The sequence below is a fragment of the Hesperophylax consimilis genome, chromosome 2 (genome assembly GCF_061612785.1).
Source record: "Hesperophylax consimilis isolate HC1 chromosome 2, BYU_Hcon_1.0, whole genome shotgun sequence".
NCBI lineage: Eukaryota > Metazoa > Arthropoda > Insecta > Trichoptera > Limnephilidae > Hesperophylax > Hesperophylax consimilis.
Genome location: NC_142837.1, coordinates 43432004 through 44370677, shown reverse-complemented (window position 1 = coordinate 44370677; position 938674 = coordinate 43432004). Strand labels below are relative to the sequence as shown.

At 34.3% G+C, this 938674-nt stretch overlaps 8 protein-coding genes and 2 non-coding genes across 11 annotated transcripts; 5 read left to right on the top strand and 5 right to left on the bottom strand.

The window, feature by feature from the left end:
* Nucleotides 1-40133: 40133 nt before the first annotated feature.
* On the bottom strand, nucleotides 40134-46396 carry Pmvk (Phosphomevalonate kinase). Its single transcript, XM_089643015.1, has 3 exons — nucleotides 46180-46396; nucleotides 44337-44536; nucleotides 40134-43794 (listed from the first exon to the last, which is right to left on the bottom strand). The coding sequence occupies exons 1-3, from the start codon at nucleotides 46257-46259 to the stop codon at nucleotides 43502-43504; spliced, it is 573 nt and encodes a 190-aa protein (XP_089499141.1). The 5' UTR covers nucleotides 46260-46396; the 3' UTR covers nucleotides 40134-43501.
* A 2306-nt stretch (nucleotides 46397-48702) lies between these two features.
* LOC149426043 (glycosylated lysosomal membrane protein-like) lies at nucleotides 48703-58270 on the top strand. Its single transcript, XM_089643004.1, has 6 exons — nucleotides 48703-49089; nucleotides 49173-49421; nucleotides 50709-50906; nucleotides 52278-52508; nucleotides 56252-56526; nucleotides 57873-58270. The coding sequence occupies exons 1-6, from the start codon at nucleotides 49024-49026 to the stop codon at nucleotides 58048-58050; spliced, it is 1197 nt and encodes a 398-aa protein (XP_089499130.1). The 5' UTR covers nucleotides 48703-49023; the 3' UTR covers nucleotides 58051-58270.
* A 2727-nt stretch (nucleotides 58271-60997) lies between these two features.
* DCP2 (decapping mRNA 2) lies at nucleotides 60998-66822 on the bottom strand. The gene is made up of 5 exons (XM_089642995.1): nucleotides 66597-66822; nucleotides 66341-66503; nucleotides 64359-64577; nucleotides 62990-63123; nucleotides 60998-62281 (listed from the first exon to the last, which is right to left on the bottom strand). Exons 1-5 carry the CDS (start codon nucleotides 66677-66679, stop codon nucleotides 61486-61488), a joined length of 1395 nt encoding a protein of 464 aa, XP_089499121.1. The 5' UTR covers nucleotides 66680-66822; the 3' UTR covers nucleotides 60998-61485.
* A 178-nt stretch (nucleotides 66823-67000) lies between these two features.
* Ptpmeg2 (Protein tyrosine phosphatase Meg2) lies at nucleotides 67001-484214 on the top strand. Of its 2 annotated transcripts, none has more exons than XM_089642985.1 (11): nucleotides 67001-67038; nucleotides 144827-145099; nucleotides 147000-147089; nucleotides 155246-155386; nucleotides 462227-462435; nucleotides 463827-464161; nucleotides 465282-465492; nucleotides 467775-467938; nucleotides 470434-470663; nucleotides 474719-474926; nucleotides 478511-484214. In XM_089642985.1, the coding sequence occupies exons 1-11, from the start codon at nucleotides 67006-67008 to the stop codon at nucleotides 478738-478740; spliced, it is 2124 nt and encodes a 707-aa protein (XP_089499111.1). In that variant the 5' UTR covers nucleotides 67001-67005; the 3' UTR covers nucleotides 478741-484214. The 2 variants fall into 2 exon arrangements, with proteins under 2 accessions (XP_089499111.1, XP_089499104.1); XM_089642978.1 differs by having other exon boundaries at nucleotides 465279-465492.
* Nucleotides 484215-487340: 3126 nt separating this feature from the next.
* On the top strand, nucleotides 487341-586635 carry Snx27 (sorting nexin 27). The gene is made up of 9 exons (XM_089642962.1): nucleotides 487341-487604; nucleotides 571451-571553; nucleotides 573575-573797; nucleotides 574072-574169; nucleotides 574301-574547; nucleotides 576063-576226; nucleotides 576412-576601; nucleotides 577166-577341; nucleotides 577445-586635. The coding sequence occupies exons 1-9, from the start codon at nucleotides 487354-487356 to the stop codon at nucleotides 577511-577513; spliced, it is 1521 nt and encodes a 506-aa protein (XP_089499088.1). The 5' UTR covers nucleotides 487341-487353; the 3' UTR covers nucleotides 577514-586635.
* Nucleotides 586636-587499: 864 nt separating this feature from the next.
* LOC149426039 (uncharacterized) lies at nucleotides 587500-591343 on the bottom strand. Its single transcript, XM_089642971.1, has 2 exons — nucleotides 590947-591343; nucleotides 587500-590637 (listed from the first exon to the last, which is right to left on the bottom strand). Exons 1-2 carry the CDS (start codon nucleotides 591087-591089, stop codon nucleotides 589470-589472), a joined length of 1311 nt encoding a protein of 436 aa, XP_089499097.1. The 5' UTR covers nucleotides 591090-591343; the 3' UTR covers nucleotides 587500-589469.
* A 5992-nt stretch (nucleotides 591344-597335) lies between these two features.
* On the bottom strand, nucleotides 597336-683426 carry NKCC (sodium potassium chloride cotransporter). The gene is made up of 16 exons (XM_089644166.1): nucleotides 683121-683426; nucleotides 620811-620885; nucleotides 619237-619417; nucleotides 618082-618341; nucleotides 614288-614396; nucleotides 613608-613747; nucleotides 611360-611551; nucleotides 609859-610090; nucleotides 608276-608397; nucleotides 607724-607859; nucleotides 605545-605756; nucleotides 602216-602457; nucleotides 601206-601465; nucleotides 600188-600488; nucleotides 599809-599954; nucleotides 597336-599103 (listed from the first exon to the last, which is right to left on the bottom strand). The coding sequence occupies exons 1-16, from the start codon at nucleotides 683424-683426 to the stop codon at nucleotides 598856-598858; spliced, it is 3162 nt and encodes a 1053-aa protein (XP_089500292.1). The 3' UTR covers nucleotides 597336-598855.
* Nucleotides 683427-755685: 72259 nt separating this feature from the next.
* Nucleotides 755686-912930, bottom strand: LOC149426035 (uncharacterized). Its single transcript, XM_089642951.1, has 10 exons — nucleotides 912534-912930; nucleotides 829037-829090; nucleotides 782274-782361; nucleotides 779324-781534; nucleotides 776652-778252; nucleotides 765282-765446; nucleotides 763710-763949; nucleotides 763066-763203; nucleotides 761954-762616; nucleotides 755686-759152 (listed from the first exon to the last, which is right to left on the bottom strand). Exons 3-10 carry the CDS (start codon nucleotides 782299-782301, stop codon nucleotides 759099-759101), a joined length of 5100 nt encoding a protein of 1699 aa, XP_089499077.1. The 5' UTR covers nucleotides 782302-782361; nucleotides 829037-829090; nucleotides 912534-912930; the 3' UTR covers nucleotides 755686-759098.
* LOC149426037 (5S ribosomal RNA) lies at nucleotides 863891-864009 on the top strand. The gene has a single exon (XR_016304671.1). It is a non-coding gene; the product is annotated as a 5S ribosomal RNA (ribosomal RNA).
* Nucleotides 864333-864451, top strand: LOC149426036 (5S ribosomal RNA). Its single transcript, XR_016304669.1, has one exon. It is a non-coding gene; the product is annotated as a 5S ribosomal RNA (ribosomal RNA).
* Nucleotides 912931-938674: the final 25744 nt, after the last annotated feature.

Below are 938674 nucleotides of genomic sequence, written 5' to 3'. Positions count from 1 at the left end.
TGGCCCATTCATAGCATACGCCCAAAAAACTGAGCAAGGAAAAACCATCCACCCTCTTGAATTTGGCAAATTCCTATCAAATAGCAAGAATCTTTCAATCAAACCTGGAGGTGTAAAAGCCGAGGGTCGCTTCCGAATCTCCGTCGAATTCCTCTCAGGGCCAGCTGCCAACAGTTTCATCAAAAATATCTTCATTTCATCTAATTCAAAGTTCAAGGCATATATCCCTACTTTCAATGTCACTCGCATGGGCCTGGTCAGAGGTATCTCGACCGATCTGTCCATCGAAGAAATTCTGTCTTCACTTTCAACCCCCCAACACATTGGCAATCCCATAAAAGCCAGGAGGCTAAATTACAAGGACTCCTCTGAGGGTATAATTACCTGGAAGCCCTCCCAATCTGTTGTTATCACCTTTGAAGGTCAATCTCTTCCCTCCCATATATATTTATTCTTCAACTCATTACCAGTTGAAATGTATACATATCCCACCACTCAATGTTTCAATTGCTGCCGTTTTGGTCATACCAAAGCTGCATGCAGATCTCAACCCAGATGTTTTAAATGTGGAGAAAACCACGCAGCTGACCAATGTCCTTCTTCCTCCTCACCTAAATGTTTTAACTGCTTAGGCTCACATACAGCTATCAACACATCTTGCCCAGAACAATCTCGCCAAAAAAATATTAAAATTTCTATGGCCTCTCAGAACTTGTCTTTTCTGCAGGCTTCTAAATTATTCCCGCCTGTCAAAAAATCATTTGCTGAGGCTTTATCCAGCAACTCCTCATCCAACCCTCTTCCCTCCACTACAACAACTTCTTCTCGTTCAACTAAATTCACATACAAAAACGCTATCTCTAAACCGGCTCCTGGATACGATCAGCAACAACACAACCAATCCCAATTAAATCCCAATGGTTCACCTCTTTCAAATGCCACAAATGGGTGTGCAAATAATTATAATCCGTCCTCAATGAACTCTCTTAAACTTTCTGAAAAACTCTCCCAAGACAATTCTTCATTTATCCAAACTCTTATTATTCTTCTAATTGACCTTATTTCTTCTCAAACTAATCTACCGTCCAACGCTGCTACTATTATTTCCACATTAAAATCATTTATTCAAAATGGCTCTTCAGGATGTCAGAATACTTCAGTGGAATAGCCGAAGTGCTATTTCTAACAAATCTGATCTCCTTAACCTATTAAATTCCAACTTTATTTCTTTGGCTGCTATATCGGAGACTTGGTTTACTCCATCCACCCACTTTAATGTGGGAGGGTATTCCTGTCTCCGCGACGATCGCTCGGAAGGTTCGGGCGGCGGTGCTGCCCTTTTTATTAAAAAATCCATATCATTTTCCCCAATAAATAATATCAAACCCCCCAATGCTGACTTCCAAATGGTTGCAGCTAAAATAAAGGACACATCCTTTATTTCAGTCTATCTTCCCCCAACAGCCCACTTCAATAAACAAACTTGGTTGCAAATTGTAAGTCAACTAAGCCCTCCTTTCTTTATATTAGGCGATTTTAATGCCCATTCCCCCGTCTGGGGTTCTGCTTTCTCCGACCGAGATGGTCGAAGTGTGATGGATTTCCTAGATCAATCCAACCTTTTCCTTTTGAATGACGGATCTCCTACTAGGATCTCATGCCCCAGCACAAACCCCAGTGCAGTGGATCTCTCGATATGTTCTACTAGTCTGGCTTCTCTCTCCTCGTGGGTGGTGTCCCCCGACCCTTGCTCCAGTGATCATTTCCCGATCATCATTACTTATCAAACTTCTTTCCAATCGGACAAGTCTCATATTTCGACAAAGATTAAAACGAAACACACCAAATGGGATGAATTTAACTCTCATATGGACAAGTTCCTACTAAATTCACCCGCCACCGATATATTTTCCGTCAAAGATGATTATAATAACTTCAAATCAATGCTCATAACTGCAATAAATAAATCAAATCCTCCCCCTAAAACTAAATCTCTCAAAAAACTCCCTCCAACTCCCTGGTGGGATGAGGAATGTTCCAAAGTAGTAAGAATTCGGAAAGCTAAATCTCTTTCCTATCGTTACAATATGACTATGGAGAACTATCTTATATACAAAAACGCTGAATCCAATGCCAAAAGGGTATTGAGGTCAAAAAAAAGATCCGGGTGGTACAACTTTTGCAGTTCAGTATCTCCGAACACTCCAATTTCGGAAGTTTGGTCTATGATCCGAAGATTTCGATCCTCCTTCAGTTCACCGTCTCCTCGAGCGTCCCATTCTAAATGGATAGATGAATTCTTGGACAAAATTGCCCCCCCTTCTGTTCCTAACTTAGATGAAATAACGCCCATCTATAATACTCCCATGTCTAATCATTGGCTAGACTCTCCATTCACCTTAATTGAGCTAAAAAATGGTTTATCAACAGTCAAGGACTCATCTCCAGGCAGAGATGGTATACCTTACAGCATAATCAAAAATAGTAATGATAATGTTCTAAACTACTTCTTAAGCATCTTAAATAAAATCTTCCAGACTGGTATAATGCCTGATGACTGGAGTTCTCAAATAATCATCCCTATTTTAAAAACAAACAAATCTCCAAATTTTGGATCCAACTACAGGCCAATCGCTCTTTCATCCACCCTCAGTAAACTTTATGAAAAATTAATTAAAAACCGATTAGAATTTTTTGTCGAGAGTAAACAGCTTCTCTCTCCATCTCAATTTGGATTTAGGAAAAAAAAATCCACTCAGGATAACCTTGCCATCATCAGCACTGATATTAATTTATCAATTTCTAAACAGGAAGTTTGTCTTGCCGTCTTTATAGATATAGAAGGCGCCTTTGACAATGTTTCCATCCCAATCCTGAAAAAAAACTTCTAGGCCTTGGCCTTCCCCCCATGTTTGTCCAATCAATTATTAATCTATTTCTAGATAGAAAAATTTTCATTGAACTTCCAGATATTTCTCCTCAAAGTAGGTCTATTTGGAAGGGTTTACCACAAGGCGATGTATTGTCCCCCTTACTGTATAATATATACACATATGATATGCATGCCACTATTCCCCCACAAATAAAAATTATCGAGTTCGCAGATGACATAGCTTTCTTCTTATCATCCAAAATCATCCCTCTTGCCGTCAAATATCTTAACGAAGCCATGAATGCCCTTTGCACATGGCTCACGTTACATGGTCTTGAACTTTCAATCCAAAAGACTCAGTGTGTCACCTTCTCAAACCGCCATAAAAACCCCCCCGTTCAAATTTTATTTAAAAATTCTCCAATCTCCAACGCTTCTGAAGTAAAATTTTTGGGAGTAACATTTGATAGGAAACTTAAATGGTCTTCCCATATTAATAATTTAGTTACTAAATGCGAAAAAAATTTAAATATCATCAGATCATTATCTGGCGTTTGGTGGGGAGCTCACCCTACTTGCATTAAGTTGCTTTACAATGCACTTATTCGAAGCCATCTCGACTATGCCTGCCCACTTTTTAGTACTGCCTCAAAAAATGTACTTAATAAATTAGACAAAATTCAATCTAAATCTTTGCGAATAATAACTGGAGCGATGCAATCGTCACCCATCAATTCCCTTCAAGTAGAATGTTCTGATCCTCCTCTTTATTTAAGGCGTCAACTATTTGCTGACAAATTTGTTCTTAAATGTTTAAATTCTAAATGTCATCAGGTTATCCCCAGCGTCTCGTTGTTCATTGACTCAAACCATTCATCTACAATCAGAGCTTCAACTAAACCTATTCCTGACATCTGTAAAAATTTTAAGTCTCTCTCAGAGCTCCACATCATCCAAAATGATCTACTTCCCTTATACAAACTAAAATATAGTCACGTCACCCTATCCCCAACAATATTAGAAGGGATCGGAATCTTTAAAAGTCATTCCAATCTCCCGGCCCGAACTGTCAATAATATGTTCAATGACATTATTTTATCTAAATGGCCCAACTTTTCTCTTTTATTTACTGATGGATCCAAATCTCCCGACTCTCCTAACTGTGGTATAGGTATTAACGTTTACCACAATAATTCTAATGATAGAATATTTCATTCAATTTCAAATCAATTTTCAATATTTTCAGCTGAGTGCATTGCAATAATAGAATCTCTCAAATATATAATCAAAAATAATTCTCGTTCTCTCTGACTCTCTCAGTTCCCTCTTCTTCATCCTGATGATCATTTTGTATGCCTTATTCGAGTGATGATAGCATCCATTCAAAGCTCTGGTAAATCTGTAACTCTGATTTGGATTCCTGGACATGTTGGTATCATGGGTAATGATATTGCGGATGCCTTGGCAAAACAAGGAGCGTCCAACCCTGTTGTTACCCTCGTAAACCACATTCCCTTATCTGACATTTTTTCCATCATCAAAGAAAGATCCCGCAATGTTTGGTCAGAGTATTGGCACATTGCTAGTCAATCCAAGGGAGCCTGCTATGCCTCAATACAAAGGACTATACCATCAAAACCGTGGTTTCAGCAATTCCCTCATTTTTCCAAAAAAGAAATTTCTTCACTCATTCGAATGAGGATCGGTCATTGTTCCGTTCCTTCCCATCTTTTTAAAATTCACGTTGTTGACTCCCCAGATTGTACATTCTGTGGTCTAGAAGTGGGAACTTTAGATCACATATTTTTTGGTTGTCCCTCTCTAAACAAATATCCTCTCTTCTATCAAGCCTTAACTAAAATTGCCTCCCCTCCATTCAACATTTCATCTCTTTTAAGTCTGAACTCGACTCCAATTTTCATTATAATTTTGAAATTTGCCTATTTAAATAAAATTAATATTTAAATTCACCTTTCAATACACCTTTCTCAATAATTTTAAATGATGGCCAAGAACATCCTTGAAGGGTGAAAGCCAGAAATAATGGAAAAAAAAAATCATGTATTACATGTATATAATTATACACAAATTTCGACTACCATAATACGGACATGTGTCTAGTGTGGTAGTCGAAAAGCATGTAAAAAACCTGTATCCTAATATATTTTTATGAATAAAAAAAATTAAAAAAAAATAAAAAATTATGTCCACCTGAAAAAAGGTACTCAGTTGTCATGTACCTACTCTAGAAATCTCAACCTCAAAACATTACCCCAAACCATTTATGACTCCGTGGCCGAGGTGTAAGGCTCTCGACTAGCGATCAGGAGATCACGGCCTCAAATCTAAGATTAAATTGTGCTATTTCACAAATTACTCATTTAAAATAATATGTAGCATATTAGCAATGCATTACATATTATAAATAAACAAAATTGATTCTATACAGAAAAAAATCGTGAAATACATTTCTTACAAATTGCACAATAATAATTGATCTTACATATACTTGATCACAACAAAGCAAAATACTTCTAGCAGAGTCCAAGAAAAGAGAAGGAATTAATTTCCCTTCCTAATGATTAGAATGGTGACGAAAAAAGTTGAAATGTCCAACTTTTTGGAAGCATTTAGCTAAACGTGAAAGTCAATATAAGTTATTAATTCGCGGTATCGCTCAGTGTGTTATTTCATATTAACGCAATAATTATTATTCCTACCTGGTGTTTACAGAAGGTGAAATAGCTAATACACGCCAAGGGGGGACCCTTGCGTGCTTCGACTCACGTTCAGAAATAAACTCCCGTATATTTTATGCGGTATAACTCCGAATACTTTTGGTATTTTTAATGTTGTGTTATTTCGTATTTTTCTCATTTGAAAAAGTTTTCTGAGTATGTACTAGCGGTATTAACATCGTTTCCAAAGCTCTAGGACTTCATTTCTCGTGATGCCCTCATACATATCGTTGTATCTTTGAGAACAACAAATATTTATAATTTTTTTAATTTTATTTTTATTTATTTATTTAACGCCCAGAGGGCTTTTACATGGTTGGTAGTATAATTTTAATTTGACAAATACTTTCAAACCTAAAAAATAAGAATAAAATTACATTTGATAAAAACTATGTAACAAGTTATACAAACACAAGAAACAAAAACAGAAAATTACAGCTATTTGTTGGTTTACATGATGTGTTTAGGAGTATTGTTGAAATAAATGTTTTAAATGATCCACAAAACTTGCCAAGTTGGTATTGAATATGTCAACATCACCCAAGTAATGATTTCCCATGGTGTGAAGTCGTTGTATCGGAGAGTGGGCAATGTAGTTACGCTTATGTGTGCTGCTGTAGAATATTGTATTTTGTCGTGTTGTTACTGTGGGTGTATGTATGTTTATAAGTTGCAGGAGTTAATAATATTTCTTTCTTGGTTTTAAATCTGACCAGAAGTGTCAATGTCAGATTTTGGTTATTTAACAAGTTATCAGAAAGTACTCTAAAATATTTCTTATTTCAAAAGTCCAAAAGCGGATCAGAGGAAGAACAAATATCATGTTGTTAAGCTTGTCAGTAATTACAATTTTTGACATTTCAAATGTCATGAAAACAAAATGTCGCTGAGTGGCCATTTGATGACAATAGTACATTTGAATTTCTGCGAAACAACTGGGCCTAAAACTGGTTACGCATCACTGTTTTAATATTTTTACCTGATAAAGGAGAGCAGTTCTAAAATGGGTAGAGCAATATATGTTTTAAATAGTTGTTAAAGACAAATTGTGTGTGATTGTAATTATAGCGAGCCAAATAGTAAATGTTTTTCAAATAAGAATCTCTTTATTCTGATTAATCTCTACGTCGAAATAAAAATTACTTTGATAGCAAGCGTTAAGTATGAAATACATACCTAAAGTATTCAATGGATATTATTGTCATACCAGAACAAGTGTATTTACTTTAACACGCGATTCAGTCATATCATTATTGAGACCTCATTTTATAATAAATAAATATTGATCCGTATCATAGAAAGTTATCTCTTTGTGGTTTAACATCATTTGATGTGATACAAAACCAATATTTACATCGCTCATTACAAATTCCATTGGGTATGTATTAAGAGGGTGTATGAATGTGCATGAAGCAAACAGAGTTCCAATACTGAGTTGATTGGAGGTCTATCCTCTCAGATTTTCAGAGAAATCGGTCCAATAGTTTTTGAGTCTATATGAGATAAACAAACAAACAAACAAACATTCTTATACGAAGTTAACGGATGATGAAGATATTGACAGGCAGAGGCGTGTACTGAGTATAAAATGTAACATGCTCAGTAGAAGATTTCGGCTCTGTAGTCCACGAGTGAAAAGGACGATCTTCTTAGCCTTCTGCACCACCCTGTACACATGCGAGCTCTGGGCTAATTTCAAGAAAAGAACAATGGAAAGGCTTCGGAATCCCGTCTGACTTCAGGATCGAGCATTGAAGACCATTGGAGAAAGATACTTGCTCCCACAATCTTAGATCCGATGGATTCCCGTGCTTCTCTGCTTTAATTTAATCTAATTAAAGAATTTATTTATTTATTTATTATACATAGATAGAGAAAAATATTTTTGACGCGAGGCTTTTTATTAAAGGACTGCTTGAAAGTTATTTTTAAAAACATACTGTTTTCGCCATATTAGAGCAACAAGTAATTAGATAGCCAATGTAGTAAAGATGTCAACAAAATTTTGAAATAGGCAGAAGGATTATGTTTATATTGTAGGTTGGTAGCTTTGCAAGCTAGCAGGAAGTAATTTAGCAGCAGTCAGTGGAATAAATATTGACGGAAAACAAATTAAACGTATACGCGATGTGACTCCTCCGGCGGTTCAACTTAGTCGATATTGGTATGAGAATTTTTTTGAAAAGGTTCCGGAGGTTTTTTAGAATAATTGAAGGATAGTTAAAAAATATATATATAACTAGCTAATGTGGGCCCGGCTTTGCTCGGGGAGTTATAAATGGTTTTTGATAAAGTTTTGAGGTCTTTTTAAGATATACTCACATTCTGTAGTACATTATTTTAACGAGTCTCATTAGGTTTAGCCAGCGTTAGCAATGTAAGCTCCAGAAAATATATTTTACGACTTAATTTCAAAACATAGAATTTTATCTAGTTTCTATAAATATAATACGCATGTATTGTGTGGTTCCATAATAACTCCTCAAAATGACAATTCAACACATCTTTAAAATGTGATGTAAAGTCATTAAAAGTGATGAAACAAAAATTAGTTTTTTCATCACTTTGCATAACTTTATAACACTTTTTATAGATGTTTTGAATTGTCAATTTGATGAGTTATCCGGTCACCTTATTATATATATATATATGAACCTTCCGAAAGATATTCTCTAAATATTGGTGATAACCCTATCGAAATCTAATATGATTTAAGATTTTCACGGCCAAAAGTATTTTTGTTATTTGTTTTTGGGGTGTTATGCCGTGTTGCGCTAACTCCTTAACACATCTGCCCTGATGATGGACACTGCAATGCTATCCAAAACGTTGGCTAAAGAAGGAGTTAGCGCAACACGGCATAACACCCCAAAAACAAATAACAAAAAAAACCTATCGAAATCTGTTTCGTAGTTTAGAAGAAAGCGCACAAACAGACAAATGCGGATAGCGACTTTGGTTTATACTATTTAAAGATTAGAGATTCATTTTGAATTTGAATACCGTTATCTACAATGGAAAAAATAATTTTTAGTGTCAGCTGAGTATTAAAATAAAGAGAAATACGTTGAAGTTTGATTCAGTGACCATCTAAAACAAAGCATTGCGGAGCTTATAACCCACCCCTCCGATATAAACCCCCCTTTGGTACCCCCATCCCACCCCCTCGCGGAGTCCATTCACACCAAATCCTAAGAAGTATTTTAATTACGAGCGGTTCCTACTGCGCTCTTCATACATTATAATTCACAGGAAGAATATACATTGATATTCTGTAGTTCGTGCACGCCTTATCTTAAAAGAATAATATTATTATTTATTTTTATCCCCTCGGGTCTTTACAATTTTTCATTTTTAAATATTTTCAATTAAAATTCATTTTCAAAATGTTTAACGTAGATGTAAATTGTTAAAATTTATGCAAATAGAAAACATGGTGTTTTAACTCTCCAAAACTGTTTATATAATATGTTTGACCATAGTTTAAAAGAAGATAGAGCGGGTTTTGTGAAGGCGTGAGGACATGCCAATTGGTGGCAGATATAGCACAGCATGACTAAATGGCGTTTGATGTTTCGTGACAAATACAGCAATACGTGACCTGAGTGGTTAAGACAGCATTCCTGGGTTATTAGTGAGTTGACAATAATTGAATTCCACTTACTTCCATCATTATAAACGTAAAAGAACCACGACACCTGGGTGGATGGACCATTTAACCGATACATGTGACGTAGATTATATTTTCGTCCAGAGGCTGTGGATTTAAAGCCAATTAAAATGTTGCTTTGCTCAAGTATTAAAAATGTTCTAAAAAAATAAATTTATGATTCAGTTCAATGGAAAAGCTACAAATAGTTGTATTTTTAAATATTAGTTGCAAATTTTACTATGAATTGCAAATTATATAGTTCGACATAAATATATTATTTTTTAAAGCCTCTCGGATCATGTAGTGCTATATCTGTCACCAAACGATACGTTTTCATAAAACCAGACTTATATACTTTCTACTATGGTCAGAAGTATAATTTAAACAGATTTAGGAAGAGAGAATACCAAGCTTTTTCTTTGCATTTAAAAATTTACCACATATAATTATTTCATTAGTATCTGTGATGATATGTCATTTTTCATGTCTCTAGACCCGAGGGGTTAGATTTGATTAACTAAATCATATTTACTGACGGCTAGGTACTATAAAGAAGACACTTATGTAGAACCTAATACCAGAGTTAAGATTTTCTGGATAACTGAACAAAATCTTTTGAATGTGTGCTGATGTATCAGAGCTGAAATTGAAACGTATTCATGAAAGGGTAGAATTTCTTGTTCTGCTAGGATTTTTCACTTTAATGGCCCTCATTTACATTTAAAGCGCTACATGATACGGTTTTTCTCTACAATAGATGCTGAGGTACATTATCCTTACAGAAGAGCTGAGCCCGATTACATTGTAATGTGGTGGATTGCGGCGGGAGGAACAGTTGAGCGCATCCGGCTGTCACCAACATATATTTAAGAATGGGTAAGTCATCAAGAAGATCAGAACAAAGGATGACAGTACCAAAAGTGAATACATCGTTTGTACAACGTGTCCATGTATTCCTGGCTCCTAAGGTGTATAATGAGTTCATGCAGCAATGCAGTAAGGTTAAAACAGACCCTCTTCAAAAGCAAATTACCGTATGGCTGATAGAATGTGACAGAACGAAATCGGAAAGCTTCATGAATGAAATTATTGTATGACTGAAGAAAGACCATTAAGGCGATGCCATACGTAGTAATGCAAAATCATATGTTTTTGGTTTGAAAATTTGGTCGCCTAGAAATGTTTCAGATGCTTTAAATAAATTCTGCGAGTAGAATACATCTTGGCCTTTAAAATAATCGACCAGTTTTTAGATAAGTTTATTTATAAGCCCAGAAAAAAATAATGTATAAGGCCTATGAAAACTGCTTTAAAGTTCAAAATCTCCTACTTACGAACCCATTTTCGGTTATGATTTTATTGTATAATATGGCAAATTAAGTTATTTATAAAATGATCGCAAAAAAAAATAAATATTTATGCCTGAACATCCACAAAAAAAAATAAAAGGCACTTTTTGGCCATGTTTTTTTCTTGCATAAATCAAAACAGGCGGATGGTGTTAAGCGGGAATTTAAACGTTATCGCCATCTACGTAAAGGTTGTTATTGATAGCGGCTCAATTTAAAATATTACACGACGTATTGCATCGCCTTAATTCCGACTTTATCCCTATTATCGTATATATCTATAATTTTTGGTTTTATATTACCGTTTTTACTGGTTTTGTATTACGATATATGTACAACATTATATTATTGTTTTTTTATATGTTCTTATTTATGTTACCACCATTATACAGGCATTGGCCTAGTTTGGGGTATTATTACTAATGATAATAAATAAATAAGATAACCTGAAACATGATAAAAATACGTAGATGGTGAAATGCAAATTTTTTTATTTGAACTTTCGTGACCCAGTCAAAAATATTGTAAATCATTTTGTTATGGAGAATACACAGACCGGGCAATGAACTTATTGATGTCACTGATATATCGATTTAAATTTTGACACATTCAAAGCGAAAATAATGCAGCACTTTTTAATTAATGTAAATAACGAGTAATCATAATTTATGAATCTTTTAAATATATATAATTTTCAAGAGTTATTTAGAGCTGGTGTGATAATAACTTAACAAGTAAATGGTATTTTATGCTTTTTTAAATATTTTTTATTTATGTTAACTGTTGTTTTCAATTTCATTTGTAATCGTTTTGTAAAAGTCCAATAGGGTGTTAGTAAAAAAATAATCTTCAACATTATCATTGTTATTGTCATTGTTGACAGCTTATCCGACACCTTTGAGGCCGTGCTAAAAGCAGCGGCTTTTGTCTACCGACTGGTAATCATATTCTGACCATGTTCGCAAATATCGCTAACTGACCATAGACGACGGATTTCGTCAATGTCGTATTGACGTAGGTATTTATCCATCGTCCGACCTCCTGGTAGTAAAACTGGTGGGTATAGATAGTTTAAAAAATGCGCCGTAGAAAATGTTCTAGACTTATTATTTGTGTAAATTTAACATATCATAAAACTAAATGAATATTTTAGTGACATGGTGTGTCAGATTAATCGTTTTAATTTGAAGTAATGTATATTGATGTCAGGTGATTACTTTTATTAATTGATTATAATTGATAGTTATTAGATAGAGTAGAACTAATCGCCGTCCTTGAAACTGACTGTTTGTCGATTTGAGCATATCCAGGGAAATGATAATAAATGTTTGCTTTTTAACCCATTACCAGCCATTATACATTCTAGGTATCGATTCTCCTGGCATTTTGCCGCATCATCGTGAACATGGTTCAGGCTCAGTGTTCACTGTTCGTTGGCAACGCGAAACATGCTGCAGTTCGTCGTTACCGGTTAACATTGTTCGTCTTCCCACCTTACTATTAACTGTCCGATGACATGGTTCACAGTTCATTGTTGCCACCTTGTTAGCAAGTGTCTTCTCTGACTAGTCTACAGTTCTACAGCCAGAGGTTGATGGGCGTAATCTTACTACGTCCAATTAAAAATTATGTGGTTATTCCATATTGATAAACATAAAACAGGGTTTTCCAATAAGAGGTGTTATTTTGATATTCAATCTTAAAAGATCAATGGTTGTGTTGCTTGTGTGGCACTTAGCGCCGTTAGCAAAGTAAACGTTGTCCAAATCAATACCATCCAATTCCGGCCATAAAAAATCATTAATCATCTCTCGATAGCGCAATCCATTCACCGTAACTGTTGCTCCAGCCTCATTTTCGAAAAAGTAAAAATGACTCCGCCGGACCATAAACCGCACCAAATAGTCACACGTTCAGGATAGAGAGGCTTTTTAACAATAACTCTTGGGTTTTCTGAGCCCCAGATGCGACAATTTTGCTTGTTGACGAAGCCACCGAGGTGGAAATGGGCCTCATCACTCAAGATGATTTGCATTTGATTCACTCAAGTGAATTTTAGTAATTTCAATTCATTTTTGAAGCATTTATCGTTCCATTTTTACTTATCAAATGTTAAAAAATGACAGCTTCAAAAGTAAAATCTACCGAAAAAGCGGGCTATTCAAAATAACACCTCATATTGGAAAACCCTGTATTTATGTATAAGAAATATTCATCTTTTGTCCAAATTTACAAAATCATTTATTGTGACACTTAGGACGGGTTTTTTCGGAGAATTTTAACAATTCTTTAAATTACAAAGTTAATTTTCAAGTTCTGTTATTATTTCAGTTCTGTCAAGTAACTAGTCTATAATGATATAATAACAGAACTTGAATAAGTCTTTTACAGAACCCGAAAATAAGCGTTGAAATTTGATGAATTTTTTTAAGCCCCCGCATACTCAATTTCTACCAATTTATAACAAGTTACTCGTTAACTCTTGAAGTTTAAAAAATATGTTATTTTTGTCGATGGTATGTTAACATTTGATATGCCGAAACTTTAATTATATGAAATTCCTTCAATAGAAAAAAATCGCAAAGTAAGCTCCGAAAGTTATTAAAAACACGTTTTGTTTTGTTAATTAATATGTTATAAGCATGAAAAAATTTACAGTATATCTTTAACTTCGACTAAAGCATTTGTCGAGAGATTTTTACCCTATTTCAAACGAGTCGGGTTTTATTAAATATTTTAACCATTTTCAAGGAATATTAGCGCGCTCCCTCTAATATTCATATTTTTTCAAACCATCTTTGAATGCTTAAGGCGATGCCATACGTAGTAATGCAAAATCATGTGTTTTTGGTTTGAAAATTTGGTCGCCTAGAAATGTTTCAGATGCTTTAATTAAATACTGCGAGTAGAATACATCTCGACCTTTGAAACAATCGCGTATTTTTTAGATAAGTCTTTTTATAAGCCCAGAAAAAAATAATGTATAAGGCCTATGAAAACTTCTTTAAAGTTCAAATTCTCCTACTTACGAACCCATTTTTGGTTATGATTTTATTTTATAATGTAGCAAATTATGTTATTTATAAAATGATCGGAAAAAAATTTAATATTTATGCCTGCACATCCACAAAATAAAATAAAAGGCAATTTTTGGCCGTGTTTTTTTCTTGCATAAATCAAAACAGGCGGATGGTGTTACGTAGGGGGTGTTATTGATAGCGACTCGATTTAAAATATTACACGACGTAGTGTATCACCTTAATATGGAGCCAAACACGACTGAAAAGTTTATATTTCATTAATTATGTTGTTTCTTGTGCGTACGTTTGTAATTTATAGGCTGCAACCATATTTTTGTTTTTTAATTGAGGGTGAATGCTGGCTTTGAAAATAGTTAAATTATTTTATTTACACTAAGATATCGTCTTGTTTTTATCTAACGTAAAAAACTTTTGGCGTTTTTTTAATAAATCAATACGTTACATAATATATCAGTGTTTTACAAAACTGTAAAAAAAATACGTAATATAAGAAAGGATGTTAAGAGACGTACTTGACTTACTTTACGTAATATACAGGGTGTTAAGGGACGTACTTGACTTACTTTAACCAGTGATTCCTGACATTATTTTTGGTAAAAATGTAAATATAATTTGGTCTCTGGTGAAATTTCCGATGTTTTTTTTCGACTTAAAACACAAAAAATCAGTAAGTGTCAGTAAGTGATGACATTTGAAAGAATTTTTTCGTTAGTTTTGTTTTGAATATTTTTTTTTATCTTTACAGATGTCAAACACTGATCAAAGTACATCAAGTACGTCACTTAACACCATGTTTATCTAGATCGAAGATTACACGAATTGTTACAATAAGCTTTTTTTCAAACCCGTTTGAAATGTGAATTTAATTCGTAATAACCCTGGTAATTACAATTAATTGCATTGGCAAACAATTTAATTTACTTATCAATGTTTATGACAGCTGTCAGGCTATTTTCGTAGGGTCTATAAATTTTACAATTAAAATTACAATACAACAAATAAACATTATTTTATGTTGTTCAAACGATGAAAACCCTATTGCATTTCACTGTTTACCATAACATTGTGTGACAACCTTTATCCCTAACAAATAACAGATCTAGTGCCTGGTACCAACACTATAAAATAAAATCTTAGCAACTCCCTACTCCCTAGGATCTGACCGAACGTAAACAAAACGAAATACCCATAAAAAAATCACATTCTACCGAATCTATCGCATGTCTTGTCTTATCGTTCTTATTTTCATTTAAAAGAACAAAATCTTTAATAATCTGGTTAGACCTTACAAATTATTTATTTATTCGTGTTCTCCGTAAAACGTTTATTCAACAACATATTACAATTTTGAGGTAAAGTTAAGTATAAAATATCATTGGGGCAGTTTTACTTTTGTAGCATACGTCAAAATATAGTTGCTGTACTGTCTGTAAGAGACATTAAAAATATCAATGGTGAATGCAGAATCGTTAAACTGTTGAGTCGCTCTGTTGATTGGCGAGTTGTGATAAGCAGAAGTCCTCGCTTTCTTACTATAAACAAGTTAATGAGATCTCTCACGAGTATACTTGTTTGGCACATATAAGTTAACAATGTCGATGACTGGTGGTTAAAATTTTATAACTACAAAACATATGTTGCAGTTGTGATAGAAATAAAAAATGTTTCTTGATCGATAACACTTTAATATAACTCCATAAAAAAGAACGCAATTAAATATTATCAAGAGCTTGCTTGTTTGAGATTTCCCGACAATTGCGTTTTTGTACAGAAAGCGTTGTATTCTGTGTAAACGATCCAGTGTTGGAAATAATATGTTTGTTGGTGAAGAGCAATGAGTTGTGATTTTTGTTTAGTTTGCTTGCTAACTGCCCTGGTGAAGTTTATAACACAAAGCTAGTGTAGAAATAGTATTTTATTGTATCTCGCGATGCACTGGTTTTAAGTATGGCTATTATTTCCATGGAATCAAACAACAAAGTGATTGCACTGATTACATTCCACGGAATTCTATTTCTAATATCACAGAAAATAGAAATGCCAGAAAGAGATTTCAACTGCAATTCGCATAAAAATTGGCTTTTGCTAGATTCCTTGTTCCTTCGCACAATTTTTCAATTCAAATGCTTGTCTCCCCGGATTTTTCTCACTTCGGTTTGGTATCACAAACCCATTACCATTCTAATTTTTACACTTTTTTCAAGCTTGTTCAAAAATTTACTTCCTCTGTCATTATTTGGAATACATATTATTTATTTATTTATTAACGGACATCGTCCAAATTACAAAATAATAACACGAATAAAGTAAAATGAAAAATACAGGAGTAGACAAAGGTACATGAAAGCAAAGACATATGGTAGATATAATATAAGAAAATAAAGTGACAAGTCGAATCAAGTCAAGAATACGCCGTGGGTCAGGACCACAGGACACTTATATCATTATTTCTGAGTCTTTGCGAGGGGATATTGAAGGGAATGAGTTGCAGTAGAGTAGGTGAATCAATAATACCATTTATAATTTTGAAGAAGCAAATGAGGTCATTTCTTTCCCGACGGACTTCCAAAGGAGAGAGGTTTAAAGTTAGTTCAATTTCATCATATGAGTATTTGCCTTTTTCTAATCCTAGCCTCCTAGCAATCCCTCTTAAGAACCGATGTTGAACAGATTCAATGCTTCGAATGTGGACAGCTTAAAAAGGAGACCAAATAACACAAGCATATTCAAGATGGGGACGAACCAAGGAGCAGTAAAGAGTTCTAAGGGTATTTACGTTTTTGAAGTCCGAAGTTATTCTAGTGATGAAACCAAGTAGTTTGAGGGATTTATTAACGATTGCAGTTATTTGATCCCGAAAAGAAAGCTTGCTATCAAGAGAGACACCAAGGTCTTTAATAGATTTGACAATTGTTAAGCAAATATTATTAAGTTTGTATGTATACATGACATTCTTAGATCGTACGACATTCGTCTCTAATACTTCAAGATTAATTCACTTAAAATTTGAAGACCATTGACTGATCTAATATATTTACACAAAATAGTTCACAACCATCTTGATACTACATCATGCCTAAGCAATATTTAAATAAATGTTCCCAAATCATATTGTTTAAGGCGTCATAATGTGTTTCACCTCAATACATTTAAAAATAATATCACCTATTTTAGCCCTCTGACCAAATGGTATCGACTATATATAACAAAAAAAGAGTGTGCTGAAGTAGACATTTTCTTCAATAATTTATTTATACGAATTCAGAAAAAATGTTCTGCTGTTGCTAATAAATATTTTGCGCTAATTATATTTTGTATTACTTGTGTATCTTTTATCTCAATTTGTGTCTCTTTTGTCTGTTACCTTAATATTATTTGTCTATAGTATATTTGATTTAGCTTTTTTATAAGTTTTTGTTTATTGGTTTTGTTTTTCTTTTTAAATCTTTATTTAAATAAATGCAAAATAATGAATCCTATGTCTGGGTAGATTTTTTTAATTGCATGTGTATTAACTTAGTTTTTTGACTGTATTATTCTCGCATAAGTCATAACATCTGTAAAAACCCAGTATAAATAGTCCGAAATCAATATAAATATTTTAATTCCCTTCTGTATTTCGAATCGATGACCCCTGAGGGGTAAAAACCGTATACAGATGTTATTATTATGTTATTATTGAATAAGTAAAAACTTAGCTTGAAGAAGATATTTTAATTTGCATTTAAAATTAGCTTCAAAATAAGTTCGTCTTAAATTCTTGCCTTTTTTACATCAAATTGTATTCGTTGGGAGAAATAAACGAAGGAACAGGGATTTGAAATTTTATGTTTTAAGGTTAAACTTGGACTACGCGTTCATAGATGGCATTAATGTTATTATTATATTAAAATACGCTATTTGCAAGTTATGCTTGAAAATATTAAGACCAATATTTGTTTGCGCCCGTACATACGGATCACGAATATTAATTTATAAATAGTTGTGTTTTTAAAAAAACTCAATTCTTTCAAGAAAGGCATACAAATACAATATTGTATCGATGATTCAATCCAATATTGTAATTTTTATTGAGTTTTTATGCAGATAAAACTATTTATTCATATTCAAAATACTTATATATATATATATCAGAGATGTGCAAAATGGGTACCCAAAACCATTTGAAATGCAAAATGGAAATGGGTCAAAAATTTTCCATTTGAAAATGCAAAATGCAAAATGGTTTTTAGAAAAGCATTTCAAATGCAAAATGCAAAATACCTATTTTCAAAATGCATTGAAAATGCAAAATGGTTTCTCAGGTCAAACAATTAAAATAATTATTTATTTATTTATTACACGCCCTAGTGGGCTTTTCTTTAAAAAAAATACAAGCATTTTGTATCAGAGTAAACACTTAAAAATTAATACAATAAAGTAGAATGTAAACATAATAGCAAAAATGAATCCTCACGCATATAATTGAATTTAAAAGGTTCAACAAAACAAAATAGTAGAAGCGGAGAAGTTATACGGGTACATAGGTCTATTTGTGTCTAGAAGAATAAAAGTGATAGAATATACAACATTTATACTGATTAGTTTTCAAATGAAATATATCACCCAGATCAGAATATTTGTTTCCGAGATTGCGAAGTCTCGGAATTTTGGTAAGCTAGTGTCCTGGAGTTATTGAAGTAAAAAGGTAAGAAATGTCGCCATGATTTTTTGGGAAGATGGATATTGATACATTGAAGTAATTCGGGACAGTCAATTTTAAAATGTAGTATTCTTTGTAACAGTATTAAATCTGTGCTTATTCTTCTTTCTGAAAGTTTCAATAGAGACATTTTATCCAAGAGGTAATTGTAATTTATGTTTTGTAAAGGAATATGCAATTTATAATTTATAAACCTTAGAAACTTCCGTTGAATCTTTTCAATGTTATCTGAATGAATATTAAAAATGGAGACCATAACGTAGAGTTATACTCAAGTTGGCATCTGACAAGGGTTTTATATAACATAATAAATGTTCCTAAATTATTGAAATCTTTTGCAGCTCTCAAAACAAAGCCAAGAGTCTTTAGGGCCTTGTAGATAATATTATTAATATGACATACAAAGGTGAGTTTACTGTCGAACATAATGCCTAGATCAATAATTTTACTAACACAAATTAAATTTTCATCATTTAATGAATATTGAAAAAAATAGGATTACTTATTTATATAATTATAGAATTTTTAAACAATTTTGTCATTTAATAATGGACATCAATGTAGAACAAACATATTACATGATGGTAAATCCAAAAACACCACGACTACAGATTATGAAACCACAAAAAATTTGCGCGGGACTAATGTTGCCAACGTAAAAACATAGAAACTGCTATCCAACATTTAATATTACAGCGTCATGGCCCCATGTTCAGTATTTGAATCAGTATTTTTTGTAATGGTATCACTCAATTGCCAGGGCTCCTACCAGGGAGCAACGTGACAAATGTAAATTATCTCTCATAGCGAGGTTGAGGACCGGCTGATATTTGGGGCTTATGAAAAAAAATGAGTGGAGATAGTAGGAAGAATGTTGCAAAAAAGCATTTAAAATGGAAAATGCATTGAGAAAAGCATTTAAAATGCAAAATGCAAAATGGTTTTTAGAAAAGCATTTAAAATGCAAAATGGAAAATACCCATTTTGCATTTTGCATTTCCATTTGAAATGGATTTATTTGAAATAAAGCACATCTCTGATATATATATATATACAAACAAATAATTTTAAAGCATAACTTACAAAAAGTGTATTTAATAAAATAGTTCTTCAACGCGTAGATTATAACGTACGTTACGTTTAACCTTAACTATAATTTGTGTTTTAATTCGATTGTATAAAGATTTAAAAAGGACGATCATTAAACTTTTCCCAGTGCCAGACTTTTAAAAGTTTTTTTTAAGTCTTAGAGAGGAATGGAGTATCTTTTTTGAGTATCTCATTTCCTCTCCACAAAGTTCTCGTGGTTCTTGTTTATCTATTCTTCGCAAGAGTTAGCAGGACTAAGACGCTAATAAATATAAATCCCCTTGTGTTTGGATATTTCGGTTTATCGCAGTCGTGCACCTTTTCACCTCCCCCCGTTATGTGAAATTGTGAGGGAGTCCATTATTATCGATATGTGTAGTGGTTGTTAATATTCATCAGTTTATTGACTTTAACGAAAGAAATTTACACAGTAAAAACTTTACTCCTAAATTCAACAAATATAATATTTAATAATGTAATAGCTGACGGCGTTGCTCGGTTTGAATGGTTTGGAGTAAAGTTTAGACTGAATAAAATAGGCTTTTTTCATTTGATCGTGTCATGCCTTCCTTGGACGTACCCGACATCTTCTAGCATTCTCTTCCGTATCATTCATTCTTTCACGTCTTTCTTCGTTCGTCCTTGAGTTTAATTCTTTTGAAACCTTGTTGGCAATCAGAAATGACTAGTATGTAGTACCTATAAAGTATGAGCTCTCCACCGTTCCGTTTTGGAAAGGGTCCAAATGAAGTTAGTGGGTTGTTAGTCAACTTATAAACTGGCAAAACCAATGTTCACTCCCCCTTCTGTGGTTCTCACTCCTCATTCCTGGAACCGGGGCCCGGAGTCCGGCAAAAGCAGAATTTACTAGAGTGACCCCCTTAAATCATAATACAGTGACCCAATTCGGCTCGATATGCCTGAAAATCGCTGCTTTTTCCCGAGGCTTAACTGAAGGGAAGCTTAACGTAAAAGCCTGATTTGGAACGAAACTTAAAGCTCATCTCTTCACAAAACGTAAGTGTGAAATTAAATTGAAAAAAGAATTCAGATCGATGTTAAAATCATCATTTAAATTGTGTTCAAGCATTCATCAAATTTGTTTTTATTGACAAGTTATCTGAATTTTGTTTAATTTAAATTAAAGCATTTTACTTTTTATTGATAGTAACAGTTTCATACGAATCATACACGAAATTCCAGTGACTTTCAAGTGTGATGTTGTGCTATGTTTAAAAAATTCGACAATTTGGATGTTGATTAGTCCAAAACGATTATTTTTTTCGATAATTCGATTTTTTTGATTTTCGATTAAGATTTTCAGGAAATTTTAGTTTGGCCGTGCGCCGCACTGATTTCCTGAAAAACTTCACACAAAAAAATGTTTCGGCACAACATCAACAATGTCATTTTTTGTAATATTAGCACTCTAATACACCAAATTACAAGGTAAAATTTTTGTGAAATCTTGTCTATTCCGAAGTTTTAACCTTTTCACAGACATACCTTTTCACAGACATAGGTATACATATTACCATTTTTTTGTTGAATCTGTATATTTATTGTACAATTATTTGGAGAGAAGAAAGGATTAACTTGTTTTGAATTTAAAATTAACTCAATTACTGTTAAATTAATCTGAAATCAGATATGAGCGCTTCAGCAAAATGCTTCCAGCTCATTAAATAATAACAATAATAAAACGTTTTGAAGATATTTTCTAGTTAATTTTTAGCTTTGCAAAGCGTCTTTTCGGCAACACTTCACAAGAAGTATTGTTTTAAAACGCCCTTGAGTAGTTTTTCACAAAAATATGTAATATTCATATTTTATTTTATTTATTATCACCAAAATGGCTGTATTAATAACGAAATAATGTGTTTAATTATTATTTCAAACAACTTGTAAAAACTGTCTTTAATAAATGCTTGGCTGTTGAAGTATTTATTTACCCTGGAGAGTAAGAAATTAATTAACCACATAATATATTTTAATAACGATCATGATTTGAGAATATCGTTAATTCTTAATCGTTCGTGATAAAAAATATTGTTGTTGCTCTTAAATTAGGTTAGCCAGCAAGTATGTTAAATTGGTATATGTGTGTCGTATATATATGTTTCCGTAGAAAAAAATCACTCTTTGGCTTAATATATTATCAAATGAAAGAAATGAATTGTTTTGAACCAGTAATGTATTTACATTTACCAACCGGTTTCGTTCCGTTCTAGTGACTTAAGGATTTGAATTGTCACCCTGATGAAGCTTAAACCAAGCGAAACCGATTAATAAATTTGAATAAATTGTTTTTGTTATTTGTTTTTGGGGTGTCATGCCGTGTTGCGCTAACTCCTTTAGCCAACGTTTCGGACAGCATTGCAGTGTCCATCATCAGGGCAGATGTGTTATCTCAATGCTGTCCGAAACGTTGGCTAAAGAAGGAGTTCGCGCAACACGGCATAACACCCCAAAAACAAATAACAAAAATACTTTTGGCCGTGAAAATCACAAATCATATTTGAATAAATTGGGTTAAACAAAGGGGTTTGTTTCGTTATGTTTTGAGATTTTCACGGCCAAAAATATTAAAGTTATTTATTTTTGGGGTATTGCCTCGTTCTTTAGCCAACGTTTCGGACAGCATTCCTATGTTAAATTTCAAGATTACACATCTGCCCCGATGATGAACACGGTAATGCAACAAACACGGTAGCACAACACGCTATAATAACCAAAAATAAATAACTATAAAGGGTTGGCTGAAAATAAAGAAAAAATTAATAAATAACTATAAAGCTGATTAAGTGATACATTAATTTTTATCTAACATCAGTTTATAATGTTAATCGATTTGTGCACTTAATGTGATATTTCTGTGTTGACTGATATGTACAATCACCGTATTAATGTAAATACTTGTAATCCACCCCATTGTCATTGTTTAATGGAACCCATAATACATGCATGGAACAATAAACTTAATAATTAAATGTCTCTCAAACAATAAAATACAACGGCGTCACTTTTATAATGCTCCGTAAACAGATTAATACGTAACTGGCAGATAAAAACTTCGACGGTTCTTTTTGAAAATAACAGAGGGCGACACTTCCGTTAACAACAATCCTAAACTCTACAGTCATTATGATAATAATACTGTCAGAACTTTTTTATTGGGACAACAATCAATGTAATACATTGTTGAATAGGAAGAATATAATACTAAAAGAAACATGAAAAAGAACAAGACAAAGAAAAATAAAAAGATAAATATATAAATAAAATTCTGAGACACGTCTAGGTTACAAACCAAAGCTTTAAAACTTTGAAATAATACAAAAAGATAGCTGCCAAAAATATGGGAAAAATTAGTTGCAAGATAAATATATAGTTAATTTTGAATTTGAAATAAGAGACTTACAAAAATTACGTATAATAATTAGGTTCCAGTGGTCGAGTGGTTTTAGACATTTTTCCGGTAAGACAGAGATCATGGGTTCGATTCCCAATTGAGACCGTTATCTTTTTTTATTTTTCTGTGTCTTATTCTGTATCATGTTTCGTTCAGATTTATCAGTATTATCTTCTTCTTTAAAGATTAATATGTCTTAAATGTTTACAAATTTTTGAAATACGATAATCGTAAATAGTAGTTACTAACAACAGTAAAGAAATATAGTTCATTTACACAATAAATGTATATATACACTTTTGAGGGGATTAATCGATGTTTGAGTGAGTATATACTGAGTATATTATTCATTCCAACGGTTGTCGTCCTGTCAATACGACGAGTACATATAGAAATAAGTGGAGAAAGCTTTTAAGAAAATGAAAAAGCCATTTCTTTCACAAGTCCGCACCGCCGACACAAAATGCTTAGCAACCAATAACCAAAGTAGCTTACACAGTACACACTGGGAAATAACTCAGAGGGCCCATTTGGCCTGAACTTATCGATTTTTTCGATTACCCACAACCGTACCTCACCATTTCCTGCCGCGGTAATTATTGACAAAAGAAAAATGAGAAAAATAGTGTTTACGAATCGGGCTTTGATGAAGAAAGACGGAAAGCAGGGTGAAGTAGGAAGCGGCAGTTCGAGGAGCCGCAGTGCCGTGGGTCACCTTACGTAACCGCGACTCCTGCCACTAGAGACGGCTGGAGGCAAGTTCCCGTTGCCCAAGGATCTGTCATGTAACACCTTCCGTTCTGCGTCACATTCACAAGGACGTCGATTACAAGGCAGTTGATACGTTTACGGTCGATGTTTAGTTTAAACAATGAACTATGTACTACGTTTAACACAAAACTTTTCTATTATAAACTTTTTTTAAAACAATTATCGAGGTTTTTAATCTGAGAATTAATACATAATATACGTTTATTTATAACAGTATAAATACATGGGGTGTATAAAGAGGTTTGTTGTAACTATTAAGCGGCTTTGCAAAGCGATGCATTGTAAGCAACGATAAAAAGAGCTTTGTTTAAAATAGAAGGATGGTTAAAGTTTATAAAATAATATCGATTGCTCGGCAGAAACGTATATATGTTAGTTGTTACGCTGAAGGAAACAAGTTATTAGACTCTTCCATGAATTTAGTAATTTTAAAACAGTTTGAATAAATCATATCACGGAATGTTGGCGGCACGCGAGGTGTATGGATGGCGCAGTGAAAGCATTGGCGTTGCGTGGCGGTTGCAGAAGTGGCAGACTTGGCAGAGTTGGCAGAAGCAGCAGAAGACTTACCGGTGGTGACAGGGGCTGGTGACGCAGGTCGAGGGTGCTTGCAGGCCGGGCACGGTGCTCAGGCTCCGCTGGCGAGGACGGCCGGCCTGGACACCATAACAACAAGCTCAAACAAAGCGATGTGCGGCTGTTACGCAATAGAAAACAACAATCACCTATCTCTTGGCGCGTTCACTCATCGCGGGATAGATGTCGGTTGGAAAAAGGAATGGCTGTCCGGAATGGTATGTTCACTGGTCGGTCAGACTGCACGGCACTGGGCTACTAATCCGTGTGGCGGGTGGCTAGTGGTTAGTGGCTAGTGGCTAGTGGCTACTGCCTACTGTGGCTAGTGGCTACTGTGGCTAGTGGCTAGCCGCCTGCCTGCGCGAGGCCTGCTCTAGCCTGCTGTAGCTGACAGGCCGGAGCCGGGTTGAGACAGACACCGGGGGCGGGCACCTGAGGCGGCGGCTGTCGGCGGACTGCGCGACGGCGGGCCGCCCAGCCGAACAACGGCGCCGCCCAGCCCGATCAATGAAAGTTCGCTAATGCAGGCCTGCTCAACCAACCGCCCAAACTACCCGCCCACCATGCGGACATTGACATCCATTACTAAAATGGAGATAATAATAACAACTCCAAAACGAAAAATATTAAACTGGATAATTAGAAAAGGAATCTGTAGCATCTAGTAATTGAACACAGGACCTCAGCCTTGCCGTAGCTTTGCTCTAATACACTATCTAGATTGCAAATATATTCGTGTAGAATCTTTCAAGTACTTTTAAAGGTAGCAGCCAAAAAATATGCATTAAGAAAATGAAGATAATGTTGGTAGTTCTTAAACGAAGTATGTATACAGTTAAATATGACCGAAGGAGATAGGGTTGAATTAGCTTAGTGGTAGAGCAAAGTGGTAGGTTCAATTCCCGGATACGACCAAATAGTTTTCTAATTTTAATGTTCCACATTTTTAGTTTTTTGTCATCAATGATTGAATAAAAATTCCGATTGGCTTAGAGGCGATTGAGAACCTGTGAAATAAGTCAGAAATTAATAATTAATCCAGTCTAAAGATGAGTTTTGTTACTGTACTTGTCAGGAGTAGAATGGAATAGGAATGAGATCCCTGAGGCGTATGTGCTGTTAATCCATATAAGATTCTTTTATGAATGAGAAGATCGATAGCTCATGGGAAAGTTTAGCTATCTAGACAAGATTAAGAAACGGATAATTAGTGAATTGGACCAGAGGATTGACGTAGAAAGAACTGTTTGAAAAGCGTATTGCGTAATACAGAGTTAGTTTGTTACAAAAATATTAATTGAAAACAGTTATCACTTACTTAATTCGTTTAATTTGAGTTCTTTATTTGGCCACCGACCTTTAACTCATAAAACTGTATTTTTATGTGAAACCGCACAATAGTCCCAACTGCTCCAAACCGTCTGGAGCCAGTTTGACTATGGCCCCAATTTGGGTATGTTGTGAGGCTGAAGTTAGTGGGGAGGGGAAGAATATGGGGAATAGGAATATGGGGGAGTTCTTGGCTTTTAAGATCTGGTCACCAAACACGGCCAAAGCCATTTCAAACAACCTTTCAATTATGAATGGTGGTCTTAGACCAGGGTGATACTGAGAGTATCTTCCACTTGAGAACGTGCCGCAAACATACTATATATTATTTAAAATTAGTTTATTGTGAAATAACACAAATTAATCTCACCAAGCTCACGTCGGGATTTGAACCCGCGACTTCCGGCTTGCTAGTCGAGAACCTTCCAAGCATATACATTTCATTTACGTAACATTTATTAATGGGCTAAGTTAATGTTTTCTAGTATTTTTACAGATACTGAGGCGATGGTATACTTTTAAAAAGAATTTTCTTATTTTTTTCTTTCAGGTTTTCCGACCGCAGGCCTCGGGCAAATTCCCCTGTACTGTTTCAGTGGGAAAGGTTTCGCGGCACTCCAGTAGTGTACCGAAAGGAAACTCGCTTCGGCAATCTCCGGCGTCACTCGGCCTTCTCCGGCGCTCATCGGGCACCTTCGCATAATGCGATATCGATACTGACTCGTTTTAAGTTTTTATGGGAATTATTTATAGTAGAACACACGAGTATTACAGTCGCGCCAATCCATTCCGGGAATCCATAACCAGAGGCGGCTAAGGGCGGGTTACAGCAGGTTATAGCGGGTGCTGGTAATTTATTGCAGGCTCTAGTAGGTGGTAGCAGGTTCTAGCGGTTAGTGATAGGTTATTGCAGGTTCTAGCGGTTAGTGATAGGTTATTGCAGGTCCCAGCGGATAGTGCTAGGTTCTACTCGGTTATAGCGAGTTTTTGTAGTGATAGGTTATTGCAGGTTCTAGCGGTTAGTGATAGGTTATTGCAGGTCCCAGCGGATAGTGCTAGGTTCTACTCGGTTATAGCGAGTTTTTGTAGTGATAGGTTATTGCAGGTTCTAGCGGTTAGTGATAGGTTATTGCAGGTCCCAGCGGATAGTGGTAGGTTCTACTCGGTGATAGCGAATTTTCGTAGTGATAGGTTATTGCAGGTTCTAGAGGTTAGTGATAGGTTATTGCAGGTCCCAGCGGATAGTGGTAGGTTCTACTCGGTGATAGCGAATTTTTGTAGTGATAGGTTATTGCAGGTTCTAGAGGTTAGTGATAGGTTATTGCAGGTCCCACCGGATAGTGGTAGGTTCTACTCGGAGATTATTACTCGGTAGCAGGTTATATCAGGTTGCAGCAGGTGACAACAGGATCTAACGGGTGATTGTCAGCAATTGCAGGTTCTAGAGGGTGACATCGGGATATTGCAGGTTCTAGCTGGGGTAGTGGTATGGTTTTGCAGGTTCTAGTAGGTGTTCGCACGCCATTGCATTTTCTTGTAACTATCTGCGGGTTCCAGCGGGTGATAGGTTATTGCGATATCTAGTGGATGGCGACAGGTTATTGTAGGTTCTAGCGGGTGGTGGATTATTGCGGGTTCTAGTGGATGGTAACAAGTTATTGCAGGTTGCAACGGGTGGTTGTGATAGTTTGCATCTTATTTGCATGCAGCCATATTTCTGTAGAAAATTTTACATTGTTTTCTGTACTTAATTAATTATTAAGCTTTATTGTGAGCATGTTGTAAACACACTTATTTGAGATATTTGCTCTCAGATTGCTCATAATAACTTTCGTTTTGACGCTTTTATGTAAATATTTTGTTTGTCTTCCTAAATAATAAAATAAATTGCAGGTTGTAGTTCTATCGGGTTAGTTGAACTTATTTCAGGTAGGTGTTTGCGTATTATCGCAGGTTTTAGCGGGTAGTGGCTTATTGCAGACTCAAGTGGATTTTAATAGGTTATTGCAGGTTCTATCGGGCAGTGGCTTATTGGGGGTTAAAGTGGATGTTGATGGGTTATTGTAGGTTTCATCGGGTAGTGCCTTATTGGTTAAAGTTGGTGTTTATAGGTTATAGCAGGTTCTATCAGGCAGTGGCTTATTGCGAGTTCAAGTGGATATTGATAGGTTATTGTAGGTTTCATCGGCTAGTGGCTTATTGCGAGTTCAAGTTGATGTTGATAGTTTATTGTAGGTTTCATCGGCTAGTGGCTAATTGCGGGTTCAAGTTTGTGTTGATAGGTTATTTCAGGTTCTATCGGGTAGTGGCTTATTTTTGTGTGTTTTTTATTTAGTTACAAAAAATTACATCGGTATATCTAGTATAAACCATTACTAACTACTAGCAACTTATTTGTATGACATTAAGGCACACTTTACACTATTTCTAAAATTAATTTTCAAGGATAGGTTATTGCGGGTTCAAGGATAGGTTATTGCAGGTTCTATCGGGTAGTGGCGTATTGTAGGTGAGAGGGTTCTATCGGGGGTAGTAACACTTATTTCAATTTCCAAGTAGGTGTTTGCGGGTTATTACAGGTTCTAAATCTGTAATATTTTGTGTAAAAAAATAGTGTATATATATCGTTTATCACTCATAGGGTATGGGAAAATATGAAAAGTGAAGATTTTTAATTAGACAATGAAAAAAAAATTTGACTTTCACAGCACTTTTCTTAACTTAGAATAAAGCGGAAATGAGTATACGGAGGTACATTGTAGATTCATCAATATACAGGATGTCCCAAAAGTCTAAGTTATCCTTTGTAGGGCTGTTAGTAGAACTCATGAGACCAGCATATTATGACTTCAGTATAAAGTCGTTAGTTTTCTAGATTTTGACACTTTGATGAATTTCTTCTAAGATCAGTTTTTTGTGTGCCACAGCAACGAAATTCCATATTTTAAAATTTATGTTTTATTACGTAACCCTGAATATTTCAGATATTGATCACAGTTCAAAATAAAACTACCAGTGTCTATACATTTGGAAAAAATAACTTTTTGTGGCGGATGATGAGTCATTTTTTTTTATAATTAGCCTACTTGACTCCTCATACTGTAAAAAAATCAAACCGTAAAACCAAGTTTTTTCACTATAAGACGAGTATTTTTAAATGTCTTAAACTTGGTTTTTAAAAAGTTGACTGATGGGGATTGAACTTTCCTACCTAGGAAATGAGGTAGTAAAAAACAACTCTATCAACCTTACCAAATACCGATTGGACAAGACCGATTTTTTTTATTATTATAGCGACTATTTACATGCAAAATATGATGTTAAATATTTGTATAGTAAGTTGTATTTCTTAATCCTCCTCACTAGGTGACTGTGCTGAGGCGGACTAAAGTTATTCATTTCTGTTTTATTAGTTTTCTATGACGTTTTTAATGTTATGTTCATAGTTTTTTCATTGATCTCTTTCAGCCAGATGTGTCATTCTTGATTTGTAATGATTAAAATTTTCTATTCGCTTCATATCAAGGGGAAGGATATAGTGGAGTTTCGTCGCAAAATAAATATAATTTCTTTGCCCGAATGTGGTTTTATGACCTGGAATATTTTTTATGTCATTGTGATTTGCATTGTTTGATGAATACGAGGTATTGTAGAGGTTTCAGTATTTTTTAATAGTTTCAATAATATATTTTTTGTACATTTGATACATCAAAACTATTGAAAATTTCAATCGAAGGCGTTCTTACGGGTACTTTCAGTGTGGTCTTTATAATTCCTTTTTGAATTTTGTTCAGGTTATGTATATACTTAGATACAGCATATCCCCATCCTATAATTCCATATTCAATACAAGAATGACATAAAGTGTAATAGATTTTTTTCATGTCCTTTTAATTTCGTGTAATGTCATCAAACTTCAGAGAAATGCGTATATGTCCTCGTGTGTATGTGTGATTGCCACTAGATTGATAGAATGCATTGTCACCGACAACGAGTGTATCTGCCGAGTTTCAGCTCGATCGGATGCCGGTAAGTGGGTTAATTTCCGCTTCCAAGATTTTTAATCATTCACTATCGAAAACAAAAGTGAAACTCAAATAGATTTTTTTTAAATTAACGACTCTAATCTTACAAGTTATTCTTTTAAAAATGCTCCTTTAGTGTAGTTTTTAAAACGGTACATCCTCTACAATACCGCGTATTCATCACACTGGATCAAATCACAATGACATAAAAAATATTCCAAGTCATAAAACCACATTCGGACAAAGAAACTACATTTATTTTGCGACAAAACTCCACAACATCCTTCCCACAGATATAAAGCGAATAATTTTAATGATTACAAATCAATAATAAAAATTTGGCTGATAGAGATCAATGAAAACACATTAACTAAAAACACAGAAACTACATAGAAATCAAATAAAATAGACTTGAATAACTTGAGACGGCCTCAGCACAGGTCACAGGTCTAGTGAGAACTAAGAAATACATTTTACTGTACATATAGGTATTCACTATCATATTTAACTAGTCACTATAATAAAATAAAATAAATGTAGTAATTACGTGTCATGGCCGACGAATTACTCAGATTTCTATTATTTGTGGTAGACACGTAGGTACTTTTACGTTCTTTAATTCTGTCACGTGTATAATGTAAGGTTGTTGTTCCGAATCTGAGACAAGAGAGAGACAATGGACAACTTACGTACTATTTATATTTCCATTCACCTGTCTCACTCAGGCATGCGGTCTCTTTCATACTCGAAAACATACGATCACCACAATAAATTTGCAATGTTTTACTTAATATATTGCTACATATTTAGTTCACTAAAACATTTAAGAAATAGAGATATTCCCTTTTTTCTCAAGACCCTTCACGATGTATAATACAGATTATAATAATGCGGCACATTGCTGGTCTGCTGCTGCTGCTGCTGCATGCGTTGACCCTTATTGGATCTGGAAGCCGCCCTCTTACCAGCCCCCGGTACATATTGTATTAATTGCACGGAAAATAAACAACCCTAGAACAGGCAGTGATCGCTGGCCTAAATCCTACTGCGATGTCGGTAGGACGCTCAGATAACTATTAAAAAACTACTGCGATGTTGGTAGGACGCTCAGATATCTATTAAAAAACTACTGCGATGTCGGTAAGACGCTCAGATATCTATTAAAAAACTTTTTTTTTTTTATAGTGAATACCTCGCAAGAGTCCCAACTGCTCCCGTCTGGAGCCAGTGAGACTATGGCATCCCCAATTGGGGGATGTTGTGAGGCTGAAGGTAAGTGGGGAAGGGAAAGAGGAAGGTGGGGAAGTACCTGGCTATTCAGATCTAGTCACTAAACACGGCTAAAGCCATTTGGAGCAACGTTTCAATTCTGAATGGTGGTCTTACACCAGGGCGATACTGGTAGTATCTTCCACTCTGGAACGTGCCGCAAATATACTATATATTATTTTAATTAATTAATTTTAATTAATTTTTAATTAATTAATTGTGAAATAACACAAATTAATCAAATAAAATTTATTTGCGCACGCCGGGTTCGAACCCGCGACCTTCGGAATGGCAGTCCAATGCGTTACCACTGGACTATTCCGGACTAACTACTGCGATGTCGGCAGGACGCTCAGATATCTATTAAAAAAACTGCTGCGATGTCGGTAGGACGCTCAGATATCTATTAAAAAAACTACTGCGATGTCGGTAAGACGCTCAGATTTCTACTAAAAAATTTAATCGGACCATTCAAGTTAATAGACTAGCCAATCAGGGAAAAATGAACAATCAACTTGCGCGGAGCGCGGGAGGCGGCGTGGTCGTCCCAGTTTCAATGATTTGTCAATAAATGAATCTGACAGTTACAGGCAACTCGCATTGTAATATCCGGTCCTAAATAAAATTTGCTTACGAGCTATTGATTCTTTTTGCAATGGCGCACAAATTTCTGGATTCTAAATGCATATAAAAATGTTTTATTTTTATATTTCTAAATTAAAATTTGACAATGTGACCGTAAATAGGCACATTTCTAGATAAGCACGTACCAAGATTAAACTCTTTTAAAGAAAAAAATAATTTTGGATGTATTTTAATCTTACTTTTAATATATTTATTTATATTTTCTTTGAATTATCTTTTTATCTATCAGTTTATATTATTTTTTTTATTTCTAATATGGTTTCTATAATAATATGTATTTCTTTAAATTTTTGTTTTACCATAATAATTTCATTTTCCCTTGTTTTTTTATTATTTGTTCTACGAAATATTATTTTATTATTCTTACATAAATCATGTACGACAACCATAAAACGGTCATGAGCCTAGTATGGTAGTTGAGAAAAACGCTATAATTTTAATCTTTATAATTTATAAAATAAAAATAAAATATCCCAAATCGGGTAAACAAAAGCTTGTTTACGAAATTTAATGTTTTGTTACACTGTTTAGTTAGACCCTTTTAAAAATGTGTTATAATTTTCCCTACGATTCGTTTAAGAAAGAACACTCAGAACCTGTGCAGAAAAGTCCCATAATGGACTGCGCTGCAAACTTGTACCTTTCTTTACTTTTCTGCGCAGTCTAGTTATTTGAATGCGCTCTTCTGTGGTCAATGTACGACTGATGTCATAGTTTATTCAAAGCAATCTCGAACCCTCCGGTGCCAAAAATAGGTTACGTGGTTTGCCTGCAGGTAGTTGAAATGATACCCAGATTTTATGTTAGGGCAAGTCTATTAATTTGGTTGTCTATGATTTGGACAGTTTTCGGGATCAAGAAATCATTTCGAATTTAGAATCAGAAATTGCAAAACTTACATGGCTAAAACGGTTGGGTTGGTATAAATTTCCACAAAAAATAATACGAGCTATATGTACACAGGGCCGTATTTAAGATCTGTAGATCCAGAGACTGAACCTGTGGTGCGGGCCCTACTAGGGGTCCAAGGGTAATCCATAATCCCTCAAATAACCAAATAACGGGGGGTCCGCCCCTGGATATTTTGTTGCAAATTGATTTCCACAAATCGCATTTTAAAGCAATTTTCTAACTAAGGTCCTAAAAAGAAAGTTTTTTTTTAATTTAGAGTGAAGGGAATTATACAATTATAACAAAGATTTTTTTTGCTTTAACATTTCTATTTTAAAATGCCTTTACGTAAACGTAACGTAAAAGAATCATTTTTTTATTAAAAAAAATTGTATCTTTCAAATCAACGCTCCTGCCAAAGGACCTTTGACCGCGTTAATGACCTTCCCAGAGGCCGGTCGCGTAGGAACGACATTTATTTCGTATATTAACTGATTGATGTATTTTCATCCGATTTCATAGAAATGTGTAGTATATATATTTATTTATTTTTGAAACATATTTATTTATCACAAAATAATACAATATTTCAAATAACAGCAGTTAATATACGAAATAAATACCAGTCCGCAACGAAGGGCATCTGGACATCGGAAAGGTCTGAGACGAGGTTGATTCCGGTCCTTGGGAAAGATGGAAAAAAAACAACAAAAAATTATTTAAGGACATTTTTTTAAAACTTTGTTTTTGAGGGGTTGATTTTTTACAACAACCCATTCGTGCGAACCTCGTCCTGTTTAGCTCCGTGCCAACATTTACCCGTACACAGCATTATATACCTTGTTATACACAATTAAAATTTTATTTCCGACACGCGACGCTCATATTCCGCACAATAAAATTAAAATTAATTAATACTCTTTGCCTATAATATTCCATGTTTACTTCTCGGGGAATTTTCCAGATGCCAACAAATTGGTCATCTGTTAATAAAAAATACATGACGTATTGTCATGTTAAAACATACGATACGATGTTATTTACCTATATATCGCTACGTACAAAATATACCTATAAAGTTTCAATCGATTATTTCGAAGACTTCAAAATAATAATGCTTTTTATACACAGTTTCATTTGTAAATACAAGTTTACGGCGATGTATAATCGTAAAAAAATAATTTTCCCAATTTAGAAGTCCCTCCATTTCTCCAAAAAAAAATTATAATTATATTTTATTTATTTATTTTATTTGTTTATTTATAATGTATTACAAAAAACATGGTAAGTAACACATTATTCCCAATGAGTTGAGATAAAACTCATTACGGGAACTCAAACTTATTTTAAACACTGCAATCTATTAATTAAATCAAAAAACTAAAACAAGAACGTTTAGAATTTCGAATTCCGGAAATTAATTTAGGAAATTCAAAAAAGTTGTGTTTATAATCATAGGTTAGGTTAGATTTTGTTTGATTTGTATCGACACACTGGCATATTAAATGTATAATAAGTATCTGTTCGGTTCTGATAATTAATTATTGCATAACAAAAAGTAGTGTTTCGTTCAGAAGTAGATACGACGCCATTTCACATTGTTATATTTTCCCATTCATACGAAAATGTTTGCGTAATTTCCCTTCCCGGTGCTGCCATCTATTGGCCGTGTTTGTAACGAACATTCTGAAAACTTTTAAAATCCAAGTTAAGGTTATGTTCATTATATCGACTTACTGACCCTGTAACTTTTCTATAAAGATATGTGATATATTGAAACAAATGTAAAGCTATTTTTTTATTTTAATGTTAAAAATGTATCCCTTTTAAGTCTAACATAACAAATTTAAATTAAAAATCCCATATTACCAAGAATAGAATAATATTAGTAATTGACACCTGCCTGACAACTGTGTAATTAGGTGAAAGCCATTCAATTAAGGTATTCCCTAAATAAATACCAAATTAATCTCTACAACCTAGGTAATTAGACCTGCTGGTAATATACAAATAATATTAAATTGAATTGTGATACACAACATAGCAACAAAGTTGGGAAAATCATTGTATTCCAGTCGTGTTAATCCCCACTCCTTCCCCCAAATGTTATGTACCATAGTGTAAGGAATAATTGTACCAGTCTGAAGATGGCTATAATAAGCTGAAGTCGGTCACGATCAAAAATAAAATAAGTGAAAAAATGTTTGTTTCAATATATCATTATAATGGAATTCCACCCCGAATTCGAAGTCGTATCAAACATGGAAATAGAAAAAAGTGGGTGTGTCAAGCCTACGCAAGACAGAAGTGAAACTTCTAGTTTCAGCTGATGCTTGGCGTGGCGCAGTTCGCTGGTGTCTGAGAGAGAGGAAAGAAGAGAAGAGAGAGAACGTTCGTGAGCGGCTCCCCCACCTCAACAAGGTTTCACTTCAAAAATGCCACAGCCGAGAATCGAACCTCGCTTAACTGATTGAAAGCCAACCACGCTGAGCACCAACTGTAAGCAAAGCCGCATAAATTGATTATATTATGTAGGTTCTGAAAATATGAGAGCTTGTTATGTTTTATAATGTTACCTACATCACACCCAAAATATAATATATTTTTAAAAATAATGTACAATGTACAGAAATAGAATCCCACACAAGATCGCGTAGTGCGCTCTAGCGAACGGATATTTTATCAGAGGGAGATAGTTTTAATTTTTTTTGAAGTGAAACTTCTTTACGCGCGTCATGCAATTTCAAGGACCGGAGTAAAACCGACTCATGACCGAAACGAAAATGCGGGTACCCCCACCACCGATTAAAGTTCATTTGATCTAGTCAAAGTTTTGAAGTAACATATAAATGCTTCTTAGCTCATCCCGACAACTGGCGTTGGTGGTGTAATGGTCAGCATAGTTGCCTTCCAAGCAGTTGATCCGAGTTCGATTCTCGGCCATCGCACATTATTTTTTTGTTTTTAACGCCTTTTTCATTCAATATCTTATTTTTTAGTAGGTCAGAACATTTTTTAAAAGAAAATAATATTGCAAAATAATAAAAACACTTATCTCACTGTGATAAAACATTACTCCGCTAGAGCGCGCTTTGCGTTATTGTGTTGGATTAAAATTATTATCTAATCCGTATATTATGATAATTGTATTACATTTATTTAATTAATTTATTTATTTTGATAATATGTAATAATTTACAGAAAAAAAAATTAAAACTATCTCCCTCTGATAAAATATCCGTTCGCTAGAGCGCACTACGCGATCTTGTGTGGGATTCTATTTCTGTACATTGTACATTATTTTTAAAAATATATTATATTTTGGGTGTGATGTAGGTAACATTATAAAACATAACAAGCTCTCATATTTTCAGAACCTACATAATATAATCAATTTATGCGGCTTTGCTTACAGTTGGTGCTCAGCGTGGTTGGCTTTCAATCAGTTAAGCGAGGTTCGATTCTCGGCTGTGGCATTTTTGAAGTGAAACCTTGTTGAGGTGGGGGAGCCGCTCACGAACGTTCTCTCTCTTCTCTTCTTTCCTCTCTCTCAGACACCAGCGAACTGCGCCACGCCAAGCATCAGCTGAAACTAGAAGTTTCACTTCTGTCTTGCGTAGGCTTGACACACCCACTTTTTTTCTGTAAATTATTACATATTATCAAAATAAATAAATTAATTAAATAAATGTAATACAATTATCATAATATACGGATTAGATAATAATTTTAATCCAACACAATAACGCAAAGCGCGCTCTAGCGGAGTAATGTTTTATCACAGTGAGATAAGTGTTTTTATTATTTTGCAATATTATTTTCTTTTAAAAAATGTTCTGACCTACTAAAAAATAAGATATTGAATGAAAAAGGCGTTAAAAACAAAAAAATAATGTGCGATGGCCGAGAATCGAACTCGGATCAACTGCTTGGAAGGCAACTATGCTGACCATTACACCACCAACGCCAGTTGTCGGGATGAGCTAAGAAGCATTTATATGTTACTTCAAAACTTTGACTAGATCAAATGAACTTTAATCGGTGGTGGGGGTACCCGCATTTTCGTTTCGGTCATGAGTCGGTTTTACTCCGGTCCTCGAAATTGCATGACGCGCGTAAAGAAGTTTCACTTCAAAAAAATGTTTGCATACATGTATAATACATTTTAATCTTCAATAAGATCAAGTCATTAAAAAACTCAAATAATCATTTAATTTTATTTTTCATAGAACAATTCACTAGCATTTTCATGATCATTTGGTTCCTTAGAACAGACCTGTATAAATATTCACTGATTATATTTTATGAGCTCTTTGAATAGGTTTTGTTGTTTCTATTCCTGTGTAATTGTATATTAATATCAAGATAAACATAACATTTTTAAAATCTACCTGCATAATAACCAATGAACCTCATTTGGCCACATTTTGGACAATTTGCACCCTCGAGGTTACGCTGGCCAAAATGTGGGCGTTTTGAAGAGACATATTATAAAAAAATTAGGTTATATTTCAAAAGTTCACGCGTCTTCGTAAGTGCGATATTCGCTGAGATAACCGTTTCACACAGCAAATGGTTTTTCTATTTTCAATAGATGTCATGTCCCATCTCTTTATACAGTGCTTTAATGAAAGAACATTTTTCAGTTTCGAAAAATTGTTGAAATGCTTTCTTGTCGTCACAATAAAAATTCCTGTGAATGTTTATTTTACATAAATTCTTTTATGTATTGTATGTCAATGTATTCGTTATTGAATTATTTGCTTATTGTGCTATATTTATTATGTTAATCTTCATGCCAGTTACACCCCGAGGAAGGTGGGAAGTACCTGGCTATTCAGATCTGGTCACCAAACACGGCCAAAGCCATTTCAAGAAAACAAAATCCATATTCAAATAGATGTATTTAATAATTGTAGATAAGATTTCAAAGCAATTTGAGGCTACCAGTGGAGTTCCACAGAGTTCTCACTTGGGACCTGTAGTATTTTTTAACATTTATCAATGATATTGTAACAATATTTAAGGGAGTAAATGTGCTCTGCTTGCCGATGACCGATGATCAATGATCGTAATTTTCTTCAATATAATCTTGATTGTTTACAGGAGTGGTGTAATTACAATAAACTCTTTTTTTGGTGTTAATTTATATCATTCTCTAGAAACGAAAATCCTATTGTGCCTGATTATATTATCAAAAATATTCCACTTAAAAGCGTGTCTTATATTATCAAAAATATTCCACTTAAAAGCGTGTCTCATATCAAATACATTAATCTATGAAAATAACACATTTGTCCTACGCATCGATGAAGTACTTACCTAACAAATAAGGTATGAAATGCTCGGGAATTGTTTTAATAAGAACAGTATAATATTTTACTTTGCTCTATTCTTTTGAGATTGTCTTCACTGCCTTAGTAATAAATTATTTATTATTTTAACACAATTCTACAATTTGGTCCCCATTATTTGAACCATATCAATTAAAAATTGGGAGAGTTCAAAAAAAAAATACTAAGGTTTATCATTTTCAAATTGTCCATACCCATTGCACAAATTAATTATGTTCATTTTTATATGAATACCTCATAGGAGTCCCGATTGATAACAATTGCTAATAGTCCCAACCGTCTAGAGCCCAAGCCTATGGTGTCCCCAATTGGGATATGTTTTGAGGCTGAAGGTAGAGGGGAGGGGAAGGAGATGGGGAAGAGGAAGGTGGAAAATTACCTGGATATTCAGATCTGGTCACCAAACATGGTTAAAGCCATTTCAAGCAATGTTTCAATTCTGAATGGTGGTCTCATACCAGGGCGGTACTAAGAGTATCTTCCACTCTGGATTAATAAATTGTGAAATAACATAAATTAATCAAATAAAATTTACTTGTGCACACCATGGAGGCCATCAATTAAACTTGATTTAACTGATGTATCTTGTAGAAAAACCATGAGCGATATGGTACTTAAGATGGTACGATAAGATGACTTAACAAAGCTAATAATGTTCAGAGTTCTAAATAGTATCACAAGCCTTCCAGAGTTGTTCTTTGTTAACCTTTATAGACCTGAAGGTAAAAATCTCCCAAAAGGGGGTCACTAGTGTCCTCCTTGTATTGTGTCTCTTAATATTCCTTTATCCCTTTCCAGTAACACTTAGATATTAGATACTACCAAGAACCATATTTTTTAAATATATTTTATCACACAGACATCCAATTAACAGATTTACCCTAGCATGAAATCTGGGTATAATTTCGATGAGCTGGAGGCAAACCAAAATACCATTTTCTTGGCAACAGGAGGGTTTGAGAATGCTTCGAATAAACTATGACATCAGTCATACATTGACCACCCAAGAGCACACATTGAAATAAACAGATCATGCACAGAAAACTAAAGATCACCAAAGAAAGGCAAAGGTTTACAGCGCTGTCCATTGTGGGACTTTTCTGCACAGGATCTGAATGTTCCTTCTTATATGAATCACCTGGTGTAGAGAAGGTAAAAATTAAGTGAGGTGGGTAAATTATAACACATTTGTAAAAATGTCTAACTAAATAGTGAAACAAAATATTAAATTTTGGAAAAAAGCCCGAACTTTGTTTACCCAATTTGGGATACATAATTTTTACGAAGCCAGCCATTTCGCACGCCATTGAAAAAGGATTAGTAATTCGCAAGCAGATTCATTTATTGACAAATCACCAAAAGTGGAACATATAGCAAGTTGGTTTGTTCCCGTTCCCCTGATTGGCTCGTCTATTAATTTGAACCTCTATATATTTGATATTTGAGTTGACACCGCGTTTGGGTCCCACCCAGGCGTAGTGTGTTCAATTCCTCGGCTGGCTAAGTCCTCCACCACAACAAAAGCAACATTTTTAGCTTACTGTGGTGGTAGTAGGAGATTTTCAAATATTGTCGGGTTATTCGTAACCCAGGAATGTTTGTCTTTCTTTTTAAAAAAAAAATAAAAAACTTATATACAGGATGTCCGGAAACTCATAGTACAAGCGGGAAACTAGTGAATCTACATCACATTTGGAGTCGATTTTGTAGTATATTTTTTTTTTTTGAGCTTTCGTTATCGAGTAAATCGAGTTAAAGTTGATTTTTTTTTTTTTTTTTTAATCAAATTCTTATAAATTATTACTGAAGATCAAAGTATCCAACTAATTAAAACTATTTGAAAGTAAAACAAATGAAGAAACTCGGATTTGAAGCATTATTTTGAAATCACCCTTCATTTAATCCGGTGTAATCATAAAATATTTCTGCTCTGCAGGGTTAAAACATCTGTTGTTCAACCCTAAAAACCAGAAAAAACTTTAACCCTAAAATAGCCGAAAAATATTTTTTTTTGGTTTTTTTTTTTTTTTTGTGAAAATGCTCAAATCAAAAAACTTTGTTTATTTGGGTTCCCCATGTGGTGTAGATTCTCCAGTTTCCAGCTTGTACTACGAGTTTCCGGACACCGTGTATATATATTTGCTGAAAACGAATAATAATAAGAAGAGTTATAATTAAAAATAAATAAAAACACTAAATCAGGGAATGTTTATTAATTATCCCACAATAACAGCACCATTTGAGAATCAATAAAACTTATACAACTAACCCGAACACTTTTTTCCAAATTTTTATCATTGCAGAAAAAAATAACAATCGAAATTCATTGGAACAGATCATTTTATATACAAGTAAAATATATATATGTATGTGAGAATTAAAATAAATGCCATTAGTATATAATAATATCAACACTTAAAAAATTGTAACAATAATAATAACTTATTTCAGATTACATGTGAGGATAGAATAAAAGGAAAAATAAAACATAATGATTATATATTATTATAACATAAGATCCTGCAATGATTTTTTTCAAATTTGTTGTTAAATATTTGTAAATCTCTTTGTTTGCAAATATTACATTATAAGAGTCGTGGAGTCAAAAACCACTCTGGAATTTTTAGTTGGTTTCGATACATTCTCAAAAAAAGTTAATATAATATTAATATTTTTCACTTAATTAATACCAAAAGAAGAATGTATAATCTATTTAAATCAAAATTTAGCCTGCATATGTATGTGCTCGCAAAACTTGAAAAATAGTCTACCGATTTCGATAAAATTTCAAGGATTGTTCTTTTACGCCAGGAGTGTTTCCAGAGTTGTTTGAATGATAGAAAAAGTCGGGGACGCCCGAGGAATACTCAACGCAATATGTTTGCACTGGAATGAGACACGGAATTGAATTAATGTCGATATAATGTAGTTTTTTGTTGACAGTAACATTGTGGTATACAACAGTGAATGGTGAAAAAAGTCCAGACAACCGAGGAAGATATTCGCAATAGCGAAGCATTGCCAGGTCGGAAAATAATTTTGATAAATATTTAACACCAACGGTGTATTCAGGGTGTTCCAAACAGTTTTTCACGTCTATCTCCATATTCCGAAATATTCCAGAGAGGGTTTTGCAACTCCACGACTTATAAGTATTAAATTATTTTTTTTTTAAACTTCCGATTTAGTTGTCCGGGTTAAGTCTTCCCCAAAGGAAAAACTTAACCCTTCCACTCACTTTTCCACAAATGATCAGCTAGTCAATCAACACTATGTAAGTGCATTATATAAGTAAAATAAATACAAAACAATACAAGAACAACAACACGTCAAATCACCAGATATCAAATGGGAAAAAAAAAATTCACCGTCTCCAGAAAAATAAAAATAATAAAACAATTATTATTATTATTATTATTAAAAGTAATAGGTACCTACAACAAAAAAATCAAAACAGAAAACAATTTACTGACAACATTATTTGAGAATGCGATTCCACCACCAGAAGGCATTATCTAAAAAAATATTACGGAGTTCGCCAAAATAGATAAATACAAAATGAATAAAAAATAAATAAAAACTTAAACAAACAAAATCTAATAATAAATTACATATTAATTTATTGGTCATGGCAATATTACATTGAACTCAATAAAATTAGAGAGATTTTTCTTAACCCAACATTAAACAACAAATATATTAACCCGTTAACAAGTTCACTCCGAACTCCGCCAATTGGCAAACATTTCGAAAAACTCTCTTTCATTGCTCAGTGTTCATCCGACAACTGTCACGATGTATTGTTTTATGCTGGCCTTGTGCTAATGCCTTGCTTTAAGCCTAAGACACATTACGCTATACACATCAACGCTTATTTGGTCGGATAGCAGATCAAGCCATATCATCATCGCCACGCCCACACTTATAGCACTAAATCTGTCAGGTGTGAGAGGTTTCTATGGGATTGTATTGCGAGCAATAGTTTAAAAAAACGCTTTGATGAGTATAGAGTAATATGGCTGCACCTTTAACAAAACAAACAAAAATAATATTTTTGACTTATTTTATAGTTAAAACATGGAGCCAAAAAATGTTAAATTTTTCAAAAAAAGAGTTTTTCAAACCTTCACTGTCCAAGGCTGGCAGTGAGCCTGTTAGGAACATACAAATAAAACATTTCTAATAACATAATGAAATAATAATAATCATGGTATAAGGTTTCAAAATCAAAAATTCAAAAAAAAATACATGATTAGAAGATCTAAATATCCAAAATCATTTTAGAAAAAAATAAAAGAAATGAACTTTGAGGTTACCTTGTTGGTTAGACCCAAAGATATTAGAAGAACGAGATATGCTATGTTGGCCGCCGGACCGTAGCCGGAGTACTACCTAATTAGGGTACTTTGAACGGTATCGGGACGTGTACGCACAGAAATCTGTTCTATGTATTAGTGCGGATACCTTAGCGCAAGCGAAGGTGTGCAGTAGTATTGGTGAACAAAACCGGCGACACTCAGCAAAACAATTCCACTCAGTACGAACTGCGCATAGCACATCTCGTTCTTCTAATATCTTTGGTTAGACCCTAACTAACCTAACTGGCAGTCGGACAGATCAAGATCGAATTCCATAGCGGAAAGACATAATAGCTTTTCAATACAATTTATGCTTAAATATAAAATCAGCACTGTAGTTCTAATAGATTTAAATATATTTCATCCAACAACCATATGTGCGACACCCGTACTAAAACCCTTTAAAAAACAATATCCTATGGTAATAATAATCACTAAACAAAACACCATAATAATAAGTATTAGAGAAACACAACGAGTCTGAAAGCAGACGCAATGGCTCACACAGAACAGGAATGTTCCAAGTTACATGTTTTCTTTCTCTCTCGTGCAATCACAAGTCGCTATGCATATGAGATTCACAAATGGAGCCCAAAGGATTCTGAATTGTGCGAATGTGGACATGTATAAGAGAACACAACGTAGAAGAATGTTTTGGAGGCACACCTGCGCTGAACCAGGTGACTTCCCCATGCTATCGACTGCTTTGGCTGAATAATCCTACTTTGAACTCCACAAACTCTCCTACACCATACAAAGAAGAAGAACTTATTTTCTTCCAAGTAATAATACAGTACTCTCTCACTAATCCGTAACCCCAAAAACCGTCCAAAAAAGTGTTCAGTAAGTGAAAGCAGCGCATTATAGTGCATATATACAAAAATATGCTAAAAATTAAAACAGGCATTTCGTAACAACAAATAAAAACTGCAATCGATATTTCGTAAAATTTCAATTTTTTGTTTAAAGTTAAGGTTTCATGTTTACGCTTGCAAGAAGACCCCATTTTTTAAACTTATTCAAACAATAACGTGGCAGAAAGAAACAAACAGAAACACATGCGACAGTTGCTAGAATACAAAGAGGACTAACGTCAATGTCATAAAACAACAATAATCAACCCTGGTGACTTGTAAAATGGTCAGCTCTAGAATAGACAGCTCTAGCTAGACAGTGGTATACTAACTGAGTGTTTAAAATTAAGATAACCCAACCCGTCAGTGTACAAAGATTAGAGCTTGAGTCTAGGCACGCAGCAGACTATTGAATTTGAGAAATGAATACCGTCGATTTATAGAGCTTGATTTTGTGCTTTCAACTACATAGTAAAAATAATGGTAGATTATAGTAACTGTCGGAGAGTCGAGCGGCGGATTATTGAGAAAGTACTGTACACATAATTATTGGTATTTTTTCAATATTTTACAATCATTCAGCTACTTTCATCTTGATGACATTCAATATTTCAGCCAAGCTATCTTCAACATGTTCAGAGGAATGACTGTTATTGATGAGGTAGTCCCATTTATCCAGCCCGTCCAAATCACACTCTGACGGCGCATCATCCACTCCCTTGGTGAAGACCAGACCTCTCTTGACCCGAATATGTTCATCTGCCACCACCTTCACGGTTACAATTTTGGAGCCGTAATTTTCTCTGAACCATTTGAGGTCTGTTCGCCTTCGAATGTCACTCACGATCCAGACTTTAGCGGGTTTGGCTGCAAGTAAAAATACATAAAAATAAATAATATTAAATGTGGAAAGATTTTTAACCTACTGTAATATACAGGGGGTTAAAGGACGTATTTGACTTAGTTTAACCACTGACCATTGAGAAAAAAACTAAAGAAAGTGTCTTAGGACAGCTTTACACCAGCTAGATGATATGTGACATCAACATTTTATAGCTGTCGATAATTCGCATATGCGACAGCAGCATATACAGGGTGTTCAGGGACGTACACAGGGACGTGATTATGAATAATCACCACCCAAAGTTTCACAATATGATCACATTTCTCTTATTCTACTTTTTACCATACAATTTTTGCTCTACACTTCTTGTAAACTGTGAATATTTAGTGAAAAATAAATTTACTGAATAACCTTCTTAATGAGAGCAAGATAAATAAATATCAAAATTGTGTAGAAAAATACTGTGTAAAAACAGAATTGACTGTATAGTATAACTGACACAAAATAAATAAATTAGTGTTATGCCAGATCAGGTTCACACGAGACACTTGACATTCTGCCTTACCATAGTCACAAGCGAGCTTGCAGAAGCAGCCGTAGTCCTTGTCTCTCATTTCCTCGCTCCACTTGATCATCTCCAGTCTGTACAATTCCTTGTACTCTCCGTCTCCCAACAGCCTCTCCAGACTCAGGCCCTTGCACTTGGCCCAGTGGCTCTTGATGGGCTGGGAGATCTTTATGATGGTGCACAGATTGCTGCCTAGGCTGGAATTACAATAAAAATACCAATTTACAAGTATGAAATCTTATCCTCTCCGCTGTATCGCTGTACTCGCAAAATAATTCTGCAAAAAATTTGGTAAATTGCAACACTGAGGGGACACAAGAAGGCGCCGCAATATAGTGCATTACCTTTGCACTACGATGTCGTCTCTCACCTTGCATGTCGCCTAAAACCTTTCTGGATAGAAGAAAAGAGGCTCTTTCGGAAAACACTCACTCCAGAAGATAGGTGGAAACTTGAGTGGCAATCGGCTAACGCGAGAAATGCCCATCTCATAAACGACCCCACTGAGAGACAGCCTGAGTTCTCTCTGCCTCGTAAACTCTGTTCCTCTATCAATAGGATAAGGTGCTCCCACAGCCACTGTGCTCACATGATGCACAGGTTGGGCCTTAAAGAGGGCGGTGCAGACAACCGAACATGTGTTCAACGAATACCCGCTCTATTCAATCCCTCTCACCATACGAAAGTTGAATTATATTCTCTTATAACCACTCAAGCGGTTTTAGGTATATAATATGGCGAGTTTGCAAAAATGTTTTTAGTGATCGCTTGCCATGTGCCAAATTTACAGAACTTAAAAAATATGAGATTTTTTTTTTTTTTTACAGTATTACCGCACAAGAGTCCCAACTGCTCCCGTCTGGAGCCAGTGAGACTATGGCATCCCCAATTGGGGTATGTTGTGAGGCTGAGGGTATTGGGGAGGGGAGGGAGATGGGGAAGAAGAAGGTGGGGAAGTACCTGGCTATTCAGATCTGGTCACCAAACACGGCTAAAGCCATTTCAAGCAACGTTTCAATTCTGAATGGTGGTCTTACACCAGGGCGATACTGAGAGTATCTTCCACTCTGGAACGTGCCGCAAATATACTATATATTATTTTTAATTAATTAATTGTGAAATAACACAAATTAATCAAATAAAATTTATTTGCGCACGCCGGGTTCGAACCCGCGACCTTCGGATCTGTAGTCGAAAGCGTATACCACTAGACCACGCCGGCCGTGTAGATAGACGGTGAAATCTAGGTGAATTCATTGGCTTTAAACCGCAGTAACTAGTTTCATGTTTCCATATTAATATTTTGAAGAATGATATTAATTAAAATTTCGTTTCTGCATTTTTACTGATTTTGATAACATATTTCTCCAATTAAATAAATAGGGGTTAATTGAAAATATCAAACAACACTTATTTCTTGATCTCGATTGGCTAATAATATATTAATTATTGCTCTTATTTAAACGCATAACTTGATACTAGGTGCCCAAGTATTCGGCACTTTTTCACTGATAAGTGTTCGCAAGACAACTGTTGCGACGTCCGCAAATGGTGCATGGTTGCTCGCAACCCAACGTGAATAAACAACCGGTTAAAAATCGGGACGAGGGAGTGTTCAGACACCTAAGCGTATCCTGTGTGCGTGGAGTTGAAAAATAATAATTACAAAAAAACAAAAACAAATTTATATTCGAGGGGTTTTGAATTTAAACTCGACTTAGCATGTTTCTTCTCTAACCAAAAAGTAATTTAATAATTAAAAACCTAATATTATAATCGAACACTTCAATTATTAGCATATACGAATTGAATACAACTTCAATATTTTAAAAATACTGACATTTGATGAAGTCGTTCAGTAAGGTAATCCTTTCCACTTTTTCTTTTCCCGCTGAAGAGGATTACAATAACAGGTAACATGGCTAACGGTTGCTTTCGAATAATCTTAAATAAATCTATCCAACCGTTTTAAAACAAATTTACATTTCATTCAATATAGATGACCCTTGACATATGAGATTCTTTATGAAATATGACAACACATCATAAATGTGATCGTGACCACTGACGTGAGCTGTCACTTTGACAATGCGTGGTGTTGCCAGGTTGCGTAGTGTTGCTAGGATAAAACTTATAAACAGGCAAGATTATTTTATTTTATTTGGAGGAGACTGGGATAGAGAACTTTTTTAATTATCACGTTCGTTCATAAACTTTTTAGGGTAAAAATTTACAGCCTTATTAATAAACGTGATGAATATGTCATACAATTGATGAACTACCGTGCAAGTAAAATCATTACAAATGTAAACTGACATTTAACGACTTTAGAATAATAGTTCATGGAAAAATATCTACACAGCCAAAGAAGGTTGGTTGTAGAAACATGAAATTTCTCATTGAATTTCGAAATATTTCCAAGGTATTTTAAATACGCTAGATACGACTTTTTTTTAGTTGTTGTAAAAAGCTAATACCATTTTTAGAAATTACCTTTTTGTAATTGAAATGTAGTTTAATATTTATGGATTGGAAATTTTTTATCTCTAACTTGAAAGGATTTGAAAACAAACACATATTTTTATTCCGAACTTCGATAAACTGTAGAGAAAACGAAATAGTGAAAATGCATTTCTTTTGTTTAGGGAATCTGCGAGAAAAATGTCACCTTTTTATCTCGTTTATACCGTGCGTGCCAAAATGCAGCGATGTCAGTTCTTTCGCAGCAACTTAAAAACAGTTGTTAGTAAAACATTTCCATATTACAGAAATTGTATGGACTATTCAATATGGAACGAAAACACAATTTAAAGGTTGAAAAGCGTTTATTTTATAAGTAAGGCTGTTACTATTTAGACATATTCTCAATACGCATTAAATTATATCATTAAAAAAAATCTTCGTTTCAACTAAATTACTGTAAGAAAATTTTTGGAAATGGAAAATAATGAACCCAAATTTGTTGCAATATCGTTCAAATTCATGCGGATAATTTTAGTACTGTAATACAACCATCTTAAATGTTCATAAAACTCTTCCCTACCATCAATTACGTTATATTTGAAGGTAGGTGACGGTGCAATAAAATTTTCGGCAACTTCAATATTTTTTTCTCATAGTAATAATTTATTGTCTAATTAAGTTGAAACGATGTATTATTTAGGTTACTATGCGTAAATAGTGTGTCTTAATAGTGAATATTTACCCTCTTTTAAATAATGTAACATATTATGTTCGTTATTAGTTCCCGTAGGACTTTGAAGGCATTTTTAAATCATACATAAATTGATCAAACATAATTAGTCAAATAGGTCGAGGAAGGAAAATTTTATCAATCCGATTTTTTTTTGCTATTATGGGAATTTCCTATTTGATTTCAGCACTTGCCCTACTTTCTTCTTGGCGAATCACTCAAGAGTAAGAACTCGTTCAACCAATGGCTGTCTGCTGATACTGAATCTATGACTTATATCTATGCTAAAGTCAGATGACGTAAATTTGTCGTTTCGTCAGTGATGTAATGTCTAGGAAAATTTCCCTATATCTAAGGGAAAAAAACATTTTTAGGGAACAGGGAAAAAGCATATTATTTTATTTGTTCATATGAATCAGAAACTTTGTGATATGACACTATTATTAAAAATTAAACAGTAACTTAGTAAACACCACTTTTATTTTTTAGAATATCAAGTGACGACGATGGTAGGGCAGTCAGTTAAGTTTTCAATAACAATATTGTCCATGGTAACTATTTATATTTATATATATTTTACCGGTCACCAAAAAGATGTACTTTGAGTAACATACTATTTTTTAGCATTGGTCGCGTGGTACAAATTTTAATTCTGGAATGTAGATCTTAAACTTCAGTTCGGGTTCACGATGTCTCTTTATCTAAGTAAAATCTTTGTCAATAAATAATAGAAATGCATCCATGAAATAAAATTAATATGCCATGTAACTTTAATTGGGTACCTACACTAAGGTAACTGTAAGGTAAAATATTATGTAAAATGAGAAAAATAAAAATAATTAGAAGTAATAACAATATTTATTCTTATTATTCAAACTTAAATTATAATATGATTGTTTTTAATGACGCATTATTGATAACTTACTTAGGTACCGATGTTTTCTTACTTAAATTCTCAATAAAAAGCTGCCGAAAAAATAGGTTTATCATAATTATTATGGTTCTTTATCCTTAAAAGATGGTAAAACGGTTTATTTTTTACCCCTCCAATATAGGTTTTTTTATTTTTAGAAAATGGTATCACTGTGTGTGTGTTTTTGTCGAATTGATCAAATATCGAATCGAGGAGAGTGGTATATTTATGGAATCGAGATCGACAGTGATAATCATGGTATATTTATGGTGATAATTGAGTGGTATATATATCAATATCTCATGGTGATAATAAATGACTCAACAAGAACAAGATAACTTTACGCTATAAATTCTAAACAACCGTGAAACGTATCGCAAATAATTGGACATTTGGCTAAATATTATTTTTTTAAACTAATAAATACTTATTCGAAGTGTCAAAACACAACAATAATACTCTTTATCTGCCAGCAGTGTGAATCTGATCTGAATCATCGAGTGCGTGGTGACAAATAATAATATAATAACAGCGTTTGTTATTATTCATCGTTAGTTCAGTTATTCAAGTGTGTCAAAATGAAGGCACTTGCCATCCTTTGTGTGATTTTATCAATTTCCAATGCTTTTGGTTACGACCGAGAGGTTTGTAAAATACCATTTCAACATCTGTATTGTCTGCTAATTTATTTATAAGTAGTCAAATAATATATAATTTCATGTTTTAGCTACATTCGGACATCAACCCACAATGTATAGACTGCAACAGCAAGAACATTAATTTTCTATATGTGAGAGGCATCGGGGAGAATGATACCATTCATAATATTTGGGATTTTACCTTTGGCAAACCCACCATATTGTTCGCCTTGACAGAAAACAATAATACCCTTAATGTGACATGGAATGGCCATGTACCTTCGTCTGTACAATTTGCAAATCAGCCAAAGTACAGCTTTGGGGTGATCATTGACAAGGTAAGAAAATATCTTAAAAGCATTGGCGATTTGTGGTCTTTTTTACTGGGGGTTTAGAATATCAAGAGAAGATATTATATTTGTAAACCTATTTCAAATAATTATTAGCCCGAAACACAAATACAAATTGAAAAAATCTCCCGAGATAAAATAAATGCCGCCGATGGGAATCGAACTCGCAGCCTTCTGATTGCGGTGAAAGCTGCTCTACCGATTAAACTATGTCGGCTTATTCCAAACCCGACAAATAATTCAATATGTACTAGTATTTTTTTTTATCTCAGGCGATTTTTTCAATTTGTATGGGCGCGTCAGACTAATAATTATTGCTTGTAATAAATTGTTATCCTTTAAGCTATGCATAAAAACCTTGTGTTATATTAGTTTATCTTTAATAATAATAATATTTGACAAGTCAAAAATATTTCACCAATAAATGAAGATATAATATATCTCGAAGTCATCTAGTGGGAGATTCAGCACTTATTTTTAGAGATTTTTTCAATTTGTGTGGGCGTTTCAGGCTAATAATTATTGCTTATAATAATCTATTATCCTTTGTGCTAAGAATTAAAACCTAGTCTTATAGACATTAGTTTATCAAAATAACACTAAATTTCGCAATTGTACAATACTATGTATAACTAATAAGAATAACTTAAAAATCAATAAAGCCGAAGCCATACTAAAAAGCGCAACATAATGTAGCGTTCTAGTAGTAGATTTACAAATGCCATTAAAAGCAAACGCTTGGAGAAATGCAGAAACAAGAAAATAAAGATTTTCTATAAACTACTAAAGAAAAGTAACATTTAACTAACTTGCGTCTATGTACCACAAAGTTCAGCGCCGGCGCAGGCGGTGATGTCTTGGCTAACCTCAGTGACACTCGTCAAATTCCAGAGGTCACTCTCGAGAGATTCTCTCTCGTGACGTACAAAGCCCGTTCTGTTTTGGTGTCGGTTCTGAGATTTCACCGTCAGGGTGATTGTGTTGCTTTGGTTTTATTTGTATGTAGTATTTTGTGCTGATTTTATATCGCACAGCATGGGAATATCGGGGTGGCATTTGACCGTATTTTTCGGCCGCGTCGATTTTAAAGCCAGAATTTTAATGGCGCGCTGTTTATAATGTACTAAATTTATTATAATGCAAGTTTGTCTCATAATCTCATCTTATTAATGGGGGTTCACTATACAAACCCACTTTAGAGAATACTGCTACTGTTGTGAAGTGACATTTTTTTAATATTAATTATTTATCAAATAATTTGCATTATTTCTTCAGATTTGGGAGTTTGACGATGTGAATAACACAGGGGCAATCAACCCCGACAACATGACCTTCACCAAGAGCTTTGACACAGAAGGAATGCGATGGGAACGGCTTGACTTGGTGGAGGAAGAGGCAGAAGTAATGATCACCGTGAGATCTAAATCATTTTCTAATGAACGTGAAATAAAATCTGGAAACATCACCCTTAAGGTAATTATTTGGTTATTTCTACTTTCCTTCTGTTCAAAAATTCCTCTCATATTGTCAAAACATCTTTTTAAATACATCTATTTGAATTTCACATTTGTTTTCGGTAATGAATGAATGCAAATTTGGAAGCGGAAATTAACCCACTTCCTGACATCAGATCGAGCTGAAATTAGGGAGATAGACTCATTGTCGATGACAATGCATTCTATCAATATTTGGTGGCACATACCCACAAGCGGACATATGCACATTTCTCTCAAATCGGATAACAATACAGCAGTTAATATACGAAATAAATGTCGGTCCTACCCAATTGGCATTAGGCGTGGTTCATAGATTTGTCGATTCCAGTTCCTGGGTAGGAAGATTCGATACTCAGTCAAACCAAAAAAAATATAGATATATATAGGTATTTTAAAAGACATTTTAAAACTTTGTGTTTTACGTGTCGATTTTTTTTTTCTTTTGTGTTATAAAAAAATATTACATTCGTATAATAATATTCAATATTGAATTTTTATTATATTATCCATAAAGCTAAATAAGTTTTTTTAAGCGTTCAACAGGTACATTTTTTTTTTTTAATTTGCCTAAAAACTTACTAGATTAGGTTATGAGAAATCCGCTACGCTAGTGCCTACTTAATATACATAGATGTGTTATATGAACAAATGTCACATCGAGGGCTGAGGGTGCTTTTTTTACTTTCAACATGGCGTCACTAGAAAACGAGAAATTACGCGTTAATAATTACATATAAAATTTATACTTTGCCTTGATAAATTGTAATATAAATACCTCGTATTGCATTGAAATGTAATTATGCATGCCATTGTTTGTACAGGGTTACTATGTGAACAGTCAAAATTAGATTTATTCAGAGGTCAAGTGTTTTATCAACATAAAAAAAAAAATTTACTAACAAAAAAATGTTAAAAGAACAAAGATTTTTTTTAATAAAATACAACTTTTTTTAAATATTTTTTAAAACTAGTACTTATTTAAAAAAAAAATAGTTTGATTGAGGAAGGAAACTTCCTACACAGGAACTGGAGTCAAGAACTCTATAAACTATGCCAAATGCCGATCAGATAGGACCGACATTTATTTCTTATATTAATTGCTGAAATATAATCCGATTTCAGAGAAATGCGTATGTGTACGTGATTGCCACCAAAAGTTGATAGAATGTATCGTCGTCAACATCGATTCTATCTGTCGAGTTTCACCTCAATCGCATCTCGGTAAGTGGGTTAATTTCCGCTTCCAAGATTAGCATTCATTCATTACCGAAAACAAAAGTGAAATTCAAATAGATTTATTTAAAAATTTAAATAAATTTTGGATACTAGAGTATTTTATTTATTTCAGTTGGATCTCTATCCCTACACATCTTACGCTTTTGAACTTCCCCACCTGATTCATTCAGCCAACTCTTCCCTCGTGGATATCATTTTGCAAAATATGACTATGTCCAAAGAATTCAACCACTCCAGATTTGCCCTGGAATTGCTCTTCGTCAGTACGGAGAAGAAAAACGGATCGATCGACGTCAATATTAGGAAAGGACTAGATGATGAACACACTCCGGGAATATTTGAGGTAAATATACAATAAAGTACTTTATTAAAAAAAAACACCTCAAGAGATAGAGATTTTTGTTGGTGGTATTACCGAAACGCGAACCAAGCCACGAATGGAAAGGAATGAAGCAATTGCAAGCGGCGTTTTGCGCCATTTGCGATTGCTTCATTCCTTTCCCATAAGTTGACGTTCAGCTCAGCAGTTCAGCTCGCGTATGTATACGTAGCATAAGAGAATGAGTTTTTGAGAGAAGAAAGTGTTCAACAGATTAAGTTTTTATCACCTCAAAAATTAAAAAAAATTTAAATTGTAAACATACATCAAATATTGTTAAAAAAATACATATATAATATCAAAATAACCGAATCAAACAGATATTAATAATAATAAAAATTTTTTCATAAGAAGCATTTACTTTGTGGTTAGACATTATATTTTTTAAAATAAAACAAACACTTTGTATTTAACCACGAATATTTATTATTTTACTCATCGACCGGTTTCGCTTAGACCAAGCTTCATCAGGATATAATAATAACTTATTAGGATAAGCGAAACCGGTCGATGTGTAAAATAATAAATATTCGTGGTTAAATACAAAGTGTTTGTTTTATTAAAAAAAAAAAAAATAATAATAAAAATATTTAGTAATGTTATTAATAATTAATATTATCACACATTTTTTTAACGGACGCACGTTGTGCGGCCATACTCTCCTAAACGTTAAACCAATGAATTCACCTATATTTTTCACCACTATACCATATTTTAAGGTTTCATAAAAAATCGTTAAATTTACTAAAGCGTGAAATTTGTATGTTAGTTACCTATATCGCCCTATCTTGAACTTATCAACTGGAAATGTCTTTATTCATAGACATAAATAAATGCAATTTTTAATATGTAAACAGATGTATTTTTATAAAACAATTCAAAATGGCCTCTACGTGCAGACTACACAATACAAAACATTGACTAGAATATTCCATCGGAGGAACATTAGTGACGTCTTTTGGTATTCGATATAAACTAGCTAGCGACTAAACATATTAGCTGATTACTGGAAGTTCAAAATAAATTTATAAAAATCACCTATCTATAGCTACCCAAATTTGGGTAGCTATCGCCCGAATATGATGCTAGCTGATCTATAGACAAGCATCTCACTATGTACGAATTCCCTCCCTCAACTGAATCTGAATAACTTAGAACTTCCTATAGAATGGACGTAAGTCCAGCTACATATTCATTGTAAATATCTCAAGATAATAAATAAACTCGTAATCTCAGATGAATCGAAGTAATTATTGAAATCTTCCGATCATCTAGTGATTAAGCTAATTAAGATAATCCGACGGGAGTGGAACCCGTACCTTCTGATGTCCGGTCAGGTGCTCTAGACCTACTAAGCCGGAGTAGCTCAGTTGTCCAGAGCACCTGACCTACTAAGCCGACGTAGCTCAGTGGTCCAGAGCACCTGACCGGACATCAGAAGGTGCGGGTTCAATTCCCGTCGGCGGCATTTATTTTTACTCGGGGGATATTTTCAATTTGTATGAATATTTCAAGTGACTGATTATTGCTTATAATAATTTCTTACAAATGGGAATGATAAACGTTTGAAGAAATACTGCCAATATGCTAACTGAGAGGATGGAGAAAAGTGCAATTGCAGATTTTATTTGAAAAGTGCTTCTCTCATTCGTAGGGCAAACTATCTATCTAAAATTTATCTTCCGTCACCTTGCAGTGGTGTCTATTAAAAGAGTATTTTGGAAGTTGGTGTCTACACTTTTTGATTGAAATGGGTTTTTATTTTCATTATTATATATTCGGTATTCAGCTGCATAGTATACCGCATTCGGTCAGATACCGAATATTAAAAAAATAGTCGAATACCGAGTATTTGTCGAATATTCATTGCATCTCTAGTTTTTACCACTTTTCTTATATTTTTACCAACATTTGATGCATTTACAAATTTTAGTAAAAATTGAATAGATTTTTATGTGAACAGAGTTTTAAATGAATTTATTTTTATGCATTTACAAATTTTAGTAAAAATTGAATAGATTTTTATGTGAACAGAGTTTTAAATGAATTTATTTTTGTTTTCTAAACTTTGATTTGAGAATGACCGCAAACTGCCACTGCAAATAACATGCATGTACCAAATAATGTTCTACCTTCTCTGCTTCTCCTCATGAAGGCATTTTGAGTAGGTAATTATTTATATCCGGCATTGTATCTCTCCCCTATTCTATTAATGATCAATAATGATCAAATTCAATAATGGAGTTATTTAATCTAATATCTCTAAATAGTATAAAATAAAGTTGCTATCTGTGTTTGTCTGTTTGTGCGCTTAGTTCTTCTAAACTACTCAACGGATCTTGATAGGGTTTACACTATCATTTTGAGATTTTTTTCTGGAAGGTTTATTATATGACACACGCATATTATATTTATAGAAAGTAGATAAAGATCTTTGTTTGTAATCATATACCTTAAAAAGACCTACAAAAAGTCTGCAGTGGTATATCTCTATCTCCTAAACAACGCGCGGTACACGTTAGCTAGTATATTATAAAAAGAAACCCGTGTTTCCCTACCCGCCTAATTTTCTTCACAACCAGCCACTGCCACCCACCGGTGGTTATGGTGGTAGATAGCCCTTGGTGTCGCATCGAAATTAAGAGAGTTTGGTGGGGTTGGGTGATGAAAATGTGTCGGTGAGTCTGTAAGGTTCCAAAAAGTTCATGAAGGTTCTCAAATGCTCTAGAAGGAGAAAGTTCATGAAGGTTTTATAAGGTACCAAACTGAGTGGCGGAGTGTGTCGGTGAATCTAGAAGGTTCCGGAAAGTTTGAGAATGCTTTTGAAAGTTCTGGAAGAAGCTACAGAAACGCATAGCGGGGTACAGCTAGTTATTTCATAAGTTGTGACCAATACTATTGAATTTTATTTTATTATAGTTTGAGCAATGAGGTGTATATAATTAGTATGTTACATTATTATACAAAGCATTAAGTTCACAGACAACATAAACACGAGTCAATGTTTACAAATACTGTCACATGAAAGCGAATCATAATTTGCACAACGATAACCAATGACACAAATACTCTATCTGCGACTCGTTTCAAAGTTCAAAGCTCATTACAATTATCTATCTAGTTTTTATTATGATTTCCTTAAAATACTTTCTAAATAATATGATTTTTATTATATGTAGCGTATTTCTTATACAATGTTTATTTATTAAGGTTACACATTTATTTTTTTCCTTTTTATTATTATTATTACAACCGCTTGTTATAAAATGTGGTATTCTGTCTGGGCGGCTATTTCTTTACTCAACTATTTATATGACTCACCATTACTGACAGAATTTGGCCAAATGTCAGCCACACTTCTAGATGCATAGATTTATTGCACATAATTAGACAATTGAAATGAAGATTTTTACTTATTAATCGTGATTCATTTTTGGAATATTGTCAATTACATTGATTTTACAGGAGTACAATGCATTGAAATGATGCCGGCGAAAAAGGTATAACTACCCTTCCTGCCGTTAAGCATCAATCGACCGAACGGGTAGAACTACCTTTCCCGACCGAAGTGTGTTGACAATTTTTACAACAAAATTGCAAAGAAAGCTCATGTTTTTTTAAACAGCCAATCCAAAAACTCGTATCGCAAACCTAAATATTGTTTATAATTCCGTAAGTAACACCAGTATTTAATTTAACATTTTCAGATCATGGAATTATCAACCCCGCAAACAGTTAAGAATGGAGATGGCGGATTCATCCAATTCCGGCCGGTGTCCTACACGGACGCCCTACGAGACGTTTCCACTTCCACAGAAGTCCACCTGGGTGTCCTGTCTCCTGGGGAAATTCGCAAAAACTCTACGGCTGATTTCTTCTACAGAAACTTCAATGAGGAGTTTGTCCTGCTCAAAGAAAAGACCTTTGTCTGTTTAGGCGGAAAGGGCGATGGATATTACGCCAGATCTCTCTATAATATATGGTAAGTTTGATGAAGTTTGAATGCAAATGTCACCATTTGATATTAAATTATATGTAAGCATACCGCTGATAGGTTTGTTGTAGTTTCTCCGTAAAAGATGCTTGTAACAGAAAGAGTCCTTACAATGATAATCTCAGCGGCAGCGCCTTATTCCCATTACAAAGATTATTTACCAAATTATTTTTGCATTCATCATTGTTATTTAAACCCTAATGTGTCAAGAAATCCACTGTGGATTTTTTTAAATTTTTTTTATTTTGGTACAATATTTTACATTTCATAGTACAATCCACTAATGTTGGCCTCACGGGTGGTGACTTACCCGTGCTGAGGCCTCTATTTTATAATACAAAATAAAAATAATACATTTAAAGAAAATATATATAATGTTGGTGAAGAAAAAGAAAAAAAACATAAGATTAAGTTAAATTTAAACTAAAAATATAGATTTAAAATTAAAGTAAAATAAAATTAAAATAAAACGAAAAAAAGTTAAAATCAGTAAATTTATATTATATGTTGTGTGTTTGTGAGTGATGTGTGTTTTATATTGGTTTTGTGTGTTACGTGTAGGTTTTATTATTTTATGTTATGAAATTTTGGTAATATTGTCTTTTTTGATCTTTAATCCATTTTGTAATTATGTGTCTGAACTTATTTTTGCTTTCCTCAATTTTATTTTTAAGTGTTAGACTATTGAACGCTTTTATAGCATGGTATTGATAGTGTCTTTATTTATATTTATTTTTATAGTGTCAATATTATTTAATTAATATTTATTTTTTTATAGCGTCTTTATTTATTTATTTTATTATTTGCTAGTAGCTCACCACACTTACCACCATTTTATGGTATTTTGAACATTAAAAAATGCTCCTAGCATACTAAAATATATTTTATTCACTTAGCAAAGGGAAATAACGTATCTTATATTGTTCTGGCTTGTCGTTTCGTCACTTGCAAATATGTTTATTTTAATAATTATATTATTTATTTAATAATTCTGTAAATTTGCATACAAATCAAATCCGCGCCGCCTGTCCACTTGCCACAGACTTTCTTCTTTATATTAATAGATTTTCATGGTGAAGAATGGTTATGTATCTGGAAAATATAATAAAACTCAAGAGTTTACAGTATGTCTCCATTTTATAATATATTTTTATAACATTAGAGAGTAAGTAGCTATCCTGAGAAACTACATAGGATAGATATATACAATTTACAAAATCATAATTTTGCAAAAAACAATTAAAATTTTACAGATATAGTGTCAGACGGCGCATGGCTGGCCGCTCGACATTTTAGCTGGTACACTCATTACCTATTTTACCCCTACATTCCAGGTCTTTCACAATGGGTTACGGATCACCGCCTCTGGAAGGATTCTCCCTGTTTGTCATCCTCATCATCTCCATCGGTCTCGGCATCCCCGTTTTCCTGATGCTGCTCGGCGGAGTGTACGTCTGTGTCAAGCGGAGGAGAAAACTGGACAACGAGCCGGAAATTCTCATAGAAGATTGAATCTGAATTTAATTAGATAAATTTTTATCCAAATTGTGATTCTGCACAACTGTGATTGCATTTAGTATGGCACAACCATTGAAATAGAATATTATACATTATAAAAGGCCATCTGGTATTGTATGTATAAACGTCTGACTGGACTGATAGTGTGAGGTTATGATGGAATCAGCAGTGACATTACAAACATATAGATACGTTATTGTGTCACAAAATGTGGCAAGTATCATTTCACATACCAGTAAATTCAAATTTTTCTTCTCTCCTCGAAAAGACCCCCCACACGGCATCTCCAAAGATTACATAGGCCCTGAGGGAAATTATTGTCCTCAGGGCATCTTGTGTAGAGTTAAAGTTAAAAAATGTATAAAAAATGGCGGTTAAAATTTTCAGGAAACGATTGAAATAAAAAAATTATATTTTTTAATTATATATATTGTATAAGTACGTAATTTACTTGTTTTACAAACAAAATTTTATGTTATCATCACACACATGACGGTAAAAACTAAAAAGACGGCAATTATCTGTTGCTCGCCACTTTGAGATCTCTACTACGTGTCTATAAGTTTTGTAATGTCATTGGATGTGAGTATGTTTTGAAGTAATGGGACGACCAATCTATTCTATATCTATAGGTATGTTGTAATGTCTCTGTTTTTGCACTTCAATAGATGTGTGTAGACTAGGAGCAAGCAAATTAAAAAATGTAATTTTATTTAGATGATATATATAAATATCTTAATCTCCACTATTTCAATGTCAGATATTACGTTATTTCAAAAATATTTTAAAGAATTTACAACATTCAGAGTAAATTGAAATTAACATGTGCATTGTATTGTAATTTGTTAACATGCTATTTTAGATTGAAATTATATTATAATTTGCTAATTGTTTTTTGGGATGTTGAGATTTTGCGCACTTCCCGCTTCTTGAACCAGCGACACAAATAACGATTTGATAATTTATACAGCGCCATTTTTAGCAAATCGCTTCAAGTACCAAAAAACAGCTAACATGAGACCATCGGCCTTCACAATCTTAAATATCTTTAAGTAAATGACCGCGCATGCAACACACTTATTAATTATGCTATTCCTCTAGAGAAGTTTGTTGGGCAGCAGTCACAAAAGTATCAGAGGTGTAAGCAATTTGATCATTATTTTTATAAGCAAAATTTAGGACACATCTCTGAATTTATAATTGACTCTAAGGCAGCAGCCGTCCCACGGGTCAGTAAAGAATTGACAAAAACCGTGCGTAGTATTATACCGAGAGCCCACTGATCCACATATTATTTGTATTGGGGCCAGCTAACATTACAAGCGGGTCGGGGGCAAGCGTGGCAATGCGATGTACTTTCTGTATACAGCCAGCCAGGTTTCAGTGGGCGCTTATCACGTCACCGCTGATATCATGTAACGAACGTCTAATTAACATTGTTATCAATAATGTTTCTTTTGGTTACTGACTTGATTTACAGTAGTTAGTTATTGTTTACATGTTTACGCACCATTCGGGCGTCTTCTTGCTCTTATGTCCAGTCAAAATTTATATTAATATATTAAATTACCTGTTACAATAGTACCCGTGATTCTGACCCACCTTTGTCTTTACAATTGATATTATGGACTTGAGGGACATTCCATGGTAATCACTGCACAAGCTTCCCTAACAGACCCGAATTAAACGCACGCAAGGGACATGTTAACTATACCGGTTTTCTTAACAGACTCGTCATACATAAAAAATTATTGCAAATGTCACTGATGTAGGCACTCCACACTGTCAGACAGGGACAGGTAATTGGGTAACAGGTTAGGTGGGGGAATGTGTTAGAGGGAGATGCATATAGTTACGTCAACATGTTGGATTGCGCTTCTTCCTTCTTTAGTGAGTCAATTCGACGGTGATAAGATAATGACATTCAGCATAAAGGCAGTAAAGAGAAAACAGTAATCTGCAATACCGACAGTTTAATGAACTGAAGCTACAAAATTATTATTTGATATCTGCCATGTACAGAGGCCATGCAGCATTCATTGCGCAACATTTCCCGTATTTTTACAGCATTCGGTTTATGTTGATTCTTTACCGAATCATGGGACAATGGCCTAAGATGTTTAATGTTAATGTACAGGAATAGGCTCTGTAAGTCATATAAAAAATATGTATCCAATCCAGTTTTAAATTAACATGTCGATTATGAAAAGTTGTCTTATGAAAAATATTACAATCCGTCCTTTTTTAACTGATTAAGTATCTTTTCATATGTTTATATATATTTGACGTACATTGTTTCTTGGGTGCACCATCATAAATTGTTCTACGCAATAATTATCTTCAATACAGAGTTTGCAATGTAATTAATACCTGCCTCATTTTGCCACCATTATATTAAAGCATATCACAGTAAGATTTATAGAAATATTTAGTACAAACATATATTTAAAAAATATTAACTCTTCAATACTCACAAAAGTATTATTGTGATTAATTTTTGAGTTATTATGCCATATTGCATTTCCTTTTTTTTTTAGCCAGCATTATAGTGTCCATTATCGGAACTGCTGTGATCTAACTGACACTATAACGCTGTCTGAAACGTTTGCTAAAGAACGAGGAAGTGCAACATGACATAATAACCCAAAAATGAATTTCAATAAAATCTTAATAATCAATTTAAACCCTATGTAGTATATTTATGTAACTATCTTATGATTTAATTTTAAGTAAGGCTCAAAAGACAAATTATTATAATATGACAACATCTGTAAATAATATGAGTTTGGAGTTTGAAAGGATTGGGTGTTCAGATATGCGGGTGACTGCAATATGAAATAAAATAAATTTAATTAATGGAAAAGTATTATTTTATTTTCAATTCTTATCTGAATCCGATGTATCCTGGAAATGAAAAATAGCAGTCGAAACATAATACTGTTTAAAGTGATAGATGTATGAATTAAATACACTAATGTCTGGCAATGGCTATTGTTACTGTCAGGAATACAAATACATTTGCAGATAATTATCTTATCAACTCAATTAACGTAAAAAATATATTTTATGAGACAAGTAAATTTGCCAAAACAAAGAAACTATTCAAAATCGTTTGAAATTAACATTGATTTTGTAGATTGTAAGACACATGAATACGTCTTTACTAAGCCTACGTCTATGATGTATACACATCATTGAAATAAAACGATTTCATGTAATGAAAATTAGATGTTGTCAATATGCTTTTGATGCAACCGTCAAAAACATTTTGCACACAAAAATAATAAAACAAAAATACTATCTATTTGGTTAGAGCAATAGAATAGTCAGTCATAAAAAAACCTTTGTCTTTCTCACATTCGCTGAGAATGGGTTCTCATCTTGAGATAGTCTGCTACAACTTTATATTTGTATGTTGGTTGCAGCAGCTCATGCCATGCTGTCCCAAATGGCCTTTCGGTCAAACTTGAAGTTCATCCAGGATTTGGCAAAGTAGTTGGTGTTGGAAGCGCAAGAATTATTATCCACTACAGCAGGCGCAGTGTAGCTCGCTTTTTCTGTCGGCTGATTAGGATAGTTACTGTTGGTAAACAGTTGTCTTTTGAAATTGCCTTTCTTATCCTTCTTCCCGGCGTTGGTATTCTTCTGGTTGGAATTGTTCTTGGGCTTGTTATTAATGGACGGCTGCAATACATTGCCACCCGTCGGTTGAAAGACATTTCCTGTCTGTTGGAAGGCATTGCTCGACTGTTGAAACGGATTTCCCGGTTGGAAAGATCCCGGCTGTTGGAACGACTTGTTTGTTTGTTGGAAGTTATTCCCCGTCGGTTGGAAGGCATTTCCTGAGTGATGGAAGATGCTTGTTTGTTGAAACACATTGCCTGTGGGTTGAATGATCTGGCTTGTTTGTTGAAACACAGAGCTGGTGGCAGTTTGATGGAGTTCCACAATATCTTTCTGAAAAGCTTGTATTTTGGTGTTGTTACGTGTCTTTCCCGTTGTTGCCTCTAAATCCCCCATGGACTTGTGGCGCAGTCTCTTGGAATTAGAGTTGTTCTTTTGGGTTTTTTCAGCAACCCAACGCTTCATTCTTTTGACAAACGGAAGAACCATGAAGAAAGCATTTGGACTGACTCCCATCTTTAACTTTGGGGTCATATCTTTTCGATTAGCGGGCAAATCAGCTATGGGAAACCATTCACATGCTTTGATTTCGTTACGTGTCCTACAAGAAGAATAAAATAAAACTTTGTAAAACGATTGTTGAATAGATGGAAATTTTTTATTTTCTTATTAATTTATTTCATGTAAAAAAAAATATTTGTACATTAGGTACATTTTTTAGCATTTTTCACCCCCTGATGAAGTTAACATATTGAAATTTTTCAAGATAATTAAATTAAGAAAATTGGATAAGGGATATATGAAGAGAGCTTAGGTGCTTATAGTGTAGAATGTTTGGGTGTTCTATCCATAGAGTTTTTTGTGTTTTGTACGTATGGAGTTAGATTTCAGTGTTGACGTCGCATGAAGTTTAAGTACATTGTAGTGTCGGTTGGCTATAATTCTGGTGGTGTGATTGTGTTGTGAGAGTGTTTTTTATTGTATTTTTACAAGAACTGTATTAGCATAGATTTTAAATGGAGTAGAAGTGTTTTTAAGACATTATACTCGATGAAGAGTCAAATGAAGGAATATCTTGTCAGTCGCTTGTTGATAACAAAAGCACAGCCACCCCAAATGATGATGCCATATGTTAATATGGATTGGCGGAGAGCATAATATACTGATTTAAGTGTTGTAGGAGTAAGGATATTTCTAAGAGTTCGAAAAACATAAGATGGCTTGCTAATGCGGGGCTAATATTGTACGCATTCTTGTATGTAACTGTTTTAAAATATTAATAAATCCATAGATAGGTATGTATTCTTACCGTGGAGCAAATTTGGTACTCTGTGGAATATATCCGATAATGTACAGGCGAACAATTTGATCATGAATGGTGGATTCTATAAAATCATTTTTGTTGATACGACTTGTTATGTCAAAACCAGTTTCTTCCAGCACCTACAAAATATTTAAGCAATATTAAAAATCTGTTGGATTTTTTGCATCAATATATCTAATGGCAGCTGCAATGCGAGTTTTGCGCAGTTAATTGTACTTAAAAATCAATATTACAAAAACATTAGTATATAAGGTCAATAAACTAGTGTCAGTGCACTAATGCTACTAATGAACTCAAGAAGCCAATGTTTATCAATTTGCCGATTTATATAATTAACTGGGTAATGACGGCGACTGTCTATCCATCTGGATGGAGGAATATACAAAGTTTGCTGACGAAGCGATCAATTTTAACACAGGGCAATAGAGTCTAAATTCTGTAACCTATGTTCACCCATAGATGGCACTAGATTAGTCTATTAGGTTACCCGTAGATAGCTCCGTTAGCTGTCGAGAATAATAAGATGAGAACCTCAAGGTCGGGGTCCAGATTATTCCAACCGCCTGCTAATTAAGATATCAGAGAGATTGTCAATCTATCAAAATAAAAGTCCCAGTGTTTTGTTGAAGCTGGAGTTTTATTTACAAGAGAGTTTGGGAGAAAACCCCGGAGATAAAACAAATCCTAAATTCTATGACACAATAGTGGAGTTCAGTTTCTCTAAGGGCCTATGTCATCTTTAGGGATGCTACGTGGAGTCTTGAAGAGATATATATACATATACATCTATGTGGAATGATCATAGATACAGGGTTTCCAGTAGAGGAGAGGCACATTTACCGTACCGAGTAAAAGTACCGGGTATTTTAGTGCGATACTTGTGACAAATCTTTAAAATACCTGGTTCCAAAATACTCACAAGTATTTTATACTGGGACTAAGTATTTACATATAACTTACAGGTATTTTTGATTATTTTATTTTTATAGGTACTTGGATTTGATAAATTACTATGGATTTTTTTGTGGGGAATAACCTTTCACAGAAGTTCTCTAACAAACCCCCCCCCCCCATGGATTCGAATAATTATTGGGGGAATCAATTTTACGTAGAGAGAGTACAGTTTACAAATTACTCATTATTAATTAATCCTCAGGTCGATATAAAATCTTTTTGAGTATTTTGTATCCCGTATTTTAACTTTTACCCAGTCTAGGGCATCCACTTGGTGTTGCATTCTTTCTGAGTCTTTGGAACCTACAGAATCTTACAATGGTTCCATCCACAGTTGCAGTCTCGAGTATGTTATGTTTCACATTAATAAAAAAATAATGTTATTCGGTACATAGCTTACCTCTCTGCAAGCACAGTGCCAAGGCTCCTCGTCCTCGTTGACCTTCCCCTTGGGGAAGCCCCACGAGGCCTTGGCCCAATAGGACTGCACCAGCATGACGTGTGTCAGCTCCTCGTTCAGCAGGATGGCTCCGTAGGTAGGCACTGACTGTTTGTATTCGCGCCAGTGGTCCAAGATGTTCTCCAGGTTGGGCCGATGCTTCTGGAGGAACGGTATATGCTGGAAAAACACCAATGAAAATTAATGCAATTTTCAATGCTTTAATAAAACAATTAACTTATAGCGTAACATTTGTACCCATCGTGTGCCGGCATTAACATGGTGGCACTGGCACACAGTTTTATCTATTTATGGGTTTTTATACTTTAAAACACATTCATAGCATATTTAAATGAATCACAATCAATCAGATGTTTCATTTTGCATTGCTTTAATAATGTTGCATGTAACAAATATTTAAAATAGCTGACATCAGTGCGGCTCGTGCCTCTGAATGGTCCAGTTGTTTTGTTGTTTACATTACTGTATGTATTTATAGGAGAACTGCAATTTATTTTAATTTTGAAGGACATTTATTTATTCAACCGTTCGAAAACACAATAAATAAAAAAAATCTCATTTCTTTGAAAAACATATTTCTCTGAATATAAGTAATTAATCCAGGAAAACCACTAATTCTATTAAGGCGATGCACTACGTCGTGTAGTATTTTAAATTGAGCCGCTATCAATAACAACCCTTACGTATATGGCGATAAGCAGAGATGAGCAAAATGGGTACCCAAAACCATTTGAAATGCAAAATGGAAATGGGTCAAAACTTTTCCATTTGAAAATGCAAAATGCAAAATGGTTTTTAGAAAAGCATTTCAAATGCAAAATGCAAAATACCTATTTTCAAAATGCATTGAAAATGAAAAATGGTTTCTCAGGTTAAACAATTAAAATAATTATAGATTTTTTAAACAATTTTGTCATTTAATAATGGACATTAATGTAGAACAAACATATTACATGATGGTAAATCCAAAAACACCACGACTACAGATTATGAAACCACAAAAAATTTGCGCGGGACTAATGTTGCCAACGTAAAAACATAGAAACTGCTATCTAACATTTAATATTACAGCTTCATGGCTCTATGTTCAGTATTTTTTGTAATGGTATCACTCAATTGCCAGGGCTCCTACAAGGGAGCAACGTGACAAATGTAAATTATCTCTCATAGCGAGGTTGAAACATCAATAACATGTAAATAACTTAATTTGCCACATTATACAATAAAATCATAACCGAAAATGGGTTCGTAAGTAGGAGATTTTGAACTTTAATGCAGTTTTCATAGGCCTTTACATTATTTTTTTCTGGGCTTATAAAAAGACTTGTGTGAAAAATACTCAATTATTTCAAAGGCCAAGATGTATTCTACTCGCAGTATTTAATTAAAGCATCTGAAACATTTATAGGCAACCAAATTTTCAAACCAAAAACAGATGATTTTACATCGCCTTAACATACAAATTTGATTTCATTTTGTAAAACACAAGTGAGCAATTGCAAAATTACAGTCAGCAAGCGCGCAAAACGCCTTTTATGCCCAGCGTAAGACGAAATTTAAAGCTTAACATAATATTATTAACATATTTTTCTACTTTTTACTTATTATTCAGGACTGAAACACCAAAGCACATTTATATAAATAGAATTTTTTTAAATGTTTTCGTAATTTGGAAGAAATCAAACCAGCAGTGGACATCAGCGATTTTACCACTACACTGACAATCATTCCTACTTCGCAATAAAGCCACTACTTTAGAGTGTTTGTTAAATTTAATGTTCAAAACATACCTGATTAGTTTAGACATAAAACAATATTCCAAATCTAACACAGAGAAAACTGTGACTGAAAGCAAGAATTTCTTAGGAATTAAGGGAAAGTTATCTAAATGATAATGTGGAGATAAATAACGGTAATATTACCTGGAAAATGTGCGCCGAAAACTCTTTCATGCCGCATGGGTATACTTTGGTGGTTTCATCCGTACAATAGAAGTCCAGGTAAAACCAGTGGGCTAATTCTATTTGGAAGCATATTCGAACCAAATTTGTGCGTTCCTCCTCCGGTACATTGATTATAAACCGACTGAAACAATCACGAAACACAATATTTACAGTCGGAAAGTTCGTAGTGTAAACAAACAAGAAGTAATCTATTAAACGAGGTTATTTTACTCACCTACTAAGATCATCAAGTATTTCTATTGGGATCGAATGTTGAGCCCCTTTGATGGGTCCCATGGTTTCTTGTTTATTGTCCATTTGAAAACACGGCAGGTTATTTATTTCTAAAAATGAATTGTCAACATTCGCATGTAGGTAGAGAATGCAAAATATTTTTGTTATTTTTTCAACTGTTTTCTGTTTATTTTGACATGTAATGACTTTTGGCTTTCTGCCATTTTTTTTCCTCTATGGAATAGCATTCTGCAAACATTATTTGGCTGCCAACTTGGCATTTGTTAACTAGTAATGCATAGTTCTTACTTTCATATTATATAGTGTGGGTAAAAGTATTTTCTACTTTATAGCAGAGTAAGGAATAATAAGTTCTTCAAATGGCAGTACTCGTCAGTAGCCGAATTAAAATGGCGGCGGCTCTTACGGCCGATCAGGAGGCGGTGAGTGAAAAATTCTTTGTTTATATTTGTTTCGTCGAAGTATTCATGTGACTTTAAAAAAGCGCTCAGAATTTGCTCGCCGTCAATTTCTTTAACTAACTTCGAACTTTACCATATTTTCCATTTGATTTCATTTATAAAAACACAAAGTTGTTCCGCCTATCGTCTGGTAAATGATGACACACTGTTATCGACATAAATAGGCGTTTATATTATTTAATGTAAAACTTTATGAACTTTTTGACTGGTATTAGTATCACGGGAAAATGTATTCCAGAAGCCGGCCTAATTATATTCCAAGTTTGCAATGTTTACCAACACTGCAGTTTCTTTGTGATTTGCATTGGTTGTAAATTTATCGTACATATTCACAGGTGTGTTCTAAATAAGCAAAATAAAACACTACCGGCCTCGTATTCTTGCCAAATATGATTCATTCTTGTGTTTTGTGGTATTATTCACGACTTGTATACATTTCTACACTCAAGTTGGGATCTCGTTGAAGTTTAATGTTTACGTGGGTTAGGTACGTACTTACCCACCGAATTAAATGAAATTGATGAATTTTATCATGAATTATGCATTGTTTACAGTTCTTATCTCTGTTGTGTGGTTTAAATCAATTCAGCTGTTATCTGTTGTACTCTTTTTATATCAACATTCAACAGTTGATTGAGAAGTTTCCCGATGTAATAAGTTTATTCGTTTCACAAAACAAGTATTTTCAATAATAATACTACGCCGTGCTCTGATCCGTAATGATGATTGCGGATGTGGCTTCACGCATAGGATAAATACATCGCTTTTCGAAGATTTAGTTTCATTTCTTGTTCGTAAACACACACGAGCTGAGCCAATATTATTTGTTAATGAATTCATGAAGAACGTTAAGGTTGCATGACCCGATGCTTTATTTTGAGATGCAATCGAATCACGTAGGTAGAATTTTTTGTGTGCAAATTCGCATGCAGATTAATTTAGTAAGTAGATATTATTCGTGATGAAGTAATCAAGCAAAATATTGATATAATTATATCATCAATGAAATGTGTTCTTTAAATATGTTATTATATTATCAAACAATTGATACAAATAATCTAAATCGTGCAAATTCAGCACACTAATTTCTAATTCATTGGAAGTTAGTAAACATAGGTAGGTGCCGACCCATTTGTGCATTTTTTCGCTGTTTGTGCAATTCATTTCCACTGTTTTTAACGACTTTTCAGCATAAAACAATTATATTTTCGCATAGTTATTCGATTGAGTTTTATGACTGTCTGAAATTTCGGTAATTATTTCCCCAACCGCCTCACTTTTAGACACAGTTATGGAAATTACACTTTCAAAGAAACAACTATTTAAATGAATAAAATAGGTTATTAGTTTGGGTTAAATGAGTAATTTATGCGTATTTAGATTGAAACAAAACTTTCGCAAGTGTCATTCCATGAAAAAAAGTCCAAAATGGCGGCAAAGGAATCGTTTTATAAGGAAAATTTTGAACTTTGATTGAATAAAAATGGAATTACAATGCATCTATCCCGACATAAATGTTTTTTCTTGTAGTAGGTAATTAAGTTGAAACGAAGTGTAATTTCCATAATATGTGTACATTAAATTATTGATAATTTTATTGTATTGGCCAAAATTGCCTACAATATCATACATTATGGCATACATCATTACTATACATTTTTCGTCACATTTGTACGTACATTATTTATTGAAAAGATAATATATTTTTTCTTACGAGGGATTGTGGTGGTTGGCAAGTTGGTTAGACCAACAATGACCCTATGAAATTACTTTTTTATATACAGGGTTTTCCAATAAGAGGTGTTATTTTGATATTCAATCGTAAAAGATCAATGGTTTCGTTGCTTGTGTGGCACGTAGCGCCGTCTTGTTGAAAGTAAACGTTGTCCAGATCAGTACCATCCAATTCCGGCCATAAAAAATCATTAATCATCTCTCGATAACGCAATCCATTCACCGTAACTGTTGCTCCAGCCTCATTTTCGAAAAAGTAAGGTCCAATGACTCCGCCGGACCATAAACCGCACCAAACAGTCACACGTTGAGGATAGAGAGGCTTTTCAACAATAACTCTTGGGTTTTCCGAGCCCCAGATGCGACAATTTTGCTTTTTGACGAAGCCACTGAGGTGGAAATGGGCCTCATCACTCAAGATGATTTGCATTTGATTCACTCAAGTGAATTTTAATAATTTCAATGCGTTGTTGAAGCGTGTATCGTTCCATTTTTATTAATGGCGTAGTTTCTGCTTTTAAAAATAACACCTCTTATTGGAAAACCCTGTATATATACCTAGGTTCTCGTTTTCTATGTCAGGCGGAGTAGAAAAGTTCGACATATCATAGCTAGTACGATTCTCATAAGATTCATGAATGAGATGCAGTTTTATTATCAGCTGTTCGATTTCAATATTATGCGTTTACCTAAATAAACCAAAACGAAAGTTTTGATTAGAGTCATTAATGCGAGACCAGTCGAACTTGGTTATTTATTAATTCTAGTCTTGCTTTCTGTGCGAATTTTGTTGAACTCCGTCATGACTTCAAACTGATCTGCCGAGATTCTATTCAACCACAAAACATATATTATGCTGCTTTTCCTTTCAATATAACTTCTTCTTCTTCAATGGCGCTACAGCCCATTTCGAGCCTTGGCCTCCTTTAACATGAGCCTCCACCGCCCTCTGTCCTCGGCCGTCTTCTTCCAATCTGCAACATGGAGTAGTCCTCTGGCATCTTTCCTGACAACGTCCTCCCATCTCAGCCTAGGTCTGCCCGCCTTTCGTTTGCCTCCCGGGTGTCCTGTTAGAACCTTCTTTGGTACACGTGTGCTTGGCATTCGGTGCACATGTCCGGCCCATCTTAGTCTTTGGAGCCGTAAATGAGTAGAGAGTCTGGGAGCTTGGTAGATGTCATATAGCTCCTTATTGTGGCGGATTCTCCATGCCTCTCCCTCTCGCACCGCTCCTAAGATTCTTCGAAGTACCTTTCTTTCGAAGGTGTCCAGCCGTTCCGCAGACTTTGCTGTCAGTGTTCCCGCCTCACATCCATAGGCCAAGACCGTTCTAATAATTGTTTTATACAATATAACATATATCCTCTTTGTAATGTACATCAACCTTTGTTATACAGCCTTTATGCGTCCGGCTCCATAAAGCTTATAGCTCCATAAAAAATTCCAAAACAAGTAAAAATTATGTTGACCTTTTTATTATAATACCACCGCAGATCCGTGAAAAATCACGGGGCAGTCTGAAGTATCAACGAGTGATAGACCAGCAACCGAAAATAGTATATTTGATGAAAATATTTTGGCGAAGGGGAGTACCTGGCTATTCAGATCTGTTCACTAAACACGGCTAAAGCCATTTCAAGCAACGTTTCAATTCTGAATGGTGGTCTTACACAAGGGCGAAACTGAGAGTATATTCCACTCTGGAACGTGCCGCAAGTATACTATACAGGGTGTATCGGCACTAACCCGACAAACTTTAACCAGCTATTCCTTAGCACATTTGGAGTAAAAAATGTTATGGGCGCTTTGCTGTCCGGTAGCATTTTTTTTTTCAATTAAAAACAAAAAAAAATTAAAATATCCACACTACATCACTGTCATTGGCATTGCTTTTCGGGTTCAACAGCTGTTATAAGCAAGTATGTCGAAAAGCGTCTTCGCTCTTTCGCACACACTAAATAATAAAAGTTAAAAATGAGACGAATGGTGCCGTGCCATTTCGTTGTGATTGTAAAAGTACGCCAATATAGGTACACACGTGCATTATTCAACGGAATTCGAATAAAATATTGCCAGATAGGTTTTCAAACTTTGACAAAGGATAAAACAGTGGTGACATGTGGTGAAAATATGAATAATTTTTTATTAAAAAAAACGTTACCGGACAGCAAAGTACACATAAGATTTTTTACTCCAAATATGCTAAGGAATAGCTGGTTAAAGTTTGTCGGGTACGTGCCGATACACCCTGTATATTATTTAAAATTAATAAATTGTGAAATAACACAAATTAATCAAATAAAATTAACTTACGCACGCCGGAATTTGAACCCGCGACCTTCGGCTTGCTAGTAAAGAACCTTACCCCTCGACCACGGAGGCCGTCAAATGTAAATAAAATCAACTCAATTTATCGAAATTATCTGAAAGGTGAAAAATATTTCATCTCCTTTTATTGTATAAAATTATTAATTCAAGATTGGACTGCCCTGACGCTATAAATTTGTTGTCCTTACTTCCGAAACATAGCAGATGACATAATATGTTAAGCGGCCGCTACACTACTCGCTTCGACGCTTCGACGAAGTCCTCGACGAAGTTAGCCGAAGTTAGCCGAAGTTCGAAGTGCGTGCCCACACACTCGTGCAACTTCGCGAGTAACGCTTCGAGTCCTTTGACTCGGGCGCATTTACCGACAACAATCGGAAGTCGGGCGAAGCGAAGCGAAGTTGCCCGAAGCGAAGCGAAGTTCGTGCCCACACTATCGTATTCGGTCGACTTCGATCAACTTCGCGAGTAGTGTAGCTGGGCTATTATATTATTTCACAAAAATAAGTTCGTGTTCAATTCTGAAGGAGAGAATACGTAGATTGGGCAATGAACTTGATAAATGTCGCTGATATTTCGATTTAAATTTTGACCCATTCAAAGCCAAATTAGTTCAGGAATTTTTAGTCAATGTAAATAATGAATAATCATAATTTACGTATGTACTTAAGTTTTCACAATAATACCTTTTTATTTTTTTTATTACTCGTATATGTATAAATTTGGGTTCTTTAAAGTTAGTGTGATAATAACTTAACAAGTATATTGTATTATTTTTTAATGATAAACTAATTTTTATAAGACAAGGTTTTTTATGCATAGCACAAAGGATAACAAATTATTGTAAGCAATAATTGATCGCCTGAAATATCCAAAAAATGTATATATATAAATAAGCAGTAATTGTTGATTGAAGTACTAGTCCATATTGAATTGTTTGGCGGATTGGGAATAATCCGACGTAGCTCAGTGGTCCAGAGCACTTGACCGGATATCAGAAGGCGCGGGTTCAATTCCCGTCGGCGGCATTTATTTTTACTCGGGAGATATTTTCAATTTTTATGGATATTTCCGGCGACTAATTATTGCTTATAATAATTGTATATTATGCTATATTTTTATTTAATTGTTATAGTATGTTTTTTATTTAATTTATATATATATAATTAATTATGACATTGAAATCTAATTTTTCTGCTATTATTTGGTCCGAGCTGTTAGTATAGTATTCACCGTACTAGTAACCGTGCAATAACATGTTTGTATATCGTTATCATACACTCATAATACAATGCTGGCTATCCACGCCTACTCGCTGAGCCCGACGTGTGATGCGTGTATGTTGTGACTGTCGTGTGTTGGGACTGTGGGACATCTCGACGATAAAACCGGTCCAGGCCAGCCTCCAGCGGGGATAGGTAATAATATTAATAATGGTAATAACTGCGGAGTGACAGTACTCATTTCTCTCCAATTGAGATGACAATTGACCGAGTTTAATGGTCGGGATGGGATTGGCGCTCGCTTGTTTGTTTATTTCAACAGCAATATGCCGAAAAATGTAACGTATGGCCTATATGCCTTCATGCACACTTCGGAGTTGCGGATACTGTGAAAGACCACCATTCTGAATCGAAACGTTGCGTGAATAGGATTTAACAGTGTTCGGTGATATGATGTAAATAGCCAGGTACTCCTCAACCTCCTCCTCCCCATTTTCTTCCCTTCCCCAATATCTTCAGCCTCACAATATACGTATATCCCAATCCAGGATGCCGTAGTCCGCCATAGATGTGTGCAATTAGATGAGACACACAAGAAAAAAATTGGTACCAAAGTGGTTGGGGGTCTTATCCCCAAATTTCTTTATCGACATACAACAAAACCTCCTGTGATCTTTTAGGTTTTGCCTACAACCACCGACTGCGGTTGACATATGACGTATCGAAATGCTTTTGTGATGTGTGTGTGTGTTGAGTGCTGCGTAAAAAAAACTCTTCACGTATTTTTATTAATTTTACTCCAATCATGCAACTTGCTAACTAACTAACTATTGCGCCATTTCTCCGCAGAGGTAGGCAGCTCGGATCGAACCCCACACGAAGTCTGGGCATGCCCTCCTTTCTTTCTTATAGTACGTATACATTTGCGAACCGAAACGCGAACCGTGTCACGTATTACGGGAAAGGAACGAAGCAACAGCAAGCGGCGTTTCGCGCCATTTGCGGTTTCTTAGTTTATTTCCCGTAAGTTGAGGTTCGGCTCGCGTATGTATACGTAGCATAACATACTCTGCTGTTTTTTCTGATTCTTAACATGAACCGATTCAAATATCTGATGTGTTTGGTTGTACCATGTCTTCCTAGGACATCGTTGACATTTTCCTTTCATTTTCCCGATGTAATATACGTTCTTTATTATGGCTAAACCAACTATATTTCGTCCACCATAACACAGGGGTATTCTCAGCGTGGCGGACGATAAACATAATGTGCAGTAATGTGCACATTTAAAATAAATAATGACGTAGCGTCCCTTTCGGACATTTATTGCTAGTTCATGGTGGAAATTGAAATCTGACATTAGTTGAATTAACTTAAAAATGCTTAGATCAGACCATTTCCCTAAAGGCCTCTCCCATCTTCAGTAGAGAATTTCCTCTCCTTTAGAGAAAAAGAGTTCATGCAATATAATAATATTTACATCACAGATTTCCCTTGAGAGCGAAAAAGTTGATATTAATGAAGCTAACATATGGGTAGGTGCATAATATTTGCGCAATGTGAATGTTCCTAAAATAGCACGTTTTGGTTGACTCAGGATTCGGGAAACGGAAATTGATTCTGGATGATTTATGATGTCAACGACTCTTTCTTCTATCAACTGTTCCTACCGCAGTAGTTCCGGTTCCGAGAGGAAGTTTAAAATAGTATTTCCGCGCGAACACCGCAGGGTCGTAAATCTATCCGGATTATAAAATATTACGCAAAAAGCAAATAAGATGAAAGAAGGGGAAAATATAGGAAAGATCACGAGGGGGTGAGAACGGTTAACCGTATTTTGCCGTATCCAATAAAGGCATACCGCTGATAGGTCCGTTGTAACCTATTCGCCTAACCGAAATAGTGACGCTTGGGATTGTTGTACATGCGCAATTTCAACAATAACATCAACACTAAAGAAATGTGTGTCTATAATCCAGCGGGAACCGATGTCAACTTTAAGTGGAAAAATATACTAAAAACATACATGTATACATAATATATAGGATAGATCGCTTTACACAAAAAAAAACAAGGTAAAAATAAAATGTTTAGGGAAATTGTTTCTCTTATTTTATAAGCAATAATTATTAGCCTGAAACACTCAACCACATTGAAAATCTCCTGATAAAAGATACATGACGCCAACGGGACTTGAACTCGTGTCCTTTCGATTTCCGGTCGACAGCTCTGACCACTGAGCTATGGCGGCTTATCTCTTATCCGCGAAATAATTCAATATATACTAGTGTTTCATTCAACAATTACTGCGTGTTACATTTTTCACCTGAAACAATCAACTTTATTTTATATGAGAAAGGCATTGTAAGTGCTAACTCTCTCACTAGATGGCGTCGAGACAAATTGTCTACATTTTTTTTGGTGAGAATATTAGAACTTGTCAAATATTAATTATTATTTTTTTGGTAAACTAATGTTTAAGACAAGATTTTTTATGCATAGCACAAAGGGTAACAATTATTTTATAAGCAATAATTATTAGCCTGAAACACTCATCCACATTTAAAAATCTCCTGATAAACACGGGTTCAAGTCCCGTTGGCATCAGGTATCTTTTATTATATATTTTAAACATTAGTTTACCAAAAAAATAATAATAAATTGTTTCTCGTTTATGTACTACGTGCTTGGCACAGATTTAAACATACAATATTACTGGTTTTGTCGTTTAGGACTAATTTACACTGTCAATTTAAACCTAAAGCGGTTTATTAATATATACTTCGAGTATACAGAAAGATTAATACTGAACCCGAATATAAATTGAAAAAAAAAAACAAAAAATATCGTTTTGGAGAGTTTTACAGTAGATAGGCGATATAAAGATGTATACACTATTTTTTGAGACTACGACCTTTGGACCCAAGGAGCTAGCTTGCTATTCTGCCGCTAAGGATTAAAACCGAGCTAAGGAACACTGATAAATAAATAAGATTAAATAAAGACTCAGAGCTAATGACTAATTTTGCTGTGTCTGAACCACTGAACAAATAATTCTTAGAATTGTTATCTATACCGATTTGAAGGAAGACGTTTCTCGTCAAAATATATAAAGACTTCTAAGTCTCCGACAGGCCAATTAAATTGATATAAAAAAAGGAAGTCCGATAATCTATTTCGCCAGCAGTAAGGAAAAATACGAAGTAATCTAAAATTATTTGTTTTTTGGTTTGAAAATCATCGACTAGAAATATTTTGGATGCTCTTAATCAATTGAGATGAAATGCTCTGAACACATCCTCTATACATCTGCTAAATCACACGAGATGAGATGCTCTGAACACATCTTCTAAATAACATGATATGTGATGCTCTGAACACATCTTCTATACGTATGCTAAATCACATGAGATGAGAAACTCTGAACTGCTATAATCGATACGTTTTCCTCAATAAAAAATAAAGTATCGAGTTTATAAAAAATGCTTTAGTGTAAAATGTCGTAATTACGACCTCCTTTTCGGACATGGTGTTATTGTATAATGTGGAAAAAAAATTGTAGATTATTTTCGATTTTTTATTTTAATTTGTGCCTGAACTTCACAAAATAACCTAAAACACACTTATTGGCTTTTTTTGCATAAATCAAAACAGGCGGACGGACGGTGTTCAGCACACGCCAATGTGGATCGCCTTAATTCTGGCAAACGGACACGCTCAGAGAGACCAATCAAATTGGTTACCAGCCTAAGAAAGAATGTACAATTGGACAATTTTCGATCAATTTCACTAGAAGTAAGAAACTTTTGAGCTTACTTCGATTACGTCCACAAACACAGTTCTATCGATTCACCTCTTCAGTGGTCCGTCCCCCAATGGAATGAAGATCTTAAAAGAGGGAAATATACGCGTGAGAACGACTTAAAATCCTAATGATGATTCACATTTCGATGATCCGCGATAAAAATTAATTGAATTAATTTAATACCAGCGAAATGGCATTTTTTACTGCTGCAAGTTAAGTAGTATGAAGATGTCCCAGGCAAGAGAGGTTCATTATGCCGGGGAAAATAGCCGCTTTCAGGGGAGCAATTTGCTGCCTTTTCAGGGAAGTGAAGGGAAAAGCGGAAGGCAAAGGACGACCCTTACAAAAGGAGCTCTAATGAAGGAATCGCGAAGGCTTTAATATCCTTCCTGCTTCGGGCAACAACGAGCTGTAGGCGATTTAACAACCTAGATTAGTAAAAAAGACAGTGGGAGTCGCTTATTCTCAGTTCTGTCTCCGAAAACAGCATGTCCTTTTGCAATAAATTAAAGTGTACAATTTTACCCCCGCTAGAAGCTACATCTCCTGGGAGTTTTTCTTCGTTGCATCATTGCACACAGAAATATGTATACGAAGTTCTATTCGTGCAATAGCATACATGGTTTCCGGAAGCTAGTGGTACAGGTGGGAAACTGGTAAAATTGTTTCTCCGTGTGATGTAGATTCACCAGTTTCTCGCTTGTACCTATCACAAGTTTCCGGACACCGTGTATACGACGCGCTGGCTATAGCTGCCGCATTTATGTTGCATGTCATGTCATGTTTGATCATGACCAGCATAGTGGTAGATACTTGCAGTATCGCCCCGGTGAAAGACCACAATTCAGAATCCGAACGTTGCTTGAAATGGATTTAGATATATCTGAATAGCCAGGTACTTCCCAACCTTCTTCTTGATCATCTCCATGCCTCCCCCACTCCCTTAAGCCTCGCAACATACCCCAATTATTGGGAATGCCGCAGTCCCATTGGTTCCGGCGGTAGGGAGCAATTGGTAGGTACTCTTGTACGATATTCACATAAAAAGGCGAGCATTGCAGTTGGGAGATAGGTTCGACTAATGCGAACCCTCGACAAAATGCTTTTCGGAGCACCCTACTCCAATTACTTCACGTGCATAAGACAGGGCCAGCTTATTGTCGACTACTCTTCATGTTAATATCTTGGAAACTTTCTGTATGGCTGAGTGAAAATTGTTTTTGTTGCTCACTCCGGTAAGAAGAGTTTAAGGTTTTTAATTTTTTTTTTTTAAATTTAAGTTTAATACTATTTATAAAGCGAACGTCGCTTTCGGATGGGCAGCGTCGTCGCCCTGATCCCTGCCTCCGAATGAAGCCACCAGTCTCTTGAAACCGTTGGAAATCCCGTCCAACGCAAAACGGCTCAAGTTTATTTGCCGAGCAACATCGCACTGTATCATCCCTGATTGCAGTAATGCCACCACTTGAGCGGCACTGCTCCTTTTATAGCCCTAAAGAGTATATGTGCAACTTTTTTTTTAACTTCCCGCACTCTGAAAATTTCTATCGTTAATGAAATGAAACTATTGTGTGATAAGAGGTCGTTAAATGTACTTTTAATTGATATCAATATCAGTATTGGCTCGGGGAAACTTACGCTTGAAACTTAGTTTCGAAGATGTGCGATTTTTGTGACGCCTGGAGTATTATCAATGTAACATTGAATATAGCATATATGTTCTTTGGACCAACAGCCAAGGATAAAACCGTTCTACCATGGAGTTCTTCAATAGATTAACGAATACAATAAATTATGAATGCAGATCAATTTGATTAAAGTCAAGGCTACAAATGTGAAATCCATTCAGAGATTTCACATGGTTACCAAACCAAATTTACCAAACATGTTTAAATTTAGTTCCTAAATTATTATTTATTTAACCGTGTTCTTTACGACTGCTGATATAGACGTGTTAATGAGGTGGAAAAAAACTGACCGTTGGTGAGGTGGGATTTAAGGAACCCCATAACTTATTTTTACCAATTTGTTCGGTTTTGGGAACAAACACCTTAGAGTCAATTTGTTCGCTTTTCGGAACAGCTCGTATAAAAATCGTTTTGTCTCCCTTGCCGTCATAGTTACAAATATGAACAAAACGGCGTTAGAAGGAGCAAACGTCAAGCTTTATGTTTGAATAAATGAAAGTTAACCACAAAATAATTAAAATGTACACCTCCATAAAACCAAAAAATGTGCGAAACTTTCTGATATTTTATTAATTATTTTTTATATGAAACGACAAAAATGTGAGGTGGCAGTAATGTTTATAATACGTTTGTCTGATTTTTCTTTGTTTTTTTGCGTTAGTAATTTAAGTTCAGTGTTTATATGAGTAAACGAAAGTTGAGCTATTTTTAAAACTAAAAATTTTAATATACTAAAAACGATATGTTTTTTTTAATAATAATATTTGAAAACGTATTCAACCCCTTTCAAAAACATTTTTTAGTTTTCGGATATGTTCAGAAATATTCAAATTCTTTGGATTTTATTGTGAAGCGAAATTCTTCGACTTTCTAACAGCGTCCTTAAAAAGGAAATTTAACAACTTTTCGGGTAAATATCCCAATAACCTGTACATCGTTAATAAATAAACATTAAATAACAACAAAGCTTTTAAACTTCACGTTAAAAAACACACTGAAAAATTAAACAAAATACTTAGGCATATTTCATAAAAATTAACAAACAAAATGACACATCCCCCATACGCACAAGCCTAGCTTTATTTTGGTGGTACATCTTATGCATAATATTAAGAGAAATCTCTAAATAGTATAAAACAAAGTCACTATCCGCGTCTGTCTGTTTGTACGCTTAGTTCTTATCACCCCTATGCAACGGAGTTTGATAGGGTTTTCACTATCATTTAGAGAATTTCCCCCGAAAGGTTTATATGTAAAATACATGGATATTGTACTTATTGAAAGTTGAGAAAAGTCGAGCAACGCCGGGTACACATCAGCCAGTAAATACTATATTTCTGTAAATTATGTAACATTATTACAGCGCCCTTGAGGTGATTTTGCACAAAAACGGCGCTATAAAAATCATCCAAATATTATTATTACCACAGACATAGGAATTAATAGACGAGAAGATAATGGCGAGGGGTAAAATCAACTGTTGAAGAACGAAGGGGGTGAAGCTGACTGTGATTCGTCAATAAATCAATCTGACAGTAAATAGGCATCTCGCATTATAATATCACCATTTACTTCTTAAAAGTAAAATCTGCTTTTGAATGAATAGACATTTTTACATGGGAGCGCAAATTACTCGCCACGTTATGAAAAAATTTGCGAAGTCCAAATTTGGCAAAAAAATTCGGTTCTATTTTCAGAGACGAATATTTCGTTTAAGTATTTAGTTAAGACACTTTTATAAATTTTCATAATTTACTTCCCAGCAACCAACCAGCTTTGTGTTTCGCGTCCAGACGTTTCTCGATGTGATAGTAACAACTGATTCATATTATACGATGTGAATATGCTTAAAATAAAGTAAAATAATGCTTATATATGGAATGTAATACGACAATTGGGTTTATTCTCTTTTTCACATCTATTTTTACAAGTTTTCATATCACAAGTCAACATTTTGCCGTGTTATTTCGTAAAATGAACCGATGATGCCTCGACCATAGTTCGCACAAGAATGATGACGTCACGTTTTCAAAATTCACTTGAGGCCATACGCGAGCACAGCCGGCTCCAATGGAACCGGTATGGGGAGTGGGGATAATACGCTTTTAATCACTTAGGGCAGGTCTACTAATATTACTATTTTTAAAAATCTTGGATCAGTTCAAGTACAACGAAGAGTATATATTTCAGTCTACGAAGATTTAAATAATGCATTCGAATAGATATTTCGTTCAAATTAAAATTGACAAATTCGTCGTGTTCACTTGGCGGCCATCGTTAATCTCCATTTCTAATGATTTGACGTAATATTATGGAAATACATTTTTATGTTAGTTTCTTTCATATTTTATCTAACCCAAACTAAGAACCTAATTAAAGTTCTTAGTTTGGGTTTAATTTATAAAAAATCCTAAAAAACTATGTTTATATGTCAAAGCGTGGCGCGAACAAAATACGTTAGTAATAATATAATAACAACTATTTTTATTCCAGGATCTAGGGAGATTAGTGCAATCCCTAGCAACCTCCCCGACAAAATGCATTAAAAAATTACTCAGCTTTATGTCAACTTTACTTCCCGGTTTCGCTCGAGTTACAACATAATTTTTAAAAACATATTTCTAATATGTAAATAAAAAAAAACTTTCCTTTCAGTATCATTTTTCAGAGTTGATTGTGTTTAGCTATCTCCATTGATAAACATATTCAGAATTCTACATAACGCTAACTCTGTGGGAATTGTATACAATTTCTTTTTACTTTACCGTTTGCCAATTCACTTTCAAAGTGGTGGGCGCATTATTCATTGTTTAATTTTTTCACTGAAACAAACATTTTCATTGTTTCATTACCGTAATTTCACACACCTATGGTCTCAAAAACCGATACTAAAAAACCGCAATAAAACACCGATATCTAATGAAGCGAATAAATTTGTGAGCCGAAACGCGAAGCGAGCCACGAATTGCGGGAAAGGAACGGAGCAACAGCAATCGGCGTTTCATTTGCGGTTGCTTCGTTCCTTTCCTATAAGTTGAAGTTCTTTCCCGTATGTATACGTAGCATTATGACGCGAATTCATCTGCGAGCCGAGCTTCGAATTAAGGGAAAGGAACGAAGCAACCGCAAACTTTCCATAATTTTGTCCTGTTTATACGTAGCATAATTGATTGCAATGTTGTCCTTGTTCTTCCGGTGTTTCAGTTGTCAAAGGAAGATACTCCGAGGAACTAGCGTCATTTATCCGCGCCCAACATTTGTCACATGATAACGGGTCGTCCAAGATTCCTTCTTTTCCTCAAAAAGACATTCCACTCTGTGTTTCTCCTTCAACAGTATCTCCCTTGAAACTCTCAAGGAAGTCACTTTGTTTTTACTTAACGCAGTGCATAATCAGCTTCTAACTTTATCTCCCAATTATTTATTTATTTGTTTACTATAGAACCATGTCAAATTACAACACATTACATATTACACAAGGTTAATACAAGAAGAAATGTTACAATACAGGATAATTAAAGTAAATTACTGCTAAGACAAATATAGGGCACATAAACAATAAAGATAATGTCAAGTCAAGTCAGGAACAAGGTTTTGATGGAGTTCACAACTTCTGCTACATCAATATAAAATATTACTTGCGTAATGACTGACAAAATCATCAAGGCTTACACCATAAAATTTAAGGTCCTGACTTGAGTTGACAAGTCTTGCCATCTGGACATTGGTGAATTTCATCCATCTCATTTCATCTTGACACAATAATTATAGTCCAAAGTTAAAGAAAATATATATTTCAACTATTATACAGAATAGTTTTTAATATAATTTTCAAATCTTCCGCAGATAATATATCAGCAAAGGAAATTTATGTTTTAGAAGATATAACAACAACAAAAAATTGAGTGTTTTTGTTTCGTGGTTGTGAAATTATTAAGAATTTCGTAATATTATTTGGAATTTCGAAAAGCATTCACGATTTCGCTCAGCAAAAGGTCACAGAAGAGCAGCATCTAGGAAATACCGATTTTAATGTCAAGCCAATACGATCCTTGAAATTATGGGACCTATCCATTTTACAGTGGAGTCTGTCCGCATTCACCGCTGTTACCTTTATGGTTCTTGAAATTAAAGTGCATTTCTGCGCAGAATTCTACACTGTAAACTACTCTAGAATATTAGTAGCACTGAAGAGTTCAATTCATAGAAGTGTTGTGTAATCTTATCCCTTACTTCTGTGTTGATATTGACCAAACATTTTTAATATCGTAAACAATACAAACAATATACAGTCTCACTTATAATGGTTCGCTAATAGGACGCTGTAGCGTTGGTATAGTTATACGAGGAAGAGGGCAGTTTACTGCTCAGGTTAAAATCGTTACTCATATTAATATTCATGCCAGATTTTTTAGACTTACCTACATCACTTTGTTCCAAATCTCAAAAACATAGTCATTTTCGCATTTCGTGTTTTGTTGCTAACTTCACGTTCTTCAGATGTCATAAATAATGACATTTGTGATGTCATTCACCTGGTCTGTTTTTATTTTCATCCAAAATCCTGCCAATACGATTGTGCGTCCCGTGTTTGCTATGGTAAATCGATATTTCAATTTAAATGATCCCTCCGATAGTGCTGCAAATGGGTATTACTGCTTTTTTACATTTTCAATGTGACAGATCGGTATTTGTCAAACTTAGCGAAAAAACGTCAATAAATTCGGACATTCTTCGTATTGCAGTCGCGCTCCTGACGATATACTAAGGGCCAGCCGATCTTGACGTATTAATATCTGACAGCTGTTAATGCGTCTGGTATACGCATCCGCAGCGATTATGAGTAAAACGGTGAGGGAATACACGAAGACGCTGCAAAAAAGCGCATAACTTTTGGATGATGATTTTGTCTCTCACCCTGCATGCCGCTTGAAGTACCGAAAACCCTTCTGGATGGAAGGAGAAAGGCTCATCCGGATCGCTCTCACTCCAGAAGCTAAGTTAATACTTTAGTGGAAATCGGCTGACAGGAGAAATGATCATCTCGTACATTACCCTACTGGAAGACAACCTGGAAAATCCGAACTAGATGTCCACACAAAAACGAAACTTCAAATCCAAAAAAAATACTCCTTTAAATCGATTCCAATTGTGATGTCGATTCACCAGTTTCCCACTTTACTACATGTTACCATAGTTTACCACTAGTTTCCGGACACCATGTATAGGTTATATCTTTCCGAAAAGTTATTTCGAAACTCCGTAGATCGTGATGAAAAAATGACGAAAATAGTTACTCGACCAAAAAAACATACTGAAACATCTGTGCAATTTTCATGACGCCAGAGCTCACCGTTGGAGTTTGGGGAGGTCATTGAGGCTAACAATTTTATATCTAATTTACGCTTCCTTCTCCTTGTTGAGCTAACGTTTTGAACAGCCTTGCGGTCATCATCAGTGCAGATGTTACATCTAAAAAAACAAACATGAGAAACTTTGCCTGTTTACTCCGTTGAGTGTAATTCAATTTCCGTGCGTTTTTAATTCAGCACCTGATTCCATTGTTCCCCGTTGCATTATCCGGGCCCAGCCGGCGTGAAGGTGTCGGTTGCACGGGGCGGTGCGCGCTGGGGGCGCGGGCGGTGCGCGTTGAGGGAGGTGTGCAGTATTGTGACGGTGGAAGACGAAGGTGTTAAAGGGAGGTGGGAGAGTGAGGATTAGCCGGTGTTAGCTGTAACTGCCAGATATCACGGCACGGTTATTTCACGGAACGGTGGACACGGGCTACTGCGTGTAAGCGTATGTGTTAATAAGCCTCTAAAAAAAATTGTTGTCCTGCCGCCGAGAGCTCCGTTGTGTCATGCCTTTTGTTATGTGTGTGTAACCAATTAACCATCCCGCCGTTTCCCCGCAGGGGTGGGCAGAGAGGATGGAATGCCAAACAACTCTATCTTTGCGCACTCTTCTTGCTTTATTCATATTCGTACATATCCATCTGTTATTTAGAAACTTGACATGGCCGGCCATAGCCATGACTTCATATAATCCGGGCCTCTTCAAGACCTGCATTAATAAATCCCCCCCTTTCCTACAGTCCCTGCCTTAAACCGCCTCACAACGCTGCCCAAACGGGTGACGACATAGTTCCCCTGTTTTATTTACACTGTACAGACATGGGCGCTCTTGTGGGGTGTCACGTAAAAAATAATAAAAAAACATATTTGGTTTACTTGATCATGCCGTGTCTTCCTCGGGCGTCTCCTACTTCATGTACCATTCACATTTGCGGCTTATAATTATCTCTTTATACTATTTTCTTCGTTCATTCGCTCTACATGCCCAAACCATCTAAGCGTCCCTTTCTTAATTTTACTCATATGTCAAGCAACGTTTCGATTCCGAATAGTGGTCTTTCTGATAGCATCTACCTAAGAATAACACAAGAAGTGCCTTCTGGACGTGTCTCCTGATCCAAATATTCGCTTAATCGAGGCTTAAATTTCCAATACAAAACTGTGTTTACGAAATTCCAATCGGATGGAGATCTACAATGTCAGGCGAGTGGAAGTGGGACGGAGCGCGGAAGGTAACTTTGAGCGTTGTTCTTAATTCTATGATCTCCCATATTATATTCAACAATTATTAATTGAAGTAATTAATCCAAGAATCACATGACAGGAAAGATTTTTGTATTGTTTGCGACCCTTCGTCCTATCTGCCCACCCATGGGGAGAAACGTCCTGACTGTTAGTTAGCTTCCACTTAATCCGTCGATTAATTATTCTCTTCCTAGAAACAAGGATTCCATCGACCGATACTCATTAGAATTTACGAAGAACTTGGCACCAAAATACCCGGTATTATGCAATGAGTCAAGCCCGTGAGTGGAATTTACATTTCAAATAATGATTTAGTCGTAATGTTTTATTTTGTCGCATGTAACATTCACTTGTTGCTTACGTGACTACCTTTTTAATTTTACATCACACGATGATTCGGCTACCGGTAGCCAGAGAGACTATGGCACTCCTAATTATGTCATAAGTAAAAATTTAGTTAGTTGCCAACCTCCTCACTCTATTGATAAAACAAAACGCCTATTTTTTCCATACGTAAACCTAATCTCAAAACCGTAATGTTTAGTGGTCCAGAGCACCTGACCGGACATCAGAAGGTGCGGGTTCAATTCTATATAGAGCACAGACATAGGAATTAATAGACGAGAAGATAATGGCGAGGGGTAAAATCAACTGTTGAAGAACGAAGGGGGTAAGGCTGACTGTGATTCGTCAATAAATCAATCTGACACTAAATAGGCATCTCGCATTATAATATCACCATTTAGTTCTTAAAAGTAAAATCTGCTTTTGAATGAATAGACATATTTACATGGGAGCGCAAATTACTCGCCACGTTATGAACTAATTTGCGAAGTCCAAATTCGGCAAAGTAAGGCAGCTTCTATTTTCAGAGTCGTAGTTAGTTTCAGAGTATTTAGTTAAGACACTTTTACAAATGTTTCATAATTTACTTACCCCAGTAAACAACGATGAGCACACTTGAGAATCGCTACATTGTGATGTGATAGTATATGTTTCTAAAACTGATCCATATAATACGGTGTGAATAAGCTTAAAATAAAGTAAAATAATGCTTACTTATGGAATGTAATACGACAATTGGGTTTATTCTCTTTTTCACATCTATTTTTACAAGTTTTCATATCACAAGTCAACATTTTGCAGTGTTATTTCGTAAAATGAACCGATGATGCCTCGACCATAGTTCGCACAAGAATGATGACGTCACGTTTTCAAATTTCACTTGAGGCCATACGCGAGCACAGCCGGCTCCAATGGAACCGGTATGGGGAGTGGGGATAATACGCTTTTAATCACTTAGGGCAGGTCTACTAATATTCATATGTCTATGATATAGAGATATTTTCAATTTGTATTGATATTTCAGGCGACTAATTATTGCTTATAATAATTTTTTATCCTCTGTGCTATGCATAAAACCTTGTCTTATAAACGTTAATTTATCATTAAAAAATAATGACGAATTAGTAACTTCCCGAAGGATCCCTCTAGAAACATTTAGATTAAATAAAAAGAACAACATACAGATGAAAACATGAAAACAGTTTAGTGAAAATAACATAGATATCTTACACACAGCAGGGGTAGGTGGTACCTAATTAACAATTTGATTTAATTTCCTCCAATATGCATTTAGTTAACTGAACTAAGGACAAATGGAATATATCGGCGTCTAAAAATAAGTGCATTTCTTAATGCCCTTCTGAAATACGAAAGTTGTGTGTAGTTAGTTTTTAAGTGTGGGATGTGGAATAGTTTGTTTGGCCGTGTGTTTCAAACGGGACAGTAGAAATGAATATTTTCCAGAAGGTAGTCGTTGTGAACAGCGTTGTGGATAATTTAAAATAAAAAAAATTGGTCGGATGTATCTCTTCTTTCTTCTAATGTTGATAGTTTGTGGAATGCTACTGAGTATTTTAAATGTTGGGGTGGTCGGAAGGATTTAAGTGTTTCAGATGCCCGTCCCGATAAGACGATAGATCCTGGGTTCGATTCCTAGTTTTGACCGTTATCTTTTTTATTTTTCTGTGTCTTGTTCTGTTTCATGTTTCGTTTAGATTTATTAGCATTATCTACATCTTCAATGATATATTAACATTTTTATTTATATAGATAATTATTCTGTTTAATTTTGCCTTGGTGACAGAATATTGATCCGTTTTTAAATAGCTTTAATCTGGCCGTCATCTCTGCGACTTGGCGACGGAAATAGATTTATATAATAATTCTTCGAAGGGAATTGTACGCCACTCTCTCCTTATTGAGATATTTACATATTTGTTACATCAGCAATCTTCCGTTGCCCGGTAATGGGAAATGGGATGCTGTTAAATCATGTTGTACAAAATGCTTTCACGATTAAATTTATTGCCTTCCTTAATCATTGGGAGTGTTTTATGTTATTATGAATTATTGTTTATGTTATGTAATAAAATTATATACAATGTAAATAAAAATTATTCAAATATTTCGAACCACATTTGTACCTATATAATAGATAAAATTGTTGAGCTCTAATTTCGTGATCTACACGAATGAGTATTGCTAATTTATTTCGAATCTCTTCAATTTATTAATAATCCTTTTTAAAACGGGATTGCAGGTCGTTTTCTGATATTTTTTTGTAAATTCCTAATATCATTAGGGAATTCCTATGTATGAGCAGATTTACAATTATATTTAATCAAATAAGCACGTGTTCCCACGTCATGATAATATATTCCTAATTTACTAAAAGTTTATCGGGAATCCTGTTAAATCATTCGTAAGGCCTACAATCCCGTTTTTAACCGGAATCAACAATAATTTGAAGAGATTCTTTAATAAATTATTATTAGTATTTTTTCTCCGTGTAAGCCTTTTCATTCGCCACTTAAAGAAAATTATTCATTACTAGCTGTACCCCGCCATGCATCGCTGTGGCTCAGTCTGTCTGTGCAGATAGAGAAACAATATCACGTGTTGCTTTTAACTCCAACAGATGGCGCTGTTAAAAAAAAAAACATTTTTGTCGAACAGATGGAGCGGTTTTTCAACAAATCATATTTTTACCTGTCACAGGTGACAGCTATATGAATTAGATAAACACGTGTATTGGAATTCAACCTTGTGTTAAAATCTCAAAGCAATCGTTGAAGAACTTTCGGAGAGTTAAGATTTTGAACAAACGAACATTTGTATATATATTTTCAAAATATCGAGGTTTAAACAGTGAATAAAATTCATATTCTCTCCATTATCATTGAAGAGCTTTCAACTAGTAATCTGATAGCTATACATATGGGTTTACGAGTATAATATAGATGCTTTGTGGTAATGGCTTCATCTACTTTGCGGTCCCATCGATTCCAAGTTCTACGAGGAATTCCACTTATTTCATCTCGGGAGATCATTAATACGGGAACTTTAGATCTCCAGAGGCTGGGAGAAAACATGGTGCAAAAGTGGATAATAATAATAATAATAATAATATTTGGACAATTTGTATAGCGCCGCTTTTGTGAGATATCACCTCAGGGGCGCGCCTTCTAGGTTCATCTCCAATTCGCAGTGGCGTAACGACCACTCGGACTTCTAAATGGCTCTCGCCAGGACGGTGCCCGGATAACTCATCAAAATGATAATTCAACACAACTATAAAAAGTGTTATAAAGCTATGAAAAGTGATGAAACAAAAACTAGGTTAAATAGGTTAGATATGTAACTATTTAACCTAGTTTTTGTTTCAACACTTATAATGACTTCATGACACTTTTTATAGGTTTGTTGAATTGTCATTTTGATGAGTTATCATGGAACCCGCCAGGACATACACAAATGCATTATTTGCAGTACAATTGTACTTTTTATAAAAGACTAATTTTTCTAGACTAAATTTTCTTTTGCACTTTTGTTTTATTATTATTAAACGTGTGAAAAAAGTGGAACAAACAAAAGAGCGTCTAGTTTTATGTTTGCCTTGTTCAAAATTCATTAGGGTGGCGATGTTGCGAGCTGAAAATAGTTGGGCATACATAGAAATTGCATGCAAAAAACCCCTTTAAATTGCTTGAAAATTGTTTTTCTTTGAAGAGTTTTTCCTTTTTGTATTTAAGATGACGTAATTATTTGTATTTATAATATTTTTTATTTTATTTTATGGAATTTACGCAACCCCAAAGATAAACTAGGATACCTACTCGTTTTAACCCTCAAGCCACTGACATATTCTGTCATATATTTCCGCTTTGCAATAAAATCCTAATAAATGGAATTCTTCTAAAATTTCTAAAATTGTATTTGAAGGATGATGGAATACGCTTTCAAAATTTATTTTTGTAAAAAAAAAATACAAAAATTATTGCAACTATAAAAAGGGATCAAAATGGCTCACCAAGCTTTTTCTAACTAAAATTACTTGTAACTGAAGTTTCATTTTTTTTTTTCTAAATACGATCGGAAACTTTGGTTTCATAGAGATGTACTAAATAGTGTAATATATATACATGTTTTTTGTGATAACTTTTAGATTTGAATGTAAATCGTGATGTTTTCTCTTTTTAATACCGTTTAGATTATTGTTCACTATGACAGTAAGGGAGACGCAACGATTTCTATGACACCTGTATGAGTTGTTCCCAAAAGCGAACAAATTAGCCTGACGGGTTAAATGTAGTTTTAAATCATTATCTTCGCACAAATAAAATGTCCTTATATGTGTTTGTTCAGCGAACATGCAGTTGTGTAATTATTATGTTATAAATTAATTAAATTTATTCCTTTGTTGGGCGGGTGTATCGTTCAACTTATTTTATGTTTCGACACCAGCTAATATGATTTCAAGCGGGAAATATGATTACCGAGGGTTCGTTAATTTGTCGCTACGCCACTGCTTGTATTGTTACAATAATATATTTCATTGCAATAACCAATACTAGTCACCTGCGCTCATAAAGGCCATAAAGAACATTTAAATGTGGTCACATTATTATGTCAAGTTGATATCAGAAAGCCATTGTTGCCAGATTAACATATTATTATGAAAGCAGGAACACTTTCCAGACTTATAATACGCTGTTTTATCACATAACACAATGTAAGTGCTAGTGACCAGTTTAATTCTTTATTATACATGCATATTTGCTGTACCCAACTATGCGCTTCGCGTTTAACCTTCGCAACACAAAAACATCTTCAAAAACATCACTCGCTCCCAAGATGATACGCCGCGTTACCGTTTGAACATTAGAGTTATCTACACATTATTCTGTGTCAAATTTTATGTTACATGTAATATATAAATTATTTAAATGTATTGTACCTATATAATGTAAGGTAGGCTATATTACAAAATAATATAAATTTAATACACGTAATATTTGCAAAAAAAAATACTAGTATTTAATGTAGGTATGCAGAACAAAAATAAACAGGCAGTGGTGAAGATCGCGTCAATGAGAAGAGATTATTTCAATCTCTCACTAAGGCTAAATTTGTCGATATCTCAAGAGATTTGATTCACGAGCAATACTCCCACCGGGAGAACCATTTGCAGTTCGGTCATACGGACGAGAAGATATAATATGACATATTATTATGAAGACACTGTCTAAGATAGTCACCGGGAACATAGAGCCTCGTGCGCTCCAAAAGGCTCTTTTCTAGGTATTAACTCGCAGCAGTCTGAATAAGCGATACGGGAAGGTTAATTCTTGCTCTGCCTAGTGACAGGAAATAACTACGTGCTTACTGCACGTAACACTGTTAATGTGGAATCCTATTACGTCTATCCACGTAGATATGAAAACCCCCATTTTCACATGCATCGAACCTACTGTCCTCAATAGAAAGCCGTTCCTCGCATTTAGGGTTACCAGATGTAAAAAAAGTTAGGATAATTTATTTGTACATTTTTTAAGTTCTTAACAGATAACTAACTATAAAAAAAACACTGCACATCCTTTTCATAAAATATTTTTTGTTAGCTTTCGCTAAATTCACGGTGCGTTTATGGCGTCCACAGCGAAAAACTCCTTTGCATTATGCGCATAGAAAAATGACTATTGGTAATATTTTCACAAGCAACATTTTCCGCTTAGTGTGATGGTAGTAGGAGATTTTCAAATATTGTCAGGTTATTCGTAACCCGGGAATGTTTGTCTTTCTTTTAAATAAAAAAAATATATATTAAAAATCTCTTCAAATTACCAGTAATTCCTGCAAAAACGGGATTACAGGCCTTACGAATGATTTAACAGGTTTCTTAAGAAAATACGAATATATTATCATGATGTCTGAACACGTGTTCATGAAAAACCGAATATTTTTGTATTACAATGAAAATTCTTTGTATCAGCATTAAGGCAAACCGTTAAAACATTCTTAAACCGATGTTTCATTAATAAGGCGTTAATTTATCGCGAGAGCAAACATCGAGTTCTTTCCGTGTTTGTAGGATTGCAAAAGTTAAATTCAGTATTTTTCACTAAATCGATAAAATTAAATCGTATTGAGAAATAATATAAAAATTACCCTGTGAATTGGAAGCGAATAGAAGAAGAAATTGGGGACGCCTGAAAAATGTATGGCACTTCCAAGTGATTGAAATACTTTCGGGTCTTAATAATCGGCATGAAACGACGTGAGTGAGTGCCAATATGGTTAGCTGGCTGACCATCCTCATTTCCTACCCCTGCGGGGAAACGCATGATGGTTAGTTACTTTCTTAGGCGCTGGAGTGAACTTGACCTAAAATAAGATCATTGTAAGGTTGATATATATTTCGTTTATTTAAATTATTGTACGACTGATTAATAATACATTTACAGTAGATTTCGTATTCATTCTTAACATTTAGGAAGATAGGTGTCCATTTAAAAAGTTGAAAGGTTATTAGAGTAGGTACGAGTAGTTAAATATATCTACTGTTTTAGAGATTTCATTTAATACCACCATTTTCGTGTAATGCTACACAGAGAAAAATGAGTATTACGAATTTATTAAGATATTTTTGGTAATCCGGTTAAAAAAGATATTCCTGATAAAGTTTTAGTGAAATACGAATATATTATCACGATTTTATCCACACTTTTTCATAAAAATCTTAATATTTTCGCATTTCGTCATTACATATTATCAAGGCAAATGCAGGTGCACGAACATGTGTTTAGATATATTAGGAATTTACTAAAAGTTTATCAGGAAATCGCGTGCAATCCCGTTATTATCCGATTACCAATAATTTGAAGAGATTCTTAATAAATTAGCAAAACTCATTTTTCTCCCTGTATGCTGTGATAGAATACCTGTTCTTCCGTGTGGTATCTTGAACAAGTCGTCGTGACGACCACGGCCGATGTTTTGAAGCACGCGTAAGCCATTGCATTCCAACAAAGTTCTGCTCTATATTTATTGCATGATACGTTGATAAACGTTAAATCCTTTTTTTATAGAAAATGGCGGAGATATCCTGCTTTTTGGTACCGTAATAATGGTGACCCGACCGCCCGACCGACCCGACGCGAATAAAGACCGCCGACGCCGTTCTTTTGAAACGCAGGAAAAATCACATTGCTCCGGAAAATTCTCGTAGTTTTCCATCTTATAGATTCGGCCTTTCAATTCCTTCTCCCAATATCGAGCGCTTCCTCCTTCTTGCTTACTTCTTCCTACTTCCCTTTCTCCCTTCCTCCGTCTTATCGGCCATCCCGCTCCCCGCCCCGCCCCTCCGCTGCACTTACGCTGCACAAATAAAATGGTCGGTCTTTTCAATCCTATCAGCTTTCAATCTATATGTGTGTCCTCTTTACTAGAATCTTTTATTGCTAATTTATTCGTTTTATTGATATAAGGATAAATATTTCCCAGATTTTGGAAACTACAATTCGTTTCAACTTAATTACTACAAGAAACCACTATTTACGTCGGAATAGATGGTAAAAGATGCATGGTAATTTTTATTCAATCAAAGTTCAAAATTCGTAACAAATTATTATAAGCAATAATTAATTAGTCGCCTGAAATATCCATACAAATTAAAAATATCTTTCCCGTCGGCGGCATTTATTTTTACTCGAGCTTTTTCAGGCGAGTAATTATTGCTTACAATAATTTGTTATCCTTTGTGCCATAAATAAAAAACCTTGTCTTAAAAACATTTGTTTTATATTAAAAAATAATTCAAAATTCTTCTTACGAAACGATCCCTTTGTCGCCATTTTGGACTTTTTTTGTGGAGTGATACTTGCGAAAGTTTTTTTTTCTATCTAAAAACGCATACATCACTTAATTCATCCAAACTAAGAACCAAAAACTAATTTTGTGCTTGTAAATAGTTGATTCTTATAGTAATTGTTGAATCAAAGTGTAATTTCCATAATCTGTGCCTATAAGTGCGGCGGTTAGGGAAATAATTACCGATATAAGTAAGTATCTGAAGAGAACGACGACATACATTTTTCAATTATTAATTTTCAATCAACGCTCTTATTTTATGGTATTGTAGGCTGCAGAATCTATGTATACATACATGTATAAATATATGAAGAATAGTGTCCCGGTGTGGGTTGGTGGCTTGGTTTTTTTTAACAAATCTACAGTTTACGTTCAATGAAATTTTACACTTTTACACACCTTCAACACAGGATAAATGTCATTTTCTATTTCTGATTTCTTAAATCTCTGGGTAAAACCCGGACAGCGCCGGGACTTCATCTCGTAAGGAACAGCTAGTAAGTTCGTATAAACAGGACGAAAAAAAATTCCGCGTGGAGAGCCACGAATTATGGGAAATGAACAAAACAACCGCAAGCGGCGTTTTGTGACGTTTGCTTTCCCATAATTCGCGGCTCGGCTCTCGGAAATTTTATCATGCTTACACGTAGCATAAGAAATACTTAACTTGTGAGAAAAGAGCGTTGAAATCAACACTGATAAATTAATTAACAATTTTTTTCCGTAAAATGATGTAATCAAATATTATATTATCTCTAATCAGTATAAAATAAAGACGCTATCCGCGTCTGTCTGTTTGTGCGCTTAGTTCTTCTAAACTCCGCAACGGATTTTGATAAGGTTTTTACTATCATCTAGAGAATTTCTTCCGGAAGGCTTACATATATGATACACGCATATTGTATTTATAGAATGTAAAAAAGTCAATGTTTTATAATCAAGTAGTAAAAATATATATTCGGGCACTACATTGCTAACACTGGCTAAACTGAGATACATCAAAATAATGTACGACGGAATTGTATATCTTAAAAAGGCCTACAGAAAAGTCCGTGATGGTATATGTCTATCTCCTAAGGATAACCCCCAGCAACACCGGGTACACATCAGCCAGTTTATTATAATCTACATCACGGGCGAAACCGGGTGGTAAAACTAGTGTGATCTTAAAGTACATTGTAACAATAATTGAAGCTGTCGGCGGAGCCAGACATAAATCAATGAGAGCTCCTGCATATCCTCTGATAATAATAATTTTGATGCACGTTTCAGATACCACCAACTCTGAATCTATTTGCTACCTAGGAGACGGTACTACGTTTGGAATTTCAATGGATTTTGCCAGTACCACTTGCCTCTTAATAAAAACAGTGTCAATTTGAAAGGCACGAAGTATTTTGCTACGTACTAAAGTTGTACTTATTTTTACAACCGAATTATATACATGTTTCAATGTTATGCAATAGTCCATTCAATGACTTGGTACGGTCGTAAAATCCTAAAATCGTGTCGGGTGAAAGGGTAATCATTAGGCATTGACATTACAAAACAGACACGCTGGTTGTAGAATCTCAATGTGGCAAGGAAAAAGGTACGGCAATTGCCGTGCTTTCGATTTAGTGTAAAACTGTTACGGGTCGCATGAGTTTGTTTACCATCTCTAACGAAATTGCGTAAATGAGTGCCAAAATGCACTCGTGTGTAATTAGGGTTGCCAGATGGTCCATATAAAAAAAAACGAACAATTTTTATCAAAGGGATTTTTTTTTGGTACATTTTGTCGAAAATCAAAGGGTTCTCTGATAATCATAAACCCAAAATTGGCCAAAACAAACAGAGAAAATTACCGAAAATTTCTGAGGGTGAACACAATTAAACACTTAGTAAACATTAAAACTTATATTTATTATTACTATTGGCAAGCAAAAAATCACTTTTTAACATATTTAGCACTCTGCTTTTAATAATCGTTTATTGCTTGAAATTGTATCTATAAATCCAGTGCAACTGCAAATAGACGATTTCTTTCGTCAGTCCATACCAAAGATATTAGAAGAACGAGATATGCTATGTTGGCCGCCGGACCGTAGACGGAGTACTACCTAATTAGGGTACTTTGAATACTATCGGGACGTGTACGCACAGAAATCTGTTCTATGTATTAGTGCGGATACCTTAGCGTAAGCGAAGGTGTGCAGTAGTATTGGTGAACAAAACCGGCGACACTGGGCAAAACAATTCCACACAGTATGAACTGCTCATAGCACATCTCGTTCTTCTAATATCTTTGGTCCATACATTACCCGTTACACTAAAAACTCTTTATATGAAGGCATTGCAGACGGGAACACTGCAAACATATTGTACCATTTTCAACAGATTTCAAAAGTCTTGCTACCACCCGCCAGAATCGCTCACGGCTTTTGCTCTGTAAATTATCTCGCGAGTGAGGTATATATGACGCGTATTTTCAAAAAAAACCGGAAATTCTATTGTCCGATTTTCCAAAATTTTCTAGACCGGACAGCCGTTCAAAAAACTGTACTGTCCGGTCCAAAACCGGACATCTGGCAACCCTATGTGTAGTGCTAAATTGTTTCCACTGCACGGCAAACAGTTAGTAGGAATAACATTATATTCGTAAACACGCACATTACTTGTTATATTATATGTAATTCAATTCTTAGAAAGTGAGATAGCGAACGTAGCAACACGAATAAGAAGTATAATCTAATGGCAGTGGTGACAGGATAAATCATCAAAATGATAATTCTTCACATCTTTAAAAATGTTATAAAAAATCATGGAAAGTGATAAAACAAAAACTTTACTAACTGGGTTAAGTAGGTTAGGTTATTTTTTTTCATCGTTTTTAATGACTTTATATCACTTTTTAAAGGTGTGTATAGTCACTGTGTTGAGTTAGCATGGAACCATATTCTTTGAATGTCTTTCTTTGTCGTACAGGAATGAACGTTTGAATTAAGAAATTACTGGAAACGTAAGTGTTCTTGTACTTGTTTGTACACGGAGAACACTTACTGATATGAAATATATATATTATTAATTTATTAAACACTAGATCAAATTATTCATTTTCCTGTTAAAAACGGTACTGGAGGCCTATAACTAATGAATTGACAAATTTCATATAAAATTATCAGTAGGTACATCAATAATATTTGATGAGGAAGTCGGAACACGTGTTCTTAAAAATTATAATAAATGTGCATCTCGTCCATTATATTTATTCGGACAGATATATTCTGAATGACTAATATTTTATTAGGAAGTGGTCATGCAGTCACATTTTTAACAATATTTTGATTTAAAAGTAATTTTTCTCCGTGTACGTTTTGTGAGACAATAACGTGTCTATATGTCTGTAATTTCATTGTTCGTAGTTACTAGATTAATGTGGATGGCAGAAGTAGTCGAGGCCAGTCAATGATGGATAATATGATAAGACAAGCCATGAGGAGTTACTTCATTTGGAAAGGCAGCATCTTTAGAAGTAGAGGCAATCAGAAATTGCATTTCTGAATGATTGCGCATATTTCTCATTGGTACAAAAAGTCTCGTATTGTTGTGGTGTTCTCTGCATTCGACTATACGTGGTAAATCTGTATTGTATTGTTATTATTTGCAATCATTGATTAAAGATTCGCCTCTTTGGCACACGCGGATATTTATCAAGGGGACTAGGTCATGTGCCACACCACGAATTATGTATCTATCTAATTGATTACTGATAATATGAACAATATTACTAATCCACTCAAAATTTTCACGACAAAGTTATTGCGCGATGTATGATTTCCAATTTAATTAACACAGTAGTAGTTGACAGTTAACACTACGTGACTTGTGATGAGTCGTTCATGAGCGAGCCGCACAATTGAGTTCGCATTTTTGATGAGTCGCATTCGTGCGACTCCAGGTAAACCGTATCACGGCTCAATTGAGATATTTTATAAAAATTACGCTATTAAAATTGTCCAAGCATTACTTGTTTTTACATAGTCAAGGGACATGTCTGACAGTCCGACATCTGGACTTAGGCATATGTACACCTACACATACGAACTATCGAAAACCGGTTAAATAACTTACAATATCAGCAAGATAACAAAATAACATTAAAATTCCTTTATTGTTCTCTAAGCATATTCAAAATACCTACCTTTGTTTGGAATAACTTATTTTAACATCCTTAAATTATTTTACATATTCATGAATTTAAGCTTAAATTGAAAATGACCCAATATTGTTGTCAGTCTAAAAAATTGCCTAATATTTGTTATTATTTTTAAAAATTATTATTTTCTGTTATCGATAAATCTGGCATTTTTCTTATACATTTTCCTGTTCTCAATGTTTTATTACTTATATGACTTTATGGTGATTTTTAAAATTTTATATATACCTCACCTTACCTATAAACGCGGTGTAAAAATCACGCGGCGCATAAGGTCACATAAGAAAACTTGTCTTATTACCATTGCGTCTGCTTGGTTAAAACGGTTTTAAACCAGGCTTAAGGTAGGCTTTATCACACCGACGTTGAACGGGCGTGTAAGAATCTAATTAATAACAACCTTTGTGTATATCTCTTCTAAAACTAATATAATAATATTCTATAACCTACATACTAAATTTTGGACTTAACAACATTGAGACGTAACCCACAAAAATCAGCGAGACTTTTAGCTTCCTTAACATTTAAAGGGAGTTAATTGAACATTTTAAAACCTTTATAATAAATATCGTTTTGTCTTGGCGATGAATTTGTCTTAGGAAGCCTAAAATCATCGTAGCTTCTTGTAGGAAAGCCATTTACTGTACTTTTCAACGCAATATTATGTTGTAATCTGGTAACATTTTTTTAAAACATATATAAATGCTAGGGTATTGTAGACTAAACGTTGCCACACACTTAGAATATTGAGTTGATCTTGCATTGTTTTTATCCTAATATATCTGTAGCAACACAATATAGACCGCATGCCTCTGTTCTGAATTATTTCCATTCCTTTAACTTGTGGTTTTATGTAAACACCGCACAAGTGTCCCAACTGCTCCCAACTGTCTGCGGCTATCGAGACTGGCATCCCTGATTGGGGTATGTTGTGAACTGAAGGTAGTGAGGCAGGGAAGAGAAAGGTGGGGGAGTGCCTGGTTATTCAGATCCGGTCACCAAACACAGCTAAAGCGATTTCAAGCAACGTTTCAATTCTGAATGGTGGTTTTACATCTTCCACTCTGGAACGTGCCGCAAGTATACTGTATATTATTCTAATTAATAAATTGTCAAATAACACAAATTAATCATATAAAATTTACGTGCGCACTCCGGGATTCGAACCAGCGATCTTCGGCTTGCTAGTCGAGAGCCTTAACCCTCGACCATGGTGGCCGTCAAACGTTACCAGACACTTAGAATATTGAGTTGATCTTGCATTGTTTTACCCTGTAATATCTGCTACTGTACAATATAGACCTCATGCATCTAGTTAGTGTTAAGTTTTAATTATAATCCCCGAGTATTTCATTTCTTCTATTTTAGCATGAATTCCCTCACCAAACACGGGAGCCTTGTCTCTTTATGGTGAGAAAAAGCTATTTTTTTTCTTTATCACTATGTAACATGTAAAAATAATTTTTATATTTATTATTGAAAATACTTGTGTATATATTTTTAATCTTCAGCATTGTAAAACATATTAGTGTTTGTACGACGGTGACTAGGCTAGGTAACGTTGTCATCTTTGTTATTAATAATTCATCGGCACGTCTGAGGTCTGTCTGGGCTTTTGGCGGGGGGCACTCGCGCTTTCAGGGTTGGGCGGACTCATAGACTCCCGGGTACCTATCCTATTCGCTACCAGTGGCGGTTCGTGGTTATTTTCGATGGGGTCAGTCAAAGTTTAGAGAGGAAAAAAAACAATTTAAATCTCCGTTCACAAAAATCTTATAATTTCATTTTTAATAGAAATGTAAAAAAGGTGATCAAAACCACAGCGTTTTTTTTTAGTAAACAACAAATGCATCCAAAAAATTTGTGCATCCAATAATATGCATTGTTTTTTGTTGAGTTTCGCTTTCATCCAAGGCAGCCACAAATATGACATTATTCGAAAGTGACGTCTGGAAAATTTTATAAAAGATCAGATGTCACTTGCACGATGTTTGAAGATATCCTCTCAATATCGCCCTGGTGTAAGCCCACCAGTCAGAATTGAAACGTTGCTTGAATTGGCTTTGGCCGTGTTTGTTGACCGAATCTGAATAGCCAGGTATTTCCTCACCCTCCTCCCATCTCGTTCCCCTCCCCCTCCCCCGTTACCTTCAGCCTCATAACATATCCCAATTGAGGATGCCATAGTCTCACTGGCTCCAGATTATTGTGCGGATTATTGGGACTGTTGTGCGATATTCACATTAAAAAAATGCTAGTGGAAGGTGCGACGCGATAAAAACGATTATTTTGTCCCAAGTATTTTAGCAGATGAAGAGGTTCTTACCTCTCTTTTTCTCTGAGGCAGAATATTATTGTTCGTATGAAATATTCCATAGGAATTATCTCTCCATAAGTGCGTTCTGGATTCCGCTCCTATGGACGGATTTTCACACGGGCGCGGGTGGATTTATGAGTAAAGAGTTGAAGTGGCGCGCTTTTTAATATACGTATATTTTGTCCCAGGAGATGGAGAGGTCCTTAACTCTCACCCTACGAGACAAAATTTTATTGTTCGTATGAAATATTCCATAGGAATTATCTGTCCATATGTGCGTTCTGGATTTTCACACGGGGGTGGGTGGATTTATAAGGTGCCGCGCTGTTTTAAATGATGTAATATTGTAATTCATGTTTGTCTTATTAATTGTTTTTAATACGCAGAACGTAAACGTTTTTTGTTTGTTATTTATTGATTTACATAATATTTTTTTTGTTCTAAATGGTTGTCTTTTTCGTCTTTTCTTTTGTTTTGGGTTCACTGCACATACGCCTCGCAGAGAAAACCCCCCATGCTTGCACTACTGGGTACATGGCATACCTGCACAAACGTGAACTGTATATTATTATTAGCGGTATGAGCACGAGCACACGTTGTGATTTAGCTCAGAGACAATCTGGAAGCACTTAGTACTTGAGGAAAAATCACATTTTTTGTCCAACAATCATGAATATCGGATTACGGAGCCGATTCGTATGTTTTGTTTTGTCAATTGGGTAATGTTGTAAGTTCTAAGGGAATGGGGAATGGAACGACATGGAAAAGAGAAAAGTTGTTAGTACCTGGCCATTAATATTTGATTGTTAAAGCCATTTCAAGCATTTTGGTTACAAAAACATAAAGTTAGCCTTTTTTATGTTTGCATTCAAAATTTAAATGTTTCAAAAATTATGTGTTTATTTTAAATAATATAATTTGAAAGCGTATTTTATCACCTTTCCAAAACAGTTTTCAGTTTTCGGATACGTTCAACAATGTTCCATTTATTTGGATTTTATTGCGACGTGGAAATACTCCATCCTTACAGAATACGCCCGAAACCTGAGGAGTCAGACTACTTTGTTGATAGTCAGGCGGTTCATTTGATTGACCCGCTATGATTCTCATCTACAGTCCTGCCGGCCAGATACTGGTGAAACAACGACATTTTTGGTTTATTTAACTTCCTTATATTTCGTGCTGAATAAAGGTTAGAGCAAGGGTTTTGTTGGTAGATCTATTAATAACATGCCTGGTTAACTCGGTTACTAACGCGCCTGAAAAGTTTCAACGAGAAATATATTAAATATGTTACGACATCGTTGATCGGGAATATTAAACTTCATCAGGGAATATTGATTGCTTTTGTAAATGGATTGTACCTGAACTGTTAAAAGATATTGATCGATTTTTTTGGAATATCTTGAAACACTTATTTTGTAAATAAAGTGTTGTCATCATCATTGTACTAATAATTTGTATTACGATGGCGCAAAACCAGGAAAAATCACAGGATTGTTTGAATTCTTGGTTCATCAGTTCGAATTTTTAAAATTACTTTATTTTTTCGTTTAAATATTATATTATAGGTAGGTACGAATTCGCTTGTTTGAAATTCTTGGGACAATCAGTTTCAATTTTGAAAAATAACTTACATTCTAAAAAAATCTGAATTCCAAGAACCAGAGTTATCAATTACTCACAGACATACAGATCCACAACCGAAATCAGTATTTGATTGTAAAGTTTTGAAAACTTAATATTATGTAAGTATAATATCATATTGTTATGCTCCTTTAGTCCAGTGTCTGAGAAAACATTGTTTTAATTTGTAAAAAAAATGTTACGTTTCGGTTCCTTGCCGTGTTAGATTCTACCTACTCCAGAGTTCGCATGATCGTGGTTCTATGAGCTCTCATCCCTACCGGCCTGAAGAAAGTTTCAAAAAAGCATTGTCATTGAGATGGTGACATTTCTTTAGACAAATTATATAATTCCTTATCTGTAAATAGTATAAAATAAAGTTTCTATCCGCGTCTGTCTGTTTCTGCCCTTAGTTCTTCCAAACTACTCAACGGATTTCCATATGGTTTTCACTATCATTTAGAGAATTTCTTCTTGAAAGTTTATATATATATAATACCTGCATGTTATATTTATAGAAACTAGAGACAAGTCGATGTTTGGTAATCAAATCTGAAACAAATATTTTCGTGCGGGATACATCAATATAATTCTACATTCTTGTGAGATACATAAATATAATGTACAACGAAATTGTACGTCTTAAAAAAGCCTCAGAAACCCAAATCAAGTCCCCGTGCAACGTCGGTTACACGTCAGCTAGTTGAAAAAAAAAATACTGTTTATAATTAGACAGGTATTTGTACCGACTTAAGGTAACTTTACCGACGAGGAATTTTTTGTGGGAAATTTGAAACATACTTTTTGGACGCGAGTCTACTGTTTATATTTCCCCTCGTAATCTTATGCGGCAGTCATTCCGAATCGCGATGTTTCTTGTAAATATATTGTTTTTCTATGTTTAGTAACTAGTTATGAATAAATAGCCTAGTCGGTGTTTCCTGTCATTTCTCACTCCTCTCTTCTCCACCCCCTCCCCCCTGTATCACTCATCCTTCTACTCTGCTATCTTCTAATTTCATCTTCTTCCCACTGCTCCCCCCCATTTTGTAAGTATGCCCCAATTAAGCGAATCCTATTGGTCCCGGTAAGTAGAAATTCTAGAAATGTTTTAGAAACGTGCGTTATTAAGACATGGACACTATGGACAGCTCTAACAAATTGTTTGCTTATTATTATTTATGTTATTTCACTAGTAACAACAAACCTTAATTTACGCATACTGTGAACATTGTTAATTGGAGTGTTAATATTTATGCACATCCCAGTGGTAATTTGATTGATGTAATAATTTTCGACACTCTGTAAATGTATCAAACAACAAATAAATACGTGACTTGTAACAAGTCTTGCCTTGAGTTGTCTCACATTGACTGTCCAACTCTTTTGTTATCAATACTAATGTTAGAGTCCCAAGTAAGGAAACTAGAGATTCGTTTCATATTGAAACCGTTTCAACGAGGGTCAGGCAAAATTCTTTCTCATTAATCTGTCTCTATAATGTTCCGGGTTCATTCAAGAAGTTATGCCCTTCATAATTATTTATTTTTAGATTTACTTGAAAATCTTAGAATTCATTGTATTCGTATAAGTATTGTTTATTGTTATCTATTTATTTCCTTTTGCACTTGTAGTTCTTAAAATTCACTGTATTCACATAATTATTGTTTATTAATTTTTACTGATTAAAGGCCTATCCGCACACAACAGTGCCAACGTGACCGACAGTTCCGTACCGTACAGTACCGTGACGTGCTATTCGTACATGTCAGTACCGACACGGCACGACACGGCGACGCGCAGTGATTGGCGCAGTTATTAGTAGGTACTCTACGCAGCTTCAAGATCACAATTAGCAGCGATTGCTTTAATATTAGATGAAGACGAAGAAATTAATGTGAGAATAAGGCATTGGGTTCATAATGCGTGGAGGAAAAGATAAGAAGAAGGAGAGTTCGCTACCCTATATAAACATCTGATAGATGATGAATCAAAGTTTTTCGAGTATTTCAATATTGTTCCACATGTTTGATTTAAAATTAAGGTCCATGTATTTTCTATGTAAAAGGTCATAAATTGCAGGATGTACACGGACCAATTCAATCAACTGTTCGTCGTCCATCTTGAAATACTGCGACCGTGTCAGTGAAAATATTGCCCGCTAGAAATTCACGTCCCGTCACGGCGAGCGTCGGCGCAGCACTGACATCACTGAACGTCACTGTCACTGACGAGTACGGATAGTGCCGTACAAAATGTATGCCACAATATCATTTTTCACTGACACTGATGGATACGTCACGTGTCGGCACTGTGCCGGCACTGTTGTGTGCGGATAGGCCTTAAGGCGTACTTCTTAAAATTCATTGTATTTATGCAATTATTGCCTTTTTCAGATTTACTTGTTCTTTAAATTTATTGTATTCACATAATTATTGCTTATTTTTTTTCAAATTCACTTGTATTTCTTAAAATTGATTTCATTCACATATTTATTATCTAACCCAGGGCTTCCCAAACTTTTTTCAACTGTGACGCCCTTGGGAAGTTGCCATATTTTTGCGACCCCCCCCCCCCACAAATTGTTATTAGGTAACGTAGTATGGGTACAATTAACAATTAACAATTTGTCAGAAAAACTCCAAATAGTATCTAAATTTTTTATTAGAAAATAAAGAACACAACATGAAAACAAAAATTTAAGCAAACAAAATAGATAAAAAAGCATTTTTTTCTTTGGTATTAATGAGAAGGATGTGCTTACTTTTCTGAGCATAGTTTCTCAAAACGAGGTTGAAGTTTCGAAATCGCCACTCTCGTCTCTGCCTCTAAATTTATTTTTGATCTGTACTTATTCTTAATTACTGCAACTGCAGAGAAACCTGTCTAACACAAGTATGATGTCGCAAACGGTAGTAAAACCCTTAACGCTGCAGTGCTGATGGAACGATATTCTCGCTATAAAGATTGCCTCACGACGCCCCTGGGATGATCCCGCGGCGCCCCGGGGCGTCGCGACTCACAGTTAGGGAAGCCCTGATCTAACCAATGTGTATAAACTACATAGGTCGAGTGGAAATGCACTTACTTGCTCAGATCCCGGAATAAAAAAGGTTATATTTTATTTGTTTGTCGACTAGCAGAATACTAGCTATTTAATTTTTTTAAATACTATACGTATTGCGTAAATATCTTATTGCTTTTCTCTACTTTTAATAAATATAATATCCATTTATTATATATATATTTTTTTATTTAAAAAGAAAGTCAAACATTTCCAGGTTATGAATAACCTGACAATATTTGAAAATCTCCTACTACAACCACAGTAAGCTGAAAATGTTGCTTGTGTTGTGATGGAGGAATTAGCCAGCCGAGGAATTGAGCACATTACGCCTGGGTGGGACCCAAACGCGATGTCAACTCGGCCACCGACCGGTCCGAGTCTGGTCCGGTTCTGTCCTTCCGAGTCCGGTTTATAACCTTCTCCCGGAAGGTTTATAACCTTCCGGAAGAAATTCTCTAAACGATAGTGAAAACCCTATCAAACTCCGTTGCATAGTTTAGAAGAACTAAGCGCACAAACAGACAGTCGCGGATAGTGACTTTGTTTTATACTATTTAGATATAGAAATGTATTGTCACGATTACGAATTTACTAAAAGTTTATCAGTAAACGGCATGTAATCCCGTTTTTACTTCATTATGGTCTGGCATATTCCCGAACGTTCCGGACTATTCCCGAACATTCCACAATATTCCAGAATACTCCTAAATATTCTCAAATGTTCTGGACTATTCTAGAAATTTCTAGAGGGCGAAACTTCCAACCCTTATATCTTCAAAGGCACTTCTTCAGGTAAAAACGGGAACCTTCTTCATGGATGGGGGATAGAGGGCTACAACATCGTATAACTCCCTTGAACGTACCGGGACTCGTTTCTGAGTTTTAGCGGCACGCACATTGTACACTTACTTTTGTATTATATATTGATTTTGTATGTACCTGTGTCATGTTATCAGTCTGCTAATATTCCAAATAAAACAAAAATAATAAATTAAAATAAATACTTAAGTGATACTGTATGTGCTTTGCACATTTTATCGCACATGAATTTAGTTTTCTTGTTGTAGATTTTAAAGCTTATCATATGTTTTTTTTATTATTATTCATTCCAAATCGTTATTATTTATTATAGTCTTATGCGGATTACCGGAATTGAGGTATTCCTCGTCCTTTATTGGGTTTTTATCTGATCTTACACGAGTCTCTCTAAGCCTCTTGGAATGAAACCTAATAAGTGGTTGGCTGCAGAATCTATTTATTTACGGCAATGGGATGTTATTGAACCTTCTCATTGCGCGATGGAAATTTTATTCAAATTGCTGCGCTCATTTCTTGGCCGGCCATCGATTGTTTGTGAAATTCTTCGAATGCTAAGATAAGAATCGCACCGCAAGAAGTATAAGTACTCCATAACACGGGGTGCACCACTGCCAAAGACAACATGAGTAAGTTGCATGCATGTCTGCTCATATTTTTTGGTGCTAAACTCAACGCACACACTCCTTAATTCACTCCCATTCTGACTTATGTATTTGATTCAGCTGATTGTGCTGCATCATCCTGAACGTCGCCGACTTATTCTGCCATTCGCATTCGCTTCATTTATTATGGTGACCGGGTACGTCATCAAGATGGCAATTCAACACACCTAAAAAAAGTGATAATAGGTAACTATTAAACCTAGTTTTTGTTTCATCACTTTTAATTACTCTATATCACTTTTTAAAGGTGTGTTGTGTTGAATTCTCATTTTGATGAAATATCATGGAACCATTTATTATACAGGATGTCCGGAAACTCGTAGTACAAGCGGGAAAACGGTGAATCTACATCACATTTGGAGTCGATTTTGTAGTCAAATTCTTATAAATTATTACTGAATATCAAAGTACCCAACCAATTAAAACTATTTGAAAGTAAAACAAATGAAGAAACTCGGATTTGAAGCATTATTTTGAAATCACCCTTCATTTAATCCGGTGTAATCATAAAATATTTCTGCTCTGCAGGGTTAAAACATCTGTTGTTCAACCCTAAACACCAGAAAAAACTTTAACCCTAAAATAGCCGAAAAATATTTTTTGTTTTTTTTTTTTTTTTTTGTGAAAATGCTCAAATCAAAAAACTTTATGTTTTTTTGGGTTCCCCATGTGGTGTAGATTCTCCAGTTTCCCGCTTGTACTACGAGTTTCCGGACACCGTGTATACTGGCTGACTTGTGCCTGGCGTTGCTCGGGGTCTTATACTTAGTTAATGGTAAAGTTTTGAGGTTGTGAATACTAGATTACCTGATAACTGGGTGCATTTTTATGATGGAATTAATATTACTGTATTGTAATAAGTATTTGATTCAACCATTCACTTCCAAGTCATACATTCTCCTTACACCTCTTTATTCGTTCATCACAATGTCTCATTTTACCACAAATAATTATTTGATTCATTTCATTCTCGGGCATCCCCGACTTTTTATATCATTCACTTCATGTGGTATTACGAAATTCGCATTGTTACTATAGTATTATGTCGACTTCAATTCGACTACATATCTCATCCCAGTGCAAAGAGATAAGTCTGTCTCAAGCGTCCCCAACTTCTTCTACCATTCTAACCACTCTTCAAGCACTCCTGGCACTAATAAGAACAAAAAGGAAATCGTTTGAATGATGTAGGAACGCGTACGGGACAAAATATCTAAACATATTTCACCTTATTCATCACATTTTTATGGATCACCACATTAGTAACACGCTTTTATATTGTTTTACCACACATACACCTCAGAGATCTCATTCTATAGCGTTGTGTCTACTTCATTCGTCGTGTGCCACTACGCACAATCCATTTTTTTGTGATTCCATTAAAGACCAAAGTATAGGGTTTTCCAATAAGAGGTGTTATTTTGATATTCAATCGTAAAAGATCAATGGTTTCGTTGCTTGTGTGGCACGTAGCGCCGTCTTGTTGAAAGTAAACGTCCCGATCAATACCATCCATTTCCGGCCATAAGAAATCATTAATCATCTCTCGATAGCGCAATCCATTCATCGTAACTGTTGCTCCAGCCTCATTTTCGAAAAAGTAAGGTCCAATGACTCCGCCGGACCATAAACCGCACCAAACAGTCACACGTTGTGAATAGAGAGGCTTTTCAACAATAACTCTTGGGTTTTCCAAGTCCCAGATGCGACAATTTTGCTTGTTGACGAAGCCACCGAGGTGAAAATGGGCCTCATCACTCAAGATGATTTGCATTTGATTCACTCAAGTGAATTTTAATAATTTCAATGCGTTGTTGATGTTGTGTATCGTTCCATTTTTATTAATGGCTTAGTTTCTACTTGTCAATTGTCAAAAAAATGACAGCTTCAAAAGTAACATCTACCAAAATAGCGGGCTATTCAAAATAAAACCTCTTATTGGAAAATCCTACAGATTTTTCTTCTGAAATTATTATTCCCTTCTGTATTTCATAATTTGTGATATTTTTTTCCTGGAAAGCATTCACACAATTTGGAAAATCAAGGAATAACGGTAAACAATTTTTATTACTAAATAAATGTATTATGTACTTACCTAACAAGCTTCTTTGCGATGCTAAACCAAGATGTTTTATCGGTTTTTTACTTCGGAATTCATAAAATTGCTTTGTGCAAAAGTGAAATTGTACTGAATTTTGGTGGTTTGTGTTGTATGTTTGTTGATGATTTGTACAATGTTTAATGAGGCTCTGAGGAAAATAATTCCCCTCAAGACCCATCATGTCATCTTTGGGGATGCTGTGTGGAGGGTCTCTTTAGGGAAGGAACGATGGGAAGTTCTGGGAATGAAAAATATATACAGAGGTGGGTAGGAATCTGTAGTGAGTCCAGGAGTGACGGACGTAATAGTCCATCCCTTCCAGTACGGTGCAAGGCAATGTTCCGAGAGAGTCCTGTTGGAGAGGTCAAAAGGTCTCCCTCAACCATTCTCTCCCGATCTGGCCTGGCACGCAGTTGGTGTACAGACACATCCGCCGCCAAGACTTGGATAAACCTCACCCCATGAACCCGGGCACCCCCGCTAAGTCACCAAACGTAGCGAACCACTTGGGGTGCCCTATGGCAGAGGTGTTTGCTTCGATGAAATCAATAATCTTACAGCATTATTGATTTTTAAAGATGAGGTTTTTTCCTAATTTTATTTTTACAAAAATGTATTACATTTTAAGATTTAATAACGACAATAAAATTGTTTTTTTTTTTATATATCCAAAAAATGACAAAGTTATAGCTTTAGAAGTGAATTTCAGTAAAACGTAATCGTGTATTATGACGTCACATGACATACGATTCGGTCTAATTCATAATTCGAATGGCCGTGCATGTACCGTGATGTCACACTTTTTCAAATAGTTCTTCCCCGCCTTCGTCTACCCCATCTCCTTTCCCTCCCCACTACCTTCAGCCTCACAAAATACCCAGATTCTGGATGCCATAGTTTCACTGGCTCCAGACCGTTGGGAGTAGTTGGGACTCTAATGCGGATTCACAAACGGATAAAATTATCAATGGGTCAAAATTAACTCGCCCTTGAGGTGGCATTCTTCACTAAACGGCGCTATAAAAATTGTCCAATATTAAAAAAAATATATATATATATATGTTCTGTAGTGTATTACCCCATATAGCCCGGATACTATGCATTTCTCTTGTGCTTGGCCAAGCTTTATGATTGCCATTCCTCAACAAGGCAGAACCGTCTGCATCTGCTCTCTGCCCGACTAATATCTCATTTAATATTAGAGATGGTCGATTTCCTGTCCATATTACTTGGAACCGGTTCTTTTGCTGCCACTGGAACTGTCGATGTTAATAATTTATCAAAAAAATTCAAATTTTATCCCTTCATATTCCCCGAACAACAATTTATTGCACTGTAGGGCTGTTTTGAGTTGAGTATGCAAGATTGCTGTACGTCACGTATTCGTTTGTGTATTACGCAGCATCTCACATTCTACAAACTAACATTGCTATGGCAGGTTAAAACACGATAGATAGTGGAAAAATGATATAAAATGAACTGTTTTTTTTCAATTACAGTAAAATCACATTTTTTGTCAGGTGACGTCATCAATATTGTAAAAACATAATTTGACGAACCCTTTTATCCCGGAAATGGTAAAGAACTGGTTCATTTTTTCACGGTATTCTCTAGCAACCCCCTTCCCCCGTTCCGCCCTATGGTTGTTCATTTTAAGGAACCGGTGCTTTATCCATTTAATTTTGAAACCGGTTCTTCATCGGTCCCCGGTCCCCGAGACATCGCTTGATTATAGGTATTTATTATTGTATGGTTTTAAGTTTTACGAAAACGGTGAAATTTCGGAATGCTCCCGATGTATATAAAATGTGGTACATATTTCTTAGTTTAGAAGTTATGAAAATGAATGCCATTTGAAATGAACATTGATATTTCTAAAAAAAAAAAAAAAAATTATCAAACCTGAAAATGTTAACAAAATACTTCGAAACGTCCATAATTTTGATAGAATTAGATATTTAGAAAACACATTCCTTTTGTGTAGGGAATCATTAAGAAAACTGTAGCTTCGCATCATATGTTAGCGTTTATATAATATAAAATAAAACTATATTTTTATCTTTCAAACTGGCAGTGAAAAAATCCCTCTAATTTTTAATCATACACGTTATTTTTAGAATTTTATCCATGTAATCATGTATAAATATTTGAGACAAACTGAGAAGAATAATTATTTGTCTTTCCAACGATGAACTAATCACATATCTACGCATTATAGAAAAAAATATAAATATACTTTTATAATGTATGGACGCCCCGGTCAGATATGTCCAGTAATGTTTGTGGCCAGTAATGTCCTTCCGAGGCCTGAAGGGTTAAAAGTACATGAATATTATTTATTACAAATTATTTTATCAACCTCAAAGAAAAAATGTTAACATGCATTTAACCTTAATATTTATGTATTACTAACTGAAGTGTACCCGGTGCTGCTTGGGGTTAGGAATAGTTTGCAGTATAATTTTGAGGTTGTGTATTCTAGTGTACCTGAAAACTGGGTGCTTTTTTAACTCAGGCCTCAGCTATATTCTCTCATACAATAAAATTCAAATAAAAATAATTTTTCTGAATATATCCGAAAACTAAAAATTGTTTTTGAAAGGTGATAAAATAGCACACATATTGTATTATTAGAAACAAACAAATGTGTATGTTTGATATACAGGATGTATCGGCAAGTACCCGACAAACTTTAACCAGCTATTCCTTAGCACATTTGGAGTAAAAAATGTTATGGGCACTTTGCTGTCCGGTAACATTTTTTTTTAATAAAAAAATTATTATTCATATTTTCACCACATGTCACCAATGTTTATCCTTTGTCAAAGTTTGAAAACCCATCTGGCAATATTTTGTTCGAGTTTCGTTGAATAATTTACGTACGTACCTACGTTAGCGCGCTTTTACAATCACAACGAAATGGCACGGCACCATTCGTCTCATTTTTAACTATTATTATTTAGTGTGTACGAAAGAGCGAGGACACTTTTTGACACTTGCTAATAACAGCTGTTGAACAAGAGATTCAATGCAAATGACAGTGACGGAGTGTGGATTTTTTTTATTTATTATTTGTTTTTAATGGAAAAAAATGTTACCGGACAGCAAAGCGCCCATAACATTTTTTACTCCAAATGTGCTGAGGAATAGCTGGTTAAAGTTTGTCGGGTACTTGCCGATACACCCTGTATAACATTTTTTAATGCAAACAAAAAAAAATGAAAAAATGTACTTATTTTATTAGACAAATATATTAAAAACTACGTTGTCACCTTTTTTTTGTCGTCTGATGAAAATAATTTATTAAGTGTGGATTGTTTCACAGAATTTGAACAATACATCAAATTTCAACGTTCATTTTCGGGATCTGTGAAAGTCCTATTCAAGTTCTGTTATTATATCATTATAGGCTAATTTCTTGAAATAACTGTAATAATAACAGAACTTAAAAATTAACTTTGATATTTGAAGAATTGTTAAAATTCTCCGAAACTACAAGGTTTTTCAAATTACAGTCGTTTCCATTGTTTTAATAAAGGTGCCCATTTTAATTTTATTGTGATTAACGTGTACATTTGAATACAAAGCGTGGTGTCTTCTCTTTCACGCTATGTCTTCAAACTTTATACAGATAAATAAAAAGTATATCTATTCTAATCTGGAGCTATCCTTATATTACCAATATTCCTTTTTTGCCATTTTTGAAAGGTTAATCATATCAGCAACCATCGATCCGCAAGCAGCGCCAGTATTATATTGTGAAATGATAAAGGCAGTATCAGTAATGTAATATCATTGATATTAGTATAAGAGCTCACCCATAGATGATACTAGATTAATCTATTAGGGAACCCATAGATGGCGTTAACCGTCGAGAATAATGGGACAGTAAATAAGATGAGAACTTCAAGGTCGGGTTCCAGATTATTCCTATTATTATTATTACGGCCTGTTTAATAAGAAATCAGTGTCCATTGAATTTGTCATGATAAAGTCCAATGTTTTTTGTTGAAGCCGGAGTTTTTTTAAGAGTTTTAGATAACCTCGGTGTTACAATAAGTAATAAGTTTGAGGAATTTTGTGAAGCGGACAAAAGGAGAGTTCAGAAGTTTCGGAAGCACCTGTTTTATTAATTTGTGTATTATAATCAGCTCTACTTTTACCACAGTAAAGTTGTCGTTAAGTCGTGTTTGTAATCACAATCAACATTGTAAATCTCAGACCTGTAAACATCCCTTTATTGAATGAAAAATCTTTGCCGAGGTCATCAAAGGAAGTATTTAGTTATTAATTTGTGTATTATAATCACCGCACCTTATCACAGTAAAGTTATCATAAAGTCTTGTGTGTTCACAATCAACATTGCAAATCTCAGACCTATAAATATCCCTTTATCCACTGGAGTGCATGGCGTCATATTTATATATTTACCATATTATTTATTTAATACCATTCCTCAAAAATATTAATACGAAACTGATTACTGCGGTTTAAAGCCAATGAATCCACCTAGATTTCGCTGTATATCCCATATTTTTAGGTTCTATAAATATGGGACATTATGACGAGCGATCTCATAAGAGGAAGCTACAAGCCAAAAATGTGTATATTCTTGGTATACCTTATATTGTAGGTAATATGCATTAACATCGCTTTACAAACAGAGTCTAGAAACGTTCGATTTCAAGCACAAAACTGGTTTTTATTTATTTTGTAAATAATTTTATAAGAAAGCAAAAAGTTAATCGAGTGAAACTGTCACAGATAATCTTAGCTATAATACTGTATTTTTTAAAAGTTGTTTCCTTTAAGCTTTCATACATTTCTATTTTATATTGAGTAATTTATTTTTTTATTTGTATTCTACTAGGAAAACCTTTAAATTATCTAAAGCGTATTATTTTTTGGTATTCATAATGTACACCAAGCATTGATGTATTATTCGTTTTCGTAAGTCGTTATAAAGATTAATCAAAATAGTGATTTAGCATTAAGCTTCGCCTTAAAACGTTTTTGCAAAATGGCAAAATATGCCAAAAAATCACTCCAGTGGATTGAATGGAAAATCTTTGGCAAGGTCGTAAGTAAATGTAGCCATTTTACGAAACGTTTCGATACTGAATGGTAGGCGGACAGTAGGTACCCAGTGCATAAAGGTGGTCTATCTTATTTTTTTGCTGCTCATTTCTAGTGCAATCTGTCTACTTTCTTCCTTTCTCTGGCAGTTCCATATCTAACTGCCATGCACCAGGGTTGGTATCAGAATGTATCTTATGTGTGCTGCAAGCATGACTTCCTTTGACAACTTTAAAAGCGACTATTGCACTCAGCCCTTCATTAATTGCATTTCCCCCAGTTACCGCAGTCGTTGCGTACATACTTTTGAGTTTGCAAACTCATCCACTCGCTCCAAGGATTACCGTTCCCAACTATACTGGGTGTTAAGAGGCGTACCTACTTTCTTTTAGAGGAAGCTACAAGCCAAATATGTGATATTCTTGGTATACCTTATATTGCAGGGAATAGGCATTAAAATCGCTTGACAAACGGAGTTTTCTCTACTTTCTGTAAATATAATGTACATGCATTACATGTATAAACCTCCCGGGAAAAATTCTCTAGACGATAGTGAAAACCCTTTCAAAATCCGTTGCGTAGTTTAGAAAAACTAAGCGCACATACATACAGACGCTGAAAGCGACTTTGTTTTCAACACAGGCCAGCTACTAGCCTAGTGAGGCAGGTTATGCGAAACCTCAACTTTATCTATTTGTTATGTATTCTATTCTATTTACATGTTTATAGTTGCAAGTTTCTTAAATAAAGGTATTATTATTATTATTATTATTATTATGTAATTTAGAGAAATATATAAATAAAATGATAATAAATTTTCTCAATTGCAAATTAACAAGAAATATACTTATTTTTCAGAGTGGGAGATACTTTCAATATCACCCCGTTGAAAGACAACTATTCAGAATTAAATGGTTGATTAATATGAATTTTGCTGTTTTAGTGACAAGATCTGAATTGGCAAAATATTTCAACAATATTCCAATGTTTAGGGTATGGATTTATTCGTTAATGGATACTTATGTTTGTTAATTCGTGTCCACATCAAATAATGAAATGTGTAAATGTGAAGGTGGGTTTGAGTATATATATACAGGGTGTCCGGAAACTCGTAGTACAAGCGGGAAACTGGTGAATCTACATCACATTTGCAGTCGATTTTCTAGTATATTTTTTTTGATTTGAGCTTTCGTTATCGAGTAAATCGAGTTCAAAGTTGATTTTTTTTTTTTTTTTAATCAAATTCCTATAAATTATTACTGAAGATCAAAGTACCCAACTAATTAAAACTATTTGAAAGTAAAACAAATGAAGAAACTCGGATTTGAAGCATTATTTTGAAATCACCCTTCATTTAATCCGGTGTAATCATAAAATATTTCTGCTCTGAAGGGTTAAAACATCTGTTGTTCAACCCTAAACACCAGAAAAAACTTTAACCCTAAAATAGCCGAAAAATATTTTTTTTTGGTTTTTTTTTTTTTTTGTGAAAATGCTCAAATCAAAAAACTTTATGTTTATTTGGGTTCCCTATGTGGTGTAGATTCTCCAGTTTCCCGCTTGTACTACGAGTTTCCGGACACCGTGTATATTGGAGTGTATACAAGTTGTTCTGCGGAGTGGCATCACGGTGTGTCGGCAGCCACCACTGAGATGAGCGGAAATAGAGTGTCCACTGCTGTCAGCGGTATTGTATAGCAGTGGACTTCAAACGTATTCAAGTGTTGAGTGTTGACATTCAACATCACAATCTTTTCTATGAAATTTTAGGATATTTTTTAAACTCTATTTGCAATCGCTAAGGCCCAGTTGTTTGGCGGAAATTCATATGTTACATTGTCATTAAGCGCCGTTTTGTTTTTTTTTTCATTTAAAGTTCCCGTTAAGCCCCGCATTCCCAGTTAAGTTTTAACTCCTTAAGTTTTTAATTTCCAAAAAAATATCTGTAATTTTTTAAGATAATATCTATACATTTGTTATGCCGAAACGTTAATTATATGAAAATTTTCCTCGATAGAAAAATATATCAAAGTAAGCTCTTAAAATTATTTAAAACATGTTTTGTTCTGTTATTTAATATGTTATAGGCATGAAAAAAATCACAGTGTATCGTTAAATGTAACTAAAGCATTTGTCGAGAGATTTTTGCTATATTTAAAGCGAGTCTTGTTTTATTAAATATTTTCATCATTTTCGCTTGATGATCATAGTTTTTTTTTTAAATTTTTTATTAAAACACAAATAACTTTGTTTACATCACTTTATTTCGATACAAAATCTCAACATGTTTCATGAACCAAGTTCACTTCATCAGGAGCACAAGTATACTAAAGTTATAATTAAAATTAGGTCTAGAAAGAAGAGGTAGAAGGAGTGGGGAGGGGTAAGGGTGGAGGAGGGTTATTCAAAGTAGGAATTAAAATATCATTAGACGGGAAAGACCGGGTAATTGGGAAAATATTTAAAATGGGGTTTATAAATTTTTTTTTGTTTATTAATAATATCTGCTTTCATATTCACGTGTTTTCTTATTTCTAAGATTTCAAAATTATTGATTTGAGATACCTTGTAACCAGAATGTAGTATTTTAAAACCTGAATTAATATCGAAAGTATGGTCGTTATTTAATAAATGATCCGCAAATTCTGATTCACAGTTTCCCTTTAAACCCCTTAGATGTTCTTTAATTCTGATCTCAAAGTTTCTATTAGTTTTTCCTATATAAAAGGAATTACAATCATTACAGTTGAGTTTATAAACACCTGATTTTTTAGTTTGACTATCAATATCTTTTGTATCGAAATAAACTGATGTAAACAAAGTTATTTGTGTTTTAATAAAAAAATAAATAATGCCATCACAAAGTAAAAAGCAGTTAGAAGAAGTTTTCTTCGAATTTTTTTTTTTATATTAGCGCGCTCCCTCTAACATTCGTATTTACATATCTCCCTTTTGAACGCTTACTGCGGGGCCTTCTAGATGCGTTTCAGCTTTCTATCAAATTGCAATAAACTGACGACGTTAACAACATGATAGTTGCCCTCTTCTACTAATTACAATTTGTTCAAAAGCTGAAACGAACTTAGAATCGGCATTTAACGGGAACCAAAAAAAATGCGCTGAATAGCCATTTGATGACAATGTTACATTTAAATTTCTGTGGAACAACCCAACCTTAGTCTCGTCATCCAAAACAATTTTGCACAAGTTAATAATAATTATTAGGTATCTGCTATTCTTTTATTTTTGGTTGATTTCTAAGGCCCGGTATATCAGTCAGTCCGTATCTTCGCTATGTGCGACATTCCTCCCGCCAATTTAAGCTGGCTAACTCGGCCACCTAAGCCTTGGATAGCCAAAGAATAGTTCCCTTTTTAGACTTTGAGGCGCTAACATTAACAAATGTCAAATATGACGTTTACGTAAATAATTTCGTTCTTCAACTCACCGAAATACATATAAATTGCATAATTTTTTTCAGTATGGGCTTTAACATTCATCGAGCGATGGAGGATTTTGATGTTATGAATATAAAATAGTCTGGTAAAGTATTATATAAGAAATTTTTCAACGTCAAGACAGTGTTTTCAGCGGTTTATCTGTCATAATTTAATAAGTAGTGCATTGACTACAGCAAAACATATTCTATTTAAAATTAGTATCCTCGCGTATAGCACAATGGTGATTGGAGTGGGATACTCGTAAATTAGCCCGCCTAAAACATTAGACATTTTGAAAGCTCTCGATCTCCCGATGAGCACAGCTATACCACTCACGCAGCATATAAAATGTTCAAGTACTTTCCTCTAATAAAACCATAGACATTACGTGTATTGTTGTTGATATCTAGGCCTCCAACATATATACGGATTATGTTTCAAGCCGCGCTAAGCTCCACATTTCAACAAAGCCGAGCTTTAAATCAACCGATTTACCGGGCCTAAGACATTAACTCCTGAAATGTATTTTCCTTAATTTTGTAAGACGCAACTATCTAACCAGTTGCATTTTAAATATTATATACTTTTTTTTTTTTAATTAAGATGACACTCTCAGTATTATTGTCCTGGTGAGGGTACACTATTCAGGATCGAAAATTCGTCCCATAAGTACGTAACTACATCTGAATAGCCTGGTGCTTCCAACTAGTCCCCGATCACGATCGACCCGATCACTAACCAATGGTCGATCGGGTCACTTAGAAAAAAAATGATTCGATAATTTTATCGGTGAACTGTTAGATCACGACCATAGTTGTATACATTTGGCAGACCGGACCATCGGGCAAAGATGGTAGTATGAAAAAGATACTATGTATGTTGTTGTTTTTTATTAAATATCTGAAAAGTACTGGTGTACTGTTTTATTATCTTCTTGGTATGGAATACATTTGAGATCGGGATTATCAATAAATGCCTTGGTTCGTCAAAGATTACGAGTATTTTATTAAATAATTACAATGAATATCTTGCAGGACATCGTCCGCTCTATCAGAAACTATGAGTTATTATAACTAGGGAAGTAACTGTAACTGAGCTGGCGGCCTAGGGATCGGCTGTACTCGTAACCATTCGGGTACAGCCGACGTGCTGTCTCTGTCATGTGGCGTAAATACCGCCATCTATGAAAATACCTTAAAACTACATTAACTAGATAATAATGATAACCTAGATCTACACACTCTACCGACATCTACTGAGCGGTATCGAAACTACAACTTAATAACAACACTACAAAATCCCTTACGTGACATGTCATGTCTTCAAATAGTCAATTAGTAAAGACCCGCATGTCCACTGGATTTGGTCCAATTAGAGGCCGCCAAGAAGTTGGCTTGTTGGTTAAAAGCGTCCCGGAAGTGGATGGTTCACTTCCGCCGCGCGTTGTTTGTTCTCTAATATCTGTTATAATTGGAGATAAAACCGTGTCTACCAACTCTGCTCGCGCTGGGCCTATCAGTGGCTACTGGCAGACCGCTGACAGCTCCGTCGTAAATCTTCCTCACATTAACAGCGCATGTAATAGAAAGACTCCACTCACGTTGGACCTATCAGTAGTATCAGTACTTACTGGCACAACGCTGACAGCTCCGTTGTAACCTCTCCTTTTCATTTTAAGATCGAAGTCATAAACCGTAAAAAACGAAAATACAGATCTGCTGCCCTATACAATGTGTTCGGAAACTACTGGTACAAGTGGTACAAAAACGGGCCTTAACGAATGAATTAACAGGTTGTGCAAATGCAGGTTATACAAATGCACGTGTTCCGACATCGGAACACATGCATTTGTTTGCCTTGTTAATTATCATGACGATATGCGAAAATATTCGGTGTTTCATGAACACATGTTCTGACATCATGATAATATTGTTCGTAATTTAGTAAAAGTTTTTCAGGCAACGTTTTAATTCATTCTTAATTCCTGCAATACCGTTTTAGAACGGATTTCCAATAATTTGAAGACATTCTTAATTAATTAGCAATACCTACTCATTTTTCTCCGTCAATCAATCATGATTGGAGTAGTTTCAACGTACAACTTTTGTGATTCGAGCTTTCGTTTTCGAGTAAATCGAATCCGTTGTCGAAATTTTAGAGGTCAAATTTAAAAAAAAATGTCGCTACGGGGTTACTATCAACTGTTTATTGTCTTTAAAAATGCGTTGAAGCCGTGTCGAAGCGTAGACATTGCTCCAAAAGTTTACTCTTTTAATTCCTCAGTTGCCAAAAAAAAGTTTAAAAAATAAAATTAGTTATAATTTTTTTTTAAATTATATTTTTGAGTTGGTCTATGTGATGTATATTCCACAGTTTCCCCGCTTTTACCACTGGTTTTTCTATCGATTTCCTTGTTTTAATTTATTACGATTATAAGGAACTCTTTCCAATAATATAATACCCATACCCGCCTCCCAAATGAAAAACTGTTGACAGAACTTCTACTTTTCAGTCTTTACTGACGGGATTTTATCTAGTACTAGTTCGACTACCCCGCAATAGTAATAATAATAACATGGCATTTATATAGCGCAGTTTAGTGTCATTTCACTTCAAGTGCACTTAACTACTCGTATAACAAACTTTAAAAAAATGGTAATTCAGTATTAGTGGTTCTTAAAATTATTCCTACAGTGTGCCTTATCCAATAAAGATCTAATATTATAACACTAAATACACTGTTTATACAAAGTGATGACAAAACTTAGAATAACAATAACAGCAGGACAGGACAAAACACGAATATTAAAACTAAAACATAATATAAAACAGGAGGCAGTTTGTGCTCAGAAATGAGAATTTTCTGAGCAGACACTTTAAAAAGGTACAATAAGGAGACAACCGAAACCAAACAATTACCGGAAGATTTAGAATGTGGCTTACTATAAAATATTGAAAATAAGTTTAAATTTATAAATGGTAAGATTTTTTAAATAATTTTGTTTTTAAAGCCCGTTTAAAATCAGTCAAATTCTGGATATTAGTAAGAGCTGAGGGAAGTCTATTCCAGATGAGAGGGCCTGTTACACTAAAAGAACGATCATAGTAAACAGCTCGATTTGACCTAGAAAGTTCGATTAGACGATTACTAACATCTAGATCTGCTGACCTTAGAGTAAGCTGTCTATCGCTAATATCTTTCTCGGGTGTCTTTCCCCGACTTCTTCCACCATTCACTATTGTATACCACAAAGTAACTGTTAAAAAACTACATTACATCGACTTTATTCGACTCCGTATCTCATTCCAGTGCATAGATAAAGTGTTAAGTATTCCTCGGGCGTCCCCTACTTCTTCTACCTTTCAAACTACTCCCCAAACACTCCTGCCGACAATAAAAATAAATTTTATTAGAAAAGTTTTTTAGCAAAATCGGTCGAATGGTTTTTGAGCTTTTAGGGCACAAACTTTTGTTTTTGGGGTGTTATGCCGTGTTGCGCTAACTCCTTTTAGCCAACACGGCATAACACCCCAAAAAACAAATAACAAAAATACTTTTGGCCGTGAAAATCTTAAATCATAAAAACAGTTTTATACAAATCAGCCAAATATTATTATTATTCCTGTTACCTACCCCTGAACAGCTCACCTAGGTAGGTAATGTAAAGCATACAATTAAATTATATTGAAAATTAATCATGGAGTTAATATTTGTTGTTGAACTCTTTTTTGTATGAAAATTTAAAAATTATATTTCAATAAAAGTTGACTTATCTGCATTGAACTAAACTGAGAAACATACAATAAAGAACACAAGGAATGATATGTGGGCGTGTGTCAAAAATGTTGATCTCATCAAAGTCAGTTACCTATTATTTCATTTGTTCCCCACTCTTCAACGTCGTCAAGCCCTTCGCTGGACATTGGTTGTACACTCAATCCTGTCAGCGGCAGTCCTGATCTGCTTTGTACCAGACACCAGATCAATGTGTCTTCAGTGTGCTCTGACCCTTATGATCGGCTCTAGGTCTACACTCGAGCATTGTTGTCGTTCTCATCGTTATCCTCAAGTGGAGCAATGTCCAGCCCAGGACTTCGATTCTCGACGAAGTCAATCCACTCGAATAACGAGTGGTTCGACCCACTCGTTGTTCGAGTGGAACGAATTTTGACGTTTGGTGTATGTAAGTATATACCTTCGACGAGACTCAGGAATAAGAATCTCGAGTAATGTATGTGCTTTCGACGGCGATTGCTAGGTTCATGTATTGGAGAATCGATACCCAAGACCACTTGACTTTAGTACATTATCTATTGATCTGTTCAATAACACTTGTCACTTTCGTTTGCTAACGAATTAAATATATTTGTTCGATATATTTAGCACCTATTACTCTTAGTATTTAAAAATACATAGATTCAAGAGATTTTTCCTCACTATCCCAAAGCTTATACAAATTGGCGGTTTTTGTTTTCCAATTGCTGGTATAACTGGCTTTCCAAACTATATATTTATTTTTGTTACTAATTCAGGCGGTAGCCATTTTTATATATTGAAAGGGATAACCGGCCAACTCAACCCAATGACAATTCAACACACCTGATGAAAAATGATATAAAGCCATGAAAAGTGATGAAACAAAAACCAGGTTAAATAGGATACGTATGTTAGGTTTATTGGTTAGTTTTTCATCGCTTTTAAATCATTTATTTAAATTATGTTGAATTGTCAATGTATTCGAACTTTTGAAAGGTTATTTATGTTATTGTAGAAAGCAATCACTTTGTGATTTGACATATTTAATAAAATAAAATATTTTTTGTTTTAAAAACACGAGTACAAAGTAATAATTTGTACACTGAAGATGCTTGAGTTAAGCGAAACCGGTCGGTTCTAAAAATTATTAAAAACTCGTGGTTTTAAAACAAAAAATATTTTATTTTAGGTTGTTTATGTGTTTAACCTCGGCCGATTTTTTCTCTAGATTTTTTTGTGACGTATATTATCAAACTTAGTATGTTCTTCCACTGCCGGTTTTAATTCAGATGCGAAAGGATTAAATCTTATCAACAAATCGAATCATATGAAACAAACTATGTATGGTAAAACTTATGTGTGTATTCGGAGACATACAGGGTGTCCGAGGGTAAAGTGCGCTAACTTCGGGAGGTGATTCTACATGATGGTAAAAGTAAAAAAGGTAAACAACTTTTTCCGAAACTCTAACTTTATTCCCATGAAAAAATATTTTTCTATGGTTATATAAAAACACAGGTATATTCGAATGCAATGTTGTGTTAAAATTTCAAAGCAATCGGTAAAGACCTTTCAGAGACTTAAGATTTTGAACAAACGAACAATTACATTTTTATTTATACAGGGTGTATCGGCACGTACCCGACAAACTTTAACCGGCTATTCCTTAGCACATTTGGAGTAAAAAATGTTATGGGCACTTTGCAAATTTACTATTCATATTTTCACCACATGTCACCACTGTTTTATCCTTTCTCAAAGTTTGAAAACCCACCTTGCAATATTTTATTCGAGTTTCGTTGAATAATATACGTACGTAGGTACCTACATTAGCGCGCTTTTACGATCACAACGAAATGGCACGGCACCATTCGTCTCATTTTTAGCTATTATTATTTAGTGTGTATGAAAGAGCGAACACGCTTTTTGACACACTTGCTAATAACAGCTGTTGAACACGAGAAACAATGCCAATGACAGTGACGGAGTTTGGATTTTTTATCATTTTTTGTTTTTAATTGAAAAAAAAATGTTACCAGACAGCAAAGTGCCCATAATATTTTTTTACTCCAAATGTGCTAAGGAAAAGCTGGTTAAAGTTGCCGATACACCCTGTATATATATATAGAAGATGAAACGATAAATAAGTGAGGTGACAATAACGTTTGTAATACATTTTTCTAATGGAATGCATGTTTTTTTAGTATGTTTTTAGTTATCAGTAATTTTAGTTACAAAAAACAAGGTGAGCCATTTAAACATTTTTATGTTTGCATCCAAAAATTTTATACTTCAAAACCCATATGTTTATTTCTAATGATAACATTTGAAAGGGTATTTTATCAGCTTTGAAAAACAGTTATCAGTTTTCGGGTATGTTCAGAAATATTCCACTTATTTAGATTTTATTGCAAAGCTGACATACTCTGACCTTCTGTCAAAATATGGCTGAGGCGTGAGGAGCTAAAACGCTACTGTCCGATCTTGTTGTAAATCCATTGTATACCTATTGTGGCGTTTAACATCCACTGCATCCAGGTCGTCTGCACTGACAACACTGCAGGACTGGAACTCCTCTCCCGGTTTGATAGTTGATTGATTCACAAGTCAGCAGTTAGTTTCAGTTAGCTGGCTGCTAGACAGCAGACTGGGTGGGGTGGAGCAGGTGGGGCGGGTGGGGCTTCTCTCGCCGGGCAGGGGCAGGCCTGGTCATGCAGTGCAGCGGCGGGGCCCCCTGCCGGCGGATGTGTGATCGCGCAAACAGTTAGGCTATCTCACGACAGGGGCTCTCAATTCTAATAAATTATTATTCTTTGTCAAGTTAGGTTTTTTTTCGGAACTGAAAACATGATATTACACTGCTATTGTAATAAGCTCACTTTGGAGTAGATAATAATATCATGAAAAACATCTGTAATTCAAATGGACACTATGTGGATTTATGGTAGATCAATAATGTAGAAAAAAATATTTATACTGTGTTTATACTTATACTGTTTCAGGAAATACTACTACTGGTAGTTTAAGTTCAATATTTATATCAAGTTTATTAATTAAGCTGGATTATTTCATTATAAAACCGTGTACTTCTGACAAAAAATCTCTTTAAATACGCTCTAAATCTTTAAAACTATTTCCAATTCGTGTAAATTAAAATTAAGGCCCAGATAACATGATATATATGTCTAATGGATTTTCTAGCAAATAGTATTTTTACTATTTTATTGGAATGCTTTAATTTTTTTAAATTCACGCACAAATATAAAGCAATACTTTTGTATATTTGAAAAACCTCAAATTGCAATAATTAATCATTGAAGACAATATTAGAGACTCTCAAACAAATGTCTGAAACAGAAAAATATTGCAATTTGAGGTTTTACTCAAAGTTATTCCAAAAATAAATATTCATCCTATACTTGCAGAAAAGTCAATAGATGTCGCACATTAAAATAATAATAAATATATTTATCAAAGACACTATCTAGATTGCATTTAGTTGTGAAGGATTTTGCAAGTATTCATAAAGATAGCTGCCAATAAAAATGTGCGTTAAGAAAATGTTAGAAGTTCTTAGTCGAAGTATGAAACGGTTAAAATATGACCGAAGGGGTGTAATGTTTTCCCGTCTCCCCTTATTCTCGTTACTAACGGATTAATCTTTTGTTATACGTTTGTTTTGCATCTTCTCGCGGTTTATCAACCCTTCAATCTTAACGAATTAATATGTCACGTTGTGTCAATTTTTTGTTTCGACAGGGATTAATTCATTGAAGGATCCTTTTAATTGGTTGTGGTAACTTTGGTTCTTTTTAGATGAGGCGTGTTACATTCTGTATGGTTTGAAAATAAGACAATGACCGACTACCCTGATTTTAACTACCTTTTCCTACCTTGTTTGCTCGCCCAAACGTTTCCGGTTGCTGCAGTTGATAATGTACTAATATAATGAGACAATTAATTACAAATTAAGTACATGAAATTCACTATAGACAATTCAATTCAAGATGCACAAGATTCTAAGTTAATGATTTGACTATGGATTGTTAGTTTTGTGAGTTATTTCTATGAGTAGGTATTTTCGGGAATAGCTAGAGACAAAACATGTGTTGCTTTCGATTGGTCTCCGTCCAAATCCCACCCATCAACGTGACCAGCTCGAGAGCAGCCAAGTTGATGGTCCAATCCCAACACCTCCAGAAATGAATTGAATATCGCTCAGCGACAGATGAGATAATGACATGTTTTGCCTCCTGCCGGAGGGTGATGAAGGTGGAATGTGGGTCCTTGGTGGTAGCTGTTGATGTTGATGTTGATGATGAATGATGAAGATTCATCTTATACCGTTAGGTACAAGGAGCTGCTCTGGTCCGGTGGCATGATAGCCTGGTGTCAGGAACCATTTGGGTCACGTGGGTAGCGCGAGGTTTAGGTCGCGTCAACCTCCCCCAAATCGATGATGAGTTGAGCTTCGCCAGCATGCCGAAAATTAGGAGTCCACTCTACTAACCTCAAACATAAACATATACTGAAGTGGTTTGCATCAGCAACGTCAGGAGTTCGGGAGTCCCGTGAACACCCCTCTGGTTTACGCTCGTAAGGATAATGATGAATTCAGCTTCAGTTTGTTCGACTTCGCCTCTGCAGTCACGCTACTCCAAATAGCTCCTGGCTCCAGTCTATACAGCTTCCCGTTCCAGTAGAGGTAATGACACATATTTATCATATGTACAATACAGAACATACTTCAAGTCTTTCGTCCACACTCAAAATAGTCATGTCAATATTTAATTTGAACGGGGCGTCCATCCGACATAACGAATGTTTCCTAGACGGGAGATTTTACCCCACTTCAAAGTCATGGTCATTCGCTCTATCGTTTGTTACCCTCCGTTCGCTTCAAATATCAAAGAATGGTAGAAATTGATATCCTCGACTTCCGGCGCTAAGGATCAGGGATACTGGAATCATCAGGTCGTGAATCTGAAATCATCCGATCTCCGTCAGCTCAAACGATTTCAGTCGGAGTCAATTTCCAACCTAATTCTGGATGACTTCTCCTCCTATAGTGGGGTAAGTACTTATTGGATTTGACAGGAAGGACGTCAGAAATCGCCGAGACAACTTCATATTCGTCACGATCCCTTCGTTCTGTCAGCGAGAAAATCCTCCTCACACGCCAGCCAAGAATAGCATAGCCCTTATCCGCTTTGTTCCTTCGTCTACCAGCTAACTCAAGTAGGAAAGCCCACTAGCAATTTTCGTTCCCTTCGATCTGAACTCAGTGAAAGCGTCCTCTCACCAGCTGAAAATACTCGAAACAGAGGTCTATTCCGGGTGACTATCTAAGGCTGGTCCGCCAACACCTTCGACAGAAACCGGTGCTTTTACGGGAATAACTCAACCACACCAATAGCAGGGGAAAAAGCCGGCGCTGCTATACTAAAATAGACGTTATATCGGTATCCAGGGTTATCGACTTTGCTAACACAAGAGTCCCTATTAGGCAAGCCAAATTACAAATTTCGTTCCCTTCGCTTTTGTCGCTTTGGTAAGATAGGACAGCCTACGGAAAATTCGTATACTTCGTCCCCGTCAAACCTATGAAAAATTAAAATCTCGCTTGACAGAATAGGAATGCCAGACAGATGCACCCTCTCGGCGACTAGCCTCGATCCGCTGCGTTATTCCGATTCAAAAATGAATTAAAAGAGTGATGTTTGAATAAATTATATTTAATTAAATATATTTTATGAATTCCGTATAGAATAAGTTGAATTCCCAAGGAGGATACGACAACTCATTTTCAAATAACAGGCATTGAAGATTTAATTTACCGTTCTATCCGTTACTATAAAAACACTGCATAAATACAATGGTTTGTGTTCTATAAATTTTGGCGCTAAATATAACTACTAGAGAATTATTAAATCATTTTAAACTCATAAACAATGTCTATTGTTGGATGATCTAAAGCGGTTTCAGGGTAACCGTTCTTCGTCCCTTTTTTAATGGCCAGGTCTCGTAATTTATGACCTCCTTCGCTAACGGGTACCTATAGTGCTCAAGTTGAATACCCTTACTTCAAAATACAATTGGATTATTTGGTTTACATTAAGGAAATAAGTGTTAATAATTAGATTATAATAGACTTACCGATACATCTTAGTGTCAACAATCCAAATAATTATAAAAAAACAAACACAGTCACATGCAGAAAACTCATGCTGTTAGAAAACCGCACCTTCTACACTAAATGATTTTAGCCGTGTTCGCGTCCCGACGATTAATTCTTGTTGACGCGCTTCCTAGTTTTTTACTAACTCGACTATCTTAAAACGCTGACCGATCCTGATTATTCCTGACCGTCTCCCAGACCTTGAAACTCTGACCCCCTTGACTTTATTTCCCGCCTCCCAACGTTTTCAAACTGACTATCTTGAACCGCTTTTCCTAACCACCGACTATCGACTTCCTTCCCCCGTTCTTCAACGCTGACCGTCTCCCCGCCCGGGCTCATTAACCACGACTATCGACTTGCTTCTTCCGACCTTCAACGCTAACTCTCCCGACCGTCTCCCCGCGCTTTCAAATCCAGACTCCCAAAAACAGACTACCCGCCCGCGCTCCTTAACCACGACTATCGACTTGCTTCTTCCGACCTTCAACGCTGACTGTCTTGACCGTCTCCCCGCGCTTTCAAATCCAGACTCCCCCTTCTCAAACCAACCCCCCAAATCACCATATGCGATTTCTAATTTATGTTCTTTTGAATTCTGAATGCTTTTTGTTTTCAAAAGACAGAAATGCACTAAAGGAACACATCAATTATGGCCCTAGAACCTGTCACATTAATTTTAAATCGTCTCAAAACCAATAAATTGTTACTCCTCCAGTGAAATGTCTAACTCTTTGTTCAAAGGATGAAACTTGACTACCCCCAGTCCAGTGGCGTGTTGGCCCACCAGTTTTTAGCCTCTTTTCAAATTACCAACCTAATTCTAGAATGTAGTAAATAATTATGATGTGATAGTTTTAATTTTTTTAATCTTCTTGCGAGATTTTAATTTAATTAGGCAAATTCGAAACTCGTCCTGTTAAAATGTTATTTACCTCGCTATTCATAATTATAATTCGTCTGAATCCTTAGAAAATTACGTAACTATATTTAACGGCGTATTTCATACTTAGAAAGCCACTTAGTAGCATTGCTCAACCTAGTTGAATTGTTTCTTATCGACCTCGTTAGGTTTTTTTTCCTATCCCCCCCCTACTCTGGCAAATCCATTGCTACCCCACTGAATAAAATCTAAGAATTCAAACGACCATCACGGAGGTCTGTGACGATACAGCGCATGTTCCTATTTTTTTTTCTCTACCCTAATAAATCTAAACACTTGTTTCTAAAGCAGCTTTAAGGCCAACATCTGGTAAACTCCTACTTCGTGAAATCAACTGAAAAATTCTTTCTAACCATAATAAATCAACAATAAAAAAAATTTATCCCAGGGCCCGTCCATCACAGCTCCCTTCTGGAAAAATAATAGTGGGAGTAGATACAGAGATAAGCTATTGTCAGCTATTATTGTTCCATCACCCTTAGCAGCAGAACACGTTTGAACTCGCCAATAATACTTTTTTTTTCAAACCTTCCTAGGTTTCACTTGCTCCCCACTGCCCTGTTCTTGTTGCTAAAATTGTTAAAATTCCTAGTCCCTTTTACTTTTTATTTTATTTTTTTATATATATTTTTTTTCTACGAAAGATTTCCCAATCCGCCCCTGTCTCGCTCGACGTTCTTATTTTTTTTTTTTCTTGGCCGCACGCTATCAGTTAAACCTCTGGTAGGTCCGTTATGGGGCCCTTTTTTGTTAACTTTTGTGTGTTCCTGCCGTTGTTAATTGTTTTATGACTGAGCATACAGTAACCGAGATCTTGAGAGTTATTTCGCACTAATTATTTGCATTTTTAAGCGTTGGGTAATTTGTTTTGATGTTTTAATTCATGTGAATAGGACTCCTTCTATATGAACAATCTATTAGTGTACCTATATGTTTTGCGGTAATTCAGTTCCGTCTAATTAGAGTGGATAATCTCTTTACCAATTTAATTGATAAATTATTTCTCGTAAAACCGTGTGCCTTATTTCCTATTCCTCCTTACAGGACGCCTGATAATAATAATTATTATTATTGAATAATTTATATAGCGCCGTTTTCGTGAAAAGCTAACTCAAGGAACCTAATATTGTAGTAGCTACTAATATTTTGATAAGAGTTTTGTTGAACAACTATGTCGTATTATAGGAAAAAGAAGTGTGGAGGGGGAGGGGAAGGAAAAAGGGGTAAACTATACAAATGAAATCTCTTTCAAACTACGCTGTCTTACATTAGCCAAACAATAACGGTGAATGGTGATCAGAACTCAAACATTGACCTCAGCGTGCCTTAGGCTATACTCTAATAGCTGGCGACCCACTTCTCAAAGGTACCGTGACCTACCAGAACCCACCACGCCTGAAGGAAAACGAATTGAGACTTCCCAACACTTCCAGATACTGTTCCAGCGTATTCACTTCTGTGAACCTACTTTACTGTCTCTAAATGGGGAAAGTAATTGCATCCCATATCACGATGCTGACGCGAAAATGTGTCATGTAAGTTTCGTCTGATGAAGCCCTCCTTCCACGTGCTGTCAGACCTACACTTCACCTCTTAGAATCTGTTGTAATTAAGCCAAGATTGCGTTGGCTTACATCAGGTTCCAGGTCGACGCCATTGGAGTATTTGATAGAACTTTAACGGGTTTATTCCTACGGAATATCGCGCGAACATCTCTTCCACATAACCTTGCAGGAACCTCGCAGGTTACCTTCAGCTAGACGCCTTCAACAGCGAATTACGCTCTTTTCATCCCAGAGTCACTCATGCCTTCTCACCCTGTCTGTCATTCCCTTTTTCATTGCATAAAACCGCGAAAGGGTGAAGCTTTCAGTACGCCGCGCTGAACTGCCCAGTTTATGTTGGAGCCCCCGTCCTCATGATAGCGCAGGAAAAAAAAACCCATTTCGGCTTGCTAATATTTGTGTGATATTATTACAGCGAAACTATCTAATTCTCCAATTATGAAGTTTAACCGTTGGTCGAAAATCGGGACAGGGAAAGGTTTAGTAATGTTGATGACACTACCGAGGTAATTAATGTTGAATCGATGGGGAGTCTGAAAAAGTATCAAGGAAACCCTAGGTATAAATATGTTTATATGTATACATATATATTTTTTTCACGAACCCTTTATTTCAATACGCAACTTTTATTAGAATCTTAACACTCGTGTTTCTATTACGTTTCACGGATCCTATTATTATTCAACCGTTTTGAATTGAAGGCCCCGATCGATTTTACATTTGAACTGTGCTTAAGATGAGTTAGATTATTATTTTTATTAATTATGTTGATCCCCCCGTTTATTATTGTAGTACATGTATTTTGTTTAATTTGAGAGGAATTTAATTGTTTTATTTACAAAACTTTATCACTGATTCACGCCGTAATGTCCTCATCATCACTTTATTCAATTAGCAAGTTAGGTTATATCAAAATTGAATCAATTTATTGTAGATATTCACTGCACAAGGACACGGCCTTCTTTTCATGGAAGAATACCCGTTAGGTAACGAAACATAAATACTCTACCAGTGCACACTTTTATTGTTCACTGAATTTTTTCTAACATTTCAAGATAATATAAATCTGTTCCGTCGACCACTTATAAATGGTCAAGTTCATAATAAGTTACGTAATAAGCTATTATTTGGTTTTGTCCCCCCCGGGAAGAGGCTCCGGTCTAGTAGTACAATACATCTTTGTTATGATTTTACAACCGTCTTGGCCCTAGGGTCTTTCTCACCGTACGTCTATTATTGACTTTAAAATGTTTGTTTAAATTGCACTTTCCCTTTTCGTCTCCCTTCAAAGTAACACGGCATGTGCCTAGCATGGCGGTCGAAAAAATCCTAAATGCATGTAATAAATAATTTCAATGAATAAGGAAACATAAAAAAAGTTTTATCTGTTATTTCAGCCCTTATCGGAGGTTGGACATCAGCCTCTAGAATGAACTGGGTTTGTGTCTACTACTTGAAGAAACTATTTTCTCCCTCCACAATGTAATACCTTTAATAACTATGTCTTATCGGAGGTTGGATGACAATACAAAATTTTTTTCTTTGACAATTTTATTTAAAATTTAAATAATCTAATTTATTCCCTGCTGATAAATTCACGGATATTTTTATTACGGATATTTAGCATTTAAAGCAAATAAATAAACTAATGCGCTGGTGTTAGGTCTACTACTTGAAGAAACTATTTTCTCCCTCCACAATGTAACACCTTTAATAACTATGTCTTATCGGAGGTTGGATGACAATACAAAATTTTGTTTTACAATTTTATTTAAAATTTAAATAATCTAATTTATTCCCTACTGATAAATTCACGGATATTTTTATTACGGATACAATTTTATTTGATGTTTAAATAACCTAATTTATTCTCGGCTTATAATTCACGGATATTTTTATTTCGGATATTTAGCATTTAAAGCAAATAAACTAATGCGCTGGTGTTAGGTCTACTACTGAAGGAACTATTTTCTCCCTCCACAATGTAATACCTTTACTCACTATGTCCTATCGGAGGTTGGATAACATCATTAAATTTCGGTCGTATATTTTTATTTGGAAATTTAAATAAACTGATTTTTACCCTACTGATAAATTCACGTATAGCTCAACTATTATTGTAGAAATTCACTACCTTCCGCAGTTTTGTATTTAAAATACTGAACTGTTAGCCCTGGCTTTTTTATATATTTTTTTTCATTGTCTTGAACCAAACAGAATGTAAAACATTTTAAAACCCCACCTCCTGGTCCAACGGCATCACTGTAATGTTTTCCCGTCTCCCCTTATTCTCGTTACTAACGGATTAATCTTTTGTTATACGTTTGTTTTGCATCTTCTCGCGGTTTATCAACCCTTCAATCTTAACGAATTAATATGTCACGTTGTGTCAATTTTTTGTTTCGACAGGGATTAATTCATTGAAGGATCCTTTTAATTGGTTGTGGTAACTTTGGTTCTTTTTAGATGAGGCGTGTTACATTCTGTATGGTTTGAAAATAAGACAATGACCGACTTCCCTGATTTTAACTACCTTTTCCTACCTTGTTTGCTCGCCCAAACGTTTCCGGTTGCTGCAGTTGATAATGTACTAATATAATGAGACAATTAATTACAAATTAAGTACATGAAATTCACTATAGACAATTCAATTCAAGATGCACAAGATTCTAAGTTAATGATTTGACTATGGATTGTTAGTTTTGTGAGTTATTTCTATGAGTAGGTATTTTCGGGAATAGCTAGAGACAAAACATGTGTTGCTTTCGATTGGTCTCCGTCCAAATCCCACCCATCAACGTGACCAGCTCGAGAGCAGCCAAGTTGATGGTCCAATCCCAACACCTCCAGAAATGAATTGAATATCGCTCAGCGACAGATGAGATAATGACATGTTTTGCCTCCTGCCGGAGGGTGATGAAGGTGGAATGTGGGTCCTTGGTGGTAGCTGTTGATGTTGATGTTGATGATGAATGATGAAGATTCATCTTATACCGTTAGGTACAAGGAGCTGCTCTGGTCCGGTGGCATGATAGCCTGGTGTCAGGAACCATTTGGGTCACGTGGGTAGCGCGAGGTTTAGGTCGCGTCAACCTCCCCCAAATCGATGATGAGTTGAGCTTCGCCAGCATGCCGAAAATTAGGAGTCCACTCTACTAACCTCAAACATAAACATATACTGAAGTGGTTTGCATCAGCAACGTCAGGAGTTCGGGAGTCCCGTGAACACCCCTCTGGTTTACGCTCGTAAGGATAATGATGAATTCAGCTTCAGTTTGTTCGACTTCGCCTCTGCAGTCACGCTACTCCAAATAGCTCCTGGCTCCAGTCTATACAGCTTCCCGTTCCAGTAGAGGTAATGACACATATTTATCATATGTACAATACAGAACATACTTCAAGTCTTTCGTCCACACTCAAAATAGTCATGTCAATATTTAATTTGAACGGGGCGTCCATCCGACATAACGAATGTTTCCTAGACGGGAGATTTTACCCCACTTCAAAGTCATGGTCATTCGCTCTATCGTTTGTTACCCTCCGTTCGCTTCAAATATCAAAGAATGGTAGAAATTGATATCCTCGACTTCCGGCGCTAAGGATCAGGGATACTGGAATCATCAGGTCGTGAATCTGAAATCATCCGATCTCCGTCAGCTCAAACGGTTTCAGTCGGAGTCAATTTCCAACCTAATTCTGGATGACTTCTCCTCCTATAGTGGGGTAAGTACTTATTGGATTTGACAGGAAGGACGTCAGAAATCGCCGAGACAACTTCATATTCGTCACGATCCCTTCGTTCTGTCAGCGAGAAAATCCTCCTCACACGCCAGCCAAGAATAGCATAGCCCTTATCCGCTTTGTTCCTTCGTCTACCAGCTAACTCAAGTAGGAAAGCCCACTAGCAATTTTCGTTCCCTTCGATCTGAACTCAGTGAAAGCGTCCTCTCACCAGCTGAAAATACTCGAAACAGAGGTCTATTCCGGGTGACTATCTAAGGCTGGTCCGCCAACACCTTCGACAGAAACCGGTGCTTTTACGGGAATAACTCAACCACACCAATAGCAGGGGAAAAAGCCGGCGCTGCTATACTAAAATAGACGTTATATCGGTATCCAGGGTTATCGACTTTGCTAACACAAGAGTCCCTATTAGGCAAGCCAAATTACAAATTTCGTTCCCTTCGCTTTTGTCGCTTTGGTAAGATAGGACAGCCTACGGAAAATTCGTATACTTCGTCCCCGTCAAACCTATGAAAAATTAAAATCTCGCTTGACAGAATAGGAATGCCAGACAGATGCACCCTCTCGGCGACTAGCCTCGATCCGCTGCGTTATTCCGATTCAAAAATGAATTAAAAGAGTGATGTTTGAATAAATTATATTTAATTAAATATATTTTATGAATTCCGTATAGAATAAGTTGAATTCCCAAGGAGGATACGACAACTCATTTTCAAATAACAGGCATTGAAGATTTAATTTACCGTTCTATCCGTTACTATAAAAACACTGCATAAATACAATGGTTTGTGTTCTATAAATTTTGGCGCTAAATATAACTACTAGAGAATTATTAAATCATTTTAAACTCATAAACAATGTCTATTGTTGGATGATCTAAAGCGGTTTCAGGGTAACCGTTCTTCGTCCCTTTTTTAATGGCCAGGTCTCGTAATTTATGACCTCCTTCGCTAACGGGTACCTATAGTGCTCAAGTTGAATACCCTTACTTCAAAATACAATTGGATTATTTGGTTTACATTAAGGAAATAAGTGTTAATAATTAGATTATAATAGACTTACCGATACATCTTAGTGTCAACAATCCAAATAATTATAAAAAAACAAACACAGTCACATGCAGAAAACTCATGCTGTTAGAAAACCGCACCTTCTACACTAAATGATTTTAGCCGTGTTCGCGTCCCGACGATTAATTCTTGTTGACGCGCTTCCTAGTTTTTTACTAACTCGACTATCTTAAAACGCTGACCGATCCTGATTATTCCTGACCGTCTCCCAGACCTTGAAACTCTGACCCCCTTGACTTTATTTCCCGCCTCCCAACGTTTTCAAACTGACTATCTTGAACCGCTTTTCCTAACCACCGACTATCGACTTCCTTCCCCCGTTCTTCAACGCTGACCGTCTCCCCGCCCGGGCTCATTAACCACGACTATCGACTTGCTTCTTCCGACCTTCAACGCTAACTCTCCCGACCGTCTCCCCGCGCTTTCAAATCCAGACTCCCAAAAACAGACTACCCGCCCGCGCTCCTTAACCACGACTATCGACTTGCTTCTTCCGACCTTCAACGCTGACTGTCTTGACCGTCTCCCCGCGCTTTCAAATCCAGACTCCCCCTTCTCAAACCAACCCCCCAAATCACCATATGCGATTTCTAATTTATGTTCTTTTGAATTCTGAATGCTTTTTGTTTTCAAAAGACAGAAATGCACTAAAGGAACACATCAATTATGGCCCTAGAACCTGTCACATTAATTTTAAATCGTCTCAAAACCAATAAATTGTTACTCCTCCAGTGAAATGTCTAACTCTTTGTTCAAAGGATGAAACTTGACTACCCCCAGTCCAGTGGCGTGTTGGCCCACCAGTTTTTAGCCTCTTTTCAAATTACCAACCTAATTCTAGAATGTAGTAAATAATTATGATGTGATAGTTTTAATTTTTTTAATCTTCTTGCGAGATTTTAATTTAATTAGGCAAATTCGAAACTCGTCCTGTTAAAATGTTATTTACCTCGCTATTCATAATTATAATTCGTCTGAATCCTTAGAAAATTACGTAACTATATTTAACGGCGTATTTCATACTTAGAAAGCCACTTAGTAGCATTGCTCAACCTAGTTGAATTGTTTCTTATCGACCTCGTTAGGTTTTTTTTCCTATCCCCCCCCTACTCTGGCAAATCCATTGCTACCCCACTGAATAAAATCTAAGAATTCAAACGACCATCACGGAGGTCTGTGACGATACAGCGCATGTTCCTATTTTTTTTTCTCTACCCTAATAAATCTAAACACTTGTTTCTAAAGCAGCTTTAAGGCCAACATCTGGTAAACTCCTACTTCGTGAAATCAACTGAAAAATTCTTTCTAACCATAATAAATCAACAATAAAAAAAATTTATCCCAGGGCGAGTCCATCACAGGGGATAGCGTCGAATTAGCTGAGTGGTAGAGCAAAGCCTCGGTAAGCTGAGGTCCTCGGTTCCATTCCTAGATTCGGCTGAGTCTTTTTCTTATTTTTCGGTTTCAGATTTTCGTTTGAGAGTCGCTAATACTGACTTCGATGATTAAATAATTTTCTATTTCTTTAAGTGCTTGGCAAACCTAGCCCCAAATGTAGTTTGTTTTCGTGTTTATTATAATGCAGTGATGTCAAAAGTAACCCCGTTTTTTCATTTTGTATTATTTCATGTTATATCCCTCCAGTTAAGTTGGATAATAATTTTTATTGCACATTAATTTTTTTTTAAATTACACGCGATGAACGTCACGCGACCTTTTAGCCACTAAATTTATAGTCTTTCCTTGTAATCTTAAAAATAAAAATAAAATTATGAACATCGATGAACATGACTGTTTGATGCCGGAGTAGCGGATGAAAATGAAAAATAGAAGCTCACTGGGAATTCGAAGAGAGGTGGAAAAGCCTTACCTATAATGCTGTTGGTTTCTTGAAAATTTCATCGCACGGATCATTTACAGTTTATAGGTGTACACCTCATATAATCACAATTAATGTTATATTTCCACAACACGACTATAATTTCACCACACGCCGGTATTGAATTTGGTGATGCGATTTAATGGCCTTCGAGAGTAATAATCCGAGCAGCAAGATAAGGTGCACTATTAACGACGACGATATTACGAATTACCATGTGACATATGTGTGTTACAATAACAATTGAACATCACTCGCGTAGGTACCTAGTTTTGTCTTCTTTCTTCCCAAGTCTTAACATTAAAGAAGAGGAACAAAGGAAATTACAATTTGAACAGTACACTGAGGTATGTAATAGTTACAAACAGTGGCGGTTCTTCCCTTAGGTCAATTGGTGTTTGACCCCCCAAAATTATAAGACAACAATAATAAATATAATAATCAATTATGTGCATCAAAACATTTAAAATGTAACGCGAAACAGCGGCGGCGGCGAGTGACTAGCAGTGACATCTGTTGTCTCTAATAGAAGCTTTCATTCACAAGTCCACACGATTCGCTGGGTCAATTTAAAGAATGTCCAATTTGGCATCTTCTGTCCCTACGCGCGCCATAGAATAAACGAGATGGCACTATATTTTTCGTCGAAGTAAAAATTAGCTTCCGAAGAAAGTTTAGGGACGCTTAGGTCATGACCGTGGGGGAGACAACACGGTGAATATTATATGTTTTACAGAGATGGTGACATAAACAAATGTCGTTTTTTCATTTTACACGCTTGTAGTGTGTGGAACAATGGTTGTTTTTCAATTGCATAGTTCGGGAAAGGATTAGAATAATTATTTATGTTGTTATCGATTTAGAATGAAACAAAACAAAAAACGTAAAAAATCATTGTCAAATAGAATCAAACACTGATTTTATTTATTTTAATGTTGTGGACAACTACATTAAAACTTAATATCTTAAAAATAATTTGCCGTAAGTACATGGATTGTGTATTTATTTCCAATTTATTATATTAACATAATATTTATTTAGAGTCCGCGACTCTAAAACTCTATAACAAATTGATATAGTTAATAATATATGGGCATTTTTCACAATATCAAATAAAGATTAGTCACACATTTTTTTCAAATGACCTACCACGACTGAATCCCTAGAGCCGCCTCTGGTTACAAAACTGCTTCAGTATTAAACATCGAATATTAATGGTTGGGGTGGGACTTGACTTGAAGATATTTGGCTAGGCTTTAAATTTAAACCTTTGCATGCCTTTTTTATTACATTAAACTTCCAAATGTAATGGTTTTTCTTTTGAGGGGTGTAAAAGTGATAAAGCGAACAAAACATTCGCGAAATTGCATCGATTCGTCACCTTATCGTGTTCGACAACCGACGGCTTCCGATCAATCAAAACTGTCTCGCTGAAATAAAAGTTATATATATACAGGTGTAACGGTACGTATCTGGATGATTTCAAGCAGCGATTCCTCAGCATATTGGAGTAAAAAAATTAGATGTCATTAATTAAAACCCGCTTGCCACACTTACTTTGATTCAACTTAATTACTGTAATAGCCAAATATTTACAACCGTGAAATGGAAAATACTGCATTAAAGTTCCATTTTCTGTCAATCAAAGTTTCAAAAGTTCATTCGATTTGACAGTTCGGCCATGTTTTTTTTATTGTTTGAAATATCATTATATTGAGCATAGCCAGCGATTCTGAAAGTTAACCGAAATATTTTTCTATCACACGTCGCCACTGATCACATTTCTATATACGCACTCTGTCTCGTCTGTTACCATTCTACTGGAACGAGACTGGGTGCGTATCACGTGACCCGCTAGGTTGTATCCAACTACTCTTTCGCTCCTACCTATGCTTGTAAATCTAGCAATCACCCACAATAATCCATAACAACCAGATTCTACGGTTTGAAAACTTCACTGTTCTTTTTGAAAATAAAAGATGGCGCCACTCGCGTTTACTACAGTCCTAAACTGGTAATCATTAAGATAATAATAATATCAGATATCTATGATACAACATTATCATCGTCCGTATTGTATTATTTTCCTTATTTGCAGTTTTATATTGGTAATCTCTGGATCATCTTCGTCAACCAAACAGTCCACATTATAATATAATATTCCAACATTTTTTCATGAAGTCATCATCCAATATCACATTATTAATGTATTGTATTGGCAATGTCTGCATCCTCTTCCTCGGCCGAACATCCGTTCACACAGGTAATGCGACACACACACTGTCAACCATCCACTTCCCATTTAAGTGACACTGACAACGAGCGGCGAAGTAGCACGTGGGGGGGGGCATTTGTTTTTTTAAGTCTTGACATTTCCTTCCTTTCTGGGAACTCCTCCGAACACACACCATAGAAAAATACACACACACTCCATAGAAATGTACCTACACAGACGCGTATGCATTATATCCACCGGTATGGGATAGTACTGTTCTATCCTGATCGGTAGGTCCGCAAGACTTCGATCACTTCAGTCTCGATCGATTCGCCATTTGAAATTGCTCGATTTTTCAATCTCTTCGATTATTTTTTATTTTTTCCGCGTGAAAAAGCGATAAACCAACGCGAAGTTTGTATTATTTGTAAACAAACGAACGAATTCGATTTTACTGTTTTGAATTTGTGATATTATTCAGCGATGCATACAAGCAAACCATCTTGAAAATGTTGTAATGAATTCTACTCAGGGGGAAACTTTAGTAACGAACGAACGTTTTTTTCGCAGTTTTGAGAAAATTATGTAATAATCCGTCAATTATGTGCGTCACTTTAAAAAATATTACGACGAAATAAATAACTATTTTTAATAACCGAATTTAACTAAATATAAAATCCTATTTAATATCGCGGAAAAAAATCAGTTTAATTTAATCTTCTTAAACGGTGCAGTTTGTTGGTTTCATTATTCACTGTTTTGTTAAATTATGGTTACTCCCCGGCTTCGCACGAGTTTTTTCTTGTTTCAAACACTTTTTTTATTATTAAAATGTGGAGTAAACAGCATATTTATATTTTTGACAGTTTATTTGATATTTCGATGCTCCATAGTTCAATGATGAACATCACGCTTTCCGCTAAAATTTCCATGACATAGTTAAAGAGTTTTTAGTGGAACAGATTCTCTGCTTTATTATTAAATTTTTCAATTACGAATTACTTGTGTTTTTCGTGGTTTTGTTTAGTTTACTAAATACATAATAGTGGTAAATATGTACTACTCTGCCACAAACTCACGGAATTAAGTAAGAAAACATTATTCAAATCACTGGAAATTGAATACATTATTATTTTATGTTCTATTTGGCAGGTTTGACACAGATAAAAATGAGTATTGCTAATTTACGTTGTCGGAACCCGTGTTCATTAAAATCCTAAATATTTTGCGAATTCGTCATTATATATTATCAAGGCAAATGCAGGTGCATGAACACGTGCTCCGGTATATTAGGAATTAACTTAATTTTTTTTTCAGGTAAAGGCCTGCAGTCCCGTTTTTAACCGTATTTTAATAAATCAGCAGTACTCAAGGTGGTCGCTCTATTAGGCGTAAAATGATCAGTATACATTTGAACGAAATTGCTATTTAGATGCATTATTTTCCAATTCCGCAAAAAAAAAATCATTAGATAATTAATTGTTAATTGTGCATATTGAGTGTGGAAGAATAGTATATATTTGCCAAAAGAAAGTGGCATTTAAAAACATATATTTGAATTTCGATTTTGTTTATCTTTTACGAATGAATGCAAATCTTGAAAGTGAAAATTAAACAGACATCCAATCGAGCTGAAACTCAACAGATAGACTCGTTGTCGATGACAATGTATTCTATCAACTTGGTGGCAATCACGCGTGCACGCGCGGACATTACGCATTTCCCTGAAATTGGATGACGTTACAGCAGTTAACATACGAAATAATTGTCGATCCTATTAAACTAACGCAAATCTCATCCCTTATATAAAATTCTGATAACGTTCTGATTACTTTTCCTTAGTTCTTTTTCGTCGGCCAATTTAACAAACAGAAATGAGTTTTATTTGTAATCCGAAGTTGTTTCTTCAACAGAAAAGTTTTGTTCGCAGTCTGAATTCTGAATTAGTAAGACTTCATTTTTATAATGTACCATTCAAAGATTCATATTAATATTTTTATTGATGATTTGACCTCGAATTGAATTCCCGCGTATCAATTCTGTGAGTCTGATTGTAATTCCTGTCACGCTGGTCATGAAGGCGAGGAAATAAAGGATGGAACGCCAAAATGGGCTTACCTTGTTCTTAATCGATTCACCTGTTTTATGGAACACAGCCCTAATACTAATGAAATCAATTAGGTGTTTGTTCAATCAAGGCTTGTACTAATGGATAATGGATGAAGTTTAATGTCTAGTTCGTGATGTGGATGTGTGTGTCATATTTAACCCTTCAGAAAGTCGGAGAACTTTCCGCTTCTCAATAAAATCCAAATAAATGCACTATTTTTGAACGTATTCGAAAACTAAAAACTGTTTATGGAAGGTGATGAAATACGCTTTCAAATTTTATTATTAGAAATAAACATATTATTCTTAAAATATAAAAATTTAAAAAATCAAATTAAAAAAAATGGCATACCTTACATTTTTTCGTCTAAACACTATTGAACTAAAATTACTGATGACGAAAAAACACACATATTTTACTTGGCAGATGTATTAAAACACGCATATTTTACTAGGCAGATGTATTTAAACACACATATTTTACTAGGCAGATGTATTAAACACATCATGGCCACCTCACTTTCTTGTCGTTTCATATAAAAATAATTGATAATAAATTGGTCGGAACCTTTGGGTTCATAGAAGTGTACATTTTATTTATTCTGTGGTTATCTTCTATATTTGAATATAAAGCTCGGTGTTTTCTCTTTCTAACAGCAGCGTTTAGTTCATATTTCTAACTATGACGGTGAGGAAGACGAAGATTTCAATCAGACCATATGAGCTGTTCCGAAAGGCGAACAAATTGACTCTACGGTTTAGCTGTTTGTTCCCAAAACCGAACAAATTAGCCTCAGAAGTTAATGGCTAGTTAGTATGTGGATGTGTGTGTTATATTTAAAATAGAAATCATTTGGAATTATTGAAATGTTTCCAAGAAAAATATCTGCCTAGTCCATATTTAGTAGAATTAATATTATTCCATGAAATTTGAACCGGTTTTTCCCATCGTATCTTTTGATTATTTAGCAGGAAGTCGACGTGTATGCTGTTGCCAAATCTCGCTTGTGGTAAGCTCTGGCGTCGGAAATTTGTAAAACTTATTCTTGGTACACTTGCTACAAAATAAACAGTTTATTAAGAGGAGTAAAGCTATTTTGTAGGGTTCATTTTAATCATAACTATAATGTAAAAATCTAACAATATGAAAATTAGTAAACAGTCTTAACCAAACGTGAAGCTCTGGAATCACGAAATTTGCACAGCTTTTGGGTCATCTCATCTATTTACACCGATAATACAGAAAAGCGGGACACGGTTGATACACGACACATTTTATTTTATCGTTTAGATAACTGTGAGAAACAATTATTTCAGTATCCGAAAATCGAAAACAATGCAATTTTTCTTCTTTTCTTCGCGGCATGTTTTGACATAATAGTATTTTTTATGCAAGGGTTTTTTTTAAATTACACCCTAATTAAGAACCTTTTTTCAGGTTTTTAGGTTCATATTTTGGGTTAAATAAGAGAAGAAAAATAACTTACCTTTAAACTTTTTACAGGTCGGTGGCTTAGTTGACATCGCGTTTGGGTCCCACCCAGGCGTATTGTATTCGGTCCTCCATCACAACACAAGCAACATTTTCTGCTTACTGTGGTGGTAGTTGAAGATTTTCAATATTTGTCAGGTTATTCGTAACCCGAGAATGTTTGTCTTCTTAAAGAAAAGAAAAACTTATACATAATAGTGTACGCCAAGTGAACAATCGATTTTAATTTGAACGGAATAACTACACATCAAAATGCGTTATTTTAGTGTTTTGGAAACTGAATTACTTTTCTGATTATTATTTAACTAATTTAAAGTGTTTTTTTAAGTAGATATATATTAACCGTGTCCCACTTTTATGTATCACCGTCAAACGTCATTTCCATCATGAGGTTTGTATGGAAACTTAAAAAGCCGTTGAACTTTAAAAAATAAGACAATTTTATTACACACATACTAGCCCTACCCCGCCACGCGTTGCTGTGGATCAGTCTGTCTGTGCAGATAGCAAACCGCGCGTGTTGCTTTTCGTCCAACAGATAGCGCTATTTTTTTTGTAAATATGTATACGCATATTTGTACCCCACACAGATGACATCTGTGTATAAAAGTACACGCGTATACGAGTGCAACGTTGTGTCAAAACATTTACATTTTTATTTATAAAGATTATTGTTTGTTCTGTATTTTCAACAATTGAATAAGAAAAAGAGCTTTGGGATCTTGGGCTAATAATAATCTAATCTTTTAATTATTTGGTACAATTAATTTGTTTAGGAAATTCATATTTTTAAATAAATCTATTTGAATTTGACTCCTCAATTTCACTTTTCACGTTTTCGGTGATGAATGAATGCAAATCTTTGAACGGAAATTAACCCACTTCCCGACATACGATCGAGCTGCAACTCGGCAGATAGACTCGTTGTCGATGAAAATGCGGCAATCACGTACACACGCGGACTTATACGCATTTCTCTGAAGTCGGATGACATTACAGTGGTTGATGCATGAAATAGCCGGTCCTACCCGATCCCAATTTGGCTCGATTAATAGAGTTGCCGACTCCAGTTCCTGGGGAGAAAGGTACAATCCTCAGTCAAACATTTAAAAAAAAATATATTTTCGTTATTTCTAGATTTTGTAAAATCACTGTCGATTTTTTTTTCTTAATTTTTTTTGAAAAGCCTTGTTGTTACTGCCGAAATAAATCAATTTTCTACCATTAATATTTATAAATACGTGAAATCTCTCTACGCGCCTTACGTTAACCTTCCATAATAGTTATTTCGTCACACTGCTTAAATTTAAACCGTCGATAAACGGTGCCCATTGTTATAAAAGCCGTCACCTGAAAAAATACAAAATACTGAGACATCGCCATTTTACATTGTTTTTAAATTATATTTCCTCTGATCCATTCTTCTTTTCAACAGTGTCAACGGCGCATCATTTTTCCGGTCGCTTATTTAAATATCAATGGTTACTTTTACAATCAACTTCATAATAATATTAAGATATTGTATATATTTCGTCATAATTTTAAACCACAATAATTTAATCAATTATTTATAATCGGTTTGTCCTTTAAAACTTTCCAGAAAACTGTTTACGAATTCCTGTGGCAAATTAAAACGTTGTGATCATTTTGCAAATATGGACTTCTTGATGGATTGTTAAAAATACGAATGTTTTAAATCTAAAAAAAGTTTATCGCGTGGTGATTGTGGAAATGGTGAAAAAATAACGCATTTTCTGACAGTTTTAAGTTTTGCGTGGAAATGTCCATTTGGAAAAGGATTCTTATTTTAATAAGGGTGATATTTCTTATTCTTATTATACATACCTTATTATTTATATCATTTATTTTTTCGGTAAATATACAGTAATTAACGACACGGTTAATACACACTGTACATCATAACAAATAGTTTTGAATAGCTATTTCGTAAAAATACGGACAATTTGACGTCTTTTCTTCACGCTATGTTTTGACATAATAATATTAAGATTGTTTTTTTAGGCTCTTTTTAATGTTATTTTGAATGGTAAATTTTTAATTTTAAAATTTTATTAAAAAATTTTATGGAAATTTTTAATTTTAGCATTTTAATTTGTAATTACGTAAAATGAAAATTTTCTCTCCTACAATAACCCAACCTAACCTAACATATCATAACCCAACCTAACCTATCCTATAATAACCTACTATAACCTAACCTAACCCACAATAACCTTACATTTTTTTTAAATATTTCTTTATTTATAAAACATACCTAAATACCTTTATTTTATTTTTCAAGTTCGGTCAAAATAGTACCTACCTAGTATTTGCATAGAGTAAATGTTAAAAATTCTACCCACTCATATCAGGAATACCAACAAAAGAAAATGTCATCAACAGAAATTATTCCGGCTATCATCCTATATAACGAAAGCGAATTTTACGTAATTAAAAATTAAAATGCTAAAATAAAAAATTTCCCAAATGCAGTCAGTTTCCTTTTATAGTAATTAAGGTGAATCAAAGGGTTTCATTAAAAAAATATTTCGTATTATCCGTAGCCAGCGATTCCGAATATTTACTTTTTGAATTAAACCCAAACTAAGAACCTATTTTAGGATAATATTTTGGTAAATACGAAAAAAAGGAACTTTAAAACTTTGACATCCATAACAATGGCCGCCAAGTGAACAATCGATTTTATTTTAATTTTTTTTTCTAAAACTAAAAACTTACTTTTCATTATTATCTAACTACTACAAAGTGTTTTTTTTAATAAAATGTCCGTATTACAAGTCCCTAATTTATGTACATATATCTTTTTTTCTTGTTGAGATACATTCCGTATCGTCACTTCAGAATTGCAAAAAAAAACCTATTATTACCTGAATTTATTCCTGTTGTGTATGGCCTACGAAATCTATTTATTATTGATCTAACATGAATAAAACGTTTAAAGAGGAATGGCTGTGCGGCTTTTTCATATAAAACTTATTTTTGGATTTGAGGCCAAAATACTCAACCAAGCTGAATATTAAAAAATATCAAAATGATTTTTTTTTTAAATTAGCTCCACACAGGAGGACCTATGGAGCATAATTTCCCTCAGTGCCTCTGTCTTCTTCGGGGATGCTGTGTGGAGGGCATTTTTAGGAAAATGAAGGAGAAGTTCTGGGAACGAAAAATGTATGAGGGGTGGGTAGGAATCTGGGGGTCAATGTCGGTCGGTGGATGAGTTGACATCGCGTTTGGGTCCCACCCAGGCGTAGTGTGTTCAATTCCTTCTACTGTTTCCTTCCTTCCGCTTACTGTGGTGGTAGTAGGAGATTTTCAAATATTGTCAAGTTATTCGTAACCCGGGAATGTTTCTCTTTCTTTTTTAAAAATAAATGTGTCCAGAAGTAACGGACGTATGAACCCATCCCTCCCACTACAGTGCAAAATGATGGGTCGAGAGAGTCCGGTTGGAGGGGACGAAGGTCTCCCTCAACCAACCTCTCCTGATCCGGCCCGCCACGCAGTAGGTGCAAAAATGCATCCGACACCAAGGCCTAGACTAACGTCACCCCATGAACCCGGTCACCCCTGCTAAGTCACCAAACGTAGCGAACCACTTGGAGTGACCGATGCCAGAGGTGTTGGTTATCCAATAACTGGTTCCCGGGGCGGCGGTAAATTAATCTTGCCCAACCTATTACTATTATATGTATTTCTTATATTATTGTTCCTATCTTTTGACTTGAGGTTCTGGTTGAAGTTCCTGGATTCAAGCCTAGTGACCGTAGCTTTTCTGTTTCAAATTTTCGTTTAGGAATCGCTAATATTGTCTACAATAATCAAATGTTTTTTTTCTTTTATCATCACACAATACTAAATCAATTCTTCTTGTAATTCCAGGCCACCCTCCGCTTCATCGAGATAGCAAACGCCCGCCGCGCCGAAGACCATGAGGATCACGATGCCGAGCACAACACGGACCCCGAGGAGCCGGTTACCGTTGACCGCGCTACGGCCGTGCGCTTCCTGCTGGCGCGCAAGTTCGACGTGGCACGCGCGCTCGCCCTGCACCGCCAGCACGGCGAGACCCGGGCTCGCGAAGGGTTAAGAGGGCTCGACGCCAGGTCCGAGCCGCTGAGGTCGGAACTGGCAACGGGGAAGTTTACAATTCTGGTGAGGTTCTTTATTATTTTATTGTTTCAATTCACTAGCGATATTAAAACATTGTATCTAAATTTTGTAATAGTTAACTGTCAAAATCTTCTCCGAAGCTCAGATTTTCTATGGACGGGTTGTTTCGGAGAATTTGAATAATTCATCAGATTTCAACATTCATTTTCGGGTTCTGTGAAAGTCCTATTCAAGTTCTGTTATTATATCCGAATGACCTTTCCGTTCCAACAAGCAACAGAGCGACTTATCAAAAACTATTCTCATATCTCGGTCCTAAAATATAAAACAAAATCCCTTCACAGCTGAAACTGTGTAAATTGTCATCCTTCGGTCCAAAAATAACAAAATGGTTATTAGATCTAGGCGGGACCGATTCCGAAATATTACTAAAAAATCTAATCTGATAATTATTTATCACGAACGCCTAGTTGTATCTTCGCTTTTACATAGTTATTTTCTCTCAAATTTTAAATTATTTGCTCAATTTTTTTTATTTATTATATTCCCCCTTTTGTACTACCTACTCAATTTGCTTGTCATATTATTCAACAAGATAGTGTTACTATTATGTATTATGTAATGTTACTGTTATATAATTGTAATTGTGTACATGTATGATAATTTGAAACCTATTAATTTGACTGTTCTAAACTGGGAAACCTTCCTAGTTGAACAGTCAAAAGCTTCCTTCCATATAATGTAATGTATCTTTCTCATTGTAGGCTAGTTGCTTGACAGAACCAAAATAATAACAAAACTTCAAAAATCTTTCACAGTACTTGAAAATTAACTTCAAAATTTGAAGAATTTTTCGAATTCTCCATAATAACCTGTCCCAACTGTTATATATTCCAAGATTTATATCTGGCCTTGTAAATATCATACATTTATTAAAATTATTTTTTAAATCTCTAAATTTAAGTACAACTAGCTGAAATTTCCCGGCATTGTCAGATGTAAAGATGAGTGATTTTAAAAAAACCCAACAGTGCAAAATTTCATCAGGAAGTATCAAAATTCAAATGGTTTAGTAATCTTGTATAGATATACACTTACTCTTGTGTGCAAAATATCATCAATCTCGGATTTATCTCTAAATGTGTATAAAAAACAAAGCCACACCGCCACGCACTCTTATTAATTGTATTACATATATAAAAATAGATACCAATACCCAGGGATTTTGAAGAGCGCTAATTTTCTCTTTGAGTTAAAAATTGGTGCAGCATTATTTTTTAATACTTGTATAAAATTGCAAGGAAGTACATATAAAATAGTATTGGGTACGGCACAATTTAAAAATGAGTTTTTATGAGGTTCTCAAATACTGAAATGAAACGAACTATGAAGTGTGAGCTAAAATTTTGTACAGCAATATCAAAAGCATATTTTCATCCTGAGATACGGCTCTAAGTGGGCGCACGAACTGCGATTAAACGCAACGGTTTTGGAATAGCTGAAAATGCCAATCGGCTGGCGTTTTTACTTAATTCTATTTCAGTACCACCGGTTCAAGGCCATGCACTCGCTTTTATAGGCCGCTGGTGGTACGAAATATTCGGTAGGTAGCGGAAGGAAGGGCCATCGATTGGTAAACTGTATACCGGATCTACGGTGACCTCCATTTTGTAGATGAGTATGCCGTACTAGGTGAGAGTGAGAAAGTATTCGAGCTTGTGCGGTTTCGTCGTGTTACAATACAAAATTTAATTACGTGTAAAAAGTTTGTTGCTTATTTTATGGCTAAACTACAAAAGCTAACTTTTTTACGATGGGCACATAGATGAGCGTAAATACATAACATTCATAATTTATGCAAATCTGAAATAAAGCCCTTGCACTACGTGACTGATGAACCATCATGAAAATTTGTCCCTAATTTGACGTGTTTTGATTTCAGCCCAGCAGAGATGCCACAGGCGCAGCCATAGCAGTGTTCACTGCCTACCTACACTCCCCAACGGGAGCATCACATCAAACCACTTTACAGGTTCGTAGTACGACGCAGTTGACATAATTTTCCAGTGAGAGGTCTAAGAAATTGTGATTCAAAAAAATGTCAATTTGTTCAAACGAATGTTATAAGATAATCCAAGTGAGTGTTAGCTTATTAAAAAAAGAATACCTTGAGCGATGGAGATTTCCGGGCATTCGGTTTTGGATTCGCCGGCATTCAATAGAAAATCATACCTTTGGATATTAATAGCGAAACATACAAACTGCTTAACCTCTGGAATGCCGAGCTTCCGCGACCTAATACCTTCGTGGAGCGCCAATCAAAATTTCACAATAAAAAATTGAAAAACACACAACAAACTACACGAACTGCGCTTTAGGCAAGCGCGTTAACCTTCCAGTGGGCGCGCTGTCGTAAAATTTACGACAAACACGCCTTATCGCTTCCCCCACTCTTGCGACTTAGTTGTAAGCATCAAGCTTCGAGCTGGTTTACAGTCAAATCAAATGTCGAACATTTACCGCAAGATATAAATGCTTTTCTCAAAGTGAATTACGGTAGGGCAGTTGAACCGATAACAGAAGAAGAAAACAGAAGCTTTCCAAAATGCGGTGTTTGTCGGTTATGTGCACTGGATAAGAAAAGATCCTCAGCATCAATGAAGTGTTGCCGTTGCCAGTCCTTTACATGCAAGAACCATTCTTCAGTTGATGTGGTTTGTAACAATTGTAAGGATGAGAATATTGATTCTGACTAAATAGGTCGATAAAATATTTTGTTTTGAAATATTAACATGTTTAGAGTGTTGCTTCGTTTTTTTTAAGAAAGTCAAATATTTTTTGTTTAAGTACTGCCTATTATGATTTTTCATATCCTTAAAGAAATTCCCTAACGTTTGTATAAAGAAAACACCACTTACATGGAGAAAACTTGCTGACGTAAAATTTACGACAAGCGGCCGCTCAAGGGAAATTTCTCAACGCGCCCGCTGGAAGGTTAAAGAATCTCATTACTTATTTTGTTGCCAATCAAATAAGAAAGCTACAAACATTTTTTACAATGAAAAATTGCATTAAAAGAAAATGTGTTTTGAACCATATATGTAGAAGCTACTTACTTGCTGGTACAAATTTTTTGTAAACTCAAAGATATGCCGGAAACAAGAATATGTGGTTTAAACCGAACAAATCCTCCTATATTTCTCCGTATATCCCATATTTTTAGGTTTTATAAAAAAATTACTTAAAGACGCTGTCAGAAGGTGTGAAAATTCAACTGATTTTTGAAAGTAGATGAAATAAGCCTAAATTTTATTGTCAGTAATAAACATATAATTTTCGAAATACAAAATGTTTAAAAAATGGCTTACATTACTTTTTTACTGTCACCTCACTTTGTTGTCGTTACATATAAAATAATGTATAAAAAATTCTCAAATTGCAGTCGTATTTTTTGGTTCCATAGAGGTGTACATTTTAATTCTTCTGTAGTTAATTTCTAAATTTGAATATAAAGCGTAGTTTTTTCTCTTTAACACATTTTAAATCCTATTTCTTATTATGTCATTAAGGGAGACACAACGATTTCTCTAGGACCATCTGAAAAACAAACAAATTGACTTTACGGATAATAGCTATGTATTTGTTTCCAGAACTAAACAAATTAACCTTTGAGGTTAATGTTTTTATGAAAATTATATAAATGTCATTGCACACTGGCCTTTAGAATTTTAAAATAAATTTTCTGTATTATACAATATGGTAAAATTTTCCAGGCATTCTATATTTCCTTCTGATAAATGTTATCTCGGATACTCGGAATTTCGATTCAATGAAGTAGAAGGAAAAAACTGGGAAATAATGCTTCCTGGAAATGTTCTCTAACCAGAATTTATGTTCAATTGAAATATTGATGTCAGTATTTTCAATATCTTTGTTTACCTCTCTGTTAATTATCAAACCGGTGTCATAATATCATGTGATTTAAGTACTACAGTAATACTTCAATTACAAAAGTTTTTGTTTGATTTTATGTGAATACCTCTCAAGTCGCCAACTGTCTGGAGCCATTTGGGTTATGGCATCCCTAATTAGAATATGTTGTGAGGTTGGCAATAGTGGGGGAGTGGAAGGTTGGAAAGTACCTGGCCGTTCAGATCTGGTCGCAAAACATGGCTAAAGTCATTTAAGAAAATATTTCTCTTTTGGATGGTGGGTGGTCTTTCACTACACATACTGAGAGTGTCTATCACTACGAAACATGCTGCAAAAATATGATATATTATTTTAAAATTATTTGCGCTTGCTGGTTTTGAACTCAAATCACTCAGCTACGGAGGTTACAGAGTAGATGGGTTCTGCCAAATACATCTTTATCAAAAGTAGAAACGTTTGAAAGATAAACTGAAATATGTTTACCGCCCAGCAGTCAATCATTAATGGCCGAGCGCTCGGCGATGTGATCAGTACAGTCAGTACTCCGTCAGATTCCGGCTAGACAGTGGATAAAAGCAAGGCCCAATGACTCTGGCGAGTATGTACCCTCTCCACCAACATAATCAACTCCTCACTTCACTCGGTTAGTGTGGGTCAATCAGTGAACGAAAGAAAATTAAAAATTTTAAATATTTAGAATTTTTTAGGAGCGTTTGACGTTTCTTGTTGTAAATCTCTCTTAATTTTTCTCTTTTCCCTCCATCGCAAAACCATGTTAATCATAACTAATCTCAATGAACTGATTCGCCCACTGTCTCTTGTACATGTGATCACCTCTACTCTTCAATAAGTTGCTCAGCCGAGTAACAAAGCTAGCGACTCGACCAAGCACTCGCCAGGTGTAATTAGGCCTTTCATACCTAACGCCAAACAGTAAGATCGAGCATTACTTGAATGCATACTATTGAACATGGTACTTGCAGTAAAATTCACTTTTTACATACGCACTCGCGGCTTGTTTGTGGCAAACATAAATAAATTGAAATTAAATGTAACTAAAAGTAAATTCATGGTATTAGGGAAAAAACTAAATGTACATACTATCCTTAGTTTATAATACCCTATAATACGATTAGTTTATAATACCCTAGTGTTTTTTTCGTATTAGGCAATTCACTCTAAAGAGAGTGCTTTGTGACCCTAGTGTTTATTTATAAGCTAAAAAATAAAATGTTACCTGACTGTATGTCAAAGAATGTTAGAATTAATAGTACAGTTCATTTATATCCTACGAGAAACTGCAAGGATTTTAGGCTTCCTAAAACACATTTATCGGGAACACAAAACAATATTTATTATAAAGGTTTTAAAATGTTAATGAACTCCCGGTAATTGTTAAGGAAGCTAAAAGTTTTGCAGTTTTCGTGGATTATGTCTCAATGTTGTGAAATCTAAATTTTAGTATGTAAGTAGTAAATAATATTGTAGTAGTCATAGAAAATAATATATTAGGTATAAGATGTAAAATTTTATAACTAAATAAAATATACGTTAAAAAAAAAAAAAAACATTTTTTAGAAAAAAACAATGGAGATCAGGGGGAGAGGAGAAAGTAATTTCGTGAGAATTGGATAGTTATTATTTAATTAATACCTTTAAAAATAGAAACGAGATATATTTTTTTTAATCAATATTAATTACTGAATTGTTTTTCTAGAACTACCTAAATTATACAGTTTGTGATATACGAGGGTGGTCTGAAAAGTTTCCGACCTCACAATGAAACAAGGTTTTTTTCCTAAGTTTTTTTATTTATTTTTCTACATAGTCTCCTTGTAACTCTACACTCTTCTCCCAGCGATGCTCTCATCTCTCTAACCCATCCAAATAGTGCTTGGGGTTTTTCTCTGCAAAATAATTGTTCACAAAGGTGATTGCCTCCTCATTTGACGAAAATCTCTGTCCTACGAGCGCAGTTTTTAGATTAGGAAACAAAAAGATGTCGCTTGAGGCTTGATCTGGTGAGTAAGGCGGACGGTCAAGCAGTTCAAACCGTAATTCGTGGATTTTTGCCCTTGCAACCGCTGAGGTGTGAGACGGCGCGTTGTCTTCGTGAAACAGGATTTTCTTTTTCTACATTTTCTTATTAGTTTTTCCTTTTTGAGGATAATCAATTAAGATAACTCTCCATGCCTATCCCAAAAAACAGTCGCCATCACTTTCCCAGCCTAGAAAACAGTGTTTGCTTTTTTTGAAGCCGGTTCCCCCTTTGCAGTCCACATTTTTTACTGTATTTTTGTTTCGGGCGTATAATGGTGTATCCAAGTTTCATCTACAGTAATTAATCGGCGCCAAAACTCGGATTTATTGCGTCTAAACTGCGCCAACAGAACGTTGGAAATGTTCATTCCAACACGTTTTTGGTCTAACGTTCATCGTCTCCCAAGCTCCTACGGCCACGTTTAAATTCAGCTGCCCAAAATTTCACTGTGGTAAATGATGGTTTAGAGTCCCCATACACATTGTCCAACTCATCTTTGATTCGCGTAGGCGTATTGCCTTTCAAAAACAAAAATTTAATAACAGCTCAATTCTCAAAAACACACACATCGACTCACTCAAACGACTGTCATCTAAAAACTGCGCGTCCAAAATGGCCGAAACTTTGGTGAGTAACTTTCAAAAGATGCACAAGTATATTCACTAGCTTTTATTGACGAGTACCGCCATCTTTGCGTTGAGGTCGGAAACTTTTCAGTCCACCCTCGTAAGAAACAACTTATATATGAAATTATTATAAGCAATAATTAGTCGCCTGATATTTCAATACAAATTTAAAATGTCTTCCGAGTAAAAATAAATGCCTCCGACGGGAATTGAACCTTTGCCTTCTGATGTCCGGTCAGGTGCTCTGGACCACTGAGCTACATCAGCTTATTTCCAATACGCCAAATAATTCAATATCTACTAGTACTTCAATCAACAATTACTGCTTATTACATTTTTTTCACCTGTAAACAACCAACTTTATTTTTGTAGGAAAGGCTTTGTTAGTGCTAAATTTCTCACTAGATGGCATCGAGACATATTATTTCTACATTTCTTATCCTTTGTGCTATGAATTAAAAATCTTGTCATTAGATTGTCTTGTGCATTAGTCTACTATTAAAAAAAAAAATAACTAATATATGGTTAAAACTATCGTTCGGCGATGTGTATTACCCCATCCGGTTCGGGAGGGTTAAAGTAAGTTCAACTTTTCTTTACTTCGGGTGAATTGATCAAAATTTTTTAAATATCGAATATCTTTGTTGAACAGATGATCAATTTCATTGGCCAGTGGCCTAGGAGTCAAAAGGTCGTATGCAAATTGGCGACATCAGTTTTCTTTCACTTCTATGAATTATCTTCTGTTCACCACTAGGCTAGAAGTATTATTGTTGACCTCGTCGCAGCAAATTTATATTCTTAGTATCTCCATTAACCTAGGCACTACTGTAAATACATATGGCTTTTCTGAGAATTTATATTGGATCAATTCCATGAAACTATACTCAAATCAAATTAGTTTATCAACTTCTCTGCTGTAATATAAACCATATTTCAGTTATCAGTTTTGTTTCTGCGAATTTATCAATCTTTCAAATTTCTGATAGTAGCTATGTACAATATTTTTACATTATTTAATTTTACTAATGAAAATTGAAATTTTTGTCTCAAAAAAACAGTGCAAAACACTGTACAATTTTTCCTCCCAAGGGGTATGAATTTTTTAATTAACTCTGTCCGTTGATATAAATTATGTACTTAAACTAGATATTGCATATCAAATCGTGATCTCAAATTGTTTACACAATCTCTAATAATATCTACAACGTGGGTTTGTGGTAGGTCGTGGGTTGGAAAAGTGCAAATTTCAATATATTGTTTTTGACAGGTCCTATTGAAAATATACTATGAACTAGCTCTTTTTGATGAGCCATATTTGTACGACTCCCGGTAAACTGTACCACAACTCAATTGAACGGTTACTCTTTTTTTATCAGGAGATATTATAGAAAAATAGCGCCACAAAAATTTTCCATGTATTAATTGTTATTACATATTCAGAGACATGAACGGCGTCTGACAGTCCGGCATCTGGACTTGGACATATGTACCTACACCTACTAACTACCTAGCATCTGGCGTAGCCATGTAGCGGACTGGCGGAGGCATGTAGCTGAAGAACCGTGTAGCGGGGTAGCCGTACTGGCGGAGCCATGTAGCGGGATGGCCGTACTGGCGGAGCCATGTAGCGGACTGGCGGAGGCATGTAGCTGAAGAGCCGTGTAGCGGGGTAGCCGTACTGGCGGAGCCATGTAGCGGGATGGCCGTACTGGCAGAGCCATGTAGCGGGGGAGTCGTGTGGCGGGAGAGCCGTATCGACACACAGTATTTTCACTGCCCATACTCTCTTAGCTCACGACTCCCGTTCAATTGAGTCAACTCTTTGAGCTGTACAAAAATGTTGTGCTGGTGGTTGATGAAAAATGTTTGAAAACAATCGATTTATTATGGAAAAGCCTCATTCATACATAAATACTTACTCTAAAACAATTAAAAATAGGCGATTCCTAAATTTCAATGGTTCATTTTTAAATGATCAAAAACTAGAAAGAAGATAACCGGTGTTGTGTGACGACGAATGACGAATGAAGATGACTAATGTAAGTAGCGGCCTCGCGCAGCGATCGATCGAGTAAATTAGTGCAAGAACTGTGTGCTGTAAATGATTAATGCGGTAAAATGATGCGTAGAAGAACGATCAATCTGTTTTTTTGTGCTAAAAATTTTTAATATTTCCAAAAATTATGTATTTATTTCTAATAATAAAATTTGAAAGCATATTCATATGCACTTTTCAAAAGCAGAAACACTTGACAGAATATGCCAGAGGCATGAGGGCTCAAAGGTAATACTAATTTAAAAACAGTTAACCTGAGTGCCGTATTTTGTCCATCTTTGAAAGTGTTCCTCTACCTAGATACTAAATTGAATTTTTTTTTTTCTAATTATAAATTAAAATCTTATTAACGGTTATTCCTTATAAATATTACAAAATATGACCGGCAAGCTGACCATTGCGTTTTCGCATCCTCAGCAAAATATGGGTTAAATGATTTCCAAATCCATTCATGTTAAGGATTACATTTGCCGTTGCGATGATTCCTAAAGATTATGATAAATGGTTTTGCCTGGAAACCAGGTGGGTGACTGTGAATCATTCTCCGTCTGAAAAAGAATGTAAAGTACGCCCACTGCCTCAGCACAATGGGTCGATGACTGGAGGCTTGTAGAAGGCGATGATTATATTTATAGTCATTCATTATGTCCATATCCATCATGTTGCTATATAATTAATCACTTGTGTGAAAATTATTCCGATTTGTATTTTAGTTTTTAACACATGTCATTGAGGTTAGGTTATACACTGTAAATGGTATTTAAGATTTGACGCACCCACAATCAGAGAGAATAACAATTGACTAACCCCTCAGGCCTCCGGCATATTCTGTCAGAAGATAAAATTCAAATAAATGCAATGTTTCTGAGCGTATCCGAAAATGAAAAACTGTTTTTGAAAGGCGACAAAATACACTTTAAAATTTATTACTATATGCGCACACACTTTTTGAATATTGAAATTTAGTAAATTTTATTACTAAATACGCACATAATTTTTAAAATATTAAAATTATTCATGCAGACATAAAAAAGAAAAATATTAAAATGGCTCACTTAACGTAATTTTTTTTTTTTAACTAAAATATCTGGTAATGAAAAAAGTATAAAAACACACTCATTTTATAAGACAAATGTATTTCACACATAATAGTCCCCTCACTTTTTTTGCTTACCAAATGCTTAGTCACAGAGTTTTGGACTGTTTGAATGTAGCCTATATTTGTCTTGCACGAGTTTCCCCAAGACGTTCCATATCTGATGGTAGATTCCAAACCATCTAAGCGGCCCTTTTTTAATCTTACTTGTTACACTTACTCTTTATTTTCTTTGCACTCTTTGCCAATCTCTACATGACTTACACAATCGTACTTGATTTTACCAAAGGGATCTAGGTTTACTTTCATCCTTCCTCTGTCAGTTCCAAACTTCACTGCCATATATCACGGTATGACCTGCACTATATTGTGGACTGCCTAGCTTCACTAAGTAAACTATTAATATTAATTTATTGTTCCTTTTCCCCCACAGGGCGTAGTGTACCAACTGGACGTCGCTCTACAGTCCTTGGAGACGCAGAGGGCTGGCCTGGTCTTCATCTACGACATGTCGGACTCTAAATACTCCAACTTTGACTATGACCTGTCCCAGAAAATCCTGATGCTTCTAAAGGTAAGTGAAAATTATTATTTTCACTTTAAATAAGTTATTATTGCTCTTATTGTTTTTTTTTTCAGCACTTATTTTAACCCCTCAAGCTAGTTGTTTTTGGGAACATATCTTCATAAAAATGAGTTAATCAAACTGTTTTGATTAAAAAATTTGTCTTATCAAAACTGTATATTTTGCTCATTTTTGACTAAATTGGCGCTTACGCCTTTTTGTCTTTTCTTCATCAATATGTTCATAGAAATATATGCATCTCCCTTACTGTCATGGTGAGAAATACAATCTAAACGGTGTTGTAAAGAGAAAAACCACGCTTTATATTCAAACCTAGAAGTTAACCACAGAAGAATTAAAATGTTCACCTTTATGAAACTAGTTTGAAAAAAATTTATGAAACTTTATGATTTTTTTATTAATTATTTTTACATGAAACGACAGTAAAGTGAGGTGACAATAACGTTTATAATACATTTTGTTTGATAAAATGTGGTTCTGTGCATGTGTGTGTGCGTGTGCGTGTGCGTGCGCATGCGCATGCGCTTGTGTTTGTTTTTGTTTTCATTATCACTGATTTCTGTTAATTACAAAAAAAGTGAGCCAGTTTTAAAAGTTTTAGGTTTTCCATCAAATTTTTAATATTTCAGAAGTTATACATTATTTTTATTAAAAAAAATTGAAAGTGTATTTCATCACCTTCCAAAAAGAAGATTTGCATTCATTCATTCACAAAAACAAAATTCAAATATGTGTATTTAAAAATTGTTAAACTAACATTGTTGGCCTTAAAATATTAAAAATTTGTTTGGAACTTCTCTTGAAAATCTGCATGACCTGAAAATTTTCCACCTAATTTGTTTTCTTTTTACTTTTATCTTATAACTTATATAACCAACACCTTTCTGTTGGGCGAAATGCAATGCGAAACTTCAATAAAAAACATTTTTTATTGTTCTAATGATGTATCATACTACACTATGCGGTTTATACATAGACATAATATGAATATTTGTAGACCTGCCCTAAGTGATTAAAAGCGTATTATTCCCCACTCCCCATACCGGTTCCATTGGAGCCGGCTGGGCTCGCGTATGGCCTCCCGTGAATCTAGAATATGTGACGTCATCATTCTTGTGCGAACTAGCGTCGAGCTATGGTCGAGGCATTTTACGAAATAACACGGCAAAATGGTGGCTTGTGCTATGAAAACTTGTAAAAATAGATGTGAAAAAGAGAATAAACCCAATTGTCCTATTACATTCCATATGTAAGCATTATTTTACTTTATTTTAAGGTTATTCACATCGTATAATATGGATCAGTTGTAGAAACATATCGCACCTCCGGTGCTAAACTGTCACTTATGCAAATAATGTAATTTTTCAGGAGAAGCGTTTGAAAATTCGACATCCTATTATAATGTATAGTTCTTCTTGTCTAAAAAATGAACTGGTAATTATTTAAACTACAACTTTAAACTTCATATCAAAGTAAAAGCAAACGTCTCACAACTTAGTAATAAAAAAATATAAACATTTTAAATTTACAACCCTCCCAGAAGTGACATTATGGCACTAGAAAACAATTTACCAGGCAATTATGTCATAACAATCAAAACACGATATCATACTTTTCTAAAGTTTTATTAATTAAAATATCAAAGCAGTATAACAAACTTTTTTAATTCTACATATAGAACTTTACTATTAATCAAACTTTTTAATCTCAGTCTTCTTACCATTTAACGAACGGTTTTCAGCGACGTTTCATATTAAATCAGTCGTTGGTCACGGATGGTACCTATTTAAATACTATAATTACGCAATTAACAACAGTATCAAACAAATACAATTTCTTTTACTTATTATTATTATTTTAATTAGAATTAATTTTGTTCTAATTGGGTACTCTTAAAAAATCAAAAACCTTTTTATTGTCACATTCCCAGGAAAATCAGGGAGTCTTTAACGCTGTGGTTTCAATAAACTTGTTTTCCCTGCAAGTGGAAATGTGACTTTATAGAATGTTAGAAGTACAAAAAATTAAATGAGATCATTATAGAAACTTTCATAGTATCTTGGTATGATATTTGCCTCCACTAATTGCAATAAATCACGCTTTTTGCGTTCTGTAATTGGTAATTTTGAAGTGTATGCTTGATTGAAGGGAATGTCATCTATTCTTTGGGCGTTGCCTCCACTTCCGCGTAAATTTTTTCCTATTTGTTGAATTATAGCTTTTGCTTCCTCCCAGTTTTCAGTTTTGTAAGTTGTTCGATATTGGTAATTTTCACAATTCTTTGTGAATTTAATGCATTTAATATCACCCGTTTTAATTACATCTCCGTTTAAATTTTTTGCTATATTGAACTTCATGTTTTCCTCAAGTGACTTCAAATCAAAGAAATCATCGTAATTCATTTCTTTTACCACAAATGGTTTACCAGTCTTCTTCGCCCCACGAATCAGGAACATTGTCACAATTGTTAATCAAACGAAAACTTTATACCATAAAACATAAGGATTGGGGAAAAAATGTCACTACGTACACAAGTATCTTTATTATTTCATGTCACAACCAACTTAAGTGTTGTTATTGCTCCAAAATCATAAAAATGAATTTTCGCAATTACCTTAGTGGCGTTGTAGCTCCAGGAGCCTGTTATTCGTGCGGGGTGCCGCGCGCAACTAACCAATCAAACGTTGTTTCTCCCAGAGGAGGTTAGATTTGCACCAAAACCATAACGACATAACTGCCCTCACGCGGAAATTATACGCACTACACAATCGACGATGACGCACCAAGTAAAGAGGTACATTAGTTATTTTTTCTCATACTCAGATCAATTTTGACAAAACTTGCATAAGTGACAGTTTAGCACCGGAGGTGCGATATACTATCACATCTTGATACATCTGGACGCAAAACACAAAGCCGTTTGCATAAGAATCAGGGATGTGCCTTCGCCTTTTGCGCTTTGATAAAATACATAATCGTATCATTTGGAACGTCTATTTTTTCATCTGTTATATCTTGCTGGAACTCCGTCGTATTAATAAAGGATAATAAACCAATCATTTTTAAATTTATTCCACTTTAATGGCGTTATTACTAAACGAGTTTTCAATTTTATACAACTCATAAACAACACTTAATTTAGGATAAATGGTTGGTTATCAATTGTTAAAAATTGGTATGTTTGGAAGTAAAATTTAGATACAGTGAGCATGTTTAGAATGAAAAATTTATGTGTCATTTTGCTGTCCGATGATATTTTTTTATCTATTAAAATTAAAAATATTATATTTTTCTATTGCACGTCGCCACCGATCATATATTATCTTTGGATCATACTATCACACGTCGCAACGGACCACATGTTAGGTACGCGCTTGTTTCGTATGTACGGTACTGCTGGAACGAGAAGGAGTGCATATCACGTAATGCGCTAGGTTATACCGAGTTGCGATGTGTGATAGAAAATCATGTTTTTTGTTTTTAATTGAAAAAGTGTCATCGGACGGCAAAATGATGTCCAAATTTTTACTCCAAATACTCTTAGGAATAGCTGGTAAAAGCTGTGTGTATATAATTTCATTTGTTTTCCTTTTCTATTATCTTTTTAAAAGTGAAATGTTATATATTCTCTTAACCTCTCAGAAAAGGACTTTTATTTACTTTGTGTTCCTTTGCGAACTGTCAAAACGCGAAAATTTTTGTGTTATTCACGAGTTTTGTTAAAAGCTTCATAACTCACGTTTTGGGAAACGTAGCCTCATTCTAAAAAATGTTTTGGAAAGATTATGAAATTCACTATCGTATTGTTTTGTTATACGTAAATATTTGCGTTTCTAAATATACATTTTCTGAAAACGTCAAAAATATGTAAAAATCGCTGACCATTATTTCAAAGCTGTGAAAAATGTACTATTTTCTGAGTATCATAAAGAAATAACACTTTATATATTGAAGAAATATAATTAAAAACTATTAGTCACCTCAAAATATTAACCGCCCAAACTAAAATATTTTTAATAAATTATTTAAAAACGCAATAAATTATGAACAAACAAGATGACAAGTCCAATCGACTTAGATAATGCACCTCGAAATTCCATAGATATTCTTGAATGCAGATGCGTAGCGTTATTCATTATCGATACTCTGTTTTTTAAATCATGGCAATCCGTATACTAGTGATGGAAATAAATCGATTTTTGTAAAATCTCGCGCGTTTACGTGAAAAGACGTACTAATGTCTTGACCGCTATTATCATATTTACGTCTTTTGACGTTCTAATGTTCCGAGTGGTTAAAGATTTCATAATTTTATTATTAATAGGAACAGAGCGGTTGTGACAACCCTCCAACATTGGTCGAATGTAGCGATTCTCAAGTGTGCTAATCGTTCTTTACTGGGAAGTAAATTATGAAACATTTATAAAAGTGTCTTAACTAAATACGTCAACAAAATATTCGACTCTGAAAATAGAAGAAAGGGTTATCATATTGCTCCAGATTTTCGGGAAAACATTTTTCAAAATGTTCGCTCCAAGATGACAAGTGCTGTGTAAATTTTATTTTTAAAGAAGGATCGAGAATTTCTGTCGATTTTTCTTGTAGAATGCCTTGTAAAGCAGGGAAACATTCGGAACTTACTTGATCTTCTTCTAATTTTCTTTTCCATAAGAGCAACTTCTTCTGAAACCAAGTGATTTTATCTGCCAGTTGTAATATGTGAGTATTATTTCCCTGCAAGGACTTATTGAGATCATTTAATTTTTCTCCGAAGTGTGCGTGTGGAAGACGCTATAAAGATTGCCTCACAACGCCCCTGGGATGATCCCGCGGCGCCCCGGGGCGTCGCGACTCACAGTTAGGGAAGCCCTGCTATATACTGTCAGATTGATTTATTGACGAATCAGTCAGCTTTCCCCTCTGCGTCCCGCAACTGTTGGTTTTACCCCTCACCCTTAAGTTCTAGTCTATTAATATTCATATGTCTGTGGGTTTATATTATTTTGTAACAACTATAAATATTATATTTTGTAGAAAAAATAAAAACATCTAACAAAAGTAAACTGAAACAATTTTTATTTGGTAATATGGTACCCAAATAAATATAAATATAATTTGATTGGTACATACCGTAAATACCGATTGGTATCAATGCGTGTCGGTGTGTCTTAAATTCAAACCACGCCTGCAGGTCTGAAGTATGTCGGCTTAAAAACGACATACAAATTACATCTGGGTTTCAAATTTTAAATGCCAATCACTCTTTATACATATAATGAAGCATTCATTTCGTAGTGTTGGCGTGGATACATTTTTTCCCTGATATATTACAAATGATTTTTTGTTAGCAATTGGTGTTCAACTTATTTGTATCTCGGTAAAAAAAACTTTAAAAAAATAGGTTTTTTTATTTCCACATTTATTTACATTATTATTTTATTTTAACTCAAAATATATCTTTTACAAATCATATTCCAATACATAAGTAAATTGAAGTAAATATTACCTTTAAAAATTTTGGTACAAAATGCATATGCGGTATTCATAATATATTTTTTATTTCAAGGGTTCTTCAGTTAGCGTGTTTTTAACATTCCATTTCATGCTATTTTGTTGTAATTTTTAATTTCCTGTTTTTGTGTGTTTAAGTTAACATTGTTTTTTTTAAATTTATTTATAATCTTATTGTATAACAACCCAATAGGGCATTAATAAATAAATAATTAATGAGAGAATTGTAAGAATAGATAATTTATAATCTTATTGTAACAACCCAATAAGTCGTTTAAATAAATAAATAAAGAAAAATTAAAAGAATAAATAATGAACGGTGTTCATTTGTTATTGTTTTAAAATATAATTATATAAAATAAGTTAAAAAATTGATTAAGTATTTATTATTTGTATTTTATAATTTAACTTTAAAAACACAATCAAATCAAGGATTCAAAATGTACTAAGGTATCTAGAGATATACTAAAAAAATAATCTTCTATCTATGTATCTATCTATAAATGTTTTCTATCTATGTATCTATCTATAAATGTTTTCTATCTATGTATCTATCTATAAATGTTTGTTTGCTCAAAATCTTAAATCGCCGAAAGTTCTTCCAGATTGCTTTGAAATTTTGACACAACTTTGCATTCAAACACGCACGTGTTTTTATATACCTATATTATATAGATGTCACCTGTGACCGATAAAAACAAATACCTTTTTTTTAAATAATAAAACGGTTCCATCTGTTGGACGTAAAAGCAATACGCACTATTGCTTCTCTATCTGCATGGACAGACTAAGCCCCAGCAACGCGCGGCGGGGTAAAGCTAGTCTACATAAATATACCATGTAACACTAACTTAGTAAGCACCGCTTTTACTAAGTTATTGTTTTATTTTAAATTATAATGTCACATCACAAAGTATCTGCTTCGTATGAACAAAACAAAATAACTTAGGGTGGAGGTATTAATGTGAAAATAAATAAATGACATGCCTATTTAAAAAAAAGTATTTGGTTATTAATAATATTTATTTATTAGTGGCAAATTCAGAATAATTGTAATTGTTCAAATACACCTTGTGCTGCCTATAGACACAAGTCGAATCACAAATTACGGGAAAGGAACGAAGCAACCACAAGCAAAGTCTCGCTCCATTTTACGAGTGCTTCATTCTTTTCCTATAAGTCGTGGTTCAGCTCTGCAGTTGGGTTTACGTGTTTATCCGCACCCTTAGGTGTTCAACTCTAATATTGAAATTTATAGAAGTCTTATTATAAATTGTTACAAATTAATTTATAGACTTAATTAAATTGACGCCCCAAAGTGAGTTTGCAATTATTGAACAAATAAATAGAATTGCAACGCGATTATTTCTTTATTACTTTTTCGTTCATGCCATAATATCAAGAATTTTTTCTTCCATACGAAACAGCCTGCTAAAAATTCTTGCGAATAGCTTTGTATTGTGACCAATAGATGGCATTAAACCTTTTGTGTTTCCGAAAACACAGATGGCAGTGGTGTCTTGAAAAGTCGATGTAGGAAGTTGAATAAATTTTATTATTTTCGCTATTGTTGTTTTTGCTAAAACGGCAGCCGTAAATCGGTCAATCGAACATATATAATCTAATTACTGACCACGCGAAAGCAACAAACAAAAAAAAATTAAAATATTGCGTATTTGAAAGGTAACTGATAACATTATTATTTTTTTATTTACGTTTTGAATGCGTTATTCTTGGTAGCTCTGCTTTTGAACTCGAGCAAATATTTCCCTGGATTTCGTATTTGAAATATTCTCAGAATTGCTGCGAAAGCATTTCTCTCATGTTTTTTGCGAAACAGATTGCCGCATTAAATCTACGCGGGAATAAGCATAAATTTATTTAAAAATTAACCCTAACATACTTACCATATTCTTTTATTTATTTTTATAAAATGATCGTAATAAGTTTTAAATTATCTATCTGTCGTCTTCTGTCTATCGATCCATTTATATAAAGGAGATTGTCTGTGGCAAGCGGGTGGGGTGGATTTGATTCTAATACAAATCTACAGTTTTATTCCGATATTGATGAAAATTTGCACACTTGACCTTCAAAACAAAGGGAATGATACTGTCATCATTAGATTTCGAAGAACTCTTCATAAAATATATGTATAGAGCCGTTTTCTCGGGCTCTATGGCGCCGAACGAACTGAAATTTTGGATACTTATTGTGGGCTTAAAGTCTTAGAAAAGTAACGTTTGTGGAAAAATCATCATTTTTACGGTCATAAATGCTAGGGTTGGAGTCTAACTTTGAAAGCCATTTTCTCAGACTCGGATATATTCTTTTGGATACATACTCTGAATTATGATCATACGTGGAATCAATAAAAAAATACGTATATCATTATTCAATATTTAAAAGTAAGTAATTCTGTGGTGAGCTGGGTTTTTTTATACTGATGAAATTTTGCACACTTGACATTAAAATCAGGAGTAAGGTCACTGTTTACATGAGATTTCGAAAAACCACCCACCCCTGTTCCCACCCTTTAAAGATAATGTTAATATACTTATTGATGAAATTTCGCACACTTGACGTCCAAAATAAGATAAAAATTACTGTTTACATCTGATTTCTCTGTGTAAAGTACATTTGTACACTTTTGACGTTTGTCACCCGAGAAGGGCAATTTTACGACTTCTTCTCGAGTTCAAAAGGTCTACTGTGGAATTATTTGTCGGCCTCAGTGTTTCCTCCTTCCTACCACATGGGTCTCTTCAAGACTCGTATCGACTCCTTCCTCTCCTCAAAAAGACTCCAACCAGCATCCACAAAGATGGCATAGGCCTTGATGGAAATTATTTTCCTCGGAACCTCTCCCATGAGGTATAAATTTTTTTTAAGTAAATTAGAAAGGAGAATTTAATGGATTTACTTATAAAAAGATCAAGATATACCAATAAAATACGAGATTGCTGAAGCGATAACACAATAGCCTCTAAAGCTGTATTGTTATTGGTAGAGAGATAAACAATTGCGTTGTAAGCTGTTATCGTAATGACATCGAAATGGTTAAGATTTCTGATACAGCTCTCCTTAAAATATTTTTCAATTATATTTTTTCGATTGCTTATATTTCCAGAACTTCAGCTTTGCAAAAATACTTTCTCCGATCTTTAAGGATAAACATAACGTACTTTACATTTATAATCTATGCGTTCATGTACCGCGTTAATTTAATTAATATATATATATATGTTAAAAAAAATACATTTTTGCTAGTTATGTTTTAAAATATATTTATTTGCGCCCGTACATACGCAATATAAATAAATATTTCTGTACGTATAAAATTCAATTTTTCGGAGAAAGGTTTACAAATACAATATTGGATTGAATCACCAGTACGGTGACCGGGTATGTCATCAAAATGACAATTCGACACACCTCCAAAAAGTGAAATAAAGTCACGAAAAGTGATGAAACAAAAACTAGGTTACAAAGGTAACTATCAAACCTAGTTTTTGTTTCGTCACTTTTAATGACTCACTTATCAGTTATCACTCTTTAAAGGTCTGTTGAATTTTCATTTTGATGAAATATCACGGAACCGAATAATTAGGTTTTGTACCAACACAACTATTTATTCGTATTCATATTGCGTATGTACGGGCTCAAAAGAAAAATTTTACTTAATTTTTTAACCCTATATGCTATTTGGTTCGCTTTGGGATCGACTCATATGGTATCATAGAAAATCTCCCTTACTTTCATGGTGAGAAATATGATCTAAACGGTGTTATAAAGAGAAAACACCACGCTTTATACTCAAATCTAGAAATTTTCTACGGAAGATTTAAATTGTGCAACCTTACGAAACCAAAGGTTCGAAATGCAATTTGCAAAAAAATATGGAACTTATAACAATTATAACGACTTAAGGCGATGCCATACGCAGTAATGCAAAATCATGTGTTTTTGGTTTGAAAATTTGGTTGCCTAGAAATGTTTCAGATGCTTTAATTAGAATACATCTTGGCCTTTGAAATAATCCAGTATTTTTAAGTCTATTTATAAGCCCAGTAAAAAATAATGTATAAGGCCTATGAAAACTGCTTTAATGTTCAAAATCTCCTACTTACGAACCTATTTTCGGTTATGATTTTATTGTATAATGTGGCAAATTAAGTTATCTATAAAATGATCGAAAAAAAAATATATTTATGCCTAAACATCCACAAAATAAAATAAAAGGCACTTTTTGGCCATGTTTTTTTCTTGCATAAATCAAAACAGGCGGATGGTGTTAAGCGGGAATTTAAACCTTATCGCCATCTACGTAAGGGTTATTATTGATAGCGGCTCAATTTAAAATATTACACGACGTAGTGCATCGCCTTAAGACGCAAATTTGTAATGTTATGAAGCATTGAACTAATTGAATTAAATAAATTAAAAAGAGAGATCAAAATAACTTTTGTAATACGTTTGTCTAATAAAATGTTTGAGTTTTCGCTATCAATAATTTTAGTTATGAAAAAACATAATGTGAGCCATTTAATTTTTTTCATGTTCGCATTAAAAAATTTTAATATATTCATATTTCTAATAATTAAATTTTAAATCGTATTTTGTCAACTTTTAAAAACAGTTAGTTATAACGTTATGACAAAATATTGCAGACAGGCCTGAGGAGCGCCCCTGAGGTGATATCTCACAAAAGCGGCGCTATACAAATTGTCCAATAAATAAATAACGCCATCTATGAACGCAAAGATTATAACGTACGTTACGTCTGACCTTAAAGATCCCGACGCTGAAAAAATGACCACTACAACGATTTGGTAAAGAATTCTTCTGGTGAAAAGTAAGGAAAAATTGAGCTTACTTGTCACATGCACACGCCCACAGCAGCACCCTTCTATCGCTTTATCTTTTCAGTAGATCCCGAGAAACATTGCCGGGGAATGCTTTTGAAACTTAATTTTAGAATTCCATTAATTAATTACGTTTCTATTGTGCAATTTATTTAATTCTCGAGACCAATCTTTTTTCTTGAAATAAAATTATTCATTATTTTTTGATACAATCGTTTCATTTCGCTAAAACTTTTGATCATTAACGGACCTCCTTGAGTATTGCGCAATATTATTATTTTAGCTTAAAAAAATCGCCAAAACATCTGAAATGCGTATATGCCACCCTGATATAAACACATACCTATTTTTTTTATTGATTTATATTAGTTAAATATAAACATCTTAGTTTTTACTTCATTTAGTCAACTAAGATGTATTGTTCATTATAACCAAGAATTTAGAAAATCTATATAAATTAAAATGTTCATTTGTTCAAAATCTTAAATCTTGAAAGTTCTTCATCGATTGCTTTGAAATTTTGACACAAAGTTGCATTCGAATACGCGCGTGTTTTTATATCTATATTAAGACTTATTGAAAAGACATGCTTTTTTGAAAAATAGCGCCAACTGTTTGATAAACATGATTTTTTTTTTAAACAGTGCAATCTGTTGGACGTAACAGCAACACTTGCTATTGTTTCTGTATCTACACAGACAAACTGAGCCACAACAACGCGTTGCGGGTACAGCTAGTATAAATTAGAAATGAAAATCGATAGAAAAATGTAGAACTGCGTTTTTGTTTTTTGGGATTTGTAGATCAGATTTTTACGTGATTTCACCGATACAGATATACCAATTACGTACGATCCGAAGGGGGTCACTAAAATGGCGATGCAACCATGTTTCTTAATATTCCTTTTACCCTTCCGGTAGCAAAATAATATTTCAAAATCATGCCAAAACCTTTTCACGCTTTGACTTGAATATTATCTCTAATGCATAATATATAATGTCCAATTTTTTGATTTGCTACCTACATAATATGTCCTGTTCCTTTTCTGTTTTGTATGTTTGGACATTGGTGGTAAATAACACCGTTTTAACTGAACATCACCCGTCTTCGCCTAAATAATTAAGTAATGCAAAACAGTAAAAGAAGAAATTTAAAAAAAAATTATTCTGATCAGGGGAGGAGGGGAGTAATGTTGTCGGAAATTGAAAGATATTATTTAATCTAATATTGCAACGGAATGTTATCTTTTAATGCAGATATACTACCGAATTGTTTTTATAGGATTTCCTAAATATTATAAAGTATGTGATGTAAAAAAACAACTTAGATATCGCAATGTTCTCGTTTGGGGTAATTGTACTACCCCCTTCGGAACGGGAATTTTAAGGGTAAACGTTTATAATCTACGCGTATACGATACTGGATACATGGCGTAAATTTTATTATTTTACGAAAATACGCCTTATTCAATGTATGCTTTTAAATATTGAGACGACTTATTTGTTTACGCCCGTACATATGCAATATGAATACATAGTTTTGGCCGTATAAAAACTCAATTCTTTCAAGAAGGCATACAAATTCAATATTGTATCGGTGATTCAATCCAATTACCTTTTACCCTTAAATACTTGAATTCTCGGAGTCGATAGTTTTTTAACAAATGAAAATGTATTCTTGATAATTTGATCTGAACGATCGCATCGTTTTCTTTTCGATGAAGCTGGGATCATTAATACACGTGTAGCAGGTGGGGTGGGTACCTGAGCTGGCAGACGGGTTGGGTTGTGGTCCGGGGGTGGTGACTGATGGGTCGTTAAGACCGCAGCCCCTGAACAACGGGGCCGGTCGTTTATTACCCGGGATCAATGGAAAAATACATCGTGTCAGACGCGCTTTGTACTTGTAAATAATTATAGGATATTTGTCGATTGACCCCCGGTGTGCCATAAAATCCACCGTGGATTTGCTAGTACCTCACCGAATCTGCCTAGATTTTATGGTATTTTGATCTTTAACATACTAAGCATACTAAAATATATTTTATTCTCTTGGCAAGGAATTAATGTATATTAATATTTTTCTATCTTATCGTTTCGTCACTTGAAAATATGTTTATTTTATCGGTGAATAAGCTGATGACGAAATTGCCTGTCACTGTATTTATTTACAGGAAATTCCCATGCGACCCATTTTTATTATATTATTAGCTTAAACTTTAATAACACAAGAATATTTTCGTATGTTTTAATATAATATATTATATATATATTTTTTTTTTTTTTTTTACAGTATTACCGCACAAGAGTCCCAACTGCTCCCGTCTGGAGCCAGTGAGACTATGGCATCCCCAATTAGGGTATGTTGTGAGGCTGAGGGTATTGGGGAGGGGAGGGAGATGGGGAAGAGGAAGGTGGGGAAGTACCTGGCTATTCAGATCTGGTCACCAAACACGGCTAAAGCCATTTCAAGCAACGTTTCAATTCTGAATGGTGGTCTTACACCAGGGCGATACTGAGAGTATCTTCCACTCTGGAACGTGCCGCAAATATACTATATATTATTTTAAATGAATTAATTGTGAAATAACACAAATTAATCAAATAAAATTTATTTGCGCACGCCGGGTTCGAACCCGCGACCTTCGGATCTGTAGTCGAAAGCGTATACCACTAGACCACGCCGGCCGTCTTTTTATACATTAGAGTGAAAAAACATTTCTCTGAACATATGTAGCTTTCCTCGGGAAACTACATAGGAGACGGTACAATTTACAAAAACATAATTTTGCCAAAAACAAGTAAGTTATTATGAAAATAATGTCAGCCGGCGTACGGCGTGCGATTGGCATTTTACCAAGTGGAGTCTCGCTTTTAAGCGTACTAGAGCGCTAATATTAAATAAAATGGAAGTTTTTGTAGCCAGAAACGTATTTTGTTTTTCGAAAATTAGATTTTTTGTATGAAGATTTTCAGGAAATTTCAGTTTGATAGTGCATTTCACCGATTTCCTGAAAATCTCCATTCGAAAAATTGAATTTTCGAAAATAAATAAAAAAACGTTTTTGGCTATAACATCAATAATTGCCATTTATTTTAATATTAGCTCTATATTACTCCCAAAAGTCACGAGTCGAGTGATTTTACCCCTGATATTCCAAGGGTTATCAGCCATCGACATTAAAGAACAATTCACCGGAACCAATAATAAGTGTAGGTATTTTTTATTAGTTCTGTGTTCTAATTTATATAGCTAAATTTATCTTCTGTCCAGATGGGCATATACTATAATGTATTCTATACCTAAATTAGAGTGTCATATAGATCACGCTTTCAAGTATTTTTTTTTCAGAGATTATGTGGTATTTCGTGAATATAAATTTATTAAAACTGATTATGCCTGTGACAGACAGCCAAAATATAAGCGCACTATATTTTAGTGGCTTGGCCTATTTCAGCATATCGCTCGCCATACATTCCCATTGCTAGTATATGGCTAACGATAAGCTGAAATATGTCATGATGCGTATTGCGTAATGTGACGTCTACCTTAATCGTGGAAAAATGTATTTATCTTAGGGATAGCGGAGTACTTTTTTGATTCATGGTGATTTATTTCGTAAATCTTCGATTGTATCTTAGATTTCGAATTTGTTGCTGGTGCGGAGGGCATTTCACATAATAAGTAATGTCATAATGTGAATTGGCTGCCACTTTGGAAGTTTATTTGATGACATTAAGTTGAAAAAATGATTTCGCTCAAATGACATTACTTTTGCCCCACCTTGTATAGCACGTATTTAACCAATTAGAACTTTTCGTGACAGCAGTTAGATCGACATTTGCATCCCTTCTTCAACTCTAAATAGTATAAAATAAATAAGCTATAATATAAATAAACTTAAATTAAATACAAAAAAATGTATGGTAATTGGATATAAGAAGACATCCAGTGAAAGCAAAATTAAAATTGATGGTGAAATTATTGAAAACGTTACCGATATAAAATACTTAGGATTTATAAAAGATTCCAAACTCAACTTTAACAAACATGCTGAATATACCCAAAAGAAATTTGAAAAAAAAAATTTTTTGGGAAGAATTCGCCAAAAACTTTACAGAAAAACTACAATCACCATTCATAACTCCATTATTGCTCCACATTTTAACTACTGTTCAACTATCCTTTTCCTGTGTAACGACCGAAAACAAAATAAATTTAAAATTCTCCAAAATAGGGCAATGAGAACAATACTTACACGAAATATATATTTAAAAATAAATAAAATGTTGAAGGAACTAAATTGGCTAGCGGTGAAACAGATGCTGACATTGAACACTATGATATTTGTACATAAAATAGTAAACAACCTGTTACCCAAATATTTCTCAAATAAAATTGTATACAACAAGAACATACATAAACATAAAACAAGGACGTGCAATGCAATCAAGTTACCAAAAAAGCCCAAGGCGATTACTCAGAATAGTATACTATATAAAGGGATGAAATACTATAATGCGCTGCCGGAAAACTTCACCAAACGTCTGCACCAATTGGAAGGTTCAAGATGTTGGGTAGGAGCCACATCAAGCGGGAGAAAATATAGCATATATGCATCTAACAATTAATTAGTAATTTGTAACCTTACATGTACAAATTACTAAAATAAAATTTATAAATAAAATAAATAAAATAAAACAATGACCTTGTACGTGTCTGTCTGTCTGTGCGCTTTTTGATAGGGTTTTCAGTATCATTTAGAAAATTTCTTCCGGAAGGTTTATATATATATATATAATATATGGATATTATATTTATTAAAAGTAGAGAAGAGTCGATCAACGCCGGGTACAAATAGAATACAACAAAGTGACGATTCGCGTCTGTCTGTTTGTGGGGTTAGTTCTTCCAAACTACGCAACGGATTTTGAGACGGTTTTCACTATGATTTAGAAAATTTCTTCCCGAAAAAAAAATAATAAAAATTTATAATAACAAAAAAAAAAAAAAATTCCACACTCCATCACTGTCATTGGCGTTGCTTTTTGTGTTCAACAGCTGTTGTAAGCAAGTATGTCGAAAAGCGTCTTCGTTCTTTCGCACACACTAAATAATAATAGTTAAAAATGAGACGAATGGTGCCGTGCCATTTCGTTGTGATTGTAAAAGCGCGCCAATATAGGTACACACGTACATTATTCAACGGAACTCGAATAAAATATTGCCAGCTGGGTTTTCAAACTTTGATAAAGGATAAAACAGTGGTGACATGTGGTGAAAATATGAATAGTAAATTTTTCATTAAAAAAAAACCTTACCGGACAGCAAAGTGCACATAAGATTTTTTACTCCAAATATGCTAAGGAATAGCTGGTTAAAGTTTGTCCGGTACGTGTCGATACACCCTGTATATACAACAAAGTCGCGATTCGCGTCTGTCTATTTGTGGGGTTAGTTCTTCCAAACTACGCAACGGATTTTGAGACGGTTTTCACTATCATTTAGAAAATTATATATTACACACGTCGGCTAGTATAGAATACTTTTTTTCATTTTTAATTAATTTTGCTATAAATTAATGTATAACAATTTATTCATGGAAATCTATTTTAAGATGTATATATAAGTATACATTTATAAGATCTCGTAACATAATGTTTCAGCAACGCGTTTATTCGAATTCCATATTCGGTCGGGTTTGTTTATCTATTTGTATGGTCCTGTTATTTTTTAGCGACGAAAGTGACGACTATTTTTCTTTGCGGTGTATTTACATACGCAGTTACGTTCGCGGCCATGGAAATCCAATTATTACGTTTTGTAAACAATAATATTGATTGCCGGCTTCTCTCACACATGCAAACAAATACACCTAAAGCTATACATGCTTGCGCTTGGTGTAAACAACTACACGAATAAATTGTTCATTGCTTGGAATTGACAAGCAAGAATTCTCAATCTTTGAATGAATATCTAAAGTAGACCGGAGGCGATCAATATCAATTGTCATTGTGCCTAGGTCATTGACAAAATGCATTGAAATCATAGACATATGAATATTAGTAGACCTGCCCTAAGTGATTAAAAGCGTATTATCCCCACTCCCCATACCGGTTCCATTGGAGCCGGCTGTGCTCGCGTATGGCCTCAAGTGAAATTTGAAAACGTGACGTCATCATTCTTGTGCGAACTATGGTCGAGGCATCATCGGTTCATTTTACGAAATAACACTGCAAAATGTTGACTTGTACTATGAAAACTTGTAAAAATAGATGTGAAAAAGAGAATAAACCCAATTGTCGTATTACATTCCATATATAAGCATTGTTTTACTTTATTTTAAGCATATTCACATCGTATAATATAGATCAGTTTTAGAAACATATACTATCACATCGAGAAACGTCTGGACGCGAAACTCAAAGCTGGTTGGTTGCTGGGAAGTAAATTATGAACATTTATAAAAGTGTCTTAACTAAATACTTAAACGAAATATTCGACTCTGAAAATAGAACCGAATTTTTTTGCCGAATTTGGACTTCGCAAATTAGTTCATAACGTGGCGAGTAATTTGCGCTCCCATGTAAAAATGTCTTTTCATTCAAAAGCAGATTTTACTTTTAAGAAGTAAATGGTGATATTATAATGCGAGATGCCTATTTACTGTCAGATTGATTTATTGACGAATCACAGTCAGCCTTACGCCCTTCGTTCTTCAACAGTTGATTTTACCCCTCGCCATTATCTTCTCGTCTATTAATTCCTATGTCTGTGACAGTATACCACAATCTTACTGTTAAAAACACTACCCTACATCGACTTTGATTCGACTCCGCATCTCATTCCGGTGCAGAGAAATTGCGTTAAGTATTCCTCGGGTGTCCCCGACTTCTTCTATCATTTAAACATCTTAAAACTATCCTGGCTCTAATAACAATAAACATTGATATTTTCAGCGATATCGGTCGGCTACTTTTCGAGTTTTGCGAGCACAAGCATACGCAGGCTGAATGTTTATAGGTATATTAAGATAAGAAAACAGTTAGAATTTAACTCAACCATTTGGAATTCATTTTATAATACAAGACCTTGTCGTGCCGCAGACCGCCTTCTATGCAGGAAATTTAAAATTTGTTGTGGTATGTATTTTTGTGTGTAGTATGTAAATATGATTAAATTTTTTTTTGAGCCCAAAATTATCCTATATTTCAAGTTGGAACCAACCATACACATTCACAAAATTTCATTGAAATCGATTGGGCGGTTTCTGAGATTAGCGTGTACGAACACATTGACACGTGATTTTTATATTTTAAGATATATATTTAATTTTTATTGTATAACGCCGTTCTTGTGAAAAATATAAATTCTTTACAAAATGTTTTTTTTTTTTTTAAAATAAGAAGTAAGAATTGTTACCGCGAGATCATGGAGTCCTATGGTATACTAACTGTTGCTCTGTAAAGGATGGTTTTTTTTGTATAACACGAAGAAAAGGTTACGCATTTTAGAATTATATTCAACAAAAATTGCATCTTAAATTAAACCGTCTAGCAAAAAGAGGTTTAGTTTGGAATGTAATCCGTTTGCAGCGTGGTTGAAGACAGCAGCTGATAGCAGCAAGTCATATCGGCTTGAAAAGCCTTGTCAATCTTGTCTCCGAGACAACAAAAGCCCGTGATAGTGCAGGATCGGAAGATGCTCTTCAATTACTTACCGCCTAAGGATGAAGACTCCAATTTTATAAAATTAATGACGATGAAATCGAGCGGATCCAAAAGGATGTGCTCACTGTTCTGGACTGTTGAATAAGGAATGAATCTTCCTTCGATTTTGTTGTGCCCACAAGCAGTTCTCCAACTCGTCGTTCTTTGTGTTAAATCAGGGATTTATTAATACTTCGCGTATTACAATGGTGACTCGTTAGTCTGGGAGCATTCTTACTGGTCCTGGCGACTACTGGCTACTAGCTGCCATCTTGCGGACTTCCACGCAAGCTCTATGCACTGCCCTCTATGAGTGCATCTGTGAAGCTCTTACTTCCCAACAGATTTGAACTCCTCAGGTTTTGTGATCCGATCGCAGGTGTGGCGACCGCTGTGTCCCAAAAAATTCCAGGGTCGGCAATCTAACCAATGCACCGTGGTTAATGCGTAAATACTGGAGGTGCCACACACCCAAAAAAACAGATATAAAATAAATAGAAGCATCCACACACCTTGTTACAATTCCTTTATGTAACAAAATATATTTTAAAATAATCATTTACGCTCAGTATTCTGTGAGAAAAACCACATTCCATACAATCCATCCATATTGTTTTTTTTATTTCTTTTATTATTGATTTGTAATATAACACATTGGTTTGAAAACAGCTTAGAATGCAGGTTTTAAACATGTATTTTTTGAACTGAACTCATAAATAAGAAACAAAGATTGCTTTGATATCAAAATTTTGATAAATATTTTTGTATTCTATAAATTGAACACAAATACTATGCAAAGGACAAGGGTACACTCGAATTGAAGCACCGTGAAATTGGAATTTTCAATTGAAAGCTCTCTTTGTTGTTTCCAGAGAATCTTTTGTTATTCTAGAAAATCACATATGGTACGACGCGCATTTCAAACTATGCCAAGTCTAAACGGTGAAAATTACGTTTCCTGGATTATGTTTCGCGTGTACGTTCTATGTAGTTCTAAGAAATAAATAGATACTTAAATATATCTTTACTAGCTGAACTCCCCGGCGTTACTCGGGCTTCCCACGGGGTTTTTCATAATCAGACATAATCAGTAACCTTCCTCTTGTTTTGAAGGTCCAGTGCACAAATTTTCATAATTCTCTTAATAAAACTGTAGATTCGTATTCCAATCAAATCCACGCCGCCCGCCGGCCCGTTACCAACAATCAACTTTATATAATAGATGAGGAACGCTACTATTTGTATTGCCTTTACTATATTGTTATCCAAAGATATTATAAGAACTTGTTATCTTTGTACCTTCACTAATTAAGTTTTCCTCTACGTACTATATTTAGCAATTTAGCAATATTATGTTAATTTATAGGTTTGTCATATTATTGTCGTTTTCATATTCATGGGTTAGCAGACAGAGAACTAACCCTACACGGAGAAATTTATATTCTTTTCTTGCTAGAGCAATCTCAATGAGTTACAAACCTCACTGTAGGACGGGAGAAACTTACAATACATGGTGGGAGTTAATAGGAACAATTTTACATTTGTATTTTGAAATCAAAATTATAAGTTCCACATACGAAATAGTACACAAAAATAGAAAAATAATCAAAATTATAAGTTTCACATACAAAACAGTACAAAATAAAAAAATGGGAGGTTGAGTTAACAAGCAAGAAAAAATAAAAGAGAAAACTCTTCAATTTATTCGTAATCCGGTTAAAAACGGGATTGCAGACTGTTAACAAATTAATTGGTAGGTATCCTATTAAACTTATAGTAAAATACCAATGTTTTATAAAGATCCTCTCATTTTCGCATTTCGTCGTATATATTATTATTAAGCAGGTGCATGAGCACGTTTTCCGATATTTATTCAAATTTTATCAGGTCTGCAGTCCCGTTTTTAACCGGATAACCAATCATTTTAAAATATCTTTTAGCTGAGATCGATTTAGCTTAGAAACCAGACGTTCTGCAAATCTTGCAATATCTACTTACTTTCCGACTAATTAACGTGTTTTAAATTTCACACAACTGATAATCAACCATTTACAATTTAAAACGCGTTTATTAGTAAAGCCCTTAATGTTAATACAGTGCATAACTCTATTGATAGCTCCTATGGAATATACGTGCCTGAAAACTTCAACCGCAATCGTCTCCACGACTTGTTGAAGATACCACACGGCAGAACAGATGTTCAAGCACAGCATGGCATGAAAAGAAGAATGGTGATTTATGGCCTCCAAACACGGCTAAAATGTTTATTTTCTGAAAGGTGGTTTTTCATCAGGACGATAATGAGAGTATTTTCCATTCTTGAACACGCCTCAAATATACTATATTTACATCTGGATTGCTATCAATCAAGGTCTTAGCCCTCGACCATGGAGGGCGCTGTTTTAATTGTGATCAAATCAAGTAGCTGCTAAAATAGATGATGTAAACATATTTCAGTAAATATTATGCCTAAAGGTATAAAGGTGAATCGCTATTTTCTTTGTATCGCTTCTCAGAATGCTCTGGCTTATACAAACGATATAAAATTTCAATATCCTCGTAGTGTGTTGACCATTGGAGTGAAGTGGGATGAAACGGAGTTCGCTTCAAGTCTCCTGAGTCTGTGAATAGTTTCGGAAGAGCTTTGTACCGTATGCAGGCTTTACGGTCTCGACCGGACTTCGGGAAATAGATACAATAAAGTCCTTTGTCGAAGAACGCAGAAGACGAGAGTGGTATCCGTTATTTTTTATTTCACATATTTCTGAAATTACCTACTAACGTTAAGGGGGTATTTCACTATGTCGGGCTAAATATCTGACTAGCTATCCGTTGGCTGGCTTTAAAGATCAGAATAACTTCGTTATTCAACGGCGACCGTTTCACCATTGTTTCCGAGCTTCCGGATAGATAACACTCGAAATAGTCTGGCAACATCCCAAAATGTTTGCAGTTACTCCATCTACTGCCACGGCTGTCATGCGTCACAGTCCGCACACCGCAAAGTGTGCATTTTTTTGGTTATGTTATATTGATTATCAGGTCATTTTAGATAGATTCGTGTCGAATTAATACATTGTTTCTTAATTTGAACACAATCAAATAATTCAGGATGGATCATACAAGCATTCAAATTCATTCAACAAAATTCGACTCACTTCTCCGCTGTCAAACTCGGAATGTTTTGACGCCATCTTTGATTCGAGGAATAGCGCCTAACGTGAGGTTCGAGCACTGATTAGTCAAATCGAACTTTAACCCGAGCGTTAGCGTTATTCAGATATAGTGAAAACGAAAAAATGACTAATCCGCGGATTAGTGCTTAGTCAGAACATAATCAGAGATAGTGAAATACCCCCTAAGTATATTTTTTTTCAATCCGGGCAAGGAGTTCACCACTCTATCAAGGATGGTGTTGACGTAAAATATCCATTGCAACATTCCTCCACCCAATTACCTGTCCCTGACTGACAGTGTGGAGTACCTACATTCAGTGACATTGCAACAATTTATTTATCCTTGACCAGCCTAGTGAACACGAAGCTTCAGTACATTTAATTCGATTTTATTACGGAAGCTTGTGCAGTGACGACCAAGCAGTCTCCTTCAAGTCCATAATATCGATCGAAAAGGCCAAGGGTAAGTCAGAATGCTTTCCAATTCTAACTGTTAACTACAGCCACCCCAATAGTGTCAAAAATTGATTACAGTCCGCAATAAAACCACAAACTGAATCGCATACAATATTGCGACTGCAGAGGGTGTTTTGTTTTGTGGCTTTATATACGAATATCCCATTACTCACTTTGCTTCTAAGTATGGTGTTACGAAGGCGTAGACAATTTTCCCGGCTTTTAATCTCGCAAACTCTTGGTACACGTAGAAAATAATGTGTGTTTTCGCTTTGGCGCGGTCTCCGATATCGTTTAATGTATCCAAACACCGAACAAAGACATCTCGATGTCGGCGTAACGGTTTTCCGATGTAAATATCTACTACTTAAAATGAAAACACTCATCCGTTAGTACGGTAGTACAACTAACACGATGGGCTATAAAACGTGACTTAGAAGGCGATATCTACCGAAGTTTCCTTGTAACACACATTGCGTGCTACGTTAACGTGATGTGTTACAAACTAACTACAAAGTATGCTTTGTTCATATTGTCATACTCCCATTGTTACTTGATACTTTGTTCTTTGGCTGTAATTCCTCTCTGATTTATGTACGTTTTTCTTTATCTATAACCTATAACTAGCTGACGTGTACCCGGTGTTGCTGGGGGTTATCTTTAGGTGAATAGACATTTACCATCGCGTGCTTTTCTGTAAGTCTTTTCAAGATATACAATTCCTTAGTACATTATTTTGATATATGTATACTCGTATCAATGCAGCGCCCGAAAATATTTTTTGATGACTTGTTTATAACAAATCGAATTTTGTATAAGTATAATTTTTTTTTTTTGTAAAAATAACACAAAATACTTGATTTATTTTAAATTTATTTAAAAAATTAAATGGAGTTCTACGAATTAAACACCAAAACAATAAATAAGTATAATATAGTATAGTATAAGTATAATAAATCCCCTAAATGATAGTGAAGACCCTATCAAAATCCTTTGCGTAGTTTAAAAGAACTAAGCACACGAGACACAGACAGATACGCATATATCGACATTAGTTTATACTATTTAATTAAAGATGTACCCAGTGCTTTATTCTTGTGGAACTCCCCGGAACGGTGTTCCGGCACTTTTTTGCAACGGTTTTTCCAAGAGTTTAAAAATATTTTGATGTTTTTTTTAACCAAGTAACAAACGTGCCATTTCATGGCAGGAGTAGGATGTAGGATAGGCCTCGACTAAGGTCGCAATTCGTCCCGAAGTATCGTTACTGTCACAGTTATTTCAAAACCAAAAATGTCCTCACAAAACATAAAACTAACAATCGGACGTAGTGTACGATCGAATGCCACATTTAAGTGTAATTATTGTTTATTGTATATTTATACCGTTGAAATGAAATAATTTTAACATTATCTGCCGCCGTGCTGACTATCAATGTATGTCTGTCCTATCTTTTTGCCTTTTGTTTATTTCACATTTATGTCGCTCTTTTACATTGGTTTTTTGGAATTTTGATGTATTTGAGATTTATTTTTTCGGCGTACACGGAAAAAAATGATCCCGTTGAAAATGTGATAGCATGCCAATTTCTTGATAAAATTTTGGTCATTCAGAATATATCGAGAACACGTGTTCTTTTCCTAATAAATATTTTGACGGAATGCGACAATATCAGTATGTTAATATCGATATCAGTATTTGTATTAACACGTGTTCCGCCGTCCTTATAAAACATTGGCTGATGCTTTGTTAGGAACTCTGTCAATTCATTCGTTAAAGGTTTTTAACAGGAAAATGAATAATTTTACCAGATTTTTAATAAAGTAACAGTATTTCATATCAGTACGTTTTCTCCTGTAGCATCACTCTCTGAGTCTAGTCTACTCATGAACATGTATAATGTAGGTAGGTACCTACTTTTAATTTCATTGAATTACGAACTGTTATTTTTATGTGAGTTTTAGTTAGTTTATTTTATTATACTAAGAAGATATAATTTGTAGTACTTGTCTATTTTACACGAGTCTCTAAACTGTATATGTTGTATGCGTCACTTTGTCTACACTCTGCCGACGCTTTTGGCGCTTTAGTTCTGAAATAAACGCGATATTTTAGGCTTCCTGGAATTTGTACTTCGAAATGACAACAATTTTGATTCATTTTTCATCCGGACACACCTTCAATGTGGAAGTGTATGTCACGATAGGGTTGGTTTACATAATATTATCAAATATTTGGCTTCAACCCCTAAGTTCGTATTCACCAACGAATTTTATAATATTTTTACGACATAAATCACTCGTGTGAATTGCTTTTTATCGTTATTCTGAAATGTTTTTGTCATGTTTAGTTGGTGGTATAATTAACTTATTTTGTGTTGAATTCAGGGCGTTTTACACGATGCTTTTTTTCTCATCGATCCCCGTATGGAACTATATCGGGAAGACCCGTGTAAAAAATCATTTTTTTACACGATCATTATTTTCATACTTGTTCGCAGTATCCTGAAATATAGCTCCTTTATTTGGTCCCCTTCTAAACAATCCATATCATAGAAATAGAAAAAGTACAAAAGAGGTTTATGCGTTACCTATATATGAGATTCCTGTATCCGTCCTTCCTCCGAACAGGAATAATCAATTCAACACCTTAGAAGCAAGCAAAAAAAAAATTAAACTAATCTCTGGAACCTTAATCCACTTATATTGAAAGAAGTTAACTTATATGTGCCCTACAAGAATACTTGTGTGAGATCCAGTGCACTTTTGTATTCTCCGAAAGCGAGGACTTCTGCCTATCAGAAATCGCCAATCAACAGAGCGACTCATCTGCTTAACGATTCTGCATTGATAATCGACATTTTAACCTCACTTTAGCAACTATCTTTTGACGCTTGTCACAAAATAGTAAAACTGCCTCCATGACCTTTTATACTTATTTACCTCATATTTGTAATTCTTCGTAATAATTTATATAATTATTTTTTTTAACTTTTTTATAGTATGCTCCCACATTTTAACCCAAACGTATTGTAGCACGAAAATTGAGATAAAAAGCTTACCTCATCTAGTAACTCAATGCGTAGAAATACACGAAGAAAAATGAGGATGGCTGATTTATTGAGATCCTGTTAAAATCGTGATAAAATATGAATCCATTCAGAATATATCGTAACACGTGTTCATACAGGTGTTCTTCTCCTGATAAATGTAATGACGAATTGCGACAATCTTTGTATTTTTATGAACACGTGTTCCGCCGTCCTCGTAAAACATAAATGTTTTACTGATATTTTGTCTGGATTTTTTTAAATTCATTCGTTAAAGGTATGCAGTCCTGTTTTTAACAAGAATACGAATATTTTTTATCAGATCTCCATCTATCTAAATAAAAATGTAAATGTTCACTTGTTCAAAATCTTAAGGTAGGCGACACATTACGCTATACGCATGATGACTTGGCCTATTTCAGCGTATCGCTCGCCATACATTACCAATGGGAATGTAAAGTGAGAAATATGCTGAAATAGGCCAAGCTATATAGCACGCATTTATATTATATAGATGTCACCTGTGACTGGTAAAAACATGTTTTTTTTTAAACAGCTCAATCTGTTGGACAAACATTTTTTTTAAAGACAGCGCCATCTCTTTGGACGTAAAAGCAATGGTTTCTCTATCAGCACATATTGACTGAGCCACAGAAACGCGTGGCGGGATAAAGCCATATTAAATAAATTAACAATATTTTACATCAGTAAGTTTTCTCCTTGTGGAACAAGATGTATTATGGGTATGATTTGAAATTTTCACGGCCAAAAGTATTATAGTGATTTGTTTTTGGGGTATTATCATGATTGTAATCTGATTACACATCTGCCAAAAGTATTATAGTGATTTGTTTTTGGGGTATTATCATGATTGTAATCTGATTACACATCTGCCAAAAGTATTATAGTGATTTGTTTTTGGGGTATTATCATGATTGTAATCTGATTACACATCTGCCAAAAGTATTATAGTGATTTGTTTTTGGGGTATTATCATGATTGTAATCTGATTCACATCTGCCAAAAGTATTATAGTGATTTTTTTTTTGGTGTATTATCATGATTGTAATCTGATTACACATCTGCCAATAGTATTATAGTGATTTGTTTTTGGGGTATTATCATGATTGTAATCTGATTACACATCTGCCCTGATGATGGACACTGCAATGCTGTCCGAAACGTTGGCTAAACAAGGAGGTAGTGCAACACGGCATAATTCCTCAAAAACAAATCACTAAAATGTTTTATGGGATTTATTTTTTTCTTATTTTCATTTTTCTATCCAGCTTGAAGAATTTAACGAAGTGGTGCATTTCATTCCGAGCTGGCCAACTAAAGATTTTCTTCAACATTATTTTTTTTTGCTTTTCATTTGAACCTTTCCTTTACGCTCGTGTCTTCAAAGCTGCATCCCGGGGCGGCTGCGACTAGGATCGATGTCCCAGTTTGAAGGAGTGGTTGATTACGTGCTAGTCCGGTTTGAGCAGCCGGTATGAGGCTCCCGATGACGCAATCTCCCTGGATTTAATCCAATAAAAGTAGGTACTCCAGATTGCTCGAACGTGCCTGCAATTTAATTCTGCCGGGACGCCAGAGCTCCCAGCCAGCCCCTAGTTTTCTCGGTGTTATTAGTTTGACACGGTTCGCCTCGGATAGTTTTGTAATTTGACTAATTTAATAGCAGTTTTAACACCCTTGTCCAGACAACCTGTTCTCCCGTGATTTTACCTCTGTTAATTTTCTGTTTCCCGTGCATTAGATTTTCTGCCCAATTTTTATACGTTTTTTATTTGTTCATATGAAGCAGATACTTTGTGACGTGACATTATTATTTAAACTAAATCAATAACTTATTAAACACCACTTTAATTTTATACTTATTGCCGATCGGATTTCGCTACAACTGTAGTAGTTTCTTTAAGGCAGTATAATACTGTACTAAAATTAAGTAACATGTGTTATCAATATATTTAAGCTTTCATATGGGGTTGCAAAGAATTGGGCTGAGATGCTTTTTTGTTCTTTTTTTTTAAATTTTACTGTAGAAAACACAGATGCAGACAGTAATTAGTAGTAAGTAACAAGACAATAAAATACATTAACTGGAGAATTCGCCTTCATCCTAACTATTTCTCACAGGTTATCAAGAAATATGTCGTTTCCTTCAGTTTTTGATTTTGACTAAACAATTTGCACAATCTTCTGATTGGATCCCTGGCTAACGTGGAATAAGTAGTTGAACCTAGTTGTTTTGAGTGGTATTTTAACTCCTCAAGCCTCTGGCACATTTTAACAGAAGGTCGGAGTATTTCCGCTTTGCAATAATATCAAAATAAGTTGAATATATCTCAACGTATCCCAAAACTAAAAACTGCTTTTGAAAGGTGAGAATACAGGGTGTATCGGCAAGTACCCGACAAACTTTAACCAGCTATTCCTCAGCACATTTGGAGTAAAAAATGTTATGGGCGCTTTGCTGTCCGGTTTCATTTTTTTCCATTAAAAACAAAAAATAAATAAAAAATCCACACTCCGTCACTGTCATTTGCATTGTTTCTCGTGTTCAACAGCTGTTATTAGCAAGTGTGTCAAAAAGTGTCCTCGCTCTTTCGTACACACTAAATAATAATAGTTAAAAATGAGACGAATGGTGCCGTGCCATTTCGTTGTGATTGTAAAAGCGCGCCAACGTAGGTACGTACGTACATTATTCAACGAAACTCGAACAAAATATTGCCAGATGGGTTTTTAAACTTTGACAAAGGATACAACATTGGTGACATGTGGTGAAAATATGAATAATAATTTTTTTTTTTTTTTAAATGTTACCGGACACCAAAGTGCCCATAACATTTTTACTCCAAATGTGCTAAGGAATAGCTGGTTAAAGTTTGTCGGGTACGTGCCGATACACCCTGTATATTAGGGTGTATCGATTTTTAATTTTTTGTTTGTTTTCAAATTCCAAGTTGAGAAAAAGTTGCTACTAGGTACCACAACTTACCACAAAAAGTTTTGGATTTTTAAAAAAATGTTTTGGTCTCCCGGCTTAAAGTTTTAATTTTTTTCAAAAAATATTTAAAAAAAAATAAACAACTTGGAATTTGAAAACAAAAAAAAAAAGTTAAAAATCGATACACCCTACTGTATATGCTTTCAAATTGTATTAACTCTAAATAGTATAAAATAAAGTCGCTATCGGCGTCTGTCTGTTTGTGCGCTTAGTTCTTCCAAACTACACAACCGATTTTGATAGGGTTTTCACTATCATTTATAGATTTAGAGATCGGAAATAATGACGTGTAATAATTAGGTCCCGATGGCCGGTGGTTAGAGGCGTTGTCCCGGTAAGACAGAGATCCTGGGTTCGATTCCCAGTTGAGACCGTTACCTTTATATATTTGTATGTCTTGTTCTGTTTCATGTTTCGTTTAGATTTATTAGTATTATCTTCGTCTTCAATGATAAAAAACTATATTTTGTTAATTCTGAATTCATTTGAATAAAATGCATAGAATATTTATTAGCCTTGTATCCTCCAATACGAAGGAAGGGATGATAGTTTAATTGGTTAAATATATAATATAATACGATTGTTGACTTGATAAATTAATTTATAGCAATTTCGTGAATATGATGAATTTTATATATATTTATAACAAGTTCCTCTTTGACTAAGTTTGTTCCAAAAAAGATGAAGTAAGCTCCGAACATTATTAAAAACACGTTTCGTTCTGTTATTTAATATGTTATAGGCATGGAAAATATTAGTGTATCTTTTGATTTCTGCTCTATTTGAAACGAGTGGTTTTTATGAAATATTTTTACCATTTTTGCTTAATTATTATCGTTTTTTTTAATATTAGCGCGCTCCCTCTAACATTCGTATTTACATATCTCCCTTTCAAACCATCTTTGAACGCTTACTACGGGGTCTTAAAACTGTATAGTAAAGTTCTTGCAGTGAATACGTTTGAAGGATTAGCTCAGAACGGTCTGCTGAAACACTCCGAGGAGGGTGAATATTTGGTGGACAGCTTTATAGCGCTTGTAGTGCAACGCGTAATTGAAGTATGTAGAGTAGATCTTTGCTCTGAGCTAACTTTGCCAGGGAATTCTGTTTACCAGCAGGCCGTTAGTGAAGCATACTCCTGCCAAGGAGAGATTTAATGCTCTCCTTTTAAATTAATTTTTTAATTTTTTCCCTTATTATTTTCTTTAATGCTCATTTATATTATATATTTAAGAGGTAGGCAAGAAAGATACGAGGTACCCAACTATTTAGTTCTCTCTGCCAACTGCGGCTTAAACCACATATATATATGCTTTGAGTTTTTCACAACTAATACTGGGAAGACCCAAAACGCATTTAGCACATGCCTAATTTCGGAGGAAATTAAATTCCACAAAAAAAACATTAACATCAATAGGTAGGACGGAGCTAAGTTTAATAAAGTAGTTCTTGAAATCTGGTGCTTGACGGTTACACCAAAACAAACTTCGAAAACCATAAAATGTTTCACTCATTATTATATTGAAATTCCAGACCTTTGATGATTATCGCGCGCAACATTGTATCACTTAAATTAACCCACACCTCACCAAAATCTACACTTCTTCCCTGATGTTGGACACTGTAATGCTGTCCGAAACGTTGGCTAAAGCAGGACGAAGCGCAACACTGTGTTGTTACCCTAAAAATCAATCTTTATCACGTAGTATATGTAGTTTCAATAATTCATATTATTATAAAGTTTTTTTCAATTTTTTTTTAAATATACGATTTTGTGAGCTTTCTACTTACATTAATTCACCCCTTCATTCTGTACTGACCAACCATTAGAATCTGTGACGATTCCTACTGTGATCAGTAACTCCACTTTATCCTTTTTACAGTTATGATAATTTTTAGTATTTTATTATAATTTTTTTAATATGTTAATCTTCAAGATCTCTTGACACACCCACTTTCGATATATTGGAGAATGATGTACTTGAAATACATTTCACAGTCTGGGTATAAATTCCGATCAATTCGCATAAGTTGTAAAATTAATTTCGCATAAGTTGGTCTCAAACCTCTCAAAAATATTTGAAAAATGTATCAAAAATAGAATAATGAATTACCTAGAACAAAACAAAATTCTGTCCCAAAATCAATATGGCTTCAGAACAAAACTAAGCACTGAAGATGCAATATTCGATCTGACTAAAAAATTATACACATCTGTTGATCAAAATAAAAAGAGTTTAGCTATATTTCTAGACTTAAGAAAAGCTTTTGATACGGTAAATCACAATCTACTTATAAAAAAATGAATCAAATAGGTTTAAAAAATGATACACTCAAAATTCTTACTAGCTATCTCAAAGACAGAAAACAAAAAACAAAAATAGGGGATTTATATAGTACTGAAACAGGAATAAAAAATGGAGTACCACAGGGAACTTTGCTTGGCCCAATTCTCTTTCTAATATACATAAACGATTTATGTGATGTTATAATCCCTGGTAAAATTGTATCTTACGCTGATGATACAGTTATAATAGTGAATGGAAAATCCTGGCCTGAAACTTTTTTGAAGGCAACAAAATGTATTACATATGTCTCATCATGGCTAAAAAGTAATAGACTCTTCTTAAACTATAATAAAACATTTTACCTAACCTTTTCTAAAAATAGTAAAAATGAACCCCCCAATAACCTTAAAATTCGAATACATAACGTTAACTATAATCAAGAAATATGCTCATCTTGCTTTGAACTCGGAAAAGTTGAAAAGATTAAATATTTAGGTACCTATTGTTATTGATACAAAATTAAATTGGCAGTCACAAATTAATAATACCGTCTGTAAATTAAGACATCTTACATACACATTTTACAGACTAAAAGAAGTGCTCAATGTTGAAAAACTGAAAATTATTTATTTTTCTTTGGTGCAATCTTCACTCATATACGGAATAATAGGATGGGGCGGTGCGCTTCATGCACATATCAAACCTTTACAAATAATTCAAAATTATATCATCAAAGTTATGTATAGTCGGAAAAGAACATTTTCAACAGATGAGTTATACAAATAATCTAAACTATTCTGTCTCCGTAAACTATTTATTTTGCAAACTATGAAATACATCTTTAAAATCAAAAATAAATTCGAAATAAATGAAAACAGAACCAACGTTAGAAATAATAATGTATTTTAAACCCCCAAACGAACACAAAACAAATGCAAACACACTGCAGTTTCATTGGACCTCGTACTTTCAATCTTTTACCGAAAAATATTCAAGTGATTACTAAACTTCCTCAATATTTAAAAGAATTAAAATTATGGCTTTTCGATACAGCAGTTGAAACTTTTTTTATTTAATTTGTATCAATTTATGTTTCTCATAAAATATTCACCATATATTACACTAAACACTTATAACTTCACTATACACTATTATAAACACTTTTTATGCAAACCGCTTAGACAAAATGTAATCTTGTTTTTTATTATAAGTATTGTTTATTTCTAGGTACAATAAAATAATAACTTAAATATATTACCCACGCACAGGCTGCGCCTTAGTGGGTTCCCATTATTTGTATTGATTTATATAATATTGTATGTAATTAATGTAAAAATTGGGAAAAATAAAGGAATTAAAAAAAAAAAAAAAAATACAGGTGGGCCTAGAGTCTAGAGATCTAGGCCCACGTACGCAACGTGTGCATTACTACGTTACATACTTGTCCTACATAGTATCGCAAAATTCAATGGATTTTATTGTTTATTACCTTATCAACGTCCCTTTTAGAGGCTTTTTTTTAACGTAGTTAAAAACTATATTAATACAGTACATAATTATTATACATAACTAAACTGCCCCAGTAACAATCTTTTGTATTTGTTAAGTGATAAATTAAAGATGTCAACTGACTCGGTATAATTATTTCACTTCTGGTCATTCTGGTCAATGAGGAATACAAATGGTAGTCAGTACCAGAATTTCTGCAATGAAATGTATCCGACTTCTAGTATTATGTATTGGAATCCGATAGCTTATCAATGCAATCAATTTTACGTTGTAAATCGCTTCGTAACGTCTTACTAAATCTGTTAGTTGTTCGTTTCACATATTAACAACAAAACAGGCAACAAATGTCAGTGAACGCCAAAATAAACGTTAACTTAACTTTTAAAATTAAACAATAACTTTGTAAACTATAATGTCACATCACAAAGTAACCGCTGCATATGAAGAAAAAAGTTAACTTAACTGTTCAATCAACTCGTTCGAGGGCCTTCTACAAACGCCATCTTTCCTTCATGCGTCCCACGCCCATCGGCGTTGCGTGGGGAGAGTAGGATTGCGTTGCGCGTGACAGGTGTATTTCTGACCCAACTATTTTCATAGAAAAGTTGTCCAGATATCTTAATGCGTTGCTTACATTGCGTACGTTGGCCCCGTCAGTTAATCTTCAATCATTCATTTTAGAGCAAAGGTGGAACTCACACTTTCGTTGCATGGTGAGCTCTCATAAGGTAACTGGTTTTCATACCAGGCACACCTACTAGACTACGAGAGGTCAGCGCGTTGTCTTCAGAATCAGACTGCGAATCTCATCCAAGCTTTCGCTGTCGGAATCATAGTAAGACAAGAAGGTTGGAACAGCGCTCTGTGTACACATGCAGGGAGCGGGTTCGCCGTCTTCCGAGCTCTCATTTCTCTACTCGTACATCAATGTAAAACTAACTACCTACCTGCCTTAACGTGTTTAACCCCGTCGGAGCTTTTCCCAAACACTTAACGTGTTGGGAGCGAGCTTTGATTTTTACGTGAACAAATAGTTTCTAGCAAACTGCAAGTGTTCTTTGTAGTTAAGTTCTGAACTGTCTGAATTAGATTTTCACGCTTTTTGCACGACGTAAGAAGTTGTTTTATTTTATTTATTTTTTCCTCCTCTGCTCTTCTCCATAGAGAATTCCTGTGTCGAGATGAGCAGCTTTACAATTATATTTAGTCAAATAAGTTATGTACATTATACATACATAGATGGATTATATCGAATATTGGGTTTCTAAGGTGATTTTATGGCAAAAGCTAGATATGGGTAATCCAAAATCACCACTCTCAGCTAGTATGGATTTTTTTATCAATTTTCTTGAATATTTTCACTGAGCATTTTATAAGCAGCGGAGCTATTATAAGAAAACTCCTTTGTCCAAAAGATGTTCTGGTATACACCGCCTGATACATTAAGGAAGAACCCAATCTAGTGGTGGGCACTTGTTGTGATCTTTTGGCAGTATCAAAGTTGTTGAAAAATTTACAGAGAGCCTGTATCATGTACAACTACCTTATTGACATAATTTTGCTTTCACTATATAATAACTGTCATGAATACAAAAAACTTTTCTTAACCATTATTTTTTAAACTAATTTTTGTGCAACATTTAAAGGCTCTAGGGTAGTCTTGTGACAAGAACCCCAACATACAACATTATATGAAAGCATTAATTGAACAAGCGCATAGTATACAGTTTTTAATGTAACTATTTCCAAAATATTTCTTAGAATCTTGAAGACTTGCTTTCTTATTTTGTTTGTTAATATAGTCATGTGATTTTTCCATTTTAGATTTCCATCAATTATTAAGTCAAGATATTTGATATTGTCTAATCTTTCCAAAAGTTGACAATTCTGTACACAACATTGTATTTATAAGAAACGGTCCAAACAGGGCTGATTTACAGAGGAAATGAAAAGTAAAAAAATTGGTTTAGGTCATGTTTAAGGTTGAAAAGTTTTAATCAAGCCAAATTTTGACTGCCCTTAATCACGCCTCGCACTTAGCACAAGTTTCATCCCATGTATCACCAGCAAATACCAAAACAGTGTCATCTGCAAATACAACTGAAGTACCAGAAAACGGCAGCTTACAAAAATCGTTATTTTATAACAAAAATAAAATTGGACCAAGAACACTACCCTGAGGAACACCATATACAATGGATTTATTTGAACTAATGTTTTAATCATTACTCTATGTAATCTATTTCCAATATAAGTTCTGAATCAATCTAAAGCTTTATTAACAATACCCACTCAACTCAGTCTTTTTAGGAGTAAACCATACGGTGATACGGTTTCAAATGTCTTCGACAAGTCTAAAAAGTCAGCCATTGCTTTTTGCCACTATCTAGAGCTTCTACTACTGAGGTGATCCTTTGGTCCGATAGTTTCTTTTTTTTAACTTGAGGTAGAGGTAATCCTGAAAGGACCAAGATTTATTGAGCAAAAATATTAAATAAATTATCCCTATTCTCTGTTATGAATATAACATTTTGAAAGAGGCCGTAAAATTGGGTATCGTTGGACCTCCCTTTTTTGAAGGGGTTAATAATAAAACAAATAGTACTATGTTATTATATTATATTTTAACTTTATTTGACAATAATTTAAAAACATATGTATTTATTTTTTTACCAAGTTTTCTTTTAGATTAACTTTTTGTAAAATACTAATATTTATTTAACGCCCAGAGGGCTTTTACATGTAGGTGGTACAATTTTAATGACAGACAGTTTTGAAACATGAGAAAGAAATAATAAAAATAAAATTACATTAAAAAATAATATATGCAAGTAACAAAATTAAAAATAACATGAAAATTGGGGAGTTCGCAATGTAATTGCGCTTATGTGTGTTGCAGTGGAATAATAATATAGTATTACGATGTCAGAACACGTGTTCGAACAGAAGGAATTGTCTAAAAGTTTATCAGTAAACGGCCTGCAATCCTGTATTTAACCGGATTGCAAATAATTTGAAGAGATTCGTAATAAATTAGCAATACTAATTTTTCTCCGTGTATAATTTGCTCCTTGGTGCTCCGTATCTACTGCTTTTCCCTTGAAAGTGGCGCGATGGCCGGAAAACCAACCAACCAAAAACCAAGCCGGAAAAATTGTCTGTCAATTAACTTTATCATATTTACTCAGCCGGAAATAAATCTTCACCGGGTATGGCTTTTGGTTTTGCTGTCGGCCCCATTTTAATTTTGAAAAATACAATTTTCACTAACAAGTGTTTTTCGCAAATCAACCGAAAAATGTAAAAAATTTCACGGATATTTTCACATTTTTTAGCTATATTCTGTTGTCATACGGTTATGAAGTATTATTACAATATTGCGTTGTGCTTTGTTTCATCAAACCCCGTTGTTATTATTGTAACAAGCTGGTACAATTGAATTTATTTTCTACTAGAATATTTTTTTACTCAGTTTTATTCTCTGCTGGATTTAGTTCATTTTTATTCGATATGTTTATCATTTTTTTTAAAGCGGCGTAATAATGTAAATTAACCATATAAAATTCGTTGTATACCTGTTTATAATTCTAATGAGTTCAAAATGTATTTAACAAAATTTGCAACATTAAAAAAACTTCAGAACTATACCAACTTATTGCATTAGATTGACGATAAAGCTTTTTCACTAAGAGAGAAATGTCGTCCCCAAACAGCTTTGTTTTTTTAAAATTATTATCTCATTATAATAATAATATCTTTATTTAGGAAAGTTTACCCATTACAACCATACATACATATTGGTGGTGCGCAAATCCTTCGTTCGCAATTGTGCGGGGGGTTGCGGATGCGGTGGTGCGATATAGACTAAGACAAACAAAAAACGAATTGAATTGCCTTAGTGTTTGCAAGAGGAAATGATTGGGCCAAATGAAAGGCCAAAGACTTACCCTGGTCTCGTCCTCCATAAGCCGCTGGTTCTTTTCACTTATCAGTTTGCATACAATTAACATTCGCTCACTTAACACAAAACAAAAAAGACAGTGACATTCACTGCTGCGGGTAAAACGTTTCACTGGACGATGTGTGCTCCAAAACAGTCTCAGCCGAGTTCAAACATATGCGGGTTTTCAAGATTACACGAATGTTCGCGGGTAAGATGCAACGATAACAATGCTCCTTGTCTTTGGGCCCGGGTCAAGGAAAGGGGACAAGGGGTAAATTAATAAATTATGAACATTTATAAAAGTGTCTTAACTAAAAGTTCATAATTTACTTCCCAGCAACCAACCAGCTTTGTATTTCGCGTCCAGACGTTTCTCGATGTGATAGTAACAACTGATCCATATTATACGATGTGAATATGCTTAAAATAAAGTAAAATAATGCTTATATATGGAATGTAATACGACAATTGGGTTTATTCTCTTTTTCACATCTATTTTTACAAGTTTTCATATCACAAATCACCATTTTGCCGTGTTATTTCGTAAAATGAACCGATGATGCCTCGACCATAGTTCGCACAAGAATGATGACGTCACGTTTTCTAAATTTACTTGAGGCCATACGCGAGCACAGCCGGCTCCAATGGAACCGGTATGGGGAGTGGGGAATAATACGCTTTTAATCACTTAGGGCAGGTCTACTAATATTCATATGTCTATGACTGGGTCCTATTTTGTGTTCGAGATCTTGAAGAGATGTCAAGATTAAAAGTTGGCAACGCGTGATTATTAATGAACTAACTACTCGGCCTTTTGCTCCCGATAACTGAGAGCCACCAAATGACGGGCATCTCGCTAATATCGGAAAAACAATATATGCAAATCTGCCAAATTGCAACGAAACAAAACACAACGGCATGCTTCAAGTTCAAGATGTCATGTGGGGTAAGAGGGGACTGCTGGGGCGGGTGTTCCAAATTTAATCGAAAAACTTTTTTGTATCTTTAGATACTATCGGTGTGCACAAATTCGTTCAAACGTGTCATTAAAATTATTTGCCTGTACCCTCTTGCAGCTTTGAACATTTTCTCTTAGTGATCAATAAAAACTAAAATTTAATTCCTTTCCATAACATTATACTCTTTAATTTAAAAAATAGCGTTCTACAAATTAAACGCAATAGTTAACAATAATTAAATACATTTGTAATACAAGATTTTAAGTTTATTATTGAACACAATATAGGTATTTTTCGCATTATCGAGTTTTTTGAAATCTGTTTTCCAAATAATAAAATTACGACAGTTTTACTACAACGTAACGGGTGTCCAATATGAAACACATTTCACTTAACATACTACTACAGTGTGGTCGCAATTTGATTCGTGTTATGAAAAATGCAATGAATAATTTTTATATTCCGAACACACCGTATCCCGAGCGCGCGCATTCACCTCTAGACAAAAATATGTAGGTAGACATACCGTATACATTATCATTACTATGAAGAACGTGCCAAATTCCCACCAAGTAAAAAAAAACTTAAAATAAGGGTCAATTTATAGTATTGCACTGTAATTTCATAAAAATACTCTGTCTTAACCCTTTCCGCTCCGTGCCCGCATTTTATAAGCGCGTTAGTTGTGCGCGCATGTTTTCTGTTGTCGAAGACTGTGACGTCACACGTTCTATCGTGATGTTTTTTATATTTTATTTATCGCGCGGGACTCTTCCCTCGCACAGGACCCGCGCACAGATGGTGCGACCGTCTCGCTCGTCGCGATAGGCTACCGAATTACACGAGCGCGCGCCAAGTGCGCACGCGTCGTGAAATAAGTTGCCACATTATTTAATTAGTCGTAAAAAAAAAACTAAATGTCACTACAAAAATTTTGTTTTACTTTTATTTTCACTTATCTACGGAATTTTTAAGCTGGAATTTACTACTCGGTTTCGCCCTAGTGCCAAAACATTTATTTTTCCTAAGCAAATTTATAACAAGTTTATCATTAACTTTTTAAGTTCTAAAAAAAATATTGATGACCTACCCGGTCACCGAAAGGGAGATAGGTAAATACGAATGTTAGAGGGAGCGCGCTTATATTAAAAACGATAACAATTAAGCGAAAATGGTGAAAATATTTACAAATGCTTTAATTGCATTAAAAGATATACGGTGAATTTTTCCAGGCCTATAACATATTGAATAACAGAACGAAAATTACCATTCAACACACATACAAAAAGTGATATAAAGTCATGAACAGTGATGAAACCCTCCCTTTCAAACCTAATTAGTAATCAATGAGTTGCAAAAAATAATTCCCTGCATTACAGTGGTTTACAATTGAAATAATTAAAATATACTGAAATTTCCGAAAATTATAATTCGACACACCATTTTTTTTTAGTATTGCGACGAACGCGTTACATTAAAAATGTCGATATCATTGGTTTATTCGTTTGCTAAAATATATAGGCGAGGATTGACGAGTTTGCTACATGATTTAATAATTTTGTGAATGGTGACATTGAAATACGTCCTTATGCGTAGTGTATCGAGGGCGTTCTCTTAAATTGACTAGACTCAGGAGTTCGCAACAGTCGAGCTCCGAATGGAAGCGACATTGTGTGATGAAAATAGTTGCGTTCTTTTATAAATTACACTCGGAAATCGATGTGAATATTTCTTAGAGCCCGATCTTACCGTTAGGATTTTCTATTTTGTAGTTATTGAAGTTGTGCCATGCTCCACAGTAAATTTATTATCATATAGTCCTAGATAGTCGTGTAATTAAAATGACACTTATCTCTTTATTTACGAGTAACGCTTCTTCTTTCATTTTTTTATATATTATGACATCACTTTTTTATGTCTACTTTACGTAATATTAAGGTGATAGATTCTCATAAACAATTCTCTTTTACTTGCTTGAATATGAACATATTTTTATTTATATTTCAAATAACGTATTTATGAATATATAACACGCGTTAGACGGGGCCACAAATTGAATGTATTCAAAAAATTTCCGATTTTACCTCACGAAATAATATAGCTATGTATTTTATGGCGGTAATAATTCCAGATTTATGGCAAAATATTCTAGCCATAACAATTTATGTGTTCCCCATACCATAGGTTAGTTAATAGGATTATTATTACGATCAGTTTGGGCGCTGTGCTTTTATTGGTGGCATGGTTTTATTAATTTATTTAATTCGTAATATATATTCATGAGACGAGTCGGTTGTGATACGTTATAGACCTGGCAGCACTAGGCGGGTAGGTAGGACCTAGTTAAAGTAGTGTGCGTATCTGCCGCAAATTTATAGCACAGTGGCGCCTCGTGGAAATGTTTTATTGGTAGCATTTATTATCTAGCAGGTGCTTACGATTTAATTACGCTATGAAATATTTTCAGACGTAGTTATTGTCTGTCGACAGTTTTAAGGTTGTTATTATTTTCATGCTGGGACTTTGTTTCGAAAATTGCAATTTTTTCGGAGAGCGTAAGAGCAATTGGGCGTCCATTGAGGCTCTGTAGTAAGCGTTCAAAAATAAAAGCAAGATGGTGTAAGTCGGAGATATTTTATAAATTCGAATGATAAAGGAAGCGCGCTAATATAAAATAAACGTTTATAGTTAATAGGCGTAAGCGAAAATATTTAATAAAGTATGTCTTATTTAAAAGAGAGATCTCAAAAATGTCTGTAGAATTTAACGAAACACTGTGATTTTTTAAAGCCTCTAAAATGTTATATAACAGAACCAGATGTGCTTTTTTATAATTTTCTGAGCATATTTTGTGATTTTTCTATAGGGGTAATTTCGTTTAATTTCTTTTTTAACTCACAAATGTATAGAGATTATCTTAAAAAATAAAATATATTTTTTAGGGCCTAAAGTGTAAATCGGTTGAACTTCATCACATTTTAACTTACGATATATTGGAATACAGAGCTCCGGGCCATAAAGGCGCATTTCTCTTTCATAATGAATTTATAATAATGGTTGTTAGAAAATGTGTATTTTAGGTTTGTTTTTAATAATTCTTTGTTCGAGAACATGGCTGCAATATGGGAAGATTAATCTTTACGAAGGATCTGTTTGGGTTTATGATGTTTGGTAGATACTTTTTCATAGCGTTTTAAGATATTTTTTTTAAAGGAGGGGGGACTTCAGTCTCGGTAAAGTTGGGAAACCCTTTTCCATCTGGGGGCTCCCAGAGCTGTGTATGGCATTATTTTGCAATTTTCCGAGTTTTTCTTAAAATGGGATTGAAGCGTGGACCCAGATGGGGCAGCGACGCCACCGACTGCAAAGCTAATTCAAGTATGAAGTTGTATGTATCCGCGCATGCAACTTGAAATTCCGGTAAAAAAAAATGTCAAAAAATATAACATTCTCGCATAATAAACGAGAAAGAATAGGTTGTAAGCATCAATGTATTTTTGTATAAGTTTGTATTGAAACACGAATTTGTGTGATCCATCTTTTTAGCAAGTTAACAGAATGAAGGATCACTTTGATTAACTATCGTACTTAAACTTTAATTGTGTGATCAATTGAGTTTTGCTTTCTTTATCTTTTATTAAATTATGTCGCGATATTGTTTTCATTCTACCCCACTGTTACTCACACAGTAAAAAATACGCACCTTTTCATTATTCTAGCCCCTCCCCATTTCAGTCATAAGTTGACATGCCATACCCAGTGCACATGCCTGATGTGAATTTTGGTTTGCCTATCTAAGTTTGTGCCCTTATTTTTTTTTTTTAGAATTTTATTTCTGTGTATTCGTATTCGACGATACTTTCAATTTGACTTGTCAAAAAACCACAATTTGAATCGAAATTTTGCTTAAATTGCTTCAAGTCTGTTGATGGTCAATTTCCTCCTAATTTCTCTAACCTTTCTCATTAAACCTCCATTATTGGTGTTCAATAATTCCACTTTTCAGTGACTTTTGTATCGTCATTATATATAATTTTGAAAGTCTTCGAGTTTCAACAGTCAATCACTAACGAACTAATTGATAATGTGTTTTTACTTATGATGGCATAATAATACTTTTCCGTGGTTATCATGGTGAGATGTTCACAAAACACTCCTACTAACCCATACAGATACTGATTTTTAACATCCTTGTATAACTGGTAGGTATTATGTAAACTGTATCTTAAAGAATAGAAATATATTTTAAAAACCATCACGCCTTTACCCGCCAGGGTATGCAGAGAAGACGCACAGCCAAATAACTCAGTCAATGCACGCGCTCCTTGCCTCATTCAAATTCATACATCCTCTGCTCTTGACATGACCTAATTAAAGTATTTAGTTCACTTGATCGTGCCATGTCTTCTCCTTACTCTCCTTCCCCCGTTCAGTCGCTCTACTTGCCCAAACCAGCAGTCAAATCACGCGTCGCACTATAGTTTTATTTTAGTATTTATCTTAATCAATGGAGTACATTTTGTTTATATAGGTGGGCCTACTGATTGTATAAAATGCAAAACTAACATTAACCTTGCGAATAGAATTCAATTTAATTGATTCGCATATCTTTTGTACTGCGCATTTGTATGAAAAACTACTCTTGACAGCAGCTGTCACACATTTCCACTGAGCCGCTCAGCTGTCTGCTACCGTGCGCGCGCCGCTAATCCGCGCGCACACCACCGCAGCTTATCGCGCACTCATACACACCCGCCGCTCGTACAACAGCTGGCCGGGCTTTGAAAGGTTAAAAAAACTTCACGCTAATAACAAAAAAGTACAAATTCATAGTGAAGAAATTTTTTGGCGATATATTTTTACTTGGACCTTTATATTCGTGGGTGTGTTTTAGCGGCGCCTTTGATTGGAGGTGGGTCAGCGATGTCGGTGTGCGCGCGGCAGTAGCAGTGTTTTCCCCGCTCGCCGCCAGGGTTGACGTGTTCGCAGCTCTGATTCGCCGGCCGCGCGGTTTTCGATTATTGCCGTCCGGCCGTTTTGCGCGGGACGCCGCGTGTTCCGAGTCCTCTCTACTCTCTGACAGACGAGCTCTGAAAAAATTACAGACAGACCCTGTTGCTCTTATTATAAACATTGCGTAACGCTACCGCGCCAGTTCCCATCTGTATATTAACAAAAGTGTGTAGTGCTACGAAAGATGATAAACTAAACTAATCTTATTATTATTATTGTAATAAACGGTCAACTCACGCGAAATCACAATCCGTGATGTACTAACTGTTAAACTGTGATGCGATTTTGACAGATACCGGAGTGCTTATTGTACTTGTTGGAATCTTTCAGTTTGTGTGTTAATTTTTTATTAAAACAGTGATTATACAGCAGTGTGTGGCTTGTAGCATATTGTGGCAGCAATCTGCAACTGCAATCCTAGCGGTCATTATCGGATCAATAATTCAAACCGCTGCTACTACTGCATAAGGAAGATATATCATAATAAGGTGAGGAAATTACATTTCATTATTATAAATAATAATATTACCCACATGCAGCAAGCAACGTGTATTGGTTGAAGATCTTGTGTGTGTATAATGTGACCTTTAAAGCGATAATGTTCCCGCGACTATATTGGAGTCGCGAGGTTGATAGTTGATACTAATTCTCCTTGACTTATTTCAGATCTGTAAAGAAGTTGTAATGTTGTTAATGCTAATACGGTCTGCTTGGAATATGTAATATATCTAAATAGTATAAAATAAAGTCCCTATCCGTGTCTGTATGTTTGTGCGCTCAGTTCTTATAAACTATGCAACGGATTTTGATAGGGTTTGTAATACTCTTTAGAGAAGTTTACATGTAAATTATATTTATAGAAAGTAGAGAAATGTCGATGTTTTGTAATCGCATTACATTGCTTAACATTGCTTACATTGCTAATGCTGGCTAAACCTTATGAGATACATCAAAATAATGCGCTACGGATTTGTATATCTTGAACAGGCCTACAAGAAAGTCTACAATGGTTTGTTTATCTCCTCCATATTATATATTTTTAATAAGGCTCGCTTCTCGCTTGGCAGTAAAACGACCTGCTTCAGATATTTTGGCGTTTCTGCTTCACTAGTAGTGGCGCTCAGCCGTGAAATATTTACTTTATAGTTCATGCACACTTGTGATGATTGTTGATTCGCAGAGAAATGGCGCAGTATGTTTGCTTGTCCGGTCGTGGAATTTCTTACGAAAATAAAACCGACTTCGTGGAAACGTTAATTCTGGCAATATCATCCGCATTTTGTTCAGTTCGGCGCTCGGCACGAAGATCACCTTCTGCGAATCGCAGAACAAAGTTTATGAAACAGTTCTTTCTGACCACGAACATCTATCTTACCATATTTGGTAGTTTGCGGATCTAAACACCATTTTAATTTTTCGCTAAAAACCAGCGAGCTTGCTTCTTTTTTACGTTTTGATTACCGCTCAAGAGTCCCAACTGCTCCAGACTGTCTGAAGCGGTGAACGGATAACTCATCAAAATGACAATTTAACACACTTTTAAAATGTGATGAAAGTCAAAAAATGTGAAGAAACAAAATCTGGGTTTGTAGGTTAGTTTTTTTAGCGATTATTGACTATGTGACTTTTTAGAGGTGTGTTGGGTTCCATGATAACTCATCAAAATGACAATTCAATACATCTTTAAAAGGTGATATAAAGTCATTAAAAGTGATGAAACCAAAACTAGGTTAAATAGTTACATATTTAAATAGTTACGTAACCTATTTACCCTGTTTTTGGTTCATTTTTTCATAACTTTATAACACTTTTTATAGGTGTGTTGAATTGTCATTTTAATGAGTTATTCGGTTACCGTTGAATTGTCATTTTGATGAATTATTCGGTCACCGTTGAATTGTCATTTTGATGAATTATTCGGTCACCGTTGAATTGTCATTTTGATGAATTATTCGGTCACCGTTGAATTGTCATTTTGATGAGTTATTCGGTCACCGTTGAATTGTCATTGTTTTGAGTTATGTTGAAACCATCGGGAGCATGCGAATTAGGGCATCCCCAATTGAGGTGTGTTGTGAGGTTGAATGAAGCAGGGAAGGGAAAGAGGAAGGTTGGGAAGTACCTGGATATTCAGGTCTGGTCCCCAAACAAGGTTATAGCCATTTCAAGTGACGTTCCGATTCTGAATGATGGTCTTTCGCCAGGGTGATACTGAGAGTATCTACAAAGTTCTTAGTTTGGTTTCATAAAACTTGAATTAGAGCTGGCCTTTTGGGTGGCTGGATTGTCTGGTTAGCTAACACAACAGGTAAGTCTGTCCAACGGTGAGCTAGCTTTTGTACGGTTCAAAGTAAACCTAGACATAGAGCAGATTGTAAGAAGAGCTTAGCTTAAACTGTCAAACGGTGACCTCTTGTCTTGAAATTTTCACAGTTGTTTCTGTCTGGAATTTCTTGGTCAACTGATAAGGAGAAACATCGCGTTGATTGTACCATAGCCGTTTTCTTTGAATCGAAGAACATTTTTAAGGCGATGCACTACGTCGTGTATTATTTTAAATTGAGCCGCTATCAATAACAACCCTTACGTAGATGGCTATAAGGTTTGAATTCCCGCTTAACACCATCCGCCTGTTTTGATTTATGCAAGAAAAAAACATGGCCAAAAAGTGCCTTTTATTTTATTTTGTGGATGTTCAGGCATAAATGTCTAATATTTTTTCGATCATTTTATAAATAACTAAATTTGCCACATTATACAATAAAATCATAACCGAAAATGGGTTCGTAAGTAGGAGATTTTGAACTTTAAAGCAGTTTTCATAGGACTTATAAATTATTTTTTTCTGGGCTTATAAAAAGACTTATCTAAAAAATACTCGATTATTTCAAAGGCCAAGATGTATTCTACTCGCAGTATTTAATTAAAGCATCTGAAACATTTCTAGGCGACCAAATTTTCAAAACAAAAACACACGATTTTGCATTACTACGTATGGCATCGCCTTAATAAAACTTTAATTTTATTTAACTACTAAAAACTCTTGAACGGCGAGCTCTGACGGCATGAATTTTTCAGGGTGGAATTTCTATGTCGATATTTTCGGCTCGCAACGTTATTTCCAGGAGGGTGAATTTTCAGTATTTTTAGGGGAAGATTGGGAAGTACCTGACTATTCATCTGATCATAAAACTGTGCTAAAACCATATGAAGCATCTTTTCAATTCTGAATGGTGGTCTTACACCAGGGCGATACTGAGAGTATTTTCCACTCTGGAACGTTCCGCTAGTATACTATTGTGAAATAACACAAATTAATCAAATAAAATATACTGCGTACGCCGGGATTTGAACCCGCGATTTTCGGCTTGCTAGTTGAGAGCAGAGGCGGTTCCTTGGTACGTGCATTTGTGCATTGCACTGCTTGTCTTCAATCTCCACATAACAAATTACAACGACATCTGTGCCCAAGTGATCGATGTAAAAAATTCGTAATTCCCGTCAGGTCATTATTTGAGCTATCTTCTAGTAAAAAAATCCCACGCAAGAGCAGGCGGGCGTGCATACCCCGATATGCACAGAACCAACTTTTACCATACTACTAAAACAGCGTCGGGCGGTATCGAGACAGCCCGAAGTAGCCGAAACGGTGACATGAGCGAGACAGATTACACTCTTAACGTCAAATTACGTGTTAGAGCAGTGCAGATACATAACCCATCCGTGCATTATCGAAGTGCTTTGACGACGAGTGAATTTTGCATCACTTTGATCATGCGTAATCCAATGCGTTTGGAATGGATTCGCTTAGAAATACTAATGTTCAATGTTAACGCAACAACATTAACACATTGGAACTCGTTCGCGGTGAAATCAAACGGTTTCGCTATATTTTCAACGATGAATTGAGTGTCTTTTATTTTCAAGATAATTTTGTATTATTTAATCAGTTATTTTACAAATATAACTTAGAAGATAGAATGAATTGCAGTAGGTGTTCCCATTCATTAATTTGCTCCACCTAAATTACAGACTAGGTACATTTTAAAAGTGAAATGCACTGCTGGTAATTACAGTCACGGGCCGCGTCTGGTTGAGAGCCTTAGCCCTCGACCACGGATGCCGTCAAAATAAAATCTTTGCTGTGTAATCCACATAAACGGAATATTTCTGAACGTATCCAAAAACACACATGTTGTTAAAGGGGGATGAATGCGTTTTCTTATTTTATTATTAGAAATAATAATATAATTTTTAAATTGTTAAAATTTTCTATACAAACATGAAAAGTTTTAAAAATCGTTCGCATACTTTTTTCGTCTTAACACTGAACTAAAATTACTGATAATATTATTAACATAATTGTCACCCCACTTTATGTCGTTTCATATAAAAATAATTAGTTAAAAAACGTCAAGTTTCATTTTTTTTAAATTGCGGTCGAAATCAACACAGGCTTCCCAGTGATGTTAAAAATTCTATCGTAAAAAAAGATACACCGTAAAGAAACAATTTTCGATTTCATAGATGTGTACATTTTAATTCTACTGTGGTTCACTTCTAGATTTGAATATAAAGCGTTGTGTATGAGCTGTTCCCAAAAGCGAACAAATTAGCCTGAGGGGTTAACAAACTAAGCTCCATGGTTGATCTTGAAATAACGTTGTAAGCTTTAAAAAGTTTGACTTGCGATGACCAGATCGTAAAATCTGTGCTATTTTGGAAAGATCATAAGGAAAGGTAATGTTGATTTATTATTGATTCTCTTAAGAGGAACGGCTGCGCGGCTTTCTTCACACAAAACTTCAATTTGGATTTGAGACTGAAATACTCGACCAAACAGAATAATTATTGAGGTGATCAAAAGGTACAACAACTAATTATTGAGGTGATCAAAAGGTGCAGTAAATAATTATTCAGTTGATCAAAAGGTACATCAAATGATTATTGAGGTGATAAAAATGTAAGCAAATAATTATTGAGGTGATCAAAAGGTACAGCAAATAATTATTAAGGTGATCAAAAGGTACAGCAAATATCTAGTACATTCATTTTTCAGAATGACATTCCCAAAATACAGTAATATATTTTTAGACTCTGATATTTTCCATTTGTCCTTGGCTGATTTTACTAAATGCATATTGGAGACAATTTGTGATTTTTTTTCCCTCTATTTTTTCCCAATTTTTTCATTAATTACATACAATATTATATAAATCAATACGAATAATGGGAACCCACTAAGGCGCAGTGCAGCCTGTGCGTGGGTAATATATTATATAAGTTATTATATTATATAAGTTATTATATTATTGTACCAGAAATAAACCAAAACAAGATTACATTTTGTCTAAGCGGTTTGTATGAAAAGTGTTTACAATAGTGTATAGTGAAGTTATAAGTGTTTAATAATTATTAAAAATATGATATTTTCCAATCTACCCCGAAAATTGGATAAAATAAAAATTAAAAAATAAAACTTAAAAAAGACGTTTTTTGTGTCGAAATTTTAAATTTATATACGACAAATTTGCATAGTAAAGGCAAGATTATTTATTTTAGTAATTTTTTTTATTAAGTCACCAATAATTGCCAAACTTCAATTACAAAATTGTGTATGTTCGATTTCTTTAATGGACTATACTTTATAATTTCAAACCCAAAATAATAAAGTAGCTATAATATTTGTAATAATTGTGTAATAAATAAATATTTACTACGCCTTTCGAATAATTTTTTTTCAGTTTGGTTTGGTATTTTGGCCGCAAATCCAAATTTAAGTTTTGTATAAAAAGCCGCGCACCCGTTCCTCTTAACCCTGTTTCATAGGTCACAAAGTCGCTGTAATGCTGACTAATATTAGATATTGCCAAAAACTTCTGTATAAACGAGGAGGAAAAACGGAAGTTTTACAGCAAATAAATCTAAATTTCAAGAAACATGCCACATTATAAACATTTGAGTTTTCAATCAATAACATTTTCCTCCTTCCAAGAATGGTTTTATTGGTGTATTTCTTGGTATTATTTTACGTCTTCTTTCATACATAGCTCTCTAGTTAACCGCTAAACTGCCAAATCTGTTTGTTAGCAGGTAAATTTCACAATATTAATCATCATAAAAGTCTTACTATACGCATCCATACATTCTAAGGTTTCATGGAAAACTTGAAGTAATAAAAAATTGCCTGAAATTCGAACCTACTTTTTTCATCGTATTTAATGACTTTATTATTATTATAATTTTACATTAGCTCCACACAGAAGTCCCTATTATAATTTCTCTTACGACTTACGTCGTCTTTGGGGATGCTGTGTGGAGTATCTTCTAAGGAAATTAAGGAGAGGATGTTCTGGAAAGGAAAGGGTATGAGGGTGGGTAGGAATCTGGGAATCTGCTATGCAATGGGTCGAAACAGTCCATCTGGAGAGGTGAAAGGATCTCCCTCACCCGGCCCGCCATCTGGTGGCCATCAAGACCTCCGTGGCTTGCAACTTGTGGTAACCTATGGCAGAGTCGTTGTTTATCCAATGAACGGATCGCAGGGCGGCGGTACCCCGCATCCGCTAAACTACAAACTAAATATCACTTTTCAAAAGTTTTCTTATCTGTCCGGGTGGGTACCCGTTCTTCAAATGTGCAAACCATATTCACTCAACTTGTTCATTATGCTTAGATACATCGGTATTGCATCTTTTCGGATCTTTGATCACGATCATTGCTACAAAAAATAGTACATCTTATGACTTCAAGAAAAATATATTGAAATGACGCTTCGTAATGTAATTTCTTGTTATATATTACAGTGATAGTTGTTATATAACCCACGATAGCAATTACCAGCAACGTTAACCCTTCAGGCTAATTTGTTCGGTTCTGCTAAAAAAAGCGCTTTTAATTACCCGAGTCAATTTGTTCACTTTTGGGAACTTTTGGAAAAGCTCATAGAAATCGTTGGCTTGGTGAGTATTATGAACTTAACGGTGTTAGAAAGAGAAAAAACCACGATTTATATTCAAATATAGAAGTTAACCACAGAAGAATTAAAATGTATACTTCTATGGAATCAAATGTCCCGACTGCAATTAGAGAGAAAAAAAAAAGATTTTTTTATCAACTTTTATATGAAACAACAATAAAGTGAGGTGGCAATAATGTTTGTAATGCATTTATCTAGCAAAATATGTTATTTTCGTTATCAGTTATTTTATTTCAGTGTTTAGGACAAGAAAAGCTTTGAGTAAATTTAAAAAAAAATTATGTTGAAATCGAAAAATTTTATGTTTCGAAGATTATAAGTTTATTTCTAATACTTAACATTTGTCACCTTTCAAAAAGAATTTTTAGTTTTTGGATATGTTCAGATATATTCCGTTTATTATAATTTTATTGCGAAGCGGAAATACACGCAAATTCTTCATCTTTAGGAAATATAACGGTCAATATGCCTTAGGTGTTAAGTAGTAGGCCCTGTCTCTAAACTCATACACACGCGATCTATATCAGCGTATAACCTGACGTACTGTGCTGTGCCGCCGGAGCAATAAACTATGAGATACGACGTTTACGTCATCCGAAGTGAAATTGTAGACAGAATGCAGTTACATTCGGAATGCAAGTGGGATAGTAAGTTGGATTGTGCATTCTACGTCATCCGCTGCGCTCGGGCACACCTGCTCAACTGCTTCACTGCTCCACTGCTCCACTGCAGCCAGGTGCCCCGCTCTTGGTCGGGCATTGCAGATAACCCCTTATATTATTATGGAATAGGGGCTTGAGGATATCTGCCAGATAGCTATAACCAGTATCGGCTCGTTACTCTTACGAGTAATAGAATGCTAATAAAAAATAATAATAATCACAAAAAACGATCTTAAAGGTAATACTAAAAAAACATAGACTGACTGATACAGACCAAATATTCAACAGCTGTGACGTACTAGATATACGCCAATTATACGTTAAAACACTACTAAACTACATTTTTGACAAAAACAATAAATTTCAACATACACAAAATAACACTAACAGACCAGTTAGACAAGCGTACAAAGAAAACATAAAAACTCCGACAGTAAATTCAAGCTTTGGACAAAGACACTACCAATACCATGCTATAAAAGCTTTCAACAGTGTAAAAATTGAAATTAAAATTGAGGAAAATAAAAATAAATTCACATACAAAATTACAAAATGGATTAAAGAACAAAAAAGACAATTTTACCAAAATGTCATAGCATAAAATAAAAATAAAACCTACACGTAACGCACAAAACCAATATAAACACACATCACTCACAAACACACAAGATTATATATTAAATGTATTATTTTATCTTATATTGTATTTCGATTATATTTTCATATTATAAAATGAAGGCCTCAGCACGGGCAAGCCACCCAGTGAGGCCAACATTACTGGAAAACTTTGAAATGTAAAATAATATTTTACCAATGAAAAAAAAATATATATATATATAAATATAATTGTTTTTGTAGCCGAACCCATTTTTTTCGATTATTCTGTTTTCTGTATGAAGATTTTCAGGAAATCGTTGCAGTGAACTACCAGAGTGAAGTATCCTGAAAATTTTCATAAAAGAAATTAAATTTTAGAAAAAAATAAAAACCGTTTCAGGCTACAACAACATCAATAATGCCATTTTATTTAATATTAGCACTCTAGTATACCCAAAAGTCACGAGCCGCCACTGGCTGTAGCCCGCAGATAGTGACGTAAGTCATTGAAAAGAGGTGACAGGATGATAACGACACCCTTTTATTATGCAAATTAGGTTTCAAAGAATTGTTAATACAGGGTTTTCCAATAAGAGGTGTTATTTGGATATTTAATCGTAAAAGATCAGTGGTTTCGTTGGTTGTGTGGAACTTAGCGCCGTCTTGTTGAAAGTAAACGTTGTCCAGATAAATACCATCCAATTCCGGCCATAAAAAATCATTAATTATCTCTCGATAGCGCAATCCATTCACCGTAACTGTTGCTCCAGCCTCATTTTCAAAAAAGTAAGGTCCAATGACTCCGCCGTACCATAAACCGCACCAAACAGTCACACGTAGAAGATAGAGAGGCTTTTCAACAATAACTTGGGTTTTCCGAGTCCCAGATGCGACAATTTTTCTTGTTGACGAAGCCACCGAGGTGGAAATGGGCCTCATCAGTCAAGATGATTTGCATTTGATTCACTCAAGTGAATTTTAATAATTTCAATCCGTTGTTGAAGCGTGTATCGTTCCATTTTTATTAATGGCGTAGTTTCTACTTGTCAAATGTCAAAAAATGACAGCTTCAAAAGTAACATCTACCGAAATAGCGGGCTATTCAAAATAACACCTCTTATTGGAAAACTCTGTAGTGTAAACGGTTTAACCCCGAGTGTGCCAAGAAGTCCACCGTCGATTTTCCTCGATTTTATGTTATTTTGAACCTTAAAAAATGCTCCCAACATACTAAAATACACTATATTCACGTGAAAAAGTGCCCCCAAAATTCCATGTTAATTGTCGTAATTCCGATTTTCAAAAGTCATGGTACTGTATTTATTTACAAGAAATCCTCATTTAACTTCTTCTTTTTATTGCGAAGAACGCTTATTTAGCAGCAACATATAATTTAAAAAAATGGCATATTATATTTATAGAAAGGAGAGGAAAATAGATGTTTTGTAATCAAGACGTAAAAAAATATATTAACGGGCGCTTACATTGCTAACGCTGGTATACCTTATTCAACAAAATAATGTAGGTACTACGGAATTGTATATCTTAAAAAGGCCTCGCAACATCAAAACTTTACTCCAAACTATTGATAAGTCCCAGAAGGGTAACATTGGCTAGTATTATATAATTCAAACAATTAATTGGTTGCTTTCACGTTGGTGGTAAAAAAGCTCCCAGCGTCTTTTTTTTTAGACAGTAAGGGCTTGTCGCCTTTGTTGCGCAGGGAGTTGTCATGCAATAGAACGCCACAAGCTTTTCACTCTGGGAATAGGGCATAAAGGTTCCCCTATATTTAATTTGTACACTTCACGTGCCTGACGTGCCCATAGGCGGATTAACTTGACAGCTGCAAAACCGTTTTTTCAAGGTCTAACTAAAGAAATGTGCCCAACGTTTTGTTATAGGAAAATATTAATATTTTTTAATTGTCCTATTAAATTCGTTAGTACATCGCTTCGGTCTTGCTAATATTATCTTGGTAAAGTTATTTATTTTGGATATTATTTGAGATTTTCATTGCCAAAAGTAATTATTACACGGAGATAACTTACTTATAAAAAATATTTCTAATTTATTACGAATCTTTTCAAATTATTCGTGTAATCCGTTTAATAACTGGATTGCATGCCGTTTGCTATTAATCTTTTAGTACTCATTTTTCTCCGTGTATAGTGATTTATTTTTGTGTTACGCTACCTCCTTTAGCCAACGTTTTGGAGAATAATACAGTGTCTGTCAGGGCAGATGTCTTATAGAATACACATGATAATAAACCCCAAAAATAAATCACTATAACATTTTTTATGTGAATACCGCACAAAAATCCCAACCGTCTGGAGCCAATGAGACTATTGCATTCCCAATTGGGGTATGTTGTGAGGCTGAAGATAGTGGAGAAGCGGAACTAAACACTGCTAAATGGTGTATTACACCAGGGCGATACTGAGAGTATCTTCCATTCTGGAACGTGCGGGTAGTATTGTAAATATTATTTCAAATACCAGTAGCAACCGATATTTTTCAAATTTGACCATAAAAATTCCAACTTTGGACCCGATTTACTCGAAAACAAAAAATCAAATCAAAAAAAGTTATACCACAAAATCGACCTGAAATGTGATGAATTCACCAGTTTTCCACTTGCACCATCAGTTTCCGGATACCATGTACGTATAGGACAAGATAATTTAAAAGATACACTCTCACTGCATCCAGACGGTTGAAACTCTTGTACGGTTTCACTTTTAAAAAAGTTAAATCACAACTTAGTATGTTATACGGAATTATATTTTTTGAAACCTCATTGCTGTAGTTCTCCTTATTATTCTATTTCACTCCAACCTAATGTACAGTAAGATTTTATGTTTCACTTAGCAAAGTATAAAATATTGCGGATACGAGTATCTTAAAAATTATACTATTTCACTCCACCCTAATGCACAGTAAGATTTTATGTTTCACTTAGCAAAGTATAAAATATTGCACATACGAGTATCTGCAATGTATATTTCTGAATAATAAAGATATCATTTTGAAACCGACTCAAATATCTACTATCTAACCATGTCCTTTAAAGTAATATTATTTCGTGCAATAAAATGCATTTTAAAAGTGCATTTAAACTCCGGGCATAGAGGTATTATAGAGCAGATGCAGCAAGTACCTACCTTGTTCTACCTTTACGTATAATAATAATAATAATTTATGCCAGAAAGTATGCAGGGGTAGTGCAATGTAGTACAGCATGTTTTAAAACCTAAAAGAAGCGATTTAAAAAATATATATAACTAAGCAAATAGTCGTTTATGGAGGGAGGATACTTGACCATGGCAGTGATGATAGTAAGTATTATTGGTTTGGCATACACGGAGAAAAACGAGTACAGCTAATTTATTCAAAAATCTCTAAAAATTATTGATAATCTGGCTGAAAACAGGATTACAGGCCTTTAACGATGGAATAATGTCGGAACTCGTGTTCTAACCGAATTACCAGTAATTAGTGACAAGATTTTTATTAAATTATAAATACCCATTTTTCCCGTGTAGTCTGTCCCATAAGCTTTTCATGCGGTGGCGAAAAAGAGCGCACTCGTCCCTTCAGGAAAATGTGCGTGGTGCTGCAGTATCTCGGTAGGCGGGATAGTCGGCGATAAGCATTTGGTATTGCAGGTGACTTTAAACTTGTGCCATTGCGATGCAATGTAATCTACACCCAGTTCTGATGTATACAGCGCTAGGCAGAATGCGTTGAATAATATTATTTTGATGTTTGCTGCAAAAGTGAAAACGCCTTGACATTGACAACATACCTTCTCTAACGGATATCTCTCTTCGTTGTATCTCCATATCCTTCATAATCGTCTGTGACTATATGTCCAAAATATTTCACGCTCCGACCAAGTAATAGTAATAATGCAGCACCTCTGCATTTTCAGTTCATGCAATTCACCGCAGGACTTAGGTAACACAACGTTGGAGCGGTTGAATGATCCTTTATTGTTTCGCTGCTTGTGAAATATCCCGTTTTGTTTGGGAACAAGCAGCAAAGGAGCCCTTTCAAATAGACCAACCATTTTTATTTATTTATCGTGAAATTGAGTGTGAATCGCGATGGAAAGTTTATTTTATTTAATGCTAGTAGTTGCTACCTGGCTTTATTCAACTTCCATACTTGAAAATATGAAACATGAAAACTCAATTTTATTTCAAGAGTTTCATCTGTTTGTTTGGTTAATTTGTTGAGAGTGATTTTTTGAGATGATTCAAATCTGGCCACTTTTTTTTACATAAGCTCAACATAGGATGTCATCTTAGGGGATGCGGTGTAGCGGGTTGTATTGCGGAAAGGAGGGAGAGGATGATCTGGGAAGGAAAATAGTATGAGGGGTGGGTAGGAATCTGGGTGTCAGTGTGTGCAGGAGTGATGGACGTTTGAATTCGTCCCTCTCACTACGGTGCAAGGCGATGGGTCGAGAGAGTCCGGCCCGCCACACATTAGGTGGGCAGACGCACCCGCTGCCAAGACATAGACAATCCTCGCCCCATGAACTTGGCTAACCCCTGGCACCCCTGCTAAGCCACCATACGGCAGAAGTGTTGGTTATTCAATGAATGGACCTAAGGAAGACACATCTCAAGCAACGTTCCGTTTCTGAATGCTGAATGGTTGTCGGATTCTGACAGTATTGGTACAGTGTCCTGTCTCTCTTTTTTTGTCAGTTAAATTGGTATTTCATACAACCATAGCTCATATTCAAAATAATTCTGCTAGCTGAAATTTTAAAAGTATGTTAGTTTTTTACAATAATTATTATCAATTCTGCTTTATATTTTTTATGGTGTGATGTCGTGGACTTGATATTATTTGATTTGAAAAATATGTTCAAATGACTCACGTGCCTTGAAAATGCTACATAAAAAATAATAAAAGCAATGTGGGCTTTTATTGATTTTAATCATAATAAAAATAACTACGTGTATACACGGTGTCTGGAAATTCATAAACGTGAAACTGGTGAACCTGCATTATATTTTTGTGGTTAACTTTTGAGTTTTTTTTTTTACTAAATCGTGTTGCTGATGCAACTATATGTTAGATCTCCCTCAAACACATGTTACTGCATCCCTCCATCCAATTACCTGTCCCTCTCTGACCGTGTGGAGTACTTATATATTCAGTGATATTGCAACAATTTATTTATACATGACCAGTCTCTTAACATCATTCTTTAGTGCGTTTCATTCCAGTCTATTAAGAAAGCTTACGCAGTGATGAGTGAGCAGTGTCCTTCATAATATTGATCGAAAACACCAAGGGTAAATAAGAATTCTAATCCAATTCTAACTGTAATCACAGCTACCCCAACAGCTTTATCAGATGTTGATTACAGTCCACAATAAAACCACAAATTGATTCGCATACAATATTGCGACTCCATCGAGTCGAGAATTTTTTAGGTCAAATTTAAAATAAACTTTCGCTAGGGAGTTTAATGTCCTTAAAATGCGTTGAAGCGGAGAGCTGGCTCCAAAAAAAATTTTAACCCTCAGTTGAAAAATACGCAAAAAAATTTTTTGGGTTTCCCACTTGTGCTGCGTGTTTACGGACACCGTGTATAAACTTTCAGGGATGTATTTTTATTGCCATCATATTTTGAAAAAGCGAACTTTCCTGTAGTACCTATTAAGCTTTCTCACGTCTGCGTGAGTCCCCGACCCCATTCCATTAGTTTCTATCGCCGTGTCCATAAAACCCTCTCTCTTTTATATTCCTGTAGGTCCCTGAGACCCCACTCTGTTTTAAACCTCTCCTTCATATTGTTTGTCTCTCGTCCCTTATGGTTCCCGCCTTTCTCGGTCCGGATATCCGCTTCCTGGACCTGTTCATTCAACTTAAGATACTGAAATTGAGTTTTCTTGTTTTATAAAATGCTATCGGGATGGTGTTTTTGTATGAACTCCACAAAGAACACCCCGAGGGACCATGTCACCTTTGGAAATGCTGGAAGGAGTTCTTTTAATGGAAGTGACCCATGATGCAAGATTAATATTATTGAACAAGCTTTGAGTCAAATCCAACTTTTCAATATTCGACAAGCCTTACTGTGCACTGACTCACTAAGCGCAGTGTTGAAAATTTCCTCAAATATCCATAAACCAGAAGACTATATTATTTATAATATCAGAAACACCCTTAAATCTTTAAATGAATTAAATTTCGAGACAATATTGGTTTGGGTCCCTGGCCATTTAGGAATTGAGGGTAACGAGAAAGCCGATTCTCTAGCTAAACTTGGAACAATTTCTGGCTCTTATCCTTTAGATTTTAGAATTCCTATCTCTGACGTCATCCCAATTCTTAAATCCAACATGATTCGCTCTTGGGAAGAAAATTGGACTAATACGAAAACCCGAACTAGTGCTTTTTATGCTGGAAAACAAAATCATATACCAAGTAAACCTTGGTTCCACGGCAAGAAAAAATCCAAAATATTTATATCCTGTATCTCGAGAATGAGAATTGGTCATTGCTCCATTGCATCCCATTTGTTTAAAATCCGGGTCCTAGATAGTCCACTCTGCCAGTACGGCATGGAAAATGAGACTCTTGATCATGTTTTCTTTAATTGTAAAAATCATTCATCTTTCAAAGGCATTTATCGTTTACTTATAAAAATCACCCACCAATCTCCCCTTAGTATTCCTTATTTACTTTATCTCAACAATTCTCGCATTTTCTCAGTTCTATACAAGTTCATAGACTTGAATGACTTCAATATTTGAGATTTCCTATTCCCGTATGGATTTCCCATAAAATTATAACCATCTCCCTTAACTTTAACGGCACATAGCACTCTTTTTAGGGTGAATTGCCTAATACAAAAAAAAGATTAAAATTACAAAATAATGTAATATTATTAAAATTACTGGCAAGATCTTTTTATTTTATTGTTCTGCCTTGAGCGTCTTGAAGTGCAATACTCCGGAACGCGCATGCGTCCCAGTGTAGCGACAAACAAGATCTTGCCCGTGTCTAAAAGTAATGGTCATACAATACATTTTATAACTCAACATATACGCCTTTATTTTTTACAGCAGTCAGTCAACTTTTTATTTATATATGCATTTGGTTATTTTCACTAAACCTTTCACACTACTAGCCCAGTTTCTGCGTCAATGTTTAAAAACGCCTTGTGGAAATTCCAAGTAAACGTCACAAAGGAGCACCATTCGGCTCGGGGACGGGTTAGTGTTTTGATCGATCCAATCTCCTTAATTGACGTAGTTCCCTCCCCTGTGTACTGAATACCTGTATACTGTCCGCGCGACATCTTTGTCCCACACGTCTGTCCCGGGAACCAATTAGAGCGATTAACTCACAACTGCCGCGATTCCAGGATTGTATTTACGGCTTGACACGGTTAACTTTGCAGGCGACCAATAGATAAACGAAACGTCTTTTTGTTTAAATTTATGTATCGCTGTCAAAATATTTTAATTTGGAATTCTTCATACTACTTTTACTATTATAATATACACTTTTTGTGATTTTTGTGATGCCTTTCTTGAACAAATTGCGTTTTTGTACGGAGAAAACTGTTTATATTATGATTACGTATGTATGGACGCTAACAAATAATTCGTCTTAATATTTTAAAGCATAACTTTGCATAAAGTGGTTTTTCATAAAATAATTAAATTTGCGCCATCTATGAACGCGTAGGTACATTATAAAGTACGTTACGTTTACCCTTAATGATCAGTTCGGAATGACAAGGTTTTCTTGATTGTTCCCAACCTTCATCTTTCTCGTCTCTTTCCCCTTTCCACTCCCTTCAGCCTATAAGCATTTCCGGATTGGGTATGCCACGAACCTAGGTAAATTCACAGTATCCGTAAAAAAGTGATACTGCATCTTATTTAACCAAAAAACTTAATATTTCATTGATTTTTTTAATATTTCAATTGATTAATACATTTTTGATAATTGATGTACTTTATCAGAATTGTTTGTATTAGGTATGTTGTTATGTATTTTTCTGTTATGGTTTGTTTTGTCGTTATTTTATTGCTCAATGACATAACTACTCTGATCACTGTCATATATGTCAATGTCATATAACTGTTTATAACGCTAATAAATAAAATAAAATACTGGTATATATGTATAACACACTAACGCGTACAGTAAGTACATTAATCAAAATAAATATCAGGATTAAATAACATATGTTTCCAATTATATGCTCTACATACACAACAGTATATACATTTGACTAATAAAAAAATAAAAATAATAAAAATAAATAGTAAAAAAAACATAGACTGACTGATACAGACAAAATATTCAACAGCTGTGACGTACTAGATATACGCTAATTATACGTTAAAATACTACTAAACTACATTTTTGACAAAAAAAAAAAAATTTCAACATACACAAAATAACACTAACAGACCAGTTAGACAAGCGTACAAAGAAAACATAAAAACTCCGACAGTAAATTCAAGCTTTGGACAAAGACACTACCTATACCATGCTATAAAAGCTTTCAACAGTGTAAAACTTGAAATTAAAATTGATGAAAATAAAAATAAATTCACACACAAAATTACAAAATGGATTAAAGAACAAAAAAGACAATATTACCAAAATGTCATAGCATAAAATAAAAATAAAACCTACACGTAATATAATGTAGATTATATTTTCATATTATAAAAAGAAGGCCTCAGCACGGGCAAGTCACCCAGTGAGGCCTACATTACTGGAAAACTTAAAATGTAAAAAATATTGTACCAAATAAAAAAAATAAATAAATAAAAAAAACAGTGTTGATCTCAAATGACCTGCCAGGTCATTTTGTTTGTATTGGTCAAATTCACTGTACATACTGTTTTGTATTATTAATCAATGAACCTATGAATGCAATCTGTTGTTATTGTCTTGCCTGTAGTTAGTAATAAGATATTGTTAATTCCGACTGCAAAGTTAACTGTATAACCTGTAATAGAGCGGGTCTCGTTAAGGTGAGAGGTCAGCTAACATCATTAGGGTTGGTTTCCCTTCCACGGAAAGTACCTAGTTATCTAGCTAGAATTTTAGTTTACATTTTACCTCTACTTTACCACTGTTCGCCGCACCTTAATGCGCGCCGTGGTAATGGATGTTTGCAGAAGTTCCGCAAATTACTTTCTAGAACTTCATTTTTAATCTATCATTATGCTGCCAAAGGGTTGACGGGCGATTGCTCTTTCTTCATTAATGACTCAGGATTTCTTTAAAGGTTTTTTGTAGGCGAATATTAAAACATATTATAATGTCGTATGTTTTCGTATGGCGGAAAAGGGTGGGTGACCCAGGTACTGCCACGAATTTATTTATATCATTACCGGGAGACCTTCCAACCTCATTGTCGTTTATTAAATACGTTTTGACCAGTTGTAGTCGATCAACCTGTTCAATCATGATTGATTTTTAGGTTATTATACTTAACCTCCTCGAATTTCAAATACCTTCGAGAGCCACTCGTTCCAAAATCCTGTTTAAATGTAACAATACCAAGACTGATTATTTCAAACACTCGCTTGTAGCTAGATTACATGAAGTTAGTAATATATACGTAAATGTAGCAGATCTATTTAACTGCACGGAGTAGTAGGTACAAGAAGGTTATACTATCATGTCTTTTCAATCAAAATCAATCAAAATTCAGTGTCGCCCAAACCTCCAACGGTGTTGGACGCGAGTGAGCGCCGTAAGCGGTGAATAAATAAAATAACACCTTCAATCCAAGACAAATTATATAAATACATAAATTTACGGAAAATATATTTCTTTAACCTGGAAAAATGGAGGAAGCGGTTGATCCGCATGCCTTCATAACAAAGGCGAAACAAAACATAAGTGACTTACATACAATCATCGAAGAAAATAAACTTACCAAAGAAACCAAATCAAAAATGATGAAAGAAATAAATAACATCATGGAAATGATATCGCACATGGCAATAGAATTAGCTAAATTACAAGAAAAGTGTGATATTCAAGAAAAAAACCAAGCACAAAAATACCCTTTTTCATACTCTTCTGCAGTAAAAAACTTAATATCACAAACGCAAGAAAAACGATTTCCTATAATAATTAAAAGCTTAAAAGAAGAAGACACTGAAAAAATAAAAGAGAAAATACAAAAGATTAAAATATCGCAGTTGGGAATTCGAGTATGCGAAATTAAAAAAACAAAAAAAAACCTTATAATAACATGCCCAGAAAAAGAAGACGCAAAAAAATTAAAAGATAAGATAAATGAAGTCGACAAAACCATAATAGCGGAGGTACTTCTGAAAACGGATCCATGCGTAATATTCAAAGGTCTTGACAAAGACTATACCGAAAAAGAATTCTTAGAAGACATCATTGAACAAAACAACGACATCAAAATGATATGTGAAAAATACCAAGATAAAGAAATATTACAAGTTAAGGCCATCATTACAAACAAAAAAACTAACAGCAAAAACTTAATACTACAAACAAATCCCGAAATGAGACTACATCTTATTAATAAAAAAAAAATTCATCTAGGATTCATGAGAATCTATGTAGAAGACTGCAGTCCTCTTACCCAATGTTTCCACTGTCAAAGATTTGGACACACAGCACAAAAATGCTACAATAGAATGAATAAACCAACATGCAAGCACTGTTCAGAAGATCATCCCATCTCCGAGTGTAAATCCCTGGAACTGCCACCCAAATGCGCTAACTGCAACTCAGCTAACAAGAAGAAAGAAATAAACTCCTTGAACAGTAAAATGAATGAAGTAGACCACCGAACAAACAGCGAAACATGTAAGTTCCGATCGTACATGCTTAAATTAGCCAAAGAAAGAATTAACTACGACATTGAATAAAAATCTTTTAAATAATTTTGTAAAATACAACCGAAAATGCATTAAATGGATGATTTCTTAAGTAACGAATTAGATTTAAATATTAAAATTCAAGAATATGAATGTATATGTACCGATTCGTGTAACAAAATTATTTCTAAAAACATCAATGATATAATTATTATGCACATAAACATCCGTTCAATTCAAAAAAATTTAGATGAATTAATTCTAAAAATAAATAATTTAATTAAAAAACCGGACTTTATAGTGTTATCCGAAACATTTACGAACGCTGAGTCACCGCCTTATCACTTACCTGAGTACAACTATATTTCTACCAAAGTAGACATCAATAAAAATTCGGGAATAATAATATTTGCAAGCAATAAATTTAGTATTGTTAACATAATAGAACATCCAATACACTTAGTAAACTGCATCGAAGTACATTTCAAACTCGGCAAATCCATATACCATCTAATAGCTATCTATAGAACGCATGGCTCGAGTATTATTACATTTATTAATGACCTCAAATACATATTATTAAAATTAAAAAATAAACTTTGTTTCGTCGTAGGAGATTTTAACGTTAATATTAATGAAAAAATAGAAAATAATAACAAAAATGAATACATCAATTGTATGACTGAACAAAATTTTATATCTTGCATAAATAAAAATACTAGGGAAATAAAAGAACATACTCCATCTTGTTTAGACCACATTTGGACAAATGTAAACATTAAAGATCTTCACAAAATAAAATCAATTGTTTGGAAAACTAACATAACTGATCATCACTCATGCTTACTTCTGTATAATAATAATATTAAACATAAAAAACATAATTTAATAACCAAAAAATCAACAATAGATATGACTATTCTCTCTAAAAAATTAAAAAAGGAAGATTGGAATAATGTTTTAAACAGTGATGATACTGAAATTTGTTCGACTAACTTCGAAAATATTATGTCACAACACATTAAAAATTCGACAACTGAGATAACAACATACATAAAATCAAAATTAAGATGTTTAAAACCTTGGATTACTAAAGGACTTATTATATCTATCAGAAATAAAGAAAAACTTTACAAAATAACTTTAAAAAATCCCCAAGATGAAAAAGCATATATTTTCTATAAAAAATATAAAAATAAATTAACATCTTATATTAAAAAAAGTAAAGAAGAGTATTTTAAAAATAAAATATTATCTTCAGAAAATAACCATAAAGAAATGTGGAAAACTGTTAATTTCGCCATAGAAAATACAAAAAAAACACAAAACATTAAGTACATTGAACATGATAAAAAAATTATAGATGCCAATATACAGCCTAAACAATGTGCAAACATATTTAATTCCTTCTTTGCAAATGTTGGGAAAAATCTTGCGAAAAATATTCATAAGCCTTCAAACCAAGAAAACCATAAAAATAAAAATATACAGAAACGTAATATACTTTCAATGTTTGAAACAACAACAGAATGTGAAATCTCGAAAATAATAGAAAATATGAAAGGAGGTTCGTCCCCCGGTTTTGATTCTATTACGACACACATGTTAAAAACTATGAAACCTCACTTAATAAAACCTATCACTCATTTAATAAACTTAAGTTTAACAAATGGAATTTTTCCAATGAACTACAAAACCACAATAATCTCACCTATTTACAAATCTGGAGATCCACATCAAGCAACGAATTATCGCCCAATATGTCTAATTTCTAATATAGGAAAGATCTTTGAAAAAATAGTAAAAAAACAATTGGTAAATTTTCTAGATAATAATAAAATATTACACAAAAACCAGTTTGGCTTTATAAAATCACTCAGCACACAAGATGCTATTGCTAACGTAACTTCGTCCATTTATGAATCATTAGATAAAGGTAAAAAATGTGCGGGTATATTTATTGACCTTAGAAAGGCATTCGATAGCATATCCCATGAGATGTTATTAAAAAAATTGAATAATATTGGCATAAAAGGCAACGCAATTAAATGGATCACCGACTACTTAAAAAACCGTCCTCAAGTAGTAAAAATCAATCGTGTTAATAGTGATCAAGAGATTACAAGCTTTGGAATCCCCCAAGGTACAGTGCTTGGACCAATTCTATTTACTATATATGTAAACGATATTTTTTTTCAACCCTTACATGGTCAAATTACGTCATACGCCGATGATACAGTATTAATAATAAGTGATACGAATTGGGAAAATGTAGAATTAAAGGCCACAGAAGACATCAACACGCTCAAGAATTTTTTCGACACTAATTTACTGTCACTTAATAAAGAAAAGACATTTGTAATTCCATTTGCAATCCATACAAATGATACTCCTAAAAATTTTAACATTGTCATACATAATAATACTAAAATTCACAGCCAAAACTATTGCAAATCAAACTGTACAGTACTAAAAACAACACATAAAATTAAATATCTAGGAGTAATTATTGATAAAAATCTGAAATGGAAGGAGCAAATATGTCAAGTAGTAAACAAAATTAGAAAATTAATATATATATTTTTAAGAATTAGAAACTTTCTGTCGATAAAAAATCTATATTTAATTTACTATGCCTTAGTTCAATCCACTTTACAATACGCTATTATTAGTTGGGGATCCGCGTATAAATGTAACCTTCTTCCAATTGAAATTATACAAAGAACAATTATTAAAATTATATTAAAAAAATCCTTTGACTACCCAACAGAACGCCTGTTTGAAGAATTTCAAGTACCTACATTTAAAGACCTATATATTAAAAACTCATTAATCCAAATTATAAAAGAAAAAGATAAATATCAATTTTTAAATGAAAACAGAACGCGACTTAGACATGTTTTTCTATGCCCAAAACTAAATACGTCTTTTGCACAACATCATTATACTTACCAGGGAAGAACTTTTTTCAATCGTCTACCAGAAGAAATCAGAAGCATTAATGATAAAACCCGAATACTGCTCTCTGTCAAGAGACATTTTAAAAATATTCTGAAAAAAAAAACTACTGTCACTTAATTAATCTCACAAATATCCTTAGTTTTCCATAACTTCCTTTCTTTTTTAAATTAAATTAAAAAAATAAATTAATATATTATCCTTCACTACTATCAAAAAAAATACTACAGCAAACATACATTTATGTAAAAAGTATTATTTAAGTACTAACTAACAACAACATTTATGTACACTCCCCTTCCATACACAAGCAAATGCTTTCAATGGAAGAGTAGTAAAAAAAAATACAAGATGTAAAATGAATTATGCACCATGTAAACATATTATTAAAAATAAAAAATAATTACAAAAAAAAAAAAAAAAAAAAAAAAAAATATTAATTAAACGTTAGTCTACTTACACTTGTGTATTATATTATGTATGTACTAGTATCTAATACTTTTATGCCCTTCTACAGCTTGTATTAATGTTATACTTTCTGTCATCATTTTACGTTTAAATGACACAGATAATTGTTATATTAAAAAATATATTTCAAGTATTTGATTATCCTTGGATACTGTGACATACATTTATTATTGTTTATGGTATATTTATACCGTGGATAATATAATACATAAATACCGTAATGTGCTTTCTCAGTGTCGATTATCTCATATCGTACATCTCATTTAAACTTAATTTACCAAAATCTTTTTTTTGTTTTTCTTCCAATTTCTCAAAATTCCGCATGAATAAACAGCAAACTTCTCGCCAAGCCGATAATTTTAATGAATTATTTTTATACCCTTCTGTCGTTTTATCCCACAGCAAAACTCTTTATTCAACCAGTGGGATTAAATTTTCGGGATTTATTTCCTTACCCATTTTTATAGTTTTAATTTATTTACTAAACAAACTAACCGAATAAAAAAAGCACGCAGCGTGCCTGCTTCCTTGCGACTGGGAGCGGGCGGGGAGGGATCGGGGTGTGACGTTGACTCTGCCGGAACGACTAGGCCACAAGTTTAGTGTGAACAGTTCCATACAAAACTATGAGCGAGCGAGTTCCGACACGTTTTAAAACGGATCCGTTTTTAAAACTGAGGTGTGAACAGGGCCAAAGTGCATCCGATTTTAAAACGGGACCCGCCTCCGATTTGAAAACGGAAGTGGGAACGGGCCCTAAGGCTCCCAGCTATTAACGTTTGAATGAACGTACGACTCTTAGTACCGGTACGTACCATGAGAAAAATATGATGCTGGGTACTTCTATGGGGGTATGTGGACAATGTCCAAGTCCAAGTTCAGATGTTGGACTGTCAGATAACGTTCCCGTCTCTGAGCATAATATAATAATCAATACTTGGATATAAATAAAATATCTGTTGATAGAAAAGAGTAACCAATCAATTGAGCCGTGGTACGGTTTACCTGGAGTCCTACGAATACGGCTCATCAAAAAGAGCTAGCTCAATTGAGCGGATCGTTCGTGAACAACTCATCGCTACATCGGTGAAGTGCTTCTATACCACGGACCAGTTATTTGCATATTCAGTCGATATCTCGACACAAGATTCCCCTAGAAATGAATGGGTGTCTCGGTTCCCGCAATACGCACGCCAAATATGTAAATTCTATGAATTATTTTTGTCCGTATCGAATTTAGAGCGATATTCAAGAACAAATTATTGCGATTCTGTCGGGAAGCGCACATCGCAGGTAGACTATTGTATATGCGGTTATCTTACTGTACCTACGCTCTGCTCTGTAGATAGGCACCACGGGCGGGATACGGTGTTTCACGCTAAGGTGAAACACCTGGGAAAACCAGATCAAATGGTCCCGCGGCTGTGGGTTACGGTTAGAAATATTCGAATAGAATATTTTGAAGCTAGTGTTTTAAAATGCGTTTATGTAAAATTAGTTGTTTAAATTATAATCATTATTTATTAAAGACTGTTTGCAGGGGTTGTTCGATGCAATATGACGGCCTCCATGGTCGAGTGGTATGGCTGTATATTAGCAAGCTAGGGGTCGTGGGTTCGAATCCCGGCGTGCACTGGTCAATTTTACATGATTCATTTGTGTAATTCCACAAAATTACTTAAAAATAATGTATAGTATATTTGCGACACGTTCCAGAGTGGAAGATACTCTCAGTATCGATCATCATTCAGAATTGAAACGTTGCTTGAAATGGATTTAGCCATGTTTGCATCTCCTTCCTCTCCCCATTACCTTCATAATCATAACGTTCATTGGGGATGCCAATGTCTCACTGACTCCAAGCGGTTGGGAGCAGTTGGGACTCTTGTGCGGTTTCACATAAAAAAGGGCTGTCACCAACACAGGCCGGTGTGACGTCATTATTTATTCATACATACAACACAATTCTTACGAATTATCATTTAGGCAGCAAATGAGCAAAAGAAATGGCACTTCTTAAATCATCGTAGAAAATTTAATCGTCAACATACAAATAAAATTTGGTTTATGAATATATTTTTATTAGTCTCAATTTTAATGTCGTTATATGTTATTGGTCAATGATATAATCTATTTCTTAAATTGAAAAATATGAATGTATAGACTGTTCATAACGAAAATAAACAAATAAAATGTCTTCACTGTCGTAATTTTTTCTAGAATATAAATAAATATATAAAAACCTTTATATATATCCTATTCGTTTAAAGGTATTATTTTGTACTTTACGTCGTCTGCCTGGTATATATATGAACTACTTGAGCAAAGAAATTCGTTGAAATAATTAAAATGTCCCCGGTTTAGTTGGTTGAACCGATACTTGCTCTGCCACGTTAAACATGACAGCATTAAAAAGAAAGCACGATTTTTAACCCATAGTTTTATATTGAATTAAATCCGCTGTGCGAACAATAAAATGTTAATTTCATAATTTCAGCTGGTGAAAATGAATGTAAACTGAATGTTAATTATTATTTCTCTATAAACACGGCAAATAACATTTTTAATGATGTTACGGCCGGATTAAATCTTGGAATTGGTAATGAAAATTCCATTCCCATTACTGGGGATTTCATCCCCAATTTGGGCCATACTAGGCAATGTTTTTACAAATTGAATTATGTTCCTGGAAAACGTACCACCATCGCCTAATCTCGCCTTACACCCAACCAAATTCTACCTCAAAAGTTCTACATAAAATATTTCGCTGTTGCCTGTTGCCCGGGCTATAATTGGCTTCGGAGTATCGCATTCTGGGTACGACTTACATTTTCTCTTTCATAGCTTTTCAGTAAAACAAAACTAAAAATTGCAAAATTCTTTTTCAGTTCTTCAGAATCAGTATGTACTCGGAAAATACTTACTGATAATAATAATAATAATAATTGCTAATTTATTAAAAATCTCTGCAAATTATTCGTGTTTCGGTTAAAATCGGGACTGCAGGCCTTAAACGAATTAATTGACTGGTTTACTAATAAACTATCACTTTAACTAGATATTATACAAGCACTTTGGCTATAAGGAATGAATCCTTTAGGTAAAGTCTGCAATGGCACTGGTATAGTAGCTATATTTTAAGGATAACTAATAGCATTGTATACTGCGGACAGATAAAATCTACAATACCATAAATTATAGCACACTCCACGCCTGAATTTTTCTCTTTTGTTCTCACTCATTTATTTGTATTTGCATTATTTCTTATGTTTTATTCTTAATTTTTTATCTATCTAATCATTTATCTTTTTCATTTATTTTTTTTTATTTTATTTTATTTTTATTTTTTATAAATTTAATTTAGATTAAATTTGATAATATTATTATTAAGTTCTGCAAGTGTTTTAGTTTTTTATTATTGTGACAGCTGTTTCGGCTTACAAGGCCATTTTCAAACTGTGGTTAGTCCACATTGAGACGACGTTTTTATACTATTTCAAATGTAAATTTTGAAGGTGCATACATAGATTTATTACTGGTTACACCGATGACATGATCTATTGTTGGTTAAACCAATCTATGTTTTCCCCTCAGTAAATGGTAATGGGTTCTTAATTATTTACTAATGACTTTATTGCTATGAATTATTTGGGTGCATTATACTGCTTGGGTTTTGTGAAAATACTGAGAAGTGGTGAGTAAATTATTTTCCGTACTTTATTAATTAGTGTTAAATTTGGGTCATTCGTTCGTTTATTGATTTCTAATTGTTCAAGTAAATTTAATCTAATGCCCTTTTTTTCTATATGCAATGGTTTAGGACCCTTGTTGTTAAGTGGGGTATGATTATTCACCAAGAGATGTTCTGCGAATTTTGAAGATGTGTTTCTTATTATTATAACATCGTATATGTTCTTTGAATCTAGTTGAGAATGCCCTCCCCGTTTGTCCGATGTAAGTGGCGTTACAATCGGCGTGGTCACATTTTAATTCATATATGCCACTGTTATTGAGTATAGGGATTTTACTTTTAGAGTTTTTAAGGCTTGTTCCTAAATTATTGTTTGTTCGAAAAGCTATATTTAAACCACATTTTTTAATTTCTTTTGCAATTTTTTCAGATATTGGGCCGAGGAATTCGAGACATGCAAATTTTTCTATATTTTTGTTATTTACCGGATATATTAAATTGATTTTATTTTTATATTTCTTATATTTTATTATTTTTTCAATGTTATTTGCCTCATAGCCGTTATTAATCTTTAATTTAAAGGAAACGATAAAAACGATCGCGATGTTATTTGCCTCATAGCCGTTATTAATCTTTAATTTAAAGGAAACGATAAAAACGATCGCGATTAATAACGGCTATGAGGCAAATAACATTGAAAAAATAATAAAAAATAAGAAATATAAAAATAAAATCAATTTAATATATCCGGTAAATAACAAAAATATAGAAAAATTTGCATGTCTCGAATTCCTCGGCCCAATATCTGAAAAAATTGCAAAATAAATTAAAAAATGTGGTTTAAATATAGCTTTTCGAACAAACAATAATTTAGGAACAAGCCTTAAAAACTCTAAAAGTAAAATCCCTATACTCAATAACAGTGGCATATATGAATTAAAATGTGACCACGCCGATTGTAACGCCACTTACATCGGACAAACGGGGAGGGCATTCTCAACTAGATTCAAAGAACATATACGATGTTATAATAATAAAAACACATCTTCAAAATTCGCAGAACATCTCTTGGTGAATAATCATACCCCACTTAACAACAAGGGTCCTAAACCATTGCATATAGAAAAAAAGGGCATTAGATTAAATTTACTTGAACAATTAGAAATCAATAAACGAACGAATGACCCAAATTTAACACTAATTAATAAAATACGGAAAATAATTTACTCACCACTTCTCAGTATTTTCACAAAACCCAAGCATTATAATGCACCCAAATAATTCATAGCAATAAAGTCATTAGTAAATAATTAAGAACCCATTACCATTTACTGAGGGGAAAACATAGATTGGTTTAACCAACAATAGATCATGTCATCGGTGTAACCAGTAATAAATCTATGTATGCACCTTCAAAATTTACATTTGAAATAGTATAAAAACGTCGTCTCAATGTGGACTAACCACAGTTTGAAAATGGCCTTGTAAGCCGAAACAGCTGTCACAATAATAAAAAACTAAAACACTTGCAGAACTTAATAATAATATTATCAAATTTAATCTAAATTAAATTTATAAAAAAATTAAATGGAGTTCTACGAATTAAACACAAAAACAATAAATAAAAAAAAAATTCATTTATCTTTTCTATATATCTTTTAATTTTTATCTATCTAATCATTTATCTTTTTTTATTTATCTTTTCTATATATCTTTTTATTTATATCTGTGATTCTATATAAATTCGCATTATCTAAAATAAGATCAAACTCCCGCCACCTCGGAACAGGCTCAGCCTAGTGAGGTGGATTATACCAAAAAAATATGTATGTTAATTTATTGGTTAATAAATAATTTAAAAAAAAAAAATTAAAAAAAACTCCTAGACGTATTATGTTCTTATAATAATATTTTTTCAATAAATATCGGTACATTTTGGACTACCAAGACGTGCAATTTAGAATTGAATGTATACGCGAATAGTACGCATCTTTGCATTCTAACACCGTGTGCTTAGAGGAATACGCACAACAGTGCTGTATGTACCCTGTGGGTTCCAATAAACTAAGTGCGCATACTTTCTAGTTTCTCTGTGCGATTGTTCATGAGATGGCAGTAGATCCTGCCCATCCTACTGCATAAATCATGAGCTGAGGGAGGGAAATGGTTGAGACCGTAAAATATTTAGGTGCTGGTAATGTTTTTCGGAAGCAGAACACGGATTAAGAAAAATATATCACTCTTCCTCTTGTTTTGTTTTCTGTGCAAATTTTTGGTGTCTTTGAATCCAATTTATTTATTTCTGGAAATAATTTTAGTGTTATTTTCACTATGGTACTGTGTTTTCATCACAATTTATTTATTTCTGGCAATAATTTTAGTGTTATTTTCACTGTGGTACCTACTGTGTTTTCATCACAATTTATTTCTGGCAATAATTTTAGTGTTATTTTGGCTATGGTACTGTGTTTTCATCACAATTTATTTATTTTTGGAAATAATTTTAGTGTTATTTTCACTATGGTTCTGTGTTTTCATCACAATTTATTTATTTCTGGCAATAATTTTAGTGTTATTTTCAATATGGTACTGTGTTTTCACCACAATTTATTTATTTCTTCCAATTATTTTAGTGTTATTTTCACTATGGTACTGTGTTTTAATCACAATTTATTTATTTCTGGCAATAATTTTATTGTTATTTTTGCTATGTGTTTTCACCACAATGAATTTTTTCGCTCGCTCGTGTAGATTTAATAAATGCAAATTTGATAAATGCACTTTAACGTTCCGGCGAACAAAACAACATTATCGAATTTTTATAAACGAAGCATTGTTTGAAAGGGCATGCTGAAAAAATACATAAAAGCACGCAAAATTGTTTTTCAAATTCTAGAATAAATCCATCAGATTTCGAATAAATTTGGCCGTGCATTTGTGGTGATTTTCTGCCAATTAGTAAATACCCCTGTAGAACTTGTGCAAAAGTTATTGTTTGTATGTGACTCCGCACGGAGTTTGTGTTATTTCACAATTAATTTATTAAAAATAATATTTATTTTTCGGAATAACTTTATTGAGTAAAACCTCAAATTGTAATATTTAATTATTGAAGACAATACTAGCGATTTCTAAACGAAAATCTGAAACAGAAAAATCAAAAAAGGATACGGTCACATCTAGGACACGAACCCAGGACCCTTGTCTTTCCGGGACACTATGTCACTGTCCTAGATGTGACCGTATCCTTTTCTGATTTTTCTGTTTCAGATTTTCGTTTAGAAATCGCTAGTATTGTCTTCAATAATTAAAAATAATCTATAGCGTATTTGCGGCATATTCCAGAGTGGAAGACACTCTCAATAATATATAGCGTACTTGCGGCATATTCCAGAGTGGAAGATACTCAATAATATATAGCGTACTTGCAGCATATTCCAGAGTGGAAGATACTCTCAATAATATATAGCGTACTTGCGGCATATTCCAGAGTGGAAGATACTCTCAATAATATATAGCGTACTTGCGGCATATTCCAGAGTGGAAGATACTCTCAATAATATATAGCGTACTTGCGGCATATTCCAGAGTGGAAGATACTCTCAATAATATATAGCGTACTTGCGGCATATTCCAGAGTGGAAGATACTCTCAATAATATATAGCGTGCTTGCGGCATATTCCAGAGTGGAAGATACTCTCAATAATATATAGCGTACTTGCGGCATATTCCAGAGTGGAAGATACTCTCAATAATATATAGCGTACTTGCGGCATATTCCAGAGTGGAAGATACTCTCAATAATATATAGCGTGCTTGCGGCATATTCCAGAGTGGAAGATACTCTCAATAATATATAGCGTACTTGCGGCATATTCCAGAGTGGAAGATACTCTCAATAAGCGTACTTGCGGCATATTCCACAGTGGAAGATACTCTCAATAATATATAGCGTACTTGCGGCATATTCCAGAGTGGAAGATACTCTCAATAATATATAGCGTACTTGCGGCATATTCCAGAGTGGAAGATACTCTCAATATCGCCCTGGTGTTAGACCATCAGTGAGAAATGAAACGTTGCTTGAAATGGGTTTAGCTGTGTTTGGTGCCCAGATCTGAATAATAAGGTACTTACTACCTCCTACTATCTCCTTCCCCTCACCACTATCTTCAGCCTCACAACATTCCAATTGGGGATGTCATAGTCTCACTGGCTCCAGAAGGTTGGGAGCAGTTGGGACTCTTGTGCGGTATTCACTGCAGTCCCTTTTTATGGAACTATTTTATCCCTATTTGCATTTTGTTGTTATGGTAAAGAAGGAGAATTTCACTACTGGTCACTAACATACCAACATATAAATCCTTTTCAAGCAACGCGTAGCAAAGTTACGATTCCGAACGGCGGCCTCTTGCTCTAGTTATTGGGAGTAACTTCTACTCCCTTGTTGAATCCAAAGCATCAGATATCGAAGTCAATATCCTGTATTCTTGAACCAGTTTAATATGCACCAAAGGTAATAACCGTGTTGGTGGTATGGACCTGTGCCAAAGCTTCTGTCGTAGCTGCATCAGATTACAATCAATATCTGACACATACTAACAGTATTGCAAAGAATAATTCATTCTTGCTGTGTCAAGATTTCATTCTTGTACGAGAATGCCTTCTATTCACGGCTATAAATTATACCCCACTCTCTATCAGACGACTCATAAATTATTCCACAGCGCGTTGTACGCTTTTCGTATCGCCAATCTAGATGATAATTTCCACTGATAAATCTTCACTAAATAAATCAGGGTCCATTGTTATTCTAAACTTTCCTACCTGCGGGATTTATCGCTCTCCAATTAATTCGCCTTATTAAGTTTAGCACATCTGTGAGACATTTCAATATTTCAGGTGGAATAGCAATATATCTAAACCCCATGAATTAACCCCTAAATTCTGTCGTGGGTGGTGGATTTTCCAAATACTAACCCGGCAACAGGGCTCAATTCCTCCTAATGTAAACCAAACCCGACATATATTTCATTTGTTTCCTATTTCCGTATATCTTGCGGGCATTCCAGCTTAAATGATTCTATTCCAGAAGATAGCTACCGATTAGATTCTACGTAACCACCAAATACGCCTAACTCGCTTATTATATTATATATGTGTAAATATATACTAACATTAGCTCGTATATGCTAGGGTTTCCGAGTGTGTGAGACGTGGTTATTCACCTTGATGTTAAAATTTTCATCTCTATCGAAGATTTTCTTTGAATATTTTAATAAGCTTTTCGTGAACTAATATATTTATTTAATGCCTAATTGGCCTAACTGCCGTGCGTTGCGTCCCTGGAACGTTGTACTTGACGAATTGAAAAAAAATCCTGTCGTTTCGTTGCGAAGTTTAATTTGATTTATTTTCGTACTTTTTACTGTCGAAAAACACATTGACTAGTTATTTAGACCTTGTCTGCCTTACGAATACCTACCTACAAACTTCATTTAGAGAATTTCTTCCGGAATAGTACATGCATATTATATTTATAGAAAGTAGAGAAAACCGAGAACGGGACGAAAATGTTGCGTATATACTCTTTACAGGTGCCACAACATGCGTCGTCTTCCTGGGCTATAAAAGGAGCAGTTTAAGTCAAATGTAGGTCATTCACTATACGAACGTTGAAAAGGACACACGTGAATAATTAGTGCTAGAAAACTACCCCTTAAAATGGACAGGGATGCTACAGTGTGATGTTGCTCGGCAACTATACTTAAGAGGAAGCTACAAGCCGAAAATATGTATATTTTTGGTATGCCTTATATCGTCACGAATAGGCATTAAAATTGCTTGACAAACGGAACAAAAAAGTGGTCTTTATTTATTTTGTAAATAATTTTATAAGAAAGCAAAACAGTTATCAAGGGAAACTGTCACAAATAATCTTAGCTATAGCATTGATTTTTTACAAGTTGTTTCTTTTATGCGTTCATACATTTGTATTGAAAAAAAATAGTAATTTAAATTTGTATTTATTATTAATTAAAAAAATAAATTATTCTACTCAAGAGAAATGATAGGAACACCTTCAATTCTTCTAAAGCATATATTTTGGTATTCATAATGTTAACCAATTCGTTACAAAGATGAATCGAAAATAGTGATTTAATAATAATAATAATAATAATTTTTATTCCAGGATGTGGGGAGGTTAGTGCAATCCCACACGTCCCATATATGTATACATATTTTCTGTACAGTTGGTATGTGAAATTGAAAAAATATATGACAGAATAAATTAACAACAAAGTAATTAACAACTATGCAGGGCGTGGTCTTGAGTGAGCTTGGGCCCAGCGCTCACTCAGTAGTGGCGCTTGGTGCTGGTGGGCTGCAGTCACCAACGTATTGGCGGAGGCCATTAGCCGCATCCTGGCTCTAGTGACCCGGTGTCTCATCAGGCCGGCAAATCCATTCAGTCCTAGTTCCGTGAACATTGTCGATGCGCTGCTGTATCTTCGGTATCCAAATATGATTCTACAGGCGTCATTATATTGAATTCGGAGTCGTTCCATCGAGCAAGTTCGGTAATGACACGATGTCTCACACGTATACAGGCCAGTACAGAATGCGTAATTTATTTAATAATTTATTTAATTGATTTAGCATTAAGTTTCGCCGTTTTGCCTTCGAAAGGTTTTACAACGGTTTCAAGAGACTCGTGACTTCTCCGGGTCGTGGATCAGGGCGACGACGCTGCACATCCGAAAGAGACAATCGCTTTATTGCCCCCATAAAATAGGTGCGATTTTTGTGATGCCGAGTCACTTGACCGTGTTTTTTACCACCAGATTCCGATTCAAAACATTAACAAAATTTACTATCACGCCGTACATAATAAGACTCGCCTTGCATGTGTTCAATCGGCGTCCATTCTAAATTTTACTATCACGCCGTACATAATAAGACTCGCGTTGCATGTGTTCAACCGGCGTCCATTATAAATTTTACTATCGCGCCGTACATAATAAGACTCGCGTTGCATGTGTTCAACCGGCGTCCATTATAAAATTTACTATCACGCCGTTCATAATAAGACTCGCCTTGCATGTGTTCAACCGGCGTCCATTCTAAATTTTACTATCACGCCGTACATAATAAGACTCGCGTTGCATGTGTTCAACCGGCGTCCATTATAAAATTTACTATCACGCCGCACAGTGGGCTGAAAATCGCCTTTCATAGACATAGAGACTTGAATTTTCAAGAGTATTTTTTTTGGCTAGAAATGGATTCTGCTGATCATTAATATGCTATAAAATGTCGTACGAAGCAATTGCGTGTACAAATGAAGGATTTATAATTTTTTTAAGAAAAATTTGTATGGCGCTGACATTAAAAATGAGGCTATCTCTGGAATCATAAGGTTGGCCGTTCTATCCTTACACACAGATAATACTACTTTTTATTTGTATTTTTTTGACATACTTCATATTGTTGCGCAAGGTACGATTTTTTTTTTTTAAATCCTTAAGTGGAAAAAAAATCTTTTTTTTGTTGATGATTCATTTTAATGCTTAAATGCTTTACATATGAGTATGCTTTGTCTAGTTTACAATATTTTATTTGCACTGCAAGCCAAAACACTGTGCACAGTGGGCTGAAAATTGCCTTTCATAGACATAGAGACTTGAATTTTCAAGTGTATTTTTTTTGGCTAGAAATGGATTCTGCTGATCATTAATATGCTATAAAATGTCGTATGAAGCAATTGCGTGTACAAATGAAGGAGTCATAATTTTTTTAAGAAAAATTTGTATGGAACTGACATTAAAAATGAGGCTATCTCTGGAATCATAAGGTTGACCATTATATCCTTACACACAAATATACTACTATTTATTTGTATTTTTTTGACATACTTCGCATTGTGGCGAAACTTGTGATTTTTTTTTGAAAAATCCTCAAAGTTAAAAAAAAAACTTTTTTATGTTGAAGATTCATTTTAATGCTTAAATGCTTTACATATGAGTATGCTTTGTCTAGTTTACAATATTTTATTTACACTCCAAGCCTAAAAGCATTTAAGCATTAAAATGAATCATCAACATTAAAAAGGGTTTTTTTCAACTTTGAGGATTTAAAAAAAAAAAATCGCACCTTGCGCCACAATATGAAGTATGTCAAAAAAATACAAATAAATAGTAGTATTATCTGTGTGTAATGATAGAACGGCCAACCTTATGATTCCAGAGATAGCCTCATTTTTAATGTCAGCGCCATACAAATTTTTCTTTAAAAAATTATAACTCCTTCATTTGTACACGCAATTGCTTCATACAAAATTTTATAGCATATTAATGATCAGCAGAATCCATTTCTAGCAAAAAAAAATACACTTGAAAATTCAAGTCTCGTGAAAAAAATTCACAGTGGGCTGAAAAGGCGATTTTCAGCCCACTGTGCGCCGTACATAATAAGACTCGCGTTGCATGTGTTCAACCGGCGTCCATTCTAAATTTTCATATTCCATAAAGCTAACATGTGTGTAGGTACATAGTATAAAGTGCAGTTTAATATCTTTTCATCCCCATTCCGCTTGAGCTGAGACGCGTTTTTGGCATTTTACCAAAAACCAGAAAGACTCAAAGAGAACACCAAAAGAGCTGCGATATTTGTACGAAAATTCTTACTTCAAAGGAAATTGTGCAATCCTTCTGTTTTTGAGGGGTGTTAGTGTCTGCTTTTATATCTTTTCTCCGGGAATACGGATGGTTAGACTTTTATGGATGCTGCACTGGATCGCATGACCTACATCTGTATGATCTGTGCTGGGTAGTTTACAGTAGAGTATGACCCGATTTTAGAGTAGAAGTGTGTGTTTGAAGACTGCAGTAATGTTTGTGTGTCGCAGGCTGGGTTCATTATATCTGGGTGCTTTCAGTGCACTTCTAGTTGACGTTTGCAGTTGGTACTTAATCCTACCCGATATGAGATCTTTGAAGGGGCTATCTATACGGTTCCGCTTTCTGGCTTTAGATGTTGAGTTGAGGACAGATATCATAAATGTTTATCTTGACTGCGATTAAACGATTAATTTTGTGTGTAACAACACAGGGTCGTCTTACAAAATATGTTCTATATAATCCATGTAGGTATTACAAGTCTTAAATGGATGTAATAATGCACTGTCCGAACAAAGTTCAATTCAAAATTATACATAACGACATTAATATTGTAAAATTTTATAGAAATTATGCGAACGCCAAAATTAATTTGTCTGTTCCGCATCCCGCGTTTTGTTAATCTAATATTAGCTTCTTTATCCGATACAAAAATATTGCCACCAGAATTTATTTTCTATTTTTGGTGTTTTGTCTGTGTTTGGTGCCCGATTGGAACTTGAACTGGACTGTACGTAAATCCAACGTAAGTTATCACAAGGAATATGGAGAGAGGGGAAAGGAAGCCTTTATCTGGGGATGATATTCGTTTCTTTAGAGTCCTGCTGGTTTCTTGAAGACTCCGTGGGTCACTTATAGTTTATAGGTGTACACCTTATACACCATAATGTTATATTTTCACCACACGAGTTTGTTTAAATTTACCACACGACAATATTGTACCCTTGGAATTCGAATCATAAAACAAATGACTGAATTGCCTCACTAACAATCTTTTGTATTTGTTTGGTGATAAATTGAAGTTGTCAACTGACAATTATTTTCCTCCATTAGTATTCTGGACAGTGAGGAATATATTTGGCAGTTAGTTCCAGAAATACTGCAGTGAAATAAATCCCGACTTCTAGTATTACATTACGTAATGGAATCCGATAGCTTATCAGTGCAATCATTTCTGGACTATCAAATGCAGCTTATAGAAATATCATGTGGGTGAAAATCCTTCTATTATACAATTTTACACATATTCATATGTGTGTTAATAACAAATGAATAACACTGGTAAGACTCTTTTCTTCCTAGACTTTTAGGAAAGTAAAGGTACAAAGGAAATGACAATTCGAAAAGGACATTCGGATGTGGAATATTCACTAAACTGTTTTAACAATTAACAGTCTGTATTATATTATGTTTTTAGTGCTTTGTCAAAATTATATCGCTAATCAATAAATAACATTCATTAGGTTTTGGCACATAATTTTGAATATTGATTTATTTTCACAATTTTACAGCAATACGTAACGTAATTCGTAGTAAGAGTGTTCCAAACGATGTATAGATCGTGATGACATATTATTATTTCGCCTCGTTTATTTTCAGTATCGTTTAATCTGACTGATGGCCCAGAAGTCTTGTCAGAGAACTTGTGCCCCGAGATGTGTATCCGCATGAAGCATCAACTTTATTCAGGTCTAATGGTGCCATCAATCTTGGGAATCGCTTTAGAATTGGATTTCACGTCATTGCGGATATATGTAGATATAAATCCAAGAATCAATTATTATTATTTTCATCCTATTTCTACTAAACTCTGATGTCTGTAAGTATAGCTAGCTAACCATTACGCCATTTTCCTGTCTCCTTGCTTCATTCGCTTTCATACATCCTCTTTTACAAACTCTTGACTTGACATGACCCGTCTCATGTATTTGATTCTCTTGATGGTACCATGTCTTCCAGTGGCGTCCCAAACTTATTATTTAATCCATAACCGTTTTTTCCCCTAGTTTATCTAATCTGCTGGTGTTATATTAAGTCAACAATCACACATTGATTTGAGTAGGTTGAGAGTGCGGGATTACTCATCCATAATGTGTATATGGTTTTATTATTTATCAAACTACTAGTCAAAGTCACAGAACTTGACAATAATTTTCCTCTCATTTTTTACGTCAAATGTGCAAAATATCATCGAGTATTAAAAATCGGCATTAAGGTGTGGGAAAATGAGATGGGGTGGTTTTTCTAAATCTTATGTAGACAGTGACCTTCCTCTCAGCAATTCGGTAATATTTGCAAAATTTCATCAATTTTGGAATAACACTTATAAAACAAATCCACCCACCGACACTCTACTTTATATATTATACAGATTGTGTTATTGATCACGCCTAACACAGCCTGACCGAAGCATTTGATTCCCTTAATCGTGTCATGTCTACCTAACGAATCCCCGAATTCATCTCCCATTCTCTTGCGACACTCCTTTCTCCGTCATTCCGCTCTTAAGGTTAAACGCAACGCTCGTTGTATTCTACGTGTTCACAGATGGCGTTAATTGATTAATTTTGTTTAAATACGCTTTTGCAAGGTATTGCTTTACAGTATTAAGACAAATTATTTTTTTGCGCCCTCATATACGCAATATGAATATGAATAAATAGTTTTGTCCATATAAAAACTCAATTCTATCGAGAAAGGCATACAACTACGAGAGCGGACGTGTTTTAACCGCTCCGGTTTGTTTAATCCTTTCAGAAGGTTTCCCTTGTTAAGAGATCGCTGAAAAATGTTCAGCATCCGTGTTTTATATAGTGCTTACCTTCTTATTTCACGAAATGCGCGTAACTTCTACCGTTTAGCCGGAATTTGCAATTATTATAGCATTTTAAACCGATTAAATTTTGAAAGTGAACCTAGAACAAAGATTCTCAATGCAGTCGAATATTTTATACCTGACTCAAGTGTCAAGTGGTGTCGGGATTTACGGGACCTTTTCAACCGAGGATGTCTGCCTGGAGGACAGATAAGCCATATTTTATTTTAAAGTTTTTGTTTTTATTTTCTGTTTTTGTTTATGTATTTTGTTACAGATGACACACATAAACTTCACTTTGACTTTGGTTCAAGATTTTGCTTATGATAGCCTGCGATAAGCGAGCCCTAAGGGTCTGAGACAGAGGTGTGAAATCGTCGGATCACGACAATAGAAAGAATTTTTTTTTTTTTTTTTTTTGCTGGATTTTATTTAGGTATTGGAGCCAGGAAGGAGTCTGAAAGGGTCGAGAGGATGCACTAGGTGGCATGAAAGGCTGGGAGGTGACTGGAGAGACTAAGGTAGACTAGGATGAGGTGATTTTGCACAGCGGTGCTGCCAAGGTCTGTTATCTATGTGAGGATGTTGTGTCGGCGCTCTTTATTGGCAGCAGACACATGTCAGCGCTACATTAGCGGCGGACACATGCCTGAACGGATGACGAGCCTCGTGCTGGCACAGTTGGTGGACGGGGTAGTCTCTCTCCCTGCAGCAGCGGGTACAGTTCCTTCGCTACCTAGGACTCTTGCAGCAGAGTCTCCATCTTCTGTCTTCGTCGAGCGTCACAGCGGTGCTGCCAAGGTTTGTTGTCTATGTGAGGATGTTGTGTCGGCGCTCTTTATTGGCAGCAGACACATGTCAGCGCTATATTGGCGGCAGACACATGCCTGAACGGATGACGAACCTCGTGCTGGCACAGTTGGTCTAAATAACAAATGTAGATCCTAGGAAATAAATTGTACAGCGCCCTTGAGGTGATTTTTCACAAAAACGGCGCTCTACAAATTATCCAATTATTATTATTATTATTATTAAATACAATATTGGATTGAATCATCGGTAAAATATTGTATTTGTGTGCCTTTCTCGAAAGAATTGAGTCTTTAAACGAACAAAACTATTGATTCATATTGCGTATATACGGGCGCAAACAAATGATTTGTCTTACTATTGTAAAGCAATACCTTGCAAAAGCGTATTTAAACAAAATTAATTAATTAACGCCATCTGTTAACACGTAGAATACAACGAGCGTTGCGTTTAACCTTAATGTCCGTTATCCAATCATTTAACCGTACCATTCTCGTTCATATTTAATACGCTTTTATCTGACTTGCATTAATTTCGGACCTTCTCATTTGTATCACCTTGTTTTTATAAACATTTAGCCTCAGAAATCTCTTTCTTACTACGTTCAGTCTATTTTATGCACATTTTTATATAACGCTTTCAATTCTGGGTTACAATTTATTTATTTATTTATAATCGAACCTTTTAAGGGGCTTTAACATAGGCGTAGTAAAAAATTATACAGTATCCTACATAGCTGAACTGCCTCATTAACAATATTTTGTATTTGTTTGGTGATAAATTGAAATTGTCCCCTGACAATTATTTTCCACCATTAGTATTCTGGGCAATGAGGAATATATTTGGTAGTTAGTTCCGGAAATACTGCAGTGACTTCTAGTAAATACGTAATGGAGTCCGAAAGCTTATCAATGCAATCATTTCTGGATTATCCAATGCCGATTATAGAAATATCAACTCGGTGAAAATCCTTGAATCATACAATTTTTAACATATTCATATCATTTGAAAGAGTGTTGTAGTTCAACAACTTTTGGACAAAGAAATATGCAGTATTATTCTATAAAATTATTTAATGTCCTCCCTTTTGAAATAAAAAACATTAAAAAAATAACAGACTTCAAAAGAAACATTAAGAAATGGATTATGGATAAGGGAAGGAAGAATATAGATATAATTTTGCAACCCAACAAAGACTAAAACTTGTATAATGTTTTATTTTTCTCTAAATATTGTTTTTTAATTTTCTATGTAGTATTTTAACATATGTACTTATACTATTTCAAACACATAACCATGTACAATGTGACCTTAGAACGGGGTACCCCAGTAAGGACACATAATCTTATATAAAAAATTGTTAAATAAATAAAAAATAAAAAATTAAAAAAAAACTAAATTGCTGGATTACCCATTTTAAAACATAGAAAACGTAAAAGTTTTTTTGTATTCTTCCAATATTTTGTACATGAATACTTTATACCTATAAATCATAGAGAAGCTTGTTTCCTCATTCGCGATGACAAATGTATTAATTTATTACTCTCCCCGTTTAGGAAAGTTGACAGTTTTATTGCCTGTATACACCGTCGTAATTTGTCACAATATTGGAATGTTTCCATTTGATAGTTTGTTCGAGGTATTCGTTTATGCGTTTACGAAATGTTTGCAAATTGATTGCATATATTTTGCTAGTATCGTAATATAACAGCTTCTTCGAAAACTCTCGTCAGCATACGCAAAAATTGCGTGATAAGATCACATCCTGCACATTAAAAAAATGTATTTCGCGAAATGTATATATTTCGCGTAGGTACTATTTTTTGATTATAAGCAATAATTATAATACACAAATATAAATTTTTAAAAATAAGTGATTGTTTTCAGGTAGAAAAAAGCAATAGTTGTAGAATTAAATACTAATATTTATTAATATTTTAATATTTGGCTTACTTAGATTTAGATATTTTCAATTTATATCTGTGTTTCAGGCTAATAATTATTACTTTCAATCATTTTTTATCTTTTGTGCTTTGCCTAAAAACCTTTTACATAAGTTAAACCATGTCTATGTCAAACTGAAAACGATGCTCTCACTAACGATTTTGTGAGAGACCACAATAATGCAGAATCGATACATGCTTGAAGTGGCTTTTCCTGTGTTAAATAACTAAAACAAAGAACTTAAAGTTTATGTCAGCATAATGGTTGAGATTAAAAAATGGGAACTTGGGTGGTTTAGGCATGTAGAGCGGATAAACTAAGAAAGTTAAGGCTACACAAGACTCTAATATCGGGGGCTTAGGATCACAGAGGCCTAACTACAAAAACTGGTGTTTTGAGCTAGGCTCGGTTTCGCTAATTCCATAATCATGTTTATTAGTGAAACGAAACTCTATCTCGTACATACAACCGTTTAAGAAATACAGTTGAGCAATATTAGTTGGGCATATAGGTTGGCATATGAGCATTCCAATTTTTATTTGCGATTATCTCAAACTATGTTTTTGTAGATAGATAAAAAATCAGAAAATTGTTAAAATCGTTTTTAACTTTGTTTAATACAAGACTAACGGGGGTTTGCTCCATGCTCACATTTTAATCCGTTACTTTACACCTCTTTTCAGACCGATACCCATGAATGTAAGTTATTTATATTTAAAATGAATAAAAACAGTACCCCATTAACATTCTTTTTACTTAAAACGGTGTGAATACTTTATAAAACGTTTTTTAATAACATTTTATTTTTGTAAGCAATGAATTAGTAATTTCCCGAAATATTAATATAGAAATATCAGAAATTTTAGTAATTCTTGTTATCAGAATTAATTAAAATAAGTCCCGCGGAAACGTCAATTTTATAGGTCTGCTAGGGCAAATTCGACCGTAGGTCCCTGTTATCACCAGGGCCGCGCGTCACATATTTTTACAGACGTCTTCTTCACTTACATCGTTAAGATTCCAACTTTATTTTAGGGTATTGTGCCGTCTTAATGGTACAATCAAGTGAATCAAATACTTGAGTCGGGTCATGTTAATTAAGAGTGAAAATTAATGACGAAAGAGTATGTATGAATGTGGGCGAAGTAAAAAGTGTGCGTCAAGACTGGGTTGTTTGGCAATCCATCCTCTCTGTCTACTCCTATGTTACCAGTATGTTTTTCACTGAACTAAAGAACCATGCTGAATCCTCACACTTTTACTTTCACGGTTCGTATCTACCCAGGGTTTGTGTTTTATATTACCGTTTTTATTTCTGTCTGAATTAATGTTACGTTTGTATATTGTACGTAACTAACTAACCATCACGCCGTTTCCGCGCAGGGGTATGCAGAGATTAAGAACCGCCAAACAACTCGGTCTTGGCACACAATCCTTGCCTCATTCAAATGCATACGTTGTGTTATAAATACTTTTATATTATTCTCGCTCAAGTATCTGGTTCACTTGATCGTGCCATGTGTTCCTCGGGCGTCTTCTGCCATTCACATTTTCGTCATATATAAAACTTCGTTCATTCGCTCTACATGCCCAAACTCTATCTCATTTTTACAGCATTCAGCGAGTCGACATTATGTATGTATATTGTATACATAAAGTAAAATAAATAAATATTACTTACCTTGAATGTGATCAAATTGTATTTAAGTAATAAGTATTTTGCTTCCCTCCGACTAACTCCTATTTACTACCTTCAGTCTCACAACCTTTTCCAATCTGAAGTTGCTCTCATGCGCTATAAAAATCAAACAAACTGATAAAATCGTTTAAACTTTGTTCATTACAACCAGTTTATCGAGCCACCGAGTTTGCGAGCTGTTCGCTAGTTCTGAATTCTTAACTCTGCAATCTGCATTGCTGAAAACATCGCATTTAAAGATTATCATCCCCTTTAAAGTTCACGACGTCACTTCCACCCCCTTACTCCACCCTTTTACCACCCCTCAACACCCCTTACTACCCCTTGCAGAAGCTCCGGTGGAAGGTTCCAAAGGGGACAAATGCGCACGGTATTATTTTGTTACTTCTAGGACAATCGATATTTTACAGTGGACACTTAATGTACTGCCCGATGTGGAGTCCGTGCTACTACATTTTACTGGGTGGGGTTGGGTTGGTTTGAACGAGTGGTGTTAAACGTAAGCTACCCTTCTGTGCGGCATCCCCCCTTCTTGGAAAGGCAGCCCCACTCTTCTTACACACACACTGAACTTGAAGTTGAATATTTTTAATTTAGAGTGGTTGGTATCTTTAATTTTTTCGATTTAATTTAATGGTAGTACCAAAATTTCATTGCAACTTTCGATCAGGTAAAAGTTACCACTGCACATTACTCTATAACGACTTAGTACCATAAGTACTTATTTTATAGTTTTGTTAATCTATACAGCTTTGAACTCCTTTGCACAACGGGGGCTTACTCTGTATCTTTTGGGTTAACAAACCAGTAAGTTCGTGGTTTAACCTTTCCTTGCCGGTGCTGTCAACTGAGTGAACATCGTCTCTAATTAATAAAATATCTCTCTAAATATACCAAACACACGGTTCAAATTTTAGATATTCCTTCGCAATACATGTATGTATTGCATTAAGTAATTACAATATATAAATATTTACGGAGTGTATAGCACCGGAGGACGAGGAATTTATGTATACCGTAAGGGAAGAGTTAATACTGGTTTGTGGTTGGCCCCCTGTTGTACCTGCTTATATATTTTATATTCAGTGTATAATGTTATGTACTATACGCTTATTATTGTACTCCTAAACAACTTACTGTAACAATGTATACACGCAAAGGCCTTCAAGGCGTGAAAAAATAAAAATTACGTAAATAAATAAAAAATAATTCACCTTTGTTATATTTGTTTTATAGCCTTATGCATGACATGTTATACTAAAAACTTTTATGCGAGACATTAACGTTTTTACGTGAAAACATTACATAATTTAGTTAAAGTTTTCTCGCAGACCATCCCACTTCAACATCATTTATTTTTTAGTTTTCTTTCGCGCATTTCCAATTAATAAAACATAGGCGTCAAATATTTAACCAAGGTAAAATTTTAATGAGGTAATTATGTTTGATTTTCATGAAACAACGTTCAACAACACACAACACTTTGACAGTTCAACGCCTAGCGGAGGTTAATCCAAATAATTAAAGGTGTGAACTTTAAGTGAAACTCGAAGCGAAAATTGCGCTCAGTCGCGTTGTTGACACCCGAGGTTGTGTATTTGAGCTCCGGATTTTCTTAGTTATCGTTCACTCTGATGGATAAACAAGACTGTATAATTATTGTCTCTCATTATATATCTTTTGTTCCGCTTAGTGTTATTTGGTATGATACTTTATTTGTGATTGGATTGTGTGTTATTGTGAGTGGGATCAGGTTCTTTTTTTTGATAATCTAATATTACGCTAACAAAAAATTATCCAAAGAAGCGAAGCTAGCAGTCCACAATGGAGTGCTGGTACCTACCCTGATGTATGGAAGTGAGGCATGGAACTGGCAGAGAAAGGATGAAAGTTGACTGAATGCTGAAGAAATGAGATCCCTGAGGCGAATGTGTGCTAAAACCATGTATGATCGTGTGATTAATGTGATCCGCAAAGAGTGCAAGCCTGATGTATGTTTAAGGAGTAAGATCAAGAAAGGGACGCTTAGATGGTTTGGGCATGTAGAGCGAATGAGCGAAAAAAGAGTGTAAGGATAATATATACGATACAAATGTGAACGGTAGCAAAAGTCGGGGACGCCCGAGGAAGACATGGCACGACCAAGTGAATCAGATACTTGAGTCGGGCCATGTCAAGAGTCAGAATAATAGAATAGTGTGTGTGAGACGATGTATGAATGTGAATGAGGCAAGGAGTGTATGCCAAGATCGAGTTTTTTTGGCGGTCCGTCCTCTCTGCCTACCCCTGCGAGGAAACGGTGTTATGGTTAGTTAGTTAGTTAATATTATACGCTTTTAAGGGGGTTACGGCTGCGCAGCCTTTTTCATGCAAAATTTAAATTTGTTTTTGAGCCAAACTGAATAACTATTTTTTTAAATCTAAAGGTGTATCTGTCTGATGTATATGTCAAATATCTAGTACGGATATGTGCTACTTTATTTATTCGTGTTTCAAATATGTTTAATTTTAATTATAGGCTATTTAAGAAATCGGTTTAAAAATTAATCCTCATTTTTGGTTGTTTACGATTGAAAAATTTAAATTCCACAAAAAAAATCTTGATAGAAGTTGGTACCTTTCCTTTTTAATAATAATATATACAGTGCTGGTCATCCAATAGTTTCAGGAACATCTTTCGTAAATATGTTGAAATAACTTTCGCTTTTCAGCGATGTGGACAATCTATTCATTACGATGTATTAATACAGTATTATCTTCACGGTTGAAAATCTTGTCTAACAACAAACAGTACGCATAAGAATCTTTTTCTAAAACAATGAAATTAGGACTGCATTTTGTATGTCTATTCTCTGTTTCACCTTTTGACAAATCATACGTTCGATCTGGCCATAGTTCATCGACAGACAATAACGTATATTGATTGACACCACATTGTCTATTCTCTCTTTATTCACTCGTGTTTGCATTCTTTCAACATTATTTAAGAGGAAGCTACAAGCTAAAAATGTGTATATACTTGGTATGCCTTATACCGTAACAAATATTGGTAATAGGCATTAAAATCGCTTGACAAACGGAGCCTAAAAACGCTCGATTTCAAGCACAAAAGTGGTTTTAATTTATTTTGTAAACAATTTTATAAGAAATCAAAAAAGTTAATCCAGGGAAACTGTCACAGATAATCTTAACTATAATATTGTATGTTTTAAGTTGCTTCTTTTATGCGTTCATACATTTCTATTGAAAAAATATTTTTTTAGTAGTTTATATTTTTATTGAGTAATTACATATTTTATTCGTATTTTACCCAAGGGAAACGATAGGAAAGCCTTCAATTTATCTAAAGCATGTTTTTTTGTATTTATAATGTAAATCAATTCATTATAAGGATCAATTGAAAATAGTGATTTAGCATTAAACTTCGCCTTAAGAGGAAGCTACAAGTCAAAAATGTGTATATTCTTGGTATACCTTATATCGTAGATAATAGGCATTAAAATCGCTTGACAAACGGAGTCTAGACACGTTCGATTTGAAGCACAAAACTGGTTTTTATTTATTTTGTAAATAGTTTTATAAGAAAGCAAAAAAATAATCAGTTGAAACTGTCACAGATAATCTTAGCAATAATACTGTATTCCTTTATGCGTTCATCATTTCTATTGAAAAAATGTTTTTTTTGTCAATTTACATTTATATTTTTTATTGAGTAATTTATTTTTTTATTTGTATTCTACTCCAGCGAAACGATAGGAAAACCTTCAATTTATCTAAAGCATTTTTTTTGTATTTATTTATAAGTAAATCAATTCATTATAAAGATTACTTGAAAATGGTGATTTAGCATTAAACTTCCCCTTAATGTGACATCGTGGGCAATAAAGTGTCCAGTTTGTGTCCCACCCAATTTCCGGGAGACTTCGCAGGTCGAATTCGCGACCGACCACTCGCCAATATGTTAATTCAGGCCCGATACCGCTGCACTGTCTTGCAGTCGGTAACGGGGTCCCGGTTGACTCGATAAGGGGAATGAATGGTTTCCGATGGTAATAAAAACGCCATGCTGATTGGTGTATCAATGCGTGCATGGCGGAAAGACGCACAAACTTTGGGGCGCGCGATTTGCCAAGTATGCTAATTACTAAAGTATAGTGCATAGTGCGTTTGTTACACATACGGAGAAAAATCGATTTTTCCCTCACGATAAAGAAAAGGACCTTATTATTAGAACATCAATAATAATGTTTTATCGATTTGCCTTGATAACATATTATGACGACACAAGAATTTTCCTTGTAGTGCAAACATATTCGAATTTTCACGAATACGTGCACAATATGATATTATATTCGTATTTAACTTATTTTTTCCCCGGAAACCTGTTAATTAATTCGTAACGCCTGCAATCCGGTCTTACCAAAAATTTGAAGAGATTCTTCCCTCTTCTCCCGCATACCCAATTTCTACCTATTTATAACAAGTTTCTCGCTTACTCCTTATGTTTGAAAAATATGTTATTTTTTAAGATGATAGCTATACATTTGTAATGCTGAAACGTTAATTATACATTTGTAATGCTGAAATTCCCTCGATAGAAAAAAATCGCAAAGTAAGTTCAGAAAATTATTAAAAACACGGTTTGTTCTGTTATTTAATATGTTATAGGCATTAAAAAAATCACAATAGGTATCTTTAAATGCAACTAAAGCGATAGATTTTTGCTCTATTTCAAACGAGTCTTGTTTTATTAAATATTTTCACCATTTTCGCTTCATTAATAATGATAATAATATCTTTATTTAGGAAAGTTTACACATTACAACTATACATACATATTATGGTGTACATTGATTTGTAACTTTTATATTTAAGGTTATAAAATTAACAGAAAAATACAAAAATAATATTGTGAAGGTAAAAAGAAAATAAAAGTACCTACTGTTAAGGTTTCTCAAATACCGCCTCACTAGGCTAGCCTGTGTTGAGGCAGAATTTTTCGTGTTAGTTCCTAATTCCTTTGAACATACCTATACTTGTATTAAGATGTATTCACTCAATAATGTGGTGACTTCAATAACTGCGAATTTGGGTGAATGCACCGGTGAAGGCCCTATCTATTTTTGATCCAAATTTTTACATTATCTTTGAAACTTTTTTGTGACATTATTATCGTTCTTTTAATATTAGCGCGCTCCCTCTAACATTTGTAATTACATATCTCCCTTCAAACCCGGTCTTAATAAATTAGTAATAATCATAGTCAACAGTTTTCAGCAAAGAAAATAAGCGAACATTAATTAAAAATTAGACCAAACCTCAATCTCAGTACATTTCAATTTTTGGGTAAATATTATCCCAACCGACGCACTTTTAATAGGCACAGATTACAATTTATATATTTTAGAAATTACACTTTGTTTCAACTTAATTACAACAAGAAACAACCATTTACGTCGAGAGAGATGGTAAAAGATTCATTCAATTTCAATTTAAATTTTTTTCTTCGGTTTTGTGTCGACATTTTGATATTTTTTAGTATCGATTGATATCGGCGAAAGCTTCGTTTCAATCTAAATATTCACAAATTATTTAAATAACCTAATTAAGTATTTAGTGCGTGTAAGAAGTTGTTTATTACTAATTTGCTGTAAATATTTAAACAATAAGGGTTCTTACAGATCCTGGTTCTTTTTAATCTTGTTGATAGTTTGCCTTTACTATTTTTGTGACGTACGTTGACATTGCTAACCTAATAACATACATTATTTGCATTCGATACTTTTAAAAATAATTTTAAATGTTGGGAGTGTCATCCAGGTACATCATTGGGCATAAGTTAATTAGTATTAACGTCATTGTAAATCAATTAATACAATTCTCTCATCATAAAAATGAAAAAAAAACTTTAATTATTGTTTTCAATGTGGCGTAATCACTATTTGATAAATTGCCTTAACCAACGAAACAGCTGTCACAATAATAAATTCTAAAATATCCACAAAACTTAATAATAACATCATTAAAATTTGCTTAAAATAAAAAAAAAATAAAAACCTTTTATCTAACCCATAGCGTTCATTCAGATTTGATTGGTGACAATGGCGTTAGTGTACTAGCTAGCTTATGTCTTGCACATGCACACACTGAAATAATAATAAATTCTTTTTTTAAATAACAGAGGGCGCCACTTCCGTCTACTACAATTAAAACTGTACAGCCATTCGGCTAATAATACTAATATCAGATGCTCGTGTAAATTCACGTTCAAATCACTCCATTTTAAATTAAGCACTCTCATCTGACTTTAACAAGTTGTGCCCGTTCGTGGCTGCATGTTGGCCACTTACGTTTAGCAATCTGCGCGATATAATATTTATGTAAACTCTGCGACTGCACTTGCCTACAGCGAGGCTGTTCTGCAATGTATGTTAGTGAACGCGTTTTAATTTAATTGAACCGCACTGCATAATCGAACGTGTATTTTATCTTATTTGGACTAAACTAAATTTTCACAATCTTGATCTCTGTTCCATATTTTTTTACAAATCTCGTTATTTTTATATCAACAGCAATATAACTTATTGGGTTATTAGATTAAACGACATTTAAATAAAAATACCAGCTTTGAGGATTATTTTTGTCCTGTTCATTACCTTTTCGATATATTCAAAATCTGTCCGTCCTGCATAAAAAAAATTGTTTTGAAAGCTACTGGTGTGTATAAATTAGTTTCAGATAAACGACCCTCTTTGGCTGCATAATTTCAGGATATATATATATATATATATTTTTTTTTATTATTATTTAATAAATGTTTACATGTTACATTTTTTGACATTTTTTTAACTACCATACTAGGCTAATGCCCGTGTTGTGGTATATATATATATATATATATATAGCTTTCCATTAACTATTCTGTGTCAATTTCTACATTAGTAAGGTTTTCACATACAAATTAAATTTATTTTATATGCCCATGCTTCTGTACGGTTGAATTAGATTTATTTATTATGTTTCTTTTCTAATTTCATATACATAGGTTAAGCTGGGTTAAACGGGTGATATTAATGAATAATTGATGTAAGTTTATGTTTTCGAGAAAACCTCGTCGATGGTGCTGTATTTTTAGGATGTATCATATTGTTGTATGAAAACATCTATATTTAAAATTTTATATTTATTCGTTGCATTCCTTGAATATTTTACCAACTTCTTACTTAACTCTGAAGATAATCCTAAATCTCTTATCTGCAGAGCCATCCCGTTCTCGAATTATTCATAAACCGGTCCAGAAGTAATCCGCTTATTTCAGAGTTATCTAAGATTGTAATATTGCAATGAATAAGATCTTCATCTCTCTTGGAAGGTGAATTTGGAGCAAGTAATGTAATGAAGAGCCAAAGTGAACGAACCTCGCTGCTCCGCTAATTACACTTTCACAGCGAGTGACTTTTTCACTAAAAGTAGGTAATCTATAATCTATATTATACATAAATGAATTTTTTTTTGTTTGTCCCCTATATACTCAAAAAACTACTAGACCGATTTCGTTGAAAATTTCAAAGTCTGTTCTTATTAGGGTCAGGAGTGTTTAGAGAGTGGTTTGATTGAAATAAGAAGTCAGTGATGCCCGAGGAAGATTAACGCATTGTCTCTGCACTGGATTGAGATGCGGAGTTGAATTAAAGTCGGCGCAATGTTTTAACAGTCACAATATGGATTTCATGATTCTAAAATACTGGTGGTAGTAGGAGATTTTCAAACATTGTTGGGTTATTCGTAACCTGGGAATGTTTGTCTTTCTTTAAAAAAAAAAAAAAAAAAAAAAAAAAAAAAAAAAAAAAAAAAAAAATGCGGAAGATGTGAATCAAAAAATTATTTGTGATAAAATGAGGCTTACGTGATGAACGAAGAAAGGTGTAAGAAGAATGTATGACTTGGAAGTGAATGGTTGAAGAAGTCGAGGACGTCCGAAATTTTTAATACAATACGATAATATTATTTCCACATTATAGCACTTAGTTTTCAGGTACACTAGAAATCACAACCTCAAAACTTTACTGCAAATCATTCGTAACCTCGAGCAACGCTGGGTACTCGTCATCTAGTGCCTTTTAATTATTACAGCGGGAACGAAATGTACAAATGAATAATCACCGCTCGTTTGTTAGCCACTTTTCGTAATTATAATATTATTATTGCATTCCCAAAAGAGAAAGGGATGAATATTTTTCTGCACGGCGACAATAATTATTGCGCTTTTGCATTTTTTCGCTAATGAAACCATTCACGCTTTCTGCTATCGCATTCCTCGCTTTATTCAAAGCGCTGATAAGCATCGCTTAATATTAGCACTTTACTTTGCAAATGTTGATATTTCATTACCGTTTGTTAATAATAAATAAAAAGCATTTTCTTATAAATGTGCATTCAAGACGCAATTTAACAAATCTGTACGACCTCCTTAGCATAGTGAGTGATCTACGCATTGTCATAGTCTTGTATGTAGTACCAGGGCGATTCTCGAATAAGTCATTCTAGTCGAACGAGTGGTTCGACTGGTATGACTTTTGGCGTATGTAAGTATGTATCTTCGACGAGACCCAGGAAGAGCAACGTATGTAATTTCGATGGCGATTACAAGCGACCTGGATTGAAGAATCAATACCCTGGTTCAATTCGTAAAAATGAATAATTAGGTAACATCATAGACATATGAATATTAGTAGACCTGCCCTATGTGATTAAAAGCGTATTATCCCCACTCCCCATACCGGTTCCATTGGAGCCGGCTGTACTCGCGTATGGCCTCAAGTGAAATTTGAAAACGTGACGTCATCATTCTTGTGCGAACTATGGTCGAGGCATCATCGGTTCATTTTACGAAATAACACGGCAAAATGTTGACTTGTGATATGAAAACTTGTAAAAATAGATTTGAAAAAGAGAATAAACCCAATTGTCGTATTACATTCCATATATAAGCATTATTTTACTTTATTTTAAGCATATTCACATCGTATAATATAGATCAGTTTTAAAAACATATACTATCACATCGAGAAACGTCTAGACGCGAAACACAAAGCTGGTTAGTTGCTGGGAAGTAAATTATGAACATTTATAAAAGTGTCTTAACTAAATACTTAAACTAAATATTCGACTCTGAAAATAGTCTATTCATTCAAAAGCAGATTTTACTTTTAAGAAGTAAATGGTGATATTATAATGCGAGATGCCTATTTACTGTCAGATTGATTTATTGACGAATCACAGTCAGCCTTACGCCCTTCGTTCTTCAACAGTTGATTTTACCACTCGCCATTATCTTCTCGTCTATTAATTCCTATGTCTGTGGGTAACATGGATTTTGTATTTAATTTAACTTCTATTTTTTGGACAGAAGGTGGGAGCATTTCCGCTTATAATTACCCAAATAAATGGAATATTTCTGAACGAATCCGAAAACTAAAAACTGTTATTGAAAGATGATGAAATGCGCTTTCAAATTATATATAAACATATCAATTTTAAATTATCGAAATATTGAAATCAAACTTTATTTTTTACGTCTGAACACTGAAATAAAATTACTGAAAAAAGAAACGTGTTTTATTAGACAAATGTATTATAATCATTACTGCCCCCTCACTTTATTGTCGTATCGTATAAAAATGCACAAAGTTTCATAATTTTTTCTCAAATTGCGGTCGGAACCTTTGGTTGTTCTATGGTGAACTTCTATATTTCAATAATAAGCTTGGTGCTTTCTCTTTCTAACACCTTTTAGTTCATATTTCTAACTATGACGATATGATTTCTATGCAACCATGTGAGCTGTTGCGAAAAGCGAACAAATTGACTACGGGTAATAACTGTTTGTTCCCAAACCGAACAAATTAGCCCGAGGAGTTAAGGAATCTTTTAATAGAGTTTTTTCAATGTTATTTCAATGACCGCGTCGAAGCAAAGTACTGTAACTTCAGTTAGTTCTCCGCATCCCAACTCCAGCTGTTTCATATTGCTATACTCGTTGACTGAGTTTTAATGATGGCGGTGGCAGTTTTTCTCATATTTCCCGACCCCGATATGAAGAGCCGCTGCAAACACGGCTTTGCGCGGGAAATACGTAATACCTCCTAAATCTTCTGCTGTCCAAATTTTTCGCAGCTGGAAAAACTTTCCAAAGCCTTTAACGATTCGTTTACTTTGTTAGTTTTGAAGCAATTTTCTTTCGATTGTCTGGCATTACATTTTATCTACCTCTTCTGTTCGATCCAGATTTATGTATTTATAAGGTTTTCCGAAAGCTCTTATCGGGCCCGTGCACACAAATGAGTAGCTATAAATAAATAGCTTTTGTAGTATTCTTCAAAGCTCTTTAAGGAGTATAATTTATATAGGGGAGACCGGGGCCGGTAGGCAAACTTTTTATGTATCGATCACTAAAAGCTAAACGAAATAATCAAAACTCCAAGTTGGTTGTCAGTTAGAAAGATCGTTTATTTAAGAACAAATTTTGATCGTGATGTAGTCAAATCATGCTTATTAATGGTGGGTTTTTACAATGTATTATGGTCAGCGAGATAGATGATAAAATGTTTAGAAAATACTTAAATTCGTAAAAAAAAAACGAAAATAAACGCTCACGCACCACCAATCGCTGCCCTGGCTCGACGGCAACTGCAGGACCGTATTCCTCGTCGATGCAGCGTTTGCCCCGTGGTGGTATGTTCCGGAACAAGCGTTTAACCTTAATAAGACAAATTTGTTCGCTTTTGAAAACAACTCATATGGCCTCATAGAAATCGTTGTATCTCGCTTACTATCACGGTGAGAAATATGATGGAAACAGTGTTGGAAACACCACGCTTTATATTCATATCTAGAAGTTAACCACACAATAATTAAAATAACGATATTAATTAAACGAATATGGTCAAAATATTTAATACATGACTCGTTTGAAATATAGCAAAAATCTCTCCACAAATTCTTTAGTTGCATTTAAAGATACACTGTGAATTTTTTCATGCCTATAAAATATTAAATATAAGAACAAAACGTGTTTTTCATAATTTTCGGAGCTTACTTTAAATTTTTACAGGAAACCTATCAATTTATACGTTAAGGGCCTGCAATCCCGTTTTTACCGGATTACGAATAATTTGTAGAGATTTTTTTATAAATCAGCAATATTCGTTTTTTCCGTGTGCACGGAGAAAAATGATTGCTAATTATTAAGAATCTCTTCAAATTATTGGTAATTCCGGTTAAAAATTGGATTTTAGGCTTTTCTGAAAGACTAACTTATAAACATAATGATAATATATTCGTAAATTACGAATATATTATCAATATGTTGGAACACGTCTTCATGAAATTCGTAAATTACGAATATATTATCATTATGTTGAAACACGTCTTCATGAAAATCCGGAAATATTTGCACTAACCAAAATTCTTTGTATCGTCGTGATATATTTATCAAGGCAAATTAATAAAACATCCTTAAATTGATGTTTTATTAATAAGGCCTGCTAATTTATCGTAAGGGTAAACATCGATTTCTCCGTGTGATGACAGTTCATGTTTTGGTATTTTGATAATGCATATTTATAATCCATTGTTTATTTATAAACAAAAATTGTCTTATTTTGAGGTCACTTGTCAGAGAAAACACTTTATGCTTAGAGGAATCCCCTGTGTCAGGTATAAGAGATGTTACTGAATCAACAGGAATGGCTTATCTCAGTGGTGTGACGATTTTAATACTAAATTAATTTATTTTTGAGTGACTGTTTATAACTACTTAATTATTCACAACAGCTGGTTTGCTGTCCGTACCAAACAAAGTTAATTGATGAATAGGGACAAACTTCACAGACACAAACCCACGGATCCAAAGTCCTTAAACTGAGCTTCAAACTTCCTTCAATTGCTTTTACTTCGCACTGTCACACTAATGTCCCAGCTTAGCAGTCGTCCGGATTTCTCTTTGTCCGTAGTTTTCAGTCGACCCTGGAAAATATACTATGTAGTGTTGTGTCCGTATATTTTAATTAGCCCGAATTTTGAAGTTTTAGAAGTTTTCATCTTTTGATTAATCCCGTACCCAACTGTTTGGGAATATACAACAATAGATTTACCTCTTTCCGCTGTGTGGCATTGAGGCATGAAACTGGCAGAGGAAGGCTGAGTAAAAGTAGTCTTAATGTTGTAGAAATGGCATCCCTGGTTGTAGAAAAGGCTGATTGAAGCTCCCGCACATCCAATTTACACCGATTTATAACAAGTTTCTTGTCAACTGTTTAAGTTTCAAGTTCCATGAAAAATATGTTATTTTGAAGATGATATCTATACATTTAGTATGCCGAAACATTAATTATATGCAATTCCCTCGATAGGAAAGAACCCTCAAAGTATGTTTCAAAAATTATGAAAAACACTTTTGTTCTGTTATTTCATATGCATAGGCATTAAAAATTCACAGCGTATCTTTAAACGCAACTTAATCATTTGTCGAGAGATTTTTGCTAGAGACGATATAAGACGATGCATGAATGTGAATGAGGCTAGGAATAAGTTTTTTTATACCGTAATTGTTACATTATCTAGCGATTCCGTTCATTCAATTTTGCTATTGACTTGCCTACCAATGGACAATGGACAATATCAGCGGGAACATAACCAAGTCAATCGGTTTAATTGTTGGCATGTGAATCATCTAGATACGTTTAAGATTGACGATTGATTTTATTCATTAATTGCATTCATTTAACATATATATCCAGTTAACAATAAAAACACCGTAATATAATAGAACTTCCTTCTTCTTCTGGCGTTAGTAAGATTAGATTGTTAATATTAACTTTAGCTGTAAGTTGCTAAATATGTAAATACTCGTATATATGTCGTTAAGATAGTAGTTATAGACCTTAGTCGTAAGTCACTAGATATAAGTCAGTAGTTCTAGTATTAACTACTTAAGAAATATATTTGTACAGCGCCCTTGAGGTGATTTCTCACGAAAACGGCGCTATATAAATTAGCCAAATATTATTATTATTATTAAGTGTGAAGACCGAGTTGTTTAGCGATCCGTCCTCCTGCGTGAAATGGCTTGATTGTTAGTTAATATTACCTTCTCGTGCCTAAATCTGAATTTGTTTAAATCTTTACCAGCAGGCTCTCTATAAAACCTTTGGAGGGTGAGGTCTTGTATATTGCTCAAATCATGCCAGCACCCAGACTGTTACTTGTAATTGAAAATGCGCGTGATCTGAATCTATAATTTTTATTATTCTTTTCGCGTAGATAAATATATCTACCTCGCTTTTACACTTTGCCATTTTAGATTCTATTTTATCTAATCTACTTGAACCTGCTTTAGAATTCACGACGTTCTTCCCCTTTTTGAGACTGGCGCTTTTAATAAAAATGTTATTAACTCAAGGCACGGTTAAAATTAAACCTTCAGCAATAAATCGTACAAGTTATCACGCTTGTGGCGGATACTGATTGTATTCTGGACTATTTTAAGGCGATCTGCAGGCGCCCCCATCTCGATTGTAAATAAGCACGTAGCTTCGTGGCTTCTAGCTAATATTATAAACGAGCGAGAAAAGTCATCAGCATGGATCAATTTCTCGTGAAATATGAACCGCATAACGTACTATTCCATTGTATACACTGCAAAATATGAATATGGAACTGCAGTGAAAAATATTATGGCTTAATCATATTTATTCATATCAACAAACGCTAATTCTGTATATATACGTTTAAATAAATATTATTATATTTAGAATTTATAAATCGTCATTACAAATAAAACACCATCCCATTAAAAGCTACTGTTTGGTTGGTACGACTGAACCTGCAGTTTCATCGCAATCAGTCAGTAATAATATGTTTATGGCCACATTAAGGTTACCAATTCGTGAAGAATTCCTGCACTGAAATAAATCCGACTTCTAGTATTACGTAGTGGAATCCGAAACCTTATCAACGCAAACAATTCTGGACCATGAAATGCTTCATTTAGAATTTTATATAAAAATTCTTTTGCCAGACAATTTAAGCATATTCATTTCATTTAATACTCTAGCTAGTTTGGGTTGCAAGAAGAGGATGGAGAAGTTAGAGAATTATAATTATATGAAAAATTTGAGAAATTATTAGTAAATACATCACACTAATTATTATGTACATACTATACCGCTAAGTTAGGGAATAAGGATATATTATGTTTTGTCTGAAATGTGATTAAATTGATAGAGTTTAGAATGAATGGGTATTGTAGTGGTAATGTATTCCGTGTGTAAGGATCAAAATAAATATAAAAAATATTTCATTAAAAAAACACGTATTTTAAATCCCGCTTATCTGCTTTACGCGTGATTTTTTTTAAATATGTTTAATTTGAAAACAAAAACTAATATTCATAATTACGTAATAATGTCAGACCCGGTTGTGTTATCATCACATCAATAACTTAATTGACAGCCCTGCCATCGTCGCCACTATTTAATTCCATGTACCGACTAGGAACACATGACAAAATGTAACATTCTTCTGTAATACATACACAACCAACTATCAGACACCCTCAATAACCATAATAGAATGGATGATCTAGGCAACAAGTTTGTGGGTACTATTGATACATTTAATGACACCATTTATAGAACTAAGCGTAATCTATGCCAGCACTTTGTTGAATCCTACAAATTATTGTAGCGTTGGTAATATAGCTTTAGTGATTGGTCTTATCGTTTCTATATTATTCTATGTTACTGTTTATTTCCATATTATTCTATGTTACTGGTTTCTGTTAAATTTTACTTATTGTTTTTTTTTTATTAAGTTTTTGTTTTTAATTAATTTTCATTATATTTATAACCGCAATTTTATATTTGTGTATTCATAGATTTATTTTTTACCTACTACCTTCCTATACAATACAGATATACGATTACTCTAATGTACACTGCATCTTATATCACTTTTATATACAAATCCTTTTTAGGCGTATGAATGAGTGAATATAATGAAATAAAATTTTATTATTTCAATATATTTAGGTGAGAGATATTTGTGTCAACCGGTAGCAAGTAATGAATACATTTTTAAAACAGTAATAATCCCCGCACTTAATTTTATCATGTCGTTTTTAGATTCTGATAATGTAATTCGGCATTCTTAATTATAAATGTAATATCGGGCATGACGGGAGATAATAATATACGAAAAATAATATTCAGAATTTTGGGATTAAATTAATGAAGCTTTTTATCATCAGTCTTGCGAAATGTTCATTAACTTTATCTATTTTATCGTCCGGCCGGGAAGGGTGCCAGATGTCGCTTGATTGTGGAACGCGAGGGTTAATTAATCCACCGATTGAGGGCGGAATTAGGTTTATTTACTTAAACGTTGTCTGCTTGGGCACGTATGCGGACTACCCGTTATCCAGCACTCAAAAAAATGGAACAAAAGATTTAAAATGTGTAAATAGAACATCTCTCTGCGTGTGTATCTTGTTAACCCTTCGTGCGTCATAATTAACGATGCGTCCCCTTTATAAAAATATGATTGTAGGTATTACGGTATAAGGCATTCACGGTTGTATATTATTTGCTCTTTCTTGTGTTACGCAATTGCGTTTCCTCGTTTTTGAACAACTTTTCGGACTTTAATAATTAACTCTACACATGAGGCCGGTAAATCATTCTACAGCTGAGCTGTCGAACATAAAACGAGTCGTAAAATCACTGCCTTGTCCACCGTGCCCTTAGAAACTTGAAAACTCTCAATCCTGTGCTAAATTACTCGCTTCCTAGATTCTCTTTTTAAATACATCTATTTGAACTTCACTTTTGTTTTCGGTAATGAATTAATGCAAATCTCGAAAGATAAAATTTACCCCCTTCCCGCCATCCGTTCGAGCTCGTTGTCGATGCAAACTCTTAATTCATGCATATGAAAAATATAGTTGTTTTATGTCAATGTTTGTGAAGCCTTTTGTATATCTTGCTTTTGATCCCTGTATTTTATTTTAGCTGCTTTTGTTATTATCTGATAGTGTTACATTTATATTGTCCCTTACTAAAGTTCTCACTTTAGAGATTATTGATTTTCTTACAATTATTATTTTTTTATTTTTGTCTTTTCTTGAACCATAAAAAATAAGTGTTTTATTCTGACAACAAACAGATAGGTACGCTACATAAGTCACCTGTTATTTGATAATAACGGTTATTTATGGGTTTGTACAGATTGGCATCAATGGAAAATAATTTATAAGATTTCATTAATACGTAATATTTAATTATTACGTATTAAATATAATAATAAATGTTAAAAATTTTAACATTTATTTTTCTCTTACCTCTTGTATTTTTATATTTTCTTACACTTTATACTTTGTACCTGTAACTTTATACCTATGTTAATGGCACATGTTGTGCCGTATGTTTTTTAAATAAATAAATAAATGAATATAGGCTCGTTGTCGATGAAAATCACATTTTGGTGGCAATGACGCATATACGCAAGTGTTCGATATGCCGGTGTTTCTGTTTCCTCACTTCTTGTTTTAACACAAAGCATTTGCCTCCATTGTAAAGCTTGTATAATAAATAAAATAATATGTACTTATTTAAATATCATAAAACAAATTTTTCCATGACGTAAATTTTTTCGCTTTTCTTTTGTTTAACCTGCGACACGCTGCGCGCTGGCTGTAATTTTTCACTATATTCCTTATATGTCTCTTGTTGTTTTCGTATTATGTTGAACCGTGAAGTAATAAATTGTAATTTTTGTACTTCTCTTTGTTACAGGTATGTTGATTCCTCCCAGCTCTATAAGGCCCTACAATCGCCTAAACATCTAATCAGTAAGTGGGTTTACTCCCTCCCATAATTGTTTTAATAGCTTATTTCCTGCTATTAAGATGATCTTTTACTCAGCATCCCCAAAGAGAACACTTGTGTGAAGCTGATATAAATAATGAACATGAAATTATAAGTGCAGATGTGAATGATCTACGCGATAGGGTATTTCAAGAAAGGACAACAAATCAAATGTGATATTGTGAATAATAATTTTATCTATTCATACACTTGTCAAGGAAAAGTTGGCGAGCGATTTTTTTGATACGTCTAGGTATAGAATTTCCAATATTAAGAGGAACAGCTTTGCGGCTTATTTCATACAAAACTTACATTTGGATTTTAGTCCAAAATCGTACGGATTCGTGCCACTTTATTTATTTGTGTTTCAGATGATCTACTATGGGCAATGAAGAAATCAGTTTTTCACGATTTTAGAGGCAATTTTTTGAATTATTCGTCAGTTAATTTATTATTTAAAAAATAATTATGCCATGCTTACTAAAATATAAATTATAAAAAAAGTATTTTGAGCAATTAAATTTAAATTTTACCGGTCGGTGGCTGAGTTGGCATCGCGTTATATCTACGCACCTTGGCGCAGTGCGTTCAATTCCTCGGCTGGCTAAGTCCTCCATCATTTTCCGCTTACTGTAATGGTAGGAGATTTTTTAAAAAATATTGTCATTATTTTTATTATGTTCTTTATGGTTATTCGTAACACAAATTTGTCGTACCTATGTAAATTTTATGTTTCGACCCAAAAAATATATAAATTTTATATTTTATGTGGTGGTAGATTGGTTGGCAAGATTTTTTTTTAATAATAACCATTAACTTGTCAAATTTCAAAAAATTGTCAAATCTCTAAACTATAAAATGATGAAAATTTTTATTCTTTAATGGCTTACATTTTATAATTTTAAATACAAATAAATAAAGTAGCTAGCTAGCACATTTCTTATTATTCAGTTTTTTCGGGTATTTTGGCCTCAAAAAAGTTTTGTATGAAAAAGGTCGCGCAGCTGTTCCTCTCAAACTATAGAGTAAAAATGGAAAATCTAAAATACATATATTTTTTACGCTTGAATTATGATATGTACCTAGTATATTTTATTTTCTTTTAGTGCTACCTTTTGTAGTTGGTATATTTGTATGTTTTCTGGGAAAAGCGTTCCTATTATTTATTAATTCTAGGAAAGTTTCTCGTATTCGTAGCCGTGTATTCGTGTTTCTGCTTAGTGCCGTGGCTTTGCTTCGCTGGCGTATTTCGGAATATAATTAAATCTGCTTATTATTGGAATCTAAAATCTCCGTTTTTCTGTATCTACGCTCATGTTCGTGTTTAGGAGTAGGATAGGAGGGTATTTTATGTTGTAAGTTAATATAATACTAAGCTTGTGTTTATCTTATCGATCGTTTGCGGTCGCAGATAGGTAAACTCTTCCCACTGCTTCAAAGTCATTATTTAATGTTCAATTTATTAGGGTTAACTTATTGAAGCTTATAAAACTCATTGTATTATTTAGTCATTGAAGAAGATAAATATAGATAATATAACATATATTAGTCATTGAAGAAGATATATATAGATATTATAACATAGATTAGTCATTGAAGAAGATATATAGATATTATAACATAGATTAGTCATTGAAGAAGATATATAGATATTATAATATAGATTAGTCATTGAAGAAGATATAAAGATAATATAACATAATTAATGTAGATTATAAGAAGATATAACTCTCAGTGAAAATATGAAAGAGGTAAAGTCAGGTATAGGTAAAACACGGACTCGAACCCAGATCTTCTAGTCTTACTCCCTGTTTTAGAGTAATTATCCATGATTCTGCACAATTTTTCACTATGAAATGGTTTCGAGCAGTTTTTGAACCTACCGTTTTTTTACATTAACTCCCTTTAAGGCCCTGAGGAAAATTCTTTCTCTCAGGGCCTTTGTCAACTTTTGGAATGCTGGGTCTTTTCAAGGAAAGGATGGAGAGGAAGTTCTGGGAAGGAAAAGGGTACGAGGACTGGGTAGGAATCTGGGGGTTAGGGTGGTTAGTGGTAATGAACGTATGAATCCATCCAACGTGAAAGAGTTGATGGTTAGACGCCTCCGCTGCCAAAACCTGGACAAAGTCAACCCATGAATCCGGGCACCCCTGCTCATCAAACTTAGCGAAACACTTGGTATGACCTATATCAGGGGTGTTGGTTACTCCAATAAATAGTTCCTGGGACAAGGGTACCATACCCTCCTCCAAAATTGAATAATCTCAACTTCTTATTATTTCTTCTACGTGTCTAATTGTCCATCCCATGCTGGGCGACTGGCTTTCACGCCACTGATTATTAGGGTTTGTTCCCTGGTAGTTTGTGACCTGGTATCATCTAATTCACATGCTACGGCATAAATATTTTATTTTCATGGCCTCTGATAATACTGCCAATATTTTAAAAACGTTATTATCATCAATTTTGAAAGTGTCGTTATTGCCTTTCCATGGCAAGAGTCGGCTCCAGAAAATGATATTACCCATTTCTCCCATAGAAACGTCTGGCCTTTTCGACAATTCAATATTATGGTAATGGGGACCTCATCCATAATTCGGTGCCTCGCGGTGAGGAAGCCGGAGTGAACCGTCTTTACGATATATTTGTCCCGAGAAAAACCAACGATTGTCTTGTGCGGAAACAAATCTATTTTCAAAGGTATGGTAATATTCCGATCTCGCTGTTTTCATGGCAAATGGATTCAGATTTTGAATTTTAATATTACTCTTAGAGTATTTATTCGTAATTTCACGAGAAAACATAATTTACATAATACGAGTATGTATATATACTCGCAAGAAGACAGTTATTTTATTTATTAATTAACCTGCTTTTTCGGGGCTTTTACAAATGAATATTAATAAATACACATTATTTATTGTACATAACTGGATTTCTTTATTTACAACATTTTATATTTGAAGATGTCCACTGACTTGGTATAATTGTTACCCTCCATTAGTATTCTGGGCAAAGAGGAATACATATGGTAGTTAATTTCTGCACTGAAATAAATCCTGACTTTTTTAATCACTCTGGTTTCCATTCAATCCTAATTATAATTACGAAAGTGTGTTTGTTTGTCCTTCTTTCACGTCGTAACGGAGCGACCGATCGACTTGATTTTTCGCAAATGGACTGTTAGATAGGACTGGGAAGTGACGTAGGCTACCTTTTATACCGTAAAAACATTTCATTCTCGTGGGAGAATAGTCTGTTAACCATTTTGGGCGCATTTTAACACTCATTGTATTACTTTACATTGTTTTATGTATTAACTAACGAACCATCACGCCGTTCCCCGCAAGGGTGCGCGGATCGGTCTTGGCACACACTCCTAGCTTCTGTCGCATTCATACATCGTCTCGTCTCATACTTGTCCTTCTGTTATCCTGACACTTGCTATGACCCGACTCAAGTATCGTGTCTTGTATTCCCTTATCGTCCCCGACTTCTTCTGCCATTCACATCCGCAGCATATGTTCTACTTATTCATTCACTTATATGCCCAAATTTTCTAAGTGACCCTTTAATCTTACTCATTACGTTGCATTCTTTGCGAATCTCCGCATTTTTCGTATGGTCATTCGTGGTTTTAGCACACGTTTTTGCAGCATTCAGTTAGTCCACTTTCACCCTATCATATCTATATCTTTCATTAAATATTTCTTGCTGTGTATTTAACACCTACCTACCTACTTTCCAGCTTACCTCCTCCACCTTTTCATTTCTCTATTCCATTTTCCTTCCGTTTCACAGCATTACTTAATGTAGAGATGAATGTCACTATCCTGGTTGTGCGCATTGTATTTTTCACTTAAAAACGAAAAGAAGCGGAAAAGGTTTCATATAAATTTTCATATCACCATAGTATGCAAAGCAGAGCTATAAAAAGAGAAAAGTACAGAATTTTGTGAAAGCAAGGACGATTACCCCAAAGGTCACTCCTTCCCTTGATCCCTGTCTATCCTTCATTCGGGTATTGGCTCTAGTTGCTGTGTACACAGGCTGATTAAAACCCACCCCTCTCCCACCCCAGAACAGGTATTCCTACCCATCTAAATATAATGCCCCCGGGCTTACTGGGAAAAGGGTAGGTAACTTCTCCTGACTGGGATTAGAGATGAGTAGGTTCTGTGTTTTGCCTGAGGCCTCCGAGGAATGCTTCCTTTTAAAAGAACTCGAGTTCTAGAAGTGGGTCCAGTTTACGAGTTCTAGGGTACGAACTGTATGACGCACGGTTCCAGCCCCGAAGTGGGTCCCGGACTAGGACTCGCACCTAGTGATGTATAAATTCCCGGGAATTTATTTCTGGGGATTATTCCAGGGAATATTCCCCTGGACAGGGAATTTTGGGAATTTATGATTTTAACAACATTATACTTCAATAAGAATAATATTTATTAAATAAAAAATAAAATATACACACATATGGTACATATAGAGCAGGATAGATCCATAAAAACTATTCCCATATATATAGGAATAGGATACAAGAGAAAAATAACAAAAAAACACCGATCAAAATTATTTTAAAGTGAGTAGCATCTCTATATAATTGTATACTGTACAGTATTAGTAGCCCATACACACTTATACAAGAGAAAAATAACAAAAAAACACCGATCAAAATTATTTTAAAGTGAGTAGCATCTCTATATAATTGTATACTGTACAGTATTAGTAGCCCATACACACTTTATGCTAGTAAACGGTACATATAAAAAATCAATCGTAAAACTGTAAAAATGACACAACTTCACAGATCGTTACTGATCATCTGATGATACCGATTGGACACTGACACTATCAACTTCGCTTCCACTTTCACCTTCATATTCTTCTTCTTCTTCATCCGACCCGGACGAAATTGTTGCCGACTCAGAATTATCTACGTTTTCTTCTTCCTCAGCACAGTCAATTGGATGTTTGCGTTTGCGAGTACCAGATAGGTTTGAAACGTTATAATGCGAAGCAATCTGCTCATCCGTGGAAGAAAGGGTTTTCTTGGGAGCAACTTGAGAGCCTCTTTCAGAGGAAAGAAGTTTCCAATTGTGTGCCACAAATGTTATTTTCCCTGCTCTTTGAGTTGTTAGACGATTCCTCCGTGTTGTATGAATGCGACTAAACGTACTAAAAGATCTCTCAGTGGCTGCTGAAGTAATGGGAGCAGTCAATATTCTTATGGCAATCTGTGACAAATCAGAACATCCGCACATCCCCTTCCACCAGGTCACTGGCGTGACAGTGACCTGTTGGAAGTATATATACACATATCAGATGGAATCTATATATATTTCTTTCTAAAATAATAAATATATAAACAGCATTTTAATTTTTCAATAAAAGAAACATTGGAATTTTCTCTTCAAAAAGCAATGCTGTGGGCTATTCCACGCAAACAGTCAATAATTTACGATCATATTCGCTTACGGTCAGTTGATATTTTTGCTAAGGATCATTTGATTACGATCAAAACGTCGGTATTTTTCACATGAAAACGGTTCGTTTATACCACTCGTTCTGGAGTTCAACAGTTTGGCTTCTGTTTTACCTCCCTCCCACAACATGGTTCTCTTAAAAGACCCAAGTTAACTCCGTCCTCTCCTGAAAAAGAGCCCTCGCAAAGCATCCGCAAAGATGGCATAGGTCCTGAGGAAAATTGTTTTCTCCAGTGCCACCTGTGTGAAGGAAATGTAAAAAAAGATCTTTAGATTTCCTTCTAGTATCTACAATTTCTCCTAAATACGAAAAGAGTCCGATACCCGTATCACGTTCCCGTGCTTTGGTTGACTTGCGTTAACTTTTCGGCTTAATAAAGTTAACATTATCTCCATATATACCTTTAAATTAAGGTGGATAAAAGACAAAAACTCTATTTCTTTAACTGAATGTTTTCACTTCGTGGCTCTGAACTTTCGCCCCTCCCCATTGCCTGTAATTCCACGTATTCGTTAACAAAAGCCGAAATTTTTCGCATAAAGAAAATTCTTCTAAAACCTTAGAAAATCACACCGGGCCAAGTTTCTCGTAAACTCTGAAACTTCATTCGTCGCTACTTCGTTCCCTTGGGACAACAAGGTTCTAACTGGCATTTGTGTGAAACGGGATATTAAGGTTCAAAGTTTCCATAACGAATCTCTAAATAGTATAAAATACAGTCTCCATCCGCGTCTGTCTGTTTGTGCGCTTAGTTCTTCTAAATGTTTTTTATAGGGTTTTCACTATCATTTAGAGAATTTCTTCCGGAAGGTTTATATATATATATATATATATAGTAATACATGCATATTATATTTATAGAAAGTAGAGAAAAGTCGATGTTTTGTAATCAAGTCGTAAAAATACTATTTTCAGGCGCTTACATTGCTAACATGTTGAACATGGCTAAACCTTATGAGATACATCAAAATAATGTACTACAGAATTGTAAATCTTAAAAAGGCCTAGAGAAAAGCACTCGATGGTATACGTTTATCTCCTAAGGATAACCCCTAGCAACGCCGGGTACACACAGCTATTAAAGTAATAAAATTGACATTTATGAAAAAGTTAACATGAAGAACGTATTGTAATTATTAAACTGTCTTTACGTTTCTTAAAATTTCATGCAAAATAATGGAATTTAGCCAAAAAAAACATGCAATAAAAGAGATAGAACATTGACAATCAGCTAAACTCATGCCTGATTATTTTATTTTTTTGGCTAATTGCATGTTATATGCATTGAATATTGTCGAACATAAAGATAATTCTGAAAGTTTGCTATACATTTGTGGTTATCCTTTATAAAATAATTGAAAAAATGTAACTTTGTTTGAACCATTACATGGTTACCAAAATCTGAAAAATTATTATTGTCGGGATATAAGAAAGCACCCCAATATTGTTAATATTATGATGGTCACACTTATTTAATAGCAACACCGGCCGCTCGAGTAACAACGGTCCAACCGGACACGCTAGCGAGCCAAGCAACCACTCTGTTTTCGAGCGTCTTAGAATTGACACGTTGTTACTTGTGTAGAATCACTTTTGCTTATAAATGTTAAAACGTACCTTCGTTAAATAAATAATTAAACGTGGAAATTTCTTTTACTTCTCCGAGTCGATAGCCCCGCTACTACAAGTAAGTATCCGTGGCCATCCACATCTGGTGACCCTCCGTCCACATCTTCCACAACTGGTGACCCTCCGTCCACATCATCCACATTATTATTAGGGACACCTTAAATGTTCTTTGAGTCTAATGTGGAAATTCGAGTTGTTTTTCTTATACATTTATGTTTACACATTGTTTCATAATGTTAAGTTAGTATATATTTTGCCCTGAGCTAGGAACGGTTGTTCCGAAACCGATCGACATTTATTAAAAAAAACTCACTGTACCCCGCAGTCAGTCTGCCTGTGCAGATAGAGAAACACTAGCGCGTGTTGCTTTTACATCCAACAGATGGCGCTGTGGGATGAAAAAATAAAAAAATAAAAACAAGATGTTTTTACCTGTAACATGTGACATCTAATATAGGTAATATAAAAACACACCCGAATCCAAAGTTGTGTCAAAATTTCAAAGCTATCGGTGACGAACTTTCTGAGATTTAAGGTTTTTAACAAACGAACTTTTACATTTTTATTTATATAGAAGATAAATATAAAACAGTGGTTCAAACAAAATTACTTTGATTAATTTATTTATAAAGATAATTTAATTACAGTAAGTTCTCTTGTCCCGAGGATTTAGCTCAAAGTACAACGCAAAAAGTATTTTAAATAGAACTTTGTTGCATCTGCTAACTTACATCGAATTTGGATTTAATTTTAGTGGGGTTTTGATGAGAAAAAAATTCTAAAAATTTGACGCCAAAAAGTCAATTTTGACTCAAAATGTCAGATGGAACCTTGTTGTTCCAAGGGAACTAGTACAGTACCTACCCAGTGTTCAATAATGACTTTGCCTTCTTTTGTTTCATTTTTGTAATTCTACGTCGGGGTTTTTTTTTGTTTTTCTTTTATCATAATTAATTAACCTCCGTTATGAAGAATGATGTATTGTTTCTTTGATTTTTCAATTAGGTTATCGCCATTTGTCGGTTTTCTTCCCGGGATGATTGCGTGTTTACGCCGTTCAAGGCCTTTTTAACACCGATATTCTTTGAAGTTAATTTCCCTTATTTTTTCCCCTCCGACCACTTGATTTGTGATTCTATAAGCCATTGATTATTTTCTGCTCTTTCCAAACCATTTCCTACACTTTATTAAGTTCTTCATTTTGGTCTGCTCTCCTTTTGTATGTCACTTAATAATCCAGCGCGCTACGGTTGTGTAGCCGCATTATAATTCAAGCCACCGACAGGGAAAGGTATATTTAATGTTGAAAATTCCAATATGTTCCCTTCACACAGTGACGTAGCAATATATAGACGCGCTGTTGATATGCCAAAGTGACAATCTAAAAGTAAGTCAATTAGAGTGCTTTCAATTTCGTAGTTTTAGTAAACTGCCATGCGTATGCTTACTCTAAGTAAATTACATTAAAACGGTGCCAAAATGCCCTCGTGTGAGATGAGAAAATATTTTCATTACTCGGCAAACACTAGTAAAAGCCAACAAATAAGATTTCCTTCCTAAATAATACTCACAAATAATTTTATTATTATCAAAATATCAATTATATCCATTGTTTCCCGAAGATTTTCAGAGCCATTAGAAAGTGAGATGGCGAACGTAGCAACACATTAGTATGAGAAGGACAACCTAATAGCAGTAGGTCGTCATATACAGTATTCCGTGTTCGTTGTATAATATAAGCGAATAAGCGTATATCGTGTTATCTCAGTCACACCCGTGATGTAGAATGTAGTAGTATTCGACACAAAAACGAAAAAGCCGCCCGCTATCGTTTATTTGAATGTCTATCTTTGTCATACGTATAATAATAATACATGGAATTAAGAATTTACTTGAAACAAGTCTAGCTGTACTGTAACCACCACCTTCACCAATTTGAAGGAAGCACTCATGTTCTGAACCAAGTGACTCGATATCCGATATACTGCCCCTGTATGACATGTATATAAAGTCCAATGTTGAACCACTAAATATTACTCAAAAATTTATCCTTAAAATTATGCAAAAAAAAATTTTTTGCCATCCATCGAACCTACTTTCTAAGGAATGTAATGTTATGTGTATAAAACAGCTATATATCTCTCAAATACTGTCGATTTTTTATCAATATTAAATTTGCTGAAAGAACACAACAAACACGTGCAACTAGAATTGGCTCTTTTTTAATTTTTTTTTATTTATTTCTATATAATATTTGCAGTATTCACATAATTATTTATATTTGTACATGATATATTTCAAACTTATAACTATAATATGTTGTGTGTAAGGTAGGTTTGAGAAGGTGAAACTGTATTTGAGTAATATTGAATGTTTCGTGAACACCTCACTAGGAGAACCTGTGCTGAGGTGTTTACGTGGTTATATATAGGTGTGACAAGTATTTATGTGTTGTAGAAGAAAGTTTTTATTTTTTACAAGTTTTAATTTTTTTTTTTTTGGTTTTTGTAAATTGAATATTCATAATAAATATGTTAAAAAAAATATTTTACATTGAACTCTATGGCAGTACATACTAAAACTTCTTTTGGTCAAAGAAACTTTTTATATCAGGCACCACTTACGTTTAATATTCTTCCAAATCATATTAAGTCTACCAATTCCTTAGTTAAATTTAAAAAGTTGATTAAGATGTTTGTATTGACAGACTATGATTTTAATATTTTGTTCATCCTTGTTCTTTCTTAAATAATACTATTTTATAATATTATTTAAGAAGTATTATTTAGTCCCATTTGCTAAAAACCGAATGTCACCCCAGCTGTCTTTATTAACTGGTTTCTTCTTGGGAATTGATTAATAAGTAGTTATGGTTAAAATATTGTTACAATATACTGTCATATAACCCATCTGGTAACTCATCAAATACATTTTTTCTTTTCTTTTTGAAATATTTTGTGTATGTATGTAGTATTACTTTATATTTGTGATTACTGTATGTTTGCTTCACTCAATTGTATTTTTTTAACCTCGATACAAGCTTAGTCTTAGTGAGAGTATTTTCTTCTCTGAAAAGAGGTGAAAATTCTACAAAAATACCAACCGTTGCCATTTCAATTTTGCGATTCAGTATTTTACCGGGACGTGTATTTTTTCAAGCAAGTTTATCCCGAGCATATTTTTCAGGGAATATACTTCCCGCACACATGTGGCGCTGAAAGCAAGTCGCTAAAACTGTTATTAATATGCAAAGCGCCGGGAAACGTGTAGGCTCAGGAAAAGTAGAAGTATGTTATTTCCAGTGGCGGTTTTAGTTTGTGCAGTAAACTCCCATAAAAAAGACAAGAATAACAGTTAAATCTATATTATAATTTTACCTCTCTTTGAACGCCTCATTCAAATTGTTGGTAAGAAAATTCGCTCGTCCAAATTATACTCCCTAATAGCGAGTCTGAAATGGATCCCATTTGCGCTTTATGAATATCAGGATTTTCTAGGAAATTCATACAAGAAATACTAGTGGTGCCAGAGAGGTAGACGTACAAACCTTGGATTTTTACTAGGTGATGTTTTTATTTTTAACACATATATATATAAGTTTATTACTGAATATGTTACTTTTTATTAAAAAAATTAACAGTTTAAAATACATGTGTATTTAAAACTATTGTTTGTTATCTACAACATTAAATATTTTGGCTAAAGATGCTTTGATAAATCGCCGAATTGTATTTTGTTGCTTGGTCGCTAACCTCTGGTCATCGACGAAAATTGATGAAATTCCTCCAGATCTAGGGAAAAATATATGTAACCTTGAAAATACTAACATGTAGGATTGTTTCATATTTCTGAGGGATTTTTTTCCTCTTTTAATATCTCAATGAGTATACGAAACGCCTCTGGTTATTTGCCTGACGTCCACGTTTCCTTTCTCATTTCCCTTCGCCTTACCCTTGACGGTAGGCGTCAAGCGTCGAGGTGTCGGCGATCAAAATGAAAGGATGCCTCCTCCTTGGCTATTCAACCCCCCGAGACTAATAGAAGTCGGCTTTAGAGCCGCTCCTTTCTTCTGTTCGTAGATAACTAGACAACTAGGCACTTTGTCCTTACATTGTTTCTTATAGAAAAGCTGTTCTTTATCTTATTCTTCTGATTTTGTTTTAATATTTATTTATTTAGAATTAACGACCCACGTGCCATTTACATACATGAAAGTTATTGACCGTCATAATACAATATAGAAAGAAAGGAAAAATTATAATATTATTTAAGTAAACAAAGGAAAGAGACATTGGTATAAAGTTGTTAAAAGATATAAAGTAGAAGACAAAAACCTGTTATGCAGTGATCTCATTAATTCAGATTTATATTTCTATAGAGGCGTATTAAAAACATCAGCTAACATTGCATACGAGTTGTCAGTGGTGTATAATCTATTTATAGCAGAATTATAGCCTGAAACCGTAGTATGATTATTACAATAATACATACTAGGGAACATTACTTCATTTAGATACAGAAGATAATTATATGCTATTTTATGTGGGTTTTTTTAGATGTAAATATGTACCTACTTCATCTTAATTATGTGGCTATAGAGCCACGGGTAGTAGCCATACTCCCTCATGTAAAGACATTTCAGGAATTGATACTGGCTTCAAGAGAACGGGCCTTTTCTTCCACTCGTTTTTGTGTAAGTGGAACGAGCTACCGGTATCTGTTTTTCCTCCTTCATATAATCCGGACCTCTTCAAGATCCGCTTTAATAAATCCCTTCCTAGTGCTCTTAACATTAACCCGTCTCACGGCGCTGCCCAACCGGGTGGCGACTTAGTTCCCCTGCCTTTACGCTGTACAGACGAGGGAGGGGGGGGGGTGGCCCTTGTGAGGTGTCTCTTGTGAGGTGTCGCCACAACATTAACCACACACTGGAGGCTCTGAGGAAAATAATTTCCCTTTGTCATTTTTGGGATTTTGCCTATGTCATCTTTTGGGATGCTGTGTGGAGGGTCTTTCGGAGGAATCTAGGGATCATTGTGTCCAGGAGTGACGGCCATATGAATATATACGTCTTCTAAATTCGATACGTCTAGAGGTCCGGAGAATGATCCGTCTAGAGGTCTCCCCAAATCAGCCTCTCCCGATCTGGCCCGCCACGCAGCTGGTGAGCAGGCGTATCCTGAACACACCTCACCCAAAGAACCCGGGCATCCCTACTAAGTCACCAAACGTAGCAAACCACTTGGGGTGACCTATGGCTGAGGTGTGGTTAACCGCCTCCCAATATCTTTCATTTCATATGGTTGCTAAGCCGCGCACCGCCTGCTGCGTGTTAGATATATTACAATATATGATTTAAGCGTTGTAAACAGCTCTAAACTTTATTTGTGCACTACTATTTTTTTCATTCAAAGCATCTGTTTAGTCTCCAGATATGGTGATCCTGATGATCCATAGTGATTGAGAAAGTCGGAGCCACACGCACGGTGTCTGGAAACTCGTAGTTCAAGCGGAAAACTGGTGTATCTACATCACAGAAAGAACCAAAAAAAAACTTTTAAAGCAAGATCTGATCCGCATTTTAATACATATTTATATACATATATACTACCTCAATCGCGCTGTACAATTTATTGTGAGTTCCTAGGTTTTAATTGCATTATTTACAAACAGTTAAACAAGTCCCAACTGCTCCCAACCATCTGGAGCCAGTGAGACTATGGCATCCTCAATTGGGTTATGTTGTGAAGCTGAAGATAATGCGGATGGGAATGAGATCGAGAATACAGAGATGGAAGTAACTGGCTATTCAGATCTGGCCACCAAACACGACCAAAGCAACGTTTCAATTCTGAATTCTGAATGATTACACAAGGGCGATACTGAGAGTATCTTCCACTTTGGAACGTGCTGCAAATATTATAATACTTATTATCTTTGAATGAGTAAATCGTGAAATAACACCAGCCGGGATTCGAACCCGCGACCTCCAGCTTGCTAGTCGAGAGCCGCGTCCCTCAACCATAGAGGCCGATAAACCAAAACCTCCTAGATCACAAGGCCGGGACACTCATTCAAGGCAGCCTCCTAACTTGTATGGAATGATACAAAAAATGTCGCTTTAAATTTTTATTTCAATTTATTAAAACACCTTAAAATGTTTTAGTTAATTTAAAAATATATATTTTTGGAGGTTCCCATACAAGTCAGGAGGCTGATTTGATTCAGTTTCCCGGCCTTGTGATCTAGGAGGTTTTGGATAAACACACTTTTATTCAAAGTTTACGATTTTGCATGCACGGGTAAAAACACTTGACATTACATGATTTTACAATTGCTATTTTACCCACTCATAACTATTGATATTACATTAATTAGAAGATTCGTGGTAACAGTAGAGTTGATATTTATTTTAATGTACCTACCTACTTGGGAATTTAGGACTCTTTAGAACTGGAGAAGTTTTATGAACTGACCTTAAAAAGCCGACATGTTTACTAATTCTTAGTTGTTTACATTCTTTACACATTTAGTTCATCACAATATCGCAGACTAACACCCAAGGGACCGATTTTTTCAAATTTGACTTAAAATATCCCAATTTCACTGAATCGATTCCAAATATAGTGTAGACTACCAGTTTCCCGGTAGTACTACGAGTTTCCGGTCACCGTGTATATTATGGCAGCCTCCAGCCCATAAATCTGTGACGTCAATGGCATCAGGTGCCATTTACGTGACCTACCGAACGTTAAACCGTCCTCAGCCCGTAAAACGTAAAACAGACCGTGTTTTATTGCAAGTAATATCTATCTTCCCAATAAATATGATATGAGCGATGTTTTTTTTATGACTTCGTGGTTCTAGTCCGTGTTCGTATTAATAAATTATTGTCGGTTTTATCGCTTGTTTTATTTTATGTATCACCCAGTGTGTTAACCTTGTCTTAGTTTTAACCCGTCAGGCTAATTTGTTCGCTTTTAGGAACAACTCATATTATGGTATCACAGAAATCGTTCTCTCTCTTACTGTTGTGGTGAGAAATCTCTATTATACTAAAATAACGTCGCTATCCGCGTCTGTCCGTTTTTGCGCTTATTTCTTCTAAACTAAGCAACGGATTTTGATAGGGTTTTCAGAGATCTGCTACAAAGTTTCATTTTAGTGTGATTTAAAAACACTCATTTTTAAAGGCAACGTTAAATTGGCATCGAGAAAGAATATTTGTAAGAAATGCATTTCAAACTCGGTCATGTCTGAGGCACTCATGTCACATTAACTACGTTTACGTCAATCTAGCAGCAAGAGAAAATAATTGATTTAGAAGCAATCTACTTGTTTTAAGAGGAACGGCTGCTCGGCCTTCTTTATACAAAACTAAATTTGGATGGAAAACTCTATTTATTATTGTTATCAAGATATGTGCTGCTTTATTTTTTGTGGTTTAATTTATAAAATATAGGCCATTAAGGAATTCAATTTTTCACGATTTTTTCAGGGAACTTTGACAATTTTTTGTGAGTCAATTGTAATTATTAAAAAAATATATATTTTACCAATCTACCATGTAAATGTACAATGAAATATAAATTTAAAAATAACATCTTAAATATAGCGCCCCTGAGGTGATATCTCACAAAAGCGGCGCTGTACAAATCATCCAATAAATAAATACGTTTTTTGTGTCAAATTAGTGTTTCACCGTAAATTGGTCGTTTGAAAATTAAAATATAAGCCCATCAAAATAGTTTTTTTAACAATTCATATATTTTTAAAATTTTATATTGCATTGTAGGAAAGGTAAGATAATTTTTTTAGTGATTCAAATTAAGCAACAAACTTTACTCTAAAATTGCGAAAAATCGATTCCTTTAATGGCCGGTATTTTATAATTTGAAACACAAATAAATAAAGTAGGACATATCCGTACTCTAATTTAAAATACCTATATAAAAATACATAACATACTTCGAATAAAAAAAAATCTCAGTTTGGTTGGATATTTTGGCCTCAAATCCAAATAGTTAAAAAGGCCGCGCAACCGTTCCCCCCCACTTAAGTAATCAATCTTATAGACTACGGTAATTAGAACACTAGGGAAGTATATTATTTTGTTTACAACTGGCTTATTTATGGAGAATTCGAATTGTTATTCTGGCACCGTAAAATAGCATTAATTTATAAATAACATTATTTGTAACTTTCAAATTATTTACTACGTTACAATAAATTATTAACCTATTAGTAACAGGCCCCATTCTCTATACATCCCGGCTGTGCGTTTTGCTTGGTAGCCAGCAAGCCCAGCCATAGATCTACAATTGCGTACCAATATCTCGTAGAAATGTGTTCCACTCATAGACATATGAATGTCTGTAGTTCCACTATTGGAATTCGATAAGCGGTGCGCGTAGATCGAATTCGGTAGTTTTAGTTTGGGCGTTGATAGAGTTGGAGGTCAGTTGGAGTCAGTCGATCATCTAAATATAATACATCAATTCCCTAGCCATGATTTTTGACGCACGTCAACACCACAGTCTCTCCACATTTTGACTGTCTGCCAAGCAAAACGCACAGCCGGGATGTATAGAGAATGAGGTTTATAAGTTAGAAATCGAATTATTATAGACTTGGAAAAAAAAATGTTTACAAATGAATTGACTTACGTTTAAAAGTTTGTTTGTTTTTGAATCTTTATTTAGATGTACGCAAATTTTTTCATACATCTAGTAGGAAAATATAAAAAATACAAAAATTACAAAAAATAACAATTACATTTTAAGAGAAATACACAAAATTATATTATATAAGATATCTAGGTGACTAAAATAATATTGGTGAGTATGTTCAACAATCAAAAATTATTTTTTACATATAAAGCACATGTCCTACGAAAAGTGCTAAGGCTTATGGCTTCCTTTCCTCTTCTAAAAGTAATATAATTACTGATCAAGTTTATCTAGCACTGTGAAAGAACACTTCTTGCTTAAAAATATTTGAAATTTGGTAAAAATGTGGTAAAATTCGTCAATATTTTTTTTTATTTGACATCTTTCAAAATTGCTCATGTCTGTATAGTGTTGTCTGGAGGAATATATAGACCGGTTGGGCAGCGTTGTGAGGTTAATGTTGTGTAATATTGAGAGGTACTAAAAATAACCCCAAAAACAGATTAATCAATTTTGCTGAAATTTTATCTATGAGCTTTCATTTATCTTATCGAGTCTTAGTGACGACATCAAATGATAATATGCCGGTAAGTAATACTTTTCGTATCTATAACAGAATATAATCTCCGGATTCAAATATTATTAATTAAATCTGGAATCGACGGGATTTGTAATAGTAAATGTACAAATACTCTTGATTCCAGATTCAAATATTTTTAATTGAATCTGGAATCACAGGATTTGTAATAATAAATATACAAATCCTGTTGGTTTCAGGTTCAAAGATTATTTATGGAATCTGCAATCAACAGGATTTGTAATAGTAAATGTCTATTTATATGTATAACATCATCACTACCGCCAAAACGCTTAGCAACATGAAGATATTATTATTATTCACACGAGCCGCTATAGCAGGTCTGTCTGCAATCAGTTTCCACTGTAGCCAATATCCGGCGGATACAGGCTGCGTGGGCGGACCCAGGGGGAGGTGTTGGATGGCGGGGAGATGGTGGGGAGGGGTCGAAGGGGGAAGCCCCAGACGTTGGGACGCCGCTGACTAATATCCTCCGGAGGTGGCGATACTCCGTCTACTTCGTCAGGTGGCAGGTGTTGATAAGATTGGGACATATTTATTGATTTGTTAGCACTTGAAGGGGAGGCGGATGTTGGGCGATGTTTTTATAATAGAGTTTTTATTTGTAATTGTACACTGTAGGCGCTTCGTTCTCTAATGTACACTAACCTGACTCCATACTATCTGTCTTTATTTCTTATTAATAACTCAACCAAGTTTAGTGTTGCTTATTTTATATTATCTCTTTTATCTTCTTATTTTATGTATTACTACGAAATTGCTCAACACGAATTAACTTTATTGAAGGATGACTTTGCTACTTAAATTTGCCTGATGAATATTGCGTCTTGTCTTATTTTCTTACGGTTAATGCTATTTTTCAAGTCATCGCAATGTCATTCATGATATGAATGACATTGCGAGACCAATATTGTTGCATTGGACAAGTGCAAATTTTATAAAGACAAACTCCATGTTTGGAGAATAAATTGTAAAGGATTATGATGAAGATCTTGAAAATATACCCAAATTCAGAATTAAATGAAGTTCCAATTCAGTTAACAAAAGTTATAAAAAATCTTATTTGTATTTTTAAATGGACACTTTAAAGGTATTTTCTTCATTCCATGTTTTTTTTCATTATCTAAATAATGTCACTTTTTAACGATTCGTGGTTTCGACTCATTTTAAAATAGATACTTAAATTTATCAAACCACAATACGAAATCGTTTGCGTTGACACATTAAATAATGCTCGGCATTTTGAGTGTATATATTATTTATTTCCTGACATATACCAAAAGGTACATAGATCAAACTACATTACGAAAAGCTTCCCGCCTGGGTTCTCTGAAGAGAGCCTTTATTCAGATAGTTCAAAAACTGTAGTAACTTTTACCAACTAAAACAACTAAACAAAACACTTGAAAGCCTGTCTTGTCTGCTTGTCAACCCGAATGGTTGATGAAAACAAAATTCACGGTAAATCAGCTTTTACTTGGCTATTTATTGTTGTTTGATGTACCCACCTACATCAAAATAATATAGTCAGAGAGAACTAAACAACTTGGTCTTGGCATTATGGTGTTCAGGTAAATGGATCGCAGGCTTACCTTCAGCGATCGGGGTGCCCATAGATTATTTGGCTCCAATTTATAAATTAAAACACAGATTGAAATAAATCGAACTTTATTGTTCATTTAAATTTATACACGAAACAATCGTAAATTTATCAGAACGAAGGAAATAAGAACTAACTGTCAACGGAGGAAGCGAGATCACGAATGAGATTCAAAATGGCTAAAGCTTAGCAGCTGACTTCGGCACGCGGCAGTGTTGCAATCTTCCAAACATTGCCAGTAGGCCAGTGCAATTAGCGATTCGCGATCGAAGTAATTCCGGTAGTCCCAATTTTTTTATATGTTATATAAACTGATCCCCTGATGTAAAATCTGAGTTTCCGACCTTGGCGCACCTGTGCTCGCGCCGCCATTTTGAAAAAACTGGCCGAAATCAGGCCAAAATCTAGTTTTTCCCAAATATCTCATTTTCAATGCAAATTTTGGCTAAAGTATCTTAACAAATATAATAGAACATAAAATGACCTACAACTTTTGTTAAAGCAAATTTCTTCTATCGCTAATAGGTACCGAGGTAGAAAGTCGTAAAGGTGCGTATATTTTGGAAAAAACAAGTTTTTTGCGCGACTAGGTTTGGTTTTTTATAAATACCTCGTTTCCAGTACAATTTTGTGAAAAATTTATTGATAATAATTTTGTACAAAATAAAATTTTGTTAAAGAAATAGGTATATAATTTATATTTTTTATCTCTATTACGTATCCAAACTCTAATCCACCAAAACCAGGCCAAAAATTGAAACAGTGGTTAGGTGTTTTAAACTTGGCATTCCTTGATTTTATTTTTCTTTAACAATTATTGTTCTAAGAACATATACGTTGACAACAATCGTCATGCCTGTGTCAGACCTAGCTATAAATATAGTAGATAGACTATTTCAGCATATCGGTCGCCATACATTCCCAATGGGAAGACCACTAAAATAGGCCAAGCCACTACATTTGTGCTCGCAGCTTGGTCTGACATGCCTATCAACGTAATCACAACATATATTTAAGATTATTAATACAATTAAGATGATAAGGTACATAAAAAGATAAAAATTTGTATTTTTGTAAAATTAACATTTATTGACATTCTTTTCTTTATTAGTTAAGTTGTCAGCATAACAAAAATAAAATTAATGGTAGACCAGTTTAGAGAGAAGTACGAGCCCTTGACTATAGTTTCTTACTTCTGGCCCTGATTAGCTTCTTCATCTGTCTTATCACCCAAATTTGTGGCGACTGGGTCATCATATTCCTCGTCATCGTCATCAACGAAGGCTTCTACAGCATTCTCGCAGGAGTTGCCATTGCAATGAATGCAGAGTAGGGAACATTTCAAACCCGACTTTCTGCAGGTGCACTTTCCAGCGCAACCTTTTTTGCATCGACATGATATGAAGTTTAGCAAGGCCTGAGGTGCAGCTTCCTTCAACATTGTTACTGGAGTAAGTAACCCAACAGCATCCTTTTTCCACCCCCATTCAGTCGGATCTTTATCGTGACCAAGCCAAGTCTGCAATTGCAAGTATGTTCTTGAAGTGTGTTGCTGGACTGCATTTTTGGTTGGTGGTAGCCTGGATAAATTGAATTCGTTCTTTTTTACTCCTTTGACAAAAATGATGTACCTTAAATTTTCCAAATTTGATTTCTCGCTGCCGCCATACAAAAGTGCAAATAGTTGTTAGGCAGCCAAAGTGATTGTTTCTGTCCTTGCTTTTGGGTCATGAAATACACGAACAAGTTCATTCACTGAGTGGTTCTTGAGAAGAATATTACAAAATTTGTGGTTGAATATTACAACTTTGTGCAGTAAATATCCTCCATCAATTACGTGTATTTTATTGCTTCCCAGTTCTGTATTATTTGGTAGAGGGTTGAATGATGAATTAAATATAGACTTCGTTCCTTTGCGCATGCCTTCCTCTGAGAAAAGAGACAATGGTACAGGAGAGAGTTCATATTGAAAATATTCTTTAAGTTCACTTTCAGACTTTTTGGCAATACACATACGATGGAATAGCATTAATGGATCTATTGCCATAGTCACACCCTGATTTTTGACACTGCTGGTCACCGCCGCAAGAGAAACTATCGCATCATTACGTTTTAAGTGTAGGTTTCCAAAGTTCTGGTTGATAACTTTAGACATAGCAAATTTCCCCATCTTTTCAGCCATGTGACAAGTGACTTTGCTATCCCCGATTATGCCACTGCTTATAGATATAATCACGTTTGTTTTAGGAAATGGTTCATGGCAAGCAAACCAATCAATGAAAGTTTGAACGTCTCGATCATCCCTCTTAATTCTTGTAGGCCTCATCTCTACATGTTGCTCTGACGTGCCTGATTCAATCCCACAGAATGACTCGATACCCTCACAAATGTTATGCAGATAAACGAATCCAGCAGTCCAACGAAGGATGGAACTGTCTGTGATTCCCCGTCCTTGGGTTAAACCTCCAGATTTTTTCATCGATCTCATCAGAGTTTGTTCGATGGTCATGTCAGACCAAACCCCTGACCAAAATTTATGAACGCTGCTGTGACACTGATGCTGTGAAGTTCCGCTCCAGGCTCAAGACCTGACACACGGCAACTGAAGGGAACCGGAGGGGAGGAGTAGAAGGGTGGGGGGTAGCCCCCCCATAACGAAGTGCCCTCTAGTAAATTTATAGATGTATGTATTTAAAAATGCAAACAAAAATCTAATAACGTGATAATAAACCGTGATAGATTTTCTGTGCGTAACTACCTAGATTTGTTTATTCTTTATATTGATAAAAAAAACTATTTAAACATAAAAACTGCACAGCTTGTTTTGAAATTTTATGTTCTACATAATTGGTATCAATAAAATTTTCATGAAATTCCACTGGAAACGAGGTATTTATAAAAAACCAAACCTAGTCGCCCAAAAAACTTGTTTTTTCAAAAATATACGCACCTTTACGACTTTCTACCTCGGTACCTATTAGAGATAGAAGAAATTTAATTCAACAAAAGTTGTAGGTTATTTTATGTTCTATTATATTTGTTAAGGTACTTTAGCCAAAATTTACATTGAAAATGAGATATTTGGGAAAAACTAGATTTTGGCCCGATTTCGGCCAGTTTTTTCAAAATGGCGGCGCGAGCACAGGTGCGCCAAGGTCGGAAACTCAGATTTTACATCAGGGGATCAGTTTATATAACATATAAAAAAATTGGGACTACCGGAATTACTTCGATCGCGACCCCCTTTTTGGCGCTAATTGCACTGACCTACAGCGGCCAAAAAGAATATTTCACGTAAATAATTTGTTAGTTCTTGTTCCCTGTAGCATTTACTTCTTGCCTCGTTCACATCCATACATATATACTCTTCTGTTATTCTGACTCTTGACATGGCCCGACTCAAGAATCTAGTTCACTTGATGGTGCCATGTCTTCATCGGGCGTACCCGACTTCTTCTATCATTCAAATTCGCACCATATGTTTTCATTCACTATTTTTTTCTTTCATTCGCTCTACACGTCCAAACCATCAAAGTGTCCCTTTATTATGGGTGCCGCCTCCCCGGGAACCATTTATTTAATAATCAACACCTCTGCCTTAATTCACCGTAGTGAATTCATACGTTTGGTAATTTAGCAAGGGTGACCGGGTTCGTGGAGTGAGGTGTGTTCAGATCTTGGCGGCGGATGCACCTACTCATCAGCTGCGTGGCGGGCCAGACCGGGAGAGGCCGGTTTAGGGAGACCCTTTGAACTCTCCAGCTGGACTCTCTCGACCCATCGTCTTGCACCGCAGCGGAAGGGTTGGGTTCACACGTCCGTACACAATGACCTAGATTCCTACCCACCCCTATTACCTTTTTTCCTTCACAGAACTTCCTCTCCTTCCCTCCTTTCCCTAAAAAGTACCTCCACACACCATCCCCAAAGATGAAATAGGCCCTGAGGGAAATTATTTTCCTCAGGGCCTCCTGTGTTGGTTAATATAAAAAAATTATTTGTAATTCAGGTTAAAAACGGAATTGTAGGCTTTACGAATGAATTAACAGATTTCCTGATAAACTTTTAGTAAATTAGGTACCTACTACTGAATTTTCATGATGCCGTGAAAATTGTATATATCGATAATATATCGTCATGATATATTATCAAGGCATGTCGACAAAAAATATTAAATTGATGTTTTATTAATAAGGCCTGTTAATTTATCGTGTAGGCAATTTTTTTTTCCATTTACTTTCATCTTTCCTCTGACAGTGCCATGCTCCACTGCCATACATCGGAAGATGCTCTAATTTTTGCAAATGGCATCTTTTATCATCACGACTTTGACATTTATGAAGAACCTTAACAGAAGCTGAATAGACGTTGACAAACCGCGGATCGCTATGTTATTCTCCTAAAGAACGCGGAATAATTGAGGAATTTTGCGCCACCTCCTAGTAGTTAGTTTGTTCCACATTAGTTGTTTAGTTTGTTTGGTCGCCGCTTGAAAGGCAATCAACCGGTGATTGGCTCCCCCTCTCGACTTCCAGACAGCCGCTTCCTCCCTCCCGGCGGTAGTGACGTCACAACCGTCAATTCTCCCGCCGCCGCTCTGTATTATCACCCTTGCCCGCGTATGCTCTTGTAACCCACTGAACAGGGAATTCCTAGAAATAATCGAGTCAAATAATGTCCGCCATCTTAAACTGTACCAAATTAGATGGCGTCTTTTTTTCATCCCGAATCCACCTGAATAGACCTTAGGGACGTTCCCCTTACTTCGGGTAAAATGTGATCATATATTTCGCGGTTTTCATAGTCAATAAAACACCGGATTCAAACAAATCACTGAACTTTATTGTGATAGGTAGGTAGTGGACTCTGATATCTTAACTAGCAGGCGGTTTGAATAATCTGGACCTCGACCTTGAGGTTGCCATTTGCCACCTTGTTTATTATTATACTATTCTCGACAGCTAATGCCATCTATGGCTGACCTTATATACTAATCTAGTGCTAATATGCTATATATGTCGAATTTTTTATAAATTCCTTCTTAAACATTCAATTAATTTCGTTGGCTGCCTGGGATCTAGAAGTTGAAAAGTCTTATTTGAATTAACGACTTCAGTTTTCTTTGAAAGTGGTATAGATCTCACGTCTAGAAATTGCCTGTTCAGTGCTCGTCACACCGTGACGTATGCTTGACTGACTGTGTCTGTGTGCAAAAATGCACCGCGATGCAAAAATTCATCGCGGTGCATCGACTGGAAATGCAATAACTAATATAATGCTGCATTCGTCGTATTGTTCGATCTTTGCAATATTTTAACGTTTTTTTCTATTTGTAAAAGTTTATTGTTTTGTTACGTAAGAGTTTTATCACTTACAGTGAAGTTTTACTAATATATTTTATTTTTAAAATAGGTTTTACATGTAAATCCGGCTTGCGATTATAGCTTTATTTCCCGGTTTCACCTGAGACTTAAATAAGAAAAATTTATTGTATTTTCTTATTTTTGTCAACTAATTGAATATTTCATTTGAAAATACCAGACAGGACAATCTTTGCTAATTTCCGTTCAAGAAGTACTTCTTCAGTAAACAAATTTAGGTTGTATTTTCCGTTTGTGGATAGTGATAGCAATCATTTACCGATATTTTTTCTTTATTTTTTTATCTGAGTACCCGCTCAGATGGTTTGGGCATGTAGAGCGAATGAACGAACAAAGGAGTGTAAGGAGAATATATGACGCGAATGTGAATAGTAGAAGTCAGGGACGCCCGAGGAAGACTTGGCACGATCAAGTGTATCAAAAATTTGATTTGGGTCAGCTGCTTCCACCCAACCAGAGCCAGTGAGTCTATGGATTTCCTAATTGGAGTATGTTGTGCAGCTGAAGGTAGTTGGGAGATGAAGGAAATGGGAAAGAAGAATGTGGAAAAGTACCTGACTATTTAGGTCTAATTAGCAAAAACGGCTAAAGTCTTTTCAAGCAACGATTCAATTCTAAATGGTGGTCCTACACCAGGGCGATATTAAGAGATACTATATTCCACTCTGTAACTTGCAGCAAATTCTCTATATAGATTATTTTTATTCTTCTTCTTTCGTATGGTGGGGGGGTCAGAGGGGATCAATTAGGTCTGCGAGCCAGTCTAGGGCCTCAGGCGTCTCCATGTGGTCCTCAACAATCCCGCCGGGGATTGAATGGAGCGGGCATTCGTTGACAACATGTTCGGTGGTCTGCACCGCACCAAATTCACACATCGCCGACTCTTTAAGGCCCCATCTGTGCATTATGTGGGAATATTGAAGGAATATTTCCAATTCTATACCCCATATACAGTTGATAACATTTTTACAACAATCTCTCTTGAAATTCTACAATTCTAAATTTAACAATAATTTTAGAAGGTAAGGAAGTATGGACACGAGTTATTTATTAAAATGGAAACCTTATTTTGTACATCAGGCAAAGTAGCCCAAAGTGAAAGGAGAGTGGGAATGGTAATAAATAATAGCAGTTGGATATTAACATTGACGAGTCGGCTGACAGTTGTGAGGCGCTGAGAGCTGTGCTTGGCTTTAACCAAAACCTCCTAGATTACAAGGCCGGGACACTGAATCAAATCAGCCTTCTAACTATTATGAGAACCTCCTAAATATGTATTTTTTATATATTTTTTTAATTAACTAAAACATTTTAAGATGTTTTAATTAATTGAAAAAAAAATTTTCTTTGTAAAATTCCATACAATTTAGGAGGCTGCTTTGAATGAGTGTCCCGGCCTTGTGATCTAGGAGGTTTCGCTTTAACTTCGTAGGCCTGTTGATGGAATATAGCACTAATTTAAATAGATGAATATGGGAGTTCATCAGTTGTTTATTACTGTGGTACTTACATTATATTATTATAGAAAAGTTTCAAGTTAGTTTTGCACGATATTTGTTTGGTGCCGTTCCCGTTTGGAAATCATAATGGAAAATGTTTGCTTTACACGATCATTATTAGCATATACAGGGTGTATCGGCAAGTACCCGACAAACTTTAACCAGCTATTCCTTAGCATATTTGGAGTAAAAAATCTTATATGCACTTTGCTGTCCGGTAACGTTTTTTTTTATAAATATTTACTATTCATATTTTCACCACATGTCACCACTGTTTTATCCTTTGTCAAAGTTTGAAAACCTATCTGGCAATATTTTATTCGAATTCCGTTGAATAATGCACGTGTGTACCTATATTGGCGCACTTTTACAATCACAACGAAATGGCACGGCACCATTCGTCTCATTATTAACTATTATTATTTAGTGTGTGCGAAAGAGCGAAGACGCTTTTCGACATACTTGCTTATAACAGCTGTTGAACCCGAAAAGCAATGCCAATGACAGTGATGTAGTGTGGAAATTTTTATTTTTTTTGTTTTTAATCGAAAAAAAATGCTACCGGACAGCAAAGTGCCCATAACATTTTTTACTCCAAATGTGCTAAGGAATAGCTGGTTAAAGTTTGTCGGGTTAGTGCCGATACACCCTGTATATATGAGATATTGTTGCTATTCAAGAAGAAATAATATGTTGGGACGACACCCTTAACGTAACCATAGGTTATATAACCGTATAATAGTATTTATTTTGATTTTAGGGTGAGAGTTGACTTCATAAAACCTCATCAAACATTGGCTTTTAACAGAGGTGAAGCAGTTAAAATGTTATCCGTAAAAATAGAAATCCCAGATTGGTTATATAATTATCTTGAAAAGTGACTATGTAACTTTTACATGTTTTGAATCTTTTATACATTTTGTATATTTTTTAATATTTTATATATATATATTGTATCTTTTTTATATTTTGTACCTTTAAATATTTTGTTTCTTTTATAATATAACAAGTATTATTGAATACCCGCTACAAATTTGGCATCCGTCCCTTCACGTCCTTTGACTACCACTACAGCGCCCTTGGGGTGATTTTTCACACAAATGGCGCTATAAAAATCATCCAAATATTATTATGGAAGTATCTGTCAATAATTATAAAAAATATACGCTAAATTCACAATACTGAATAGAAACGCGTTCACAATCAGCACTAAACTTAGACTAGTCGACCTATATATAGCCTTTGAAAAATATATATTTTCACATGATAATAATTACAAAGTATTATTAAAATTTCCAGTTGCAATTTCAGATTCCAGTCCGCTCGGATGACGTCAAAAAAGTCGTTAATTTTAAGGTTTAGGACAATTCATTATCCTTAAGTTCAACCTCAGATCTTCTGAATCCAAACGTAAATCTTTCCCTCTCTCGCTCCCTTCAGCCTCCCAACATACCCCATTTGGGTATTCCATAGTCCCGCTGGCACTCGTGATGTACAAAAAACCTGATCAAAGTACCGATATAAACGTGATTTTTACTCGAGTCATCACAACATCTTTTAGTTTGGTCCACTTCTGAAAGTAGCAGCTAAAAAAACACAAACAACTCGTAACCTAGAAACTCTTTATTGTTATTTGTGATGTATTATTTATCAGTCATACTCTCGGTTGCAGTTCGGCCCAAGTGAAGTCGAAAGTAGCGGGCGCAACAGGCGGCGAACGGGCGACTCACGTAAATACATATTGGTACATAGTAATACCAACTATTCAGCATTAATATTGGTGTTCATCGCTTCTCGACTCGTTCCTCCGACAGATGCCAGTCACGGTGATGGGTCCGTAATTCGGTTCCGTGCCAGAAACGTGAAATATTATACTAAACCAATGTATTAACTTAACAGATATTTCTGCCTATTTACATACATAATTTGATTGATTACATCTTCACAGTGTTTTTTCTTGTCTTCTCGCCAGATGGAATCATTCCTGGAAATTGGAGGGGTGTAAGTATTGGTTTAGACCAGTGGCTCTTAACCTTGTTGGATGTACTGACCCCCACCAGTTTTATATGCGCATTCACCGAACCCTTCTTAATTGGAAAAATAAAATATGATTAATTCAAATTTAAAACATTGGTATATATTTATAGATAGGTGCACAAAATGAATAAAACTATTAAAGAACAAAACCACAAAAATTATATATGTTATACATGTGTACCTATATTTTACATATTCGTCCGTCCACTTTCTTTTTTTGCTCGACATAGTATAAAGGGATTAAAATAAGGTAAACATGATGGTAACACGACGTACCATCACGACAGTTACAATTCGACTACTGGGCGCACCAAATTCCCTGCAGCACAGCACAGATACGCCAAGCGATGTTGCGTGATCACCTGCAGCCAATGATGGACCAGCGGGTCTTGTCATCACGAATCATATGAGTCGGGGGTGTGTCATGACCTCCGCTGAACCCGCGAGACTGACTCACCGAACCCCTGGGGTTCGATCGAACCCAGGTTTAGAACCACTGGTTTAGAAAGAATGTATGTAGTATTTATACTTAAAGTGTATAGCGAACAGTGACGTCTAGTGACTTTTGTGTGTACTAAAGTGCTAATTTTTTGTTAGAAGATTTTCAGGATCTTTCAGTTACGCCGTGCGCCGCACGGATTTTGATGTAAAGCCCCAATACACTATCATAGTCAAAAGAATTGATTTCGCTTTGTTTTGCCCTTTTGACTGCTTAATTATTTATTTGCTATTCGGGATTGCGCTGTGCAACTTAGTCTGGACGTAGCCATTGACAAACACTGCACTCTGTAGTTTTACACCTTGACAACTGTCACGTTCATTTATGCCCGCTGGTATATTGATATAAATGTGATCCGTCCCCAGGGTCATGATTCTTTTGTATTACTGCCAAAGGTCAGGACCGTAATGTACCGGATTTACAGTGGGTGGGGTCAGTAGCAGGGTTTTGTATGCAAATACGTAATGATACGTTCATAAAGTAATGTAAAGTTCCGCCGTTTGCTGTATCGACGCAGGAAATTACGTTTCCGTGCTATTTTCAACGTTCCCTGCTTGTGCACTTGGATGTTGTTTGAACTGGGTAATCAATGTTTGCTACATTGTGAGAATACGGATCAAATGTAACATGCAATGTTAATATAAACTAAGAAGTCATTGCTTATTGCCTGCTATCCGGCAGAATGCTTTTTAAGTTGGTCATTTCACTAAATCTGAGACTCATCAAGTATCTTTAATTTTAATATTGACATGGCGGTAAAACGGGAATTTACTTGACGAGTAGCGTTACTAAGCAGTGGTGAAACATGTACATAATGATTTTATATATATATATATATTAGCTGCTTGCTATATTGAATTACCCCTAAATACACTGTTCTCTAAATTCTAAACAATCTTATTTTCTTCAATAATTTAAAATTCAATTTATGGCCTCATTTTAATTTAAATAAAATGCATAACTTTGTAAACACTCATATTAAAAGAAAAACGATCGACATGTTTCAAATCCATTGTTTTCTAGTCAGGATAAACGTGACATGTCATGAAACAAACGTGACGAAATGCATTTTTTTTATGAACACGTGTTCCCACATCATGATGAGTTAATTATTCGATTCAAATTTTTAGGTTCCTTTTATGATTTAGTTATCAAGTTAATACGGTTATAAAAATATGGGTACCCACAGTGAAAGACTTAATTCGCCCAAGGTTTTATTTAAATCCATTTTGTAAAGTAGAAATGAACTTCATTAAATATCGTGTTTTCCCTAGTCGCTCCTAATACGCATGCAAATAATATTCTATTCAGACTCGACCCTCCCTTCCTACGCTATGTAAATTCGTCGTTTTCTTGCTGCATTATCCAAACTGCCAATTTAAATCTCCATGACGTCGTAAAATTAATACACGCATACTATTATCATTACAGTAAGGTAGAATATCATTTTTTCCCGTTCATATTGCTTTAAAAAATAACCTACTTACCTAAAAAAAACTATTTCCTCATTTGTATACAAGGAAAAAAATTATCCTGTTAAAAAGGTGACAGCATGCGAACTTCCTGATAAAATATTAGTCATTCAGAATATATCGAAAACACGTGTTATTTTCCTAATAGAGATATCATGACGGAAAGCTATAATACATTTCATGTATATCAGTATTTGTATGAACATGTGTTCCGCCGTTCTCATTAAAAATTTGATTTTGACTGATAATTTGTTAGGAATTCTTTTAATTCATACGTTATAGGCCTGCAGTCCCATTTTTAACATGAAAACGACTAATTTGACCAGATCTTTAATAAATTAACAGTATTTCATATCAGTATGTTTTCTCCGTGTGCAAAGTTATAATCTCATCGCTATCTCAAATCCTTTATTTGACTTACTATCATGTGGATTCTCTTATTTATTTATTAACGGACCGAGTTCAATTAACACCACAATTAGATATTACAAAAAGTTAATACAATGAGAAATTTTACAATAAAAGATGCTATGAGAAAAACTGGACACAAAAACATCGCGATAGTGTCAAGTCAAGACAGGAACAAGGTTTTGATGAAGTTCACGACTTCTGCCATATCAATACAAAGTATTACTTGCGTAATGGGGCCAATTTAGGCTTACACCAAAAAATTAAAGGTCCTGACTTGAGTTGACAAGTATTGCCATTCTGGACATTGGAATGGTATCCGTAATCTGTGGAGTGTTGATTGAGGAAAAGCAAATCATTATTTCTGAGTCTACGGGAAGGGATGTTGAAAGGGCTGAGTTGCAACAAAGTAGGTGAGTCAATCACACTTATTTCTCGAAGTTTGTGCACTTTACCCCCGGAGACATTTTATTATTGTTTGAACACAGAAATACCGGACGAATTTATAAAAGGCAATGTTTAGCGGACGAAAAACAATTGCTGAAAAAATCTCTCAAGCCGTACACGTTGTTTTTACACAAACCTTTTTTACACAAATTCAGTAGTTCAAACGGAGTATTTATCTCTGAATAGTATAAAAGAAAGTCGCTATCGACATCTGTTTGTTTGTGTGCTTAGTACTTCTAAACTACGCAACGGTTTTTATAGGGTTTTCACCGCCATTTAGAGATTTTCTTCCGAAAGGTTTAAATATATTATTATATTTATAGAAAACAGAAAAGTCAATGTTTTGGAAACAAGTCGTAAAAATTATATTTTCACTCAACCTTATGAGATAGGATATCAAAATAATGTACTACTGAATTGTATATCTTAAAAGTCGTCGCGACCTCAAAACTGAACCAAACCATGTGTAAGTCCCCTAGCAACGCCGGATGCACATCAGCTAGTTGAATATAATTTATAATGTATTACTATTTATAATTTTAGACGAACGTACGACCTAAGCCCGGCCGATTTCGACCTTTCGACCTAGTTGTAAAGTATTGATTTGTCGCCCCGGTAAACTCTGTCAATATGTTATTACCCTGCATTACATTAATACTGCAAGCGTTGAGTTTCCTTCACCCACACGCTGAAACAGAATACACAATATACATATTACATACACACTGATACAATATATACTTACACTTGGGCTTTTGAGTAGATTTGAAAGGAAATCACTTAGCACGCGCTATGTCTCTCTTAAGCTACCTGCCATCGTATATCGTCATTCTATTTGATAGAAGTGAAATTTTCACCATAATGATGAAGAAATTATGTTTTATTCTTTTGGACAAAAAAGTACCATGTACTTACTATGGTACATACCGAACTCTAAAACAAATCGCACTATCATTCAAACCCCATAAAACATATTTAAAACAAAATATAAGGCCGGATACAAAACACAGGGAGATCTGAAATAGAAAACATACTGACACCAAATACAGACTGAAAAAACCATACAACTGCGCTAAAAACATTACTTTTTTTTTCAACGCCTCCACATTAGTCAAAGAATTAAATTTTAATCTATAGATGAAATCCCCAGCACAGGAGATCGCAGTGAGAATACATTTGCAAAAAAGGAATATAATATAACATTTACGATGTTCACCATTATGCTAATTTCTTGTGGACATTCTATGGATTTTATTTTTTTTACTTTTTGACTCGCGATAGAAACTACAAACACTACTTATCGAATAACCAACACCTCCGCCGTAGATCACCCCAAGTGGTTCGCTACATTTGGTGACCAGCATGGATGTGTCCGGGTTCATGGTTTGAGGTTTGTCCGGGTCTTGGCGGCGGATGCCTCTGTCCATCAACTGCGTGGCATGCCGAATCGGGAGAGACTGGTTGATGGAGACCTTTTGACCTCTCCTCTAGAAACATCGCATTACACCGCAGCGCGAGGGATAGACAATACGTCTGTCACTCCTGGAAACACTGATCCCTAGATTCCTACCCATCCCTTATACCTTTTTTCCTTCCCATAACTTCCTTTCCTAAAATGACCTGCCACACTGCAACCCCAAAGATGACTTAATTATTCTCCTCGGGCTTCCTGTGTGGAAAAAATGTTAAAAAAATTAAATCTTAAATTGAATCTCATAATCATCTCGTTTTCCAAGTAATTTTTTTTTTTTTTTAAATTTATTTATCTATCAATATAAAGTTTTTTTACGTGTATTTATCGACATCTGTCTCACTAGGGTACACCTGTGTCGAGACAAGGTAAAGGTAAGGCAAGGTATTGCGAAGGTAATAGTCAGAATCTATGTACATTCCTATTTTACAAAAAAGACTCTGTAAACTTGAACTCCGGTAACTAAACAATATTTGTACGCAAAGATTTATTATAATTCACCTTTTGAGACAACTGCTGCCAACATTACGCAGTTTTGTAGTTGTGACAGAATAATTACGAATTTTATGTAAGCACGGCCAAGCAAGCTTTTATAGTTCAAGTTCTTAAATCATTGATCTGGCTGGCCTGGCTGCCTGCTCGTTGAAATTGATACTCAGATCCGCTGTTTTAGAACGTTTCGTTAAAACACGTTTTCCCGGATAGACGTAAACTAATAAGTGCCAACTAATTCATACTAAAAATTAATTGATAAATAAAATTCCAGGCTGAAAATATTTTTCGAAATCGGTGCATTTTTGTACCAAGGCTTTGAGACACATTCTAACGTTCAATAACAATAATAACATAATTAGATTTGTTTCAATATTATTTATCTTATTTATTCCTATACTCATACAGTCTTACTTATACAGATTCCCTAATACCCCGCTGCAGCGCTGGTATACGAGTATTTCAATAAATATTTACTCATGTAAAATTTTTTTGGACTGGCACCACTTTGTTCTAATCCTCAAAAGCATTGTCATTTTTGCATTTTGCGTTTAGTAGCTAACTTCACGGTTCTTCAGATGACATTTGCCATGTCATTGGCCTGGTCTGCTTTGAATTACTTCTAAATTTGGCCAGTTTGATTATTCGTTCCGTATTTGCTTTGGTAAATCGATATTTCTATTTAAAATATTCCTCTGATTGTGCTGCCAATGGGTATTACTACTTTTTAACATTTTCATTGCGCGACCGATCGATATTTGACAAATGAACAACATTTTTTAAACAAAGTCCGCGATCTCTGTCTTAATACACCATAGTAATACGAGTACGTCCCTAATCCTGGGGGTCGGGCGGTTTAAAAATCCGTCAGCCACTAATACTGCTATATTGCAGCCGGTATACGCAATACGATTATGGGTAACGTTTTCTACTAACGTGTTCTTATCCCTCCGCATTATCTATTATGAGTAAGACGGAATGACTATGAAAAGAACTATTCTACCTTTTTGTGTGAATACCGCACGAGTCCCAAATGCTCCTGACTGACTGTAGAGCCAGTGGGCATCCCCACTTTGTGGTCTGTGGTGAGCCTGAAGGGAGTGGGAGGGTAAAGGGATGGGAAAGTACTTGAATAATAAGAACTGGTTATCAAACACGGCTAAAGCCATTTCAAGCAAATTTTCAATTCTGACTGGTGGTCTTTCGCAGACACTGAGTATATCCCTAATCTAGGAGTTTATGCTAGAAGTGCCTTTTTTAGTTTTTGGAAACAACCAACAATCATTCTAAAACGTCCTCTATTTGAACGGAATAGATACTTTTTCAGGTGTTCTGGATTAATAAAATTATATCCTCTCAAATGTAGAACTCAAAATACCATTTAAATACGAAAATAAAAACGTTTTTTACGCCGAGAAACCCATAAATAATCTTCTTTCCTGAGCGATTTACAAATTTGACATTTATGTATACCAGTTATATAATTCAAGAGCGACGTTATTTAAACACACACTCTTAAAATCGTTTCGATATTATTAAATGTCGCCCCGTAATATACGTATACACACGCGAGCCGAACTGCCGAGCTGAACCTCTAGTTATGGGAAAAGAACGAAGTTACTTGCAGTAGCTTCTTTTCCCGTAATTCGTGGCTCGTCTCGCTAATGTATACGTACCATTATATAGAGATTCTTCTCAGAATCTAGTTACAAGTATATTTTAAGAATCTCTATCTCCCCACGAAAAATTAAAAGTTCAGAAGTCCATGGAGGATTGTATTTAAATTTAAAATATTTACATGTTGCAATCCTGTGTAATTTTTAATCTAGCAACGAAAAGATTGTGGAATTCATCAAATTAAATATTTACTCCAGCAATAGGTTCAAGTATTACAGCTCTTATCGATAAAACTTGTTTTCAAGATAACATTATTATCTAATCATTTCGAGCGGCACGCTTATAACTTTGTTTACATTTTATTTTTCATTCTTTACCATGGAACATAAAATATATTGACCACGTGCCGATTATACATGTTCTATAAATTATTAAAAGACGAGCCCATGTTATCGTTTTCCAAGAAGTCTTTAAAATACATTATTTATTTTTCAATCGATAGTATAGGTACATAATATTATAAACGTCGTAGTGGGTAGTGTTAGTATATTTATCATATCACAATAAATACCTATAATTAGTTGTAGGTAATATTATGTTTTAATATTAAATGTGGTGGTGAGGTGATTGGTGTATTAAGAGGAAGCTACAAGCCAAAAATGTGTATATTCTTGTTATACCTTATAACGTCACGGATATAAGTAATAGGCATTAAAATCGCTCGACAAACGTAATCTAGAAACGCTCGTTTTAAAGCACAAAAGTGGTTTTTATTTATTTTTTAAACAATTTCAATCAAGGGAAACTGTCACAAATAATCTTTGCTATATTATTGAATTTTTATTTTTGTAAGTTGTATCTTTTATGTGTTCATACATTTCTATTAAAAAAAATTTTTTTTTAGTAGTTTACATTAATATTTTTTATTGAGTTATTACATTTTTTATTTGTATTCTACTCGAGGGAAACGTTAGGAAAACCTTCAATTTATCTAAAGCATATTTTTTTGTTTTCTTTGGTTCTAATGAGCTTTGGAGCAACGCACTCCCAAAATTTCAGTCAATCTAAAAATAATAATTATCAACCGATAATGATGTCATCGAAAATCAAAGGAAATAAGACTAATAAAAGTAATACTATAAAAGTATTAATTTAAATTCAATCGCTCATCGAGAATCGTCACAAGGCAACATCAATTATCTATACGCTCAGAGCGTGGATGTCGACCACAGTATTGAAATTCTGATGCGAAAATGCGGAAAAAATTACAAGGTGTAACTTTTTCAATTAAACCTGCACATTTGGTTATTTTCTTGTTTTTATTGTCTATTTACTGCATATTTTGGCATCGTTAGTTCATATCAAGAAAAAATGTACATTCTATATTCAGATGTCCATTGATTATCTTTGCAAGTAAGTATTGCCATTTTTCATGCAATTGAAACGCTGCGAACCTCAATATATTCGTTAACGTAGGTATAACTTAACAGCCTTATGTGTTTACATTATTTAAACATATAAATTACCGAAAATAAAGCCGATAGTTTTTTTTAATTATTTTAATTAAATATCCAATATGGTATTCAACGAGTCATAGCTCGCCGAATTTGGAATTCTCAACGTATTGATTGTTAAAGTGTTTTATTGCATTGCCAAATTAAAATGACAATTAATTTTTATTAGTACCAAAACGCTGACGGTAGGTAGGTAATTATAATTAGTAATCTGACATTTCAGTCACGCCCACTCGCTTCATATAATGCATGCCATACAGCCGACGGTAACAGCTGCAGTGTCCGGCCCACTGAACAAATAATCCCTAGAAGGTATTATTTATTTATTTAGAACAACTATTCCCTGCCACGCTTTGATGTGGTTCTTTCTGTCTGTGCATATATGCTATGATAGAGATAAAATAGCGCTTGTTGCTTTTACGTCCTACAGATGGCGCTTTAACTGTGTCACAGTTGAAAAAAAGTATATTTTTACCTGTCACAAGTGCCATTTGCATACATGATGTTATTGACAGTCATGGTACACTATAGAGAGAAGAAATAATAGATAAATTATTTAAGGCTCTCAACTAGCAAGCTGGAGATCGCGGGTTCAAATCCCGGCACGTGCAAGTAAATTTTATTTGTGTTTTTTCTCAATTTACTCATTTTAAATAATATATAGTATGTTAGCGGCACGAGTGGAAGATACTCTCAGTATCGCCCTGGTGTAAGACCACCATTCAGAATTGGAACGTTGCTTGAAATGCCTTTAGCCATGTTTGGTGACCAGATCTGAATATCCTCTCCCCACTACCTTCAGCCTCACAACATACCCGAATTGCGGATGCTATAGTCTCACTGGCTCCAGGTGGTTAGGTGCAGTTGAGACTCATGTAACAAGCCATTTCAAGCAACGTTTCAATTCTGATATACATATTTGAAAATGTCTGTCAAATTTAACCAGAAGCTCTCTTTGGGTACAGGGACACGACCACAACACACTTCTATCGGCTTTGTCGTCAGTGGTTCACACGGTGCGCCCGGTGCGCCCGGTCAGTGCGCTTCCACGACTGCAATTATTGCATTTGCACTTAGATCGAATTGTCTACCACGGGGCCCCAGGTGCGATGCGAGGCTATTTATACAAGTTCATATGCAAGCATTCTAATGTACCTAAGTACTTTGACAGTGGAAAATTTCAATGTTCGATATGTTTAAATGGAATCTTAATTAGATAAATCTAATTGAAAGTACCAAAACAGCGTGCTGTACAGAAGTAGAATGGTGAATTCTTGGAGCAGGTTAATGATTTTAAACAAAATCATTTTAAAAATCTTAACTTCTTTTCAATAGTTTATAATAAGCCATATTATAAAACTTCCGGTAATTGTTTGGTTTCGGTTGCCTCCTTATTGTACCTTTTTAAAATGTCTGCTCAGAAGATTCTCATTTCTGAGCACAAACTGCCTTCTGTTTTATATTATATTTTAGTTTTAATATTCTTGTTTTGTCCTGTCTTGCTGTTATTGTTATTCTAAGTTTTGTCATCACTTTCTATAAACATTACATTTATAATATTTTAATCAGTCTTTCTTATGTCAGATTCACAATGTGTTTTGTCGCAAACAATTTCTCACATAAATCCTCTGACATGGGTCTGATTCTCATCTCCCAAGTGACTAACTTTCTTTGACCTTATTCATTTTAACTATACGGCACGAGTAAAACCTTTTTGCAAAATCAATAAAGTAACTACAGATTTAATGGTACTGGTTTTCTTTTTTAAATTCTGAAATTTACCCAACCCAATTACAGGTACACATTTAAGTATCATAAAAAATAGAATATCTGTAATATTGTTTTTCGTTTTTTTATAATCTACTTGCTGACGTGTACCCGGTGTTGCTCGGGGGTTATGAATGGTCTGGAGTAAAGTTTTGAGGTTGTTAATTCCAGTATACCTGAAAACTGAGTTCATTTTTGATGTGGAAATAATATAATTGTATTGTGAACGTGCTTAAACGTGCCATGCATAGACATATGAATATTAGTAGACCTGCCCTAAGTGATTAAAAGCGTATTATCCCCACTCGCCATACCGGTTCCATTGGAGCCGGCTGGGCTCGCGTATGGCCTCAAGTGAAATTTGAAAACGTGACGTCATCATTCTTGTGCGAACTATGGTCGAGGCATCATCGGTTCATTTTACGAAATAACACGGCAAAATGTTGACTTGTGATATGAAAACTTGTAAAAATAGATGTGAAAAAGAGAATAAACCCAATTGTCGTATTACATTCCATAAGTAAGCATTATTTTACTTTATTTTAAGCTTATTCACACCGTATTATATGGATCAGTTTTAGAAACATATACTATCACATCACAATGTAGCGATTCTCAAGTGTGCTCATCGTTGTTTACTGGGGTAAGTAAATTATGAAACATTTGTAAAAGTGTCTTAACTAAATACTCTGAAACTAACTACGACTCTGCAAACAGAAGAAATTTACTTTGCCGAATTTGGACTTCGCAAATTAGTTCATAACGTGGCGAGTAATTTGCGCTCCCATGTAAAAATGTCTATTCATTCAAAAGCAGATTTTACTTTTAAGAACTAAATGGTGATATTATAATGCGAGATGCCTATTTACTGTCAGATTGATTTATTGACGAATCACAGTCAGCTTAACCCCCTTCGTTCTTCAACAGTTGATTTTACCCCTCGCCATTATCTTCTCGTCTATTAATTCCTATGTCTGTGGTGCCATGTCTTCCTCGGGCGTCCTTCCGCCATTCACTGCTGTGTACCATATTGTTACACTACATTATATCGACTGTTATTCGACTCCGTATCTCATTCCAGTGCAGAGATAATGCATTAATTATTTTTCCAGCGTCTCCGACTTTACCTATACATTTGCGAACCGTACCACGAATTACGGGAAAGGAACGAATCAACTGCGAGCGGCGTTTCGCGTCATTTGCGGTTGCTTCGTTTCTTTCCCATAAGTTGAGGTTCAGTTCGACAGTTCGGCTCGCGGATGTATACGTAGCATTATTAAACCAGTGAGACTCCTCTCTAAACACACCTGGCACTAATAGGAAATTAATTTTCAACGAAATCGGACCAGCAATTTTGGAATCTATAGGGCACAAATAAAGAAACATTCATTTCATATAGATTTCCACATTAGCGTTCTCAAAATTGGTCTGCAAATTGCACGTCCATCCGAAATAATCCGATAATCGTCAGCGAAGTGCTCTCAATCTGTTCTCGTCATCGACCAACAAAGTCCTCATTGTTTTCGTACGCACGGGAAACTATAATATAAACACGGACATTTGAATTGCCGATGAGCGAATCTGCCGTCCAATTAACCGTGAATATCGCAAATGGCGTATCGAATAAAATCTCCATGGACGGTTATGTTATGATTCATTGAATATTCAATGTCGCCCACGTTAGTCCCAGCCTGTCCCAGCCTGTCCCCGCCTGTCCCCGCCGCGGCCTTCCTTGTCATGCAAAAGATGGAAAGAAATTAATTGCGAGCCGTTATTATATGCCGCATAGCAGAGGTTCTTCATTTTTCTTGATGTTACCAAAATCCCTTTGATTTTAGATTTTAATAAGACAAACTTTCTGCGTCTCGTTAATTTGGAATTGTATGTCACTGCTGAATGCACATTTCCAGTATTATGTAGCAATAGCTCGACGACCAACTGTGGCATGCATATGCGCCTATTTCAAACATGCAATGTGCTGTAAGCCCCGCATTCCGAATTTCTATCGAAATAACATGTTTCTCTTTAACACTTAATGTTTTTAGGTTCCTAAAAAACATGTTATTTTTGAAGATAATGTCTATACGTTTGTATTTGTAAAGCCGAAACGGTAATTATATTAAACTAGCAGTTTAAAACCTGCTCCGCGGGTTTTGGCTGCTAGGCCCTGCGGGCGGCACTTGGTTGGGCTGCGCCCAGTTTAAGTGATATTAACAACAGTTACATTTAATAGATAGATATTAGGTCATTCACAGAGAGAGGGTGAGTATATATTGTTAAAACACGGAACAGGAAGGAGTTAATGAATAATAACATGCTCAATTTAGGCATAATAAGAATGACAGTTGTTTGAATAAATGAAATTTTACGTATTTGTGATGGATTATTTCAAATGAAACACTATTATTGACTACATGTCTACAACTGATATTAACTGTTATGGTACCTAATATAATTTGCTCATAGGAGACTTGCAGTGCTTAAATATGTGTTACAACCGTCAATGTCTATAAGTTGAATCAATATCGTATAGTTTGTCACAACAATTAAAGATAGTTACAACAAAGTTGACTGAAATAATACATTATTACATATTGATTAATTGTACCCGTGTTTATGGATAAAAGGAGGGTAATTGTGCAATGTGATTAGCAGTCGGTTTAATTAAAAGGTGTGAATTTTACTCCAACTGGTGGTAATTCTTTTCCTAAAACTGTTACTGTATCTAATAAAGTTTAAAGTTAGATTATATATACACCTTCATCAGGAGAGTAAAAATCTATATATAAAGGTAGATTATTACAATATAGCGCCCCTGAGGTGATATCTCACAAAAGCGGCGCCATGCAAATTGTCCAATTAATAAATAAATATAATGTTTACATTTTATTATGTACGTATGCATTGATATACAATGGAAATAGATAAAATAATGTTATCCGATTAAACTTTATTTTATTAAAAAACAAATAACTTTTTTAACTTCACTTTATTATATACAACCAATACATGTTTCATGAACGAAGTATACACCGAAGTCAAAAATTAAATATAGATTACAATTGGAAAAAAGAAGTGGAAGGAGGGGGGAGGGGTAAGAGTAGGCTGGGTTTATAAGAATTAGGAATTACAATATGAAAGACCAGTTAAGTGGGAAAATATTTAAAAGAGAGTTTATAAAAAAAAATTCTTGTTAATTACATCTACTTTTATAAACATGTTCTCTTATTTCTAAAATTTCGAAATTATTTATTTGTGATGCTTTATATCCTGTGTGAAGTATTTTAAGACCTGAATTTTTTTTTGCATAAACCATAAAACAATATATTCATAAGACAAATAACATTTAATAACGGTTATTCTAATAAATTGATAGTTGAAATACTAAATAAAATAATTAAACATATTATCTTCAAACGGTATTTTTACCCTAGTTCTTAAGATATAAATAAACAATGGCGTAGAATTCTGTTTGTGGATAACGACACTTCTAAAATTATATATATAAACATTCCTGGTACTATTCAACCGGCGTTTTACACTAATAACAGAATGAATAAATATATTCTTAATAATATAGATTGCGAAAATCAAACAAAAAAATCAGGAGTTTATAAACTCAATTGGGCTGGATTGTAATTTATTTTACAAAGGTAGAACCAATAGAAACTTTGAAGTCAGAACTAAAAAACATCTCAGGGTTCTAAATGGAAATAGTGAATATGAGTTTGCAAATCATCTTTTGAATCACACTTTCGATAAAAATTCAGGTCTTAAAATACTTCACTCAGGATTAAAGCATCGCAAATAAATAATTTAGAAATTTTAGAAATTAGAAAACATGTCAATATAAAATCAGATGTAATTAATAAGCAAAAAAAAATTATAAATAATAATGAAAAATGCCATTGCAAAGTAGAACTAAACTTCCAGAAGAAATCTTATTATTAAACGCTTGATGTTCAAGTAATTTTGCATATTTAAATATACGCGCCAGTCATTTGATTCGTTTCTTCACCGCCAGAGGGGCGCTCTGTCGGCCACCTAGCCGCGATGCGTATCGGGTATCGGCCATATTGAATTAACGCGTGCTTTTTTCGTCAAACGTCAAACGTAATCACGTAATTGTGGATAATTTTCACTGTAATGTAATTAATCCAATGGATTATGAACTTCATAGACATATTTTCTTCGATATTATCCAAAAATTGTATGAGCAGAAACGATATTTTTTAAGAAATATCGTATTACATGTGGCGATTCTATTTCAGTATGAAATCGTGTCTTAATCTTTAAAATCTTATTTAAACACAATTTGAATTTGACCAATCACAGGGCCTACACCGTCCAGACGCTGGAGTAATAATATTATCAGATTCAGTCGATAGAAAAAAAGGCAATGTTAGCTCCGAAAATTATTAAAAACACTTAAAGCATAGATTTTTACTCTATTTCAAACGAGTCGTGTTTTATTATATATTTTCATCATTTTCGCTCAATTATTGTCGTTTTTTTAACTTAATTCTTACATTCGTATTTACATATATCCCTTTCAAACCATCTTAATACGCTTACTACGGGGCCTTAAGGGTAATCGTAACGTAAGTTATAATCTACGCGTTCATAGACGACGTTAATTTAATTATTTTATGAAAATACACTTTTGGCGAGTTATGCCTTAAAATATTAAGACTAATTATTTGTTTGCGCCCATACATACATACGTCACCCTAAATGGCAAGCTACGTTTGTGGCAGGGGTGCCCAGGAGAGGTCCTCCAAAGGAACTCGATGCATCGCCTTGTACCGCGGTGGGAGGGATGGATTCATACGAAACACTGACCCTCAAATTCTTACCCACCCCTCATATATATTTCCTTTTCAGAATCTATTATCCTTCATTTACTTTAAAGACCCACCACACAGCATCCCGAATATAACTAGGCCCTGAGGGAAATTATTATCCTCACGGCCTCATACGTGGATCTAATGCAAAAAAAAAATTGTATTAATCTTATCGGAAATGATAATAATATTTTTTATAAAATATATTATGATAAAACTATACTAACAGACCGAGCGATTAGTCATAATAGACCCGATATAGTTTTACATGACAAAATTAAAAAAATAACTTATATCATTGATGTCGCTATTCCAAATTCCTGTAATATTCAAAAATCTGTTGAAAAAATAAGAAAATACACAGATTTAGGAAATGAAATAAAAAGAATTTGGCATTCTCAGACTATAAAAATATTACCATTCGTTATTTCGGCTACTGGCATTATACCTAGCTCTCTAATTAAAAATTTAAGCGTATTAGATCTATCAAAAAAATTATATATAAAGATGCAAAAGTCGGTCATTTTGAATACATGTAGGATAACAAAAGATTTTTTAAATATTTATGTTGAGGGATCAGTAGGATTTATAGGCCCTGTTAGAAGTTCTACCGAGCCGAACCCTCTGATATGAAAATATCTGGAGTCGGTGAATTATTTTCCCATTTGATCTCTGGTGAATTGACGTGTTGTTCTTGTATTGTTTTGTATTTATTTTGCTTATATAATGCACTTACATAATGTTGATTGACTAGATGATCATTTGTGGAAAAGTGAGTGGAATTAATTGTTTTGAGTTTTTCGTTCCAATTTCTTTCTATTTGACAGTACCTACCGTCAAATGTCATATTGACAGTGGGAATGGTTCTGTTAACTTCAAAGATATCCGCAATTTTGATGAAATTGCTCTTTTAAAATATTTTTGTGCATTTTTTTTAATGCACATTCAATATAAAATATGTATTTTTTCTGAAAAGAAGAATTGTTTTCGTTAATGATGCTTAATTTTGCATATTAAAATGGGGCATTTATAAATTTTTTTTTTACTTCCGAAACCTGTGCTAGTTGAATGCAGATTCCTGCACTACCAGGTCGACTTTGTGATGCGGTTCCCATTATCGCTTCGCTTAAGACTTTCGCGTTGCAGTAATCATTTCGCGTCCATTCCCAGTGACCACTGAACTAGAGTGCTCTGCTCACTCTAAAATGGAAATTGCATCTTATCTGCTTTGTAAACGGCACTGCGCATTTACTCTGGTTCGTTCGAGCGTGGTTTCCAGCCAGGTGCGCCGCTTTCATAATGTCGCGGAACACTTGCGACGAGTTGGCGGAACACGGAACATTAGTGTTCCGGAGAACGCTACCGGTTAAGAACCACTGCCGCGCAGAGCTCTCTTGAATTTTTCGTCCGGGTGATGGCTCCGAATGAGTCACGGTTGTTCGGGAGAAAGTTATTCTTGTTTTTTGTTGTTGTTCTTTTTTGGTTGTTGATTCCTTTTAAATTATAACTGTAAAAATGCGAACTACGTAAACGAGGGCCAAAGCTTATTTTGATCACCTAATTGCGATATTGAAAGTAATCGGTTACCTAATTGTGAACCAAAAATAATAAATGTGTACCAGTAGGCATTTATTGATCTCCGATGTCTTGATTATGCACCAGAAGATATTGGGTTAGGTTAGGATGGGATGAGCGAAATTGTAGATTACGATTTCTGGTGTCAAAATTTATGTATCTTCTATACTGAACTAAAGACTAGTGTACGTGTCTGCGTGGCTTTGTAGTTTATACAAATCTACAGTTTTATTCCGAGATTGATGAAATTTTGCACACTTAACCATCAAAACAAGAGGAAGGTTATTGTCTACATGAGATTTTTCAAAAAACATTCCCATCCCCCTTCTCTCACCCAAAGTAGAATTATGATACTTCATGATAAAATTTTGCACACTCGACTTTCTAAATAAGATGAAAAATAGTGTCTACATCTGATTTAAAAAACGCTCGCTGAGGATCTCAACCAGTTATGCATAAATAAGTTTCTATAGAGAATCCGCTTTTCGGGGAATCGAATAAACTATATTATATCACTTCTGTAATTTTAGTGATTAAATCTATACATTTGGCTCTGAAAATACGGGAGCTAAGTTTGGAGTAGAATTTTGACAGTAGTGTTTCGAATTATGATACTTTAATTTGGCTTGGCGTATTCTTATTTTATAATACCTATACGGAGAAAACTTACTGATATTAAATACTGTTAATTTATTAAAAATCTGGTCAAATTGAGACTGGCGGCCTTTAACGAATGAATTGACAGCTAACAAAGTATCAGTTAAAAGCGAGTGTTTTATGAGGACGGCGGAACACGTGTTCATCCACGTACTAATATTTTTGTATTCCGTCATGATATTTACTAGGAAAAGAACACGTGTTCTCGATATATTTTTAATCACTAATATTTAATCAGGAAATTGGCATTCTATCACATATTTAACATGATCATTTTCTCCGTGTATTGACTTGTACTGGCGATTTTTTTATTACCCCCTTTTTAAAAAGTTTTTGCTTCTGTCGAGCAACCGACTTTACAGATTACAGATTTGACTACAGATTTACGTTGAAATGTTTAGGCAATTTACTATTATTTTGATGTTCGGTTAAATTCGAGACACGTAAATTTATCTCCTTCATTTTGGAGTCGGGACAGCCCCCAGAGGTTGGTTGCGTTGTATTGGTTGGGGTTGCGGTGACGTCACGCGTACCCTTCGCCCCGTTGCTTCCTCCCGCCGCGACCGCCGACAGATCCGTTGCTATTCTTGGCCGAGCAGTTGTGACATTCCGCGGCCCGCAGCGTATTATTTATATACTTGGCACTCGTTATTCATACCTTCCGATTCTCGTTTTTAGTCACGTAAGTTTGACACATTGTAATCTAAATTACCTGTTTTATAACATTCGCTACAGACAACATTATAACGATATTTCTCATAGCATTTCTGATCATACAATGTTGAAATTATGCGCATTATTTTTTTGCAAGACTGGTTGATCTATATGTAATATTCTACTATATGTCACTATTCATAGGTTCGAGTGTACTGAATAGTAATAAATCGTTAAATCGGAAATAATACATTATCCTATGGACAACTCAGCACAGTGACATCAATATAATTTTGAAAACTGATATAAATTGGCTAAAAAGCGAAGTGTAATGTACTGGTGTATTGTTAATTGTCACTTCTGACCAGGTTTTTTAATAAATTCTTCGGTCCGTCAAAGATTACGAGTTACTTTATTATCATATATATATCTAGCAGGACACGTCCGTCCTATACGAAACTCGAGGGTTTTTCTAGTGAGGGAAGGAACTTGAACTGAGCTGACGGCCTGGGGATCGACTGTACTCGTAATCATTCGAGTACAGCCGACATGTTGTCACTGTCATGTGGCGTTACTACCGCAACCTATGGAAATATCGAAAACTACATAAACTGAATAACTATGACTTAAATCTACCGACATATGTTGGGCGGTATTGAAACTTTAACCAAATATCAACACTACACGAAGTTAAATAGGTTAAATGGGATAGGTTACTTTGGTTTGTAAACTAGTTTTTTTTTACCACTTTTATCACTTTTGTATTATTATCAATCAGATTATTATCAATCTTGTATCACTTTTCACAGGTGTGTTCATTTGGCACTGTCCTGAGTTGCCATGGAATATGATAGTGCTTATCAAGAGGATTATGAAATATCCCCTAAGTCATTTATATCCATGGATTAATCCAATTTAAACATACCCAGATGAAACATGACACAATCTAGTAAATCAAGTACTTACATAACCGGAGCAACTCGGATAGCGTAGCTAACGATCATAACTTTATTTACAAAAAAACGAGCAAAAACTTTATTGTTATGTGTTCTATGAGGTTAAAATTATAATATGTGTGTTTATTTATTTCTGAATTGTACTTTAATATTTTGCTTGGACCAGCTCTGTGAAAACGGCTGTTAAATTTTCTTTTAACCATTTGTAACATCGAAGTTTACAAAGTAATTACGTACATACATTGTTACATTTTTATTATTTATTCCTATTTATTTTTATTAATCTGGCTAATACAATCCAGCTAAATCTTTCAATTGGTGCAGATTAGTTTTTGGCGGCGCTTTATAATATTGTACTCTTTTGTACAGCAAACTATTTTGTGGATTGGCTTTGTGTTTTTTCTAGTGAGGGAAGGAACTTGAACTGAGCTGACGGCCTGGGGATCGGCTGTACTCGTAATCATTCGAGTACAGCCGACATGTTGTCTCTGTCATGTGGCGTTACTACCGCAACTTACGGAAATGTATTAAAACTACATAAACTGAATAACTATGACTTAGATCTACGCACTAGCCTCATTTCATTGCACGTTATTATGTTTGTGAATGTCCTTGTCGTAGATAATTTTCTTTGAAAAGTGATTTGGTAATATGTTGTTTATTATTCCATCTATAAATATCATCGTGTTCAAAGTCAGTTTCTGTTTAACTGTTAGCCAATTTAGTCGAAAATCTATTTTGCCTAAGTAATATTATTTTGGAGAATTTTCAGCGATCCGATCAACACATTTTTCTATTCCAATTCGCATTATGGTGATTAATTAATCCTTCGCCGCCTGTTACTCGACTGGCTTTTGATGACGCTCGTGTATTTCCGCAGCTAAACAAATGTGATACAATCACCCTCCCCACAAGTCCAAACAAAAGGGGATTACGTTATATATTAAACACAACGTGTGAACTGAGGAACGCAACCTTTTGTCCCAAGAACAAAGCGATATTGTATCATATTTACAAGGTGTAGAACTTGACGCACCATCAGTCATAGTTACCCAAATCTCACTCACTTTTGTTCCAAGTAATAACATCATTGCATTATCATGTTACTACCGTTTAGTGTTCCATATAATATATGTAATATCAGGTTTCACGCTTAACAGAATTGATTTATGATTAATCACTTGTGGATCCTTTCCATTCCATTGTAACAGCTATTTACTTCCCTATCTTTCTCTTCGCATCTCTTCTCTTTCCCACTCCCTTCAGTAGCGCAACATCTCTCTATCTATCTTTATAAATAAAAATGTTAAATCTCCGGAAGTTTTTCACAGATTCCTTTGAAATATTGACACAACGTTGCATTCGAATACGTGTGTGTTTTTATATAATATTATAAATATGTTACAAAAACAGCGCCATCTGTTGGACGTAAAACTACACGCGCTTTATTGTATCTCTTAAATTTTTGGCACAACGTTGCATACGAATGTTTTTACACCTACCTGTATTATATTATACTATATTTTATTTTACCCATATTATACAGACATGTAAAAACATATATTTTTTAACAGCGCCATCTATTGAACAAACATGCTTTTGCTTGACGTAAAAGCAACACGCGCTATTGTTTCTCTATCTGCACACACAATAAATTGGAGAAGCCATAGTCCTACTCCGGTTAGGTTGATATCTTGTGCGGTTTTACACGGTGTTCGGAAACTAACGGTACAAGCGGGAGACCGATGAATCGGCATCGCGTAGAAAACCGAAAAACTGTTTTTTTTTTCAATCTGCACTTTTATATTTTTATTTAAACTTTTTCCCTTTTAAAAGACAATAAACAGCTGAAAGTATGCCCTTAGTGACCGAATTGTATCACGAAATCTGCGCCAAATGTGATGTAGATTCACCAGTTTCAAGACACCTTGTATATTCACAACAAGAACAGCATTGCTTTTAACTTATTTTAGTTTCGCACATATCAACCATATTTTTGTTTGTAGAAAATCTTTGACCGTTAGAAGATTTTTAATATCCTTAACTCCTCTGGCTAATTTGTTCGGTTTTGGGAACAAACAGCTAGGTATTACCCCTAGAGTCAATTTGTTCGCTTTTCAGACCAGCTCATGTAGTCTCGTAGAAATTGTTGCCTTTCCCTTACAGTTAGAAATATGATTTAAACGGTTTTAGAAAGAGAAAACAACAAGGTTTATATTTAAATATAGAAATTAATCACAGAATAATTAAAATGTGCACCTCTGTGAAACCAAAGATTCCGACCGCAATTTGAAAAAAAATTATGAAACATTGTGAATTTTTTATTAATTATTTTTTATATGAAACGACAAAACAGTAGGTTGGCAGTATTGCTTATGATACAATTGTATAATAAAATATGTGTTCTTTTTTCGTTTCAGTAATTTTACGTCAGTGTTTAGACGTAAAGTTGCGCCATTTTAAAAACTTTTTAATGTTTGATTTCAAAATGTTAATATTTCAAATAATTAAATTTGGTAGCGTATTTCATCATCCTTCAAAATCAGTTTTTAGTTTTAGGACACGTTCAGAAATATTCCATTTATTTAGATTTCATTAAGTAGCGGAAATGCACACAATTTATCCAACTTTCTGACAGCACCTTTAAGAAATATAACGGTCATTATGCCATGGTGAAAGTATTAGATGTCATGATTTTTGAAATTTGGTTCTTAGGTACCGATCAATTTCATGTGCTTTTTTGCTTCAGTCTTGTAACTTTCCCAATGACCTCTTTACCCTGTTACTCGTACTACGGTCTCTAGATTTATCGACTAACAGGTATGATCATTCGCTTTCATCTGCATTTAATTTGCCCATGCAGTTTCGATAGTAATCGAATTCTTATATATTATTAAAATAATACTTTAAATAGCCATTCACTTATTATTCAAAGTTTTATTTAAAAAAAAACTGATTAAATGAAGCGTTATGAAATATGTGAACATTTTTATTTACTAATGTATTTTTATGAATTGGAAAATACTCAAAGTGTTGTCGAAACAAACCCTACCTACATGAACAAATTATATACCTTCGTAGATTATTATTACAAGATTAGGTAAATGTAGGTATTATTATATAACTCCAACCCTCAATGAAGAGCATTATCTAAAAATTCTCACCGTATACAGGCATTATTAAATCTAAGGACGGATTGTTGCTTAAGTTATTGGAAAGTTCTATCCAAGTACTGTAAAACAACCGGTCCACGATGAAACGATAGCAGAACAACCATAATTCCTCAAAGAACTTCAATTTTAACTTTGAAATTTTGTGAATTGTTAGTGCAAAAAACAATACTTCTTGACTTTATTGTTGTTTGTTTTTGGGGTGTTATGCCGTGTTGCGCTAACTCCTTCTTTAGCCGATGTGTCGGACAGCGTTGCAGTGTCCATCATCAGGGCAGATCCGGTAGATCCGAAGATGTGTAATTGTTGGTTGTCGAGTTTGTGCTTATTTACTTGGAAATGCTTTTGGCCGTGAAAATCTAAAAACTTACCATTACTTCTTGACGGTTGTTTTAAAACTATGTTGTTGTTGTTGTTATGTGTGCAATAGTTTTCATTTTGAGTTGAATCCAACGTTAATTACTGCAGTCTCGCATCTTACTCTCGTAATGCGCCGCGGCAGCGCGCTGCAGCACGTGAACGTATCACGTGACCCAGTGACCAGTGCACCGGTGTAATATTCAGGTAATGCTGGCGCAGCCGTAAAGCGACCAGCGAGACCGGTGCGTCGCGCGGTCAGTAGGTCGGGTCTGGTGCGGTGACGCAGAGCGCCCCGTCGTGACTGATATGTAAACCATCCAGCCGCTGCAGTGAAAACGAAACTCGTTCTGCGGCACCAGAAGACTTAAGTACCACATCACTTGCGCCGAAGAGAACACCGCCGAACTGGTAACTGGTGATGCTAAATTTATTGCTGTTGGACTGTTGTTTTGGTTTGTGTGCTGTACGGACTCTATGCACGTTATCTTATTACAGAAACAATCAAAGCATTGGCTTGCTAAATGCTTCGGCTCCTTTAATTCTAGTATCGTAAAATATGATTATTTATCACGTTAACATTTTAAAATAAGAATTGAAAATATACGTAAATATCTGCCACTGTTGACAGTCTAGTAAACAGGTATGGCGGCCCTCGCACTGTAAAAATTACTATTGCTATGATTAATTTTACCATAGTAACCAATTTATTTACTTGTCATGGATTCCTATGTTATCATGATAATCAAATTTTTCCTGACAAATAAACGGCTGGACCCTTGCGTCCTGCTGTTTTAATATAGTAAAAGGAATGGACCTGATTAATAAATAGGAATAACATCAAGCAAAGTGCCTTATTTGACAGCTAATTTATGAAGAATTTCTTCAAATAATTGATAATCCGGGTAAAAATTATATTGCAGGCTTAATATAAGTTTCCTTAAACTTTAAGTAAATTCCTAAAATATCACACGTGTTCACGCGCCTGCATTTGCCCAGCGCGAAAATATTAGGATTTTGAGCACGTGTTCCGACATCGTGATAATACATCCGTATTTTGCTAGTAATTTTTCAGGAAACCTACCAATCTACTCTTTAAGGTCCTGCAATCCCGTTTTTAACCATATTAATAAGAATTTTAAGAGATTCTTAGTAAATTAGCAATACTCATTTTTTTCCGTGGTAACAAGGCCCTCGACAATTCCGTGGTTATGAAATTTAATTAATTTATTTGTGTTATTTCACAATTAATTAATTAAAAACAATATATATTGTGTTTTTACAGCACGTTCCAGAGTTGATGATACTTTCTTTACCGTCCTGATGAAAAACCATCATTCAGAATTGACCGTGGTTGGTGCACAGATCTGAATAGCTAGGTACATTCCTCTCTTCGATTTCTTGCCGTACCCACTACCTTCTGACTCACAACATACCCCAATTGGGGATCCCATAGTCTAGCTGGCTCCAGAAGTTTGGGAGAAGTTGATATTTTTATGTGCGGTGTCCCGCCGCAGAGAGCTCAGTTTTAACTTATGTTTCATGCGTCGTTTATAAGAAAGACTAAAAGGTTTCAGCCATTGAATAATAAGACACAGCAATGGTTACAACAGATCTATCAGCGGCATGCCCAATGCAGTGTTTTGTATAATTTATTCTAATTACAGCCTCTACAGGTAACCCTAACCTTGTTTTTCTTTCTACTCCTAGACCTTAACTCCTTTATATGAAGTGTTGTTTTGGTCGTCAATGTAAAAGGTCAGATTGATTATAATAGTTAATCTTGGGTAGGTAAATTATACCTACTAAGCATTAGCAAAGGCGTCATTTCTCACCGAGTACACATTTAATGCAACTTTTCTTCGGGGGTATCCCAAGGATTTGATTTAAGCCCACTGCTCATTCATTGTTTATATTTGTTAAATGTAAGGTATTTTATTTCTTTACTATGCTGATATTACAGTGATGTGATAACCAACAATTTTATACATTGCTTACCGGACGAAATAGGCATACTAATAATAAGCTTTTAATAAAGTAAATAAATGCAAATCTTGTTATATGAAATTCGGTTAAACGCTCAAAAACACCGCCCTTACGTAAATTTAATCTGCATTTACGCTAGAGCAAATAAGCTTTTTCTAGCCAATGAGAGCCGCTAACAAAAGATATTAGAGTGCTTTGTACCTCATCTGTCTGAATTGACTTTAGGACCCAAAGCACGAAATGAACTCACCCTAAGAGAGATTATAAAAACCTCGATTGAATTTAGAGTGGAACTTAAAACATCTATTCTCTAAATTCAATCGATTACTACTAATCTTGTTAACACTGGCACCATTTTAATCAACTTTTATAATTTTCTTCTTCTCTGTCTGTCTTCTCTAAAAACAGTGCTGAAACATATCCTTTAAAATTGTGATTAAAAACTTTTTATCTCTAGCTGAGATTGTTTTTATTAAAGAAACAATAGACACTTAGTCATACAGTGGGTTGCCATATTAATAGGGACACCTATGGAAAATGTGTTTTTTACACTTTGTGTTCATAAAACACAGATGTTTATGATTTTAGGTGCGGTTATTATTATTTATTTACAAGGACATTGAATTTAGAAAAATTAAACACCGTATTTGTCCTTAATCTACGATTATTTTTTTATTTTTATTATTTTTAAACATTATCGAACAAAAAGTCAATATTTCGTAATTTCGCCTTTAGCTTGTGCACGCCGTGGTATACACTCTATGCACAATTTTGGAGTAATCTTTAGATCAGGAGAATGATGCCACACCCGGATGATGGTTTCGATGAGCTGCTGCTTTGTTGTGATCATCTCCTTGTAGGCCAGTGCAATTAGCGATTCGCGATCGAAGTAATTCCGGTAGTCCCAATTTTTTTATATGTTATATAAACTGATCTCCTGATGAAAAATCTGAATTTCCGACCTTGGCACACCTGTGCTCGCGCCGCCATTTTGAAAAAACTGGCCGAAATCGGGCCAAAATCTAGTTTTTCCCAAATATCTCATTTCCAATGCAAATTTCGGCTAAAGTATTGTAACAAGTATAATAAAACATAAAATAACCTACAACTTTTGTAAAAACAAATTTCTTCTATCTCTAATAGGTACCGAGGTAGAAAGTCGTAAAGGTGCGTATATTTTTGAAAAAACAAGTTTTTTGCGCGACTAGGTTTGGTTTTTTATAAATACCTCGTTGCCAGTACAATTTTGTGAAAAATTTACTGATAATAATTTTGTAGAAAATAAAATTTCGTTAAAGAAATACGTATATAATTTATATTTTTTATCTCTATTACGTATCCAAACTCTAATCCACCAAAACCAGGCCAAAAATTGAAACAGAGGTTAGGTGTTTTAAACTTGGCATTCCTTGATTTTATTTTTCTTTAACGATTATTGTTCTAAGAACATATACGTTGACGAAAATCGTCATGCCTGTGTCAGACATAGATATAAATATAGTAGATAGAATATTTCAGCATATCGGTCGCCATACATTCCCAATGGGAAGACCGCTAAAATTGGCCAAGCCACTACATTTGTGTTCGCAGCTTGGTCTGACATGCCTATCAACGTAATGACAACATACATTTAAGATTATTAATACAATTAAGATGATAAGGTACATAAAAAAGATAAAAAATTGATATTTTCGTAAAATTAAAATTTATTGACATTCTTTTCTTTATTAATTAAGTTGTCAGCATAACAAAAAATAAAGCTAATGGTAGATCAGTTTAGACAGAAGTACGAGCACTTGACTATAGTTTCTTACTTCTGGCCCTGAATAGCTTCTTCATCTGTCTCATCACCCAAATTTGTGGCGACTGGGTCATCATATTCCTCGTCATCGTCATCAACAAAGGCTTCTACAGCATTCTCGCAGGAGTTGCCATTGCAATGAATGCAGAGTAAGGAACATTTCAAACCCGACTTTCTGCAGGTGCACTTTCCAGCGCAACCTTTTTTGCATTGATATGATATGAAGTTCAGCAAGGCCTGAGGTGCAGCTTCCTTCAACATTGTTACTGGAGTAAGTAACCCAACAGCATCCTTTTTCCACCCCTATTCAGTCGGATCTTTATCGTGACCAAGCCAAGTCTGCACTTGCAAGTATGTTCTTGAAGCGTCTTGCTGGACTGCATATTTGGTGGGTTGTAGCCTGGATAAATTGAATTTGTTCTTTTTTACTCCTTTGATAAAAATGATGTACCTTAAATTTTCCAAATTTGATTTCTCGTTGCCGCCATACAAAAGTGCAAATAGTTGTTCGGCAGCCAAAGTGATTGTTTCTGTCTTTGCTTTTGGGTCTTGAAATACACGAACAAGTTCATTCACTGATTGGTTCTTGAGAAGAATATTACAAAATTTGTGTTTGCCTTGACCGAACGGAGCTCCAGTTGTATCGCAACCACTTATGGCATGAAGGAATAAAATGTTTTCAACTATTTCAAGGTGTTTAAAACATTTGTTCGAGTACAACGCGTTAGGTGATTTATTTTTTCCAACTTTTTGGTAATATACGTTGGGAGGTGAGAGAGCTGTGAGGAGTACCAGCAGATCAATATCCTGACCAACGATTATGACTACATCATGTTGAAATGACAATGAATTTGCTGTGTTCACTATGAGAACGTCAGCATCCTCTTCAGCTTGTACTGTCGTTATGTGGGATCGTGCAAATGAGGTTCTGAGTACTTTTCCTGTGGCACTTGTGGGTGCATGCTTTCAAAAAACAAAACTTCAGCAGAAGTTGTAACTCTGGCACGCCGTGCTCTTTCCACCCCTTTAGTGCTTTTCTTTTCCATAGAATCTGGGTATCCATCGAATACCACTACTGCATTGGATCCATAATGATTTTGTACATACCTGACATATTGCTGGAAAATTACTGAAAAAGGTTGAGCACGACCCCATACCACTTTGTGCAGAAAATATCCTCCATCAATTACGTGTATTTTACTGCTTCCCAGTTCTGTATTATTTGGTAGAGGGTTGAATGATGAATAAAATATAGACTTCGTTCCTTTGCGCATGCCTTCCTCTGAGAAAAGAGACAATGGTACAGGAGAGAGTTCATATTGAATAGCATTAATGGATCTATTGCCATAGTCACACCCTGATTTTTGACACTGCTGGTCACCGCCGCAAGAGAAACTATCGCATCATTACGTTTTAAGTGTAGGTTTCCAAAGTTCTGGTTGATAACTTTAGACATAGCTAATTTCCCCATCTTTTCAGCCATGTGACAAGTGACTTTGCTATCCCCGATTGTGCCACTGCTAATAGACATAATCACGTTTGTTTGAGGAAATGGTTCATGGCAAGCAAACCAATCAATGAGAGTTTGAACGTCTCGATCATCCCTCCTAATTCTTGTAGGCCTCATCTCTACATGTTGCTCTGACGTTTCTGATTCGATCCCACAGAATGACTCGATACCCTCACAAATGTTATGCAGATAAACGAATCCAGCAGTCCAACGAAGGATGGAACTGTCTGTGAAGGGAACCGGAGGAGAGGAGTAGAAGGGTGGGGGGGTAGCCCCCCCATACCGAAGTGCCCTCTAGTAAATTTATAGATGTATGTATTTAAAAATGCAAACAAAAATCTAATAACGTGATAATAAACCGTGATTGATTTTCTGTGCGTACCTACCTAGATTTGTTTATTCTTTATATCGGTAAAAAAAACTATATAGATAAACATAAAAACTGCACAGCCTTTTTTAAAATTTTATTATCTACATAATTGGTATCAATAAAATTTTCATGAAATTCCACTGGAAACGAGATATTTATAAAAAACCAAACCTATTCGCGCAAAAAACTTGTTTTTTCAAAAATATACGCACCTTTACGACTTTCTACCTCGGTACCTATTAGAGATAGAAGAAATTTGTTTTTACAAAAGTTGTAGGTCATTTTAAGTTCTATTATACTTGTTAAAATACTTTAGCCGAAATTTGCATTGGAAATGAGATATTTGGGAAAAACTAGATTTTGGCCCGATTTCGGCCAGTTTTTTCAAAATGGCGGTGCGAGCACAGGTGCGCCAAGGTCGGAAACTCAGATTTTACAACAGGAGATCAGTTTATATAACATATAAAAAAATTGGGACTACCGGAATTACTTCGATCGCGACCCCCTTTTTGGCGCTAATTGCACTGGCCTATTGGCAATCTCCCTTTTGGTGAGCTCCTACAGGTTTTTAATAGGGTTCATGTTAGGGGAATTCCCCGGCCAAGGTAAAACCTGCACATTTTTTACAGCCAGGAATTCAGTGACATTCCTGGCTTTATGACAGGGTACGGAGTTGTGCATAAAGACGTATTCCTGGCCACCAGGGAACCATTCTCCGACTTGAGGCAGTAATCGATTTTCCAGTATTTGTCTGTACTGATCCTTCCTCATAGTCCCTTGCACAATGTGGAGGCGCCCCATCCCTTTGGAAGAGATGACTGACCACATCATGATACTGGTAGGGTGTTTGATAGTCTCTACAAGCCAGTCCGGATGAAATTTCTCTCCTGGGCGTCGTCGGACGAACGATGATTAATCCAACAAAATTTGGAATATGGACTTGTCAGAGAAGCACACCTTAAAAAGGGCCATAATCAAACTAATGGAATTTTTTGAAAGCTTGACAACCACAAAAATGTGAATTACCATATTCCAGTTTTCTATAGTCATGTTTTGGTGCGCGTTGGCCCATTCCAGTAGTTTTATCCTCATATCTACTGTGAGGCGAGTTTTTTTAGCTGGCCGATGACCAATGAGGTTCTCCTCAGCCAATATCCTCTGGACTCTCCTTTGGGAGACTTCGATATCTTCTTCGTTGATTATCAAGGTCAGACAAGCCACACTCTTTTGGCGGTTTTGGAGACAGACGTCTTTGATTTTGCGACCAGTAAGAGGTGTAGTGATTTGTTTTCTGCCACATTTCCCATTGTGATCCAATTCAAGGGGCAGGTTTTGATTGATTTTCTAATTTATCCTGTTAACCACAGACTTTAAAATACCTGTAATGGCTGCTTTATCCCTTTGGGAATGTTGAGTGTTTATCAATAGTGTCTTCACTTTCGGAAATTTTCTTGGGGACGTGTCTGAAGACCTAGCCATACTGAAAAAACAGAACATTGAACTCAATATGAAAAAACCATTCACAGAAATAAGATATGAAAAAAAAAATTACAGAAATTAATAGAGAATTAATAATTACTTACATTTTTGTATAGCTAAACTGTTAAAACTCTTAAATATAATTATAATGTATATTTATTTACCAGAACTTCAATCACGCATTTTCACAAAAATGCTGACCACGTGCAAAAAACATTAAATTTTCGAGGGATGTGGCACTTTGCGAGTGTTGCCACTTCTTAAAAGTGTCAGTGGTGATACCAGCAACAAAAATAACGAAGGAATGGCCATAATATCCAAGTTATTTAGAAGTAGAGACAACGTAAACATAAAAATCAGGAAATATTGAAACTGTCCCTATTAATATGGCAACCCACTGTAGTTCCGCAAAAGTGTTTGTGGATGTCCCCGTTTCGATTTTTTCCCGCTTCAGTGACTTTATTGACAAACATTCACGTGACTTGACTGCCTACTGACATTATTCTATTTGACTGGAAACGATCTGTCAATACCGTCACGTAACAAAACACACCTATTATCTATTCATTAAATTTATTATGTAATCGATTCATTACTCAATGACCTTAAACTATTAGTAGCAATGAAACCCTAATTCAAAGAAAATCTAAATAGGTATCTTTGAAATTAGGTAGTCTTTTTATTTCTCGTAAACGTAATGTTTAAGATTAAGAAAGGGACGATTAGATGGTTTGCATATAGAGCAAAGGAGTGTAAGGAGGATATACGATGCAAATGCGAATGGTAGCAGAAGTCAGGGACGCCCCAGGAAGACGTGGCACGATCAAGTCAATACTACAAGATACTCGAATCGGGCCATTTCAAGAGTCAGAATAATAGAAGAGTATGTATGGGACGATGTATTATGATTGTGAATGAGGCAAGAAGTGTGTGCCAAGACCCCTGCGGGGAAACGGCGTGATGGTTAGTTAGTTATTTTATTTATTTCGTCTTAACGCCCCAGGTTAATTTGCTCGACTTTGGGAACAAACAGTTCTTACCCGTATAGTCAATTTGTTCGCTTTTCGTAACAGCTCATTTGATCTCGTAGAAATTGTTCTGTCTCCCTTACAGTCATAGATAAAAATATGAACTAAACAGTGTTAAAAATAGAAAACACCAAGCTTTATATTCGAATTTAAAAGTTAACCACAGAATAATTAAAATGGAATTAACATGGGATGCGTTGTTAGTCCAGTCAAGTTAAACATGAAAAGGGGGTTGTGCTTGCAAAAGGTCCAGTCATTCTGAATTTTTTATATGTTGTTAGGACCTAAACCAGTATTAAAAAAAAAATTTTGCAACTTCGAAAGTGCTGTGCGAGCGGCGGTGGACCTAAAAAACCAGGAAATTTTCGTATTTTTTTCAGTTTTTGCTCAATATCTCAGTAAAGGAAGGGTCTGACCGGTGTAGTCGGTATACATACTTTTAAAGAAGACTAAATTTTCTATAATTTGAAACCAAAGCAAGCTATATAAAGCCATTGGTTTTCAAGATACAGTTCTTCAAAAATAGGCAATTTTTTCCAAAAAGTGAAATTTTTTCGAAATGGTCACTTATTTTGTAAAATAATTTCTAAAATACGCATCTCACGTCAAATATTGTATGAAATAAAGTTGTTGTAAATTTAATAAGCTTTTATTTGATACTAGATTGATATCTGTAGACTAAACGGTTCTCTCAAAAACGGCAGATAACCAAAAACAGTCATAAGTGGGTTTTGGGTGAAATACAAATAAACTGTTCTCGCGTCTTTTTATGGTTTTATTGTGCTGTGAAGTAAATCCATTAATCATCGTGGGTTTATCCTAGGGTTATAATATAATTACGACTATTTCAAATTTCAAGTACCCATTAGTACCTATACCCATGGGTACCCATATGAATGGGCACGCATATTCACGAGCTGTTCGAGCCCACATTTGGGCAAACCTCACACTGGCCAGCATTGTTTTTTATGAGGTTGACATAACTCCTGAGGAGCGAGACGAGACTGAAAAATTGCTGCGAGACACTGAAAGGTCTCTCACTATATCAGCAGAAGAAATTGATACCTACCAAATACTAAGGGCAAAATTTAAAAGTGCCTTGGAGAAAATTGAAGCGAATGGTCCAACATCACAGTTGTGGGTCCAATACTTTCGTATGACCACTTTGATAAAACTATTCATCCAGGCAGAGCGTGCTGGTGATTGGAACCTTCATTTTGTGAATGTTTGTCAATAAAGTCACTGAAGCGGGAAAAAATCGAAACGGGGACATCGACAAACACTTGAAATTTGAAATAACAATTTCCTTTTCCGTTATTCTTACATAAATAATGTACGATGACCATAATATGGGCCTTGTATGGTAGTTGAGAAAATCACAAAAATTGTAATTTTTTAAATTTATAAGGCGAGCTATTTTTAAGACTTTTTAAAGTTTGATTTCAACATTTTAATATTTTTAAATGTATATGTTCATTTCTAATAAAAGATAAAAGCGTATTTCATTACCTTTCCAAAACAGTTTTAGTTTTAGGATACGTTCAGAAATATTCTATTTGGATTTTGTTGAATAGCGGGAATACACACAGAATCTCCGACTTTCTGACGGTGTCTTTTAGAAATATAACGGTCAAAATGCCACAGGCCTGAAGGGTTAATTTCTTTTTCATATTTTACTTTTCTACACCGTGTAATACATAAATGCTTTTTATTTGAATTTGAAATGCTTTCATGATATTGTCTTTCTCGGAATGAGTTTATTCCTACTCATCGGGATTATATTTTATTATGAATAAGGAATTCCAGTGAAAAAATATTATGACTTAAAATATTTTTCATGTATGTAAATAATCAAATACCGATTCTGAATACTTAAGTTTTTTCGTAGGTTAATTATACCTAGAATTTTTGAATCGTTCTTGAAACACGATTTATTCCCATAATATCGACGTAAGTGATGAACGAAGAAAGAGGTGGTCGAGAAAGACATGGCACGATCAAGTGAAATAAATACTTATTGCAATACAATAATATTATTTCCATTTTAAAAAATCACCGAGTTGTTTATTTATTTATTTATTTAGGAAAACCAACAGATTTTTTTACATCTATAAATAATAAACAATACCTACAAATAAAATCTAATGACTTTTGAGATTTTCACATAAACATCAAATTATAACAAAATACTTTAGGTATATATAAAATATTGAAACCGTATGATACCACCCTCTTTTCTTTTTTTCATTGTTTTATTTTTGATTACTTAAACTACGTACTTATACTCTATGGAATGTGTGGGATTGCAATTACCTCCCCGCTTTCTAAATCCAAATATTAACAAAAATATAAAATTGTAAATATTGAATTAAAGAAAGAAGATATAAAAACACAAATAAATGAAAACATATTATCCTTATTACACTAACAGCAATAATCACTAATATATACCTACAATGCCAACTAATGTAGGATAATAATGTAGGACCTACGATGCGAAAGCGAATGGAAGCAGAAGCCGGGGGCGCCCGAGGAAGACACTCAGATACTCGAGTCGGGGAATATCAAGAGTCAGAATAATAGAAGAGTGTGTTTGAGACGATCTATGGATGTGAATGAGGCAAGAAGTGTTTGCCAAGCCCGAGTTGTTTGGCGGTCCGTCCTCTCTGCCTACCCCTGCCAGTAAGTTAGTTAGTTAGTTATATACCTACAAATAAACTGAAAAATTGTTTTTAAAATGAATGGAATGCAACTGAATAGGATTCATAGCGACAACATGATAACTTGCAGTATGTTATTAAAAATTATTATAATAACTAAAATTACACGAAAATATGTCAATATCATTAAAATTCTTATTTAATAAGTTACACGCTCTGATAACTCGTGTTAAACCGTTTTGTCTGTTATTATTAGTAGAGCATTTATAAAGATAAAAAATGATTTATCTCTAGTTCTCGAGTTTGGTACTTAGATTAATCTCAGACAAAAGGGACAAACAATCAATACAGCCATTGAGAATTTTAAGTAGATCTATTTGCGGAGTCTTTTGTAGTTTTAAGAATCTAGAATTCATAACCTCTAAACTTTACTCTTAAGCATTTATAAAGCGGCCCCTACACTACTCGCTTCGACGAAGTCCTCGACGAAGTTAGCCGAAGTTCGAAGTGCGTGCCCACACACTCGTGCAACTTCGCGAGTAACTCAGTCCAACCAGTCAGTAATTGGTTTATTTATGCCGTGACGCTTCGAGTCCTTTGACTCGGGCGCATTTACCGACAACAATCGGAAGTCGGGCGAAGCGAAGCGAAGTTGCCCGAAGCGAAGTGAAGTTCGTGCCCACACTATCGTATTCGGTCAACTTCGATCAACTTCGCGAGTAGTGTAGCTGGGCTATAAGAATTATAAGTCCCCGAGAACCACAGGGTACACACCAGATACTGTAATATTTTATGCAAATTAATATAAAGCAAAAAAAATCCCCTCCTTTAGGCGTTTTGTGATTCTCGAGTACCACTCCGTCAATGAGGCTATCACACATCTATGCAAAAGTTGCAAACACAATATCCCCCATTCACACGACTTGTTTGTTTGGCCATATAACTTGTTCGTGATTCATGGCGTCAACATTTCTTTTTCACCGCCATTATTCAACAATGTATCATCACGATAATTTTATTCGTTCCGTTCCGCATTGTCCGTACTAAGCGTTCAAAGAATATGATTTGAAAGAGAGATATATTTTTTAATGTTTTTTTTTTTTGTTATAATAAATTACATTTTTGTATTATTATAAACCTTTTAACAACTTATTTCTATGACATTAAAGACACTTTACAATACATCTAAAACTCATTATTTATAGTACAGGGTTTTCCAATAACAGGTGTTATTTTGATATTCAATCGTAAAAGATCAATGGTTTCGTTGCTTGTGTGGCACGTAGCGCCGCACAGTGGGCTGAAAATCGGCTTTCATAGACATAGAGACTTGAATTTTCAAGGGTATTTTTTTTGGCTAGAAATGGATTCTGCTGATCATTACTATGCTATAAAATGTCGTACGAAGCAATTGCGTGTACAAATGAAGGAGTTATAATTTTTTTAAGAAAAATTTGTATGGCGCTGACATTAAAAATGAGGCTATCTCTGGAATCATAAGGTTGGCCGTTCTATCCTTACATACAGATAATACTACTATTTATTTGTATTTTTTTGACATACTTCATATTGTGGCGCAAGGTGCGATTTTTTTTTTTAAAATCCTCAAAGTTGAAAAAACCCTTTTTAATGTTGATGATTCATTTTAATGCTTAAATGCTTTTGGGCTTGCAGTGTAAATAAAATATTGTAAACTAGACAAAGCATACTCATATGTAAAGCATTTAAGCATTAAAATGAATCTTCAACATAAAAAAGTTTTTTTTTCAACTTTGAGGATTTAAAAAAAAAATCACAAGTTTCGCCACAATACGAAGTATGTCAAAAAAATACAAATAAATAGTAGTATATTTGTGTGTAAGGATATAATGGTCAACTTTATGATTCCAGAGATAGCCTCATTTTTAATGTCAGTTCCATACAAATTTTTCTTAAAAAAATGATGACTCCTTCATTTGTACACGCAATTGCTTCATACAAATTTTTATAGCATAGTAATGATCAGCAGAATCCATTTCTAGCCAAAAAAAATACACTTGAAAATTCAAGTCACTATGTCTATAAAAGGCGATTTTCAGCTCACTGTGCACAGTTTTTTGGCTTGGAGTGTAAATAAAATATTGTAAACTAGACAAAGCATACTCATATGTAAAGCATTTAAGCATTAAAATGAATCATCAACAAAAAAAAGATTTTTTTTCCACTTTAGGATTTTAAAAAAAAAAATCGCACCTTGCGCCACAATATGAAGTATGTCAAAAAAATACAAATAAATAGTAGTATTATCTGTGTGTAAGGATAGAACGGCCAACCTTATGATTCCAGAGATAGCCTCATTTTTAATGTCAGCGCCATACAAATTTTTCTTAAAAAAATTATAACTCCTTCATTTGTACACGCAATTGCTTCGTACGACATTTTATAGCATAGTAATGATCAGCAGAATCCATTTCTAGCCAAAAAAAATACCCTTGAAAATTCAAGTCTCTATGTCTATGAAAGCCGATTTTCAGCCCACTGTGCGCCGTCTTGTTGAAAGTAAACGTTGTCCAGATCTATACCATCCAATTCCGGCCATAAAAAATCATTAATCATCTCTCGATAGCGCAATCCATTCACCGCAACTGTTGCTCCAGCCTCATTTTCGAAAAAGTAAGGTCCAATGACTCCGCCGGACCATAAACCGCACCAAACAGTCACACGTTGAGGATAGAGAGGCTTTTCAACAATAACTCTTAGGTTTTCCGAGCCCCAGATGCGACAATTTTGCTTGTTGACGAAGCCACCGAGGTGGAAATGGGCCTCATCACTCAAGATGATTTGCATTTGATTCACTCAAGTGAATTTTAATAATTTCAATGCGTCGTTGAGGCGTGTATCGTTCCATTTTTACAAATGGCGTAGTTTCTTCTTGTCAAATGTCAAAAAAATACAGCTTCAAAAGTAACATCTACCGAAATAGCGGGCTTTTCAAAATAACACCTCTTATCGGAAAACCCTGTATTTAGGCATAACCCCCGAAAACAGCAAGGCTTTAAGCTTCTTTAACATCTGCCGGTAATTCATTAAAAATCTTGAATCCTTTGAATTCGCGTGGGGTAGTCGATTATTGCGAAATTAAATTTTACTTTTTTAAACATGTATTTCGGAAGCATCATATTTTTTAGCTTAAATATAAATATTAGGGTATTGTAAATTATTCGTTGTCATTACACTTACTTAACATTCTTAGTTTTTCTGCATAATAATTATCTTAGAATACCTACTAAAATTCAATACTGCTCGCTTGCCTCTATTTTGAATTATTTGCAATTTCTTTATCTGTGTTTGATTGCACAAGAAAAGGACACGAGAGCAGTAATTTAAATGAGATGCTACTGTACTATTATAAACTAATTTACTTGTATTGGCAACTAATTTAATCCTTATTTTTCTTAAAAAATATATTTGATTATGTAAATACGAATGTCAGAGTGGGTGCGCTGATATTAAAACGATTATAATTTATAAGTGTAAGCGAAAATATTTTTAAGAAGCATGATTGATTTAAAATAGAGCAAAAAACTCTCGACAAATGTATTAAGGTTAAACGCGACGCTCGTTATATTCAACGTGTTCATAGATGGCGTTAATTAATTTACTGTATTAAAATACGCTTTTTGCAAGGTATTGCTTGGCAATATTAAGACAAATTATTTGTTTGCGGCCCGTACATACGCTATAGGAATATGAATAAATAGTTTTGTTCCTTTAAAAACTCAATTCTTTCGAGAAAGGCATATAAATGAAACATTGTACCGATGATTCAATCCAATATTGTATTTGTATGTCTTTCTTGAAAGAATTGATTTGTTTTAGTTTAGTTGAACAAAACTATCCGTAAGTCGTTTTATATCTTGGGGGATGTCGTGGAGTTTTGTTGGAAAATAAATGTACTTTCTTTGTCCGAATGTGGTTTTATAACTTGGAATGTTTTTTCACCGACTGCCTCAATAATAAAAAAAACAAGTAATTCGTCATAATATTTTAAAACACAACTACGCGAAAAGAGTTTTATTTTCCTGAAATAATTATTAATATTTATGAAGGAGCAGATTATTAAAATTTTTAAAATGACCCAATGTTTTATTTCGACTTATAAAACAGGTTCAGACTCATATTTCTGCATCGGCGTTATATTAAAAAGTTTTGCCGACTACTTTCAATTTGCCTTTCGGAAATGTAGGTCATATTGTAATAAAGTTGTAGTTATCTCCCCAAGGGTTGCAACGCGAACACACGAGCACACGAGTTCTGCTTCCTTAATTAGAGATTATAATCAATTTGCGCTTAGCGCAAATAGATTCACCAAGTTTGTTGCGGAAAACAGGATTTATCTATTTACTTCTTGAACGCCCGTAGGGCTTTTACAATAATAATAATAATAAATGTTTTATTATCTTCCCTTTTTGTAACAAACAGACTAACTAGGTTTCAGTCTGCATTAGTTATTAGTATATTTTCCCTATGTTATGTATCCAGCTTTTTATTTGAGATTTAAATGTTATGATATTATTTTGAATGAGAGTGGGATTTTGCTTGTTGGATATGTTTTTGACCCTGAGATCTATTGTTTCTAATTAATATACGTGTCAGTTGTTATTTCTTGTGTTTCGTATTTATTAATCTAAAAGGGTGTTTTTTTAGAAAAGAGTTGTTTAATTGACACGATGATAAGATAATTGAAGAATTCGTCGGTGTTGGTTCTTGCTGGGACTATTTGGGTTTTAATTAGTGATCCGATAACAATATGTTGCAACTAATTTTTCTCATTTTTTGGGAAAAATTATTCTACTTTTTTTAATAGTAAAAACAAAGTTTCGAATGAAATTAGTTTGTAACCTAGATATTGTCTCGGATAAGCATATCCGATTTTTATTTATATGGGATACCTTGACTTTTAAAAAATATTTGTATCTTGTCCCGGTAAGACAAGAGATGCTGGGTTCGATTCCTAGATGTGACCGTTATATTTTTCTGTGTGTTGTACTGTTTCGTGTTTCGTTTAGATGTATTAGTATCTTCTTGTTATTTAATGATATATTACATTTATGTGCACAACCTTCAAAATAAGTTGAAAAGAAAGGCTAGAAAGCGATAGTTTGAGATTAGGCATTAATGTTTTGTATCAGATATCAATTACAGGTTGTCTTAATTTTTTATTTAACATATGTATGAAACTTCATCTGTACTTCCTCCAAGCACTGTAAGTTAAAGTGTAAATAAACCATACAGGAAATGCATATTCTAGCTGCGGAGCAGTAAAGTAGTTTCATTATCTTTATGAAAAGTCCTTGTGTTACGTATTACGAAACCTAAAATGGGATGGTAAAATATTTCAATTAAATTTGTAAAACTTGGCGAAGCTGAACGAACCAACTTGGCCTAACGATTTTCAGCCGTAAACGAGTGTCGTAGTCGAACGATCTATAAAATTTTGCGGCGAGAATTAATAAACTAAATCTAACCACATAAATGGAATAAGTTTTTTTTAAACTTTCCCGTTGCTATCATTACGTCGTTTCTCGAAGTTCTCGCAATTGAGATTTGATCTGACGCCATTATCATATCGACTACGAGTATATTTGGCACTTAAAAAGTTAAAGAAATTTAAAATCGATTCTGAATCTCTCTTGCCAACTAAATAGCAATCATAATAATAATAATGTTGGGATGATTTGTATAGCGCCGTTTTTGTGAAAAATCACCTCGAGGGTGCTGTACAAATGTATAGTATATTTCTACAGTGTATTACTGACTATAGGCTAGACAAACTATTATCAAAGCATGTCTAACATGTTGCATTCTTGGTCTTGGCGGCGGATGCATTTGCCCACCACTGTGTGGCGTGTCGGATCGGGAGAAAATGGTTGAGGGAGACCTTTTGACGTCTCCAGCCGGACTCTCTCTCGATCCATCTCCTTGCACCACACGTCTGTCACTCCTGGCGACATTGACCCCCAGATTCCTACTCACCCCTCATACCTGTAACCTTCTCAAAACTATCTCTCCTTCCTTCCCTAAAAAGAACCACCACACAGCATCCCCAAAGGGGCTGCATGACATAGGCCCTGAGGGAATTTTTTTCCTAAGGGCCTCCTGTGTGGAGCAAATGTTAAAAAAGTAATTACCTGGGAGGTAACTTGAGATTAACACTGTTTATTGTTTATAATCATCATTTCTAATACATTACGTTAACTATCCCTCAGCCAAGTGGGGGAGTAGGAATTTTATTAAAATTGCCATCCTCCTAATATTAGCTTAAACACTTGACATATTATTTTAGTATTTTACGTATTTCTGCGCAAATAAAAAGTTACCATTAATAATTGACTGAATAATTAGGATGTCTATAGTTTAACAAAGCCCATAAGACAGAAAAATGCATGGGGTCGTCGGAAGACCCACTTGGTTACAGACGTTTTGTTTGGCATCTTGGCCTGTCAAGAGTTAACCGGACAACTGAGGTAAAGCGATAAATCAACACACATTTGAAAAATGAAAAAAAATTACTTTACATAGTTTCGGTTACGTTAGGTTAGTTTCATTTATAAGCTGGTTTTTTTCCACTTCTACAAATTACGCTTATTAATGACTTCATCTCACTTTTCAAAAGATTGATTTGTCATTGTCCCATAAACCATACATTACATCTGAAGATTTCTCTATGAATAATAATTTAAAACGTGGCTGCATTGCGGTTTTTTTCTGCGATTTATAATTTAGAACTTCGATTAAGTCTTTGAATTCATACTCCATGCAAGAACTTGGTGTCTAGTGAGAAGGGATGTCAAGTTTGCGTATTTGCTTGCGTAATGCGTAGCGTTACGTTATTTATCAAAAAAAAATATGATTGATCAATTTAAGACTAAAATGTGACACGTACCACACTGGGTCACCTCCACATTGAAGACCATAATAAGAGTTTGCCTCCAGAGCTAGTGTTAGTGCCGAGGAACACCCACACTTATTACCCTCCGTCTCATTCATTTTGTGGTCATCTGATACCTGATACGCTGGTATAATACGTGCTACATGTACTGGTACACGGCGTATTCCTTTTACAGTGTCACTGTACGGTGTACTGTACGGCGAAGGTGAAATAATCCTTAGAGATCGTGGCAAGGGCGAACCTAAGCACAGACGTTTTTACCTCGCTCATTATTAGTGTGGCCGAACTGATGTGTGAGTCAGTTAATATAATGTAATATCATAAAAAATGGATGCACATGGATTAAATCGTGAAATAGGTAGTTGGTACCTACTGGAAGAACTTGAATGAACTGATCCCAACTGTAGGAGTATGTAGTGAGGCTGAAGATAGTGGGGGATGAGATGGGACAGAGGAAGGCGGGGGAAGTACCTGGCTATTTAGATCTGGTCACCAAACACTTTCCTGCATTATGTAACTCGTTGTATTGGTGATTAATTAAGTATATTGAACCAAATCGCACCTTTTCCGTTATCTAATTATTGTATTTCTTTTGTTACAGGTATGTTGATGCACTCCAGTCCTAAAAAGATGTACATCTAGTCCGTGAGTAAATTGATACCAACTTATTTTGTTGAGAATATTGTTTTCATAACTCTAAGCAGGAAATTATCGGAAAGGCTCTTATCGGGGAATTTTTAGCTGAATTAGTCTTGAAAGTTTGTAAATCCTCCCCCATCCTTAAAACATTTTACCGACCGGTCCCGACTTGACGTAAGCAACGTAGAAAATAATATTTATATTACTAGCTAAAGTCCCCGGTATTGGCCGGTATATTACACAGTGTTTCAAAATCAGATGTACCTGGGCAGTAATTTTATTCGAATAACTTTTTTTTCAATTATTGAAGGTTATACCTGTTAATGTAATATATCGTCGAAAAAGAAAATAGTACCAATAGATCTAAACGAAACGTGAAACAGAACAAGACACAGAAAAATAAAAAAAGGTAACGGTCTCAACTGGGAATCGAACCAGTCTTACTTTGACAACGCCTCTAACAACTCGGTCATCGGGACCTAATTATATTACTATATCATTTTTGTCCATCTCATATTTCAAATTCAGAATTAACAGTATTATTTTAAACTAATTCTCATGTTTTAGCCTGCTTTGACTGATTACAAATTTCTAAAGAATTTATTTATATTTAACTTACATAGTGTCTCGGATAAACATATCCGATTTTTATTATTATGGGACACACCTGCTGACTTTTTCAAAAAGTTTAAATTCTAAATGAATATTCAATTTTATTGGAGTTTTATTTTTTTATTTTATTTTATTTTATTAGGAACATTAACAGGTTTATAACATAACATGCATAGAGAGAGAGAAAAAATAAGTAAAAGAATTAGGTTACAAAAAAACAAACAAAGAAAATAATATAATTGTAATAATAATAATTGTAATAATACTGGAGTAATATAATTCTTTTTCTTTTCAAAAACTTGAAGGTTTATACCATTAATTTCTCATTTTTTATTTATTTTTCTGTGTCTTGTTCTTGGTTGGTGTTTCAAAATCTTATATAGAGAGTGATTTTCCTCCTGCTTTGAAGGTCGGAAGATTTCATAAATCTCTGAATAAAAATGTAGATTTGTTTAAAAAAAACAAACCACAAACCTACTCCGTGACACTCTGCTTTATTTGATGGATATAATTTTTTTTTTTTTTTCAATTCAATTCAATTAGTTTATTCCTTTAAAAACATTACAAAATTACATTTTATTTCGTTTTTAAGTACATTTGTAAAATGGTATTACATAATAAGTGGTGTATAAACTATACCAGCATCAATAGAGCTTGCCTTTTAAAGGCAGCTTCACCGATGCTAAATATGTCGATATCCGAATTAATTCTGTTCAACAGAAAGACTGCTCTCCCCACCGGCATGACCATTGGCAAGTTAGTCCTGCAGGCCGGGAGATAAAACAGTCTATGCTGTCGGTGACGGAGATAACCATCAGGAACATAGAGACTAATACTCTCCATGATAGTCGGATTTACTAACCATCCACGAATCAGTTTGAAGAAGTGTGATACAATATGCACATCTCTTCTGACCCGTAGATGGTTCATACCGAGCATGCCCAAGAGAAAGTCAGTAGGATAGAGCCACGGGTAGTAGCCATACTCCCTCAGGTAGAGGAATCTCAGAAATTTCTTCTGCACTCTCTCCAACATAAGGGAATACTTCACCTGATGTGGGCTCCAAACCACCGACCCACTCTCAAGCCTACTCCTAACCAACGCAATGTATAGCACTTGGAGAACCCGGGTGTCTCTAAAATTCATCGCAGTGCGTAGGACGAAGCCCAGCATTTTCAGTGAAGCACTACACGTCATTTCGATATGAGTATGAAATGTCAGCCTACTATCAAACATGATGCCAAGATCTTTCATAGTGGAGACACGTTTTAAACTTCGGGCATTCATGGTATACCGGTAAAACCAAGTATGACGTGCCCTTGTGAAAGAAAGAATGAAACATTTAGAAACATTGAATTCGATCCGATTCCGTTTACTCCAGTCAACAATTCTATTAATGTCCGATTGGAGTCGAATGCAGTCTTCTAAATATGCACTTATAACTAATTTCATACTTTACCAGCAGGTGAATCGTCACGTAATCATTTTCCTTGATGAATCTTATAAAACCGTGTAAAGTGGCAGCATTTTCATATTGGTTGATTTAATTGCTTTAGATTTATCTGTTAGTTTGACGTTTGGTTCACTTGAAACGATTTTATGATATTTAATTATCTCTTATTCATGCAAATCATGAAATACTTTTGTGGAAAATTGAAAAGCTTAGGACGAGTTGTTTATAAGTTTTGTAAGTGTCATATTGAAGTGCTGTTATTATATCAACATGGGCCAGTTGCTTCACAGAACTGAAATAATAACAAAACTTGAATAGAGCTTTCACAGTCCTTGAAAATTAACTGTGAAGTTTGTTGAATTGTTCAAATTCTCTGAAACAACCCGTTCTTAGGACGGGTTGTTTCGGAGAATTTGAACAATTCATCAAATTTCAACGTTCATTTACGGGTTCTGTGAAAGTCCTATTCAAATTCTGTTATTATATCATTATAGGCTAGTTGCTTGACAGAACTTAAAAATATCTTTCACAGAACTTGAAAATTAACTTTGAAATTTGAAGAATTGTTCAAGTTCTCCGAAACAACCCGTCCTTAGTCTCTGAAGTAATGCATTATTATTACCATCATTGTCTGTTTGATGTTCGATCTCATGATTGGCTGATTTTTATTTTTTATTAACTTTCTTACCTATTTTAAACCCGTGATAATTCACAAAACCATACCTAATATTTTAAGATTTCCCAATTTATCGCGACTAATCAATGAAAACTTTAGACGAAGCAACTAGTTCCATAATTAATATTGTCTGGTTCCATTTTATCGATTGATATTTTAATTGTCAGTTTGACATTGTATTTGACTTAATAGCAATTTAATTAGTTTTATTGCTTAGCAGCCTGCTTATCTACTCCAGGAAAAAACAGGAAAAACACGGTATTACTGATATTATTACTATGTATGTTACTGATATTACTAGTTTACGTACTTATATTGTTTTCTAGAAATTCGTAATTAAATCGCATTAATTAACTATTATGATTACAGAACGTTTATTAGCGAATGGTACCAATTTGTAGCGAGTGATTTCATAGAATATTATAATAACTGAGCTCATTATAAACTTACGTCAGATTCGTGCAAATTATCGTTTAATGTTTAATTTCGTTCTGTTAGTTTTCCCCCGACTCGCACAATTCACATCAGAAACCGCATTTGTAGGTTAACTGTAAGGCTTAACTGCAGACATTGCCCGGAGATCTTATCGCGTTATAATCTACTGATCTGTGCTAAGACTGTTAAGGTGACAGAATTATTAACTTCGCTAGCGTGGCGCAGCTGTTATTATGACCTTGTTCGGATTCTCGTGGAAAATAATATTTAATAAAGACATTGATAATAATCATGTTTTCCACAATGACGTTACAATATAATGTACAGACTCGCTGTGGGAGTCTCAAAGTGGCAAGCCAAAAGTAGTTGTATTGCTTTCGATGTCGTAGTTTTAGTACTATCTGTCACTTGTCGCGGAAGTTTGTGTGATACCTCTAAGTAAATTGCATTATAAATGTTTCAAAAAGCCCTCATCTGTGATGAAAAAAAGGCCAAAACAAGTTAAAAAAAAAAACAATATGTAAGATTTCATTCGTAAATACACGCAAATTATTTTTCTATCACAAAAAAATACAATAATTTGATTGTTTCTCGAAAATTTTCAGCGCCATAAGAGAAGAGTGAGATAGCCAACGTAGCAACACATAAAATGACAACCTTACAGCGGTAGGTCGTCTCATACTGTATTCCATGTTCGTTTTAAGCCTTTATCTTGTTATCTTAGTCACACCCGCGATGTAGAATATAGTATTTGACGCAAATACGAAAACGTCGCCCACTATAGTTTCATTTCGTTCATACGCACATATTTTTTTAATGTCTGTCTTTGTCATACATGAACAAAATTTGAATTGAGAATTTACCGTAAAGAGTATTTCTTACTAACATTTTTTTCTTGAGTTTTTGTGACAATAACAAGTCTAGATGTATTGTAACATTATTGTTTTTTTCCACTGAGGTGTGAACCGTTTTTTCTGACTGACAGATGAACATATCCGTTGTTGTTTTCCGTTTTCTAAATGCATTAGTCACTATTTTTCTCACTGATTTCGTCTGAAAATGTTGCATCACCTTGCGGGTGTAATTAATGTATCGTTTGTTTGCTCCAGTATGGGTTCAGCTACCTCAATGTTGAAAATTGTATTTGGAGGTACCCCGTTTTACACCCAAATTCTTTTTTTTTAAATGTAAAACCGCACAAGAGTACTAACTGCCCCCAACCGTCTGGAGCCAGTGAGACTAAGGGGTCCCCAATTGTGATATGTTGCGATACTGAATGTAGTGGAGATAGGAAAGAGATGGGGAGGAGGAAGGTGGGGAAGTATCTGGCTGTTCAGATCTGGTCCCCAAATACGGCCTAAGGCATTTCAAGCAACGTTTCAATTCTGAATGGAGGTCTTACTCAAGGGCGATACTAAGAGTATCTTCCACTCTGAAACGTGCCGTAAATATACCATCTATTTTTTAAATTATTAAATTGTGAAATAACACAAATTAATCAAATGAAATTAAAATTTACATTAATCAATTAAAATTAATCAAAGGCCTCAGCACGGGTAAGCCACCCAGTGAGGCCAACATTACTAAATTGTACTAAGAACTGTAAGATATTGTACCAAAATAAAAAAAATAAATTAACTTGCGCACACCGGGATTTGATTTGTGTAGATTTGATTTGATTTGCCTGGTTAGTGGTCCTAGCGCCATACATTTATACATATATGTATATGACTGTTTCTGAAAACTATCGGACCGATTTCGCTCTAAATTTCAAAGTTTGTTCTTATTAGTGCCAGGAGTGTTTAGAGAGGGGTTTGAATGGTAGAAGAATCGGGGATGCCCGAAGAAGATTTAACGTATTATTTCTGCACTTGAATGAGATACGGAGTCGAATAAAAGTCGATATAATGTATTGTAACAATATAGTATATAGTAGTGAATGGTGGAAGTCGGGGACGCCCCGAGGAAGACATGGCACGATTAAGTGAAACAAAACTTTTAAAAGTAAATTTTTCAATTATTTAGGATAATATTATTTCCATCTTAAAGATAGACCCAAATTTCAGATACACTAGAATTCATAACCTCAAAACTTTACTCCAAACTATTTGTAATACCAAGCAATGCCGGGTACATGTCAGCTAGAACTGTATAAAATCAGGCGCTATATCTTTTAATTTTATACTGTTCCAATTTCTAATCCATTTTAAATTGCTCGCAGAATGCAGCTGTAAAATACCTTCGCTTTTACATGAACAGCTTGAAGACTTATATGTATATATTACTTATATGTGTGCATTTGGGTAAGGAATCTAAAGCAACCATGTCTGCGTTTGACCATCTTAGCCAATTATGAGTACATATTGCAACTAATGAATAACTTCTGTTTGAGCAGTGCCGTGAGTGGGATCTCTTTGTGGCTTAGAATGAACACTATAAGTCCTATATAAACACGCCTTGGTATCCCCTGTCGTCGACAGTAGTTACTTCGCGTATTAGATCATCATCGTCTTATAAGGTAATGTTAAAACATTATCTATCCAAAGTATTCTACTTCTTGGATTCGCTTCGATAGACTTTCAATATCGTTCTGTCGATTGGACTCGAAGCATCCATGATTTTTCCGAGAAATCCTCTTCGCAATAAAATTTAAATACTCTCGTCCTGAGGATCTGTGACGAAATTGATGGTTGATGTTTGAATGCGAATTTTAAATGTAAGACAGAAAATCTTTTTCAGCTTTTCTGACTGGAAGTCGGTATCATTCAAAAGTATATCACTAGCCCGTGAGCTAACCCTTCAGTACTTTCACCAAATTTGTTCAGTTTGCAATGTTTTCTATATATTTAAAATGCTCTGTATACATCTAATTTTTTTTATTTTCCGTAAAAAATACTGTTTTAGAAACTAGAAAAAATTATCTTTCCGGTGTATGCATTTAAAATAAACATTACTATTTTGAAATAATAAAATTTTAATATCAAACGTTAAAAATGTTTTTATAAACGCTAACCACATTTTTATTTAATTTTTTATTCCAATCATAGAAACATTGAGAGAAATCGATATTTCTAAAACACGTTCGTTTTGTTTGGAGAATTCGTAAGAAAACTGTACCTTCACTTTTATCTCGTTCGTATAATAAAAAATAATTTTTAGAGTTAAACTGATTGTCACGATATCGGCGCGAAATATGAAATATTCACCTTGGCTATTTTGAGGTTTTTTTTAAGGGCATCCCGTATAAATATTTTAATCAAACTGGAAAGAATTATTATATCTTTTTCCAACTTCAAAAAATGATATATTTCCGCATGATAGAAAAAAATATAAAAATAGTTTTATGAAATATGGGCGCCCGGTCCAAATATTTATAAACAATTGTTGAAAGATTAGATTCGACGAGGTTATTCTTACCCGAAGAGAAAACCATCTCTTGGGGTAAGAGATGGTTTTCTCTTGGGATAAGAATAACCATTCTCTGCTTCAAAACCCTCCGAGGAGTTTGTGTGCCCTTTGGGAGTTTGTCAAACAAAAAAGCTATCGTAGACTGCACTGACATCCGCGTAATAATTAATTGGTGCACATGTCAAAATGTCATTGATTTGAAACAAAAACAAAGTCGGAGACAGAACTGATCCCTGTGGAACGCTGGCATTATTTATCGAATGCGAGGAAGAAGTGAAATCATCAGCAACCGTCTGAATCGACCTCTACTTGAAAGGCGGTAACATCGTGCTGTTAATTTCACGGAAGTTCAAACAACTAGTCTTATTTTTGCTTCCCAAAAAGTGTGCAATAACGGCCTTTGACAAAAAACATTCAATATTTTATTAATTTATGTGATGATTTGACTTCTCTCGGCTACTTCCTTCTAGGATTCTATTTTATTAGCATTTTCTTCGCGAGCTGCAAATTTAACATGAATTAATGTAATAGAATCCACAGTATAAAATTTACATGGATAGTATAGAACGTATCCAAAACAAAGTTATAAAATATTTTACCTCGACATCAATACTTTAACATCGACTGTACCGAACTTCTGTCCCTTATTAATTTTAACTTACCTTTGATACATGCGCTGCATACAGTGCTATTCCACACGCAGTATAAAACAAATGCAGTATCTATTTCGCCAATCAATCGAGCTCTTCATACTCTCTACAAATGTTATTTGTCTAAACTCAAACATTGACATTTTTTCGGATTCACTACTAAAATTCAATCGTGGCATCATGTCAATAATATAAACTGTTCAATGCGCATGCATGCATATGTATACACACACACACACACACACACACACACACACCCTCACACATACATACATTACACACACACACACCTATAACTATACTAATGAGTAATGAATGAATAAACCATTTACCAGACAATACAAGGAAACACATCATGAAATATCTAATTCATGTATACCTATTGTTTCATCACTGTAACTCGTGTGCTGTTTGTTTCTATAATATAAAATAAATAAATAGAATCGTGGGCGAATCCGGATTAATAATATTGCTATGTTTTTTTCTAAATACCTCTTTTATCAACTAGGATCTTAGTGTTTCAAATCCAATAGTTTCTTTGTCGCGATAAACGTATAAATAATATTTATACCGTTTATTCTGACGAAGAAACCATTGTTTTTGAAACATGTCCATCCTTTTTGTTTAAATAGTGGTGTATACAAAGTTATTTATTTTATTTAAATTGAAATCACACCACAAAATGAAATTGCAATCATTGAACAGTATCGGCTTGGATTTGATTTTTATTCAAATCTACAGTTTATTCCGAGGAGAATAAAATTTTGCACACTTTACCTTGAAAACAAGTGGAAGTTAACTTTCTACATCAGATTTCCATCCCTTTTCCCACCCCTTAGAGCAGAATGTTGATACTTTCTGTTAAAAATTTTATATTTGACATTCAAAATAAGATGAAAATTACTCATTTTGAAAACAATTATATAAAGCGATGGCAACGCCGGAAACTTAATAGTAAAATTCAAAAGTTTGTTCTTATTAGTGCCAGATGTGTTTAGAGAGTGATTTTGAATGGTAGACGCATTATCCCTGCACTGGAGTGAGATACGGAGTCGCATGAAAGTCAACATAATGCAGTTTTTTTAAACAGTAACGATGTGGATTGCACGATACTAAATGCAGAGAATAATTTGTTGTAAAATGAGACGTAAAAGATTAACGTAGAAAGGGGTGTAAGAAGAACGGGTGACTTGGAAGTGAATGGTTGAAGACGTCAAGGACGCCTGATGTAGACATGGTACGATTAAGTAAAACAAATACTTGTTATAATACAATAATATTATGTCCACCTTAAAAATACATACATTTGTCAGGCACTTTAAAAGTCACAACCTTACAACCTTACCCTAAACCATTTATTAGTCCCCGATCAACGACGGGTACACGTCAGCTGCTAAATGATAAAATTGAAGACGTGATGAATCATCGTGCCTAGAGGCTAGCTAATCTGACCACAAAAGTTATTGGTTCGAGGTTAGATAATTTGTTTTACGTTTTATTTTTTATCCACTACCATTATGAATCCCGTGACATCTGACTAATGGATGAGTGTAAGGCATTTCCCACACAATACAATAATTAATACCTGTGCACACATTGATATTTAATTTCCGCGAAGCATCCTGTCATGTTGCCTTAAATCATACTTGTCGCATTTGTCCCACTTTAAATGTTAAACCCTCGCTCGCCTTTGTGTTAGTGTCATTTGTTTGCATTTATGACACCTGCAAAATGCTTTTGTTACAATTACGCCGTACTTTAATATTCCGTATAATATTCACGAACTCGCCGTTTCTTGGATAAAAGTGGTGTCATTCAAATAATAATCATTGCAATTGTCTTTTAAGCATAGTTACAAACATCGATATATAAAACTTGTGCATCTTGTTATTTTTAAAGGTGCATCTGCGTAACAACCAGTAATAAGTAGAGATGTTCCGACTAGTCGGTAAAGCCGACTATCCGGCCACTATTGTAGTCGTCGATTAGTCGGCGACTAATCGGCAAAGAGCGCCGACTATCCGGCTTCTTACGTTGTATGTATTTCTCAATAATATGAATGCGGGGAACTACATGAAATAAAAACCTTGATTATATATTATTTTTTATTTTATAATCAGTCTTATACATTAAAAAATGTAAAGCAATCTTTCTTTTGGTAATCAGTTTTTAAAATTACCTGCTTGTAAAGAAAACATAATTATGACATTTATTGAACAAGATTAGTACCTATCCTAATTAACATAAAAAACGACATAATATCTTCTTATCTTCAATGAACATTTATAAGTAAGTATTTCTTATTATTAAAAAAAAAGTAGATTTTTAAAATTAACAAACTCAGTTATATGTATTAAAGCAAGATTGTATGTACAAGATGCACAGTAATATATGTATATATATTTTTTGGATATATATATATATATATCCAAAAATTCTAAACATGAACTGTTTGATAAAAATAAAAAATAAAATGAAAAAAACATATTTCTTATAACCATACCTACATAATCTAATCAAATCAAAGTCACAATTGTGACAACCAAAAATATCATAATCTCCCTATATTTTTTATAACTTACTTATATTTTTTAATTAAGGGTAAATTATGATGTAAGAAGCCTAAAGCTTCTGCTTCAAACCGTAATCGGCTTAGCCGACTAGTCGGCCGACTAGTCGGTCTTATTACAACCGACTAATCGGCTAGTCGGCTAGTCGGCGAAAGTCATAATCGGCACATCTCTAGTAATAAATTTCAGTGCCGGCAACCCGGGCGTTTATTTATTATTATTTATGTACATACATGATTTTTCTCCTTACCCTCCTCACTAGACAAAGTCTGTTCTGAGGCTGGTAACTAACAATTTCTAATTACATAAAAACAAATAAGTGGTAAAAAAAGAAAAAAAGAAATATATATATTATAGTAAAAATAATAATAATAAAATAAGAGGAGAATCAGAAATTAAAAACAGAGTAGAAAAAAGGAAATATATAATTTTAGATATTAAGTATATAATATAGTATGCTAGCGATAATTCGTTGACCAACTATAACGCGTTTCCACAATAAGCTGGGTCCAGACATGTTCTTTTGTCCGTGCCGTACCTCCGTTTCGTACCAGCGTCGCGATCCAAAAACTCTGGACGCATCATCTTTTGTCCGTACCGTGCCTCCGTTTCGTATCCGCGTCGCGATCAAGAGCCCGTATCTCCGTAACGTCGCTGCGATCATCGCGTGTTCATTTCCTCCCACCATGTCGTCGACTGCGGAAGTGTTTGAGAATTTGACGATTGCTTGCGCATCCTTCGTTGTTATTCACAATAATATAACGAAAAAAAAACAAAAAAGGCGACGTTGGTGGGAGTTAGAATTGTTCAAAAACAGAGAAACATGTAAAGCTGGGTCCAGACATGTTCTTTTGTCCGTACCGTACCTCCGTTTCGTATCAGCGTCGCGATCAAGAACGCTAGTTTGGACGCCCGTTCGGTACGGTACGGTGGTACGGCGTCTCGATACGGATAGAGGTACGCTCCGATCCATCGCGAGTCGGTTTTTCGACCCGTTCAAAGGCGATACGGTACGGGTCTGCGCCAGTCTGGACGTGTTCGCGGCGTCTTACATCTTTCTCTGTTTTTGAACAATTCTAACTCCCACCAACGTCGCCTTTTTTGTTTTTTTTTTCGTTATATTATTGTGAATAACAATGAAGGACGCGCAAGCAATCGTAAAATTCTCAAACACTTCCACAGTCGACGACATGGTGGGAGGAAATGAACACGCGATGATCGGAGCGACGCGCGACGTTACGGAGATACGGGCTCTTGATCGCGACGCGGATACGAAACGGAGGTACGGTACGGACAAAAGATGATGCGTCCAGAGTTTTTGGATCGCGACGCTGGTACGAAACGGAGGTACGGTACGGAAAAAAGAACATGTCTGGACCCAGCTTAAGACGCCGCGAACACGTCCCGACTGGCGCAGACTCGTACCGTATCGCCTTTGAACGGGTCGAAAAACCGACTCGCGATGGATCGGAGCGTACCTCTATCCGTATCGAGACGCCGTACCACCGTACCGTACCGAACGGGCGTCCAAACTAGCGTTTTTGATCGCGACGCTGATACGAAACGAAGGTACGGTACGGAGAAAAGAACATGTCTGGACCCAGCTTTAAACCTTTCTTTGGCATCGGCAGACTGGGATTGGACTACGCTCCTAGTTCTGCTGGATTAAAAACATAAACCAATATCACGATAGGAATGTAGCGAGTGAAATAAACATCCCGTGTTCGTGAAAATTTTACTAAAATACTTAAAATAGTTCATAGAAAGGTACATTGTTTATACAGCCGAAGAGGGTAGTTTATTTGTTGTAGAAATTCGAAATTTCTCATCTAATATAGGAATCTTTCTTGAATCGAAATTTCTCACCTCAATCGGAATATTTCCAAGATATTTTAAATGTGCCATATATTTCTTCGTTTTAAAGAATTAACTTTTCTTTGACGTCGTAAAAAAATCCATTTCTATAAATGTTTTTATAAACTAGAAATTTACCTTTTATATTTATGTACCTATTTGAAATGTACTTTTGTAATTATAAATTGGAATATTTTAATTTTGAGCATGAAAAAAGTTGACCAAAAACCCACATATTACATACTGTCGAAAAATTGTATATACCTAATACGAAATTTCCTTTCTAAAAACACTTTTCTTTTATTTAGCGAATCGGCTAGAAAATTGTCACTTTACTTCTTATCTCGTCAATTTACAAAAATCATTATTATAATTCCCAGAGAATAACCAAAAAAATTTACATTTTCTATTAATTGTTTGCGCAATATAAACCTTGATTTCTTGGAATTGTATTTACCTGAACATTTATCAAAACATCACTTTCATGGAATTCTTGTTAAATTCCCGCTGTAATAGTCAACTAAAACAAAAATGTGTCATAAATAACCTAACCTTTTCAAGACGGGAACCTCATGTGTCACTGCCAAAATGCTTTGTTGCCAGCTCTGTCGCAGTTAAGGACATTTTTTTACAAACAGAAATTGTACAGTCTTTATTCAATGTGTTTAACGATTTGGGAGTGTTTTTTTATTAGTGTGTATGTGTTTAATGTAACGGGCCTAAAGGTGGATGTTTAAAACCAAAATAAAAATATTAACCTGCCCTTTATTATTCATATGTGACTGGCTTTTAAAAGGGTCGATTGTCAGTTTTCCGGTATGTATTTTTTGTTTTAAATATCGTTTCGGTGGTTTCTGTCTGTGAGTGACTATAACTCTTACAATGAACTCGGATTTGTTTTGAATTTAAGTTTCATTTTCAAAATTGTCACTGATTTTGTCAAGTATTCGGACAAGCAAGTTTAAAAAATCACAATTAAACTCTCCAGAAAAAGTTCGTTATCTGACTGAACAGAAATATCCTCCCTTCCAATCTTTCGTCTGCGATCTCCTGATACCATATTATAATTTTCAACATCTTGTAGAAACGTGGATAAAATTATGTAGATTGACCATGACCAGTCAATGATTTGACTTGGTCGTGTTCGTATTGTATTCTTCCGTAACTAGCCCAAGTTTTGGTGGTCCGTGGACTGTCTGCTACCGGAAGACACCACTAGACGAGAGCCGAGTGTGACTGCGTGTACAAGTCGGTGTTTGCGTGTCCGCATAACAAATATGCCAGCTACTCCAACACAGCCGCGCCGCTAATGTTGCAGACTTGGAGCAAACCTGGGAACCGTCTTCAGCTTCTTGGAATCGGATGATTACCTCATCATCTGCATGAAGCCATGATAATAATAATAACATCGTTATTCGAATCCTCCAAGGTCAGCCGATGTTTTGCACGAATCTAAATTCCTAACTAACACTTTTGTATTGCTTTTTCCGAAAAAGCGCCCGGTTTCTTGTAGACGATTTTAATTTGTTTGAATGCTCCTTTTGACGATATTACGTAGTGACAGCATCTCCGAGGAGCTCTCAAAGCTTTTGAGCTCGCCCGGTTAAACCCTTCATATTAATCAAGGCTGCTTGGTTTTTAAACCCCACATTCTGCATTTTTACCGGTTTATAACATATTTCTCTTGAACACTTTGTTTTAAGGTTCCTAAAATAAATGTTGTTTTTAAAGATAATATCTGTACATTTGTAGAGCCGAAACGGGAATATGAAATTCCCTCGATAGAAAAAAATAGCAAAGTGTGCCCTGAAAACTATTAATATATTATTTAACAAGTATGAAAAGTCTATCCATAAATGCAATTTAGACATTTGCTCTATTTTACAGAGATTTTTGCTCTATTTTAAACGAGTCGTGTTTTGTGAAATATTTTTACAATTTTCGCTTAATTATTATTTACGTCTTTTTATATTAAGGCGCTCCCTCTAACATTTGTATTTATAAATCTCCCTTTCAATCCATCTTCTTCTTTCGTAGTGATTTATTTTTGGGGTATTATGCCTTGTTGTGCTACCTCCTTCTTTAGCCAACATTTTGTATATAGATATTAAACATTGTAGTGAATGTTTTATATTAAAATACAAGGAACATCAAAACGTGTCTCGAAACTTGAGAAAAATCGTTACTAAGTTTGCGAGTCGTAGCTTCACCCACACTTTCCGAGAATCCTCAAGAGTACATTATTTTCAAAGCGTGTAACCTTGGACGATTATTTTTATTGATCGCACGCTTAGGTATCCCATAGACTTATTCGTACTGCACGCGTATTCTTGAATGAACATCCACTTGGTGCATTATCTCGCCTGTGTGAAATGCGAATTGCAGCTGGATTTGTTTCACGTATTCGCATTCATGCAAAGTCATTCATGGGAGCCATTGTTTCGCGCTTCTCTAATGATATCGACATGTGTGACGAATGCGGGATCAGTTCCAGCCTCATTATCTGAAGTTCCGCAGCAAGACTGGGACGGTCTACAGTAGCGAGGCACCATGACCCTCGAACACACTGTAAAAGACGTCTAGCCCCTCTTTGTTGCAATAGGGCGCATGGTAACAGCATATTTTATCATGGCACTAGAGAACTACATATTACCAAATCAACCTTTACTTTGTATGCTGCAGTATTGTCTGTCTAGTTTCACCTCGTGGCGACGTGCAAACATTGCAGTTCTAGACTCCGCGATCGAGTGACGATTGATGTGCAAATTAAGAACTGGCTTTATAGTTTCCCGTTGAATAAAATTAATAATTCTGCAACTATTAAATAGATAGTCACAATCGTGTTCAGAACACGTACACATTCACAAATTAATTTTCAGGTTAGCTTTTGGGAGAGCAGCCTTGTTTTGTGATTTTTAGCGATGGGTCATGGCTCATTTTATTAAGAGCGAGAGTCACAGTATCAGCTCAATATCTTGGTACGGCTCAAAGAGTCGACTCAATTGAACGGAAGCCGTAAGTTCACAGCGTATGGGCAATGATAATACTGATCGCCCGATACGGCTCCCCCGCTACGGCTCCCAGCATAAGCGTATGAATGATCGTAAGACTCTTGGTACTGGTATGTAGTTAGTAGGTGTAGGTACGTATGTCCAAGTCCAGATGTCGGACTGTCAGACGCCGTCACTTCTCGGAGCATGTAATAACATATAATACTTGAATAATTTTACTGGCGCTAATTTTCTAAAATGTCTCTTGATAAAAACGAGTAATCGTTCATCTGAGCCTTAATAAGTACGGTTTACCGGTTTCGTGCTAATACGACCCGTTTAAAAGAGTTAGCTCAATTGTGCGGCTGGTTCATGAAGAACTCATCCCTTGTGATTTCACTTGTATCCAATTTGGTTTAACATACAATATGCAATTTTATTATTTTTTAATGATAAACTAATGTTTATAAGACAAGGTTTTATGCGTAGCAAAAAGAATAACAAATTATTATTAGCATTGATTACTCGTCTGAATTATCCATTATTCAATTTGTATGGATATTTCAGGCGAGTAATTAATGCTAATAATAATTTGCTATCGTTGGTGCTATGCATAAAAACCTTGTCTTATAAACATTAGTTTATCATTAAAAGATAATAATATTTGACAAGTCAAAATATTTCACCAAAAAATGTAGATAAAATATATCTCGACCCCATCTAGTGGGAAATTTAGCACTAACAAAGCCTTTCCCTCAAAAAATAAATTGGGTTGTGTATACGGGTGAAAAAATATAACAGGCGTTAATAGTCGATTGAAGTACTTCATATTTAATTATTTGGCGGGTTGGGAATAAGCCGACTTAGCTCAGTGGTCCAGAGCACCTGACCGGACATCAGAAGGTGCGGATTCAATTCCCGTCGGCGGCATTTATTTTTACTCAGGAGATATTTTCAATTTGTATGGATATTTTAAGCGAATAATTAATGCTTATAATAATTTGTTACAATATGCAAGTTTACCCAACAATTGCATTCTCCTGTGAAGCCAACAAGTTCTGTATCAGTTAAAAAGGGACACACATATCTCACATCCCTTTATCAACAGCTTGCTCGCTTTTCACCATCATTTACAACATTTAGTTCTGGTTTCCTCAGATAAGCTGCAAAAGTAGTACTTCTTAATAATCCGTTTTTTTATAATTATATTGTCATTATCACCTCTGTCAGTAAAACAAGTTAGTTATCACATTTTAAAATCATTGAGATGACATGCCGTCATCAGTACAAATTCAAAATCCGCCTAAAGGAGCGTATCCTATTTATTGTTTGCTTGTCGAATGCTTTTTGCTTTTGCAAAAAGTCGGTAATTCAATTATTTACTCATTCTTTGATTTTTCTAATTGAGGTTACATACTTATATAAGTATATAATATTCTACTTTGGTGTAATTTTCCCAGCTGTAAGTAGGTGCCAAGTTATTTGAATTGAAGCAAAAAATACGCCAATTTGTCTACTATAATTTGATAGCCCGAGTGACTGGAACCTGTTCTTCATTGACCATTGTAGTTTTTATAGTGCTACGTGTTACGTTTCGCTGATTCCATCACGTACCACCCTAGCTTGCAACCTTCGTAATTATCTACCTTGGTATCGCTACTAGCGAATTCGGGAGCCAAATCTTCTTGTGTTCATTAATGATGGTGGTCGTATTCAGTTCGAATAACAATTTTGGCTTTTGTCAGTATCTCAAATATATATTTCCGATTCACTTGCTAAAAATCTTTCCTTACGCATGTTGTATTATAATATTATCTACGCTATTGTATGGTACTGATGGGAAGGGTTAATTACCCTCTAGAACTTTATTAAAGCGTTTGGGATATTGTTGTTGCGAACAACACACCTTAAAGCTGAATTTGTATACTTCTTGATGAAATTTTGCACGCTTTAATTCTACGAAACTATATAATGCTCTACCAAATCAAAAAAAAACAGAAATGAATATATTTAATACTAAAGTAAGAACGTGACTGAACAACAGAGTGATAACCAACTTTCAAACATTATAAAGGTATTGTAAAGTTAACTAGAGACTAAATACAAAAATATTAAAACAAAAACAAAAAAAACTACCGGATAACCTCAGAACAGGAAAGCTAGCGAGGAGGACTATAAAACAGACATCATTCTTATATTATGATTTATACGTACATCATGTACAAAGTTTGCCAAAGAAACTAATTCAATTTTTTCGAAAGAAGCAAATACTTTGGGGTGCTACATTATATCACCACTTTTTATTGAATTAATTAATGACAGCAAACCAGGATTAGCTTATCTCAAGCTTCATCAGGGTTATTATATGGACTGTCATATTATATTATTTATTAAGATAGCCCTGATGAAGCTTGAGAAAAGCGACACCTGGTTGGCTGTCATTTGTTGGTCGGTGGCCGAGTTGACATCGTATTTGGGTCCCACCCAGGCGTAGTGTGTTCAATTCCTCGGCTGGCTAAGTCCTCCATCACAACACAAGCAACATTTTCAGCTTACTGTGGTAGTAGTAGGAGATTTTCAAATATTGTCAGGTTGTTCGTAACCTGGGAATGTTTGACTTTCTTTAAAAAAAAAAAAAATATTATTTCAATAAAAATTGGTGTATTAATTACTTAGTGTGTTTTTCATTTAATATAAATAAAAAAAATTAAACTAATGTAATTATGGACAAGCAAAATTTAATAATTATTGCGAAAGCAACAAAGTATTTTGTCGAAGAGTAAAAAAATTGTGTAATAAATTACGAGTGTGTAAATGACCCGTTACTGAGTGGAAGCTAAAAAAGTACCAAGAGATCAATGATTGAACCTTGACCTTTTATGATAATATTTTATCAGTGCGTGGGTTCATTAATAATGCCCACACGTATTATTGACATCGGTTTAAAGTTTGACCTCGCCAGACAAAAATACATTACCTGTGTCGATAAATAATCTACTAATTTTTTCTTCAAATCTGAGTAAATGCGTAAATAACGCTGAAGTCAAGGCGTTGGAGATGAATGGCAGCTGGTTTTTGGGTGCGACTGATATGTTTATGTCAATTAAACAACTATATTCTAAAACAATACTCCTTTACATTCATAAATAAACAAAAAGTATCAACTAACACACGTATATTAGAAACACTAGATCTCATGGTCAAAAACATATCCAACAAGCAACTACAAATACAACCTTTGGGCAAAAAAGCTCCCTATACTATGGTACTACACTCTACAACAAATTCCCACTGTCAATCTAAACTCACAACAATGTTATAACATTTAATTTTCACATAAAAAGCTGGATACAAAACATCGTGATATCAGAAATAGATAACTGACAACCAAATTCAGACTGAAACTGAAACCGCTCAAGACGTATTCTTAATTATTTCAGAAAAAAACAATTCTTGTTTTATTATTTTTTTTGTAAACTAATGTTTAAGACAAGATTTTTTATGCATAGCACAAAGGGTAACAATTATTTTATAAGCAATAATTATTAGCCTGAAACACTTTGGCGTCATGTATCTTTTATCAGGAGATTTTTCAATGTTGATGAGTGTTTCAGGCTAATAATTATTGCTTATAAAATAATTCTTGTTTTATTTATAATAACTTCATATTATCAATACTACTAAATTTGAATAATATGTAAATTAAATCCTTGACACGGAAGATCCCAGTGAGGATATCATTACCTCTATTTGTGACAAAAAAGGAGATAATAAAGCACTTATTATTGTTATTTATTTTCATTACCTTTAGGTTTTTTGTCTAAATGTGCATATCCCTTGATTCGTTGTCTTTTCGATGCTAAGTTATTTGATACTGTTATGTTAGGTTATTTGAGACTGTTATATTAGGTTATTTGAGACTGTTATGTTAGGTTATTTGAGACTGTTATGTTAGGTTATTGGATACTGTCATGTTAGGTTATTTGAGACTTATGTTAAGTTATTTGAGACTCGCATAATTCCTAGTCGTAATATTTCGGATATTTGTAACTTTGTAATAGAACTTTAAATGAAACCCAAATTAGTTATTGTATTTCATTTAATAATAATAATTGGATAACATGTATAGCGCCGTTTTTAGTGAAAAATCACCTCAAGGGCCCTGTACAATTTATTACGAATTCCTAGTCTGTTATTTTTTAACAGATTAATTTGTATATTACAATTTTTTTTAAATATAGACCTAATGGCACTTCGAAATTGTTAACAATTCTTCTTAAGATTAATATCAAATAAAGACTTTTTAGATATGCAAGATTTGAATTTACCTGCGTATTTAAAGATGTCTGCGGGTTGTGAAAATTTTCAATCTTGATGGAAAACTGGCGACGAAAAGGAAAAACGGCACGAAAAACCCAAATTTGCACTAGGCAAAAAGAAAGTGTTGGGCAAGCTCTGAAAATACTGGTTTCGACTTTGTATAATCAATGTATTTGTGGACATGTCTTTCTGACGAGATGAATTTTAAATTCCTCTTAGAATACTGTCAAGTCTTGAAATAATCATTTGTTGCCCCTTTATTGTAGTAATCAGCATCATCCAGCCTTCAAATCCTGAAAATGGTATTTTGATTAAATATTTTTGGTCCTTCGAGCCGGATCTATTTAAATCATATTCAAACGACGATGCTTAACCAGCTAACTCACTTGAAAATGACGAGTACGCCCACGTCATGGGACAATCCATCGATTGTATCCTTAAATGGTATTATAATGCAACACGCCACAATTTAAATGTGCCTCACTTGTTATTCTGCCCACAAGATAAAATATTCTGTTAAAAAATAACAATATAATGATAATCAAATAATCACTGTCTAAAATCATTTAATGAGCCAAAATATCTTGCGTGTTCTTTCTTTGTTCGCTCAGGCATTAGGAAATTTCTTTTTGGCAGTTTCTCCGCGCGAGACACTGTCAAATTATGTTGGCAAAGTTGGAGCGGCAGACCTCAATATGGCCGTAGTTATCATCGGATTAAATCTTCAGATGGTCATACCCAAAGGTTTGGTAGGGTTGCCAACCTCCGATTGCTTAAATATATTAATAACTTTTTCAAAGTGTCACTCAACGCATTTGTTATGCTTTTTACACTTGAATGGTCTCTGTTAATCGCGCGATTCTAGTCCCATTTCTGCTTTTGATGTTTTTGTCATCAGTTGTCAATCATTGCGGTCATTTTGTTACGCTTACTAGCTGACAACAACTTAATCGAAAGCTGAAGCGGACCGCGAATCAGCGTTTAATTGGACTAATCAAATGTCAAAAATTCAAAATGGGGTTTTTTAAAAGAATAAAAAATATATTCTTCAATAACCGCTAAAGGTAAGATAAGCCTCTAGCAAGACTAGCAATCAGGAGGTCGAGGGGTAAGCCTCTAGCAAGACTAGCAATCAGGAGGTCGAGGGGTAAGCCTCTAGCAAGACTAGCAATCAGGAGGTCGAGGGGTAAGCCTCTAGCAAGACTAGGAATCAGGAGGTCGAGGGGTAAGCCTCTAGCAAGACTAGCAATCAGGAGGTCGAGGGGTAAGCCTCTAGCAAGACTAGCAATCAGGAGTTCGCGGGTTCGAATCGCGGCGTGCACCAGTAACTTTTATTTGATTAATTTGTGTAATTTCTTAAAGTAATATTAAGTAAACATGCGGTACGTTCACAACAGTGGAAGACACTCTCAGTATCGCCCTGGTGTAAGACCACTATTCAGAATTGAAACGTATCTTGAAATTGTTTTAGCCGTGTTTGATGACCGGACTTGAATAGTTAGTCACGTTCCTCTTCCCCGTCTCCCTCCCCTCTATACTACCTCCAGCCTCACGACGAACCTCAATAATTCGGGATGACATAGTCTCACTGGACAGACAAGATGACATGACATGATGAGATGACATAGTCTCACTCCCAACTGGGAGCAGTTGGGACTCTTGTGCGTAATCTTATGAATATTAAAACACCTACCTTAACACCAATAACTGACGACGATCATCTCAATATTATTTATTTTTTTGTATTTATTTATTTTACGTACATAATTTTGTTAATAGTTTTTGTCAAAAATATTACCTAACTGAGGTTTCTAAGGCCACGTTGTGCATGGATTTATTAATTAATGTGAATAGTTACACAAGTGATAAAAATGAAGTGGTGGATTAGTTTAGATATATAGAATTAAAAAGTAACCTAATATGATTTTTTTTGAAATGGCAACGTAATTGTTAGTTTTGGTTCATAGTTTAAGAAAGTTGGCATCTAAGTTTGTTTACTGTTATTTATATAACATGAGGAGGTACACACACTAAATAAACTACATCATGTTGTTGTTCATGACGATTTAGTAGAGTTCGTTTGGTTGCAACATTGAATCTATTTTCTTCCTTGCCGTATCCACAGACCAAGTTTTAATACTTATATTTAAGCCGCGTTTTATGAATAGAGGAAAGAATATTCCCAATGTCTTTGTCCAAAAGTCGTCTAAGTGGTAAGCATGTGGCAAGTTTTCTAAAATATTTTAATCAGCGCCATCTATGAAAGCGGAGATTATAACTTTGGTTTCGTTTACCCTTAAAAGGAGATCAATTAGTCTCTAAAAGAGAACACAGTCTTATAAGACAGTGTAAGTAGTATTAAACTAGTAACTAACTAACCATCACGCCGTTTCTCCACAGGGGTAGGCAGAGAGGACGGACCGCCTAGACCGACTTGCCTCATTCACATTCATACATCGTCTCACACATACTCTTCTATTAATCTGAACTAGAATTTTGATTTATACTCTGGAAATTTATGGCTGTAAAAGAATCGAAAAAAACTTGTTCCACGCCAAAGAGGAGAAATTAGCAAACAACATTTTCTGATGGGTTTCCAATTTTGACGCAATCGTTTCCCATAATAATATTCTTGTATTGTTTTATTGAACAGGTTGTAACGTGTTCGGCACATATGTTGCTGAATAAACTGCTTGTACGTTTACAGTTGAAGTCAGTCGATTGGATATTCACAAAGAGTGCCATATCTACGTCTCGCAGGTGCGGACAACTGCATTTCGTGAATTTATTTTGAACATGTTCTATTTTGGATGCATTTCACCCTTTCACCCGCTAAACTGCCAAAGCAGTTTTGTCAGCAGGTCATTTTCACAATATTAATGATATAACGATATACAAAACGAGAATCCACAATCAAATGGATTCAGAAGAATACCATTTGAAGGGACTACAATACAAATACATACAATACATAGACAGATGGATATATGACAGTCAACATACTCATAAGTAAAGTAAGTAATACTCAACATACTCATCACACAATCAAAAGGTCACAGCATACTTGAAACATTCTTTATATAATTTTATAACGGCATTTATACAATTACTTGCATATCTACGACTGAGAGTCATCAAATGTGACAAGAGTTTTAAACAATCAAACCAATATCCTTTAGACACTCATTCGTGTGTGTATCTTTTGGAAGGTTGAAAGAAGGATCATATGTTATTGTCTTCTGGCCTGATCCATTCCAACTCCCTAGGACATATTATTTACTCTGAAATCTAAATATAGTTTTATAAGCGCCATCGTTTCTTTAAATAAAACTTTTTCCTATTGACCGAATCTCATTTTGTCATAAATACATATGGGGTTGAACGTACTTTAACAATAGTTTTTTCCGTTCATAACTTATATTTAGTTATATAATATTACCACGATCTTACAAAAATATTTCCACAATGTCTAATGCTTCAGATTCCCGATGCATGTCACACGCCTGTTTGTTTCCACAATGTGCTGGATTCTGAAAGCAAAGTCACTCGCCAATATTTGTACGTGTTTGTGTTCAGCCCTGCCATAGTGTCTGTAACGCCTACCGCTACGTATTGGCCGGGCCTCTTCGTTCTGTCTTTATTGCGTCTCAATACAGTGTGTGAATCATCCCACCCATGTCCATTGATTGTCACCTTGCATTATTCATGACTTCCACTTATTACTTATTATTATCTATAATGGAAAGCCGCGTGCCCCATTACGGACTATCAATTAAAGAACGCTCCGAGGAATTATTGTTATTTAAAATCTCATTACTGTCTGCGAGCCCGAATGCGGTTATCTGTATTATTATTTTCTATCTGGTTCCTTGGCTCTGTCTAGTTGAATGTTTTCCGATATAACCTTGACATTTAAATCGCCAGAGTTCTCATTCTTTTTCAGTTCATTACATGTCAGCTGTGAAAAACAGGATGGAATAACCCAATATTACAAAATTGAAAATAAAATCTTTACGTTTCATTTTGCAGGTGACCTGCTTCTCTCCTAGCCCATTATTAAATATCGTGTAATTTTCATCTCGGTTAAGGGTGGATGACGCACTTAGTATATACAATATATATTGCTATGAAGACTTTCCGAGTCAAAACGTTGCAACGTGTCGATCCGAATCCTTCTGGCTACCATTTTATTAAAAGTTTATTTTGAAAAAAAACACGCCATAAGTGACATGTTCCAAAGTGGAAGATACTCTCATTATCACCCTGATGTAAGACCACCATTCAGAATTGAAACGTTGCTTGAAATTGCTTTAGACGTCAAAACATACCCCAATTGGGGATGACATAGTCTCAATGGCTATCTTATTTTTATCTTTCTTATACCATCTAATCGTCCCTAATCTTACTCATGAAGCTTGCATTCTTTGCGAGTATGCCTCAGGGATCTCATTTCTACAGCATTCAGTCTACTTTCATACTTCCTCTGTCAGTGTCATGCCTCACTGCAATGTTACATCAGGATAGGCACCAGCACTCCACTCTGGACTGTTAGCTTTGCTTCATTGGACAATTTTAGCACCCGAATTTCGCCGAATAGTATTCTTGGAAGGTGGGCGGTAAGCCAGATAACGTTGGGACCTCTGGTGTTTGGCAAAGATTTTTCATATAGGTCTCGCTTAAGTTTCCATATGGCAAAAGGCGTGATCAAAAGCATCGTGTAAAACGCCTATTAGTCTTTTGTCGATTATATAAACATCTTCAAATTCACTGTTCATATTGGAAGTTTAAAAAGATTCCAGTATATTTTTTTCTGAATAATGGGCACATTAAAAAAGTTTCTTATTATAATCTACTGCATTTCCTCTCCTTTGGCAATTCCATGGCTCTCTGCCAAAACTCGCTGTGTAAAACAATAAAAATAAACTAGCAGAACTAATTATGGCAAAAAACGTAAATCATGTGCCAACCTTATTTTCGACCTTGAATCATATTTATAAGATGCAGTTAGACAAATTAAACAGCAAAACCAACCATTATTTTTTTATCGCTACCTCATTAGTCCCTTGGCTAGTTCAAATTGATTTAAGGGCTTACAACTTAAAATTATTCGTATCTGGTCTTTCATAAATGGCGCTAATTTAATTATTTTAGGGATAGTATGCTAATTTATCTAAATTTCACCGTCCTAAAACAGGAATTACTCCCAGTTGGACAGTGAAAACATTTTCCAATTCTAAATATATATAATATCGTGTACTAAATAAAATAAATAAATAATTTTTTTAAAATATCGGGAAGGAAAAAAAAACATTTTGCAAGTTATGATTTAAAATATTAAGAATTATTTTTTTGCTGCTGTACATACGCAATAAATAGTTTTATCCGTATAAAAAAGTAAATTCTTTCAAGAAAGGCATACAAATACAATATTGGATTGAATCACCGATGCATACGATTTATATTCAGATACCGTATGTACGGCGCAAACAAACAATTCGTCTGAATATTTTAAAGCATAACTTGCGAAAATCGTTATTTCTTAAAATAATTAAATTAGCGCCATCTATGAAAGAGCCGATAAGGGATTATTTTAAGTATACCCTTAATAATAATAAACTGTAGCTGTACTTTGGTTTCTTGCTGCATTCTCGCAGCTCCAGATAAGGCCATTTTATTAAAAACTTAAGAGCCCCGGTGCAGATTAAGATTAACGAGTGGAACGTGGCGTAAACGTTTTCATCTTGAAAGATTAACTTCATTACGACTGAAGAAGGATTCCGCCTAGTCATCTGCACCCAATCACCGCTCCAATCTGCCCTGGTCTGATCCACTCTGCGCTGCTCTGCTCTAATAATTTATATTAATCGCCCGATACGGTAGCCATTATTATCTAATTATGAAGTCTTCATCATAGTGAATTTCCAAGATAACTCTGCTGCTGCCACTTTTTAAAAATCAAAAATGGTATCATGCTGTAATATTATAAAAGGCAAGTAGAATTATTATGATACGGCAGTAATTGGCAACTCGTGGCCCTCGGCGTATTTATTTATTTATTATTATGAAACGGTAGTAATTGGCAACCCGTGGCCCTCGCGTATTTATTTATTTATTATTATGATACGGCAATAATTGGCCACTCGCGGCTCTCGGCGTATTTATTATTATGATACAGCAGTGATTAGCAACTCGTGGACCTCGGTGTATTTATTTTTTATTATGATACAGCGGTAATTGGCAACTTGTGGCTTTTGGTGAATTTATTTATTTTTTATTATGATACAGCAGTAATTGGCAACTCGTGGCTCTTGGCGAATTTATTTATTTATTATTATGATACGGCAGTGATTAGCAACTCGTGGCCCTCGGTGTATTTATTTTTTATTATGATACAGCGGTAATTGGCAAATTGTGGCTTTTGGTGAATTTATTTATTTTTTATTATGATACAGCAGTAATTGGCAACTTGTGGCTCTTGGAGAATTTATTTATTTATTATTATGAAACGACAGTAATTGGCAACTCGTGGCCCTCGGCGTATTTATTTATTTATTATTATGATATTACCGTAATTGGCAACTAGTGACCTTCGGCGTATTCATTTATTTATTATGATGTTTATCCCAGTGCTCAAACATGTTTATTTTTTTAACACAAAAATCATCTAACTAGGCAAATCATCACAAATCATCTACATAGGCAAATCATCGCAAAAACAAAATACTGCACCATGCAAGATGGAAAAATAGTAGTTTTTTTTACTTTTTATTTAGTGCATATTTTCCATTTCTTAGTACAATTTAGTAATGTTGGCCTCACAGGGTGGCTTACCCGTGCTGAGGCCTTTTGTTTGTAAATAGTTTTTAAATACATCGTACAATAAATAAATTAAATAATTCGAAGCAGAGCTAGGCATTATTTTTTGAACCATCCATTACACCACCACACAAACAAGACTCACTTTGATTTTAAAATTAGAAAAGATAAATGACTTTTTTCGAAATTTCAACATTTTTAGGTAAAAAACTTGAATTTTTTGTATAAAATAAATATTCTTCCATGGAAAAATATTTTAGTATGGAGAAAAAAAGACGGAATTTCGAAAAAAGTTATTTAATTTTTTTACTTCTACCATCATGTAGAATCAATCACCTCCCGAAGCTAGTGCACTTTACCCCCGGACACCCTGAATGTACAATGTTATGGTATTTTTTTTAAATACTCGTTGCACTGCAAAAGTTGGTTCTCATTGGTTGGTCCCGTGCACCAAATGTTGTCCATTCCTCTTACTATGCGTAACTATTGTATTTATTAGATGTGTTTGTTTGATATAGAGATGATTGTTCCTTAGATAGCTCTAAAGCTAGTTTTGTAAAGTTCATCAAACCAACGAACAGCATCACAATTCCCAGACTGTAAATCTCATAGACATCCAAATTAGACTTGCCCAAACAAGAAATCTTGGTATCAATTCGACGAGCTTGAGGCAAACCACCTGACCATATTTTTGGCACCAGGCGGGTTCAAGAATGCTATGAATAAACTATGGTGACCGGATAACTCATCAAAATGTCAATTCAAAACACCTATAAAAAGTGTTATAAAGTTACGGAAAGTGATGAAACAAAAACTAGGTTACATAATATGTAACTATTTAACCTTGTTTTTGTTTCATCACTTTTAATGACTTTATATCACCTTTTAAAGGTGTGTTGAATTGTCATTTTGGGGAATTATCATGGACCCTAAACTATGATGTGGTCGTGCATTGACCACCGAAGAGCGCACATCGATATAACCAGACCCTGCACAGAAAAGTTAAGTTCGCTTTTTAACTTAGGTAAAGGTTTTCAGCGCTGTCCATTGTGGGACTTTTCTGCCCAAGATCTGAATGTTCGTTCTTAAACGAATCGCCTGTCGTAGTGACGTTAAAATTGAGTGAGATGGGTAAATTATAACACATTTGTAAAAGTTAAGTTGCGTTTTTCAAAGGACTAGTGATTCGTAAGCTTATTTTATTTCCAAGGACTGCATAGTAACATACGATGCGAGTTATCTGTATAGTGTGAACGCCTCCCGCGTTCCAAGTTGGTTTGTTCCCCTTTTACTGATTGGCTCTTCTATTAATTTGAATGTCTATGAGAAATCCTAACCTCAATATCCAACACAAAGTCAAATTTGACCACTCCACAACGGAGTTCCGTCATTTTCAAACTGACAGTGGTGGTATATTTTCATATTTTGTATTTTGCTTCTCATTATTAAAAAGTCGTCCATCACTTTTAGAGATTTTACGCTGAATACTGCTTACCATTACAGCCAGGAACGATTTAGACGTAGAACAAACTAAAACAAACTGTTTAGTTTAGTATTAAATTTATTCCACCAAAAACTTTGTATCATCAATCTGTCATAAAAATGAGAAATTATCGCCTTTTTATTATTTATTTTTTAAAATTTATTAAGTAAATAGAAACAATTTTGTATAAATTTAAGGTAGTCCCACAAAGCTGTCATATGACAGTTTGTCTGTAGGTTCTACCAATTTAAACATTCTACTAAAAACAAGTTATACATATAGGTAGATACATCAAAATAATTCAAGGATACATGAAATTTTCATACATGATTACTTATCTTCTATTAAAATAATTTCAGTTGTAAACTAAAATAACGTCGACGAGTTTACGTTTTGACGGCCTACGTGGTCGATGGGTAAAGCTTTCGATTACGAATTTGGAGGTCACGGGTTAAAATCCCGGAGTGCGCAAGTAAATTTTATTTAATTAATTTGTGTTTCACAATTTAAAATAATATAAATAAGGGGGTATCCGGGGGTAAGGTGCACAAACTTCGGGAGTGATTCTACGTGATGGTAGAAGTAAAAAAAGTTAATAACTTTTTTCGAAATTACGTACAAAAATATTTTTCTTAATATTATTTTCTCCATACATTAATTTGTACCCGAAAAGTACCTTAAAACGTTTAAATTTCTAAAAAAGTAATATTTTTTTTACTTGTACTATAATAATAATTACATAGCGTTTATACAGCGCAGCTTAGTGTGATTTCACTTCAAGTGCGCTTTACTATAACAAACTTAACATGTAGAATCACCTCTCGAAGATTATGCACCTAACCCCCAGAGAACCTGTATAGTATATTTGCGCTACGTTCCAGAGTGGAACTCTCAGTATAGCCTTGATAAAAGACCACCATTCAGAAAGGAGACCTTGCTTGAATTGCTTTAGCCGTGTTTGATGACCAGATCTGAATAGTCAGGCAATTCCTAAACTTTCTCTTCCATATCTATTTTTCTTCCCCGCTATCTTCAGTCTCACCAATTGTCTCAATGGCTCCACACAGAGTTGGGAACGGTTTGACCTGAACTCACATAAAAACTGTTTTGCCAAATTGTTAGAATTTGCAGTACAAAGAAAGATTTTGTTGTTAATGTTAATTTTCCTAATCCTATTCAATAAGCCTTACATTAAATTCTAATCTCCTCATTCGTAAATTACTCATGGTTTTTCACACATATGCCTCAGGGATCTCATGTTCACTTTATTTAGGACGGGTTGTTTCACAGAATTTGAACAATTCATCAAATTTAAAACTTTAAAATTCAATATCTATGAAAGTTCTGTTATTATTTTGGCATGGGCCGGTTATTTCACAATACTTGCATAGTAATAATAATAATATAGCATTAAAGGAACTTGAATAGGGCTTTCACAGAACTTGAGTTTTTATCTTTGATATTTTAATGAATTGTTAAATGTTGTGTTGATCTTTATTTTTTTTTTTTTTTTTTTTTTAAGTCGGAGGCGGTTTACTTACGTTCCCCGCGAGCACTTAGGCCATAGGCCCATTGTACTATCTCCCATTTTACCTCATTCCCTTGCCAGTAACCCGGTCCCTTTAATGAAGTTCACCAGGGCTGTCATTGGATATGTGGCGATGTCTTCTGGTTCCACACTGTGTCTTCCCAGGTGTCTGAGCCTTATTCCCAGCAGAGCGGGACATTGGCACCATAGGTGAATTGGAGTCTCTTCCTCCTCTTCACATTTCCTACAGATGTTGGTGTTTTCCACTCCCAACAGTTGCATGTGTCTCCTGAGATGGCAGTGTCCCGTTAATAGTCCTACCAGTTCCCTCAGTGAGTTTCTGTCCATATCGAGTAGTTGCCTGGTTCGGTTAGAGTCCGGTCCGTTTATGAGTACTTTAGATTGCCTCATTCCGGGTGCCTTCTTCCATTCCTTCCAGTGTTGGGATTTGACCCACCTCTTGATATGTAGTTTGGTGTGGCAAGCTGCTACTCCTACGGCCGGCTCAGATCCCACAAGTGGTGCTTTCGCCCCTTTCCTTGCTAGTTCGTCAGCCCGCTCGTTGCCCTCAATACCTTTATGTCCTGGTACCCAGAGCAGGGTTACTTTATTGATGGTCGCCAGTTCTATAAGGATAGTCCTGCATTCCATCACCAGTCTGGAGTCGCATCGGTTACTTTCCAGTGCCATTAAGGCCGCCTGGCTATCTGAACATATATTTATGTTCTTATTTCTGTACCCGATACTCATATTCTCCTGTGCGCAGGCTAAGATGGCTTTCATCTCAGCTTGAAACACAGTGCAGTGCATTCCTAGAGGTATACTGAGTTCCCTCTTAGATCCCTGTAGACAGACCCCGGCCCCTGTTCCTTCCTCCATCTTGGACCCATCTGTGAACCAGATTAGTTCCTGTTTGGAGTTTGGACCTGGGACCGAGTCCCATTCCTCCCTTGTGGGGTACGTCACTTTAAACAGCTGTCCGAAGAAGTATTCGGCTTGCTTGCCGTCCTGCTTCATCCCAGCCGTCGGACTAATTGCCCTCAGTCTTATTCCTATCTCTGTGTGACTGTTTCTGGGCAACTCTCCTCTCCATTGGCCATTGCAATGTAACCTGTAGGCTGCCGCCATCGCCGCCCCCTCTATTTCTATGTTTAGTGGGGGTAGGTTCAGCAGCACTCCCATGGCTAGTATTGGAGTGGTTCTCATGGCTCCTGTGATGCTTCTGCATGCAAGTCCCTGTATGTGATTGAGTGTGACCATCACTGTTTTCAGTGTTGTTCTCCTCCACCAGACCAGGGCTGCGTGCATGATCCTTGGTTTTACAACGGCTGTGTAAAGCCATTGCATCATTTTAGGTTTGAGACCCCACGTTCTGCCGCAGATTCGCCTAGTTGCCCACATCAGAGCACAGGCCTTTCTGCCTACAGTTTCCACCTGGTTTTTCCAGCTCAGTTTGGCATCTATGATGACTCCGAGGTACTTAACCGTGTCAGAGGGTTCTAATTCCTTTCCATAGAAGGTTGGATTGCTCCATCCTTCTAGTTTCCTTTTACGCGTAAAGATTACTAGTTCTGTCTTGTCTGGGTTGACTGACAGTCCTGTTTCTTCACACCATTCTTCCACTGTTGCCAGTGTTGACTTGTGTTGATCTTTAAGTTTTTGGCGAAAATAACCATTAATTTAATTCAAATTATGTAAATTATGAAGTGACATTTATCGATTGTATCTCTGGCAGCAGTGGCGTGCCCGCGGGGTCAGTCCCGCCCACGGGCGCCAGTGACGCCGCGGCCCACGCTCTGGGCGGGCAGCACGCGCCACGCAGAGGTAGACTAACTCACACAAATATGAATAACTAATAAGTTTTACCCGTGCACAGCGCACAGTGCACATTAACACTGGATTGTGACTTGACAACTTCGAGAAATGTCATGTTTTAGTTTTGTAATTGCGGAATAAAGATATTTTTTAGTTTTGTAATTGTGGAATTAACATATTTTTAGTTTTGTAATTGCGTAATCAACATATAGCGAGTGGTTTCAAGTCGCTTGAATGTTTGAAAACATTGTACACTTCTTTAGTAAGAAGCCAGGTAGAGTATAATTCGCCTATTTGGTCCCCATTTTATAAAACGCATTTTGACAATATTGAAAGGGTACAGCATAAATTTCTAATATTTATTTACTTTAAACTGAATATTCCAATTCAAAACATTAACTATGTTCTTTTGATGAAACAACTTAACTTAATAACTCTATCAGATAGGCGGATCATCTCTGACCTTGTACTTTTAAATAAAATTATTAATAATTCCATTGACAACCCTGAAATTCTCGCCAAAATAAAATTTTAGTACCGACTAGAAATACGAGGCAAAGTGCTACATTTTTCTGCGACAATTTTAAAACCAACTATGAAGCTCATACACCTATAAATAGACTACATCATTTTGGCAATAAATTTGGGAATATTGTAGACATGCTTAAAGATTCCGTATTAGTTATAAAACGAAATCTTTTTAATCATTTTACTGAGTTGTATGAATTCACAACTCCGTAGTGAATACACTTTTGTTTTTATATGTATATGTTCCTTAATACATATTTAGCTTTCCGTAATCCACACTATTAATTTGAATTTACCTTTATTTAATCAAAAATCATAATTTATTGTAAACTATGTAACACAACTGTATTACTTGTTAACTACTTTTGTAAAAGCCCATTAGGGCGTAAATAAATAAATAAATCAATATATTTAGTTTCGTAATTGCGGAATTAACATATTTTTACGCTTGATCTAAACCGGTGACCTGATAACTCATCAAAACGACAATTTCTTTAAAAAGTTATGTAATGTCATGAAAATTTATGAAACAAAAACTTTGTTAAAAATAGGTTACGTACACGGAGAAAAATGAGTAATTTCATAATAAAATATTAGTCCATTCAGAATGTATCGGAACACGCATTCATGCAGGTGTCCATTGCGAATTTTTAGAATTTTTATGAACACGTGTTCCTCCGTTCTCATAAAAAATTCGCGTTTTGCTGATACTCTGTTAGAAAATTTGTCAATTCATTCGTTAAATGCCTGCAGTCCCGATTTGAACAGGAATACGAATAATTTGAGCAGATTTTTTAATAAATTAGCAATATTTTGAATCAGTAACTTTTCTCCATGTAATTAAAGTAGGTACTTATCTACTCTATTATTTTTAAATGGGTGTTGAATTGTCATTGTGTTGAGTTATCGTGGAACCTTCATGTACAATTTTAGATTGAAACCAGAAACAAATTATTAGTATAAAATAAAACATTTGCTGTATTATAAGTATTTCGCTATTACAATAATAGTATTGTTGCTCGAAGGTCGCTGGTGTGAAATTCCTGGTAATGAACCAAAAACACCATTAATCATTTCCCCACAGGTAGGTACTTGTTCAGCCGCCTCCCAACATGTGTTTACAACATTGCCGTTTAATATTTAAATCCGTCTAGTACAAAACAACTTTTATATGAAGTTGTTAAGGCGATGCACTACGTCGTATAATATTTTAAATTGAGCCGCTAACAATAACAACCCTTACGTAGATGGCGATAAGGTTTAAATTCCTGCTTAACACCATCCGCCTGTTTTGATTTATGCAAGAAAAAAACTTGGCCAAAAAGTGCCTTTTATTTTATTTTGTGGATGTTCAGGCATAAATATTTAATTTTTTTTTCCACATTATACAATAAAATTATAACCGAAAATGGGTTCGTAAGTAGGAGATTTTGAACTTTAAAGCAGTTTTACATTTTTTTTTCTGGGCTTATAAAAAGACTTCTAATAAACATAATAAATAAATAAACTATCTAAAAAATACTCGATTATTTCAAAGGCCAAAATGTATTCTACTCGCAGTATTTAATTAAAGCATCTGAAACATTTCTAGGCGACCAAATTTTCAAACCAAAAACACATGATTTTGCATTACTACGTATGGCATCTCCTTAAAGTGTTATCCAAAAATGGGCAATGATTTTTCGTTTAACCCTTCAGGCCTCGGAAGGACATTACTAGTCACAAACAACATATTCCATCATATCCTCTGAAAGACTTTACTAGCCACAAACATCATATTCCATTATGGCCTCTGAAGGAAAGATCTGACCGGGGCGTCAATACATTACAAAAGTTTTTTTTTCTATAATGCGTAGAGATATGTGATATGTTCGTCGTTAGAATTATAAATAATTATTCTTCACAGTTTGTATCAAATATTAATACATTATTATTAGTCCAGTCAGTGGGGAGTTTTACCTTGCAAAAGGTTAGGTAGTAGCGATTTTGATATATGTTGTTAAGATTGGGACTCTAAGGAAGAAAAAAAAGTTTTCGACCTTAAAAAAAACTTTCCACAAAAAATGTAGGTAATTTAGTTGTCTTTAAGTTTGCCTTCAACAATTTGGTTGTAAAATCAACCACTTCATAATTATTTTGAAAAAACTAAATTTTGGCACCTTCAATCCAAGACCTTGGGGGGGTCGAGCTCGACCCCCCCAAGGTCGAAAACTTTTTTTTTTTTTAGAGTCCCAATCTTAACAACATATGTGAAAATCGCTAACCTTTTGCAAGGTGGGGAGCCCTTTTTTATCCCCCACTGACTGGACTATATTGCACGAATATATTTATTTTAAATTGTCAAAGTCATGTTTACGAATTGGCGGCATTCTTTCATCGAGATTTGAAAGTCAAAAAATTATTTGTATTTTTTTATTGTATGTACGACATAAAAAGTGAAGTGAGAATTTTATTACTACTTACCTACACAAAAGGAATATGTTTTATAAATATCGAATTCATTCAAAATTATGGACGTTCCGAGTCAAAATATCCTAGTTTTTTGTTAACATTTTCATGTTTGATATTAAAAATATATTTTTTAGAAAGATCAACGTTTTTTTAAAATGTTAATATTTCAAAGATATTTTAATTTAGATTCTAAAATAGTATTTCATTTAAAGATAACTAAAAAATAAGCAAAATGTAGCACATTTTAGATACGTCACGATAAATTGACAGGTCTTATTAATAAAACATCAGTTTAAGAATGTTTTAACGATTTGCCTTGATATCATGACGATACTGAGAACTTTCATTGTAATGCAAAAATATTTGGATTTTATGAACATCATCATAATGTATTCGTAATTTACTAAAAATTATCAGAAAACCTGTTAATACATTCGTAAGACCTGCAATCCCGTTTCTAACCGGACTCAACAATAATTTGAAGAGATTCTTAATAAATTAGCAATACTTATTTTTATCCGTTCGGTGAATCTACATTGCATTTGGAGTCGATTTTGTGGTTTGAGCTTTCGTTTTCAAGTAAATCGTGTCCAATGTTGGAATTTTCTAGGTCGCTAAGGGATCACTCTCAGCCGTTTATTGTAAAATTTATTAAAAAGAAAAAAGTTTAAAATAAAATTAAGTTTTGGTTTTCTATGTGATTTAGATTCCACAATTTCCCGTTTGTACAAACTGATTTCCGGGCACCGTGTAATGGTTATGGAAAAGGGAAGAGTACATAAGTACATGGACTCGAGTACTCTGACTTTCCATTTTCCTATTTTGTAGGTGAAATGTTGTAGTATACGTTATAATGCCTTTAAGTACAAATCAGTTGATTTCAGGACTTAATACTTTTAATGCTTTTATCCCCAATACACCGTGAAACCACCAAATTCTGTCTAGCCCATTGAGTTATAAATAACTAGAGTCTACATTCATTGCAATATCAGTGTGAGATATTTTTGCCGTGTGGTAAGTAAGTGTGGGGGTGTGGCGACTGTGGATGTCGCCCGAATCCTTCCGACCGCGAACGAATTCAACGAACGTGTCGAAAGTGACCGACGGCAGCGCACCGTCAAGAAAATGCTCCGCGATTTTTTAACATAATCAAGTCCATTTACATGCTCACTGATTATGGTAAAACCGTACTTACAGATGACAAGTATTGCTTTCCCTATATTTTCCAGTACGACTTGTGCAATATCCCATCGTGCATGTCAACATTTTGAATTTATCACCGGAGACGTAACCGACTGAGCCCGTGATATCTCACATCGGACAATGATCCGATATGCGTGGCTCATCTTCGAACGCCAAATCTGACTTTATCTATATACCTCATTGGATTGGCCCGACCTACCCGTGCATTGCAGTCTCATTCATCCTGATCCCGGCTCCCGGCATCCTTTGCATTATCATTAATCCCGGGATCCCCGCTCGGTGTCGCCGGGTGCTGTTACATTATTTAGCGAATCCCGGCTTGGCAGTACAGTAAGCTGAAAGAAAAATGAACACCGACTATAAATAATATTGGTTACCTAAATATACACATTTTTTAACATAGTTTTCAAAAGTAAAAAAAAAAAATACTGGTTCGCCCGAATATTTAACACTCTTTTCTGAATAGTGTGAAGATATAAAGCAGATAATGACGCTTTTTTTTCTAGTTTACTAACTTACCTTCAAGCCGTTTTCCGCAGGGGTGGGCAAAGGGATGTACCACCAAACAACTCGGTCTTGGCACACACTCTTTGCTTCATTCACACTCCTACATCGCCCGACTCAAGTAGATATTTGGTTATCTTGATCGTGCCATGTCTTCTTCGGACTTTTCCCGCTTCTTCTACCATTTAGGTTCGCGTCATATATTCTCATTAGACTTCCTTTCTTCGTTCGTTTGCTCTACTTGGCCAAACCATCCAAGTGTCCCTTTCTTAATCTTACTCATTACCTTTTTACGTTTAAATCTATATTTTAAATTTCCCTACTATTTAACGGAAATTATTCTAATAAATTAACAACAGAAGAATTAAAATGTACATCTTTACGAAACCAAAGGTTCCATCTGAAATTTGATAAAAAAACTATGAAAACGATGAAAAAGAGAGGTTACAATAATGTTCGTAATATGTTCATTTGTCTAGTAAAATATGTGTTTTTTCTTCGTTATCAGTAATTTTAGTTCAGTGTTTTGACGAAAAAACGTTATATTGAGCCTCTTTTTTTTAACCTTTTTTACGTTTGATTTAAAAAATTATATGTTTATTTCTAGCAATAAAATTTGAAAGCCTATGACATAACCTTTAAAAACAGATAGGTATATTCCATTTATTTGAATTATATTATGAAGCGGAAATACATACAAATTCTCCGACTTTCAGACTTTCTTACTGCTAAAATGGCTTACAGCTATCGTGAGGTACATTTCTACAAAAATATACATTGCAGGTGCATGTATTGCCTGCACAGTGTACCGTGACATAACAGTTGGTTAGCCGACAGCCCTCATGCGGCGGCGGAATATGAAAGGCGACCATGTATGGCCCGCTGACTCTGCGACTGTTCACCGTTTTTGTTCGCCTAGCAACAACACTACATTGTCGCTAGTACGACGGTTCCAGTGACGTCACCGCCACCGACCTATATTACATGAAGCAAGCCCGATATATTGTGAGTAATTATTATTAGGCTTTATCGTCCATTAGCTGCCAATTGCAGCGGACAATCAGAGCCTCTGGTATTAATTGCACCTCTGAGGATGACTGACGTAATCAGAAACCAAACACAATAGTGTCTATATACTCTCAGTGTCGCCCTGTTGAAAATCTGAACAGCCAGGTTCTTCCCAAACTTCTCTTTTCAATTCCAATCCCTTCTGCCACACTAATTCCCCTTATTGGGGATGCTGTAATCCCACTGATTTCGGGCTGTTGCGATTCTTAACGGTATTTTTAATATTTTTATTTTCTGGCCCATAACATAAATATAAAACACCAGCTGAAGTGTACCCGTTGTACGGCGTTACCCAAGTACCCCAAGGTTATCCTTATGACATAGACATTACCATCGCGGACTTTTCTGTAGGCCCTTTTAAGATATATAATTCCGTAGTACATTACACATACATACTTTCTATAAATTATTTCGTATTTTCGGTATTCGAATCCAGTTTCAAACTGTTATAAAACATAATGATTGCATGTTGCATGACAGCCATTTCGGTCTTCTAATCGAGTTTCAAACTCTTATAAAACATAATTATGGATCTCTTTAGATGCGAAATTTAGATTCAAAATATTTCATTGGTTTTACATTTTGATTGAGGGGTCCTTCGATATGTTCTGGATTAACTACTTAATGATTTCGTCCTGTCAGCCCGATCCACTGATCATTAGAGCTCTCAACTTCTAATCTAGATCCAGGAACGAGATTTTGTTTTTGCAAGTCATGGGATTTCCCCACTTTTAAGAAATAGTATTAGATTCTTTTCCGTGTGGAAATCACGCAGGGTTCAAGGTTTAGCAACTAGATACTACAACTTTGTCGTGCGCCAACAAAATAATAGTTTTTTTTTCGAATTGTGGATTTGCAAAAACTTCTTTACTTACAAAATAGAATGCATGACATTTTAAAGCGTTACTTTCATTGCGGTAGACATTCAACGCTTTTCTTCGTTTCGATATAATTTTAGTATGTAAGTAGTAAATAATATTATAGTAGTCCTAGAAAATAATATATTAGGTTTAATATGTAAAAATTTATAACTAAATAAAATATACATTAAAAAAAAATATGTTGGCACAATAGCAAATGTTGAAATTTCACAATGTGTATCTTATTTATTTTGTCAAATGCATGATATTATTTTCGTACTAAATGCAGTATTTTCTCTTTCATAAATCCATATGATTTTGCGTTCACCGTCGACTGCATTCACATTGCACAATTAGAACTGGAATATCACACCCATGGCAATGTCCATATTATACGAAATAAAATTTAAAAATATACAGTATGTATTAAAAAACATCAATTCATTAGTGCTGATGCATTTGGTGAAGGTAGATACTTTTTAACTAACTAACCATCACGCCGTTTCCCCGCAAGGGTAGGCAGATAGGACGGACCGCCAAATAACTCGGTCTTGGCACACACTCCTTGCCTCATTCACATACATACTCTTCTATTATTCTGACTCTTGGCATGGTCCCACTCAAGTATCTGATTCACTTGGTCGTGTCATGTCTTCCTTGGGCGTCCCCGACTTCTGCTACCATTCACATTTGCATCATATATTCTCCTTACACTGTTTTCTTCGCTCATTCGCTCTACATACCTTGCACTCTTTGCGGATCTCCACATTTCTCACACGATAATTTTTTATTTTTTTTATTGTACAACAGTATTTATTCCAATTACAGTACAATTTTACATAGTCATATCAGCATTTAGCTAGATGACTCTTCAATAATTGTTTGAGGTCATTTAGAGAACAGTCACTTACATCCAAATTCTTTGCAAGTTCGTTTAACAGCACCACTCCCCTCGTCATGCTATGCTTTGCCAGGACGTCGGTTTTGCCTTTTGGTACTCTGAATAGGTCATGGTATCGACTTCGGCTGTAGTGGTCTGGTACATATAAATCATAGCATCCCAAGAGGAATGGGCTATCGATAAAATTGTTCCAAATTTTGAAAGACATAATAGCTAGACTTGCTTTCCGCCTAGTTTCCAGACTCACAGAATTAGTTTCCTCAATTAAGTCGATATGGTGCATGAACATAGGATAGGTTCTATGCGTCCGCATATAGACAATTTCTTCTGGATTTGCTCTAACATATCAATGTACTTCTGATGGTACGGTGCCCAAACATCGCTCGCATACTCCAGCTTGCTTCTCAGTATGCCATCGAACAATGCTAACATAGCATCTTAGTTATTAAACTGTTTGCATGTCCTAATGACGAACCCAAGAAGTTTGTAGCAAGACTGAGTGAGCTGCGATATATGGTCAGAGAATTTCAGTTCGGGATCAAAGACGACACCGAGATCCTTTACGGAATTTACACGTGATTCGCTCGTTATCTTATAATCGTAAAGTACAGTATTTAGAGAACGAGTGTAAAACATAGTGACACATTTTTTTGCGTTGAAATCTAATTTGTTTATCAACGACCATTCGAATAGTGCATCCAAAACAGCTTGCATTTTAAGACAATCTTGTTGGGAGCTTATTTCCATCAGAATTTTAAGGTCATCTGCAAACAGTGGACATTTACTACTCTTAACCCTTTCAGCCCCAGTGTTAATTCAAATTAACATGAACTTTGTGAATTTTTTTACCGTAACTGTAGCGATTTAGAAAAGCCATGTTTTCGTTTTCTTATAGTTTGCAGTCTTTTCTGTGGCGTCTATTTTTTCCGCTCCGTTGAAATCCTTATTCCCGCCACAACAACGATCCATATTTTGACATCTGCTGATTGTAAGTTTCATCGAATTTCTGCCGTCATTGATTACTTAATTTAAGGTGAGATATCAATATTTTCTACTCAAATTACAAATATTTTCACTCATAAAGATGTGTTCTATAATAATAACATCAGTTCAATTCACTGTTCACAGTCATTTGCCAGAATATTGTAAATGAATTTCAATGTTCATTCAAATTAACACTGGTAGTGAGGGACATGTTTTCGACTAGTATGGCGAATTTTTAAAGATTTATTATCCTAGATTATTTCTTTATTTATGAATGAATTTTAGTTAAAATGTTATTTATTTGTACCTTAGTGATTATCACTACATTGTCAATGTGCATTTTTGATATGAAACAGTTATTTGTATTACTTTTGTGTTATGTTTATTTTACGTTACTATGTAAAAAATACCCTCTGACGCCCAATGTTAATCCAAATTAACATAGAAAAATTTCTAAAAAAAAAAAAAAAATTAAATGCCAAAAATTTTCAAATAATTTTCTGAGGTATTATCAAGCATTACATATTTTATATGTGTGGAAACAATAATGCGGGTGTGAAAGGGTTAAGGCGTCTTAACCAGCGGACGAGAATTAAAATTTCGTTAAAAGACGGTCTCGCGATCGGACGCTTTTTTAGAACGAGACAGAAATACCGAATTCATTCCACTGCGAGCTGTACTCGCGCGCGGCTGACGAAAACTACAGCATGGTTCCGATGAAATAACAATTATTGTTGTTGAATTCTCGGTTCTAGCTTTCTTCCTAATAAGTAGTTACATACATATTTGTAAATTATACGTCGGAGTGCGTAAACATAAATAAATACAAATGCAGTTTGTTGACATGGTAGATATAAAATATGTAGGTATATGAATATACATTAAAAAAAATTTCAAATATTTGTTTAATTTGTTTTTTTTTTAAATTTATTTTACATAGGTTTTCCAAAGGTGGGTAAAAATCTTTTGTTTTACATATTTATTCGTTTGTCCGAAAGGTATTACCGGTAAGTTTTAATTTCTAATACTTATCTTTAAAGTATTACTTGATTTGATACGTATGACATTGAAAATAGGGTTTATTCCTTACAACTGAAGTAGTATATATATTAAAACTAGGTTTTATTTCCAAATATTTTCTACGGTACCTACCTACATATGTAATTATGCGATTGTATAATATTGTATTGCTTTCATGTATTTGTTTTCATGGTTAACGGAGCGACCTGACTCGTCTAATTTCGAAATGTTGTTAAATTCACGAGGTAAATTTCGTTTGAAAAATCAAAGGTTAGTTTGTCAAAAATAACCTCGTGTTTTTTCCTAAAACAAGAAGCTCAATTCACAATATGACATTATTAAACTGACAAAAATTAACACAAAAAATATTAAATATGTTGAATTATACCAATGTAATAGTGAATTGGACAATAAAATAGAAATTATTAACAAAAAAATGATTTGAATCGCACATCACGAATCAAAATTCATTTGGTTCTTGGCACTTTTTGACCACCAATCACAAACAATTTCACGTACTTTGGTATAAGTTTTAACATTTATACATAAAACATCGATGTCAGACATAAACTCCTGATAGTCCATAGTTGATTCTTTCCCTGAAAATTAAAAAACACAAAATTATCGCCAAATTTTATAAAAAATATGTGCTTATTCTGACTGATTCTTTCGAACGACCCTGTAGCATATAAGTACGTACAATGTACACGGATAATTAAATACACTAACCTTTGTTTTTTTTTCTGAAAATATATCTCCCACGTACGTTTTGATGCCGTAATTTGCGTTTTCTAATAAAACTTTTTTCCGAGGGTATTTTCCTCTCCATTTTTAAGCGAGGAATTTCTTTAAAATGTCATTAACTAGACTGGCGTAGACTAGACGTCCGCTCGCCGCCCGGTCGCGGCGGAAACTGACAAAATTTTGTCTTGTGCTGAGTTAATAAAAATGCACAAACGCAAATCGAAATTAATTACTATTATATACTTTAAGAATATATTTTTTGGTCATAAATTATTTCTAATGTTTCAATAATGTCTTGGTAAATTATTTTTGTAAAAAAATCTGAACTATACCAATTTGTAAGACCATAAATAAATAGTCCAATTGAGGGGTTTTCGTCACAAAACGCGTGCTCGGATTTATTTATTAGTAATTTTTTTTAAATAAAAACAAAATTCTTATACATACTTTTTTCCTTTGTATTAGCATACTTGTTTCCAATCAATTGGACAAAAAAGCTTCCTATATTATGATACTAAACTCTACAATAAAATCCCACTCTGATTCGAAACTCACAATAATTTTATAACATTTAAATCTCAAATAAAAAGATGGATACAAAACATAGGGAGATCAGAAATAGATAATATACGTAAATTTCTAATACTACTGAAATTGAAACCTCTCAACGGAACAAAAAAAACACCATGTAAAATATTTATAATTATTTCAGAAAAAAAAACCTATTTAGTATATTTACAATTTCTTTATATTATCCACACTACAACATTTTAATAATATGTAAATTAAAGCCTCAGCACGGGAGATCCCAGTGAAGATATCATTACATCTATTGGTTACAAAAAAAGTAGATAGTAAAACACTCATTATTATTACTAACCTATGCTTCTAAATAAGAGTTTCAATCACTGAACAAACAATCTCTAGAAAGGGTATTTTCGCTGTTTATTTTATTCTTGAAAAAAAAATGACTATAATGAAGGTTTTTTATGTAATGAATAAATTTTCTATTTTTACAATGTGACACGTTTGATTTTTCTCGCCAAAACGACATGTTCGTTTTTATTCGTAAATTCGGCGGCGTTGACGTAACGCCTGGCGATGTTGGTGACGGCCGTCTTACCAGCTAGCGAGTTGCGGTTTCCATTTCATAATGACGTTTTTTAAATCAATAATTATCAATAATTATGAACGAAAATATTAAAATTATGCAATGTTACAAGTATTATAGATAGGTACTTTATCGCTTGCCTGAATTTTTAATTTTGGAAATAATATTTAAATTCAAAACAAATATGAGTTCATTGAAGATTCAGATTTCTTCTTACAGACCCACAACCGAAATTAGTACTTTTGGTAAGGTGGTTTACGGAAAATTTTTGGGATCCTGTACATAAGCAGAACCCCACATTTTGGCATACTATTAAAATGCGCGTTGATATACTTGCGTGGTAAATAGCAGAGGGCCCCGGGCATTATTGTATTCCACGCTAAAGCGAGCGCGCTATGCAAATGAGAGAACTAATGATCTAATACTGAACCCATGTTTTATGTAAATTCTGGAATAATGCAACAGTTACATCCGCCGCCTGTGAAACTCTGATACGCTAACCACTGACCAAACGGGCCCAGTCTACTGTAACAGGTAGCAATGGTAATAGTAAACAGACCGCCTTCATTGTTCTTGTTCTCCGGCGAAAGTTATTTCACATTTCCTTGTCGTTTTCCCAAATTACTCCGCCCGGATGCTTCCAGTATAGTAGTATGATTATTTAGAACACCGTTATGAGGTAATTCTTTATCGTATTACCAACCTAGCCACGCTTTTATGAACCCCCATCTTTTTCACTAATAGCAGTGTTAGGCCCTTCATCTACGTGAATACGCAATAATAATAATAACCTAACATTTATTTATATAGCGCAGTTTAGTTTCATTTCACTTCAAGTGCTAAAGTGCATCCGATACTGATGTTGTGTATTCATGTTGAAACCCGCGTCATGAACGTGTTGAGAGGTGATGACCTCTCAACACGTTCATTCTCTGTCATTTTTTGTGGAACTGTTGTTCCTACACTGAGAAAAGTGAGCATTGCTAATTTATTAAGAATCTCTCCAAATTATTGGTAATCCGGTAATAAAACGCGATTGGAGGCCTTTCACTTGGATTATTTTTAGTATTTTATTCATGGCATCCAGTATAAATATTTGCGGCAAACGTCGAGAAAGCTACATATTTCCGCATGAAATTTTTTTTTTAATAAAATATGGACACCTGATCGTGGAAAGGTTAAAAGACGTCTATTACAGATGTTAAAACGAAGCTATCAGTAGTAGTACCACAGAAGTAGTAATTGACTGTTATTCATCACCTACCCAAAGCCCTATTAATCTTTGCTATGACTTGGGCTACTTGAAAAAAAAGGGGTGAGATCTTGGAGGGTCAAAATAGGATCAGGCTTAGTCTTTTCTTAGGGTTAATCTAGCTCGGGGTCCACCCTGCTGTACAGAAACCCCCGAAACCAGAGTCCTGATAAAGGAGGCCGATAGCGCTTTAATCCTGAGGAAAATACTTGCGTTCAAATTAAATTCCTTAACATCTATTTACCGGATTGAACCAACTTTACAAGAAAGTTATTAAACGTCCTCCGTAAGACGTGATGCCCTGATCATATCGGGAGTCAAAAAACTCCCAGCGTCTCAAAAAACCGTTGACATTTTCGCTTCGCCTTGTGGTTTTTCTTTCCCAAAATAAAAGGGGCGTTAGATTCTTTACAAACACCCGCAAAAGGGCGACCATGAGAGTTTCTTAAATTAATTCTCGAGAGAAAGATCTTTCGAAGTAGAGCGTATAGCATTTATCTTGTTTGATTTGAATAATAATTTCGTTATGAAATCTTAATTATTCACCATAAGCACACAGTCAATAACACAATAATTAAAAAAAATTAATTCGGGTTGAATCTTGCGATCATACATAAAAGATAGTTGCCAATAAAAATGTGCGGTAAAAAAATGAAGACAATGTTGGTAGTTCTTATTCGAAGTATGATACAGTTAAAAGTGACCGAGTAGGATAGGGTCCCATTAGCGCAGTTGGTAGAGCATTGTCCCGGAAAGACAAGGGTCCTGGGTTCGAGTCCCAGATGTGACCGTTTCCTTTTCTGATTTTTCTGTTTCAGATTTTCGTTTAAAAATCACTAATATTGTCTTCAATATTTAAATATTACAATTTGAGGTTTTACTCAATAAAGTTATTCCGAAAAACTTAACACAATAATTGTACGGTGCAATGGAGGTGATTTTCAACAATGAAGTCCCTCTAAACGTGGTTCAAATATCTTCTGATGCCTACTGTTTTAGTATCGGATGAAATGGATTTTCCGTACACTGTACACGCATCTAAATTGGCACCTGAATACGAATATGTATTTTTTTACTATTCATTATCATTTCTTGCTACAGGAATCCATATGAGTTACAAAACTCACTGTAGGATGGGAGTAAATTACAATACATAGGTGGGAGTTAATAGGTACAATTTTAAATAGGTATTTTGATATCAAAATTATAAGTTTCACATACAAAACAGTATAAATATATAAATAGGTAGGTTACGTAGAACGAACAAGAAAAAACATAAATGAAACAAACAGGGATGTACTAAACATAAGCACTAATCCAAGGTAGGAATTTACAAAAAGATACTTATCCACTAGTACCGTGGTTAAAATAGATAATGCTCGATTACAAATGCAGAGGATAGAAAAGGAGAAAAAAGATACACGACAAAACACAACATAACAACTTTTACGTATTTTCGTTTTTGTATTTAGTTATTCTTTTAAAGCACAACTTAATTTTTTTTAACTTAACATTTAATATTGGAATGTAAATTGTGTTGGTTAAGTTGGCGAATTCGGGTTTACTAAAATAACTTGTTATTTTCAGAGTTATAGTGTTTTTAGTGATAGTAACTCACTTTTACAATTTTTAAAATTATTAAATCCATTTTCATATCTGTCTGTCACTCAAACGCCCGAAGGTAATTATATTAATTAGTGTTTTTGTTTATTATTTAATAACTCTAAGTACCGTATGTCATCATCATCTTGAGACAATGAACACTTTTGATAAACAGACTGCGAATTAGAATAATTTTTGTGTTTTTTAAAATTCTGTTCGTTATAATTAATTATCCGGTGGTAAGTGAGGCCGCCATTCGGTTGTGATGTAATGGTGATGAGATGTCAAAATTTTCTTCCCAGAGCCAACACTATAAGTAGGTATACCTAATTACTATACTCTGGCGTGTTCTAGCATAGTTTCTGTGGTTCAGTGGCGCACGTACTGAAAACTTGTCCCCCTCTAATATTTCTGTTTTTTTTCCTATGTTATTAATGCCCTCATATCTTTGGACCTTTTCTTGTCATTTAAAAAATAAGATTGTATGTACGCTATTACGTTAATTAAAACAAATCCAAAAGATTTACGAAGTTTTTGATAATTTTTCTTTATTTAAATAAAAACGCGTTTTCGATTCCTAAAATAAGCGCTTAAAATTAATTTAAGTCAATTTTTTGAGAGTGTCCGGGGGTAAACCCGTGCTAACTTCGGGAGGTGATTCTACATGATGGTAGAAGTAAAAAAGATAAATAACTTTTTAGAAAATCTAAATAGGTGTGTATTTAAAAAACAGTCTTGCCTATGAATACCACAATGAAACATCGAATTTTATTTTGGTTTAAAACGAGTTTTTTTACCTAACAAAATAGATTAGGTAGATAACTAATTTAATACCTTTAACAAAAAAAAAAAATATATTATTTTAAAAACACAGTGGGCCCGGGTAGACGTTGTCCTGCCACAGACTGCATTCTATGTAAACCATATTTTATATAGACTTCATTTTATGTAGACCGCCTTTTGTCTAGTGGCGCGGTTATCGGATATTTTATGCATTTGACATACATAGAAAAAATGCGCAAGTCACATACATCGTAGATATTGTTATGACTTTTCGTTTTATATCGATCATTTCAGCAGATTGTGATTATTTTTCAGTACGATAGAAAATAAGTAAAAATAGATCGACACCGTTCTATTCGTTCTATCGTAAAAAAAGAAAAAGCCACATATCGATTTAAGATTTTCACGGCCAAAAGTATTTTTGTTATTTGTTTTTGGGGTATTATGCCGTGTTGCGCTAACTCCTTCTTTAGCCAACGTTTCGGACAGCATTGCAGTGTCCATCATCAGGGCAGATGTCTTATTTGAGGTTGTGTTAAAATGTGAGCTCTAGCGCAACACGGCATAATACCCCAAAAACAAATAACAAAAAAAAAAAAAGCACATATCGCTTCCAAAATTATCCTATATTTCAAGCTGTAACCAACATTCACAAAATTTCATTGAAATCGGTTGGGCAGTTTTGGAGATTAGCGTGTACGAACACAAGTGACACGTGATTTGTATATATTATTTTGTTGTATGTAAAAAGGTTGCCATTGTGTTTAGGGGCGGAACACAGGCAATTGGCTACGCCTCTGATGGTTTATTTATAAGCAGTTGAATGTTAACTAATTGCGGAACAATAAAGCCTACAATTGAGGCTGTGAGGCCTGCGGTAAATACTACCAGTATTTGAGTTTTAAATTCTAATTTTCTTTGTATCCGAGAGAAAATGTACCATTTTGCATCGAAATCTTTTGTTGAACTGACGGCTAAGTAAAGCAGGGAGTGTAAAGGACGGCTTTCCGCTTTTAATTAAGCGAATAATGCGGGGCTGATGCGTAACACTTTAATCAAATATAATATTATTAAAACAAAAAAGAATCACAATGTTTCGGTTATTCTCAGCACTGAAAGCAGAAATTCTGATTTAACGCGACTATTTTCAGCTAGAAAATTCATTTTAAATTTTCAATAGGAAGGCGGTATGGGTACCACCGCCCCAGAAACCATTAATTGGATAATCAAAACCTCTGCCATAGGTCACCCCCAAGTGGTTTGCCACGTTTGGTGACTTAGCAGCAGTGTCCGGGTTCATGGAGCGAGGATTGACCAAGTTTTAGAGACACTGACGCTCAAATTCGTACCCACCTCTCATACGTTTTTCCTTCCCAGAACTTATACTCCTTCCTTTATTTAAAAAGTTCCTCCAAACAGCATAATCGTAAAAATAATTTCCTTATTACTTTATAAAAGTGTGTTGAATTGTCACTGTGTCGAGTTATCATGGAACCACGACATATATAGGCCCCGAATGATATTATTTTGCTTTATGTCTTCTGCATGGAGTTGATGCAAAACAACAAATCCGTTGTGTGCTCTGGAACTTTAAAATATCCCTATAACTGTCAAACATATGACAGCACTACAAAAAAGTGTAAAAATTGCTCTCTTTGTCTATTTGTTATTTCAATGTTAATGTAACTATTTTTAAATACATATATTTCAATTTCACTTTTGTTTTTGATAATGAATAAATACAAATCTTAAGAGCGGAAATTAAACCACTTCTCGACATCCAGCTGAAACTCGGCAGATAGTCTCGTTGTCGATGACAATGCATTCTATCAATGTTCAACTTTGCGTATACACACGCGTACATATACGCATTTCTCTGAAATCGGACGACATCACATCAGTTAATATACGAAATAAATATCAATACTATCCGCTCGGCATTTGGCTTGTCGGATTTTTGGATTGCAGTTCCTGGGTAGGAAGGTTCAATCCGTCGTCAAACAATTTTTAAGACCTTTAAAATACATACATAAATTATAGTATAGACAATACAGGCTTGTCCTAGCGAGGTTAAAAATTCTAAAGTAAAAAAAGATACAATGTAAAGAATCGATAAAAATAAAATAAATAGTAAAAAACATTGTTTTCTGCGGATTGATTGATAGCTCGCGATGTCATTTCATCATGCACTGTAGTTCAGAAATATGAATGTATCTGTCAACGTTGTCTCATGATTAACGGCTAGTAAATTTTGGTTAAATAATAATTTTATAAATATATAAGATAAATAATAGTTTCGGCCATAATTATCCGTACTCAGAATTGAGGTTAAGTACCCGGAATTTATGTAGCTTGCCATCTACTACGTTTCAGAGTCAAATTAAAATAATAATTTCCCGAAACACGTTCCTCTTTTATCGTCTGTCCTATTAAATCTTCCCAATTTCTCTCTCGAATTCACCAAAGAATCGTAACGAGCTTCGTTATCGCGAGATTCAAAGAAATTTTTATACAATATCAGATATTTGTTTTAAAGAAATTAGAAGAATTTACAAAAGACCGCCAATAATAATTGCTGTAAAGGCAATAATTAGAATAATTTCTCTTTTTAATTCGGAAACTAAGAACATTTTTCACCAACCCGCACCGCTCTTATTGTCATGCCGCTGAGAGCTTCGTTGTAATCTCCAATTATTACTTTTGTAATATATCTAACAATAATAATATTTGGATGTTTTTAGTTTAGTCCTGAATTCTTTTCGACTTGTTATGGATCTTAGTTCCGGAGGGAGTTTATTCCAAGCCTTCGGAACAGATGCTCCGAAAGCGCGATCACCAAACTTATTATTTGGATTGCGCTTAGGTTCCATCAGTTTGCCTACAGCTGATGATGTTGCTGATCTTAGAGTTGACTACACCAGACCATTGTTTTCCGGGACGCATGGTTCAGAAATGTAGGATGGGGCCATTTCCTTGATGGATTTAAACACCATCCAGCACAATTTGTACTGGATTCTTTCAGGGCACTTGAGCCAGTGAAGGTTACGAAGGTGTTCTGAAATGTGCGAATATTTAGAGACCCCGGTTATGAGCCGTGCTGCTGCATTAAACACTGATTGAAGTTTGTCAATTTGATATTTTGGTAGGCTGGCATAATTGTCAAATAAATGTCTTGCAGTAATCGAGACGTGAGACTACATAAGAGTTGATAAGTAGTTTTATTGCTTCTCTAGGAAGTTTTCTTCGGACAGAATTGATTTGTCTTAGGTGAAAAAACCAGTGCTAACATTCCTACTTTGAAATGATTGTACACTTCATTAGTCCGGAGCCAAATTGAGAATAACTCACCTATTTGGTCACCACATTATAAGGTTCATTCAGATGCGAGTGAAATTATAAACTCAATCTCCTATTGAAAATGTAAAGTATAACTGTCTAGTGAAAAATCTTAAATTAATAAAGCTGTCCGACAGAAGATTTGTATCTGCTGTCATTTTTCTTTTTAAAATCGTTAATTCCCCTATTGACAGTCCTGCATTATTACAGTTAATTTAATTTCATGTTCCTAGTAGAGTCACATGAACTAAAAGTACATTTCACTGCATCAATAATATAATTAGTTATAACAATTAGTTTATAAACTCCCTTATACCTAGCATACACAGCGTAGGCAAACAATGTGCAGAAGTATCAGATATTTTTAACAGCACCGAAAGAACTTACAAAAAAGCATTTCACATATTTTTAGAAAGTAGTTATTAGTTAACATTTTGTTTCCTATAGCATGGTTGTAGATTTTAGTTATCATGATGTATGTTTACACTATATGTGTATAATTGTTTTAAATCCCTTTTCTGCAAAATTTATACCTTAATTCTGTACGTAAGTACTTGTACCTTTCACATTTCATAGAATCATGTATCTATATCGAGTCACAAATGCTCCCAACCGTCTGGACCCAGTAATACTATGGCACCTCCAATTTGGGTATCTTGTGATACTGACGCTATCGGAAAGGGGAAGGAGATGGAGAAGAGGAAAGTAAGGAAGATTCTTGTTATTCTCATCTGGTCACCAAGCAAGCAACTTTTCAATTCTGAATGGTGATCTTTCACCAAGGCAATACTGAAAGTATCTCCCACTCTGGAACATGCCGCAAATATACTTCGTATAATTTTAAATTAATAAATTCTGAAATAACTCAAATTAATGGTAGTTTTCTTGGGCACGCCGAAATTTGAACCCTTAACCTCCGAATTAGTAGCAGAGAATAGTAATCACTTAACTACGATAACTTATAAAATTCCCGTTGGTTTTCTAGATTCTGCCACGGAGAGCTCCGTCATAACACGCGTTTGCAAGAAAAATGAGAGGTTGCAACGAAGCCTTCGTTGGCACACCCGTAGGTTTTCTTTTGAGTTATTTCACATTTCTTGTCATTATTTATCGCATTTTTTATATCTTGTTTGAAGAATAATTTAGGTAGGTACTTATCTATAATTCGTTCGTTAATAATTAGTATCCTCACGTCAATGTTTAACAATGCTTGTATGGCGAAACTATTATCGAAATATTATGTAAAAAAAATATGTGATATTTTTTAATGATAACATATAAATAAATATATAAAAATAATGATCCACCCTTTTGTACAGTGTACAGTGTACAGCCTTTCCGGCAGTCAAATTAAAATAAATTACAATTGATTATTAAGCGTAGCGATTACCTTTATTGCGAGAATTAATCGACAGTGATCTATATAATCGTGAGTTGAATCGTTTTAAACGAACATTGACATTTAAATAACATTTGAATTTAGTTAACTTAATCCATATTTTACACTCAAGTTTCCAATTAATCACTCCGGTACAAATTCGGCGTTCTGCATTGATCGTCCGTTCTCCTAACCTTCACGTAATTATGTAGGTAGGTTGTTTAGTTTTGAAATGAGAATATGCATAGTTCCTACCTGCATGTCATTTATCCAGTTCTTACCTATTAATGACCATCAAATTGCTGGAAAAGTGTTTGAAATTTGGAACAATGGTAAGAACACAGTGCAAAGTCGAGAGCATTTGTTTTGAAAAAAAAAACAGAAGAAGGGCTGAACTAATGGAAGCAAGTTATTGGTGTTTTATCGTGTACATAATCTTTGAGAAACGGAAAGCTGACTATATATATTGGCTTTATATCGTAAGTACTCATTAGTTTTGTTGTAGCGATATTTACTTCGAGGTATCGCGGTAGAATTCATTATATTGTGACTGTGATGCGTTTGAACTCACTTTTTTTTAAAGCTCCACTGCTCGTGGTGGAATTTACGTAGTGATCTGATTGATTATAGACGGAAAGCGCTGTGTAAATATCACCGCGCTAGAGCTCACCGTTCGAGAGTTTTTAGTGAGATACCTGAACATATTAAAGTAAAATCTCATAGATTAAAACAGTACCGGTTAGATCAGATAAATGATTTGAGATTTTAACAGCCAAAAGTATAATCGTGATTTTTCTTTGGGGTGCTTTCTCCTTATTTACAGTTTCGGACAGCGTTAATGTCTATCATCATCAAGTAATTGTAAACCCATGTCTATTTCTTTTTATTAAATAATCGTTTTATTTTGAGGTTACTTGTCAGAGAAAAAAAAAATGATCAGAGGAATCCTGATTTTCGCATTTCGTCATAATATCAATCCAAATGCACGGATACATCATGATAAAACATTCGTAATTTACTAAAAGTTTTTCAGGAAAATTGTTGATTCGTTCGTAAGGTCTACAATCCCATATTTAAGAGATTCTTAATAAATTAGGAATACTAATTTTTTTCCGTGTAGGGTGAAAATATCTGTGATCATAGATGATTGCTAACCTCCGAAAGATTAAGTTAAAGTGAGGTTATGTTTATACTTATCGGTTAATATTTAGTTGGTTTTATCGCCAAAGCAGATGATTTACTGGATGCTTATATCTTACGTGAACCATGACTGGGTTCATTACGTGTCGGCTGAGCCACGGCTAGGTTCACTACGGCTTGCTAAGCCACGACTGTTTCCCCAAGCGCTGGAAAAGACGTACTAAACCTTTTTTCTTCTCGGGCTGTAATTAAATTTAATTAAAAAAAGTTTCATGTTAAAAATAATAATTCGTACGTTTTACATTTTTGTATTATAATATCAGAAGAAGAGTGAAATTCTCGGACATTTTTTTTATTAATCCCTGGAGTGCCAATTCAAATGCAGAGCGGCCCGCCATTCGCTGGCTGAAGGTATTTTCTAATAACTTGTTTTTTGCAAAATGATGTTTTCATAAATTGTGCAGTCTTATAAGATAACGTATTTATAAATTTTATGAATTGATAGGTTTTCTAATAAACTTTTAGTAAAACATTAAATATTATCACGATGTCGGAACACGTGTTCACAAAAATACCAATATTTCCACGTTTCGTCGTTGTATATTTTCAATTCAGGTGCATGAACACGCGTTCCAATATATTGGGAATTCACTAAAAGTTTATCAGGAAACGGCATGCAATCCCGTTTCTAACCGGATTACTAATTATTTTAAATAAATTAGCAATACTCGGTTTTTCCGTGTACGGTAATGTAACAATGTAAACAAATAACTGAAAAGTGCGCGTTTATTTCATTTAAAAAGAAAAAAAATTAGAAATAAAGTCAATCCCGAGTTACAAGTCACCTGACAATATTTTAAAATCTTCTACTATCACCATCATAAGCGGAAAATTTTGCCTGTGTCTTAATGGAGGAGCCAGCTGAGGAATTGAACGCACGATGCCTGGAAGGGATTAAAAAAATAGTGTTGTTTATATGTTGATTGTCAGATGTTTATACATAAAAGCTTAGAGGACCGCAGGTTGACTATGACTGCTCTGAAAGCTACACGGATTTCAGTAGCGTGTGTATAAATGTGTAAGTTTGCGATATTCCAGTTCACTTGGCAGGTTGCTTGCGCCCTCGCCCTGCCCCGCTGCGCCTGGGAAGTGGGGCATTGCGTCCCGGGGAATATGGAGCAATTATTGTTCTCTTCTTCTTCCTTCTGGCGTTACGCCAACTGGAATTCCCGCCCCAGCTCAACATTTCTACAATCCTACCTACAATGGAGCTTACTGGTGACCGTTTGTCTGCGGAACAGAGAGATCTGTGATTCTTTGGCTAGGGGAAGCTACTCATCACTTGCACTGCAGGCAAACTAAATTCTTGAATGCGGACGTAATTTTGTCGATGTAGGCATCAATATTTATTTAATTGACATTTATAAACATTGAATCTTAGCTGCGCAAAATCTAAAACACGTTTATTAGTAAACGGGTTAAAACATAAACATTTTGAATAGATGTAGTTTTTACTTATTAAATAGATTTTGAACTGCAAGCGTAAAATATTATCCACCAAATATATATTTTTTAAATGTATTTATTCCCCTACTTTCTTGGGATTATCGGCATATCGACATTCAAATATCGTGCATAATCAAGGCCAATTGTAGTACAGGCCTTGGCGCTGATTGGATTTTGAAGTGTCGAAGGGAAAATCCCTATACTGAGAAAGTGGAAAGAAGAGAGGTATTTTTTGAACAACGCGTTTTTACATAGTAGGTCGAGTGAGAGGTATCGTTTACTGTGTTTTGAGGTATCGTTTACTATGTTTTGAGGTATCGTTTACTGTGTTTTGAGGTATCGTTTACTGTGTTTTGAGGTATCGTTTACTATGTTTTGAGGTATAGTTTACTGTGTTATGCTGCTGAATAGAATGAGACCACTCCCAAGTTCATAGGATCAATATTATTTGATGCGATAAGACTATTAATGGTTTTAGTGAAGAAACATGAAAATAACAAAATTATTCAAGCAAAAAATATTTGAATTGAATAGACGCGTTGCCGAATTGAATCACAAGTCTTAATTTGAACGGAATTGATGAACGTCGCTACGCACCCATTATCTTTGGGCATTTGAGGGGTAAGAGGGGACTTTGGGCGGGTGTTACAAACTAGTTTGAAACACTTTTGAAACTTTCGATACTATCGATGTGCGCAAATACATTCAAACGTGTTCTCTTTAAAATGATTTGCCTGGACCCATTTTTAGATTTATTTATTTATTTTATTTATTCATTTATTTAACGCCCAGAGGGCTTTTACATGGTCGGTAGTATAATTTTAATTTGACAAATACTTTCAAACATAAAAAATAAGAATAAAATTACATTTGATAAAAGCTATGTAACAAGTTATACAAGCACAAGAAACAAAAACAGAAAATTACAGCTATTTGTAGGTTTACATGATGTGTTTAGGAGTATTGTTGAAATAAATGTTTTAAATGATCCACAAAACTTGCCAAGTTGGTATTGAATATGTCAACATCACCCAAGTAATGATTTCCCATGGTGTGAAGTCGTTGTATCGGAGAGTGGGCAATGTAGTTACGCTTATGTGTGCTGCTGTAGAATATTGTATTTTGTCGTGTTGTTGCTGTGGGTGTATGTATGTTTATAAGTTGCAGGAGTTCACAACAGTCGAATTTAGAGTTAAGTATTTTGAATAAGAACGTTAAATCGTTTATTTTACGTCTATCTTCTAATGTATGTATTTTTAGAGTATTTAATAAGAAATTGTATTTTAAGTCTTCGACAGGGATATTTAATTAATGTTTATTTCAGTTACTGGTTTATAGTATATAATTTAACTTTTTGTAATGTGTTGTACACGGCATTTTACCAATAATCAAAAAAATATATACATATTTGTTAATGCGAATTCATCTAGATTTAGTGTCGAAGGACAGCTAGCGAAGTAATACTTTTGCAATTTTAACATCCCGCAGTAATATAGTCAAGTGTAGATTTCGCATTAGAATTTTAAATTCCATCATGCTTTTCCTGATTATGTATGCAAACAATGACGAAAATCGCCACTCATCCTAACTGGGGAGGTACTCGTTAGGGTGAGTCCTGTGCGAAGTTCCCTCGATAGGAACAGTTGCCAAACTAAACAACATATTATACATACATAGATATATACGATATGATTAGCTGTTATGTATTATTAATTGTTTTTCGAAATTCCAACGTTTTAACGTAGTTTTTCGGTTAAAAAGTTGAATTGTTTTTATGGGAAAATAAATAATCTTCTATGGTAAAATATTTTAGGGTGGAAAAAAAAAGTTAAAAGTTCGAAAAAAGTTATTCATCTTTTTTACTTCTACCATCGTGTATAATCACCCCCCGAAGTTAGTGCACTTTACCCCGGACACCCTGTAGTGTACAAAAAGGAAATAATGTTTAAACAATATTCAAAGACTTATTAAATAACTACAAACGTAATTCAATATACACAATTTTAGAGAATTAGTTTTAGAAAAAATATAACAATAGCTAAAGTTTTTTGAGAGCTATATAGTATATATTAAATAAACGGTGTATTAAGGGTACAATATATCATTATCCTATTTCAGGGAGTTACAATAATAAAAGTAAAATTCGCAGAACATCTCTTCAATTCAAGCAGAACATGATTATTCTCCTGACGAGCTTTATTTAACCCTAAATATAGAAAGGGTCTTAGATTAAATTTACTTGAACAATTAGAAAACAATAAACGAACGAATGATCCTAATGTAACATTAAATAATAATGTAAGGAAAATTATTTATTTGTCACTACTCAGTATGTGCAATAAACTAATAGCAGTCAAGAAAATTGCCTTGAACGCCTGTATATATATATTTTTTTTAGAAAGACAAACATTCCCGAGTTACGAATAACCCAACAATGTTTGAAAATCTCCTACTACCACCACAGAAAGCCGAAAATGTTGCTTATAATATTTGTGAGGCGGGTTTGGGTACCTCTGTCATAGGTCACCCTAACTGGTTCGCTACGTTTTTTGATTTAGCAGGGATGCCCGGGTTCATCGGGAGAGGCTTGTTTGGGGAGACACTTTGACCTCTCCAACTGGTCTCTTGATCCGCACCCCGAAAGATGACAGGTCCTGAACTATGTGCGGGGTTAATGTAAAAAAACTTTAGAATATATATTTGTTTTAAATTGCTATCCCCAATATCTTCGGTGGCGACACCACGAACTGCAAAGCTAAGCATGTCAAGCGGAAAGTGCCTACCTTCTTGTCATCATGGCTTGTCTGTATCTACATAGTTCCTAGTACATATCAGATTTATATTGTACGTGGGCGAATTATATTTGCCTAATATCAGATAATTCTATCAACTACTTACTTGTTGGATGAACCTACGCAATATATTTGAAGGAGTGTTTAATTTCTTCCCGTCAAGTGAGATTATGAATATTAAAGTTAATGAGGCGATAGACATAGAGTTAATTATGTCTCCTTCATCGCTTTTTGAATTGGTGCCTTCGTTAATTTTTTGAAAGCTTCCGGAATAATTACTATGTAAAATATTCTCGGTGACAAACATGTTTTTAAAGATATAAAAATAACTTTGGAGACCTCACACTTGGTACTTGTATAACGTCCATAAAACCCTCTGAATTTAATTTAGTTTAAAGAACACACTACAATTTACTTGTACAATTATTTATGCATACTGTTTCATTGTCATTAGACTGCATATTTACAACAACAAAATATCATTAATTTGAAAAAGTGAGGTTACCATACATCTAGACTTGTTAATGTCTCGTAAGTTGATAAAACGTGGCAAGTAAGAGAAACACTCATGTTTCCAGTAAATTCTTAATTCAAACGTTGTTAATGTATGACAAAGACAGACATTCAAAAATATATGTGTATGAACGTTGAAGTTGTGTCGAATACTACCATAAGTGATCAAGTCAGTGTCGCGCCATAATAGGCAACGATAGTTTGCAAATGGCGGCGAATGTTGATACTCATTATTCCTGCTGATGTTTATGTTGTTTTACCGCAAGCATATAAACATACAGAGAGATTAGACTATTTTAAACGGTGAAGTTTACATCAGTGACTTCGTAATTTGGCAGTTGCGCGTCCAGACCTGTACTCTCGTCGGCCTTGCATTTTCTCTAACGCCGTATAAAACCTTCGGGCGGGCAAAAATTGTATCATTTATAATAATCGACAATAATAAGCCATTTGTGTTTATTTACAAATGAAATGTTATTCCTTGGCATTTTCTAGTGTTTGACGAGTAATAAAACACTTGTTAGACGCGAGGGCATTTTGGTTCCTTTAAAGGCAATTAACTTAGAGACGTTTTAGTACTAAAACTACCAAGTCGAAAGCACTACAATTGACGTATTTTTTGCTTGCCACTTTGAGATTTTTACGGTGTGTCTATATAAAATGTAATGATAAGGATGTTACAATTTTTTGAATATCGAACAACATTGAGAAATTAGAAATATCGTTTTTACTCTGTTTAATAGTTTGTTAAAATTTGAATAGGCGGTTTGCTAGGGCTAACCGCAAACGGAGTAATATTATCATCAACATTCTTGCGTAACTCTGGTTCAATGAACTCAAATTTGCTTTGAATTTAAGTGTCATTTTCAAAACTACAACCGATCGCGTGAAGAATTCAGAGAAACGATAAATTATCTATTTACATCAGTATAATATTTTTAACAATTTATATTTTATTCTTCATCACTTTATAAACACCGCTAAACTGCCAGAGCAGTTTATCAGCACATCAATTTCACAGTAAATTATAACACTAAATCAAAAATACAACGAGAAACCACGATATAGAAAATAGAAATAGAAGAATTTCATTTTCGAATTTGGATCTGAACAAGAATTCAGACCATCCCTTTATTTTTCATAGATCGGCGCTAAACTTATATTAAAAATTCAAATAATTGATCTGAAACACATAATTCATAAGACGATCATGTGGTTTTCACACTACACGAGTATTTTCACAATAAATATGTCGGAACAGGGTATCGATTCTCCAATCCAGGCTGCTCGCAATCGCCGTCGAAAGTACATACGTTGGTCGACATTCTTATTCATGAGTCTCCTCGAAGGTACATACTTATATACGCCAAAGTGGGTCGAACCACTCGTTGTTTGAGTTCTTTAACAACTTAATTAACATTCCTGCCATCGTCGACTCTATTAAATTCCATGTACCGACTAGGAACATAAGACAAAATGTAACATTCTTCTGCAATACATACACAACACACTATCAGACACACTCACTAACCAATAGAATGCATGATCTGGGCAACAAGTTTGTGGGTACTAATGATATATTTACCGACTTCGTTTATATAGAACTAAGCTTAATCTATACCAGCACTTTGTTGAATCCTACAAATTATAGTAGCGTTGGTAATGTAGTTTTAGTGTATATGTAGTATTGTTCTAGTTTCTATTGTATTTTATGTCACTGTTAGATGTTTTACTAATATTGTTTTCGATAGTTCACTAGGTATATTTTGTCCTTAAAATCCATGTTAAAGCCCAGCTGGGCTTAAAACTAAATAAAATAAAATAATTAATGTTAATTTTAATGCTATAAAAAGGCTTCGTGGGAAATAGGCCAACGATGTGGTAACAAGAGGGTGAAGTTATTTTATTTTCTTCCCTAATACAATTTTTAAGACGCGAAAAAACGTATTGGCATCTTGAAGAAATGCTAAAAGTTTGCTAAGAGATTATTGAGCCAAATTGCTTTAATAATTTAATAACATAAAAATACTCAATTTTATGTTGGTTATATTATTTTTTCTTTTGAGCAGTTACAAGCTTTCAATTATAAGTTAGTTTCAGGTTGTAAAATAAATTAATTTTCTTAGTTTATTTGCCTCTAAGTGATTTTTTCCCGGAAAATATAGCATTTTCAAATTGAAAATTTATTAAATATTTGTTATCAATGCTTTCCAGTCAATTTTTTTTTAATATCATTGCTGTGAAAAAATTATAAAGCAATAAATATCACTATGAAAAAACAAGTTTGATAAGTAAATTACTTCTCTTTAAGCCCCCGCAGACCAATTTCTACCGATTTATAACAAGTTTCTCGTTAACTTTTTAAGTTTTAAGTTTCAAAAAAATATGTATGTTATTTTTTAAGATAATATCTATACATTTGTTATGCCGTAACGTTAATTATAAGAAATTCCCTCGATAGAAAAATATCGTAAAGTAAGCTCCGAAAATTATTAAAACATGTTTGTTATGTTATTTAATAAGTTATAGGCATGAAAAAAATCACAGTGTAAATTTAAATGCAACTAAAGTAATTTTTGAGATATTTTCGCTCTATTTCAAACGAGTCGTGTTTTATTAAATATTATCACCATTTTCGCTTAATTATTATCTTTTTTTTATATTAACGCGCTCCCTCTAACATTCGTATTTACATATCTCTCTTTCAAACCATCTTTGAACGCTTACTACGGGGTCTTTTAAAGCACGTTTCGTGTAATTATCGGTAGTCCCGTGACTTAGCGTAATGTTGATTACTCCGACTGCACAGCTCTCAACAGTCGCACCGCTCTATGCGCTCTGGCGGAATAAAAAGGTACTATCAAACACTGCTACCCTCTTGACAGGATTGACCGGAAACGGAAAACATAAACATATTTGAAGGACCGAAAAATGCATAGTGGTCAAGACAAAACAGGAACTCGCTACACTCAGACATCAGAAAATAAAACTAATAAATCTAAGAAACATGAAACAGAACAAGATGAAGAAAAATAAATACGAAACGGTCTCTACTGGGAATCGAACCTAGTATCCCTGTTTTGCCGGGACAACTCCTCTAACCACTCGACCATTTGGACCTAATACGTCATTTTTGTTGATCTCATGTTTCAAATACAGAATTAACAATTTTATAAATAGAGTTTTAAAATAACTCGGCCACTGCGACCTAATTATTATAAATAAAAAATCGGATTTTGTTTATCCGAGACACTATCTAGGTTACAAACCAATTATTTAGAACTTTGTAATTTTTCAAAAAGATAGCTGCCAAAAATATGGAAACGATTAGTTACAGAATTCGAAATATGAGATCGCTAAAAATGACGGTCCCTATGGCCGAGTGGTTGTTAGTATTTTCTTCAATAATTATAATTGTATTTCGCGTTGACAGAAAGTTGTGACTAGCACTAAAATGATAACAGAAATTCAAGTGGACATCTATCTTTACCAGAATGTCCAAAGTCCATCTGACAAGAGCCGAGAATTTGTTGTAGACTTATAGTGCTTGAGATCCGGATTACGGAGAATAATAAAATTGGTCCATTGCCAGCACGCAAATATCTCTCAGGGATTATGACGCCCCGTTGCTAAGTACCTTTTCCTCTTCTATATTTAATATATATCATTAAGCGCAAAGCACACAGAATACGGGGCATCTCGGAGCGTCCTGCCTAATTGCTGAAGACGCACCTAGAGTGTTCCCTCTTTATCCGCGGTTTTTTATCCACGATCAAAAAATGAGGAATTTATTTATTTATGTCTATTCTTGAATACACATTTTACAATTTATTACAGTGGTTTATATTGTAGTATAGAGAAAAGGTATAAAAAATAAAGAACATAGGTTGATATAGGTAAAACTGTGTGTGTGGGTGATATTGTATGTTACGTGAACACCTCACTAGGAGAACCTGTGCTGAGGTGTCAGTATGTGTTGTAGTAGAAAGTTAATTTTTTTTTCACAGCCATATATTGAAACATGAAAACACACATTTATATGTGAGTGTATGTATTTTTGGATATTTTTTTAAGAACGTGTAGAATATTTAATTTTACTTATTATATTTTGGTTATGTTTGGTTTGGAATTATAATCTTTTGAATAAAGTGAATATCTTGATGTTTTATCCAGGCTACGATATGTTTTTTGAGAAAGTTTGTAGATGTATTTGTAGTCATTAATTGTTACAAATTAATGGGCATACTGTTAAAAAGTTTGGTTGCGTAGTATTGAAAGTGTCTTTGTCCGTATGTGGTGTGTGTTATCGGAATGTTCAGTGTTTAATTGTTGATGACCTGGCTTTTATTATGGCTTTTGGTTGATTTGTAATATGAAGATTATTATGAGATATACAATATCACGAGATATACGAAAAATACGGGGTAATATTTGTTTGACAAAAATCAAGAGATCTTAACTATTTTTGTTCATGTTACTCTGGTATTGAAGGGGCTTATGTGTATATATATTATATATGAATACCGCACACGAGTCTTTACAGCTCCGAGCTGTCTCTGTGCCAGTGAGACTATGGCATCCCCAATTGGGGTAGATTGTGAGGCTGAAGGTTGTAGGGATGGTAAGGAGATGGAGAAAAAGAAGGTGGTGGAGTACCTGGATATTCAGATCTGGTCGCCAAACACGGATAAAGTCATTTAAAGCAGCGTTTCAATTGAATGGTGTTCTTACACCTGGGCGATACTCAGTTTATCTTCCACTTCGGAACGTGCCGCAAGCATAATACAAATATTTTTAAATGAATAAATTATGAAATAACACAGATTAATCAAATATAATTTACATGCGCACGCTGGGATTCGAACCAGCGACCTTCGGCTTGCTAGTCGAGAGCTTTACCCCTCGACCACGGAGGCCGTCAAAATAATAGTTTAAGCCAAAATAAAAAAAAAATTATGATTTCAGTACATTGTAAACAATTCAACTGGAAATGTCTAATTGTGTACGAATGGAATATTGTACCGTACTCATTATTATACATTATATAATATTACTTTCATTATTTGAGGTTTCGCCATCCGCGCCGTCTTGCAAGAACCAACCTAAGCCTGCAAATAAAAAATAATGACTATATTTGTTTGGAGCTAATCACTTGTAAAATCTCTTCCCCCGCGTATTTTGTCTTTTCATTAGAACGTTTGTTCCAACTACTAAAGTGTCCCCTGGTTTCGGTTGTACCGCGATACCGGCGTGGAATCGCACGTAGGCAGTTTGCACTTCTTTCACCTCTGCAGAAATGTCTTGGGCCAAGGACTTTGGCGTATTTTGAACCCGCCGATGACGTAAAGAGTGACATGATTGCTTTGCATAATAAGATAACGCCTTAACCAATCTATACATCAATTAAATTTCAACTACTTCTTTTGTAATATGAATGCGAGAAAACCATTCGGCACAAAAGGCACGATGAAGATATCCATTTCGAAATTAATTTATTCGAATGAAGTTATTTAATCGAAATGTTGAATATTCATTCCCTCCGTGATTTAGTGGCTACGATCCTTGGCTACAAATCAGGAGGTCGCGGGTTCAAATTCCAGCCCAGCAAGTAAATTTAATTTGATTGATTTTTGTTATTTCACAATTTATTGAATAGAATAAAATGAAGTCGCTTTCCGCATCTGTCTGTTTGTGCACATAGCTCTTCTAAACTGTGCAACAGATTTTGATAGTTTTCACTAACGTTTAGATCATTTCTTCCGGAAGGTTTATACAGGGTGTATCGGCACTAACCCGACAAACTTTAACCAGCTATTCCTTAGCACATTTGGAGTAAAAAATGTTATGAGCACTTTGCAGTCCGGTAGCATTTTTTTTTCAATTAAAAACAAAAAAAAATAAAATTTCCACACTACATCACTGTCATTGGCATTGCGTTTCGTGTTCAACAGCTGTTATAAGCAAGTATGTCAAAAAGCGTCTTCGCTCTTTCGCAGACACTAAATAATAATAGTTAAAAATGAGACGAATGGTGCCGTGCCATTTCGTTGTGATTGTAAAAGTGCGCCAATATAGGTACACACGTGCATTATTCAATGGAATTCGAATAAAATATTTGCCAGATGGGTTTTCAAACTTTGACAAAGGATAAAACAGTGGTGACATGTGGTGAAAATATGAATAATAATTTTTTTATTAAAAAAAAACGTTACCGGACAGCAAAGTGCACAAAAGATTTTTTACTCCAAATATGCTAAGGAATAGCTGGTTAAAGTTTGTCGGGTACGTGCCGATACACCCTGTATATGTATATATAACACATGAATATTATTTTTATAGAAAGTAGATAAAAGTCGAGCAACGCCGGGTACAAATTAGCTAGTATAGTATATTTGCTGTTCCCGACAGAGTGGAAAATACCCTCAGCATAGCCCAGATGAAAGACCACCATTCAAAATTAAAAAAGCTTTAGCCGTGTAGGTAGACCACATCTGAATAGCCATGTAATTCCTAACCTTCCTTCCCTCCCTTCCCTCCCCACTGCCTTCAGCCTCACCTTCCAGACTTCTTGTAGTAGATACTTACTATCGCTCTGGTGAAAGACCATCTTTCAGAATCGAAACGTTGCACCTTCACCTTTCTCTTCCTCATCTTCTTCAACTCCCCCTACCTACAACCTCACATTATACACCATTCAGGGATGCCGTAGTCTTACTGACTATTGACGATTGGTAGTAGTTGGGACTCTTGTGCGGTACTCACATAGAAAGTTGAAAAATCGCCTCGTCGATTTTATGTTTAAACTGTGTTGCGGCAATTTTGAGTCTGCCATCGGCTAAAAAAAACATCCCAGGTATTGTATTGAAACATAAAAAAACACTTTAAAGAAATTCAATTATTTTTATTATCTATTTCCCCTTCATCAGCCGATCCTCTGTTCACATATAAACTACTTAACTTAATTTCAGGGATTCTATTTAGGAATTACTTTTGCTCTACGGCCCACTTGAATCGTTTCCCCGCTTTGAACTTTCTCTCGCAAATATAGTGGACCACTCGTTCCGTGTCTCTGAGCTATAAAGTTTATCCTGCTCTTTTATCTTTAGTTTCTCCAGGAAATCCTGCTTCGGTACTGACGGAAAATTCCGTCGCCGCTTTCGCTTGATGTGTCACTAGACCGTAGTATCTATTTCCGTCGTTTTCCGGACCTTTGCATCTGAAGCAAGGCAGGGTATAATTAATATTGAAGTTCAAGGTTCGATCGGCACAATTCTCGAACATCTGAAGCGGCAAATTGATAATGTCACCAGCAGTGAACACTAACATTTCTGTACTATACACGGTGTCCGGAAACTCGTAGTACAAGCGGGAAACTGGAGAATCTACACCACATGGGGAACCCAAAAAAACATAAAGTTTTTTGATTTGAGCATTTTCAAAAAAAAAAAAAAACCAAAAAAAAATATTTTTAGGCTATTTTAGGGTTAAAGTTTTTTCTGGTGTTTAGGGTTGAATAACAGATGTTTTAACCCTGCAGAGCAGAAATATTTTATGATTACACCGGGTTAAATGAAGGGTGATTTCAAAATAATGCTTCAAATCCGAGTTTCTTCATTTGTTTTACTTTCAAATAGTTTTAATTAGTTGGGTACTTTGATCTTCAGTAATAATTTATAAGAATTTGATTAAAAAAAAAAAAAAAAAAAAAAAAAAAATCAACTTCAAACTCGATTTACTCGATAACGAAAGCTCAAATAAAAAAAAATATACTACAAAATCGACTCCAAATGTGATGTAGATTCACCAGTTTCCCGCTTGTACTACGAGTTTCCGGACACCCTGTATAATCAAAGCGGGCGGGTGTCACTTTACGTACTGCTACTTTTACCTACCACCCTTCCCCTCAAGGTTTTGATATGCCTCTCCTCCCGGGGTGGGGGTGGGGCCTGAGTTGACCACAGGCTAAAGTGATAACAATATTAATCTTTGGACTCTAGTTGTTTCTGTGTAGTCTGTCTGTTCTTCTCACTTTTACAAAGCTGATCCTAAGCATTGTATAAAAAAATCGACTTATATGTAATTAAAAATATTGAATCATAGATTAAACCGATGGTTTTTATCGTGTAAACTGTAATTACAACTTTACCCAAAACCAAAAAAGCATGTTTCATTGGATAAAGACATTAAGTTATTGTCACTTTACTGTTTTGTGTTTTATGTAAAAAAAATATGTATTTAAGTTATTTCAAATCTTGAGAAGTATTTTTCAAATGCTACATTTTGTTTCAGAGAATTATTTCATTTTTTTCGGGAGCGTCCATGGTTAATTTTGTATGCAAACTGAACACGTGATGTTGTCTCTTTACAACACTGTTTAAAACATATATCTCCCCTTAGTAAAAAATGAAATAGCATTAATTTTGGTCCGTGTCAGGCTGTGAGAAATATCTCCCAAAAAGACAGATGTTTGCTGTCTTGGGGAAAAAAACTCTAAAAAAAACTCTCAAAAAAACTGATAAATACCTCCCAAAAAACTACGGATGTTTGATGAAATATCTCCCAAAATTGCTCAAGAGGTTAATGAAGATTTATTTTTTTTAATTTTTTGTTGGTAGTTGGTACTTTCATCTATAGATTTTCAATTGAATCGCTTTATTTCCCAGCTGAAGGTTCGGATATTATGAATGTAATTTATGCCGTACATTTCCATGAATTGTCAGCGTTTTCTTAGAACTGAACGCAAAGCGAATTCTGACAAATGACCCCAAATTGACCCGTTGGTAGATATTGAGGTCTCAGCTAGTTTTTTATTGTTTTGACGGTTTTGACAGCCTTCTAGTTACATAAGTGAAGTAAGTTTTACTGGAATTTAATTTTCGGTTGTTATATTTTATCTTATCGTCTATCAAATGTTGAAAAGTTTGTAAATTGTTAATATTCCCCTGAATTTGACGCAAATCATTTTAGATTCGGTCACTGAATGTGGCATTACTTCGCGGCCCAAGTTTCCGCACGATGCTCCAATTAATAATTATTACGAATCTGACTTTTTTGGCGACACGATCGCTACCATACTGCAAAATTAGACTGTTCTTTCGCAACAGTCACTTATCCATTCCACCGGACAATTATTCAGACGATGGCCTTTCTTATTATTGTGAAGAAAGAAAGGTGGCGCCGAAAACTGGGGTAGTTTTGTTCTGTCGAGGATTGTTTAGTTCACATTTAAGCCTAAGACACATTACGCTATACGCATCAACGCTTATTTGGGCGTGGCCTGTAAAGATTATATGTTGAGGTGTCACACTACGCTAAAATGTTCCTCTCCCTACGGCAGGGGTCCAATCAATATGGTATCTCTCACCTTGACAGCTGACAGTCGCGTGATCACCGCTACTTCCTTTGATCTGACCCTCTCCTGCTATAGACAGTAGAGGGGGTCGCATCATTTTCAAATATCGCCTGGCTAGCAGATCACGGTGTATCATCTTTGCCACGCCTACATTGGGATTGTATGGCGAGCTATATGGTGTTATGAACGATTTGATGCGTTTGTATCGGCATCTTTACAGTCAACAAACTTTTTTCTGACGACATAATATTATATTTGAATATCAACTGGTTTCGAGATAATCCTCCCTTCATCACCATAAAGGTTTAATTGGATGCAAATACTTACAGGAAACCTTTTAAACATAATATTGGGTCATAAAAAATTAAATAGGTAACTAATAATTCTCGGAAACCGGGAGAGCGGTGGTTTACCGGGAATACGTTTCAGGAATGCGATTACCCACGCTTTAAATTTAATTTGTTATTAAATTAATTATTATTTACGGTTTTCCTGGTAGTTTTTTATGCATTTTTTAAATTTAAAGGTTATTATCAAATAACATAAATCAAGAAAAGATTTCACACCGGTTCAAATACCATTGCTGCTTTTAATTAATTAATAAGCTGTAGGTCACGGGTTTAAAGATTGGCGTGCGCAATAAAATTTTATTTCACAATTTACTTATTTAAAAATATAGTATATTTACGACAACTTTCAGAGTGGAAGATGCTCTCAGTATCGACCTGGTGTAAGACCACCATTCAGAATTTAAATGTTGCTTGAAATGGCTTTGGCCGTGTTTGGTTTCCCCGCATTCTTCATTGCCATCTCCTTCCCCTCCTCACTACCTTCAGCCTAACAACATACCCCAATTAGGAATGCCATAGTATCGCTGGCTCCAGACGGTTGTGAGCAGTTGGGACTCTTGTACGGAGCTCACATAAAAAATAAATGAATACACATACTTGAAATCAATATTTCATGTGTATTTCTTTATAATTTACTTACCTTAACGCAGTTTTATCTTCTTATTGAATATAAATCATAACAGTTGTTGCATCCGAATCTGCTTCCGAATTACAGCTTCAGGTGAACATTAATTCTGGACTCTAAATGACTTAAAACGATACGAAATGAAATGATCTTTATTGGAATTTGGTGATAGTATGTGTAAGGAATGTAATACAACGGTATTGAAAGAAGGAATTGAAAGGAAGAATTGTGTGTGTTTCACATTAAAAAAAGATTGTGTGTTTTTATTGTTTGTTTGCTCAGTTTATTTTCTGTTTTTAGTTGTTGTAATTTTTACCTTGATTCCGTAAATCTACATGATAACGCTTCGCATGATATGCCTAAATTTTGGTTTCAAATACAGCGTGAAATGCATCTAATTTAATTTCCATTGCTTGTAGGAAACATTTCCACGATACGAACTAGAATCGTGTTTCCCCGGTCTTTCAATTCGTGTGATGCCAAATGCTGGTGTTTGTACAACGTCAATTTACTTTGCCAAACATTATTAGCTTAGCATTTTCACATGTTCGTAACCGCATTTCAGATGCATTTCGTTAACAAAAACACACCACCCGCTCTGTTGGTCCGGCGAAGAAATGCACAATATATATATATCTAAGTCAGTATTCTATTTACCCAATGCTTCTCTCTCAATCCTTATGAAATTGCATTACGGAATCAAACAGCCACTCCGATTGCATCCATAATAGACTCGCAGTCATCCTCCAACTTGATATATTCGGGAAGTTCAATACTAATTCATCTTCTAGAAAAATAAAATCTGGTGCTTACCGCTAATTTTATAGTTTAAAACGTTTCATAAATCTTCAAACCGTTTTACATTACATATTTTAATGGTAAGGTACTGTTTTTATTAACTTAAAATATTCTAAAAATAGATATATACCTACATAGCAGCCACCTCTGGTCTAGATACCTAAGAAAACACCTGACTGCTTAATCAGGCGCTCCGTGTGATAGATTACACCATCTTTCCTCACTCCTACTTTACAAAGATGACATAGTTCCTAACGTTTTCCTACTGTGTGGAGCTCATATAAAAATAAAATAAATTGTGTTACGTATGGCAGACAACGTTAATTTATTCGATTTTATTTTGTTTAACCTTGCAGAAGCTGTCTAAAATTTCCCCACCTTCTTTCACTGTCTAATTTGTTGTCTTCGTTATTATTAATTGTTGAACCTTATCACCCTTCAGTTCATTGTCTAATTATTGTTTTTTTTTTCTTTTCTTTTACAGGTATGTTCATTCTCCCCACTCCTGCAAAGTACTTGCCACCTGTACATCTAGTCCGTGAGTCAAGATCTTCTTATGTATTATTTATTTTCCTCCCTCTTACAATATACTTCCATTTTCAGTTTCGTTAAAAAAATCCGAGGAGAAGTCTAATAAGAGAAAAATAATAAAGTCAATAATGGTAGGCTCACATGACGCTATAACTTTGGGTGTTGCCTAAATAACCATATCCCATGCACACGCCTGACACGGATAATATATTGTACATAAATAAAAATAATAATAATACATACATAAATATGTATGTATTAATATTAATGTAACTATGATCTATATTAAAATAATAAAAAAATAAAAATAAAAAAAATGTGGGCAAGGCCTACATTAAATGTCTTGATCTGCTAGCCGGGCGATATTTGAAAATGATGCTACCCCAAGTATTCAGTTGCATTAGGGAGCTGCCGTGAACACGCGCACCTTGACAGCTACCAAATCCTGTAAAAATAAAGATACTCCGTGCTCTCCTCCTCCTACCCCACACTTCCAAAGAAGCTATAATCTTCTAATCGTCGTCTCCCCCCTTAGCGCAGAGTGGAGACTACGACATATAATCTGTGTAGGCCACACCCAGAACTGCATTGATGGTATAGCATCGTGCATCACTTGCATCAATATATACACAACCGAAGTTTACACTCACGCCTTATTAAAATTCTGTTTACACTTCTTCTGCAATGATTTACGATGCATTCTTAATAAAGTGATCAATCCATTGACCATAAAGGTCAACATAATAAATGAGCGCCTCTTTTTATATACATATATTTCCGCCGTAGAAGAGATATGGCGGTTTATTTATAATAAACAAACTCAATGTAATATTATATTTTGAGTCACTTTTGTCGCTGTCCAATATGTAATATGCGTCCTGTCCAATTTCCGCTCCAATAACATATTGCGTATTATTATTTATTTGTATCAAACCACAAACCAACGAGTCGAACATAAATCAATGTCGCCCCGCGTCAACTAAAATCGTTTGCCTATTGCCGTTCTATTTTGCATCACTTTTGACATCAAAGACTTATATTATGTTTTTACCATTTTATCATGAAGGTTTTTTTTCTCTACTTCAAAGGACCATATTCTAATTTGTAAAATCGACTTGTGACACTTATCACTGATCTGTGTTCTTCATTAATATTTACTGGATATAAAAAGAAAAGACCAATTAACAAAAATCACTGGAAACGAATGAAGCCAACAGTTTTAAAGATTCTTCATTTTGATTCTAGATTGAATGACTCTGAATTTGTTTCTATAAATATCTTAGGGTGTGGATGAGACTTGAAGAGTTCTCGTCAGATTAAAATAATTAGAAATTAATTCATTGCTTGATTATTACGATAAAATTGTGGGTAAGTAAATTAATACATCTTTAAATATGAATCATTTTTCTTTAAATAATGACAAAGTAAAAGGATTTTAAAACGAGGTTAACAAAGTGAAAAGTTGTAAACTAATTGCTTCGTCCGCATGTTACGCCATTCAGCCCACTCCCGTAGAATCCGTTCGCTTAAGGCGAAGCTTAATGCCAAATCACTATTTTTATTAATCTTTATAACGAATTGGTGTACATTGTGAATACCAAAAATATGCTTTAGATAAATTGAAGGTTTTCCTATCGTTTCGCTTGAGTAGAATGCAAATAAAATAATAAATTACTCAATAATAAATATAAATGTAAACTACTAAAAAAACATTTTTTCAAGAAATGAAAAGAAAGAATAAAAAAATACAGTATTATAGCTAAGATTATCTGTGACAGTTTCACTTGATTAACTTTTTTGCTTTCTTATAAAACTATTTACAAAATAAATAAAAACCTGTTTTGTGCTTGAAATTTAACGTTTCTAGACTCCGTTTGTCAAGCGATTTTAATGCCTATTACCTACAATATCAGGTATACCAAGAATATACACATATTTGGCTTGTAGCTTCCTCTTAACCTTCTTTTGAGAACGCTCGTTCTAGGTGAAGCACTGGAGTCATGGATAATGTCCCGCTCTCATCAATGAAGACAGATGTAGTATCGATGTTATTAAAATAATCACCGGGGTTTGATGTACCATTACGTTTCAGACTGATTGAATGACCTCTTGTATTTTGTAACGTCGTGTATGTTTTCCTGAAACCTGCTTTACTTTGGGGAATGAATGAATTATGATTTCACACTACAAGAGTAAGAAAGCTTGTTTAGGGATTAGGTTTGAAGATTATGAGTTTTGTAAGGTGTAAAAATGTGTTTTATAATATTAAATCCAACTTATCCATACGGTTTGAAGATATTCATTATAACAAAGAAATATAAATGAGTGCTTTTAATACGTGCGCAGTTATTAGTTGAAATATTATCCGACTGTTATCCGTATAGCCTCGATAAAAATAAATCTTTTTTTTTTAATATTAACTCCACACAGGAGGCCCTGAAGAAAATAATTTCCCTCAGGGCCTATGTCATCTTTGGGGATGCTGTGTGGAGGGTCTTTTTGTGGAGAGGAAGGAGTGAACATGGGTCTTGAAGAGTCCCATGTTGTAGGAGGGAGGAAACACAGAGGCCGGCAGTTCGTTCCACAGCCGAGCTGTTGAACTTAAGAACGAATCGTAGAAGCGACCCGTTCTCATGTGACAAATGTCAACCGTGTACAAATGTTGGACGCGCGTTTGGATTGTATCCCGACTACGCACCGGTGCCGAAGGGATCAATGACGCTAGTTGTTAAATTAGAATTTAAACTAGTTGCTAAATCTTGTTGGTGAATAATAATGACTGAATATTTCGTGTTAGTGTTCCTGCACGGAAAAATGAGTACTGCTTATTTATTAAGAATCTTTATTTTAATCCGGTTAAAAACGGGACTGCAATCTCAGGCATTGAAAGAAAATGGAAGGATTATGTTACAAAAAAGACAAATTAGTGTCACCTATCACTTTCTCAATAAATGAAGAATTTCTTCCCGAGAAGAAATAAATATCTTCAAATCTTATAAACAATGAGAAACGACATTGCATTTTCATTTTATTGTTTCTCCGAGTTCCTTTTCTTCAACCTGTGAAATCATTATTTTCGTTCTCCTGTATTATATTTCTTCCTGAAAAATCCACAAATGGTTTCAATTTCACGGACCATTGTGTCATTACAGGAATATGAAATATTATTCACGGTAAATTATATTTTTGAAGACAGTCTCGGCATACCAAAAATGGCGTTCCTTATGAAGGTAGGCACTGTTTTTTTTTTAAATCGAATGACCTACATGTTTTTTAGACAATATCCTATCGAATCGCCCCACGCTTTTTATAACACTTTTTTGATTGTGATGTAATTTAAATTAGTTTTGATTTAGCGTCCTGTTTCAGCCCACGGTAAGTATTGGTATACTTCCAACAATGATTGTATGTACATATGAGTTAATATTCGCCGAGCCAAATCAACCCACACGCGTTATACGAGTGTAGAACAGGGGTTCTTAACCCGGGGTCCGTGATCAGTGATTAAATTAAATCATTCACTGACCACATAATACACATACCCACGCCCCAAATAAAAATACAATTTAATACCGCGCGCCCACTATAGGTCACTTCAAGTGGTTCAATACGTTTGGTGACTTAGCAGGGGTGCCTGGGTTCATAGGGCGAGGTTTGTCTAGGTTTGCCCACCTACTGCGTGTCAGGTCTGAGCGGGAGATGCTGGTTGAGGGAGACCTTTCGACCTCTCCGACTGATGGATTCACACGTCCGTCACTAGTGGTCACATCGACCCCCAGATTCCTACTCATCCCTCATATTAGTTTTCTTCCCGGAACTTCCTCTCCTTCCTTGCCCTAATAAGACTCTGATGCTGGTTGAGGGAGACCTCTCGTCCTCTCCGATTGATGGATTCACACGTCCGTCACTAGTGGTCACTTCGACCCCCAGATTCCTACTCATCCCTCATATTAGTTTCCTTCCCGGAACTTCCTCTCCTTCCTTGCCCTAATAAGACTCTGATGCTGGTTGAGGGAGACCTCTCGTCCTCTCCGATTGATGGATTCACACGTCCGTCACTAGTGGTCACTTCGACCCCCAGATTCCTACTCATCCCTCATATTAGTTTCCTTCCCGGAACTTCCTCTCCTTCCTTGCCCTAATAAGACTCTGATGCTGGTTGAGGGAGACCTCTCGTCCTCTCCGATTGATGGATTCACACGTCCGTCACTAGTGGTCACTTCGACCCCCAGATTCCTACTCATCCCTCATATTAGTTTTCTTCCCGGAACTTCCTCTCCTTCCTTGCCCTAATAAGACTCTGATGCTGGTTGAGGGAGACCTCTCGTCCTCTCCGATTGATGGATTCACACGTACGTCACTAGTGGTCACATCGACCCCCAGATTCCTACTCATCCCTCATATTAGTTTCCTTCCCGGAACTTCCTCTCCTCCCTTGCCCTAATAAGACTCTGATGCTGGTTGAGGGAGACCTCTCGTCCTCTCCGATTGATGGATTCACACGTCCGTCACTAGTGGTCACTTCGACCCCCAGATTCCTACTCATCCCTCATATTAGTTTCCTTCCCGGAACTTCCTCTCCTTCCTTGCCCTAATAAGACTCTGATGCTGGTTGAGGGAGACCTCTCGTCCTCTCCGATTGATGGATTCACACGTCCGTCACTAGTGGTCACTTCGACCCCCAGATTCCTACTCATCCCTCATATTAGTTTCCTTCCCGGAACTTCCTCTCCTTCCTTGCCCTAATAAGACTCTGATGCTGGTTGAGGGAGACCTCTCGTCCTCTCCGATTGATGGATTCACACGTCCGTCACTAGTGGTTACTTCGACCCCCAGATTCCTACTCATCCCTCATATTAGTTTCCTTCCCGGAACTTCCTCTCCTTCCTTGCCCTAATAAGACTCTGATGCTGGTTGAGGGAGACCTCTCGTCCTCTCCGATTGATGGATTCACACGTCCGTCACTAGTGGTCACTTCGACCCCCAGATTCCTACTCATCCCTCATATTAGTTTCCTTCCCGGAACTTCCTCTCCTTCCTTGCCCTAATAAGACTCTGATGCTGGTTGAGGGAGACCTCTCGTCCTCTCCGATTGATGGATTCACACGTCCGTCACTAGTGGTCACTTCGACCCCCAGATTCCTACTCATCCCTCATATTAGTTTCCTTCCCGGAACTTCCTCTCCTTCCTTGCCCTAATAAGACTGATGCTGGTTGAGGGAGACCTCTCGTCCTCTCCGATTGATGGATTCACACGTCCGTCACTAGTGGTCACTTCGACCCCCAGATTCCTACTCATCCCTCATATTAGTTTCCTTCCCGGAACTTCCTCTCCTTCCTTGCCCTAATAAGACTCTGATGCTGGTTGAGGGAGACCTCTCGTCCTCTCCGATTGATGGATTCACACGTCCGTCACTAGTGGTCACTTCGACCCCCAGATTCCTACTCATCCCTCATATTAGTTTCCTTCTCGGAACTTCCTCTCCTTCCTTGCCCTAATAAGACTCTGATGCTGGTTGAGGGAGACCTCTCGTCCTCTCCGATTGATGGATTCACACGTCCGTCACTAGTGGTCACTTCGACCCCCAGATTCCTACTCATCCCTCATATTAGTTTCCTTCCCGGAACTTCCTCTCCTTCCTTGCCCTAATAAGACTCTGATGCTGGTTGAGGGAGACCTCTCGTCCTCTCCGATTGATGGATTCACACGTCCGTCACTAGTGGTCACTTCGACCCCCAGATTCCTACTCATCCCTCATATTAGTTTCCTTCCCGGAACTTCCTCTCCTTCCTTGCCCTAATAAGACTCTGATGCTGGTTGAGGGAGACCTCTCGTCCTCTCCGATTGATGGATTCACACGTCCGTCACTAGTGGTCACATCGACCCCCAGATTCCTACTCATCCCTCATATTAGTTTCCTTCCCGGAACTTCCTCTCCTTCCTTGCCCTAATAAGACTCTAATGCTGTTTGAGGGAGACCTCTCGTCCTCTCCGATTGATGGATTCACACGTCCGTCACTAGTGGTCACTTCGACCCCCAGATTCCTACTCATCCCTCATATTAGTTTCCTTCCCGGAACTTCCTCTCCTTCCTTGCCCTAATAAGACTCTGATGCTGGTTGAGGGAGACCTCTCGTCCTCTCCGATTGATGGATTCACACGTCCGTCACTAGTGGTCACTTCGACCCCCAGATTCCTACTCATCCCTCATATTAGTTTCCTTCCCGGAACTTCCTCTCCTTCCTTGCCCTAATAAGACTCTCCACTCAGCAAAGATAACATAGTCCCTGTTTTTTTCTGTATAAAGATAATGTAACTAACTAACAAACTAATCATCACGCCGTTTCTCCGAAGGGGTAGGCATAGAGGACGGACCGCCAAATAACTGGGGTCTTGGCACACACTTCTTGTCTTCGCATTCATACATCGTCTCGTACATATTCTTCTATTATACTGACTCTTGACATGGCCCGACTCAAGTATCTGATTGACTTGGTCGTGCCGTGTCTTCCTCGGGCATCCCCGACTTCTGCTACCATTCACATTTGCATCGTATATTCTCCTTACACTCTTTTCTTCGCTCATTCGCTCTACATGCCCAAACCATCTAAGCGTCCCTTTCTTGACTCTCTCTATCTCTTTTCAGGGATCTCATTTCTACACCATTCAGTCTACTTTCATCTTTTCTCTGCCATTTCCATGCCTCACTTCCTTACATCAGGGTAGGTACCATCACTCTGTTGTGGACTGCTAGCTTCGCTTCTTTGGACAACTACATGCAGTCCTCCATTAATGGAGTTACCTGCATTTACCCTTCTTTTAATATCTCTGTCAGCCTTCCCATCTCTCGTATACATCTATCTAATTGTAAACCCACTGTATTTGTATGTAATTTATATCAAAATAATTCTTTGTTTCCGAAATGAGGTTTGCAAATTCATAATAATAATTATTATTTTAACGCCTGTACCTGGAGTACCTGACTATTCAGATCTGGTCACCAAACACGATCAAAGCCATTTCAAGCAATGTTTGAATTTTAAATGGTGGTCTTACACTAGGGCGATACTGAGAGTATCTTCCACTCTGATTGGCGAAGGGGTCCATAGAACGAAGATGATTGCGAATCCCTGTTGTAGAAAGAGAACCGATGTGTAATTTGATATGTTTAAAATATTTAATGAAGTCGAGATGTTTGCCAACCGCAGAATCTTGTTTCGAAATTCAGAGAAGTTATAGAAGTCTGATTCCATTACCCTCCTACGCTTTTCTCAAAGTTTCTCCTTTCCCCTTTATAGTCAGGTTTATCTCCCCTTCCCTTCGACTTAAAATTTTTCATTACAATAAGTTTCAAAGTTCGTTAGCCGTTTTCCCATAATGAGAAGATTTTCCTTAGAAAAATTAACGGTCAATAAAACTTAATTGTTTTTTTTTTTACATCAAGAGTCTTAACTCTGTAATGTATAAGGCATTTTGACGAAGCTTAATGCTAAATAGTGATTTTCGATTAATCTTTATGACGAATTGGTTTATATTATGAATACCAAAAATGTGCTTTAGATAAATCGAAGCTTTTCCTATCGTTTCCTTTGAGTAGAATACAAATTAATATTTTAATTACTCAATAAAAAATATAAACTTAAACTACTAAAAAATGTATTTATTGAATAGAAATGTATGAATTCATAAATGAAACAACTTTAAAAAAATACAATATTATAGCTAAGATTATCTGTGACAGTTTCCCTTGATTAACTTTTTTCGTTCTTATAAAATTGTTTTCAAATAAATAAAAACCACTTTTGCGCTTGGAATCGAGCGTTTCTTGACTCCGTTTGCCAAGCGATTTTATTGCCTATTACTTATATTCGTGACGATATTAGGCATAGCAAGAATAAACACATTTTTGTCTTGAAGCTTCCTCTTATGGGTTAAAAATACATTTTGGAGCCGGACCTACTCTTCGAATTTTTGCATTTTAAAATATATTAAATATCTGCTATTTTGCAGCGCCTAGCGCCCATTTTTTTCTAATTTGATTTACTTCGTCAAAAATGGACGAAATTGACTCCAAATGTGACGTAGATTCCGTCACCAGTTTTCCGCTTATACTGTGAGTTTCCTTTCACCATCTTGTATAGAATAGTCGCTTTTGCTTTAAATGATTCACCATTCATAAGATACTACGTTAATTATCATACGCTAGTAATATCAGATGGTCATTACGTGAACAAAGAAATTACCATATTTTAGCAAGACTTACTAAAAGTATCGGCCGTGTTGCCACAAGCCACTAGCGACCTGTCCTAATGAACTGTCACAGTCACCGGTTAATTCAGACTGGTGCATGGTGTAGCGATGGGTCATGACTCATTTTATCAAGAGCAGGAGCCACGGTACTAGTTCAATATTATCGTGTGGCAGAGTCGACTCAATTGAACGGGAACCTTGAGGTCAGAGCGTATGGGCAATGAGAATACTGTGCTCACACGATACGGCTCCTCCGATAACGCTCCCAGCTCCTAGCGTATGAATGATCGTACGACTATTGGTACCGGTACGCCGCCTCGTAATGCTAGGTAGTTAATAGGTGTAGGTTCATCGTACATGTCCAGACGTCGGACTGTCAGACGCTGTTCACCTCTCTTTAGTATGCAATACCAATAATACTTGGATATTATTAATGGCGCTATTTTTATTAAATATCTCCTGATAAAAAGGGTGACTATCCAATTGAGCCGTTGTACGGTTTACTGGGAGTCGTACGAATACAGCTCATCAAAAAGAGCTAGCTCAATTGTGCGGCTCGCTCAAGAACGACTCTTTGCTATACTGGAGGCTCGGGCCAGTCAATGTCCTTCGTTTCAGAATGATAATGAATCATAAACAGTTGCTCATCACTCCGTTTCTCTGTTTGTCAAATTTAGAAAGTGTGCCGAGTTTTTTTAATAAGAATTTGTGCGCTGTATTTACCTCTTGCTGTTCAGTGTTCAATGACCTGACAATCGTCATGATTATCAATTATAAGCAAGGTGTTACTAGTTTGATTTTTGGAGTATTGTTATGTGATACGCTTTCTCTTGCTTTTCGATCAAAACGTTTTGGACGTTCTAGCAGTGTTCTCTTTCATTACAGCTGCTCTGATAATGACACATCAAGACTCGATACCCCAAAAGTTAAATAAAAAAATTGAATTACGTCAGACCTGGTTGTATTACACAGAGTCAATAATAATTTAATTTACAGCTCTGCCATTGTCGCCGACTAGAAAAACAAGACAAAATGTAACATTCTTCTGCAATACATACACAACCAACTATCAGGCACACTCACTAACCAATAGGATGCATGATCTGGGCAACAAATTTGGGGTACTATTCACATATTTACTGACTCCATTTATATAACTAAGCGTACCAGCACGTTGTTGATTCCTACAAATTATAGTAGCGTTTGTAATGTAGTTTTAATTAATTGTCTTATATGTAGTATTGTTCTAGTTACTATATTATTTTATGTTACTGTCACATGTTTTACTAATATTGTTTCATATTTAGTTTATTAGTTTAATCTTATTTTATGCTTTAAAAACTTTGTATATAATTTTCGATAACTAATAATAACCAAATAAAATAAAAAAAATATTAAATTGATTGCGACGTTACCGTTCCAGTATTGGGTCATGCAAATACACATTCCAACCTACGATATCATATTTGTTAACGCCCACCTGTAGGAAACTATTTTAAAATCTTGTTAACATGATTTATGATTCGTGATTAGTTTTTGAGGTTATTATACCATTTTGCGCTTCCTCTTAGCCCAAGTATCGGTCAGCGTTGCAGCGCAAATCTGCCCTGATGATGGATACTATAGCGCTGTCTGAAACGTTGGATAAAGAAGGACGAAGCACAACGCTGCAAAATAACCCAAAAATAGTTTTGATACTGACCTATTGTAAAGCTTTAATTCCTCATTATGCCAAGACCTATTTATTGTTATTAAGTTTAATTTGTAGAAATCCATTTTAATTTTAAGGATTTCTTTAAATATTCAGTATAATTATTATTCAATTCATAGAAAACGGTTATTATTATTATTGAATACATTTACTTTGACAAAAACTTTATTTTAAGGTTTGTTCACATTTTTAAATGAGGATAGTAAATAATCAATCTCTCTTAAAAGTTAATTACGAAGTGGAAATGTTTCAACCCGAAAAGTTTATCTTTTGACTGTCCTACAAATTAAAATATATTATTATCCTCATGGATACCGCTATTACAAATAACAGAAGAAACGGTTACAACTGAGTCATGACTGCGAGTTATTACCGTCAAATTGCATTATTGCTCTGTTTTTATTAATAAAATTCACGATATTCGGTTAAAATTGATTTAGAATCCTTCCTCTTAACAAACTATGGTAGTAAAACAAAATGAAACCTTCGATGTGAACTAGCCTTTTGAATCTAGCCTAGGTCGAGAAATAATTTAATATCCAACTCAAACCTAGTTTATATTTATTCACAGAAATAAATTTGCGAAAGTTTCACTTCCTTATATTTTTCATTTTCCTGAGCGAGCGAGTTCCGCCCTGGGAAGCGCCACACGAAATTAAATTAAGCCTGGGGGGTGGGCAGGGGGGTAGGCCATTTATGATGCCAATGAATTTCTATCCATTAACCTTCTATTCAACATAAATCCAGACCTTATTCAGTGGTAAAGGCCACCGGGCCACTTTCAGACCAAGGCCGACGTAGCATTATCAAAATGTCTCCATCAATTCTGTTCTGAAATTCTTACGTATTTCCACGGGAACGTTCTTGAACTTTGGTGTTTTATGACTTGAATAATATTTTCTTTCGTGTGTCGCGCGCGTTTTATGACGTATTGTCACACCCGGCTAGGCTGGGCGGCACTTCAGCTCAACTATCGCACCTTGGGGACTTAACCCAATTCTCAGGAATCGAGGATATAACATACATTTAACGCATATAATACTGTCACGGCCGTATACGTCCTTCAAATGTTGTTTTATAATCGTAATTTCGCGACATTTTTCTGTCATCAACCAACACCTTCCGTTTTGAAATTCCTCGAGCGGCAGATATTTTTGTGTACAGAGTCATCTTACTTTTAATGGCAATATTTTGTAAGTTTCTTTTTGCATACCAAATATTCTGAAGGTGGATTGTAGGCATATTGTTCGAATTCATGAATTTTGATTAGGTACGTTTCTTATTTTTTCCCCTTTGGTCATTTCTTTTCATAATGTTCATATTTATTTATGCATACTATCCATAAAACGGTTATGCACCAATATATTTCCGAGGAGATTACAATTTTGAGGTACCTGTAAAAGGTCATGGAGGCAGTTTTACTATTTTGTCACATATGTCAAAATATAGATGCTAAACAGACTCTTAGGACGGGTTGTTTCGGAGAATTTGAACAATTCATCAAATTTCAACATTCATTTTCGGGTTCTGTGAATGACTTATTCAAGTTCTGTTTTTATATCATTGTAGGCTAGTTGCTTGACAAAACTGAAATAAAAACAGAACTTGAAAAAATCTTTCACAGAACTTGAAAATAAACGTTGAAATTTGATGAATTGTTCAGATTCTCCGAAACAACCCGTCCTTAGTGACGTTAAAAATTTCGATGGTCAATGCAGAATCATTAAGCAGTTGAGTCACTCTTTTGCTTGGCGAGTTCTTACTTATAAAAACGGTGTACCTATATATTACGCGGCGCGTGATGTCGGAACAGTGAAAAATTTGTCTTATTTCCACCATGGCGTTTGTTTGGTTAAAACGGTCGTAAATGAGGCTCAAGGCCGGCTTTACCGCAGCAACGTTGAAAAGGCGTGTAAGAATCTAATTAATAAGACAATTAGTATCTAGGCATAGCAAGGTGTTGCCTTCATATTATATTTGTTATTATGAGGATGAATTTGCTACCTAATAAAGACATTTTATAGCATCCGATTACACTCGTGCCGGAGTGCTTACTGTCTAGTGCCCCCAGGGGAGCGATCAGAAGCCGATACAACGTGTATTGGCACACTGCTACTTCTAACTATAACTACTGACTGCACGGTCTGCTATTGCCCGCCTCTACGTGAGGTCATTCTCCAATCCCATTAGGTACTGGCGATATACTAGTGTTATCGTGGGTTTGTAGGTAAGGTCACGCAGATACTGTGATTGCACTGGGGAATTATTCCGCGAAACTGGAATATTAACGTAGACGTTATCAGTCTTACTTATGTAGATTCCCTAATACGCCACTGCAATGTTGGTATAGCTACACGAGGAAGAGGGCCGTGTACTGCTTGGATTAAAATCGTTTCTCATAAGAATTTTCACGGAATATTTTTTTAGACTGCCATCACTTTGTTCCAAACCTCAAAAACATGGTCAATTTCGCGTTTTGTTGCTAACTTCACGTTTCTTCAGATGACATTTGTAATGTCATTGACCCGGTCTGCTTTTATTTTGAAATCCGACTAATTCGATTATGCGTTCGATTTCGATTTTAAATATCCCTTCGATAGTGCTGCAAATGGGTATTACTGCTTTTTTTACATTTTCATTACGCGACTGATCGATATTTGTCAAACTTTGCGGAAAAACGTCAGTAAATTCGTAATATTGCCGTTGCTATCCTGACACTATACAATAGGCCAGCCGATAAAAATGTGACAGCTACAAATAAGGCCGGTATTCGCATCCGCATTGATTATGAGTTACGTTTTCCACTATCCCGACCGTAGACGGCCGTATAATATTTATACCGCTATTATGAGTAAGACGGTAAGATTATAATGCAATCACTATTATTTGTTCTGAATTACATTTACAATTGTGATAATGAATTGATTTTTCGTAATCCTTGCGAAGTTAACGTCGTAATGTTAGTACCACTTTTGATGTCAGTTGTTTAAACGATAAATAGTGTTAGTTAATACGATAATTATTTATTTATTGTATCCGGTCGTAACAGTTTTCATATTTTCGCATAATAAATGCTTTTCCTTGAAAATATAGAGCAACGTTGTCGGTCATAAGGATAAACATTATCTTTATTGATTTTATGAATTATTGTTTATACGGTACAGTTTCAACACTCTTTTTACGAATTAAAAAGTAATCAATTTGGTGTGTCGCTTTTTCTACAGTTAAACTGATTTTTCAAAGCTAAATAGCTAATGCTGTAAATTATTTTGCGGGCTGAAAATAGTCTGATTAATCCTTGAGTTCCGAACAGAACGTTCTGTTCAAATTTCATGACCCAGAGCTCCCCGTTCGAGAGGTTCACAGATTTCTGCTCTAGAAACTAGCAAGTTAATACAATGAAATCCCTGTTCCGTGTAATGTTAAAGTTTCCCGGTGCCATTTCGTAAATTCCGTGTAAGTTTCGGCTTAATGTAAACTTGACATGATTACAACCTGTTTGTTTGTTTGTTTGTTTCGCATCAGCGGCGCCGATCTGCGGATCGCGTTACTGAGATAAATCTGCCTATCGATTTCGTGGTATTATTTCCCGACGCACCGCGAACACATCATCCAACCAACCAACCAACCAACCAACCAACCAACCAACCAACCAACCAACCAACCAACCAACCAACCAACCAACCAACCAACCAAACACCCACCTACGTTATATTAATCCTCAATAGTGATGTCCAAAATACAAACATCACTTGAGGCTGTAAATCATTCGGTCGCATAGGGAGGGTATCAATTATTTGTATGCTGGAACTGTATTTATCCCCACTAGTGATGGATAGAATCCAAATGTTTTGACAATCGAAATATCCATTTTCGAAGCATTTAATCTTAGATGCAAACGTTCGTCAAAATGACGACCGTAAAATTCAAATCTACCTATCTATATCTTTGAATGCTTCTACCGAGAGTAAAGCCGTCACGTAGTGTCAACGTATGGCCGCTAGCATTGCTGAGATGTCAAGGAAAATTTCCCTATGTTAATATTTTTAGAGTAAAGGGAAAGAGCACAAAAATCCTGGAAATTCTGAAATGACAACAAAATATTTAAAATAACACAATTTTTGCAATAAAATAACATTGTAAAAAAATTATAAATATTCTTGGGAAATTCTTAAACATTATGGGTAATTATTCTTCTCCAATGACTTTGTCTTTTCTTTTCACGGTTTCAAATAATAGGGGAATTTTTTCCTATTATAAGTGTTAAAAGCTGAAATTTATCTAAATAAAAATAGTACCATTTTAGATGCGTGGTTTAGTACTTAAAACTTGAATAAAGATAAATTTGTGTGATTATGTTGTCTAAACCTCACCATTCTTTAGTTTACTACCTGCATAAAATTAAAGTAATACAATTCCAATTAAAAGGAGAACATCAAAAAATGTTCGTCCAAAAGTCGAATGGTTAGCGTGTCGAGGTACAATAACAACTCTAGCTATCTGGGGTTAATAATTGATTGAATCGAGCAAGTACGAGATGTGTGTCTCATAAAACAAGCACCCCGATGTGTTTGTACATAATATGTCAATAGTATTGACTTAAATTTAACCAGAGACAGTAACCGCAGGTATCTGTTTTTCTCTCTCGGTCATGCATATCGTTTCCTAGTGTTTTTTTATGTTTTTATTTTAGTATTTATATACGTCAAAAGGATACGATTCAACGTTTTCTGCACTTTGCTGTACACGTGAGAACTGTTGGTAGATTACACTGCATCCCAATTGCATAAGCCAAAAGTCGCCTACAATAATGCTTATCGCCAACTGTTCCGCCTACCGAGATACTGCAGCGCTACTGAAATGTTCCTGGAGGGACGAGTGAACCCTTTCAGAGTCCTTCTCCGCCACCGCATGGGAAGCTTATGGCGCAGACTACTTCAAATAAATACGACCATCACTGCCATGGTTGCCTGGATGGTGTCCCCCCTGATGGCCCTCTGGAGATGGTCAAATATCCCCCATAAACGGCTGCTTGCATACATTTTCACTTCTTTTCCGCATTTTTTAATTTATTTTTTTCTGTGGTTTTCTGTTATTATTTTAGATGCCTATCTATCGATGTATTGTTATTTCATCTACTTCTTTGTTTTTTTTTCAAAATATGCATTGCACTACCCCAGCATACATTTTGGAATAAACTATTATTATTATTATATTAATCTACACAGAAGGTTATGGTGTTTATCTCTGGCCTATTGTCATCTGGGTGGATGCTGTGCAGGGTCTTTTAAGAAAAGTTTAAGTGATTGTCGCAATCATTGTAGCCTAAAAAGATTACTTCTTAATGACCAAGATTATTATTCGAATCTTTATGTCGATTTTTTATTAATTAGAATAATTACGATAAAAAGTTCGAAATGAATATTTCGAATATTACCATCACTAGTGCACCAGGCTTCCTACGTTTACTTGCTAAATAGCTACGGGCATAATTACATTGTTTGCGGCCGACATAATATATTGCTTATATACATTTAATGTCCCCTCTTATCAAAGGAATTAAGAATGATCCCCGCTCAGTTTGGCAGTCGGGAATTTAACCCTTGTTAATCTAAAAAAACGCTTAAATGTGACTAAGTAATAATGCTCCTTCCTTTTGTACTTGTCGTAAAATATGTATATATTATTTTTAATAGCAACATATTTGTATAAAAATATAAACATAATTGATAACAGCGTAATAATTTATTTAACAAGAAAATATAAAAGATATTTTTTTTAGTTTAAGTTTTCAGTGTAATTTTTAGTTGTTTTTGTAGTTTTGCAGACCCTAAGTATTTTTCACATATCGGAATGCGAAATCTTAATAACAGTGCTGAGTTATTTCAAATATCTTCTTTGTGGATTTGTAAAGTTGAGGGGTATTGGAATAGAGCATTTCATTTTCTGAACCTTATTTCTTTAAATATGATTACTGAAGGATATCAAAATGATATTTTTAAGATAATTTAATAATTCGTTTTTGCGCAATGTAAACAGATGAGTGTTATCCTATTATACCGTATTGCATTATGGATGCACAGGGTGTCCGGGGGTAAAGTGCACTAACTTCGGGAGGTGATTCTACATAATGGTAGAAAAGATCATTAACTTCTTTCGAAATTCCAACTTTTTTTTCGTAAAAGAATATTTATTTTACCATACAAACAATTCAACTTTTTACCAAAATACTAGCTTAAAACGTTATAATTTCGAAAAAGTTATGTATCTTTTCTACTTCTAAAGTCATGTAACATCACCCCCAGAAGTTAGTGTTCTTACCCCCGGCAGAACAGACAGCATGGCATGACAAGTAGAATGGTGTTATTGAATGAAATTTATATAAAATTCGAAAATATATTTATTGCACAAAAAGAGTACAAAGGGTAGGTATAGCTTATATTATAGGTTACATCCTATTTCTTCCAGCTAACCCAACAAATACATTTTTTTTAATAAATTTAATTTAGATTAAATTTGATAATATTATTATTAAGTTCTGCAAGTGTTTTAGTTTTTTATTATTGTGACAGCTGTTTCGGCTTACAAGGCCATTTTAAAACTGTGGTTAGTCCACATTGAGACGACGTATTTATACTATTTCAAATGTAAATTTTGAAGGTGCATACATTGATTTATTACTGTTTAAACCGATGACATGATATATTGTTGGTTAAACCAATCTATGTTTTCCCCTCAGTAAATGGTAATGAATTCTTAATTATTTACTAATGACTTTATTGCTATGAATTATTTGGGTGCATTATACTGCTTGGGTTTTGTGAAAATACTGAGAAGTGGTGAGTAAATTATTTTCCGTACTTTATTAATTAGTGTTAAATTTGGGTCATTCGTTCGTTTATTGATTTCTAATTGTTCAAGTAAATTTAATCTAATGCCCTTTTTTTCTATATGCAATGGTTTAGGACCCTTGTTTTAGATTCTAAAAGTAAAATCCCTATACTCAATAACAGTGGCATATATGAATTAAAATGTGACCACGCCGATTGTAACGCCACTTACATCGGACAAACGGGTAGGGCATTCTCAACTAGATTCAAAGAACAGGGAAGGATGTTATAATAATAAAAACACATCCTCAAAATTCGCAGAACATCTCTTGGTAAATAATCATACCCCACTTAACAACAAGGGTCCTAAACCATTGCATATAGAAAAAAAGGGCATTAGATTAAATTTACTTGAACAATTAGAAATCAATAAACGAACGAATGACCCAAATTTAACACTAATTAATAAAGTACGGAAAATAATTTACTCACCACTTCTCAGTATTTTCACAAAACCCAAGCAGTATAATGCACCCAAATAATTCATAGCAATAAAGTCATTAGTAAATAATTAAGAATTCATTACCATTTACTGAGGGGAAAACATAGATTGGTTTAACCAACAATATATCATGTCATCGGTTTAAACAGTAATAAATCAATGTATGCACCTTCAAAATTTACATTTGAAATAGTATAAATACGTCGTCTCAATGTGGACTAACCACAGTTTTAAAATGGCCTTGTAAGCCGAAACAGCTGTCACAATAATAAAAAACTAAAACACTTGCAGAACTTAATAATAATATTATCAAATTTAATCTAAATTAAATTTATAAAAAAAAATTAAATGGAGTTCTACGAATTAAACACAAAAACAATAAATAAAAAAAACCAACAAATACACATTATATTACATAACCCAACAATTACATGTTAACAAATAAATAACAGTAAATAAAAAATAAAAAAAACAGAGGTATTTAATTCATGTAAGGTATTCATTTCAGGTGTTATGACATTTGTTTAAAATAAATGTTTTTAGTGTTGATTTAAATTTAAGTATGTCGGTTATTATATATATTCAGATACACATCTGCCCTGATGATGGACACTGTAACGTTAACGTTGTCCGAAACGTTGGCTAAAGAAGGATTTAGGGCAACACGGCATAACACCCCAAAAACAAATAACAAAAATACTTTTAGCCGTGAAAATCTTAAATCATATTTGATACTCGTATATATAACCATACTATTTTAATAACTAAAGTTTTCTAGTATGCGTATCTTCCCAATCTTTGATAATACATATTAAAATAAGAAATCTTGTGCTGTAAATGGTTGATTAAACCGTCGTACAATAAATCTTCTTTCTATTTATATAAAGAAGATTCTGTGATTTGAATTTTATACAAATCCACAGATTCATTCCGAAATTGATGAAATTTTGCACACTTGACCTTCAAAGCAAGAAGAAGGCCACTGTTTAAATGTGATTACGTGAAACCACCTCATCCCCTTTTCCCACCCCTAAAGCGGAACTTTGATATCTCTTGATGAAATTTTGCACACTTGACTAAAATTCCTGTCTACATCTGATATGTCGACGACCTCCGTGGTCGAGGGGAAAGGCCCTCCGACTAGCAAGCTGGAAGTCGCGGGTTCAAATCCTGACGTGCGCAAGTAAATTTTATTTGATTAATTTGTGTTATTTCACAAACTACTCATGTAAAATAATATATAGTATATTTCTGGCACGTTCCAGAGTGGAAGATACTTATTGGTTCCAAATATTTGAATTTGTCTGTGGTTTAAAAACATTAAATATAAACACAGCACACTTTACATAAGATATTTTACATACACGTAACCATAAATTGACTGCTTTATAAGATTATTTTACGACACCTCCGTTCACTGGCAATAAAAGGGCGACAGTGTATCTCCGTTGAGATAATATTTTGACACAGCTTTAGTTTTAGCACTAAACTTTAGAAAGCTTCACGTTACACTAACATTATTATTCAAGTAATTTCCTAGAAGTTACTGTGTCACTTAAAACGTCAAACACAGCGTCTTGGAAAACACAACTTTGTTGTTACTCGTAGCTCGCCGTAGAAATATCGATTTTCTCCTTATGATTTTTCATGAGGTGTTTAAACCCTACAAGCCTCTGGCATATTGACCGTTATGTTTTTGATGCTGTCAGAAAGTTAGAAAATTTTTGTATATTACCGCTACTCAATAAATCATCCAAAAACTAAATGCGCCTTAAAATAATAATGTAAATGTTCGTTTGTTCAAAATCTTAAATCTCCGAAATTTCTTCACCGATTGTTTTGAAATTCCGACACAACACGTTGCATTTGAATACGCATGTATTTTTAAATACCTATACTATATATATGTCACCAATGACGGGTAAAAACAATTTTTTTTTAACAGCGCTATCTGTTGGACGTAAAAGCAACATGCGCTATTGCTTCTCTATCTGCACAGACAGACTGAGCCACAGTAACGCGCGGCAGAGTACAGCTAGTAAGTAGAAATAAACATATAATTATCGAAGTAATAAAATTTTCAAATAAAACATAAAACAGTTTTAAAAATGGCTCATCTTACGTTTTTTCGTCCAAAAACTGAAATAAATTACTGATAACGAATAAAAATAATGTTTTACTAAAAAAATATTACATAGACGTTATTGACACCTCGCTTTTAAATCGTTAAATATAAAAATAATTAAAAAAAAAATGACAAAGTTTTCATAAATTTTTCTCAAATTGCGGTCGGATCATTTGGTTTCATAGTGTAAATTTTAATTACTTTGTTTTTAACTTCTATATTTGAATATAAAACTTGGTGTGTCTCTTTCTTACACCGTTTAGTTCATATTTCTAACTATGACGGTAAGGGAGAAGCAATAATTTCTATGAGACCATATGAGCTGTTCTGAAAAGCGAACAAATGGACTCAACCAGTAATAGAGCTATTTGTTCCCGAAACAGAAAAAAATAGCCCGAGGACTCAAGAGGAAGCTACAAGTCAACAATGTGTATATTCTTGGTATACCTTACATCGTAGGTAATAGGCATTAAAATCGCTTGACAAACGGAGTCTAGAAACGTTCGATTTCAAGCAAAAACTGTTTTTTATTTATTTTGTAAATAATTTTATAAGAAAGCAAAAAAGTTCATCAAGTGAAACTGTCACAGATAATCTTAGCTATAATACTATATTTTTAAAAAGTTGTTTCCTTTACCGTTCATACATTTCTATTTAGAAAAAAAAAAATAGTAGTTTGCATTTATATATTTTTTTGAGTATTTTTTATATTTATTTGTATTCTACTCAAGCGAAGCGATAGGAAAACCTTCAATTTATCTAAAGCATATTTTTTTGTATTCATAATGTACACCAATTCGTTATAAAGATTAATCAAAATAGTGATTTGGCACTAAGCTTCGCCTTAATAATTTCCAGGTACATTTTCATATTGATATTATGTATGCGGTGCTACCCTAGTTACCTTTTTTACGTTCAATAAATACCTCCGTACACGTGTCAGTTTTTACATCAAATAAACAATTATGTCGAGGACATTTTTTATTTGTTCGCGTATTACGCCGCGTATCGTGCGTGAGTCTTGTTTCAAATAAATAATTCAACAATTTATTTACTGAAGGGAAGAAAGATATATCTTGTGTCCCTAAAAAATAACCGGCGAATGGAATGAATTATTTATTGCCAGATCCACGTATTTTCTGTGAATTGTCATTTTATTCCTCGCGAGTACATTTCTTTTTATAATACGAAAATTCGGAAAACTTACTGAATTAGTGCTTCTTAGCAATATTATCTTCCCGCTTTGTCAATCATAATATTGAATTTCTTGTCTTCCATTAAAGTGTTGAAGTAAATTTAAAATTGATTTTTAGATACCAAGGATGGGTTGTTTCATAGAATTTGAACAATTCATCAAAATTCAAAGTAGATTTTCGAATTCTTTGAAGGTTCTATTCAAGTTCTGTTATTATTTCAGCTTTGTGAAACAACTGGCCAATAGTGATGTAATAACAAAACTTGAGTAGATCCTTCACAGAACTTTGAAAATCAGCATTGAATTTGATGATTTGTTCAAATTCTTTGAAATAACCCATCTTAAGATAATATTGAGACGCTTTTGTTCAGTTCATTGAATTGTGTGACCTTCAGCTTTACTGCCTTCCTTGCGAGGCTTAAGGAAAAATACTGCGTTTTTACTTACCACGGCACGGTACCTGTCCCTTACCAAATAATTTCAGTGGATTTAGGCATTATATTGGCCCGTTTAAATGAGGCCATTGTTTAGTGGAGTGGTTTCAAAGATGGTTTGAAAGGGAGATATGTAAATAACAATGTTAGAGGGAGCGCGCTAATATTAAAGTACCATAATAATTAAGGCGATGCACTACGTCGTGTAATATTTTAAATTGAGCCGCTATCAATAATAACCCTTACGTAGATGGCGATAAGGTTTAAATTCCCGCTTCACACCATCCGCCTGTTTTGATTTATGCAAGAAAAAAACATGGCCAAAAAGTGCCTTTTATTTTATTTTGGGGATGTTCAGGTATAATTTTTTTCCGATCATTTTGTAAATAACTTAATTTTCCACATTGTACAATAAAATCATAACCGAAGATGGGTTCGTAAGTAGGAGATTTTGAACTTTAAAGCAGTTTTCATAGGCCTTATACATATTTTTTTACTGGGCTTATAAAAAGACTTATAAATAATATAAAAAATACTCGATTATTTCAAAGGTCAAGATGTATTCTACTCGCAGTATTTAATTAAAGCATCTGAAACATTTCTATGCGACCAAATTTTCGAACCAAAAACACATGATTTTGCATTACTACGTATGGCATCGCCATTGTGAAAATATTTAATAAAACACGACTCGTTTGAAATGTAGCAGTTTTAGTTTCATATTAAATATTTAGTTTAATTTAAAGAAACACTGTGATTTTTTTCATGTCTGTAACATATTAAATAAAACAACAAAACGTGTTTATAATAATTTTCGGAGCTTACTTAGCTTATTTTTTTCTATCGAGGGAATTTCATATTCAACTCGACAAATGTATGGAGATTATCTTCAAAAGTAACGTATATATTTTTTAATAATTTAAAACTGAAAGTGTTCAAGAGAAATATGTTATAAAATCGGTGAAATTACGGAATGCGGAGTCTTAAGACGAAGCCAGCAGTGGAATCGATTTTCGATTAATTTTTACTACGAATCGGTTTACATTAAGAATATCAAATATGCTTTGAATAAATTGAATCTTTGGATAAATTGAAGCCTTCGATTAATAAATTGAAGCTTTGGTTAAATTAAAGCTTTCAATAAATTAAAGCTTGGATTAATTGGAGCTATGGATAAATTGAAGCTTTCAATAAACTAAAGCTTTGGATAAATTGGAGTTTTGGATAAATTGAAGCTTTTCTACTCGTTTCTCTTGAGTAGAATTAAAATAAAATATTTAATTACTTGATATAAAAATTACTAAGCAATGTATTATTTACCCAGAAAATTATGAACGGCGTATATGAAACAACTTTTAAAAAGTACGTTTTTATGACTGAGATTATTTGACTTTGGTTATTTTATTAATAAAATTTTTAGAAAACAAATTGACTTTTCTGCGCAGCGTCTTCGGTTTATGTCGATTCCTTACCCTTTCCTTGCCCTTACCGACCCATGGAGCAACGGGCTTAATCTGATATTAATATCAAGTCTTGCGTAATAGAAAAACACTCGATGAAAAAGGTTATTACCAAGGGGATCAGAATCTTCCGCTAAAACTGTTCCATTCGTAAAGCTACATAGACAACCTTGTTTATTATTATTTAACAATTTGTATGTGTATTTCCCACCGAGAATGAATGCTATTTACCGTAAATAAATATTTATGGTTCTATAAAGATGGGATTATTTCCTGGTGGCTATTTCTTCCAAACAATTCAGTTGTACAGTGGAGGTAAATCATTCATCACTTTTTACCGTTTGCAATGTTTTCTGTGTATTTAAAATGCGCTATATACATCATATATTTTTTAATTGTCCGTAATAATAAATACTGTTTAAGATACTAGATAAAATTATCTTTCCGGTGTGTGCATTTAAATTAAACATTACTATTTCTAAATAATAAAATTTTAATATCAAACGTGAAAAATGTTCTCAAAAACGCTAACCACATTTTTACTTAAATCTTTACTCCAATTATAGACAAATTGACAGAACTCGATATAATATGTAATACATAATTTAGTTTGTCTTGAGGGGTGTGGTATTGCAAGATCAAGCTGGTTGGAACAGGAATAGCCTCTTTAATGTTACCTCTAAATTGGCTTTTGAGAGTAACCCTGTATCGCACCCTTATATCGGTAGCTCGTCTTAAAGACCAGATGTTTGCGCTATAAAGGAGAGTGTAAATGATTTAGCATGTTGAATCGAATTTTAATGGTTTTTCTCGTCGCGTCAGCGAAGAGACCCCATGATCGAATAGAAATTTAACTCCAGGTAAGCCATGGTGAGTCGATATTGAAAGATATCTTCGATATCATTCGATGTTAATTTATCATCCAAAGTGTCTAAAACTACAACCTATAAAAGCGTCCCCGAGGTAAGTTATTACTAAATCTATCTATCTTCTATATATATGTGAGTTTCAGAGACCAAACCAAAAAGATTGATTAAAGAACAAAAAATATCACAACGTAGAATAATAACACATATATATAATACACAACACCATCATAATGTACACATTGTGGACAACCGTACCTCATATAACAGTACAAGTAGTATCGGAATTACAGTTTTTTTATTAATTATTTTTTAACCTGTAAAATGGGGGCCTCAGCACGGGTAAAGCACCCAGTGAGGGCCATATTATCAAACAATGTTTTAAAATATAATACTATTGTATCAAACAAAAATTAAAAAATAATTTTACTGACTAATTTTGCACACTTGCACTGAGAAAAATGTTTTTTGCTAATTTATTAAGAAACTTCAGATTATTGGTATTCTGGTTAAAACGGGATTGCAGGCCTTACTTTATGTTTTTGTAAATTACGAATACATTATTATTATGTCGGAAAACGTGTTCATGAAAATCCGAATATTTTTGCATTTCGTCATGATTTATTATTAAGTCGTTTGCACGTGCATATTTTGTTGATAATATATGACGAAATGCAAAAACATTCGGATTTTCGTGAACACGTGTTCCGACGTATTGATATTATTTATTCGTAATTTTTGTTTTTAACCGGATTACCAATAATAGCAGTACTCATTTTTCTTTGTGTGACTCTCAAAACAAGGGAAAGGTAATTTGGAAAAACCACCCCAATCCCCATTTTCTCACTCCTAAAAACAGAATTTTGATACTTGTTGTTGAAATGTTGCGCACTTGACGTTTTAAATAAGAGACTTTCAATTTGCCCGAGCCAAAAAAGCAATGATGCCAATCGGAACACCATTCAAAAGTCATTACTCATCTTCGGTAAAGGTCCCAATACACAGGAAAGCCAATAACAACCAGAACTAAAAGGAGGCCTCCACTGGCGTCCTTGTTACAGACACTTTATAATATGTAATTGTCTATTAATTAATATTAATATATTGTCTGTTATAAACCGCTGGAAGCGTGCATCTATTTCTGCGATGACTAGCCGCTGTGAGTTGACGTATTATTTTATTTTTTCCGTAACTTAGACTCCTTTAACGATATCGTACAACATGGGAAAGAAGCCGGCACTAATAATTACTAGCGTAACGTGACTTTTTCATTAAGTATTGTATATTTTACTGAAACGACGTTGAAATATCCCGAACAAAGCTTTTTGCATTAAACGTAAGCGCCTGTGGCAAAAAATACGTATTTTCCAGTTCTAAAGAAACCTTATACTCGGCAAATGTAGCAACAGAATGAAAAACATTTCTACAAACATAGTGTTATTGTTTTCAAGTTATTTTATAAAAAGTTTTTTTCCAGAATCAGTGTCGACTCGTCGACAAGGCGATGGCGAAAGAGGGGAGATATAAAATATTATATTTCTCAGTATATATTATTATCAACGCCATTCGGCTACGGCACAGTATTTATATGGCATTGTATTATTCCGGCTTTGCGGAAAACAGAACAATGGCGTTTATTCGGGGATATTATAAACGCAGGATGTACGATATATCATCTGCGGCTAAAAGCAGACATAACTTGCAGAATAATCATTATAATACAATGTAAAATGATTTAATTGTGCAAGTTGCGCGATTGTGTTAATTTGCGCTGCTTGTCGCAAGGTAACGTAAATTGCATTGCATTGAGAAAAAAAATCGTTTTTTTTCCTTGACAGTGCTAGTAGGTATCATGGAAATAACCTGTAGATTTAAACCATGAATCGTTAGATATTATCATTGTTCACGCATGTTGCACAAATTACAATGGATCAGCACAGTTTTGTTCCATAATTTAGTTTTTTTTTCCTAGCGAAGTTGTCTTTCATTAGTTCGAACTATTTAATTCACCGTTACGCGCTCTTAGAACAACAAGGTTCCATCTGCCATTAGTATGAAGCCAATATATTGAGTTTATCTTGTATAACGCAAACAAGTCAAAACACGCAAGCAGTGTTCGGGTTGTCACGGCACGATACACGCGCCGTCCGCGAACACCGCTCGTTCAAAAGCATTAAGTGGTTTTAAATAACTTTGTTGTGTAATTATATACGAACTTGGACGTATAGATAGGGTTTTGCAGCCGAAACTGCTCACGAACTGCTTCAGATGAATATGAAAGTTGGACTGTAAACAATTTAAACGAAACTAAATGAATTGGTGGTTACTGGTGTTGGGTGATAGTGTGTGTAGGAATGAACAAAGTATGAAAGGAAGCAAAACGGGATGACCATCACTTACCACTGCATCTCTGCGAAGGAGCACACAATATAGTGAGTTCCATCGCGATACCTCGTGGTAATTATCGCCACAACAAAATTAATGAGTACTTAAAACGATATTATGCACTTCCAAGATAGATCTTCCTTCTTTTTACTATTGAACCAGATTATGATCACGAAAAACTTGCATCCAAGGTAGTCCCAATCCTTCTCCTGTTTTCATAACAACTGCATTCGAATTTTAACTATTTATTTGCAGTTGTCATGTTTCATAAATCAAATAGTTTTCCAGCAAGGTGATGGTTACGGAGAGGTAGGAACTGGATAAATGATATTACAGTAGGAACCGAGTATATTCTCATTTCAAGACCAAACATAGTGTTTTGAAGAGAAAAAAAACTTAACTTAAAAAAAGTTAGTTTTGGCCCAAATGTCAGATGGAACCTTGTTGTTCCAAGGGTATGATTTGGAAGCTGATTTGATTCTGACCTAGAGAGTGTTTGTACAATGTTCACCGTGAGAGATAAACAAAATTTTCGACGCCTTTCGAAAGATCCATCATACTTACGCTGTTCATAAAATAATATGAATTCTCCGTTGTATAGTCGTTTCCTCGACTTATTTGCTACGAGAATGGAGATAGCATCATGAAAAATGACCATTGTTTACCCGACTGCGATCTTTATTCCAATTTCACGAACACCTAACCGAAACCTCTAGATATTGGATAACTTCGTTCATTAGTGAGTTAAGTTTCCTCCGCAGAGTTCCTCTCACCTCGTTTTCACAATGATTACATGTCCAAACTCCAAAAGCTTCAGAAACACTCTGCTGGAAATGTAGAGAGAAACTAGAGATGGTATACTCGCTTCCAGGTGATTAATTTTATGTATTTAATTCAGCGCTAATGGTTTTTTAGGGATCACATACCCCTGCGCGACTTGAAAACCGAGTAAATTTGACAAATTATTATAAATGTTATACGATGAAATAAAATTTAATTCCTTTTTTTTCACTTCTGATGAAAACTATGGCCTCCTTGTCAATAAGTTATAAGTTCACCAAAAAATTATCCAATCTGCAAAAAATAAAAAGAATTTTGTAAAATGATGTAGTAGTAATAGTTTTACGAAGGAATTATTTTTATCAAAAATAAAAAAAAATTATAACAGTATTTCTAAATTTACTATGCAATTTAAAAAAATAAATTAGTTTAATTATGTATAAAAAAAACTAGTGGTCTCCACAATGTTTCGCTATTGTTAATGTCTTTCTCGGGCGTCGCCAAACAACTCAGTCTGGGCACACACTTCATGCCTCATTCACATTCATACATCGTCTCATGCATACTCTTTTATTATTCTGACTCTTGACATGGCCCGACTCGAGTATCTGATTCAGATGTCTTCCTCGGGAGTCCCTGACTTCTGCTACTATTCGCATTTGCATCATATATCCTCCTTACACTCCTTTTCTTCGCTCATTCGCTCTACATGCCCAAACCATCTAAGCGTCATAGAAGCCAAACGTAATTAAATCTTTGTATTATAATTCTGACGCTCCCCGTCTATTATGATATTAATTAATCAAAATCTGAGATGGCTTCGGCCAATTTGGTGTCTTTTATTAATATATTATTATTTTTCGAATCCACTCTGGTGTCAAGCGCACGATTCTAAAAATTATTGAATTTTATTAATAGCCTTCAAACGCTATTAATTTCCGACGGGCCATCTCTTAGAAGCTTTTGAGCAAAATAAATATATCGGAAATCGATGTACCCATTGGAAAGCTTTCCCAGAAAATGTTTTAGTCTGATTGAAATTTCCGTGAAAAATAATATCGAAAAATATTTGTTTTACAGCAATTTTTCGGTTCTATCGACTGATTTTAAAGTTCCAGGTATTATAAAGTTAAATATTATGTAATCTTTTCGATTTAAGTTGATTTCCAACTGAATAGCTCTCTGAAATAAGTATTATATAAAATTTTCTTCCTTTCTCCATTCTCTAGGGAAGAAATATCAAGAGTTTTCCCGTTTACCTTTCCTTCTATGTTGGAAATTTGGAAAGTGGGTTTATTTACGCGGAAGTAGAATCCTCCCTCTTTGGAAATGCTCTTTTCTTTCTCGATCGGGGATGTAACTGGAGTGAGGACAGGGTTTGAACATCTTGCTTTTGTTATTTTAGCCGAAAATTTCGCTTCTTCTTAATTTACCATTCATACTCCTTCTTTAAATCCTTCGCAGGATAAGTAGTCGCTTTCACGTTTCTATTTCATATTATATTACTGGGAGGTAACTCAAAACCGAAGAATAATTCCTTTGCCGAGTTTTGCAGCAACACAGAAACAGCCCATTCTCATGAAGCAATTGTCAACCGTGTACAAATGTTGGAAAGTGCTCTCCCGGCTGTACATCCAGTAAAAAACCAGGTATTTCCATGCGGTACTTTGTATTTATGACAAATCTCCAAAATACTCATAAGTATTTTATACCGGAACTGAGTATTTATCACTTTCTGTCCCTATGTATAAAATACTTGCGAATATTTTGTAACCGGTATTTTTGTACCTGTACTCACTGTACCTAGTAACGGCAAAAGCACCAGAGGACACGAAAAAAATGTGGGGAATTTTTCGATAGGGAATTCTCTAGCTACCCCCTTCCCCATGGATATGAAAAATTACTGTGGGGAATCATACATCTGAAATTTTTGTTGGGAATTACCATTCACAGAAGTTCTCTAACAACCCCCTCCCCCATGGATATGAAAAATTACTGTGGGGAATCATACATCTGAAATTTTTGTGGGGAATTACCATTCACAGAAGTTCTAACAACCCCCCCCTATGGATTCGAATAATTATCGGGAAATCGGGGAAAGAAATGAGGAATCTTCCACAGTGGAAGATACTCTCAGAATCGCCCTGGTGAAAGAACACCATTCAGAATTGAAAAGTTGCTTAAAATACCATTGGTCGTTTTTGGTGAACAGATCTGAATAGCCAGGTACTTTTCTTCCTTCCCCTCCCCACTACCTTCAGACTCACAACACACCCCAATTAGGGATGCCATAGTCTCACTGGCTCTAGACAGTTAGGAGCAGTTGTGCGATTTCACACAACAAAAAACAAGCACTAAACCGGGCCAAAGATAGTTCGGAACATCTTACGCTAAAATACCGGTAGAACATACATAACGTTCTCACCTTACGCATCGCTATGTTCAAAACTTTGAAATACTGAGGGTAATCTATCAAACAATCCAAACGCCAGTTTTAGCACTTGGTCAAGAAACTTGGTCTTCGGGAAACTGAAGAGGTTGCCGAACTGACCAACTGTTCTGTAGGCAATATTCTAATATATGCTAGCCATTTACAGTAACAGAAACAGTATTTAATGCGCACTTGTAATATAATGTAATAAAATAATTAAAATTTAAAAGAAAATGAAATATTTTTTTGCTAAAATATCATATTAAAAAGTATGCTTTATCGCTTGTCAGGATTATTCTTCACACAATCAGTTCCAATTTATTTAATTTTATCCAATTTAAATTCAAAGCAAATTTGAGAACGTGATTAATTTCACTCTGAAATAACGCAAATCACAGACAACCTAAATTAGTGTGTTCGATTATATAGTTCAACTATTTATTGGGAGGTATATAGAACATACTTATTCCGATATCGTCTTTGTTTTATGTTAAAAAACAAGAATTTGTATAGTTTCTGTCGACTCTGTGTGAACGACCCCGCAAATTAATACATGTTGTGTAAAAGCACCCACGTAATCTTTGTTAGGTTGATGAACCTGTAACTTGTGATGAAAATGGCCAAGTCCTGTTAAGAATCCTCCGCTAGGGAATCCGATATGAGGGAAACCCGAGCAATGTCAAAATGTCTCGGTGGGGAGTTTACTGAATCCTCTCAACTAACACTGCTGACGCTTCCTGTCCTGGCCGAAGTCAAATATGCGGTACCTACGCACATGAGTACTTTTGGTTAAATAATAATATTTGGATGATTTGTATACCGCCGTTGTTTGCGAAATCGTCTCAGGGGCGCCGTACAAATATATAATACATGTCTACAATGATCTGTCTTATTAATAACTATAGACTAGTCAACAGATTGCATCCAACGGTTAGTCAATCACTTACACAAAACTATATGTACAATGCATTTGATTAATGAACGTTGTGCTAGAATGTACATATATGTATTTATATTCTGTACAGGCAGATAATATACAGGACAGGACCTACTTACCTAGTAGGTCATTTGAGATTAACTAATTTTACCTAATTCTATTTTATGGTGGTAGTGAAATAGAATTAACTAAAAACACCAGAGGTAGTGCGTGTTGTTTGTACGCGTTTTAGCGTTTTCAGCTATTCCAAAACCGCTGCGTTTAATTGCAGTGCGTACCCACTAAAATATTCATTTAAAGTCTCACTTCCATTTGCAACTCTTGTTGTCAATCCATAAATAAACATTTACACCAAACCCTCCACTGCCACACATCAGTGAGTATATCAGAACCCCTTTTACAACGTTTATCAATCCATCAATATAACTTTGCATTTTAGATTTATGAATTCCTCTGTTATGATAGCTGTGTGACACGTGAGATAAGTCAGTTTGCTCCCCCCTCCACTTCCCTTGGAGCCGCGATGGTGCGTGCTGATACTCCGATCCTGATGGTTACGTGGTTGACCGGCTAGCCACCCCTAACACCCCATGGGGGTTGCTTCACGTGTCATTCTAATATAGCAACGTAATATTATAGGGACACAATACAACGACATAATGTTACACGTGTCGCGATGAATAGCAGAGGTAGTGGAAATTTAAGTTCGCGCTGCCTTCGCACTTTCATGCGTGCGTCAAATAAGATTGAATTGGTGTAATTTTTCACTGTGTTCTGTGTGCCATTGGTGGCCGATTATGACGTGTTTAACTTTTTTAACATTTCATGCAGTGAATTCGACTTATTTAATTTAGCATCTCATCTAAAAACAATATATAACGTTCATACAATACACAAACTAGATCCATCCTCTTCCCCTCCCTCCCACCTTTCTATCCCCATAGTCTATTGGAACTATTTTTCTTTTACATTATGAACATCAGTCAAAACGTATTATTAATTCAATTACATACATTATTGTAACTGCTGGTGTTCGGAAGACGAAATTGATATTTTGTGTAATAATAATTTCCCCGGCAGAACTTGTTTATAAATAAACTGTTTTTTAATATAAATTAAATATATTAAAATTATCCACGTTATTTTTATATTAAGGAAAATGTCTGTGGCGGTCTGACGGCCGGGCAGCTGCGTGGCGGACACCGGGCGTTTGTTTGATTTGTATACAAATCTATAGTTTTATTCCTAGATTGATGAAATTTTGCACACCTGATCACTGTCTGCATCTAATTTTGGAAAACTCGGGAACGCCGGGGACTTCAGCTAGTTAAATATTAAAAAAAACTCTAAACAAAAATGGACGTCTATAATAAAACTATTGAATACATTAAAAATATGTATACATGAAATATATGTTACATTTTAGATATATTTTTATGGTGATACTTCCAATTCAAACATTTCACGCTCGAGCCTATAGAAGCTTTTTGTCTCGTGTAGATTTGATGGCAGTTTGTTTCGGTTATAGGGGATGTTCGCTCCCCAGTTTCCCCACTGCTTATCAAGTATTTAAGTTTGCACATGCGCAGAACAGCCTTACGCCCACCAACCCTCTTTCCCCTAAAACTCTGTCCTGGTACCAAGGGTAGTTTCGGGGGACGGAGAATATCAAACAATTCCAAAATGCGAAAAATTTAATCTAGGATTTCTAAAAATGTTGGGATTTCTGACTAAGAGAAGATGGAGGCACATGACAACTTATTCCTGCGGCCTACATTTTTTCGACGAGTTTTTCGTTATGGGGAATAATTTTTTTTTTTAATTATTGAAGACAATATTGGCGATTCCTAAACGAAAATCTGAAACAGAAAAAATCAAAAAAGATACGGTCACGTCTAGGACTCGAACCCAGGACCCTTGCCTTGCCGGGGCACCTCTCTACCAACTGAGCTAATGGGACCCTATCTCCTTCGGTCATATTTAACTGTATCATTCTTCGAATAAGAACTGCTAACATTGTCTTAATTTTTCTCACCGCACATTTTTATTGGAAACTATCTTTATGTATGATCGCAAGATTCAACCCGAACTAGGTGCAATCTAGACAGCCGTCTTTTTAGATAAACCTATCTTATTTTAATTTTAAATGAATAAAAAATGACAACTAAATCAACCTACATAAAAGTCCGATACTTAAGTTGTTCCCTATTGACAAACTTCTGCCTCCGCCAATGGAGCCCAGCCCGATTTTTTGCAACCTTGTATGAAAGCTTAATTTTTGCGCCCTTTCGCGATTTTTCACGAAATTTTTTTTTTATTTTTTATATTAACTCCACACAGGAGGACCTGAAGAAAATAATTTCCCTCAGGGCCTATGTCATCTTTGGGGATGCTGTGTGGAGGGTCTTTTTGTGGAGAGGAAGGAGTGAACATGGGTCTTGAAGAGTCCCATGTTGTAGGAGGGAGGAAACACAGAGGCCGGCAGTTCGTTCCTCAGCCGAGCTGTTGAACTTAAGAACGAATCGTAGAAGCGACCCGTTCTCATGTGACAAATGTCATCTGTGTACAAATGTTGGGCGCGCGTTTGGCGTGTATCCCGACTACGCACCGGTGCCGAAGGGATCAATGACGCTAGTTCCTCAGAGCATCTTCCATTGTAATACCGATAGAACAAGGACAGCATACCTACCTGACGCCTGTGCTCTAAAGATTGCAGTCCGTTTGTTGAGATTGGGGAATCTATCAAACGGACCGCCCGTTTTTGCACAGAGTCAAGGGTTTTTTTCCAGTATTTAGGGGCTCCGGACCAGAGATGGCTGCCAAATTCGACAGTAGGGCGCACTTGCGATTTGTACAGGGTCAGCAGTTGTGTATTACTAAAGTATCTGCGGGCCCTGTACAGTACGCTCAGCTTCTGAGAGGCCAACTTTACTCTGGCTTCGATGGAGCCCCCGTACCTGAGCTGGTCACTTATAGTTATACCAAGCATATCAATGGAAGGCCTGTTCGGAAGATTGCTTCCGTTGAAGGAGACTAGATTATCATTTGGATCCCTTTTAGACGTAATCAGACAGGATTGGGTCTTTGAAACATTAAATTCGACGAGATTATTTTTACCCCAGGAGGAAATACTCTCGAGATAACCGTCCATTCTCTGCTTCAAAGCCCTCCGAGCCGTTGGAGTTTGTGTGCCCTTTGGGGGCTTGTCAAACAAAAAGCTATCATGAACTGTACTGTCATCCGCGTAACAATGAATCGGTGCACATGTCAAAAGGTCATTGATGTGCAACAAAAACAAAGTCGGAGACAGAACCGAAAATGATGCTAAAATATTATTATTATTTGTAACATAGTTAATTGTAGATTTTAGATTTTCGTAGAGTATTTTACTGTCCTGAAGAAGCTACGGTTATTAAGTATAATAAATAAAAGTACTCTTTACTAAATTTAATTTAAACTGGCTGGCTTTTACCTGGCATTGCTCGACTTTTCTCTACTTTCAATGAATATAATGTCCGTGTATTATATTTATAAACCTTCCGGAAGAAATTCTCTAAATAATAATAATAATAATATTTATTTTAGCTGGACAGAGCGGTGTGTGCAATGTTCTGCCTGCCATAAAAGTTATAAATGTTAGTAAAAACCCTATCAAACTCCGTTGCGTACTTTAGAAGAATTAAGCGCACAAACAGATAGACGAGGATAGTGATTTGGTTTTATACTATTTAGAGATACCAATGTATTGTCACGATTACGAATTTACTAAAAGTTTATCAGGAAACGGCCTGCAATCCCGTTTGTAGTTCATTATGATCTGGGATGTTCCCGAACGTTCCAGACCATTCCCGAACATGGAATGCTCTCGAAAACTCTAAAATGTTCTGGACTGTTCTAGAAATGTCTAGAGGGCAAAATTTACATCCCTTATATCTTCAAAAGCACGCCCTTCAGTTAAAAACGGGAATCTTCTTCATGGATGGGGGATAGAGGGCTACCACGCCATATAACTCCCTCGATCGTACCGGGACTCGTTTCTGTGTTTTAACGGCGCGCACATTGTACACTTACTTTTATTATATATATATATATATATATATATATATATATTTATCCCCTCTCGTACTATGTTGATCTCGCGCGACGGTACGCCAGGTATATGTTGATCCGTTTGCATTTGTTGATCCACCCCGGATATGTTGATCCACTACCCAAGCTGGCATACATATGTAAATCCCTACAGATCAACTTGTGTCATCGAGATTTTGCTGTAAGCCACGCCCATTTTTCGGTCGCATATACATTTTACACGATTTATTTTGTTGATCTATATATTTCTGACAAACTTGACCGCTTGCATGTGTTGTAACTTGTAACCGCCAATTTCACGCGCGTTGTGGTACTTTTTAGATTCCGTTAGAACATCCATATTCTATGAAAATGACTCTGTACTTAAAGAGGATAGACTGCCTCACGCGTATTTATATTGAAATGGAACTTTCAAAAACGTCAAATCCATGCTTAAAAAATCTTTTGAACTTGATTAAACAAAAATGTAATTTTAATGCATCATTTACTACGTTTCGTGACTTAGCAGGGGGGCCCGGGTTCATGGGGTGAGATTTGTCTAAGTCATTTTATAAGAGAAATTTTGAACATTGATTGAATAAAATTTTATTTTAATGCATCTTTTACCATCTCTCCCGACGTAAGTTTCTTGTAATGATTAAGTTGAAACAAAGCGTAATATCCATAATATGTGCCTATTAAAATTGCGGTGATTAGATTGGTGAGAATTTAATTTTTCAAATTTTAAATTGAAATTGCTGAAAAATTTATTCCAATTTGTTTTTTACTAAACATGGCTAAAGTCATTTCAAGCACCGATTCCAACCAACGATGTTTTAGTATATGTTCGTCAATCAACAGGAGCCATAATGTCTGTACATCAGAGCCCTCGAGAATTATTACAATTATGTGTACCGCCGCCCCGGGAGCCATTTATTAGATAACCAATACACCTACCATTAGTCACCGCCAACGATTTAGCGAGATAGTTGTTTATTTTTTGTATTTTTTTACATCGTCTCCACACAGGAGGCCCTAAGGAAAATCGTAACCCTCAAGGCCTATGTCATCTTTGTGAATGCTGTGTTGGGGGTATTTTGAAAGAAAGGAAGGTCAGTGAGTTCTGGGAAGGAAATAGGTATGGATGGGTGGGTAGTATTCTGGGGGTCAGTGTGTTCGAGTGATAAACATAAGATTCCAACTCTCCTACTGCGTTGCAAGGCGATGCGTTGAAATAGGATTAATCGATCCGGCCCACCACGCATTTGGTAGGCAAGCGCATCCGCCGCCAAGAACCGAACAAACCTCACCCCATAAACCCGGGCACTCCTGCTAAGTCACCAAACATATCAAACTACTTGAGGTGGCTCTCGACTAGCAATCCGTAGGTCGCGGGTCCAAATAAATTTTATTAAAATTATTTTGCACTATTTTACAATTAGTGTTTGGTTATATCTGAATAGCCAGGTACTCTCCCATCTTCCTCCTCGTCATCTCCTTTGAGGATGCCATAGTCTCACTGGCTCCAGACGGAAGTTTTTGTAAGTCTCCATATTCAAATTCGGCGGTATGATTTTTTTATGTGACACCTCTCACTAGAGCGCCCCTGTCTTTACACGTTAAATACATAGAAACTATGTCGCCAACCGGTTGGGCAGCGTTATGAGGCGGGTTAAGGTAGGGGCTGTAGGAATGAATTTATTAATGCGGGTCTTAAAGAGGCCCGGATTATATTGATAGCTCGTTCCACATGCGAGCCGACTTACGATAAAACGAGTCGGAGAAACGACCCGTTCATATATGTATAGATAACATCAACTTAACTGTGAACGTGTATTCCGCTCGGTCCGTCGAGTATCAAGAACGTGCACGGTGCACCGGGGATCAATGCTGCTAGCTCCTTTTAACAGGCTCTAATAAAATATCTGTAGAATAGACACACCAAACGCACATTTCGTCATACATGATTTTATCGCACATATGCCTCAGGGATCTCATTTCTACAGTATTCTGTCTACTTTCAGCCTTCTTCTGCCAATTCCATGCCTCATTTCCATATATTAGGGTAGGTACCAGCACTCCATTGTGGACTGCTAGCTTCGCTTTTTTGGACAGTTTTTAGTTAGCTCCAACCGCGTCCAATCATCCATTAATTACCCATTATAACCAAGAACCCGGCCTCCCCTACTAAGTCACGAAGCGTAATCAGGAGAGATGGTAAAAGATACAAGTTCAAAATTTTCTACATAACATTATTCCTTTTGCCGCCATTTTGGATTTTTATGGTCGAAAGGTATCCCTCAACCAGTTTCTTTCGATCCGGCCCGCCACGCAGTAGATGGGCAAACGCATCCGCCGCCAGGACTTAGACAAACCTCACCCTATGAACCCGTGTACCCCTGCTAAGTTATGATTTTTTTATGGATTTGTTTTTGCGAAATTTTCGTTTCAATCTAAATACGCATACATTTCTTATAAACAATTCAAGAAACACACGTCATTTTGATTTGAAACGGTACCATCTCACAGTCATTTCATGCGATATTCGACTCTAGAGACTAATACTTTGAGTTCAATATCACAAAAGATTACGGAATCACATAAAACCTTGTGATGAACAGTCCACCGATTGCCCCCTTGATTGGTTCATTTAGTAAAACCATATATAGGGACACAGATCAACTTTGTCTAATAACTTCTTACCTGGATCAACATACTACGGGAATAGATCAATATATATGAGATCAACAAAATCTTTTGAACTTGATTAAACAAAAATGTAACTTTAATGCATCATTTACTACGTTTCGTGACTTAGCAGGGGTGCCCGGGTTCATGGGGTGAGATTTGTCTAAGTCATTTTATAAGAGAAATTTTGAACATTGATTGAATAAAATTTTATTTTAATGTATCTTTTACCATCTCTCCCGACGTAAGTTTCTTGTAATGATTAAGTTGAAACAAAGCGTAATATCCATAATATGTGCCTATTAAAATTGCGGTGATTAGATTGGTGAGAATTTAATTTTTCAAATTTTAAATTGAAATTGCTGAAAAATTTATTCCAATTTGTTTTTTACTAAACATGGCTAAAGTCATTTCAAGCACCGATTCCAACCAACGATGTTTTAGTATATGTTCGTCAATCAACAGGAGCCATAATGTCTGTACATCAGAGCCCTCGAGAATTATTACAATTATGTGTACCGCCGCCCCGGGAGCCAATATATTAGATAACCAATACACCTACCATTAGTCACCGCCAACGTTTTAGCGAGATAGTTGTTTATTTTTTGTATTTTTTTACATCGTCTCCACACAGGAGGCCCTAAGGAAAATCGTAACCCTCAAGGCCTATGTCATCTTTGTGAATGCTGTGTTGGGGGTATTTTGAAAGAAAGGAAGGTCAGTGAGTTCTGGGAAGGAAATAGGTATGGATGGGTGGGTAGTATTCTGGGGGTCAGTGTGTTCGAGTGATAAACATAAGATTCCAACTCTCCTACTGCGTTGCAAGGCGATGCGTTGAAAGAGGATTAATCGATCCGGCCCACTACGCATTTGGTAGGCAAGCGCATCCGCCGCCAAGAACCGAACAAACCTCACCCCATAAACCCGGGCACTCCTGCTAAGTCACCAAACATATCAAACTACTTGAGGTGGCTCTCGACTAGCAATCCGTAGGTCGCGGGTTCAAATAAATTTTATTAAAATTAATTTGCACTATTTTACAATTAGTGTTTGGTTATATCTGAATAGCCAGGTACTCTCCCACCTTCCTCCTCGTCATCTCCTTTGAGGTCTCCTTTGAGGATGCCATAGTCTCACTGGCTCCAGACGGAAGTTTTTGTAAGTCTCCATATTCAAATTCGGCGGTATGATTTTTTTATGTGACACCTCTCACTAGAGCGCCCCTGTCTTTACACGTTAAATACATAGAAACTATGTCACCAACCGGTTGGGCAGCGTTATGAGGCGGGTTAAGGTAGGGGCTGTAGGAATGAATTTATTAATGCGGGTCTTAAAGAGGCCCGGATTATATTGATAGCTCGTTCCACATGCGAGCCGACTTACGATAAAACGAGTCGGAGAAACGACCCGTTCATATATGTATAGATAACATCAACTTAACTGTGAACGTGTATTCCGCTCGGTCCGTCGACTATCAAGCACGTGCACGGTGCACCGGGGATCAATGCTGCTAGCTCCTTTTAACAGGCTCTAATAAAATATCTGTAGAATAGACACAGCATACGCACATTTCGTCATACATGATTTTATCGCACATATGCCTCAGGGATCTCATTTCTACAGTATTCTGTCTACTTTCAGCCTTCTTCTGCCAATTCCATGCCTCATTTCCATATATTAGGGTAGGTACCAGCACTCCATTGTGGACTGCTAGCTTCGCTTCTTTGGACAGTTTTTAGTTAGCTCCAACCGCGTCCAATCATCCATTAATTACCCATTATAACCAAGAACCCGGCCTCCCCTACTAAGTCACGAAGCGTTATCAGGAGAGATGGTAAAAGATGCAAGTTCAAAATTTCCCATATAACATTATGCCTTTTGCCGTCATTTTGGATTTTGATGGTCAAAAGGTATCCCTCAACCAGTCTCTTTCGATCCGGCCCGCCACGCAGTAGGTATTTTTTATGGATTTGATTTTTGCGAAAGTTTCGTTTCAATCTAAATACGCATACATTTCTTATAAACAATTCAAGCAACATATATTAGGGTAGGTACCAGCACTCCATTGTGGACTGCTAGCTTCGCTTCTTTGGACAGTTTTTAGTTAGCTCCAACCGCGTCCAATCATCCATTAATTACCCATTATAACCAAGAACCCGGCCTCCCCTACTAAGTCACGAAGCGTAATCAGGAGAGATGGTAAAAGATACAGGTTCAAAATTTCCTACATAACATTATTCCTTTTGCCGCCATTTTGGATTTTTATGGCGAAAGGTATCCCTCAACCAGTTTATTTCGATCCGGCCCGCCACGCAGTAGATGGGAAAACGCATCCGCCGCCAGGACCTAGACAAACCTCACCCTATGAACCCGTGTACCCCTGCTAAGTTATGATTTTTTTATGGATTTGTTTTTGCGAAATTTTCGTTTCGATCTAAATACGCATACATTTCTTATAAACAATTCAAGCAACACGCGTCATTTTGATTTGAAACGGTACCATTTCACAGTCATTTCATGCGATATTCGACTCTAGAGACTAATACTTTGAGTTCAATATCACAAAAGATTACGGAATCACATAAAACCTTGTGATGAACAGTCCACCGATTGCCCCTTGATTGGTTCATTTAGTTAAACCATATATAGGGACACAGATCAACTTTGTCTAATAACTTCTTACCTGGATCAACATACTACGGGAATAGATTAATATATATGAGATCAACATAAGTATGCCAATTTGGGTAGATCAACATACTACGGGAATAGATCAATATATATGAGATCAACATAAGTATGCCAATTTGGGTAGATCAACATAAATTATGCATCCGATTTTCATACAAATTTTGAAAATTTTACTAACAGTATATCAAATGGTTTTTCTGGCAAACTGGCAACATTGATAATTATTGTACCACTGTTGTCAATTCATTCAGATGTATTCCATAATAGCCTAGTTATATGGTGTTAAAGGTGGATCAACTTAGTCTAACAACTTCTTACTGGATCAACATAATACGGGAAGAGGACAATATATATATATATATATATATATATATATATATATATATATATTTCTCCATACATAGTAGGGGAGATTACCAATTAATGCTGGATGAATTCTGAAACATAGAATTAAAAAAAAGACATAGAGCACTAATGTTATTAATAAATTTTGTATAAAAAAACCTAGGCCTGTAATCCATACCTATATGTATACTGTGGTAATATTGTTAAAAATAAAACTTAATACATATTGCACTAAAATTAATTAATTATTATAATTATAATTATTATTGATTATGATGTCACATCACAAAGTAACTGCTTCAGTTCTTGTTATATTTTAATCATTATATAGCGTCGAAGGCGCTCTGTTGTAATGACATTGTATATGTCCGTTATACATAAATAAATAATATCATCCACTTAATTTTTCACTATTGAAAAACTGAAACTTTCACGCAGTGTTTTCTTGGGTTTATATCCTTCTGGCTTACTCGTGGTGATAGATTTCCATGGAAATTCGATTTAAAAGAGCGCATTTAGCGCCATCTTACGATTGAAATTGGAAGTAATATTAGTGGTGGAGCACATTTTACCCCAAGAGGCGTATTGCCCCACTTCACCTAATATGAAGCAATTTCCATTTCTTTGCTATTGAATTTCTTTAAGACTTCCACGTATTTTATAGCGCAGAACAAGTTATTAATTCGTAGAACTTATCGGGTTGATCGATACCCCTTTTTGCCTTTGTTCAGTATTCGAGTATATATGCTATAATTTATGTTATGGTCTGATAATTTGTACAGGGCCAGGTTTGGGAGTATCAACTCTGGAGGTGTTTTAAGGAGCTATGAAGTAGGTAATTAATGTAAGTTTAGCTTCCCCAGGGCACGGTTTGGGGTCGGGTTTGTTGTGTTAGGTCAATATTGTATTTACCCGGTTCAAACCAGTTACGGATCTATACAGATGTAACACTGCGAAAGTCATAATCAAAGATTAACAACACAGGTTCTCCTAGTGAGGTGTTCACGATACATAATTTTCCATTCGCAGTATCACCTTCGTAAACCTACCTTACCACACTCAACATTATATAATTCTAATTTAAGCCATTATTGTACTAAATACATTATGTCGTCCTCTCTGCCTACCCCTGCGGGGAAACGGCGTGATGGTTAGTTAGTTAGTTAGTTAGTTAGTTAGTTAGTTAGTTAGTTAGTTAGTTAGTTAGTTAGTTAGTTAGTTACTTAGTTAGTTAGTTAGTTAGTTAGTTAGTTAGTTAGTTAGTTAGTTAGTTAGTTAGTTAGTTAGTTAGTTAGTTAGTTAGTTAGTTAGTTAGTTAGTTAGTTAGTTTACATTATGTAAAATGATTACTGTATAAGAAAATGATTAGGTAAATGAAGCAGTAAATTATGGCAATTATTTTTTTTTCATACTGGAGTCATTCTGCCGATAGTAACAGTATTGTTTTTTTCACTTTGATGCATTTATTATCAGATGTATTTTTCAATTATAGTTTTTTTTTCGATTTTCGCGATTTTACAAACCAATCACTTTAGTTTCCATTTTTTTTACAAAAAAACGTTTAATACCCAAATAAAATTAATTTCCGAAATAATCAGTTTTTAATAATTGTTTTATTTTAATTGTATGCAATTGTAATGTAATATTTTTATTTTTGTAATAATTGTTTATAAACCTTATCTCTAAATAGTATAAGACGTTATCCGCATCTGTATGTTTGTGCGCTCAGGTCTTCTAAACTACGTAACGGATTATGATAGGGTTTTTACTATTATTTAGAGAATTTCCTTCGGAAGGTTTATTTAGGAAGGTATATTGCATGCATATTATATTTATAGAAAGTAGAGCGAAAAAGTCCATATTTTGTAATCAAGTCGTAAAAAGATATTTTCGGGCGCTTACTTGGCTAACGCCGGCTAAACCTTATGAGATACATCAAAATAATGTGCGACGGAATTGTACATCTTAAAAAGGCCTACGGAAAAGTCCACCATGGCTTATGTCTATCCCCTAAGGATAACTATGTATCTTACTATCCTATCTCCTAAGTATAACCCCCTGCAACGCCGGGTACCCAATGTAAAAGCTACACGGGCGTATAAAAAGAGTGAACAAAATAAATTAACTATTTATTATGCTCCGCTGGCATTCTTGGTGTCACTTGAAGGAATTAATGTTTATAATACATTAGCCTGCTGTGAAAGCTTTTACATATATTATTCACACTACCTACTTACAACTATTTACTTGTATCGAGCTTTTACAAATTCTAGTCAAGGTTTTTGGAGGTGATTGGCGCTTTGATTAATTCCATGTTTCTCTTTCATCTCCAAGCACTAACTGAATCGAGTACCTGACACCAATACTATCTGAAGATTATCTCAAACTAAACTAATGATATTTATTTATTTGATACAGAAAATTAAAAGTTACAGAATTAAGCCAATTAATGTAGACGTGGATATTGGATGTATGAACAATGGATATATAAATTAATTAACGTTAGTTTCTAACTAGGCAGTGCCTGTTCTTAGAAACGAATTCTTAGAAATAATAAGACATGTTGTATTATCTTCCTTTTTTGTAACAAATAGAGATAAAGATATCCTCAAAGGTATCTCCCGTGCTGACGATTTCATTTACACATTATTAATATTTAGTATAAAGGATAATATGAAGTAATTATAAATATGATGTTTTAATCGGAAATAATTATAAATATATTACATGGTGTTTTTTTAATGCAGTTGAGTGGTTTCGTTTTCAGTCTCTATTTGGTGTAGGTATATTTTCTATTTATGATTTCCCTATGTTATCTATGGTTCCATGATAACTCAACACAGTGACAATTCAACACACTTTTAAAAAGTGATATAAAGTCATTAGAAACCATGAAAAAATAAATTAATTAAACATAACCTAACCTAATACTTAACCCAGTTAATAAAGTTTTTGTTTCATCACTTTCCATGACTTTATATAACTTTTTAAAGATGTGATCAATTATCATTTTGATGATTTATCCGGTCACCGTTATCTATCCATTTTTATTAGAGATTTAAATGTTAAATAATGATATTATAATATTAATAATATTTTTGTGAATTTTGAATGAGGGTGGGATTTTGTTGTAGAGTTAAGTACCATAGTATAGGAATCGTTTTGGATAGAATTGTTTAATTGACATGTTCTTAAGATTGTTGAAGATTTCGTCACTGCTGGTTCTTTCAGAATAATTTTCATTACGCCTTTTTCTCTTTTAATTAGTGTTTATAATATAGATAGTAGGTCAACACTTTTTTTTCCAAGTACTATTATAGAAAAATTAAAAAGGATGAAACAAACAATATGGCGTCTGATCATGGAATAAAGAAGTGGGCGTGTATCGTAGATTATGATCCAAAAGTCTGACCCATTATTATAAGGTGATTTTTTTCATTTCGATAAATGAGATGGCGATATAGAATATCTGGCAAGTTTAAGGAAGACAGAGCACTTGCTAAATGTGCTAGAACCAAAGGTACTAAGTCATTTCAACGAATTCGTAGCCATATATAATATAATATATTTTGAAGACCGATACCTACGTATAGAAGTTATTTATTTTAAATATTAATAAAAACAGTACCTTAACGTTAAAATACATATGTTACGTAAGGTATGAAAAATTTATAAAACGCTTTTCAACTATAAGCCGTAAGTATAAGGTTTTACAAACACCTGAGATTTTAGTAATACGTTTATCAGAATTTATTAAAATAAACCCTGCGAAAGATTTTAGTTTTCTAGGCCTGCTAGAGCAAATTCGTCCACAGCTCCTTCCAATACGCCGGGCCGCGCGCCGAATATTTTTGTTCACGCTTTCTGCACTTACGTCGTTAAGATTCCCACTTTATTTTAGGGAATTGTGTCGTCTTAAGATAAATGCAAATGCCGTCAGCATCGAGGGTAAAAGAATTTATTTTATTAAGTATTTATTTTCACCATACGAAAGAAGAATCGAGGGTAAAACAAATTTCCCATCAAAATATTTTCCGCACAAACGAAAATATTTGGCATTCTTCCCACGTTTCAGCGTGTTTCACCTTAAACCTCCAATTTCCTCATTTTTTGTCCGAATATAAATCTCCCCGCTGCCTGCTGCAAGTAGGAGTACACAGTCAGGTGTAAAGGGAAGCGGAAGTCAGGGTCAATGTCCCCTCACTCGGAGGGATCGAAGAGCGGAGGGATGGATAAGGGATAGGGGGGACTGGTAATAAGGGGGTGGAGACGAGGTAGGCTTATGGGAATATAGCGCTGACTGGACGGATCGAATTTAGAATCTACATAGAATATCCGATATTAAAATACACGAGCTTCATCCCTCAGTTAATTATGAATAATTATTGATGATTAATAGCATCGTGAAAAATCACCCCAAAGGCGCTTTACAAAGTCAAGTCAAGTTCAAATCAGTTAATAATCCATACTTATACTCGTAGTATAGCGGTAAACACGAGAATTCTACTCCCAGTGTACCTACTTCTAATTCTACTATTTAATTATTAACGTAGAAGTAGTAAAAATTATACAGTTTTTTTTCTTTTTTTATACGTAACTAACTGTACCCCGCCACGCGTTTCTGTGTCTCAGTCTGTCTGTGTAGACAGAGAAACAATAACGAGTGTTGCTTTTACGTTCAACAGAAGCATGTTTGTCCAACAGGTGGCGCTTTTTTTTTCAAAAAAGGCATCTTTTTTACCTGTCACAGGTGACATCTATATAATATAAGTATATAAAAAAACACGCGTATTCGAATGTAATGCTGTGTCAAAATATCATAACAATCGACCAAGAACTTTGGAGATTAAAGATTTTTAACAAACGAACATTTAAATTTTTATTTATATATATTGAACTGCCCCAGTAATAATTTTTTGTATTTATTTAGTGATCAATTGATGATATCCCCTGACTCGGCATAATTATTTCCCTCGATTTGTATTCTTGGCCAGTGGTTTTTAAAGTGGGGGTCGCGATCCCCTGAGGTGTCGCGGAGCTATTAAATATTACCTACTATTCTCCTCAAAACCACCAAACCTTCCTCTATCCATATCCCTACCCCTTCCCTTTCCTACTAACACGCATAACAATCTGGTAATACTAATAAAAAAAATACTTAGCCATTTTTGTGAAATATTGTCATCTCTAGGGTACTTTACGTACAGAAAAAACAATTACGTTAAAAATACATTCTTAACTTTTTACTTAGCTTGGGATAGGGGAGAAAACGAAGCATCATAAAATGATTTAAATAATACAGTATTTACAGATGTCGCGGACTTGTGGAATAAACTGTCTAGAATAAAAATATGAAAAACATCTTCATTTTCGTGATAGTATAAATAGAAAATATTATTATATTACTGAAGCTGAATGGGGTATACAGATAGATTCGCGGAAAAAATATTCATTTAATGTTCAAGTAGACTCTGATAATACGGCTGGAAATAAACATAGATTAAATGGTATTAATTATCTAGCGACAAAATTAATTATTAGATAATATAAAGCACGGACGAGGGTGTCAGATTCGTGGGGACAAATATTAATTAAATATTAAAATAGATTTTTTTTCATGCAAAAAAAATTAGATTAGAGACATTTTTTGTGTTATTTTAACCGCCATGCTCGGGATATCTCTAGGGTGTTTGTTATGGCGGGTGAAGTTTACAGATTAAAATGTTTCATAATATGCGTAGATAAAAAGTGGGTGTGTCAAGCCTACGCAAGACAGAAGTGAAACTTCTAGTATTCCTCTCTCTCTATTTTCATTTCATCATCTCTATTTTCTCTCTTAGGTTAGTTTGAAAATTAGAGGTTAAATAATTCAACGACGAAGCATGGATTTGCTTTTTCTAATATTTTCTTATAGATGAATGACGTTCGATTAATGTATAGTTCCAAAAATTTTCAATTTATTCACAAGTATACAATATTACATAAATAACAATATTACAATTAAAAATTACAAAGAAATTACAATGACAATTTACCAATCATGTGCCATTTTCATTGTCAATTTCATGAATATCATTTCCTAATGTCGTGATAATTGGGTTATGGTAACTAAAGTGCGAGATATATACATGAGCACTTAAATCCTTAATGAATCGTGCAAAAACTGCATCGATTGTTGTCCCGTGTCGGGAGAGAACGTTCGTGAGCGGCTCCCCCACCTCAACAAGCGCATATGGTGAGAGAGGGACAGTGAACGGTGAGCGGTGGTGGGGGTACCCGCATTTTCGTGTCGATCCTGACTCGGTTTTACTCCGTCCCCGAATTACGCGCCTAAAGAAGTTTCACTTCAATAATCCAACAACATATATTATAAAAGTATGTAATCAAGGGAGTTATACGATGTGGTAGCCCTATATACCCCATCCATGAAGAAGGTTTCCGTTTTTACCTGAAGGGCGTGCTTTTGAAGATATAAGGGCTGCAAGTTTCGCCCTCTAGAAATTTCTAGAACAGTCCAGAACATTCGAGAGCATTCCACAACATTTCAGAACATCCTGGAACATTTTGGAATGTTCGGGAATGGACTGGAACGTTCGGGAACATCCCAAATCAAAATTAACTAAAAACGGGATTACATGCCGTTTTCTGATAAACTTTTAGTAAATTCGTAATGGTGACTATACATTGGTATCTATAAATAGTATAAAACAAAATCGCTATCCGCTTGTCTGTCTGTGCTCTTAGTTCTTCTAAACTACTTACATAAAGTAGAAGAAATTCGATGTTTTGTAATCAAGTCGTAAAAAAATATTTTCGGGCGCTTCCATTACTATCGCTGGCTAAACCTTATGAGATACATCAAAATAATGTGCTACGGAATTGTATATCTTAAAAAGGCCTACGGAAAAGTCCGCCATGGTTTATGTTTATCTCCTAAGGATAACTATCTATCTAACTATCCTATCTCCTACGGATAACCCCCAGTAATGCCGGGTACACGTCGGCTAGTCTGTTATATAATATCTACAGAGGTGAAAATCCGGCATATATAATATTCTTAGTAAGAACTGTCATCTAATTAAGATGAAAGGAATAAAACTCCTTCCGCGTTGTTGGGTACTAATCTATTCAGAGGAAAACTTCTAAGATCAACGTATCATTTTTTTTTTTTTTTTTTTTATTATTCAGTAAATTTTATGTATTACAATTTTTGTATACTTCATAACTCCCACACTAGGCTTATGCCCGTGTTGTGGTAGTCATAGGTAATTCTATAAATTCAAAATATATGTTTTTTATAAATATATATATACATACATATATACATATATATAGACATACATACACATATATACACATATACACATATATATATATACATACATACAATCTATGTATATATATGCATACATGCATATACACAGACATGCACACATATACATACATACACAGACACACATAAATGCATATATAAATACATACACAGACATACATAAATGCATATATAAATACATTCATATACATCTATATATGAACACACACAAACGTAATGTGTATTCACATATATACATACATATATAGATACATGGTTAATTTTATTATAATGGTTTAAAAGTTAGGAACTCATGTATTCTTTAAAAAAGGCTCGTCCCCTTTCAAATATCCAGTTTTGGACACGTATAATAAAAAGGGATATAGTATTAGTTGATTTTATGTCCCTGTCCAACGCGTTGTATATTTTAGGGGCGATGTACCAGAATTGTCGTTGAGCGAATGTGGTTCTAGTTTTTGGGACCACGCATCCCAGATTTGATGAAAAGCGGGTGTTTACTTGGTGTTGAGGAGCCACTAGCAAGTCATTTTTTCGTATGTAGCATAAGCTTGTCTTAATGAATAGCTGGCGAATGTCTAAGACCCTAATTTTGGTAAATAGTATTTTGGAGGGATAGGTAGGATGACATTTAAATATAATTCTGAGAACTAGTTTTTGTACTGTAATTATTGGATTAATGACGGATTCTGCACAGCCACCCCATCCCAGAATACCATATGCTGCTATCGATTGAAAAAGGGCAAAATATACGCTTTTTAGAGTCGTTAGGTCTAAGATGGATCTAAGACAGCAGAATATGTGGGAGAGTTTACGAAGTCTTTTTGTTGTTTCTTTTATATGGGTTTCCCAGCGTAGTTGGTCATCGATTATTATTCCCAAGTATTTAACTTCCTTTGAAGATTTAAGAGTTGAGCACGTGCATTGAATATTAGGTGAGGTTTCAGGAGTCTGTATGTTGAGTGAGCACGAGTGGATGGTAGGTTTGGGGCAGTTATTGGGAAAGCTATGTTTGGGTATGGAAAACGTCATGTATTGTGTTTTGTCGATATTAAGTGTAAGGAGGTTTGTGTCTAGCCAATGCTTAACTTTTGTTAGGCCAATATTAGTTTTGTTTGTAACTGATTGCCATGTTTCATCTTCAAATATTAAGACTGTATCATCGGCAAATGAAATTATCTTGCCTCCAATATTCATAGTGCATAGTGTGTTGATATATATGAGAAATAGAATTGGCCCTAGTACACTACCTTGAGGGACCCCATAGGACATGGATAATTTTTTGCTCATATATATTTTGTCAGAGTGGATAAGGGTTTGTTGTGTACGATTTGTTAAGTAGTTTTTAAACCATGTGAAGGCTATCCCTGTAATGCCGATCTGTTGAAGTTTTTTAAGTAGTAAAGGATGGGAAACCGTATCAAATGCTTTTGCGAGGTCAAGGAAAACAGCAAGTGGTTTGCGACCTTTGTCAAGATTTTGGGAAACAATTTTTGTGAGAGCAGCTATTGCATCAGAGGTATTCCTCCCTTTGCGGAAGCCATATTGGTTATCCGATAATATTTTATTATTTTCAAGGAACTTACAGAGTCTATTTTTCACCGCCTTTTCTATAATTTTAGAAATTGTGCTGAGTAATGATATCGGTCGATAATTATTAACAGATAATTTATCACCTGTTTTGAAGATAGGGATTATTGTGGCCTGTTTTAAAGAGTTAGGGAATATTCCGGTTTTAAAGCTTAAGTTGATAATGTGTTTAAGAGGTGGGGCTATAAATTTTTGAATGTGTTTGATAATTTTTGTTGAAATTTGATCTTTCCCGGCAGAGTTACTGTTTTTAAGAGATGAGATAAGTTCTATTATTTCTAGTTCAGTGGTGGGAGTGAAGTGAAAAGGGTTATAGCTGAGATTATTGACATGTATATTTTTTGCAAGATCTTTCTCCGAGACGTTGTTTTGGTCTAGAATATTTTTTGCTAATTTATGTCCGATATTGGAGAAAAATTGATTGAAATGGTCGGATATTTTTTCAGGTTCGGAATTGACATGAGTTGTTTGGTCTTCTATGTTAATTTTAACAATGGGTGAGTCGATTTTATGAATATTGGCTATATCTTTTATGATATTCCAAATTTTTTTTTGTCATCAGTAGCTTCACTGATTTGTTTTTTGTAGTAATCTCTTTTAACACTGTTAATAATTTTTTTGCAGTTGTTTCTATAATGTTTATAAAATATGAGTGAATCATAATCATTGGGATTTTTTCTACAGAAGTTATGAATCTTGTCACGCTTTCTGATACAGTGAAGAATACCTGCAGTGATCCATTGATATTCAACAGGGAATTTGCTAGTTTAAATGTCTTGCTCTAGGAAAGACAAGGTTCCATCTGACATTTTTTGCCGAAATTTGCCTTTTTGCATGTATATCAGATACTTATGCAACAAAGTGATATTTACAACACCTTGATCATCTTTTATTTGCCTTTAACTAGAAACTTAGTTTCTTTTAAAAATAAAAATAAAACTTAATTTTTACTTTTTAGAACGTCAAGGTTTCATTTGTACATTTTACCAGCAAATTAATTATATATTCATAAATAAAATATTTTTAGAGTAATATGATTTAATTTGCGTTGTACTTCGAGCTCTTCTGGACAATAGGATTCCTTCCGTCAATTGCGTGATACTGAGAAAAAAAATTATGAAAAAGTTAATGTGATAAGAACTTTCTGTGTTAAAAAACTTGACATTTGCCAAAAAAAACAGTTAAAACCTTGTTTTATTGAAAATCCGCTAAACTCGGAGTAACAGGGTTCTATCCGATTATTATAATTTTTTTTTGCTAAATTCTTCGTTTTTTGCGTACATCGTTCTGAAACATAAAGAAAGTTAGATTAATTAAGATTATTAAAAATTATTAAGATTATTTTTAATTTAAATTAAATACGTTCTTCACATTCACTACATAATAAATGTAATTTTAATAATTATGTTTACCCACAAAGTGTTTGCTACAAGCGAAAAATTAAATGTAATTACTCGTGATTCATTCAACTTCTAAGCTCAATATCTCAGCTTCATACAAATTGCAGATAGAACCTTGTTCTCCCAAGGGATGATGTGCCGATAACACTATCATATCTCTCAATCTTTCATCCTGTCACCCACCTACTCGAGTTGTGGGCCAATATTATGTAGATTGGATATTCCTTGTCATATCCACGCCGGGAATACCTGTCCTCAAATATTTATATGGGATTAAGGCTTTCACGCACAAAGGGGTTGGGGATTAAGGGCATAATTACCCAGAGAAAACCAGTTTGGGGGTATAAAAGCACCGGTCCCTTGAATTACTTCGGGGTGTTTTTTTACTCTCGTGTCTCGTGTGTTATTTTTTGCACTCATCAGAATGGATTTATACTAGTGAGTAAACGTAGCGAATATCGTATGCATTTTTAATGCATTTTATACTCATACACACTTTAAGGCGAAACAATGCAAAATCATGTGTTTTTGGTGTGAAAATTGGATCGCTTAGAAATATTTTACATATTTTAATTAAATACAGCGTAGAACACATCTTCGCCTTCGAAATAATCGAGCATTTTTTTATAAACCCAAAAAAGTGTTAGGCCCATAAACGCTGCTTTAAAGTGTTCAAAATCTCCTACTTACGAACTCTTTTTCGGTTGCAATCATATTATAAACAGTGGCATAGTAAATAAATTTTCTAAATTAAATAAAACATTTTATACATAGGATATTTGTGCCTGAACATAACAAAATATAACAAAACACTCTTTTTGGTTGTGTTTTTTTCATGCGTAAATCCAAACCGACGACTGGTGTTAAGCGGAAATTTAAACCTTAAAACCATCTACATAAGGAGTGTTATTGTTAGCGGCCCAATTCCAAATGTTATGCTACGTATAAACAGGACAAAATTTCCGCCAACCGACTCGCGAATGTTCTCGCTCGGCGCGAAACGCTGCTTGCAGTTGCTTTGTTCCTTTCCCTTAATTCGTAGCTCGGCTCGCGGAAATCGCTCTTCCTTACGAAATACCCGCTCTAACTAAATATTCTAACGAACCAACTACACACAACATTCGTAATATACCCGAAGATACAAGAACATTTTCTCACTTATATTTTCAACTACCTCAAGGCACTGTAATAAATGTATCTTGGAAAACTACAATCACAAAAAGGTTAACATTTCCCATAATATAATATAATATGGGTTATATTATAACCCCTGCTGTGTAACTTTGCACTAAGGGAACTTGTTTTGATTTCATTGTATAACTTCTTTATCCCGCCTTTCTTCTTTTATCCTACTTTCTTGTAGTTAGGTACCTATATACCGTTTATTATGGTTCTTTTAACAATTATTATTTTCTTGCGATATTTTTTAAACAAGTTAACAGTTGGTATAGGCCTGAGCGCATGACCGCCAAATTATTATGTCAGTCCTGTCGCTAAGTAAACTTCACTATTTAAAATACCCACTCTGTTTATTTATTACGCTTGCGGTAAAACAACACACAAATCAGCAGTAACAACGAGTATCAACAACAATCTCCGCCATTTGCAAACTGTTGTTGCATGATGGCGCTGACTTGATCACGTGACACTTCAAAATCCGTCGCTTACCAAGGCCCGTCGGCCTTGTTAATTAGAACTAATTTAATATTATAAACTACACTGTATGTATAATTCTATTGATCCCTTGTTTGGTTTTGAAATGCTTGGTTCATACCTGCATGTCATTTATCGAGTCCCTACACCTTTCCCTAACCATCACCGTACTGGAAAAGGGTTTGAAATTTAGTACAATATCAAGAACACTTCAAATTCGAGTGCGTTTGTTTGGAAAAACCGGATGAAGAATTGAAGTACTAGAAGCGAGTTGTTTGTGGTTATCACGTACATAATCTTTGAAAAGTAGAAGTATTGAAAGTGCTTAATATCGTTCAAGTATTCATTCATTGTGTTGTGGCGACAATTACCTCGAGGTATCGCGTTGGAACTCTTCAATTATATTGTGTTGTGTGCTGCTTCTTGGTATGTGATTGGTCATCCTGTTTTTTCCTTCTTTCCATACCTTGTTTCATCCCTATACGTATGATCACCCATTTCCAACAGACCATCCACTTCGTCTATTTTTAATTAGTTTACTGTCTACATTTCATGTTAATCTGGAGCTGTAATTCGGAAACAATTTCGGATGCAACATCCCCAAATAAGCTTAAAACTAAATGCAACTACCAAGAAACGGTTTACGCAATAATAATTGCTTCTCTCATAGAATATCAAAGACTAATTAATTGGTATCCTCGCAGCCATTATTACCCTGTAACTTGCGATTCGATCCGCCCCTGCGCATTATTTCATTACCTCCCCCCTCTCCCGTTTCTGTGTAAGTGTCCTTTGTGGATGAGCTTTATGATAAACCAACACGAATCACGCAGAGCGTTTCCCTGAAGGGTCCTCGCCAGCCGACTTTCCATGCAAAGTGATGCTTTAAAGCAGACATGCCCAACCTGCGGCACAATTGAAGATTTTATGCGGTCATTTAAGCGTTCTGTGTTTTGGATTTTGGTATTCGTACATCGTCCTCGTAAATTTGTCAAATTTATATTATATTTTGTGAACGTAGAACTTTTCTGTTATTAGACAAATACAGATATCAAGCAATAAACCAAAACCCCCATCGAGAGTCCGTTATGTTTATGCCGGTTCCCACACTCAGCTAGCTCGTGGAGTCGGCAATGCAATAGCGAGAGTGAGACGGTTATAGTCTGAGCATTATTGACTAATCGAGTAATCGTATACTTTTTAAGCAACCGTTTGTATTATGATTTAAGATTTTCACGGCCAAAAGTATTTTTGTTATTTGTTTTGGGGTGTTATGCCATGTTGCGCTAACTCCTTCTTTAGCCAACGTTTCGGACAGCATTGCAGTGTCCATCATCAGGGCAGATGTGTTATTTGCATATATATATTACAAATAACACATCTGCCCTGATGATGGACACTGCGATGCTGTCTGAAACGTTGGCTAAAGAAGGAGTTAGCGCAACACGGCATAACACCCCAAAAACAAATAACAAAAAAAAACCGTTTGTATTGTTTATACGTGTTAGCAGTGACGCCATTCCTACCGAAATTTTGGTAGATCTACCGATTTCGGTAAAAATCTATCGATATTCATAGAAAATCTATCGGAATTTGTGAAAAGCAACCGATTTTTTATGAAAACTTACCAAATTGTCCCCCAGGATGAACATTATTCACAATCTGTAAAAGAAGATTGGCCCTCCAACCGACTTGTGTTGGGCACTCCTGCTTTAAAGTATTACACTGGGAACTTGATTTGATTTCAGACTCAAACAGAACGGTATGTGAAACGTCCTCGTATCATGTGTCTATAGCTAGTAGTTAAACCAAAGCCTTGATAATATTAAATGCCTAGACAGCTAAAATGGGCGCTGATCATGATCAAAGTCAGGCAAACTTTATGTAGAAATAAAAATACATCTTTATGAGTCATTCATTAAATACTAACTTCTTCAACCGAAGTCAATAACAAAAACATGTTTTTTTAGTATAATACTATTTTAAAACGTATTCAAACTTTTTTTTAAATTGACTGATTGATTGATTGCGAGGATTGGTTTGTGCTTTCCTTCCCTGGGACTGGAGATAACCGCGCTAACAACCTCGTCAAATACCGATCGGGTATGACCAACATTTATTTCGTATATTAACTGCTGTAATGTAATCTGATTTCAGAGATTTGCGTATATGTCCGCGTGTGTGTACGTGATTGCTACCAAAATTTAGATTGCGAGGATTGGTTTGTGCTTTCCTTCCCTGGGACTGGAGATAACCGCGCTAACAACCTCGTCAAATACCGATCGGGTATGACCAACATTTATTTCGTATATTAACTGTTGTAATGTAATCTGATTTCAGAGATTTGCGTATATGTCCGCGTGTGTGTACGTGATTGCTACCAAAATTTACTCACTAAAACTACACAGAGAAAAATAAATATTGCAAATTTATTAAGAAACTTTTTAAATTATTGGTAATCCTGTTGAAAAAATGTTTTTTTTCCTGTTTTTCATGGAATAGCCTAACATTGTCTAATAATAATAGTTGCACTAATTAAACAAAAGGAAGAATACTAGATTTTTCTTGGCTACATCTTGAGAAGCATTCATTGATATAATAAGATTAGAAAAATAGTTACTCGTTGGTAAAACAAACAAAATGTATGATTTCAAGCAATATGTATAATATTATGCATCTTCTGCTACTAGAGATTGTCATTATTATAAGTAAGAATAACGCTATCACCCCTAACACTGTGTAAAAGTAAAGAGCTCCAAAGTTAGCGGGTAACGTCATACCCAATGTGTAATGTGTAGCTCAAGTCATTTTAATCCCACCCCTATATTACAACTTGTTTGTACCGGAGGAGCGGCTTATATTCCTGGATAAGTTAGTGCCGGAGAATCGGCGGGTGCTCACAGCTTAAATGTTCGAGCTGTCTAGCAACTAGCAACAAGCGGGATTACAAAGCTGCCTGCAATTTCAGCCCCGTCGTGCTATCAGCCCGGCCACGACTGCCTTCGCCTTAAGGGTGTTGGTAAGTTCGTATTCGCCCCCCGCGGTACCGGATCCACGTGTCAGGGAGAGGTTAAACGAACCGTTACGGAGTTTCTCAAAATACACTCAGATATTATACGTTTTATTTGCCTGAAACATAATTCGTCATGACTGAATTAAACTCTGCAATCAAAAAGCTCGTGCTATATTATGGTTTGAAAATGTTGTGATAGATATAAGGACGAAAGTAAACTGAATGCAATCGAGATGAGACAATTCAATAGATCAATAAATTGAGGAACTCCAACTAATCAAAAGAGCACGTTAATTTTGTAATTTCAATTTATAATCGCTTTCAATTTTTTTGGCATGTAATTATATGAGTAATAGAACGTAACAAGTTAAAATTAATCACCATACTAGCAAGCCACTGCCAATTACATTGGAATTCCAGAAGGAAGCATATTAGGGCCCGTTCTATTCTCTATTTACATTAATGAACCCTGAAAAATGGAGAAACAGTTAGTTATGCGGACGACACAGATTTACTCTTAAATATAAAGATTGGAATAATGTAGCGGAATTGTGAATCACGCAAGTAAAAACATGGTTAGACACTAAATATATCGAAAACAAAATTCACAACGTACAGTATAAAAAAACGATTGGATTAGAGGCCCGTGACGTCGTTGTAAGTCAAGGCATGACCTAGTCTATCAAATATTTGTGTCAGTCATGTCGTGGTGGGTAGTTAAACTACGGCTGGAAATAGTTGTACGCTTACGTACTTAATAATATCAAGCAATATTGTTTCGTGGCATTATTTCAGTTTGATATACATTCTTTAAAAAATGAATATGAAAAAATATTTTATAAAATCTTCAGAGTCTATTTATTTGATTGAATTTTCCTCAGTTTGTGAAGCTCCGCCTGGGGGAGGTTGTGTGTCCGGGGGGTTGGGCTGCAGATTGTGTAGGTGGCAGTGGGAGGTGGGCGGGGTGGCAAGGCAGGTCGTATACTGCGCATGATCACCCGAGCAGCTATAAATTGTTGCACTTTACATGCGAGGGGCGGTAACTCGGCAACTCGGGGGTTGGCTTCTCAACCCAATATTATTATTTCCAACATATTTATGAAACGCGAGCTTGTGGAAAATTAAATATTTTAACAAGTTCGCGCTTCTACCGCAGCTCGTTGGGTGGTTAATTTGAGCTGGATGTTCTGTGCTTTTATGTTTTTTTAAGTAGCGCTACATTCTACATTTTTCATTAAGTTTATTTTATGACACTTTCACAGTAGATAAACTGGTTTTACACTATATAGGTAGGTAGGTGGTACACTATAGTGCCACCCGGTTGGGCGTCGCTGTATGACGGCTTAAAAAGGTTATAACCTATCTATAGGAAATTACTTGTTAATGTGAGTTTTCAAGAATTCTTTTTGAACTGAAAGAGGAGAGCTGTATGGCGGTAAGTTGCTCATTCTACACGCGAGCCCTTTTACAAAATACGGTGAAAGCTGAACGACTATTTCTGATGCTGCCGACATCAATTTATGAACGATCTGTCCTGATAGTTCCTCCTTGCAAGCTCCATCGTAATTATATACTGTAGTCGCAATATTGTATGCGAATTAGTTTGTAATTTTACGGTGAACTTTAATTAATGTTTGATAAAACTGTTGGGGTAGCTGTGGTTTGCAATCAGAACTGGAAAGGATTCTGACCGATATTATGGATTTGAGTATCACTGCGTGATCGTCGCTGCATTAGCTTCCGTAATTCTCGAATTAAAACTATTAACGTGTACACTGTATGGACTGGTCATGTATAAACAAATTGTTGCAAATCACTGTCAGACAGGGACAGGTAATTGGGTAACCAGTTGGGTGGGGGAATGCATGAATATGTGTTAAAGGGAGCTGCATATACATAGTTGTGTCTACGTTTAGTCTGTGGTATATGATGCATGCACAATCGATACATGATACATTTATTATTTGTAACTGGTCAATTTCCTTGTCAGATGAACCCAATCAGGTTAATCGAGTCCTTTGAAAGGTGTGTATTGTGTATCTATCGAATTCAACTATCGGACGTGCTTGAGATCTGTACAGACATAACAGCTTGTTCGCCAAGTTCTTGTCAGTTTTTGCATGACCTGTATTTAGATTACCGCAGATCAAAACATTTGGATTGAGCAATACGCGGTATTATTATTTGAGTTGATTGAGTTCGTTTAATTATTGGGATGCTAAATTAATCAAGCATCAGTAAAATAATACTAATTTATTTCATTCAATTTGTATAATTTACACCCAATTACATCTGCACTAGCTCCTCCCTTCATATTTCTCCATTTTTCTTCCAAATCTCTGAATTCACACTAATACCCACTAAAGATACGAGTGCCTATCTAATAATACATAACTTAGTTCTAGTTTAAACCGTTAACTAAGGCAGCATTATGGAAAATAATCCAGCTAGAGAATTTCGTTGGAAAGATTTTTAAATTTTATTTATTACTAGCTGACGGGTACCCGGCGTTGCTCGGGGTTATGGATGGTTTGGAGCAAAGTTATGAGATTGTGAATTCAAGTGTACCTGAAAACTGGGTTCATTCTTAAGGTGGAAATAATATTATTCTGGCTGGGATATGGGTGGCTGAGTTGACATCGCGTTTGGGTCCCACCCAGGTGTAGTGTGTTCAATTCCTCGGCTGGCTAAGTCCTCCTCACAACACAAGCAACATTTTCCGCTTACTGTGGTGATAGTAGGAGATTTTCAAATATTATCAAAAAATAATGCATCAATTCTTCCTTCCAACATTCAAACCACTTTCTAAACACTCCTGACACTAATGAGAACAAACTTTGGAATTTTCAGCGAAATCAGTCCAGTAGCTAGTTTTTGAGTCTATAGAGGAAAAACAAAGAAACATTATTTTTTTCATATCAATATAGATTATTGTACGACAGATTATTCATTAAATAATTATATTTGTTGTTTTGGAAATTTCATTCTATTGATGATATTGTAAATTGACGTGCTATGCTTTGCTAGAACATCTGTTCTGCTGTGTGGTATCTTGAACAAGACGTGGTGACGACTACGGCTGAAGTTTTCGGGCACTTATGAAACCATTGCATTCCAAGAGAAATGGGCTATCAACAGAGTTATGCATTATATCAAAACTAAGTTATCAAGATTTGCATAACGTCTGGTTTCTAGGCTAAATATATTCGTTGCCTCAAGAAATTCCATATTACGGTGCATTAACCTCGGATAAGTTCACTCTCGGATGAGATCTCTGTAGTTAAGTAGGGCATAATGATTTTTAGACAATGTTATTGTAATGTCTGGGACTACTGCGTGAGTTTTACCACTTGCTATTTAATATACTTGATATATGGAGTATCTAATAAATGCTCGATTCTTTCAAGATTATAAGAAGTTTATCATCGTAGATAACTACAATAAAAGTCTTACTGGACACACTTCCGTCCTGGTTGAGTCTATTAGTTATTCTGCCTGGGACTAGAAATACAAATGAGCTTCTTTTCTATGAATCGGCTATCCTCGGTTTCAGTCGGAACCATTCGGGTCCCAAGAGTGCAAGCACCGCCATCTATGACTAACTGTCAAAACTATCGTAAGGCGAAGCTTAATAATAATAATAATAATTAATATTATTTTATTACAGGATGTGGGGAGGTTAGTGCAATCCCACACGTCCCATATAGATATACATTTTTTTTGTACAATAGATATAATAAATTATCAAATAAGAAAAACTATGCAGGGTGTGGTCTTGAGTGCGCTTGGGCCCAGCGCTCACTCAGGAGTGGCGCTTGGTGCTGGTAGGCTGCGGTCACCACTTGTTTGCGGAGGCCATTAGCCGCATCCTGGCTCCAGTGACCCGGTGTCTCATCAGACCGGCAAATCCATTGAGTCCTAGTTCCGTGAACATTGTCGACGCGCTGCTGTATCTTAATGCTAAATCACTATTTTGATTAATCTTTATAACGAATTGGTACATATTATGAATACCAAAAAATATGCTTTAGATAAATTGAAGATTTTCCTATCGTTTCGCTTGAGTAGAATACAATTAAAAAATAAATTACTTAATAAAAAATATATATGTAAACTACTAAAAAATATTTTTTTCAATAGAAACGTATGAACGCGTAAAGGAAACGACTTTTAAAAAATACAGTATTATAGCTAAGATTTCCTGTGACAGTTTCACTTGATTAACTTTTTTGCTTTCTTTTAAAATTATTTAAAAAATAAATAAAACCCATTTTTGTACTTGAAATCTAACGTGTCTAGACTCCGTTTATCAAGCGATTTTAATGCCTATTACCTACATTATAAGGTATACCAAGAATATACACATTTTTGGCTTGTAGCTTCCTCTTAACTGGATATTAATAACTGCACTAAATAACAGCAGTTATATATCTTTTCTTTTGCCTATTCTTGAATGTATAAAATCTTTCCTGATTGAAGTAATAAACGTGGGCCGAATACTTCCTCTTTAAGCATCCCTGGAATACGGTTATCCAAAGAAGTAGCATAGAAGAAAACAGAAGTAAAGCTGACCTTTCCGAGATCTAATAAGACAGTTGTATTGTTTGGTTTGTAATGAGTCCTTGAGGTAGTAAACGAGCGTGGGTGACGGTTGTTAACCGAATTGTTACTTCTAGTAGGAGATGAAACGAATACGCTTTGTTTTTAGTACATCGTGCGGTGATAGTAGATGAAGGAAAGTTACTGGAATTATTAGGTCAATCGAGGAACGAGACGAGTATACGTGATATAAATATATCTACATTTTTAAAGATCTCAGACATGTACTAGACACGGAAGAATTAAATTCTCGTATAATATAGTGTGCTGGGGTTCCTGCCTGAAGACTGTAATAGAATCACTTAATATTGCCCAAAAACTGATTCTCAAGAAAAATTTAGACATACACAGTTACTTTTTAAGGAATGTAATATCGTGAATTTAAAACAACTATATACCACACAAACGTTGTGCAGATTTTTTAACAATATTAGTTCTGCGAAAAGAACGCAGCAAATTCGTACTACAAGAATTGGCTCTGGTCTGAACTTTATGGCAATTCACCCTAAATCCTCATTTGGGCAAAGACATTATTTGTACCAGACTTCACTTCTATTTAAAGTCTTCCAGATCACATTAAGTCGTCAAATTCCCTGTGTACATTTGAAAAGAATGTTAAATTATTTGCGCTATCCGAGGATTTCCAACATATTCTTTCATCTTTGTCATCCTTTTCCTTTTATAATGTAATTTTTTTCTCTTTCTTTCTTCTCTCCTTTTTAAAATAATAGTTTATTATATTTTTTCTTGCAATTAAATATCAATGTATCATGGTCACCCTACATGTTTACTACATTAAGCTGCTGCCACACGCAAAGCTCACATCAAAAGTTAATGTACAGCGCATCATCTTTTCTACCGACACACGACGCTATCAAATATTTCTTCCTATGGTAGGAGAGGGGGTCAGTTGAATTCGAGAGCGGCCGAGGAACATAATTTCATCTGTCAAAGTGACAACTTTACTTACTGACAGCTTGAGCACGTTTTCGAAATGGATGATACTTGTCGCCTATTGCTGGATCTGTTGGACAGCTCATCCTCAGATGATGATGCCGCCAACTATATAATTATAAATGCTATTTATAAACTTTTTAGATTTTAAACAATCTGCGCGTAAATAGCGCATTTTCATATAACCTGACATAACCTCTCCGTCGAATCAGGAAATTCGCAGTTCGCACGCCGATCGACGAAAGCGACATATAATAAATTATTGTAAAATAAGCTCACGTCGATTTCCAAAAATGTCGAAGGCAAAGGCGGCAAGGACCAACACCAGGGCAGGGAACGAGAAGAGAGCACGAGAGCTGACGAGAGCAAACCAGATTACCCAGGAAAACAATCAACAATGATCATTCCTACAAAGATTGTGCTAACAAAGATAAAGAACCTAAATGTAAAAATTGTGATAAAAAAAATAAAAAAATGAACTGGAATATTGACATCAGGCATTCTGCAAACGATAAAACGAAATGTATTGTGTATAAAAAAATGAGCTTTTTAGCAAAAGAAAAAATAGAATATTGACTAGAAATAAGATTAAACCTGTCTCAAAGTAGATTTAGTGTTATTACATTTTATTACATAAATATCGTTATAAAAATTATAAAAAATCACAAATTAACTAACAAAAATAACATTATTATATTACATTATTTTTTTAATAGTAATATCATAACGTCACCTTCAACAACATTTTTTTGTTTACTTAAACATGCATTTTTTCACTGTGTACTACATTTCACATTCATAATTATAAAAACAGCTTTTAAATTTTTTTTTAAAATATGAAAAATATTCTGAGATAACACTAGATGTGAACATACAGTTTATTTTATATTTATTAAGCCTTTATCAAAAATTACTTGTACCAATTAGCTTCAAATACAATCACTTTTATTTTGTTAAATATTTAACATTAAATTCTACAATTTATACTCAAAATATGTCTGTTAAACAAAACAAGAAAATAATTAATTACCATCACGAATTAAATGGCGCAGAATAATTTTTCTTATATAGATAATGATAATGAAATAGAAAGTAGTACAGTAAATAATTTAGAAGATTGGATAAAAAAACAAAACATAAATTCGTCTGATAATCTTGTTTGTATTCAATTAAATATTAGATCTATACAAAAATATTGGGATGTATTGCATATATATTTAATTAATTGTTTGAAGCATATTGACATTCTGATGAAACATCTGTTCAAACTGAAAGTATGTGTATTTACAATATTCCTGGATATAATGCATATAACTACTGCAGGACTGATAAGTCAGGAGGAGGTATTATATTGTATATAAGAAACAAATTTGAATTTAGACTAAAAACATTAAAATCAATACATTTTGAAAATATATCAGGAAAGCTCATACTCCAGGACAAAACTAAAGTCAATATAATAGCTATCTATAGACCTCCTAATTTCAGTAAATCTTCATTTCTGACGGAATTATCATCATATCTTGAGACAATTAATAGTAAGGAAAATATTATCTTACTTGGAGATATAAATATTAATTTGCTTGATGAACAAGATAATATTGTAACTTCGTATGAAAACTTACTTACTAACCATTATTTAACTAAATGCATCAATGTAGTAACCAGAGAAGCTGTATCAAATGGACAAATTACTCGCACGTGTATTGACCATATATTTGCCAAATTTAGAGGCAAGAAAATAACAGCTTGCGTCTGTGAAAATAATATTGCCGATCATTTTATCACTGCTATTAATATAAAATGTCATAAACGTCAGGTAGACTTTGCAAATAAGTATATTCAAATCATCTCACAAAAGGATATTGATAGACATATCAGAGATTATAACTGGAGTAAACTTATAGAGGATGAGGATTGTATTTCATTATATGAAAAAATAAAATCTTTATTTAATAAATTTTACAAGAGCAGTTCTAAAACGATAGTGCAAAAACCGAAAACACGACCTTATGCAATAAATGAATGGGTAAGCAGTGAATTATTATGTCAAATAAATAAAAGGGATAAACAATATAAAAAATGGAAAAGTACACCAACAAACAAAACATATGAAACAGAATACAAAAAATCACGAAACCTTGTCAATAAACTTATAAATAAAGATAAAACTAACTACTATAATAATAAATTTAAAAACTGTTTTAATGATACAAAAAAAACCTGGGATGTGATAAATAATATTTTAGGACGTAAACCCAAAAACGATTGTGATGAAACAATAACACGATATATGTTAAAAGATAGAACTGAGGATTCTGTGTCAAATGATTTTGTGAATTACTTCTCGGATAGCATCAGCAACATGTTACATAAATGCAATCACAAAGCTACTAATATTGTACTGGAAGAACTGCCTCACAGTTTATTTATACCAAGAGCTACTATAACTGATATTGAAAACATTGTTAAAAAAATGAAAAACTCTAAAAGCACAGGTATTGACAATATAAGAATGTTTGATTTAAAAAGAAATATAAAAACTCTTGGGCCAATAATTACTCATTTAATCAATACGATAATAAAGCAAGCAAAAATTCCACAAGAATTTAAATGTAGCATTACTAGACCAATATTTAAAGGTGGAAAACACATTGAACTGGGAAATTATAGGCCTATTAGTATACTACCTGCGTTAGAAAAAATTCTCGAAAAATTTTTATCAAATAAATTAAATAATTACATTGAAAAATTCGCTATCATAGATCCAAATCAATATGGCTTTCAAAGAAAAAAAAAAACTGAAAAATTACTGCAAGATTTTTCCAATTACATAAATAATCAATTAAATAATAAATTACATGTTATTGTGTTATTTATCGATAACTCTAAAGCTTTTGACACAATTAACTCTAAAAAACTGATAGAAACCTTAGAAAAAATTGGAATAAGAGGAAATGTGTTAAATTTATTTAAAGATTATCTTAGAAATAGAAAAATATGTACCAAAATAAATAATACTTTTAGTAAAACAAAGAATGTATCTGCAGGAGTTCCACAAGGTTCCATATTGGGACCTACACTATATATAATTTATGTAACTATAATGAAAAAACTTTTCTCTTTTGTTAAACATTTTGTATTTGCAGATGATACGGCATTGGTCATATCACATAAAGATCTAAAAATTGCAATTGAACTCATGCAAATTGACTTTAATCAACTTTGTAAATGGTCACATGATGCAGGACTATTAATAAATGCTAAAAAAACCAAAGTTATGCATATAAGATCACCTAATGCCAGATTTCAATTTAATCCTAATATTATTTCTCATAGTTTTAATTGCATCCATAAAAATATCCCGACTAATTGTAAATGTGAAAGCTTAGAATTAGTTACAGAATATGTCTATCTTGGTGTTACAGTAGATTGCTTTTTCAAATGGGACAAACATATTAAAAAAACCTGTAAAAGACTCAGATCAATTGCTGGCAGAATGTACACATTAAATTTTTTCCTATCAATTGAAACACTTAAAATAATATATATGTCAATGGCAGAATCTATTATAAGATATGGATTAACCATATGGGGAAATACTAGTATAACCAATCTGAAACAAGTCCAAGTTGTACAAAACGCAATTGTAAAATTACTAGTCGTCCCTAATATTTTTAAACAGAGACATAATACACCGTTGCTGTTTCAGAGTGCCAAAATTTTACCTGTTAAGGCTATACTATGGCAAAAAATCATAATTCAGTATATATTTACCCCGCAGCATAAAGAAAAATTAGAACATAAATACAGTACTAGATTCACGCGCAATGACGGGTTAATAGTTCCGAAATTTAATAATAAATACGGACAGAGAACGTTTGAATACAACATACCGAAGATATTTAATTTATTACCTGACACTATAAAGCAATGTAAATCTATGAATAAGGTTAAATATATGGTGAAAAATTGGCTATCGGAAAAAAAATATTTATTTTAATTATGTATGAAAAATTGTATGAAAAATTGTTAATTCTGTAGATATAAGATGTAAATTATAACTTAAAAAAATGTATTTGAAACTAAATTTAAGCACCTGTTGACAAGCCAATTCAATCGGCTTAGCAGGACTTGTTTGTTGATATTATGTATTAACTATTTATTCAATAAAAAAAAAAAAAAAAAAAAAAAAAAAAAAACAAACTAGAAGCTTCTCTATGTAGGTATCGGGCCGTCCAACTTTATCATAAAACCGAATGATATTACCAAATAAACATACTGAGTTAAAAATATGATTAATTTTGAAAGGGCGAAAATTTGTTTACTTCAAATTCAAATATTGATTATATTTATATTTTAAATATATGTTAAGTATGTTTGCCAAATAAAGTTTTTTTTGTATGTTTCTAAATTTACTAGCACACATGACGATATGAGCTAACATAATAAATAAGAAATGCATTATTAGGCTGCTTATGTCATGGCTGTCAAAGGGAACACGGAACTTAGTTGGTAGCTCCGTAATTAAAATGACCCCCTCTCCTTTTTACTGCGGAGAGGGGGACGCATAACTTTTCAAATATCGCGTCGGGAGCGGTTACGTAAAATAAATTCGGTTAGCGAAGTTCAGAACCACACTTATAGCGCGTTATCTTTTTACGTGTGTCGGGTCTGTATGGGATTGTATGGCGAGCGCTATTGTGCTTTATATTATCTGTTGATGTGAGCTTTGCGTGTGGCAGCAGCTTTACATTGTAATGAATTGGCTGGAATTAGATGAATAGGTACCATGTAAGTGTAATTCGTAGAAATGTTAAAGTAACAATATTGTTCTCTTAATATATAATCTTTGTGCTATTTTTTATTTCTATTATTTTGTAAAATTATTAACCTCAACATAGGCTTTTCCTAGTGAGGTTAAAATTCTAACGTAAAAAAGATACAATATAAAGAAACAATAAATAGGTTTTTTGTTATCACCTAATGAGGTGATTTATCACAAAAACGGCGCTATACAAATAATCCAAATATCATTAGTATTATTAATATGTTTTTTTATGATTATCACTATACCAGTTCTAACTTGATAAAATATTACCAGGCTAAAGTTTTAGGGATGATAAATGACTATTTGAGATGATTTCTTGAAATTTTTATACATTTAAATAAGTTTCCAAGGAAACCTTGCGACCTTATCGAATGAAATGTCTACAATAATACCATTACAGTAGAATCCAACTGCGCAGTTTTAAATTTATCAAGACTTTGTATTGATTCGTTTTACGATTAGAATATACATTCTCAGATTATTCCTTTCGCAATCCAACATAAAATACTCCAGATTCCGAACATCGAATGAATACATTAGTTAGGATTTAACGTCAAAGCCAAGCTTAGACTACAAAAACAGATGTGCTCCGGCTCATCATAAATTAACCAATGTTGATGGTTTGTCCAATAAAAAATGATAAACTTGATAGACAAATGATTCTTCAGTTCAGCTACAAACTCGTAGAAACGAATACTTAACTCCTCAGGTTAATTTGTTCAGTTTTGGGAATAAACAGCAGTCAATTTGTTTGCTATGGTCTCATAGGAATAGTTGTGTCTCCGTTACCGTCATAATTAGAAATATGAACTAAACGGTGTTAGAAGGAGAAAACACCAATATTCAAATCTAAGTTAACCACAGAATAATTAAAATGTACCTACACCTCCATGAAACCAAAGGTTCCGACCGCAATTTGAGAAACAAATATGATACTTTGAATTTTATTTTTTGAAGAAACAACTAAAAGTGAGGTGGCAGTAATTTTTTATTTTGAAATTGTAATACTTCAAAAATTATATGTTTATTTCTAATTATAAAAAAATAAAATTCATCACCTCTCAAAAAAAAGTTTTTAGTATTAGGAAGACACGTGAAATATCCCATTTTATTTTAGTATTAGACGTGAAATATTCAACTTAATTTGATTAAGAAACAAAAAAACACCTAAATTCTCCGACTTTCTGACAACATCTTTAAGAAATATAACGGTTAATATGCCAGAGGCCTGAATGGTTAAAAGCTCTTTAGATGTCGTCTCTAAATCGGTTCTGTTTTAAGCTGCTTTCGTGAAATGAATTGATCGAATTCATTTGGCTAAATGCAAAGCTTTAGGGTTGGTTGTGTTGGCTGTCGGCGTTCGGCGTTCGCGGAATATCCGTTATAACGAATTTAACGACTTTTCAGAGTTCGCCGGTTGCGTAATAAGTCTTCGTTTACGAGCCGGTAAAAATAATCAGCCGTTTCTAAGCCACGTGAAGGTGGCGTGACTGCAATCGCTGATCCACTACGCCGGGTTTTATACCTCTGAAGGATTACTCTACAAAATATAAAACAAATTAAACCAAACAACCAACGCAAATAGAAAAAAGATACACCGAGAGATACAAAAAATATTAGAATTTTTAAAATTTATTTTGTTTATTCATTTTCGGGAAATCGACAGTTTACATGTTATCAATTTGTAACTAACTAACCAGTTAACCATCAAGCCGTTTCCCTGCAGAGAGGACATACCGCCAAACAACTCGGTCTTGGCACAAACTCCTTGCTTCATTCACATTCATACATACTCTTCTGTTATTCTGACTACATGGCCTGACTGAAGTATTCGGTTCACTTGATCGTGCCATGTATTCCTCGGGCGTCCCCAACTTCTTCTACTTTATATATTATCCTTACACTCTTTTCTTCGTTCATTTACTCTACTTGCCCCAACCATCTAAGTGTCCCTTTCTTAATCTTACTCATAACTTAACGCTTACATCAGTCTTGATTCTTTGCGAATCTCCTCATTCCTCACACAATCATACATGATGTTACCACACATACGACTTGGCGATCTCATTTCCACAGCATTCACCCTTCATCCTTCCTCTGCCAATTCCATACCTTACTGCCACACAACAGGGTAGCTACCAGCACTCCGTTGTGAACTGCTAGCTTCGCTTTTTTAAAAATCAATAACTCTAGATTCTTTGGAGCACACTCAATCGAAATACCAGTAGAAAAATCATACCATGAAAATGAAGTAATTAAATTTATTAAAACTCTCACAGAAGACTTGTTTCCGACTTTAGTTTATTTTTGAAATTTTTAATGGAATTATAAACAGCCCTGATTTACTGAGCCTAATCACCTTCAACATACTCAATCAAGTAGAACTATTTGATCGAAAATAATTTTTAATTGAAACAACAATATCAGGACTGGGTCATTTAGATACTCGCCTGTACTTAAATTGCATGCAGTTTACAATACTTTTGCAAAAATATAATATGTGTTCTGCGCGGAATGTAGTTACAAGAAGGTTATAATAGCAAAAGTCAGTAATAATCGTGTATACAATTTCTTTCAATTCTAAGAGCTTAGTTAGTTCTCCTCCGTACATTAATAATACCAGTTATTTTGGATAACGAACGAAATTATCCAAAAAGTTGTGCATATTGACAGATTATCCGACACCTTTGGAGGCCGCAGTAAAAGCAGCAGCTTTTGTCTAGCGACTGTCGTAATCATATTCCGACCATGCTCGCTAATATCGTCAACTGACCATAGATGACGGATTATATCGTCCGTGCTAGACCGCCTGATGGTCTAAAAATTTCGCGAGACAAGTGAATCTATCAAATGGATTGCGGTTTTTGCATAGAGCTACATTACATCAATGGGATTTTGTACAGTCGAGAGGCTTTTTTCATTAATTCAGTATCTAGGCCAGACTCTCTCGCAAGGCGCACTTGCTGTTTGTACACGGTAGGTATTACTTCATACGTAAATAAGGCTCAGCTTTTCTGTTTCTACCTTCCATAAATATTATGCACATTTATATGAAGGATGATTCTCCCTCGGAGCTTCCCGGTTGATACAGAGAGAGCCCAAGCACAGCGTACCTCTGTTGCTGGGTTTGTTGAATTTATTCAGAGTCAGCGTGTCTGCTCTGTATGAATTCATAATATTTTCATTTCGCCTTAGGTACTAGGTACGTATTATTAAATTGAAGAGTTCTGCTCAAATATGTGCTTTGTAGTTGCGAAACGAATTGCAAAGGGTTGGGCTATTACCATAATCTTGGGTATTTGTTTAAATTTGGTAGCTCTGCTTGGAGCCGAGTGAAGAAATCAGAATGAGCTTAGATTATTTATACGTGTTTATTGATTGCGTATTTTACAGTCAGAATGAGCTTAGATTACAATCAGAATGAGCTTCGATTATTCATACGTGTTTATTGATTGCGTATTTTATAGTCAGAATGAGCTTAGATTACAATCAGAATGAGCTTAGATTATTTATACGTGTTTATTGATTGCGTATCTTACACCAGATTTGGCAGCGCCATTCTTTTGGATGTCTCATATTTATTGCTTCTTCCTTTTTAAAGAATTTGTCAAATGTGTTTTTTCTAGGATGATAAGTTGATAAATATTTTTTAATTTTATTTTTTATTTAATATATATAAGTGGGTACAGGATGTTATATGAATACATAATATGGTTACAAAATATATTTATGTTCGCAATCTCACCAATGAAAAAACTGGTTCTTGTGCTCGGTGAGAGAGTTACACTTATTACACTATTAATAGAATACTATTATGCTATTGGTAAGTACAAATATATATAATAGGAACAATATATGAAGAAACAACATCTAAATACAGTGGAGTATAGACTGATAATAAATATCAATAAAGGGAAAAACAAATCCCCTTTCTTTTCCTTTTTAACCCTTCCAGCGCTTGAGGGTCCTATATGACCGGGCGTCTATATTTTATGAAAGTTTTTTATTTCTATATCATGCGGAAATTCTTTATTTTTTTTGACGTTAGAAAGAGAAATAATGACTCTCCAGTTTGCCTCAAATTTTTCTATGATTGGGTAAAAATGTGGTTAGCGTTTTGACTACATTTTTAACTTTTGATACTAAAATTGTATTATTTAGAAATAGTAATTAATGTTTATTTTAAATACATACACCGGAAAGATAATTTTACCTAGTTTCTAAAACAGTATTTTTTTTACGGAAAATTAAAAAAAGGATGTACAGGGTTTTCCAATAAGAGGTGTTATTTTGATATTCAATCGTAAAAGATCAATGGTTTCGTTGCTTGTGTGGCACGTAGCGCCGTCTTGTTGAAAGTAAACGTTGTCCAGATCAACACCATCCAATCCCGGCCATAAAAAAATCAATAATCATCTCTCGACAGCGCAATTCATTCACCGTAACTGTTGCTCCAGCCTCATTTTCGAAAAAGTAAGGTCCAATGACTCCGCCGAACCATAAACCGCACCAAACAGTCACACGTAGAAGATAGAGAGGCTTTTCAACAATAACTCTTGGGTTTTCCTAGCCCCAGATGCGACAATTTTGCTTGTTGACGAAGCCACCGAGGTGGAAATGGGCCTCATCACTCAAGATGATTTGCATTTGATTCACTCAAGTGAATTTTAATAATTTCAATGCTTTGTTGAAGCGTGTATCGTTCCATTTTTTTTAATGGCGTAGTTTCTACTTGTCAAATGTCAAAAAATTACAGCTTCAAAAGTAACATCTACCGAAATAGCGGGCTATTCAAAATAACACCTCTTATTGGAAAACTCTGTATTTAGCGCATTTGAAATACACAGAAAACATTGCTAACTGAATAAATGTGTTGAAAGTACTACAGGGTTAACCCACCCCACTAGGAAGATTCAATCTTCTCAAAAAAAGTTTGTTTTTTACGGGTTGATTTTTTACCACTAATACAATAATTTTCTTAGATACTTACATACTTCTGCAAGCATATTTTGCAGCTCTCATAAGAGTCCGGATAGCAAGTTTAAGGGATAAGACAAACAACTCTAAAAATGTCCTTATCGTGGAATCTCACCAGAGTCCAGACTCTAGCATCGCAGCACACTGGGGAAAGTTGTTTGCCCCGTTAATCTAATACTTATTATTTTCAAATTATTGTATTATTTTTGTATATGCTTTGTTGATGCGTGGGATTGCACAAACCTCCCCACATTCCGAATTAAACACTTTTGTTATTATAAAGTGGGGTTGCTTCGTTCCTTTCCCATAAGTTGAGGTTAGCTCGGCGGTTCGGCTCGCGTATGTATGCGTAGCATTAGGTTCTGAAGAATGCATATATTTTTATCAGCATCCAGAATTGTTTCAACATTATTTATTGTGAATGAACATTCAGTAGAACTATTATACACAATTTATTACCTATTTTAGACCGTACCTACTAAGACTGGTCAGTTTAAGTAGAACATATAATCGTTGGTTAGTTCTAAATATTATTTAAATGATGTTTGACATTTTGTTGTTTTGAAACACTGCTGGGGCAAAAGACAGGTCAAGAATGAAGTCTGCGAGCCAGACCTTGAGCCTTGTTATTTTATAACACCATTAGTGGGCAATAAACAGACCAGGAATTTCAGTCGGCAATTTAGACTTTTGGTAAACTTGTTGAATTCTGCTGCTTGCAAAGGATCTTTTAAGTCGGGGTTTTAAGTAAACATGCACAAAATAGGTTTTTAGGGTGTTAGTTTGGGTTATTTTAATAATTTATTTTTGTATTTCCTTCCCATAAACTTAACTTTGATTGAGAAAAAAATTGAACTTTAATGCATACTTTACCATCTACCAAGATATGAATAGTAATTTGTTTGTTTGCGTATAAAGACAAGTTTATCGACTTTTTCTTTACACTGTTGGTGCAGATGTTTAGTCCAGAAATGGAATGAAATATGGACAGCAAAACAGGACATTAAATTATTTGATTTAATTAATAAATAAATTTTTCTTCTTTCTCAGGGAGGTTACCCAGCCAAGCTCAAGAAGGTGCTGATCGTGACCGCGCCACTGTGGTTCAAGGCGCCCTTCAAGATCTTGCGCCTGTTCGTGCGCGAGAAGCTGCGTGAGCGCGTGTTCACGGTGAGCGTGCCGCAGCTGACGCAACACGTGCCGCGTGCGTCGCTTCCCCGTAGCCTCGGCGGGCCCCTGCGCGTGGACCATGGCGCCTGGTGAGTCTAACAAACAACGCACCAAACACATTCTGGCATGCCTTCTGACTTCGGTTCTGATGAGCACTACGCTCTTCGCCTTGGCCGAACCTAAGTTGTACGTAGTTTTTATACATGATATTCCACATCTCATTATCATGGATTTTGGTGATGGAATCGCTTCCCTCTACGGAATTTTGAAATTTGAAGAGATTGGCAAGTCGCAAGATTTCATTCTGTTAGACAAAGACAATGACCCTTGGATAATGAGTCTAACAAGTTGGGCAAATACTGCCGGTTCTCTTGAGCGCTTACGCTCTGCACGTTTTATAAATTATCTTCCGCATCTCAACATCATAAATTTTGGTGATGCAATCGCTTGTCTCTGTGAAATTTAGAAACTTGAGGGTAAATTTGAGAGCAAACACTTTGGCATGCCATGATGGTTCTGCTATTTGCAGTGGTCTGCAACTTGGCAAACCTCAGTTGTACATAGTTTCTACAATTTATTTTCCACATCTCATCATTATGAAAGTAGGTGATAAATTCTTTTGTGGAATTTAGAAATTTCAAAAGATCTGCAAGTGCCAATCTTTCATATCATTGGTGAGTCTAATGAGTCGTACAAACTCTGCCTTCTGAGCTTCTCTTGAGCAATATGCTCTGCCCCCTAGACCCAACTTGGCCGAATCTAAGTTTTACATAGTTTTTAAACCTTATACTCCACATCTCATCATAGATTTTGGTGATGGAATCGCTTGCCTTTGTGGAAGTTAGAATTTCTATTATGCCCCAAGCCTTCTTACCGATAGACCATTGCCCCTGGTGGATCTAACAAACACGTTGAGCAAACACTACAAACTCTGGCATGCCTTCTGATGGTTCTGCTGAGTGCTTTTCTCTGAACCCAAGTTATTATACTCCATATCTCATCATTATGGATCTTGGTGTCATCTTGTAAAAAAAATAACCAAAAAAGTCATGGCTCAAAGTTTCATACCAATGAGTGTTACGCTCAGTTGACCAGATTTGAATAATCGGATAATTCGCAACGTTCCTCTTGCCCTTCTCCTTCCCCACTTCCTTCAGCTTTACAACATGGCTCCTGGAAGTTGTAACTGCTGTGTGATGTATTATATAAACAACGTATGATAAACAATATTTTGTACCTACACATTTAGTTTATCTCATTGGTTTGTATTATTTCTTTGCTTTGATATTTTTACTTTGCTTTTCATATAATGCTGAAAACGGGTCCTTTAGCTTTGATCATGCGTTTTTAGATCTTCCTTGGCCCTCATCATTCTTTTCTCTTCTTCTTTCAAGAACAGTAGTCGTCCATGTAAGCTTTATCATCTTTAGCGCTCGGTTCTTTCCAAGACCAGCTTTCATTGCATCGTTTATCATTCCAGGCTGCAACACTGCGACAGAGCATTGACCAACTGCAATGGAAAATCAGGAACGGATAGCAAATCTAATTTTATTAGCAATCGAGCGCCTGAAATCCTCGCTAACGGAAACATCGTCCAGCGGGAGACGAGTGGCGGCGACGGTAATATGACTTCAGACCACACGTGTGACGTGGAGGACAGAATCAAGGTGCCCCCGCTGGCCAACGGGGATGTCAAGATGCACATCGTTAACCACGCCGATAAGAAACAAAACAATAACGCCAACGGGGACAGCGCCTGCGGAGACAAGCTCAAGGCTGGCAGCTCGGGGGACGAGGAGGATCTGAAGATATCGCGTGAGTGCTTTCATACCATCAACTTGCTTTTCAGGATTTTCATCTCATTGACCGTCTGAAACATCTTTATAACTTAGTGCTCATAATCTATATCTGTGGTCTTAGGTGTAAACATGTCTTAGGTACTTATTAGATTATTACACTGGTTCAGCATTGATATAGGCCATATAGATCCGGCCATAACCCCTATTTAAGGTTGTACCCATGCTGTTAAAATATGTCAAGTTTTTCACTATTCCGACTTTACACGCCGCATAATATTTACATTGCATTTATAAGGGATGAATGCTAAACCTCAGGAGAACAGTTTAAAAGTTTCTCTGGTTTATATTTCTCGAATTATGGGAAAGCAATTGATGAAGATGAAGGAAAAGCAAATGGCGCTAAACGCCGCTTGCGGTTGCTTCATTCCTTTCCCATAATCCGAGGCTCGGCTTGCGTTTCGGCTCTCAAATGTATACGCAGCATAAGATGTAAATGTTTTCTTTGTTTATATCAAGCAAATACTTACAACATTGCTATTTTTGTACTTGTCAGTTATTGACCCAAAACCGCAGAAATAATTTATTTTTGGCGCCCAACATGAGGCCTTTTTTGCTGTCGTATTATTGACCATCTGCTATTTTTCACCTGTTTTATGATTGTTATCTGATCTCACCGTTTTACTTACCATCTTTATTCCATTTGGCCACTATTTTTCCTTTGCTTAGATCCATCATCTTATCTTGCCTTCAACCAGGACCACAGCTATAATAATTCTTAAACATTAGTTCACAATTTTGTGCTTTTTTATTTTGTCATAATTTATCTACAATCTCTACGTATTTATTATTTTTTTAATGATAAACCAATGTTTTTAAGACAAGGTTTTTATGCATAGCACATAGGATATTAAATTATTATAATCAATAATTAGTCGCCTGTAATATCAATACAAATTGAAAATATCTCCCTCGTAAAAATAAATGCCGTTGACGGGAATTGAACCAGCACCTTCTGATGTTCGGTCAGTTCGGATTGATATTACAGGCGACTAATTATTGCTTATAATAATTTATTATTTTATCTGTTTAGTTTATTTTGTTTGCTAATGCTTGTGTTGTTGTTGGTTGGTTAGCAGCCGGCCACACTTGGTGCTCGTCCGCTTCGTCGGTTTGCGGCTCGGCCTCGTCAGGGTTCTCGGACGACGACGGGCTGGCGGCCGCGCCCGCTTCCGGGCTGGCCCCGCCGGCGCTGCTGGCGCGCGTGCGCTCGCTGGGCCGCGCCGGCCTTGTGCAGCAATACAACGAAATCAAACAGTGTCCGCCCACAGGCACCTTCACGCACACCAAGTTAGTATAACATTCATACATGCAACATTGGCTTTACAACCCTGAGGGGCGATTCCAGTTAAAATTAACAACTTGGCAAGATTACTTTTAACTAACAAAAATTGCTAATGTTGCCTCTAAAACAGAAGTTCGCAATCTTTTTTGCCCCATAGACCACCTGCTGATGTTTTGGGTCTACCCCAGTGATGGTATGCCTGAATTTGTATTTCCCTAGATTATAGCATGGGTTTTTAAGAGGTATTCGTAATTATAAATAAAGAATTAAACAAGTCGTATAAGTTATAACATTACTACTGATATCAAATGTGCAAGTTCACCTCTATTTGCTTGTCATGCACCCCCAAATTATTTTTTTTCGTTGACGTGGATCCCCTGCAGGTCGAAATATACCACTTTGGAAATGGCTGCTCTGAAATCATGAAAAATCTATTTCCTAAATAGCCTCTATTTTATAATTTAAAACACAATGAATAAAATAGCACAAATCCATACTAGATATTTGCTATACCTTTTGACTAAAAAAACAATTATTTAGATTGGTTGGGTATTTTTGCCTCAAATGCAAATTTAAATTTGTATGAAAAATGCAGCGCAGCTGTTCCTCTTACATCGAACCCGAATCTACCCCCTGGAAGAGTCTTGGCCGTCTCTAGAAAAGCTCCTTTACCTTAGACTAGGTACCGTGATACAGTGCGATATTTTAATTCGGTGGCGACTTTTATCGTTGTGATATCTCTATCAGCATAACTCTCGCTACCACTCAGAAATTACTTTTACTTTAATTTTAATAATTTTTCAGGCAACGTGTACACAATGACGTTTCGAAAATAAGAGTCAAATTAGTTGGTGGCTAGTTACATTAAAAAAATTGTCTGTTGAATTGTGAAGCTGTTTTTTTTTTGGAAATGTAAATACATTTTATGAATTCCTCAAAGATTATAGGTAATAGTTTTGTATCATTTATATTGTAAAGTATACCAGTGTCGATTAATATTTGTGACTAGTTACTAGTTAGTGCACTTGAAAATTCAAACTCGTTTTTTTTTTTTAATTTTATTTTATATTGGCGTATCATTGTAATAAGCTTATAACAAATGGCATATTAAAGTCGTCCCACTCGGAAAGGAGACTTTGAACACCATTTTTTATTTTGATCCCAAACAAACAAATGTACAAATTAAAAAATATATATAAAAATTTCAATAGTTCAAACAGATATAAAAATTTCTGACAGATGTTTTTATATAAAAGCTTTTTAGTTTCATAGTTGAAAATTGAACTCACCCCATTTTATGGTACTGTTAGACAGGTTACGGTTCAGCTGTCGGCTTTTTTCCATTCTTGCCAGCTGTCTTCTGCTCAGCAGAGCCGTTCTGGTATTAAAAAAATCTTATTAATCATGTTCACAATCCACAATTTTCTTGTGGAACTCCCTACATTTGTCTGACCATTAACCTTTTGAACGCGTTAATTTGCTCCGTTTTATCTATACCCGTACGCGGTACATATTTTCAAATACCTATGCACGCAATTAAATGTCAAATTATAGCATTCTGGCATGATTTATTGGACTATATAGACAGAACAGATTATTCTCCACAATATGATAACAAATCCTCGTGTGTCAACACTCTTGGATGTTTATAAAAACAAAAACATAAAATTTCATACAAAGACGTACCGTATCTTTTGAATGTGGTCCCGCCATTCGCTCGGCGTGTGTGTAATTAGGCCACTGCGTTGATAGACACAAGTGGAACACCATGAGCACTTATCATTTTTTGTTATGAAAACTTTTTCTAAAACTGGACACGTAAATTTTATGTCACAAAATACTAACAAAATTGAACTAACGCCATCCGTTGACAAAATTGTAAACTATGGCACTCGAAGGCGCGAAGAGGCTCACTTGATTATCGATGTTTTTAAATGAAACACAAATTTATTTTCGAGAAATTCTTGTAGATGTCAGCATCGTGATAGTTCTACAAATGTTCAAGCGAGCGGGAAATAAATTTATGTCAAAAGACCGCTGGAATATCGGCATTCAAAGTTTCCGTATCAACTGTTGATACGGCCGCGTGTGAGTATGGACTTTTTGCCGTAACAACAGTTGATACGGCCGCGTGCATAGAGTTAATAAGTTGTGTCCTTGGTGTAGCACTCTACTGACAGTAGTAATCCTTACACTCTCCTGTTTAGGTATTACCTTATCTTCATTTGTAACCTAAACATTATTTGGTTGTATTGTTTGTTTTATGAGCCTGTTTTGTCTGTTTCAGATTATTAAAGAATTTAGCCAAGAACCGTTACAATGATGTCCTGTGCTACGATCACTCCCGTGTTCTACTTTCACAGCTGGACGAGAATGATCCGTGCAGTGACTACATCAACGCTAACTACGTTGACGGATACAAACAGAAAAATGCCTTCATATCTACGCAAGGTAAAACATGCTTTACTGAAAACATCCTATGCACTCAAATAAACCATTCATTTATTCTGTACATTTGTAGAAACATGAAAAGTTGATATATCTTTTTATGTATTAAATTTCGAAATTATATTTTCTTTGCTTTAAAAAAGTCAATTGATCTATTGACCAACTGACCAGTTATGGCAAAACATTATTCAAACATCAAAATCCAAATATTGTTATTATTATTATTATTATGCTATTTAACACATTCATGGACACGAGGACTATTGACTTGATTTCAGAGGAGATGTGATGTGATGTACATATTATACGTCTTTTAGTCTGGGACGCGGTACGACACAGCGGACTGGGAAGTCAATTTTTGTATTGTAGTATAGGATATAGCACGTCTATTTGTGTCACAACGCGAACACTTCCATATTTGATAGTGTAACACCCATAGATGTTCATTTTTTACTACTGATTTTCATCAACTTCACAAAACACATGTGACAGCATGTGTCATATCATGAACCTCGGTTTTCTGGCGAGTGTCCGTCAATGTGGTATCCCTTTCGCAACATTCCCGGTAGCATAGTGCCCAAAATGTATTAAGTGGGATGTAAAAATCACTTATGTTTGGGTGTTTTAAACTCCTATCACATTTGATGACTATCAAATCTACATTCAGCGTCAATTAAAAAAAAAAATTTGAATGTTGATTCTCGGCCCCTTATCAAATTATGATCTGTCAATGGGTGAGAAACAACTTCTCTACGAAAACGGCCACCTCCATGGTGGATGGGTAAGGCTCTCGACTAGCAATCCCAAGGTCGAGAGTTCAAATCCCAGCGTGTGCAAGTAAATTTTATTTGATAAAATTGTGTTATTTCACGATTTATGAATTTAAAATAATATACAGTATATTTGCGGCATGTTCCAGAGTGAAAGATACTCTCAGTATCGCACCTGTGTAAGACCACCATTCAGAATTGAAACGTTGCTTGAAATGGCTTGTTTGACGGCCAGATCTGAATAGTTAGGTACTACCCCGCCTTTCTCTTCCCCATCTCCTTCTCTTCCTCATTACCTTCAGCTTCACAACATACCCCGATTGGGGATGCCATAGTCCCATTGGCTCCAGACGGTTGGGACTTTTGTGCGGTTTTCACATTAAAAAATAAATGTTAAGGAGAGCAAAAAAGATAGATATTTAGATATATTACTAGATATTTATGGAGTTTGATTTAAATTTTTAGCAATAATAGATAAATAAATAATAAATTCATTCGTAGGAATGACACGCTCCGATATAAATACATAGAATGACTTTGTTTTGTTAAGTTGGAACTTAATTATTTAAAAAAAAATTCAAATGGGGATCAGTGTTTTGTGATTGAAAGAAGACTCAAGTTTTTCAATATGTGCGAAACTCGACTGACACGAGTGGAACCCCCATTCACCACAGTTGATGTTGGCTTCATGAGAATGGGTTATTTTATGTGTAACTCATCGCGCATGTGGGATATGCCACCAGCATCTGTTTTTCCTCCTTCTATTTATTATATTTATTTATTGCATCTCACTATACATAAATCACTTTTTTTTTCATAAAAATTAACCTCACTAGGACTAAGCCTGTATCGAGGTTAAGAATTTATATTTGAGTGAAGCAAACATAGAGTAATCACAAACATAAAGTAATACTACATACAAACAACAAAATATTTCAAAAAGATAAAAAAAATGTATTTGAGTTACCAGATGGGTAATTTGACAGTATATTGTAACAATATTTGAACCATAACTACTTATTAATCATTATTCCCAAGAAGAAACAAGTAGATAATAAAGACAGCCAGGGTGACGTTCACTTTTTAGCAAATGAGATATAAAATCTTATTATTTAAGAAAGGACAAGGATGAAAAAATATTAAAATATTAAGTCTGTCAATACAAACATTTAAAATAACTTTTCAAATTTCAAGGCCCCTTCAAGACCTGCATTAATTAATCCCTTCGACAGCCCCTACCTTAACCCGCCTATATGAATTTATTGTTTAACCTAAAACTACTTAAAAAGGGAGAAAACTAATGATTCCATAACAAATTATTGCGACACTCTGCCGCCGTAAAGTACATGCAAAACTTACAAGTAGACTTAGGTTAGATAAGTATTTATTGAAAATATAATATAGCCTTCTTGTACCTATATTCCGTGCAGGTAAATAGATCTGCGTAAATATCGATCTTTCGATACGTTTATGTGTTTCTAATCTTTCACGAGACAAACTGCATAGAATCAAAAGACACCAAAACGTAAGAGAGGATGCGTTGTTATTTACGCACAAGTAATGAGATACTTTCTAGATTTGTTAGTATCCATATTACTTGGGGAGATGCGTCTTTGTGAGATTCCAACATACTTGACACAAAAACTCATTTCTTGTGGTTGGTTACCTTTTTGTGTTTCTCAACAATTGCTGTCAATGACTAATTGTTTATGTGCGTGTTTGTTTCAGGTCCCCTGCCTAACACGTTTGGTGACTTCTGGCGCATGGTTTGGGAGCAGCACTCGCTGGTGATTGTGATGACCACGGGCACGGTGGAGCAGGGACGGCCCAAGTGCGGCCAATACTGGCCCGTGGCGCCCAACACACAGACCACCTACCAGGGCTTCAGCGTGCTCACACAGTCCGTTGAGTCCAACCCTGACTACAGGGTCACCGAGATGCTGGTCACCAACCTCAAGGTGGGTAACAGTTCGTTAGTCAAGCGCGAGTCAAGTTAACCTAACAGAAGCTGGGTGTTCTGTGGGCAGGGCCTGCGATGCTATTATGGTACACAACTGCTGACCCTGTACAAATCACGTCTGGAGCCCCAAAATACCTTACAAAACTCTTGACTCTGTGCAGAAATAGTCAGCACGTTTGATAGATTCTGCTTTCTTAACAAACGGATTGTAATCTTTAGAGTACCAGCGTCAGATAGGTATGCTGTCCTTGTTCTACCTGTATTACAATGGAAGATGCTCCGAGGAACTAGCATCATTGATCCCACCGGTGCATAGTCGGGAAACACGCCAAACGTGCACCTAACATATGTACACGCTTATATTTGTCACATGAGAACGGGTCGCTTCTACGACACATTCTCGAGTTCAACTGCTCAGCTATGAAATGTTTTGATAAGGGCCCCGAGGGGAATTGTTTTCCTCAGCTACCAACAAATACTCCGATTCACCAATTCATTGTAGATTTCAGGACCAGTGTAAAATAATTATTTTTCTACAAAAACAAAAAAATTGACTTGATTAAACATCATTTCAATTACGATGGTTACACGGCACCCTTTATTTGAATGGGTTAATATAAATTTCACCTTAAAGCTTGAAGAGCTATTAGAGAAGTTGTGACTGATTCATCTAATGTGTTCTAAGAAATTGATGGGATAGGCACATAAAAGATTTAAAATTTTACAGGTACAATTCCAAAGTCGGTGTCAGACTGCAAAACCGCAGCGGCAGATTTAACATTAAATGTTTTTATAATTATTATTATCTTGTCTTGTACCATTTCTGCGGTCCACTGCTGCGTTATGAAGTCTACCGCCGACCTTTGAATCCTACGTTTACTATCAGGCAGTGGCGGCCAGCTAATATGTGCTCCCGAGCGCCGAACAACCAACAAGATTTCCGACATGGCTAATCACAATACGAAACTCGGTTCGTTTATAATATCTCATTCAAAAGGTACCTACTTATTAGGCGCGCTTAACTTGCAGACCGACTTTGACTTGTGCCTATGTTCGTAGCAGTTCGTTTTCGATTGCGATCCAAAATTTAACTGCTTTGTCGCATGTTGTGTGGAACAGTCGAAAGCGTGGGTACATACCAGTTCATACTATTCTTTGCAAATAATACCATATCATGGACGGCGTTCGGGGTTTTACCACCACATCAGAAGGAACGGTTTATTCAGTAGAAAGTTAAACTAAAACGCGTATGTTTTATATTATTGTCGATATCGTGGTTTCAATTTACCATCTGCTATTTTTCAGCGAATGTTCCGCTTCTTCGATACAAGCATACATGATAAAACTTGTCATTAAGAGATGAGTGATGGTCAGATTACTCATTATCAGTTTAGTCAGTACTCGCCGTTGCCGGGTACGGGCATTATCTGTTGAATTTAAAACTTTTCTTACTCTGCGAAAGTTTTGATATTTAATTGCAGGTTATATCGATCTTGTATATCAATTATTAATAAGGTATATCAATTGCAGGATATACTAATTTATGATTACTTTTGTGTTTGTTCAAAGTATAAATTAAGAATGAGTTTGAATGTGGAATACATTAAGAACAATAGGTCGAATTTTGAAAACAAAGTGATAATAAAAAATGCCGTTCCACCTAAAACCTGAACTGATAATAAAACAAGAGTGAAAATCTGGATCGAAGAAGTTTACTCGATCATTTAACAAAACATTGTATAACAAATCTTTGTAGCTCTGTGCATGTGATCAATTCAATAGTTTATTTTGTTTTCCGTGTTTAATTTACGATGTTGATTCAGTTTGGACAATCAGCGGTGTTACTGATGTAACTCACCTTTCTGAAAAAATCAAAAAACATAATTCTTGTCATTTACATTTACAAAAAGTTTTGAGCTTAAAGGTTTTAGGAAAAGTTGACATCAGAATGCAATCGGATTCAGGCTACCGTGCCTAAGTTAAACACCATAATGAGCTATTTAATAAAAATCGATACAGGTCAAATTTCCCAGAACATGATTTAAATGTGACGCTTATGACTTATGACTTCCTAAATAAAGATCAGTAAAAGGTAAACTCTGTGCAATTTACGCCCGCGACGATTTTTCAAAAGCTAACAGCGCTTTATCAATTTTACAACTTTTTTATAGTATCTACATGTTTATTAGAAGACTTTCCCGAGACTGTGAAATTACTAAAACTTATGTGCACAATTCATGACCTTTGGAATGACCTCAGTTGAAAGCTAAAGATGTTTCTCAACGTTAAAAACAATAAAATCTTTTTTAAACACGTTGAGCCAGGACAGACTGAACGCACTATCAGTGTTGCATTGATAGAGGTCTTCGCTAAACAAAAGGAGCAGAGAATAGAACTTCTTTATAAATAGGTATCTACCTTTATTTAATTTATTTTATGACTTAATGTTTTAATCCAGTGAACCCCCACATATTTTGACCACCGGCCGCCACTGCTATCAGGAGTCTTTTTGTTTTTGAACAGTTAAACTATCTAAATGGAATTGTGTCGTTTTTTTATGCTCATACAATGGGTTAGCAATGGGTCGTGTGATCAACTTCAAAATGTTTTATGACTGTAATGTTTAAATCATAGTCTTTGTATGCTGACAACACAATAATATCTAACAATATAATAATGCAATGCGATAATTAAATACATTTATTCAATACATTAATTCAAAACATTAATACTAACTAACTATCCATCACAACTTTTCACCGCAGGGGTAGGCAGAAAGGACGGACCGCCAAACATCTCGGTCACACCACACACTTCTTGCCTCATTCACATTCATACATTGTCTCATACATACTCTTCTATTATTTTGACTCTTGACATGGCTTAATCATACATGGTTTTATCACACAAACGCCTCAGAGATCTCATTTCAACAGCATTCAGTCTACTTTCATCCTTTCTCTGCCAGTTTCGTGCTTCACTTCCATACATCAGGGTAGGTACCAACACTCCATTGTGGACTGCTAGCTTCGCTTCTTTGGACAACTACGTTCAGTCCTCCATTAATGGAGTTACCTGCATTTTGGCATTTATATAACGCAGTTTAGTTTCACCTTCTTTCAATATCTCTGTCAGTCTTCCCATCTCTCGTAAACATACTTCCTAAATACACAAACTCATCCACCTGCTCCAAGTACTCCTCATTAACAACTATATTGCACACTGTTCTCATACTCTCTCTTTCAAACACCGTGACTAGACTTACTTACATTCATCATTAACTCATTCTTCATACATACTTCGTTCATCCTAGACACGAGAGACTGTAGATCTTCCGTACTGTTAGCAATCAGCACCGCATCATCATCGTACAACAGGCAACATACTTTCAGATTACTCAAATTCTTGCCCAATCCCACCTCTTTCAATTCTTGCATACAATTATCCATGTATAGACTGAATAACCATGGTGATATTACGCAGCCTTGTTTAACACTTTTTGTGATATCAAACCACTCCATAAAACCACCGTTCACCCTAATACATGCAACACTTCCCTTATACAGAGACACAATTGCCTGAGTGAGATTCGTGTTCACTCCACACTTAACACCTACCACAGCTTTTTCCTGTCGACTCGGTCGTATGCTTTTTGTAGATCTACAAAGGCACAGAAAAGTTTCTGGTTTTTTGCCAGTAACTTCTCGGTGAGCATACGTAATGAAAAGATCTGGTCCATGTACCCCATGCCACTCATAAAAGCACCTTGCACATTCCATATTTTAATAAAATAATTAAATGCCGTAATACCTGCGCAACAGAATGATATAATGCAATAATACAAAAAAATAAAATAATACAATTACTACACTATAATACAATGTGATCTTAGCACGGGGTACCCCAGTAAGGACAGATTTTTTCCTATTGTAAAAAACCATTAAATAAGTAAATAAATAGCTGTGACAATGTTGCATTTAATATTTTATAAATATGACAAACTGTTTATATAGTAATCTCTGTTTATATAGTAATGATTGTATGATATTCCAGACGGAAGAGAGCCGACCCGTCTCCCACTGGCAGTTTGTGCGCTGGCCCGACTACGGGGTGCCAGGTAGCGCGGGCGCCGTGCTGCGCTTCCTTTCGGGGGTGCGCTCTCGCCAGGCACGCGGCCTGCGCGCACTCGGCGACCGCTGGGCCGGGCACTCGCGCGGCCCGCCCATCATTGTGCACTGCTCCGCCGGCATAGGCCGAACGGGTAATTAATTTTATTTTATATTTTGATTAGATGGATTAACTAATAGACAATTTGATGAATAACATAAATGAATTTACTTCTATGGTACATGAATTGTCTGGGGCATATGACATGGGCCGGCCCTGAGCCAAACAGCACCTGATGCGAGTAAAATTTCGGCGCCGGTTTTGGAAATTCGGTGCCCAATTAAACTGCTCCAATTACACCCGCATACTTATCGTGCATATATCGTGCATCTTGCATATAGCTTATCGAGAAATAAATAGAAAGTAATTAACAAAATAATTATTAAATATTCAGATTTAGTAAAGTCTACTTACAAACCTTTTGAAGAGAGAATGTCATGTTGATGGTTTAACCCTTTGTTCGCCAGCGTATCCTTACGATACTATTAAAAAATCATTACTCTAAATATGACTGATGCTATTCTGCTGTGCTAGAAGCTATTTTGGGAAACTACTTACGGTAGATTATAAACACATTATCTGGTAAGACAGTACAATTTACAAATACATCATTTTGTAGAAAATATGTAAGGTGTTGCGAAAATAGAATCAGCTGGCGCATGATGAAAATTTAGTGTCCGCGATCAAGAAGTTAAAGCCCTTTCGACAAATTTGAGTTGCATATTTTAGAATGTTCATCTTTATATATATATATATATATATATTTTCTATTACACAGACACTGTATGTCTTAGCCCACGTATATTCTATATTATACAATTTTAAAAATTTATGGTCTTTACAATTTTTTCCACTAAACACTGACCTAAAATTGCTGATAACGAAAAAAGAACACATATTTTATTATACATATGTATTATAAACATTACTGCCACCTCTCTTTTTTGTTGTTTCATATAAAAATAATATGTAGTAAAAAAATATCATAAATTTTTCTCAAATTGCTGTGGTACAATTGGACATTTTAATTATTCTGTAGTTATACTTAGATAAATGTAGTTAGATATACAGTGCTAGCTCGTGACTTTTGGGTGTACTAGAGTGCTAATATTACAAAAAAAGTAATTTTTGATGTTATTGTAGCTGAAAACGATTTTTCTTTTCTTTGGAAATTCGATTTTTTGTATGAAGTATTTCAGGAAATTTCAGTTTGACAGTGCGCCGCATTGATTTCCTGAAAACCTTCATACAAAAAATCGAATTATAGAAAAAAAAAAAAACTCGTTTTCAACTACACCAACAACAAAAATGACATTTTTTTTAATATTAACACTCTAGTACACCTAAAAGTCACGAGCCTCCACTGATAATATATATGAATCACCTAAGGAGCCCCATATTCGATGTGATCCATCTGTGTATGTTTATGTGATGTACTTATTTGATTGAATATAATTGTAAAGCTGCTCATCTCGACACAGGAATTCCCTAGTGAGATGAGCAGCGGAGGATAAAAAAAACGTTTTTCTGACCTAACCTAAAACAAGGTTAACATTTTTTTTATATATTTTTATTTATTTATTTATCTATCAATATAAAGGTTTTTACTTGTATTTATCAACATCTGTCTCACTAGGGTACACCTGTGTCGAGACAGACGTATGTGAACAAAGTGTGAACAAAGGTGACCTATTACTAGATAATGTTAACTTGTCGTTAAAATAATATAATATTTATACATAATTGCTGTGTTGATTTTAAACGAATAAACTAAAAGCTGAGAAGGTCACTACTAAAATAGGTGTGCATTGTGTAACTAATGTTTATAAGAGATTATACTTACTTTTAAACGGTGGATTAGCGACTGAGCGGTCAGCCTAGGAATCACAGGAGATAATACAGTAGAACCCGTTAATTCGAACCCCGATAATTCGAAAAAACGCGTAATTCGAAATTTTTGCAAAAAAAATTTCCGCTGAAAAATTTTTTCATACAATTTTTTTTTTAATTCGAAATTCGTTAATTCGTAATTCGAAATTTATTTTTGTCCGCGCACGAAAATTTGTTCGTGTAATTCGAAAAAATTTGATTTTTGCGAAAATAAATCATAATATTTCCTAAATCTGAATCTAAAAGTCAGCCGTGGCGGTAAAACGCCGAAAAATGTATTTTTACGTGGTTATACATCGTCCTAATTAGTATTATTATTTTGTAAATCTGAATCGATTTACACTGCAATGTCGTATTTTTTCAAATTTATTTTGAATATCCGAGTTTAAAGGGCCGAGAAAATACATTTTACGCGGATATATGTCGTAGTTTTACGAGTTTACGCCAAATATCTGAATTTAAAGGGTCGGCCGGGACGAATCTCGGCCGTGTAATTTCGATTTACGCGTAAATATATCGTATTTCATCACCGCGACGGAAATCGGACGCGAAATTTCAATTTACGCGGAAATATATCGTATTTTTACTAACTTTACTTCGAATATCCGAGTTGAAAAAATACGGCGCGACAGAAATCGGCCGAAAAATTTCGATCCATGCCGAAATATGACATATTTTTACGAATTTACTTCAAATATCTGAACTTAAAAGACCGGCCGCGATGAAAAACTGCCGACAAAATTCGATTTACGCGGAAATATATCATATTTTTACGAATTTATTTCGAATATCTGAATTTGAAGAGCCGGCCGCGACGGAATACGGCCGCGAATTCTCGATTTACGCGGAAATATATCGTATTTTTACGAATATCTCAATTTAAAGGGTAGGCCGCGACCGAAATCGGCAGCGAAATCTCGATTTACGCGTAAATATATAGCATTTTTATGAATTTATTTCGAATATCTGAATTTGAAGAGCCGGCCGCGACGGAATACGTCCGCGAATCCTCGTTTTACGCGGAATTATATCGTATTTTTACGAATTCAAATTCAGATATTTGAAATAAAGGGCCGGCCGCGACGAAAAATTACCGCGTAATCTCGATTTATGCGGAAATATATTGTATTTTTACGAATATCTCAATTTAAAGGGTAGGCCGCGACCGAAATCGGCAGCAAAATCTCGATTTACGCGTAAATATATAGCATTTTTACGAATTTATTGCGAATATCTGAATTTAAAGGGCCGGCCGCTACTGTAATCGACCGCGAAAATAAAGAAATAATTGGTATTAATTCGAATTTACAACTAAAATACCACCCGTATTTGAAGAGGCGCCGAGAAAATCGATTTTCGGCGTATTTTTTTTTTTTTTTTTTCATAAAATTTCGAATTACGTGGGAATTCGTTAATTCGAAATTTGATTTTTGATGTCCGCTGGATTTCGAATTAACGAGGTTCTACTGTAAATGGTTCATTTTTGTTCAAGAAATGCCAAAGTGGTGCGTTCAATGTATTGTCTGTGAGTTCTGTAGTTCATTTTGTTTTTGGGTAAATTATGCCTTCAAAACAATATTGATTCAATTTCATATTATAAAAACATTTGATTTGGAGCAAACTGTCAAAAAAATTCACTCTCATTTGAATTTACGTATACCAACTGTTGTACTGTTGATTGTTTAGTAAAACCAGATTTACAAATATGATTTTTCGGCTGCGTGAAAAGTATTGAAAATTTAACAAAAATTGTATTTTATTATAATTGCTATACGTATGTATTTCCAGGAACTTTCTGCACTCTGGATATATGCATCTCGGCATTGGAGGAAACGGGCGTGGTGGACATAAAGGGCACGGTGGAGAAGATCCGTTCCCAGCGCGCCTACTCCATCCAGATGCCGGACCAGTACGTGTTCTGCCACCTCGCTGTCATTGAGTATGCCCTCAGCCAGGGATACGTGGCCTCCGCCGACCTGGCAGGATTCGAGGAGGACAACGAAGATGATTCCGACTAAACGTCTGTCAGACTGTGTACATTGTCTCGGAATCCAAATAACTGCGTATTCCACTCAGAATCTGACAAGACTTCTTATATTGTCCTAGAATCTGAGAATATCCAAGAATATGACTACATTGTCTGTTAATTGACTTTACATCGTATCGGAATCCGTCTAGACTGCGTACACGGTCTCAGAATCTGACCAGACTGCGTGTATGTGTGTGTGTCCTAGAATCTGACTACATTGTCTGTGAATTGACTGTACGTTGTCCCAGAATCTGACCAGACTGTGCCCTGATCTAGGATTAATGTGCTTATCACAAGAGCTAAGAAAAGGTACTATTCAAGTTGGCCGGGGTACTGGGACTTGATTTAATTCAACTTCATTAGATACGTTTTATAACGGACAGTGTAATCACGTTTCTCCTAGACAATTAAGAAGATCTTATCATTCTAAAGATATGAAGAAGAAATAAGTTATTAAATCAATCAGCCATTTTGTAAATATTCCCTGCGTCTCGTTAACCCGCCTGAAAGATACTGATATGTAAAGAACCTTGGATAAGTCCTATTTTTATTACATTTCTATAATTAATATTGTGATTTGTACAAATTGGCTCTCTTAGCAAATAATCTGTCCATTTGTGATTGAAATTTCCAATGCTGTCAAGGTATACCTTAAGTAAGTCAAGTACGCCGTGTGTTTATTAACCTTCTCAAGTAACCCAATGCAAATTGTGCACAGACGTGTCTGTCTGCGTTTGCTTTTAGCTCGTAGCAACCCAATGACTGTGTATTGTTTGTTTGTCTGTCTGTTACGGAACAGTAAGTCAGCGGAACGCTTCCAAATGAAAGTACTAGTAAATTGTATCAAATAAGGCTACCTTTTATACTGCCCGAGATCAGACTGGTGAAGTGAAGTGAGAAGGAACCGGTAAACTGGGTCCAAGCCCAAACAAACGGTGTGCATTGTTTTGTAAGATAATAATAAGGGATTTCTGACGTGACTTAGGATTCTCATAAGAACATTTTTATACAAGAACCTTAATCATTAAGTATTTTTAACAATGGAAATGTTGGGCTACCATTGTACGCCTGTTTTTTGTGTGTACGCTTTGTTACGATTAGGTAGTGCGCGGCGTTTGTGAGAGGAACGCTCTAAAGTCTGAAGAATGGTAAACGCATGGAAACTGAGGGGACAATTTAATATGTTTTTATAAGTGTTATATTATTTAATGGTAACATTGATAGAAATGCCTAAAAAATAATACTTGATCATTAATCGCTTGATACCATTAATGCAGCCAGTTTACTAACTGTGTTTTGTTTCTAGGTAATTTAAACTAAGGACCAGACCCTCTAACAAACAAACAAACACCCTTCCGCTCTCCATTATTTGCAAAATTTATTATATAACTCATCAATTGGTACTAGATAGTAATTCTTGTATTTGGCGCCAAGACTGACTTTCCCTCTTCACTATTCCTAGGATCCAATTTGTCTAATATTAAGTCTAGAGCAATCATTCACTCACACGTTATCTCATTCTATCAATCCATCACCTTATTATTCTTCGCACACATTCAACACACCGCACTTCACACATTCACTCACTAGACAATACTGTAAAAATTTCTAATAGATTTTCAAGTGTGTAACATGTATTTATATCTGGTTGTTGGTTTGTCTAAGAATTATAATTAAAATCACTGAATAGAACATTGTCTACGTGTTCATAGATGGCGTTAATTTCATTATTTTATTAAAACACACTTTTAGCAAGTTATGCTTTACAATATTAAGATAAAATATATGTGTGTGCCCGTACATACGCAATATGATCATGAATAAACAGTTTTGTGCATTTAAAAACTCAATTCTTTCGAGAAAGGCATACAAATGCAATATTGTACCGATGATTCAATTCAATATTGTATTTGTATGCCTTTCTCAATTCTTTCGAGAAAGGCATACAGATACGATATTGTGTCAATGATTCAATCCAATATTGTATTTGTATGCCTCTCTTGAAAGAATTGAGTTTTTTTACAAACCAAACTATTTATTCATATTCATATTGCGTGTGTACTGGCGCAAACAAATAATTTGTCTTAATATTGTAAGGCAATACCTTGCAAAAAGCACATTTTATTAAATAAATAAATGAACGCCATCTATGAATGCGTAGATTATAACGTATTACCCTCAACTGAGCTTGTTCCCAGGTGTATGACATTTTACTTGCTTATCTTCAATGCACCGTATAGATAGATTATCGTCAGTTTTTTCCCAACAATTAACCCAACTGTTTTGTCATTTGCACGCACGTGCAATTAGCAATTTCGGTTGTTTCTGAATATTTTACTTTTACGATAAGCACAAACTTTTGTTTTGAATGTCACAATAATCAGTTGCATCATAAATTTTTAATTAATTTATTCTGTAAAACACAACGTTCTACAACGTGAAAATTAATTTAAAAACTTGAAGAGTACAATTATAAATTTTGAGAATATTTTTGTAATTAATTTATTATCAGTATAATTATAATTATTGTAATGCATCCGTTCATCTCCGTTCGATAAGTACCTACTGACGTGACACGAGCGCATTGTCCATTGCTGCGTATGTTACTGAATATGATCCATGTCTTATGAAGGTCTCCATTCCAATCTAGAGTTTTAATCTATTTCCTGTGATCTTGTCAAACATTTATCTAATCAATGTCTAAACCTCCCTTTTGAAAACTATTAGGTTCATCCTTTGCCTTATTCCGGAAGCTGCTAAACTGAACTAAATTAATGTAGGAAGGTTTTTACAATTCCACATGGATTTGGCTACGAATAATAGTTGTCAATTCAGAGTTTAACATCGCCTAATAGCGCCTTTAAAATTCTCGAGGCAACAACGGCACGGCGAAGACAACGGCAAAGGTGCGGCATTTCTTTAATACGTGATGTATAATGATGAATGTATTTTTCCTTTGAGGGAAGCAGACATACGTACATCGTTTGTCTCACTATTATTTTTAGAAAGAGTTGCAACATTATTGTGATAATGGATGTACGTTTTATGCTCTTTTTGTGCCGTTGCCGTAGGAATTTTAAAAGCGTTTACTGTCATTATATTACACAGTACACTTGAAAAACCTTACATAAAATTACTTAACTTCTTTCATTAGTCATTTTTTTTATTTTTTTATTACCTTAGTAACTTACCTATTATCTGTTTTTTTCATGTTTATGTCCTAAATTATGCAAAAAAATTCAAAATACTCCCAATGTTTGCTCTTGAATTTGACTTGATCTTGATTTGCAAATGAAGGTTTCATTGTCAATATTTTTCAACGCTTATTGTTATATAAGTTACAACATGTTTTATTTAGATTTCAGTTTTAGCCTTTCGGAATAAATAGGACATGCCAAGAATATACTAAATAAATTTGTATTGCATGTTGTGTAATACATTTGCTTTTTTGATTGACTACCGATGAGATCATAGAAAATACAGATTGACTTGATCATCATACCATAAAAACATAAATTATATTATGGAAATTTATATGTTTACTCACATAATAAATGTATTCATTAGAAATGTGTATATTACGAAGCGTATTTAAAGTCAAAATAATATTTTCAGATTTGTTTCTTATCTTGTATGTACAAATATGATAAAAGTTATTGTTTTCAAAATAAATTTTTACTTGGCATATTGTTGACTCTTTGGATACTTATATATATTCAGTAGGAATCGGTAAATATTTCTCTAACTGCAGCATTTTTTGAAGTAAATTATAGAAATTACACTTTGTTTTAACAATTATTACAAGAAACAACTATCTACATGCACAAATTAGGTTATTAGGTTCGTAGTTTGGGTTTGTTAAGTAATATATGCATATTTAGATGGCAACAAAGCTTACGCAAGTGTCACTCTGTACAATAAAATCCAAAATGGCGGCAAAGGTATCGTTTTATAAAGTAAATTTTGAACTTTGTTTGAATATAAATGGAATAATAATACATATTTTACCATCTATCCTGGCTTAAATCATTGTTTCTTGAAATAATTATGTTGAAAAGAAGTGTAATTTCCATAATCTGTGCATAAAGTGCGGCGGTTATGGAAATATTTATGTTGAATTCTTGCTTTGGTTTTGGATCACCCCCGTAGTTAATTGAACATTTTGTATACCCACTTAGATTAAAATAAGTCATAACTAACTAATGTCACCCATTTTCAAACTCACTAATACTTTATTGGAAATTTTCCAAGATTTGTTGTAATTATTACCCGATTATATTATATGAATTGGTTTTTCTCATTTCATGTATGGCAACATTCTGAAGATTCCCTTGTTCAACTGTGACTTTTCTGGAAAAGAGAATAATATCATAATAGAATGGTCGAAATGTATGTTGTATATCATTCCGGAATACAGGGGTAAAACATACACACAGGGCTACACAAAAAATGTGCATTTCAAGATATGTATTGACCATTGCTAAATAATATGAAACTAAATAATATCCTCTCAATTAGCTACAAATATAAAGGTATCTTATCATCTGTCCACTTACTAATGATTGAGGGTTTTATTTCTCTGGAGCTTTTTACTCAACATTAAAGGTGTTTGACATTTGATTATGAAATAAGCTGTTTAATGATATTAAGCCTGATTTTGTGGTGATGCCATAAAAATTACCTGTCTTTCTGTTTGACTAATGTTTTCTACATACATTTATTTATTGTAATCTCTCCATCTTCCGTAACTTCCATGCTGTATCTTCAAGCATAGTTTGCATTCAATGAACACTAAGCCATTAAACCCTCATTGTGATCTTAAATATTATTAATTACTGCAATTATTATATAAAATCATTATTTGAATATAAAAATATATTATGATTGAAAAAATATTTCTTGTTAGTATAAATAGCATAGTTTCGAATGTGAGTGAGTGTGTAAGGTAATATTACTAAATCAAATGGCTATTTTAGTTTTTTTTTTCAAAATTTGAAGATTTTTGACAATAAAAATTTTGTTTGTGGAAAAGGTAATTTTTTCAAATTTAAATTAATTCTTTAGATCCATTTTATTTCATCTTTAAGTTTCGTAATAATTTGTAGGATTTAACATTTTACGTGGTTGTGTTTTGTATTTAACTCTGGTAGCAAATTTTGTTTAATTTAAAAGGATTATTTTTTATGAGATGTCAAAAAATCATTTTCTTATCTCATATAACATTGGTTTAACAATAATTTTTTTGCACAATTTGTTTTCTGAATAATTGCAGGGATTAATGATTAATTATTGTTCTTAAATTTAAATAGTATTTAATTATTTTGAATAATTTTATCCAGTCGTAACGAATATTGTTCACTAGGTTAGATAGATGACATTAATAATTCTGTTTTTCCCTTGTAAATAGATTTAATTGTATGCCAAGTTTTTCGTATGTGTGAAATAAAGCGTAATATATTCCTTTATTTTGGTTTTATTTCCTATCCTAATTGACTAATTCCCCTGGTACTGCAAATCTTTTTAATGTGTTTGTTGACTGATGTCCTTGGTAGGGTGATATTCAGTATTGTGTTTTATGGTTCATCCAATAAACTTCAGGTTCCAATATTAATACATAAAATTTCAGCCTGCGTATGTTTGTGCTTGCAAAACTCGAAAAGATGTCGACTTATATACCTGAAAATTTCAAAGTTTGTTATTATAAGTGCCAGGAGTGTTTAGTGCGTGGTTTGAATGGTATAAGAAGTCGGGGACGCCCGCGGAATACTTTACGCAATATCTCTGCACTGGAATGAGTTACGGAGTCCAAATGGCGTTTTTCAACAGTAACATTGCGATATACAGTAGTGAATGGTGGAAGAAGTCAGAGACGACCGAGAAAGATAGTATCAAAGATATTGTGGGGTCCACTAGTTCACTATAAAATCCTCTGTTCAAAAACACACAGATCTAGTCCAGCAAACATGGAAAAAATGTATTGTTTATAATATTATTCTTTTTATACAGAAGTGTATGAATATTTGAATGAATCAATACAGATTTATAAAGAAGAGCATGTATAATTTGAATGAATCAATACAGAAGAGTATGTATAATTTGAATGAAGCAATACAGAAGAGTATGTATAATTTTAATTAATCATAACTAAGGAATATGTGCGAAGAGAGTTGTGTGGCAGTCAATCCTCTCTGCCTACTCCCGTATAGATACATTGTGTTAGTTTTGTATTCTGTTTATTTAATATTAAGGTTAGGTTAGGTTAAAAATGGGAAATTAATATTGAAAAATTAGTAGGTACAAATAAATATAATGCTCTATTAAAAAAAAAAGAAAACTTTGCTTGAAAGATTATTGGACAAATCAAATAATAATAATAATATTGGACAATTTGTATAGCGCCGCTTTTGTGAGATATCACCTCAGGGGCGCTTGTGTAAATAGTCGATTGATTTTAGACAGAATCTAAAGAATGCATGCAGGCGGTAATCGTACAAAACTGTATTGAGGGAACCCAAACTTGAACCTTCACAGGAACATAAAAAAATAGGATCACTCACCTGGTTGTCTATGTTTGTGTCCAAGTTCGATCAACTGCGACAGGAGCACTTTTATAATAATTGTACCATATTTTCTATGTCATCGATAATTATCTGCACATTAATCTTGATGATAGCAGGCTGTGTAGAGCGGTATGCAATGATAATCTTTCGGCGCTTTTATTTAAACTGCCCAAGTTCACATCCAGAATATTATTAGGTATGTATTGTGTGCAAGTGGCTCCAAGTTATACATTGGAAGACATCTTCAGACGGAGATCTCCCATTCCGTATTACAGGTTTTGGTTCGAGTCCAAGGTATCACAATACAGATTCGAACAAACATTACTGTTAAATTCCCATTGTAATCTATTTTGCCTACAAATTTTCATAAATATTTTGACTTGAAACAGACAGTGGTACCAACTGAAATATTTCATTACTATAGCAACATCAAGAATTATTTGACGGCCGGCATAGTCCAGTGGTAACGCATTGGACTGCCATTCCGAAGGTCGCGGGTTCGAACCCGGCGTGCGCAAATAAATTTTATTTGATTAATTTGTGTTATTTCACAATTAATTAATTAAAATAATATATAGTATATTTGCGGCACGTTCCAGAGTGGAAGATACTACCAGTATCGCCCTGGTGTAAGACCACCATTCAGAATTGAAACGTTGCTCCAAATGGCTTTAGCCGTGTTTAGTGACTAGATCTGAATAGCCAGCTACTTCCCCACCTTCCTCTTTCCCTTCCCCACTTACCTTCAGCCTCACAACATCCCCCAATTGGGGATGCCATAGTCTCACTGGCTCCACACGGGAGCAGTTGGGACTCTTGTGAGGTATTCACTATAAAAAAAAAAAAAAAAAAAGCTACTCGCTTCGTCTTTGAAATTTGCTCATCACTCAAATTTTTCACATTCGAGGACAGTTCATTTTAAGCCGCCTCTCCAGCGACAATATTACCATAAACATTAAACCAGATGTTTGTACTAACATGAAACATTGGGACAGGGCCACGTTTGTATTCGTCCGATGTTTTGAAAACATTTGGCTGGGCACCCGATAAACGACAAACAGAACATATAATATGTTTTTTTTGTACATTTTAAAATTTTTATTTGTTTTGATTTAACATCTATTACAATGGCTACTTTGATAAATAAATTTAAGAAATACAAAATTTGGTTTTTCCATTAAATTTTAAAATATATCCTAATTTTCTTTCAACCATAGTTAATAAAAGTGTAAACATAAATTTATCTTAATATCTCCTATCGGAAAGTATCACTATTTTCTTATCACCCTTTGGTTAAAGTTAAAAATAAGCACTTGGAACATTGTGCTTTTAAACTTACATTTATTTTCCTATGAGCCATTATGGTGCTATATGTCATGGTGGTGCGTGGTGATTTAAAACCTTTTAAACGATTTCAGCGCCATTAATTTGTATCTACTCTGAAAGGCCAGACTAAGTAAATTCTCTGGCTATTTTTGAATAAAAAGCTAAAGCGATCACAAGCAGCAGAATTATGTGGTAAAAGATAGGTGAGTATGTTTCTTGAAACCATGTAAAAATTGATAGTCCACCCAAAGTTTTTGATAAAATTGCTTATAAATCCCATAATAGTTGGAGATTAAAATAATAATATCTGTCGTTAAAAAACAAAACAAATAACCACATAACATGTTTAAGGTTATATAATTTGGGAATTTCAAAAAATTACTTGTTTGACTACTTCAAAAATATATTATTTCACTATTTTGAAGATTACCAAACTAGAAAAAGAATGTTTTTAAAGTCAACAATTATATTAAATTCCGCATATTTTTATAATACGTTTTGTGACCATGGCGCATTTTTCTTATCTATTTTAATGAGTAATTCAGTAATATCAGTGAAAGACGAAAAATTTACCTTGTTACCCCAATCTCCTCATCCTATTTTTGCAGTAAAGCAGTACTTGCCCGCTAGAGTTTAAACAAATGTAGTTCAGTAAATCATCTGCAGCTCTCTGAGTGGCGCTAGTAGTCTCGTTTCAAGAATGTCAGATATCTAATATGGCTGATGCGGAAACCGACGAAAACATTCAAAACGAAAAGAGAATGTCACCGAATGGGCCGCGCAGTGTAACGATATATAAAACAGAAACTGGCTTCGGGTTTAATGTGCGTGGTCAAGTGTCGGAAGGGGGTCAGCTACGTTCCATAAATGGAGAATTATATGCGCCCCTTCAACATGTCAGTGCTGTGTTGGAAAAAGGTGCTGCTGAACAAGCTGGTATTAGAAAAGGAGACCGCATCTTGGAAGTGTAAGTACAACCATTTCAGACTTCGCCTAATTGCCCTTTATTTATTTACATCTTTTACGCAACACTCCGCCAAACAAGCGTGAAGATCCCCACAATTGTGTCAAATGTCACTTGAGGACATAAGACGTACGTTTGTTTTACTTTACTTTTATTCCCTATTTGCATGTTCACCGGATCTTTAAAGACTGCCGCCTGTGTCGATGTTTTCTTGGAACCATTTACACCGGCTACAAATGACGTTATACTCTTAGAAACATAGTTTTTATTAATAAGATTACTTTAAAATGTATTCGTACACTTTCAAATTTCTGACTTAAAGATGACAGCTTCCATAATTCAAATTTAAATCTCCGTCGTAGTACGAAATAATGCTTGCTTAGGAGTATGTAGGTACTTAAATAAACGTAATTATTTAGGTTAGATGCAAACAATTTTTGTCTCCAACATCTTTACAAATAGAATCTTAGATGAATTAAAATATACACCAATAACACTACAATACTATAAGTACCTTGTTAGCGTGAAAACTTTGAAGAATTATTATTTGAATGTACCAAACTATGTTTTCTTTTCGTATTGTACAAAAGTTGAAAGATAATCATTATTTATATTATGAGAACTAGAACAAAGGTTTACACAATCACAGCATTGAAGTCATATTGAAGTTCTATACATTTATCACTGTCTGGAGCTAAATAAGCAGAATTTATTGTCAAATTATTAATTGTATCTCTCTAGTAAATGTATAAATGACCTATTTTTTGTTATTCATTCATTTAACCAGACTTTAAAATGTATCAGTACTAACTTTTGTTTTAAAAGTAATAACAAAGTTCTGAAGTGATTAAATTTTGCAATCAGATCGCATTTTTCAGCAAAATAAGCTAGTTACTTTTAGTTTTTGTTTATTTAATGCAAAACAAAAAAATTGTGCAGTAGATGAACTTTTTAGTATTAAATTTAGATAATTTAATTAAGAAAATTGGAAAAGGAATGTGAGAGGTGTATGAACGCAGATTAGGTGCTTAGAATGTATGGGTGTTATGATTGAAATGTATTGCAGCTGTAAGGATCCATAGAGTTATTTGTGTTTTGAAAGTGAGGAGTTGAGTTGAGGTTTTTAGGATATCAGGTATAAGGTTGAAGATTTTAGGAGCTAGGTAGATGAATTGTCTTTGTGCTGATGAAGTATGTACTTTAGGTACATTGTAGTATTGGTTGGTTATATTTCTGGTGGTGCGATTGTTTTTTTGTTGTATTTGTACAAGAAATGTGGTAGTATAAATTTTAGAAGGAGGTGATGTATATTTAACACATTATACTCGACGAAGAGTCGAATGGAGGAATATCTTGTCAGTCGCTTGTTGATAACACGTATTGCCATTTTTGTGCTTTTTGTAGAGGATAAATAATAGTTTGAGCATATAACATGAAAAAAATGATTGTTTTTTGTTTCGCAGCGACAAAGTCCAATGATGTTTTATGTTTTGCTTCTTTGTACTATGATTTCAATGTCAATGTGCATTCAGTCTACATAATTATGTTAAAAACTAAACCATAAATAATACAAAATAATGTATCAGAGAATTGCTACCTGACCTGTAAAAAACATTATGTAATAATGTGACCACGGTTATAATGTAAAAAACATAATGATTTAGTGCCAACTAGAAAACAATGCTAGGTTTGAACAGTTCCAAATAGTTCAATTTTTTTTGGTTCACAAACCTCTCTGTATTTAATTTTCACCAACATTTTAATGAGAACCTTAATAAATATCATAAATTATGTCACAATCACATAACATTTATTATAGACTTAACAGTTAGTATTATTGAAAATAGTGTGGTTTTTTTCTGTCTGACAAAAAGCAGACCTACAAATTTATTCTGACAATAAAGTTTCTTTGCCTGTTGATGATAAATGATAAATCCATGAGGATATTCAAATATTAGTCATCAAATTTGTGTTAGATAAAAAATATTTGTTTTATTATTGTGTTATGTCCTCTGCGTGCGAACTCTCTTTCAATTTCTAATAAACAATAAATAGTGTTAATTTCAAGTGACCTGTATATTGATGGTCCTGTATATTATCTGCCTGTACAGAATATAAATAAATAATATATATGTATATTCTAACGCAGCATCACATTCATTGATTAAATCCATTGTACATAAAGTTTTGTACAGGGAGATAATATACAGGACCATCAATATACAGGTCACTTGAAATTAACACTATTTATTGTTTATTAATAGTGTTAATTTCAAGTGACCTGTATATTGATGGTACTGTATATTATCTGCCTGTACATAATATAAATAAATAATATATATGTACATTCTAACGCAGCATCACATTCATTGATTAAATCCATTATACATAAAGTTTTGTATTAGTGATCGACGAACCGGTGAATGCAATCTGTTAGCATAAGTTGATAATAGTCTATATATAGTACTAAGATAGATTGTAGAAATATATTATATATTTGTACAGCGCCCTTGAGGAGATTTTTCACAAAAACGTCGCCATACAAATCATCCAAATATTATTACTAATAGTTTATTTTATACACTGCACAGAAAATCCCTAGATGTGTGATCTATACCTGTAGAATATCTTTTTAATTTCCGATTTTATTGTCCGGGTTAAATCTTCCCCATAGGAAAAACTAAACCCTTCCACACACTTTTCCACAAATGATCATCTAGTCAATCAACATTATGTAAGTGCACTATATAAGCAAAATAAATACAAAATAATACAAGAACAACATGTCAACTCACCAGAGATCAAATGGGAAAATAATTCACCGACTCCAGATATTTTCATATCAGAGGGTTCGGCTCGGTAGAACTTCTAACAGGGCCTATAAATCCTACTGATCCCTCAACATAAATATTTAAATATCAAAACTATTGTTGAAAATAATTTATATGTGACATTTCAACTCCTCTCAGATTGGATGATAAAAATTGATTATCTTCTGTTCAAAAAAGGATTTCAAAATTTTAAAAAGTTTGATCAACTTCACCCAAACTAAGGGAAAATTGACCTTACTTCGGACATTGAAAACGACCATAACACACTAAATATCAGTTATCTCTACTGGGATTTTATGAGAATTGGTGACATTGTGCAGTGAAAAAACTTTGTTTAAAATTATAATGTCATTATTCAATCATTGGAGAAGATAATATCCACAACTCTCAAATAAAATATGAAATAGAGAAAGACATAGAAAATAAAAAGGTAGCGGCTGCAACTGGGACCCAAACCTAGATCCTCTAGTCTACTGGGATCAGCGTTTCATGATTTTTAGATATATTTCTGTATCTACTGTAAGTATTTTCACTTCTTTATTTACAATCCAATATTTCTAATATTTTAGTATTATACTGGGAACTTGTGTAACTATATTATTTTGAAGCAATTATAGTGTACCTTTATTATTTTTAATTATTAGTATAATATAATATACTATCTCCTCAGTTGGACCTGAGAATATTTCACTACTAACTGGGTAATTAGATTAATTGACTAATTTTTTTATGTATTATGTTATTAATTTTACTCTCATCTTTGCTTTATAATTTCAAATAAAAAAGATTCATTTGGGAATAAGTAATTCTGAGATAATGTTGATGTTTGGTTTTAAAATGAGAATATGCTTAGTTCCTACCGAGATGTCATTTATTCAGTTTCTACCTATCCCTAACCATCACCTTGCTAGAAAAGTATTTGAAATTTGAAACTATGGAACATAGTGCAAATTCCAGTGCATTTGTTTTGAAAATTAAAAAGAAGGAAATTCTCTCTCTTGGAAGTGCGTAATATCGTTTTAAGTACTCATTCGTTTTGTTGTGGCGATAATTACCTCGAGGTATGGCGGTGGAACTTACTATACTGTGATTGTGTTGTGTGGCCCTTCGCAGAGTGGTAAGTGATAGGTCATCCCGTTTTCCTTCTTTCCATACCTTGTTCATTCCTGCACACATACTATCACCCAATTCCAACAAACACCAATTCATATCATTTCGTTTAAATTATTTACAACCCACTTTCGTGTGCATCTGAAGCTGTAATTCGCAGCAGTTTCGGATGTAACCGTTTATAAGTCAAGACCATTATTACAAATTAGAATGCAAAAAGCAGTGATCTTTGTAGCTCTCAAACAGCTTGCTTAGTCATAATATGTACATCCAGGATTCAATGTGTTATTATCGTGTGGTGGATTGAACAATGATTATTACTGGCTCATGCAATATAATAAGCAAGTAGAACTCTAAAGGGAATTACAAGGAAATAAATAATGATTCATTTTCAATGCAATGCAGAAACAATGTAGGACGGATTGATGGATGGTAAGATTTACAGTCGTAGGAAGGAGATTTATGTAGTGGTCATTGAATGGAAAATATGTATGTGCTTGGATAATACACAGCACTGAACGTTCAATAATGGAGTAACTTCTTGTTGGAAGTCCATCCCTATGAAAACTAGGATCGAAAATAAGCTCCCAAACTGAAAAAGGTTGGGAACCCTCTTTCCTTAGAAGATAGAAATATACCATTGCACACTTTTCTGTAGGGTTTTTTAAGATTTACAATTCCGTATTACATTATTTTGATGTATCTCATGAGATTTAGCCAGCGTTAGCAATGTAAGCGCCCGAAAATAATCTTTTTACGACTTGATTACAAAACATCGACTTTTCTCTACTTTCTATAAATATAATATGTATTATATATAAAAAACCTTCCGGAAGAAATTCTCTAAATGATAGTGAAAACCCTATCAAAATCAGTTGCGCAGTTTAGAAGAACTAAGCGTACAAACAAACACGCCGATGGCGACTCGATTTTATACTATTTAGAGATAAACTATTGTACATTCGTTTTTCTGTGGATCAGCAACACTATTGCTTAAATATATGTATTTTAAAATTAAATACGTAATATTATTATGTGAATATCATTTGCATATCTACATATTTTTTTATTTATATACTCTTTATACGCCTATGGGGTTTTTACATTGGGTACATTGAAATGTTTACAATTTTGCACACCAGGGTTATAAAAATTCTTACATTACAGTGTTTTTCAATTTGATAAAATTTAAAAAATATAATAATAATGAACAGAAATAATATCGCAACATGAAAAAAGTTAAGTATGTTTTAAACATCGAATCTATTATTTTAAAAATGCCGATATCATTGGTATATTCATTTGCTAAACTATGCATGCGAGGAATTTGCGAGTTTGCTTCATAATTTTTTTGTGAATTGTGACATTGAATGTGTCTTTAAGCCTAGTGTGTCCAGTAGGTACTCTTAAATTGACCAGACTCAAAGTTTATAACAGTCTTTATATGTACGCACTTCATTGGTTCATTGTGGTAATGCTAAATGGTACATTGTATTGTGTATTGTGCTTACCTCCGTATTTTGTGGGTATATCTGTATTGCATTGAAAACTATTATTTACTATCTGGATTTATCTGATTTGCAACACGATTTTGTTCTTATATTGAAAAATGTGGTGTCTTGTTATCTTGTTTTTTATGGCTCGATTGATATTTCAAATCTCCAAAGCTCATGGTGGAAGTAACGTTTCAAGCTAAAATATATTTGCGTTATGTAAATTCCAGGCAGAAAACGGTGTAAATTTATTGACACCCAAACAGATTTTCTAACAAAAGTTTTTTTTCAGTCTTTGTTTTTTTAACTGGAAAAAAGTTCCAGAGCTGTGATCACTGGATCCTTTACTATATCTTGTAAATCAGTTGATATATCTTTAAAAAATGTGTACGGAATGTTAAAAGCACGTAGATTTACTGTTAATAATATGTTATTAATTAGGTAGTGAATGAAACAACGTGCTTGGCTAGGCTGACAAAACGGAAGAGATTTTATTTCATATCATGGACAAGTTTACACCGTTAGAGACAAGTACCTAAAGACATGGTATTGTGATCATATTATAACATCTACGAATGAAGATAAAAAATCCTGATTTTGTATAGTTTTATTTATGAAAAAATGTTTGAATATCGTTCAATTGAAACGACTCTTTGAGCTGTAGGAAGATATTGAGCTGGTACCGTGGCTCCGAAATGAGTCATGAACCATCACTAGTCTGGAATGCGAGACAGGAACCAGGAAGTATTCTGTGTTTCATGGTCAGATTAGTTTGCGGCGAATAAAACTTCATACCGCTGACAAATCTATCGTAATCTCTCCTTCTTCCTCATAGACAACCAGAGATGTGCTTTATTTCAAATAAATCCATTTCAAATGGAAATGCAAAATGCAAAATGGGTATTTTCCATTTTGCATTTTAAATGCTTTTCTAAAAACCATTTTGCATTTTGCATTTTAAATGCTTTTTTCAATGCATTTTCCATTTTAAATGCTTTTTTGCAACATTCTTCCTACTTTCTCTACTCATCTTTTTTCATAATCCCCAAATATCAGTCGGTCCTCAACCTCGCTATGAGAGATAATTTACATTATATTGTCAAGTTGCTCCCTGGTAGGAGCCCTGGCAATTGAGTGATACCATTACAAAAATACTGATTTAAATACTGAACATGGCCATGACGCTGTAATACATATTAAATGTTAGATAGCAGTTTCTATGTTTTTACGTTGGCAACATTAGTCCCGCGCAAATTTTTTGTGGTTTCATAATCTGTAGTCGTTGTGTTTTTGGATTTACCATCATGTTAATATGTTTGTTCTACATTGATGTCCATTATTAAATGACAAAATTGTTTAAAAATTCTATTATTATTTTAATTGTTTGACCTGAGAAACCATTTTGCATTTTCAATGCATTTTGAAAATAGGTATTTTGCATTTTGCATTTGAAATGCTTTTCTAAAAACCATTTTGCATTTTGCATTTTCAAATGGAAAAGTTTTGACCCATTTCCATTTTGCATTTCAAATGGTTTTAGGTACCCATTTTGCACAACTCTGTAGACAACACATGAACCGGAAAGATTGGTGATAACGGATCTCTCAGCGGCAGTACTATTCCACTGCATAATATAGGTATCAAGTATACCACTGATAGTTCCATTCTAATTTCTCCTCCTTTCTCATACGAAAGGCATGAACCAGAAAGAGAGGTGACGACAGAATTCTCGGTGGCAGGACCATAGTACACTGCAAATAGTGTGCAGAGAGGTAGTTGCTGGTTGCGGTGGCATTGATGGATGCTGCGATCTACCCAAACCGGTTTCTCTCCCGGCATGTGACTTATCTCCCTGTGTTTCTCACGGTCCCGAGTATTGCCGCTAATATTCTCAAACGGACGCCATGCAATAAAATATTAACCAGAAAACTTGCATTATTCACTCCTGGAGAAATAGTATCAATTCGTTATTTGTTTACATTACTATATTTTAATTTTATTTGTTATAATCATTATTAACAATTGTTTACATGACAATAACAGTGTATTAAGTAGGTACTAATAATGTTAAAAAAAAATCTTAAAATTAATACCTTCGCACCAAGAAAAATGAGTATTTGCTTATTTATTAACAATCTCTTTAAATTACTTTTCCGGTTAAAAACGGGATTGCAGGCCTTTAACCAATGAATTAATAGGTTTCCTGTTAAATTAATAGTATACTATCACGATATCGGTTTAGTTAGGTTTTTCTTCAATTTTTCGAGTCCACTGGATACAACTCACGCGCATTTTTTTCTTAAAAGACTGTTTATCAGGATCTTTTTTTTTGAAACAAGAAAATCTTGTGTCGTGATTAATTTTTGAGTTATTATGCCTTGTGGCGCTTCCTCCTTCTTTAGTCAGCGTTACAGTGTCCATCATCAGGGCAGATGTGTGTTTATCCATGTAGAAGTCAATCCTCTAAGGTCGGTATTTAAGTATAATAAATTGTTAAATTAATGTGGTTTTCGGCATTTAGTTTTGGTTTAGCCATCAAGTACCGGATACCAAGAACTATTAAGCTTAACCCCGTCGTATCCATTAACTTTAATGGGGTTTTTGTAGATATCAACTGACTCTTTAATTAGGCGTGCTCGATGTCTTTTGGTTCTTTCCAGGACAGAAACAAATCCAAGTAATGGCCGGTTTCAAGTAAGTACTTGACAATTACCGATTTGTCTGGACGGCCGAGTTTTCACACTCAAAAGTGTTGAGATCCTTCTCAATTTCCGTAAGATTTTTTCCCGATTACTCGGTACACAATATTATTATTATTTAAGACGAGACAATACCCAAAAATATAACCAGAATCTTAATGACGTATGTGAAGCAGCTGTGCACAAAAATTTGCGACGCGCGGCCCTGATGTAATGGACAGACCTGCGGTCATAGACATATGAATATTAATGTCTGTGCCTGCGGTTGAATTTGCCCTATCAAATCTCTAAAATAATTATTCTTCATAATATAATTGATTCTTAATAATTGATAATTTACTTAGAATCTCTTCAAATGTTTGGTAATCCGGTTAAAAACGGGATTGAAGGCCGTTGAATTGATAGTTTTCCTGATAAACTTTTAGTAAAATACCAATATATTGTTACGTGTCGAAACACGTGTTCATAAACATTTTCGCATTTCTTCATTATATATTATCGAGACTAACGCAGGTGTATGAACACATGTTCCGAGATTATTACGAATTTAATTAACCCTTAAATGCATACTGTTGCAAAACTGCAACATACCGTTCAAACCACCTTTAACTCTTTGGTGTATACTTAATGCATGCCGTTTTAGAATTATCAAGTTGTAAGTCAAATGTCACTTTTTCTTCAACAAAGTGAAGATTTTCGAAAATTGGTTGGAGGTTAGAATTACAGTTTGGTTTTGCTGTTATTATTTTGATTTTCTTAGGTAAGTAGATACAATAATACAATACTTATATGTAATAACTCGTATTTTTCCGGTACACTTATTAGTTTTGAGAATTTTTTTTAGGTTTTTTTTTTTTTTTCATACGTAAATTGTTCATATTATTTTTTAATACATGGTGTTGTAAATTTGCAACAATTTTTTTTAATCAAATATCATGAAAAAATTACAAAAAAATAAATTCTTTATATTTCCTTGCATATGCATGTATATATCTACAAAATATATTTTCTTCCAGAAAAATTAATAAATCATGCATTTAAGGGTTAAAGTTTATCAGGAAACTCCCTACAATTCCGTTTTTAACCGGATTACCAGTAATTTGGAAAGGTTCTTAATAAATTAACAATACTCATTTTACTCGTGTAACGAGGTTCATATTGCTATATTTGATAGTAATCCAAATGACTATACTGTTTCAGTAGGAATTCTTTCAGTTTGGCGCTCTCGTTGATTAGGCCAGTACCCCGAGGATATTCCCCAACAGCACACAGCGAGGCTAATGTTCATTAATTAGTAAGGGTGTCTGTCGCAAGCAAGCTTCGCGGCTTGGTGCATACATGTCCCTGCCTTTGTACAGCCGCCAGCAGCCGCCAGCCGCAGCCGCAGCCTGGAGTCCCGGAGCATGTGGAACCAACCTCAAGCAGAGATCTGTTATCCGAACGTTAACTATTCAGGAATTGGGGCTGTGTAAACTAGGAAATTGAACAAACATAGTCTATGTAAATAACTTTACCACTAACTCCGTAGTGATTCATACAATCATTTTAAGGAACGTTTATATTATTTTGTCGTTTTTTCAAAAAAGTTTTTACCTGTCACGGGTGACATCTATACAGGGTGTATCGGCACATACCCGACAAACTTTAACCAGCTATTCCTTAGCATATTTGGAGTAAAAAATCTTATCTGCACTTTGCTGTCCGGTAACGTTTTTTTTAATAAAAAAAATATTATTCATATTTTTACCACATGTCACCACTGTTTTATCCTTTGTCAAAGTTTGAAAACCCATCTGGCAATATTTTATTCGAATTCCGTTGAATAATGTACGTGTGTACCTATATTGGCGCGCTTTTGCAATCCCAACGAAATGGCACGGCACCATTCGTTTAATTTTTAACTATTATTATTTAGTGTGTGCGAAAGAGCGAAGACGCTTTTCGACATAATTGCTTATAACAGCTGTTGAACACAAAAAGCAATGCCAATGACAGTGGTGCAGTGTGGAAATTTTTAATTTTTTGTTTTTTATTGAAAAAAAATGCTACCGGACAGCAAGTGCCCATAACATTTTTTACTCCAAATGTGCTAAGGAATAGCTGGTTAAAGTGTCGGGTTAGTGCCGATACACCCTGTATAATATAGGTATATAAGAACACAAGCGTATTCGAATGCAACGTTGTGTTAATATTTCAAAGCAATCGAAGAACTTTTGGAGATTTTAGATTTTTAACAAACGAACATTTACATTTTTATTTATATAGGTAGATAAAAGCTTTTTCTGAGAAATATGATTCTATTATTTTGTAATTTAGTAGGAAACTACATAAATATATTAAATAAAGCACATTTTTTTTGTGTACAGCATTTTAGTTGTTATGTTGTCTTGGTGAAGTTACGTCGACTCGTTGGCGTGTTGTTGTTAATTAAAATGGTTTAAAATGGTGAGTGTTAATGTTTTGTTAAAGTTTTCATCTGTTGATTAAAAATAACATTTGCATTTTGTCACGGTAACAATTTATTTATTTATTTATTATTGATACATTACTCTACAGTACTTCACATTTCAATTCAGCAACGTTGGCCTCACTGGGTTGTTCACCCGTGCTGAGGCCCCCATTTTAAAATATACGAATTTATACATTTAAACAAAAACAAACAACAACATTAAAATAAAGATAAATTTACACCAAAAATAAAGATTAGAAATCAAAATCCAATTCTCACACCAAAATAAAAACATTAGAAGGGAATGGAAATCGGTACTTACAATGATCTATGTGCTTGTGCGTGCCGCTTGCCTTATACATTTTTTTGTGTTGCGTGTATATGTTTTATTCTCTTATGTTATAGAATTTAGGAAATATTGTCTTTTTTGTTTTTTAATCCATTTTTTTATTTTCCTCAATTTTTGTTTCAAGTGGAAGACTGTTGAATGCTTTAATAGCGTAGTATTTATGGTGTCTTTGTCCAAAGGTAGTGTTTACCGTCGGAGTTTTTATGTTATTTTATACGCTTTTCTGACCGGTCTATTAGTGATATTTTGTGTTTGTTGGGGATTGTTTTTTGGTCGAAAATGTAGTTTAGTAGAGTTTTAACATATAATTGGCGTATATCAAGTATGTCACAGCTTTTAAATATTTGGTCTGTGTCGGTTAGTTTATGTTTTTTGAGTATTACCTTTAATATTTAATTAACAACTGATTCCGATTGAGTAGAAGCATCTAGAGACCACACTAACATCACAATCACCAAAACGGTCTCATTTAACCTATGGTAGAATGAGAACCAAATACCGAAGAAATTATATAACATATACTGCAGATACAATAAAACATTGTAAAAAATAGAAATATGAACTAAAATATACTCCTTGCTTGTATCGAAAATCTGATATACACAAACAATGTTTTTTTCTTTACCAATTCAGCTCCTTCCATTATTTCTGCAATCCTCGTTTTGTATTGTGTCTAGTATATCTAATTTCTCTTATTTTTTTCCTTCGCCTTATTATGTCTTATATGTATTAACAGGGTCGCTGTCCCACAATCATCCAAGGGTGCCTCTCTAAGTACCGGATTTCGAGAAAATTATCATTATATATACAAAAAATCTTGCCACTGTAATTTCTTCATCTGCTTTTCTAGCTACCATGTCACAAATTAATAAAATGATCTCCCGATCCTTGACTCTAATTGATATCGTTAAACCGCGTGTCTTAATCTGCTATAAATATTTTACGGGCGTATGAGGTCGGGATAGTGGAAAACGTAACCTATAATCGCTGCGGATGCGTAAACCGGCCTTATTAGTAGATGTTAGATTTATATCGGCTGGCCCCTTAGTATATCATCAGGATAGCGCCGGAAATATTAATTTATATATTTTAATTTAAATTTAAATTCATTGATTTTAACTTAAAATCATTAGTTGAGTTTTCGGAACAATCTGAGGCGAAATTACGTAATGATATTTTATGGACATACGTAATAGGTACTACAACTATGTAATAACGTAACAAACATACTTATATATGTTAAACATACCTAAATGTATCTTATTGTACTGTGTATGTCTTAATAAATAAATATGAAGAATACACGAAATTGTTGATGTTTTTTTCTTTAAGTTTGATAAATTTACATCTTTCGCGTAGTGGAAATGTAAAAAAGCAGTAATACCCAAGTGCAGCACTATCGGAGTGATATTTTAAATCGATTTATCAAAGCAAAACGAGACGCATAATCGAATCGAATCGATGCAAACAAAAACAGACCGGGTCAACTACATTACAGGTGTAATACGAAGAAACGTGAAGTTAGCAACGACATTCGAAAATAACTGTTTTTTAGGTTTGGAACAAAATTTTGCCAGTCTAAGATAATCTGGTATGTTTTTTTTATTATGAGTAACGATTTTTGTTTATTCCCGAGCAGTATACGACCCTCTTCCTCGTTTATAGCTATAGCAACGCTACAGCGTATTAGGGAATATTTATAAGTAAGACTGTCTGTTACAGTACAATTGTCATTCTAGTATTAATAATAATAATTAACATTGATACTTCAGGCTAGAACTGCACGATGTATTAATGTAACACGATGGGTTAGTGACGAACTGGCGAGCCTAATTGCCTGTAAATTGGTTAATGGCCTGGAAACGATCGTAGAAACAATAATAGGCTTTGGGACAGCGACAAATTAACAGATGACCAGAATAAAACGTACATAGTTAAAGCTAGTGCTTTGTGGTACCTTCTGAGACGAATTCCATTAACGAAAAGCTGTTACATACAATTTGTTATTCACGGCGAAGTTCAGTCTGATTCTGGATGACCAATAATAATTCACGTTTGTTTCTTTTTAACATTAATTTTTTTGTGAAATATCACCTCAAGTTATACGAGACAATGAGAAAAGAGCAGAGAGAACAATACTTAGGCGAAATAGATTTTAAAAAGTAACTAAATTGGCTAACAATGAACCCCGATGATATTTATACATACAATAATAAACAATCTGTTACCGAAATACTTTTCAAATAAAATTATATACAACAAAGACATTCACAGATAAGACAAAGCCAATACACAAACTAGTTTATTACACAAAAGAATGCAATATTATAATGAGCTGCCGGAAAACATAAAGTCTGCAACAATTGATAGACTCAAGCTGGATTGTAGGAGTTATATTAATGAAAATTTAATTTTGCCAGTGAGACTACAGCATCCCCATTGGGGTGTGTTGTGAAGCTGAAGGTAGTGGAAGAAGATCCTGGCCATTCAGTTTTTGTCACCAAACACGGTTATGGCCATTTGAATGGCGGTCTTACACTAGAGCGATACTGATAGTATCTTCCACTCTGGAACGTGCCGCAAGTGTATTATACAAATATCTTTTTGATTAATAAATTGTGAATTATAACAAATTATTCAAATAAAATTTACTTGCGCATACCGGGATTCGAACCCGCGACCTGCTTCCTGCTAATCGAGAGAGTTACCCCTCGACCACGGAGGCCGTCGAAATGTAATTAATAATAAATTATTATAAGCAATAATTAGTCGCCTGTAATATCAATACAAATTGAAAATATCTTCCCAGTAAAAATAAATGCCGCCGACGGGAAATGAACCCGCGCCTTCTGATGTCCGGTCAGGTGCTCTGGACCACTGAGCTACGTCGGCTTATTTCTAACACGCCAAATAATTCAATATGTACTGGTACTTCAATCAACAATTACTGCTTATTATATTTATTTTTTTTCCACCTGTAAACAACCAACTTTATTTGATCAAATTAATATTTTTTTAATTTGTATTGATATTACAGGCGACTAATTATTGCTTATAATAATTTATTATCATTTGTGCTGTGCATAAAAACCCTGTCTTATAAACATTAGTTTATTTATTTTTTTATTTATTTAATACATGTTACATTATTATGAAATTTACATAAAGTAGATATAATGAATCACCATACTAGGCGGCTGCCTGTTTCATGGTGACCAATTGAGTGTAATTAATTTGTATGAAATATAAAATCTAGTGTAAACATATGAAATTAGTAACTATAGATGAAGCTAAAATTTTGGAAAAATTGTAATAAAAAGTAGAAGATAGAAATTAGAAAGGAGAAAGAAGTAAATTAGCATTAGATTGTAAAAATGTACATAATTATATATATAATTTTTAATATGTGTGCATGCAAGCACACATGTGTATATAGCAGCAGACATACCTATATACATATAACAGCACATGTATACATACACCCATATGACGCATCCTCACGCATATAAACAATATATACACCTCTATCTGAGTACTTGGAATAGGCTACTAACACTATAACAATCACACATCAAAAAATCCCCGAGCGCTTTCCTGAAACTGTCGTATTTGGCTATTGATTTTATTTCTAACGTTAAATTATTGAATATTTTTGGAGCAAGAAAGTTAAATTGTCTTTGTGCCATTGAGGTTTTTATTGGGGGAATAGTATAATTCGATTTGTTGGAATATCTTGTATTATGGGTCGATTCAAAAATATTTTTTTTCGTATGTTTGAATTTATAGTAGGAGGATATGTTTTTGACGTATAAGGATTTTATGTTGAGTACTTTGAAGTCGTTAAATAAGTCCTTCGTGGGGTGAATATAGTGTACTTTGTAAATAGTCCGCATTATCAATTTTTGAGCTTTAATTAATGGATCTAATATCGTGTTAGAGCATCCTCCCCAGACTATTATACCGTAAGATATAATTGATTGGCATAAAGAAAAGTATACCGTTTTTAGTGTATTTTTATTTAGAATATTTCGTAATGACCTGAAGATATATGCCAGTTTCCGTATACGGTTTGTAACATTTATTACGTGATCTTCCCATCGTAGTTTATTGTCAATTATTACACCCAAATATTTAATGGAATCTACTCGTTCTAGTGGATTGCACAGACAACTAGAGTTATCTCTACAAGAATGTATTTTTAGTGTATGATTGATTGAAGGCTGACTCGGAATATTAAGACTAAACGTTATATATTTCGTTTTAGTTATGTTTAAGGTGAGTAGATTATCATCCAACCACTGTTTAATAATTTGCAATGTTAGATCCGCTCTGTGAAATGTTTCTTCCCATGTCTTACTTTTTAGTACTAGGGCAGTGTCATCGGCGAAAGTGATTATATTGCCATCAATAATAGATAGTTTACATAAGTCATTGATATAAATGAGAAAAAGTGTGGGACCGAGTACACTGCCCTGTGGCACACCAAAGTTAATGCTAGTTGAATGGGATGGTTTATGCGATGGTAGCTTAACACATTGCTTTCTGTCTGTGAGGTACGATTTGAACCAATCAAATGCCTTATTCTTTATTCCGATTTTTTTGAGCTTGGCTAGAAGGATTGGATGAGATACTGTATCAAATGCCTTAGCTAAATCCAGAAATATTGCCAGACATTTATCACCTTTGTCTAAGGCTTGTGTTATATGTGATGTTAGTTCTAAAATAGCTGAATCTGTATTGAGTCCTTCTCTAAAGCCATACTGGTTTGACGAGAGTATGTTATATTTTGTATGATGGTCGATAAGTCTTTTTTTTACTATTTTTTCAATAATTTTTGATAGTGATGATAATATAGAAATTGGTCTGTAGTTTGTTATGTCAGTAGGATTTCCGGACTTAAAAATTGGTTGAACTAGGGCAAGTTTGAGTTTGTTTGGGAATTCACCTTTAGTGAGACTGAGGTTTATGATATGTACTAATGGATGGATTATAAAGGGTTCAACTGTTTTTAGTATAGTTGAGGAAATTTTGTCATGATTGCACGAATGAGAGGGCTTTAACTGTCTAATGGTTTGAGAAATTTCATCGTAGTTGGTCGGGTTTAAGGTGAGTATATTATCTGTTTCACTGGCACATTGATTGATAATGTCGGCAAGGGCATTTTCATCGGTTGATGTCTTATTTAAAATCTTTGATGCTAGATTTTTACCGATATTGCAAAAATAAATTAAAAAATAAATTAGACGTTTGTTTATTTGGATGTACAAATTGCTAATCTAAAATTAATAAATACATAATAAATAAAGTTCAAAATGCTTATCATAGGTCAGAAAACACTGGTAGGTATTTCCATGCTTACGGCTGTGAAAGGGTTTAGCTTTATGGGATTAACTGTCAAGAGTGAATAGAGCACATGTAATCAAAAATTGTACAATACTAGGTAGTAAATAAGATAATATTTATGAAGAAGGTTGTCTGGCGACGTGGCTTTGTTCTTTTATACAAATCTACTGTTTATTCCGAGATTGATGAATTTTCGTCTACATGAGATTTAGGAAAATCACCCCCATCCCATTTCCCCTCCCCACAATGCCGAATTTTGATACTTATTGATGAAATTTTTCACACTTGATGTTCAAAATAAGAAGTCAATTATTACATCTCATTTAGAAAAATTCTGCATAAACCCTGGGCAAGGCTAGGGACTTCATTCAGCATTAACTATAATAAAAGATTTACAAGCTTTTCGCAGTCGCTATCCGCGTCTGTCTGTTAGTGCGTTTCTTCTAAACTACGCAACGGATTTTAACAGGGTTTTCACTATCGTTGAAAGAAATTCTTCCGGAAGGTTTGTACATATATCACATGCATATTATATTTATAGAAAGTAGAGAAAAGTCGATCTTTTGTAATCAAGTCGTAAAAAAATATTTTTAGGCTCTAACATTGCTAACGCTGGCTAAACCTTATGAGATAAATTAAAAGAATGTACTACGGAATTGTATATCTTAAAAAAGGCCTACAAAAAAGTCTGTCGTGGTATATGTCTATTTCTTAAGGATAACCCCCAACAACGCCGGGTGCACGTCAGCTAGTTGAAACCAAATAAAATATTTTATTAAACATTGAATTTATGTTAAACAATCTTACTACGAGGTGATAAAGCAGAAATCTGTATTAGCATCAAACAATTTTGGTGCTATAAGGTTATAAACATTTCTTCTTTGTAAGGGGGTCTTTGTTCGATTCATGGATTATGTAGAGCATTCGCTTTTATGTTCCCGTCCTGGTAGTTATTTTCTCCACCGATATTACAGTCTGTTTTATCTCCCGTCCTGCAGGACTACTTACTACTTGCCAATGGTCATGCCGGTTATGAGGGTATTCCAACTGAGGTTTGTAGTTGAATAGAACCGCTTAAGGATATCGACAGTTTGCATCACTGAGTTGGCGTTTAACCGGCACTAATTTATTTTTATTTATTGAAATTATAAAGAAACTGTAAAAATTATAGTATGTTACGCAACATTCTCAATTAACGAATTTAATTACCCACAAAAGTAATAATAATATTTGGATGATTTGTATAGCGCCGTTTTTGTGCAAAATCACCTCAAGGGCTGCAAATAATTTGTAATATTTTTCAAGTGTGAAGACAAAATATTCTGTCTTTATTTTTTATGTGAATCGCACACTAGAGTCCCAACTATTACCAATTGTCTGGAACCAGTGGATCTATGGTATCGGAGTATGTTGTGAGGCTGTTACGAGTGAGGAAGGGAAAGGGTTGTGACGGATAAGGTTGGGTTGGGTTGGGTTGGAAATGTGAGTTCAGAATTAGTACAGCTTTTGCCAAACTAGGTGGCATCTCGGTTTGATGAATTCTGTAATGAAAATTATTTTAAAACTACTTACACTTAATTTTCATTAATTGTCCAATCGTAGTCAGAACGTAATTATGATCTTAAAATTATTTTATTCCTCCACTAATAAATAAATGATTAATCTAGAGGAACTTGGAATCTGTGGTTTCACACCGATATAATAAATAAATGGGACGATAATGAGTGCACGACTTCTTGTCAAACGTTCTGACCACATCTCGACTATCTTCCTCCTCAACAAAAGCCAAAACCACAAGTTTAATAGATTCTAGTGTTATACTTTATATCAACATTTCTTTGAGTCTTTCTCACAGGCTATCTCAGTCCCCGAAAACAGCCAACTTGTACCGCAAAAATACATTTAAATTTTAGCTTAGAGATATGGAAATTTCAGCCAAAAATGCGAACGTGACCAACATACATACATACATAATAATGATTCACGTTGAAGTAAAAAGTTTTAAGTTAAAAATAATTTATTTATATGGTTGGCCGATAAAATATGTTTTCTGTTTACGGGTACTCTAGTTAATTCACGTCATTTCAATTAAATTTATGTTTCGAAACCATGTTCATACAAACTTTTTATTAATTTCTTACATACTTATTTTTTTCTTATATTGGCGTCTTAATTAATTAATCTTTTTGCCATGGAAGTAAGATCACCCGAAGTACTTCATTAATTAATTTATTTTTTGTAGATTAGTTTAGTATGAAGAATGTTAGAAAATTAGATTAATGGTGCTGCCAGACGCAAAGCTCACATCAAAAGTTAATGTACAGCGCATCATCTTTTCTACCGACACACGACGCTATCAAATATTTCTTCCTATGGTAGGAGAGGGGGTCAGTTGAATTCGAGAGCGGCCGAGGAACATAATTTCATCTGTCAAAGTGACAACTTTACTTACTGACAGCTTGAGCACGTTTTCGAAATGGATGATACTTGTCGCCTATTGCTGGATCTGTTGGACAGCTCATCCTCAGATGATGATGCCGCCAACTATATAATTATAAATGCTATTTATAAACTTTTTAGATTTTAAACAATCTGCGCGTAAATAGCGCATTTTCACATAACCTCTCCGTCGAATCAGGAAATTCGCAATTCGCACGCCGATCGACGAAAGCGACATATAATAAATTATTGTAAAATAAGCTCAAGTCAAAGTCAAAGGGCGAAAATTTGTTTACTTCAAATTCAAATATTGATTATATTTATATTTTAAATATATGTTAAGTATGTTTGCCAAATAAAGTTTTTTTTTATGTTTCTAAATTTACTAGCACACATGACGATATGAGCTAACATAATAAATAAGAAATGCATTATTAGGCTGCTTATGTCATGGCTGTCAAAGGGAACACGGAACTTAGTCGGTAGCTCCGCAATTAAAATGACCCCCTCTCCTTTTTACGGCGGAGAGGGGGACGCATAACTTTTCAAATATCGCGTCGGGAGCGGTTACGTAAAATAAATTCGGTTAGCGAAGTTCAGAACCACACTTATAGCGCGTTATCTTTTTACGTGTGTCGAGTCTGTATGGGATTGTATGGCGAGCGCTATTGTGCTTTATATTATCTGTTGATGTGAGCTTTGCGTGTGGCAGCACCATTATTCATGAGTTAAACCCACACGATGTGATTTAAATTAAACGTAGTGCTGAAATTTTATATATGACGGCCTTACAGGAATTCGTAAGTTCAATTCCCGGGGTGCGCAAGTAAATTTTATCTGATTAACTTGTGTTGTTTAACAATTTAAAATATCAAATAGTACATTTTCGACGCGTTTCAGAAAGGAAGAAACTCTCAGTGTCGCCCTGGTGCAAACCACCTTTCAGAAATGAAACGTTGCTTGAAATGGCTTTAGCTTTAGTGTTTGGTGACCAAATCATTTCCTTTTCCTCCCCACTTCCTTCAACCTCACAACTTACCTAATTGAGGATGCCATAGTCTCAATAGTTCCAGACGGTTGGTACCAGTTGGGACTCTTATGCGGTAGTCACATAACGTTTTTTAAATCGTCCTGGATTTGATGTAGTAAAGGAGATTACCAAAGAATCCTGTTAAAAACGGGATTGCAGGCCTTTAACGAATGAAATAACAGGTTTTCTGATAAAATTTTAGTAATTTCGAATACATTGTAACATTAATTCATTCGTTAAAGGCCTGAATACCGTTTTTAACCTGATTAACAATAATTTGAAGAGATTCGTACATAAGCAATAATCATTTTTTGTGCAAATTTAATAAAAATGACTCGTGTATTTTTTATCATTGAATTACTTGAGATATTTCGCTGAATTTGTATAATACGGAGTTGACCTTTGGATATTTGCGAGTTTCCATCACTTGCCAAACATATTCTTCCCGATTGCAAGAAGATCTTCTTTGGAAGATTGGATGAGTGTGTACTCAGAAGTCAAGTCCCTTGGGAGATGGCCTGCTTTGCATACGAATCGACTTCCTCGTTATCCGAGATCTCCCGGTGGTTTGGAATCCAGGCAAGAAGCAGCACCTGGCCATCGTTACTTATATAGTTGCTCTCTTGTTTGGCAGATCAATAAGTAGTCTGCGTGTTCAGAAGGTATTGATTTTAATTTGTGAAGTGGACTAAGAGAATTTGATAAGATTATACACAAAGGAAAATTTTCGTGAAAAATATTCAAGGGCCTCTCTTATATTATAGTCTCTCTTATATTATAGCCTCTCTTCCTGATACTCTGCTGTAAAGAGGAAGGGTGGGCTGAAAACTGAAAACAAGCTTCATGATGACAGAATAAGGCAATTTTTCCACAAAAATACTCAAGTGTGTGTACTGATGTTTTATATTCACGTCGCAAACAATTTATCGCGCAAAGCCGGCACAATTGGCTACTGAAATCGCGAGACACGCGTCTTCACCACCTTGGACTGTTTTGTTCCTAGCATGGATGTTATTCTAAATCACACGTAGATATTGTTACAAAGTGTCTGACGCAATTGATTATGTTCGATATGTAAAAAATTAAAGATGTCAACATAAGTTAAAAAAGTGTACTTATTATTTATTGATTTACTAACGTCTTTTTTTAGGGGCTTTTACATATGAATAGAAAAAAATACGGTACATATTTATTATACATAACTAAACTATCTCAGTTACAATCTTTTTTGTATTTTTTATGTTATGAATTTAAGATGTCCACTGACTCGGTATAATTATTTCCCTTCATGGGTATTCTAAGCAAAGAGGAATACATATGGTAGTTAGTGCCAGAATTGTTGCGCTGAAATAAATCCCGACTTCTAGTATTACGTAGTGGAATGCGAAAACTTATCAATGCAAGCAATTCTGGACTAATAAATGCAACATTTAGAATTTTATATAAAAAATCTAAGTCAGTAAAAATTTTTCTGTCTAACAATTTAGGCATATTCATTCCATCTAAAAGAGTGTTGTAGTTCAAAATTACTGGAATACCCATTTTAAAACCCTGAAAACGTAAGAATTTATTTTGTATTCTTTAAATAGCTTGTACATGAATATTGTAATGTGGGTTCCAGACGGGAGAGTTGTATTCAAGTGGACTTCTAATAAAGGCAAAATATAACAGTTTAATACACTTAATATTGTTGAAATTTCTAGTCATCTCAAATATAAAAATTCAGCCTATGTATGTTTGCGTTCACAAAAGTCGTAAAAGAGTATTGGAGTCGCAAATATTATAAGCGAATCATTTTTTGGATTGTGGACAGTAATCATTATTTGACACAACTATTCCGGAGTTGTGGTTAACAGTTAGAATTGGATTCTGACTTACCCTTGTTATTTGGTATCCGTCTTATTATAAATCGATATTATGACCTTGAGGGGACATTGTGGGTGATCACTACACACTTCCATAATAGACTCCAATTAAACGCACTGAAGGAACGTGTTCACTGAAAAGGTTTTCTTAACAGACTCATTGTTATATTGTTGCAATGTCACTGATGTAGGTACTCCACACTGTCAGATAGGGACAGATAATTGGGTGGAGGAGTGCAAGAACATATGTAAAAGGGAAATGCGTATAATTGCGTCAACAAGTATCGAATACTTGCCTACCCCTGTGGAATAAGGGCCTAAGGCTGATCCAGAAATGTTTGGAAATCGTTAGTTTATTTTTGTATTCATTCCCTCCATTTTGCGCTGATCCTTATCCTGTGTGATTGTCATTTAAGGTTCAAGAAAAAGATTACAACATCGAAAATATGATGAGGTACTTGAAGAAAAGAAAATTTGAGATCTCTTTCTCGCATTAAGTTTATAAATCATGGATTTCGAATCCACGTCCAACAATCACTCAAATAGGCCATTGCTCTATGGGAGTTGTTAGATTTTAAAAATATGCAAATGACGTGCACAATAAAGTATTTCCTACTCATGGTTACATATCTTCCTGGATTGTCTCCGACTTCTTTGTTCATTTAAAAAAAAATGTGTGAGTACTGTACAAGAGTAACTGATCCCAACCGTCTGGATCCAGTGGGTCTATGGTACCCCTATCGGAGTATGTTGTGAGGCTGAAGGCAGTTGGAAGGGGAAGGAGATGGAAGAGGAAGTGTGGAAAGTACCTGGCTAGTGTCAGATCTGGTCACCAAACACGGCTAAAGCTATTTCAAGCAACGTTTCTATTCTGTTTCTTACCGCTCTAGGACGCGCCGCAAATATACTACGTATTATTTTTAATTTATAATTAATTAAGTTGTGAAATAACACAAATTAATCAAATAAATTGTACTTGCGCACGCTGGGACACGAACGCGCGACCTATTAGTTCAACTATTTAATTTAACATTTTAGTTTTTGGTCATATTACAAGTTGTCTAAGAATGTTGCTGGAAACTGTCAATTAATATTATTTTTATTATTTTTTTTTTAATTTTTCGAAGACAACTTTTTCGGAAAGGTTTTCACTTTGTAATGGCATTATTTATTTTAATAAAAAGACAAATAACTTTGTTTACATCACTTTATTTGTACACAATCAACATGTTTCGTGAACAATGTTCACTTCTTCAGGATCAAACGTATACTATTTATATTATTTGTTACGGCATAGACATGAGAAACTACGGCCTTTTCCCGCAGATCCCTTTTCCTTGTTACGTGATCCTTTTCCCGGGGGATAAAAGAAGATGATAGACATTTCAATAGTTATTATACATCCTCGAAAATCCCTTTACAAACCCCAAAATTGAATATCCAAATGCCAGAACTTCAAAATCATCCCCGAAACCCTTTTAAACCTGTCGCAAAACAATCTCGAACCAATTTTCCAGCGTCCGGTGTGCCGAGTTATTCGCTTTATTTCGTTGTGTGGTTCTGGTGAACGTTAAGTGGATCTCGTTGAGTGTTTGCAGGGTGTTATTTCGTTATTCAGGCTGTACAATTCTGAAGGAGGTCCTTCATTCTACTCATTCTACTCCCCTTGAGTTATGAACTGCAGAATTTTCAAAAAAAAATCTTATTTACGAGGGGCGGATCATTAGCAATTGACTTTATATCATATTTATAATATATTTTTGTGCGATTTAATTAGTGTCAGAAATTAGCAATTAGATTATGAAGGTCTTCGAAAAAGGTATGACATTTTATCGTGATTTATTTTTGGGGTATTATGCCGTGTTGCACTACCTCCTTTAGCCGACGCTTCGGACAGCATTACAGTGTCCATCATCAGGGCAGATGTTTACATTGTAAAATGCCATTAAAATCTTAAAATCAGGTAGGACGTTATTTATTTGAGAAACTTGGCATATTTAAAAAAATGTTGTATTTGAATGAACCTTGGATATTCTCAAATTATCGCAAATGAAACCTTTGGATTTAGAAATGCTGTATCGAGGGTTTGGTTTAGGAGATGTAAGCTCTGGTTTCGAGATATTTGAACAGGTTTTATTGCCTCGAATATCTAGGTTCTCGAGTCGCTAGTCTAGGCCATAACAATTGTACAGGGGCCGCACTTGACTTACTTTTAACCAGTGATTCCTGACATTATCTGGAGTAAAAAATATATATGAAATTATGCTTTCTAAATGCCTACTGATTTTCTATGTTTTAGGTTTCAAAAAAAAAACGTAAAAAATGTCACCGGAGATCAAATTTTCATTTGCATTTTTTTACTCCAAATAATGTCGGGGATCACCGATGAAAGTTAGTCGTGTACGTCCCTAAACACCCTGTACAATATGTTTAGATAATAACGTTATATTCATAATTATTATTATCCATTGTCCTCTTCAATAAGAAAAGAAAAATATTGTTTAAATCTAATTAGATATGAAATATAATTTTAAGTGTTCTTTTCTGAAATTACAAGGGAATATGAAATTAATATAGGTAGGTATACAAGAATCCAAATCACGGGCAAAGCAAAGTATACAAACATTCAATGATTTATTATAGAATTTGTAAACATTCATGGGTCAAATTAAAATGATAAATGCACGTAAATAATATTATTAAAATTTGACAAATAATAAAGAAAAGTTGATCCTTCAACTTCGACGTTCTGTTTTGTTTTTTCTCGGTTCTGTTTTTTATTCATATAAAATTTGTCTTGATTTTAGTTTCACAGTATTTTTAAATATATCTACTAGATAACAAATTATTATAAGAAATAGTTATTAGCCTGAAACACAAATATAAATTGAAAAATATAAATGCCGTCGACGGGATTGAACCCGCACTCTTCTGATTGTCTCAGGTGCACTAAACCACTGCTTTATTAACAATAATCAACAAGTGTTGAATAAACTACCAGTATTTTGTTAAAAATAAGCCGAAGTAGCACAGTGGTTTAGTGCACCTGACCGGCAATCAGAAGGGTGCGGGTTCAATTGCTTATAATAATTTGCTATCCTTTGTGCTTAAAAATGTTAAGGCGATGCACTACGTCGTGTAATATTTTAAATTGAGCCGCTGTCAATAACAACCCTTACGTAGATGGCGATAAGGTTTAAATTCCCGCTTACACCATCCGCCTGTTTTGATTTATGCAAGAAAAAAACATGGCCAAAAAGTGCCTTTTATTCTAATTTGTGGATGTTCAGGCATAAATATTTAATTTTTTTCAGATCATTTTATAAATAACTTAATTTGCCACATTATACAATAAAATTATAACCGAAAATGGGTTCGTAAGTAGGAGATTTTGAACTTTAAATCAGTTTTCATAGGCCCATACATTATTTTTTTCTGGGCTTATAAAAAGACTTATATAAAAAATACTCGATTATTTCAAAGGCCAAGATGTATTCTACTCGCAGTATTTAATTAAAGCATTTGAAACATTTCTAGGCGACCAAATTTTCAAACCAAAAACAATTGATTTTGCATTACTACGTATGGCATCGCCTTATGCGATTTGAATTTCGATTTTGTTTTCTTGATTGAATAAATAAATTAATAAAATGTAACCTTGGAAGTTAAAATTAACCCATTTCCCGACATCCTATCGAGCTGAAACTCAGCAGATGGACTCATTTTCGATGACAATGCATTCATTCTGTGGCAATCATGCGCACACGCATTTCTCTTAAAAATTATATGACACTATAAAAATTTACATCAGTTAATATACGAAATTTATCTCGGTATCATCCAATTAGAATTTGGCTTATGTGATAGCGGTGTTCACTCATTTTAGTCAGTCTCTCTGGGGAGGAAGTTTCAATCCCCAGAAAACCCTTTTTTTTAGTTTTAAAAATCATTTTAAAAGTTCTCAGCAGTTGAGAGCCAGTTCTTGCTGAAGAAGGTTCAATCCTCAGTTATAATATATTTTTTATTAATCTATTAATTAAAATAGATTACGTATATTGAAAAAAGTTGGTTTTACGGGTTGATTTTTTAGGTTTTATTACATATTTACTGAATAATTTAATAGTTTTAGATGTATTGTAAAGTGTCCTTAATGTAATAGACATAAGTTAAAAGGTTTATACTAGATATAAAAATGTAAGATACGTAACTAAATAATGTAAGATACGTAACTAAATGATATGTAACTAAATAAAAACAAAAAAATAATGCGCCAAAAATATGTCCGTAAATGTCTTCAAATTTTCACGATTCAATCGAAATGAGAGTGACGTGGGTCCGTTTCGACAAAATCATATTTTTATTTTCAAAAAATATCTATTAATGAATATTGTTTTTCATCCTTTTGTCCTCTAGTTTCAAGCGTCTTAAAATTGACGTATTCGGCATAAAAGTATATCTCGAAAGAAAATACACCCACGTTCATCTCTCCAGATCATCGGTACGAAAAACATGTTATTGTCATAAAGCTTTTTTTATTTTTACATGAATACCAATTGGGTTATGTTGTGACGCTGAAGATTGTAGGGAGGGGAAGAGGAAGGTGGGGAGAGTACTTGGCTATTCAGACCTGGTCACCAAACACGGCTAAAGGCACTTCAAGCAACGTTTCGATTCTAAATGACGGTCTTACACAAGGGCGATTCTGAGAGTATCATCCACTCTCGAACTTGCCGCAAGTGCACTATATATTATTTTAAATTAATAAATTGTGAAATAACACAAATTAATAAAAAAATATACTTGCGCACGCCGGGATTTGAACCAGCGACCTTCGGCTTGCTAGTCGAGAGCATTACCCCTCGACCACGGAGGCCGTCGAAAAGCTGGTCGTATCAGAATATTAAAAGAATTCAGCTGACGTTAAATGAACTTCTTATCAATCTCCTTATCCGTCTCACAAAAACAAGTGGATTATTTATTTGTTTCGCTCAAGTTGCAAACAGGGATGCGAATCACTCTATAAATCGTTAACCATTCAGGCTAATTTATTCGCTTTTGGGAACAACTCATAATGGTCTCACATAAAAGGATGTGTTTTTTTCTTACTGTTGTAGTTAAAAATACGATCTAAAAGATGAAAGAAAAAAACCACGCTCTATATTTATATGTAGAAGTTAACAACAAAACAATTGAAATGTGCACCTTTATGAAAACAAAGGTACCGAACGCAAATTGAAAATAAATTATGTATGAGACTTGTGAATTTTTTATTAATTATTTTTACATGAAACGACAAAAAAGTGAGATGACAGCAACGTTTTCATCATAATTTGTCTAATAAAATATGTATTTTTAATATTTTTTCGTTATCTTGGTTTTAAAAAACTTAAAGTGAGCCATTTTTTTATGTTTGCATTCATAATTTTAATATTTAAAAAAATATATTATGTTTATTTGTAGTAATAAAACATGGGAGCGTATTTTATCACTTTTGAAAAACAGTTTTTAGTTTTCGGATACGTTCAGAAATATCCGATTTATTTGGAGTTTATTGCAAAGCAAAAAATACTTCGGCCGCCTAATTAAATATTACATCGAGTAGACTTGATGTTATTTTCATGCATTCCGGTTTAACCGGCCAATTCGATCAAGTGTCGAGACCCTGCGCTGATCTGACTGGAGTGTGTATTGGGTTTCGACATGTTATTATTGCGGCTCTATCTGTATATGCTATATTGCTGATAGTGGGCCTGCTTGACCCTGTTTCCACCTGCGTATCGCCACTATCACCCCACTACCACCACTCGACACAAATGCTGCTGTTGTCTGCTTATTGTATTACAACTTGTCGAATGCCATACATTCGGTTCTGTGAGTTCGCTCAGTGAGTGTCCACCCTGTGAGTCCACCCAGGAGTTCACTCTGGAATCTGTTACTTGAGACAAACCTGTGAATTTACTCAGTAATGACTTATTTGACACAGATCTGTGAATAACAATCTTTGAATGTGCTCTGTGACTGTCTACTTTGCGAGTCCTCTGAGATTTCAGGTAGGCTTCGAATAAGCTCTCGAGTTCATTCTAGTTTGATTTTTGAGTTCTTTCAGTCTCAATCTGTTAGTCTTTTAGATTTTAGATGACACTATTGTGTTCAATAAGAAGATCGGTGTACCCGCTTTTTGAGTTCTTTCAGTGAGTTCATTCAGGAATCTATTATTTGAGACAAATCTAAGAATTCCCACAAGGATCATTTAGTTGTTTGAGGGAAATCTGTGAATAGTGTAAGTGATTGCCATTGAATTTTCTGAGTCCCGTAAGATTTGACCCGGAAACCAGACATTTCGAGTTCATTCTGGATTTTTTTTAAAGTCAATCTGTGGGTTCTTTGTGAGAGACTTGTGTCCAATAAGAAGATGCCTACATCCTCCCATTGAATCCTGTTTGTCTGCGAGTTCGTTGGAGCCATGTTGACAGCATCTCTGCACAGCGTCTGCAGGCCGGAAGACTTCATTCCGAGGTCGAGGAACAGGATCCGACCGGATGCCGCCAATCACTCGCGGTATTATTTGTTATTTCTTGTCGCTTCTGTTCTCCACACCAATCATATTATCTTACGCGTGCATCCTTGCATCTCATCCTTTTACAACACGAATATATACAAATTTTTATAAGCAATAATTATTAGCCTGAAACACAAATCTAAATTAAAAAAATCTTCTGGGAAAAATAAATGCCGCCGACGGGAATTGAACCCGCACCTTCTGATTGCCGGTCAGGTGCACAAAACCACTGTGCTACGTAGGCTTATTTTTAACCGCTAAATAATTGAATAAATACTAGTATTTTATTCAAAAATTATTGTTTTTTTGTTTTTTACGCCTGAAAACAACCAACTTTATGTTTGTAGGAAAAATATTGTTAAATACCATATTTCTCACTAGATGCGTTGAGATATATTATATCTTCATTTGATGGTGAAATGTTTTGACTTGTCAAATATTATTAATCCTTATTAAAAGTAAACATATGTTTACAAGACAAGGTTTTATGCAAAGAACAAAGGATAATTACGAATATATACAATTATATTATATACATTTTTTTCCGGCCCATTATTTAACCTTTTCAGCCTCACAAAATTCTCCAAATGAGTATACTATTATTCCACTGGTTTTGGACAATTGGGAACTATTTGGCTATATCACACAATTTTATTTATTTTTCTGATTAACACACTTATGTTACTTGTCCGTTTGTATCGTCTGTATTTTACATTTAGTATGAATCTTTCTACCTTGACAGTTAAACAAAACATCGACAAGTGTAGTACATTCTGCTTTGGTTCATCATTAAACGGACAGGTGTCGTAATCAACTTTCTTAAATCTGTGACTATAACTTCTTTGAAAATTTGGGTCAATTAAATGTTCTGGTTTTTAATCTTCCAAAATTCAGTTATTCTTGAAATATTGCGAAAGAAAAAGTATTATTTTAGTCCCTGTGTAGGGTATCGCCCCTTTTTAATGCACCCTCTGAACCGGCTAGTCTCTTATAAATTATTAATATTATTAATAACAATTCTGGGTTTTTGTTCCTCCCATTCCTCTTTTTGCCGCTACCGAGCAGAATTATTTCTTGAATTGTTTATTTGTTTGTTTCCCAAAGCCTTGTGAACTTTGGGAACGTAAATAATTAGTATAATATTTCAGCAAACTTACAACCTGATTATGTATAATTTCTATTTTTTCATGTTTTAACTCCACCGTTTTGAATTTCGTATTTCTGTAAATTTGCTCAAGATGGTGACCGTTTTAATGGTTCAAAAAAGATTATTTTTTTTTAAATGTGAAATCACCGTGTTTATTTGGATTTTTTTTAAATACTATGTCATAGATAGTGATGTTTCTTTATACACATCGTGTAATAAATTCATTATTTTAAATTAAAAAAAATGTTAAATAAAATATATGGTTTATATGTACCTGGTTACGAATCTTATGATTTCATAAGAAATTTTGGTTTCGAAAAACTAGAAAAGTTAGGAACATACTTTTTTGGACGAGAGTTCTTCTGTTCATAGAACTACTATTATTTGATTGAACAACAACAGCGGAAATTTTGATAAAATATTGAAAATATGAAGTACAAAATAAATAAAAAGATCTTTATTATACTTGTGTCTACTCTCGTCTCTATCGTAAAGCACTATTTCACCTGTGCCTACTCTTTTCTCTATCTTAAAGCACTATTTCACCTGTGCCTACTCTTGTCTCTATCTTAAAGCACTATTTCACCTGTGCCTACTCTTGTCTCTATCTTAAAGCACTATTTCACCTGTGCCTACTCTTTTCTCTATCTTAAAGCACTATTTCACCTGTGCCTACTCTTTTCTCTATCTTAAAGCACTATTTCACCTGTGCCTACTCTTGTCTCTATCTTAAAGCACTATTTCACCTGTGCCTACTCTTTTCTCTATCTTAAAGCACTATTTCACCTGTGCCTACTCTTTTCTCTATCTTAAAGCACTATTTTACTTGTGCCTATTCTTGTCTCTATCTTAAAGCACTATTTTCTAGTGTAAGTATCCGTGCTATTAGAAGGTTTTTATATGCTCCTTGTAGGTACATATTTACTATATGACATGGTTGTTTTCTTTTTTGACGGCCTCCGTGGTCGAGGGGTAAGGCTCTCGACCACCAAACCAGAGGTCGCGGGTTCAAATCGCGGCGTAAGCAAATTAATTTTATTTATTTAATTTGTTTTATATCCATTTACTCATTTAAAATAATATATAGTATACTTGCGGCACGTTCCAGAGTGGAAGATACTCTCAGTATCGCCCGGTGTAAGACCACCAAATTGCTTGATATGGCCTTTGCCGTGTTTGGTGAACGGATCTGAATAAGAATCTGAATAGGAACTTTCCCGCTTTTCTCCTCCCAATCTCCTTCCCCTCCCCACTACCTTCAGCCTCACAACATACTCCAATTGGGGATGCCATGGTCTCACTGGCTCCAGACGGCTGGGAACAGTTTCTTAGTTTTATATTTAACGGCAATAGTCAGTGGCGGCTCGTGACTTTTGGATGTACTAGAGTGCTAATATTACAAAAAATGGCATTATCGATGTTGTCGTAGCTAAAAACAATTTTTTTTCGAAAATTCGATTTTTTTGTGTGAAGATTTCCACGATATATGTGCGGCGCACGGCCAAATTGAAATTTCCTGAAAATCTTCATATAACAACAATAATGCCATTTTATGTAGTAACTAGTACTCCAAAAAGTCACGAGCCGCCACTGGCAATAGGGTCACCTTTCGAGAGTTTTTGCAGTTTTAAAATTTATACATAATAATCTGATTTGTAGTTAGGACAATACACGCGGGGGAGATAGGTGAATTTTACCACGTAACGCATCTATCAATTCTAGTTACGAGCTACCCTAGTCGGAATTTCGTTGATTTCGTGAAAATGGCCAGCGGTCGCAAGTTGTGTACGATTGTTGAGTTAGCTGGCTTACCAACAGCGTTAGGTTTGCGACCATTTTACTGCGCCTTTATTGTTGAATCCAGAATTTGCACGCATTCAAGCGGAATATTTTCTTTACGTAAAATGTAATGTTATTTTTCCCGACACGTTTCTTGTACGGCGAAAGAACCATAGAGGGTATGGCAATATACATTTCAAATATATTTATCATCGATCTCGAGAAAAACTATTTCGACATGCAAGTTTAGACAATGAAAAAAGTACACATGTCTCAACGAATTAGTGTAGCAGATAAATATACATATATATTTAAAAAAATACTAATTACCCGAACCGCCAACAACTCGGTCTTGGCACACACTCCTTGCTTCATTCACATTCATACATCACCTCATACACATTCTTCTGTTATTTTTATTGACCCGAATCAAGTATTTGGTTCAATTGATCGTGCCATTTCTTTCAGTCTACTTTCGTCCTTCCTGTGTAGTTCCATGCCATACTGCCATACATCAGGGTAGGTTCCGCCACTCCAATTTGAATTGCTTCGTTTAGGACTTTTTTTTTGATAAATCGTGGTATACAGAAAAAATACAAAAAGTACACAATGTCTAAGTTAATCAAGTTCTTTCAAATTGAAATTCGAATGATTGAATGAATTTTGCATTTTCACTTGAGTTCTTCATCCTATCCAGTCATAATGCAATCTACAATTTACTTCACAGTGTCGACCTTCAGTCACTTCTTGGTCCCGACATTGGTTTCCTTTTATTATTCCCTTATCCAATGGCCCTTTGAAGTGTTTACGCGAAACGCTGGGGCCATTTCTACTTACTTACTTTCTGCGTATCATTTTGTTTATTCATTCTTTTGATCTTTTGACATTTTCCATTACGTGACAGCAAAAAAAAATTCTGTCAAATTATTTAATCTCGAAACTAAGATAGCTTTAACTTGTTTCAAAACTCTTAACAGACAGTACACATGCTTTGTGGATGGTCGATTTCAGTTATACAATGGACGGAAATTCCACTTTTTTTAAAGTGTGAATGTCATTGTAATAACCAACTAGCTAATTAACCAACACGCCGCTTCCCTGCAGGGGTAGGCAGATAGGGCAGAACGCCATAGAACTCGTTCTTGGCATACACTCCTTGCCTCATTTACATTCATACATACTCAAGTATCCGATTCACTTGATCGCGCCATGATTTCCTCGGGCGTCCCCGACTTTGTTTTACCATTCATATTCGCGTCATTTATTCTCCTTTCTTCTACATGCCCAAACCATCTGAGCGTCCGTTTCTTAATCTTAATTACATCAGCCTTGTATTTATTTCGTCATTCATCAGGACGAACGCAGGTGCATGAACACGTGTTCTGATTTATTATGGATATACTAAAAGTCTATTAAGAAACGGCATGCTCTCCCGTTTCTAACATGTTTCTATATTGAAAGATTTTAATAAATCAGCGATACTAATTTTTTCGTGTGAAATGTTGAATGCTTTGTTTAGTCAAGGCAATATTCCTTCTGGACAACTCGGAACAACCAGTCATGCATACAGGTTTCCATGTCATGATTGCCATCGCCATACCTTCCTCCATCACGTCTTTCATAAATATTCCCATGGGTTTTCAGTTGGTGTCCTTGGAATTAATGCCGTGCATGTTGTAGCGCTAATATTACACTATTATTTTTTATTGCAGTGGGATATTTTCTTAAATTGTGTATACTCGGAGAAAATTACTGACAAAAAATATTGAAATTTTTTTAAGAATCTCTTGAAAAGCGGGATCGCCTTATTCTTAACGAATGAATTATAAACTTAAGATTCTTAATAAATTAGCAATACTCATTTTTCTCCGTGTGTATAGAAGATTTAAAGTTCGTTCTGATTGTAGTTCTAAAAAAGTCTAATTTTAGTATTTTCATTCGTAATTATTATTGATTTTCAAAACAATTTATATCCTCACATACTTAAACGGCTTGTACTGGCTACAACGTCATAATGACGTCACCAACGCCAGATTCACAAACAAATCGAACATGTCTTTTTTTTGGCGGCAAATAAAAAATGGCACATTTTAAAACGTTACAGAAGATTGAACTGAACGACACTGAAGCAAGTCTAAGAGCACTCCAAGATGTCCTTGCTGAAAAGCAGTCAAGAGTCTCAAAGGATCAACAACTGCGGATAAGCGCATATGTATCCGCTGTATTCAGATCAGTTTCACAGCTGTTATTGGAACGAGAGGGCTTCAAAGCTGATCTGGCAACAGTCAATGCCAAATTAATAGTGGCAAAGGGAGAGATCGCGATTGAAAAAGCAGAAAACCAACACAGGTTAGAAAAAATATTGCAGTTGGAGTCGGATCTAGGACCAGTGATGCGTAGAGTAGCCGATGCCACGGAAGCAAGCCTATCATTTGCCGATATTGTGAAAAATGGCCCACAGAAGATGATACCATCAATCAACCGCTCAGGACTTAACGTTGGGACCCCCAAACCTGCTGTATGCATCTTCCCAAAGCTGGATTCTACAAAAGATAGCGACGATACGAAACAGCTACTAAAAGATACATTACGACCATCAGAACTTGGAATCCGTGTGACGGGCATTAGGAGCATCCGAAACAAAGGCGTTGTAATCCATACTGCAACACAAGAAGATCAGGATAAAATTCTGAAAACCCCATGTCTAGCAAAGTCGGATACTCTAAGCGCTCGATTACCAACAAAACGGCTTCCAAGGGTGATCTTCTTCAACGTTCCTCGTGACCTAACGGACGAGTGCTTCCTGAAAAATGCCTTAGCAGGAACCCAGGACAAAGCAGGCCTAGATTTCGCAGTAAAAAGTTGCAAGCTAAGTCACCTTGCTGGCGCTCGAACTGGATCAACTTGCCACCGGGTCTTCGAGGTTCCTGCCCACATTCGTCACGTGCTGGTGGAGCAGGGGAAAGTCTTTGTGGACTGGAATGTGTGCCGTGTTCGTGACTTCATTGGACTTACAGTGTGCTCCAAGTGCCAAATGATCGGACATTCCTTCAAGTTTTGCAAGGACCAGCAAAGATGTGGACACTGCGCAGGCCAAGGTCACGCCCGGATAAACTGCCCAAAAGCCGCCGCCGAGCCTGTCTGCGCCACCTGTACAAGATTTGGGAAACCCGCTGCACATCCGACTGGAGACAAGGACTCCTGCCCGGCCTACAAGGCTGCCCTTGCCAAGGACTTTGCAACTATTGATTATGGCGTCTAATTACATTGAAGAAGATGACGAGGTAGATTACGAAAATACTCATAATTTCTGTGATTGGCTAAAGTTTCATAGCAACTACAATATGGAAAATATTAATATTGTTCAGTTGAATGTTAGATCAATTTATAAATACTGGGATACTTTTAATGTCTACTTAAATACTTGTTGGAAGCATATTCATGTGTTAATGTTATGTGAAACGGCTATAACACCGAATCTTGTCTGTCTGTATAATATTCCTGGATTTAATTGTTACAACTATTGCCGAACTAAAAAATCTGGAGGAGGTATATTGCTATATGTTCGAAATGAATTCACATTTCAACAGAAAACAATAGAAACAAATCATTTTGAATGTGTTCTTGGCTCTATGACACTTCCAAACAAGAGTATTTTAAACATCATAGCAATATACCGCCCCCCCAACTGTAGCCAACCACAATTTCTTAATGAAATATCTGACATTCTGCATACTATAAGCCCCAAAGAAAATGTTTTACTTATAGGAGATATTAATCTAGACTTGTTAAATTGTCAAAACCCATAGACATATGAATATTAGTAGACCTGCCCTAAGTGATTAAAAGCGTATTATCCCCACTCCCCATACCGGTTCCATTGAGCCGGCTGGGCTCGCATATGGCCTCAAGTGAAATTTGAAAACGTGACGTCATCATTCTTGTGCGAACTATGGTCGAGGCATCATCGGTTCATTTTACGAAATAAAACGGCAAAATGTTGACTTGTGATATGAAAACTTGTAAAAATAGATGTGAAAAAGAGAATAAACCCAATTGTCGTATTACATTCCATAAGTAAGCATTATTTTACTTTATTTTAAGCTTATTCACACCGTATTATATGGATCAGTTTTAGAAACATATACTATCACATAACATTGTAGCTATTCTCAAGTGTGCTCATCGTTGTTTACTGGGGTAAGTAAATTATGAGACATTTGTAAAAGTGTCTTAACTAAATACTCTGAAACTAACTACGACTCTGAAAATAGAAGCTGCCTTACTTTGCCGAATTTGGACTTCGCAAATTAGTTCATAACGTGGCGAGTAATTTGCGCTCCCATGTAGAAATGTCTATTCATTCAAAAGCAGATTTTACTTTTAAAAACTAAATGGTGATATTATAATGCGAGATGCCTATTTACTGTCAGATTGATTTATTGACGAATCACAGTCAGCCTTACTCCCTTCGTTCTTCAACAGTTGATTTTACCCCTCGCCATTAGCTTCTCGTCTATTAATTCCTATGTCTGTGTCAAAACCCTATTATTATGGCATATGAAAATATAATGTCGGATAATTATTTAATCAAATGTATTTGTGACGTAACTAGAGAAGCAGTTTTAGCAGGAAAAGTTACTCGTACTTGTTTAGACCACATATTTGTCCGATTTAACAGTGGATGTAAACAAAGCGATTCTCTTTCCTCATGTGTATGTAATAATATTACTATAGCAGATCACTTTTTAACTGCAGTTAATATTAAATATAGTGCAAGGAAAGAAGCCCCAGAACACGGGGAAAGAATTTCGTTTTTATCGCAAAACAAAATCGACAAAAACATTCATAATTTTAAGTGGCACTCCTTGCTTGAGGAACAAGACTGCAATATACTATATAGTAAAATTAAAAACAACTTTAAGAATTTGTATGAACAGAGTAAAATCGTTATGAATTATAAACCCAAAAAAAGACCTCTGTCAATAAAACCTTGGATAACTTCTAATATCTTAGAAAACATTAAAAAAAAAGATTCATTGTACAGAAGGTGGAAGAATTTTCCTAGCAATCAATTCTTTGAATTGGAATATAAAACTTTCAGAAATAAGGTGACAAAAGAAATTATTAAATGTAAGTCTACCTTTTTTAACAATAAATTCAAAAATTATTTTGGAAATACAAAAAAAACTTGGGATGAATTAAATAAATTATTAGGACGCAAGTCCAAAAGTAGTTGTGACGAAATAATCTCGAAATATATGTTAAATACGAATAATGAAGAAACCGTAGCAGATAAGTTTGTTGAATATTTTACAAATAGTGTTAACTCTATGATACATAAATGTGATTATTTAGCATCGACCGTCAGGCCGAATGAAGTGCAACATAGTATGTACCTACCCAGAGCTACCTGCCAAGAAATCAATATTATTGTTAGCAAATTAAACAATTCAAAGTCACCAGGGATTGACAACATTCGAATGTTTGACATTAAGACACATATTAATATTTTAGGGCCTGTTATAACACACTTTATCAATTTAATTTTATCGCAAGCAGTAATACCAGATGAACTAAAAAGTAGCATCATTAGGCCAATTTACAAAGGGGGCAAACATACAGATATTCAAAATTATAGGCCAATAAGCATATTGCCAGCCCTAGAAAAAATACTTGAAAAATACATTTCCATAAAACTTAATAAATATCTAGAATCTTTCTCTTTGTTGGATCCCAACCAATATGGATTTCAAAAGAAAAATAGTACGGAAATGCTGCTTCAGGAATTTTCAAATCACATAAATTATGAATTAAATCTAAAAAAACAAGTGTTGGTTTTATTCATAGATAACTCTAAGGCATTTGATACCATTGATACAAATAAACTATTAGAAACACTGGAGGCAATAGGAATTAGAGGAAAGCTGCTAGTTTTATTAAAAAATTTACTAACTGATCGACAAATAAGAGTAAAAATTCTTAAAAAATTTAGCAAAAGAAAATATATCTCAACAGGTGTTGCACAGGGGTCAATTCTAGGGCCAACCCTTTATATTATTTATGTCTCAATTATGAGAAAATTGTTTTCATTCGCTAAACATTTTGTATATGCAGACGATACGGCGCTCGTAATATCGCACGAAGATCTGGTTACTGCAATGAAACTTATGCAACATGATTTTATTGCCCTACTGAAATGGTCGCATGATGCAGGCCTCTTTATAAACGCCAAAAAAACTAAAATTATGCACATCAGATCTCCACACGCCAGATGTAATGTAATTCCTTCATTATATACACACACATTTGACTGCATACATAAAAATGTTGCACAGCCCTGTTCATGTGAAACCATTGATTTTGTCAAAAGTTATGTATATTTGGGTGTTACTATTGACTGCTACATGAAATGGGATATACACATTGCTAATGTTTGTAAACGTCTACGAGCTATTGTGGGTAGGATTTATAAAATAAAATATTTCGTGCCTATAAGTACTTTAAAGTTAATCTACTTATCTCTGGCTGAATCCACTATACGTTATGGAATTACTTCTTGGGGACATTCTTGTAAAACTAATATAAGCTATATACAAACATTACAAAACTCCATTATAAAATTGTTAATCCATAAATATGACAATCAACACAGAAGTAACATTAAATTAATATACAAGTGTCTGAATATTTTACCTGTCAGAGGATTATTGTTTTATAATATTGTAAGTCAACATGTTATATTGTATGATTCATTGTATAGGGAAAGAGTTTGCCATAAACATAACACAAGATTCACTCAAAATGAAGGACTGGTAGTTCCGAAATGTACTAATAAATATGGTGAAAGAACTTTAAACTATATAGTACCCAAATTTTTTAACCTATTACCAATGACAATTAAAAATAAAAACATGTATACTGCTAATGTTAAATATAATCTAAGGAAATGGTTATTGGATAATAATGATTTATACTGATGCCCCTGAAATGGAATTCATATTGTTAGAAAATGGAAAAACAATTATTTTGTAATACCTGACTACCTACCTCTATTTATGAAACTATTGATGTACTTGTTGATAATACTAATTTGTTCATACATTTATTTTTACTTGCTTATTATATAAGGCTTTTATGCTGCTATTTAAACTTTTCTGCAATGTAACCAATTTATGTAATTATGTACCGTTCAAATTGTATCTTATGATTTTATAAATGTTGTCTCTATGTCCCTGCTGACAAACTACATAAGTAGTTTAGCGGGTTTAAATGTGAATAAATAAAAAAAAAAAAATAAATAAAAAATTTTTTTTTCGTTTATTGAAATATAATTCTTACATTTTCATACATATTCGTTAAAAGAGATTAACATTATTAGAAGTTATCGTAAGTAATTATCAACGATTAGGTTATATAAAAAAGAAATTAAATAATATAAAACCGAAAATGCAAGACACATAAGCAATGAAAAAACAAAATAACAAGTTGTAAGCTTTTAATTTAATTAAAACATCCCTAATTGAAAATAAATCGTGTTTAAGGAGGGAGTTTCTTTTCAAGTTCTTAACATAAATTCATTTTGGGAATGCTACCACACATATAAACTTTAAAATTATGAGCATATGTGTACAAAATAACATATGTATATACGCTAAATATTGCAAAAATAAATAAAATATTTTACAGCAAATATATATATTTTTTAAATTCCATTGCATATTTATACAAATATTTTTAACACAATTTTTTTTATACAATAATATACCAAACGACCAAATTATTGTGAGGTAAAGTGTATTTTAAGTTTATTCGTTTATTATTTATTTATTCGTCAACATAAAAATATAATAAATGTTCCAACATTAGCATAATTTTCTTAAATCTTTCCGACGGTAAAAGAAACTGAAAATACACTATTGCATAAATATTTAATTTTGCTACATTTAGGCATTTGATGAAAAACCTGTAGATACGTTAATAAATCCACAATCCAAGGTAATCGGAATGCTATGAAATTTCAAATGGGAACTCGTTTCGCATATTTTTATTTTGTTTTTTTTTTTTATGTTTCACTGTTCATTTTGTTTAGCAATTGGATGAATCGGGTTGTGTGAGTAATAATTCTACGTTATTTAAAATTTCAATACGTTTGGTTGATAATTTTTAGTATTGTACGGTGCACTTAAGAAAGATAAATGTTGCTTGAAATGAATTAAACTATGTTTAGTGATCAGATTTGCAAAGGGACAGATTTTCTCAACCCACCTATAAATACTCATTCCCTTCGTCGCTTTCAACCCCGACAATGACCCAATATTTTGTAGTTTGGCAATTTGTTTTCTTTTACGGTCATTGCTCAAGTTAAATTAATCCTACCTGATGCTCCGCGAGTTTCCAAACAAATTGAGATACAGAAGCAATTAGTTAATAAGCTGTCTATAATTCTTCTCAGTAAATAATTGCTTGCATTTCAACATAGACGAGATCATTTATAGTTAAGACGAGACAATACCCTAAAATAAACCCGGAATCTTAACGACGTAAGTGAAACAGACGTGCATAAAAATATGCGACGCGAAGCCCTGGTGTATTGGACAGACCTGCGGTTGAATTTTCCATATCAAATCTCTAAAATAAAGTGGAAATCTTAACGACTTAAGTGACGAAGTCGTGTAAAAACAATATTCGGCGCGTGGATTGGCGTAATGGACGGTCGTCTTTGCCCCAGCAGGCCTAGAAAATCGATCTTTCCGTGGGGTTTATTTTAATTATTTCTGATGAATGTATTACTGAAATCAATTGTTTCTACAGGGATCTAGAATTTAGATCAGGTCTACAAAAATATAATCTGGTGCTTACCGCTAATTTTATAGTTGAAAAACGTTTTATAAAATTTTCGAACCGTTTTACATAAAATATTTTAACGGTAAGGTCCCGTTTTTATTAATCTTAAATATAAATGACTTGCATCCGTAGGGATCCATCTAGAAAAAAATGAGATTTTAGTAATACGTTCATCAGAAATAAATAAAATATGAGCGTCGAGCAAGTCTTATGTCGCCTTAATATTAACGATCGTCAGGCGCTTTCTCTTGCTCTCAAAATACGTTTGCAATCATTACACCTGCAATATACACAAGTCTTTATTGCACAATTGCATTAATATAACTCTCGATGCAATTTGGTTAATTATTCAAGCCATGGCGTGTCTCGAATCGACAGTATTTGGAGAATTATTTCCGTTATTTGGTTTTCGGCCGCTGACCTTAGAGATGTTGCTGACAACACACAGTAGGCAATTGGATTTAGCTCTGAAAAAGTAGAAGAAAATTCATTAGTCATTCGTGCTTGTGGTAGGTAACCTCTGACATATTACAAAGGAGGAATTCGAAAATAAAATAATGTCGATTTAGGCGTTCCGGGCGTATCAAGGTAGATTAAGAAATCTGCTGAATAGTTCGATTAATTTAATGGAGTCCTGAAAGGAGTAGTAGTGCCCACCTGGAGAGAAATCGATTATTGCCGATTAGATAAATTAACAGGCCTTATTAATAAAACATCAATTTGACAATGTTTTATCAATACGCCTTGATATTCGGACATATTGATATTGGTGTTCGGACATCATGATAAAATTCGTAATTTATTAAAGTTTACCATGAAACCTCTTAATTCATTCGTAAGGCCTGCAATCCCTCTTTAACCGGAATTACGTATAATTTAAAGAGATTCTTAATAAATAATAATAATAGCAATAGTCATTTTTCTCCTTGTACCTTGTGAAAACAGCGGGTATATCAACTGTACTAGAAATAATAAAGCTTGCCTTTTAAAGTCAGCTTCATTGATGCTAAATATGTACACTATCCGAATTGATTCTGTTCGACACCAAGATTTCTCTCCCCACCGTCATTTTTGGTAAGTTAGTCCTGCAGGCCGGGAGATACAATAGTCTATGCTGTCGGTGACAGAGGTAACAGTTTTCAAAACATCCACGAATCAGTCTGAAGAAATGTGTATCAATGCGCACATCCCTCCTGACCCGTAGATGGTTCATTCCGAGCATACCCAAAAGAAAGTCAATATGATAGAGCCACGCCATACTCCCCGTGTCTGAGGCGGGCAGCGGCATGGCGGATACCGGACGGGCGGCGTGGATTTGATGTTTTATACACATCTACAATTTTATTCCAAAGTTCAAGAAATTTTGCACACTTGACCTTCTGAACAAGAAGAAGGTCGCTTTAAAAAAAATACATCAACCCCACACAGTAGGCCCTGAGGAATATAATTAGGGCCTACGTCATCTTTGGGGATGCTCCGTGGAGGGTCTTTTTAGGGAAAGGAAGGAGGGGAAGTTTTGAGAAGGAAAAAGGTATGAGACGTGGGTAGGAATGTAGGTATCGGTGTATCCAGGAGTGACGAATGAATATACTCCTCTCAGAGTTGGAGAGGTCAAAGGGTTTCCCCAAAGACATCTCTCCCGATCTGGCACGCCACGCACCTGTTGCGTAGGCGCATCCTGATAACACCTCACTCGATGTACCTGGATTCCCCTGCTAATTCATCAAATGTAGCTAGCCACTCGGGGTGACCCATGGTAGAGGTGTTGGTTATCCAATAAATTATTCCCGGGGCGGCGTCATCCAAATCCTCCTAATGCTAAGTTTGATTTCTAAAAACTCTGTGTAAAGCTCGGACAACGTCGGGGACTTCTAGCAAATAATAAAGTATGTAAGAAGCAAGAAGTTTGTGATAAAACAGAGTTTTGTGGCATTCCTGTCTACCCCTGTATCCCTGCGTTAATTAACTTAGTTAAATAACACTTCAATGGAAAATTCGTCAAAGTACACTTCCTGGCTTCAATAAATAGGTCAAAAGTTCATTTAGAATTTGAATTAGTTCATCAAAATGTACATTAGAACCAGATTTGTGTGGAATCCGATCTATTTTCATTTGGCTACTATTTTAGGATGTAAGGCGAACCGATCAGTTTCCGTTTAACGAAAATCCAAATATAATCTAATCTGATTAAGTATGTATTTGAGCTGCTCTCGGCGTTGCGATACTCACCTGCTAACATAGACTAAATAAATACAAAGACAAGTTTTAGTCATACTAATCGAACAAAAAATATAGCACCTTCTTTTATCGTTCATAGCTTAAACGAAACGAATAACAAAATGATGGCAATTCAGAGAATATATTATGTGTGCGGATGAAATAGTAACACAACGGCGCCCACATCTCTTCATTTTAGTATCAAGCGAAAAACGAAGCGCATGAGAAAAGGATAGCAATTCGAAGAATGTGTGCGTACGGATGAAATAGCTGTATTAGAACAGCCTCCCGCGCAAGCCGGCAGCGAGCAGCATAGTAGAATACACCGTACTGTAACTATGGTTGTCCTTTGTATACTTATGTGTTTCTGCGTTTCTTATCTCGCTTCGTCTTTTACAGATTTTGGCCAGCCAAAAAAAGCCTTGAATAATTATATTTATTTAAATTATAAGTGATTTGTGTATATATATGAATGGAAAAAAACTTTGTGTTTTAAGTTTGATTGTTTTTTTTTTGGCTCGAGAATGCTTTTTGCGCCTCTCAAAAGCACAGAAGGCATTTTTTTCACAAAAAAGAGCCCAGAGCGGGGTGTTTGTGACAGCTGAGGACAGCTTGTCTAACGAACGAACTCATGTACGATACTAAACGCGGTAAATCTCAAGTATGTCCACTGGATCTAGTTCAGTGATCCCACGCGCGTTGTCTTAGTAACCTATCTTCTCTTTTAATTAATCTAAACTGCTAACTATATTATTAGCGAAGTGTGGTAAGCAAACAGTCCGAAAGCCCTGACCAGGTTTGCGGATCGTGATTAGAATCCAGGTAAACTTTCCCTTTGGGAATTTATTGAATTGTCTCTTTGCGATTCCATCTCACATTACCTACGCTACCCGCCGGCTGGATTTATGTGACTAATTAAACCAGTGGCGTTGCGACAAACTTCTGGTTCCAGGGCGAATGTTTTAAACCGGCAACACATGATATTTTTTAACTTTAGTTTTAGTTACAACGTTTACCTGATTTTCACATATACTCCTATTGTCTCACAAGAGATGATTTATTTCTAACACAGTAAGATTTTATAATACTGCTTTCTTCAAAAATAGCCAGGTTTTTGTTGAATGTGCCAAGTATAGTGTATTAATTAAATATTTGGTGACCGAATAACTCGTCAAAATGACAATTCATCACAACTTTAAAAAGGAATATAAAGTTGTGAAAAAGTGATGAAACAAGAACTACGTTAAATAGTTTACGTACACAGAGAAATATGAGTTTTGCTAATATATTAATAATCTCTTCAAATCATTGGTAAAAACGGGATTGCAGGCCGTTTCCTGATAAACTTTTCGTAAATTCTTAATAAACGTAACACGTGTTCCTTATATACAATGACTAAATGCGAAAATATTTTAATGTTTATGAACACGTGTTCCTATATCGTGATAATATATTCGTATTTCAATTAAAAGTTTAACAGGAAACCTATTAATTTATTCGTGAGGCTTGCAATCCCATTTTTAACCGGATTACCGATAATTTGAAGAAATTGTTAATAAATTAGTATTACTCATTTTTTCGATTACATGTTAAACTTTTAAATTAGAATGGAATGTATTAACGCGACGACGTGTTTATAAAAATCATTATATTTTCGCATTTCGTCAATATATATTAACTGGACAAACGGAGATGCATGAACACGTATTCCGATATATTAATAATAATTGGATGACTGTGATAGCGCCGTTCTTGCGAAAAATCACCTCAAGGACGATGTACTTCCACAACCATCTATCTTATTAATAAATTTAGACTTGACAAACTATTATCAACTTTGGGTAACAGATTGCATTCACCGGTTGTCGATCACTAATACTAAACAATGTGTACAGTGCATTTGATCAATGAACGTGATGTTGCGTTAGAATGTACACATATTATTATTTATTTATATTCTGTACAGGCAGATGATATACAGGTCCATAGTTACCCCAAAGGTCACCTGAGATTAACACTATTTATTGTTTATTAAATAAATTTAGGTACAGTTCGCACGCAGAGGACATGATAGGAACACGTGTACTTGGAAATGCTATTATAAATACTGGTATTTATACTATTAATGCATATTTATGTTATTTAGACCAAAAGCAACTCTTATGTGCTTTTCCTCTCCTAAACTATTCGGAAACTTAACTCTCCTAGACTTTTTCTCTCCTAAACTATATTCTGAATGTATTAACATTTTATTAGGAAACGGCCTACTATCCCCTTTTTACCAGGATTTTAATAAATCCCCAATATTCATTTTTCTCCGTTTAGGTAAGGATTATATTTTTCATCGCTTTTAATGACTTTATATCACATTCTAGATGACGTGTACCCGGCCTTGCCCGACTTTTCTCTACTTTCAATAAATCGTCGCATTAATTCGTAGACTGCGTAACTCCAAATTTTTCGAAAATACGTTTTTAATGCCATCTGATGTTAAAATTAGTCCCGCATCGACTAGTAAAACTCGAAAATTTTAAAAAAAAATAACCTTTTAGATAAACACAAATTAGGAAACTGTGTAAAATCATGGTGCCATTTTTACTCGCGAATACTTCGAAACTCCTTAATTCAGTATTGGCCGGTGAGCCGTGCACGCTTGTTGTGTTTTTGACTGAGGAAATTTATTTACGGTGTAATAGTTTTACCGTGAAATTAACTAAGATAAGTTGATTAATCAATTTTTAATTAATTTCACCTTAATTTGAATTGTGAAGTCACGAATAGTGTTTTGTATCTGTAGTCTAAACTGACGTCTTCTGCATCGTGTGACGCTCTGCCGTAGCTCTCTTGTTTTATGTGCCTCTGCGGTTGCGTTCACCGCTTTTACAGTGGTACCTGCTTATCACTACACGCCCTCCTGATGTCATCATCACTGCACGAATTGATTTAACTAACCCGGAGCCCTTCGCGTCCTACCTAATAGGTCGTTGTTCTGTGATTATCTCTTCTTCAAGGTCACCATCTCTTTGCAAGTGGATCTCCTCCTGATGCATATACAGATCCGGTTCTTCACTGTCCTCTTCAAACAAACCCAAAATATTGACGGTGGAACGTGCGGCAATTTCATCTCGTCTCTCCTCAGACACAGTCCGTTCTCTGCCAGGCATCTTCCGCGGGTCAAGCACATGTCTTGGTATACCATCTACTTCGATGTTGTTGACTGAAGTAAGTCCTGTCACCCTTCCATGCACGATGTGCATCTCCCATCTACTGGCTTAACCGCAACAAGATCGCCCACTTAGAACTCAGTCAATACTTCCTCTTCTATATTCACTTGCGCAGAAGGGTGTCTCCACGAGTAAGTGTGAACTATACTAGACAGCGCAACACCGTGATCATCCTGACTTTTTGCAGCCAAAGATTGTACCAAAACACTGCCTGCAGGGGATCGCTTCCACTTCTGGCTGCAGTTCTCTTTATTGTTTGATGATGTCGTTCAACTATACCGTTTCCAGCTGGTCGGTATGCCGCGCGAAATCTTTGACGAACATTCCATCTCTTACACTTATCTGTAACACTGTAGGAACAAAATGCAGTACCATTGTCCATGAGAACTACTTTGGGCGGGCCTCTTTCCCGAAACACTTCTTCCAAATGTCTGATAATCGAAGCTGCATTATCTGACTCGATTTCCCGCCACACGGCAAATCTACTTGGACCGCAATCGATAAATGTGAATAAACATTTCCTACCGAAATGAGTAATATCAACTGCCAAGCGACTCCAGGTTGTCACAACATTAAGATTACCCGCTTCATGGGATGATGGCGGAGGGTCAATTGTCCTGCATTGTACGCAGGAACGCACGCATCTATCGACGTCCTTTCTTCTCGCCTCGGGATCGACCAGCCGGGCAAGATGAAGCGTTCACTTTACTCCAAAGTGATGCTGAGCATGAAGAGTTTCTACGCTTAAAGCACATGTTTGCTGACCAGTTCCACTTTCAAGTCTCTCCCACCTATCTTCACACTCTGAGGAGTCTCTTTCACAACGTTTCCTGTCATGGCTACTCTTTGCCCGGGTCTTGCAAACCCTAGTAAGTACATCAGTTTTATTTCTACAGGACAACAAGGGTGATCGACAATGTCAGATCAAATTCTTCTACAACCTCCTTCATCAACCCCAAGCGTCACTTAACGAGCATCTCTGACACGACTACTCCCGGTCAGTGTAGATGTCACCCAGCACAAAACCGTCGCCGAATCTGTAATGATCTCCAGAGTTTGAAGATTTCACTTGAGAGTCAGATTTAATCCATTAAGGAGGGAAAAGTACCAGCATTTACAAGACTTAAAACAGACATTAGAAAAGGATTACCACTCCTTTTACGATAACCTTCCGCATCATTAAAATGCATCTAAATAGACTGCCTCGACATATACATACATTGTTGTGTTTTATTTTGTGAATGTAAAATTCCTATCTCCCAATTTTCCGCTAGGTTGTTCATAAAACTGTTCGCAGAAAAGTATGTATCTTTTTTAAAATACGTATCTTCATTCCCGGTTTTTATGTAAACTTCCTAACTCCGATTTGAAATAGAAAGCCTTAACTTACAAAAGTTTAATGATTGAAAATAAATTTCGAAATATATTATATGTTCGAAACATAAATAAAAAGAATGAGCCGTCTTTCATTTTTTTTCACTACGAGGTTTTTTGTGCCTCCTGTAAAATTTTACATTTGGTGGTTACGCATTCTACGAATTGATGCGACGAAATGTAATATCCATGTATTATATATATAAACCTTCCGAAAGAAATTCTCTAAATGATAGTGAAAACCCTATCAAACTCCGTTGCATAGCTTAGAAGAACCAACCGCACAAACAGACAAACGTGGATAGTGACTTTGTTTTATACTATTTGGAGATACCAATTTATTGTCAGGATTACAAATTTACTAAAAGTTTATCAGGAAACGGCCTCCAATTCCGTTTTTAGTTCATTATGGTCTGGGATGTTCCCGAACGTTCCAGACTATTCCACAATGTTCCGGGATGTTTTGGAATGTTGTGGAATGCTCTCGAATACTCCCGAATGTTCTGGACTGTTCTAGAAACGTCTAAAGAACGAAATTTTTAACTCACTTTTAATCTTCAAAAGCACGCCCTTCAGGTAAAAACGGGAAACTTCTACATGGTTGGGGGATAGATGGCTACCACACCATATAACTCCCTTGATTTTACCTTAACTCGTTTTTCAGTTTAAGCGGCACGCGCATTACTTTTATAATATATGTATATTGATTGAAGGTGTGTTGAATTGTAAAATATTTAAATTTATGTTTCATGAACGTATCACTGTATAGAACCTGTACCGATGTGTTGTGGTGTATTTTATATATAAAACTTGCTGACGTGTAACCGGCTTTGCTGGGGGTTATCCTTAAGATAGAAAAAAAACAATCGACTTTTTTGTAGGCCTTTTCAAGACATACAATTTCGTATTACATTATGTTGAAGTATCTCATAAGGTTTAGCCAGCGTTAGCAATGTAAACGCCCGAAAATATTATTTTTACGACTTAATTACAAAATATTGGCTTTTCTCTACTTTCTATAAGTACAATATGCTTATATCATATAAGTTTATACATATGTAAAACTTCTGGAAGAAATTATCTAAATTATAGTGAAAATTCTATCAAAATCCGTTGCGTAGTTTAGAAGAACTAAACGCACAAACGGACGCGGATAGCGACTTTATTTTATACTATTTAGAGATGTATGAAATGGAATACATTTAGTACATTTCCAGCTGGTCGCTGTTGTATATGCTATATTTGCTTTAGTTCCATCCTGTTCTTTATTAAATTTGCAACTGTTTTTTTTTTATCAATGATGAAATATACATTCTGTTTTTTGTTAGTTTATTCTCTGTTGGTTGTCTCGAGATTAATTCTAATAGTATTATTATCTAAGTACAGTTTATGATTGTTATAAACGGAAGTGGCGCCCTCTGTTTTTTTTTCCAAAAAGAACCGATGTGTTTTCAAACCGCTGTAGTACAATGTTACTAATTTGGGAGACAGGAATTTCTTATTGCAGCTCCGTGAACAAAATTCATTAGATAACCAACATCTCTGTCGTACGTCATCCCAAGTGGTTCGCTGTGTTTGGTGTAGTTCATGGGGTGAGGTTGTCCAGCTCTCGGCGGAGATCCTTCGACCTTTCCAATAGGACCCATCGCCTTGCACCGCTGCGGGAGGGATGGATTCATACGCCCATCACTCCTGGACACATTTGACCCCCAGATTCCTATCCACCCCTCATACCTTTTTCCTTCCCATAACTTCCTTTTATTAAAAAGTTCCCCACAGGTGACATAGGCTCCGAAGAAAATTGTTTTCCTCTCCCCAGCAGGGTAAAGATAATATAAGAAACTCTAATTTATTTATTTATTGGTAAAGGTAAGAGACAAACAGCTTATACATAAAATATAAATATAAATATATACATGTTAAATACAGTCAAGCCAAAAAAGTCTCCTATATTAAAATTGATTGGAGATGGAGTTTTATTGCATAAAATAATAATGGAGTTTTATTGCATAAAAAAAAAAAAAAACATATATATATAGGGGTAGCTACAGAATGCCAGGAGATTTTTTAAGATTTAAAATACCAAAAATTCAATGCAAGTTCTGTGATTTACTAGCTCAAGGGTTTAAGCTTGACAAAATGAACATAAAACATTCTTACACGCTTTTATCATTGCTGAGAAAGTCTGTTGCGTGTAACAGGTCGGCCGCCGGCCATATTGCTCAAACTTGCGAATGTATCTTGTTACGTTGTACGTATTGTCGAGTTGCTTTCCTTACTTACTGTTTATTATATTACTTATTGCTATTACCTACTTAACTCCTCAAGCTTCTGGCATATTTTCTCAGACTATCAGAGTTTTCCGCTTTGCAATAAAATCCAAATAAATTTAATATTTCTGAACGCATCCGTAAAATAAAAAAACTGTTTATGAAAAGGTGATGGAATTCATAGAATACACTTTCAAATTTTATTATTACAAATAAACACACAAAATACCTATCTCTATCTAGGTATAACATATTTTAACATCCTTCCATTACATCTAAAAAATATTGAAGATATTCAGGAATTTAAAATAAAATTAAAAAATTACCTAAAACTACTATAAAAGTCCATATCTTACTCTTATTATTATTTCCTTCAAATCTTGAAACTGTATTATTGATAAATCTTGCCTATTTCTTACTTATCCCTTTGGTTTTGCAAATATATTATTTACTTACTTACATGATTCCATATAATTGAGCTAGGATTCACTCACCAAACACAAGAGCCTTGTCTCTTTATGGTGAGGAAAAGCTATTATTATTTACCTTGATAACACTGTATAATATGTATAATTGTATATTTATTGTAAAAAACATACAAATATTAAATTTAAAAAAAAAAAAAAAAAAAACATATATATTTTGAAATATCAAAATTTTGAATGCAAACATAAAAATGCCTTACCTTACGTCTTTTCTAATTATAATTACAGATAACGAAGAAAAAATACACATTTTATCAGACAAATGTCTTACAAACGTTAACATCAAATCTCTTTTTTGTCGTTTCATATAAAATAATTTTAAAGAAATTCACGAAGTCTCATAAGTTTTTTTTTCAAATTGCGGTCGGAACCCTTGGATTCATAAATATGCGCATTTTAATTCATCTATGGTTTACTTCTAGATTTGAATATAAGCGTGGTGTTTTCTCTTTCTAACAACGATTTCTGTGAGACCAAATGATCTGTTCCCAAAAGCGAACAAATTAGCCTGAAGGGTTATTAATTAAGCGGAACATTTGCGAATATATCTTATCTTTTATTTATTGTCTAGTTCCTCGTCTTCCTTATTACTTATCATTTTACTTATTGCTGTTACCTTCTTAACTTCTACTAGCCGGGGGCAAATTGCAAGCTGCCATTAATCTTTCTTGTTGTTACTTCCTACCGCTGAACACTGTTGCTTCCGCTTTCTACCTCTGCTTGTATTATAACAATGCTTTGTTTAGTTAAACATTCATTTATAATTAAACGTGGTTCATACTTTTGTGGTAATTTAAGCAGGATTCAAAATCCAGGAAAATTTAAACGTGAATTATTTGGAATAAATCATAAAATTCTCTTTGGTCATCATTCTCTTATTTTTACCATTTGTAAAGATCCAAAGTGCGGAAAACGAATTTCCCGTATTACGTTATAAGTTTTCCCGGAAGGAAAGTAACACAAGTAAAATCGAGAAAAAATGGAATATTTTTTTATTTGGCTTAAGCGGAAATTTGATGAATGAAAATATGTCCGAGAGTATTTCGAAATCGGTATTTTCTGACCATGCTGAAAAGCTAAATATTCAATTTTCTTTATTCTACCAAAATATTGAAATCTCGTAAGAGGCCCGGATGCGCGGCCTTTTTCATACAAAATTTAAATTTGGGTTGCCAAAATACCCAACCAACTGAATATGTTTTTTTTTCAAAAGATATAGCAAATATCTAAGTACTGATACGCGCTATTTAAAACACAAAAAATACGGTATAATATAGGCAATTAAATAATTACGGTATATAGGCAATTAGAATTATTTAATTGCCTATATACCGAATTTGTTTGTGTTTTAAATTACGGCCATTAAATATTTAAATTTCGCATGATTTTAGAGGCAACTAGTTAAATATAATTATTTAAAAAATATTGATATAATAAAAATAGTTAAAATGCGTTTTTTCGTTAGAGATTTTAATTTGTATTAAAATTTGTGTTTCACGTAAACTGGTCATTTGTTATTTAAATTTACACCCATCAAAATACTTTTTTCATTTTACATGTTTTGTTGTGGCGATAATTACCTCGATGTACCGCGGTGGAACTCATTATATTGTCCTTGTGTTGTGTGCTCCTTGTGATTGGTCATCCTGTTTTTTCCCTTCTTTCCATACCTACATATTACTATTACTATTTCCTATACAATACTATATACCATACCCAATTCCAACAAACACCATTTAATTTCGTATTCGTTTTAAATTCATTTACAGACCACTGTTCATGTTCATCGGAAGCTGTAATTCGGAAGCAGTTTCGGATGCAATACCAATGGTTTCCACTTTTTTTGATAAAATAATTATGTCTTCCTACAATATATAAAACTCATCTTAAGCGTATCAGAATATTATTTTAACGATGTACATTCCTCTTCTGTACTTACAAGTAAAACTCGCAACAAAAGATTAGTAAGAGTTTTACGATATATTTTTTTAAATTTATTTTTCGGAAGAACTTTATTGAGTAAAACCTCAAATTGTAATATTTAAATATTGAAGACAATATTAGTGATTTCTAAACGAAAATCTGAAACAGAAAAATCAGAAAAGGAAACGGTCACATCTGGGACTCGAACCCAGGATAAATGTGCGGTGAAAATAAAAATGTGCGGTGAAAAAATGAAGACAATGTTAGTAGTTCTTACGAATAAGAATAATAGTATGATACAGTTAAAAGTGACCGAGGGGAATAGGGTCCCATTAGCTCAGTTGGTAGAGCACTGTCACGGAAAGACAAGGGTCCTGGGTTCGAGTCCCAGATGTGACCGTTTCCTTTTCTTCTTTTTCTGTTTCAGATTTTCGTTTAGAAATCACTAATATTGTCTTCAATATTTAAATATTACAATTTGAGGTTTTACTCAATAAAGTTCTTCCAAAAAATAAATATTCATTCTAGACTTGCAGAAAAGTCAACAGATGTCGCACACTTAAAATAAAAAAATAAGATAGGTTTATCTAAATAGACGCTGTCTGGATTGCATTTAGTTCGGGTTGAATCTTGCGATCATACATAAAGATAGTTGCCAATAAAAATGTGCGGTGAAAAAATGAAGACAATGTTAGTAGTTCTTACGAATAAGAATAATAGTATGATACAGTTAAAAGTGACCGAGGGGAATAGGGTCCCATTAGCTCAGTTGGTAGAGCACTGTCACGGAAAGACAAGGGTCCTGGGTTCGAGTCCCAGATGTGACCGTTTCCTTTTCTGATTTTTCTGTTTCAGATTTTCGTTTAGAAATCACTAATATTGTCTTCAATATTTAGATATATTTTTTGTAAACATTGCGAAATTTTTGCTGTGTTTTGAAGAAATAATATAATTTATCAGATAAAGTTACACAGTTGGAATGTGAATTCAGCAATTTCAAATAAATTCCTCCAACATTCCAGGGTATCGATTCTCCAATCCAGGCCGCTCCCAATCGCCGTCGAAAGTACATACATTGGTCCACATTCTTATTATTGAGTCTCGTCGAAGACACATGCTTACATACGCCAAACATCAAAAGTCGTACAACGAATGGGTCGAACCACTCGTTGTTCGAGTGGAATGACTTCGTCGAGAATCGAGGACCTGTTGCTACGTGCGTAACGACCAACTTGGTCAACCGATGTTACTCTGAATAATATCTCCAACTTGTCTTCTATCCTCTCAGTCGTAACGTATTTATCGTTAAATTGATTATTGCCGCTGGGAATAAATCAAACTGATGTTGCCTGCGAATTATCTCATCTATTCATTGATAACATCGCGACTGTTGCATCCATCGCCGGTGATCGCTGACCAAAGTGCAGTAGTTAATGCAATCACCTACAACACTTACATAAGAAATGCACAGCAGTTTTTCATTGGCGCTCGTAGTTTCAATTATTATTTATCTGGATCTTATTTATAAAAGGTGATTTTAGATACTTTTATGCAACAAATGTTTAAATATGATTTCGAGCGTATGGGCTCCGCGGCTGGCCCGAATAATGCTCAATCTGGATGTCTAATTTTTGAACAGCTGGGGCCTTATATTGGCAATAACGCGGCGAATGTTAGCTCCCAAGTCGTCTACAGTCTCTGGTTTATTGACGTAGACTAGCGTTTTTGTATATCCCCACAGAAAATAATCACATGATACTGGAGGCCAATTCGCAGGTCCATTACACGAAATAATGCGCTAATCGAATGTTTCCTTCAATAATGTGATTGCGGCGAGCTCCTACATATTAATGCCATTAAATTAGGTAACATAAGATTAGTATAATCAATATATATATTATAAAAGTAAGTGTACAATGTGCGTGCCGCTAAAACTCAGAAACGAGTCCCGGTACGATCAAGGGAGTTATATGGTGTGTGTGTTCCTCTATCCCTCATCCATCGAAAAGGTTCTCGTTTTTACCTGAAATGCGTGTTTTTGAAGATATAAGGGCTGGAAGTTTTGCCCTCCAGAAATTTCTAGAACAGTGCAGAACATTCGAGAGTATTCGACAGCTTTCCACAACATTTTAGAACATCCCGGAATATTCTGGAATGTTCGGGAATAGTCTGGAAAGTTTGTGAACATCATAATATTAAAAAAATTCAGATCTGATTATGTTTGTGCTCGCAAAACTCGAAAAGTAGTCGACCGATATGGGTGAAAATTTAAAAGCTTATTGTTATTAATGCCAGGAGTGTTTATAGATGTTTAAATGGTAAAAGAATTTAGGGATGTTTTAGGAATAAATACTTAATGCAATATCTCTGCACCTTGATGAGATAGGAAGTCGAATGAAAGTCGATGCAATGTAGTTTTTTAATAGTAACATTGTGGTATACAGTAGTGAATTGTGGAAGAAATCAGAGGCGCCCGAGAAATACATTAGCAATAGCGAAACATTGCGGGGAATCCACAAGTCTCTTTGTGTAAAGAAGAGTGTCTGTGGCGGACGGTTGGACACCGGGCGGGCGGGGTGGATTTGTGTAAAGAAGAGTGTCTGTGGCGGACGGTTGGACACCGGGCGGGCGGGGTGGATTTGTGTAAAGAAGAGTGTCTGTGGCGGACGGTTGGACACCGGGCGGGCGGGGTGGATTTGATTTTTATGCATATCTACATTTTTATGTCAAAAATGATGAAGTTTTGCGCTCTTGACCTTCAAAACAAGAGGAAGGTCAATGTCTACATCTGTAGTTAGAATAACATAACTTTGTTTTAAATACCACTATATTATATATATAATATATAAAACCAACCGGTTTCGGTTCCGTCTAAACCTTTATCAGGGTTATATAAAAGCATATTAAATCAATAACAGAGTTACAGTGTATTTAAAGATAAGATAGAAGAGCGAGAGAGAACGCTCACTTTGTTAGGGGGTGAGGGGGAGGTTGGGGTAAAAGTAGATGGAGGGGAGGGGAATATGTTTAAAATTGGGCAATTTAGGAACCTCGAGTGTTCACCACCCTCGTTTAAACATTAGGTAAAACTGCAAGATTTGGTAATTTAATTTTAATATAAATTAATTAAAGTTAGTTAGTTCCTGATATACTTTCAGTAAATCCCTATTCATGCATCTGCGTTTGCCTTTATATGTATAATGACGAAATACGAAAATATTATGATTTTTATGAAAAAAAAATCTATTTTACTAAAAGTGTATTGGAAAACCTATCAATTCATTCGTTAAGAGCCTGCAATCCGTTTATGACTGGATTACGAATACTTTGAGATTCATAAATTAACTATACTCGTTTTTCTCCGTGTACTAACACAGAGACAATCAATAAATACTATCCCTGTAAAAAAGCAATTGATCGTGGGAAGTGGAATGGCATCATTATGGCAGCTGCAACAGCTATATGGTCACCGGAAGCATGTAAGCAAGTAACAGAGTAAAACGACCGATTAATTCATTCGATTCGGAAACGAGCATTTCGACTGCCAAAATTTGATTATACCCAACACTAATTTTATTAATGTAAATTCTGATTAACTGTGGGAAATTTTCGCTTCCCCTCGTCTGTTACGTTTCGCGTACAAATAATACGACCCGGGCGTATATCTTCCCGCGTTTAGTATTGGGATAGTATATTATTATCAATATTCCCGCCTATTATTAGCGATACCACCCCAGACGATCCAATCCAAGCCTTCCGAATCTGTAAAGGCCACGGTGGCTGTACAAGTTACAAGCCACGCGATTTATGCGCCCCGGGATAACTGGGTTCACGCAACCAAGATGATTTTTATGATTTCACCGCGGTAGCCCGCAAGAGATTATATTATGTTAAAAATTATTGGTTTCATATAAGCAGTGATTTGGAAATGTTAGGTTTAAGTTTTTGTTACTTCTAAGAAATGGTACTGTGTGAGGATGCCACCAGAATATTGAAAAATCCTAATTTGTTGGTGGTGTCCTCTTTGTTTCCTCCAAAGCACAAAAAACTCCACGGCGAATTGCTTTACTTTGCACGCAGCGCGGATTTGAACATGTAACTTGTTGTTGGTTGCGTGGTAGAAAAGGTACTGAGCGAGTATTTTTCGTCTCCTGGTGACAAAAAGGATCGGACAGGTGTGATGGTAGGTATTGTTTGAATTAAATTGTAAATATATATAATAATCGGCTGTATTTACTTTTTGGGAATATTACTCTTCCATAAAAGCATAGTACATTATTGTAGTTATTTATAAGTAATTGAAAATATGATAAGTATTACGTGTTGTAATAAGGAAATTACAGCGAGAACGTAAAATTTAGTTACGTTATATGCCCGAACGGTATTCATAAATAAATTTGGTTGACCGTATTTTTTTCAAATTATTTGTTTTTATTTGTGAAAAGGTGGGTTAGGTTTATGCAGTGAGGATGAAACTGGCAAAGGAAGGAAGAAAGTAGTCAGGAGGTGTTTTACCATGCCCTTGATACTGAATAGTCTAATCGGGCTTGATAAATAAATCGAAAATATGAGATCGCTGAGGAGTTTGTGTGGAAAGGTAATGTAACACCGATGTAAGCGTAATTAACAAGAATTTTTTTTTTTGGTACGTTGAGTGGATGAACCAAGATGTATAGATCATAGAAAATCTATAGATCGATGGACGAAGATCCCGAGGACTTCCTAGGAAGAACTGGCACGATCTAGTGAATCTAATAACCCTATCCATCCCTGCAATGGCATGGTTGCTAGTTAATTGAGGAACCTATTATATTAGCAACCTATCTGTATAAATAAAAATGTTAATATTTGTTTGTTCAAAATCTGAAATCTCCGAAAGTTCTTCACCAATTGCTTTGAAATTTTCACACAACGTTGCATTCGACTACGCGTGTGTTTTTACGCTTGTCATTTCAAAGTTAATTCTATTTTGTACCATTAGGCCATTAGTACACTTACAAGCGACTCGAGTTTTGTGTGCGTCGCTCGTGAGTATCCGCCACACTGTTTTGCTAGATTTCGTATACGACACGATGCGTCGTCTACAGGTTTGACGTCAGTTGCGCGCTACTGACAGTGTTACGCGAGTTGCACACGTTTGACAGAAATGACGTCCGAACATGTTTTGAATGTAAATTTTGTTCCGGATGTAGGAAAATATCCATGTTTATACAACTATAACTAACTGGAATACGTTAGGAAGGATTTAGCGGAGATGGCGTGGATTGGGATTGGAAATTAAAAGTCAATTTGACATCATTCTCGCGTAGTTCCTTAGCGGCGACGAATGGCCTACAATTAATTTCGTTGTATGGGAACCTAAAATCTTCTTTCAGATGGTTTTTTATGCATGTAAATATAAAGTAGAACTGTATTATTGCATTCGTCGCTACATTCAACTTACGGACTTATGGCTGCACTTGAAAATATGATCAAGTTCCGTATAATTCGCATAGCGCCGTCTACGGAAACTATCTTTAAAGAGTAGCACATCGGTAAGCTACTTTTGGTTGCGTCAGTTACATAGCTTGTAAATATCTCCATGTGCCTTAGATTAGAAGCTTTTAGCAAGTTTTAGATAAGTCCATGTAATTTTAGTGGCTTTATAGATTTTCAGTTAATCCTAGATCCTTTATAAAACATTAACGCAACTCTTCTCTAATACTAAATGCGAGGTATTATCAAACTGTCGTTAGTTATAGATTTTCCGTTAGCTACATCTCCATTAAAACATAGTGTTAAGTATTTTTGTGAATTGATAGAATATTTAGATTTATTTATTCAAAGACTGAAAAATTCTCCGTCAAATATTTCAGTTAGATTTGCTAAATCGTCTTTCAAAATGACAATCTCTATAATTTATTCAAAACATATGTTATTATATCATTCTAGGCCAGTTGCTCGACAGAACTGAAGTAATAACAGAACATGAAAATTAACTATGGAATTTGAAGAATTGTTCGTTTCACAGAATTTGAAGAATTCGTCAAATTTCGAAGTTAATTGTTACATTTAAGTTCTGTTATTATTTCAATTCTGTAACTGCAACTGGCTCATGATGATAGAATAACAGAACTTGAATAGAACTTAGAAAAAATTAACTTAGAAATTTGATGAATTGTTTAAATTCTGTGAAACAACCCATAACGTTAGCAATATAAGGGCCCGAAAATATATTTTTTGCGACTTGATTTCAAAACATCGACTTTTCTCTACTTTCTATAACATGCATATATATATATATATAAACCTTCCGAAAGAAATTTTCTAAATTATACTGAAAACCTACAAAAATCCGTTGCGTAATTTAGAAGAACTAAGCGCACTAACAGACACGTGAATAGCGATCTCATTTTATATTATTCATAAAAGAAAGACAATCTCAGGCTACGAATAATCTGACAATATATTTTTTAATTTCTCCTACCACCAATATAAGCCAAAGATGACGTCTGGGTGAGAACCCGACTTTGTTCACTCGACTACTAGCCGATTAATGAGAACCATCCTGTACCTACCCAAGATGTTTCTTCGCTTTCTTTGTTAGCCTTAAATCATTATTCGTTGCTAAAAATCCTCCCACGTGAATTTAAACTTTTAGCAAATCATGCTGATTTTAATCTCTGTAATTCTTCATCATAATTATTGGCTTTGTAGTTTGATTCGCGGTCCGTTGCATTCGCAGTCACAGCGGAACTTGACTGCCAGTCAACTGTTATTGTTATTATTTATTATCATCATTTCTGTGGTCAGTCAGCTGGGATTCTGTTATCGCTGTCGTGTATTTAGGTTGTGGTATCATTTTGACGTTAACGTCCCATTATTATCTTTGCCAACATTATATGTTTATATCGCACACGAGTCCCGACTTCTCCCAACCGTTTGGAGCCAGTGAGACTAAGTCATCCCCAATGGGTGTACGCTGTGAGGCTTAAGGTAGTGGGGAGGGGAAGGTAATGGTAACGTGAAGAAGTACCTGGCTATTAAGATCTACTCACCAAACACGGTCAAAGCCATTTCAAACAACGGTTCAATTCTGAATGGTGGTCTTTTAGTATCTTTCACTCTTGAACGTGCCGCAAAATACACGTGAAATAACACAAATTCATAAAATATAATTTACTTACGCACGCCGGGATTTGAATCCGCGACCTTCGAGAGTATTACCCCTAGATCATAAATAATTATGTCAACCTGGGGTGCAGTTGTCTCTTTCGTTTAATATTCCGGGAAAGGGGGGGGGGGGGAGTAACGGTGACAGTAACAGAGCAACAGTTTATTAAAATACCTAATATTCTGGGAGAGGGGGGGGGGGAGTAACAGTGACAGTAACAGTGCAACAGTTTATTAAAATACCTATTATTCTGGGAGAGGGGGGGGGGGGGAGTAACAGTGACAGTAACAGAGCAACAGTTTATTAAAATACCTAATATTCTGGGTAAGGGGGGGGAGTAACATTGGTAGTAACAAAGCAACAGTTTTTTAAAATACCTATTATTCTGGGAGGGGGGGGGGTAACAGTGACAGTAACAGAGCAACAGTTTATTAAAATACCTATTATTCAAATTTCTCGGCGCCCGTGTTTCCTCTTAAGTTCTTATGAAAATTGTTTGAATTTAGTACATTAGTTTAAAGGTAAACAGTCAGAAGTCAGTCAGTAAAATTTACAGTGCTCCAACTTTTCACCGTGATAATAATAATGATAATTTCAGTAGGAATTATTTTTTCTTAGAAGTTTTGTGGCAGTGTTCAGTTTTTGGAATGGAAATCATATCCATTGTTTGCTACAATAATGACACAATTTTCCGGGACCTAGTTTGAATATTTAAAATATTTCTAATTTATTAAAAAACTGCGAAAAATTTTCGTACTTCTGTTAAAAACGGGACTGCGGGCCTTTAACGAATGAATTGATGTCGGAACACGTGTTCGTAAAAATGAATTTATATTATCAAGGCGAATACAGATGCATGAACACGTGTTCCGTTACATTGGAAATTTACTAAAAGTTTATCAGGAAACGGCCTGCAATCCAGTTTTTAACCGGATTACCAATAATTTGAACAGATAAAGGAATAAATTGATAGATTTCCTAAAAAAATTGTCGGTAAAACACGATTATTTATTTATTTATTTATTATTTATTAACGCCGATTATAGCGGCTTTTACAAAAAAATAACATTTGTTATACATATTAATACAGAATATACATAGATAAAAAAAATATAAATATAAAATACATAAAAGAGAACAATAGAAATAGTTATTATAAATACAATACAACAATTGTTTATATATTTATATATATATATAAATATATAAACAATTCATATAAATAAATCCCGGATAAATTAATACTTTAAAACTATATTTGATTATAATCAATCTGAGAAGCGCTGACATACAGTTTTAATTAAATAGTGTTTGTATGAGGTTAAGCTAGTAATGTTTATAGATTCATCCAAAACATATTTATTACCAAGTACATGTAGGCGATTTATTATGGAATTGAGTTCAGCGTTAGATCCTGTATTGTTGCAATGATAGGGTAATTTGAAACGAACTGATCGACTAGGTACATGGAAACATATTAACGAAAGAAGTTCAGGGGAGTTCAACAGGTTGGTAACGATTTTAAATAAATAAAATAGGTCAAAACAAATTCTTCTTTCTTTTAATGTATCGAGTCCCAATAATTGTAACAGAGAGGGGTAATTAATGTTTTCGACGAATATTCCCAATTTAAAATTAATATAACGTAAAAATTTATGTTGGACTCGCTCAAGGGAATTCTCATGTACACTGTAGTAAGGACTCCAAATGGTGGTGTTAAATTCTAGTTGGCTTCTAACAAGTGAAGTGTAAAGTAATTTGACAGTTTTTAAATTTTTAAAATCCTTTGAAATCCGTAAGACAAATCCTAACATTTGCATTGCTTTACTGGTTATATTATTAATGTGTTTAATGAATGTTAATTTAGTGTCAAATGTTATACCAAGGTCTCTTATTTCATCCACAGATAATAAGGTGTGATTATTGAGAAAGTAGGTGAACAAAAATGGGTTTTTTTTTCTGTGGAATCTCATAAGTTGACATTTTTTTACATTAATAGTTAATTTGTTTTCAAGACACCAATCGTAAAAGCTATTAATAATAGATTGAAGTGTTAGACAGTCCTCGATATTGTCAATAATTCTATATATCTTCATATCATCAGCGAACATTAGAATGAGAACACGGGTGAATATGTTTGTTACGTCGTTAATGAATAAATTAAAAAGTAAAGGACCAAGATGCGAACCCTGGGGTACGCCACTGGTAGCTTCGAACATGTAGGATAAGTGATCATTAATACAGACAGTTAACTGACGCCTAAGTAGGTAACTCTTAAACCAAGATAAAAGGTTTCCATTAATGCCGAGTTTCAAAAGTTTATTAATGAGGATTTTATGACAGACCTTATCAAACGCCTTACTGAAGTCGGTATATATAGAATCAACTTGTTGTTTGTTGGCAAGTGCATTGGAAATAAAATTTTCATATAATGTTAGGTTAGTCAAAGTTGATCTGCCGGAGATAAAGCCGTGTTGACAAGTTGCGATACAAGAGTTTACAAAGAAGCTGATTTTCTTAAGAATCAATTTCTCAAAAAGTTTAGGTATAGACGATTGAATACAGATAGGCCGATAATTTTCAACAAAGGATTTATCACCACTTTTAAATACAGGAGTTAGGTAGCTAAGTTTCCATATTTGTGGAAAGTGTCCTGTGGAGAGTGACTTGTTGAACAGTATATTAAGCGGAACAGATAAACTTTGGACACAATTCTTAAGTAAGATGGAAGGAATCTTATCAGGTCCCGAGCTCGTTTTGGGTTCAAGTGATTTAATACAGACTATAATGTCTTCAATATCAATGTGTATTTGCGATAAGTGTAAATTTATATCCGAATTGAAGTAAGGAATTAAGTCATCTGGAATATCAGGTTCATACACGTCCTTAAAGTAATCAGCAAACATGTTAACAATTTTATAAATTTTACTGGAGCTATTTTGTCTGTAACGTATATTACCAGAAATACCAGCATCATTGTTTTTCATTGATTTTGTGTATTTCCAAAAGTATTTTACATCATGAAGTATCGTGTTCTCAACCGAATTAATGTAATTTTTATAACATCTTTTTGTCATTTTTTTGCAATCTCTTCTAATATTGTTGAATGCCGTATAGTTGGGAATTGTTCTGTGTTCTTTATATTTTTTATGTGTTTCTTTTTTAATAACAATTAACTGAATTAATTCTTTGCTGAACCATATCGGATACTTTCGTACTTTATGATGAATTAGAGGAATTGTGTCGGAAATGATACTATTCAGTTGAGAGTAAAATAGTTCTACGCTATAGTTGAGATCACTTTCCTTGAGAACAGACCAATTTACTTTGTTAAGTGCATGATTAATGTCCTGGTAATTAGCATTAATGAAATTACGACTACAATTTTTAATTAGAGGGTCACACTCTATTGTAATAGGTACTAGTATTGTAAGTGGAGGGTGGTGACTATCAATTGGGTCAAAGGATTCGGCTGACTCATAGACTTTTATACCCTCATCAGTAGAAAAAATTAAATCAAGTGTCCGATTACTACAATTCAGCACATTGTTACATTGAAATAGACCTAAATAGTTCGACATGTCTAAGATTTCTCTCTCGCACGCCGTTAATGGTAAGTAATCCAAATCATTAAATTTACAATTAGGTAGGTTATAATCACCGCAAATTATAATATTGTGATTAGGGTGGTTAGATTTGAGTAGCTCGACATCTTCACAGTGATTTTTATACATTATTATATTAGAATTTGGTGGAATATATACACATCCGATGATAGTTTTTTTGGATTTATCGTTTAACATTACAAAAATTTGCTCAACATCATTGTTTTTGTTTTTTAATAATTTCGATGAAATTTTTTTATTTACTGCTATCAGGACGCCTCCTCCTCTTGATTTGGAGCTGGTGTTCCGATTTCGGTCAACTCGGTAGATACTGTGGTTAGGTAGACCGAGCTCCGCTGAGTATATCGATGGTTCCAGCCAGGTCTCAGAGAGTATGATGATGTCCTGTGTGATGGTGGGTGCATTAGTTCTAAAGTCACTGAGTTTAGTCCGAAGTCCCCTGACGTTCTGGTAGAAGATGTAACGTGGCGCGGTTATAAGTTTTTTGGTATATTTATTATAATTTTGGGTCTATTGTTGATATATTTGATAATTAAATTATTTTCTCCCTTGCTTTTTCGATCTTCCAGCTCCTTCCACAAGTTTTGTACTTCTTGCCGTTGAAGCATTGTTAAGTCGTTCTTGGTCTTGATAATTACATTTCCATACGGTATTCCTTTTTTCTGTAGAACAGTTCTGGTTTGATATTTATCGGACAGTTCGACCTTGATGGGGCGTGTTTTATTAGTGTCCTTCTTACCCAATCGATACACTTTAATTAGCGAGGTATCTACATTATCAACATTGTTAAGAATATTCTTGACATTATTCAGATCTTCACTCATTGTTGCAGTTTGAGAATTACCCGAGCTTTCAGGAACATTGAACATTATTACATTTTTAGATCGCGATTTTCTCTCGTCCATTTCATTCAAAGTTTCGCAAATTCCTGTTAGTTGTTCCGTTTCGATGTTGGTAGTTGATAAATTTTTGGAATGATTAGGTGAAATGTTCCTGTAGGCATTCAATTCACCTTCAAGAAAACCAACTTTTGTGGAAACCAAACTAATATTGCCTAGTAGCACTGAGAGTTGAGGCGTTAATTTACCCATTTGTTCTTTAGTAAATTTATTAGTGGGATCCATGATGGTCGTATTTAAATCACGTATAATATTGTTTGCTAATGTGATGAATGCATATGTATCGCAGGAGTCCATGATAAAGTAGCTGGCGAGATAGGTTTAGCTGCCCTGACTTGTATCGGCGGGAAGGAGTGAGTACTTGCGCTGAGCGGCTAGTACGGACACGCACACAGTCACACTAGAGTAGTAAGTCGCGCTCGGTGGAATTAGGTACCTAATAGCGGTAATGGCGGATTATTTTTAATAAACTTAGGTTTTGAGTTGACACAACACGTATGTGGAGTGATGCACTACTTTCACTGCACTGTTACTAAATTAGCACTAGAGTAACGTATTACTTATGATCAGGATCTATTTAAATTCGTTATTTTTTTAATATTTTAGCAGGAGCTGATTCAAACACGTTAGTAATGTGTATATTCGTATTGTTGTATGAATCATATGTACCAATCTAATATTGTAACATTTATTTATCAGGTAAAGGACACCTACATGCACACATTTTCCGATATATATTCTGAATGGAATGATATTTTACTAGGAAATGGATTGCAATCACGTTTGTAACAGGATTTCAATAAATCGGCCATACTCATTTTTCCGTGTAATCCGTGTATACTGAAACTGACTAATATCTCGTGTCGACATTCGGTAGTTCAACTATGTCGTTCTACTAATAAAATGGATATTGTTAGTTTTGACTAAACAAGTCATTAGGCGTATATTTTTATGTACAAATGACTTTTTCGATTAACTTTTGAATCTTAACAGCAGACAATAAACCACCTCATCGTTGCTTACTATTACTAAATCTCTTCAATATCCCCCTTAGACGGTGCTTCATCTAAACCTTGTTCCGGTAATGGTCCTATCATAAGACTCTCTAATTATTCATTAATATTAATTGCCATGAATCCCGGGGCTCTCTGGGCGTGCGGCTAATTAATAGTCCACTATCAACTCTTGTATGAGATTCATGCTAATACTAAAAAGAATACAGTAATACGTCTTTTTAAATACGTCCATTTCAATTTCACTTTTATTTTCAGTAATGAATTAGTGCAAATTTGGAAGGTCAAATTAATCCACTTCCCGATATCCGATCGAGCAGAAACTTGTCAGACGGCTCGTTGTCGATGACATACACACGCGGACATATACGCTTGTCTCTGAAATGCAATGAATTTACAGCAGTTAATATACGAAATAAATGTCGGTCCCACCCGATCGGCATTCAACGAGGTTGGTAGAGTTGTCGACTTCAGTTTAAAATACATTTTAAAATTATGTACATGGTTTTTCAATAAGAGGTGTTATTTTGATATTCAATCGTAAAAGATCAATGGTTTCGTTGCTTGTGTGGCACGTAGCGCCGTCTCGTTGAAAGTAAACGTTGTCCAGATCAATACCATCCAATTCTGGCCATAAAAAATCATTAATCATCTCTCGATAGCGCAATCCATTCACCGTAACTGTTGCTCCAGTCTCATTTTCGAAGAAGTAAGGTCCAATGACTCCGCCGGACCATAAACCGCACCAAACAGTCACACGTTGAGGATAGAGAGGCTTTTCAACAATGACTCTTGGGTTTTCCGAGCCCCAGATGCGATATTTTTGCTTGTTGACGAAGCCACCGAGCTGGAAATGGGCCTCATCACTCAAGATGATTTGCATTTGATTCACTCAAGTGAATTTTAATAATTTCAATGCGTTGGTGAAGCGTGTATCGTTCCATTTTTATTAATGGCGTAGTTTCTACTTGTCAAATGTCAAAAAATGACAGCTTCAAAAGTAACATCTACCGAAATAGCGGGCTATTCAAAATAACACCTCTTATTGGAAAACCCTATATTATATTAAGAAAAACCTGTTTTTACGGGTTGATCTTTATCTGTAAACTAGCGGAAGTCCTCGGCGTAGTCCGGGCCATTCGCAGAATTTTTAGACATCTCATGTAGACGGTGACCTTTCTCTTGTTTTGAAGGTCGTGTGTGCTAAATTTCATCCATCTCGGAATAAAACTGTAGATTTGTATAAAAATCAAAGCCACCCGCCCGTCGCCCTCCCACCCGACCACAGACACGGAGAAAAATTACTAATTTGGAATACAGCTTATTAATTGCGCATCTCTTTAAATTATTCGTAATCGGATTAAAAATGGGATTGCAGTCCTTTAACGAATGAATTGATAGGTTTTCTTGTAAACTTTTAGTAAAATGCGAATGTATTATCACGATGTCGGAACATGTGTTCACAAAAATCCTATTATTTCCGCATTTTGTCTTTGTGTATTATCAAGGCGAATGCAGGTGCATAAACATGTGTTCCGATACATTAGTAATTTACTAAAATTTTATCAGGAAACGGTCTGCAATTCCGTTTTCACCTGTTTACCAATAATTTGAAGAGTTTTTTTTCATAAATTTAAACAAATAAATAGATTGTATAAACAGTTCTGTTGACGACCCTAAGAAACAAAACTTTTGTTTTAATAAGCTTATTTAAAAAAAAAATCGAGTTACATATTAAAAAAAGCTAGCAGTAAGCGTACGGTAAGATTTTCAATCCAGAAACTACCAATTAAAAGTTTCAATAATTACTGCAGCTACCAATTCGCAATGCCCCAACACGTCCCTTGTCGACTGGCATACTGGTGATATATTGTATAATTTGAAAGTGATTTGAAACGTACTTTTACTGTTAGTATATTGACTACCGTCTGTGAACTTTTTTTTAGTTTTGGTCTGAAATCCTTGATATTTCCAGGAAACCCGACCGGTTCCACTAATCTACGTGACTCCGGAGAACTCACCTCGCGACCGGCGCCGATTACCGACGAGCATTGACTCTTCTGCATACTACACAGTACACACAATTTCAATCCCGGGAATTTTTTTCAGAGCCGGGATTACGGTGCTAGCATTTTTCAATCACGGAATTTTTTTCAGAGCCGGGATTACGGTGCTAGCATTTTTCAATTACGGAATTTAAATGTTTTGATTATTATTAAGAAATAGGAGTTGTAACAAATGTTTTATTTTTGCAGGTATTACATACATATTAGATTATATACATTATTAACTAAATTCCGCCAGCATAAAAGTAGCTTCACAAAAGATAAAAAACAGGAAAATAAATTCATTTTTTTAACTTTAAATGTGACGTATAGTTTCTAAGGTTTCATCATTGATACAAAACAGGGAGATCAGAAATAAATTGTATACTGACACCAAATATTGACTGAAATTAAACCGCTCAGCTGAATAAAAAAACACCATGTAATATATTTGTAATTATTTCTGAAAAAGACTATGTAATATATTTATAATTACTTTATATTATCCATCCTACAAAATTTTAATACTTTTTAAATGAAATCCTCAGCACGGGAGATCAAAATGAGGAAATAATTATATCTATTTGTCACAAAAAATATTTTTATTGTTTTTATTATTATTTATTGATGATCTTATTTTAGTGGCTATAAAGAATTTGAGTAAAAAATATTTAGGTGGGTTGTTTCGAAGAATTTGAACAATTCATCAAATTTCAGCGTTCATTTTCGGGTTCTCTGAAAGTTCTGTTTGTATATCATTATAAGCCAGGTTACTTGACATAACCGAATTAATAACAGAACTCGAAAAGATCTTTCACAGAACTTGAAAATTAACTTTGATATTTGTAGAATTGATCACATTCTCTGAAACAACCTGTCCTTAGACTGTTTAAAAATGAACAAGAACAAAAAAGACAAGCGCAGCACCGGGATTACGGTGCTGGCGAAGATCCGGGATTCCCGGGATCCCGGTTCTCGAGATCCCGGGATTGAAAGCTCTACTACATACGATATAATATACCTGCCTACATTTACATATTATTCGCATTAACTACAGACTACAATATGCACTCGAATAAATACCAACTTCGCTGCATGCTCGTGAATTTCTTCTTTCAAATCGGCAAGTTGAAATTTTAAAACTACTGCGCGTACTGGCCATTTTTTATTTAATTTTTTTTTTATTTATTAACTTTCTAAAATACATTTTTTACAATTAAGTCCCGTTAAACTGATTGATATCAGTTTGTCAACGGGTTCTTTTAACAATTACTTTTTAAATACATATACAATTTTTACAAGTACATAAAATATACACATAATTACATTAGTACAAAAAAATTCTTTCACGTAACCATTTTTTTAACATACATTTCCTTCTGTGAGTCAATTCACAGCTTTTTATTGAGTTTGGTAACATGTTGTAAATTATTGGAACGAGGTATTCTAGAGTTCTTTGACCATATTTATTCAGGTATCTGGGAACTACAAGTCCATCGTTTGCAATTAGTCTTGTATTATGAACATGTGTCACTATTTTATTATGTTCAGATTGAGATGTATGCTGACTCGCAATTTTAAGCCACAATAAAGCACGAACAGATAATACATTTGCAGAGTTGTATAGTAATGACTTTGGTACGTCATTTCTTTGTTCGTATTTAGTTTTGTTTAATAATAATTTTACCAAAGAATATTGTACATTTTGGACTGAAAGAAGATTTGTTTTTGTTGAATGTCCCCATGAAGTTATTCCTTATCTTATTAGGGATTCCGCCAATGATAGGTATACTATTTTAAGGGTATTTGGTGGAACAAAAAACTTCAATCTATAAAGTTTGCTCACTATAGCTCTAAGCCGTGTGCACACTTTTTGTATATGTATATATTGTATATCCCATTTAAAATTACAATCAACTGTTAAGCCTAGATATACGTATTTTGAAACAAGTTCAATATTTTTGTATGAGCATGGTTGTATTACAAAGTTATGGATGCAATTAAAGTCATGAGAAATAATTTTAGGAGTTATGGTGATGTTATTATGAGGAGATCTGATGTGCATAAGCTTCATTTTTTTAGCATTGAATTCCGTATAACATATTTATTTATTTACATACGTGATAGTTATTGTCAGTCATAAAAAGAAGAAAAAAAAGCAAAATTATAAGATTATACACGGTTAAAAATGAGTATTTCTTATTTATTAAATAATTCCTTAAATTATTGGTAATCCCTGGATGATTTAATAGATTTCCTGATAATTTTTTATGGAAATACCAATATATTATCACGATGTCGGTAAACGTGTTCATAAAATTCCTAATATTTTCGCATTTTGACATATTATTAAGGTAAATGCAGGTGCATGGACACGTGTTCCGATATATTGGGAATTTGTTAAAAGTTTATCAAGAAAAAAAGCTATTACAAATAATGAAGAAGAAATAAAAATATAAACTTTATGCAGTTATGCAGTGATCTCGTTCAAATACGCACTGCTAAAATGTCTGATTAGTACAGTTTTATACTTAAATAGAGGCACATTAAAAACATTAGCTAACATATCATAAGAGTTACCAATGGGTGTGTAATCTATTTATATTGATTTAATTGACATATTATACAAAATTCCTTGGAAATGCCGATTACATCAACACGATATACGCACATTTTCATATTCGCATTACCTACAATATGTTTTTGAATAAAGCTTGTATACTTCTGCATTCTGCGAATTTCTTCTTTGAAATCCCAATTTGAACTTTTAATAAGAGCCGCACATTGGGCTATGAATGAATGTTGATATAATATGCCCGATTGTATTGACTTCATTGTCGTTTTGAGAATTTCTTGAACAGACTGAATAACCGTTGTGGAGACCGTGATAATAATTTCAAAATTTCCACAAAAAAAATGTTAACGCAATAAAATGAAAATAATTGCACTCAAAATAACCCCTCCAACAGCATCCCAAAGATGAATGTATGAGAACAACAGCTTTTCTAATGTAAGTTTTTAGATTCTCACGGCCAAAAGCATTTTTGTTGTTTGTTTTTGGGGTGTTATGCCGTGTTGCGCTAACTCCTTCTTTAGCCGACGTTTCGGACAGCGTTGCAGTGTCCATCATCAGGGCAGATTCGGTAGATCCGAAGATGTGTCGGCTAAAGAAGGAGTTAGCGCAACACGGCATAACACCCCAAAAACAAACAACAAAAAAGCTTTTCTAATGGTTTTTGTCTAGCTTTTCGCCAGAAAACTCGTGACAATGCCCTTTCAAAATGAAATTAACAAGTTTAAAAACACCATCAAAATATGGCTCAAGTAAACACGAAGAAACACCAACACAACCTACGGTCAATAAACACGAAGATGAGAAAATCATAATTATATGAAGTAACACTAACACAACCTACGGTCAATAAACACGAAGATAGAAAATCATAATAATATGAAGTAACTCCAACATAACCTACGGTCAATAAACATGAAGATGAGAAAATCATAATTATATAAAATAACACCAACCCTTCAGTCAATAAACACGAAGATGAGAAAATCATAATAATATGAAGTAACACCAACACAACCTGCGGTCAATAAACATGAAGATGAGAAAATCACAAAAATATGAAGTAACATCAACACAAACTACGGTCAATAAACATGAAGATGAGAAAATCATAAAAATATGAAGTAACACCAACACAACCTGCGGTCAATAAACATGAAGATGAGAAAATCACAAAAATATGTAGTAACACCAACACAACCTACGGTCAATAAACATGAAGATGTAGAAATCAACAAACATACAAGAAAATCATGATGTAAGAGTGCGTATAAACAGGTTTTTTTTTAAATTCCGCCGCTCGACTCATCGGGAAAATGCTGATTTATTAAAAATCTCTTCAAATTATTGGTAATCCGGCTAAAGGCGAGACTGCAGGCCGCTTCCTGATAAACTTTTAGTCAATTGGTAATAATATCAGAATAAGTGTTCATGCACCTGCGTTTGTTTTAATAATATAATAATGATGAAATACAAAAATGTTAGGATTTTTATGAACACGTGTTCCGACATCGTGACAATACATTGGTATTTTACTAAAAGTATACCATAAAACCTATCAATTCATTCGTAAACGGCATGCAATCCCGTTTTTAACCTGATTACTTATAATTTCGAGATTGTTAAAGTAATATGTATTATCTGTAAGTTTTCTCCGTTTTATACGTGTACATGTGAGGTTAAAAAATAAGGCATAATAACCCTAGCATTAAGTGGTTACGACGAAATAGTTCCCCTGCTAAAGTTGGGAGTTTTATTATGTTTTAAAAAGTAATAAATAGGTAATGGGATTATGAAGAAGAATATAGGATTATGATAGGAGATGATCCGGATACATTCTATACTAACGCATTATTTATTACTTCGGTTCAATATTTCTAACTATCGCTAAGAAAGTCAATATTATGAAATTGCGTTATCCCGCGCAATATACGGGGAATTGGGCATTATTCTAACGTTAGTTCTACTTACGGACAAATGAAAAGAAAACGGTTTGTAGGGGGTGATCTTGACATCGTTTGGTTAGGTACTCGTCTTGTCTTTCTACAATAATTTTGTAGCAACTCGAAGGTGACGTTTATCATACATAAAGCAGACACAGGGAGTCGTATCTTGAGAGATGTGCATTAATGTAACAAGTAGGAAACCGCTTGTAGTTAATGGGGCAGACACAGACGATTCAAACAGTTCCGACCTCTTTGTTAGAACATTCACCCCCCGAGAGAGTAACAAGCAATTCACAATACCCGGGGAACATCCAAAGTGCCACCCACTTGTACTCGTATTTCGAACGTTCAGGATTTCAGATAGCCAAACTGGAATTGTACTACCTACATGTACCTCTGAAGAATTTGCGTTTATTAAAATTTCTTCAATAGTTGCAAAATTACTTTGTGAAATTTTTCAAAATTGGAACTGTTTATTATTTTATTTTGATTAATGTATTAATTAATAATTCTATGTTTGAAATGTGTATTTCTTTTGTTAACTCATTCGCTGCCACAAGCTTTTGTTACCATTTAAAATTACATGTGATTGGTCCCCGCCCATGGGAGTGATTGGCACTGAACCAATAAACAAAATTGACAGATTATATATTTTTCATATTTTCTAACGGTTTTCCATTGAAATGTAAATTTTTGACGTATCTCTAATTTGTTAACAAAAAAAAATAAGAAAAATTGTTTTTGAAAGGCAACGATCCCGAGGCAAATATTTAAAAATACTTTCAGCTACACAAATCCTGCAATTATGATATCACAATATTTTTACGGATCTGCGCTAGAATTGAATTTTTTCAGCGGCCTTGTTCACAACACTGTCGGAAACAAAATAAATTTCCTTTAACACGCAATAATTGTAACAATTATTATGATTTTAAAGATTATCTCGACATTATGATAACGCTCCTTTTGTTTTATTTCAGTCTCACAATAAAATAATAACTATGCCAACTTATTTTCGTTCGATAACGCTTTTTTTTCTACTTGTCATGTGTCCAAATGAAAGTGCTGTAATAACCGTATTTACACAAGTCCAGTTCATGTATTATTATGTAGTCATGCGTCTACCAAACCCCTTCCCACCCCCTGTTATAGTCCCTACACCCACACAGTCCCTATAGCACACTTATCGACACGCACACTCTGCATGACTGAGTTATCGCCACACTGTGTTTTCTTGTCGCCAATTAGGCGACGCGCGACGCGACGAACATGGCGTCCCCCTCCCTGGCGCCACAAGACGTCCCCACAAATAAATTAAAATAATAATACAAAGCATTAATTTAACCAGAAATTTATCTGCCCCAAGGCTGTCGTTTATGGACCCTTCGTTAGAGTCTGATTAAGTCGCATTAAAATAATCCCCACCAAACTTAAACCGTTAAATAGAACCTTTACGCCAGATTTTACGTGATAATTTATTTCAGTTCGCCTTTCTTCGTAAAATGAATGAATATTTCCCCTTGAAGAGGTTTCATGGGGTTACTGGTTGCCAAGCCACGTCCACGTGACAGAAAGTTGACAGCTGTAAAAGTGGCAAAGTTCGTATCTGTCAGGAAAATCTCAAGTTCTCAAGCCTACCTGAAATGTCCCCAAAAGGTAGCGCCAAAATATTCACCATCGATATTTTAACAAGTTCTAATAATTTTAAATCCTTTTGTCTGTTCTCTCTGATAGTTTTATAATTATTATTAATTTTTGTTTTAAGGCGATGCAATGCGAAGTAATAACCCTATAAAAAAATAAGTATTGGGCCTATAAAATGCTTTGATGTGTAAAATCTCCTACATGCGAACTCCTTTTCGGATAGGGTTTTATTGAATGATTAAGTTCTTTCGATTATGACCGGAAAACATCTTTTTTATATAATGTGTGCCTGAACTTGTGTTACTTCACAAATTAATTATTTAAAAATATAAAGTATACTTACGGTCCTTGCGGCATGTTCCAGAGTTGAAGATACTCTCACTAAGACCACCATTCAGAATTGATACGTTGCTTGAAATGGCTTTAGCCTTCTGAATAGCCAGATACTCCCCCACCTTCCGATTCCCATCTCCTTCCCCTCCCCACTACTTTCACCTCACAACACACCCCAATTGGGGATGCCATAGTCTCACTGGCTCCAGACGGTTGGGAACATCTCGGAATCTTGTCTGGTATTCACTTTAAAAAAACCATTTCGGATTATACGTACGTTTAAAACGTTGATGAAGGGTTTTATTTTACACGTGTTTTTAGTATTTAGGCGCGGCTTACATTGATCGACTCATTTTCTGTGGCATTACATACGAAATTACACCCATAAAGGTCTAATACCCCCATTACTTGGATTTGTAAATAATCCATCTTCTTTGTGTGAATGTAAAGCCACGGTTTGTGATTTGGGCTGTTTCTGTGTAAATTTGCGTAAAAACGTCGTAATTTTATGCTAAAAATCGTAAAAAGTAATTCATTACGCGTTCAGTAAGTTAGTATAGCATACGCGTTATTGCTGTGTTGTTGACGCATTGCGGTTCTGTTAATTGTATTCGTCCACAAATAATTAATTTAACCATTGGTTTTAACATTAACCCCTACATCTTCTGACATTTTGCAATGTTGTGAACACACGAGAACTGTCAGAATGCATATTTTCATATTTCATTTGATTTTAGATAATTTCGCCGTTTTTTAACATATTTCAAAATAAAACATTGTTCTTGAAAGCAGTTAAATTTTTTTTTTTCAGATTTTAGTATTAGACATCGACGTATACAATTAAAAATACTACATTTTTAAATCAAATAAAGCTAAAGTTTATACAATCGCTTAAACTGTAATTTCTACTCTACATGAAACTAAAAAAAACACACATTTTAATTAGACAAAGGTATTCAAAAGTTATTGTCACTTCGTTTTTTTCTTTTAATATAAAAACTAGCTGACATGTATTCGGTGTTGCTGGGGATTATCCTTAGGAGATAGACATATATCATCACAAACTTTTTTGTAGGCCTTTTCAAGATATACAATTTTGTAGTACATTATTTTGATATATCTTATGAGCCGATTTAGCCAGCGTTAGCAATGTAGTGCCCGGAAATATATTTTTACGTCTCAATATAAAACATCGACTTTTCTCTACTTTCTATAAATATATAATACTCGTGTATCATATATGCAAACTTTTCGGAAGAAAATCTCTAAATGATAGTGAAAACCCTATTAAAATCCGTTACGTAGTTTAGAAGACGGCCGGCATAGTCCAGTGGTAACGCATTGGACTGCCATTCCGAAGGTCGCGGGTTCGAACCCGGCGTGCGCAAATAAATTTTATTTGATTAATTAGTGTTATTTCACAATTAATTAATTAAAATAATATATAGTATATTTGCGGCACGTTCCAGAGTGGAAGATACTACCAGTGTCGCCCTGGTGTAAGACCACCATTCAGAATTGAAACGTTGCTCCAAATGGCTTTAGCCGTGTTTAGTGACTAGATCTGAATAGCCAGGTACTTCCCCACCTTCCTCTTTCCCTTCCCCACTTACCTTCAGCCTCACAACATCCCCCAATTGGGGATGCCATAGTCTCACTGGCTCCAGACGGGAGCAGTTAGGACTCTTGTGAGGTATTCACTATAAAAAAATATATAAAAAAAGAAGAACTAAGCGCACAAACAAACAGACGCGGATAGCGACTTTATTTTATATTATTTAGAGATATTTAATTTAGAGATGTGCCGATTATGACTTTCGCCGACTAGCCGACTAGCCGATTAGTCGGTTGTAATAAGACCGACTAGTCGGCCGACTAGTCGGCCGACTAGTCGGCTAAGCCGATTACGGTTTCGGGGATAGTTCTAGGAACCCTGAAATGTCGCGCATGGCCAAAGTGTACCTCTGCTGTCCCGCAAGTTCTGTTTACAGTGATAAGCTGTTCTCAGAGGCCGGAAACATATATGAAACAAAAAGAAATCGATTGCTACCAGAAAGGCAGAAGCTTTAGTCTCCTTACATCATAATTTACCCTTAATTAAAAAATATAAGTTATAAAAAATATAAGGAGATTATGATATTTTTGGTTGTCACAATTGTGACTTTGATTTGATTAGATTATGTAGGTATGGTTATAAGAAATATGTTTTTTTCATTTTTGTTTTTGTTTTTATCAAACAGTTCATGTTTAGAATTTTTGGATATATATATATATATATAATATATACATATATTACTGTGCATCTTGTACATACAATCTTGATTTAATACATATAACTGAGTTTGTTAATTGAAAAAATCTACTTTTTATTTTAATAATAAGAAATACTTATAAATGTTCATTGAAGATAAGAAGATATTATGTTGTTTTTTATGTTAATTAGGATAGATACTAATTTTGTTCAATAAATGTCATAATTATGTTTTCTTTACAAGCAAGTAATTTTAAAAAGAGATTACCAAAGGAAAGATTGCTTTACATTTTTTAATGTATAAGACTGATTATAAAAAGCAAATATATATAATCAAGGTTTTTATTTCATGTAGTTCCCCCGCATTCATATTATTGAGAAATACGTACAACGTAAGAAGCCGGATAGTCGGCGCTCTTTGCCGATTAGTCGCCGACTAATCGCCGACTACAATAGTGGCCGGATAGTCGGCTTTACCGACTAGTCGCCGACTAGTCGGAACATCTCTAATATTTATTAAAAAGTTTGCAAACCTTGACACTTGATTTTTATTTTTGGGAGCTAAGGTAATTTTTTAAATGCAAACTGAAAGCTTGGTATTCTTTATTTCGAACACCGTTTAAATTATATTTCTCACCGTAATAAAAAACTGAGATAACATAACTTCTATGAGACCAAATCAGGCCGGGATATGTGTATATCTCCCAAAAAGACTACTGTTGTGTCTTGTCTGTGAAGAATATCTCCCAAAATTGCCCAAGGGGTTAAACCAATTTAGGTCTCATGTAACCTCTCCCTCTTTCTCATAAATAGCCTATATAACAGAAACACAGTTTACAACGAAGCTCTCAATGGCAGGACTGCAAACATCATGCCATTTTCCGCAGGTGTAGAATGGGGCAAGGAGTGTGTGCCAAGACCGAGTTGTTTGGCGGTCCGTCCTCTGATCTCTACCAATTAAATGAGTCGCGAATTCTGAGTAACCTACACTTTTTAGGCACCTCATGCGTTTAATCACCCTCGGATTAAGGCTTAAACACATTACTCTATATTATGCGCTCATACTTTGGGCGTGGCATATACGTATCATATGTTGGGGTGACACACTACGCTATAATCTCCCTCAGGAGAGGGGTAAGATCAGTTGGGAAACTGCCGTCCCTACTCCTGCCAGGTAGGAGAGGGGGTCGCATAATTTTCGAATATAGCCTGGCTAGCAGATCACAGCGCATATCGCCGCCACGCCCACACTTTTAGTACATCATCTTTTTAGGTGTGACAGATCTGTATGGGATAGAATGGCGAGCAATTTGGAGTTATATTAAACGCTTTGAACTTATAGCGTAATCTGTCAGCCCCTTTAACATTTTCAGTACTCGTGGGTGATCCCATGCACTTTTTATGCTCCGAAATAGAGGACTTCTGCCTATCAGAATGCCCCAATCAATTGAGCGACTCAACTGCTTAAAGATTTTGCATTGGCCATCGACATTTTCAACGTCACTTACAGACAATTCAGCAACTATCTTTTGACTATGTCACAAAATAGAAAAACTGCCTCCGTGAACGTTTTACACTTACATGAACCTCAAATTTGTAATCAACTTCGTAATAAGTATATTGTTGTATAACCGTTTTATGGAGAACATGAAGAAATCTTATCTTATATAATATATAAAAATTCAACCTGCGTTTGCTTGCGCTTGCAAAATTCGAAAAGTAGTCGACTGATATCGCTGAAAATTTCAAATTTTGTTCTTATTAGTGCCAGGAGCGGTTTGAATGGTAGAATATATAGTCCGGGCGAATAAGAATATGCCCGAGGAATACTTCGGCATATTAAGGCATCGCAGGGTCCACTAGTAAATAAATCAATTTTCTTGCAGCTTTCCTGTGTAGAATGCTGGGAAATCGTTATGTCTAAGCTTGTAGACACTAAAATGGTTTAAGTTACTTATCAAATTATTATAAGCAATAATTAGTCGCCTGAAATATCCATACAAATTTAAAATATCACCTGAGTAAAAATAAATGCCGCCGACGGGAATTGAATCCGCACCTTCTGATATCCGGTCAGGTGCTCTGGACTACTGAGCTACGTCGGCTTATTCCCAACACGCCAAATAATTCAATATATACTAGTACTTCAATCAACGATTACTGCTTATTATATTTTTTCATCTGTAAACAGTCGACTTTATTTTTTCAGGCGACATAGGGATAACGATAGGGATATTTCAGGCGACTAATCATTGCATATAATAATTTGTTATCCTTTGTGCTCTGCATACAAAACCTTGTCTTATGAACATTAGTTTATCATTAAATAAATAATAAGTTAATTATGTTTATCCTTTGAAATATAATTCGGTTATGTGTATTGTGTAACCACGATACTCAAATAGGCACGTTTCGAGGTATACAGCATTCCGTGGTGTTAATTCTATAGCGAGCGGTTTTATGGTGGTTCTATTTTCGTAGTTGGCAAAAAACGCGTAAAATCCTCGCTTTACTCTTTACGAGTGGGCAGTGTGGACTGTGGGCAGCTGAGTCGCTTCTCCGAGGTGATTCACCTGGGATTACTTCTAGACAAAATACCAGACAACGTTCTATAGGGAATATATCGATAGGTACACCCATTTAAGACAGAAACCAGTTCAAATAAGTGAAATTAAAATACATTGACAGAAAAATAGTAATAATACACTTATATTTTTTTCAATAATATGTTATAAAGCTGTCCTTATTATCCCGGGAAACCTATCATTTAAAAGAAAAAATAGTTAATAAAATAAATAATTTCTGCCATATCCCGCAAATGGTATTGTTAACAAATGTTCATAATTTATATTGGATGCTATTAATAAAATCCTAAAAATAGGCAAAATGAATAATTCATAGTTCGCGCCGCTATCGTAACAATCGGTTTAACTTTAAAATATATATAGGAACGAGATAAAAATGAAAGTAAGTACAGTTTTCTTTCAAATTCCCCAAACAAAACAATGTGTTTTCTAAATATCAAGTTCTCTCAATTTTTCTATGATTGCAGTAAAAAATAGTAAAAATGTGATTAGCGTTTTTGACCTCATTTTTCACGTTTGTTATAATTTTTTTATTATTTAGAAAAAGTAATGTTTATTTTAATCGCATAAACCGAAAGATAATTTTATGTAGTTTCTAAAACAGTATTTGTTTTTACGGAAAATTAAAAAATAAGATGTTTATATCACATTTGAAATACACAAAAAACATTGCAAACTGAACAAAAGTGTTGAAAGTACTAAAGGGTTAAGTAAACATGCTTAAAATAGGTTTTTAAGGTGTTAGTTTGGGTTATTTAATAATCTATGCGTATTTCTTAACCTGCAAACTTAACTTTGATTGAGAAAAATTGCAACTTTAAAGCATCTTTTACCATTTTCGCCGAAAGAAATAGTTATTTCTTTGAGTAAATTAAGTTGAAACCAAGTGTTCTTTTTATTTCTTGCTAGAGCAATCCCGATGAGTTACAAAACTCACTGTAGGAGGAGAGGAACTTACAATACATAGGTGGGAATTAATAGGTACAATTTTACATTGACATTTTGATATCAACATTATAAGTGTCACATGTAAAACAGTACACAAATAGAAAAAGGGAGGTTAAGTAAATAAAATTGTTGCGTATTAATTAAGCGTGCAGCGAAATTCGTCAAGTTTGTACATTTCTTTTTGGAAATAGATCTTAACGTGATAAATGAAACGATTTAGGACTTGTGTTTGTCTTTAGCTGATGTTGTACTTACAAAAAATATCTTGTTAAATTTTTGTATATAATTAATTTTTTGATGCAATTGGATTTTGCTAATCAGATAACGCATATAATCGTCGCAGCCTAATTATTAAATATTTGACGATAATTAATATGGAAATTATTCACATTATAAATAATAGTATTATGGACACAGATGTAATGACAATCACCATTATAATAATGTACGTTAGGTTAGCATCGTTAGCTTCAGATTAAATATGTGTCATTATAATAATATTATGTCATTCGAATGTGCAGATTGTGGCGTTGAAATTAATCCATTACAAATCATCAAATAAAAATGAATTTAAAAAGTATAAAATGTACTTTGTTTACAAGAATAAAGTATTATTTTATCAACATATATGTACATATAGGTGGTAATCATTTTATTAGTGAAAAGGATGCAATTCATTTTTAGAAAGAATTCTGTCAAAACGCGGCTCTAAATTAGATAAAAAAATATGATACGACGGTCCAAACGGCAACAGAGTTAACTTAATTGACAGCCCTTCTATCGTTGCCACCATTAAATTCCATGTGCCGACTAGGAACACGAGACAAAATGTAACATTCTTTTGCAATACATACACAAGCAACTATCAGACACACTCACTAACCAATAGGATGCATGATCTGGGGAACAAGTTTGGGGGTACTATTGACATATTTACTCCATTTATAGAATTAAGGTTAATCTATACCAGCACTTTGTTGAATACTACAAATTATAGTAGCGTTGGTAATGTAGATTTAGTGATTTGTCTTATATGTAGTATTGTTCTAGTTTTTTATGTTACTATTACATGTTGTACTAATATTGTAACATATTCAGTTTAACGTTATGTAATGCTTTGAAAAGTTTTCGTATAATATTCGATGGTTCACTGTTCTTAAAATCCCTGTAAAAGTCCGACCGGGCGTAAAACCAAATAAAATAAACAGAAATTGCTGGTGTAGACAATTAAGGGTATTGAATTGTATCGTTGAAGTTCAGAAAATGAAGCATTGTTTGTGCATGGTCGTTTTTTTAAATCTATTAAAATTTCCTCCCCTGTTAGTGTCAGGTGTGTACCGGCGAATGGATTGATAACCCACTGGTACATTTGATAATCATGTGATGAAAAATTAAAATAATTCTCTTAATGTTCTCTACACTTCTGGCAATTTTAAAAAAATGTTTGAAGAAGCATCTATATCTGGGAAGACATCAAGCTGCGAGTTTTAACTTTTCTGGTCAACAGTTCTAACTTGTCAGCGAAACATTTTAGTTTTCCTGTAATTGTAATGATAATTTCGTCCGCTCTTTGCAGGCTTGAATTTGAAATGTTTAACTTCTCAAACAGATCATTAAGAACTGTTACTTCCAGCCACCAAAGTCCTCGTAAAGAAAATCAAATAATATCCGAAGAAGTATAAATGAATAGGAATTATTTGAAAGTAGCTGACGTGTACCCAGCGTTCCTGGGGGCTATCCTTAGGAGATTGACATATCCCATCATGGACTTTTCTGTAGGCATTGTAATGCTACGTGTACATACGCGAGCCGAACTTCCGAACTGAACTTCAACTTATGGGAAAGGAACGAAGCAACCGCAGATTGCGCGAAACGCCGCTTGCTTTGTTCCTTTCGCGTAATTCGTGGCTCGGTTCGCGTTTAAGTTCGGAAATGTATACGTACAATAAGATATACAACTCCGTAGTACATTATTTTGATGTATCTCACAAGATTTAGCCAGCGTTAGCAATGTAAGATTATGATCACCAAACATTGACTTTTATCTACTTTCTATGAATATAATATTCATGTTTTATATTTATAAACCTTCCGGAAGAAATTCTCTAAATGTGAGAACCCTATCAAAATCTGTTGCGTAGTTTAGAAGTACTAAGTGCACAAACAGACAGATGCGGATAGCGATTTTATTTTATGCTATTTAGAGGTAAACAATTTGAATGTAAAATATGATTTAAGATTTTCACGGCCAAAAGTATTTTTGTTATTTGTTTTTGGGGTATTATGCCGTGTTGCGCTAACTCCTTCTTTAGCCAACGTTTCGGACAGCATTGCAGTGTCCATCATCACATCTGCCCTGATGATGGACACTGCAATGCTGTCCGAAACGTTGGCTAAAGAAGGAGTTAGCGCAACACGGCATAATACCCCAAAAACAAATAACAAAAATTTGAATGTACACTATAAATAAAATATAGTTGGAATCGGAGCTCCAATTAATTGGCAATACACATTTTAGTTCCTAGGTCAATTGAATAGTGGATACCGGTCAGTAGGTGAATTCAACGCGTCGGGTTCTCACCCAGGTATTACAAAAGTAGGTTTTAATTTCATTAAATAATTTTATATTTGGGGTGTGTGATGTGAAACTAAAAAAACTATGTGATATTTTTTATTAAAATATATGTATGCATTATTTTCAAGGATATTATATCTGTTTAAAACAAAATCTATTCTCTCGAATGGGACCCTTGTTTTCGCTTCCATGAAGTGTATTAATTTGTACGGCGTAAACTGTCAACCATTAAATAAAAATGTTCTTACATTAAAAATTACATTATTATTAACTTCTAGAGAATAATAGTGGCACAACTCAAAAACGCAGGAATGCACGAATGAAAACACACAGGCTAATGAAAACACACAGGCTAATGAAAACATACAGGCTAATGAAAACACACAGGCTAATGAAAACCCACAGGCTTATGAAAACACACAGGCTAATGAAAAAACACAGGCTAATGAAAACACACAGGCTAATGAAAACACACAGGCTAATGAAAACAGACAGGCTAATGAAAACACACAGGCTAATGAAAACACACAGGCTAATGAAAACACACAGGCTAATGAAAACACACAGGCTAATGAAAATCACAAAATGTATATTTTTTTTAATTTGAGCAACTGTTTTCTGGCTTTTCTTACATATCTGGGAATTTGAAATTTCTCCCTTTTTAAGGTATTTTAGCCAAAATTCGCTTTTGTGCCAATACTGACAAATCTGCTTTTTAAGCCAATCAAATATTTTTAGGAATTACTGGCTGACGTGTAGCCGGCGCTGTTGGGGGTCATCCTTAGGAGATAGACATATACCTGAGCGGACTTTTCTGTAGGCCCTTTTAAGAAATATTATTCCGTAGTACATTATTTTGATGTATCTCATGAAGTTTGGCCAGCGTTAGCAATGTAGTGCCCGAAAATATATTTTTACGACTTGATCATAAAACATCAAATTTTTTCTCTACTTTCTATAAATATAATATCCATGTATTATATATGTAAACCTCCCGGAAGAAATTTTCTAAATGATATATAATATTTAAATCCCTATCAAAATCCGTTACGTAGTTTAGACAAAACTGAGAGCACCAACAGACAGACGCGGATAGCGACTTTATTTTATACTATTTAGAGATGCCGCCTTTTGTGCTTGTAAAAGAGATATGGAGAAGCGTTTCGGCATATTTAACTCAAAAACGTCAATTTTTAACTTGTGTCACTGTTATTCTCATTTTATTTCGAGTTTTTCAAACCGGTGATGTCATGCTTCAATATATTATAAAATTTAAAATAATAATGGATATCTCACTTATACACCTATAAGTATAATTTTGGCATAATAATGAATATTTCAATGATATTCGCAATAATACTCGGTATTGCGTGTTTGCAGAATATGTTACTTCGAATTCTCCTTTTTCCCTGTCAATTATCCTGAAATGGCACGTTTTTACACATTTTCCACAGCACTTTGCTCTAACCTTCAAAGAATCTCAAACCTTTCTCTTACCCCACCGCTTTCCTACTAGTTTTCAATCCCGAACTTTTTTCCCTCGAGTAATCCATCTGTCAAAATGTCTGCTTTGCTTTTGTTTTATACATTTTTTTTAAAATGGAACACCTTCAAATACGAGGCAAAATCTTGCATAAAATTGCCCTGTGAAAAAGAAATAGATTTGTGTAGCTTTAGTCTACTATATCTGATCTAAACTTCCAACATCCAAATTGTTGCGTTGATCTTTGAAACCAGAGCAAACATTTTATAATCAATGAATAATATTTCATCTTGACAAAGGACAGAGATAATATTTCATCTTGATAAAGGACGGAGATAATCTTTCATGTTGATAATGGACAGAGATAATATTTCATCTTGACAAAGGACAGAGATAATATTTCATCTTGATAAAGGACAGAGATAATATTTCATCTTGATAATGGACAGAGATAATATTACATCTTGACAAAGGACAGAGATAATCTTTCATCTTGACAAAGGACAGTAATAATATTTCATATTGATAATGGAAAGATATAATATTTCATCTTGACAAAGGGTAGAGATAATATTTTATCTTGATAAAGGACAGAGATAATATTTCATCTGACAAAGGACAGTAATAATATTTCATCTTGATCATTATCAATCCATTCTTCCATTGACAGAGATAATATATCATCTTGATAAACCACAGAGTAGATCTCTTATCTTGACAAAGGACAGAAATAATATTTCATCTTGATAATATTATAATATTATAAATATTATCTCATGACAGAGATAATCTTTCATCTTGACAAAGGACATAGATAATATTTCATCTTGATAAAGAACTTATAACTAGTGACTTATGGTTAGTCCCTTACAATTAAGACTTTAACTGATACTGATATTTATGACCAAGTGCTCGGAGAAAACTTACTGGTATAAAATATTGCAAATTTATTTAAAATCTCGTCAAATTGTTCATATTCCTATTAGAAACGGACTGTAGGCCTTTATGGAATGAATTGACAGATTTCCTAACATGCCAATGCGTTACGAGGACGGCGGAACACGTGTTCATACTGATATTGTCGCATTTCGTCATTATATTTATCAGGAAAAGAACATTTGCATGAACAAATGTTCAGATATTTTCTGAATGGACTATTTTATCAGGAAATGGATTGCAAACACGTTTTTAACAGGATACTCATTTTTCTCCGTGTGGGTCTTAATAAGATTGAAGGTTTTAGGTTCGATTCTTACCTTTACGCATCTTCATAAACTTAGAATAAGCTTGCCAGCGAAGTTTTTTCGAAATATCATTAATGATGTATGTTTTCCCTTTTCCAGAAATGGGGTGAACGTCGAGGGCGCCACCCACAAGCAGGTGGTCGACCTTATCAAGTCGGGAGGGGACTGCTTAACCCTCACGGTTATTTCTGTAACACAGCAGGTAAAATATTTATTCCTTAAATTAGGTAATTCATTAATGGAAAACTACGTTGATGCTAATTTTAATAATTTTTTCAAATTTTTTATCTTAGACACGGAAATGAACAAAAAAACATAATCAAAAATTAAATAGCATCCTATAAATAACTTTTGCTAACCATGTTTCTTTATGTTGACGCCTCCCACCCTTCATCTCCCAAATCTCCACCCCACTACCCCCACATAACAATGTCTAATTATTTCTGGGCCTTAAGTGTCAGCTACACTACTCGCTTCGACGCTTCGACGAAGTCCTCGACGAAGTTAGCCGAAGTTCGAAGTGCGTGCCCACACACTCTTGCAACTTCGCGAGTAACTCAGTCCAACCAGTCAGTGATTGGTTTATTTATGCCGTGCCGCTTCGAGTCCTTTGACTCGGGCGCATTTACTGACAACAATCGGAAGTCGGGCGAAGCGAAGCGAAGTTGCCCGAAGCGAAGCGAAGTTCGTGCCCACACTATCGTATTCGGTCAACTTCGATCAACTTCGCGAGTAGTGTAGCTGGGCTATTACAAATCTCCCTGCAATCGGAGGCAGATCGGTGCAGTGGTGGGGAGCACCCTATCACCGCGTGAGTAGACAAATCGGCCGTAACTCCGAAATCGAATTGAGTGTAGTGGAATAGCGTTGATTTTGTTTTTTTTTCAGTTTAATACTGTAGGTGTGTAGAGAAGACGCCAATTTTACCTCCACCACCACTCCCTAAATCGCCTTCGATTGCGGGGAGGTGTGTAAGGCCTTTGTTAGTTTTAAAACTAGCAGATGTATACCCGGCCTTGCTGGGGGTTATCCTTAGGAGATAGACATATACCATCGTAGACTTTTCTGTAGGCCTTTTTAAGATATATATTTCCGTAGTAGATTATTTTGATGTATCTCATGAAGTTTGGCCAGCGTTAGCAATGTAGTGCCCGAAAATATATTTTTACGACTTGATCATAAAACATCAACTTTTTTCTCTACTTTCTATAAATATAATATGCATGTATTATATATGTAAACCTCCCGAAAGAAATTTTTTATATGATAGTGAAAACCCCATCAAAATCCGTTGCATAGTTTAGAAGAGCTAAGCGCACAAACAGACAGACGCAAACGCGGATAGCGACTTTGTTTTATACTGTATAGAGATGCTAGGAATGACAGACGAGGACGTGGCAACATGGTAGCGAATTATATAAATAGTGTTTTCGCGTACACTATAAAATAGAACAAAATTTATTTAGAACCGTATTATTTCCATTTCATTTAGGTTCTTTTGGTAAGTTTCTTATTTAGTATGATCAACTTTTGCTGCAGATTGAAGGCTTTCTTTAGAAATTTTGTTGAAACTACAGACCAAGAATACCGAACCCTGCCGTTTGCTATTTTCTGCAATGACCTTGCAACTTTTTAGCAAATGTATTTCCCAATATACAAATGACTTAATTTTCTCCTCTAGCTACTGGTGAATCTACACTACCACTTTTGTATATGGGGTCGCGTGACTTTTAACAGGCTCCTCTTGTAATAGGTTTTCATATTTTTATTATAGTTAAATAAAATCCTGGCCAATAAATCTTATTTTACTTTTAACAGTTTTTATTGGACTGTCTACATTTCTTCTTCAATTTCTCCATCCGTTTCTATGAACTTCTTCAATCAATCAAATCTTTGCAAAGTTTTTAAATCTCAACTGTCAATTTTCAAACTGTAGATACTTTTTGAATAGTTCTTGTGTGGAATCGATCGCTCAGTTCATTGATGTAATTGATGGGTCAAGTTTCAGATTGATATGTTATTTCATAGCGGAATCTCGCATTGTGAATAACTAAGAGAAAAATCGTTAGTTTATATGAAATGTACACCTTTGTGCTTTTGTTCTTAATCCGATGGTGGAACTCAATTTTCGCAAATTTTTGTGTAATAGAAGCTATTTGAGGGCTTAGTTTTAACAATTTGAAAATTGCATTTTCTAAATCTGTTGTTGGTTAACCCTTCCAGGAGGCAGAAAGACTGGAGCCGTGTGACGATGGACCCGGCTACAGCTACGTGGACTACAGCGAGAAGCGCTCACTGCCCATCTCCGTGCCGGACTACCAGTGCGTTGACCGCGCCGGACAGAAGTATGTTGCCTTCAACATCTACATGGCCGGCCGCCACCTCTGCTCGCGCCGCTACCGGGAGTTCTCCAACCTGCACGCACAACTCAAGAAGGAGTTTGCAGGTATTGCAACTGAACCTAACCTAACCATCTTTATTCACAATATGGATTCCAGAACACTATCGTTTGTAATAAAGACAATGGGACACCACGGCACAAGATAGTCGGAATTAGGTTACTGGTCATCATTTACTGCCCTAAATATTGTTAATGACAATGATCATGCTACACTACTAATTGGTGAAATAAATTTGATGTGATCATCTACGCCTGATCCCTGTGGGAAACCGTTTTTGAAGTGATCAATATAATTTATATATTCTTTTCATATTTTCAGGCTTCAATTTTCCGAAACTGCCCGGAAAGTGGCCGTTTGCCCTCAGTGAACAACAGTTGGATGCTCGTCGGAGAGGATTGGAGCAATATTTAGAAAAGGTAATTGTAAAATTATTGTGACATATTAAAAATTGACTAACATGGCACCGATTTATTAATTGGTGTTTTGAATTTTTATTTTCTTGAAATACTTTTGTTGTTACTAACTAAATTACAATATTGTATTCTAGGTTTGTGCTGTGCGGGTCATAGCCGAATCCGATCCAATCCAGGAGTTCCTCACGGACTCTGATGACTCCATCACCGCCTCTCCCGTTGACTTGAAGATCCTCCTGCCTGACCGCGAGGTGGTCACAGTCTCCGTAAAGAAGTCCACCAACGCCGAGGACGTATACCGGGCCGTGGTCGAGAAGATTGGCCTGTCCAAAGCAGTGGCCAAATATTTCTACTTGTTTGAGATTATAGAGTACAATTTTGGTGAGTGTAATTCATGTAATGTACAAGGATAAGTCAAAAATGTTTTACGCTTTTCGTTCTACAATTTAATTACAAAAAGTTAGGGGTTCAACATGTACATCATTTTCTACATCACCTCCCTTCTCAACGCACTTGGTCCAGCTGTCCACAAGCTTGCGAATTCCTTCCAAGGAGAGGGTTATCGTTCGGTCGCAAAGTCATTTTTGCACTTCATGCATATGTAAGTCTGTGGGAAATTGTCGACCTTGCAGAGCGTCCTGAGCGGCCCAACATGTTCCAGTACCTCAAAATTTAAGTTGTTGATCTTTTTATGGGTAGAATAATGCTCGATGTTCAAAGAAGACGCTACCTCACCGATGGTAACTTGCTTATTCACTACAACCTTTTCTCGAGCTTGCTTAATGTTGTTGTCCATCCATGGTGGAGGTTGAAGGGTGTCTTATTCTTTCTTCGTGCGACACACTTCTCCGGCCATTTTTAAACTTCTTGCTCCTAGTAAAAAAACACTTTAACTGATTGTTCCCGTATTGTGATTAAAAGTCTATGATGAATTTCAGCCTCTTTCACATCCCCCGACCAGATAAAAACTATCTCTGCTCGTTGTTCCTCCTTGGTGCTAGCAGAGCGGACGAGTTTAAACTGTAATAGCCGGAAGGCAAATCCTGCAATCGTGATAAAATTAAAGTACGCATGCGTAGAAGGCAATATGACAACCTCGAATATGTGTTATGGCGAATGTGTAGATAATTTTTGACTCGCCCTGATAGATACAAATTAATGGATTGAATTGCAGTGTAGATAACGAAGTCAGTTTTGTGACCTTGTTTGTTTATGTCATATCTTTATCACTCTACTTCCGGAGTTTGCGGAACTTGTAAACCCACTGTTGTCCCACTATATTTTTTTAAATCCATTTTATCATAAATTAAATTTTTTAAAAAAATTTTTTTTTTTATTATTGATACATTATTTTACAGTATTTCATATCTTAATTCAGTAATGTTGGCCTCACTGGGTTATTTACCCGTGCTGAGGCCCCCATTTTAAAATATACGAATTTATACATTTAAACAAAAAACAACATTAAAATAAAGATAAATTTTAATAATGCATTTCAAGAAATCAGTTTATTTTCATTTTTACAGTCAACACCCATACATAACTAACGTTCATAAAAAAAATAATAATTTAACGTACATAAAAAAAAATCAGTGTTTATTATTTTTGCACTTCAATGGTAATGAACCTGCAACACGGCTGTCAATATTTTTATATGATACCATGCAAGAATACTGAATGCCCGGAACCAGTGGGATTATGCCATCCACAGTTTTTAGGGAAGTTGTGTTGTGGGACTGAAGGAAATAGGGAATCTTGCTCTTAACTCAATGGAAGTTGGAAGGATAGAAACATTGGATATCAGAATCCAATTGACCATGCATCACTTTCTTCATTTTATAACTGTACCTACCGCTATTTATAAGAATCATTATTTATGCAGATATTTTTGTACAGAGCGTAAACTTCAGCCCGAGGAATGTCCCCATGCCCTGTACATCCAGAACTATTCCACCGCCTCCAGCAGTTGCCTGACTGTGAGGAAGTGGCTCTTCAACCTGAACATCGAGGCGGAAATGCTGAGGGATGATCCACAAGCCGCCAGCTTTGTTTTCTGGCAGGTTAGTTCAATCTCACCTAAAATAATTTGTTGAGTGTAATCATTTTTTTGGAGTTCCTCAAGGTACTGTTCTTGGACCACTATAAAAGTTACTATTAAATTTTTTTATAGTTTTCTTTACACCTTTAAATGGTAGTATTTAGTATTTCTCATTTCTCCATTAGCCAATCTTTTGTTGTATTTTAGGCTGTGGAAGAGGTGAACCGTGGAACCTGTGTGGCCGGTGAGCGGCTGTACCAGCTGAAGGCCCTGCAGGACTTGTCCCGCTGCCCCGAGTATCTGGCCCTGGCGCGCACGCTGCCGGGCTATGGACGAGCTCACCTGCCGCCCTGCCAGACTGACTCTCGCAAGGAAGGCAAGGTCATGCCCACTGTCGGTGAGTACTCTAACCAGCATTGGATGTGTAATATTATGAACTCGTCTTCTTCATATTGTGAAAGATAGTTGGTGGAGGTGAAAGTAGGAGGCTGCGGTTTTTCAGCCAGTCGACGGTATCAGGAGTCAATTGGTTTAGTAATGTGCCTTTTATGTGTTCTTTCATTCACAGTGAGGTTGTCTCCTCAATTTTTATTTTAAATTTATTATATTTAAAAAGTTGAAAATTACAGCTTTCAAAGTGAACTTGCGTAAAAGTATGCGTGTCTCGTGACGTCACACAAGACGCAATTCATAATTCAAATGGCAGAACTGCAGTACCGATGCTGTGCTCTGTTATGTGACAAGCTGAAAAATTCGAAAGTTCCGTCCTCAGCATGCTTTAATTAATATTACAATACATTTGTAAAAAGATGAAATTTCAATGTAGGAAACCATCTCATTTAGAATCGTTTAGGCCCCGTTGACTGCATCAAATTCTGTTTAGTACCACTTCTTCCAAGGTGAGAGAAAACCCTTCTCTTCTCACTGATTGTCATGCATTGATTGTTTTGTTTATTTGTAGGTTTCTCATCGCTAGCCCTTCACGCCTGCAGAGCAGACGGCTCACTGGAGACACCCCCACAGGTCCTGGAGTTCCTGCCCAGCCAGTGGGAGCCTGACCCCAGCAGCGGCTGTCTGCGGGTGCACTGCAAGCGCCCTGACAGACCCCCGCGCTGCCTCAACATCATCACACCATATGTGAGTTAGAGTCATTATCCAACCAACTAATAATCTTTTTTGCAACAATATTCCAGTTACAAACGTTTGCAGTCTGATACTAAGTCAGTGTTTATTTTTCCAGTTCCAGTACCTCAGCGACTGCCTGGACAGGATAGCGGAGGAGGCCAAGTGGGTGGACACGGGGGAATAACATCCCCCGGCTCCCGACCCTCCCTCCCCCTCCCCCATCGTCCCAACTACAAACCCCCACCCCCGTCCCTCCACTGAGCCAACCTAGAACAATTCTCATTGTCTTATTATTGTTGTCTTCTTGTTCTACTTGTTAAGCGGTTAGCTGTTGCTAGACAAATAAACAAAACAACACCAAAAATATGTAACGCAAAATTGATTCCTGCAAAAATTAGTATTCTTCTTTTCTCTGGCCGTATACTTTAGGCTTCTTTACCAAAATGTTATTGACTGTAAATTTTATTTCTGCAGCAGTAGAAAAATTGTATATTGTTGGCTTACAACTTGTAAATATACCGAAAATTTTAATAGTTAACATGCACTTAAAAAAAAAAACATTTTGCATCAGTCAAATAATAATAATGAGAATTAAGTATTTCAGTTTCCGGAAATGAAAAATAATACATTTTGATAGTTGTTTTGTTAAAATTAAAATCGATTGTTTTCTTTGCGGCCGTTGTTGTGAAAAAAAATTTTCATCTCGTATTTAACCTAAAATGTATTATTAGGTTCTTAGTTTGGGTTTAATTAAAAAAAAATTAAAATAACTAGCCTAAATTCTTTTTTATTATAATGTCAAAACATGACGTGAAGGAAAGACATCAAATTATCAGTATTTTTTTTTAACAAAATAGCTGTTCAAATGCATTATTTTCCATTTTTAGTTACTAAAATAGTTTTCTCGTTACTATCAAGGATGATGGATTGACATGAAGCATTTCTATTCAATATTAAGCACTGTCTTCTAAGTGTTATGGTTTTGTTGGTTAAGTTTCATCAACTTTACAAATTTTGCTGTGTGCGTAGAACAAAAAAGAACACACAAAATGCAATTTTGTGATCCAAAAGTCTGATCATTCTTCACTTAAATTTCATGTGTTTTACCATCATTAGGAAATTCAAATGGGATGGCAATATACAATGTCATGCAAGTGTCAGAGTGTAGGATATATCTTACCTATGTAACATAGTGTTTGTTTCATCACTTTTCATGACTTTACATCACTTTTTAAAGGCATTTCGATGAGTTATCCGGTCACCAACAGAAAGGAACTAAGTCAGTGGCGACATTGGTTTCTGTTTAAATCTATATGGAAGGCATTTCTAGTTATATCCGTCTTTTCTATGGCTGTAAAAATTAAGCAAAAAATGTGCGTGCTAATATTTTTGCACTAATTTGTGACTTGTGTATACTTTGCGGCTGACTGTTTTGCCGCCATAATCAAAAAGGCAGCTACAAATTTTTAAGTCACATTCTGACATACAAGACCTTTCATCTATTATAATAAAAAGGGCATCAGAATGTGACTTCTGCAAATGTTTAGCTGCCATTTTACTTTTGACGGCAGATGGTTCATTCTTTGTACCATCATTTTATTAAGGTTTCATTTGCTGACTGAATTTTTTTATTATTATTTATATCTCTTAAGTGAAACACAGTTGTTATTGTTATTATTTCTTGTTATCGGCGGAGTGCTCTATGTATTGCCTCTCTCTATTTGGTTTATAAAAAACATTAGCCGTTATCTGGCAACCAATTAAATAAAGTAACCAAATATGGCTAGTTTTCATGTTGAATTTTGACACCAGAATGAGAATGATAATGAAGTTGTCTCTGTACATTTTACGCAATGATTTTTTTTCATACCAATTTCCATACGGTAACTATATCGGAACCATATGAAAAATCTTAGCTTTACACTGTCGTTATTTTCATACTTACGATTTCGTGGAGATAGTTGCCATTAGAGAAGAAATAATATTTTGTACCAGTACTAAATAGTTAAAAAATGGCGACAAATCATCAAAAATACATGCGAAATTCACAGTAACAAATGCAAAGTAATGTCCGGTTTCAATTAAATGCTCGGCAATTGCCGATTTGTCATGGTGGCTGAGTTTACATGCTCTGAAGTGTTCAAAGTTCTCGGAAGTGTGAAGTGTTCTTAACTGATTGCTATGAAATTTCACACAACGTTGCATTTAAATAAGCGTGTGTTTTTATATAATATATAGATATCACCTGTGGCAGGTAAAAATAAGCTTTTTTTCGAAAAGAGCAGTCAGTTTCACAATCATGCTATTTGAAAAACCGCGCCATCTGTTGGACGTAAAAGCTACACACACTATTGTTTCTCTATCTGCATAGACAGACTGAGCCACAGCAGCGCGTGGCGGGGTACAGTTAGTAAACACATATATTCCATTTTTATTGTAACGACATTTCTTTAATAAGTTTTCAAGACCCATCAAAAAGTAAATATTTATCCCATATAAATAAAAATCGGATATGTTTATTCGAGACACTATCTTGGTTACAAACCAATTCTTTAGAACTTTGTAATCATTCAAAAAGATAGCTGCCAAAAATATGGAGAAAATTATTTGCAAGATGGTGTTGTTAATTCTGAATTTGAAATATGATGTGTAATAATTAGGTCCCAATGGTCGAGCGGTTAAAGACATTGTCCTTGTAAGACAGAGATCCTGGTTTCGATTCCTAGTTAACCACTCAGAACATTATAACGTCAAAAGACGTAAATACGATAATAGCGGTCAAGACATTAGAACGTCTTTTCACGTAAACGCGCGAGATTTTACAAAAATCGATTTATTTCCATCACTAGTATACGGATTGCCATGATTTAAAAAACAGAGTATCGATAATGAATAACGCTACGCGTCTGTATTCAAGAATATCTATGGAACGTAGAGGTGCATTATCTAAGCCGATTGGATCTGTCATCTTGTTCGTTCATAATTTATTGCGTTTCTAAATAATTTATTAAAAATATTTTAGTTTGGACGGTTAATATTTTGAGGTGACTAATAGTTTTTAATTATATTTCTTCAATATATAAAGTGTTATTTCTTTATGATACTCAGAAAAAAGTACATTTTTCACGGCTTTGAAATAATGGTCAGCGATTTTTACATATTTTTGACGTTTTCATAAAATGTATATTTAGAAACGCAAATATTTACGTATTACAACACAATACGATAGTGGATTTCATAATCTTTCCAAAAAAAATTTTAGAATGAGGCTACGTTTCCCAAAACGTGAGTTATGAAGCTTTTAGCAAAACTCGTAAATAACACAAACATTTTCACGTTTTGACAGTTCTCAAAGGAACACACAGTAAATAAAAGTCTTTGTCTGAGAGGTTAAGACCGTTATTTAAACTGTATGAAAATCGGTAGCAAAAGAGAACACATCGTTTTTTCATCCTAAATAAACATGAAAGGAAGACTTATGGAAATTGGAGAAAAAAAAGCATCATCATGTGAAATGCCAATCAACTTCATATTATTTATTTTATAATTTTGCCTTTGCCGAGAGCTGAGGAAGGTGAAGGTTGGGAAGTACCTGTCTTTTCAAAATCGATTGTAAAAATCTCTTCATTTTTTGTGTTCACATTTTCAACAGATCAATTTCATGTATTTTGCATCAATAGTACAATGTATCAATCTGTCAACCCTTTTATAACCATTAATGCAAATAAAATAATCCAATTTCGTTACAATTGCTGCTATAATAGTTGTTATTTTTAAAATACACGTTTATTTTGTATAAGGATGGAAATAGTGCGATGCGTATATCGATCGCATACCGTCGGTCGTTGACTGTCAGTAACATGATGATGCCATAGTGCTGCGCCGACATCGCTGAGGAAAGTCTTAAATTAAATAAATTGTTTTTATTAATATCGTTTTCATCAAATACTGGAATAATTTCCTCACACACTTAAAACCTAGCATCCCAATATTTATATAATTATTAGACAAGTCCCAAAGAGGTAAGTGAAGATGCACCTCAGTAATAACCCGCTCTGTCAATATTCATGTTATGGCACAGACCCACGCAGGGCCATGATTTAACGCGGTGACCGCTCCCAATAGAAATGGTGAGTGCGTCGGTAGACCTGGATTGAAGGTCCCCGTACGCGGCACGTAGCATCTCGTTTGCTGCGCAACCATCAGAGTAACACATTCTTTCTTTATTATATTAGCGTACACAACCAACATGCGTGACCGACGTACGCATCCCACTATTTCCTGGTTAAGATCTTGAAGCACCACAAATTACGCTAACACTCTTTTTCGTGTGATAAAGTAATTTAATTTTCATGCTGTTTTGAAAATTCAAAGAATTTATGGGGTTTTAAAAAAAATGTATAGTTTCATAAAAAATAATGTTTTTTTGGTGGCATTTTACAAGCAAATGTATGAATTTTTTGGCACTCAAAAGGTTAAGACAAATTATTTGTTTGCACCTGTACATACGCAATATGAATATGAATAAATACTTTTGTTTGTAAAAAACAATTTTTTTTCAAGAAAGACATAAATACAATATTGAATATATATATACGGCCGCAAACAAATAATTTGTCGTAACATGGTATTCCTTGCAAAAAACGTATTTTAATTAAACAAATTAATTAACGCCATCTATGAACGCATAGATTATAATGAGCGTCAAGTTAAACCTTAAATCAAAAGATATATTAGCACCAAACTTTACAGCAATTTTTTGGCTGATCTTCTAAAAGCCCATTTCAATGACCAATATTAAATGAAGCCATGACCAATGTATATATTAATTTGTATCTTGTCTTACAATTTGTTTCCTTTTTAACATTTGTTGGCAGCTATCGGTAGATGGCTAATTTTGAATTCAAATTGAGCTGGTTGATATTATATGCGATAAAAAGGATTTATTTTGAACACATTTACGATAAATTATAGACAGACATCCGTAATGGTTTATACATTTTACTTTGAGTTTGTAGTCCATTTTCAAATGTATTATCAAAGATTTTTTTTTTGCTCACTTTTAATGACTTTATAAATTTATTAATGGTTTTGATAGCTGTCAAATATTATTTGTATAAATAAAATAGAAAAATTCATGTAAATTTTTATCATGTGCAGCGTGTTAATTTTATACGAAAATTACCCATTTACGCAAGTGTCAAATTATATTTTGTTGAATTTCTCTAAACCATTTAATTTTTGTTTATTACTGTTGTGATGTAAAAATCAAGGTTAAAAAACGATACATTATGACGTCATGTGTCGCTTCAATTTTAAATACTACTTTATTAAATACCTTTGTAAGTGGTTGAAGATTACTTCTTACATGATATCTTTTCTTATCTCTTGAATTATTTAACATTATTATGTATTAATTTATTGGATGATGAAATTTTTTTAAAGTGAATTGAATTCGGCAAGAAACTACACTAAATAAAAAGATTTTTTGTTAATGCCAACATGTAGACCATACTACTTGATAAAGTGACATTTTTTTATTTTTGTCCTTGACTAACCCAGTAGAGGTAATATCCAAAGGCAAAATGAATGTATTAGGACGACACTGCATTTGCAGTGCTTTGTACTGTGAATAGGCACACTTCAACACTGCAAATGAAGGGCTCAGGCTCCTAGGGGTTAAAATCACATGTATATGAATTTGGCACTCAACAATCAAAAAAATAATATATACAAGAAGTTGGTTTTGTTTAATGTACTTACATATTATACTGTATAAAACTTCCATTATACGTTTTGTGATACTTTTTGATGCCTTTTCTAGTTGAAATTTGGTCAAATTGATTTGAACGGTGGTTTGTTTGGTCTGGAGATGTTTGCTAATTAAAACCGTTAATTACCTACTTCGAAGAAGCATTCTACTAAGTGAAAGTATTAAACATGTTTAAAATTAATACAAATTACATTAAATATTATATTTTATATAGTTGGGAATATTTGATAGTCACTTTGAAAGACTTCAACATAAATATGAAAATTTATTAAAAAGGGTAATTTTTACTTAAAAACAAAATATTAATCATATTTATATATTGTTTCATGGCCACAAGTACGCCATATACATACTATTAAAGAAGATTTCATATAAAATTGGCTACATTTTAGGGATAACTTGTATATTAATTTAATTAATGTATTGTAATGTTTAAACTATAACCCCCTTACTAATAAACGTGTTTTAAAGTTTACGCAACCATTTTCCATACATTGATAGTTGTTAGAATCAGTTGTGTAAAATTTTAAAACATGTTTATTAGTAAGGTCCTAAATCTATTAAACAGTTACTAAACATTTAAGAATCTTATAGTATTAGTAATGTAAACCTTTATTATTGTTAGTTGAAAAATTCTCCTAAAATACAGAGTTTTAGATAACTGTGGGATATATTTTTAGGGAATTCCTAATAATATGAAAGTCTCGCTTCAATCGAGTTCATATTAGCCTTTTTACTCTCCGATTAAACATATTTTATGAGACGTTATGATAAAACATTAACGATAGTAAAATATTATAACGCCAGCAGATTTCAATAAAACATTGAAGACGGGTTATTTCAAATGATTTGAAGAATTCATCGAATTTCACGGTTGATTTTCAAGTTCTGTGAAGGTTCTATTCAAGTTCTGTTATTATATAATTATTGACCAGTTGTTTCACAACACTGAAATGATAAAAGAACTTGAATTGAACTCTAACAGAACTTGAAAAATAATTATGAATGTTGATAAATTGTAATTCTGTGAAACAACCCGTCCTAAGATTATCATCTTCAACTTCAAAGCAAGGGATAAAATTTCTTCCAATATATATATATATAATTTAATTTTGTAAATACAGTGAAACTCGTTTAAGAAGTTCTCGCTTAAGAAGTTTTCATGCTTAAGAAGTTTTGTTTTTCGGTCCCTTGAAATACCATAAGAAGTTTTATCCAAAACTGCTTCCAGCCTAAGAAGTTGTAAAAGTTCAGCAGTGAATTCATCACAAACGAAAACTAGTAGCGAAATAAACCTGAAAATGTCCTTTTTTCCGAAAAGTCATAAAATTGTCACTTTGTTATTATTGTCTGCATCACATTGAGGTTTAGAAGTTCAACAGTAAAACTGTCATAAACCAAAACTAGCGTCACAACTTAGGTACCTTATTTCAAGTCAAGTCATAAAATGTACAACTTTGTTGTAGTAGATTATGTGAGTTACACGGTGGCAGTTCAAGTTTTTTGTGTTTGCTATGATTGAAAAAACTATTGATGTTGTTGTCGCCGGAAACAATAAAATAATTTTAATTCATTTTGTGTATGAATTTTAAAAATAAATAATATTAATAACCATGACTTCAAATATAAAAATAATAATCTTTATTTAAAAAATTGCCAAATTTGGATTCCGCGTAAGTAGTTTTTTTGTCCGGTCCCTTGGAAAACTTCTTAAGAGAATTTCACTGTATTTCATTGGTAAAAATACAGAAACAAAATGATAATTAACAATGGAAGTATGTTACTACTGTTTGTGTGAACTTGAAGATTTAAGAAATGGAATGTCATATTTGGTAGTGGCTTTCAATGAGCGAGGAATTTGTTTACAGAATAACCGCGTGTAAAACTCACTTTGATAATGTTACGTTAGTTTTAAAGTGTCGTTTTTATAATTAGGCGTTAGACCCATTCTGGAAACTAAGTATTAGGCCAATCAGATCCCAATAATGGTAAATTAATGTGATAAAATGTATTGTATTATTATTATGTCTGACAAAATGTGTGGAAACATTGTAACATCTGCTTGGCGCAGTCAAATAAGCCATCTAACTTTATTGTTTTATAAGTGTGATGTTCTGCTCTTGAAATATCTTCTTTATTCATTAAATAACCTCACATGGCTCTCGTGGTTTGGCACTCGGTCTCTCCTTTATAGAATTTGAAGCTTGCTGAGTGTGAGGCTATGGAAATAATGTTACATTGGTTTTAAAACTACTTGGTGACACTAATTTATGAATGATACTAGGATTTAACACAAAAAATAGATATATCGATGGAGGTTTTGGAATTAGGGATAAGTGGAAATATTTCCCTTTCGAATACATACAGTTTAGATTAGGTACCTAACTACATATTATATTTATTGTTACGCCTAGACTTTTCAGTTCTCTCTTAAAATCAAATAACAGGACAAATCAGAAGCACTCATTTTTCCAATTCAGTAATGTTGACAATCGTTTTATTTCTATCTACATACAATGAAAGTGTTCATTCTTATGCGTGGATTTACACATAGTTTACCAATATTATTTGTCCAATTTTCACGACTGAATTGTTTATCCAGTAAAACTATGTATCACAAGCCCTCTAAGTAAACCTTTTTTACTTTCTCTACCTAATTAAGAATATTTAACATTTTAAGCTATGTTATGCCATAATCATTTCACATTCATTCTCCGGGATAAGTATTTACAGATCAATGAACACAGAAAACTAAAATTATTTGCAGAGTGCAAATGTTCAGTAATATTAAATATTGTGTAACATAAAGGGGTTGAGTCACCGCCATCCTTATTAATACAGGCCATGCTGTGGAAACTGAACTGAAAGAGACCTGTTAAAGAGGACTTAAGTAATATACCCGGCTAAACCCAGTGAAAGAAGTGCAGTTTCTACAAGGTGGCTTATATTAAATAAAGATGGCGTTGGATGAGTGTAATGTCGTATGATTCAATGTTCAGTTTGCTGTCATATAACCGATAGATTATTGTTGATCAGCTCGTTTTGCTTTATTGGAAATAAGAGCAGAGTCTGCTTAGTTAATTTTAAAGAATCATAATTTGTTAATGTATTCTGACATAAACTTGCGCATGTGCGTTCCGAAGTTTACTGTGTTTGTGTCTCAAAGTTTTTAAGAATATTAATTATTTTTAGTATATTCGCTTTAAGAACATCTCAATACATTCCTTTGCATTTTAGTTACAGTTTCTCAAGATAAACCTCTGTTTCTATTGTGTAATGTTTGTGTTCCTGACAAGTAGAATTAGCCTTACTGAATGCAATATTAGAAGTAGTGGAGCGGGGAGTTGGGTGGTGACAGCCCAGCCCTAGTCCTGAGGCAGCAGTGTTTCGTATTTTAAATCAAACATTTGTATTGTATCTATATTATTATTATCATGAATTCCTAGTAATAAACTGTATATTATCATAATTATTACAAAGCAAATATATTTACTTAGAATATAAGGAATTAAAATAAATTTATGTTAACAAGTCTTATTTTTTTAATTGGTATTTTGTTTTGACAATATCTTAGTCGTATCATTAGGGTGACAAAAGTAAGCATACCCAACTGAAAATCAGAGAAGATTCTTCGCACCTCACTGTTCTGTTCTGCTGTCTGGGGAGACCAGATAATAGCCAAGATCCGATAGCAGAGGGCAAAAAAAATTGAATTAATGAGAATTTATTTATTTTTATTTTATTTATTTAATACATGTTACATTATTTTGAAATTTACATAAAGTAGATATAATGAATCACCATACTAGGCGGCTGCCTGTTTCATGGTGACCAATTGAGTGTAATTAAAATCAGGAATTTGAATGAAGCCAAGACACAAGGCACAAGGCCAAGGCACTACAGTCTGCTAAAAGGCATACTGCTGATAGCTCCTTTGTAACCTTTCTCAACAACAACAAATAAGTTATAATGAAGCTCTCAGTGGCAGGGATTCAGAATTGAAACATTGCTTGAAATGTCAGCTTGTTAAGTGAACAGATCTTCCCCACCACCTTCAGCCTCAAAACATACCCCGGTTGGGGACGCCAGTCTCACTGGCTCCAACGGTTAGCTCTTGTGGGGTATTCCTTGCAAAAAAGGGTATGCTCCACTTCACGTCATTATTACGTAACCAGCCAAGTATATTTTAATTCAAGACTGTTGAAACGGTGACTGGATAGCTCGTCAAAATAACAATTCAACCCAAATTTAAAAAGTGATGAAACAAAAAATTAGTTTAGGTCATCATTTTTTTATCACCTTTTAAAGGTGCGTTAAATTGTCATTGTATTGAGTTCATCACTGAACTGTTAAAACAAGGTATTTCATGTAAATAAAACAACATTCATTTCGTAAAACATTTATTATTAGTATTCAAAATAGTTTTATGGTAGGGTACATTTTAATGATTTCATGATATCACAGAGTAGCAGTAAACAAAATTATATCAGAATTTTATTATTTATTCAAAACGGTTTATTGTAATGATAAGTTTAAAATCCGAAAGCATTTCGATTTATATTAATGCTTATTGAAAATTATTGCAGGATACAAGATTAAAAAGGTAATTGCTTTTACATAAACATAATATTTTAATAATTAAATGCGGAATACAATACACAATATGTGTGAGTCACGGTTTGTTAAGTAAAACTATGCAAAAAAAATCATTCAAATTGCTTCCGAATTACATTCATCTCCAGGTACATTTGGTGTTTGTAAAACCATTTAAAGCCCTTGAACGCTTTTGAGCATATTGATTGAATGAGATTCAATAGAATGAATTTGATTAAATGCATTTATACACATAATTTGGTGCCGCCATTGAAGGATTAACAACTAGACAAAATTTAGGAATATATATATCACAAACACTTCAATAAAGGGTTTTCATTAAACCAACGAGATTATTATTTCAAATTACACCGAACACTGGAATAATCACAATATTCTATAAGCTGTGCCTAGGCTAACCTAACTAGGTAACAACATTCACTTCTCCAACGCGCACACCCAACTAAACAAGTCTAACCCCTCACTCCTCAGGCCTCTGGCATGTTAACCGTTATATTTCTTAAGGATGCTGTCAAAAGTCGGGGAATTTGTGTGTATTTCTGAATGTATCCTAAAACTAAAAACTGGTTTTGAAAGGTTATGAAATATGCTTTCAAATTTTATTATTACAAATAAACATTTAATTTTTGGGATATTAAAATTTTGAGATCAAACATAATCTTTTTTTAATGGCACGCTTACGTTTTTTCGTCTAAACACTGAAGTAAAATTACTGATAACGAAAAACACCTATTTTATTAGACAAATTTACCATAAACATCATTGCCACCTCACTTTTTTGTCATTTCATATTAAAATAATTAATAAAAAAAAAATTCTTTTATATAATTGTGGTCGAAACCTTCGGTTTCATATAGGTGTACAATTTAATTATTTTGTAGTTAACTGCAGATTTGAATATAAAGAATGGTGTTTTCTCTTTCTAACGATGTTTAGATCATATTTCTAACAATGACAGTAAGGGAGACAAACCATTTCTATGAGATCTTCTGTTCTGAAAAGTGAACAATTTGACTCTATGGGTAATACCGGTTTGTTCGCAAAACTAAACAAATTAACTTGAGGGGTTGATTCAATTACCTTATTTACACATTCAAATGGACAAATTGTTGCAAAATGGTAAAAATAAATTATCCTTTTGGTAAACCAACAAACTTTATTACAAAATAAAATTACTTTATTAAAATGCATTGTGAAGAGTAAATACTTTTACCATGTTTGTATTATTGTATGGATGTTTCCAGAAGCTGGCGTCACCTCTCGACAATATCTTGTTGTTTTATTTCTCTAAGCCTAATTAACACGCATATTCTTCATTTAATTCATTATTGGAAAATTAAAATTAAAGCAAGACATCAAAATTTAAAAAAATATATAGCTATAGGTTCCTTGGAAATTCAATATAATACCTCTACTAACTCTAGATCTATAGTTTTTTTTGTCACCTAGCAATTACAACAAATCAACACTATTTACGACACTGCTAATTGAAACTGAAGGTTTCGATCCGTCATGTACAAAAAAATAAAAAAATTTGCCTGAAATATTATTTTTAAAATCCGTGTACGAGAACTTAAAAATTATAATAGAGAAATATTGGTGAACATTCGAATTGACTTGATTTGTAATTATACTAAACTAGTGGCACTATCTTATATGTTGCGACGTGCATAAGTAAGCCTGACCTAGGCACAGCTCGCCTGCTAATTGATTAGGTATGTAGGAACCTCCCAACGGTATTTACTGCTTACCTTTAAAACATTCCTTGGGGTTTATAAACTTTATACTTTTGATGGTTGCGTTTGTACTTCTGGCGGTTCATCCGTTTGAAGTACCACTTGGCTTTGTTCTGCCAGATATAGTAGTCCATTCCCTTCTCACGGAAGACCTGCCGCCCGCTGTACAGTTTGTTGTACCAATCGTCTATTTCATTGTTATTTTTGTCAACATTGTTTATTTGGGTTTCGTAATCTTTATCGATGGCTGCAATGCGTTGCATCTTTTTTTTCTTTTGTTTCTTGGCTTTTTTTGCTTTTTTTTTCTCCGCCTTTTTGGCATCTTTCCCAGAGTTTTTTTCCTTTGTTTCTTTGGGTTTAAGAGGAGTATTTACTTCTTGGGAATAATGATAAACATTATTAAATTCTGGTTTTGATTTTTTTTTACGGCATATTTCCTGCCCAATCTGTAGTGATTGGTCGGAACAAACATCCTGAACACCTTTTGCACCCTTGCTGACATTTTCAGCTTCAAGGAAAGTATCATCGCTGTCGTTTATTTCGAGGTTATCATAATCCAAAACTTCAATTTCGCTTCTTTTAACATCGTGATTTTTAACTTTGTTATGGATTTTTCTCGGTATAAAATTTTTGTCAACCTTTTGAGGTAGATCGAAAAGAATGTTGTTTTCAAACATTTGATGCTGAAGAAACTGTTCGAAATCAGGATCGCTTTTGATAGGTTTGTGTCGCATGTACTGCAGCATCTTGATTTTGTTTTTAAGGACGTCATTTTCGTGTTGAAGTTTCTGCAGGTTGGTGAGGATTTTGTTGACAGAGTTGAGCATGTCGAGAGAGCAGGTGTCGTTGATCCCCCACATGAACCCGACGGCCAGGGTGACAGCTGTTACTACAGTACCTAGCAGGACGATGTTCAAGAGATTGCTGAGGCGGTTATTCCGCCGGTGAACGTAAGACTTCTTCTTCTCAGAAAGGTAGAAGTCTTCTGGGAGTTCGTCCTCGCTGTCTCGGACGGTGGACACGGAGCTGGTCTCTGGGTCCCGGGGGTGCGGGGAGGAGGGCTGGACGGAGAAGAGGGAGGGAGAGGGGGTGGGGGAGCCGGAAGACGACCTCTCCTCATCGTCGCTGATAACGGCCACCCCATCCGTATCGCCCTCCTCTTCGATCAGTGCATCATTGGACTTACTAAAAGTATTTCAATATAAATTAAAATTGTGCTGATTTAGTGGCTTTGAAAAAAATAACCAAAGTAATGGAGTTAATATTAAGCTACAGAAACAACTGGCTTTCATAATAGGGTGGGGGATAAGAGAAATCCTTGAAAGTAAAATCATTCTCATCATTTTAACTGCGAGCGGCAATTAGACAATGTTTTTAAACTATACAAAGAAATTCGCGATCAAATTGTGCGAATTCACGTGAATAAAGCGATGTATTTTTAGAATACGTATTTGACAACAATGGAATGTCATTTGGAAAAACGTAAATAAATACCTTTTATGTCCATTTTCATCGCTGCTCGAACTAATCACAGGACTTTGACTGTCAATATTCTCCGCAGTCTTGTCGACAATGGTCCAACTTTCACTGATATCGGAATCACTGTGGTTGTCACTGCCCGCATTGGTTTCTTCCATTTTTAGCGTTAAATCTTTTGTTGTGTCAAACTATCAATTATTTCGCATATAGCAATATCAATCCACAGTCAATTTCTATATTGTGGAACTCATCTAACTAACTGAATACATTCTCCATCGGAAGAACGAGCTCACCCAATTGATCGAGACATAAATATTTATGAAAATACGCTGATAAATTTGAGTAGTCTGACGGTTGTTTGTTTTGTTTTACAAACTGCGTCGCTTTCGGCTTGTCGGCTCACACCCGTTGCCCTCCCAAAATAATGCCTAAATGTCGTAAATATCCATATATTTTTTCGAACTGGCAGCACTGAAAGAGGAAACACGGGTGAAAGGAATCATTGGTTGAATGATAATAATTATTAAAATGATTTATTTTTACCATGAGATATATAATATTAATTAGCGACTTCCATACGTCAATAATACTGTTGATAGTTTTTGTATCGACAAAACTAAGAGCATGGGCGTGTTAATATTGATGGATTGAAAAGTTTTGATGAAATATCGCAAATAGATCGTGTGCGTTTCAATATGTGTACGGGACGTGTTTGCCTGCACAAGAAAAAAACTGTAAAATATAAGCACCGGCACACATTTACCTTTGTCCTTTGTAATGATTCAAATAAAGCACTTGATGTATTTCATTTGAATCGTTACAGAGTTATTTAAAATACCATAAAATGCAGGGAATATCGACTCTTGTAATATGTTTGCATAAATGAATGCGTCTTGAGAAAGACGATATATTCGACATTTGTAATCTGCATTTTCAAAAGAACGCCTTTATAAAGACGGTTGGTTTTTATTGCAACGACAGGACGTGGCCAAGCAGAGGACCAAACACACTGGCATGCTACGGCTGTAATCGATCTGGGGTCATACGCAGCATGTGCCCGACCTGCAACCCCAACCAAGGAGAAATGAGGAACGCTCAGTTCTGCGCTCTCAACACCCGTACGGCCCAGGTGGTCCAGCGACACCGGCCTGCGGTGTACATCGAAGTGGAAGGAAACGTCGGAACGGTTTTCTTGGATACCGGCGCTAAGGCCAGCGTCGCAAGCCAAGAACTATACGTGCTGCTAAGCCGACAGGGCTACCACTTCACGTCAAAGAGGCTCACAATCATACTTGCTGACGGACATACCCAGGACCAGCTAGTCCTCCGTAGGAGAGTAGAAGTGAAGATACAGAACCGGTCAGTCTCTACCGAGTTCTCAGTGCTAAAGAACGCATAAAAAAACCACACCCTTCTGGGGATAGACTTCTTCGAGGATGCAGCAATGGTGCTGAACTTGGCTATCAAATAATGGTACTTCTCAGACATGCCGGGAAGAGCCCATAGATTCATTGTGCCCAATCTATAAATATTTTGATTTCTGATTTCACACCTATAAATATTTTGACGATAAACCGATTTTTGCCTCTAATCTACCGATATTTTCCACCCAAATCTACCAATTCACTTTCGCGGTATGGCAATAATCAAATAGCGACTGGCAACTAGCAACACGCGATATTTTGCCGATATTCTGTTTCTGTCAGAATTTCCCAGGGCAAACCGGCAAAGCAAAACACAACACAATATAATATTGCTATTGCCATCGAAAAGGTGTCTCTTTCAAATAATCTTTTAGCGGCAATATTACCGTTGGTTTAAAACCAGTGTGGTTTTTTAAACTCAAATCAAAAATGGCAGAGGAACCGAATAATTTAATGTTTTTGCAAGTCGTACAGCGGTTTCCCTGCCTTTACGACACAACTAGAAAGGACTATTCGAAGTCGAACCGTGAAATTGGAGACAGAGCTTGGGCACGGATTGCTAACGAAGTCAATTCCTCGGGTAAGTTTTTTTATACGAATTCTTAGGTAGGCCTTTTGCAACAGTTGCATGCTTGTAAAATCCATTACGGTATACCGTGAATGGTATATTGGCGGGTTCAGACTGCGATTTTAGTTGAACAACTTTTCGCCCATGGAATTATTTAAAAAAAAAACGGCGCTACACAAAAATACTAATCACCGAATGTTATTGATTACAGTGATCACCTACCTAAGCATCTACTGGTTCTCAGGGTTGGCCCTGGTTGAAACCAAGTGTTATTTATTAAAATTTGCATACAATGCGTGCAGCGGAATTCGACAACTTTACCCTTATCAAAACTAAATTAGAAATAACATTGAAATATCTGACACTGGGAGTTTCATTTTCAAGTCTCCACTTTTTTTTGATTTCATTTATTTTTTATGTGAAACCGCACAAAAGCCCCAACTGCTCCCAACCGTCTGGAGCCAGTGAGACTATGGCATCCCCAATTAACGGTTTCGGCTTTCTTATTAGTCGGTGCGACAAGAATGTTTGCATGTTTATTTTTTATGAATGACAAACATTCCCGGGTTATGAAAAACACAATATTTGAAAATCAACTCAAAAATACATTCATAGTAAGCGGAAAATGTGGCTCGTGTCATGAAGGAGGACTAGCTAGAGAATTGAACGCACGACGCCTGGGTGGGAACCAGACGCAATGCCAACTCAGCAACTGACCGGCCGTGTGTAAATGACCACCGACCGACTTGTGTAAATGTGTAGTGCACAAGACACGAGAAGTGTCAAAATGCATTGTTGTTTTTACTAAAATATGCAGAATTTACAGTGAATGGAAGAATAGAAATACCATCACAATTGAACTATACTTATTACCAAGTCTGTGTAAATAATTAATCAAAATAGTTATTAGCAGACTTTGAAACATTATATAGAGAAGTCAGTCATGTATCACAACCATGTTGTGATCTATGTACACAAGTTAGCGTTGTACGCAGATTAGCAAAATCAGAGGAATCGCCATCTCCAATGTATAACAGATATTGTAAACCATTCTATTCTTGACTGCGCTGAAATCCTTCAACAACCATATCGGTTTCCATTGTGGATAAAAAGACTTATTGACCATTTTTTCTGGTTCTGAGAACATATTACATTTTAAAAAGATAATTTCTAAAGCATCACAATCACGTCGATGACTGTTATGCTCGACGGTTTAATCATTCAAATATCCCAATATATTATTTTTATAATTTAGGTACATTTAAATCATGTTTCTGTAGGCAACAAAACATATCCAAAATTTCTTTTGATATATTTCAGTTACAAAGTGCAAAGAGAAATGGAAAAACCTTAGAACTACCCTCGCCCGCAGCATCAAACACCCGTCAACCGGAAAAGGAGTCCATAAAAACAAGGAGTACTACCTGAAAAATGCTATGAGTTTTGTTCTGCCATTCATGAAGGCAAAAAATATACATCATCGTACGCAATCTCCACAAAGCAACACCAGCGAATTTGAATCCATCTTTGTGGACTCCGAAAGCCTCGACTCTGAAAACTTATTGCAAGAAGTCAATTCAACTATGGGTGGCCAAATTACTGATATTCAGAGCTTTACTAAAATAAGACCAATTAAACGAGAAAGAGAACAAACTGTTATGCAGGAAGAAAACAATTATTTTATCGAAGAAGTAATCAGCACGAGGAAGGACGACACAAACACACAACACTCTAACGCTGATCTTGATTTCTTGAAAAGCTTGCTGCCTGACTTGTCCAAGATGAACGACTATCAAAAAAGATTGTTTAAAAGACGCACTCTGGAAACTATTGATTCAATTTTATGTGACGGACCTTCTATCAGAGGATGCTCTTCAACGCCAATACATGAAGCAACACTATAAAACAGTTCAACTCTCATCCAAAGATGGGGGTAAAATGATGATGGAAGAATGATAGACCTTGCCAGTGGTTGCCAGTTTTAGGTTTGTGCAGTTCCACCGATGCGAGCTGTTGCCAGTTTGTAGGGTGGAGAGGACGCCGGAAGAAGATCTACCCATCTTTTACTGTGCTGTAAATTACTGGATGCGTTACCTTTGGGTCTGTACTTTAGTTTTATAATAATAGTAATAATTATTATTTTTATTCCAGGATCCCACACGTTCCATATAGAAATACATATTTTTTGTACAATAGATATGTGAAAAATGCAAAAATAGATGAAGAAAAATAAATTAGCAATTAAGGACAACTATGTCTATATAATATACTCACTCAGGAGTGGCACTTGGCGCTGGGTCTGCGGTCACCACCGTGTTGACTGAAGCAATTAGCCGCATCCTGACTCCATCAGGCCGTGTCTCATCAGGCCAGCAAATCCATTTAGTCCTAATTCCGTGAACTTTGTCGATGCGCTGCTGTATCTTCTGTTTCCAAATATGATTCTACAGGCGTCATTATATTGGATTCGGAGTCGTTCCATTGAGTAAGTTCGGTAATGACACCACGTCTATTCTTATATACAGTTTATTCATAACCTTTTAATTATTTTAAAGACACCACATTTACTTAAGCAGGTACCTACTATTTTTTGGTTCCGATCAGTACTTCTTTATACCTACAGATTACGTCTAAGGAAATATAGAACCATATATTATATATTCAACTATCTTAATATTTGTAATGATTTTTTCAGTTTTTACGGGTGGCTTTCCGCTCTACACCTAAGTGCCGAAGGTGAAGCTGTTGTTGGGAGGACTGATAGTGTTTACGTATATTTATACAATAATGATCGTAAAATACAAAAGACTACCTACGTGACTGATGACGGAAAACAACTGCATAGTCAAAACAATACATTATGTTTGAGATTTTCACAGCGAAAAGTATTATGTGTAGTGATTTGTTTTTGGGGTATTATGCCGTATTACGCTACCTCCTTCTTTAGCCAACATTTACACATCTGCCCTGATGATGGACACTGCAATGCTGTCCGAAACGTTGGCTAAAGAAGGAGGTAGCGCAACATGGCATAATACCCCAAAAACAAATCACTATAAATATATTATGTGATTCTCAAACGAAAATTTTAAACAAAAATTTAAATATGACCGAAGGAAATTGGGTCGGATTTTAGCTCAGTGCTAGAGTCCTGGCAAGGCTCAATTCCTAGATGTGAATTTTCCTTTGAGAATTGCTTTTAAATATTGTATTCAATGATTAAATATCACAATTTGAGGTTTTACTCAAGTTATTCCAAAAATTAAATGTATTATGTTTTGCTGACTTTTGCCGACAGTTAAAAATAATTTGGATTATTTGTCATCATGCATCAAACAACTTAAGGCTGGCGTAACTATACCAATACAGGCTTCTTTCCGAACTTGGGAATGTTTTATTTGACAGACCTCACTAAAATGTTATTCTTATGCTTTGGACTCGGAGCTCGAAGGTTCTGTTAATTCCAAAGCTGTGGTAATGGACTGGGCATATAGAAAAAATTCCAGATTAAAGTTGGTGCCTCAATGGAAGTGATCCAAAGGAAGAGGTGGACGGAAAGACACTAGAACTGGAGACAAGAGAGGAATAAAAAATGAAATTAAAAAACTGTTTTTCTTTATTTCAATTGCAGTAATACATCTTTATTTAAAGTAAAATAAAAGCTAACCTAGCTATTTCTCATCTAATTGGGTACATAATATTATCTACATAAGGTAACGTTAGTTACGTATGAAATGCAAACAATTATTGGCCGAAATAACTTAAGGGTAAATATAGCATACGTTATAATCTACGCATTCATAGATGGCGTTAATTTAAAAACACTTTTTTCAAGTTATGCTTTAAAATATTAAGATGAATTATTTGTTTGCGCACGTACATACGCAATATGAATATGAATAAATAGTTTTGTGGTACAAAAACTCAATTCTTCCAAGAAAGGCAAACAAATTCAATATTGTATCGGTTATTCAATCCAAAATCATTTTTATCAGAGATTCAATCCAATGTTAGTACCTTTTTTGAAATAATTATGTTTATACACAGAAAAAAACTATTTATTCATATTGCATATGTAGGGTGCAAACAAATAATTTATCTTAATATTTTATTTTTTTAATATATTTCTAAATCTATTAACACACACGACGACATGTACTAACAGAACTTAAGATTAATAAAAATAAAATATTTTAAAGCATAACTTGCAAAAAAGTATTTTATTAAAATAATTAAATTAACGCCATCTATGAATGTGTAGATTATTAGTATGTTATGTTTACCCCAAAAGTTAGATTTCTTCAAAACTGTTACAGTGGTAAAAAGAGTACTAATAAATTAATATAAAGGTTTAAAATAAAATATTTATTTAATATAAATATAAATAATAATTATAATACAAGACACAATATAACAGGTTTTTACGAATATGTAAAATATTTCCAGTATTTTAAAATACTTACTAAACCTAAAAAAACTATTAAATAAAATGTATTGTTTTCATTCGGATGGAATATAATAATTAAATATAATATTTATTGATGGCAACACAACATCTAATAATACCAGATACTAAATATAATACATTTATCGTTTGTACAACTAATTAACCTAAAATAAATTTTTCTTGAGAAACTACATATTTCCTAGTGATCACAATAAGTTACTTTACCACATTTAATCTTAACCCTTTGAACAATGATGATTCATATATACATATATTTTATAAAAGCTGTGCTTTTTTTGTAGAGGGATGCACCGAAACACCGTTTCGGCTTATGTTATCGAGGGGTTTTCCAATGTTTTAAACGTAATCAAAAAAATTGTTTTAGTACTTCATCAATAATCTCAAGTGACCTACCAGGTAAGTATGGTACTGTATATTATCTGCCTGTATGAAATGTAAATAAATAATAATAATAACATATGTACATTCCAGTATCACGTTAATTAATCAAATGCATTGTGTATATATGGCTTTTTATTGGTGATCGACGAACTGGTAGGTGGATGCAACCCGTTAGCCATAAATTGATAATAGTTTGACTAGTCTATAGTTAGTAATAATATAGATAGTTGTAGAAATGTGCCATATATTTGTACAGAGCCCTTGAGGTGATTTTGCACAAAAACGGCGCTATACAAATCATCCAAAAATTATTAACAATTTGGCATAAAATTTGTCATAATGTAAGAAAAATTAAGAGAATCACTCTCGAAAAGACATAACATCTAGAAAAACTGACATTTATTAGGGTTCTATGATAACGCAACACAACACACCTTTAAAAAGTGATATAAAGTCATTAAAAGTGATGGAAAAAACTAACCTATACCTTACCTACATAACCTATTTAACCTAGTTGTTGTTTCATCACTTTTCATGACTTTTTAAGGGTGTGTAATGTGTTGAGTTATCTGGTTACCATTTATTAGATATTGGCTCTGAACACTCCTAAAATTTGTTCAGGTGAATAATATGGAAGCGGGCTTTCGAAAATTAATATGTATAATTATCACCCAAACCAAACAACATGAGCTTCGTGGTAAACAAAATCAGTATCTACAATTTTGTGTGCCAAGATCATTGGACCACCTTTTGACAGCAAGGAAAATGATTTTATTTCCTACAATAAATTTAATTTATTAAGTGTCTGAAATATCCGAGCGAAACCGGTGGAGGCCGAATATAATACATTTTGTAGTTTTACAAAGTGTTTGTTCAAATAAGCAATATAATTTAAAAAAAAACAAGCGACGATGTTCCAGCATCTCCTTTTCTACAACAAAAGCACTGTATACATAGTATGTTTTGTATTAGTGTAATGAGCTTTTGTGATTGCGCTCAGCACAGTCGACTCACACATGGTTCACATAATAGACATTCGTAGTTACATATGTTCATCTTTGTGATAATGCATTAACATTTAGATTATGAGTAGAAAGTGAGGACAGAGGTCTGGTTTCCTCTGACGAGGAGCACTGGGGGCATGTCTTTAGTGAGGATCTCGAGCCACGCCATGTAGAGGGGCGCGGACACGGTACCCTTCCTGGGCATGGGAAGGGACATCACAACCAGCGAAGACTCCATCGAGTTCTCCATAAGAAGCTCTCTCAGACGGAGCTGGCGGTTTGTCTTCTCTTGGAGAGTGTCCAGTTCCGTGTCTGTGATACGGCATTCTGTAAAATAAATAAGCATATTAGTCAACTAGGCAGTTAAATGTTTCGTAATATTAACTTCCTTCTTAGGATTTTCTTCAGGACTTTATCTTTTACAGGCTTTCAACTGTCTATCTTCTATCTAAATAAAGAAGAGTGTGGTATGTGGTTGTGTTCTATAGACAAATCTACAGTTTTATTCTAAGATTGATCAAATTTTAGACACTTCAAAACAGGAGAATGTTCTCTGTGTACATGTGATTTTGGAAAGCCATTCCATCCACTTTTACCACCGTTTCTAGATGAAATTTTGCACGCTTGACGTTTAAAATAAGATGAAATTAGTGTCTACATCTGATTTAGGAAAACTCTGCATAAAATCGGACAGTGCTAGTCTTCACTTGGAACTTCAGCTAGTCCTAAGATATTTTGGACACGTTGTTCGCTGTTTGAAGGCAGGAGAGGTGGATGAAGGTCACCGTAGTGTTGGAGTGATCAAATATCACAGGCGTTCAGAACTTGACTCCATGCAGCGCAGCACCACAAGGAGTGGAGGAGCATTGATTACCACTAACGAAGACCCTGTGTAAAGGGTATTTTTAATGCAAATAAGAATTAGTATACATACGTCTTATACAGTTTTTGTAGAAGTAACAGAAAACCGAAAAAGCATTTTACACCGAGCTGTTAAACATTAAACTAATTGTAAAATGAAATTATTCTTACCATCTCGAGCGCCATCGGATTCCCTGAAGCCATTGACCAGACTGTTGAAGAGTTGAGTGGAAGAAGCCTTGGGTTTGTCCGTTATGTCTTGTAACATCGTCAGGCTGGAGTAGTCGATCCTGAACTTCGACAGTAAGTTCGCCATGCTGAAAAAGAAAGTACAAGCTTTGTAAGTTACAAAATAACTTTAAAAATTATTGATAGAATTTTGTCAAGTAGACGGAATAATCATAATAATCACCCTTCACGTGCGAAATGACAATAACAAAACCGAAAATATCAGTTTTGACCAAACACTATCCCTATTTCTCATTGCTTCCAATATAATGCAACTGAATCCCTTGTGTCTAATAAAATATGACAAAAAGTAGATACTTACTTTCTCTCTTCAAGTTCCATTTCATTCTTTCTGTTGGTCAGCGCGAACACCCTCAACTTGCAGCCAGCCCAGTTACTCCTCGTGGAGATGATATACGGCAGCAGAATGGTGAGGCCTCCGTCATCATACAGCCACCAGACGTCGATGGTTCCCTTCGTGGGCTTCTTCTGGAAGACAGTCATCTTGCTGAGAACGTCCTTGGACAGCTGGATTCCGGTACGGGTTTGGTAGATGATCTGCTTTTGAAGTGCCTTCTTCTTCGGCTTCATCTCGTTGAGAACCTGGTGTTTTGCTAGTTTTGCTGAAAAATAAACGCAGATATTTTAATCAAATCTAATAGAATAAAGAAAACTGAACACCTTGAAATAAGATATTTCCTGAAAATTTTAATTATATTTGCCTTTATTTAAATTTTTTATAAAAACGTCATTAGTCCCACCCGTGAGGAATTTCTAGCTTAGAAAGGACTGAATGAAATGAAATAGATTTTTTTTAAATTCCAAAAACGATTAAAAAAAACAGAATATAATTTCAATAACCAAAACAAACACTATATTTAACTAGCTGTACCCCGCCATGCGTTGCTGTGGCTCAGTTTGTCAGTGCAGATAGAGAAACAATAGCGCGCGTTGCTTTTACGTCCAACAGATGGCGCTGTTAAAAAAAAAACACGTTTTCACTTATCACAGGTGACTATATAATACAGGTATATAAAAACACAGGCGTATTCGAATGCACCGTTGTGTCAACATTTCAAAGAAATCGGTGGAAAATTTTCGGAGATTTAAGATTTTTGAGCAAACGAACGTTTATTTTTATTTATAAAGAAAAATAGACAACTGAACAAAATAAAGAAACTAACGACGAAACGTCAAATTAAGAATTAATTAAGATAATGATGGTAAAATATATAAAATGATGACTATCTACTACCTATATATTTTTTAAACGTCGCAGCCAAAAATATAGCAGGGACTGTAACACCTACCAATTGTACTTATTTTAGGTGACAACTTACGATTCGGTAGACTATTCGTGTAGACACTGGACAGGGAGGCTTCATTCTGCACCATATGCGAGATGTCCAAGTTAGAGTCAGCGTGCATCATCTGCCCTCCGTTGAGGATCCGGTGCTGGATGGTCAGGTCCCCGCTGGAGGCGCCGCTGGTCAGCACGCCACCGGGAGTGGCAGCCTCATCATCACCTGTTATCTTGGAGAAATCTAGGCCACCAGAAAGACGCAGGATTGTCACGGCCAAGCGGTTGTCGAAGGCATTGCTAGAAAAAAAAATTATTACGTTAATGCTTGCTTCAAAATATAAGGATGAATTCATCTCCAAAAGTAAACGAGGAAACCGTAAACTAAAACTAAATCTGAGCATCAAACTGGTTCGTTGTTACTTCTTCCAGGTGGCATTGAAATCTGGACATTAAACCGAATATCAATGTAAAAGAAATAATAGTAACCGCTTGAAATATGGATATTTACGCGATTCTCAAAATAACCTGCATAGATAGGACAGCAAATTCATCATTGAATGTCTAAAAATTGCCAAATTCCCGGGTCATTTCAGAATATGAATCATCTTAAGATCCAAAGTAACAATTCTGAGAAATTCTGCTTCACTTATGCTGCGTGTTACTTCATCAATCCACCGCATTGGTGATCTTTGATTGTTTCTCCTACCTTCCACTTTGCCAATGACCATGTCAGTGAATAAGTCTACTTACTGCAACACATTGAAGTAGGCGTTGGGATCCTCCCACGGATGCTTCTTGAAGTCCATCATTATCCCGTTGGGCGCCAGCTTCGAACTCGAAGCCGAAGCTGTAAATTTTTAGACTATCCCAAGCAATAAGTAACATGTCTACTTACTGCGGTACATTGAATCATACAGGTCTTCCAAGGACAAATGCGCCATTCCAACTTGAGGCCCATAATGAGCACTTCAGGCACCAGCTTGGAATTCGAAGCGGAAGCTGTTAATCTTCATATTCCAAGTGATAAGTAATATGTTGTCAACTTACTGCAGCACATTAAAGTATGCATTGAGATCCTCCCACGGACAGGTGCGCCACTCTTGCTTGAAGCCCATCATGAGCACGTTGGGCGCCAGCTTGCCGATGCCCGCGGCCTGTACCAGAGCGCGTGCGCCGGACTCGAAGCTGAACCCGTCCACAGTGGACAGGAAGGCCTTGATCTTGCGGTCTCGCAACCACTCCTGGCTCAGCTTGTCGTTCATCGCCTTCTTCCTGTACGAGATGTTGATCTGAAATACAAAAAAGAATTGCACTTTATAATCTATGGACCCAGGGGTGGATTTATTGGTAATCTGGTAGGGCACCACGCTGATAATAGGCTCCCAAAATAATATTATTATAAGGATTACGGTTTCAGGGGCATCGCCAGCTTCCAAGCTAGAGGGGGCAGCTTAATGTTCGTATAGAGCTTACATTCATTCACAAACTCATGGAAAAAGCGCCTAAATTTTTTTCTAGATCGAATCGCAAACCAATATGTGCATTCGATTTATTTTTCGGAGACAGTATCAGCTTAACCAGCCGAATGGACAAATATGTGGATTCCCATCCAGGCGTGGCGACTTCAAACCACTGCTAGCTAAATCCTCCATCATTGCACAAGCAACGAACCTCCACATTTTGGAAATTAGCCGGAGCCCCTCCGACGTATCCCCGAAGATCACACAGTGGGGCCTGGCTGTGTGGATTTACCATAAAAAATAAAATAAATATCGGTGCCTGGCTGGGACCCCCACTCCACCCCAAGGTTGGTCTCTAGCTCTAGGAAATACACTGAAACTAAACATTTATTTAAAAAAATAACAGATTTGTAGTTTTGGCGCCAGTTTCAAGGATCTTTTTTTCTTAACTTTTTTTTTGCTAATTGTCGCCCATGAATGGTTTTCTTCTTAAATGCGTCTTCCGAAGAATCCATGACTGTAATTTTATCTGTAAGCGAGCCCCCAGTTTAATTAGCATTACACTCATCATTTCTTACTAAGCAATTGATTTATAATTAGTAAGACAATAAGATATTTAAATTTAATTAAAAAGGGATGTTGGATTGTTTATTTATTTGTGTCTAAACTGCTTTCTAGTAATGTAGGTGCATACATAAGTACCTGTCCTTTATGTTATACCTTTCTCTGGGTTTTGTAATAATTTCTTAAAAATGTATTTGAAAAACTGTGGAGGAAATATGTTGTTTTACGTGTAAATACACGTTACGGCCCATTTTAGCGTCATTGTCAATTTACAATAATTGCTTGTGCGGCCTTTTCGAAAATATTTTTGTTTTTTAGGAAGTAGGTTTACGAGATATGGGAAGGCTGACAGAGATGTTGAAAGAAGGGTAAATGCTTGGTGGAGGACTGAACGCAGTTGGCGCTAAGAAAAATTTGTACAAAGAGGCGAAGCTAGCAGTCCACAATAGAGTTCTAGTACCTACCCTAATGTATGGAAGTGAGGCATGAAACTGGCAGAGAAAGGATGAAAGTAGACTGTATGCTGTAGAAATGAGATCCCTGAAACGTATGTGTGGTAAAACCATGTATGATCGTGTGAGATCCGTAAATAGTGAAAGTCTGATATAAGCGTAATGAGTAATAATAATAAGAAAGAGACGCTTAGATGGTTTGGACATGTAGAGCGAATGAGCGGAGAAAGGAGTATAAGGAGAATACATGACGCAAATGTGAATGGTAGCAGAAGTCGGGAACGCCCGAGGAAGACATGGCACGATCAAGTGAATCAGATACATGAGTCGGGCCATGTCAAGAGTCATAATAATAGAAGAGTATGTGTGAGACGATGTATGAATGTGAATGAGGCAAGGAGTGTTTGCCAAGACGAGTGTTTGGAGGTCCGTCCTCTCTGCCTACCCCTGCGGGGAAACGGCGTGATTGTTAGTTAGTTTAAATTTTTTCTGTGTGGTTCCGGTAATACTCCTACTGTTTACCCCTGTGTCCAGTAAAGACTAACTATAAATATAATTGTGATCAGTTTCAAAGGACTAAATTAGTATTATGGAAATGACAAAGCGGTGTCAAGATTAGTACTCTCCGAGATTAGTATTCCGTGTCCATTTGATGATTCTACACCTTAGTAATTGTTTAGCATCACGTTTTCAGAACACCATTGGCCCAGATAACGGCAGACAACCGCAATACATCACAATGAGTTCTGTGATTGTTAGATAATGAATATCTTCTAGGTTATTGATCCCTAAACTAGGCATAGACACCACACAATAACCTTTGGAATTACGCGTAACGCGGTAGTGTAATGATCGGTACATCTGTGATTTAACTTGATAATGACTTTAAAATGGTCTTTGTCGAGTGAAAATTAGACCAGACTTTTGCTACTTATGAAATTGTGAATACTAAATTGATATAATTAAAAATAGGTAATATTTTGATTTTTGTTATACCTATAAACCTTTAAGATGAGACAATATCCTAAAATAAATCCAGAATCTTAACTACGTAATTGAAGCAGCCTTGCACAAAAATATGCGACTCGCGGACCTGGTGTAATGGATAGACCTGCGACAAATCTCTAAAATAAAGTGGGAATCTTAACGAAATAAGTGATGAAGTCGTGTAAAAACCATATTAGAAGTGCGGCCCGGCGTAATGGACGAACCTACGGTCTACATTACCCTAGCAAGCCTAGAATATTGATATTTCCGTGGGGTTTATTTTAATTATTTCTAATGAATGTAGTAATAAAATCTCCATTGTTTCTAGAGGGATCCCCCGGGAAGTTACTAATCCATCAACTAGAAAAATAAAATTTGATGCCTACCGTGTTCGCAAATATCGCTAACTGACCATATTTCGTCAATATCGTATTGAGATAGGGTTTTATCGACCGTCCGTGCTAGACCTCAAGGAATACCATTCTATGTTATGCTTGGCGTTAAAAATAAGAGGAAAAGTACTGTCTGCATGTGATTTTGAAAATCAATAGCCCCACTCAATAATAAGCCAGTTATTTTGCATAACGAACAACATTATAAAGAGTTGTGTATATTGACTGCTTATCTAACATCTTGGAGGCCGAGCTAAAAGTAGCGACTTTTGTCAACCGGAATCATTTTCTGACCGTGCTCACAAATATCGTTAACTGACCATAAATGACGTTTTTCGTCAATATCGCATTGACATAGGGCTTTGTCGATCGCCCGTGCTAAACCTCATTGTCTCCACAAATAGCATAAATACAGTGCATCAAATTTAATTAAAAAAAATTGGTTTGAAGGAAACCATCCTTCTGTAGAAAGAACAATGTGATAATAATCACAATAATCAATGATAATCTAGCAAAATTACCTGAGATATATCTCCACACAGTAGAAGCGAGTTGTTCTTGGTGATAAGGTAGGCGAGGTCCACTAGTGGTGGCCTGGTCTGGGGTTTCCCTGAGAGAACCAGAATCTGGGGTCTGTAGTTCTTCACGTGCTCGTCGATGTTAGTCATCCTGAAGGCAGATGTCAGGGCTGTCTTGTAGGTCTGCGCTTGGGTTGATGAACCCCAATTTACGTCTGGAGAAGAAGAATAAGTAATATGTAAGTGAGAAATAAGTTTTTTACGGACGAATTCTTTATTCCAAATCTTGTTTGTTACATCCTTTAAATGTTCGTAGGACATAGATTAGAAATTCAAGGATACACAACCATGGAAGATATACAGTCCTCTTCGATCAAGAGGGTGAGTCGTTGTTGGCGTAGGTGTTCCGGTATATTTCAAAGTGAACCTAATATAATCAACTTTGTCAAGACCTTCAAGAAGTCAATAACACTGAATGGAGCGAACTGGACCGGACTTTCGACTGATCACTGCTCTCTGAGGTAAGAATGAAATTTTAAGGTGAAAACGTTTCAAAAAGGCTAGGCTAAAAATTTAAGATGAAACGCATTTGTTGTCGCCAAATATTTACATATATCTCGTTTAAGGCTTGTGGCGCCAATAATTGGCGTGTATATTCTAAAAACTGACAATTGTCAGTTGCTCGTTAGTGTGTTTACGTCATCAAGGGAGTCAGATAAGAGCCTCGAAAATCACCCTAAGCAACCAAAAAATGTCATAACTCCGTAACGGAAAAGGTTACACATGTTTTCCGTGCGTCGTCGTGTAGATCTTGAGATGCTATAAAAATTAAGCTTTTTAAATTATGCCCAGTGACGAAAGAGATACTTTTTCACGCAAAAAATAACGGTGGGGTAGATATACTACCCCCGTTTTTTTTATTTTAACTTTTGTGGGTCTATTTTCCAAGATTTATCATTAGCACCTATTTAATACGTCATCCGTAGTGTACGCATTTTATTTTCAGGAGGTTGTAGTTTTAACTCTCTATCACGAGGCAATCCGCTGAGCGACTCAAACCAAAACCTCCTAGATCACAAGTCCGGGACATTCATTCAAAGCAGCCTCCTAACTTGTACTGGATTTTACAAAAAAATAGTTTATAATGTTTTTTTCAATTCATTCGTATTTTTTAAAACATTCCAACCCTTCAGTAGATTCATCACATTTCTACAGTTTGCCATTTTTTATTTCAGCGCTACATACCTACATCTTATTTTTTAATTTTCCCTAAAAAAATACTGTTTACCGGTGAATGCATTTAAAATAAACATTACTAATTCTTAATAGTATAATTTTAATATCAAACGTTAAAATTTTTATCAAAAACGCTAAACACATTTTTATTTAATTTTTTACAATTTAGAGAACTCCATATTTCGAAAACATATTCATTTTATTCGGGGAATTTGGAAGAAAACTGCACTTTCACTTTTATCTCGTTCATATAATAAAAAATAAATTTTAAAGTTAAACCGATTGTCATCATAGTGGCGCGAAATATGAATTAACATTTTGGCTATTTTTAGGATTTTATTAATGGATTCCAGTATAAATATTTGAGGCAAACTGGAAAGAATTATTATTTCTCTTTCCAACGTCAAAAAATTGTTTATTTTTGCATGATAGAAAAAAAAAGTAAAAAAACTTTTATAAAATATGGACGCCCGGTCATATATGACTCTCAAACGCTGGAGAGGTTACATATACAAGTTAGGAGGCTGATTTGATTCAGTTTCCTGGCCTTGCAATCTAGGAGGTTTTGCTCAAACTCGGTCAATTCAACATTCAATTGAGCGCCATACCCACCGAGTAATCGATCAGCTCAATAATATGACAAATTTGACTAAAAACAAATAACTAATAAAAAAAACTATAAAAATGTTTCACTGGCTTCATTTGTTGGCAAGTTCGTCCCTGCGAACGTTGAAAAAATGTGTTACGATTAGCCACGATAGCCGAGTTTTTTTAAATACGAAAACGCGGATACTGTGATTTTTTTTCAGAGTACCTTGATCTGTCTTAAAATATCGGCAAATAAACAATGTTTCCTGATAATTTGCTTGATTTTAAATAAGGAAACAGTAAGATAATTAACATACTCGAAAACTTTTGAAACTGTTAAAGTTTTTTTGTTACTGACCTGGTTTCCTGTAAACGACAATCAGGTAAAGTGCAAAGATAATGATGAAAGTGACGAGTGACGTTGTCCAGTCGATGAGGAACATGATGGTCACGCACATAATGAATCCGGCAAGGCTCAGCCACATGTTGTAGTACTGGAAATAAACAAAATACACACAGCTAGAGAAAACATACATTTTTGGTCACTTTGGGTTGATGATTGATAAATTTAACTCTTGACAGGCCAAGATGCCAAACAAAACGTCTGTAAGCAAGTGGGTCTACCGACGACCCCATGAGTTTTCTGTCGTATGGGATTTTAAACTACAGAAATCCCAAGTATTCAGTCAATTAATAATGGTAACTTATGTATTTGCGCAGGAATACGTAAAATACTAAAATGATATGTCAAATATTTAAGCTAATGTAAGGAGGGTACTACCTACTCCCCCACTTGGCTGCGGGATAGTTAAACAAACCAAATACAACAATATGTGATCTTGAAGAGTCGAGCATGAGGCCCGGAGTCATGGTTCATTATAAAAAATAATAGATATATTAAAATATTTACTCTGAAAGTAGGCCTCCAGCCCAGAGGCTTGATGAGGGCGGCGTGGAAGGTGCAGAAGTTGATGAGCGCATAGGAAGCCAGATAGAAGTTTGAGATCAGTGGAGCAATCAAGTTTAGTTCAGCTGTAAAACAAAACAATATGGATATTAGGGGTTACTCATAGATTCTAACCTCTCGTGGAACTCCCATGTTGAGAATGAAAAATCCAAAATTTCCCCGATAACCGGTGTACTCTATCGACTCCAAGGTGTGCTCCCCACATCTCTACTGCGTGCCACATATTATGCTATGATCCACTCCCATCTGAGTTATCTAGTTAGTATCTGGGGTACCATTACCAACAAAAAAAGTTCCGAAATACAAGTCATTCAAAATAGAGCCGTACGGAATATATATAATCTACCCTGGGATACGCATGTCAAAGATATTTACTGACAGACACAAATACTTCCTTTTACCATTAAGCCAAAGTATAACATCACAACTGCCATTCTACAAATAAGTCAACACTCCTCACACACCAACACTAAACCAGTCTTTAATTACGACATACACCAGCACAAAACACGATCACAAAATCAAATACACTTATCGTCATCTACTTCCACGACTAAATTTAGAATTAACTCCTTACAATACATTGCACATAAGCAATACAACGCATTACCTAGTAACCTAAAACTTCCGGCAACGAACAAAAAAACATTGGCAAAAGCTCTTAAAAGCTATTTCCTCAGCAGTTTTATTAATGATTGAGACATTCTTTCTTTGGAACTTGAAAATAACTTCTGCGTTTATTTATTTTAATGTACTTATGTTGTCTTGTCTTTAATCTAACGTTGTTCTTCCCGAAATGAGTTTTGTAAACTCACTGGGAATAATAATACATTATAAATTTGTTATAATTTTGTAATGTATTATCTTGTAATAAATAAAAAAAACCCTAATCGTATACGATACTGAAAGTGTATTACACTTGTTAAAATCGGGCTATCCCTATAATATGTAATTATATTAGAGTAAGTAAGCAAAAAATCGATTCCAGTATGTTTTGCAAAAAACTGTAGAATCCAGTTCATAAAATTGTCCTTTCAGATAAAATCAGATTTTACACCATGTGTAGTTAAACGAAATTCGCATACTGGAGGAAAAATACGAATGGAAGAGAAGAACAATACACAGAAATTACTTATGCACTGGGCCACGCAACTTCATATCAACATCCCAATAGCATTATTACAAGTAACGTAAGAACGTAATGTAGAAAGTTAAACACGAAATTAGAAAGATGTAACACACAATGATGTATTACATAAAATAGAATTATACTAAAATAATTGTGATATTTCAAGCTATGTAACATGGATGGCACTAGTGCTAATAGCTCATAAAGTTTATAAAGTCATTCAAGAGATGTCTTTAGTATATAGCTTCGCCCCTCCAGTTCAGAAGCGAGGTGAGCTAGCAGTTAGGTAGACAGAGATATTGAGAGCATAACAGAACTGACATTAGTCTCCCGACTGAAGAAGAAAGCGTTATTTATTTCAAAAACCATTCGCAAAAATAACAAAACAAAGACTTACCAATCAATAAAAAGACGACTGCCACGAAAAAGGTGAGCACATATCCTCTGTAGGGCTCGCCAGCCTTGCCGTAGCCTTTGGAGAAGAATATAAGGCCGGGGTAGATGCGGTCGATGCCCAGCGCCTGGATGAGCCTAGGCACTGAGAGCAGGTTGGTGAGAGCCGTGCTGAGCGTGGCCGCGAAGCAACCGGCGTAGATGAAGGGACCCCAGCCGGACATCAGTTGCATTACCTGAAGAGGAAAAATTGTATAAATTAAATGCAGTTGAAGATGAAAACAACGATCCCACAGAAAGAGAGTATCAAAATAAGTTTTATCAATTGATGTAAAATATCAATATTTAAAGTAGTTCAAATTCTCGAAATTGGTTGGATGGTATCCCTTCCCCCCTAGGGCTAACAGATCCCTGAACATTTATTACCTGCAATTATTACAATTCAATTCAATTTTGTGATTTAAATACATTTTAAAGGAGAATTATACAAACACAAACAGTTGGTATATCAACTATACTAGTAGTAACGGAGCTTGCTTTTTAAAGGCAGCTTCATTGAGGTTAAATACGTCAAAATCCGAATTGATTTTGTTCAAAAGCAAGATTGCTCTCCCCACAGGCATGACCATTGGCAAATTAGTCCTGCAGGCTGGGAGATAGAATCCATTACGAATATCTAGATATCTTTTAGTGTAAATAACGTGTGTCTACACGTATGAAAGAAATAACTGTGTGTGCATGAGACATCATGATAGTGGCTGTGGTATGTTATTAATATTAAAACCTTCTGAACTTGTACCCTAGTGCTAACAATAACCAGTTTATAATCTACCCACAAGAGACTACCTAATATATAAGACATATTACTTGGTTATCCAGCTCATTTAAAAAAACAAACAATCATCACAGTTAGTAATAATAATGCAGAACCTGGAAGAATTATTTTGGCCCCTGGAATTCAAAATCGCGTATCCCAGAGCAAGGTGACCTATTGTTGTCTAAACAATTCTGTACACAGTGATGCGAACTCTAGTCAAGGGCATATACAGAAGGGGAAGGGGAGGGCTTTAGCAGGTTAACCTACCCTATCGGCCTCAGTATTGCGTAGGAAATAACAGAATAGTACTAGTAGATGACATTCCTGGAAAATACGACAATTTTATTTGCACCATCTCTTTGATCAATGTTATGTAAAAAAACAAGTTTTGGTAGTTTGCAAGGGGGTTCACCCCCCCCCCCTTTGAACCCCTCACAGTGTGAATGCTATAGCTAAGCCCTTGACTCTATTACAAACAAAACATCCACAGCACGCTCGATTTACAACTCTTTACGAGTCACTCCTTTGAATTTTGACAAAGTTATTAATATTTCAAAAATTAACTCAAAAACCCTATCACGTAATTTTTCGAAAGATTAACCATTTGAGCACATTGGGGTATTCCAGAATTCACACGCAAGTTAAACAAGCCAGACCAAAAACCATGAAATGCATAAAATATACTTACGGAGTAACTGTTGTGCAGTCCGTATTCGCAGTTGGGCATGCAGCTGGAGATGGTTCCGTTGACCAGGTCTGTGATGTTGCCAGAGGCGTCCCTTAGGGCGGCACCGCCCGCGAACAGCACGAACACCGCGTAGCTGATCATGGAGATCAGCAAGGCCAGTAGCGTACCTTTGGGGATGGATGACGCGGGGTCCTAAGAAATGAAATAAAGCATTTTCGAGTTTTGAAAATGATAAAAATTGGAGTAAAAAATGTCAGATTGAAATATGTTCTAAGATTTTTCGGCTAGGGGTCACTATTCACAATGGTAATAATTTATATTATTAACTTGTCTGAATTTGCGAACGTCTGGGGGCCAGGGTGGAGGTCTGGGGGCTTACTAGGGTGTCAGAAGGGACCCTCGAATCGACCTCCTCTTTGCTTGCAATTTATTTATTTTTAATTAACATAAATGGTGGTAACATAAATAAGAACATATAAACAATAACAATACGATGTTGTACATATATCGTAATACAAACAAAAATAATAAATATATATACGATAATACGGATAAAGTCGGAATGATTTCACTTAAGGATCTTTCTTCAGTCAGACAATAATTTAATTCAGGAAGCTTTCCTATTTCGTTCTGCCACTTTTTATCAGCCATATGGTAATTTGCTTTTGAAGAGGGATTGTTTTAACTTAGTGCATTGCGGCTTGAACCCACTATGCACCCAAAAATAATACATGGAAACGTTGTCCAAACGATGTATTCATTTTTGGTATTATCATTCTTTGTTCTGATCTTAGTCTTGTTGTTTAATTTCAAAAGTACAAGAAAAATATGTTAGTTAGGTCGAGAAAATTTATAATTATCTGTTTTTTTTGCGAAGAGAAGAAGCTCTCGAGTAATACAGCTGGAGAAATATCCACGCTGAACAACACACACAATACTTTTGTTGGTACAGTTGACAGTTTTAAGTAGGTTTTAGTGGAATTTTAGTATTTTATAATGAAATAACTTGTTGAGCAAAACCACGAATTGCAATATTTAATCATTGAAGATAATAACCAACTCAGAAAAAGATTCGGTCCCATCTAGGGATTGGACCCAGGACATCGAATTGGCGGGGCTTTGCTCACATAATGTATCCAAGACACTATCTAGATTGCGATTAAATTCAGGTGGAATCTTGGAATCACGTATAAATGTATGCGTTAAGAAAATGAAGATAATGTTAGTAGTTCTTAGTCGAAGTATGATACGGTTGACCAAATGACCGAAGTTGATATGGTCGAATTGGAGCAAAGGCTGAGGTCCTGGGTGCAATTTCTGTATGTGGCCGAATCTTTTCCTGAGTTTTCTTTTTCATATTTTTCTTTTGAGAGTTGTTCAATTATATTCAATGATGTAATTTATGGAATAATAAGTTTTTTTAAATAAGTCGTGAGTATTAACCGTGTCCAGTAATTATACCTTTGATTCTCTTAAAAATTAATGAAGTCGCTACATTCCGGGCTTAAACTTTTGACAGTAAAAAACGGTATATATAAATGTCGCAAGTCAAAAAGATCGCTGGAACTAATTTTCAATATTAAAGTAGCAATGCCAGTGAGATATAAAAAATCTGAAGAATTCACGAGTAAAGCAGCCCGATTGATATTCTTGGTTGCTAGCTGTCTCAAAGTTTGGTTAAATAATTCATGCCCACGGGAGGTACAAAAACGATTTCTCGAATTCTACGTCTTTTATAAACAGCTTTTAAAGATTATTTCAGAGACGTACCAAATGAAACAAACGAGATTCGTCGAGGTCTGGGAATCGTGAATAATTAATTTTTTGTCAGAAGCCAGATAGGGATGCGAATGATTGGATGCTCTATAGGGACTCGCTTCCATAGAATAGGTTAATCTGTGTTAACTAAATTATAAATTTAGACCCAGGGAATTTAATACTTCGTGTGTGTGAAAACACCATCAAACAATATGTCAAGTCAGTACAGTCGATAAGTAAACTTCACTTTTAAAATAGTCTGATCACGCTGGTAAAACAATACGCAAATCAGCAGTAACAAAGAGTATCAAAAACAATCGCTGGCATTATCTCTAAACTGACGTTGCTTGATGGCACTGACTTGATCACGTAATACTTCAAAATCCGAGACGAGCCAAGACCTGTACTTTAATCGGCCTTGTTACTAATGATGGATGGATGGACTGTACAAATGATGATGTATCATTCAAGAACTCGTGAATGGACAAACCTTCAGATCCCCAGAGATGTTGGCGCCAGCCTGGATACCAGTAACAGAGGGGAAGAAGATGGCAAACACGGAGAAGAAGTCTTGGTTCACCTTTTCACTGTAGCGGTAGTCTGCCTTCCAGTTTTGTTCAAATACTTCCACTAGAAACAAATACAATTTTCAAGCAAGGGAAAGGATTTTCAGATATTTATTATACTAATGCACTACCATTCAGGCAAAATCCATAGTTTGGAAATAGTACCGCACCAAAAAATGACAATATATAACTTAATGTTGGAATGCAATCACACAGCAGTAGTATTAGAATGCTTGTTTTGAACAGTTGTTGTTGTTGTTGTTACTGATGGGCCAGAAAGTTCATAATGTTTATAAAACAACCTATCAACGTATAAACATCCAGTAAAGTATAGTTTCCCAGATTCAGCCTAATTTCATAAATTCATTTTTTAAATTGAATACTCGTAATTGTTTGAAAGATATCAATTAAACTCTACGGCATCGAGATTTTTTTGGTGGATATATTTATATATTTGTAATAACCATTGAAATGAAAATCCAGAATAAAAAACTAAGCTAATTTCATGATGTTGAAGATCACGGATCGAAATTTTGTTTATTGGGAGATATGTGCAGATTTTAGATGTTGTTTTATTGTTTAGATATGAAAGAATAATACTAACGTTGAAAGCCAGAAAATCCCCTGGCTTTCTCCAGATCATCTGTTGGCCCAATGGCTGTGCCGATTATGAAGTCCAGAATAGCGCCGACGATGATTGCAATCAAGAAGTTCTGAAATGTCACAAAACAGCTAAATTAATGGATCATAAAAAAAGAAAAATAATGCTATAACAAAATAAATGAAAGAGATTTTCACGGTCAAAAGTATTATAGTGATTTGTTTTTGGAGTATTATGCCGTTTGAGCTACCTCCTTCTTTAGCCAACGTTTCGGACAGCATTACAGTGTCCATCATCAGATTACACATCTGCCCTGATGATGGACACTGCAATGGTGTCCGAAACATTGGCTAAAGAGGGAGGTAGCGTAACACTGCATAGTAACCCAAAAACAAATCATTAAAAAGAAATCTTCCGTGATGTTATTCTAATATTCTTTGCTTTCATTCTGGCACCACGTCTAAAATTTCCGTTTCGCACTTTGATCATAATTTCATTTCCTATTGCTCATTTTCAACCCCTTTAATAATGTTACATAACAAATGTTTCTAAGGTATTTTCTTTGTTTATTAATTTTATTTTCATACACATTTAAGTTTACGAATAAATAATTACAACTTATGTACTTAGTACATATTTTTTATTTATTTCAAAGAAGTACAAGATTTAAAAATTATTACAGTATGCAAAATAAATATGTTTTCCTAATTATTCTACTAATACTAAGGTGAGCTCCAGAAGCTCGTGTATATGGGAGGAGTGTGTATATGTATATGTTACAGCCAAAGTAATAAATCCGGATATTATATATACCTACTATCCAGCCATAATTTATAATGTCTACCCAATTGAGACAAAGTGATAATTGACACAGAATTAACCACATTAACTAGCAATTTTATATAATATCTTCGAAGACTTGGATAAAGTAATAAAACCTAACCTAACCTTCAACTTAAACTTCAACAAGTCAGTTGGACCGTATTTATTACCTTGGCTAACTTTGACCCGATATTATGAATAATATCCGGATAAAGTGATTAATTTATCACATTATCTAAACAATTTTGTTATTAAATATCATGACCAGTCATTATGTATAATAGCTATTTAATCACTATGTCTGTAACATATATACAAAAAGAAAATAATGTTTAAAAGGTGATGTGTGTTTAGTATTAAGTCTCATTAAAAAAAACTACAAACGTACAAATTACAAATACAAAATAACATAATTCAATTTTTAAATTAGCTACAAACATAACTCTATCTTCAAATGAACTGCAAACATAATTCAATTTACACAATTTTAGAGAATTAGTATTATAACAATAGGCAAAGTTTTTTTAAATGCTAGATAGTATAGATTGTATGCGTATATTAAGGGTACAATATATCATTGTCAAATTTCAGGGAGTTAATTTTCTATTTTTTGTATTTCTTTGGCATTCACTATGTAACAATTTCTAGACATTTTTTGTTTTTAATGAGTTTTTTTATTCACAATGTACATTTGTTACGTATAAATTTTTTATAAAATTAGCGACCGGTTTCGACACGTCCGTGTCATTAACTAGCTATTTTAAAACTAAATTTTTAAGTGCAGAAATATGGGGTTTTATTTAGTTTGGTTCTTTGGTGGGAGGGGATTTGAGGGGGTATAATAATAAGTGTGTTTTTAACATCTATAGAAAACCTACACACACTGACTGTGTTATACCTTCTACTTCAAATCATCCTTTGTCCCATAAACTCGCCTCCTTCAACTCAATGATACATCGAGCCATTAATGTCCCTTTAAATATTGAGAATTTCAATAATGAAATTAACATTATAAAACAAATAGCTATAAACAACGGATATAAACCTGACATAATTAATCGTTTAGTTAATAAGAAACAAACCAAAATATTTTCTAAAAAGTACATTTATAGTGGTGATAATAACACTCAATCTAGTAAAAATCTAATATATAAAAAACTTCTTTATACAGGCGACTTGTCCTTAAAAATATCCCGCATGTTACCAGTTAATATTTCGACAGCTTTTTACACCAATTCTAAAATAAAAAACTTAATTAATAACAAGGATGTTTCAAATAAATTAGATAAAAATGGGATATACACTTTAGAGTGTAATGATTGTAACTCCCAGTATGTAGGTATGACTACAAGAAATTTCAAAACCAGAATTAGGGAACACGAACTATGTTTAAAAAATAATAATTTCTCCGAGTTCGCTAATCATTTGATAGAGACAGGCCATAGCTTCAACCGGGATAAAACTAAGTTTAAACATTCTAACATTAATAAATATTTTAATTTGTGCGCATTAGAAACATTAGAAATCAACAAGAAAATTAATTCAAACATTAATATAGTAAATAAAATAATAGCACCTTGCAAATCACCTCTATTGACAATGTTCCCCGTTATTTTGACTCCTCCCTCCACTTCCCTCTCAACCCCCTCCCCCTCCCTCAAATCCCCTCCCACCAAAGAACCAAACTAAATAAAACCCCATATTTCTGCACTTAAAAATTTAGTTTTAAAATAGCTAGTTAATGATACGGACGTGTCGAAACCGGTCGCTAATTTTATAAAAAATTTATACGTAACAAATGTACATTGTGAATAAAAAAACTCATTTAAACAAAAAAAAGTTAATTTTCTTTTTAAATTGCTCATATTTAAATGTTTCTGTTACCTCAATTTTGTTTTTGGACATTAATATGTTGTTACATCTTGCTTAATGTGGATGTTAAAATATATTATGTACAGGGTTTTCCAATATTTTGATATTCAATCTTAAAAGATCAATGGTTCCGTTGCTTGTGTGGCATGTAGAGCCGTCTTGTTGAAAGTAAACGTTGTCCAGATCAATATAATCCAATACCGGCCATAAAAAATCATTAATCATCTCTCGATAGCGCAATCCATTCACTGTAACTGTTGATCCAGCCTCATTTTCGAAAAAGTAAGGTCCAATGACTCCGCCGGACCATAAACCGCACCAAACAGTCACACGTTGAGGATAGAGAGGCTTTTCAACAATAACTCTTAGGTTTTCCGAGCTCCAGATGCGACAATTTTGCTTGTTGACGAAGCCACCGAGGTGGAAATGGGCCTCATCACTCAAGATGATTTGCATTTGATTCACTCAAGTGAATTTTAATAATTTCAATGCGTTGTTGAAGCGTGTATCGTTCCATTTTTATTAATGGCGTAGTTTCTACTTGTCAAATGTCAAAAATGACAGCTTCAAAAGTAACATCTACCGAAATAGCGGGCTATTAAAAATAACACCTCTTATTGGAAAACCCTCGCTTTATCAATTGGTGTAATTTTTATGGTTTACAGCAGTGCATTATAATATTTCATCCCTTTGAAGAATAATTGACTATTAGCTTTGTCTATTTTGGTGGCCTGATTTCATTGCACGTCCTCGTGTTATGTCTGCGTTGGGTATATTTAGTTTGGGATGTATTTTTGGTAAGATGTTAATTATTAATTTATGTAATAATATAATTGAGTTCAATCTATTACACTATTAGCCAGTTTAGCTCTTCTAATTCTAAAATTATGTGTATTGAAGACTACGATGAACTCTATTCCTAAAAGAACCAAACTTCTGACAAAACCGGTTTCAAATATACAAGACGACAATGCCAAAGTCGAGAATCGCAAGTCATATGTTAAAACAGTGAATGCTGACATTAATTTTCCCATCTAGAACTCGTTTCTTTCTGCAATAGGCCACACATTAATTATTCATGCAGTGGTTTACATTCAATTTACCTGAGCTTTGCTTTCCCACTCCATCCCGACAGCGCAGATCATGATCATGAGCAATAATGCAACGGTTCCGATGATCCTGACGTCATTGTTTCCTCCATCGACAATCTGCAGCCCGTTGCTCTTCAGCAGATCGTTGAGAGAGTTGCAGAAACCTATAGTGTTCATACTCGCTGCCACAGAATTGGCAAAGGCGAACACTATACCGACAGAAGCCCCGAACTCCGGACCGAGGGATCGGGATATGATGTAATAGATACCACCTGGAAGAAGAATAACATCATGAAGAAACGTAGCGAAGAAGACACTCATTTCATGGATTCCTGGACATATTGACATTGTGGGTAACGATATTATCGATTCCTTCCATAATCACTAGCCCACGTTCTCCTATCTGATTTTTTTCCATCCTCAAAGATATATCCCGCATATTGCTATTCAATCCAAAAGAACCGATACAAAGGTATATCCCATCAAAACCGTGATTTCAACAATTCCCCAATTTTTATAAAAAATAAATTTCCTCGCTTATTCCAATGAGAATTACAGTGTAACTTTAGATCACAAATTTTGTTAGTTGTCCCTCTCTAAGCAAATATCCTCTCTTCCATTCGGCCTTACATAAAATTGCCTCTCCTTCGTTCGACATCTCATCTCTTCTAAGTCTGAGCTCGATTCCAATCTTCCGTATATAATTACGAAATTTGCTCATTTAAATAAAATTAATATGTAAATTCGCCTTCCCTTGAATGGTGAAAGCTGGAAACAATGTTTCAGCGCCCTCGAGGTTACTTTCACAAAAACGACGCTATATAAATCAGTCAACTGCAGAATGTGACGAAATATACAGTTTGTTTTTCGAGCGAACTTTTGACTATATATGTATGTCAGAAAAAAGGTACGCAATTTTATCAATGCAAGCAGATTTTCAGCTCTATGGTCAGATAAGATTCAAAGTCGATGAATGCCCATCAAAATATGTTCTACTTCTCTTATTTTCACTGTCCTTTTGGTGTCTAAATGAAATTAAATTTCCACGATTCAGTCAGTGATAGTCAACTCTCAAACTTCACCATTTTTTCATCAATCTGAATTCTTGCACTTTCAGGCATCATCAGACAAAACCAATTTACTTCATTTTAGTTCTAAAATACTAACCGCCTTTGACCTCTCCATTGGTACTGATGGCTGACAGCGACAGTGTGGTTATAACACACACACAGGCAGAGATCCCGATGATGAGGAGAGTCTGACCTATTCCTGACTGTGCCACGACCCAGGACAGACGGAGGAAGAGCATCACGCCCCAGATGTTGAGGAGACATGGTATCAACACGCCCTAAACATGGAAAATATGGTTGTATCATCAAAAACACACGGAGAAAAATGAGTAAAGCTGATTTATTGAAATCCATTTATTAATAAAATAGTAGTCCATTCAGAATATATCGGAAGCGTGTTAATGCAGGTGTCCTTTTTCTGATAAATATAAAGACGGAATATTAAAATATTAGAATTTTTATGAACACGTGTTCCGACATCCTAATAAAATATTCGTGGTTTACTGACAGTTTTTAGGAAACCTGTCAATTCATTCGATAAAAGCCTGCCAGTCCTGTTTTTTTTTACAGGAATACGAATGATTTGATACCAGATTTTGAATAAATTAGCAATGTTTTAGGTCAGTAAGTTTTCTCCGTGTTTTGTCCAGTTTAATTGGAAGATATATGTACCTATACACCATAAATTTTTCTAAGATTCTTTTTAGACGTCTTTTCCAGAAGTGTATGCATTATATCCTGGTAACAAAATATGTTTAAAAACACATTTTTTTAAATTTTCATTTACCAGGTCTTGCCATTGCATAGCCAAGGTGTATTGATAGGAAGTCATTGTAGATTGTATTGTAAAATTATTCACACGGGAGTGTTTGACCTATGGACTGTTTTTATAAAATTAAAAATATTATTTTTATAGACTAATCGCTTTATTTTAATTTAAATTTTCCTTTCTTCCTTTACGAAGCTAAAATCGGATATATAAAATTGGATTGAAATTCTAATTTTCTATTTAATGTTTACTGGTACTGTATGTTATCCACCGCTTACCCACCCTGGTATAAGTAACAGATGGTTACTCCTTCAGGGCTCTCACAAGGACTCGACTTGGTTGTTAAACGAACGACTCTACATTTATTATATAACGAATCCTTGCGCGGTAGTTAGGTTGCAGGATGCCCACGATATACACAAGAAACATGGTTAATTGTATTAAGATATGCACTGTGAAAGATGTAGTAAAATAAGCCTTAAATAATAAATAATCACAACAACGACATCAGTAGAAATAACAAAATAGAAATAAAAATTAAAAAGGTAAAAACACTTTCTTCCGTTCAGTAGCGTCATAATTGTAGGCATCTGAAGAAAGAACAAAACGAGATATAAATTAGTAATACTTTACCGGAGAGAATTCCACCTGTCAACTGCTACCTGTACGAAGATCGACTACCGCACCCTTCAGACCGACTATCTGATTAAGCCCTGGAAATAGAGTATGTGGGAAGTTTGGAGGATTGCCCGAAGACCCAAGGGAATATGTGAGCGTCAGGCAGTCGGAAGGGGGCGGTCGACATCGTGTGAACACTTGTCCGATGTGAGACGATGTTTATATTGCTACTAATATAATTTACAGAAATGAAAGGATCTATTTACTATCTACGATCTATTTACCTGTATCCAGCCGAGCTTTATTCCGACGTGTCCTTGAGTTTCAGGGGGTAGTTTTGAATCCGCTTCTGTTTCATCCTGTTGGTAAATAGAAAAAAAAACATATATTAATATACAATAACTTACATAAAGAAGTGTATCTATGAGTAGGTAAATAAAATTTCGTCTGAAATATTTTTCAGAATTGCTCCGTATATTTCATAAAATGATTATCAAGACATTTACAATACGTCAATACACATAAAAACTAACAATGTTTTGTATTCTGAATTATTTAAGAATAATGGGAAGGGGATCTGGCTTCTATGGAGACCCATTAGTAGCAAATTAGTAGACCTATTCAACAAACAAAGTAAAAAACATTTCTAATCAAATTGAAACTGTAGTTCTACGCTAGGGTGATACAGAGATAAATGTTTACTCTCGACTCTAATGTCTAGACCAGGGGTACCGAACCCGAAGTTACGTAAGTTGTTTAGAGAATTTCTGAAGAAATAATCCCTAAGATCTACGAGGTTTACAATTCCTCAAGATCTACGGTAAGAATGGCATCACTACTATAACACGAGTAAACAATACAAACAGTTGCTTAAAAAGTGTGCGATTGCTCGGACTATAACCGTCTCACTTGTATTGCCGGCTCTATACGCTCACGGAGTGAGGGAGCCGGTATAATCATAACATGTGGGGCTCGGACTCTCGATGGGTGTTTTGATTTATTGCTTGACATCTCCAGACATCAATTAGTGATGCGTTTTATATTTTCGCAGAATTATTATTCTTGTTTAAATACTGCATCTTCCACTTATTTGCCCTTGGCGCGTTTAACATATTTAAAAAAATAGCACATATTTAATAGGTGTGCTAGCTTTTTCGCTCTCCGCTATACACGCGCCTATGTGTGTGAGGAGAAATTGTTTTTTTTTGTATGTACTGTATATTTGTAATTGAGTGTAAATATGTAAATGCACTAATAAACTAATAAACGCTGTATGCAGAGATACTGGATGGTCTAGATTAGTTCACAATTACTAAATGTAGCTTCGGTTTATTAAAAAATAGAGTCTTGACGTGTACGATGAAGGAGATAAATAATCAGTTTCCTTTTCCAATGTCATCTGCACTCACCCTCCGCTTACAAAAATCAGGTCAGCTGCAGTCGACCTTCCGAGAAATGAGCGGAAAAAAATGTACCGGTTGGAATTGATTGCGATAACAAATTCATAGTGCGGTTATGCGCCTGGCACTTTTCAAGCAATAATCCAAACCCCAAAAATATAAAATATAATATAAATGTGATAAATTTACGAGGCCGATTTTTTTTGCATGAATACCAAAATCAAAAACATGGAAAGATGAAAACGTCACTTTGGTCCGCAAAAAATCTTCAATTGGGCCGCAGGTTGGGCACGCCTGGTCTAGACCTAGACAGAGTAACTAGGTAGGTTTGGCGTATGGTCGGGTTTTGATTAAAGCAAGGACACAGACGAAAGCAGTTTAATAGTCAGCAGACAATATTTAAATATATTTGATTTCTTACGTCAATAATCCCCTATAAATAGTAAGTGTGTATCTATATATAATTATGAACAAATAATTATAGAGAATCGAAAGATAATTACGCGCGGATCAATTGATTAACAGACGTATAGAATAACATGTTAATTATTGGGGGTAGGTCGGTAGGTAGGGTAGGTAGGGGGTAGGTATGACGTCATGCGTATCTTTTGGGTTCGTGTTTACGAAATTACATTTGAAGTAAACGTTATTCATTATGTTTCATCTAATCAACACGTGATGAAGGTGAAATTAATCTAAATATACAATGTAACTTCAACGGTCTTGATCTGTGGTAACTTGTGGTAAGGAACATAGATACATATATTTATGCTAAAGAAGCTGACATAGAAAATTTTCGTGTTTTATTAATTTTGTCAATGTATAAAGACTAAAGTAGATTATTTAAGAAACATAAGTTCGGAAAAATCATGTAAAAAAAAACAAAGTTATAAATTAAATAGTATTGTTATCGTTTATTTTAAATATAAATTTAAAGTAATTATGACCAATTATTAATATAATCAAAATAACTTCTTTGAAACATAATCAGGTAGAAATGCTAAGAACTTTTTTTCCATAAGAAAGCTCATAGCTCAGAAATGCACAAAATAATTTGCAAGGCAGATAGAAATATTACACCTTTAAATTTATACTATGAGAATGCGAACATTTTTATAGATTCCAACCAGGAATTATTAGATTCCTGGTCAAATAAAATTTTACACGCAAAACACTTCAATTATCTCAACCAAACGTATGTTGAGAAATTTTCGTCAAACAAATGGTTGAGTATTGGAGAATTGAGCGCATAAATAGAAGGATTTATGCTAGCCATTCAGGATAGAGTCATTAATACTAAAAATTATAGGAAGCATTTAATCAAAGATACAAATCAAATTGATGATTTGTGTAGAAAATCTTTGGCTTTTCCGGAAACTATAGAACATATTATATCGGGATGTTCTATATTAGCACCGTCCGAGTATACATTTAGGCACAATCAAGTTTTAAAAATAATTCACCAAAGTTTGGTAATTAAACATAACTTGATTGACTGCCGTAATATAGTACCATATTATGAATACGAACCAAATTCATTTTTAGAAAACGAATTTTATAAAATATATTATGATAAAACTATACTAACAGACCGAACGATTAGTCATAATAGACCCGATATAATTTGGCATTCTCAGACTATAAAAATATTACCATTCGTTATTTCGGCTACTGGCATTATACCTAGCTCTCTCATTAAAAATTTAGGCGTATTAGATCTATCAAAAAATTTATATATAAAGATGCAAAAATCGGTCATTTTGAATACATGTAGGATAATGAAAGATTTTTTAAATATTTATGTTAAGGGATCAGTAAGATTTATAGGCCCTGTTAGAAGTTCTACCGAGCCGAACCCTCTGATATGAAAATATCGGAGTCGGTGAATTATTTTCCCATTTGATCTCTGGTGAGTTGACGTGTTGTTCTTGTATTGTTTTGTATTTATTTTACTTATATAATGCACTTGCATAGTGTTGGTTGACTAGATGATCATTTGTGGAAAAGTGAGTGGAAGGGTTTAGTTTTTCCTATGGGGAAGATTTAACCCGGACATAAAATCGGAAGTAGAAAAAAAAAAAAAAAGTGAAATAATAATGACACGATATAATATTTTTTTCACGTTATCTACAAATTTATATCAAAATGAAGTTTCTTTGTTTATGCCTAAGACTAGAATGTGCTGGATCGATTTCGCAAAAATTTTTTCTTATTATAAGTTTATTCTTATTAGTGCCAGGAGGCTTAGAGAGTGGTTTGAATGGTGGAAGAAGTCAGTGACGCCAGAGGAAGGGTTAAAGCATTATCTAAGCGCTGGAATGAGATACGGAGTCGAATTAAATTCAATATAATGTAATTGTTTTAATAGAAACAATGTGGTATACAGTAGTGTAGTGGAAGTCGGGCACGTCCGTTGAAAACTTGGCACGATCAAGTTAAACAAAAACTTTAAAAAAAAGTTAACCTTTCAACTCTTTAAAATAATATTATTTTCATCTTAAAAATAGACCTAGTTTTCAGGTATACTAGAATTCACAACCTAAAAACTTACAATACAAATTATTCATAACCCCGAGCATCGCCGGTTCCACTTCAGCTAGTGATATCATAAATAAGAGAACGCAATTAATAAGTACTTCAAAAAATATATCTGATTTAATAAAATACATACTTGACTTATTTAAAAATGTAAATGAAATTTTGCGGGTGACAATTTTTTTTTCTGTCAACAAAATATAAAAAAATCAGAATGAAAAGTGAACAGTTAGGGTTGTCATGTGGAAGAATTATTATTTTGTTAGTTTTAGAAGAAAAAAAAATATTAAGGCGATGCCATACGTAGTAATGCAAAATCATGTGTTTTTGGTTTCAAAATTTGGTCGCCTAGAAATGTTTCAGATGCTTTAATTAAATACTGCGAGTAGAATACATCTTGGCCTTTGAAATAATCGAGTTTTTTAAAGATAAGTCTTTTCATAAGCCCAGAAAAAAATAATGTATAAGGCATATGAAAACTGCTTTAAAATTCAAAATCTCCTACTTACGAATCCATTTTCGGTTATGATTTTATTGTATAATGTGGCAAATTAAGTTATTTATAAAATGATCGAAAAAAATTAAATATTTATGCCTGAACATCCACAAAATAAAATAAAAGGCACTTTTTGACCATGTTTTTTTCTTGCATAAATCAAAACAGGCGGATGGTGTTAAGCGGGAATTTAAACCTTATCGCCATCTACGTAAGGGTTATTATTGATAGCGGCTCAATTTAAAATATTAAACGACGTAGTGCATCGCCTAAACATTTTTTTCACCAAATAATGTCAGGAATCACTGATTATAGAAAGTCCAGTACAACCGTTAACACCTTGTATTCTGATATAAATGATCAAATAAAAATGAAAAAAAAAAAAATCAAGAAAAAGTTCGTTTGTTCAAAATCTTAAATCTCTGAAAGTTTTTGACAGATTGCTTTGAAATTTTAACACAACGTAGCGTTCAAATACGTATGTGATTTTATATACCTATATTATATAGATGTCACCTGTGACAGGTAAAAAAAACATGCTTTTTTTGAAAAACAGCGCCATCTGTTGGACATAAAAGCACCACGCGCTATCGTTTCTCAAACTATAACTGCACAGACAGACTGAGTCACAGCATTGTGTGGCGGGGTACAGCTAGTAAAGAATAAAACTCTTTATTCTATGTAAATGATAAATGGTCTCACATTCGCTGATGTGGTTCTTTGATAGTAAATAAATATTGTAACACTTATGTCGTCGTGAAAACATAAACATTGAGGGAATATGCTCCAAGGAATGAACGATCTTACAGAATTTTGATTAAATTGATTGATAAATTAAAAAAAAACTATTTTTAAAGGATTTAATTAAGTATTTGAGACGGTTTGTCTCGATGACTAAATAAATTACCTGGTTTGTCTAAACGCAACGTAGTAATCCTTTACATTTTTCGTAAAGGTTTTAAGAATATACCAAGCGTATTTTCATTATTATTTGGCCATCTTTTGTGCATCGTTGTAGCTTGGAAAACGCGGAAAGATGACACATACAGTTTTCTTCGTAATGAAGTATCTCTTTGTATCAATGAAAAGCCTTCAAATGCCATTTGTCTCATTGATACAACATCGATTTACTCAAATAGATCAATTTTATCTTCTTTAAGCTACCGTGTCGGGCAATTAGCACGTTTAGATTTCTGAATTGAGGTTTTAATTGTCAAGACGGCGGCCGTGTTTGCATCTCGTGACAGCTGACCGGCCGGTACCGCAGGAAACTGCTTTAGACTGCTTGGCGTCTGCGCGGTAGGTCAGACGTCATCAGTCAGGTAAGTACTTGTAGTGGCCAATTATGATAGTATTAAAGGTGTTATCTTTAAAGAGTTGGTAGATTACAACGCCTTGGGAATTGATTGAATACATATAGACTGTCTCGAGTCAAAGAGGCTTAAGTGATATATCGCAACTTAACCCTAGAGCGCTCGCGTTATGAGAATTTCGCCGCCCGCTGCAAATAAATGTTATTATTTGTTAAACCATGCACTAGTCGAGGTCAAGTGTCCTAGTAGTTGCCCCTCCGTTCCTCACCTACCTGTATTGTAATATAAAATTTATGTATTTACATAAATACACATGCATGATAATGTTGAAATTGATGTAAATATAATGTCGTAATGATTATTACATTTATTTTTTAAGACGAAAAAAAAAGAAATTGGGCATTAATTGCATACTTTTTTGGACTAAAAAAGGGTGCGATGTATTTGCAAAGTTACTGAACAACGAAAATTGCATGCACATGGGTCAAAACTGTATCGCTGAAACATATGATGGAGATAGTGAAAACATATAAATTTGTGTTAATTTTTAGATATTTTTATTTTACGTTGGTTAAGGTAAAAATTATCCCAAAAGTACGCAAGTATTAAATATTACTTTTTTCTAAACGTTTACGTTTCATTTTGATCCTTTTATGAACAGTGTTTTTTATTACAAATATGCAATAATGAATTTTAATATGGGCGGCAAAATGCTCCCCACGCGACTACTCTAGGGTTAAACGTCTATGAGAACAATCTTATTTAAATTCTTTTTAGTCAGTTTGTACGTCATTTAATCAATGCAATGCATCGACGATTTTCCTCTTCGTTTCCTGCCTTCAAGTTTGCTAGTGACTACGAATTTCTTATTTGGCATTATTATTATATAATAATTATTATTACACTTTTTTCTCTTTCGAACGGAAAGTGTACCTAACTTTACATGAAATTTTTACTCAAAAGCAGCCATTTGTCACTTATGACCTTTGGATCGGGAGCCTTTAATATATTTGTGAATGACGTTAGTTAAATTATTTACTCTTTCCCAATCGACGAACCTTTGAATAGGATTTTTTATGAGATTATCACTGTCAACTGATTAATAAATGTTTGATTTATCGTTTTGGAAAATATTGCAGAGTTCGTCATCAGATAGGTAAGTACTGATGTGAAATAATGCAAGTCATCTGCCCCAATTAATATTGTAACCCATTTATCATCTTTCTGATACTGTGCGAAGGGCTAAGAGTGATTCCGGGTCTTAAAGAGACGTGTTTTGTAGGATGAGGGAATCACAAAAGCTAGCAAATCTTGTTAGCTACTTTGGTTACTTGTTTTCATACGGAAAATGTCAACCATGCTGGGCCCAACATTTTTGTGGCGCTGGTTTTTCTTTTGAAAATGTTACAGTAGAAGTACTTGTAGAATTCAATTCAATTGAAAATATTATAAAAGTCCCCATTCAAAGGGAGAGTAAAATGAATCAAAGGAATGGAAAAATTCTTGAATTCTAAATTTGCAATGATTCAGAATTAAAACTTATCAATAATGCTTTAACTAAAAACATTTAACTTTAACTAATGGATACCTCACATCAAAAAAATCACAAATAAACTTCTCAAAACAATACACATTTTCCTAAACATAAGAAACATATAAAAAATAAAACAATTGAAAACAATATATTTTGCACTTTGCCAATCAATAATAGAATATGGAATTATTGCTTGGGGAGGAGCAACAAACTCGGCTATCAATTACATAGAAACCGCACAGAAAACGATCTTAAAGGTAATACTAAAAAAAAAATAGACTGACTGATACAGACCAAATATTCAACAGCTGTGACGTACTAGATATACGCCAATTATAAAACACTACTAAACTACATTTTTGACAAAAAAAATAAATTTCAGCATACCAGTTAGACAAGCGTACAAAGAAAACATAAAAACTCCGAGAGTAAATTCAAGCTTTGGACAAAGACACTACCAATACCATGCAATAAAAGCTTTCAACAGTTTAAAACTTGAAATTAAAATTGAAGAAAATAAAAATAAATTCAAACAAAAAATTATAAAATGGATTGAAGAATTTTTTTTTTTTAAATTACCAAAATTTCATAGAATAAAATACAAATAAAAACTTCACGTAACACACAAAACCAATATAAACACACATCACTCAAAAAAAAGATTATTTTCAATGTACTATTTTTTTAATTTTAAATATATTAATATGTATTTTTAATTTGAAATGTATAATTTTTCTCATTAAATGTATTATGTAGTTTATATTTCATATTATAAAATGAAGGCCTCAGCACGGGCAAGCCACCCAGTGAGGCCTACATTACTGGAAAACCTAAATTGTAAAAATATTGTACCTAATAAAATAAAAATAAAAAACTAATAACTTAAAAAAATATATGAAAAGTTGGCCTCTGTAGCATACTAACAGGATGTCTAATCGATAAAGCTTTATTTCAATGCGATATTGACTATTTTTTTCATCTATGGTCTATAGTCAGCAATATTTGCGAGAACATGGTCAATAATTGATAAGAAATGTTGCGAAGGTCGATAGACAAAATTTGGGTATCAGATAAGCTTCGGTTAGCTGTCAATATACACATCTTTATTAATAATGTCGTCCGTTAAATTACTGGCTTATTTACGAACGGAGCTGAACTAATGAAGCTCTTAGAATTGAAAGAAGTCGTATACGCGGAGAGTTGGATCCGTTCAGGCCAATGACGCTATATTGGATCGGGCCGAAGAATGGCGCTATACGATATCAGGCAGCGTAAGAGAGACAGTAGTGACAATTAGTCTAAGGCCTGCAGTCCCGTTTCCAACCGCAATACGAATGATTTTTAAACATAAAGAATTTTTAAAAAAAGAATTTTTAAAAAGAAAAAATTAAAAAAAAGTAACTTCTAATATTTTTAATGTATGTTCACTGCGTAAACGCGCTTTAGAGAGAACCACCACTTATTTATTTATTAATATGGCTCACCCCAGTTTATTAATATGCTTCACACGAGTTTCAATTTTACATGAATAAAACATATCCATCAAAATTCTCGTAACCGAATTTGTAGGTAATTGGATTTGTGTATTCCGATAGTCAATTTGCGGTTGCAAGCTTTTAGAGTACAGCGTAGCTGGGTCCATATTTCAGGATCGTTGGGCGAACGTTCTGTATGCATGATAATTCAATCACATTGAGCAGTCCCGTCGCGTCACGAGAGTTTGGGCTGTGGAACTTGTTTGATAAGGGGTCTAACACAGTGAAATCGATAACTTTGCAGTATCGGATCGATAGGCAGAACTACCGATGATTTTATATCGATTTTCGGTCGCGATTATTGATATCCAGATCGATGTTGGTAACGCTACCAACTAGAATCGATATACACTGGCAACTCTGTGTGAATTGACATTCCTAAATTTCACACGGCTATTTAAAGTTAAAAATACTAATAAATTTATATTGTAGAATTGAAATATTTACTTTAAAATAACATTGGCAGTGCGCATGTTCTTTTTGACACTAAAAAGCGAGTTAATTAGTTCATGAGGTCTTTAGCTATGATTAACAACTTTTGTTTCTCGAAGCTGGAACCGAATCAATTGATCGCATTATAGATGAATTAATTAATTCTATGGATCGTGCATACGATTCATTTCAGTTCTAAGAGCTTAGTTAGTTCACCCCCATTCAAGTTATTTTGCATAACGAATGATATTATCGAAAACGTCCTGTATATTGACAGCTTATCCAACAACTTAGAGGCAGGGCTAATTGTAGCAACTTTTGTCAACCGACTGTAGGAAACATATTCTGACCGTGCTCGCAAATATCGCTAACTGAACATAGATGGCGTATTACGTCAATATCGTATTGACTTTTATTGGGTTTTATCTAACCTTACTGAAAACTTTTTTCAGTAAATTTTTCATGAAATAAAATCCAAGTTCGCTGCTGTAATAAAAGGATTTTCAAGTATAACAGATATTCCGTTTACAACGGAAGTGTATTCAATTTATTTCCACCCCGATTTTGTATGACATATGACAGGAATATTCACACGGGAGTGAGATGAAATCGAGTTATTTTGCCACAATTTTCAAATGACAAAATTTTCAAATATTAAAAATTTTCATGCTAGAAAAATGACAGGTTTTTTCTTTATGTGAATATTGCACGAGACTCCCAACTGCTCCCAACCGTATGCAGCCAGTGAAATTAATGCATCCCCAATTAGGGTATGATGTGAGGCAAAAGTTACTGGGGAGGGGAATGAGATGGGAAAGAGGAAGGTGGTGGAGTACCTGGCTATTTAGATCTGGTCACCAAACACTGCTAAAGCAATTTCAAACAAGAGATCTTCAGATTACTGGTCGAGAGCTTTACCCTCGACTACGGAGGCCGTCAAAAGTATTTATTAGTTGATACCCAATGTAAACAAATAATGAATTGCATTTTTTTGCTTCAAATAAGATTTCCATAATGGGTAAATCTTTATTGGTATTCGGTTGTTTGCGACGAATTAAATGTTTTATTATTTTAGCGGAGAGCAAATACGTAAAAAATATACCACTTAAGCGGAGTTGAGTTGGAAAATGTATTACAGATTGCAGCAATTGGTTTATGCAAGTGTTTGGCAATAATCCAGCTCGTTTCCATCTGTGATGAGCCATTTATCTCAGTGATATTTAATAATTCATTGAATCTAAATAATCGCATTGAAAATACCAGTTCAATAGGAAATTATTGAAGACAGTATTAGCGATTCCTAAACGAAAATCTGAAACAGAAAAATTAGAGAAAGATACGGTCACATCTAGCACTCCAACCCAGGACTATTGCCTTGCCGGGGCGCCGCTCTACCAACTGAGCTAATGGAACCCCATCTCCTTCGGTATCATACTTCGAATAAGAACTACCAACATTGTCTTCATTTTTCTCACCGCACATTTTTATTGGCAACTATCTTTATGTATGATCGCAAGATTTAACCCGAACTAAATGCAATCTAGACAGTTCCTTCAAATAATAATATTAATAATAATTGGATGACTTGTATAGCGCCGTTTTTGGCAAAATCACCTCAAGGGCGCTGTACAAATTTATAATACATTTCTACAGTGATCTATGTTATTACTAACTATTTATGGAGATAATATACAGTACAATACTTACCTTGTAGGTAACTTTAGATACAGGATTTAGGACATAATTGGAAAATTGAATATAACTGGACTTTCTCTTAGGAATGGTATATTTAATTTAAGGGTACGACAGTATATAAAGGAAAGTTTTTAGTTTAGACATGAATTCTGTTGGACTTGTTATGGATCTTAGTTCCGGAGGGAGTTTATTCCAAGCCTTCGGCCCAGATACTCCGAAAGCGCGATCACCTAACTTAGTATTTGGCTTGCGCTTAGGTTCTATCAGTCTGCCTACAGCTGATGATGTTGCTGATCTAAGAGTTGACTGCCTCAGACCAGTGTTTTCTAGGAGGTATAGTTCAGAGATGTAGGGTGGGGCCATTTCATTGATGATTTAAACACCATACAGCACAGTTTGTACTGGATTCTTTCAGGGCACTCGAGCCAGTGAAGGTTCGTTTGAAATGTGCGAATATTTTGAAACCCCGGCTATGAGCCGTGCTGCTGCATTAAACACTGTTTGAAGTTTGTCAATTTGATATTTTGGAAGGCTGGCATAAATGCCGTTGCAGTAATCGAGACGTTAGACTACGTAAGAGTTGATAAGTAGTTTTGTTGCTTCTGTAGGAAGGTTTTTTAGGACAGACTTGAGTTGTCTTAGGTGAAAAAAACCGGAGCTTAAAATCTTATTTTTTTTACTTTTAAACGAAAAGTCTGAATCTTAATTGGCACCGAGAATTTTGAGATAATTATATGTTAATTTATTAAATTATTTACCCATTTCTGTTGAAAGCTAGAATATAGATGCTGCTAATAATTCAAGTTCTTTGTAGTTAAAATAGTAGCATATTCACATTTAATTTTTATAATGTACCTACCTAATTAAATATTTTATTTAAATTTTACCTAAGCAATTTTATAAAAATGTTGTCAAATCTTCAATTTATCCAAAGTATATTTTTGGTATTCATAATTCATAGTAAGGATTAATTAAATTAAATAGTTAATAGAAAAATGGCGGCATTAAAAATCCATTGTGCGCTTCTGTCAGATTTCATAAAAAACATCATAGAAAATTGCGACGTGCTTAAATTGTCGCAATGCCGCAAAGAGTGTAAGGCTGATGTAAGCGTAATGAGTAAGATCAACAAAGGGACGCTTAGATGGTTTGGGCATGTAGAGCGAATGAGCGAAGAAATTAGTGTAATGAGAATATAAGACGCAAATATAAGTAGATAATATAAGTAGCAGAAGTCGGGGACGCCCAAGAAAGTCATGGCAGAATCGAGTGAATCAGATACTTGAGTCGGGCCATGTCAACAGTCAGAATAATAGAATGTATGAGACGATGTATGTGCCAAGACCGAGTTGTTTGGCGGTCCGTCCTCTCTGTTTACCCCTGCGGGGGAGCGGCGTGATGGTTCGTTAGTTAGTTAGCTAAGACGGTGTATGCATTTTCCTAAATCTAACTTAAGGGGACAGATCCGAGTCTTATCAAAGGGTTGAAAGACCTTACAGCAAAGTTCACCCCCAAGAAGGTGACCTTACTTTTATTAAAGTAGAAGAACTCTAGATTTTATTTAATTCTTTGGCAGTCAATAACTGTCAAGGTTAAAGTCAGTTGTTATTGGACCCCTAGAGCTTTATTGAGCTTGTACAAAATGAGTATCGGAAAATGGTATTAAGTTGGTGATGACATTTGTAAGAACAACTGTGTTATATTGTGACATACTTGACATCATAAACAGTAACCATTTCGGTTGTCGGTATGTCCTGCATAATCCTGTTTCAATGAACTAAAATTTGCTTTGAATATAAGTGTCTTTGAATATAAATTGGAACTGATAGAGTGAAATAGCGTATAACTCACATATTTGGTCATCTACAGCACAAACTTTTTAGACATATAAATTATGGTTCCATGATGAAAATCCATTCTTCCATATTTTCTTTTTTTTGGTGCAATTTTACATTTCATAGTACAATCCATTAAAGTTAGCCTCACTGGGTGGCTTACCCGTGCTGAGGCCTCCTGATAAGGTAAGTGATATAAAGTCATAGTCATGAAACCTATTTAATCAAGTTTTTGTTTCATCACTTTTCATTACTTTATAACACTTTTTATAGGTGTGTTGAATTGTGATTTTGATGAGTTATATATATGAGTCACCATAAATTATAAAATAAATTATAATTGTCTAATGAAAAATCTAAAATTAATAAAGATACCATTGTTATCTGATGTCATTTTTCTAATTAAAATCATTCATTCCCTTATCGATAGTCCTGCAATTGTAATTGATTCTATTCATGTTCCTTATAGAGGCATATGAACTAAAAATATCTTTCACTGGAGCAATAACGTCAATACTAATTCGTTTATACTCTAATAACTCCCCGTATTTAGCACACACCACAGCTTAGGTAACCAATATGCAGAAGTAGCAGATATTTTTAATAGCACCGAAAAGGATTTCACATATTTTTTGGAAATAATCATTGATATTTAATTCTTTTCGTAATATTTTTACAACCAACGATAAAATTTTTAAAACTACCATTTGTAATGTCACAAATTATCATTCAAAATGGAAACGGTACTTGAAATAGCTAAAGCTATGTTTAGTGTCGAGATCTGAATAGTCCTAATCTCCTCAACTTCAGCAACATAAATTTCCTATTTGGGATTCCGTAGCCCCACTAGCTTTCGACAGTTGTAACTTTAAATGTAAAAAAGAACTCAAAATTAAGGATTAGTGGTTCCAAAATATACCAATAAATACGATGAAAGAATCCTGAAATATATTGCACCAAAAATATTTATCAAACTACCCGCTGAAAAACTAAAACTTTAAAAGTAGATTAGCAGGTTTGAATCATAATAAAGAAAAAATACATCAAAGTATTACGTAGCTGCCACTTGCAAACCTGATGGACGATTAACCGATTTTTCATACTGATCCCTATATATAAACTATATCGTGAGACATAAAAAGATCTTTGCTTTTCACGATCATTATTTTCATACTTACGATTTCGTGCAGATAGTTGCCATCAGAGAAGAAATAATATTTTGGGACGGCTTTAAATCGTAAAAAAATGGCAACATCTTGAACATAACCATAGATAACATGAAAGCAGCTGCCATTTGCCTTTGTCGTTGCCGCCAACTAATCATCAAAAATAAATGAGAAATTCACAACACCGAATATAACATACATTCACAATTAATAATGGACACATATTATTGTATTGTATTGATAATTTAAATATAAAATGAAATAAACAAGCAACAATTTAACATAATATACTTAGAATGTCAATTGATATCAGCTATCTTAAACTGTACGAAAAACGGTAACAAAATACAAAACGTCATTTTTTAAAACAGAATCCACGTGGAAACGTGACGAAATAAGCATCGTGTAAAACTCTTATATTTTCTTCCTCTATTTCTAAAAGCTTCGTAACACGTCATAAAACGTACTTCTTGTTATGTATGGCCATGTTGGCAGTCCTGATGCGTCACGTGGGAGAATATAACGAGTGTGCGGAGTGTCAATAAACGTCACAGGTCTGAGCAGGGGCATTTAACTAAGCTTTGGCCTCGAAACTCATTTGAAACCGCCACGCCCACCTCAAAATTCTTATAGAAAACGAATAATATGGCTAAAAGCTCAGATCTCATTGGTGAGAACAGAAGGATTGGTTTGATCTCTCGCTCTCTACCATAATGACTCGTGTAACAGAAAGAGATGACGGAATTTTGCCGTTTGACAGCTTCAAATCATTCAAACAAAATGACAGTGGTTTATTTATACACGCGGGTTGTCATTTTCTGCCGAAATACTATCATTTCCGTCGAAAATATTGCGTGTTAAAGTTGTTCGTGATAAAAATACAATATAAGCCAGTATAGTGTTAGCGAGTTACAAACATATTATATTCAACCTACCTACGTAAGTTCAAGTTTAAAGTGAATTAACAGTTTTAGGTTATTCGTTCGGTTTTTTGAACAATGCTTCATACTTGACATTATGTCTTCCTCCACAACGTATAAATGTTATTTATTATATCGATAAACTTATTCATGTTATTGATTAGTGTTATCCTGTATTATCTTATTGTTTTGGTGAAATTAAAGATTTTTAAACATATGTAACCATGAGTTCATGAGGCTGAAAAATGTCGGAATTTTTCGTCGTACTGTCGGACAATCATGTTTTGGAAATTTTCTTCAGTGTTTTTGCAAATTTCTTGTCATTTTGGGTTTCTTCTTCTCAGATTAACAAGTTTCATCTGAAGGAAATGCACTGTAAAAGTTTATTTTCTTAGTCAGATGAACCTTGCCCTTGGAAAACATTTCGACATTTTTCTGCTTCAAGGACATTTTTATTTTTATAATAGTTTTTTTGGGCTAGTGAATGAATAGAGTAGGCTGAGAGCAATTATGTTGTCTATGGTCGCATCTTTTTTTAAATGGCCTTGAGTTTCCTCTACCTTGTCTACTGCTCTGCTCCGCACGGTAGGTACTGCTTGTATATCTGTGGTTAAGTACTGTATAATTCTGTTGGATACAAAAAGCCGGAAGATATCGATCTAGAGAGTGGTATATTTATGGGTCTGAGTCAACAGTCTTTTATCTTTAATAATCCCCGATATAATAATTGGCGACGAGGATAATCGAAAAAGTTAAATTAATAACGAGTAATATTAAGTCCAGTGTAAAACAGTGATTTCGTCTTTGTTTTTTTCAATCATTTTAACATGTCTACGAGTACTTTGCCAGTGCCGCAATACGAGTCGAGTTGTGAAACCTTCGGAATGTTTTTAGAACGTGTTCAAATTTATTTAAAAGTAATTAATATTACGGACAAAGAGAAAATTGGATATCTTTGTATGATTATTGGTGCGGAAAAATATAAAATTTTAAAAGAAACAGTTCATCCGAAAAATATTGAAGAGTTAACTTATAACGAGATTGTAACAACACTTCAAAATAAATATGAAGAAAAAAAATGTACGATCGCCCAAAGATATAAATATTATAATCGTCAGCAACAGTCGAACGAGGGAATTGATGATTACATTTCAGAAATAAAAATTCTGTCAATATCATGTAATTTTGGAGCATTTCTGGATGAAGCCTTGAGGGATAAATTGGTGTGCGGTGTGAAAAATGAAGCCATGACTATAAGGTTACTGTCTGAAGATGAATCGCTGAGTTTCGAAAAAGCAAAAAAAAATGTGAAGAATATGGAGGCAGTAAGTTGTTCTGCAGAAATATTACACAAAGAAGATCTTTCATCGGGAGTTTTCGAAGTAAAGCCGAAAACGTCACGTCAAAGGAGTACTAGTCCGCAACAAGGTCAAAGGAGTTCAATGTCATCAAGTCGTCTTTCATCTCCATCACGTGGAAATCCCAGAAAAAGATGCGAGAGGTGTTTTATCAGTCATCAACCAGAGTCATGTCCGTCAAGGAATTGGAAATGTTACAAGTGTAATACATACGGTCATACGTCAAAATTTTGTTCTAGTGTAAAATCAATTGTTATTAATCATGTAAAATGTGTGGGTAATATAAATGTTTTAAATATGTCCGTGTCTGAAACAGCTAATATTGATTTGTTTGTAAACGGTAGGAAAATGTCCTTCATGATTGACACAGGGAGTTCATCGACCTTGATAAGTCACAAAATGTACATAAAATTTTTCAAAACTTGTAAATTAAGTCAGTTCTATGGTAATTTGTTTACAGCAAATAGTCAAAATTTATATTGTTTTGGATTTTTTATTGCAAAAGTAAGTGTAAAAGATGATTCTAAATTGGTCGTGGATTTACCAGTATTAGTTATTAAAAATCTATCGTCTGAAGCTATTCTTGGTAGGAATTGGATAAATGTTTTGAATCCGTCTTGGGAAAATACATTTATAAATTCTTTTATGTCAAATATTGGTAATGATAATACTGTAAATTCAGTGTCTGTCAGTGGAAAAAATAAATCAAACATTGTCGAAAAATTGTCACAAAAATATTTAAATTCTTTTTCTAAAACGAATAACGACATACCAATTAAAGAGTTTTCGGTAAATTTAAGTTTAAAAAATAATTCAACTCCTGTTTTCCACAAAGCATATGAGGTCCCTTATGCACTGCGTGCAGAAGTATGCCAAGAGCTAGATCGTCTTGAAAGCGAAGGCATAATTTCTAAAGTTAAATATAGTACTTGTTCTTCTCCAATAGTTTGTGTACCAAAACAAAATGGAAAAATACGTTTATGTGCAGATTTAAAATCTACAGTCAATCCACAATTGAGAATTGATCAATATCCTATTCCACGTCCAGAGGATATTTTTAATAAATTTTCAGGTTGTCAAGTATTTTGTAAATTAGACTTAACAAATGCATATTTACAGTTGTCTGTGTCAGATTCTAGTAAAGAATTACTAACAATTAATACATGTAATGGTTTATATGTTTACAATCGTTAACCTTTTGGGTTGTCATCGGCTCCTGCCACATTTCAAATGGTAATTGATACAGTCTTGGGAGGCATAAAAAACTGTGCTGCATACATTGATGATATTTGTGTAGGTGGTAAAGATGAAACGGAGTGTTGTAATACTTTAGAAAAAGTTATGTCAAAGTTAAATGAGTTTAATATAAAAATTAATGTTTCAAAAAGTGAATTTTTTGTATCTTCTTTTGAATTTTTAGGTTTTACTTTGTCAGGTCAAGGCAAAAGTCCGTCTTTGTCGAAAGTTGAGAAAATTAAGTCTACTGGGTGTCCAGAAAATGTTACTCAACTAAAATCGTATTTGTCAATGTTGAATTTTTATATGAATTTTATTCCTATGTGTCCTACTGTACTAGAACCACTCCATAATTTATTAAGAAAGAATGTAGAATGGTGTTGGTCTGATGAATGCGAAAAAGCATTTATAAATAGTAAGTCTCTCTTGTCAGATAAAACTATGTTAGTTTTATTTGATCCGTCAAAACCATTGTGTCTTACAGTCGACTCCAGTGCATACGGTGTCGGATGTGTCTTAAGTCATGTCGTAAAGAATCAAGAATTTCCTATAGCTTTTGAGTCTGCAACGTTAAATTCAGCTCAAAGAAATTATAGCCAATTGCACAAGGAAGCCCTTGCTGTTATTTTTGGAATCAAGAAATTTCATAAATATTTAATTGGTCGTCATTTTACTATATATACTGATCATGCTCCATTGTTGTCTTTATTTGCCGAAGATAAAAAAGTCCCCGTTTTAGCTGCATCACGTCTCATAAGATGGTCTATAATATTGTCCGCGTACAATTATAAATTAGTTTTTAAAAATGGACTGAAAATTCCTCAAGCTGATGTGATGTCACGTTTGCCAAGTGAACAACAATTTAATGTAGAGGAATGTAATTTTGTATACATGTCAACACCCTTAATTCCATTTTCAGAAGTTGAAAGTCATTCTGAAAAAGATGAAATGTTATCTAAAGTCATTAAGTATGTTTCAATCGGTTGGATTGAAAACTTGTCAAGTCCAGAAATTAAAAAATATTTCAAGTTCAGAAATTTACTGTCGGTCAAGGGAAAATGTCTTTTATTTGGTGACAGAATTGTAATACCAGAATCTCTTAAGTCTAAAGTCTTAAATTTAATACATTATGGTCATCCTGGTATAGTCAGATCAAAAATTCTTGATCGTTCTTATGTTTGGTGGTTAGGTATGAATCAAGATATTGAAGATATTATTTCTAGATGTGAAATGTGTCAGTCGGTACAAAAAGCTAACAAAAATGTGCGTCATAATTGGCCTATTGCTGAAAGTCCATGGGAAAGAGTCCATTTGGATTTTTTTGACTTAAAAGGTTCCAAATACTTGTTAGTTTGTGATTCATATTCAAAGTGGATAGAATGTTTTTATATGAAAAATACTAAATATTCGGATTTGTTATCAAAATTAAGTGAAGTTTTTTCCAGATTTGCGTTTCCGAAAACTATTGTTTGTGATAACGGTCCTCCATTTTCATGTAAAGAATTTTCTATTTTTTGTAAAGAAAAATCTATTAAATTATTATTTTCTCCACCATATAATCCCGAGTCAAATGGATTAGCAGAACGATCTGTTCAAACATTCAAAAAGATTTTAATTAAATTTATGTTTTCAAGAAATTCTAAATTTTTGTCACCAGCTCAACGTCTAATAGATTGTTTGTATACTTATCGTTCCACCCCTACTTCTGTCACGGGTTTGTCTCCTATGGCTAAAATATTTTCGTATGAGCCACGTACACCTCTTCATGTTTTGACAGAAGAAAATAATGTAAATAAAAGTAAGCAATCAAGTAAAAATGCATTGACAGAGTATGAGGAAAATGATAATGTATTGGTATACTTAAGACATTTGAAAGGTCCTATGAAATGGGTTCAGGGAACTATTAAGTTAAAATTAAGTTCATGGGTGTATTTAATTCTTTTAATCGGAGGAGAGGTAAAAAAGGTCCATGTTAACCAAATAAAAAAAAGTTGCATTAAGTTAAAATCAAATTATGAAAATCCCGATAAATGGTATGACTTGGGAAGTCAAGAAAATAAAAATGATAGTGAGCCTTTACCCAGCACTAGTGGGAAAACTGATGTAGTAACTAGGGCTGGCAGATTGGTGAAACCTCCTGTCAGATTTAGTCATAGTGATTATGTTTAAGTTTTATTTGGTATTGTAAATTGTTTGAAAATAAAAAAAAAATAAAGGAGGAAAGGATGTTATGTATGGCCATGTTGGCAGTCCTGATGCGTCACGTGGGAGAATATAACGAGTGTGCGGAGTGTCAATAAACGTCATAGGTCTGAGTCAACAGTCTTTTATCTTTAATAATCCCCGATATAATACTTCTTTTCATACGTGTGAATCTTTTAACACAATTCATTCTAGATTCGACTCAGCTGTCAACAGTCAACAGTCAACGGTCAACAGTCTAGAGTCAACAGTTAATAAACTATTCCGCGATCCGTTGAAACGTAAACGCTTCGAGTTTACTGAGGCGAGATGGAGAAATTCTAGATAACTCTCAATCAGAGTCGTATAAATATAATCCAGAATGTTTCTCTCTCTCTCTCTCTCTCTCTGCTCTAGCACAGTAGTCAGATCTGAAACAAATTTATATGTGGATATATTATTTTTAATCAGTGTGTACGGTATGTCACACATTTTGCTCTAATATCTGTGAAATGGAATAAAGGTAAAGCCTAAAGCTAAATCACTATTTTCGATTAATATTTATAACGAATCAGTTTACATTACTAATACTAAAAATATGCTTTCGATCAAGGCTGCCCAACCCCAGGCCCGCGGGCCACAATGTGGCCCGCGAACGAATTATAAGTGGCCCGCGTGAACCATTTTCAAAAAACCCGCCAATTTGAAAAAGTGTCGCGGGCCCGCGGTAAAACAATCAATGCAGCTTGCGCGCGGTCACCAGTGTTGCCAACGAAGGCGATTTATCGCTATTTAGGCTACTCAGAACGAGAATCAGCGACGAAAAAATCTAACCTCTTGAACTTACTTTTTAAACAAAAATACACCGGTTTTTGATACAATATTTTCTGCGTCCGAAATGGAATCTTGTAACCACCCCCCCCCCCCATGGAATTCGAAAAATTGTTGTGGGGAATCACATATGATGTTCTTGGGTGCGCGGAATTTTTTTTCTCAGCGAAGTTCCGTAACAACCCCCCCCCCATGGATTTCAAATATCTTGTGGGGAGCACTCATTTTGAATTTTTTTTTTGTGGGGAATTATGTTTTATAGAAATTCTCTAACAACCCCCCCCCCCCCATGGAAATAGGAACCGACAGGTATTCAGTGGCCCGCCAGTGATTCAAAATCGTCAATTTGGCCCAACTGTTAAAAAGGTTGGGCAGCCTTGCTTTAGATAAATTGAAGCTTTTCCTATCGTTTCCCCCGAGTAGAATTATTTTTTTTAATTACTCAATGACAAAATGTAAATTACTAAAATATACTTTTTTTCAATAGAAATGTATGAACGCATAAAATAAACAACAAACATAAAAGAAGCTGAGATTATCTGTGACAGTTTCCCTTGATTAACTTTTTTGCGTTATTATAAAATTTCTTAACAAAATAAATAAAAACCACTTTTGCGCTTGTAATCGAGCGTTTCTAGACTCCGTTTGTCAAGCGATTTTAATGCCTATTATCTATATTAGTGACGATATAAGGCATACCAAGAATATAGACATTTTTGGCTTGTAGCTTCCTCTTAAGAAGATAGCATCCTATCCCTAACAATTTTAGAAAGGATCTGCATTCAAAAGCCATTCCAATATTACGTCAATAAAATTTTCAGTGACATTATTTCATCTAAACGGCTTAGGTCCTCTCTTTTATTTACCGATGGCTCCAAATCTCCCGACTCTCCTAACTGTGGTATAGGTATTAACGTTTACCATAATAATTCTAATGACAGAATATTTCACTGAATTACAAACCAATTTTCAATATTTTCAGCCGAGTGCATTAAAATAATTGAATCTCTCAAAAGTAATTTTGAACATTCCCTTGTTCTCTCTGATTCTCTCAGTTCCCTTCAATAACTTAAATCCAGGCCTATTCTCCATCCTGATGATCACTTTGTATGCCTTACTCGAGTGCTGATAGCCTCCATTTCAAGCTCTGGAAAAGTCTGATTTGGATTCCTGGACATGTTGGCATCGTGGGTAATGATATTGCGGATTCCTTGTCAAAACAAGGAGCATCTAACACTATTGTTACCCTCGAAAACCACATGCCAATCTCTGACATTTTTTCCATATTCAAATATAGATCCATCAATCTTTGGAAATAGTATTGGCACATTGCTAGTCAATCCAATGAACCTGCTATGACTATCGCATCAAAACCGTGGTTTCAACAACTCCCCCGTTTCTCAGATATATTTATCGGATTGTACGCACCTAACCTGATGATGATGGACTATAACGCTGTCAGATGCGTTAAGTAAAGGCTTAGACACATTACGCTATATTATGCGCACATAATTTGGGCGTGGCATATATGTATTATGTATTATATGTTTGTGTGACACACCACGCTATAATCTTCCTCAGAAGAGGATGTCAAATCAATTGGTAAAATGCCGTCGAATATCATTTCTTTGTATTGGATCTGTCACTTTTACAGATGACAGCTACGTGCCCTGACCCCTTCTCTTGGCGTAGGTAGGAGAGGGGGTCGCATAATTTTCAAATATAGCCTGGCTAGCAGATTACAGCGCATATCAGTGCCACGTCCACACTTATGGAACATCATCTTTATATGTGTGACAGGTCTGTATGGGATTGTATGGCGAGAAATACAGAGTTATATAAAACGCTTTAAACTTATAGCGTAATCTGTCACCCCGTTAAAGAAGGAGGTAGCGCAACAAGTCATAATACTCCAAAAATAAATCACAATATACTGATTTGTAAAAATCTACATAAATTACACTTTTTACAATTTTTCTTTACATTTGTAAATTGCAGAATTCTCGTATTATTTTGTATGTTTCTATTGTTGAGAGGATCGCTAGTACCTAATTGATGTTGTTAAGATATTTTTAGATCGAATGCAAGGGGATGAGATTGATGGAGTGGAGTTTAATTGCTTTATGTAAATAAGCACTGAAAGTGGATAAAGTATATTAGGAGAAAAATAGTATTCAAATTGAGTTTGTTACGTGAAACAGATGCAAAATAAAACTCAAAGCAATCTGCGATGTAAAAGTGTATGGAATACAAAGTAACGACTAGAATTTATTAATCATTAAAGAAGAAGATATAGTAACAGTAAAGGTAATTGTCGCAACTGAGAATCAAACGCGTGATCTCTATCTTACCGGGACAACGCGTCATCCACTCGACCATTGTGAGTCATCATCACTCATCCTTTACGTCTAGAATGTCCTTAGTAAAAAAGACTTAAGAATAAAGATATGCAATATATGCATGGCTCTTTGCCAACATCTCTTAGAAGAATTCAACAGAAGTACAGGTCTAAACTAAAAACTTACCTTTTAAGCTGTCATACCATTAAATTAAATATGCTATTCCCAAGAGAAAATCCAATTATATTTAATTTTCCAATTATGTCTTAAATCCTGTATCTAAATTTCGCTACTAAACAAATTAGTGAAAGTTAATTAAGTGTTAATCTTAACATTTATACAGCTCCCTTGAGGTGATTTTGTACAAAAACGGCGCTATACAAGTCATCCAATTATTATTGAAGTGAAACTTCTTTAGGCGCGTAATGGATTTTCGGGGACGGAGTAAAACCGAGTCAGAATCGACACGAAAATGCGGGTACCCCCACCACCGCTCACCGTTCACTGTCCCTCTCTCACCATATGCGCTTGTTGAGGTGGGGGAGCCGCTCACGAACGTTCTCTCTCTTCTCTTCTTTCCTCTCTCTCAGACACCAGCGAACTGCGCCACGCCAAGCATCAGCTGCTTGGTTAGTATACTGCGTCGTGAGTGTAATACGAGTGAAATACGTAATTGATTGTGGTTCATACGGTTAATTTGAAAATAGAGAGAGAGGAATAAATTAAATTTGAAAATAGAGAGAGAGGAATACTAGAAGTTTCACTTCTGTCTTGCGTAGGCTTGACACACCCACTTTTTATTATTATTAATACGGTGTTATCGAATGGGGAAGTGAAAATGACAATATCCTAAAATAACTCATTAAAACCCAAAAAGCCACAGTGAAAATTATTCTGAAAGTCCATGTAAGAACTAGCACTGACGAAATCTTCAACAAATTTAACATGTCACTTAAGGCGATGCACTACGTAGTAATGCAAAATCATGTGTTTTTGGTTTGAAAATTTGGTCGCCTAGAAATGTTTCAGATGCTTTAATTAAATAATGCGAGTAGAATACATCTTGGCCTTTAAAATAATCGAGTATTTTTTAGATGAGTCTTTTTATAAGCCTAGAAAAAAATAATGTATAAGGCCTATGAAAACTGCTTTAAAGTTCAAAATCTCCTACTTACGAACCCATTTTCGGTTATGATTTTATTGTATAATGTTGCAAATTACGTTATTTATAAAATGATCGGAATTTTTTTAATATTTGTGCCTGAACATCCACAAAATAAAATAAAAGGTACTTTTTGGCCATGTTTTTTTCTTGCATAAATCAAAACAGGCGGATGGTGTTAAGCGGGAATTTAAACCTTATTGTCATCTACCTAAGGAGTATTATTGATAGCGTCTCGATTTAAAATATTACACGACGTAGTGCATCGCTTTAAACAATCATATTCTAAAACAATACTCCTTTACATTCATAAATATAAAACACGAGCAACTAACACATATATTAGAAATACATCTCAGAGTCAAAAATATATCCAACAAACACAACATTTGGGCAAAAGGCTTTCTATACTACGGTACTAAACTCTACAACAAAATCCCACTCTCATTCAAAACTCACAACCATGGCTTAACATTTAAATCTCAAATAAAAAGCTGGATAAAAAACATAGGGAGATCAGAAATAGATAATATACTGACACCAATTACAAACTGAAACCAAAACCACTCAAATGAACAAAAAATACCTTGTAATATATTTACAATTATTTCAGAAAAAACACTATTCAAATATATTTACGCAAATGAAATCCTCAGCACGGGAGATCCCAGTAGGGATATCATTATATCCATTTACAAAAAAAAAAAAAAAACACTTAATATACGTAATTTTTGTCGATCTCATATCATCAAATTCTGAATTAACAGTATTATTCTGGGTTCGATTCCCAGTTGCGACCGTTACCGTGTTTATTTTCTGTGTCTTGTTCTGTTTCGTAGTTCGTTTAGATTTATAAGTATCATCTTCTTCTATTATTATTAATATTATATTGATGGGTAAAACGTTTAAAAGTTATTCCTATAAAATTGTATGTTTTATTGATATGGGCAATACTGATATTGCACCCATTCCTTATCTGATTGAAAATAAATATTTCGACAATTTTTTCACATTCAAATGCCCAATGTTTCTAGAATGACGGCCTCCGTGGTCGAAGGGTAAGGGTAAGGGTAAATTACAAATAATATATAGTATACATACTTAAGGTATGTTCCAGAGTGGAATATAAATGGCTTTGACCAGATCTGAATAGCTAAGTAGTCCCCCGCCTTCCTGTTTCCCACTACCTTCAGCCTCACAACATACCCCGATTGGGGATGCCATAGACTCACTGGCTCCAGATGGTTGGGAGCAGTTGAGACTCTCCCAAAAAGAAAAAAAAAAAGAAAAATAACCATCAATTTTAAGTTACGTGGCCTTTTTCATACAAAAGACAGCGGTCCGTCCTCTTTGCTCACCCGTGCGAGAGGTGGCGTGATAGTTAGTTTCGAATGTATGGAATGAAATCACGCGTCACTAACACCAACTTCTACAAATAAATCTCGTTGAAGTCAAAATAAGCAAACCTTACTTGCTGAGAGTTCACTGAATACATTCAAATACGGGACAGGAAATTCAAGCATCCTGGAATCGTTGAACTGTATTTATGTATCGATTGAAAAGTATTCCGTTATAAAAGAGGTCATGCAAATAATATTCAATCCATTGTACGGAATTTTCATTGAAATTGAAATGATTTCTGTGATTTTATCAAGTCTTCTAAAAAATTTCTATTTTTTTTAAGATCGCCCCTAATTGAAATTTGAACTAAGCAACAAAATAAATAATTATTCAATCATTGAAGATAATATTAGAGACAATCAAACCGAAATTTGAAATAGAAAAATCAGAAAAAGATTTTGACGCATCTAAGAGTTGAGGCAAGGACCTCAGCCTTCAAGGAAATGGATTTATACAGTGAATCGGAGAAAGCTTTCTAGAGTAAGTCCTCTTCCCGAGGAATCTCATTAATTGGATGCGGGTTCTTAATTTGAAAACTGTGGCGTATACTTGCAAATTAAAAGCAATTTAAATACAAGTCCATTCCAAGGAAGTCTTAGTCTCAATCAATTTATTTATCCAGAACGCAAGCAGTTAATATGTTTTTCCACAAATAAAGTAGTATTACGGACGATCTCCAAAAGGATATCAGGACGCTTTCGAGTATGTAAACTCGGCCACCCTGACAAATTGGCAACGGTCGAGCAATTTATTGAAGCCAGCCATTACTTCGGATTTGTACCTGAAGTTCTGAGCACGCATAATTAGAGGGGCGACTGAAATTCAAAAAATCCCATTGTCTAAGCTCAATTGTTCTTGGTATCCGGTAATTGACGGCTACACAAAAATTAAATAGTAATTTTTACTGTAACTACATACATAAGTCACCATTCACCACAATCTTTACACATGTCTGAAACGTTGGCTAAATAAGGAGGTAGCGCAACACGGCATAATACCCCAAAAATAAATAACAATAAGACTTTTGGATTTAAAAATCTCAAATGATATCCAAGTAATATTCTCTGAATTATATATTTTTTCTTTCCTTTATTCGTAAAATATATTTGTATACCTACAGTTTTTTTACATGCTTTTCGACTACCACACTAGACACATGTCCGTATTATGGTAGTCAAAATTTGTATATAAATTAAATATATAAATTATATATATACATGTTCATTTATTAATATATTAGTTTGTTAAATGAAATACATTTGTAAAATAGGTAATACTTTAACTGGTTTTCTAGTTAAGTAGATTTCACAAGAATAGACAAACCGTATTGCAAACTGTTGATTTTAATGAGATAAAATAAATATAAATATAAATGGGCAAATAAACAAATGACTTTACTTGTTGATAAAATTAAAATAAAGATAAATTAATTAATTATTTTAAAAAGAAATCTTAAACAGAATTTTAATGAAAACAAAAAAAATAAAGCAAATGAACTTAATTTAATGATGTCAGGCATTCTTTAAAATAGATCCTTCCCTTCATAAATGTGATGTTTGGGAATAAGTTGGGTTTAAAGCGATAGATGGCACAAGTCATAAAGCTTACTCCAGAGTCCGACAGATGTCGCTAGAGTGTAACAATTGCCTGTGGGATATTATTGCCAGTCAACAAGTTTCTAGAAACAGAGAATTACCATCCCTCGGGTAATGAACAGTGGAGCTAAATCTAGACGTATTTATTGTAACGTAAATAAACGCAATTATAGTAAGAGAACCTTTTACTTTTTACAAGAGGTCCCAACACTAAATCTGCAAGTAAAGCAGAGATATAACAATAAATAACCAATTCTGAATATATAATATTAGGTACATGATCACAGGAAAGAAGTTGAAGTAGGTGAATCTTGTAAAAATAAAGTTGGAAATATATATTATATTATCACCTACCCTCTATCCTTTTCGGAAAATAATTTACAACCAAGAAATAATAATGCTAATTTTGCCGCCTCGACAGAATGTACAATCATATTAATCATTACGACTGCTTGTATAGGAACAAATAAGATTGTATAGGTAAGAATACCTAAATATTTATATTGTACTGGCTGATGTGCACATGGCTTTGCTCGGGGTTATCAATGGTTTGGAATAATGTTTTGAATTTGTGCAGTATCTTGTCCAATAAATTGTCGTCACTTATATTATATTGACATATAAATTGTCGTCACTTATATTATATTGACATATTTGTGAAGTTTTTAACTACGTACATAATAAGACCAATTTCTCCGAAAACTGTCGAAAATATGGCCCAATTCTTGATTTATCTAGAATTCTTCAACGGACTTTGGTATAAACTGCTTTTTAATATCAAGCAATTGGCAGAACATTGCCGACAAAGATTTGACAAAGTCCGGGATTTGTATGTACGTGCAATTATATCATAAACATACTGATAAAGAAACATTAAACAACGTTAAATTAAATATTTAAGTACGTGAATAATTCTTACAAAAGAATGCTTAGAGATTTTTGGCGGGAAATAATTTCCTTTGGGGCCTATGTCATCTCTGGATTCTTCGAGATCCATGTTGTAGGACGGAGGAAACACAGAAGCCGACAAATCGTTCCACAGCAGAACTGTTGAACTCAAGAAAGAGTCGTAGAAGCCACTGTTAAACTACATTATGTCGACTCTGTATCTCGTTCCGGTGCAGACATAATGCGTTAGTCTTTCTCGAGCGTCCCCGACTTCTTATACCATTAAAACCACTCTCTAAACACTCCTGGCACTAATAAGAACAATCTTTGAAATTTGTATCGCAATCGGATCATGGTGCAGAATAAGTGACAGAAAAATTGGAAGTTCTTAAATTTTTACAGTGTACATTTTCAGTTGGATAGCCCGAAATATTAATATTGATTCTCTTTCATGTTCCTAACACTAGGTTCTCAATATATTATTGTGACAGTAATACTACGGTTTCAGGCTACAATTCTGTTATAAAAAGAATGGTAACTCTTATGCTATATTAGCTGATGTTTTTAATATGACTATATTGAAGTATAAAGCTGTAATAATTATATATTTTAGCAGTGCGTGTTTTAACGAGGTAACTCCATGAAAAGTTTTTTTTGTTTTTCTTTCTACTTCTTTCAATAACTTTGTACTAGTGTATATTCTTTTTTCTTTTGTCTTTTTTTGCTTATTTCGTCTTATAATCTTTATTTTTTCTATATTGTACTATGACTGGCAATAACTATCACACGACTTAAATAATTTTATAAGCAGACAATTTATTTCTTATCTGAGTATGGGACAGTTAATAATATATTCGTACAGTATATTGTATTGCACACATTGCAAGACAATTTATTTCTTATCTGAGTATGGGATAGTTAATAATATATTCGTACAGGAGTATATTTTATTGCACACATTGCAAGAAAATTTATTTCTTATCTGAGTATCAGATAGTTAATAATATATTCGTACAGGAGTATATTTTATTGCACACATTGCAAGACAATTTATTTCTTATCTGAGTATGGGATAGTTAATAATATATTCGTACAGGAGTATATTTTATTGCACACATTGCAAGAAAATTTATTTCTTATCTGAGTATGAGATAGTTTATAATATATTTGTACAGGAGAATATTTTATTGCACCACAATTTATTTCTTATCTGAGTATGGGACAGTTAATAATATATTCGTACAGGAGTATATTTTATTGCACACATTGCAAGACAATTTATTTCTTATCTGAGTATGGGATAGTTAATAATATATTCGTACAGGAGAATATTTTATTGCACCACAATTTATTTCTTATCTGAGTATGGGACAGTTAATAATATATTCGTACAGGAGTATATTTTATTGCACACATTGCAAGACAATTTATTTCTTATCTGAGTATGGGATAGTTAATAATATATTCGTACAGGAGAATATTTTATTGCACCACAATTTATTTCTTATCTGTGTATGGTATAATTAATAATATATTCGTACAGGAGTATATTTTATTGAACAAATTGCACCATAATTATGTCTTATCCGAGTATGGGCTAGTTAATAATATATTCGTACAAGAGTATATTTTTAAGGATGATATCAGTGTAGTAAGTTTAAAATTCAAATTTAATGTAAGATATATTTCATTTAATAGATTATGTTTTGTAAAGTAAGAAATATATGCACTACTTACTTAACTGAATATTTAAATGTTTTTTGATGATTTGAATACTTGTGACATTTGTCTTTGTGCGAATGGGTCGGTGTAGTTTTATTTTATTTATTTTTGTAGTTTTGTAGTTGTAGTTTTATTTTATTTATTTTTGTGAAAATGAAAACACATATCTTATAGTTTGATATAATGGAATGATGGAAAGTTGAATGGTGGTTGCTTTGGAAACATAACATTGTTTTTCATTTTTAACACATGCAATGTAGAATAAGTATACAGGACAATATGGAAAACACATGGAGAAAACTTACTGATTAAAAAAAAATCCCTTCTGATTATCCGTAATGCAGTTAAAAATGCGAGGCCGTTAACGAATGAATTGATAGGTTTCCTAATAAATTTTTAGTCAAATATGAATGTATTATCACGATGTCGGAACACGTTAGGAAAGACTTTCAATCCCGATTTTAACCGGATTACCAATAGTTTGAAGAGATTCTTAATAAAATAGCAATACTCATTTTCTCTGTGCGCAAGCAATGTAGAATAACTTCTGAAAATACTACAAAAATATGGAAAACACATTTTGTGTATATCGCATACACATTAGTTATTTGGTAAAAATGTCTAAACCACATTAGTTAGTAAATAAAAATGTCTAATCCACATTAGTTATTTATGGAAAAATGTCTCATTCCCATCACTTATTAGGTAAAAATGTCATGCACATCAGATATTAGGTAAAAATACTGGTAACGGTTTATTGAACACGAAAAACAAATCTGAACGCTTTGCTCAATAAAATGGAAAATATTCAACATTCTTGTTTTAGCGATGTAATCAAGTCACAAATCATCAAGTGTTTATTCGCCCATGAAGTTAGTAGCAGAAACTGCATTTTAATGTTATTAGTAAATTCACGAATTTGATGGATTTCATGTGTAAGTTACAATTAATTTTATGTTTCTGAAAATCCGTACTGACTTCTTATGAGTTCTGACACATGCTCATAAAACGCCGGCTGTTATACGAAAATATTTAATATGGCAAAATGAAAGACATTGCTTGGGGGAACACTAGAAATATTCTAATACATAGTTTGTTTTTTTAAAGAGAGAGATATTAATATCCTTGATAAAAGTAATTATTTACTAATTTATATATACTATTACTAATTTATTAAAAATCTCTTCCCTGTTGAAAACGGGACTGCAGGTCTTTAACGAATGAATTGACAGATTAAAAAAAAAAAACTATCACTAAAACACGATTTTTTTATGTAAAAATTTAATAAATATTCTATTACTTATTATGAAAGTACTAAATTTATAGATAAAGATGCAAAAGTCGGTCATTTTGAATACATGTAGGATAACGAAAGATTTTTTAAATATTTATGTTGAGGGATCATAGCATTTATAGGCCCCGTTAGGAGTTCTACCGAGCCGAACCCTCTGATATGAAAATATCTGGATTCGGTGAATTATTTTCCCATTTGATCTCTGGTGAGTTGACGTGTTGTTCTTGTATTGTTTTGTATTTATTTTGCTTATATAATGCACTTGCATAATGTTAATTGACTAGATGATCATCTATGGTAAAGTGTGTGGAAGGGTTTAGTTTTTCCTATGGGGAAGATTTAACCCGGACATAAAATCGGAAATTTAAAAAAAGTTTATTAAGAAATGACCTGCCGTCACCTCTTTAATAGGATTTTAATAAATCAACATAATTTTTTTTTCTCCGTGCACCCATAGATGGCATTATATTAGTCTCGTAGGTTACCCATAGATTGCTTTAATAGGATAGTAAATAAGGTGAGAACCTCAAGGTCAGGGTCCAGATTATTTCGATATCAGAGCAATTGTCAATCTATCACAGTAAAAGTCCGAGTGTTTAGTCGAAGCCGGAGTTTTATTGAAAAGAGAATTTCTGAGAAAACCACCGGAGATACAGTAGAAACTTTACCGGGTTACTAATAAACTGATTATGTTTGAAAGCTCCTACTACCATGATTGAAAGCGAAAGATGTTGCTGTGAATTTAACTGGCCGAAGAATTGAACCCAAGACGCCTTTGTGAGAACTCGGCGCATTTGTAAACTCAGCTACTAACCAATCGATTAAAATACAATCGAATGAATAAGTTGTGGAAATAATATTTTTAAATTATAAATCGCTCGGATAACTATTTAGTAGGTAAACTCTTTGAAACAAGGCCAACACCCTTGAAAGATGAAAGCTAAATAAGTAAAAAATGCTAAATCACTTCCAATAAATAAGTGAAAATCATCATAAAGGAACGCTGCGTGCACGGATCATAAAGCGCGAAAATGACATACATACCCACAAAAAAGTTTGTGAAAAATAAATAACTAAAATTATGCTTTTGGTTTGTTGACCAGGTAGGTCCTTTATTTATGCTTTTGGTTTGTTGACCAGGTAGGTCCTTTACTTATGCTTTTGGTTTGTTGACCAGGTAGGTCCTTTATTTTTTTTAGTGCTTTTTATATTCAGTCACTCATTATCGACGCTTGAAGTTTCCGTAACCGCGTGATTTTATTTAAATAATTTATATTTATTATGATTACACTTGATATAAAGTACAGTTGTGTGGAATGGTTATTTTCAGCCATTCTTAAAATAGTGGTGTAATGCATTGTCAGAAGCGATGGGGAGTCACGGAACCAGCTTAATATTTTCGTACGGCTTAAGGAGTCGATTCAATTGAACGACGATTCAATTGAATGACAACTCAATTGAACGACGACTCAATTGAACGACGACTCAATTGAACGACGACTCAATTGAATGACGACTAGATTGAACGACGACTCATCGAACGGGAGCCGCGAGGTCAGAGCGTATGAGCGTATGAGAATACTATGCTCCCCGCTACGGCTCCCCGATATGGCTCCCAGCATATTATGAATGATCGTACGACTCTTGGTACAGGTAGCCACCTCGTACCAAGAGAAAAATAAGATGCTAGGTAGTCAGTAGGTGTAGGTACATGTGTACAATAAAACACATGCGTCTTCTTACATTACGAAAGAATCTAATAATGTTAAACAATAAAAAATATATTAAAAAATAATTTACCAGACGAATATATCAATCCTATAATTGAAATATATTCATTCTATAATTGAAATATATTATTCTATAATTGAAATATATTAACTCTATAGTTGAAATATGTATATTAATTCTATAAGTGCAATATGTGTATTAATTCTAAATTTGAAATATGTATATCCATTATATAAGTGAAATATGTGTATTAATTCTATAAGTGAAATATCTGTATTAATCCTATAATTGAAATATATTCATTCTATAATTGAAATATATTTTTCTATAATTGAAATATATTAACTCTATAGTTGAAATATGTATATTAATTCTATAAGTGCAATATGTGTATTAATTCTAAATTTGAAATATGTATATCCATTATATAAGTGAAATATGTGTATTAATTCTATAAGTGAAATATCTGTATTAATTCTATAATTCAGTTATAAATTCATTCTATAATTGAAATTTATTCACTATTTAATTGAAATATATTCAGTGTATAATTTAAATATATTCATTCTATAATTGAAATATATTAATTACATTATTGAAGTATATAAATTATATAATTGAAATATATTAAATATACAATTGAAATATATTCATTCCATTATTGATATATATTTTCTATAATTGAAAGGAAAAATATTTTTAGATTCTGTACAAACAAAATTTCTCTGCTTTATCACATTTTTTTACGGTGTGTAAATTGAGTAACTGACAACGTATTCGTATTTATAAGAGGAATAAATTTGGGGCTACACCTCTGCCATAGGACACCCCAAGTGGTTCTTCACGTTTAGTGATTTAGCAGGGATGCTCGGGTTCATCGGGTTAGGTGTGTTCAGGATGCGCTTGCCCGCCAGATCGGGAGAGGCAGGTTTGGGGAGACCCTTTGACTTCTCAATTGGAGGGATATGACTGTCACTCCTGGATACACTGATCCCTAGATTCCTACCCAACCCTCATACCTTTTACCTTCCCAGCACTTCCTCTTCTTCATATTCAGAAAACACATATCTTATAGTTTGATATAATGGAATGATGGAAAGTTGAATGGTGGTTGCTTTGGAAACATAACATTGTTTTTCATTTTTAACACATGCAATGTAGAATAAGTATACAGGACAATATGGAAAACACATGGAGAAAACTTACTGATTAAAAAAAAATCCCTTCTAATTATCCGTAATGCAGTTAAAAATGCGAGGCCGTTAACGAATGAATTGATAGGTTTCCTAATAAATTTTTAGTCAAATATGAATGTATTATCACGATGTCGGAACACGTTAGGAAAGACTTTCAATCCCGATTTTAACCGGATTACCAATAGTTTGAAGAGATTCTTAATAAAATAGCAATACTCATTTTCTCTGTGCGCAAGCAATGTAGAATAACTTCTGAAAATACTACAAAAATATGGAAAACACATTTTGTGTATATCGCATACACATTAGTTATTTGGTAAAAATGTCTAAACCACATTAGTTAGTAAATAAAAATGTCTAATCCACATTAGTTATTTATGGAAAAATGTCTCATTCCCATCACTTATTAGGTAAAAATGTCATGCACATCAGATATTAGGTAAAAAAAAGTGGGTGTGTCAAGCCTACGCAAGACAGAAGTGAAACTTCTAGTTTCAGCTGATGCTTGGCGTGGCGCAGTTCGCTGGTGTCTGAGAGAGAGGAAAGAAGAGAAGAGAGAGAACGTTCGTGAGCGGCTCCCCCACCTCAACAAGGTTTCACTTCAAAAATGCCACAGCCGAGAATCGAACCTCGCTTAACTGATTGAAAGCCAACCACGCTGAGCACCAACTGTAAGCAAAGCCGCATAAATTGATTATATTATGTAGGTTCTGAAAATATGAGAGCTTGTTATGTTTTATAATGTTACCTACATCACACCCAAAATATAATATATTTTTAAAAATAATGTACAATGTACAGAAATAGAATCCCACACAAGATCGCGTAGTGCGCTCTAGCGAACGGATATTTTATCAGAGGGAGATAGGTTTAATTTTTTTGTTTCTGTAAATTATTACATATTATCAAAATAAATAAATTAATTAAATAAATGTAATACAATTATCATAATATACGGATTAGATAATAATTTTAATCCAACACAATAACGCAAAGCGCGCTCTAGCGGAGTAATGTTTTATCACAGTGAGATAAGTGTTTTTATTATTTTGCAATATTATTTTCTTTTAAAAAATGTTCTGACCTACTAAAAAATAAGATATTGAATGAAAAAGGCGTTAAAAACAAAAAAATAATGTGCGATGGCCGAGAATCGAACTCGGATCAACTGCTTGGAAGGCAACTATGCTGACCATTACACCACCAACGCCAGTTGTCGGGATGAGCTAAGAAGCATTTATATGTTACTTCAAAACTTTGACTAGATCAAATGAACTTTAATCGGTGGTGGGGGTACCCGCATTTTCGTTTCGGTCATGAGTCGGTTTTACTCCGGTCCTCGAAATTGCATGACGCGCGTAAAGAAGTTTCACTTCAAAATACTGGTAACGGTTTATTGAACACGAAAAACAAATCTGAACGCTTTGCTCAATAAAATGGAAAATATTCAACATTCTTGTTTTAGCGATGTAATCAAGTCACAAATCATCAAGTGTTTATTCGCCCATGAAGTTAGTAGCAGAAACTGCATTTTAATGTTATTAGTAAATTCACGAATTTGATGGATTTCATGTGTAAGTTACAATTAATTTTATGTTTCTGAAAATCCGTACTGACTTCTTATGAGTTCTGACACATGCTCATAAAACGCCGGCTGTTATACGAAAATATTTAATATGGCAAAATGAAAGACATTGCTTGGGGGAACACTAGAAATATTCTAATACATAGTTTGTTTTTTTAAAGAGAGAGATATTAATATCCTTGATAAAAGTAATTATTTACTAATTTATATATACTATTACTAATTTATTAAAAATCTCTTCCCTGTTGAAAACGGGACTGCAGGTCTTTAACGAATGAATTGACAGATTAAAAAAAAAAACTATCACTAAAACACGATTTTTTTATGTAAAAATTTAATAAATATTCTATTACTTATTATGAAAGTACTAAATTTATAGATAAAGATGCAAAAGTCGGTCATTTTGAATACATGTAGGATAACGAAAGATTTTTTAAATATTTATGTTGAGGGATCATAGCATTTATAGGCCCCGTTAGGAGTTCTACCGAGCCGAACCCTCTGATATGAAAATATCTGGATTCGGTGAATTATTTTCCCATTTGATCTCTGGTGAGTTGACGTGTTGTTCTTGTATTGTTTTGTATTTATTTTGCTTATATAATGCACTTGCATAATGTTAATTGACTAGATGATCATCTATGGTAAAGTGTGTGGAAGGGTTTAGTTTTTCCTATGGGGAAGATTTAACCCGGACATAAAATCGGAAATTTAAAAAAAGTTTATTAAGAAATGACCTGCCGTCACCTCTTTAATAGGATTTTAATAAATCAACATAATTTTTTTTTCTCCGTGCACCCATAGATGGCATTATATTAGTCTCGTAGGTTACCCATAGATTGCTTTAATAGGATAGTAAATAAGGTGAGAACCTCAAGGTCAGGGTCCAGATTATTTCGATATCAGAGCAATTGTCAATCTATCACAGTAAAAGTCCGAGTGTTTAGTCGAAGCCGGAGTTTTATTGAAAAGAGAATTTCTGAGAAAACCACCGGAGATACAGTAGAAACTTTACCGGGTTACTAATAAACTGATTATGTTTGAAAGCTCCTACTACCATGATTGAAAGCGAAAGATGTTGCTGTGAATTTAACTGGCCGAAGAATTGAACCCAAGACGCCTTTGTGAGAACTCGGCGCATTTGTAAACTCAGCTACTAACCAATCGATTAAAATACAATCGAATGAATAAGTTGTGGAAATAATATTTTTAAATTATAAATCGCTCGGATAACTATTTAGTAGGTAAACTCTTTGAAACAAGGCCAACACCCTTGAAAGATGAAAGCTAAATAAGTAAAAAATGCTAAATCACTTCCAATAAATAAGTGAAAATCATCATAAAGGAACGCTGCGTGCACGGATCATAAAGCGCGAAAATGACATACATACCCACAAAAAAGTTTGTGAAAAATAAATAACTAAAATTATGCTTTTGGTTTGTTGACCAGGTAGGTCCTTTATTTATGCTTTTGGTTTGTTGACCAGGTAGGTCCTTTACTTATGCTTTTGGTTTGTTGACCAGGTAGGTCCTTTATTTTTTTTAGTGCTTTTTATATTCAGTCACTCATTATCGACGCTTGAAGTTTCCGTAACCGCGTGATTTTATTTAAATAATTTATATTTATTATGATTACACTTGATATAAAGTACAGTTGTGTGGAATGGTTATTTTCAGCCATTCTTAAAATAGTGGTGTAATGCATTGTCAGAAGCGATGGGGAGTCACGGAACCAGCTTAATATTTTCGTACGGCTTAAGGAGTCGATTCAATTGAACGACGATTCAATTGAATGACAACTCAATTGAACGACGACTCAATTGAACGACGACTCAATTGAACGACGACTCAATTGAATGACGACTAGATTGAACGACGACTCATCGAACGGGAGCCGCGAGGTCAGAGCGTATGAGCGTATGAGAATACTATGCTCCCCGCTACGGCTCCCCGATATGGCTCCCAGCATATTATGAATGATCGTACGACTCTTGGTACAGGTAGCCACCTCGTACCAAGAGAAAAATAAGATGCTAGGTAGTCAGTAGGTGTAGGTACATGTGTACAATAAAACACATGCGTCTTCTTACATTACGAAAGAATCTAATAATGTTAAACAATAAAAAATATATTAAAAAATAATTTACCAGACGAATATATCAATCCTATAATTGAAATTTATTCATTCTATAATTGAAATATATTATTCTATAATTGAAATATATTAACTCTATAGTTGAAATATGTATATTAATTCTATAAGTGCAATATGTGTATTAATTCTAAATTTGAAATATGTATATCCATTATATAAGTGAAATATGTGTATTAATTCTATAAGTGAAATATCTGTATTAATCCTATAATTGAAATATATTCATTCTATAATTGAAATATATTTTTCTATAATTGAAATATATTAACTCTATAGTTGAAATATGTATATTAATTCTATAAGTGCAATATGTGTATTAATTCTAAATTTGAAATATGTATATCCATTATATAAGTGAAATATGTGTATTAATTCTATAAGTGAAATATCTGTATTAATTCTATAATTCAGTTATATATTCATTCTATAATTGAAATTTATTCACTATTTAATTGAAATATATTCAGGGTATAATTTAAATATATTCATTCTATAATTGAAATATATCAATTACATTATTGAAGTATATAAATTATATAATTGAAATATATTAAATATACAATTGAAATATATTCATTCCATTATTGATATATATATATTTTCTATAATTGAAAGGAAAAATATTTTTAGATTCTGTACAAACAAAATTTGTCCGCTTTATCACATTTTTTTACGATGTGTAAATTGAGTAACTGACAACATATTAGTATTTATAAGAGGAATAAATTTGGGGCTACACCTCTGCCATAGGATACCCCAAGTGGTTCTTCACGTTTAGTGATTTAGCAGGGGTGCTCGGGTTCATCGGGTTAGGTGTGTTCAGGATGCGCTTGCCCGCCAGATCGGGAGAGGCAGGTTTGGGGAGACCCTTTGACTTCTCAATTGGAGGGATATGACTGTCACTCCTGGATACACTGATCCCTAGATTCCTACCCAACCCTCATACCTTTTACCTTCCCAGCACTTCCTCTTCTTCCTTTCCTTAAAAAAGAGCCTCTACACAGCATCCAAAAATTTGACAAAGGCTTTGAGGTAAATTATTTTAACCTCATAGGAATGTGAGGTCAGTGTAAAAAATATGTCTGCAAAAGTATAAAAAGTTGAAGGAATTAATTATAACGATGATCAATTATATTGCAGAAATAAATTAACTAGAATTAGGGGTGACAATTTGAAGTTAAACTGTCTCGTGTTGGCCCGCCCCATGACATAGCAAAATAATATCTTTACTGTCAAACAATCCTAATCCAGAATAATGGAAAGAAGTTTTATCCTCAATTGATGCAAATAAATTAAATGGAAATCATTAATCTCCTTCAATAAGTTTATTAGACTTTTAGACTTATACAGGATCGTATTTGATTTACTTTAACCAATCTAATCTGCAAATAAAACATTAAGATTAGAATAAAAAAAGTTTTAAGCAAAACATTGAAATCTAAATCGATTAAAGATAAATTGAACGGAAATGTTGTCAAGATTAATATGACAATAATTCATTGTTATCAGGAATATCTTAAAAACAATAATAAAAAATTTGGCAGTAATCAGAAATAATGAATTAAATTTCACTTTCTAGTGAAAAGCAAGATTTCGAAATTCATTATCAGCTATTAGTATTAAGAAGATTTACGACATCATTTGTTCATTAATTCCTTTTTTCCGTCTTTCTTAGAATTGTCTTGGTAATACCTTCGTTAAAAATATATCTTTAGCTATGTTCAGTAGCTACGCATAAATAGCCCAGTTTTCCCGATCTACATATTTCTTTTCTACCTACCCTTCAACATGTTGGCAGGTTTATGAGACTTTAAATCCCCTCTGTTCACCCCTGTAGGGAAATGATGTGAGGATTAGATTTATTTTAATTTTATTTTAGTGTGTTGGGGAAACAGTTTTACAATTTTATATAAATAATTTCATTTTACATGTTGCATTAATCAGTGATGTTTCCACATAAAATTGATGTTACGTACAGAAAAACAACATGAAAAATATCTTAGCGAAAATAACTGAGATATCTTAGATATCTTACACACCCTAATGAAAATAACTGAAATATCTTAGACATCTTACACACCCTAATGAATATAACTGAGATATCTTACACACCCTAATGAAAATAACTGAAATATCTTAGATATCTTTCACACCCTAATGAATATAACTGAGATATCTTAGATATCTTACACACCCTAATGAAAATAACTAAGATATCTTAGATATCTTACACACCCTAATGAAAATAACTGAGATATCTTAGATATCTTACACACCCTAATGAAAATAACAGAGATATCTTAGATATCTTACACACCCTAATGAAAATAACTGAGATATCTTAGATATCGTACACATCTAAATGAAAACCTTAATTCAGTCTGCTTATGTTTGTGCTCGCCAAACTCGAAAAGTAGTCGACCGATATCGCTGAAAATTTCAAAGTTGTTCTTATTCGTGCCAGGAGTGTTTAGAGCGTGGATTGAATGGTAGAAGAACTCGGGGACGCCTGAGAAATACTTAACGCGATATCCGTGCACCGGAATGGGATACGGAGTGGAATTGAAGTCGATGTAATGTAGCTTTTTAACAGGAACATTGTGCAATAAATTATTATAAGCAATAATAATTAGTCATCTGTAATATGAATACAAATTGAAAATATCTCCCGACTGAAAATAAATGCCGCCGATGGGAATTGAACCCGCACCTTCTGATGTCCGGTCAGACGTTCTGGACCACTGAGCCACGTCAAAAAATCAATATGTACTAGTACTTCAATCAATAATTACTGCTTATTATATTTTTTTAACCTGTAAACAACCAACTGATATAACATGTGATGCTTATAATAATTTACTATCCTTTGTGCTGTGCATAAAAACCTTGTCTTATAAACATTGGTTTATCATTAAAAAAAATAATAGTAAAATTGTGGTATACAGTATTGAATGGTGGAAATAGTCGGAGACGCCTGAGAAAGACAAGCAAAGCCTAGCAATAGCGGCGCATTGCGGGGTACGCTAGTAAATATACTATGTCTCGAATGATTGCTCCCGACCTGAGTAAGCTGAAAAAAACTAAATGAACCGATATAATCGATGCCTTCAATGGCGAAATCGGAAAAATGAACAATAGCGTAAATTTAACATATATATTTGCGGTCTGGTTATGAAGTTACGAAATCATAATTTAGAAAATCCAAGGTATCTTAAAAAATAATTTTGTGTTTGATGATCTAAATAACTGCCAAGAAGCCAAGGTCGCGTTTGTTATTTAGACCCTTGGTTCATAGAACTTAACCGATATGACCTTCACGGAGAAAATTGAATATTGCTAATTTATTAAGAATCAATTCGAATTATTAGTAATCCGGTTGAAAACGGGATTGCAGGTCCTTAATGAATGAATTAATAGGCTTCACACTTTTGGTAAAATACGAACATATTATCAGTATGTCGATACACGGGTAAATATTTTTTTTTTAATATTTTCGCATTTTGACGGCTTCCGTGGTCGAGGGGAAAGGGCTCTTGCTAGTTAGTTAGCAAGCTGGAGGTCGCAGGTTTAAATCCCGACCTGAGCAAGTAAATTTTATTTCGTTAATTTGTGTTATTTCACAAATTACTCTTAAAAATAATAAATAGTATATTTGCGGCATGTTCCGGAGTGGACCAGTATCGCCCTGGTGTAATACCACCATCCTGAATTGAAACGTTGCTTGAAATGTCTGTTGATTTAGCTGTGTTTGGTGACCAAATCTGAATAGCCAGGAATTTCCCCACCTTCCTCTACTCGATCTCCTTCCCCTCCCCACTACATTCAGCCTCACAAAACCTCAATTATACCGGCATAGTCTCACTGGTTCCAGACGGTTGGGAGCAGTTATGCGGTTTCGAATAATTTTTTTTGTCATAATACCATCAAGACAAATGTAGGTGCATGAACACGTGTCCCGATATATTATGAATTTACTATAAGTTTATCAGGAAGCGGACTGCAATCCAGTTTTTAACCGGATTACCAATAATTAGGAAAGATTCTTAATAAATTCTCGATCCTATTTTTTCTCCGTGTATTGATTACCAATGTTCCAATTGCCTTTTCTAAGTGTTTTTCAATTACAGCCTTCTTGGCTTTATTTTTGTTTGTCTATTTCATTCTGGAACGCACAACAGATGCGCAAAATAATCTTAGCCAATTGAAAATTAGCATCTGCTTGCTGACTTATTTTTTCAGCGCTTAATAATGAAGTGATTTTCATTATAAACATCTTTATATTAGCAAAAAATCAACACGATACCCAAACTTACTCAATCGTTAACCACGCTAATTACTCACAAATTAACATATATCAGCATTCATTCATTAATTAACATGGTGGTAACAGTAATTTTAAAATCAATATTATTGTTCGAGAGTCCCAACAGCTCCCCGCCGTCTGAGCCATGAAGATGATGGCATCCCCAATTGGGGTACGCTGGAAGGAGATGGGGAAGAAAAAGGATGGGAAGTACCTCGCTATTCAGATCTGGTCAACAAAAACGGCTAAAGCCATTTCAATTCTGAATGGTGGTCTTACACCAGGGCGATACTGAGAGTATCTTCCACTCTGGAACGTGCCGCAAATATACTATATATATATTGTTTTAAATTAATACATTTTTAAATTATATAAATTAATCAAATATATTACTGGGGTTTACTTTTGGGGTATTATGTCGTGTTGCCCTACCTCTTTCTTTAGCCAACGTTTCGGACAGCATTACAGTGTACATCATCAGGACAAATGTGATGATGAACACACAACGTTTGCTAAATAAGGAAGTAAATCACTATAATTCTTTTGGCCGTGAAAATTTTCAATCATATCGAATATGATGCCGGGAATTGAAGCCGCGACCTTTGCATTGCTAGTCGAGAACCTTCTTCAATTAAAAAAAAAAACAAAGTCATCAGTTAGCATCATTTTTACTGATTTAAAATATATAATTTATTTTTATTTAGATTGAATATGTTAACCTTTTTGGATATAAAAGAATTGCTAATAATTAATTAAATAATTAAGGCGATGCACTACGTCGTGTAATATTTTAAATTAAGCCGCTATCAATAACAACCCTTACATAGATGGCGATAAGGTTTAAATTCCCGTCAACACCATCCCCCTGTTTTGATTTATGCAAGAAAAAAACATGGCCAAAAAGTGCCTTTTATTTTATTTTGTGGATGTTCAGGCATACATTATTTAATTTTTTTTTCGATCATTTTATAAATAACTTAATTTGCCACATTATACAATAAAATCATAACCGAAAATGGGTTCGTAAGTAGGAGATTTTAAACTTTAAAGCAGTTTTCATAGGCCTTATACATTATTTTTTTCTGGGCTTATAAAAAGGCTTATCTAAAAAATACTCGATTATTTCAAAGGCCAGGATGTATTCTATTTTTTTATTTATTTATTTAACGCCCATAGGGCTTTTACATGGTTGGTAGTATAATTTTAATTTGACAGATACTTTGAAACATAAAAAATAAGAATAAAATTACATTTGATAAAAGCTATGCAACAAGTCATACAAACACAAGAAACAAAAACAGAAAATTACAGCTATTTGTAGGTTTACATGATGTGTTTAGGAGTATTGTTGAAATAAATGTTTTAAATGATCCACAAAACTTGCCAAGTTGGTATTGAATATGTCAACATCACCCAAGTAATGATTTCCCATGGTGTGAAGTCGTTGTATCGGAGAGTGGGCAATGTAGTTACGCTTATGTGTGCTGCTGTAGAATATTGTATTTTGTCGTGTTGTTACTGTGGGTGTATGTATGTTTATAAGTTGCAGGAGTTCACAACAGTCGAATTTAGAGTTAAGTATTTTGTTATATATTTATTTTTATTTAAAGAACGTTAAATCGTTTATTTTACGTCTATCTTCTAATGTATGTATTTTTAGAGTATTTAATAAGAAATTGTATTTTAAGTCTTCGACAGGGATATTTAATTTAAAATTTATAAAACGTAGAAATTTTTTTTGTATTCGCTCAATGTTGTTAATGTGAATTTTGTAAGATGGAGACCAAACTTGAGACAAAACATTCTACTCGCAGTATTTAATTAAAGCATATGAAACAATTTTAGGCGACTAAATTTTCAAACCAAAAACACATGATTTGATGATTTTGCATTACTATGTATGGCATGGCCCATAATCAATTGTTTGTAACATTATTTGGAGAGTAAATATTATATATCGAAACATCAATCATTGTGGATTATCATGTAGGTAAGGAAAGATTGTGCAATTATATGTAGCAATAAATTTCCATAATTGTGAATTACATTTCTACGTACATAATAAGCCCAATTTCTCAAGAAATTCAACCATATATAAATCGTGATTTATCCGGTATTTTTTGACGGATTTTGGTTTTAACTGCATTTTAATATCAAGCAATTAGCAGACAATTGTTGATGGATGGCTGATATCTTTATGTGCGTGTAATTGATATAATTTTGATACTATTAACGATACTAATAACACTAAACGGTGATAATTTAAATCTCTGAAGTAGAAGATAATAGTGATTACTAAAGGAAACACGAAACAGAATAATAAAAAGGTAAAGTTCTCAACTAGGAATTGAACCAAGGATATCTGTCTTACCGGAACAATACTCGATCATTGGGACCTAATTATTTTATGTTATTTTTGTCGATCTCATATTTCAAATTCAGACAACTGATTAATAGATATATAGTAACATTGGTCGTCCTGTTAAGACAGAGATTTGTGGTTCGTGTCCCAGTTGAGAGCGTTACCTTTTTTGTGTTTCATGTTTCGCTTAGATTTATAATATTTGGATGATTTGTACCGTTTTTGTGATCACCTAAAGGGCGCTGTACAAATATATAAAACATTTCTACAAATGTACACACGTTATTATTCTTATTTGTGTATATTTTGTACAGGCAGATAATATACAGTACCATACTTACCTGGTAGGTCACTTGAGATTAACACTGTTTATTGTTTGTTTATGAAATTTAGATACGTTTCGCAGGAACAGGACATAATTAGACTTTTCGGTATTTGTTTTAATATATATATGTATTTGTGTTATTTAATGCGCGTGTTTAGAGAAGGAAAGGCAGATTTTATGCTGGCGGTACGGTACTACAGTACAAGGATTTGATCAGAATTCATCTTCCTAAATTTTATCTTCTTCTTCAGAGATTTAAACTGGATTGTTGGTGAACCTTTCAACACTAATTTGTGTCTTATTTTTATAATATCTTCAACTCGTCTAATCTCTAAATAGTATAAAATAAAGTCGCTATCCATGACTGTCTGTTTGTGCGCTTAGTTCTTCTAAATTACGCAACATATTTTAATAGGGGTTTCACTATCATTTAGAGAAATACAATACATGCATATTACATTTATAGAAAGTAGAGAAAAGTTGATGTTTTGTAATCAAGTAGTAAAAAAATATTTTCGGGCGCTTCCATTGCTAACGAAGACTTAACCTTATGAGATACATCAAAATAATGTATTACGGAATTGTATATCTTAAAAAGGTCTACAGAAAAATCAGTAGTTGTATATTTCTATCTCCAAAGGGTAACCCCTAGCAACACCGGGTAGACGTCATCTAGTTAAATATATTTGCAAATACTTTAAAAAGTCAGGCGATATATATATTCAGGAAAATAATATGAATAATATTAGTCTGTTTTTTGGTACTTACTATAAATTTAAACAATTTTCAAGAAAATTTTCCGTAAAAATTGAAAACTTACAATTTTTAACAAAATCACAATATTGTGAAAAATTTCGTGAAAATTAAGACAAATATTGAAGCAAGTCTCTGCCATTATTTGTCTTGGAACATTGAAGAGCGAGCGTATTTTGAAATGTAAATTAATTACTACCTTCGTGTGAATTTTTTTTTGCGAATTATGAGAGATGAAAAAAAAACATTTTACGTTTTACAATATAATTCGTCTCTTTGGAAGTGGAAATTTATAAAGTTATGTTCCTGCACAATGCGCGAAATTATTTAAGTTCAATGAATTTTTAATTTTTAATTTTCAAAAACGGTTACTGATAATTACACGTAGAATGCTTACTGATATCAAATATTGTTAATTTATTAAAAATCTGGTCAAATTAATTATTCGTTTTCCTTGACGATTTTCGTAACTAAATAACAGTACAGCACCAATACGTTATGAGGAAGCCGTAACAGGTGTTCTTAAAAAATAATAATAATTGTACATCTCTTTAGTACATTAATTCGGACAAGACCACCTGCGTTGATCACGTGTTCAGATATATACTGAATGACTAATATTTTGTCTGGAAAATTATCATGTATTCACATTTTTTACAGTATAGTGATGAAAAACCGTACTAATTTTTATCCGGGTATAAATCAAATCAAATATGCGATCAATTAAAACTAATTAATTTTTATCAGGAAGTTTTCTCCGTGTGAACACACGGAGCTAAAATATTGCTAATTTGTTAAGAATATCTTTAAATTATTTGTATTCCTGTTAACAGCGGGATTGTAGGCCATTAACGAATAAATTGATATGTATCCTGATAAACTTAGAAGTAAAATACCAATGTTTTGTAACGAAGTCCCAAACACGCGTTTATAAAAATCCTGGCATTTCGTTATGATATATATTATTACTAAAACAAACGCAGGTGCGTGAATACGTGTTCAAATATTGTGACGAAATTACTAACACTTTATCAGAAAGCAGCATACGGTCCCGGTTTTAACAGGTTTACCAATAATATTTGAAGAAATTTTTACAAAATCATCATTACTCATTTTTCTCCGTGGAAAATCTAAAATCTACAAGCAACATCATGTTATCACGTAGGGTTTTGCTCCAGTGGCGGACTTGGCGGTTGAGAAAAGGGAATAGGGACCAACTGTATTGTGCTGTTATTAAGGATGATTTGATTGTTGATGACTTTGCTGTTAATGTTTTTTTTCATTCCGTAACTCTAGTGATTGCCAACAAAAATTGATAGAACGCACTGTCATAGACAACGAATATGCCGAGTTTCAGCTCCATCAGATGACGGGAAGTGGTTTAATTTTAACTTCGAAGATTGAAAAGTGAAAATATATGTATTTAAAAAAATCCCTTAAGACGATGATAAGACATTTCTTTACATTGTTTCAGACGTTCGAACCAATACAAATATAACAAGCTCTCGATAAAAATATCTAATACTTACGGTAAAAGGACAATGAAGAATTTGGCAAACAAATAACAGACTATAGAAAATTCGAGTCAACAATATAAGGTATCCAAACCAATAATGAACTGATTATTTCCTTTCATTTCTTCCCATTCAGGGTTTCCTCACGTACCTTGTCAAGTATCTAAGGGTTGAGAGGCTTTATAACCAGGGTAAAGTTTATCGATAAAAAAATCAGTAGATTCTTTGTAAGGGTTTGTTTTAGTAAGTACCTACGTGACTTTCGCGATTTTCCGGGACAAACAATTTTTATTTTTTTATTTCATACAATATTTTACATTTCACAGTACAATCCAGTAATGTTGGCCTCACTGGGTGGCTTACCCGTGCAGAGGCCTTCATTTTATAATACAAAAAATATACATAATACATGCATTTTAACTAAAAATATGGATTTAAAATTAAAGTAAAACAAAATTTAAATAAAATGAAATAAAGTTAAAATCTGTATATTTATATTATATGTTATGTGTTTGTGAGTGATGTGTGTTTTATATTGGTTTTGTGTGTTACGTGTAGGTTTTATTATTTTATGTTATGAAATTTTGGTAATATTGTTTTTTTTGTCCTTTAATCCATTTTGTGTCTAAATTTTTTTTTTGTTTTCCTCAATTTTATTTTCAAGACTGTTGAATGCTTTTATAGCGAGGTATTGATAGTGTCTCTGTCCAAAGCTTGTCTTTAACGTCGGAGTTTTTATGTTTTCTTTGTACGTTCGTCTGACTCGTATGTTAGTGATATTTTGTATGTTAAAATTTGGTTATTTTTGGCAAAAATGTAGTTTAGTACAATATGAGCTGTATTTACAGAAATGTGTCATTTTTTAAAAATTGATGTCAGAAATTTAAAACTTTATTGAACAGGAAATGCCACGAAAACCAATAAAATGTCAAGTCTCTCCATTGGTAGAGTAATTAATACGTCAAGATTTCGATGAAAAAATATTAATTTCGGTAGTTTGTCTGACTGTAACTCCGAGGATAATTTAAGAAATTGGAACTGATTGTGTGTAAAATTTACTCGTAATATTTTAACGGAAAATTATTTTTAACATCATTTTCAAAATAGGAACTAACTAACTTCTTTATTCGAACTTGCCAGCGTGGTAGATGAAATACATTTTGTCGTGTTTGGTGACCAGATCTGAATAGCCAGGTACCTTCACAATTCATCTTCTTCTTTCCCACTTCCTACAAGCGACAAAGTAACTACCTGTAATCTGTGATATAAAATTGAACAGAAAATTATTTCAATTGTCATTTTCGAAATTGAAACTAATTGATCAAGAATTCAAAATATGTCGTAATTTTTCACGGGTATGAAACAGCTCGGGTGAAGTCAGGCAGGAATGAATCACTTATTTATGGTTGATAAAATAATTGAAAAACATTCGTAAGAATTCTTCCGCAATCGTCACTAGAATTTCCCAAGTGTTTTTTTTGTTTTTATTTTATGATAAACAAAAATAAATAAACCATTTTTTGTCGATTATCTGAAGATAAGTGTCGAATGAGCAGGTCAGTGCAGATATAATTGGTTTGATCCTTACGTGGAAAAGGAGATTACGGGCAAACGAGGCAGATGGATAAAATGGATAACGAAAACACCACAATGACAAGAGGCAGATAGATGACAGTAATTTAAGAAGAATTAACAATTTTTTTTTAAAATTACATTTCGACAAAATAAAATGTCAAATGAAACACTCTTGAGGGATGGTATCTCTGGCAAGTTCGAATGAATGTTAGTGATTTCCAAAATAAAATAAAAAAACTAGCGTAGACCCATGAAAAATCACCGGTAGTCTGAATTCTTGACAAATAATTTTTAGTTTGTTGTACCATAGGTAGGTACTTTATCGCTTGCATAAATTATTCACATATTCAGTTCCAATGTTGAATATGACACGTAAATACAAAGCTAATTTTAGTTCACTGAACCAGAGTTTCACGGGACAGACGACACAAAATGGAAATAGTTTATTTTTATTTTTATTTAGACACGTATATTTTCAAATGTACTAACATTCGAATGGTTAATTTTTATTCTTTTAAAAGGAAAAATACTTCAATATCCTGTGACTTTTCATGGGTCGACGCATGTAATAAATAACTATTAAGAATTTTAGTAAATAGATTAGCAAGCCCGAGGTCACGGGTTCAAATCCCGGCGTGCGCAAGTAAATTTTATTTGATTCATTTGTGTTATTTCACTATTTACTAATTAAAAATAATATATAGTATATTTGCGTTAAGTTACTGAAAAAATTACTTTGGCCGTGTTTAGTGACCAGATCTGAATAGCCAATTAATTCCCCACCTTCCTCTTCCCCATCTCCTTCCACTCCCTGCTACCTTCAGCCTCACAACATACCCCAATCGGGGATGCCATAGTCTCACTGTCCCCAGATGGTTGGGATCAGTTAGGACTCTTGTGCAGTTACACATAAAAAAACATAATTACACAAGCAAACTGAACAAATTTGTTTTGTCTTTAAAAAAAATCTGCTTCGTACACAGCATTTTCAACTTTATCAATTATCAATTTCTCCGGAAAACAAAAAAAAATTTACGAATGAAACATTTTTAATTGACCTTCATTTTCTCGTAAACTAGGTCACACTCTAATATCTGATGCAACTCAACAGATATCGTGACCCAGATTGATAGAAATACTATACTATCAAGTATTACATATTATTTGACCAAAGAGCTTTTCGAAACGTAAACACAATCTCAGTCAGACTTATGACGATGCACTTAAAGGAATTCTTGAAGAACGTACAAGCAGGGTCGAAACAACCTTAAGAGCGAAGTGCGTGGTGCACTCGGGCGCTCGAACCCAGGAGCGGCTTTCTCAAGTGATATAAATAATTAATTTCAGATTATCTAAAAGTGTACGTATAAAAGTTATTACGGAGATCCCTTTTAGCCATATTTATAGAAAGAGTTCGTGCTATCCCATTTTTTTTTCGGAGACTACGCCGCCTTACGCTTCCTCTCTTTTTAGGGCACACACGAAAGCCGTGAAAATCTCAAATAGATAAATATAAATGTAAACTATGTTATGTGTAGTTTTCTTTTGATTTTTACATAATATTTTGTACACTGATATTTTTTAATGATATATGATGTAAAGTAGTCTTCCGGTGAAGAAGCAACTATTCCAGACATACTGCATGAGTTTTTACACTAACGAACAAGGCGTTATGAACACACTCCGAGTACAGTATTACTACGCACACAGGGCGCTGTTCCACCTCCCTTAGTGATGTTGCGCCTCGTAGATTTTTGCAGAGGGAAGGGTTCATCAGCGCTACCGGAAATCGGACTCTCGTCCAGGCCGTCGCCCTGTGGCAGGGCGCTCCCCTACATCATACATGGAGAATTTCCCCCAAGTGCTAAATATATCAACTATTTTATTTTAAATCTTTTATTCAAATTTATATTACGTAAATCATTTAAATGCATGCTTTTATATGGCAAACAGAGTATTGCACTCACCGATTTATTTAGCTGAATTAATAAATATACATTATTATTTTATATTTTACTATCAAGTATTATTAAGTAGACGTTTAATTTTTTACGCTTAAGCTTAAAAAAATCTAAGTACCTACTTTTATTTTATTAATTTTATTTCGTAGGTCGCTGTAAGACAACCGTAAAGTGTGTAATTTGGCAACTTTATGAGTGATACCATTTTTTGTGTGAATCAATTAAGTCAATTAAGATTTCTTTTATATGAGTTATTCTCGCTGCGGACCTGTGTTTTAGATATCTGCCACAATCGTCCCAGTAATGTATGTGATTATTATTGTTATTATAACCTGTCTCACTTCGAGTGATATTGATATATTGCCGATTAGTTTTATTGACAGGTATTTACCTATTTGATTATCAGCTCACCTGAGAATTATAACGAAATCATGTGTAAATTGAATAATAATGATTGAGAATTCGTTGTGTAAATTCACGATTCTTTCTTCTAACTTGATTTAGGTTCGAGAATTTTCAACAGGATGTGTAGAATATTAGAAAACGTTAGATAAGTGTAAAAATGAATATTTAGAAGAATTTTGTGTCAAAAAATAAATTCGTTTATTCTAATTTTGGTGTTTGTCGCTTAGTCGGTAGACAATAAGTTTAATTCGGGTGTACATGAGGTCGATGGTGCACGTGCACTATCGCTACATTTACGAAGAGCTGTACCAAATTAATCTAACTCACGAAGCTAGTTGTCTACCAATATGCTGATGTACAATCACCTGGATGTACGAGTTTCCCAAAACCGCTGACGAAGCGGTCGAGTTCAACAGAGGGCGTTCGAGCGTCCCCTACTTCTTCCACCATTAAAACTACTTTCCAATCACTCCTGGCACTAATAAGAACATACTTTGGAATGTTGAGTGAAATGGGATGAACGGTATAAAACATTAATTTTAATATAAATAAGATGTGGGAATCAGGCTATGGTTGTGGCCCCATAGTTTGCTGAAGATGCTTAGCCGGCTGGAAATATCCTAGATTACGTTGAGTGTATTTATTGACTGAATAAAATCAATTGCCTAGCTACTGAATTATATTACTTAAGTAGCAAAAAATTGAGTGGGTAGCGGATACTATCTCTACCTTACCGGTACATTACTTTTTTCTACGTGAAAACGTCTTTCGTTCTTCACTAGGAATAACACAAGTGAAAAATGAAAGCCACTTTTCCACGAATGTATTTATTTTATTTTGGCGAATCTTCCACTAACATTAAATTGAGATAAAGGTGGTGAAATATAATTCCTGTTTTTTTTTCGGAATAACTTTATTGAGTAAAACCTCAAATTGTAATATTTAATTATTGAAGACAATATTAGCGATTTCTAAACGAAAATCTGAAACAGATAAATCAGAAAAGGATACGGTCACATCTAGGACTCGAACCCAGGACCCTTGTCTTTCCGGGACAAAAAAAATGAAGACAATGTTGGTAATTCTTATTCGAAGTATGACACAGTTAAAAGTGACCGAGGGGGATAGGGTCCCATTAGCTCAGTTGGTATATGCGGGGAAATAAGGATGCAGGGTACTACAATTTATTTAATTATTCACGCCCTCTTGAGTTTTTATATGGTAATACATGTTTTTGTTACATTCACTGAAGAAATACTATTTTTATATCTATTTTTTTGTCGGCTGCGACCAAAGTGAGTACAGATTTTTCGTAATTTTGGTAAAATTTATGAAACATTTTGAAATGTCGAAATGTCTTTTCTAAACAGATTATGAATTCACTCGCCAGTCTGGGTCTTGGAGTGGAAAAGTCTTAAAATACTTAATTGTATTATGGCACGTGGTATGATGGGTCGTTTACTGTGTTCATTATATATCATTATGGTCTGCAGAGTCTACAGAGATATTGAAATTATAATGTGCGTTTTATCTACGTAGATTGTTTTTCGTAATGCGAGATCATTTACTAACGGAATCGCAGTACAGAGAACGTATGAAGCTCTTGCTTGCAGTATCTTAGGAAAAAGCTACATTATTTGGGCTTCTTCTGGAAAAAACATATCCTAGAAATAGAAAAGAACAAAAGAGGTTTGTGCGTTACTTATATATGAGAGAATATACGCACTGTCCATTCCTGTATTCATCATTATTCTTAACATGAATGCTCGTTTTCAACACCTTAAAATACAAAAATATTTGTTGGTATACAGTTTATATTAGTTTAACTATTCTCTGTAACTGAACTAAATCCACTTAAACCACTTAAAACCTATTCGAGATGGAACGAGCCATGTCAAGTGTCATGTTAGAGCGGCGTATCATACGACTAAGTATTATATCTGTCTACACTAGCGAGACGGTGATCTCATACGGTAAAATGATACACAATATATGTGGACCAGGCTTTCGGGTTAGGTAGCTTAAGTTCCGAATACTTTATTGAAAGCTAAAGGTAACGAATTTACGAATTCCTTTATCACTATTACGTTGTTAGCCCTAGAGCCCAGATAGATAGCTATATATAATCATGCAATTTAAATTAAGGCTTTTGCAGCAAACATCAGGAGATACGTATGTAACAGGGTGTGAGAATCTACATAAATGTACTGTCGCTCTATCTAAAGTTAGAGATAGAGCGAGAAATGACTGTTGGATCGGTTTATAATTTGAATAATAATAAGTGTTTTATTATCTTTTTTTTGTAACAAATAGATATAATGATATCCTCACTGGGATCTCCCGTGCTGAGGATTTCATTTACATATTATAAGAAAATTAATATTAGGACAAAGTTACATATGAATTTAATTATGAACATATATCATGTTGTATAAATTTTTTTTTAAATAATTTTAAAATAAGTAAGATAGTGTTTTTTGGTATAGTTCAGTTGATTCTGTTTTAGTCTGTGTTTGATATCAGTACATTTTCTATTTCAGATCTCCCTATATTAAGTATCCAGATTTAAATGTTATAATGTTGAGCTTTTTGAGTGAGAGTGGTATTTTATTGTAGAGATTAATACTTTGATATAAGAAGCTTTTTTGCCCAAAAGTTGTATTAGTATATGAATACATTTCTTGTGGTAAAATCGTCGTATGAAAAATGTGGGGATTCGGAAAGAATGCAAGGAAATGTAAGCGTAATGAACAAGATTAAAAAAGGGATGCTTAGATGGTTTGGGCATACTTGGGTCTAGCAATATCATGAATCATAAAAACAGAAGGGTAGATATAAGGGTGGGCAGAGATGTGCAAAATGGGTACCCAAAACCATTTGAAATGCAAAATGGAAATGGGTCAAAACTTTTCCATTTGAAAATGCAAAATGGTTTTTAGAAAAGTCAAATGCAAAATGCAAAATACCTATTTTCAAAATGCATTGAAAATGCAAAATGGTTTCTCAGGTCAAACAATTAAAATAATTATAGAATTTTTAAACAATTTTGTCATTTAATAATGGACATCAATGTAGAACAAACATATTACATGATGGTAAATCCAAAAACACCACGACTACAGATTACTATTGACAGACTAATGTTGCCAATGTAAAAACATAGAAACTGCTATCTAACATTTGATATTACAGCGTCATGGCCCCATGTTCAGTATTTGAATCAGTATTTTTTGTAATGGTATCACTCAATTGCCAGGGCTCCTACCAGGGAGCAACTTGACAAATGTAAATTATCTCTTATAGCGAGGTTGAGGACCGACTTATGAAAAAAATATGAGTGGAGATAGTAGGAAGAATGTTGCGAAAAAGCATTTAAAATGGAAAATGCATTGAGAAAAGCATTTAAAATGCAAAATGCAAAATGGTTTTTAGAAAGGCATTTAAAATGCAAAATAGAAAATACCCATTTTGAATTTCCATTTGAAATGGATTTATTTGAAATAAAGCACATCTCTGAGGGTGGGTATGTATGAATACGAATGAAGCAAGGTGTGTGTTAAGATCGAGTTGTTTGTACTCGTATGTCCATTCTCTCTGCATTCATATTCTCACATATTGAGAGTGAAATAATGATATTAACGCAATTAATATAACTTACAGTGAATTATGACGTGTAGTTCTTGTGGCAAGTTGTGACGTTTTCCGGGAAATTGGTCGTATTTAATATGATAGCTGGCGATAGTAACTTCATTAGTTAATGTTCGCTAAGTGAGCGGCATCATGTTTCAGGTTTTTACCAATTATCAACTATAAGTACTTAGTACCGACGTATTTCACACCATCGTTAATCTAAATAAGGTCTCCCACTGCGATGTCATTTTAATTTCCCCTTTATTAAACGGTTTACGCATTGTAATGTACGCTCTATTTAATGTGTTTTTTTGCGTTAAGATCAAAAGAAAATATGATGGGATTTTGTGTCCGCTTGACGAAGAGTTTTAAAATGAACATTGACTCCCTCCTTGCTGTTATGTGAAAACGTGCTAAAATGATTGCGTAACCTTAGTAAGTAAAAAGCACTTACCATAGTAGCGATGAGTCGTTCATGATTGATCCGCACAATTGAGCTAGATCTTTTTGATGAGCCGCATTTGTACGGCTCCCGGTAAACCGTACAACGGTTCAATTGAACAGTTACCTTATCGTTATTACATCCTCGGAGACGTGAGCGGCATCTGACACCTACTAATTACGAAGCATTTTATTTTTGTGGTGGTAGAAGGAGGCGTACCGGTACCAAGAGTAGGAGTATCGGGGGAGCCATATCAAGGGAACCGTATCGTACGAACGCAGTATGTATTCTCATTTTCCATACGTTCCAAGCTCACGGTTCCCGTTCAATTGAGTCGACTATTTTAGCCGTACGAAAATATTGAGCTGGTACCGTGCCTCCCGCTCTTAATAAAATGAGTCATGATCTATCGATATACCACACTGCACACATTATGATTTGAGAACCTAACTTAACCTAAGATAGCGTAAACTTCGTAAATAAAGTACCTACAACCTGCACCGCCCACACTTTCGTTTGACATCGACTGTACAAGAGGAGAACTCGTTAACAGCTGATGTTGGATTCATGAAAACGGGTCATTTCTTCAACTCGTTTGGTGTAAGTTGACTCGTACGTGGAACAAACTATCGGCATCTATTTTTCCTTATTCATATAATCTGGGCCTCTTCGCGACCAACATTAATAAATCCTTTCCTACAGCGCATACCTTAACCCGCTTCACAACGCTGCCCAACTGTATGGCGATATAGTTCCCCTGTCTATACACCTTATAGTCAATGGCGCTCTTATGAGGTTCACATAAAATTAAAAAAGAACAATACGACGTATTTAAAAAAAATAAAGTTATGTGTCTAAACTCCATAGCTCACGATGGAAATGATGTTTTGTGCTGAAAATAGTTGTATAAGCTTAAAATTTTCAGACAGAAAAATCTGTGCCAATTTCGCTACGCCAGAGTTCATCGTTCATCATTTTGCTGCTTCAAGGAAACAGATAATTTGTTGTGTCTGATGATGGACACTGTAATGCTGTCCAAAACGTTGACTAAATGAGGTACAGCAACACGGCAGAATACCCTGATAATAAATTACTATAAAAATGTTGGTAAGTTTCCGAAAATCTTAAATTATATCAGATTCTTTGTGGTTATAATGAAGATGTATAAATTTAACGGCAAAAAAGTGTATTACTCTGTGTTTTGTATTAAACTTTTTGTCTACCCGTATTACTGTTTGCTTTATATTTCATCTTTTATAAAACTATAGATATTATCAGAGATGATACGCAATATGTCTCTTTGACTTTTCCAATAACATAACAAAATAGGAGTTGGCTACCACATAGACAAAACAATATTGTTGTTATTGAGTATATATGTATATATTATAAATAGGAGTTACACATTTTTTACTGAGAAAGACAGGATGCATAGCAGTATAAATAGGACGTACGTTGTCCATTGTGTCTCTCTGGTCTTGGATTTCAACGGAACAATAAACTTGCATTGTACCTACGTGTCATTATTATCTCGAAGACTAAATCTGAGTAATTCGTCGTTCACGACTTACAATTACTACATTTACTGTGCTTAGACAGTCCACTAAGGATATCATATTAAGAACTTTAAAATTCTATCTATTTTGCCTTGGTCAAATCTTGACTTTCTCGTAACATAGTATGATAAGGATCATGTTTGTTCCTTAAAGTTATCCATACAAAAAATCCGTTATCCATCCAACTCACTTTATAAGAAATCTAACGTAATGTGTATAAAACATCTGTATATCGCTCAAATACTTCGATGATTTTTTTTATAAATATCAAATTTGAAGATAAAACACAACAAACGCTTGCAACTAGAATTGGCTCTGCATTGAACTTTGTGGCGGTACATACTTAAACTTATTTTGGTCAAAGAAACTATTTATATCATGCTCCAGTTATGTTTAATATTATTTAAGATCACATTAAGTCTACCAATCCACCTGTTATATTTAAAACGTTTATCAAGATATTTGTGTTGACAGAGTATTGCCGTAATATTTTTTCATCCTTTGTCCTGTCTTAAATAAAAAGATTTCTCAGTTTTTAGAAAAAGTCCCATTTTCTAAAAACTGAGCGTCACCCTATCCGTCTTTATTATTTACTTTGTTTCTTCTTGGGAATTGATGATTGTTTATGGTTCAAATATTGTTACAAAATACCAATCTGACTACTGATGAAACATATTTTTTTTATTTTTTTAGAAATGTTTTGTAATTTTAATCTACCGTAATTTTTTAAAATCTACCGAAATTTTGAAAATACATCGAAGGCAGCGAAGAGATTCTGATCGAAGGGAAATATTTCAATTAATTATAAAAGAAAGTAATAAAATATAATAAATAATAAATAATAATAACAAGAATATTAAGGCGATGCCATACGTAGTAAAGTGCTTTAAAGTTCAAAATCTCCTACTCACGAACCCATTTTCGGTTATGATTTTATAGTATAATATGGAAAATTAAGATATTTATAAAATGATCGAAAAAAAAAAATTTATGCCTGAACATCCACAAAATAAAATAAAAGGCAGTTTTTGGCCATGTTTTTTTCTTGCATAAATCAAAACAGCCGGTTTGTTAAGCGAAAATTTATACCTTATCGCCATCTACGTAAGGGTTATTATTGATAGCGGCTCAATTTAAAATACTACACGACGTAGTGCATCGCCATAAAAAGAAGAAAAAAAAAACAAAAGACTACAGAATTTTTTTTTTGAAATAATAACAAATATTTATTTATTAAAAAAAGACAAACGTAAACGGGTTACGAATAACCTGAAAATATTTGGAAATCTCCTACTACCACCACAGTAAGCGTAAAATGTTACTTGTGTTGTGATTGAGGAGTCAGCCGAGGAATTGATCACACTACGCCTGGGTGGGACCCAAACAAGATGCCAACTCGGCCACTGACCAGCCGAGTTGGCATCTTATAGTTGTTTTAGGTGTTTTTTTAATTTACAATAATAATAATTCAATAAATTATTGCAACGCTGTTTAATTATTGATCGCTGAATAGATAATACACACCAGAAATGCCTTCCATATAGATTTGAATGGAAACCGATGTCGCAACTTAGTACTTTTAGCTCTAGATTGTTTAGAACGTGCATTGCATTGATTTCGCTCTAGTTTAGAAGGTCCCCAGTGTTGCCCGGGCTTTTCGTCGAATTTTTTGAAATATAATATAGTTAGTGACGTTTCACTTGTTTGAAGTTCATTTGTGCAAAATTTCATCAATCTTGGAATAAAACTGTGGATTTAAAAAAAACAAAGCCACGCCGTCAGCCCACGACATTATTATTTATATGTATATAGATAAAGACAGTTAAATATAAGATAGATGATAGATATTAGAAAGATAGAAGATAAGACACAAAATAAACGGAAGGTAGATATATGATAGATAGACGATAGACATAAGATAGATAGAAGAAAGATTTATGATAGTTAGAACATAGAACATAAAGTTAAATAACTAAAATAATAGTAAAAAAACAGGTGGAAGATAGATAAAACAGAGATAGATTACAACATATTCACAGTTTCTAGTTTTGTCCGCTAGGGGCATTGTTCACTTTTGTGGCAAGCTAACGCTGTTCATAAATCGAATAAGAAAAATTTATTTCATAACACTGCGAAATTCGCCAAAACATCTTTGTATTTATTTTCAATATTTTCACGGTTAATTAATTCATCTAAGGTAATACATAATAATTATTACGATAAATGCAGAAGAAATCGGATAATTCAGGTGAAATCACCAGTGTGGTAATGCCATGGTCAAATATTTTTTTTCACTCAATAAAATCGTTGAAAATCGACGTTTTCCTGAAATTTCAATATTATTTCAAGGTGCAGTCAATGTTAAAATTCGTTCTTGTTCTGTGATATATTATATCGCTCAAACTGATAAGTGAAACTGCAAAGTAAGGTGGAAATAACGATGGTAATTTCTGCAAAACGTTAACGTAAATATACGCAGTGTGAGAAACACATTTAACTAATTATACATACGATGAAGAGAACATCACGATGAAGAGAACATTGTTTCCCAAACATATTATTTATATCTAGTAAAGTGGTGTTCCTAAATAAAGTAATTCAAGTTTAATTATTTAATTTTGACATTAAAAAGTAAACATTTAACTTTAGAAGAATTACTATTATTCGATTTTTTTTTCTAATGAAAAATCACTTCACATACTGTGTTTTTGTCATACATTGTACAAAGACTATACAGGCATAACACCCCAAAAACAAACAAAAAAAAAAGACTATACAATTTATTTTGCGAATTATTACTAAAAAAATGTCTCGGAACATCGCATTTTGGCAGACTGGCGCATGCGCTGTCCGCCCGTTTTACCGGCAATATGAATAATTTGACAGTTTTGACTTGTGGTTCGAGAAGTGTGATTCAAAGCATTTTTTTTCTTCATAATTTCGATTTTAATGACCAATCAACTATTGTATGATTCAATAGGTTTACTATTATCTGTGTTATTTTAGTCAGTTTACTACATTAACTTATGTCAGTTTGTGTGAAAAAGCTAGGTTGTTGCAGAGATTTTATTTTATATTGGACTGTTTTCGCTTGAATACGAATTTAAAAAAAGTGTTGTTTTTTATTAACATAAATATCTTGTACACGTTTAGTTATATTCAAATTTAAAAAAAAATAAGCGTTTATATTGTGCCAAAATGTATCGAATATATCAGATTTTTTTTGGTTATTTTTTTCTCTGGGAATTATTATTTTGATTTTTAATTGTATGAACGAGATAAAAAGTCAAGTGACAGCTTTCTTAAAAACTCTTTAGTTAAAGTACTGTGAAGAATTTTAATTTCTCTGAAATTTTGCGATGTTTTGATCAAAAATGCTTATTATAAGAATCTTTTCAATTTTTTTCACTTGTGAACTTAAAATATTGCACTTTTAAATATTAAAATATATTTCAAATACAAAATTCTTAAAGGCAAATTATCTATTTATAAAACGGTATTTGTTTTTTACGACTTCTTTAAAATGAAGAAATATTTATATTAATAGAACATTGGGAAAACTGGGGACATTGGGAACCTTGGAAAAATTCCGAAATTCGATGAGAAATAATAATTTTTATTTCAATTTTATACAACAGATAGACAACCCCCTCTGTCTGGATAAACAATGTACACATCTTATGTTTCATTCCCTGAAACATATTAATGTCAGCTTCCATTTAGTTTTCAGTTAGTAAGATTTGCGCATACACGGTTGTTTATCAATTGAATAAAATTTTCACCATATTTTTTAGTAAGACTGATATTGTATGGTAATTTATCGTCATACACACCTTAGTAATAAAATTATTAAGAAAACTTGTTGATAAACTGTTTTGTCAGTGTATTAGTTTTTATGTATAGCCAGCGAAAAATGTTAATTCCAATTTTGAAAAAATACAATAAAATTTGAATTAATTGAACGTGAATAATTTCACGCAGGAATGACGCACATCACGGACAGGCGAAATTAATATGTTTGATGAAGAATAAAAAAACATAAAGCGTTACTGAGAAACAGTTTTTAAGTAATCAATAAACAAGGGACAACTCGTCACGATCATCGAAGTAAGTTTTTGCAGTAAAGTTTATTGAATTCATTTTCAATCTCAAAGAATTTTTACTTTTCTGAATTCAAATAACAAACTTGAAACATGCTGTATTAAGCATTGCACACGTTTGTAAACTGTCACTGTTTTTGTTTCAAATTTCACTTCGGTACCTATATTTGTTTCTTGGTTTTACGGTTACTAGACTCGACCTTATCACAAAAACGTGAACAATAGTCACGCCAATCAAATATTTTATTTCACACTATTAATGTTTCCTGGAATATTTCGCTGAAAAAATACTTGCCTTCGTACATAATTTGACTGAATGAATTTACCAACAAAAGACGCATAAAGCAAATGGAAAGTATTCTCAACGGTATTCAAATAATACATAGTTATTTGGAATCATCTAGAGCAGAGGTTCCCAAAGTGGTCTATATAGACCCCCAGGGGTCGATAACGGCTTGGTGGGGGTCTATGTCAGCGAGAAAAAAAATTGGGGGTCCACGAGATTCAAGTGGGGGTACATACGAGCGGACCCCCATTTACCTTAAGTCAACATTTAGGAGTTCCGTAGAAGACACAATACACCTAATACAAATAACACAGTTTACGTAATACTAATAATAGACTGAGAAATTACTTATTTGATATTTGTATTTTTATATTTCGTAAAGTTGTTTATTTAGGTATATAAATAAAATTATACGTTCCTTTTCTCGTCAGTACTAATATATGGAAGCAAAACATTGCACATCGGAAACCGCGAATTTTCCTAGATTCCCCAACTTGTTTTTGAAAAACGTCCAGGGTAATAATGACGTTTAACATTTAAATGTACTCCACACAGACTTCAAAACTAAGTTTGAACACATTTTGACGGTGGAAGTAGAATGTTGAAGAATCGGATGTCATATGACAAGAATAACTGATCGGAATAAGCGCTAACAAGATACAGAAAGAAATTCCCGTTGCTTATCCTGCTCCATTTTCATTTGGTGTAATACCTCACAAGGGCGCCCCTGTCTGCACAATGTAAAGACAGAGGAACTATACCACCACCCGGTTGTTGGATAGGCAAGGGAAGGAATCTTCTTACGAAAAAAAGAAATGATTTTCACATGGGACGTTAATAGTTTTAGGAAAATTCAATATTCGGCAGGCAGGGGGTCTACGAAAAAATATATATTTGACAAGTGGTCTACGGGGCAAAAAAGTTTGGGAACCCTGATCTAGAGGATATAAAGGGTAGTTTTAGGGAATTTGTAGAGGATTTTATTGTGTATTTTGTTTTTTATTGGATTACCTATACGTATTGTTTACATTGTACGTTTATTTCTTTTTGATTCCATTGCCTTTTAAAACGTAATTTCTCTGCCATCGATAGTTCGTTTTGTTTTTACTACTACCACATCATTTCGTAAATGTTTTATTTTATATTATGGCGTACGAATCCATAATTGGACCAAGACACTAGATAGTCTCTTTACTTTAATATCTTAAAATATAATATCATCTTAGTAGTTTTAGATTTCACAAACTTCTCAGGAATCCGTAAAAGAACAGCAACAGTAAAATTGACTAAATCACACACACGAAAAACTCTATTTCGACGAAGAGTCACGAAGTATCTTTTTTAATGTAACACCTCACAAGGGCGCCCCCTTTGCACATTGTAAATACGGGGGAATTATGTCGCTAACCAGTGGGACAGCGTTGTGAGCGAGTTATGGTAGGGGTTGTAGGAAGAGAGTTATTAATGCAGGTCTCGAACAGGCCCGGATTGTTGAAAAGAGGAAAAACAGACGTAGCTCGTTCTGACATACACAAAAAACGAGTAGAAGAAATGACTCGCTCTCCTGAAGTCAATATCAAAAGGGAACGGGTGTTCTGTTCGTGTCCGTTGAGTTTTACGTACGTCTATAATTTAATACTGTAATTATCATCTTATTAGGGAAAGGAACCAACCGCAAACGTTCGTTACTTTCCCAAGATTCGTATTTCGGCTCACAATTGTATTTGCGTCATTAGAAGAAGTAGGTATGTATAAACAAGAATTCACCACAAAATTCATTAAACTCTGTGCAGTTAAGAAAAGCGAGGAGTGACATTAAATGAATCGTTTAAAAACCAAAATCTTACCTTTTCTTTGATCTCTCCGTGCAGTTCTCCCAAGCTGGGTCTCTTCAGCGCTCTCCTGGAATTCCTGTAGTTGTCCAGTCTCGGCAGGGCCTCCCTGGTCATCTGCGCCAGAGACCTCTTCCTCCTTGCCATGCCCTCTGGATCTCCCCACATCCCCGGGGTGATAGCATCCAATTGCTGGCCCTCCCGCAAGGGAGACAGCAAAATACTGGTGGACTTGCCCAACGCGCCCGCAACATTGCCTCTGTCATCTACTGCTTCTACCTTCGTCACACTGAAGCGTCCTTCTAGATTAGTATCAGACATTTTGATATCTATATTTTTTCAAATTGAGTAAACACTTGTTAATTAATTGACTGTTTTACGATGACCAGAAGAAGATACGAAAGAGCCAGTTTTGCACTAAGAGAGTTAAACTTTCTTCAAATTGTTGAAAATTCGATTGAGCACTTATTTTATAAACATCTCTATGATTGTTATTTTAAATTTATGATTTATTTATTATTTATAACTGACAATTTCCACCTAATTGTCTACGAACGAACTGTTTTCTAGACCTCATTATCGCGGTGGCACTAAGCAATTTGTGTTACAAGAACAGTTTTGTTTATCAATCGCTTCACAACAATTCACCACTTCTGATTGCATTTATCACAATTGAACTATTTCAATCCTTGAGCGCCTTACCTGAAACAAACATATAAAACATGTTATTTCCGCAATTCATGAGTTATTTATCATATAAATTTCATTAAATCCGTCAACACTGATTTTTACAGAAGTGTTATGTGTGTTTGAAATGAATTTTGAACGGTTGTTTTACGAAGCGGTAACCGTAGGAATATAAAAAGCAATATGACGTAATTGAGTAATTATTATTTCATTCTGAAATGGCAATTAATTTAGGAGATTAATTGTTAATACTCATACCATCTCATGAAGTTCGCTTTCTTCAGGATTTTTCTCGATAAAACGAACACGAAGAGTACTAATTACCTGCAGATATTTCGATAAAGTACCCACGTCAGAGTTATCACATCGTTTGCATGAATTATATAATTATGTAAGTATAACATAATTTATGCCAATCTCTTGGACATTATTGATGATATAGAAGGAAAATCGTCAACATATTCAGCTCATGGGGTAAGTTTTTTCTGGGTCTTGGCGGAGGATGCGTTGCGGGTCGTATTGGGAGAAACTGATTGAGGGAGACCATTTGACCTCTCCAGCAGGACTCTTTCAACCCAATCGCCTTGCACCGCAGTGGTACGAATGAATTCATACGTCAGTCACTCCTGGACTCACTGGATAACAGATTCCTACCCCCTATTTACCGGAGTAATAAAATTGGGTCGATTAAGAAAAAAAAAAGATTTATTAAAAATGTGGTTCAAATCAATTATACATCAAACTGTTTCGTCGGAGGGGTAGGCAGAGAGCAATCAACACGGTCATAGCACACAATACTTGCTTTATTTACATTCATACATCGTCTCATATATATACCATCCTGTTTATCTTGACATGGTCCCACTCAACTATTTGTTTCACTTTTAAACGTGCCAAGTTTTCCTCCTTCGGTTTTCCGCTCTACAAGCCGAAACCATCTAAGCGTCCCTTTCTTAATCTTACTCATTGCGCATACATCAGGCTTACACACAAACATGGTTTTACATCGCATACGCTCAGAGATCTCATTTCGATAGCATTCAGTCTACGTTCATTTTTCCTTTTCCATGCCTCATTTCTCATACACCATGTTATCTCTATTTACCTTTGAAGAAAATTTCAAGGAAATGCAAAAGTAACTTAATTTATATTCTTGCTTCCAGATATCTAGACTAATGTAAATACTGCAAGATCACGTATTCACCTTAGGGACTTCCCTGTAGAGAAGATTGGATTGATGCTGCAAAAGGTACATTTAGTCTCAAACTCAAGGGCGTTTTACACGATGCTTTTTTTCATACCGATCCCCATATGCAAACTATATTGGGACTCGTATGAAAAATCGTTGCTTCAGACAGTAATTATTTTCATACTTGCGATTTCATACAGACAGCTTCTGTGATAGTTTGAGCTACGAGACACAGATTGCTATAGTATAGATAGATCATAGAGGTTATAGAGTTATCCTTCAGGTGTCGGTAGCATGTAAGGTTGCCCCCTCCGTGGCGAATACCAAGGAACGGAGAACCGTGAAGTTTCGAGAATTAGAGAAATATTTTGACAGTCTTTTGGCTATCCTTTTACAATTTTCACCCGTATAAGACTTTAAGTAAAAATAAAAGAGACGTGTTTTTTTGTGAAGAACGAGTTTTTACTATCAAAAACCACAACAATGTTCTAAGCAGAATTCTTGCCTGAACAGACTATGCAATAATTACAATAGCGTATAATCCAAGGTTGATATTTTCAGTTGCGAACTTACCAAATACAAGAGGTCCATAAAACAATATTTCTCTGATGGTTTGTGAATGATGTTTATGTCTCTATTGTTTATATCTCTATTATGATTTGATTTATATCTACAACCTCTCTCCATGGCTATAAATGTATTGTTTTGTAAATTTTACGTTTTATATAATCTTTTGTTTTGTATATTTTTTTTTAATTCATATTCCTTCCCGACAAATTTAATTTACTTATTCCATATTATGCTGTCTCATTAGCGGTAAAGTAAGGAAAACCATAATTGGTTTTATTTTACTATATAATACTTATGTACTAACCGATTAAATGTAAACTGTCGATTTCCCGAAAATGAATAAACAAATAAATAAATAAGAGAAGAATCAATATTTTGGGAAGGAATCATCAAAAACTGGCAAACATAACATAACCAAATAGCATATGGACGTGTCTATCGTTTTCCTTTGCCTTTCTCATCAACAAATAATTAAAAGTATACGCGAAATTCCGACCAGGAATTATAGAGATTATATATACCTCAATTATAGTACACAAATTATAGTTTTAAAATAAACAAATATGCCACATATCCTCATAATATAGTTACGTGAAATGATGATAGACGACAGATGATATCAAATAATGTCCGCCATCTTAAACTGTACAAAAATCGGTACCAAAATTAAACATTTTCTTTATTCATCCCAAATACAGATTAAAAGACGATTCATATGGAAACTAGATGAAAAAAAATCATCGTGTAAAACGCCCGTCAGTTAGGAGTGGGGGAAGAGTTAACAAATTTAATATGTAAACCTGACCGTGTGCTTTCGAGTTTCTCTCGTTAAACTTTGATCTCGTTCACTTTTTCAGTGCGACAGAGTCCCTCGAATTTTCGAAGCTCTTTAAATGTGATTCGCCCTGCACTTTCAAAATTCAAAGTGCTTCGAAAATACATATTAGGAACTCCGAGTATTTTGTGTTTGCTCGTTGAAGACAAAGTCATGTTGCGTATCTTTCCACCTTTGATGCTCTGCCGAGGAAACTTGTAATGAAATGGAAATTGAAGGGTTCATGCAACATTCAAATATAAATCCCATTAGCCTTACTGATAAAAAAACACTTCCCAACCGTTAAATGGTGTTTTAGTCACACACTGAATAAAGACTGTACAATGTACAAGCTCTGTTTTGAGTTCTTACTAATAAAAAATGTCTTTAACAGTGTTGCGAAAGAACTGGCAACGTCATATTTTTGCAGACTGACGAGAATCTGAGACTGACTGATGAGAATCCCGTCTTGAAAAAGTGAGGTTAGTTCTGACATATTATAAAAATCCATCTCTAAAAAATCTTAAACCTTTCTTAAGAACCTCTTTATTATATCATAAACATCTTTTATAAACATGCTAATCATCTCAAAAACACATCTCGGAAACAAATCTCTTATTCCAATCTATAATTTCTTTCATTTTTTCAAGGGCGATAGTTAAGTACAGATGTACAACACACAAATTCTGATTATCTGGTTACACTCCGTACAATGTACTTACCTACCCGTGGAAGTACAATGTGTACAGAGTTATCTAATCGGGACATGCACCAGTCATGATCTGATCATTTCGATTAATCAAATTAGTAATCAAATAAACAAAATATGATGCAAAAACCGACATTCATTCATTGTTATTATACAATGCGATTTGATTACACAGCAAAATATTGACACTCGGCACCAGGGGCGGATCTAGGACTCAAAAGGCAGTCAGCAAACACAGCAAGGGGGCCCTTAAAGGAGGGATGATTAAATAAAAAGTATCGATTTATTAACGTCCTTTTTAGAAGCTTTTATGTATTAATAGTAAAAAATATTAGAATAACGCACATTAGTCCCAGTTCCTCAACGATCCTAGAGCCTGAGGAACTATGGCATCTCCAACTGGAGTAGATAAGTGATGAGAGCGAAAAGAGTGGAAAATTTGTTACAAAGAGATCGTCCCAGACACGGAAAAGCGCCGCATACGTATTTTTTTTACATGATATACCGGATTGAGTTGTGGGAGAAGGAAGTGACATATGAATTATTACATTTACAAAGATACATAAAAAGCACTGCAGGCAATACGCTCGAATATTTTATGATTGGAAGTATTTTTTTTTTTAAATACTAAAATTAAATAAATAAATCTAAAATTACTGATAACGAAGAAATATATAAGACAAACTCATGTTATAAATTATGAAAATAATTGATGAAAAATTCACATGCGGTCTCATTTTTTTTTCAAATTGCTTTCGGTACTTTGGGTTTCATAAAGGTGTATATTATTCTGTTTTTAACATTAGATTTGAATAAGAAGCGTGGTAATTTCTCTTTTTAAAACCGTTTAGATCACAACATTAAGGAATACACAATGATTTTGGTGAGACCATATCAGTTGTTCCCAAAGCGAAAAAATCATTCAGTCCTGACAATTCAAATTCCTGTCAGTCAGCTGAAATACTGATCCGCCCCTGCTCGGTACACAGTTAATACACCCTGTACTTATATATGTGTAATCTCTTCACTCTTTGATTTCATCGTACGTACGTCATTGATACGCTATGTTGTTTGTATAGATCAGAATCAATCGCAGTTGCAACGCAAGCAATGATAAAAATGCAAGACGGCACTTGAAACAACTCCAGATTTTGATCAACTGGTACTTAACTTTGAAGTGATTTTAATCTGGAACGCCTTTGTTTGTACGAGGCGTCTAGAAACGCAAATAAATAAATACTTGTTAAAATTTTTTTTAAATAAATATAATAATTATCTACCAGAGAATAGCTGAAATTTATTGAACTCTGAAGAAAACTGTTATTGGTGGTTAAAAAACATTTTTTTTACTGTCACTAAAACTTAATTTCTTTATATTTCATCATTTTCAGGAATTTGAGAAATATCTGAAAATTTTATCGAGAATCAAAAATCTTCTACTGTACGATTAAGCACAAACTTCAAACGTTATTAAAAACGTCAAGGTTTTTAATGAACAGCGTTTGAAAAATGATGCTAAGTGTGTGACAGCGTTTTGCCTATAATTTCCTAGAATTTATTTATAAATTAAATGATAAAATTGTGATTATATGTTAAGGTTGTGATTATATGTTAAAATGGTGTTTATGTGTTAAAATGGTGATTCTATGTTAAATTTGTGATTATATGTTAATGTTGTGATTATATGTTAATGTTGTGATTATATGTTAAAATGGTGTTTATGTGTTGAAATGGTGATTCTATGTTAAAATTGTGATTATATGTTAAAAGTGTGATTATATGTTAAAATGGTGATTATATGTTAAAAAGTGTTATTATTAGTAGTGCAATTCGAAAGAATAAACAAAAGAATATTTACAATCAGAATTTTTTAAATGTTCTACGAACTGCCTTTAATTCTAAAGAAAGCTAAAAACCTTGCAATTTTCAGGGATCAATTTTTTATATCTTTTTTTGTACGTATGTTCATAATATTACATCGTTGTATTGGGAGGTTAATACTAATTTTGAAAGGTAAATGTTATAGGTAAATAATACACAAAAAAAGAAAACATGCGCGACGAAATACGACTTTTGCTAATTTACTAAGAATCTCTTCAAATTATTGGTAAATGGCGTTAAAACGGGATTGCAGGCCTTACGAATGAATCAACAGGTTTCCTAGTGAATTATGAAAATGTAACTAATTATGATGTAGTGAACACGTGTTCATGAAAAGCCGAATATTTTTCGATTACAACGAAAATGTTTTATTAATATGGTATGTTAATTTATCGTAAGGGCAATAAAAGGATTTACCAAAAATTGATAAATATACTGAAAATAGCTACATGATTAGTGTGCACATTTTATTTAAAAAAAACTTTATGGTAGTAAAATAAAACCAAAATATGAATCGTTAACCCTAAAAATATTTTCTTAGGTTGTTAGCTTGGGTTTAATTAAAACAAAAATAAGTAAAAAAAAACTAGCCTAAAAAACAATTTAAAATTATTATGTCTAAACAATGCCGTGAAGAAATGACGTCAAATTATCCGTATTTTGCGAAATAGCAACTAAAATTAATTATTTTCTATTTTCATATATAAATTTCTTAATTTTTTACCAGTTGAACTTACACGACTCAAACTGCCAAATCAAAGAAAATTGTATAGGTACTTACATGAATATTAGTATTACGTTTGCATGTCCACAATTATAAAACATCTCTAAATAGAACAAAACAAAATCACTATCCGCGTCTGTCTGTTTGTGCGTTTAGTTCTTCAAAACTGTGCAACAGAGTTTGGTAGTGTTTTCACTATCGTTTATATATATATATATATATATATATATATATATATATATATATATACACACGGATATTAACACATTTTTCTAATACAAATATGGCGGAACAAGTCTGGCATCCACTTCAAAGAAGCCACAATCTTCTGGACACCGTGTATTCATTAGAATTTCTTACAAGTGTTGCCACTTCTTGTATCAACAATAGCCTAGACCCAATTTCCGTTAAGTACCTATTTTCCAATAGTTTTCGCAACATCGAAGAAAACTGTTGATCAACACCTACCAAAATGTCATTCCATATAATGGCAACACTGATTTAGTAGGGATTGAAAAAGCATTTTTATTTTACGATCCACCTATAAATCGCTTAATGTGTTATTAGAATTCGTGGCTTGGGAGTTCCTATCGTAACTTTAATGCACTATTTTACGAGTACAGTAACACCACACTTCCAAATTACCACTGGCAGAATCGTAAGCCATAAGTCCGATTGAAATATGGTTTGAATAAACACTGTATCATGACTGAATTGAACTTGATTCATTTGATATAAAGTTGCTAATATATTCGCTCCCGAATAGTTCATAAATCAACGTTATGCGAGCATTACGTAAGTGTTTGACTGATTTTGATGTAGGTAATATCATAAACTTATTGAATTATTAAGTAAATATTTATTATGTACTCTAAAACCACTTGCGTAGGTACAACATCTCAGATTTCAACGTAAACTTATGAACGAAAAAAAATTATGTTTCGTTCGTAAATTTGTTTCTAAGACTATAAATTTACCTTTTTTGTGAGAATGCCAATAGCTCTCAGTTGTGCGGAGTTGAGTGGAATTATGGCATCCCTATATATTGGGGTATTTTGTGATGCTGAAGGGAGTGGAGAAGGGAAGGAGATAGAAAAGAGGAAGGTTGGGAATTAACCGGCTACTAATCATGGTTAAAGCCGTTTCAAGCAATGTTTTTATTATAATTAGTAGTTTTTCACAAGTGCAATATTAAGCAATTTTTTAAATTTATTTATTTAGACATAAACAGTAAATTTTACAACAATTGATAGTTTTATGCATATTTTACGTAGTAACAGTACCTATTACATATGTCCAAAATGTTTTATGTATATTTTACGTAGTAAAAGTACCTATTACATATGTCCAAAATGTTTTATGTATGTAGTAAAAGTACCTATTACATATGTCCAAAATGTTTTATGTATATTTTACGTAGTAAAAGTACCTATTACATATGTCAAAAATGTTTTTATGTATATTTCACGTAGTTACACGACCTATTACATATGTCTATATATAAGTGTGTGGAGAGATGAAGAGACATTTTGAAATCAAGAATTACATGCTCACGAATTGTAATAATTGACTGTTGATAAAGGTTTACTGAAAAATTAAATGTAAGTAATTTAAAAATGGTCTATATCACGCTAAAAATGTTAAAAATGTTGAAAAAGTGAAGAAATAGTAATTTTTTGTAGTAGGTATAAGTTGTGATCGCGCGATTAATTGTGAGTTATTTGCTGCATTATTGTTGTCGTCTTCTATATAAATAAGTGTAGCGTGCCTGGTACGCCTCATTGGAACATTTAAAACAATGACGAATAGCAATTCGGAATAATCTGTTTTATTTTTTATCAGATTATGTAGAGTGACAAACTATGGGAATATTAATTAAAAATACAATAAAGATGACAACTGGAATGTACGAGTACAGTTCAACTGAGTTGAAAATTGCAGAATTAAGGAGGCTCTGATGAAAGGTAGCCTTCAGAGGTCACCAGAAAAAGAAAAACACACGCGAAGTGAATATCTAATTTAAATTAACCTAACCAAACATATTTGTCAAAAAATAGATAAAATACGAGGAACGCTGTTGGGTTAGGTTAGATTAGGGTAGGAAAGGGCATGAAAACTTATAGTTTTATTTTCGAATGTATTTTTAATCTGTATAACAGTGGTGCGCCAAATAAAATAAAATAAAAACTTCCACTCCAAATCATTTTTTCACACAATGTAAAAGTGAAGAATATTTATTTATATAAAACAAATACAACATAACATCTAACAAACATTTAAATTACAAAACCCACACATTATACATTTTAACCAAAACCTTCTAGATCACAAGGCCGGGAAACTGAATCAAATCAGCTTCCTAACTTGTATGGTTACCTCCAAAAAATTTATTTTTATTTATCTTTTAAAATTTACTAAAACATTTTAAGAAGTTTTAATAATTAAGAAAAATAGAAAACAGAATAGAACGAAAATATTTGTAAAATCCCATACAAGTTATGAGGTTAGGTAAGTTTTTAGATTCTCACGGCCAAAAGCATTTTTGTTGTTTGTTTTTGGGGTGTTATGCCGTGTTGCGCTAACTCCTTCTTTAGCCGACGTTTCGGACAGCGTTGCAGTGTCCATCATCAGGGCAGATCCGGTAGATCCGAAGATGTGTGATCCGGTAGATCTTCGGATCTACCGGATCTGCCCTGATGATGGACACTGCAACGCTGTCCGAAACGTCGGCTAAAGAAGGAGTTAGCGCAACACGGCATAACACCCCAAAAACAAACAACAAAAAAAGTTATGAGGTTGCTTTGAATGAGTGTCCCGGCCTCGTGATCTAGGAGGTTTTGCTTTAACACCCTAATCTCTATCCACACATCTCTCACATTCTTCAATTGACTTAATTCATTTAAAATATAATACTTATCAATGTTTAATTAATTATAAAATGATTATTTGTCAAAAAAAATATTAACTATGTCGGAAGTGTATAATTTACTAACTATTATATATATATTATGAAAATCTTCGATCTGTAAACTTCAACCGCAATGGCACTGGGGCATTCTTAATAAATATAAATTCTAAATGTATCATCCACTATAAATTTTCTTTGAAATAACAAAATGTATGGTTCATAAACATTTACTATAATCTAACATATCTTTCAGTCGGCAGTTTTATGTATCCCCATGCAAGTCGGAAATAGAATATCTTTAATTCCCGGTAGCGATTTTTTTTATAGTATCCGATTATCTCGGTACTTACAATCAAACCGTAGAAACGGTGTATTGTAAAGTTTTATTTCCGATTTGTTACTAAAATAGCATTTCACAAACAGCTCCTGCTAAAGCTCTTCTAAACATCTAGGGCGAAGCGTAATACATCTCAGGGTTAGCTTAACTTAGCCAAGTACAGGATATCCGTCAGATATCAGATATCTTAGGATCAAAGATTTTTAGTCTTTGTATAAGGTATCCCTCTTTTCCAAGTGGAAATTTTTTGGTATTTTTGGGGAATGTTGCGAGGCTGCAGGGAGTGAGATAATGGAAGGAGAACTAGTAAGGAAAGGTTGGTGATGACGATCTGCTTAATGTGTTTTCTCCTTAATTTAAAACAACAACACAAATTTAATTGATTATTATTTTTATTTGGGCTAATTTGCCTAACTTGTAGTATCAAAATACAAAATTCAAAAAAATATTCATTGCACAAAAAGAGTACAAAGGGTATAGCTTATAGGTTACATCCTATTTCTTCGAGCTAACCCAACAAATACACATTATATTACATAACCCAACAATTACATGTTAACAAATGCATGTAAATAAAAAATAAAAAACAGAGGTATTTAATTTATGTAAGGGGTGTAGTGACATTTGTTTAAAAGAATTTTTTTTAGTGTTGATTTAAATTTAAGTATGTCGGTTATTTGTTTGATGCTACGTGGAAGGTTGTTATATACTTTAATGGCCGTGTAGTGTGGTCCTTTTTGAAAAATAGTTTTGTAGGCTTTTGGGATTAATAAGTTTTCTGTGAACCTTGTAGCGTGTTTATGTGTTGAGTTTTTTTGTGGGAACTTTTCTGGAGATGATCGTACTAACAGGCATAACTCCATTATATACATATGTCCGTCACTGTCATAGGTTTAAGATTTTTGAAAATTGGTCTAAATGAATCCCGGTGATCAGAGTTTGTAATTTTTCGTAGGCACCTCTTTTGGATGATAAAAACATCTTTGGCGTTTACTGAGTTTCCCCAAAAAACTATTCCGTATTTTATCATTGAGTATACGTATTCATAGTATGCGGTGATTACTGACTTGATGTTTAAGATATTTTTAAGGGTCCCTAGAACAAAAGAAAAGCTTCTGATTTTGGCAACAACTTTATCTTATAATTACGTTTGTAATGTTCTGTCTTTATTTATGTATTTATTAACGCCCTTCGAGAGACTTATACACATGAATAGTAAAAAATACACAGTATTTTTCATACATAAATTAACTGCATCAGCACAAACGTTTTGTATTTATTAAGTTGTATGAATGCATAAGGTAAGTAGTCCCAGAATTTCTACACTGAAGTAAATTCCGACTTCCAGTATTACGTAGTGGAATCAGAAATGTTATCGATGCAAGCAATTCTGGACTATAAAATGCATCATTTACAATTTAATATAGAAATACCAATTCAGTGAAAATCCTTCTCTCAGACAATTTAAGCATACTCATTTCACTGTAGTTCAACAACATTGCCGGAATACCCATTTTAAAACTTAGAAAACTTAAGAATATATTTTGTATTCTTTCAATCGTACATACATATTGTAACGTGGGTTCCAGGAGGGAGAATCGTATTGTGACTTAACAGGAGTGCCTGGGAGAGGTTTGTCTAGGTCTCGGCGGCAAATGCGTTTGTCCACATGCTGCGTGGCGGGCCAGATCGGGAGAGTAAATATTCATTAATTTTCTCTTATTCCGCTTCACTCTTAATACGCAATATTTCACTTTCAAATAAATGGATTTAGCTTTATTAATTCAAAACATGATTTATTATGTCGAGGGAGATGGAAATATACGCACTTTTAATTTTAATTTCGTTTATTAAGTCACTTACGCGATATGTCAATTAGTATGCGGCGCCGCCGACGGCGACTATATTCATATCAAGAGTTGGATTATATTCATAATATCGTAATTCATACCTACAAAATATTTCATAGACACTGCTGCCAACCAAAAAAAAAATAAGTATTGCCATATAAAATAAATAATATCATCGTGTATAATTAATCCATATTAATATGTAAGTCAATGTATTATTTATAACAAATAATCAACATATAATTAAATAAAATAACCCGAATAACAAACAAATAGAAAAAAATGTGATTAAACGTATTCCGTTTAGGTAGTTTAGGAAGGTTAGGTTAGAACATGGAAAATAGGTATTAGAATTAAATCACAAACCAGTCTATACAAACCTAGCGTAGCCCACAAACTACTTGAAAACTGGGATATAACATGGGACGCGAGCAGGCGTTATTAAAGGGGCATTTTTTTGCTATATAAAATCACAGTTAGATTAGGTTAGGTTATATATATTAATTTAATATTTTCAAGATTTTATTTTCTTTAACTGAACAAGTTCGTAGGTAGGTACTGTACCTAACCCGCGCACTGGCTAGGTAAATAACTAGTTGTGGTATTTCCGGCAAATGTCACATTATTTTGTTTCTTTCAAATCTCGTGTGACATATCGCGTAAGTGACTTAATAAACGAAATTAAAATTAAAAGTGCCTATTTTTCCGTCTCTTCCGACATAATAAATCATGTTTTGAATTAATAAAGCTAAATCCATTTATTTGAAAGTTAAATATTGCGTATTTACCGTGAAGCGGAATTTTTTTTTTTTTTTTTTTTTTTTTTTTTTTAAAAGAAAGACAAACATTCCCAGGTTACGAATAACCCAACAATGTTTGAAAATCTCCTACTACCACCACAGAAAGCCGAAAATGTTGCTTGTGTTGTGATGGAGGACTTAGCCAGCCGAGGAATCGAACACGCGACGCTCGGGTGAGACCCAAGCGCTATGCCCACTCAACCACTGACCGGTCGATTCGTAACCTTTACCAAATATTCTAGTTCGAAAAGGGTATATATCAGGAGAAATATACACCTCCCATCGGGGAACTGTTTGAAAACCTCCCTTTATTCCTTGTGATGATGATTATGCTAGATTATCACAAGGAATAAAGAGTTTAGAATTCAAAGGTAAACTCCGCACAAATATTTATTTAAATCATAAAATGCGATTCAAACTATTTTATTGTAATGTTTATGTCACTTAGGGCATTGTGCATTAGTCACGTTTCTACAGCAATGTCCGCAACATTTAATTGTTTAAGTGTATACTTATCTCGGAAATGTAAAGAATCGTTACTAATACAATAATAATGATACTTTATTAGGTATGAAAATTAATTGCCCTAACTAAATATTTTGATAGCCATTTCACACTGAAAAGGTAACCCCTAGAAGTGTACCCTTTTTTATGTGAAAACTACACAATAGTCTCAACGGTCTTCGTGGTCAAGAGGTAAGGCTCTCGAATAGCAATCCGGAGGTGGCGGGTTCAAATCCCGGCGTGCGCAAGTAAATTTTTTATGTATATTTTGTATTTTTGTAGAAAGCAGTGACTTTGTAGTTTGACAAATTGATGAAGATAAAACAATTACTTTGTTTATAACCACGAATTTTAGAATTATTAAATTGTCTATAACAGATCGGTTAAGTTTAGAACAAGCATCTTAGGGGTATAAATTTAAACTGTTTTAGGGTGTAAAATTAACGTTTCAGAATGAAAGATACTCTCAGTATCGCCCTGGTATAATACTACCATCCAAAATTGTGATGATGTGACTCTTGTGAGAAATTCACATAAAAAAACTGCCCCCAATTTTTCGTAGGCTGAATGATAAGGGGGAGGATAGATGGCAGGGAAGAGGAACTTTTGGAAATACCTGTCTGTTCAGATCTTGTCACTAAACAAACAAAAATTGGAAAAAAACTCACCAATACTTGTAAAGAACTCTCGACTAATATAACCCTGAAAGGCTAATTAAATTTATTGGTATTTGGTTAATTAAATTTTTATTTATTTCATAATTTTCTTTTAGTAATTTGTACATTAAAGTTAAAAATTACTAATTAATTATAACTTATGTACAACATTTTCTTTTCATTAATATGGCTCCTACACCTTGAATCTACTAATTGATGCAGACTTTAAAGTTACATTGATTTCATTGAACGTCCTTGTGTTATTTATGTCTGTGAATATCCTTGTTGTATATAATATCGTTTGAAAAGTATTTTGGTAACAGGTTATCTATTATTTTATGTATAAACATCATCGCGGTCAAGGACAGCATTTTTAGCCAATTTATTTCCATTGACAATTAAGTTATGTTCGAAAATCTTCAAAATTATCACTATAAATAAGATCAAATTTATCTTACTTCAGGCATACTGACACGCCCACAATACATTTCTACGGGTTTATCGCAGTGCGATATCAGTAATGAATTGAGAAAAAAATTGTAATACGTCGATCAAAACCTACAATAAAATGTTTTAAGCTTCAAGAAATCAATTCAAAACGTTTCCATCATTATTATGGCGTGAATTGATGCGCAAACATTTAGTACCAGGCAAATAATTAACAAGTTAAGGCAGCGTTGTCCAAGATGTGTTTTTATGTCATTCTATGCGGAAAAATAAACCAAATCAAAGCCTTCAATTGATATACTTGTGACAAATTTATGTAAAAAAATATCACTGTAATTTACCGTTAATATCAATTAGATGGGCTACTCCAATGAATAAATAAAGTAATTTTACCTTCAGTAGTGTTTTTTGAAGTATTTATTTACTACAACTAACAATAATGGAACATATAATTTAAAAAATAACATTTTTTTACGACTACCAATAGTAAATTCATCAACGACTTCCGTGGTCGAGAGGTAATGCTCCCGGCTAAGCCGGAGGTCACGGGTTCAAATACCGGCGTGCGCAATACATTTTATTTGTTTCATTATTATAATATATAGTATAAGGTTTTTCAATAAGAGGTGTTATTTTGAATAGCCCTCTATTTCGGTAGATGTTACTTTTGAAGCTGTTATTTTTTGACATTTAACAAGTAAAAACTACGCCATTAATAAAAATGCAACAATACACGCTTCAACAACGCATTGAAATTATTGAAATTCACTTGAGTGAATCAAATGCAAATCATCTTGAGTGATGAGGCCCATTTCCACCTCGGTGGCTTCATCAACAAGCAAAATTGTCGCATCTGGGGCTCGGAAAACCCAAGAGTTATTGTTGAAAAGCCTCTCTATCCTCAACGTGTGACTGTTTGATGCGGTTTATGGTCCAGCGGAGTCATTGGACCTTACTTTTTCGAAAATGAGGCTGGAGCAACAGTTACGGTGAATGGATTGCGCTATCGAGAGATGATTAAAGATTTTTTGTAGCCGGAATTGGATGGTATTAATCTGGACAACATTTAATTTCAACAAGATGGCGCTACGTGTCACACAAGCAACGAAACTATTGATCTTTTACGATTGAATATCAAAATAACACATCTTATTGGAAAAAACTGTATATTAGCGGCATGTTCCAGAGTGGAAGATGATCTCAGTATTGCTCTGGTGTAAGACCACCATTCTGATTTGAAACGTTTGGGCTTTGGCGTGACCAGATCTGAATAGTCAGGTACTTCCTCACCTTCCTCTCCTCATCTCTTTCCCCTTCTCACTACCTTCAGCCTCTAATAGGTTGGCTCCAGACGGTTGTGATTAGTTGGGAATGCGGTTTCAAATTTTAAAAAAAATACAGAAAGTTGATTCATTCGTTTTTAACCGGAATTACCAATAATTTGAAGAGATTCATAATAAATTAGCAATAGTCATTTTTCTGCGTGTATTTGTAAAAGAGAGTCTGTGGCGAGCGGCCGGCGCGGATATCGAGCAGACAGAGAGTTGGGTTAGATTTTTGTACAAACTACAGTTTGATACTGATGAATTTTGCAAACATGACATTCAAAACAAGGGGATGGTCATTGACTACATCTGGTTTCGAAAAACTCGGTGCAAACCCCCGTCAAAGCCGAGGACTTCAGCAAGTAATAAAAAAAATTAATAAATTCCTAGAGTTGATTTTTCATAAATAACAGCAATATTAATAAAAAAAATCGACCCGTAAAAAAGTTTCCATATATTTTTTTTTTATTGCATTTAAAAAAAATATTTTTTTTTATAATTTCTAGTGCTATCAAAATCGGTCTTATCAATATTTCATTTCTTATCAATTTAACATAATGTGGTGATCTTCTAGATTAAAAGATGGTCGCGAGATTGACAGATTATCGGTTTCATCACGCAGCATGGGATGGACTTTCAAAGGATATTTCATAGCTGGGGGTCGTGATTTCTGTGTAATTTTGTCGGTTTGATAACCTATAGATAATATGATGATATCACAATGTTGAATAACTAAGTTGATTAAGGTATTGTAACTAGGATAACGTATCAATCAAGATCATTCAAAACATCGAATAGCTTTTTAGTATTATCTTTCACAGTTATTTGCGCATCCGCTTTATAATCAGTACAAATCAAATAATTTTCCATAATAATTAATTTCTAGAAATATTTACATAATGTTTTCAATAGAAACATATACAATACAATAGAACAATAATTTTCATCTTTACAGTCCTCGAAATAGTAAATAAATAAATGTGTAAATATTTTTTGTAAGTTTAATGGATATTTCATTAAAATTCTCCAGTCCTAAAGAGTCCTAAATTCTGCAGTCTTTTAAAAGAAATGTGTACTATTCTTGCCACTAATCTTCTAATAAACATAATATAATTAGTAATGTAACTGATCTTCTAATGAACATAATATCATTAGTAATGTAACTAATCTTCTAATGAACACAATATCAATAGTAATGTAACTAATCTTTTAATGATCGTAATATCATTAGTAAGGTAACTAATCTTCTAATGAACATAATTTCATTAGAAATGCAGGGTAAAATAGCAAATATAAAATCAATGTCCATTGTTTTTACTATAGCGTCCCCTGCATACAAAGTTGTAAACTTTTTTTTTTTAAATAATAGTGTGTTTTTCTGAAGTGACCAGCAAGGTAAGTATGTTTTTCGGTATCTATTTGTTAATAATAAAATTAGAGATTAAGGAATTCGTAATAAATTGAACAGCGCGCTTGAGGTAATTTTTCACAAAAACGACGCTGAGCAAGTTATCCAATTATGATTATTATTATCAAATAATATCAAGTTTTATGAAGCATACAACTGATCGTGTGAAGCGGGAAAAAAACTACCAAATTGTGAGCTCTGCGCGGAGAATTACTAATATATAAAATATTGCAAATTTATTAAGAATCTCTAATTTATTCGTAATATGGTTAAAAATGGACTGCAGGCCCTTAAAAATGAATTGATAGGTTTCATGTTTCAGTTTTAGTAAAAAACGTGATGTGTTACCGCGCGGTCGGTACACGTGTTCATAAAATTCGTCATTACATATTAACAGGGAATTCTAAAATTTTATCAGAAAACCGCCCTTAATCCCGTTTTAAAAAAGGATTTAAAAAAAATCAGCAATACTCATTTTTCTGCATGTGGCATCACGGCTTTGTCAGTATGAAAATTCAAGGCAACGCAACTATTTACATCGACACCAAGTCTATCTGCCGAGTTACAGCTCGATCGCATGTCGGGAAATGGGTTAATTTCCGCTTTCAAGATTCCATTTAATTCATTTTATTAACATTATATACGATTGAAAGGGACGCTTAGATGGTTTGGGCATGTAGAGCGAATGAGCGAAGATATGAGTGTAAGAAGGATATATGATACGAATGCGAAAGCGAGGAAGACATGGCACGATCAAGTGAATCAGATACTCGAGTCGGGCTATGTCAAGAGTCAGAATAATAGAAGAGTATGTATGAGACGATGTATAAATGTGAATGAGGCAAGAAGTGTGTGCCAAGACTGAGTTGTTTGGCGGCCCGTCCTCTCTGCCTACCCCTGCGGGGAAACGGCGTGATGGCTAGTTAGTTAGTTAGTTATATACCTACGAGTATTAATTCAGTCGAATAACTAAATCGAAATTCAAAAAGATGCATTTAAAAAAAGCGGAAAAAAGTTTAAAATCGTTTCAATACAAGTATTACTTGTTATACATACTCATTCATCTGGACTTATATATATATGCACCTACATCTACTAACTACCTAGCATCTTATTTTTGTCGTGGTACGAGGAGGCGTACCTGTACCAAGAGTCGTACGATCATTCATACGTTTACTCTGGGAGCCAGGAGCTGGGAGCTGTATCGGCGAGCTTCTCGGGCGAGCACAGTATTCTCATTGTTCATACGATCTGAGGTCACGACTCCCGTTCAATTGAGCCGTCGACTCTTTGAGCCGTACGAAAATATTGATCGGGTACCGTGGCTCCCGCATTTATTAAAATGAGTCACGACCCATCGCTAATTTTATATATTTATCCCTTTGAGACTGCCTGGTTTCCTAGACTCCCCCGACGGTCGCTAGGCAATGTTATAGACTTTTTTCGCAATAAGCCTACTTTCATTTGATTGTTTTGGATGTCAATAAAATTTTTATTTTAAACTGTTGGAATTCGTTCAAATACCTTCAAGATAATCTGACAGTGAAGAATATTACTGATAACACTAAACGTAAGAATATTAGGAATTTTATTGTGTTGAGGATTATGTTTCTAGGAATTCGCTTACTGAACAACTATTCTAAATTGAGTGACAGAAAAATAATGGAAAAGTATTAAATTTCTCGATCAGTATCACACACGTGACGTTGTCTACCGTTGTTCAACGTTTTTTGCACTGATAACAGCATTCTTTAGTACTGTTTTACTCGTTCCAGATATCTGAGAGAAGCATTAGCTACTGTTTACAATGATCTATTATTAAACAGTTCTCATGTTTGATATTACTCTACTCAAATACTAATTTACATTTAAGAATGATAGCATTATGTTACTTAGCAGATTAGCAGATCTATGGAATCCCAAATCATAGAAGGTTTTGATTGCTAGTTGAAAGGAAATGAAATAAGAAAAGGATTTAGGATCGAATCAGGATATTTCTGCATTTTGATGAATGTTTAGCCAGTCGAATGATTGTTTGCATATTATGCCAAGTTTGCAAAACGTCTTGAGGGAACGCTAGCCATAATGTGCCAAATTTATATACAACCTAAAAATATGAGATGAACGGTGAAATATACGTGGATTATTTAGCTTTAAGCCGCAATAAGCAGTTCATATGTTTACAGATTAATATTTTGAGTAATGATATTGATTTAATCGAAAGTTCCTTTCTCGAGTGGTTATGTACTAAAGGCATTTCGAAAAAAAGAGTAACGCACTTTGAATGGTGATTTTTAGTGCACCCACCCGTCTAGAGTCAGTGAGAGTATGACATCCTCAATTGGGGTATATTGTGAGGCTGAAGGAGAAGGAGACGGGGAAGAGGAATGTGAGGAAGTACCTGGCTATTCAGATCTGATCACCAAACACGACCAAAGCAATTTCAAGAAACGTTTCAATTCTGAATCTGGTCTCTTCTTACACCAGGGCGATACTGAGAGTTTCTTTCACTCTGAACCGTAAATACAATATATGTATTATTAAATAAAATTTATTTGCGCACGCCGGGATTTGAACCCGCGACCTCCCGCTTGTTAGGCGAGAGCCTCACCCCTCTACCACGGAGACAGTCAAGAAGGTGAGGTCTCATTGGGTATATAACACGCCTATTGTGTGATTTTTCTTTAAAAAAAAGTTTTAAAAAGCTATCGTCTCTTAAAAAGTGATAATTAGTATTGTACTTTAATGGCATTTATTTTGTTCACAGTAAAAAGTAACACAAAAGTAATCACAAGATAATTATTTAAATTAAAATAATAAGTACATATTTCAAATTATAATTAAAACATATTTACCTTAACGAGAGTCAAACACTCGTGAGTAGATGGTTAAATTGTTCCGACATGTGATTAGTGTAGATGAACAAGAAACATCAGTTGAATCATTTGAATGATGTTTAATATTATTTTGTAGCGTTTATCTCAAAAATCGTAACAATATTGTATTGTGAACATCAGAGAAAGTATATATAGAGAACTCCAGAATAAATATTATCAAGGATTTAGGAAACAGGACTAACAAATAAAGGGATACAAATAATTCGTATTTAAATTTCATGCGGGTTGGTTAAGATGTATTATTTTTCTGAAATTCGGTTTTCTACTCCTTTGTATCTTTATCAAAGTCGGAAAACATTAACTGATTGCTTTTAATTTAGAGAACCGAGAAAAAGATTTAAAAATCACGCTTTAAAATTGTATTCAAGTAATTGTAAAGACTGCCATCAAGTCAGCAAGTCAAAGTAATGCTTTAAAAGAATATTTTTAAATACATCTCTTTGAATTTTTGTTTTTGGTAATGATTGAATGTAAATCATGGAAGCGAAAATAAACCCACTTGGTGATCGAGCTTAGCAGATTAACTCGTTGTCAATGATAAAGAATTCTCTCAATGCATGGTCTCAATAACATATATACTGAGAAATCGGATGATATTACTGTAGTTAATATTTATTTATTTATTTACTAACCGACCAAGTGAAATTAACACTTCGATAAAACAGTTAAAAAAAACATATTTGCAAGTCACCAAACGACAAATTAGAATAATATTAGGATACAATATTTCCTTGCTAAGCGAGCAAAATATATTTTAGTACGCCAGGAGCATTTGGGGTTCAAAATAACATAAAATCGTGGCAAGTGCAGTGAGCTACCACTAAATCCACGGTGGATTCGCCAATACACAAAGGGTGCATCGTAAATCAACGGCGGATTTCTTGGCCTGCCAGACACCAGTAAAATAAAATATATAGGCAAATGCAATGTCCCTTTGTTTGATCTACGAGTACATCATATTATAAGAAGTTAATACAAGGAGAAATGTTACAATAAAAGATGATATGACTAAAATAAGGCACAAAAACAATAGAGATAATGTCAAGTCAAGACCTCATCAATACAAAATATTACTCGCTATGACTGACAAAAATCATTTAGGTTTACACCAAAAAATAAATAATAATATACGAAATAAATTTCGGTCCTACCCGATCGGAATCTGGCAAGGTCGGTAGCGCGCTTAACTATAGTTCCTGGGAAGGAAGGTACAATCCTCATCCATATAATTTTTAAAACATTTTAAAATTATACGAATAAAACTATCTTTTTAACGGGTTGGTTTTTTGGCTTTGTGCTTATATGTATATCCCAGTTTGGTTTCATTTTTTTGGTTCCATTTCCTTGTTTGTTCTATTTAAACTCTCTTTGTATTGTATGTGATATTTATAATTTTGATATCAAAATACCTACGTATTAACTCTCCCATGTGTGTTAGTTCCTCCCGTCCTAAAAATAATCTTGGAACTCATCGGGATTACTCTAGCAAGCAATAAAGTAACTTATTTTAAGGTTCACGTGGAATAAGAGCCAAGTATGAGGGTTTTCTCCGAGCTTACGCCGTCATCAGATACTTTGTAAAGGTTCTTTATAAAGATAGGAAAAAGGAATGAGTTAATCCGGTTCTTGAATATTCCCATTTTTCATAAGGTTGGAAACGCAAATCATTTTACAGCCGAGCACACGAACTTTGTGATTGAATCTTTTACGACAAAATACTTGTTGATGACATTGATGACGCACTAAGAGCAGAATGAAATAATGGTCGGAGGGTAGAGAATGTACTTACATTGTACAGTACATATTACTATGTGTGATGGGGTGCCCTGGGTATATAAGCCGCTAATTAATTTTACTGTGTGTTATCGTGGAACGGCTGGGGTAAATATTTTTTGTTACACGTGCCATGAATGTAGTCTATCATCGTGCCACGAATTAAGTTGTAATTAATCTTTGGCTCCTGATATTATGACTGCTAATATTAATATTATGGCAACTAAAAGTGCACGCAAAATTCATTGCGAATTGAATAAATAAATATAGCAGCCAATAACAATGTGCGGTAAGTAAATGTATATTTCGTTATAATACAGTTCAATACAACCTAAGGAAAAAGGGTCTCATTAGCTCAGTTGGCAGAGCACCGTGCTCGTTGTAAAAGAAAAATCAATGTAATTAATAAGGCGGAACTGGAAAATGGACCTTACTGATAAAGGTGTTTTAAATTTAAGAACCGATATATTCTGTTAACGGCAAAAGATAAAGACTAACTGAAAAGCCCTTCGGTCAAATAATATGTTAATTATAATGAAATTTGACACCGAGAAACGTCCCTCTGCAACCGGTTGAACAGTTCTTGGGACAAATTGTCTGGAGAAACTTGAGATGATCGGTGGAGTAGAGGAAAGGTTTGAGGATTGAAACTACATATAATCAGATTTAGTGACCGCTCAAAAATAGTTAGGTAGGTAGGAAAAAATCAAACCCTTACTTCCTTGGATAAATAGGCAAACTGAAAAAAATATTCAATCTCTTTCGCCTGATATTATCCCATATAACGGTGGAGTGAAATGTCGTTTGTAACATTTATAGGGCTTTATCATTATGCTTAAATCCATTGTATTCATTTAAATAAATAAAAGATTGTTACTTTTATGTTTGAACCGCTGTATATATATTTTAAATTTTTATTTTTAAAAAAGAAAGACAAACATTCCCGAGTTACGAATAACCGGAAAATATTTGAAAATCTCCTACTACCACCACAGTAAGCGGAAAATGTTGCTTGTGTTGTGATGGAGGACTTAGCCAGTCGAGGAATTGAACACACTACGCCTGGGTGGGATCCAAACGCGATGTCAACTCATCTACCGACCGGTCACATTATATACGAGTATATATATATATATATCACATTATATACTCGTATATAATGTGACCGGTATATATATATATATATCGAAACATCCATTCCTTCCTCAGGGCAAAATATACTAACTTAAGGCGAAGGTAAATGCTAAATCACTATTTAGATTAATCTTTGCTACGAATCGGTATACACTATGAATGCCAAAAAATATACTATGCATAAATTGAAGCTTTTTCTTTCTTTATTATTGATCGGAATTGGAATAAAATTATTGGTTGCGTTACAAAAAATATAAACGTAAACCACTGATAATTTTGTTTTTTCTTGAGGTAACTAAGAACTCATATAAGAAACACCTTTTAAAAAATACCGTTTTATGGCTAAGATTATTTTTTATAATTATTATTGACTAACTTTTTTTCATTCATATAAAAATATTCAACAAATAAATAAAACTCACTTTGGCGCTTACGTCAAATATAGCCAGACTCCACTTAGTCCAGTCAGTGGGGAGTTTTACCTTGCAAAAGGTTAGGTAGTTGCGATTTTGATATATGTTGTTAAGATTGGGACTCTAAAGAAAAAAAAAAGTTTTCGACCTTGGGAGGGTCGAGCTCGACCCGCCATCTTGGATTGAAGGTGCCAAAATTTGTTTTTTTCAAAATAATTGTGAAGTGGTCGTTTTTACAACCAATTTTTTCAAGACAAACTTAAAGACAACTAAATTACCTACATTTTTTGTAGAAAGTTTTTTTTGTAAGTCTAATATGTAACGAGTTACAGTGGCGGAAATGTGAATATTTTTCTAAAAAATCATGAAATTCTCAACTTTGTAATTTTTTCGGGTTATTCATTACATAGTTATAATAATTTTGTTAACTCATTTCCACACCACCATGAGGTAGAGAACATGGCGCATTTTATTGTGGTATCCCCAGTAGGTCTACTCCACAGATATACCAGCGATGGTAGATTTCGAAATTATGTTACATTACTATGAATTATGTTACAATAAATTATCTTACTTAATAACAGTCTTCGTCATCAATGTCATCATCTAACTCATTGCCTGTGATACTGATATTCTGGGCTTCCATTGACAAAATCTCTTCTTCTTCGTCCTCGACATGGATGTGATCCTCTGGCCAATTTCGGCATGTTTGACCATTACAGCACCCACATACAATAGAACACTTCAATCCAGCTTTCCTGCAGCTACATGCAACGCCGCATCCTTTTTTACAATTGCATGAAATAAATTTTAATAAAGTCTCGGGTGCTGGTTTCTTTGTCATTCTTACTGGAACAAGCCCGTTGGTGTCACGTTTCCAGCCACAGATTTTTTTGGATTCCATACCATTTTTGGACTTGATGGTACGTTCTAAATGCATGGTACCGTGCAGCGTCGTTCGTTGGTGGCAAAGAGGCAAGATTGAATTTGCTTTTTGTTGTCGACTTTGCGAAACGTTTGTAGCGGACTTCTTCCAAGGTTTCCCTATCCATGTCACTCCCGTACAAAGCAACAAGAAAGCGTGTTCCTGCAACTGCTATGTCTTCTGGTGTTGCATCATGTTGTTTGAAGATTCCTATCATGGCATTGAGTCTTGTGTCGTTTTGCACAAGCGAACAAAATTTTGTTTTTTCTTGGTTGAAGAAGGACGATGTTGTATCGCAGCCGCTAAAGGCATGAAGAAACAGAATATTCTCAGCCGCCTCTTTGTATTTCACACTATTCGCGGAATACAGTCTTTGAAAAGTTTTGCCTCTCCCGGGTTTGCGAAGATATATACAACTTTTGGGTGGTGCTAATGCTGTCAGCAGAACTAAGAGATCAACGTCTTCACCAATAATGAAAACAGCGTCATATGATGAACACAAGGAAATCGCAGTATTGACAATCAACTCATCAGCATCTTCTTCAGCCTGCTTAACTGTAAAATCATCCTGTATAAATTGCTTTGTAAGCATCGAAATCAGACGGACTTTGTTATTTTCATTGGCTAAAAATCGTTCTTGTGAAACTCGAACTGGCATTGTTTCATCGAAAAGAACATCTGCAGACATGAGCATCCAGGCAACGTCCTGTAACCAGGACTCAATCAGTGTTGCCAAGTCAGCTGTAGACTAGGATCCCACTATAACAAATCAACGTCATCGAGCACACGGATGATGCTATATAAGTATATTGTAACGCAGAAATACGTTAAAATGATATTGTGTAATATGTTCGTACAAAATTTATCAAGAAAACTGGAGTTTTACAATTTTTTGTCAAAATTTTCTTTTTTCAACCGCTGTAACTCGTTACCTATTAGACTTACAAAAAAAAATTTTATAAAAAAAAATGTAGGTAATTTAGTTGTCTTTAAGTTTGCGTTCAACAATTTGGTTGTAAAATCAACCACTTCATAATTATTTTGAAAAAACCAAATTTTGGCACCTTCAATCCAAGATGGCGGGTCGAGCTCGACCCTCCCAAGGTCGAAAACTTTTTTTTTTCTTTAGAGTCCCAATCTTAACAACATATGTGAAAATCGCTACTACCTAACCTTTTGCAAGGTGGAGCCCTTTTTTATCCCCCACTGACTGGACTAACTGGTTAAGCAATTGTCGCCTCTATTCGTGGTGATATAAGACGCAAACATTCTAGCATCTGTACAGAAGTCCGCGGAACGTGGCACGGAACGGAAGTCGGTTGGTGACAGTTTTTTCGACGGTTTTTTCTTGTCGGCATTATTTTGGTTACGAGCTTAGAGTAATAATATACACGTACTCTGGTTACGAGTATTATTAGTTCTCAAACGGTGAGGGAGTTTTGTTATAGTATTGTTATTATTCATTACCCAAATATTATACTTTTTTATCTCAAAATCCTTTTGAATGTATAGTTTTATTCATTATTTAACAAAATTAATCACTTACTTCTTACGGAAAAATGCTTTCCGTTTGCATTTATGTTGACTAATAATGCGTTTTTACAGGTCCATAATTTATTGAAGATGGGGAATAAAACAAAAAATGTCGTCTTACTTTGCGATATTTTCGGAAGAAAAATCGAATTCAGCGACACATGAATCGAAAAGATGCTGAGTATGGAGAGTTCTGCATAAAACCAGATATTCCTGAATCTATTTTCGAGGCGGAGAAAGAAATACTTTTGGATGAGTTGAGAGAAAAACAAAAAGATAGGAATAAAATAGAACGGGAAACAATTTTACAGAGTAACTGCAGTGAATGGATGGAGTTGCGACGTAAAATGATCACAGCATCTTCATTTGGAAAAGTTGTACGTAGAAGAGACAATATAAGCTGTGCAGCTCTTGTAAAATCGTTGCTGTACAAAGTCAATATCTCTCATGTATCTTCAATAAGTCACGGAAGAAAATATGAGAAAGAAGCTTTACATCAGGCTAGCGTTGAACACGATATTGAAATTCAACCCTGTGGGCTATTTATTGACAAGGAATTTCCATTTCTAGGAGCTTCTCCGGACGGTCTTAGCGGCGATATGCTAGTAGAAGTAAAATGTCCTTTAACGTCCTTCAAACTTGGCTTAGAAAGAGCTATTCAAGAGAAGAAAGTTACTTTTTGGAGGACAAACAAAGATGGTATGATGGTAACAAAATATGAGCATAAATACAAATCATGATTGGTATTTTCAGGTTCAAGGGCAACTTCGCATTACGGAAAAAAATGTCTGTTTATTTGTTGTATGGAGTGGACGGAAATATCCTTTAAAAACTGAATATATTTATAAAGATGACGATTTCTGGAAAATAAAAATCGAACCCAAATTGGTCCGATTTTATTTACATTGCTTACTTCCTGAAATTATTGATCCAAGAAATAACAGGAATATGCCAATTAGGAATCCTCCTTTTATAGTCGATGCAATCAATGACAAACTAAAAAAAACACTCTCTCAACCTCCAACAAAGCGTAAATTAACATATTCAGAAAAAATACCAGATCCGTGTGATGTTGTAGAAATTACGCCTATAACGCAATCATCATCAATGGAGTTACAAAATGGCATAATTACAGACGATGTGTCATCAACAATTGTTCCTGATTTCAACTCTATTGATATTGAGAATGTTATATCATTTGAGAAATTTTAGGTTTATGAATATGCTATATAAATTCACAATATAAGTATTTTTTGTTTTTCCAATTTTTTTACATTATAATAAAAGCAGGTATAAGTACATTTTTTTAAATACATGTAAAGCTAATATGTTCTAATTAGTGGTAATAATACCTCCCTAGTTGAGAAATGATCGTGATTAGAGAGGGAGTACTATCACAAGTTGATATTAGATTATATATTTAGTAGTTGCTACAATTAACATGCATGTAGAATTATATACTCATGCACTATTTTTAGAAAAAAGAAGTTAAGAATTGTTCCTTGATAATTTCTAATACTGGATATTTGTTTGGTAATTTGATTGTTCTTCAAAAATTATTTGTAAATTGAATTTAAAAAATATATTAGCAACATAAATTTGATAAAAGTGAATTTAATTTTTTTTTTAAATAATATATGTAAGTGACATTTCAATGTAACGTATTATTAAAAAATATTTTATATGTATTAATAATGCATACAAATAATAAAAATCAATAAAAAATATACAGTTATTAAAAAATAAAAAATATGAATTATTATATTAATCACTAATATCCCCACAGTTTGAGTCCATCCGGCAGCTATAGCTCTGCCGCTGTTGTCAAAATAAGATTGATAGTAATCGTCCACCAGTTAAAAAGGTATTGGTAGGTATACGGAAGCCTTGGCGAACGGGGAGGCCTGGTCGGGCGCTTCCTACGTATAGCAGGTACATAGTACGCGGCTACTGCAATTACTTGTCTCGTGCAGATAAGTAACAAAAAATGTGCACATTTTATATTCTGTTGGAAGGGGTAGAAACGCAAATATGTTTGGCGTTTATATTCGCCCCTTGAGACGTTGTTGATTTGCAAGGATCGAACCTTCTACAAGCTTTCATTTTTTCAAAGACGATAACAAGCACTATTTCGTTCTCTTTCTGACATAAAAGAAATAATTAATTTTTAGATGAGAGGAAGAGAGATATATGCATTTTAATAATGTGCGGTCGTTCTGGGACAAATATGGTCTTAGGAGAGTATAATGCGCGCACGGCATTTGGGACTGTTTGGGTCTTAGAAGGTCCCAAGGGTTAAAAAACCATGGGTGAACCAAATATATTACTTAGTGTTGAAGTGGGGGCAGGGGCGTATATTAGTGAAGAGTGGGGGGGAGGAAGTGGAACAGACGGTGAAAGGGAACATGTCTAAGATGAGACTGTTAGATATTATTTTTCGTTTATTGATAATGAACTCATTATTATTAAGGAATGTCTTTATTTCTAAGGCTTCTAAATTATCTAACCGTTTTGCTTTTTTTTTTCAAAAGGATTTTTCTAAACTATAATTATTTGCAATGATATTATTAAAAAAATCCCATTTTTTTTCTCGATATAAAATGAGGAACAGTTTTAGCTTATATTTACCGGAATGAGTCAATTTATTGTCCTTTTCTTTAGCGTTTATCAAAAAATTACCGATATTATTTCTTGATTTAAGATTTTCACGGCCAAAAGTATTTTTGCTGATTATTTTTTATTATTTTTTACATCTGCCCTGATGATGGACACTGCAATGCTGTCCGAAACGTTGGCTAAAGAAGGAGTTAGCGCAACACGGCATAATACCCCAAAAACAAATAGCAAAGATATTATTTCTTGTGTAAAAAGCTGGTTTATTATCCAAAGGGAGATTTTTGCAACATTGAACTGAAAATTTATAAATCCATACAATTTTACGCCATTCTTCATCGTTATTTATCTCTAAATAGTATGAAATAAAGTCGCTTTTCGTGTCTGTCTTTTTGGGCGCTTAGTTCTCATAAACTACGCAACAGATTTTAATACGGTTCTCACTATCGTTTAGAAAATTTATTCTTAAAGGTTTATATATACAATACATGCATATTATACTTATAGAAAGTAGAGAAAAGTCGACGTTTTGTAACCAAGTCAAAACATATATTTTCGGGCGCTTAAATTGCTAACACTGGCTAAACCTTAGAAGATACAATAAAATAATGTACCACGAAATTCTATATATCTTGAAAAGGCCAACAAAAAAATCAGCTGTGGTATATGTTTATCATCTAAGGATAATTCACAGTAATAATTTTTATCTTTTACATATATTATGTGTTATTTGCGACGCTATGGTATGGTATAAATTTTTTTTTGCCAATTTTTTTTTATTCAAATGTTTTCAATTAAATTTGGGTCACATCTGTTATTTACAGCAATTTGTTTTATTATAGAAAGTTCAGAAAGGAAATTATTATTAGACATTGGGACATTTAATAGGCGGTGTATAGTGGAGTGTAAGGTGAGTGGAAGACGGAATTAAACAATAATGTTACTTTACCCTGAGGCTCCAGCATTGTAGCAAATGTTTTATAAACGAGATATCTAAAATACTTATTTATTTTAATTAGGTATACTATTCTCAAACAAAGGGTTTCGTCGAGTAATTATATCGGTATGCTGAATTTCCTATAGATATTTCAAGACTAGACAATACCTTAAAATAAAGCCAGAATCTTAGGGAAATAAGTGAAACAGCCGTGAATTTTAATGATATAAGTGATGAAGTCGTGTAAAAGCAATATTCGGCTCGCAGACAGGCGTAATGGACGGACTTACGGCCGACTTTGCCTTATTTTAATTGGGTAACTTTGGGTTAATTTTAATTATTTCTGATGAACGTATCAATAGAATCTCAAATGTTTCTAAAGTGATCCCTCTAAAAGGTATTAATTCATCACATAGTAAAATAAAATCTAGTACTTTTATTAATCTTAAATAAAAGTATTAGATTTGATACGTTTTTGTCTGGACAAACTCACAAAGCAATGCAAATAAACTTCTACTTCATTGCAAGCGAAAACTTATGCAATCATACATATTAATATCTCAGATTTCATCAGTTTATGGTCATCAGGGAGATATACAAATATACATTCATATATTTAGCCTACTCATTCGGCAGATTAAGGAATGATTTTACTTCTATTGAAATGAAATACTACCTCGTAATTCTAGACATCAGAGTGAATAGATTTGCTCTAACATGTAATATGGGTATCATTTCGACGAGCAAGAGGCAGACCACGTGATCATATTTATGAAAAGAGGAGGGCTCCAGAATTCTTTGAATAAACTACAACATCAGTCGTACATTCGCGGGAGCATTCATTCAGCACTATAGATCCCAGAGAAGATATCATTTTATCAATATCATTATATCTATTTGTTACAAAAAATACGATAATAAATCTCTTATTATTAATATTGACCACCGAATAGCGCTCATTGAAATAATTAGACCATGCGCAAAAAGTAAAGTTCGGTAAAGTAAGGCAAAGGTTTTCAGCGCTATCCATTGTTGGACTTTTCTGTGAAGGATTTGAATGTTCGTTCTTAAACGAATCTCCTGGCGTAGCGACGATAAAATTGAGTGCAGTGGATAAATTATAACACATTTGTAAAAGTGTCTAACTAAATGGTGTAGCAAAATATTACATTTTGGAAACAAGCCCGAACTTTTGTTTCCCGATTTGGGATATGAAGTGAAGTTTTTTACGCAGCCAGCAATTTGTGCGCCAAGAAAAAAGACTAGTAATTCGTAAGCATATTTTGTTTTCGAGGACCGAATGGTGATATTTCAATGCGAGTTGCCTGTATACTATCAGATTCATTTATTGATAAATCACCGAAAGTGGGATGGCCACATCGCCCCTGTCTTCCCTGAAAGTTGGTTTATGCCTCTTTCCCCGATTGGCTCATCTATTGAATTTAAAGCTCGTGATGTAATAAGTAATTCCTTTTAAGTACATCAATTTACCAATACGGAAATAAACAAACTGTTGGAATTATCATGTGCTATCTTGGTTTGCAATTTGCTAATACGTACATTGAGTTATATAAATAGAGTCTACATCTCTTGCAAAATCAGTATAAAATATTGTTCCCGTGGGGGAAGTGGAGGGTGTGACGGCTGTTGATGTCGCCCGAATCCTTCCTGACAAACGAGTGCTCCTTCAGTTTTTTAACATTAAAATGCCAATTTACAAGTATACTGATTATGGTAAAACTCTGTTTACCGATGAAAGGTTATACCATTGCTTTCTCTATATTTACCGGTATGACTTGTATAATATCTCAGCGGACATGTCAAGTTATTGCCGGAGACCTGTGGCCGGCAGCGCTTATGACTTACTGAAGAATTAACCCCAAGGTATCTCACAGCGGACAATAAACCGATGTTTGTGACCCATACTTTAAACGCCAATGTTGTCTCTATCTATATTCCTCAATGAATATCTACGAGATATTTTAACAACATTGTTCCCAACTCCAGTAAACATTTTTCGTAATTGTTGTTAAATTTGTAGCCGCGCATTCCGTAAACAAAGTGGTTACTCTTCATTTCATTCTACAGTAAAAAAATAAATTACACAACAAAGTTACTTGGTGCTCATACGAAAAGCTTCTACAGAGTTGAAAGCTTTTTATGACTGAGCTCATTGGATGAGAACATTCGCGTGACTTGCACAAGGTGCTTTGTTTGAAAATATTGCATTTCTAGCTTTCCTCGCGGGTTCAAACACACCTTGATAGTACAAACAGCGTAAATTTTCATAATATAATATTAGAACTCTTTTGTTTATATATTTTTAAAAAATCATAACGAATAATCATTCTGAAATAAAGACATACGTTAATAACGTTGTATAATGTAAATATTGAGTATCGTCCTGGTGTAAGACCACAATTCTGAATTGAAACGTGGCTTGAAATGGCTTTGGCCGTGTTTGGTGACCAGATCTGAATAGCTAGATATTTCCCCATCTACATCTTTCCCATCTCCTTCCCCTCTCCGCTACCTTCAAGCTCACAACGTACCCCAATTGGGGGATGCCATAGTCTCTTGTTGAGAGAAATTTGTGCGGTTTTCACACCAAAACAAAGACTATTTCGCATAATCTTGTAAATGTATCCAATTTGTTATCCAAATGTAACATACAATCATAGAGCTATACAATTAGAGGCGATATTGCGTACTAATATTTTGTTGAAACGAATTCCACAATTAGAATGCGATAAAGCGGTTCGCGTAGAGCGGATTCAATGGTTTTAGTTAGAGCGTTGGGAGCGTTGGAGGTCAATTGGAGGTAAAAAAGTCTTGGTACACACTTCTTGCCTCATTCACATTCATACATCGACTCATACATATTCTGACTCTTGACATGGCCCGACTCTGGTATCTGTTCACTTGATCGTGCCATGTTTTTCTCAATCGTCACCGACTTCTGCTACCATTCAAATTTGCGTATTATATTCTCCTTACACTCCTTTCTTCGCTCATTCGCTCTACATGCCCAAACCATCTAAGCGTCCCTTTTTTAATCTTACTCATTACGCTTGCATCAATCTTGCATTATTCACGGATCTCCACATTTCTAACACGATCATACATGGTTTTACCACACATACACCTCAGACATCTCATTTCTACAGCCCCTGTATTCCCAATTTCTACCCATTTATAACAAGTTTCTCTTGACCTCTAAAAATCCAAAAAAAATTATTTGTTAAGATAATATCCATACATTTGTCATGATATGAAATTATCTCGATAGAAAAAAATCGCAAAGTAAGTCCCGAAAATAATTGAAAACACATTTTGTTCTGTTATTAAATATTTTATAGGCATGAAAAAAATCAAAGTGTATCTTTAAATGCAACCTAATCATTTGTCGAGAGATTTTTACTCTATTTCAAACGAGTCGTGTTTATCATGATGTCTAGCATTGGTATTTACAAATCTCCCTTTCAAACCATCTTTGAACGCTCACTACGGGGCCTTAAACTTACTAGCATTGTGAATTTTACTAACATCTCTTGTATAAACATAAAAAAATATTTCAAGATCATTTCTAGGTAAGATGATAAAGGTTTTTTTCCTCAATACATTTACTTCACTCATCAAGATCAATCAATCAGTATCTTCTGAAGTATTCGGATATCGGGGAGAGAGAGAACATTAATGACTTGGAGTGGGCTTGTTAATAATTCTTCCCCAAAAGAAATAAAAAGATTTGAATAAATTATTCAACTTACGACAGATAAATCGTCATGGTATTGCGAAAATTATTGGTAATTCTGTTAAAAACTGGATTGCAGGCCGTTTCCTGATAAAGTTTTCATAAATTCCCTATATATCAGAATATGTGTTCATGTTACGTGCATGAACGTAAACGCCTTGATAATATACAAAGACGAAATGCGACAATTAGGATTTTCATGAACACGTGTTGCGACATCGTGATAATAATATATATAGGTTATTTACTAAAAGTTTATCTGGAAACCTATTAATTTCTTCGAGAAGGCGAAGTTTAATGCTAAATCAGTATTTTGATTAATCTTTATAACGAATTGGTGAACATTGTGAATACCTAAAATATGTTTTAGATAAATTGAAGGTTTTCCTGTCGTTTCGCTTGAGTAGAATACAAATAAATATATAAATTACTCAATAAAAAATATAAATGTAAGCTACTAAAAAAAATATTTGAATAGAAATGTATGAACGCGTAAAGGAAACAACTTTAAAAAAATAAAGTATTATAGCTAAGATTGTCTGTGGCAGTTTCATATGATTATCTTTTTTGCTTTCTTATAAAATTATTTGCAAAATAAATAAAAACCAGTTTTGTGCTTGAAATCGAACTTTTCTAGACTCCGTTTGTCAAGCGATTTTAATGCCTATTACCCACAATATAAGGTATACCAAGAATATACACATTTTTGGCTTGTAGTTTCCTCTTAAGGTGTGCAATCCCAGTTTTTAACTGGATTACGAATAATTAGAAGAGATTTTGCATAAATTAGCCTCCACACAGGAGGCCCCGAGGAAAATAATTTCCCTAGTGGCCTATGTCATTTTTGGGGATGCAAAGTGGAGGGTCCTTTTAAGGAAATAAAGGAGAGGAAGTTCTGGAAATGAAACAATTATGAAGGGTGGGACTGAATCTGTATCTGTAGTGACGGACGTATGAATTCATTTATCCCACGGCTGTTGGTGAGAAGTCAAAGAGTCTCCATAAATCAGTGTCTTCCGATCCGGACCGCCACGCAGTAGGCGGGCAGACGCATCCGCCTCCAAGACCTTGAAAAACCTGACAGCATGAACCTGGGTACCCCTGCTAAGTCAACAAAGTAGCGAACCCCATCGAAAAACGGTGTTTTCCATACTCGCCTATTCTATATATATATTCTTTACATTTGGGAAGAAATCCAAAAAAGCTTTAAAATATATCTACTGTTCAATAGCACCGTTACTCTTTTCATTCTATTCAGTACTAGAACATCTGTTCTGCAGTGTGGTACCTTGAACAAGTCGTGGTGACGACTACTATAGATAAGATACCCAGTGAAAAATTTTGAAATGAGTACCATATTTTCTGTTAAAAACACTTAGAAAAACGATCGGAAAAGAATTGTTGTTTTTTTTAAGCATTAAAGTCTTAACTACCCAGAACCAGTGTAACTGTGACGCCGAAGGAAGTAGGGAGCGGAAGGAGATGGGGAAGCGGAAGCGTTGTCTATCACCAGGGTGATCCTAAGAATATCTACACCTTTGGAACGAGACACAAATTTACACACTTATTCGACGGGTTTAGAATCGGCAACCTCTGAACTCCAAGAAACCAAGGATCTTATTGAGCTAATACTTGGTATTATATCCGAGCGATTTCTCTAACCACCGAGCTATCATGGCAACCTTCAAACCCAGTAAATATGGTGTTTCCATTATAAGTCATTATTGGTATGGCTTCAAGTTGTATCGGCTAGCGGAAAAAATATGAAACACGTGACACAATAATGGGAGGCAAAATGTACAAATAAAAACTAAAATTGTTTTCCAGAAATTCGTAATATATTTGCTGGGGCTTTCAATATGAAAGAGATTTTATACAGGGTGTTACGGAACGTACGTGGCTTACTTTAAACAGTGATTCATGACATTATTTGGAGTAAAAAATAAAAATAAAGTTTTGCCCACCGGTGTCTTTTTTTTTTTTTTTTTAATTTTCTTTTTAAAACCAAACAAAATGGAAAATACAAGCACATTACTGGCACTATCTATATACATGAAATGTATATTTAAATAAAAAAAAATAACTATGAAATAGTAGGAATATAACAGAAGGAACTGTGAAAAATTATAAGCAGGAAAAATTCTCGAAAGTTCGGTTATAAAATTTATTCGGCTTTTAAACAGATTTTTTTTTTTTCGTTTTTGCAAATTCATTTACACCATGGTCTAAGGAGTTTTGTAATTGCCAAAAAGAAAGGCAAGAAGCCTTATTATGTTTTGGTTATGTTTCATTTAAACAATGAAAACAACAAGGACGAATATTAAAAAAAGGAGTGCTAAACCTTCGGCGAAACCGTAAGTAGTAACTACACGTAGAAACATGACTGCAGGTAATTTATTAAGAATATCATCAAATTATTGGCAATTCCGGTTAAACACGGGATTGCAGGCCATAGGAATGAATTATCAGGTTAACTGATAAACTTTTAGTAAATTACGAATATTTTATCATCATGTAACACGTGTTCATGAAAATCCGAATATTTTTTCATTGCAACGATACTTATTTGTATCGTCATGATATATAAAACGCGCAAATCGCCTAGCATATGCCTTGAAAATATATCATGACGAAATGCATAAATATTCGGATTTTCATGAACACGTGTTCCGAAATCATGATAATATATATCAGAACTAAATTCACTCAGAAGGCCTTTTTTAATCCCGTTTTTATCTTGAATTACTTAATAATTAGCAATAGTCATTTTTCTCCGTGAAATAGCCCAGTGTTAACTCAGTGATCCGTTGTAACTATTTTACAGCGGAATCTTCATATATATTTTTGAAACATTTATTGAAAAAAAATTTCGAATTTATTGAAATCAATGGCCATCATTTGGTAATTAGTCTACAATTTAAAGTGAAAATACATGCTTAATGTGCCTTGTCGACAGGTAAACCATCTAATCGGTTACATTAACGAGGGAATTATCTAAACGTTTAAAGTCTCACGCACTTAATTGTCATTAAACTCATGTCTGTCTTATATTCTTGTATATATTTTATCACCTTTTCTTCTAAGCACCAATGGACTATGTGTATAATGTGGTGATATAGACTGCGCGTGCACGGAGTCAAAACGTAACAGCTTTTTTGCAGCTATAAACAAAAACTAATTCTAATTTAGTCCCTTATTTAATTATAGTTCTAGTTTTCTGAAATTTTGATTGATGTAAGGTTGGAATGTTTGAAATCCCGTCAAATTTTATTGAAATTTAGCTCCATTATGTTTATTTTTTTCACATTTGAACTGTCCTCGTAAACAGCCGATTAGCGTAACAGTATTAACGTTATGCCTGACGATTGATCAAACGCTGAAATGGGCTTATAATTGGCCTTTAAAGGGGAGCCTTAAAACTTTAAAAATGTAAATGACGTTGTTCGTCGATCAGATGTGTGGAGGAGAATAAACAATACTGAAGAAACCAATTTAAATACCAAAGTGTACATGATATCCGAAAATTTTTAGTGCAAGCAGGAAACTGGTAAATCTATAGATCGTATATATCCTACGACTTAAATAAAATCAATACAAATCGGTCTGAATATTTTAAAACTTGTTTCCATTTTTTTCGGCAAACAAAGGGCTTAAGCTGATATTAACTCCATGTACTCCACTTCAAATAGCCGAAAACGAAAGCTCAAATCAAAAATCAAAAAACGTTAAACCACAAAATCGACTCTAAATATGAAGTTAGATTCACCAGTTTACCGCTTGTACTACAAGTTTCCAGACACCGTGCTATGAATACAGTGTTCATGTGATGTATGTATATTATATTGTGTGGTGTTCGTGATAAGGTGTATAAGTGCAAGCGAGATAGTATTCTTGCGAGATTCTATAAAAGGCGATGCATGCAAGTAGAGTGTCTCTTTTTTGTTACAAGCAGCTCCCTAATAAATACCAGTACTTATATACTTTACTGTGTACTACCCGACATGCCTCAATAAAGGCATGAAACCACACACGGGAGTCATGTACATTACATGGACAAGTTCGTACATCACAGAATATGCTTTGTTACCGAAATAAAGTTGTAAAACTGAAAGTATTTAAATATATAAAAATGAATGTTTCTCTTGGTTAAAAATTTGTTCTTGTGGAGTGCTAGAGAGTGGTTAGAACTGTAATAAAAGCCAACGATGCCCGAGGAAGAAGTGGCACGATACTATTTAGAATAATAGATAGAATTTCAATTATTTAGAATAATATTATTTCCACTTTAAAAATAGAGCCTGTTTTCATGTACACTAGAATTCACAACCTTAAAACTTTACTAAAAACAATCCATAACCCCGATCAACGCCGGGTAGAGGTCGGCTAGTGTATTATATTTCTTACAATGACAAGAAAATGGACATACCTACATAAAATAAAAACAAACACGATTCGTTGCAATACGCCAATAAAAACATGTTGTTCAGTTTATTATATTTCGTTCACACCTAGTTAGTTTCGTTAACACCAATAAAATATACCAACTTGTATAGAGCCCAATGGTTTTCTAGACTAACGTAGTTAACAAGAACTGTGTGTTTTAATGGGTCACTTGCGAGGATTAAGTTCCGCGCGACGCCGCCGTCGGAATTGATATCGGTGGCGTCGAGAGGACCTCGTTAGCTACAGCTAACCCACCCTCGGGGGTTCAATCAAAAACCGTCAAATTTAGTATTTAGTTTAATCTTATACCTGGAATTAGAATGTCACCCACAATAATTGAGGGCTAACATAACGAAATATTACGAAGACTTATTTATTTATTTAATTAATTTATTTAACTAAACATAGTACAAATGGTTATAGGTATGTGCTAGTATTAAAAAAAACACATAATATTTAGAAATAGAATTACAAACTATGTAGGCATTTAAAATTACAAATTATACTTCTATATTTATTTATTATATATATATATATATATTTATTCTCTTTTATATTGATCGTTATTTCTTAGAATAGTTATTTCAAGATAGGAAAAATAAATTCTTTCACTTTTAAATTTAAGGAAAATAAATAATTTTCGGAACTTTGTTATTTTGTACGAAGGTAACGAAATGCAAGAAAAAATGTTTAAAACGTGTGTCGTATTACTACATACTAAATACAGCGAATTCTTTATTAATTCCGCTAAAAATAAATTTCTCCGTCAGTTCAATTATTGAATTATTATTAGCATCAATTACTCGCCTGAAATATCTAAAAAGAATTAATGCCGCCGACGGGAATTGAACCCGCACCTTCTGATGTGGTGCTCTGGACCACTGAGCTATGTCGACTTATTCCCAACCCGCCAAATAATTCAATATGTACTTCAATCGACAATTACTGTTTATTATATTTTTTCATTTGTAAACAACCAAATTTATTTTTGTAGGATAGGCCTTGTAAGTGCTGAATTTCCCACTAGATGGCGTCGAGATATATTATATCTACATTTGTTGGAGAAATATTTTGACTTGTCAAATATTATTATTTTTTAATGATAAACTAATGTTTATAAGACAAGGTTTTTATGCATAGCACAAAGGGTAACAAATTATTTTAAGCATTAATTGCTTTTCAATTTGCATGGATATTTCAGGCGAGTAAATGTTCAATTATTGTCAGACTAACTAACTAACCATCACGCCGTTTCCCAGCAGGGGTAGGCAGAGAGGATGGACCGCCAAACAGCTCGGTTTTGGCATACACTCCTTGCCTCATTCACATTCATACATCGTCTCATACATGCTCTTCTCTTATTCTGACTCTTGACATGGACCGACTCAAGTATCTGATTCACTTGATCGTGCCATGTCTTCCTCGGGCGTCTCCGACTTCTGCTGCCATTCACATTTGCATCATATATTCTCCTTGCACTCCTTTCTTCGTACATTCGCTCTACATGCCCAAACCATCTAAGCGTCCCATTCTTAATCTTACTCATTACTTCTTGCACTATTTGCAGATCTCCACATTTCTAACACGATCATACATGGTTTTACCAAACATACACCTCAAGGATATCATTTCTACAGCATTCAGTCTACTTTCATCCTTTCTCTGCCAGTTCCATGCCTCACTTCCATACATCAGGGTAGGTACCAGCACTCCATTGTGCACTGCTAACTTCGCTTCTTTGGAAAATTTTTCGTTAGCGCCAACTGCGTTCAGTCCTCCATTAATGGAGTTAATTATTGTCAGTTTACTTGTAAAACAATTATAGCAAATCGTAAGTGAACTATGATGCAATAATTGAGTTTGGAAGTAATTCAATCCACTTTTAATCAAATTGTCAATTTACTAGACTGTAGAGTGTATAAACTTAATTATGCTTCAGATAATTTGGCTATCAATCGGATGGGTCGAGGTCTAAAACCACGAAACTGGTCGACTCCCCGAATTTTGGAATAAGGGATGGTCAAAGAAAATGTCTGTATTACAAATGTAAAAGTTAAAAGGTCCCTTAGGTACAGAAAATATGGACACTCTGAATAAGCACATTTTTTAAAAACATTGTGTGGTAGCAATCTTCACTCGCTGAAGTGTCCTGAAAGGATCCAGTACAAGCTATGCTGGAGGGTCAAATATGATTTAAGATTTTCACGGCCAAAAGTATTTTTGTTAATTGTTTTTGGGGTATTATGCCGTGTTGCGCTAACTCCTTCTTTAGCCAACGTTTCGGACAGCATTGCAGTGTCCATCATCAGGGCAGATGTGTTATTTGGTAATAATGTGGTATTTTGTTAATAACACATCTGCCCTGATGATGGACACTGCAATGCTGTCCGAAACATTGGCTAAAGAATGAGTTAGCGCAACACGGCATAACACCCCAAAAACAATGAACAAAAATATGCTGGAGGGTGTTTAAAGCTATCAACGAAATGGCGCCACTGTATATTTCTGAGCTATGCATTCCGGAAAATACTGGTCTGAGGCAGTCAACTCTTAGATCAGCGAATCATCTGCAATTGGAAGGTTGAAAGAGCCTAAGTGAAATCCGGACACGAAGTTTGGTGATCGTGCATTCGGAGATTCGGAGTATCCGGCCCTAAGACTTGGAATAAACTCCCTATGGAATAAAGATGTATAAGCAGCCCAACAGAATTTAGATCCAAACTAAAAACTCACTTTTTCAGACACTCATTTCCATAAATCCGTCATTCTATCCAAATATTGTATTTTTTTCTTTTTGCTATACCGTAATTGTTGATTCACACACACAAATTCTCTAGCGATTCCGTTCAACTACTTATGATAAAGTCAAAATGCTATTGACTTGCTTACCAGTGGACAATGGACAATATCAGCGGGAAAATAACACGTCAATCGGTTTAATTGTTGGCAGATGAATCATCTAAATGCGTTAAAGATCGACGATTAATTTCATTCATTAATTTAAGATATACATCCAGCTAACCCATTGAGCGCATTTTGCATTTACAGCACTTCCTTCTTCTTCTGGCGCTAGTAAAATTAGATTGTTAATGTTAGTTCCTATAAGTGACCAGCTCAGGTACGGGGGCTCCATCGAAGCCAGAGTAAAGTTGGCCTCTCAGAAGCTGGGCGTACTGTACAGGGCCCGCAGATACTTTAATAGTACACAACTGCTGACCCTGTACAAATCGCAAGTGCGCCCTACTGTCGAATTTGGCAGCAATCTCTGGTCCGGAGCCCCAAAATACCTGAAAAAAACCCTTGACTCTGTGCAGAAACGGGCTTTGATAGATTCCCCAATCTTAACAAACGGACTGCAAACTTTAGAGCACAGGCGTCAGGTAGGTATGCTGTCCTTGTTCTATCGGTATTACAATGGAAGATGCTCTGAGGAACTAGCGTCATTGATTCCTTTGGCACCGGTGCGTAGTCGGGATACACGCCAAATGCGCGCCCAACATTTGTACACGGTTGACATTTGTCACATGAAAACGGGTCGCTTCTACGATTCGTTCTTAAGTTCAACAGCTCGGCTGTGGAACGAACTGCCGGCCTCTGTGTTTCCTCCCTCCTACAACTTGGGACTCTTCAAGACCCATGTTCACTCCTTCCTCTCCACAAAAAGACCCTCTGCACAGCATCCCCAAAGATGACATAGGCCCTGAGGGAAATTATTTTCTTCAGGGCCTCCTGTGTGGAGTTAATATTAAAAAAAAAAAAAAGTTGTAAGTTTCTACATAAATATGTAAATATACATGTCATTAAGATAGTAGTTATAGGCCTTAGTCGTAAGTCACTAGATATAAGTCTTAGATGTAAGTCATTAGTATTAAGTCAGTAAGTTCTTAAAATAGAAAATAAAACATTTTTTAACTTATTTCCACTTGTTTATTTTACCAGTACCGGTTTCGTCCTATTATAATAGGACGAAACCGGTACTGGTAAAATAAACAAGTGGAAATAAGTTAAAAAATGTTTTATTTTCTATTTTAATACTATATAATTCCACCACGTATAACAGTGTAATAAATAAACTCAGTAAGTTCTAATATTAATTATTTAAGAAATATATTTCTACATCGCCTTTGAGGTGAATTTTCACGAAAATGGCGCTATATAAATTAGGCAAATATTATTATTATTAATGAAAGGTAAATATTTTAGTTTCCGATAATGGAACATAATGCAATTGTAAAAAGCATTCACTTTGTGGCTCATCATAATTATATACTATAGTGGTCAAAAACAAATTTATGTGTTTTTATTGGAACATAATGCATTTTAATTATCGGCCAATAAAGCCTAGATAGGGCGTGTGGATGTTATAAATGTAATCGAAACCAAAATGATTGGTTCTTAAAATTGGGTACGAAAGCATTTAATTAAAAATACAGTGTGGTATTTTGTATTCAAAGGATCGAAAGAATCATTGCTTTTACCTTTTGTTGGTCTGCAAGGACCAAAGATATTAGAAGAACTAATATCTTTGGCAAGGACCAAGTTCGTTTAGAAAGATGTTATGTTTCGAAGCAATGCGACGAGTTTGCTTATGAAATCACCATTGGTGGGATGAATTATACGACCGAATTTGTAAGGCACGCCATATCGATTGTTCTCTTTGCGGTTATTGTGATTGACATCAAAATTTGAAGGTGGTTATTTATTTTAATTAATTCATTAAAACCAAAATGTTACATACATATTATCCTAAAGTAGGTTCTTAGTGTAGGTTTAGTAAATAACTAAATAAAAACTTGTCTAAAAAACCATTTCAACATAATAATTATTTATTTTTCCGACTTTATGCCCGGGTTAAATCTTCCCCACAGGAAAAACTAAACCTTCCACACACTTTTCCACAAATGATCATCTAGTCAATCCACATTATGGAAGTGCATTATATAAGCATAACAAATACAAAACAATACAAGAACAACACGCCAACTCACCAGAGATCAAATGGGATAATAATTCATCGACTCCAGATATTTTCATATCAGAGGGTTCGGCTCGGTAGAACTTTTAATTGGACCTCCTATAATAATCCTACTAATCCCTCAATATAAATATTTAAAAAAATCTTTCGTAAACCTACATGTATTTGATGACTGATTTTTGCATTTTTATATATAAATTCTTTGACATATCTAATACGCCTAAATTTTGAATAAAAATGTTTGTAAAATATTATTATTATTATTATAAAATATCTAATCTTATTGTAAGAAAATACGTCACATATAATTTTTTTGAAATAGTTACTAAAATGCTTTATTTTCCATTTTCCGGAAACTGAAATTATTTTTTTTCATTAATGTCTATTACATAAATTTAATGTGCGTACTAAATGTCCCTATTTTACATATTGACATGCGATACGTGACATCAAGAGCAACAGCTGCGCGGCCATTTTAATACAATATAAAATATAATTTGGATTTTGAGGTCATAACACTCAATTAAACTGAATAATTATTTTTTAATCCAAAGATTTAGCAATTTTCTGGTACTTACATTTGCTATTTTATTTCTTTGTATTTTAAATATTGAAATATGGGCCATTGATATAATACATTTTCGGTGATTTTAGAGACAACTTTGTAATTTTTTTTACGAGTTAATTGTAATTATTTAAAAAAATAATCTTGCGATATTTACAGAATAAATATAATAATTATTAAAATAAAAAATAAAACTTTGTAAGAACGACGTTTTTTGGGTATTAATTTTAATTTTTATCCAACAAATTTGGGTTCTAATGTAAATTAATCGTTTGTGATTTAAATGTACGCCCTTGAAAAATATTTTTTCAATTATCTTAAATTTTTTTGTAATTTAAGTAAGTTGATTTTAAAATCATGAAAAATGTTATTCTTTATTCGCCTATATTTTATTTTATTTACAAAATATTTTTTCAATTTTATTGGGAATTTTAGCTTCAAATCAAATTTTGTGTGAGTATTTAATGACATTTAATGTTCTATTCATAATAAAATGGAATTACTGAGGGGCTGAAGATTGTTATAATATCCCGGCCTTGGTAATATGTTTGTGTTGATCCAGAAGAAGAAAAAATTTTAAAGACCGTGTAATAATAACATTGTATAAATAAATTAATATATTATCGTCTTTGCTATGTAGCTATGCGAGAGAGTTGTTCACATAAATAAATAATAAATATATTACTTTTATTAGTTTTATTTTTTTAATGATAAACTTATGTTTATAAGACGAGGTTTTTGATGCATAGCACAAAGGATAACAAATAATTATAAGCAATAATTAGTTGTTTACAGGTGAATAAGTTGGTTGTTTACAGGTGAAAAAATATAATAAGCAGTAATTGTTGATTGAAGTACTAGTACATACATATTGAATTATTTGGCGTATTGGAAATAGGTCAGTGGTCCAGGGCACCTGACCGGACATCAGAAGGTGCGGGTTCAATTCCCGTTGGCGGCATTTATTTTTACTCGGGAGATATTTTCAATTTGTATGGATGTTTCAGGAAACTAATTATTGCTTATAATAATTTGTTTATTGGACTTATACACGAAACAGAAATACCATCTAGAAACGTCACATTTGAAGACAACATTAGCGACTCTCAAACGAAAATATGTGACAAAAAATCTTTGAATTAAACCCAGGACCTCAGTCTTGCCAGGGGTTTTATTCTACCACTGAGCTAACACTACCCTATCACCTTAGGTCATATTTAACTGTATCATACTTCGAATAAAAACTACCGACATTACACGGAGAAAAATGTTGATTTATTAAAATCCTGTTAAAAGCGTGATGGCACGCCATTTCCCAGCAAAATATCAGTAAATTCAGACTATAGAACACGTGTGAGAGCAGCTATGCTTATCCAAACAAATATATAGACAAAATACGATAGTATTAATATTTTTATGAACATAAAAATCTTACAATTCATTCGTTAAAGGCCTGCAGTCCCGTTTTCAACAAGAATACTAATAATTTGACTATATCATACCCAATCGGGGTACGTTATGTTGTTGAAGATAGTGGAGAGGGAAAGGAGACGGTGAAGAGGTAGGTGCGGAAATACCTAGATATTCAGATCTGGTAACCAAAAATGGCCAAAGCCATTTCAAGCAACGTATCAATTCTGAATGGTGGTCTTACACCAGGGCGATACTGAGAGTATCTTTCACTCTATGATTATGATTGCAAGATTCAAATTAAACATTACAATCCGAGCTTTTACTCACTAAGTTATTGAAAAAATAATTTTTTTTTTCAATTTCAACTCCATAATGTTTTTTCATTTGTCTGATATATTGTTGTTTTTTTCCTCTCGATGTAAGAGTATATCTTAAACATTAAAAAATATTTTAATTTATGCTTTAGTTGCTCTAATTACATTAAACTATGCTTAAGGAATGCAAAAGGTATGTATTATAGTTAAATACATAGTGATAAATATTCAATTGATTGAGGCAGTCGATATAATGCTATCGACACTTCATAATAAAACAATAAACACCAACAAACAGGAATATCAGACGACTTCAAACAACTTCAAATAAATATATATTGTACTCACGTTTTCCAAGCGAAGATCACAAACTACATTGTAACTTTAAGGTTATATATCAGCGTTTACAATTATCCGAAAACATTGATTTCACGATACTTAAACGTAATAATTGTTATTATTACAATTCAGTTTTTGATGCGTAGCAAAAAATGGAAAAATTTTCATTTAAATAAAACACTTATATTGGTTTCACATTTCTTTTAAATTTTAAAGTGTGGATTGACTGAAAGAATTGACAATGTTTCACCGGTGGTTACAAGGTAGATTTGATTGATAGGTTGTAGCGCGCGTATCGCAGTACTGCCGTACTGTCAGGACGACGGGCGAGCAACAAGTGTTGGTGTATGGAAAACGACGCTCGTATATACCCGGCAGCGCCGCGGCGCGCCGGATGTATGCGCGATGGCGTCTAGTTTTATTTGTTAACCCGTTCGGCGCGGCACCTACCACATCACAAGTATATTAATAAATACATATTATACTATCTCATTCATATGGATTATGTTATACTTTAGAAATTCAAAGGAAATTATTTTCTTATTACCTCTTAAATTATTAGTGTAAGTGATCTGGTAGTAATAATACTTATTTTAAAACATGTTTTTATAAAGTAGTAAAGAACTAAATTTTTAAGCAAACATAAAGTGCTAAAAATGGCTCAACTTAACACTGACTTAAAATTATTGGTAACGTAAAGAAAATCACGTTCCTTTTATCAGACAAATGTATTAAAAACTTATTATAAATAATTGCAATCTGAAATCCGTGAAGCAGTCTATGAAGCAACGGGTAATCAGAAAATATGTCATAGATACATTATTTCTTTACAATAAATAGTAGATTCATCAAAATTATTAATTTATTGAATAGTTTAGGTTTTAAAACGAATTTTTAAATGAATTTTCATGGCGCTAGGTTACAGATGTTCGGCCGGTATAGCACATAATAAAATAATCTCTAAGCTAGTATGTGGAATGAATAAACCAAACAAGCAAACTCGGTTACCTATGATGGCTGTCACAACAGTTTATGAGTAAGTTGTTTTAATTTACACATAAACTTATGAATCCGGTGGTATTATTGTTTTACAAAATGAATGAAGCATTTATCATTTTGTTTTTCATGCATTTTTTAGGTCTTTACCATTAAATAAAATTAAAAGCCTGGTGGAAAAGTTTGGAACAATTTGCGATGTACTTAAGACATCTAAGATGAAAGACCTCGTACATTTTTCATCGATATTCTCATTGTACATAATAATATCCCCCAAGAATTAAACATTAAAACATGCAAAATGTCCTTCATCGTTTCAATAACAACTAAATGGTTGATTGGCTTGGGGAGAGTGGAGTCTGAAAAACCATTAAATAATGTCACTTAAAAATGGTAACCTATTAATGGTTCATTTAGAATTCCTAACTTGTAATTGCATTTAAAAAAAAAAATCAAACATATAATTTTTTTAAAGTGGCTCACTTTACGTTTTTTCATCTGAACAAAAATTACCATCAATGAAAAAAATACATATTTTATTAGACAAATGTATTATAAACATTAGTGCAACCTCACTTTTTTGTCGTTTAATATAAAAAAAATTGGTAAAAAAAAAAATTATTTCATAAATGCAAAGTTTCATAAATTTTTCTCAAATTGCGGTTGGAACCTTTGGATTCATAGAGGTGTACATTTTAATTATTTTGTGGTAAAATTCTAGATTTAAATAAAGACCGTCGTTATTTTTCTATCTAACACAATTTAGATCATATTTCTCACCATGGCAGTAAAGGGAGACTACGAATTCTACGAGACAATACGAGCTGTTCCCAAAAGCAATCAAATTGACTCCATGGGTAGCTCTTTGTTCGCAAAACCGAACAATTTAACCTGAAGGGTTAAAAGATGGCAGTGAGTTGTGTAATTTTTTTTATCATTAATTCCAGTTTGTTAGTACAATGAAATAAAATAAATGCAGTCCGGAATACGTATTGAGTAATGAAAAACAGATGTTTTTAAATTATATAATTTAAAAAATTTGGTTTTTAAAAAACATGCTTGTTCCAGATAATTGTGATTATTTATTTAATAGATCAATATGTTAATCATTTTATCACTATCACGATCGCTAAGACTGTATAGAAGAGAAGATTAGTAGACAGGAAACATTGCTTTCATATCATTGCTAATCAATGTTTCACAATTGTGGAAATATGGAAGATTTGATATTTTCGGAATCAATTTTTAAATTTATTTTATTATTATTTATTTCACTTATCAAGGTAAAGTTTACAATTTTAATTTTCTCTTAAAATACTTATAATATAAAAAAATAACTTTTTTCTTCGAATTTGCTCAATCTTGATAGATTTATAATTATTCTGGGAATCAAAATGCCATTGGATTCCTTTATACAGTAAACAATTCTGTAATTTTGTTTTGTTCATTTTTTATGATGTTTTCTTTGTCTTGAAAGATATGTGTGGAAGTATTTATTGTAATTTAGTTTGTCTCTAAAGCAGATTGGTAATAAAATGTTAAAAATTTTGTCGATAAAAATTAAAAGGTTATGGAAAATTCTTTGTCATATGCATCTCTTGTTATTTATTTAATATCAACTGTATAAATATACCATACACAATGATTACATGTCACAGAATAACAATTAACTGTGGCATTTGATCATAAAATGACGACAGAAAGTATAAAATTGTTACAAGCTCTAGAAGGAGATACAAGTGGATAAAAATATCATCAACAAGTATGAGTAGACTTACGTTATATTAGTAATGATTTAGAAGATATGATAATATAGCCTTCTTGTACCTAGCTTCTGTGCAGTTAAACAGATCCGCTAATTCTAATTACTTGTGTTTTCTGTTTTTATTTATATTTCTTACGCTTCTTGTGTGCCTTACCCAATATATATCTAATATTATAACACTAAATACATTGTTTATACAAAGTGTATTTAGTTTAAAAACTTAGAATAAAAATAACAGCAGGATAAGACAAAACAAGAATATTAAAACTAAAACATAATATAAAACAGGAGGCAGTTTGTGCTCAGAAATGAGAATCTTCTGAGCACACATTTTAAAGAGGTACAATAAGGAGGCAACCGAAACCAAACAATTAATGGAAGTTTTAGAATATGGCTTATTATAAAATATTGAAAAGAAGTTAAGTATTATGAATGGTAAGATTTTTAAAATAATTTTACGCCACCTCAGAACAGGCTCAGCCTAGTGAGGTGGATTATACCAAAAAAAATGTATGTTAATTTATTGGTTAATAAATAATAAAAAATATATATTATGTTCTTCATGTAAGCAATTTAACTTTTGTACCTGAAAACTGTCTTAAAATGTTGAAATTTCGAAAAAAGTTGCTAATTTTTTTACTTGCACTATCACGTAGTATCTATCACTAGAGATGGCAAAATTTCGTTTTAATTAAAAACGCGAAAAAATATTTATGGTTCGAAAATAGGGCATTTATAAGTTTTCTTTGCGTTTCAAGGCATTTTAAAGTGTTTCCAGTGATTTCTATTTCGCGAATTAACGCGAAAAACGTGATTTTGGCCGTATTTCAGCTAAATTATTCTATTTAGCGAAATAGGCGCGAATTTCCCGAAAATACCGGGCATTGACTGACAGGCGTACGAGAATGAAGGAGCCCACTATTGAAACGTGCTCAATGCTATCATTCAATCAGTAAAGTGCCATTTCCATTGTTTTTTGTATTTACCTGTATTTCAAATATGCCTACTTTATTTCATTTTTGGAAGCCTGTCCTACCTCTTTTTACAATTTTGTTACTATTTTATGTGTAAATATTTAATATTTTTAATTTATACTGTACGCTGAATTTAAACGCTTTCCGAGAATATAGCGTATTTCAGGAGTCAAAGAACCATACAAATTGGAGAAGCTGATACAGTAATATTTAGTCCAGTACAACTAAAGAAGAATTGAGAAAAATGCATAAGGAAGGTAGTTTCACGAGAATGTGCAGGGATAAGTATTATGCCTACTTTATTTCATTTTTGGAAGCCTTTCCTACGATTTTTTATAATTTTGTTACTATTTTATGTGTAAATATTTAACATTTTTGTACTGGTAGGCTAAAATTGCTTTTTGACATTACACAAATTGTGCGAAATAAATGACGCCTATTGATGTTAATCGCAATCTGCATTTGTTGTGTTTGTGTTCGACCCGTACTTAGAGTTTCCTTCCTTATTAATTTAATATTAAAAATAATTATTTATAATCTTTCACATGGAAATATGTACTTGCAAATGAAGGTTAAACATATATTTTACCAAAAATACTTAAAATATGCGCTAAAAACATTCAGGAAATACATTTTTTTCTATTTTGCTACAAAACGCGAAATTATGCCTCAAAATGCTATAAAACGCTAAATTTCCAATTGTTAATGCTAAAAAATCTGAAAATTAATGCTAAATTTTGCCATCTCTATCTATCACATCTGAAAATTTGTGCACTCTACCCCCGGACACTGTATATTGACCGCCATACTGAAAACTTGGGCCTAAGTTGTAAGTCACCAGCTATAAGTGTTTTTTCAATGAGACTTATTACGCGTCTTTGTTAGTAAGTTAATAGTTAGGTATATAAGTAATTTCTTAGTTGTAAATCACTGGTTATAAGACTTAGAAGTTAGACACTTGTTAGTCACCAATTGGAAGTTACAAATTAAAGTGATAATTTGTAGACTTTTTTATACTAACCCCACACAAGAAGCTCTAAGGAAAATAATTTGGCTCAGCGCCTATGTCATCTTTTGTCATAATATGTGGAGGGTCTTTTTTAGGGAATGGAAGGAGATGAAGTTCTGGAAAGGTAAAGGGTATGAGGGTTGGGTAGGAATCTGGGAATCAGTGTATGCAGGAGTGACGGACATTTGAATATATTCCTCTCACTGCGACGCAAGGCGATGGGTCTCCTCAAACCAGCCTCTCCTGATCTGGCACGCCACGCAGTTGATGGGCAGGCGCATCCTGAACACACCTCACCCGATGAACCTGGGCACCTCTGCTAAATCACCAAACGTAGCGAACCACTTGGGGTGGCCTATGGCAGAGGTGTTGGTTATCCAGTAAATGGTTGCCGGGTGGGCGGTACCTATACCCGCCTCCCAAATTAAATTGTATAAATTTAGTTGTAAAGCGACATTGAGGTAATAATTCCTCTGAAAACGGAGTTGTAAAAATCACCCAACTATTGTTTTACATGATTATTACTCGGTTTAATGATCCGATCATCGGCTGACCAACGAAAGATTTCATCCGAAATTACCGCAGTTTAAATGCGTGGCCTCGATAATGATTTCTTTTCTAAAAATATCCTTGATTTAGTTTTTATTCAATATTGTTACACTGCAATAGCAAATTAGCACTTGTAACTAGAATAAAATGTGGAAAAATCCAGTATTTGTTATGATATAATATTATTTGGATCTTGCTTGATTTAATAGCGTTAATTGATGAAGACATCTACAGGCGCTGTTTTTCTGAAACAATATTGAATAGGATGTTGGATGAAGTGTCATTAAAAAAATTCATATCTGTGAATTTTAAAATCAAATACGGTATTTTATGTTCTGATTAGTATGTTTATTGTTACGCGTGGTAGCTGTTTCTTTTTCTGAAGACAATAATGTCAGATATACCAATTATGGCTCTGTACCCTCTGGATGGAAAAATGAGGTCATTTTTCCTATTACAAAGAAAGGTGACCGCTCCAATCCGACCAACTACCACCCCTTAGAGATCACATCCATTATATCAAAGGTGATGACGTGTGATCAACGACAAACTGCTCACATACCCCGAGAAGAGCAAAACAATGAACGACTGTCAACATGGATTCTGGCGGAACCGCTCGTGCGGTGATCTTCTCGCGTATGTGACGCATGTTTGGAGGCGGTGCTGGAACGTTACGGTGAGACCTAAACGGTTGCACGGATATTGCCAAAACCTTTGAGCGGGTTTGGCACCGAGGACTTGTCAACAAACTGCCTATAATCTGTAATATGTGAATATTTTAATATAAATAAAATATTTTTTTTACTATAAAACATATAAAGACTTGTTTACTTTAATATTCATTTTCTTCAATAAAATCAATTTACATTTTTCACGTCTGCCAGGCGCCCCGTGATGGCCATTGTTCAAAAACCAAAATAACAAGATGATTTTCTTTTCCCCCGTCGATGCTGAGCTAATATTTCTTGGTATCCAGTACTTATTTTTTTATTTTATTTTTTTTATTAATTATACCCGCTAAACTGCTCAAGCAGTTTGTCAGCAGGTCAGTTTAACATTTTTAACTAGACGGCTACACCAAAACTAAACGCCAAAAACCACATTGATTGAAATAATTATTTTGCACTGAAATTTACTGATCTTTTTCTATATACATAAACCAACAATTCACCACAATCTATACTTCTGACCTTATGATGTACTATAACGCTGTCGGAAACGATGGCTAAAAAAGGAGGAAGCGAACACTGCATAACCCAAAAAAATAATATATAGTTTTTGTTGACCAGCTATTTTTGACTTCTATGTATGTCCTGTATAAGAAATACAAGCCTTCCCGATAACCTGACAATATTTAAGATTTTCTCATGCTGCCGTCTTGTTGTTGCTTGTGCAGTGATGAGTACCCGAACTAGCTGAGTCATAATATTTTGCAGTTCGAAAATAATGAAGCAATAAAAAATATACGTCACGAAAGAAACCGAACATACAAATGGCATTGGGATATTTTTTTCAGAATATCTGATGTGAACTCGATTTGTCTCGATTATTAAAATTAAATATTTATCTTCGCTTATATTATACTTTAATCTCACACGTCATTTGAAGTGAAACGCTTTAAAAATGTGACAACATAAGTATACAAGTTATACGTTTTTTATTTAATACTAATTAATGTATCAGCTTCACCTCCTACACAGATTACGTTAAAATACGATAATTTACAACGTTTTGCTACATTCAAATGTGACTTTTTACTGTAAAATTGTTTTATTAATAGGTTTATTTTTCGGTTTGACTGAGGGTTGAACCGTCCTCCCCAGGGACTGAAACAACCTCATTAACAAACTGAGCCAAATCCCGATTGGATAGGACCAACATTTATTACATAAATTAACTTCGGTGATGTCATCAAATTTCAGAGAAGTGTGTGATTGTTTGTAAAAGTTTATTACACTGTCTTACTGTTGTTGAATTATTTAAATACGTGTCATAATTGCAAATTGATTGTACCCAAAATAGAGACTTATTGTGTTCACCGTTATTGTGCATTTTTTTTAAATAATCTGTTACAATCAAAGATATTAGAAGAACATCTTTGGTTACAATGCTGCTTGATCTAGTGCCAAGTGCGCGTCTGTTGGGCTAAATGGAACACATTTTTTCCGTTCAAATTTGCAAGGAAGGCAATTCTAATTTTCTTCCTTATTCTTGGGGCTTATGCGCGGCCTACATCGTCTCAGTTTCTTTCAATATTGCCCTGGCGTATTTAGACTGAAACATAGCTTTAAATGGCTAGGTACTTCTCAACATACCTCTCCCATATCTCATTTCCATTCCAACTTCGGGGACTGGTTCGAGGTAAGATTACTGGTCTGGAAAGGTGAAAATATATGTGTGAAATGGCGAACAGGATCCAGACTTCATTTTGAATAAATCTAAATATAAAATGATCTGTAGTTCAAACAAGTAATAACTAGGGAAGTGTTTTGAAGAAATTCATGAATAAATAGTTGACCTCTAAAAGGAATCACAGGGATTACTTTTTGAAACCAAAACTCTAATGTTTGCGCTAGTTTTCTTTGTATAACTAAACTGGTATTTTTCGCACTTAGATAAGCACTATTGCCATATTAAGAGTGCACCAAACTAATTCCGTACAAATCTAAACGATCTGAAGGGCATATTATAATAGATACAGGGAGATATGGCATGTGCCAAAAATATAATGTGTAGGTAAAAACAAAGGCGGGGCGCCACCATGCGTGTAGATGCAATTTGCAGTAATATGGGTGAACGATGTTACGCAGTTTTTACTAATCATGGTTAACGGTCCATCTCCCTTGTTTTTATCACTCGACCGCCTAATTACGAAGTCAGTACTGTCGCTAAGCAATCTTCACTAGTAGTCAAATCACTTTGTTTAATTCATTTGCTTGCGGTAAAATAACTCAGCAGTAACAAAGCGTATTAACAACATTCACCGCCTTTTGCAAACTGTCATTGCTCGATGGCACTGACTTGAACACGTGACACTTCAAAATCCCCCGCGCGTCAAAGGTCGGCCTTGGTTCTGACAGTATTAGAACGCAAAGGTTTGGCGTTGAAAAAGATTTAAAGCCAATTTTGAAGAGCAACCTCGTCATTAAAAAAGATTCTTAGGATGTTTATTGTATAGAGAGCGAAAAATATCAGAAATAGCAATATCATGAGAACAGGGTATCGATTCTCCAATCCAGGCCGCTCGCAATCGCCGTCGAAAGTACATACGTTGGTCGACGTTCTTATTCTCGAGTCTCATCGAAAGAACATACGCCAAACGTCAAAAGTTATTCCACTCCAACAACAAGTGGGTCGAACCACTTATTGACTTGAATGACTTCATCGAGAATCGAAGCCCAGAAATTATTTTCCTCAGGTCCGGTGTCATCTTTGGGGATGCTGTGTGGAAGCGCTTTTTAAGGAGATTAGGTTCTGGGAAGGAAAAAGGAATGAGGAATGGGTAGGAATCTAGGGATTAGAGTGTCCAGGAGTGACGGACTTATGATATATCCCTCGCGCTGCGGTGCAAGTTGATTTACATTTGCCATTTTGCTCTCCATTACTGTTGATATTACATTTATTAGAATATTAGTTGCAAAACTAGAGTAGACATTTCTTTTAAAAGAATCAAGAATTTAGGACTCTTTAGGACTGAACAATTTTTATAAAACAACCTTAAAAATCTTAGAAATTCTTGGTTGTTCAGTTTTTTTAACTTATTTTCTATTTACAATGTCACGGGGACTAAAAAGGTGAAAGGTTTCTGTCTTTATGAATATGACTGTCTAAAAAGGCGAGTTTTAATTCAGTCGAGTCTGTGATCATTCTCAAGTCAATCCTAGGTCCTGTCCCACCGAAAGAACGCTAACCGAACTTAGTACCTAAGAGTTTGAAAACGAAAAATACAGAAGGTATTAGAACGATGACGTCACGTACGATCTCTAATTGGTACTGTAGCATTTAATGATATTCTCCCTGTAAACAGTAGATTCGATGTAAATTGTTATTTCGGCATCTGAAAGCTCAAATTACAAATCAAACAAACGGTAGGTAGGTATGTAATTCGAAAAGGTTCGTTTTTTAGTAATTATCACTTCATTTTAATTAACCAACAATTTATTACAATTTTAGACAAATTGGAAAACTCAACACGTATTCAATTAAATCTTTCAATGGGACTTAAATAACATTGACTGAAAATAATATGTCATAATTCTTTCCAAGGCCTATTTGTCTTTTTCCTTGGAAAATTAAAAACCGTGCACCATTAATTTATTCATAAAATTATATATACTTTATTAGCAATACGTTCCGGAGCAGTAGATACTTTACCACAATTCAGAATCGAAACGTTGCTTGAAATGGCTTTAACCATGTTTGGTGACCAGACCGGAAGAGCCAAGTACTTCTCCACCTTTCTCTTCCCTATCTAATTCCCTTTCCTCACTAACTTTACTCTCACAACATACCCCAATTGGAGATGCCATTGTCTCTCTGCCGACAGACGGTTTGGAGCAGTGACTTTTGTGCGGTACTCCCATTAAAAAAATTAATCAGAGAAAATTTTAGACACACTTTATGCGGGTAAATTCGACAGCTATCACTTTTATACAAACTGTGTGAGGGTAGTTTAAACAGTTATCACTTTTAAACACACTATATGCGGGTAAATTCGACAGCTATCACTTTTATACAAACTGTGTGAGGGTAGTTTAGACAGTTATCACTTTTAAACACACCATATGCGGGTAGATTCGACAGCCATCACTTTTATACAATCTGTGTCAGGGTAGTTTAGACAGTTATCACTTTAAACACACTATATGCGGGTAGATCGAAAGCTATCACTTTTATACAAACTGTGTGAGGGTAGTTTAGACAGTTATCACTTTTAAACACACTATATGCGGGTAGATTCGACAGCTATCACTTTTATACAAACTGTGGGATGTAGTTTAGACAGTTATCACTTTAAACACACTATATGCGGGTAGATCGAAAGCTATCACTTTTATACAAACTGTGTGAGGGTAGTTTAGACAGTTATCACTTTTAAACACACTATATGCGGGTAGATTCGACAGCTATCACTTTTATACAAACTGTGGGATGTAGTTTAGACAGTTATCAGTTTTAAACACACTATATGCGGGTAAATTCGACAGCTATCACTTTTATACAATCTGTGTGAGGGTAGTTTAGACAGTTATCACTTTAAACACACTATATGCGGGTAAATTCGACAGCTATCACTTTTATACAATCTGTGTGAGGGTAGTTTAGACAGTTATCACTTTAAACACACTATATGCGGGTAAATTCGACAGCTATCACTTTTATACAAACTGTGTGAGGGTAGTTTAGACAGTTATCACTTTTAAACACACCATATGGGGGTAGATTCGACAGCCATCACTTTTATACAATCTGTGTCAGGGTAGTTTAGACAGTTATCACTTTAAACACACTATATGCGGGTAGATCGAAAGCTATCACTTTTATACAAACTATGTGAGGGTAGTTTAGACAGTTATCACTTTTAAACACACTATATGCGGGTAGATTCGACAGCTATCACTTTTATACAAACTGTGGGATGTAGTTTAGACAGTTATCACTTTAAACACACTATATGCGGGTAGATCGAAAGCTATCACTTTTATACAAACTGTGTGAGGGTAGTTTAGACAGTTATCACTTTTAAACACACCATATGGGGGTAGATTCGACAGCCATCACTTTTATACAATCTGTGTCAGGGTAGTTTAGACAGTTATCACTTTAAACACACTATATGCGGGTAGATTCGACAGCTATCACTTTTATACAAACTGTGGGATGTAGTTTAGACAGTTATCAGTTTTAAACACACTATATGCGGGTAAATTCGACAGCTATCACTTTTATACAATCTGTGTGAGGGTAGTTTAGACAGTTATCACTTTAAACACACTATATGCGGGTAAATTCGACAGCTATCACTTTTATACAAACTGTGTGAGGGTAGTTTAGACAGTTATCACTTTTAAACACACCATATGGGGGTAGATTCGACAGCCATCACTTTTATACAATCTGTGTCAGGGTAGTTTAGACAGTTATCACTTTAAACACACTATATGCGGGTAGATCGAAAGCTATCACTTTTATACAAACTGTGTGAGGGTAGTTTAGACAGTTATCACTTTTAAACACACTATATGCGGGTAGATTCGACAGCTATCACTTTTATACAAACTGTGGGATGTAGTTTAGACAGTTATCAGTTTTAAACACACTATATGCGGGTAAATTCGACAGCTATCACTTTTATACAAACTGTGTGAGGGTAGTTTAGACAGTTATCACTTTTAAACACACTATATGCGGGTAGATTCGACAGCTATCACTTTTATACAAACTGTGGGATGTAGTTTAGACAGTTATCAGTTTTAAACACACTATATGCGGGTAAATTCGACAGCTATCACTTTTATACAATCTGTGTGAGGGTAGTTTAGACAGTTATCACTTTTAAACACACTATATGCGGGTAAATTCGACAGCTATCACTTTTATACAAACTGTGTGAGGGTAGTTTAGACAGTTATCACTTTTAAACACACTATGCGGGTAGATTCGACAGTTATCACTTTTAATGACTTTATATCACGTTTTAAAGGTGTGTTGAGTCGGGGACGCCTGAAAAAGTGTTAATTATCTCTACACTGGAATGAGACGCGGACTCGAACAGTAACTAGTGTGAATGGTCGAAAATGTCACGGACGCCCGAGGAAGACTTTACACATTGCCTCTTCACTGGAATAAGATAAGGAGTCGAAAGTTCATATAGTGAATGGTAGAAAAAGGACGCCCGAGAATGACAAAAATCAAATAATATTTTATGGTAAAAAGTGGTGCACGTGATGCAAAACGGAAGAAGTGTTAAGAAGTGAAAGTGAATGGCAGAACAAGTCAGGGATGCCCGAGGAAGACATGGCACGATCAAGTGAATCAAATAATTAGGTGTGGTAAAATGTAACGTATGCGATGAACCAAGAAAGGGGTGTATGGAAAAAGTATGACGTTGAAGTGAAAAGCTGAAGAAGTCGTGTACATCCAATGAAGTCATGGCACGATCAAGTGAATCAAATATTTGTGTGGTAATATGAGGCGTATGTGATGAACAATGTAAGTGGTGTAAGTAGAATGTAGACGTGAAAGCAAATGGTAGCAGAAGTCGAGCACACCCGAGAAAGACATGGCACGATCAAATGAAATAAAATAAGATTTTTACACAACACATTATTAACTGCCCTTGAGGTCATTTTGTACAAAAATGGAGCTACATAAATCATCTAAATATTATTATTGTTATCTATCATTATCATAAATGTAATAAGATTTATATGCGTTGGCCGGGATTTGAACCCGCAACTCCGGGATTCGTAGCTGGAGGTCGTTACCACCCAGCTGCGTAGGTCTTTCATTATAAAACACTTATATTGTCGTAGAAAATTAATTAAATTCGTTTTATTCACATTCTATTCTTTATTTCTGCTCTATCGACAAACAGTATCATGTAATGCAATAAAATGTGTGGATTAAGAATTTACATAAACCGTAAAAAAATTATAACTGAACATATCGTTAAATGCAATAAAATGAAAATATAATAAAATTTTGTACGCCTTTCTAAGAAAAAAACACTTCAAATCCACAATAGAGGATAACGTTAATCAGGGTCTAAAGAAGATAACATATTTATAGATAAGAGAGAAATGAAAAATAGTGTTTTTAGTATTTTACTTAAATATTTGAATTCAACTGTACGTTATAGTACAGAGTACGGTATAGTACAGAGCTGCCCATAAGGGCGAGGGGAACAAACTAAGTTGTAAGGAGAGGGGAAGTGGCGTGGGCGTATGTATCCTTTCAGTGATTTGTCAATGAATGAATATGCCAGTAAGCTGGCACCTCGCAATGGTAACATCACCATTACTGGTTCTTTTTCAGCAAATTCAAAATTGTTTGAACAAAGCCATGTGATTTTTTACAAAACTGAATATTTTGATGCACTATTTAGTTAGACACTAAGAAATGTGTAGTAATTTACCAATCTCACCCATTTTTAGCGTAGCTACGCAAGCGGTTTGGTTTTTTAACCGTTTTTACTAACATTCCAATCCTGCGTAAATCCCCTTAGTATTTCCTATTTGCTGTCCTTCAACAACTCTCGCGTATATTAAATTATATATAGGTTTATAGATTTGAATGACTTTAATATACGAAATGTCCTGTCCCCTTAATAATCCACAACAGTTTAACCATATATCTTAACCTAACGGCACAAAGCACTCTTTTTAAGATAAATTAAATACAAAAACAAAAAAGTCCCACAATGGACTGCGCTGCAAATCCTTGCCTTACGTTAGCAAACAACTGTACTTCTCTTGGTTATTTAATGTGCGTTCTTCGGCGTTCAACGTACGACTGATGTCGTAGATAATTCAAAGCATTCTCTTAACCCTCCTGGTGCCAAAAATAGGGTCACGTGATTTGTCTCCAGCTTGTCGAAAAGATACCCGGATTTCGCGTTAGGTGAGATCTATCAATTTTTATGTCAATGATTTTAGAGCTGACCAAAACTTCAATGTGAAATCTAGCCATAAATAATACCGATCGAACACCAGAATCAAATGTTCAGAGGAATCAACAAACTCATCGGCATTATTTAAAAGTCACACCTTATTCTGATTTAGTAAAAAAACTTCATACAGTCAATGGGTCATACAGTCAATGTCTTTGGTTTATTAGCTTTCAAATTTTATTATTTGAAATAAACTTATAATAAACTTATATTAACTAAACACTGAATTAAAATTACTAATAACGAAAAAAACTACATTTTCACTTTTCTTTCGTTTCATATAAAAATAATTCATTAAAATTTCATAAAGTTTCATAAATTTTTCACAAATTGCGGTCGGTACCTTTGGTTTCATATAGGTGTACATTTTAATTATTCTGTGGTTATCTTCTGTATTTGATTGTAAAATCTTTTTATTTATTATATAGGTATTTTTTTTGTAACACCGTTTTGTTCATATTTCTAACTATGTCGATAAGGTAGAAAACGATTTCTAGGAGACCAACGATATCTCTCCCGAAAAGCGAATAAACAGACTCTAAAAATCAAGACTTTGTTAAAAAAATGATATGATATTTAGGTGTCCAATATTCTTACGTTTTTATAGCATATTTGAACAAAATTATCTGATCGTAGAATCATTTCCGATTTAACCTGTTTGTATAAAATGTTTGAAACCCCTGATTTATTATATGTAATCTCTTTTCATACTCCAAGAAGGTCAGTTACAAGATAGTACCTACCATATTATTGTATTAATTTTACATCAACCTCCCAATATTACACTCCTATGCGACCAGTGTTGCCAACTCAACTACTTCAAAATATGCTAGAGTGATGGGAAAATTATGCCAGAAATATGCTAAATTCCTTTAAAAAATGCCAAAAAAGCCAACATAAATTTAATTTAGTATTTATTGAGAAATAGAGTGATGGGAAAAATATGCCAGAAAAATGCTAAATTACTTTAAAAAATACAAAAAAAGCTAACATAAATTTAACTTAGAAATAAAATCAGTGAAATAAAATATCAATATCTTCATCTTCTTCTTCTTCATTAACAGCAGCTGATGTGGAAGGCTGAGAGACGGAGTCGTAACTTTCTTTGGTCCCAATGCAGCATAGTACTTCGTCAGGAACAGTGTAAGAATAACAGCATTTTCCTGCTCTCTTTAGGCCAAATCTCACGTACAAAATGGCATTCAGGGTTCTCACCGCCAAACGATTTCGGAGTTTTGTTTTCACCAGACTCATTTAGCTAAATACACGTTCAATGTCCGCATTTGAATGTGGCAATGTTAAAATGGACATTGCAAACTGACATAAATCACCGAAGGGGTTATTATTAGCTGCATCTTTATATTGCATGACTTCATTCCAAAACTCTACAGTGGAAGTCAAGGATTCCCATTTGTGTTTCTCCATTGAGACACCAGTTTTTCAATCGATATCATTTTTGTTAGTTAAAAAATTGTTTTTTATTATTTTCATGTTTCTGTAAAAATAAGCCAAATAATTATGCTATATGCTAAAAGCATAATAGTAATGCTAAACATGGAGTAATTATGCCAAATTTAACATATAATATGCTAACTTGGCAACACTGTATGCGACGGATTCAACAGCTAGGAAACAAATACGCCGATGTTGTTGATACATTTAGTACATCAATTTCAATATATAAGCATTCCTTATTGAAGTTTTTTTCATCGAGTAGGGGAATATTTTAATAAAGCTATTTCAATTGACTAACACATTAACAGTATTTTGTCGGCTGAAAGAAAAAAATATTTGCATTTTTATATTTTGTACCTACATACTATGTGGATCAAATTCAATAATATTTTTACTTTATATTTATTTTTGTGCAAGTGTTCTAAACAATCGTTTAGAACACTATATGCGAGTATAATTTCATAAATATTGTTATACATATATGTAAAAGCCTTAATTGGCGTAAATAACTAAATAAATAAAACTACGTATCTTATAGTACCGGACATTGACTGTATGACCCAAGGTTTTTGTTATTTACAACGAGGTTTTTTAAAACCACGGTTGTAAAAGTTTTACTAAATTAGCATCAACATCTAAAATACATTTCTAATTCCCCAAAATAAACACTTATATCGTTTTATATACTGTAATTTCTATATTATATGATATAAATAACTTAATATATTAATATTAGCAGTTCTGTGAACAGTTTAGAACTCGCGTCCAAAAAAAATGTTTCTGATTAAAAAAAAAAAAATTTCCTCTGCAAAAATATAAGATTTATAAATAGGAACCTTCCCACTTACTTAATTTTCAACATCATATTTACATAGTCATTAATAGTTTACATCACATTTTTTAATGTCAAAAAAGGAATTAAACAATTTGTCCAAAGATATGACAGCATCTATCATCAAAGTAGCCTGAAAATTTTACCAAAAACTGGAAATTCCTGAAAATCTTATTAAATTAAACCTTTCTTTTGTTGGTATTCCTGATATGAGTGGTTAGAATTTTAACCATTTACTGTATGCAAATAGTAGGTAGGTACTATTTTTGCCAAACTCGAAAAATATTTAGATATTTGGGTATGTTTTTTAAATAAAGAAAAATTACAAAAAGGTAAGGTTATTATAAGTTAGGTTAGATTAGGATAGTTAGGTTGGGTTATGATAGGTTAGGTAATAATTACCAACTTTACAAATAATGTATTGTATGTATGTATTTACTTGACTGTGTATATGTTTACTCAGCGATGGTGAAAAAAAACATTGTGATATTCGACGATTAGCGTTATACAATTGTTTACTCAAGGGTAGTGATTTTTTATTGCTATCTATTGTATGTTAAATTTTATTAATCTTGTCGAATTTCACTGCACGCTCAATACGCAAAAAAAAATAAAAAGCACTTGGTTTAAACTTAATTACTACAAAAATTAATTATTAATGTGGTGGGACATGCATTACAGTATTAATGCAAATTTTTTCTCAATCAGAGTTAAGTTTGAAGGTTAGGAAATAAGCATAAATTATTGAAATAACCCAAGCTAAAACCTAAAAACCTTGTGCATGTGCGGCTTAAGGCAAAGCTTAATGCTAAATCACTACCTTAGATTCATCTTTATAACATAATGGTTTACATTATGAATACAAAAAAATATGCTTTAGATAAATTGAAGGTTTTCCTATCGTTTCTTTTGAGTAGAATACAAATAAAAAAAATAATTACTCAGTTAAAAATATAAATGTAAACTACTAAAAAATATATATTTTCATAAGAAATGTATGAACACATAAAAGAAACAACTTTAAAAAATATAATATTATAGCTAAGATTATCTGTGACAGTTTCACTTGGTTAAATTGTTTGCTTTCTTATAAAATTATTTACAAAATAAATGAAAACCAGTTTTGTGCTTGAAATCGAACGTTTCTAGACTCCGTTTGTCAAGCTATTTGAATGCCCTTTACCTACAATATAAGGTATACGAGTACCAAGAATATAAACATTTTTGGCTTTTAGCTTCCTCTTAAATAGATACGCTTTACCTACAATATAAGGTATACAAGTACCAAGAATATAAACATTTTTGGCTTTTAGCTTCCTCTTAAATAGATACCCTTTACCTACAATATAAGGTATACAAGTACCAAGAATATAAACATTTTTGGCTTTTAGCTTCCTCTTAAATAGATACCCTTTACCTACAATATAAGGTATACAAGTACCAAGAATATAAACATTTTTGGCTTTTAGCTTCCTCTTAAATAGATACCCTTTACCTACAATATAAGGTATACAAGTACCAAGAATATAAACATTTTTGGCTTTTAGCTTCCTCTTAAATAGATACCCTTTACCTACAATATAAGGTATACAAGTACCAAGAATATAAACATTTTTGGCTTTTAGCTTCCTCTTAAATAGATACCCTTTACCTACAATATAAGGTATACAAGTACCAAGAATATAAACATTTTTGGCTTTTAGCTTCCTCTTAAATAGATACCCTTTACCTACAATATAAGGTATACGAGTACCAAGAATATAAACATTTTTGGCTTTTAGCTTCCTCTTAAATAGTTACCACCTTATTTTGAAATCAAATGTTGGTTTTTTAAAGAGCCTTTGCATGCAGCGGAATAAACCTTAAATCCTTTAAAATTTAAAATTTTAGTGAACCTTATTATTTTAAGTCAAATCTTTCGTTTCTTTAATTACATCGTACTAATTTACTGTTGATATAAAATAATCAATTACAAATATGTTTGAAGTGTGTGATTATATTGGAATTCCGATAAATCAATATGAATTTTCATTGATACCATTTTCTTTATCTATAGGACTTCAAATAACTGCCTTTTGTTTACGTTGATTGTTGTTGATAATACGACCTGTTGGAAAGTGCTTACCTACTGATAGCGAATTTCCAAAAACTTGAAAATAACTACGCCAAGGACAGATGCCTTCATAACAATAATTGTTGGCCTAAATAAATAATATCACCAAGGCTAAGTAAGAACTTTGATGTTGCATCTTTATCATGCTGATTAATTGTTGGGATGAAATCAAAGAATGTGGAAAAAAAACCGGTCTTGTTATGAAAAGTTCCAGGGGAAACAACGCAGGTTCGGTCTCTGTATCGTATTTGTCAATTCATCTAATAACTACAGTGAGACCATAATGTAGAGTTGGTACCTACCCTGGATGAAGGATGAAAGCAGACTGAATACCGTAGAAATGAGTTCCCTGAGGCGTATGTGTGCTAAAGCCACACCAACAGAACAAAACGTGTTTTCAATAATTTTCGGGACTTACTTTGCGATTTTTTTATCGAGGGAATTTCATATATGCTACTATATTATATATAGTTTCGGCATCATGAGATGAGATTCCTGAGGCGTATGTGTGGTAAAACCATGTATGATCGTGTGACAGATGTGGAGATCTGCAAATAACGCAAGACTGATGCAAGCGTAATGAGTAAGATTAAGAAAGGGAAGCTCATATTGTTTGGGCTTGCAGAGCGAATGAACGACGAAAGAAGTGCAAGGAATATGAAACAAATGTGAATGGTAGAAAAAGTCGGGAACGCCCGAGGAATACATGGCACCATCAAGTGAACCAGATACTTGAGTCGGATCAAAATAATACACGGACACAGACATAGGAATTAATAGACGAGAAGATAATGGCGAGGGGTAAAATCAACTGTTGAAGAACGAAGGGAGTGAAGCTGACTGTGATTCGTCAATAAATCAATCTGACAGTAAATAGCCATCTCGCATTATAATATCACCATTTACTTCTTAAAAGTAAAATCTGCTTTTGAATGAATAGACATTTTTACATGGGAGCGCAAATTACTCGCCACGTTATGAACTAATTTGCGAAGTCCAAATTCGGCAAAGTAAATTTCTTCTGTTTGCAGAGTCGTAGTTAGTTTCAGAGTATTTAGTTAAGACACTTTTACAAATGTTTCATAATTTACTTACCCCAGTAAACAACGATGAGCACACTTGAGAATCGCTACATTGTGATGTGATAGTATATGTTTCTAAAACTGATCCATATAATACGGTGTGAATAAGCTTAAAATAGAGTAAAATAATGCTTACTTATGGAATGTAATACGACAATTGGGTTTATTCTCTTTTTCACATCTATTTTTACAAGTTTTCATATCACAAGTCAACATTTTGCCGTGTTATTTCGTAAAATGAACCGATGATGCCTCGACCATAGTTCGCACAAGAATGATGACGTCACGTTTTCAAATTTCACTTGAGGCCATACGCGAGCACAGCCGGCTCCAATGGAACCGGTATGGGGAGTGGGGATAATACGCTTTTAATCACTTAGGGCAGGTCTACTAATATTCATATGTCTATGTACACGGAGAAAAATGAGTGTTGCTAACTTATTAAAATTCTCTTTGAATTATTGGTAATTCGATTAAAGACGATATTGCAGGCCGTTTCTTGATATTCTTTTAGTAAATTCCTAATATATCCGAAATATGACGAAATGTAAAATATTAGGATGTTCCGACATCGTGATAATTCTTTCGTATTTTATTAAAAGTTTATCAGGAAACCTATCAATCCATTCTTTAGGGGCCTGCAATCCCGTTTTTAACTGGATACAAATAATTTGAAGAGATTTTTAATAAATAAGCAATACTCATTTTTCTCCATGTGGAAGAGTATGTATGAGACGATGGAATGTGTGTCAAGACCGAGTTGTTTGGCGGTTCGTCATCTCTGCCTACCCCTGCAGCGAAACTGCGTGATGGTTAGTTAGTTAGTTTATGTTGTTTTTTTTGTGCTGTGCGGGAATCTAACTTGCAACCTTTTCCCCGTAGAGGAAGGCAGAGAGTAAGAACAGACACACAGCTGTACTGCCCCCATAAAATTTCTACTTTATTTAATAATTTCTCGAAACAAAAATAATATTATGCTTTCATTTATTTAGCGAAAAATGGTCCATTTATATTTTTGGGGACAACAATAAAGCCTTGAGGATTTCCCTAAATTATTTCGACAAAATTTTAATAAATTTTCCTTTAAAATCACACACAATGTTATTTTTAGTCTTGGTTATTTTCGGGTTATTATTACTTATACACGACGTCCGGAAACTCGTAGTATAACTGGGAAAGTGGTGAAACTACGTCACATTTGGAATCAATTTTGTGGGATAACTTTTTTTATTTGAGCTTTTAAAACGAGTGTCCAAAAAAGAAATTATCTCTTCGATAGCAAAAAAAAGTCAAATAAAAATAATAAAAAAGTTTTTTGTGCCGTTCAATTAAATGGATATTATTTTAAATGTTCCTAAAGGCTCCTAATTAATATACATAAATATATTCGTGGGTGATTGATTTTTTGAAAACTTGAACACAGTTTAATTTTTGCATTTTTTAAACCTCCGAAACGTTATGTGGAATTGTTGCGAGGTAAAGCTATAACTAGACCCCATTTTATTCGTTTGTCATTTTACATGAACACTGCACAAGAGACCCAACTGCTCCCGACTATCTGAAGCTAGTGGGACTATGGCTGTGAGGCAGAATGACGTGGGGAAGGGAAGCTGAAGGAAAGATGAAGATTGGGTAGTATTTAGTTATTGGGTAGTATTTATTGGGTAGTATTGGGTAGTACCTGGCTATTCAGATTTTGTTACCAAACACAGCTAAAGCCATTTCATGCAATGTTTCGATTGTGAGCGGAGGTTTTTCAACAGGGCGATACTTAGAATAACAGTTTTTTTATTCTATACTAGCTACTAAGTTCTCCGAAATCAGATTTAGACAAGTGTGAAAATTTCCTCAATTATCGATACTCTACTTTAAGGGGCGAGAAAAGGGAATGAGGATGGTTTTACGAAATATCATATAGACAGTGAACTTCCTCTTGTTTTGAAGACCAAGTGTGCTAAATTTCATCAATCTCGTAATAAAACTGTAGATTTTTATAATAATCTAATTCACGCCGCCGCGCCCGCCCGCCTACAGACATTATTCTTCATACCGGGTTTTCCAATAAGAGGTGTTATTTTGATATTCAATCGTAAAAGATCAATGTTTTCGTTGCTTGTGTGGCACGTAGCGCCGTCTTATTGAAAGCAAACGTTGTCCAGATCAATACCGTCCAATTCCAGCCATAAATAATCATAAATCATCTCTCAATAGCGCAATCCATTCACCGTAACTGTTACTCGAGCCTCATTTTCAAAAAAGTAAGGTCCAATGACTCCGCCGGACCATAAATAGCACCAAACAGTCACACGTTGAGAATAGAGAGGCTTTTCAACAATAACTCTTGGGTTTCTCGAGCCCCAGATGCGATAATTTTGCTTGTTAACGAAGCCACCGAGGTGGAAATGAGCCTCATCACTCAAGGTGATTTGCATTTGATTCACTCAAGTGAATTTTAATAATTTCAATGCGTTGTTGAAGCGTGTATCGTTCCATTTTTATTAATGGCGTAGTCTTTACTTGTCGAATGTCAAAAAATGACAGCTTCAAAAGTAACATCTACCGAAATAGGGGGCTATTCAAAATAACACATCTTATTGGAAAACACTGTATAAATAGAAAAAGATAGATACGTGGAAATTATATACCTAAATATTAAATTTTTATTGTAACAACTTTTCATTAACCTTTGAAGGTTAAACACATCAATGTAATATATCATAGAAGAAGAAGATAATACCAACAAATCTATACGAAACATCAAAAACATGAAAATAAAATATTTTTATCCGAGACACTATCTAAGTTACAAACCCGAATTACAATTCTTTACAATTTTGTGATCATTCAAAAAAAGATAGCTGCCAAAAATGTAGGAAAAATTTGTTGCAAGATAATATTGTAAATTCTGAATTTTAAATAAGACATATAATAATTACGTCCAATGGTCGAGGGGAAAAGATGTTGTTCCAGTAACATACAGATCCTGGGTTCAATTCACAGTTGAGATCGTTATATTTTATTTTATTTTCTGTGTCTTATTCTGTTTCATGTTTTGTTTAGATTTATTATAATTATTCGAAGTTTACTTTCATTGTAGCGCTGATACCTCAAGTAGATAAAATTGTATTGTTTCTGTTATAATTTATCCCTTTTCTCCCAACGGCCCCTTTCATCCCAGCGCCCCCCCCCCCCTATGGTCATAAACTACCGCCCCACGGGGGGAGGTGGAAGCACCCACTTCGAGAATAACTGTCCAAGAGCTTAAAATGTTTTAATATCCAGCCGAGTGACGAAATGTTAATTTTGCCAGTCCATTAATTTTATTCGAAATTTGAAATATGTTTACAAATGGCGTATTCGCACGCCATTATCAGAAGTGAAAAAACTTCACACTGGGGCTAACGAAATAACAGTATTTTATTATTGAGATTGGTGAAATAAATAATACATCTATTTTTAAAAAGATATATTCAAAAATATTCTAATATATTTATTTATTATGGTTTGACTGAGGATTGAACCTTCCTCCCCAGATAATGACTAAAAATTAGTGAACACCGCTATAACATAAGCTAAATCCTAATTTTTATTTTATTTTTTATATTAACTCCACACAGGAGGCCCTGAAGAAAATAATTTCCCTCAGGGCCTATGTCATCTTTGGGGATGCTGTGTGGGGGGTCTTTTTGTGGAGAGGAAGGAGTGAACATGGGTCTTGAAGAGTCCCATGTTGTAGGAGGGAGGAAACACAGAGGTCGGCAGTTCGTTCCACAGCCGAGCTGTTGAACCTAAGAACGAATCGTAGAAGCGACCCGTTCTCATGTGACAAATGTCAACCGTGTACAAATGTTGGGCGCGCGTTTGGCGTGTATCCCGACTACGCACCGGTGCCGAAGGGATCAATGACGCTAGTTCCTCAGAGCATCTTCCATTGTAATACCGATAGAACAAGGACAGCATACCTACCTGACGCCTGTGCTCTAAAGATTGCAGTCCGTTTGTTAAGATTGGGGAATCTATCAAACGGACCGCCCGTTTTTGCACAGAGTCAAGGGTTTTTTTCAGGTATTTAGGGGCTCCGGACCAGAGATGGCTGCCAAATTCAACAGTAGGGCGCACTTGCGATTTGTACAGGGTGAGCAGTTGTGTACTATTAAAGTATCTGCGGGCCCTGTACAGTACGCCCAGCTTCTGAGAGGCCAACTTTACTCTGGCTTCGATGGAGCCCCCGTACCAGAGCTGGTCACTTATAGTTACACCTAACAACTAATTGGTTGTTACCGAGATTTATTTCCCAATTAATTATTGTGATTTTTTATAATGTCATTTAAATTCAGAGAAATGCATATGTGCGTGCGTGGGCGTGTGCGTGCACGAGTGCCACCAAAAGTTGATAGAATGCATTGTCATCGACAACTAGCCTATCTGCCGAGTCTCAGTTCGATGTCGGGAAGTGGGTTAATTTGAACTTCAAAGATTCCGTTTCATTAATTCATCAAATAATTTATTTAATCATTCATTCAAAAAAATAAAATCGAATTTCAAAAAGATATATTTCAAAAAGTATATGTCTAACTATATTTATTTTCATTTACTTACACATTATACCTATTTTTTCTGCATCTCTAAATAGTATAAAACAAATTCGCTATCCGCGACTGTCTGTTTGTGCGCTTAGTACTTCTAAAGTACGCAACGGATTTTGATATGGTTTTCATTATCATTTAGAGCAAGGCTGCCCAACCCCAGGCCCGCGGGCCATAATGTGGCCCGCGAACGAATTATAAGTGGCCCGCGTGAACCATTTTCAAAAAACCCGCCAATCCGCCAATTTGAAAAAGTGTCGCGGGCCTGCTGTAAAACAAACAATGCCGCTTGCGCGCGGTCACCAGTGTTGCCAACGAAGGCGATATATTGCCATTTGGTCTACTCAGACCGAGAATCAGCGACGAAAAAATCTAACCTGTTGAACTTACTTTTTAAACAAAAATACACCGGTTTTGATATAGTATCTTTTGCGTCCGAAATGGAATCTTGTAGCCACCCCCCCCCCCCCCCCCCCATGGAATTCGAAAAATTGTCGTGGGGAATCACATATGATGTTTTTGGGTGCGCGGAATTTTTTCTCAGCGAAGTTCCGTAACAACCCCCCCCCCATGGATTACAAATATTTGGTGGGGAGCACTCATTTTGACTTTTTTTGCCGTCAGGTATTCAGTGGCCCGCCAGTGATTCAAAATCGTCAATTTGGCCCAACTGTTAAAAAGGTTGGGCAGCCTTGATTTAGAGTATTTCGTCCGGATGCATATTATATTTATAAAAGGTAGAGAAAAGTCGGGTAACGCCGGGTACACGTCAGCTATCTTGAATATAAAACGAAAAGAAAAGGTTTTCCACGCACTTCAAACTTCATAATGGGGATATTTAGTTATTTATTTGCTATGTAATATTTAAGAAACTCTTCCCTCGCAGGACCTTTAGGTAACCAAGGAGGAGTGGAGAGGAGAGATGAGGCTCTCTTCCCTTGTGTGGGGCCTTCGGGGAACCAAGGGGGATTTTAGAGGAGATTTGAGATCTGGGAAGACACATTGTGGAACCGGAAGACATAGCCACGTATCAATGACAATCCTGGTGAACTTTATAAAAAGGACTGGGTGACTGTTAGAGGAATGAGGTAAAATGGGAGATAGCACAATGGGCCTATGGCCTAAGTGCTCACGGGAACTACATGTAAACCGTCTCCGCTCTATAAATAAATACTATGTATTTTATACGCAATAAATTAAACATTACTTTCCTTATTCGAACGAGTTCTGACGTCATAAGAACCGTCCGGGACGTCACACAGTGGGCTGAAAATCGCCTTTCATAGACATAGAGACTTGAATTTTCAAGGATATTTTTTTGGCTAGAAATGGATTCTACTGATCATTACTATGCTATAAAATTTCGTACGAAGCAATTGCGTGTACAAATGAAGGAGTTATCATTTTTTTAAGAAAAATTTGTATGGCACTGACATTAAAAATGAGGCTATCTCTGGAATCATAAGGTTGGCCATTCTATCCTTACACACAGATATACTACTATTTATTTGTATTTTTTTGACATACTTCGTACCTATTGTGTATTTTTTTGACATACTTCGTATTTTTTTTTTAAATCCTCAATGTTGAAAAAAACACTTTTGAATGTTGATGATTCATTTTAATGCTTAAATGCTAAATGCTAAATCACAAGTTGCGCCACGTCTCTATGTCTATGAAAGGCAATTTTCAGCCCACTGTGCGTCACCGGAAAGGGAGATTGACAACCACGTGACGTCATGCTACACTAAACTCCATCCATCAAAAACATCATCCAAACATCCATCGACAAAATAAATTTATCGATTTATTCATTATAAACACGGGCGAAGCCGGGTAGTGAAAAGAATCCAAATAATAATGAATGACGAAATTGAAAATGTTGGTACAATAATCATCCGAAAACAGAAAAAATTATGTATATTGCCATCTGTTGTCAAACGTACTAATCTTTTTAAGGAGAACGTCAGTATTTTTTAACGAAATTCAAATTCTCTCATCAAATGTGTGCTGTGTAACTCTGAATCAATGCACACGGATTTGCTTTGAATTTTTCATTTCATTTTCAAAATTGAAACTGATGATGTGAAGAGTTCGAACAAGTGATAAAGTACCTACCTATACTTGACATATACAGGGTTTTCCAATAAGAGGTGTTATTTTGAATAGCCCGCTATTTCGGTAGGTTATACTTTTAAAGCTGTCATTTTTTGACATTTGACAAGTAAAAACTACGCCATTAATAAAAATGGAACGATAGACGCTTCAACAACGCATTGAAATTATTAAAATTCACTTGAGTGAATCAAATGCAAATCATCTTGAGTGATGAGGCCCATTTCCACCTCGGTGGCTTAGTCAACAAGCAAAATTGTCGCATCTGGGGCTCGGAAAACCCAAGAGTTATTGTTGAAAAGCCTCTCTATCTTCAACGTGTGACTGTTTGGTGCGGTTTATGGTCCGGCGGAGTCATTGGACCTTACTTTTTCGAAAATGAGGCTGGAGCAACAGTTACGGTGAATGGATTGCGCTATCGAGAGATGATTAATGATTTTTTATGGCTGGAATTGGATGGTATTGATCTGGACAACGTTTGCTTTCAACAAGATGGTGCTACGTGCCACACAAGCAACGAAACCATTGATCTTTTACGATTGAATATCAAAATAACACCTCTTATTGGAAAACCCTGTATTAGTAGTTTTTATGAGTATTCATTAGTTTTAATGAATTTTAATTAATACTATTTTCGGTAATTATTTGGGATTGGGATCACGATCAATCTTTGTTGCATGTTGCTAATATTGTAAACAAAATTACCCGCCATTGTTTTTCTTTTCCGCATGAAGTCGGCTATTAAAATTAAAAATTTCAAAAATGCAGTCAGTTTCCTTTCATTCAAGAGATTTTATCTTTAAAAAAGTCGTATTAAGCGTGGACAGTGATCCCGAATATTTACCCTATTTTCTTTCATATATTTTCACAGGTAGTCTTCTTCTTCTTTCGTATGGTGGGGGGGTCAGAGAGGAACATCCAGGTCTGCGAGCCAGTCAAGGGCCTCAAGCATCGTCCTGCGGACCTCATCAATCCCGGTAGGGAATAAATGAAGGGGCATTCGTTGAACACATGTTTAGTGGTCTGCATCGCACCGCATTCACACATCGACGACTCTTTAAGGCCCCATCTGTGCATGATGTGGGCACAGCGGCTTTGGGAGGCAATTATTCTATTGATGGAGGACCAGAGTTTATAAGGCAATGAGATCCTGGCTGTCTCATGAGGTGGGCATTTGGCATCAAAGAGTCGGCCGATTGCCACTCAAGTTTCCATCTATCTTCGGGAGTGAGAGGTAATCAGAGGAGCCTATATCCTTCCACTTCCATCTATCGGTAGTTACCATGTATTTTCATGTTTCTGTCAAAATTTTTCTATAGAATGCATATTTATACAAATAATTTTGAAAGGTACATTAGGGAAGATTAAAAAAAAGAAATTATTAATGCATCCGACACATCACATTTATTGAGTTTTAACATTTAAAATTACAAAATATTCCAACAAATTTATTATGATTAAAACACAAATTTACGATAACAAAAAAAAAATAACAACAATACACAATTTTATTATCATTAACAGCTGAATTTTTTTTTATACAAGTTGAAAAAAAATTTTTTTTTTTGTCGAGATTATACAATTTTTTGCAGGGATAATATTATACATTTATAAATAAAATCTCTTCAAAGGCACTATGTTTTAAGTGTATCCGTAGATATTTATTACAACATTTATTTATTTTGTTGATATGTATTAAAAATTTTGGAAGACCGTGATTGATATTTATTGCCTTTAAAAATAATATATATTAACTAGTAATAATGTTCAATCTCTAGAATAGGATATAATATGATTGTCTTTTTAGAAATATGTTTTAAATAAATTCTTAATCTTTATTTACATTAAATATAATGATATCTTTACAAAATATACATTCTTTCATCAGCTTGCATATAAACATTATTAATACATACTCACGGAACATTTAATTACTAAACTTGCACATTATTTTATATTGAAAAAAAAGCATTTTTGAGAATTCTTGCTTAGCCGATTTTCATCACTGAAGTTCGCTGTAAATCCATCGCGGCTAAAGTTTAGGAGACGTCTCATATGTATAATATACTAGTAGATCCCCACAATGCTTCACTGTTGCTTATGTCTTTTTGTCATCTTCTACCATTTAAACATCTCTAAACACTCCTAGCACTAATAATAACAAACTTTGAAATTTTCAGCGATATCGGCCAACTATTTTTCGAGTTTTACGAGCACAAATGTACGCTGAAACTTTAAATATTAAGATTAGAAACCAATTAGAATTTAACTCAACCATTTGGAATGCATTTTATAATATAAGACGTTGTCCTGCAACAGACCGCCTTCTATGTAGGGAAGTTAAAATTTGTAGTTGTATGTATTTTTGGATAAGAAATCTAAAAAAATTATTTTATTGTAATTGGTTAGGCGGTTTTGGAGATTAGCGTTTAGGAACACAGTGACAAGTGATATTTATATATTAAGATGGGAATTATATTCAATTGATGTTAGGTTTACAACAAAAATTGTTCTTTTTACGAAGACATGAAGCTTTTTTAAAATCTCTTCTGGATAATTTGAAATATAAAATGCTCTCACTAAGAATAGTGAGTTATGTAATATAATATAAGATATTTGTGAGATAAAGGTGAATCTTTTGGAGCAAATTTTGCTTGCAAACTGTGCGTTAGTAAATTTGCATCAGAGTCATCAAAGACTTGATAAACTGGGATGGCTCCGTTGGGCTAAATATGTAGCAAGGATGGTAACGGATTAACCACCAAAAAGAACGAAGAGAATGGGAGAGGGCACCTGGAATGAGACAATCCAAAGTATTCATAAAAGGACCAGACCCTAGACAAACCAAGAAACTACTCGATATGGACAGAAACTCGCTGAGGGAACTGGTAGGACTACTAACGGGACACTGCTATCTCAGGAGACACATGCAGATATTGTGAGAGTGGAAAGCACCAACAGATGTAGGAAATGTAAAGAGGATGAAGAGACTCCAATTCACCTATGATGCCAATGTCCTGCCCTGGTGGGAACTAGGCTCAGATACCTGGGGAGACATACAGTAGAACCAGAAGACATAGCCACATACCCAATGACATCCCTGGTGAACTTTATTAAAGGGACTGGGTTGTTGTTAAAGGATTGAGGTAAAATGGGAGATCGCACAATGGCCTAAGTGCTCACGGGAACTACGTGTAAACCGTCTATCGTCCATATAGATGGCGCAATACTCAAGCTTAACCCAATCGCCGCCAAGCTTATGTTCACTAACCCATCAGGCTAATTTGTTCGCTTTTGGGAACAGCTCATAATATGGTCTCATAGAAATCATTGTGTCTCCCTTACTGTCATGGTGAGAAATATGATCTTAACAATCTTAGAAAGAGAAAACACCAAGCTTTATATTCAAATCTAAAAGATGAATTAAAATGTACAACTTTATGAAACCAAAGGTTCCAATAGCAATTTGAGAAAAGTTTATTAAACTTCCTGAATTTTTTACTTAACTATTTTTATATGAAATTAAAAAAATTGAGGTGACAATAATTTAAAATAAGTATATAATAATTTGTTTAATAAAACTGACTGTTTTTCTTTATGTTACCAATAATTTTAGTTCAGTTCAGTGTTTACAGGAAAAAATGTAAGGAGAGACATTTTTAAAACATTTTATATTTACATTGAAAATTTTGATATTTCAAAAGTTATGTTTTTTTCTTAAAATGAAATTTGAAAGGGCATTTAGTAACCTTTCAAAAACAGTTTTTAGTTTTCGGATATGTTTAGAAATATTCCATTTATATAAAATGGAATATTTCACACAAATTTTGACAGAATGTGCCAGGGGCTCTAAACGTCTCATTTATCTAAACATTGTTAATACAGGCTTGGAAGCGATTGGGTTTTAAGAGATCTACACTTCGGTGGCCGTGGAGACAAACGCCTGAAATGGAGGAAGATAGCAGAAGACTAGTAGCACCGATGATGACGATAACTTATGCAGTGATGGATTTTCATTGATAATAAACGATACACATTGAAATGTTTTGAGCTGATTTCTAAAAATAAGGGTTAAAAACAATGGAAACAAAATACATAAACAGATTTGGCAAAACATAATTTATTCCTGGCTGCCTGAGAAAGGACAACGATCTTTTCACTTCCCCAACATAATGAATATGCATTTATTTTACGAAACAGAAAAGCTGCCAAATATATATCACCAGTAAGCTAAATATGTATATATAAAATTTGATCACCTTAAAACACTAAATTATATTATGCATTGCAAAGGTAACTTTAGAAAACTTTTATATTGGTAAAAATATTTTTTTATGTATTTGATTTACATTTATTTTGTCATAAAATAATATGACTCCTAACTAATTTAACATATTAAAAAGGCAAGATAAAGTTTATTGCGTTTAAATATCTGTAAAATTTGAACATTTTGTATGATTTTTGTTCCCTTTTAAAAGTACATATTTACGAGTCTATCAAATATATATTATTTTGAGATTATTTAAACATTTTCAGTCACATAATATTAATAAAATGGTTAATAACTAAATATGTATGCAGGTAATTGTCTATTATAAATATGTATTAATTTTTAATAAAGTCGATAGGAGAAAAGGTGGATATTTTATTTGTCAAAAATAAAAAATTTGATCTATCATTCTAATCTTTTCCAAATATTTTTTTATCCACTGGAGTTTTCTTAGCCATATTTTGGCCAATTTTCAAACACTCTCGAGGAACACTGGACCAAATGTGACCAATTTGATTTAATGAGCACAGGTGAATCCAAAATCGAACGTTCAAGTGGTTATATGATATTTGTAGATCAAATTTTGAATAAATTATATTTTAAATGAATAATCTAAGTTATTAATAAACGTTTTTCGTGAGTCAGGAATGTTTTTCCTTATAGGACTTATATCAATTTGTCTAATCCTAATTTTGGTCATAATATAATACCATTTTAGTAGCTAATTGTCATGGAGTTTCTATATGGAGTCCAGCACCCCTCCCGTGAGTTTGGTTGCGTATTCGCTGAGTACCTGCAAAAAAAAGGAAATTACATATATAAAATTGATGATTATTTCAAGTAAAGTCTTCGCTGAAGCAAATTAATTAAAAATATCCTCCTATATGTCATATTATACACGGTGTCCAGAAACTCGTAGTACAAGCGGGAAATTGGAGAATCTACACCACATGGGGAACCCAAAAAAACATAAAGTTTTTTGATTTGAGCATTTTCAAAAAAAAAAAAAAAAACCAAAAAAAAATATTTTTCGGCTATTTTAGGGTTAAAGTTTTTTCTGGTGTTTAGGGTTGAATAACAGATGTTTTAACCCTGCAGAGCAGAAATATTTTATGATTACACCGGGTTAAATGAAGGGTGATTTCAAAATAATGCTTCAAATCCGAGTTTCTTCATTTGTTTTACTTTCAAATAGTTTTAATTAGTTGGGTACTTTGATCTTCAGTAATAATTTATAGGAATTTGATTAAAAAAAAAAAAAAAAAAAAAAAAAAAAAATCAACTTCAAACTCGATTTACTCGATAACGAAAGCTCAAATAAAAAAAAATAAACTACAAAATCGACTCCAAATGTGATGTAGATTCACCAGTTTCCCGCTTGTACTACGAGTTTCCGGACACCCTGTATAATTTTATTTATGAACACCCTTCTTAGGGGCTTTTACACATGAATTGTAATTATAAATTATTCAGGATATCCGGGGGTAAACCGGGATGATTCTACATCGACGGTGCCAAAGAACAATGTCGGAAGTGCAAATTTTTAGTTTTGCATTAGAGCTGTTTAAAGTTTCGTTTCTGCTTTTTAACTGTTTCCAATAATATATTTCTCCAATTAAATAAATAGGGGTTATTGCAAAATATCATACAACACTATATTTCTTGATCTCAAAAACAATAAAAAAGCAGAAACGAAACTTTAAACAGTTCTACTGCAAAACTATAAATTTGCACTTCCGACATTATTCTTGGGGAACGTCGAAATGATAGTATAATAAAAAATAAAAAAAAACTTTTTTCGGAATTCCAATGTTTGTTTTTCCATAGAAGCATATGTTTATTTTTCCATAAAAATAATTCAACTTTTATACCTAAAAACATTGAAACTCATAATTTGTCTTTTTTACTTGTACTATCATGTAGAATGCCCCCCCCCATACGTAGTTATTACATATACGGTGACCGGAAAACTTATCAAAATGACAATTCAACACACCTTTAAAAACTGACATAAAGTCATGAAAAGTGATGAAACAAAAATCAGATTCAATAGACTCCTTTTCTATCACCTGTCATCGAGCATAATCTATTCTTACCAATGTATTAGTGGGTAAGTACCTTCTTCTAAATTCCTACCTTGGCTCTGTGCTTATGTGTATATCCCTCCCTGTCTGTTTCCTTTTTTGTTTCTTCTTGTTTGTTCTACTTAACTTCCCCTTTTCTATCTGTGTACTGTTTTGTATGTAAATTTTATAATTATGATATTTTTTCTATTTTTGTACTGTTTCATATGTGAAACTTATAATTTTGATATCAAAATACCAATGAAAAATTGTAACTATTAACTCCCATCTATGTATTGTAAGTTCCTATCGTCTTTAAATAAGTTATGTAACTCATCGGGATTGCTCTAGCAAGAAATAAAAATAATTTAAAAAAAGATAAGTTTTTTAAATTTATGACTTTAATGACTTTATATCACTTTTTAAAGGTGTATTAAATTGTCATTGTGTTGAGTTATCACGGAACCTTACTATACATAACCAAACTGCCCAGTAACAACATTTTTTATTTGTTTAGTGATAAATTGAAAATGTCCACTAATTATTTCTATCCTGGGCAGAGAGGAATACATAACATGGTAGTTAATCCCAGAATATGTGCACTGAAATAAATCCCGACTTCTAGTATTACATAGTGGAATCCCAAAGTTAATCAATATAAGCAATCACATGCATTATTTAGAGTTTTATATAGAAACACCAAGTCATTGTAAATCCTTGAGTCAGACAATTTAAGCATTTTCATTTCAACTGAAAGAGTGTTGTGGTTCAACATAATTTAGTGGAATACCCGTTTTAATAAAACAATTTATTTTGATAAAATATTTCATTAACCTCCAACCAACCACTTTTTTCTAACCTAACTTTCATAATGTTATTTTCGCCCAAGCTGTGGTTTCCGCCAATAATACACATGTTAAACTAAGTTAAGAGAAAATGGGCTCATTGTACTCTCACATACGTGTTCTTCCTTATTCCCTTGTAAGATTTCTGGGCATTCGGTTTTGGATTTGACTGCGAATTTGGAATTTGGATCATACCTCCGAATATTACTACAGAAACATGTAAACTACTTACTGTGTTTAAAGCCAATGAATCCACCTGTATTTCAACAGTAATCCAATATTTTTAGGTTTTATTAAAAAAATTGTTAAACACATAAATGCGTGAATTCTGTATGTTATTTTAGTCACCAGAATTGCCATACATAGTACTTATTTGGGGCAATATTCTGTCTGTAGTCACAGACATAAACATTCAACTTTTAGAAAGCAATTTTAAATGGCGCCTACCGTAGATGCAGCTACACAGTACAAAATAACATTAGTGACATATTTTGGTATTCGACAGAAGTTTGGTCAAACTAGTAACTAAACATATTAGCTGATTGCGGGAAGTTTAAAATAAATTAATTTCAATTCATAAATATTACCTACCTACCCAAATTTGGTCATTAATGGTGCTACTCAAATTTGAAAATCTATCGCTTAAGTGGTGATGAATAAACATACATATATTTGTTGATACATACCTTATAAATAAATATATATTGATCTTTAGTCTGAACGCTGTTGGCCCTATCCCTCCTGATTCTATAAACAGTCTTTGGTACGTCAACTGTCCGGACCATCTCAAAGTCCCTGATCCCGATATCACAGGCTATCACAGCCCCGGTGCGCCCAGTGCCAGGGCTGCAGTGCACCACTAGGGGGCCCCCACGGCTCCCATCCCCCAGCGTCAAAGTTCCATTCTTCACGGCACCATTCTTTGACTTCTCCCCCCGTTGAACGTTATAGATATTCACTTCACTGTCTTCGTTAGAATTGTTGCTCTCGTCTGGATCGATAGAAATCTGCGTTTGATTCGTAGCTAAAGAACTTCCGTTGTACGTCAGCATGGAGTCGTGCCCGTCTTCGTCAAATTCTTTAGCATTCTGAGATGCTTTTAAATAGCTGCGAGCTTCTATGAGGAATGCTATGATCGAGTGGCATTCTTCAGGGACGCCTTTAGCAGGCCAGAAGTACCAGATGTGTGTCACCTCGCGCCATGTACGTGTGTTGAGGTTCTTCACTTGTAGTTGTGATATAATGTATTTGTCGCGTATTTCACGCTTCTTGACTAATATCTTGTAGTCTCCAAACATTCGCTTGTTGTCGGATACTTCAGATGGTGGGATGTATTCAAAACACTTTTCCTGGAAGAAAGAAACGAATTAAATTCAAATGAATTGTGTAATTTACACAGCAGGTAAGGGGACTCAAAACCTGGCAGGACTTTAATAAAAATCATCTAACAGGCCTCCATAATCCAATGTGTTCATAATACTGTCTTAATTGTAAAATGGACCTAGTGGCGCCATCTACCCATGAGCTATGATAATCCAAGCAGGGAATACAAGATGGCAGCGGTTTTTGTCAAATTTTCTCCAAATCTGGCCTGCTTGTGAATTTGGCCTTACTAGTTATTGTATAGTTGAGGTGCCTAAGGTACATTACCATAGTAAAATAAGAACAGAACTGGCGTCAATTGAATTGAGTCTAAATTCCAAAGCAAATAGCTAGCTGCTTAGTGAAAACTTCCTTTGAATCTTGGGTTCAGTTTTTGTTCAAATGTGACAGTAGTGAGGTTATGTAATTGACTTACCACTCCATTCTCCATGAACTCTGTTAGCATCAAGATAACTCTGGAATTCTGTTCCCAAATCATCCTCCAGAAGTCAGTGACAGTGGAGGCCATGGGAGCTTGGCAGGCAATGTAGTAGTTCTTCAAGTTTTTGGGACCCTAAACAAAACAACAATATATTTACAACTTTAGCCTGGCATGACTTTTTTTTACATTAGCTCCACACAGAAAAGAAAAATAATTTCCTTCTGAGATTTCTATGTCATCTTTGGGGATGCTGTGTTTATGGTCTTTTAAGGAAAATAAGGATAGGAGTTTCTGGGAAGGAAAAACATGTGAGGGGTGGGTAGGAATCTGGGTTATTTTGTTAAAAATTACGGACATCGCTGCCAAGACCTGGACAAACCTCACCCATGGACCCGGGCAACCCTGCTAAGTCACTTAACGTAGCGAACAACTTAGAATGACCGATGGCAGAGGTGTTGCTTATCCAATGAATGGTTTGATGGCCAACGATGTAAGTGATATTATTCTATAAAGAAGTTCTGATTGTTCCTGTATTTTTTAAAAGTTTTACTGTATTTTTGTATTGTTTTTGATGTAATCAATATGTGGATATTGGTAATATTAAAAGACTTGGTTCTGTATTTTGTTAAAAGACTTACTCTGACATAATTAGCGTTGATGTAGTCTGAAGTTTCATCTCCAGCGATGGGTTTGAGGGAGACTCTGGTCTCCGGCAGCGGAATCACATTGGAGAATCGGTTCTTGGATTCGCAGCCCGGCGGTATCTCATCAGCTCTCACCGTGATGACTGGGATCTCATTGAACTCGCTGACGATGGACTCCTGGTCCAGGGAGAAGTTGGTCAATGCTGCAAACTGCATCGGGTGAGATGTGGCCCCCTGCATTTGGAAAGAAATGGTTAATATTTAGATTAATTATTTAAGGTTACTCAGATTTCTAATAAACGAGGTTCAAAGGACCCTATAAGAAGTTTTTTAGCTCTGAATATTGATTTCAATCTCAGAATTGACCTTCCAGGCAAATAATGTGACAATTTAAAAAAAAATATTACTACTCACAAGAGAGCTCTTATCTGTACAGTGTAAAGACAAGGGAGCCATATCACCACCCGGTTGGGCAGCGTTGTGAAGCAGGTCAAGGCAGGAGATGTAGGAAAGGGTTTATTAATCCAGGTCTTAAAGAGGCCCGGAGAATCTGTTTAAATGTACAATGAATGATAGCTAATGTCAGATTGATTCAGAACTGGAAGAAATAAACAACATATGCGGGGAAAATGATTATTGAAGGAACGATCGATCGAGTTTTTACTGTATTTGATTGACTTAATACATATTTTTTCAAATAGTAGAAGAAGTCAGAAACGCCAAAGGAAGACAATGAATATCCCATAGACATATGAATATTATGTAGACCTGCCCTAAGTGATTAAAAGCGTATTATCCCCACTCCCCATACCGGTTCCATTGAGCCGGCTGGGCTCGCGTACGGCCTCAAGTGATATTTGAAAACGTGACGTCATCATTCTTGTGCGAACTATGGTCGAGGCATCATCGGTTCATTTTACGAAATAACACGGCAAAATGTTTACTTGTACTATGAAAACTGGTAAAAATAGATGCGAAAAAAGAGAATAAACCCAATTGTCGTATTACATTCCATATATAAGCATTATTTTATTTTATTTTAAGCATATTCACATCGTATAATATGAATCAGTTGTTACTATCACATCGAGAAACGTCTAGACGCGAAACACAAAGCTGGTTGGTTGCTGGGAAGTAAATTATGAACATTTATAAAAGTGTCTTAACTAAATACTCTGAAACTAACTACGACTCTGAATATAGAAGCTGCCTTACTTTGCCGAATTTGGACTTCGCAAATTTGTTCATAACGTGGCGAGTAATTTGCGCTCCCATGTAAAAATGTCTATTCATTCAAAGCAGATTTTACTTTTAAGAAGTAAATGGTGATATTATAATGCGAGATGCCTATTTACTGTCAGATTGATTTATTGACGAATCACAGTCATCTTCACTCCCTTCGTTCTTCAACAGTTGATTTTACCCCTCGCCTTTATCTTCTCGTCTATTAATTCCTATGTCTGTGGAATATCCCAATAAATAAAATTAAAATGGTGTTAGGTGAATCTGTAGGATTCTTCACAAACTTATGTATAAATAAAAGTATTGTGACTATATGCTTCTTACCGATTCGTCATACGCCGGGTTCCCGTAAGACCTCTTGGATGGCCGCCTGGCTTTGCGCCTTGTGGATCCATTGACGGACACATTGTCCAGGCTGTACGAGTCTAGCGAGACGGGAGTACAACGCTGGCCGTATCCACCACCCGTTCTTCTGCCACGGGCTACCATCTGAAGCAAAAATCAAATCATTCGGATGAGTTTTGGTTTACATATTTATGAATTTTTGTAGTCAAAGATACTTACCGCTTTCAAGTTATAAGTTAACCCAATTTTACAAACAATATTGATTCAATTTAAATGATGTACAGAATGGAAGACATTTTCAGTATGGCCCTGTTTAGAATCGAAACGTTACTTTAAATTTAAAATAAAACGGATATGCACCAATATATTTTGGAGAATATCACAAATTTGAAGTACATGTACACACAAAAGGTCATAGGGGCAGTTTTACTAATGTGTGACATACGTCAAAAGATAGTTGTTGCAAGTGACGTTGAAAATGTCTACGATGAATGCTGAATTGTTAAGCAATTGAGTCGCTCTGTTGATTGGAGCGTTCTGATGGGCAGAACTCCTCGCTTTCGGAGTATAAAATGTGCATGGGATCTCCTACGAGTATATTAATTAGTCACATATATGGCTTTAGCCCTGTTTGGTAACCAGGTCTGAGTATCCAAGAAATTCTCCACCTACCTCTTCCCTTCCACACTCCCTTCAACCTAACACCATACCCCAATTGGGGATGCCATAGTCCCATTGGGTACAGTTGGGACTCTTGTGCGAAATTCACATAAAAAAAGGTAAATATTTCCCTAATCGCTGCACTTTTAACAGGCACAGATTCGTTTCAACTTAGTTACAACAACAAACAATGATTTTCATTGGGATATATTGTAAAAGATGCATTACAATTTCAATTTTATTCAATCCAAGTTTAAAATTTACCTTCTAAAACGAACTCTCTGTCGCATAAATTACTTCATTAACACAAACAAAGAACTTAAGAACCCATTGTGTGCACGTCAATGTAGTTGTTTCTTGTACTAATTGTTGAAAATAAGTGGAATTTCCATAATCTAAGAAAAATAGTTAACAAAAAAAAAAAAACTAATAGATTTACAGAAATTTTTTATGTGATACCGCACAAGAGTTCTTACTGACTGGAGCAAGTGGAATTATGGCATGTACAATGAATAAATCAGGGAACAAAGGAAACAAAGGAGAGCAAGGATCATAAAAATGTTTACATAATTTTGAGGTATTTATTGGGTTTAAAATGCCACCAAATCAAGTACTTGATTGGTTTTTGTAAGTGTTAACAATAATAAATAAACACAACAACAAAAAGAAGATAAAGAGTAAGTAAATATGTTTTATTTTCAATTGTGTAATAAAAACGGACTCATCAAGAATATTATTTATTTTTGGGCAGGTTATTAAGGGCCTAAGTCAATAATTCCTGTCACTTGGCTTGGGCATTTAAAACGGGGTAAACCTTTGTTCGAACGTATTTAAAAAAAATAATAAATCAGAAAAAATTAAATTACAATTTTCAATTACAAATTATTTTTTTGAAATATTTTCATTTAGTTTTTTTGTCACCATTATTTTTTTTCAACTATGTAATGATGTAACAGGGATCTATCTAAAACAACTGCTAACCAAATTTATTTTAATAGTGTAGGTAGCTACCAACTTGATTTGATGATAATATAGTTGAAAAGTGTGATTTTTTACTTAAGCCGCAACAAGACGCGTGCAATGCAACATGTAAAGCAACAAGAATAGTTGGACGGTACTTTGCATTGCATGTTAGTGTTGCTGTCCAAACGAGGAATTTGCGTTGCATTACATGATACATTGCATGTTGTATTGATGCGGCATTAAGCCCTTAATACTTATCACCTGAGGTGATATCTCACAAAAGCGGCGCTATACAAATTGTCCAATAAATAAATAAAATGATATGATACTTGTGGGAGATTATGTGCACTTTTTTGTAGGTACTCTGAGAGTGAGGACTTCTGCCTATCAGAATGCGCCAATCAACAGAGCGACTTAACTGCTTGACGATTCTGCATTGACCATCGACATTTTCAACATCACTTACAGACAGTTCAGCAACAATTTTTTGACATAAGTCACAAAATAGCAAAACTTCCTCATGTACCCAAATTTGTAATCAACTCCGTAATAAATACATTGTTGTATAACCGTTTTAGGAGGAACATAAATAAATATACTACACTCTACTGAAAATTAAAATTTATACATTCATTAAATCAAAATAAACTGTCACAGTTTGGCCAGTCATTTTATCAGGTTCAGATTCTGTAATTGGATGCCCAGAAATGCTGCCAGTACCTACTTCTGAGAAAGCTCATTATCCAAGTCATTAGTTGGCTTATCTGTATAATGCTGTAAGTCACAATACACAATAAAACCAAGTCACACAAGGCTGGGCCACCATGTTATGAATATTAACCTCTTAGGTGAGGTCGGAATTTGAATAAAATAATCCTCACTTACCTAAATGAGACTTGAAAATTGATGGAAAAAGTGCATAAAGTCAATGGTACATATTATTACAAAACTTAAAGACACGTTTTGTAGAGATCTCAAAATGGCAACAAAAGATCTTGTCAAAATGCCCTCATGTGTGATAAGAAAGTGTTGCATGGCAAACACTAGTAATAGACTTAATTTGTAAATATCCACACGAGCGATTTTTGCAAATTTGCAAAAAAAGTTATGAGTGATCGCTTGTCGTAATGTGCAAAATTATTAAAACCTAAAAATATGAGTTAAACGGCGAAATTTAGGCGGATTCATTGTCTTTAAACCACAGTAAGCAGTTTATATGTTTACAAATTAAAATTTTGAATAATGATATTATTTAAATAATATGGTAAGAGTATGTATATATATAACCAATCGCTCGAGTGAAAAATATTATTATAAATAATACAATTGTTTCCAGAATATTTTAAGCGCCATAAGAAAAAGTGAGATAGCGAACAAAGCAACACATTAGAAGGACAACCTACTGGCGTTCGCATTTATCTTAGTGTAAGCAAATAAGCGTATTGTTATCTCAATCACACCCATAAAGTAGAATGTAGTATTCGACGCACCTTCTAAGTACATAAAAAGCTGTCCGATTTTATACTTCTTTCATTCATGCACACATATTCTTTAAACGTCTATCTTTGTCGTACATGAATGAAAATTTAAATTAAGAATTTACTGGAAATGTATGTGTTTTGTTACTTGCCACATTTTGTGGTAATTTTGGGAGATAACAACATGTCTCTTTCTTGTAATGTCATTGAAGGAAGTTACCTCTTTCGATTGATTATCCAAATAAAAGGAATTAAATTTGATATGTACTTTTTCGTTTATGATTGGTTACTTTATCAGCTAGGCAAGTAACTTTGAAAATGTGTGGACTTTTAAAACAACAAAAAAATTATAAATACCGTACAAGTGTCTCAACTGCTCCCAAAAGTCTGGAGCCAGTGAGATTATTGCATCCCGAATCGGGGTGTGTTGATAGGTTGAGGTGAGTGAGAAGTGCAAAGATATGAGGTAGAGGAAGGTGAGGGAAGTACCTAGCTATTCAGATCTAATCACTAAAAATGGCTAAATCCATTTTAGCAATGTTTCAATTCGAAATGTTGGTTGTTCACCAGTTTGAGATTCTTACAGCTTACTACTAAAAATGATGTAATTGTAAGTATTTTAACTTTTATAAATTATTAATTTAAAAAACAGGAATAAAAAAGCCAAGTTATGATATAGAGTAATCTACTGAGAACAAAGAAAAGATACACTGTTATTGATAAGAATATATTTTATGTTAACAGCATCCAAAAGGTTAACATGGCTGAGACTTTTACCTAGAGTAAGATTAACAAAGGACCACTTGTTAGGAAAAAAATAAATAATAAAAGTTTTACTATTGTTATTAAATAATATTTGAAGAAAGATCAACACTATGCTTTCCTATATTATGACCAATACAATATTTAGAAATAATGTTTTTTTTTTACATAAGTACTCAATCAACAAAAATAAAAGTTTTTTTTACTATAATGCATTTTTTTTTAAATGTCGTTCAAAAAAAAAAAAAAATTTTTTGGTTTAGCTCAGGATTGAACCTTCTTTCCCAGGGATCGGAGTCAACCGCGTTACCAACCTTGCCAGATGGCGATCGTGTAGGACTGACATTTATTTTGTATATTATCTGCTCTAATTTCATCCGATTTCAGAGACATGCGTATGTCCGTGTGTGGGTACGTGATTGACACCAAAAGTTGATGGAATGCATAGTCATCGACAACGAATCTATCTGCAGAGTTTCAGCTCGATCGAATGTCGGAAAGTGAGTCAATTTTTGTTTCCAAGATTTCCATTCATTCATTACCGAAAACAAAAGTAAAATTTAAGTAAATATATTTAAAAATTGAAAATTAGTAGAACTTTGTTACAAGATTTGTATAGCTGGCTACTTTCAAACAATTCTCTTGTTGCTAATTCCCCTCTATCAATTCTCTGACATTATGGCTGCTATAGAAGCACTGCCCCTGGATTATGAGACTCTTATGCAGTATACACAAATACAAGTTTAAAACAAAATGACAGCTACATTTTTTAAACTTAAAATATGCTCAGGATCGCTGGATAAAATCCTTAGGTTACGTGCTGTTACACCCTGTATGTGTGTTAATTTTCTTCGTAAATGTATGAATGTTTTAAAAAGAACTGCTTACAACTGTTATCCTATAAACATCAATAACGAGGTGAAAAGGTTTAACTCTAAATAATAATTTCACTTAGGGCTTATGTCATCTTTGGGAATGCTGTGTGGGGGATCTTTTTGAGGAGAGGATGTAGGAGGAAGAATACCCAGAGGCCGGCAGATCATTCAACAGACGAGTCATAGAAACGAACAGGACTCACGTGACAAATTAATTTCAACCGTGTTCAAATATTGGGAGCGTGATTGGTGTGTTTCTCATGCATGATCAATGACCCTAGTTCCTTGGAGCATTTTCCACAGATTGCCGTGATGATAGCCAACCTCCGATAAGAAATGGCAATTGAAGAAATGATTACGTAGATAGAAATCGAATAAGCGATGGGTCGTGGCTCGATATATTAAGAGCGAGAGCCATTGTACCAGCTCAATTGAACGGGAGCCGTCCATGAGTAATGAGAATACTGTGCTCGCTCAATATGACTCGCTCGATATGGCTCCCCCAATACGGCTACCAGCTCCCAGCGCATCAAAGATCGTAAGACTCTTCGTACTGGTACGCCGCCTCATACTACGAGAAAAATAAGATGCTAGGTAGGTAGCAGGTATAGCTACATATGTTCAAGTCCAAATGTCGGACGGTCAGACGATGTTCACGTCTCTGAGTTTACCGGGAATCTTACGAATACGGCTCATCAAAAAGAGCTAACGGTATGGCTCGCTCATAGACGAATCATCGCTAATTCATATAAATTCATACATATCAAAGAATGACACAATACCACATGCAATAATTAATTAACCCTTTACAAATTGAAAATGCATCGATCAATTTATTATTACTTATACATTCTTCAGTGAGCTTTATAAAGAAAGCAAAATGACTGTTATGCATTTGAGAGCTTTATTTTATTTCCTTGTACTCCATATTATTTCAGATAAGCTTTTCAAAGTGTGTGAACATAAACAGATTTGAGTTCAAGTGTTTTTCTCCAAGGTAAAACTTATCTGAAGATTAATAATAATGACAGTTTTAATAATGATGTTGTTTTTGCTAAGGGATAGGAGGAATCTTTGTTTGGATTATGCCATAGCAATAATCGGACATAGTTATGCAGAAAGCATCCTACCCCAAGAAGAATAAGTGAGAAAAATTTGTTCGAAAATTTGAACATTCAAAAACATTTTTTTTTAAATGTGAAACTGCACAAGAGTCCCAGCAAATATGGCAAAAGCTATTTAAAGCAACATTTCAATTCTTAATGGTGGTCTTACACCAGGGCGATACTGAGAGTATCTTCCACTCTGGAAGGTGCTGCAAATATATTATATATTATTTTAAACGATTAAATTGTGAAGTAACACAAATTAATCAAATAAAATTTACTTGAGCACGCCGAAATTTGAACCGGTGACCTCCAGCTTGCTAGTCGAGAGCCTTACCCCTTGAACATGGAGGCCGTCAAAATTAAATGAAGCATATTACATTTGTGACGTGAGTTTTTCAAAGTATTACCAAATAATACGGTAAAAATTCAAACACTCCATGGTCATAAATTATGGAAATTACACTTTTTTTCAATTTAATTACTACAAGAAATATCGATTTATGACACAATACATGGTAAAATATATATTATAATCTCTAAATAGTATAAAATAAAGTCGCAATTTGCGTCTGTCTGTTTGTGCGTTTAGTTCTTTAAACTACGCAATGGATTTTGATTGGCTTTTTACTACCATTTAGTGAATTTCTTCCGGAAGGTTTATGTATATAACACTTGCATACTATATTTATAGAAAGTAGAGAAAAGTGGATGTTTTTTCGAAGTGGCTTACATTCCTAAAGCTGGCTAAACCTTATGAGATGATCATAACCTCAAAACTTTACCCCAAATCATTTATAAGTACCCGAGCAATGACAGGTACACGTCAGCTAATTCTATTATAAAACAATCCCTTTGCCTCCACTTTGGACTCTTTTGTACGGAGTGACACTTGTGAAAGTTTCATTTGAAATTAAATTACTTCATTAACTCAAACTAAGAACCTAATAACCTATTTTGTGCTTGTAAAATGTCATGTAAAATTTCTTGTAGTAGTTGTTGAAAAAAAGTGTAATTTCCATAATCTCTGTCTGAAAGTGCGTCTGTCAGGGCAATAATTACCAATAATACAAAAAGTTCAACAAACATAATATTCCCTATTTTAAAACTTACATTTAGATATAGGAAACATTAACCCAATTTAACACAAACACAAAACACATCCAACCTTCATGGACGATTTCTTCAAATTATATTGAATCAGTTAAACTTATTCACTAAATGCAATCAAACCACTTTCATGTTTTTTAACATTAATTTTGTCAATAAATATTTTATAAGTTAGATGAACTTAGCATAAAATTGATTTGCCAAAAATCTATTATTTTTATCTGTAGGAAACATGTAAAACTAAGTTTTGAAAAATTGTGGGTTGGACGCTTTCTGCATAACTCAATTCAATTGAACATGTTTCGAGGGTAGTTCAGAATAAAAGTAAATTATAACGATGATTTAAAGAATATCTCTTCAAAATGGCTTATTGATTTTATTTTTGAAGCAATGTTATCAGTTTGCTAAATAACTATGCATTTTGATTAATTTATCACACTGACATCTGAACTGGAACAATAAAAATCAACACAATTGTGAGATTATCAATGTCACTAAAAAAATCTACAAAAAATATTGACACACTTCCATCACAATTCTGTGGAGTTTAAATTTTACCTAAACAATGTTAAAAATTCCATCCTTTTTCCGACAAAACGGAATGAAAATGTTGTAAAATTCTGTAGATTTAGAAATAATTCCAGATTAAAGGACAATGAAAATCATAAGTGTAACGGGTTTATTGCATATATTTATAGCAGTTCAACAATAGTAATAAACTTTAGCAATCACTTTTATGCATTCACTGAGAAAGACGTTACACCTTTATCGGTCCTCCCAAAGGAAAATTAATAGGTTCCCTTCAACCTTTGGTTCACCGAAAAGGGTTCAACGATCAGTGTTCTCTCTCTGGGTTAGCTGAAATCCTACGGCGGTTAACAAAGCGTCTCTTGGATCAGACCCGCCAGATGTGGCGGATGTGATACCGGGAAGTAATGGATCACATCTGAGAGCCTGAGCGGTGGGGTGTAAAATTAACCAATAATATCCCTCACCCTAATTAGTAAGAATACAAGAACGAGAAAGTATTTGAGATCGAAGAACTGATCAATATACACTTAGAAATCTGCGTCGTTACTGAGATGGTTTGATATGTAACCAAGTTGGTTTCCCAGCGGAAGCGACCTAGAGGCAGAGCGAACAAGAGGTGGTCTGAATGTGGAAAAAAATGTAGCAGGACGAGAAGACCTGAAGACTGGAGAAGAATGACCAGGGAACTTAACCAGTGAAGAACATTTTTGGAATGAATAATGGGATGAAAGATTTGCTTTAGTTCAACAACAAAAGGTCAGGTTCTTTTGCACAAACATATCCATAAAAATCGACAATTTATCATCTTTTCAGGCATGACTGCAGATCGCCAACAAGCAATCAACAGTTCTCGTCAACTAAATAATTTGTGTCTCCATTACTGTCATGGTAAGAAATATGATATAAACGGTGTTAGAAAGAGAAAACATCACGCTTTATATTCAAATCTAGAAGAAAACCATAAAATAATTAAAATGAACATACACCTCTGTGAAACCAAGGATTCAAACTGCAATTTGAGAAAAAAATTATGAAACTTTTGAATTAAAAAAAAAAAAAATTATATGAAATGACAAAAAAGTGAAGTGGCAATAATGTTTATAATACTTTTTTAATGAAATATATTATTTTTTTCTCGTTATCAGTCATTTTAGTTCAGTGTTTAGACGAAATACGTAAGATGAGCCATTTTGAAATTTGTTTTATATTTGATTTAATAAATATTACATTTTTAGTGTTTCAAAAATTATATGTTTATTTCTAATAAAAAAAATTTGAAGCGAATTTCATTACTTTTCAAAAACAGTTTTTAATTTTAAAATATACACAAATTTTACAACTTTCTGACAACATTTTTAAGAAATATGCCAGAGGCCTGAAGGGATAAATATCACAACTTAAAAAAAAATATTTTTTTAAATTCGAAAGAAAATTGAAAAATGGTTGGTTTAATCTGAACAGCCCACTCTGTCTCTGAACCCCCCTCCCCTGTTCTGGATAAAGTGATAAAGCTGTCAAACGGCTGAAAAAACTCACAGTTCACAGAAAATATCTCAAGTGACAACACCTTTATCTTCTATCTTCTGCATCAACTCTTAACAGTTTATTGAAATCAACCTGAGATTTGCATAAATTAATAATCTCATAATCAGTATTTTATGTTACAAGTTAAAAATTAATTGTGTTAAATCTTAAGTCCACTTGAATTCTGGAAATATTTGTAAGTACCTAAAATTTAAAAAATATTGTTTTCGTTGTGTTTTAAGAAGTCTTTGATTTTGCTAAAAAAATTTTAGTTTTTATCTTTTTTTTATGTCTTCCTCGGGCGTCCCCGACTTTATTACCTTACTTTATTTTCTTCGTTGGTTTGATCTACATTGCTAAACCATTAAAACTTCCATTTCTTTTTCATACGCAGATCAGTTTTGCATTCTTTGCGAATCTCCACATTTCTCACATGATCACACATGGTTTTACCACGCATATGCCTGAGGGATCTCATTTCTACAGCTTTCGACAATTTTTTCTCCATGTCTTCTTTCAATATCTCTGTTAGACTTTCCATCTCTGTAAACATACTTTCCAAATACACAAACTCATCCACCTGCTCCAAGTAATATTAATTTATTTATTTTTAACTGAAACTACAAATTTAAGGTAATAAATAAAAATAAACGTTTTTTTTTTAATTTTATCAAATATATATTTACTCTATGCATGCCTTATATTCTGACTAGAATTAAATATATCAAGGCTTTTTGAAACATAAAAATTAATTTAAGTTCTTTTTGAATAATTTTGTAGTTTTTTCCAGCTTATGATGTAATTAATTCGGAAATATCCGCCAAACTGTGGGAATAAATTATTGCAAAATACAGACAATTGACCAAGTTTAAATATTTAAAGTTATAAGTCGAATATTATGCTTGGTTAATTGTAGTATTATGTGACTAATATCCTGGGGAGTTCGGCCTATTCTTCAAATGTCCTGATGATAATGACTAATACAGCCATAATAATTGTTTATCTTCACTAAATCAATGAAAAAAAAATGCATTGATGTTTTCAGTGAAATGGGCATTAATGTTGAAATTTAACTAATATTATGCTCATTACATTGAAGATATTGTATGTAAAATCTACAAGAACTGCACAAATGAAAAATTTCCATGTTTAGAAAATACATACAATAGAATGTACTTGGAAGGTAATGTATTTAAGGCGATGCACTACGTCGTGTAATATTTTGAATTGAGCCGCTATCATTAACACACCTTACGTAGATGGCGATAAAGCTTAAATTCCCGCTTCACGCCATCCACCTGTTTTGATTTATGCAAGAAAAAAACATGGCCAAAAAGTGCCATTTATTTTATTTTGTGGATGTTCAGGCACAAATATTTAAATGTTTTTCGATCATTTTATAAATTACTTAATTTGCCACATTATACAATAAAACCCTAACCGAAAATGGGTTCGTAAGCAGGAAATTTTGAACTTTAAAGCAGTTTTCATAGGCCTTATACATTATTTTTTTCTGGGCTTATAAAAAGACTTCTCTAAAAAATTATTTTAAAGGCCAAGATATATTCTACTCGCAGTATTTAATTAAAGCATCTGAAACATTTCTAGGTGACCAAATTTTCAAACCAAAAACACATGATTTTAAATTACTACGTAATGCATCGCCTTAACATGTTTTTGATTTCAGATTTTCACAGCCAAAAGTATTATAGTGATTCGTTTTTGGGGTATCATGCAGTGTGGCGCTACCTCCTTCTTTAGCCAACGTTTCGGACAACATTGCAGCGTCCATCCAAGGAGGTAGCGCAACATGGCATAATACCCCAAAAACAAAACACTTTAATGTTTCCAATCAATAATGACAATTAAACACACCTTTGAAGTGATAGAGTTACTAACTCATCAGCATACATGCCGCCAAGATTGGGGGACTGCACTTTTTTCGTATTGGCATACTGCCCGCCGGTTAAATAGTTACTTATGTAACCTATTTAACCTAGTTTTTGTTTCATCACTTTTTGCATGCATGTCTATTTTTACATAATTAGAAAAGATTTTGAAAAATGTTTTCCTACAGCCGTACTTTCGATAGGAACAGATTATGGAAATTACATTCATCTCCTTCCACTCCCCACAACTTTCAACCTCACAAAATATCCCAATTGTGGATGTCATAAATGTTTACAATCTTACGTCAATCTCATTTTGAGGCACCGGAAGAGGGTTTAAATATTATGGTTTTAAATGATTCAATTTATCCAAGACCAAACTCACTAGTAAATTTTGAAAAACATCCAGCACCAATATATACTTATTTTTATTAATATGCAATGTATTTACCAGCAAAATGATGAGCAGCAAAAGTGCCACGACTCCAATAACGCTGATGGTAATGGCAGCAACCGCTCCAGTTCCGTCTTCCGTGTCGAACTTCATGTCCTGGCCGTACCCTGGAGTGGTCTCCCGCTCGTCCTCCCTCTCATTGGCCATCCCATCGGACAGGTTTGGCTTTATCACTTCTATATTAGTCTTCTCCGTCAAAGCCCCCTCTGGCTGTGTCTCATTTCTCACTATAGTAGGAGCATCTATCTCTGATCCATTGAAGTCGGCATCATTCTCTGAGCTATCATTTTCAGGAATCGTTTTATTATCCAACCAATCTTCAGCATTATTCTGATCCGACGAATTAACTGTATTTGCAGTCTTGTCTTCATCGTCGATTATGATTTTATGCTTTCCTTCTCTAGAGTCTGGAGATTTCTGCGTCACATATAATGTACTACTCTCCGTATCGGGAACACTGTACGTTGTCGGTCTTCCTGTGACGTATCCATTTGTTAATGAAAATGTTGTGGTTGACAAGTCACCAGCATTTGCTCTTGTCGTGCCATAGTACATTGTGGAGGCTGCTTCAATGTCTTCTGAAGAACTTTTGATTTCAGCTGTTGTCACGTCGGCAGCATTAGAATGTTCAGTAGGAATTTTAGGTGAAACGGTAGTCGTTATTTCAGATTCAGGAGTACTTGAATACATTGCGGTAAAGCTGAAGTCATCAAGATCATCGTCAGATGTAGTTGTTGCAGTTGTGACCCTAAATCGATAAGGTGTGGTTGTACTTTCAAAACTCTTCACTGTCGTGGGGTTTGTAGTTGATTGAGGATAATCATCAGAAGTATCGTCAAAATATGTCTTGGTAGCTTTATCAGTATCAGTACTTGCTAAAGTGACATATTTTTTAGAAATAATTGTATTTGTTTCATCTGAACTATCAGATGTTTCTGTCGTCGAAGTGATTGGATGCTCTTCCGTAACCTGCAAGGAAGAAGTTTCCTGAATTTCACCTGTAGTAGATGCTTTGTCTTTTGTTGTAGTGACAGATTCTGTAGTGGTTAAATATTGAGTAGTTGTTTCTATATCAGCATTTTCCGTTGGGAACGTAAATAACTCTGCCAAAGGAATATGGTTCATCGTTGTCATTTCTAGATTACTGTTGCTGATGGATCCGCTGTTGTAGTCGTTAGTTTCCTCGTTAGCTTCAGTATTAATTTCATAGGATATTGTCTCAGCATCTTCTTCATCATCATCAGTAGAACCGTCTGTGCTTCCGGTACCAAAGTAATCAGTAGACATAAAGTTGACAGAAGTGACAGACTCGGGAATTTTATCGTAAACCGGAGTGGTGACATCGCTTGGCAGCTTTGTAATGGATTCGTAAGAAGAGTACCCCTGGTCGTTATCAGGTATCAAATTCTTTTTAGTATCGGTTTTAAAGCTGTCCTCAGATTTGTTAAAGCCATCATTAGGTCCGGTGATGCTATTACTTGGGCCGGTGATGGGAATACTATTTAACTTGTTGTTGGCTTCAACTGATTTAGGTGGTGTTTCATTGTTATATTTATAAGTTATTGAGATTGCTGGATTGTTTGACTGGACACTTGAATCTAGAAAGATAATTTTAAATAATTACAAATAATGTTAAAAATAATTAGGTATCCTTAATAATAACCGAGGCAGATTCAGCTTCCCAAAAGAAACCATTTAGTTTTAAATTTATGTAAGAAAAAAAAAGTTTTATAACTTTTATAAACAGGCTAACTTTTAACTTATTTTCTCCGAAAGGTTAGGTAGCGAAGATGGACTACCATACAGCTCTTGGAACATTCTTTGCTTCATTCACATTTACACACCGTCTCATATATACCCTTCTTTTATTCTGACTCTTTACATGACCTGACTGAAATATTTGATTCACTTGATCGTGCCATGTCTTCTTGGAGTGTCCCGACTTCTTTTATCATTCACATTCGCATCATGTATTTTTCTTCCACTCCTTTCTTTGTTCATTCGCTTTAGATGCCCTAACCATCTAAGCTCATTCTTAATTACTGCACTGCATAGGTCTGCCAGCGGGCTGGTAATGAATTCAGTGAATCTTTAGTTCCTCATAATTCAACAAAACATATATAACAGTTTATTCATTTAAAAAAAGTTTTTTCAGATCCAAACAAAAAAGAAGTAAAAAGTAAAAACAAAACGATTAGAGCTACTTACTAATATTTTATTTCAGCTCGATAAACAGTTTAAAAGAATTTATTTTTGATTTTTTTAAAATTACTCACTTCCACAAAGTAATATTCTGGGGGCATTCGACAAAATTATGGATTCAATTGCCAGTTGCTGGCGGATTATAAGTGTGACAGCAGCGACATCTACGCCAATGCGTAGAATGAAGCTCGCTTATAAACGGTGCCGTGCATTAATGCATGATTATTTTTATAAGTGACTGAAATTAATGCTCACAAGTCCGCCTCAACACGGCAAAATGTATTTATTATAGGGTTTTAATCTTACTCATTATGCTTACATCAGCCTTTCATTCTTTGCGCATGGTTTTACCACACATACGCCACAGGGATCTCATTTCTTCAATATTCTGTTTATTTTTAACATTCCTCTGTCTCACTGCTTTGTATAAGTCTTCATTAATTAAATTTTTAGTAATAAATACTTACCAGAATGCTTTTCCAGTTTCTGCAACTCATCTTCGGTTTTTATAGCATTATCTGCTTGAAGAGGCAATAGAGGTTCTGAAGTGTTTGGTCCATTTATTTTCTTAGATCCTGGTGCATCCCTCAGGGTAATGAGTGCCCAGGCTGTTGGAGGGATGGTATATTGGGAAGATATATCATTGTCTTTGACGCTGACATTCTTAGAACTGTCCACTGAACCTCTTTTGCGGAGAGTGGGGATGGAATTATCCTGACCTGACTTGGTCGGATCCACCACCCTCGACGGGCTGCTGAGTTCCTGCTGAATGGGATCAAGATTTGATGACACCGTTGTGAGAGTTGTTCGTCTTTGTGAAAACGGGAACATTTTAACTATTTCGGGGGATTTCACGGTGGAGGAATCTTCAGGCTTATCAATCGATGCTGTTGTATTCTGCAGATTCTTGTTGGTCTTCAAAGAGATCCTAATTCTTGGTTTTGGAGTTGTGTGAGCCCTCATTCTAATTGTAGTGAGGAACTCTCTTCTTGTACCATTATTTTTAAAGAAATCAATTCGTCGGGTTGACGTGGGTTCTGATTTTTGTACTCTATTATCAGGCTGAACGTATTGTTCCACCCTATTAGACCCTGAAGGAGTAGTGGGAGGAGAAGAAGTCTCCTCTTTTACCTTAGACATGTCAGCTGCTGTAGGTTCTTCCGTTGATGGTGTAAGATTGTAAGATTCAGTTGACAAGACTGACTTTTCGTAATAAATGTTCTTTCCGTTCGCGTGAACAGACGATCTATGTAACGGATCTTTAGAATCATTCAGAATGATCTCCTTAGTGTTTTTAAAGCTGACGAGTGTGTTGTTATTAGGTGCCTCCGCCAGGAGATCATCAAAGTTAACTGGATCCACCTCTGTGTTTTCTGTAGACAACTGTTCGTTCTCATAGTCGGCTTGATCTAAAGTTTGCTTTATGCTCTCTGAAACTTCTTTGAACTGTTGGTCGAAGAAGTCCAGATGAGGACTCGTTAAAGAAGACGTCGGGCTTTTGGTGTGGATGTAGTTGTCTGCGTGCTGAGGATAAGAACCCGACCCAACACTGACGTAGTAATCAGAAACATTTTCTGGAATAATATAATGCTCAATCTCCGGAGAAACAGAATGTGAGTAAACATTATTGACATCGTGGAATTCATCTGATGTGTATTTGTCTATCTCAAAGCTGCCTATGTCAATGGATTTAATATTATCTGATCTGTTAAAAGATTTTTCATGAAGAGATTTATTATCAAAAGCTACTTCAATACTATTCAAACTCTCGCTAGCTTTTTCTGAAGGTTTGTTAGTTGTAGTGGTGTAATTCGTACTAGCTATCAGGACTTGAGGAACTCTCGTTGTTGTAGATTTAGGTTTAAAACTTTCAACACTAGACTTTTCCGATGCCTCTACTCTCAGCCTAGTAATATTTCTCCTTGTGAACCTGGGCTGTAAAATAGTATTTGATATTATCTCCTTTTTGACTTCAATAGGTCTACGAGTTGTAGTTGTATACTTTTCTTTGATCTTTTGCACAGTAGGTAGTGTTGTTGTGACGTTAACACTAGATTTATTCGACGCTTCTCCTCGAAGCCTTGTAGAATTTCTTCTCGTATATCTCGGTATTGAGTCTAAATTATTGAGTTTATCCTTTTTAGTTTCAATGATCGGTTTACTGGTTGTTTCCAATTTGTCTTTGTGGAACACAGGATTTGTCGGTATAAAGCTGGGTCTAGTTGATTCAATCGGTTCTGTTTTTAAAGTTGTCATTGTTCTGTGAGGTACTTTAGGTTTGAATGGTTGTCGAGTTGTGCCGAACTTGACAGATCCTCTGGAGCGGATTTTGTTGTTGATTGTGGTGGTTGCAGCTACAACTGAATCAGGGACATCAGTTTTATAAGTAGGAGCTTCATTTCTAAGCGTCGATGTAATATTAATCTGTCCTTGAGTAGGGGTTGGAGTAATGTATTGTGCAGGTGTCACCGCATCCTTTCTCGTGAATTTCCAAGTGGCGTTCCTCGGGCCGTAGCGAGGAGTGCTGTACACGGGTCTGTTCTGGGGCTGAACGAAGAGTGTGGAGGTTTCAGAGTCTGTCGTCTCGTTGCTGTTGACAAGCTCGTTGGACTTTTGATTGTTTGGGTAGCCATTGCAGATTTCTAGAAGGACGCAGACTGACAGTAGAACTGCAACACCTGAAAATAGAGGAATATGGGTGAATGATTGAAACTAACGTAGTATCACCTGGTGAAATAACTCCACTCAGAATAGAAACCTTGCTTGAAATGGTTTTAACCATGTTTGGTGACTAAATTTGAATAGCCTGGTACTTCCCCACCTTTCTATTCCCCTTCACAATACCTTCAGCCTCACAACATACCCCAAAGGATGCCATAGTCTGATTGGCTCCCGGTAGTTGGGTGCAGTTGGGAAAAATGGCATAGTAATAAATAGTCACCCATAGTGAGCAATTAATTTGCAAAATTTCAGAGTGAAAAGTGAATATGTAAAAGGATTGTGGCTGGGGAACTATGTAAATACAAATAGCACACATTTCACGACAAGCGTATTTTACTAGAGACTGTTCATTATTATGTTATTTTGTAGCAATTGTGGTTCTTCCAAGATACTGTCCCATGGATTAAATTTTACTCAAATGATAACCAACCATTTACCCTATATTAAAGGTTGTTTATCAGATGTGTAAAATTTAAAACAGGTTTATTAGTTAGGCCCTGAGTGTTTGAGACTGTTCCACGAACTATACATTTGAAGTTTGTTCCCTCGTGATTCTCCACATGAAGAGGTCAATTAAGAACCATCCGATCATATTAGGTATCATTAATCCTGTCTTAGTTGATATCAAAAGAAGATACATGGAACTTATTAAATATAATTTAAAGATTTACTTTATCAAAACATTTATGTAATTACCTGATTTTATTCTTACAGGAGACTCCATCTTCAAATCATTTCGAGCTCAGGACACCACGAGACTTCTCTCCCCTCTGCATCAACTTATCTGTAAGTAAAACACATGCTTTAAATACACAAGTACATAATATTACTATTTATGGATACATATTTCAGTGTGGGACAAAACTTATAAAACCTTTCTTAGGAGGAACGGTTGCGTGGCCTTTTACATATAAAACTTAATTTTGGAATTGAGGATAATATACGCAACCAAACTGAATAATTTTGGGATTGATTCTAACATAATCAACCAAACCGAATAATTTTGGAATTGAGGTTAACATCCTCAACCAAACTGAATAATTTTTTAGAAATAAAGAAGTTTTCGTATAATTTCACCAGAAGTGTGCAAAAATGTACAAAAATGTAATGTAAGAATTTTAAATAAAGCAAGGAGTGTGTGCTAAGACATGTGTTGTCTATAATCTCTGCCTGCCCCTATAGAGAAACGAATTGTTGATTAAAAAATTGTATATATGAAAAAAAACGATAACATATATATTTCTCATTCTAGGTAAAATCACCTATCTGTAATCTGAGATAAAAGATTCAGCAGAAGAGTTCCTGTGGCAATACAGTTATCTTCGTTCCACTCACTGGGCAGCCACTACAGATGGTGAGACGGATAGCCGAGCTCGTGCCTCTCTCATCCTCATCAGGTCAGTGAATCTGTGTTTTAATTAAGTCTACTGCAGTTACACTATTAGTTCTGTTAACTAGCAGTTCTGTTAACTAATAGTTCTGTTAACTAATAGTTCTGTGAACTAATAGTTCTGTTAACTAATAGTTCTGTCAACTATTAGTTCACAGAACTAATAGTTCTGTGAACTAATAGTTCTGTTAACTAATAGTTCTGTTAACTAATAGTTCTGTGAACTAATGGTTTTGTGCGTCCAAAAATGTATGTTTCTAACATTCTATTATATAATAAATCGAAATCAAAATTTCTAGTAAGTAGGCACTTAAGTACCTACCTAATTAATTATAAACCTTGTTGCATCTCAGGGGTTTTCAAACAAACTCTCCAGCGTTTTAGGGTTATATATGACCGGGCGTCCATATTTTATAAAAGTATTGTTATCTTTTTTTCTATCATGAGGATATACGTAATTTTTTGACGTTAGAAAGAGAAGTAATAATTGTTTCCAGTTTGCTTAAAATATACACACTGGATGTCATTAATAAAATCCTAAAAATAGCCAAATTCATTTTATATTTCACGCCGCTATCGTAACAATCGGTTAAAATTTAAAAATTATTTTTTATTATATGAACGAGATAAAAGTGAAGTTACAGTTTTCTTACAAATTTCCTAAACAAAACGAATGTGTTTTTGAAATATCGAGATCTTTTCATTTCTCTACGATTGGAGAAAAAAATAAGTAAAAACATGGTTAGGTTAGGTTTTTGACAACATTTTCCACGTTTGATATTAAAATTTTATTATTTAGTAATAGTAATGTTTATTTTAAATGCATACAATGGAAAGATAATTTTGTCTAGTTTCTAAAACAGTATTTTTTTGGCGAAAAAACAAAAAAATAAGATGTATGTTTTTAATAATTAAAAATTAGGAATTATAATTTATCCAAAGACTCTGACAGTTCTTTTTTTTATCTCAATGACAATTCTTTTTTCAAAATACGTTCAGTCAGGTAGGTACCATAATATTAAAAAAATGCGACTAAACAGCCGCCATCTTTAAACGGATACAGAACGTACAAACAAATTTTAATTTAAACTCAAGTCAACTACGTAGGTGTAGGTAAGTGGTAGGTTAGATGCGAATAATTTTATCTGCAGGATTGTACGGATAATTTACTTTACAGTAAGCTCACCGATAAACGGCTAGATATTATCAGGAAAACTGAAAGCACGGTTGCTCGAATAAGATATCAACATTTGCAAAACTTCAAACTTTGTGTCAATTTGAATTTTGATAAGTGATTGCTGTTTTCGCTTAAAAATTAATAAATAAAAATTTGAAAATTAGCCAAAACAATATTTATTTTGTTTTTCAATTAAAATATTAAAAATATTTCCTTGGACTAGTCAGATTAAGTGTGCTTATAATCGGCTAGATATTTAATTTTATTATAAAGGAATATACGTGCATATGGTTTACGTTCGCAAATCTTATCGGTCAGTGGCTGATTTGACAATTGCAAAGGGTTCTCATCCAGGCGTCATGGGGTACAATTACTCTGATGGCTAAGGTCTCCATAATTGCACAAGCAGTATAATTCCGCTTATAATTATGATATTATGAAAATATTATCAGTTTATTTGTGGTTTGTTTTTCAAATAAATTTAAAAAAAAACTGTAATTGGCATTGTAAATAAATTGTATCGATTAAGTTTTTTCTCTTCAAGTTAGGTTCTACGTTAGTTCGCGGATAATTAATTATGCAACAAAGTTTTATTTTAAATTAACATTCAGCCTTATTAAAAAACGTGGTGGAAATATTGTTTGGTTAAAACGGTTTTAAACCAAGCTCAAGGCCGGCTTTACCACACCAACGTTGAATGGGCATGTAAGTTAATCTAATTAGTAAGATGATTTATGTTTATTTTTTGGAAAACGTGGTTTCATTTGCGTTGTACCTACGAGCTCACGCCCTTGGGGCATCAAGGTATCATCTGCCATTTTCGTGAAAATGATTTCAATTAAGAATAAATGAATACAAGTTTAAGAACGTTCTAGACAACGAAGCATTTAGCAAAAAAAGCTTAGTAAAACAATTAGAACCCTGTTTAGCTGATTTTCAAAATAACAAGGTTCTACTTATCTGTTTTTTATTTTTTTTATTTTATTTATTTTAACTTGCCTGCAGGTCATGCCGGTAGAGAGAGCAGTCTTGCTGTTGAACAGAATCAATTCGGATATCGAAATTTTTAGCATCAATGAAGCTGCGTTTAAAGGCAAGCTCTATAAACAGTGGGTATAGTTGATATATACCCACTGTTTATATTAATGTAAGAACTTTTATTACCAAATGTATTTTAAAAACGCATTCAAATTAACCAATTTTGTAATGTTTTTAAAATGAATAAATTGAATAAGGAATTTTGAGTAAAACATATTTAGACTTTTAAAATATATTTATGTGGATCAAAAAACACCGATTCTGAATATACTTATTTGTATTTATATTTTTACTTTCAACTTAATAAACTTTTTCACGATGTCAATTTTTAATATTTTATTCGTGAGTCAAATTTTGAACCTCATTATCTCAGTTTCATGCAAATTGCAGATAGAAACTTGTTGTTCCAAGGGCACTAAATGTCGTACAGATTATTACACACCAGGAGAGTTGATCTTTAAAAAATGCTACGTGAAGCTTTTCGCAGTTTTAAAATACAAGGACCGCTAACAGTGGGGTTACTGTACCGGATAATGCGGCAATGTATGTAATGATTAGCTGGATTAGTCGCAGAATGCATTCTGCAGTGTCTCTGCCCACTCAGTCGGGAATTGGTATAATTGGTAACAAGATCTACTTGTAAGGAACTTGAATGCATAAAGTGACTATGTTTTTTTTAATGTAGCATTACAGTTTGTTAAAGAATATCCTCAGATTTTTATAATAGCGGTTCAAAATTTTTTCATACTTGGCTTAAGGCTCCGTAGTAAGCGTTAAAAAGAAGAAGAAGATGGTTTGAAAGGAAGATATATATATACAGATGTTTGAGGGTGCGAGCTAATATTAAAATACGATAATACGGTGACCGGATAAATCATCAAAATGATAATTCATCACATCTTTAAAAAGTTATATAAAGTCATGGTAGGTTAGGTTAGGTTTTAAATTTTTTTTTCATTGTTTCTAATGACTTTATATCACTTTTTAAAAGTGTGTTGAATTGTCACTGTGTTGAGTTATCATGGAACCGATAATACACTTATGACACATCCCCGTACACACAAACCTAGCTTTATTACGGAGTAACATTTTGTGTATAAATAATTACTTAGACTTCTGTAAATTATGTAACATTATTAATTTCAATAAAAATAAAAATAAAATTTATAAGATTTTGAAGCTCACTTTGCGATTTTTTTCTATTGAGGGAATTTCGAATAATTACCATTTAGGTTTTACAAATGTATGAATATTATATTAAAAAATAACATATTAAGTATCTACACAGGAGAAAACAGTCTTACTTATAAAGATTCCCTAATAATGCAGCGCTGGTATAGCTATATCGGTGAGGAGGGTCGTATACTGCTCGAGTTAAAATATTTACTCAAATAATATTCATGCAAGATTTTTTTAGACTGGCACACTGGTTCCAATTTTCAAAAACACGGTCATTTCTCGTTTAGTTCATAGCTTAACGTTTCTTCAGAAAACATTTTCGATGTCCATTGACCAGGTATGCTTAGTTGCTTCGAAATTTGGCCAATTTGATTGTGAGTTCCGTATTTGCTTTGTTAAATCGATTTAAAATATTCCTCTGATGTGCTGCCAGTGGGTATTCCTGCTTTTTTACATTTTCATTGCGAGACCGATCGATATTTGTCAAATCAACCAGATTTTTAACAAAGTCCGTGATCTCCGCCTTAATACGACATTAATTTGTCCCTAATTCTGGGGGTCGGGCGGTTTAAAAATCTGTCAGCCATTAATACTGTGTTATTACGGCCGGTATACGTAGTACGCATGCGCGGGATTATGAGTAACGTTTTCTACTAATCTGTTCTTATCCCTCCGTATTATCTAATATGAGTAAATTTATTCCTAAATCGTGTCTAAGAGAAATGAAAATTAAGTCAGAATCAATTTATGGAGTCACGTCATTTTAGTTTACCTTTGTAAAATCTTCCCAGAACGTCTTCTCATTCCTTTCTTTAAATATACTCTCAACACAGCATCCCAAAAGATAAAAGGGTTAAACAGAAATAATTAAGAGAAGTAATTCGGAATGCGGGGGCTTAATCAATTACACATTGGTCACGAATCCTTGTACAATAATTACGAAACAGAAAAATGAAATCACTTCCTTTCGTTAGTGTTTTTGTAAACAATCTGATAAGTATTATTTAATTGCTAATGTGTTGTATATTTTGCAGTGGAAACATCTAAATATCTCAATTATTTTTTAATTAATTAGTTTCATTTAGATCTAATTCTAATCTAATAAAGAACTTCCATCAAAATAGCATTTGTACAACAATTAAAGTAAAACTCGTTGTCAATTAAATTGTTTTATTTAGTGCTGATAAAATTGTTTATTAATTAAAAACTTCATAAATACATTAGACGAAAATTTCAGGAAAATTGAAATAACATTGTGTTCAAGATATAGAAAGTATTGGTTAATTTTTAAAATTTTATTAAATTTTAAAATAAGAAAAGTTTCAGGAAAATTTTGAACCCCGAGGATACGGCCTGATGGTTAATTAGTTCGTATATTTATTTTATTAATCGCTACTGAATATAACCTGATAGAACTTTTCGATTTTCTTTCGATAATGTCCACTTTTCCAGAAGTTTCGTCTGTTTTTTATAGAAATTTAAGGGATACACGAAGAAAAATGAACATTGCTAATTTATTAAGAATCTTTTATTGATTTTTTGGTGTATTATGCCGTGTTACGCTACGGGATTGCAGGCCGTTTCCTGATAAACTTTTAGTAAATTCCTGTTCATGTATCTCCATTTGCCTTGTTAATATACAATGACGAAATAAACTTTTAGTAAATTCATGTTCATGTATCTCCATTTGCCTTGTTAATAATATACAATGACGAGATAAACATTTAGTAAATTCCTGTTTATGCACCTCCATTTGCCTTGTTAATAATATACAATGACGAAATGCGGAAATATTACGAATTTTGTTCCGAAATCGGTTAATTAGGAAACCTAATTCATTCGTTAAGGGCCTGCAATACCGTTTTTTCGGATTACGAACAATTTGAAGAGATTTTTAATAAATTAGCAAATATTCAATATTAGTATTTTTTCCGTGTGACATTCGCGGCTGTGAATGGGGTACCTATGAAATTACATTTGACTGAATATATTCTTATAATATCCGATTTTAAACAATTCACTTTGCGGTGGACCTAGTTTTGCAACAAATTTAAAGATTTTTTGAAATAAAGATAACTTTCGAACACTAACACGGTTTATATGGGATATTTTGTGGTTTGCAATAAATCTACAATATGTGGCTGTAATGGTTGGACTTGTAAATTAGCACAACTCGCTGAAAGTGTGTTAAAACGAGAAAGGAAGCCGGTAGGCGGGTATATACTGTTGTATAACTACTTGTATACTTGTGAAGTATATTATTAGATAGACATGTACCGGATGGTATATTGAGGAACCGTTAAAAATGTCTAAAAAAGTCTGTAACTAACTAACCATCACGCCGTTTCCCGCTTAGGTAGGCAGAGAGGACGGACCGCCAAACAATTCGGTCTTGGTACAGATTCCTTACCTTATTCATACAGACTCTTTTATTGTTCTGACTTCAAGTATCTGGTTCACTCGATCGTGCCTCGTCTTCCTCGGGCGTCCCTGACTCTTCTGCCATTCACATTTGCGTCACATATTCTTCTTACACTCCTCTCTTCGTTCATTCGTTCTACATGCGGATCTCCATATTTTCACACGATCATACATGGTTTTACCACATATACGCCTAAGGGATCTCATTTCTACAGTATTCAGTCTAATTTCACCCTTCCTCTGCCAGTTCCATACCTCATTGCAATATATCAGGATAGTTACCAGAACCCATTTATGAACTGCTAGCTTCGCTTCTTAGGACATTTTTTTCTTAGCGCAAACAGTCCTTCATTTGGAGTTTCCTGCATTTACCCCTCTTTCAATATCTCTGCCAGTCTTCCCATCTCTCGTAAACATACTTCCCAAATACACAAACTCATCCACTTGCTCCAAGTATTCATGAAGGCAAAGTGACGAGAAATATGTAGTCTAGTACAGGAATTCTGTTTAACCTTCTAGTTTTCAAACATTATATAGATCGCACTGACATTAAGAGGAAGCTACAAGCCAAAATTTTTTATATTCTTGGAATATTGTAGGCAATAGGAATTAAAATCGCTTGACAAAAGGAGTCTAGAAACGTTCAATTTCAAGCACAAAACTTGTTTTTATTTATTTTCTAAATAATTTTATAAGAAAGCAAAAAAGTTAATCAAGTGAAACTGTCACAGATAATCTTAGCTATAATACTGTATTTTTTAAAAGTTGTTTCCTTAATGCTTTCATACATTTCTATTGAAAAAAATTTTTTTTTAGTAGTTTACATTTATATTTTTTATTGAGTAATCTATTTTTTTATTTGTATTCTACTCAAGCGAAGCGATAGGAAAACCTTCAATTTATCTAAACCATATTTTTTGGTATTCATAATGTACACCAATTCGTTATAAAGATTAATCAAAATAGTGATTTGGCATTAAGCTTCGCCTTAAGAAGTAAAAATCATATATATACCTATAACTTTATTTAAAATAACGATTCGCAATATTGTAAACAATAAAGCATGCTTTCACAATAAGTACCTACTCGTGAAGTGGTAATTATTTTCTGTTAATAAATATTTAACACTTTTATTATGACCACATTTAATACCATTGGCATTGAGCGAACGGTTGGTTAACAGTGTTGATTTTCGTGTTCGCTATGTTTTGGCTTGATGAAAACGATCCTTATAATCAATATAACAAAAAGAGGTGGTCAGGGGTCAAACGTATATCATCGCCGGACTGCCATACAATATTTCTTTAATTTTTATTTATAAAATACATGTTTTTTTAATAGACATTTATACAATGAATCACCATACTAGGCAACTGTCTGCTTCATATTTATTTTTAATTATTGAAGACAGTATTAGCGATTCTTAAACGAAAATTTGAAAGAGAAAAATCAGAAAAAGATACGAGTCACATCTAGGACTCGAACCCAGGACCTTCGCCTTGCTGTCATGGGTCGCTGATATTATCTTAAATAATTAAGGACGGGTTGTTTCACAGAATTTGAACAATTCATCAAAGTTCAAAGTTGATTTTCAAGTTCTGTGAAGGTTCTATTCAATTTATTTCATATTTTCAGTTTTTTCAGAAACAATTAGCCAATAATTATATAATAACAGAACTTGAATAGAACCTTCTTTCTAATGACTTTATATCACTTTTTAAAAGTGTGTTGAATTGTCACTGTGTTGAGTTATCATGGAACCCCTTAGAAGATAGACATATACCATCGCAGACTTTTCTGTAGGCCTTTTTAAGATATACAATTCCGTAGTCCATTATTTTTTATGCATCATTCTCAGCATTATTATTAACTGGCTAAAGTCCCCGGTGTTGCCCGGGATTTACACGAGTTAGACAGTAATTTTACTTTTATTTTAAACTTCAAGTGTGCAAAGTTTCCTCAATAATCAATTTGAAAAAAGAGGTTGGAAAAGGGGATGATGGTGATTTGTAATGCAGTCAGTGACCTTCCCTTTGTTTTGATAGTCGTATTTGCAAAATCTCATCATTCTCGGAATTTAACTGTAATATGATTTGTATAAAAGGCAGAGCCAAATATACTATTTTGTTGTATACTTTTATTTTTTAATGTGATTATCGTATTAAGTTTAAATATAAGTATAGATTTACAGATCAGATAAAGAACCGAAGAAGTCACATAGTCTCATTAGCAGCGCAGAATGGGAAGTAGATTAATCCCAACACGGTGCGAGATACAAACACGTTTTGATCTCTATTTAATTTATGTAAATTCATGATAAGTTCATTCGTGATCTTGCTACGAGGAAGCCAGGGTATTAGGTACCCGTGGATCCACCTCTTTTTACTATCGGTATGACCAATCACGTTTCGCTACGAAAATAGAACAAGTCCTTCAGAATTCATCTATTCTCTTCGATTTATTAATATAAGACGCATAAATAAAAATTTGATGAAATATTTATTCAAATTATTAATGTTTTACAAATTATTATAAGCATCAATTACTCGCCTGAAATATCCACACAAATTGAAAATATCTCCCGAGTAAAAATAAATGCTGCCAAGGGGAATTGAACCCGCACCTTCTGATGTCCTGTCAGGTGCTCTAGACCACTGAGCTTCGTCGGCTTATTCCCAACTCGCCAAATAATTCAACATGTACCTACAAGTACTTCAATCGACAATTAGTGCTTATTATATTTTTTCACCTGTAAACAACCAAATTGTTTTGCAAACAACGGACATCATAAGGTGCGGGTTCAATTCCCATCGGCGGCATTTATTTTTACTCGGGAAATATTTTCAATGTTTATCATTAAATATATATTATTTTTACTACCGGTCAGATTAACGGTGAATTTTAGATGTTTTTTGTGTCAGAACTCAGTTTTTGTGTAAGGTCGTGGATGTTTTCCAGCAAGTACTTGAATTCACTTACAGAGGAAGAGAATAATTTGATGCCTGAAAAGGTGGACAGAAAATTCGATGTATTATACCTGAAAAAAACCCTTGACTCTGTGCAGAAACGGGGGGTCCGTTTGATAGATTCCCAAATCTTAACAAACGGACTGCAATCTTTAGAGCACAGGCGTCAGGTAGGTATGCTGTCCTTGTTCTATCGGTATTACAATGGAAGATGCTCTGAGGAACTAGCGTCATTGATCCCTTCGGCACCGGTGCGTAGTGCGCCAAACGCGCGCCCAACATTTGTACACAGTTGACATTTGTCACATGAGAACGGGTCGCTTCTACGATTCGTTCTTAGGTTCAACAGCTCGGCTGTGGAACGAACTGCCGGCTTCTGTGTTTCCTCCCTCCTACAACATGGGACTCTTCAAGACCCATGTTAACTCCTTCCTCCCCACAAAAAGACTCCCACATAGCATCCCCAAAGATGACATAGGCCCTGAGGGAAATTATTTTCTTCAGGGCCTCCTGTGTGGAGTTAATATTAAAAAAAAAATATTCAAAACTTTAACATATTTAGTTTTGCATGATTTTGAGATCAGACTATCTAAGGTTTTATTAAAATTAAATGATTTTAATAATTCTCATTTTTCTCTTATCTGGCAAACAAAAAGACCCCAACTCCAGAGTGAACTTACTCATTACAATACAATAATTATATTTTCACCTTTTTACACGTCCGCTTCAGCGAGTAATTTACAAATGTGCTCAGTATTATTATTATATTAAAATCAATCATCGCATGTTGTGATAACTTAACCTACAATAATGAAGTTATATGAGCGATACACTGAATAATTCACTTGATTAGTATTAAATGATACATTCGAATTGCGTGCGCACTTAATTACGTAACAATCAGACAATAACAGACTTATTTCCTAGGTTCTAGTTTCCACCAATAAAAAGATAGCAACAACCCAACCCCTCAGGCCTCTGGCATATTGACCGTCAGATTTCTTAAAGACGCCATCAGAAAGTTCGAAATAAAATCCAAATAATTGGAATATTTTTGAACGTAACCGTAACCGTCTTAAATCTGTGCGTTTTTATATGCCTATGTTATACATGTGACAAGAAAAAACATGTTTTTTTTTCTAAACAACGCCATCTGTTGGACGTAAAAGCAAAACGTGCTATTGTTTCTATATCTGTACAGACAGACTTTTTTTATATTACTGAGCCATCGCAACGCGTTGCGGGGTAGGTATAGCTAGTTACAAATAAAAATGTAATCTTTTAAATAAAAAAACATAATTTTTTTTAAAGTCTTTCCTTTTTTTTCTTGTTTTTATCTAAACACTGAACTAAAATGTGTAACGAAAAAAAAACACATATTTCATTAGATAAATGTAGTATAAACAATACTGCCACCTCACTTTTGTTGTTTCATATAAAAATAATTAGTCAAAAAATCACAAAGTTTCATAAATTTTTCACAAATCGCAGTCGGAACCTTTCATTTCATAGAGGTAAATTTTTATTTTGGTACAATATTTTTTACATTTCAAAATTTTCCAGTAATGTTGGCCTCACTGGGTGGCTTGCCCGTGCTAAGGCCTTCATTTTAATTCTTTTGTGGTTTACTTCTAAATTTGAATATAAAGTGTTGTGTTTTCTCTTCTTAACACCGTTTACATCATATTTCTTACCACGACAGCAAGGGAAACACAACGATTTTGATAAGTTGTTCCCAAAAGCGAACGTAATAGTTATATATTTGCAAAACCGAACAAATTAGCCTGAAGGGTTAATATAACTGTAGAGGTTGACTGGATCTTTTTCGTAGGTTGACATTTTCTTCTTCAATAGTTTTCAAAATAATCGCACCTTCTTTATTTCTTTTGGACAGTTTTCTTTTATAAGTAAATCCCTAAATTCCACAGCGTGGGATCCTGTGAGAATGCAGGATCCCGAGGGATTGCGGGATCTGGTGGATTCCGTGGGATTGCGGGATCCCACGTTGCGTGATCGCAATCCCTAGTCCAGTTTACAACAAACCTGATTTTGTAACAAATGTTTCATAGATTTGGCGAAACTCAAATTAATCCTGTCACTGACCGGAATAATCCATAGCGTGCCATACTCCTATTACCGAAGTTTCATGTCGAGATAACATCTGCATACATTTACAACTTGCCACAGCTATTCTAAATAACTAGGCAACTTTCAACTTACTCAACAATCTCGCGAACGAATACGAATCTTAGAGAATTTCTATTTCTAAGCGAACTGTATTTATATTTTCTCCCAATTAGAGCCAGAGTTTACTAACCCGACCTAAAGTTTATTTTAACTACGTTGGTCTACGTGGTAGTGCATAGTAGGCCTACATTTGACAAACATCAGTCCTTTAAACAGCACTGTAATTGGTGTATTTGGTAGAATGGCTTATCTCCTACCAACAGATCCCACATCACTTAAATTATCTGACTGGAATGTGTTTATGTAGAAAAAAAAACTAGCCAGATACCCTAGTATGCCCGTAGCTAAAAATATACCCCACGAAAAAAACTTTACCAAGAAATGAACTTATTGAAAATTATAAAATTAAATTTTCACGGGTCTGCGCTAGTATTAAATAAGATTTCGACCGATGACCTCCAGCTTTCTAGTCGAGACCCTTACCCATCGAACACGGAAGCCGTCAACATATGAAGCATATTACATTAATTTGTGAAGTGAGTTTTTCTAAGTGTTACCAAATAATACGGTAAGCATTTACCTGACCGCCGCACTCAATAGGCAGATTATAGAAATTACACATTGTTTCAACTTAATTACTACAAGAAACGACGATGTATGACGCCATATATGGTAAAATATACATTATAATCTCTAAATAGTATAAAATAAAGTCGCTATCCGCGTCTGTCTGTTTGTGCGCTTAGTTCTTCTAAACTACGCAACGGATTTTGATATGATTTTCACTATCATTTAGGGAATTTCTCCCGAAAGGTTTATATGTATAATACATGCGTGTTATATTTATAGAAAGTAGAGAAAAATCGATGTTTTGTAATAAGTCGTAAAAAATATTGTTGTGGGCGCTTACTTTGGTAACGCTGGCTAAACCTTATGAGATATATCAAAATAATGTACTACGGAATTGTATAACTTAAAAAGGCCTACAGATAAGTCTGCAACGCTATTTGCCTATCTCATAAGGGTAACTCCTCACAACGCCGGGTACACGTCAGCTACTAAAAAATATTGAATTGTAAAAATCAATATTATTTTAGGTATGCATAGTAGCGTCCTTCAAATATTTTGTTCGTTGTATAGACAAATAACTTCCTGAAATGGGATTTAAACATTCTATTTCATTACTGTAAGTATTTTAGAAAGCTTTTTAAGTTTTAAAATTTATAACGAAATTCATTTTTAGCGTATTTATCTAATGATACTCGTGTATTATATTTTTTGCTTGACTCTCTCCTGATAAAGCTGATGATTGTGCTAAGGAGAGGAGGACTTATACAGGGTGTTATCGGCACGTACCTGACAAACTTTAACCAGCTATTCCTTAGCATATTTGGAGTAAAAAATCTTATGTGCACTTTGCTGTCCGGTAACGTTTTTTTTTTAAATAAAAAATTTACTATTCATATTTTCACCACTGTTTTATCCTTTGTCAAAGTTTGAAAACCCATGTGGCAAATATTTTATTCGAATTCCGTTGAATAATGCACGTGTGTACCTATATTGGCGCACTTTTACAATAACAACGAAATGGCACGGCACCATTCGTCTCATTTTTAACTATTATTATTTAATGTGTGCGAAAGAGCGAAGACGCTTTTCGACATACTTGCTTATAACAGCTGTTGAACACGAAAATCAAAGCCAATGACAGTGATGTAGTGTGAAAATTTTTAATTTTTTTGTTTTTAATTGAAAAAAAAAATGCTACCGGACAGCAAAGTGCCCATAATTTTTTTTACTCCAAATGTGCTAAGGAATAGCTGGTTAAAGTTTGTCGGGTTAGTGCCGATACACCCTGTATATTACAACTTCCAAATGCTATATATTTTTTACGACAATATATACAAGTAATAAACAATATAGATAAGATGTACATAATACACAAGAAATGATGAATCAAAACATAAAGACAAAAAGTAAAATATATATTGTTGTACTACAAAATTTTTATTTGTTTTATTTTTTTATAATTGTCACGATCTTTTCTGTTCGTATATCAAGGGAAATTGATAAAATAATTTGATTCCCTTGTATATATACATGGTGATGCTGTGCTGTTGTAGTGCGTACGAATGGTACAGTCAAGCCTGTGACAGACCATGCTATAAGCGCGCTATATTTTCGTGGCTTGCCATGATGCGTATAGCGTTGTGTGTCGCCTACATTAGTCCACTAACAAACATTTTCCTTTATACTAATATTTAACCGCGGAATATTGTTTTTACTAAAGAGATCTTTATGTAACTGAAGTAATGCAATTTTGTCGTTAATAGTGGCGGAACCGGGAAATCTTGGAATACGAGTATTTTTTGTGTTTTGAGTGGAAGTAGGGATGATTTATGTGAACACCTCCCCCTTCTCCCACCGAAAAGCCACGATTCCATATTTTATATATTTTACCTAACTAACGATTTTTGTAAGCATCAACCGATAACCACCCTAGATTTGAATTCACGAGAAAGTGCATTAGTAAATATTAAGTAATTTTACCTGTAATCACGTTTTCGTAATAGCGATAAGCAACTGATCATGTGAACGTGTTACATCAACTATCCGCTAGTTCACGTGACAGAAGGTCTAGTGGGGAGTTAGTTATCGGTGCATTAATCAACTAGTCTAATGAATGTTTTTCGTTTTGTTGCAGGTTTCCCCGTGAAGAAAGAAGTAACTGTCGGAAGTTTCACGCGGCGTGGTGCATCGCCGTTGCAAGTTTGAAAACTGCAACACGGAAGGCGCATTCTGCCGTAGAATTATATGCATTTCATCTGATGCACGCTATCTGCTGTATTTCGTGTTAAATGACTGTCAAAAACTGTATTGTTGTTGTCTATAGCCATTGTTGTTCTTAATAAATATATTTTTTAACAATTTTACTTTTATTTCCGATTCAAATATCCCAACTTAAAACATTATTGTACAGGGAACAGAAACCTCGTGTCTACTAATAATCTATTGTTTAATAAATCAGCCTTTTCAGGCTGGTAAGTACCATAATATTGAAATAAATGCCAATCTCAATGACAATTCTTTTTTCAAACCATTTCAGGCTGGTAGGTACCATAATATTGAAAGAAATGCATATCTCAATGGCAATTCTTTTTTCAAACCATTTCAGGCTGGTAGGTATCATCATATTGAAAAAATGCAAATAACAAAGTCCAGTACAATACAATATCTCGTGGACATCATTTTCCTATCAATAGAATAAGCAATATGACGAGTCTCATATTTGTGTTGGTCGTTGGTACGATGATACTATAAATAGGAAATGTCTGAATAAGATAGAGATATTTACATATGTACATGACCTCGGCTAATGACTAGGATATTATATTACAACATTAAAAAATGTACATTATTATAATAGCACGCAGTATGGTTTCTATTTCCTATACGTGCAGTAGAATTAACATACATAATGCATTACTAAGTTCAAAGATGGTGCCTAATTGACGTTTGAAGACCACTCTTACCTCCCATCGGAGGACATTGTAAGTGACTCAGTGTGTTTTATTAGAGATTTAAAATTTAATTTAAATTCCTGACATAACTCCGATGCAACGAGGTTACAACCGTATTAGTTCGAATTGCGATAGTCACCTTTGTTGACAGTCTGACCGGCTATCACATAAGGTTTGTTTGATTAAATGAGAAATAAGATATTTTCGTTACGGTTAAAATCACTGGGAATACGACGAGAGATGAAAAAAGCCTTATCTTTTTAAGCTGTTGCTTTCTTGAAAATTCCATCGAATGGATCACTTGAAGTTTATTTATAGGTGTACACCTCATATAATGACAATTAATTTTATACTAATTTTATTGAATTTGGGGGTGTAATTTACACGATGCATCGGAGCAGCAAGATAAGATTTACGAATTAAAACAAATGATTTTTACAATAAAAACTGAATATCGCCGATGTGAGTAGGTAAATTTGTCTTCATTCTTCCTTTCTTCCCAGGTAAGACCTTAAGGGGTTAGGGGTAGTTAGCAGCATGAAAAAATGATTATTTCAAATTTGAAACAATTGATAGTAGTAAATTCGTTTTATAAAACAAATATTACAAATATATTGTAATATGTTTTAACTTCATTTGTTATCCTTGAAAATCCGCAAATAAAATATCAAAATTATCTTATATTACATGGTTTAATTTGTAAGTATAATTAATCGCCAATTTTTACGTTTAAATGTAATAACGTTACAGTTTTCTGTATTTAGATAAAGTTGATTGATATCGCAATATTGTTTAATTTTGCTTACGTCTTCTTGTAACAGGTTGCAGTCATCTGTGGAGTCAATAAGTTTATATAATTTCATGTCATCTGCGTAAAATAGGAAAGAAATATGACTAATAACACGTTTTATGTCGTTTATATATAATGTAAACAAGAGAGGCCCTTAATGGGAACCTTGAGGTACCCCTGAGGGAATAGTTATAATTTGTGACATGTAACCTTTTAAGGCAACAGCTTGACTTCTATTTTTAACATAAGAAGAGAACCATCTCAGAAGATTTCCACATACACCGATTTTTAAGAGCTTATTAAATAGTATGTCGTGATTTGTATGATATTTTATTGATATGTCAAGTATTTAAGTTAATATAAGGAGGATAGTAATTTTGAATATTACCTACTCCCCCACTTGGCTGCGGGATAGTTAAACTAATGATTTTGTTGTTTTTGGATGAACAAGTAAAATGATAGTCAGTCAGTCGATATAATTCTCTTGCGTAACTTAGGAGGGAAAACATCGTAAGAAAAATTAATTATTCCGCAGAGGCGTGCATTTTTCTTACCAGCCAATCAAAACGGTAAATGGGAATGAAAAATGATGCAGGTTAATGCAGAGATATTTGCATGATGCATGAGTCACGGAATGTGTAATTACAGTTAATCAAAATTGGAAGAACTAACAATTTAAATTTCATTTGCTTATAAAAGCTTCTCAAAGTATTTCGAAAAAAAAAACGATTTAATACTACTAAACAGTGTTGTGGATAGACCAGTGCAGCGTGATGAGAGACAGCTCAATGTCGTGGCTGCAAAGGACCTGGTCCACGGCGGGCAGGTAGCTGGTTATCAGGGTAGTTCTGTGCTATCGACAGCGCAACCGTGCTCCGAATATTGATATAAAATCATCGGAAATAATAATAATAGTATTTGGATGATTTATATAGCGACGTTTTTGTTTAAAATCACAAATATATAATACACTTCTGCAATGATCTACCAACTATAGTATATAGAGATAATATACAGTACCATACTTACCTGGTAGGTCACTTGAGATCAACACATAATTAACATTAACTAATTGTTTATTAGCGAAATTTAGATACAGGATTTAGAACATAATTGGAAAATTGGATATAATTGGACTTTCTCTCAGGAATGATATATTTAATTTAAGGGTATGAGAGCTTAAAAAGGGAAGTTTTTAGTTTAGACCTGAATTCTGTTGGAATTGTTATGGATCTAAGTTCCGGAGGGAGTATTATTCCAAGCCTTCGGCCCAGATGCTCCGGAATCGATTTGGCTTGCGCTTAGGTTCCATCAGTCTCCTATCGAACGAACATAAACAGCAGATCTCGCGTCCTAAAAAAATATGTTTCTATTAAGAAACTGCAATTCCTTCAACCTTCTAATTTATGCCTGTATTTTTTAATGATTAATTTTTTCGGGTCAACAAATCTATGTACGTGACCCGTACTAGTCACCAGTTTCAACTGTAGTAGTCACCTTGAAGCTGAGTTAATTACATCTTATGTTTTCTTGACTTATCTTGCCAAATTAAGTGAAACTGACAATATGCAACTCAAATAGAGCTCTCAAACCACAACATTTATAATAAAAAAGCTATAAACGATAAACATGAAAATAATTGCTCACGTAGCTGTTGAAACACTAACCTATATCTATTGGCTATCATTATGACAGAATTATGACAAATTATAACCGTCACGGATCTGTCATGTTTACGTGTTTATGATTTCATCACGTTGAAAAAATAATCAAAATTGACCCATTCGTCGATTGGAACAACCGCAAGATTCCATCCTCATTATCCACGTTCTAAAAACGTTTTGAAAACTGAAATTAACCGTGATATTGGAGTAATCTTGTAATATTTTCGATGGTCAGAAGCGTAAAAGCAATATTAAGTAAGCTTGTAATTGATGGAAAAACGTTCGCCCTCTTTATTTTATGATTTAGTTCTGGCCAAATATAGGGTTTTCCCACAGACATAGGAATTAATAGACGAGAAGATAATGGCGAGGGGTAAAATCAACTGTTGAAGAACGAAGGGGGTAAGGCTGACTGTGATTCGTCAATAAATCAATCTGACAGTAAATAGGAATCTCGCATTATAATATCACCATTTAGTTCTTAAAAGTAAAATCTGCTTTTGAATGAATAGACATTTTTACATGGGAGCGCAAATTACTCGCCACGTTATGAAATAATTTGCGAAGTCCAAATTCGGCAAAGTAAGGCAGCTTCTATTTTCAGAGTCGTAGTTAGTTTCATAGTATTTAGTTAAGACACTTTTACAAATGTTTCATAATTTACTTACCCCAGTAAACAACGATGAGCACACTTGAGAATCGCTACATTGTGATGTGATAGTATATGTTTCTAAAACTGATCCATATAATACGGTGTGAATAAGCTTAAAATAAAGTAAAATAATGCTTATATATATGGAATGTAATACGACAATTGGGTTTATTCTCTTTTTCACATCTATTTTTACAAGTTTTCATAGTACAAGTCAACATTTTGCCGTGTTATTTCGTAAAATGAACCGATGATGCCTCGACCATAGTTCGCACAAGAATGATGACGTCACGTTTTCAAATTTCACTTGAGGCCATACGCGAGCACAGCCGGCGCCAATGGAACCGGTATGGGGAGTGGGGATAATACGCTTTTAATCACTTAGGGCAGGTCTACTAATATTCATATGTCTATGGGTTTTCCAATAAGTTATTTTGATTTTCAATCGTAAAAGATCAATGGTTTCGTTGCTTGTGTGGCACGTAGCGCCGTTTTGTTGAAAGTAAACGTTGTCCAGATCAATACCATCCAATTCCGGCCATAAAAAATCATTAATCATCTCTCGATAGCGCAATCCATTCACCGTAACTGTTGCTCCAGCCTCATTTTCTAAAAAGTAAGGTTCAATGACTCCGCCGGACCATAAACCGCACCAAAAAGTCACACGTTGAGGATAGAGAGGCTTTTCAACAATAACTTTTGGGTTTTCCGAGCCCCAGATGCGACAATTTTGCTTGTTAAGGTTAAACGCAACGCTCGTTGTATTCTACGTGTTCACAGATGGCGTTAATTAATTAATTTTGTTTAAATACGCTTTTGCAAGGTATTGCTTTACAATATTAAGACAAATTATTTGTTTGCGCCCTCATATACGCAATATGAATATGAATAAATAGTTCTGTTCATATAAAAACTCAATTCTATCGAGAAAGGCATACAAATACAATATTGGATTGAATCATCGGTAAAATATTGTATTTGTGTGCCTTTCTCGAAAGAATTAAGTCTTTAAACGAACAAAACTATTGATTCATATTCATATTGCGTATATACGGGCGCAAACAAATGATTTGTCTTAATAATGCAAAGCAATACCTTGCAAAAGTGTATTTAAACAAAATTAATTAATTAACGCCATCTGTGAACACGTAGAATACAACGAGCGTTGCGTTTAACGTAGCCACCGAGGTGGAAATGGGCCTCATCACTCAAGATGATTTGCATTTGATTCACTTAAGTGAATTTTAATAATTTCAATGCGTTGTTGAAGCGTGTATCGTTCCATTTTTATTAATGGCGTAGTTATTACTTGTCAAATGTCAAAAAATGACAGCTTGAAAAGTAACATCTACAGAAATAGCGGGCTATTCAAAATAACACCTCTTATTGGAAAACCCTGTACTTGGAGCAGGTGGATGAGTTTGTCTTTTGAAAGTATGTTTACGAGAGATGGGAAGGCTGACAGAAATATTGAAAGAAGGTTAAATGCGGGTAACTCCATTAATGGAGGACTGAAAGCAGTTGGCGCTAACAAAAAACTGTCTAAAGAAGCGAAGCTAGCAGTCCACAATGAAGTGCTGGTACCTACCCTGATGTATGGCAGTGAGGCATGGCAGAGGGAGGATGAAAGTAGACTGAATGCTGTAGAAATGAATAATGAGATCTCTGAAACGTATGTGTGGTAAAACCATGTATGATCGTGTAAGAAATGTTGAGATCCGCAAATAATGCAAGGATGGTGTAAGTGTAGTGAGTAAGATCAAGAGAGGGACGCTTAGATTGTTTGGGCATGCAGAATGAACGACGAAAGGAGTGTAAGGAGAATATACGACGCAAATACAAAGCAGAAGTCGGGGACGCCCGGGGAATACATGGCATGATCAAGTGAATCAGATACTTGAGTCGGGCCATGTGAAGAGTCAGAATTATAGAAAATGTGAACGAAGCAAGGATTGTGTGCCATGACCGAGTTGTTTGGCGGTCCGTCCTCTCTGCCTACTCCTGCGGAGAAACGGCGTGACGGTTGGTTAGTTAGTTCTGGCCATAGACAATGCCATAAATATTACCTATTTGCTGATGTTGCATAAGAATCTGCCAAGTTCGTCACATTTGGCAATAGGAGGAAACTACAGGGTGTTCTGTAGTATACGAAATGAATGAGGCATTAAAAAATGAACTTTTTCGCGTTTTGCATGAGAGAGCGCTCTTGATGAGATAAATATTATACAGCAAAAATGAAAAGTATTAAAAGATTCGTGGCACAGACACAATACATGACGGCCTTCTTCTTCGAGAGGCTCTCGACTAGCAAAACCGGAGATCACGGGTTCAAATCCCGGCATGCGCGAGAAAATTTAATTTGATTAATTTGTGTTATTTCACAATTTGCTCATTTAAAATTAAATACAGGAAGAACGAATTAAATAACTTTTTTCAAAATTTTAAGGTGCAAAAGTTGAATTGTTTGTATGGAAAAATAGTATTCTTCTCTCTCTCTCTGGTTTCAATCCTGGGATTGGTTTGCAGCAATTTCATCTAATCTCCTCTTCCATTCTTCCCTGTCTTGTGCGGCTCTTTTGACGTCTGCATATGATGAGCAGCGCACGTCCACCAGCAGGTCCTCCAGGTACTCTCGGCGTGGGCGTCCCCTAGAGTTGGTCCCCTCGGTCATACCCTCTATTATGACATGCAAGAGGCCTTCTTGTCGTATAACATGGCCGATTCATCTTGCACGCCTTTCGGACAAGGTCCTGAGCAGGTGCCTTCCTCCTTCGATTCTTTGGAGAACCTCCTCATTTGTAATATGGTCTCTCCAGGAAATTCGTATTAGTATTAAATTAGTATTTAAATTAGTATTCTTCTATGGATAAGTATTTTGGTTTGGGAAAACAACGTAATTTCGAAAAAAGTTAATTTTCCCTTTTACTTCTACCATCTTTCCTCCATCTTCCAGAAGTTTATGCACTTCACCCCCGGACACTCTGTATATTGTATTTGCGACACGTTCCAGAGTGGAAGATATTCTCAGTATCGCCCTGGTGTAAGACCACCATTCAGAATTGAAGCGTTGATTGAAATGGCTTTAGGCGTGTTTGGTGACCAGATCTGTATATCCTCTCCCCACTAACTCCATCCTCATAACATACCCTAATCGGGGATGCTATAGTCTCACTGGTTCCAGACGTTTACCAGCAGTTGGAAATCTTGTGCAGTTTCACATTAAAAAAATAACAAAGTAAATTTTGTGATTCAATCGATCATTACGTTACACCTGTACGTAGGTTCCGACTGCTCTAGAAACGTTGTGAGGAATTCTACCTCTAGAATGGCACGTGGAGGAATGTTCTAGAAACTACAAAATGGCTAGCGATAAGTGGTCGATGGTTCAGTGGTGCGCGCGACTGCAACATCCAAAGCGGTCACGTGTTCAACCACCGGAAAATACTCGGTTGATAATTCCACAGTTGTACTAATTTAACTGATTTCTTGTCATCCAAAAATTAAGAATTATTGTTACCTGAACATTCAGATTTATGGTCAACCAAAATGTCAAATTTATTGTCATCAGAAAACTAAGATTTATTATCACCCGAAAATTCAGATTTATGGTCTTCAGAAAATTCATATTTATTGTCACCAGAAAAGTCAGATTTATTGTCACCCAAACATTCAGATTTATCGTCATCAGAAAATTCAGATTTATCGTCACCGGAAAATTCAGATTTATCGTCACCCGAAAATTCAGATTTATCTTCATCAGAAAATTCAGATTTATTGTCACAAGAAAATTCTGATTCATCGTCTTCAGAAAAGTCAGATTTATTTTCACCCGAAAATTCAGATTTATCGTCTTCAGAAAAGTCAGATTTACTGTCACAAGAAAATTCAGATTTATCGTCTTCAGAAATGTCAGATTTATCGTCACCAAACATTTCAGAAATACCATCATCAGAAAAGTCAGATTTATCGTCACCCGAAATTTTAGATTTCAGTTTCAACTTTGGTTACCTCTGGCAGAACTGACTCCAGCGACGAAGACCAACTAACCCAGAGAGTGAAAGGAAACCATATTATGTTCCTTTGGGAGGAATGATACAGGTGTAACCCGTTTCCTCTGTGAATCCATAAAGGGGTTGATAAAGTTTGTTACACTGTCTTACTATTGTTGAACTGCTATAAATACGTGTCATACTTGCAAATTGATTGTACCCAAAATAAAGACGAATTGTGCATTTATTTTATAATCCCGTTACAATACGTAAAAAACAAAGTTTTTAAAAACTAAAATACGTTAATCATAATAATAAATACTTTGGATTCGTAGCATCACTGTACGTAGGTACTTACCACCGAAATAGTTAGCCTAAAGATGAGGAAAACGGGAAAGTACCAACCTAGTTGTTCGTTATTACACAATTTTTTGTAGGTAAGTATTGGAACCTGCTTTCATTTGCATGTCAACACTTTTTAGTAATTTCAGTTACGAGTTTTCTGTCAGACGTAAGTTATGACTGAAGGTCTGGCTCTATTAAACAGGAAACCAAAGTACCTACGGATAGACGTAATAGGAGAAAACCATACAATTGCGGTTTGATTGGTAATAGTCGTAATAAGTACTATTTCAAGTGTTATTTAAAACGCGTATGACATAATCAATCTCAGAAAAAAAACTAAAAATAACGGGGAATTTTATAATGAACAATATGTAACAAAAACTTCTTTATGATATCGACTGTATAGCGATGGAATGACATAATTTATAGATATACCCCTTAGTTATAACGAGGTGTCAATATTGCGAGGCGCGTAAGGTCGCAATAGTGAAAAACTTAACTTATTACTGCGACGTAGGTATTTTTTTACAATAACTCCACACAGGAATCCCTGAGAAAAATATTTTTCCTCATGCCAGTGTTGTCTTTGGAGGTGCTGTTTGGAGGGTATTAAAAAAGGAAGAGATGAAGTTCTGGGCAGAAAAAAAAGGTGAGGGTCAGTGTGTCCAGGAGTGACGGAAGTATGATTCCGTTCCTCCAACTGCAGTGGGTCGAGAGAGTCCGGCTGGAGAGGTCAAAACGTATCAGGATCTCGCGATCCGGTCCGCCACGCAGTAGGTGGGCGGACACAGCATCTGCCAGACAAACCTCACCACTTGAAGCCGGACAACCCTGCTAAGTCACCAAAGGTATCGAACCACTTGGATGACCAATGGTAAAGGTGTAGGTTTTCCATTGAATTGTTGCCGAGGAGTGGTACTCTTACTCGCCTCGCAAACTGAAACAACAGAGCTTAAGGTCGGCTTAATTATACCAACGCTGAACCGGCGAGTAAGAATGCAATAACTAAGACGGTTAAGTAATCGTCCATATGTTATTTTGCCCGGGTGTAATTCTGGCAGTATTTTTATTTTTATTTTTTATTTCTTTTTATTTAGGAAGCAAACAGTCGTACAGTAAAAATTATAACAATAAACATTCATATGTTCTAGACCAATTAAGTTCCATTAAATTAAATGTAGATTTAGTATTTTTTACCTACACAACATATTAAATGGCAAAAAATAAACATAATAAAGAAATACATAAATATAAAAACAAAAAGAAAAAATACAACTTTTCGCATAGTTATACTATTCACTACGGGTGATAATAATGTACTTTTCACAACAAAAAAAAATTGAGTAAAATAAAAGTATTTTAATTTATTAATTTATTAAGCTGAATTTTATATGATATTAAGTTATGGTTGAAAATGTCAACATCTCGTAAGGCATTGTGGGTTTCACAGATACGTACTATTACAGAGTTTTGCGCGTATTTGGATTTACAATGTGGTATTCTAAATAAATCATTCGATCTGGTGTTTTGCTTGGGGCAACGAAATGCAATCCTTTCTAAAAGATATGATGAATCAACTAGGCAGTTTACGATTTTGTGTAAGAATAATGCATCAGAGATTTTTCTACGTTTATTTAAAGTGACAGGGACAAATCGATGGTCACTAAAACGATACGATAGGTGTTTCATAAATTTGTTCTGAATATTTTCAATGCGATCAATATATGTTTGATATTGAGGATTCCAAATTACTGAGGCGAATTCTAGTTGTGACCGTACATATGACATATATAATAGAATTAGGGTGTGTGCTACCGTAAAAGGCTTTGTAATTCGAATAATGAAACCCAATTGCTTATAAGCTTTTTTTAGAATATTTTCAATATGATCCCTAAATAACATTCTAGAATCTAGTATTACTCCAAGATCTCTTATTGTTTCTACTCGTTGTAGAGGTACATGGTTTAGTTTGTAAGTATAATAAATTGAATGTTTTTTTCGTGTAAAAGTAATAACATTACATTTATCTATGTTTAGATATAGTTGATTGTTTTTGCAATATTCCTCAATTTTACCAAGGTCTTCTTGTAATTGGTCGCAATCATCTATGGAGCTAATACATTTATATATTTTCATGTCATCAGCGTAAAATAGGAAACAAGAATTACTAATAAGACGATTCATGTCGTTTATGTATAAAATAAACAAGAGAGGCCCTAGATGGGAGCCTTGCGGTACCCCTGAGGGAATAATTATAATTTGTGACATGTAACCTTTTAAAGCAACAGCTTGACTTCTATTTTTAACATATGAAGAGAACCATCTCAGAAGATTTCCACATATACCAATCTTCGAGAGCTTGTTTAACAGTATGTCGTGATTAACTTTGTCAAAAGCCTTAGAAAAATCTGTGTAGATGGAATCTACCTGTTTCCCATTATCCATAGAGTTAAGAACAAAATCAGTAAACTGTCCTAGGTTCGAATCAACAGATCTGCCTTGAAAAAAACCATGTTGATGCGGGCTAATAATAGTATTTTTGCATAAGTCAAAAAGTTGGTTATACACGATTTTTTCCAAGATTTTACTTAAGATACATAGTTTAGAGATAGGTCTATAATTTTCAATGTTGTGTTTGTCCCCTTTTTTAAAAACAGGTGAAACAAAAGCTTGTTTCCAAATGGTAGGAAATACACCTTCTTTAAAAGATTTTTGGAACAGTAGTGTTACAGGAGTAACTAGTGTTTCAGCACAATTAACAATAAAAATTGGGTGTAACTTATCACAACCGGCACTTTTTTTAGTGTCCACATTTTTGAGATGTTTTAACACTAATGGTGCAGTTATATCAATTGAATCAAAATTAATTGAATTTATGGTAACATCATTACTTGTATCAACAATATTTGTGGAAGTATTATTAGTAGTTTTATCGGGGATAAAGACAGATTGGAAGTAATCGTTAAAAAGATTGCAAATTCGTTGACCATCACTTGAGGAAATGTTTTTGTGATACACGTTATTAGGTACTTCAGAAGATGACTGTTTTGATTTCACGAAAGTCCAAAAATATTTTACATCTTTCCTTATATTTACCTCGGCTTTCTTTATATAATTAGTATAACACTCTTTTTCGTCAAGTTTCATGTAACCGTCGAAACGAATGGTTCAGAACGAATCATGAATATTTTTTAAAATTATTTTAATGATACATTAATTAAAAACTAAAGCACAAAGGATAAAAAATTATTATAAAAAATAATTATAAGCCTGAAACACAAATTGAAAAAAATAAATGCCACCAACGGGAATCGAACCCGCAGCCTTCTGACTGGCGGTCAGCTGCTGTATCATTGCGCTACTTCGGTTTATTGTAAAACCCGACAAATAATTCGATATGTAGGTGTAGGTATATACTAGTATTTTTCATTAAAAAAATATTATTGCTTATTAGATTTTTCACAAGATTAACCAGCTTTATTTTTGTAGGACAGGCTTTGTTAGTGCAAAATGTTCCACTAGATGGCGTCGAGATATACAGGGTTTGCCAATAAGAGGTGTTATTTTGAATAGCCCGCTATTTCGGTAGATGTTACTTTTAAAGCTGTCATTTTTTGACATTTGACAAGTAAAAACTAGGCCATTAATAAATATGGAACGATACACGCTTCAATAACGCATTCAAATTATTAAAATTCACTTGAGTGAATCAAATGCAGATCATCTTGAGTGATGAGGCCCAATTCTACCTCGGTGGCTTCGTCAACAAGCAAAATTGTCGCATCTGGGGCTCGGAAAACCCAAGAGTTATTGTTGAAAAGCCTCTCTATCCTCAACGTGTTATTGTTTGGTGCGGTTTATGGTCCGGCGGAGTCATTGGACCTTACTTTTTCGAAAATGAGGCTGGAGCAACAGTTACGGTGAATGGATTGCGCTATCGAGAGATGATTAATGATTTTTTGTGGCCGGAATGGTATTGATCTGGACAACGTTTACTTTCAACAAGACGGCGCTACAAGCCACACAAGCAACGAAACCATTGATCTTTTACGATTGAATATCAAAATAACACCTCTTATTGGAAAACCTGTATAATATCTGCATTATATTTGTGAAATATTAATATGTTAATGGTAATAACAATAACAAATTATTCGTACATAATATTATTATGCAGAATTGATTCGTATTGAAGTACTGAACATCGTACCATTTTCTGGTACATACCATATTATTAGACCAACTTAATTTGAGAAGGCTCTGAAGAGAACTGATAATTTATATTATTATTTAAATACGTTCTTTCAATGTAGGCACCACGCACCGTTATCAAATAGTGGGTGTTGGCTCGCATCAATATTATTAATAACACTAGCAGTTCAGCGAGGGGTGATGAACTCATAATATGTAACAAAAACCGAGGAATGTCTTAAAACACCCCCACATTAGCTAAAGTTATTAAATTAATCCTACATTAACTTCAAATTCAATAAATATAATGTTCACAGCAAATTTATAAATCTGATAATTTTTATACCTATCGTCCTTTTTTTCACATGTCATATTTGGGTATGCTGTGTGGAGAGTCCTTTTGAGGAGAGGACTGAGTGAATATGGGTCTTGAAGAGACCCATGTTGTAGGAGGGAGGAAACACAGATGCTGGCAAATCGTTCCACAGCCGAGCTTTTGAACTCAAGGACAATGCGTAGAAACGATCCGTTCTCATGTGACAAATGTCAACCGTGTATATTTGTGTTTCCAGATTCTGCACTGAAGCCGAAGGGATCAATAACGCGAGTTACTCGCAGCATCTTCCATTGTAATACCGGTAGAACAAGGACAGCATACCTACCTGACGCTTGTGCTCTAAAAATCGCGCGTTTCTTTTTTACAGTGAATACCTCACAAGAGTCCCAACTGCTCCCGTCTGGAGCCAGTGAGACTATGGCATCCCCAATTGGGGGATGTTGTGAGGCTGAAGGTAAGTGGGGAAGGGAAAGAGGAAGGTGGGGAAGTACCTGGCTATTCAGATCTAGTCACTAAACACGGCTAAAGCCGTTTCTGCATAGAGTCAAGGATTATGTTTAGGTATTTTGGGGCTCCAGACTAGAGGTGGCTACCAAATTCAACAGTGAGGTACCACCATTCAGAATCGAAACGTTGCTTTAAATGGCTTTAACTATGTTAAGTGACAGTATCTGAATAGTGTGGTAAGTATTTTCCAAACCTTTTTTTCCTCTCTTTTATCAGCAACAATACTTTTTTTAATCAATCAAGACTTTCCTAAAGGGGATTCTATAGTCTCACTGGCTTCGGGAAGTTGGGACTCTTGTGTTGTATACTATAACACGTGTTTAGTGACCAGATATTATTATACAAGTTGCGTCCTTCTCTAACACTTTCTTAATTTTTTCTCTACTTGCTTCCATACAAAATTCTCCACATTGGCATTGTAAGACCTTTTTGCTTTAACTGTCCCGCAGCCAAGTGGGGGAGTAGGTAGTATTTTACGTATTTCTGTGCAAATACATAAGTTACCTTTAATAATTGACTGAATAATTGGGATATTGTCCTCCACGCTAGGAGTTCACCTGTGTGATGGAGGACTTTTTCAATTGTAAAGTTATATAATAGTAAACAATACAGGGGAGATTAGTTACACAGAGAAAATTAAAATATAAAATCGATTTTTACATAGTTTTAACAAAAACAGAAGTGAAATACAACAAAATTAAATATTAAAAGGATTGTAGCCAGTTCCATATGTGTTTTTTGTATTCTGTAAGATTAGATGTTTTATATTGTGCTGGAAGTGAATCGTTTAGTTTTATAGCCTGGAATCTGTAGTGTTTTTGTCCAAAGGATGTGTTGGTTTTTGGTATTAGTATTTGGTGTGCATGTCTTGGTCTAGTATTGCGAGAAATATAAGTTTTAAATGTGTTTAGCTTCTTGTAAAGGAAATCTAGTATTTGTTTTGAATATAATAATTTTAATCTTCAACACTGGAAATATTTTGAATATGGTTGACGTTTTATTAAGGTTTTCTGAGCTTTATACAGTGTGTCCATGTATTTTTTACTGGCATAGCCCCAGGCAATAATGCCGTATTCCATTATGGATTGTGCTATTGCGAGGTATATATTCTTTATATCATATATGTTTAGTATATTTCTCACGTTTTTGAAAAAGTAAATCAACGGTTTGTTTGGCATCTGGGCCTGTCAAGAGTTAAATGTCATTATGCTTCGTATTCCTAAAGAGCCTGGTAGGTACCTACACTCCTCACATCCTATAGCCTCAGAAAATTCCCCAAAATTTAGGATTCCGTAACTCCCTTGCTCCGTGCAGTTGGTTCTGTTGTGCAGTGTAAAAATAATAGAAGGTATTTTCAGTTTTAGTTCTGAGAGTTTGAATTTTCACTGGAAGAGTCCATTAATTAAAATTCAAGTAAAAGCTAATTTGTTCTTCTAATCACCAATTAGTCGATGCATTAAATGCATATTTAATGAATTTACAACCAGCTCTCAATTCCAAAATCAATTACATTAAAATATGTGCTCATTTCCATAGGGGATTATTTAAAAATATGCATATTGGTGGAAAGTGTCTGGAACTCAATTCTTTTGAAATTAAAAATAATTATTGAAGTGACAACATTATACGCAAAAATAATTAATCATGAATTAATAACAATTTTTTTTTAATAAGAATGGATCACATATAGTTTTTAAAGAATTATGTAATACTTCTTTTATTATATAATCTCTATAAATAGTTCTTCTAAACTACGCAACGGATTTTGATAGGGTTTTTACTATCCTATAGAGAAATCATTCCGAAAGGTTTATATATTTAACACATGCATATCAAATTTATAGAAAGTATAGGAAACGGCCTGCAATCTCGTTTCTAACGGAATAAATCAGCAATACTCAAACGGAGTTTAAAAACGGAAAAAAAGGAAAAACGGAGAAAATACTGTCAATTTATTAAAAATCTGGTCAAATTATTCGTTTTTCTGTTAAAAACAGGTCTGCAGGCCTTTAACGAATGAATTGACAAAATTCCTAACAAAATATCAGTTTAAAGCGAATTTTTTATGAGGACGGTGGAACACTTGTTCATACAAATATTAATATACTGATATTGTTTCTTAGGAAAAGAACACGTGTTCTTGATGGTAACCGGGTATGTCATCAAAATGACAATTCAACACAACTACAAAAAGTGATATAAGGTCATGAAAAGTGATGAAACAAAAAATAGGTTCCTAGTTTTTGTTTCATCACTTTTAATGACTCTATATAACTTTTTAAAGGTGTGTTGAATTTTCATTTTGATGAAATATAATGGAACAGTTCTCGATATAATCTGAATTACTAAAATTTTATGAGCTAATTAGCATGCTATCACTTTTTTAACGGGATCTTTTTTCTCCGTGGATATTATTTTAAAACTTCTCTTTATTAATATTTTAGACAATAATAAGACTTCAACTCAATAGAGTAATTATACCAATAAATATGATTAGTGATCGGTGTAAAAACGAAGCTGATATTTATTTAAATTCTAGATAATAATATGTTTAAATATAGGTATATCAATTAGTAGTAACAGTAGATAATTACTGTAATTACTCTTGAAGTTAGAAATCTAGAGCGCTATCTTACTGAATGTAAATAAAATTAATAAGTATTAACTGTATTTATAAATTGGCATTTTCTCGTCCATGATTGTGATTATCGACTATCTTCTGCAAGTTTTAGCGGACGTTGGTAGAGAGCAATGTGTGTAATTATAGGCTGATTATCCCACTAAGTATGTCTTTGGAAATTGCTTTGACTTTTCTAACAATTCCTGAGTTTTAATATTATAATACATATGCACTGGTATATCAGTCGCACTGTATCCTCGCTATGTGAGAAATTCATCGCTCAGATTTAAGCGGACTAAATCGGCCTCTCAAGCCACGTTAAGGCGAAGCTTAATGCCAAATCACTATTTTGATTAACCTTTATAACGAATTGGCGTACATTATCAATACCAAAAAATATGCTTTAGATAAATTTAAGGTTTTCCTATCGCTTCGCTTGAGTAGAATACAAATAAAAAACTAAGTTACTCAATAAAAAATATAAATGCAAACTACTAAAAAAAATTTTTTTTTTCAACAGAAATGTATGAACCGTATGAACGCATAAAGGAAATAACTTTTAAAAAATACAGTATTATAGCTAAGATTATCTGTGATAGTTTCACTTGATTAACTTTTTTGCTTTCTTATAAAATTATTTACAAAATAAATAAAAATCAGTTTTTTGCTTGAAATCGAACGTTTCTAGACTCCGTTTGTCAAGCGATTTTAATGCATATTACCTACGATATAAGGTATACCAAGAATACACATTTTTGGCTTCTAGCTTCCTCTTAAGCCGCAGAATAGTTCCCTCTTTAGACGCCGAGGCGCTAACAGTCTCTAAATCTCTATTATATTAAAATAAAGTCGCTATCCGCGTCTGTCCTGTTTTCGAGCATAGTTCTTCTAAACTAAGCAAAGGATTTTGATAAAGTTTTCACTCTCATCAAGATATTTTTTTTGGGAAGGTTTATATACAGGGTGTATCGGCACTAACCCGACAAACTTTAACCAGCTATTCCTTAGCACATTTGGAGTAAAAAATGTTATGGCCACTTTGCTGTCCGGTAGCATTTTTTTTTCAATTAAAAACAAAAATATTTAAAATTTCCACACTACATCACTGTCATTGGCATTGCGTTTCGTGTTCAACAGCTGTTATAAGCAAGTATGTCAAAAAGCGTCTTTGCTCTTTCGCACACACTAAATAATAATAGTTAAAAATGAGACGAATGGTGCCGTGCCATTTCGTTGTGATTGTAGAAGTTCGCCAATATAGGTACACACGTGCATTATTCAACGGAATTCGAATAAAATATTTGCCAGATGGGTTTTCAAACTTTGACAAAGTATAAAACAGTGGTGACATGTGGTGAAAATATGTTTAATAAATTTTTTATTAAAAAAAAACGTTACCGGACAGCAAAGTGCACATAAGATTTTTTACTCCAAATATGCTAAGGAATAGCTGGTTAAAGTTTGTCGGGTACGTGCCGATACACCCTGTATATATAATACATGCATACTATATTTATAGAAAATAGAGAATAGGAGCAACGCTGGGTACACGTCAGCTAGTCTTAACACATACTTGTATATAAAAATTCAGCCTGTTTATGTGTGTGTGCTCGCAAAACTCGAAAAGTAGTCGATATCGATATAGCTGAAAATTTCAAAGCTTGTTCTTATTAGTGTCAGGAGTATTTAGAAAGTTTTAATGTTTTAGTTGGTTTTAATGGTAGGAGAAGTCGGCGACGGCCGAGGAATACTTAAGGCGATGCCATATGTAGTAATGCAAAATCATGTGTTTTTGGTTTGAAAATTTGGTCGCCTAGAAATGTTTCAGATGCTTTAATTAAATACTGCGAGTAGAATACATCTTGGCCTATAAATTGCTTAAAAGTTAACAATCTCCTACTTACGAACCCATTTTCTGTTATGATTTTATTGTATAATGTGGCAAATTAAGTTATTTATAAAATGATCGAAAAAAAGATATTTATGCCTGAATATCCACAAAATAAAATAAAAGGCACTTTTTGGCCATGTTTTTTTCTTGCATAAATCAAAACAGGCGGATGGTGTTAAGCGGGAATTTAAACCTTATCGCCATCTACGTAAGGGTTGTTATTGATAGCGGCTTAATTTAAAATATTACACGACGTAGTGCATCGCCTTAACACAATATCTCTGCACCGGAATGAGATATGGAGTACATTGTGGTATACAGTAGTGAATGGTGGATGAAGTCGGTGATACCGGAGAAAGACATTGGCAATAGCGAAGAGGTTTCGTAAGGATCAAATGTTTCTTTATGATAAATAAAGTATAATAGGTAATGGTGGATCGTAAAGATGTTAAGGGTGTCGATTCTCCAATCCAGGCCGCTCGCAATTGCTGTCAAAAGTACATAGATTCGTCGTATTGGACTTACGCTAAGAACGTCAAAAGTTTTATTATTCACAATGTACATTTGTTACGTATAAATTTTATTAATTAGCGACCGGTTTCGACACGTCCGTGTCATTAACTAGCTATTTTAAAACTAAATTTTTAAGTGCAGAAATATGGGGTTTTATTTAGTTTGGTTCTTTGGTGGGAGGGGATTTGAGGGAGGCGGAGGGAGGAGTCGACATAACGGGGAACATTGTCAATAGGGGTGATTTGCAAGGTGCTATTATTTTATTTACTATATTAATGCTTGAATTAATTTCTTAGTTGATTTCTAATGTTTCTAATGCGCACAAATTAAAATATTTATTAATGTTAGAATGGTTAAACTTAGTTTTATCCCGGTTGAAGCTATGGCCTGTCTCTATCAAATGATTAGCGAACTCGAAATTATTATTTTTTAAACATAGTTCGTGTTACCTAATTCTGGTTTTGAAATGTCTAGTAGTCATACCTACATACTGTGAGTTACAATCATTACACACATTACAGAAATTGTTACATAGTGAATGCCAAAGAAATACAAAAAAAAAGGTCAAAAGTCATTTCACTCGAACAACGAGTGGGTCGACCACTCGTCGTTCGAGTGAAATGATTTCGTCGAGAATCGATGCCCTGATGTCAACTTCAGAGTTCAATTCCCGATCGCGCAAACAGATTCTTTATGGTGTGGAATGATTTTAAGGCGACACAAGACTAATAACGAGGGTTTACGGCTCACATTTTTAATTAATACTAACAATAACAGGTTATAGTATTTATAAAATAATATCTTTTTTTAGACCGAAACTGACGAATATAATTATTTATATTTAAGATAAATAAAAATAGTACCTTTAAAATACTTCATTTAGAAACATCTAAGATTTTAGTAATCCGCTTATCAGAATTAATTAAAGATCAATTTTCTAGTCCTGCCGGGGCAAATTCGACCGTAGGTCTGTCCAATACAACAGGGCCGCGCATCGCATATATTTTTAGACGCCTTCTTCACTTACGTCGTTATGATTCAGACTTTGTTTTAGGATATTGTGTCATCTTAACGGGAAAAGCAAGTAATACAACCCTTGACTAGATACCCTTCTCAACAAACGGATTGCAATCCTTAGATCACAGGCGTCAGGTACGCGTGCTGTGGCTGCTCTACCAGTATTACAATGCAAGATGCTCCGAGGAACTAGCGTCATTGATCGCTTCGGCACCGGTGCATAGTTGGGAAACACGCCAAACGCGCGCACCAATACGGTTGACAATTGTCAAAATGGGTCGCATCTTCAACTCGTTCTTGAGTTCAACAGCTCGCCTCTGGAACAATTTGGGGGCATCTGTGTTTCCTCCCTCCTACAACATGGGTCTCTTTAAGGAAGGCTTTAAATATGAGAAAACAATCAGCAAGATACAGCGTCAAAATGAATACAAACAAACAAAAATTTTATCTCGGCCTTTTTTTATCCCTCCGTCAAAACCTGTGTTCACTCCTTCCTCTCCCCAAAAAGACCCTCCACACAGCATCCCCAAAGATTACATAGGAGCTGAGGGAAAATATTTTTATCAGGGCCTCCTTTGTGGATTCAAAAACGTTAAAAAAATATACATTTGCAGGAGTAGGTAGAGAGGACGGACCGCCAATCAATTCGGTCTTGGCACACACTTCTTGCCTCATTCACATTCATACATCGTCTCATACATACTATTTTATTATTCTGACTCTTGACATGGCCCGACTCAAGTATCTGATTTACTTGGTCGTGCCGTGTCTTCCTTGGGCGTCCCTGACTTCTGCTACCATTCACATGTGCATCATATATTGTAACGGAATAAATTAAGTACCCGTTGATTTACATTATTTGGTGTGGATGTCCGACAACTGGCGACACCATGAGAGAAGGTTCGGTGTTTGGCTGACAGAACAAAAGGAGCTTCGTCTTCAGTATTCGGGTGGCGGATTCAGCGATTACACGTACGGGGAAGAAAGGACTCTTCGCGGATGGCGGTCAACACGAAATCGGGAAGTTTTTAGTTTATCATTATGCATTTCAACTTTCAATATTCATTTCAAATATTCAATATTTAGTTTCTTTCTGTTTGCAATATTGGTTTACTATAATTTAATAAATTTTGTTCTATCGTTATATGGAACTGGCGCCCTTAATATTTATAGTAATGATATTTAAAATTATAATTCATTTTACTACCTACAATGTAGCATAACTTTCAATCACCATGTTAATTATTTTTACGTAATAATATACCGCCCTACTAACGTTTCTTCGAGGTTAGTCGCACCCTGAGATTATTTATATTTAAATTATTCTTTGAGTCTCTTGCTATGTTTTGTTTTGCAATAAATTATATTCTCTAAGTATGAATCTTTTTATTTTAGATTATCATCCTCATTATGCTTACATTATATTCACATATTTTTATATATGTTACAATATTTTCCTTACGCTGATGTAAATATAGGCCAAAATCTTAATAGGAAATTGTACAAGAAAAGCACGCGTGGGAATTCTGAGCGAAAACAAATCTGATTCCGAATGAAATGGAAATTAATTCAATTCTTTATCTTTACAGCACATTATTGTATTATTGTCTAGAACAGTCTATATGGCTTATGTGAGAAGAATGCTAAACGGAAGGCGTGTTCTTATGGCATCGCAGGTCACTGGTTCAGTCCCTGAGAGCGAAGCACGTACTTGTAATTAGAACCATTGTTCTACTCTCAGGTATTATCAAACAGATTGCATCATTTACTAAACGGTGCACGGAAAACTAGATCTGGGGAGTGATTAATGTGCGTGTTGATTAGAGATCGAATTGGATTAAACTAAATGATAGTGTTTACATATTTTTTGACAATTGTTCATAGTTCAATATCAGTATGATTGAATAAACCTATTATTTTATTAATTTAAATAGGAAAACTACAAAATAATGTCAAATTTTATACTCTTTAAAAATCAAATATTGAATATTATTTATAAATACCAGTTTCAATTGTTTGTAGGTTAGTACTATTAATTTTTGAAAACATTTCGATTGAGATTTTTTAGATTTTCCAATAAATATTCATAAAAATCAAAATATTTATAAGGCAAATCAATACATATCATGATGGTATATTGTTAAGGTAAATCAATAAATATATCATAATGATATTTTATCAAGGCAAATCAACAAAACATTCTTAAATTGATGTTATAAGGGCCTATTCATTTATCGTGAGGGCAAAAATTGATTTATCTCCGTGTATCACAAACTACAATAACAGCTTTTATGTTATGTAAGGATTTACCGTGTTTATTTTTTCGGTTGCTATGCCTCATCCTTTAATCAACGTTTCGGACAACGTAACAGTGCTCATCTTCAGGGCAGGCATGTAGATTGCGAATAAGTACTTGTATGCATGTAGAAGTAATATCGTGGTGCAAGAGCGCCCTTGTGGTGATTTTTCACCAAAACGGAGATATACAAGTTATCCAATTATTATTATTAATCCTCCTATTAAGAGGATTTCTGCGTTTAGTTTTGGCGTAGCTGTCTGACGCGAGATAACAAGAACTATTAAGATTACCACCGTCGTCCCTATTAATATAAATAACAAGGAAAACAATACTGGTCCCAAATTTGACCCATGCGGAACGCCGCAAAAGATTTCAAACTGGTAAGGTTGTTTGAACGTAGGAAAATCACTTTCCCATGAAGACCTCGGACAAATAACGCATTGAATTAACCTTCTCAGAATAATTGATGATTGATGCGTCAATGTCAAAGTACTGAGCGCGAAAGGTAAATACAAAACGTCTTTGCGGCAGGATTTTCTGAAGAATATTTATGCATTCGTGAGATGTAGTGGCCATTGGCAGGAGCGGACTGACAAAGGAAAAAAAATCAATTTTATAAAATGCCTTTAAACCCGGTTTGACTGTTTAGAACTATAAGAAAATGTTGAATATTTCTACCTACCAATGATCATTAATTAGTGATGAAGTTCAAAAAAATGCATTCAAATGTAAAAAATATTTTACATAAATAAATAAACCTACTTTTCAAAACGTATTAAAGCCCGTATGGAAAAAAAAACTCTAATTTATCCTAGAAACTTGGATGAAAGAAGCCGGGAGGCAATAATTCATTTGGTTTACTGTTATTTTCCTTTTATTAGCAAGAAATACACTTGGATGATCGGGATGTTTCAATAACACTTCGGATGCTCTAAGTTATTCTGAAGCGGAAGAATTGCTCACTCCGCTAGCATCGGCTATCTTCGTCACCATTCGGGTAGACCCAAACATCAGACAGTTGTCTCTATCGTGTGTACAACTACTGACACCTATGGAGACACCTTAAAACTACGTAAAACTATCTGTTGAGAGACATTTTAACTACGTATATATTCACAAATACTACAGTTTAAAAGGAATGAAAAACCTGATTACTATACACGGTGCCCGGAAACTAGAAAATACAAGCGGGAAACGGTAGGACCTAGAAAATGGAATGTGCGATTTTTTCTTTTAATTGCCTAGGACCATAGTGTTATTAACCGTTCGCTCCTGTCCAGTGGCTACCATTATATCATTGCTTTGCATTCCAAGTTCGTCTTGTCTTGCGGTGGTTAAAACAAAGACCATTTTATTATTTTACGTGACAGGGACTTGGTTGAGACAAAAGGATTCTGCTTAAAATTTTAATAAGGTGGTCATCATTGTGGTGAGTGCGTACGGAGCTTGCTACAGGACTTACAAAGGGAAATTCAATATGATTATTATTTGTAGATATTTGCGCGTTAGTAATTTATTTTATTTTTAAAGGTACTGAATATGTACTGAAGCATTATTATTCAATTAAAAAACACGGTTTATTTATAAATAAGTTCTGCTTTATGATAATTTTTACTCGTAATAGCTGTTTCGCCTTTCGAAGGCATTATCAAACTCTGGAGTCATTTACAAACTGTTTTTACTCTGTACTAGGGGACCCCGCAATGTTTCGCTATTGTTAATGTCTTTCTCGGGCGGGTCCGACTTCTTTCACCATTCACTACTGTATACCACAATGTTACTGTTAAAAAACTACATTACATCGACTTTAATTCAAGTCCATATCTCATTCCGGTGCAGAGATATTGCGTTAAGTATTCCTCGGGCGTCCCCAACTATTTTACCATTCAAAATACTATATTAACACTTCTGGCACTGATAAAAATATACTTTTAAATTTAAAGCGACATCGGTCAAGAACATTCGGAGATATAAAATTTTGAACAAACGAACTAGTACATTTTCATTTTTATAGATTTCCATATACAGGGTTTTCCAATAAGAGGTGTTATTTTGATATTCAATCGTAAAAAATCAATAGTTTCGTTGCTTGTGTGGCACGTAGCGCCGTCTTGTTGAAAAAAAACGTTGTCTAGATCAATACCATTCAATTCCGGCCATAAAAAAATCACTAAGCATCTCTCGATAGCGCAATCCATTCACCGTAACTGTTGCTCCAGCCTCATTTTCGAAAAAGTAAGGTCCAATGACTCCGCCGGACCATAAACCGCACCAAAAAGTCGTTGAGGATAGAGAGGCTTTTCAACAATAACTCTTGGGTTTTCCGTGCCTCAGATGCGACAATTTCGCTTGTTGACGAAGCCACCGAGGTGGAAATGGGCCTCATCACTCAAAATGATTTGCATTTGATTTACTCAAGTGAATTTTAATAATTTCAATGCGTTGTTGAAGTGTGTATTGTTCCATTTTTATTAATGGCGTAGTTATTACTTGTCAAATGTCAAAAAATTACAGCTTCAAAGTAATATCTACCGAAATAGCGGGCTATTCAAAATAACACCTCTTATTGGAAAACCCTGTAGTATATTCAAGAGCTTATTATGAAAATCTTTTAAGAAATAGTTGCTATTATTTTTATTACAAATGCCCTTATTCATTTTCAAGTAAATTCTGAAAATAATTTCCCCACTTAAGAGGTATATTATTGTATTTTAAATTTGATTAAGGTCGTTAAAGTGGGAGCATTGCTTGAAAAGCACAATTTGAAAAAAGCTGAATTTTTTGTAGATCATAATAAGTTAGTATAATTATGGGTCCAGCGGATTGAAAATTTTGAATGTTGACATAACATTCGACAATCGGCCCCCGGAAATTATTTTATTGCCCAAATACGAGATCTGCAGGAATGCCGACTATAGAAACCGGTTGACAACGCGTGTTTTTTATTAATAACCAAATCAAAACAATATTAATAAAACAGGTTTCTTTGATCAAATAGTACAATAATTTATACTCATATTCTATCAGGCTTTTAAAAAGGCGTGGTTTTTAACTTCCAATAATAATTCTATGGCATGTCTTCTGATTCCCGAATAATCATAAATTCACCGCTCGTGTGCATCTCAGAATCATTATTACTTTTAATCAATTGGTTATCTTTTTCAAATCAGATACTTTCACGTTATTTTAACAGAAAAGCCATCACTCAGTTAACTTTCTTTCGCTTTTACTTTCTTCTTTAGTGTTTCAAATAAAGCATGTTTAAAAAGTTTTTTTATCTTGTGGTAATCATAAGCCGCGTTAATCCTTTGGAAGGTTTTTGGCAGAATAGCCACCACATTATACTAAACATGCTGAGCCTGAATCCTTACCACAAAATGTCGAAGAGTATTTAATCATTGAAGCGATTAGCGATTCTTTAACGAAAATTTGAAAAGATACAATCGCATCTAGAAATTGAACCCAGGAACCTTAGCCTTGCCGGGGCACTATCTACCAATGAGCTAATCCGACCCTATTACCTTCGGTCAAATTTAACTGTATCATACTTCGACTCATTGTCTTCATTTTATTAATGCATATTTTTATTGGCTGCTATCTTTATGTATGATCGCAAGATACTTCCCGAACTAAGTGCAATCTAGGTAGTGTCTTAGATAAATATATCAATTTTTACATTAAATGTGCGACATCTATTGAATTTTCTGCAAGTCTAAGATGAATATTTTCTTAGGTTATGTTAAAAAAAACTTTGGAGTGACAGCTCTCAAAGTTAATTTATGTCAGTTGCAAGTGAGAATTTTGGGGTTTGAAGAGATTTTCCGAGAATGTATACAATTTTTTTTTAAACTTTTTTACTAATTCCTATGTAAGTTTTGTTTGTATTTTATTATGACTTTAATGTATGTGATTATGAGAGAACTGGAATATTAAGATTCAATTCATCAAACTTGATGAATTGTTCAAAACCAAAGATATTAGAAGAACGAGATGTGCTATGCGCAGTTCGTACTGAGTGGAATTGTTTTGCCGAGTGTCGCCGGTTTTGTTCACCAATACTATTGCACACCTTCGCTTGCGCTAAGGTATCCGCACTAATACATAGAACAGATTTCTGTGCGTACACGTTCCGATACCGTTCAAAGTACCCTAATTAGGTAGTACTCCGGCTACGGTCCGGCGGCCAACAAAGCATATCTCGTTCTTCTAATATCTTTGTTCAAAACCCTACCGGGCACTGAGAGATTATTTACCACTTCAAAAAGTTTACCACATCAAAAAAGTTTACCATGTAAAAAAAATTTACCATGTAAAAAAAGTATACCACATCAAAAAAGTTTACCATGTAAAAAAAGTTTACCATGTAAAAAAAGTTTACCATGTAAAAAAAGTTTACCACATCAAAAAAGTATACCACATCAAAAAAGTTTACCACATTAAAAAGGGTTTTCCAAAACAGGGGTAAAAAAAAAATAATACGCACGCTTGCTTCTCGCCATTACCTTACTTCAAAACTGTATTCAAAATATGTAGATAAATGCAGTGGCTATCAGGCTTCTAAGGGGTTAAAATAAACGAAAACCGGTAATATGATTATATTTATAGATATCGTAAAACATTTAGTTGAAAAATACAATGTCTTGATTTTAATAAACGGAACAGATAAACCGGTAAAAATGTGTTGTTGATTTCCTTACTTCTGGCGAAAGCAGAATTCTTTCATATCGGTATAGTTCGCACTTCTAGTTTAAAATTATAATAGTCTCGTTTTAAATCTGGATACTCGAATTTACAATTTTTTTTTTTTATTATTTGTCCCCTATAGACTCATAACTACTGGACCGATTTAGCTGAAAATTTAGCCCGAGTTTTTTTTAAATAGTAACAATGTGGCATACAGAAGTGAATGGTGGAAGTCGGGGACGCCCGAAAAAGATGGAACGATCAAGTGAAAAAAAAACTTATAAAAAGTAAACTTTTTCAATTCTTTAGAATATTATTTCCACCTTAAAAATAGACCCAATTTTTTTGGTACACTAGAATTCATAACCTGAAAACTTGACTCCAAACCATTTATAACCCCGATCAACGCCGGGTACACGTCAACTAGAAACAAAAAAATACTACATGACGTTAAAATCTTTCACAGATTACGCAAAATTATAAAAATAATCACGAAATATAGTTTTCAGAATGATAATTCATGAAGATTTAGGTTATGAGTTGTGTTTGAAAGTCAAAAACAAGACGGAATTAATTAATCTCGAATGGAACCAGAGTAGGCGCCATGAAACGAAGATTCATTAATTCATTTTTCAAATCTGACAAGTCATTATTAACATAAGGTTTAATTTGTGAAATCCCGAATTAAATATGAGATGTGGCGCTGCCGATATTGTCGAATTAATTCTAGGTCAATTGTTGAGTTGACTTATTGTTCTATACCAGGGTAGCAAAACAATTTCAAAGGCTTTACAATTTAATTAATTATGCTGCCAACGATCGGGTAAGAAACGTTTTGTATTTAGTTTACAATTTTTCTAACCTTTCTTGTATTTTGTCTGATGCCAATTGCAGTTTATATTTGGATTCTCCTACAGATGAGTAAATCAAATCTTTACCAAGGTGATAACTAGAGTCCGATTTGATACCTGGTCTCTGTGTTTCTTCCAGACTCAGGATCCTTCTTTTCCTCAAAAGGGCCCTCTACACCCCCTTCCAAGAATGGCATAAGCCCCAAGCGAAATTATTTCCCTCCGGGGGATAATTTGTTTTCCTTGCTTTGAAAAAACAGACATCAACAAGCAATTACTAACGTTACGTTTATTTTATTTTATGTTCATTGCCTTCCTATTATGTTTTAACTATTTTAAATTTGTATTTGTTGAAATATCTTAATTATTATATATCTCATGTTGTATGGCAAACGGTGTTTGCATCATCCACCCAGTTTTTCTGGATTAAAATCTCAAATGAAAATTAAAAAAAAAAAATACAAGAATAACTTGCTTGCATACTCGCAAGTGAGGCTGTTTGATTTGTTTGACACGTTTCCATGGCAACTCAGGACAGTGGCAATTCAACACACTTTTGAAAAGTTATATAAAGTAATTTAAAGTGATGAAAAAAACTGTCCTAACCTAACACACCAGCGAATTTCACAGACACAAAATACTACATCTCATGGCTTGTTTGATAGGAAAGAAGGATGGTATCATGTTATTTACAAAAAAATAATTTTGCTCGTTTGCCAAAGGTTCTAAATCCCTGTTCTATTCGAATTAACACAACTACCGTAGTAGATATTTATAATTTTGAACAAAGAAACGAAACGCCGAGATTTCTCCGCGGGCGGCGGACCGAACAGCGGTTGAATCACTTCTGAAAGGCACGATTCTAATTGAATGCAGATTTACTCAAAACTAAATTTTTATGGGTTAAGTGCATTAATTTATTTTAAAGGTGATTACTGCGGCTGGGAGCATGCGGTGGTCACATTTTATATATAAATAAAAATGTTAATGTTCGTTTGTTCAAAATCTTAAATCTCCGAAAGTTATTCACAGATTGCTTTGAAATTTTGACAAAATGTTGCATTCGAACACGTGTGTGTTTTGATATACCTTTACTATATTTATGTAACCTGTGACAGGTAAAAACATGCTTTTGAAACAGCGCCATCTGTAGGACTAACAAACATGTTGTTTTTAATGGCGCAATCTGATGGACGTAAAAGCAACATTCGCAATTGATTCTCAATTTTCCCCGAAGATTGATCCACAGCAACGCGTGGCGGGGTTTATCCCTTGCTATATAATAATTAATTATAACTTTTAGGAACAATTGAAATCGCTTAATATTGGGACACTCCTCAAATGGATATTTATTGTAAATTATCAATTTGGTTGATGAAATATCGAACGATAAGTTTTCGACTTTTGTATGGAGCACCAATTTAAAAAAATAAATATGTGTTAAATATAGAGTCACATTAGCTCAGTTGGTAGAGCAGTGCCCCGGCAAGCCAAGGGTCCTGGGTTCAAGTCCTAGATGTGATCGTATCTTTTTCTGATTTTTCTGTTTTAAATTTTCGTTTAGGAATCGCTAATATTGTCTTCAATAGTTGAATCTATTTTCTTTTTCAGACAGTATCCGAGTTCCTGATAGGAACATTCCTACGCACATGCGTATTTTGAGGCCGTACAGGATCATAATTAAATCATACATGGTAAATTCCATCGTTCTACCCTATTCATTAATGACTTATCTATAATTATATATTACGTATCTATAATTTATTGTTTTGCAGAAATAAAAATGTTTAACATGTAACTGAGTTTTTCATTTTCCTGTCGTTAGGTAATATTTTAACATTTAAAACATTTTTTATTTTAGGCCAATAAGTAGGCTCCGAATGAGAATTATATCGTCTATGGTCGCTCTTTTTTTTTGAGTTTCCTCTATAGCAGTGATGGGCAAAGTACGGCCCGCGGGCCAAGTCCGGCCCGCCAGGCTAGTCAATCCGGCCCGCGACATTGTTTTGAATAACCCTACCACAATTTACCAATTGAACAAAATGTATTTTTTACGTAGATAGAATAGAATACTTAACGGGTTCCTTCTCATTGTGTTTTAAGTACGGTATTATTGCATCTAATATTAGTTTGCACACAACCTCGCGCTTTGCAGATCGGTAGCATGGCGAATGCATGGCGATGTGAAGTGCAATGCGTGTGTTGCTAGGCTAAGTTCGGGACGAATCGGGCGCTACCATTTTCGTTTCCTCTGTTGAGTTCTACAAGGCCCTGTCAAAATCAAGTTTCCCAAACCTGAAATCTCACGCTCAGAAGATAATTGCGATGTTTGCATCTTCCTACATCTGTGAACAGGTGTTTTCTACTATGAAACTTCGCAAAAACAGTGTTAGAAACCGATTGACTGACCACCATTTAGCTTCACTACTGCGAATCAGCTCATCCCAGTTTTTACCAGATTATGATAAACTTTTAGAAGCTCAGCCACAGTTTCATCTGTCACATACGCCTTCACACTCTTCTAAAGAATAATCAATTTTTGTTACTTTTTTACCATTTTAGCATATAATGTACTCAAAATTATGCATGATGTAAAAATTAAAAATAAAGTACTTATATGACTTATAAAAAATTATTTTAATAATTTTTTTTTCCGGCCCGCCTAGATAATTTTTTATTTTATCTGGCCCTTTCCTTAAAAAGTTTGTCCATCTCTGCTCTATAGTCATCAGTGGTGTGTGGCGTAGTATTGTCGCACGCATAAAATTTATCGAAATATTGGAATATCAATGGTTAAATAAATTTATGGTTTAAAAAAATTAACCAATTTGTTACATACGAAAAGCCCGAAGATATCGATCCGAATGGTTTATTTATGTCATTCACTATCCGAACGTTTAAGAGGACACACGTGAATAATTAGCGCTAGAAAACAACTCCTTAAAATGGATACCACTGCTGACGAAGCCGCTCAAGTGGTGGCACTCCTGCAATCAGGGATGCGACAGTGTGATGTTACTCGGCAACTAAATTTAAGGCGAAGCTTAATGCCAAATAACTATTTTGATTAATCTTTATAACGTATTGGTGTACATTAGGAATGCCAAAAATTTTTTTTTAGATAAATTGAAGGTTTTCCTATCGCTTTGCTTGATCATAATACAAATAAAAAACTAAGTTACTCAATAAAAAATATAAATGCAAACTACTAAAAAATATTTTTTTCAATAGAAGTGTATGAACGCATAACGGAAACAACTTTTAAAAAATACATTATTATAGCCAAGATTATCTGTGACAGTTTCACGTGTTACGTGTCACGTACCTTTGTTGCTTTCTTATAAAATTATTTACAAAATTAATAAAAAACAGTGTTTTGCTTGAAATCGAACGTTTCTAGACTCCGTTTGTCAAGCGATTTTAATGCCTATTACCTACGTTATAAGGTATACCAAGAATATACACATTTTTGTCTAGTAGCTTCCGCTTAAGCCGTTTTGCCGTTCGACGGGTTCTCCAATGGTTTCAAGGGAATGCTGGCGACGCGACGCAGCACATCCAAAAGAGACGATCGCTTTACTGTCTCATAAGATTTTGCAATAGGTGCGATTTTTGTGACGCTGAGTGTGTGTTCTCATTGAGTATGGCGTCTAACCTCTTCAATAACATGTTGGTATAACTATTGCCTTACAGGGCTGAGCCAAGTACCTACTTCAAGTCCACTCCACAGAGGATTGCATTTAATAATATAAAAACATGCGAAGGCCTCGTAAATTTCAAATTGCCACATACAAATTTTATCATAATATTATAATGAATAATGTACCAAATTGTAAATATAAAATTACAAGAATTCATAAAAAATATATAGACAGCTAACTGAAGTCGCCGGCGTTGCCCGGGCTTTACACATAGTTTTTCGAAATCGTACTTAGACAGTGACACTTCTCTTGTTAAAGGCCAGGTGTGCAAAATTTCATCAATCTCGGAATAAAACTGTAGATTTGTATACAACTCAAATCCACGCCGCCCATCTGGTGTCAGGTTTCCGCCAGCGATCAAAGTCAATCTTCTTCTAATATATATAAACGAAGAGTGTCAAGAGAAAATCTACAGTTTTATTCTAAGATTGATGAAATTTCGCACACTTGTCTTGTTTAAGTCTGATTTAGAAAAACTCCGTCTATTTATATTAATAGCATAAAGATAGATATTTGAATAACATTAAAATTCCTAGTAGTTCTTGCTACCTACCTTTTTTTGAATTTTGAATATTTTTTTTTCAATTAATTCTTTCTCAAAAAACTTTATAAAATATGCCTTTTAAATCGTGTAATATTTAAATATTAAATTTAAAAAAACACACTTTGTAATACACCATTCTTTTATTGAATTAAACTGACAGCCAACCAAATATCGCTCATCTCAAGCTTCTTCAGGGCTATTATATAAACGGTTCGCTGTTAGTTATTTGCTTTCTTCGATAAAATTTAAATCTTTAATGGTAAATATATTAATTTTAAAAAGAAATAAACATCGAATTACAAATTCATACTAGATATTTACTATAACTATAATAACCATTGATTAAAAAAAAACAAGTATTTAGGCCTCAAATTCCAAATTTAAGTTTTGTATGAAAAAGGCCCCTTTTCCTAATACAGGTTTTCCAATAAGGTGTTATTTTGAATAGTCCGCTATTTCGGTAGATGTTACTTTTGAAGCTGTCATTTTTTGACATTTGACAAGTAGAAACTACGCCATTAATAAAAATGGAACGATACACGCTTCAACAATGCATTGAAATTATTAAAATTCACTTGAGTGAATCAAATGCAAATCATCTTGAGTGATGACGCCCATTTTCACCTCGGAGGCTTCGTCAACAAGCAAAATTGTCGTATCTGGGGCTCGGAAAACCCAAGAGTTATTGTTGAAAAGCCTCTTTTTTCTCAACGTGTGACTGTTTGGTGCGGTTTATGGTCCGGCGGAGTCATTGGACCTTACTTTTTCGAAAATGAGGCTGGAGCAACAGTTACGGTGAATGGATTGCGCTATCGAGAGATGATTAATGATTTTTATGGCCGGAATTGAATGGTATTGATCTGGACAACGTTTGCTTTCAACGAGACGGCGCTACGTGCCACACAAGCAACGAAACCATTGATCTTTTACGATTGAATATCAAAATAACACCTCTTATTGGAAAACCCTGTAAAATGTAAACGTACCTTTATATTATATCTTCAACCTTGTTGAAGGGCCTTGCTGTCACAGATTAGGATCTAGAAAAAAAGGAAAAAATAACATTATTAAAAGATCTACATTAACCTTTATGCTACACTGTACCCTGTCTTTGACCTACTTTAAATTCACATAATAATAAATGCGTGTTACACTCGTAAAGAGACACATAATTGGCAATTAATCATTATCGTCATCACACCGTGTCTCCTCTACATTAATGTAGTACAAGTAATGAAAGCAAAGATTTCAAATATAATATTTATTTATTTATTTACACCCTTCGGGCTTTTACATAAAACAATTACATTACATAGTGCATTAAAAAATTAACAAAATAATAATATGTTTATTCCCAGCTACATGAACGGGATTTGCAATTCAATTTATTCAAATTGGCAGTATAGAAACAATCATATTTATAAATAAAAATGTGATTATTCATTTGTTCAAAATTGAAAAACTCTCCGAAAGTTATTCACAGATTGCTTTGAAATTTTGACACAACATAACGTTGCATTCAAATACGATGACAGGTAAAACTGGTTTTTTTAAACAGCGCCATCTGTTGGCATTAAAAGCAACACATAAAAGTAAGGTATAAGGTAAATATTTACATACAAAGGTAAGTTACAGATTACATAATTTTGTTAGCGAAACAAAATGTTAGAAATTTCTGATTTAAATTTTAGTATGGAATAGAAAAATATATCAACAGAACTGGATTTATTTCCTAACTTATGTGAGCCTTTGGTCTGGGAAATTAATGATGAATAAACAAAGAACAACTCAGGAAGCCTAGTGTTACGATTTGGTACTCGGAACGTTATTAGCTTAGTTGAGTCAGGTGCATTTTGTAACAAATGTATTTTAGGACCGCAAAGTAATTGGATAGATTTGGAGTACCTACCAAATATTTTAAATTTCAATGATTCATGAGCTAATTTGAAGTAAAAAATTTACATTTTGATTTCCGTCTTTTAATAAATCAGTAGGTATTGGAGAGTTAAGGTCGGTGTGAGATGTTTACAATGATGTAGTGAAATACAGATGTAGTGACAACATGTGAAAGTATTATTTTTTTATTATTTTTGTTTATTTTTTATATATTCAATAATATTGTTATTGGGTTTATAAAAACAGTTTATTTTTAAACAAGTTCTGCTGTGTAATTATTATTACGCGTGACAGCTGTTTCGCCCTCTGAAGGCATTATCAAACTCAAATTCTACAAATTAAACTTAATAACAATAAATAAAAATACATGTGAAAGTTTTTTTTGTTAAAATAAAATACTAATAAAATATTATGTAATACATACAAGCACATTTTTTAAACATTTAAACAGTTATGTCAATGCTCCATAGATCGTGGTGTAAATGACGCAGCGAACTTTCGAAGGAAAGGAAATTATTTTCCTCAGAGCCTCCTGTGTGGAGTTAACGTTAAAAAATACTGTTTAATATTGAAACAGTTTTGGATAATACCCAGTGGCGGCTCGTGACTTTTGGGTGTACTAGAGTGCTAATATTATAAAAAATAGCATTTCTGATGTTGTTATAGCTGAAAATGATTTTTTATGTTTTTTCGAAAATCGATTTTTTGTATGAAGATTTTCAGGAAATTTCAGTATAGCCGTGCGCCGCACGGAATTCCTGAAAATCTTCATACAAAAAATCAATTTTTCGAAAAAAAATAAAAAATCGTTTTCAGCTACAACAACATCAATTAAGCCATTTTTTGTAATAATAGCACTCTAGTAACCCAAAAGTCACGAGCCGCCACTGATAATACCTACCATTTTTCCCATCATATACTAACATACCTACTATCAATTTCCACCCTTAAAAACAGCCTTACCCACATTGGAAAGAAGATGATTTGTTGCATTGTAAACTGTCGCAAGTACAACATTCTAATTCGTGACGTGTAGCAAGAAGGTGTAATCGTCTTGTCCTCGTCGTATATTCACATGCTTTGTGCTCTATTTGCAAATATCAAAATCATATTAAAGATTATCTCGTTTTGGAGGAAATATTATAGGATATATTTTTTGATTCTCTCCCTCTATTTACGAAAAACTTTTTTAGCACACTGAATTCGCCCACATAACACATACAACCACACACAGACACACATGCACACGTACACACACACTCACACACACCTCTCTCCTTCCCCAGCACACTAATTAACTTAACTTAAAAATGTAACTTAACCGTAAAATGTATAATATACCTCACATGTACATATGTCAGCGACACGTTATTGGTACCAATTATTGTACTAAATTCTATAACTTTGTAACTATTGTCCTCTATGTAATTATGTACTGTTTGTTTCTGCAATAAATAAAATAAAATAAAAAATAAGTGAAAACGAAGCTTATATTTATTTAAATTCTAGATAGTAATATGTTTAAATATAGGTACATCAATTAGTAGTGACAGTAGATAATTACTGTAATAACTCTTATTAATAAACAAAAATCCAGAGCTAATTTTTCTAGTGTTTTTGCAGTTCCAGATATCTGTCTAGAACAAATCGATTTAAAAAAAAAAGTTGCATTAATTTTCTTCGGAAAATGATGTCATTTCTTCTACAAATCACATAACTCTGCTGTAGACAGTGCCATCTGCGAATTCGTCCCGATTGACAAATGGGCGTTATAAATTCCCTGTAACGGGGTTAAACTGTGACGTATTGCCGACCGAATGATTGTTTCACAGTGGCTTGTTGCTAAATCCTCAACTAACCTGCCCCCTGAAGTAAGCATTATTTTAAAACTCTTTCTTGCGCAGTTATTGCTATTACCAACATAGAAATTAACGGTCTTACTTAAAAACGTGGTGAAAAATTTATTCAATTGATAAACGACCGTGTACGTGAAAATATTACTAATAAAGAAAATTATATAAAATAGTTCATGGAAAGATATATACATTGCTTACACAGACAAAAGGTTTTTTTTTAATGTTGTATAAACTGAAATTTCTCATCGAATTTCGGAATATTACAAGGTATTGAAAATGTTCTATACATTTCTTCTTTTTGAAGATGTCGTAAAAACAAATACCATTTTAAGAAACTAGACAAAATTATGTTTTAGATTTTTGTATTTGAAATAGACTTTGATATTTATAAATTGTAAAATTTTAATTTCAAACATATTTTTACTCCAAATGTCGAAAAATTTAGGGAATTCGAAATTTTAAACACATTCTTTTTATTTAGGGAATCTGCAAGAAAACTGTCACCTTAATTTTAATCTCGTTTACACAATAAAAAATATAAAAAATATATTATAATAATTCCCAGAGAATAACAACAAAAATTAGATTTTGAATTCAATGTTAGCGCAATATGAAAGTTGATTTCTATGATATATATTTAGCTTCACATACATAAATAAATAAATAATGTGTGTTATTAAAAAATATCACTTTTACTGTCAATTAAAGAATAATGTGCCCGAAATAAATTAACTTTTTCAAGAACGGAGTTTCATGTGACAGTCTGCGGAAAATCCAACGATGCCAGTTCTTCTTTCGGAGCTCCGGTAAAAAATTTTTACTAGTACCAACTCGAATCTGAACTTTTACAGTGTTTATACAATGTGTAATAACAACACTGTTTAACGGAGGTGAAGTGGTTTTTCTTTGGTGAGGCTGTTATTATGCGCGTAATAATAACAATAAGTAGTATTATAATTAAATTATATTTCGATTTGGAAGGCGGGTATAAGTACCGCTGCCCAAAATCGAAATGGTTTGGGTGGTAGAAGTCTGGGATGCCCGAAGAAAACTCAAAATTTTCTACAAACCATTCATAACCCCGAGCAACGCCGGGTACAAGCGTGGAATTATGTTGTATACAAATCTACAGTTTTTTTCCCGGGATTGATGAAATTTTACACACGAGACCTACAAAATACGAGTAATGTGACTGTGTATGTGAGAATTGGAAAAACTACCCCAACCCTTTTCCTACACATTAAAAGCATAATTTTGATATTTCTTGATGAAATTTTGCACACTTGACGTTCAAAATAAGATGAAAATTACTATCTTCATCTGATTTCGAAAAACTCTGTTTAAAGCCCGGGCTAGTAATTAATATGGGTTGTAAGGTTGTAAAAAGGAGAGTGAATTTTTACTACACAAAAAATGAAATCAAACACAAACCAAAAACAACAACAAAAACTTCAACAAAAAATAAACCATGTAAAAGATACCTTTATGTTCTAATCTTTATCATTATGTGTATATTTATTTATGTACCTACCTACTACTTTTAAATTAGAATGCTACCCAAGCAGCAGTTAATCTTATGTTTAATTGGATATTTTATTTTATTCTATTTCTTCTCTTTGTTATTCATATTTATACAAAATATGTTAGTAGGCTTAGGCACCAGTTAAAAGTACATATACCTATTATTTCATTATTATTTTAATACTATACTTATCAAACAACTTATCAAAATGTTAATACTCATCCTAATTTGACTGTCCTAAAACGGGAATCCTAGTTGGGCAGTCAAAACATTTCTTAAATAATTTATATAAATGTATAATCTTTTACTAAATAAATAAATTTAAAACAAAAAAAATTAAATACACCTGTTATATGAATGCGTTTGTATAGAAATATGCACTTTAGAAGTGAAAATATGTAAATATACGAATAAATCGTAATATTACGATTACTGATCGATTAATCGTTAGCGACAGAGCTGTTTAAGTGTTAAGTTATGGATGCTCTTTGAATGATTATTCATTGAGTTAGGTATTTCTTGGTGTACTAATTTATGCCTGGTTTTTATAGTGTTGTTGAATGTTTTTTTCTGACCTCTGATCGCCGTGCTCTTAGATAGTGGGAACTGTTTTGTTTTCAGGAATACTGCGCGCTTCTTTTGCACGCTTCCGAGAATTATAACTTGCTAATACATTTAGTTTTAATAATACATTTAGCTAATACATTTTTTTAATTTAGTTTTTTTTATCACACTAGCTGACGTGCGCCCGGCGTTGCTCGGGGTAATTAATGATTTTGAGTATAGTTTTGAAGTTGTGAATACTAGTGCACCTGTCGACGGTGTGCATTTAAAAGTTGAAATAGTATTATTGTATTATAATAAGTATTTGTTTAACTTGATCGTGTCTTTGTCTTCCTAGGGCGTCCTTGACCTCTTTAACCATTCAACTTCAAGTCATACACTGTCCTCAAATCTCTTTCTGCTTTCATCACGCACGCCGTATTTTACCACAAATAATTAGTTGAATCCGCTCTTTTCTACAATTAACTTCACGTAATATCATGAAAACCACATTTTTATTGTTAAAAAAACTACATTATATTGCCTATAATTCGACTAATTTCTCTTTTTAGTGCCGAAACAAGAGTTAAGTCTTCCTCGGGTGTCCCCATTCATATATACATATTCTACCATTCATTATTGTATACCACATTGATAACTAACTAACTAACCAACCATCACTCCGTTTTGCCGCAGGGGTAGGCAGAGAGGGCGGACCGCCCGACAACTCGGTCTTGGCACACACTCCTTGCCTCATTCACATTCATGCATAGTCTCATACATAATCTTCTATTATTCTGACTCTTGACATTCTGCTACCATTCATATTTGCGTCATATATTCTCCGTACACTCCTTTCTTCTCATTCGCTCTACATGCCCAAACCATAGAAGCGTTTCTTACTCATTACGCTTACATCAGCCTTGTAATCTTTGCGGAACTCCACATTTCACACATACGCCTGAGGGATCTCATTTCTACAGCATTCAGTATATAAATCGACTCCGTAGATAATACGTTAAGTCTTTCTCGAGCGTCCCCAACATCTTCTACCAATCAAACAACTCTCTAAATACCCGTGGCACTAATAAGAACAAACGTTGAAATTTTCAGTGAAATCGGTCTAGTAGTTTTAGAGTCTATAGGAACAAACAAAGAAACATTCATTTTTATCATTCATCTATATATATATATATAGATAGATAGATGACACACAGGACACACGGCAGGAGTATCATTAAAAGATAAAATTAAAAGCTCACGCATTCGTGGTAGCCTGGGTGTCACTGACATAAAAAGTAAGCTAGAGGAACGACAGTTAAGATGGTATGGGCACATAAGACGGAGACCACCACACAGTGAAGCAGGCAATGTCTATAGAGCTTCAAAGACAGTCATCCAGAGGTAGACCAAAGAACTCCTGGATGACCCAATGCTCCAAAATCCTACAAAGAAACGGCCTAGATGAAAGCGACACTCAGAACCGAAGAAGCTATAACCTGAGAACGAGAAGAGCCGACCCCAACAGCCTACCTAGGCAATGAGTTGGGATAGTGCTAGGAAGAAGAAGAAGATGACACACAGTGAATGATATTTTTCAATGATAATTTAATGTGTGTATGGGACTTCTAAGAAACGTCTAGGTAGTTTGAATGCAAAATAAAAACACGTGGAGCTATGCGATTTTATCGAACAAACAACTCGTATGATTTAGTGTCCCCGTATAATTAGCGAAGCGGTCATATTTTAGTCAGTCGAACTCGAAACTGTATTTATCTCCCAAGCTACGGTATATCAATGAATTCGTCACTGGACCACTGAAAATGACCGACTGCAGACTGCAGTCAGAAACTGCATTCGTAACAGTACCCTGGAATATAAGAGACATGGAGTGACCACGACATTTCAGTATTTTTTTATTGTGTCCAGTTGTTGTGTCAGTTCTTGTTATGTTCAATATGGGAAGCGGGTATGGGTACCACTGTCGCTGGAACCATTTATTGGATAACCAACACCTCTACCATAGGTCACACTAAGTGGTTCGATAATTTTTGTTTGGTGGTAACCGGGTTCATGTGGTCAGGTTTGTCCGTGTCTGCCCGCCAACTGTGTGACATGCCAGATCGCGAGATACTGGTCGAGGGAGACCTTTTGACCTGCAGGACTCTCTCGGAACATCGCCTTCACTGAATTGGGAGGTGTGGATTCTCCTGTCACTCCTGGACACACTGACCCCTCAGATTCCAACCCACCCTTAATGCCTTTATCCTTTCCTAAAAAACCTTACGCGCAGCATCCTCAAGGTTGACATAGGCCTTTAGATGAATTAATTTCCTCATGGCCTCCTGTGTGGAGCTAGTGTAAAAAAATCACAATTAATGCGACGATTAGTACTAATATTAAAAAATACTTTCGAGTAAATCACTGTGTCGAATACCTACGTACCGTGGGATGTGATGTACCATATTGGCACTTGTTGGCCAATGTGCCGTAAAACGCACTGTAACTTGCAATTGTTACGTAAAGGCATTCAGATACACATGGTGCTTACAAACATGGCGATGTGAAAGTAAATTAAAATAAAACGGTGACATCTTTTGTGATTAACGTAATAAATAAAATAAATTATTGTTAAAATATACATAATATTCGTTTCTTCAAGTTATAAATTACATAATGCTTTTAGTATCGACATAAAATTATGTATGTAATATTAATGCGGGCTAAGTTATTGCGGTGACTGTACTTCTTTGAATTAATATTTTAATTTAAACACCATTGTGTGATGAATTGGAATAATATGCTTCCTTATTATAACTACTAGCTGTAGGCCGCCACGCGTTGCTATGGCTCAGTCTGTCTTTGCAGACATAGAATCAATTACGTGTGAGAGTGCATTAATAGTACATTAATGGTTTGATAAATGACAAAACTAGTGAATTATCTAATCTTTGGTCATACATTCATATTGGCAGAGTTATTCAAGATCTACGGAGTCCGCCCAAAACATGATGAAACACCCCTCTAGGGTTCCATCGTTTACCTGTCCTGAAAATTTCAGTTCATCCAAAACAACCTAAGATAAAATATTTTCATTAAAAATATGGTACCTATACTAACGAGAAGAGGTAACCGGACAACTCGGGACAGTCACAAATCAACACACTTTTTAAAAGTGCTATTTTAAAGTCATGAAAAGTAAGTGAGTGTAATAACTAGGTTAATTAGATAAGGATTAAATTATTCGTAATCCGGTTAAAAACGAGATTGCAGGCCTTTAATCAATGAATTGAAAGGTTTCCTGATAAAATTTCATTAAAACACGAATGTGTTATCGTGATGTCGGAACACATGTTCATAAAAATTCAAATATTTTCACATTTCGTCATTTTATATTATCAGCACAAACGAAGCTGCATGAACACTTGTTCCGATATATTATGAATGTACTAAACGTTTATTAGGAAACGGCCTACAATCCCGTTTTTTTATTAAAATACTAATTTTTCTACTAGATATATCTAAAAGATTAGATTCATAGGTTATCATCACTTTGCACATAGACAACCACTTTATATCACTTTTCTACAATTTTGTTAATTTTTCATTGTCCTGAGTTGTCGTGGAAACAACCAAGAAAAAAAATAAGGACGGGTTGTTTCTAAGAGTTTGAACAATTCTTCAAATTTAAAATATAATTTTCAAGTTCTGTGAAAGTTATTTTCAAGTTCTGTTATTTATTAATTCAATTATGATATGATAACAGAACTTGAATGGGGCATTCACAGAACTCGCAAATGAACGTCTAAATTTGATGAATTGTTCAAATTCTATGAAACAACCTATCCTTAGTGATTCCGCGTTAAATTAAAAGTGCTCTAAGAAACTATTACTAAAACACAAAACAGAAATATTAAGAGGAAGCTACAAGCCGAAAATGTGTATATTCTTGGTATGCCGTATATCGTCACGAATATAGGTAATCGGAATTAAAATCGCATGACAAACGGAGTCTAGAAACACTTGACTTCACGCACAAAAGTGGTTTTTTTTATTTTGTAAACAATTTTATAAGAAGGCAAAAAAGTTAACCAAAGGAAACTATCACAGATAATCTCATAGCTATAATATTGTATTTTTTTAAGTTGTTTATATTACGCGTTCATACATTTCTTGAAAAAATGTTTTTTTAGTAGTTTACATTTATATTTTTATTGAGTAATTTAATATTGTATTTGCATTCTACTCAAGCGAAACGATAGGCAAACCTTCAATTTAAGTAAAGCATATTTTTAGGTTTTCATAATGTACACCAATTCGTTATAAAGATTAATCGAAAATAGTGGCTTCGCCTTAAGATGAACTGATCATAAATTAATTTTCTGAGACGCTTTCATAAATCATAAACTCAATTATGCAATAATTAACATTGCGGTATCTACAGTATTTTAAAACACTCCTATTGCTCACGTCTGTAACACAAAGCAAGGCCAGAGGAATTTCGTAAAATTATTTAACTCGTACATTTTCAGGGTCTACGATGGATTTGTAATATTAAGAATACGAAACGGTGTGATATATGGACACTTTCAATTAGTGAAAAACAGTGAATTATTTTACTTGTCGATTTTTAGCAAAGTCTTTTGTAACTATTATTGGTCTTACCTACCTAAAGACAACGCAATTCAATAAGAAAAGTATAAGTACTAAAAAGTAACCTCAATTTCAAAACAATGCGACTGATATTTTCAAATTTAATTCATTATTATTGGAGCAGATATTGTATTGCGTCCATCTACCAACGTTGTTACCATCCAAAAATCTTGAAATTCTGTGTTTCTGTCGTAAGTCATAAGTCGGAGCCAGTGGGACTTTTGCATCTCCCATCTAGGGGAATTTTGTGAGGTATAATGAAATGCTAAAGAAGATGGGGAAGAGGTAGCGCAGGATTGAGAAGTACTTGGCTATTTTGGTTCCATATATGGTCTCTATAGCTGGCGACATTTCAAAGAACGTTTATATTTCGATGGTGATTTTACGAAAAACGCACAAAAATGATGGTGAAACTAAGGTCCCCCTTTCGATAGTCTGATTTTATTGCACATCCTTGTGTTATGTCTGTGAATGTCCTTGTTGCAAATAATTTTGGTTACAGGTTGTTTATTATTATATGCATAATTATCATCGCGTTAAAGGTAGAAAAATATATTTATATAAAACTAAATAAAGATTAAATATTTCATTTTGACAGACGACTTATATACAACAAAAATGTAGGTATCAATATAGAACACGTCTTTTTTCAACCCAAATCCATATGGAAAGACGATATTTGGAAACTGGGTAAAAAAAGCATCGTGTAAAATGGGAATACGAGTACCTATCTACTCAGAAAGGTGAAAAAATGGCCAATCGGGCCCCAAATTTCCAATACAAAACTACGTTTCACCATAATTACGAAATTCAAATAGGTTGCCGATAACAATGTCAGGCAAGTGTACATAAAGGTACAGATACACATTCCCATAAATAAGCACGCTTGCGAGCATGCTTAAAACTAGCTCTTCAACTTTGATATGATATATTTATATTTGCTTGTGTTAGGCATACATTTTTTAAGCATATTCCTGAATAAGCATGCTCAAAGCAAACTATTGAACACATGTACAATTTAAAGGCAGGTTTTCGGCAAAAATGAAAGATTTGCAAGAAAGAAAAAGTAATCAAAATAGTGTCAGTTCCCTACCTTAATCGATATTAGCAAGCTAATAAATAAACCTGTTCAGACACGCTAAAGGCCTGAACAAACCGCCGCGTTCAAAGCGCGTCCGCGATCCCGTGCACGGTGGCGATCAGATGTTGTGTATGAACTTGTAGCAACGTGTTCACATCGAAGCGTTCTCAGATTGGCCGCGGCGTCCTGTGCAGCGTCTGGACGCGGCGATCGCTCGCGTCCGCGATCAGTTGCTGCTTGCAGGATCTGCACGCTGCACGCAACGTAATTATCTCTGAGTTTGTGGTATTTCTCATGATGTCGGATACAAATACAGAGAGAATGATCAACGAAATTAGCATCTGCCGATGGTTTTTTCATGTTTTCAGCAAGTAAATTACAATTATTATCACTTTCGATATAAAATATAATAAACATAATCGATTAGCTATGAATATTCATATTTTTCCGATATTAAATCGCTTATTTTGAGATGTGTATTGACTACACAGCACCGGAACGCGTGTATTTTTTTAGCAGAGTTCTATGTTTATATTTTGTACAAAAGAAGTTGTAATTATTATATATGTGTTCGATTAATTTGTTTTATGTAAGTGTAAACCATTCTTAAGAATTTTGTCCCCATTTATCTGATATTTAAAATATTGAAATCGAAAGAAACTCTTGTAATTAAAATTCATTAAAAAATAGTTAATTCAAATATACATAAATTCTAACAAAATTGCATTATGGGTTTCATTTTATTCTACCAACCCGTCGAAATTATTTATCTTACCAAACCGTCTTTTAAGTAAATTTACACTTTTCAGGGGCTTTTTCACCATCTTCCCAATAGCTTATCTACCCTAATAACGAATATTATTAAAATAAAATACATGCAGTGGTTAAAAAAATCGGCCAACTTATCCAATATATAGCCACTATACATAGGTTCGATTACCGAATTATAAACTCCAACTTAATAAATAAATAAACCGTAAATCGTATATCGAAAATATTCGTTATTAGGGTAGATAAGCTACTATCTTCATCATCTGCAATAGCCGCTAGAAGTAATAATTCTTCTTCAGATTCGTCTCCAAACATGATTATGATTATTTAAATGGTTCCCGCTCCGAGCTATACCTACCACACAACCGACACGAACATACGAGTGCCACGGACGCCAGCTGATCGCTAGTTGACATCTAGTTTGGTGTGAACGGTTCTGCACGCACACAGGACGCTCACCGTGAACGCCATCGCGGACGCAAAATGATCGCGGCGGTTTGGCCTTGCCTTAAGAGCACACCCCTTCCGCACGCGCGTCATGTAGCATGCTTAATACCAGCAATGTTTTACACACCCATGCCACTAAGTAGCAATTGCTCAATATTAGCATGCTTTCGTGATACTCTGTGCGTAGCTTGAGCACCGGCATAACACCTCAAAAATAAATGGCTATAATGAAACATGATGTATACGCGTAACTTCCTCCAGATAAACAAATTAAAAGATAGCGGTAGTATACAGAGAGGAAATTGAGCAACCGATTGAAAGATTCAATCACGTAGTTCTACCACGTCTTAAATTATATCCAATTACCTAATTTAAAAAGAGAGAAACACTCGCATGAGCAATTTACTCTTGCTCACTCTGTACACCTGATCAGTTTAGTTTGGCATTGAAATTCTCGGGCTGAATGAACTGTCAAACTGATCTTGAATGAGATATTTATGAGCAATTATTAATTAATAATGTATGCAGGTATTTGGATCAATGATCTGTTACTTTTCATGTACATAAAATATGGAAAAATACGCCATTTCGTTTTGCCAACGGTATAGAGCCAATTGGACTATGATATCTCCAATTGTGTTTCGTTGTAGGACTGAATGAAGTTTGAAAGGGAAAAAGATAGGGAAGAGGAACGTTTGGAAGTACCTGGCTATTCAAATCTGGTCACTAAACAAAGCTAAAGCTATTTCAAATATTATTTCTATTTGGAATGGTGGTTTTTCGCCAGTTGTTATTTTTGTTTCTTAAGTGTGAAAACATATTTATTATAACCAATTGAATTGTGATATTCGATTCGCACCGCTGGATCTGTAGTCGGGAATCTTAACTGCTCGGCCACGAAGGTGTTCAGATCTATGTTCACGCACTATTCTGTATAAAATGTAATGTTGTCCATTATTTAATTTTCGTTACATTTCGTCATCGAAGATCTTAACTATAAAAAATCTGTTTAAATTCTATCGATAACGATAAAATGTTTGATTTTGGTGTAAAAAATGTCCTCTGTGATCAGTACGGAGCAGTTTTTCCACTAAATACAAAAATACAATGAAAATTCTGCAAAAAGTGACCCCTTTTCTTATTTTAGTTTTATTTCGCGAGCAAAACATTTCATGGACTTTGTCAATTAATTTTCAAGGATTTCTGTACCTATTCATGTAGATTGTTGATGGACTGAATCCATTTGTTCTTTGTGATGCAAAACTTAACTATTAAAACAAATTGGCGTACCAAACGTGTATTTGTCTTACAACATAATAGTTAAAGCTGTTTAATAGCTGAGAAACATACGTAGTGCGGGTATTATTACGTTCAGATAGCTTTCCGCCCGATAGTATTTATTTTACGTGTGCATAATATATAGACAATTTTTTTAATGATAAACTAATGTTTATAAGACGAGGTTTTATGCATAGCATAAAGGATAACAAATAATTATAAGCAATAATTAGTCATTTTTAATTAGATATTTTCAATTTGTATTAATATTTCGGGCGACTAATTATTGCTTATAATTATTTGTTATCCTTTATGCTACGCACAAAACCTTGTCTTATACACATTAGTTTATCAAATTAGTCAAAAATATTTCACCAATAAATGAAGATATATGTCTCGACGCCATCTAGTGAGAAATTTAGCACTAACAAAGCCTTTCCTACAAAAATAAAGTTGGTTGTTTACAGATGGAAAAAATATAATAAGCAGTAATTGTTGATTGAGGTACTAGTACATATTGAATCATTTGGCGGGTTGGAAATAAGCCGACATAGCTCAGTGGATACAGAGCACCTGACCGGACATCAGAAGGCACGGGTTCAATTCCCGTTGGCTGCATTTATTTTTATTCGGGAGATATTTTCAATTTGTATTATTATTTCGGGCAACTAATTATTGCTTATAATTATTTGTTATATATATCGGTCGCAAAATCCACTCACAACCGGTGATTAACTACCTAAAGTGATGGTGTGATTGAAATGCGTAAAGATTAATTTATGGATAGCTACAACTTCATATAATAAACCTTCCAATAGCCCAATGTTATCAGGCGGATAACTATAATATTAGTGTTATTTAGCAGGTCATACGCTATTGGAATTTTTCTCTATCGGCAACCTTATGTATATAATAAACATTACAACAAGACGGAATAAAATATGTTAAAACAACAACTCGTGGAAACGGAATGAGCACTGTTAGTTAATTGCTACTACCAATCTTCCGTGGTAATCTGGAGGTTGTTACGCAATTATAACTATCGTAAAAACGATTAAAAACAACCAAAAATAAACAACTCACTGCTAATCATATAAAAAAATAATGAGGAAGCGAATGAGATATATTTTGCCTATAAAGAGACTTTGAAACGGTCAAAACATAAGTTTTATGCCAAATATTTTAGTGAGCAAGTGAAAACGTTAAAAAACGGATACATACAAGGACTAAGACGTTTAGAGTATAGAGGAGTTGCCTTAGTTATTTGGTTAAAATGAGTATGGCTGATTTATTGAAATCCTGTTAAAAACTTAAGGGCAATCTATTTCCGGAAAAAATATATTAGTCCTTTCAGAATATATTAGAACTTGTGTTCAAGCAGTTGCGCTTTTCCTGATAAATATAATGACGAAATGCGCTAATATTATTTTTATATTCCACATTCGTGTTTTACTGACACTTTGTTAAGAAATCTGTCAGTTCATTCGTTAAATGCCTGCAGTCCCGTTTTTAACAGGAATACGAATAATTTGACGAGATTTTTAATAAATTAGCAATATTTTATATCAGTAAGTTTTCTCCATGCGGTGTAGATACAGGGTGATTTTTTTTTCTTTTGATATTTGGAGGTCCCCGTTAAACGTCGATTCTAGGTGCGTTTTGGGTTTCTATCAAATCGTAATAAGCTGAAAAGCTAAACAACATATTAGTTATCCTCTTCTCCTAATCACAATTTGTCGAAAAAAGCTGAATCTAACTTAGAATCGGCATTTGACGTCTGATTATCTGTTTTGCTGCACCCTGTATATATATTTTTCTCGTATGTTATTTTTTTAATAAACTTTAATTTACATTATCTTAATATTACCTTTAGTGTGGTAGATAGCTGTATCGGCTGATTACCAACATTCATCACGAAATTCACATTAATACAGACTTGGTATTTTTATATAAAATTCTAAATGATTTAGTTGATAGTCCGGTATTGCTAGAATTGATAAGCTTCAGGATTCCACAACGTAATACTAGAAGTCAGGATTTATTTCAATGCAAAATTTCTGGGAATAACTACCATATGTATTCCTCTTTGCCCAGAATACTAATGGAGAGGGAAACAATTATACCAAGTCAGTGGACATCTTCAATTTATCTTTAAATAAATATAAAATGTTGTTAATGAAGCAATTCAGTTATGTACAATATGAGATATCAGTTTAAAGCGCGCTCTACACTCGCGGCGCGAACGGCCGCGAAGGCCGCGAAACACGAGTGTGGATCTTGTTCACGCCTTCGCAATCTTCGCATTCGCGCTTCGCGCCATTCCCCGATTTTAGTCGGTTTTTTGGCCCGCGACAAAGGGTTTGCGGCGAACAAGACTGAAGCTTTGCGAGTGTGGATGGACACAGTTCACGCGCGGATCGCGGCGTATATTCACGGCGTGAATTCACGGCGCGACTTCGCGCGCGAGTGTAGAGCCAGCTTAACACTTTTCGAGTTTTGCGAGCACAAACACAATTCACATTTTTACTGTTAAAAAACTACATTATATCGATTTTAATTCGACTTCGTATCTCATTGCAGTGCAGAGATAATACGTTAAGTCTTTCTCGAGCGTCCCCGACTTCGTCAACAATTCAAACCACTCTCTAAAGACTCCTGGCACTAATAAGAACAAACTTTGAAATTTTCAGTGATATCGGTCGGCTACTTTTTGAGTTTTGTGAGAACAAACATAGGAAGGCTGAATTTTTATATATTAAGATTAACAGTATGTTTTTTCACTAGAAGATTTCGATGAAAACTTGTACCTATTTCTTATTATTTATTATGTTTTTTAAGACAATTAGTATAATATGGTTATTTTGAAGGTATAATTAGGATAAAATGCAAGTACGTATTTCATTATGCCATGGTCAGATTTATCATCAAATCATACAATTATGTATTTATTTTCGAAAAAGTTAGGTTAGGTATTTTATTTTCTACGGCCTGCTTTTAGCTGGGTACCGCCGCCCCGGGAACTATTTATTCTGTTCAAACAGCAGCAACATATGTTTTATTGGTTTATTTTTAACAAAAATTATTAGTTGATTTTTAATATAAAAGTGTTTTAATCCACAAAATGTCATATTAAAATGGGATTCCAATATGAATTAAAAGTTTAAAAATAGCAATAATAAGAACAAGGGATCAATACAAGTACAAAAGTGAGAATTTTTTGATGACCTTGATTTGACGACAAACATAATTTTTTTAAGAAAAAAAAATACTACGAATCAATAATATATCAAATTTTACATAGAAAAATTAGTATTAAGTACTAATTTAATAAAAATTGTATATTTTTCAGTAAATTTCGAAATTTTAATGACAGTCTACTGATAGTTGACAAATAATAGTGCTTCTATACAATTTAGTGTTCATTTTGAAAAAAAAATATTCTCAGCACTTTTTACTTCAAATCACAATGACATTAAAAATATTCCAGGTCATAAAACCACATTCGGATAAAGAAATTATATTTATTTTGCGAAGAAACTCCACAACATCCCCTTATATGAAGCGAATAGAAAATTTGAATGATTACAAATCAAGAATAAAAATCTGGCTGAAAATTAATGAAAATCTCTAAAAAAACATTAAAAATGACATAGAAAACTAATAAAATAGAATCGAATAACTTTAGTCGGCCTCAGCACAGGTCAACTAGTGAGGGGACTAAGAAATACAATTTACTATACATATATTTAATATCATATTTTGTATGTACAATGTTTAAATAGTCGCTATAATAAAATTAATTTACCCGTCACGTCGCTTCTGTACCCAAGTCAGATCCGGCGCTGAAAGCCTTCTACTTTTTAGTACCGAGTTAAAAGAGTAATTCATTTTTTGTTCTTAAAATTAGTTAAGACCCCAATCATTAGACCTAAGTAAGCAGATTCTGTAAATGAGTTGTGACTCTGAACCTTTGCAGCATTGTGCAAGATATCGTGCGCTGTTGAAGTCAGTACCGAGTTGTTCGACCTTTTGTTTTGTTCTGCATTTGTTCACTTTCACTTCTGCCGGAGAACTAGGAACCTCCAAAGCGCTATCATAATAGCGGTAGTTGCTTTATAGGCCAGAGTTATAAGCTAAGAATCAAAGCCAGTTTACTATGGCCCGGTATCAGTCGGTCCGTATCCTCGCTATGTACAACATTCCTCACTCAAATTTAAGCGGCTGCTTAAGCCATGATTAGTTTTTTTTAATTTAATTTTTTTAGACGCCGAGGTACTAGCAGTATCAAATGTCAAATATGACATTTACGTGAGTAATTACGTACTTACATCTCACCGAAATAATGCCTAATTTTATCAGTATGGACTATTACATCGATCGAGCGATGAAGGAGTTGTTATTATCAGGGCCGCCCCTAAGCGAAACGGTGCCTGGCGCGATTAAAATTTTGGCTCCCCTTGTCAAAACCATTAGACGCCTAAGTAAGTGATCATTATATTCAATAATATTCAATGATTTGTATAAATAATCTCAAGGGCTATGTGTTAGGTCTGTTAGGTATTACCAGCACCTTGGCAATTCGGGTCCCGGAGCGGCTGCTCCAATTGTGCCCGCATAGGTCCGGCCCTGGATGATATTAATTGATAGTTGATATTAATTGATAGTTGATATTAATTGATATTTAATATTAATTGATAATTGATAGGCTGGTAAAGTATTAAAAGACAGATTTTTAACGCCAGGACAGGATTTTCGGCGGTTTTTTGTATTATAATGCCCAAGTATTTGATTTCATCTACTTCTTAGTTGCCTATGATAATTTTACTACGATATAGTTACTAGTTAATATACTATACTAGACTATGATATAGTTACTAGTTACTATATCACTATACTCGACTCTTGTGGCTAACGGTAAAGCCATGGTAGGCGGATGTGTGGAGGCTTGTGGATGTACCACTTCGTTTTCCTGCTCAAGTTGTTTTCGATCAACATGCAACATACAAACAGTAACGCAAGAAGCAAATTTCGATACGAGCGACCTAAAAAGAAGATGTTAAAAGCATAGTGTTATTTGGACTCATCCTCAAAATACCCTGGGTAGTCGATTTTCGCCTTTATAAAATACGTTTAATTTAAAATATCTTTTAAATATACGTTATATATAATACGTCTATTTTAAAATATCTTTTAAAACATTAAAAAAACATTGAGGATTGAATCTTTTTACCCAAGAAGTATCGGGTAGAATCAAAATTTATTTCGTATATCAACTGCTTTGATGTTATCCGATTTCAGAGAAATGCGTGTATGTCCAAGTGTGTGTACATGATTGTCACCAAATCTTGATAGAATGCATTGTCATCGACAACGACAACGTATGTCGGGAACGAGGTTAAATTTCGCTCCAACCTCATCGCCGCAAACAAAATATTAAAAAAAAATTGAAGTAAATTCAAATAAATGTATATAAAAAGGTTAATTCTTTTAAATACGTGTCGTGAAAAAAATTGAATTCACTACAAAACTGGTTGACGCGAGCGAGCTATTTGCACGATGTTCTATACTTGAATACGATGTGGTGAAACTCACGAACATAATGCACAAAAATGCATTACAAAAAATAGTAATTCAATGCATTTTAAATGACTATTCTCGTCAGTGGTGCACTTTTAGAGGTGTTATTGCGGTGCAGCGCAACGCCCACAAATAACGAATTCATATCAATCACAGGCTACATTATAAAATGTCATATTTATGAATAAGTAAAATGTGTTTTGCTATCGGGTTTTTTTCAGTTGTCTAATCTGTTGGCTTGTATCAGAATTCTGGATAGATGAATGATGTTTTGCTTTTCCAAAAGTTTTATTTTTTTTATTTTACAAAATGCTTTTATTGACGTAGGTTATTTGGTATTAAACATTCTCATATTGTATATCGGAGGATGAACAAAGGAAGGTTACCTACGTTTTAACGTAGTTCTGTGAACAGTAGACACACAAAAAAACTTACAGACGGTCGAAATGCAAAGTGGTCTAGTTAGAAAATTCATGGTTGGAACATGCAGGGCGAAAATACAGACAAAGGGGTATGAGAAGAATATGATATGACGTGTAGTTGATCGGAGAAGTCACATGCTTCCACGTGCGGTGATAAAGTTAATCAAATACATGGGTAGTCAGGTCAAGTATAGGAATAGCAGATATATGTATGAATGCAAATGAAGCAATTTGGAGAGGAATTAGAGGGCGGGGGAGGGACAAACCTAAATCAGCAGAAGAATTTATGAGAGAGAGAGAGGAAGGTAGGAGTGGGAGAGTTAATAGGGAATTACATGGTCGTTAGAAAGGGAAAAATGGTTAACAAAGAAATCTTCAAAACTGGATTTTTTACAATTCTTTCTGATTATTAATTATATTTGACTTAATAATGTTAACACATCTTCAGATATCTAAATTTAAAATTATTATATATTTATATGCTTATAACCTGCATGTAATAATTTTAACACTGTAAATGTCAAATACATGGCAATTTTCTAATAACGCCCTCTGGGCGTTAAATAAATTTCGCCAATGACGGGTTGTTTCGGAGAATTTGAACAATTCATCAAATTTAAACTATTTCTGTGAAAGTCCTATTCAAGTGCTGTTATTATGTCTTTATAGGCTAGTTGCTTGACAGAACTGAAATAATAACAGAACTTTAAAAAAAATTTGGCAGAACTTGAAAATAAACGTTGAAATTTGATGAATTGTTCAAATTATCCGAAACAACCAGTCCTTAGTTTATCATACTGTTGTTTATTCCGCACACCTAATGATCTGTGCCGTTTATTTCTATCTCAAGAGAATGTCAAGCAAAAAAGTGCTTTGCATGTAAAAACATGAGCAATTATTTTTCCCTTCTAATGAACTTCTGAGAAATGAGTTTTGGGTATGTCTAGTGTCTTTTTTATTTTTTCATTTTTTTATTCTTCATTATAAGCACCCGCTAAACTGCCAAGTGAACATGTCAATTTTACCATATTATTTCATTAAAACACAAACATAACGAGAAGTCACAATATAGAAAATAGGTACAGAATAATAACATTTTTAGTGACTACAATACAAAGGCATAAAATAGATAGACAGATAGAAATAACACAGTCACATATTGAGACAATGAATGGATACTAATGTATTTATAAATAATATAAAAATAATAAATAAATCAATTAAACATTTTTTCAGCTATTTTTTTAGTTCAGTGTCATCTTGTTAAATATAGAAGATTCGAGATAAGTGAACATTCGATGTCCGTATTTATTAAATATAGAAGATTCAAGATAGGTGAACATTCGATGTCCGTATTTATTAAATATAGAAGATTCAAGATAAGTGAACATTCGATGTCCGTATTCATTAAATATAGAAGATTCAAGATAAGTGAACATTCGATGTCCGTATTTATTAAATATAGGCGATACAAGATAAGTGAACATTCGATGACCGTATTTATTAAATATAGAATATACAAGATAAGTAAACATTCGATGGCCGCATTCGATGTTATTAAATAAAGAAGATACAAGATAAGTGAACATTCGATAGCCTTATTTATTAAATATAGAAGATAAAAACAAGATAAGTGAACATTCGATAGCCTTATTTATTAAATATAGAAGATAAAAACAAGATAAGTGAACATTCGATGCACGTATTTATTAAATATAGAAGGTAAAGGATACGTTAATGTTCGTTGGCCGTATTTATTAGTAATTTTTGGAATAGACAGAGTTAAAAATAGTAGCAAACAAGAGTAACAATCAAAAACGTCTCTATTATTATCTGTTACAACGTTACTTTGTAATAATTTATCTTATTCCATCAGCAGCATTGTGCCTCAAACCTAAAATTATGTATGTATATTCTTGTAACACTCGCATGCCGATTTATTATGTTTCTTTGTTATGAAACTGAACGAAGATTTTCTGACCTAAATTTTAGTACTTACAAGATTCAGGTTTTGTTTCATGCTTTGAGTCGTCTTACGTTTGTCTCGCTGAGAATAGCTTAACGATACACGATCATCTGCAGCTATTTAACATAAGCTGAGAGCTTAATCTCGTGTATCTCTAACTAAATAGTATAAAATAAAGTCGCTATCCGCGTCTGTCTGTTTTTGCGCTTACTTCTTAACTAAGCAACGGATTTTGATAGGGTTTTCACTATAATTTAGAAAATTTCTTCCGGAAGGTTTGCATATATGAAACATGGTGATCAGATAAATCATCACAATGATAATTCATCACATCTTTAAAAAGTTATATAAAGTCATGGAAAGTGATGAAACAAAAACTTTGTTAACTGGGTTAAGTAGGTTAGGTTAGGTTGAAAAAAAATATTTTTTTTAATGTTTCTAATGACTTTATATCACTTTTTAAAAGTGTGTTGAATTGTCACTGTGTTGAGTTATCATGGAACCATGAAACATGCATATTGTATTTATAGAAAGTAGAGAAAAGTCGATGTTTTATAATCAAGTCGTAAAAATATATTTTCGGGCACTAAATTGCTAATGCTGGCTAACCCTCATGAGATACATCAAAATAATGTACTACGGAATTGTATATCTTAAAAAGGCCTACAGAAAAGTCTACAATGGTATATGTCTATCTCCTAAGGATAACCCACAGCAACACCGGTACAAGTCAGCTAGTATTATATATTAGATTAAAAATACATTAACTGTGATTTGTTTAAAGTTTTGTTGTTATTCGACTTTTTCAAGGAGCAGTTTTGCAATGTCTTAGAAAGATGTCGGAGCTATTATATTGTTATCGTTTAATAAAGCTAGTGACACACGGCGAATATAATATATTTGGAAGTGTATAGTACGAAACATAATAAACTGAGTATGAACGATATAAGCAGATACAATACACATTACCATTAAAAATAAAATAACTTAATACAAATGAATTTAATAATTATATATAAGTGTAGAAAATAAGTATTTAAGGTACTATGAAAGTTGTTACAGAGCAATGTGTAGTAAAATTGTTGATATTTATAAAAATAAACACATACCGCCTTACTTATAATAGATAATAACAGGTTAGTAGAAAACGTTACTCATAATCACGGGTAGGCGTACTGCATATACCAGCCGTAATACCGCAGTATTAGTGGCTTACAGATTTTTAAGCCGCCCGATGCCCAGAATTAGGGAAGTATTACTATCGTATTAGGACGGAGATCGCGGACTTAGTTAAAAATCTGGTTGATTTGACATTCAACTAATTAATTTGACAAATTTAAATGTAAAAAAACAAAAATGCCCATTGGCAGCACATCAGAGGAATATTTGAAATCGAAATATCGATTATATCGATTAAAGCAAATAAGGAATGCATAATCAAATTGACCAAATTTCGAAGCAATTCAAAGCATACCGGGTCAATGATATCTTCATATGTCAACTGAAGAAACGTAAAGTTACCAACTAAACACGAAATGCGAAAATGACCGTATTTTTGAGGATTGGAACAAAGTCTGAACTAATCTTGCAAGAATATTATTATGAGTAAATATTTTAACCCGAGCAGTATACTGCCCTCTTCACCATATAGTTATTTCCAGCTCTATAGCGGAGTATTAGGCAATCTTTATAAGTATGACTGGAAAAGTTTAAAGCATGTTTTACCCAAGATCACTTAGAAAGCTCATAACATCGTCATTTTTGGATATTAAAAACTAATTTTAATTTAATTAATTTAGCTAATTATTTCGGTTTTGTGAACAAACAGCTTAGAGTCAATTTGTTAGCTTTTGGGAATAGTTCATGATATTGTCTCATAGAAATCGTTGTGTCCGTAGCTGTCCTAGTAATAAATATAATCTAAACATTATTACAAAGAGAAAACACCAGACTTTATATTCAAATTAAGTAGTTACCTACAGAAGAATTGATTTGCGCACCTTTGTGAAATCGAAGATAATGAAATTAGGTGAATTTATTATAAATTATTTTTAAACAAAAAATGAGGTGACAGTTATGTTTATAATACATTTGTCTACCAAAATGTGTTTTTTTTCGTCATCAGTAATATTACTTCTGTGTTAAATTTTTTTATGTTCGTATTAAAAATAATAATATTTTTAAAATTATATGTTTATTTCTGACTGTTTTTTAGCTGTGGGATAAGTTAAGAAATATTCCATTTATGCTATTTACGCTTGAACTCTCCGACCGTTTTAAAGAAATATAATGAATAATTTGCTAGAGGGGTTAATAAAAAAATAATAAAAAATCCCGAAATTGGGGAATTTGTATTAGATCGGGGAACATTCTCTTTCCAGGGAATTTTACCTACTATTTAATTATTATACGTTATTATTATTATTGAGAACCTTATTCAACACAATGTAATAATTGCATTATTTATGTGTTCGACAAATTTAGGGGCGTTTTTTTGTAAAAAATAATCGTTTATTAATCAGTTCCTCATGCCGAGCGAGAAACGCCCACTTATAGAATTATGCTTGTAAATTATATTAAAATTTGGTGACTCACGACTGAGCTATGCGAAATGCTAAAAAAAACCGAGTGACACTCATGATTATGACATTATTGCTAGTGTAATTATTCAATTCAAAAAGATTCATAAACCACTATCGTAGCCAGAGTTATTAAGCCTCTTAAGGCTCTGTAGTAAGCGTTCAAAGATGGTTTGAAAGGGAGATATGCAAATAAGAATGTTAGATCCCTCTAACACTAGTTCCCACGCACTAATTAACTAATTAAAAAAACGATAAAAATTATGCGAAAATATTTAATAAAACACGACTCGTTCGAAATATAACAAAAATCTCTCGACAAATGCTGTAGTTGCATATATTTATACAATGTGAATTATTTCATGCCTATAACATATTATACAACGGAACAAAACATGTTTGTAATAATTTACGGAGCTTTTTGTTGAAATAATTTCATATATTTAAAGTTTCGACATAACCACAGGACATAGGAATTAATAGACGAGAAAATAATGGCGAGGGGTAAAATCAACTGTTGAAGAACGAAGGGAGTGAAGCTGACTGTGATTCGTCAATAAATCAATCTGACAGTAAATAGGCATCTCGCATTATAATATCACCATTTACTTCTTAAAAGTAAAATCTGCTTTTGAATGAATAGACATTTTTACATGGAAGCGCAAATTACTCGCCACGTTATGAACAAATTTGCGAAGTCCAAATTCGGCAAAAAAAATCGGTTCTATTTTCAGAGTCGAATATTTCGTTTAAGTATTTAGTTAAGACACTTTTATAAATGTTCATAATTTACTTCCCAGCAACTAACCAGCTTTGTGTTTCGCGTCCAGACGTTTCTCGATGTGATAGTAACAACTGATTCATATTATACGATGTGAATATGCTTAAAATAAAGTAAAATAATGCTTATATATGGAATGTAATACGACAATTGGGTTTATTCTCTTTTTCACATCTATTTTTACAAGTTTTCATAGTACAAGTCAACATTTTGCCGTGTTATTTCGTAAAATGAACCGATGATGCCTCGACCATAGTTCGCACAAGAATGATGACGTCACGTTTTCAAATTTCACTTGAGGCCATACGCGAGCACAGCCGGCTCCAATGGAACCGGTATGGGGAGTGGGGATAATACGCTTTTAATCACTTAGGGCAGGTCTACTAATATTCATATGTCTATGGACATAACAGATGAATAGATACAATCTTCAAAAATAACACTTTAAAACTTAATGAGTTAATGAGAAACTTGTTGTGAATGTGGCTAAAGGTAGTGGAAAGGTAAAGGAGATGGGGAAGAGGAAGGTGGGTAAGTACCTGGCTATTTAGATATGGTCACCAAACACAGCCAAAGCCATTTAAAGCAATGATTCAAGTCTGAATGGTGGTCTCACCCAAGGCGATATTGAGAGTATCTGGAGGTCATTATACATGACGTAGAAGTAAAAATAAGATAAATAACTTTTTCATATTTCCATTTTTTTTCATACAAAATATTTTTCGATAAAAGAATATTTTTCCATACAAAAATATTTTTTCCATAAAATAATATTTTTTCCATACAAAAATATGTTTTTCCATAAAAGAATAATTATTTTTCCATACAAAACAATTAAAAAAATAGAGATATTAAGTACCTTAAAACGTTTTATTTTCGTATCATTAATATTTTTACTTATACTATCAAATAGAATCAACCCCCGAAGTTAGTGCGCTTTACCACCGGACGCCTTGTATACTATATATATATTTTTTTAATGGGTAAATTGAGAAATAACACAAATTAATTAAATTAAATTTACTTGCCACTGTCCTAAAAATATAAACATATATTTAAAATCAGAATCGAATACTTTTTCAGTAATCTTTACAATGGTTTGTGTCATTTATTAGCGAAGTTCACAACCAGAAAAACAGGAAAATGAACGCGGATAGAAATCAGGTTTTTATGCAGCACGAATGTAAATAGAGCGTAGGCTTAGTCATCGTAATACTTGTTTATATAAGGCTGAAATTTATATCGTCTAACTTTTCTGTATTATGTGCTCCTGGTAGTTCTTTTTTGTCATTTAAATTATCTGTATGAAAACTAGGTACAATTTGAAGAGTGTATTCGGAGGAAAATCATTATTGTCGGGTGTGACGGGTGTTTTTTTTTTAATTTTGTTTGTGAACTTTTCTCTTGTACTCTGCGCTTGCACTGGATTATCCGTTATTTTAATGTTGTTACAGGTGAATCATTTAATTTGGTTTCCATGATAACTCAATACAATGACAATTTAACTCGTCTTTAAAAAGTGATATAAAGTCAATAAAATCCATGTAAAAACTAATTTATAAACATAACTCAAGTAATATATTTAACCTAGTTTTAGTTTCATAACTTTTCATGACTTTAGAACACTTTTTGAAGGTGTGTTGAAATGTCATCTTGATCAGTTGTACTTGCTTGTGTTAATTGAATAATTTTTATGGAAATTATAGACGTGTTGGGAGGAAAACGGCCCCGAGGTAAAATATTGTTCTCATAGCATGGGGTTAGTGTAAAAAAAAAAAAATAGCTATCAATGTCAAAATAACAGCAATTTTGACGGATGATAATGCAAATTTAGACATAGAAATATATACACCGAAATGCTGATTTAAATTAATGCATAATACGATCATAGAGTCTGGAATGCGATGAAAACGCAACAGTCACAGAAAATCTCCACTACGCAAAACGTGTAAATATTTGTAAAATTCCACAAATGCATACTAGCGCATGATATGCGTAATTATAATTCTACCATTGGTTAGTTCTAAGCCGAAGAATAATTAATGATTAAAAAATAAATAATTTTTTATTCAGTTTGTAAAGGAAATTTACACATTATCTGCCTTTACAGAATATAAATATATATATATAGGGTTTTCCAATAAGAGGTGTTATTTTGAATAGCCCGCTATTTCGGTAGATGTTACTTTTGAAGCTGTCATATTTTAACATTTGACAAGTAGAAACTACGTCATTAAAAAAAATGGAACGATACACGCTTCAACAACGCATTGAAATTATTAAAATTCACTTTAGTGAATCAAATGCAAATCATCTTGAGTGATGAGGCCCATTTCCACCTCGGTGGCTTCGACAACAAGCAAAATTGTCGCATCTAGGGCTCGGAAAACCCAAGAGTTATTGTTGAAAAGCCTCTCTACCCTCAACATGTGTCATTGGACCTTAATTTTTCGAAAATGAGGCTGGAGCAACAGTTACGGTGAATGGATTGCGCTATCGAGAGATGATTAATGATTTTTTATGGCCGGAATTGGATGGTATTGATCTGGACAACGTTTAATTTCAACAAGATGGCGCTACGTGCCACACAAGCAACGAAACAATTGATCTTTTACGATTGAATATCAAAATAACACCTCTTATTGGAAAACCCTGAATATTAATATATACATTCTAATGCAGCATCACGTTCATTGGTCAAATGCATTGTACATATAGTTTTGTAGTAGTGATCGACGAACCGGTGGATGCAATCTGTTTGCCTCAAGTTGATAATAGTTTGTCTTGTCTGATTCCATGATAACTCAACACAGTGACAATTCAACACGCTTTTAAAAGTGATATAAAGTCATTAGAAACGATTTTTTTTTAACCTAACCTAACCTACTTAACCCAGTTAATAAAGTTTTTGTTTTATCACTTTCCATAACTTTATATAACTTTTTACAGATGTGATGAATTATCATTGTGATGATTTATCCGGTTACCGTTTCGTGTGCGTTTCCCTAGATTTCAATCAAGTAGTTTAATGAGACCTTTTTTTAAAATTTAAGATGATATTGTTAGTTTTGAATTTGAAATAAGACAAAAATGAAATATCGACAAAAATGACGTAATATAATTAGATCGCAATGGCCGAGTTGATTGAGGCGTTTTCTCGGTAAGACAGAGATCCTGAGTTCGATTCCCGGTTGAGACCAATACCTTTTTATTTGTCTGTATCTTGTTCTGTTTCATGTTTCGTTTCTGATGAAAGGATTGATGTAATTCTTCAGAATATAATTGAATGAATGTCAGAAATACGGAAGTCGGCAATCAGCGGTTGATTGAGCTGGCGAGACTCGTTCTCATGCTGCTCAGCGTCCCGCTTCCTAGCCCGCGGCTGTACACAAGCGCTCAACAAGACACGGCTCTCAGTGGAGCACTGAGCAGGTCCGGCTTCTCCAACCTTTCGTGCCACACCCTCAACGTTATTATGAACCGTTACGTTTCCACTAAAACTAGCTAACATTTACCCGGCGTTGCTCGAGGACTTGTTTATTGTGACCTCTAGTGTACGTATCTACTGGGTGCATTTTTAAGATAAAAAATAGTATTATTGTTTGTGATAAGTATTTGTTTCAAATGACTTTTTCAATCTTTCACTTTCAAGTCATACATTCTTCTTACACCTCTTTTATCGTTTGTCACTTGGTGTCTTTTTACCACAAATAACTACGCGATTCATGTTTTCCACGGATTTTCGAGACATTTTACGCCTTTCATTTCATGTGGAATCACGAAATTCACACTGTTGCTGTTAAAAAAACTACATTATGTTGACTTTAACTCGACTCCGTATCTCATACCAGTACAGAGATAATGGGCTAAGTATTTCTTAGGCGGGTTCCATGATAACTCAACACACCTTTAAAAAGTGATACAAAGTCATTAAAAACGATGAAATTTTTTTTTAACCTAACCTAACCTAACATACTTAACACAGTTAATAAAGTTTTTGTTTCGTTACTTTCCATGACTTTATATAACTTTTTAAAGATGTGATGATTTATCCGGTCACCCTTAGGTGTCCCGACTTTTTTCTACGATTCGCTACTGTATATCATTACTCGAGAGATATTTTCAATTTGTATGGATATTTCAGTGGACTAATTATTGCTTGTAAAAATTTGTTATGCTTTGTGCTATGCATAAAAACCTTGTCTTATAAACATTAGTTTGTCATTAAAAAAATAACAAATGAAATGATTAAAACATGGGCTAACGTGTCACTAACCTTTCATAGACGCAGAGGAAGTAGTGTGATGTATCATCATATGATGAAAAAGTGAGTTCATCATCATCATCAACGGTGACAAACAATGCAAAATGATTTATAACAGTTCCTAGCAGCAAAATATTTTTAAATTAGTAAAAACTTTGCGTCATCGTATAGCGATGACTTCAATAAAATACGCATAAATTTGATGATTTAGGTACCTACATAAATGAGTGGAGCGTAGGTTTTTTTTACACGAACTCAACACAGGAGGCTTTAAGGAAAAAATATTCGCTCGGGCCTATGTCATCTTTGGGGATGGTCTGAAGCTTAGATGAATTAGATGGTTAAGATGACTTAGATGGTTACACTGAACTGGGTCCATTGGACAAACTGGTGATTTACTGCGTTTAGTGACGCACATAAGCCCGTCGGTCAGGCAAGCTGTCACCGGCTGCCACATCGATCACGTCGAAACACATCGATCTAGGCTCTTTATTGTGTATAAAATGCCTTCCTGCGCTTTAGAGATGTGCACAAATCAATCTCGAGCAAAATCCAAATCTGATGGAGTTTCTTTCCATTCGCATGTACTCAAAAATCACTAATTATTTCAATAAATACAATTATTCACAATGCTTCCCGAATAAAATAAAGTAAAACAGCGAACGCAGAAACACATAAGAGTATGAAGGACAGACGGTACGTAGTATTCTACTACTCTACTCGCTCGTTTTTACATCAAGACTGAGGGTAAAAGCGACCCACTAACGGGCGAGCATGTGCGCGGCAAACAGTCTGAGCATGACGTCGATACAAAAATGCTCGTCAGTCAGTGGGCAGATTTAAGCTCGCAACTGGTGTCGCGAGGAGGCAAGAGAAACGAGGGGCGTTGATAATAACAGTCGTTTCACCCGCACACGTATTTTTGAATGACTTCTCTTTCTAATGCGTTCCGTTCATGTAGCTATGTATGATGTTATTTGCAGCCATTTCAATCATTCACACAAATTCGTTGTGGCTATTCTTTTCTCGTGCGTTTCTTTATTCGATTTCAATCTAGGAAAAGGAGCATTCCATATTTTTTGTCAGATTAGTGTGAACATAACGCGTCTCTGTATCTCTCAATGGTTTTATGTCGTAATTTTTAAAGATTACTTTTCTTTTGAAAAGCAACTTCACGGTCAGGAACTTCACGGTCTGCGCTGGTATAGTAATAATGAACATAATCCAGAAATGAAAGCCCCCATAGATGGAATACCAGTTTACAAGTCAACAAGTCGAGTAGTACGACCAGCACAGAATACAGCGGTCCGTGTCCAGATCAATTTGCATGCAGCTCGCCCAGTGGTCAATAATGGCGCCGGCTTTCAATGGAGAATTGGCTTCCGGTTCTGCAAGATGAGCCGGGGGCCTTTATTGGGTGTTGGATCGGAGATTGGATGCTGTGACAGAGATGGGAAACAGTGCCACGCTTCAACAATGTAAACAAAACATAATTCGAGAGATATGCCAATAAATATCATTATTTTATTCACCTTTGAGAATATATATATAAATACTTTTTTTTGAGATAACTGTTAACTGTTTAGTTGTTTGTTGTATCAAATCATTTTGAACCTTAAATATTTATATTTTTACATTAACTTCACACTGGAAGCCCTCAGGAAAATAATTTTCATCAGGGCTTATGTCATCTTTGGGGATGCTGTGTGGAGGGTCTTTTAAGGAAATGTTGGAGAGGAAGTTCTGGAATGGAAAAAGGTATGAGGGGAGGGTAGGAATCTAGGGATCAGTGTATCCAGGAGTGACGGACAAGAGAGACCAATTGGAGAGGTCATTAAGGGTATCCTTAAAATAATTCATAATCTACTCTACACCTTTTGCAAGTCATGGCTTAAAATATTAGGATGAATTGTATGCTCCCACATTCATACGCAAACATGTATAAATAGTTTTATAGGTTTAATAAATTTAACAATGTTAAAGTGTATTAAACTGTCAAATTTTGCCTTTGGTAGAAGTCAACTTGAATAAAAATTCTCCCGTCTGGAACCCACATTACAATATTCATGTAAAAGCAAAACAAATATGTACAAATAAAGCATGTTTTCAAAAGTTTTAAATGAGTATTCCAGCAATTCCGTTGAACTTACAACACTTAAATGATAGTCCAGAACTGCTTGCATTGACAAGCTTTCGAATTCCACTACATAATCTAGTACTATGTTGGGATTTATTTCAGAGCAGAAATTCTGGGACTAACTACCATATGTATTCCTCATTGCCCAGAATACTTATGGAGGGAAATAATTATACTGAGTGGACATCTTTAATTTATCACTGGAGAAAAGATTGTTTGTTACTGAGGTAGTTATGTATAATCGATACCGTATAATTTTTATTATTCATGTGTAAAAGCCCCTAAAAAGGTCGTTAATCTCCAAATAGTATGAAATAAAGTTGCTATCCGCGTCTGTCTGTTTGTGCCCTTAGTTCTTCCAAACTACGCAACGGATATTGATAAGGTTTTCTCTATCATTTGGAGAATTTCTTCCGGAAGGTTTACATATATAATACATGCATATTGTAATTAAAGAAAGTAGAGAAAACTCGATGTTTTATAATCAAGTTGTAAAAATATATTTTCAAACACTACATTGCTAACGCTGGCTAAATCTTATGAGATACACCAAAATAATGTACCACGGAATTTTATATCATAAAAAGGCCTATAGAAAATTCCGCGGTGGTGTATGTCATCTAGTAAATGAATAAATAATTTTATTTTAATTTTTATTGGTGTGACCTCAACTAACGTAGATTCAAAGCGTGAAAAAATCATCACAGTTTAAACTAAGATAATTTAAAAATATATATACAATACTTGGAAATCAGCGTTTCGTTACTCTGTAGATAGTCGTATGCAAGGATCGGTGGGGACATTGAATAGTGGGCGACTGGTCACCTCGGCCAGAATCAAGAGAGGCGACACAGCTGAGAACCACAACAGGAGAAACATCGGTGCTGCGATTTGTCCTCCCAGCCGAACTAATCTAATATAGCCAATGATTGCGGCTTTATCCAATCGAGTGATGGGTGTTCGAATTTAGATTTGACCATTCGATTTAATTAATACAATTCCTTATTTTTTTTTATTTCTTGCTAGAGCAATCCCGATGAGTTACAAAATTATTTGTAGGACGAGAGGAACATAAAATACATAGGTGGGAGTTAATAGGTACAACTTTACATTGGTATCTTGATATCGATGGGGATAGAACGTCTAGACGTTAGGAGAAATATTGCAATGGTGTTAGTGGCGCACAAGCTGCTAAATGGGCACATTTGCAATCCAGATATTCTGGAACGAATTTCTTTTTATGTCCCTGATAATTTCATCAGAGCTAGACAGTACAGATTATTTATTTTTCCAAGGGGCAGGACCAACCTACCAATGATCATGCCTTTGGGGAGAATAACTACTTTGTTAAATCACATTTCTTCTGTGATTGACATTTTCAATTTGAACCAAAGAGAATTTAAGACGGCAATAAGCATACTATTTAACAAATCTGGTTAATCAGATAGTATTGATGTACTTACCCATACAAATAAATGTATGTACTTACTTATTATAAACTGTAATTTATAAACTGTTATTTGTGAAATGTAAATGGATTATACTGTTTTTCACAATAAATCAATAAAATAAAAATCAAAATTATCAGTTTCACATACGAAAGAGTATAAAAATAGAAAAATATCATAATTATAATTTTCATATATAAAAAAAGTACACAAATCGAAAAAGGGAGGTTAAGTAGAACAAACAAGAAGACACTAAAAAGGAAACGACAGGGATATACACATAATCACATAGCCAAGGTAGGAATTTAGGAGAAGTTAGTTACCCACTAATACATTGGTAAAAATAGATTATGCTAGATTACAAATACAGGGGATAGAAAAGGAGAGAGAAAGAAACAAAACAAAGTACAACAAGACAACAATTACATATTTTCGTTTTTATATGTTTTTAAAGACTATTATTTTAAAGCCTTACTTTGAATTTATGGATTACGCTGGCTGTTTTTAGGCATATGTGGAAGAGAGTTACAGAGTGTGTAGGCAATATAGTTAAGAGATTTTATCCTATATTTCGTAGTTACTAATTTAATACTTGCAGAACTTGAAAATAACTTATTATTAAATTTTTCAAAAATAAATGGAATTCGTAAATTAAACACAAAAACAACTAACTTTTGTGATTTCTTAAACTGTTTTGGCTTGCAGTGTAAATAAAATATTGTAAACTAGGCAAAACATATTCATATGTAAAGCATTTAAGCATTAAAATGAATCATCAACATACATTTTTTTTTCAATTTTGAGGATTTAAAAAAAAAGCGCAAGATTTTTTTTTTTTTTATAGTGAATACCTCACAAGAGTCCCAACTGCTCCCGTCTGGAGCCAGTGAGACTATGGTATCCCCGATTGGAGGATGTTGTGAGGCTGAAGGTAAGTGGGGAAGGGAAAGAGGAAGGTGGGGAAGTACCTGGCTATTCAGATCTAGTCACTAAACACGGCTAAAGCTATTTGGAGCAACGTTTCAATTCTGAAAACAAGATGCGCCACAATACGAAGTATGTCAAAAAAATACAAATAAATAGAAGTATATCTGTGTGTAAGGATATAATGGCCAACCTTATGATTCCAGAGATAGCCTCATTTTTAATGTCAGTGCCATAAAATTTTTTCCTAAAAAATGATAACTCCTTCATTTGTACACGCAATTGCTTCATACGAAATTTTATAGCATAGTAATGATCAGCAGAATCCATTTCTGGCCAAAAAATACCCTTGAAAATTCAAGTCTCTATGTCTATGAAAGGCGATTTTCAGCCCACTGTGCGGCGCCCCGTTCCCGTTTTTAATCGAATTACCATTAATTTGAAGAGATTTTTGATAAATTAGTAAAACAATTTTTCTCCATGTATTAATCCGTTTCATACAGTTCCAAATTGGTGTTGCCATAGTCCCATTGTCTCAAGTCTTTATGGTACACTAAAAACATACTATTTAAATTGAGGTAAAGAAAAAACACAATATTTTAAGTGTTTTTATTCGTTTTTTTAAATTATTTAAAAAACTTCAAACTCTTCGCAGTTTATTGTAATTTATTTGCCACTGTATAATTCAATCACCTGAAGCCAAAGCCCACGTAAATACAATAGAGATTCGTGCAGAAGATAAGACGAAACATTGTTACAAAGTCACCATGAACTTTCCTTACATTTATCGGCCAGCCTTATCGCAATCATACAATAAGCTGACAACCTTGTAAAAAAGTACTTTTTAATGGCTTAATAAATTCGTCGGTTTCAATGAAAGAAAAATATAATTTATATTTTGTGTAAAATTCATTCTAAATAATGCGTCAATCAAGATTTTTATTAGCCTTTCTGACTTATTGACAATAACCAAATAATTCATTGATAATTGCTACAAATTATTATTACATAAACATAATAGCAATAATAAATTATTATTTTACTATAAACACACATTAAGGCACCGTAGTAAGCGTTCAAAGATGGTTTGAAAGGGAGATATAAATACGAATGTTAGAGGGAGCGCGCTAATATTAAAAAAAAAATGGGTGTGTCAAGCCTACGCAAGACAGAAGTGAAACTTCTAGTATTCTTCTCTCTCTCTCTTTTCATTTCATTCTCTCTTTTTTTCTGTCTATTGACATATTTATAAGTAGCATGTGATAAAAAAAATTAAAAGTTATAAAAAAAGAAAAAAAAAATTAGTTAAAGCGGGGATCGAACCTCGGTTCTTCACGACCACAGTCGTGCGCTCTGCCTGTAGACAGCGAAGATGAGTTAGGAGAGTGAGTTAAACTAGGTATATAATATTAGCTAGGCTCCTATAGCGAAATGATCCCTTTTTTTCGTCACGGTCATGAGTCGGTTTTACTCCGGTCCTCGAAATTGCATGACGCGCGTAAAGAAGTTTCACTTCAAAAAATTCCTCCAAATTTATGGATATAATTACGATCTTTTTCAAGCGCGTATGTAATGATTATTTTTATCAACGTCGCATACACCTTGCTAATGTTTTCAGTATTATTAGGGCTTTTTTATACTAATTTTCATATATTTATTGGCAGGTAGAGTAGAAATTAATATTTTTTAGCGTTTGCCAACGACCATACCATGTTGAACACACCGGTTCTCGTCCGATCACCGAAGTTAAGCAACATTGGGCGCGGTCAGTACTTGGATGGGTGACCGCTTGGGAACACCGCGTGCCGTTGGCCCATTTTTTATGGTAATTTCATGTTTTTTTTTATTTTTTTATCGTTACTATAATTAATAATATCATAAAATTCTTTAACTTTTCAAGTATGCTACAGGCCTAAAATATTACTTAGTGGATTGATATTATGGTCAACCATTGAAAAAAAAAATTCCTACAAAGTTATGGATGTAATTACGATCTTTTTCAAGCGCGTATGTAATGATTATTTTTATCAACGTCGCACACACCTTGCTAATGTTTTCAGTATTATTAGGGCTTTTTTATACTAATTTTCATATATTTATTTGCAGGTAGAATAGAAATTAATATTGTTTAGCGTTTGCCAACGACCATACCATGTTGAACACACCGGTTCTCGTCCGATCACCGAAGTTAAGCAACATTGGGCGCGGTCAGTACTTGGATGGGTGACCGCTTGGGAACACCGCGTGCCGTTGGCCCATTTTTTATGGTAATTTTATGTTTTTTTTTATTTTTTTATCGTTAACATCATAAAAAATTTTATATCATTCTTTAACTTTTCAATTATTCTACAGGCCTAAAATATTACTTAGTGGATTGATATTATCGTCAACCATTGAAAAAAAAAAGGCGTTAAAAACAAAAAAATAATTTGCCATAGCCGAGAATCGAACTCGGATCAACTGCTTGGAAAGCAACTATGCTGACCATTACACCACCAACGCCAGTTGTCGAGATGAGCTAAGAAGCATTTATATTTTACTTCAAAACTTTGACTAGATCAAATGAACTTTAATCGGTCCCGCATTTTCGTTTCGGTCATGAGTTGGTTTTACTCCGGTCCACGAAATTGCATGACGCGCGTAAAGAAGTTTCACTTCAAAAATTTCCAATGATAAACTGATGTTCATAATACAAGGTTTTTTATGCATAGCACAAAGGATAACAAATTATTATAAGCAATAATTAGTCGCTTGAAACATCCATAAAAATTTAAAATATCTCCCGAGTAAAAATAAATATCGCCGACAGTAACAAAGCCTTTCCTATAAAAAAAAAAGTTGGTGTTTTACAGGTGAAAAAATATAATAAGCAGTAATAGTTGATTGAAGTACTAGTACATATTGAATTATTTGGCGTGTTGGAAATAAGCCGACGTAGCTCAGTGGTCCAGAGCACCTGACCGGACATCAGAAGGTGCGGGTTCAATTCCCGTCGGCGGCATTTATTTTTACTCGGGAGATATTTTCCATTTGTATAAATATTTCAGGCGATTAATTATTGCTTATAATAATTTGATAATAATGAAGCGAAAGTGGTGAATATATTTAATAAAACACGACTTGTTTTAAATAGCGCTAAAATCTCACGAAAAATGCTTTAGTTGCATTTAAAGATACACTGTGAATTTTTTATGCCAATAACATAAATAACAGAACGAAACGTGTTTCTAGTAAAATATAAAATATCTACATATTAAGACATAATAATTGAAAGTTTTTTGTATAACCTTAAACTCCACTCTTCGTGGGATATACCGGGTGTACATGTCACCTCATATTGCGTCGATGAGGACACATCTGACCATGCCTTGGTGACTGAAATGACTAGTGACTTACCAAAATGACTGTGGAATGTGACTCATGCGAGGTTGTGCCATCGAACTCTAGATACCCTCAAGGTAGCAATGGGGCATTGCCGATACAATTACGTTAATGTAATCATAACAAAATTATTGAGCATTAATATTTTTACGGGGAACATTTACATATCTGAATTGAGTTGAGTTCAAGAGAGCACATAGCTTAAATATACAAAAAGGGGGAATGCAAAGTTATATTTATTGTACCAAAGTTATATTTGTAGATTAACAAAATCGTTAAGTTCTATAAAGTTTTAAATTATTAAAAAATATATTTACTAGTTATATACCTCGGCCTCCGTGGTCGAGGGGTAAAGTTCTCGACTAGCAAGCCGAAGGTCGCGGGCTTCAAATCCCGGCGCGCGAAAGTAAATTTTATTTAATTTCATAATTTATTATTTTAAAATAATATATATTATCACGATGTCGGAATACGTGTTCATAATATTCCTAAAATTTCAGCTAATTTCATTATATTTATGTTCTCAAGTCAAATGCAGCTAAACGTGTTTCTATATATTAGGAATCGGACTACAATACGGTTTCTAACCGGATTATTAAAAATTAGATGAGATTCTTAATAAATCTGCAATACTCATTTTTCTACGTGAGAAAGATAGAATATCTTATAAATACAAATTGTAAATCTTTTACATCATTGGAATCTTGTACACATTTTAAGTCGTGGAAATCTTGTAAATGTTTTAAAATTTTGGATCCTGGAAATCTTGTTTAACTTTGAAGTCTTGTAAAACTTGAAAATCTTCGAAATCATTTAAATCCTGGAAATCTTGTAAATCTTGGCTATCTTATAAATCCTGTAAATATTTTAATACATGAAAATCTTGTAAATTTTGGCGCTCTGATGAAATTATCAGAAAATTTTTATTAGATGATTTACTAATGCACTTGAGTACATGAGTCATTTGCTTCACCGCTAATTAACGTCCAGAATTCTAGAAGTACGGCTATTTGTTCATGGTAGGTATTCTAGAAAGGAAGGCTGACAGATATTATCCAGTCACTGTAAGAGAACGACCTAAAAGAGACATATCTTAAAAAAAATTGTTGAATTGGCTTTGACTTGTAAAAATAATCAGACATTTACCCCGGGGCTTTACGGAGTCAAGATTATTTTCATTATCAAAACACGCTACCAAACAAAGCGCAGGTTCTTATGCATACACGTATTGTCGTTGAATTTCTCATTATAATACAACATGAACTTGGTTGTCTAAATTACTATTGTACGCAAATGTATCTACCAAAAAAAAAATCATACAAAAACCATACAGGTACTGACTGATCTACTGAAAATCTATCGTAGTTTATCAATAAAGGTGTGTTTTATTACTAGGTCGTAGATTTTTTTGATTCGCTGATTCCAATCCTTGTGTTGTAGTGCCCCAATTTTGTAGGTCAATTAATCTGAATCGATATCATCGTTAGCCTTGACTTTTAGCAGTAACTGATTATGTTGTAGAGGTGAATGTGAATATGGTAGTTCAGCTTAATGCGCGAGAATGTTACTGGTAATCCTTCAAAATGGATTTGATCACGGATTTACTTTGTACCTGTCAACTGGGTGCATTTTAAAAGTTGAAATTCCTTTATTGTATTATAATATGTATTTGTTTAACTTGATTGTGCAATATCTTCTTCAGGAGTCCTCGACTTCTTCAAACATTCACTTCTAAGTCATACATTGTAGTCACACCTCTTCGTTCATCACGAACACCTCATTTTACCACGAATAATTATTTGTGTCTTTTCTAACGTTCACTTCTTGCAATATCATGGAATCCACCAGAGATGTGCAAAATGGGTACCCAAAACCATTTGAAAACGCAAAATGCAAAATGGTTTTTAGAAAGGCATTTCAAATGTAAAATGCAAAATACCTATTTTCAAAATGCATTGAAAATGCAAAATGGTTTCTCAGGTCAAACAATTGAAATAATTATAGATTTTTTAACAAATTTTGTCATTTAATAATGGACATCAATGTAGAACAAACATATTACATGATGGTAAATCCAAAAACACCACGACTACAGATTATGAAACCACAAAAATTGCGCGGGACTAATGTTGCCAACGTAAAAACATAGAAACTGCTCTCTAACATTTAATATTACAGCGTCATGGCCAAATGTTCAGTATTTTTTGTAATGGTTCACTCAATTGCCAGGTCTCCTACCAGGGAGCAAACTTGACAAATGTAAATTATCTCTCATAGCGAGGTTGAGGACCGACTGATATTTGGGGCTTATGAAAAAAAGATGAGTGGAGATAGTAGGAAGAATGTTGCAAAAAAGCATTTAAAATGGAAAATGCATTGAGAAAAGCATTTAAAATGCAAAATGGTTTTTCGAAAAGCATTTAAAATGCAAAATGGAAAATACCCATTTTGCATTTTGCATTTCCATTTGAAATAAAGCACATCTCTGGAATCCACATAGTTACTGTTGAAAAACTACATTATATCGTCTATAACTCCACTCGATATCTCATTCCAGTGCAAAGATAATGGGTTGAGGCTTTCGCATATCATTTCTTTACCATTCACTACAGTATACTGCATTGTTATTTTATAAAATCTACATTAGATCGAATTTAATTCGACTCCATATTCATTCTCATGCAGAATGCGTAGTCTTCTCCAGGCGTCCCCGACTACTTCTATAATTCTAACTACTCTCTAGACTCCTGGCACTAATAAGAACAAACTTTCAACGAAATTGTTCCAGTAGCTTTGGAGTCACAAACAAAGAAACATTCAATGATATTTATATATATATATATATTATAGAAGGTAGGATTGGATTGAAGTGTGGCATTTGAACAGAATAGATTGCTAACAGTTGCATTTCACAGAAACAACAGCACAAGTCAGAAATGAATGAATTAGCACAAATTCAAATAACTAACGGTAAAAGTATCTAATGAATAATACAAATGATAAATTTATTTTAATGGCCGGCTCTTCTGTTGGTCTTAGCTTTTTTGTTGCGGTCAACCTCGAGCAAAGCCGAGTAAACGTTAAACTAGACATAATACTGAGGAGAACCCTGTGGCAGACGCGATTATTCATCATGCATAAAATTCCTTTCTCCTCATTAACACTGTTAACTTAACCAACTTAACCTAAACCAACAGTCTTTATTGTATATAAAAATTCAACCTGCGTAAGTTTGCGCTCGCAAAACTACAAAATAAGTCGACCGATTGTTCTTATTAGTGTCAGGAGTGATTAGAGAGTAGTTTTAATGGTATAAGAAGTCGGGGACGCCCGTGGAAGACTCGGGGAATGAGATACGTAGTCGATGTAATGTAGTTTTTTTAATATTAACATTGTGGTATACAGTAGTGAATGGTGGAAAAAGTCGGAGATGCCCAAGAGGGACATTAGCAATAGCGAAGCACTGCGGAGTGCACTAATATGGTATAAGATTGGGTGATTGGGTGTCATCAAAATAACAATTCAACACACCTATAAAAAGTGATACAAAGTCATGAAAAGTGATGAAACAAAAAATAGGTTACATAGGTAGCTATTAAACCTAGTTTTTGTTTCATCACTTTTAATGACTCTATATCACTTTTTAAAGGTGTGTTGAATTTTCATTTTGATGAATGTGGGAAATCCGAAAGTTCAATGCAAAGCTTCAGTGTTAAATGGGTTACAGAACCTTGCGTTGAGATTGTAATATGAATATCGAATGAAAATTTAATACTTACTATTTAGCTCGAGAAAAACAAACACATAACTTCACATTTAATGTTCACTTAATAAAAAAAGGTACCTATTGTGTTAAAAAAGTGTTATTTTACATTAGCTTCACACTGGAGACCCTGAGGAAAAACAAAATCCAACAGGGCCTATGTTATATTTGGGGATGATGTGTGATGTGTCTTTTTAGGAAAAGGAAGGAGATGACGTTCAGGGAAGGAAAAATGTGTGTCCAGGAGTGACGGACGAATGAATCCATTCTTCCCACTGCGGTCGAGAGGGTCCGGCTGGAGAGGTCAAAAATCCTCCCTCAACCAGTCTCTCCCGATCCGGCCCGCCACGCAGCAGGTGGGCAAACGCATCTACCGCTAAGACCCAGACAAACCTCACCTCATGAACCCGGGCACCCCTGCTAAGTCACTAAACGTAGCGAGCCACTTGAGGTGGCCTATAGCAGGGGTGTTGGCTAAAAATGGTTCCCGGGGCGGTGGTAAGCTTACCCGCCCCCCAAATTGTTTAAGGCGATGCCATACGTAGTAATGCAAAATCATGTGTTTTTGGTTTGAAAATTTGGTCGCCTAGAAATGTTTCAGATGCTTTAATTAAATACTGCGAGTAGAATACATCTTGGCCTTTGAAACGTTCGAGTATTTTTTAGATAAGTCTTTTTATAAGCCCAGAAAAAAATAATGTATAAGGCCTATGAAAACTGATTTAAAGTTCAAAATCTCCTACTTACGAACCCATTTTCGGTTAAAATTTTATTGTATAATGTGGCAAATTAAGTTATTTATAAAATGATCGAAAAAAAAAATATTTATGCCTGAACATCCACAAAATAAAATAAAAGGCACTTTTTGGCCATGTTTTTTTCTTGCATAAATCAAAAAAGGCGGATGGTGTTAAGCGGGAATTTAAACCTTATCACCATCTACGTAAGGGTTGTTATTGATAGCGGCTCAATTTAAAATATTACACGACGAAGTGCATCGCCTTAATACTATAATTAATTATACATCTGTCATAAAAATGTCGTTATTTGGTTTGCCTGATTTGCCTTCTTTGATTCCTACCCAGAACTGGAGTCGACAACAAGATCGGTTAGGACCGATATTTATTTCGTATATTAACTGGTGTAATATCATGCGATTTCAGAGAAATACGTATAAGTCGATTACCACTAAAACGTCATCGACAACGAGAGTATCTGCCGAGTTTCAGCTCGATCGAACGTCGGGAAGTGGTTTAATTTCCGCTTCCAAGTTTTGCATTCATTCATTACCGAAAACTAAAGTGAAATTTAAATAGATATATTTAATAAATAAAAATCACTCGAAGGTACTAGAAACCAATGAAAGAAGTTGGCCGTACAGACAGAGTTGGAAGACATTTTTTTAAATTTATTTATTTTATATATATAGTATATAAATTACAAACAAAACAAAATGAACCTTTGTCTGTCCAACTGGGAAGGATTCCCGTTTCAGGACAGCCAAATTGTGTATTTAGTACATAATATTCTTACAATGGAATGGCGATGCTGTCAAAACAAATTTTTAGAACATTGTTGATTGCATTCGAAGTGACAGGATGGTTTCTTTATCCTTGAAAGAATCGCAAAGATGTAATTTATTACCAGGGTCAATTTGGATAACATTAGTAATTGCATTCAGAACAGATGAATGGTTTCTTTCGGGACATCACAAGTCTGAGATTCTTTCCAGGGCATTTTGGAGAACATTTACAATTGTATAGTTAGAATTTCCACATTTATAAATCAGTATAAGACATATGAATCCTATAGTACTATATTTAAACACATAGATACTAATTTAAAGAAAAATAACTCATTAGTACACACTTATTTAGAAGGAATTTTGACGTTTTGTTTTAGTGACAAATATAAAAACAAAAAACAAAAAAAACAGAAATCTATTGACGACGGCAAATCATTGAAAACTTTCGTGGATTTTTCGTCTATTTTAATCTCAATACAGTCAGTCGGCATAAATGACCACAAAGCGTTTCTAAACAAAAACTGATACATTTCAAATCCAGAAACAAAGAATTGGCGGTCAATTGGCCAGGGCTGTTAAACTTTTTTTACTTTCAATTTAAATAATCAATTTTTCAAAAAAAAAATCCTCTCTTATTCGAATGAGAATTGGACATTGTTCAGTTCCTACTGACCTTTATGAAATTCACGTGCTTGACTCCACAAACTGTACCTTCTGTGGTCTAGAAGTGAGAATTTTAAATCATATATTTTTTGGTTGTACCTCTCTAAACAAAAATCCTCTCCTCTAACAAGCCTTATAGAAAATTGCCTCCCCTCAAAAATTGACTCTAATATTATTTAAAGATCGGCGGTTTAGTATATATAACGATGGCTTAGAGATAAAATATTGTATCTCCACTAAACATAATTGATAGAACTGAGTTTGAAGATTTAAAACCAACAAACATTAGATATTGTGATACAAAAAAGTCTGTATTTTAACTTAAGTAAATACAATATTTTGGCATAGAATTTGAACCTAGAAAAATATAGGCTATCTATGGTACTCTTCAGTACTTAACTCATTGTCGACCAAAATTAGGGATATAACATATTAACTTTAAGCCATCGATAAGTACATATTTTCAACTCATAAGAAAAGCAAACGCTTTGAATGGCGAATGCAGGAACTAGGTGTAATAAAACAATATTGGAGAATTGAACTAAAATCACTGAAATTTAGGCTAGTAGTATAAAATGGAATTCTCATACCAACCCTAATAGTAGTTATACTGAATACTTAATATACAAGTTAACTAAATATCTGAGGTGAATGAGCGATTAAATCACGTATACCCAAATAATTAATGCAAGCGTAACGTAATGTGGTTTAGATGGGCAATACATGTTGCGCAAGTGCACGGATTAAGTCGGGGATGACTTGGAAAGACATGATACGATTAGGTAAGTGAAACAAGTTCTATAGTCAGATAACGGCAATACGTCACTTTGGTTGTACAAATGTTGACACTTCGGGACATGGTAAGGCGAAGTTAGAACCCTTTCCAACCAAAGTAACGAATTACACTGCGCTTCGTAAGAACGATTAACTGTCAGATACAAACAAACTGGCGATTTTAACGGTTATAATTGATGGTAGAACCTTATAAAATAAATGGAAACCTTTAAAGCTTGATGTTACAACTTCGTCATACAAATTTATATGGAATTTTTTTTTTTTTTTTTAATTTATTTATTTCATCAAATAATTACAGAATATATAATATATCATTAGTAAGTTGTATAATTATATGTACATATATATACAAAACAGAAACCCTCTGAAAATTATTTTAATTATGGAAATGAGCAAAAGAAATGGTTTCGCATTCTGTCAGTTAGAATCTTATCCAACCAAGGTGACGAACAGTAGGAATAATAGAAAAAAATATGGATAAAATATGTATGAATGTGAAAGAAGTAAGAATTGTGTGCCAAAACAAAGGTGTGTTGTGTTTAAATTTCGATTTTTGTAAAAGTGTCAATCATTGAAAACTTACCCAGACATCCGGGCTTAACGGAAAGTTTTTCGAAATCAGTTGTAAACAATACATTTCCTATTATTTGGAAAAGGGTTTGAGGATGATTTTTCGAAAGCTCGTACTGGGTGCTAAGGGACTTAATTGAATTATTTTAATAATTTTTTTATTTGTGATTCCGGACATTATTTTGTGACATTTTTTTATTTCAACTTAAAACATAAAAAAATCTGTATGTATTGGTCAGTTAGGATGGGTGTGAGGGGTTGGTCGGTTACTAGGTTGAGTGAACAGTGATTAAAAGCGGAAGATTTTTTTTTTGCCTGCATCGAAAAAAAAAAAAACATAGTCTCTGGATTTAAAAATTTCATTAACATTTTTTACTCCAAACAATGTGGTAAAAGTAAATCCTGTGCGTCCACTAACACCCTATATAGACAGCGACCTTTTCCTTGTTTTGAAGGTCAAGTGTGCCAAATTTCATCAATCTCGAAATAAAACTGTAGATTTGTATAAACAATAAAGCCCAGGCACCTCTGTGTAGCAAAACCACTTGGGGTGATCTATGGCAGAGGTGTGGGTTATTCAATAAATGGTTCCCCGGGCGTCGCGTCGGTACAAATATACAAATTGTAATTTAAAAAACTGAACTAATTTTACGAGACAACGGGGTACACAAATTACATACACCTGTCCTAAACAATGGGCACCATACACTGTAGGACACACGAGACATAACAATATCGTATAAGTATCTTTAGTATAAGTGTCATTCATCTTGTCAGATCACAAGAATGGCCGCAAAAGGAAAGTGAGTCGCGTGGTGTACTTTGCGGAGTCGCAAAAATAATGTAACATAATTGTGCGATTACCTCGGATTACACAAACCAGAGGAAGTCGCAGACTCTTGTCTGGCTTTATGTTGCACAAATACCCGTTAAAATACAATGATCTAATGGCCATGTAACTAGCCATGGCACTTCCATTGTATTTGATATCATTTTATGTTGAAAGATTATTGTCATTAAAAATATCTCCGTGGTCGATGGGTAAGGCTCTTGACTTGCAAGCCGAAGCACGCGCGTTCGAATCCGAATTTTATTTACTTGCGCACTTTTGAGTGTGTTGAGTTATCATGGAACCCCTCTTCTTACCAACCCCTCCTATAACATTTAGTTTCCCTCTTTTCTATTTGTATCTCTTTCTGTCACAAATAATGTGTCTTCTTCTCTTTTTGTCTCTTTCCAACATTGTATTTTCTGTGTATAAGAATATGTATATATGTGTGTCTATGCGTAATTATAATTGGTAAATATAATAGCCCTGACGAAGCTTGAGGTAAACGAAACTTGGTTGGCTGTCATTTATTAATTAAATAAAAAGTGGTGTATTACTAAGTCAGTTTTTTAATTAATATATAATGTCACACCGCAAATTATTTTATTTCACAATTTATTCATTTAAAATAATATACAGTTTACTTGCGGCAGGTTCTACAGTGTAAGATGTCAGTATCGCCGTGGTGTAGGACCACCAATTGAATTGTCGCTTAAAATGGCTTTGGCCGGGTTTGGTGAGCAGATCTAAATAGCCGGGTACTCGCACAACTTCCTCTTCCCCATCTCCTTCTCCGCCCCACTAACTTTAGCCTCACAACACACCCTGATTGGGAATGCAATAGTCTCACGGTTGGGAGCAATTGGGACTCGTGTGCGGTAATTAGTAAGAATATCAGTGGCGGACGGCGTAGATCTGAGTTTTTACACAGATCTACAGTTTTATTTCGAGATTGATGAAATTTTGCACACTTAACCTTCAAAATAAGAGGAAGGTCAGTGTTTACATGAGATTCCAAAAAACCGATTCAATGGTAACTAAAAACAATGACAATTCAAGACACCTTTAAAAAGTGATTCTAACAGCGATGAAATAAAATTAACCTATAAACCTAAACTTAGTGACAATTTAAGACACCTTTAACAAGGGATATGAAGTCATTAAAAGCGATTGTGTTGAGTTATCACGTATCCCTATTATATACCCGAAATGAGAAGAATGAAGAATATGCAATTTTTGTCAAAAATATTGAAATAAATTGTCAAAATCTTTCAACAGTTTTCCTTTTTTTCACAATCATTCACTCTTTCCTTATACCATTATCACGCTTCGGAACAAGCTGCCCTCTGATATACAGGATGTTCTCAGATAAACCAAATATACATGGGTATAATAGAAATCGAATGAGCTACAGAATTAAGAACAGTACATTCAAAACATCCCCTCCCAACGTGAAATCAAAAATTTCCCAAAGATCTGGGATCCAAATAACACATTCGTGTTCTTAACGTTTAATTTAGGAGTACATTCTGTCATTTTAGTGCATATTTTGTGATTGTCATTGCCTATAATACATCCTAATCACACTTTTCTCATTGGATTTAAATTATTCGAAATCTGTCTTATACAGAGGGACGAATCACATTTACGAAAGTGAATTCTGATCAAAACCTTGTTCTGTAGTACCGCCCAGCATAAAATTTGGTTTTCCTTTCCAAAACACTCACATTAAAGAACATAAATATATATTATTAAAGTAAATACAGGAAAGTCCAGTTATGTCCATTGCGTGTGAACCGTATCTAAATTTCGCTAATAAACAATAAACAGTGTTAATCTTAAGTGACCTACCAGGTAAGTATGATACTGTATATTATCTGCGGTGACCGGATAACTCATCAAAATGACAATTCAACACACCTATAAAAAGTGTTGTAAAGTTATGAAAAGTGATAAAACAAAAATCAGGTTAAATAGGTGACATATATAACTATTTAACCTATTTTTTGTTTCATCACTTTTAATAACTTTATATCACCTTTTAAAGGTGTGTTGAATTATCATTTTGATGAGTTATCATGGAACCATTATCTGCATATATAGTTAGTAATAACATAGATCATTGTAAAAATGTATTATATATTTGTTCAGCGCCTTTGAGGTGATTTTGCACAAAAACGGCGCTATACAAATCATCCAAATATTATTGTCACTGCATATTTTTTCATTGTTAGTGCATATTTTGTCATTTTCAGTGCATATTTGGGCACTATCAGTGCAAATTTTGGCACTTTTACTCCTTCAAATAATCCGGGTCTCTTTAAGATCCTCGTTATCCCCTCAGATCCCTTCCTATAGCCCCCTTAACCTGCCTCACGAAGCTGCCCGAGCAGGTGGCGACACAGTAAAGTTCCCATTCTTTACACTATACAAAGGATCTTGTAAGGTTTCACATAAAAATAAATAAAATAATATTGGTGTTTTTGTTATTGTTAGTGCATATTTTGGCATTGATAGTTCACATTTGCATGCATATCTCGCCATTTGGATAATGCGTATAATTCTATGTTTAATAATCATCAATAAAATTTGCCTACCTTATAGATGTAGATGGATTGAGCCCCTGTATAACTAACTGAGTCACTTGTTAATCGCTAGAATTCACCATGAAAAATTGACAATCTTTGTTGAAATGCCCGCTGAACTGAAACGTCTGTTAATGATGAAATCAAATAGATAACTGACCAAACTCAGAAGATTTTTGAGCTCAAAATACCGAATATCATCTGCTACCTGATTACGAGACATACGGCAAACGATATTTCAATTATACATCTGAAAATGGTTCTTTACGTCAAATAGTAAACCATGTTAAATGCAGAAATTCGAACAAAGTCATTTAGAAAGAAGATAATCCACGATTCATTCATTTTGCGAAGAAAGCAAAAAGTTTTACTTTTCCAAAGCAATTGGGTTATATTTCGAAGCGTTTCTTAATTACGATTGATGATTAAGGTAATTGCATTTGGTATGTCCATTGGTAATCGAAGGCATTCGAGTAAAAATACTAACGCATCATTAATTGCAAGGTATCTATGAATATAATTTTTTTCTCTCTGGTGCAGACGTACTGGGGTTATATTGAATTATCTGTAAGGTACATGATCAATAATCAGGCTAGTGAATGGAACGGTTTTCTATATGAATAGTATACTATAGTGGCAAAATTGACCTTTCTCCCCAGGGACTAGAATCAACCGCGCTAATAACTGAGCGAAAATCCCGATTGAGAAGGAACGGCATGTTTTTCGCATATTAAATGCTGTAATCTCATTAAATTTCAGAGAAATGCGTGTATTTCCACGAGAATATGCTTGATTTCCACCAAAAGTTGACAGAATGCATTGTCATCGACAACGAGTCTACTTGACAAGTTTCAGCTCGATCGGATGTCGGGAAGTGGGTTAATTTACAGAAGAAGAATAGTATTATGCTAACCTTAATTATTAAGTTATTATAGCCTTCTTGTAACTATATTCCGTGCAGTTGAACATATCTACTATTTCTATGTATGAATGTGAATGAGGCATGGAGTGTGTACCAAGACATAGTAGTTTGGCGGTCCGTCCTCTCTGTCTACGGGGAAATGACGTGATGGTTAGTTAATTAGTTAGAATAACGGAGATAGTAAACGGCAATCGCACATCAAAACAACATCTGCAATGCGGTATTGGTAGATCCATAAATGCAAGTCATAAAAAACACATACAATAATAATCATCATCATTATTCACAGTCCGACACACTGATCTATATTATATTTAAGGTTAATTTACTACTTAATTGCCCACGTGGATATTAAATTAGTTTTTACCGAGGTGAAAGTTTAATGAAATTGTAGTAATTTAAGCAACTGATTAGAGTAGGCGTAAATGTTGATAAGTCATATTATTATTTATTACATTGGTGAGATCGGGATCCGCCCAGTGTGATTTGATTCAACCGAAATGATGTTCCAGATATTTACGGTATTGCCTTTCCCGTTATTTTAGAATTTTGTAAAAAGTAATCACTTTACTAATTACGGAACTGCCCAACACAACCTGACTAAGGGTAAGTTGTTTCACAGAATTTGAACAATTCATCGAAATTCCAAGCTAATTTTTGTTATTATGTCATTATTGGCCTGTTGTTCCACGTGTTCAACTTGAATAGAACTTTCACATAATTTTAAAATTAACTTTGCCATTTGATGAATGGAAGATACTTTCGGTATCGCCTTGGTGTAAGACCACCATTCAGAAATGGTGGTACATCTTATGTATAATATTAAGAGAAATCTCTAAATAGTATAAAACAAAGACACTATCCGCGTCTGTCTGTCTGTACGCTTAGTTCTTATCAACTATGCAACGGAGTTTGATAGGGTTTTCATTATCATTTAGAGAATTTCTTTCGGAAGGTTTATATATAAAATACATGGATATTATATTTATTGAAAGTAGAGAAAAGTAGAGCAACGCCGGGACACGTCAGCAAGTATCAAATATTCAAAAGGCAAATGAAATAGCACAGGTATCCCCCTGTATGTATATTATAACATAAATGTGCAGTTAATTTGGCTCGTGAGTTGGTTCCTACGTAATTCTGATATTTAATAAAAAAATATGTATCTAATTACTGTATTTTTAACATAAAAACTTCTGAAGTATCAAATTACGTAAAATCAAAAATCGCGATATTTTCATATACCTAATATTAATTGGGTCAATCGTTTTACCTTTTCGAAAAGATGAAATTTTACTAACTATAATGTTCATATTTTATTTTATCTTTAGAATAATTTAATCAGTAAAACCTCAAATTATTGTAATATTTCATTATTGAAGACACGGTTACATCTAGGAAAATAAAAATGTGTGATAATAAAATGAAGACAATGTTGGTGGTTCGGAGTATGATACAGTTAAATATGACTGAAGGAGATAGGGTCCCATTAGCTCATTTGGTAGAGCGGCGCCCCGGCAATGCAAGGGTCCTGGGTTCGAGTCCTAGATGTGACCGTATATTTTATCATTTATTACTAAACTTAAAAGCTGTCTTCAATGCCACTATTTTTAGAATGTACTTATTATGGTAAATATACATTTGCGAACCGAAACGCGAACCGAGCCACGAATATGTATGTGTGTACGTATGTATTTATATGTGTATGTATATATATGTATGTATGTGTTTATACGTGTATATATATACAGGGTGTATCGGCACTAACCCGACAAACTTTAACCAGCTATTCCTTAGCACATTTGGAGTAAAAAATGTTATGTACACTTTGCTGTCCGGTAACATTTTTTTTCTTTTAAAAACAAAAAATAAATAAAATTTCCACACTCCGCTACTGCCCACAGTATAGGGGTAAAATAATTGGCAACGCCGCGCTACTGTCATCTCTTTCACACATATTCTGTCTCAAGTCCCGTGTGGTTCCCGCCACCCCGTCTCGTATCAGTGGTCAGTGCTGTTTTGGGAGTTCGCATGTCATCAAGTTTCTAGTTTCGTTTTTGTTTTGTTATCTAAGTTTTTACTGTTGAAATATGCCCCTCAATTATCCACCTGCCGAGCAAGCAGATATTGTTTTTGTTTATGGATTTTGCAATGGAAATTCACGAGCAGCCGTAAGGGAGTATCGCATGAGGTTTCCTGGAAGACGCGTCCCACACCATGCTACCTTTGTCCAGGTTTGTACCCTATCAATTGTTTATTGAAACTATTTACATTCATTGATAATGCCAAAAAGCGCTTTTGAAATTTAAACTGGGAACATTAAAAACATAACAAGGGGCCACCAACTTTAAAAATGTAAATTGTACTTTAGGTGATTTGTGTTCAGTGGTCACTAAACGGCGTTTTAAAAAGTTAATTAATTTTAATCTCTAATAAATGCATCATTCACTGCAATTGAATTCACTCCCTTTCTCACCATGGGATTATTTAAATTACTTGAATTCAATTTCACCCCTGTGAATCCAAGATATCAACCGTACCTAGTTAAGAAAATTATAATTTAAAACACTTTGTTATACATTTTACTATAAAAAAATGAAATAAATGAAGAGAAAACGTAAGTTTTCTGATATGTGCCTAAAATAAGTGTTCTTTAAAAATAAAATGAGTGAAAAAGCCCGCGATTGTTTATTTGACATTATTACTGAGCTGAATAATAAAAGCAGTTGTTATTTGTTGTTTTGTTTCAGATGTATCAACAATTGCGTGACTGTGGCATCGGACGGATTGAAGGCGCCGGCGGAGGACACAACATCGTTCCTGTGGCAGTTGAGGAGAGAATCCTGAACTTAATTACCGAAGACCCCACGCTGTCCGTGCGTCGGGTCGCTCTGATGATAGGACACAGGGAACACATGGCGGTATGGAGAGTTCTGAAGAAGCACGGGCTCAAACCTTTTCACTATAGGCGCTGCCAAGGCCTCATGGAGAATGACCACTTTTCCAGAGTCGTGTACTGCAGAAGAATGCTGCATAATGTCATAAGAGATGCAGACTTCATGAAAAACATATTGTTTACCGACGAAGCACAGTTCACTAAAACAGGAGTGCTAAATGTGCACAACTTGCACCATTGGGCTGAACAAAACCCCAAGCTTGTTCGGGAGTCGTCGAGCCAGGACAGATTTTCCATCAACATGTGGGCAGGAATCCTGGGAAATCAAATACTCGGTCCAATCGAGTTGCCTCCCAGACTAAATGGACCGATGTATTTGGAGTTCTTACAAGTGCAACTGGGCGAGATTCTGGAAGATGTGAACCTCGAATTACTACGGAGAATGTGGTTCCAGCACGATGGAGCCCCACCACACTATTCGATTGCCGTGCGGAACTACTTGGATGTCGAGTTTCCTGGTCGTTGGATAGGCCGTGGAAGTCCGGCCATTGCTTGGCCACCAAGATCACCCGACCTGACCCCCCTGGATTACTACCTGTGGGGGGCTCTCAAGGAAAAAGTGTATGCTAAGCCAATAGCCTCAAGAGAGCAACTGCTCGAACGAGTGATGGAAGCCGCTGCAGAAATTAAAGCAAATCCTGCAAACTTAAATAATCAAAATATAACAAGACTACACGCTTGCATCGAAAATAATGGTAGTCACTTCGAACAAATGCTCCAATAAAAAAATTAACATAAACTACATGTCCGCATTTTCATTTATTATTTATTGGTAAAATTCTCACAATGTCATTCATTTACACATCAATATTACCTACATATCAATATTTAATAAAATCTGTAGAAGAGTATGCCCGTCGGCATTCAACAAGTTTTTCGACAAGTGTGTCGAAAAGCGTCTTCTCTCTTTCCTACACACTAAATATTAATGGTTAAAAATGAGACGACTGATGCTTGTAAGCGCGCCAATACGTAAAAACAACGAAACTCGAATAAGAATTGCCAGGTGGGTTTTTTAATCGCTTTAATCTGACTTTAAACAATAATTAAACACGTAAAAATTATTTAATATAATATTACAGTACAGTACTTTGAACCTTCGCAATAAATTTATTTGATTTTAAGTTTAGTTTGTAGAACTCCATTTCAATTTAGAGATTTTTTTTATTTTAACAGTCTTATTAAAAAATTTATAAAAACAGTGTGTTTATAAACAAGTTCTGCTAGTTGTAATTATTATTACGCGTGACAGCTGTTTCACCTTCTGACGGCATTATCAAACTTTGGTAAAGCCACTTACAGACGACGTAAGTGATAACTTTCTTTTTTTATTATTCTGGCTTTATTGATTTCCGAGTAAATTGTCGTAAATTATTATTTGCTAATCCCAATATTATTTGCTAATGCTAATAATTAAGTGAAATTTTAAACAATGCAATAATAGGATTATTGCATTGTTAATTTCACTTAATGTCGTTGGTATTTCCAACTGATGACTCAGGGGTTTATTTCCCTGAATAATTAAGTATTTTGGGGTCTAATTATTATGCATTTCATTACATCCGATAATTTAAACAATTTTTATGTTGAATTGGGGTAAGTTTTATGGCTAAGGGAAGGAGTGGAAGGTGAGGAAGTACCTGGATATTCAGATCTGGTCACCAAATACGGCTAGTCATTTCAAGCAACGTTTAAATTCTAAACCTGGATATTCAGATCTGGTCACCAAATACGGCTAGTCATTTCAAGCAACGTTTAAATTCTGAACCTGGATATTCAGATCTGGTCACCAAATACGGCTAGTCATTTCAAGTAACGTTTAAATTCTAAACCTGGATATTCAGATCTGGTCACCAAATACGGCTAGTCATTTCAAGCAACGTTTAAATTCTGAACCTGGATATTCAGATCTGGTCACCAAATACGGCTAGTCATTTCAAGCAACGTTTAAATTCTAAACCTGGATATTCAGATCTGGTCACCAAATACGGCTAGTCATTTCAAGCAACGTTTAAATTCTGAACCTGGATATTCAGATCTGGTCACCAAATACGGCTAGTCATTTCAAGCAACGTTTAAATTCTAAACCTGGATATTCAGATCTGGTCACCAAATACGGCTAGTCATTTCAAGCAACGTTTAAATTCTGAACCTGGATATTCAGATCTGGTCACCAAATACGGCTAGTCATTTCAAGCAACGTTTAAATTCTGAATTAATTAATCAATTACGAAAAAGCGTGGGGTTAAGAATATTTTTTTTAAATTATAGTTGTAATTTATTGTCGATTTTTTAAAAAAATTGCGATATTTTAAATAAAATTTAATAATTATTGTTTAAATAAATTAGCAATCTGGCAGCATTCATTTGCAGGTGGTCAATCCAATGCAGTCATGACGTTTGTGTGAGTGCTTTCCTTTGTCTCAGTGTGTTGCGCAGCAGTTTTATATGAACCGTTTTTTGATTCATCGGGATTGTTTTTAAAACTATACATTCTTTGTACCTTCAAATTAGTGGAAATAAACTTAAGTGTGTCAAGCTGCTCGTTATATTCCGGTAATTCTGGAAGGCTTTTAACATAAGCAATAATATTCATAAATCACATTCCGCGAAGTTGTAAATAACTAAATTTATTAAAAAATATACGTTGTAGGATAGCCTAGCAAGTAACATTTTGACAGAGCACTTACGGTGATTTAAAAAACAACGGCGCTGTTCAAATAATCCAATTATTATTATTGATAAGTACCTAAGTGAGGAAAATTGTTTTTAAAAGTGCTCAGAATTATTGGACTTCGATTATAAATTCAGGAAATCTACTAATTAGTTTCTTAGTTTCAAAATTAGACTATTTAATACGTGAAACGCGTAAGAGGTGAAACCAAAGCATTCCAGAGGTGAAACAATTTAGATACAAAAATAAAACTGATGTGTACAATACAAGAAGACAATCAGTGATTCGCATACGAAAAATGTGAATAATCATTATTGTTAAATAAAATATTTCTTTTCTGGTACTGGATTATGTAATACGGGCTTCGTTCGCAGCAACACGCGAGAGTTGCGATGTTGCTTTCAAATTTTGACAAAGGATAAAACAGTGGTGACATGTGGTGAAAATATGTTTAATTAATTTTTTATTAAAAAAAAACGTTACCGGACAGCAAAGTGCACATAACATTTTTTACTCCAAATGTGCTAAGGAATAGCTGGTTAAAGTTTGTCGGGTTAGTGCCGATACACCCTGTATATATATATACATTTTCTCTTATTATTTCCTTGTTTTTAACATTTCTTTGTTTTTAACCTTTCTTTGTTTTCTTTGTTTGTTTATTGCTTTTTAACCTTCTTTATCTTTATTGCATGATGTGAACATTGATTATTGGGTTGTAACCTAATTCTTTTACTTATTTTTTCTCTCTCTCTATGCATGTTATGTTATAAACCTTTTAATGTTCCTAATAAAATAAAATAAATAAATTAAGGGAATGAAGCAACTGCAAGCGGAGTTTTGCGCCATTTGCGGTTGCTTCATTCCTATCCCATAAGTTGAGGTTCAGTTAGGCAGTTTGGCTCGCGTATGTATACGTAGCATTATACTTAAGCATTTCACATTTTGAAACAGTCGGATAATTTTCGATAGGTAGTCGGTACTTAATACAAAGAGAATGAGAAATACTATTATTTAAGATTGATGTACGGAAAAAGTTTTAAAAATTAAGAGAGATCGAATAATGCATATCCAATAGTAAACCAGGCATGATAACATTGATTATACGAAGTTATATTCAGAAGTAATTGGGGTAATTAGAAGAAAGTGATTATTTTAATATGATTTAGTCTTAATTCCACATATATTACATTAAGAAAGGAGGCTGAACTGAAATTACAATAAGTTGTATTAAATTAATATGAATGCATAAATAATGTGTTATGATAAAAAGTCTTAGCGGGTATGTACATTAAATGCAGAAGCTTCCTACGTATAGATAGTAATTATAATTAATAATTATTATAAAATATAGCCACGATGATTTCAATGGGTATGATTTTAATAATTATGATTAATGTATCTGAATATTAGCAGTCTCGGTAAAAACTTATATGTATAAATAAATGTGAATATTACAAAGTAAATGCTAATAGGTAAGTGTATAGTAAGCAAAGTATATTTCAAGTTGAAAAGTTTTATATGAGTAAATATTACAAACGATGTAACTTATTTGTAATCTACATAAATAGAAAAGTCAATGTTCGATTGTTCAAAATCTTAAATCTTCGAAAGTTCTTCACAGATTGCTCTGAAATTTTGCGTTCCATGATAATTCCTCAAAATGACAATTCAACACACCTTTAAAAGGAATCGTTTAATGTGATGAAAAAAAATTAGGTTACACAGTTACATATGTAACCTATTTATCCTGTTTTTTTTCATCACTTTTTATAACTTTATAAGACTTTTTTGAATTGTGATTTTGATGAGTTATCCGGCCACCAAAATTTCGACACAACGTTGCATTCGAATACACGTGTGTTTTTATACACCTACATTATGTAGATCTTACCTATGACAGGTAAAAAACATGATTTCTTAAAAACAGCGCCATCTGTTGGACAAAAAGTAACATGCGCTATTGTTTCTCTATCTGCACAGAGAGACTGAGCCATAGGGCGGGGTACAGCTAGTTTTAAATAAATTTTGAGTATGAAGTATTATTTAGGTGAAAAATGTGTCAGGAAATCCACAGTATATTTTCTAATAGCGCACTTGCTGCGATTTATGGTATTTTAAACAATAATAAATGCTCCTAGCATACTAAATATATTTCATTCGCTTGGCAAATAAATAATGTCATAATCTTAATATTATTCTAGCTTGACGTTTCGTCACTTGCAAATATGTTTGTTTTATCTGTGAAAAAGCGCGTCAAAAAATTCGATTCCAAATTTCAATTCAATCTGACTTGTGACTTATTTTAAGGTAACCTATAGATGGCGTGAGCTGTCGAATATTGTAGAGACCGAGGGGATAGTAAATACACAGAGAAAACTTACTGACATAAAATATTGCTAATTTATTAAAAATCTTGTCAAATAATTTGTATTCCTGTTAAAAACGGGATTGCAGGCTTTAAACGAATTAATTGACAGATTTCCCAACAAACTACCAGTAAAACTATTTTTTTCTCCGCCTGCTACATTGCACAATAAAAATTCCAAGTGTTTTGTTGAAGCCGGAGTTTTATTTAATTAGTGAGTTTATGAGAAACCCCCCCGGGAGATACAACTGTACCTAGACCATTTCTTGTAAGAATTCACTTTCAAATATTTTCCAATTTACACGATCTAACAATTTTCATGATTCGTATCATAGGCAGCTTGGATACTGCGCAAAAAAACATACAGGTGTCCAACCCAACATCATCTGTATACCCGTGATGATCTAGCAAATGATTGTCATTGATTTCGTACGCAGTATGAATACCACATTGTAATATTATTATTGTCGTTATTTTATGTCCGGTGAGTATTACGTCCCACACGCTCCAAAGTGGGCCTCAGTAGGTCATTCAAGTCTGTATCGGGTCTGGATTGTTAATATTGAATTTCAATAGGACTTAGATAGATATTGACCTCGATCTCTCTGTAAGATCAAACTATCAGAATGCTGAATCTAGATAATAAACAGAAAAAGGTCAGCCTCGGGTCGCTGTCTATGATCTGTTATTACTTAGTAATTAGATTGTATTTGTTGATAACACATCCATAAGAGATCCTAGTGTGGCCTCATTACTTTGAGAGTAAATTAATTAATTGCAATAGTTTTTATTATTTGATTTTGCGCCCAGCCGGGCTTTAACATGAATTTTAAGGACAAAATATACCTAGTGAGCTATCGAAAACTATACACAATGTTTTTAAAGCATTAAATAACGTTAAACTAATAATATTAAAGTAAAACATTTAACAGTAACATAAAATAATATAGAAACTAGAAAAATACTACATATAAGACAAATCACTAAAACTACATTATAAACGCTACTATAATTTGTAGTAATTTATCAATAATACCCTTAAACTTGTTGCCCAGATCATGCATCTTATTGGTTAGAGAGTGTGTCTGGATAGTTGGTTGTGTATGTATTGCAGAAGAATGTTACATTTTGCCTTATGTTTTGTGGCAACGATTGCAGGGCTGTCAATTAAGGTGTCAATGACTTTGTGTAACATTACCAGGTCTGAAATAATAATATATCATTGAAGAAGATAATATCAACAAAAAGACACATAAAAAAAAATAGCGGTCTCCACTGGGAATCGAACCCAGAATCTGTCTTAACCACTCGACCATTGGTAACTAATTATTACACGTCAATTTTGTCGATCTCATATTTCAAATTCAGAATTAACAATTTTATGTTGCCACTAATTTTTCTTATATTTTTGGAAACTGTCTTTTTGAATAATTTCAAATATCTAAGGAATTGCTTTTTAACCTAGAAAGTGTCTCGGATAAACAAATACGATTTTTATTCATATAGGCTATGCAACGGATCTTTTGCCATGTCTAATGCACGGATAATAATTTGGTATGCTGAGTTCGTTTTACAGGTATTTCAAAGGAAGCTGCATCGGTGCTAAAATATGTTCAGAGATGAAGAAAGATTACAAAAACATGTGGAGCTCAATCGTACTTCCATCCTAAATGTGTATGCTTTTGTGAGGTGGGGAATTAATTTAATTTCATTATTTCAGAAAACGTACTGAAATAAAACGCAGAATACCAATAATGCTGGCAGAATTCATTATTGAGTATATTTTTGTTCAATTATCTAAAACAATTTTTTATGCAAGCTTCTTACAAAACAAAACAGAAGAATTTATAAATCCATTCACTATCTACTAATAGGTTTAAGCTCTGGAGAATACAGCAATTAATTTCGCTTTTCACAAATGCAAAATTATCATTTAATTGGATATTTTATCAAGATGAATTATAATCATGAAATGACGTGTAAATGATGACAAAATGCCTGGAAAATATTCATCTTTCGTGTTAGAAATCGAAAAGTGATGAAATAATGATTTTAACGGTTTCAATCGTAATTATTATTCTTATCGACGTCAATTTCACGCATTTTAGATACACAGAATTGGACTGAAATGGAATCATTGCGATCCATATTTAGCATTAAAATAATTGGAAAACAGTGTTGCTAAATTCATCACAATTTACTCGTTTCCCTTCACGGGCCAAAGACTATTTTTTTCATCATAAATAGATATTAGCATAAAAGTATTATTTGAAATAAAACAATCACTTTTTATGAACCGATAATTTTCTTGAAAATTTCTCACATAGGTAGCATTATTAATAATTGAGTCCATCTTATTATTGATACATTTGGCTTATCGGTTGCAAAAACACCTCTCATCTTCACCAAGGCCAAGTTTTACCGATTTTATCGAAAATGTCTGTAATTTATTATTGACAAACCGTGCATATTTAGTCGACGTAAACTGTTGTTTGTTTGGTAAGTTTTTAGATTCTCACGGCCAAAAGCATTTTTGTTGTTTGTTTTTGGGGTGTTATGCCGTGTTGCGCTAACTCCTTCTTTAGCCGACGTTTCGGACAGCGTTGCAGTGTCCATCATCAGGGCAGATCCGGTAGATCCGAAGATGTTGTTGTTTGTTTGTTGGCGACATGCAGTTGTGTTCAGGAAATGAGGACAAATTATTGATAGTCGATAATTATTATTGATTTTAACAGCATATTTAGCATATTTAGTCGACGTGAATTGATGTTTTTTCGTTGACGACATGCTGTTGTGTTCGGGAATGATGACAAATTACCGACATAGTCGATCATTATTATTGATTTTAACTACTATGTCGGTAATTCATCATAAGCAAACTGAGCATATTTAGTCGACGTGAATTGATGTATTTTCATTGACGACGTGCAAGTTTTATTCGGGAATGATGACGAATTACCGACATAGTCGATCATTATTACTGATTTTAGCGAAAATGTTGATAATTTATCAATAATGTATTAATAAAAAAACTGAGCATATTTGGTCGGCGTGAACTGTTTTTTTTTGTTGTTGGCGACATGCAGTTGTGTTGCAGTTGGGAATGATGACAAATTACCAACGTTGTAGATATTTTTTTATTGATTTTAACGACAATGTCGGTAATTTATCAATAATTTATTAATAAACAAATTGAGAATATTTAGCCACGCGAACTGTTTTTTTTATGTCGGCGACTTGCAGCTGTGTTCGAGAATGGTGGCAAATTAACGACACAGTCGATAATTATTATTGATTTTAACGACAATGTCGGTAATTTATTAATTAACAAAAATATTTAGCCGACGTGAATTGATGACGACAAGCAGTTGTGTTCGTGGATGATGTAAAATTACTAACATTGTCGATATTTTTTATTGATTTTAACGACAATATCGGTAATTTATCAACAATTTATTAAAAAAACAATCTGAGCATATTAGGTGACGTGAACTGTTGTTTGTTTTTTGACGACATCCAGTTGTGTTCAGGAACGGTTAAAAATTACCGACATTTTAGATAAAACTTAATCAAAGCGTATGAGAAAAACCGGTAAGCGACAAATGGGTTCTGCGGTTCACACCAAGTGATTTCTTTATTTCATATAAGTGTTATTTCAAACCTCAAAGTAATTACTTTATACGCAAATGTTATGATAATATTTTATGGAAATACACAATCAGAGTTTATATTTACATATTATGGCTTTTGTTTAAGTACAGGAACCGAAAATAATTATGAATATAACCTTACAAGGCGATGCACCACGTCGCGTAACATTTGGATCTGGCTGATAACAATAACACTCCTTATGTAAATGGCGATAAGGTTTAAATTCCTGCTAACACCAGCCTCCCGTTTTGAATTACGCAAGAAAAAAAACATCGATAAAAAGTCTGCTTCATTTTATTTTATTTTGCGAAGTTTGGGGTCAAACATTTAAATGTTTTACGACCATTTTCCAAAGAACTTAATTTGCCACATTATACAATAAAACTATAACTGAAAAGGGGTTCGCAAAAAGGAAATTTCAAACATAAGACCCCTAAGTAAGCGTTCAAAGATGGTTTGAATGTTAGAGGGAGCGAGGTAATATTGAAAAACTATAATAATTAAACGAAAATGGTGAAAATATTTAATAAAACACTACTCGTTTGAAATAGAGCAAAAATCTCTCGACAAATGCTTCAGTTGCATAGATACACTGAGAATTTTTTCAAAGGCTATAACATATTAAATAACGCAACAAAACGCGTTTTTAATAATTTTCGGAGTTTACTTTTTGAGCTTGATTTTTTTTGTGTGGAGGGAATTTCATATAATTAACATTTCGGTATAAAATGTATATTGTCTATATATGCGAGATGCTTTATTTTTTCTGAGCTTTTAAAAATACTTTAATTGCTCGATTGTATCAAAGGCCAAGATGTGTTCTAGATGTTTTGTTTTTTCATTACTACGTAGTGCTTCGCCTTAGGGATATCGGATAACATAAAAATATCATGAACATTAACCTAATTAAAAGTAAAAATTTCGGTGGTGGTCTCCGTGTAAGTCGGGTTCAACGAACTCTAGAATTGGGTTTTGCTTCAAATTTTGAATTGATTGCGGGAACAATTCGGACCAGGGATAAAGTAGGTACCAAAAGTATTCCATTTTATAATTAACTTGTGAATATTTCTTTATTTGTGTTTAAATTTTTTGGCAGATGTCGTAATTTTCCAATTTTAAACTCGAGTCATGGAGATTTTCGGGTGTCGGTATTGGATTAAGACATCCGATTTTAAATTAATTAAATTTCATATCTCTAAATAATAATACGAAAACATACAAACTGCTTACTGAATCCTAAGAATCCATCTAGATTTTACCATTAAACACATAGTTTTAGTATTTAAAAAAACAAAAACAAATAAAGACAAATCACTAAAACTACATTACCAACGCTACTCTAATTTGTAGGATAATTTGTATAGATTACGCTTAGTTCTATAATTGAGTCAATAAATATATCAATAGTACCCCCATACTTGTTGCCCAGAGCATGCATCCTATCGGTTAGTGAGTGTGTCTGATTGTTGGTTGTGTGTGTATTGCAGTAGAATGTTATATTTTGTCTTGTACTCGTAGTCGGCACGTGGAATGTAATAGTGTCAACGATGGCAGGACTAATTAAGTTGTTAATGACACTGTGTAACACAACCAGGCCTGACATAATTCTACTGTCAGACAGTGTTATTATGTTAATAATCCTATCAGATTATTGCCTACTGTCTACCTGTTCAAACAAATAAAATTTTACTATAACAAATTAGAATAAAAAACAAATTCACTATTTCACAGGTCTTTAAAGGGTAGAATCAAAAGATCAGGTGTGGCAACGATGGCAGGACTGTCAATTAAGTTGTTAATGACTCTGTGTAACACAACCAGATCTGACCTAATTCTCCTGTCAGACAGTGTTATTAGATGCAATTGATTCATCAAACTGAATCAACAAGTTTTGTAATTAGCTTCACAAATCCTACAATTATACTGTCTCGTGATTTTTCACGGGTCTGTGCTGGCATTTTCATAATGGTTACAACTCATGGGATAAAATTGTTCCGCCTAGCGCACATTAGAGATTATTCCATTTTTTGGTGAATTTTATAAAGAAACATTTCCTATTTACATACATAATAAGTAGGAAAAACAGTAAACCAACTTACTCAAACCTAAATACATAACCAACTAACTAACCATAACGCCGTTTCCCGCAGAGTGTGCAGAAAGGACAGACCGACAAACAACTCTGTCTTGGCACACACTCCTTGCCTCATTTACATTCATACATACTCTTCTGTGATTCAGTTCACTTGACTGTGACATTTCTTCCTCGAGCGTCCCCGACATCATCTTCCATTCACATTCACGTCATAATAATAATAACATAGCATTTATATAGCGCAGTTTAGTGTAATTTTACTTCAAGTGCGCTTTACTATAACAAACTTAAAAACGTTATTTAGTATTAGTGGTCATGTTCTTAAAATTATTCCTACAGTGCGCCTTACCCAATACCGATCTAATAATATAACACTAAATGTACAGTTTATAAAAAGTGATAACAAAACTTAGAATAACAATAACAGCAGAACAGGACAAAACAAGAATATTAAAACTAAAACACAATATAAAACAGGAGGCAGTTTGTGCTAAGAAATGAAACTCTTCTGAGCAGACATTTAAAAAAGGTACAACAAGGAGGCAACCGAAACCAAACAATTACCGGAAGTTTGAGAATATGGCTTATTATAAAATATTGAAAAAAAAAAGTGGTATGAATATAATCCTTACACTCCTTTCTTCGTTCATTAGCTGTACACGCGAAGCTTACATTTCTTAAACTTACTCATTACGCTTACATCAACAACAAAAAAGTAATACAAGATATTCCAACTTATAGTCGAGGGGATATTTATAGTATACGGGGTAGAGTGAGGAGGTATTTCTCCATCCTCTCCAAAAGCATTATTCATAGGAAGACGTATATTTTTGATTAAAAAACTAGTTTAAAATTCGTTACTCGAACCAATGAATAGTGGCCATATAATAATATATGACGCGGAAGTTAATGGTAGAAGTAAAGAAGTCGGGAACGCCTGACGAAGACATGGCGAGAACAAGAGAATCAAATGAAACGGGGCTATCGATTCTTCAATCCAGGCTGATCGCAATTGCCGTTGAAAGTACATACATTAGTCGACATTCTTATTCTTGAGTCTCGTCGACGGTACATACTTACGTAAGCCAAACGTCAAAAGTCATTCCACTCGAACAACGGATGGGTCGAACCATTCACTGTTCGAGTGGAATGATTTAGTCGAGAATCGAGGCCCAGGTCAAAAGTCGGAATAACATAAGAGAACGCATGAATGTGAATGAAGCAAGGAATGTGTGCAGAGACAGAATTTAGTGGCGGTCTATCCTCTCTGACTACCCCTGCGAAGAACATTTTTAGTTAGTTGGTAGAGTAAAATAACTCAAAGAAGAAGGCATGAGTTAAAAAGAAAAAAAAACATTTATCGAGGCTCGCCTTTCTTTAAACATGAACCATAAAAAATCACTCCCCAATAGCATAATAGGTGCCTTTTGCGGGGTGACGATAGCCAACCTCCAATAAGATAGGGGATCAGTACAATAAGACACATCTATTATCAAGGAACACCGCTCCACAAACAATACTTTAAAAAATCGGATAAGGCTGTATTATAGTATCAACGATTTTTTTCATAAAGGCGATGCACTATGTCGTATAATATTTTGAATCGAGCCACTATCAATAACACACCTTACGTAGATGGCGATAAGGCTTAAATTCCCGCTTCACACCATCCACCTATTTTGATTTATGCAAGAAAAAAACATGTCCAAAAAGTGCCTTTTATTTTATTTTGTGGATGTTCAGGCACAAATATTTAAATGTTTTTAGATCATTTTATAAATAACTTAATTTGCCACATTATACAATAAAACCATAACCGAAAATGGGTTCGTAAGAAGGAGATTTTGAACTTTAAAGCAGTTTTCATAGGCCTTATACATTATTTTTTTCTGGGCTTATAAAAAGACTTATCTAAAAATATTCGATTACTTCAAAGGCCAAGATGTATTCTACTCGCAGTATTTAATTAAAGCATCTGAAACATTTCAAGGCGACCAAATTTTCAAACCAAAAACACGTGATTTCAAATTGCTACGTGGTGCATCGCCTTAATAAAAATACCTGCATGGGACAAATACTACTGACCATCGCACATTCCTTCCTGAACAAAACGGGCCTAATATGAGTGAAAGTGAATTTCTAATACACCTACCTTATGCCGGTATCAGGTGCAATACAATATAATACAATACGTCAACACTGTTACCTGTACTATAGGTATTGTAACCGGATGTTTTAAAAATGACATGAACAACCTCCACCATGTGATTGCCGATTGTAATACTTTGAGCGGGCCTCATTTCATCCTTAAATGGTCGGAGAGACCATAAAACACCAGGCTATTAAATCCTCATTATTATTAGGCATCGTAAATTGCGTTATTAGAACAAATTATTATAAGCAATAATTAGTCGCTTGAAATATCCATACAAATTGAAAATATCTCCTGAGTAAAAATAAATTCCGCCGACGGGAATTGAACCCGCAACTTCTGATGTCCGGTCAGGTGCTCTGGACCCCTGAGCTACGTCGGCTTATTTCCAGTAAAAATAAAGTTGGTTGTTTATATTTCAGGCGACCAATTATTTCTTACAATAATTTGTTATCCTTTGTGCTATGCATAAAAAACTTTATCTTGTAAACATTAGTTTATCATTAAAAAAATAATGCTTTATTAGAGATCTTTTAACCTTGCAATTAGAATGTTGCTATTTTTGAGCGGTGTAATGCAATATTTTTTTAATGTGCCACCGTTTGAGAGTTCCACCGAAACTAGTTGGCATCCTAAATTTGAGGAATGTAGTGCCTCAATGGAATGGGACAGTGATAAAGGAGAATATGTATTTATTTATTAACGCGCTATTAGGCTATTACATTTAAATTGATAAATTGCTAAATTGAAGACAACAGTACAACATAATTTTTAACACAAAATACAATATACTAGTTAAGTTATTATGACACTAACTTTAAATAACCATTTAAATTTATATAGAGTAATATTTGTATATATGTATTCCCAATGTATAGGCAAATCAGAAAATATCAGCGACAACTATAAGGCTCACCCAGTCTATGTATTCTCTCCATTAGATAATATAATTGAACGCGAAGTTATTGTTGTCAAACAATATATTCCATCTAGTATGCTTCGTAGGTACATGTAGTGACAGCAAATTTATAGCGTCAGGGCAGTCAAATCTTGAATTAACAATTTTATGTAATAAAATGAAATATTTTTCGCCTTTCAGATAATTTGGATAAATCGAATTTACTTCGTAAATTTACATAATTTAGGGCAATCAATGGAATATATATTATTTTATATTATAGAAACAAACAGTACGTGATTAACAGTGATGAAACAATATACAGGAATTAGATATTTCATGTTGGGTACCTATGATATGTTTCCTTGTAATGTCTTGTACGTGTAGTATATATGTGTGTGTGTGTAATGTGTGATGAGTGTATGTGTGTGTATGCGCATTGAACAGTTTATATTATTGACATGATGCCACGTTTGAATTTGGGCAATGAATCCGAAAAAATGTTTGAGTTAAGAAAAATATCATTTAGAGTCAATGTCAATGAACACTGAATTATTAACTGTCTAGTTTGCATTAGTGTCTGGCACTTCGTAAATTTTATGGGTTTTTACGTGCCACAATAACAAATAAAAAAGATGACCTCTGTGGTAGAGCAATGAGCTCTGTGGCTTTGTAGTCAGAAGTCGCGGGTTCTGACCTCGGTGAGGTTAAAAAAATCAATTTGTAATACAACAAAGTTTACTGTAATACATCTTTTTATTTCTATTATCTCTTGGGCCGGCTAGTAGCCAATTTCAAAAAAGGAAAATGGTTTGACTGAGGATTAAACCTTCCTCCCCAGGGATTGGAGTCAATAACGCTAACACCTAAGCCAAATTTGTATTAGATCGTACCGACATTTATTTCAGAAAAATTGTGTGTTTGCATGGTGCCACCCAAAGTCGATAGAATGCACTGTCATCGACAACTATCAACTAACATCGACTATCTGCCGAGTTTCAGCTCGATCGGATGTCGGGAAGTGGATTAATTATCACTTAGAGGATTCCATTTAATTCGTTCATTCATTATTTCATTCAAAAATATTACAAAATGGACATTCAAATGGAAGGATTAAAATTATTTTAAGCGATACTAGCTGAAGGGGTTTATTATTTGGCTTTAAGGGGTAGGAAAAGAGAACGGAGTGGTTCGAAATCTAACGTAGACAGTGACCTTCCTGTCATTTTGAAGATCAAGGATGCAAAATTTCATCGATCTCGGAATAAAACTGTTGATTTGTATTGAAAACAAAGCCTTCTTTATATACATACATAAATAATAATTTATTGCAGTTGGGACTCTTTTGGCACCTTTCTTATCCTTCCCAATAGCATTCTACAATATTGAGGGTGCCATAATTTCCACTCGCTCATTTAGGACTCTTGTGCTAAGAAATAAAATATAATTTTGATGCAATCTTAAAATAAACGACTGACCCGATTGGTTACAAGGTCAAACCTTCGGAGAAAAATATCAACGCGTAGACTAGAACCAAACCTCTGAAAGATCAAAAGGTCTGATTGTAAAAATGTTTTATGGATTACTAGCTTACGTATACTCGGCGTTTCGAGGAGACTTACTCTACTTTCTATAAATATAATATGGATGTATAATATATATAAACCTTTCGGAATAAATTATCTAAATGATAGTGAAAACCGTATGAAAATCCGTTAAGTAGTTTAGAAGAACTAAGCGTAAAAACAGACAGACGTGGATAGGGATTTTTTTTATACTATTTAGAGATTACATATTTAGATTGGTCAAACAATTACTTCGGTTGTATAATATAACCTCTTGTTGAGCCTCAATTTTATTTATAACTTCACCGTTCACATAGAAGACATTAAGAAAGCCTTCAAGGCACACGTAACATTTGGGGATGATGTGTGCAGGATCCTTGTCAGAAAAGTAAGGAGTGATCTTGGGTTCTGGGAAGAAAATATACCTACCCGTATTGTGCAACATAGGAAACGCACGAGGTTGCAAATCATTGCACAACCAAGATGTTAAGCTGTTTTCTCATTCAGCAACAGTTTACAGTGAGCACGTGTTTGGCATTTATATTGGCTGTGCAGCAGTGATACGAATGACCCTATTTCTTCTGACTATGACCGAAAAATAGTAAGAACAACGTAAGAACAAACACGGAATTTTTAAATATTTAGAAACTGATTATTTAATGTATTGCTCTCTTTCTATGTAAGAGAACTCGCATTGTTGACTTCAAAAGGCGTATTTAAAAATTATTATTTCGGTTGAAAGGGTGGGATGTGAAATATTTTGTCGTCATGATTATCAAAACTGGAACTGATTAATTCAGAGATGAAATGTGTACATATTTTTTTTTGTTATTTTTGACAGATTTAGCTCTGTTTGTAGAAACATCTGAATCACTAATAATTTTAGATCTGTTTGAACATACATCTGAGTCACTAATGATTTTAAATCTGGTTGAAGATACATCTGAGTCACTAATGATTTTAGATCTGTTTGTAGATATATCTCAGACGCCAATGATTTTAGATCTGTTTGTGGATACATCTGAACCACTAATGATTTTAGATCTGTTTGTAGATACATCTGAGTCACCAATTTATCATTGGTGACTCAGACATCTGAATCACTAATGATTTTTAACAGTTTTAATTCAAAAGGTCAATTTTGATCTCTCTCTCATTCACTGAACAATATTACGTTTTGTAAGACACATAATAATATTTAAAATACGAACACTGTAAAAAAAACTACTTAATTTATATATCTAAAAAAATTAATTATTTATCAACAAAAAAATATGATTATACAAGGTGTCCGGGGCAAAAAAAAACTTCGGGAGGTCATTCTATATCATAGTAGAAGTAAAAAAAGGGGAACAATTTTTTTCGAAATTTCAAAGTTTTACGGTAGTTTTCAGGTACATAAGTTGAATTATTTGCATGGAGAAAATAATATTCTTCAGTAGAAAAATATTTTTGTATGGGAAAAAAAATAACGGAATTTCGAAAAAAGTTATTTATCTTTTTTTACTTCTACCATCATTTAGAATGATCAATCGTGAGAAAAATATTTTATAAATACTATTTATTTACACATCTTTATCAATCCTTCAATTATAGCATCCCGTGATTTTCACAGGTCTGCTCCAGTTCATTCATAAAAAGCTACGACCTACAAATGTATACAAGCAAGCACCCTTGGAGAAAATTCTACACAAATAAGCTGTATAAATTGATCCAAAGACTGATCTTTCACTAGAGAATGTATCCACATTTAAATTCAATTCGCCTGTATACAGTGTATTTGGGTTCAAACACCGAGAGAAAATACAAGGTTTTACGATAATTTTAGCCTCACATAACGTAGTATTAGGATCTATGAATAATCACACATGCGCGAGTATTTACAAATCGTCACCTTAGTGGGACAAGGTTCTAACTGAAATTTTCTTCAAAAATGGACATTAAATGCAAAAATGCTCATTTACATAACCAAAATAACTTTCAGAGCCAACTGTGTAGTAATTCCGTAAATAATAATATAACGAAGTTCTAGCATCAAGTTTTTGAAGTTTCCATTTCCATTTTGTTTGCATCTGACAGTTTTTACGAGGCGCAATGTAATTCGTCAGTTTAGTTGGATAGCGTTCTAACTTCGCCTTACCATGTTCTGAGGTGTCAAAGTTTGCAAATAATAATCTAAATTATTATTATAAGCATTAATTACTCGCCTGAAATATCCATACAAATTGAAAATATCTCACTAGTAAAAATAAATGCCGCCGACGAGAATTAAACCCGCAACTTCTGATGTTGTCAGGTGCTCTGGACTACTGAGCTACATCGACTTATTCCAAACCCGTCAAATAATTCAATATCTACAAATACTTCTAACGACAATTACTGCTTATTGTATTTTTTCACCTGTAAACTATTATATATACTGTATGAATTATTACGCCCTAGCTGGTTGCATATGGTTCCTGCACGTTTAAGTACAGGATTTTCCAATAAGAGGTGTTATTTTGATATTCAATCGTAAAATATCAATAGCTTCGTTGCTTTTGTGGCACGTAGCGCCGTCTTGTTGAAAGTAAACTTTGTCCAAATCAATACCCTCCAATTCCGGCCATAAAAAATCATTATCATCTCTAGATAGCGCAATCCGTTCACCGTAACTGTTGCTACAGCCTCATTTTCGAAAAAGTAAGGTCAAATGACTCCGCCGGACCATAAACCGCACCAAACAGTCACACGTTGAGCATAAAGAGGCTTATTACACAATAATTCTTGAGTTTTCCGAGCCCCAGATGCGACAATTTTGCTTGTTGACGAAGACACCGAGTTGGAAATGGGCCTCATCACTCAAGGTGATTTACATTTGATTCACTCAAGTGAATTTTAATAATTTCAATGCGTTGTTGAAGCGTGTGTCGTTCCATTTTTATGAATAGCGTAGTTTCTACTTGTCAAATGTCAAAAAATGACAGCTTCAAAAGTAACATCTACCGAAATAGCGGGCTGTTCAAAATAACACCTCTTATTGGAAAACCCTGTTTGTTCTCAAATGGAAACTATACGTCATATTTAAATATTTTTCTTTAAAATATAATAAGCTAAAACACTCGTGATTATACCTCAAAATCAAAAATCGGTAAATACATAATGAGAAATCGTTTTAGTAAACTTTGACACCTCATATCTCAAAACAAGGTAAAGTGAAGTTAGAACCCTGTCAGACTGAGATGGCTGTGATTAACGTTTCTGTGATAATTGGATCACGAATGTCACTGAGTTTAAAAGAGAGGCTAGAGTTGGATAGCGGGTAGCCTCGGCCGGTTTGTTGACCCGCGTGCACTGAACTGTGTTATGTCCTCAGCATGTATTTCGGAAGATAATTATTACAGGTATGGCATTAATCATACAATATAAAGGTCATATCACGCATTACGCAGAGTTCGAGGTTCGATTACCTTCGTAGTAAATGATAAATAATTATACGTGCTGGATTTTCATTGTGTAAACGGAACTACACGGATTGATTTTTATAGTAGTTGTTACAACGGGAAGTAACTTGAATTTGCAAGATGAAAATAATTTTTGTTTCTACAGAATAATAAAATATTACTCATCTTAAGGCGATGCCATACGTAGTAATGCAAAATCCTGTGTTTTTGGTTTGAAAATTTGGTCGCCTAGAAATGTTTCAGATACTTTAATTAAATACTGCGAGTAGAATACATCTTAACCTTTGAAATAATCGAGTATTTTTTGTCTTTTTATAAGCCCAGAAAAAAATAATATATAAGCTTATGAAAACTGCTTTAAAGTTCAAAATCTCCTACTTATGAACCCATTTTTGGTTATGATTTTTTTGTATAATGTGGCAAATTAAGTTATTTATAAAATGATGGAAAAAAATAAATATTTATGCCTGAACAACCAAAATAAAATAAAAGGAACTTTTTGGCCATATTTTTTTCTTGCATAAATCAAAACAGGCGGATGGTGTTAAGCGGGAATTTAAACCTTATCGCCATCTACGTAAGGGTTGTTATTGATAGAGGTTCAATTTAAAATATTACACGACGTAGTGCATCGCCTTAAGACTGGAAAACGAAAAGTTCAAATGTTCTCCGCAAATAAGTCAATGGTTGCCTTATTGATTTAGGGAGTAAAAAGTAGTAATTTATTGTCGACTAGTAAATTAATAATTACTTTTGAATATTTGACTGACACAGACCAAATATTCAACATGTTTGATATACTAGATATATGTCGACTATACAAAAAAGAAACACTAATCAAATACATTTTTCTATATCTAACAATCTGCATAAATAATAAATAAATTAAAGTTATGCGTTTGGTATGTAGGTAGTATCAGACGCAGCTGGGCGTAGATGCAATCTGCATAAGTATGTGTAAATAGTGTTGGCGACACTTTTGTGCGCTCGGTTAAATACTAATAACTCCCTTATTTCTATTATCTTTGGTTACAATAAAGAGAGCTTAGATAAAACTAGACATAATCAATAGTTGATATAATATTTATACAACATTTGCATCAGTAATTTATGCAGCCATTGTATTCCATAGATCTATGTAACTCACGACTAACCTTCGGGGATAATTACATCGCGAGATAGAAATATAATGAATTATTATTACGTACGGAAAATTAATAGCCGCCATGATTGCTTAATTAAATATTTGTATGTGTTTTTATCTGAGAAACTGCGAGAATCTGCCATCACAGCATCTCAAAGGACCGGTTTAAATCCGCTTCTAGGAATCTGTGAACGTCGGTTTATTGTTCACGCGCATAAAATGCATTAGGTTGGAAATTGCAAAGTGCAGTACCTCACCTGTTTCTACCTGGATTTCGGTAAGAAATTTAAAATTTACAGGTAAGGCTATGATACTATTAAATATAAACACTAATTTCCATTGTTGGTGCATGGGTAATGTGAAACATTCCTGCGTAATGAGGAAATATTGTTCAAGTTGAATGAACTTTTAATTTTCAAAATTAACTCGAAGTTACTATTCAATTTTTTCAATAGGCCTATTCAAGTTCTGTGAAACAACTGGCTCATGATGAAATAATATCAGAACTTGATGAAGACTCATAAAACTTTCACAGAACTTGAATAATGACTTTGATGAATTGTTCAAATTCTGTGAAACAATCCTTCCTTGGTTTTAATGTGGGGCATTTTAATGCAATGGCTCATAAGTGTCTGACTTCGGCCGTAGTCGTCACTAGACTTGTTCAACATCTGTTCTTGCCACAAGGCAGAACAGATGTTCTAGCACATCATGACAAAAGGTAGAAAGATGTGGTTTCAAAAACAGTAGATTTATTTAATTACACCGTAATAAAAAAATTTCTACACGTATCTTCCCAAATAAAAAAAAAATATTACACTGTAAATGATTAATCTGTCGTATCTTAGGTTATACTGCTTATATTTCCATTTATTATTTCATTAACTTTTCCATATATATTTATAATATTGTTATCCCTGTAGGATAACTTTCATTTTAAATTATGTCTTCATGTAGAAACGAGATCCCTGAGGCGTATTTGTGATAAAAATATTGTTTGATCGTGTGTGGAATGTGGAGATCCGCAAAGAATGCAATGCTGATGTAAGCGAAGTGAGAAAAATTAAGAAAGGGAAGCTCAGATGGTTTAGGCATGTAGAGCGAATGAACGAAGAAAGGAGTGTAACGAGATTATATGACGCAAATTTAAATGATAGAAGAAGTCTAGGACGCCCGAGAAAGACGTGGCACGATCAAGTGAATTAGATACTTCAGTCCATGTCAGGAGCTAAGACCGAGTTGTTTGGCGGTCCGTCCTCCCTGCCGACCTCTGCGGGAAACAACGTGATGGTTAGTTAGTTAACTCTTCGTTATTCTCATCTGAAAGGTGTTCGAGAACTTTGTAAAGTTCGCGATCGTGCGGAATAATCACGCTGGTAATTACCCACAAACAAAACCAGTATTTGAAAGACCAAAGAACCTTGAGAACTTTAGATTCAGGCTTCAATAAACCTTACAATATACTTTTCAATAAGCGCTTGACTCATTCAAAGGATTGGGTTGTTATGAAGTTCATTTCGACGCCCCGGAAATTCGAAACCATAAAGAATTTGCACACGAGGAAAAATTATTCTTAGCTGGGTTCCTATATTATTGTATTTTATCCTGGTATACTTTATGAGTGCCACTGGCAATTATTTGGAGGCAAAATAAGAGCCACGAACTAACATATATTTCTTGAGTTCTAATATTATAATAATATAGGTATGAAACTTTTAAAACAAAAAGCAAAAAAAAATGTCGGTAGTTATAATGAAAAACAGCTTTCCTATAAAATTTCAGTTTTTTCATATGACTTAAAAGATCACCTGGCAATGCGACATCTTATTCACTATCCGAATTAAACAAATTCCAGAATTTAGGTAAATATTACCACTTTAGTAATAATATATATCGGTCTGTCAACCTAATATTTGCTGTAAACCTGTGAAATTGTTGGTATAGTTGACAGTGTTAGTGAGGAGAAAGGCATCATCACACAAAAAATCGCATCTGCCACTGGGTTCTCCCCAATATTATGTCGGCAGAACGATATATTCTTAAAGAGGGAACTCATACCTAAATGTTAGCATCAGTTTCATTCGGGTGGCCGATGAGATATTTTATGAACTCTGGGTGTGATCTTTCGGGTCTTTTGCCAGGTACTGCTCCCGATGTAAAAGTTATATGTTGTTTTTTAAGATAATATCTATACATTTGTAGAGCCGAAACAGTAATTAAATGAAATTTCCTCGACAGAATGAATCGAAAAGTATGCTCCAAAAACTATTAAAAAAACTTTTTACTTCAGGTTATTTAATATGTAATAGGTATGAAACAAATTCACAGTGTATCTTTAAATGCAACTTTTAATGAGATTTGTGATTTTTTTTTACTAGTCGTGTTATATTAAATATTTTCACAATTTTCACTTTTTTAATAATAGCGTGTTCCCTTTTAACATATGTATTTCCTTATTCCCTTTCAAACAATCTTCTTCTTCTTCTGTTTGAACGCTTATTACGGAGTTTTTTTTATCAATCCATCTATATAAATAAAAATGTAAAAGTGTGTTTGTTCAAAATTTTAAATCTCTGAAAGTTCTTCACAGATTGCTTTGAAATTTTGAATATAACATACAAATAACCGAACAAAACGTGTTTTTAATAAAGTTAATTTGCGATTTTTTTTCTATCGAGGGAATTTCATATAATTAACTTTTTGGCATAACAAATGTATAGAAATTATCTTAAAAAATATCTTTGCTTTTTGGAACTTAAAAACTTAAAGAGTTAAAGGGAAACTTGTTATAAATCGGTACGAATTGGGAATGCGTGGGCTTAATTAACACTCAGGTAAAACAAAACTGATGGAAAATCAAGCGTTCCGTAATCACAGTAAAATCCACGGATCCAGTAAGATCACAGATTTACCGGTGTGCTTCTAAAAAACAGATGAATAATACGTTCTTCCAAGCATGGAAGAGAGATGAACGGATTTTAAACGAATGGATTTTGAGATGAACGGATCATGGCACGGAACGGATTCGGTTGAGAGGAACTCTCACCACTCCAGTTCACAAAGCGACCTGCGCATAAACATGAGCAAACTCACGTAAGTCATATAATAATATAAACATTAAGTTCGCTAGCTTAACAGTTATTTATAGTCAACGCAGTATGAAGACAATTATTATAATTGTTTTTAATTATTATTAACAGCAAATCACTGACCAAGACGGACTACTTTAAGCACAAGACAAAATAAGGTAAGACCAAAGACATTCAAATTAATAGACGAGCAAATCAGAGAAAGGGGAACAAACATATTTGCGCGGAGCGCGGGAGGGGGCATGACCGTTCGACTTTCGATGATTTGTCAATAAATAAATCTGACAGTATACAGGCATTGTGATATTACCATTCGATCTGCTTATGCCGCGCAAATTGCTAAAACAAATCCCAAATCGGGTAAACAAAAGTTCGGACTCGTTTTAAAAATTTTATATTTTGTTGCACTATTTAATTAGACACTTGTACAAATGTGTTATAATTTACCCATCGCACTCAATTCCATCGTCGCTGAAATTAAAAGTTTATTCAAAGCATTCTCCAACCCTCCTAGTGCAAAAAATATGGTCACGTGGTTTGCCTCCAGGGTATCTATTCCAGAGTCTCTACCACGAATTACTCGCTATGCACCATCTACGAACGAAAATCTCTACGACTTTTGTCACAAGTTCTATATTTATACATTCTTGAGTGTCGCGCGGTTGAAGAGATGACTGTATTGGCAACCCTGTGAATATTGCTATGTATCTGATGTGTTTGAGGTTTCTATGGAGTTAATTTGAAATGTCAAAAATAAACCGTTGCCACGTCGTTCTGTCAACGTTTTTATTTGCTACCGCATTTTTTCTGAAATGAATGGCGGTGGTGGATACATATCGAAATGCCAGAAAAATGGTTAAAACAACTTTTCAGAACTAAACGAATCCGATACCAACTTCGAAAAGCGCGCGGGAATCGATCTTTTTTTGTGTAAGGCAATTCACCAGGATGCAATGAGATTTTGACAGTTTTGCCGATCTCTACTGCTTCGACCCACTCGTTGTTTAAGTCGAATGAATTTTGACGTATGGCGTGTAGTATGTACTTTCGGTGAGACTCAAGAATAACAAACTCTACCAGTGTATGTACTTTCGGCGGAAATTGCGAGCGATCGAAACTGGGGAATAGATACCCAGGTCAGTCTCAGTCACATAATTTCAAGACGATGTTCAGATAAGGCACCTTGAAGTCTATTATTATTAACAAAAGGTTACATTGCATAAATAATTGCAAACCCTGAGGTCCTAAAAACTGTCTAGACTTCGACATTTTAAGTAGGTAATAAGAATATGGGCAATGGCGTGCTTTGTTCTATGACCAATGGATGTGCGTCTGTGTAGTGTTTCAAGTTCGGGTATTTAATGTTCATTGAATATATTATGAAAATGGCTATTTTATCACTCTAAAAAGTATAAATACGTCAAATACAAACAATTTATCGATGTACTTAATAATTTATTCCGAAAGGTATGACAGGGTAAAACAATCCAATACATTCCATATTTCAGGTATGACAGGGCAGGGCAATCCAATACATTCCATATTTCAGATATGACAGGGTAGGGCAATCTAATACATTCCATATTTCCGGTATGACAGGGCAGGGCAATCCAATACATTCCATATTTCAGATATGACAGGGTAGGGCAATCTAATACGTTCCATATTTCAGGTATGACAGGGCAGGGCAATCCAATACATTCCATATTTCAGATATGACAGGGTAGGGCAATCTAATACGTTCCATATTTCAGGTATGACAGGGCAGGGCAATCCAATACATTCCATATTTCAGATATGACAGGGTAGGGCAATCTAATACGTTCCATATTTCAGGTATGACAGGGCAGGGCAATCCAATACATTCCATATTTCAGGTATGACAGGGCAGGGCAATCCAATACATTCCATATTTCAGATATGACAGGGTAGGGCAATCTAATACGTTCCATATTTCAGGTAAGACAGGGCAGGGCAATCCAATACATTCCATATTTCAGATATGACAGGGTAGGGCAATCTAATACGTTCCATATTTCAGGTATGACAGGGCAGGGCAATCCAATACATTGCATATTTCAGATATGACAGGGTAGGGCAATCTAATACGTTCCATATTTCAGGTATGACAGGGCAGGGCAATCCAATACATTCCATATTTCAGATATGACAGGGTAGGGCAATCTAATACATTCCATATTTCACGTATGACAGGGTAGGGCAATCTAATACATTTCATATTTCACGTATGACAGGGTAGGGCAATCTAATACATTCCATATTTCAGGTATGACAGGGTAGGGCAATCCAATACATTCCATATTTCAGATATGACAGGGTAGGGCAATCTAATACATTCCATATTTCAGGTATGACAGGGCAGGGCAATCCAATACATTCCATATTTCAGATATGACAGGGTAGGGCAATCTAATACATTCCATATTTCAGGTATGACAGGGCAGGGCAATCTAATACATTCCATATTTCAGATATGACAGGGTAGGGCAATCTAATACATTCCATATTTCAGGTATGACAGGGCAGGGCAATCCAATACATTCCATATTTCAGATATGACAGGGTAGGGCAATCTAATACATTCCATATTTCAGGTATGACAGGGCAGGGCAATCCAATACATTCCATATTTCAGATATGACAGGGTAGGGCAATCTAATACATTCCATATTTCAGGTATGACAGGGTAGGGCAATCTAATACATTCCATATTTCAGGTATGACAAGGCAGGGCAATAAAATACATTCCATATTTCAGAATGATGAAATAGAAAAATATTATGGTTGTTTCACGTAATCTGTTGAACAATTCATCAAATTTCAAAGTTGAAACTAAAGTTCCGTGGAAGTTCTATTATTCTATATTGAGTTCTGTTATTATTATATGAGCCGGTAGTTTCACAATACTTGCATAATAAAAGAACTTGAATAGAACTTCCACAAATAATTTGATTACACGGAGAAAAATGACTATTGCTGATTTATTAAAATCCTCTTAAAAATGGGACGGCATGACATTTATTAATAAAGTATTAGTACATTCAGAATACATCGGAACATGCGCTTATCCTCATAAACATAATGACGAAATGCGAAAATATTACAATTTTTACGAACACGTGTTTCGACATCCTCATAACACATGTTTTACTGATAGTTTGTTAGGAAATCTGTTATAATTCATTCGTTAAAGCCGGCAATTCCGTTTTTAACAGGAGTACGAATAATTGACCAGATTTTTAATAAATTAGCAATATTTTATTTCAGTAAGTTTTCTCCGTGTATCCTTGGATTGCAGTATTCTTGGCGTAGTCTGGGCCTTGATGTTATTATTCCCAAAAAAACGGCGCTATAAAAGTGGCGGAGAAGTTGTTTGACAGAGTGCACTTCTCCCTCCAGGAATATTTCCGTGGCGCTGCAGTATTTCGGTAGGCGGAATAGTTGGCGATAAACATTATTGTAGGTAATTTATAAATTTTAATGGTTCGTTTTTCTTAGACACTGCTTTTCAGTATTTATGGAGTGCACGTAGCGCCACTGAAAATAGGATTGGGTCTACGACGAATTTTGGGGCTTTGCCTGTATACATCGACACGCACGACACGACCTACATTCCCAAAATAATTTAATTAATTCATCTAGCTCGGACCCTTGGAGACTAAGACTTGGTCAACATATCACATTTTATTGTTATATTAAAATAGTATTTTATTTTAAATTTGTAAGCTTAAGGCCAGACCGTTTTAAACAAAAGGGTAAACAGTTTTTGAAGTCAAAAAGATGCACCTATCTAGTACCTTTTCAAAAAAAATGTAGGTACAATCTAATAAACCGGTTCCACGCTCATAAAGCGAAGTTTTGTGGATGAATTCAAGAAAAAACTAGAGTTGTTTTTTATTAGTGTTCAAATCAAAAAGTTACAATAAATTTCATAATTTTGTGTGGTTCGTATAAACACACCTTTATAATTATTATTTTGTTACTCTAAAGTTCTATTTAAGGGTGCGTATAAACACGCAAGCCGAACTGCCGAAATGAACCACGACTTTTGGGAAAGGAACGAAGAAACCGAGAATGGTGCGACACGCCGGCCGCCCGCTTGCAGTTGCTTCGTTCTTTTCGTACGTGCATTACTTGTAAAAATAAAGCTGCGATTAGACTAGACAATTATTTCATAATTACAATTTTATTTTGTAATAGGATTTCTTTTTTTTTTAATTTTATAATATTTTTCTTAGATTATTATGAATAACCTCCAAAGTTTCGCGGTATGAACGTAGAACACGGTGTATAAAGAAGTGTGTCCCGTGAGTGTTTAATGTGTGTTTTCAATCAAATCTACAGTTTTGTTGCGAGATTGATGAAATTTTGCACACTTGGTCTTCAAAACAAGAGAAAAGTGATTGCCTACATCAGATTTCGAAATAACCACCCCCATCCACTTTTACAAACCCTTTAGGCTCCGTAGTAAGCTTTCAAAGATGGTTTGAAATGGAGATATGTAAATACGAATGTTAGAGGGAGCTCGCTAATATTAAAAAACGATAACAATATATAATATATATTTTTTTTAATTTGGTACATTATTTTTTACATTTTAAGTTTTCCAGTAATGTAGGCCTCACTGGGTGGCTTACCCGTGCTGAGGCCTTCATTTTATAATATGAAAATATAATCTACATAATACATTTAAAGAGAAAATAATACATTTCAAATTAAAAATATATTTAAAATTAAAAAATAATACATTGAAAATAATCTTGTGTGTTTGTGAGTGATGTGTGTTTATATTGGTTTTGTGTGTTACGTGTAGGTTTTATTTTTATTTTATGCTTTGACATTTTGGTCATATTGTCATTTTTGTTCTTTAATCCATTTTGTAATTTTGTGTGTGAATTTATTTTTATTTTCCTCAATTTTAATTTCAAGTTTTACACTGTTGAAAGCTTTTATAGAATGGTATTGGTAGTGTCTTTGTCCAAAGCTTGAATTTACTGTCGGAGTTTTTTATGTTTTCTTTGTACGCTTGTCTAACTGGTCTTAGACAACAATGGTGAAAATAACAATTAAACGAAAAATGTGAAAATATTTAATTAAACACGACTCGTTTGAAATTGAGCAACAATTTCTTAACAAATTCTTTAGTTTCATTTAAAGATACACTGTGAATTTTTTCATGCCTATAACATATTAAATAACAGAACAAAACTATTTTAAATAATTTTCAAAGCTTACTTTGCGATTTTTTTTCTATCAAGGGAATTTCATATAATTAACGTTTCGGCATGACAAATGTACAGATATTATCATAAATAACTTTTTTTACTTAAAAACTTAAAGAGTTAACGAGAAACGAGATGTTATAAATTGGGTATGCGGGGCTTAAAGAATCATTTTAGTGACGGAATTTTACACACTTGACGTTCAAAAATAAGAAAAGTACTGTCTGCATCTGATTTCAAACTCCGTGTAAAGCCCGTGCAACGACGGGAACTTCAGCTAGTATTACTATATTTATTACAGATATTGCGGTCTGTGTAAAGGTTCAGATTTGACATGGTTGGCTATTGTTTAATATAAGATAATTATTTTAAGGTAAATTGGGAGATTCAAGTTTTATTAACGGTTTCAAAATGTTCACCGTCACGGATTTTGATTTCAGAATCGTCTAATAAAAATATTGCAATAAGCAGGTGAAATAAACAACAAATCAAATCTAAATTGCTAAGCTGAATCAATTATTAATTTATAATTCAAATAGCAGGCGTGTACCCGGCATTGCTAGGGGTTATCCCCAAGAAAATAGACATATACCATCACGGACTTTGCTGTAAGCATAGACATATGAATATTAGTAGACCTGCCCTAAGTGATTAAAAGCGTATTATCCCCACTCCCCATACCGGTTCCATTGGAGCCGGCTGGGCTCGCGTATGGCCTCAAGTGAAATTTGAAAACGTGACGTCATCATTCTTGTGCGAACTATGGTCGAGGCATCATCGGTTCATTTTACGAAATAACACGGCAAAATGTTGACTTGTGCTATGAAAACTTGTAAAAATAGATGTGAAAAAGAGAATAAACCCAATTGTCGTATTACATTCCATATATAAGCATTATTTTACTTTATTTTAAGCATATTCACATCGTATAATATGAATCAGTTGTTACTATCACATCGAGAAACGTCTGGACGCGAAACACAAAGCTGGTTGGTTGCTGGGAAGTAAATTATGAACATTTATAAAAGTGTCTTAACTATATACTTAAACGAAATATTCCACTCTGAAAATATTACCGAATTTTTTTGCCGAATTTGGACTTCGCAAATTTGTTCATAACGTGGCGAGTAATTTGCGCTCCCGTGTAAAAATGTCTATTCATTCAAAAGCAGATTTTACTTTTAAGAAGTAAATGGTGATATTATAATGCGAGATGCCTATTTACTGTCAGATTGATTTATTGACGAATCACAGTCAGCTTCACTCCCTTCGTTCTTCAACAGTTGATTTTACCCCTCGCCATTATCTTCTCGTCTATTAATTCCTATGTCTGTGGCTGTAAGCCTTTTTAAGAAATACGATTCCGTATTATTTTGATGTATCTCATGAGATTTAACCAGCGTTAGAAATTTAGTGCCCGAAAAAATATTTTTTCGACTTGATTATAAAACATCGACTTTTCACTACCTTTTATGTATATAATATGGATTTATTATATATTTAAACCTTCCGGAAGAAATTTTCTCAATGATACTGAAAACCATATCAAAATCCGTTGCGTAGTTTAGAAGAACTAAACGCACAAACAGACAGATGCGGATAGCAACATTATTTTATACTATTTAGAGATTACTATTTAGTGTTCCTACAGACTATATGATAAAAATCTACATAAATATGAAGTTGATTTCATTTATGTGATATCAGCCAAGAATTCTAAACTGAAATCGGAGCTAGTAGATCTATGGTATCTCTATTTGGGGAACGTTGCGAAGCTGATGGATAAGTGGAGAAGGAAAGTTTTAATGTATTTAGTTGTTTAGGTCTGGTAATGTTAGTCTAATATTTTAAAGACAAACTTATAAAAAAAACTCTTTCTACATGAATTACTATTAAAAATAATCCATATCATTTATTTTCTGTATAAAGTATATTACTCATCTACTTTAACTTATATCATATCTACCAAACATATAATGTAACTATTTTGTACTTTCTCACTGTTATGTACTTACTACAACACGTAATACTTGTCATATAAAAAATACACAGATTTAGGAAATGAGATTAAAAGAATTTGGCATTCTGAGACTATAAAAATATTACCATTTGTTATTTCGGCTACTGGCATTATACCTAGCTCTCTCATCCAAAATTTAGGCGTTTTAGATCTGTCAAAGAATTTATATATAAAAATGCAAAAATCATGTTATGTCATTTTAAATACATGTAGGATTACGAAAGATTTTTTAAATATTTATATTGAGGGATCAGTAGGATTTATAGGTCCAGTTAGAAGTTCTACCGAGCCGAACCCTCTGATATGAAAATATCTGGAGTCGGTGAATTATTTTCCCATTTCATCTCTGGTGAGTTGACGTGTTGTTCTTGTATTTATTTTGCTTATATAATGCACTTGCATAATGTGGATTGACTAGATGATCATTTGTGGAAAAGTGTGTGGAAGGGTTTAGTTTTTCCTGTGGGGAAATTTAACCAGGACATAAAATCGAAAAAAAATACTTATAAATAACTACAATAATGTACTGTGCACTCCTCTTCCAAACACAAGCTAAGGCTTCTGTGGAAGAGTAGTATTCAAATATCTTAATATGAAGAAAAACGCAATCGTCTGCTACCAGCAAACGTAGAAACATTGATTTTTATTCACGACAATTTGCCCCGGATTGATTTTTAAATATTGAATAACGCAATACTCTATTATTAAATACACACATTTTATTATTTAAATGCGTTTTTATTTTAATTATTAGGTATTCAGTACTCGGCCGAATACCAAATATAAAAATTAAAAAATAGCCGAATATTCGCTATTAATATCTAGTTATATTACTTATTGCTTGGCAGTGAGGACAGTTCGTCATACAATTATTTGATCTGTTTGATCATGACGTATTGTCTTCCTTACCATTATTCGCTAGTCACTAATTTCTTCGCCCAGTCGCAATAACATACATATATCCAAACTTCAAACCATCTAAGAACCCCTTTCTTAATCGTTTCTGTCTTCAAAAACAACAAACCCTAATGCGTTACTATTTATAGAGTGGAAGTTAATCTCAGAATTTCATTTTTATTCAAAGGTCAAAATATCCCTTTGCCGACATATTCAATTTTCTTAGATTGATGTTTGTAAAGGTTTAATTTCAATATAAATATGCATAAATTACTTAATTAACCCAAAGTAAGAAACGAATAACCAATTTTTTGTTAGTGAATAGTTGTTTCTTGTAGTATTGTTGAAATGAAGTGTAATTTCCATAACCTGTGCACAAAAGTGAGGCAGTTGGATAATAAATACTAGTTTTTTTAAATTATTATAGCGACTATTTAAACATTGTACATACAAAATATGATATTAAATATATGTATAGTAAATTGTATTTCTTAGTCCCCCTCACTAGGTGACCTGTGCTGAGGCCGACTAAAGTTATTCATTTCTGTTTTATTAGTTTTCTATGTACTTTCCTTACAATACTGTTTAATTTGGGAATGCAATAGATCTGCATGCTATGGATAATTTATACTTTAGAATGGTGAAACGTAAATAAACAAAAATTAGTGAGACATAATGCCATAATAATATGATAAAATCTTGACTTGGTCCAATCCATGCACCGTTTTACAAGTTTACGAGCGTATAGAAAAAAAAGATAATAATATTTATAATGGATATTTTTATCACAATAAAACAAAGCTATTAATTATCTGTATTCAGATTGTACAGCATTCCTCCAAAAACACGTTTCAAGTAAAGTATTCGCAGATAATTTATTAAAGGCAATTTAATTGTCTTTATTTCACGTATAAACAAAGAAAATTATTTAAAATGATTGCACGGGTAACTTGGGGTTGAATCATAATTTTAGCGGGAAAATTTGTGTTGACATATCTTTATTAATTTCCACGTGGAAACAGCAACGATAGAATAGCATTATCAATTATTATTATAATCATTATAAACAGTGTTGTTAAATAACAATATTTTTTATAATAAAACATAACTCACCAGGAAATCGCACCGTAGTTTTAATGGCAGATTATGAAGAACATTTGAACACTTCACAGCAAATGGTTTACGTAATGCAAAAAACAGAAATTCAGTATTAGCTGAATGCTAAAATCCAATCCTCAAAGCCACAGAAGATAATAATTTGTTGACAGATCAAACGGATGTAAATACGAAATAATTTCACACTTCTCAAACAAAAACAGCAAAACAAACCGATTTTAATACCATTAATTGGTTAATTATGTATGTTTACGTATCACAATTTATCTCCGGTCAAATATTATTGACAGTTTTGTCCAAAAACACATTTATTTTGTTACACAAGTTTAGTTTTACGCTCGTCGATAATATTATGAAAAGTAAAACACGAATGGCGTACATACGTCCTGCCATCAACGCGATTCCAACTCGACTGAAGTTAGTCACGAATCGCGAAGCTCGCAAACGCTCGGCGGCAATCTCGAGAAATCATAGGCCAATCGCCTTCGTTCCAAATTCAAACAAAAGCCATAACGCGCCTGTTCAGTCTTTGGAACCAAATTTTCAGGACTATTAAAAAGCTTTCTTCTAGAATAATATTACTTATTATTATTTTTAACGGAATTTTGGTTGTTTTAAATGCGAAATGTACGGTTCGTGGTTTTGCTATGTTAATTGCTGTCGGGATGACTTTTAATATTGTTTTTATGTCGCGTTGCGTTGCATGGAACTTGGAAATAACGAGACTTTGTTATTCGTTTTTCGTTCCGTTTGGTAAGAGAAAAATTTGAAACTGAATCCATATTATAAAATAATGTTTTTTAATGGGGGATTTCCTTGTTTTTACTTTTGTTAGGAAATTACTTACTTACGTAATATTACTAAAAAAGGTCGCATAATAATAGGAATATCACCATTGTCTTGAACTCTCCTCTCTCTTGACAGATAAATATCTAATTTCTAAATGTTCGACAGCGCCTATTGATTCATTATTTAATACAGAGGTTCCCAAACTTTTTTGTGTCGTAGACCCCTTGCCATGTTTTTCTGTTTTTGGTAGACCCCCTACTTACCTGATATTGATTTTTTTGTAAATTTCTAACTGTAGTGAAGTTTAGTGTTAAAAACTTAAAGTAAAAACACATGTTCAGTTTTATACATTTATTAATTGAATTTAAATTAAAACTACTCAAATAAAATTTTGTATCTGTTATATAAAATAAACGTAACATAAAATAAACTAAGCAATAAGTAAATGTTTTTAGTGGGAAGGATGAACCTGATGCTTTGATAATAAATTATCAACATTTTGTAAGGTTTAATCTCTCGTCTAATGATGTCCAGTCTGTTTCTTTTTTTTGTTAGGAGATTGGTAACAGCGCTTAATACCCCCTTTCCACTAGGTATGACGATGGAAAGGAAATTAAAAATTTCTTCGCTATATTCCATAATACGGGATAAGTAACGTGTATGTTTTTTTTGCAGCCAGAAGTGATGACATCCGTGCTGAACCTTGAGTTCTTCATTTGTACTTATTTCAGTCATTTCCTCTTGTTTGATGACATTCGTTTCTTCTATGTCACCATATGGGTTAATTATCCACGGTGGTATTACCATAGTCAAAACATCCTCAAACCTAGTTTCAAAATCTGAATAGAGGGCATTTAAATGTTGAACGTAGGTTGAAACGTCGTCTTCCTGGCAGTTTGTCTGTGACAAATTGGGGAACTGGGAAAATTCGCCCCGTCCAATATATTGCTTCATTAGTTTAACTCTGGCAAGAAACGCTGATAAGATGGACTTTGTTTTAATCAAATTTAGACTGTCGCCTTGTAACTGCAAATTAACCATATTAAATTTTCTAAACAAATCTGTTAAATAGGCTATGTCTGTTTTCCACTTCATAAAAATTGTCTTTTAAAATTTTATATTTAGTATCCAGAAATTCTAAAATAGTCTCAAAAAGTGCAAAAAATCTCGTCAAACATAAGCCTTTCGACAGCCAGCGTACTTCAGTGTGAAGGAGTAATTGATGAAAGTGTTCGTCATTTTCTTCACACAACTGCGCAAATAACCGCGTATTCAACGCGTTGCTTCGGATTCGGTTTACTGCATCAATGACTAATTGAAGAGATTCATGTAATCTAACACTCAAATTTTTAGCAACTAAATGTTGTCGATGGATGACACAATGTATTGCTAACACCCCTGGCACATTTTGTTTTAAATAGCTTATAAATCCACGATAACGTCCAACCATGTCAGGTGCTCCATCTGTAGCTACTGACATTATATTTGATAAAGGGATTGCTTTTTCAATGAAGTAATCCTTCAAAACATGAAATATTGATTCACCTTTAGTGTCGGTTAAGTGTAAGTAAATAAGTACTATCAGTGTAAGTTGAGATCCACTATCATGGACCCCCATTTTCATTTCATGGACCCTCAATTTTTTTTTTCGCTGACGTAGACCCCTTGCAGGTTGTCATAGACCCCTGGGGGTCGATATAGACCACTTCGGGAATCACTGATTTAATATATTCGATGTAAGAATTCACGTTGCACTCTAGGGGTAAATACAGGGGCTTCGCCGGCTTCCAAGTTAGGCGGGGGGGGGGGGGGCTTAATTTTTAATCAATAGGAGGTTGATGAAATTTTGCACACTTTCCTTTACCTTCAAAACAAAAGGAAGGTAACTGTCTCAATGAAATGTTGAAAAATTCTGTGTAAAGCTTCGGCAATGCCGGGGAATTCAGCTAATCTCTAAATAGTTTAAAATAAAGTCGCTATCCGCGTCTGTCCGTTTGTGCGCTTATTTCTTCTAAATTACGCAAAGGATTTTGATAAAGTTTTTACTATAATTTAGAAAATTTCTTCCGGAAGGTTTATATATATAATACATGCATATCATTTTTATAAATAGTAGAGAAAATACAATGTTTTGTAATCATCAAGTCGTGAAAAAATATTTTCGGGCACTAACATTGCTAACTCTGGCTAAACCTTATGAGATACATCAAAATGATGTACTACGGAATTGTATATCTTAAAAAGGCCTACAGAAAAGTCAGCCGTGGTATGTGTCTATCCCCTAAGAATAACCCTTAACAACGCCGGGTACACGTCAACTAGTATGTTAGATAATAAACTAGTTGAATTTCCCGGCGTTGCCCGGGCTTTAGACAGATTTATTTTAAAATTCATGTAGGCAGTGACCTACCTGTTGTTTTGAAGGTCAAGTGTACAAAATTTCATCAACTTCGGAAAAAAACTGTAGAATTGTATACAAATCAAATACACGCCGTCCGCCCGCTAGCTGCAAACAGACAACTCTCCTTTGTATATAATTATATTCGTGGTTTCGGCGCCAGTTATAAACGTCTTTCTCCATGTTTGTATTGTTTTGCCTTCTCCGTAAACAGAAATCAAATTTTAGTCGGTAGATTTAGAATATTCGTTACACCTTCTTAATTTTGCTAAACTAATAAGCTTGCCAACCTAAATACATTTTAATATAAATAAAGTTTTTACGTAGTAGTATAATTTGGATTAAAGACAATTGGAGTGTAGGTACATATTAACCATTGTGTTCGTTTACTAATCTAGATTTACGAAGTCTAAAATCTTGGCAATAATTATAAACTATATAGGTTAAATAATCATGACTTTTTTAAAGAATGAACTTTTGTTTATAAGACAAGGTTTTTATGCAAAGCGCAAAGGATAATAAATTATTATAAGTAATAATTATTAAACACGTGAACTAGCCACTGTGCTACGTTGGCTTAGCATAGTGGTTCAATTCCCGTCGGCGGCATTTATTTTTCTCGGAAGATTTAAAAAAAATCTATTGTTATTGAGTTGTTTTTTTTTTAGAAAATAGGGACACGCTTAATACGTAACTACTTAAAAAAAACACAATATATCAGTTTCCAGAAATAATAAACAATGTTTTTTTTTTATTTTTTTAGAAAGACAAATATTCCCGGGTTACGAATAACCGAAGAATATTTCAAATCTCTTACTACCACCAAAGTAAGCGGAAAATGTTGCTTGTGTTGTGATGGAGGACTTAGTCAGCCGAGGAATTGAACACACTACGCCTGGGTGGGACCCAAACGCGATGCCAACCACTGATTGTAATAGTTATTTCGTTAACATTTAAATTGATTGTTCACTTGGCAGCTACTGTCATATTTTATTAATTATTAAAATTATATTAATTTTATTTTATTAGGTTTTACGCCCAGTCGAACTTTTACATGGATTTTATAAACAGAATATACCTAGTGAGCTATCGAAAATTATACAAAAACAAATTAACACATGATTTAACAGTAAACTGAATATAAAACAATATTAGTAAAGCATGTAACATAAAATATTACAGAAACTAAAACAATACTACATATAAGACAAATTAAAACTACATTACCTACGCTACTCTAATTTGTAGCATTCAACAAAGTGCTGGTATAGATTACGCTTACTTCTATGAATGAAGTCAATACACATAATATATGTCTAATAGTACCCCCAAACTTGTTGCACAGATCATGCATCCTATTCGTTAGTGAGTGTGTCTGATAGTTGGTTGTGTATGTATTGCAGAAGAATGTTATATTTTGTCTTGTGTTCCTAGTCGGTAAATGGAATTTAATAGTGTCAACGATGGCAGGACTGTCAATTAAGTTGTTAATGACTCTGTGTAACACAACCAGGTCTGACATAATTCTCCTGTCAGACCGTGTTATTCTGATAATAATAATATCAGATTATTGCCTACTGTCTACCTGTTCAAACAAATAAAATATTATTATAACAATTTGGTCAACATGTTGATATTTTCGGCTGACTATATTATGATTATCGTACTAAAAATATGTAATTTTCATTTATAATGATTGATTTCAAAAACGATCTAAAACCGCAGGTTCCGAAACGTTTCCAACTGGCTACAACGTCATTGTGACATAGAAAACGCCGATGTCTGGTAAGCGCGGCTGTCACCAACGTTGCCCGACGTGACATCGACGCCGCCGAATTCATGAATAAAAATCGAACATGTCGTTTTGGCGGCAAATAAAAAATGCTCATTTTAAATCCTAAAATACATTTTTTTAGTACAACGAAAAACAGTGAAAATACCCTCGTGTGACGTCCAGACACACAATTACCTACATACATTTTACAAGTTTACTTTGAAATTATTTTTTTTAAGTTTCACTCTTGTATTTAACAATAAATAATAAAAAAATAACTTTGAAAACTGCTAACTTCATCATTTTTGAAGATTCGTATACCTAATTTTAATTTCGTTATTAATCTTTGAAATATCGCTCGTTTGATGCCATAATGACACAATTCAAAATTAACAATTTTCAGGGAACGAGTTTGAAAATTTTTAATTACTGGTCTCTCGCGGTAACTTTTATTATATTTTGGTATTATATATTTATCTATCAGCAAAAAGTATGGTTAGTTTTGACCAAATAAGTCAGATGTGGATATTTTTTCCGTTTGATTTATGTCGTTATTATAGCAAACGTGACAACCTAATTTAAGAGCTTCCCCGAGCTGGCCCTGCATTTTTAGGCTGCCAACCGATTGGAATGTTTTGAGGTTTCTGTTGCAATAGTGTAGTAAGTAATAGTTGTTGTATTTATTTGTTTCCAGTGCGCACTTGTTTTAGTTTTGCATTCTTGTTTTGTTTTCATTACGCATTCGCATTCACGTTTTTATCCACTGTTGCGTGCAAAGGAATCGCTTTTTCGTACAATTTTCGACATTTCCCAACCAGCAGCCAGTAAAGTTGATGTAATAATCATGTTTTTCTACCTGAAGCATAAGATACGAGAAGAGGATTTACGCAAGAATTTAAGTACCTTAAGTTTCAAATATATCTGTAATTTTTAAGAAAAACTAGCGCAGAACCGAGAAAAATTACGGGAATTTTAATTTTTGAAAGGCAATGAATGATCCCGAGGCAAATATATTTTTTTTATTTAGCTTAACAAATCATAATTTATAACTTTTAATAGAATTAATAATTGAATAATAATAGCCAAGATTTCAAGGGAGCTTATTTTTCCCGGGTAAAGTATCAATAATTTTGTTTTAAATTTAGTATAATAGGCTCTCGACTAGCAATCTGGAGGTCGCGGGTTCAAATCCCAGCGTGCGCAAGTTATGTGTTTTATTTTTTTTAATTTAAAAAATTCCTCATTTAAAATAATAAGTAGTATATTTGCGGCACGTTCCAGAGTGGAAGATACTTTCAGTATCGCCCTAGTGTGAGACCACCGTTTAGAGTTAAAACCTTGCTCGAAATGGCTTTGGCCTTGTTTGGTGACCAGATATGAATAGCCAGGTATTTGCCCACCTTCCTATTCCCAATTTTCTTTTCCTCCCCACTACCTCCAGTCTCGCAACATATCCCGATTGGGGACGCCATAGTCTCACTGGTTCCAGACGGTTGGGAGCAGTTGGGACTATAATATGAATAAACTAGCAGATAAATACCACGGTTTTTTTTTGCTGCTCGGCCCTGCAGGCCGCTTTTTGATGGGCTTCTTACAATTTAGTACAGTTCCCTCATAGTAGAGTTTTGCCCCTTTGTATGTACAAAAATGTAGTCATCACATATGTATCTATTCATTTTTCTATCCAAAAAATAACCATTTGTGAATACCTACATAGTATATATATATGCAAGTCGTATAACTTCGTTAATTTGAACTTTACGGTACGAATAAAAACTAATTTCTACGTAGTGACAAACTTTCATTAACTAAGAACTTTACTGCCGATCAGAACTCCGCCGAAGAAATTAAAGAACGCGAAATTGTGTATTTTGTTTCTTCCATCTCCTCTCCCCTATGGCAATTTTAAACCAAATTGGTTTGATAGCTCTAAAATTTAAAGATTTATAATAAATCACTTACATATATCATTTATATATAATATATTACTTATACAGGGTGTCCGGAAACTCGTAGTACAAGCGGGAAACTGGTGAATCTACATCACATTTGGAGTCGATTTTGTAGTATATTTTTTTATTATTTGAGCTTTCGTTATCGAGTAAATCGAGTTTGAAGTTGATTTTTTTTTATTTTTTTTTTTTAATCAAATTCTTATAAATTATTACTGAAGATCAAAGTACCCAACTAATTAAAACTATTTGAAAGTAAAACAAATGAAGAAACTCGGATTTGAAGCATTATTTTGAAATCACCCTTCATTTAACCCGGTGTAATTATAAAATATTTCTGCTCTGCAGGGTTAAAACATCTGTTATTCAACCCTAAACACAAGAAAAAACTTTAACCCTAAAATAGCCGAAAAATATTTTTTTTTGGTTTTTTTTTTTTTTTTTGAAAATGCTCAAATCAAAAAACTTTATGTTTTTTTGGGTTCCCCATGTGGTGTAGATTCTCCAGTTTCCCGCTTGTACTACGAGTTTCCGGACACCGTGTATATATAATGTATCATTTATATATAATATATCATTTACATATATAATATATCATTTACATATAAGTTATATCATTTACATATTATATAAAATAATATTTACGTATATAATATATCATTTAGATAATTAATATATCATTTACATATTTAATATATCATTTACATATTTAATATATCATTTACATATATAATATATCATTTACATATATATTATATCATTTTGATGTACAATATATCATTTACATTTGCAATTTATCATTTACATATACAATATATCATTTACACGTATAATATATCATTTACAAATATAATATATTATTTACATATTTGATATATCATTTACATATATAATATATAAATTTAGATAATTTTTTTTTTCACAGTCACAGCTCAAATTTTAGAATTTTATTAGAGCCAAAATGAACCGATTCCAAAAATTGATGGTTTATTGGAAAAATACGATTAACATTGGGCATCCAGTGGCAGCAAAATGTCCGGAACAAAAAAACCGTGACATGAATATCATCGTTCATGTATTTGGGTTTTTCATTTTTCCTTTTCAATTTTTGTATTTGTAATCAAAATTGAAGTTTGGAATTTTTAGGCCGTAGGATATTTTTGATTCTGAAAAATTTTATTTGTGAAAAAAATTCTCCTGACAAAACACCTAAAAATCAGTACTTCCATAATTTCTATTTTATGTAGTTACCCGTAATATTTTCTTTTGTGTTTTGAACAGAAATCCTCCACTATACTATACAGGGTGTATCGGCACGTACCCGACAAACTTTAACCAGCTATTCCTTAGCACATTTGGAGTAAAAAATGTTATGGGCACTTTGCTGTCCGGTAACATTTTTTTTAATAAAAAATTTACCATTCATATTTTCACCACATGTCACCACTGTTTTATCCTTTGTCAAAGTTTGAAAACCCATCTGGCAATATTTTGTTTTCAATAGAGTTTCGTTGTATAATGTACGTACGTACCTACGTTGGCGCGCTTTTACAATCACAACGAAATGCCACGGCACCATTCGTCTCATTTTTAACTATTATTATTTAGTAGTTAATAACAGCTGTTGAACACGAGAAACAATGCAAATGACAGTGACGGAGTGTGGATTATTTATTTTTTGTTTTTAATGGAAAAAAATGTTACCGGACAGCAAAGCGAACATAACATTTTTTACTCCAAATGTGCTGAGGAATAGCTGGTTAAAGTTTGTCGGGTACTTGCCGATACACCCTGTATAGTCGAATTAAGGAAATTTACGATGTTAAATTGATTATTGATTCTTTAAAAACTGTATCAGATGAAGCAGTGCAATTAGAAGCATTACCATAATATCAACATAATTACATTATCTTTATACATAAGGTGGCGTAAAAGTTAAGTCCCTATCAGAAGATCTTATAGTTTTTTAAAATGGCGTCTTATTTCATCACGACTTTGACATTTGTGAAGTAAACAGAAGCAGAATACACGTTGACAAACCATGGATCGCTATTATACTCCTCAAGAAAGCGGAATAATGTTGTTATTTATTTACAAATAATTCCTTTGGCAATCGAGTGAGGACTTGCGCCACCGTGTATAATCTACCCCTTCGATTACTCGAATCGATTAATAAATTTATCTAGGTAAAATAATATTTATTATTGCTAGATATCAATTATTAATCACTATTACGTGGCGAAGGCTGTTACTGTGTTATTTATTGGTAATGAGATAATGATGAAACTGTTTTAGCGATCAGTGAAGAGGCAACGCTTCGTAACTTACCGGGAAAACAGATTTGGAAATTGTAATACGATCCGATGAAAGTCACCCAATGATGCAATAAATAAAAGTTTCAAGTACTTACCTAGCAGGAATTTAGAGTAGTTAACACTTGGAAGACCGCAGCCGTCATTTTGACGGCTGCCTGTTTGTGGTTTAATGACTATGGTGAAAAAAACAGGTGCGTATCTGATTTACTTAAAAAAAATTATAATGATCTATAACCTACAAAACCGCTGCCGTCAAAGTGACGGTTAGGACCATTAAGCTGAGTTTTTCCTCCAAGTTTACAACATATCCATTCTGCCTCGCAAAATGATGTACTAATCTGTCTGTCTCTTTCTTTCGGTATCGCGTATCATTCGAACTCGATATTTACGTTGATTGGTCACTGTCTTTTGGTGTCCGTTGTTAGTATACTATCGCATGTTGATTTCTGCGCAAGTATTTCAAGTCGCTGAATATTCGTTTCGTTTGTGTTTGTGTAGGTTATATTTGTGTACCTAATTAATAAAGTAAGCAATTTCATTAATAATTGTTTTTTTTTTATTTTTTTGGAATAACTTTACTGAGTAAAATCTCATTGTAATATTTAATTATTGAAGACAATATTAGGGATTTCTAAACGAAAGAGCGGTGCCCCGGCAAGGCAAGGGTCCTAGGTTCGAGTCCTAGATGTGATCGTATCCTTTTCTGATTTTTCTGTTCGAGATTTTCGTTTAGAAATCGCTAATATTGTCTTCAATAATTAATAATTGTTTTGTTTATTTTATATTATACCAAAAAATACACTCACATGTGATCAGCCGTCAATATGACAGTCGCGGTTTTTATACGTATGGAGCAATACCCGGTCGATATAGTGTTAAAAGTATGATCGTGATTGCTACAACTGCTTGTGTTTGATGCCAAATGGCGGTTAAAATTGACTGTAAATGAAAAAAAAATCATTCGATCGGGTTGAAATCACAAAATATTAGAAGAGATGAAAGGAAGCCTTAACTTATTATTATTTTTTTTGATAAATTAATGTTTTTAAAGACAAGATTTTATTTATGCATAGCACAAAGGATAACAATTATTTTTATAAGCAATAATTGTTCGCCTGAAACACTCATCCACATTGAAAAAATCTCCTGATAAAAAATACATGACGCCAACGGGACTCGAACCCGTGTCCATTCGATTTCCGGTCGAAAGCTCTGACCACTGAGCTAAGCCCCCATAGCTCAGTGGTCAGAGCTTTCGACCGGAAATCGAATGGACACGGGTTCGAGTCCCGTTGGCGTCGTGTATTTTTTATCAGGAGATTTTTTCAATGTGGATGAGTGTTTCAGGCGAACAATTATTGCTTATAAAAATAATTGTTATCCTTAACTTATGATTGTTGGTTTCTTTTGAGTTCTGTCGGTTTCTTGAAAATTCCATTGCATGGATCACTTAAAGTTTATAGGCGTACACCTCGTTTACATTCACAATTGATTGATTTTGGGGATGCAATTTACTGAATTAAATGGCCTTTTTCGAGAGTAATATTCACTATTAACCACGAAAATATCACTGGCTTAGGACTTCTTTCTTCCGTTCTTATTATTTCCCTGTAAGACTTTTACGAAGGAGATTGACCGGTCAGTATATGAGTTGACATCGCGTTTGGGACCCAACCAAGCGTCACACGTTCAATTCCTCGGCTGGCTAAGTCCTCCATCACAACACAGGCAATATTTTCCGCTTACTGTAGTGGTAGTAGGAGATTTTCGAATATTCTCAGGTTATTGGTAACTCGGGAATGTTTGTATTTCCTTTAAAAAAAAAAGGAACAAAGGTAATGAATCTGAATATGGGATATGGAATAATCACAAAACAGTTTGGGTTACAGTTGGTGTGACACTGTCCGAAACGTTGGCAAGAAGGAGGAAGCGCAACACGGCATAATAACCCAAACAGTAATCATGATAGTACTTTTGGCCGTGAAAATCTCAGATATCTGGCTGAAGATTTTTTTAATGTGAAACCGCGAGTCCCAACTGCTCTCGACTGTCTGGAGCCAGTGAGACTATGGCATCCCCAATTGGGGTATGTTGTGAGGCTGAAGGTAGTGGGGAGGGGAATGAGATGGGAAATAGGAAGGTGGGGAAGTACTTGGATATTCAGATCTCACCGCCAAAGCCATTCCAAGCAACGTTCCAATTCTGAATGGTGATCTTACCCCAGAGAGGTACTGAGAGTACCTTTCACTCTAGATTCTAGAACGTGCCACAAATATACGTATAACATTTCTTTATATTATTATTCAAGAAGAACTCTTTACAACCACGGGCCTACACAAACTAAAACCATCTATTAAAATATTCCAGCTTGACATTCAATTGCAAATAGATTATCTGTTTTTGAACGTATCCCAAAATGAAAAACTGTTTTTGAAAACAGATGAAAAAATCTGTTCAGATTTTGATTTTGCAAACTGACATGTGCAATTAAAAATATGATAATTTTCGAAGCTTTCCGACGATTGATTGATCTATTTATCTGAATTTCACTAATACATATCGTGGAAGCGAAAATTTACATACTTCCCGAAATCCTATCTAACTGAAACTCGCCAAATAGACTCTTTGTCGATATCAGTGCATTCTGCATCATTCTCTGAAATTGGATAACATTACAGCAGTTAATATACGAAATAAATTTCGTTCCTACCCGATCGGCATTTAGCAAGGTTGTCAACTCCAGTTAAAGGTTCAATCCTCAAACAATTTTTTTTTTACAATAAAATATATAAATTTGTTTTAGACCACTTTAATTTTAATTGCATTCTACCGGTTTTGGAACCACCCTTCCTTCGTCAGGAGAGTATTAAAACTGAAGAAGGAAGGGTGATTCCGAAACCGGTAGAGTGCAATTAAAATTAAAGTGGTCTAAAACAAATGTATATCTTTTATTTTAAATTATGACGAGCCACAAAGTAAATGCTTATTACAAATATGTAATTTTTTTGAAAAGTTTGATAGAATTTTAAAATACAGGGTTTTCCAATAAGAGGTGTTATTTTGATATTCAATCGTAAAAGATCAATGGTTTCGTTGCTTGTGTGGCACGTAGCGCCGTCTTGTTGAAAGTAAACGTTGTCCAGGTCAATACCATCCAATTCGGGCCATAAAAAATCATTAATCATCTCTCGATAGCGCAATCCATTCACCGCAACTGTTGCTACAGCCTCATTTTCAAAAAAGTAAGGTCCAATGACTCCGCCGGACCATAAACCGCACCAAACAGTCACACTTTGAGAATAAAGAGGCTTTTCACCAATAACTCTTGGGTTTTCCGAGCCCCAGATGCGACAATTTTGTTTGTTGACGAAGCCACCGAGGTGGAAATGGGCCTCATCACTCAAGATGATTTGCATTTGATTCACTCAAGTGAATTTCAATGCGTTGTTAAAGCGTGTATCGTTCAATTTTTATTAATGACGTAGTTTCTAATTGTCAAATGTTAAAAAATGACAGCTTCAAAAGTAACATCTACCGAAATAGCGGGCTATTCAAAATAACACATCTTATTGGAAAACCCTGTAGATGTATTATGTTAAAAAACTTTGATTTTCAAGGGTTTTTTTTTTCTTTTGAACTGTATTTGCAAATGTCGAAATGTATACCCAATTTTAAGCAGCCCAATGTGTCGATTGCTCGATTCTGAATTTATTACGGTGTGTCACTAGTCACCAGGTCAATATGGAAATTAGCTTCCACTTTCTGCGAATGAAAACTCCATGTAATTATGTTTGCCCTCGCTGGAATATGAGCCCGCGACCTCTGAATCCAGAGCCAAGGATCTCACCGCTCTGCCATGGAGGTCATCCTTATGTCTCTCGACGGTTCATTGGTTTATCGATGACTACACCATTCATCGTCTTTCTATTATCATGTGCGTTTTCTCATATCGGTTTAGATCGATTAAAAATTACTTTGTATGGGATAACATTGACTATACTACACAAGAGTACCGATGGGATTATTGCATCCACAATAGGGGTATTGGGAGGCGGAAGGTTTAAACGGAAAATTGAGATAAATCTCACTGCTCAGCAAAAAAATGCTTTGGAAATATCGCTATGCTTTTTTTTCTAAACACATGCTTTTTTTCGCTAAAACCTTGATTTTTTTCTAAATCCTTTTTTTTCTCTAAGCCCTTGCTTTTTTGTCTAAACCCTTATTTTTTTGTCTAAACCATTGTTTTTTTTGTCTAAACCATTGTTTTTTTGTCTAAACCTTTTTTTTGTCTAAACCATTGTTTTTTTCTCTCTAAACCCTTGCTTTTTTTCTCTAAACCCTTCCTTTTTTATCTCTAAACCCTTGATTTTTTTCCTCTAAGCCCTTGGTTTTTTTTCTCTGATCCCATGGTTTTTTTCTCTAAGCCCTTTACTTTTTTTATCTATAAACCCTTTTTTTCTCTAAACCCTTAATAATATGTATAGATAATATACAAAATGAGTGTCAGTCCTACCCAATCGGAATTTGGCTCAATTGTTAGCGCGGTAGACTCCAGTCCTTGGGGTGGAAGATTCAATCACGGTCAAACCAAAAAAAAATTGTATATTCTTAAATACATCTATAAAGAAACATTGTTTTTTACGGGATTTTGGAATCGTTCCTTAAATTTTTTCACTCTTTACACTTAATAGGAAAGTTAATAGGAAAAGTAATTAATTTCAATAATAAATAATGAACAAAAATATTATTAATTGCTTCCACTTGACTGTCAACATTAGAAGATAAAACACTTACTTACAACTTGTGTACTTTTCCAATATTCTAGACATCTCGATCATTGTTTCAATTAGTGATTAAACAGATGTCTGGTATATTGAATTACCTGGGGGCGTTATTGCAGTGCCTATGATAAGAAAATATCGGAATCATAATGAATAATGACTACACTGAGTAATATTTATGAGTGGAGAATAATGTAAAAAATAAACACATTAATTAAAATAATATTCCATTGTGAAATAAACACACTCGAATATTTTTAAATTCAAATAACAACAACTGTTATTCGGAATTCCATTCAGATGAATATTAATATGTATGTAATACAAAGGGGAAAATATGTTTTTGGTAATTAGTTGCTTAGGTGCTTAAGTCTGGAAATAGTGCGACGCATATGTTGGTTGTGTACATCGGTCGCGTACAATATAACGTAGGTGAATGAATGAAGAACTGTAGTGCAACGCTGAGAGTCAGTGGAGCACTAGTAGCTACGCGCTACGTACAAGGATCATCGATCCAGCTCGTCACGCCGTCGATAGAACGATGCGCTTACTCTCTGTATGAGAGCATTCAGTTTGCCGCTGATGGCAATGCATGTGTACAACTGTACAGTCTTATGATGTGTAGGGATCCAAGAGGGAACTCAGTATAACTCTAGGAACACACTGTACTGTGTTTCAAGCTGAGATGAAAGCCATCTTGGCCTGCGCACAGGAGAATGTACGTATTGGGTACAGGAATAAAAACATAAGCATATGTTCCGATAGCCAGGCAGCCCTAATGGCACTGGGAAGTAACCAATGCGAATCCAGACTGGTAATGAAATGCAGGACTGTTCTTGCAGAACTCGCTACCATCAATAAAATAACCCTAATCTGGGTACCAGGACATAAAGGTATTGAGGGCAACAAGCGGGCTGACGAACTAGCAAGGAAAGGGGCGAAAGCACCACTTGTAGGATCCGAGCCAGTCGTAGGAGTAGCAGCTTACCACACTAAATTACATATTGATAGGTGGGTCAAATCCCAGCACCACAATGAATAAGAAAGGTCACCTGGAATGAGACAATCCAAAGTACTCATAAAAGGACCAGACCCTAGACGAACCAAGAAACTACTCGACATGGACAGAAACTCGCTGAGGGAACTGGTAGGACTACTAACGGGACACTGCCATCTCATGAGACACATGCAGATATTGGGAGTAGAAAAGACCAATAGATGCAGGAAATGTGAAGAGGATGAAGAGACTCCAATTCACCTGTGGTGCCTGCCCTGGTAGAAACTAGGCTCAGATACCTGGGTCTTCTGGTTCTAATGTATGTGTCAGATATCAGATACATACAGAAGAACCAGAAGACATAGCCACATACCCAATGACAACCCTGGTAAACTTTATTAAAGGGACTGGGTTGTTCTTAAAGGATTGAGGTAAAATGGGAGATAGCACAATGGCCTAAGTGCTCACGGGAACTATGTGTGAACCGTCTCCGCTTTAAAAAAAAAAATATGATGTGTATAAACAGGACAAAATTTCTGCAAGCCGAGCTGCGAATTATGGAAAAGGAACGAAGGAACCGCAAATGCCGCTTGCGGTTACTTTCTTCCTTTCACGTGATTGGTGGCTCGGTTCGCGGAAATTTTGTCCCATTTACACGCACTCTTATAATATAAATATTGACAGAGCTGGTTATTACTGAGGGGCATAATCACCCTCCTCTTTGGGACTTATCTATTTACTTTTACAAAGACCGGGATGCTATGTTAAAATGTTGGCTTGATGTGTGTGAAGCATCGTTTCCGGTATTTGAGAATACAATATTAATTTAAAACGAAAACGACTTTACTCGTTCGTCATCGGCACGGCATTATGGCATCATTGTGCCACTGACGGTACGTGACCTACATAAGCGTCGCACTATTTCCAGCCTAGGTAAAAATATTTAGAGGTGGGGTTTTAGATGGCTACCGTATTAGTATTTCTACATTCCTCCATGGTCGAGGGATAAGGCTCTCGACTAGCAAATTCGAAGGTTGCTGGTTCAAATCCTGGCCTACATAAGTAAATTTTATTTGATGAATTGTGTTATATCCCAATTGTAATGTCTGTGATTACTGTGTAGCACGGGTAAAGCACCCAGTAAGGTTACCAGACATACGCCCATTCTGACTGAGACTATGAGTTATGCTATAAGGGAATAGAAATACAAATGAGCTCCCAACCAATGAATCAATTATCCTTGGGTGCAGTCGGAACCATTCGGTATCCAGCAGTGCAAGCACCGCCACCTATGATTTACTCTAAAATCATCTTAATTGGATACTACTAACTGAAACAAATAACATTCCAACAATTTATTAATTAAAAATAATATGGTGACCGGGTATCTCATCAAAATGACAGTTCAACACACCTACAAAAAATGATATAAAGTCACGAAAAGTCATGAAACAAAAACGGTAGGTAACTATTTAACCTAGTTTTTGTTTCATCACTTTTAATGACTCTTTGGGGATCTGGTGAGGAGGCATGAAATGAAAGACGTGTCGTTAAGGTCACAGTGTTTTATTGGTGAGTCAGTTTGCCGTGATGTGAGTTGACATAGGACTGATGTTGTATTCTCCGGATGCTGGCTGAGATGGCTGGTCAAGCGCGGGTCAGTGAGTCGACGCCGGGCGCTGGTGACCGGACTCGTTGACTGTCAGGCACTGGCGATCTTGGCAATCAGTACTCCAGTGCTGACGGGAAGGCCGAAGGTGCGGTGGACCTTGTAGGCGGTTGAGCGGGAGCTGCGTAGACCAGTGAGGATGCTGCATGTCCTCGTGGTGGTCATGGTGCATGGATGAAGCGCTGGTCAGAGGCGCTGGAACCAGGGCGCTGTAATCCGTTGTAGCGCTGGCCAGGGACGACGGCCGGGGCCAAGGCGCTAGGATGATGTCCCGATGGAGTCCATGATGAATACGGGCGAAGCCGGGAATATTGTCCTTCACGCAAAGGTGCGCGGCTTAACGCTCGCGAGACTCGTAAACTGACGCTTTTATAAGGTGAAGAAACTTCTCGAACATTTTGGTTGCTATGTAGATATTGCCAAACTAAAATTAAAAAATAAAAGAACATCCAAGAAGCTTGTTTGGAAAAAGCCGAAACTTCTAGAATGCCGTTCGAATCAAGTAGTGGCGTACCACTACAACTCTTTATCACTTTAAAGGTGTGTTTAATTGTCATTTTGATGAAATATCATGGAACCAAATAATATATCCTATGCTTGCGGTACATTTCAGAGTGGAAGATCAGTATCGCGCTAGTGTAAGACCACCGAAAAGTTGCTTGAAATGGCTTTAGCTGTGTTCGGTGAACTGATTTGAATAGGCAGGTACTCCTTCCCCTCCCCACTACCTTCAGCCTCACAATACAGGGTGTATCGGCACTAACCCGACAAACTTTAACCAGCTATTCCTTAGCACATTTGGAGTAAAAAATGTTATGTACACTTTGCTGTCCGGTAACATTTTTTTTCTTTTAAAAACAAAAAATAAATAAAATTTCCACACTCCGCTACTGCCCACAGTATAGGGGTAAAATAATTGGCAACGCCGCGCTACTGTCATCTCTTTCACACATATTCTGTCTCAAGTCCCGTGTGGTTCCCGCCACCCCGTCTCGTATCAGTGGTCAGTGCTGTTTTGGGAGTTCGCATGTCATCAAGTTTCTAGTTTCGTTTTTGTTTTGTTATCTAAGTTTTTACTGTTGAAATATGCCCCTCAATTATCCACCTGCCGAGCAAGCAGATATTGTTTTTGTTTATGGATTTTGCAATGGAAATTCACGAGCAGCCGTAAGGGAGTATCGCATGAGGTTTCCTGGAAGACGCGTCCCACACCATGCTACCTTTGTCCAGGTTTGTACCCTATCAATTGTTTATTGAAACTATTTACATTCATTGATAATGCCAAAAAGCGCTTTTGAAATTTAAACTGGGAACATTAAAAACATAACAAGGGGCCACCAACTTTAAAAATGTAAATTGTACTTTAGGTGATTTGTGTTCAGTGGTCACTAAACGGCGTTTTAAAAAGTTAATTAATTTTAATCTCTAATAAATGCATCATTCACTGCAATTGAATTCACTCCCTTTCTCACCATGGGATTATTTAAATTACTTGAATTCAATTTCACCCCTGTGAATCCAAGATATCAACCGTACCTAGTTAAGAAAATTATAATTTAAAACACTTTGTTATACATTTTACTATAAAAAAATGAAATAAATGAAGAGAAAACGTAAGTTTTCTGATATGTGCCTAAAATAAGTGTTCTTTAAAAATAAAATGAGTGAAAAAGCCCGCGATTGTTTATTTGACATTATTACTGAGCTGAATAATAAAAGCAGTTGTTATTTGTTGTTTTGTTTCAGATGTATCAACAATTGCGTGACTGTGGCATCGGACGGATTGAAGGCGCCGGCGGAGGACACAACATCGTTCCTGTGGCAGTTGAGGAGAGAATCCTGAACTTAATTACCGAAGACCCCACGCTGTCCGTGCGTCGGGTCGCTCTGATGATAGGACACAGGGAACACATGGCGGTATGGAGAGTTCTGAAGAAGCACGGGCTCAAACCTTTTCACTATAGGCGCTGCCAAGGCCTCATGGAGAATGACCACTTTTCCAGAGTCGTGTACTGCAGAAGAATGCTGCATAATGTCATAAGAGATGCAGACTTCATGAAAAACATATTGTTTACCGACGAAGCACAGTTCACTAAAACAGGAGTGCTAAATGTGCACAACTTGCACCATTGGGCTGAACAAAACCCCAAGCTTGTTCGGGAGTCGTCGAGCCAGGACAGATTTTCCATCAACATGTGGGCAGGAATCCTGGGAAATCAAATACTCGGTCCAATCGAGTTGCCTCCCAGACTAAATGGACCGATGTATTTGGAGTTCTTACAAGTGCAACTGGGCGAGATTCTGGAAGATGTGAACCTCGAATTACTACGGAGAATGTGGTTCCAGCACGATGGAGCCCCACCACACTATTCGATTGCCGTGCGGAACTACTTGGATGTCGAGTTTCCTGGTCGTTGGATAGGCCGTGGAAGTCCGGCCATTGCTTGGCCACCAAGATCACCCGACCTGACCCCCCTGGATTACTACCTGTGGGGGGCTCTCAAGGAAAAAGTGTATGCTAAGCCAATAGCCTCAAGAGAGCAACTGCTCGAACGAGTGATGGAAGCCGCTGCAGAAATTAAAGCAAATCCTGCAAACTTAAATAATCAAAATATAACAAGACTACACGCTTGCATCGAAAATAATGGTAGTCACTTCGAACAAATGCTCCAATAAAAAAATTAACATAAACTACATGTCCGCATTTTCATTTATTATTTATTGGTAAAATTCTCACAATGTCATTCATTTACACATCAATATTACCTACATATCAATATTTAATAAAATCTGTAGAAGAGTATGCCCGTCGGCATTCAACAAGTTTTTCGACAAGTGTGTCGAAAAGCGTCTTCTCTCTTTCCTACACACTAAATATTAATGGTTAAAAATGAGACGACTGATGCTTGTAAGCGCGCCAATACGTAAAAACAACGAAACTCGAATAAGAATTGCCAGGTGGGTTTTTTAATCGCTTTAATCTGACTTTAAACAATAATTAAACACGTAAAAATTATTTAATATAATATTACAGTACAGTACTTTGAACCTTCGCAATAAATTTATTTGATTTTAAGTTTAGTTTGTAGAACTCCATTTCAATTTAGAGATTTTTTTTATTTTAACAGTCTTATTAAAAAATTTATAAAAACAGTGTGTTTATAAACAAGTTCTGCTAGTTGTAATTATTATTACGCGTGACAGCTGTTTCACCTTCTGACGGCATTATCAAACTTTGGTAAAGCCACTTACAGACGACGTAAGTGATAACTTTCTTTTTTTATTATTCTGGCTTTATTGATTTCCGAGTAAATTGTCGTAAATTATTATTTGCTAATCCCAATATTATTTGCTAATGCTAATAATTAAGTGAAATTTTAAACAATGCAATAATAGGATTATTGCATTGTTAATTTCACTTAATGTCGTTGGTATTTCCAACTGATGACTCAGGGGTTTATTTCCCTGAATAATTAAGTATTTTGGGGTCTAATTATTATGCATTTCATTACATCCGATAATTTAAACAATTTTTATGTTGAATTGGGGTAAGTTTTATGGCTAAGGGAAGGAGTGGAAGGTGAGGAAGTACCTGGATATTCAGATCTGGTCACCAAATACGGCTAGTCATTTCAAGCAACGTTTAAATTCTAAACCTGGATATTCAGATCTGGTCACCAAATACGGCTAGTCATTTCAAGCAACGTTTAAATTCTGAACCTGGATATTCAGATCTGGTCACCAAATACGGCTAGTCATTTCAAGTAACGTTTAAATTCTAAACCTGGATATTCAGATCTGGTCACCAAATACGGCTAGTCATTTCAAGCAACGTTTAAATTCTGAACCTGGATATTCAGATCTGGTCACCAAATACGGCTAGTCATTTCAAGCAACGTTTAAATTCTAAACCTGGATATTCAGATCTGGTCACCAAATACGGCTAGTCATTTCAAGCAACGTTTAAATTCTGAACCTGGATATTCAGATCTGGTCACCAAATACGGCTAGTCATTTCAAGCAACGTTTAAATTCTAAACCTGGATATTCAGATCTGGTCACCAAATACGGCTAGTCATTTCAAGCAACGTTTAAATTCTGAACCTGGATATTCAGATCTGGTCACCAAATACGGCTAGTCATTTCAAGCAACGTTTAAATTCTGAATTAATTAATCAATTACGAAAAAGCGTGGGGTTAAGAATATTTTTTTTAAATTATAGTTGTAATTTATTGTCGATTTTTTAAAAAAATTGCGATATTTTAAATAAAATTTAATAATTATTGTTTAAATAAATTAGCAATCTGGCAGCATTCATTTGCAGGTGGTCAATCCAATGCAGTCATGACGTTTGTGTGAGTGCTTTCCTTTGTCTCAGTGTGTTGCGCAGCAGTTTTATATGAACCGTTTTTTGATTCATCGGGATTGTTTTTAAAACTATACATTCTTTGTACCTTCAAATTAGTGGAAATAAACTTAAGTGTGTCAAGCTGCTCGTTATATTCCGGTAATTCTGGAAGGCTTTTAACATAAGCAATAATATTCATAAATCACATTCCGCGAAGTTGTAAATAACTAAATTTATTAAAAAATATACGTTGTAGGATAGCCTAGCAAGTAACATTTTGACAGAGCACTTACGGTGATTTAAAAAACAACGGCGCTGTTCAAATAATCCAATTATTATTATTGATAAGTACCTAAGTGAGGAAAATTGTTTTTAAAAGTGCTCAGAATTATTGGACTTCGATTATAAATTCAGGAAATCTACTAATTAGTTTCTTAGTTTCAAAATTAGACTATTTAATACGTGAAACGCGTAAGAGGTGAAACCAAAGCATTCCAGAGGTGAAACAATTTAGATACAAAAATAAAACTGATGTGTACAATACAAGAAGACAATCAGTGATTCGCATACGAAAAATGTGAATAATCATTATTGTTAAATAAAATATTTCTTTTCTGGTACTGGATTATGTAATACGGGCTTCGTTCGCAGCAACACGCGAGAGTTGCGATGTTGCTTTCAAATTTTGACAAAGGATAAAACAGTGGTGACATGTGGTGAAAATATGTTTAATTAATTTTTTATTAAAAAAAAACGTTACCGGACAGCAAAGTGCACATAACATTTTTTACTCCAAATGTGCTAAGGAATAGCTGGTTAAAGTTTGTCGGGTTAGTGCCGATACACCCTGTATACCCCAATTAGGGATGCCATAGTCTCACTGGCTCCAGACTTTTGGCAACAGTTCGGACATTTATGTGGTTTCACATAAAAAAAAATATACTCATTCGTAATCTGCTCTTTCATAGATGGTGCTAATTAAATTATTTCACTTTAATACATGTTTTAAGCGTATTTTAATAGAATAATTAAATTAACGCCATCTATGAACACTTAGATTATAACGAACGCCACGTTTAGCCTTAACGGTTAAGTCAAGGATTGAGAAATTAAAGACCAACAATTTATTACATTTTTTTTATTTCATCATATTAAACATTTTAGGTCACAATCTAGCAGGTTGTTCCTTTAATAATACTTCTGCATTTTTTTGTACTTCGTACACATCAAGTTATTTAAAACTAATAAAACATGATTGTGTCAATCGCGGACACCGTTGGAATGCTGTTACCACAAAAGCAAATTAAAAATTATATTATATTTTCATAACCTAAGAAAGAAAATGGCTGGACCGTGACAACTCATCATAAAATTAACATAAATAACTCGCAAATTATACAGAAAATAGGGACACGCTCAATATGTATATTTTAGTTTAAAAACACTTCGTATCAGTAAGATAATAATGAGAAGTAAGTATTTCAGTTTCTGGAAATAGAAAATAAGGAAATTTAGTAGCTATTTCGTAAAAAAAAAAATTATAATCATTTGACATACTTTCTTCACGCCATGTTTTGATATAATATTTAAACGTCGACTGTGGTGAAAAATGACACGCTGAAGAATCGTATATATTTATTCCAAAGCCGTAAGAGAAGCTGCATACACCAAAAATAAATTATTTTCTTAAGCAATATTTAGCGCAAGCGATTCTGAACTTTTCTTCTTACAGTTCCTTTGTACATAAGAGTTAAAATCGTTAAAAAAAATTGATCGATATTTGTATGGAGGACCCTGGTTTCCCATCCACAGTTGAGAGGTAAAACCCAAACTAACAACTTAAAAACTGTCCTTAAAAGTATGACATCTATAACAATGGCCGACAAGTGAAAAATGTATTTTAATTTTTACAAAATAACTATTACAATGTATTCTTTTCCATTTGCGGAAACTGAAAAATTTACTTATTATCTAACCAGTACAAAGTATGTTTAAAATAAAATGTGCATATTAAGCGTGTTCCTATTTTCTTTATATTTACCAAATAACTTAATAAAATATAGAAATATCGGAATTTTCAATTTTTACAGATGAAATTTTGCATATTTAAGTTTATAGGGATTCAATAATCAATTGTACAGTTTGTAAAAAGAAATAACTTACATATCGACATCTTAATCCAAAAATCTGAGAAACTGGTTTTTATACGATCATACCAACAATTGATTTCTTTAACAGTTACATCATCAATAAGAATATTTGTGACAAAACTACCATAAACTGATGCAAAGTCCACTCCTGCAAATGTATAAGTAGTTATCAAGACTTAAAATAAAAGAAGGATAACACACTTGTTTAAATATTCATTTTTAAACCATTATCTATCTACTTATATGAAGAAGAGTTCGTGAGGTGGGAATACAAATCTACAGTTTCATTGCGAAATAGATCCCAAGTTTATACAAATCTGCAGTTTCATTGCGAAATACATCCGACGTTTTGCACAACTTAATTTTGCCCTTCAAAACAAGAGGAAGGTCACTGTCTACGTGAGATTTCAAAAAACCAGCCCATTCCACTTTCCCACCCCTCAAATCAGAATTTTGATAATTCTTGATGAAATTTTGCACGTTTAACATTCAAAATAAGAGGAAAATGGATATTGGAAAAACTGTGTGTAAACCTCGGGTAATTAGCTAGTAATACATATAATAACATCTTCAAATTAGTCACTCCAAGAAAATTTTAAAAAATATTGTTTGTTTTGTGCTGTCTCATAAATCTAATCGCACATTGAGTACCACTAACTAACGATATGTTTTGAAAGGAAAAAAAACCATATAAATTTATACAAAATCTGGTTACTAGATGTTATAAATTACATAAATAAATCTGCATTTTGAAAATATTGTATCAGAGAATGTTATTATCAATGAGTGTACAGTTTGGGATTGTTGTAAACAGAAGTGGCGCCATCTGTTATATCTTTAAGGATTTTTTTTCAAAACATATTTTACTTTTACCACCTAATTAATTTGTCCGTTAATGAAAATATTTATGAGTTTCAATGCGACTAAATAAGTTTTTTCAATCGTTTGTGGTCATTAACAGTCATACACAAAATATGGCTCCTAACTAATTGCATTTTATTTACAGATTTATATGTCTAATAATTGAAAAATATAAACATTATGAAATTTTTTTTAATCCATGGGGTTTTTAAGCAATAATACATACCGCCATAGATAATCCTATAATATATGGAAGAGTATTTTAAATATTTATATTTTGTATCCATAAAGTCAAATATAAATAATATTATAAACTAGACTAAGCTTATTTGCTGTAAAACCTAATTATTATGCTAACATAAACAAATGACTAAGTTTTTCAATGATGTTAAAGTATTTTTTTAAATCCAAAATTTTAAATGTATCGATAATATGGACGGACAAAAAAAGCAAAAAAAATCGGCATCTAAGCGATTAGTTTGCATATACATTCCAGTACATATATATTTTGAAAGTAATAAATAAATATTAATTATTAAGTACTCAATACTGTTCTAGAAAATTGTATTAAAATACATAAAATGATAAAGATCTATAAAATGAAATATTTCAAAATCATTGAAAATCTTACGTCAAAATAATGTAGATATTCTCGATAACAAATCTCTACACATTTTCTCTTTTATCTCTAGTTAGAATAATTAGTATACCAGCTGCCTTATATTCATGGGTCAACTAATTACATTTAATACTAAAAATGTGGAATAATTTAATAAAAATAAACTTTTGAAACTTTCCATTCATAATTTGTGTATTGCGCACTGTGGTGACAGCGCAATACCTAAAATTGAATTTTAACTTGCTTAGAATTGGCATAAAAAAACATTTTTAACTAAGGCAAGAACAGGGGGTCTAGCACGATCAAATTGATAACTTAACAATTTCGAATCGATAGACTTGACTTTCGATGATTTTTATAACAATGTCCCGAGCACGTTTGCATTGTCCATACATAAAAAAATAACACACTGGCACATCTGTCTATGAATTGACATTGCTAAACGTCAAACGGTTAAAATAAAAATACCAATAAACTGAAAATGTCAATTTGAAATATTAACTTTAATATGTATTGGCAGTCCGCGTGTACTTTTTGACACCAAAAATGGAGTTAATCGGTTGAGGTCTTTAGTCAAAACTAACAACTTTTGTTTCTTCAAGCTGGAACGGAATCAATTGATCGCATCTTAGGTGAATTAATTAAATTTATGGATTGTGTATATGATTTCTTTCAATTCTAAGAGCTTCGTTAGTTCCCCTTCATTAATTAATAAGCCAGTTATTTTGCATAATGAATGACACTATCCAAAAAAGTTGTGTATATTGACAACTTATTTGACACCTTGGAGGCTGCACTAAAAGCAGCGGCTTTTGCCTACCGACTGTCGGGATCATATTCTGACCATGCTCGCAAATATCACTAACTGACCATAGTTGACGGATTTCATCAATATCTTATTGGTATAGGTTTTTATCGATCTATCGTGCTATATACCCAGGTTATCTAAAACTGTTTTTTTTATACAATATATCAAATATCAAACAAGAATGTATTTCAAAATCATCCAACATTATTATTTTCTAAAAATTAAATAATATTTTCAAAATAACTTTCACTTCACCTGAATATTTTAATTAATTTTGCATTATTTTCGTATATTATCTATCTAGTGTAAGACTGTCCTAAATGAAAAACAGTAAATTATCCAGGAGAGCACTTTTTCTGATTTAGTTATTATTAATTACCTAAAATGTGATTAAATAACTATGTGAGGGGGAGGTTACAAGTAAATAAAGATTTTTTTCTAGTCATTTACTGAAACACAATCCTAACTGAAATTGTGACATTTGTGATTGTTTTACATGCACAATTTTTAACAATAACTTCAAAATAAAATATGTAGACGTCTGTAATTGAGCAAGAACTCAAGACAATTTTTAATGTAAAACTGTACCACATACCTACACAAGATAGTTTTACACAAAAAATAAGGTAGAAATATAATATTATGAATGTAAAACGCGCTTAGTACAGTTTTACAC

Excerpts from the sequence above, each read along its gene's own strand:
- Pmvk (XM_089643015.1), bottom strand. The coding sequence starts at position 46,259 with ATGTTACCTGTTATTGTAATCCTCTTCAGCGGGAAAAGAAAAAGTGGA. Across the intron at positions 44,537-46,179 it reads ACTGAACGACTTCATCAAAT|CCTAGGCAGCAATCTGTGCA; the intron begins GTCAGTATTTTT and ends TTGTAATTCCAG. Across the intron at positions 43,795-44,336 it reads CAAGCTCGCTTGTGACTATG|CCAAACCCGCTAAAGTCTGG; the intron begins GTAAGGCAGAAT and ends TTTTACTTGCAG.
- LOC149426043 (XM_089643004.1), top strand. The coding sequence starts at position 49,024 with ATGAAGGCACTTGCCATCCTTTGTGTGATTTTATCAATTTCCAATGCT. Across the intron at positions 52,509-56,251 it reads ACACTCCGGGAATATTTGAG|ATCATGGAATTATCAACCCC; the intron begins GTAAATATACAA and ends TAACATTTTCAG. Across the intron at positions 56,527-57,872 it reads AGATCTCTCTATAATATATG|GTCTTTCACAATGGGTTACG; the intron begins GTAAGTTTGATG and ends CCTACATTCCAG.
- DCP2 (XM_089642995.1), bottom strand. The coding sequence starts at position 66,679 with ATGGACAATAAACAAGAAACCATGGGACCCATCAAAGGGGCTCAACAT. Across the intron at positions 64,578-66,340 it reads TTTCGGCGCACATTTTCCAG|CATATACCGTTCCTCCAGAA; the intron begins GTAATATTACCG and ends GTGTTTTTCCAG. Across the intron at positions 62,282-62,989 it reads AGTACCAAATTTGCTCCACG|GACACGTAACGAAATCAAAG; the intron begins GTAAGAATACAT and ends TTCTTCTTGTAG.
- Ptpmeg2 (XM_089642978.1), top strand. The coding sequence starts at position 67,006 with ATGGCGGCGGCTCTTACGGCCGATCAGGAGGCG. Across the intron at positions 67,039-144,826 it reads TTACGGCCGATCAGGAGGCG|GCCACCCTCCGCTTCATCGA; the intron begins GTGAGTGAAAAA and ends TTGTAATTCCAG. Across the intron at positions 147,090-155,245 it reads CACATCAAACCACTTTACAG|GGCGTAGTGTACCAACTGGA; the intron begins GTTCGTAGTACG and ends TTTCCCCCACAG.
- Snx27 (XM_089642962.1), top strand. The coding sequence starts at position 487,354 with ATGGCTGATGCGGAAACCGACGAAAACATTCAAAACGAAAAGAGAATG. Across the intron at positions 487,605-571,450 it reads GGAGACCGCATCTTGGAAGT|AAATGGGGTGAACGTCGAGG; the intron begins GTAAGTACAACC and ends TCCCTTTTCCAG. Across the intron at positions 574,170-574,300 it reads TGGAGCAATATTTAGAAAAG|GTTTGTGCTGTGCGGGTCAT; the intron begins GTAATTGTAAAA and ends ATTGTATTCTAG.
- LOC149426039 (XM_089642971.1), bottom strand. The coding sequence starts at position 591,089 with ATGGAAGAAACCAATGCGGGCAGTGACAACCACAGTGATTCCGATATC. Across the intron at positions 590,638-590,946 it reads GATGAAAATGGACATAAAAG|TAAGTCCAATGATGCACTGA; the intron begins GTATTTATTTAC and ends AAATACTTTTAG.
- NKCC (XM_089644166.1), bottom strand. The coding sequence starts at position 683,426 with ATGTCTGATACTAATCTAGAAGGACGCTTCAGTGTGACGAAGGTAGAA. Across the intron at positions 611,552-613,607 it reads ACATCTCTGGGGATCTGAAG|GACCCCGCGTCATCCATCCC; the intron begins GTTTGTCCATTC and ends TTCATTTCTTAG. Across the intron at positions 599,955-600,187 it reads ATGGAACTTGAAGAGAGAAA|CATGGCGAACTTACTGTCGA; the intron begins GTAAGTATCTAC and ends TTTCTTTTTCAG.
- LOC149426035 (XM_089642951.1), bottom strand. The coding sequence starts at position 782,301 with ATGGAGTCTCCTGTAAGAATAAAATCAG. Across the intron at positions 778,253-779,323 it reads GAAACTGGAAAAGCATTCTG|ATTCAAGTGTCCAGTCAAAC; the intron begins GTAAGTATTTAT and ends TTATCTTTCTAG. Across the intron at positions 763,204-763,709 it reads TCAACGCTAATTATGTCAGA|GGTCCCAAAAACTTGAAGAA; the intron begins GTAAGTCTTTTA and ends TGTTTTGTTTAG.